The sequence below is a fragment of the Lithobates pipiens genome, unplaced genomic scaffold, assembly GCF_037356315.1.
Source record: "Lithobates pipiens isolate NorthernLeopardFrog02 unplaced genomic scaffold, aLitPip1_a1.2 Scaffold_16, whole genome shotgun sequence".
Lineage (NCBI taxonomy): Eukaryota > Metazoa > Chordata > Amphibia > Anura > Ranidae > Lithobates > Lithobates pipiens.
In genome coordinates this window covers 528,107,976-529,067,746 of record NW_027507748.1, presented here as the reverse complement: position 1 = coordinate 529,067,746, position 959,771 = coordinate 528,107,976, and the positions used below count along the sequence as shown (strand labels likewise).

Here is a 959,771-nt window from a genome sequence, read left to right as displayed (position 1 = left end):
TAAAAAATTAATGGCTGGGGTCATAACTGATCACATCATGGCAGTTAGAGGAACTTCAGTCTGCACACATAATTTTTAATAAAAACCTCTTTGCCATTCTGAAGCTTCTCTCCAAACACTTTGCATATTATTTTATATATATTGTGATTCTGTACTTGCCAAATATGCTGCAGAAATCTCCCGCCACTGAGTTTGTCTGCAACCATATATTTTAACTGTGGGCAGCTGAAGCTGCTGCCTGTTCAATTCCTGGATTTATACAGAAACCGAGGCATGCCTCCAGCTCTGCAGCCCTCATTGGCCCTCTTATCAGTCACCCCCTCCCTTCCTGGCAAACGCTCACAAGATGTGCATGATGTCATAAGCCTAGGCTTTTTACCAGAGAAGAAACAGGAAGTGGGCTGTAGAAGGCATTTCTTGGCAGAAAAAACATAGGATTTTTAAAACGGCTTACCTGTAAAATTGTTTTCTTTTATGTACATCAGAGAACACAGAGCCGTAGTAGTTACTATGTGGGTTAATATGGGAACTGACAGGTGATGGACACTGGCAAGCCCCTAAGGCAAGATGTGTACTCCCCTATATAACCCCTCCCATTACTGTGAGTCCTTAGTTTTGTAGCCAAGCAATACAAGTGTACACCAAGAAGGGAGGGACCGCTGTGTCCCCTGATGTACATCAAAGAAAAGGATTTTACAGGTAAGCCGTTTAAAAAAATATATATATATTTTTTCATACATCAGGGGACACAAAGCCATAGTAGTTACTATGTGGGATGTCCCATAGCAATGGCAACTGAAGGGAGGGAGACTACAAAAAAAAAAAAAAAAGGAGGCCAGAAGACTCATTCTGCAGTACACTGCGCCCAAAGGAAATATCCTCATGACCTTTAACATCGATTTGATCAAATCTGGTAAACGTATAAACCGAAGACCAAGTTGCAGCCTTACAGATCTGAGCCATAAAGGCCTGATGACGCACCGCCCAAGATGAGTGTGCTTTAACATGAAAAGGAGGAATTTCTTTAAACCATAAGCCTGAATAATGACTTGACAAAGCCACTTAGAAATAGTGGATTTCAACGCTGCCTCTCCTCTTTTTTGGACCATCTGGCAGTACGAATAAAACATCTGTTTTATGAACCCGAGCGGTCGCCTTTAAATACACTCTGAACCCTCTCTACATCAAGGGCATGTAGTGCCTTTTCTTCCCTAGATCGAGGCTCTGGGTAGAAAGAAGGAAGAATATCTTGGTTTAAGTGAAAAACTGTCACCACCTTTGGTAGGAATTCAGGATGAGTACTTAACACCACTTTATCCTTAAGCATGATCAGATATGGCTCTTTACAAGACAGAGCTGCTAGTTCTGATACTCTTCTAGCAGAAGAAATGGCAACCAGAAAGACTATCCTAGTCAAAAGAACCAAGGGAATTTCACGTAAAGGTTCAAAAGGCTGTTTCTGCAAAGCCGATAAGACCAAGTTTAAATCTCAAGGATCCCAAGGATTTAGAGGTGCCTCGATTGAGGGGGGGTTGATCCGTGTTACCCCCTGAACAAAGCTACACATTAAAAGAGTGAGAAGCTAGAGGCCATAGAAAAAATATTGACAAGGCCGAGATCTAGCTCTTTATAGTATTCAAGGCCAGCTTCATCTCTAATCATCTCTAATCCCATTTGCAGGAAATCAAGGATCCTACCTATGACATATTTCCTGGGGTGCCAACCCCTGGATCCGCACCAAGAAACATAAGCCTTCCAGACTCTATAGTAAATTACTCTGGATTCCGGCTTCCTGGCATTAATCAAGGTAGACAATCCACGACCCTTTCGAATATGGATCTCAATAGCCAAACCGTTAAATTTAGCAACTAAGGTAGGATGGAATACCGGACCTTGCGCGAGAAGGTCTGGCCATAATGGCAGAGTCCAAGGGACTCCTACTGCCATCTTTATGATCTCGGCAAACCAAGATCTTCTGGGCCACCAGAATTATCTCCTTTTGTTCCTGCTTGATCCTGCGAATTAGACACAGAAGTAGCAGAACTGGAGGAAATGCATAGATCAGAGAAAACTGATCCCATCGGAAGACTAATGCATCTCTTCCGCAAGCTAGAGGATCCTTTGTTCGACACAAAGTTGTTGACCTTGTTGTTGAATCTGGACACAAACAGGTTCACGTCCAGAGTATCCCACCTCTGACATATTGCTAGGAAGATGTTGGGGTGAAGAGACCATTCCCCCGGAAATAATTATTGGTGACTCAAGTAGTGCGCCTGCCAATTTTCTATTCCCGGAATGAATATTGCTGATAGGCAAGGGAACGTTGTGTTCTGCCCAAGTCAGAACATGATTCACTTCTTTTTGGGCTGCACGACTCCTCATTCCCCCCTGGTGATTGATGTAAGCCACAGCTGTGGCATTGTCAGACTGAATCCTGACAGTCCCTCAGTCTGACGGTCCAGGACTTTAGAGCCAGACGAACTGCCCGAATCTCCAAAATGTTGATAGGCAAGGTCCTTTCCAACTTGGATCATCTCCCCTGGACAGAATCCTCTTCTAGGACTGCTCCATTGTCACCACTTTCCAGGAGACTGGTAGAAACGATTTCCCTTTTTGGAAGTTGCTGGATACAAACCACTAATTTAGGCTCTGACGCACGTCGGGAGCCAGGCGTATTGGAAAATCTAAGGCCTGAACCTTCTTGTTCCAGGTCGACGGGATTGGTGTTTTGTAGCAATCTTGAATGAAACTGAGCATAAGGGACAGCCTCAAAGGAGGCCATCATTTTTCCTAACAATCTCATGCACAACCGAATAGAAGGCTTTTTCTTTGCTTTGGTGAGTTGAATTAGCTCTACAATGGAACGGATTCTTGTCAGGGTTAGAAATACCTTTTTCTGTATGGTATCTATGACCAGACCCAAGTACTGTAATCTCCTTGATGGTTTTAAAGGAGAATTTTTCTAGGTAGAGAATCCAGCCTAGAGATTCCACATAGGTTACAGTTGTGACTAGACTGTGGTTTAGAGCTGAAACTGAATGATCTATTAAAAACAGATAGTGTCAGGAATCCGTCCGTTCTGTGCGATCGGGTCTCCGTACGCGCGTTCGTGCCGCGGGTCGTCGTGGGCACGAGCGTCTTCAGACGCGCGCGGGTGCACGTCGTTCGTATGTGCGCGCGGTACGCGCACGCACGGGTGCGCGTTAGTACGATTTGCGCCAGTGGCCCTTTTTAAAGGCACAGCTGCGGAGGTTCTGTGCTGTTCGTCTGCAGCTTGTACCCGAAGTGATCTGTTATTCTGCCTGAACCCTATCTGATACCTGACCCGGCTCCGTTGACTCCGCTGATCTCTCCTGCTCCGACCCCGGCTTGTTTGACCCTTCTTGGACTGATTCCTGTTGCCGAACCTCTGCTTGTTACCTGATTCTTCTGCTGGCTCCTGCTTGCTTCTGTGTCTGCTACCTCCTCATCCAGAGATCCTCCCATCCTGGTTCCACGGTCCGTGGCCTTTCTCCACCAGCTGCCTTCTTGCTACAGAGAGCTCCTGCACCTGAAGATCTCTATCTACCTAGCATCTGCCGCTGCACCTGGCTGGACCCTCCTACCCGCTGCGCTCCTGTCTCCCTGTTCCCATTCCAGAGAGACTAGAACCAGAGCCGTAAGAGAGGTCCCCTTCCACCAAGTCAGACTCACTACCTGAAAATCCTAACAGATAGTCTAAGTAGGCTAGGATCGTTATGCCTTGCGCCCTTAATCTGGCTAGAGGAGGTGCCAGAATTTTTTTTAGAACACCCGTGGTGTTGTGGTTAGACCGAATGGCAGGGCCACAAACTGAAAATTATGATTTCTTTATTTTGAAGTACAGAAATTTCTGGTGAGCGGGAAATATTGGCACGTGGAGATATTCATCTTTGATATAAGCCAAACACTCCCCTCCTTGGAGGATGGCAACAACCGACCGGATTGACTCCATGCAAAAGGATTGGATATTCAAGTGCCGATTCAGATCTCTGAGATCTAGAATAGGTCTTACTTCTCCGTTTGGTTTTGGAACAGTAAAAAAGGTTTTAATAAAAACCTGTGCCCTATTCCTAAGGGAACCTCTGATATCACCGACTTGAATAGATGATCCAGCGCTAGGAGAGCCGCCTTCTTCTCTGGGTCCTTGGGAACATTTGACCTTAGAAACCGTGGAGACGGAAAATCTCAGAACTCTAGTTTGTAACCTAGAGGAACAGCAGAAGCCACTCATCTGTCTCGACATTGTTCCTGCCAGATCCTTGAGAATTGCAGAAGCCTTCCCCTCACCAGAGCGAGCGGGGGGCGTCCCTTCATAAGGAGGAGGCTTTAGCATTCTGTTTTGTGGGCTTTCTGCCCCAAGATCTCTTCTGACCTTGGTGCTGCTCTTGGGGTTTTCCCCTTGAACCTGACACTTGAGGCCGTCGAGACTGCCTAGAGGCTGATGCCCCTAGTACAGGAAAAGAAGCCCGCTTAAAAAAGGAGAAACGTCTGAATTTCTTTACTGGTAAAAGAGAGCTTTTGCCATTAGAGATCTTTTGCAGGTATTTATCCAAATCATCTCCAAATAGCCAGTTTCCCTTTTCATGGTGAACGGCTAAGAGCTTTTTACATGGTGCTTCGGCTGACCAACTTTTCAACCATAGAATTCTGCGAGAATGCACTAGTCCAAGCATAAGCCGTGAGATTTGAATGATAGAATCTCTCATAGTATCTACTGGGAAACAATAGTGCGTCTGATAAATCAGCGCAATGTTGGGCCTGTTCATCAGGCAAAACTTTAAGCATCTCCTCAAACTGTTCCGTAATGGACTGGGATACGCAAATTGTTGCAAGAATTAGCTGGGCTAATGAACTTGCTAAAACCATATGGCTTTTAGAAAGAAGCTCCAACTTTTTATCTGTTGGACCCTTTAACATTAGCGCATTATCTAACAGACATGTGAGATTCTTATTCACTGAGGCAATTGTAGCATCAATCGCTGGAACCCCCCCAATTTCTTATAGACGTCCTCTTCCATAGGATAAAGTGTGGAGAATCTCTTAAGAGGATAATATTGTTTATCCGGATATTCCCATTCAGCATACATAAGCTTCCTTAGCCATGCATGAATAGGAAAGGCATACCCAGATGGAGGAGGTTTTATTGATCCCAATTTAGGAAATGGGATCATCAAGAACCTGCGCTGCAGGCAGCAAAAAGGTGGAACGAACCAACTTAGTAAGAGAATGCACAAGCAACCTGTCTTGTGATGTTACTCCTCCTATATTAGGATCCTCCAAAGAGTATAAACCAGTATCTTCCAAATCTTTGGGAAGATCTACCTGATCCCCAGGGTCCTGAACCTCCAAAAGAGGGTCTTGAGCACTAGATGGGATCTGCTACATTTGACCCCACTATGGAAGGATAAACTAGCATCAATCTTTTATAAACCAGCAATGGTAGAAGATAAAACCTCTTGTGACATACTCAGGGGCTGAAGTGTCTTGCGTGACTGCAACCACAGTTTCCTGAGGCGGCTCAATCTCACCGGCACTCGCAGAAGAGGATGACATTCTTTTGGAAATGGTTTTAGTTTGTCATGTAACTATTGACCCTTTAGAACCCTTAGAGGAGTTTCTGGTCCCTTTGCCACTCATAACTTTAAAGCACAAAGCAGAGGCACTACCAGCAAAAGAATGTAAACTGCTAGGCTATAGTACAGCACAATAGCTGCTATTAATCCTAGCCTCTTTACAGTACAATGTGTCAAAGGGAAATGCCTGTGTCACCAAACCTGATCCAGCCAACCTCTTTGCTCTGTGCCTCCACAGCCAGACAGCAGCTATATACACAGTGCTTAAATCACTTCCTGTACGTGTGGCCAGAGTCTGATGCAGTTAGCCATGCCCCCCCCCCCCACCGCGCTAAATACGGCCCCCTTTCCTTTTCAAAGGAAAGTGCTTTCCTGCGTGAGCGGCGTCTGCAGGCATGGCGAAGGGGTAAATCCCCCGCTGAGCGGCCGTGGTCTGACTTTTTTTTTTTAAAGGCAACTGCTTTGGCACCCTGTCCCCCGAGGGGGAAAAAAAACTATTTCGGGCACAGGAGGAGACCAGAGCCCCCCCCCCCTTCTTACAGGAGGATCTATTGCAGCTGGAGGATGGGTGAATGAAGGCTTCTGTGCCGTTTCCAGCGTCAGGATGGTAAGTGCTCAATACAGCCCCCAGTGGTGAGACATAGGCATGACAACATTATACATAGAAGGATAAATTCCTGATAAAATCTCACTTAGCTTTTCCTCGCAGCAGGGTTTTATCAGAGATAAAAACCCTATCTTCACCATTCACGGTGGGCTCCGAGACCTTTTAGGAAACCTTCAGGAACCTTGGTTTACCAACAATCTTGGACCTGCGACAGCACCCAGCAAGTAAAAACTTTAGAGAGCTGGGCCCTGGGATCCAGTACTTTTTGGTAGTAAGGCCATAAAGAGAAGCGATCGCAAGCAAAACCTTGTTTCTTCGGACATGAGGCCAGGGTACCATTCATTTATCCCATGAAAAGATATCAGAACGGATCTGGTCAGCATGGCTAGCTCCAGCAAGGATTGCTTCCAGTGGAGATCAGGACAGCACATCTTTACACGTGGCCAACACCTTAGACACTGGCAAAAAAAAACTGAGGACTCCCAGTCCCAGGAGTACACGTCTTGCCTTAGGGGTGTGTCAGTGTCCATCACCTGTTGGTCCCCATATTAACCCACATAGTAACTACTATGGCTATGTGTCCCCTGATGTAAGAAAAGAAAAAAAGTTTCACTATCCAACGTTAAAACAAGGGCAGAAGATTTAATAGATGTAAAGATAAAAAATGACTCAAGTTCCCTTTTAAGGATTAAACAGAGGCCAAGTTGGCAGATTTCATGGCTGAAAATGACTGGAGGGTTTACTTCCACTATAACCTGTTCCCACACTATAGGTGAAAGGACTACAGCGCAGGCTTACTTTGCTGGGAAGATGTCCATGGACGGATCCTCCCATGACCATGCGGCACGATCTGTGATCGCTGCATCCTCAGGACACAGCTGATAACAGATCAGTGTAAAGGGCCAATCATAGCAGACTTTTACTATGTGATCAGCTGTGTCCAATGACACCTGATCATGACGTAAACACAAGCTGGTTTTCAGAATTCCTTTCCTCACTCTGACAGTGTGAGGAGATCACTGGCTTGTGTTAAAGGGACATCTGCACTGATAATCAGGGCACAGATTATACGCACAGTCCCAACAGTGCCCACCAATGCTGCAAATCAGTGCCCACCATTGCCGCCTCATCTGTGCAGCCTCATCAGCGCACATCAGTGAAGGCAAGTGGTTAAAGTGATACTAAACACACCCTGTTTAATTTAAATTTTCCTTTCTATTTCTGTTTATGGTCAAAAAAAGGATTGAAAAAGTAAACGTTCTAAAAAAAAAAAAAAAAAAAAAAATAATGACTTTGTGGGCACAACATCAGTGCTTATATAAACAATCAACTTTATTACAAATATGTTAAAACCACATAGAACTGTAAAATCATTGCAACAGTAGATCAACAGATACTCAAATACAGACATGAGACATGGAGCCAATAGTATAGGTATATAAAGGTCCAATGATTTTCAAGAAAGATATTTGATAATTATCAGAAATTCAAGTCCATAATTTCTCCATGCGTGGTTGTCGACGCATTTCACAAAAATTTGCTTCCTCAGGACAGATTGGGTAGGTGCCAATTGACTTCAAAGAGACAGACACCGAGCAGTACCAATTTCTAGGACAGGGGGACGGGAGGGCCTCCACAAAAGGGACCCAGTAGAGGCAGATGGCAAATGGCGTCCAACACCCAACAAACAACTGGGCTGGCGAAGACCAACCTATTAGAGCAAAGACATAGGTATTGATTCAAAAGGGACCAGAAAACAGTGTAAGGGGGTAAAATTAAGCCTCAATTCTAGATGTCTGGAGATTTGGAGGAGCCCCATACAATAGGTGAGTACAAGATATTCCTAAGGTATATATGCCCAAAAACATAACCTTATGCAACCACAACACAAGAAAGCATTCCTCCAAAACAATGGTTTGCTTAAACACAACGCAGAACAGGACTTGATCACCAAATTTAGATATGCCTCTAGTTATGGAATATACTCCAAGAAAGGCAGTGTCCCCCACTTGGGAGCTCGCAAATAGAGCTTAGCCAATCACCCGGTAGGGTGGGGGAACCTTCCTTGAAAAGTCCTAGCCTCTATGGCGTCCCCATCGGCCCACTATGTATATGGTCGAAGGCACTGTAATTATTTTAATTTGGCATGCAAATATATATTTGAAATCAAATTTTTATTATTTTTTGGCAATGACATGGTGTGGGCAGATTTTTGCCATTCACAGGCAGTACCACACTCTTCCAGTCTTTGTTGAGCAGAGTTCAATCCTCCATCAATCTACATGTAATATCCTGCCCCCACTGTGTTTAGCTGGTTAGTAGGCATGGAGGAGGGAGGGAGTGGGCTGTCTTACCACTGTGAATACACCCACATGTGTGACTCTTTAGTCACATGGGCTCCTCAGATGTGATGGGGAGGAAATGCTCAGCATAGAAACTTACTGAAGACTGAGCATGTGCAGTAGCTGACAACACTGCTCTGAAAAATCTCTAGCTGAATTGGGGACTTGGACAGAAGAGGGCAATAGAAATTTCATAGTGAGTGAGCATGAACAGCATGTAATACTCCATTTATTGATAGTTTTTTTTTTTATAATGTGGGCTTAGTGACACTTTACATATTTTTTTTCAAGTGGTTGTAAATGTAGATTAAATAAATAACAAACGGGTATATATTTCCTTGCTCTGTGCAATGGAATTGCACAGAGCGACCCACAAAACTCCTCCTCTTGGGTCCCTAGGTGGTGCTCCTCCCATCCACCAAGTGCCCCATAGAAAGCCTCTTATAGGGCACTCGTGTAGACTCACTCCTGAGCTTCCCAATCTGCATCTACTGACACAGACAGGGGGACTCGGCCCTGCCGCCAGCTACCTCGTCACTGGCTTTGATTGACAGCAGAGGGAGCCAAGCTGTGAAACTAGTGAGACTAGGAAGTGAGGAGAGATTAGAGCTGCAGGCGTGTGCACAGAACTAGATCAAATAAGGGGTAGGGTAACTATAAAGAGGGTAAATACATAAAAAAATAAAATAAAAATAAAAACAATCCCCTGCTAGCTTGCTGCAAAGAAGGACCACTGCTCTCTGTAGAGGTCCAACACCCCCCCTCCCTTTAATTTTTCATCGTAGTTGATGCCTATGTCCCTGAAGCAGATTTTTCATTTCCCCAGTCCTTTGGCAATATTAACAGAATAAGGCAGTAAGGGGAGATTTCACAAAGTCTCTGGCAACAATAGAAAGCTTCCCGACTAGTAAAATTATTATTTGTTGAAGATGCACTTTTTAAAAAGGAAGTCAATTGCCATTTCAGAATGTTGGGCAGATAGGCAGTATAAAACCAGCAGATGACTGTTATCACATCATTTATGGTCTGCATGCAAATAATGTCATCTGTATCACAAAAATATTCTCAACATCATAAATTGCAATAATAAATTAGTTTAGTTAGCCTATCTAATCTATCACACACAAATTACACCTACAGAACCACGCCAAAAGATACTCAACAGAACACATATCAAGTAACAATAGTGTTACTGGAAGAAAGGAAGACTTATAAAGCTTCTGTAAATTTAACAGTAAGAATCCCACGCAATAGTTTACTTGTGCTCTATGCTGCCACCACATGGATGCATATATATATATATATATATATATATATATATATATATATAAGAAATAGATATAGAATATATATATATATATATATATATATATATATATATATATATATATATATATATATATATATATATATATATATTTATTTATTTTACATATTGCATATCTATTTTTTCCAAACACACACATTCACTCTGTTTCAATCTGATTAGAAACAAAAAGAACTGATTACTGAATGCATTTTCCTGTATTCACTTCTTAAAAACTTCCCGCCTGATGTACTGTGCAATGTTTTAGGCAGATGTAAAGAAATGCATTAAAACAAGAATGCTTTCAAAAACTCTATTCTAACAGTTTATTTTTATCAATTTAAAAAAACGCAAAGGGAGAAAACAGAAGAAAATTCAACTCAAATCAATATTTGGTGGGACCACTGACTTCAAAACAGCATCAAGGATTATTTACAGCAGAAGCCAATCTGCAGGTGCTAGGTGATGGATGTCAGCCTATGTAAACAAGGCAGAGTTCTGTTCTGACAGGGGGGAAGTGATGGAAATCCATCACTTCCCCCCTGAGAAATACAGGCAGATACTTATCACAGGGATAGGGACAATTGTAGACACTCACTCAGGTTGAACTGGATGGACTGGTGTCTTTATTCAACCTTACCAACTAAGAAACTATCAAAACCCGGCCTTAGCACTTTATGTTAAGCAAGCGACTAAAGAGATAAAAGTAATCAAAAATGACACGACAATCAGAAATCTTAGCCCTGAACAAATGGCACTAAATCTTTAGAATGTTGAAATAACAATTAAGGGATCTTATAAAGGCAGCAATATTGTGTTGATGGATAATGTAATGTATGAAAATATGTGCCTTAAGATCCTCAACAATCGAAAATGCTACCTTAAAATTTGGTCTTGCTTGGTTGATAAAATTCAACCAAGCATTTTATTTGTTGATTGATGAGGCACATAGTTTGGGGCGTTGTTACAAGCGAAATGTGGGAATTTATTCACACTAGACACCCTCGCACACCCACCATGTATGCACTTCCGAAAGTGCACAAGGGCATCAAAAATCCCCCTAGGAGACCCATTATCTCTGGCATTGGTTGCATCTCTGAGGGGATTAGCCAAGTCATTGACCAAAGCTTGAGAGCACACGTCATGGAATTGGTGTCTTATACTAAAGACACAATTAATTTAGTGTAAATTCTGGAAAACATGGAAGTTTTGGATTTGGCAATTCTAGATACAATAGATATCAAATCTTTATATAACAGCATCTCCCATGACCTAGGAGTTGCAGTCATGGGTCAGATATTACAGCAAAGAGCAACCCAAGAGTAGAAATTTAATAAATGCATTGATTTCAGTGGGTAGGAGTGGTTTAGGAGTGGTGAATACACCGATCCAAAGATGCGGCTAGCAGGATTTTTTTTTACCGTCCTACTAGCACACCACTGCAGTGTGAAAGCCCTCCGTCTTTCACACTGGAGTGAAAGAGGCCAGATTTTTTTCAGGCGCTAATTTTATCGCTGTAGCGCCTGAAAAATGCCCCAGTGCGAAAGGAGCCTTAGTAAATAGCCCCCAATGTGTTTATGTAGAAGTGTTCCTATTACCTCCAGGTACAGGTGTGGCTATGGGGACATGCTGCGCCCCCTCTTAAGCCAACCTGTACGAGTTGGAAAAGGCCTTTTTATTGAATGACCAATTGACCACCTATACACGACATATCGTCGTGTGGCAAAGATACATAGATGACATTTTTCCTGTGTGGAATGGCCCTAAAGACATTTTAAAACAATGTTTGAATCAAATGAAACTCAATGGATTTTAATCTATTTTTTTACAAGGGTTTACGATCAGAAAAATTATTGGATTAGTATCCTAAAGGATCAGGGTGGCAGATTAATTAGTAGATTGTTCAGAAAGAAGATCTCCGGCAACACCTTATTGCACAAAGACCGCTTCTACCCCGAACCACTAAAAAGTCCATACCCTTAAGTCAATTCTTATGCCGCGTACACACGACCAGACTTTCAGGTAGGAAAAGGTCCGATGGTCTTCCTGACGGAGTTTCGACGACTTCCGAATGAACGGACTTGCCCACACACGAACGGACTAAAGTCTGTTTGTTTTGAATGTGATGACGTACAACTGGACTAAAAAAGGAAGTTCAATAGCCAGTAGCTGCCCTTGCATTGTATTTGGTCCATCAGACCAGCAAAGAGACGAATGGAATTGAGCCCGTCGGACAGATTTGAAACATGTTCTATTTCTAGGTCCGTCTGACTTTTTTAAAGAAAAAACGATCGGACTATCCCACACATGATTGGACTATTCGACAAATTATTCCATCGGACCTATTCTGCCGGAAAGTCCAGTCGTGTGTACAAAGCATTACACTTAAAACATAATTGCACTACTCTTGAAGCTTTCGAACAGGAGGCTGATTAGTTGAGCAAAAAATTATTAGCCAGGGGTTACACTAAATCTTCCCACAAAAAGGCTTTTAATAGAGTGAAGGCTAAAGATAGACAGGATCTCATTTTTAAGGATGACGTAACCAGGATTATAATGCGACATTCTAACCGAACATGAAAGGGTAAGAAAAATTATTTCCAAACATTTGACGATTCTCACTGAGGATCCAAAGGTTTAGTTACCCCTTATCCACAAATCACCTTTAGGAAGGCAGGATCCATTGATGAGATGCTTACACAAAGTGAATACAGAGGAAATTTGAGAAAGGATTCTGTAAGTCTGTAAGATACAGGGTGTGGTCTATCTTTTAGAGTGTCAATGTGGAGCCTTTTATTTAGGCAAGACACGAAAGGAACTTGGACAACAAGTTAGAAAACATATGCATAGAATGCGAATCGGCAATCGGTACCTTCTAGGCAGACGTGGCCAAGAGGCATGGATACAGAATGCCCAAGCCTAATTTCATGGTGTTGGATCTTGTACATAGTCCGATCAGGGGAGGGGATTGGAATAAGATTCTACTCCAGCGTGAATATCTGAATGCCACTAAGCCCCCTGGCCTCAATGAAGCTGAGAGCTTCAGAATCTTATTAGAAGGATTTAGCTCAGGGAAAACTGACTGAGGCTTGGAGCAAGATAATCTTGCTCCGGCTCCATCCTATACTAGACTGGTTTTGAATCATTAATGGTGTCTTTTGATGAAACTATCTTGCTTTTTCATGTTTGCTTGAAATATATATTGCTGGTCGATGTCTGTCTTTTGGACGGGTTGGTCTGCTACGCTTCCCTATCTGAGGTATTTGTCTATTCTTATGTCTTATTTGGTGAATTAAAGTGGCCTTATCTATTAAGGGTCTCATTATTACAATATTAGTCGATCAACATTTGCAATGCTTCTCAACCATTTATACTGGTTGTAATCATGTTTTTGTATGATTTGTAATGGAGAGGGATTTTTGTCCATCTTTGCCTGCAAAAGCCTTAATCACATACCCGGCACATCCAAGCCCTTATGTTTCATTTCATTTTGGGCTTTTTTCCCCCCTCCCCCAACTTTTTGAGGGTATTGCCTTAGTGCTCCCTGTAAGGGAAGTTTGGCCAACAGACGTGCACTTGCACACAAGCACGGGCACACCAGTATGTATGGGCGCATGCGAGTGGTCTTTCAGCTAGTACTTGTTACCTGTATCTGATCTGTTCCAGCGTTCCTGTGTTTGACTCGGCTTGTACCTGAACCTTCCCGTTGACTTCTGCTTACCTTCCTGTGACCTCGGCCTGTATTTGACCTCATTCCTGCTTCATTCTCCTGTACTGCGCTGCCCAACTGTGTACCAAACCCGGCCTGTATCCTGTCCTTGATTCTGTCTCACGTTTCGGTACCTGCTCTGCTCGGCTGTTGATGACCTCCTGGGTTATATTCCAACCACAACTCTGCCTGCTGATCCAGCAACACGGAAGTCCAGTCCTCGGTGGCCATCCAGTGATCTGCAGCTATTGGGTTCCTGCCCATAACCGCCCTGAGCCACCTGCTACATCGGCACTCGTGCCACTCTGTCTTTCACTCCCTGTCATCTCTACCAGGGGTGCTAGACAGGAGGTGCAAGAGAAGCTCTCTCTACAGCTCAGTCTCCACCAGGTACGTGACATTTCCTCATCCATTGGGGGGATGTTTATGTGCCGGTGGTTTTAGTCTTACTATAGCCGTTTCTCTTATCCTCAGATGTGTATGTCCAAATTTGAATGGAGAACAGCTTTTATGTTGAGGATGTGTTTCTCGTGCAACCTTATCCCTTTGTGTAGCTGGTGAGCTGCGGTTACTATCATTCGTTACGTATGCTGTCACCTGTCACAGCCTAGCCACTTAGAGAGGCCCAACATGCAGGGAGCACCATCAGGTGTTCTAGGAGCATAAATTACACATCTAACTTGTTGACTACCTATTACACTTTTAAAGGCCCTGGAGCACCAGGACAACAACACGACACTGTCGTGGCACTGATGACACGCGACACTGAAGGGTGGCACTAATAGGTGACACTGACAGGTCCTGTGGGCCCTTTATTTTCCCTTTTTTTTCTTACACTGATGCGGCAGCCATTTGCTCTGCCTTGTCACATGCCGTCTCTGGTGTGAGGAGGGAGAGCCGGCAATGAGAGATGATCTCTCATTGGATACTCAGATCGAGCGCTAAATGGCCGCTGTGATTGGCCATTTAGCACGATCTGTGATTGGCTGTGTCCAAGGGACACGGCCAACACAGAATTTCCCAGATGCGCACCCTCGCGCATCACGGAAGTAAACAGGAGGATGTCCATGGACGCCCTCCCAGCAATTGGAGTCTGTGCTGTAGCCGTTTTTCAGTTACAGCGCAGACGCCTAGTGGTAAATTACAGGTGCGTTTTTGTCTGGGTTTCCCTTGTAATCTTTTTAATAAAAAAAAAATTTTTTTGTATTAATATATTTAAAATTTTTTGAAAAAAAATAAAAATGATATACAGTTAGCATTTTTCTATAATTGCCTTACAAATTTAAATTTGGAGGTATTCACAATTTCATATATACAGGGATGATGGCAATTTACATATCAACTTGCATGAGTCTATTTTCTGAAATATTGAGCTATAGAGAGATATACAGATTTAGATAGAGACATATAGATATAGAGACACACACAGACGCTCGCCCTAGGGGGCGCGTGGGCCGTTTCTGTTGAGATTACTCAAAGCAGAAGCCAATCTGAGGGTGTCGGGCAATGGATGTCAATGGAAGGCAGAGCTCTGTTCTGACGGGGGGAAAGTAATACATTTTCTTTCTCTGCAAAGCAGGGAAAGAAAATCCATCACTTCCCTTAGTAAAAGCAGCGTCCTCTTGACTCCTCTGAAGACCACCTACTCTAAAGCTCCCTTGCCTTCTCCTCCCATGCTCGTCTCCAGGATTTCTCCAGAGCGCCTCTCCCATCCTCTGGAACTGCGTTCAGGTAAACCCCGAAAACCCATCTCTTCAGGGAAGCCCATCACTCCTCACACTAATCTTTTACCACTTTCATCAGCTCAGTCCCCAGAGTTACAACCTTTTGTACCACCTGCCCCATCCTATTAGATGGTAAGCTCTTCCGAGCAAGGCCCTCTTAATCCTTGTATTTTATTGTAACTGCAATATCTCTTATATTGTAAAAGCACTGCGTAAACTGTTGGTGCAATATAAATCCTGTATAATAGTACAAATTTTATAACAAACAAAGGGGGGGGGGGGGGGGTTTCCACAATATCGGTCTTTGTTTAGAAAAAATAAAAACCCCATTTTGTGATTAACCACCTCGCGCCCGCCCTATAGCCGAATGAGGGCCGTAGAGCAGGCGCGTTCGTCCGGGAGGCCGTCCCTGGACGTCCTATTGTTTACTTCCGCAATGCGCGCCGCCGGGGGCACGGATCGCGGAAGTTCTGTGTTCGCCGTGTCCCCCGGGGACAGGCAAACACAGATCGCTGTAAACGGCCAATCGCAGCGGCCGTTTACAGCATGATCGGCGTGTCCAATGGGAGATGATCTCATATGTAAACATATGACAGCATCTCAGCGCCGCTCTCCCTCCTCACACAGAGTGTGAGAGGGGAGAGATGAACGGCTGCAGCAGCAGCCGTTCTGCTTCGATCTGTAAAAAAAAAAAAAAAGTAAAAAAAAAGTGCCATTCTCCCCCAGCAGGGCCATCCATCCTCCCCCAGCAGGGCCATCCATCCTCCCCCAGCAGTGCCATCCATCCTCCCCCAGCAGTGCCATCCTGCCCCCAGTGCCACCCGCCCCAGTGCTACCTGCCCCCAGTGCCACCTGCCCCCAGTGCCACCTGCCCCCAGTGCCACCTGCCCCCAGTGCCAAGTATTAGTGCCATCTGTCATCAGTGCCACCTGTCAGTGTCACGTGCCATCAATGCCACTCATCAGTGCCATCTGTCATCAGTGCCATGTATTAGTGCCATCTGTCATCGGTGGCAAGTATTAGTGCCATGTACTAGTGCCATCTGTCATCATTGCCACGTATTAGTGCCACGTATTAGTGCCACGTGTCATCAGTGCCACCTATAAGTGCCACGTGTCATCAGTGCCACGTATAAGTGCCACGTGTCATCAGTGCCACATATTAGTGCCATCTGTCATCAGTGCAATGTGTCATCAGTGCCACGTGTCATCAGTGCCACGTATAAGTGTCATCATTGCCACGTATCAGTGCCATCTGTCATCAGTGTCATGTGTCATTGTCCTGGTGCTTCAAAAGTGTAATAAATAGTCAACAAGTTAGATGTGTAATTTATGTTCCTAGAACACATGATGGCGCTACCTGCATGTTGGGCCTCTCTATGTGGCTAGGCTGTGAAAAAGTCCCACACATGTGGTATTGTAATACTCAGGAGTAGCAGAATTTTTTGGGGGGTGTCATTTGTGGTATACACATGCTATGTGAGAGAAATAACCTATTACAATGACAATTTTGTGGAGAAAAAAAATAATATGAAAAATCTTAATTTTGCAAAGAATTGTGGGAAAAATATGACAACATCAAAAAGCTCACTATGCCTCTTACTAAATACCTTGGAATGTCTACTTTCCAAAAAGGGGTCATTTGGGGTGTATTTGTACTTTCCTGACTTGTTCGGGTCACAAGAAGCGAGATAGGCCACCAGTACATCAGATGTGATCAATTTTGTGCGATTCGCACCACAGCTTGTAGATTCTCTAACTTTCACAAAGACCAAATAATATCCACTAATTTGGGTTATTTTTACCAAAGATATGTAGCAGTATAAATTGTGGCCAAAATTTATGAAGAAAAATTAATAATTTGCATAATTCTGTCACAGAAACAAAGAAATATGCGTTTTTTTTTCAAAATTTTCGGTCTTTTTTCATTTATAGCGCAAAAAATAAAAACCCCAGAGGTGATCAAATACCACCAAAAGAAAGCTCTATTTGTGGGAAAAAAAGGACAAAAAATTCATTTGGGTACAGTGTTGCATGACTGAGTAATTGTCATTCAAAGTGTAAGAGCACCGAAAGCTGAAAATTGGTCTGGGCAGGAAGGGTGTTTAAGTGCCCAGTAAGCAAGTGGTTAAATACAATCAAAATAAAGCTCTATGTCTAAAAAAAAATAATAAAAATTTCATATGGGTACAGCGTTACATGACCGCGCAATTGTCATTCAAAATGTGAATTTTGAAAGCTGAAAATTGGCCTGGGCAGGAAGGGGGTGAAAGTGCCCGGTACTGAAGTGGTCAAAGCAGTCACACAGTGTCCTCAGTTTTCCTTTACATTACAGTACTTATTTACATCAGTGTACCGCTTTCAATGAAAGCTCCACATGTACAGGCCTGCATTTGGCAGTGCACAGACACTTATCAGTTGGTATCTCCTCTCTCGAGTCTTCTGCCCAGCGGCCACTGTCATCCTCACAGCAGTGCAGGGGACAGGAGGTGCTGCAGATCTGGACAGAGTGGGAGCTGCCCAACCTAATATGTTAACCAAGCAGGTGATTACCACTTGTTAATTTGAAAAGACTCACACTTTCTGTACATGTCTGCAACACTGGAGGACACCCAGCTGCCAAATGGTGGCTGCGGCCTGGACAAGACCACTACTTGGCCCACAGTTTGCCATTTTGTGATCCCTGCTGTATAGGGAACATGGAGGCTGCAATGGCTGTCTTCTGAAAATGTTAGCTGCCTGGCTGCCATGCTGATGCAAAGGCTTCATTTATTTTTTGAGGCACATACTTGGAACAAGTACAATAGATCAGGAGTTCTGACTTTTTAAAATCTGTGCAAATTTTGTGTCCAGGCGAGAAACTGAAGCCAGAGACAGCCAGACAAATAGTTTAACGAGGTCAGTAATGGCAACCTCAAGATTCTTTTCACATCCTGGATTCCTCAAGTGCCTCAGTGCACTTCATGCTGGCATAACACCCATTCATCCTCATGGCAAGTGGACCTGAATGCCAACTGTGCACATATATTTGTCAGCCCGCTCTACTGTTCTGTGCTGAGATGGTATTAAGTTAATACAAACAACTATCTAGCCTCAAAATAATGTGTACTTAAACAAAGATAGTAGTATATAACCACCATAGGGGATGCTGGCTCAGCACGGTTACCATTCAAAAAATGCTTTCTCAGTGGATTCAAATCATTCTCTGATTGGATGAGGTGGAGCAGAGATATCATGATCTCCCATCTTGTTCAAACAGAGAATGTTTTCCATTCACTGAAAATATGCAACACCATCTATGAATGAAGCCTGTGATAAGCAGGTTACCCCGTGGTTACTATGCAGCAGGGCAGCCGCTTGGCACAGAACTTGGTAGACAGTGAGGATAACTGCAGTAGCAATGAATATTACAGGGATCCTTCATGTTCACAGAGATCAGCCAAGTATGAAACATGCATAAGTTGATGTTAAACCAATTTAAGAGAGGTTTAGGGGTTTTTCTTTTTTGTAGAAATTAGGTTTACCTAGGTGGATGCAGCATCGATCAAATGCTGTATCTGACCCCCATCAGCTCTAAGACTGAGAAATGAGCGATCAAACTCCACTGATGGCTTGGTTCTCAGTGCTCCAGCACTAGGCTGTGGAGGGGGTGGGAGTGGCTGGCTCAGGCTCTCAGTGGATCACAGAACAAACTGCACTCTTCCACAGGAGATGTGATCCTGTGATCTACAGGAGAACTAAAAAAAAAAAAAAAAAAAAAAAAAAAAGTACCGTATTTATCGGTGTATAACACACTTTTTTCCCCCTAAAATTAGGGGGAAATTGGGGGTGCGTGTTATATGCCAATCCCCCGCTGTTGCTAGGGCTTTTTGCTGCTATCTGCCGCTTCCGTGTATTTGCGGCCACACTCGGCCGTTCGCGGCTATCTTTGGCCGTTCTCGGATATCTTTGGCCGCTCTCGGCAGCTTTTGGAAAGCCGAAAGCCGCCGAGCATGGCCGAAAATAGCAGAGAACGGCCAAAAATACCCGAAAAACGCAGAGAATGCCCGCGAACTACCGGCGCCATTTTTAAACGGCAAATGACTGACAAGGCTGCAAATGCAAGGCTGCATTCGACTGACAAGGCTGCAATGCAAGGCTGCAAATGACACTGATAAGGCTGCATTGATGGGCATTTAAATGTACGTTTTTTTACTTAAACTTCAAAAGTTTCTTTCTTTTAAATTCCCTCCTAAACTTGGGGTGCGTGTTATACGCCGGGCGTGTTATACGCCAATAAATATGGTACTTGAGAGGTGCCTGCTGTATACAAGTCCGGAAGAGATATTTCCCACTTCAAGTTTGTTTAAAAAGCCCAACTCCAGCTTTTTTTCTCCTCACTTACTGTTATTTGACGCTTGGCAACTTCTCCACTGTACTAGAAAAGATAGTTTACTTTGGTGTGTGCATTGCTGATTGGGAGATTTACTTTCACTTCCTGCTCTATGGGACACACATCCCAATGACAGGACTGAGAGAAAATTAAAAGGGCAACTCCACTTTCGTGGGGAAAAGAAAAAAATGACAAAGACAAAATATAGCACATATAATTGTGACACTAATCATATTGTAATTGAATGTTATTAAAAATTACCTTTCCTTTTCAATCTGCAGCCACTTTAATTTTCTGAGAATGCATTTTAATATGGCTACCTGGAGTTCTGTACACAGAATGTATACTGACCACTTCCCAGAAACATCATTTTCTGGTTGTGCGATTGGCTTACCAATTTTCCCAGAAGTCTGCCTAAGATACAAGTCAGATTTCAGGCATACTCTGCAACAAAAATGTCACTTTTGAAGAGATTCTTTCAAAAGGAACACGTCTAAGGCTCCTTTCACATGGGATGAATCCGTAATGATCCGCCCCGTGATGATCTGCTTGCTCAGCGGGGATCGCTCCGTTTATCCCTGCTGAGTCGGCGGATGACAGGGCACTCCCTGCACACTGTGCAGGGACCACCGTGTCAGCTGTCCGCTCTCCTCTATGGGGGATCGGATGAACACAGACCATCTGTCCACGTTTATCCGATCCGCTTTGCAGACAGATAGAAAAATAGGATTTTCCTCCGTTTGCAGAATCAGACCATTGCAGAGAAGGACAATATCATGTGTCTGCGGATGTTCATCCCACTATCCCATAGCAATACATGCATGTCCGTATTTCATCCGCAAACGGATGGATGAAATACGGACATACTGTCCACATGTGTGAAAGGGGCCCAAGAACCCTTTCACACTGGGGCAGTGCAGGCGCTATTTTTAGCTCCACTTTATCGTCATTTTAGTGGTGGTGTTCAGCCACTAGCAGGGCGGTTTTACCCCCACTAGCGTCCAAGAAAGGGTTAAAGCCTCCACAAAGCTCTGTTGCATTCATTTTAATGGGCAGGAGCAGAGAAGGAGCAGTATACACACCGGTCCAAAGATGCTACTAGCAGGACTTTTTTTTTACTGTCCTGCCAGCGCACCGCTCCAGTGTGAAAGCCCTCGGGCTTTCCAATGTGTTTTTTCTGCACTAAAAATGCATGCAGTGTGTTTTCCATGTATTATTTCCAATGGCTCTAGTTCACGCCATGCAGTCAGTTTCTGGTGCAGAAACTGACCGGAAACTTACCAGAAACTGACCAGAACTGACTATATTGGTGCAGAAAAAAACGGAACTGCATCTGGTGTAAACTGGCCCTAACAGGAATGCAGGCCCAGCAGATTTCCTCATTCATGCCCTGCAGCTGCACACTTGACAGTTAATTATGAAACCACTCCCATTAGACCCACCCAGTACAGATGCACAAACACGCATGGATTTCTTCAGAATAACAAAGGTACGTTTGTTATAATCCTTGCTCTGTACATCGACTAACCAGAGAGGAATGTTTTTTTTCCTCAGCAAAAGTGGTTAAGCTTTAACTATACGGGTATACAAATAGACAAATTCTCGTGCTGCGTACACATGATCGGACTATCCGGCGGACAAACCGATGGACTTTGCAGCGGAGGTCCGCTGGACTTTGCGAACCAGCGGACCTGCCCACACACGACCGGACTTTTCCGGCAGACAATCCCCCAGACTGACGGAATTGCCCACACACGGAGAAAAGTCAGTTCATTTTGAACGCGACGGGACTAGCGAAGGAAGTGAATGTCGCCGCCTCTGTCGGCGAGATTGACACCTTGCTAGCCCCGTCACCTGGTATGGACTTAAAGGGGAACCCCTACGCTGACAAAACGGCATGGGGTCCCCCCCAAAGTCCAGAGCAGACCCTTATTCGAGCACGTAGCCCGGCCGGTCAGGAAAGGGGATGGGGACGAGCGAGCACTCTTCCCCTTGAGCCATACCAGGCAGTGTGCCCTCAACATGGGGGGTTGCTTTTGGGAAGGGGGCCCCTGCGCCCCCCCCACCCCAAAGCACCTTGTCCCCATGTTGATGAGGACAAGGGCCTCTGCCCGACAACCTTGGCCGTTGGTTGTCAGGGTCTTATCGGAATTCGGGAGCACCCAGATTCTGACCCCCCCACCCTATGTGAATGAGTATGGGGTATGATGTACCCCTACCCATTCACCTGGTGAAAAAAGTGTAAATAAAAAAAACACAACTCAAGTTTTTCAAATAATTAGACAGCTCCGGTGGTCTTCTTTCGTCTTGGGAGGTCTTCTTGCCGCTATCTTCTGCTAGCTCTTTTACTAGCGGAGGAGCCCGGCTTTCTTCTTAGTCATCGCCGCCGTCCAGGGGTCTTCTTCCAACTTTGGGGTCTTGTCCCGCTCTTCGGTTGTTATAGCTCTTTTACTAGCGTTGGCCCAGTCTTCTGTCGCCGCCTTCTCTTCTTCCTTGCGATGTTGACACAACGCTCTCTCTGGCCGCAATGGCAGGGACGCATTGTGAGACAACTTATATAGGGACATGGGGTGGGGTCACCGAGTGATGTAAAATGGTGACCCCACCCCTTATGATGTCACATCCCTGTAGGATGCTGGACTGTGACATCATAACGGGCGGGGTCACCATGTGACATCACCTGGTGACCCCACCCCTTGTCCTTATATAAGTCGCCACACGTGTCCCCGCCATTGCGGCCAGAGAGAGCGTTGTGTCAACATCACAAGGAAGAAGAGAAGAAAAGAAGGCGGTGGCGACAGAAGACCAGCCCAACGCTAGTAAAAGAGCTATAAGAAGATAGCGGAGGCCCGGCAAGAAGAACTGAAGAACGGGACAAGACCCGAAGTTGGACTTAGACCCCCGGATGGCGGTGACGAACAAGAAAGCCGGGCTCCTCCACTAGTAAAAGAGCAGAAAAAAAGCAGAGGAGTCCGGCGAGAAGACCCCCCCAAGACGGAAGAAGACCACCGGAGCTGTCTAATAAATTATTTTAAAAACTTGTGTTGTGTTTTGTTTTTTTATTCACACCTTTTTCACCAGGTGAATGGGTAGGGGGTACATCGTACCCCATACTCATTCACATAGGGTGGGGGGCTGCAATCTGGGGGCTCCCTTATTAAAGGGGGCTCCCGGATTCAGATAAACCCCCCGCCCGCAGACCCCGACAACCAACGGCCAGGGTTGTCAGAAAGTGGCCCTTGTCCTCATCAACATGGGGACAAGGTGCTTTGAGTTGGGGGGCCCCAGGGGCCCCCCTTGCCCAAAGCAGCCCCCCATGTTGAGGGCACACAGCCTGGTACAGCTCAGGAGGGGGCAGTGCTCGCTCGTCCCCACCCCTTTTCCTGACCGGCCGGGTTGCGTGCTGGAATAAGAGTCTGCTATGGACTTTGGGGGGACCCCCCCACACCGTTTTTTTGGCGTAGGGGTTCCCCTTTAAGTCCATGCAGGTGACGGAGCTAGCGAGGTGTCAATCTTGCCGATGGAGGCGGCAACATTCACTTCCTTCGCTAGTCCCATCTACCTGGAGTCACGTTCAAAATGAACAGACTTTTCTCCGTGTGTGGGCAAGTCCGGGTGAGTCAACACTTCTAAGTCCGCCGGACTTTTGGGGGAAAAAAAAGTCAGCCGAAGCCCACACACAGGCGGAAGTCCGCCAGATAGTCTGATCGTGTGTACCCGGCACCATAGACACGCAGCAGCCTGCCTGACATTTGTCTTTGTGAAGTCTAAAGGCTGCAGTTATCATTGCAACATCTCAACTTGTAAGCATAATGAAGAAATGCCCTCAATGCGTAAAGAACAATGAACAAATAAATCTTTTTAGGGGAAACATCACATATCACCTCAGAAGAAAGTTTACATTTAGTAGTGAAATTCTAAGCAGGAAACTCTCATACCACTCTAAAATATTTAAAATTGTTAAAATATCTCTTGCATCGTCATCCCATCGGTTCTCCTAAATTCTACCCGATATTTCTGCTTGCCAGTATTACAGACCATTAGGCCGCATTCACACCTGAGTGTTTTCAAGCTCAAAACTCCAAAACACTCAACATCTAAAATTCCTTGTATTTCAAAAGGCGGCGGTTCACACATGAGCACTCAAGAGCATTCCGCTCAATGCCAGACACTCCAAAGGCTATATATACTTTTGAGGCAGAATGTGGTATTTTTGTCCCGTAGACATGAATTTTTTTTCATGCAGGTTTTCAGCTTGTAAGAACCAATATCCTCTACTAGTGCTTTCCAGTAGCCAAACGCCTAAAAATGTCTGAAACTTGAATACACACATAAAAAACACATTCAAATACATTTCTAAAACCCCTGTACATGCCTAAAAATCGCACTGCTTAGGTTTAAAATTAGGGATGCATCAAAATATTCAGGAGCTGAAACATATCGGCAGAAAATACCCTTTTCGGCAATTTGCTGAAAGAGGAAAAAAGTCAGATAATGGAGCCTAAAATGGTGCGGGGCCTGGGCGGGGCTCCTCCCCCCGCCCCTGGTGCCGCCCATCATGGGGGTGTCCTATAGTACAGGAGAGCCACCTCCGCAGTCTGATCACACTCTGGCTGGCTGCAAAATGGGGGACACTCTGGCTGGCTGCAAAATGGGGGACACTCTGGCTGGCTGCAAAATGGGGGACACTCTGGCTGGCTGCAAAATGGGGGACACTCTGGCTGGCTGCAAAATGGGGGACACTCTGGCTGGCTGCAAAATGGGGGACACTCTGGCTGGCTGCAAAATGGGGGACACTCTGGCTGGCTGCAAAATGGGGGACACTCTGGCTGGCTGCAAAATGGGGGGCACTGATGAGGCTGCATTGATCTCCTGTACCATGTCCCCAGTCTCTGACCATCTCCTGTAGCATGTCCCCAGCCTCTGACCATCTCCTGTATAAAAATATATTTTTTTTAAATATGTTTCGGTGCAGGAATCAATATCAGTTTGTTTTCGGCCTAGTTTTCGGCACCAAAAAAAAAAAAAAACATTCGGTGCACCCCTAGTTTAAATGCAGGTATAAAAAGGTCTTGCCTAAAATATTATTTCCCCAAACTTATACAAGAATGTGGCGATTCCTTTTGAAATAACCTCAGAGTGCTCTGTGGCTTTTCATCTTCGCAGCATATGACAGACATCCAGGGGGGTCATGATACAAACATAAATGAAAAAACCTGCCTGACTATTCAGACCTAGTAGTTGGAGGAAAGCAGTTTTTTATAACTGAGATTTAAAACATTTTAAGGCCAAAAGCTTAGAAACATGCCTATAGCAGAATCATTAATTTTTAACAGAAATTAAACTTTGGAATCTCTTAAGAATGCTATGTCTCACTTCACTAAACTTCCATCAACACTAACCTTGCTTACCTCTATCATCGACTGTCGATTACTTGCCAGCTAATCTGCAATCAGAATTTTCTTGTTACCCCCAATAAACATCTTCAAACGCTACATAAATAGGTTCAGGTCCACCAACTGTACCTCTGAAGTTAGGACAACGCAAGCCCCATACACTACAAGTTGTGATGCACTGTGTTCTGGCACTATTCTATTGGAACCAACATTAACTTTTTCAGCAATTTGAGCTACAGTAGCTCTTTTAGACCCTTAAAGTGCTGGTCACTGTGGCAGTGCTTTAGCAGCCTTTTAGCTGTGCTTTTCAGGTGCTAGCGGATGGGATTATTTTTTTTTACGTTTTGCATCACTTTCAAAGCACTGCCCATTCATTTCAATAAGAGGGGGTGTTTTGGGAGCCCCCTGTGAAAGGGGTCTTATTGGATCAAACTACACGGGCCAGTCTTCACTCCTCACATTTATCAATGAGCCATGGCTGCCCATGACCCTGTCGCTAGTGGGCTGTTATCCTTCCTTGGACCACTTTTGATTGGTCCTGATCACTGCAGACCGGGAACATCCCACCAGAGCTGCAGTTTGAGATGCAGCTCACAAGTCGTGTATTCATTACAATTTGAACTCAAAGTCATACAAATCCTTATGCTTGCCTATTATTTTCTGCATAAACACATCAACTTCAGGAAAAACATGTTCTCTTGCTATCCCACCCACTTTCTGGTCATAATTTTAAGTATGACTGGTGTATACCCCCTTGACTGCTTTTTTTTTTGTTTTCACGTTATTTATAGATCAGTGAATTTTATGAAACCACTTGCATAAACCATAATTCAGGTATAAAAAAAATACAAGTTTATATTACAGCACAGTTCTTACATAATAGCCACTAGCAGAACAGTCAACTTGAAAGCACATAATATAATTCCGGATGAGCGACCTCTGATTTTGGCAAATTCCATGAACAATTTTATGTTTTTAAAGGTAACCTCTGACTGCTTTAATGGTCTCGATTTTTCTGATTAACTGACTCAAAACACATTTGCAATTCGGGAGAATCAGAAAACTCAACTTAAAGCCACACAAAACAAACGCACTGAATATAAAACACAAATAAATCAGAAGAAATGACGGAAAAATACCTAAAGCCTTGTACGCACCGTCAGATTATTGGACGAATTTGTCAGTTTTTTGTTGGATACTAGTTTCAAATCGAAAGTGAAGAGGGTACTAACCATCAGAAGCAAGTAAGGTGTTGAATTGTTTTGTATGTGTTACTTCATTTCTGAGCATGCCTAGTCTTGCTCTTCAGACAGAGCACTTTTTTGGTGGTATTGAATCACCGTTTTTCTTTTGCTAAATAAAAACGAAAAGATTCAAAATTAAAAAAAAAAAAAAAAAAAAAAAAAAAAGAAGAACAACATAATTTAGGTTATAAAATTTTGCAAATAAATATTCTTTTATATTAGTTTAGGCCAAAAATAGGATTTTTTGTACTCACCGTAACATCCTTTTCTCTGTAATTCACCAACCGACACAGCTCCGCTCTAACTAAATGGGTTGTATAGCCTGCCATTAGGAGAAACTAGGCAAAATTGTTACACAATACACATCAACCCTTCCCACTGCTCCTAGCAGCTTCAGTACGTCAACAAGCAGTATAACGTAGAAAAAAGGAGGGGTGGGTGTTGTGTCGGTCGGTAGATTACAGAGAAAAGGATTTTATGGTGAGTACAAAAAATTCTATTTTCTCTAATATTCACCGACCAACATAGCTCCTCTCTGTAACTACCCTGTTTCCCCTAAAATAAGACCTAGCGTGATTGTCGGTGTTGGCTGCAATATAAGCCCTACTCTGTTTCCTCAAAAATAAGCCCTACCCTGAAAGGAAGACCTACAAGGACTTTAACTAGGGCTTAATTGGGGGGTAGGGCTTTTATTGCACCCATCACCGACAATCACACTAGGTCTTATTTTAGGGGAAACAGGGTAAATGGGACGTCCCCAAGCAGTGCCAAACGAGGGGTGGGAAAAACCGCATAAAAACTTCATCCACCATGGCAAGTGGGAACTAGTGATACTAAACCCACAAAAAAGCAGCAGTGTGTGGAAAAAACACTACTATATAACCGGGTACCTCAACAAGAGTGATCCCCAAGACCGCAACATCGCGGAAGTAATGCAACAGTGCATTAACCAAAGCAGTACTGCGTTATCGAAAAACCAGGAAAAAAAAATCAATTGCAACTACTACACTTTGCGGCCAAAACAGGCATCAGCCAATGCACTGACGTCTACCTTGTAGAACTTGGTAAACGTATGGACAGACAACCAGGTCGCCGCCTTACACACCTGAGTGACAGACGCTTGGTGTCGGAAGGCCCAAGACGTTGCGATTTCTCTTGTAGAGTGGGCCTTGACTGGAAAGGGAGGCACCTGCCCCTTCAAGGCATAGGCTTGTACTACAATCTGTCTGATCCACCTGGAAATAGTGGCCGTCGAGACCGTCATGCCCTTCTTAGGACCAGCCACCGAAACAAACAGTGAGCCTGACTTCTGAAAGGAAGCTGTGACGGAAAAGTACACCTTCAGAGCCCTAACCACATCTAGAGCGTGAAGGGCCACCCTCTTTGGGGTGCTTCGGCTTAGGACACAATGATGGCAATACAATGTCCTCATTGATATGAAAGGCTGCAACACCACCTTATCCCTGTAGATGACCAGATAAGGCAACTGGCAGGACAAGGCCGCCAGTTCTGAAACTCTTCTGGCCGATGTGATGGCCACTAGAAAGACCACCTTCTGTGAAAGGGTCAGCAGAGGAATCTCCCTGATATTCTCAAATGGCGGCTTCTGAAGCGCCGACAACACCAGGTTTATATCCCACGGAAGAGGCACCAGAGGGACTACATGTCGCACCCCCTGAACAAAGGTACTCACTAATGAGTGGGACACCAGGGGTCTTTGAAAAAAAGACAGCCAGAGCTGAAATCTGTCCATGGATGGTGCTCAACGCCAACCTCTGGTCTACACCTTGCTGCAGAAACAGCAGGATCCTGGATACAGAGAAGGAGCACGGATGCCACCCTTTCTCCTCACACATGGAGATGTAGCCCTTCCAAGTACGATGGTATATCTTCCTGGAAGAAGATTTCCTCCCCCTCAGCATAGTTGGAATCACAGAGTCCGACAGACCCCTGTTCCTCAATACCTGGCTTTCAATAGCCAGGCCGTTAAAGCCAGCGATGGTAAAGCAGGGCGAAGGATTGGACCTTGAGATAGGAGGTCCTCTCTCAACAGCACTCGCCAGGGAGCATCCGCCACCAGGTGCACCAGGTCTGCGTACCAGGCCCGCTGAGGCCAATCTGGGGCAACCAGGACTAGGAGGATACCAGAAGCGATGTCCGGAGTACCAACGTGGAGTCCGTTCGTTTCATGCTGCCGTTTTGCCTGTGTATTGTATACCTAAATGTGAGTACCCAGGACTATGTCCTTTTAGAAAAAAGTTGAATTTTAATTACATACTTCACTATTGGAGCTCCTTCTTTTCTCCTATGGATATGAGTGATGGCTTATGACTAAGCACCTAGAAGGGACCACCTATATTAACCATACCACCTGATTGCTGGAAGTAATATCTGCTGTCTACCTTACAGCAGTGAGGTAAGGTAGTCACTGCACCTAGTGTGTGGACACCGATTGTTTGAATATTCACAAGATCACCGGTGGATTTTTACTTTGTGGTTACGGAGTCATTATATGCTTATGACACAGAGTGGATTCACATAGTGCACGTCTGAATACGGACTAAAGTTTTTGCTATAGAAAGAGACATTGCCACCGCTATTAGATACAAATTATTTGATTGCACTTTATTGGAAATTGATTAGTTATTGTTTTGCTAATATTTGTTTATACATAATTTTTATTTATCTTTATTTTCATTATCTGTATATTTTTTATTCTTTCTCTTCACTTGATGCACTTTATGGATTGAATCAGAACTTTGAATTCTTATCACAAATATTTTAGTTTGGCCATCTTTATGGACACTGGATGCATTTTACGGTTAACTATCACTCGATGCACTTTAGTCTAAAATGGACCTTCATTCCATTCATTGTGTAGCATCGAGTATCTGTGATAGGCTACAGCAAGGCACTTCAATAGGCTTCTGCAATTGGCCCTGTCTGTTCCATGTTCCATATATTGTGTTCAACACAATAGTACACAATGAATGGCTATGAATGAAAACCATGCATTGTGTACAACAGTCATGTGATTGTTGTGATTGGTCACAGAGTTCACATGGTCACGGTACAATCTGTCATCCTCTGTGTCCAGTGGTGACAGCACGGCCCCTAGGGTGTGTGAGGCACTTGACTGGGAGGATATCATATGACAATAGGCCAAGCAGGAGCAGTTATAAAAATGTAAAAAAAAAAAAAAAAATGCCCAACAACAGAAAACTATAGCAGCCATGACATCTAGGAATTGTTAAGCCGCAATACATTACATTTTTTATAACTGCAGCAGAGAAAATTTAGTGAAAGTAGAACTATAGGCAAAACTCCCCCCACTCCCGACACCACCCCCCCCCCCCCATTTTGTATAGCGAAATTGAGGGTTATAACCCCTGTGATTTAATGTTCTTTTTTGCATCACCTGTAGCCTATTGGGGAGATTTACATTTGTTTCCTATCCCACAGCCAAACAGAAAGCAAGAGGCACTCCCTGCAAATTAGGGTTATCCTTTGGACACCCCCCCCCCCCCCCAACGCAGGTCACCAGAACTAGTGTTCCCATTGGAAGATTTCCCCTATATTACTTTTCTGGGTACAACCCAAAATTTTGGATTTTTTTACTTTAATTTCCAATGATAAAAAGATAAACAGGACAAATCGGGGGAATATACAGTATCTTACAAAAGTGTGTACAACCCTCACATTTTTGTAAATATTTTTATATCTTTTAATGCGACATTGAAGAAATGACACTTTGCTACAATGTAAAGTAGTGAGTGTACAGCTTGTATAACAGTGTAAATTTGCTGTCCCCTCAAAATAACTCAACACACAGCCATTAAATGTCTAAACTGCTGGAAACAAAAGTGAGTACACCCCCTAAGTGAAAATGTACAAATTGGACCCAAATTGTCAATATTTCGTGTGGCCTCCATTATTTTCAGCATTCCCCTAGCCCTCTTGGGCATGGAGTGCACCAGAGGTTCACAGGTTGCCACTGGAGTCCTCTTCCACCCCTCCATGATGACATCACAGAGCTGTTGAATGTTAGAGACCTTGCACTCCACCTTCCATTTGAGGATTCCCCACAGATGCTCAATAGTGTTTAGATCTGGAGACATGCTTGGCCAGTCCATCACCTTTACCCTCAGTTTTTTTAGCAAGGCAGTGGTCATCTTGGAGGTGAGTTTATATCTAGGGCTCAAACCAACGATTATATTCATAATCGATTAGTTGGCTGATTAATGTTTCGATTAATCGGTTAATAACCTAAAAAATAAAAATAAAAATGTGGTGTATAAATTTAGTTAATATGTATCGTTAAGAATACATTTTTTTTAAGCACCTCAATACCAGGCACTTAAACACCTTCCTGCCCAGACCAATTTTGAGCTTTCAGCGCTGTCGCAATTTGAATGACAATTGCGCGGTCATGCTACACTGTACCCAAATGACATTTTTATAAAAAAAATTTCCCACAAATAGAGCTTTCTTTTGGTGGTATGCGATCACCTCTATGGTTTTTCTTTTTTACTAAATAAAAAAAGACCTAAAATTTTGAAAAATTTTTTTTTTTGTGTCAGTTTCAAAACTTTGTAAATAAGTATGTTTTCTCCTTCACTGATGGGGCTGCACTGACAAGGCGGCACTGAGGTGGCACTGATAGGCGGCACTGATAGGTGGCACAGATGGGCATGGATGGGCACTGATGGGTGGCACTGTATTGTATTGTACTGATGGATGCCAATCAGTGCCAAACAATAATGCATGCCAATTAGTGATGCGGGCACTGACTGGCATCCCTTGTGGTCTAGGGTGGCATACCTGGTGCCGGGCACCCCTGGTGGTCCAGTGTGGGCATCCCCGGGGGGGGGGGGGCTGCGCTGATAATCGATCAGCACAGACCCCCCCCCCCCTTGTCAGAGGAGCAGCCGATCAGCTCTCCTCTACTCGCGTCTAACAGACGCGAGTGAAGAAAAGCCTATCAACGGCTCTTCCTATTTACACTGTGATCAGCCATGATTGGACATGGCTGATGACATGGTTAAGAGTCTCTGTCGGATTTTGAAACCACTTTGCAGCCGTCATTCGCCTATAAGGCGGGCGGCAAGTGGTTAAATATCTCTTTGCGGTGGTAAATATAAAATAACCAACTATATGGTTAGAGAGCAAAATCTCTAATCCACTCTGAGAACAACAGACAGAAGAGATATACTGTATATACTATTAGAGGAGATCTTCCCTCAAAAAAAAAATTCATTTTAAGAACGTTTGTTCGATTTTCTAATCGGTAGTGGGGTCAAATCAATGTTCATTTTCAACCACAATGATGGAAAAGATATGGAAATTGAAAATTCCTTTCACGAAGCAGTTTTCTGAGAGTGGATTTGGTTTTCGTTCAGAAATTACATTCATTTTAAAAACAGAATTTTAAAAAGAATTTTAAAAAGTGAAAATTTCAAAGATTTTTAGTCAGAAAATTGATCCGTGTGGCCAGCATAAGGCTCGGTATGCAGTTTGCTTTTGATCTGTTTTTGCAGTGCTTTTTGCTGTGCGTTTTGATTTTTGCGCACGTGATTTTGCTGTAATTTAAGTTTTTGCATTTTTTTGGCCAATTTGTTGTTGGGCAGATAAAAAAAAATATATATAACACAATTAGCTGCAAAACCCATTACATGCTTTTCTGCAGCTTCTCCATTGAAGTACATTGAACCAAAAAAGCATTGTTTTGCGTAAAAAAAAAAAAAAAAGAAAGTCCCTGACCGTTTCCAAATACACAGCGGCTGAAAAAAAGCATAGGATTTAACGTGTCCAATAGGAAACCATGTGAATGAACTGTAGCGCATTTCTGCAAAAAGCACCAACAAACACATAGATGTGAACCAGGTCTAAGACATTTGGTAACATAATGGGGTTGAAAAAAACTAAAAGTGGGCCCTTTATGCTACAACAAAAAGCAGATAATCACTACTGTAAGGGGTTAATTTTTTTTAACTGTGGAACTATGAAAGTGGTATTTACAGTAGCGATTATTTGCCTTTTTTGTACTATAAAGGGCTCATTTTAGTTTTTTTAACCCCATTTATGTTACTGGCCGATCGATTATGAAAATAGTAATTGATTAATTTCATAATAGATTAGTTGTCGATTAATCGATAAGTTGTTTCAGCCCTATTTATATCAGTATATAATGTTGGAATAATGCCCTGTGGAGCTGTCTCAGAAGGGAGGGCATCATGCTCTGCTTCATTATGTCACAGTACATGTTGACATTCATGGTTCCCTCAATGAACTGTAGCTCCCCAGTGCTGGCAGCACTCCTGCAGCCCCAGACCATGACACTCTCACCACCATGCTTCACTGTAGGCAAGACACACTTGTCTTTGTGCTCCTCACCTGGTTGCCACAACACACGCTTGACACCATCTAAACCAAATAAGTTTATCTTGACCTCATCAGACCACAGGACATGGTTCCAGTAATCCATGTCCTTAGTCTGCAGCAAACTACAGGCTTTCTTGTACAGCATCTTTAGAAAAGGCTTTCTTCTGGGACGACAGCCATGCAGACCAATTTGATGCAGTGTGCGACGTATGATCTGAGTACCAAGAGACTGACCCCCCACCTCTTCAACCTCTGCAGCAATGCTGGCAGCACTCATACGTCTATTTCCCAAAGACAACCTCTGCATAGGACGCTGAGCACGTGCACTTAACTTCTTTGGTCGACCATGGAGAGGCCTGTGGAACCTGTCCATGTCCTGTTAAACCACTGTATGGTCTTGGCCACCAAGCTGCAGCTCAGTTTCAGGATCTTGGCAATCATCTTATAGCCTAGGCTAGCTTTATGTAGAGCAACATTTCTTTTTTTCAGATCCTCAGAGAGTTCTTTGCCATGAGGTGCCATGTTGAACTTCCAGTGACCAGTATGAGGCAGTGAGAGAGCGATAACACCAAATTTAACACACCTGCTCCCCAGGTGAGCTCAATTTGGACATTTTCACTTAGAGGTGTGCTCACTTTTGCTGCCAGCGGTTTAGCCACTTATGGCTGTGTGTTGAGTTATTTTGGGGGGACAGCAAATTCACACTGTTATACAAGCTGTACACTCACTACTTTACATTGTAGCAAAGTGTAATTTATTCAGTGTTGTCACATGAAAAGATATAATAAAATAGTTACAAAAATGTAAGGGGTTACACACTTTTGTGAGATACTGTACTTATCAGGACACAGCCAGCTAAAAAAACCGGACAGCTAATATTGCAGCTATTCACAAGCAGCAGAAAGACAGACACTGGCAATTACAGGCCAGTGGGTTTAAAGCGATACTAAAGTCTCATGTTTTGTTATTTTTAACTAAAAAAAAAAAAAACATGTCATACCTACCTGCTCTCTGCAGTGGATTTGCACTGAGCATTCCGGATCCTCCACTTCTTGGGTCCCTCTTTGGTGCTCCTGGCCCCTCCCTCCTGTTGAGTGCCCCTATAGGAAGCAGCTTGCTATGGGGGTGCCCAAGCCAAACCGCAGCTCCCTGTGTCCAGACACTGAACCCGGCCTGCCCCCTTTCTCTCCTCATTGGAGGACTGACTTTGATTGAAAGCAGCAGGGGGGCAATGGCAGCCAAGAGCTCCTACAACATTGTTGTATCTAGATGGGGCTAAGATAAGTATTAGCCCTTGTACACACGGTCGGAGATTCCGTCGGAATGTGTCCGATCGGAGCGGTTTGTCGGATATTCCGACTGTGTGTGCTATGCATCGGACTGTTTCCGTCGGTATATCCGTCGGACCAAATTTTCCAACTTGCTGGAAATTATTTTCCGACAAACTGCTCCGATCGGACATACTCCGATCATGTGTAGAGAATTCCGATCGGACCAAGTGCCACGCATGCTCAGATCAAATTCCTACATCAAAGCTATTGGCTACTAGCCTGAACGTAGTCCCATCGTAACGAAATTACGTCATCACGTTCTGAAAGATCAGATTTTCCAACAACTTTGTTCGACCGTGTATATGCAACAGTTTCGGACAAGATCCGACGGATTTGGTTGTCGGAATCTCCGACCATGTGTACAAGGGCTTAGAGGGGCTGAGCAGGGCTGCTGCACACACAAAGCTTTTTATCTTAATGCATTAAGATAAAAAAAACTTCTGCCTTTACAATAATTTTATCATCAGTTGTAGTCAAGTTAATGGAATCTCTTCTAAAAGAAGGATCATTGATTACTTACAAACACAATTTGCTGGAAGCGAGCAGCATAGCTTTACAGATCATGTCAGACTAATCTGATTGAATTTTGGGTGGTGCTGTGAACATAGCATATCTTGATTTCAGCAAGGCATTTGACACAGTTCCACATAATGATCTAATACAAAAGTTGTACTAAATACACTGTGTGCACAATTATTAGTCAAGTTGTATTTTTGAGGATCAAATTCTTATTGAACAACTACAGTGCTCTTGGTCAAAACCTAAATATTTAAGTAAAACGTTTTTGGCTTTCTTAGGAGAATATCTATGCGAGCACAAATATTGGGCAACTATTAGGCTCGGTTCACACAGGGGGCGATGCGAGGCGACACGACTTGCCTCGCCGCGACCTGTCGCGACCTCAGCGGCGACTTGCAAATGACTTCTGTATAGAAGTCAATGCAAGTCGCCCCGAGGTCGCCCAAAAGTAGTACAGGAACCTTTTTTCTAAGTCGGAGCGACTTGAGTCGCTCCTCTTAGAACGGTTCCGTAGTACAGAACGGGGGCGACTTGTCAGGTCGCGGCACGGCAAGTCGTGTCGCCTCGCGTCGCCCCCTGTGTGAACGGAGCCTTAGTGTGCAGAATTATGCAACTAAATGAAAATTTTTCCATCTCACTTGTTTATTTTCAACTGTTAAAGTGAGAGTGAACAACAGATAACTCAAAATTTACAAATAAACATTTCTGAGAACAAAAAAGTAAATAAAATAAAAATAAAATTATCAGTGACCAATATAGCCACTCTTTTCAATAACAGTCATCAGCCTTCCATTCATGGAGTCTGGAGTTTCTTGATCTGCTGACTATCATCTTTCTGTGCAGCAGGAATCAGTCTCCCAGACATTGTTCAGAGAGGCGTACTGTTTCCCTTAAGTATTTTCAATCGCAATTTAATTTAAATATAAAACATTTGCAGCAATAACTCACGTGTGGTGTGAACATGTTTTACACGAGTTTGCTGCTGTGCGCGACTACGATGGGGGTTTGGGGTGCTTTAAAAAAAAAAAAAAAAAAAAAAAGATTCTACACTGTTCCTTTAATGTTTTTGATCACTTTTATTCCTAATCATAATCATTATATATATATATATATATATATATATATATATATATATATATATATATATATATATATATATATATATATATATATATATATATATATATATTTTGCTGTCGCTTTTCTAGGCTCCTACTATTTTCAATAGAAAAATTGAATTGTCCTTCACTGGAAGATTTCCCCACATCTTCTGTTCCAATTACAACTGTAAAATGTTAAATTTTCCCTGCCAGTAACAAGTAGGGAGTTGCGCTAGTAAAGAAATACTATACAGTTTTTAAAAGGTGCTGTTTACCAGAGCTACTTGCCTTACACAGACTAGAAAAAGTAGAAATAGACTAAAGTGGAGCATATGGGGAGGGTAAACTGCCACCATCAATGATGGAGGCAGTTATAATCTTGCTGTACAAAGAAGGAAAGGACTCACTAGATGTAGCAGCATATAGACCAATCTCTCTCTTGTGCACTGATACAAAGATACTGGCCAAGGTTCTAGCGATTAGGCTTAATCGAGTTATAGTAAGATTAGTCCATACGGACCAAACAGGGTTCATTGCCAATAGGTCAACTAGTATAAATATTAGAAGAGCGTTCTTGAATCTTCAGATCCCAACGGATAATGATACCCCGGGGGCAGTTGTGGCATTGGACGTAATGAAAGCATTCGATAGTGTAGAATGGGGATATATATGGAAAGTCTTGGAGAAATTTGGCCTGGGTCCTTTTTTTATAGGATGGATTAGGATGCTATACGATAAACCTAGCGCTAGATTAAAAATTAATAACGAGTTCTCTGATAAAATAGAGCTGGGGAGAGGGACGAGGCAGGGGTGCCCATTGTCGCCCCTGCTCTTTGCGTTGGCTATAGAGCCTTTGGCATGTGCAATCAGAGCAAACCGGGAAATAGTTGGATTTTTGAGAAAAACGGGGGAGGAAAAAATCTCTCTCTATGCAGATGATATCCTGTTATTCTGGGGGATATGAGGCACTCACTGCCAAAGGCAATAGGATTGGTGCAAGGGTTTGGAGGCTTCACAGGACTGGAGATTAATTGGGAAAAGTCGGAATGTCTTCCGTTAGACCCAACTGGTCAACAAACAGCCCTGGGAATCCCCCAAATGGCAACAGTAGATAAGCTGAAATATCTGGGAGTAACCCTGACAAGGGATCCTAACCAGTATATAAATTATAATCTAGTCCCATTAGTGGTTAAGTTTAAACAAAAAATTGCTATATGGAAGAGAATGCCTCTCTCGGTGGCCGGTAGATGCAACCTGATAAAAATGATATGGATGCCCCAACTTTTATACATATTGCATAATTCCCCTATATGGATTAATAGATGTTGGTTTAATAAGATCGAGATGTTGTTTAGGGAATTAATATGGAAGGGAGGACAGGCTAGATTGAGGTTGCGGATGCTCCAGCTACCGGGAGAGGAAGGTGGTTTCGCAGTCCCCCACCCGGAGTGCTATTTTTGGTCATCCCAATTACAACAGTTAGGGGGAATAGAAGAGGTGAATGGTGGAACCCCAAACGGGATATTAGTATTAATAGGCTCCCCGCATAGAACGTTGATTGAGACCCTGGAAGCGGATTCATTCCAGTATAGATGCCCCACAGTAAAAATGATGATAAAACTATGGGATATAGTTAAAAAAAAAATGGGATACAGTAAAATAACAAAGTTTACACCCCTTTGGAATAATAAGAAGCTACAAGAAATATGGCGGGTTGGAAAAATTGTAGAATGGGAAAAATGTGGTATTGTAAGGTTGAGTCAGCTATATGGAGGTAGGGGTTTTAAATCTTTTGAGCAATTACAAAAAGAATTTAAGTTACCACAAAAGTCGTTTTATGCTTATATACAAGTAAGGCACGCTTTAAAGACCCAGCTTGGAAACGTAGTATCAACATGGGAAGAACTGTCCCTGTTACATCTAGTAGCACAAGTAGGACCCACTAAAGGATTAATATCTAAATTTTATGCCCAGTTGGGTGCACAGATTAATTGTGAGAAGAAAGGGAGGGTTGAGAAAGGGAAATGGGAGCAAGACATAGGTAATATAACACGAGCGCAGTGGAAAAATATCCTAGAGGCATGTCCAAAAGTCTCAGTCTCTCCCCCCCATAAGATATCTCACTTGATGGTAATTAATAGAGCTTATTATACCCCCCAGAGATTATTTAGATTTGGTAAGAGAGCAGACGATTGCTGTCCTAGGTGTGGGGGGACAGGAAATTTAATACATATGCTTTGGAAATGTCCTAAATTATTTAGATATCGGGAAGGAGTGGTAGAAACACTAAGCAGAGTCTTTAGGACGGTAATAGAATCAAACCCCATAGTGTGTATCCTGGGATATAGAGACGAGAAAGCAGAGAGAAAGGGAGTAACTATCGTAATTCTAAGATGCCTATTTCAAGCTAGAAGAATGATTGCTAGAAGATGGCAATCAAATCTAGCTCCTACAATAGAGGATTGGGTGAGCGCTGTAAACGAATATCTATGTAAGGAGAGAGCGGTATATGCAAAACGAAATAACCTAAAAGAGTTTAACAGATTAATTGGTTAGTAGAGATGCATACCCCAGTCTAAAACACATTAGGAAAAGGGAGTAGAGAAGGGGGGGGGGGGGGGATGGGAACTGGGTGCGGGTAGGGTAGAGGGTAATAAAGGTATTAGAATTACTACAACACATTACAACACAAGTATGTTACATTGAAGGTTAAAAGCACAAATATATACACTTGAGAGGGGGAGGGGGGGTTGTAAAGATATAAAGGGAGGGAAGGAGGGAGGGGGGTATATTAATAGGAAAAATGTTGGAAGAGTAAAAAGAGTCAAGGAGGGGTAAAGGGGGTTATAGTACTGTCTAGATAATGTTTTCATTTTCCTTTTTTTCTGTTCTTCTTATTAAATTATACTCGTTGTATGGATGTATACTTATTGCCCCCTTCTTCCTGGCACTTTAAAACCCAGACTCCTGGTTGGAAGGAATATGTAATGAACTGTTGGCAATTTTATTTGAAAAAGGTGTTTTGTATAGTCTGAAAATTTAATAAAGATTAAAGTAAAAAAAAAAGAAATAGACTAAAGTAAAATGCCTTACAAAAAGTAGAAAGGTACAAAAATGGCGAGGAACCTTTCAGAGGCATCTCATCTCCTTGTCAGCTGGCTGCTCTTTAATAAAAATGAGAATTAGCCCTCTTTAAAATGAGAAGTCCATCCAAGGCTCGTTTGGCTGGACTTCTCCTATGGATCACAGAAGTGCAGTTAGTTGTGCACTCCTGTGACCCGTTTTCTGAAGTCCACTCTCTGCCAAAGTCACGGATGTCAGTCCAGGCACCACGTCACCACTACAAAGTCTGGACCAGCCAGGTGCCTGGACAGATACACGGCTCAGCCTCTCAGCGAACCGCGAAGAGCCCGAGCTGGTCACTCCACCCCCTCCACAGCTCAGCGCTCCATTGAGCGAGGAGGGGGAACAGCAGAGAGGTGTGACTGACAGTCTACAGCTCTTTGCTCACAGGGCTCTGAAAACACAGTGCAGAGGGGTCAGGTGACCGATGCTGCATCCACCAGAGTATGAATAGGGGGAGAAAAAAAAAAAACACCTTTACTTCTCTTTTAATGGCAATACAGTTTAATTTCTATCCACTTCAGTCTCAGCAACAATGGTCACAAATATAAAATTGAGACAGAATCTGCCCATTTGGGGCACTGACAGCATTCAAAGCTTGACAAGGGTTTCAACCATTTCACGTGCTATCCAAAAACAAAAAACTATTTGGCTTCAGATACAACTTTATATCAGGTCATTGACTGAAATTACTGTGACAAAAGGTCAGCATGACAGTCAGCCAGATAACATCTTAATAAGAAAATTTCAACATTGCCAGCCTTTGTATTTCTCTGGTGTGACCGGTTTAGTTTAGCAAAGGGGAAACTGGGTCTGTCCAAAGAAAACAAAACTTCACGTTGCAGATAGCAAAATACATGTTACAGTCTTCTCCATGTAAAACTGTTCTATGAACCATACACAGAAGGCTCTGTTCACACTTGTGCAACCCAATGTCACAGAACATGTGAAAGGCCATGCATCTCTAGAGACCCGTTCCAGTTGACACTACCAAAGTCATTGCAACTTCAGGTTCCTGCACTACTACTGATCTGACTGAGACAACTTTAACCACCTCAATACTGAGCACTTACACCCCCTTCCTGCCCAGGCCTTTTTTTAGCTTTAAGCGCTGTCACACTTTGTCAAATGAAGAAGCGATCACTTGTAAAACAAACAGGAGTCATGACGACGCCGGTTCTACTCTCCCCTCTGTGTACAGATCTGTACAGTGGAGGGGAGAGATCGGATGGCAGCAGCGCTGTGGGCTGGATCTGTAGTGCCCACAGCGCTGCTCTGTGACAGTTGCAGTCACAGCCATCCATCCACACTCTGCCAATAACCTGCCAATACCCACCCATACCCTGCAATACTTGGTAATACCCAGCCATGCTCAGCCAATATTACAGTGAGGGAGATGTATATTACAGTGGGGACTATATGGTGGTGGAATTATCCCAGGTTTTTGCAAATTCAATTATTTGCTGATCCGAAAAATGATCCGATCCGTGAGTTTTTTGATCCGTTGCACCCCTAGGCTACACTGTAACTAAGTGAAAGGTTTATACATTTTCTTCACACAAATATAGATTTATTTTGGTGGTATTTAATCACTGCTGGGTTTATTAAAAAAAATGTAAAAGTTTTTTTCTTAGTCTGTCAGAAAATTAGTAATTTTTTCTCCTTCACTGATGTGCACTGATGAGGTGGCACCAATCGGCTGCACTGATGAAGTGGCACTAATATGCCGCACTTATGGGCACCAATGGGCGGCACTGATGGGCATTACTGATAGGTGGCACTGATAGCCAGCACTGACTGATTGATGGCACTGGTGGGCACTATATTGTAATCAGGGCACTGATGATCAGTGCCCCAATTACATGTGTAGACATCCCCCTGATTAGTTGGAAATTGGCTTCAATTTGTTATTGTATTTAAGTTAATACAATTGACACTACTACCCCCTCGCCAAGACTGACAATTGGGCTGTCTGCTGTGTCTCCTGTGTTAGTTCATCCAGAGTTGAATCTCACTAATACAGGAGTGCATGCAGGAGGTGTGTTAACTGGCAAGATTACCAGGTGAAAACCCACAGGTTGAAGTCTAAAAAAAGAAAAATGAATACAGCCACCACTTTTGAAAGATTAGTAAGCTGCAATATAATACATTTTTAGTTTTGGGTTTAATACCGCATTCAATTATATGTGAACCCTTTCCTTTTTTAAAAAAAAAGCTATTCAGTTTCAAATAGAAATTAAAAAGGTAAAATATTAGCATATATAAAAGTACATAAAAAAAATATTTTTTTTTTCTATTTTTTAAGCAATCACAAGGCCTCTGTTCTCAGATGTATAAGAAGCTTGGAGGGCTAGGGGTGGAGAAACTGTTGTACATGGATCTTTTTAGTGAATTGATGTGCGGGGGGCCTGTTCACACACCATTGGAAGGACAGACAGGGCCAAGCTTCCAGCACAGCCAGAAAACTAACCAGGCTGAGATGGATGTGCTCTCATGGCATTCATGGTCAGCTTGAAATAGGAAACCAGGGGAACTGGCACTATACTGTAAGTATTTCACAAAAAGTAAGCAATACAAAGAGAACAGGATACTTCTTAACACAAGTAAATGGGGCACCAGACACATACCGTATATCAGGGGTGTCCAAACTTTTTTCAAAGAGGGCCAGATTCGATGAAGTGAACATGTGTGAGGGCCGACCATTTTGCCTGACATTCTTTGAACCATTAAAATTCGGTCATTCGAGCACTCATACCTGGCCCAACAAAAATTCTCGTGCCTTTGTCGCGCTCGTTTGCCTGACACACAGACGAATGCTCTGTTCTTTAGGGGTACCGTTAAGTCTTAATGGTACCCCACACATTGGAAACATGGGGTGCTTTTGGTGCAGCGCAATTAAAAAAAAAAAAAAAGCTCTGGGACTTCTTTCCCTGCATTTTTGTGGGTATGGAAGCCCATTGAAATGCATGGGCTGCCCTACACACAGCATGCAGCCATGCAGATGTGAACCAAGGGCTTATTGGAGGGGCAGTAAAACTACATGGTTAAGCTGTTTTTACCACCCCCAACTTCTCCCCCTTTAGCTGCAGAGGGAGCAGCTGGGGGTATGCTCAGGGTGAATGGGCCTGCACTGCAACTACCCCGCAACTGTGTAGACTGCACAGTTGCGGTATAGTGATGCTACATTTACGGGCTTAAAACAGGTGGTGAGGAGGCAACATAATGCCTCTTTACCACCTTTCAAATGCCTCTGAAAAGCGATCTGTATATGGATTGCTTTTCAGAGGAGCAGCAGTCCTGGCTGCTATCACACACACAAGCACCACAAAAGCAGTTCTGATGGTACAAGAATGGGGGGGGGGGGGGGTCTGGATTAAAAGTAACACACATGCATACACATACACACAGACATACACACATACAGACACATGCATACACATACAGACACATGCATATACTTACATACATACAGACACATGCACACACACACATACAGACACATGCACACACATACATACATACAGACATACACGCACATACATACATGCACATACAGACATACATACACACACACACACACACACACACACAGATACATACAGACACACATGCTGCACACACATACAAACAGACATACACACACATACATACAGACACACATGCACATACGCATACATACAGACATACATGGACACACACACACATGCAATCATACATGCACAGACACACACACACATGCACACACACACAGACACACATGCACATACAGACACACATACATACATACAGACAGACAGACATGCACACACACACATATAGACACACATGCACACACATACATACAGACATGCACACACATGCACAGACACACATACATACAGACACACATACATACAGACACACATGCACACACACACATACACACATGCACACATACATACATACATACAGACACACATGCACACACATGCATACAGACAGACATGCACACACATACATACATACAGACATGCACACACACACATACAGACACACATGCACATACATACAGACACACATGCACATACATACAGACACACATGCACATACATACAGACAGACATGCACATACATACAGACACACATGCACATACATACAGACAGACATGCATATACATACAGACAGACATGCACATACATACAGACAGACATGCACATATATACAGACAGACATGCACATATATACATACAGACACACATGCACACATACAGACACACATGCACACACACACACATACACATAAATAAAGCCTTTTTAAAACGAATCTAGCTTGTAGTACAGTACCTTTCCATTCCATTTCCTCATTCAGCCGGGTACTGCACTGTAGGGGGAAGCAGAGAGCACAGCACACTCCTCTGCACTTTACTTTCACTTTTGAAGCCGACGGAGCTTCACACAGTGCCGGGGATCGGCTCATTTGACAGCCCTGATCCCGCAGCACACCAGGCGGGCCGTTCAAAACCGGACTGCGGGCCGCGATTGGCCCGCGGGCCGGACTTTGGACATGCCTGCCGTATATACTCGAGTATAAGCTGAGATTTTCAGCTCCTTTTTTTAGGCTGAAAGTGCCCCCCTCGGCTTATACTCGAGTCACCGCCGTCTGTCTACCCGATCAGCGTGTCGTGCAGACAGACGGCGGCCATTCCACTATTCAAAAGCCGCGCCTCCCTGTCTGTGATAGGCGGAACACTCAATTTCCCAGCAGTCAGTGGTCCGCCTATCACGGACATCCGCTCATCCTCATACTACGGACGAGGATGAGAGGATGTCCTTGATAGGCGGAACACTGACTGCTGGGAAATTGAGTGTTCCGCCTATCACAGACGGAGGCGCGGCTTTTGAACAGTGGAATGGCCGCCGTCTGTCACAGACGAGGAGAAGAGGTGCGGCGATCCTGGCATGGTCGCCGTATGTTTTTACATGCAGATCGCTGCAGAAGGACAAAGAGGCACAGGACACAGGGAGGCTGGACACACAGGGAGGCTGGACACGCAGGGAGGCTGGACACGCAGGGAGGCTGGACACGCAGGGAGGCTGGACACGCAGGGAGGCTGGACACGCAGGGAGGCTGGACACGCAGGGAGGCTGGACACACATGTCTCCTCGGCTTATACACTAGTCAATAAGTTTTCCCATTTTTTTTTGTGGTAAATTAGGGGCCTCGGCTTATATTCGGATCGACCTATACTCGAGTATATACGGTACCCGAAATATGAAATGTTGAGCTAGATGGACTTGTGTCTTTTTTAAACCTAACTATGTGACTAGGAGGTAAAATTCTTTAACCACTTGCCCACCGTGCCATAGTCAAATGAGGACTACAGCGCGGTCAGCTAGTTATGGGAGGGTGCTCCCAGAAGTGTCCGTGATCGCCGGGTCTGGAGCATCACGGATCGGGGTAAAGGGCCAATGACAGCGGCCCTTTACCATGTGATCGCTCTGTCCAATGACAGAACGATTACTTGTCAACAAACAGGCACATATCCGGTTCAGCTCTCCTCTCCTCATACCGATCTCTACAGCGTATGAGGATAACTAAAACGTTTGTAACAAAGTGGATATAGGCTCAACCTCTCCTACCCTATTAAAGTAAATGTGCCTTGAATCAGTCTGTCTATCAAGCATCCACTAGGTGCAAAAGTATATCCTCATGGGAAGGGGAAGGGGAGAGAGAAAATTTGAGAGCTATGCGACATAAAAGGTGAGCCTAATCTCATTCACACAAAAAGCTGATTTTTTTTATATAAAAGCACAAATTTCCACATGAAAAACATAACACAAGTCATAAAATTACTTTCAAACTAACCTGCTCTTGCCATTTTCTGGTAAGCTCCTTGAGGGTAGGGACTGATGTGAATGTACAATGTATATGTAAATTGCTGCATAAATTCATGCTGCCATGCAAGTACATGAAATTACATTTTTTTTTTTTTTATTTCATTTCAGGTACTTGCATAGCGCCGTCAATTCACGCAACAATGTATATATACATATTACATTCACATCAGTCCCTACCCTCATGGAGCTTACAATCTAAGGTCCATAACTCACATTCATACATACACATACTAGGGCCAAACTTCAGACAGAATCCAATTAACCTACCAGCATGTCTTTTGAATGTGGGAGGAAACCGGAGAACCCCCAGAAGAAGCCCACACAGGCACAGGGAGAACATGCAAACTCCAGGCAGGAGTTTGGGATTCAAACCAGTGACCCTTTTGCTGCTAGGCAGAAGTGCTAATCACTATGCATAATTTATTTATTTATATATATATATATATATATATATATATATATATATATATATATATATATATATATATATATATATATATATATATATATATAGTAATATTTGGGGGTTATTTTAGCTTAAAGGTAGAGCTTACCAGTGAGCTGGATCCACACCAGATGTCGTTTAAGGGCTCGTAGGCCCACTTTTATTAAAGAAAGAAAAGTCAGATAACAAAATAGTTACCCACACAGGGGTTTCAGCTTTCCACAGCAGTAATGTATGTAGAACCAAAAATACCAAGCCACCTGGCTCTCTTTAGCAGCACTGCTGCTCAGACTTCTGCTGCAGCCCTCTTGGCTCTTTAACAGAGTTCCTGTACACCCAGTACCTCAGCACTCTTTAACAGCTTCTCTTTCAGCCCACAAGCTTGGACCCTCTGTCTGCTCTGACAGACCGACCTGTGCAGACATGCACACTTCTTCTCCCTTACACGCCTGGACTCCTCGGGAGGGTGGAGCCCAGAACCATGGTGTTGGCTTTGTTTTAAGCCCAAGACCCACCTGTGCAATCATACAGCCAGACTGCTGGCTGTTCCCAAAACCCGGTCCCAGGATTGGAGATTCCGTACTACCACAATATATATACACACACACATATACATACATACATATAAATAAAAATCACACACACACAGTATCTCACAAGAGTGACTACACCCCCTTACATTTTTGTAAACATTTTATTATATCTTTTCCTGTGACAACACTGAAGAAATGACACTTTGCTACAATGTAAAGTAGTGAGTGTACAGCTTGTATAAACAGTGACATTTTTCTGTCCCCTCAAAATAACTCATCACACAGCCAACGTCTAAACTGCTGGCAACAAAAGTGAAAATGTCTAAATTGGGCCCAATTAGCCATTTTCCCTGCCCGGTGTCATGTGACTCAGTGTTACAAGGTCTCATGTGTGAATGGGGAGCAGGTGTGTTAAATTTGGTGTTATCCATCTCACACTCTCATACTGGTCACTGGGAGTTCAACATGGCACCTCACGGTAAAGAACTACAGAGGATCTGAAAAAAAGAATTGTTGCTTTACATAAAGATGGCCAAGACCCTGAAACTGACCTGCAATACTGTGGCACACACCACACAGCATTTTAACAGGACAGGTTCCACTCAGAACAGGCCTCGCCATGGTTGACCAAAGAAGTAGTGCCATATCCAGAAGTGGTCTTTGGGAAATAGACATATGAGTGCTACCAGCATTGTTGTAGAGGCTGGAGGGGTGCGAGGATCAGCCTGTTAGTGCCCAGACCGTAACCAAATTGGACTGCATGGCTGTCGCCCCAGAAGGAAGCCTCTTCTAAAGATGATGCACACGAAAGCAAACAGTTTGCTTAAAACAAGTAGACTAAGGACATGGATTACTGGAACCATGTTCTGTGGTCTGACGAGACCAAGATAAACTTATTTGATTCAGATGGTGTCAAGAATGTGTTTCAGCAACCAGGTGAGGAGTACAAAGATAAGCGAGCCTTGCTTACAGTCAAGCGTGATGGTGGGAGTATCCTGGTCTGGGGCTGCATGAGTGCTGCCGGCAGTGGGGAACTACAGTTCATTGAGGGAACCATGAATGCCAATATGTACTGTGATCCCTCCCTTTGGAGACTGAGCCACAGGGCAGTATTCCAACATAACGACCTTAAACACACTTCCACTTCAAAATGACCACTGCCTTGCTAAAGAAGCTGAGGATCGGCAAAGTATGTCTCTAGACCTAAACCCTTTTTAAGTATCTGTGGGGCATCCTCAAACGGAAGGTGGAGGACAGCAAGGTCTCCAACATCCACCAGCTTCATAATGTTGTCATGGAGGAATGGAAGAGGACTCCAGTGACAACCTGTGAAGCTCTGGTGAACTCAATGCCCAAGAGGGTTAAGGCAGTGCTGGAAAATAATGGTGGCCACACAAAATATTGACACTTTGGGTCTAATTTGGACATTTTCACTTAGGGGTGTACTCACTTTTGGTGCCAGCGGTTTAGACATTAATGGCTGTGTGTTGAGTTATTTTGAGGGGACAGAAAATTTACACTGCTATACAAGCTGTACACTGCTACAATCTACAATGTAAAAGTAGTGAAAGTGTAATTTCTTCAGTGTTGTCACATGAAAAGATATAATAAACTATTTACAAAAATGTGAGGGGTGTACTCACTTTTGTGAGATACTGTTATATATTTTTTTTTCCATTTGTCACACTTAAATGATTCAGGTCAAACAAATGTTAATATTGCACAAAGATTACCCGAGTAAATACAAAATGCAGTTTTTAAATTATTTACAGTTTTAAAAAAACTGTCCAAACCTGCCTGGCCCTATGTAAAAACATATTTGCCCCCCTAAACCTAATAACTGGTTGTGCCACTCTTGGCGGCAACAACTGCAATCAAGCATTTGCGATAACTGGCAATGGGTCTTTAACATAGTTGTGGAGAAATTTTGGCCGACTCTTCTTTGCAGAATTGTTTTTATTTAGCCACATTGGAGGGTTTTCCCTGCATTTACAGCCTGTTTAAAGCGGTGTTCCGCAAAAAAAAAAAAAAAAAAAAAAATAAAGCTATAAGCTACATATACTACAGCTGCTGGCTTTTAACAATAAGACACTTACCTGTCCTGGAGTCCAGCAATGTTGGCACTGCAGCTGATGTTTCCATCAGCTGTCGGGTGCTTCAGCCACCATTGTGGGTAAGGATATCCTCCAGTGTAGCCTTAGAGCTTCACGCCGGGAACCCTACTGCGCATGCACAAAGCACCGCTCATCTCTCCTACTGGCCCGGCGACAGGGAGAGGAGGGAGGGAGCCCCACGGTGATGTCACAGGCCGCAGCCCGAAATCCCAGAGGTGGGAACAGGATACCTGTCAAAGAAATGAATCCGGTCGTCATCACCCCCCCCCCCCCCCCTAAAGGTGCCAATTGTGGCACCAGCGGGGCAAAGGAGACAAATGAGCGGAAGTTCCACATTTGGGTGGAACTCCGCTTTAAGGTTATGCCACAGCACCTGAGTCGCATTTAAGTCCAGACTTTGACTAAGGCACTCCAAAACATACATTTTGTTTTTCGAGCCATTCAGGGGTGGACTTACTGGTGTGTTTTCAGATCACTGTTGTGCTGCATAACTCAGGTGTGCTTGAGCTTGAGGTCTGGAACTGATGGTCGAACATTCTTCAGGATTTTCTGATAGAGCACAGAATTCATGGTTCCCTTAACAGCTTGCCGGTCGTCATATTATGGCTAGGCAGCACGGCTCTTGTTCTGGGTGGGCATCATGATGTCCATCCATTTGAAACAGGGCATGTACACAATCATGCACAGCCCTGTACCTTTGGTGGCAGCATGTCACAGCGACACCACTTGCCACTGAGGGGGGTGAGCAGCCATTCAGCATGGCTGTTTACCACGTGATAGGCCATAATAAAGTCACGGGCCGATCACAGATGGTACTGCCCCACTTTGCACGGCGCATGCGTGCGACTGCAATGCGCGAGCATGTCGGTGGCAGCGTGTTCCCGGCTGGCGGCTGTTAACCACGTGATCAGCTGTTTTTTTCACAGCCAGTCACTAAATGTAAACAGAGCACTATGGTGTCACTAAGAGGAAAGAGATTTAAAGTGGTTGAATAGACAAATTTGTAACTTTTACCTACAGGTAAACCTATAATAAGGATTACCTGTAGGTAAAAAAAAATAAAAATAAAAAAATATCTCCTAAACCTGTATGGTTTAGGAGATATTCCCCTCGCAATGAGCCACTGACTGTGCACATGCGCACAGGGGATTCTCAGCTGAAAGCCCGGTAGATGCCGGACCTTGCCGGAAAGAAGTCTCCCGCACGTATGCACAGGAGTGGCGACTTAAGAAATGCCGAGGGAACACGTTAGCTCCCTCTGCGTGGATCGGGTGAGATGCCAGCACCTGGTTCTAAGGTATTTCATAAGGAGCTAGTATGCGGTGCATACTAGCTCATTATGCCCTTTGCCTTACAGGGGTATAAAAAAATAAGATTAAAAAAAAGTGTCAGCGGGTATACAACTGCTTTAATATAGACTATGTCTTGACTTGATTGATTGAGACTTCTTAGCACAGCTTCTCTCCTATGTGTTAGAAATATCTTATAAATTAACTTTCAAAAATGTGTAAAAAATAAATAAATAAAAAACTGCTGGAAAAAAATGAATTGTTCAAAAGACTCATTATGCCTCTTAGGTTATACATTGGGGTGTTAGCTTTCCAAAATGGGGTCATTTTGTGGGCGTTTCCATTTTCCTGGTGCTCAAGAGCCTTCAAAATTGTAATAGGTGGTTGAGAAATGTGTAATTTATGCTCCTAGAACGCCTGAATGTGCTACTTCAATGTTGGGCCTTTGTATGTGGCCAGGCTGTATATACATCTCACACATGTGGTATCGCCATACTCAGGAGGAGTAGCAGAATGTATTTTGGGGTGTAATTTGTTGCATGCATATGCTGTGTGTGAGAAATACCCTGATAACATGACAATTTTGTTTAAAAAAAAAAAAAAAATTCTTAATTTTTCAAAGAATTGTGGGAAAAAAAAATACAACTTTAAAAAAAAAAACTCACCATGTTACTTAATACCTTGGAGTGTTTACTTTCTAAAAAGGGGTCATTTGGGGGTGTTTGTACTTTCCTGACTTGTTAGTGTCTCAAGAAATAAGATATGCCTGATCTACTGAAGGCGTGATCAATTTTAAGTGATTGGTACCATAGTTTGTAGACTCAATAACTTTCACAAAGACCAAATATAATACACCAATTTGGGTTATTTTTACCAAAGCTATGTAGCAGCATACATTTTGTCCAAAATTTATGAAGAAAAGTTACTAATTTGCAACATTTTATAACAGACAATGTACGGTCTTTTTTTTTTATTTATAGCACAAAAAAATAACCCACTAGTGATTAAATACCACCAAAAGAAAGCTCTATTTGTGTGAAAAAAAAGACGCAAATTTCATATGGGTACAGTGTTGCATGACGGAGTAATTGTCATTCAAATTGTGAGAGCGCTGAAAGCTGAAAATTGGTCTGGGAAGGAAGGGGGTGCAAGTGCCCTGTATTGAGGTGGTTAATGACAGCAAGTCGTCTATGTCCTGAAGCTGCAATGCAGCCCCAGACAATCACACTACCACCATGTGTGACCGTTGGTATGATGTTTTTTTAATGAAATTCTGTGTTAGTTTTACATCAGATGTAATGGGACGCACGCCTTCCAAAAAAGTTCAACTTAGGTCTCATCAGTCCACAGAATATTTTCCCAAAAGTCTTGGGGATAATTAAGATTTTTTTTTGGCAAATGTGAGAGGAGCCTGTGTGTTCTTTTTGGTCAGCTGTGGCTTTGGCCTTGGAACGCTCCCATGGACACCATTTTTGCCCAGTCTCTTTCCTATTGTTAAATCATGAAACTGACTTTACCTGAGGCAAGCGAGACCTGCAGTTCTTTACATGTTGTTCTGGGTTCTTTTATGACCTCCTGGATGAGTTGTTGTTGTGCTCTTGGAGTCTTTTTGGTTGGCCACCCACTCCTGGGATGGTTCACCCATGTTCCAAGTTTTCTCTATTTGTGGATAATGGCTCTCACCGTGGTTGGCTGGAGTCCCAAAGCCTTAGAAAATGCTTTGTAACCCCTTCCAGATACATGTCAACTACTTTTTTTTTTTTTAGGGATGCACCGAAATTTCGGCCGCCAAAACATATCGGCCGAAAATGCCCTTTTTGCCATTTTGCCGAAAAGAAAAAACCGCCGATAATTGACACGAAAATGGGGTGGGCCTGGGCGGCACCGCCCCACCCCTGGTGCCGCCCATCATGGGAGATCTATAACGCAGGAGAGCTGTCTCCGCCGTCTGGTCAATAGAGCGCCGGGAACATCACAGCTTTAATTTCAATAGCTGTGTGTTCCCCTGTCACGCGCCGTCTCATACAGCCCCTCCCGCTTGTCCGGGGCGTGACGGGGGAACACACAGCTATTGAAATTAAAGCTGTGATGTTCCCGGTGCTCTACTGAACCAGGCGGTAGAGGCGGCTCTCCTCTCTCTTCGCGGCATCACTGGCTGCACGGGGGCGTCACTGGCTGCATGGGGGACAACACACTGGCTGCACGGGGGAAAACACACTTATCTCTTACCATGCCGCCAGTCCCTGACCACCTCCTGTACCATGCCGCCAGTCCCTGACCACCTCCTGTACCATGTCGCCAGTCCCTGACCACCTCCTGTACCATGTCGGCAGTCCCTGACCACCTCCTGTACCATGTCGGCAGTCCCTGACCACCTCCTGTACCATGTCGGCAGTCCCTGACCACCTCCTGTACCATGCCGCCAGTCCCTGACCACCTCCACAGATGGGATCTGCCATTCTGGGCAAGGAATCATATGATGTCCTCGACTTCCCGATGGTATATGGGGGCATGCATGCCGCATCACTAAGAGCCGATGCGCATGCCCAGTGGCCGCAATCGCTTGTAACAGAGCAGGAATGTGGATCTGTGTGTAAACACACAGATATAGGTCCTGTCCAGGGAGAGGAGACAGATCATGTGTTCCTAGTATATAGGAACACCGATCAGTCTCCTTTCTAGTCAGTCCCATCCAAACACAGAATCACTCCCTAGGTAACATGTAACCCTTTGATCGCCCTCTACTGTTAACTCCTTCCCTGCCAGTGACATTTATCGAGTATATCAGTGCATATTTATAGCACTGATCGCATATATAATATAATAAAAATGACATAAAACAATAACTTTTTGTAAGCACTATATAGGCCGAAACTGAGGGAAAAAAAATAGTTTTTGTTTTTAAATTTGGGATATTTATTATAGCAAAAAGTAAACAATATTGTGTTTTGTTTTGTCAAACTTGTCACTCTCTTTGGTTATAGCACAAAAAATAAAAACCGCAGAGGTGATCAAATAACAAACAAAAAAAAGAGCTCTATTTGTGGGGGGGGGGAATTATAAAAATTTCAGTTCGGTACAGTGTTGCATAACTGTGCAATTGTCATTGTCACAATGCTACAGCTCTGAAAATGGCCTTGGCAGGAAGGGGGTGAAAATGCCCTGTATTGAAGTCAAATCACAAATATGCAAAAAAAACAAAAAATAGAAAAATCAAGAATTAGGGGGCAAATACTTTTTTCACACAAACTGTTCGTATGTGTAATTGGTTCTGAGCATGCGTGTTTGTAAAGTATGATAGTTTTCTGTACACACGATCGGACTTTGCGCCATTGGACTTATGTTGTTGAAACCTTTGTCCGTTCGCACAGCCAACATTTGTCTGATGAAAACCGAAAAAGTTTGTCCGATGGAGCATGCACACAGTCGGATGTTGCCTTAAAACAGCCTTAAAACAGCTAATTTGCATGATTGTTGTCAAAAGTCTGATCTTGTGTATACGGGCCTTTAGTGTGGTTTATCATTAAAAAGGAAAACTGTTTCCGACTCCACCAGCAGAAAGAGGGTTGTTTTTTAGACCGTGTATATGGTTTGCCCCTTCATGTCATGCTTTACCACCGACTGCAGGAGTTGTCAGAGGTAATGAGATGTTCTATAGGTTTGTGATGCTTCTGTGAAAATCTCAAAAGGAAATCACATCAAATAATGTAGAAACTATTGTGTACATTTATTAAACTCAGGAGTTTTATCGGAGTTCAGTTTTACGAGGAAAATTATCTCTGTAGCCACCTCAATACAGTGCACTTACACCCCCTTCCTGACCAGACCAATTTTCAGATTCCAGCACTCACTCACAGTTTGAATGACAATTACTCAGTCATGCAATACTGTACACATATGAAACTTGCGTCCTTTTTTTCCCCCACACAAATAGAGCTTTCTTTTAGTGGTATTTAATCACTAGTGGGTTTTTTATTTTTTGTGCAATAAAAAAAAAAAAAAAAAAAACGTAAATTTTGTGAAAAAATGCCTCGCTTTGTTTCGGTCATAAAATTTTGCTAATTAGTAATTTTTCTTCATAAATTTTGGCCAAAATTTATGCTGCTACGTATCTTTGGTAAAAATAACCCACATCAGTGTATATTATTTGGTCTTTGTGAAAGTTATAGAGTTTACAAACTATGGTGCAAATCACTGAAAATTGATCACATCTGATCAGGCCTTCAGTACATCAGGTGTATCTCATTTCTTGAGACACTAACAAGTCAGGAAAGTACAAACAAAAAAAACCCCAAATGACCCCTTTTTAGAAAGTAGACATTCCAAGGTATTAAGTAAGTAACATGGTGAGTTTTTTTAAGTTGTATTTTTTCCCACAATTTTTTGCAAAATAAAGTATTTTTTTTTTTTTTTTTACAAAATTGTCATATTAGGTTATTTCTCACACACAGCAAATGCATACAACAAATTACACCCCAAAATACATTCTGCTACTCTTCCTGAGTACAGCGATACCACATGTGTGAGACTTTTACACAGCCTGGCCACATACAGAGCACCAACATTGAAGTAGTACCTTCAGGCCTTCTGCGAGCAAAAAATTCAAAATCTCATTTCACAGCCACCTATTACACTTGAGTACCAGGACAATGGAATTGCACATAAAATGACCCCGTTTTGGAAAGAAAACATCCCAACGTATAATCTGTGAGGCATAATGAGTCTTTTGAACGGTTCATTTTTTTTCCAGCAGTTTTTGGAAAATGTGGAAAAAAATGACCAGTTACACTTACCGGTAACTGTGTTTCTGGGAAGTCTTCCAGGACGGCACCCTGAGAGATGACTGGTCCACCTGACAGGAAACACAATCAAAGAGGTTAAAAGCCCCCGCCCCTCCCCGTGCTCCTCAGTTGTGACAAAGTATTGACCCACACCAGTGCACGAGAGTGAAGAAAACCACACCACACCACCACACTCTATACCTTAATTTAAACCTAAAGAGAACGGGTGGGAAGTAGGCCTGCCGTCCTGGAAGACTTCCCAGAAACACAGTTACCGGTAAGTGTAACTGGTCATTTTCTCAAGTCGTCTTCCAGGACGGCACCCTGAGAGAGGAGCAAGTAGCTCAGGCCTACCTTAGGGCGGGACAACCGCTTGCAGGACCTTCCTGCCAAATGCCAGATCCTGAGGGGACAGTAACTCCACCCTGTAATGCCTCAGGAAGGTGTTCCGGCTTGTCCATGTAGCGGCTCTACATATCTGCTCCACTGAAGCTCCGGCCCTTTCTGCCCAAGAGGTTGCCAGAGATCGCGTGGAATGAGCTTTCAGGTCCCTAGGAACTGCATTACCTGACTGCTCATAGGCTAAAGCAATGGCATGCTTAATCCATCTAGCTATGGATGCTTTGGAGGCTTGTTGGCCCTTCTTTTGGCCAGAAAAATTAACTAAAAGATGGCTGGACCTTCTAAACTCCTTAACTTTTTCTAAGTAGGATAATAAACAACGTCTGACGTCCAGACAGTGAAAAGAAATTTCCCTCTCATTTTGGGGATTATTACAAAAGGAAGGTAGCACTACTTCTTGAGACCTATGGAACCTGGATGCTACCTTAGGGAGGTACAGGGGGTCCTGCCTAAGTATAACCCTGTCCTCAAATAAACGAAAGTATGGTTCCTTGACTGAAAAAGCCTGAATATCGCCTACTCTCCTGGCTGATGTAATAGCAAGCAGAAAGGCCAACTTAAAGGTGAGAATCCTGAGGGGGATCTGGTCTATTGGTTCAAAGGGGGGCCTTGTTAAGCCCTCTAACACCAAGGTAAGATCCCATGGTGGGAACCTAGATACCTGGACAGGGGACAACCTCTCTCTGACCAAAAGGAACCTCTTGATCAGAGGATCTAGTGCCAAGCGTCTCTCCAAAAAACAGGATAAGGCTGCGACCTGTGCCTTAAGTGTCTTGGTTGCCAACCCCTGCTCTGCTCCATCCTGGAGAAACTCCAGAATGGCCGGGATCTCTTGCTGTGAAGTCCCTCTCACCTGACACCAGCGAGAAAAAATCCCCCAGGTCTTAGCGTAAATACGCCTTGTGACCGGCTTTCTACTAAGGAGGAGAGTATCCACTACTCTGTCCGACAGGCCCTTCTCCCGCAGGTTCTGCCTTTCAAGAGCCAGGCCGTCAGCCTGAAGAAGCTGGGGTCTGGATGGCAAACTGGACCCTGAAGGAGAAGGTCGCGCCGAACAGGAAGGTGTAGAGGCGGGGCTATGGACCAACCCTGCAGGGCTGGAAACCAAGCTCTCTTGGGCCACCAAGGAGCTATCAGAATCAGGGCGCCTTCCGAGAGAAACAGCTTTTGAAGAACCCTCGGAATAAGCCCCAGGGGGGGGAAGGCATAGGCCAACCGGAAGTCCCAAACCTGGGCCAAGGCGTCTATCCCCTCTGAGCCCCCCTCTCGGGCAAGGGAAAATAATCTCTTTACCCTTCTGTTCTTTCTGCGGGCGAACAGATCTATCTCTGGATCGCCGAACTGCCGACATACCAGGGAGAATACCTCTGGATTCAACTCCCATTCTCCCTGAAGAATCGGCTGACGACTGAGATAGTCTGCCTCTACATTCAGGGACCCCTTTATGTGGACTGCGGAAATGGAGATAATCCGATGCTCCGCCCAGCCCATGATCTCTAAAGATAGAGCCAGTAGAGTTGGAGATCTGGTGCCCCCCTGATGATTGACAAATGCCACTGCCGTGGCGTTGTCTGATAGGACCTGAACTTCCTGGTCCTTGATCCTCCTTTCGAAAGCCTTTAATGCCTCCCCGATGGCCAAAAGTTCTCGAAAATTTGAGGATGTCTTTCTCTGACTCACGTCCCAGGAACCCTGGGCTGTTAGATCCTCCAGGTGGGCCCCCCACCCCCAGGAACTTGCGTCTGTTGTTATCCTGAGCGGCTGAAGCTGACTCCAAAGGAGGCCCCCCTGAAGCCTCTGAGGGTGAAGCCACCAGTGAAGAGAATCCTTTACCTCGATCGGAATGGCCACTTCTACTTCTAGAGAAACCCCTTTCCTGTCCCAAGAGGAAAGGAGGAAGTGCTGGAGGGTCCTGGAGTGCAGCTGTGCCCAAGGAACTGCTGGGATAGCTGCCGTCATCAGGCCCAGCACCCTCATAATCCCTCTGTATGGAGATGTCTTTGCCTCTAACAGAGAAAGGACCGCTGAAATTATACCCTCTACCTTGCTCTGGGGTAGAACTAACTTCTGTTGCGCGGAATCCACCAGGAATCCCAGATACATTTTCGTCTGGGCCGGAATCAGTGAGGATTTTTCCTTGCTGATGATCCATCCCAGGGATTCTAAGGTCTCCACTACCCTGGCTAGATCCAAAAGGAGCTGATCCCGATTCTGATTGTAAATCAGAATGTCGTCCAAATAGGGAATCAGCGCTACTTCCTGGAGATGCAGGAAGGCCACTACTTCTGCCAGGATCTTTGTAAAAACCCTTGGACTGGATGCCAGCCCGAAGGGGAGGGCCGCAAACTGCCAATGCTGAACTCCCTCTGGAGAGGCAATTGCAAATCTTAGGAAGACCTGATGGTTCTGAAATATAGGGACGTGAAGGTAGGCGTCCTTTAAATCCAAGGTTACCATGAACACGTCCCTGAGAAGGTGTCTCCTGAGAGAATAAACACTCTCCATGCGGAACTTCTTGTACCGCAGGAAGACGTTGAGATGCCTTAGATTTATGATGAGGCGATATCTTCCTGAGGGCTTTGGTACCACAAATATGTGGGAGTAGAACCCCTGACCCTGCTGGCCCTCTGGAACAGGCACTATGACCTCCTGCCTGGCCAGTTCTTCTATATTCTGTAGGACTCCTGCTGCCTTGCCAGGATCCCTGGGAAGGTGGGTCAAGAGAAATTTGGTGGGAGGAGGGGAAAGAAATTCTAATCTGTAACCCTCTTTTATGATCTGTAGAATATGGGGGCTCTGAGTGACCCTTTCCCACTGAGGGACAAAGTGGGAAATCTTCCCCCCACTGGAATGTCATTTGGAGGTCTTGTCGCTTGACTTCTGGCTGGAAAAGAGAATGCCTGACTTCTGCTTATCCTTCCCAGCCCCCCAACGTCTATTAGGGGAGACCTTTTTCTCCGAGAAGCGGTTCTTTGCCTGGGGGCCACGAAAAAACCTCTTCCTATCCCTCATCGGTTTAGTAGGGAATTTCTTCCCCTTTTCGGTCGACCTAGCAAGGGCTTGGTCTAGGCCAGCACCAAAAAGGAGGGAACCCTCAAAAGGGAGGCCACATAGACGGGTCTTAGATGAGCCATCCCCGTCCCAAGTTTTAACCCATAGGGCTCGCCGAGCCGAGTTTAGTAAGGCAGCAGACTTGGCGGTTGTGCGCACCGTCTCCACGGCCGCATCCGCTAGGTATGCAACAGCGCTGCCTACGACCTCCAATGAATCTAAGACCTCCTTAGACTTGGAAGTCTGGGAGATGTGGTCTATCAGCTTAGAGATCCACATGTCCGCATTTCTAGCGATGCAGGCTGAGGCCAACGCGGGGCTCATAGCCGACGCGTTGGCCTCCCAGGCCCTGCGCAAAATAGTTTCTGCCCTCCGATCCATCTGATCCTTGATGTTCCCAGTGTCTTCAAAGGAAAGATCGGATTGTTTAGAAACTTGTGCCAGGGAGGCGTCTAGCCTAGGAGTCTTGAAAAACTTCTCCTCATCCTCCTCAGTAAAGGGGCATCTACGCTTCCATGTTTTGTACTTTAGGAGCCTCTTCTCCGGATCCTTCCACTCCCTTAAGATAATATCTTTGAGTGCAGGATGTACCGGAAGAACCCTGGTCTGTGGTTTAATTAAGCCCCTATACATTTTGTCTTGGGCAGAGACCTGTGCCGTGGGCTCCTGAATCCCTTCAGAAGCGTAAACCGCCCTCAGTAGTCCCTCCATGTCATCGGCTGAAAAGATATGCCTGCTAGACCTGGAGTCCTCCCCCTCATCCTCCTCCTGGCTGTCCAACACACCCTCATCCGAGAATCCCTGCCCATGGGATTCGGACTCATCCTCCTCCTCTGAATCCTGAGACTGGAGATACCTTGGGTTGTCTGCCCGCCGTCTAGACCCCCTAGAGGAAGCGGAGCCCTCCTGGGAGGAGGCGTCCTTGCTGGTGTGAGCCTCTGAATCCCTAGACTTAAGGGAGGACTGAAAGGCTTTCAGAGTGGACAGCATCTCAGTTTGTACTGTGAGAAACTTCTCCATTATCTGAGAGGTTTCCTTCCCTGTCAGCTTCTGTATACATTTAAAGCAGAAGGGTTTAGGATGATCTGGGGGTAATCTAGCATTACAGTTTCCACAACGCTTAGAGCGGGTGGAAGATTTCACGGGACGGCTGGCAACCCCAAGGGCAGTGGCATCGTCCCCTGAAACAAAAACATACAGGCATTACAATACAGCACTGTACCACCCAGAGGAGAAGAGTTGGGGTACCCTCCCCCATCTAAACCTCCGGCGGCCGGTCAGACTCACCCCCTGTGGTCTCCTCCATGGCCATGGACCCTGCGGGTCTCTCCTCACGTTCCATGCTGCTGGCACCAGTGAGCTTCTTCGGACAGCTAACACAGGCGAAGGCAGCCGGTCTGTGGGAGAAGTGGGCGCCTGCTCCTCCTGGATTTATGTCCCCGATTTGGGAAATCAGCTGTGAGGCTGAGGCTGTGGTTACCTCCATGCTGATACGGCCACCATTTTGCTGTAGACAGGAAATGACCCGAACTCTGAGCTCACTTCCTGTTCTGTGGAGGAAGTGATGTCATTCCTCCACCAAGCTCCAGGAAGATGGTGCCAAACCTCCCCAGAAAGCTGAGCACCTCTGCTGCAAAGGGGAGATACTGCCTCCAGCTGCACCAAGAACCCTCTGGATTGCTGGACCTGGAGTCTTCAGAGAGATACCCTGAGCCAAAAAGGGACACCAGGCTCCTTTTCTGCACGGCCACCGCACAGGTAAGGAGAGGAGAGGAAAATTGGCCCCTGAAGTTCTGGGTACACCACTGTACCCAGGGTCCTTCAGCGCTCAGGGGGGCTCTTCCAGTTTCTGCTGCCCCCCCTAAGGAAAATATAGGGGAACCCCCCAGGAAGGATGAGAACATCCTGCCAGACCTAGAGGCTTCCCAGGCATTAGGTCTGGCTCCCAGGGGGAGACCACCAGCCCCAGGCTTCGGGTCTAGGAAAAAATAACAAACGGTTTCGCTGTGGGGAAACACAATCAAAAACTGAGGAGCACGGGGAGGGGCGGGGGCTTTTAACCTCTTTGATTGATTGTGTTTCCTGTCAGGTGGACCAGTCATCTCTCAGGGTGCCGTCCTGGAAGACGACTTGAGAAAAATGAACACAAATTATTTTTTATTTTTTTTAGTTTTTTTACACAAAGTTGTCAATTTATAAGATATTTCTAACACACAGCATGTATATAGCAAAAATTACACCCCAAACTGCTCCTCCTGAGTATACCGCACATGTAGGACTTTTACACAGCCTGGTCACATAGACAGGCCAAACATTGAAGTAGTACCTTCAGGCGTTCTAGGAGCATAAATGACACCTCATTTCATTCCTACCTATCACACTTTTGAAGGTCCTGGAGCACCAGGACAAGGGAATTACCCACAAAATGACCCCATTTTGGAAAGCAAACACCCCAACATATATTCTATAAGGCATGGCTGCAAATAGGTACTCGGGTACTCTGATGGCCTGGTGACAGGTATGCGGGTACTCTGATGGGCTGTGACAGGTACATGGGTACTCTGATGGGCTGTGAGTGATGGGTACTATGATGGGTGGTGGCAGGTCCTCTTTATTGGGGGGGGCGATCTGGTGATTGGTGTGTACATTGTAAGCGGTAACAAGATGTTACCGCAATCTCCTCCTCACACACGATCGGTGTGTGAGGAGAACCCGGTAACATCTTGTTACCGTGGTTTGTTTGCATTTAGTGAACGGCTGTGATCGTTTCACGTGGGTAAAAAGCTGGGCAATGGCTGTCTACCAGCGTTGGTGACGAGCAGTGTTCCTGGGAACACGCCGCAGTGGGGGTGTAACCATGTGTGATCGCATGGTATACAGCCATACCCAATGGCTGTTCACCCCCCCCCTCGGCAGCAAGTTGCGTCTCAGCGACACGCCGCCACTGAAGGAACAGGGATGCGCGCGCATGATCGCTCGCATTTCCTGTTTAAACGGGGAGGACATCATATGACGCCCTCCCACCACAAAAGATGCACTGCCTGGCCATCATTTGACGGGCGGCAACTGGTTAAAAAAATAAAATAAAAATTATATATATATATATATATATATATATATATATATATTTTTTATTTATTATTATATAGTACCAGTATAACTTCTTACATGTATGCAACACAAAATTATATGAAGGGTGGCCAACCGGCCTATGTTTATCAAACATTGAGGAATGTATTAGTTGAAGATCATGTGCTTGTGTCGTCACATAATATTCACTTGCAGACTTGCTATGGGATTGTACTAGTGGTTTTGATTGAGAACATTGGGCAAACAAGACAGCTTAAGACCCCTTTCAAACCTAGGAGTTTTTTGGGCTAAAAATAGCGCTTGTAAAATCCCTCCCCTGCGGTCCTAGTGTGAAAGCCAGAGTGCTTTCAACTAGGGCACTGCAGGATGTTAAAAAAGTCTTCCAAGCAGCATCTTTGGGAGCGGTGTATACACCTGCAAGTCGCTTCGGCAGCGGCTCTACACGGGCGCATTTAACCCTTTATTCGGCCGCTAGCGGGGGTTAAAAGTGTCCCACTAGTGGCCAAATAGCACCGGTAAAGCGCAGCTAAAACTTGTGGCATTTTACCATCAATGCCCACCCCAGTGTGAAAGCAGCCTTAAAAGCAATTATTCCATCAGCTGTGGTCCAGAGGAGGTAGTTTTATAAATTGAAAATTTGAAGCCAATTCCCTCAGAAAAGGCATCTTATATATCACCTTTCTCACACAGAATTTTGTATTTGGTAATCCAAATTCAAAGTTTATATTGCTCCCAATCCAGAAGTAGCCATATGAATTAAAGTTTGTAGCTCATATTGGTATATTCTTTAAGGCCAGGTTCACACTTTTACAAATTGGATGCGGGATTCTCCACATCCAATTCACAATAGCAGGAGAATGTGACCGGTTCTCTGTGGAGCCGATGCGGCTCCGTTGCAAATTTGCACAAGAGCCCTGCGCGTCTTTTGGTCCATCTCAGGTCCGAATTCAGCCCAAACTTCGGGCTGAAATCTGCCCTGAAACGGTGAGTGGAGGCGGCCCAGACCCCTGCTGGGAGCTGCATCCAGTGTGAACCGAGCCTAAAGGCGTACAGATGATATACGGAAGCATGCTATCCGAGATGAAAAAAGTCCCTCCAATATTTCAGCACTGGGTGTGTAGTGAACCCTATGCGTCGTAGAAGTACCTGATTATTGCACAGTCCTGGATCTCATACAAACATATATACTATGCCAGGGCTCGACAAAACCTGGGCGCCAGGTCGCATTGGCGACTAGAAATAGCGACCTCGCTCCTGGGGCAGCACAGCTGGGGGTATCCTGTCTCTGTGGACCCCCCCAGCGTGATCGCGTCGGGCCGTTCCGCCGGCGGCCGGAAATTTAGGCCGCGGCTTTGAGGCCTTCTGCGGTCCTATGATTCCTTATGGAATCTGGCGCCCTCTTGTGGTCGCCGTTGGTATGACAAACCAGCAATGCTAATGACTGTTTTATATTACCTGCCTCTTCTTCCCTTTATTTAGAACCCCCTAAACATTATATATATTTTTTATTCTAACACCCTAGAGAATAAAATGGTGGTTGTTGCAATACTGTCTGTCACACCGTATTTGTGCAGCGGACTTACAAGCGCACTTTTGTTGGGAAAAATAATTTAGTTAATAAAAAAATAAGACAACAGTAAAGTTAGCCCAATTATTTTTTATATTGTGAAAGATAATGTTACGCCGAGTAAATTGATACCCAACATGTCACGCTTCAAAATTGCACCCGCTCATGGAATGGCAACAAACTGAAATCTCCATAGGCGACGTTTAAAAAAATTCTACAGGTTGCACGTTTTGAGTTACAGAGGAGGTCTGGGGCTAGAATTATTGCTCTCGCTCTACCGATCACGGCGCTACCTCCTATGTGTGGTTCGAACACCGATTTTATATGCGGGCAGGACAGGGCTCGTTTAAAAATTATTATTTTTTCTGCTTATTTTAACTTTTTTTTTTTCCACTGTTCTTTTAAAAAAAATGTTGTGTCACTTTTATTCTTATTACAAGGGATGTAAACATCCCTTGTAATAGAAAAAGCATGACAGGTCCTCTTAAATATGAGATCTGGGGTCAGAGAGACCTCGGATCTCATATTTACACTAAAATGCAATTGAAAAAAAAAAAAATGTCCCTCTAAGAGCTATGGGCAATGACTTGGAGACGGGGGGGGGGCGACGGCGCTGCTATCTTCCCCTCACTCATCTCCATGTCAGGCCAGGGACAGGTCCGGATCGCCTTTACGGACCTGGCTCCTAACTTTTTAAGCTGGCTCCTAGATTCCAAGCAAATTTGTCAACCCCTGTACTATGCAATCCTTTGTGTGTTTTTATTGGTGCTACTAACAGTCCAGAGGAGGTTAGCTGTGTAGATGATTAAATTGGAACTTTTCAACCTCTCCCATGGGAGCATTTATCTCACAGGTGCTAAAGTTGGCAAGAATTTGGTTTCCAGAATGCAACGGTTATCAAAAAAAAAAAAAAAGTATCAAAAGCATCAAAAGTATTAGCATTTATGCTGTATATATTTATTACATACAGGCATACTTATTAAGCATAGTCCCATTCAACAGTGTTGATTCGACTGGAGAAGAGCTCTATAATAAGCCAAACAGTCTACTTCAGGTATTTTTTCACACAAAGATAATCACGTAAGCAAGTCTTTATAAAAGAGCACGTGGTACTTATCCAATATGCGTTGTCAATTGTTGATCATCCTCACTGGGTAAAACCTCAGATACCAGGAGCCATCAGGGCAGGTAGCTGGAAAAGGACAGAGGGCCTGACCGGTTTTGCTGGGTAACCTAGCTGCTTCAGGAGGCGGCTACTGTGCTAGGCTGGGACTATGCTTAATAAGTATGCCTATATGCAATGAATATATACAGTACAAAACGTTTTTTGGATGACCTTTGCATTTTGGAAACCAAATTTTTAACAACTTCAACACCTGTGAGATGGATAGAGAATATACACACACACACACACACACACACGTGAGTTTTGCTTGCGAGTTCGCCTCTCAACCCCTTATTTAGGTCAATCTATATCACTTCCTTATGAGGGAGGGTGATAAGTTCCAATTCATTCAATCAGCTACACAGCGGACCTCCTCTGGACAGGTAGTAGCCCCAATAAACCCAAATGATTACATTATAATAAAATTAGCTGTCCACATAAAAGGGAAAAGCAACACTGAACCGGACTTCCTCAGCCAATAAGGCAGGGGGAATGGGAACTGAACCTAGAGGTATTTCAAAAGCTGGTGCATCGATTTGGAAATAGATCTGTTCGCCAACTGACAGAACAGAAAAGGTGAAGAGATTTCTCGATTTCCCAAGAGAAGAAGTCAGAAGGCTTGAATGCCCTGGCTCAGACCTGGCAGTGCAGGCTGGCATTCGCCTTCTCGCCTTAGCACCGATTCCGCAGGTCCTTGAGAAACTCAATCGTTTCTCATGCCAGCTCCTCCTGATGGCTCCCTGGTGGCCAAGGAGAGCTTGTTTCACAAGCGTAAGATCCACAGCAGTGGCAAAGCTGTGGAAGCTCCCAAACAGGCCAGATCTCCTCAGGCAGGGTCCAATACTACACCCAAGGCTGGATTTTTTTTTTTTTGGTGATGGCCTGGCTAGTGAGCGCCAGATCCTAAAGTGTAAGGGCTGCTCAGAGAGAGTGATAGGTACCCTCCTAAGTAAACTTTTGATCAGGGTCAATTTGGCAGTTTCTGTTGTGATTATGATAAAAAAAAAAAAAAAAAAGAGTAAACACAGTTGATTGATAATAAATGGCTTCAGCCTAACACTAAGCACGCACTATGTGTTTTTGAAATTTAACGTTCCACCTAAACTGCAGTTTGGTTTGGGTATAATTATTCAAAATTTTCACCTCAGCATCAGTCTGACTGGCCATAGGGTGCGCTGTCACTTCTGGCAGGCATGGAAACACAGTCTGGTTGGGTGCTTTAAGGTTACTTTCTCTGGGAGTCAGCCCAGTGGGACTGTCACTCTTGCTGTGCTTTCTGGGAGAGGGTACTTAAGATGCGGATGTCATGTGTTTCGGGGTTTTGGTCCAGAAGGATGTTCTGACTCAATGGTCCTGGTCCTCCTGACCAGCCCCCAGGGCTCCTATACTTTACATCTCGGGACTGGCTAGCCCGAGGCAAGGAAACGAAAGCAAGGATTCGGAGGTGGTCCTGAGACGTCTTAGGTTGTGGAGAGGCCCAGCAACTTCGTAGTTATCCAGGGGAGGACTCTTCAGAAGGCGGCCACGCAAGGGTTGGTTTCTTAGCAAGAGCCTGGTAAAGTTGAAGGACCTAAGCAAATCCAATCTAATGCGGCATCGCCGGACCGTCTGCAAGATACTGGTACCACACGAGTGTTCTACAAGTTTTCTAGTTTCCTGTTCATGTTCTACAACAAAGTCTGTGGCACAGACTTGTTCCTAACTCAAGCACCCTGTTGGCTGCTAGGCCTGGTGAGAGAAGAACTATCCAACTAGGGTGAGGATTCAGCTGTGAAGGGCTATTCTCTGGATTTTATTCAAAGTAAGAAAGTTCTTTTATATTGACTTTGACACCAAGAGTACCTGGACTTTTAGGCCGGGTTCACACCACAGCGATGCGGGAACGCCGCAAATCCGCGGCGTTTTCCCGCATCGCATGACTCCCGCCGGCAGTTCACACTGCCCTATGCGGACGGCTGGGAGTGTCAATGATATGTTAATGACACCCCCAGATCCGTCCGCATATCGCAGTGCGATCTGCCGACTTGCACAGGAATCGGATCGCATGGTGTGAACACCCATGCGATTCGATTCTGTTGCGGACCAAAAAAAGGGTCCCGTGCGAGTTTGCTGCGGGAGCGATGCGAATTCAGCCATACCATCTGTATGGCTGAACTCGCATCGCTACGGAGATCGGATGTGATTTGCACTGCAGTGCGGTGCGAATCACATCCGCATCTCCCCCCCGCAGCAGTGTGAACCCGGCCTTCACCTAAACCTCTGATCCTATACTGAGAGACTGTTGTTAACTATGTTTTTTGCAAATAAAAATCCCTTTAAGCGGATCTGTCGGCAGTCTCTATAGTTTCTGGGCCATCTACCACAGGAAACCCCTAGACGCAAATCAAGGTGAAGAAGGTAAGCCCATTAAAACCAGCTGCTCCTTCGGGAGTCAGTGACTGTTTAGGGATCTTTGATCCACAATCCAGTTCAGATCTTGATCCTCTCCCCCAGGCCAATTAACCACTTGCCGACCGCCGCACGACGATGTACGTCGACAGAATGGCACGGGCAGGCATATGGGCGTACCTGTACGTCCCTGCCTTCCCGCGGGTGGGGGGCCCGATCGGGCCCCCCCCTGGTGCCTGTGGCGGTCGGTATTCGTTCGGGAGCGATCCGGGATGAGGGGGCGGCCATTCATTCATGGCCACCCCCTCGCGATCGCTCCCGACGAATGGAAATCCTTCGTGACATCACTTCCTCTCCTGTAATGTAAACACAGGAGAGGAAGTGATGTAATCTCTCCTCCGTGTCGGTATTTTTCGTTCCGACACCGAGTAGAGAGGATCGGTGAGTTGCACCAACACGACACTTCACAGTAGAACATGCCAGGCACACTCACACCCCCCCTTTACCCCCCGATCACCCCCCCCCCCAATTACCCCTGCCCCCCCAGTCACAGTGACACCAATGCATTTATTTTTATTTTTTTGCATTGGTGTCATTTGTGACTGTAATAACTGTTAGGGCAGTTAGGGTTAGCCCCCCTTTAGTTCTAATGTACCCCCCTAACCCCCCCAATAAAGGTTTAACCCCGTGATCACCCCCCCGTCGCCAGTGTCACTAAGGCTGGGTTCACATTGCAGCGGTTTATGAGAACGGATGTGATTCGCACCGCACTGCAGTGCAAATCACATCCGATCTCTGCGATTCGAGTTCAGCCATTCGCCGCACCCGCCGCAAATTCGCACGGGACCCTTTTTTTGGTCCGCAGCAGAATCGGATCGCATGGGTATTACCTAGTCTCACTAGTGTACCCCTAAATTTAGGGGTGTCTACTTTCCAAAATGGGGTCATTTGGGGGGGTTTGTGCCATCTTGGCATTTTATGGCCTTCAAAACTGTAACGCCCTTAGAAAGCCTGAAGACGGTGCTTGGTTTTCGGGGCCCCGTACGCAGCTAGGCTCCCAAAAAGTCCCACATATGTGGTATCCCCATACTCAGGAGAAGCAGCAGAATTTATTTTGGGGTGTCATTTCACATATGCCCATGGCATGCGTGAGCAATATATCATTTAGTGACAACTTTGTGAAAAAAAAATAAGAATTAAAGTTTGTAATTTTCCCGCAACTTGTGGCAAAATATAAAATATTCCATGGACTCAACATGCCTCTCAGCAAACAGCTTGGGGTGTCTACTTTCTAAAATGGGGTCATTTGTGGGGGTTTTGTGCCATCTTGGCATTTTATGGCCTTCAAAATTGTAATAGGTAGTGAGGAGTGAAGTCAAATATTTACGCCCTTAGAAAACCTGAAGGCGGTTCTTGGCTTTCGGGGCCCCGTACGCGGCTAGGCTCCCAAAAAATTCCACACATGTGGTATCCCCGTACTCAGGAGAAGTAGCAGAATTTATTTTGGGGTGTCATTTCACATATGCCCATGGCATGCGTGAGCAATATATCATTTAGTGACAACTTTGTGAAAAAAAAATAAAAAAGAATTAAAGTTTGTAATTTTCCCGCAACTTGTGGCAAAATATAAAATATTCCATGGACTCAACATGCCTCTCAGCAAATAGCTTGGGGTGTCTACTTTCTAAAATGGGGTCATTTGTGGGGGTTTTGTGCCATCTTGGCATTTTATGGCCTTCAAAACTGTAATAGGTAGTGAGAAGTGAAATCAAAAATTTACGCCCTTAGAAAGCCTGAAGGCGGTGCTTGGTTTTCGGGGCCCCGTACGCGGCTAGGCTCCCAAAAAGTCCCACATATGTGGTATCCCCGTACTCAGGAGAAGCAGCAGAATTTATTTTGGGGTGTCATTTCACATATGCTCATAGCATGTGTGAGCAATATATCATTTAGTGACAACTTTGTGTAAAAAAAAAAAAAAAATTTTTTTGTCATTATTCAATCGCTTGAGGCAAAAAATAAAATATTCAATGGGCTCAACATGCCACTTATCAATTTCCTTAGGGGGTCTACTTTCCAAAATGGGGTCATTTGGGGGGGTTTTGTACTGCCCTGCCATTTTAGCACCTCAAGAAATGAGATAGGCAGTCGTAAACTAAAAGCTGCGTAAATTCCATAAAACGTACCTTAGTTCGTAGATGTGACAACTTTTGCGCAAACCAATAAATATACAGTTATTGACTTTTTTTTACCAAAGACATGTGGCTGAATACATTTTGGCCTAAATGTATGACTAAAATTGAGTTTATTGGATTTTTCTAATAACAAAAAGTAGAAAATATCATTTTTTTTCAAAATTTGCGGTCTTTTTACGTTTATATCGCAAAAAATAAAAATCGCAGAGTCAGTCAAATACCTTTAAAAGAAAGCTCTATTTGTGGGAAGAAAAGGACGCAAATTTCGTTTGGGTACAACATTGCATGACCGCGCAATTACCAGTTAAAGCAGCGCAGTGCCAAAGTGTAAAAAGACCTCTGGTCATTTACCAGCAAAATGGTCCGGTCTGAAAGTGGTTAAACTCACCTGTGAAAGACAGCCTTTGCACTCTGCCTGAGAAAAACAGACAACACTGGTCTGTGAGAGCAAAAGGTTGGTAAAAAGCTGTATCTGTGGAAGCCGACAAGCTGTAGGCTTGCTCAGCCTGGTAGTTAGGGCCAAGACATAGCTAGGTTTTTGTTCAGTTTGTTTTTCTGAAACACTGTACAGCACCTGTATATAGACTTGAATATATCATCAATAAACATGGCACTGTTTGTTACTACCTCACTGGATTTGGCAGAGAGACTGCTCATCCCACCCAGGGGCTTTGTACCTGCTACCTGCCCCACAGGAGAATAAAAAAAAAAAAAAAATTATATAGAATATAAAAATTTTCCTCTCACTGTGTGTATGTAAATATAAAATTATAATATATTATATATAAAAAAAAAAAAAAAAAAGTTATGAATTTCCTGGGACATTCCAGGAAATCAGACTCATGTCCCAGTCTTCCAGCTGTAACACTCCAAGACCTAGGAGGAGGACACCCACCCGGTGAAGTCTGTGTGTGTCAAAAAGCCAGGTGGGTCCTGCTCTGATCACATTGCACTTGTGAGACCGCTCTGATCATATTGCACTGATGAGACTGCTGATGGTAAAGGGGGGCTCTGATGGTTAAGGGTTAAAAACACTTACCACACCCCCTTTAAGTCACGACCAATATTTTGCATAATTTAAGCCAAACCCATCTTTGCAAAGGCACGCAAAGCATGCCGCAATTCGTTTTACACACGACCATCCCCAAAAAAAAAAAAAATATAAAAAAAAAAAAAAAAAAGGAAGAAGGATGCCACACCACTTAACATACTGTTCCGCCTACACTAGCTTTCTGCAAAAGTGTCCCTAAAACTTTTTGGGGAATGTTGGCAACTGTGTATATATTAGGATAAAATAGAACTCATAGAGAGACTTTCCTTTCCTTCTCTCAATTAATGGATATATAGAGATGGAGGGATTATATATCTCTAATATATACACACAATTTTATTCATCATTAACCCACTGGTGCTGATATATAATAGTAGATGAGGTTGAAAAAAAAAAAAAAGACACATCAAGTCCAACCTATGTGTGAGATTATATGTCAGTATTACATTTTATATCCCTGTATGTTGTGGTCGTTCGGGTGCTTATCTAATAGTTTCTTGAAACTATCAATGCCCCTCGTTGAGACCACAGCCTGTGGAAGGGAATTCCACAACCTTGCCGCTCTTACAGTAAAGAACCCTCTACGTAGTTTAAGGTTAAACCTCTTTTCTTCTAATTTTAATGAATGGCCACGTGTCTTGTTAAACTCCCTTTTGCGAAAAAGTTTTATCCCTATTGTGGGGTCACCAGTATGGTATTTGTATATTGAAATCATATCTTCTCTCAAGCGTCTCTTCTCCAGAGAGAATAAGTTCAGTGCTTGCAACCTTTCCTCATAACTAATATCCTCCAGACCCTTTGTATCGCTCCATTTCCAGTACATCCTTCCTGAGGATTGGTGCCCACAACTGGACAGCATACTCCAGGGGCGGCCGGACCAGAGTCTTGTAGAGCGGAAGAATTATAATTTTATCTCTGGAGGTAATCCCCTTTTTAATGCATGCCAATATTCTGTTTGCTTTGTTAGCAGCAGCTTGGCATTGCATGCCAAGGAAGAAAGAAGTCTTATTCCTCTATTCGCACCAGCTTCCCTCCCAGATACTCCACCTCTGAGCTGCAGAATCTGGGAAGGAGATATTTCAGTGTAACAGCCAGTGAGATCTTCAGATCTTACTTTTATAGACTGGCCATTTGTGATGAGAAGCTGAGAACATGTTCTCTGCTCCTCATCTCAGCAACATAAACCTGTACACACAAGAGATCAGCCGTGATCTTTTATAAAACAGACACCTATGTTCACACAAGGCTTTCTCCAGCACAGATTTGTCTGAAAAATAATACCGTAAGTTAGAAAATATCTCCTAGAATAACCAGATTGTATGACAAAATCACTAGTGTTTGGGTGCCAAAAACCTTTGTAAAAAAGGGAAATTTCATTGGAAATTTTTACTAAGGAACATTAAGGATAATAATTAAATTGCTCAGCAAGTCCAGACTATGCTATTCAACTACATTGCATTTAAGACAAAATGTTTTTACTAGAACAAGTTTATGCATGTTAAAAATACAACACCAACAAAACTATTTATAGGCCAAATCTTTATAATGTGGCTACGAACCAGGGCTGCATGTGCATCTTTTAGTTGGCTTAAAGTGGTTGTAAACCCTCACAACCAACTTTTTCCTACAGGTAAACCCAGATTAAGGTTTACCTGTAGGTCCAAGAAATATCTCCTAAACCTATACCTATCATATATTTACCCGAAGACAGCCACCGCTGTCTACGGCGTATGCGCCGTAGACAGCGGCACGCAGGCGCACTGGGCAGGCCGCAGATCCCGGTGCTATGGCGCTCGTGTCGACTCCCATGCGCAAGCGCGGGAGTGACGTCATCGCGGCTCCCGCGAATCAAAGCGCCGGAGCAGCGAGACCCGGAAGTCGCTCTGGGATACATGGCAGCGGCGAAGAAGAAGACGGGGGACCGCTTCGGGGGCTTCGTTCTCAGGTAAGTTATTCATAATGAGCTAGTATGCTATGCATACTAGCTCATTATGCCTTTGCCTTACAGGGCGTGTTTTTTTTTGTTTTGTTTTTTTCCTTTACTACTAGTACGCACACTATGGCAGCCAGTCCAGGAAGAGATCATGCTTAAATTCAAAAAGGGTGGAAATGACCAACCAGGAAATGAGGCAATGCAAAACATATCTAAGGCTTCATGTACACTAGCTACTTCTAAACTTTTTTGGCCAAAGCTCCTAAACTCAACTGCAAGTCAACTTGAAACTCTGCAGTGGGTTGGGGAAGGGGGGAGGGAGGGTAAAAATCAATTATAGTCAAATTTTGTGCCTACAGTGCATGAGTTAACTGCTCGTTTTGTCTGGGGTGAAAACAGAGCCTGTACTCAACCCATTGTTCGATTCTCCAGAAAACAGTGTTCACCCATGCCCAGCAGTGGACTGTTCCTGGTGTCTTCTTGTCCAGTGCCAGTCTGTGGGCATGGTGACATCAGGAAAAGTCCACTGCATAAGAATGCTTGACCACAGGGTTGAAGGGGCAGTGCCTGAGGGTACCGGTCTTGAGCTAGGAGGGAGGATTCGAGAATCAGGTGATTTTATCTCTAGACAACAAATGCGGGAGGAAGGGATTAAACAACAATGCCACTGCCCACAAAAGCAGGGGGGAGGGGTTAAATATTACTGCCTCTAGGTATATAATGATTAAAAATTAAATGTCGGCTACGTCTGTTAAAATAGTAACACAACGAAAATATTACTTACAATTAACTGGTCAAATTCACACTTAAACATTTTAAACTGTTGAAAATATTACGGTTTCCCTGTAAAAGGCAACTTGCCTTATAATAATGCTACTTGGCTGGCTGTCATAGTAATTCAATGTCTACAATGCTTTTTTCAATCATACAACAAAACAAACACCTTGTAAGTAAAGAGAAAGGGAGGCTTAAAATCTTCATCTGCATACTTTGCTCCAGGTTAGACATCAAGCATTGAAGCCACTGGGTAATCCACACAACCAAGCAACTAGAATTTTCAGATGAAGCAATATGAGAGGTGAGGTCAGCGATAACAGCTCAGAGGTGTAGGTTTTTAATTTTGATCACACACACACACACACACACACACACACACACACACACACACACACACACACACACACACACACACACACACACACACACGTTTAAAAAAGGTAAATTGCCCTCAAGGAATTTATTCATATAGTGGCCTACCCTTAAGCAGGCTATCCCCCTTCAGTCTATTATGAATGCTGCTGCTAGACTAATACACCTCACTAATCGTTCCGTGACTGCTGTCCCTCTCTGCCAATCCCTTCACTGGCTTCCCCTACCCCACCGTGTAAAATTTTAGATGCTAACCATAACATACAAATCCATCCACAACATCGCCCCCATCTACATCACCAACCTCATCTGCAGATATCACCCAAATCGTCACCTCAGCTCCTCGCAGGACCTCCTGCTTTCTAGCTCAATTCTCACCTCCTCTCATGCTCGCCTTCAAGACTAGAGATTTTTGCATGTTTGCGACTAGCCTAACCGGCGGACTTCTGGCGCTGTTCGCCCGGCGGACATATGCGTTTACATTCTGAAAGAACTTTGACCCATGACGACACATCCATCACAGTATATAGAGTTGTACAAGTATAATATACTTTCTTTCAAATATAGAAAGCATATTATAGGGTACTGCACTGCTGTGCTGCTGACCGATTCTGCAGCTGTCGTTTCTCAGTGTAGGGAGGGACAGTTTGGTTTTTGGAACCGGGATAGTCTGCAATTCACTAGCTACAATCTAGATACTATTAGGTCCACAAAGGTCCTTTTAAGGACTGGTATAGGTGTACCATTTGGTGTGCAGTATATAGTGGTGTAATACACGTATAAAATACTTGCACACATAGAAAGCATAGTATAGTGCATTTCCACTGTGCAGCATTGTGACTGCTGAGTGGCTCAGCAGCGATACTACAAAGAGTGACAAACGCAAATCAAAAATGTATTATAACTGGTGTGATAGACCAGTGGCCCCCAAAAAGGACAGATTGAAGCAGGGTGTTATATACCTTCTTCCACATACATACTGCACTTCTCTAGAGACTTGTCACAGGGTCATTTAAAAAACGACAGACAGAGGAAGAGGCAGGCCCTTCTGCAGGAAGCTCCCCACTGTATACAACCTTCCGCAGGAGTGGTAGGGGTAGGGCAGGAGCAACAGACTTGAGCCAAAGTGGCAAATTGCAGAAGGCATGTGCGAATACATCAAAGGACGCACCAGACTTGCGTGAGCACCCCCAAAGACCCTACTACCACCAACACCGCCACCACCATATATCTTCCGCTTGAGTCACAGGAATTATTTTCTAATCCATCACAAGACATTGCCGATGCGCAGCCACTCTTGGCATTGGATCAGGAAGAGGAGGTAGCAACAACCGCAACTCAGCAGTCTGACCACAGTACCCAGATCAGCCCAAGGAGGAGGTTGGTCCCCAGTGTTGCTGCCTACTCCGAGATCTCCAATTATAGCGGTGGGGAAGGTGACATTGATGATAACGTGTCTAGTGATGTCACGTGGGTGCCCACAAGAGAGGAAGGAGGAGGGGAGTTCAGAGGGAGATATGGACCAGCAGATAGGGAAGAGAAGCAGGAAGAACTTAGATTGCACAGGAGGGACAAACCAGACTGCTAATGTATCAGGAGCGAGGCATCAACCATGTACGGTCACATCTGATGATCCCAGGACGCAGTGTGGGCTTTTTTTTTTAACGTGTCCACTGCTGACAATAGTGTTGCCATCTGCAGCCTTTGCAGTCAATGCATAAGTAGCACTAAGCCCAACACTCACCTAGGGACGACCGCCTTATTGCACATGAGCTGCCATAACCGAGCCCAGTGGGAGCAACGGAACACACAAAGCCACACTCCAGGCTCTCACCGTCCAGCCTCGTCTTCTCCTTCTCCTCTCTCCTCAAAATTGTCCTCCACTCTGCCTTCCATCACACCATCCTCACATTTTTTCTGCAAAAAGGCAGGCTTCCGTGGGCCAAATGTTCGAGCGTAAAAAATTACACCGGATAACCCTCTTGCCCAATGGTTGACGGCTGGCTTGTCAGATCTATTAAGCATCTGTGAGGCATCCTCAATCGGATGGTGGAAGAAGCGCAAGGTCTCTAACATCCACCAGCTCAGTGATGTCTTCATGGAGGAGTGGAAGAGGACTCCAGTGGCAACCTGTGAAGCTCTGGTGAACTCCATGCCGGAAAATAATGGAGGCCACACAAATTGACACTTTAGGTCCAATTTGGACATTTTCACTTAAGGGTGTACTCACTTTTGTTACCAACGGCTTACATATTAATGGGTGTGTGTTGAATTATTTTGAGGGGACAGAAAATTTACACTGTTATACAGGCTGTACACTTACTACGTTACATTGTAGCAAAGTTTCTTCAGTGTTGTCATATGAAAAGATAATAAAATATTTACAAAAATGTGTGGGGTATACTCACTTTTGTGAAATATATATATATATATATATATATATATATTTCTCATTAATCCGATATCTATATTCAGACGACTGGTAGAAAGTGGTATATGAGGAAAGCACTCAAGCAGAGTGTGGGATGTTTCGTTACACATGTGATTTTTTTTTTGTTTAATAAATTTGGAAAGATTTCAAACTAACTTCTTTCACGTCATTATGGGGCATAGTTTGTAGAATTTTGGAGGAAAATAATGAATTTTGGAGTAATGCTGTAACATAACAAAATGTGGAAAAAGTGAAGCGCTGTGAATACTTTCCGGATGCACTTCATCTCCCTTCCTGTGTTGCTCAGTCCCCTTCATGCTACTTAAGTGCTCTGATTGCAAAGCCTGACTAGACACTGCTTAAATGTGTCCTAATGCAGTCATAGCCACTTCCAGACTGCCTTATAGCAGATTTCCTGCTACAAGGTGGCCCTCCTGTGCAGGATCACGCGTGTATATATACACGTAGTTATGCACCGCCACCTACAGGGAGTGCATGCTTGGGGCCGGTAGGCCGCTTCTGCTGTGGTTTATCACAGCAGAAGCCGATCTGCAGATGTCAGGCACTGGATGTCCGCCAGTACCCACTGATCAATGGTAAAAACACACAGAACGGAGATCTGTGGGAAACAAATCCATCTCTTCCCTTAGTAAAAGCAGCACACAGTGTACATCAAAAACACTGGGTAGGCACACAGTTAACTCTTTGAGCGCCTTAGATGTTTAACCCCTTTCCAGCCAGTGTCCTTATTACAGTGACAGTGTATATTTCTAGCACTGAAGCCTGTAGGTTACCGGTTTTCTGCAAAGCCAGTGTCCCATTGTCCACCGCAATCCCAATATAAGTCGCTGATCGCCACACACACACACACACACCACAAAAAATGGCCTGGTAAATCTTTCGGAGGTCAAGTGGTTAAGGTACAGGTTATTCAGCTCTTTGATGGTCGTTGAGCACTGTCGATTAAAAAAAAAAAAAAAATGCATCAGACAAGTATATACAGTGAGGGGAAAACAGTATTTGATCCCCTGCTGATTTTGCCCACTGACAAAGAAATCATCAGTCTATAATTTTATTGGTAGTTTTATTTTACCAGTGAGACAGAACAAAAAAATCCAGAAAAAACACATTTAAAAAAAGTCATCAATTGATTTGCATTTTAATGAGAGAAATAAGTATTTCATCCCCTGTCAACAAGATTTCTGGCTCCCAGGTGTCTTCTGTACAGGTAACGAGCTGAGATTAGGAGAACTCCTAAAAAAGAGAGTGCTCCTAATCTCAGCTTCTAACTTGTATAAAAGACATCTGTCCACAAAAGCAATCAGATTCAAATCTCCCCACCATGGCCAAGACAAAAAAGAGCTATCCAAGGATGTCAGGGACAAGATTATAGACCGACGCAAGGCTGGAATGGGCTACAAGACCATCGCCAAGCAGCTTAGCGAGAGGGTGCCAACAGTTGATGCGATTATTCGCAGATGGAAGAAACACAAAAAAACTGTCAATCTCCCTCGGTCTGGGGTTCCATGTAAGATCTCATCTGGTGGAGTTTCAATGATCATGAGAATGGTGAAAAATCAGCCCAGAACTACAGCGGAGAATCATCTCAATGATCTCAAGGCAGCTGGGACCATAGTCGCCAAGAAAACAATTGGTAACACACTACACCCTGAAGGACTGAAATCCTGCAGTGCCCACAAGGTCCCTCTGCTCAAGAAAGCACATATACATGCCTGTCTCAAGTTTGCTAATGAACATCTGAATGATTCAGAGAACTGGGTGAAAGTGTTGTGGTCTGTTGAAACCAAAATCAAGCTCTTTGGCATCAACTCAACTCACTGATGTTTGGAGGAAGAGGAATGCTGCCTTTGACCCCAAGAAAACCATCAAACATGGAGGTGGAATCATTATGCTTTGGTGGTGTTTTTTTCTGCTAAGAGGACAGGACAACTTCACCACATCAAAAGAATAGATGGATGGGGCCATGTACCATCAAATCTTAAATGAGAACCTCCTTCCCTCAGCCAGAGCATTTTAAAATGGGTCGTGGATGGTTATTCCAGCAGGACAATGACCCAAAACACATGGCTAAGGCAACAAAGGAGTGACTCAAGAAACATTAAGGTCCTGGAGTGGCCGAGCCAGTCTCCAGACCTTAATCCCATAGAAAATATCAGGAGAGAGCTGAAGGTTCTTGTTAACAAATGTCAGCCTTAAAACCTTAATGACTTGGAGAGGATCTGCAAAAGAGAAGTGGGACAAAATCCCTCCCGATTGCCAACAAGAGTTTTGCCACCAAGTACTAAGTCATGTTTTACGAAGCGGTCAAATACCTATTTCACTCAAAATCAAATCAAAATAACTTTTTTGAAATACGTTTTTCTGGATTTTATATTGTTCTGTCTTTCGCTGTTAAAATAAAGCTACCAGTAAAATTAGACTGATCATTTCTTGGTCTGTGGACAATTGTACAAAATCAGCAGGGGATCCAATACTTTTTTCCCCCTCGCTGTAAAGAGGGTGGGAAATTCATAAAGGATGTCATAGATACCCTTTACAGTTCTGTCGGGTACAGAAATCAGTGGGAGCCCTGCAGCGACTTTGGAGTATACATACTAGGCATTCCTTCCTCAGTGCACTTCCTCCCTTCCCCTGCCATTGTGCAGGACATGCTGACAGGCTCGTGACCAAAGAGATTTGAAGTGTAGTGAGTGGAGCCAGATGGGGAGACTAGTTCCCTATCAGGTCCACCTGGCTGCTGATTGACAGCATTGGCAATGGGTGGATTGGCGCTATTCAGTCCAATAGCGGCTTTCAAATCTGACTACTGCCATGTGGTCAAACAAAAGTAAGGTGGACCTAATGGAGAATTGGTCTCGCTATTACACACTAGGCTGGGCCCAGCCAATGAAACAAGTAATTTCCCACATACAGGCATGGTCATATTTGGCTAATGTGATCAGTTGCATCCCCTGCCCCTTGACTACATTTAGCTTTCTGCAAGGAAATCACCCACTAAATGGATCCAGGTAAAGAGCTCTATTTGAGAAGCCAACATATACATGACAACTTCCCAGCACAGACATTCCCCACTATGAGCATTGTGTGTACCTCTGTTACATACAATGCTCCAGGTTCCTAATATGTAAACTGGCAGTAATTCTTTAGGAATCTGCTGCGATGCATTTGCCCAGGACGGAAACTTTTGGAAGGGACTGGGTGCTAGCTTCTTGGTCCAATAACTGTGGCCCCTGGCTTTTGGAGGAAAAATAGTATTTTTTGTACTCACTAAAATCCTTTTCTCTGCAATTTACCGACTGACACAGCTCCTCTCTTAGCCATTGGGACGTACCCAAGCCGTGCCAAACGAGGGGTGGGAAAACAGCATAGAAACTTCATCCACCATGGTGAAACTTTTTTTTTGGGGGGGGTAAAAACAGTGCGTGGAGAAACCCACCACAAAACCAGGGTACCCACAACCGCACCAAAACCTGCGTAAAGTAATGTAACAGCGCATTAACTTAACAGTACTGTGTTTTTATTGAAAACCCAGGAAAAATAAATATATTGCATATTCAATTGCAACTATACGGCCGCCTGCAAAACTTTGAGGCCAAAACAGGTATCAGCCGATGCACTGGCGTCTACCTTGTAGAACTTGGTAAACGTGTGGACAAACGACCAGGTCGCCGCTTTACCAAGCGTCTGTCGCTCAGGTGTGTGTCGGAAGGCCCGAGACGTTCCGATTGCCCTTGTGGAGTGGGCCGTGACCGACCAGAAAGAGGGGCACCTGCCCCTTCAAGGTGTAGGCTTGCACTACAATCTGTCTGATCCACCTGGAAATGCTGGCCAACGAGACAACCATGCCTTTCTTTGGACCAGCCACCGAAACGAACAGTCTGACTTCCGAAAAGGGAGCAGTGGCAGACAAATACACCTTAAGAGCCCGAACCACGTCCAGAGCGTGAAGGGCCACTTCCTTAGGGCGTTTCGGCTTAGGACACAGAGATGGTAATACAATGTCCTCATTGATATGAAAAGCCGAGACCACTTTTGGCAGAAAAGATGGTTGCGGATGCAACATCACCTTATCCTTGTGGATAACCAGATAAGGCGACTTGCAAGACAAGGCCGCCAGTTCTGAAACCCTCCTGGCCGATGTGATGGCCACTAGAAAGACCACTTTCTGGAAAAGAATCAATAGGGGAATTTCCCTGAGATTTTCAAACGGCGGTTTTTGAAGCGTTGCTAACACCAGGTTCAGATCCCATGGGGGTAATTGTGGACGGACTGGAGGGACTATATGTCGCACCCCCTGAACAAAGGTACTCACTAAGGAGTGAGATGCCAGGGGTCACTAAAAGAAGACAGCCAAGGCTGATATTTGCACATTAATGATGCTTAATGCCAATTTCTGGTCTACTCCTTGCTGAAGAAACAGCAGGATCCTGTATATAGAAAAGGAGCACGGATGCCATAATTTCTCCTCACACATGGAAATGTAAGCCTTCCAGATACGATGATATATCTTGCTAGAGGAAGATTTCCGTGCCCTCAACACCTGGCTCTCAATAGCCATGCCATTAAAGCCAGCGATGGTAAAGCAGGGTGGAGAATCGGACCTTGAGCCAGAAGGTCTTCTCCTAACAGCAGTCGCCATGGGGCGTCTGCGACCAGGCATACTAGGTCTGCGTACCAAGGTCGCTGAGGCCAATCTGGGGTGACCAGGATCACTGGGATCCCCTCAACTTTCACTCTGCGGAGCAGATGTGGTAACAGTTTCAGTGGAGGAAAGGCATAGATCAGCTGGTACTGATCCCACATAGCCACCAGCTCGTCTGACACATCTGCCCATGGATCTCTTGTCCTGGACATGAATCTCGGTACCTTCCATTTGAGACGGGAGGCTAGAAGATCCAAGTCTGGTGTGCCCCATCTCAGGCACAGTAGCCTGAACACCTCCGGATGCAATGCCTATTCTCCTGGGTCCAGCATCTGGCCACTCAGATAGTCCGCCTGCCAGTTCTCCACTCCCGGGATGTAAGCGGCCGACAGGGCCGATACGTGTCACTCTGCCCACCGAAGAATGTGAGTGACCTCCTGTGCGGCTGCTGAGCTTCTTGTTCCTCCTTGGTGATTGACGTATACCACAGCCGTGGCGTTGTCTGACTGGATCCTGACCGGACTGTCCACTTCAGAGGTAGGAACGACTTCCCGGACTGAATCACCGTGGACCTCAGCCACCAGACAAGTGAATCTCTGACTGACTGGCTCACCTGGATCTGTCGATCCAGGGACAACTAAGATTTGTCCCATTTCGTCAAAATCTCCTTCTGAAGGACTCTCGTGCAGAACTGGGCATATGGTACTGCCTCGAAGGAGGCCACTACGAGTCCCAGGACTCATGCAGAAGCGGAGCGATGACCACTTGTGGTTCATCAGCAGTTTTACTGCGGATCTGAGAGTCTGCAGTTTGTCTGAAGGGAGATAAACGCTCCCTTCCCTGGAGTCCAGCAGCAAGCCCAAGTACTCCAGACGCTGGGTCAGTACAATCATCGACTTCTTTAGGTTCAGCAGCCACCCAAATTCTGGCAGGGTCTGCATGGTGATCGCCACATCCTCCTCCAATTCTGAGGCGGAATATGCCCTCAGGAGGAGATCGTCTAGGTATCCTACGATTGCGATCCCACGTTGCCGTAGCAATGTCAAAACTGGAGCCAATACCTTGGTAAAGACTCGGGGGGGCTAATGCCAGACCAAAAGGAAGAGCCACAAACTGGTAGTAGGCTTCCCGAACTGCAAATCACAGAAACTTTTGATGCCGAAGGCTTATGGGTATGTGCAGTTACACATCCTAGATGTCTAAGGACGCCAGGGAGTCCCCTTGATGGAGTGCAGTGACTACTGAGCGAACTGATTCCATTCTGAACCTCTGCACTTTCACAAAGTGATTGAGGGCTTTTAGGTCCAAGATTGGACGTACCCCTTCCTTCTTGGGAACTACAAACAGATTTGAGTAGAATCCCTGGAAACGTTCCAATTCCGGAACCGGTAAAGCACCCTGCGACTCAACAGGTCCCTTACTGCCCCCAAGAGGGCCTCCCAGCAAACCGGGGATATGGGTATGCTGGAAGGGAAGAATCTGTTTGGCAGCCAAGAGAGAAACTATCTTGTAGCCTGAGGAGATCAGATCGCAGACCCATTGGTCGGATAGTCGAGAGGACCACCGGGCTGCAAACTCCCGAAGGCGACCCCCCACCTGAGACATGGGTGGGGGCAAACCTTCATGCGATAGCACTTTTGTTAGCAGGCTTGCAGTTCCAGGGACATTTTTGTCCTTCTGTGGTCATCCTGTCGAGCTGGGGACGTTAGCGGAAAAAGAGGGCCCTTGCCTACAGCGTGGCTCCTTAGCCTTCCTGGCCTATGGGAGTAGGGTACTCTTACCACCGGTGGCATTTTTAATAATGTCATCTAACGAGGCTCCGAAAAGTCAGTTGCCAGGGAAGGGAAGATCTGTCAGGGCTTTCTTAGATGCCTCAGCAAACCAGCATTTTAACCAAATCAGGCACCTCAGCACCACTGACACTGAAGCCCTGGAAAACAGAGGGAGAGTATCCAGGGCCACGTCACAAACGTACTTAAGGCCTTGCACTAGTTGGTCTGCTAGTTCCACACAGACAGGAGAAGCCTGTTGCTCTCCCAATTCACGGTACAAAAGTTTTGCCCATTCAGTGTCTGCAACACAAGTGCGGATGCCAGTACTGGTCACACGGCTGACCCCACAACCGTAAATTAGGAACGAGCCACTGCCTCGGCCTTCCTGTCCGTGGGATCCTTAAATGCAGAAGTATCCTCTACCGGGATTGTAGTTACTTTATTTAACCTGGATACTGGAGGGGGGACGACCACGACCAGAGGAGCCGACCACTTCTTGAGAAGGCTTTCCTCAAAGGGGTAATGCACCGCCATGGATTTGGGGACCAAAAAGGTCCGTTGTGGGTGACCCCATTCCTTGTAAATTAACTTTTCAAAATAAGTCAGATAAGGGAACACCTTAGGTGAACGTGCTGGCTTGCCGGACCCAAAGGGGGCCGCTACTTCAGCAGAGGGATCTGCTGGCTCCCGAATCTTCAGGGTATCATGCACAGCTGTGATAAGTGTGCCAACAAGCGCTTTGTCGCGCACGGACCCAGACAGGGAATCATCCTCACTGTCCTGGTCAGCATCATCTGACAAGACAGAGCAGGGGTCGCCCTGCTTTTAAGGCTTTTAACCACGCCGATGTACGTCAGCAGAATGGCACGGGCAGGCATATTGGCGTACAGGTACGTCCATTTTAATATGCCGCCCTGCCATCACGTGCGTGCCGCCGGCAGCGGCTCACTCGCGTGACGGTCAGGACCCACATGAGTCCGGACGCGGGTCCCGCGGACTCGATCGCCGTGGGGATACCTGCGATCGTCTCACGGGGCAGCTGAACGGAGAGATGCCATTGTAAACAGCATCTCCCCGTTCTGCCTAGCAACAAGTGACGCTGATCTCTGCTCCATGTGATTGGAGCAGAGATCAGTGTTCACTAACACAAAGCCCAGCCCCCCCAGTTAGTAACACGCCCCTAGGAACACTTAACCCCTGCACTGCCACCCCCTGGTTAACCCCTTCACTGCCAGTGTCATTTACACAGGAATCAATTCATTTGTATAGCATTGATTGCTGTATAAATGACAATGGTCCCAAAAACGTCCGATGTGTCCGCCATAAATGTCGCAGTCAAAATAAAAAAAACGCTGATCGCCGCCGTTACTAGTAAAAAATAATATTAATAAAAATGCCATAAACTATCCCCTATTTTGTAAACGCTATAACTTTTGCGCAAACCAATCACTTATTGCGATTTTTTTTACCAAAAATATGTAGAAGAATACGTATCGGCCTAAACTGAGAAAAGAAAAATGTTATATATATATATATATATTTTTTTTTTTTTTTTTTTTTTTTTGGGGTATATTTATTATAACAAAAGGTAAAAAAATAATGCGTTTTTTCAAAATTGTCGCTCTATTTTTGTTTATAGCACAAAAAATAAAAAAAAAGCACGTCAATTTTGTTTAGGAGCCACGTCGCACGACCGCGCAATTGTCAGTTAAAGTGACGCAGTGCCGAATCGCAAAAAGTGGTCTGGTCTTAAGCCAGAAAAATGGTACAGTTTGAAAGTGGTTAATGTATATATTGCTACTAAAATAATAACAGCCACTGAGTTCTAATGTGTGGTGGTCAAACTTAGACAGGGAAAGATAGATAAGATAGCCAAACTCAATAAAAGGGCACATTGGAATGGACGGTAAAACTAAAAATAATTTGTAAGCAATTGTAGAATCACACAGAAAAGTCTAACTGCTAAAACAATAAACTGCTATGATGCAAGCTATAGAATTACAATGCCACAATTGTGTGTGGGTAAATATTTCACTTGCACCATAGGCGCTCGTTGTCTTGGCACTCATCAGCTGATCACAGGATTCCTTAATTAATCATGGATGATATTAAGACTCGAGCTATAATGGGAGATTTTAAAGGAAACAGGCACTTCTATTACACACCGCTCTATGCAAATGCTAGTTATCTGGCCGACTCTAGCTTGAGACAATGACCTAGAACCAGCATACCCATCACAAAGGTTAAAAGGGTCAAGTCCCAATCTACATATTTGAAACAAATACAAGTCATCCGATCAGCAAGGCAGACAGGAAATTATCATTTTCAGAAAGGTCGGCAGTAGCAGCCTACATACTTCTTCAGTGCAGGTTTCCCCTTTATCTAGCCATACTGAGAGATTTAACCACTTATCTCATCAGCAGCACATTAATTTCACTTTGATTTGAATGAAATGATTATGTCTCTCAGTAGAAGGGATTACATAGCGCGTGTATCCCTAGCCTTAAGATGGATACACACTATACAATTTTTTGTAGATTTTTTTTCCTTCCGATTTACCAAAACCATATAATATGAGGTCAAACCTTAGGAGTTTCAATGTGTATGCATTCAGGCAGGCCTTTGCACTACATGGTTTTTGTAAATCTGAAGACAAAAATCTGTAGAAAATCTAATAGTATGTATGGGGTCTTAGTCACATTGCCTGCCTGACTAAAGTGCCAGTAAAATGAGCCCTTATACACTTTGTTATATAAACATTCATCCAATCACAAAAATTACTAAATGGGTCAAGACAAGAGCGTGTCGCTCAATTACCCTTAGCCATTTGTTTTTTTTTATGTGGTCAAAAGCAGTTATTGTTAAAAAAACTGACTAAGTGTATAGCCGGTCTATAAAGGTCCCATTTGCACTATCATGTTTTGGAAACATGCACATAACGGGTTTCTGCACTGCATTGTAATTAATTTTGAATAGCTCCAAAACCAGCTAAGGCAAATGCACCTGTGTGGCGGCAACTGTGTTGTATTATTAAAAATAAGGTCATATCTGAATATCAGCATGTTAAAGCATGGTAGACCATTCATTTCAACAAGCTGCCTTATTGCAACTGCATTAATGCACGGCAAAGTAGTAAATGAGCTCTAAACGTTAACAAAAGGCCATTCAGTAATAGCAGGGAAGCAAATGCACAAAAAAAAAAAAATTAAACAAAATAACAAAAAAAACACCACACACATTCCCAGATGAGTTAGATTTTTTTTTTTTTCCCCAATTCTTTTTTACAGATCAAGCATAATCAAATAACCCAAACCTAGCATTTTACACCACAAATATGCATGGAATAATAGACAGATTATTAAGGGCCTATCCCCATAAAATTCTCAGCTATCAGAAACTCACACTTACAGGGGTTGTAAAGGTAAATGTTTTTACACCTTAATGCATTCTAACATCTGATAGTGCCTGCGCCCCCAGCCCCCGTTTTACTTACCTCACCCCTTGAAAGTCCCGCGCTCGTCCCCCGACGTCCTTTCCACCATTCAGCCTAGCCACTGATTGGCTGGAGTGGATGGATGGATGGATGGAAAGCAGCGCAGCCATTGGCTCGCGCTGCTGTCAATCACATCCACTGACGCGGAGCGCCGGTGGGCAGGGCCGTGTGATACAGCGAGCGGCTATAGCCGCCGGCTGTATCACGGGAGCGTGCCCGCTGATGCTCCTCACCATGCGAGGGAGCTCGCATGAATGTGAGAAGCACCTGTGGGAGGAAGCAGAGACAGCCGCAGAGGGACCCCAGAAGAGCAGGTTCGGGGCCACTCTGTGCAAAACTAGCTGCACAGTGGAGGTAAGTATAACATGTTTGTTATTTAAAAAAAAAAAAAAAAAAAAAATTCACTTTACAATCCCTTTAAAGTGTTTGTATAGCCAAGTATTGGGGGGGGGGGGGGGGGGGGGATACAACATGAAAGGAATAAAACCCCTGCCAGGTTATTTTCAGTCTGTGAACCATTAAGGAATTTTCCCTTCCGCCCCCATTCACATCAGGCCAATCTGATATGTCAAATTAGAGCCTATTGCTGGCAACGGCGCCGTCCGATTTGCAAAAGTAGTTCCTGCGCTACTTGTGGCGACTTCAGGAGCAATTTCAATAGACATCTGTGCATGAACCTCGCACGATTTCAAACGCACCTTCAGTGTGAACAAGGGCTCTCTTCCTGTCCCAGAGACACCCCTCTTAAACATTTATCTCCATAACAGGAATCCCATTAGAACATGTCCCCTCACCCATTGTTCTAGGGACAACTCTAACGGTTGCCGTACAACACTAGTATCTGATTGTTCAATCCCTGTACAATCTCATTTATACTTAACAAGACTATGTAAAATGAGGACACATCTATACAATCCATTCAATTTCTAGTGACATTGGTCACCAGTACAAATAGAATCTGCAAATTGGGGACACAGACAGAAAAAAAAAACAGGACAAGTGTGTCTAGTCCTTCCCCGCTCTATCCAAAACTAAAAATAGGTTTTGCCTAGCGATACACTTAAAAAGAGCTGTCATCTCTATTTCTCCACAGTGCCAGAATAAGGAATTAGCATTTTTAGAAAAGGAAGAAGCCTTATAAATTAAACTTCCAAGCACTCCTTAATAAATACAAGATACCATTTATAAATGGCTAAGAACCAACACTGCTATATAGCATAGTATTTCCATGTAACAGACCTTCGCTTCATGTAACGTATGCAGACACACACTGAGTGTTGCCACCCTGTAGTGGCCAGTGATAGCTAGATTTTTTTTTTCCAATGAAAAAGCATCTTAATAAATCACTCTCTATGACAAAAGAAACCATGTATGTGGAAAATGTAAGCCAATTATTTAGATGTGGGTTGTCAGTGATGGAGAGCTAGGTGGGTGCTCAGACACAACAAGCTGACTCACAGGCATCAGAGCAGGCTGGGCAGAGAGAAATCACTGAGAATGTCCCTTCAGAGCCCCTTATTTTCCTATTAGAAGCTCTCATTGTCAGAAGCCGAGATTAATTAGTAAACAGGGAACATTTACAGATCAGGACAGATTTGTCTATAGAAAGTTATACAGAAGTTATTCGTAGACCTACATTCTTCATGGCTTTATGTACATGTCCATTGGCTAAGTTGCCCCCCTCCCGCATATCTTGCTGCACCCCCACTCATCAGAATGCATGTGCTTCCACTGTGTAGTCAGACAGTCAGTGATAGGAACTACAGATAGCAGGGTGCCTAGATGTGGCCTGTAGCTTACGCGTGTATTTGCAAATGTGTGCAGACTAAACCCCAGTTTTTAAGGCATACTGTTAAGTTGATTTGGTTGTCCGTAGCTTGGTCAGTAAGTAGGCTTGGAATATTTCCTTGGATTTAAGTGGTTCCTCCCCCCATATGTGCTGTGTTAAAACAATCACAGCTCCCCTTCTAAACACTTAGCTCACCCCTATCCCTATGCCCCCCAAAATAAAATGTATCCCCCCATCCCCCCCCCCCCAAGACTTATCCTTTATATCCTTCACCTATAAGACCTCCAAGCCTTCCACCCGAGAATTACCCTTTACACCCTTCCAAGACTTATCCTACACACCCAGCCTTCCCTGCAAGACTTCTCCTCGACACCCTCCTTGCAAGACTTACCCCCTCTAAACCATCCACCCCCCCAATACTTATTTCTTCCCTCATCACGCCGATTTCAGATACTGTTTGCCATCACCCCCCCCCCCCCCCTCCCCAACTCACACTAGATTCAGCCACCTGCCTTTTTCCTCCTGCATACACAAAAAGGTAAGTGCAATGACCACAGAACACAATTGTATTCAAATCAGATCGCTGTGTTACTTCTACGCGTCCCATTGCTGTGCAGTTTTATGGGACATGTTTGCATGACATCACACTGCAACACAGAAATGCGTGTAATGGCGCACAAACCCACCTCATACCCACAATTAGGTGGCATGAAACATGTTTTTTTTTTTAATGGATGAAAACGCGCTAAAAATACATAACTGTACAAAGACGCCTAACTGAGTGCAGGTGTGTTTTTCTGTGGGTTGTAGTGTGAAGGGGTCTTTACTTCTAAGCCCCAGACAGACTTCTTCACCAGCTATCCACCCCCGCCCCCTTACACATATATAGACTTCTTCACCAGGAACCCCTCCGCCCCCTTACACATATATAGACTTCTCACCAGGAACCCCCCGCCCCCTTACACATATATAGACTTCTTCACCAGGAACCCCCCCGCCCCCTACACATATATAGACTTCTTCACCAGGAACCCCCGCCCCCTTACACATATATAGACTTCTTCACCAGGAACCCCCGCCCCCCTACACATATATAGACTTCTTCACCAGGAACCCCCGCCCCCCTACACATATATAGACTTCTTCACCAGGAGCCCCCCTACACATATATAGACTTCTTCACCAGGAACCCCCCCGCCCCCCTGCACATATATAGACTTCTTCACCAGGAACCCCCCCGCCCCCCTACACATATATAGACTTCTTCACCAGGAACCCCCCGCCCCCCTACACATATATAGACTTCTTCACCAGGAACCCCCCCGCCCCCCTACACATATATAGACTTCTGAACCAGGAACCCCCGCCCCCCTACACATATATAGACTTCTGAACCAGGAACCCCCCGCCCCCCTACACATATATAGACTTCTTCACCAGGAACCCCCCGCCCCCTACACATATATAGACTTCTTCACCAGGAGCCCCCCTACACATATATAGACTTCTTCACCAGGAGCCCCCCTACACATATATAGACTTCTTCACCAGGAGCCCCCCTACACATATATAGACTTCTTCACCAGGAACCCCCCTACACATATATAGACTTCTTCACCAGGAACCCCCCCGCCCCCCTACACATATATAGACTTCTTCACCAGGAACCCCCCCGCCCCCCTACACATATATAGACTTCTTCACCAGGAACCCCCCCGCCCCCCTACACATATATAGACTTCTTCACCAGGAACCCCCCCGCCCCCCTACACATATATAGACTTCTTCACCCAGGAGCCCCCCTACACATATATAGACTTCTTCACCAGGAGCCCCCCTACACATATATAGACTTCTTCACCAGGAGCCCCCCTACACATATATAGACTTCTTCACCAGGAACCCCCCTACACATATATAGACTTCTTCACCAGGAACCCCCCTACACATATATAGACTTCTTCACCAGGAACCCCCCAACACATATATAGACTTCTTCACTAGGAACCCCCACACACACACATATCTAGACTTCTTCACCAGGTACCCCCACCCACATATTGCACGGTGTTCTTCCATGGCCCGGCACCCTCACACACCCGGACTACATCCATTCCATACAAACAGAACATCTAAACTGCTGTGGCCTGGAAGAGGGAGCCGTCATATAGTGACAGAGGGTGTGAGGAGTGGTGGGGGGTCTCTCCTCTGACCTGTCCGGGCTCAGTACATACACAGAGGAAGTCTTGTATCCTGTCAGGAAAAGCCGCCCTGTACGTCCCACACACACCGAGCACTTCTATCCTACAAGACTTCAGTACGAGGAGTGACGGCATGTCACCGTCCACAGCTCCCCTCCGCTCAACGGAATACCCACCACTTCATCCCACACGGGGCTCCGGCCGCTGTACGAGGGGTAGCGAGGGGTAGGCATGCTCCATCCTCCCTCTGGAAGTCTCCGAACAATCGCCGTCCACACCGGAGGACGGCTCCCGGGAGAAGTGAGGTGACAGAGCCGATCTTCCCGCCGCTTCCCGCTCACCTTCCTTCCACCTCAACAGTAAAGCTGGAACTCCCCATCTTCTCCTCAGCCGCTACCGCCTGTCCTCCTCTCCTCTTCCCTCCTCCTTCTCCTTCTCACACTCCACCCCTCTACTCATCGTCCAGGCTCAACATTCCCTCCTCAGTCTGACAACTTCATTACTCATCTCTGCCCTGTCCACAACATTCCCCTCCTTAATACTCCTCTCCTTATCCCTGTCCTCTATACTCCCATCCACATCCCTGTCCTCTATACTCCCATCCACATCCCTGTCCTCTATACTCCCATCCACATCCCTGTCCTCTATACTCCCATCCACATCCCTGTCCTCTATACTCCCATCCACATCCCTGTCCTCTATACTCCATCCACATCCCTGTCCTCTATACTCCCATCCACATCCCTGTCCTCTATACTCCCTCCACATCCCTGTCCTCTATACTCCCATCCACATCCCTGTCCTCTATACTCCCATCCACATCCCTGTCCTCTATACTCCCATCCACATCCTGTCCTCTATACTCCCATCCACATCCCTGTCCTCTATACTCCTATCCACATCCCTGTCCTCTATACTCCTATCCATATCTCCATCCTCCCTATCCTAATCCCTGTCCACTATACTCCTATCCTTATCCCTGTCCTCCCTACTCCTATTCACATCCCCGTCCTCCCTACTCCTATCCACATCCCCGTCCTCCCTACTCCTATCCACATCCCCGTCCTCCCTACTCCTATCCACATCCCCGTCCTCCCTACTCCTATCCACATCCCCGTCCTCCCTACTCCTATCCACATCCCCGTCCTCCCTACTCCTATCCACAACCCCGTCCTCCCTACTCCTATCCACAACCCCGTCCTCCCTACTCCTATCCACAACCCCGTCCTCCCTACTCCTATCCACAACCCCGTCCTCCCTACTCCTATCCACAACCCCGTCCTCCCTACTCCTATCCACAACCCCGTCCTCCCTACTCCTATCCACAACCCCGTCCTCCCTACTCCTATCCACAACCCCGTCCTCCCTACTCCTATCCACAACCCCGTCCTCCCTACTCCTATCCACAACCCCGTCCTCCCTACTCCTATCCACATCCCCCGTCCTCCCTACTCCTATCCACATCCCCGTCCTCCCTACTCCTATCCACATCCCCGTCCTCCCTACTCCTATCCACATCCCCGTCCTCCCTACTCCTATCCACATCCCCCGTCCTCCCTACTCCTATCCACATCCCGTCCTCCCTACTCCTATCCACATCCCCGTCCTCCCTACTCCTATCCACATCCCCGTCCTCCCTACTCCTATCCACATCCCCGTCCTCCCTACTCCTATCCACATCCCCGTCCTCCCTACTCCTATCCACATCCCCGTCCTCCCTACTCCTATCCACATCCCCGTCCTCCCTACTCCTATCCACAACCCCGTCCTCCCTACTCCTATCCACAACCCCGTCCTCCCTACTCCTATCCACAACCCCGTCCTCCCTACTCCTATCCACAACCCCGTCCTCCCTACTCCTATCCACAACCCCGTCCTCCCTACTCCTATCCACAACCCCGTCCTCCCTACTCCTATCCACAACCCCGTCCTCCCTACTCCTATCCACAACCCCGTCCTCCCTACTCCTATCCACACCCCGTCCTCCATACTCCTATCCACAACCCCGTCCTCCCTACTCCTATCCACAACCCCGTCCTCCCTACTCCTATCCACAACCCCGTCCTCCCTACTCCTATCCCACAACCCCGTCCTCCCTACTCCTATCCACAACCCCGTCCTCCCTACTCCTATCCACAACCCCGTCCTCCCTACTCCTATCCACAACCCCGTCCTCCCTACTCCTATCCACAACCCCGTCCTCCCTACTCCTATCCACAACCCCGTCCTCCCTACTCCTATCCACAACCCCGTCCTCCCTACTCCTATCCACAACCCCGTCCTCCCTACTCCTATCCACAACCCCGTCCTCCCTACTCCTATCCACAACCCCGTCCTCCCTACTCCTATCCACAACCCCGTCCTCCCTACTCCTATCCACAACCCCGTCCTCCCTACTCCTATCCACAACCCCGTCCTCCCTACTCCTATCCACAACCCCGTCCTCCCTACTCCTATCCACAACCCCTTCCTCCCTACTCCTATCCACAACCCCGTCCTCCCTACTCCTATCCACAACCCCGTCCTCCCTACTCCTATCCCACAACCCCGTCCTCCCTACTCCTATCCACAACCCCGTCCTCCCTACTCCTATCCACAACCCCGTCCTCCCTACTCCTATCCACAACCCCGTCCTCCCTACTCCTATCCACAACCCTGTCCTCCCTACTCCTATCCACAACCCTGTCCTCCCTACTCCTATCCACAACCCTGTCCTCCCTACTCCTATCCACAACCCTGTCCTCCTACTCCTATCCACAACCCTGTCCTCCCTACTCCTATCCACATCCCCGTCCTCCCTACTTCTATCCATATCCCCCGTCCTCCCTACTCTCATACCTGTCTTCCTTACTCCTATCCGTATCCCCATCCTCCCTATTCCTATCTCCGTCCTCCCTACTCCTATCCTTATCCCTGTCCTCCCTACTCCTATCCTTATCCCTGTCTTCCCTACTCCTAGCCATATCCCCATCCTCCATACTCCTATCCCTTTCCTCCCTATTCCTACCCCCATCCCCATCCTCCCTATTCCTATCCCCGTCCACTCTACTCCTATCTTTAGCTCCATCTTTCCTACTCCTATCTATATACCCGTCCTCCCTACTTCTATCTACATCCTTGTCCCTTCCTATTCCTATCCTTGTCCTCCCTACTTCTATCTCCGTCTTCCCTATCCTTATCCCCGTCCTCCCTACTTTTATCCTTATCCTCGTCCTCCCTACTCCTATCCATATCCCCGTCCTCCCTACACCTATCCATATCCCTGTCCTCCCTACTCCTATCCATATCCCCGTCCTCCCTACTCCTATCCATATCCCCATCCTCCCTACTCCTATCCATATCCCCATCCTCCCTACTCCTATCTATATCACCATCCTCCCTAAGCCTAACCCTGTCCTCCCTATTCCTATCTCCATCCTCCCTATTTATCCCCGTCCTCCCTATTCCTATCCCCACTCACTACTTCTATCAATATTCCCATCCTCCTTACTTCTATCCATATCCTCATCCCCCCTACTCATATCCATATCCTCGTCCTCCCTACTCATATCCATATCCTCCCTACTCATATCCATATCCCCGTCCTCCCTACTCATATCCATATCCCCGTCCTCCCTACTCATATCCATATCCCTGAATGAATGAATGAATGAAATACTTGTATAGCGCACAATGCGAACTGAATCGCCTCTAGGCGCTACTCCTCCCTACTCATATCCATATGCCCATTCTCCCTACTCGTATCCATATCCCTGTCCTCCCTACTCGTATCCATATCCCCGTCCTCCCTACTCCTATTTGTATCCCCTTTCTCCCTTTTTCCTATCCCTGTCCTCCCTCCTATCCGTATCCCTGTCCTCCCTATTCATATTCCCGTCCTCCCTACTTATATCCGTATCCCCCTTCCTCCCTATTCATATCCCTGTACTCCCTACTCCTATCCTTATCCCTGTCATCCCTACTCCTATCCTTCTCTGTCCTCCCTACTCCTGTCCTTACCCCTGTACTCCCTACTGCTTTCCTGATTCCTGTTGTCACTATTCCTGTCCTCTTTATCCCCGTCCCCCCTACTCTTGTCCTTACCCCCCTCTCACCTACTCCCACCCTTACCCCCGTCCCCCCTACACCTGATCTTCCCCTCTTTCCCGCTACTCCTGTGTTTTTCCCCGTCCTGCCTACTCCTATCCATATCCCCGTCCTCCCTACTCCTATCCATATCCCCGTCCTCCCTACTCCTATCCATATCCCGTCCTCCCTACTCCTATCCATATCCCCGTCCTCCCTACTCCTATCCATATCCCCGTCCTCCCTACTCCTATCCATATCCCCGTCCTCCCTACTCCTATCCATATCCCCGTCCTCCCTACTCCTATCCATATCCCCGTCCTCCCTACTCCTATCCATATCCTTGTCCTCCCTACTCCTATCTATATCACAATCCTCCCTAAGCCTATCCCTGTCCTCCCTATTCCTATCTCCATCCACCCTATTTATCCCCGTCCCCCCTACACCTGATCTTCCCCTCTTTCCCGCTACTCCTGTGTTTTTCCCCGTCCTGCCTACTCCTGTCCTTATCCCCGTCCACCCTACTCCCATCCTTACCTCTGTCCTTCCTACTCCCATCCTTATCCCTGTCCTCCCTATTCCTGTCCTCCCTATTCCTATCCTTATACCCATCCTCCCTACACCCATCCTCCCTACTTCTGTCCTTATCCCTGTCCTCCCTATTTCCATCCTTATCACCATCCTCCCTAGTCCCATCCTTATCCCCGTCCTCCCTATTCCTATCCTTATCTCCATCCTCCCTACACAGGGCACAGGTAGGAAGGAGAGGGATAGGGAAGACAGAGATAGAAAAGCCACGAACAAGGAAGATGAGTAGGGAGGGCAAAGGCAAGCAGGACAGGGGTAGGGAAAACAGAGAAAAGGAGATCAGGTATAGGAAAGATGGGAGTAAGAAAGACAGGAGATAAGTGGAAGGGAGAACAGGGTCCTATCCTTTTCCCTGTTCTCCCTTCCACTTATCTCCTGTCTTTCTTACTCCCATCTTTCCTATACCTGATCTCCTTTTCTCTGTTTTCCCTACCCCTGTCCTGCTTGCCCTTGCCCTCCCTACTCATCTTCCTTGTTCGTGGCTTTTCTATCTCTGTCTTCCCTATCCCTCTCCTTCCTACCGGTGTCCTCCCCATTCCTGTTCTCCCTATCCTGGCCTTCCTATATCTGTCCTCTCCATTCCTGTCCTCCCAATCTCTGTCCTCCCTACCTCTGTCCTCCCTATCCCTGTTCTCCTTTTCCCTTTCCTCCCCTACCCCCCCCCCCCCCACTCCTGTCTTCCTTACCCCTGTCCTCCCCCCTCCTGTCCTCCCTATCCACTGCTTTCCTCTTTCTGTCTTCCTTATCCCTTATGTCCTACTTTGTCTATCCTCCCTGACTTCTGACAGGAGAAGGCAGAGGCCAGAACACATCATGCTTGGCCAAATGGACTATTTAAAGTTGTCCTTTCAGTTGTTTTACAAGTCAGGAGGAAGTTATTCTGCTGCTTCCCGTTCCCTAGTAATCATGCTGTAACATTGGAACTTTGTAGCAAGTCACTTGTTAAAAAGCTGTGGGAGGGGTTGATCTGTGTCACATTTGTAAATATGTCCAAAAACTGTGTAGACAGCAGGATTTACATGACTGAGTCATCCCTGAGTCAGCACTCCAGTTCAGGAAATAGATGCATATACCTGTCCTGTGAGAGATGTGGGCTACCATTGGTGGTCTCTTAAAAATGTTGCCTGGCTGTATGTGTATTGAATGCTCCTACAATACACAGCCGAAGCAGACATGCAAAGACAAGTCAGCAAAAAGAAAAAAAAAAAGTTGTAAACAGATTAGGAAGGGTTAGAACCCCACTTCTTCTGTTTCTTTGCTAGGTGTTGACTGGAATTTTCTATTTGTGCTGGTGATCATTATTGCTGAGACAATGCTAGAAAAATCCAGAATTTGTTGTGGGATGAGATTTCGCTGGGACCATTATTTCTAATGCATATGCTGAATGATGAAACAGACTAATAATTTGTATTGGTATGTTGAATCCTATACACGATGTATTTTAAGCATAAAAAAGAAAGTTTGTACTATCTCTGTTTCTATGTTTTATTACCTGTACATTGTTGTAAACCCAATAAATACTATTGAAACAGAAAAATCTAAAATGTTACAGGTATCACCAGAACAAGAGACACAAGTAGATCTCCCAATGGGGACAGCTGTTTTGGTGACATCTATCCAAGTAGGGAACTCCCTTTCAGAAATGACCTCTCACTTTCCATTGCATCTCTGGGAGAGGACATTAACCATCCCTACTATATCTAAAACTATACATACATTTTTTCAGGGGAGATAAACAATTGCAGCTCATATATTTTTCTCATAGCGGGTTTCTTTTCATTTATTATTACATAATAGGCGCACAGTGGGCATTTGTTTTTCTCCTCACCAGAACTGTGGGCAGGACAAAAGCTGCTTAACCACCTCAATACTGGGCACTTAAACACCCTTCCTGCCCAGGCCAATTTTCGGCTTTCAGTCTTGTCACACTTTGAATGACAATTGCCTGGTCATGCGACACTGTACCCAAACTAAATATTTTTCATTTTGTTCACACAACTAGAGATTTCTTTTGGTGGTATTTAAAGCGGAGGTCCACCCTAAAGTGGACCTTCCGCTCATCGGAACCCTCCCCCCCTCCGGTGCCACAATCGGCACCTTTCAGGGGGGAGGGGGGTGCAGTTACCTGGATAATCCAGGTAACTGCACCCACTTCCGGGATAGCTCTCTGCGGAAAGGGGCGTAACTTACGCCCCTTTCTGCAAGTGCCCGCCCCTTCCCGCAAGTGCCCCGCTGCCTGCTGGGAAACACACAGATCCCAGAGGCAGCGGGGAGCGTCCTTATTGCGCAGCGCGATTCGCGCATGCGCAGTAGGGAACCAGGAAATGAAGCCGAAAGGCTCCATTTCCTGATTCCCATAACCAAGATGGCGGTGGCAGGACCCGACAGGCGACCTAGAGATCGGCTTCGGGTGCCGACATCGCGGGCGCGCTGGACAGGTAAGTGTCACTATTTTAAAAGTCAGCAGCTGCAGTATTTGTAGCTGCTGGCTTTTAAAAAAAAAAAAAAACGCGGAGTCCCGGTGGACTCCCGCTTTAAAGTGTTACTGAACCCAGGACCCTGCATTCACTATAGCTGGTCTCCCACAGTATACAAAATAGGGAAATGCAATTATTTTAGTAAATATAAATTGCTAAATACCTTTGCTCGTCAGCAGTATATACCAGTCTTATGACTTCTATCAGTGTCTGGTTAAAGCTTGTAAGAGGACTTTTGTATTCTACTCTGACTGTCCTCTGAGGCTCCAGGACCACTGACATTCTGTCTGAACAGTGCTGATTAGCCCTGCACATGCACACTCCCAAGAAAAAAAAAAAACTCTCTAGCAATACACACCAAACTGAGCATGTGCAGAGTGCCCCCAATGCTCTGTACTATGAGGAAATGGTGTGGGGACAGTGGAAGAAGGGGAGTATCAGAATACAGGATAAAACAGCCTTTTTACACAATGCAAAAGATTAACCCCTTAGGTTCCACAGTGAGTATATCACGCATGCTTTACTGCATATACAGACTGATTTTACTGGTGTGGGTTTTGTAACACCTTAATAGCCAATGGGTTTTTTTACTTTTTACTAAATAAATTAAAAAATACTGAAAATTTTGAAAAACAATGGGTTTTTGTATGTTCCTGTAATAAAATGTTTCACTTAAATAATTGTTCTTCATACATTTAGGTCAAAGTGTATTCTGGTCAAAGTGACCAGCAGCGGAGGACTAGAAGCTCCTCCTGCTTATGTTTCCCTGCAGACAGGCTGTGAAAAATCTCGGTCATGTGACAGCTGTATATAGATTATCGATTAGGAAAAAGGTACTTTTTATTTTTATTTTATTTATTAAAATAATCACAGTGCCATCATCCACATACAGGAATAGGTAGTATTTTGTAAATTAAACAATGTTATTTTTAGTATTTCTTTAAAAACCAGCCCAAAGCTGCATATTGCACACACGTTTAGGTCCCGTTCATGCCTGAGCAATTTTCTGCTTAAAGTTTGTAGCTTTAAAACGCTCAACAAGCCAATTCTCATTCATTTAAATGGCCCCTGTTCACATATGAGCATTCTGTTGCCTGCAGCAAAACACCTGTTGCTGAAAAAAAGCACATGAGCTTCTTTTTGACAGATTACAAGCTTTTTTGGCCCCATAAACTTTAATAAAGAATGTTGTGGTCCAAGGCACCAAAAGTAATTGGCCTCCATCCCAAATTTTGGACAAAGAAAAGGGAAAGTGGTCAGCGGGACTTTAAATTAGGCCAATCACTGTATAAAGTAAACATGTAGTATATAAACCACAGTGTTGCTTTTATGGGTTCCAACAAAAAGGGGGAGTTTTTGAATGAGAGATGTATACCAAAAAGCAGTCTTAGCTAAGAAAATTTTATTATACTGTGTGATATCATGTATAACATACTGAATAACACAAAAATGCATACACAGAATCACATACACCCAGGGCATGCGGAAAGCTGCATATAAATATTGAGGCCATTTTACTTGGCATATCATCAAGTAAAAACAAGTCCTGCACAACATGGGCCACTGGGAGGGCGGTATTATGTTGGAAAGTCTAGAGTAAAACAAAATAAGAGACATAAAATCATCTGTATGGACATCATGCATCTATGTAAGCCCGACGCGTTTCGTTGGGGTATACCAGTTCTTCAGGGGTGAATGCACTGGTGATCTATAAAGAAACATAACCATATGGTATAATATTGTAACTGAATAATAGGAATAAATAATGTGTAAGGTACAGGATGGACATCCCCCTATAGACACTCACATCAACTGCATAGATGCCAACAGAGGATCAGAGCCGTTAAAAAGGTCTGGCATGGGAGCTGAGGTAGAGACACGTGGACAAGCAAGGAGCACTGTAGATTCACCAGGGTAAATGTGCAAATGTGGGTGACGGTGAGCCAAAACTTCTGTGAATTGATATCAGTAATATAGATTGAATGTATGATATTTATTTGATGAAGAGTGTAAAAAGCCCATACACCAGGTCAGATGAAGGGAAAAACTGAGCATAGATGAAAAAACAGATACTCAAAACCCACCAAATAGGAAGAAGAAAGAAAAAAAGGTGTAGCGCTCAAGAGCTGAAATTCCTCGTAGTACGTCACTATGTTCGTGTTTGTTGGCCAAAAATTGTGTACCGTTAGTATGCAAGACAAGATCCTGGCACATGCCCTTTTGACAAAAATTTGACGCTCGGTTGGCCAACAATCGCATTGTGTGTGTAAGGCTTTACTATCTTATTATGGATTATAAGCGATAACGAGCAGGGTACTCTGATTCCTCCTGTATTGAATTGTATTGTAACTGTACTTACTGTTTGCCCTCATGTTGTAAAATGCTGCGCAAACTGTTGGAATGATATAAATCCTGTATAATACAGTAATATTATCATTGAAACCATCACTTTAATGACTTAGCCAGAAATCTTGCCAAGTGAACTGATGGCTTCCTGTGTTCACCAATGCAGCAGTCAAATCGGTTACATTGTTTTCTCTGGTTTTGTCTTTCATGCGTTTGCCCTTCCATGTGCTCCTTGCTGTGAAGGCCAATTATAAGTGGGGGCAGGGGCCATCTCTTTGTTACTGGTGTAAATTTGGTCAGGGGACACACTGGGCACTTTTGCTGCCATTGTGCTATGTGCTGGGTATCCAATGTGCCCCTGTGTCTTTAAGGAGGATTAGGCGACCTCCAGGTCCACCTGTCCCTTATCTATTCATTAGAATGCATGTGCTTCCATTGTGGAGGCCCTCATACATTTAGAAGGTTAGGACTGCAAGCGATAGACGGTGCCGTAAAGTGACCTTGCAGCTTACGCATGTGTTTGCAAATGTGTGCTAACTAAACCCCTGTTTTTAACGCAACCTGATATATATATATATATATATATATATATATATATATATACAGTGCCTTGCGAAAGTATTCGGCCCCCTTGAACTTTTCAACCTTTTGCCACATTTCAGGCTTCAAACATAAAGATATAAAATTTTAATTTTTTGTGAAGAATCACCAACAATTGTGAAGTGGAACGAAATCTATTGGATAATTTAAACTTTTTTAGCAAATAAAAAACTGAAAAGTGGTGCGTGCAAAATTATTCGGCCCCTTTACTTTCAGTGCAGCAAACTTACTCCAGAAGTTCAGCGAGGATCTCTGAGTGATCCAATGTTGTCCTAAATGACTGATGGTGATAAATAGAATCCACCTGTGTGTAATCAAGTCTCTGTATAAATGCACCTGCTCTGTGATAGTCTCAGGGTTCTGTTGAAAGCGCAGAGAGCATCACGAAGACCAAGGAACACACCAGGCAGGTCCGTAATACTGTTGTGGAGAAGTTTAAAGCCGGATTTGGATACAAAAAGATTTCCCAAGCTTTAAACATCCCAAGGAGCACTGTGCAAGTGATCATTTTGAAATGGAAGGAGTATCAGACCACTGCAAATCTACCAAGACCTGGCCGTCCCTCTAAACTTTCAGCTCAGACAAGGAGAAGACTGATCAGAGATGCAGCCAAGAGGCCCATGATCACTCTGGATGAACTGCAGAGAATTACAGCTGAGGTGGGAGAGTCTGTCCATAGGACAACAATCAGTTGTACACTGCACAAATCTGGCCTTTATGGAAGAGTGGCAAGAAGAAAGCCATTTCTCAAAGATATCCATAACAAGTCTCATCTAAAGTTTGCCACAAGCCACCTGGGAGACACACCAAACATGTGGAAGAAGGTGCTCTGGTCAGATGAAACCAAAATTGAACTTTTTGCCCACAATGCAAAACAATATGTTTGGCGTAAAAGCAACACAGCTCATCACCCTCAACACACCATCCCCACTGTCAAACATGGTGGTGGCAGCATCATGGTTTGGGCTTGCTTTTCTTCAGCAGGGACAGGGAAGATGGTTAAAATTGAGGGGAAGATGGATGCAGCCAAATACAGGACCATTCTGGATGAAAACCTGTTGGAGTCTGCAAAAGACCTGAAACTGGGACGGAGATTTATCTTCCAACAAGACAATGATCCCAAACATACAGCAAAATCTACAAAGGAATGGTTCACAAATAAACGTATCCAGGTGTTAGAATGGCCAAGTCAAAGTCCAGACCTGAATCCAATCGAGAATCTGTGGAAAGAGCTGAAAACTGCTGTTCACAAATGCTCTCCATCCAACCTCACTGAGCTTGAGCTGTTTTTCAAGGAAGAATGGGCAAGAATTTCAGTCTCTCGATGTGCAAAACTGATAGAGACATACCCCAAGCGACTTGCAGCTGTAATCGCAGCAAAAGGTGGCTCTACAAAGTATTAACGCAAGGGGGGCGAATAATTTTGCATGCCCCACTTTTCATTTTTTTATTAGTTAAAAAAGTTTCAAAAATCCAATAGATTTCGTTCCACTTCACAATTGTGTCCCACTTGTTGGTGATTCTTCACAAAAAATTAAAATTTTATATCTTTATGTTTGAAGCCTGAAATGTGGCAAAAGGTTGAAAAGTTCAAGGGGGCCGAATACTTTCGCAAGGCACTGTATATGTATATATATATATATATATATATATATATATATATATATATATATATATATATATATATATATATATATATATATATATATATCCCCGTTATTTGTCCTGTTGATCACTGTCACCAAAACAAAAAGTGAGGGAAAATCCCAAATTTTGTATTTGTCATTAGAACAAGAAAACAGGGGAAACCAGTCAGTATTCCTTCTAGGATTAGTACGAACAACTGCTCAATCTCCTCAATCACCGCTAGGGGTGGCTGGACACGCACACACACACAGTCAGATGCAAATCTCATATACAATCTGGCAAGGAGATTTGTCCCTGCTTATGATAATATCCTTATACTGGTACTAATTTGCATGCAGTTGGATTGTCTGTCTTAAGCCGCGTACACACGATCAAACAATCCGGTGGAAAAGTCCGGCGGACTCGAGTCCACCCGTGTGTGGGCTCCGGCGGACTTTTTTTACCCAAAAGTCCGGCGGACTTAGAAAGTAATTTTGCACCAAAATTTGGCAACCGGACTCGCAGTCTGGCGGACAATACGCCCGCGTGTGTGCTAGTCCACCGTACTTTTGAAATGAACAGACTTTTCCCGCACGGAGAAAAGTCCGTTCATTTTGAGCGCGGCTCCAGGTAGCCGGGACTAGTGAGGGAAGCGTCGCTGGCCCCGTCACCTGGTATGGACTTAAAGGGGAAGCCCTACGCCGACGTGGGGGTCCCCCCTAGATCCATATTAGACCCTTATCCGAGCACGCTACCCGGCCGGTCAGGAAAGGGGGTGGGGACAAGCGAGCACCCCCCCTCCTGAGCCATACCAGGCCGCGTGCCCTCAACATGGGGGGGTGCTTTTGGGGAAGGGGGGCCCCCACCCCAAAGCACCTTGTCCGGATGTTGATGAGGACAAGGGCCTCTTCCTGACAACCCTGGCCGTTGGTTGTCGGGGTCTGCGGGCGGGGGTCTTATCGGAATCCGGGAGCCCCCTTTAATAAGGGGGCAACTGGATACTGGCCCCCCACCCTATGTGAATGAGTATGGGGTACAATGTACCCCTACCCATTCACCTGTGAAAAAAAAGTTAATAAAACACAACACACAAGGGTTAAAAATAGTTTATTGCACAGCTCCGGGGGTCTTCTTCCGTCTTGGGGGGTCTTGTCCCCCTCTTCGGGGGTCTTGTCCCCCTCTTCAGTTCTTCTTGCCGGGCCTCCTTCTTCTAGCTCTTTTACGAGCTCTTTTACATACTCATTCACATAGGGTGGGGGGCCGGTATCCGGGGGCCCCCTTATTAAAGGGGGCTCCCGGATTCCAATAAGCCCCCCGCCCGCAGACAAAAATGGTTATATGCCAATGGTGCAGCAGAAAAAATATAGAACAGTGAGGAAGGTTTGTGGTCCAGGATGATAGGACAGTTAAAATTAGAACAGTTCCGGAATGCCGGCCAGCCGCATACCGGAAGCAGTGCAGCCGCTTTATGGGGGCGCTAGACTAATTTGCCTCTCAGCCCAGTCCGTCCCATAAGACTGGCGCTACACTAACAGTGTAACTTAAGCTGGTGGGGACTCTTTCCGTGCTGCCCCCCTGCAAAGTGCTGCCCTAGGCCTGGGCCTTGCTCTGATACCCCTAACTAAAAACTAGTACAACAAATGGCCTTCCGGAGTAACCTAATTAGTAAATAGAGTCCACCTCTGTGTAATTTAATCTCAGTATAAATACAGCTATTCTGTGAAACCCTCAGCGGTTTGTTAGAGAACCTTAATGAACAAACAACATCACGAAGGCCAAGGAACACACCAAACACATTAAAGCAGGGTTAGGTTATAAAAAAATATCCCAAGCTTTGTACATCTCACAAAACACTGTTAAATTCTTCATCCAAAAATGGAAAGAGTATGGCACAACTGCAAACCTACCAAGACATGGCCGTCCACCTAAACTGACAGGCCAGGCAAAGAGAACATTTATCAAAAAAGCAGCCAAGAGACCCATGGTAACTCTGGAGGAGCTGCAGAGATACATAGCTCAGGTGGGAAAATCTGTCCACAGGACAACCTTTAGTCATGCACTCCACAAATCTGGCCTTTATGGAAGAGTGGCAACAAGAAAGCCATTGTTGAAAGAAAGCCATAAGAAGTCCTGTTTGCAGTTTGCAAGAAGCCATGTTGGGGACACAGCAAACATGGAAGAAGGTGCTCTGGTCAGATGAGACCAAAATTTTACTTTTTGGCCTATAAGCAAAATACTATGTGTGGCAGAAAATCAACACTGCACATCACCCTAAACACACCATCCCCACCATTAAACATGTTGGTGGCAGCATCATGTTGTTGGGATGATTTTCTTTAGCAGGGACAGGGAAGCTGGTCAGAGATGGGAAGATGGATGGAGCCAAATACAGGGAAATTTTATGCCCCTACACACACTATCAGATTTTCTGCAGGTTTTTTTCCTTCAGGTTTACCAAAACCATGTAGTGCAAGGGCCTGCCTGATTGCATAAAAATTAAAACTCCTAAGGTTTGACCTCATATTATATGGTTTTGGTAAATCTGAAGGAAAAACTCAAGCAGAAAAACTGATAGCGTGTGCGAGGCTTTAGAAGAAAACCTGTTGGAGTCTGCAAAAGACTTGAGACTGGGGTGGAGGTTCACTTTCCAGCAGGTCAACGACCCTAAACATACAGCCAAAGCTACAATGGAATGGTTTAGATCAAAGCATATTCATGTGTTAGGATGTCCCAGTCAAAGTCCAGACCTAAATCCAATTGAGAATCTGTAGCAAGACTTGAAAATTGCTGTTTACAGACACTTTCAATCCAATCTGACAGAGCTTGAGCTATTTTGCAAAGAAGAATTGGCAAAAGATGTCACTCTCTTTATGTGCAAAGTTGGTAGACACATCCACAAAAAGACTTGTAGCTGTAATTGCGGCGAAAGGTGGTTCTACAAAGTATTGATTCGGGGGGAACTGAATACAAATGCACATATTTATTTGTAACACATTTTAAAAACCATTTATCATTTTCCTTCCACTTCATAATTATGTGCCACTTTGTGTTGGTCTATCACACAAAATCCTAATAAAATACATTTACATTTTTTGGTTGTAACATGACAAAATGTGAAAAATTTCAATGGGTATGAATACTTTCAAGGCACTGTAGTATAGACATAAATCAACTAATAAATGAAGATTGAATATAAACAAACATCAACAAGCCTTCAGAATGTACATGTCAAATATACGTTCAAAATGTTCTTCTAGAGACTTAAAAAGGGAAAGTCCCTATTAGACTGGTCACCATAAGAAAAACACAGGGCTGCCCAACCATTTTTTATTTTTTAAACACAATAGGAAGAAAGAAAGTAAGTGTAAAACGAGAAAGATAAGACAGAGAAAAAAAATGGTGGTAGGGGGAGAGGAAAGGTGTGGGAGATGTGCAAAAGAAAAGTGCGGGGGGGGGTTAGACTGAAGGTGGAACTCAGGAGCAACTTCGAATTGGCAAATAATGGTTCATAAAGAGCTTTTCCCTCTTCAGAGTAGACAAACAGATTCCATAACATCCAAGTTTTAGAGTACATTTTACATTTATGCTGTGATGTGAGGACTAAGTTCTCTGTCATATTTATTTCTTCCACTTTATTAAGCCAGAGACCATTGTTCGGTGCCTGTGGACATTTCCAATTAGAGGAAATGCAGGATCTAACAGCGTTCAAAAGGTGAAAGATAATTGATTGTTTGTAAATTTTTGCTGGAATGGCTGAGACATGTAAAAAAAAAAGGGCCTGATCCAGATCTCATAAATGGTTTCAGTCATGATATGTAGACAACAAGTCAGAGCCATGGCCTTAGCTGTTGTTTTGTTATACATAGAGCCCAAACTAATTCTGTACAACTACCAGAACCAGTAGCACCATCGTAGGATCTAATTATTATTACATTATTTATATTTTATCATAAAAATAATTTGTGCACATACACAAATACACTGTGCTGCAATGAATAATAAACATGAATATTCAAATATATAAACAAAACGAATAAGGTGGAAAAAAAAACTACTGTACAAAAACTAGTATACGAATCTACAAAGGGATGATGGTGCTTTTCTAAAAGATAGTAGTAGGTGCACTATGTATACACTAAAGCCGCGTACACACGGGCGGACTGTCTGGCCAACTAAGTGCGTCAGACAATCCGACAGACAGTCCGTCCTACTTTTGAATGAACGGACTTGACCACACACGATGAACAGACAGTCCGTTGAAAGCTTGCGCGATGACGTGTACAGCACGTACGACGGGACTAGAAATACGACTTCCAATACACTGCAATGCAACCTTCGGCCGTGTAAATCCTTTCTGAGCATGCGCCATACTTAGTCCGTCCAACTTGCCTACTCACGAGCGGACTGTCCGCTGAAACCAAAGTTGGACGGACAATATTACGGAAATTCCGAAAGACTTAGTCCGCCAGACTGTCCGCTGAAAAAGTCCGCTGAAGCCCACACACGAGCGGATTGTCCGCTGAAACACGTTTCAGCGGACTAAGTTGGACAGACAGTCCGCCCGTGTGTACGCGGCCTTAGAAGTATGTGTGTCCTATCCACACCTCTAAAAAGTGTGTATATGAAAACAATACTACAAATAAAGTGCAAATTGCATAACAATAATAAAGTGCATCAAATATAAAAAGTGCATTGGCATATAAAGTGAAATTGTGCAGAAAACATGTAAAATCGCAAGTAAAAAAAAACAGCAATGAATTCTCAGAAAAAATCTCAAAAAAATATGAATTAATTATATATAAACTAATGTGTATATATACTACTAGAGTGCATACAAAAATTAATTAATTATATATAAACTGATGTATATGTAATAATAAAGTGCATGAAAAATTGATTGGTTAATTGATAAATATAATGCCCACAATATAAATAAAATGTCCCAAATGTAAATATCCAAAATGTAATAATGATCAGGAAAAATTGATTTAAAATCATGAGCCACGACAACCAAAGTCCATAAGTGAAAAGCTGTGCGAATACAACAGGGAAAAAGGTGACTTTTCAGTGCTCCCTTCCTTCTTCAACTTCCCCCTCTTGTATGTGCACTCACCAGAGAGCCTCACCCCTGATGGGGTAACAGGCATATAATCTCCTTATCCCAAGGCTAGTATCCCTCTTGTCTGGATATCCCTGGGGTCCGGATGTTTATAAGACTGTCAGTGGCTTTTCCTCTTCACAGAAAATGAATCAACAGCAGGCAATCCACATGTGCAGTTTAAGATCAGCAGCGGGCAATCCACATATATAGGAAAGGATAGGCCTCATAGTGTAAATCCATTTCACACTATGAATAGGCCTTCGTGCGTTCTGCGGCCAGGCTAACAGCAATCAGAAGCCTGGCCGTGGAATGCACGCTGTGCCGGCGGAGATTACGGAAGTCGGAGTTGGGTTTTGTATTCAATTGAGGGGTACATCAGCCCCCGCTCGTATGTTATACATATTTTTTTGGCTTACTTTTAATAAATATATTTTTTAATGGATTCACACTATGATGACCACTACCTCCACTCATGTGAAACTGCACTCTCCTTTGCAGCTGGACTTAAATAATAAAAGGTCAGGAATGCAGAGTCTCCACTTAAAGCCAGGATAGGCTATACCCAAAGATACTGTTTTTTTTCCACTGGAAAGTTGACCAAAGACAATTCACAAATGTAGCTCAGAAAATAAATAAAAGATCCATGGTGCTCTCCATTTATATATAAAAAAACAAAAAAACACAAAATTGTATTACATGGCTTGTTTTGTGCTCCGACATGCACTGTTAACTGTGGGACCTTATATAGACAGGTGTGTGCCTTTCCATATCATGCTCAATCAACTGAATTTAACAAAGGTGGACTTCAATCAAAGTTGTAGAAACATCTCAAGGATGATCAGTGGAAACAGGATGCACCTGAGCTCAATTTTGAGTGTCATGGCAAAGCCTGTGAATACTTATGTACATGGGGTTTTTTGTTTTGTTTTTTAATAAATTTGCGAAGATTTAAACAAACTTCTTTCACATTGTCATTATGGGGTATTGTTTGTAGAATTTCAAGGGTAGGTAGGTAGGGTGGGGAACTGAGACCTGTAAGTCTGCTTTATATCTGAAATGTAATGGTCTTTTATATAAATGAAGAGCACTATAGATATTTTATTCCTTTTTTGAACTACATTTGTAAATTGTCTTTGGTCAACCATCCAAAGCAATAAATCAGTTTCCTTGGGCATGGCCTGTCCTGTCTTTAAAAGCGGACTTTGCATTCCTGACCAATATCCACTCATGCGAAACTGCTCTCTCCTTTGCAAGTCCAAATGCAAAGGGGAGTTCAGTTTCTCATGAGTGGATGTGGTGATTATCACAAATAGTTGCAGTTTTGAGGCACCTTTAAAGCCAAGAAGTGTGACGGGGATTGATTTGTTTTCTTTCGATTTATGGACATTCCCTTTTTGAGACATCAATTGTTTATCACATTAATATTTGTGTCTTACATATTGGAGCACCTAAATTCATTCATTTATTTATTTCGTTTATACTCAGCTTTATTTATTGCAGTGCAGTGTATTTGTGTATATGCACATCCTAGCACAGTTTGATAACATTGTAACACTGCTGCTTTTATACTATGATTCGCTGGAGGAAGCATGATAATATTTGTTTATTCATTCTAAAACTAGTTTGGAGTCATCAGCTCATCTTCGTACCACCAAGCTTTTACCATAGGTTAAATGATTCTGTGCTACTCGAAATTGGAGTTCTTACATTTTTCAGACCTTTTGAAGAGCGAGATGTCTCAAAAGACTAAGGCCCCTTTCACACTGGGGTGGTTTTCAGGCGCTACAGCGCTAAAAATAGCGCCTGTGTAGCGCCTGAAAAAAACGCCCCCTTTCTCTCCAGTGTGAAAGCCGGAGGGCTTTCACACTGGAGCGGTGCGCTGGCAGGACGGTGAAAAAAGTCCTGCTAGCTGCATCTTTGGAGCGGTGAAAGGAGCGGTGTATTCACCGCTCCTAAACGACTTCTACCCATTGAAATCAATGAGGCAGCATGGCTATACCGCCGGCAAAGCGCAACTGCAGCGGCTTTAACCCTATCGGCCGCAGACCGTCGCTAAAACGACACCCGCACCGCCCCAGTGTGAAAGAGGCCTAAGGCCGCGTACACACGGGCGGACTGTTCGCCCAACTTTGTCCGCTGAACAGTGTTTCAGCGGACAGTCCGCTCGTGTGTGGGCTTCAGCGGACAGTTTCAGCGGACAGTCTGACGAACAAAGTTTTTCGGAATTTCCGTAAGACTGTCCGCTGAAACTTGGTTTGAGCGGACAGACCGCTCGTGTGTAGGCTTGTTCGAGAAACTAAGTCTCGCGCATGCTCAGAAAGAATTTACACGGCGAAGGTTGCATTGCAGTGTATTGGACTTCGAATCTCTCGTCCCGTCGTACGTGCCGTTCACGTCATCGCGCAAGTTTTCAGCGGACTGTTCGTTCGTCGTGTGTGGTCAAGTCCGTTCATGCTAATTTTGAACGGACTGTTTGTCAAACTGTTTGACGAACCTAGTTGGGCGGACAGTCCGCCCGTGTGTACGCGGCCTAAGGAAAACTTTTACACCTAGTCTGTGATAAATTTGGATGCAGAGGGCTCAGCTAAAGTGTCCAGGGAGAACACATACTGCTGTGTGGTTTCCTGCTGGTATGGCTTCTCCTTGACACTGTATTGCTAAAAAGTTATGCCTTTCTGAATTAACTTTGTCCTGGCTGTGATTTTAAAAATGTTTTATGACAATAAGCAAAATGTTGTTTTGCTTTGTCTCTTTTAGGTCACTTTGCAGTAAAGCAAGGAAGCAAAAACCCTTTAGTATATTATTGTGCTTTTACTACATAAGAATACTGTACAAACACAAGCTACTTACAATTGTAAGAAAATATTGTAAGAGACACAGACTATTACAGATATACATACAACACATGCACATGCTATCTAACTTTCCTGGCAAATGAGCATGGACAATGGTTTATGTACAATAAGAATATGCTAAAAGTCACTTAGCTTGGCTTATAGTAGGTTCATGACCTCTGTAGGCAATCAAGGCTCCAGGCTCTACTCAAGTAATTGCAAGAAACTGGGCACTAGTGTCATCCCAAAGTGAAGTTCCTTCTTCAGTTGTGTGAATTCTACTTTGGTACAGTATTTCCTTCTTAGTTCTTGTGTTGCAATGGAGCACACCATTCAACTTATGCTGCTGGCCTTTTATGTAGAAAGTTTGGGTAGCCGTTCTTATATAGGTATATCCTTTTTTGCATCAGTTTCTATGAGCGAAACATTTCCTAACTCAAAATCTAGATGACACTTTTGTATCATACATGCTATAGGTCAAATATCTCAAAAGGTCAAGCTATCATTGATTTTTTACATAGCTTTGGTGCAGTGTTTGACCCAAACTCATGAATAACCGTGGGAGCAGCTAAAATGTGTACATTGCACATCAGCTTGTTTACTTTTGCCCAATATACCACTATAGTATCTATTATACCATTTTACCAGAAAAATAAATAAATAAATAATATATATATACACACACACACACAGTGAGGACGGAAAGTATTTAGACCCCCTTAAATGTTTAACTCTTTGTTATATTGCAGCCATTTGCTAAAATCATTTAAATTCAGCTCTAGAAAGGGCTTATGTAGGCCACTGTGCTCTTAGGAGCCATAAGTGCAGCAGAATTTTTTTTGTAACCTTGGCCAGATCTATGCCTTGCCACAATTCTGTCTCTGAGCTCTTCAGACAGTTCCTTTGACCTCATGATTCTCATTTGGTCTGACATGCACTGTAAGCTGTAAGGTCTTATATAGACAGGTGTGTGGCTTTCTTAACCACTTTCAGACCGGACCATTTTGCTGGTCAATGACCAGAGGTCTTTTTACAATTTGGCACTGCGCTGCTTTAACTGGTAATTGCGCGGTCATGCAATGTTGTACCCAAACAAAATTTGCGTCCTTTTTTTCCCACAAATAGAGCTTTCTTTTAAAGGTATTTGACTGACTCTGCGATTTTTATTTTTTGCGATATAAACGTAAAAAGACCGCAAATTTAGAAAAAAAATGATATTTTCTACTTTTTGTTATTAGAAAAATCCAATAAACTCAATTTTAGTCATACATTTAGGCCAAAATGTATTCAGCCACATGTCTTTGGTAAAAAAAAAGTCAATAACTGTATATTTATTGGTTTGCGCAAAAGTTGTCACATCTACAAACTAAGGTACGTTTTCTGGAATTTACGCAGCTTTTAGTTTATGACTGCCTATCTCCTTTCTTGAGGTGCTAAAATGGCAGGGTAGTACAAAACCCCCCCAAATGACCCCATTTTGGAAAGTAGACACCCCAAGCTATTTGCTGAGAGGCATGTTAAGTCCATGGAATATTTTATATTTTGCCACAAGTTGCGGGAAAATTACAAACTTTTATTTATTTTTTCACAAAGTTGTCACTAAATGATATATTGCTCACACATGCTATGGGCATATGTGAAATGACACCCCAAAATAAATTCTGCTGCTTCTCCTGAGTACGGGGATACCACATATGTGGGACTTTTTGGGAGCCTAGCCGCGTACGGGGCCCCGAAAACCAAGCACCGCCTTCAGGCTTTCTAAGGGCGTAAATTTTTGACTTCACTCCTCACTACCTATTACAGTTTTGAAGGCCATAAAATGCCAAGATGGCACAAAACCCCCACAAATGACCCCATTTTAGAAAGTAGACACCCCAAGCTATTTGCTGAGAGGCATGTTGAGTCCATGGAATATTTTATATTTTGCCACAAGTTGCGGGAATATTACAAACTTTTTTTTTTTTTTTTTCACAAAGTTGTCACTAAATGATATATTGCTCATACATGCCATGGGCATATGTGAAATGACACCCCAAAATAAATTCTGCTACTTCTCCTGAGTACGGGGATACCACATGTGTGGGATTTTTTGGGAGCCTAGCCGCGTACGGGGCCCCGAAAACCAAGCACTGCCTTCAGGATTTCTAAGGGTGTAAATTTTTGATTTTACTCCTCACTACCTATCGCAGTTTTGAAGGCCATAAAATGCCAAGATGTCACAAACCCCCCCCAAATGACCCCATTTTGGAAAGTAGACACCCCTAAATTTAGGGGTACACTAGTGAGACTCACAGGTAAAAAAGCACCTAGGCTGTCAGCGACTGTATCAAAACGCTACAAAAAAAACTGTTAGCGATCACAGGGATCAGGCCTGACTCTGCAAACGCTGCAGTTATGTGCGTTGTGTTTTGTAAGTGACAGTGATCGATCGATACTGCACTTGGGTGGGCTGGGCTGGGCTTGGCGGAGGGGCTAAACGCAGGTGCTAGCAGGTATCTGGGCTGATCCAGCTAACAATGCGTTTTGGGAAACCTAAACTGCTGGCGACGCTAAGATAGATCTGATCAGATACTATACTACTAAGGGAGGTGTATGCTTTGCGCGTGGGTGTTAGCGGTACTGGCACTAACCTGACGCTGCCTGGGGTGACGCAGACCTTATCTGACCCTCAAACTTATATCACCCGCCGGGTGATCAGGGGGGTTAAACCTTTATTAGGTAATAAATGGCGGGTGCCCTGAAACTATAAAAAAATAACTAACCAACCAGCGTCACCTGTAACAGTTATATGGTGATCACTGGTGAAAGGGTTAACTAGGGGGCAATCAGGGGGCTTTATGCGGTAGTATATGGGGGTCCCTGGCGCTATAAAAAGCTGCGGCGAACCTAAATACCTACCTGCCTAACTAGCGTCACCTGTGACACTAATACAGCGATCAGAAAAACGATCGCTTATTAGGCTGGGTTCACACTGGAGCGATGCGGGAACGCCACGAATCCGCGGCGGGTTCCCGCATCACACTGCCCTATGCGAACTGCTGGGAGTGTCAGTGAAATGTTAATGACACCCCCAGATCAGTTTGCATATCGCAGTGCGATCTGCAAACTCGGACAGGAATCGGATCGCATGGTGTGAACACCCATGCGATCCGATTCTGCTGCGGACCAAAAAAAGGGTCCCGTGCGAGTTTGCGGCGGGTGCGGCGGGTGCGATGCGAATTCAGCCATACTATCTGTATGGCTGAACTCGAATTGCACAGAGATCGGATGTGATTTGCACTGCAGTGCGGTGCGAATCACATCCGTTCTCATAAACCGCTGCAATGTGAACACAGCCTTAGTGACACTGGCGACGGGGGGTGATCACGGGGTTAAACCTTTATTGGGGGGGTTAGGGGGGTACCCTAGAACTAAAGGAGGCTAACCCTAACTGCCCTAACAGTTATTACAGTCACAAATGACACCAATGCAAAAAAAAAATGCAATTGGTGTCACTGTGACTGGGGGTGCAGGGGTGATTGGGGGGGTGATCGAGGGGTGAAGGGGGGGTGAGAGTGTGCCTGGCATGTTCTACTGTATTGTGTAGTGTTGGTGCAACTCACCGATCCTCTCTCCTCGGTGCCGGAACGAAAAATACCGACACGGAGGAGAGATTACATCACTTCCTCTGCCTGTGTTTACATTACAGGAGAGGAAGTGATGTCACGCTGCACTTCCATTCGTCAGGAGCGATCGCGAGGGGGTGGCCATGAACGAATGGCTGCCCCCTCATCCCGGATCGCTCCTGAACGGATTCCGACCGCCGCTGGCACCGGGGGGGGGGGCCCGATCGGGCCCCCCACCCGCGGGAAGGCAGGGACGTACAGGTACGCCCATATGCCTGCCCGTGCCATTCTGTCGATGTACATCGTCGTGCGGCGGTCGGCAACTGGTTAATCAAGTCCAATCAGTATAATCAAACACACCTAGACTCAAATGAAGGTATAGAACCATCTCAAGGATGATTAGAAGAAATGGACAGCACCTGAGTTAAATAAATGAGTGTCACAGCAAAGAGTCTGAATACTTAGGACCATGTCATATTTCAGTTTTTCTTTTTTAATAAATCTGCAAAAATGTCAACAATTCTGTGTTTTTCTGTCAATATGGGGTGCTGTGTGTACATTCATGAGGAAAAAAATGAACTTAAATGATTTTAGCAAATGGCTGCAATATAACAGATAAGAGTGGAAAATTTAAGGGGGTCTGAGTACTTTCCGTCCCCACTGTATATATAGCAACTCAGATGTTATTATCCAAACCCACACTCTCTTTGTTGTATCATGACAGAGATTTTCTTTCACTTCTTGTGTCTGTAGGATAAGAAATAAGGAGGAATTGCCCCAGCAGACAGTAGAAAATAAACTGACAGATTTCTATTCTTCCCTGCTTTATTCAAAACAAACATTTTGGGCTATACATACAGTTTAAAGTGGATCTACACTGCATCTGAGCACAACAACCCAAACACACTAATTGTAATTCATTTTTAATATTCAAAGCAAACTTCCTCACCTATCCATGTCTCCATGCTTTATTTTGTTGAGAAATTACTTTGAAAAACACTCCACTAGCATTTCTGCCCATGGTCATCTTGAGTATAGGTAAATTATTCACGTAGAATTTACTTCCTGGAATCCATCTGCCCTTAGCTCAAGCATACATACAGGAGTGTGTGCTTAGCTGAGAAAACCCCTCCTCTCCTGAAGACTCCTGGGATGTGTGACATCACTTACCAGGAAGTAGGTAAATAAATGTAAAATAAATAAATAAATAAAACAAATATGATATATTTTCATATCTATTTACTAATGCTAGCAGCATGAGGATTAAAAATAGTCAATGTTGAATGGGAGTGAAGTGAAGTTCCACAGCCTGACTACAGGTTCATTTTAAGATTCTGCCAACATACCTGGTTTAGCAGTATGTAGCCCCCTGTATTTCTTTTTTTTTTTTTTTTTTTTTTAATTATTAATCTTTATTAAATTTTCACATTTATACAGACCACATTTTAAAATAACATTACCAGGGTTCAAATACCTCTTTCTTCCCTTCCGAGATCTGAGTTTTAGAGTTCTAGGAAGGGAAGGGGGACATGAAGATACATCCATACATCACATATAATTAGCAAAAAAAAAAAGCACATTATCTAAACAGTACCATATCCCCCCTTCTCCTACCATCACTATTTTTGCAATTCCTACGTTTTTCCTATTGTTATAACCCCACCCCTCCCTCCCATCCTTTCTATCAACCCCGCCCCCCCTCCCCTCCCCTCTTATATATATATTGGTGCTTTTATCCTACAGTATAGCATAATTGTGTTATAATGATTCCCGAACCTTTAATGTACCCTACCCTACTCCTTCCCATTACCCATCCCCCCTCCCCCTCCCCTCTTCCCTTTCCTATCATGGTTTAAACTGGGGTATGCATCACTTCTATCCACTCTCGCCAGTTCCTATTAAACTCCTTTAGGTTATTTCGTTTTGCATATACTGCCCTCTCCTTACATAGATAGTCATTTACCGCCCTTGTCCAATCCTCTACTGTAGGGAGTAGCTTTGATTGCCATCTCCTAGCTATCATCCTTCTAGCTTGAAATAAACATCTTAGGATTGCCGTTGTTGTTCCCTTCCTTTCTACTTCCTCCTCTCTGTAACCTAAAATGCACACTATGGGATTTAACTCTATTACCGTCCCAAAGACCCTACTTATTATCTTTACCACTCCTTCCCAGTATCTAAATAATTTGGGACATTTCCAAAGCATGTGCATTAAATTCCCTGACCCCCCACACCTGGGGCAAAAGTCATCTGTTCTCTTACCAAATTTAAATAATTTCTGGGGAGTATAGTATGCTCTATTAATTACCATTAAATGGGAAATCCTCTGAGGAGGAGAGACCGAGACCTTTGGGCATGCCGCTAGGATATTTTTCCACTGTACTCGTGTTATATTACCTAGGTCTTGCTCCCATTTCCCTTTCTCAACCCTCCCTTTCCTCTCACTATTAATCTGTTCACCCAGCTGGGCATAGAATTTAGATATTAATCCTTTAGTGGGTCCTGCTTGTGCTACTGGGTATAGCAAGGGCATTTCCTCCCATGTTAATAACAGGTTTCCAAACTGGGTCCTTAAAGCATGCCTCACTTGTATATAGGCATAGAATGAATTTTGTGATATCTTAAATTCTCTTTGCAGCTGGTCGAAGGATTTAATACCCCTGCCGCCATATAAATGGCTTAGCCTTACAATGCCACATTTTTCCCAATCTGCAATTTTTCCAACCCGCCATATTTCCTGTAGCTTCTTATTGTTCCATAGAGGCGTATACTTTGTTATTTCACTATATCCCATTTTTTTTTTAACTGTACCCCATAGCTTTAACATCATTTTTACTGTAGGGCATCTACACTGGAATGAGTCCGCTTCCAGGGTCTCAATCAGGGTACTATGTGGGGAGCCTGTTAATACTAATCTCCCATTTGGGGTTCCTCCGTTCTTCTCATTGATCCCCCCTAGCTGTTGTAATTGGGACGCCCAAAAATAGCACTCCGGGTAAGGGACCGCGAATCCTCCTTCCTCTCCCGGTAGCTGAAGCATCCGCAATCTCAATCTAGCCTGTCCTCCCCTCCATATTAGCTCCCTAAACAGCATCTCGATTTTATCAAACCAGCTTTTGTTAATCCATATTGGGGCATTGTGTAATATGTATAAAAGTTGGGGCATCCATATCATTTTTATCAGATTGCATCTGCCAGCGACCGAGAGAGGCATTCGTTTCCATATAGCAATTTTTTGTTTAAACTTAGCCAATAATGGGACTAAGTTATGACTTATATATTGCTTAGGATCCCTTGACAAGGTTACTCCCAGATATTTCAACTTATCCACTATTGGCATTTGGGGGGTTCCCAGGGCCGTTTGCTGACCAATTGGGTCCAAAGGGAGACATTCCGATTTTTCCCAATTTATCTCCAGCCCAGTGAAGCCTCCAAACCCTTGCACCAATCCCATTGCCCTTGGTAGTGAGTATCTCATATCCCCTAAGAACAATAGGATATCGTCTGCATAAAGTGAGATTTTTTCCTCTCCAGTTTTTCTTACAAAACCGACAATATCCCGGTTTGCTCTAATTGCACATGCCAGGGGCTCTATGGCCAATGCAAAGAGCAGGGGTGATAATGGGCACCCCTGCCTCGTCCCTCTCCCCAACTCTATTTTCCCGGATAACTCATTATTAATTTTTAGTCTCGCACTAGGTTTGTCATATAGCATCCTAATCCATCCTATAAAGGAAGGACCCAGGCCAAATTTCTCCAAAACTTTCCATATATATCCCCATTCTACGCTATCAAATGCTTTCCTTACATCCAATGCCACCACTGCACCCGGAGTATCGTTATCCATTGGGACCTGCAAATTCAAAAAGGCTCTTCTAATATTTATACTCGTTGACCTGTTGGCTATAAACCCTGTTTGGTCCATATGGACCAATCTTGCTATGACTCGATTAAGCCTAGTCGCTAATACCTTGGCCAGTATCTTTGTATCGGTACACAGGAGAGAGATTGGCCTATACGCTGCAACATCTAAGGCGTCCTTCCCTTCTTTGTACAACAGGGTTATAACCGCCTCCATCATTGATGGAGGCAATTTACCCTCCCCATATGCTCCTCTTAACATCTCCAGGAGTTCAGGAATCAGTATCTCGCCAAAGTTTTTATAGACTTCAATCGGTAGTCCATCCGGCCCAGGCGATTTCTGATTTGGCATACTCGCAACTGCTTCCTGAAGTTCTTTCAAAGTTATTGGGGCTTCCAGTTCCTCTCTTTCTTCTTGTTTCAAACATGGTACCTCTAATTGACCTAAAAATGCTTCCATTTGCTCATCCATCCCCACTTTTTGAGCAGTATATAGGTTTTTATAATATCCTTCAAATGCTTGGCAAATACTCCCCGTTTCTGTTATAACCTTTCCCTCAGATATCCTAATCGGCGAGATTGAGGAAGGACCCGAGTTATTCTTCACCAGTTGTGCCAACATTTTTCCCACGCTTTCCCCTTCCGCGAAGGAGGCTTGGCGTTGGAACATATGCTGAATCTCTGCTTTCTTTAGGGTTAATAACCTAAGTTCTTCTTGTTTATCTAACCAGATTTTTTCTTTGCCCTGCGTGGGGTCACTAATAAAATCTCTTTCAGCCTCTAACACTTCTCTCCCTATTTGTACCTCCTGTTCCCTAGATTTTCTGTTTATTTTTGCTATTGATTGGATCATAAGGCCCCTTAGGAAAGCTTTCAGAGTATCCCACAGGATCCCCGATGTTACTGTACCCCGGTTATTTTTTAGAAATTCTTTTAATTCCCACTGTATTCTCTCAGGGCGTTCTTCTGTCTCTTTTTTTATCAGTTCTAACCAGAGCGGGTTCACTTTCCACAACCTCTGTACCTTACGTTCTCTCATTTTTAATACTGCTGTCACTGGGGAATGATCTGAAATCCCCCTGGGCTGATATTCAACCTTTTCCACCATTTGTAAGGCCAGGTCATTCCCCAGTATCATATCAATCCTGGATAACGTAGTATGTGTGGACGAGTAGCAACTATACTGCCGAACTCCCGGGTTCCCAGTTCTCCATAAATCCCGTAATCCTACTTCTTCCAGGTACTGTCCCAACCTCCCCTGCCAAGCTGGTTCCGCCAGTGTTTTTTCTGGGAATCTATCAATTTTAATATCCAATACCGTGTTGAAATCCCCTACTATTATTATAGGGACACCATCTATCCCCACTAAAAATTCCTGTAATTTAAAAAGCACTTCCATTTTAAATGGTGGAGGGATGTAGATGTTTGCCAGCATACATTCTCTATTTTCAATTAGGCACTGTAAGAAAATGTATCTGCCTTTTTCATCCAGGCTAACCCGTTTGCATACAAAATTCACCCCCGTTTTTACCAAGACACTCACCCCTCTGCTATATGTCGAATAAACAGAGTGATATTGAAATTGATATTTTCTGCTCTGCAGCCGGTATATTGTATCTCTATTTAAATGGGTCTCCTGTATGCAGAGCAACTCTACTCCACATCCCTCCAACAAGGATAGCACAGCTTTTTGTTTCAGCCGCGTCCCCAGACCCCTCACATTCCAGGAGCCTATCTTAATTTTACCATCCTGCATAGCCATAAACAAATAAAGAGGAGAAAAAGAAAAAAAAAGAAAAACCTAAGGTAGTAAAGAAAGAGAGCGAAATAACCAGTCTACTGATGACACTATTGAGAACCATTTGTCTCCCAGTACCCACCAACTCCCCTCTAACTTCTTTTATTACCTTATACCACACTCCCCATATATTACTCCCTTGTATGATAACAAATTTATTAGGCGTCACCATTAACTCGTATGTTATGTGTCTTTGAATATACATTATACTATATGATTGTTTATTACCATTTTCCCCCTTGTGACCAATACATTTTCCTTGTTTTTTACCACCCCAAGTTTTACCACCCCACAGTTTGTGTCCTTTTTTGCTTTGAATTATTTCCTGTACTCCATTTATTAGTGCATACTTATATTTTTTTCCCCCTTCGACCTCCCCCCTATTTTCCCTACTACACCCACCCCCTCTCCCCCCTTTCTACCTCCCTCCCGCCCCTCCCCCACCTTCCTAGGTGTTACCCTAGGGGCTATTAGTGACCTTATACCACTCTCTTCACAACCTATTTACCACCCTCACCTAGTGCGCTCACCGTGTATTACCTCCCTCCCACCCCCCTCCCATACAGACACAGACAGCACACACCCAGCAAAAAATAAAAAAAAAATAAAAAAAAAGAAACCCCAAAGACACACATACTTCATCCCCCCCTCTCCTTCCATCTTCCCATCCCACTCAGTACTAGAAACCCCAGCAACTACAACTTTTCTTTATTTTCTTCTATCCATTTTTCCACTTCTATCGGGGAACAAAAAACCTGAGTATGCCCTAGTGCATTAATCCGTAACTTTGCAGGATAAAGCAGAGCATACGGCACCCTGAGCTTCTGTAACCTGCGTTTCACCTGGAGGAACTCTACCCTTTTTCTCTGAAGTTCTGGGGAAAAATCAGAATATAATGAAATTCTAACACCCTTATACAATACATTCCCCATTTCCCTTGCCTTCCGTAATAATACCACTTTATCTTTATAGTTCAATAGCTTCATTAATAATGGCCTAGGACGGCCCCCCTCCAATGGTGCTCTAAAGGGTACCCTATGCGCCCTCTCTATTGAGAACGCTGTTGAAAAAACATCCCTCCCAAACAGTTCAACCAGAAGATGCTCCATAAATTCAGCAGGGTTTACACCCTCACTTTTTTCCGGAAGTCCCACTACTCGCACATTGTCCCTCCTGAGCCTATTTTCCATTTCGTCCATTCTTGTTCTATATCCGCCGAACTGCTCCTTCAGGCTTTCTATTTCTTTAATTAGGAATGTTGTATCGTCTTCCAATCTGCTAGTCCTTAACTCAAGTTCTGTCGTCCTTTCCACCACTTTCTGTAGGTCTTGCCTTACCAGCATTAGATCTTCCTTCACTCCCTTCATTTGATTACAGAGTTCTTTCAGTGAGATGTTACATGCGTTTACGGCCAATAACACGTCCTTAATTGTTGGCTCTTTTTCTAACGGAGGAGAGTCACCCGTTGTGATCTCCATATTCTGTTCCCCTGCACCCGCTTTTTTATTAACTGAGCATTTGGCCACTGCTCCGGCCTGCGTATTAATGTTAATGTTCGATTGACCCATGCTTTTCCTTTCAGATATTTCTCCATGCTGCCCCTTTGTCTGCCCTTTTTTTGGAGGGGTCTGTGATGACTGTGCAGGGTTATGAGCATATTGTTCTAATTTAGCTGCTGTGGTAGACTGTTGCGAGCTTTTTTCCCCTCTTTCCTTTGCAGAGCGCAAGTGCTGCATCTTAATTTCCTTTTCTCGCCCCCTTCCACAGAACAGTCCTGGATATATCGTATTTTAATATATTTTTAACTTTTTAACCCAGCCGCCCCTCGCTCAGTTGATCGCTTAGTGCAATATTAGCCGTATCTTATAACCAGTTCTCCAGTATTCACTTCATGTATCACCAAAACTTCCTGTTTTAATGCTTCACAGCAGACATTTATTTGCACGCACTTAGTTCAGATACCGTTCAACCAATTGATTTTTAGAGCAGCCACCATCCCTCAGTTAATCAATTAATGCGATACTGATCTTATCTTATAGTCAGTCAGTCCACAAGCACTCCATTCACATATCACAGACTTCCTGGTTCGCTGCTTACAGACGTTTGTTTTTACAGCAGGTACTTCTTTGCTTATACTGCCTGGGTTATCATTCGTTCGTCTTAGAGCACAAAACGAAGCAATGAGTTCCAGGGAACAAGAGCTATAGGTCCTTCTCACCCCCGGCCGGCGCCCTCTTGTTTACTTGTTACCAGTTCTCAGGCATCGCTATGTCCATAACTTGCTCTGCCAGACCTCCACCTGCTATGCCCCTCACACCTCCGACTTCTTCCCCCCCCCCGCAATCCTGCCGCTTACCTCCTTCCTCCTATCGCGGCTTACTGGAGAGCGGGAGGGCCTCTTGGTGTCCACAGTGTGCGGCGTCTCTTCGGCAGGGTTCAAAAGCGTTCGGCTTGGTCGGGGGTACTCGTGCTTCTTTGGCCGTGCTCGCTGGGGTTCAAGACCCGGAAGTAAGCGTGGATCTCCGAGGGCTCGGCACGATCGTACAGTAATGCGCTGTCACTCCTCCTCCCGTCCAGCTTCAATGTACAGCTCCAGCCCACCGCACGCTACGTCCGACCGTGGCACTAAGCGCTCCACGCTCTCATCAAGGGGGTCTGGGAGAGAGTCACACACGGCGTCTCACATCTCTCACTCACTCCATCTTGCACATCCGGTCACGCCCCTCGCTTAGGTGTTTGCCCCCTGTATTTCTACATCTTGAAAAATGCTCTGTATGCTTCCAGCTGTGACTCTGCAGCCTTTTAGCCTTTCAGCCTTCCAATCTCTAAAGAAAGTGTCCTGGAAGGGGGAAGCAAGAGTATGTAATCTGTTCCTTCTTTACTTACAGTCAGTAGGATATGCTGCTTGTGCCTCTTCTTTTCAGTGAAATCGTTCTCCGTCTATGCCCACCCACCCCTACCACTGTAATTTTTCCATGCAGCAAAGGTTCATAGAAGTAGAAGGCGGTCACATGCCCTTATGAACTGTTATTAACTATACCTGCCCTTTCAACCCAGCTGCTTCACTCATAGAAGTCATACTACAGCTTCTCTAAATGAAACTGGATATATGAATGGAACCAGTAAATGTTGAAAAGGTCTGACCCAAATGGGAGCATAGGAGGAAGGGACGAGAAGGCTAAAGAGCAGGAGATCTTCAGAGGATCTAAAAGGACAGTTGGGTGATGTTTTCCGATGAGGCCGGTGATGTAAATTGGGAAAAGTTGTGGATGTCTTTCAATGTCATATTTAGCATTACGAATTTTATGCATGAGGCAAGCAGAAACCAGAAAAGGGATTGGCAGAGAGGGTTGGTGAACACTAAGTGATTGGATAAGTGGATGAGTCTGGCAGCAGCAATCATGTATTGCCCCGTACACATTCGGCCCATGTGTATGACAGCTTAGTGTGTATCCAACTTAGCTGACCTTGAATGCAAACATTTTTCTGTTATGCTATCTTTCCCTTTCCTGTAACGAAAAGGGAATGACGGTAGAGAGGTTGTAAAGGTTTCCTAAAATGCTGGAAATGTTCAGCATGCTATTAAGTTGAAAATTTGCCAGTTAAAGAAATAAATGACTACTCTTAGGTTAAGGTCCAGTGGCCATTTTCCCTTTCTGGACTCCCTTTTTCTAGCCTAAAAGCAGCCTTCAATTTTCTTGTTTGCCATGAAGGCCATGATGAGGTTCCCTGGCATTTTGGGATGAGCTTGTACAACCTTCAGTGGCTACACTTTACTCAGCAAAACAGTCATGAATTGTCTTATGATCTATATTCTAAGATAAGCAGACTTTGTCTGGATATATTGAAGAGCTTTCATTTGATCTTGTATTTTGGGGAAAAAAACAAAAATAATGAGCATTCTTTATCTGAACTCCTGCTCTATTTCTCACAGAGTTTTTGCATTCTTTTTTTTTTTTAGAAGTAGCATCAGGAAAAGTACTATGCAGGACAAATTTATATTGAACAAAAGGTATGCCAAGACATAGACGATAGTTGTAACAATAATCAGGTTTTACAGCAACAGACATGTGGTAAGTATCTCAATAAATCCAAACAAATAAATTGGCGTGGTCTGTGAAGTCTAGGGTATCATCTATTCAAATAAGATGTTAGTCAGTATAGATCACAAGGATATGGGTTAGAGGAGTTACGGTGGTACTGGAGTTTTATCTTTCTAGAAAACTTTTTGTTTTATGTAGCTTCTGTATTGTGTAGCTAGCTATACAGGAAACTTAATGTAAATATGTATTTTATCTCTCACCTAATTTTTTATGAAATGTTTTGCAATACTGTGAAAATACAAGTAATCCAAATCTTTCTTAAAGTCAACAGCCTGTAGCTAAATACATTAAAATAATACAAGTCAGTACTGTGTTTGCTAAATGTCCAAGAGCATGTTTGTCCACATTCTTTTATAATCAGTCTTCAGTAACTCATATGCGTGTTGTCTTTGCTGAGAGGGATTAAGCTTGATTAATTTACACTAATTTGGCAGCAGATTTACCCAGTCCTGCACTGCTTTACCGTAATGAAAAATAGTGACATAAGTGCCATTAATCCGCTAACATCTTTTCTTTAACACAAGATTGTGCCATAATGATAAGAATGTTTATGAAAATAAACAGTGTGTTTACAGTTGTTTGACCCAAACGTACCTGTATATGTAGACTACACCCTATTGGTAAATGTCATGTATTCCAAAGTTAACAACCAAATTTGCACATCAGCAGACTGGTAAAGTTAGCAATCAGGGCTTAATCACTATTCTTAAATTGCTGAAACTTTTCAGGATTACACGGTAGTTGGTAATTAAGAGGGATGGGTGAGTTGTGTGGGCTTTGTTACCACCGTAATTTTTCCTTTTGTCATATATGTATACCGTTTTGATGCAAATGATTAAGGACCTAAATTATGAGATGCATGGAAGAATATTACCAACCCAATTCTTATAAATACTACTAGTGTGTTTATATGACATTTGAAATAACAGTATGGCTACTAGCCTTAGAATTTGTAGGCAGGTGCAGTTTACCCTCCTGCCCCACTGCAGTTGGTGCACAAATACCAAGTGTATAGAGCAGGGACAGGATACACACGGGATAGGGACAGTTTACTTAACCCTAGGGAGAGGTTTCTGGTGAGAAGGGACACCTCTGCTATTGCCTGGACTGCAGTGCTGTGACAAGGTTTTGCATCCAATCTCCCCAGTCCCACTTACACTGCTACGCTGCCAAACAGCCACCTCTCTACTTAGATGCTGCTCCTGTAACATAAGCCTTATTAGGGTTACCCCCTTAGGCTGGATTCATACCTATGCAGTTTTAGTGCTTTTTTCATTTTGCAGATTTGCACTACAGTCCATTTAACATTGTTTCCTATGGCACACGTTCTGTAGAGCAAATCTGCAAAATGCAAAAAGCATAAAAAATGCATAGGTGTGAATCCAGCCTTAGTGCTGGCACAACTCCAGTGCTACTGAGACTCTATCTCAATATTGTTTAGGAATTGTTAAGCAAGTAGTTTGCCGCTGCTCTCCATGTGTTACTTGATATCTTCACTTATATATATAATAATTGTGCCACTTTACTTACCCAGAATATCTATATTCATTGGCCAGATGGAAATAAATAACCATCAACACATAACATTATATTGCATCTTCCCCAGGAGCAGGCAGAGGTAAGCAATGTCCTAGCCTTAGGGCAAACCGGGCACCACATCTGGATGTGTAGACACGCTGTCTCCTATGGCAACGATCTTGAACAGTTTTCTAACAAAGCTTACAATGAACCCTTTCATTTCCTCTACAATCTCCTATTGTAGACCTTTACTCAACTGAGCTCCCAGTCTATCTCTCGCTAGACTTGCTGATCCACTGCCACTGGATCTCCTGAGCTCTTCCAACTTTCTCTCTTAGTATCTTCCTTGAGCTCCACCCCTGCTTCCCTACTGGGTCCCTAGCTTGGCATCCAAGATACTCCTCAAGCGTCACACCACTGGCCTGCTTGGTCCCTGGCTTGGGACGCAAGGCTGCTCAGCAAGCATCACCTACACTGGCTGGGCCCCTGATTTGACACCTGCTGCAGTTTCCCAATTCTTCACTGTCCCCAGTTGGTGAGAATACTGCTCCGATACTTGCTTCAGCTACTCACAGTGGTCCCTGGTAAAATGGTGGATGGTCCCTTAGTTGCAACAGCTTCCCATCTACCTCCGACCACGACTGGTTCTACGGCCAGCAGAACCGTCACTTCTGGTTGGACTGAAAGCTGCAATCTCAACCCTACGCTGCTCTCTTGCTTCTGGATAGGCCCTCTGACAGCCTACCAGACAGATGTCCCAGGATAGGCATCATGCTCTAGCCTAGCAGGCTGGGTCAGCACAACACACGTCCACCCAGACAGCCGTCCAGGTGGCACAGAACCTGACCTCACCCAAATAAATAGGATCTCCCAGTAGGCCTAGGGACCAAAGAAAATCCCTGCCCATTGGCTGAGATACTTCATCTATTCCTAATCTGTCCTTAAAATGCCCTTGTTGTCGGAAACCATGAATCAGACTGAGACAGAAGTACAGTTAAATCACTCTTGTTTAATAATAATAAAAAAGAAGGTAAACAGAGTAAACATAGTCAAAACATAGCCAGAGATCACTAACCGGAACGGATAGTCAGACAAGCCAAAACATCAGGGAGCCAGAGACAAGTGTAGTAAAACAGCAAGCAGGATCTGGAGCCAGAAGGAATGTCAGCCAAGCAAGTCTTAAACAGGAAATAGGAACACAGGAGAGCGTCTCTATAGATGTGACCAAGATGAAGGCAGAGATCATCTGGACTGAACGGCTTAAGTTAGGCAGGACTGACCTGGCAGGCAAATTTACTAGCAACCCTGACTAAAAATCAGTGTGCTACACAAAATTTTTTGTTTTATTATATCACTCCATGTGAATATGGCAGGGCTCCCATGAAACTCGGCTTGACTCTCTGACAACATAGTAACACGCAGCAATTTCTTACAACATGAACACAGCAGAACACTGATATGATATGGCACCACAACTTAAACACCCAACATAGTTTTCTAGTAACAGGCCAATACTTTCATTGGGTGGCAGCTCTCTCGGTAAACATAAAGAGGCATTATTGCTAAAAATTTTATTTTCAAGGGAGATTTACTAAAACTGCATAGTAACCAATTAGCTTGCAGGTTGTGTCAAAACTTAGCTAAAGTTACAGGCTGACTGGTTACTATGCACAGCTGGACAAGATTCTGTGTGCACCAGTTTTAGTAAATCTCCCCCTTCTTATCCAGCTGCAGGAAGAATAATTGAAACTAAAGATCCGGGGATATTGTTTTATTATGCACTTAGTGATTTAACTCCCACTGCACCCACTGGGGCTTGTATTATCTCTGGTTATCTAGGCTCGCATCTCTGCAAGTGAGAAACACGTATAAAATCGCACACATTCCCAACCTGCAGAAAAAAAACATGCTGCACTTTAGCAGACATACAGGGTTAGCAATAATTCTTAATGACATCCGCAGGTATCGTCAACTGCGGAGCAATTTCACACATGCTAAACTGAATATCATTACAGAATCATGCGAATCAGTGCAGTGCAATTTCAAAAAAAGAGTCAGACTTTTTTTTTCACATTGTTGCGCTGGGGCTGCCTATGCCAAGTTCCGGTGACACAAAATCCAACATATACGATGAACTGCAGTCAGTTCAGTTAAAAGAGGATTTAAAAATAGTTTCTATGGTTTACTTTTTTAGTTAATTATAATTTTTCTATGTACTGCTTTAACTGGAAGAGCAAAATAAAATTATGCATGTGATCTAAAATGTCCAGCTATATTGCAAGGTATATGGGAAGCTTATGTCTATAAATTGGACGTCAAATAATATGAGATAAGAGACTTGAATCAGCCTATATACAGCTGGCGATAGGCAGAGTGGTGTAGGGGTTAGCACTCCTGCCTATGTGCAGGCGGGTCGTTGGTTCGAAACCCAAACATGATATATACAGCTGGCACTGACAGAAGATCAGCAAATGCTACAAGCATGCATGTGGTAAAAATGGACTCACATTCCCATAAGAGTATTACATTTTAAGAAAATAGAAAGTAAACATTATGATCAGCCAGTGTTTGTAAAGTAATTGAGGAGGAATTAACCGGGACTGTGGATGCTATAAATTTTCATGCTTCGGCTACTAGAAGAGCATGCACATTCTTATGGGTTTAACTAAGGTAACTAGACTTTGTACAAAGGAAAACACGAGGACTGGTTTACATGTGTGTGTACCTTATTGTTTGCACTTTAATTTCTTATATAAATTTGCTAAACACATGGTCAGAGTTTAACTATTTTTCTTTGTAAAAAAATTGAACTGTATAAGAAAATATCTACTAAGAGAATATGGAGGGTCCTACTACTGATCTATGCTTCTAGGACTGCTTGTTGCCTGGCTTTTTATGTTCATTCAATGACTTGAAATATATTTAAATTTTTGCAGTCAATTTTGAGAAAACCTCATTATATGTTATGAGTTCTCATTCACAAGGTACCTGTTTAACCAAGAAAATATATGCATTTCTAGTAGGGTTGCACTGATACCAAGCATAATCACAAGTACTTGTACTCATGCAAATGCTCTGATGCCTAATCCGATACCTGGGCAGTTAGGGGATGATCGGTGCAGTGGTGGGTGCCGTTACAAGCATCGATATCCCTAGAATTCAATAAAGCAGTTGACAGACCCTTTTCCTCCTCTCCCTCCTGTCCCCTGTGTCTCCCTCGCTTTTAGCTGCTTTATTGAAATAAAAGATCAGTGCTTGTAACAGCCCCCACTGCCGCATCGATCATCCCCTCCTCCTGTCCCCTGTGTCCTTCCACCATGTCCTCCTCAACTTCCCCTCAGTGTCCTCCACTCCCCCTCTGTGTCCTTCTCCGCTCCCCCTCCATGTCCTCCTCCGGTCCCCTCTGCCCCAGATCTGTCAGGATAGAGTGCGGAGGAAGGAGCTGATAAATATGTAGTTTACCGACTCCTTCCTTTTCTGAATGCACATAATCAGTGATCACTGACTCTGTCCATTCTCAACTTCAGTGTATGAATGGAAAGGAGCCTCTGTCTCCTGCCCATTCATCTTCAGTGCAGTGTTCATCTTCAGTGCAGTGGGGCTACAGAGAAAAGGACTGAGGAATCTGTGCCCTCAGTCCCCAAAGGGGAGATGTCAGCGGTCTATTTAGACCCCTGATATCTCACCAAAGCTGCCCTCAACGGGGTTGATTAATAAAAAAATAAAAATAAAAAAAGTAAAAAAAAATTAAGAAAATAAAGAAAAACACTGACAGTGTACCCCCCCCCCCAAAAAAAATACATAAATAAATAAAGCATTGTAAAAATAACTTAAAATAAAAAATATATCAATTGTAAAAAAGAAAAAAAATACAATTAAAAAAAATTTAATTGCAAAAAAAAATAAAAATAAAAAAACTACTGACACAGTCCAAACCTCATCAGTGCCACCTATCAGTGACCATCAGTGCTACTGTCATATTACCTAAGAAAAAAGCATCGGTATCAGCAAGTACCTGAAAAAAATATATCATTATATCTACTGTCATAAAAAAGTGGTATCGGTGCAACCCTAATTTCTGAGATTTACACAGCTCTGGCACATAGCACAGCCAAGAGAATGACACCACTCTCTATTTTACATTAAGGAATACATGGCTGACACCTCACTGCCCCTAGCTCACTGGACTGGACAGTGAGAGAGCACTAGCAGACTGATGAAGTAATTGTTCTCCTCATTTACATGCAGCAAACCTGATTGACTCCCACTCCCAGCTTTAATGTTACTGTATAGGGGATTGCAAGAGGTTGTTACCAAGCCAAATTTAGGTATTTAAACTGCATTTAAAAATCACCATTTAAATGTATTATTAAATACAGAGCTGTATTTATTTCTATTTTTATATCTGCTTGAAGTTTGAAAAGTACAGCTGAAGCCAAAACTATTTTGTTTTAAATTTGTATAGTGTGGAAAGGGATTAGAATGCCTGTTGGGTTTTTCTAGCTGTCTGCATCCTCATTAAGAAGATTAATCCCTCTATCTGTCCTAGTGACCAATGTCAATTGACTGAGAGTCAAAGTGAAAGATAATCCCAACTTTTGAGTTTTTTCCAGAACAGGAATAGAGTATAAATCTTCCACTACATCCGGTAAACCAGGGATTTTCCTTAAGTAGAAAAGAGCTGGATAGCCGCACTCCGAATTATTCAATTTATTTCAAAAATGTAATTAAAATAATAGCATCTAGGCTGGTAAACAGGCTAACTGCACAGCCGCTGACATGTTTCACACTGAACACGGTGCTTAGTCATGCTATGACTAAGCACCGTGTTCGGTGTGAAACATGTCAGCGGCTGTGCAGTTAGTCTGTTTACCAGCCTAGATGCTATGATTTTAATTACATTTTTGAAATAAAGTTGAATAAATCTGTTAGTCTGTTATGCTGCGTACACACGATCAAACAATCCGGTGGAAAAGTCTGGCAAACTCAAGTCCGCCAAACAATCCCCCCGTGTGTAGCCTCCGGCATACTTTTTTGACCCGAAAGTACGGCGGACTTAGAATGCCGTGTTACACTCCAATCTTCCCGCCGGACTCGCATTTCGGCGGACAATCCGGTCGTGTGTATGCCAGTCCGCCGTACTTTTGAAATGAGCGGACTTTTCCTGCCCGGAGAAAAGTCCGCTCATTTTGAGCGCGTCTCCAGGTAGGCGGGGCCCGCGAAGGAGACGTCGCTGGCCCCGCCGCCTGGTATGGACTTAAAGGGGAACCCCAATGCCGAAAAAAAATCAGCGTGGGGGTCCCCCCAAGTCCACAACAGACCCTTGTCCAAGCACGCTACCCGGCCGGCCAGGAAAGGGGGGGCGAGCGAGCGCCCCCCCCCCTCCTGAGCCGTACCAGGCCGCGTGCCCTCAACATGGGGTGTGCCTTGGGGAAGGGGGGGCCGCGCGGCCCCCCCACCCCAAAGCACCTTGTCCCCATGTTGATGAGGACAAGGGCCTCTTCCCGACAACCCTGGCCGTTGGTTGTCGGGGTCTGCGGGCGGGGGGCTTATCGGAATCCGGGAGCCCCCTTTAATAAGGGGGCCCCCCGGATACCGGCCCCCCACCCTATGTGAATGAGTATGGGGTACAATGTACCCCTACCCATTCACCTGTAAAATAAAAGTACAAAAAAAACACAACACACGAGATAAAATACTTTATTGCACAGCTCCGGGGGTCTTCTCGCTGGACTCCTCCGCTATCTTCTTGTAGCTCTTTTGCTAGCGGAGGAGTCCGGCTTTCTTCCTCGCCGCCGGCCTCTTCTTCCGACTTTGGGGGTCTTGTCCCCCTCTTCGGTTCTTCTGCCGGGCCACCGCACCTTCTTATAGCTCTTTTACAGGCGGTGGCCCGGTCTTCTGTCGCCGCCGCCTTCCGTTCTTCTTCTTCTTCTCCAGGAGATGTTGACTCGACGATCTCTCCGGTCGCAATTCCAGGGACGCGCTGCGCTGCCACTTATATAGGGACATATAAGTGTCACATGGGTTTATGTCACATGGGTTGGTGTCACATGGTGACCCTGCCCCCTTACGATGTCACAGTCCCGGAGGATGCTGGGACTGTCGCCATGTGACATCAACCCATGTGACCAACCCATGTGACATAAACCCATGTGACACCGCCCTTTGTCCCTATATAAGTGGCAGCGCAGCGCGTCCCTGGCATTGCGGCCGGAGAGATCGTCGAGTCAACATCTCCTGGAGAAGAAGAAGAAGAACGGAAGGCGGTGGCGGCGGCGACAGAAGACCGGGCCACCGCCTGTAAAAGAGCTATAAGAAGGTGCGGTGGCCCGGCAGAAGAACCGAAGAGGGGGACAAGACCCCCGAAGTCGGAAGAAGAGGCCGGCGGCGAGGAAGAAAGCCGGACTCCTCCGCTAGCAAAAGAGCTAAAAGAAGATAGCGGAGGAGTCCGGCGAGAAGACCCCCGAAGACGGAAGACCACCGGAGCTGTGCAATAAAGTATTTTATCTCGTGTGTTGTGTTTTTTTTGTACTTTTATTTTACAGGTGAATGGGTAGGGGTACATTGTACCCCATACTCATTCACATAGGGTGGGGGGCCGGTATCCGGGGGCCCCCTTATTAAAGGGGGCTCCCGGATTCGGATAAGCCCCCCGCCCGCAGACCCCGACAACCAACGGCCAGGGTTGTCGGGAAGAGGCCCTTGTCCTCATCAACATGGGGACAAGGTGCTTTGGGGTGGGGGGGCCGCGCGGCCCCCCCTTCCCCAAGGCACCCCCCATGTTGAGGGCACGCGGCCTGGTACGGCTCAGGAGGGGGGGGGGCGCTCGCTCGCCCCCCCTTTCCTGGCTGGTAGCGTGCTCGGAAAAGGGTCTGTTGTGGACTTGGGGGGGACCCCCACGCCGATTTTTTCCGGCGTTCCCCTTTAAGTCCATACCAGGCGGCGGGGCAAGCGACGTCTCCTTCGCGGGCCCCGCCTACCTGGAGACACGCTAGAAATGAGCGGACTTTCCTCCGCGTGTGTGGGCGAGTCCGTTCATTTCAAAAGTAGGGCGGATAGTACGGCGGACTTAGTACGCCGTATTAGTCTGCTCAAAAAGTGCCGTGTGTGGGCAAGTAGCCCGTTCGGAAAGTCCGACGGACAGTCTGGCGGGAAGTCCGCCAGACTAAGTACGCCGGACATACCGCTACGTGTGTACGCGGCTTTAGTCTGTTAGTCTGTTTACCAGCCTAGATGCTATGATTTTAATTACATTTTTGAAATAAAGTTGAATAATTCGGAGTGCGGCTATCCAGCTACATCTTTTCTACTTCAGTTCCTGTTGCAAACAGAGCCAGCACCCTGTGGGATTGTGGAGACAGCTGTTTTGGGAGAAGTCATTACCTTAGAGCGGTAATTCTTTGTATTTATATCAGGGATTTCCCTAACTTTGGAGGAATTTGCTCTCAGTTCCTGTTGTGGTTATAGGAAATGAAGTGAAGGGAAATCTCCCCAATGAGACAAAATAAAAAATAAAAAATAAAAGATGTAGTATGTTTGACAGTGTGTACTCTTACCTATCGCAAAGATCTATACCCTGGTTTACAGCCAACAATAGTTTGTTGTTATGATGGCTGTTGCTAGTTTTGTATACTTTCAAAATTCTGAATAAAAACCATTGAAAAAGACAAATCTAAAACAAATATAAATTCTGACTTTACACAGATATGCTAATCTACATGCTTGTTCATCCAGGCAACTTTTGATTCGCCATTTCCTATAGTTTTCCCAACTCAGGCTTCAATTTTTTTTTTAATTATAGGCTACAAAAACTCAAAACAGATATTCTGATAGACACTACATATTAACATGATCTGGAAATCACTTTAAAAGTGAAGTATGGGAATCACAAAAAAAAAATCATACTCACCTATGCTATGGCTGTCCCTTGCCACCTCTAAGACCCCAACCTTCAGAGAGCTGGTTACTGTCAGTCACTGGCTCTCTGCTCTGCCCCTCCAATGTTTACTGTGGAGGGAATGTTAGCGGCTGGCTCAGGCTCTCAGCAGCTCACTGAGAGGATGACCCAGCTGTTGGTCCTGTCTTCTGGGTGGATCTTTTCAAAGCCTGCACCAACTCTGTGATATTAGCCAACAGTGGGCTTTAGCCTGTTAGCTGAAAACGGGTCACAGGAGTACAGAACTAACTGCACTCCTGTGACCCACAGGAGAAGTATGGCGAAAAAGCTTTGCCTATACTTCTCCATTAAATAGGACATCTCTTTTTCCTTACTGTAAGGTGTGTACAATGTGTCATGGGAAGTCATACTCACAAAGTTTTGTAGTATTGAACTGTGTATTAAAGCGGCTGGAGTTTGAAGTCACCTGCTTTTCTCTTGTTATAAGTTCTAATATATTTGTGGAGTGCCTTTGCCCTAGGCTGGATACATTTAGATTTTGAACACAGGGTGTAAAGCCATCCTCAATGGCTTTACACCCGGGACTACTTTCTGTACTTTGGCAGCTAGGCTCTGTTTGCCATTTCAGCAGGCACCAGCTGAGAGTATTATTGATTTGTTATGCATATTTGAGCTTCTCCTTGTTAAAGCTGTATACACTTTAGTAACGAATTCCCGGGTGTACTATTTTTAAATCTCATTGTCAGTAGAACTTCTCTAACCTGCACACATATACCCCCCGTGCCCCCCCCCAGGGGGAACACCCCCATATGGGTGTCTCAGTTTTGCCGTCTGTAACTCGTCTTGGGCCTTGTTGACGTTTTGGGTAGACGGCTCGTGAGGAATCGGCAAGTGCCGCGAAACTAGTCGAGGTTACATCTACACCAACATCAATCACACCCCCACTTATTTGTGGGGAGCATTACCCAGGAATTTTAATATATTTGTATTGTAAAGAATTGTTCTGATATTTATGTTGTGATTTATGAACTCTTTGTATATTTTCCATAAAATTATATATTCTTTTTTATTTATGATTTTTGTGATATTACCGTAATAGTCCTACGATCTTTGGGTGATTAAGGGTCAAAATATGGTTTGGAGTAGCCCTTGTTATATCTACCCACCCCTCCTTAATTAATTGTTTGGAATTCAGGATGATGGTACCTACGCCTCTATTTTTACATTATCTTTGAGGCTAAATTTTCTTGAACATCCCAGCCAATGTCAGCTGTCTTATGCACAGAGCTTCCCCTGCTGGAGACCGTACTGGAGTCTCTTTGAGAGCATTTTGCAAGTTTAGCAACATTTTTAAATACATTTTGATAAACAAGGCGATGTCTTGATATACAAGTAGCGTCCTGTCACAACTGAGTATAAAAGAGAAGAGAGACTCCTTTAAGTGTAGCAATATCGTTACATTTAATGAAGGTACAACATTTAACAACTCAGATGGTTGATGATTTAAACAGACACATCAATTTATGCAGGCATCCAGGATAAAGCTGTCCACATAGACCATCCTCTGCACTGCCATTGACGTCATCCCTTCCACACTGCGCTCCATGAGCGCTTCAAGCCTCACTTTTAGATCGCTCTACTGCAGGGTAGTCTTCCCATACATGATTGCAGACTGACAGCGATGAGAGAATGGTCTATGTGAACAGCTTTACCTTGGATGCCTGCATACATAGATGTGCCTCTTTTATTCATCAACCATGCGAGTTGCTAAATGTTGTACTTTCTTTAAATGGAACCATATTGCTACATTTAGAGGAGCCGCTCTTCTTTTATACATTGTAGCTCCTGCTGGATTTTGCTTCTAATCCCCTTTTGGAACTGCCATTTGTGAATGGACATATTATGGTTACACAACCTATCACATTGCTATCATCTTTTTATAAGGACTATAAACTGAAAGACCTATGAATGAATAAATGGTTGTGGAATGGAATCATGTCAGTTTCTATTGCTACTTATGGGCAAATTCGCTTTGATATACAAGTGCATTGGTTACTAGCCTGTTTCCAGGAGCTAATTATGTTCGCAAACCAAGGTTTTATTGTATAATGATTTTTGCTTTACAGGGCTAGATAGGTTAGTCTTGGATTGTGGCTGCAAGTAGAGTTAGAGGTTTTCGTTTTTGGCTGAACTTTCACTTTAACTACTTGCTGCCCACCCACCATCAAATGACGGCTGGGCAATGCGGCTCTCATTCTGGGTGGACATCATATGGCGGCTTCCCTGAACAACCCCTCTCACATGCAGAGCCGTGATTGCCGCTATACCGTGTTGCAAGGACGCGGTGCGACCCCGATTTGTGTAAAGAGTCACGGCTCTTTAGCCATGTGATCGGCTAAGTCAAATCACAGCCAGTCACGTATAAACACGGAGATGCCGATCAGCGACATCTCCTCACAGGCGATAACTAGGTATGTAATCAGGGCACTGATCATCACAATCATTACAATTAAGTGCTCACCACTGCCAGCAATCCATGCCAGCAATCTGTGTCCACAAGTGCCAGCAATCTGTGCCCACAGTGCTATCAATCAGTGGCCATTAGTGATGCCAGTCAGTGCTGGCTATCAGTGCTACCCATCAATGCCCATCACTGCTGCCCTTCAATGGCATCCATCAATGCCCATCGGTGCCGCCCATTAGTGCCGCCTATCTGTTCCCACAAGTGTTTTCTATTTGTGCCCAGTGCCCACAAGCGCCACCCATCAATGTCACATATCAGTGCCACCTATCAGTGCCCATAAGTGTGGCATATTCATGTCTCCTCATCGGTGCCCAAAAGTGCCACCTCATCAGGGCCCATCAGTGCAGCCTCATCAGTGCCCATCAGTTCTCCCTCATCATCGCCCATTAGTGAAGGAGAAAAACTACTTATTTACAAAATTTGCTAACAGAAACAAGAAAAGCTTTTTTTTTTTTTTTAACCCAGGAGTGATTAAATACCACCAAAAGAAAGCTCTATTTGTGTGAAGAAAAGTAGAAAAAAATTCACATGGTTACAGTATAACATGACCGTGCAATTGTCATTAAAAGTGTGACAGTGCTGAAAGCTGAAAAATGGCCTGGGCAGGAACGGCGTTTAAGTGCCTTGTATTGAGGTGGTTAAAGTTATGAGCACTCAGGAGATGATGGTCATCCTCACTAGAGAGTACAATAAACAGATCGCTTTATTGGACATAGAAATCGGCAATCTGGAACTAGCATTGACACTGTATGTTCAACATGCCTTATTTTTGGAGCTACAGTCCAATCTTAAAGATGGCCTGCCAATTTTCAACCAAAGCATTTAGCAGAATAAAGAAATAACATTTTGGAGGGACAAGGCGGCTTTCTGTGATCGATGTGCCTACCGATGAAACACAAATCCAATACAAACCAAGAATAATTACCAATTCAGGGAACAACAAAGCAGTAAACCAAAAACATTTAAGTCCAAGACAACCTATCCAGGTGGAGGTGGTCAAAATCTGGTCAAAATCTCCCCTAGCGGGGTCGCGGTGAACAAAGAGGAGTCGTACTAACAGGGGATCAGTCGAGCAGGATAGCAAAAAACGAACAGTTGACACAGATTCTGAGCACGGACACAGAACCCATACCAGTGCACACATTGTCCCTTCTGCAGTTAAAGACCAGACACATATTGCTGGTGTGAGCGAATCAGATTCCTCGCTGTCAGACACCTCGTTAATACCAGTACCATTCAATCCCTGGGTCAAATAAAACCGACCCTACAGAAATCTTTAAACCCATCACGGGGACTCTGTTCCCCTCAAACAAACAGAGGAGGCAAGGGCTTGGACCCCTATGTCATACGGATAGAACCCAACATCTAAGTGTGATCAATTTATCATCACACCCACTATCCCCAGCAGAGATCCAGGTTTTATCTCGTTTACTAACATTTTATCCCAAGGAAAACTTTGATCCCTTTGAGGTCATTACTGATATACAACTTTTTGCCCGCAGGCTACTTCTCAAAAGCCTGTACGCAAAGAATGACTTGGACAGTGATATCGTTGATTGGTCAATATATAGCATGAAAGAATTCAAAGCACTATGGGACTTGACACTCCTATATCAGGAAAACAATACTGTCAATTTGATAGAACAAAGCGACTTAGATACACTGTTGAATGATGCTAATAAATCAACACAAAATCCCACCATCATGTTTAACCAGTTCCCGACCGGCGCACGCCGATGTACGTCGGCAGAATGGTACGGGCAGGCATATTGGTGTACAGGTACGTCCATTTTTAAATACCGCCCTGCCATCACGAGCACTCCGCCGGTGCCGTGCTCGCGTGCCAGTCGGGACCCCCGTGAGTCTGGTCGTGGGTCCCGCAGATTTGATCACCGTGGGGATACCCGCGATCGTCTCACGGGGCGGCTGAACGAGGAGATGCCGTTGTAAACAGCATCTCCCCATTCTGCCTAGCAACAAGTGATGCTGATCTCTGCTCCATGTGATTGGAGCAGAGATCAGTGTTCACTAACACAAAGCCCAGCCCCCCACAGTTAGTAACACGCCCCTAGGAACACTTAACCCCTACACTGCCACCCCATGGTTAACCCCTTCACTGCCAATGTAATTTACACAGAAATCAATGCATTTGTATAGCATTGATTGCTGTATAAATGACAATGGTCCCAAAAATGTGTCAAAAATGTCCGATATGTCCGCCACAATGTCGCAGTCAAAATAAAAATCGCTGATCGCCGCCATTACTAGTAAAAAAAATTATTAATAAAAATGCCATAAAACTATCCCCTATTTTGTAAACGCTATAACTTTTGCGCAAACCAATCAATAATCGCTTATTGCTTATTTTTTTTTTTTTACCATAAATATGTAGAAAAATACGTATGGTGATCAAATACTACCAAAAGAAAGCTCTATTTTTGGGAAAAAAGGACGTCAATTTTGTTTGGGAGCCACGTCGCATGACCGCGCAATTGTCAGTTAAGCAACGCAGTGCCGAATCACAAAAAGTGGTCTGGTCTTAAGCCAGTAAAATGGTCCGGACTGAAAGTGGTTAAGAAGCCTTCTATCAAATTTCCCCCTTTGAACACCAATCCCAGTGTAGCGATCTTTCTCAAACAATGCACGATATTTGAAAACTACCACGCACTAATTGCAACCCTCACAATTTAACCTTTGAGGAGAACGAAGCCCTTAAATCTTTATGTCAAAATGCTGCAATTGTAGTTAAACCCTCTGATAAGGGTGCTGATGTTGTCATTATGGACAACCAGGACTATATATATATCAATGTGCCTAAATATTCTAAATAACAAAGAACGGTATAAAAACATTTCCACTTTGAGTATAGGTCAACACAATACAAATTTTTACAATATAGTTGACCAAGCCTACAACAATGGCGTCATCACCAAGGATTTATATGACTTTGTTAGAACCAAACATCCCAAAGTTGTCACCATTTTATAGTTTACCAAAAATTCATAAAGACCCAAAAAAAACCCCGGCCGTCCCATTGTCTCGGGCAATGGGGCAATATCGGAAAATCTTAGCTAGTTATTGATGCATACCTCCAGCCTTTTGTCCTGTTCTTGTCATCTTTTGTCAGAAATACAATTACATTTTTGCAGACCATTGAAGAACTTAATATTTCGGGGGAATCCATTCTCATCACCATTGATGTCGATGCCTTGTATAGTAGCATCCCCCACCATTTGGGTTTGGCTACTATACAGAGGATCATCCAACAAGGTTCACGCTATGACCAAGGTCTAAATGCTTTCATTGTGAGTGGTATACAGTACATACTGCACCACAATTATTTCAGCTTCAACGACTCCCACTACTACATGTTGTGCCCCATCCTATGCCAATCTGTTCCTGCGGGAGTAGGAGGAGTCCATCCTGGGTGACGAGGACCTTTTCGAGTACACAAGCCACATCTCCAAGTGGCTCCAATATTGATGACGTCTTCATCATCTGGGAGGGGCCTGAGGACAAGCTTATAGAATTCATTAATTTGATGAATCTAAACAATCGCAATCTGAAGTTCACTATGACTTACTACCACAACAGTATTACTTTCCTAGATGTCCTAGTTAAGTCCAATACTGAAAACAAATAATGCAGCACTTTGTTCTGCAAAAGCACTGCTAGGAACACAATGCTTCATGCTGAAAGTTTTCACCCACTGCCACTCAAGAATTCCATCCCATACGGGCAATATTTGCACCTTCATTGCAATTGTTCTAACAACACCCTCTTCAACAAGGAAGCCGGTAAACTCCAAAGTTGACTTTTAATACGTGGTTATAGTCGACCTTGCTTACGGAAAGCATATAATAAAACAGTCATGAAACCCAGATTAGACCTACTATTTAAACAAAAACCCTAATGCGACTCAAATTCAAATGTCACTTGCATCATTATGCCTTTTTCACACCAACATATGGCCATTAAAAATATTGTGCAGAGACTGGATTATTATAACTGACAATCCTAAAATAAATCCATTTATCTCACAGCATCCATCGATAACTTATAAACAAGCTGCTTTCATTAAAGATAAGCTCGTTCAAAGTGAGTTTAAAAATGAACAAAAAAGATTAAAACATTGGCCCACCACTGGCTTGTTCCCATGTGGTCAATGCTCATGTTGCCCACTGATAAGAAAAGAAAACCTTTAAGCCCTCACACTTCGTGAATTGCCAAACCTGTGGTGTGGTATACTTCATGGAGTACAGTGCCTAAAGACTAAACAAGAATTCTGGTGACGTATATTCAAGCATATTTACAGTATGTACGTCAGCAATCATGGGAGACATGCCATCTTGGGACATGACTATACAGTACCCAAAGTAACTTTTACGGCACTTAATCAAATCCACATACCAGACAGAGGAGGAGACTGGAATAAGATCCTGCTCCAAAAAGAGCAAAAACTGATCTTTCGTTTACAGGTCACTTTGTTTCCTGGCCTGAATAAAACAATCTCCTTTGCCCTGGTTTTACGAGGGTTCTCCTCAGGAAAAACCCAGTAAATAATGTCTTTATCTCAATTGCCATTTATATATTTCTTTTCTTTCTTTGTATGTACGCACAATCTGTCATTGTCTCCTCCAACTAAAGCAACAAAATTATGTAAATAAAAAATATAGATGCCCTTTAATGTACAGAGGCTGCTGACACTGAAGCCATTGCCTAATACCCTGTTTCCCTGAAAATAAGACCTAGCGTGATTGTCAGTGATGGCTGCAGTATAAGCCCTACCCCCCAAATAAACCCTACCCTGTTTCTCAAAAAATAAGCCCTACCCTGAAAATAAGACCTACAAGGACTTTAACTAGGGCTTATTTGGGGGGTAGGGCTTATATTGCAGCCATCACCGACAATCACGCTAGGTCTTATTTTCAGGGAAATAGGGTACCACATAGCCCTTAATGACTTTCGGATATGAAAATGTTTATGAATTAATATGAATTTTAAAATCGTTATTGACCATACATAATGTGACCTAATTGATGTGTTATATATACAACATTTTACATGTTTTTATCTTGTATAAAAACTTTCTCTTTTATGCATTTCTTCCTCTTTTTGCACATCCAGGTCCCACAATTGTTTCCCCTGGCCTCTTGGCTTGTCCATGATGGTGGAGCCTTCCCTTCCGGTGCATCTTCCTGGCAGGGTGGGGAAGCATAGGGCTCTGTGCTCCCTTCATACACTCATTAGGTGGCGGAATTCCATCCCTGGCTACCTGGGGTGCATTCTCCTTACCAGCGGCGTTCTGGATCACTTCCGGACTCCGTGTCAATGTCCGCATGACATCACAGCGTCATGCAATTACGGCGGAGGTGGCGTTAGATACTGGGACTTCAGTCTTTCGGAACACTAGGGGAGCTACGCGAGGATCGCTGATACAGCAGAACCCCCGCGATGGGTAACTATGAGGCGGAGCAGAGGCACCTGGAGCTCATCAAGGAGCTAATTGTTCAATGCCTAGATACCATATAAATTATTGTAATATCTGGTGGATCATGAGATTAACCCCCAGCCCTCTATTTGGACAGTTGTATGCTCTTGGGCACCCTGCATATAGGTAAAATACAACAACTATACTGACCGTATAGATTTGGGCTTTGCTGTGCACTTACTGCACAATAGGCTCTATAGATTGTTATATTATATATCCAAATAAATTTGCATTATAGATTAGTCGGCCCTCTGGCCCACAGTCTTAAACTCTTTCTGGGATTTACCCTGGAATTCTAATATCTGGACATCTCCGTTTACATGCCGGATTATCCTTTTTCCTTTCTACTATTAAGGTAACTACCCGGCACTCGTAACCCCACACCTAGTCATTTCACTCTATTTTTTGTTGACTATCACATGCACAGATGCACATACATTCACTTTTCAATTTACCCCCTTTATTTACGTCTCTCCATCTATCCCTTCCACGTTTTCATTCCTATCACAAATTTTTTGCCTTCACTCTGCTCTAACATACATGGTTTCCACTATTTTTCCCACTATACCCTCACACATCCCCTTCTTGCTCATTTCCACCCACACCTACGCACCATAGCCATTTCTCGTTTTACCCGGTTCACATCACTCATTTTGGGTTGTTTGGTATTGTTTTTGTGTTTGTTTTTTGCCTTCACTCCCCTTTCCCCTTTCTTTCCTTTCCCTTACCCTTTTTCTCCCTCTCCCTTTCCGTTTTGTTCTCACTTGTCCCACACATACACTCCTAACCCTTTTCACATCCACTATTTTTTTTCCACCTTTACATACATCTAGTTCACCACACATTTCATTCCCATCATCAAAAATTCGTTTTTTCCTGAGCGTCACTCCCATCACACTCTCACGCTTATTCATTTTCACTATTTACACTTTCCCACACATTCTGTTACACTTTCACTTTTCTTCCATTTGCACTGGTCTTTTCATTCATCCTTTTCTCCTCCTTCTCCTCTTATTTCTTCCTTTTCGTTCACTTTAATATGTACACAATTAATAACATTATCTAGTACTATCCAATATTATGTAAAGACCATTTAGGCGTGTCTAATGATGCAACGCTATATTTACACACACATATATATATCTCACAACATACTAATATCATATGCAGGCTTGCTTTAAAAACTGACTGACCGCCCATCTATAATCCCTAATTTATATCAAAAATCCTTTGAAACCCCCTGTTTGTGCAAAATACAATGCACCTTACAATACTGTACCTTGATGATCCACTGCAGGTGCCGGTCTCTTGCCCTCATGCGTTGCCTTTGAGTGAGGGATTTCTCCAACAGTGTGACTACTTGTAAGCTGCGCACAGGCGGTTAAGGCCCTCTCTCTGGAGTGTCGGCTGGCCAGGGTCTTTTTTGTGGGATCAAGCGAAAGAGGACCTCTGGTTAAGAGACTTTCTACAATACATTGTAGTATTGGTAACTATGCACTAAGATGTTTGCTAATACTACTATGTTTTTAGCAATTAATTGCAATCACCAAATTGAATTTATTTTACATCAAACCAACCCTATGAAGAAGACCCTGCTGGGACGAAACGCTTCAGTTTGGGTACAAATCAGCATTATTGATATTGAATGTTGTGTCCTGTTGTGTTTGCATCATTTGTATTGATTTTTATATCTCTTTGTACCAGAGCTCATATTTTAACTGTCACCGTCAATATGTTATGATTGTCATCAAAAAAGTAATTTTTTAATATACATTTATTATTATTCAATTCCTTGCTGCCTAGAAAACCCCACATGGGGGGGAAACTTCCCATTTTAAAGTTATGAGCACTGGGTTTTTTTTTTTTTTTATGTTTTGCATGAACGGTGACAAATCAGTTTCTGATAACCAAAACGATTTACAATTAACTGTATGTAGTTATGCAGTGTATATTTTTCAATCAAATGATGGTTGTCCTAAATACACACAGAAAAGCAATAAAAATGAATTAGTGCATTTGTGAAAAGCCTGGACTCCACTAATTTTCATATACAGTACTAATAAATGTAGTGTAGCTAAAAGTTGTAATGATTTGGCATGATGATCCCTTTTGAAAAACATTTGTGCTACAGTTTATCAGAAATTTTACATTGACCACATGGCATAAACTTTTTTTTTTTTTTTTTTTTACAGTACCTTGCAAAAGTATTCACCCCCTTGGCCTTTTTTCAGGTTTTGTTGCCTCACAACCTGGAATAAACATGGACTGTTTGAGGATTAACATAATTGAATTCACAGAACATGCCCACAACTTTGAAGATTTTTTATTTTTTTTATTGTGAAGCAAACAACAAATAGGACAAAATAACAGAAATATTCAATGTGCATAACTATTCACCCCCTAAAGTCAATAATTTATAGAGCCACCTTTTGTGGCTATCACAGCTCCAAGGCGCTTTGGATAAGTCTCTATGAGCTTGCCACAATTTACCACTGGGATTTTTGCCCACTCCTCCTTGCAAAACTGCTCCAGCTCCTTCAAGTTGGATGGTTTGCACTTGTGAACAGTAATCTTTAAGTCTGACCACAGATTTTCTATTGGGTTGAGGTCTGGGCTTTGACTAGGCCATTCCAACACATTTACATGTTTCCCCTTAAACCACTGAAGTGTTACTTTAGCAGTGTGTTTGGGGTCATTGTCCTGCTGGAAGGTGAACATCTGTCCTAGCCTCAAATCACAAACAGAGTGGTACAAGTTTTGCTCAAGAATATCCCTGTATTTAGCACCATCCATCTTTCCCTTAACTCTGACCAGTTTCCAAGTCCTGACTGCTGAAAAACATCCCCATAGCATGATGCTACCACCACCATGTTTCACTGTGGGGACGATGGAGTTCTTTGGTTGATGTGATGTGTTGGGTTTGCGCCAGACATAGCATTTTCTTTGATGGCCAAAAAGTAAAATTTTAGTCCCATCAGACCAGAGCACCTTCCTCCATACATTTTGGGAGTCTCCCACATGCCTTTTCGCAAACTCAAAATGTGCCATTTTGTTTTTAGCTGAAAGTAATGTTTTTCTTCTGCGCACTCTGTCATAAAGCCCAACTCTATGGAGCGTACAGCTTATTGTCGTAGTTTCCCAGTCCCGACTGCTGAAAAACATGGGATGGTGTTCTTTGGGTAATGTGATATGTAGGGGTTTGTGCCAGACAGAGCGTTTTCTTTGATGGCCAAAAAGTTACATTTTAGTCTCATCAGACTAGAGCACCTTCCTCCATACATTTTGGGAGTCTCCCACATGCCTTTTCGCAAGCTCAAAATGTGCCATTTTGTTTTATGTTGAAAGTAATGGCTTTATTCTGGCCACTCTGCCATAAAGCCCAACTCTATGGAACATATGGCTTATTGTCGTCCTATGTAAAGACTCCAATCTCTGCTGTGGAACTCTGCAGCTCCCCCAGGGTTACCTTAGGTCTCTGTGCTGCCATTCTGATTAATGCCATCCTTGCCTGGTCCTTGGGTTTTGAGGTGCGGCAGTCTCTTGGCAGGTTTGCTGTTGTGCCATGTGCTTTCCATTTGGTTATGATAGATTTGATGGTGCTCCTAGGGATCATCAAAGAGTTGGATATTTTTTTATAACCTAACCTTGACATTGTCGCTTACTTGTTTGGAGAGTTCCTTGGTCTTCATGGCAGGGTTTGGTTAGTGATGCCTCTTGCTTAGGTGTTGTAGCCTCTGGGGCCTTTCAAAAAGGGGTGTATATGCAATGACAGATCATGCGACACTTAGATTGCACACAGGTGGACATCATTTCACTAACTATGTGACGTCTGAAGGTAATTGGTTGCACCAGAGCTTTTTATGGGCTTCATAACAAAGGGGGTGAAATCATATGCAAATTCCAATTATCAGTTTTTTATTTCTGAAAAATAGTTTTATGTATATATTTTTCTAATTTTACTTCACCCACTTAGACTATTGTGTTCTGATCCATCACATATAATTCAGATTAAAATAACATTGAACTAAAGGCTGTAATGTAACAAAATAGGTAAAAAGCCAAGGGGGTGAATACTTTTGCAAGACACTATATACTGTATGATCACATTTCTGTAATACTGAAAGACACATCACTAAAGGGCAATAATATATAAATATATGCCATTTTAGAGAGAGAGAAAAAATTGCACTAAGCCATGGGCACAAGGGCAATCATGACATTATTGGAAGTATTACTCATGTGTATGTTATGCTGTCAGAACTGTGTACTACTGTGTGTTGTGGATGGAGCTTAAAAGATCTACTGCTGTCTGCTGCGTTTTCTCTAGTGCAGCAAACTATTGAGCGAAGGAGAAATTTTGCACATATAAAGGGATTGTTAAATCTACTTTGTTCCTTGAATTTAAGTTATATAACTTGCAGTGCACTGTTGTTATATATATTAGAAGGTTAATCAAAATAATTTTCTATACACCTCAAATTGTTGTTTATTGCTGTTATATTTTCAGAGGGACTCTTCGTGCAATAAAAAGATAGTTACTACATAATATTCTGTCACCTTAGATGGGGTTAAAAAAAATTTTTTGCGATACAATGAAAGTTTAATGTCAGGCCTCCCTGTTTTTTCAGCTATCCCCAATAGCTAAATTCTAAGACTCAGTTCACATATTAACAAATTGGATGCCTTTTGACCCTCATCTGATTCGCATACCTTGTGAACCAGACTGACTTTTTCAATGGAGCCGTTTCACATATATTGGGGTCAGTTATGGTGCACATTAAAAAAGGGTAACTTTCAGTCCAGTTCAGGTGCGATTTAAATCAAAATCATCAAATTCACACCTGAACCTCTGAATGGAAACCGTACCCTGCACTTAAACCGTACCCGCATATATATGAACGGAGCCAAAATGATACAGAAAATGGGGTTCACTATCTTTGCCTTGGTCACAAAAGGCAGCATAGGACCAAAAAATTACAGGGCTTTGACCTATTTATTGGATTAAATTTAAAATGTAGGTTTGCAGCCTCTTTTTTCCCAGAGCCGCGGCCATTTTCTGGAAGCTGCGGTCATGTTCTCAAAGCATGGTGGCCATTTTTCCAGTGTTTCCAGGCACTTTTCTCGGAGGCGACCATTTTCTTGTAGCTGCGGGGGAGGTATTCTGTTGGGCCTCTAGCATTGGATGGCAGTTAAAGCCAGACGGGACGCCTTGTGGCTTGACGTGCCTACAGCGGGAAGAACAGCACAGCAGAACTCCTTGATCAGGGTGGTGAGTCCTTCGGGGGCCCCTCAGTCTGTGGCAGTGAGGAGTGTGGTCTTTTTTTCCTGTTACTTGTCTTGAGGTCCCGGGTAGTGACAGGCAAGAGTCTGAAGCTGGTGCCTCTCCCCCAGACATCCCTGTGATGGCAGCCGGTTCCTCTGGGCCTGCAGTGCCCCTGGACACTCTGTCGGCGGTCCTGAAATAATTTGTTTCCAGGGTGGAGGTGGCGTGTGGGTGCAAAGTGGGTAAAAAATGGCCCCTTCTCCCTCCATCTTTCGGGGGAAGGCTCAGATTCAGATGCGGGCCCCGCTGTGGCAGTCGGCCCCTGTTTTGGCGGTTAAGATGTTGTGGGCCATGACCTTTCGGACCGTGAGGAGGAATCTTTCGCGTCCGTTTCAGCGCAGGAAAAATTTCTAGTAGGGGCACTTATCACGGCGGATGCCTTAAAGATAGAGGATACGGCTGGGGCATCTGCAGAGGTGTCGGCCCCTTTTGGGTCCCACAAGCCGGTCTGCACTGCTAAGGTGTTTCCTTACCTGACTTATTTTGCTAAGTTTATTTACAAAGATTGGGAACGCCCACAGCGTTCCTTTTCAGTCCCGAAGGCCTTTTGCGGTGCGTTACCCCTTTGAGGAGAGTTTCTTGAAGAAATGGGCATTGCCTCTGGTCATTGACCCCCCGGTATCCAGGTTAAATAAGGTGACCACGATTCTGGTGGAAGGGTCCCCCTCTTTCAAGGATCCTGCCGACAGAAGGGCCGAGGCAGTTGCTCGGTCTATGTTTACGGTGGTGGGATCTGTACTTCGTCCAGTGTTAGCCACGACTCTGGTGTCACAAACACTGAACGGGCTAAGTTGTTACACCGCGAGTTGAGGAATGAGCAGGTTTCCCCAGTCTGTGTGGAACTGGCAGACCAGTTGGTGTACGGGCTTAAGAACATTTGTGATGCGGCCCTGGATATGGCCCCATTGCTTTCAAGGGCCTCGGTGTCAGCTGTGGTTCTGTAACAGCTGGTTTGGCTCAAGTGTTGGTCCGCGGACCAGACATCTAAGAAGGCCCTGGTGGAGTTGCCCTTCCAAGGTGGGAGGCTATTTGGCGCCTCTCTGGATGACATTATTAAGGACATTACTGGGGGGAAGAGTACTTCTCTCCCGCAATCCAGAAAGGGTAAGGAGCTCCGTCTTAGGCAGGGGCACTCTTTTTTCCGCTCAAAATAGTTTTTTTGGTCCGCCCGGTTCAGTGGGTAAGCATTCCCAGTCCAACAAGGTTTCTGTAGAGGGACGAAGGCAGCCCTGGCATCGCAAGCCTGACAAGCCTGTGGTCAAATCCACTGCTGCATGAAGGTCCTCCCCCACCCCCGACTCACGGGTGGGGGGTCGCCTTGGGGAATTCTCAGAGCGGTGGACCTTGCTTCTTTCCGACCAGTGGGTCTGTGAACTGGTTTCGTCAGGCTACAAGATAGAGTTTCTTTCTTGTCCAACAGACAGGTTTTTTCCCTCCAAGCTTCATCTTCTCCCTTCTTGTCGGGAGGCCCTGTTTGGGAAGGTACAGGACTTGCTACTGCAGGGAGTGATAGCATCTGTACCGACTTCGGAAAGGTTTCGGGATTCTACTCCCAATCCATTCGTAATTCCGAAGAAAGAAGGGGTCTGTCTGGTCCTGGAACTCAAGGCCCTCAATTGTTTTGTAAAAGGGGTTCGGAGGTTCAGGATGGAATCTGTTAGTTCCGTGGTGACTGCTCTTCATCAGGGAAATTTCCTGGCATCCTTGCACATCAAGAAAACATACTTGCATGTCCCCATATGAATCAGGCACCATCAGTTTGTAGCTCTTCCTTCCCTTCCAGCGTCGGCGCCAAGGGTCTTTACCAAGGTGCTGGCTCCAATTCTGGCGTTGCTGAAACAAAGAGGGATCGTGATCATGGGTTACCTGGACGATCTCCTCCTGAGAGCAGCTTCAGCCTCAGAACTGAGGGAGGATGTGGCGATCACCATGCAGACCCTACAGGAGTTTGGCTGGGTGTTGAATCTCCAGAAGTCGGTGTTGCTCCCGACCCAGCGTCTGGAGTACTTGGGGTTGATTCTGGATTCCTGAAGGGCAAGAGTCTTTCTTCCATCAAGCAAGCTGCAGACTCTCCACTCTGCGGTGCGGTTACTGTTGTACTGCAAGTGGTCTTCGCTGCGTCTTTGCATTCAAGTTCTGGGCTTCATGGTAGCCACTTTCGAGGTGGTACTGTATGCTCAATTCCACACTTAAATCTTGCAGAGTGAGATCCTGTCCAGGTGGGACAAATATCCAACACATCCCTGGATTGTTGAATCCGAGTGAGACATCTAGCCAGGGCTTCACTTCTCTGGTGGCTGAGGTCCCCGACTCTTTGGTCCAGTTTCTTCCTCTCAATTGGACGGTGATCACAACAAATGCCAGTCTGACTGGCTGGGGAGGAATTTTGGGCATCCAGAAGGCCCAGGGCTGCTGGACGCAGGAGGAATCCCACTTGTCGATCAACATTCTGGAGCTGTGGGCGATCAGGCTGTGCCTTTCGATGTGGTTGCAGCGACTGCTGGGTTGCCTGGTCAGGATCCAGTCAGACAATGCCACTGTGGTGGCTTATGTCAATCATCAAGGAGGGACAAGGAGCTCAGCAGCATGTTAGAGGTCTTTCACATCCTGCATTGGGCAGAGTGGTGCATGCCGGCTCTGTCAGCCGTGTACATTCCGGGAGTTGCTGGACCAGGGGGAGTGGTCCCTACATCCGGAAGTGTTTCGACTAATTTGCCTGCGGTGGGGCAAGCCGGATGTGGATATTCTGGCCTCTCATCTCAATCAGAAGGTGCAGAGGTTTGTGGCCAGGTCAAGGGATCCCTGGGCGGATGCATCAGGCACGCTGGTGGTTCCATGGGGGTGTTATCAGCTCATTTATGCCTTTCCTCCTCTCAGACTCTTCACTCGTCTGCTGCGCAGGGTAGAGGCCGAGGGGATTCTGTTCATTCTGATTGCTCCAGACTGGCCTTGGCATCCTTGGCGGCTGTTCCTTGGCGACTGCCAGTGCAGGAGGAGCTTCTATCCCGAGGCCCGATATTCCACCCTGCTTTATCATCTCTGGCTTTAATGGCATGGCTGTTGAAAGCTAGGTGCTGAGGTACCGAGGACTGTCGACTTCTGTGATTTCTACAATGTTAAGGATGCGTAAGTCCTCTTCCCAGAAGATTTATAATCGCACCTGGAAGGCCTACATGTCCTTGTGTGAGGATGTGGGGTGGCATCCGCGTTCATATTCAGTTTCTAAGATCCTGCTGTTTCTGCAGCGGGGAGTAGATCAGAAGCTTGCGCTAAGCACCAACAAGGGGCAGATATCAGCTCTGGCTATCTTTTTTCAGTGGCCCCTCATTGGCTCACTCATTGGTGCATATGTTTGTTCAGGGGGTTCAGCATGTGGCTCCTCTGGTATGCCTGCCACTGCCCCCATGGGATCTGAATCTGGTGCTCTCGGTGCTCCAGAAACCACTGTTCAAGAACATTAGGGAGATCCCCTTGCTTACGCTCTCTCAGAAAGTTGTCTATCTAGTGGCTATTATGTCCGCGAGGCGGGTTTCTGAGTTGGCGGCCTTCTCATGCAAGTCTCCCTATCTGATTCTCCACAAGGATAAGGTGGTGCTTAGTCCGCAGCCCCCTCTTCTTCCTAAGGTAGTATCTGACTTTCATCCAAATGAGGACATTGTGCTTCCATTCTTGTGTCTTTGACCGTCGCATCCCAAGGAGATTGCCTTACATTCTTTGGATATGGTTCGGGCTCTGCCGATGTATCTGCTACGGCTCCTTTCCGTAGGTCGGACTCTCTGTTTGCCTCGTGGCTGGTCTGAAGAAGGGCCTGGCGGTCTCGTCAGCCACCATTTCTCGGTGGATCAGACCGATCATTGTTCAGTCTTATGCCATAAGGGGGCGGGCGCCTCCTTTTTCCATCACGGCACATTCTACCAGGGCAATTGGTGGTTCCTGGGCCTTCCGGCATCAAGTGTCCATTTCCCAAGTGTGTAAGGTGGCTACCTGGTCGTCAATACACACTTTAACAACATTTTACAAGGTGGATGTGGGCACATCTTCGGATGTTTTCTTCGGCCGCAAGGTTTTGCAAGTGGCCGTCTGAGGTTGCAGCTCCTCTCATGGGGAATTATTTTTGTTGTGGGTGGAGTTTATTTTTTTCTGTGTTCCCACCCCTGGTTTTTGGCACTGCTTTGGGACATCCCTAAGGTCAAGACTAAGAGTGCTGTGTCCGTCAATGAACGAAAGAGAGAATTGGATTTTTTTCTACTAGCGTAAAATCCCTTTCTCTGAAGTTCATTGACGGACACAGCACCCACCCATCCTATTTATGTTTGTACTGCTTTTTAAGGTTGAATATATTTTTTATTTGCAAGATCAATGAAAGTTCAGTAATACAAAATTACAAAAATACACAAGAACCAAGGTACAAAAGTATGTCAGAACCTTATGTGTAACATTACATTTTAACTTCCATCTTTTATCCCAGATAGAGGAAGAGGTAGACTGTCAGGGAGGGCGGTGAGGAGGGAGGTGGGAGGGGGAAGGGGAAAAGCAAAGGTAGACAGAAACCCTAGAGAAGGTAAGCATTTGAGAGCAAGGTAGCAAGGTAGGGGCCCCGTAGCTCTGTGGCGTGTGTGATTACTGATGGTAACATTAGGGCCCATAACCTTGTGACAGTGAACAAAACATATAACAAAGAACAAACGACTTGTGGCATGACTTCAGCAATCCGTGTCAACCCCAATGTCAATCTCGTAGTAGCGCTCTAACAGATGGCAAGGGTTATCCCATAGATAAGGAGAAAAGCCGGTGAAATTTGATATGTATGGGCAACAAAAAGGTCTGAAGTCTGATCAGTTTAACCCTCTAGATAGTATTCAAATCAACAGACCAGCACAATTCGCCTCATGAGCGCAGACCACCTAGGAAGTCTTCTGAGGCTGAGTGGTGTCGCCATATGGACCACAATGTGACGAACTTGTCATACCTGTCGTCAACCTTCGCCTGTAGCTCCTCCATGACCATCATATCATTAAGGATGTCGACCCATCCAACTATAGACGGGGTACAATCCTTTTTCCAGTAAAGGGTGATATTATGGTGGGCAGCAGAAAGAAGAAATCTGAGGAGGCAATTTTTGTGCGACTTAATGGAGCCCGGTATGATGGACAGGAGAGCGACCAAGGGCGAAGGGGACATGGCAGTTTGATACATAGCATTATACGTTTCAAAAACCTTATCCCAGAAAGGACGGACCACAGCACATTCCCACCATGTGTGAAGAAATGTTCCCTTTCCTCCGTGGCATCTCCGGCACATATCCGATGATCCGGGGAACATCTTGTGCACCGAGACTGGAACTCTGTACCACCGCAAAATCAGTTTGTAGTTCTTCTCCTGAGTGAATCCTGATCTGGAGGATTGGTGGGTAAGTATAAAGGCTGTGTGCCATTGTGTTGGGGTAATCTCTGCGTCAATGTCACTGGACCATTTGTAAGTGTATAGTGGAATAGAGGTGTAGGTGGAAGTTTGGATCTCTTTATAGAGGAGAGACAAGGTATGTTTAGGAGTGTTCGGGAGGGTGCAGATTTCCTCAAACAGGGTGAGGGGCCTATGGATATTACCGGAGGTATGTAACAATCTACAAAATTGGTTTAGGGATCGCCTGGAAAGCCAGTCCAAACAGGTCGAGGGTAATGGCATTGACAGTTCTCTCAATTGTCTGGTGGAAGGGTGAACGAATTGATTAGCCGTAGGCCAGTCCTCCCTACGGTATGCCCCAACATGTGTTCCTGAGAGGTAAGTGGGTAGGTGTGCATTATCAGAGAGGACTGGGGTCCGTAGACAGGCCGAGTTTTCAGGACGTCTCATACCATTTGGTCAGGACCGCCATCGTTAGTGGAGAAATCTGTCGGAGCGAGCAAAATTTGACGTGGTGTCCCCATAGGAGGGCTCTGAGGTCAATTGGGGCCATATCCTGTTCAATAGCTACTGAGGGTCTCGGGAACCATTCCAAAAGTCTGGACAATAAGGACGCCGTGTGATACAAATGGAAGTCGGGTAAGCCGGTACCACCTCTGAGTTTGGGGGCATAGAGGACTTTATGCTTTAATCTGGAAGGGTGGTTTAGCCATATAAATGTAATTATCGTGGAGAGGAGGGAGAGGAAGAAAGCCCTGGGGAGGAGTATGGGTAACGTTTGAAACAAATATAAAGCTTCAATTTGTGCCATGATTCGAGAGAACGCCTAATGTTGGTCAGCAGCGGGCTAAAGTTCAAGGAATAGATGTCCTGTACGTCCCTAGGGATTTCAGTCCCTAGGTATTTAACTGAACGCGATTGTCACCGAAATGGAAATTTTTCCTGGAGGGCCGTCAGCTCCTGCTGAGGTAGCGAAATGTTGAGGGCTTCCGTTTTTGTGATGTTAAGTTTAAAATTACTGTAGCTACCAAAGCGGTCCAGCTCCGTCAGAATAAGCGGTATACTAGTATGGGGCTTCGTGACGTAGAGAAGTAAGTCATCAGCATAAAGTGACAGCTTGCGGGATGCCGAAGGCGTGGGGATACCATGAATAGAGGCATTATTTCGTATAGCTTGTGCTAGGTGTTCCACCGTAATTGCAAACAAAAAGGGCGAAAGGGGGCAGCCTTGTCTCGTGCCGTTACTAATTTTGAACGGTGCGGACGATTCCCCGTTAGCTGTAACTCGAGCGGTGGGCTGGGAATACAGGGCCATGATTTTCGAGAGCAATTTAGGACCTAAACCTATTTGTTGTAGGGATGCTTTGAGGAACGGCCAGTTCACCCTGTCGAACGCTTTTTCAGCATTGCAGGCCAAAAGGCAGGTGGGGATATTATGTTCTTTAGCGTAGGAGATTAGGTGGAGCGTTTTTGTGGTGTTTTTCCTGGCCTCCCGACCGTGTATTAAAGAGGGAAGAAGGGGGGCTAAACGTGTAGCTAGAATTTTAGCGTAAAGTTTCAGGTCGACGTTCAGTAATGATATAGGGCGATAGTTACCACATAATGTGTGGTCTTTCCCGGGTTTGGGGATCACCACTATTTGGGCTTGCAAAAGCGCAAGGGATAGTGGATGTCAGTCGTCTACCTCCTCAAATGCCTTTGCCATTATTGGGGCTAGTTGTTGGGTGTATTGTGTAAAAAACTCTTACCCTTCTTAAGCCCTTTTATGGCAACTAAAAAGTCAGATGTGGTCAGTGGTTGTTCCAGGTCTGCTGCCGCTTCTGGGGTTATCCATGGCAGTGCTGTGTCTTGTATGTATTGTAAAAGGTCTGATTGCGAGGAGGGGGTGGGGGTGGTAGCTGCCGGGAGGTTGTACAAAGATGAGTAAAAGTCTCGGAAATCCGAGACTATTTCCGAGTTTTTGGAGTGTTTTACGTGGGCGGGGGGCATAAGGTGTGAGATATTCTGTCTACGTTGTTGGGGGTGAATCGTGCGAGCTAGGTGTCTCCCGCATTTATTTGCGTGAGCATAGAAGAAGTGCCTGCCTTTAATACAGGCATTCACAGATCGCTCTGTGAATATCTGTTTAAGGGTCCCTACGTGCATAAGAAAGTTCTGCCAATGTCCTAGAGTCCAGGGAACGTTTATGGTGAATCTTCGAGGGTAGATATCAGTTTAAACAGTCGGCAGGATATCAGCTGTACGGGCTTTTTTTAATCTAGAACCATGCTGTTTCAAAATTCCTCACAACACACATTTAAGTGCCTCCCATTTGGTTAGATTAGAGGTTTTATCATGAGCATGGGTCAAATTAAACTCTGCAATCGCTGCGGTTATCGCCGCACTGCACACAGGGTCATTTAGGAGGTTGTCATTCAGTCTCCAGGAGTTATGTCTAGGGAGGTCAGGGGGTCTCCCCAACGTCAAATGCACCGGGGCGTGGTCAGACCATATTTTCAGGCCAATCTCGCTGACAGGGTCACAGTCCAACATTGATTGGGAGATGAGAATGTAATCAAGCCTACTGTAGGAGTTATGCGCAGGAGAGTAGTAAGTATAATCCCTCTCAGACGGGTGTAGTACACGCCATGTATCCACTAGGGACATGTCTTTCAGAGCGGAGCGTATATTAGTCAGTGTGGATGGTGGTATATTCGACTTACCAGTAGATGAGTCCAGTCTCGGTACAAGTGGTATGTTCAGGTCACCTCCCAGGATCAGATTGTGAGTTCCAAAGGCACGTAGGCGGGATGCCACGGAGGAAAGAAATCGGTACTGATTCTGGTTTGGAAAATAAACATTAGCAATGGTTAAGACAGTGTGTTGAACCTGTAGTTTCAAAAATACATATCTACCTCAGACAAACGTATGATGCCTCGAGGAGGCTCATAAACATAATACACCATGCAGAGACCACCAGAACGCCTTCTCTGCTTCTATCTTTGGATGCAGAGAAGGCGTTCGACAGAGTCCATTGGGATTACCTAAAAGCTACTCTCCATAAATTCGGATTCCATGGCCGTATATTTTCGGCCATCATGGCTTTATACTCCTCTCCATCTGCACAAGTTTACACCGACGGCATTGTCTCTCGTTCATTTCCAATCACTAATGGCACCCGCCAGGGATGCCCCTTATCCCCTCTCATTTTTAACTTAATTATGGAACCCCTAGCAGTACACATTAGAAAATGTACCACCATAACTGGCTTCAAAATAGGTCACCTTGAACATAAAATAAATCTGTTTGCAGATGACGTCATAATGATGATTACCAACCCTGTAACTTCCCTGGCTTCGGTACAACGTGTTCTAACCAACTTTAGTTCGGTTTCATACTATAAGGTCAATGAATCCAAATCTCATATTTTAGACCTAGGCCTTGATGCTATTACTAGTTTTTACGTTTTTACCATTTTACGTAACCAATATGCTTTTCCCTGGGCCGAAGATGGTATACCATAATTAGGTATCGTGCTTACCAAATCTGTATCTAGGTTATTTCAATCTAACTATGTAACCACCAAACAAATGCTAATCAAAGAATTATCCAAACTGACTCGATTTGAACTCTCATGGTCGGGTAGACTAGCGGCCTTTAAAATGCTCTTACTACCCAAATTACTGTATGTATTTCGCACCCTTCCTATCCCTTTATCCAAACCCTACCTTACATCTTTGCAATCTATTTTGGCCAACTACATATGGCAAGGCAAAAAATCTAGAAGCAACCACTCTAAGCTTATCAAACATAAACATGCTGGGGGCATGGGTTATACTGACATTCGGGACTACTACTTAGCTACTATCCTTTCCCAATTGCAGGAATGGACTAATCCCTCCCACACCACACTATGGGGTGATATTGAAAACCACGCCACTCCGGGCCCTGATCTCATAAGCTGGCTATGTAGCTCATTAGCTTTTACACCGAATTTACGCCTATACTCACCTACCATACAGGCATCAATCTATGCATGGAAAAGTTTAATCAACAATAAGTGGGTGTCATTTCCCACGAAAGACTTATTGATACCCTCCGCACTCTCCAGATCCTATCCCCTGATTTGCACCTCCCCACTTGGCTCTCATCACGCGCATCAAACACGGCTAAACTTAGATCCCTCACTGAAAATAAAACTTTCTCTGAGATCCAATCCATGTATGGAGCATCAAACTCAGACTTCCTCACGTTTCATAGAATACGTTCATGTCTAAACACGTACACTTACATAGAAGGGACCTTACCTACCAAACTGTGGAACTTCTATTTCTCCCATAACTCCACGACTAAAGGCATATCACTTATCTACCCATTGCTCCAGGAGAAAAATGTCTTCTGTAAATCTAAACCCTTCCTAGATTGGAAATCAGACTTACACATACAATTTTCTGACGATCAATGGCAACAGGCACTAAAATCCGTCCATAAGGCTACCCGGTGCACGGGCCTATGGGAACTAACTACTAAAATCACACTTAGATGGTACTTAACCCCTCATAGGATAGCTAAATTCCACACCTCAGTCACCCCACTATGCTGGCGCAATTGCAATCATACAGGGACCTTGATCCATATCCTCTGGCATTGTCCTAGAATACGACCCCTATGGTCGGCGGTCGCACGACTTATCCACGAAATCAGTCATATTACTCTTTCCCTATCACCGCAACTGGCCATACTCAATATCATACCAGAAGCTATCCCCCACACATTTCGCACGGTTATCACCCACATTCTACTAGCTACAAGGCTACTTCTAGCTAGAAACTGGAAATCACCTAACGTACCCACTATCAATGACGTCACCACGCTAGTTCACGCACACTCTACCTATGAACTTCTTGGTTCAAGAGGCCTAGCCTCATACGATAAAACTCGGGACAAATGGATCCCATGGCACAGATGGTATAAAGCTAAAATAGATTGAACATGCACTTGATGACTTATGTCCTTTTATTGCTATTGTTCCTGCAATCGAAAGACTACTCACTACACAACCTTATTCTCAAGACCTTTATCCCTTCCTAGTTCCCCCTCCCTTCCCTTCCCCCCCCTACTATCACACCTACTACCCTACTACCCTTACTTCTTTTAGTACTTGGTACACCACCAAACCTTTTATCTCATTTCCTGTTTTATGCAAATTAATTATTTTTATGTACCAAGTCTACTGTTATTAATGGATTTTCTATTATTACTATGATGTTTGTAACTGATGGAAATGTACCTTTTGCTTCTCATTGTTATCCTTTGTGAAACTTAATAAAAATGTATTTGAAAAAAAAAAAAATACATATCTACCTCTAGGGTCTATTTCTTGATCAAGTACGGTTGGGTTAAAGGAATTATGGAAGGACACGGAGGCCCCTCTTGTTCTAGCATCGGGATTGGTGCTGTGAAACCAAGTCGGGTAACGTTTGTCAGAGATGGAGGGGACTTTATCTGACCTGAAATGAGTTTCTTGTAAAAATAAAATTTGTGTTTTAGCCTTGTGGAAGTGATGCAGAATTTGTCTGCGCTTTTCTGGGGTGTTGAACCCTCTACAATTAAGAGAGGAAATTTTCATTTCTAGGGAAGACATAGTAGGGGGGGACAGATGGGGAGTGCTAGGGTTCCTGTCAAGGGAGCTGGAGGAGGTAGCCTCCAACTTTGAAGGTAAAGGGTCAGTGAGTGGAGGGTAGACTCAGGAAAGGGGAGGACGTCAAGAAAAATGAAAGATTACCAGCCCCAACAGAGGGGCCTGACACTAACGTCCAGAAAGGACACACAGGAACACCGTCACCCCCAAGAGGGCTCCGGTGGACCCGTGTAAATATGCTAGGATATAATCACCCTCAGGCAGGGTAGGCAGGGTGCAGTCAGACTACACCCTCTAGTGTTCAATGGGGAGAAGGGAGATGAACACTACACAGTATTTATAAGAATCTATCAAGAAACAGAGGCAATAAAGACTCTGCACGCCCTAAAGTGGGGAACGTGGTAAGGCGAGTCCCTGGGGCTCCGCCCCAACATGTTAAAACAACTAATACAAAAATGCTTGTCTAAAGCACACAGCACAGTGCGTTGAGAGAGCTTAAACCAACAGTTAACAGTGCAATCTTAGTCACAGCCGAAGTTTGTGTCCGAATCAGACACATGTCCGTGGCCAAGGTGGCTGTCATATGGGCCTGTATTGAGTCTAGCGTATCCAAAGAGATGGCAAAAGCAGGTAGATCAATTAGGTAGAGAGGTAGTCCTGGAAAGGAGGTAAATCTTCATGGACAGTAAAGTTAAGGCAGATGGTCTCCTTGGAAAGGAGCGGAGGAATCGCCCATCATCGGCCACTGTAAAAAGGTGGGCCGGGACATAAAAATAACAAAAGTTAAAGGAAAAACCAGGGGGGGGGAGATCCCCCATAAAGGGGGCTTTGGGAAAACCTGGGCCAATGGCCAATCCGGAATTCTAACCTGGGGTAGTTCAAATACTCCTAGGAAATTAGGCAGGTCTCCGAGGGTGCGAAAGGTAGCAGATTTACCCTCGTGGGATGCAAACAAGTGGAAAGGGAAGCCCCACCTGTATTTGATTTGCTTGGAGTAAAGGGTATCTGTGAGCGGTTTCAGGGCCTTCCGCATAAGTAGAGTCTGCCTTGAGAGATCTGTCAGAAGCATAATGGGTGTGCCATTAAACAAGATGGAATCTTGGTTACGGGCAGCTTGCATGATCTCAGCTTTGGTGCGGAAGAAGTGAATGCGACAGATAATATCTCTGGGGTACGCTGGGTTTGGGTTGCGAGGGCCCAGAGACCTGTGAATTCTGTCAATTTCAAGATGATCTTCCTTAGGTTTGTTCAGTAGTTGATTAAACATTGCTGTGGCCGCCTTAGCCAGGTCCTTATTCTCGACGGACTCGGGGACCCCTTGGTTGCGAATATTGTTGCGGCGACTTCTATTATCTTGGGCGTTGAGACCGTAAAACAACTGCTGAATCTGATTTGTATGCTCTTGCAGTATTTGATTGTGTTCAATGATTCTGGTCACTGACTCCTCAACAGTAGCTTCAATATCATCAAAGCGCTGTCCTATATCATGGCGCAGATCAGTGATTTCCCGTTTATATGAGCGCTCCAGCCTGCTGATGTAGGCCTCAATGTCCCCTTTAGTGGGGAGAGCTTTAATGTAACTCTCCATATCCCATGTCCCCTGCTGATTGTGTGATTAGGGCGGCGGGCTCCTGGGACACATCGGGCTCTGGGGGCTTTGGTTCCCCGGCTCGGGGGATTGCGGTGAGGGAGGAGAGGGTGCAGTCTGCTGAGCCAGTACCTGTGAGGCAGTGATGGCTGCTTGTGCTGCTGCCGCGCGGGTCGCCGCCATTTTGGAAGCTGGTGTGGTCCGGCTTGCGGGACCTTTCGTGGTGAAATAGCTGCCGATTCCCCGGTTTTTATGGTTCCCCAAGGTGCGGGGGGTGTCTCCGGTCCCTCTTCTGCTCATGAGGGAAGGCTGTGTAGCGATAGCTGGCTGTGCTGTGCGCCAATTCGTGCTGTGGAGCGGGAGCTGAGGTCTCAAGCTGCCGTCTCCTCCGTGCGCCAAGCCACGCCCCCCTGTACTGCTTTTTAATGAACTGAGCTGACCTCCATCTTACCTCTCCCCACGCGACACCCAGACCCCTCCCAGCGCGACATCCAGGCCCGCGCCCCTCCTGCCCCTCCTGCCCCCCCTGCTCTCATCATCAAACTTCACAACACCAGTGCCATTATTCAGGGCCCTGGCAAGTGCGCAGGCGACCTCACCATGAGCAGTCATATTAACAGTGTGCAGAGAACCATCATCAAATTGCTAACGTTAATAATTTGTACTAAACCATGAGGAAGAGGTACAAGAGCCGAAGAAGAGAGAAAAAAGAAAAAGAAGGGGGGGAGGAAATAAGATTAGAAAGGGGCGGGGAAAAAGAGACATCAGTGCAGTCTCTAGACCAAACTTAGGAATAGTGGGGGGGGGGGAGTTCGGAATCTCACCTTTTGCTCCCAGAGGATTCGCCTTGCCCGTGCCGGACCTCCAGCCGCCCAGTTGCAATGTAGTAAAGTAGTGAAGGGAGCCAAAACCTTCAACACGATGTCATAACGTCTGCGGCCCAGGCCCCCCTCTGTTAGGGGGATAGAATCAATCACTCTCTAGTGTCCTATTATGGTCCAGAGTTGGGTCTGCTAGTCGTAGTAGAGATTCCTCCAAGCTAGAGGGGATGGATTTGTGGGTAGAGAAATAGTCAGTCCAGAGAGCCCATCGGGTCGAGTGTTTGTCTCTAGTACCTTTACAGGTTGCGATCCATTCTTCTGCCTCCCTAATCTAGTTTATCTTGCGCGTACATTCCTCTTTAGTTGGCATCTGCTTTTTCTTCCAGTAGATAGGAAGGAGCCATCTAGCGGTATCTAGCAGGTGAGGTAATGCATTCTTTTTTGTAATGACTTGGCATGGAAGGGACGTACAAGAGAAAGTGGACTGGAGAAAGGGGGAAATCTATCCCTAGGACTTCCCTAATCTGATTTTTAATGTCTTCCCAATATGGGGCAATTATCGGGCATTCCCACCATATATGTAGGAGGGTTCCCCGGCTTCCGCATCCCCGCCAGCACAGGTCAGAGCAATTGGGGTATATCCGCACTAATTCTGTGGGGACCCTGTACCAGCGTAACAACAATTTGTAATTTGTTTCTTGCATTTTGGAGTCAGCTGAGCTGGAATGTGTCATCTGGTACAGGTATGACATTTGAGAACTCGTAAGTTCCTGCCCTAGGTCTCTTTCCCATGTCCTTATACAAATGGGCTTGGAGGCTGAGGACCCCAACAGTTGGTACAACTCCAAAACCATTCGTGGGATTGGTTCGTCTGCTATAAACAAGCAATCGAAAGGTGTGAGTGATGTGATATCTCTTATTGCGCTACCGCTCATCTTGAAGAAGTGGTGTAACTGTCTATATTTCCAAAAGATAATTTGTGGTTTCCCGGTTCTGTCTGCTAAGGAGTCATAAGGTATCAGTTTGCCATCCCTCTACAGTTTCTCACAGCTAGGGTTTCTATCAACAACCCATGTACCAAAGAAGTCCACGCTTTCCCCCGGGGGGAACCAAGGGAACCCCCCCAGCAGAGTCTTATGTGTCAGGTGTGTCAGGGGGGATGTGTCATCTGATAACCCCCTGTGCTCCCTAAAGAGCCAGGGAGCATACGCCAGGTTCCTCCCGGCCATGTATTTTTCCATCGTAAACCCATAGCTTAGATTGGTCATGAAATCGCCAATTAAGAAGTCTCTGTAGCACTACAGCCTGATAATACCTATGTAGGTCCGGGACTCCTAGGCCACCGGAGCGTTTCGGACGCCTCAGGATCGTCAAAGCTATGCAAGGTTTCCAGGAGTTCCAGATGAACTTAGTAAACATATGGGGTATGTGGGCAAAAAAAAGTTTTGGGTAAGAATATAGCTAGCATTTGCATATAGAACAAAATTTCTCAGCATCAGTATGGGGGGGGGGTTTACCTGTTTCTTAGCCCAATGAATGAGTTGAATGGCTCGTATGGAATTGTCTCTGGCTTCTCTTCCAGTAATAAAGCCTGTTTGGTCTAGGTGGACTACCTGGGGTATAAGATATTTTAGCCAATATTTTCACTCCGGGACTGTGACATCTTAAGTGGCGGGGTCACCATGTGACATCACCCGGTGAACCCACCCCTTGTCCCTATATAAGTCGCCGCACAACGCGCCCCCAGCATTACAGCCGGAGAGAGCGTCATGTCAACATTGGAAGAAGGAAGAAGAAGAGAAGAAGAAGAAGCAGAAGCTAGCGGTGGCAACAGAAGACTGGGCCAACGCTAGTAAAAGAGCTGGAAGAAGAAAGCGGAGGCCTGGCAAGAAGAACCGAAGAGCGGGACAAGGCCCCCGAAGACTGGGACAAGACCCACGAAGTCGGAAGAAGATGGCGGCGGCGACGAAGGAGAAAGCTGGGCTCCTCCGTTAGTAAAAGAGCTAGCAAAAGAGCAGAAGATAGCAGATAGCAGAGGAGTCCGGCAAGAAGACCTCCGAAGACGGAAAAAGAGAAGACCACCGGAGCTGTCTAATAAAGTATTTAAAAAAACTGTTGTGTTTTTTTTCTGTACACTTTTTCACCAGGTGAATGGGTAGGGGTACAATGTACCCCATACTCATTCACATAGGGTAGGGGGCCGGAATCTGGGGGCCCCTTTATTAAAGGGTGCTCCCGGATTCTGATAAGCCCCCCGCCCACAGACCCACGACAACCAACGACCAGGGTTGTCAGGAAGAGGCCCTTGTCCTCATCAACATGGGGACAAAGTGCTTTGGAGTGGGGGGCCGCAGGGTCCCCCCTTCCCCAAAGCACCCCTCCATGTTGAGGGCACATGGTCTGGTACGGCTCAGAAGGTTGGGCGCTTGCTCGTCCCCACCCCCTTTCCTGACCGGCTGACTTGCGATTTGGTGCTACTGGATGCCTTATTTCAGGCTTTGAATTAACAGTCTTCCCCGTGTGTATGTGGAGTGACTGTGAGTGTGCTGATGAACCCAGGGCTGTTTTTTAATCATGACAATGTTGTCATTAAGTTTTAATCATTCAATTGGTGAAGGTTCTGATTAATTGTTCTGCCTATTTTTCCATATGATATGTATATGTAGCACTGACCCCCGAAGGAGCGGCTGATTTTATTGGGCTTACCGTTACCTTCTTGACCTTGTGTACGTTTAGGGGTTTCCCGAGGTAGATGGCCCAAAGAACTGCAGAAACTGACACTGGATCCACTTTTAGGATATGTATTTGACAACAAGTAGACAGAACAGTCTCTCAATGAAGGATAAGGGGTTGGGTAGGAAGTTCAGGTACTTTTGGAACTGCAAAAGATATGAAGTCTCTCACTATAGAAATCCAGAGAATTACCGCTCACAACTGGATTCTCACAGCTACCGGATAGACCTCCTCTCACTAGGCCTAGCAGTTAGAGTGTTTAAGTAGAGCAAAGTCTCTGCCACAGACTTGCATGTAGAACACTTGAACAAAGTCTATGCCACAGACTTGAATGTAGAACACTTGTGAATAAAGTCTCTGCCACAGACTTGAATGTAGAACACTTGTGAATAAAGTCTCTGCCACAGACTTGAATGTAGAACACTTGTGAATAAAGTCTCTGCCACAGACTTGAATGTAACTGAAGGATGTAGATAAATTTAGAGAGCTATCATACGGTACCAGTATCTCGCAGGTGGTCCGGCAATACCGTATGAGTGTAGATTCACTTGGTGTCTTTCAACTCAGCCTCCAGGCTCTTTCTGAGAAGCCAGCCTTCAGCGTGGCCTTCTCCCGAAGAGTCCTCCCCTGGTTGCTTCTCCAGTTGCTGGGCCTCTCCACAGATGAGATGGCACCGGACCACCTTTCATTCCTCCTTCCAATTACTTTGCCTCGGCTAGCCAGCCCCGAGACTTGGAATTGGATGGATCCACACCCCAGGCCATGAGGGCCATGGGGGCTGGTCAGGAGGACCAGGACCAAACAGACAGAAAGATCTTCTGGACCGGAACCCAGAAGCACATGATGTCAGTACTTTAAGTACCCTCTCCCAGAATACACAGCAAGATGACACTCCCACTGGGCTGGTTCCGAGAAAGAATGGCACTCAATACGCCTAGCTAAACTGCGTTCTCACACTTGACAGTAGTGACAGCGACACCTGGTGCCAAGAAGAACCCAGTGCAATCCAGCTAGACTGGTACTGAAACCATCATTTGGTATAATTGACCCTAAAACCCAACTGTGGCTTTAGGTATTTTGAATAGAAAAAAAACACATAGCGCGTGCTCTTCAGGAGCCGGAGCTACATTTATATTTCAGATTTTTCTATCAATAAAATGTTGTAACTATTCCGCAGTGTGTGTTCCATTTGAAGCCCCTTGTTAAACTTCTCTGGTTTAATTTTCTATGTATGCATTCTATTAAGGCTTCAGGAACCCCAGTTATAATTAAGCTGAGTCGGTAACGTACTTAATATATTATTTTTATTTAAACTCTCAGAATTGAATTTCACCTTTCCATATCTGTTATGGTCACTTTAATGTATAGCCAAATTCTTTTTTTAAGAGTAGAGAAGGGTTAAAAACCCTATTAGATCACTTTTTGCTGTCTGAGTCCCAGGGTATACCTAGTACGTCCTTGGTCTACAAACAATCAATAATATTTAATAATTTTATTAAGGGTTGGAAATGATCATGTCTTTGAACAGTGGATCTATGAACACTGTCATGCATTAGTGGATCACGTTTTGAAGGGATTCTGCAAGCAGCATCTTAGCCCTTGTACACACGGTCGGATATTCCGATGGACAATGTCCGATAGGACCGTGTTGTCGGATAATCCGACCATGTGTGGGCTCCATCGGACTGTTTCTGTCGGAATATCCGACGGACCAAGTTTTCCAAGTTTTCCAGCTTGGCTATAAAAGTTTCCAACAACATGATCCGATCGTGTGTAGAGAATTCCGATCGGACAAAGTGCCACGCATGCTCAGATCAAATTCCTAGACCAAAGCTATTGGCTACTAGCTTGAACGTAGACCCGTCGTAACGAAATAACGCCATCACGTTATGTACGATCGGATTTTCCGTCAACTTTGTCCGACCGTGTGTATGCAACAGTTTCGGACAAAATCCGTCGGACAAAATCCAACGGATTTGGTTGTCAGAATGTCCGACCGTGTGTACAAGGGCTTAGAGCCTCATCTCTCCAACTATTAAGTTACATTGTACGGTATTAACTAAGAATTTGTCAGGCCCTATCATAGAGCACATAATACTTTCTTAAAGCGTAGTTTCACCCTCAAAAAAGTTTTTTAAAAAGTCAGCAGCTACAAACACTGTAGCTGCTGACTTTTAATAAAGACACTTACCTGTCCAGGGAGCCCGCTATGTTGCCCCCCCCCAGGCTGATCCGTCCATCTGATCGGATACAGACACCGCCATTGTAACTAAGAGAAGCTGGCAGTGGAGCTTTCAGTCTTCCCAGCCGGTTTCCTACTGCGCATGTGCGAGTCATGCAACGCTTTCTAAATGGCCCTGTCGCCTTCTGGGACACACACAGGTCTCACAAGGCAGCAGGGGGGAAGGAGGAGGGGCAGAGCCAGAAGAGGAAATGACGACGTACCTCGGCGCAGCGAGTTCATCTTTTTACTACCAAGGTAAGCAAAAAAAAAAATTGTATATGGGGGGTGGTCTTTTGTTTAAGACCAAGTACTAAAGTTGGGTGGAACACTAAACTCTGATTTGAAAAAAAAATACCTCAATTCAAGTATGTATTCTTAACTTCAAAAAGTATTTTTTTTTTCCAAATAACATTTTATTCAATATATTTGCAGTACACTTGAGACAAAAAAAAAAGGATCAGGAGTATACAGTATACATTAGCCAAAAAGTATTTTTTATTGTTCTCAGCCTCCTCAAAATTCCATTTCTTCTTTGATCTGACTTTCCTGTTAGAGCGTGCATACATTCATTCTCCATGGTTCCATTGTATGTAGGAACAAGTCATCCTCTCTTCTCTTGCTGTCAGTAAAACTGAGTTCATGCCCATGTTGAAAGAACAGTGTGTGTGTGAAGAATTATCCAGAGGACTGCGCACAGAATATAGGCCGTGTGTACATCTACACTTGCACGTTTGAATTGACTTTAGTGCCCAGTGACCTATTTAAAGCATTGCAAGACTCAGGATCGTTGCTGAGTGGTTGTCAGTTCCTATGACCAAACCCTGCTTGTTCTGTGATATACCTGGTTTTCCTTCTGACTACACCTGACCTCTGACTTGCTTCTTGAATCTGTACCTTGTTTATCCCTTTGGTTGATCTTCTGTCCATGTGACACTGCCTTCAGCCTGGTGGCTGTTTACTCTTCCCGTTTTTTTTAATCTGTACCTCTGCTGCCTGCCCATAGCCAACTTCTGCCTGTCTGACCACTAACTTGGCTCCCGCATCTGCAGGCCCTGTGATGACACCTGGCACGAGCTATTCTTCCTCAACATCTACCTCATTGGAAAATCCTGTTCCTTTGCTGGTCAGGACTTACAGGACTTACAGGTGCCCATACCACTTCATGTCCTGTCCTACCCTGTCATCAATCTTGGGGGACAAACAGGACAGGAGGTGTAAAGGAGAAACCTCTCATCAGTTCGGCCTGTACCAGGTATGTGACACCTGCTCAGGTCAACTAACTATGGACTTTGGGATTTGTACTGTGCATAGAGCAGTGCACATGACTGTAATTATGTGCACTGCTGTTCAAAACAAATAAAAAGGGAGAGGTTTCAGAGCTCATGGAGGACATTAACCATTTCATAGCTAATGGTAAAACAAATTCTAACGCCTAAGCAGGGCCATCTTTAATATTGACTGGACCCTGGGCAAAAAATTTTTTGCCCCCCCATGCAGTTTCACTCTCCACCTGCTTTGAGACATATAATAAAAAGCAGCAAGACTCAAAATCAGTTTACTGAATCAGATCAGACAGTAATTGTGTTTGGTTGCCAGAGATTACAGTGTAACATTACCACTCACTAACTGGTTGCTAGAAGTTACAGCACATCATTTCTGCTCGTTGATTGGCTGCTAGAGATTACTGTACATCAATACTGATCATTGATTGGTTGCTATAGGTTACTACACACCATGGACAGGGGAGATGAGGGGGGCCATTAATAGACATTAAACTCCTAGGGATCCTAGGACTCTCTGGCTCAGTGCCAGGGCAGACTTTATAGCATGCCCCTTCACCTCCCCAGTGGGCAGCATTCAGTATAGGTGATGGTGGATATGACCTCAGGGGGGCATGATATACATATGAATACCTCCTCTATTTATATATGAATTTTGCCACTCTGCATCTATTTACATATGAATGCAGTCACTATTTACATGCCAATGTCTGTATTTACATATATAAAAAGGGAAAACACTGCGCTATAGTTTGTGAAAAAATGGCCACAACGGCCACAACAGCAGCCAACACCAAAAACAAACAAAGTTCAACAGATAAAACAATAAAAATAGTGTAGCGCTTCAATAATAAGTGTAATCAACACAAATTATATAAAAATAGTAATAGCGAAACAGAAATCGCACAGAACCAAATGCCTAGAAATCAAAGTCCAACATAAAACACTCATTCAACTGTGTTGATGGCGTAGAAGTGACCAAGCCGTCACATAGAAGGACAATGGTGTACTGGACGAATGTGTTCATACGGGTAAACTTGATTGTAAGCATCAAAATGAAAAACGAATAAATACTTCTTACCGGAGCGGTTGGACTCACACAGTCATATGACGGTTGAGTCTAGAAGGCTTGGGGTCACACTCTGGGACCAAAGACTATAAGGAGAGAGGTCTTTTGAGCTGGTGGAGGAGCTCTGGGCGGTTGTAGACTCAAAGGTGGATCCTTCCAGATGAAACATCAAAGGTCAAGATGATCAAGCTCAGACGCAGCCCGTTGTGCCAATAATCCTGCCTCCCCCGAATGGGGAGGGGAGTGTTTGTAAAGTTTTACACCAAAGCAATGGAGAGGAGAAAAAAGAAAAAAGGGCTCCACATGGTGCGGGTCAAACAATATAAAAAAGTTGATTTATTGAAGTCAAAAAGATAATAAATGACTTAGTGATCACATAAAAAACAAAATGAACTAAAAGCAATGTGGGGTGCCAACAGCTCGCCCGACGCGTTTCGACATATGTGTCTTCAACTGGGGCATGTTGGAACCCACCACATTGCTAACGAATATATAGAAAATGAGAAAGAGGTCACGCCTAACAAGAGGCGGGACAACCAATCTCAAACAGTCTCTTAAAGCTACAGTGTACAATTTGATCAAACCAAAGTCTAACAATTCAGCCACTATAAACAGATACAAATAACATCCAAAAATGTCATTCATGCAGACTGTTGGATAGATATTAATGGCAATAAAATCTAAAAAATACATAAAAAGTAAGTCACCATACTCACTCGAGGATAGCACTAAATAGACTACATTGTTTACAGCCTAATCAGATGTATAGATACAGCATGATTCAATTCAATTGTAAAACATATGCAGTGAACACATCAAACACTAATACATAAAAATCAGACCTGCGTTGTTCGTTATACATAAATTGTATTAGACCTTTACCAAAAGCTGCCAGTATACACTTAGATTATTCACAGCCTCATCGGACTTATAAGTTGCAATCCCAATGTATACACAGATCACATACAAAAAACTCATCCAATTCTAACACATACTATCAGACATGCACTATCAATTATACATAGACTACACTATACTGTCCAAAGGGCAGACTAGTTTGTCTATGTTATAACATAAATAGGGCTGTAACATTCTCAGTGATAGTGTCTAATGGAGATCTATCATTATGTGATTTGGATGTCTCTTACTTGTTGTACCAACAATGCTTAGCCTGGAGATGTGCATAAGTGCTCATGATGATACTTCATACATGATGATCAGTTTCATGAAGTTCAGATCGAATAAACTAAAGTGTCATGACGTGTAATGACACAGAAACGACTGAACCAATCACTCAATGTGTGTGTCATGTGGCTGAATGTGGGAGTGGTTAGAAAGGACTCAAGTCTAAGGGGTAGAGGCGTGTATATTTAAATGTCATCAAGCAAAACTATAAGGAGGAGGTGTCATTCAAAACTTGGCGCCAGTTTGCTCCTTGTTATGCGTTCCACTTTGCGGGCCATATCAAACATCGTGAACGCTTATAGGTGCACAGCAACGAAATAAGGCGTGTGCATAAAAGCGTCACAAGTTAGGTGTTCATGCAAAAAACAAAATAGGAAGGGGGCGTGTAAACGTCACACTGCATATGTCTTCACGGAAGTATAGGAAAGGGGAAGGCATTTAGATCTGGCGCCAATTTGCACATGGAGAGCGTCACACGCCAATGGGCGTGGACGGTAGCAATGTAGCCAATCCGAAAGTCTGTCACTCAGCACATGCGCAATGACTAATGACGTAATTACGTCATGTCATGCGCAGTGATGGACCGAAAGTGAATGCCACAAGGTAATCGCGGGGAATATAGAAGACGTGACAGTGTCACGTCAAGTCCAATGATACAACCCGGCGAAACCATGGTAACCACAGACGCGTCATCGCATCTGAGGATACCGCAAGTAAAAATTCAAGTAAAGAAACGAAAAGAAAAAACGGAATATCTCTACACCATCAGAATGTACATCTTACCCAGGACATTTTTACCAAAAATAGCCAAAGGTTATGTGAAATAAAGGAAATATAGAATAATCAGGTGGGTCCGATGTAATGCTTGCAAATTGCACACATACTAACCTAAAAAATATATATATATTTTGAGGTACCTGAAACCAAAAAATAGCAGTGGAATATGATAAATATGACATTCTCAACTAGTGCCCAAAGTGAAGCTAAACTTAAAAATGAGAATGTGAGAGGAAATCCGTCACAGACTCCACATGATCTAGAAAAATGCATAATGAATGCACATATCCAGAACATGAGAGGAATGTGAGAGGGAATCCGTCCCACATAATCTAGAAAAATGCATAATAAATGCATGTATCCAGAATGTGAGAGGAAATACATCCCAGAACCCACATGATCTAGAAAAATGCATAATAAATGCATATATCCAGATTCTAGTAGTGATCTGGGAGGGGAATATGTGAAGGTAAAAAATGATGAAGGAAACGCAAAATATATGCGGTGCATAGAGCGATGTGTCACAGAGAACACAAATTGGGTGATGGAATGAAAAGTGAAAGGTAGGAGTGTCCAGTAACTGGATAGTAGGTACGTTGGTGTGTAAAACCAAGAAAATGAAAAATAAAAATAAAATACTAGTGATCCATAATAAGATAGATTAAGCCTGATTAATGAAGCTGTTAATGTCCCAATCTGTGTTCATGCCGAAAGGGGTGTAGCACCTCAACTCATAAATCCAAAATGTCTCGAGACGCGAGACCCCCCTCAAGCATGAATCTCCTCTCCAGTTTGGGACAAATTTGTCAATGATTTGAAAACGAGTACCCGTGGGGTCTCTATTGTGTTTTTCAAGGTAATGTCTCGGAACGGGGTGTTTATCACACCCTTTTTTGATTTTACTAAGATGTTCGTTGACTCTAATGGAGAAATTGCGAATAGTACGGCCAACATATTGTTGGTTACAAGGGCAGGTAATCAAGTAAACGATATACCTCGTGACACAAGTAGTGAAGTGTTTCATAAGGTATCTGCGTGCAGTGGATGAAGAAGTAAAGGAGTCACTTTTCCCCTTACCCAGCATATTGTGTAAACAGACGTTGCATTTTCTGCAGGGAAAGTAACCCTTACTCTGGGGGAAGAATTGTATCGATTTAGGGATATCTATTACATTAGGAGAGATATCATTTTGTATAGATCGAGCTCCCCTGTAAATGGTTCCAGCTTTGTCTGGAATCGTCCCGCCCAAAACTTTGTCACTTTGTAGTACCTTCCAGTGCCTATTAATAATTCTCTTTATATCATTGTGTTGAGTGGAAAAAGTTGTGAAGAACGACCATTTATATTTATCACTAGTTACTGTTTTGACTTTTTTTTGGGTAAGAGAGGCCCTGTCGATGTGTAAAGCTGCTTGGATCTCAACATCAAGAGTATGTGGGTCATATCCTTTGTCCTGGAACCTCTTACGTATGGTGTAAGATTGGGAAATGTAGTCACTGACATTCGTGCAGTTGCGCCTGAGCCTGAGAAACTGACTGCGTGGGATGGAATTGAGCCATTGGCGATGATGGCAGCTGTCAACGGGAATATACCCATTCCGATCCGTTGGTTTGAAGAAAGTCTTCAGGACCTGTGTGTATCACAGGAAGTGTAGAGTCCCTAGAGAGAAATAGTTCAGCAGCTCTCAGGCCTAAATCCTGTGGGATACAAGTATATAGTGCAGAGACGTCTGCTGTAACAAGAATAAGATCATCATGGTACTCAATATTCTCAAGTAATCGAATTGTATCACCTGTATCCTGTAAGTAGGAAGGTATATTCCTTACTAAGGGCTGTAAATAGGAATCTATATATTTCCCTATTCGGGAAGTGATAGAATTTATACCACTCACAATAGGGCGACCTGGTGGATTCACAGAATCCTTGTGTATCTTAGGGAGTTGGTATATTGTCGGAATGCGTGGAGCCAGTGGGATCATGAATTCTCTTTCTTTCTTATTTAGAATATTCAGAGAAAGACCTTCGTCTACAATCTGCATGAGTGTTTTTTTATATTTGAGTGTAGGGTCCCCTGGTAGGGGGCTATAAGTGGTAACATCGCTTAATAATCTATTCATTTCCCCTATGTAGCGAGATTTGTCTAAAACCACTATACCCCCCCCTTTGTCTGCAGGGCGAATGATGAGATTTTTCCTTTCACATAGAGATTTAAGACCCTGTGCTATAGACGGGTCTTGGTGTATCCTTTTTATGGGTAACTTATCTAAATCGTTTAAAACGAGATTTTTAAAAACATTAATAGATGGAGGTAAGATGCCTGGATTGAACAAAGATGGATTGCTCAAACCAGAGTGTCTAACTGATGTAGGGTGAGAAACTTTATTGGTTGCACTTGGAAGCGACAAAAAATGTCTCTGAATATGCAACTTACGAATAAACTTATGCACATCAATGAATGTGTTGAATTTATTAAGTTTTCTAGGTGGGACAAATTTGAGACCCTTATCTAGAATAGATTTTTCACTTGCTGATAATGTTGCTGTGCTTAAATTAAAAATGCCCGCACCTACTGTGTCCTTTTTCTTTTTGTGCTGGATGCGCCTCCCCCCTCTGGTGCCTCGTTTGGTTTTTGGCTTCCTCCACGTATGGGGGTGTCCCTGTGAAAATCCTGATGATAAGGGGGCCCTGATGGATGATACCGGTTATATGGGGGTCTAAACGGAGGTTCACCATTATAAGTCATGTATGGGGGAGGGTCGCGTTGAGAATCAAAATGATCGTCATCCCTGAGGGGTAGATACCGATTATAAGTACGAATTGGAGTACTGTGGGGATAATCCTCCCTACTGTGACTATAATTGTCGTCCCTCCGAGTTCTACTATGTTCCCGGGAAGTATGTTGATAGCCACCATTGTTATTTCCATGGTGTCTATCTGGGCCATAACCCGGATTGTTTCTCCCTTTACCCTTATGCCGAGGTTTGGAGCCTTTCCCTTGGGGGTTGGGGTATTGGACTTGGGCAGGGGATCTGTATGCATGGTTATTTGTTCTAGGAGGTCCACTAGGCCTAGGCGGGGGTGGAGGAGGTTCATATATTAACCTTCTTTCCGTCTCCATGGCTTCAGATTGTATAATATCTGATGGCGGATCGTTGCCTGGTTCTGAACCAATTTTTTTCTGCCAATTAAAGACAGCATTGGATTTATAATCGTTAACATCACGATTATATTTTTTTTGTTTTTTAACACGTTGATCTTTTTCCTCTTTCTCCAGATGATTTCTTAGATTGGAGGATAACGTATTGTACTCTGGTGTACCCAATGCTGATGTAAGTTTTTCTTTGATATCTTTAATTTCCTTGTCAATGAGAGGTAACCTGGCCTGCTTCTTGTCTATCAAGAAGTTTAATAGTTTGATGCCCATCTCATTAAAAAAGATGAACCAGGCATCAAACTCCACCTCTCCTTGTTGGGGATGTATGTCCCAACGTAGACCCCGAGGGACCATTTTCTCTTTAATATATTGTCTCAAGAAGGCAATGTCCCATTGAAGGTGGACTTCTGAGACCATTACGTTCTTGAGTCTAATAAAGAGACCACTAACCTCAGTGTTAGTGGAATTAGGTGTGAACACACCATCGGTATTGAAGGATCTAGAGGTCCTATATTCAAAGATATCCATTAGTGAAAGAAAAACAATATAACTCAGAGCCTGTATAAAAAACAAAAAATGGATAAACCAAAAAAAGCTGCAGTGGATAATGAGTCACAAAGAAAAATATAAAAAGGGAAAACACTGCGCTATAGTTTGTGAAAAAATGGCCACAACGGCCACAACAGCAGCCAACACCAAAAACAAACAAAGTTCAACAGATAAAACAATAAAAATAGTGTAGCGCTTCAATAATAAGTGTAATCAACACAAATTATATAAAAATAGTAATAGCGAAACAGAAATCGCACAGAACCAAATGCCTAGAAATCAAAGTCCAACATAAAACACTCATTCAACTGTGTTGATGGCGTAGAAGTGACCAAGCCGTCACATAGAAGGACAATGGTGTACTGGACGAATGTGTTCATACGGGTAAACTTGATTGTAAGCATCAAAATGAAAAACGAATAAATACTTCTTACCGGAGCGGTTGGACTCACACAGTCATATGACGGTTGAGTCTAGAAGGCTTGGGGTCACACTCTGGGACCAAAGACTATAAGGAGAGAGGTCTTTTGAGCTGGTGGAGGAGCTCTGGGCGGTTGTAGACTCAAAGGTGGATCCTTCCAGATGAAACATCAAAGGTCAAGATGATCAAGCTCAGACGCAGCCCGTTGTGCCAATAATCCTGCCTCCCCCGAATGGGGAGGGGAGTGTTTGTAAAGTTTTACACCAAAGCAATGGAGAGGAGAAAAAAGAAAAAAAGGCTCCACATGGTGCGGGTCAAACAATATAAAAAAGTTGATTTATTGAAGTCAAAAAGATAATAAATGACTTAGTGATCACATAAAAAACAAAATGAACTAAAAGCAATGTGGGGTGCCAACAGCTCGCCCGACGCGTTTCGACATATGTGTCTTCAACTGGGGCATGTTGGAACCCACCACATTGCTAACGAATATATAGAAAATGAGAAAGAGGTCACGCCTAACAAGAGGCGGGACAACCAATCTCAAACAGTCTCTTAAAGCTACAGTGTACAATTTGATCAAACCAAAGTCTAACAATTCAGCCACTATAAACAGATACAAATAACATCCAAAAATGTCATTCATGCAGACTGTTGGATAGATATTAATGGCAATAAAATCTAAAAAATACATAAAAAGTAAGTCACCATACTCACTCGAGGATAGCACTAAATAGACTACATTGTTTACAGCCTAATCAGATGTATAGATACAGCATGATTCAATTCAATTGTAAAACATATGCAGTGAACACATCAAACACTAATACATAAAAATCAGACCTGCGTTGTTCGTTATACATAAATTGTATTAGACCTTTACCAAAAGCTGCCAGTATACACTTAGATTATTCACAGCCTCATCGGACTTATAAGTTGCAATCCCAATGTATACACAGATCACATACAAAAAACTCATCCAATTCTAACACATACTATCAGACATGCACTATCAATTATACATAGACTACACTATACTGTCCAAAGGGCAGACTAGTTTGTCTATGTTATAACATAAATAGGGCTGTAACATTCTCAGTGATAGTGTCTAATGGAGATCTATCATTATGTGATTTGGATGTCTCTTACTTGTTGTACCAACAATGCTTAGCCTGGAGATGTGCATAAGTGCTCATGATGATACTTCATACATGATGATCAGTTTCATGAAGTTCAGATCGAATAAACTAAAGTGTCATGACGTGTAATGACACAGAAACGACTGAACCAATCACTCAATGTGTGTGTCATGTGGCTGAATGTGGGAGTGGTTAGAAAGGACTCAAGTCTAAGGGGTAGAGGCGTGTATATTTAAATGTCATCAAGCAAAACTATAAGGAGGAGGTGTCATTCAAAACTTGGCGCCAGTTTGCTCCTTGTTATGCGTTCCACTTTGCGGGCCATATCAAACATCGTGAACGCTTATAGGTGCACAGCAACGAAATAAGGCGTGTGCATAAAAGCGTCACAAGTTAGGTGTTCATGCAAAAAACAAAATAGGAAGGGGCGTGTAAACGTCACACTGCATATGTCTTCACGGAAGTATAGGAAAGGGGAAGGCATTTAGATCTGGCGCCAATTTGCACATGGAGAGCGTCACACGCCAATGGGCGTGGACGGTAGCAATGTAGCCAATCCGAAAGTCTGTCACTCAGCACATGCGCAATGACTAATGACGTAATTACGTCATGTCATGCGCAGTGATGGACCGAAAGTGAATGCCACAAGGTAATCGCGGGGAATATAGAAGACGTGACAGTGTCACGTCAAGTCCAATGATACAACCCGGCGAAACCATGGTAACCACAGACGCGTCATCGCATCTGAGGATACCGCAAGTAAAAATTCAAGTAAAGAAACGAAAAGAAAAAACGGAATATCTCTACACCATCAGAATGTACATCTTACCCAGGACATTTTTACCAAAAATAGCCAAAGGTTATGTGAAATAAAGGAAATATAGAATAATCAGGTGGGTCCGATGTAATGCTTGCAAATTGCACACATACTAACCTAAAAAATATATATATATTTTGAGGTACCTGAAACCAAAAAATAGCAGTGGAATATGATAAATATGACATTCTCAACTAGTGCCCAAAGTGAAGCTAAACTTAAAAATGAGAATGTGAGAGGAAATCCGTCACAGACTCCACATGATCTAGAAAAATGCATAATGAATGCACATATCCAGAACATGAGAGGAATGTGAGAGGGAATCCGTCCCACATAATCTAGAAAAATGCATAATAAATGCATGTATCCAGAATGTGAGAGGAAATACATCCCAGAACCCACATGATCTAGAAAAATGCATAATAAATGCATATATCCAGATTCTAGTAGTGATCTGGGAGGGGAATATGTGAAGGTAAAAAATGATGAAGGAAACGCAAAATATATGCGGTGCATAGAGCGATGTGTCACAGAGAACACAAATTGGGTGATGGAATGAAAAGTGAAAGGTAGGAGTGTCCAGTAACTGGATAGTAGGTACGTTGGTGTGTAAAACCAAGAAAATTAAAAATAAAAATAAAATACTAGTGATCCATAATAAGATAGATTAAGCCTGATTAATGAAGCTGTTAATGTCCCAATCTGTGTTCATGCCGAAAGGGGTGTAGCACCTCAACTCATAAATCCAAAATGTCTCGAGACGCGAGACCCCCCTCAAGCATGAATCTCCTCTCCAGTTTGGGACAAATTTGTCAATGATTTGAAAACGAGTACCCGTGGGGTCTCTATTGTGTTTTTCAAGGTAATGTCTCGGAACGGGGTGTTTATCACACCCTTTTTTGATTTTACTAAGATGTTCGTTGACTCTAATGGAGAAATTGCGAATAGTACGGCCAACATATTGTTGGTTACAAGGGCAGGTAATCAAGTAAACGATATACCTCGTGACACAAGTAGTGAAGTGTTTCATAAGGTATCTGCGTGCAGTGGATGAAGAAGTAAAGGAGTCACTTTTCCCCTTACCCAGCATATTGTGTAAACAGACGTTGCATTTTCTGCAGGGAAAGTAACCCTTACTCTGGGGGAAGAATTGTATCGATTTAGGGATATCTATTACATTAGGAGAAATATCATTTTGTATAGATCGAGCTCCCCTGTAAATGGTTCCAGCTTTGTCTGGAATCGTCCCGCCCAAAACTTTGTCACTTTGTAGTACCTTCCAGTGCCTATTAATAATTCTCTTTATATCATTGTGTTGAGTGGAAAAAGTTGTGAAGAACGACCATTTATATTTATCACTAGTTACTGTTTTGACTTTTTTTTGGGTAAGAGAGGCCCTGTCGATGTGTAAAGCTGCTTGGATCTCAACATCAAGAGTATGTGGGTCATATCCTTTGTCCTGGAACCTCTTACGTATGGTGTAAGATTGGGAAATGTAGTCACTGACATTCGTGCAGTTGCGCCTGAGCCTGAGAAACTGACTGCGTGGGATGGAATTGAGCCATTGGCGATGATGGCAGCTGTCAACGGGAATATACCCATTCCGATCCGTTGGTTTGAAGAAAGTCTTCAGGACCAGGCGTTTCTGCACTATTGTAACCTCCAAGTCAAGAAAATGAATGTTAGTTGCACTGGCCTCAAAAGTCAGCTGAATGCCGCGGTCATTGGCATTGAGGGTTGCCATGAAGGAGTCAAGAGAGGGCCGGCTGCCCCTCCATAGGAGGAGGATGTCGTCTATATACCTAGCCCACAGCACCAATTCTGGCCTGTTAAGGGCATAGACGACATCCTCCTCCCATTGGGCCATAAACAGATTGGCCAAGCTGGGTGCATATTTGGCCCCCATGGCAACCCCTCTATTCTGGGTATAAAAGGTGCCCTGGAACCAGAAATAGTTGTGAGACATAGCGAACTCTAATAACTGCATAAGAAAATTCCTGTGTATCACAGGAAGTGTAGAGTCCCTAGAGAGAAATAGTTCAGCAGCTCTCAGGCCTAAATCCTGTGGGATACAAGTATATAGTGCAGAGACGTCTGCTGTAACAAGAATAAGATCATCATGGTACTCAATATTCTCAAGTAATCGAATTGTATCACCTGTATCCTGTAAGTAGGAAGGTATATTCCTTACTAAGGGCTGTAAATAGGAATCTATATATTTCCCTATTCGGGAAGTGATAGAATTTATACCACTCACAATAGGGCGACCTGGTGGACCTGGTGGAACGCATAACAAGGAGCAAACTGGCGCCAAGTTTTGAATGACACCTCCTCCTTATAGTTTTGCTTGATGACATTTAAATATACACGCCTCTACCCCTTAGACTTGAGTCCTTTCTAACCACTCCCACATTCAGCCACATGACACACACATTGAGTGATTGGTTCAGTCGTTTCTGTGTCATTACACGTCATGACACTTTAGTTTATTCGATCTGAACTTCATGAAACTGATCATCATGTATGAAGTATCATCATGAGCACTTATGCACATCTCCAGGCTAAGCATTGTTGGTACAACAAGTAAGAGACATCCAAATCACATAATGATAGATCTCCATTAGACACTATCACTGAGAATGTTACAGCCCTATTTATGTTATAACATAGACAAACTAGTCTGCCCTTTGGACAGTATAGTGTAGTCTATGTATAATTGATAGTGCATGTCTGATAGTATGTGTTAGAATTGGATGAGTTTTTTGTATGTGATCTGTGTATACATTGGGATTGCAACTTATAAGTCCGATGAGGCTGTGAATAATCTAAGTGTATACTGGCAGCTTTTGGTAAAGGTCTAATACAATTTATGTATAACGAACAACGCAGGTCTGATTTTTATGTATTAGTGTTTGATGTGTTCACTGCATATGTTTTACAATTGAATTGAATCATGCTGTATCTATACATCTGATTAGGCTGTAAACAATGTAGTCTATTTAGTGCTATCCTCGAGTGAGTATGGTGACTTACTTTTTATGTATTTTTTAGATTTTATTGCCATTAATATCTATCCAACAGTCTGCATGAATGACATTTTTGGATGTTATTTGTATCTGTTTATAGTGGCTGAATTGTTAGACTTTGGTTTGATCAAATTGTACACTGTAGCTTTAAGAGACTGTTTGAGATTGGTTGTCCCGCCTCTTGTTAGGCGTGACCTCTTTCTCATTTTCTATATATTCGTTAGCAATGTGGTGGGTTCCAACATGCCCCAGTTGAAGACACATATGTCGAAACGCGTCGGGCGAGCTGTTGGCACCCCACATTGCTTTTAGTTCATTTTGTTTTTTATGTGATCACTAAGTCATTTATTATCTTTTTGACTTCAATAAATCAACTTTTTTATATTGTTTGACCCGCACCATGTGGAGCCTTTTTTTCTTTTTTCTCCTCTCCATTGCTTTGGTGTAAAACTTTACAAACACTCCCCTCCCCATTCGGGGGAGGCAGGATTATTGGCACAACGGGCTGCGTCTGAGCTTGATCATCTTGACCTTTGATGTTTCATCTGGAAGGATCCACCTTTGAGTCTACAACCGCCCAGAGCTCCTCCACCAGCTCAAAAGACCTCTCTCCTTATAGTCTTTGGTCCCAGAGTGTGACCCCAAGCCTTCTAGACTCAACCGTCATATGACTGTGTGAGTCCAACCGCTCCGGTAAGAAGTATTTATTCGTTTTTCATTTTGATGCTTACAATCAAGTTTACCCGTATGAACACATTCGTCCAGTACACCATTGTCCTTCTATGTGACGGCTTGGTCACTTCTACGCCATCAACACAGTTGAATGAGTGTTTTATGTTGGACTTTGATTTCTAGGCATTTGGTTCTGTGCGATTTCTGTTTCGCTATTACTATTTTTATATAATTTGTGTTGATTACACTTATTATTGAAGCGCTACACTATTTTTATTGTTTTATCTGTATTTACATATAAGCACAGGGTTTGCTGGTGAGTCATCTGTACACCTCAACAGGGCAGAGCTGGACAGCATTAGTAACAGAACTTCACACTGAAATATCAGGACACAGCATTGGACTAAAACCTCAAGGAACAAGGGAATTTAAACTGGGATAGTTGCCAAGTATGAGGCAGCTGCTTTGAGCCCCACAACAATGACAAGGCCCAGGGCAGATGCCCCTTTTGCCCTGCCTTAAAGGGGTTGTAAAGGTTTGTTTTTTATTTTCTAAATAGGTTCCTATAAGCTAGTGCATTGTTGGTTCACTTACCTTTTCCTTCGATTTCCCTTATAAATGTTTTTTTTCTTTGTTTTCTTTGTCTGAATTTCTCACTTCCTGTTCCTCCTCAGTAAGCTGTTCAGTAAGCTGTTCTGGCTGACTAACCACCGCTCAGATGATGGTGAGAAGTTTACTGAGGAGAAACAGGAAGTGAGATATTCAGACAAAGAAAAAAAACATTTAGAAGGGAAATCGAAGGAAAAGGTAAGTGAACCAACAATGCACTAGCTTAGAGGAACCTATTTAGAAAATAAAAAACGAACCTTTACAACCCCTTTAAAAACGGCCCTGCGCCTAAGCACAATTTTTACATGTGTTAGTAAAACTGTACATATCATCACAACTACTTTGTGCATTCATATGGATTATACCTTGTTTTTTTGGTATAAGGTTATGAAAATCTCCTCATTTTTGTATTTCTCTTTATTCTCCTGCTCCTGACGATCGCAGCGATATCACATGTATTGTTGTTTGTTTGTACCCATAGTATAGCCCAGAAGCAATAGTGCGCATTTTGCTTTTTTTTTTTTCTACCTAAAATACATAGTTATCAGGGCAAACTTGTACTTGGCACCTATAGATGAACACTCAACGTGTTTCATGGCCTGTTGCCAATCGTCAGGATTTGGATGCATAAGTGAGCTAAAAAATGAATAGATAAAGTATTGAGTTATCTATAGGGATCCACTATTCCACATAGAAAAAAAGAAAAAAAGGCAGAAGAAAGAAGGGAGGAACACTATCAATATTACTTACAAAGCAGCCCATAAGTTATGGCCAACTCCAGGGAATGGAATAGAGCGGTGGCCTAGTATAGGTGGTCCCAACAGGGGTTGAGGCAAGAGATCTTAAAACAGGATCAGTGGGGAACCGTGGCCAGGGAGCAGATTGAACAGTCACTACACAATGCCATGTTGTGAAATATGTGCATAATTGGCATCTGCCCAGATAAAGTAAAATAATGAGGAGCAATCAATAAACTCACGAGTTACTTGATTAGTGTGAGTGTAAGGTAAATGTGAGTGCGTGCAAAATTAATTGAACATGTGCAGTGACAGAAAATGTGTAGATGATTAAATTAATTAAAGAATATATATATATATATATATATATATATATATATATATATATATATATATATAAACGCGTATATGTCTGTGCAAAGAGATGTGCCAGTAGGTAGTTAATGCGTATGCAGTAGTGATAAATATGAATGTGTGTGTGTGTGTGTGTGTGTGTGTGTGTGTAGATGTATGTAAATGTATATTATTTGTATGTAGGTGTATGTATGTTAGTGTGTGTATGTGTAGAAATGTGTGTGTGTGTGTGTGTGTGTATGTGTAGAAGGTATGTCTAGTGATGAAATAAAATCCCAATTACCTGAACTGAAAATCAGTGTGACACATACAAATCTAAACCCTGTAGTGATGGCATGTGTAGTGAAATGCCAGTCAGCGTCTGGCCAGATATACCCCCGGTCCTGAGTGGATACCGCCAACGTCATGTATACCACGTGGCAGCCTTGGAAAGGAGTAAGCCACTATTATTTATTACATTTTGTATCATAAATGTTTCAGTGTTATCAGCTTTATTATGCTCATTATTAGTATTATTATGTATTACCCCTAGGGGATTGTGACATTTATTCCATATACAATTATACACGCCAACATACCTCATGTAAAGTCCCAACCCCACTTTTTGTTTTCGCATAACATTTAGGGATGGAGGTATGTTGATGTTGTTGTTCTAGGCTGAGACGGGTCACATTTATTTCTAGTTTTCTGAAGCACTACTATAGTTTTATATATATATAGTTTTTTTTTTATATCCAGTAACATTTAACTACATTGTCATACACAATGCTAAGGCTCCATGCACACTGAAGCTCAAAAAAGCTATTTCTGGACGCCAGATTGCTGGCAGAAAACGCTGGTTGAAAAACCTGCTTTTAACAGCGTTTTATACTAGCGTTTATGAGCGTTTATGAGCGTTTTACAGCGTTAGCGTTAATGGGCGTTTTTTATAAAAATACACAGAGGACACTACAAAAATCCCACAATGCATTGAAAAATAGAATGTCGAACACTAATGAACGAGCGTTTATGAGCGTTTACAAGCGTTTATGAGCGTTTATCAGCGTTTGTCGTTTTTTGGTGCTGAAAAACGGCACTTTGAACGCGAATTTCTGGCGTTCAGAAAAAAGCCCATAAACTCCACTGCTCATTAAAGCTGAAAAACGTCCATGTGTGCATGGACACATAGGCTAACATAGAGTGGAGTTTATGGGCTTTTACAAAAAACGCCCAAACTCCAATAAACTGCAGTTTATCAGCTTCAGTGTGCATGGAGCCTAAAATTGTACAACTCATTTTGCCCTTGATTCAGCAGTGAAGATGCAGAAAAATTAGGTATCTGTTAAAAGAATAATAAAATCGAACTGCTTTAAAGGCAACTACACTGGAAAGCCGCTGCTACTGTCTTGTACTAGATTGTTTAACATTCACAGCAATTAATAGGGTAATTGACAGGTCATGGTTAAAGAGGCATCTAAATTGTCTGTTCATTGCCCCAGCTCATCAGGAGGCCCCCAACTCAATTCTTGGATGTGACAAGGAAATTGTTGTGCATTGATCCTAAATATGGAAGACAGAAGGTGCTGTGACACACTGTCAGATCCTTGTACACAGCATGAGAGGCCCGTATTTGCATCAAAACTACAGCTAATGTAGGGCTGTCATTAGGCCCCATGTTTCAAGAATGATTCCAATTACTATTGTTATGTGTAATTGGAAAAAGCAGTGTCTCCTCCACATTAAAGCACTAATTTAATAATGACCAAAGTGCCTTTATGGGATGTTATCAGCCGGAAACACTCACTTAAATCAGTGGGGGTTTTGTCCAATAACCAGCTGAACAGCAGCTTCAGCTTAATTAAATTACCTCCTAAATCTGAAACCTGAGCAAGTCGGAAAATCTGAGAAAATTCTTATGCTGCGTACACACGACCGGACTTTCCAGCAGAAAAGGTCAGACGGAATCATTCCGTTGGATATTACGATCGTGTGTTGGCTTCATCTGACTTTTTTCTTCAAAAGTTATGACGGACATAGAAATAGAACATGTTTCAAATCTGTCCAACGGAATCAATTTCTATCCGGAAAACCGTTCGTCTGTATGCTGGTCCGACTAACCAAATACGACGCAAGGGCAACTATTGGCTACTGGCTATTGAACTCCCTTTTCTAGTCCCGTCGTATGTCATCATGTTCAAAATGAAGGGACTTTGGTCTGTTCGTGTGTAGGCAAGTCTGTTCGGTCGGAACTCCATCGGGAAGACCGTCTGACCTTTTCTGCCAGAAAGTCCGGTCGTATGTACGCGGCATTAGAGTCACGTGAAACTGACAGTTTGCTCTTAGGAACTCTATGGTTATGGGTTCTTCATGTAAGTAATTCCCCCTAGCAATAAACCTTAGCACAAATGTTCACAAAAAAAATGTAACAAACTTAAAACAGTTTGTATTGCCCTTCATTTTTTTTTTTTTTATGGAATGCAGGAAAAGTTTTTTTTTTATTACAACTACAAGGAAACTTAACATTAATGTTTTAATTCAGTAAACCTATTATAACTTGTTCTAGATTAGTGAGCCTCAAAGTACTGAACCAAAAGATCGGCTAGGGTGTGTGTTGTATGGTGTGGTGTATGTATCTATATATATATATATATATATATATATATATCAGGGGCGGATCCAGGGGGGGGGCAACGGGTCAATTGCCCCCTCCGAGAATACCGCCAGCTGATGACAGCACGGCCGGTTCCGCGGGTCCAATCGCGGCCGGTTCCGCGGGTACCCGCGGGCCGGTTCCGTGAGTCCAATCGCGGCTGGTTCCGCGGGTACCCGCGGCCGGTTCCGTGGGTCCAATCGCGGCCGGTTCCGCGGGTACCCGCGGGCCGGTTCCGTGGGTCCAATCGCGGCCGGTTCCGCGGGTACCCGCGGCCGGTTCCGCGGGTCCAATCGCGGTCGGTTCCGCGGGTACCCGCGCTGAGTGGACGGGTGAGGGGGGGGGGGCAGCTGGTCGGCTTAGGAGGGCTGCTGGCCAATCAGGAAGCCAGCAGGCAGGGGAGCAGGGAGATGACATCATCTCTCACTGCCCTGCATCCCTCCAGTTCCGCCTTCACTGTGTAGGAAGCTGTGTGCAGCAGAGAGATTGCATCATCTCTCTGCTGCCTATCTTCACTCTGGGACCCAACAAAAGACCACCAGTAGGTGACAATCCGCAATGTGTGGCAGGCTACGTGGCAAGTGGCAATCCGCAATGTGTGGCAGACTACGTGGCAAGTGGCAATCCACAATGTGTGGCAGGTGACGTGGCAAGTGACAATCCGCAATGTGTAGCAGGTGACGTGGCAAGTGACAATCCGCAATGTGTGGCAGGTGACGTGGCAAGTGACAATCCGCAATGTGTGGCAGGCTACGTGGCAAGTGGCAATCCGCAATGTGTGGCAGGTGACGTGGCAAGTGACAATCCGCAATGTGTGGCAGGTGACGTGGCAAGTGGCAATCCACAATGTGTGGCAGACTACGTGGCAAGTGGCAATCCACAATGTGTGGCAGGTGACGTGGCAAGTGACAATCCGCAATGTGTGGCAGGTGACGTGGCAAGTGACAATCCGCAATGTGTGGCAGGCTACGTGGCAAGTGACAATCCGCAATGTGTGGCAGGTGACGTGGCAAGTGGCAATCCGCAATGTGTGGCAGGCAACGTGGCAAGTGACAATCCGCAATGTGTGGCAGGTGACGTGGCAAGTGACAATCCGCAATGTGTGGCAGGCTACGTGGCAAGTGACAATCCGCAATGTGTGGCAGGCAACGTGGCAAGTGACAATCCGCAATGTGTGGCAGGTGACGTGGCAAGTGACAATCCCCAATGTGTGGCAGGTGACGTGGCAAGTGGCAATCCGCAATGTGTGGCAGGCTACGTGGCAATCCGCATCTGGTGGCAGGCGACGTGGCAAGTGACAATCCGCAATGTGTGGCAGGTGACGTGGCAAGTCACAATCCGCAATGTGTGGCAGGTGACGTGGCAAGTGACAATCCGCAATGTGTGGCAGGCTACGTGGCAAGTGGCAATCCGCAATGTGTGGCAGGTGACGTGGCAAGTGAAAATCCGCAATGTGTGGCAGGTGACGTGGCAAGTAACAATCCGCAATGTGTGGCAGACTACGTGGCAAGTGGCAATCCACAATGTGTGGCAGACTACGTGGCAAGTGGCAATCCACAATGTGTGGCAGGTGACGTGGCAAGTGACAATCCGCAATGTGTGGCAGGTGACGTGGCAAGTGACAATCCGCAATGTGTGGCAGGCTACGTGGCAAGTGACAATCCGCAATGTGTGGCAGGTGACGTGGCAAGTGGCAATCCGCAATGTGTGGCAGGCAACGTGGCAAGTGACAATCCGCAATGTGTGGCAGGTGACGTGGCAAGTGACAATCCGCAATGTGTGGCAGGCTACGTGGCAAGTGACAATCCGCAATGTGTGGCAGGCAACGTGGCAAGTGACAATCCGCAATGTGTGGCAGGTGACGTGGCAAGTGACAATCCCCAATGTGTGGCAGGTGACGTGGCAAGTGGCAATCCGCAATGTGTGGCAGGCTACGTGGCAATCCGCATCTGGTGGCAGGCGACGTGGCAAGTGACAATCCGCAATGTGTGGCAGGTGACGTGGCAAGTCACAATCCGCAATGTGTGGCAGGTGACGTGGCAAGTGGCAATCTGCAATGTGTGGCAGGCTACGTGGCAAGTGACAATCCGCAATGTGTGGCAGGTGACGTGGCAAGTAACAATCCGCATTTGGTGACAAGTGACAATCCACATTTGGTGGCAGGCGACATGGCAAGTGACATCCTCAGGGCTCCCACTGATTCTGCAATATGGTGAGTTGAACCATTTAATTTTATATTACAATGTATTAATAGAAATAATGCGCTTCAATCATCCTGACACCATAACAACCATGGTGCCGTAATGATTGAAGCGCCAATACCAGCCATTTCCCATATAAATTGCCCCCCAAAAACATATTTTATAGCAGTGCCCCTCCCGAGATTAGACTCTGGATCCGCCCCTGATATATATATATATATATATATAGGGTCAGCCTGGGGCAGAGTTAAGAAGGGGTTCATCGAAGAAGGCAGGTATTTGCCTCCAGACCTGCTTATGATCAGGTGTGCTGAAAGTGTCATTGTGGAGCTGTTTGAGTAGGAGGGAGAGAGACACACACAGCAGTACGCAGTGTGGAAATGCCCATTGCTGGATGGTGTACCTGCTGGGTGAGCTTAAACCACAAAAAGACTTTAGCGCTGTTTAGGAGCCATGAACTGTTACCTCTAAGCCTGTGTGCTGCTGAACTGTGAGCTGTACCTGTGTGCACATCTGTGTGATAAGACAAGTCTGTCTGGTCTTATGTTTTTTTTGCTATTTTGCTGAATAAAAGCCAATTTTACTTTACTGGACTGCCTCTGAGCCAGCTCTTCACCCCTCTGATCCCCTACAATATATAATATATATGTATGTATGTATGTAGCACTAACCCCCGAAGGAGCTGCTGGTTTGATTTGGGCTTACCGTTACCTCACCTGCTTGCTTCTCCGTCTTGGGGATCCCGTGATAAATGGCCCAAAGAATGTTGAAACTGACACTGAATTCTCTTTTGGGTTATTTATTTAGAAATACAAAGTTTCTTAATGGAGGGTAGAGGGTTAGGGGTGAGTTCAGGCACTTAAAGAGATTGTAAAGAGAATAAAAAACAAACAAACATGTTATACTTACCTCCACTGTGCAGCTCGTTTTGCACAGAGTTGCCCCAACCTGCTCTTCTGCATTAAGGAGAAAAAACTTTTACATTTTCAAATCCTTTAAATTGCAAGGTGAAAGTATTAAGAGAATCCAGAGAATAAAACTGTTCCACAACTGGATTCAACAACCCCCGAATAGACCTCTCTCACTAGGCCTAGCAGCCGGTGGGATGCTTGGTAAAGTCTCTGCCACACACTTGTGAGACACTCTTGAGCATTACTGAGGGATGTGGAAAAATTTAAAGAACTGACATACGGTACCAGTTTCTCTCAGTGTTGATCCAGGCTGCATCTTTCAACTAAGTCTCCAGGCTCCTTCAGAGAAACCAGCCACGGTCTTCTCCTTAAAGTGTCCTCCCCTGGGGTTCTTCAGTTGCTGGGCCTCTCCCTTCTGATGAGATGGCACCGGACCATCTCTGGATCAGTAGGCCCGAAAATCGCTCGGCCCTATCCCTTCAGTTGCATCGCCTCGGGCCAGCCAGTCCCAAGACACAGGAGTTCCGCACCCCAGGCCAGGAGGGCCATAGGGCTGGGTCAGGAGGACCACCAGAACCAAACAGACAGAAATTAAACCCCCTCCAACATGGCGTTGGTACCTTAAATACCACCCCCAGAATGCACAGCAAGAAAACACTCCCACTGGGCTGGTTTTGAGAAATAAGTGGCATTCAATGCATCCAGCTAGACTGCGACACCTGCGGTCAAGGAGAACCCAGTGCAACCCAGCTGGACTGGTACTGAAACCAAAAATTTTCAAGAAATAATCCCAAAGCCCAACTGTGGCTTCAGGCAACTTAACTTTACAAAAACAATAGCGCCTGCTTGTCAGGAGCCAACGCTACACACACACACACACACACACATGTATATATATATTATATATATATATATATATATATATATATATATATTTATGGTGTAGAGCCCTCTGACCGATACGGATAAGGATGACAAACAAGGATAACATAAACTCGCTTACTTGAAATGGACCTGAAAGTGTGCCCTGGTCTAACGTACGGTATACCAAAATAAGGGGGCATACCTCAAAAATGAAATGAATATGAAATGATGAAATGAGTACTCCCATGAGGAGTATGCTGGAGAGAAGCCCTGATAAAAGGGCGGGTGGGCGGGTATCGCGCACTGGAACCGACGAGGAAGGATGGGCGAACGGCGGGTTATATACACGACCGGGCTCCTCCCATAATTTCAGGCCACCATACTGGCCTTTCTATATATATATATATATATATATATATATATATATATATATATATATAATGTGTATATATAAATAGCATCATAGGAATTCCTATTACGCCTGCTGCCATCTAGTGGCTGAATTTGGCATTTCATTATTTGGGGAGGGAGCTGGGACCCTTTCCAGAGGGCCCCAGCTCTCACTTCCTCCTCGGCGCTGGAAGGGAGATCCCCTCTCCCCCCCCCCTCGGCAATCATCTGGGACACGTCACAGGTCCCAGATGATTGGCCAGCCAGTCATGGCGCGCGGCGCTGCTCGCGCATGTGCAGTGGGTGCCCGGCTGTGAAGCCACAGCCAGGTGCCCACACTTACAATGCCAGCGCCGCAGAGAGGAGAAGATGAGCGGGGCTTCGCTCCCCCGCATCACTGGACTCCAGGACAGGTACATGTCCAATTATTAGAAGTCAGCAGCTGCAGTATTTGTAGCTGCTGACTTTAAATTATTTTTTTCTTGCAGAACTCTGCTTTAAAGCAAATTTATGGGCAAAATGTAAAACTAGATACCAATTTCCACATTGTGTTTAAATTATTTCTAGTATACTCCAACTAATCTAGTAAGTAAATTGCTACAGACAATAGATGGCATGCACAATCCAGCCACCAAATGATCTGGCCTATGGACATGGGCATCCACAGAACTTTTTCAGGGTGGGGGCATAATTTTAAGGTCACCCATGCTCCGCCCCTTTTCTACTGTCATTATTACGTTCAGAGACTGCAGGCATAATACAGATATACCCAGATACTTTACACCCCCATACAACAGATTACACCCAGATACATTACCCCCCCCCAGAAATACAGATTACACACAGATACAATACACCCCCAACACCCAGATACATTACACCCCGATAGATTCCCCCCCCCCCCCCGATACACCCAGATACATTACACCCCCATACACACAGATAAATTACATCCCGATACACACAGATACATTACACCCCCATACATTACACACACAATCATTAGTATGGAGAACTTCCCTCCAATCAATTTCTATATTGCAAACTTCAGATGACATTAGAGAGATTAAAATTGATTACTAACCCCAGAAAAGGCAGATGGAAGGCTCCAACAGCTGCACATACCAAGCACCTCAGATAAGGCTGGGGCCCCATGCAGTGGGTGTTCTTGGGGCCCCTATCTAGAAGGGAGTGCTGGGCCTCTCACACATGTTCAGGCAGAGCACACACAGCCATCAGTCCAAGCCGAGGAGGAGGAGAGGATCTGGTTGGGCTGAGCATTCGCAGATGCTGTCCAGGCAGTAGGTGAAAGGTAACAGGCAAGCTGTGGGAGAGCTTTGTATTCCCTGCCTCTGGCCATGCTGCCTCAGGGAGCTCAGGGGCTGCAAACACCATCGCTCCTTGACACTCCATGTTGTGTATGTGAGTTCTGGCCCTTGGACATGCAGTGCGGCACCCCCGACTTATTGTGTGCACTTGCCTATAGGTAGCACCAGCCCTGCCGGGAGGGCACTTGACCCCCCTTGCCCCTACCTGTGGACGTCCATGCCTATGGAGAAGGAAGGAGAAATACTGTAGGTACCAGCCAGTCACTGGCAGTTGGCCAGAAAAATCCATCTATGTTGATCATTTCTTTTTCCCTCAGAGTGGGTTTACCCATGGGGTATCAGGGAAAAAGGGACATGGCCTAACTTTCTCCCATGTGTTCAGGAATCTTAATAAAGTGGAGCTCCACCCAAAAGGAGAAGCTCTGCTTGTTTGCTTCCTCCTCCTCTCCACTGCCACATATGGCACCTTTCCGGGGGGTGCTTACTTGTTTTTGACAGATTTTCCCCTGGAAGTTTGGTTGGGGTGCCAACATCGTGGGATCCGTTGACAGGTAAGTGTCCTAATATTAAAAGTGAGCAGCTACAGTATTTGTAGCTGTTGACTTTTATTTTTTTGGTGGCGGGTCAGTGGCGGCTGGTGCTCAAAATTTTCGGGGGGAGCAAATAAACTGAAAAATTCATATGTAGCTTCTGTGCCCACCATATGCTGCCTCTGTACCCACCATATGCAGCTTCCTTGCCCACCATATGCAGCCACTGTGACCTCCCCACTCACCCACCGTCAGACCGGCACTTACCCCATCCGCTTGACGACGGCGAGCTGTAGGAAAGGCAGGCAATGGCTTCTGCATCCTCCATGGTTCCCGTGCGTCTTCTCATCCATTCCGCTAGGGATGTCTGTGCCTTCAGCCAATGAGGTGACGGGTTTTAGAGCCACTCTCCCTGATTGGCTGAGAGGCAGTTCAGTGTTGGCAAAGCAAATATTCATTTGCTTTGCCAACACCCCTGGGTGGGCTCGTAGCGCAATGCTCTGCACCACGAGTCCACCTTTCTTGAAGCCTATTAGAGTCTATGGCTCTAATCAGGTGCTTCAAAAATACCCCCCAGCCACTGTAATTCAGGCGCCCGGCATCCAAAAAAGGGCCGGCTGCCTGAATAGGGGGTGGCAGTGGCCATGAATAGATTAATTGTCAGGGAAATAGGCGTTACCTCGGAACATACGATCGTGTTAACGCGCGTCAGCGCTCACGAAGACGCAATGTGATTCCCAGACGAACGCCTGATGTAGCTTCTGTTCAAGTGCGAGTACGCGGGGTAGGACGAACGCATAGCGTTACACGTCGTAGGCGTACGAACGCGATGGCGCGCTCACGACGTAATCCCAGCGCCGTGCCTATTTAAACGTTCACCTGACAGTGCCGCATTGCTGGTTTATCGTCAGCTTCTCCTGAGTACCTGTGCCTGTTATCCCTGCTGTCTGATCTCCTGTTTACCGACCCGGCTTGTTTGACCTGCTTCTGCTACTCTCCTGGCTCCGACTTCTGGCTTGTCCCTGATACTCCTTGTCTGCTCCTGGCACCCGACCTCGGCTTGGCTTGGCTCCCGTTTCCTGGTCTCCAGCTCAGGATCCATCGCTCTCACCTCCGGATTGATCTCCCGTGTTTGACCTTCGGCTTGACCCTGACCCTGCCTTGGACTTCCTAGCACAGTTGCCTCCAGAGACTGCCTACTCAGCTTTCCACCTGCTGCTACCCGGCAACCTGTGCTACTGTGGGCACTGCATCCCTGTGTCACCTTCAGGGTTGTACTGCACTCGGCCGCAAGGGGAGCCCTCTCAGCATCTCGGCCTCCTTACCTCGATATTGACATTAATGCAATCCATGAATCTATCCATTTTACATATAGGGGGTGGCTGGAGAGAGGGGGCGGCACCCGTGCGCCCTTATGGATGCATCGCCACTGGTGGAGGGGTTGGAGATCCTCTTAAATAATAAATTACAGTGCCTTGCAAAAGTATTCACCCCCTTGGCATTTTTCGTGTGTTTGTTGCCTCACAACCTGGAATTAACATGGATTGTTTGAAGATTTCCATAATTTAATTTGCAGAACATGCCCGCAACTTTTAAGTTTTTTTTTTTTTTTTTATTGTAAAGCAAACAAATATGACAAAATAACAGAAAAAGTCAATGTGCGTAACTATTCACCCCCCTATAGTCAATACTCTGTAGAGCCACCTTTTGTGGCTATCACAGCTCCAAGTCGCTTTGGATAACTCTCTATGAGCTTGTCACATCTTACCACTGGGATTTGTGCCCATTCCTCCTTGCAAAACAGCTCCAGTTCCTTCAAGTTGGATGGTTTGCGCTTGTGAACAGCAATCTTTAAGTCTAGCCACATATTTTCTATTTGATTGAGTTCTGGGCTTTGACAAGGCCATTTTAACACATTTACATGTTTCCCCTTAAACCACTCAAGTGTTGCTTTAGCAGTGTGTTTGGGACCATTGTCCTGCTGGAAGGTGAACCTCCGTCCTAACCTCAAATCACACACAGAGTGGTACTGTTCAAGAATATCCCTGTATTTAGCACCATCCATCTTTCCCCCAACTCTGACCAGTTTCCCAGTCCCGACTGCTGAAAAACATGGGATGGTGTTCTTTGGGTAATGTGATATGTCGGGTTTGCGCCAGACAGAGCGTTTTCTTTGATGGCCAAAAAGTTACATTTTAGTCTCATCAGACTAGAGCACCTTCCTCCATACATTTTGGGAGTCTCCCACATGCCTTTTCGCAAACTCAAAATGTGCCATTTTGTTTTATGTTGAAAGTAATGGCTTTATTCTGGCCACTCTGCCATAAAGCCCAACTCTATGGTGCATATGGCTTATTGTCATCATATGTACAGATACTCCAGTCTCTGCTGTGGAACTCTGAAGCTCCTCCAGGGTTGCCTTAGGTCTCTGTGCTGCCTCTCTGATTAATGGCCTCCATGCCGGTCCATGAGTTTTGGTGTGCGGCCGTCTCTTGGCAGGTTTGCTGTTGTGCCATGTTCTTTCCATTTGGTTATGATAGATTTGATGGCGCTCCTAGGGATCATCAAAGATTTGGATTTTTTTTTTTATAACCTAACCCTGACTTGTACTTCTCAACAACATTGTCCCTTATGTGTTTGGAGAGTTCCTTGGTCTTCATGGCAGTGTTTGGTTAGTGGTATCTCTTGCTTAGGTGTTGCAGCCTCTGGGGCATTTCAAAAAGGTGTGTGTGTGTGTGTATATATATATATATATATATATATATATATATATATATATATATATATATATATATATATTGTGGTAGTTCGGAATCTCCAATCCTGGGACCGGGTTTTGGGAACAGCCAGCAGTCTGGCTGGATGATTGCACAGGTGGGTCTTGGGCTTAAAACAAAGCCAACACCATGGTTCTGGGCTCCACCCTCCCGAGGAGTCCAGGCGTGTAAGGGAGAAGAAGTGTGCAGGTCTGCACAGGTCGGTCTGTCAGAGTAGACAGAGGGTCCAAGCTTGTGGGCTGAAAGAGAAGCTGTTAAAGAGTGCTGAGGTACTGGGTGTACAGGAACTCTGTTAAAGAGCCAAGAGGGCTGCAGCAGAAGTCTGAGCAGCAGTGCTGCTAAAGAGAGCCAGGTGGCTTGGTATTTTTGGTTCTACTTACATTATTGCTGTGGAAAGCTGAAACCCCTGTGTGGGCAACTATTTTGTTTCTGGACTTTTCTTTCTTTAATAAAAGTGGGCCTACAAGCCCTTAAACGACATCTGGTGTGGATCCAGCTCACTGGTAAGCTCTACCTTTAAGCTAAAATAACCCCCAAATATTACAATATATATATCAGGGTTTCTCAACTGTAGTCCTCAAGGTGCACCAACAGGTCATGTTTTCAGGATTTCCACTATTTTGCACAGGTGATTTGATCAATTTTCACTGCCTTAGTAATTACCACAGCCGTTTTCATCTGAGGGAAATCCTGAAAAAATGACCTGTTGGTACGCCTTGAGGACTGGAGTTGAGAAACATTGGTGTGTATATATAATGACAGATCATGTGACACTTAAATTGCACACATGTGGACATCATTTCAATAATGATGTGACTTCTGAAGGTAATTGGTTACACCAGAGCTTTTTATGGGCTTCATAACAAAGGGGGTGAATACATATGCACATGCCAATTAATTAAATGTATAAATGTATATATTTTTCTAATTTTACTTCACCAACTTAGACTATTGTGTTCTGATCCATAACTTATAATTCAGATTAAAAAAACATTGAACTAAAGGCTGTAATGTAACAAAATAGGTAAAAAGCCAAGGTGGGAGAATACTTTTGCAAGGCACTGCAGCTGTCACATCTCTCCTGCAATTGTCTGATTCTGAAATGTCTCTACGTTTTTTTCCCTTTTAGCGACATGAACCACCCTCTGGTTTAGATATGGAAATGCATCTGAGACAATTTCTTTGTCTTGTAAATCTTCCTGAGCTGATTATCTTGTTCTAGTGTTTGATATTATGATTTGATATTAATTTGTTTATTTGAGAACTTTATGGTTCAATGTACATGTGTATTTATTGTTGCCTTTGCTTCTAGAATTTCAAATACAGGCCATTTTCTCTGAAAGCACTTGAAAACACATTGCATTTGATTTGCTTCTGAAGCTGAAGACCATGTACACTAATGCCACGCACACATGATCGGACTTTCCGGCAGACTTGGTCTGGCAGACAATTTGCCGGACTTTGCAGCGGAGGTCCGCCGAACTTTCTGAGCGAGCGGACTTGTGTGCGCGCGTGCACACACGATTGGACTTTCCGGTGGACAATCTGTGGGACTTTTGTCGGAGGTCCGACGGACTTTCCAAATGAACGGACTTGCCCACACACGGCCTAAACTCCATTCATTTTGAAAGTGACTGCAGGTACGACCGGACTAGAGAAGGAAGTCAATGTCGCCTTGCAAGCCCCGTCACCTGGTATGGATTTTAAGGGTAACCACCTATGCCGAAAAACGGCATTGGGGGTCCCCCAAAGTCCATACCAGACCCTTGTCTGAGCACACAGCCCGGCCGCTCAGGAAAGGGGATGAGCGTGTGCCCCCCCTGAACTGCACCAGGCCGCATGCCCTCAACATGGGGGGGGGGGGGGTGGGTGCTTTGGGGAAGGGGGGCGCCTTGTGGCCCCCCACCTCAAAGCACCTTGTCCCCATGTTGATGAGGACAAGGGCCTCTTCCCAACAACCCTGCCCGTTGGTTCACCCTAAGTGAATGAGTATGGGGTACATCGTACCCCTATCCATTCACCTGGGGGAAAAAAAGTGTCAACACAGGTTTTTAAAGAAATTTATTAGGTACCTGCGGGGGTCTTCTTTTTCTTCTTCCTCTACCTCTTCCTCGGTGCTTTGGGGTGGGGGGCCGCTGGGCTGCGTGCTCGGATAGGGGTCTGGTATGGACTTTGGGGGGACCCCACGCCGTTTTTTTGACGTAGGAGGTTACCGTTAAAATCCATTCCAGGCGACGGGGATCGCAAGGTGTCAATATCGCTGATGAAAGCAGTGACATTGACTTCCTTTTCTAGTCCCGTCATACCTGCAGTCACGTTCAAAATTAACGAACTTTAGTCCATGTGGGCAAGTCCGTTCATTTGGAAAGTCCATCGGACCAGCATACAGATGAGCGGACTTCCTGACGGGAGCTGGGTCCGGCGGACTTTGGGAAAGAAAGTCTGCTGGAGCCCAGACACGATCGAATTATCCGACAGACTCTGGTCCACTGGAAAGTCCAATCATGTGTACGCCGCATAACCTAAACACAGTGAAATCTAAACCTCTTGCCAGAGTTCCTGAACTAAATGCTTTTCAGGAAAGGGTTCACCTGCTGGTGGCACTGTGGCTTCCAGACCTATAGGCTGCAATTACGGTGTCCACCTATGGGTGTCCCTCAGCAGCCAGAAGCTCACATCATCTCATGTAATCAGTCATCACCCGATGCTGGTTGCAGGAAGTGTTTGTAAACCCTGCAAATGCTCTTCCTCACTGCCTTGGTGGTGTGTCCATGTGCCCCTGACTTGCTTTCCTATGTTCCTACATTCCTCTGTTCCATTCCTGCATCCTGATCCGGGACCCCAATCCCTTTCTACCTGCTCGTTCTGTCTCCTGTTACCCTCTCCCTGTCCTGTCTTGTTACCAGCTCCCTTTGCTTGGTCTCCCATGAATGACTGCCTCTGTTACGACAATGCTTTGTTTATCCTGTTTCCTGTTTATACTTGGTTTGGGCAGTTGTTCATTGTGTGTCACTATTGTTTAGTTATCTGATTTGATTTACACAGTTTTTGTATATTGGAGGTGCATTTACATGTATATTATTCACTTGGTTTTAAATAAATTATATTTCTCTATACTTACTTGAGCCTGATTTTCTCTGTGGCAGTCCACACATTTCCGGTCACATCGGTTCCTGACAATACTCCTCATTTTGTGTCTCAAAGCAGCCCTTGGTTTAATGGTTGACATGGAGTATTCATATATAGTATACTCTGTACTGTGGTTCAGCTCCTCAACCAGCTGTGTTCAGCCGACACTTTTATTTAGCCCTTCAAGAGATAGTGACCTGACCTCACTGTTGCAAAGGAACTGAAATATGGACACCTAAAGAGTGTTTTATAAGATGCTTTATGCACCATGTCTCTACATTCACAGTTGTCCTATTATCTTTTTTGTTAAGATGGGGAAATAGGTAGGTGTAATGGGAAGAATGAAGGAAAAGTGCATATAATAAAGTGATTTAGATTGAGCTGGACCATTGAATAATGCAGGTGCTGGAGTGATGCCATCTGAAGACTGGCATAAAAGAGGTTTACAGTCTTATCTCAAACAGCTCCTTAAAAATCTTATATTCCCTAAACACTTCCTGAAAGGCTTTCAGAGTTAGAATAGCTGTAGTATTATCAGATGCATCCCTGTTATCCTCCTGTGTAAAAACGGCTGGCCTGTTAATGGCCACGGATACTGGAATGAGGTTTTAAAAGTTCTGTTCTCAGGGGTAAACAGAGAAAGACAATATTTTTTCTGAATGGAAACATCACTACAAGATTAACTGCTTTCATAGTCAGTGGGCAAGAAAATGTCAGTTCCTCATTATTGTGCATTTGTGTACGGGTATTTTTTTTCAAAAGCAATATTTTTGTATTAAATATAAAATGTGATAGCGCTGCTCACAACTAGTACGTATCTAATACCTAATGTGTCTAATAATGTCATAATACCATCCATAAAATGAAGTGTCAGTGATAATAAAGAGAAATTTTTAATAGATGCAAAGGATTCATGCAAAATTCAAATCAAGTCCATAATGGATAAAAACAAATAACAAATAAATAAATAAATGCATGGATATCTTCTTAAAAATAAGGCGCACAACAAGCTTCTCTGTGGAAAACGCGACTCACAACACTTTCTACTCCATGACTTGTGCTTCCTTCATCAGTTGTAATGCAAGCTCACCTCCTTTTTATGCCGCATACACACGGTCGGAGAATCCATCGGAATGCGTCTTATCGGACCGTGTCGTCAGATAATCCGACTGTGTGTGGTATGCATCGGACTGATTCCGTCCGAATCTCCGTCCGATCCAATTTTCCAACATGCTGGAAATATTTCCCAATCAACTGGGCCGGTCGGACCTAATCCGATCATGTGTAGAGCATTTTGATCGGACCAAGTGCCACGCATGCTCACATTCAAATTCCGACACGGAAGCACTCGTTCAGGTAAAACTACTGCTCATAAGCGATATAGCACATTCGTCACGCTGCAATGTTAAAAATTCATTCATCAAGCGCATTCTCTTGATCTTTAACAATGCTGCAGGAACGAACTTCTTTTGATGCTCATAGTCACACACACTTCTCCCGAACGGATTTCATTACTCTTTTTTAACCATTTCAGCAATACAATTTTAGTTTGCGTCACATCTACACAATGTTTGTTTGTTTGTTTTTTTGTTTGTTTTTTTATGTTTTTTTGGGGGGGGGGGATTCCCTAAAAATCTCCTTTGCTCATTTCTCCTTATTTTTTTGGGTGTAAACTTACAACAACAACATTATTGTATTTTTTATATTTTCTTTTTTAATCTACAGGAGGTTGTTTAGTGTTGGTACCCCTTGTTCTTTAGTTCACTTTGTATTTTGGAAATGTACCTGCCTGCTCACAAATAAACTGTACTTTTTGAAGGAAAACACATTACACAAGTATTTCATCAAAGAAAAAAAAAAATTATTTTGTTTGCTAGAAAATAAAACTAGGAATGCAGCACTGGAGAAACTTCTTAACTTTGGTGCAGCCTTTGGCCCCCAGGGCAGACATGACTAAATGAGATATTAAAAAATTGGTGGCCTGAGGAGTAGATATCTCAGGGAGAGAAGTGTGGTCCCGAAGTCCTAGAGACCAGGAAATTCAGATGCCATTTCTGTCTCCAGGATGGGGATCTTCAAGAGGCTGCATCTTCTGGCACACCAGACTCAACCCAGGCCATCACTCTCTGGTCTTCCTTTGTGACTTCCCACCAGGCATCCTTCCAGGCTGTGGCTGGGCTCCTGTAGATGGGGCAGGAGAAGGAGGGCGTTGGTGGACCTCCTGGCTGCCACTTGCCACAGCCTCCCCCCGACCGAGGTCTTCCTGTGTATGAAAAAGAGGACTTAGTTTTTTGATCATCAATCACAACATTTTGTGCTCCTGGCTTTTGCTAATTGAATGTTACCAAATAGAACAGACCATCATTCTGACACCAGCCTTTTTCTTTCCCGTCCCAATAATTTTTGGTCACTACTGTCTATTAAGATGTAATCCACTTGGAGAAATCTCAACTTACTGATCAATAAGAACATCTAGTTAACATCATTAAATGTAACACAAGAAATATGTTCAACAATGCAATACCCGTCTCAAGCTGGGCCCCACCACATGGTGCTGCCTGGAAGGCCCAGGTTGGACATCAGAAGCCTCAGCTGGGGGTGAAGGATGCCTTGGAGGAATCCTGGAGAGTGGTGGCCTGAGTGGTGGCCTGGGTACCCCTTGGTCTACCAGAAAATGCAGCCTGTCAAAGTGCACCATCCTGGGGTAATAAACAGCATCTGGATCTCCTGCTCTCAAGGACTCCAGGTGCTTCTTTCTCTCCCTGAAATATGTAAGCTTTATGGCCACAATTTTACGATTCAGATAGGTCATGTCTGCCGTGGGGACCCTGATCTGCAACAAAGCAAGCGGTTTCTCCAGTGCTGCGTTCCTCTTTGACCTGTCATTATACTTAATGTGATTGTAGCCGTATTAGTGCAATTGTGACAGAGAAAATTGAGTACTGTCCGTGATACTTTTTTTATTTGCACTAACATACAATTTTTCAGGACAAGCTTTCGGGTATGTCCCCTTCTTCAAGGTCCAAGCAGTACTGATTTACAAATTTTTAAGAAGAATGTATAAACAAAACAAAAAAACAAAAAAAAAAAAAAACACCTCTGAGGGAAAGAAGAGAAAAAAAACAACAAAAAAAACACATACAAATCAATAGCAATAAAGATAAGAGAAGAGTTAGTGAGATAAGACAGAGGGAGAGCTATGGAATGGAGGGGGGGTTGCTAGTCACAGAGGGGGTTGTAAAACTTTAGTATAATGAGTAAGGAAACCTATATCTAAATTCAGGCCATTATTTTTTGTGTCAAAAAGAATTATCATTCTTAGTTCAAAGGTTTTCCTTTCCTGGATAGTTCTGAAATTCCCTTTAAGAACTAAAACATTGAGGTCTTCTATAGTGTGGTCCGGTTGTGAGAAGTGATGTCCCACAGGTGTACATAAACTGTCTTCTTGACTGGCCTGAATTTAGATATAGGTTTCCTTACTCATTATACTAAAGTTTTACAACCCCCTCTGTGACTAGCAACCCCCCCTCCATTCCATAGCTCTCCCTCTGTCTTATCTCACTAACTCTTCTCTTATCTTTATTGCTATTGATTTGTATGTGTTTTTTTTTGTTTTTTTCTCTTCTTTCCCTCAGAGGTGTTTTTTTTTTTGTTTTGTTTTTTGTTTTTTTGTTTTGTTTTTACATTCTGCTTAAAAATTTGTAAATCAGTACTGCTTGGACCTTGAAGAAGGGGACATACCCGAAAGCTTGTCCTGAAAAATTGTATGTTAGTGCAAATAAAAAAAGTATCACGGACAGTACTCAATTTTACCTGTCATTATAAAACTTGTTGTGGAACTGCCACAGGCAGGGCATCTCCATGTACAGTTCTATGAATAGCCCCATAAAGTTGGCATTGTTGAATGGATCCATTTTGTCTGCAAGACACAACACAAGACAAACCCTCAAATACTAATAATGCAATTTAAATATCCTCCTAATCTTGTCCCAACATCGGCCTAGATACAAGCAGTCTAGTCTAGTGAAGCACCAAGTTAAAAATGTTACCTTCGTTTCCACGTTCGCCGCGTCCGTGACTCACACTCTCCTCCCAGATCGTACGGACGATACACATGTGTTGCGTTTTATATACAGTGCGCATGCATGAAACTCCGCCCGCCCCTGACGTTCTTTCCAGACTATTCCCCGCCCCTTTGCTTCCCGCGCAGTGGGGAGAGCACATGGCGGAGAGAACGCAGGTGCGCACTAATAGTTCCACTAATGAGGAGGAGGGTGAGGAAAGCCCGAAGCCTGAAACGTCCCGATCCAGGAAGACAAGATTTAAGGCCTCAAATATGTATTTTGGAGAGATGTTGGAGATGGTCGACATATTGAACAGGACCGACTATGATGGGAAGTATGGACCTTACCCAAACCCAAATATCAGAAAGGCCAAGATCATGAATAAAGTTGTGAAGAGTCTTCTGAAGAATTTTGGGGTACTCCGATCCAAGGATCAACTGAGAAAACACTGGTCAGACCTGAAACTGAGGGATCACGAGCAGTACCTAAGGATCAAGCGTGTTCCTAAAAAAAGTAAGTAGTTGTCGTGTGTTCATATGATTATTCTTGCTTGCATACATGCTCCATGTGTTTTGATTTCATGTTGTGCATTTTAAAATGGCCACTTTCAAGGTCATGGTTTCGTTCGTTCGTATGAAACATCGTTCTGCAGGGAAGTATTCCAGCTTAACAAAGTGTCCCCAATAATGTTCTCACCTTGTAACTCGGCCCAAAAACACAATTGTACATCACTTCCAAGCAATGTTTCAGATTCCTATTTCTGCCCTCTGTGTGCTAATTAATCTTTGTTTACATTCTCATAGGGGAGAGAAGACTCGGCAAGTATGAGGACACCAGGGACCATGAGGACACCAGGGACCACATCCCTCCCAAAGAAGGGCAACTTCCAAAAGAAGAAACAGAGGAGCAGGAGGAGGAGGAGGAGGAGGAGAAAGGAGAGATCGTGGAGGTTGGACAAATTGTCACCACAACAGGTGTGTTTCGGAGAACACAGCTTCCGGTAAGCTCATCAATGTATATCACCATATTTGGATTACATGGTGTGTTTGTTTGCTTTGTTTTCTAGGTGATGTGGAGGAAGATTCCCGTTTTACCAGTGAAAGTGCCCAGATCTTGATCGGGGAGATAATGGGGTGCAATAGGGATTTGGAAATTGTACAACAAAACATCAATGATGTTAAAAATAAAATGAAGAACATCATTGATGTTTTGGGGAGAGTGTGAAAAATAAAAAACTAGATAGGGTTTTATTTTTGCTTTTTAGCATAAAAATGTTGTATTTTGCATAATAAAAAATTTGGAAGATGCACAGAGTGTGTAAACATGCGCTATCTCCCATCATGGGGGATCAATGTACATGTTTTGTGTAAAGTGTCTGAGATGAAGAGATTGCAGCCCCAAAGCATGTACAATTGATCCACCATGATGGGAGTTAGCACATGTTGACACACTGTGTGCATCTTCCAAATTTGGATTTTTCAGGGGTCACACCCCATGTGATGAAGGCAATATCAGCCCAGTTTGTACATACTCATGTCTGATATTGTCTTCACTTTTCCAAGTTGAACTTTGTAAGTTCCTGTGTTCTGTATTTTACGGTTTGATATATGCCTGTTTACACAAAAAAAAAAAAAGTAAAAAAAAAATATGATTAAACTCGGTTTTGGATACCCAAAATATCTTGGTTTGTTGTAAAAACCTTTAATAAACGCACATATGAATGTGCTTGTATTAAAAAGTTGAATTCTCAACAATGTGTGGCTTCCTTTTTCATTGGGCTTAAAATGTATTTGTAGTCAAATTTGAGTTTGTGCTGAGAAGGAGTGCGATTTAATAAAGGCAACTCCACTTTGCACTCCAAGTGCAGTTTCAGGTGTACTTTTGTAGTGCACTTGTAGTGCATAGTGGATGTGCCTTTAGTAAAAAGCACCCACAGTGATGTGTAAATTTGGACAATCATGGCATTTTCCTGCCATGGTGCTGAAAATGAGCATGATTTTGATCAGTAATGCACTACACATTAGTTAACAAAAAGAAGGTGTGTGTGTAGCAGACCCACAACATAATAAGATTATCTGAAGAAGAGACTGTCCCCGCATCTCGCTCTGAACTTGGGTTTGCACTGTTGGTGAAAAAGGCACAACTATAATAAAAATGGCAAAGTGGGAGGCCACAGTCTGCCATTCCTGTGGCGTTGAAGGACACTGTGTAGTGACACAAGAAAAAAAACTAGTAAAGTATAAGGTCCCCTTATGAGAGTCATAACCCCCCCCCCCCATCCCCCCCATCTGATGGGCCCTTGCTAAAAAATGAGGGGGGATGTTTAGGACAGGTAACGCTCTCCACTTGATTGAGAGCTGAATGCCTAAATAATGTGTGATACTTTGTGAAGCCCCTCCTTAGTTACACTATTGGCAGCCCACCGGACAGGTAAGAAGTGTCATAATAACAAAATGGAAGGACATTTTGACATTCTGCTATTAGCAAGAAAATTAATGTGTTTAAAAAATAAAAATGGCATTTGAAAGTATTGAGGCAGGCCCTTACACTACACGCTTTGGTGAATTTGTCCATAAATGTGATCATGATAAAGGTATTTAGAGTGTGTATTGGGTTGGGTCAAGTCATCACATAGAAGATTGCTATCAGCTGAGGTAGCAGTTGGGGAGAGGGGGGTTCCTAATGAGTTTGGCACAACTCCAAAAAAACAAAAAAAGGTCACTTTGCATGAATTGAAGCACACACATCACATTTGTAGAGATTTTAGGGGGTGTTTAGGGCAAAGCAATACTATGGAGCTGCCAAAAGACATTGTTAAGTGACTAGACTATAGTTTTAGGGGCCAAGAAGAGCATGGTGGGGAAGTTAGTGAGGCAAATCTGCATGAGGACAAAGGGGCAGAGCATATGAATTAGAGCACATTGTAATGATGGTAATTAGGGAATGAGGAAAGAAATGCAAGACATTAGCAATCATGAAATACATAGAATGTGATGTTTAAGGCTAAACATTAGCATAATATAGTCCTTCTGCAGGAGCTGAATGATGGCAAAACAGGTCTCTGGAATAATGATCCCCAGAGCCTGGGGGGAGATGCCTGTAGAGAACTTGAGGTCCTGAAGGCTTCTCCCTGTCGCCAAGTAGCGCATAGTGGCGATGAGCCTCTGCTCCGGAGTGATGGCTTGCCGCATGCAGGTAGCCCTGCCTGGTGATATAAGGGGTGAGCAAAGCGAGCAGACAGTGAAAAACGGGGTCCGTCATCCTGAGAATAATCCAGAAATGATCAGGATTATTCTCGCGGATCTCACGGAGCAAAGGCATGTGGGAGAACTGGTGACGCTGGCGCAACCAATTCTTGGTCCACAAACGCCTCCCCTCCCTGTTCATGGACTGGGCTTGTGTCAAAGTCAAAGTAAGAACCCCTGCACAGCACAAACTGTACACTGAGTACGTAGACGAAACATGTTTGGAAAACGGTCAGAACGGACACCAGAAAGCACCGATAAACAGCAAGGCCTGAAAGGACGACCTGAATAGCAGAAGCAAGCAGACAATAAAAAAATGCCTTTCAAAGCGTACTATACCAAGATATAGTCCACAATGAGAAGCAAATACTTAATGACTGCACGCACTGATTATCAGATACGCAAAGACAAGCACAAACTGAAGAGCGGTAGCGATCTGAATCACTAATCTGAAAAGCGCGAATCGTCTCTCACCAAACTTCTACTAAAACACGAGATCAGCAGAAGGAGCCCAAAGGGTGCCGGACGTGGTGCTGAACTTCCTTTTTCTAGTCCCACCGTACTCGGCTTACGTCACCACGTTCTTGGCAACCGCTAAATCAGACAACTTGGCCCGACCGTGTGTATGCAACAGTTTCGGACACAATCCGTCGGACTAAATCCGATGGACAAAATCCGATGGATTTGGTTGCCAAAATCTCCGACCGTGTGTACGTGGGCTTAGACCCTCTAAGGGTCAAACGCACTCTGAACACAGTGTACTTCTCCTTTAAAAATGGCTCCACAGCTCCAAAACGATATAGAAAGACAAGCATGCTTCCTATAGTGCAGTACCCAGGTGTTATTCTGAATGAACCTCACTACTCCAGCTTCATATATTGCACTCCCATTTATTTTGATAAAAAAGCAGCGTAAACAAACATGTCCAGCAGATTTCACATATAACGTGTAGATGACACCACCTGGCTCTACCTCTATGCGTTACGTCACCATCCTTGTGGCTTCAACTGGAGGGTAAAAAATTATATTTTTGTATCTAATCCTCTTTAAGTAGTAAATTATATTTAGGTGCTCATGAATTTGCAAATTCCGCTACTACTGCCATTTATATTAACTAGGTGGCAAAATTTGTACATCATTGAAATGCAGTATTCATTAAACAGAAACTACAACAATTTGCACAAAGGTTAATTATTTTTTTTAACCACTTCAGACCCGGAAGGATTCGCCCCCTTCCTGACCAGGCCATTTTTTAGCGATACGGCACTGCGTCACTTTAACTGACAAGTGCAAGGTTGTGCGACGTTGTACCCAAATTTATGTCCTTTTTTTCCCCACAAATAGATCTTTCTTTTGGTGGTATGTGATCACCTCTACGGTTTTACTTCTTCCCCAATAAACAAAAAAAGAGCGACAATTTTGAAAAACACAATATTTTGTACTTTTGCTATAATAAATATCCAATTAAATAAATAAATAAATAATTTCTTCCTCAGTTTATGCTGATATGCATTCTATGTATTTTTGGTAAAAACAATTGCAATAAGCATATATTGATTGATTAGCGCAAAAGTTTTATAGTGTCTACAAAATAGGGGATAGATTTATGGCATTTTTATTATTATTTAATTTTTTACTAATAATAGCAGTGATCTGCGATTTTTATCGGGACTGCAACATTACGACGGACACATCGGACACTTTTTTGGGACCACCGACATTTATACAACATTTAGAGCTAAAAATAGCCACGGGGGGCATGGCTGCCACATGCAGGAGAGTGGACATGTGTGAGCTGAGCTCCGTCCAACCTCCTCCTATCGCACTTACAGCAGTCCAAACCAGCCTCAACGCACCAGCAGGGATGCCATCAAAGAGGGGACATCCCTGCAGCTTTGTCGGACACCAAGGCTCCGCTCCAGCTCCCTGGAAGCCTACTTTGGTGGGGGGTACCCGGCCGCGGGAATCGCAATCCAAGATGGCGCCCAGTAGTGTTCTCCAGCCACAAGTACAGTGTCCCCTATCCCCTCACCACAGCTGCCATTCACCTCACCTCCTCCCATCTCTCCACCGGACTCCTCAGGCAGTCTCTTTAGCACCATGGACCCCAGGGAGACCCAGGAGGGTTGTAGTCAGGTCCCATGCGGGACCCCCCCATACACATCCATCTACCTCCCAGGACCCACCCTGCACCTCTGCGGGTAATATGAACATTACAGACGCCATAGGGGGTAAGGATCTGTGGTCCCATATTCTTGCCCTCCCCACCAAGGCGGATCTAGAGGGCTTTGTGGCCTGGATGGAGTGGGCCCTCAGACAAGATATTGAGGTCTTACAGGCTGACACTCCCCACATTGGGGGGGGGGGGGAGTGGAGATGCTAGAAGCTTCAGTGGAAGAAATTACCCCCAGACTCATTGTCAAACACAGGATCAAAGAATTGACTCCCTGCTTGATCAATTGGATGATGTGGAAAACTGCAGCCGCGGGGTTAATATCCGCATCTGAGGCCTACCAGAAGCTACCGCAGCCAGGGACATAGTCCCCACTTTACAGGGAGTTCTCAAACAGATCCTGGTCAGGGAAGCCCCCGCTCATATCGATATCGATAATGCCAATAGGGCCCTAAGATCTCCCTCAGATGGTCCAGATAACCAAAGTGACATCATATGCAAGCTGCACAAATACTCCCTGAAGGAATGTATAATGTACCATGTCAGGGGGGTCGGCCACGTGGACTTTGATGGAGCTAAACTGTCCCTGTTTCCAGATCTTTCCAGGTGTACGCTGATGGAGTGCAGGGCCCTTAAACCTGTCCTTGAAGTCCTGCAAAGGGTCCATTTGGTTTACCCTCAGAGACTCTGACACACGCTTATCCGGTGACATGGCAGACAGCACAAAATATTACTTTCACACATGCAAAAAATGACACTTAACTCCTGCAAGGCTATTTAAAACACCTGAACATTTTAAAAAAATATGGGGATTTGGTCACACCATATTGCTATATGGTGCTTAAGCCCACTTACTATGACAAAGTACCCCATTATTAGTGGGTCCTACGCTATTCATAGAATGGAAGACCCTGGTTCTCTGAACCATGGGAGAAGTACACTCTACTAAACTAAAGGACTCCTCCTATAACACAGGTGGGCACTAATGATAGGCAATGTTGGACAGGAGCACCCCACTTCCTCATAAGGTTTTGATCAGAATCCATACAATAGAATTTTTTTTTTTGGGGGGGGGCACACCCTAAAAGATGCATTAAAGATGGCGCAGCCCAAATATTATGTTTGTTTATGGCAGAGAGTACGTCGCAAGCCTCGCCGTGGATCCGCACCTTCTTCTGAATGAGCGCCCTCTTCCTCGGCTGTACCCTGATTGACTGTCCCAGACACTGTTGACTTTAATGTTTTCCCTCCCTTTCTTTTTCCTTTTTTTAGGATTACTGCTGCTGCTGCATATTTGTGACTTGCACATCCAACCCATGGTTGTGCTCTTTAGTTGGAGCTGGACCCCCCGGATGGGCTCTCACCTGTTGCTTCCCCACTCACCCCCAATAGGTGAACTCCTGTGAGTTATGTTCCCTGGATGGGGACATCTGCAGTGTTCGGGTCACTCTCTCCTCTTTGGGCCATCTGGCCAGGGAGTGCCTCCTATGCCGCCGATACATGTGTTTTTCCCTCGCCCTCTAGGGCAGTTTGTTCCCTACTTGTTTTATGTATATGATATGTTTGATGTGTTTTTGTTTATTTTGTTGGTTCTTACCTATGCACTTTGTCTGGTCAGCACTCAATGTTTTTTGGGTCAGTCTGCCACAGGTCTCTTCCTAAAATCCTCTGATCCCTGGTACTACGTTGCCTATTGCACAGCTATGGCTTCCCTGAAGATTGTCTCGTTTAACATCCATGGTTTAAGCTCTCTGTCTAAACGCAGTAAGTTGTGGCTTGAAACAGAGACTGGGGGCACACATTTTACTCTTGCAGGAGATGCACTTTCAAACTGACTTGGTCTCCCGGCTTCCTATACACCTCTATGACCAGTGGTACCTCAGCAATTCACCTGACCAAAATCTGGCAGAGTGGCAATTGCGGTCCATAAACATTGCCCTTTTGTCCCCCTTGAACATCACACAGACCCGGAGGGTAGATTTGTCTTCCTGAAAGGCACCCTATTTGGATGTAAACTCACCCTCGTGCCTGTATATGCACCAAGCATGCGGCATGCGGCAGTTGGCTTTCTTGGATGGGGTCTTGGACTCTCTCTCCATGTTCTGGGAAGGACAATTGGTCATGTCATTTAAAATTAGCACTGACCCACAGATACCTCGTCGGGCCGATCCACACACTTCTTTGCGTTTCTCAAACCTTTTCGGAAATCCCTGCATTCACACCATCTGGTCAACTGCTGGACAGTGCTTCACCCCACCACAAAGAATTTTAGCTACTATTACGCCATTCATAATGTGTATACGTGAATCAGGGCCATCTCCAATATTGACTGGACCCTGGGCAAAAACATTTTTTGGACCCCCCCCCCCCATGCAGTTTTGCTCTCCAACTGCTTTGAGACATATAATAAAAAGCAGCAAGACTCAAAATCAGTTTACTTAATCAGATCAGACGGCAATTGTGTTTGGTTGTCAGAGATTACAGTGTATCATTACCACTCACATTGGCTGCTAGAGATTACTGTACATCAATACTGCTCATTGATTGGTTGCTATAGGCTACTGCACACAATGGACAGGGGAGATGAGGGGGCCCATTAATAGACATTAAACTCCTAGGGATCCTAGGACTCTCTGGCTCAGTGCCAGTGCAGACTTTCAAGCATGCCCCTTCACCTCCCCAGTGGGCAGCATTCAGTATAGGTGATGTTGGATATGACCTCAGGGGGGCATGATATACATATGAATACCTCATTTATTGCCGGTCTGCATCTATTTACATATGAATGCTGTCACTATTTACATGTCAATGTCGGTATTTACATATAAGCACAGGGTCTGCAGGTGAGTCATCTGAACACCTCAATAGCGCAGAGCTGGGCAGCATTAGTAAGAGTACTTCACACTGATGGCTCATGGGTAAGTAACCCCAATATGGTACTCTGGTTTTATTACACACCCCCCATGTTATATGGTTTACAAAAGTTTGAATCATCTGCTGCTTATGTCTGTATGTATCAAAGGCTTTTCTGAATCTAATATTGCAGACCGGCGATGCATGGTTCCCTATCCTTTATCTGTAGCCCCCCCCCCCCCCATTTTTATATCTATTGTATGTCAAACCTTTCTTTTTGAAAACTGAAATAAAGATTATATAAAAATAGCCACTGATTACTGTATAAATAATAATAATCACACACAGCATATGCATACCACCAATTACACCCCATAACACATTCTACTACTCCTCCTGAGTATGATGATACCACATGTGTAAGCCTTTTAGACAGCTTGGCCACATAACAAGGCCCAACCATCAGGCCTTCTAGTAGCATAAATTACACTTATAATTTCTTGACTACCTCTTGCACTTTTGAAGGCCCTGGAGTACTTCTATGAAGACAATAGAAACGCCTCAAAAAATGACCCCATTTTGGAAAGAACATATAATCTATGAGGCATAATGAGTCTTTTGAACATGTCATTTTTTTTCTACAAGTTTTTGGAAAATGTGGAAAAACGCTTTTTTTTTTTTACACAAAGTTGTCCATTTATCCACCTCAGCCCCGGACCATTTTGCAGATCACTTTTTGCGATTCGGCACTGCGTCGCTTTAACTGACAATTGCGCGGTCATGCGACATGGCTCCCAAACAAAATTGGTGTCCTCTTTTTCCCACAAATAGAGCTTTCTTTTGGTGGTATTTGATCACCCCTGCGGTTTTTATTTTTTGCGCTATAAACAAAAATAGAGTGACAATTTTGAAAAAAAACGCATTATTTTTTACTTTTTGTTATAATAAATATCCCCCAAAAATATATATAAAATTTTTTTTTTTCCCTCAATTTAGGCCGATACGTATTCTTCTACATATTTTTGGTAAAAAAAAAATAAAAAAAAAAATCGCAATAAGCGATTATCGATTGGTTTGCACAAAAGTTATAGCGTTTACAAAATAGGGGATAGTTTTATGGCATTTTTATAACAAATTTTTTTTTTACTAGTAATGGCGGCGATCAGCGATTTTTATTGTGACTGCGACATTATGGCAGACACATCGGACATTTATCCGATAAAATCCGATGAAATATCCGATGAAATGATTCCGCCTAACCTTTTCTGCCGGAGAGTCCGGTCGTGTGTACGCAGCATAATACACAAGTAAGGTAGACTCAACAATTCCTTTCTTTCATCTATGGTCTCCTCTCTTCCACATCCGACCTGCTACTCTGTATCCACTTTCAAATCCGTAGTCTCCCAGGGCGATCGTGAGAACGATCTCTCATATATACTGCCCACTGCTTCTCTTCTTCCTCCACACCAACATTATTACCCAATATTCTTTATAGGATATGGCTCCACATTCATGCAAAAATAAATAAAGGATACATAGTGCTCTCCGTTTGCAACATTTATTAAATTGCCCCAATTAAAAAAACACTTGCAAAATATTCAATTAAAACAGGCTCTGTACAATACAAATGCGTCCCACTGTTCACCACTGTGACTGCGTGACATCACAGGCCGACTCCTCCCCTCTACACCCATATCGCCCTCTGGGCTTTTCTCTTCTTTTATATACAATAAACAAGTTATACTCACCTGCTCTGTGCACTGGGTTTGCACAGAGCAGTCCCAATTCCCCACTTCTGGGGTCTCTCACCAACATTCTAGGCACCTCCTCTTCAAAGAGTGGCCCCATAGGAAGCTGCTTCCTATGGTGCACTTGTACGGGCCTGACTTGAGCCATGCTGCCTGCTCAAATGTCATGAATCGGGTTTACATAAACTTTAAGGCTTTGGAATCACGTTAATTATTTGTTGTTAATAAATGAAAAAACACATCCAACCCTCTCTAGCCTCCAAACCTTATCTAACCTAGAACCTCCTCTCCCAGGTATTTACTTATCTCTCCATGACAGCAGTAGCCTGTGTGTGCATTTTCTGCTCTGCATTCTTCTCTAATGCTGCCCATGCACAGTAACTCCTTGTAGATTTAAATTGATAAGTACTCCTAGAAACTCTAGTATAGGAGCATGGCTCCATTCAAGTCTATGGGGTGTGACAGTACAGTTCCCTATCCTAGTAATTGTCGCCCAGGGTTCTCAAATAGGCAGGTTGAGGGGCTCCAGGGGTATTTAATGTGGAGGAATCTGTTTTATCAGTTTCCTCCAAAGTTTGTAAAATCCACTTGGGGACCTGGAGCCCGGAGATTCCATAGCGTTATGGGTGGGATGGAATCTCCAATCCTGGGACTGGGTGTCATGGTTTTGCAATAGTTTGCTTACCTGTTTCCATGTGTTCATCTCTAGAGACCAGCCGACCCTCACCTGACTGCTTTTGTAATCCATCCTCTGGCATGACTCCACCCTAGCTCCTATCAGAGAGCTCTATATTAACCTGTGCACTGCAGGCCAACCCTGCTGATCAACCTTTGTGTGTTAGCTTCCTGTTACCTGCCGTGTGCTCTTCTGTTGTTCCGTTACCGACTTTGGCGTGTCCTTGGCTATCCCTGTTTGCCTTTGATCCTGACCTATTGGCATGTCCCTGACTATTCCTGTCTGCTTGTGGCCCCGACCTTGGCTTTATCCCTCACTATCCCTATCCTCCTGTTGCCTACTGTGGGTGCGAGCTGGGGGACCCTGGGGGTCGCGACCTGGAGCCAGTTGCAGCCCAGTCCATCCTCACCTCTAGAGGCTCTGGTAAACACCTGCTGGCTCTTAGACTCCGCACTCCAGGGAATCTTACGCTCTAACCCCGGTGGGATCCCCCGTCCGCAGCAGTCAGCCGTAGGGTCCACAACCTTACGGTGCACTCCTGATCCCTACGGTGTGCATCTGTCACCTCGCCTCAAGGTGACCTGACACTGGGTTTTTGGAACAGCCAGGAGTCTGGCTGGTTGATTGAGCAGGTGGGTCCTGGGCTTATAGCAGAGTTAGGATTAGGGTTCTGGGCTCCACCCAGAGAGACGGGAGGTCTCCAGGAGTCCAGAAAGTGCAGGTGTGCACTAGTGGAAGCCAGAGACCCAAGTCTGTGGATCAGAGCAGTGAGGGGCTGCTTTCTAGATAGACGCTGTGTGTGTTGAAGTTGTGTGCATCTAAGGAGACCGATGAGAGCCTGAAGTGGAAGGCCTGAGCAGCAAGGAAGCTGAAAAGAGGTACAGTAGTTGTACGGGAACCCCTGTTATATGGCCAAGAGGGCTGAAGTGTAAAGCCTAGGTGGCAGTACTGCTGAAGAGAGCCAGGTGGCTTTGCATTTTTCATGTATTGTTTTTGGGAGAAGAACCCCTGTTTGGGCAATCAAGTGCATATATGAACTTTATTTTGTTCCTTTTAATAAAAGTGGGCTACCTTGCCCTTAAACTAAAGTTCCGGTTCGCTGTGAACTTACTGAAAAGGCATCTACCACGGAGTTAAACATCCCCCAATGTCGATGGCTTGGCCTGGCCGGCGATGGAGTGAGACGCATGTGAGCTGAGCTCCGTTCTAACCGTTATCCTCGGCATATATCCTGAGTGCCCACTGGCCACTACGTAATATATTACCGAGCCCGAAGGTGCCCGGCAAGTTTATGGACATGTCTCCGCCAAAAAGAAGCACCGCTGCGGCTGCAGCACTCGATAAATACCGGAGGCAGGAGCGGAACCACGAGGACCAACATGGCGGCCCGGCCCCTTCACAAGCGGAGCCTGCTGCACCGGACACAGCGAAAGTTCTGGAGGCGATCTTCTCTTGTCAATCCGTCCTTACTTGCAAGATCGAAGAGGTCAAGGTAGACATCTCCCTGATCTGCCAGGACCTGTCTAAGTTAAGGGACAGGGTGAAGGAGACGGAGACCAGGATTAGTCAGGCTGAAGATGTCCTATTCCCGATGCAGCACGTGCAAGAGGATATCCAGAGGAGGCTGCAACAGATGGCCCAGAAGCAGGACGATTTGGAAAACAGAGCCCGAAGGTCTAACCTACGGTTTGTCGGCCTCCCGGAGGGCTCGGAAGGCGCAGACCCGGCTACGTTTTTGGAAAACCTCCTAATCAAATCGTACAGCAGGGAGGCCTTTTCTGCCTCATTTGTAGTGGAACGGCCCATAGGATGCCGGCGCGTCCACCGCCTGAAGGAGCCCCGCCGCGTACATTTATTGAAAAATTCTAAATTACCGGGATAGGGACACCATCCTGCGACTCACCCGGGAGAGGGGGAATATCCCCTTCCAGAATGGCCAAGTCTCTGTTTTTCCGGACTTCTCAGCGGAGGTCCAGAAGCAGCACTCCCGCTTTGTGGAAATCAAGAGGCGCCTCAGGGCCCACCACATAAAGTACGCAATGTTGTTTCCGGCTAGACTCTGCGTTGCAGGGGAGGACCGTGCCCATTTTTTCGAAGACCCGGCGGTGGCCTGGCTAGACCAAGGGGACGCGGCCCGGAATCGGCCGCCAAGGGACTGAACACATCGCAGGCTTGTGAGTAAGCTACCTGAGACATGCTCTGTCCGAACCTTGCTGCCCGGGAAACCGTGGCCCAGGACCTACTACCATTGCTATGACGACTGTATGCCTCGGTGCATGAATCCTTTTCCCCAGTTTTTTTAGGTGGATGTAAGGGGGGCGTATGTTTCCCCACCGTTGTCCCCTTTTATGCATGGTTATTCTCTCCCCCCTTGTGGGGTTTTCTTCCCCCCCTTTTTTTTCTCCTTTTGTTTTTGCTGCTCGCCCTTATCTCCCCCTTTTTTACAGGCTCCTTACTTTGTGGACTGCTGCTAGGCATGTGAATGCCACGGCGAGTGACTCATTTATGTATCCAGGAACTATATCGGGCTCCAGGTTTAACAATACTCCTACGATGGCCTCTTAGGTTTTCCCCCCCTCCCTGTTTCCCCCTTTCCCTCCCCCCCTTTTCCCCCTTTCTTTTCTCCCCCCCATGTCCATATCCTTCCTAATATCTCTTTTCTCGTCACTTCTTCTCCTCCCCTCCTTTCCTACCCACTCTCCCCCCCTTTTTTCCCCTCTTTTGTACCCCCCTTCTCTCCCCTTTACCCTCTCTCCTCCCCCCTCCCCTCCACCCCCTCTCATTCTCTCCTGCTCTGCTTTCCCTCTTTCCTCTTTCCTCATGGCCGTGGTTTTCTTGGAGGGAGTACGTTTTTTGTATAACACTAGGTAATTGATATGTCGGTGTACGCAGTCGGGAGACGGGACTTTACAAGTGGCAGAATTCTCCTGAGGCTCACGGCGCCTAGGCCGTGTTATTCAAACTGACAGTCTATGCTATGTGTCTCCATGACGGTGGGCAGGAGTGGGCACTTCATAAATACGGTGCTGAGAGTTAAGTTCACTTACATGTACAGTTGCGGGTTAAAGCACCGGTACACGGTGTGTATGTGTTACACTCCTTCGCTGGGAACACACCCAGCGAATCTTCGCCCCCATGGCTTGCTGTGGTTTAAGCCAAGTTAGGGATCGTTCAGGGATGTATGCTCCGGCAAGGTTGGGGTGGCTGAGAGCTGGGGTTGGGATGTTTATGTTCTAGTTATGGTTACAGGTTTTATGTATGTACTATGGTCTTAACTATGCACTATGGCACAAGAAATGTTCACATGCCATTCACACTACAATCGTTTTATTATATGATATGCGACCTTTACTGGTCTGGGAGAGTCACTGCTCTGGGGATCGTCCGCCTTCCTCCTTTGAATACACCTAAAAAGTTTCCCCCATGGGTGAGTTGAAATTACTGTCCTGGAATGTCCGGGGGCTCCATGACAAATTAAAACTCACAGCGGTATTTAGCTGCCTCAAATCTTATAGGGCAGATATTATAGTTCTGGTGGAAACTCATATCACCGGACAACTGCAGTTGGCACTGAAGCGCCCCTGGATAGGCTGGGCTTATCATGCCACCTATACACCATATTCCCGTGGGGTCTCCAGTCTCGTAGCTAAAACTACCCACTTTGAGCTGATCTCAATACGGACGGATCCCCAGGGCAGATACTTGTTTCTACATTGTGTTCTATATGGGGTTCAATATCTTGTGTTGGCTTTTTATGTACCCCCGCCATATAACTCTAAGATTATTACTGAGGGGCTCTCATACATGGCCCAGCACCCCACAACCCCCGCAATATGGCTTGGGGATTTTAACATGGTTCTGGACCAGGGAGCAGACAGGACGCGCCTAGATAGGGGTGGCCAAATCCATGATGAGACTAGACTGGGCCGCACTTTTAGAGAGTTCTCTCTCATTGACCCATGGCGACATAGGTATCCAGAGAAGCGGTAATATTCATGCTTCTCGGCGACCCACTCCTCTATGTCCCGCATAGACTACTTTATGATTTCAAGGGGTCTGCTGTCCAGATTGCTGGACGCAGGATACTGTGCCCGATCGCTCTTGGACCACGCCCCCTGTTGGGCTACATTTGAGCTAGCACGACAGGCGGGTCTGAGGCCATGGAGATTGCACCCCTTTTGGCTGTCAGCACTGGGCGAATGCGAGGACATAGAGAAGGAATGGCAGTTCTTTTTTGACACCAACCACGACACGGCCTGGATGGATCATGTTTGGGAGGCCTTCAAACTACATGTCCGCTCCACTCTCTCGAGGTGGATTAACAGGTTAAAGAAATTGTCTCAGACTCTGATGGCACAGGCTGCTGAGGCACTGGAGGCGGCGACTGATGACTTTAGTACTGACCCCACTTCGACCAAGGCACAGCTACTTAGGCATTACACACGCGCACTTGAGCATCTCCAGTACGAACAACCCAAACAGAAGCTCTTTTTCACTAGACAGCGGGTGTTCGAGCAAGGGGAATGCGCGGGGAAGCTCTTGGCCTATCTGGCGCATCAGGACTCCAGGCCTCCGGTGGTGGTCTCCTTGACTGACCAACGGGGAGTGGAGGTGACTGATCCGCCGGTGGTGGCAGAGATGTTTCGGGAGTTTTACGTGGCGATATATGCCTCCCAGGTGAATACGCCGAGGATGGAGACCGAGACTTACCTGGAGGGGATTTCCCTCCCTCGACTGTCAATGGAACAGGTCGTGGACCTTAAAGCTCCCCAGCCCGGATGAGGTCACCTTGCCGATAGCATCTTTGGCTTCAGCTAAGGCCCCTGGACAGAACGGCATTCCGTTAGACTTCTACGCCCAATACTCTAACATAATGGTACCGGAACTATTGAAGTTATATAACTATATATTTGAATCAGAAGCTCTTCCCGAGACTCTGCGACAGGCCACCATTATAGTGTTGCCCAAGCCTGGTAAGAACCCCCACCTCCCTGAATCTTACCGCCCCATTTCCCTACTTCAGACCGATATTAAAATCCTAGTGAAAATTTTGGCCACCAGACTTAACAAGATAATATTGTCCCTTATCCAACATCCAGGCGGGGCATGACTCGGTGGGGTCGAGGGCAGTGGTGTCCTTGGATGCGGCCAAGGCCTTCGACTCCATCGAGTGGGATTACCTCTGGGAATGTCTGGGGCGCTTCGGCTTTGGCCCCAACTTTGCAAAATGGGTCACATTACTCTATTATCGGCCGATGACTAGGGTCGCGGTAAACGGCTGGGTCTAGGACCCTCTCCCCATTGGGCGAGGTACTCGCCAGGGATGCCCGCTTTCTTCTCTTTTGTATGCCCTCACGACGGAACCCCTGGCGGCCAGGCTCCGGCAACATCCGGGAGTGGTCGGCCTTCGCAGTGGCACCCTGGTGGAATCAGTGAGTATGTATGCGGACGACACTCTTTTGTACCTGGAGGATGAGGGGCCGTCGCTGCGGACTGCCCTGGAGGTGTTGGGGGAGTTTGGCAACCACTCGGGCTTAAGAATAAACTGGTCCAAATGGCAGGTTCTGCCCCTGGACGTGTCTGTGACAGACCGTTGTGTGACCTCCCTCCCACTATCCAGGGTGTCCGAGATCCAGTACCTGGGGATACGCATTACAAGGGAACCATGGGATTACTTCATACATAATATCGAACCCCTATTTTTATTTTTAAAAGCACGCACCCAGGCCTGGTCCCGTCTCCCTCTTGGGGTTATGGGCAGGGTTAATTTGACGAAAATGATTTTGTTGCCTAAGATCCTCCTACGCGCTCTGGCATTCCCCGGTTATGATCCCACTCCGAATTTTTAAATCACTAGACAACATTCTCAACACGTTTATTTGGGGCTCATCTAGACATAAGCTGGCTTGGAATACCCTTAAGAATCCGTCTTGTTCAGGGGGGCTGCCCTCCCGGACTTTCGTGCTTACTATATGGCGGCACAACTTTCACATTTTTACCACCTGCATAGATCGGATGGGGAAAGATATCAGATGCTGGTGGATAGAGGGGAGGGTCTCCATACTCATACTCCTATACAAATGCTTTTTCGGGGAGGGAGGGCGGGAGACGCCCAAACTCAATTGTTATCATACCACAGAAAGATTTAGAAGTTAGCGATGGGAGTTGTCGGCGCAGACTTTCACCATTCACATACCCCCCTGTTGTGCAACCCCGTGTTGCAGGAGCTACTGGATATCCCTGGGGTTGAACTATGGGCCTCTAGGGGTATTATTTTTCTACACCAAGTCATATCCCCACTCGGCATACGTGATTTTTCCTCATTACAGGCGGAGTTTGACCTGCCCCACTATATGCATTTCCGATACTTACAGCTACGACATGCACTTAGATCCCAGTTTGCTGAAGGCCTCCCGAACGTCCAGACATTGTCCATGGTTGAGTTGCTGATGGGCGACAACTCGGCTCAATTGATCTCCAATATGTATAATCTACTAAGGTCTAGGGCGGTGATGCAGATCTCGGAGAGAGCCAGGGTCAGATGGGAGGAGGATTTGGGTCCGTTGGAGGGGTCGGATTGGGACGAGATGCTTGAAAATATTAAGCAGGTATCATTGAAATTGCCTGATCGTCTTACGCAATTGTATATAATCCACAAATCCTATCTTACCCCTGTCAGGCTGGCGAAATTCCGGCCAGATCATAGTCTGGGGTGCCCTATGTGCCCCAGTCCCACTGGAACATTCTACCACTTAATGTGGGCATGCCCTGAGATTCAATCATATTGGGCACAAATAATCAATTTCCTACATGACCACATGGGATCACCCCTCCAACTAGACCCGAAAGTGCGTGTGCTGGGGATGTTTCCGGACATTACTCTGGACACATACCTGACAACATTTCTACATTCAACGTTGTTTATTGCAAGGAAACTGATAGCGAAAAATTGGATGCGCCCGGCTCCTCCCATAGTCCGAGATTGGATCATAGAAATCAACAGTAAATTGCCATACATAAAATTAGTGTATAGGCACCGCGGTTGCCCTGCCAAATACAACAAGGTGTGGGATAGGTGGGTAGATGCCTTGGAAACCTGTATAGTTTAGCATGGGTACGGCTTGAGGCTCTAGGCATGCGCCTTGGAGGGGGTGGTGGTGGGCTTCTGCCAGGGGAGGTGAGATGATGACACTGTAATGATAATCTGCTCCTCACAGTGTATTTCCTTAATGTATTAGAGGTGAACCCTCGATGGTGTTTATACTCTACATAAGCCATGTGTATGTATCTACTGTGTTCTGTATCTTTTCAATTGATTAATAAACCTGTGTTTGTTAAAAAAAAAAAACATCCCCCAATGTCACAGGGGGTTAAATATATCTAGTGCCTTAGACTGGGGGAGGGAAAAGCAGCACAAGAAGCCAATCAGGTGTGCTACTGTGTTAATCTACCAACAAAGAACATGCTGTCAGGAGGAGAGAGCAGAACAACAGAGAGAGGTCATAGGCCTTCTGCTTCTCCTTCTAAAGCCGGCCATACATGGATCAAAATTTGACTGGTTCAGCACTTTGAACGGGTTCACACTGATGGGTCCGGTGCATCCCTGTACACCGATTCAGGTGCGAATCGGGTCCGAATTTTGGCCTGAATTTGCACCGGAAACTAAACCAAAGATGCACAGGACCTTTATCCAATGCAGACTGGGGCCGCCCCGGAGCTGTGTGAACTAGCTTCATTGAGAGCAGGTCACAGTCTCCTGTCATGCGAATTGGATGTGGGGAAACCAGCATCCAATTTGCATAAGTGTGTACCCGGCCTCCTTCTATTTGAACTGATTATAAACCCTAGCTGGGCCATAATTAACAATTAATTATTTTTTGTTTACCAATTTAAAAACAACTTGCTCTCCAAATACATTTACAGTATATGTATCAGTGGATACCTTTTGAAAATTGGCCTTGTCCATAAAGAATAAACAATCTCTAGTCTTTAATTGGTTAATCACCGACTGTTATTGCTGTTACTGTTATTTTTGTAAAATCTTTGAATTAAAAGGGATTTTTGGTTCTTATACATTGCAATACACATTCTTTCTGGCGATTTGCATCAAAGTGGTTCCTCTGCTTGCTATTCCCTATTCTACTTTGCAAAGTGGCAAATATGTATAGCAAATAATTGTTTATAGCATTCTTTAAATTAGCAGAGAGAGAAATAGAGAGATAAAAAAGTCCAAAAGTTGCAGTATTCAAATGATTCATTACAGAAGAAATCAAAATACAGTAGTTACAAAAGTTGTTCCAAATTGGCAACAGTTTCAGGCTAGTACATGTCCTTCCTTCTAGGTACAGAACAAACCTAGTTATATATTCACATCTGTCCACTTAGGCACACATAGGAAACTGAAATGTGTAACAATAGAAATCCATTATACATCAATTAGATCAGTGATGGGGTTCTGTATTGAAAAAAACAAAGCAACAAAAAGGTAGTGCTCAAACTCCTTGTGGACGCATAGCAAAGATTGTTAATTTTTTTAGAGACACCCTCCCAAGGATTCTGATTAAAATTAAATAAATCAAAATCGCCTATTATACAATCTACAAACCATAATACCTAATACCAAAGCTATAATCCTATTTACTTGCAAAGTCATTCATAAAATTAGTTCATAACAGATGTAAGTTCAGATCAGAGTTAAAACCTTTTGGGTAAAAGGTATCTAAACCATAGATTCACTGTGTCTCCTGTTCCTGCAAAAGAGATCCCCCAATCACCCCCTCTCCTATTTTTTGTTATTTGGCTGGTCACCATGAATTTTAATTGAACAACAGATTCTCTGTGCAATGCTTTTGTTGGTTTCCTCCCACATTCTAAAATCATGCTGGGAAGTTAATTAGCACTACTATCAGTATGTGTGTGTGTGGGATAGGGATCTTAGGTTGTAAGCTCATTGAGGGCAAGGACTGAAGTGAATGAATAGTATGTAAAGCACGACGCACGACAGTGCTGTATAACTGTAATAAATAAGCAAGACTAAACTAAAAACAGTCTGAAACCAGATATATTGATATATACTGTTGAAAGTTTAGTATACCTTTTGGATGTAGCACTCACTCCTGGAAAAGGGCTGCTGAGAAGGTGCACAGGTCTTCCTTGTTAGTACAGAGGCTGCCTGTCATAGCCACAGTTCAAAGCTTACCAACAGCACAGGCTATGTCTAGGGGGTGTCTTTTTGTGGATTTTATTTGCAGAAACTTGAACAGGAGGGGATTTATGGTTCAGGATACTCCAAAATTATAACAGAAATCAACAAGGGGACAAACTTCTGGCACAAATCCTTGTAGCTACAGCTACAATTCCCATAGTAGGTTTTACTCACAATGTCCCAGGAGATGACTGCCACCCTTCTTCCACATGACTCTCTTCAGTGAGGGAGACAAAAGAACCTTCTCTACACCAGAACTCAAGAACAGTGCCTTCCACCAAAAATCACTTCAGCAATCTTCTCTGTGCCCTCAACCCAGCACCAGTTGAGGCTCAACTGCAATGCTTGCCTTACAATAGCTGCATTCCAGGGGCAGCAGCCCCAGGAAAAAAGTGGAACCCTCCATGCAGATGAGCAAGAACACTCTGGAAACTGGAAAGCCCTCTAAAATATGTATCACTTTCCAAACCACCTGCTGGATACCTCCCTCCAGGGATTAGCTAAGGTATGATAAATATTCATAACTGACGGACCCTCTTGCTCTATCTCCTGGAAGCTTCTTCCAGAAACAGGTAGGGGCAATCAATCACCCAGCTTAAAAAACCCTGACTAGACCAAAAGCCTAATTCCTTGCTCCACTGACTAAATTTACCCTAACAGAGGCAGTGTGCTATATGTACATTTCATTCAAGTGGAAAAATTATATTTTCTTTGTGTGACCATTTCACCTCTTCTAAGCATATACAGTATATGCAGGTCAAAAACTGAATTTTTTTTTATTGTTGCCTTTTGTGCTCCTGCATGAACTAAACAGGCAAAGAACTGAATCCACTAGAGAAATGAACTAAAAGAGACATAAGGGCATAGTTCTAGATCAGTATTCATATATTCACAGGGGCATGGTGTTGGGAACAGTCACTTGCACATTCAGCCTATCGGGCACCTTTACCAATATATCTTCTTCAGTGGTCCTTCAGTGGCTAAATGCGGCATGTAAACATGGTAAAACAGACGTTTTTAAATGTGGGTTATTATCTGTCAAGTTAAATAATTTAGGAGAGGTTGCAAAAAAAGGACTGTGTACATTAAGCCCTAAAGGCATTTTTTTTTAAATTTTGAATAATGTAAGGGAGGGTTATATTCCCTATCAGTTTTTTGCAATCTGTGTCCAATTGGAGACATTTCCTTTTGCTTCCTTTCCCATAGCCAAAACCAGGAGTTAGAGGAAATCCCTGCAAACTGAGGGAATCCTTGGTTGTCACCGAGGTCACAGGATGTCCGGATAAAACGATTTTCCCTCTATTACTGTTCTGAGAATGACCCAAAATGTGGGATTTTCTATCACTTACAATTATAACCGTAAACAGGAAAAATACAGAGGATGAATCTCCCCAACAGGGGCACAGAGATCAATAAAAAAAAACTAACATTTGTTCTAATCCCTCTCCTCTCTATCCAACAGTAAAAAAATAAAATAAAATAAAAAGTTTTGCCTAAAGTTACTGTAAACTTTAAGTCACCAACTTGGCTTTAGAATCTGGCATTCCTTGGACAAATGACGTCCAAATGACAAGCAGTAAAGGGAGGTCATCTCAGTGGTATTCCCCACGCAAAATAGATCAAGGAAATGAAAGAAAGTGATATATTTGAGAATTTTATCCATTTGTGAATATATCAAGTATCATGTTCTAGTAAACTAGTTCAGCAGTGGGAACTGATTCAATATATTCAAATACCAGCATACTGACTCCACAAGTTCTGCAGTATTGAGATCTATGGAGAGGTTTACTTGCTGACAAGTGTTAGTGAACTTTAGTGATCTCCTTTGGTAGTTGGGGTATTGGAACTGGACACCCCTGACCAACATGATGTAGCCTGTGTACTGAAGAAACAGAGAGCTTTCTGCATGGCTGAATCACCAGGGCATTCAGAGGACGCATTTGGGACAGAAAGAGAAACCTTTCCACCCCTGACCTTTGTCTAGCAGTTACTGTGGCGTGGTTTAGGACAGCCTCAGGGCCTATGTGAGGAGCATCCTTTATGTGAGGGGAAGGTACATTTGTGATAAGAGAATGGTAACATCTGGGAAAAATGGCTGCAACAGTTCTGTGACTCAGTGAGTGTTGTGCACTTGAGGGACTGCTGTTCAGGATGTCATGTAATGGAGGTATAGTGCTCTGCACTTCAGATTTCTGTTCAGTGAGTAATATTAGTAAATGCTAAGCTGTAAAGTGACTGAGTTTACAAGAGATATACAGAACCAGTGATTACGTTGTGCAGTAAAAGCATTTAAAATGCAATGGAACTGGAGATTTGTTTTATTCTGGGTAACAAGCATTAGAATATGGGCGGCAGTAGGCCTCAGGCCAGGAGACTGGGCCACAATATGGTGGAGTCATTCCTAAAACAGGTAGGTGATTATCTCATCCAAGAAGAAACAAGGTGGCACTAGAGTCACCATGGCACATACTAGCTGCTCCAACCGTGGACAGCCTGTATATCAATTCCATGGGTTACTGTTGATGGACTTCCCATCTTCTCGCTGCAGGATTTCAGCTGTGTTGTACTATATAAGCAAGGATTTTTCGCAGTCGTTCATTAACAGACACAGCCTTCTTTATTCCCAACGATAAGGTTATATTGCCTCCGCAGGAGTATGACTAGGCAGATCAAAAAAAAACAACCAAAACACTTGGCCATTCCCATGGGCCGTCCTCAGTCCATATATAACCCCCTTCCCTGCTCTAGGTATTCAGTTTTTTTCTGCCTAGTCAGGGGTAAGGACTTAGTTCCCTGCTGGGATTGCTAGTCAAGGGAATTTTTTGTTTGTTATTTTTCCTTAGATTTTTTCCGGTGAAATCTCCAATCAACTGCCGGGCTGGGCAATGGACTGGACACTTGGTCCAGGGGTCCCCCCAGTCTGGCCAGTGAGCTCCTGCAGACCGCAGCTATGTGCTAGGTCGGCCTCGACATAGCTTTACTGGACAGGGGCTGGCCCTGCGAGTTAAACATCTTGCGAGGTCGCATACAACCGGGTCTTGGTCTGTGTCGCAGCGTTCCTCATGGCTGACAGCCCCCCCACTTTGGTGGCGAGGAGGATTTGTCCAGGAGCGTTACCCGTGCATTTCACTGGAGAGGCAAGTAGTCCCCTCCTCTCCTTCCCTGGAGTGGTGTGGGACGCGGGTACTCCTTGGGGTGGTCGGTCCCTCTGGGGTTCTCCTCCACCCCCCTCCTACTCCCCCCCCTCTTTCCTGAGTGAGGTCCAGGCTTCCAGCCTAGGGACTTTTTGGGACACACTGCCCTTTATTCCAACCTCGGGTTGTACTGGGGGGTATCTGGTAGTTAAGCCTGCCTGATCAGAGTCTGCTGTCTAATTTAGGCCGACCAGCCCACCAGCTAGGATCGGTCTGGTCCCCCCGCGGGCTGCGCATTTGTGGCCGACGTGCGAAAAATTCAGGCTGTGGTTTTGCGGCCTACCAGCCGAGTGTCCATTCAGGGTCGGCCTGGTCCCCCCGCAGGCCGCGTGCGGGAAAAAAAATTTAGCCTGTGATTTTTGTGGCCCCTCCTGAACCATACCAGGCAACATGCCCTCAACATTGGGAGGGTGCTTTTGAGGTAGCCCCTCAAAGCACCTTGTCCCCATGTTGATGAGAAGGGCCTCATCCCCACAACCTTTGCTGGTGGCTGTGGGGGTCTGTGGGCGGGGGGCTTATTCGGAATCTGGAAGCCCCCTTTAACAAGGGGACCACCAGATCCTGGCCTCCCCCCTTGTGTGAAATGGTAAGGGGGTACAAAAGTACTCCTACCATTTCACCAAAAAAGTGACAAAGTGTTAAAAATGACAGGAGACAGTCTTTGACAATTCCTTTACTAAAGTCTTCTTTCATCTTCTTTCTTCTGGTCTTCTTCCTTTCTTCCTCCATCTTCTTCTTCCTCTGATCCTCTTCTTCCTCCGATCCGCTTCTTCTTGGTCCGGTGTTCTCGTCCAACATCTTCCTCGACGGTGTCTGTTCTTGGTTCACAGGCAGCTCCGCACAATAGGAGGCTCCCACTGTGTGACACTTCTCTTCTTTTGACAGTTCTTTTATAATGGAGGGCGGGACCACCCGTGACTCCGCCCTCGGAGTCACCGGGTGCCCCCACCCTCCTTTATAAAAGAACTGTCAGAAGAAAAGCGTCACACAGAGGGAGCCTCCAATTGTGTGGAGCGGCCCGTGAACCAAGAAGAGACGCCGTGGAGGAAGATGTCGGACGAGAACACCGGACCAAGAAGAAGCGGATCGGAGGAAGAAGAAGATGGAGGAAGAAACCGAAGGATGAAGAAAAGAAGAAGGAAGAAGACCAGAAGATGAAAGAAGACTTTATTAAAGGAATTGTCAAAGACGGTCTCCTGTCATTTTTAACACTTTGTCACTTTTTTGGTAAATGGTAGAGGTACTTTTGTACCGCCTTACCATTTCACACATGGGGGAGGCCGGTATCTGGGGGTCCCCTTGTTAAAGGGGGCTTCCAGATTCCGATAAGCCCCCCATCCACAGACCCCCACAATCACCGGCCAGGGTTGTGGGGATGAGGCCCCTTGTCCTCATCAACACGGGGACAAGGTGCTTTGAAGGGCTACCTCAAAGCACCCTCCCAATGTTGAGGGCATGTGGCCTGGTACGGTGCAGGAGGGGGGGCGCTCTCTCATCCCCCCCCCCTTTTCCTGCGACCTTCCAGGTTGCGGATAAGGGCCTGGTATGGATTTTGAGGGGGACCCCCACGCCATTTTTTTTTGGCGTGAGGTTCCCCTTAATATCCATGCCAGACCCAAAGGGCCTGTTATGCTCTTGAAGGGGAACCCATGGCGTTTAATGTAAAAAAAATAAAAAGTTGTGTTGTAAGTCGTGCTGTAATTCACACTCAAGTCGTGTCCAAGTTGCCTCCTGAAGTCTTGTTGCCTCTGTGTGAATGAATGTACTGTTATGATACAAGTTCAATAAACACAGATTGTTATTGTTAGAGTCACGTCGAATCTCCTATCTGTATTGAACTGTGTCAAAACGAAAACGAAAATAAAGCATTTATTTATGTTGGATCTTTCTTTTTTTGGACTCTGTGCTTTCGTTATCGTTTGTCAAAACGATAACGGAAATACCTGAAATTTGGACAAAAACTAATGCACATGTCTACTGGATACTGAATTGAATACCTAGAGCAGGGAGAGGGTTATATACAGACTGAGGACAAGCCATGAAAGTGGCCAAGTGTTTTGCTCTGCCTAGACCTACTCCTGCACAGTCAATATAACCCTATCGTTAGGAATAAAGAAGGGCGCGTCTGTCAAGGAACTCAGAGAAACTGATTTTACGGTAAGTAAAGCATATTATTTATGATTTGAGTTAATTTTATCTTTCTGGATTTTTTGAGGAATTACCAAACTGCTTCTCACCTATGAATGAGACTGCTAACATTCTACCACACCGCCTAGCAAGGATAGAAAACCCAGTCTTTTTTCTTAAAGGGAAGAAAAATAAGGTGAAGCAAATAACTGTGTGTAGAGGGGGGGGGGGGGGGGTGACACTTCAAACAAAAATATACAACAAAATCATTTATAAAACCCATTGAATGTTATACTGCTTTCATATCTTACAGCTGCAGCAGCTCAAAAAGCAGTTTCCCCTTTTGGGGTTCTTATTGTTTTCAAACAGGTTGTTAGTGCAAAAGTCTAAAGACTATTTTTGAATTATTGTACCTATGTGTCTAAGTCAGGAAAAAATCCTTTTCCCAACCAGGGTACAAAAAGCACAGCAAAAAAGTTCCATAATATCCTAAAGTGTTATAAAAATGTGGATTTGGTGTGAGCTATTTCAGGACTGAACCTCTGTACCCAGCCACAATAAAATTGCTAGGATCCAACCACCACCCAAACCAAACAGCACTCCCTTATCAGGCATTAGAGGGGCGTGACCACATGTTAACCCTTAATGTCTCACCCATGTTTTATCAGATAAACCACCAGTTTCAGTTCATGTACAGATAATGTGTAAATCAAGCCACTGACAATCAATAATTAAAAAGAGAACATGTGTGCATTTAGCATTAATGGCTACTGCTTCTTGGAACGATCAAGGATACAACCTGGTATGGTCAAATAAAATAGGCTAGGACTTTGTATAAACAGGATATAACTGGGCCTAGCTTTTTTTAATCAATCTATTTTATTAGTTCATAAAAAAGAATACAGAGACCAAGTGGCCTAGTCCACACAGGGAACTGGGCCTAGCTTTTAACGAGAAAGGAAATTAAAGTATATCTAAAGCCAAAGCTATTTGACTACTTCTTTCAGGTTTGTTTGTGGTCTTTGTCCCTGCTGGGGAATGAACTCTCCCTTTAGTGCTGGTCTTTGGGCCTTTTCATTGATGGCGGGGAATGATGTCACTCCTGCATGTGTGAGCAGGCAGGTAGAGGCATGTTATTGCAGAAGAGATCGTGCATGCCTTGTCTGCAATAAAAGCCTGCCTGCTTGCTGTTTCTTACTGTGGAACTTCAGTTGTGCTTTAACCTGGTGACCGTTGTCATCAGGACAGAAAGTTAAAGGGGTTGTAAACCCTTGCGGTTATTCACCTCAATGCATTGAGGTGAAAAACCTCTTGTAGTGCACCAGCCTCCCAGAGTCCCCCTTTTACTTACCTTAGCCAGAGCACACCCGCTTCACCCGTTGTCTCGGGTCCTGAATAGATAGATTTATAGCAGCGCAGCCCTTGGATCCCACTGCTGTCAATCAAATCCAATGACGTGGGGCGGAACTCAGTCCTGCTGTCTGTCAGGGGCATTGCTAGGTCTGCAAAAGATCTGGGGCTAAAGCCCATAGCAGTGGTCACCAACCTTTTTGCAGGCCTGGGGGGGGGGGGGGGGGGCACGCTGGTGGTAAGCAATTTTTCGGGGGCAAAGGCTGGTGTCAGTGTTTCAATCATCATGGCACCATGGTTGATATGGTGTCAGGGAGATTGAAGAGAATTGTTTCTATTCTTACATTCTAATATATACAGTAATGAAGTGGTTCAACTCACTATAATGCAGAATCAGTGGGGAGGCCTGGGTGTCCCTTGCCACATCTCCTGCCACCAAATGCATAGTGTCACCTGCCACAGTCAACAGATGCAGCTTTTTAACTTGCCACCATCACCTGCCACGAAATGTGGATTGTCACTTGCCATGTTGCCTGCCACCAGAGGTAGATAGTATCTTGCCAGATCATCTGCCACCATTTGTAGATTGCCACGTCACCTGCCACCATTTGCAGATTGTCACTTGCCCTGCCACCTGATGTGGATTGTCACTTGCGGATTGTCACTTGCCACCATTAGCAGATTTTAACTTGCCACATCACCTGTCACCATTTGCAGATTGTCACCTGCCACCATTAGCAGATTGTGACTTGCCACGTCACCTGTCACTAGATGTGGGTTGTCACTTGCTAACTGATGTGGATTGTCACTTGCCATGCCAGTGCCATCAAATGTGCATTATCGCAGGCTGGCAGCACTGGTCCATTTGGTGGGGCAGGAGAGCGGAGGTGCGGGACGGGCAGTGAGAGATGTAATCTCTCTGGTCCCCACCGCACCTCCGACATTTTAGAGGCCCATGTTCCGACAAAATGAGCATCCGCGCTGTGAGGGTGGAAGAGCACTGATGTGTGGTGGGCAGCGAGAGATGATATCATCTCTCTGCTCCCCGCTGCACATCGCTCCCACATTAAAGTGGCCCCGCCCCTTATCCCTATATAAGTCGCTGTGCAACGTGTCCCCAGCATTACGGCCAGAGAGAGCGTTGTGTCAACATCGGAAGGAGAATGAGAAACAGGTGACAGAAGACTGGGACAATGCTAGTAAAAGAGCTGGAAGAAGAAAGCGGAGGCTCGGCAAGAAGAACCGAAGAGCAGGACAAGACCCCCGAAGCTGGAAGAAGACTCCTGGATGGCGGCGAAAAAGAAGAAAGCCGGGCTCCTCCGCTAGTAAAAGAGCTAGCAAAAGAGCAGAAGATAGAGGAGCAGCCTGGCGAGAAGACCCCCGGATCTGTCTAATAAAGTACTTTAAAACCTGTGTTTTTTTTTTTTATGTACACTTTTTTCCCCAGGTGAATGGGTAGGGGTACATTGTACCCCATACTCATTCACATAGGGTGGGGAGCTGGAATCTGGGGGCCTCCTTATTAAAGGGGGTTCACGGATTCCGATAAGGCCCCCGTCCACAGACCCCGACAACCAACAGCCAGGGTTGTTGAGAGGGGGCCCCCCCTTCCCCAAAGAACCCCCCATGTTGAGGGCACGTGGCCTGGTACGGCTCAGGAGGGGGGGCGCTCGCTCGTCCCCACCCCCTTTCTTGACCGGCCGGGTTGCATGCTCAGATAAGGGTCTGCTATGGACCTTGGGGGGACCCCCACGCCGTTTTTTCGGCGTAGGGGTTCCCCTTTAAATCCATACCAGGTGACGGGGCTAGCGAGGTGTCAATTTCACCGATGGAGGCAGCGACATTCACTTCCTTCGCTAGTCCCGTCTACCTGGAGTCACGTTCAAAATGAACTGACTTTTCTCCGTGTGTGGGCAAGTCCGTTCATTTCAAAAGTCAGGTGGACTAGCACACAGACGGGCGGATTGTACGCCGGACTGCCGAGTTCATCGGACAATTTTGAGTCAAGACTTCTTTCTAAGTTGTAAGGACTTTTGGGAAGAAAAAGTCCGCCGGAGCCCACACATGGGCAGATTGTCCAATCGTGCATACGCGGCTTTAGTAGTTGTATTGTCCCCCTACCTCCCTAAACACTTACCTTAGTTCTCTCTTGATCCAGCTCTGTGCCCAACTGCAGTGGCGCCATTCCCACTTCTTCATCTCACAGGACACAGAGGCAGCAGTGGGAACCATTGTCCCCTGCTGCTGTCAATCAAATCCAGTGAGGAGGGAGCAAGGCTGAGCTGTGCCTGCATGAGTGCCCTAATAGAATTTTGTTGGTATGGGGGCACTTGCAGAAGAGGAGGAGTGGAGAGCACCAGCAGGGGACCCCAGAAGAGGAATTAAGAGACCACTCTGTGCAATACCGTTGAACAGAGCAGGTAAGTATAACATCTCTTTTTATTTTATGGAAAAAATGACCTTTTATCTCCACTTGAAGTTATAACTAGAACAAAGTAGAGGGGAACTCTTCCTTTGAGGCACTTGTTCCTGTGACAACTAATAAGATAAAAAGCACACTGAAAAGTCATCATCATCGTGTTCTCTGTTCTTATCAGCATTTTCCCTGGCAGTATTTTAGCGCAACTGAATTGACTGTTAGTACTGTGCCATTCATTTCCATTCTGCTGTACATGAAAAACAGAACACTGATATCAAGAGAAATTATAATAACTGCATTTTAAAATACATTTAGGCTGGGTTCACACTGCTGCGGGGGGAGATCCGGATGTGATTCGCACCGCAAATCACATCCGATCTCCGTAGCGATGCGAGTTCAGCCATACAGATAGTATGGCTGAATTCGCATCGCTCCCGCAGCAAACTCGCACGGGACCCTTTTTTTGGTCCGCAACAGAATCGGATCGCATGGGGGTTCACACCATGCGATCCGATTCCTGTGCGAATCGGCAGATCGCACTGCGATATGCGGACGGATCTGGGGGTGTCATTAACATATCATTGACACTCCCAGCCGTCCGCATAGGGCAGTGTGAACTGCCGGCGGGAGTAATGCGATGCGGGAAAACGCCGCGGATTCGCGGCGTTCCCGCATCGCAGCGGTGTGAACTCGGCCTTAGGCCGGGTTCACACCGCTGCGATGCGGAAACGCCGCGAATCCGCGGCGTTTTCCCGCATCGCACACCTCCCGCCAGCAGTTCACACTGCCCTATGCGGACGGCTGGGAGTGTCAATGTTATGTTAATGACACCCCCAGATCCGTCCGCATATCGCAGTGCGATCTGCCGACTCGCACAGGAATCGGATCGCATGGTGTGAACCACCATGCGATCCGATTCTGTTGCGGACCAAAAAAAGGGTCCCGTGCGAGTTTGCTGCGGGAGCGCTGCGAATTCAGCCATACTATCTGTATGGCTGAACTCGCATCGCTACGGAGATCGGATGTGATTTGCGGTGCGAATCACATCCGGATCTCCCCCCGCAGCAGTGTGAACCCAGCCTTAAGGCCGGGTTCACACCGCTGCGATGCGGGAACGCCGCGAATCCGCGGCGTTTTCCCGCATCGCATTACTCCCGCCGGCAGTTCACACCGCCCTATGCGGACGGCTGGGAGTGTCAATGATATGTTAATGACACCCCCAGATCCGTCCGCATATCGCAGTGCGATCTGCCGACTCGCACAGGAATCGGATCGCATGGTGTGAACCCCCATGCGATCCGATTCTGTTGCGGACCAAAAAAAGGGTCCCGTGCGAGTTTGCTGCGGGAGCGATGCGAATTCAGCCATACTATCTGTATGGCTGTACTCGCATCGCTACGGAGATCGGATGTGATTTGCGGTGCGAATCACATCCGGATCTCCCCCCGCAGCAGTGTGAACCCAGCCTAATACAGTTTTTAAATAAAACATATACTGTATCTGTTAATTTAAATTGTTATAGCTCTCTGGAGTTCAGATTTAAAAGAGAAATATGTGAATTCATTTTTGTTTTGAAGATTCATATTTACCTAGCTGGGTACAGCATCGGATACTGCATCTGTCCCCCCGCCGGCTCCAGCACTGACAGTCTACAGCTCTCTGCTCAGGGAGCCCCAAGAACCGAGCGATCGGTGGTATTTGATTGCTCGGTCCTCAGGGCTCCCTGAGCAGAGAGCTGTAGACTGTCAGTCACTCCCTCCCTCACTGAAGTGCTGGGCTGTGGAGGGAGTGGCCGGCTCAGGCTGTCAGCGGTTCGCCAAGAGGCTGAGCTGGGTGCCAATCCAGACATGTGGGCAGACCCCGACTATATAAAACGTGATACTAACTAACTAAGCCTGGACCAGCTCTGTGATCTCAGCAGACAGTGTACTTCAACCCACTGTCTGTTGAAAATGGGTCACAGGAGTGCACAACGAACTTCAGTCTTGTGATCCACAGAAGTACCGCCAAATAAACTTTGGGGGTACTACTCCTTTAACCACATGCAATCTACATTTATATAAAATATTTTATACAATATAAATGGCTACAAATACTTTTGACTGAGAGGGCAGCACAACAGTGCTCTGGTGTGTTCAAAAATTGCAATTTTGTGTCTAGGCTACAGGGCTGGCAAGTTTGTGACAATGTATTAGTAATCTTAACTCAGAAAATACACACAGAAATACTGGCAGTAAAGCCTCATATCCCACAGCAGCTGGAGAGACACAAATTACTTATGTATAATCTACAACACTGAGACTGTGGAAATCTTCAATGGCTATGGCAAAAAATCAAAGCTTTTTTCCATCAATTTAAGTATATTTTCAGATTCCTACTTATGAATTATGCATACAATTTCCAGCACTAATGAGCTCTGAATTTGGGATTACAGAAAAATAACCATGCACATGTCTCATTGATTTTCCATCTTCTGAAGCACTTGTTTTCAACCACTCCTCTGTGGAGATCATCTATGCATGTTAGTGGCTTGATTTGTTCCAATGTTTCTTTTCGAAATGATAGAAAACACAGAGTTTCCTTAGGATTTTTTGTTTTCTTTTAGTATAATGTCTATATAATGGTCAATCAACCTGCTGAATCTAAAGTATTCGGTTATACCTTGAGTTGCGAAATTTAGTTGTTTTTCCTATAACATCCTGGTTCCAAGTATTTTAAGCTAATGCTAATGAGAAGAAAAAACAATTGCAGTCAAAGAATAATGACCACACTAATTTTGGTGTTCGATCTAGGTAATAGATGGCTGACTGTAGTGAATGCTGCCACGTAGATCTCAGTAAAAGATGCCACCAGGACTGCAAACATATACACTCATTTATTAGTGCGATTTTACATTAGTCAAACAAACATTTCAGGGTCTTTTCCTCCAGAAGACATAGTGACATAGCGACAACTCACTATGTTGCCCCGCTTGCGGCCCCCAAAAACGTTGGCTTATATGACCGATATGACATTGCATTAATAAATGAGTGCATATGTTTGCAACACAGTGCTGGTGATGTCTCATTGTTTTAATAAGACAAAACCAAAATTAAATTTCTTAGCAGTACTGCTGTTTTCATGACATGCACTAGTTGTTTTAGAGGCGAAGTCCGCTTTTTATACCATGTTACACTTATATTTAGGGTGCCAAGCTGCCCCCCCTTTTCATTACAATCTGGGGATTCCTCTCCTATGGCAGCTGATATCACTTATTAAATTGAGCATGGCTGTGTAGGCAAGGCCTCTGAATGAGTAAACTACAAATCCCATCTGTTGCCATGGCACAGAGACTTGTAGTGATCAATGCAGTGATTACCGCACTTTTAGTCAACTGATACTTCCTCCAGCTCTGTAATTGAATGTCCATACTGTACTGTATTCACGGATCATAGATGCAATGCTTTGCAGGTTCATATGCAAACAAAAATAATAAATGCACATTTTGTTTTCTGCAAATGTAGGGGCCTTTATTTTTTGCAAAAAGTGAACTTTAGTCTGTCTTCTTTAGTCCTCACTATGTTCTTTGTGCTAAAGCATTGTTCACACAGTCTTCAGTCTGCAAGAGCTAATTTACACATTGTGCAGTGACAGGCATTTTACTTCATTGTAAAATGCCTATCACCACAAGAATATACTGAAAACAATTGTTTCCCTGTGTGTACCATCCACACTGCAATGCAGCCCAGAGCTGCACAGCAGCATGCTGTGATAAATTGCAGCATTGCATGGCACTGTACAGCAGCGCACCCCATCATACTTGTTTTGCCTTCAGCAGGATATTAAGAAGTTTGTCTACAATATAAGATTTGACCACAGGTTCTGAAGGGGTAGATGTATTGTCCTATAATTTACCTTAGAATTCTGCAAAGGCGTGGTTAATAGTCAGAGCGTCAGCAGTAGTTGACCCGTTTGGAAGTTGAATTTCAGCAATCAAACTATCCTGGAGATTTGTATGGGCAAGATATGCAAGGAGCCTACCATATTCCTCCCCATGCTCACAAATGTGAGCAGAGAGGTATAGTTGTTGCTTCCTGGTCAAATCCACCATGTGAAGCCTGAGCGCCTGATGAACGTCAGTAAGCATACCTCTAGTTTCATAGGAGGGGCTACCCGAATGACAGGTGCGTGCCTCCTCTAACCACTTTTGGAGAGCTTCCTGCATGGCCCGCCCACATCTGTATCTTTTGATATGTGAAATATATGAGCCCCGACCATCACCTTAAAGGCATCCCAGACAGGGCCCCCCCCCCCGCTGCAGAGTCCGTGTTAAAGGACCAGTAATTGGACATGTCGATCAGAATGGATTCAGAGATTTCCGGCGTGGAAATCCAGAGGGGACTGAGTCTCCAGGTCTGGAACAACGGTCTGTGGCCCATAGTCAAACCCACCTGTATTATAGAGTGGTCAGAGACCATTTGGGATGTATGCTATGGACTGGACATGGGGTAAAAAAAATCCCCTGTGGCCAGGGCATAGTCAGTTTTGGAGAGGGTTGCATAAGACCTGGACTGGCAGGAGAACACTTTGTCATTGTACCATTTTATTAAAAGGTGTGATTTTTTGCTGCATTTTCTGTCTCCGTTTGTTTCATGGTTTCTGACACAATGCTACTGTACAAAGACATGACAGAAGTGTACTTTTGTACACATCAAATAAAGTTTGTACAAATACAAGAAAAAGGGAGAAGTATGTAATGCACTAAATTGCGCACCACACTGCCTCTTACCACAGTTGGGAACAGACAGTTGCCGGTGAGGTAAAGTGCTCTGGCAGCTGTCTATTCCTGTGTGAATACAGCCTAAGAGCAGTTTGCGCAGCAAATATTTGCAAAACTTTTCAGCAGGCTTGGACTTTAACCACTTGCTTACTGGGCACTTAAACCCCCCTCAGTCCCAGACCAATTTTCAGCTTTCAGCGCTGATGCACTTTGAATGACAATTGCGCGGTCATACAACACTGTACCCAAATGAAATTTTTATCATTTTTTTCCCACAAATAGAGCTTTCTTTTGGTGGTATTTAGTTACAGCTCGGAGTTTTATTTTTTGCTAAACAAACAAAAAAAGATGCAAAAAAATAAAAATAAAAAAATCATGTTTTAATAGTTTGTTATAAAATTTTGCAAACGGGTCATTTTTCTCCTTCATTGAAGTGCGCTGATTAGGCGGCACTGATGGCTGCATTGGTGGGCACTGATGGGCTGCATTGGTGGGCACTGATGGGCTGCATTGGTGGGCACTGATAGGCTGCACTGGTGGGCACTGATAGGCATAGTTAAGGCGGCACTAATAGGCACAGATAAGGCGGCACCGATGGGCACAGATAAGGCGGCACTGATGGGCAAAGATGGGCACAGATAAGATGGCATGGATGGGTGGCACGGATAAGTGGCACGGATGGGTGGCACGGATGGGCACTGATAGGTACCACTGATAGATGGGACTGATGGGCACTGATAGGTGGCTCTGCTGGGCACTGATGGGCGGCACTGCTGGGCACTGATGGGCGGCACTGGGTCGCAGCACCTTTGAGGCAGATTGTGGGCACTGTGGGTGGCACTGCTGGATGGCACTGTGGGTGGCATTGTGGGTGGCACTGTGGGCACTATGGGCACTAATGGGGGGCACTGATGGGGGGCACTTACTTTTATTCAGGATGGCACGGCGGTGGGCAGGTGGGCACTGGCAGGGGGCAGGTGGTCAGCTGTATTGCTGGCCGTGATCGGGACTGATGTCCCGATCACGGCCGCCGGTGATCGGCTTTTTTTTTCTCTCCTCGCGCTGTCAGCGCGAGGAGGAATAATAGCCGATTACCGGCTCCGTTTTATCACATGATCAGCTGTCATTGGCTGACAGCTGATCACGTGATAAGGGGTCGGGATCGACCCCTTGCACGGATCGGTGATCAGGCGAGTCTCACGGACTCGCCGATCACAGAGCGCGCCGCGCGCGCCCCTCAGGGGGCGCGCAGGCTGCTCGTATCCAGGACGACGTCAATAGACGTAGTCCCGGAAATGTAGGTCCGCGCTAATGCCGTCATTTGGCAATAGCGCAGATCTGTAGTGGTTAAGGCCCCTTTCACACTTGTGTGACCTGAAAGTTGCATGATTTTTCCATGATTTGATGTTACTTGAAGCAATGCCTGTGTAATCTTGAGGACTAGGGACCTCAAGTCGCATCAAAGTTGGACCAAATTACTGCAGGGATGACTTTGAAATCGCTTCCACCCGAATTTGCACAGATATGAATGGTACTTATTACAAATCAAGGGGTACGGCTTGTCATGCGAGTTTGCAGTCCCAAGTCGCAAAAACTTGAAAGCGTGAAAGGGGCCTAAAGCACTATTCAGCTCCAGTTTCAACAACTATCTTATTTTCTGGGGACGGTTGACAGGCGGCAGAGAGGCAATATGTCACCTCTCCACTGTCTGTTTTAACCTTCTGAAGGTCAAATCACCGCACTGCATACATTGCACATGGTTGCAGGGCAACTTTACAGAAGCCCCAATAATCTAAATGGGTCACATTTGGTGGCGGTACTGTCATGTGAATGTGATAGGGGGGTTAGTCTTGCAATTACTATGAAGCAAATCATTGCAGCCACAGCAAGTGTACAGCTGGGAACAGTTTAAGTAGATGGTTGGGGGCAGCAAAACTGTGGCTTGACTGCCTGCATTTACCACCCCTTGGCCTCCTGTGTGAACAAGCCTTTAAAATATTTCATGTGTGTTATTCACCTGTAATAGCCTCTCTTGTATAGACATCCAAAAGCAATGCTACTGCTCCTGGGTGCCACAATCTTTGATCGTGTCAACAGTATCAGCAGATTCTGAGCTGTTGTTACTTAAAGCCTAAGTGCAGCCAAATCAAAAACACAAACAAAACAGTACAAGGGACATAACTTACAGTTAGTAGGATGTGTCCCTTGTACTAATTCCTCTTTTGTCAGGTGAAATCATCCTTGCCCAGCTGCTCCATTCACAGAAGCCGTACTACGTGATCTATGAATGGAGGATGTGCAGATTATTGAAAGGTCAGCTGTAGTACATCTTCTATGCAGGGCTGGACTGGGAATAAAAACCAGCCCTGGAAAAAAATTCATACCAGCCCCATAGCATTTTTATACCAGCACAACGTCATTTTCTGGTTCATTAAAGGGAAAACCATGCATTTTAAAGCACATTTGAAGAGTGTATTATATGAGGAGGAAAGAGGGACATTGCTCCAAATCAGGGACAGTTGGGAGCTACGCATGTAGGGGTGGTTTACTAATATAGGGGGAAACCTTTATATCAGTGCCCCCTTACATTGTTGTATTCACTCTCCCCTTGCGTCAGTGACCCCCCCTCAGACTGGCTTGGCGGTGCTGTCACTGACCTTCTCTCAGGTGCACCGTGCAGGGCTCAGTCAGTTGGCTCCAGCTCAGTGGCTCTGGTTTTATCCTATAGTCTCCTCTCCACAGTCCACATAAGTCTGACTTCTCCCATGACCCCCATCCTGGCAGCTCTCTCTCTCTTGACTTCTCTCCAGACTCCCTCAGAGACTGCAGACAGGATATGAGATGGTCAGAGACTGCAGACATGGTACAAGAGATGGTCAGAGACTGCAGACATGGTACAAGAGATGGTCAGAGACTGCAGACATGGTACAAGAGATGGTCAGAGACTGCAGACATGGTACAAGAGATGGCCAGAGACTGCAGACATGGTACAAAGGATGGTCAGAGAATGCAGAAATGGTACAAGGGATGGTCAGAGACTACAGACATGGTGCAAGAGATGGTCAGAGACTGTAGACATGGTACAAGGGATGGTCCGAGACTGCAGACATGGTACAAGGGATGGTCCGAGACTGCAGACATGGTACAAGGGATGGTCCGAGACTGCAGACATGGTACAAGAGATGGCCAGAGACTGCAAACATGGTACAAGGGATGGTGAGAGACTGCAGGCGTTATACAAGGGATGGTCAGAGACTGCAAATGTGATACAAGGGATGGTCAGAGACTGCAGACGTGATACAAGGGATGGTCAGAGACTGCAGACATGATACAAGGGATGGTCAGAGACTGCAGACATGGTACAAGGGATGGCCAGAGACTGCAGACATGGTACAAGGGATGGTCAGAGACTGCAGACATGGTACAAGGGATGGTCAGAGACTGCAGACATGGTACAAGGGATGGTCAGAGACTGCAGACATGGTACAAGGGATGGTCAGAGACTGCAGACATGGTACAAGGGATGGTCAGAGAATGCAGACATGGTACAAGAGATAAATGCAGCCTCACTGTGCCTATCAAATGCAGCTTTATGGTGCCCATGAATGTAGCCTCATTGTCCATCAAATGCAGCATTACTGTGCCCGTGAATGCAGCCTCACTGTGCATATACATGCAGCCCACTGTACATATGAATACAGCCCCACTGTGCATATTACAGCCCCACTGTACATATGAATGCAGCCCCATTGTGCATATGAATACAGCCCACTGTACATAAAATGCAGCCCCACTGTGCATGGCACTCACCATGGCATTGCCTCGTTTACACACAGCAGGTATCTCCCGTGGTGTGTGTCACAGAACAAACAGGAGCTGGGTCTGTGTTCGGCTGTACTGTAGCAAGGTCCCGCCCCCCTAGACCGGATCCTGTGATAGGCGAAACACTGATTCAATGAGTGTTCTATCTGCTATCACACGAGCTGGCCTGGGGGGGGCGGGACCTTGCTACAGCACAACACAGACCCAGCTACAAGATACATACCTCGAGAGATGCTGCTGTGTGTGTGACACTATGAGAAAGAGAGTGAGGGAGGCGATCGCTACAGTCAGCCACAGCTTAAAGCGGCACCTGGGGAGGCGGCCTACCGGGAAATTTCCCGGTATCCCGGTAGGCCAGTCCGGCCCTGCTTCTATGAATGGAAAGGGCGGGCATAGATGTGCACTCTTGTTGACAGCCTGTGAAAGCTCCACAGTTCTTTTAACTCCTGCAATAACAGATTATGGTGGAAATCAGTGATGGGGGTTGAAAGCATGGACATAAGGGGACCCAGATTGCAAGAAATTGTGCTGCAAGTTTACCAAGCTATTGCTAGACTTCACACATTTGTTGTACAATTGCAGGAAGTCTGCATTGTATGACTCCAGAACAACTATCTTTACAAACATTCTGCAAGTTCTGGTTCAGTTTTGTTGTGCAATAGTCATCCCACCACAGGAATCACTGTGGCTGAATTTTCATGCTGTAGACTCGCAGAGCTCTTGCTGTAGCGTCACCACTGCAACTTTGCTCTTGATAAGAGACTCACCACATAAATTTGCTACAAATTGGAAATGTGTCAACTAGAACTTGTGCTTTGAGTGCTCTGCAAGTGTACAACTTGCCAGAGAAAATGTGCAGCAAGTTACAAGACTTACAATTCAGCAAGTTATCCTTGCTATCTGGGGATTTCCCTTACTGGTGCATCTTAAAATTAGAATATCATCAAAAAGTTAATTTATAGAGCAGCTGTGCTCACGCGTATACTTAACTGGTTCCATCATTCCTCCTCCACATTGTGGGTACAAATAGAGAGCTATATTAACCCAATAGATCTCTGTGCATTGCCGTGGACACCTGCTGAATTCCTGAAAGGAGAGGTACCACTGAACGACCTTACCTGACAAACCATACAAATCTGGACCCAAATGAATTCCTCCAAGACCCTATCTCCCATGCAGGGACCCGTGACTCCACTGTTTGGAACTCCGGCTTTTCCACCGGCCCTACAGGGAGCGAGTTTTGGACCTTGGTGTAAGGAGGACCACAGGCGACTTGCCAAAGTCCTACGTTCAGACCCCTCTCTGACTCATGACATTCCCTCTGACCCATCTTATCATGCCTCTACGCACTGGCTGCAGAGACAACAGGTGATTTCCTTCATTCGCACTTTCCCATCGTTACCTAATGTACTCGCTGACTTAACGGACTTGGAGGGCATGCTGCTCCAGGCCACCCCTCCTACACATGTAGTCTCTCAATTATATTCCCTCTTACATGTGGCTTATAATCCTGACCTTCCCCCATACACACAGGCATGGGAGGAAGACCTGGGCCACTCCATCTCCCCTGTAGACTGGCAAAAGTGCTTCATACTGAGCCACAAAATGTCCATAGCCTCCAATTCTCAAGAAAAGGGGTTCAAGCTGTTGACCCGCTGGTACAGATGCCCTTCGACTTTGCACCGAATCAACTCGACACTTCCGGATACTTGCTGGCGTTACTTGTCATCTAAGGGAACCTTACTTCACATTTGGTGGGCATGCCCCCCTGTGAGGAAGTTCTGGCAAAAGATCCTTGACTTGTACTGCAAACTCATGGCGACCTCCATCGCACCCTCTCTTGAGATGGCTCTGCTATCTCTGCTCCCGGGACCATTTAAGTCAGTCAAGAAAGACGTTCTGCGTCACTTTTTGGCGGCTGCTAGAACGGTGTTGCCCAGACGTTGGAAGTCAACGAGCATGCCTTCCCTGGGGGATTGGGCAATTGAAGTGGACCGAATTAATAGGATTGGAAAGAATGTTGTCGCAGGAAACGGGTAGGGAGGAACAATTCCCTAAGACCTGGACCTCATGGTCGATGTTTCGATATTCCTCAGAGTTTATCTCATGGGCCACAGAGGACTCTACCGATACACCTGTGTGATCAGGGTGGAATGTATACTTTTTTGATCCCTAAGCTCTTTACTGTCCTGACCCCTCTTTCCTCACTCTCTTCCCCCTTTCTTCCCTCCCCTATACAAGTTGCAGTAATACCCGATTACTTAAGTTATGACCTCCAGTCTCATTATACCAGAATGGTGGCACATACAGAGCTTCCCCCCCAGAGTGAACGTTACCAGAATGAGAACAATAGCCCTAGACTACCTGTAATGAGTGGGCATCACTCGCTGAGAGGATAGTGGTGAGCACACACCCACTTTAACTTAGACTAATCATTGTAGGACTACAGGCTCTTCTACCATACTACCTAAATCGAAGCTCAAAACAAACACTTTAACCTTGTGATAGTTCGACACCACTGTAGTAGAGTGGATTTCTTTGTGGTTTCTTTTTTTATGTTTATGTAATAATGTAAAACGAATATGTTGGAATATTCTGTACTTTTTTTTTTCCCCTCCTATCTTGCTTTTATATCTCAATAAAATAAGATTGAATTAAAAAGTTAATTTATTTCAGTATTTCTATTCAAAAAGAGAAACTCATATTTTATATAGATGTGTTACACAATGAATGATATATTTCAAGTATTTCTTTCTTTTAACCAGTTCCCGACCAGCCGCCGCAGTTAAACTGAGGCAGGATGGCTCCCCTGGGCTAAGCCGTCATAGCTGTACATTGGCCCTTTAACCTCCCTGGTGGTATTCCCGAGTCAGGCTCGGCGTGGAGATTTTATACCAAAAGCGGTAACCCCGAGCCAGACTCGGGACTGCATCGCTGAATGTAGGGATCCAGCAATGTCCCCCCGCTGTAGGAGCGAGCCGTGCTCCGCTCGATCTATCACAGAGCCGATCTCTGTTCCCTGCGAGCGTTGCGACGGGCGGGAATGGAGAACGGCGCCAAATTCAAAAAGAGAAACATACAGTATAATGTAATCTTACAGATTACATTACTGTATGTAATTATTGCACACCCCCTTTGTCCCTAGTGTTCTGTCCAGTGTCCTGCATGCAGTTTTATAATATAAAAACTGTTCTTTATGCCTGGAAACTGGAGATTGTCCATAGCAACCAAAACTGTCCCTTTACATCAAAAATTATTTTAGACCAGCTAGAAAACAGTGATAATAAATTAGAATCACTCGCAGAACTGAGGGATAGCGATTTGTGGGGAGATCCATCATCAAATACTGAAAAGTAATGACAGTGACAATTCTGCAACTGAGCAAATTTCAGTGTTTTTGATTTGATTACATTATTGAATAATTCTTATTATTGTTATATTATTATTTGGTATAATTATTTATAGTTATTTATTATATTATAATTTATGATTTCATTTTTCAAACTTTATCATACCCAGGATGTCTGCTAGACTCTGGTTTGGACAGATTTAAGTGAGTTATTCCTTAAGCCCCATACACACTATCAGATTTTCTGCTGATTTTTTCCTTCAGATTTACCAAAACCATGTAGTGCAAGGACCTGCCTGACTGCATACAAATTGAAACTTTTAAGGTTTGACCTCATATTATATGGTTTTGGTAAATCTGAAGGAAAAAAATCAGCAGACAATCTGATAGTGTGTATGGGGCTTAACACTTACAGGACTGCAATATAAAACGCCAGATTTTCATGCAAAATAATTGTACTGCTTTCAGCACCTAAAATCTGAAATAATCATACCGCCAGGGAGGTTAAGACGCTGTAGGAGCCGCACGCCCACAGCATGTCCCCAGAGCCAATGCGAGTGCCCGATGGCCGTCGGGCACCCGTGATCACTTGTGACAGAGCGAGAACCAGGATCTGTGTGTGTAAGCACACAAATCCCGGTCCTGTCAGGGGAGAGGAGACAGATTGTATGTTCATGTTAAGTATGAACACCAATCGGTCTCCTCCCCTAGTCAGTCCCATCCCTCCCACAGTTAGAACACACCTAGGGAACACAGTTACCCCTTGATCGCCCCTAGTGTTAACCCCTTCCCTGACAGTGACATTTATACAGTAATCAGTGCATTATTATAGCACTGATTGCTGTATAAATGTCACTGGTCCCAAAAATGTGTCAAAAGTATCAGATTTTTCTGCCGTAATATTGCAGTACCACTAAAAATCATAGATTGCAGCCATTACTAGTAAAAAAAAATAATAATATTAAAAAACGCCATAAATCTATCCCCTATTTTGTAGACCATAACTTTTGCGCAAACCAATCAATATACGCTTATTGTAATTTTTTTATCAAAAATATGTAAAAGAATACATATCGGCCTGAACTGCGGAAATTTTTTTTTTCAAATTTGGGATATTATAGCAAAAAGTAAAAGATATTGGGGTTGATTTACTTACTAAAGGCAAATCCACTTTGCACTACAGTGCAGTCGCTGTAGATCTGAGGGGGAAGCTCTGAAATCAGGTGAAGCTCAGCTGAATTTATCATCCAATCACGTGCAAGCTAAAATGCTGTTTCTTATTTCCTTTGCATTTCCCCCTCGGATCTACAGTGACTTTACTTCCAAGTACACTTGTATCGCACAGTGTATTTGCCTTTAGTAAATAACCCCCATTGTTTGTTTTTTTCAAAATTGTTGCTAGTCTTTTGTTTATAGCGCAATAAAAACTGCAGAGGTGATAAAATACCACCAAAAGAAAGCTCTATTTGTGGGAAAAGAAGGATGTCAATTTTGTTTGGGTACAGTGTTACACCACCACGCAATTGTCAGTTAAATGACGCAGTGCTACATTCTTCTGGTGCTGAAGTGATTAGTGTTGATGAGTATGGCTTACAACTAGTGAAAATTCAAAATTCAGTATCTAAGAAAATTATAATATTACATAAGACCAGTCAAAAAAGGATTTTTTGTATGTCCATGTACAGTATAGTATGCACTCAGTACTTGGTCGGGGCTCCTTTTGCATGAATGTGACCTGGCATGGAGGCGATTAGTCTGTGGCACTGCTGAGGTGTTATGGAAGCCCAGGTTGCTTTGATGGTGGCCTTCAGCTCATCTGCATTGTTGGGTCTGGTGTCTCATCTTCCTCTTGATAATACCCCACAGATTCTCTATGGGGTTTAGGTCAGGCGAGATTGCTGGCCAATCAAGCACAGCGGTACTATAATCATTAAACTAGGTATTGGTACTTTTGGCAGTGTGGGTAGGTGCCAAGGCCTGCTGGAAAATTAGATAAGCCTCTCAAAAAAGCTGGTCAGCAGAGGGATGCATGAAGTTCTCTAGAATTTTCTGGTAGCGGGCTTTTGACTTGATAAAACACCAGCAGATGACATGGCTCCCCAAATCATCACTGACTGTGGAAAGTTCACACTGGACCTCATGCAACTTGGATTCTGTGCCTCTCCACTCCCACTCTTCCTTCAGACTCTGGGACCTTGATTTCCAAATGAAATGCTAAATTTTCCACAGTCTGTGATGATTTGAGGAGCCATATCATGTGCCATGTGTGGTGCAGAGCTGCCCCAGATTTGGTTTTTAGTAAATAACCCCCACTGCTTTAACATTTAGGTTTAAAGCAGGGATGCCCAACCAGTGGCCTGCAGAGCCCTCTGATGTGGCCCGCGACCTCCTGCTCTGGGATGGCTGGTTGACAAGCCCAGATTGCAGGTTCTCGACCTGGCATCACAGAGCATCAGTGTTGTGAATGAAGCCAGCGGTAGAGGAAGCAAGCGTTTACGTAGCAGAGCCACATAAGGCACTGCTTCCTGTATAGCGCCACCTCCTGTCACAGACAGAGTGATACCAAATGCACTCTGCCTAAAACAGCAACAGCTGGCGATACCCAAGTTGAAGACTGTTATTAAAGGTATGTTTAATACTATAATCTGCAGTGGTTACTGGGCTGCTTTCAAACTGCACTGAGCCATAGGCCTCCGTTATTACCTACGGGTTTGGTGTGCTTCCAGAAAGTGCACATCACCTGCAGGATATAATAGAATTCTATGGCAAAGTGCAGCTAACCCCAATAAAAGCCAGAAGTGCACTGCTCTGGGTAGACCACAGCACATCAGTGTGAAAGCAGCCTTAGGCCCTTTCACATGATTGGTCTGACCCAATCAGACCCTCCATTCACCTCTATGGAGCAGAAAATGTAAACAGACTTGTGTCCATTTACACCTGCATACCTTCAATCCGATCTGCTAAAAGAAGAAAAAAACAGAAGGGGATCTGCCCCCTTCCATCTGGACGGATAGGAGGGCCCATAGAGTAGAGTGGGCTGTGTCCGCTCTGCATATGCAGAGTGTACATGGACCTGTCATCCGCCCACTCTGCTCATTGTGGCCCGCGACTGGTTACCAAGTCACTTAAGTGGCCATTGCTCTTCAAAAGGTTGGCCATCCCTGGTTTAAAGTATATTGAGAATTTAAAGTCATACCTCCCAGCTTTGAACTTGAGAATGAGGCACATCAGGGATATAGTGACCTGTGGCACGCTATACAAAAAGTGCTTGTGACCAAACATTAGAATGAGAGGGGCTTAAGAGCCATGGTTAAACAAAACCTGGCTTCCTTGTACCTATAAAATATGGTTTGATTGCTGTGCCATAAACTGGAGTCTCCAGTGTGAACCAACTCTTAGGGAGAGAGAATGGTTTATCTTTGACATTTTAACAGGGGCGTTGACTTTTTATATCCACTGTATCTCACAATCACCACCACAGACAGAAATCCACTTCATGTGCAAGCCCAGTTATTGCCTTGTAAAAGTAGCTGTGACATAATCGCTGTGTGGTAGGTAGCCTGTGAGAGCAGAGCTGTGGGAGAGACCCAGTAATAACACTCCACACATTACAGGGTGCCTGCAGAAAACTATATGAGGGGAGCAGAGACAAGACCAGTCACCCTCTGCAAGGAGAGAGAGAAGCAGTGAGAAGTCTCTATTATAGGAGGCTCCTACAAAGTCTCACACTGCATTCCTTAACAGATGTGGGAGAAATACACAGAGAAAACCAAGATTCCAGGAACAATACACATGACTCCTGCATTTAGACATTATCTCAGCCTGGAGCTCAGCTATAAAGAAAACATGATGGTTGTTAGACATTGGAGGCATCCAGAGACAAGCCATCAGAGCCCTCCCCTGTACAGACAGCACCCATGCCATCAGAGCCCTCCCCTGTACAGACAGCGCCCATGCCATCAGAGCCCTCCCCTGTACAGACAGCGCCCATGCCATCAGAGCCCTCCCCTGTACAGACAGCACCCATGCCATCAGAGCCCTCCCCTGTACAGACAGCACCCAAGCCATCAGAGCCCTCCCCTGTACAGACAGCACCCATGCCATCAGAGCCCTCCCCTGTACAGACAGCGCTCATGCCATCAGAGCCCTCCCCTGTACAGACAGCGCCCATGCCATCAGAGCCCTCCCCTGTACAGACAGCGCCCATGCCATCAGAGCCCTCCCCTGTACAGACAGCACCCATGCCATCAGAGCCCTCCCCTGTACAGACAGCACCCATGCCATCAGAGCCCTCCTCTGTACAGACAGCACCCATGCCATCAGAGCCCTCCCCTGTACTGACAGCACCCATGCCATCAGAGCCCTCCCCTGTACAGACAGTGCACATGTCATCAGAGCCCTCCCCTGTACAGACAGTGCCCATGCCCTCAGAATTCTCCCCTGTGCAGACAGTGCCCATGTCATCAGAGCCCTCCCCTGTACAGACAGTGCCCATGTCATCAGAATCCTCCTCTGTACACACAGTGCCCATGCCATCAGAGCCCTCCCCTGTGCAGCCAGTGTCCATGCCATGAGAGACCTCCCCTGTACACAAAGTGCCTATGCCATCACAGCCCTCCTTTGTACAGTGCCCATGCCATCAGAGCCCTCCCCCGTACACACAGTGCCTATGCCATCAAAATCCCCCTCCCCCTTTTCAGACTGTACCCATACCATGAGAGTCCTCCCCTATGCAGACAGTACCCATGCCATCAGCATTCTCCCCTGTGCAGACAGCGCGAATGCCATCAAAATTCCCCCTTTGCAGACAGCGTCCATGCCATGCGAACCCTCCCCTGTACACACAGTACCCATACTATTAGAGCCCTTCCCTGTACAGACAGTGCCCATGCCACCAGAATGCTGCCCTGTGCAGACAGTACCCATGACATCAGAGCCCTCCCCTGTACACAGTTCCAATGTCATCAGAGCCCTCCCCTGTACACAGTGCCCATGTCATCAGAGCCCTCCCCTGTACACAGTGCCCATGCAATCCACTAAACACTCTCAGATACATTCAAGCCCTCCGCTCTAGTTGTGTTGGGACGGTCACGTGCTCCTATGACATGACGTGATCGGGTCACATGACGTCCCTGTGGCTGCGCAGACTCCGCTGTCACCCGCTCTGTAATCTGCTATAAGTCAGGAGAGGGTGAAGAGTTTCCGGGCGGACTTTGTGCTTTTCATTATTCCTTCCCCCGTAGCTTATGAGCCGGTGAGGTGACAGAAGGTCTGGGGTCGCGGAGGAGTCGGGAAGTGACAGAGTGAGAAGCTGGGGAGGGCAATGTTATCATAGACTCTGTATTGGTGATACACGTGGGCTGACCGGCAGTGACCGGGCACAGCGGGCTCACATAGGTGACATATCAGCAGACATTCTGCTTACACCCCAGACAGGCAGACAATAACACAGTTGTATAGTCATTAAAAATAACATTGTAAACAGTATGGACCTCTGACAGCCCCCTATAACAGCAGCACTCAGATTAGGAGATGGAGAAGCAGCACTGGCAGCCAATCAGATGTTCTGCATGCAAAGAAGGAACCTGCCAATAGGAGAGGAGAGCATTCTGCTAAATCTATTAGTCTGCTGATGCTCCCTCTCTGCCCAATCACAGGCTAGGGGAAGGCCACCTGTGTGACATCTTTATTCCGTAGAGAATAGTCTGGTCACTAGCCCTTCCATGGGCTGTATAAACCTCAGGATAGGCATAGGAATCCTTTACCCAGTAAAACAGCGCCCATAAGCCTTGGTTCACCAGAAGTTAATGCAAGTTGCAATGCCATTTTAAACGAGTAGTGCAGGAACCTTTTTGAAGGTCGTTTGTAACTTAGTCCTTAGGATTTGAATGGTTAGGGTGCGACTTGTCATGCGGTTTGAACTGTCAAATCGCACTGGTGCAAACCAAGGCTACCTGTTTCAAGTTCAGCTTTAAAGTGGAATTAAACTCATAGAAATACCTTCTCATTCCAGCAATGCGGTGGTTAATCCCTCTCTAGCCAATGTCATCTTTTCCTCTGCTACTTCCATGTGCCAGGTCTCTGGATTGGTTGGTTGTGGGGAATGATGTCATGTAGCATATTCAAATGGGAGTCTATCATTCCGGCACAGCTGGAGTGTGACAGGAATGCAGGCAGAGCTGCGCATGTGCAGCTCAGTGTGTATTCAATGTAAGTCTGTGAATGAGCATGGCATGTCTCTTCAGCAACAAAGATTTGCCTGCTCGTTTTTTTTATTAGTCAGGTTTACTTCCACTTTAAGGTTCTTTTCACACAGGGAGGACTCAGTTTTGATCAGCACAAGATTTCCCCACTGATCCCCTGCGGATCAGAGCGAGCAGTAAGGATGAGCTCTGGCATGTTGGTGCAGCCCACATGCAGAGCCCGCCAGGAAATCGGCACTGCGCTGCGCTGCGCTAATCACAGGCAGTGAGACATTGCCCGATCTCTGCAGCCATGCATTGGGGCAATGTCTCCTTGCCTGTGATTAGCACACTGCGGTGCCGACTTCCTGGCGGGCACTGCATGTGGGCTGCACGAACACGCCTGAGCTCATCCTACAGTTTCTGCATAGAGGATACAGACAGAGCTCACTCTGCTCTATGGGTACCCGGGTGTAAACAGACTCCACTGTCCATTTACACCCAACTGCCCTCCGATCCGATCAGGTAGAGGTGGATGGATCCCCTTCCACAAAAAAACAAAAAACAAAAAAAAAACAGATTTGATTGGAGGTAGGTGGATGTAAATGGACACAAATCTAAAAGTAGAACTGAGGGCAAAATATATGTTTTTTCAGTTTGGATAGAATAAAGCCTCGTACACACAATCAGATTTTTGGATGACCATTCATCCTTCTTTTTTTTTTTTTTTTTGCATGCTAATCTCATGTCGAAAAGGGAAGAGGTTACTCACTGTACGAAAATTCTCTTATGACAGAATACAACTTCAGCAGTGCCGTAATGTGTTAAACCTTTTTGTATGTATTCTTTAGTTTCCGAGCATATGTAATCTTGCTCTTACGATTTTCTTTGGACAAAAAACGTACGTTGAGTTTGCATCGGACAAAAATTTTATAGTCTGCACATTCCAGTTCTTGTCAGGCAAAAATCGGAATCGGCTCTAGAAAGCACAAAATTGGCAGACCTCGTTCATTGGACTAAATTTTACTTCCAATTTTCGTGATTTAGAGCTGCATGATTAATCATTAAAAATTGTGCAGCTCTTTTCGAAAGTCGATTCAAACCCCCACCCCCCCGATCTCTATGCAGAATTCCTGATTAAGGCTACTTTCACACTGGAATGCTCAGCGCGCTGGCGGTAAAGTGGCGCTATATTTAGCGGCGCTTTACCATCGTTTTAGGGCGCTGATCGGCGGCTAGCGGGGCAGTTTTAACCCCCGATAGTGGCCGAAAAAGGGTTAAAACCGCTTTTCTGGTGGGTTTGGAGCGCTACCCCATTGTTTTCAATGGAAAGGGGTGCTTTAGGAGCGGTAAATACACTGCTCCTACATAGCTCCAAAGATGCGGCTTGCAGGACTTTTTTGACCTTCCTGCAAGCGCACAGCTCCAGTGTGAAAGCCCTCAGGGCTTTCACATTGGAGTGCACTGAGTGGCTCTTTCAGGGCGCTTTGCAGGCGCTATTTTTAGCACTTTAGCGCCTGCAAAGCGCCTCAGTGTGAAAGGGGCCTAATTCATGTAACAAATGTAGAGCGTTTTCTGCTCACTCAGCTGTCAAAAGGGGAAAAAGAAACAAAAAAAAAAAACGGGCAGTTTATCACAACATTGTCCATGCTGTTAGGGAACTATAAACATTGTAGCTTTTCTTGGATCAAAGGAATGAACTGCCTGAAAATGAGGGAAGCTTAACCCCTTAAAGACTAAACCTTTTTCTGACACTTGTTTCTTACAAAGTTAAAGTGGTTGTAAACCCTTACAAATCACTTTGACCTACAGGTAAGCCTAGATTAAGGCTTTCCTTTAGGTCCAAGAAATATCTCCTAAACCTACATGGTTTAGGAGATATTTACTAAAAGACAGGCACCCCTGTCTACGGTGCATGCTCCATAGACAATGGCATGCAGGCGCACTATCGCTGTTAGCAGCATGGCGCTGCTAACGGCGATATGCCATTAGTGGCGGCTCCCATGCGCATGTGTGGGAGTGACGTGCTGTGAGTGGCCGGAGCAGTGATACCCGGAAGAATATGGATGCTCCGTACTACAGGGGACAGCGGTGACATCGCTGGCTCTTATATCAGGTAAGTGACATATAATGGGCTACTATGTGATGCATAGTAGCCCATTATGCTTTACCTTTGCAGGGAGACAAAGAAGAGGTAAACCCATCAGGGTTTACTTCCTCTTTAAAATCAGTATTTTTTGCTAGAAAGTTACTTGGAACCCCCAAATATATATAAATATATATATATATATAATTTGCAGAGACCTTAGGGAATAAAATGGTGGTAGTTGCAATATTTTATGTTACACTGTATTTGTGCAGCAGTCTTTGTTCCTTGCAAAAAAAATTTATGATTCTCATTTTTAGCCAGAATCGTGCAGCTCTATCGTGTGTACGGGCCTTAAGGGTGGGATATTATATATGTAAGGTTTTTTTTGGCCATCTGTGTCCTATTGAGGATATTTCCCTTCACATTTTGTCTTCTAGCCATAACAGGAAGTTACAGGAAATCCCTGGTAGTCACCGCAATTTGTGTCACTGCAATTTCCCCTCTATTTCTGTTCTGGTAAACACACAAAATTTTTATTTTATTTTCTGCTGTCACTTTTGGTGATAACAGTCACCTGGACAAATAAAGGAGGTTAGGGCTCTTTCACACTAATGCACTTTTGATGCATTCCCATTGACTTACAATGCAAGGTGCCTCTTTGGTGCGCTTTTCCAATACTGCACCAAAGATGCTGCTTGCAGGACTTTTCAAAGCGTAGTGTGAACAGTTAAGCTAGGTTTGCACTGTGCGGGGTAGTTGTGGTTGCAGGAATCAATGCTATATCCACCAACCAGCCACAGTCATAACATGCTGCTCTAGAGACTTGCAGGGCTACCATTCATTCTTAACCACTTGCCGCCCGCCCTATTACAAATTGACGGCGGCAAAGTGGTTTCATAATCCTAACCGGACGTCATATGACGTGATTAGGATTATGAGCCGCTGCGCGCCCCCGGGGGTGCGCATCGCGGCGATCGTTGTTGCGGGGTGTCAGTCTGACACCCGGCAACTACGATCTCGGTAAAGAGTCTCCGACGGAGACTCTTTACCATGTGATCAGCCGTGTCCAATCACGGCTGATCACAGTGTAAATGGGAAGAGCCGGTGATCGGCTTTCCCTCAATCGCGTCTGTCAGACGCGAGTAGAGGAGAGCCGATCGGCTGCTCCTCTGACAGGGGGGGTCTGTGCTGATCGATTATCAGCACAGCCCCCCCGAGGATGCCCACACTGGACCACCAGGGACACCACTAGACCACCAGGGAAAAGGTAATAAAAATCCATAATCCTCCCTAGACCACCAGGGTGCCAGTCAGCACAATGGGTGCCAATCAGTGCCCATAATGGATGCCAATCAGTGGCCACAATGGGCATCACTGATTGGCATGCATTATTGTTTGGCACTGATTGGCATCCATTACTATAACACCGATGCCGCCTATGAGTGCCCACCTGTGCCGCCTATGAGTGCCCACCTGTGCCGCCTATCTATGCCCACCTGTGCCGCCTATCTATGCCCACCTGTGCCGCCTATCTATGCCCACCTGTGCCGCCTATCTATGCCCACCTGTGCCGCCTATCTATGCCCACCTGTGCCGCCTATCCATGCCCATCCGTGCCGCCCATCTGTGCCAGCTATCAGTGCCAATTTGTGCCACCTATCAGTGTCCGTCCGTGTCGCCCATCCGTGTCGCCCATCAGTGCCGCCTATCAGTGCCACTTCATTGGTGCCACATTGGTGCCCATCAGTGCCACCTTATCAGTGCCCATCAGTGTAGCCCCATCAGTGCCCATCAGTGAAGGAGAAAACGTACTTATTTACAAAGTTTTGAAACTGAAACAAAAAAAAACATTATTTTTTTCAAAATTTTCGGTATTTTTTTATTTGTAGCGCAAAAAATAAAAACCGTAGAGGTGATCAAATACCACCAAAAGAAAGCTCTATTTGTGGGAAAAAAATGATAAAAATTTCATTTGGGTACAGTGTAGCATGACCGCGCAATTGTCATTCAAAGTGCGACAGCGCTGAAAGCTCAAAATTGGTCTGGGCAGGAAGGTGTTTAAGTGCCCTGTATTGAAGTGGTTAATGGCACCCCCATGTATTAACCCGCAGAATGCTTGCGGGTGCAAGAACCACAATGTAATCGCATGGTGCAATAGCCTCATGCTATTTCCCTGTGGCCTTTTTTCTAAAAAGGTGCAACCATCTTTTTTTTTTTTTTTTGCAAGAAATGCAGGCACGGCAGCCCATTTAAATTGTTTGCTGTGCCTGTGCAAACGCAGGCCACAAACCCACACAGGTTTGAACCTAGGGTTAAATGGGGGATCATTTTCATGTGATTTTGTCACCTTGTTAAAGCACGGCTGAAGCACACTAGTGTGAAAGAGGCCTAAATCTCCCTAAGTCCCCTTTCACACTGAGGCATTTTTTTAGGCGTTTTAGTGCTATAAATAGCCTCTAAATAGGGCCTGAAAACTGCCTTCCATTAATTTCAGTGTGTCTTTTTACACATGGGTGGTGCGCTTGTGGGACATTAGGAAAGGTCCTGCAAGCAGTATATATGGGGCGGTTTGGGAGCCCTGTATACAACGCTCCCAAAACGCCCTGCCCATTGAAATAATGGGCAGCGTTTCCAAAGGGGTTAAAGTGGAAGTAAACTCCCCTATCGTTTTCAGCCAAGGAAGCTGCCATCTTTGCCTCTGTTTAATCTTCAACTGCTATGGTGCTGCACATGTGATTCGTTATGACACCAGCCATTGGATGGTTTGATAGTTTGGCCGAGAGCACAGCCAATGTGCAGTTAGCATTCCCGGCATGCCTTTTTTTTTTTTTTTAACTGTTCCCGCTAGCACCTGAAAATCGCTGCTAAAAGGAGCGGTGCTTTAGGGCCAACGCAGTTGCGGCCCCAATGTGAAAGGTGTCTAACAGTAAGGCTGGGATTACACTGACTGCATAGCTTGTCGCGCTTCTGAAATACCATGGTGGATCTATCACTTTTCAGAGCTGTATGACAGGTGGTGAGGAGGTGATATGCCACCTGCTCACTGCTTATTTTAACCCTCAAAATGCTGGTTCACCATCCCAGAAGGCTGGATGCTGTGCGGCACCAGTCACTTGAATGGGTTGGTGGTGGTGCTGCCCACAAACGCATCGCTGGGATAATTTTTGCTGCACCTGCAATGTCTGGTCACTCGCCCACTTGCCTTTTAGGCCTCATGCACACCAGACATTAAAATAACATTATGAAAACTTCAGTAGCTCTGCAGTGAGTTTTTTCAATATTTTTGCAATAGCGTCTTTTAGCGTGTTTTAGCATATTTTTTTTTTTTTTGAGTAAAACATTTAAAATTTTTTTTTTTTTTCAATGGATCGATAACATTACATGCTGGTGAGCGACATTTTTGAGTGTTTATCAACGTTTATCAGCGTTAGAGCATTGAACCCACTATTTTTTTTTTTTTTTTTTTTCACTGCTCAGGCGCCACTGCCCAAAACTGCTGATAACAGCCTATGTGTGCATGGACACATAGGATAACATGATGGAGTGTTTAATGACTGTAGGAAAAAACATCTACAGCCAAAAACAGCTGCTGTAAAAATGTAAAAAAAAACAAAAATATCCAGTGTGCATGAGGCCTTAAAGTAGGGCAAGTATTTGTGTCCATGCAGTTGTTGCATCCCAATAAACGTACATGGGCTGCCTGCACACAGCACTTGTCGACAAATATACAAACATCCCCTTTACTGTGTAGGGGCCTCAGTGCCCATGCGAATGAGGCTTTATACAGAGCATCAAGCAATAAAGGATGGTTTAAACAAGCCCTTAAAACAGATGTGCCTCAGCATCGTAGTATCACCTGGCATGAATTTAGAACGTTGCCAGCTCCCACCCAATTTATATCCTGATGCAGTTAATGTGAACCATGCTGGTGTTAAAACCACAACATTCATATTAGTAATACACCTTTCAGGGCACAATTTTGTAATCAAAAGCTTTTAACATTCTTATGCACATACATATACATGTGGTTGGCAACAATATGTGTTGGGGAACAGAAGGAGCAGGATGTATAAGCAAAACAAAGTTCCTGATACATAAGCAACCGCTTTAGAACTCAAAAGACCTATTACTTTTGTGAAGGGTTAACTGAAATAAAATGCACCTCTATTAAGTCCTGTTGACAATCCAATAGTTAAAATATTCACATGTATGTAATTGAATCTTTAGTGCATATGGAAATGACAGCAAATATTATTTTTCTTTTTAATGTCTTTGTACTAGCCTGAGAGGTTTATGTTTATCATTGTACCTAGATCGGTATCCCATGCAGTCCCTGCTTCGTCTTTCATCTACTGGGACACTCCCAACATCCTCTTTGCGCAGGGTGAGATGTCTGTTCAACCAATTACTGAATTATCGGGGTATCATTCCTCAGCCCGTCCTTCTAAAGAGCCACACAACATCTACAGGTATGGTTAACAAATACTGGCATCGGTAGGTCTTACATCTTACAAAGCATTTATAAACAATAACACTCAAGTGCTTTAAAGCCCAGCTCCATCCATACCAGGTTTACTCGTTTTGGAAAAAGTAAGGATCAAATCTCTTCTTATTTCTGTGTGTGTATGGTCCCATTGGGGAGGTTTGCCCCCTCTTCTTGTCCTGGTCACCGGGTAAATTTCTTTCACAGAAGGATGTGGAGATGCTGAGCTTTAAAGAATATGTTAACCTAACATTTTATATTCCTGATATGTGCCTGCTGTACCATGTACTTGTATGACAAAGTATCCTGTTCTTTGTAGTGTATCAATAAAACTTAAACACAAAATAAAATCCAATGAGCAGCAGCTTAAAGTGAGATATTCAAAAATAAAACTTAAAAGGAAGAAGCCGCGCTAAGTCCAATTTATATAATTGATTGTATAAATGAATATCATCTCTCATATGGCAAAAAAAAAGTTGCATAATATTCAGATTCTTCTAATATTAACACCACAGTGAATTTGTTCAACAAAAATGGGCCACCGCCTTTAAAAACACTTGCTTATCAGATGGAAAGCAAAACCAGGCATGTGGCTATAGCCCAGCCAAGGCCTTTGCTTGCACAGAAGATCGTGGATATAAGCTCTGGATGGATGGCTGCATCGATATATCCAAACACCGATGATACTGCTCAATCCAGGACCATTCGTTCAGCAACCCACTCAGCAGTAAACCCAGAAGGAGAGAACTACCATAGTGTAATATTGCCTGACTTGTTATTTATTGTATAAAATACATTACACTTGCATTGCATTCAATTTAAAAATCGTGCCTAAAATAATAGAGCCGGCTGGCTACAAACTCCCGTCCTCCTAACGAGACATTGTGGTGACATTAGCGCCCAAAAGCCGCCGATCAGCGCCCTAAAACTTCACAAACAGTGCATGCGTTTCCAGTCCACACATTACTAGAGAAGCTTATTTATAGCAAATGGGATCATCCGGATAAGCATTTTCTCCCTCCAAAGAGATTCTCAGTTCTCTATCCTATGGAGGAAAAATTCACCAAAAAAAGGAAAGTTCCAGCAGTAGATGCTGCGATTTCCAGTGTGAATAAAAGTTTAACTTGTCCAGTGGACAATGCACAAATGCTAAAGGATCCAACAGATAAAGTCTGGAATTCCTGTTAAAATCCTCTTTTTCTTTAGCAGGTACTGCTGCTCAGCCTGCAATTGCAGCTATAGGCATCTATCAGTCCTTAAAAGACCAGTTCACAGAGGTCCTTTACGAGCTCCTTGCACAACAGGCCAGTGAGTTGGGCAATTGACCAAAAGCATTATGTTTTGCCATAGATGCTATGAAGGATTCTATTCACCAGGCATCTTGCCTTGCACTTGTGCTAGTACACATGCTTAGGACCCTTTGCTTAAATGGTTGGTCTGCTGAAGCACCCTGCAAAAACCTACTGTCTAGTTTCCCATTTCATGGGGAGCGACTATTTGGCGATGATTTGGATAAATACTTCAAAACAATTTAAAGTGGAAAGAGTACTCTTTTGCAAGTCAAAAAGTATAAATGCCCTTCATTTAAATGGACTTTCTTTCCTGCGCCAAGCGCATCCGCCTCTAGGCAGTGGTGACTGCTTCTACTATCAGATTCCAGAGGAAAATCGCAGGGTCTGGCCCAGGCTCAAAGGAAGACCTGGAGCCGCAAGACTACAAAGCAGAGTACTAAGACCTCTTCATGAAGAGGCGTCTCCCCACACCAAGGTGGGGGGGGAGACTTCTGCATTTCACAGAAGTCTGGCTGATGGAAACTCAGGACAGATGGGCTCTCTCCACAGTGACTCTAGGATACAAACTAGAGTTTCCGGGGTTTCCACCATCTCAGTTTCTGAAATCAAACATTCCCAAGGATCCAGGGAAAAGACAATCCCTGTTTCAAGTATTAGACTGATTATTGACTCAAGGGGTAATCGTATAGATCTCCACAGAAGAACAGGTTTAGGTTTCTATTCAAACCTGTTTACGGTACCAAAACCGAACGGGAGATGTCGGGCCCATTCTGGATCTAAAAAAAATCTAAATCGGTTCCTAAAACATTAGCTCATTTCGAATGAAGTCGATCAGGTCCGTGGTCTCCATCCTACAGGGTGGAGAACTTCTGGCGTCCATCGACATCAGGGACGCATATATGCATGTCACTATATTTCCCGCTCACCAATGGTTTCTGCGATTTGAAGTGGAACAACGGCACTTTCAGTTTGCGCCCTTACCCTTTGGGCTAGCCACAGCACCACGGGTATTCACAAAAATACTGGCCCCACCTCTAGCCAGGTTGAGGGCACAGGGCATAACAGTGTTGGCATACCTAGACGATCTATTGTTAATAGACCAGTCAGTGACTCGCTTAAGTCAAAGCGTACGCATTACAACCAGTTACCTGGAAAGTCTTGGTTGGATCCTTAACCTAGAGAAGTCTTCCTTAAAACCATTAAGAAGGCTGGATTACTTAGGCCTGATCATAGATACAGCCTAGAAAAGGGTGTTCTTGCCTGCAGAAAAGATCAGCTCCATACAAGAGCTGGTATGAATGGTCAGGTCAAAAGCAAATCCTTAAATTCGCCTTTGCATGAGGTTGTTAGGAAAGATCGTAGCTTCATTCGAAACAGCTCCCTATGCCCAGTTCCATTCAAGACTGTTGCAAAACAGAATCCTCTCTGCTTTGGACTTACCAACGCGACTGTCCCCAAGAGTGTCTCAAAGTCTCAGTTGGTGGTTACAAAGCCAGAATTTGCTGACAGTTAAATCCTTCAGACCAACAATCTGGAAAGTAGTAACGACAGATGCCAGCCTCTCAGGCTGGGGAGCGCTACTAGAGGAGACGACTGTCCAGGGACAGTGGTCAAAACTCGAAAGAGCCCTGCCCATCAACATCCTAGAGATTCGAGCAGTGTATCTGGCTATGAAAACCTGGACCTCCAGATTAAAGAATTGTCCAGTCTGGATTCACTGGGACAATGCCACGGCTGTGGCTTATATCAATCACCAAAGAGGCACCAAGAGTCTCTCAGCTTAAAGAGAGGCGAACCATATCCTAAAATGTCCCATCCCTATCGGCAGTTTTCATTCCGGGAGTAGAAAATTTTCAGGAGGACTAAGTCACCAGCAGTTATTCCCAGGGGAATGGTCTCTGAAGTGTTTTGGGTTGTTTGCCAAAGATGGGGCACTCCGGACATAGATCTTCTAGCGTCCAGATTAAACATGAAGTTGGTCAACGTTGTGTCCAGAACAAGGGATCCACTCGCATACGGAATAGATGCACTGGTAACCCTGTGGGATCAGTTTTCACTGATCTACGCTACCCGCTACCCCCCCCCCCCCCCCGCGCCAAATTCAGTTGCTGCCTCATTCTTTGCAGGGTCAAGCTGGAAAGAGACGGTAATTCTGGTAGCACCAGCATGGCCCAGAAATTCATGGTACGTAGAGATCGTAAAGATGGCAGTGGAGGGTCCTTGGCCTCTCCCACTAAAGCCAAACCTGCTATCACAGGGGCCGATATTCCATCCTACTTTACGAACGTCAAATTTAACGGCTTGGCTATTGAAACCCACATTCTGAAGAAACGGGGGATTTCCAGGTCTGTTATCTCAACTTTAATCAATGCAAGGAAGCCAGTTTCCAGCGCTGTATATTATAGGGCTTGGAAAGCTTGTGTTTCCTTGTGTGAATCCAAGGGTTTGCACCCTTGGAGATATATTATAGGCAGAATCCTTGCCTTTCTACAATTGGGCGCAGAGATGAAGTTGGCCCTAAGTACTATTAAGGGCCAAGTGTCAGCCTTATAGGTTTTATTTCAAAGACCGCTTGCTACGCATTCTTTAGTCCGGGGTTTTATGCAAGGGGTGATGCGGATTAATCCGCCAGTTAAATCATCTTTAACCCCTTGGCACTTGAATTTAGTTTTGAAACTGCCATTTGAACCATTACAACATGCTCCCTTAGTCCTTGTGACTAGGAAGCTGATATTTTTGGTTGCTATATCCTCAGCAAGGAGGGTTTCAGAATTGGATGCTCTTTCTTGTAAAGAGCCATATTTGATTATTCATGAGGACAGAGTGGTGTTACGCCTTCATCCAGGCTTTTTGCCAAAAAGTAGTTTCAGACTTTCATCTTAATGAAGATATTGTCCTGCCATCGTTTTTCCCAAAAGCATGTTCCAGGGAAGAAAAATCACTACATTGTCTTGATGTAGTGAGAGCAGTGAAAATCTATTTAAAGAAAACTGCTCAGATTTGTAAGACTGATGTCTTCTTTATTCTGCCAAAAGGTCCTAAAAAAAAAAAAAAAAAAAAAAAGACAGGCAGCGTCAAAATCCACTGTTGCTGAGTGGATTTGTCAAGTTATAATTCAAACTATTCACGTTAAGGCTCACTCTACCAGAGCAGTTAGTGCTGCTTGGGCAGTGCGTCACCAGGCCACCTTTGCTCAGATCTGCAAGGCCGCAACCTGATCTTCGGTCCATACATTCTCAAGATTTTACCAAGTGGATTTAAGACGGAATGAGAATATCGCCTTCGGGCGCAGTGTGCTGCAGGCAGCAGTATAGGTCCTCAAGTCTGGGGGTGCTCTATTGGTTGTGTCTCCCTCCCCTCAAGTAGCATTGCTGTTGGACGTCCCACTAAGTAAATACTTAAAGCGGAGGTCCACCCTAAAATGGACCTTCCGCTCATCGGAATCCTCCCCCCCCCTCCGGCGCCACAATTGGCACCTTTCAGGGGGGAGGGGGGTGCAGTTACCTGGATAATCCAGGTAACTGCACCCACTTCCGGGATAGCTCTCTGCGGAAAGGGGCGTAGATTACGCCCCTTTCTGCAAGTGCCCGCCCCCTTCCGCAAGTGCCCCGCTGCCTGCTGGGAAACACACAGATCCCAGAGGCAGCGGGGACCGTCCTTATTGAGCAGCGCAACTCGCGCACGCGCAGTAGGGAACCGGGAAATTAAGCCCAAAGGCTCCATTTCCTGATTCCCATACCCAAGATGGCGGCGGCAGCACCCGAGTGTCGATCTAGAGATCGGCTTCGGGGGCCGACATCGCGGGCGCGCTGGACAGGTAAGTGTCACTATTTTAAAAGTCAGCAGCTGCAGTATTTGTAGCTGCTGGCTTTTAAAAAAAAAACAAAAAACGCGGAGTCCCGGTGGACTCCCGCTTTAAGGCTCTGTGTCCTATGATGTACGATAAAGAAAATAGGATTTTTATAACAGTTTAACTGTAAAATCCTTTTCTTGGAGTGTATCATAGGACACAGAGCCCCCCCCCCCTCTTCTTTTATGGGGTTTAACCACTTGGGATCTGCGCTATTGCAAAATTACGGCAATAGCGCGGACCCACATTTTCGGGACTACGTCTATTGACGTAGTCCCGGTTACGAGCGGCCTGCGCGCCCCCTGAGGGGCGCGCGCGGCGCGCTCTGTGATCGGCGAGTCCGTGAGACTCGCCTGATCACCGATCCGTGTAAGGGGTCGATCCCGACCCCTTATCACGTGATCAGCTGTCAGCCAATGACAGCTGATCATGTGATAAAACGGAGCCGGTAATCGGCTAGTATTCCTCCTCGCGCTGACAGCGCGAGGAGAAAAAAAAAAAAGCCGATCGCCGGCGGCCGTGTTCGGGACATCAGTCCCGATCACGGCCAGCAATTTAAAAGGACACCTGCCCCCTGCCAGTGCCCACCTGCCACCCGCAGTGCCATCCTGAAATAAAGTAAGTGCCCCCCTGTCAGTGCCACCCAGCAGTGCCCATAGTGCCCACAGTGCCACCCAGCAGTGCCCACAGTGCCACCCAGCAGTGCCCACAGTGCCACCCACAGTGCCACCCACAGTGCCACCCAAAATCTGCCTCAGGTGCTGCACCCCAGTGCCGCCCATCAGTGCCCAGCAGTGCCGCCCATCAGTGCCCAGCAGTGCCGCCCATCAGTGCCCAGCAGTGCCACCTATCAGAGCCACCTATCAGTGCCACCTATCAGTGCCCATCAGTCCCATCTATCTGTGGTACCTATCAGTGCCCATCCGTGCCACCCATCCGTGCCACTTATCCGTGCCACCCATCCGTGCCATCTTATCTGTGCCCATCTTTGCCCATCAGTGACGCCTTATCTGTGCCCATCGGTGCCGCCTTATCTGTGCCTATTAGTGCCGCCTTAACTATGCCTATCAGTGCCCACCAGTGCAGCCTATCAGTGCCCACCAATGCAGCCCATCAGTGCCCACCAATGCAGCCCATCAGTGCCCACCAATGCAGCCTATCAGTGCCGCCTAATCAGCGCACTTCAATGAAGGAGAAAAATGACCCGTTTGCAAAATTTTATAACAAACTATTAAAACATGATTTTTTTTTTTTTGCATCTTTTTTTGTTTGTTTAGCAAAAAATAAAACTCCGAGCTGTAACTAAATACCACCAAAAGAAAGCTCTATTTGTGGGAAAAAAATGATAAAAAATTCATTTGGGTACAGTGTTGTATGCCCGCGCAATTGTCATTCAAAGTGCATCAGCGCTGAAAGCTGAAAATTGGTCTGGGACTGAGGGGGGTTTAAGTGCCCAGTAAGCAAGTGGTTAAGTATATTGCTTGGCTGCAAAAACTGAGGTACTTCTGGAAGGAGGAGGGGTTATATAGAGTCAACTTCCTGTATTGGGTGTGCCAGTGTCAACACCTGAAGATAGCTATAACCCACTAAGTAAATACTTAAAAGGCTCTGTGTCCTATGATGTATTCAAAGAAAAGGATTTTACAGGTAAGCTGTTATAAAAATCCTATTTTTTGGTCTGTTGCTTCTTATGTGGTAGTGGTGCTGGTGGTCTTCGGTCCCCCTTGGGGGCTATCTTCCCACATTTTTCTGGCAGTATATCGACTCTGGGCATGTCGCCTGTATGTTATGCTGAGGAGAATCAAGATGGTGCTGGCTCTGTTCCAACATCTGATAATGACACACTTCTCAGTTCGCAGGATGTGGACTTCTACCTGGCCACTTAAAGGCATGGATGTTCACACTCTGGTGCCATTCTATTCTGGCCTATGATTGCCGAAAGGAGCTGACATCAGTGCTGCATTGGGCCAGTGAATACTACAGGCTGTAGCAGTGGAGTGCATACAGCTGTAGGTAATACTGTTATTGTTCCCTGTGAAACCTGAAAATTCTATAAACAGTTAAATAATTTTCAAACAAAAGGACATGGAGGTTTTAAATTTTAAGCTTTCTGATTCATATTGCAAATTTGTATGAGAACTGTATTCTGCTTATACTAGAATTAGATACTACTGTTTGTATAAGGGTTTTTTTTTATGATGGGTATGCTTCGTCAAACTGATGTGCTTGGATTGAATGCTTCCAGTTGTGTGTGGTTTTTTTTTTTTTCTTTTTTTCTCCTTACATTGTAATGTGGTGGCTGCAGTTTGCACTTTCATGGTTAATTGATAAATCTATGTCCATCCATGGATCACAAATGTTTTTATGAAACAAGCACATCTCTTTAAACTTGGTAAACTGTTAACCACTTGGCAACATTATATAATGGGGATCAAAAGTTTGGGCACCCCAGGTAAAAATGTGTATTAATGTGCATAACAAAGCCAAGGAAAGATGGAAAATGGCATCAAATTACAGATTAGACATTCTTATAATATGTCAAAAAAAGTTAGATTTTATTTCCACCATTTACACTTTAAAAATTACAGAAAATAAAAAAATGTCATCTGCAAATGTTTGGGCACCCTGCAGAATTTATAGCATACATTGACCCCTTTGCAAAGCTGAGACCTGCCAGTGTCATGGATTGTTCTCAATCATTGCCTGGGAAGACCAGGTGATGTCATTCTCAAAGGTTTTAAATGGCCAGACTCATCTGACCTTGCCCCAACAATCGGCACCATGGGTTCTTCTAAGCAGTTGTCTAGAAAACTGAAACTGAAAATAGTTGACGCTCACAAAGCTGGAGAAGGCTATAAGAAGATAGCAAAGCTTTTTTTAGATGTCAATATCCTCTGTTCAGAATGTAATTAATGTGAGGGGTTTGCTCGGTAGCGGGTGTGTGTGGCCCCCTGGATGGGTTCACAACACAAAGTCAGGCACAGCAGACAGCGGTGTAGGTTCAAAAAACAAAAGATCCGGTTTATTTATGCTACATGCAGTGATACATATAACAGCCAAACAAAATAAAACAAGAAAATAAATCCTGGTCAGCTTGACCTCTAACTACACACGTAGACTCCCCAGTCTATACACACAAAACTGGTTCCATGATGGAGCATCTCCCTATGCATGCTGGTTTTTTTTGTAGAGGTCTTAATGAGCCCACTTACTACAGCTGGGCTCATTAACTCTTCCCCTCTAATTGTAAAAGTCTGCATACAGCCTGAATCTAGGACACACATATTTCCCATCCTGAATACAACCAGGTGATTTTACCTGCGTGCTGCCACATACCCCCCCCTCTTGTTTCAACCTAGGAGTTGTAACACAAGCAGCCAGACACGCATGTATCCGAGACAAAGCATCCACATTCCCCATTTTAACACCAGGGCGATGCTTAACTGTAAAGTTAAATTCCTGTAGGGCCAGGAACCACCTATTTACCCTTCTATTGGTCTCCTTGTTCTGAGCCATCCACTTTAAAGGAGCGTGATCAGTCACCAGGTCAAAGTGCCTACCTAGCAGATAGTACCGAAGGGAATCTAGAGCCCACTTCACTGCTAAACATTCCTTCTCAATCGTGGAGTAATTTACCTCATGGGACTTCAACTTCCTGCTGAGGTAAATGACTGGGTGCTCTTCCCCGTTCCAGACCTGGGATAACACTGCTCCTAACCCAACGTCTGATGCATCAGTTTGTACCACGAAGTCCTTAGAGAAGTCTGGTGAGTACAACACTGGCTGGCTACATAAGGCTGTTTTTAAGGACTGAAATGCTTCTTCAGCCTCTGGGGACCATTTAACCATGACCGACTCTTTCCCTTTTGTCAGGTTGGTGAGGGGCACAGCCTGAGAAGCAAAATGGGGAATGAATCGTCGATAATAGCCAGCGAATCCCAAAAAGGCTCGTACCTGTTTCTTGCTGTTGGGACGTGGCCAACTCTGTATGGCCTCGACTTTATTGACTTGGGGTTTTATCACCCCCCTCCCAATAGTGTACCCAAGATATTTGGCCTCCTCCTGTCCAATGGTACACTTCTTTGGATTGGCCGTAAACCCAGCTTCCCGGATAGAGTCTAGGACTGCTTGTACTTTTGGCAAATGTGAGACCCAGTCTGCTATGGATAATCACATCATCCAGGTAAGCTGCAGCATATTTCTGATGGGGCCTCAGAATTGTATCCATTTTCCGCTGGAATGTTGCCGGTGCATTCTGTAACCCAAACGGCATTCTCTTATATTGGAATGCCCCATCTGGGGTTACAAACGCAGTTTTCTCCTTGGCCGACTCGGCCAGGGGAATTTGCCAATACCCTTTGGTGAGATCAAGAGTTGTCATATATCGGGCTGTTCCCAGCCGGTCTATCAACTCATCTATACGTGGCATGGGGTAGGTGTCAAATTTTGTAACTTTATTTAATTGTCTAAAATCGTTACAAAATCGCCAGCTCCCATCAGGTTTGGGCACTAGTACGATAGGACTGGACCAGTCACTCTGGGACTCCTCTATCACACCCAATTCCAGCATCCTTTGAACCTCCCCACGTATTGCCTCCCGTCGGGCCTCTGGTATTCTATAAGGTTTTAGTTTTACCCTTTCTCCTGGCGGGGTGATAATGTCATGCTCTACGCCAGATGTTTGTCCCGGCAGCTCAGAGAAAATCTCTTTGTTACGAAGTACAAACTCTTTAACCTCCTGTTGTTGGGGTTTCGATAAGGTGTCTGCTATTCCAACCTCAGGAACTAAGCAAACAGGCTGTGCTTGTGACAAAGTCTCCGCGACTAGGGATTCCCTATCCCTCCAGGCTTTCAGCAGATTGACGTGATAGATCTGCTCCGGCTTTCGCCTTCCTGGCTGTCTAACCCTGTAGTTCACCTCACTAATTTTTTCAATTACTTCATATGGACCTTGCCATTTGGCCAGAAATTTGCTTTCAACCGTAGGGACTAGCACCAAGACCCTATCCCCCGGGGAAAAAGTACGGGTCTTGGCCCCACGGTTGTACACTCTCTGCTGTGCTAACTGCGCTTGGGTTAAATGTTCCTTTACAATTGGCATTACCTGTGCAATTCTATCTTGCATCAGGGCGACATGCTCAATCACACTCCTGTGAGGAGAACTCTAATTTTCCCAAGTTTCCTTGGCGATATCCAGCAGCCCTCTTGGGTGTCTCCCATAGAGCAACTCGAAGGGTGAAAAACCCGTAGAGGATTGGGGTACCTCCCTAATGGCAAACATCAGATAGGGTATTAGACAATCCCAATTCTTTCCATCTCTATCCACCACCTTCTTTAACATTTGTTTTAGGGTTTTGTTGAATCTTTCAACCAACCCATCTGTTTGGGGGTGATACACAGATGTACGCAATTGCTTCACTTTGTACAACTTGCATAATTCTTTCATAACCCGGGACATAAAGGGTGTACCTTGGTCCGTAAGCAGTTCCTTACAAATACCCACGCGGCTAAAAACAAGAGATAGCTCTTTGGCTATGGTTTTGGCCGAGGTATTTCGGAGAGGAATTGCTTCCGGATAACGGGTGGCATAGTCCAATATAACCAAAATGTACTGATGGCCTCTGGCGGACTTCATTATCGGACCTACCAAATCCATTGCGATCCTTTCAAAGGGGACCTCAATGATAGGAAGAGGTACCAGCGGGTTACGGAAATGTGGCATAGGTGCCGTCTTCTGACACACAGGGCAGGAGGAACAATACTTTTCTATTTCCTTCATGACCCCAGGCCAATAGAATCTCTGCAATACCCTCTCTCTGGTTTTCTCTGTCCCCAGATGACCTCCCAGAATGTGTCCATGAGCCAATTCTAACACCAACTTCCTGTAAGGTTTGGGCACTACAAGTTGCTCAATGGTTTCTTCTGCCCTTTGAGCCACTCGATACAGCAGGTCCCTTTCCATAGTGAAGTAAGGATAAGTGCAAGTCTTATCTGGGTTCACTAACTCGCCATCTATTTTCACCACATTTTCCCGTGCCTTTATTAGGGTGGGGTCTTTTAACTGTTCTGTGGCAAAATTTTCCCTGTGAACCTCAAGATCCGAAAACTCCACAGACGGCATGTCTTCATCTGAGGATGTTGGCTCCTCCCCAGTTTCTCGAGTTTCCCCCGCCAATACCGACAAGGGAAATTCAGGAGAGTCCTCACCACTCCCAGAGGAATTCTGGTCATCTTCCTGGTTTATAGGGGCACCAGTGGGGGGCTCAGGACAATCCCAGAGTTCCCAGAATTTTGGAAAATCCCTTCCCACAATAGCATCATGTGGTAAGTGAGACACTAACCCCACCTGATGAGAGAGGTTACCTTTGGGGGTCTCAAAAAACACTGAAGTTACAGGATACTCTCGGGTGTCCCCATGCACACAAATAACAGCCACCCTGTTCTTCCCAGAGACCTCTGTAGTAACTAATTCAGCTTTTATCAATGTTACCAGGCTACCTGAATCTAGCAACACATCAACATGTCTACCATTAATACACATTTTACATAAATGTCTCTCAGGTCCCCGAATGGCAGTGCATGCAACTGTCGCAAACAGCGACTGACGTCTCTCCCTTATAAAGTCACATTGCATAGGCTCATCCACAACTGGGCAATTGGCTGCAATATGTCCCTCTTGCCGGCAGCGGTAGCAAATAATCTTTTTCACTGTCTCTTGCAGCATGGGCTTCCTGGGCTGCTCCCGCCAGACCTTAGGTAGAACTCCCACCCTCTCACTCTCTCCACCCTCACCCCTTGGAGTCATCTTACCCGCCACTGGGGATGATCTGGTCTTAGGGGGGAAAGTCCGTGAGTCCCTGGAAGAGGTGGTCAGGTTCTCTGTAGCCAAGTACCTCTCAACCAGATCCACAAGTTTATTTGCATTTTCTGGGTCTCCATGGCTTACCCATTTTTGGATGGCAGTAGGAAGAGATCTCAGGAAACGATCCATAACAACACGTTCCACAATGTTTGGTGCAGTCAAAGTCTCTGGCTGCAGCCACTTCCTGCTCAGGTGAATGAGATCATACATTTGAGATCTGGGGGGTTTTCCAACCTGAAAAGTCCAATTATGCACACGCTGAGCTCGGACGGCCAGGGTGACACCCAGCCTTGCCAATATTTCTGTTTTTAGTACCACATAGTCTTTTGCTTGGTCAGGCTCTAGGTCATAATAAGCTTTCTGCGATTCCCCAGTTAACAGAGGGGCCACCAGTCCAGCCCATTGCTCCTTAGGCCACTTTTCCCTTTCAGCAGTCCTTTCAAATGTGGTCAAAAACACCTCCGGATCATCCTCTCCAGTCATTTTTGTCAGTAAACGGCTCACACCAAAGGATGCGGTATTATTGTAACCACTTGCTTCATTGGTCTGCGGACGTTGCTGTATCAATGTCTCTATTTGCTGTTGAAAGCTCTGCTCTTGCTTCTGCAACAGGTCTATGAAGCGGGCTTCAGATCGCTGCTGGGCTTGTTGCTGAGCTTCCAAACTCTGCTGCAAAGTTGCATTTATCTGCTGCTGATTTGCATTTGTCTGCTGCTGGGCTTGTTGCTGAGCTTCCATACTCTGCTGATGAGCTTTCTGCTGGGCTGCAAGGCTCTTTTGTAAAGCCGCATTTGTTTGCTGCTGATTTGCATTTGCTTGCTGCTGATTTGCATTTGCTAGAGCCAGCTGTCTCAGTATCTCCTCCATGCTGGCCTTTTAAAAAAAAATTGAAAAAAAACTGCCAAAATTCTCCACCAACTGTGAGGGGTTTGCTCGGTAGCGGGTGTGTGTGGCCCCCTGGATGGGTTCACAACACAAAGTCAGGCACAGCAGACAGCGGTGTAGGTTCAAAAAACAAAAGATCCGGTTTATTTATGCTACATGCAGTGATACATATAACAGCCAAACAAAATAAAACAAGAAAATAAATCCTGGTCAGCTTGACCTCTAACTACACACGTAGACTCCCCAGTCTATACACACAAAACTGGTTCCAGGATGGAGCATCTCCCTATGCATGCTGGGGTTTTTTGTAGAGGTCTTAATGAGCCCACTTACTACAGCTGGGCTCATTAACTCTTCCCCTCTAATTGTAAAAGTCTGCATACAGCCTGAATCTAGGACACACATATTTCCCATCCTGAATACAACCAGGTGATTTTACCTGCGTGCTGCCACATTAAGAAATGGCAGTGATCAGGAACAGTGGAAGTTAAAGCAAGATCTGGAAGACCAAGAAAAATATCAGACAGAACAGCTCGCAGGATTGTGAGAAAAACAATTTAAAACCCACGTTTGACTGCACGATCCCTCCAGAAAGATCTGGCAGACACTGGAGTTGTGGTACACTATTCCACTATAAAGAGATACTTGTACAAATATGGTCTTCATGGAAGAGTCATGAGAAGAAAACCTACTCTACGTCCTCGCCACAAAAATCAGCGTTTGAACTTTGCAAATGAACATATAGACAAGCCTGAGGCATTTTGGAAACAAGTTCTGTGGACCGATGAGGTTAAAATAGAACTTTTTGGCCGGAATGAGCAAAGGTACGTTTGGAGAAGAAAGGGCACAGAATTTAATGAAAAGAACCTCTGTCCAACTGTTAAGCATGGGGGTGGATCAATCATGCTTTGGGGTTGTATTGCAGCCATTGGCACAGGGAACATTTCATGAGTAGAAGGAAAAATGGATTCAATAAAATTTCAGCAAATTTTGGATGGCAACTTGATGCCATCTGTGAAAAAGCTGAAGTTAAAGAGAGGATGGCTTCTACAAATGGATAATGATCCTAAACACACCTTAAAATCCATGGGGGATTACATCAAGAGGCATAAACTGAAGGTTTTGCCATGGCCTTCGCAATCTCCTGACCTCAACATTATTGAAAATCTATGGATAGACCTTAAAAGAGCAGTGTGTGATAGACAGCCCAGAAATCTCAAAGAACGGGAACACTTTTGTAAGGAAGAATGGGCAAAGATTCCTCAAACAAGAATTGAAAGACTCTTGACTGGCTACAAAAAGTGTTTACAAGCTGTGATACTTGCCAAAGTGGGCAGTACAAGATATTAACTCTGCAGGGTGCCCAAACTTTTGCAGATGCAATTTTTTTGTTTTCTGTCATTTTGAAATTGTTAATGATGGAAACAAAATCTAACTTTTTTTGACATTATAAGAATGTCTAATCTGTAATTTGATGCCATTTGGAGATTTTTTCATCTTTCCTTGGCTTCGTTATGCACATTTATACACATTTTTTACCTGGGGTGCCCAAACTTTCGATCCCCACTGTGTGTGTGTGTGTGTGTGTGTGTGTGTGTATGTATATGTATGTATATGTGTGTTGAAGCCTATTAGCCATATTTTTTTTTTTTTCAGCTGGTTGCTAGCTTTCTCTTCAATGCTTCTAGAAGCGGTAGGGGATGCCCCCCTTCCACGGGCACACCCAAGAAATTAACCAATAGTGCAACCTGCTGGTCAGAGATGATAAAAAAACGATATGGTGTTTGATCACCACTATGGCCTTAGAGGAACAGGGTGACCTCATGACGTCACTTCTGGTCCAGGGTGGAAGTAAACAATTTTTTTAGTTTTTTAATTTTTAAAGGAAAAGGATGGAATGTCTTTTTGACCCCAGTTCTCAACATAAAGAGGATCTGTCATCCATATTTATACTACAAGGGATGTTTATATTCCTTGTAATAGAAAAAGTGATACAAGTAAAATAAAGGGACAGTGTAAAAATAAAATAAGAAATAAAATTAAAAATGTAAAGCTCCTCCATCCCTCTGTGCTCACACTCCTAAACAAATGCATATGTAGGTCGTGCATGCATATGTACTAGAGGTCGACCGATATGGGTTTTTCTCTGGCCGATGCCGATATTTAGAAATCATGGCGGCCGATAGCCGATATATGATGCCGATTTTTTTGGGCCGATATGTTAGGCCGATTTTTTATTTTTTTCCTTTTTTATTTATTATTATTATTATTATTTTTTTAATCCCCCTTGATCTAACACACCTTTCCCATTGGGGCGTTTTTCAGGCGCTTTTGGGCTAAAAATAGCGCCTGTAAAGTGCCTGCAAAATGGCTCCCCTGCAGTCTGTGTGAAAGACAGAGTGCTTTCACACTGAGGCGATGCGCTGGCAGGATCTTAAAAAAAAAGTCCTGCAAGCAGCACATTTGGAGTGGTGTATACCGCTCCTCCACCACTCCTGCCCATTGATATGAATGGGCACCACTGCCGAAGCGCATGCAATGCGATTTGGCAGCAGTGCTTCATGGGCGCATTTAACCCCTTCCTTGGCCGCTAGCTGGGTTAGATGTGCCCCACTAGCAGCCGAATAGCACCGCTAAAATGATGGTAAAGAGCCGCTAAAACTTGCGTTTTAACATCAACGCTCCAGTGTGAAAGCGGCCTTCATAAGTGATACAGAAAATTTCTTACATTTAAACATTTATTAAACAAAACAAACCTCCAATCAGTTTACTTGTATGTAAACCGAAAAAAAAAAATGGGCTAACTTTACTGTTTTTATTTTATTTTTAAATAGTGTATTTTTTTCCCAAAAAAATGCATTTGAAAGACCTCTGTGCAAATACCGTGTGACATAAAATATTGCAACAACCGCTATTTTATTCCCTAGGATCTCTGCTAAAAAAAATATATATAATTTTTGGGGGCTCTAAGTGATTTTCTGGCAGAAAATACAGGATTTTTACTTGTAAGCAACAAGTGTCAGAAAAGATTTAGTCTTTAAATGTTAAACTGAGAACTTCTACACACAGAGATGACTTCATTCATTCAAGTGTAAACATTGTATCATTTAGTTCTTTTCTTGGCAGTCTGCCCAGAGAGGAGGAAAGTGTTGCTATGACGACTCGGGCAACTCACACTGTCTTCTATACAGAAGTCATTTCAAAGTCCCGCTGTAGTTATAAATCGGCTTTTTATCAGCAAAATCGGCCGATGCCGATTATTTAAAAAACGGCAAATATCGGCCGGCCGATATATCGGTCGACCTCTAATATGTACATGGTGTTTACACTAAACATGAGGTATTGTCACAAATGTTAGAGAGCAATAATTCTAGCGCTAATATCTAGCGTTAATTCTGTAACTCTGAACAGGTAACCTGTAAAAATGTTTACATCGTCATCCTATGGTGATTTTTTAATTACCTTAGTTTGTCGCCATTCCACGATTGCGTGCAATTTTAAAGCCTGACATATTTAGTTATCTATTTACATAGTATAACATCATCTTTCATATTTTACAAAAAAAATGAAGTATATATTGTTTTAATGACAAAATTTTTTTTTTTCTTCTAAAATAATTGTGTTTGAAAAAACACGCAAATACTACATGTCATAAAAAAATTGCAATGATTGCCATTTTTTTCCCCCTAGGGCGGGGGTGTCAAACTTGATTTCGAGGGCCACATCAGAATTAGGGATGCCCTCAAAGGGACAGTTGTATCTGTAATGCCCAGTACACACGATGAGATTATCGGATAAGTGATTGTCCGTCCCTTTTTTTTTTTTTTTGCATGCTAATCTCAGATCGAATCTGAAGAGTTTACTAAAGTCATGAAAGGTTAACAATTCGGAAGTGATGCCATGTGTTGTAATGCATTTGTATTGCATTTTCGAACTAGAGCTGTACTGATTTAAAGGAAAATCTGGCATTGTACGAAAAATATTTTTGTGCATGTCCAATGGGATGAACTGTCATGATCGACTCTCGAAAGCTCTGTACTAACGCTACGATTATCATACGATCACTTCAAAAGTGGTATTTTTCGTACAATTTTCTGATCGAGTGTACAGGGCTTAAGACTATCCCCTCCCCTGATGAACTGCATCGAGCGGTAGGTGTGGCCAAATTCCACTGGGATGATCTTAAAGGGGCAATAAATATCATGAGTGCATTATGTGCAGAGTTCAAGGGTGCTCTGAGTACAGAGTGCAGGGTTAAAGCGCGCACTACATATAGAGTAACACGTATAAGGAGAAAGAGAGCACACAGCCGCCCTAGTGTGATATCGTTTATCTAATTAAAATCATTAAGTAAGAAATCGATACAGAAGCTTCTGGATAGTTGGGGGGGCGGTATGCACTCCTGGCTGGGCCGGTGTAATATTCTTAAAATGTCGATACTGCCAAAATTCCTCTACTTGTTTCAGGCCCTCCCGATCCACATCCCCCGAGCCTTTTTTGGGCAGGCTCACTCACTTTTCACCCGCTTTTTGTGGGCGGGCAAACATCCACGCCTACGTAGGACGCTGCTTTCCAACCCCAAACATCGGGGGGGTTTAGCACTCCCGGAGCTTCGGAAGTACTATCATGCCACCCACCTCAGTAGACTCCTAGACTGGTGTCGCCATAACGACACCAAATTATGGACGCAGTTAGAGCAGGACCAATTTGAAATACCCTTGGCTGGCAGTCCGTGGTGCTATGGTGACTTACCCATTGAGCTTAGACGTCACCCCCTGATAGGCAATACTGTGAAGATTTGCTCGCTCCTTCTGACTGACCCGGAACTGTCGACGCCTGACTCGCCGGTGCGACCTATAATTGGCCATCCGAATTTCACCCCGGGACTCAGAGACAAATGTTTCCGGGACCTGGGTAGGCAGGGTCTCTCCCAAGCGTCTCATTTTAGTCGAATGGGTAGGTGGAAGACATATGCGGAACTGACGGACCCCGGGGGCCCATACCACCTAGATTTCCTGCGGGCTTCCCAGCTTACCCATTTTCTCCAGAACATACCGCCACCACCCAATGTCTCACAGAGACCCCTTACAAACCTAGAGAAGCTCTGCACGGAGACCGGGACCCTAACCCACACGTTGTCCATTGCATATGCGATGTTGATCGAACCCCCAATAGGTTTCCAGCCCCCGTATCTTGCTAAGTGGGAGGGGGACCTAGCGGTGGCCTTAACGGACAATCAGAAGCGTCATCTACTTAATTTCACCCACAAGTCCTCACTATGCACCAGGCAACAGGAAACAAATTTTAAAATTCTTTCACGCTGGTATAAAACCCCCGCTCTTCTACATAAGCTCTTCCCGACAACCTCGGACAGATGCTGGAGGTGCCACTCGGACGAGGGTACCCTCCTACACATATTCTGGTCCTGTCCCCGTTTGCTCAATTTCTGGAGGGAGGTGTGGCGTATTACCCAGACATTCACTGACAGAGTGGTGCCGTTTTCGCCAGCCTATTTTCTTCTACATGTGACGGATATTCCTTCCCGGAAATATGGCAGATCTGTGATACGGCACCTTCTGGATGCAGCTAAGACGTGCATACCTCTCAACTGGAAATCCCGAACCCGCCAACTATTGCCCAATGGCTACGCAAAGTGGACGACATCAGCCGACTGGAGGACTTGATCCTCACCAGCCAGCACCGACAGGAAGCGTACTCTAAAACGTGGCAGGCATGGAATGCCTTCAGGTTTTCTTCTGAGGGCCGGGCCCTCAGGAGCGTTGACTGACGACCTTTGCAGGATACTGACGCTGTACCCTCCCTCCCTACCCTCCCCCTTTACTGTTTTATTTTTTTTGCCCCCCCCCCCCTTTTTTTTTCTCTCCCTGAACTGCCCCTCCCCACCCTCTTCCACCACCCCCCCCCCCCCCCCCCTGCGGATCTTTTCTTAAAAAAAGAAAAAGGGGAAGACCACGTTTACAGGAACGGACACGTTGCTGCTCTCCGCACCTAGATAGGCCGGTGTGGTGTCGGCCGTGGGAATCATATGTGTCTACATAAGCCTTGCACTTTAGACCCACCTAATGGTATAGTTTTAACGCTGAGCGTTCTGTCTGCATTGGTATAGTTATGCTGCCGTTTGTTTTTCTTACAGCTGTACTGTCATCTATGCTGTTTTTTGTTCTGTTCCTTGTGTACTGGTCTTCTTATATTAAATAAAAAATGTGAAAAAAAAAAAATCATTAAGTAAAAGCAAGCCGAGATTAGATATTCGCGATTACATCAATGTGTATGCCTCCTCTCCCGGCCTGTGGAGGTTACTGAGCTCCAGGTCCCAATGAGTGGGGATTGAGGTTTGTATGATCCTTGCTGCAGCGGCCCACTGGACAGTACGAAGAGCCATGCATGCTCCTGGACCAGACGGCGCTGCGTGACGTCAATCACGGCCGTGATAGAAAGTAGTGACAGGTAAGGACGATTGCTATGACCACATGTTTCGTAGGCATGGCAAAATATCAAATATAATGGTATTCGTTTTTGGTATATATTTTTAATATAATTTAAACTTGAGATTGTTAGAGTTTTTAAAACTAATACACTAGAATTCAATTAATTTAAAATATGAAATTAAATTTAAGTGTTTAGTTAATTATATTTTATTATAGATGAGTGTGAAAGATCATATAGTCTTTCCTTAAATGTATGTGTTTGTTCTCAATGTTAATGAGTTGTACTGTTAACAGTAGTACTGCAATTATGATCTTGATTTTAATCTTTATGGCAGTATGTGATCACTTTCATTCATTTTAAACAAATTTGCAAAGAGTAATGTATTGTAGGGTTGTTTGCTAATTATCTGCCCCCCCCCCCCTTAATATCAACGCTATGTGAACTCCATACTCCCGGCCTTGTTCCTTTTTTAAGTACTTGTCTCAGGAAGGGGTTTCGGGTTCTGTATATAACGTGGGTAATGAGAGGAAGGGTGTGACCTGAAGAAGGAGGCCGCACCTCTGAAACACGTTGTCACAACAACCGCCCGTCCGGGGAGGCGAGTCACCTGTCACTACTTCCTACCGTGGCCGTGATTGACGTCATGCAGCGCCGGGTGGTCCGGGTGCTTGCGCGGCTCCTCGTACTGTCCAGCGTGACCCTGCAGCAAGGATCATACAAACAGCCATCCCTGCTCGTTGGGTCCTGGAGATTAGTCACCTCCACAGGCCCAGGAGAGGAGGCATACATGTTGGTGTAATGGCGAATATCTAATCTCTGCTTGTGAGTGCAACTTTATGCTTTTACTTAATTGTTTTTTTTTTTGGGGGGGAAAACCAACTTTATTAAGCATTTGCTATTGCAATCACAATTTGCCTCCAAAAATATATACATATGTAACATGTCAACGGTACAGCAGTAACCTATTTGACATTCCAAATCGTACATATTAAACAAACAGTCCTTCAACCTGCGATTTAAACATGGGATGGTATGAACGTTATTCCGTTCCCCTTTCCCCCCCCCCCCCCAGCAGGCCTTTCCTGTTCTCATTTTTCCTCAGTCAGCCATTCGGATTAGTTCTGTAAGTGAGCCCCTGTATTTATTCGTCTCTACGCACATGTTTCCCCATCCCCCATCCATCTTTCCCAGACTTTGGAAAATTTTTGTGTGCATCCCCTATGCTTGTATATCAGCTTTTTAAACTATAGGGTATTGTTTACATCTCTTTTCCATTCAACTACAGTTGGAGGGGAACTCCGCATCCACAGTCGGGCCACAGCCTTTCTGGTTGCAAACAGAGTTTCATGCATAAAAGTAGCTTGATGCTTGTCAACCTCGACATCGGGCAGCACTCCCAGTATACGTAGTTTTGGGTTTAGTGTCACTGGGGAGCCCATTACGTCATGCATAAATTTAACCACTTGAAGCCAATATGGCTGTAGATTGACACATTCCCAAATTAGGTGAAAAAATGTGCCAGGGTCGTGACCACATGAGGGACAGTTTGAGGATTGAGTTGGTCTGAATTTGGCCAGTCTCTGAGGCGTCGGGTATGAGCGGTGAACGATGTATAGCTGCGTCAACCTATCTGAGAGCTTGGGTGATGTCTTAGGGACGTTGGCTAATACTTCATCCCAGTCAGTGTCGCTAAGGTCGCCCGGAATTGACCACCATTCCGCCTTAGCTTTCTGGATTACCGCAACCGTCTTGGGGAGGCGAAGCGTAGAGTATATATTGGATATCAGTTTTCTAGAATCTACATTCAGAATTATGTCTTAAGGGCGAGTTAAGGAGATCTCCAAATGCCTAAATTGGGTTTTCAGCACATGACGCAGTTGGAGATATCCAAATCGTAGCTGTGTGGCAGCGCAAACTCCTCCTGAAGTGAGTGAAACGGTTTGGGTCCCAGTTCCGTCATAACTTGGTAGAGGTATACCACCCCGTAGGAGGCCCATAAGCCTGAGTCAGGCAAGTACTGCAACTCTGCCATATAACTGTTAGCCCAGAGTGGTGTGTGTGAGTATATGTGTCTCATATTTAGTTTTTTTTATGGCCGTATCCCATATTTTTTGGTGATGCCATCATTATACCTTTTGGGACCTCCTATACACCTGTCCTTGCCTAAAAATGGCCTGTAGTGGAGTCACTATGGGATTTCCCGGGTTATCTCCCACTAGGGCTCGATACCGAAGTGCTTCCATGGTATAAAGTAGTGTAGATGGGACAGCTGCACTGCAAGGTAGTATTCCTGCAGATCAGGAAGGGATGTCCCCCCCCCGTGGTGGCAGGGTTTTTAAGAATGAGCCAGGCTAATTTATGTCGTCCTCAAACATAGGTGTTGAGTATACTTTCCATTTTTTTAAATACTCTTAAGAGGAATACAGAGGGGAGCGTGCCACACCATGTAAAGAATTTTGGGCAAGAGAACCATTTTCACTAAATTAATTTTGGCCCATAACCCCGAGTGGTAATTTGGCCCAGGCCTGCGTCTTCTTTTTTTTTTTATTTTTTTTTTTTTTTTAAAGCAGAGTAAATAGAGGCTCTATATTAAGTGAGCAGTAATCCCTCAGGTCTCTAGTTACCTGCACCCCCAGGTATTTGACCGAACCCACCCTGATCAGTGGCAGCTCCGGGGTACTTGTGGCGGGGGAAATTGATCTACTGGGAGAATTTGGGACTTGTCCCAGTTCATGCATAGTCCCCTATTCATTCAATGATTTTCAGTGCCGCCTGAAGAGCCATTGAATTATTATAATATGTTCATTATGTTTGTTATTATGGGTATATTTTTGATACTAACTATAATTATGTTGTACATAGCTTACTATATTATGAATTCTATTATAATATTTGTATTAATCATGTTTACGTATCTTGCTGTTATTATATTACAATATGACGCATTAATGTCTAATTATTTTGTATCATATCTTTGCAATTTTATTAAATATATACCAATTATTGCATTATGCCCATTGCTGTTATTATACAATATTTGTCTTTATTATATTCAATGTCTCATCCTACTCGAGTAAGTGTGTTTCATATAAAGTCCCAATGCCCCCCTGCCCTTAATTCCCCCCCCCCCCTTTTTTTTTTTTATACTGAATGTTCCCTTAATCTTGTTGCACATCCCCCTTATATTCAAAGTTAGGAACTTCACAGATGCCATACCCCTCTCCAACATATACATGAGGGACTGGGCTGGTACCGTGGCGGCCAGCCCAGGAGCAGTGCAAAATGCCCGTCACTCCCCGGTCGGACACACCAGTGGCCCAGCCCCCATCCCACACATTGTCCACATGTCAGCCAGCATACATAAAATTTATATTTCCCTTGAAAACAACAACATAACTTTTGAACTTGTCCCCTCCCACCCAGCTCTACACCTCCCCAACATGCTGAAAGCATATCATCCCCAACCATAACCCCAGCACTTATCATCCAGTTTATAAACATAACTGGAGATACATCGTAAACAACATTACTGTGCATAATACACCAGGGTAAGAACATTACTCTGGAGGCAACTCTTCACACTGTCAATCAGGGGAGTCCCACGGTGCGGTAGGGCCCGGTAATACCTATGCACCCACCGTGTGAGCCCCCTACGCCTTTCACATGTAACGATTGTAAGGTAGTTGAGGGCCTTCTTGCTCTACCCAGCCGTGCACATCACCGCCCCAGCAATCAGTCTACAATGAAAGGGGCCACGGAGCGCTGCCAAACAGGGCAGCCATCTAAGCTGCACCGCCGCCGGGCTGTATAACAACTCAGATCGGGCATCATTCAGGGAGTCTCTGGTCCAGTAGTGCATTAACTGTGCTGGTAAACACCCCATCTCATGCCCACCAGGTCTCCCACAAGATGGAGGAACAGTACCTCCCCCATCCAAGAGGCATCCAGGGGGGGGCTCTTTAAGAACAACTATGGTATCCAAGCGTGTTGGATCAGTGAATCCCGACCTTGTAACATTTACCCCCCCCAAAAAGAACAATTTAGTAGTCCACGTCCCATGAAAGCATGTTGCATAGTGTGGTAGTCCCTTTCAACCCCTCCCAATGTCCAGGTGCGTGGTGTGGCCCAACACTATGGTGAACATCAGGAGGGGGTGGCCAACGGGGCAAAGTCAACCCTCCCCACCCTTTACCCCGCCGGGGGGGGCCATGATAGTGTCAGGGGCAAGTGTTCCAGTGACGATCTCCTCCACGGGAAGGAGGGAACCATAATCATCACCCCAGTCCTGTAGAGGGGGACTCCCCGGATCCCAACAATAAAGGTCTTGGCTTGCACAATATACAATACAGGTAGTCCCAGTGCAGGCATACTCACGGGACTTCTGGCAACTCGAGTATTAGGCCGGCCTGCCCCGCTGGTCCAGCCACGCCGTCACCGCTGCTGGATCTTCAAAAAATTGGGCATAGCCGTCCTCCACCCGCATTCTGGCAGGGAACAGCATGGCATACTTTAGATGTTGTGCTCGGAGGCGCCGCTTGATTTCCTGGAAGAGGGACCGCTTCCTTTGCACTTCACTGGAGAAATCCGGGAATACTGCTACTCTGGTATTTTCCACTTGAATGTTGCCTTTTTCTCTGGTAAGCCTCAGGATTTTGTCCTGGTAGCGGAAGTTTAAGAACTTCGCTATAAATGTGCGGGGAGGCGCTCTGGGTGGTGCAGGCCTCATTGGGATGCGGTGAGCGCGTTCCACCACGAACATCACGGAGAATGCTTCTCTTCCATATGTTTTGACAAGAAGGGACTCCAGGTACTGGGCAGGATCGGTCCCCTCCCTCAACTCCTCCTTTTAGCTCCGCTTCTATACTTAAGAGTGGTATCTATATCTAATATCGGTTATTCCCCACCCTTACTAGTACCTGGCGGTTTAATTTCCTGGGACAGCATTACTTTACTATTATTAGGGCTACCTGGTCTCCCCCCAGTTTGGGCTTTAATTTTAAGTATGCCGTGTGTCAGAAATGTATTAAGACAACTTTGTGGGAAAAAACAAATGTAGTTTCCCCAAAAATTTGGGCAAATGCCTCTTACAAAATATCCTGGTATGTCTACTTTCCAAAATGGGATCAAAAGGTGTTTTCACTGTCCTGGCTGTTTAGAACCTCTAAATAATATACATTTTGTTTCTGTTATTTTTTTTACCAAAGCAATGTAGCAGAATACAATTTGACCTACATTTACAAAGAACAATTATTTATTCATGTTTATAACAGTTTTTTCTTTTTTCTAAAGTTTCAATTGTTTTCCTTTTTTATACTGTAAAATATTAAAAACCCTGTGATAATTAAATGCCCAAAGAAATGTATATTTAAGATTTTATCCTGGTTGATTATTAATGCTTAGAAAATAAATCAGTTAACATTTTTTGGCATACGTATAATTTTTACTAATCTTTCTAATCTTCAACATGCAATATACTGTGTATACCTAAGGTAATTTACAATGTAATATATCACTAAAATATATTATCTTATGTCATCAGTTACTACTTAACGATATTATTTATATTTTTGTTATCTGCACACAGTAAATGGAGACAGCAACTTTATGCCGAGGGCGTTCTAGTGTGGTGCTCACTGAACAGTTTCATTGTTGCAGGGTGACCTATCAAGAAATGCCCTCTGGAGGCAGTATCCGATGATCTGCTAAGCGCTGAGGGAGAATGTAATTGTCAGATTTTGCCTCACTGTTGCGGGGTGGGCTGTGGGTGTGTTTTAACTTGCCCTTATACACAGCCAAAACCCGGCATTAAGCACACTCATGCCGCCGTGCAACTTAGCAGATTATCAGATACTGCCTCCGATGATCTGCTCCTTGTTGACGTCACGCCAGCTGATCAACATATCAGCTGGAGTGACCTTGCGTACTGCACATGCGCAGACCCATCGGAGGCTTTTTTCGATGGATGGCATTTCTTGATAGAACACAGACACGGTGTCAATTTTTAGTCATATGGTAGCGTCTGGTAAATGTTTATTTTATTTTTTTGCCAAAATGAATTTTTTTTTCAGAAATGAGAGCGATAAAAACTGAAAAAAGACAGACACAAGCTCCGAAATGATTGTTATTGCAAATAACTTATGTACTATAGCTTTGCGAATTTAGCCTAGTGCCTGTTGACAGGATGAGGTCATGCAATAGACGGGGCAGCAGTTGTCACAGCTCAGTTATTATGTTCTCAACACTAGTTACCCATCACATAAAACCTGTAAGGATACATGGTGAACAAACTTGCATCTCTTTCTACTTTTAAAATGAAAGCTGAAATCTAGTCACCTGTAAAAATTACCCTTACTGTGGGCCCCACCTGTGCTGAAAGTTTTAAATGCTCAGTTTTTCCAGGGGGTTTAGAATAAGCAGTCATTTTTATCTTTATACCCTATTCCCTTGGTCGACGACACCCTCTTTACAATGGGGGTGGGCCCTTGACATCGTTGTGTACAATGCACATAAGGATGTCAGGACTTCTGGTCCTACATTGTACATGATGACATCGGAAAGCCTGCAGCTGGAGGAAAGATGAAGAGGAGTGGTTTTGGGGGACCAGTCATGCAACTAGGTGGAAGCTTGCAGGAAAATTGAATAAGTTAAAGCGACTCTGCCCTTGTTGTTTTAACTTTGGATAGTAAAACATTTTTTTTCTGCCGGTAAATACCTTATACAACCCACTTCCTGTTTCTTGTTTGGTAAAAAGTCTTAAGACTTCATGCACAGCTCTCTCTCTAACTCTTGTGAGAGTTTAACAGCAGGGGGGAGGGATGAGTCATAGGAGGGCCAATGAGAGCCACAGAGCTAGAGGCGGATGGATGAGGGCAGAGAAATGTATGTGTATATGTATACATATAAGTGCGCGCATGTTAGTGCCCATCATCAGTGCCGCCTTATCAGTGCCCATCAGTGAAGGAGAAAACATACTTTATTTACAAAGTTTTGTAACAGAAACAAAAAAAAAGTTTTTTGTTTTTTTTCAAAATTTTTGGTCTTTGTTTTATTTGTTTAGCAGAAAATAAAAATCCCAGAGATGATCAAATGCCACCAAAACAAAATGATAAAATGAAATTTAGTTTTTTACAGTGTAGCATGACCACGCAATTGTCACTCAAATTGCAACAGCGCTGAAAATTGGTCTGGGCAGGAAGGTGTATAAGTGCCCTGTATTGAAGTAGTTAAATATTCTTTCCTATTCCTGTCTCCCTGTACTAATCATGTATTTAACTCTTGCAGTGCAAGTTGGGCTTCCTTCTGCTGGCCAGAGTGTGTTTGGTGTGTTGCATTTTTAATGGGCTACCAGCACACCAGAGCAAACAAGAAAACATACCTGCAGTATTTTTTTTTCGCAGTGCACCAAAATGCATGGTAGTACTTTACCATGCGTTGCACTGCAGGTATGTTGGGGTGGCATTCAGAATGAATAGTACTGCGGTGCAGATAAGGTTGCATGCACATTAGTGCAAAGCAGTGATGTGAATAAGTCCTTAGAGTATGCTGTATACATGCATATGAACCACATAACAGAGATATTTAAAGTGTAACTAAAGGCAACATTTCTTTTTTCATTTTTGTTAGCGTAAGGTAGAGCTATAACCCCTGTCAGTTTTTGCTATCTGTGTCCCATAGGGGAGAATTCCCTTCACTTCCTGTCCCATAGGCAAAACAGAAAATGAGAGGTTATCCCTTCAAAGTAAAGAAATCCCAGGTTGTCATCAGGGTCACCAGAACGAGTGTCCCTATTTGGAAGGTTTTCCCTTTATTGCTGTCCTAGTGTCGACCCAAAATTTAAGATTGTCTGTCTTTTACTTTCGATGATGGCAATAAACAGGGCAAATGGTGAGGGTGAATCTCCCTAATGGGGACACAGACAGCAATAAAAACAAATAAAATAAAAAAAAGACAGGGGTTCTAATCATAGTTACATAATGGGTAAGGTTGACTAAAGACAACAGCCCATCCAGTTCAACCTGTGTTGGTGTGTGTGTTTGTGTAGTTGTTGTAATCATTTCCCATATCCCTGTATAGTATGTTTGCTAAGATGCACATCCAAGAATCTTTTAAAACTATCAATACTTCCACAATCTGTGGCGTCAGTAGGAAGAGAGTACCATATCCTTACCTACCAGACAGTGAAAAACCCCTTACCCAGCTTACGGTTAAATTTCTTCTCTTCCAGTCTCATTGTGTGGTCCGTGTCTTCTTACACTCCCTGGGACTACAAAGTTTCAAACTTGTGCTAGGATCATCATTGAGATATTTGTATTCCGCTATCATATCTCCTCTCTGTGTCTTCTCCAGGGAGAATAAATTTAGTGCTTGTAGTCGTTCCTTGTAACTGAGGTCCTCCAGTCCCCTTATTAATTTTATTGCCCTTCTCTGGACTCTCTCCAGCACATCTGTTCTGAGGATTGGTGACCAGGACTGAATACTCCGGATGCGGTCAAACCAGAGTTTTTTTTTGGGGGGGGGGGGGGGGAGCGTGGCCTGGACGGCGATGGTGTAGGTCGCATGTGAGCTGAGCTCCGCTCTCGACTTATCCTTACCAGGCATCCTGCTAGCCTATAACCGGCAGTGCATTGCCAGTGGTTACCCGGGACGATTGTTGGACACTCCTGGCCTTGACACAGCGATGTCCCCGACGAAAAAAAAACAATGTGGCCCTGTCCTCTCTGGAAAAGTACCGGAGGCTCGATAAGGACGGGGACCAAGATGGCGCCTCCTCGCAGAGGGCGGAACAGCAGACGGAAAGTGACACTAACAAGGTGCTTGAAGCCATCTCCATGTGCCAGATGTCCTTGACCATCAAAATTGAGGAAATACGGGTGGATATTTCCCTGATAAGGCAGGACATGACCAAGCTCAGGGACTGTGTCAAGGAAACGGAGGATAGGATCAGCCAGGCTGAAGATGTGTTGCACCCGCTCCAGCACTCCCACGCGGAGGTACAGCGACAACTACAACTCTTAATCCTGAAACAAGATGATTTGGAGAATAGGGCCCGCCAGTCGAACCTTTGCTTCGTGGGGCTACCAGAGGGGGCCGAGGGCCAAGATCCACCTACCTTTCTGGAGAATCTGCTGATCAATACCTACGGCAGGGAGGCCTTTTCAACCTCGTTTGTTGTGGAGCGAGCGCATCGCATGCCCGCCAAGCGACCACCGGAGGGAGCGCCGCCACGCACGTTCATCGCCAAGCTGTCGAACTTTCGGGACCGAGACGCCATTCTGCGCTTGAGTAGGGAGAAGGGTAATATACCCTTCCAGGCTGGCCTCCTGATGGTATTCCCAGACTTCTCGGCGGAGGTCCAAAAGCAGAGAGCCCGTTTCGTGGAGGTCAAGTGACGACTGAGGACCCATCACCTGAAATACGCAATGCTATACTCCGCATCATCGGTGAGGATCGTGCACATTTTTTTGAGGATGCGACGGAATGGCTGGACAGGAGGGAAGCAGCTAGAAACCATCCGGCCTAGAGGAAGAATGCCCGGGCTACCTCATGGGGGTAAGACACTTCTTTGACTGATGCCGTACCGACGGATCCCCCTATACTTCCTTTTTTGCTGACACTGTTTAGTTGTTGTGGGGTCAAATTTTTTTTTTAATTCTTTCTATTTCTTTTTTTTTTTCCGGTTGGCAAATGGGGACAGTAAGGAGCCCTTGCTCATGGACGAGGGGCCTCAGTTCTCTACTCCTTGGGGACGCATTACAGTAGAGCTGAGAGGCAGAGCTTAGACTTATCGCTATATGCCATTTGCATCATGCTGCCTAACGGGATCGGAAGGGTTATACTTAGCTGTGGGCACCAGAACTGTTGCTGAAGAGGGGGATGGCTTTGATACTTATTTTTTTCTCCTTTTTTTTATTATTATTTGTTTTCTGGTATATTCTCCGAATGGCTGATATCTATTGCACATGGACATTTCATACTATATCTGGACTTTTACGTATTCTATACTTTGTATGCCAAGTCGGGGGCGGGGGCCGTTGGCTCTATTGCACCTATGGGCTCAACGGAACTGCCACAGTAGCCACTTCAGTGAGTGGACGCCCTTAGATAGGACGGGTACCTCGTTGGCCGCATGAGCAGGGGGTTGTGCTGAATGGCCGGTGGCGGTCGCCTGGCTCTCCGTCTGTGCATAGCGTGCGAACGAGGGCCTGATAGGTTGGGGATGTATGCTCCAGCTATGTTGGGGGAGCTGAGGGCTGGGTAGGGGAGGGAGGGGGGGAATTTTGTTAGGGGATATGTTAAAAGTTGTGTTTATGGTGGTATGTGTGCGAGCTCATGATACATGGGATGGATCGAATGCCTTAATAGTTGTGTCATACATGCGAGACTGGGGGTGAGGGGGGCACACCCTGGGGGTCGGTCCGCTTGTCCAGGTTCAGGGATAGAATGTCACCTATAAATGACAGCCATTAAATTCTTTAACGTGGAACGTCCACGGGATTAGGGACAAAATTAAATGCACTGCCACATTCGGCTGCCTAAAGACCTACAAGGCTGACATTGTTGTGTTGATTGAGACACACGTGACCGGCCAGCTCAGGCTTGCACTGCGGTGGCCTTGAGTTGGCTGGCCGTACCATGCAACTCATTCTCCCTATTCCCGCGGCGTTTCGGTTCTTGTGGCTAAGACGTTGCATTTTGGCCTGATTTCTATGCGGACGGACCCGCAGGGTCGGTTTATATTTATGCAGTGCACTATATATAGTAGGCAATACCTTATTATAGCCCTGTATATACCACCCCCATATTCTGCATGCTTGGTTACAGAGGGACTGGCGTACATGGCCCAATATCCGGGTACCCCAGCCATATGGCTTGGGGACTTCAACATGACCATAAATCCGCGTAGGGACAGACTGCGAGGTGACACTGACCCGACCACCCCGACGGAGTCTAGCTTGGGCTGCACTCTCTGGGCTGAGTTCTCATTGACTGACTGAGGTGTGGTGATATAGGAACCCAGACGCCACTGTATTTTCCTGTTTCTCAGCAACGCACACCACTATGTCCCGGATTGATTATATTCTTGTGTCTGATGTCCTGCTCTCACTGTGGAGGACGCGGGGTACCACGCTAGATCCCTCTCGGACCATGCTCCCTACTGGGCTGCTATCCGCCTGGCCCCTCAGGTGGGGCCCGCTCTTGGTGCCTCAACCCTTTTTGGCTGAAGGCGTTGGGGGAAGGGGGGGGGCCTTAAGGGGGAATGGCGGTATTTTTTTTAAGTCAATAGGGGTACGGCAACGAAGGGGGCAGTATGGGAAGCATTCAAAATACATGCTCGTGCTTTTTTGATCAGCCGGATTAATAGACTAAAGGGGGCCTCTAAAGCGGCCGCACCACAGGCGACGGAACAATTGGAATTGGCGACGAATGCTTTTATGTCTAACCCCACACAGGCTAACGCCTCGGCGCTCAAACTACAAACACGCGTACTAGATCAATTACATTATGAGCAGGCCAGGCGTAAACACTTTTTTTCAAAACAACGCATTTTTGAACAGGGTGTGAGGGCGGGAAAGCTCCTGGCATACCTGGCTCATCAGGATGCCAGGCCGCCGGTGGTGGTATCCTTGCTAGGCAGGAATAATACCCTGGTATCGGACCCGATGGCCGTTGCCGAGCTATTTCGGCAATACTATGCTGAATTCTATACATCCCGAGTGGCGGTTACGGTGCAGGAGACTCGGGCATTCCTGCGGAATGTCCCGTTCACTCAACTGTCTGTGGCTCAGGTCGCAGAATTAGAGCTCCCCTTCACCAAGGGGGAGGTTGAGGCAGCAATTTCATCTCTAGCAGCATCTAAGGCCCCTGGGCAGGATGGGCTGCCGTTAGACTTTTATGCGGCATATTCAGAGGTGCTAGTCTGGATCCCTCCCCAATACTCTATGGCAAGCGACGATAGTTGTTCTCCCGAAGCCAGGAAAGGACCCCCGCCTCCCTGAATCCTACAGACCGATTTTCTCTGCTCCAGGTGGACATAAAAATAATGGCTGAACCCACATATCCTCTCCCTGATTCATTTGGACCAAACTGGGTTCATGCCGGGTAAGAACACTGCAATGAACATCCGTAGATTACACATGAACCTTCAAGCATGCCATGAGATGGTCGGTGCCAGGGTCGTGGTGACGCTGGACACTGCCAAGGCATTCGACTCTGTAGAGTGGGAGTATTTGTGGGAGTGCCTTGGGCGAATTTTAAGGAAAAAAAAAACTTACATTTAAATGCCCATCAATGCAGCCTTATCAGTGTCCATCTGAAGCCTTGTCAGTGTTATTTGCAGCCTTGTCATGCAGCCTGTCCGTCATGCAGCCTGTCCGTCATTGCAGCCTTGTGCATTGTTGTCCCCTCAGTGATAATGTCAGCTTTTATTTTTAAAAATGGTGCCGTCGAAATGTCCTGTGTATCTCGGCGGCGCCCGGTAGTTCTCGGCGGCTTTTGCCCGCCTTCGGCCGTACTCTGTGGCTTTTGCCCGCCTTCGGCCATACTCTGTGGCTTTTGCCCGCCTTCGGCCGTACTCTGTGGCTTTTCCCCGCCTTCGGCCGTACTCTGTGGCTTTTCCCCACCTTCGGCCGTACTCTGTGGCTTTTGCCCGCCTTCGGCCGTACTCTGTGGCTTTTGCCCGCCTTCGGCCGTACTCGGCGGCTTTTGGCCGTACTCGCCAGCTTTCGTCCGCTCTCGGCTCTTCTCGTGGTTTTCCCAAAGCCGCCGATAACGGCTAAAGGCGGCCGAAAGCTGCCCAGAGCCCAAAACTCGCTCAGAAATCGCGGAGGATCGGTGTATAACACCCACCCGTGATTTTCCCCTGATTTTAAGGGGAAAATAGTGCGTGTTTATAGCCGATTAAATACGGTACTTGTTTAGCCGCAAAAAACTGATCTCACTGAAGACCTCCAAAGCCAGAAGTACTAAAGTGACACTTTTCCCAAAAATAAGCCGTTGTTGTTTCTCCTCTAAAGAACGTACCAACACCAGCTGCCCTTTCAAAATGTAACTAATACATTTTTTTGTGGACAGAGATTGTGACGATTGAAAATACATACTGCGGGTTCTTGAGTGGATGGATGATATTCTTGGGATGACACTGTCTCTGTGGTTTCTTGACTGGTGTCAGCGTCTCCTGATGGTGATGGTGACGAACTTTCACGCCTTGCGCTTGCTCTCGCAGGAACACTTGACACAGTTCTAGGTAACAATAACAACATTACACATTTAAACATGAATACAGCTATACTGGCCACAAATCGCTAAGTAAAATAAATGGATATACTTATGCGCGCATCTCGGTGGTGCGACTCAAAAATGACAAAGCTTCTACATGGGGGTTAGGCCTGCGACGAGTTGAGGGTGCTCCGTTTCTCTCCGCAGCCTTCTTTTCATTTACTTTTTTTGTACCAGTGCTGTATTGCTATAAAATGGCCTGGTCATTTAGGGGGTTATAATCTTCGCTATGATGCATGTGTACCCTGCTGCATAGACACAAACCTTGCACTCACCTCGGTTATCCTGTTCAGTTGCAGACATCTTGTCCCAGTTCGGTGTGACATATTTGTAGACTTCCTCCCACTTTGCTCTCTTCAGCACTCGGCCGGCATATCCTGGGCATTCTGAGTCCCATAACTCCAGTCGGGCATGCACCAGTGCTATAATGGCCTCATGTGAGATGCCTCTTGCCACCATGCTGTCTTCTCCCCTTTCCACTATCCCTCTCAACTTCCTGTGTTATTTCCCAGGTACACCTGCTGATTATGATGTGCTTCTGGGGTGTTTTTTTTTTTTTTTTTTTTTTTTCACGCTTTTTCACGCTTTTTCACGCTTTTTCACGCACAAAAGACTGTGATTACCTGTGGTTATGTGCTTATAGCTGCGCTACATCACACCTGGGCGCATTCAATTTTATTTTTTGCTATTCACACCAAACCGCACGTAATGAAATCGCAGCTAAACGCTGTGTGTGAATAGGGCCATAGGAAAGCATTGTGTGCTTTTTGGCTGCGGTGGAAAACTAGAAAATCTGCAGCCAAAAGCACCATTCTATCCGTCTGTGTGAAATGGGCCTTACTGTTAATATATTTTCACTCTATCCAAAACTACTTGTAAAAAAAAGTTTTGCCTTTAGTTAAACGTTTAGGAAAATTTCCAACTTATAACGTTGTTGATTAAAATAACAAATCTATTCATAACAGAATTAAGCTCTTACAACAGTGGTGGTCAACCTGGTAAATAAAGAAGGCCTCAGGTGCAGCCTCCTGACATGTTCAAAGGCCCACACAATATAATTTGTACCCCTTTACACTAGAGCTTGCATGTTAATATGTGCATAATGCATACACACTGGTGTGTGTTGTGCATATGTAATTCTGTGTGCTGCAGTACATTGATTTCTTGTTTCCTTATTTTTATTTTTTTACAACTTTTATGGCATTCCTAATGCACTGCAGTGTGAGATACATTACAGTTTGTTGGAATGTGATGCAGAACATTTTGTTTTTTTTTTTTAACTGAAAAAACTGAAGGCATAGGACATAAAGAATGACTTGTTCTTGTGTTGGGGCTGCATTGGGCATGCTGCTCATATATTAAAAATAGTTTTTTTCTGCTTTATTTCTTTAGGTGATATTATTAACATTGGAGATGTATCCTATACAATAAAAGATCCAAGAAATCCAGAACTGGTACCTCAGAGTTACAGTAAGTCTCTTTGATTTCATGTCTGTAATAGAAGTATGAATAGGCAAAATAACAGCTTGATTATATAGGAGGCATTCTATACTTACCTTTCCAGTGCTCCTCTACTGCCAGAGCTCCTAGAAATACTTTTGCAAGATAACCTTTCTTGCAGGGTTAGGTAAATGTTATGGGCAGTGTCCAGTAGTCAAGTATTCCCTGCCATCCCTGTTCCCCCAATTCTAGGGCTCCGGTGGCAAGAAAGTGATGGAAAGGTAAGTACAGGAAGCCTATGCTATTAAGCTTGTATAAGCACCTCATATTCTGTTTAACCACTTCAGCCCTGGAAGATTTGACCCCCTTCCTGACCAGAGCACTTTTTTGTGATTCGGCACTACATAGTTTAACTGACAATTGCATGGTTGTGCGACGTTGCACCCAAACAAAATTCATTTTTTCCCCACAAATAGAGCTATTTTTTGGTGGTATTTGATCACCTCTGCGGTTTTTATTTTTTGCGCTATAAACAAAAAAAAGCATCAATTTTGAAAAAAAGCATTATTTACTTTTTGCTATAATAAATATCCCCCAAAAAGATAAAACATTGTTTTCCCTATGTTTAGGCCAATATGTATTCTACACATTTTTGGTAAAAAAAAATCGCAATAAGAATATATTGATTGTTTTGCGCAAAAGTTTGTGTCTACAAAATAGGGGATAGTTTTATGGCTTTTTAAATTTTTTTTATTTATTTTTATCGGGACTGCGAAATTATGGCAGACACATCGAACAATTCTGATACATTTTGGGACCATTGGCATTAATACAGCGATCAATGCTTTAAAAACGCACACTGTAAAAATGTCACTGACAGTGAAGCAGTTAACACTAGGGGGCGTTCAGGGGGTTAATGTGTTCCCTAGTGTGTGTTCTAACTGAAGGGGGAGGGGACTGTGCAGGCGAGATGACATATCGCTGTTAATACTCTGTATGAACAGACGATCTGTCTGTTCTCTCCTCAGAGAACCGGAAACTGTGTGTTTACACACACAGATCCCAGTTCTTTGTGTGTCAGCGGCGATCGCAGGAGCCCGGCGGTGAGCGTGACCGCTGGCTACTTGCATCCATGCGGGGGGACGCACGACCCTAGTGGCCACAAGGCGAAGCAACGTTGCATAATGTTGCTTTCAGCCAGTTGTTAAAAATTATTAAAAAAGGAAGCTTGGGCATTTGACTGTAATAATGAATTGCTTTCTTGGAATTGCTTAAAAAACCCAGTACTGTTCATGAAAAACGTGGTACCTGCCATGTGCATTTGGTTAAAGGGGTTGTAAAGGTAAATGTTTTTTTCACCTTAATACATTCTATGCATTAAGGTGAAAAAACATCTGACAGTTCCGGCACACCCAGCCCCCCCGTTTTTACTTTCCTCACCCCTCGAAAGTCCCGCGCTCGCCCCCGATGTCCTCTTCACTGCTCAGCCTGGCCACTGATTGGCTGGAGTGGATGGATTGAAGGCAGCACAGCCATTGGCTTGCGCCGCTGTCAATCACGTCCAGTGATGCGGCGCGCTGGGGGGCAGGGCCCTGTGATACAGCGAACGGCTATAGGTGTTGGCTGTATCACGGGAGCGCCTGCAGGTGCTTCTCACCATGCGAGGGAGCTCGCATGAACGTGAGAAGTACCCGTGGGAGGAAACTGAGACAGCTGCTGAGGGACCCCAGAAGAGCAGGTTCAGGGCCACTCTGTGCAAAACGAGCTGCACAGTGGAGGTAAGTATAACATTTTATTTTATGTTATTTAAAAAAAAATAAAAACATTTTACTTTACAATCCCTTTAACCTAAAGAGTGACTTGGCGGAGAAAAAAAATAGCAAAAAAAAAAAAAATACAGCATGTAAAATTGCTACACAAGCCATGTTGTAACTGAATGTTTATATAAATTACTTTTCCTTTTCAATCTGCAGCAGTGTCATTTCTGGAAAAGTCAATGCACCATGGCAACCTGGAGGCGTGGTGTACAGAACGCCTCCAAAAACGTCATCCTGCTTGTATTTTCCCAGAAGCCTGCACTAAGGCCCCTTTTACACTGTGGCGGTGCGGGCGTCGGCGGTAAAGCGCCGCCATTTTTAGCGGCGCTTTACTGTCGTTTTAGCGGCGGTAAAATAATAAAACCGCCCGCTTTGCCGGCGGTATAGCTGCGCTGCCCCATTGATTTCAATGGGTAGGAGCTGTAATTACACCGCTCCAAAGATTCTGCTAGCAGGACTTTTTTCACCGTCCTCCTGAAAACCACCTCAGTGTGAAAGGGTCCTATGGTAAAAGTAAGATTTTGATCACCTCCAAGTTTTGGTGATATACTCCAATGGTTAATTACTTCAAAAGACTGCAGCACACAGAAAATGGAAAATTGTATACTCACCTTCCGTACTTTCCTTTCCTGACGCATCTTCAAGGCAGCACACACTAGGTTGTGACTCTGCTCCCACAACCTGACAGGATTGGTTAACTACAAATTTGTAAGAGACAACTTGCTGCATTCTCTGTATCTATAACCTAAAAAAGAAGGGCGAAATGCTATGTGCTGCCATGAAGATACGTCGGGAAAGGAAAATTACAGAAAGGTGAGTATACAATTTTTCCATTTTCCTGATGCATCATGGCAGCACACACTGGAAAATAACTTGCCAGTGGGGTGGGTGTAAGAAAGTAATATTTATTTAACATGTAGCTGAAGAATTGGCTCGGATAAGCTTTCTTCCGAATTCTACCATTGTTAACTGAGCAAAATCCTTCGTATAGTGGGACATAAATGTATGTCTGCATGACCGGGTAGCTTCTTTGCATATCGTCTCCGGCGAAACCTTGCAGTGTGCTAACCATGTGAGGTTGCCGTTGCCCTAGTTGAATGAGCCTTAATGCCCTCAGGTACCGGAAGTTGTTGAATGGAATATGCTTTCCTGATGGACTTGACTAGTCATGATGCGATTGTACGTGGTGCTGCCACTTCTCCTTTTCTGGTCCCATGAAGAATCACCAAGAGATTGTCCATCTTCCTAAAGGAGGTTGTAGCGGTCAGATAAGCGGTATTTGCAGATTTTATATCTAAGGCACGAGGTTCACCCTGATCATTAGAAAAGGTCGGGAGGCTGATGTCCTGGTTGTAATGGAATGATGTTGCCACTTTTGGAATAAAACGGTCTGAAGGCCTTAGTACCACTCTGTCCGGGTAAAAAAAAAAATGGTAGGGTTCTGTTATCATCAATGCTTGCATTTCTGAGACTCATTTAGCTGAGATAATGGTGATGAGGAAGGTTAATTTTAGTGTTAAGTCTCATAATGATATTGTCTCAGCTTGGTGAAAAGGGGAACTTGAAAGTGCGTCCAGAACTATTGAGAGATCCCATTCTTGATCCCCATACTTGAGCTTAGACCCTTCTCTAGGCCTGCTTGGAGAAATTCCAAGATCTGCGTGGCTTCTGGCGATAATAATAAATTCTAGTTTCTTTGCTGAGCCACAGATGAAAATCTGTCCCATATTTTACCATAGGTGGTGTTAGTGGTACATTTCCCAACTTGTAGAAGTGTTGATATTATTTCTTGAGAGCAACCTTGTTCTAGAAGCCTATTTCTTAAACTCCATGCCATCAAGTGTAGTCTCTTTGAAGTTGGATGAAGGAATTGGCTTTGGAAAAGCAGGTCCGGCGTCCCAGGAAGAGGTAGTGGGTCTTCCAGACTGAGCTTTAGCAGGGTTGTGAATCAAGGTCTCCTTGGCCAGAAAGGGATTACTGCTATCACCATGGAAGATGACCACCTGAGCCTGGAGAGAAATCTCGCAATTAGCAGCATTAATAGAAATATATATCCTAGTTGGAAGTTCCAAGGATCGAGAAGGCAGTCTATTCCCTTGGCTGATGGCTAAGCCGCTCTACAGGAATCTCTGACACTTGGTATTTATAGGTGTTGCTGCCAAATCAATATCCGGAATTCCCCAAGTCTCGGTCAGGAGAGGGAATGCTTGGTGGCTCAGAGACCATTTGTTGTTTAACAGGAACTCCCTGCTTAAACAGTCGGCCAACAGGTTCTGTGCCATCGGGACATATATAGCTCTCAGATGGGCTGAAATGTTCTATGATACCTATGATATTTATGATACCTTGTTCAATCTTTTTTAACTTTCTAATTGTCCTGTAAAATTCAACCAAAATCATTGAAACAGAAGATTTCCCTCTTCTTTTTTCTATGTTGGATTTTCTCTTATGTTTACTTTCAATGATAATGGTAAACGAGACAGAGAGGATGAACCTCCTTAAAGCTGGGTTCACACTGCAGCACAGATTGGCTCATAGCAGGGGTCCAGGGTGTCCCTGTTCACCGTTTCAGGTCTGATTTCAGCCGCAATTTTTGGACCTGAAATGAACCAGAAGATGAACAGGACTCCTGTGCAATTCACATCAGAGCCGCTACAAAGATGTGTGAACCGGCTCTGTTTCTGGCTCTCAATAATCTCCTGCCATGCAATTTGGATGCAGAGAAAGCCACATCCAATTCCCAATAGTGTGAACCCAGCCTAAAGGATAAGTTCACCTTTTCACAATACACCTTGTGCATTCATAACATGTCAATATGGGTGTAAAATGTTATGAAAAGTGAACTTATCCTTTAACCACTTCAATACCCAGCCATAGTCATATGACGTCCACAGATGGGATCTCCCATCCTGGCGGGCGTCATATGACATCCTCGGGTTCCTGCCGTTACTGCGTGCCCATGGAATGGCGATAAGGGATTGGGCTTGTCCCTTGGGGCACAGCCCCTCCCCGATCAGGGTAAAGAGCCAATGAAATTGGCTCTTTACCATGTGACCGGCTGTATCCAATCAAAGCCAATCACTGTGTAGATCGGCGTCCCCTGGGGGCAGCGATCGAGGTTGAGGCTTTTCACTTAAAGCCCAGCCTGATCAGGGTAAAGACAATGAAATGTCTTTACCACCTGGCCGCCTGTGTCCAATCACAGCCAGTCACAAATGTCAACAATCCTGAGTGTAACAACTGTTACTGGGTTCTCCTCCTCACACACCGATCCAGTGTGAGGAGGAGATCACAGTTAACAGTGAGTTACCACATTACTGTGAATTTACTGTGCTGAGATTGCCCACCCTGAATAAAGAGGACCGGTCATCAGTACCTTTCGCCATCTATCCCATCTGAGCACCTGTCCTCTCGTCAGAGTACCTGTCATACCGTCAGAGTACCTGTCATACCATCAGAGTACCTGTCTGCAGCCAATTACCACCAAGGTGCAGCCCATTAGTCCCTGACATTCAGCCCATCAGTGTCACCCGTCATACAGCCACTATGTCCAGAAAAATATAAACTCCAGAAGAGGCATGTCAAATACTGAGTCTGACTGATGCGAGCAGCGGGGAGCTCTTACTGTCCACAGTTACAGTTCTGATTCCGATTCTGGTTCGGAATAGAGCCAGTCGAAGGCAGTACATCATCATTCGAATCAGAGGAGGAAGTAGTCCATCCAAAAAGAAGACACTCTGAAGACCAGGCAGCCACTAGCAGTGCCAGACACCCCAATGGCCAATCGGCAAATACCAACGGTGCTAGACCCCAGGAGGAGAGGCCCAGTACAAGTGCAGGAATTTCACGCCAAAGAATGATGCCTTTGCAATCCCATTGTGCCTGCCTTCCAGCACAGGGTCAGCCACAATTCCCCTCCTTCACAGCAAAGCCAGGTGTGCAGGTCAACACTAAAGGTTTTTCTGAAATTTTATTTTTTTAATACATTTTTCCCTGACAAATTAGTTCAAGGCATCATGGACCAAACCAATCTTTTTTGCCCAGCAATTCATAGAAAACAACCCCAGCTCAAGTTATGCCCACCCTTTTGAATGGAGACCCTCATGTTGGCTGTGAAGTGGAGGGATAGGAAAGACGTATACATCATGTCCACCATCCATGATGACACTTCGGTCGAACTTCGCAGAAGAATCGGTGCCATTCGAAAGCCTTCCTGTATCCACAAGTTCAATAAGGGGGGTGGTGGTGGATTTAAATGATCAAATGTTGCAGCCCTGTCTATCAACACAAAAATCCCTCTTCTGGCAAAAAAAAAGTTGCAATTTACTTCTACATTTGGCCATTTATAACACTTTCATCGCCTATCAAAAATCAACTGAAACACTCAACACCATCTTAAAGTTTATTGAAGACATTGTCACTGTCCTATCAACAAGGACCCCCCCCCAAAAGCATTCACTCTGATTGTGTCAGCAGACTACATGAGCTCGATTTTCCTGACAATATTCCACCATCGGCAACCAGAGGAGGAAGCCAAAATATAGTGTGTGTGCACCAACAGAGGAGTTGGGAAAGACCCCAGTTTCCATTTTCCCCAATGTCCCTCCCAACCTAGCCGGAGAATGCTTTAGACGCCATCACACTCTCGTAAACTATTAGCCCATATTTCTAATAGACTGCCTTTTCCCTGTTGTTCAATTTCTGTCCTGAATATTTCCCTGGTGCCTCAACCAACCATATCACTGCCTTCCATGTGAACTGACCCTGGCCTGCTTATCGACTATGCCTCTGCCTGCCATCTGCATTGTTTATCCCCCATGTTTCTGCCTTTCATGTGAACTGACCCTGGACTATCGACTATGCCTCTGCCTACCATCTATTTCTGCCTTTTACCTGCACTGACCTCAGCCTGTTGACAATGTTTTTGCCTGCCCCTTGGACTGATCTTTCACCCTGTTACACGGAGGTCTCGCATATGTGAGTGGCTCCAGAAGAGTGTTCTGAGTTGAGAAAAACAGTTTTTGGTTTTCTGTGTCTGGTTTTCCAGAAGCTTCAAAGAGATTTGGGTGGGAGAAGCCTCTACCCCTGATGGTTCTGCCTGCTGCCTGGACAAATACTTTGGCTGTGGTGACAGCGTCTCTGCTTGCACTGATCCAGGACTTTATGGACCATGTGCCTGTTGCCTGGACCAATACTTTGGCTGTACTGATCATATGTCTTCCTGCTGCCTGTACTATGGAGAGTATTCCTGCCTGCTGAATGGACGATCCTTTTGTTGCTGTTGACCACATCCCAGCCTGCTACCTGGGCCAATGCTTTGCTTGTGCGGACAACATGTCTACCTGTACTGACTATGGACAGTATTCCTGCCCGCCGCCTGTTTTGCTGTCGCTGTCCACGTTCCTGCCTGCTGCCTGGACCGATGCTCTCGTCTGTGGACTGCTACACTACTAAAACCGCAGGTAATCTTTTCTTTACCCTTTGCTCAGCATAATGAATTTTGGTTTGTAATTGGTATGTACAGTACATGCTATGTGTTAGAAATATGAAGGGCCTTCAGCAATGTGGTAGGTTGGCAGCAATTTATGATATATGCTCCTAGAACGGCTGACGGAGCTACTTGGATGTTGGACCTCTGTATGTTGCCAGGCTATGTAAAAGTCTCACATGTGGTATCGTCATACTCAGGAGTAGCAGAATGTATTTTGGGGTCTCATTTTTGCTATGTACATGCTGTTTGTTGGCAATATCTTTTATAAATGGATAACTGTGTAAAAAAAACAAAAAAAAATCACCCCCCCCTACATTTTCCAAAAACTTCTAAAAAAAAAAAAAATGAACCATTCAAAAGGACTCTTTATGCTTCATAGATTATACATTGGGGTGTTGGCTTTCAAAGATGGGGTCATGTTGTGGGCGTTTCCATTGTCCTGGTGCTCCAGGGCCTTCAAAATTGTGAGGTTGTCATCAAATGAGATGTGCAATTTCTGCTCCTAGAACACCTGGAGGTGCTACTTGTATATTGGGGATCTGTATGTGGCCAGGCTGTGTAAAAGTCTCACCATGTGGTATCGCTATGCTCAGGAGGAGTAGCAGAATGTGTTTTGGGGGCCATTGCAAGTATGCATGTGTTGTGTGAGAGAAATAACTTGTTATGACAATTTTGTGTAAAATAAATCATTTTCAGAAAAAGAATTAAGGGAAAAAAATTACAACTTCAAAAAACTCACCGTGCCTCTTAATAAATACCTTGGAATGCCTACTTTCCAAAAAGGGGTCATTTGAGGGGTATTTGTTAGGGATGCACCGATGCGCTTTTTATTTTTTTTTTATTTTTTTTATTAGTACCGTTACCTACCTCAACTATTTTGTTTACACTTCAGCTGTCTGCAATGGTACAAAGCATTCAAAATTATTTTACCTATTATTTTTTTTGCATCAACATTTTATTGAGAAGATACAAACTTTGCATATACATCCATGGCTCAGTGAGCTTATCTTAAGTCAAAAACATTCTGAACCAGATTTGAATATATCTAGATTAGGAGCAGAGGGTCAGAGGTGATTACGATATCTGGTCATATATATCTTCAAGGGGAGGTTTAAGCAGTGAAAGGGGAGTAAAAGTGGAGAAAGAGGGGTATATGAGGACAAGATGGGAAGGAAGAAGGGGAAAGGGAAAAAAAAAAAAAAAGAGGGGAAGGGTGGGGAGAGAGGAAGAAAAGGGGGGGGGGGGTGGGAGGGGGAGCGAGAAGGGGGAAGGCATTGAGGTGAAGAGCAAGGGGGGGGTGCTATTAAGTTTGTGCTTTTTTAATGTGAAATGTGTAAATGTATGTTAATAAATATAGTTTTAATTATTTATCGTTTATAAAATAGACGTGAACAAAACAAAAAAGCAGGAAATAATAATTAAATGGAGGAGAATAAGGAGTTAATTAAGGCTGATTAGAGTAAATTCAGGGTTAATGAGGGGTTAAACAAAGGAACATTTTTTTCATCACCACTGACAGCTCAAAGAACCGAGCCTGAAAGTATCGGTTTCAGGTATCGGTGCGTTTCCACGAGTACCGATGCTTGTGCAGATACTAGTATCGGTGCAACCCTAATATTTGTACTTTCCTGGCTCGTTCGGGTCTCAAGAAATGAGATGGACCTTCAGTACATCAGGCGTGATCAATTTTCAATGATTTGCACCATAGCTTGTATACTCTATAACAGGGATGTCCAAACTTTTTTCAAAGAGGGCCAGATTTGATGAAGTGAACATGCGTGAGTGCCGACCATTTTGTCTGACATTCTTTAACCATTAAAATTCGGTCTAAGTGTGTTCGTCCGAGCACTAATACACTGCCCAACAAGAATTCTCCTGCCTTTGTGGCTGTGTGTGGTGAAGAGATGAACTCAAGTTTATTATTTGGATACACCATATTTATTGGTGTATAACACGCACCTTCACTTTAAGAGGGAAGCTTCAGGAAAAAAAAAATTACAATTTTAAATAAAGAACTGTGAAGCAAAATAAGGGTCAGTGCCCATCTGCAGACCCACCATTGCCAGGAATGCAGCGCCCACCATTGCCGGGAATGCAGCGCCCACCATTGCCGGGAATGCAGCGCCCACCATTGCCGGGAATGCGGCCCCACCATTGCCGGGAATGCGGCCCCACCATTGCCGGGAATGCAGCCCCACTATTGCCAGGAATGCAGCCCCACTATTGCCAGGAATGCAGCCCCACTATTGCCAGGAATGCAGCCCCACTATTGCCAGGAATGCAGCCCCACTATTGCCAGGAATGCAGCCCCACTATTGCCAGGAATGCAGCCCCAATATTGCCAGGAATGCAGCCCCACTATTGCCAGGAATGCAGCCCCACCATTGCCAGGAATGCACCCACCATTGCCATCAGTGCAGTCATGGAGGGCAGGACGAGCGCCAAAGACATCCTACAGGAGAATTTCCTGTTTACATAACGGCCCCTTTAAGAGAAAGTCCCGCCTCCTCTGATGGACAGAACAGTCGTCCAATGGCAGAGATGGCACTTCCTATTACAGAGGCTGCCGTGTAAACAGGAAATTCTCCTCCTGTGTGCACGGCACTCGTCCTGCCTCCTCCCTCCGAGGCAGCCGGACTGTATATCTTTTGTGACCCCGGCGATCTCCCAGGCCACAAAAGATGTATATGTTTAAATAACCAGGCTGGCCGTACAAAAACCGGCCCGCGGGCCGGACTTTGGACATGCCTGCTCTATAACTTTCACAGAGACTAAATAATATACACAAATTTGGGTTATGCTTACTAAAGATATGTAGCAGTATAAATTTTAGCCCAAATTTATGAAGAATTTGGTCTGGGCAGGAAGGGTGTATACATGCCCTTTATTGAAGTGGTTAATGGGGCCACAGACAACAATAAAAACCTAATAGTGTGGAGATGAATTAGAACACCTATCTAAAACCAAAAAAAAATTGCCTTTTCTTATACCGTATATACTCGAGTATAGGCCGACCCGAGTATAAGCCGAGGCCCCCAATTTACCCCCAAAAAACTGGAAAACTTATTGACTCGTGTATAAGCCGAGGGTGAGACATGGCTGTCCATCCCTGTGTGTCCGTCCATCCCTGTGTGTGTGTCCGTCCATCCATCCCTGTGTGTGTGTCCATCCATCCATCCATCCCTGTGTGTGTATCCATCCATCCATCCATCCCTGTGTGTGTGTGTGTGTGTGTGTGTGTGTATCCATCCATCCATCCATCCATCCCTGTGTGTGTGTGTGTGTGTATCCATCCATCCATCCATCCATCCCTGTGTGTGTGTGTGTGTGTGTGTGTGTATCCATCCATCCATCCATCCATCCCTGTGTGTGTGTGTGTGTGTGTGTGTGTGTGTGTGTGTGTGTGTGTGTGTCCGTGCAGCCTTGTGTGTGTGTCCAGCCTACCTGTGTCCCAAGCCTCCGTCCCGAGCCGCCGTCGTCCCGAGCCTCCTCCGTCCCGTGCCGTGCCTCCTCCGTGCCGTGCCTCCTCCGTCCCGTGCCGTGCCTCCTCCGTCCCGTGTCTCCTCCGTCCCGTGCCGTGCCGTGCCTCCTCCGTCCCGTGCCGATGGATCGCCGCTCTTCTCGGCGGCCATTCTACAATTCAAAATTCCGCCTCCGCCTGTGATAGGCGGAACACTCAATTTCCCAGCAGCCTGTGTTCCGCCTATCACAGACATCCTCTCATACTCGTCCGTAGTATGAGAATGAGCGGATGTCCGTGATAGGCGGAACACTGACTGCTGGGAAATTCAGTGTTCCGCCTATCACAGGCGGAGGCGGAGAAGGAGGCGCGGCTTTTGAAAATTAATGTCCGCCGTCTGTCTGCTCGATACGCTGATCGAGCAGTCAGACAGCGGCGACTCGAGTATAAGCCGAGGGGGCACTTTCAGCCTCAAAAAAGAGGCTGAAAATCTCGGCTTATACTCGAGTATATACGGTACTTTAATGGTTTCAGTTGATTTTTGTATATACAGTAGTTATAGTGTGTATAAGTAAGTTATCATTCAGTTGTTTGCTTCTTTGTTAATGTCCAACAACTGTATCTTTTATGTCTTTAAATTTGTTTGTTCTGGATGCTTAATTGTGTTTGATTTCTCTTCTTGGAATATGTTAAGGCAGCTGCACCGTGGAAACTTCCTTAGTACATTGTGTGTCTACAGCAGTTCTGATTCTCCCCCCATGAGACCTACAGCTTAAAGCAGCTCTAACCTAATTTGTTTTTCTCTTGGTATTTAGCTAATGCAAATATTAATGAACAAATCTATTACAATATTATTTTTGGCAGTGTAATCATTTCTTGGCATGACCCAGTTGTAAATGATATAAAGTGAAATATTGGATGATAAGACATACAGTATGACATTACAGTATTCAATGCCAATTTCTTAAATATGGCAGAAACAGAAAATTCCAACACAATCTATTATCAAATTTTTTCTTTTTTTTTCTTTTGCATCAATGAATAGCAAAGTATCCAGAACACAGTATTTGAACAGGCCAGCCCTCTTTTAGGTGATTACAGAACAGTCACAGACATTTCACAATAAGTGACAAAATGTAAATTTTTTGAACTTGCATGTTTTTATAATTCTTTCATATGCTTTTAAATGGTACCACAGATACCTAAAATAGTAGTATTGCTTACAAATACCAGGCTGAAAATTGTACAACTAAGTACCTTTTCATTCTGAATACTGTACCTGATCATATTTCAAGTTTTATCAAAATTTAAACTTCAAACACCCAGCTGTGCCTTCTCTTCAGATATCTATGCTAGCAACAAATCCTCAGTGCTCTTAATATGCTTGGCCACACTACCTTGTGCCCCATAATTAACATAGCCTCACTAGACAGCCTCACTGATCTGTCATGATGGGCATACTGAAGTAGGCCTTCAACAATTAGAAGTGTGCATTATAATTTTGAAAGACTTTCATTCTTACTCCAATAATAATAATATTTTTTAAAGACTTTCGTCCTCTAATATAAAACAAGACCAGTCAATGCCTCATGTAAGCCTGGATTTAGGACCAAAGGGGCTCTACAGGGAGATCAATTTGAGAACTAACAATGGTACTTGCAGACACAACAAGGGTTTATCCTATGGAATTTATTATTATCCTAGTCACTTTTTAGTCCAAATGTGGTTCAGTTTAAAAAGCTATCAAATTATTTAAAGCCCAACTCCAGCAACAACTCATTTTAGATTTGTATAGAAAGGATTAGTAGTAGATTTGAAATGCTGGCTGTGCCGCAATAAGGATCTATGTTCTATCTGATACCTGTCCCCCCCCCCCCCTCAAAGAAATTGATGCAAAATCTCCCTTGTAGGAACACTGACAGCATTAAAATCCTAACAAAGCTTTTAAACCATCCGTATGCTGCTTGACAGGATACAGGGCATTTCTTTTCACATTCTATTATGATAGCCATTAATTGTGCAAGAATTAAGATGCTTCCCAAGTGGAGCCACAGACTGAGGTTCTAATCCTCTCGAAGTCCAAATAAAAGCTGCACACCTCACAATATTCAACCCTTTATTAATAAGCGCTCAAATTGAATAACATGGATGTTGCCTTTCCAGAAATAGTCATATGTGTTTCATATGTTTATTGAGAAGACATCGTCCTATAAAGCATAAGAAACCAACATTTCAGGGGTCTTGCAGGGTCCATTTCTCAAGACAACATGCTTACTATGTTGCCTTGAGAAAGAGACCCTTCAAGACCCCAAAATACAAATAAAAATATTGCCATTGCAGATTTGTTTTAAAGAAGAGGTTTTCTTCTAGACTTTCAAGACTTTCCTCTTATTTTTCCTTGCTTTAGTTTAATGATTATGACCAATATTGGCAAGTTGAGCTTTTTAGTGATTGCGGAGATGTACAAGTAAAGCGGGTCATATTTACAGTATCTCACAAAAGTGAGTACACCCCTCACATTTTTGTAAATATCGTATATCTTTTCATGTGACAACACTGAATAAATTACACTTTGCTACAATGTAAAGTAGTAAGTGTACAGCTTGTATAACAGTGTAAATTTGCTGTCCTCACAAAATAACTCAACACAGCCATTAATGGCAACAAAAGTGAGTACAACACTAAGAGAAAATATCCAAATTGGGCCCAATTAGCCATTTTCCTTCCCTGATATCATGTGACTCGTTAGTTTTACAACGTCTCAGGTGTGTTTAAATTTGTTATCGCTCTCTCTCTCATAATGGTCACTGCAAGTTCAACATGGCACCTCATGGCAAAGAACTCTTTGAGGATCTGAAAAAAAAAATGTTGATCTACATAGGTATGGCTTGGGCTCTAAAAATACTAAAAAAGTGGAAGAGGGATTTTTTGACTTTGTATAAAGCCATGGCCTGGTAAGGCCATGTGCCTCCATCCCTGTCAATATGATAAAAGTAGCAGGAGGGTTGGGACTTTATATGAAGCACGTGGTTGCAATCGAATAGTTTGGTGAATACAATGACAAGATTTGTATTAGTTCATATACATGTATGTACAATCATAATCTCTGTATTAAGTTCTGAAACAGTTAAACATGATAATAACATTGGTATCACAAGGTTAAAATTCCACAATTCACCAAAATATTTGTATGTGGCATGGATGAGCACGGATGTGGCACAGATATTCACTGATGTGTCATGGATGGGGATGGATGAGCATGGATGGGGATGAATAAGCATAAATGACGATGGATGATGCAGGAATTGGTACAGATCAGCGCTGTGGGCAGTTCAAATCCAGCCCACAGTGCTGCTACCCTCAATCTCTCCCCTCTTCTCGCACACTGTACGGAGAGGGGAAGAGCTGAACTGGGCATGCATCGGCTTGTCGACAAATTATGGCTCTGTTATTTGACAGAACGATCACGTGACGTCAGGGGCCGCTGACGGACATTCCCAGGTCCGTGCGACTCAGGGAGGGCGTACTCTGACGTTTTCCAGAGTAATCAAACCATGCTGCAGCTGTCATTCGGCTATGGCCCGGTCAGCTAGTGGTTAAATTATAACTGTTAATTGCATATGCGTACAATAAAGCATTGCATTTGTTATATAATTTAAGACGTGTTCTTAAGCAAACGTTACCATGGCATGCATTGAATTGCTGTCTATGGTGCTGAACAGCGTACAATTCTTTTCATTTGTTTCCAGTTGCTTCTGTTCTTTAGCTGTATTCACTGCTATTTTTGTAAAGCTTTTAGTATACATAATTTTTTTTTTTTTTGTATTTTGTTAAATCATGACCTCGATTATTACTTTGGTTATTACTAGTATATAATTGATTTTGAGGTCTAAAGCTGAATTTCACATCGCAGTATATATATTTTCTGCAAACCTATGTCTATAAAAGAATAACGTACTAAACATATACAGCATTCCAAGCATTTTATTCTAACGGTTATTTAGAAATGAATTTGTTGAGATAGGATGTATTTAGGATACTGATTGACAGATCGGTATATGCTTGCTTTGTTTTGAAGCGTTTGATAAGCAAGTTGTTTGCTCTTATAGTGCACTAATCATTACAGAATGCATGCATTCATCATTACTGTTTTGTCAGTGACTGCATGAAGAATGGAAGTTTCGCAGAAACTTGGTGTTACTAAACTCAGGACCCTGCATTCACTATATATGGTCTCCCACAGTACACAGAACATGGCATGTAATTATTTTAGCAAATATAAACTGCTAAATACCCTTTCTCATCAGCAGTACATTTGTGCTCATAAGTTTACATACCCTGTTAGAATTTTATGATTTCTTGGCCATTTTACAGAGAATATGAATAAAACAAAAACTTTTCTCTACTCATAGTTAGTGTTTGATATTGATTGAAATGGTTTTATCCAATCAACTGTCAACTGTGTTTACTCTTTTTTTTTAAATTATCACAATCACAACAGAAACTACCCAAATGACCCTGATCAAAAGTTTTACATACCCCAGTATTTAATACCGTGTATTGCCCCCTTTAACATAAACGACAGCTTAAAGTCTTTTGTGGTATTTGTGGATGAGGCTCTTTATCTTCTCAGATGGTAAAGCTGCCCGTTCCTCTTGGCAAAAAGCTTCCAGTTCCTGTAAATTCTTGGGCTGTCTTGAATGAACTCCACGTTTTGAGATCTCCCTAGAATGGCTCAATGATATTGAGGTCAGGAGACTGAGATGGCCACCCCAGAACCTTCACTTTATTCTGCTGTAGCCAATGACAGGTCGAATTGTCACTCCCCCAGTGCAGCGTCTGCTATCTCGCTTAAAGGAGCCGACGTATATAGCTATGATGGCTCGCGGGATCGTGCCGACCTGCCGCAGTATAATGATGGCGGCTGGTTGGCAAGCATTAAGATGTAAACTTTTTCATGAGACAACTTGGTCATTATGATGATTATATCTTGGGTGTGTTGCTGGCACTGATTTAAAACAGAACTTCTGGTTTCATGTAAAAAAAAAAATAGGATTTTTAAAACGGCTTACCTGTAAAATCCTTTTCTTTAAAATGGCTTACCTGTAAAATCCTTTTCTTTGAAGTACATCACGGGACACAGAGCCATAGTAGTTACTATGTGCATTATATATAACCCCTCCCACTACTGGGAGTACCTCAGTTTTGTAGAAAAGCAATACACGTGTATACCAAAGAAGGGAGGGAATTATGTGTCCCGTGATTTACTTTAAAGAAAAAGAATTTACAGGTAAGCTGTTTTAAAAATCGTATTTTCTTATCGTACATCACGGGACACAGAGCCATAGTAGTACTATGTGATATGTCCCATAGCAATGCCAACTGAAGGGAGGGAGATGCAACAAAAAGTAGGGCAATAAGAGACTAGAGGACTAATGCTGCTGCCTGCAGTACCCTACACCCAAAGGCGATATCCTCATGACCTTTTATGTCTATTTGATAGAATCTGGTAAATGTATAGTCTGAAGACGAAGTTGCGGCCTTACAGATTTGAGCCATGGAGGCTTGGTGATGCACTGCCCAGTAAGCACTAACAGCCCTAACGGTGCGTTTTTGATTTGAGAGGGTGGAATCCACCTCTTTAACCATGAACTTGAACGATTACTTGTCGAATCTATTTAGAATAATACATTTCGATGCTGCCTGTCCTCCTTTAGGACTATCAGAAAACACGAGTAAAAACATCAGTTTTCCGATTCTGATCAATCGCCTTTAAGCAGTCATTGACTGCTCTCACCACATCAAAAAAAGTAGTGATTTTTCTTCCAAAAAGTCCTGTTTCCAGGGTTCTGAAAAAAGGACAGTAGAACAATATCCTGGTTTAGATAAAAACCTGATACTACCTTTGGTAAAAAGTTAGGATGAGGACGCAATACTACCTTATCCTTGTGAACAACAAAAATATTGCTCTTTACAAGAAAGAGAGCAGTCAATACTGATACCCTTCTTGCAGCAGATATGGTTAGCAGAAAAAATAGATTCCTTGTCAAAAAAGGACCAAGGGTAATATGTTGTATCTGCCCATAAAAGGCTGTTTTGTAATGTCGACAAAACTAAAATTCAGGTACCAAGGGTTCAGGGGTTACTTAACCGGAGATTAGGCCGAGTTACACCCTAAATAAAGTTATGGGCCAAAGAATGCAAAATAAGTGGTTGTTGAAATAATACCAGTAAGGCTGAGACCTGTCATTAGAAGCACTCAAGGCCAGCTTTATTTCTCACCCCATTTGCAGAAAAAATCAAGGATTCTACCTAGACTTATTTCCTGGGGTGCAGCTCCTGGTTTCACACCAGGAGACATGTGTTTCCCAGACTCCATAATATATAGCCAATATAACTGAACGTTCAGGCCCTCAGAACCAAGTGTTCTGCATGATTTTTTAAAATGTTAATGGGCAGGGCCATTTCTGATCTAGGCCACTTCATGGACAGCTGCCTCTTTCAGGACTGTCACGCCAACCTAAACAAAAAAAGGTTGGCATATGTTGATGCTATTTCCCAGTAACCGAAAGAAGGATTTTCCCCTTCACATATTTTTGGATGTTAACCATAAACTGAGGCTCCGGCGCACTCAGCCTACAGCACCTGGTATTTCCAGGTGGTCTTTCACCTGGGTATATGTAGCAATATGTGGCTCCTGCGCTATTAAGGAAAGCTAGAAAATGAATCGCGTTTCAAGAGTGCTGCATACACCGCATGAGCCAAACAAATCTCATAAGTGAATGGACAAAATAAACAGAATGGTGTTGCACTCCCAGCGTGAAAAATACTCAAATAATCAAATAAATAATCCAAAATTCACAAAATTCATGTGGTAAAAATCCAAAACATAAAAAGAAAAAATTGATAAACGAGTGATAGCTACAATAAATATCACAGTGACAAAGATATAAAAAATGAAAAACAAAAAAAAATTAAATGCAGTGATTAAATAGATAAAAATGATAAAATTAAGATAATCGATCAAACTTAAAAATATATGAATTTGTATATATCCCAATACACAGTGAATAGTGTCACTCAAGTGAAATTTCATACACAGAAGTGGGTTATAAAATCCTCCAGACAATGCAAAAAATGCAAATAAGTGTCAATAAAGTGTCCAGTGCATTCATACACAGTAGTGAATTAAAGTCCTCCAAACAATACAAAAAAGCATCAGCACTCATAAGTGACAACAAAGTGTCCAGTGCATATCCCGGTGTCCACCGACCAGTGAGTGTGCTACATAATTACCTTACAGCTGTAAGGTTAACAGTGTAAACATAGACTCCTGGGAGGAAGGAGGGGGGAGAGGTGGGGAGAGGTCCAATACCACGCTATTCCTCTTATCCTGGCACTTGGTGTTGAAGATAACTTTGAGGGAGTATTTAAAAAACAAAACCGGAGCCAGCCATAGTGTAGTATTTCATGTAAAGCTACTCACATGGTTTTTCCAAGATAATTGCACATACAAAACAGTCACGAGCGGTCTGCTCGTATGTGTACGTCACTTCCGGTGTCCGTCTGCTATCCCACACGTTGCATCACTGTCACGTGACTTCGACTGGATCCCACAGATGGCTGTCATACCGAAAAAGGGAAGACTAGCCAGGAGCTTCTTGCATGACGCTTAGCGAAGGCGCAATCTGTCTTAGCAACTATTGCAAACATAAAGCTGCCTCCTGGACCTGCTGAGCAGGATAACACCTGTTAAAGCTGGTTTCTCAACGATTAACAAATTACTGTCAGCGCAGGCTGAGACTCTCAACCTGCCAGAAAAAAAGTACTTTTTTTTTTCTTATCGTACATCACGGGACACAGAGCCATAGTAGTTACTATGTGGGTTATAGGCCACCTTCAGGTGATGGACACTGGCACGCCCTACGAAAAAAGTGCACTCCCTATATAACCCCTCCCACTTCTGGGAGTACCACAGGTGTTGGTCACGAGTAAAAAGGTGCTGTGCTGAGCTCCCCTGAAGCAATCCTTGTTGGGGCGAGCCATGCAGACCGGATCCATTCAAAGTGTCTTTTTGGCCGAGTTGAATGGTACCCGGACCTTGTAACCGAAAAAACAAGGTCTTACCTATAACGCTTCTCTTTTTAAAGAACTGGACCCCAGGATCCAGTACTTTTTGGTAGTAAGGCCATAAAGTTTTACTGGTGGAGATGCTATTACAGGTCCAGGATAGTGGGTTTCCTTGAGGATCCCCAGCTCATGAAGGTTTAATGGAACCCACTGTGAACGGTGAAGATTGGGTCTGTTGGTTTACCACAGAAAACCCTGCGGCGGGAAAGGTAAGCAGAGTTTTCTAAGACATTTTTTAAATTTGCTTATGAATGTCTCCTTTAAAATTAGTAAGTGTTGTCGTCATGCCAATGTGTCACCACTGGGGGCTGTATTGAGCACTTATGTCTCATGCTTCTCAGAGAGCCCATGTTGTGTCCAGGAAGCAGAAGTTCTTCCTCCTCCGGTAAGCCTGGGGGGGGGGGGTTCCCTCTTCCCACCACACATGCCCCCATGTGCGTTTTTTTTCTCCCCTTTTCCTCGGGGAAAGAGCGCCAAGATTTAAAAAAAGATGTATACCGGCGCGAACGGCATGCTGTTCGCCGGCTTCCAGCTCCCCCTTGGCATTCCTCCTTCCTCCCTGGGATCCCATGGGATCAGCAGCGCGGGAAAAAGTTAATTTTAAAGATGGAGGGGAAGGGCCTTAGAATGACAGGGCTTAGCATGTGTTGGCTTCCTCCAACATTCAGCAGGGGAAGGGAGGTTTTAAAAGGCAACATTTGTGCTGTTTCATGCTGCAGGAGGGACACGAGCAAAGGTGACATTGAGGGGTTTGGTGACACAGGCATTTCCTTTGACGCATTTTACTATTGCATAAGGCTGGGCATTAATAGCAGCAGAGCTGGACTATCGCTCAAGCAGTGAATGCATTCCTTCTGGTAGTACCTCTGCTTTGTGCATCGGGCTATGAGTGGAAGGGGGGTAAAAAACACCTCAAAGGGCTGTAGAAGGTCTGTTGTCGCATGGCAGCCTAGATTCATCTCTAAAAAGAGAGGCATCCTCCTCTGACAGTGATGTGGCTCGTCAGAGTGAGCCATCAGAAGGGGCTGGTGTTGCAGCTGCTCTTGACACTGTAGCCCCTGTCTATATCACTAAGGAGGTTTTTTTCTTCTACTATTTTTACGTTTTTTAGCAAAAGATTGATGCTTTAATTGCTTTCCAGAGTAGATAAGAGTAGCAGATCCCTGTCCACTGCTCAGGACCCTCATGCTGAGGATCAGGAAGAGGCTGATGACTCCTTCTGAAGATCCTAATATAGAAGGATCGGCCTCACGGGAGAGACTATTGGTACACTTTCTCACTAAATTGGTCCCCTCAACTTTTTTACTGCCTGTAACGCGGTCAGTCAATGAGCCCACCTCTGGTTTAGGGTCATTAAAGCCTCCCCAATCTTTTAATGCCTTTCCTATCCATTCATGGTTAAAGAAGCTTATGTATTCTGAGTGGGAGCACCCAGATAAACAGTTTTTTCCTCCTAAAAAGTTTTCTATACTTTATCCTATGGAGGAAGAATTCTATAAGAAATGGGGGATTCCAGCAATTGATGCTGCTATATCCTCTGTAAACAAAAACCTGACTTATCCTGTAGACAATTCTCAAATGTTGAAGGATCCAACAGATAAGAAGTTGGAATTTCTTTTTAAAAACATTTCTCTCGCAGGTTGTCGTTCAGCCTGCATTGGCAGAGATTGGGATATCTCAGTCCTTAAAGGACCAGTTTGTAGAGGTACACAAAATTATTCCTGATCAGCAGGCCCAGGAGTTATATCAGAAGCATTGTGTTTCACGGTAGACGCTATGAAAGATTCTATTCTCCTAGCCTCACGGCTCATGTTAGGGCTGGTGCATGTGCATAGAATCCTGTGGTTGAAAAATTGGTCAGCCAAAGCGCCATGTAAAAAGCTCTTGGCCAGTTTCCCATTTCATGGTGAACGGTTATTTAGAGACGATTTGGATAAATATATCCAAAGAATTTCTAATGGGAAAAGTTATTTTACCAGTTAAGAAGTTTAAGCGTTTTTTCCTTTTAAACGTGCATCTTCTCCAGTGCCAGGGGCATCTGCCTCCAGGGAGTCTTCTCGACGGCCTCCACCGTCGGGTTCAAGAGGAAACCCGCAAAACAAAATATTAAAGCCTCCTTATGGGAGGGGGGGGGAAGGCTTCTACAGTTTTCAAAGATCTGACAGGAACAATGTCAAGACAGATGGGTGGCTTCCTCAATTTCTCTAGGTTATAAACTAGAGTTCCGAGAAATCCCATCTCCTCGTTTTCTTAGCTCAAACATTCCCAGAAACCCAGGGAAAAGTAAGTCTCTCTCTTTCTGGCTTTGGATCATCTCTTGTCTCAAAAGATGTCAGTGGTTCCCATAGAAGAGAAAGGGTGGGGGTTTTATTCAAACCTCTTCACGATACCAGAACCAAATGGGGAGGTCAGACCCATTTTAGATCTCAAGGATCCAAACTAGTGCTTGAATATCCGTTCCTTTCACATGGAGTCAATCCGATCAGTAGTCTCTATCCTACAAGGAGGAGAATCTCTGGCATCAATCGACATCAATAATGCTTATGGCCATGTGCCAATTTTCCCCGCTCACCAGAAATTTCTGTGCTTCGAGGTAGAAAATAATCATTTTCAGTTTGTAGCTCTGCCTTTTGGTCTAGCTACTGCACCTCGAGTGTTCACAAAGATCCTGGCCCCTCTTTTAGCAAGGTTAATGGCTCAGGGTATAACAATACTAGCCTACTTAGACAATGTGTTCTTGGTAGATGAGTCGGTAACCCACCTAAACCAAAGTTTAGTCACAGCAGTGAGTTACCTAGAATCCCTCAGCTGGATTGTCAACCTAAAACCGTCAAGGAGATTGCAGTACTTGGGGCTGATCATAAATACAGTTCAGAAGAGGGTGTTGTTACCCCAGGGAAGGATCAGTTCCATAAGGGAACTGATTCAGCTTTTCAAAACATGGAAAAGTCCTTCTATTCGGCTTTACATGAAATTGTTAGGAAAGAAGGTGGCTTCTTTCGAGGGGTTTTTCCATGGGATCAGTTTTCACTAATCTATGCATTCCCTCCTGTTCTGCTGCTTCTGCGCCTTCTTTGCAGGATCAAGCAGTAAGGCAAAGAGGTGATTTCTTGTGGCCCCCGCATGGCCCAGGAGAACTTGGTTTGCCGAGATCATAAGGATGGCGTTAGGGGACCCTTGGACCCTACCACTATGGCCAGACCTTCTCTCGCAAAATCTGGTATTGCATCCTACCTTACAAACACTAAACGGTTTGGCTATTGAGTCCTACTTTCTAAAAGATCATGGGCGGTCAGCTTCAGTAGTTTCTACCTTGGTCAATGCTAGGAAACTGGCCTCCAGGGTCATATACTATAGAGTCTGGAAGGCATATGCCTCATGGTGTGAATCCAGGGTTTGGCACCCCAGGAAGTATGTTATAGGTAGGATCCTTGAATTCCAACAGATGGGATTAGAAATGAAGCTGGCCCTGAGTACTATCAAAGGCCAGTTATTGGCCTTATCGGTGTTTTTTTCAGTGACCACTTGCTTCTCACTCTCCTGGTACGTAACTTTATTCGGGAGTAACGCAGATTAATTCTCCAGTTAGGACACCCCTGAACCCTTGGGACTTGAATTTAGTCCTGTTGGCATTACAGAAACAGCCCTTTGAGCCTATATGGGATATTCCCTTAGTCCTCTTGATGAGGAAAATGACTTTTTTGGTTGCCATATCCTCTGCTAGAAGAGTATCGGAGATGGCGGCTCTTTCTTGTAAGGAGCCATATTTGATTATTCATAAGGATAAGGTGGTATTGCGCCTCATCCTAAATTCCTACCGAAGGTAGTGACAGGTTTTCATTTAAATTAATATTGTTCTGCCTTCTTTTTTTTCCAGAACCTTGTTCTGTGGAAGAGAGGTCACTAAATTCTCTTGATTTAGTGAGAGCGGTCAAGGTCTATTTAAAGGTGACCGCTCAGATTCGCAAAACAGATGTTTTTGTTTATATTGCCAGATGGTCCTAATAGAGGACAGGCAACATCTAAATCTACTATTTCCAAATGGATTCGTCAAGTGATTGTTCAGGCTTATGGTTTAAAGAGGAAAATTTCTCCTTTTCATGTTAAAGCGCACTCCACCAGGGCTGTTGGTGCTTCTTGGGCAGTGTATCACCAGGTCTCCATGGCTTAGATCTGCAAGGCCACAACTTGGTCTTCAGTCCATACATTTACCAGATTCTACCAAATTGATGTAAAAGGTCATGAGGATATCACCTTTGGGTGCAATGTACTGCAGGCTGCAGCATGACTCCTTGTCTCTTAGTTGCCCTACTTTTGTTCTGTTTCCCTCCCTGCAGTTGCCATTGCTATGGGACATGCCACATAGTAACCACTATGGCTTTGTGTCCCGTGATGTATGATGAGAAAACAGAATTTTTATAACGGCTTACCTGGAAAATCTTTTACTTTTGAAGTACATCACGGACACAGAGGTCCCTCCCTCCTTAGGTATACACGTGTATTGCTTCGCTACAAAAATTAGGTACTCCCAGTAGTGGGAGGGGTTATATAGGGAGTGGAATTTTTGTCATGGGGCGTGCCAGTGTCCATCACCTGAAGGTGGCTTATGACCCTATGGCTCTGTGGCCCATGATGTACTTCAAAGAAAAGGATTTTACATATTTATTTTATAATAGGAGTTCCAACCTTTTTATCCATTTGATCCCTAAGTATTTGAGTAATGTCTCCTGGACAAGTCAAATTTACAAAGGATATAATAGCATTAATTGCTAGTATACCCCGCTTAGTGAATTTTCTCTACCATAGGATAAAGTGTGAACATTTTTTAGAAAGGAAAATAATTATTTTCTGGGTGATCCTCCAGATACGAAGAATGGACAGGAAAAAGCATGCACAGCTTGAGGAGGCTTTACACTCAGTTAAGAGTACATAAATGTGGAGCGGATCATTCATCAAGAAATTGTACCATCAATCTTAGATTGTGAGCGCTGACTCTCCCGCAATTGACACCTCAGAAGAGGAGTCATCAGCCTCACCATGGGCCCCTGAGTGAATCGTCTTCTCCTGCCCCTAGTTCCTCAGTCTTGGGGTCTTAGGAAAATGGAAGTGAACCTGTGGCATCTTGACCACACTGGGATACGATTAACCAGTCTGGGATGCGATTGAAGTCGCTAAACTGCTTTTAAAAGCCTACATTGGCTGAGGAAAGAGTAAAATGAACAGGGGTGTTGAAAACAGTTGTAAACACTTCATGGCCCCGATGCTCACTCTGACCAGCAACCCTTCTCTCATTGCCATTTGAAGAGTAGGCTTTCCAGAGCTTGAGGGAGACCCTTTTGGTTTCTTTTTTGGGGGTGTTTCAACTCCCCTCTTCTGAATATAGCCCGATGCACAAAGCAGAGGTACTACCAGAAGAAATTGCATCCATTGCTTGGGCAATAGTCAGCCACTGCCGCTGCTATTAATGCTCAACCTGATGCAATAGTAAATGTGTCAAAAAGAATGCTTTTTTCGCCAACCTCTTTAATGCCCCTCTACGCTCGTGTCCCTCTACAGCTTGCAGCAATAACACTAGTGCTTTTAAAGACACTCTTTCCTGCATTGGGCCATCCTCTCTTTCAAAAAGAGTTTTGCACGAGTGCGGGCCTCTGATCCTATGGGATCATACAGAGGGGAGCAAATGGCGAGGAGAGCCTTGAAGCCGCCAAGTAGTGCGGCGTGCCTTTTTTTTCTTAGTGCTTCTTCCTCTTGAAGGAACCCCCCCCCCCTTACTTTCCGGAGGTCTGCTGCTGGTTGCAGGAAATGGAAGCTGCTGCTCCGGACACATAGTGAGCTCTCTGAGGAAGCGTGAGAAGGTATGTGGTCTATACAGCCCCCAGTGGTGAAAAATAAGCATGACAAAATTTACTAACTTAAAGGAGACATTCATAAGAAAGTTCAAAAATGTCTTAGAAAAACTCTGCTTACCTTTCCCGCCGCAGGGTTTTCTGTGGTAAAACCAACAGATCCTAACTTCTCTTTTCACGGTGGGTTGCGTTAAGCTTAAAGAAGCTGGGAATCCTCAAAGAAACCCACAATCCTGGACCTGTAATAGCACCACCGTCAATAAAAAAAACTTTATGGCCTTACTACCAAAAGTACTGGATTCTGGAGTCCAGCTCTCTAAAAAGAGAGAAGCGTTTACTTGCAAGACCTCATTTTTTCGGACACAATGCCCGGGTACCATTCAATTCAAAGACACTTTAAATGGATCCGGCTGCATGACGAGCCCCAGCAAGGATTGTTCCAGTGGAGCTTAGCACAGCACATCTTCACTTGTGACAAACACCTTAGACACTGGTGAAAAAACTGAGATACTCCCAGTAGTGGGAGGGGTTATATAGGGAGTGGCCTTTTTATCTTAGGGCATGCTAGTGTCTATCACCTGAAGGTGGCCTATAAACCACATAGTAAGTACTATGGCTCTGTGTCCCGTGATGTACGAAAATAAATCCTAGCATAAAATGAATATGTAATGAGCCCAGATTTGTGAGGACTGATGAGATAATCCGATCTTGCGTATCAAACATAGATGGACTCTGCAGCCATTGTAAGTTTTATTACAGCATAGAGGAAAGCTGATCCCAGAGCACATAAGCATAATGACCCATTCAGCCAAATTTTCCATTTGGTACGCTAGTGTACAAATAATACAAACAAAGGTGTGCGCATAGGGTGTGCCTGGGCACAGCCTAATCACCCCATTTGGTGTAGATTTTCCCTGCTGCCCTCCTCCCGAAGTGCTGCCAGAGCTGGGGAAGAGGCTGGATGTCAGTTACCAGTCGCTTCCTTTTCTAAATGAAAACAGGGAGTTATCAGTACTGATAACTCACTGTGTTCATTCATAACTAAAGCGTAGTTACTATGCTTCAGTTTGTGAATGAACAGGAAGCCACTTAGCACAGAGCACTTATTATTTATTCACTGTCTAGTGCAGCTGAGGCTGTGGAGAAAGGTATCGGGGGGGGGGGGGGGGGATCCATGTCCTCAATTGCCCCTTTCTCTTTCTCAAAATTGAGATGTCGGGGTCTGTTTAGGCCCCTTATTTCACCCCCCCAAAAAAAAGAATAAAATGGTAAAATAATAATTAAAAAAAAATACTGACGCTGTCCTCTGCTCTACTGACTGACACCAGCTACTGACACCATATACATTTAATAAAAATAAATATATATATATATATATATATAAACATACATACACACACGTGTGTTTGAGCTTTGGGGTACACACCCAAATGCAACAAACCTGTGCACACTTCTGAATGCAAAATAATATACCGTATTTATCGGCGTATAACACGCGCCGATAAGTTTAGGAGGGAATTTTAAGGAAAAAAAAAACTTACATTTATATGCCAATCAGTGTCATCTGCAGCCTTGTCCACCATTGCAGCCTTATGCAGCCTTGTCCACCATTGCAGCCTTATGCAGCCTTGTCCACCGTTGAAGCCTTGTCCCCCATTGCAGCTTTATGCAGCCTTGTCCACCAGTGCAGTCTTGTCCCCCATTGTAGTCTTATGCAGTCTTGTCCCCCATTGCAGTCTTGTCCCTTATTGCAGCCGTGTCCCCCATTGCAGCCGTGTCTATTTTATTTTTTAAAAATGCCGCCGCCGAGATACAGAGCCAGATGTGTATCTCGGCAGCGTGCGGTAGTTCTCGGCGGGCCTTCGGCTCTTCTCGGGCAGCTTTCGGCCGTTCTCGGAAGCTTCCGGCCGCCTTCGGCTCTTCTCGGCGGCCGAAAGCTTCCGAGAACGGCCGAAAGCTTCCGAGAACGGCCCAAGGCGGCCGAAAGTCGCCCAGAGGTTCAGAATTTCTGGGGATCGGTGTATAACACGCACCCACGATTTTCCCCTGCTTTTAAGGGGAAAAAAGTGCGTGTTATACGCCGATAAATACGGTACATGTTTCTGCTTAGAGCCTTTTATTTGTAGACAATGTGATCCTTGCTACTTTAGTGTTCATAGAAAACCAGAGGCCCTTGAGATTCTTTAACCACTTCCCGACCGCCGCACGACGATGTACGTCGACAGAATGGCACGGGCAGGCATATTGGCGTACATGTACGTCCCTGCCTTCCCGCGGGTCGGGGGCCCGATCGGGCGAGCGGCGATCGGCATTCGTTCGGGAGCGATCCCGGACGAGGGGACGGCCATTCATTCATGGCCACCCCCTCGCGATCGCTCCCGACGAAAATGCTCCGTGACATCACTTCCTTTCCTGTAATGTAAACACAGGAGAGGAAGTGATGTAATCTCTCCTCCGTGTCGGTATTTTTCGTTCCGACACCGAGGAGAGAGGATCGGTGAGTTGCACCAACACGACACTACACAGTAGAACATGCCAGGCACACTCACACCCCCCCGATCACCCCCCCAATTACCCCTGCCCCCCAGTCACAGTGACACCAATGTCATTTTTTATTTTTTTTGCATTGGTGTCATTTGTGACTGTAATAACTGTTAGGGCAGTTAGGGTTAGCCCCCTTTAGTTCTAATGTACCCCCCTAACCCCCCCAATAAAGGTTTAACCCCGTGATCACCCCCCGTCGCCAGTGTCACTAAGGCTGGGTTCACATTGCAGCGGTTTATGAGAACGAATGTGATTCGCACTGCACTGCAGTGCAAATCACATCCGATCTCTGTGCGATTCGAGTTCAGCCATTCGCCGCACCCGCCACACCCGCCGCAAATTCGCACGGGACCCTTTTTTTGGTCCGCAGCAGAATCGGATCGCATGGGTGTTCACACCATGCGATCCGAGTTTGCAGATCGCACTGCGATATGCGAACTGATCTGGGGGTGTCATTAACATTTCACTGACACTCCCAGCAGTTCGCATAGGGCAGTGTGAACTGCCGCCGGGAGGCATGCGATGCGGGAACCCGCCGCGGATTCGTGGCGTTCCCGCATCACTCCAGTGTGAACCCAGCCTAATAAGCGATCGTTTTTCTGATCGCTGTATTAGTGTCACAGGTGACGCTAGTTAGGCAGGTAGGTATTTAGGTTCGCCGCAGCTTTTTATAGCGCCAGGGACCCCCATATACTACCGCATAAAGCCCCCTGATTGCCCCCTAGTTAACCCTTTCACCAGTGATCACCATATAACTGTTACAGGTGACGCTGGTTGGTTAGTTATTTTTTTATAGTTTCAGGGCACCCGCCATTTATTACCTAGTCTCACTAGTGTACCCCTAAATTTAGGGGTGTCTACTTTCCAAAATGGGGTCATTTGGGGGGGGTTTGTGCCATCTTGGCATTTTATGGCCTTCAAAACTGTAACGCCCTTAGAAAGCCTGAAGGCGGTGCTTGGTTTTCGGGGCCCCGTACGCGGCTAGGCTCCCAAAAAGTCCAACATATGTGGTATCCCCGTACTCAGGAGAAGCAGCAGAATTTATTTTGGGGTGTCATTTCACATATGCCCATGGCATGCGTGAGCAATATATCATTTAGTGACAACTTTGTGAAGAAAAAAAAAGAAAAAAAAAAGTTTGTAATTTTCCCGCAACTTGTGGCAAAATATAAAATATTCCATGGACTCAACATGCCTCTCAGCAAATAGCTTGGGGTGTCTACTTTCTAAAATGGGGTCATTTGTGGGGGTTTTGTGCCATCTTGGCATTTTATGGCCTTCAAAACTGTAATAGGTAGTGAGGAGTGAAGTCAAATATTTACGCCCTTAGAAAACCTGAAGGCGGTGCTTGGTTTTCGGGGCCCCGTACGCGGCTAGGCTCCCAAAAAGTCCCACATATGTGGTATCCCCGTACTCAGGAGAAGCAACAGAATTTATTTTGGGGTGTCATTTCACATATGCCCATAGCATGTGTGAGCAACATATCATTTAGTGACAACTTTGTGTAAAAAAAAAAAAAAAAAAATTTTTTTTTTGTCATTATTCAATCGCTTGAGGCAAAAAAATAAAATATTCAATGGGCTCAACATGCCACTTATCAATTTCCTTAGGGGGTCTACTTTCCAAAATGGGGTCATTTGGGGGGGTTTTGTACTGCCCTGCCATTTTAGCACCTCAAGAAATGAGATAGGCAGTCGTAAACTAAAAGCTGCGTAAATTCCAGAAAACGTACCTTAGTTTGTAGATGTGACAACTTTTGCGCAAACCAATAAATATACAATTATTGACTTTTTTTTTTACCAAAGACATGTGGCTGAATACATTTTGGCCTAAATGTATGACTAAAATTGAGTTTATTGGATTTTTATAGCGCCAGGGACCCCCATATACTACCGCATAAAGCCCCCTGATTGCCCCCTAGTTAACCCTTTCACCAGTGATCACCATATAACTGTTACAGGTGACGCTGGTTGGTTAGTTATTTTTTTTATAGTTTCAGGGCACCCGCCATTTATTACCTAGTCTCACTCGTGTACCCCTAAATTTAGGGGTGTCTACTTTCCAAAATGGGGTCATTTGGGGGGGGGTTTGTGCCATCTTGGCATTTTATGGCCTTCAAAACTGTAACGCCCTTAGAAAGCCTGAAGGCGGTGCTTGGTTTTCGGGGCCCCGTACGCGGCTAGGCTCCCAAAAAGTCCAACATATGTGGTATCCCCGTACTCAGGAGAAGCAGCAGAATTTATTTTGGGGTGTCATTTCACATATGCCCATAGCATGTGTGAGCAATATATCATTTAGTGACAACTTTGTGTAAAAAAAAAAAAAAAAAAGAAATGAGATAGGCAGTCGTAAACTAAAAGCTGCGTAAATTCCAGAAAACGTACCTTAGTTTGTAGATGTGACAACTTTTGCGCAAACCAATAAATATACAATTATTGACTTTTTTTTTTTTACCAAAGACATGTGGCTGAATACATTTTGGCCTAAATGTATGACTAAAATTGAGTTTATTGGATTTTTCTAGTAGAAAATATCATTTTTTTTCAAAATTTGCGGTCTTTTTACGTTTATATCGCAAAAAATAAAAATCGCAGAGGCAATCAAATACCATCAAAAGAAAGCTCTATTTGTGGGAAGAAAAGGACGCAAATTTTGTTTGGGTACAACATTGCATGACCGCGCAATTACCAGTTAAAGCAGCGCAGTGCCAAATTGTAAAAAGACCTCTGGTCATTTACCAGCAAAATGGTCCGGTCTGAAAGTGGTTAATGATTACCATCCTAAGCTTTGATTTAATTTTACTTAAAGTCAAAAATGGTCCATAAGCGATTGATTCATCTTCTAGCCATGGAAATGTTCCCCAAAGCCATTAATAAACTCTTGTTGATCTTCTAATAGATTGTAATTAGAAATTCTCTTGATAATTTATCTGTGTTCTCTTATAGTCCTATTTACCCTTTTAATTCATGTCTAAACTATCATATCTAGTTATGTAAATTGCTCAGGCTGTTTAAAAGTATTGGATTTGAGAAATAATCATAGATTAGATTCATGTTTGTCCAATACAGTAAGAATTCACATATACCCTCAGTGGAAGCAAAGGTTTTGATCAAATATTTTAATTAGGGTGATAAATGTGTTATTGGCAGCACAGTGGCTTAGTTGTTAGCCCTTCTGCCAAGCAGCATTAGGGTCCTCCAAACCTCCAAAAACATGCTGGTAGGTTAATAGGCTCCTGCCTAGATTGGTCCTACTGTGTGAATGTGAGTTAGGAACCTTAGATTGTAAGCTTCTTGAGGGTATATACAATGTATATGTGAAGTGCTGTGTAAATTGACAGTGTCATACAAGCCCGTTTAATAAATAAATGTGTACATATGTTTATAGAATAAAGTTATGAAATGTTTTTTTTTTTTAATATTATGAATCCAGTGCAAGCAGTGTATACCATCACCTTTAGTCAAGATAAACATAGCTAATACCACCCCATGTTTTGAAACTGGTCCCTGACATTTTGATATTGCAGCCCCACAGTATGCGGTCTTGCACCCGCTGCAAGCAAAGTATATGATGTCAAAGGAGTGCAAAAGGAGATTTGTACAGACTACTCTTCTGTAATAAAAATGCTTACTCTAAATTCACTGCATGCTGCGAGCTTCTCACACTGAGCATTATAAGCTTCATCAAATCAGATACAGCCCACCTCATTTCATGCCTGGAGGATGTCCAGCATCACCTAGCACTGGTCTCTCCAGCCAGACCTGGCCTGTTCCATTCATTTATTGGTTTTCCGTTCTTTCAATCATAGAAGCTTGGTTCACACCTATTGGTTCTTTGGTTTTTGCAGACATTCACTACAGTTCATTTCACATGGTTTCCAATGGGACATATTCACATCTATGCTTTTTTCAACCATTGCGTTTTTAGAAAGGGTCAGGGACTTTTTTAAATGCAAAACTGTGCTTTTTTTGTTTCGGTAGACTAAAATGGAGAGGCTACAGAAAAGCATGTAGTGTGTTTTTACTGTGATTTTTGCCATGTTTTTTTTAATCTGCCCAACCACAAATTAGCCCCAAAAACCCCCCCATAAAAAATTCATATCGTGGTAAGAACACACTGCAAATAGCACTGCAGAAACAACCAAAAGCAAACTGCATTAGGTGTTAACTGAGCCGTAGTAATTATTTAGGGTGGTCTGCATGCAAATGCATTCTGTTTAGGAATGCCTGCTCCTCCAGACATCCTTTGACATTTGTATACCCTCTAAAGAGCCAGCCCACTGCTTGCATCAGGGAGTACTGATGCCAAATGCGGTGCCGTTTTCCAGAAGCTATATACAGCAGCCTGCCAGCCCTTCCCACCAGCCATGATCTGCCAGCATTAGAGCTAACATTACTTACAGTATCTCACAAAAGTGAGTACACCCCTCACATGTTTGTAAATATTTTATTATATCTTTTCATGTGACAATACTGAAGAAATGGCACTTTGCTACAATGTAAAGTAGTTAGTGTAAAGCTTGTATAACATTGTAAATTTGCTGTCCCCTCAAAATAACTCAACACACAGCCATTAATGTCTAAACCGCTGGCAACAAGTTGGTCAATATTTTGTGTGGCCACCATTTATTTCCCAGCAGTGCCTTAACCTTTTTGGGCATGGAGTTCACCAGAGCTTTACAGGTTGTCATTGGAGTCCTCTTCCACTCCTCTATGATGACATCACAGAGCTGGTGGATGTTAGAGACCTTGCGATCATCCACCTTCTGTTTAAGGGTGCCACACAGATGCTTAATAGGGTTTAGGTCTAGAGACATGCTTGGCCAGTCCATCAACTTTACCCTCAGCTTATTTATTAAGGCAGTGGTGGTCTTGGAGATGTGTTTGGGGTCGTTATCATGTTGGAATACTGCCCCGCAGCCCAGTCTCTGAGGGGAGGGGGATCATGCTCTGCCTCAGTATGTCACAGTACATGTTGGTATTCATGGTTCCCTCAATGAACTGCAGCTCCCCAGTGTCGGCAGCACTCATGCAGCCCCAGACCATGACACTTCCATCATCATGGTTCACCAAACTGTAGGCAAGACACACTTGTCTTTGTACTCCTCACCTGGATACCGCCACACACGCTTGACAGCATCTGAACCAAATCCGTTTATCTTGGTCTCATCATCAAATGGTTTGTGGGCTTTCTTGTGCATCATCTTTAGAAGAGGCTTCCTTCTGGGACCACAGCCATGCAGACCAATTTGATGCAGCGTGCAGAATAAAGTCTGAGCACTGACAGGCTCACCCCCCACCCCTTCAACCTCTGCAGCAATGCTGGCAGCTCTAATAGGTCTATTTCCCAAAGACAACCTCTGCATATAACGCTGATCATGTGCACTCCACTTCTTTGATCGACCATGGCAAGGCCTGATTTGAGTGGAACCTGTCTTGTTAAACTGCTATATGATCTTGGCCTCCACGCAGCAGCTTAGTTTTCAGGGTCTTGATAATCTTCTTCTAGCCTAGGCCAACTTTATGTAGAGCAACAGTTCTTATCTTTTTATCAGATCCTCAGAGTTCTTTGCCATGAGGTGCCATGTTTGCCAAGGGGTTGCACGCTTGCAGATGGGGTTCTTTCTCAAAGTGGGGGTAATTCTATAAATTATGGCCTCCTTATCTTTATTAGCTATGCACCTATAAGTTCGTTTCTGAAGTGAGAATTGTTCTCGGCATAGCCAGCCTTGTTTTATTAGCTCTCTGATTAGAAATTGAAGCACCCTACCCCCATTCCTAGCAGTATATAACTAGGCATCTCTTGGGAAAAGCATGTTTGCCAAGGGCTGGCACGCTTGCAGTTGTTTTTTTTTCTCAAAATGGGGGTATTTCTATAAGTGGGAGCACTTCTGACTGCACTTCAGTGAATGCACAAAGCGAAGGAAAACAAGAAAAAACCTTGAAAAATGCAATACAAGTGACTTTGTTTACACTTTCAGCTCTTCCTTCCCCTTCTAAAATTCAATGTCTACCACTCCATCTGACAGCTGTGTCTTCTATCCTTAAACTAACTCTTGCACACCTCTTCTCCACCCACACCTTTATATAGATCACCCTCACTTCTGTCCTCTCCATATTACTGCCCTCACCAACTCCAGATAATTCTAAATCCACACAACCAATACTCCAAACCACTGGGGCATGTATCTTCATATAAATCTCACTCCCACATTACCTCCCTCCTCCTTCTGCTTCTCCTATCCTTTGGTGATGTAGCCCCAAACCCTGGGCCTCCTTATAGAACTGTACTCAAAACACCCATTATCGTACACCCTCTGGCTGCAGCCGCAATGCACACAATTTAGTTCCCATTTCTCTTCTTCCCAAGACCAGACTCCCTTTCTCTTGCACCCTTTGGAATGCTCACTCTGTAACATACTCACCTCCCTCCACAATCTCTTTATCGCTAACTCATTTAATCTACTCGCCATTACCGCAACTTGGCTTCACAAATCCGACACTACGTCTTCTGCTGCTCTATCCCACGGTGGTCTTCTTTGGACTCACTCCCCCAGACCCAGTGGACACAAAAGAGGGGGTGTTGGAATCCTTTTAGACCCACATAGCACTTTTCAAGTACTTCACCCATCTCCCTCTGTCACTCTCCTCATTTTGAGGCTCACTGCAGTTGTCTCCTCTATTTTTCTCCGGATATCTGTGATCTACCGGCCCCCTGGTCCAGTATCATCCTTTCTTGATGACTTCTCTGCCTGGCTACCCTACTTTCTCTCTTTTGAAATCCCCACAATTATTCTTGGCGACATCAACATCCCTACTAATACTAACATTCCTGCAACTTCCAAACTTCTCAGTCTAACCTCCTCCTTTGACCTGAAGCAATGGATACATGCTCCTATTCATTCTGAAGGCAATACCCTTGACCTCGTATTTTCCCACCCATGGACTCCATGCAACCTCTCCTGTTATCCTTACCCTCTCTCTGATCACTAACTTGTTAACTTCACTCTTTCCCTCACCTCTGCCTTCTCACCCTCCATACACCTAACAGTTACTCGTAGAAACATTCGCCATCTCAACCATTCTCTTCTCTGCGACCGACCACTTCTATGACAAAATCGCACCTCTGTCCTGCACCAACCTTGCCACTTCTGTCTACAACACTTCACTTCTAGCCTTGATGGACACACTGCTGCCCCTCACTACACACACACAATCGGGCCCCGTCCCCTTCAACCCTTGGCAAACAGATGAGACTAGAAGCCTTAAAAAAACACAGCCATGCTCTTGAGTGCCTGTGGCGTAAGACAGAGTCCCAGAAAGATTTCAGCCAGTATAAATCTGCCCTCCAAAAATACAATTTCAGTCTCCTCACTGCCAAGCAGACCCATTTTATTACTCTCATTAAAAGCCTCCTTCAACTCTCTACTTCACCCTCCACTGTCTCTACCCCCTAACTCACTCGCTGCCCAAGAGATCGCCAATCATTTAAAACAGAAGATTGATACAATTTGCAAGGACATTTCTACTGTTCAGATACCCTCCATGCTTTACACCTCATGTGCACAGGTACAATCATTTATTCAACCCCACCACTATAGACAAGGTTGCTAAATTACTTGCTAATGTCCATCTTACTATCTGCCCTCTGGATCCTGTTCTCTTGCAAATGCTACATTCACCCTCTAGCTCTATTCTACACTCTCTAACCCTCATCTTCAATCTCTCCCTCTCTTCTGGCATCTTCCCCAACTCTTTAAAACTCTTTAAAACATGCACCTGTCAGCCCCATACTTACAAGCCCTCACTGGACTCATCCAACCTGAACAACCTACGCCCTATCTCTTGCTCCCATTTTTATCCTTACTCTTTGATAGTCTAGTCTACAACCGACTGAGCATCCACCTTGCTGATAATGGCCTTCTTGATCCCCTTCAGTCTGGATTTCATCCTCAACATTCCACAGAAACTGCTCTCCTAAAACTAACAAACGATCTACTAACGGCTAAAACTAAGGGACACTGTTCTGTACTCCTACTCCTGGACATGTCTGCTGCCTTTGATACGGTTGACTACCCCTCCTCGAAAAACTCCATGGCTTTGGTCTCCATGACTGTACTCTTCACTGGTTCTCTACCTACTTATTTAACCGCACCTTTAGGGTTACCTACAATTCCCTCCAATGTTGTAAAGCGCTGTGCAAACTGTTGGTGCTATATAAATCCTGTATAATAATAATAATGGTGAACTTCCAGTGACCAGTATGAGAGCAATAACACCAAATTCAGCACACCTCTTCCCCATTCATATCTGAGACATTGTAACACTAATGCCACAGGGGAGGGAAAATGGCTAATTGGGACAATTTGGACATTTTCACTTAGGGGGTGTACTCACTTTTGTTGGTGGTTTAGACATTAATGGCTGTGTGTTATTTTGAGGGGACAGCAAATTTACACTGTTATACAAGCTTTAGCCTCACTACTTTACATTTTAGCAAAGTGTCATTTTTTCAGTATTGTCACATGAAAAGATATAATAAAATATTTACAAACATGTGAGTGGTGTACTCACTTTTGTGAGATACTGTATGCCCTATAAATAGAACGATTTTGATTAAAAAGGTCATAAGCATGTTAATGATGGAGGTGTTGTTAGAGGCAGAATATAAGCAGATTATACTTCAGATTTAATGAACTACCAATGTTACACCAGCAATGTAATTTTCAGAATCTACTTCTTGTTCATTGAAAGTGTACTTTAATTACCATTTAATTATTTATGAGTTGCAGAAGGGCTAGAGATAACTGACATGATTCATTCAATGTTCAACCAGAGCAATCAGATAAAATAGATGATAAAATGAACAATGGTAAAAAAAAAGCATAACCAGATTTACTAGAGTAATAAGGTAGATGGTCAAGAAGTAAACACAGATTGTTGATTAAAGCTAGCCATATACTGTGAGTTACGGTTGCTATCAATAACTAGCTGCAATTTGCTCTGTTGGCCCTCTCCTGACCAAAATCTTCTGATTTGCAAAAATCAAAGGAGCCAGGCTGAAAATTCTCTGCCAAACATCATCTGCGTCCAATCAGATACAGTTGCTGTTTGGTTATTCTAAAAGCTGCCATACCTGTCAAAAGGATTTATATTTCTTAACTTGACAGATACTAACAAAACGAAAAAAAAGTTAGTTTTGCCACGTTTACATGCCGCATTTAGCCATGTCTTGCTGCGTTTGTGTTGAGAAGCGTTTAAAAAAAAATATATATTTTTTTGTTAAAATGAAAAACCTCTGTAAATGAAATGCTTTTGAGTTTACAGGCTGTTACAGGCATTTGGTGTTTCAAATGCCTCTGCACATCCGTACTGAATACTTTTTTTTTTTTTGCGTTCCAAAAACTGCTTCTGATGAGGTAAAGGAGAGTTCAGGGGCAGCTGAAAAAATGCCAAATTGCTCCTAAACATTCGTTTACCAGCAGCAGTGTACATAAGTCTGAACTTGTCAGCTCCTCAGTTGCAGATGCTTCCATCTTCACCCGATCTTCTTCCAAGTTCATTGTCTTCTCCCCTCTTGATCAAGATAATTTAAAGAGTAATTTGCAACACAAGCCATTTTATAATTGACTGTTGTTAAAAAGTAATTATTTTTTTTCCCCCCCGGCTGGGGAGGTGAAATTCCTGTAATGTACAATGATCACCCAGAGGTGAATGTGTTTTTGTGAAGAGAAAAAAAAAAAAGAAAAAAAAAGTGTTTTTACTCTTAAAGTGGTCGTAAACCCTTACCACTTTTACCTACAGGTAAGCCTAGATTAAGAAACCTACACAGTTTAGGGGATATTTGCAAAAGACAGGCACCGCTGCCTACTGCACATGCCGTCTACGGTGCCGGAGCCATGATACTCGGAAGGAAGATGGACACAGTGACATCGCTGGCTCCTGTGTCAGGTAAGTGACACATAATGGGCTACTATGTGATGCATAGTAGCCCATTAGGCTTTACCTTTGCAGGGAAACAAAGAGGAAGTAAAACCCACCAGGGTTTACTTCCTCTTTAAACTCCTGCACATGAGCATATAGGAGTTACATCACAGAATCACACTGAGATGGGCATGTGCTGATCAGTATATCCAAATAGAACAAAATTGCTGACAGGTAGAAACATACAGTATACATACACAGTCTCTTCAGTTATATAAAAAGCCTACCTGTCAGTATTTGCTACCAATTACTTATACGTGTTTTTGTACAGTTTTCTCTTACTCCCTCCTTAGTTCCACAAATAGCTGTTAAAGTGGTTCTAAAGCCTAAATATGTCTTTACATTAATGCATCCCTTGCAATCATAGCCAGTGAGGAGGGAGTAGGGGGCGGGGCCGATTCCCGTTGTCTGTGTCAATAGATGCAGACAGGGAGGATCTGGTGTGAGCCCGTACGAATGGGCACTTGCCAGAGGTGAGGAGCCAGAAATGCCAGCGGGGGATTTCAGAAGAGGAGGTGCAGGGACACTCTGTGCAGTTCTGTTTCACAGAGCAGTTGGGTATTAACTTCATTGTTATTTAACCGCTTGGCGCCCAAGGTACGTCATATGATGGCCTTGACTTTCCGGGCTTGTATCTGAATGATGCCTGAGGCTACAGACCTCAGACAGATATCGGCATTTTCAGCCGGAAATTTCCTGCACCATAAGAATGATCATAGCGGCTGTTCCCCGCTTGATCGTTGAGTCGGACACAGGATCCGCCGGCCCTCGGATGGTGATCATAGAGATTTCCAGCAGACCAGATGGTCGCCAGAGTCTCTATGATCGTTCGGAGGGGGGCGCGATGTTATGACGTCACGCCCGGCCTCTGCATTCAAATAATGGCGCCGCCTTGGCTGGGAAGCCGTGATCGTGTTTTTTTTATTTTTTTTATTTTAGGCTTCCCAGCCTAGAGGTGAGATGTGGGTCTTATTGACCCCATATCTCACTGTAAATAGGTCCGATCATGCCATATCCCTATTACAAGGGATGTTTTACATTCCTTGTAATAGGAATAAAAGTAATAAAATTTTTTTTTTTTTTAAAGTTTCAAACTAAAAAATAAAAGTAAAATTAACAAAAAATAAATACATTTTAAAGCGCCCCTGTCCCCATGAGCTCGTACGCAGAAGCGAGAGCATACACAAGTCCCGCCCACATATGAAAATGGTGTTCAAACTACACATGTGAGGTATTACCGCGAACATTAGAGCGAGAGCAATAATTCTAGCCCTAGACCTCCTCTGTAACTCAAAACATGTAACCAGTAAAAAAAATTAAATCGTCGCCTATGGGGATTTTTAAATACCAAAGTTTGGTGCCATTCCACGAACGTGTGCAATTTTGAAGTATGACATGTTGGCTATCTATTTACTTGGGGTATCTTCATCTTTCACATTATGCAAAAAAATTGGGTTAACTTTACTGTTTTCTTTTTTTTTTTAAAGCATGAAACTGTTTGTTTTTTTTTTTTTCTGAAAAAAACGTGTTCGAAAAATTGTTGCGCAAATACCGTGTGAGATATAAAGTTGCAACGACCGCCATTGTATTCTCTAGGGTCTTTGCTAAAAAATCATATATAATGTTTGGGGGTTCTATGTCATTTTCTAGCAAAAAAAATGATGAATTTTACATGTAGGAGAGAAATGTCAGAATTGGCCTGGATGCGTAGTGGTTAAATAAATTCATTTAAAAAAAAAAGCTTTACAACCAATTTGAGCCTGCCAGTACGTTCCAGCGAATGTAGCTAGTAGCAGTGTGGCAGTGATGCTCTCATGTAGGCTGTGCTTGCTTGGACTACAGTGGAAAGAAAAAAAATGTTGCAAGGGGCATGGCTATTAGCATTATCCCTGCCAATTCACAAACTTGTACATGTTAACCACTTGACAACTGGGCACTTAATCCCTCCTCGTTACCAGACCAATTTTCAGCTTTCAGTGCTCTCACAGTTTGAGTGACAATTACTCAGTCATACAATACTGTACCCAAATGCATTTTTTGTCCTTTTTTTCCATACAAATTGAGCTTTCTTTTGGTGGTATTTGATCACCTCTGGGTTTTCTATTTTTGGCGCTATAAATGAAAAAAGACCGAACATTTTGAAAAAAAGGAAAGTTTTCTTAGTTTCTGTGATTACAATTTTTCTATCTCATTTCTTGCGACCCGAACAAGCCAGAAAAGTACAAATACCCCATAAATGACCCCTTTTTTTGAACGTAGACATTCCAAGGTATTCAGCAAGATGCATGGTGAGGCGTTTGTTGTCATTTTTTCCCACAATTCTTTGCAAAATTAAGATTTTTTTTTCCACAAAATTGTCATTATAATAGGTTATTTCTCTCACATGGCATATGTATACCACAAATGATGCCCCAAAATACATTCTGCTACTCCTCCTAAGTGTGGCGATACCACATGTGTGGGACTTTTTTCACAGCCTGGCCACAGAGGTGCCCAACATGCAGGGAGCACCATCAGGTGTTCTAGGAGCATAAATGACACATCTAACTTGTTGACTACCTATTACAATTTTGAAGGCCCTGGAGTACCAGGACAATGGAAACGCCCACAAAATGACCTTATTTTGGAAAGCTAACACCCCAACGTATAATCTATGAGGCATAATGGGTCTTTTGAACGGTTTATTTTTTTCGACACATTTTTGGAAAACGTGCAAAATAAAATGAAAATGCATTTTTTTTTTTAAAGTTGTCCATTTATAAGATATATCCAACATGTACATAGCAAAAATGACACCCCAAAATACATTCTGCTACTCCTCCTGAGTATGGCGATACCACATGTGTGATACTTTTACACAGCCTGGCCACATACAAGGAACACCGTCAGGTGTTCTGGGGACACATAGCATGCACATACCAATAATTACACCCCAAAATACATTCTGCTGAGCAACGGGTAAAAAAAAAAATTACCTGTGGTTTTAGTAACACAGTTGTCCACAGGAGGATAGCACTGGTCCAGGCAGCACGCAGGGACTTGGTCAGCAAAAGCGAACGCTATTGTCCAGGCAACAAGCAGGAACACTGTCCATAGTCGGTACAGGCAGCAGGCAGGGATACTGTCCATATACAGTCCAGGGTCAGTGCAGGCAGAGATGGCCAAAATATTGATCCTGGTAGTAGGCAAGAACATGGTCCATCCATGTGGTGTGGTCAGTTCATGAGACAGGCAGAGGCATGATGACATAGTTCCCACAGGCAGCAGGCAGAAGTAGGGCCTCGTTCAGGACAGAATGGGGACAGGGGTAGAGGCTTCTCCCAACCAAATCTCTTTTGAAGCCTCTGAGTCTCCAGACCCTAATCTAGGAATGAGAAAACAAAAAAAATGTTTTCTTCATCCAGTAAAACAATTCTGGAGCCCCTCACATATGTGAGACCCCTGTGTTATGAATTCCACTAGCCCAGTGGCAGGGTACAAGATCAGTCCAAGAGGCAGGCAAAAAGGATGGTCAAACAGTCCAGGGTCAGTTCCAGATCAGGCAGAGGTATGAACAGAATTGGTAGGCAGAAGCATGGTCGAATAACAAGCCAGGGTCAGTTACAGAGCAAGTAGAGGCATAAGGGGTGTGAAGGTAAATGGCAGGAAGTGAGGGTTATGTTTGCCATTCTTCACTAATAGTTTAGTGAAGTATGGTAACGTTGGGAACAGTCAGCTATGCAGAGGCCTGGTTGAGATGGACATTGGGGACAATAAAAAGTGGTGTCTCTTCTCACTCCTTCTTTGGAGCACACCCGGAATTTTTTCTGCAGTTTTTGGCCTGTTGGTCTGTGAGGGATTTTTTCTGGAAAGTGGCGTTCGGAGAGTCTGCTAATCACATTGCATCGAATGGTTTCTGGTGGGCCGTTTGGAAATACAAGGGCAGTGGTGATTTCCTCCTGGTAGCCAAGGAAGGATTTGGGGCTTTCAGTGGATTTGTGAGGAATAACGTAGCTGTTGTATATTTAAACAAATAAATGGAAACTTTTTTTTATACCACTGGTATGTTCTTCTTGTGGCAAGGTAGGGTACGAGCATTTGGTCGTTGAAGTCAACACCCCCCATGAACATTTGTTTTCATGGATACATGTTGGCTTTTGGATTCGGCCATTCCTCTTGGTGATCTCCACAAAGGTATTATTGTGGATCTATGAAAGAACGTATACATCCCTTCTGTCCCTCTACTTCACAGCCAGAATTTCCTCTTTCCGTAAGCTCGCCGTCTCCCCTCTTCTTAGCTTCTTGTTGACGAGGCTTTGAGGAAAGCCCTTCTGGTTCTTCCTTACGGTGCCACATGCTGGAGTGTTCTTTCTGTGAAGGTTGCGGAACAGGAGTAAATTAGTATAAAAATTGTCTACATACAAATGGTAGCCTTTCTCCAGGAGTGGGTTTATGCGTTCCCAAATGACTTTCCGACTCGATCCAATGTATTCTGGGCAATTAGGGGGATGTAGCTGGGTGTCCTTCTTTTCATATACCATGAAGGCATAGGTATACCCTGTAGCTTGGTCGCACAATTTATACATCTTCACCCCATACTGGGCCCTTTTGGTGGGAATACATTTTTTATGCCCAGCCTGTCAGTAAATTTGACAAGGGATACATACCTAAGATACCTATGTGTTGGTCTGGGGGAAGATATCAAAAAATAATTTAGTAGTGGCTGATTTTTATAAAGCTTGTCAAAATTTGGGTCATTTCGGGAAGGGCACTGGGTATTGTCGTTTATAGAGTAGGAATCTCATAATCATGCGATATCTGGTCCTGGGCATTACCAAGGAAAAGATGGGCATGTGGTGGATGGGGAGGTTAGACCAATACGAACATAACATTTTTTTTAGGTCGGTCCCATACAGAATGTGAGGCCCAAAAAAATGTTAAACTCCTCCACTGTTAGGGCTCTCCACTTGTAGGGACGGGCATAATAGGATGGGTTACTTGCTATAAATTGTTTGGCATATAGGTTGCACTGGGCCACAACTGAGGCAAGCATGTCCTCAGTAAAAATAAGGTTGAAAAAATCGATTGGTGAAAAATTTTCTGTGTCCTCCTGGACGGGCAGTGAAAGGGTGGATGATAGTCTCCTAAATTAGGAGGAAGCTATAAGGGGTTCTGAAGGAAATGGGGAAGGCTGGCATGGGTCCTAATCCTTTGGGACTGAGGTGACACCCCACGCCTTTGCCGAGGTACTGTGGTGCTGGTGGATGGCAATGCCTCCTCACCAGTATGCCTTCATCTGGCGGACGGACTCTCCTCCTCCTCTGAGGCTGTCAGTGTTCCACTTCTTGGGACAGGCTCGTAGTCCACGTCAGACTCAGAATCTGAATATGAGGAATCCGAAGCAGAGAGCTCTCCATTGCTCTCGTTGGCTGCAAGAATATTGTATGCCTCCTCGGCTGAAAATAATCTTTGTGACATTCTTAGTGATCACAAGTGACACTTGACACTGGCAGATTGCACTGGCAACAGATGGCACTGATGTGACAGATGGCACTAATATGTGGCACTGATGACATGTGACTGGCAGATGTCACTGATGACACGTGACACTGGCAGATGACACTGATACGTGGAACTGGTGTGGCACTGGCATTGTGGCACTGATGACACGTGACACTGGCAGATTGCACTGGTGACAGATGGTACTGATGTGGCAGGTGGCCCTGATGACAGATGGTACTGAAGGATGGCACTAATACATGGCACTGATGACATGTGACTGGCAGATGGCACCGATGACAAGTGACACTGGAAGATGACACTGAAACTTGGCACTGATGTAGCAGATGGCACTGATGTAGCAGATGGCACTGATGTTGCAGATGGCACTGATGACAGATGGCACTGTGACATTAACAGTGATGAGCATTGTGGCACTTATATGTGGCACTGATGACACGTGACACTGGCAGATTGCACTGGTGACAGATGGTACTGATGTGGCAGGTGGCCCTGATGACAGATGGCGCTGACAGATGGCACTGATGACATGTGACACTGGCAGATTGCACTGGTGACAGATGGCACTGATGTGGCAGGTGACACTGATAGGTAACACTGATTTAGCAGGTGGCACTGATGACAGATGGTGCTGACAGATGGCACTGATGACACGTAACACTGGCAGATGGCACTGATAACACGTGACACTGGCAGATGATACTGATACGTGGCACTGATTTGGCAGGTGGCACTGATTTGGCAGGTGGCACTGATGTGGCAGGTGACACTGACAGATGGCACTAATGACAGATGGCACTGTGACACTAACAGTTATGATCACTGTGGCACTGTACGGGCACTGATGTGTGTTTTCACTTGTAAAATGTACTTGCACAAAACGGCTGGCACTCACAGCTGCAGCACAGATCCTCTCTCTCTCCTTGCACGCGGTCTCTGTGTGAGGAGAGAGTGCCAGCAATGAGAGATGATCTCATATGTTTACACTTGAGATCATCTCTCATTGGAAGCTCAGATCGTGCTGTAAATGGCCGCTGTGATTGACCATTTACAGCGATCTGTGACTGGCTGTGTCCAAGAGACATGGCCATCACAGAACTTCCCCGATGCGCACCCGCAGGATCGCGCATTTAGTAAAAGGGAGGACGTCCAGGCGTGCCCTCTTGGCAATTTGAAGTAAGACGGCTACAGCGCGGACACCTAGTGGTTAATCAGCATGGGGACACACCTAGTCCTGCCCACTGCTTTCTGGACTGACAGTGCAGGTGAAGGAAGGTTTTTATTTTTATTTTGAGGCTTGTATATCACACAGTGAATTATCTAATTGTTTAGACTGTCATTCAGGTGCCTTTAGTTGTACTTTTGTAGCAGTATTAAAGCGGGAGTCCGCCGGGACTCCGCGTTTTTTTTTTTTTTTTTTTTTAAAGTCAGCAGCTACAAATACTGCAGCTGCTGACTTTTAAAATAGTGACACTTACCTGTCCAGCGCGCCCGCGATGTCGGCACCCGAAGCCGATCTCAAGATCGACACTCGAGTGCTGCCGCCGCCATCTTGGGTATGGGAATCAGGAAATGGAGCCTTTCGGCTTCATTTCCCGGTTCCCTACTGCGCATGCGCGAGCCGCGCTGCGCAATGAGGACGGTCCCCGCTGCCTCTGGGATCTGTGTGTTTCCCAGCAGGCAGAGGGGCACTTGCGGAAGGGGGTGGGCACTTGCGGAAAGGGGCGTAATGTACGCCCCTTTCCGCAGAGAGCTAGCCCGGAAGTGGGTGCAGTTACCTGGATTATCCAGGTAACTGCACCCCCCTCCCCCCTGAAAGGTGCCAATTGTGGCGCCGAAGGGGGGGAGGAATCCGATGAGCGGAAGGTCCATTTTAGGGTGGACCTCCGCTTTAACTCAAAAGTACATATTGCAGTGTTGTAGGTACGTATATTGCAGCTTACCAATTCTTAGATTTGATGGCTACTTTAGTTTCTTTTTTTAGGTTTGTTTTCGTCTATTTTCATCTGGGGATCCAGGCAGAGTACGTCTATTTTTCAAAAGAACAAGCTCTCCAGCAGAATGGATAGTTACAGGGATGAGACAAACCATTTACCACTGACGGGTTCTTACAATGATCAGTTTTTATTAGTGTAAAACCTTTATCCCAAAAGAAAAAAAGTTTGTTTTAACGGATTATAAAGTGTGGGCTGTAGTTTGGCTTCAGTTTCTTAGTGTATTTAAATCTGTTAGTCCATCAAACACTCCCTTTCCCCCAGACTGACAATGCTGCTGCTGTCCGGGGGTTCCTTCATCCATAATGTGTTACTAACCAGATCACCAAGGGAAAACGGAGAGAAAACAAATGCAGCCACCACAACTAATGATTGGTAAGCCGCGATAGATTAAATTTTTGGTTTTTGGTTTACCACTTCAGCCCCGTAAGATTTGGCTGTTGAATGACCGGGCCATTTTTTGTGATTCGGCACTGCAACACTTTAACTGACAATTGCGTGGTCGTGCGACGCTGAACCGAAACAAAATTGACGTCCTTTTTTTTCCCCCCACAAATAGAGCTTTCTTTTGGTGGTATTTGATTGCCTCTGTGGTTTTAATTTTTTTGTGCTGTAAACAAAAAAAAGAGCAGCAATTTTGAAAAAAAAAAAAAAAAAAAAAAGACTATTTTGTACTTTTTGCTTTAATAAATATCCCCATATTATTATTATTATTTTTTTTTTAAACCAAATTTTTTTCTCGGTTTAGGCCAATATGTATTCTTCTACATACTTTTGGTTAAAAAAATCGCAATAAGCGTATATTGATTGGTTTGCACAAATGTTATAGCGTCTACAAATAGAAGATAGATTTACAGAATTATTATTATTATTATTTATTATTTTTGCTAGTAATGGCAGCGATTTGCGATTTTTATCATGACTCCGACATTATGGCGGACACATCAATTTTGACACATTTTTTGGGAACATTAGCATTCATACAGCGATCAATGCTATAAAAATGCATTGATTACTGTAAATGTCACTGTCAGTGAAGGGGTTAACTGTGTTCCCTGGGAGCTGATTCTAACTGAAGGGGAGAGGGGACTGACTGGAGGAAGTGACGGATCATGGTTCCTAGCTAATAGGAACACACGATCTGTCACTCCTCAGAACAGAACAGGGAAGTGTGTGTTTACACACACCTGTCCCTGTTCTGTCTCTCCTGCTCGCTACCGCTCATGGCCGGCGTTCATCACGACCGTTGCCGCTGTGCAGTGGGCGTGCATGCCTGCTGTCCCGATCCTGTGAGCCAACGTATAGTTACGATGGTTTGCGGGATCATGCCGACCTGCCGCAGTAAAATGATGGCGGCTGGTCGGCAAGCGGTTAATACCACTTTAACTCTTTCACTGCTTGATAAGTGGAACTTTGCTCAGAAAATTTAGTCCTAGTAGATCACTTATAGCTATGTAAAACATTAAATTACATGATTTGAATACTGTTTATAATCCAGTAATATACTGTCTCATCCTGCTCAGCACATATTCAGTTGCTGTCTATTCTCAGCACTATGCTTAAAATCAGAGCCGCTAGGGGCCAATCTGCTGACAGCTTTAAAGGATAAGTTCACCTTTGGGAACATGTTACCATTTTAGGGGGGAACATGTAACATGTTCTCAATGCTGCAGCTGCTGCCCACTGCCCCCAACCACCGCGGCAGCAGTACAGGGGGGTAGATCCTCGTACTAGCTATCACTTTGTGTGTGCTGTCTGTGTGAGAATAAACGACAACTCCCGACAACCCTTGCGTTTGTCAGCTTGTAGTTTTTCATGAACTACCTGTGCACTGTGGAGTGCCGTGGTAGTTAATTTTTCCTGTCAATGTAACCGCCTGCCCGCATGGAATGTATTTTTTTTCTAAAAGGTGAACTTATTCTTCAAGATTTACTGTTGCTGAAGGGGAATGAAAGCAACTTAAATGACACAGACTGTGCGGAGGGAACACAAATTAGGGAGGGAGAAAAGTAAATTATAGGAGAGGTGAGGGGACAAACTCTGCTGTCAGACAAAGTTAGGCTCAGTTCACATATATGCAAATTAGATGCATTTTGAATCTTATGTGATTGGCATGACATGTGAACAGAACCAGCTTTCTATGGAACTGGTTCACATATGTCCAGGCCAGCCACAGTCCATTTTTAAAGAGTCCTGTGTGTTTTTCAGTTCGGGTCTGGTGAGATTTCAAGTAAAAATTTGCACCTGAACTGGTGAACAGCTCTGGACTCCTTTTTAAAAAAATCGCACTGAATCTGCAGCCAGACATACGTGAACCAGCTCTTAAACTTACAAGGATAGTGTCTTATCTTAGCTCCCTGAAAATTCTCTCTTATGACAGCCTGTTAACTTCAGCACTGTAATGCAGGCCATAGATTATGCCCTTTTTTTTCCATGTGCCAGGAGTAGAAGGAAAGAAAAGTGCTTGATTTTCCCATTAAAACAGTCAGTGATAAAGGGGGAATCCCTCCTGCAGCGGTATTGTGTTCTGCAGATGAGGAGTGTGGAAAGCCTTCCCGACGGGGAGTGTGGAAAGCAGTAGAACATCCTGATTAATGTTGTCGGCTATAGCTGCTTGCACTTATCGTTTGGGGAAAAACCCAACAGGCTTGTTTACAGACAGGGCCGGATTAAGGGTATCATGAGCCTGGTGCTGAGGATTTGGTGGGCCTTAAGGACCGTGTGTTGGTATGGGCCCTGAGGTGGAAGGGTGCAGCCACACAGGGCTAATCCAACACTATGGAAGCAGAATACTAGTGCCCGTTTTTAATCCTGCCATCCGGTGCCCACCAGGCGGTGAGTGTGAAATTCAGGGATGGTCAGGCCAGGGGAAATCTCTCCCCGTTGGCCTGTTGCTTTCCATGCATGGCCTGTTATTTTTGGGCGGCTGGGCCCAGGGCTTTTCTTCTCAGGGAATAGGTGCAGGAACTCCCCGCACCCTTCCTACGAAAGAGCACACCACGTCATAGATTGGGTGTGGCCAAATTGCACAGTGGGTGGGTCTTAAGGGGGCATTGTTAAATAAAACACAGAGGGCTGGGTACAGGACTGCATAATACACGGAGTGTTTGGCACAGAATTGTACCCAGCGCTCTGTGTATTATGCAGTCCCGTGCCTAGTACGCTGTGTATTATGCAGTTCCATACCAAATGCTTGTGTATTATGTAGTATTATGCAATCCTGAACTCAGCGCTCTGTGTATTATGTACTCCTGTGCCCAGGGCCCTGTGTATTATGTAGTCTCGTGCCCAGCACTCTGTGTATTGTTCAATCCTGGTCCCAACACTCTGTGTATTATGTAGTCCTTTAACCAGCACTCTCTGTATTATGTAATATGTAGATATCTGCCAACACACCAAAGATCATCATTTACGTCCAAATGATTTTTATTCAAAGAATGATCACATCACAAAACGGTGTAGTGTCAAGTTTCGGAGCAACACAGGACCCCTTTCATCAGGCATGTGTAATTGACTAAAGGAAAAATGCTGGGCATGTGTAAAAACATAAAAACAAATGTCAGTCACCACCCTTACAGTGTAAATTGTCTAGCGGCAGCACAAAGGTGAGATATAATCACAATGAACGACATGTAGAAAAAATTATGCGCTAAACAAAAAACTCATATTGGGTTATTAAATCCAACTGTAGAAAACAAAGTCGTTGAATCCAAAAAAAACCTTTACCTCGTGCGTGCACCATCACCACAGGCAATATAGACTCTTGCCAGAGTGCCTGAACACTTTACTATGAAGAGTCAAACAAAATTCCAAAAATGGGCTGGTTAGAATTCTTGGCACCCTTTCAAAATTGTGGATAAATAAGATTTTCAAGCATGTGATGCTCCTTTTAAACTCACCTGGGGCAAGTAACAGTTGTGGGCAATATAAAAATCACACCGAAAGCAGATAAAAAGTTGAGACGTTCACTTAGTCTTTGCATTGTGTGTCTGTGTGTGCCACACTAAGCATGGACAACAGAAAGAGGAGAAGAGAACGGTCTGAGGACTTGAGAACCAAAATTGTGGAAAAATGTCAACAATCTCAAGGTTACAAGTCCATCTCCAGAGATCTAGATTTGTCTTTGTCCACAGTGCGCAACTTATCAAGAAGTTTGCAGCCTATGGCACTGTAGCTAATCTCTCTGGGCATGGACAGAAAAGAAAAAATGATGAAAGGTTGCAACGCAGGATAGTCCGGATGGTGGATAAGCAGCCCCAACCAAGTTCCAAAGAAATTCAAGCTGTTCTGCAGGCTCAGGGAGCATCCGTGTCAGCACAAACTATCCGTTGACATTTAAATGAAATGAAACGCTATGGCAGGAGACCCAGGAGGACCCCACTGCTGACACAGAGAAATAAAAAAGCAAGACTAGAGTTTGCCAAAATGTACTTAAGTAAGCCAAAATCCTTCTGTGAAAACATCTTGTGGACAGATGAGACCAAGACAGAGCTTTTTGTTAAAGCACATCATAAAACTGTTTACTGAAAACGGAATGAGGCCTAAAGAATACAGTATCTACAGTGACATATGGTGGCGGTTCAATTATGTTTTTGTGTTGTTTTGCTGGCTCTGGCACTGGGTGCCTTGAATGTGGGCAAGGCATCATGAAATCTGAGGATTTCCAAAGGATTTTGGGTCGCACTGTAGAGCCCATTGTCAGAAAGCTGGGTTTGTGTCCGAGATCTTGTGTCTTCCAATAGGACAATGACCACAAATACATGTCAAAAAGCACCCAGAAATGAATGGCAACAAAGCGCTGGAGAGTTCTAAAGTGGCCAGCAAGTCCAGATCTAAATCCCATTGAACACCTTTGGAGAGATCTTAAAATTGCTGTTGGGGGAAAAGGCACCCTTCCAATAAGAGACCTGGAGCAGTTTGCAAAGGAAGTGTGGTCCAAAATTCCGGATGAGAGGTGTAAGAAGCTTATTGATGGTTATAAGAAGAGACTGATTTCAGTTATATTTTCCAAAGGGTGTGGAAACAAATATTAAGTTAAGGGAGCCAAGAATTTTTGACCAGCCCATTTTGGGAATTTTGTGTGACATTCTCTCCAATTAGCTTTTTTTTCCTCCCCCCTTTTTTTTTGTTTTGATCCAATACACACAAAGAGAATAAACGTGTATAGCAAAACATGCTTTCTGCAATACTTTTCTGTGAGAAATACTTGATTTTCTGGAATGATTTCTGGGGTGCCAACAATTTTGGCCATGACTGTACATAACTTATAAAATTCCTGCTAAATCTAAAAGACACTACTGTATTGAGTTAATAAATGAAGTCCTGTGTGAAAATGAGGCCTTTAGGCGCAGTCACATAAGTGATGTGGCCTGTACTGTGTGATTCAGTGTTTGTTTTTTTTATGTGACTGGAGCTGTGTGCAGGTAGCCTGTTTTACGCTATGGGGACACAGTAGTTGTACAAAGATGACCACAGGCCCTAATCTGACTGGCATGTGAATGCAGGTGTATGGCCCCAAATAGAGAATTTGTATTGAGGGCCACTCTCCTGTGTGACTGTGTTCAGGGATACTACAGGAGACTGTCAGACTGCAGATCTACTACAGGAGACGGTCTGACACTGCAGGCATACTACAGGAGACGGTCAGAGACTACATATATACTACAACTACAGGAGATGATCAGAGGCGATGTGTTGGTAGGACGTTAAAAAAAACTCCTGCAAGGAGCATCTTTGGAGCAGTGAAGGAGCAGTGTATACACCGCTCCTGCCCTTTAAAATGACTGGATAGCACTGCCAAAGCGCCGCTGCAGCAGCACTTTGCAGGTCGTTTTAACTCTTTTTTGGCCGCTAGCGGGGGTTAAATGCCCCTCTAGCGGCCGAAAACCTCTGCAAAAATGACATTAAAGATTTGTTGATGCCACAGTGTGAAAGCAGCCTAACATGTCACATACTCGTATCTAATGCTGGCTTCAGCGTCTTCCAGATGTTTAATCATAATCGTTATCAATGTGCTCACCACCCTGTGTGCAGTTTAAATAAAAACAAAGAAGTGGTGTGTGAAGAGCGAGGGGGTAGTCATCCCTCAATCGGTGTGTTCAGTGCTCAATCTGCACACAGGATTGGAGAACACATTGATGATGATTTCTGCAGCCAGCATTACATGTGACGTGTTAGTGACGATGATCAGCTATTTCTTCTTCATACTCGTTTATGTCGGATCCTCTCCATCCAGCCCTGCTTTAGCCACTAGCTTCTTCTGATCAAATGTGACTAGCTGGATAAGGGGAGGGTTACAGAGGAAAGCTGATTTGCTAAAGAGGTGGTGGGAGGCAGAGCAATTTATCAACAGCCACTCCCTCTCACTCAGATGAGCAACGCTATTGATTTGTTATACTGGTGTGTGCCTCCCCCTCCACCATCTGAAAGCTGTGGGAGGGAGAGGGGGAGAGCCGCACAGGGCACTGCTCTGCAATTGCTGCCGCCCACCTGCTGCACCTCTTACTGTCTGGGCCCCCTACAGGAGGATCGGTGGTCCCCCCCCCTATCAGCGGCCCTGATCACACATACTGCTAGTTCCACCTTCCAGCCACATAAGCTGTCAGCTTCTAAGAGTTTGACTGGCTGCTCTCAGAAGGGCTGGATTGCGCACCTGCTGTATGATCTCTTTCTGCAGCTAAACATTAGAGCCCTATGCATCGGGGATAAAAACCCAGTGTGCATGGGTACCTTTTACTTTTGGCATCAATAACTTCCTTCTTCAACAGCTTGAAAATAACAAAAATCAAATATGCAAGAAACGGATGCAAAAATGGATGTAAATTTACAATTGATAAAAAAAATCTACATACCCTTGTAAAAATGCAAGGCTTTGTATATGTGAAGTGTGAAATTCAATTAAAAATAACCTGAAATCTTTTATTTAACCACTACAATACAGGGCACTTTCGCCCCCTTCCTTCCCAGCCCAATTTTCAGCTTTCATCGCTCTCGCGCTTTCAGTGACAATTGCGCGGTCATGCTTCACTGTACCCAAATGAAATTTTTATCATTTTGTTCGCACAAATAGAGCTTTATTTTGGTGGTATTTATTCACGACTACGTTTTTTATTTTTTGCGATATAAGCGCAAAAAAGCGGAAATTTGGAAAAAAAACAATATTTTCTTTTTTCTATTTTAAAAGAAATCCAATAAAATCAAATTTTGTCATAAATTTAAGCCAAAATGTATTCTGCTACATGTTTTTGGTAAAAAAAATTCAGTTAAGTGTATAATAATTGGTTTGTGTGATCACGGACATATGTACGCAAATGATCATGTACATATGTGTGCAGGTGATCACGTACATATGTGTGCACATAATCATTGGGACAAGTGATTTTAGTGGGACATATGTGGGGGACATGTTTTTATTATTAGGGACGTGTTTTTATTTTTTGGGGACATGTGTGTTATGGGGACATATGTGGGGACTGTGTTTACACTGTGTGGTGTGTTGTGTGTTTACACTAGACTGAAGATCAGTGAGTAAAAAGCTGTAAAAAACAGCTCATACTCACTGATCATCAGCCGGCTGCAGCAATCTGCTCTCCTCTCCTCAGCGATGACTTCTGTGTGAGGAGAGGAGGAGCCGATTGCCTAGCAACCGGCTGTTTGTTTACATCACATGACGGCCGTGATTGGACACGACCGTCATGTGATCAGGAGGGCCAATCACAGAGCCCTCCTGCCGATCTGAGATGCGCCGTGTCCCGGTGACACGGGCGCATCGGGATCGCGCCGCTGCGCGGGCACGCGCGCGCGATCCCGCTCCTCCTGATGGACGTTCCTGAACGTCCTATCAGGAGTAGACGGCTCCCACCCGGCCGTATGTGCATTGGCCGTGTGGGAAGTGGTTAAAGATATAAAGTTAAACTTACAACAACGTGGTTGGATACATGTGCACACCCTAAAAAAATACTGTGTTGGAGCGCCTTTTGCTTTCATGACAGCCTTTATTCTTTTGGGGTAGGAGTCTATTTGCATGGCACATCTTGCCCTGGCAACATTTGACCACTCTTCCTTGACTATGTCCTGTGACAAAACTGACTGATATTTGGGATTTTTAGGTGCTAAAAAGGGAGAAGTATGTACATATGTTAAAATGTAATTGTATCCACATTATTTAAAAAGCCATAAAAGGATATCAATATAGTTAAAATATCTTAAATTATGCAAGTCTATCTTTTTTTTATTATTATTACATTGAATACTCTATCTACAACATACAAGCGTCAATGATCATATGGTTTGAAATAGAACAAAATAAACCATGCAGAAATGCAAAAACCATGCCCATTCAATCATGCGCCTACGGGTCTCCGGTAGTATTAATAGGCCACAGGAGGGATACAGGGAGTTGTTTCAAAAAAAGAAAAAAAAACTCTTGTAGAGAGCATGATAGATGGCTTATATTAATCCTCTCAAGAGTACAGCAACGATAAGGACACTGTCTCAAGGATCCAGATTTCTCAATCGGCCACAGAAATTAAAGGCAAACACCCATTCTGTGGCTGTCAGGGCTATTGCAGTGGCAATGTGGTCTGGCCAGGCAGTATGTGCGAACTAAAAGTCCAGCTTTTTTTTTATTGCAAAGTTTTCTAGAAAGGGTATATAACAGTGTGCAGAGGATTCGTCCAGAATGTCTGTGCAATTTATGTACAAGCTATTGGGAACTGAGCAGAGGTATATCTTATTTCTGTTGCATTGCAGGTCATTGGCCAGACCTGAACCTAGTGGCTCTCCCCCATTTTGTGTCTATTTGCCCCAGGTGGCGTTGTGTTCCCTGTAGTATTTACTTTTTGCAGAGCAGGTTAAGGATTACTTTGACGCAGTTGGGCAGATTAATTATGTTTTGCAATATGTATTACTAAAAATCTGTGTTTTTTTTAATGCAAAGTTTGGTAGAAAGGGTATATAGCAGTGGGTTCATCCAGACTTTCTGGATTAAGTTTAGAGCTCTATACGTTCAGGGATAAAGGCCCATGATGCAAATATTCTGTGTTCCAGGCATTCACCCCTTAAGGCATATGTCAGGCTGTCACCAGCAGGAATAGACGCTATACAAGTGCCTCCCAGGCACACTAAAGCTAGACACTTCATGTGCAAGAGACCTTAGGCTTTTAAAGTGATGCTGAAGTGGATGTTCTTTAGACTAGTGTTTATGAATAAACACCCTGCTCATATGCCATGATTTTTATTAAATCTTGATTACATCCCCCCCCCCCCCCCCAAAAAAAAAAATATTTAAACAGTGGTTGGTAGAACCAAATTTTAAAGGAAAATGATGATTGCCCCACACATGAGGTGATAGTATCGTCTTAGAGTGACAATTTTTAAAGTATTATTTACCATTTTTGGTACTGATGTTTGCCACCATTTTAACCTCTTCCCGCCCGTCCTATAGCCGAATGACGGCTATAGAGCAGGCGCTTTCGTCTGGGAGGCCGTCCCTGGACGTCCTGATGTTTACTTCCGCAATGCGCGCTGCCGTGGGCGCGCATCGTGAAAGTTCTGTGTTTGCCGTGTCCCCCAGAGACAGGCAAACACAGATCGCTGTAAACGGCCAATCACATTGGCCGTTTACAGCGCGATCGGCGTGTCCAATGTGAGATGACCTCATATGTAAACATATGAGATCATCTCGCAGCGCCGCTCTCCCTCCTCACACAGACAGCGAGTGAGGAGGGAGAGATGAACGGCTGCAGCGGCCGTAAGTGTGAAAAAAATAAATAAATAAAAAAAAGTGCCATCCACCCCAGTGTCATCCTGCCCCAGTGCCATCCACCCCAGTGCTACCTGTTAGTGCTATCTGTCCCCAGTGCCACGTATAAGTGCCATCTGTCATCAGTGCCACATAGTGCCATCTGTCATCAGTGCCACATAGTGCCATCTGTCATCAGTGCCACATAGTGTCATCTGTGCCACATAGTGCCATCTGTCATCAGTGCCAACTGTCAGTGTCACGTGCCATCAATGCCACTTATCAGTGTCACGCGTCATCGGTGCCACATATTAGTGCCACGTGTCATCAGTGCCACGTTTAAGTGCCATCTGTCATCAGTGCCACATATTAGTGCCATCTGTCATCAGTGTCATGTGTCCTTGTCCTGGTGCTCCAGGTCCTTCAAAAGTGTAATAGGTAGTCAACAAGTTAGATGTGTAATTTATGCTCCTAGAACACGTGACGGCGCTCCCTGCATGTTGGGCCTCTCTATGTGGCCAGGCTGTGAAAAAGTCCCACACATGTGGTATTGTAATACTCAGGAGGAGTAGCAGAATTTTTTTGGGGGTGTTATTTGTGGTATACACATGCCATGTGAGAGAAATAACCTATTACAATGACAATTTTGTGGAAAAAAAGAAAAATCTTAATTTTGCAAAGAATTGTGGGAAAAAAATGACAACATCAAAAAACTCACCATGCCTCTTACTAAATACCTTTGAATGTCTACTTTCCAAAAAGGGGTCATTTGGGGGGTATTTCACAAAGACCAAATAATAGCCACTAATTTGGGTTATTTTTACCAAAGATATGTAGCAGTATAAATTGTGGCCAAAATTTATGAAGAAAAATTTATAATTTGCATAATTTTGTCACAGAAACAAAGAAATATGCGTTTTTTTTTCAAAATTTTCGATCTTTTTTCATTTGTAGCACAAAAAATAAAAACCCCAGAGGTGATCAAATACCACCAAAAGAAAGCTCTATTTGTGGGGAAACAAAAGGACAAAAAATTAATTTGGGTACAGTGTCACATGACTGAGTAATTGTTATTCAAAATGTGAGAGCACTTAAAGCTGAAAATTGGTCGGAGCAGGAAGGGTGTTTAAGTGCCCAGTAAGCAAGTGGTTAAGGGTGCATTATTTTTGAGTATAACCTGTTTGGTTTATATTTTATATTTTCTCTATAAACCCTCATCTTTTATAATAATAATCACCTGCGCTTAAATTAAGGTAAAAATGGCCAACTAGCTGCTGTGCAATACAAAAGAAGTGTTACAAAAATGATATGCTTTTAATACACAGGATGCCTTGAATTTATAAAATGCATTGCCCGTTTATTCCTACAAACATTAAAGTTCAATACCATATTTATATTTGCATACAATACAACACATAAAAATGACATTCACTGTAAGTGTTTACAAAGTGTCCAGGAATAATCCAAAGTTCTTCCAGGATGTACTTGGTTAATCAAAAATTGCTATCCTTACAAAGCCTCTTGCCACTTCCTGGTGTCCCTATTGGCTTGAAGTCACTTTCTGTAACCCCACATTGATGTATGTTTCCTCAGGATGATGTCCTCAGGAGGTGTTCTCCTCATCTTTTTATATTTTATAAAAAAAAAATGGGTAATATATTTATGTACACTAAAATCAGAAAATATGCATTTGATAAACATGCGCTAATATAACGTAAAAGCTGCAACTACCACTATTTTATTGTCCAGGATCTCTTCTTTCAGAAAATATATAATGCTTGGGGTTTTTATTAATATTTGATGTATTATTATTTTTAATGCATTCTTTATTTTTCAAACCTCAGGCAGATTTCAGTAGGAATGGTATCTCTAATTGCAATGTACTCTAATGCAAAACATCACCTCCTTAGCTTTGAAAACCTGTAAAAATGCAGCGTACATACATTTGATGTTGGTGACATGGTAAAAAAGAGAAACCGGTACACTACATTGTAGGATACCTCAATTTGCTCAATTCGACACATTACCATTTACAGAAACCCTGGTAAAATATGGTAAAAAGGTACCAGATATATAGTATAGATTTTCAAGGTATATATGAGGGTATGAGTGGGGAGAATTCCAACCTCAGGAGAGACCAGTCACAAGTGCCCAAAAGGCTGTATCAATAAACTAATCGGGGTGGAAATAAACCCCATACTGGGGTATTGGAAAGAAATGAGAAGTGGGGTCTGCCAGGTGGGCAAACTGTTCTCCTTCTGGAAGCTCCAGTATGTTGAAACAGATAGTCGATATGATTGGCATAAAAAGCCCAAGCTGCATATCTGACAATTCACAATGTATAGTACATGCATCACAATGTATAGTATATGCAATGTGAAAAGATCTTTTTCCTGAAAGTAACTGTTTATATTCATCTGTACATGAGTATTCCAACCAGTAAGTGAGGCATTCATATTTGACAGGAGGTTGGTTCATAATTTGGCTTACATTGAATTAATAGCTTCTTTCTGTCATGTGTCAGCTGTTCAGGATGCTGATGATAGTGTAATTGTCTGAAGAATATTTTTTAGTCTAAGCATTATTTTATTTTATTTGGACCTAGCATCATATGTTTATTTTTGTTAATTGCATGTATGCTAAGGAATGTGTGAGTGTGACATGTTCACAGAAACCACAGAACTCCCCCTGATAATGCCTTCATCTGCTTCTTCTCCAGAAGGATGAAACCATTTTTGATCAGGTACCATCCAGGATCAGCACCTATTATCTAAACTGAGATGCTGCCTCAGATGACACAATCATGTAAATCCCGCTGTTTATGCTGCACATGGCTGTGTTCACAATTGTCTGAACTAGATTGGTCCCTTGCTTTGGCCTCTGATCTTGTGGCTTGCTACAAAGTTACAGCATTACAGTCTGATCACTGTTGAAGTGACTGAGGAAAGAATTCCTCCTAACTGCAGCAACACTTGTGATATCATCTGTTTAAACTCACTGGAACACAAGGACATCTTTTTAACTACTGTTCTACCAGGGCTTTTTTATTTTATTTTTGTACACATGTTAAAATCTGCATTGTTTGCTAGAAAATTACGAACAATTATATCTTTTATATAAAGGCACTATTCCTTCACTGACAACAACAATGGGGCACTATATCTTACACCGATACCAATGATGGGATACTATTCCTCCTATTATAAGGAGGAATACTGCTCTTATTGACCACCAACCCTGAGGCCATATTTATTCTCACTGATGCTGGGCCTATGACATTTTCTGCCCCTACTGGCCACAATCCAGCCCTCCTAAAGTCTGAAAGACAATAAAGTGGCCCTTTGTTTGAAAAGTTTGGAGACCCCTGCTTTAAAACATGCATTGGTCACCCCCATACTTTAAAAAACAAAAAAACAAAACATCCTTGGACCCTACCAATCTTAACAACCTATGCCATATCTCCTTGCTCCCCTTTTCCTCTAAACTCGTTGAACGCCTGATTTACAACTGAGTGACCACCTTTATTAAGAATAACCTTGATCCCCTTCAATCTGGATTTCGCCCTCAGCACTCCACAGAAACTGCTCTTTTAAAATTCACAAATGACCTATTAATGTCAAAAACCAAACGGACACTATTCTGTACTCCTACTTCTGGACCTTTCAGCTGCCTTTGACATGGTTGACCACCCTTCCTCTAAAAAAAAACTTTACTCTCTCGGTCTCCGTGACTGTGCTCTCATCCTACCTATCCCAACTCGCCTTCAGTGTCACTTATGCCGCGTACACACGATCAAACAAGCGGGTGGAAAAGTCCGGCAAACTCAAGTCCGCTGGACAATCCCCCCGTGTGTAGCCTCCAGCATACTTTTTTGACCCAAAAGTACGGCGGACTTAGAAAGTAGTTTTACACTCCAATCTTACCGCCGGACTCGCATTTCGGCGGACAATCCGGCCGTGTGTATGCCAGTCCGCCGTACTTTTGAAATGAGCTGACTTTTCCCGCCCGGAGAAAAGTCTGCTCATTTCGAGCGGGTCTCCAGGTAGGCGGGGCCCGCGAAGGATACGTCGCCGGCCCCGCAGCCTGGTATGGACTTAAAGGGGAACCCCAACGCCGAAAAAAATCAGTGTGGGGGTCCCCCCAGGTCCACATCAGACCCTTGTCCGAGCACGCTACCCGGCTGGCCAGGAAAGGGGGGTGAGCGAGCGCCCCCCCTCCTGAGCCGTACCAGGCCGCGTGCCCTCAACATGGGTGGTGCCTTGGGGAAGGGGGGGGCCGCACGGCCCCCCCACCCCATAGCACCTTGTCCCCATGTTGATGAGGACAAGGGCCTCTTCCCGACAACCCTGGCCGTTGGTTGTCGGGGGTCTGCGGGCGGGGGGCTTATCGGAATCCGGGAGCCCCCTTTAATAAGGGGGCCCCCGGATACCGGCCCCCCACCCTATGTGAATGAGTATGGGGTACAATGTACCCCTACCCATTCACCTGTAAAATAAAGTACAAAAAAAAACACAACACACAAGGGTTAAAATAGTTTATTGCACAGCTCCGGGGGTCTTCCGTCTTCGGTGGTCTTCTCGCCGGACTCCTCCGCTATCTTGTAGCTCTTTTACTAGCGGATGTCGCACCATTTCCTCAAACTCAACTTGTCCAAAACCGAGCAAATATTTCCTCCCCCACGTGCTACTTCCACTGAACTTCTCTGTCAAGAGTAATGGCACAACCATCCACCCATCCCCACATGTCAGGGTGCTAGGTGTTGTCTTGGATTCTGAACTCTCCTTTCAGCCCCACATCCAATATCCAATCACTTTCCAAAGCTTGCCGCCTCAACCTCCACAACATCTCTAAGCTACGACCCTTTCTAATCAATGAAACCACAAAGCTGATTCACTCCCTGGTAATCTCTCTCGCCTTGACTACTGCATCTCCCCCCTCATTGGCTTACCTTTAAATAGACTAACCCCCCCCTTCAGTCCATCATGAATGCTGCTGCCAGACTCATCCACCTTACAAAACCGCTCTGTGTCTGCTACCCCTCTCTGCCAATCCCTCCATTGGCTGCCACTCGCCCCAACAAATTAAATTCAAAATACTATCAATAAGTTACAAAGACATCCACAACTCTGCCCCCAGGTACATCACTAGCCTAGTCTCAAAATAGCAACCTAATCGCCCTCTTCTTTCCTCCCAAGACCTCCTGCTCTCTAGCTCTCTCATTACCTCCTCCCATATCTGCCTCCAGAACTTCTCCCGAGCCTTGCCCATCCTCTGCAATTCCCTACCCCAATCTGTCAGACTGTCTCCAAATGTATCCACTTTTAGGCAATCCCTGAAAACTTTAGTCTTCAGAGAGTCCTATCCTGCCTCCATCTAACAACTGCACTATTTTCTCCATTAGCTCATCCCCCAGAGCTAGTACTCTTTTGTATAACTTGAACCTCCCTCCTAGATTGTAGGCTCTAATGAGCAGGGCTCTCTTATTTCCCCCTTTTATTGAATTGTATTTCAATTGTACTGTCTGCCCTGTCTGCTGTAAAGCTCTGCGCAAACTGTCGGTGCTATATAAATCCTGTATATTAATAATAATAATAATCTATGTTTGATCAGCTGTTTACTTGGCCACAGTAGCTGGACAGCTCTGAACACAGAAGAGCACCTGTCTCCCTCCTTGCTGAGGAACTTTGCCCATAGGAACAGTGAATCAACGCAGGCAGGTTGCCTTTACATCCACCCAGATCAATTTTACATATTTAAATGCACTTTGAGAAAAGGCAGTCACTGGCTGGAAAAATCAATACCAAGATCATGACTGAAGCAGCAGCTGTAAGCTTGTTTTAACCACTTGAATATTAGGACATTTCTAAACATTTATAAATGCCTTGGTATACAAGGGATTAATGAGAAATTATGAATAATCTTTTGACATGCCACCATTACTGTATACTGTGACTTGTTAGTAATTTAAAGGGGTTGTAAAGGTTGTTTTTTTTTTTTTTTTTTTAAATAACAAACATGCTATATTTACCTGATCCGTGCAAGGGTTTTGCACAGTGGCCTCCTCTTGGGTCTCCCAGTGGCGCTCCTGGCTCCTCCCCGCATTGAGTACCCCCTCAGAGACCCACATTCCAAGGGTGATACCCGTGCATGCTTTCGTGTCCTGCTGCTGCGTCTATTAACACAGACAGCAGGACTTGGCCCCGCCCCCGGCTCCCGTGTCACTGGATTTGACAGCAGCGGGAGCCAATATAGCCAGTTAGGACCCGACACAGCGGCTGGAGCTGCTGGGCTCATTCTCGTCGCTGGAAATATTGGGTTCAGGTAAGTAAAAGGGGGGGGGGGGGCTCTGGAGGGCTGCTGCACTACAGAAGGTTTTTCACCTTAATGCATAGAATACGTTAAGGTGAAAAACCTTGAGGGTTTACAACCCCTTTAATCAAGCAAACGTGTAAAGTTACTAAAGGTCTACTTTAATATTGTAGCCTACAACAATATTGTTGCTTATCTCATTCACTTCTTTATAAAATTAAGATGCATAAAACACTAGATTTTTTTTCTAAAATAGTTGTTTTGTTTATTTTTAGTTGCTGATCCACTATGCCAAGCAGTTGTCCAACACTTAAGATGGATAATGCAGAAAGACCTCCTGGGACAAGATGTCTTCCTCATTGGTCCCCCAGGTCCACTAAGGCGTTCCATTGCTATGCAGTATTTGGTAAGTTTAGGCACGTTCAAAAAAGAGGGGGTTTTGGAACTTTAAATGAGGTTTATGGGATCACACAGCTCCATCCCTATCTGTATGCAAGAAAAGAGGGTTTGGAACTTTAAATGAGGTAGATCCAGCATGGCTAAAAGATGAGTCAATGTAACAAGACATGTTTTATTCATCAAAAAACATGACATGGCAATATGAGTACATGCATGGTAAATAAGCATAACAATCACTTATTATTGACCAGATATTCATAAAAACAATCATAGCTATTTGGAGATGACATATTGAGGTATTGGACAATTATCCATAGTAAAGGATTGCTTGAAAAGCAGCATGGTGGGGTAGTTTGGGAGTAGATGAAATAAAACCATCTAAAAAGAAAATGGTGCATCAAAATTGACTCGATAAACATTTCGTGGTTTCTTACCTACCACATCATCACGGGTGAGTGCACCAACATGAAAACTGGTGGCTGCTTGAAATATTCATCCCAGGAGCAGAGGAAGGGGCCCACAGGAAAGCCGGACGAACATAATGATCCCCATGGAAAAGGAAACAAGTGTTAAAAAGGAAAACCATTTCTTCAATGCTGTAAAAGTTATTAAATCAGGTAGACTATGAGTATATGAAGGTGTATTATATCATTGAAAAGTATTGAACAGTAAACAGATAAAAAGTAGATACATATGAAGTGTGGATATAGTGAAAACACCTGCTCAGAGGGAGCGGAAGAGTGCAGAGGATATAGGAAAAATCATGGGCAGCCAATGCTGTCTTCAATCAAACCCTGAAAAGCTTAGGCAGAAAGCCCAGCCAGGTGATTACCTAAAGCTGTGTGTATGTGCTCAGCATGACCAAATGGGCTCCTCCCAGCATCACATATCACAAAAGGCAGCCCAGCAAAAGATACTGGGAAAAGGTTAGAAATGGCAGCAGAAATCACATCATATTAGAGTTATCATAAAAAATTTAACGTTTTTATTATATTGCAAAAAGGTTGGCACAATCTCAGGCCCAAATGTAGAAAAATACAGCTTCACCAAAGCTGGCTTATAGGAAGTCACTATGATGAAGTAATGACCACACAAAAAGACACAGACAACAATTATAACACTTAAAGTGGGAGTCCGCCGTGTTTTTTTTTTAAAAGCCAGCAGCTACAAATACTGCAGCTGCTGACTTTTAAAATAATGACACTTACCCGCCCAGCGTGCCCGCGATGTCGGCACCCGAAGCCGATCTCTCGATCGTCTCTCGGGTGCTGCCGCCGGCATCTTGGGTATGGGAATCAGGAAGTTGAACCTTTCGGCTTCATTTCCCGGTTCCCTACTGCGCATGCGTGAGTCGCGCTGCGCAATAAGGATGGTCCCCGCTGTCCCTGGGATCTGTGTGTTTCCCAGCAGGCAGCGGGGGACCTTCGGAAAGGGGCGTAGATTCTGCGGAAAGGGCGTACCTTCTGCAGAATCTACGCCGGAAGTGGGTGCAGATACCTGTACTGCACCCTCCTCCCCCCTGAAAGGTGCCAATTGTGGCGCCGGAGGAGGGGAGGGTTCCAATGAGCGGAAGGTCCACTTTAGGGTGGACCTCCGCTTTAAAAAGAAAACGTCTGGAAGCCATGTGACAACACGCGTGGGCAAACTGTCATATGAAAAAAATCATCATAAAGGTAATTCCTAAAATAAAAAAAAATAAAAAAGAGGGAGGGGCCTCAAGTGCTATAACAGTAGATGACAGCCCAGCCACGTGTGGCCCCAGGGGAGATTTCAGTAGAGGAAAGGAAAAAAGTTAGTAAATATTGATATAGTGTTTTTAAGGAGCATAACCTGCTCATATTGTCAGTGCTGGAGGTTTTAGTCCTGATTGGTCCATCTAGAAAGTTGTCATGACCACCTTATATTGAGTTTAGAAAAAAATGTTTTTTCTTTTTTCAAAAGGAAAGCCTTGTTGTGTATATAAACATTATCTCATGTGAGCTAATGTTTATGTAACCCTTGTTATTATTGGGCCTGTTGGTACAGTTATGTTTGCCTGTTTGTCGTCCCCATTCTCATTCAGCGACCAGGGTCTATGAATATCCAGCCTGTGTCCTGTACAATTTGGGTAAATGTTAATTCCATATCTAGAGTACAGTAAAGGATACAGTCCACCCTCCCCTTTGTTTCCTATGTTACGCTGCATTGCTTGTTAAGAGGTCTCATGGCGTGGGGGTAGGGTTATGGTGGTATACATAGGGAGAAAGTGTTCAACATTCAGCATTCACATTATGCAAAAGCTCCAACTCCCCTGTGTCAGGAAGCGCTCAATAACAGGGCTAAGTTGTGGTAGCTTTGATGTCACCTGTTGGCTTCCATTGCCCCAGCATCGTTGGTGCTCCCTGCTCCCCTTGCAATAACCACACACTGACACAGGGAGCCACTGCTTCTACATCACATGGCTCGACCAAAGCGGAGAGTGTACTTTTGTAATGGATGTACTTTTAAAGAAAAAAGGCTAACTATCCTTGTTATGGCATATTCTAAATTGCTACTGGTTAGCTCTTGCATACAAATTTCATGTGAACTGTGACAAATTAGACATACCAAAAATTAATACTGACTTGACTAGCAAACGTTTTAGCATTTAGCAAAGGAACTTTTGCTAAACACTTGCCTAATTGAACCTTCAGTTTAAATTTGCTAAATACATTCCAGGTGCATAAAAAGTGTGCTAAGTTTCTTTCTTGGTTTGAGAATACTCCTATGCCCTTTCCTGTTACAGGAGCTAACAAAGAGAGAGGTGGAATATATTGCTTTATCCCGAGACACCACTGAATCTGATCTGAAACAACGAAGAGAGATACGATCTGGAACTGCATTTTACATTGATCAGGTAAGCTGTTATTGCACCACATTTATCACATTTGTCAAGATTAAACTTTGTTCTTAATGTATACAGAGTTGAATCTAAGGCCGCGTACACACGCGGGGACTGTTCGCCCAACTTTGTCCGCTGAACAGTGTTTCGGCGGACAGTCCGCCCGTGTGTGGGCTTTCAGCGGACAGTTTCAGCGAACAGTCTGCTGAACAAAGTTTTTCGGAATTTCCGAAAAACTGTCCGCTGAAACTTGGTTTCAGCGAACAGTCCCCTCGTGTGTAGGCTTGTTCGTCAAACTAAGTTCCGCGCATGCTCAGAAAGAATTTACACGCCGAAAGTTGTAATGCAGTGCATAGGACGTCGTATTTTCCGTCCCGTCGTACGTGCCGTTCACGTCATCGCGCACGGTTTCAGCAAACTGTTCGTTCGTCGTGTGTGGGCAAGTCCGTCCATGCTAATTTTGAGCGGACTGTTCGCTGAAACTGTTTGACGGACAAAGTTGAGCGAACAGTCCCCGCGTGTGTACGCGGCCTAAGGTGTAATTGTAGGTGTAAATTGAATTACTCATCAAATGGCTTTATCAACTAAAATTTGTTTTAATATACAGTAATACCTTGGATTATGAATAACGTGGTATAGGAGCGTTTTGAAAGATGAACAACAGTTTTTTTTTTTTTTTTGTACTTTAAATGCGAGCACTGACTTGATATGCGAGCAGTACAATCCATGTAGTAAAGCCACTGGTGTATGCAGTACTGAAAAAACAGGAAAGGGGCGCCTCTGGTGTAGATATAAAGTACAGTTTTTTATTAATACATTCTCTATATAGGCAACTCACATTTTGTAGTAGATTAAAAGCATAGAATTTAAATCCATCAGGGAGTCATCAGATCTGTCATGCACTCACTCCGCTCACAGGGAACGCTTGGCCATGTGATGAAAGCACACCGCTAGTTGTAAATAGGCCGGCCGCGGTGGAGACACTGCTCCTTCAAAACGAGGCTTGGAGCGCTGTTGTGGACGGGCATGCGGAGATGACGTCACTGGTAAGCTTCGCGTTTCCTGAGCGTTTGGGTCACGATGACGTAGCGGCCGCGCTCCTTCATCCAGCTAGTGATGGATGTCTCCGACAACAAGAGTAGTTGTCCCTCGGGGAACGGCTTCTCCTTTGCCTCCGGCAACGATCAGTCTCCCTTCAGGCCGAGCCTCTTTACACAGGGCTAGGCCTCAGACTTACACCTCAGCTGCTGCTCAAAAAACACCCACCCAGGCTGCAGCCCAGATGGAAAGAAACTTTTCTAAAAAAAAAAAAAAAAAAAAAAAAAAAATTGGAACTTGGTTTCAGTTCCTTCGTGGAGGTTGCCCTGTCTGTGGAATCCATCCATCCAAAACCTACTTTTACATTGGACTTTTAATATTGTAGTGGCTTCGTACCCTATTATCAATGGATTTCATTCCGTGGTTTCTTTTCTCATGTTTATTGTCTTGACAGTTGCGCCTTTACTTGTATATTGTATGCAGTACTGCATGTGGCCAGAGATTCAGGGTCGCTGGTGGCTCGGAGACACTCTGAGACTCTCCCAGCTGGGTGGGGCGGGCGTAACATGCGTCGGAGCACCCGAAAGTGTCAACAGTTCCGAGTGTCTCTGAGTTCTACAGGAAGCGATGGGAGCCACCAGCGCCCCCTCACCTCTGGCCACATACAGTACTGCATACACCAGCAGTGGTTGTGGAACAAATCATATGAGTTTCCATTATTTCTTATGGGGAGACTCGCTTTGATATACTAGTGCTTTGGATTACAAGCATGCTTCTGGAAAAAATTATGCTCGTAACCCAAGATATTGTTTGCAGAAGAAAGATGTAAATGAAAACAAACAATAAATGACCCATTTGCCATTGGTCAGCAGTATTCAGATATTTATCGTTATACGGGATTTATATAGTGCCAACAGTTTACTCGGTGCTTTACAATATACAGTGCCTGACAAAAGTATTCACCCCCTTGACTTTTTTGCCTATTCTGTTACATTACAGCCTTTAGTTCAATGTTTTTTTAATGTGAAGTATATGTGATGGATCAGAACACAATAGTCTAAGTTAGTGAAGTACAATTTGAAAAATATATACATAAAACGATTTTTCAGAAATAAAAAACTGATAATTGCCATGTGCGTATGTATTAACCCCCTTTTGTTATGAAGCCCATAAAAAGCTCTGGTGCAATCAATTACCTTCAGAAGTCATATAATTAGTGAAATGATGTCCACCTGTGTGCAATCAAAGTGTCACATGATCTGTCATTACATATACACACCTTTTTGAGAGGCCCCAGAGGCTGCAACACCTAAACAAGAGGCACCACTAACCAAACACTGCCATGAAGACCAAAGAACTCTCCAAACAAGTAAGGGACAATGTTGTTAAGTACAAGTCAAGGGTAGGTTTAAAAAAAAAAAAAAATCCAAATCTTTGATGATCCCTAGGTGCACCATCAAATCTACCATAACCAAGTGGAAAGAACATGGCACAACAGCAAACCTGGCAAGAGACGGCTGCACGCCAAAACTCACGGAGCGGGCAAGGAGGGCATTAATCAGAGAGGCAGCACAGAGACCTAAGGTAACCCTGGAGGAGATGCAGAGTTCCACAGCAGAGACTGGAGTATCTGTACATAGGTTCCTCCCTCCCCCTCTCTATACCGATCGGTACAGCTCAATTCCCTACCAATACTCTGCAATACTCTGCAATGCCAGCTAATACTCTGCAATACCCGCCAATACTCTGCAATACCCGCCAATACTCTGCAATACCAGCCAATACTTGCCAATACTTTGCAGTACCCGCCAATACTCTGCATTACAATTCCAGCCAATACTCTGCAATACCCTGCCATTACTCTGCAATACACTGCCATAAATTGCCATACCCGGAGATACCCATCCATACTCTGTGATACCCTGCAATACCCAGCCATAGACATCCGCCCCCCCCCCCCCCCCACGCCCTCCGGTGCTTCTACCGACTCGCCAATACGATCAAAGCCAGAATCTTTTTTTTTTTTGTTTTAAGGCTTCCCAGCTTAGAGGTGAGATGTGGGGTCTTTTTATTTCAGGCTTCCCAGCTTAGAGGTGAGATGTGGGGTCTTATTGACCCCATATCTCACTGTAAAGAGGACCTGTCATGCCATATTCCTATTACAAGGAATGTTTACATAGTAAAAGGAATAAAAGTGATCAAAAAATTTATTTTTGGGGAAAAAAATGTCAAACTAAAATAAATAAAGTAAAATGAACAATAAGAATTTTTTTTTTAAAGCGCCCCTGTCCCCATGTGCTCGCATGCAGAAGCAAGCGCATACGTAAGTCCCGCCCACATATGAAACCGGTGTTCAAACCACACATGTGAAGTATCGCTGCGAACGTTAGAGCGAGAGCAATAATTATAGCCTTAGACCTTCTCTGTAACTCAAAACATGTAACCAGTAAAAAAAAATGTAAAGCGTCGCCTATGGGGATTTTTAAGTAGCGACGTTTGGCGCAATTCCACGAGCATGTGCAATTTTGAAGAGTGACATGTTAGGTATCTATTTACTCAGCGTAACTTCATCTTTCACATTATGCAAAAATTGGGCTACCTTTACTGTGTTTTTTTTTTAACCACTTGCCGCCCGCCCTATTACAAATAGACGGCGGCAAAGTGGTTTTGTTATCCTGACATCACGTCATATGACGTCCTGTAGGATACACTGCAATTGCCCCCCCCGGGGGCGTGCACCACGGCGATCGGGGATGACGCTTGTCCCTCGGACACAGCGCTTCCCCGATCAGGGTAAACAGCCAATGAAATGGCTGTTTACCCACGTGATCGGCTGTGTCCAATCACAGCCGGTCATAAGTATAAACACTGCAGCAGTATCCAGGATCTCTCCTTCTCTCTCCTCACACCGATCGTGAGGAGAGAGAAGGAGAGATCTGATCTGTGAGTTTAACACTTTATTGCTTTATATTTACTGTGCTCAACACAAATCCCCCCTTGCCAATAAAGAAAACCCATCACAGCCCATCAGGACCTGTCGCAGCCCACCTGTCACAGCCCATCAGGACCTGTCACAGCCCACCTGCCACAGCCCACCTGTCGCAGCCCATCAGAACCTGTCGCAGCCCATCAGGACCTGTCGCAGCCCATCAGGACCTGTCGCAGCCCATCAGGACCTGTCGCAGCCCATCAGGACCTGTCGCAGCCCATCAGGACCTGTCGCAGCCCAGCAGGACCTGTCGCAGCCCAGCAGGACCTGTCGCAGCCCAGCAGGACCTGTCGCAGCCCAGCAGGACCTGTCGCAGCCCGCCATCAGCACCCCCATCGGTACCGCCATCAGCACAGCCACCGCCATTAGCACCACAACCGTTACCGCCATCAGCACAGCCACCGCCATCAGCACAGCCACCGCCATTAGCACCGGCATCAGTATCATCTGAATCTGACAGCCCATCTGTCACAAAGCCTGCCATCGGTACCACCATCAGTACCATCTGGATCTGACAGCCCATCTGTCATACAGGCCACCATCAGTACCACTAACAGTACCGCTATCAGTGCCGCTATTAGTACCGCCATCAGAACCATCTGGATCTGACAGCCCATCTGTCACACAGGCCCGACATCACTACCGCTTCACAGTCCCGCTATAAAGTACCATCACACAGGCCATCAGTAACCTGTCAGTACCATCACACAGGCCCGCCATCAGTGAGCTGTCAGTACCACCACCAGTTTTGTCACAGAAGCCCGTCAAAAGTACCACCATGTCCCAAAGAGTTTACACAGCTGAGGAGGCATATAACATCCTCACCATGTCGGATGATGAGAGCAGCGGGGAGCTCTCGTTATCCAATTCTGGTTCGGAATACGAACCAGTGGAGGGTAGTGGATCGGAGTCCGAGTCAGCGGAAGAAACCGCCCCTCCTACAAGAGTAAGGCAATCAGGACCAAGATCAGAACACCTGCCTACCACCAGCAGCGCCAGACCCCAAGAAGAGGAACCCAGTACAAGTACTGGAATTGCACATCGAGCCCAAAGAATCCAGGCCCAGTCCTACCTTCCCGATGCCCTGGCAAACCCCTTATGGTTACCTGCCAACTCAGGATCTGCTACAATCCCCCCTTTCACTGCACAGCCAGGTGTGCAACCCAACACTTCAAATTTTGCACATTTGGACTATTTCTATTTGTTTTTCCCCGAAGATTTGTTGCAGTACATGGTTGACCAAACAAATCTCTATGCAGAGCAATTTATTGCTGCCAACCCCAGTACATCCTACGCCCGTATGTTCCAATGGCGACGTCTAACACTAGACGAATTAAAATTGTTTTTGGGCCTTACTTTTAATATGGGGCTTACAAAGAAAAACGAACTGCATGCCTACTGGTCCACCCACCCCATCCACCACATGCCCATATATTCTTCTGTTATGTCCAGGTCACGGTACGATATGATTATGCGCTTCCTACATTTCAATGACAATTCGCAGTGCTCTCCCCAAGATCATCCCAACCACGACAAATTATATAAGATTCGCCCCCTAATAAATTCTTTTACCAAACGATTTTCTGAAGTCTTTATCCCCGACCAAAATATTTGTGTAGACGAATCCCTTATCCACTTTACTGGCCGGCTACATATGAAGCAGTATATCCCAAGTAAGAGAGCCAGGTACGGTGTGAAATTGAATAAATTATGTGACCGAGCCACTGGATACGTGTACACATTTCGTATTTATGAGGGAAAAGACTCCCAGCTCCAGCCCCGTGAGTGCCCCACATATATAGGAACCAGTGGTAAAATTGTGTGGGACCTTGCATACCCCCTGTTCAAAAAAGGTTACCACTTATATGTAGATAATTACTACAGCAGCTTGCCCCTTTTCCGTCACCTGTATCGTGAAAAAACCCTGGCCTGCGGTACCTTCCGAAAAAATAGGAAGGGCTTCCCACAGAATTTATTATCAAAACGGCTACAAAAGGGGAAGCCGCATTCATGAGGAATGAGGAGGTGTTGGCCATGAAGTGGCGGGACAAGAAGGATGTTCATATGATGAGTACCATTCACAATGACACCTTGGTGGAGATTCAGAGAAGACGTGGCCCCATAGTAAAGCCTGAATGTGTCAATGACTACAATCTTTATATGGGGGGAGTGGATTTAAATGATCAGATGCTGCAACCGTATTTATCAACCCGCAAGTCCAGATATTGGTATAAAAAAGTCGCATTTCATCTGTTTCATATGGCCATGTTCAATTCATTTTTCTGCTATCAAAAGTCACCCCAAAACCAACCCATCAGCTACCTCAAATATATTGAAAACATTATCACTGCCCTTATTTACCAGCAAGGACCCACCCCAGGAAGCATTCGCTCTGACTGTGTGATTCGACTACATGAACAACATTTTCCCTATAGCATTCCCCCCACAGAATCTGGAAGAAGACGCCAAAAGAGATGTCGTGTATGCTCAAATAGAGGAGTTAGAAGAGATACAATTTATTATTGTCCTGATTGTCCCTCCCAACCTGGCCTGTGTATCAGTGATTGTTTCAAAAAGTATCACACATCCATCCGATATTAGTTCCCCTTATTAGTAACAGACTGCCATTTCCCCATTTCAATTACCTCTGTGCATCATTTTCCTGCCACCATGTTTCTACCTTCCATGTTAACTGACCCTGGCCTGTTTACCGACAATGTCTTTGCCTGTCGTTTTGAAACCACGTTTCTGGACTTCCACGTGCACCAACCTCAGCCTGTTTACCAACGATGCCTTTGCCTGCTGTTTTAACCATGTTTCTGACTGCCACGTGCACCAACCTCAGCCTGTTTACCGACGATGCCTTTGACTGCCGTTTTAACCATGCTTCTGACTGCCACGTGCACCGACCTCGGCCTGTTTACCGACCATGCCTTTGCCTGAAGTTTTAACCACGTTTCTGATTTCCACGTGCACCGACCTCGGCCTGTTAAATCGACCATGTTTTTGCCTGCCACTTGGACTGATCTTTTGCCCTTCTACTTCAGTATGCAGGGGTCTCACATATGTGAGGGGCTTCAGAATAGCGTTCTGAGTAGAGAAAATCAGTTTTTGGTTTTCTGTGCTCCTAGAACAGGGTCTGGTTGCCCGGAGGCTTCAAAGAGATTTGGGTGGGAGAAGCCTCTACCCCTGTCCCCCTGGCCCTAAGCTTGATGGCCCTTCCTTCTGCCTGGACCAATACTTTGGCTGTGCTGACCATATTGCTGCCTGTAATGACCCAGGACTTTATGGACTGTGAATCTTTCTGCTGCCTGGACCAATAATTTGGCTGTGTTGACCATATCTCGGCCTGCTGCCTCTACTAACAATAGACAGTATTTCTGCCTGGACATCTCTGCCTGCTACCTGGACCAATGCTTTGGCTGTGCTGACAGTATCCCTGCCTGAACTAACTATGGACAGTATTCCTGCCTGCTGCCTGGATGATTGCTTTTGCTGTCGCTGACCACATCCCTGCCTGGTGCCTGGACCGATGCTCTCTTCTGTGGACCACTACACTACTAAAACCACAGGTAATCTTTTGTTATTTGGTATGTACAGGTTATGTGTTAGAAATATGAAGAGCCTTCAAAAATTTGATTGGTAGTCAGGAAATTATATGTGTAATTTATGCTCCTAGGACGACTGGAGGTGCTATTTGGATGTTAGGCCTCTGTATGTGGCCAGGCTGTGTAAAAGTCTCACACATGTGGTATCGCCATACTCAGGAGTAGCAGAATGTATTTTGGGGTGTCACTTTTGCTATGTACATGCTATGTGTCGGAAATATCTTATAAATGGACAACTTTGTGTAAAAAAAATGCATTTTCATTTTTTTCCCACGTTTTCTGAAAACTTCTGGAAAAAAATGAACCGTTAAAAAGACTCATTATGCCTCATAGATTATACGTTGGGGTGTTTGCTTTCCAAAATGGGGTCATTTTGTGGGCATTTCCATTGTCCTGGTGCTCCAGGGCCTTCAAAACTGAGCTAGGTCATCATGAAATTATATGTGTAATTTTACTCCTAGAATGCCTGGAGGTGCTACTTGGATATTAGGCCTCTGTATGTGGCCAGGCTGTGTAAAAGTCTCATACATGTGGTATTGCCATACTCAGGAGGAGTAGCAGATTGTATTTGTGGCGTTTGTTGCAAGTATGCGCATGCTGTGTTCAAGAAATAACCTGTGAATACAATAAGTTTGTGTTAAAAAAAAAAAAGTCTTAATTTTGCAAAGAATTTTGGGAAAAATAACAACTTCAAAAAACTCACCATGCCTCTTACTAAATACATTGGACTGTCTACTTTCCAAAAAGGGGTCATTTGGGGGGTATTTGTACTTTCCTTGATTGTTAGTGTCTCAAGAAATGAGATAGGCCTTCAGTACATCAGGTGTGATCAGATGTGATCAATTTTCAGTGATTTGCACCCTAAATTGTAGACTCTATAACTTTCACACAGACAAAATAATAATAATAGAAACGAAAAAAAAGTGTTTTTTTTTTTCAAAAATTTCGCTCTTTTTCCGCTTATATCGCAAAAAATAAAAAACTCAGCGGTGATTAAATAGTACCAAAAGAAAGCTATAATTGTAAGAAAAAAATGATACAAATTTTGTTTGGATACAGTGTAGCTTGAAAGAGTACTGAAAGCTGAAAATTGGTCTGGGCGGGAAGGTGTTTAAGTGCCCTGTATTGAAGTGGTTAAAGCACAAAATCGTTTTTTTTCCAAAAAAGCATTCGAAAAATTTCTGCGCAAATACCGTGCAAGATAAAAAGTTGCAACAACCACCATTGTATTCCCCAGGATGTTTGCTAAAAAACATATATAATTTTTTGGGTTTCTATGTAATTTTCTAGCAAATAAATGATGATTTTTACATGTAGGAGAGAAATGTCAGAATTGGCCTGGATGCTCAAGAACGCCTGATGGCGCTCCCTGCATGTTGGGCCTCTGTATGTGCCCACACTGTGTAAAAGTCTAACACGTGTGGTATCGCCGTACTGGGGAGCAATAGTAGAATGTGTTTTGGGGTCTAATTTGTGGTATGCATATGCTGTGTGTGAGAAATAAACTGATAATATGACAATTTTGTGAAAAAAAAAAAAAAGGAAATAAATCTTGATTTTGCAAAGAATTGTGGGAAAAAATGACAACTTCAAAAAAACTCATCATGCCTCTTACTAAATACATTGGAATGTCTTCTTTCCAAAAAGGGGTCATTTGTGGGGTATTTGTACTTTTCTGACATGTTAGGGTCTCAAGAATTGAAATAGGACGTCAGTACTTCAGGTGTGATCAATTTTCAGATATTGACACCATAGCTTGTGGACTCTCTAACTTTCACAAAGACCAAATAATATCCACCAATTTGTACCAGGGCCGTTTCCTACAGCTGATTCAGCTGCGGGATCGGGACACCACCAGCGCAGAGCTTGCTCAGGAATGGCAATAGGCAGGTGTCAGTGCATCTGCACGCACAGTGAGGAGAAGATTTTTAAAGGATGACCTGGTATCAAGAAGGGCAGCAAAGAAGACACTTCTCTCCAGGAAAAACATCAGGGACATACTGTTAATCTGCAAAAAATAGTGATTGGACTGCTGAGGACTGGGGTAAAGTAATTTTCTCTGAATGCCGTTTCTGATTGTTTGGGTTATCCAGAAATATCCTTGGCTAAGAACACAGCTATGAATAAAGAATGGTACAAAAATATCCTCCGAGAGCAACTTCTTCCAACCATCCAAGAACAGTTTGGCGACAAACAATGTCTTTTCCAGCATGATGGAGCACCTTACCATAAGGCAAAAGTGATAACTAAGTGGCATGGGCAACAAAACATGGACATTTTGGGTCCATGGCCAGGAAACTCCCCAGTCCTTAATCCTATTGAGAACTTGTGGTCAATCCTCAATAGGCAGGTGAACAAAATAAACCTCACAAATTCTGACAAACTCCAAGCATTGATTATGCAGGAATGGGTTACCATCAGTCCAGATGTGGCCTAGAAGTTGATTGATAGCATGCCAGGGCGAATTGCAGAGGTCTTGAAAAAGAAGGGTCGATGCTGCAAATTTTGACTCTATGTATAAATTTCATGCAATTGTCAATAAAGGCCTTTGACACTTCTGAAATGTTTGCAATTATGCTTCAGTATACCATCTGACAAATAGATCTAAAAACACTGAGGCAGCAGACTTTGTGAAAATTAATATTTGTGTTATTCTCAACTTTTGACCACCGCTGCACATCCTACACTTAGCTGAGGGTTCTTGCTATGCTAGCACACGAGAGACCGCTGACTATAATTTCTGCAGTTTGCATGCCAGATGGCACTATGGTCTCTTGGCAGAATTCACTATCTACTACACTACCCTTTATACCTCCTCATTGCAGTCTGATTTTCACCCTTTGTCGCTTGTCCCTTTATTAAATCCCCTGGCCTTGGTGTGCTATGCTGGAACATGAGATTACCCCTGAAGAAGTCTTGCAGGCTATCCTCCCCTTTCCCAATAGCAAGGGCTCTGAGCCGATGGCCTCCCCATTGCAATTTTCAAATCTCATGCAAAATTTTAGCCCCATAACTGGCATCTTTGAATAATACGTGCCTGACTATAGGCACTCTACCCTTTCTATGTGAGAGACACACATTATATTGATTTACAAACCTCCCAAGAACCCAGTGCTTTGTACCTATTATTATAGGCCCATAGCCCTTCTTAATTTGTGATTTGAAAATACTTACTAAAATGCTATACTCTAGACTGAGTTGAATTGTCCGTAACCAAGTAGGTCAAGACCAAACATGTTTCATGCCTAACAAATCTACAGATATTAATTTGGGCAGGTTATTCTCTAATATGCATGCTCAACACCTGAACTGGGGCTCTACAGCCTCCCTGGACATAGAGAAAACCTTTTAAAATTGTGTAATGGCTGTACTTGTAGGAGGTTCTCCAGAGGATGGGCTTTCCGTTCTGCTTCATAGATTGGTTGAGAACCTTATATAGTAGCTATATAGTATAAGCCTCTATACGCTTTGTTGGCCTCCTTTTGGCCCTCTTTCGGCTAAACAAGGGTACCAGGTTGGGCTGCCCCCTCTCTCCCACACTTTTTGCTCTAGCCATGAAACCTATCATGGAGGCCCTCCATGTTTCCCCTGTAATTTGGGATTTAACAGTGGGCTGATTTGAGGAGATGGTAGACTTGTATGCCAATGACCTATTATTGTTCCATAATGATGCGGATCCCTCTTTACATGGGACTCTTCAGGTCCTAAATACATTTTCTCTGACTACAGGCCTCTGGGTTACATAGTTACATAGTAAGGTTGAATAAAGACACCAGTCCATCCAGTTCAACCTGAGTGAGTGTCTACAATTATCCCTATCCCTGTACGTTGCATACTCACATCAGTCCCTACCCTCAAGGAGCCCACAATCCAAGGTCACCATTCTTATACTAGGTCCAATTTTGGACAGAAGCCAATTAACCTACCTGCATGTCTTTGGAGTGTGGGAGGAAACCGGAGTACCCCGAGGAAACCCACGCAAGCACAGGGAGAAAATTCAAACTCCAGGCAGGTAGTGTCGTGGTTGGGATTCGAACCAGCGACCTTTTTTACTGAGAGTGAGAGTGTGAGAGAGTGAAAGTGCTAACCACTACACCACTGTGCCGCCCCCCGGGTTAATTGGCACAGTTCATTTCTTTTTCCAATAGACCGGGGAGCAAGAGTGTCCTCCTCTGGAGCCCTTCCACTATCGTGGGTTGACGCATTCACCTATCTTGGTATAGTTCAGGGGTAGGGAACCTCGGCTCTCCAGCTGTTTTGAAACTATAAATCCCACCATGCCTCTGCCTCTAGGAGTCATGCCTGTGATTGTTGGGGTCTTGCAATGTCTCATGGGACTTGTAGTTTCAAAACAGCTGGAGAGCCGAGGTTCCCTACCCCTGGTATAGTTATTTCTCGCCAGGTTACTGAATGTGACTCTGCATCTTCACCTGTACTACTGGAAGTCAAGGCTAGACTGAAGGCATGGCCTTCCCCTCTTTCGCTGGCTGTATTAATTTACTAAAATGAAAGGCAAAATTCACATAGTTGTTCCTTAACTCCCCTAAGTGGATTTCCAAGTCCTTTTAACCAGATTTAATCAACAATTTCCTAATTTCTTGTGGGGCTCTCAGCCACCAAGATAAACATTTTTCACATTGACCAGACTGCTCCTTCAGGGTGAAATGGCTATTCGAGGTTGCTAAAAATATTCTATAGTTTCCCAATTAGTAAGGGCGCACTGGTGGCTGCCGCCTGACATCCCCAACATTGAGTTGAGTGCTACTTAGGCAACTTTTTTCTATGCTATGTCTTAAAATGCCAATAAAAGAGTTTTACAAAAAAAATAACAAATTGGCTGAGGAGAAGCTGCAAGTAATCCAGGAAGCTGTGGAAAGAAACACAGCACTCACAACATGAAAGGAGTTTTTTTTTTTTCAAGTAAGCTTATATTCGATTGTCACAAATTTATAATTGTATTGATATTACAATGATGTTATAAAATGAAAGTGTATGCTGTGTTCATATAATTGCTTTAAGCAGAGCAGATTCACGCAAGCTACTTAATAAATTTATAGATGCGTATCAGGAACTTCTAGACTTTAGGACAAGCTCACCAAATATGTAATGTGGTGCCCATGTAGAAACATAGGGGTAAAGAGTGGGGAATGTAGACTGCTAGACTAGCAGGGACTATGTACCTTAATATTAGTACTCTGTAATTTGCCTCTATAAGCATTGTAGATATTCTGCCCCTGAAATTTGCTATCCGCTGCCATTGTGCCAGGTCCAGTGTAAGACCATGAGCTCATTCCTAGGCTTACATATACACAGTGCCTTGTATTCACCCCCTTCACATTTTTCGTGTTTTGTTGCCTCACAACCTGGAATTAACATGGATGGATTGAGGATTTGCATAATTATTTAATTTACAGAACATGCCCACATCTTTGAAGATTTTTAATTTTATGTTTTTTATTGTGAAGCAATAAACAAATTGGACAAAGTAACAGAAAAAGTCAATGTGCATAACTATTCACCCCCCTAAAGTCAATACTTTGTAGAGCCACCTTTTGCAGCTATCACAGCTCCAAGTCGCTTTGGATAAGTCTCTATGAGCTTGCCACATCCTCCCACTGGGATTTTTGCCCATTCCTCCTTGCAAAACTGCTCCAGCTCCTTCAAGTTGGATGATTTGCGCTTGTGAACAGCAATCTTTAAGTTTGATTGTGGATTTTCTATTGGATTGAGGTCTGGGCTGTTACAAGGCTATTCCAACACATTTACATGTTTCCCCTTAAACCACTCGAATGTTGCTTTAGCAGTTTGTTTGGGGTCATTGTCCTGCTGGAAGGTGAACCTCCATCCTAGCCTCAAATCACACACAGAGAGGTACAGGTTTTGCTCAAGAATATCCCTGTATTTAACACCTTCCACCTTTCCCTTAACTCTGACCAGATTCCCAGTCCCGCCTGCTGGATTGTGTTCTTTTGGTGAGGTGATGTGTTGGGTTTGCGCCAGACATGGCATTTTCTTTGGCCAAAAAGTTCAATTTTAGTCCTCTCAGACCAGAGCACCTTCCTCCATACATTTTGGGAGTCTCCCACATTTGTTTTTGCAAAGTCAAATTGTGCCGTTTTGTTTTTTGCTGAAAGTAATGGCTCTCTTCTGGCCACTCTGCCATAAAGCCCAACTCTATGGAGCGTACGGCTTATTGTCGCCCTATGGACAGATAGCCCAGTCTCTGCTGTGGAACTCTGCAGCTCCTCCAGGGTTAGCTTAGGTCTCTGTGCTGCCTCTGATTAATGCCCTCCTTGCCCGGTCTGTGAGGTTTGGTGTGCGGCCGTCTCTTGGCAGGTTTGCTGTTGTGCCATGTTCTTTCCACTTGGTTATGGTAGATTTGCTGGTGCTCTTAGGGATCATCAAAGATTTTTTTTTTTTTATAACCTAACCCTGACTTGTACTTCTTCACAACATTGTCCCTTACTTGTTTGGAGAGCTCCTTGGTCTTCATGGCAGTGTTTGGTTAGTGGTGCCTATTGCTTAGGTGTTGCAGCCTCTGGGACCTTTCAAAAAGGTGTGTATATGTAATGACAGATCATGTGACACTTAGGCCGCGTACACACGGGCGGACTGTCTGTCCAACTTAGTCCGCTGAAACACATTTCAGCGGACAGTCCGCTCGTGTGTGGGCTTCAGCGGGCTTCAGCGGACTTTTTCAGCGGACTGTCTGGCGGACTAAGTCTTTCTGAATTTCCGTAATATTGTCCGTCCAACTTTGGTTTCAGCGGACAGTCCGCTCGTGAGTAGGCAAGTTGGACGGACTAAGTATGGCGCATGCTCAGAAAGGATTTACACGGCGAAAGGTTGCATTGCTGTGTATTGGACTTCCTATTTCTAGTCCCGTCGTACGTGCTGTACACGTCATCGCGCAAGCTTTCAACGGACTGTCTGTTCATCGTGTGTGGTCAAGTCCGTTCAATCAAAAGTAGGACGGACTGTCTGTCGGATTGTCTGACGGACTTAGTTGGCCAGACAGTCCGCCCGTGTGTACGCGGCTTTAGATTGTACACAGGTGGACATCATTTTGCGAATTATGTGACTTCGGAAGGTAATTGGTTGCACCAGAGCTTTTTATGGGCTTCATAACAAAGGGACTGAATACATATGCACATGCCAATTTATCAGTTTAATTTCTGAAAAATAGTTTTATATACATATTTTTCTAATTTTTACTTCACCAATTTAGACTATTGTGTTCTGATCCATCAAATATAATTCAGATTAAAACAACATTGAACTAAAGGCTGTAATGTAATATAATAGGTTGAAAAGCCAAGGGGTGAATACTTTTGCAAGGCACTGTAGGATAACCTTTTGAAAACTTTAAATATAAATATATGATATGTACTCTAGTGCTGTGTGAGTCTGCACAATTACTTGACTAGTTTTATGTTACTTACAGTTAAAGATTGAAAACTGAACCATAAATGATATAAATTTGCATTTAGATTTAATCTTTAAAAGAATATTTTGTTTTACTGTGGTACAAATTTGGAAGTGAGTTTTCAAAAGCTAGGTTATTAAATACCAGAGAATGCAGACTGAAACTGTTGTAATAAGAACTGGATTGGCCGTTTCTTATTTTCTATCATAATTTCCATTTTTAATACATTTGGGTTCCTTAAATTGGATATTATGTTGGATATGGATAACAGATAGACTGAAAAGAATCTATTTAAAAATAAATTGCCTCATATTGTTCCCTTTATCTGCTCAAGGGGCCAAGAAGCTAATTACAAAAATGGAACTGGAGACGGCTAATTATAAGCAGACATTAAAACCTGGATTTTAATTTGTGTACACGTGAATGACAAGAGGATTTCATATGCAACAACGTTAACTCATTCAGCACTTTCTCTGTCTTTTAGTTAGTGTTATATTTATCATTTCATCTGACTTCTATTATTGTCTTAGTTTTATAAGCTATATTCTGCTTTTATGAATTTAATTGCATTTTCTCAATATATGATCATAGTTAACAAAAAACATAGAGTGGCTGTTGAGTTTTTGTGAGAATGTTTCTAAACCAAGATACCTGTCTCCAAAGTATCTAAGGGAGACTCATATTACTTTATACCAGTTCCAGGACAGTGACATAACTTACAGTAAAGCTGAATAGGCTGAGCTTGATTGAACCAAAGTTAAGTGAGTCAGAAAATAGCAGCTAACATTGGAAGCTACTGAAGTGAGTTTATTGCAAAGTTTAGCATTTATTAAAAGATCACATCATAGTGCCAATGATTTGGATTCACGGAAGACCCCTTCACCTGACATGCCTAATATAGGGGTCCTGTGTGCTCCAAGATGTTGGAAATGTAATGTGTGTTGTGTTGTTTTTTTTAGCAAATTTTTAAGACTATAATAAGTTTTTAAGGTATGTTAGTGACATACCAGTCATCAATTGCTACAACATCCTAAATATCAAGGTCTATTCCAGTATGGTGTGCGATGGGAATATATTAACCACTTACCCACTGGGCACTTAAACTCCCTTCCTAACCAGACCAATCTTCAGCTTTTGGTGCTCTCACATTGTGAATGGCAATTACCCAGTCATGCAACACTGCACCCATATGAATTTTTCGTCCTTTTTCTTTTGGTGGTATTTTAACTGGGTTTTTTATTTTTTGCGCTATAAACAAAAAAAAGACTTTAAAGACTTGAAAATTCTTTAAAAAAAAATACATTTTTTTCATTTATTATAAGATTTTGCAAATTAGTAATTTTTTTCCAGAAATTTTGGCCAAAATTTATACTGCTACATATCTTTGGTAAAAAATAACCCAAAATGGTGTATATTATTTGGTCATTGTGAAAGTTAGAGAGTCTACAAGCTATGTGCCAATCACTGAAAATTGATCACAACTGAAGTACTGATGGCCTATCTCAATTCTTGAGACCCTAACAATCCAGGAAAGTACAAATACCCCCCAAATGACCCCCTTTTTGGAAAGTAGACACTCCAAGGTATTTAGTAAGAGACATGGTGAGTTTTTTGAAGTTGTAATTTTTTCCCATAATTCTTTGCAAAATCAAGATTTTTTTTTTCTTTTTTTTCACAAAATTATCATATTAGCAGGTTATTTCTCACACACAACATATGCACATGAAAAAATTTCACCCCAAAACACATTCTGCCACTCCTCCTGAGTACGGTGATACCACTTGTGTGAGACTTTTACACACCGTGGCCACATACAGAAGCACAACATTGAGAGAGCACCATCAGGCGTTCTAGGAGCATAAATTACACATATCATTTCTTGACTACCTCTTATACTTTTCAAGGCCCTGGAGCGCCAGGACAATGGAAACTCCCCAAAAATGACCCAAAAGTTTAATCTGAGACATAATGTGTCTTTTGAACATGTCATTTTTTTTTCTACAAGTTTTTGGAATATGTGGAAAGAAAATTAAAACTAATTTTTACACAAAGTTGTGCATTTATACAATATTTCTAACACATAGCATGTACATACCAAAAATGACACCCCAAAACAGATTCTCCTACTCCTGAGTATGGCAATACCACATTTGGGATACTTTTCCACAGCCAGGCCACATACAGATGCCCAACATGCCGGGAGCACTGTCAGGTGTTCTAGGTGCATGCATTTCAAATTTAATTTGACTACATATTATGCTTTTGTGAGACACTGTAGTGGCATGAATGGGGAAGAATAAGCCCTGGATTGGGGATGGCTGAGCATGGTTGAGCCATAAATGTGGATGGCTGAGTATGGATGGGATGACTGAGCATGAATAAGTATGGCTGGGTACGGATGGGATGGCTGAGTATAGATGGCTGAGTATTGCTGAGTAAGGCTGGCTGGATGAGTATGACAGAGGGATGGGTGAGCATGGATGGATGGCTGGATGAGTATGACAGAGGGATAGCTGAGCATGGATGGCTGGATGAGGCTGCAATGGGCACAGATCAGCCATGTGGGCACTACAGATCCAGCCCACAGCGCTGCTGCACCTGATCTCTCCCCTCTTGGCTCACATTGTAGCGATTCGTACAGATAGGGGGAAGCGGAACGGACATGAGACTGGTTTGTGATCACTCTGTCATTTGATGGAGTGATCACATGGTAAACGGCTGCTGTCAGGGGCCATTTACCGTGATCTGTGATGCGCTGGGTCCTCCAGGGGCAAGCGGGAGCGCGATTCTGGGAGGATGTCAACGTATGCCCTCCAAAGGTTATCGAACCGCGCTGTAGCTGTCATTCGGCTATGGTGCGGTTGTTAAGTGGTTAAAGAGGAACTCCAGTCTCCTATGTAAAAATGAAAACTCAGCAGCTACAAAAACTGTAGCTGTTAACTTTTAGTAAACAGCCACTCGCCAGTCCCACATTCCAGCGCTATGCCTGGCCCATCCATTATCGCCCTGTGTGTTTCTCTACCTGGCGCCAGCATCTTTACTATCGACAGCTTACAGGTTCACAGCCAGGTGCCCACTGCGCATACACGAGTGGTGCTGCGCACTGTGAATGGTCCGGCAGTTTTGTGGAACCTGTAACGTGTCCCTGAAGCCTGCAAGGGGGAAGGAGAACTTCCACCTAGCGATTGGAGCAGAAGTGGGAACGTGTACCTGTCATAACTGTGGTACATGCCCCCCCCCCCCCCCTCCTCTCCAAAAGCACCATTTCACAAACAGGAGTTGGGGAGGAGGCCTTAAAGCAGAACTTCCCCTTTTGGGTGGAGTTCTGCTTTAAACACACACACTTTAAAAGTGCACATTCGTTTTTTGTTTTTTAACATGTAAACCCAAGCCTAATATTTGCAGGTCAATATCCCAACTGAAAAAGTCTCATTGCAATCTAATATGCACATTCCTGATTTTTTTGAAAAGATAATTTCCATACCCATCCCACTTTATTGTGAAGGAAGCCTAGCATCCAGAAAAAATGCTCAAAGCAAAGCGTATAAAGTCACTACCACTTGGGAACCAGTTCCCTTTTAAGATCTGTCCAAGATCACTCTGTCATAAACTAATATACCAAATTGTCCGTGAGCCATGCTTCTGTAACATTTCCCTTTTGAACTTTTATTATGAAAATCAATTTATGCAGTTACAGCAAATGACAGAAACCTTGACTTTCATTACACATAATTACGTTTGGTCATTAACACAGTTAATTTTTGTAAAACCTATTTAGATTTTCTATTTTAAAACAGCATGGTACTGCCCACTAAACAGAACCCATTCAACTGTGTGGGGTTTGAGGGATTAAAGCAGCACTGCACTGCCTGTCAAATGCTTTCCGAAGAGCGATCCGAATGTGGGGTTATTCATGGTGATGTAATTTTCTCTTACATCACTTCCGGTTTGTGGAAGTAAACAGGAAGTCGGGTCAGTGGTGGCCATCTTGGATACATGTGGTATAGTGACCATATCTCTCATAATGCTCACTGGAAGTTAAACATGGCACCTCATGGCAATGAGTATTGGGTACATTGTACCCCTACTCATTTACGAAAGTGTCAAAAATAAAGACTTGAAGGCTTATATGCAAGTTATTGGCCATATAAAGGGTATGGGGGCCCTGGTACTACCCTGGGGAACATGTATCAATGAAAACTTTTCTTTAAATGTTTTAAAAAAGTGATTTTAATTAGTGAAACAAAATGAAAAATTCCTTTAACCACTTGACCACTGGGCACTTAAACACCCTTAATAACCAGACCAATTTTCAGCTTTCGGTGCTCTCGCATTTTGAATGACAATTACTCAGTCATGCAACACTGGACCTATATGAAATTTTTGTCCTTTTTTTCACACAAATAGAGCTTTCTTTTGGTGGTATTTAATCACCGCTGGGTTTTTTTTTTTTTGTGCTATAAAAGAAAAAATACCGAAAATTCTGTAAAAAAACGAATTTTTCTTTGTTTCTGTTAGAAAATTTAGCAGATTAGTAATTTTTTCTTCATAAATTTTGGCCAAAATTTATACTACTACATATCTTTGGTAAAAATAAGTACAAATTGGTGGATATTATTTGGTCTTTGTGAAAGTTATAGAGTCCACAAGCTATGGTGCCAATATCTGAAAATTGATCACACCTGAAGGACTGACGGCCTATTTCAATTCTTGAGACCCTAACATGCCAGAAAAGTACAAATACCCCCCAAATGACCCCTTTTTGGAAAGAAGACATTCCAAGGTATTTAGTAAGAGGCATGATGAGTTTTTTGAAGTTGTCATTTTTTCCCACAATTCTTTGCAAAATCAAGATTCTTTTTACTTTTTTTTTTTTTTTCACAAAATTGTCATATTATCAGGTTATTTCTCACACACAGCATATGCATACCACAAATTACACCCCAAAACACATTCTGCTATTACTCCCGAGTATGGCGATACCACATGTGTGAGACTTTTACACAGCGTGGCCACATACAGAGGCCCAACATGCATGGAGCGCCATCAGGTGTTCTGGAGCACCCAGGACAATTCTGACATTTCTCTCCTACATGTAAAAATCATAATTTATTTGCTAGAAAATTACATAGAACTCCAAAACATTATATATGTTTTTTTAGCAAACACCCTGGAGAATACAATGGTGGTCTTTGCAACTTTTTATCTCGCACGGTATTTGCGCAGTAATTTTTCGAATGCTTTTTTTTGGAAAAAAAACAGTTTTGTGCTTAAAAAAAAAAAAAACACAGTAAAGTTAGCCCAATTTTTGCATAATGTGAAAGATGAAGTTACGCTGAGTAAATAGATACCTAATATGTCACTCTTCAAAATTGCACACGCTCGTGGAATGGCGGCAAACGTCGCTACTTAAAAATCCCCATAGGCGACGATTTACATTTTTTTTACTGGTTATATGTTTTGAGTTACAGAGGAGGTCTAGGGCTAGAATTATTTCTCTCGCTCTAACGTTCGCAGCGATACCTCACATGTGTGGTTTGAACACCGTTTTCATATGTGGGTGGGACTTACGCATGCGTTCGCTTCTGCATGCGAGCACATGGGGACAGGGGCGCTTTAAAAAAAAACATTTTTTTTTATTGTTCATTTTACTTTATTTATTTTAGTTTGACATTTTTTTCCCCAAAAATAATTTTTTTGATCACTTTTATTCCTATTACAAGGAATGTAAACATCCCTTGTAATAGGAATATGGCATGACAGGTCCTCTTTACAGTGAGATGTGGGGTCAATAAGACCCCACATCTCACCTCTAAGCTGGGAAGCCTGAAAAAAAAAAGATTCTGGCTTTGATCGTATTAGCGATTCGGTAGAAGCACCGGAGGGCGGAGGGCGGCGGGAGATGTCTATGGCTGGGTATTGCAGGGTATCACCGACTATGGCTGGGTATCTCAGAGCATGGTGTTGCAGAGTACTGCGTTGCAGAGCATTGCAGGGTATTGGCGGGTGTTGCAGAGCATTGCAGAGTGTTGCAGGGTATTGGCGGGTGTTGCAGAGCATTGCAGAGTGTTGCAGGGTATCGGCGGGGGTTGCAGAGCATTGCAGAGTGTTGCAGGGTATCGGCGGGGGTTGCAGAGCATTGCAGAGTGTTGCAGGGTATCGGCGGGGGTTGCAGAGCATTGCAGAGTGTTGCAGGGTATCGGCGGGGGTTGCAGAGCATTGCAGGGTATCGGCGGGGGTTGCAGAGCATTGCAGAGTGTTGCAGGGTATTGGCGGGTGTTGCAGAGTGTTACAGGGTATTGCAGAGCGTTGCGGAGTGTTGCAGGGCATTGCGGAGTGTTGCAGGGCATTGCGGAGTGTTGCAGGGCATTGCGGAGTGTTGCAGGGCAATGCGGAGTGTTGCAGGGCAATGCGGAGTGTTGCAGGGCAATGCAGAGTGTTGCAGGGCAATGCAGAGTGTTGCAGGGCAATGCAGAGTGTTGCAGGGCATTGCAGAGTATTTGCAGGGAATTGCAGAGTAATGCAGAGTATTTGCAGGGAATTGCAGAGTAATGCAGAGTATTTGCAGGGAATTGCAGAGTAATGCAGAGTATTTTCAGGGAATTGCAGAGTATTTGCAGGGATTTGAGGGGTTAATTTTCGGTGAGCAGCGATGTGGGCACTGCAGATGCAGCCCACATCGCTGCTGACACCGATCTCTTCCCCCTCCGCTGTACCGATCGGTACAGAGAGGGGGAGGGAGGAACCGGCGTCATAACATGACGCCGGCTTGTTTACAAGTGATCACTCCGTCATTTGACGGAGCGATCACGTGGTAAACGGCCGTGATTCGTGATGCGCCGGGTCCACTGGACCCAGCGGTCACGGATGCTCTCGTGTGCGCGCCCCAGGGGGCGCGCGAGAGCAGAATTCTGGGAGGCCGTTAATTAACGGCCTCTTAGAGTTAAACAACCGCCCTGATGCCGTTAATCGGCAATGGGCGGTTGTTAAGTGGTTAAATATAATGTTCTTAATCTGCTTGTAAAGTGGCTCATCTCTACCGTGTATAGAATCTCCTGCAGCAAAACTGATTTTGTAAAGAAAAAAAGTTACAATAAAATTGCTGGCAATACGCAAATGTAAAAAAAAAAGGTGCCCCCCCCCCCCCCCAATTTCCCAATCCATACCAGGCACGTTGGATCTGGTATGGATCTTAAGGGGAACTCCATGCCAAAATGTTTTTTTAAAAAAACAGCATGGGCTCCCTCCCAGAATCCGTTCAATTCCTCTATCTGAGCATGCAGCCCAGCTTAGGAAAGGGGGATGACAAGTGAGTGCCCCCCTTCTAAACCTTACCAGGCCACATTTCCTCAACATGAAGGGGTGCTTTGGGCATGGGGGCTCTGCCCCCCCACCCCAAAGCACCTTGTCCCTATGTTGATGGGGACAAGGGCCTCTTCCCAAGAACCCTGGGCTTTGGTTGTGGGAGGCTACGGCAGGAGGCTTATTGGAATCTTATTGGAATCTTTAACAAGGGGCCCCCTGATCCTGGCGCCCTCCCTATGTGAATGAGTATTGGGTACATTATATCCCTACTCATTTACGAAAGTGTCAAATATTGACAGGAGGCGTTTTTTGACAATTCCTTTATTAAAAAAAAAATGTCCCCCAATGTGGATCCATCATTAATCATGACGCCTGTCTGACCCCCCCAAAAAAAAGCTCTGTCCGCAGCAAAGGCTAACCGCCGAATGCTTGCTCTGCCATTTGACCGTTCTTAAATAGGTAGGGGGTGGGCCACCTGCTGATACCTAGCAGTACCTCCCCTTGTGACGTCACAGACCAGTGCATGCTGGGACGAAAATAAAATAGAGTGTAAATCTCCCAATTGGGGCACTAGTTCTGGTGACCTGGGGGGACACAAGGGATTCTCTTTGCAGGGATTTCCTCTTACTTCCTGTTTGTCTATGGGCAGTAAGTGAAGTGAAAGTAATCTCCACAATGGCACACAGATGGTGATAAAAAAAAAAGTAAAATCTGTCAGGGTTTATAATCCTCCCTTACTCTATCCAAAAAAAAAAAAAAAAAAAGTTTCGGCTATAGTTCTGCCTTAAGCCCTTGTACACATGGTCGGTCATTCTGACGAAAAATGTCTGATCGGACCGCGTTGTCGGATAATCCGACCGTGTGTGGGTTCCATCTGACTTTTTCTGTCGGAATGTCCGACCAACAAAGTTTGAGAGTTGGATATAAACGTATAAAAAAATGATCCGATCAGACTTTGTCGGCAAAGCGCCGCTATTGCGTTGTATTGTGGACGGTTTTAACCCTTTCTTGGCCTCTAGCGGGGGTAAAAGCGCCCCCGCTAGTGGCCGAAAATGCGCTGCAAATCTGACGGTAAAACGCCACTAAAAATAGCTGTGTTTTACCGCCGACGCTATGGGCGCGGCAGTGTGAAAGAGGTCTAAATATGGGTGTAACATGAAACATGCTCAGAAAGGTGGAGTTATCTTGGAAATTACGGTGCCTGAAGTTCTGCTTTAAGTGCATTCTCTGTGGGTTTTTTTGTTCTGATTAGTCCCTCTGGGATACACTTTTCCTTTCCATTTTAACATGTTAAATGAACTTTGAATGTACAGATGGTAAGTAGGTGTATTGGGATATGGCTAAGTAAATATTTTCTAATTAGCTAAATGAAAATCATGTTCTGTGTAGCTTCAGTGCCTTCAGTGTGACTCACTGGAAAGTAATCTCTCTGGATGTTGTTTGATGATAAAGACGTTAAATGACAATTGACCTTTTGGTTTTCCATTGTCCTTGCTGTCTGTTAGATTTTTTTCTTTTTTTTTTTTTTCTTTAATTGGAGTGTGTTTTGAACTACAGGCGTAAATTCGAAAATATTTATATTTCATAAAATCTGTGCAGTTGTTTATTATAGTGTCAGCATTTACTTTTTCTTATCTTTACATACACTGTTATGTAACTTTGTAAGGCCTGGTTCACACCTTTGCAAATTTACTTGTGTTTTGTAACCCATAAAAACGCATGTGTCACAAAAATACATTGAGTCTAATGGTGTCATTCACATCTGTAAGCTGTTGTAAAAAAAATTACATAATTTGAAGCATTTCTTTATTTAAATTTTTAGGATTATGGCTTATAGCTAGTGACAATCTAAAATTCAGTATGTCAAAAAAGTTGAATATTACATAAGAACAAACAAAAAAAAAAAAAAAAAGATTTTTACTACAGGCTTACTGAAAAGTATGTCCATATACAGTATAGTATGCACTCAATACTTGGCCGGGGCTCCTTTTGCATGAATTACTGCATCAATGCGGCATTTTATGGAGGCGATCAGCCTGTGGCACTGCTAAGGTATTATGGAAGCCCAGGTTGCTTCGATAGTGACTTTCAGCTCGGCTGCATTGTTGGGTCTGGTGTCTCATCTTCCTCTTGACAATTTCCCACAGATTCCCTATGGGTTTTAAGTCAGGTGAGTTTGCTGGCCAATCAAGCACAGTGGTACCATGATGATTAAACCAGGTATTGGTACTTTTGGCAGTGTGGGCAGGTGCCAGGTCCTACTGGAATTGAAATCAGCATCTCCATAAATCTGCTCAGTAGGGGGAAGCATGAAGTCCTCTAGAATTTCCTGCTTGAAGGCTGCCCTGACTTTGGACTTGAAAAAACAAAGTGGACCAAAACCAGCAGATGACAGCTGGCTTCAGTGAAGAGGAGAGATCACCGACAAAGTCTGAAAAAGCCTGAGTGATGACGTCACCCATAGGCTTACTATGGGACATCAGTTGTCATCTGTCCCTTCACTACAGCGAAGCTGGCACTGGGGCCCAGTCATGTGAACGGACTGAAGCTGCCTCAGATTAGGTAAGTATACAGATCTTTCCTGTACAGGGTAGATAGACTAGGCTTATAATGGGAGGGGGAGTATGTTTACGTCTATTTAAACAGCTTTGCCATTCTTTTCATTTGACATGTGTCCATGGCGAGCATTTTCCAATTTTCATTTTGTCGTTGCCTAATTTTCCTTTATGTTCTGTTTTGCTGTAAAGTGTGCAGTGCGCGCAGCCACAAAGGGAAGGATCTTGGTACTGGAGGGATTAGAAAAAGCCGAACGGAATGTCCTGCCGGTGCTGAATAATTTGCTGGAGAACCGGGAGATGCAGCTTGAGGATGGCAGGTTCCTTATGTCTGCTGAACGTTATGACAAACTGCTTCAGGTAAGCCGAAAAAAAAAATAAAAAAAAATATTTATATATAATATATAATAAATATATATATATATATATATATATATATATATATATATATATATATATATATATATATACATACACACACACACACACACACACACACACACACACACACACACACACACTAAAAGCATGTATGCACAATTGATTGAAATATACTTTTTTTTTTTTTTTTATCTTAATGCCACATATAAAAATAAAATTATTGTAATACAGAGTTTTGTATTCAATGTTCTTGGAAGTGCAAACAAGATCAGTCTACTAAATTAAGCATACACTTATGTACATTTATATAGCTTGTGTCATGTGGAATATAGGTGTAATTTTATTATGTAAGGTAAATGGTTTTTCTAACGCACGTATTTAATTACATTAAGGATTATTATCTGCTATCTTATGCAAACCATTTGTCTTAATTTAAGTCACCCATTTGTTAAAAAATACTTTAAATTATCACTGGTAATGTGAAAAGGGAATCAGCTTTAATGTCAGATTGTTGTTAAACTGATTAGTAGCAAACAGCTTTGTTTTCATTCTGGCTAATGTCTTTCCTGAAAATTAGGATAATTATTGGAAAATCATCAGGTCATGATCATAATTTACTTTAAAGAAAGGAACAATATATTATCCCTAATATATTTTAACAATAGCCTTACTTGACTTCTCATGGGATAGACTGTGCAGGCCGGAATAGAAGGAAAACCCAAAAATAGAGTAGTGGGAAAATGTACTGTTTCTATTTGTCCTGCTGATTATTGGCAACAAGACTAATAAGGGCTTGTTCATACCAGATGCTTTGGGTCTAGGTTGCAGCCCCAGAGCATAGACAAGGCATAATGTCTTGTTTCCTATGGTGTCAGTTCACAGCATTACCTTGCTGTGGTGTGTGCTGAAAAGAGTACCAGAGTACTTTTTTTTTTTTTTTTTTTTTTTGAAATGTCAGTTGCTGGTGTGAACGAGCCCATAAACTGAGAGTTCATTTGTAGGAACAAGCCCCTGAACTTTGAGAAATATAACGTGGAATATTTGACTGCACGCTTAAAAAAAACCTAGCTACATTCAGAATAATATGGCTTCTATGGAACATCATGTATTTCCATTAGTACTTACTTGCTCTTTGCTGCCCAATACCCATCTCCCTCCTCCAATTCATAATTGAGGCTCGATTGGGAGTGTCTAATGGGAGGGACACTTGGTAACCTCTGACTTATCTGGATATTTTTTCCTCCTCCCTACATCTTCTCTTCCTTTTCCTTATATCTAATTATGTTCCTGTTCTATTCTGTATAATATTACATTTGAATTGTTGGAGTATCTTTATATACTAATGACACTCTCACTCTGATCTGCTTTGCATATGTATTGGCGTATTCAAAAAGATACCTTGTATTTTTTTTCAAAATGTAAGCATTATTTGTTGTAATATTTAGTAACTAACATTATTACCTCCAACTTATATGGCTCATTTACAAAAAAAAAAAAAATCACATTTTTCTAACATCATTATGTTTTGAGATTGCATTGTTCTTCTATGTAATTTATAATATAAACCTTTACTAAACAAAGAGCTAAAAGATGAAAAAGGGCAGGTTTTGCAGGGAATTTCCTTAATTTTGGAGAGATTTCACTCACTTCCTGGTCAGAAAAGCAGGGTTGAGACAGTAGCTAACTTACGTGTATGTCTCGAAGTAGACCTTTATGTGCCATGACATGCATCCTGTGCCCAGCTGCCAGTATCCCTCTGTACACAGTACACCTCCTCTGCACTAGGTATGTTCTGATGCTGCCCTACAGGCTCCCTTCCTGACCTTGTATTAACCCCAGGCAGGCATGATGCCCAGTGCCCACCATACCTGGTACAATAGACAAGCATCCATCACATACCTTCTGTTCCTGTCCAAAACTGCTCCAGATTGCAATATGCACCACACCTGGGACACTGATTAGAAAACTTGCTTTAATATTATTACATGACATACAGCACTGAGAATGCAGTGAGTGAATGCATTGCAGTATCTGCTATAATATGAGTGCAGAAAAGAGAGCCGTGTCTGTTGGCTTAGGCTTGCCCACCACAGAGTAAGTGGACGTGGGGTTACCTCATACTCCATATTTGGCTACCACAGTCACTGATATATGCTTCTGATATGTGCTTCTACCCACGTTTCTATTGGCTTTCACGTTTTCACCTTAAAATACTGCCTTCTGTTAATAGTGAGTTTCTATGAGGTGCCTATTTCATGCACATTATCTACTTCCCAACTGCCCATAGCAGATTTTATGCTACAGGGTGGGCGTTCTGTGCAGAATCACATATATAGTTTGTGTATGTGTGTGTGTGTGTGTATATATATATATATATATATATATATATATATATATATATATATATTATAGATAGAGATATATATATATATATAGATAGAGATATATATATATATATAGATATATATATTTATTTTATGTATGTGCACTTCTGGGTAGGGGATGCGCACGCACCCTGGCCAGAGTGCCGCTTTTGCTGTGATTAGTCAGCGGGTGTCTGCCACCCCTGCTGGACAGAGCTCTGCATATGTAAACAATGCAGAGCGTCGTCCCAACAGTGGGAAGGTGATGGATTTTCTTTAGAGTGCAGATCTGAGGAGGGAGCACAAGCGACTTTCACCCATTCACCAGTTGGCTATAGCTGCACAAATTTTTACGCACAGGTCACATTGAACTGGGACAATTTGTATGGACTCATGATTTTTATATATAGTTGTTTACTGTTTTGGATATAAAATCTTTTTTGCACACATGCATTTTGCACATTGTCATGTTAAGCACTTTATGTTAGTATAAGTGGATATATGTAAGATCTATATGTATATGATGTAAGTGCTACAATTATTATTTTTCCAGACAGGACTTTTCTGAAAGAGACAGGGTGTACATATTCTTCTTAAGGTCGCATCAAATTTTAAGAGGTGACAATGGTCTACATATACACATGCTGTAGTACTCAATTTAAAGAGACAGCATACAGTCACTTCATTATATTTTTTTACCTTTCATTTTTTTTTAATTTGATTTATTTTCCTATATTCTTATGGATATCACATTCTAATTATCAGGCAGCACCACCCATACCTCTCTTTCTATTCACCCCCTCTGCTGAAGACAAGCAAATCCTGAAATACAATTAAATTAACACTGTACTTCTCAAAGCAGTTCTAAAAAAAAAAAAGAAATAAGTATTAAGGGCCACTACAGAGTAAAGGCTCCAGTTGTGTTTGCTTGTGGGCTCTATCATGTACCTCCTACAGTTGGGTGATTTTTGGGATACAGGAGATGATGGTTTCGGTCCTCTCAGGCCCTAATTGACAGGTAAGTGGGTAAATTTAAAAAAAACAGCTGTAAGTAATATACAAGCAGTGTCAGAGCTTAACACAACCATGGAAACAAGCCAAAGTCAGGCAATAATGATAACAAGTCTGTAAGAGACAACACGGGATCGATGAACAGTAGGGGATATAGGACGACTAGGACACATGGGCTCCAGCAGCTCCCCGCCAAGATCTGGGAAATCTCTAATGTATATGAAAAGGAAAATAGTAGGGCGCCAGATCAGTGTGTCATTTGCAGCACCTGTCACTACCACCTGTTAGCTGGCAGAAGCCTGCGGTGAGACGCCGCCAAGTCTATCCACCAACGGGTCCCTTCTGATCCCCTGCAGCTGCTGTTGGCTTAGCTAGTCTGGAGAGAGCTGTGATTGCATGCCGCCCTGCCACTGGAGCAGTATACAGGTTACCCTACATATAGTAAAGTGTTTCTTTTTATACATCAGGGGACACAGAGCCATACTAGTTACTATGTGGGTTATAGGCCACCTTCAGATGATGGACACTGGCACGCCCTAAGACAAGAAGTGCATTCCCTATATAACCCCTCCCACTACTAGGAGTACCTCAGGTTTTTTTCGCCAGTGTTCAAGGTGTTGGTCACGAGTAAAGATGTGCTGTGCTGAGATCCACTGGAGCAATCCTTGCCTGGTCTAGCCATGCTGACCGGATACATTCAAAGTGTCCTCTTTTGGGCCAAATTGAATGATACCCGGGACTCGTATCCAAAGAAACAAGGTTTTGCCTGCAAATGCTTCTCTTTTTAGAGAGCTGGATCCTGGGATCCAGTACTTTTTGGTTGTGAGGTTATAAAGTTTTACTGGCAGGTTGCTGTTGCAGGTCCAGGATTGTGGGTTACCTCTAAGTTCCCCTGCTGCTGAAGGTTTACAGAGCTCACCATGAAGGGTGAAGATTGGGTCTGTTGGTTTACCACAGAAAACCCTGCAGCAGCAAGGTAAGGGGAGATTTCTAAGAAATATTTTTGAATTTTCTTATATCTCCTTTAAGAAAATGTTGTCATGCCTATATGTCACCACTGGGGGCTGTATTGAGCACTCACCGCCTCCTGCTGGAAACGGCACTGTGTCAGGAGCTGATTACTTCCTCCATTCCTCCTGCCAAAGTAGCAGATCCTCCGGTAAGCAAAATGAGGAATTTGTCTCCCTGCCTGTGGCCCCCTTATGCGGGGATCCCCCCCCCCCCCCCCGGTGGGTATAAGACCTGGGTTCATTTTTTTTTCGGGAAAAAAATAAAAACGGGGGAAATGCATCGGTCGCTAGGCGGCTTTTGTAAATCACCCCCCCGCTCACTCTAGGTTCTCGAGGATACCTGTAGATCTCCGCTCGCACTGGAAAACCCGGGGTGGAGCCGTAGGCAATGTGGGGTGGCAGGGCTAACAGCGTCTGCATTTTCTGACACCAGGTGCATGTGGAGGAAGCTTTTAAAAGCACACTGTGTGCTGCTGCTGGTTGTGGAGGGACACACGAGCAAAGAGGTGGCAGTATTTCAGGTTTGACACAGGCATTTCTTTTTGACACATTGTTACTGCTTCAGGCTGAGCATTAGTAGCAGCAATATTTTGCTGGACTATATCCTAGCAGTGTATGCATTCCTTCCGGTAGTGCCTCTACTTTGTGCATCAGACTATGAGTGGAAGGGGGACAAGGAACTCCTCAAAGGGTTCTAGGGGATCAATTGTTTTAAAACAACCTAAATCCATGTCCAAGAAAATGTAATTCTCCTCTGAGAGGGATGCGGCTGGTCAGAGTGAGCCATCAGGGGAGACTGGTGTTGCAGCAGCGCTGGACACTTCAGGCCCTATATATATCACACAGGAGTTTTTTTTCTTCTACTATTTCTAGTTTGGAAAAGAAGATTGAAGCCATCATCACTCTCCATAGTGGATCCAAGCGTAGCAGATCCCCATCCAGTGCTCAGGATCCTCATCCTGAAGTGCAAGGAATCAGGAAGTTCTTCCAAAAGATCAGGAAGACGCTGATATCTCTTCTTCCGAGTGTCCTAATATGGAGGGAGTAGTCTCACAAGACAGTTTGCTGGTACACTCCCTTAATAAATAGGTTTACTTAACCTTTTTCCTGCCTGTAGAGCAGTCTATTGATGAGCCCACCTCTGGTTTGGGATCACTAAAGCCTTCCCCATCTGGGGATGCTTTTCCTATCCATTCATGGCTAAAAAAAAGCTGATATATTCTGAATGGCAACACCCGGATAAGCAGTTTTTTCCTACAAAAAAGTTTTCAACACTTTATCCTATAGAGGCGGAATTCTTTAAGAAATGGGGGGGGGGGGGGGGGGTCGATACTGCATCAGCCTTGGTAAATAAAAATCTCACTTGCCAATGCACAAATGTTAAAGGATCCAACAGATAAAGTTTGAATTTCTTTTTAAGATTTTTAAACTGTCTCTGGCAAGTTCAGTAGCGCAGACGGTTATTCCTGATAAGCAGGCCCAGCAATGGGCTGTTGTATCAGATGCACTATGTTTGACGGTGGATGCTATGCAGGACTCTATTATTCAAGCCCCACGGCTTATGCTAGAACTAGTGCGTACACGCAGAGTCCTATGGCTGAAAAGTTGGTCAGCCGAAGCACTGTGTAAGAAGCTCTTGGCCAGTTTACCATTTCATGGTGAACGGTTATTTGGAGACGATTTAGATAAATATATCCAAAGGATTTGTAATGGGAAAAGTTTTCTCTTTTTACCAGTAAAGAATACGTTTTAAGCATTTCTCCTTTAAGCGTGCATCTTCTCCAGTGCCAGGAGCATCTGCCTCTAGGCAGTCTCGATGGCCTCCACCATCAAGCTCAAGAGGAAGACCTCAGGGGCAGTCCCACGGCTAAAAGAGGAGGTGGGGCAGAAAGCCTGCAAAACAAAATGCTAAAGCTTCCTTATGAAGGGGTGCCCCCGCTTGCTCAGGTGGGGGGGGAAAGGCTTCTGCAATTTTCAAAGATCTGGCAGGAACAATGTCAAGACAGATGGGTGGCTTCCTCAATTTCTCTAGGTTACAAACTAGAATTCCTGTCTTCTCGTTTTCTAAGATCAAATGTTCCCATAGCTTCAGAATAGAGGAAGTCTCTTTCTAGCTCTGGATCACCTCTTATCCCAGGAGGTGATTTCGGAGGTTCCCACAGAGGAACAGGGTTCAGGGTTTTATTCAAACTTTTTCATGGTTCCAAAACCGAACGGGGAGGTAAGACCCATTCTACATCTCAAAGATCTGAACCGGCACTTAATATCCGGTCCATTCACATGGAGTCAATCCGATTGGTTGTCTCCATTTTGCAAGGAGGGGATTTTTTGGCATAGATCGATATCAAGGATGCATATTTCCACGTGCCAATATTTCTTGCTCATCAGAAATTTCTATGCTTCGAGGTAGAAAATCGTAATTTTTAAGTTTCTGGCTCTGCCATTCGGTCTAGCCACCGCACCACGTGTGTTCACAAAGATTCTGGCACTTCCTTTAGCCAGGTTAAGGGCTCAGGGTATAACTGGCCTAGCCTATCTAGACGATCTGCTTTTAGTAGATTAATCAGTCTCCAGTCTAAACCAAAGTTTAATCTCAGCTGTAAGCTACCTGGAATTCCTAGGCTGGATTCTAAACCTAGAAAAATCCTCCTTAAAACCATCAAGGAGATTACAGTACTTAGGGCTGGTCATAGATACCGTTCAAAAGAAGGTATTCTTACCCTCTGCAAGAGTCTGCTCCATAAAGGAACTGATTCAACATGTCAAAGCAAAGGAAAATCCTTCCATTCATCTGTGCATGAAATTGTTAGGAAAGATGGTGGCTTTTTTCAAGGCCGTCCCTTATGCGCAGTTTCATTCAAGACTGCTACAAAACACCATTCTGTCCGCCTGGAACAAGAAGGTCCAGTCTTTGGACTTTCAATGCACTTATCCCCCTGAGGTACATCAGAGCCTCAATTGGTGGTTGATATCCAGCAACCTTCAAAAGGGGAAATCCTTTCTACCAGAATCCTGGAAAGTGGTAACAACGGATGCCAGCCTTCTAGGCTGGGGAGCCGTCCTTGAAGAATCTTCTGTCCAGGGGAAGTAGTCCAAGTCAGAAAGGACCTTGTCCATCAACATTCTAGAGATTCGGGCAGTACATCTGGCTCTGGAGTCCTGGACACTCAGACTACGGAATTGTCCTGTCAGAATTCAAACCGACAATGCCACGACTGGCCTACATCAATCACCAGGGGGGTACGAGAAGTCGCGCAGCCAAAAAAGAGGTGAATCGTGTTCTAGCTTGGGCAGAAAGCAACATTCCTTGCCTATCAGTGATTTTCATTCCAGGGAATGAAAATTTGGCAGGTGGATTACTTGAGTTGCCAACAATTGTTTCCGGGAGAATGGTCCCTTCACCCTGACATCTTTCTGTCGATATGTCAAAGATGGGGTATTCCGGACATGGATCTGTTTACATCCAGATTCAACAACATAAAGTCGACAACTTTGTGTCAAGGATGAGGGATCCGCTGGCGTGCGGAACAGACGCATTGGTCTTTCCATGGGATCTGTTTTTTAACTGATCTATGCGTTTACTCTGGTTCTGCTGCTTCCACGCCTTATCCGCAGGGTCAAGCAGGAACAGAAGGAGGTGATTCTGGTGGCCCAGAAAATCTTGGTTTCCCGAGATCATAAATATGGCGGAGATCAATTTTGTTTGGGCACAACGTCGCAGACCGTGCAATTGTCAGTTAAAGTGACGCAGTGCCGTATCGCAAAAAAAAAAAAAGGCCTGGTCATTAAAGGGTTAAATAATTCTGGGGCTGAAGTGGTTAAACTGAGGCAGTAGGGTGGCCCTCCTGCACAAAATCAGGTACCTGTATGCGATTTTGTGCACGGGGCCTGGGGCACATGCGTGCGCTGCCGGCGATCTGCTCCCGCTGTGATTGGTAAAAAACGGAAGCCAATCAGCGTGTCCAGCAGACGCGATATCCGTGAGGACCTGCCGATCGTTCTCAGGAGGCAGAATGGTGGTCTGTCTATGTCAACAAGGCAGACCGCCATTCTGTCATAGAGGAAAATGAAACACAAAACTGTTTTCCCCTATTTAAAGCACACCCCTCACTGTTATAAAGCACCCCCTAGGGACACTTTTAACTTTGATTGTCCTGATATTAACATCTTTCCTGACAGTCTCATTTGTACAGTGACAGTGCATTTTTTTTTAGCACTGAACATTGTATTGGTGTTTTGGGGATTTTTTTTTTTACCAAAAACTTGTAGCAGATTACATATTGGCCTAAATTAATGCAGATATTTTTTTTTTTTATTTTTTTTTTATTAGATATGTTTTATAGCGGAATGTAAAAAGTATATATATTTTTTTTTTCTTCAAAATTGTTGGTCTTTTTTGTGTTTAAAGCGCAAAAAATAAAAACCGCAGAGGTGATCAAATACCACCAAAAGAAATCTATATTTGTGGGAAAAATGATATCAATTTTATTTGGGTACAGAGTCACACGACCACACAATTGTCAGTTAAAGCAACGCAGTGTTGTATCACAAAAAATGGCCTGGTCACGAAGGGGGTAAAATCGTACGGACCTGAAGTGGTTAAAAAAATAAGATTTTGAAATTGATAGCTGCAACGCATCTCAAAGTTGGGAGAGGACAACAAAAATCTGGCAAAGTAAGTGGAACTAACGAGTAAGAGCTGGAAAAACATTTTGCAACTAATTAGGTTAATTCCGTGTTCGCCAGTCTGTGAAAAGCTGGGTCTTAAAATTGTTTTACAATTTCATTATAATGTTCCTCAATATAAAATTCCAAAGACTTTAAAAATATCATCATCTACAGTACGAAATTTCAAAAGATTCAGAGAATCTGGAGACAAGACTGAAATGCAAATTTGCATACCTGTGATCCTTGGCCCTCAGATGGCACTGCATTGATGGACATCACTGCATGGGCTCAGGAATACTTCAAAAAAACGCGAACACAGTTCACCGTGCCATCCAAAAATGCAAATTAAAGCTTTAATATGCAAAGAAAAAGCTACAGTATATCTGAACATGATCCAAAAATGCAGCTGTCTTCTCTGGGCCAAAGCTCATTTAAAATGGTCTGTTGCAACCATTAGCGCTGCATCCTTCGAACTAAAGAGAAGAGGGAGCTTCCGCCTTGTTAACAGTATTCAGTTGAAAAGCCTTCTTCTCTGATGGTATCGGGTTGCATTAGTGCTTAATGTAATGTGCAACTTGCACAACTGGAAAGGCACCATCAATGCTGAAATATGCAGTATATCCAGGTTTCAGAGCAGCATATGCTTCCATCCAGACGTTTTTTTCAGTAAAGGCCTTGCATAGTTCAGTAGGACAATGCTAAACTGCATACTGCATCTATGAAAACAGCATGGCTTCATAGTAGAAGAGTACAGGTGCTTAATTGGCTTGCCTGCAGTCCACATCTTTCACCAATTGAATATATTTGGCATTTCTTAAAACTAAAAATACCACAAAGAAGACCCAGGACTGTTAAGCAGTTGGAACGTTATATCAGGAAAAAATGGGACATCATTCCTCCCCCTAAACTCTAGCAACTGGTCTCCTCAGTTACCAGCCTTTGACAGTGTTTATGAATAGAAGGGATGCTACACCGTAGTAAACATGCTTCTGTTCCAACTTTTTTGAGCCAGGTGAAGGAAAGAGGTGGAAGGCGCATGATCTGATGCTTTGATCAAATTGATACAGTTTATTTATATACAGAAACCATTAAAGATATATAAAAAATAGCTACGCATTCATAAAAACAGGGTTGCAAAATATACACATTAACATTTTTCAAATTGGACATGTCCATGCAAGGGCAAGTGCATGGACATATATATATTGGACCATAAGTATGTTGCTATCCATTTACATGCTGATTGTATGTTATTCTGTATGCACTTCATCAATACCGTTCTGTATAAGGGTTTCCGGTATCTCTAGGCCTTTCCACTGTTCTGTGATCTCACGCTTGATCTTGCTTGATTTGTTCTCTCTGTCCGGCCATTAATCTGTGGGTCATAAGCTGATGACAGACAGACTTCAATATTCAAGGCTTTGCAGCGAGCCCTCCAGAACCTGGACATGAATTGCACTCTTCTGTCAGGAACAATGCTGTTTTGCAGGCCTTATAATCTTACAATCTCCTTGATAAAGGCGTGTGCTGTATCCATGGCAGAGGGAGTACCCACCAGGGTCAGAAAGTGGACCATCTTCGACAGGCAATCGACCACTACCAGTATAGTGGAGAAGGGAAAATCCACTATAAAATCCTTGGACAGCCACGGGTAGTCTTCCACAGGTGGTCTGCGACTGGCAATGATCTTAACAGGCCCCAAGCTTGCATGCAAATTCCTTTATTTCGGGTACAGGTTGTACATGAGCCTACACATTCCTTGCAATCCTGTTTCAGGTTAGGCCACCAGTAGGATCACTGAATAAGCTCAGATGACTTATGGACCCCAAAATGGCTGGCAAGCTGGTGATCGTGGAAGGTTTTGAGGACCTGGACTCTGGCTCCCTTGAGTACGAAAATCTTGTACCCCGTGTTTTGGGAGGACTTCCTGTTTTTTGAGTGCAGAGATCTCCGATTCTGAGCATTGAGCAACGATCTGTTTGAGAGTTGTAAACTTGTGAAAAATCCTGGACAGTTGCACTCCGAAAAATAGCCTTTATGTATCAAAAATACATACCACAGCAGAACGGACAGAAGAGCTGACATGTTTCACACTATCAAACAGTGCTTAATGTGTCATCGCTGGTGTCCGTTCTGCTGTGGCATGTATTTTTGACACTTTGACAAATAAAGGCTATTTATTTATTTCGGAGTGTGCTTTTCCAGGATTTTTCTCAAGTTTATTGCTATATGCATTACCAGCACCTGTGGCTTCCTAGATAGAGGAGAGGTTTATTCCACATTAACCTGCCTGGAGCGGTGATATCTCTTTCACTGTTTGAGAGTTGACCTTAAATCAGGCTGAATCAGAAGAAAATTCTGAGGGGACAAGATGGTGTTGGGGCAACAGTCTCGGGAGTTTCTGGAAACGTGTGCGTGCATCTGCCTTCCCATTCTTGGACCTTGGGCGATACATGAGATGGAAGTTGAACCTTGAGATGAATGAGGCCTAATGAGCTTGCCTTGGCCTTAAACGTTTGGCTGATCTAATATATAATGGGTTAAGCTGCTCCTTCCAACAAGTGCCGTTATTCCTCCAGTGCGATCTTTATAGCCAATAGCTCCCTGTCTCCCACATCATAATTCCTCTTGGGTTGGCTCCTCTTCAGAGAGAAGAAAGCTACTGGATGCAGCAGTGCCGTAGGGACCTTGTGATTTGGACAAGACAGCCCCTGTGATGATTCCTGATGCATCCAAGACGGGGCAGTGCTTGGTCTGGGTGCTGCAGAACAGGAGCAGATGTGAACAAGGCCTTTCATTTATCAAAATCAGTTTGAGCTTCCTGGGACCACTAAAAATGGGTGTGTTGACGAGTCAGCTGGGTAATTGAGGCAACGATGCCTGAAAAGCCTCTAATAAATCTTCACTAGAAGTTGGCAAGCTCCACAAATCTATGGATGCCCTTTTTTATTAGTGGAGACTGGCCATTCCAGGATGATGGATACCTTCTGAGGATCTATGGCCACTCCGTCTGTGGAAATGATTAAGCCCAGGAATTGAATGGACGTTCTTGCGTTTGCATAAGTCCGTGTTTCCTTAGTGTGAACAGAACCTTTCTAACGTGGATTCTGTGTAGATCCAAGATGGCAAAGAAAATGAGAATATCAGGAAGTGATCCAGGAATTCTCTAAAATTGTCATTTACAAAATGCTGGAAGGTGGCCGGGGCATTACGCAGTCCAAATGGCATAGAATATTCAAAGTACCAAAGCAATTTCAAAAAGCTGTCTTGCACTCCTCTCCATCATGGTTACGCACCAGATTGTAAACGCCCTGTAATTCCAGTTAAGTAAAGATCTGAGCATCACAAAATCTCTGGTAGAGCTTAGAAACAAGTGGGATAGGATAGCGGTTCTTGATAGTGTTGTTGTTGTTTTTTTTTTTTTTTGAGCTCCCTATAATCCACACATGGCCCGAGGATATAGTCTTTCTTTTGCACAAAGATCTCAGCACCAGCTGGGGAGGATGAAGGATGAATGAACCCCTTTTCTAGGTTCTTGTCTATATATTGATGTAAAGCTTCAAGTTCAGTCTCTACAAGCTTAAATATTCATCCAAAGGGAATTTTTGCACCCAGTAACAACTTGCTTGGACAATCGTAAGGGTGATGAGGTGGTAAATGGTCAGCTGTCTTTTTTATCGAAAACATCCACAAAATGGTGGTAAACTGCAGGAATGTCTTGGCTGGTGTTGGCGGTCGGTTAGGCGGTGAGGAGGCTGGCACGAATTCAGGAATAAAGCAGGACTCAATCCAGTCAATTTGTGGATTGTGGCCCCATGGCCATGGGATTTCCAGGATCACAGGGAATATTGGTGAACAAAGAACATCAAAGCGAATAAACTGTAGATGGCTGGATTCAGTCAAGGTAAGTATGGGTAGAGTCTCTTGTGTAACGCGACCAGATCTAGGGATGGTGCCATCGGCCAAGTGGACTTCAAGTCTTTGCTTTTTGGTTTGGAGGGGAATACAACATTTTCTTGCTAGAGAAATGTCCATGAAGCAACTGCATGCCTCAGAATCAGCTATTGCTGGCAGTCTGACCTCCCCTTCCACCACCTGTAATGAGACATGAAGAATGAGGTGAGTCAGGGAATTTAGAAACCTGGAAGCATGTAGGGGTGTAGGGAGAGGACTTACTGGGTCTCACAAGACAGTTGCACAGGAAATGTCCAGCTCCTCCACAGTAGAGACAGAGGTTGGCCTGTCGGTGGCGAAGTCTTTCATCAGGGGTTAGAGCAGAGTAAACCAAACCAAGCTGCATAGGCTCTCCTTCAGAAGCAGTTACAGTAGATGATGCAGGCACAGGTGTTGGAGCAAGTGGGAACTTTGGTAGCATCCATGATGGTCGGAAGAATTGTATATGCTCCGTCCGCTGCTCCCACAGGCGTCTGTAGAGTTGGATCGCCAGCTGAATGTTAAAGTAAAGTGCAGAGCTAGAATATGAGTAAAATTCTTTTGAATACAATGTACAAAACTACATAAATGTCCATAAGTAAAAATATAGGGACCAATGTAGGTCCTAATAGTGATAAACCAAAAAGCAGTCCAGTGGAATGGAAAAACCAATCCAGCTGTATCAAAACAATATATCAGAGTGTAAGTGTCACATAATTGGTAAACAATTGATAGAAGATCCACCACCAAAGTCACCAATCGCTTACCGGAACGATTGAACTCAAATAGGTGTACACCTAATGAGTCAATCAGGCTTTTGTGAGGTACCAGAGATGGTTCAGGCTCACAGCAAAGGCTCAATCTCCAGGGGGTGTTCTGACCAGTGGATATCAGCAGATATATATAGGGCAGACAGCCAAACCATTAGATATGGAAAGAAAAAGGAGGGCACATAGCGTAATTCCATATGGAATAAATGAAATTTAATCAGAAAATATGAAGGTTACACTCACATTTCCATAGATAAAAACAGCGCTTGTAAGACCGTAATAGCGGAATCAGCTAGACTTCCCAGCTGAATGAGCCCCTCTCGTGTGGCTGGGGTCTGTGCTTGTGCTAACTCATCTTTGGGAGCTTCAGGTAGTTTCAGCTGATATTGGTATCTGAGGGTGGCCTCGTTCCACCGTGTGTCTGCAGACCATTTGTCCACTGTATAGTCCTCTGCAGGGCGCCACCCTTGCTGCAAGGTATGAAAGGCAGATTCAGCCATGGCCATGCGTTGTGGATCATCATATAATAAGGACATGGCCTCAAAGAATGCATCCACTGTGTTGGTTAAGGCATTCTTCTGCTCTAGCAGGTAGTGGGCCCAAGACTGTGGTTCATCAGAATACAGAGAAATAATGAACCCCACTTTGACAGTCACGAGAATAAAAGTTCATGGCTGAAGGGCCAGGTTTTGCAAGCAGGCATTCTTGAACGCTCTGAACTTTCGTCGGTCACCCGAGAAACGTTCCGGAGTGGGTACCCTTGGTTCAGGAGGTGGGACCACCATGGTAGAAGCAGAAGCTGAGCATTTTTGGGCAGGTGATGAGGAGGTACCGTCTGCAGCAGGCAGATTAGGAGTTGCTGTAGCAGAAGACATCAATAGGTTTTGCAAGCGACCCTCCCAACTGGAAATATCCATTTTGTAGGCTCATCAATGCTTGGGTAAGGGCTGGGACTTGCTGGCACAAAGCCTCCAGTAAGGAAGCACGTTTGTCGGCCTCTGACATACTGGCTGGATGATACTGTCACGTACCTGGTCAGAGACCAAAGTGCTGTGTGGGCTTCCCCTGTGGCTGAGTGCAGGACACCCCTGAAGGTGGTAACATGGAGTGCTCTGCCCAAAGAAGCAGATTGCCAGCTGCGACAAGCTGAGTGATGCAATGATGTCTGCTGGATGGTGGCTGGTGCAGGGCAGCCCAATTGCAAGAGAGGATTTTTGTTTTCTTCAGAACTCGGCTTTACAGCTCCCTAAAGAATGAAAAATATGAACATTTAAATATTCATAGCCAGGAGACGGTTGCAATTTATTTCACATACAGTACTATAATTTCTCTGCATTATTTGTAAATGTATTTTGATTCCCATAAAGATTTAAAACTATATCTGCAGAATTTAGGATGTGCATTAGTTTTTTAGGCATTTTGGATGTAAAATGTAATTCACAAATATTGGCTTACCATAGAAACGCATACTTTTTGGAGCGTTAAAGGCTAGTATGTTTGGTAAAACTAATTTATAAGAGTTGCATGAGAGGGAAATTACCATGGAAACCAGATTAAGATTTATAATGCTTATTTTAATATTGTAAGATATTAAATGACTATTCATGAAATCCTAATAGATCAATATAAGTGTACCATGTATGCAGTTAAAATGATTACATAATAGAAATGCCCAGACAGTATGGCAACTAAGATCTTTAATCACAAGCAGATCTTTGGCAGACTTGGATGCATTGCACATTGTAATAACACTATATAACAAACAGTCACATTTTCCACAGAGCCAATGTATGTGTATGACAATTGCATGTCATAACTGTCTTTTTTCACATATTATGGCCATTACCTGTAAACAATAATAATCAGTGTACAGGAAAAAATGTTCAGAAAACCCACTGTAAACCGTGCATTGTATACATATAGCCAAATAAAATTATTATAATTCAGTGTATTCCTCAGAAAATATATACGTTTTTAGCGAGATGGTATAGAACCCCAGCATGATTGGCACAGATATACCCAACTGTAGATAATCTTTGCTGGAGGGGATGTAGAGAAAAGGGAACACCCTTCCACATTTGGTGGTCCTTCCCCCAAATTAGGGTTTTCTGGGAAGAGATAACCCCATGTATAGAGAAAATGTCAAATAAGTTTATAGAACCATCACCAGTAAACTTCCTATTCCATGTGTAGTGGCCATAACCCGTTGCAGGGCGGCCTTGACTGAATGGGCTTACCGATTACCTTCTCCTGGCCTGCTCCTCCACGTCTAGGGGTTCCCAGGGTTGATACTCAACGACTTGTACACTGACACAGATAAAGTCCTTTTTAAAAGGTCTATTTTGCAGTAGAACTTTCACAAATACGGTCTCTTTAGGGGACAGAGGGAACTCGGGTACCTTGAACTGCAGGTTTAACACAATCTCTATTTCCACCCTGAGAGTAGCCACTCACACCTGGGCACTTCAAAGCTGAACAGATCTCTAGCCAGAGATCATGGCAGTCAGCACGTTGACTCAAAACTTGAACAATCAACTGAGAGTATACAGGAACCTTTTTCCAACCGTACCTGGAACGTTTCCCGCTTCCTTTGTGGTACTGGAAAAGTGTGAACTCGTCAATGTCCTTCCCAACTCAGTAACCAGGCACTTCTCAGGATGCCACTTGCCGGCCCTCCTCCAAAGAATCCTCCCCCGGTCACTTCCACAAGCTGTGGTGTCCCTTCAAGCCGAGAGCACACCCGGACACTTTGAATCCTCCCTCAGTTACAGCGCCAAGGACCTGCCGGTTCCGAGACTCGGGAACGGACGGATCCCCATCCCAGATCAGATGGGTCTACCAGGGGCCACTGACAGGAACATGTTGCGGGATGTCGAACTCCCCCGTGACCGGGACCCCTCACGGGGCTACCCCGGTCCTAGAACCAGAACAGACCACACGGGTCTCACGAACAACTGCGGTACCCCGAACACGTGACCCACACCAGCTTAAGGACCCCCTCCCAGACTCCTCAGCGGGCCCCAGCACTCCCGCTGATTAGCTCCGAGAGGGTCGATACCAAAACATCCAACCAGTCTTGTTTCTAGCCTGTCATGTGCACCGCTCACATGACCAGGCAGAACTTCTAAACACAGCCTGGCCAGACTGGTGTTAGACCTACCTATAAATTAACCCTCAGAACCTTTATTGTCCTGAAGTCAAAAACTAAATTTACAATGTGTGTGACATTTGATCCCAAATGTCATTCGCTACACATGGATTACTGGCGCTACGAAATCTTACAAAAATAGTGTTATCCCACACCTACTAAATGCAGCAAAAAAGTTAATACCCAGACACTGGAAACGAGCTATATGTCCAACATTAGGGGAATGTAAAAAAGTGGATGAAATTATGGAGGCAGAAAGATAGGTCTATAAGACCATAAATCAACTGGGTAAATTTGAAAGAATATGGACAAGATGGAAAGATCCTGCTTAATAATTAGACAGGATACAGTAGATTAGAAGATATTGCCGAAACCTTAAACAATTTCTAAAGAGAATCTGAGGATAGAAAAACAAAGGAGAAATGACCCACAATATTTTTAATGTAAAAATAGGCTTAAAAGAAGTAAGCGACAAAATGACACATGTCGGGTATGGGGGGTGGCGCCCCCTCAGACATTCCCTCGATGTCTACCTCCAGAGGCGGCTCTAGGCTTTGTGAGGCCCCACTCACGCCCATAATGGGAAAAATAATTCAAGCAATAAAAATTAACTGTATAAATTGTATATATTAAGAGCCTTCAACACTATGAGCTATAATTTCGCAGTTTCTAGAATTTTCTCTAGCAAAATCATTAAACATATATATATATATATATATATATATATATATATATATATATTACATGCACACAAATATAAATACAATTTGCGCAGCTGCTACTAGTAATGTGTAGTAGTAGAATAAAAGTCAAAAATCATATTTCTTCATTCACATGAAGCTCAGGTTAATATAACCCAGCACAGAGTTCCGCCTTACATCAGAGTCTGCAACAAGATTCCCCCTTACAGTGCAAGGGGAAATTTGATGCAAGACTGGAGTAAGGGGGAACTTTAAAGTACGGTGGGCTCTGGTGACCAGAGATCACCTTATATCAGAGTGAACAGCATTCCCATTTACATCAGAGTCCTGGAGTTCCAACTTGCATTTAAAATGAGAACGCCAATGTGGGGGATACGCTGGTGACCACAGAGTTAATACACTAAGGTGAAGGGGGGGTTACTAATATAAGGGGGAACCTTTTATATCAGTGCCTCCTTACCTTACTGTATTCACTCCACCTTACATCACTGACCCTCATCAGACTATCCTGTCACTGACGTCCTCTCAGGTTTACCGGTGCAGGGCTCAGCCAGACGGTCCTCTCTGGGCTCCGGCTTGGTGGCTCTAGTTTCATCCTCTATTATCCTCTACACAGTCTACACAAGTCAAACTCCTCTTATGACCCCCATCCTAGCAGCGCTCCAGCTCTTACCTCCTCTGAGACACAATAAAGAAGATGGTCAGAGACTGTGCAGACATGATTTAAGAGATGGGCAGAAACTGCAGACATGATGCAAGAGATGGTCAGAGACTGCACACATGATACAAGAGATGGTCAGAGACTGTGGAAATTATACAATAGATGGTCAGAGACTGTGGACATGATACAAGAGATGGTCAGACTGCAAACATGTTACAAGAGATGGTCAGAGACTGAAGACATGATATAAGAGATGGTCAGAGACTGCAGACATGATGCAGGAGATGGTCAGAGACTGCAGACATGATGCAGGAGATGGTCAGAGACTGCAGATATGATGCAGGAGATGGTCAGAGACTGCAGATATGATGCAGGAGATGGTCAGAGAATGTAGACATGATGCAGGAGATGGTCAGAGACTGCAGATATGATGCAGGAGATGGTCAGAGACTGCAGACATGATGCAGGAGATGGTCAGAAACTGCACACATAAAAACAGGAGACGGCCAGACATTGCAGAGATAAAAACAGGAGATGATCAGAGATTGCAGAGGGGAAAACAGGAGACGGTCGGAGATTGCAGAGATGAGAACTGGATATGGTCAGAGGTTGCAGACATAGAAACAGGAGATGGTCAGAGATTGCAGAGATAAAAACAGGAGACGCTCAGAGATTGCAGAGATAAACACAGGAGACGGTCAGAGGTTGCAGAGATGAAAACAGGATACGGTCAGAGGTTGCAGAGATAAAAACAGGAGATGGTCAGAGGTTGCAGAGATAAAAACAGGAGATGGTCAGAGGTTGCAGAGATAAAAACAGTAGATGGTCAGAGATTTGAAATGACAAGCAAACTCTCACTTTGCTGCAGCATCCATTGAACACTTCAGCCACAGGCAGCATCTCTTTGATTGGGGGAGGGGGTTCCTTGGGAAGGGGAAAGACTTGTCTTGTGGGGTGAGGGGAATGGATTTCATATCCATCCCCCCCTTGTAGCACCAAGTCTTCTACAATCCTAAAGTGCCCATATATCCTCTCCAAGTGGATATACAAACAAATCCAAGTGTAATGTATGTTTACCCCCCCCCCGTAAGTCTCACTTTTAGTCTATTAATAAAGACCTCAGATCAGCGCTGTCCCGGCAGAGCTGCGTGGCTGTCCTTCCTCCCCGCCTCCTCCTCTGTGTCCATGAAAACATCACAGCAGGTGGAGGAGGGGGCGGGGTCAGCGCGCAGAGCTCCGTATGTGAATGTCAGCCAGGGAGAGATGGCACTTTGCGGCTGTCATACAAAGCGCTGCTCGTGGGAACCAAGGCATCCCGCTGGGATTCCAGGACTCTGATTCGCCAGCACTCCAGACTTATTATTTATTCAATATAATTTTTCCCCACATCTCACTAATAAAATCACTAATACTTTAATACATGCAAGGGGAGTGAGAGAGGGGAGCTAGAAGGAGGGGGGAGGAAGAGAATAAGGTTTTTTTTTTCTTCTCTCGTCTCCTCGTCCTCTTCCCTTTTGGTGGGTGGGGGGTGGGGATGGGGAGAGGAGAGGTGGAGGGGTTCCAATTAGAGGGGTGCTGGGCAGGGAAAATCCCCCTCCTGTTGGCAGGTTTATATAAGATATGGTTAACACTGTTTTTTTCTAAATGCTGTTTCTCCTGACAGGAGAAAATCAGCATTAAAAACTCCTCTAAGCTGCGCTTTTTCAAACTGGTTTAGCAGCTTTTGATGTTTGGGCATTCATTTATATCATTAGCCATCATTTTAATTTATTAGAACCATTGAAATGGATAAATGCTGAAGTGTTAAATGTGCCTAGCATGTAGGCACGTTTCGCAGCGCTTAGCATTTTTTTGTAGTTAAAATTTCCTGTCCTGAATGCCATTTTAGGGCGTTAAAATAATAGGACTTGTAATGTAGAAAAACAGGTGATCCACATAAGTGGCAACATTGTGATGGCAACCATGGGCTCTATTGCCAGAAATGTCCAAGTACTTGTATATGCTCAAGTGCGAAATCTAATAGTGACAGGGGCAACCCTGCCAGGTGCCAGTACAAATATTGAAAGGGGCTAAGTCGGTATTATTGATACGAGGGTGCAGAGTATACTGCCTTGATCCATAGGCACATGCAGGCCCTATTCATAAGAATACACTTTGCATAAAGGACCAGTCGACACTATCAAACCTTTTCTGCATATGTAGACCACATGAGTTGAAGGGGAGAGTGTGATTTTTAGCTCTAGAAATTATATTTTATATTTCTTTATTAATTTATCCCTTGCTCCCCTAGTAGGGATAAAGCCAATCAGGAGAAATAATCTGTTGAATGATGGGGTTAATGATAACAAGCTGGAAAGTCCTCTCCTCTTTAGTCCAGAGGTTGTGGTGCCCATGGTTGCCAAAAAGGATGCCAAATTTCGATTTGTCTCACCACAGAACAGTTTTCCACTTTGCAGCAGGCCATTTTAAAGGAGCTTTAGTCCTGAGAAGATGGCAGCATTTTTAAATCGTGTTCAGATAACTACTTTGTCTTTGCATGGTAGAGCTTTACCTTGCATTTTTGGATGGCACATTGGACAGTGGGCATGGGCAGTGATTTTTGGAAGTATTTCTGAGCCCATGCAGAGATCTCCATCATAGAATCATGCCTGAAGATCACCGGCATTCAATATTGTCTCTTGTGCACAGAGAAACTTTTGATGATATTATGTACTGTAGATGTTGATATATTTAAATTCTGCAATTTTATGTTGAGGAACATTATTCTGAAATTGTTCAACAATTTTTTAGATGCAGCTTTTCAGATTGGTGCACCTCTACCTATCTTTACTTCTGAGACACACTGACTCTCTAAGGCCGCGTACACACGCGGGGACTGTTCGCCCAACTTTGTCCGCTGAACAGTGTTTCGGCGGACAGTCCGCTCGTGTGTGGGCTTCAGCGGACAGTTTCAGCGGACAGTCTGACGAACAAAGTTTTTCGGAAATTCCGTAAAACTGTCCGCTGAAACTTGGTTTGAGCGGACAGTCCGCCCGTGTGTAGGCTTGTTCGTCAAACTAAGTTCCGCGCATGCTCAGAAAGGATTTACACGCCGAAGGTTGCATTGCAGTGTATAGGACGTCGTATTTCTAGTCCCGTCGTACGTGCCGTTGACGTCATCGCGCAAGTTTCAGCGGACTGTTCGTTCGTCGTGTGTGGCCAAGTCCGTCCATGCTAATTTTGAGCGGACTGTCCGCTCAAACTGTTTGACGAACAAAGTTGGGCGAACAGTCCCCGCGTGTGTACGCGGCCTAAGATGCTCTTTTTATACCCAATCATGCTAATGTTTGCCAATTAACCTGGTTAGTTCTTTCAACTCTTCCTTGTTGGTTTACCATTTACTTTGACAACTTTTTGTTGCCCTTTCCCAACTTTTTTGAGACGTGTTGCTGCCATCAAATTCAAAATTACCTCCCCCCCTAAAATTGTGCATTTCCTCGCTTTAAACATTTGTTTTCCATTTTCTATTGTGAATAAATAATACTTTCATTTTGTAAATTATCTTTCGTCTTCCAATTGTTGTTTGATTTCTGTATAGAGGTGAACCATTGCTAATTATTGATTAATTTACTTTTATTTTCAGGAACACAGTAAGGACGAGCTGGATGCGTGGAAGATTGTACGTGTTAGTGAAGATTTTCGAGTAATTGCTTTAGGGCTACCGGTGCCCAAGTACACTGGCAATCCTCTTGACCCACCTCTGCGCTCTAGATTTCAAGCCAGAGATATTTATTATTTGCCTTTTAAGGTAAAGACATTTTGTGTATTGCATGCACCCTTTTGAATTTGTTACCTCAATTCTAGCAGGACTTAGTTTGCGAAGCACACTCCAGTGTATGTTGTCTTAAAGCGGTAGTAAACTCAAACATTTTTTTTTTAAGTTTGTGCTATTTTGTGCTAGTGTGCACATCATACTAGCACATTAGTAGTAGTAGTAGTAGTAGTCTTCCAGACTACTGTACATATTGAGCTCCTGAAGCTGCTCACAATTTGTTTTGTTCCCTAGACCTTTTTCCATTTTTGTTACCTGTCTCTGGACTCATTCTCTTTTATTAATATCTTTCTGTAAGTGAGATTCCCAGTACTGCACACCGTATTCTAAATGAGGACTCACTAAAGATCTATATAGGAGAATCCGAACTTCCTTCCTCCTGCTGGTGACCCCTCTAGTGATGCATCCTAGAATTCAGTTTGCTTTTCCCACTGCTTGGTCACTGTTTGCTCATTTTGCAATCATCTGAAATAAGTACCCCCAAATGTTTTTCCTTTGTAGTGCTGGCCAACACTCAACCAACACTGTACCCCCAATGTTGTACGCGTTGTGTGTATTTATTTTCGTAGGTGCATTATTTTACATTTAGAAACGTGTAGACTTATCACTAATGTACCTAAAAAGGTTCTATCTCCTTTCTTAATAGATTTAGCAATTTCCTCCTTTGATGATCACTGTCATTTGAATGTGATCATCTGATAAAGCATTGTTACCTTAAATCCGGGAACATGCATACCGAAGTTCAGCAGGAAACTGACACATTTTGAATCGTGTGCAGCCCTCTCTTTTTAACAGAAGCCGGATAACCAGCATTTGATCAGCGAATGCAGCCATTGGCTGCAGCACTGTTCAGTATATTCTGACAGGGGAGGAATCAAAATAGAAAAACAGTTGAGGGGGAGATCACTGCATCAATGTCACTTATGTTGATGTGGGAATGTCTGAGTTTTTTTTTTTTTTGGTTATTCAACACACTGGTGTGTGTACCCAGCTTTGCAGTGCAGTCTTCAAAATTTGCCTCTTTCTGTTGCTTTGTATCTCTGACAGAGAGAGCGAAAGTGCCAGATTTGCCACACTATAGCATCTGAGAAAAGATAACAGTCCCCAAATACTTTCATTATGAAAGGGGTAATGGGATCTCTAAGCAAACATTTAAATATACAAGGAATCTGTCTTGCATGTCAAATGGTTTGTATTTCTGTCCATCAAATTTTTATTTTTTTTGTACACCTATGCCACACAGAACAGCTCTGTCTGGCAGAGTAGGAGACCTGATGTTTATCTACTGCAGTTAAATAACACTTACAGGTTATAGGTCTTGTCTTGCCAGTCTGAGTGGACAGTAAAAGAAAAAATGGCACTAATGGGCTAATCTTTGTCACTTTGTTTCTTCTAGTAACATGTTCCTTATTAGAACTGCAACACCATTAAATAGTTCTTAGAGCTCATCTAGACAGCGGTGTTCACATGCCACGCCCTTGACAAAAATTATCCCTCCTGTGTCACCTTAGATGGACATTACCACCGCAGAATGTGATCCATTCAAAGGAATGGGGCCATGCTGCAACTATCCTATAACCGCGTGCAATTCACATGGTGGTGCTGCAGTGGTATGGCATTTACAGGGTTAAAACAGGCAGTGAGAAGATAAGATATTGTCACACACCTGAAAAGCGAACCAACTGCATGTTAAAATTCAGCCTGAGCCTAGGTTCACATTGGAACGATTTGTCATGCGATTTGAGAGATGAATGAATTAATGAAATAGTTGTATAGCGCACAATGCGAACTGAATCGCCTCTAGGCGCTGTGGCGAGCTTTGATCATCTGCTAAAAGAGGAAGGTCTTGAGTTTTTTCCTAAAAGCCAAGTGATTTTCTTCCAGGCGGATGTTGATTGGTAGAGCATTCCATAGCCGAGGCCCTTGGCCAGCGAATCTCCGATCCCCCTTGGATTTATACTGGGCTTTGGGCACGAGGAGGAGGTTTTTGTTGGCTGATCGAAGACTGCGGTTTGGTGTGTAATGATTTATTTTCTCCATTAGGTATTGCGGAGCTTCTCTATGCACGCATTTGTGGGTGAGGCAAAGGGTCTTGAACGTGATCCGATTTTTTTACGGTTAACCAATGTAAGCTCCTCAGCGAAGGAGAGATGGATTCCCAGGTTTTTTTTCTGTTATCAACCTTGCCACCGTATTTTGGATCAGTTGTAATCGCACAAGTTGATATTGTGGTAATCCTATGCAAAGTGAATTTGCGTAGTCCAGTCGTGAATTAATGATTGTTCCAACTACCACTGCTTTGTCATTTTTTGGGATAAAAGGGAGGAGTCTGCGAAGCATGCGCAGCAGATGGTGAGATCCACTGACTACAGATCCTATTGGCGCATCCATTGACATTTGTGCATCTAAAATAACCCCCGAGACTCTTCGCTTTGGTCTTTGGGGAGATAGTCTGCCCAAAGACGGTTGGTGGAGACCAGGAGGTTTTGGTTGCAGGCTTATGATTTGGGTATAAGATAAGAAGCTGTGTCTTTGATTCATTCAGCTGGAGGGAGTTAGTGGTCATCCAGTCCTCTATTGATTTGAGGCAGTTTTCAAGTTGTTGTTGGTGATCTTTTTTTTCCATTGATCCGGAAATAAAGTTGCGTGTCGTCAGCGTAAGAGTGGAAGCAGAGATCTGAGCATCTGATGATTTGAAGGTGTGGGTGAATGTAAATGTTGAAGAGAACGGGTGACAAAGGAAAGCCTTGAGGGACTCCGCAGGTGACTGCCCGAGTTTCGGAGAGGAATTTTCCTAGTTTCACTGTGACCGATTTCCTAAGGAGGACGCAAACCATTGGAGATCTATGTCTTGGACTCCGGCTACTTCTGTGAGGCGGGGCGAGTAGAGTATTGTGATCTACTGTATCAAACGCTGCACTTAGGTCTAGCAGTACGAGGAGACATGGCTCTCCGTCATCTGCTGCTTCAAGGGCGTCATCCCAAATCTTGAGGAGAGCTGTTTCTGTTTCATGACCCGGGCAGAAGCCTGATTGCAGCGGGTCCAGGAGTTTGTGAGTATCCAGGTGAAGTTGTAGCTGATGTACTACAGCTTTCTCCATGATCTTAGAAATGATGTTGAGGCTTGTAATTGGCCTACGGTTGTTTGGATCCTGAGGGTCCAGGTTTGGTTTCATGAGTAGAGGTTTGACGATGCCTTGTTTGAGGATGCTGGGAACAATCCCTTAGTGGAATGATCTGTCTATGAGGTGGGTTATGGTTGGAGCCACGATGTCGGAGCATACTTTCAGTAGTTTTGTGGGAATTATGTCAATAGGTGAGGTACTGTCACACAGTTTATTAATGATGTTTTTTGCTGTGTCTACGGTAATTGGGGATAGTGAAAATTTTGGCGGTTGCGGTATGTTGGTGCAGACATCCTCTTTATGTATTTACTGGCTGAGGTTGGATGTTTTCTTCTGACAAATTGTTTCCCTGATGGTTTTGACTTTATCGATGAAAAAATCCGACAGTTTTTCACAGTAATCCTGGGATTCACTTTCTGGGGATTCTAGGCACACTGGATTCATTGATTGATTAACCATTTTAAACAGTTCCCGTGGTTGGTTTGCAGCCGTTGAGATTGTATATGAGAAGTGGTCCTTTTTGGCTTTGAAGATTGCCTTCCGATAATTCTCTGTGAGACCTTTGTAGTTAAAGTGGTTTTCCTCAGTGGTATTTCTTCTCCATGTTCTTTCAACTCTTCTGCGTTCTTGCTTTAGTACGGTGAGGGAGCTATTAAACCATCCAGAGTTTTTCTTCCTGATGAGAGCTCTGCGTTTTTTTTTTGCTACCGAGCCTGCTGATTGCAGCAATGCCCTGTTCAGGGAGTTGAGTGTTTCCTCCGTAGAGTGGTTTAAGGTTATTTTAGTTATCTTGTTGGACAGAGTGGATTTGAAGGATTCGGAGTACAGTTTTTTTATGCGATCTGGTCCAGTGCGTTGTTACAGGATTCTGTTTTTCGTTGGTGATGTTGGTAGCTTTATTTAGGTAGGTTTATTTAATTTGATGGCGTGATGATCCTTCCATGGCAATTTTATGTTGTTGAGTATGTTGACATCAATGTTCTGTTTGAAAATGAGGTCCAGGGTGTGTCCTGACCCATGCGTGGGAGTCTTTATCAGTTGCTGGAGACCCAGTTCTTCTAGTTGATGCAGGCAGTCGCAATGGGGACTTTGGGCTCGTTTGCCCAAAGGTTGAAATCTCAGAGTGCTAGGAAATTTTTGAATTTTAGGGTGTGCATTGCAAAAGATTCCGTGAGGGGTGAAAGAAGATTGGACTTTGGTCCCGGTGGTCTGTAGCACAGTAGAATATGAGTGGTGTCATGGGGTGTTGGTTGAAGATGTAGCGTCAGGGTTTCCATAAAAGGCACTGGGTTCTGAGATAATGGTTTAGTGAGATCCAGGTGACCTTTAAAGATCACTGCTAGGCCTCCTCCTTTTTTTTCCCTATCCGGTGTTCAGTTAGGATCCTGTAGTTTTCCGGCACCAATTTGGTGAGGATGGTGTTGCAGTCAGAGGTTAACCAGCTTTCGGTGATGAAGAGGCAGTCTACATTGTTCTCGATGATGAAGTCGTGTACTTCCAGTCTATGTTTGACTGCAGACCTGGTGTTAATCAAGGCGCAATCTAATTGTAGTGGTCGAGTAGATGTCTTCCTGTGGTTGGGAGCTGCTTGTCGTCCGGTTTTTAATAGTTGTTCTCTTTGAAGTATTTTTTGTATGGAAGATGGCAATGTGGTGTTGATGTTCCTTAGTCTGTGCAGAACTTCAGCTGAGTATTTGAAGTAGCACATGGTTTGTGGATGCTGTTGATGGTACTATGGGCCTAAGATGATGATCCTGATCAGGGTATTGATCCTGAGGAGGGGCTAGGTATCAGACTTGCCGCCGTGCTTGAGGCTATTAGCGCGCAAGTTGATCAGGGGATACCTATATGGATGCGGAAGGAGTTGTATTCGGTTGCTGGCTGTTCGGGCTACCTTTACTTGAGGTGAAGGTCTCCACTTAGAAAAGAAGTCTGGCTGTGATCTGGAGTAGTCGTCCTAGGATAGCGTGAAAAATGGAATGGAGGCCGGAGGTAGGGGTATGCTAACCTACGGTTGTTCCTGATTGTTCCAGAGGAAGGTGAAAAAAAACCCCTGGCAGTAGCAGCCAAACGCACCAGTGGGGCAAAAATTCCTTCCTGACCCCCGTAGGCGGTCGGACGGAGTCCCTGGAACAATCACTGGGGGGGGGGGGGGGGAGTGGAGGTGCGAGCTTACCTGGCTGCGGTGGTCCCCGTTAAACACTCTGGTTCCAGTGAATCTGGCTTGCTATCAGCCTGACGTTTCCGGAGAGCTGTCTGGTTGCCCCTTGCAGTGGGATCTTTAAAATGGAGGGGAGGATAGAGGTAGGATAGAGGTTAGAGACTCCTGTCTTAACTCCTGTTTTCAACGCCTGGTTATTAACTCTCCACTTTAGTTCAAAAATCCACTTGTGTTTACAAAATCCACATGCAAGCCACCATCATGGAGCAAGATCAAATTGCGTTACAAGTCGCAGCCTATTGGAGTCAACGGCACTGTGCCAATCGGCGCGACACTAATTTTGCGACGCCGCACCGATTTGCAAAAGTCTTTTCTGCACTACTTTATGCCGATTTCAGGTTCGACTTCAATAGACATTGTGCATGAAGTCACACAAGTGTGTATCGAGTAGCACCTGAAATCGTGCTGACCTTGCTACTTTGAAATCACACTACTTCAAGTGAAGTAGCGCAATTTCAAAGTAGCATCAATGTGAACCAGGTCTTAGTGCTGTTTCTTCCTATTTCAGTATCCCACAGGGTATTTTAGGAGGCTGAATCCAAGCCAAAATCAAGTACTTCCAGTACTTGCAGTAAAAAATACATTTAATTATTTATTAATACAGAATATATGAACACAGAGCCGCATTGATATGTGTGTGCAATGTCTGCCTGGATTTCAGGCATAAATAAAATAAAGCTTGTTTATAAGTAAATACTGCATTGTTGTTCTTAGTAGACTATCAAGCCGGCACGTTTCTTTTCCAATCACATTGTATATCAGATTTATGAGGTTCTTTACTAAAGTGTCTAAAATAAGAAAATACGTTGTAATTAGAAGATATTCTCATTAGTCAATATTAATGGGTGGTGCCATCGGTGCTGCCCCAAATTTTGATATTTGAGCAGACTAATTGATTTTCTATATATTTTAACACAAACAGGATCAGCTTCAGATACTCTATTCGGCTGGATCAAATATTCCCGCAGAAAGGTAAATGAAATGCAGCAGTATTCAAGGCAAAGCAGAAGCCAATCTGGTGGAAGCAGATGTTCTATTATGTCAATATAAGTCTATCTTAAAGCGGTTGTAACGCTTCTTTTTTTTTTTCCAGTAAAATAACAAACATGTTATGCTTACCCGCTCTGTGCAATGGTTTTGGGATGGAATGGAATTTGGAGGTTAAGTCAACACTTCTAACTCGTGTTCTCCAAACCATTCTTGAACCATTTTTGCAGTGTGGCAGGGCACACTGCTGAAAGAGGTCACTGCATTTAGGGAATACCATTTCCATGAAGGGGTGTACTTGGTCAGCAACACTGTTTGGGTAGGTGGTCAAAGTTAGAGTTGCATAGCTAGTCTGGTTGAAAAAAGACAGAAGTTCGACTAGTTAAATCAATAAAAGCGGGGGAAAAAAATCATACAAGCTTATATACACAATCCTATACCAACAGTTGATCCAGAGAAAGGCAAAAAAAAAAAAAAAAAAACTGCAAAGCATGATTTAATTTGCTCCAGCTGGGAAAAAAAATCCTTCCTGCACCTCCAAGAGGCAATCGGATATTCCCTCGAATGACTTTACCTAAAAAAATTTGGTATCTAGTTACATTATGTACATTTAAGAAAGAATCCAGGAATTTTTAAAGCAATCTACTGATATACCAAAACCATCTCTTGAGGGATTCTATGCAACATTTTCACAGCTCTTATTGTGAAGAAACCTTTCCATGTTTGGAGATAAAATCTCTTTTCCTCCAGACATAGAGTGCCCCCTTGTACTCTGTGAAGACCTTAAAGTGATTAACTTAACACCAAGTTTACTATATGGACCACATATGTATTTGCACATGTTGATCATATCCCTCTTAATCTCCTCTTCTGAAGAGAGAATAAATTCAGTTCCTCTAATCTTTCCTCATAGATGAGCTCCTCCATGCTTCTTATTTGATTGCCCTTCTCTGCACTTTCTCCAAGTCCCCGATATCCTGTTTGTGAACTGGGGCCCACAACTGAACTGCATATTCCAAATGAGATCTTACTAATGATTTGTATAGAGGTAAAATGATATCTCTCTCTCCGGAGTCTATACCTCTCATCACAGGAAAGGACTTCGCTTGCTTTGGAATTGAATGCTATTACAGTATTAAGTTTACGATCTACCAGAAAACCCAGATCCTTCTCCACCATTGATTCCTCCAGTTGTACTCCCCCTAGTATGTATGATGCATGCATATTCTTAGCCCCCCAAGTGAATAACTTTACATTTATCAATATTAAATCTCATTTGCCACAATTTTGCTCAATTAAACAGTGCATTGAGGTTGGCTTGTAAGTTTGAGACATCCTGTAAGGATGTTTTCTTTCTCGTACATCCCGGGACATAGAGACTTGGTAATTACTGATGGGTTATAGGGTATCACTAGGTTATTGGACACTGGCACACCCTAGACAGGAAGTTCAATCCCCATATAACCCCTCCCCCTACTGGAGGTACCTCAGTTTTTTCGCCAGTGTCCTAGGTGTGGGTCACAAGTAAGATGTGCTGTGCTGATCTCCGCTGGAATATCCTTACAAGGGCCAGCTATGCAACCGGATCCATTCAAAGTGTCTTTTCCAAGCCGAATTGGATGGTACCCGGGCCCCGTGTCAGAAGAAACAAGGTTTTACCTGTAACGCTTCTCTTTTTAGACCCTGGGACCCAGTATTTGTTTTTTTCAGCCACATTCCTGGCAGGGTGCTTTACAGGCCCAGAACTGTGAATCCCCCTATTCAAGGGGGCTCCAGTCTCTGAAGGTTTTTTTCCTAACGGAGCCCACCATGAGAGGTGAAGATTGGGTCTGTTATTCAGACACTGCAGCTGGATATGGTAAGGGAGACTCCTCAAGAATTTTTATAATTCCAGTAGGTTTTCTCCTTTTAAGTAAATGTATGCTATGCCTATAGTCGCCACCGGGGGCTGCCAAGAGCGCATACCTTTCATGCCTGCCTGTCTGCTTGGTGTCCACGCTCTATGCTGCTCCAGCCATGCTCCCCGAAGGATGAAGGTAAGGGTTTTTCTTCCTTCTGGGATTCTCCCTCCATGGATTAGGGGACTGAGACAGGCCTGGGCAGAGAGCGGTAACTTACCGCACCACCCGCTGCCATCAACCACCGTTTGCCGCTGCCATTACAGCGGCTTCACATCCACCGGCCCTTCCCTCTCCTCTGCCCCAGCCTCCCCTCCATGCTTGCCAGCAGGGTTATAGCCTCTGCTCGCGTTGGAAACGATTGTTTTTAAAAAGCGGGTGGGGGGGCGGAAGTGGTCTGAGGAGGGGGGCTGAGCACTAGGCTACACAGGCTTTAAAGTGCACTCTTTTTCAGATGCACACAGCCTATGGAGGAACACAGAGCTGACAGGCGCATGCGAGTGTGAAAGACACAGACATTCCCAGGCAGCATTTACTTAGGCACCAGACTGAGTCTTGGTAGCAGCGGCAGTTGCTGAACTACAGTGCTCAGCAGTCAGTGCATCTTTTTGTGGTACCTCTACCTTTTGTTGCTTTGCACTATGGGTAGAAGAGGTACAAGTACCCCAAATAGGGGCTCTAAGGGGTCCCCTTCAGGCTCTGAGGACCCCCCCTTTGCAACACCTTCCTCCCCTGCAGGACCTGGGAAGGCTAGCCAGGGAGAGCCGTCGGGGTCAGGGGCTGCAGCTTCTTCTGGCACTTCAGCCCCTGTGTACATTACACAGGAGGTTTTTTTCCTCAACCATAAACTGTTTAGAGGAAAGATTAGTGGCCTTAATTGGATCTTCACTCAGTGGGAGGAAATGCACTAGGCCCCCCTCTGTCACCCAGGACCCTCAGAGTGAGGAACTCTGGGATAAAGGAGAGGAATCCCCCTCAGAGGATCGGGAGGAGACTGATTCCACTTCTGAGGAATCTAGTGGAGAAGGGCCCTCTTCAGCTTCTCAGGATGAGAAGATGTTGGTGCAAATTCTTGCTGGATTGGTCCGTTCCACGTTTAAGTTACCCATACCTGAGTCAGTTAAAGAACCCACTTCTTCTTTGGGTCACTGAAACCTCCTCAAACTGCACGTGCTTTTCCTATTCATGGTTTGCTGGAAAAGCTTATTCTGAGTGGGATCACCTAGATAAACATTTTATTTTTCCTCCTAAAAAGTTTTCTATACTTTATCCTGTGGAGGAAAAATGTAATAAGATGTGAGGTATACCAGCAGTTGATGCCGCCATTTCCTCTGTAAACAAAAGCCTGACTTGTCCTGTTGACAACGCTCAGATGCTTAGGGAACCAACTGATAAGAAAATGGAATTCCTATTAAAAAATGTTTTCTCCTTGGCAGGTTCAGTAGCTCAACCTGCAGTGGCAGCAATTGGAGTCTGTCAATATTTGAGAGACCATATTAATCAGGTGCTTAAAGCTTTACATGAACAGCAAGCCCGGGGGGTTAGCTAACCTAATAGTGGCTTTGTGTTTTGCTGTTGATGCTATCAGAGATTTTATCCTTCAGACCTCTCGCCTTACACTTGGATAGAATCTTATGTTATATTAAAATTGATCAGCCGAGTCACCATATAAGAAACTCCTGGCAGGATTTTCCTTTCGTGGTGAAAAACTGTTTGAGGAGGATTTGGACAATTATATCCAAAGGATCTCTAGTGCGAAAAGCACCCTTTTACCAGTCAAGGAAAGGAGTAAACGTCCCTCCTTTAAACGGTCGCTTTCTCCAGTGCCTGGGTCATCCGCCTCCAGGCAGTCACGACGGCCTCCTCTGTCAGGCTCAAAGGTTAAAACTCAGTCAACTCCAGGGAAAAAAGTCCTGGGGGAGAAGGTCTTCAAGACAAAACGCTAAGACCTCCTTATGAAGGGGCACCCCCGCTCACTCGAATGGGGGGGGAAGACTACTAAAGTTCTCAGGGCTCTGGCAGGAGGAATTTCGGGACAAATGGGTGGTCTCCACAATAACTCTATGTTACAAACTAAAATTCTGAGAATTCCCTTCTCCTCGTTTCCTTAGATCAAATGCACCCAGAGACCCAGAGAAAAAGTAGTCTCTCCTTCTAGCGTTGGAGCGACTATTGTCGCAAAAAGTTGTCATGGTAGTTCCCATGCAAGAGCAGGGAATGGAGTTTTATTCAAACATTTTCACGGTACCAAAGCCAAACGGAGATGTCAGACCCATTCTAGATCTCAAAGATCTAAACCGATTTCTAAAGATACGGTACTTCGCATGAAATCGATCCGATCGGTAGTCTCCATTCTGCAAGGAGGAGAACTTCTGGTGTCAATAGACATCAAGGATGCGTACCTGCATGTGTCTTTTTTCCCTGCTCATCAAATATTCCTGTGTTTCGAAGTAGAAAAATGCCACTTTCAGTTTGTAGCTCTGTCTTTCGGGCTAGCTACTGCACCTCGGGTGTTTACAAAGATCTTGGCCCCTCCCCTAGCCAGGTTAAGGACCCAAGGTATAACAATAATGCCATACCTAGACAACTTGCTCTTGATAGACCAGTCGGTAGCCCGCCTGGACCAAAATTTGGTGGTCACCACAATCAACTACCTGGAATGCCTGGGTTGGGTCCTCAACTTGGAGAAGTCTTCTTTAAAACCAGTAAGAAGACTAGAGTATTTGGGTCTGGTCATAGATGCAGCCCAGCAGAGGGTATTCCTACCCCAAGCAAAGATCAGAGCTATAAGAGAACTGATTCAGGTAGTCAGGGCAAAGAAGGGTCCTTCTATTCGTCTTTGTATGAGGTTGTTGGGGAAGATGGTGGCTTCATTCGAAGCAGTTCCCTACGCTCAGTCTCATTCAAGGCTACTGCAAAACAGTATCCTATCGGCCTGGAGCAAGAAAGTTCAGGCGTTAGATTTCCTGATACATCTGTCCCCTACAACGCGTCAGACCCTCAACTGGTGGTTGATACCCGAAAATCTGCAGAAAGGAAAATCTTTTTTGCCAGTTACCTGGACAGTGGTAACAACAGATGCCAGTCTTTCGGTTTGGGGGGCAGTCTTGGAACAGTGAACTGTCCAAGGGAGATGGTCCAAGACCGAGAGGGGCTTACCCATCAACATTCTGGAGATCCGTGCGGCGTATCTAGCCCTAAAAGCCTGGACACTCAGGTTGCAGGGTTGCCCTGTTAGGATTTAGTCCAACAATGCCACAGCAGTGGCTTATATCAATCACCAAGGGGGCACCAAGAGTCGTGCAGCTCAGGGAGAAGTAAACCAGATCTTAATCTGGGCAGAAAGACATGTGCCATGCATATCAGCAGTCTTCATTCCGGGGGTAGAGAACTGGCAGGCGTACTACTTGAGCCGCCAGTAGTTAGTCCCAGGGGAATGGTCTTTTCACCCCGATGTCTTCTTGGCCATATGCCAGAGATGGGGTGTTTCCGGATGTAGATCTCTTTGCATCCAGGTTCAACAGCAAGGTCGACAACTTTGTGTCAAGAATGAGGGATCCTCTTGCATGTAGGACAGATGCGTTAACTCCATGGCATCCGTTCTCTCTGATTTATGCATTCCCTCCTATTCTGTTACTGCCAAGACTTCTTTGCAGGATCAGGCAGGAGACGAAGTCGGTGCTTCTGGTGGCCCAGAAGAGCTTGGTATGCAGAAATAGTGAAGATGGCGGTAGGCTCTCCTTGGACCCTACCGTCCCGTCCAGACCAGGGACCGGTATTCCATCCTACCTTACAAATGCTAAATTTAACGGTTTGGCTATTGAAACCTACATTCTGAAGAATCGTGGGCTTTCTGGCCCTGTGATATCTACTTTGATTAATGCAAGAAAGCCAGCTTCCAGAATGATTTATCACACAGTCTGGAAAGCATATGTCTCCTGGTGCCTGGTGTGAATCCAGGGGTTGGCACTCGAGAAAATATGTCATAAAGAGTATCCTCGAATTTCTGCAAAATAGGTTAGAGATGAAACTGGCCTTGAGTACCATCAAGGACCAAGTCTCGGCCTTATCGGTTCTGTTTCAATGTCCACTTGCTTCGCATTCTTTGGTCCGAAGCTTTATACAAGGAGTAACATGCCTTAATCCTCCAGTTAGGGTGCCTCTGAACCCCTGGGATTTTAATTTTGTTCTGTCAGCTTTACAGAAGCAGCCTTTTGAACCGACACATCAAATTCCCTTAGTTCTAGTGACAAGGAAATAAATTCTTCTGGTGTCCATTTCTTTTACCAGAAGAGTATCAGAATTAGCGGCCCTCTCTTGTAAAGAACCGTATCTGATAATGCACAAGGATAGAGTGGTGTTACGCCCTCATCCTAGTTTTCTACCGAAGGTGATCTCAGGTTTTCATCTAAACCAAGATATTGTTCTGCCTTCTTTTTTTCCAAGTCCCTGCTCTATGGAAGAGAAGTCCCTACATTCTTTGGATGTAGTGAGAGCATTCAAAGCCTATCTGGAAGCGACTGCTCAGGTTCGCAAAACTGATGTTTTGTTCATATTGCCAGAGGGTCCTAAGAGAGAAATCTACCATTGCTAAATGGATTCGACAAGTAATTGTATAAGCTTATAGTTTGAAGCGAAAGATTGTGCCTTTTCAGATAAAGGCACACTCCACTAGGGCTATTAGTGTTTCGTGGGCGGTGCATCACCAGGCCTCCATGGCTCAAATCTGCAAGGCCGCAACCTGGTCATCAGTCCATACATTGACCAAATTTTATCAGTTGGACGTGAGAAGGCATGAGGACATAGCCTTTGGGCGTATCAGGGTCCTCAGGTCTGATTACACCCTATGTTGTGTGGTACCCCTCCCCTCAGATAGAATTGCTCTGGGACATCCCATCAGTAATTACTGAGTCTCTGTGTCCCGTGATGTACGAGAAAGAAAATAGGATTTTTATAGCGGCTTACCTGTAAAATCCTTTTCTTTTGAGGTACATCAGGGGACACAGAGGTCCCCCCCCCCCCTCTTCTAATACACTTATATTGCTTTGCTACAAAACTGAGGTACCTCCAGTAGGGGGAGGGGTTATATGGGGGATTGAACTTCCTGTGTAGGGTGTGCCAGTGTCCAATCACCTAGTGATACCCTATAACCCATCAGTAATTACTGAGTGACTGTGTCCCGTGATGTACCTAAAAAGAAAAGGATTTTACGGGTAAGCTGTTATAAAAATCATATTATTCCACTGCATAGCTTGGTGTCGCCTGCAAAAGCTGAAATGGTACTTTTAATCCCAGACCCTATGTTATTTATAGAAGATATTGAAAATTAAGGGTCCCAACGCTGAACCTTGGGGTACACCACTGATAACCTTACACCATTCAGAGTATGAATCATTAACGAATACTCTCTGAATTCTTTATTTTAGCCAGTTTTCTATCCATTTACAAACTAATTTTCCAAGCCTGTAGATTTCACCCTACACATGTGTCGTGTGGGGAACTGTGTCACATGTTTTTGCAAAATCCAAGTATACTACATCCACAGCCACCCTTCCGCCCAAGGTTTTACTTAACCTCCTCACTAGGAGAAATCAGGTTTGCCTGACAACTTCTGTTTTTCATGAATCCATGCTGTCTGTTGCTTAAAATCTTTTTTTTCCAGCAAGAACTCACCTAAGTGGTCTTTTATTAAACTCTCCAGTATCTTCCCAAATATAGAAGTTAAGCTAACGGGTCTATAGTTACTTGGTAAAGACTTTTTAATTCCTTTTTAAATATAGGCACCACATTGGCCTTGCGCCAATCCATTGGTACTATTTCAGAGATTAAAGAATCCTTAAAAAATAGCAACAATGGCTTTGAAATGTCAAAGCTCAATTCTTTTAGAATCAAGTGTCAAGTAAAATCCACATGAATGACCGGGCCCTAGAATTCCAAGCAGAACTTTGCCCAAAGCATCACACTGCCTCTGCCAGCTTGCCTTCTTCCCATACTTTATCCTGGTGCCGTCTCTTCCCCAAGTAAGTCATGCACACGCACCCAGCCACCCACATGTGTAAAAGAAATCGTGATTCATCAGACCAGGCCACCTTCTTCCATTGCTCCCTGGTCCAGTTCTGATGCTCACGTGCCCATTAGATATTAATGACTGTGTGTTGAGTTATTTTGAGGGGACAGCAAATTGACACTGTTATACAAGCTGTACACTCACTACTTTACATTGGCTGGAGCTCCACTTTAAAGATATATAGGACCTCAGTATGTTGATTTTCATTTCCCCAAAGTAGTTTTTAGTGTGTTTATTAACAATTAACTTTATTTTAAATAAATCTAGTCTTTAATGGAATACTGTTCTATAACAACAGGTTGTATTTTCTGAGAGCATTTTTAGGTTTTATTTTTGATATTTATAAATGCTGAGAAAACATGAGCATGTATACATAATGTTGTAACAGTATGCTGTACACACTGTTATGTAGTTTATTTGTGACCAAAACTGTGCAGATTCTTTAATGGTTAATTTATATTTTACTGGAATCTCTTGATGTTTATCAGCTCTCATTTATTTTTCTTAAGGATTTCTCAGCTTTTATCATTTGCTACAACTCTCTGCTCTCAAGAATCTGCCAGCCTTGGGCTTCCAGATTTCCCAGCAGACAATTTGACAGCAGCCATTGGCATTTTGGTAAGCCATTTAAAATTGTATTCTTTTAGAATCATCTTTAAATAATTAATATTGGTCTTACATTTGTACAGAATGAAAATCATTAGGTAGGTCTCTGCACAGACCACAGATTTTATATCCTGGGAGAAAGAATGATGTAATTGTTCTGTTTGCAGTTTGGTATTTGTATACCTGTGTTAATGCTGCAAAAACACACAATGTTTCTTTAATGTAAAATGGCATAATATGATAGTGTACTTTTGTATTGCATTTTGTCTGCACCATTTTGTAGTTTACCTTGGTTATCCCTGTTCTATCTGGAACTGCTTTCTGCTGTTTAGGAAGCTGTACTGTGATTATGGCAATCAGATTGTATAGGTTGCCAATATGTTTTTATTTGCTTGCCCAGTTAAAGGTGGGATCATCTATGGTAATCGTCAGAGGACCCCCCACATAGCCATACAAAAACAGGCACAAGGAAAGCATGAACCAGAGATCTATATTTAACCACTTGCTTACTGGGCACTTAAACACCCTTCCTGCCCAGACCAATTTTCAGCTTTCGGTGCTCTCACACTTTGAATGACAATTATTCAGTCATGCAACACTGTACCAAAATTAATTTTTTGTCCTTTTTTTCCCCACAAATAGAGCTTTCTTTTGGTGGTATTTTATCACCTCCTGGGGTTTTTATTTTTTGCGCTATAAATGAAAAAAGACCGAAAATTTGGGAAAAGAAAACGCATATTTCTTTGTTTCTGTGACAAAATTATGCAAATTATTAATTTTTCTTCATAAATGTGGCCACAATTTATACTGCTACATATCTTTGGTAAAAATAACCCAAATTAGTGGATATTATTTGGTCTTTGTGAAAGTTAGAGAGTCCACAAGCTGTGGTGCGAATCATCGAACAAGCCAGGAAAGTACAAATACCCCCCAAATGACCCCTTTTTGGAAAGTAGACATTCCAAGGTATTTAGTAAGAGGCATGGTGAGCTTTTTGATGTTGTTGTTTTTTCCCACAATTCTTTGCAAATTTAAGATTTTTCAGTTTTTTTATTTTTTTCCACAAAATTGTCATTTTAATAGGTTATTTCTCTCACATGGCATATGTATACCACAAACGACACCCCAAAATAAATTCTGCTATGTGGCACCGATGACAGATGGCCCTAATACGTGGCACCGATGACAGATGGCACTAATACGTGACACCGATGATGCGTGACACTGACAACAGATGGCACGTGACACTGACAGGTGGCACTGATGACAAATAGCACTGATACGTGGCACTGATGACAGATGGCACTATGTTGCACTGATGACACCTGGCACTTATACGTGGCACTGATGACAGATGGCACTGGGGACAAATGGCCCTGACAACAGGTGGCACTGGGGACAGATAGCACTAACAGGTGGCACTGGGGGAGGATGGCACTGGGGGAGCATGGCACTTTTAAAAAAAAAAATTGTATTTTTTCCCACTAACGGCCGCTGCAGCCGTTCATCTCTCCCCTCTCACACGCTGTCTGTGTGAGGAGGGAGAGAGGCGCTGAGAGATGATCTCATATGTTTACATATGGACACGCCGATCGCGCTGTAAATGGGCGCTGTGATTGGCCGTTTACATCGATCTGTGTTTGCCTGTCTCCGTGGGACACGGCAAACACAAAACTTCCCGATGCGTGCCCGCGGCGGCGTGCATTGCGTAAGTAAACACGAGGACGTCCAGGGACGGCCTCCCGGACGAAAGCGCCCGCTCTAAAGCCATCATTCGGCTATAGGGCAGGCGGGAAGAGGTTAATTTAGAGACTAAACTTCCTTTCAACTTTTTTAGGCTTTGTGCCTTGATAAAATGCAGCTTTCATGGATTAGCAGGCACATCTAGGTGGCTATTCACCTCTCTGGTTTAAGTGCAATGGCACCCCTGAATCCTGAGGCATTCTAGTATGAAATTCTTCACCCATTTCCACTTGTTAACAGCATGGCTTTGCTTGCCTCTTCCCACCATTTCCAGATAGATTAAAAAAAAGCTGTATTTCAGAGCTACAAAATGTTGAACTCCTCTGGCTAGAGTGCAGGGACCTCTCCAGGAAGGTAGTTCATATTACTTGGCAGAACAAGGAGCTATTCAGTACTCTGGTATGGAAACTTGGTCATAAGTCTAATGAACACTTGAAGCCGGCCATACATGGATTGAAATTTGGCCGATTCAGCAGGGTCTAGATGAATTTCGATCCATGTATGGGCTAACTGGTTGTACACATGTCAATCTTATCTTTCGCCTTGTGTACAACCAGCCTGTTGGGTTTTTCCTGAACAATCTGTGTCACTAGCTATAGCTGGCAACACTGATCATTGTATTCTGCCAGCGGGGAAGGCTCCCTGTCAGCAGAACACAATAGCGCCACAGGAAGGATTTACCTATCAACACCAAGTGTGTTGATAGGGGAATCCGCACAATTTTTTGTTCTGGTTGAACAAAAAAATATGTATAATGTACAGTATGTTAAGTTCTATCATCTCTTGACAGCAACCTTACTTTGCTTATCCCAGAAAGCAATTTCTAGGATAATTTCTAGCACACACTGGTGATATGGGAAAGGGGAAGGTTTTAACCTTCAGTTCTCCAATTACAGATCGCAGGCCAATCAATGAGAAATAGACTAGTTATCAATCACGGAATTTAACCACTTAAGGACTGCTGCATGTCCATGTACGTCGGCGCAATGGCACAGACAGGCACAAGCACATACATGTACGTGCTCGCCTTCCAGCGGGTGAAGGGTCCGATCGGACCCCCTCCCGCTGGATGCGGCGTTCCGTTTTTGCTGCAGGAGCGATCCGGGATGAGGGGATGGCCGTTGGTTTCTGGCCATCCCCTCTCGATCGCTCCTGGCGAATGAGAAGCTTCCCCCGCTGTGTATAGTAAACACAGGCAGGGAGGAAGTGATGTCATTCTCCTCGGGGCGGTCTTTTTGACCGGACTGCGAGGAGAACAGAGAAAGTAAGTGTGCACCAACACTACACTGACATGTAGGTACACATAGGCACACAAACCCCCCCCGATCGCCCCCCCCCCCCCTCCCAGTCACAGTGTCACTGATTGCAGTGATCATTTATTTTCTGATCACTGCATTTAGTGTCAGTTGTGACAGTAAAAACTGTCAGGGCAGTTAGTCTTAGGTCCAGGGTAGCCCCCTACCCCCCCCAATAAAGGTTTAACCCCCTGATTGCCCCTAGAGTTAACCCTTTCACCCCCTTTCGCCAGTGTCACTAAGCGATCATTTTTCTGATCGCTGCATTAGTGTCACTGGTGCCGCTAAGTAGCTAGTTATTGTTTTAGGTTCACCGCCAGGTTTTTATAGCGCTAGGTACCCCGATATACTACCCAATAATGGTTTTAACCCCCTGATCGCCCCTAGTTAACCCTTTCACCCCCTTTTGCCAGTGTCACTAAGCGATCATTTTTCTGATCACTGCATTAGTGTCACTAGTGCCGCTAGGTAGCTAGTTATTTTTTTAGGTTCACCGCCTTGTTTTTATAGCGCTAGGTACCCCCATATACTACCCAATAATGGTTTTAACCCCCTGATTGCCCCTAGTTAACCCCTTCACCAGCGATCACCGTATAAGTGCCACTGGTGACGCTGGTTAGCCAGGTAGTTATTTAGATTCCCCGTCAGGTTTTTATATAGCGCCAGGGACCCCCATATACTACCTAATAAAGATTTTAACCCCCTGATTGCCCCTAGTTAACCCTTTCACCAGTGATCATCGTATGAGTGTTACGGGTGACTCTGGTTAGTTTGCTTTTTATAGCATCAGGGCACCCACCATTTATTACCCAATAAAGGTTTAACCCCCTGATCACCCGGCGGGTGATATCAATTAGGTTTTAGGGTCAGGGTCTGCGTCGCCCCAGGCAACGCTAGGTTAGTGCCAGTAACGCTAACACCCACGCGCAAAGCATAAACCTCCCGTAGTGGTATAGAATCTGAACAGATCAATATCTGATCTGATCAGATCTATACTAGCGTCCCCAGCAGTTTAGGGTTCCAAAAAAACGCATTGTTAGCAGGATCAGCCCAGATACCTGCTAGCACCTGCGTTTTGCCCCTCCGCCCAGCCCACCCAAGTGCAGTATTGATCGATCACTGTCGCTTACAAAACACTAAACACATAACTGCAGCGTTCAGGCCTTATCCCTGCGATCGCTAACAGTAGCGTTTTATATTTAAATCCGGAAGGCAGTGCTTGGTTTTCGGGGTCCCGTACGTGGCTAGGCTCCCAAAAAGTCCCCCACATGTGGTATCCCCGTACTCGGGAGAAGCAGTAGAATTTATTTTGGGGTGTAATTTCACTTATGCCCATAGCATGTGTGAGCAATATATCATTTAGTGACAACTTGGTGCAAAAAAGAAAAAAAAATTGTAATATTCTTACAACTTGTGGCAAAATATAAAATATTTCATGGACTCAACATGCCTCTCAGTAAATAGCTTGGGGTGTCTACTTTCCAAAATGGGGTCATTTGGGGGGGTTTTGTGTTATTTTGGCATTTTATGGCCTTCGAAACTGTGATGGGTAGTGAGGAGTGAAATCCAAAATTTGCACCCGTAGGCTGCGTACACACGGGCGGACTGTTCGCCCAACTTAGTTTGTCAAACAATCCGACAAACAGTCCGCTCAAAATTTGCATGAGCGGACTTGACCACACACGATGAACGAACAGTCCGCTGAAAGCGTGCACGATGACGTGAACGGCACGTACGACGGGACGAAAAATACGACGTCCAATACACTGCAATGCAACCTTTGCCGTGTAAATCCTTTCTGAGCATGCGCGAAACTTAGTTTGTCGAACAAGCCTACACACGAGCGGACTGTCCGCTCAAACCAAGTTTCAGCGGACTGTCTTACGGGAATTCCGAAAAACTTTGTTCGTCAGACTGTCCGCTGAAACTGTCCGCTGAAGCCCACACACGAGCGGACTGTCCGCTGAAACACTGTTCAGCGGACAAAGTTGGGCGAACAGTCCGCCCGTGTGTACGCGGCCTTAGAAATCCTGAAGGCAGTGATTGGTTGTCGGGGTGCCGTACGCGACTAGACTCCCAAAAAGTCCCACATATGTGGTATCCCCGTACTCAGGAGAAGCAGCAGAATATATTTTGGGGTGCAATTCCACATATAACTATGGCATGTGTGAGCAATATATCATTTAGTGACAACTTTTTGTAAACTTTTTTTTTTTTTTGTGTCATTCAATGGGCTCAACATGCCCCTCAGCAATTTCCTTGGGGTGTCTTCTTTCCAAAATGGGGTCATTTGCGTGGGGGTTGTACTGCCCTGCCATTTTAGCACCTCAAGAAATTAGATAGAAATTAGATAGCTAAAAGCTGTGTAAATTCCAGAAAATGTACTCTAGTTTTTAGACGCTATAACTTTTGTGCAAACCAATAAATATATGCTTATTGACATTTTTTTTACTAAAGACATGTGGCTGAATAAATTTTGCCCTAAAATTGAGTTTATTCGATTTTTCTTCTAACAAAAAGTAGAAATATCTTTTTTTTTTCTCAAAATTTTCGGTCTTTTTCCATTTATATCGCAAAAAGTAAAAATCGCAGAGGCAATCAAATACCATCAAAAGAAAGCTCTATTTGTGGGAAGAAAAGGACGCAAATTTCGTTTGGATACAACATTGCATGACCGCGCAATTACCAGTTAAAGCAGTGCAGTGCGAAATTGTAAAAAGACCTCTGGTCCTTAGGCTGACAATGGGTCCGGGGCTGAAGTGGTTAAAGTTTACTTAGCTAGCCAAAATACTTTTATCTTTGAAATAAAAAAATCTTATAAAGGACAAATGACACATGAAAACAATAAATGCTTATTCTTTATGTACCCTACAATTGCACAGTAAATTGTTTATTCTGATTAAATTGAATGAAGCCACCATCTAATATTCAGACTCAAAATTATATACTGAAGCTTTGCTTTTACTTAGAGACAGACAGTTCCCAGACCTTAACACACCCAGAAATGTTCTGTTTGCTAATGTTTGGGTGTAGGGTAACCAGTCAGGATTACTTGATTTACTTTTATGATGTATTTGACTTCATTGATCCAGATTGCGTATAGTTGTCAAAAGTGGTTTTGAGCCACCATGCAACTTGGATAGAAGTGAAGATTGTTGTTGTAGCAAACAGTAACATCATGCATTACATAGAGAGCATGTTTTATGTTTAAAAATACATCTGTAAGTATTTACAGCAACGCATTCCTTGTTAAAACATTACAGTGCAGCACTTGTTTATGTAATGAATTCTATAAATATGCCAATCCTTCTTTGTGATAGTAAGGCCCGTTCTTTCTGGGATACCACTATGCTATGCTTTCAGTAAACTACTGATTGTGTTAAAATAAATGTTTTTTTTTTGACCATTTAACAAAATAATGCTGCTCCCTTCACTCAGGATGCCATTAGTCATTGGGATTCGAAAACTCTGGGTCCGTGCACCCAGGTATTGATAAATCGGATTATGAGGGTTATTTGGTCCTAATTATATGGGAGCATTCTCTCTGTGTGGCCTTAAAATACTTTACACATTTCCCTGGTTTGAGGTGCAAGGCGTTAAGACAGCTATTCATTTTGGACTGGCAACACACCTCAATGCACAACAAAGTACTGCCATCATTTTTTTAAACTCTGCATGTATATTATGAATAGCTCCCAAACAAACATATATATTAATTCATTTGGCATGGCTCAGCAGCACAAAGCACATTTACCTTGTGGTTCCCATATGCTACTACAGTGCACATATATTGTATGTGATTGGGCCCTAAATGTGTGTTCACTAGGAATTATCCTGGGTGGACATTGAGCTAAAAGGCACATTCACACCCAATGCAAATGTGTGTTAACACAAAACTGACAGATGCATTTCTTTGCATTAAGGTGCATTGTGCAGTAATGTCTAATCTAAATTAGTGCGCACATCTTTTCCTAAATGTGAACAAAACAGTATAACAGATGCTGTGTATTACATATGCTTGCACTTCATATAACACAAGACAGCATAAGATACTATTCAAACCTCCCCTTCCATATTAGGCCACATTTGCAGATGTGGGGGTAGTGAAAACAGGTGGTTGAGTCCTTAACCAGTTGCCGACCGCCGCACGCCGATGTACGTCGGCAGAATGGCACGGGCAGGCATAAGGGCTTACATGTACGTCCCTTGCCTCCCGCGGGTCGGGGGCCCGATCGGGCCCCCGCCCGGTGCCTGCGGCGGTCGGTTTTCATCCGGGAGCGATCCGGGACGAGGGGGCGGCCATTCATTCATGGCCACCCCCTCGCGATCGCTCCCGACGAATAGAAATCCCCCGTGACATCACTTCCTCTCCTGTAATGTAAACACAGGAGAGGAAGTGATGTATTCTCTCCTCCGTGTCGGTATTTTTCGTTCCGACACGGAGGAGAGCGGATCGGTGAGTTGCACCAACACTCTACACACACAGTAGAACATGCCAGGCACACTCACACCCCCCCTTTACCCCCCGATCACCCCCCCAATTACCCCTGCCCCCCAGTCACAGTGACACCAATGTCATTTTTTTTTTTTGCATTGGTGTCATTTGTGACTGTAATAACTGTTAGGGCAGTTAGAGTTAGCCCCCTTTAGTTCTAATGTACCCCCCTAACCCCCCCAATAAAGGTTTAACCCCGTGATCACCCCCCGTCGCCAGTGTCACTAAGGCTGGGTTCACATTGCAGCGGTTTATGAGAACGAATGTGATTCGCACCGCACTGCAGTGCAAATCACATCCGATCTCTGTGCGATTCGAGTTCAGCCATTCGCCGCACCCGCCACACCCGCCGCACCCGCCGCAAATTCGCACGGGACCCTTTTTTTGGCCCGCAGCAGAATCGGATCGCATGGGTGTTCACACCATGCGATCCGAGTTTGCAGATCGCACTGCGATATGCGAACTGATCTGGGGGTGTCAGTAACATTTCACTGACACTCCCAGCAGTTCGCATAGGGCAGTGTGAACTGCCGCCGGGAGGCATGCGATGCGGGAACCCGCCGCGGATTCGCGGTGTTTCCGCATCGCTCCAGTGTGAACCCAGCCTAATAAGCGATCATTTTTCTGATCGCCGTGTTAGTGTCACAGGTGACGCTAGTTAGGCAGGTAGGTATTTAGGTTCGCCGCAGCTTTTTATAGCGCCAGGGACCCCCATATACTACCGCATAAAGCCCCCTGATTGCCCCCTAGTTAACCCTTTCACCAGTGATCACCATATAACTGTTACAGGTGACGCTGGTTGGTTAGTTATTTTTTATAGTTTCAGGGCACCCGCCATTTATTACCTAATAAAGGTTTAACCCCCTGATCACCCGGCGGGTGTCATTTGTGACTAATAACTGTTAGGGCAGTTAGGGTTAGCCCCCTTTAGTTCTAAGGTACCCCCTAACCCCCCCAATAAAGGTTTAACCCCGTGATCACCCCCCGTCGCCAGTGTCACTAAGGCTGGGTTCACATTGCAGCGGTTTATGAGAACGGATGTGATTCGCACCGCACTGCAGTGCAAATCACATCCGATCTCTGTGCGATTCGAGTTCAGCCATTCGCCACACCCGCCGCACCCGTATGGTAGGTATTTAGGTTCGCTGCAGCTTTTTATAGCGCCAGGGACCCCCATATACTACCGCATAAAGCCCCCTGATTGCCCCCTAGTTAACCCTTTCACCAGTGATCACCATATAACTGTTACAGGTGACGCTGGTTGGTTAGTTATTTTTTTATAGTTTCAGGGCACCCGCCATTTATTACCTAGTCTCACTAGTGTACCCCTAAATTTAGGGGTGTCTACTTTCCAAAATGGGGTCATTTGGGGGGGGTTTGTGCCATCTTGGCATTTTATGGCCTTCAAAACTGTAACGCCCTTAGAAAGCCTGAAGGCGGTGCTTGGTTTTCGGGGCCCCGTACGCGGCTAGGCTCCCAAAAAGTCCCACATATGTGGTATCCCCGTACTCAGGAGAAGCAGCAGAATTTATTTTGGGGTGTCATTTCACATATGCCCATGGCATGCGTGAGCAATATATCATTTAGTGACAACTTTGTGAAAAAAAAAAAAAAAAAAAAAGTTTGTAATTTTCCCGCAACTTGTGGCAAAATATAAAATATTCCATGGACTCAACATGCCTCTCAGCAAATAGCTTGGGGTGTCTACTTTCTAAAATGGGGTCATTTGTGGGGGTTTTGTGCCATCTTGGCATTTTATGGCCTTGAAAACTGTAATAGGTAGTGAGAAGTGAACTCAAAAATTTACGCCCTTAGAAAGCCTGAAGGCGGTGCTTGGTTTTCAGGGCCCCGTACGCGGCTAGGCTCCCAAAAAGTCCCACATATGTGGTATCCCCGTACTCAGGAGAAGCAGCAGAATTTATTTTGGGGTGTCATTTCACATATGCCCATGGCATGCATGAGCAATATATCATTTAGTGACAACTTTGTGAAAAAAAAAAAAAGTTTGTAATTTTCCCGCAACTTGTGGCAAAATATAAAATATTCCATGAACTCAACATGCCTCTCAGCAAATAGCTTGGGGTGTCTACTTTGTAAAATGGGGTCATTTGTGGGGGTTTTGTGCCATCTTGGCATTTTATGGCCTTCAAAACTGTAATATGTAGTGAGAAGTGAACTCAAAAATTTACGCCCTTAGAAAGCCTGAAGGCGGTGCTTGGTTTTCGGGGCCCCGTACACGGCTAGGCTCCCAAAAAGTCCCACATATGTGGTATCCCCGTACTCAGGAGAAGCAGCAGAATTTATTTTGGGGTGTCATTTCACATACGCCCATAGCATGTGTGAGCAATATATCATTTAGTGACAACTTTGTGTAAAAAAAAAAAAAAATTTTTTTTTTGTCATTATTCAATCGCTTGAGGCAAAAAAATAAAATATTCAATGGGCTCAACATGCCTCTTATCAATTTCCTTAGGGGGTCTACTTTCCAAAATGGGGTCATTTGGGGGGGGTTTTGTACTGCCCTGCCATTTTAGCACCTCAAGAAATGAGATAGGCAGTCGTAAACTAAAAGCTGCGTAAATTCCAGAAAACGTACCTTAGTTTGTAGATGTGACAACTTTTGCGCAAACCAATAAATATACAATTATTGACTTTTTTTTTACCAAAGACATGTGGCTGAATACATTTTGGCCTAAATGTATGACTAAAATTGAGTTTATTGGATTTTTCTAATAACAAAAAGTAGAAAATATCATTTTTTTTCAAAATTTGCGGTCTTTTTACGTTTATATCGCAAAAAATAAAAATCGCAGAGGCAATCAAATACCATCAAAAGAAAGCTCTATTTGTGGGAAGAAAAGGACGCAAATTTTGTTTGGGTACAACATTGCATGACCGCGCAATTACCAGTTAAAGCAGCGCAGTGCCAAATTGTAAAAAGACCTCTGGTCATTTACCAGCAAAATGGTCCGGTCTGAAAGTGGTTAATCTATGAAAACAAATGTCACCAGCACACCAGGGATCTCCAGAGTAGATCCAGAGCTTTAATCATTGATCACATCGTTACCGCAGATTGCAACGTTTGGAGTCACAAAATCGACTCCTTCATCATCACGTGCCTGATGAAAGGGTCTTGTGTGTCTCAGAAATGTTGCAATCTGCTGTAACTATGTGATCACTGATTTAAGCTCTGGACCCACTCTGGAGATCCTGGATGTGCTGGTGACATTTGTTTTCCTTGCCTTCCAGCCATTGGTCTCTGCAGCACCCGTTTATATGCACAGCCACTCCTGCAGGAATGTGTGTTGGGATCAGTACATTGACAGTCCTTAATCTAACACAGTGGCCAGAAGGGGTTGTACACACACCGCATCAAAAGTTAAAACCCCTGTCACGTAGGCATAGAGAATGTGAATGGGACCATGCTGCAACTGCCATGCATCCCAGGCTTTACAGGGTGAAAACAGATGACGAGATGACATATTATCTCTCAGTAACTTGTCAGGTGCGGATCATCTTTCAGAGGGCAATGCAGGTGAAAATGAGCCTTTACCGTTTTTGTGCAAGTGGGCAATACAGCATTAACACCTAAAACCTTTAGATAACACAGCAAGCAAGTAATTTCTACTCAATGAGCAACAACATTGCATTCACACATAAAGAGCAACTCGACAACTTACAGTTCACTGATGACTGCAGTTACTGTTTGCTATTGTAGGTGACGATTTGTGAAAATTGTTTACCTCACATAGGACACAGCAGCAGTGATTTACACGCAAAGCCCATGGGGCATTATAAAGACAGTCTAAGAAAGTCAATAAGTCTTGTGGGAGACTAGCTGTCTGCAGGCATGAAGTGTGGCTGCTGCAGTGCTCTTCAGTGAAAAACTGCAGGCGCACAGTGTAGAAAGGAAAGGGAGAAGAATACAGACAACACAGTTTTCCACCAAGTATCAGAACAAGAAGCAGATTGGACCAACATAGATGTTAATATATTGAATCGGCTGTCAATGAATAAAAAAAAATTGTACCAGTGCTATATCTAGAAAAGAAGCACCCATCACAGAGAGTATTCACATCTGTGTGTTGCAGTGCACTATAGTTCAGGTACATTTATATACAGTACATAAGTTAATGAACATTGTAGTAAAGTGTGGTTAATCACATTTCTCTTTCGTTCATTGACGGACACAGCACCTTAACCACTTTCAGACCGAACCATTTTGCTGGCTTAAGACCAGACCACTTTTTGCGATTCGGCACTGCGTTGCTTTAACTGACAATTGCGCGGTCATGCGACGTGGCTCCCAAACAAAAATAACATCCTTTTTTTCCCACAAATCGAGCTTTCTTTTGGTGGTATTTGATCACCCCTGCGGTTTTTATTTTTTGCGCTATAAACAAAAATAGAGTGACAATTTTGAAAAAAAAAACGCATAATTTTTTACTTTTTGTTATAATATCCTCCAAAAATATCTACAAATTTTTTTTTTCCCCTCAGTTTAGGCCGATACGTATTCTTTTGGTAAAAAAATAATCGCAATAAGCGATTATTGATTGGTTTGCGCAAAAGTTATAGCATTTACAAAATAGGGAATAGTTTTATGGCATTTTTATTAATAATTTTTTTTTTTTTACTAGTAATGGCGGCGATCAGCGATTTTTATTGTGAGTGCGACATTGTGGCGGACGCATCGGACATTTTTGACACATTTTCCATACCATTGTCATTTATACAGCAATCAATGCTATACAAATGCATTGATTCCTGTGTAAATGACACTTGCAATGAAGGAGTTAACCAGGGGGTGGCATTGTAGGGGTTAAGTGTTCCTAGGGGTGTGTTACTAACTGTGGTGGGCTGGGCTTTGTGTTCGTGAACACTGATCTCTGCTCCAATCACATGGAGCAGAGATCAGCGTCACTTTTTGCTAGGCAGAACGGGGAGACGCCGTTGTAAACAGCCGCCCCGTGAGATGATCGCGGGTATCCCCGCGGTGATAGAGTCCGCGGGACCCGCGACCGGACTCACGGGGGTTCCCGACCGGCACGGAAGCATGATGGCAGGGTGGCATTTAAAAATGGACGTACCTGTACGCCAGTATGCCTGCCTGTGCCATTTTGGCGACGTACATCGGCGTGCGCCAGTCGGGAACTGGTTAAATCTTGACTTTAGGGTTATATCACCACCTACAGGAAAGGACTAGGCAGATCATGTAAAAAATGCAAAACTGCACAGTTCTGCCCAGAGGGTGGTCCTACTGGCTATAACCCTTCTCTCTGCTTCCAGCAGCTCAGTTGGGGGGACCAATTAGTCCTTGTAATTTTTTCTTTTTGCTGCTTTTTGATTCCCGTGATCTACAATCAACAGCCGGGCTGGGTGACAGGCTGGATGATATAGATCCTGGTAGTCTACCCAGCCTGGCCATCGAGCATATGCAGAACTTAGCTACGCGCTGGTTTGGCCACAACGTGCCCCGTCTGATCCAGGAGCAGACGGTGAGCTATATGCTCCGAGGCACACATATGACCGGCTACTGCTGTCCATGTCACAGTGTGCTGTGCCCGACAGCCACCCCATACTGCTTGGGTTATGGGTCTAATGCTAAGAGGCCATTGTGTGACTGGGCATAGGGGGTGCAGAGCACGTTCCTGGCTGGGGGTCCTCTGGAGGGTCTCTGGGTCCTGGCAGGGGGCTGCGCTGGGCGGTTGGTGGTCCACTCGTTTTCTCCCTGTTTTTAGGTCTTTGTGTTGCCATATGGGGATTGGCTGCCGGGGACGAGCACTACCAATTTGTAGCTCTCCCCTTGGGCCTAGCATCGGCGACAAGGGTCTTCACCAAGGTGCTACCCCCAAATCTGGCATTGATAAGACAATGGGGGATCACAATCATGGGTTACCTGGACAATCTCCTCCTGAGAGCAGCTTCTGCCTCAGAATTAAGGGAGAATGTGGCGCTCACCATACAGACTCTCCAGGAGTTTGGTTGGGTGTTGAACCTTGTTACTGACTCAACACCTGGAATACCTGGCTTTGATTTTGGACTCCTTAGAGGCGAGAGTCTTTCTCCCTTCAGACAAGCTGCAGACTCTTCAATCTGGGGTGAAGTTATTGATGTCCCGCAGGTGGTCGTCGCTGAGTTTTTGCATGCGATTTCTGGGTCTCATGGTATCCACTTTCGAGGCAGTACCGTATGCTTAATTCCACACTGGAGTCTTGCAGAAAGAGATCCTGTCCAAATGGGACAAATCTCCGACATCCCTGGATTGTCAAATTCTGGTGAGCCAGCTAGTCAGGGATTTGCTTCTCTGGTGGCTGAGGTCTCTTGCCCTTCTGTCCAGAAAGTAATTCCTTCCTCTTCATTGTATGGTGATCACAATGGACGCCAGCCTGACTGGCTGGGGGGAGTTTGAGGCGTACAGTCGGCCCAGGGTCACCTGCCGATCAATGTGCTGGAACTTTGGGCTGTCAGGTGGTGCCTCTCCACATGGTCACAGAGTTTACAGGGGCGTCTGGTCAGTATCCAGTCGGACAAAACCACGGTGGTGGTGTATGTCAACCATCAAGGAGGTGCGAGGAGCTTGGCTGCAGCGCTGGAGTTCGCTCACATCCTGCAGTGGGCAGAGCGTCGCCTATATACATTCCGGGCATAGAAAACTGGCAGGCGGACTACCTCAGTTTTCAGCTGCTGGACCAAGGGGAATGGTCGCTGCATCCTAAAGAATTTCGGCTCATTTGCCTAAGGTGGGGAACGCCAGATGTGGATCTCTTGATCTCTCGGCTCAATCAGAAGGTACGGAGGTTTGTGGCCAGGCCAAGAGACCCCTGGGCGGACGCGTTAGATGCGTCGGTGGCTCCAGAGGGGCATTATCGGCTGATTTAGGCTTCCCCCCGCTCAGACTCCTACCCTGTCTGCTACGCAGAGTGGAGGCCGAGGGGATTCCGGTGATTCTGATTGCCTCAGATTGGCCTCAACGTCCTTGGTACGCGGCAACATAGTCACAATGGTGGCGGATGTTCCCCGATGCGAGAGGACCTTCTGTCACAAGGTCCAATACGTCATCCTGCTTTACCGTCGTTGGTTTTAACGGCATGGCGGTTGAAAACCAGGTGCTAAGGGACTGAGGACTGTCGGATTCGGTAATCTCCACTATGCTGAGGGCACAGAAGTCCTCTTCTCTGAAGATTTATCATTGTACTTGGGAGGCCTACATCTCCATGTGTGAGGAGATGCGGTGCCGTCCACGTACATATTTAGTTTCCAGGATCCTGCTGTTTTTGCAGTTCAGGCTTATGCCATAAGGGGGCGGCGCCCCCTTCCTGTCACGGCTCATTCTACCAGGGCAATTGGTGCCTCCTGGGCTTTCCGACATCAAGCGTCCATTTCCTAGGTTTGTAAGGCGGCGACCTGGCCATGCGTTCACACTTTCACAAAATTTTACAAGGCTGATGTGAGCGTGTCTTCGGATGCCTGCTTCGGCTCCAGGGTTTTGCAGGCAGCCGTTTAAGGTTGCAACTCCTCTGTTGAGGAGTTTTTTGTTATGGGTGGAGTTTATTTTCTTGCTTTTCCCACCCTTCATTTTTTGACACTGCTTGGGGAGGTCCCTAAGGTCAAGATTTAAGGTGCTGTGCCCATTAATGCACGAAAGAGTAAAAATAGGGTTTTCATACTCACCGTAAAATCATTTTCTCTGAAGTTCATTGATGGACACAGCACCCACCCCTCCTATTTATGTTTGTACTGATTTTTGACAAACTGAGCTGCTGGAAGCAGAGTGAGGTGTTATAGCCAGTAGGACCGCCCCCCTGGACGGTACTGTGCAGTTTTGCTGTTTTTACATGTTCTGCCTAGTCCTCTCCTGAAGGTGACGATATAACCCTAAGGTCAAGATTTAAGTTAGTGAACTTCAGAGAAAAGGATTTTATAGTGAGTATAAAAATCCTATTTTTTACCACAACATACATGGGAATGGGTGCTTTTGAGGTTAGTAGCCTAGACTATTCTGGGAGTCATGCTTGCAGGAAACAAAACACAGCTTTTGCTCAAAAGTGGTCCAGTTTTCCAGCACAGATTTAATAAAATAAGGAAGAAAACAAAAAGCAGCGCAACCCCATAGTGTAGCAAAAAAAAAAAACAGGAAAATTTGATGAAAAATAGAATTGCGCTCACAAAAGTATGTATGGGGCATGGCATAAAGGTGACTTGGAAGACACTAATGTCTGAGGGGCAGCCAGAGAACCATCAGCCTTGGCCATCGGCTGGGGATGAAGCATACTGAAGATGGAGGAAGCTGCAGTCACTGCAACAGTAGACATATTGCGCTGTAGACACTGGACACGTTTCAAAACTAGTCAGCGTCTTTATTAGCCTAGTCTATGCCAGGCTATCCAGTGGTTGGAAAGTGAGCTCCTTCTCTGGTCTTCTAGCTGCAGTTCCTAGTTTTAGCTAGGTTTAGCACTCTGGGCAATCCAATGCAAACCTTTTAATACTGTTGATACATATCATTTAATATTTTCATTCCCCAATTATTATTTCTCTTTTGTTCATTGACGGACACAGCTCTAGTAATCTTGACCGTAGGGTTATTACGCCACCTTCAGGAGAGGACTAGGCAGAACATGTATTACATGTGAAAAACAAAAAAACTTTACAGCTCCGCCCAGGGGGTGGTCCCTCTGGTAATAACCCCTCAGACTGCTTCCTGCAGCTCAGTTTTTTTCTGCCTAGTGAAGGAGAAGGACCTAGGCTCCCTGCTGGAACCATCGGTCCTGGGGATTTTTTCTGTATTTTTGCCTTTTTTGTGCAAGATTTTAAGATCCTGTGATCTGCTATCAACAGCCGGCTGGGTGACAGGCTAGATAATATAGATCCTTGTATTCTCCCCAGCCTGGCCATCGAGCGTGTGGTCTGAGATGGGATGTCCCCAGCTAGTCCAGATAGTAAGTACTGCTCTTCCTGCCTCGGCAGGATTGAGCAGCTGGGCATTCCCTGGGAGGTCGATTAGGGGGTCCCTCTCTTCTCTCCCTGTCCCTACTTTACACCCCCTGTGGGGGGATGCTGCATGACTGGGCTGCTGAGCGGTGTGTGTACCTGAGCCAGGGGTCCTCTGAGGGGGGCTCTGATCCTGGATTGGGGGCTTTGCTGGCTGTCTGTGGTCTCTGCCTGCCAACATTATCTCTGTTTATTCTCTGTGTACAGTTACTTTTTCCATTTTCCGTGGAAAGCATGGTCGGCGGCCATTTTCCCGAAGTTGGTGGCCATTTTCCCTGTGATTGTGCCTTATACAGTGCACCCGGTGGCCATTTTTTTTGTATCCTCAACACGTTTTTTTCTCCTAAGCGCTGGTTCCTGTACCTCAGTGCCGTTTTTTCCCTCTGTACACCTGGGAGCTGACAATGGACAGGCGGCCTTGTCTTGCAAGTTGACCTATCTTGTTATCCACAGGGATAAGGTGGTGTTGCGTCCGCAACCTTATTTTCTACCGAAGGTGGCTTCGGCCTTTCACCTCAACGAAGACATTGTGTTACCATCTCTGTGTCTTAAACTGACACACGCTAAGGAGGTGGCCCTCCTGGACGTGTCTGGGCTCTAAGGGTATATCTGTCTGCCACGTCTCCCTTCCGGATGTCAGACTCTCTGTTCGTTTCGGTAGCTGGTCCGAAAAAAGGATTGGCGGTCTCGTCATCCACCATTTCCAGGTGGATCAGACAGATTTTGGTCCAGGCTTACGCATTGATAGGACAGGTGCCCCCCTTTCCTGTCACGACCCATTCCACCAGGGCAATTGTGACCTTTTGGGCTTTCCGACATCAAGCGTCAGTCGCTCAAGTGTGTAAGGCGGTGACTTGGTCGTCCGTTCACACCTTTACAAAGTTCTACAAAGTGGATGTAAGCTCATCGTCTGATGCCTGCTTTGGCCGCAAAGTTTTGTAGGCGGCCGTGTAATGTTGCAATTTTACACTTTTTCTTCTGTGAAGACAAACGTTAGCTTTTTAAAAGTTAATGCACTCTGATGCATATGTAGACCGGAAATTCTGATCCGTTTGGTTCAGATGGTGACTCCCCTGTTAGGGAGCACTTCTGGTTGTGGGTGAAGTTATGTTGCTGTTCCCACCCCTCGTTATGACACTGCTTGGGGACGTCCCTACGGTGAAGAATACTGGAGTTGTGTCCGTCAATGAACAAAAGAGAAAATAGGATTTTTGGACTCACTGTAAAATTATTTACTCTGAAGTTCATTGATGGACACAGCACCCTCCCCTATTATTGGTTTACGTTATACTGCTTGTTGACATACTGGGCTGCAGGAAGCAGGCTGAGGGGTTATTACCAGGGGTACCGCATGTGTATTACATGTTCTGCCTAGTCCTCTCCTGAAGGTGTCATAATAACCCTACGGTCAAGATTACTGGAGCTGTGTCCGTCAATGAACTTCAGAGAAAAGGATTTTACGGTGAGTACAAAAATCCTCTTCCACAATTTTTATTCCTTCTTCTTTTCTGCTTTTTTTTTTTTCCCACCCATTTTGAATAATCCATCCATTTGGTAAATTCATTACCATCCATATTATTTCTGGTTTATCAGATCACTCCTGAGCGGTGTAGTTTGTTGGGGCTTGACATGCTCATTCAACAGTAACACAAAAAAAAAGGATATTATGTATGCTTGATATGCAGCTGAATATAATAAATGTCCACTGTAATCTGGGGGAGGGACGTTCTACTATGCTTTAAAAAAAAAAAAAAAAAGTGGTTGGCTGTTAGTGCGGTGACAAAACTCTTCTTCCAAATAATGTTCTTTTAATTGTTTTTATATTATATCTATTTTTTTTTTTTGAACCTGTAAATTCCAAATGTGCAATTGTCATCAGTAATGTCTGTTTTTTTCCATCCAAAGAATGCGTTTCCCACAGTGTCCTGTCAAAGAGTCATCGAAAGGTTATATCCCTATAGTGTGTTATTGGGGAAAGAAGGCAGGACTGCAGTGGAAGATGCATTAAAGGTAACCTTGAATTTTGTCACAGTTCACAAATGCTTCTAGTCTGAATTACCATTTTGGGCTCATTTCAAGAAATTTGATGACATAAGCTTTATATGTAGTAGTGATCAAAATAATTAAAAATATCAGGCAGATGGAGCAATGGAACATTTTTCGCCAGAATATATGCATGCAGATTGTCTAGTCTGTGTAGAATCATACAATTCATAAATCATGGGTTCCTGCTTTGTGTGGTTTTTTGCAGACCAGAAAGACGTGAATGCAGTTATTCAAATGATTCAGAAACCAGCAAATATCTGCTTTTGGTCATCATTTATGGGTGAAATTAAATGCTATTTAACCCTTAAAGACAGTTTTTTTACGTAAATTGACAAACAATGTAGTCCTTTTGAACAGACTTCAGACAGAATTACTTTTATTACTTTTACTTTCTCCTTTTTTTATATAATCTAAAGTGTATATTTAATGGCTAATCAAGTACTTAAAAATTGTGTTTCCATTGTTAATGGCTTTGGTGCAGATGAATAATTCACTTTAAAATACTTAGTAGATCTTGACATATAAAAAATTTAAGATTTTTTCTTTTTAGCTTATTTTATTTTTTTAACATCATTCTGCACTAAATTCAATATTTACAGATATACTTGTGAGGATCTGGGCAGTACTGAAGTTGTTTCTAGTTTTTCTTTTCTGCTCAGTTTTGTTTGGAAAGCTAAAGCCTATAAATTCCTAGTTTAAAGACATTTAGACTATACAATACCCCAACTTTCAATTGTGGCCCCCCAGTGCTCCCTATTAGCCTGCATAGATTTTAGCATAAATAGCTTCTTAAAGTTTTTTCCCAAGTGTTCTTCCAGGACAGCCCTTGAGAGATGGAGCTCCTCCCATCGACACAGGAAACACATTGCCACAGTTCAAAAAGGTGGTCCCTCAGGTCCCTGGTCAGTCATTTGTGTTTCCTCTGTCGGAGGAACATGTTGCCAGGAACCTGGAAGCCCCTCTCAGGGGCTGCCTGAGAACCTGTAAGCCATAAGGGACTGGGTCCTGTTTTTTGGCTGCAGTAAGGTCCATACCTGTTTTTTTGTGTGGCTCGGGTACCGTCCAGCTGAATTGGAGCAGACCCGTTACCCTCCTCCTTCCAGTGCCGAGGTGGCCAGGGGCAGAATGACGCTGGTTTCCCCCAGGAGCTGTGAGTGTAACCTTCCATCTCTGCTCCTTGTTGCGGTGGGATGGAAGACGCAGAGCGTCATTTCCGGCAGAACCGCGTCATCACTGCGTGCCGAGGCTTCCGGTTCCTGGTCTCTAGGGCACAGGGAGAAGAGGGAGAGCCAGCGCTGTGCCTGTGCAATCCCGACCAGCGTCCAGCGATACAGGACTAGCGGCGGGATCTGGAGCGGCAGAGGGGGACCATGGAGGCTATTCCCCAGGACACTCCGGCGGAGGCAGGCACCAGTCAATCCCAGGTAGGCTGCTGGGCATGCTATTACTCTGGTGGTTTAAGGAGTTGTGGTGTTTGTAGGCTGGTATCTGTAGTGCCCCACGGTGGTGGTTAACTCACAGTTAAGGATGTATGCAGTGGTGGTGATTCTAAGGAGGGACATGGAGCTGACGCTAAAAAAAATTTGTTTTCTTATTTTCAGGCTAAAGAGCTACCAAAGGAAGACAAGGCAGGCCGCAAAAAGTTCCCTAATTGTGGGAATAGGTTGTCCTCTGGCTCTAACAAGGCCCTATGCAAGCAATGCATTGCAAGCTTGCTTAAATCTGAGGCAGATTCCCCCTTGGCTAAATTTTTGGGCTCCTTTAAAGAGGAAATGGCGTCGACTTTTACGTCCCTCCAGGAGTTAATCACTAATCACTGATGTAGGCTCAGCTGCCTCCACTAATAGAACAACTGCAATTTCCTCCTCACCATGCTTTACAACACCCAGCTCAGGGGAGCCCCGTAGGGTCAGGGAGCCTAGCCCCACGTTGATTAGCCCTGATTCCCCTGATACAGATTCAGATCAAGAAGAGGATCAAGCAACATCTAAAGCCTCAAAGTATAAGCTGTCTATTGAGGAAGTAGATGAGCTAATGGGCGCTATCTATGATACGCTGGAAATTGAGGAGGAAGAAACTCAGTTATCCAGACATGATAAGATGTATGAGGCTCTGGGGAAAAAGAAAGCTAGGATTTTTCCGATACATAAAGTGCTTTCTGACCTTGTCCTTAAGGAGTGGTCTGAACCGGATAAAAAGGTTTTCTTTCCTAATTCCCTTAAGAGAAGGTTCCCTTTTGATGAGAGCCCAGAGGCGGTCTGGAATAAAAATCCTAAACTAGACGCCCCTATGTCCAAAGTCTCAAAGCAGGCTGATCTGGCCTTTGAGGATACGGGCCATTTGAAAGATCCAATGGACAGGAGAACAGACATTGTCTTGAAGAGGGCCTGGGGTGCCTCTATGGCAGGCTTAAAACCAGCTCTAGCCACTTCTTGTGTAGCTAGAAACCTGGAGTTCTTGTTGTCACAACTGCAGGAACATCTAAAAGCAGGCACTCCTAGGGGGCAGCTTTTGAAATCCATCCCTATGCTTTTCAAGGCCACTAGTTTCATCTCTGACGCCTCCACGGACTCCGTAAAAATTACGGCTAAGTCGGCAGCACTTTAAGTGGCAGCAAGGAGGTCAGTATGGATGAAAACTTGGGGGCGAGACACGGCGTCTAAAACCCGCCTGTGCAGCGTCCCTTTTACAGGAGACTTAGTCTTCGGGCCTGAGTTAGATTCCGCCTTAGAAAGGACGGCGGATAAAAAGAAAACCTTTCCCGCAAAAAAGAAAAATTTTCAAAGAAATTTTTTTCATCCCTTTAAGGAACCCTCTAAATCGGAGAAGAGTTCAACCCCCAAAGAGCATTGGTCGGGACATAAGGGGAAAGGGAAAGGGGGCATACTTTTTAACCGCCCCAATCAGGACCCCAAACCCCAGTGACGTCAGGGTTCCTGTGGGAGGAAGCTAATTTCTTCCACAGTGGGAAGAGACAACCTCGAACGAGTTTGTCTTAAATATAATAAAAAGAGGTCACGCACTGGAATTCCACAGCAGCCCTCCCTCAGTTTTTGGTGACAAAACTTCCAAGTCACTCAGAAAAGGCCAGGGCCTTACCTTTACTGATAGGGGAAATGGTGGATCAAGAAGTATTGACACCAGTCCCTATTCAGGAACAAGGGGACGGTTTTAACTCTCACATTTTTTGGTTAAAAAAGCCGTCGGGGAGGTTCAGACTAATTATGAACCTCCGACCACTGAATCGCTCCATTCGTTACAAGAGATTTCGGATGGAGTCCATTTATTCTTTAAAAATTCTTCTCCAGAAAGAGATATTTATGGCTACCCTGCATCTAAGGGATGCTTATTTGCATATTCCAATAAGGGAGGAATGCCAAAAATTCCTTCGGATGGCAGTGCAGATAGACACAAAAATTTACCACTTTCAGTGCAGAGCGCTCCCCTTCGGTCTATCATCCTCCCCGAGGATCTTTACCAAGGTTCTCGGAGAGGCACTAGTTCCATTGAGGCTTCAATCAGTCTTGATTATTCCCTATCTAGACGACCTGCTTCTAACAGCACACTCGGAGAGTCGTCTTTCTCAGGATCTGGAGTTGACTTAACTCAGCCTGAGTCGATTAGGGTGGATTGTCAGTTAGGAGAAATCCAAGACAACCCCAACACAGGAGATCCTGTATTTAGGTTACTGGATCAAGTCTGTAGATCAGAAAATTATACTGCCGGAAGAAAAGATTTTGAATCTGTGGCAGAGGACATCTTTTCTTCAATGCAGCCCCAAATGTACGGTGAGGGAAGTAATGTCTGTCTTAGGTCTTATGACGGCAGCCATTCCAGCGGTACAATGGGCCAGGTTTCACCAAAGAGACCTTCAGGGATTTCTGTTGGAACAATTGAAGGGCAGAGATCTGGAGGAGGAGGTATCGATCCCCTCAAACATAAAACGCTCCCTCTGGTGGTGGAAGGACAGGGAGAACCTAAACAAATGGGTTCATTGGGTCCTTCCTATCACTTCAACACTGACAACGGATGCGAGCAGCTGGGGCTGGGGAGCCCACCTCGGCTTAAGCTGGGTCCAGGTCAAGTGGACCCCGGAAGAGAAATGTTTCTCCTCCAATTGGAAGGAGCTAACAGCAATCCTGAGAGCTATTTTAGCCTTTCAGCCCACAATACAGGGTCACCATCTACAAGTCCGTTCAGACAACATGACGGCTGTAGCATATATAAACAAACAAGGAGGTACCAGAAATTCTCGTTTCATGTTGGTAGCCAGATGCATTTTCCAGTGGGCAGAAGCCAATCTGGAATCCATTTCTGCAGTACACCTGAAAGGGGAGCTGAACAGCATGGCGGACTTCTTGAGTCGACAAAGAGTTTCGAACCAAGAATGGTCCTTGCACCCAGAGGCATTCAATCTTATAACAACTCACTGGGGAAAACCAGAAGTAGACCTTTTTGCGAGCAAAGAGAATGCAAAGGTTCCCAATTTTTGCCCGCTAAACCCAGGAGATCAGCCCCTGGCTGTAGATGCCTTGCAAACTCCGTGGACTTTCAGTCTGGCGTATGCATTTCCCCCTCTTCATCTCATTCCGAGGGTCCTAGCAAGATTACTTGCAAAGAAAACCTGTTTGATTCTAGTAGCACCGTTCTGGCCCAGGAGACCATGGTTCACAACGTTTCTACAATTGACAGACCGTCCTCCTCTAAGGCTTCCCTGCAGACAGGACCTCCTGTCGCCGGGACCTCTTTATCATCCGCAGGTGGCCACGCTGAAGCTTTCAGCATGGTTACTGAGGAGGAAATCTTAAGGAGTAAGGGCCTGACAGATGAGGTAATTGCGACCTTACTACAGTCTCGCAAACCAGTCACGAGGGCTATTTACAAAAAAGTCTGGAGAAAATGTAATAGCTGGCTGAATAGCCGTGAGGAGATAAACATGAATACGGCTAATATTCTACAGTTTTTACAGGAAGGTGTAAAGAAATGGTTAACCCTAAGTACTGTTAAGGTACAGATAGCTTCCTTAAGTGTGTACCTAGATGAACGCTTACAGGAAAATCCTTTTGTCGCTAGGTTCTGTAAGGCAGTCGCTAGACGTAAGCCGGTCAGAGTCAACAGAGTCCCATCCTGGGATTTAGCAGTTGTGCTAAAAGCTTTCTTGGGGTCACCCTTTGAGCCTATCTCAGAGGCCTCCCTAAGGCTTATTACATTTAAGACAGTACTCCTGGTGGCAATCACTTCAGCCCATAGGGTCAGTGAAATCCAAGCCCTTTCCATCAGGGAACCGTTTTTACAGATCCTAGAAGACAGAGTCATTCTAAAGACAGGAAGATTTGGAAGGCTGCGCCATTAATCCTATTCAGTAATAGAAAATATCTAAGGAATTAATGGCACACACATAGAATGAATATTTGTTGCCGATTGTATAAATAACATTAATATCGCACAAATTAATTGAGCAAAAAGGACATTAAAAAAATATAAATATAAATAATATATAACAGAAAAAACAGCTTGCAGAGAGCCAAGGCTGAAAAATAGAGTCCACTATGTATGTTCTTATCAGGACACCACAGTGAATCCACACGAAACTGCAAACCAGTGCCCGTCACCGAGATTAAGATGCGCTTACCAGATGCAGATTAGATAGTAGCCTTAATGGTAAATCATCCACAACAGGTTGTAGTCTTAATAATAAATCATCCGTATCATTATCCTTGCATCAAATGCTAACTGATCTGCTGTCACCAGTGTATGGCAGCATCGCAAAACAACAACTTCCACGGTCAGCAATCGGGTATGTCACCAGCATTAGCCCCAGAAAGAAAAAGATGCCTCCATAGCGTAAAACCATTCATATATTTTATTATATTATAAACAATTGCACTTACGTAAAGTATCCATTAAAATTGCATAGAAAGTAAATCACAAAAAGCCGGCTGGTATTCAAAAGCCCGTCCTCCCTTCGTAGAGCGTGGTGGCGTCACTGCGTACCTTCCCAGACGCGTTTCGTCATAGATGACGTTATCAATGGGGAACGGGCAGCGCAGCGACGCACCACCATTTATAGCCAGACCTCATTCTGAGATGCAAGATCTGGCCCACAACGCCATCTTAATTGATGGCAAAAAACCTTAATTATTCCATATTGGATAAGGGAAAGAATGAAAAAATAGCCATACTATAACGTGGCTCCTAATAGCGAAATTGTAACATACAATTACGACTGTCATAGATTATATACACAGGGGGGGATCACAATAAATCCGATGTGAGATAAACCATATTCCCAATAAAAATCTGGAAACCTATATATATAGGTTTAAAATGAAAAGATATATATATATATATATATATATATATATATATATATATATATATATATATATATATAAAAGTGGAATAGCAAAAATTGTATATGCATAAATCTTATATAAAGATGTGTACATATGAAATAAATGCCACCACATACTGGGCATAAATTATTTGTATATTGAAAATAAACACAATTACAAAATTATCATAATATGTAATAGTGAATATAAACGAAATATAAATTGGATAAATACAAAAACAAATACATATAATGTGTAAATATGCGCATATCTCAGAGGCCTCCCTAAGGCTTATTACATTTAAGACAGTACTCCTGGTGGCAATCACTTCAGCCCGTAGGGTCAGTGAAATTCAAGCCCTTTCCATCAGGGAACCGTTTTTACAGATCCTAGAAGACAGAGTCATTCTAAAGACAGACCCTGGGTTCTTACCAAAGGTAGCATCTAGCTTCCATAGGTCACAAGATATTGTCCTCCCCTCATTTTGCCAAAATGCAGCAAATGAGAAAGAAACTTTTTAATTTATTGGATGTGAGTAGGTGTATTCTAGAATATCTAAGTGCTCATGCACACGGACGTTTTAAAAAACTGGCTGCAAAGCTAGCTCCGATGCCTGGAAAAAGTGTTGTTAAAAACGTTATTTTTACCGCGTTTTGCAGTGGCGTTTTTGCGCGTTTTTGCGCGTTTTGTAGCGTTAGCGTTAAGGAGCGTTTTTTAAGAAACACATCTCTTGGCTATAGCACTCAGAAAACAAAGAAAATATGTTGCGCGTTTATGCGCGTTTTTGCGCGTTTATGCGCGTTTTTGCGCGTTTTCCCGCGATTCGCGTTTTTACAGCTCTAGCTCCACGCCACGGAACGCACTGGTCCTGGGTTTTTTTTACAGCTTAAAAACGCCTATGCCATTTGCAGCTCAAAAACGCCTAGGTGGGCATGAAGCCATAGACTAACATGGATGGCCGTTTTTAAGCTGCAAAAAAAGCTCAAAAAAGTGGCTGTAAAAACGTCCATGTGCATGAGGCCTTAAAGTAACAAATCCATTCAGAATCTTTGACTCCCTTTTTGTCCTTTTTTTCGGGCAGCGTAGGGGGCAAAAAGCTTCAAAAGTAACCATAGCTAGATGGATTAGGCTAGCTATAACAGAGGGGTATAAGGCCTTGAATAGAGATCCTCCTGAGGGTGTGAAAGCTCACTCCACAAGAGCATTGTCTGCATCCTGGGCAGAAAGAGCTGGTGCCACCCCGGAGCAGGTATGTAAAGCAGCCACATGGTCAAGCTTTTCCACCTTTACAAGGCATTACCGACTGGACCTAATGTCTAGTCAGGATCAGGCCTTTGGGAGGAAAGTCCTCCAGGCCGTGGTCCCCCCCCTAATCTGGTAAGTACTTGGGGATCCTCTCAAGGGCTGTCCTGGAAGAACATTTGGGAAAACTGGAGTTAGTACTTACCAGTAACTCCTTTTCCGGTGGTCTTCCAGGACAGCACGATCCCACCCTTTATTTGATTATAGTGATGTACTAATGTTATTACCTGTTATGGTTTATACAGTGCCTTGCGAAAGTATTCGGCCCCCTTGAACTTTTCAACCTTTTTCCACATTTCAGGCTTCAAACATAAAGATATAAAATTTAAATTTTTTGTGAAGAATCACCAACAAGTGGGACACAATTGTGAAGTGGAACGAAATCTATTGGATAATTTAAACTTTTTAAGCAAATAAAAAACTGAAAAGTGGTGCGTGCAAAATTATTCAGCCCCTTTACTTTCAGTGCAGCAAACTCACTCCAGAAGTTCAGCGAGGATCTCTGAATGATCCAATGTTGTCCTAAATGACTGATGGTGATAAATAGAATCCACCTGTGTGTAATCAAGTCTCTGTATAAATGCGCCTGCTCTGTGATAGTCTCAGGGTTCTGTTGAAAGCGCAGAGAGCATCATGAAGACCAAAGGAACACACCAGGCAGGTCCGTAATACTGTTGTGGAGAAGTTTAAAGCTGGATTTGGATACAAAAAGATTTCCCAAGCTTTAAACATCCCAAGTAGCACTGTGCAAGCGATCATTTTGAAATGGAAGGAGTATCAGACCACTGCAAATCTACCAAGACCTGGCTGTCCCTCTAAACTTTCAGCTCAGACAAGGAGAAGACTGATCAGAGATGCAGCCGAGAGGCCCATGATCACTCTGGATGAACTGCAGAGAACTACAGCTGAGGTGGGAGAGTCTGTCCATAGGACAACAATCAGTCGTACACTGCACAAATCTGGCCTTTATGGAAGAGTGGCAAGAAGAAAGCCATTTCTCAAAGATATCCATAAAAAGCCACCTGGGAGACACACCAAACATGTGGAAGAAGGTGCTCTGGTCAGATGAAACCAAAATCAAACATTTTGCCCACAATGCAAAACGATATGTTTGGCGTAAAAGCAACACAGCTCATCATCCTCAACACACCATCCCCACTGTCAAACATGGTGGTGGCAGCATCATGGTTTGGGCCTGCTTTTCTTCAGCAGGGACAGGGAAGATGGTTAAAATTGAGGGGAAGATGGATGCAGCCAAATACAAGACCATTCTGGATGAAAACCTGTTGGAGTCTGCAAAAGACCTGAAACTGGGACGGAGATTTATCTTCCAACAAGACAATGATCCCAAACATACAGCAAAATCTACAAAGGAATGGTTCACAAATAAACATATCCAGGTGTTTGAATGGCCAAGTCAAAGTCCAGACCTGAATCCAATCGAGAATCTGTGGAAAGAGCTGAAAACTGCTGTTCACAAACGTTCTCCATCCAACCTCACTGAGCTCAAGGTGTTTTGCAAGGAAGAATGGGCAAGAATTTCAGTCTCTCAATGTGCAAAACTGATAGTGACATACCATAAGCGACTTGCAGCTGTAATCGCAGCAAAAGGTGGCTCTACAAAGTATTAACGCAAGGGGGCCAAATAATTTTGCATGCCCCACTTTTCATTTTTTTTATTAGTTAAAAAAGTTTCAAAAATCTAATAGATTTCATTCCACTTCACAATTGTGTCCCACTTGTTGATGATTCTTCACAAAAATGTTTTTTTTTATATCTTTATGTTTGAAGCCTGAAATGTGGCAAAAGGTTGAAAAGTTCAAGGGGGCCGAATACTTTCGCAAGGCACTGTATGTTTTGCGGTTCTTTGTGAATGACTGACCAGGGACCTGAGGGACCGCCTTTTTGAACTGTGGCAATGTGTTTCCTGTGTCGATGGGAGGAGCTCCATCTCTCAAGGGCTGTCCTGGAAGACCACCGGAAAAGGAGTTACCGGTAAGTACTAACTCCAGTTTTTCTATGCATTCATATGACTGAAAAGCCAAATCTTTTCTGTGTAATGCGCAACTGGCGGGAGGACTTGCTTCCTCGCCAACAATGCTCAGAGCAGTGGAAATCAGTGGGTGATGTCACTGCTTTCTGTGATTCGGTCACATTATAGCCTTAAACTTCTACTTTAAAAACCAATATATGTGGTTGATACTTGTACTACATTTTTTATTTTCATGCCTTTATTTTCTTTTTCATGTTTAACCACTTAAAGACCGGAAGGATTTGCCCCCTTAATGACCAGGCCATTTTTTGCGATACGGCACTGTACCGCTTTAACTGACAATTTTGCGGTCGTGAGATGCTGAACCCAAACAAAATTGACATCCTTCTTTCCCACAAATAGAGCTTTCTTTTGGGGGTATTTGATCACCTCCTATGTTTATTATATATATATATATATATATATATATATATATATATATATATATATATATATATATATATAAATATAAATATTTTTTTTTTTTACTTTTTGCTATAATATATACATATATATACATATATATATATATATATAATAAATATCCCACCAAAAGAAAAAAAAATTCTTCATCAGTTTAGGACGATATATATTCTTCTACATATTTTTGATAAAAAATCATAATAAGATTATATTGATTGGTTTGTGCAAACGTTATAGCGTCTACAAAATGGGGGATAGATTTATGCCATTTTTATTATAGATTTTTTTTTTTTTACCAGTAATGGCGGCGATAAGCTATCTTTAGCGGGACTGTGCCATTGCGGCGGACAGATCGGACACTTTTGACACTTTTTTGGGGACTATTACCATTTATACAATGATCAGAGCTAATAGCCACTGATTACTGTATAAATGTCACTGGCAGGAAAGGGGTTAACACTAGAGGAGGCGATTAAGGGGTTAAATGTGTTCCCTTGTGTGTTCTACCTGTGAGGGGGATGGGACTGCCTGGAGGAAGAGACCGATCACTGTTCCTAATCTTTAGGAGCAGCAGATCTGTGTCTCCTCCCCTGACAGAATGGAGATCTGTTTGTTTACATTGACAGATCTCCATTCTGTCTCTGTCAGGGACAATCGTGGGTGGCCAGCGGGCATTGTGACCGCAGGCCACGAGCATCGGCTCTGGCATCACGCCGTGGGAGCGCACACCCCCTAGAGCTCTTAAAGCGGCTGACATACCATGACGACAATTCGCCCAGGGTGCGCCATCCTGCCGCAGTATAACTGTAGCAGCTGGTCCTTAAGTGGTTAAAGTGGATGTAAATCCCTTTCATGAAATTTGAGCTAGGCACATCTATTTGCAGTGTTTTGTTATCTCTCTTGAAAGCACGTTGTCTTGTAGCTCTGTCCTGCCCCTTCCTCTGTTATCAGCCTGATAACTTTTGACAAGCTCTCTGAGGCTGGAGATAGACCGGTGTGTCGGTGGTTGCTATAAATTGATTATCAGGCAGCTGCACAATTCACAGGCATGCTCTGCATGTGTGGGGAGGGGGTGAGTGCCTTTTTTTCAATCAGATTTTGTCAGTGTCTAGCATGATCTCCTCCTACAGATGAATGAGGAAGTGAAAAATCGCATTCTAAACAGTCGGTAAAGGTGAAGACAGCAAATATACATGTACAACTTATATAAGGAGATTTGTTTCATCCCTGTGTATCATCTGAGGCTGTGAACTTCACTGGGTACATATGAGGGTTTACATCCACTTTCAATTTAGACAAAAAGTACCAAGGGTTAGAAAGCATGAAGTGGTGTGTCCAGATGTGTCATTTATTTTGCTTGTGTTTTTTTTGTATTTCTTGGGCATAAAAACTGCTTTCATGTGCTGTGAGAATTCAGCTAAAACATTGGAAATGGTTTGGTGTAGCCTTTTTTCCATACATTTTCTAAGTTGTTTTTTTCTTGTTCAGGTTACACATCTTGGTGACAATTATGTTTGTGAATTGAACGTTTTTTGGAAAAAATAATTTTGTGATAAAATAAGTAGTGGTATAATAAATACAAATTAGCACATCAAGCAATTGTATTTTGTTTATCCTATATATGTTTTAATGCTATTTTTTTTTTTTTTTTTATTAATAACTTGCCATGTTTTCAGAGATTTGAACTGTCAGACTCTGGAAAGCACCCCGATTCTTTGGCAATTATGAATGTAGATTCAGTGCAAAATTCTGATAGCCCTCAAGCAGCAGTAACTATACGATCTGGTGACAAGAACATCTCAGTGGAGGTAAGGTGCTTTATTAATCATTTTGTCAGATAAGAATATTGATACACTGTACAGTATATTGCAAATTAAAGCAAAACTTCAAGTGTGTGGTATTTTTTTTAATTAAAAGGAAGGGACAACTTTAGGGTTTCAGCATTCTCTTCCTTAATAATCCACATGATGTAGCAATTTCACTTTGAAGACGTTTGCACAGAATAAAAGAACTGTATCTTAACCATTGCATTTTAATTTCATTATATGTATAATAATTAGTATGTCTGCTTATGTAGTGGTGTTTTCTGTGCCTGTGCAAGGTTCATGCTTTCTTGTGTGTCAGCTGTCTTTTGTCAGCTATGTATTTCATAGATTACTTTGGCATCTTATCATACTGCACTAATTTAATCAACATTTCCCTACAAAACAAAATACTTATCAACTATTAGAAAATTATGCTGTCAAATCATTTTCACAGCTGCAGGACTCTTTGAACCTGCTTTCTTTGGCTTTTAATCCAACTTAGACATGCCTGTTGGTCTCTATTAATTGATGCATTTCTATAGAATGCTCACTTTGCAAGTTGTCAAAGATGGTGATTTTAAAATGATTTTGGTCACCTTTAAAAATGGTTATTGCTTTTAAGGCAAAATCAAATGTACTTAACCACTTGCCGTCCGCCATATAGCAAAATGACGGTGGCAAAGTGGTTTTAATATCCTGACCGGACGTCATATGATGTGATCAGGATATTAAACAGCTGCACGCCCCCGGGGGCACGCATCACTGCGATCCTTGTTGTGGTGTGTCAGTCTGACACACCACAACTACGATCCCTGTAAAGAGTCTCTGATGGAGACTCTTTACCATGTGATCAACCGTGTCCAATCATGGCTGATCACAGTGTAAATAGGAAGAGCCGGTGATCAGCTTTTCCTCACTCGCGTCTATCAGACGCAAGTAGAGGAGACCCGATTGGCTGCTCTTCTGACGGGGGGGTCTGTGCTGATTGATTATCAGTGCACCCCCCCGAGGATGGCCACACTGGACCACCAGGGATGCCCAGCACCAGGTATGCCCCCCTAGACCACTAGGGATGCCAATCAGTGCCCACAATGGGCATCACTGATTGCCATGCATTGTTTGGCACTGATTGGCGTCCATCCCTACAATACTGTACACTACAATGCCGCCCATCAGTGCCCATCCATGCTGCCCATCAGTGCCCATCCGTGCTGCCCATCAGTGCCCATCCGTGCTGCCCATCCGTGCTGCCTATCAGTGCCCTTCTGTGCTGCCTATCAGTGCCCTTCTGTGCCGCCTATCAGTGCCCTTCTGTGCCGCCTATCAGTGCCCTTCTGTGCCGCCTATCAGTGCCCTTCTGTGCCGCCTATCAGTGCCCTTCTGTGCCGCCTATCAGTGCCCATCCGTGCTGCCTATCAGTGCCTGTGTTGCATATCGGTGCCACCTATCAGTGCCGCCTATCAGTGTAACTTCATTGGTGCCACCTTATCAGTGCCCATCACTGCAGCCCCGTCAGTGCCCATCAGTGAAGGAGAAAACGTACTTATTTACAAAGTTTTGTAACTGAAACAAAAAATAAAAACAATGTTTTTTTTTCATAATTTTCGTTCTTTTTTTATTTAGCAGAAAATAAAAATCCCAGAGGTGATCAAATACCACCAAAAGAAAGCTCTATTTGTGGGAACAAAATTATAAATATTTTCTTCGGGTACAGTGTAGCATGAACGCGCAATTGTCATTCAAAGTGCGACAGCGCTGAAAGCTCAAAATTCGTCTGGGCAGGAAGGTGCTTAAGTGCCTGGTATTGAAGTGGTTAAGTCACTCTGATTGTGTCAGAAAGACTTCACTAATTTTGATAAAGAAGATTGGGAGGAGTGTCTGAAGGTGCCACATGAAGGGATTGATTTAATAAAGGCAAATTATAAATTATAAATAATTATAAATTATCCAATCATGTGCAATCAAATTTTTTTTTTTTTTTCCTGATTCATTAAGCTCTGGGGAAAATTAGTAAAACTGCACTTGCAAAGTGCACAGTCTGTTTGTCTTTAGTAAATCAGCGCCAAAGTCTTGCTGCGGGATAGACACATTCAAATATAACCCATACTTCTCAACTTAACCCAAATAAAATGGCATTTCTATTCTCTTCATGCCACCTTATCTGACTTAAATGATTTAGCTTACAATACTCAATTACATATTTGATATAGACTTTCCCTCATTTTTAACTGGTCTTGAGCAGTTCCGTAAGTTTACACCGCATGATGGGCTGCCCTATTGAACTAACCCAGCAAGTTTGTATTTTAGGAATACTTAGTGACTTTATTTTTACCACTACCCAACATACATTTGTACTCTTGGCTGGGAAGACAGTAGTACTTTGATAGATGTCTGATCCCTTTCCTACAAAATCACAATGGGTCATTTTATTCCAATTCCTCCATGACCTTCAAGAAACTAATATATACACATATATCTTGTATGTCTAAATTTGAGAGTGTGGACTATCTGGCTGCACATTCTCTTTTCTCCCCTATATAATCATTCATATTTTATGATCACCATGCTCTCCCTCTTTTTATTATAAAAATATTCAAGAAAGCATTGTTTTGTTGTTGTTTTGAATAGAGTAGGGAAGATTTAGATCTTCTGTCAGTTTTTATACTTCTACTATACTATACTACTTCTGTTGCGGGAAAATTCAAAAGTTGAGTTTTCTCACAAGAACAAGAGAGTATAAGTCTTCCAATGGGGAGACTTTTCTGGGGCCAACTGTATAAGAGGGGGCTTACATTGTGGACAGTTCCCTTCACTTCCTGTTGCATCTTGGGAAGAGGAAGTGACAGCAAAATATGATCTGTCAGGGATTTTAATCCTTCCTTACTCTCGAAGAGAAAGTGAAGGAGAATCTTCCCAACACGAGATTATCAAAAGATAAACTGACTAGGATTTTTAACCCTCCTTACTCTAGCCAAAACAAAAAAAAAATCCAATCAACAAAAAAGGTTTGTCTATATTATCCCTTAGTATGGTCAACGTTTTTCTAATTAACTAACTGCTTTTTTTATTTTTTATTTTGGGTGGAGTAAAAAAGTGGCAAATTCCCTGTCAGCTTATCTTTTAATGTTTTTATAAAGGGGCACATATGACATACTCAAAGCAGTCAATGCACGTAAATCTTTCAGGTACACATGTTTTAAATGACAGGGATTGATACATGACTGGTGAATGTTTGAAAGTCACATTCACTGCTTTATAAATGCCCCTAACATCTTAAGTGTTTGCTATTTTGCATCCCCTCAAACTCTCCAAAATGAAAACAGACATTATACTTTCTCTCCTGAACTTTTTGTTTCATAGTTTTTATTGTTGTTTATTTGGGTACACAACATATTCACAGTTGTCATTATGAGCAACAATATGTAAATTTGTGCAAATTTGTAACAAGTACACTCTATATTGCCACCCCCATCAAATCATTCCCTGCATCTATTAACTTTTGTACCACCACCATCTCCCTCTACGAGAAGGGCCTTCCTGTCCTTTCTGTGTTGAACTTTACTGTAATTATGCTGTCCTCCCTCCACTTTGTAAAGCACTGCATAAACTGTTGGCACTATATAAATCGTGTATAATAATGTAATAATAATATTGTGACAGTGCTAGGCCTTGCTACAGTGTGATTATAGGAAAAATACACATATAGTTTGCATTAAGGCAGTGTGTGAAGCTACAGAGCATTGTTTTTGAATGGAGAAGGTTTGTCCGTGTTCTCCAAATTTTGTAATCCCTGAGTGGGCCTTGAGCTTGAAGGCTTCAAAGTGTCTCTGGTGGGATGGATCCTTCAATCCTTTGTCTTGGTTTTACTGGAGACCTGCAGATTGTGCGCGTGTACAGGTGTGTACACTTGCAGCAAGGCTTGGGTAGAGCTCAGAGCTCCAGCCTCCTGTCTGAAGACCAAGATGCGCAACCTGAGAGACTGTACTCCATGTTGGAGTGGAGGCAGCTACGCAAATCTGGGAGACGAAGAGAGGGTCTGGGGGACCAAGAACACTGGGACAACTAGACAAGTCCATGGGACTGAGGGAATCTCTAAGTCTCAGGTCAGAGAGTCCAGAAGAACCTAGCTGTGGGTCCATTCAACCGTGAGATTTGACTAAAGGCTGACTGAGCCAGGAGCGAGTTCAGAGAGCTGGGAGAGCTAGTGACACAGTCTGAGGGACCAGTGACAAGAGCAGCCCTGCATGGACAACTTTTATGGACTTTACTTTGAGTCTTGTTTAATAAAAATGGTCTGGCAAGCCCAAAAACAAAGTTCAGACTGGCATGGTCTCACTTAAAAATGCTTCTACCACTGAGCTAACGACCCCCATATCATAATATACATGAAATATTGTGACATCTTTCTTGTTCCATACAGTTACACCAATGGTCAGGTCAATATTTTCTGACTAGCTGGAGTTTGTTCTACAGTATATACACAAAGATGGAGATTGAAGAAGATGTTTGTCTAATAATCCCATGCAACTTTGCACAAGAACCATTTCAATCCAATACTGAGAAACCTATCTAATCCTGGTGTTTTTTTTTTCCTGCAGCAAGCATTTTCATAGATAATATAAATAATTTCTAACTAAGAGAGAGAGAACACAATTTTAAAGCATATTAAGACATCATTACCATGCGTCTACCCCTTGCTCTTCTGTTGACGGGTGACATTATTTTTAAACAGATGGCCTCAGGAACCCGACCCTTGCACTTAAATTCCAAGCTTTCTACATTTATAAGGACCAGTACCCACGAGCAGCTGCTGGCAGAAATGATGCAGTCTCACATGGTTAAAGACATGTGTCTGATTGGAGGAAAGGTATTGTTCTAGATGTTATGGCTTTAATTTTAAAGTTTTAGGTTTTTTAAGGTTTATACATTTATATCTGTGGACATACAGAATGAATAGCATTACTGAATTTTCCTTCAAGCCATTATGGCTGAGGGGAAATCTGCCCTTCATAGTCCTGAGCTCTGGTTTTGTACACCATTGAGTCTCGCTTCTACTGCTACATTAAATTACTCTACTCTACATTATTAGAGGAAAACTGAGAACCCCCTTGTGTTTCGAATGTGAACATTAGAAACCATTTGTTGATTTAATTGTTCAATATCCATCATGTATGAAATAGCAGTTTTGGGTTAACTAAACTTTTGTAGAGAAATTTGAAAGTTTAACGTATGCTTAATGCATTCCCCTCTCTGTGATATTTGTTAACATACACCATATTACCAAAAGTATTGGGAAGCCTGCCTTTACACACATGTGAACTTAAATGGCATCCCAGTCTTTGTCCATAGGGTTCAATATTGAGTTGCCCCCCCCCCCCCCCCCCTGCAGCTATAACGGCTTCAATTCTGCCGGAAAAGCTGTCCACAAGGTTTAGGAGTGTGTCTATGGGAAAGTTTGACCATTATTCCAAAAGGAAAGAAGTCCTGGCTCACAGTCTCTGATCGAATTCATTCCAAAGGTGTTTTATTGGGTTGAAGTTAGAATTTGCTCATCCACGTTCTTATGAATCTTGCTTTGTGCACTGGTGCGCAGTCATGTTGGAACAGAGAGGGCCAACCCCAAATTGTTCTCACAAAGTTGAGAGCATGGAATTGTCAAAAATGTCTTTCTATGCTGATGCCTTAAGGGTTCTCTTTACTGGAAATATGTTGTCAAGCCCAACCCCTGAAAAACAACCCCACACCAACCTCCTTCAGCAAATTATATGGACCAGTGCACAAAGAGAGGTCCATAAAAGATCTGGATGAGCTAGTTTTGGGTGGAGGAACTTGACTGGTCTGCATAGAGTCCCGACCTCAACCCATTAGAGCACCTTGGGATGAATTAGAGCGCAGGCTGGGAGCCAGGCCTTCTCTCCAACATCAATGCCTGACCTCACAAATGGGCTTTTGAAAGAATGGTCAAATACTTCCTTAAACACGCTCCTAAACCTTGTGGACAGCCTTCCCAGAAGACTTGAAGCTGTTATAGCTGCAATGAGTGGGCCAACTTAATGTTGAACCCTACAGTCTAAGACTGGGATGCCATTAAAGTTCATGTGTGTATAAAGGCAGGTGTCTCAATACTTTCAGTAACATAGTGTATGATACAAAACTTAAGTGAGTTAACAGCAGGTTGAAGGATCTTTAACCCTTTCATGACTAAGCCTATTTTTGGAATTTGGTGTTTACAAGTTAAAATACATATTTTTTGCTAGAAAATTACTTGGAACCCCCAAACATTATATATATATATATATATATATATATATATATATATATATATATTTAGCAGAGACTCTAGAGAATAAAACGGCGATTGTTGCAATATTTTATGTCACGGTATTTGCGCAGCGGAGTTTTAAACGCAACTTTTTGGGAAAAGGGACACTTTCATGCAATTTTTTGCATAATGTGAAAGATAATGTTACGCCAAGTAAATAGATACCAAACATGTCACACTTTATAATCGCACGCACTTGTGGAATGACGACAAAGTACGGTACCTAAAAATCTCAATAGTCGACGCTTACATTTTTTTTTACGGTTACCAGGTTAGTGTTACAGAGGAGGTCTAGTGCTAGAATTATTGCTCTTGTGGCGATACCTCACGTGTGTGATTTGAACACTGCTTACATATGCGGACCCGACTTCCGTATGCGTTTTCTTTGCTTCATGAGCTCTCGGCGATGGCGAGCGCTTTAAAATTTTATTTTATTTATTTTTTTATTTTTTTAAATGAATAAATTGTTTAAAAAAAAAAAATTTTTTGATCACTTTTATTGCTGTCACAAGGAATGTAAACATCCCTTGTGACAGTAATAGGTGGTGACAGGTACTCTTTATGGAGGGATTGGGGGTCTAAAAGACCCCCCACCCCTCCTTTACACTTCAAAGTATTCAGATAGCCGAAAACAACGATTCTGAATACTGTATATTTTTGTAAAACCGGCGCCATTGGCAGCCGAGTAAACGGGAAGTGACGTCATGACGTTGCTTCCGTGTTTACTATTAGGAGACTGGAATGACGCTGATTACGGTGTCATTCCAGTTCCTCCCCAGCAGCCTGAGGCATCACATCTTGAATCGGTGCTCCCGATCGAACGGGAGCACCGGTAACAGTGGCGGGAGGGGGGTCGTCCCCTCCCGCTCCTCCGACATAACAGCCGAGCGATTGTTATGGCTGGATAGCCATTCGTCCGCTGTAAAAACTGTACCGGGATGATGCCTGCAGGTGTGGGCATCATCCCGGTATACCCCCCGGAAGCCGAGTACGCACATCTGCGTACGCTCGGCAGGAAGGGGTTAACAGTTTTGTTCATTATCAGGAAATAAGGTAAATACACTTATAATGCAAGTTTGTGCTTTAGATGTGGTCCAAGATAAAGTTGATCACAATAAATAGGGTTTAACATAAAATGAAGAAACAAGCGAGAGACTCGGACTTTAATTTGATGTGGAATATACATTAATTCCACCATAATTTAGAGTGCATTCACTAAAGTCTTCCTTTTTCCCTAGGGGTGTGGCAAAAGTGTGATTGCTAAAGAATTTGCTGATGTACTTGGGTATGAAGTGGAGCCTGTCATGTTGTACCAGGTAATCTTCTAAGCTTCACAATATTAGCAAATACACTGAAAAAGTTCCATTATATGCTAGTTTGATATAAAATGTACTATTTGTTTGATATAAAATGTACCATGAATATGAATGTCTGTATTATAAAGTAGTAGTTGGTGAATTTTGACGCAGGTAATAAGTAAAAGCTACTTTCTACTTGAATGATTTGTAAATTCAAAGCAGAAACTAGGAATGACCTATATTCTAATGTATGCATTAGAAAGAAAAAAAAAACAAAAAAAAAAAAACAGATCCAGTTTTTGTGTGTATATAATAAAATAATGGCTAAATGCAGGCAACGGTGTGCACTAGGAGACACTATCCTGGTGCATCATGCAGTTTTTCTTTTCACAGAACTTTATTAATTCGTTGCCAGTGACATTTCAATAAAGTTCTGTTTACTGCAGCGGTGGTGCATGACAGTGGTTCATGTTGCAACCAGCTCAGTAACACTGTGTTGGGAACTGACACAATTGGAAACAAGGCATTTCCCTTTGTATGCTGGATCTGTTCTGAACAAGCCATAAGAATTTATTTTCACGCACTGTGGTGCACTGATCAGTGATCCTCTCATTCACACCTCTTAACAGTAATACATGAGAACTTATTAAAACTGAAGTAAAGAAAAGCAGAAACTCACCAATCAGATTCATTTTTTTGTTCATTGTTCAGACTAGATATGAAAATTAAATTCCTTCTGCATGCTGCTGACAACAACCCTAATATAAATTTCCTTTGTTCCAGTTTTCATTACTTAGTGCCAAAGTATGATAAAACATTTTCATCTGCAAGTCTAAATCTCAGGTTTTTATTTACACAAAATATATTTAAACTATATTTTTATGCAGGAACATCACCCATATAACCTCTTCCACACCTAGCTAACCTCAGTAAGCATAGCTCTTTCCTGTGGAGGCCTTTTTATAAGATGATCCTTTTATCAAGATGGCTGTACCAAAGTCCTTGCAGCTACTCCTGTAGGGGCACCATAGCCCATGCAGGAGTCTCAATCTTTTTAACCTGTCTGGAGTGCGAAGACATCTGCTGCAGTTAGTGCAGGGCTTGTGACTTTGAAATCAGCCTCAGGATGCTGGTGCTTTTATGCTTTGGTCATGTTTCTTATCGTACATCATGGGACACAGTGCCATAGTAGTTACTATGTGGGTTATAGGCCACCTTCAGGTGATGGACGCTGGCACACCCTAAGATAATAAGTCCACTCCCTATACAACCCTTCCCACTACTGGGAGTACCTCCGTTTTTTCGCCAGTGTCTAAGGTGTTGGTCACGGGTGAAGATGCTCTGTGCCGACCTCCACTGGAGAAATCCTTGCTGGGGCTAGCTATTCAGCCGGATCCATTCAAAGTGTCTTTTAGGCCGAATTGAATGGTACCCGGGCCTTGTGTCTGAAGAAACAAAGTTTTGCCTGTAAACGTTTCTCTTTTTAGTTGGATCCCAGGATCCAGTACTTTTGGTATTAAGGCCATAAAGTTTTACTGGCAGGATGCTGTACCAGGTCTAGGATTGTGGGTTCCCCGAGGATCCCCGGCTCATGAAGGTTTAAGGGAACCCACTGTGAAGAGTGAAGATTGGGTCTGTTTTACCACAGAAAGCTCTGCGGCGGGAAAGGCAAGTGGAGTTTTCTAAGAAAATTTAGAATTTTCTTATGAAATGTCTCCTTTGATTAGTAAATGTTGTCATGCCTATGTGTCACCACTGGGGGCTGTATGGAGCATATACCATCTCATACTTCCTCAAAGAGATCACACTGTGTCCAGATCAGGCTTCCTTTTCTCTCCAGCCAACAAGCAGTCCTCCAGTAAGTCTGGGGGGGGGGGGGGGATTTCCTCCTCACCAGACACTCCCCACTTGTGCTATATATTAGGAAGAGAACAGGAGAAAATTGAAAAAAAATGGTCAGCACGCCGCCCTGCTTCCAGGTTCTCTCCACGCCATTTTTTCCCTCTGAGTGTTTGTCGGATAAGAGGCCCACGCTCGCACGGGAAAGCTCCTTTAAAAAAAAAAAAAAAGGAGGGGCGTGGCTTATAGTGATGTTGGTGTCCTCCAACGCCAAGTGCGGGAATGTTTGTTTTTAAAAGCACCATCATTGCTGCTGCAAGCTGACAGAGGGACACGAGCAAGAGGGGCATACAAGAGGTTTGGTGACGCAGGCATTTCTTTTGTTACATTTACTATTGCATCAGGCTGAACATTAATAGCAGCAGCAGGGCTGGACTATTGCTCAAGCAGTGGATGCGTTCCTTCTGGTAGTACTGCTGCTCTGTGCATCGGGCTATGGTCAGAAGGGGGGGGGGGTAAAAATGCCTAAAAAAAGGGCTATAGAAAGACTTCTAATGCGACAAGGAAGCCTAGAACCATCTAAAAAAAATGACATCCTTCCCTGAGAGTGCTTTGACTGGTCAGAATGAGCCATCAGGGATGTTGGGTGTTGCAGTTGTTATTAACACTGCAGCCCCTGTTTATATTACTGAACATGCTTTTTCCTCAACCATTTTAGGCTTAATAAAAGATTGATGCCTTAATCGCATTCCCAGAGTAGGACTAAGTGTACCAGGTCCCTGTCCATTACCCAGGACTCTCAATCTGAGGAACAGGGGGTGAGAGATGACAAATTTATCTCAGGGGACCAGGAGGAGGCTGATGAATCCTCTTCTGAAGAGTCTAATACGGATGGATTGGGTTCGCAAGAAAGGTTGTTGGTACAATCTCTCACTAAATTGGTCCGCTCCACATTTTTGCTGCCAGTAGCGGAGTCAGTTGATGAGCCCACTTCTTGTTTGGGTTTGCTAAAGCCTCACCAAGCTATTCATGCTTTTCCTATCCAGTCATTACTAAAAAAGCTTTTCTGAGTGGTGCCAGGAACATCAGCCTCCAGGCATTCACGACTGCCTCCACCGTCAAGTTCAAGAGGTAAATCTCAGGGTCAGGCCCAGGGTCAAAAGAGGCCCTGAGAGAGGAAACCCACAAAACAAAATACTAAAACCTCCCTATGAAGGGGCGCCCCCGCTCGCTCGAGTGAGGCGATGACTTCTGAAGTTCTCAAGGGTCTGGCAGGAAGAGTGTCGAGACAAAAGGTTGGCTTCCTCAATATCTCTAAGTTTCAAACTAGAGTTCCTGTCTCCTTGTTTTCTCAGATCAAACGTTCCCAGAGATCCAGAAAAAAAATAAGTCTCTCTTTCTGGCTTTGGATCATCTCTTGTCTCAAAAAGTGATTATTGGTGGTCCCCCTGGAAGAGCGAGGATTAGGGTTTTATTCAAACCTTGCTGCTGATCATAGATGCAGCTCAGAAGAGGGTGTTCTTGCCCCAGGTAAAGATGAGTTTCATAAGTGAACTGATTCAGTTGGTCAAAGCAAAAAAGAATCCTTCTATTCGACTATGCATGAGATTGTTGGGAAAGATGGTGGCTTAATTTGAGGCCGTTCCTTATGTGCAGTTTCATCTGAGACTGCTGCAAAACAGTATCCTGTCAACTTGGAACTAGAAGGTCCAAGCTCTGGACTTCCCAATGCGTTTATCCCCCAAAATACATCAAAGCCTCAGTTTGTGGTTGATATCCAAGAATCTGCAAAAAGGAAAATCCTTCCTACCAGTTACCTGGAAGGTGGTAGCAACAGATGCCAGCCTTCTGGTCTGGGAGCAGTCCTGGAATAAGCATCTGTCCAAGGAAAATGGTCCAAAACTGAAAGGACCTTGCCCATCAATATTGTAGATTTGGGCAGCACGCCTGGCCCTGAAGCCCTAGATGCTCAAATTATGGAATTGTCCTGTCAGGATCCAATCCGACAATGCCACAACAGTGGCCTATATCAATCACCAAGGGTGCAAGAGAAGTCATGCGACCCAGAGAGAAGTGAATCATATCCTATCTTGGGTAGAAGACAACGTTCCTTGCCCATTCCTTGCAGTCTTCATTCCAGGAATAGAGAATTGGCAGGAGGACTAATTGAGTCGCCAACGATTGTCCCCTGGAGAATGGTCTCTTCACCCCGACATCTTTCTGTCAACATGTCAAAGATGGGGAATTCCGGATGTGAATCTGTTTGCATCCAGGTTCATCAAAAAGATCAACAACTTTGTGTCAAGGACAAAGGATCCCCTGGCATGTGGAGCGGATGCCTTGGTTTTTCATGTGGGATCAGTTTTCACTAATCTATGTGTTCCCTCCTGTTCTGCTGCTTCCGCACCTTCTTAGCAGGATCAAGCAGGAATGGAAGGAGGTGATTCTTGTGGCCTAGGAGATCTTGGTAGGCAGAGATCGTAACGATGGCGATAGGGGACCCATGGACCCTACCACCGTGGCCAGACCTTCTCTCTTCCTACCTTATAAACGCTAAATTTAATGGTTTGGCTATTGAGACCCACATTCTGAAAGACAGTGGGCTGTCAGGATCAGTAGTTTCTACTTTGGTTCATGCTAGGAAGCTGGCCTTGAGTACTATTAAAGGCCAGGTGTAGGCCTTAACTGTGTTTTTTCAAGGACCACTTGCTTCACACTCTCTAGTTCGTAGCTTTATTCAGGGGGTAACACGGATTAATCCTCCAGTTAGGTCACCCCTGAACCCTTGGGACTTGAATTAAGTCCTGTCAGCATTACAGAAACAGCCTTTTGAGCCGAAACTAGATATTCCCTTTGACAAGAAAAGTCCTTTTGACAAGGAAATTTGTTTTTCTGGTTGCCATATCTTCTGCAGGAAGAGTATCAGAGTTAGCTGCTCTTTCTTGCAAAGAGCCATATTTGATCATTCATAAGGATCAAGTTGTATTGCGTCCTCATCCTAATTTCCTAGCGTAGGTAGTGTCCGGTTTTCATTTAAACCAGGATATTGTTCTCCCTTCATTTTTTCCAGAACCTCGTTCTGCGGAAGAAAGCTTCTAAGAGCGGACAGGCAGCGTCAAAATCTACTACTTTTAAATAGGTTCATCAAGTGATTGTTCAAGCATATGGTTTAAAGAGGAAAATTCCACCTTTTCATATTAAAGAACACTCCACCAGAGTACTTCCTGGGCAGTGCATCACCAAGCCTACATGGCTCAAATCTGCAAAGCCGCAACTTGGTCTTCAGTCCATACATTTATTATGTTCTATCAAATAGATGTAAAAGGTCATGGGGATATCGCCTTTGGGCGCAGTGTACTGCAGGCTGCAGTATAAGTCCTCTAGTCTCTTAGTGCCCTACTTTTTTGGTTTGTCTCCCTCCCTTCCGTTGGCATTGCTATGGGACATCCCACATAGTAACTACTATGGCTCTGTATCCCATGATGTACGATAAGAAAATAGGATTTTTAAAACGGCTTACCTGTGAAATCCTTTTATTTGAATTGCATCACGGGACACAGAGGTCCCTCCTTTCTTTTTGGTATACACATGTATTTCTTTGCTACAAAACTGAGGTACTCCCAGTAGTGGGAGGGGTTATATAGGAAGTGGACTTCTTGTCTTAGGGTGTGCCAGTGTCCATCACCTGAAGGTAGCCTATAACCCCCATAGTAACTACTATAGCGCTGTGTCCCGTGATGTACATCAAAGAAAAGTATTTTACAGGTAAGCTGTTGTAAAATTTCAATTTTTTATGCTGGTATGTTTTAAATTTATGTTTCAGCCATATATGGGAGCCGCTGGATGTTTAAGGTTCACACCATTTATGTCTAGTCTAGCTCAAGGCTGTTGCATCTGACACTACTCTCTCATATGGCATCCCATGGCGACTCATCTACCTCCTACTGATCTAGGGAGTAGTTAACACTGCTTCTGAGGAATCCAATCAGGATTAGAAGCCTTTGGCTGAAACTTCATCCAAGCCTAAGAACATCATTGGTTCATAATAAATTAGTATATACATACTGGTACATGTTTGTTGAGCACACACATTTCAACAATGCAGATTTTAATAAGCATTTAAAGAGCATAGAATAAATTACATTTGACTGCAATAAATATGGGAGAATAATGGGAAAATATCCCATTTGAAAGAAGGAGGAAGGGTAACGGAATTATTGTAAAGCCCAGAAAAACAGGCTCATTAAAATAGAGTACAAAGCAACATAACACATCTCTGCGTGAAAGTATTTACACCACTGAATTCCCTCTAAAAAGAGCTCTGTAATGTGCCGTAATGAGACAAGAATAGATGGGTAAGGTTTGTGATCTGTAATTCAAAGGGCATAAGAGAAGGGTGGGAGAAACAGCTAAAGTGCATTTAATCAAATAACTGTGTATAATTTCCCTCCTCTCAGAAGGCATTTAGATATAGGTTCATGCTGGTTTGGGAAACAAACTCTTTCTACATCAGAAGCAAACCCACTCATTGAGCAAGAAAGAAAATTATTTTCCTGTTGCTATTTCTAATTTTAAACATTGCAATAATGTTTTCAAATTAAGGAGCTTAAAAAAAAAACAATTTAGCGCTGCTTTTGTCCTGTAATTAAAATTCCCGTGTGTGCATAAACTATGCTATTTTTAACACATATAAGTTATTTAATGAAAATGTGTTTCTAGGAACTAAAGCGACCAGCTGTTGGCTACTGAAAGTTTTTGGTAAAAGTGCTTACCTACTGTATGTGGTCTCAAACACGCTCACTATAAGGTTACTTATCATTGGGACAAGATTTGTGGACCCTATGGGGTTTCCCAGTATGACATCTGCTCTGACATTTGTAGGACTCAACATTATGATACAGTAAAACAAACTGCTTTAGTGCCAGAAACTTTGGCTATATTTTATTTCGTTTTGTCTAGAATAGTAATTTTCTTTGAACAAAATGCAAAGAAATGCATATATAATCTAAACTAACAGATATGGAAGATACAGTGAGGGAAAAGGTATTTGATCCCCTGCTGATTTTGTACGTTTGCCCACTGACAAAGACATGATCAGTCTATATAATTTTAATAGGTTTATTTTAACAATGAGAGACAGAATAACAAAAATAGCCAAAAAAATGTACTTGGAAAAGTTGAATAAAGGTAACGAGTTGAGATTAGGAGCACTCTCTTAAATGCAGTCCAAGGATGTCAGGGACAAGATTGTAGACCTACACAAGGCTACAAAACCATTGCCAAGCAGCTTGGGGAGAGGGTGACAACAGTTGGTGCGATTATTCGCAAATGGAATAAAAAAAACTGTCGGTCTCCCTCGGTCTGAGGCTGTATGTAAGATTTCACCTTGTAGAGTTTCAATGATCATGAGAACGGTGAGGAATCAGCCCACAACTACACGGGAGAATCTTGTCAATGATCTCAAGGCAGCTGGGACCATAGTCACCAAGAAAACAATTGGTAACACACTACACTGTAAAGGACTAAAATCCTGCAGCGCCTGTAAGGTCCCCCTTCTCAAGAAAGCACATCTACAGGCCCGTCTGAGGTTTGCTAATGAACATCTGAATGATTCAGAGGAGAACTGGGTGAAATTGTTGTAGTCAGATGAGACCAAAATTGAGCTTTTTAGCATCAACTCAACTCGCCGCATTTGGAGCAGGAGAAATGCTGCCTATGACCCCAAGGACACCATCCCCACTGTCAAACATGAAGAGGGAAACATTATACTTTGGGTGTGTTTTTCTGCTAAGGGGACAGGACAGCTTCATTGCAACAAAAGGACGATGGATGGGGCCATGTACCATCAAATCTTGGGTGAGAACCTCCTTCCCTCAGTCAGGGCATTGGAAATGGGTCATGGATGGGTATTCCAGCATGACACTGACCCAAAAAACACAGCTAAGGCAACAAAGTAGTGGCTCAGGAAGAAGCATATTCAGGTCCTGGAATTGCCTGTCCAGTCTCCAGACCTTATTCCCATAGAAAATATGTGGAGGGAGCTGAAGATTCGAGTTACCAAACGTCAGCCTCAAAACCTTAGTGACTTGTAGAGGATCTGCAAAGAGGAGTGGGACAAAATCCCTCCTGAGATGTGTGCAAACCTGGTGGCCAACTACAAGAATCGTCTGACCTCTGTGATTGCCAACAAGGGTTTTGCCACCAAGTACTATATCATGTTTTGGGAAGGGGTCAAATATTTATTTCACACATTTAAATGCAATCAATTTATAACTTTTTGCTTTTTCTGGATTTTTTTTTTGTTATTCTGTCTCTCACTGTTAAAATAAACCTACCATTAAAATTATAGACTGATCATTTCTTTGTCAGTGGGCAAACGTACAAAATAAGCAGAGGATCAAATTCTTTTTTTCCTCACTGTAAATGTGTGCACCTTTCATATAATGTATATTTAATGAAAACCATGTTATGTATAGTAATATATAATATACTGTCAATTGTCTTCACTTCTATCACACTATCACAATGGAGACATGGAGAGGGTAGCATAAAGAACTAGTTTTCTGTTACTGGATGAGCCTTTTGCCCCTGTCTCCTGCCTATTTTTCCTGTGATTTGTTTTTTAATTTTGTTTTTGCTTTTGCTTTATTAAAGAATATAATGAATGATTCACATAATTCAAAATCTGGTACAGACTTGACCAATTTAACTGGGTTATCAAAACTCATGAACATAGGCACAAAACATTACTTCATATAGACTATGTTGTTAAAATTAACCGCCACCATTTATTTCTCTCATCCCATAGTAATCTAACAAATACATCACTTTTGCACAGCCCTGCTTATCTTATTTAAGCATACTACAGTACAGCATCCATTGGGGATCATAACACCATCATTTGACTTTGTAATTGCTACAGCAATTGTGCTAAACTAGGAAATTTGATATAGATATCTTACCTAAAGAGTGGCCATGAAAATCAAGAAAGTAATTCATATTCCTAGCAGGTTGGCCCGCGTTCACAGTGTTTTGGTGCGGGACACCGCATTTTTGTCAGACAGCGGGGGACAAAAGCGGGGGAAGACCACCTAGGACAAGAACTGTCTTTTTTGTTTTTAGCGGGTAACTGGTGGCGAGGAAGAAGACAGGGGCGGCAAGGAGGTGGCATCGGGAGAAAACGGCTCGGGGAGAAGACTGGCTCGTGTGTGTGTGTTTTTTTTTTTTTTTTTTTTACATTTCTCTGCTTTTTTGGTGAATAGGTAGGGGTTGGGGCGATGTACCCAATACCCATTCACATAGAGGGGGGGATGTTATCTGGGGGTCCCCTTGTTAAAGGAGGCTTACAGATTACGATAAGCCCCCCACCTGCCGACCCCGACATCCACCGGCCAGGGTTGACGGGAAGAGGCCCTTGTCCCCATCAACATGGCAGCAAGGCGCTTTTTGGTGGGGGGGATGGTATTGTAGCTTGGTATGGTTCGGGGGGGGGGGGGGGGGGTGTGCTTGCTCGTCCCGTCCCTTTCCTGACCTACCGGGTTGCATGCTTGGATAAGGGTCTGGTTTGGATTTTGGTGGGGACCCCACGCCAATTATTTTTTTTGGCATGGGGGTGTCCATCCAAATCAATACCAGACCAAAGGGGGGTCCCACATGGTGTTTTTTTTGGGGGGGGGGGGTTTATCTGCCATTTTTTTTTAACATTCAGCTGTTAACGGGAAAGCCCACTGACAGCTGATGACAGTTGTTAAGGATGCAGTAGTCAGCTTCTGGACCCACTTCTTAGCAACCAATTATACACAGTGAATGTAAAAAAAAAAAAAACACAATTGCGGTAAAAAGCGGTTAAAAATGCAGAAAGCACAGCAAAAAGCACGGCAGGAACGCTCAAAAGCAACATGCATAGATGTGAATCGAGCCTTAAACTGGAGCATGCAAAATCTGGTGCAACTGTACATAGAAACCAATCAGCTTCCAGGTTTTATTATCAAAGCTTATTTGAACAAGCTGAAGTTAAAAGCGGATTGGCTACCATGCACAGCTGCACCACATTCTGAGTGCCCAGTTTTGTTAAAGTAATTTCCAGGGCCGTCTTTAACCACTTCCCGACCGCCGCACGACGATGTACGTCGACAGAATGGCACAGGCAGGCATATTGGCGTACATGTACGTCCCTGCCTTCCCGCGGGTCGGGGGCCCGATCGGGCCCCCGCCCGGTGCCCGCGGCGGTCGGTATTCGTTCGGGAGCGATCCCGGACAAGGGGACGGCCATTCATTCATGGCCACCCCCTCGCGATCGCTCCCGACGAATGAAAATGCTCCGTGACATCACTTCCTCTCCTGTAATGTAAACACAGGAGAGGAAGTGATGTAATCTCTCCTCCGTGTCGGTATTTTTCGTTCCGACACCGAGGAGAGAGGATCGGTGAGTTGCACCAACACGACACTACACAGTAGAACATGCCAGGCACACTCACACCCCCCCGATCACCCCCCCAATTACCCCTGCCCCCCAGTCACAGTGACACCAATGTCATTTTTTTTTTTTTTTTTGCATTGGTGTCATTGGTGACTGTAATAACTGTTAGGGCAGTTAGGGTTAGCCCCCTTTAGTTCTAATGTACCCCCCTAACCCCCCCAATAAAGGTTTAACCCCGTGATCACCCCCCGTCGCCAGTGTCACTAAGGCTGGGTTCACATTGCAGCGGTTTATGAGAACGAATGTGATTCGCACCGCACTGCAGTGCAAATCACATCCGATCTCTGTGCGATTCGAGTTCAGCCATTCGCCGCACCCGCCACACCCGCCGCACCCGCCGCAAATTCGCACGGGACCCTTTTTTTGGTCCGCAGCAGAATCGGATCGCATTGGTGTTCACACCATGCGATCCGAGTTTGCAGATCGCACTGCGATATGCGAACTGATCTGGGGGTGTCATTAACATTTCACTGACACTCCCAGCAGTGCGCATAGGGCAGTGTGAACTGCCGCCGGGAGGCATGCGATGCGGGAACCCGCCGCGGATTCGTGGCGTTCCCGCATCACTCCAGTGTGAACCCAGCCTAATAAGCGATCGTTTTTCTGATCGCTGTATTAGTGTCACAGGTGACGCTAGTTAGGCAGGTAGGTATTTAGGTTCGCCGCAGCTTTTTATAGCGCCAGGGACCCCCATATACTACCGCATAAAGCCCCCTGATTGCCCCCTAGTTAACCCTTTCACCAGTGATCACCATATAACTGTTACAGGTGACGCTGGTTGGTTAGTTATTTTTTTATAGTTTCATGGCACCCGCCATTTATTACCTAGTCTCACTAGTGTACCCCTAAATTTAGGGGTGTCTACTTTCCAAAATGGGGTCATTTGGGGGGGGTTTGTGGCATCTTGGCATTTTATGGCCTTCAAAACTGTAACGCCCTTAGAAAGCCTGAAGGCGGTGCTTGGTTTTCGGGGCCCCGTACGCGGCTAGGCTCCCAAAAAGTCCCACATATGTGGTATCCCCGTACTCAGGAGAAGCAGCAGAATTTATTTTGGGGTGTCATTTCACATATGCCCATGGCATGCGTGAGCAATATATCATTTAGTGACAACTTTGTGAAAAAAAAAAAAAGTTTGTAATTTTCCCGCAACTTGTGGCAAAATATAAAATATTCCATGGACTCAACATGCCTCTCAGCAAATAGCTTGGGGTGTCTACTTTCTAAAATGGGGTCATTTGTGGGGGTTTTGTGCCATCTTGGCATTTTATGGCCTTCAAAACTGTAATAGGTAGTGAGAAGTGAAATCAAAAATTTACGCCCTTAGAAAGCCTGAAGGCGGTGCTTGGATTTCGGGGCCCCGTACGCGGCTAGGCTCCCAAAAAGTCCCACATATGTGGTATCCCCGTACTCAGGAGAAGCAGCAGAATTTATTTTGGGGTGTCATTTCACATATGCCCATAGCATGTGTGAGCAATATATCATTTAGTGACAACTTTGTGTAAAAAAAAAAAATAAAAAATTTTTTGTCATTATTCAATCGCTTGAGGCAAAAAAATTAAATATTCAATGGGCTCGACATGCCACTTATCAATTTCCTTAGGGGGTCTACTTTCCAAAATGGGGTCATTTGGGGGGGTTTTGTACTGCCCTGCCATTTTAGCACCTCAAGAAATGAGATAGGCAGTCGTAAACTAAAAGCTGCGTAAATTCCAGAAAACGTACCTTAGTTTGTAGATGTGACAACTTTTGCGCAAACCAATAAATATACAATTATTGACTTTTTTTTACCAAAGACATGTGGCTGAATACATTTTGGCCTAAATGTATGACTAAAATTGAGTTTATTGGATTTTTCTAATAACAAAAAGTAGAAAATATCATTTTTTTTCAAAATTTGCGGTCTTTTTACGTTTATATCGCAAAAAATAAAAATCGCAGAGGCAATCAAATACCATCAAAAGAAAGCTCTATTTGTGGGAAGAAAAGGACGCAAATTTTGTTTGGGTACAACATTGCATGACCGCGCAATTACCAGTTAAAGCAGCGCAGTGCCAAATTGTAAAAAGACCTCTGGTCATTTACCAGCAAAATGGTCCGGTCTGAAAGTGGTTAATATTGATTGGATCCAGGGCAAAAATTTTCTTTGGGGCCCCCAATGCAATTTCGCTCTCCACCTTCTCTGAGACATACAATAAATAGCAGCTAGACTTAAAATCAGTTTACTGTATCAGATCAGGCAGCGATTACGATTGGTTGCCAGAGGTTATAGCATATCATTACCATTTACTGACTGGTTGCTAGAGGTTACAGCACACAATAAGGCTCACTGATTAGTTGTTAGAGGTTACAGCACATGATTTCTGTTTGTTGATTGGCTGCTAGAGATTACTGTACAGTAATACTACTCACTGGTTGCTATAGGTTACAGAACATCTTCTCCTCACTGCAGGGGGGCATGATATACATATGAATGCCACCTTTATTTACATATCAATGCCGCTGGCCTTGGCTATTTACATATGCATGTCACTGAATCAAAGAGAGAATAGGTTGGGACTTTACATGAGACCACGACACCAGTACATTTGTCTTCATCCCCGATAGTATAAGATCAGAATGGGAGATAGGGGCAAGAGGAGCAATTGGGACTTTACATGAAACAACACGCTATGGCATGATGAGTCATTATGCCATAGCGTGTTGTGGCATAATGAGTCATTAACATAGGGTAAAAAAAATATATATATATTTTTTTTTTATCAGAAAAGGTTTTATTTGAAGTACCACATTACCACAAACACAGATATAGTACAGTGCATTACAACAGATTACAAAACTCACAGTTTAGATTTACCTGTCGACTACTAGTATAAAAGTGACCGTAACCTGACTGGGAACATCCAGTCATAGGAAAGAGTTTTATATTACTAGTGGCTCTGTGGATCAAGAAGAAAACAAGAGGGTGACGGTGGAAAGAGGAAGAGAAAAAAACAACAAACCCCCCCCCCCCCCCCCCCCCGTTCAGAATACACATTAGGTTTGCAGTAAGGGGTGGGATCAATTCCCAAAGCCTTATGATCATAGAGCATCTTTTCAGACTGCACAGTCTAATATCCACTTTTGTTTTCTTATTTTGTTTGTTTCTTTTTACCCCCTTTCTTTTGTGTTCTATATTGGTCGTATAAACAGCTGTGGGTATGGAAATTTCCATACCAAGTTGGTTGTTACCCCTGTATCAATCTATATTGGACCAAGAGGAGCTAACCCCGGGACCTCCAACCAGGAATTTCTATGCTGGTATGTCAGTTTCTCTCGAATTAACATTGCGTTCACACGGTGAACCCATTGATGCTTGGTGGGGACCCTGGGGGTGATCCAGAATTGTGCTATCAATTTGCGAGCTATATAAAGTAGCTGAATAATTGCCGTATGGGCAGCTGGTGCCAGCGTCTCTTCATCCAGGGCAACCAACAAGCATACCACAGGGGTCTTAGGAATGACCACTGAAAACACTTGAGAGATTACCTCTAGGACCCCTGTCCAATATCGGAACAGTTTCTGGCTTTTTCAGAACATATGTAAAAGGTCTTCCTGATCTCTCCTACACTTTGGACAAAGAGGCGTATCTCGCAATCCCCACTTGTAAAGTTTAACAGGTGTTCAATAGGCCCTGTGTAATAAGTATAGGTGCGATAGTTTTTGCGAGGCTGACACTGACACCAGGGGAGCAGAGGCAAGACAAAGGTTCCAGGTTTCCCCATTAATTGGGCCAATATCCTCCTCCCATCCACATTTGCAGGGTATGCCAATTGGGTCCTGTAGCGCATTTAGTATGAGATTTTTTACCTTTTCCATCATAATCATTTGCACAATAGTATGGTCAGTCAGTAAAAGTGGCGTAATCCTAGATTGCATTTGCAGGGCAGGCCTCAGTTGCAGATATTTAAAGAATTCCCTACGTGGGATGCCATATTCTGCCTGGATGTCCGTAAATGATTTAAGAACCTGACCTCTATACAAGTGCTTCATATACTGGATCCCAGCTGCCTCCCAGCTCCTGAACCCTTTCACTTTTAGTAGTTCCCTATATTTTGAGTTCCTCCATATAGGGGTGAGTGCCAAAAATCCCTTTATGCCCAGCAATCGCTTGATATGTGTCCACAGTGTTCTCAGTAGAGTTATAGTATGACCTCCCCTGTTCAGATGCATATATCCTGCCTCCAACGTGGATAGTGCAGGAGAGTCATCTGTTACTAAGCTTAAGATTTTACGGATTGGGTCCGACGAGTCCTTCAAGCCCCACACACCCAATTGTTGTATCTGAGAGGCGAGGAAGTAGGCTCTCGCATGCGGGACCGCCAAGCCCCCTCCTCTTTATTGTATTGCAGGGTGGACAGGCTAATTCTAGCTTATTTTTTACGCCACACCTGCTCCCTGAACTGAGAGTCAATTTTATTAAACCAGCGTCGGTGGATCCATACCGGGGAGTTGTGACATATATACAGAAGTTGTGGCGCCCACACCATTTTTATAAGGTTTGTCCTTCCCACCAATGATCATGGTAGTTTACACCAAATATTACATTTTTCTCTGAGTTTATTCAAGGTTAAGGGATATGTATTGAGATAAATCAGGGGATACCTGTACACCCAGGTAACGGAAGGTGGTTACTATCTGTATCATCGATGCACACAGGCAGGGGGTCAGTCATTAAGTCTAGGGGCATTAATACCGATTTGTCCCAATTAATTGAAAAGCAGGATAGGGTACCGAAGCTTTTAATCAGATTCATAACCGCAGTCAGCGAGCCCTGTGTGTCCCCCAGATACAGTAGGGTGTCGTTAGCATATAAGGATATCACGTCCGTCCCGTGCTGCGCCGGAAACCTAAAATCCCAGCATCTCCCCGCACCCTCGCGGCAAGTGGCTCCAGTGCCAAGGCAAACAGCAGGGGCAACAATGGGCACCCCTGCCTAGTGCCTCTGAACAGTGGGAAAGGTTCAGATAATTCTCCATTAACACTAATTCTGGCAGACGGTCGGGCATATAACAACTTGACCCACCTAATAAAATTGTCTCCAAGACCCACTCGATCCAAAACATTCCACAGGTAAGGCCACTTGGCACTGTCGAAGGCCTTAGCAGCGTCAAGTGAAAGAATGGCTTGGTTGCCAGGATTCTCCACTGGGATCTGGATATTCAGAAAAAGGCGCCTGATATTCTGGGCTGTGGATCTAGTGGGTATGAATCCCGATTGGTCTCCATGAACTAGTTGTTGCACTACATGGGACAGTCTAGTTGCCAACACCTTGGCCAAGAGCTTAACATCAGTCATAAGCAAGGATATGGGCCTGTAAGAGTCAGTGGAAGTGGCCTCTTTACCCGGTTTCAAGAGCACTATGATGATTGCTTCATTCATGGAGTCCGGCAATATGCCGTCTTCCAACGCCCCATTGTATACCTTCAGGAGCATAGGCAATAGTGTGTCCGCATATCACTTGTATACCTCGGATGGGATGCCATCAGCCCCTGGGGATTTATTATTATGGGTTTGTGCCAAAGTCAAGGCCAATTCATCTTCTGTCAGCGGTGCATTTAATAGTGCCGCATCCGAGGCAGACAGTCGAGGCAGCACACACCCATCCAGAAAACTGGTTATGTCATCTTCACTGGGGTGTACTTTAGATTCGTATAGGTCTACATAAAAGGAGCAAAATATTTGGAGCACTGCAGAGGTGCCCATTTGGCTCACTCCCTGAGCATCACAAAGGGAGGGAACCATGGATGTGGAGCCTTGAGCCCACGCTAGCAAGGCCAGCATGTGCCCAGTGGCCTCCCCCTCCTCAAAGTTAGTCTGCTGTAGGAAAAAACGTTGTTTTCAGCTAATTGTAGCGCCAATTGGCTTGACATGGATTGTGCCCCTAGCCAAGCCTTTTTGGTGTCCTTTTTTCGGATTCCCTAAGTACTCTGTAGACCTCAACTTCCCAGGCTTTAGTGTTGGTTTTGATTCTATTAATCTCTGTGATGAATTGGCCCCGTAAAAATGCCTTGGTAGTATGCCAGACAATTCCCAACTGAGCTGAATTTAGGTTATCTTGAAGAAAGAACTTAAGTCTTTCCCTAATCGGATTAGGGGAAGGGAGTAATGTGAGCCAGAATGGGTTGAGCTTCCAACTTCTGGGTTTGTTGTTAGTGGGCAGTTTAATCTCTACCCAAAATGAGGAGTGATCTGACACATGCCTGTCCCCATAACCTGAATCCACAACCAGTGGAAGGAGAGCAGCGTTCCCCAGTCCCAGGTCAATCCTAGACAGACTTCCATGGATCGCGCAACAGCAGGAATACTGTCTAGTATGTGCCTGTTGCAAACGCCACACATCCGTTAGATCAAGTTCCCTGAGCAGGCCCGCAAAGGGGGTTATACCCGCCCCCACGGATGTTTGTAGCAGCCGGCACCGGTAGTTTATCCCAAACATGGTTCAAATAGTTATTAAAATCGCCCACCGCTACCAGCGGCACACCCGGGAACTGCGCCATGAACCTGGCCAGGGTTTTAAGGATTTCAGACGAGTAATCGGGTGGTATATATATATGCCTGCTATAATACATTGCATATGGGGGACAGTACATAATAGAAAGATAAACCTTCCCTCCGAGTCTATAAGCTCCCGGGAACACGTGAACTGAGTGTCCCGACGGATCAGAACACTCACTCCCCTAGCATAGGCCGAGTATGTGGCGTGGTACTGGGTATTATATTCTTTATAGTTAAGGCTGGGGGTAATATGCGATGGGAAGTGTGTCTCCTGCAGGCACACAACCACCGCTCCCATAGCCCTAAGGTGTCTCAATATTGCAACTCTCTTTATAGGATTACTTAAACCTCTAACATTCCATGAAACAATCTTAATGGTTGCCATCACTTAAACGTATTATGAGTATAGATATGACCACAATGGGATCCTTTCCCAGGGGAACAATGCATAAGGTAACCACATGAGGGTATAGGAACACCCGAGATACACCTGGCTTTAGGGATACTGAAAATACCTTTAGCCAGTCCATAAATGTCCATTCTAGTGGAAGGTCTCAGATTAATAGTAGGTCTTTCGGCTCAGCAGCCGTAGTCCCATGGTATTCTGAGGGAAAAGAAAAGAAAATGGAAAAAGGAAAAGAAAGGAAAAGAAAGGAACAACAACTGGGCAGAGCCCGGTAACAATGTTAACGGCTGAGGAGCCAACCGGGCTCTCAGCCTTTCGGGTTGCAGAGTAAATGACCTCCAGGTCTCCTGCCCTGGAGGGGGGAAGGCAGTGGAAACACCCGTAGAAGAGACTTCTAGTTGGTAAGTGGGGTTTCACAATTAGCAGCAACAAGGAACAACTTACAGTACAAAAAATCAAAGTTCTCCTGTCTCCGCCGGATTTGCAGAAGAGTGTCCCATTCTTGTCAAAGATAAAGTACGCTCAGAATTAGGCCGGGCGCTGTTGTCTAGCGTCTTTAAGCGCCCTGTCCTCCCGGTCCAGCCATTGTGCAGCCGCAGCAGGGCGTTCAAAAAAGTGGGTCGTTCCAAGGGCCATCACTCGCAGTCGAGCAGGGTATAGCATGCCATATTGCACATTTAGATCTCTTAGCCGTCTTTTGACATCAATAAAAGTTGCAGTTTTTGCAACTCTGCAGAGAAATCGGGGAACAGTGAGATTGTGGAGTTATCAATCGCCATCTTGCCAGATAGGGATCTTGCTTTGGACAATATCGCGTCTCTGTCCTTATAGTTGAGCAACTTAAATAGAAAAGGCCTAGGATGGTTACCCGGGGGGTAGAGAGCGGGTAGGTACCCGGTGAGCCCATTCTACTGCAAAGAGCGGGGAGAAGGACTCCTTTCCAAATGTGGATATCAGCCATTGCTCTATGAAATCCACTGGGTTTTTACCCTCGTCCCGCTCCGGGATGCCCAGGACACGAACATTGTTGCGCCTCATGCGATTTTCAATTTCGTCCAGACGCATTACATGCTGCTCAATTAAATGACAATTAAACTTCAGATCTCTTTGCATTGGTGCCATGTCATCTTCCACTGTGCTGAGCCTACCCTCCAGTGCAGATGTTCTCTCCCTAAGTTTCTGCATGTCTTGGCGTACGAATGACACCCTTAACTTCGTTAGACAGGGCATTTATGGACATATTGCAGGAAGTGATTGCTGTGTGAATGTCTGAGTGTGGGCTCTGTTTCATCTGTATTGGAGGGGCTAATCTGAGGCCCAGCAGAATTACTTCTAGGAGTACTCGCAGTGTTCCATGAAGGCGACAGACCATTAGTATCCTCCAGGGGGACAGTATCATCCTCTCCAGGTGATCCCTCCATGGAATCCCCGGTGGCAGGCTGGCCGACCAGGACGTCCTTATAGGACCGACCACCGAATAGGAGATTTTTGGGCTGCCTCCTTGTATGTGTCCTTGGCTGTGCGGCGGGAGCCGGCGCCATCTTGGCCCTGCATGTCCGTCTGAGATTTGCCTCCTGTGTGCCTTCTGGACATAGTGGCGGCTGCAAACTCGGGACCGATCAAACCCAGAGTGTCTCCCCATTGCTGTCGGGTCGTTGTCGGGCGGCTACGCGGTCCGGTAACTGCGGGGACAGGATGATTGCTCGGATGGCCAACGGAGCTGTTGGAGCAAGCGTCCTGCTACGTTCGCCGCTAAGCCACGCCCCCCCCAGATAAATATTTATTAATACCCTATGGGAGCATAGTGCATTTGATGATAAAAACATTATAATTCATACATATATGATACAGTAAGACATAATATCAAATCACATTAATAATAAATAGCATAGTAAATAATGTAGCACCTGATCATTGATAATAACCAACACTACCCCCAACAACTAAATAGATAAATAAAACCAGAATAGGGTTAATGACTCAAATATTAGGCACCCATGATAAATATAATAATGCTGTGGCATGACAGCAAGTATATAGGCTCGACGCGTTTCGTGGAAGATGGTCCACTCATCAGGAGCTGTTTATTGGAAGTGCCCAAAATATAACATAATATAAATTGGTAATTAATGGTAATTAATTACACTGGGAAGAGGAGGCACAAAAACCTTAGTGCTAACACTCTTACCCTTAAATAGGTAATACGATGGTATTGAGGCATAGAAAATTGCTGTTCATTGAGTGGGAGGCACCCATGGGGGAGATAGTCTTCACCCCAGGAGCTGAGGTGACCAAGCGGCAACATGGCGGAGCAGAACAGGAACCACGTATAGGATTAGTGATTGAAGAAATGGCTCTATAGGGATTATTGTAGACTCTGAAGCCGGAAGGGTAGCTAGGATGATAATAATTATAATAGTAAGTGATAGTGAGTAAGATGGAAGTGTGTTGTTTCATGTAAAGTCCCAATTGCCCCTCTTGCCCTTATCTCCCATTCTGATCATTTGCATGTCGCTGCTATGTACATATGAATGGCGGTTATTTACATGTAAACACAGGGTCGGCAGGTGAGTCATCTGTACACAACAGTAGGGCAGAGCTGGGCAGCATTAGTAGCAGCACTTCACACTGAGATATCGGGACACAGGAAGGGACTAAAACTTGAAGGGACGAGGGAATTTAAACTGGGATACTTGGCAAGTATGAGGCAGCTGCTTTGGGCCCCACAACAATGACAGGGCCCAGGGCAGCTGCCTCTTTTGCCCTGCCTTAAAGACGGCCCTGGTAATTTCTGTCTCCTGCTTTGTTTCTCTGCTTTCAGCATAAATCACTTCTGACAAGTTTTCCTGATAGCCCTCCAAGAGAAAAATGGTGTCAGGGGAGAGACCTTCACCTGATTGACAGCATCTGCTCTCTTCCTGTGTGCTGTGTAGAAAAGGGGGTGTGTTCCTTCCCTCCAGTCCCCTCTCAGGGAATGTAACTCTGCTGACAGCTCAGACATTTTTTTATAAATGCTGCACTTCGAATGGATGTAGAGAAGAATAGACTACAGATAAACAGGCAGAACTTATGTGGGAGTATTTTTTTTCATCTCTCAGTATCACCTGAGGCCAGTCATTTCACCGGGTATGTGTAAGCCCTTGTACACACGGTCGGATATTCCGATGGACCGTGTTGTCGGATAATCCGACTGTGCGTGGGCTCCATCGGACTCCATCGGAGTATACAGTGGACCAAGTTTTCCAACTTGTCTGTAAAATTTTCTGACAACATGCTCCGATCGGACTTTGTCCGATCATGTGTAGAGAATTCCAATCGGACTAAGTGCCACGCATGCTCAGATCAAATTCCTAGACCAAAGCTATTGGCTACTAGGCTGAATGTAGTCCCGTCGTAAAGAAATAATGTCATCACGTTAAGTACGATCGGATTTTCTGACAACTTTGTCCGACTGTGTGTATGCAACAGTTTCAGACAAAATCCGTTGGACAAAATCCAACGGATTTGGTTGTCGAAATGTCCGACCGTGTGTACAAGGGCTAAGGGTTTACAACCACTTTAATGGTTTGGATTTCAAAAATAGGGTGTTCATCTTTTTTTTTTTTTTTCATGTACCTAGCAACCTCTTAGCTCTTGCAACTTGCAACAATGTTATTGAGAAATTTCCATCAATAGAAGCAGAATTTGGTGCTTTAGAGAAACATTGATTGGGGCTTTGAAGCAGCATTGACTAAAACTATCACATAACACTTTTTTGTTATTTATATCATTCTACTCTACATTCAAACACTATTTCTGTTATCGCATTGATTTCTATTGAACTGATTTGTGCAGGACATGACTGCCAGGGACTTGCTGCAGCAAAGGTACACACTTCCAAATGGTGACACTGCCTGGCGACAATCTCCTTTGGTTACAGCTGCCTTGGAAGGAAAACTTGTCATTCTTGATGGTATTCATCGTGTCAATCCAGGCACTCTATCCATTCTTCAAAGGTCAGTAACTGCTAGCCCTAATTAGCGTTTTAGATGACTAGATAACGCTTAAAAATGATATTGTAAACTGAGATGTAATAATAATAAATTCTTAAATTATGCACTATATCGCCTAAATATTTTTTGTGGTTCAATGATAACAACAATAGATGTATTTTTATACAGTTTTATATTACGTCTAATACTCTGCAGTCAAATAGGTGTCATAGAATGTAGTCCCAGAAAATACTTTTTATTTGTATTGAGCTGTTCTTTTACTTAAAAGTGATGAAAGAATAGGGTAACTCTATCTCAAGTTCTAATAGATATGCAAACAGTTCATTGATGCTCAGTTCACATCTATACTGGTGGCTGCTGATGCAGGAATCGCATCAATATCCGCAACCACCCACAGTGGAAACGCGCTGCTGCGAGAAAATGTAGGGACTGCCATTCATTCTGAATGGCACCCCCACGTATGAAAAAAAGTGCGTTCTGGGGGTGCAGGAACGGCAGGTAATTTGCACGGTCAAAATGACCACGTTTTTCCACACCCTTTTCTGCAGGAAACTCAGGCACGGCAATCAATTTAAATGAATGGGCTGCTGTGCCCCAGCAAACATGGCCCAGACACACACACATAGGTGCAAACCAAGTCTTATTGCATTTTCAAAAAGTCATAGTACAAGTGATGTAAGTTCTTGAGGCTATACTGTATCCTTAACTCCTTCATGCCTTAGGCCTGATTCACACCTATGCATTTTTAATGCTTTTTGAATTTTACAGATTTGCACTACAGTCCATTCACCATGGTTTCCTATGGAACACTTCCTGTAGTGCAAATCTGCAAAATGCAAAAAGCACTAAAAATGCATAGGTGTGAATCAGGCCTAAGGCCGCGTACACACGGGCGGACTGTCCGCCCAACTAGGTTCGTCAAACAGTTTGACAAACAGTCCGTTCAAAATTAGCATGAACGGACTTGACCACACACGACGAACGAACAGTCCGCTGAAAACTTGCGCGATGACGTGAACGGCACGTACGACGGGACGAGAAATTCGACGTCCAATACACTGCAATGCAACCTTCGCCGTGTAAATTCTTTCTGAGCATGCGCGAGACTTAGTTTGTCGAACAAGCCTACACACGAGCGGACTGTCCGCTCAAACCAAGTTTCAGCGGACAGTCTTACGGAAATTCCGAAAAACTTTGTTCGTCAGACTGTCCGCTGAAACTGTCCGCTGAAGCCCACACACGAGCGGACTGTCCGCTGAAACACTGTTCAGCGGACAAAGTTGGGCGAACAGTCCGCCCGTGTGTACGCGGCCTAAGAGCCCTTTTCTGACATTTGTTGCTTACAAGTGAAAATTATTATTTTTTGTTAGAAAATTGCCTGGAGCCCCCAATTATGTATGTGTGTGTGTGTGTGTGTATATATATATATATATATATATGTATATATAATATTTTTTTAGCAGAGACCCTAGAGCAGGGGTAGGCAATATTGGCCCTCCAGCTGTGGTGAACCTACAAGTCCCATGAGACATTGCAAGAGCCTGGCCATCACAGGCATTACTCCTAGAGGCAGGGGCATGATGAGATTTGTAGTTTCACCACAGCTGGAGTACTGAGGTTGCCTACCTCTTCCCTAGAGAATAAAATGGTGATCGTTGCAATAGTTTGTCACACTATATTTGCGCAGCAGTCTTTAAAATGCATTTTTTTTTTTTTTTTAAGAAATACACTTTCATTAATAAAAAAACAAAAACATAAAGTTAGCCCAGTTTTTTTCTATAATGTGAAAGATGTCACGCCGAGTAAATGGATACCTAACATGTCTTGCTTTAAAATTGCACACACTCGTGGAATGGTGACAAACTACGCTACTTAAAAATCCCCATATGCAATGCTTTTAAAAATATCTACAGGTTACCTTTTTAGAGTTGTAGAGGAGATCTTGTGCTAGATTTATTGCTCTTGCATTAACGATCGCAATGATACCCTTACGTGTGTGGTTTGAACACTGTTTACATTTGCGGGCACAACTTACATATGCGTTCCCTTCTGCATGCGAGCATTGAGGGATGGGGCACTTAATTTTTTTTATTATTAATTATTTTATTTAGCTGAGATAGCCCTCCACTCATCATTGAGGGCATGCTTAGCTGGAAAAACCCATCCCCCTTCCAGATGAAAGAAAAAAAAAAAACTATGAAGACTCCTGTGATCTATAACATCATTTTGGCTTAGGCCAGAAATCGGAAAGCAGCAGAATAAATGTAGAAAAACTGTTTAAAGAATACATATACTGTACCCTTGTATCTATTTACTAAGGTGAGCAGCATAGTTAGTTGATAGAGTTTATATCCACTTTAAGTCTGAATAAGAAATCGTGGCCTCTGAAATGTACAGCGCCTTGAAAAAGTATTCATGCTTCTTGAATTTTTCCACATTTTGTCGTGTTACAAGCAAAAACGTGAATACGTTTTATTGGGATCTTATGTGATAGACCAACACAAAGTGGCACATAATTGTGAAGTGGAAGGAAAATAATGGTTTTCCAAATTTTCTACAAATATCTGAAAAGTGAGCCATGCGTTTGTAATCAGCCCCCTCTACTCTGATGCATCTAAATAAAATCTAGTGGAACAAAATGCCTTCAGAAGTCACCTAATTAGTAAATAGATTCCACCTGTGTGTAATTTAATCTCAGTATTATGAAGCTGTTTTGTGAAGAGGTTTGTTGGAGAACCTTAGTGAACAAACCGCATCATGAAGGCCAAGGAACAAACCAGACTGGTCAGGGATAAAGTTGTGAAGAAGTTTAAAACAGGGTTAGGGTATAAAAAAAAATCCCAAGCTTTGAACATCTCGCAGAGCCCTGTTCAATCCATCATCTGAAAATGGAAAACATATGGCACAGCTGCAAACCTACCAAGACATGGACGTCCACCTAAACTGACAGGCCTGGCAAGATGAGCATTAACCAGAAAAGCGGCCAAGAGGCCCATGGTAGCTTTCAAGGTGATGCAGGGATCCACAGCTCAGGTGGGAGGATCTGTCCACAAGACAATTGTTATGCCCCATACACACGGTCGGACATTCTGACAACAAAATCCATCAGAATTTTTCAGACAGATTTTGGCTCAAACTTGTCTTGCATACACATAGTCGCCCAAAGTTGTTGGAAAATCCAATCATTCGGAAAAAGGTTATGTACAAAACGTACAGCGGGACTATGTAGGGGCCAATAGCTTTCGTCTCCAATTTTTTTCTGAGCATGTGTGCCACTTCGTGCGTTGGAATTCTCTACACATGAAAGGAAAAAGTCTGATCGAGTTTTGTTGTCAGAAAATTTTAGATCCAGCCCTCAAACTTTTTACTTTGGAAATTCCAACAGAAAAAGTCCGATAGAGGCCACACACGATCGGATTTTCCGACAATATAATCCGATAGGACATTTTCCGTCTGAATTTCTGACCGTGTGTATGGGGCATTAGTCTTGCACTCCACAAATCTCCACAAAGTGGCAAGAAGAAAGCCATTGTTGAAAGAAAGCCATAAGAAGTCCCATTTGCAGTTTGCTAGAAGCCATGCGGGGTACGCAGCAAACATGTGAAAGAAGGTGCTCTGGTGAGATGAGAACAAAATTGAACTTTCTGGCCTAAAAGCAAAACGCTATGTGTGGCGGAAAACTAACACTTCACATAAACCTGAACACACCATCCACATTGTGAGACATGGTGGTGACAGCATCATGTTGTGGGGATGCTTTTCTTCAGCAGGGGCAGGGAAGCTGATCAGACTTGATGGGAAGATGGATGGAGCCAAATACAGGGCAATCATAGAGGAAAAGCTACAATAGAATGGTTTAGGTCAAAGCATATTCATGTGTTAGAATGGCCCAGTCAAAGTCCAGACCTAAATCCAATTGAGAATCTGTGGCAAGACTTGAAAATTGCTGTTCACAGCCACTCTCCATCCAATCTGACAGAGCTTGAGCTATCTTGCAAAGAAGAATGGGCAAATATGTCACTCTAGATGTGCAAAGCTGGTAGAGACATCCCCAAAAAGACTTGCAGCTGTAATTGCAGCGAAAGGTGGTAACATAAAGTATTGACTCCGGGGGGGGGGGGGCTGAATACAAATGCACGCCACATTTTTCATATATTTATTTTTTAAAAATGTTGAAAATCATTTTCCTTCGACTTCACAATTATGTGCCACTTTGTGTTGACTATCACATAAAATCCCAATAAAAAACATTTTACATTTTTGGTTGTAACATGACAAAATGTGGAAAATTTGAAGGGGTGTGAACACTTTTTTCAAGGCACAGTATATGGTGTTCCTTAGTCATTTTTTTTTCTTGAGTTTATATGTCATTGGTAGTAAAGACTGACAAAAGATTGCACTCTTTGCTCAAAAAGAACCCTTATCTGTATGATTTGGATATCTATTGCTACTTGCCTGTGGGGCACCTCTGCTTTCCCTTAAGTAATCTCATGGTAGGCGTGATCATTGGTAATCATTGGTGCATTGATGCAGGATTGAGTAACGGTTTAGGGTTTCACAGTATGGCCATTACATTTGTAGGATTCCACAATGCTATTTATTGTTTTAATCAATACAGCACATGTAATACCTTGTATTGCTTATTGGTTTAACTTCCAAGTTTATATTCTTTATCCTGCATTTGCTTTAATGTAAATAAGTTTAATATACTAAAAACTTCTGAAGCATAAACTTGCCCTTTAAATAGAAGTAGTTGTGTAAAGCAAATCAATGTCTACTTTCACTAAGTAAGTATATGGGATCTGGGAACACCATTGTTAGATTGTTCTGCTTTTGCAATATTTATAATATTTTTTACATCTTTATGCAATATTTATTTATGCTTATTGAAGCAGCATTAACAGCTCCTGCACTGAAATGTTCATTAGTCTGGAATTTGTCATATTTCTTTTACATAGTATATGTAATCGGAGCCTGGGATTATGCGTTATGTTTTATTACTAGGGCTGCAACTAACGATTATTTTCCTAATCGATTAGTTGGCCAATTATTGTTTTGATTAATCTGTTAATAACCTTAAAAAAGGGGTGGTGTCTAATTTAGTTAATATGTAAAGTTTAAAAAAAGGCAATTTATTCTTAAATATCTCTATATGCAGTGGTAAATATAAATAACCAACTATATGGTTCGGAAGCAAAATATCTAATCCACTCTGAGAATAACAGACAGAAGAGATATACTGTATATATTAGAGGGGATATATACTGTATATTCTATTAGAGGAGATATACTGTATATACTATTAGAAGAGATGTACTGTATATACCAGTGATGGCGAACCTTGGCACCCCAGATGTTTTGGAACTACATTTCCCATGATGCTCAACTACACTTCAGACTGCAGGAGCATCATGGAAAATGTAGTTCCAAAACATCTGGGGTGCCAAGGTTCGCCATCACTGGTATATACTATTATAGGCTATATACTATTAGATGAGAGATATACTGTATATATTAGAGATATATACTGTATATATTAGAAGAGATGTACTGTATATACTATTATAGGCTATATACTATTAGAGGAGAGATATACTGTATATACTATTAGAGAGGATATACTGTATATACTATTAGAGGGGATGTACTATATATACTATTATAGGCTATATACTATTAGGAGATATACTGCATATACTATTAGAGGAGAGATATACTATTAAAGGGTCAATCTGGTAAATATCAGACTCATTACCTTTAACCCCATTTTATTACTGGCCGATTAATCGATTCTGAAAATATTAATCGATTAGTTGTCGATTAATCAATTAGTTGTTTCAGCCCTATTTATTACCATAAGAAGAATCATGTGACAAAACAGTGTTGGTCATTTGGGTATAAATTTGATGCAAGGTCTGATAAAACCAATTTGAGTATCATTCTGTGACAGGATGGGTCATATAGAGGTGCAGTTTTCGATTGCGAGAAGTGTTGAAAAATCGCTTTGAGAATGAGAAGAAAAGTATAAAAAGCTTTGATTTTTTTTTTTTTTATATAGCAAATCCATTTGTCAACAAGCCCATAGTGGAACCTAGCAACATGCAGGTAGTCCAACGGCTGGCAAATATCTTCACACCTGTCCTTTTCGGTTAAACTTGAAAATACTCTGGTAGGAAATAGAGTGAATGTGAAATTGATGGAGAAGAACAGGAATATGAACATTATTGTATTTCATTAGCTTTGAAGTGAGCCTAAATTCGAGGATAGAGTATTTAATTGAGTGTGTCAGTAATTATGCAAATGAGTTATGTTTTAAAGCGGGGTTCCGCCCCAAAAAATAAAAAAAATTTAAAGTCAGCAGCTACAAAGAATCCCCGCTCCTCTCCCCCTTCTCTCCACGTCTCCGGTATTGTTACTGTGGGTGCCCGGCTGTGGCTTCACAGCTGGGCATGCACTGAGCATGCGCGAGCCGCACTATGAATAGCCGGGCAATCTTCTGGGACCTGTGGCATGTCCCAGAAGATTGCAGGGAGGGGGGAGAGGTGAACTTCTGGGGCTGCGGAGCCCCGGCAGTAAGTGGGAGGTGGATGCCTCTAAAAAGAGGGCATCTACTCCCCCCCACAAAATGACATGCCAAATGTGGCATGTTAGTGGGTCACTGTCACTTAAACGGAAGTTCCATTTTTGGGTGGAACTCCACTTTAAGCCTGCTATAGATGGATAGAAATTTGACAATTTCAGCTGGACTGGCTGAATTTTGATCCCTCTATGGGCAGGTTGGTTGTACACAAGTTGATCTCCCAGTTGACTTGTGTACAACCAGACTGTTGGGTTTATTCCCCCAATCAGTGACACCGACTATAGCCGACAACACTCGTCATTGTATTCTGACAATGTGTGCTGTGGGAGTGATTTCCCCATCCACCAATGTGTGGATGGGGGAAGCAGCACATTTTCTTTTAACAAAACAAAAAAAAAGTATAAGGTATGGCCTACCTTAACCAGTTCCCGACCAGTGCACGCCGATGTACGTCGGCAGAATGGCATGGGCAGGCATATTGGCATACAGGTACGTCCAATCTTTAATGCTGCCCTGCCATCGCGAGCACGCCGCCGGCGGCACGCTCGCATGCTAGTCTGGTCGCAGGTCCCGCGGACTCGATCGCATACCCGCGATCGTCTCACGGGGCGGCTGAACGGAGAGATGCCGTTGTAAACAGCATCTCCCTGTTCTGCCTAGCAACTAGTGACGCTGATCTCTTCTCCGTGAGATTGGAGCAGAAATCAGTGTTCACTAAAAGAAAGCACAGCCCCCAACAGTTAGTAACACACCCCTAGGAACACTTAACCCCTACACTGCCACCCACTGGTTAGCATTTATATAGCAGTGATTGCTGTATAAATGACAATGGTCTCAAAAATGTCCGATGTGTTCGCCATAATGTCGCAATAAAAATCGCTGATCGCTGCCATTACTAGTAAAAAAAAAAATTATTAGTAAAGATGCCATAAAACTATCCCCTATTTTGTAAACGCTATAACTTTTGCGCAAACCAATCAATAATCGCTTATTGCGATTTTTTTTTTTTCTTACCAAAAATATGTAGAAGAATACATATCGGCCTAAACTGAGGGGGGGGGGGAATGTTTTTTTATATATTTTTGGGGAATATTTATTATAACAAAAAGTAAAAAAGAATGTGTTTTTTTTCAAAATTGACGCTCTATTTTTGTTTATACCGCAAAAAATAAAAACCACAGGGGTGATCAAATACCACCAAAAGAAAGCTCTATTTGTGGGGAAAAAAGATGTCATTTTGTTTGGGAGCCACACAGCATGTCCGCGCAATTGTCAGTTAAAGCGACGTAGTGCCGAATTGCAAAAATCGACATATTTTTGGTGAAAAAAATTGCAATTAGAGATTGATTGGTTTGCGCAAAAGTTATAGCGTTTACAAAATAGCGGATAGTTTTATAGCATTTATATTAATTTTTTTTTTTTACTAGTAATGGTGGCGATTAGTGATTTTTATTGTGACTGCGACATTATGGCAGACACATTGGACATTTTTGACACATTTTTGGGACCATTGTCAGTTATACAGCAATCGGTGCTATTTAAATGCACTGATTCCTGTGTAAATGACGCTGGCAGTGAAGGAGTTAACCACTAGGGGGCAAGGAGGGGTTATGTGTGAAGCTATGTGTTTTTTTTTATTGTAGGGGCATTGCCTGGCATGTGACGTCACTGATCGTCTTTCCCTACAACAGGGAACAGGCGATCGGTGACAGCCACAGTAGGAAGCACGGGGAGAGGTTTGTTTACACAGACCTCTCTTCGTTCTTCAGCTCTGTGACCTGATCGCGGGACACCAGCGGGTCCCGCAGCCACGGTCATGGAGCTCAGGACCGTGTGGCGAGCGTGCACTCGCGATCCACGGCTGGTCACTAAAGAGCCACATACAGGTATGTCATTGTGCCCAGCCGTGCCATTCTGCCAACGTATATGTGCAGGAGGCGGTCCTTAATCGGTTAAGCAAATGATCAGAGTTGGAGAGTTTTCATCTCCTTGTTAATGAGGCCATTATCTGTAACCGCTTTATGTAACATTTTTCCCAATGTTTTTACAGGCTAATTCATGACAGGGAGCTCACTCTGTACGACGGTACCAGGCTACTTCGAGGAGATAGATATCAGTTTTTAAAGAAGGAACTAGAAATTTCAGATGCAGAGCTACAAGAAAGGTATTTGCATACAGAAACCAGAAATGTTAAAGCTTGCCACTAACGTTGCATTCTTTTTGTACTACACCTATATAGTACAAGGATCTATCTAAACAGTCTACTAATTTCAAGGTATTCTATAATTTGATTGTACCAGGGGTTCCACGTTTACTTGCTCCCTCTCGAGATAGACTCAGGACTTTGGACTAGGGGACCTGTAGTGTGCATAGAGCAGTGTAAATTCAGCAACCAAAGTGTATTGTTTGTTCTACAGTGAGGCAGGAAAAGGGAGGGTTCGGGAGCTCCTCTTCATCCTTCAAGTAAGGAGGCCTATAGGACTATTATTTTTCTGTTTGCTGTCTACCCTTGAAGCTACAGCCACAAGGAATCCACTTCCTCCCTGCCTGTTACCAATATCATCCCTCATATTCACTACCAAATTACACTTGATGTACATACATACCCCTCAACCTATTCTACCTACCCTGTCCCTTCAATACAGAAAGTGCCCAGGACTGTCGCAAGCCAGTCATGTGTTCTGTCAAATAATGTTTCTGATGCTCCAAATAGTTCCAGCTCTGTAATTTTATTCACTTATCGCCTAATATTTGTTAACATGCCTTTTAACTTTGTACCAGTGCATTTACTTTCTACTTGTGTGTTTTGATGCAGCAATATTATTCTGTCATCCCCTTGGTCACTCTAGCTACTACTAGCTATATATATATGATTTGTAATATCATGATAAATTACCTTTTAGAAATACAAATGTCTCCTATCTCGTGGGAACCATTGAATGCCCCCAGGTGTTAGCTGAATTCCCTTTTGTTTTACCAATCGTCTTTGCAGATGTGAAGGCTCCATTTCCCCAGGGGTCATTAACGTGCTAATGTCGGAACTGTTTGGGCTCAAAGGAGGTGGTTCATTAACTCATAGACTGAGTGGCACCGGAAGTTTAGACCTGAAGCATGGACATTTCAGTGAGCTTCAGAGTTAGCCAATCAGAGTGTGAGCCAACTAGAACCAATGAGCATTTAGACTTCAGAATTGGCCAGAAGTTGATGCAAACTCAGAGCCATTGAATGTGTTCCATCTTCTGCTTGGCGGAGAATGCATATAAAATAGGGGGAGAGCTAGCGGATGGCCTGTTTAGTTCCAAACCATCGGGGCGACAGGATGTCCGTGTAAAGTATACTTGTATCTCTAACCTAGTTCTTTCCTAGGACTTGTCTTGAAATATTGATAACCATATTGATAGTGTATGTCCATTGTAACCATATGACCTAAATGATCTTTGCAGCCTAAGCAACACTGTACCTGTAACATAACTTGAGATATATGATAAGTTCTAATTATTCTAAAGTTTATTTTCTGTATAAATAAATGTAATTGTTTCTTTTCGCACTGTTATCATTCCTTTTTTTTTTTATGATAGAGACAAAGGTTTAATCACTTATTTTTTGTATCGTTAATCATTTAAGTGAGATTTAAATTTAGCCAACACAATCCTCACTCACCTCCCTGGAATATCTTTGTTTGATCCCCCACCACCACCAAGTTTAAAGGTTCTAACTTTTTGTCCATCTTCTCCCCTGCTAAAACTGTACTCTCTCCACTTAGGTCAATCTCTGTTATAAATCTTGTAACTGACCAAAAAGTCAGCCCAGTTCTCCAGCAACCCAAAAACTCCTTCCTGCACCAGTAGTTTCTTAGCCACTTGTTAAATTCCCTAAGCTCTTGTTACCTTTCTGGTGTGGCTTAAGGTATAGGCAGTATTTCTGAGAATGCTGCCTTGGTTGTCTGTTTCTTTAATATAGCTCCTAAAGCCCTGAAATCATTTTTTTAGGATACTCCATCCTCCTCTTTGTCTTTGTAAAGACCACTCCCTTACTGATATCCCCTTCATCACACAACCAAGCATACTTATTGGCATGTGTCCGCTCAGGACTGGCCTAATGTTTTTCTCTCTACCCTGCCGAACAGTCACCCATCTACCCTGTTCTTATGTCTGCACCTCCATATCTCCACCCACCTCTGTACTGGCTCCTACCAGCACCTGATGGGTACATTCCAAACTCCCTTTCAGGTTGACAATGCTTTGCAGTGTTGCCAGTTGACAAAATGTGGAATTATTTGGGGATAATATTCTAAAGGCAAATGGGCTGTTCACTTTGCTAGGAAAAGTTGCAGTTTGCAAGGGAATGTTCCTAAGAGTGTAGTGGATGTTGTGAAATTTCACTTTGCAAAGAATACTCAGTCATGTGCAATGTAAATGGCTTTATTTAAAAAAAAAATTCCCTGAATGTGATTAAGTGTTCTTTGCAAAGTGAATTTTCACCACATTCACTAAGCTCTGATGCTCTGAGGAAAATTCCCCTGCAGGATATTTGACATTAGAATATCAACCCCAAATACTACCACATTGTATCAGCAGCTGGCAACACTGCAGAGCATTGTCAACCTGAAAGGGACTGATGGGAGCAGAGCTTCATCTCACACACTGAACTCTGGAGAAAATGTCCTTGCAATGTGAGCATTCTATTTGCCTTTATTACAGCATAAGTTCCTCTTTCGTAACATGTTACACCCATATTTAGAGTGTAATATGTTATGAGCGGACCGTCCCCCGCACCCCGATCTGACAGCTAGCAGGGATCTCACCACCCCCTCCCCCGCTAGTCTGTCACAATTTAAAAAAAGAAAGAGGCTGCACCACCCATTCACAGTGTGTTGTAAATGGAAAACGACAAGGTCCAGCAGACTTTGCGGCTGTCAGCTTGTAGTTTTCAATGAACTACCATGGCACTGTGAGCGCTGTGGTAGTTCATTGAGTCTTTCTGTCAAAATGTATTGGCTTCCTCTTACGAGGTATGAGCAAGCCGATGCACTAACAGTTCTGCAGAGGACCTGCATGGTATCAGCGATCTGCTAATCTCTGGTGTAATGCTTTATAGACTCATCCAAGAAGAAATAATAAATGCACATTTTCTACCTGCAAAAAAATGTGCATTTATTCTTTTTTTGAAAAAGGAACTTATCCTTTTAAGTCAACCATATGGTGTTAACGGAGTTCTGTACAATTGCCTCTGTTTAGTGCTGTGTGGCAAGATCCAAAACTATCTAACAGACACAAATTGAGTATAAACATGACCAATAAATTTATTAGTGATCAAAAAGAATGTTATCTTTAGAAATGCAGACCTACTTCCAAAGATACTTAATTTAAGTTGACTGCAAAGAGGCAAAACATGTCCAAATGTTCCACTTGGAGGATTTAGGATTAAAGACAAAACCTTCCAAACCTGTAAGGAAATGATCAGTAGGCAATGGACTTTGGGTATTCAATGGCAAAGTAGATTTACTGAAAATCAAGCTCACGTACACCCATATAGGCAACGTAAAAAAAAGGGGAACTATCAAAGCGAAAAAGTTCACATATATTGTATTCAGTAGTGCCCTGCAATGAAGTTAAAGCGGTTCTGCACCTTAAAAAAAATATTAAAAGGCAGAAGCTACAAATATTGCAGCTGCTGACTTTTAATAAATTGACACTTACCTGTCCCTGGGTCCAGTGATGTCGGCGGCAGATGACGAGCGATCGCGTGTCTCTCTGCTGCCCCCTGCCGCCATCCTCTGTCAGGGAATCGGGAAGTGAAGCGTTGCGGCTTCACTGCCCGGTTCCCTACTGCGCATGCGCGAGTCGTGCTGCACGTCTCTGCTGGTCCCCGCTTGGAACTGTGTGTTTCCCAGAACACAGCGGGGGGCATCTGCGGCGGTCTGTCCCGGAAGTGGGTGCAGATACCTGGATTATCCAGGTAACTGCACCCCCCTCCCCCCTGAAAGGTGCAGATTGTGGCACCGGAGGGAGGGAGGGATCAGATGAGCGGAATTTCCACAAACACAGGTAGTAAATTATAACCATATGTTCAGAAAATGTAAATTGCATCCATAGAGCTGTCATGTATAGGCATTACCTTATTACCAATTGAGCGTCCACTGGGTCAGTATATGAGCAAACAATCTATCTTTAGGCGTAGAAACTTCACAATATGCTACTATGTGCATAAATATATATACAGAATATAATGTATATATCTTGCAGATACGTCTTGTGTTTTTCCTGTTGATAATTGGTCAAGACATCAATGTGTAGGCTTGTATATCATCGAAATGTTCGTGAAAGATTGTGTGCTTGCCCTCTACTTACCGAATCCAAATGGAGCAGATATACAGAAGTTATCCAAGTAAATTGCCTTTGAGATGTAGTCCACAATAAGTCAAGTGTGGATAGGGAAAAAGTGGTTTAAAAAATTTGAGACCCTCTTTCGGAAGTTAATCTGGAAGGGGGGGACAGGCGAGAATTCGAGTCCAGGCATTACAGCAGTCAACGGACAGGGGGGGATTAGCGGTGCCCAGCCCCAGGAATTATTATCTAGCAGCTCAGCTGCAACACCTGGTGGGTTGTGATCAGGAGGGGGAGGTTAACCCAAATGGCAGAGTAATGCTGATAGGAGCCCCACATAAAACCGTGGTGGAGGTACTAGAGGCAAGTTCTTTTCACCGTAAGGACCCCATAACAAACATGGTAAGCAAAGTATGGAGAACGGTAAAAAAGCTGCTGGGATGTAAAGGATGGTCAGAATACACCCCACTGTGGGATAATATGAATCTGCAAGAAGTACTGTCAATTGGGAAAATTAGCACCTGGGAGAAGAAGGGTATAACTAGGTTAAGTCAAATTTATGATGGCAGAATTCTGAAAACATTTATGGACTTAAAAAGGGAATTTGATGTACCGCAAAAGACATTTTACCGATATTTGCAGCTCCGGCACGCCCTGACAGCGCAGTTTGGCCCACAGATACCTGAATGGGACAAGATATCCCTACCCCAGGAGATAATTAAAATAGATAAACCCCGGGGAGCTATATCCGCCCTTTATGAATTATTATGCAAGACTCCTGAAATAGAATCGGGCTTAGTTAAGCAAAAGAAGAAGTGGGAGGAGGACATAGGTGAAATCACAGAGGAACAGTGGAAGAGAATACTGGAACTGGGACCATGGGTATCGGTCTCCCCGTCACAGAAAGTGTCACATTTAATGTTGATATATAGGGCCTATTTCACTCCCAAGAGGCTGCTACTATTTGGAAGGAGGTCGGACGCCGACTGCCCTAGATGCCGTGGATATGGCTATCTTATGCATATGATGTGGAGGTGCCCAAAGCTGTTTCGATATTGGGAAGGAATAGTAGAAATTATAAATAAAACCTTTGGGACTAAGCTGGACCTAGACCCTAAAACCTGTATATTAGGATATAGGAAAATAACGGGAGAACAAAAAAATACTACGCTGGCAGTTATACAGTGTTTATTTCAAGCGCGGAAATTGATCGCGCAGAAATGGCAGTCCGAGAGAGCGTCACTTTTGAGTGAATGGACCCAAGTCATTAATGATTTAATTTGGAAGGAGAAGACTGTATACATACGCAGGGGAAACTTTAGAGGGTTTGAGAAAATATGGAGGCCCTGGTTGAATGAAATAGGGTACCCACCTGATCAATAAAAAAAATGGATGAAGAATAGGGTAACTTAAAAACTACGGAGGGTAAAATTGGAAGCTTGTGTTCAACCTGGAGGGGGGGGGGTGCTGGGGGGGGGGAGGACGGGTTGGGGGGGGAGGGGAGGAGGGAGTAATAAAATGCTGGTTAAATGAAAACAGAAAATGTTGAAGTTACCCAACAAAAGAAAAATTCTTGTTACTGTTTTGTATATAATCTGTTCTTGTATTATGAAACTTTTACTTTTTTTTGTATGAAGGAAAATAAATAAAAAGAACTTAAATTAAAAAAAAAGTGTAACTTGAAACTTAACTTAGAAAATCCATTTTGTATGTATGGGAGATAAAACTTATAATAAAAAAAAGCAAATAAACAGATCGATAACAATGAAAAAAAAACCCATATGTGGCTAGTATGAACATTGCATGGAATGCAACACATTTCATCACCACACAGGTGACTTTATCAAGAGCAGTGCAGTAAAAAGTTATCTTCGCCTAGAAAATACAGGTATATGAACCAAATTCTGCCACTGGTTCCGGAAAGAAATCCAGGCTGGAAGTGAAGTTGTACAGTAAATTGAATCATGTCGTTAAAGACATCTATGTTATGAGCAAAAACCAGAAGTGATACCATGTTGAAAAAATGTCACCAACCTGTCCCCCTAAGCCCTTGTACACACGGTCGGAGATTCCGACAACCAAATCCGTCGGAGTTATTCAGACGGATTAATTCCGGAACAGGTCTGGAAGTGATGTTGCATACACACGGTCGGACCAAGTTGTCGGAAAATCCGATTGTACATAATGTGATGACGTTATTTCGTTACGACGGGACTACGTTCAGGCTAGTAGCCAATAGCTTTGGTCTAGAAATTTGATCTGAGCATGTGTGGCACTTTGTCCGTCGGAGTAGGCTACACATGATCAGAGTATGTCCGATCGGAGCATTTTGTCGGAAAATTTTACCGGCAAGTTGGAAAAGTTGGTCCGTCGGATATTCTGACGGAAACAGTCCAATGCAGACCACACACAGTCGGAATATCCGACAAAACGGTCCGATAGGAAAGATTCCGACGGAATCTCCGACCGTGTGTACAAGGGCTAAAAGGTGTCTGGGTCAAGGAAAAGATTGGGAGTAATACCACACTGAAAATTATAGATAGAAAGGTATCACCATCAAAGCATTTAAACTGAAAATAGCATCTAGTAAATCAAAAAAGTATGTTTTTAAAAAAAATAGACTTATCAAAAAATATATACCTCATCAAAGGAACAAAATCACATAAAAAAATACATAAATAAAAATATTCCAATCTAAATATTTAAAGATGGGGGGGGGGGGGGGGGCGGGGGATCGCAAGCAATAGGCAAAATTAAGTCATTTACACCTGTTGCAACATTAGATTTCAATCTATATACCCATGTGCTAGGTGAAAATAAAGCAAAAGTACAAAAGTATATTGGAAAAAAAAGAAAAAAACAAATGAAGCCACCACAGAAAACGCTTCTAATCTTCAATATATTAAATTTGTGGTCCTTCAAGTTTTATATTGATGTGCCAGTTGAGCACAAAACATTGTGTGAGATGACCAAGACTATTGGAGGATATTATTGTATTTCAATTATTTTTTTATTTCAATTATATATTTTTTTGTGGTGTTAATATTTTTTTATTTTATCTTTTCTTTTTCCAATGTATCATCCATCAATCTACTGTGCTAATAGGAATTGTATATTCAAGAAATGCAGTGCAAGCTGCCTAGTTGTTGTGTTACGCCCTACATTTTGAAATAAACTTTGGGTAATGCTTCCTTTGAAATTCATCTTTACTAGGCAGTCTGAGCCTGACTTCATGGAAACATTTTATTTTCTAAAAAAAATAGGAAAACGTTTCCTTTTGAACTTGGCAAAGGACTGCATTAATATCAAGCTTCATGTATTCCCTATATCCTTCTCGTTTCATCTCTTGTACTGAAAATGGTAACTATAGCAACATAGTTTATTTTACCATCCTTAAAAAAAAAAAAAAAAAAGCATGGATGTTAGCTTCTTATGAACTATAGTATTGCACTTGCCAATTAAGGCATACATATATTTTTTTTTTTTTTAGTAATTTATATGGATCTGACATTCTACAGCATAAAAAAAAACAATGAGCTAATCATGCAATGATGAGCTTAATAATGAGCTTCTGGAGTAGTGGCTTTACCAAAGTCACACAAACACGCTTAACAATACAGGGCTAATTGGGTGGATGTTGGTTTACTACCAGGATTGTTTGGTTAAAAACTAGAAAACCTGAGAACAAAATCTATACAAATACTATAGCTGGAGAACATGAAAACTCTATGCAGACAATTTCACTGGAGGGAACTGAACCGAAAATATCTGGAGCGATTTGTGGTCTGTTTCAATATTTATGAGAATTACGCTTATCAGTAATCATTTATGATGTCAGACATGTTATGTCCAAAACACAAAACATTAATACATGTCCCATGTTGCCATCCTTACGTGTGTGTGTGTGTGTGTGTGTGTGTTCCATCTAGAAACTGGTGGGTACCCATATGTTCTTTTTACTAAATCACAAGATGTCATTTTAAACATCTAATTTTCTAGGATTAGAACAATTCGCACACTCAATGAAGAATAGAGAGTTTTTACATCCTGAAAGATCAAAGCTACAGCTGTTTTCCTAATTGCAACTTTTATTTTTATTTATTTTATTTTGTTTAAGTGAATTGTGTATATGATGTAGTAGTAGTAGTAAGTAATGTTGATCAAATACAGTATATCTCAAAGCCCATCCCAAAGGGTGAACAGAACCATGCCTGGAACCTGGTCTTGTTTGCTATCTGTAGTTAACAGTATGCTATATCATGTATTGTATAGATGAACTCTGCTCTGTTAGCTATTTTACAGCAGAATACAGGTAGATCGGTACTGATGTAAAATACAAGCTACTAAGTAAATTCCTTAACAATTGAAATTTCAGAAAGAAAAGAGGAGAAATTGTGACTCTTTAGTTCATTGTCTCTGTGATTGGTAAAATAAATGGTACCATTTTCTCCCAAATGACCTCTTCTATTTTATCATTGTAATAAATTGTGAATAAATAACAATGGATGATAGAATCAAGAGAAATAGATGTAATTAGGTTAAAGCTGAACTCCAGGAATTCAACTACTTTGTAAAAACTGCATATATACCATGAGTTAAGTCCAACAAGGTGTCTGCGGTCTCATAGACTTATCTATTATTTACAGCTGACAGGTTTATTGCGCACCAGGAAGAAAACTACTGTAGCTCCAACGCTGCTCACGCTAATCTTAGTTCTTTAAGAGCGGAGTCGCTAGAACTGTTATGCTTAGCCCTCTCCTTGTTCTGCCCATTCACAGAAGCCTTAGTATGATGTGAACTCATTCACAAAATACAAAGGCTTCTGTGAATGGGCAGCAGAGAGGAGGGGTGAGCATGTATGCCTCTTTTGAAGTAAGTTCCTTCACCTGATTTCCTCCTTTAAAAATGATGGAGCTGGCCTATTTCCAAGTGAAAGAAAAAAAAGATAGAAATTGCCAAGAGTGTTAGAAAACTAGAGGTTTATAGTTTTTTGTTTAATATCTCGAAATGTGGATACAATAACAGGGAGGTTTCCCAGGACCATTTTATAATAGTATGTGTCAAGACTGTTTTTCATTTAAAAAAATGTAAAATAATTTTGACATTTAAGTGGGTTTTATACTACTGGATGTACGTCTACTATCTCTGTTGGTAATACTGTTATAGTATTTATTTTTAAATGTCAAGTATGCTTGATACATAACCACTACATTTGTTGTAACCATTTCTTTTTTTTTTTTTTACAGGTCAATCTTTCCCATTCACCCTTCTTTTAGAATCATTGCTTTGGCAGAGCCACCAGTGATTGGCAGCACTACTCAGCAGTGGCTGGGTCCCGAGCTTCTCACTATGTTTCTGTATCATATGGTAAAACCATCCACCAGAAAAGAGGAGATTCAAATAATGAAGGGAATGGTAAGAACTCTGTGATCTTTCTCAATATTGCATGTACTAATTGCACTGTAAAACAATAAATTTGTCATTTTTAATTGATTCAGAGCTCACAGAGCCTCTCTGTAACAAGCTTTCTACCATAATTTATGTTAGTCTCAAAAAATATGTCAAAATAAGATTTGTGTGGCTTAATTATGTTTTATTTGTTATCTTTTATTGAAAATGCAAGCATAGTACTTGGTAGGTATTAATGTTCAGAGTAGTTAAAGATTTTTAAAACCTTTTTTCACACCTCTCATATACTTTTGTTTACTTAGACTACTTTTTGAAATCATATATCTATATGTGTTTCTGGATTCTCTATGTCCTTCATAAATTAACTCAGTTTTTATAAGGTGTTTATTTTTTTTATTGTAAATACAAACTGTGTGTTCCTTTTTATTGCTGTAATGATTATTTACAGTTTTTTTTTATTTACTTATATCAGACTAGTAACTATTACTATAGATTTAACTATATAGTAAGCTAAGCTAAGTACTGATCTATGGCCAAATAATGTGTTTCATCGTATTTTGTTAGGTGGAGAAATGGGGTTGCATGGAAGAGGTGAGGCAATATTGTAGGGTATAGTGTTGGAGTAGGATAATTGGTCTTAGCAGTAAAAGGATGCTGGGTGGAGGGATTTCACTTTGAGGGAGCTGAGTAGGGATCTTTTCTGAGTCAAAGGCTGAGCAAACTGTGGGTGGTTTACACATCATGTGGGATCTACAGAGGATTACTGTGGGGGCTGCTACATTGCATTGACTGGCATTGATATTAAGAAAACTTTATAGGAGGAAAGGCTGTCATTTGTAGCAGCTTTCTTTGCTTGGTGCAGCACTGGGGCTGAGTAGGGGTTACTCTTCACATGGGATTATCATTGACACCAGAAGTTTGAAATCATCCACCCTTGGTTCACTCTCCTTAACCCTTTCTGTGCTCCCATTCATCCCAATTTGTCATTTATGAATTTAATATCCCTAACTTCCCCTGAACTGTATACAGAAGCAAGGTTTTGAAACATGACTACATAAGATCGTTTACATAAAGATGATCGCATTTTCACGCACATCTTGAAAGCTTTAAAAAAATGATAGATTCCTTTTAAGGATTTTAAACTCACTCAAATAATTCCCTGTATACTGTATTCAGAAATGAAACCTACTACAATTGATCTAACAAATAGGGTAAATCAACCCAACCTATCATCAATCTAACGTTTGTGTTGCAAGGCCAGTGACTGAATGAAAATTCAGTTACTGGCCTTAAATGGTGGATCTATATTAGAAGACATAAAAACCCTAGACTGGAGCATTTTAGTTTCCTTACGAATGATGAAACAATTGCCAGACCAGCTTTTTAAACTAAACGTACATTCAAAATCCAATTCCTTTCTGGCAAGCGCTCCATAAATCACAGAGCATGAGTTTATCTTTTCTTCAACTATTGAGAACCATTCCGAACCAAAGCCAATGGCCTGTCCCTAACCTTTGAGTTATTCTTATTTGACTCTGACACCATATCATACAATGAATTGCACTCCAATCCACTTCTAATCAGATGCCTCGAGCAAATGTTTCTCCAATACAGCAAACGTCATCTGCCCAGAGCACTCATAAATCATAATATGCCATATTATGATATATGAAAGTAGATAAGCAACAATTTAAGGTAGTTGTAAAGTTGTTTGACACTTTTACTTTGCTATTGATAAGGTTTCATTTTTTTATTTATTTGCGGCACACTAAAAAATGCTGTTGGGAGCAATATGGAGCAATTTTGGCTCTATTGTTTCCTTTATGAAAACACTGTTGATACAATATAATGAAATAGTTGGAAAATATGCTGGGACATTAAACAAAACCATACTCCAATGCCTCTAGAATCCAAGATCTTTTTTTAATTTTTGATTTTAACAGCTCAACATTCCATATAATTTGTTTCTCAGGTGCCAAATGTCCCAAAAGAGGCAGTGGAGCAACTGCTGACATTGACACACAAGCTACTTGACACAAAGGACCCCAATGTGAGTTACTGTTTATGACCTTTTATTATTGTGTAACTTCTCCTGCGACTTGGGACTGCAAAGTCCCATGACAAGTCCTACCCCATGATTTACAAAGAGTACAGTTCATTTTTTTTTTCTTAAACTTTGATGCAACTTGAGGTCCATAGATCTCAAGATTACACAGACATTGCTTCAAGTAGTGTAAAAGTTGCATGACATTCAGGTCGTAGAAGTGTGAAAGGGGCCTTATTCACAATGTTCTTGTATTATGTAAACATTAATGAAGGTTCTGAGGCAATCATTATTTTATTTTTCTGTTGCATTTATCATGACAATTATATTGAATTTGATGAACCAACCAAGTTCTTTTTCTCACTGACACATTTACCTTGGTTATTTGGAATGCTCTAATATAAGAACCTAGAAGTGAGTATAATGGAAAATTAAGTACACAGGCACATGTTATTCATTAGGAACACAGAATGCCAAGTGTAGAAAAAGGGTTTTGGATCTCGCCTATCTATATAAAGTGCTGTCTGTCTGTGCTTATTTTTAGATTTTTCAAAGTAGAACACTAAAAAATGACTTGTGCTGAATATGTTGTCCCACATTTCCAGTCATGTTCTCCCAGGTCTTTCCATTGTTGACGTCTATTTATTTTATTTTTAGCCTAACACCTGTTTCTAGTGTAATTTAGTGGCAAATGAATGAAATGTTCCTACAAAAAGTATCACATTTACTAGGAACTAAACTAATGACACATCTGTGTCCCTTGAATTCTCCTGACTAGACTGGCAGCAGAAAGGTAGGTTTTATATTTGCCTGTTTTGATGGTGAGCATGTATAATTATGGATCATTGTTTATGATAGTGTGATTTTGACATTCGGTTTCCACAGTAGATTTTCTACATAGTTTGGCACACTGGACCTAGTACACACCACTGTACAGCTCTAGTCGGAGCCGCTGTACTAACAATCTGACGTTGGTACTGCAATCTCCCCTGCTGATGGGGGACCCCCCCCGAAACACTCTGGTCAGTGCTCTAGCTAGCTGCCAAACATCCGGGCTGAATGTCAGATGAATTTTAGTGGACCAGCCAATGTCACCCGACATATAATAAGGTTATATTGTAAAAGTAAAGGTAAAACAATTATGTAAGACCAAAATAGAAACTTTTTATTTCCCCATATCTCTTCACAACTATCATCATCAATCAGTCTCTTTTTTAGGAGAACCTCATTGGATGTTGTACAAGAGATTTACTTTTTAGGTGTCCAATCTTTCTCCTTTTGACTCTTCCTTGTGCACTACTTTGTGTCTAGTCATCTTTGACAACTGCAGTTTGAATTTTTTTTTGTCATTGATCTTTACCTATATTGTTGTATCCTGTTATTGGTTTACATTTCAGAGTGAAGACAACATTTTCATCACAAACGTATAGTTTAGATATAGAAATTCTGTCTCTTGCAGGTTTGCTTCTTCACCCTGTTCAGTGGGCCTATGTCACAATAATTATATTTTCTTAAAAGAAAACTAAAAAACTAAGGACCCAATTATTTGGCAAGGTCCATGTATGCTCATTAGAGGCCCCATTTCTTTTTTAGTCTTTAACAAAACTGATGATGACACTCAAAATTATAATGATGTAAAGCACTTACAGTGGGGCACAAAAAGTATTTAGTCAGCCACCAATTGTGCAAGTTCTCCCACTTAAAAAGATGAGAGAGGCCTGTAATTGTCATCATAGGTATACCTCAACTATAAGAGACAAAATGTGAAATCAAATCCAGACAATCACATTGTCTGATTTTTTTTTTAAATAATTTATTTCCAAATTATGGTGGAAAATAAGTATCTGGTCACCTACAAACAAGCAAGATTTCTGCCTCTCACATACCTGTATCTTCTTCTTTAAGAGGCTCCTCTGTCCTCTACTCATTATCTGTATTAATGGCACCTGTTTTAACTTGTTATCGGTATAAAAGACACCTGTCCACAACCTCAAACAGTCACACTCCAAACTCCACTATGTTGAAGACCAAAGAGCTGTCGAAGGACACCAGAAACAAAATTGTAGACCTGTACCAGGCTGGGAAGACTGAATCTGCAATAGGCAAGCAGCTTGGTGTGAAGAAATCAACTGTGAGAGTAATAATTAGAAAATGGAAGACATGCAAGACCACTGATAATCTCCCTCAATCTGGGGCTCCTCGCAAGATCTCACCTCGTGGGGTCAAAATGATCATAAGAACGGTGAGAAAAATTCCCAGAACCACACGGTGAGACCTAGTGAATGACCTGCAGAGAGCTGGGACCAACATAACAAAGGCTACCATTAGTAACACACTACGCCGCCAGGGACTCACATCCTGCAGTGCCAGACGTGTCCCCTTGCTTAAGCCAGTACATGTTCAGGCCCGTCTGAGGTTTGCTATAGAGCATATGGATGATCCAGAAGAGGATAGGGAGAATGTCATATGGTCAGATGAAACCAAAGTAGAACTGTTTAGTAGAGACACAACTTGTCATGTTTGGAGGAGAGAGAATGCTGAGTTGCAACCAAAGAACACCATACCTACTGTGAAGTATGGGGGTGGCAACATCATGCTTTGGAGCGGTTTCTCTGCAAAGGGATCAGGACGACTGATCTGTGTACATGAAAGAATGAATGGGGCCATGCATCATGAGATTTTGAGTGCAAACCTCCTCCCATCAGCAAGGGCATTGAAGATGAAGTGTGGCTAGGTCTTTCAGCATGACAATGATTCCAAACACACCGCCCGGGCAACAAAGGAATGGCTTCGTAAGAAGCATTTCAAGGTCCTGGAGTGGCCTAGCCAGTCTCTAGGTCTCAACCCCATAGAAAACCTTTGGAGGGAGTTGAAAGTTTGTGTTGCCCAGCGCCAGCCCTAAAACATCACTGCTCTAGAGGAGATCTGCATGGAGGAATGGGCCAACATACCAGCAACAGTGTGTGACAACCTTGTGAAGACTTAGAGAAAATGTTTGACCTCTTTCATTGCCAACAAAGGATATATAACAATGTATGGAGATGAACTTTTGATATTGACAAAATACTTATTTTTCAACATAATTTGCAAATAAATTCTTTCCAAATCGGACATTGTGATTGTCTGTCTGGATTTGTTTCCACATTTTGTCTCTCATAGTTGAGGTATACCTATGATGACAATTACAGGCCTCTCTCATCTTTTTAAGTGGGAGAACTTTTGCACAATTGGTGGCTGACTAAATACTTTTTTTGCCCCACTGTAATCAATGTCTTTTAAATATGATATTACAGATGGTGACTGTTTGTAGAGTCAAGCCTTTATAATGAAATTCTGCTTGTGAGTGCTATATTACACTCTATTTGGCAGGCGAAGACCACTTTTATGTCCTATGTTTGCCAATGTTATGGCGATCACAATAAAACATTTGTAAATATTCTTCCTCATTGACAGACTGCATCTTTAGCGTCATCTTTATCTACAAGACAGTTACTTCGCATATGCAGACGGTTATCTCAGTACCCAGATGAAAGTCTTTATCATGCTGTTAACAAGGCCTGCCTTTCAAGGTAGGTGCTCTGGCCTTCCAAGCATTGTGACAGTGAAATTTTAATTATCAAAAGATGTAGTAGTAGTAGACTACACCAGGATTGTGCTATATAAATGGGTTTATTTCAAATTTCTCATCATTTAAACAAATTTTGCCTGTTTAAAATTATGTACACTACTATATTAGGAGTACAGGCACACGAGGGGGAGGAGATATACTAAAACTGAAACTGGTGCAGCTGTGCCTAGTAACCAGTCGGCTTCTAAATTCAGCTTGTTCAATGAAACTTTGAAAATAACATAGTTACTAGGCACACTTGTGCCAGATTCTGTGTGCACCAGTTTTATTAAATCTTGCCCATAATGTCATTCTTACATATACCCTATAATGGTGAATTGTAGGAACTACCATACACCAACTAAGGGTTGTATTGTCAGCACAGGCAGTGAGAACACCTAAAATGTGTTCTCAAGCACAGGTCTATACTGCAGATCAAACTTCAATCTCTGTAGAGTATCAAATGAATGTTATTGTTCACCACATTTACTAAGCTAAAGGAAAATTATTTTGCAATGTAAACAGCCTATTTGCCTTTAGTAAATCAACCCCCAATACCTTCATGTCTCAAATGTCATCAAATTTACACACACTTAAGCATTCCCAGTGTTCCTTTGTAACTAGTAATGTGCATGTTAAAGTCATTTTAACCACCTTCAGACCGGACCATTTTGCTGGTAAATGACCAGAGGTCTTTTTACAATTTGGCACTGCGCTGCTTTAACTGGTAATTGCGTGGTCATGCAAAGTTGTACCCAAACAAAATTTGCGTCCTTTTCTTCCCACAAATAGAGCTTTCTTTTGATGGTATTTGATTGCCTCTGCGATTTTTATTTTTTGCGATATAAACGTAAAAAGACCGCAAATTTTGAAAAAAAATTATATTTTCTACTTTTTGTTATTAGAAAAATCCAATAAACTCAATTTTAGTCATACATTTAGGCCAAAATGTATTCAGCCACATGTCTTTGGTAAAAAAAAAAGTCAATAATTGTATATTTATTGGTTTGCACAAAAGTTGTCACATCTACAAACTAAGGTACGTTTTCTGGAATTTACGCAGCTTTTAGTTTACGACTGCCTATCTCATTTCTTGAGGTGCTAAAATGGCAGGGCAGTACAAAACCCCCCCCAAATGACCCCATTTTGGGAAGTAGACACCCTAAGGAAATTGATAAGTGGCATCTTGAGCCCATTGAATATTTTATTTTTTTGCCTCAAGCGATTGAATAATGACAAAAAATAATTTTTTTTTTTTTTTACACAAAGTTGTCACTAAATGATATATTGCTCACACATGCTATGGGCATATGTGAAATGACACCCCAAAATAAATTCTGCTGAGTACGGGGATACCACATATGTGGGACTTTTTGGGAGCCTAGCCACGTACGGGGCCCTGAAAACCAAGAACCGCCTTCAGGTTTTCTAAGGGCGTAAATATTTGACTTCACTCCTCACTACCTATTACAGTTTTGAAGGCCATAAAATGCCAAGATGGCACAAAACCCCCACAAATGACCCCATTTTAGAAAGTAGATACCCCAAGCTATTTGCTGAGAGGCATGTTGAGTCCATGGAATATTTTATATTTTGCCACAAGTTGTGGGAAAATTACAAACTTTTTTTTTTTTTTTTTTTTTCACAAAGTTGTCACTAAATGATATATTGCTCACGCATGCCATGGGCATATGTGAAATGACACCCCAAAATAAATTCTGCTACTTCTCCTGAGTACGGGGATACCACATATGTGGGACTTTTTGGGAGCCTAGCCACGTACGGGGCCCCGAAAACCAAGCACCGCCTTCAGGCTTTCTAAGGGCGTTACAGTTTTGAAGGCCATAAAATGCCAAGATGGCACAAACCCCCCCCCAAATGACCCCATTTTGGAAAGTAGACACCCCTAAATTTAGGGGTACACTAGTGAGACTAGGTAATAAATGGCGGGTGCCCTGAAACTATAAAAAAAATAACTAACCAACCAGCGTCACCTGTAACAGTTATATGGTGATCACTGGTGAAAGGGTTAACTAGGGGGCAATCAGGGGGCTTTATGCGGTAGTATATGGGGTCCCTGGTGCTATAAAAAGCTGCGGCGAACCTAAATACCTACCTGCCTAACTAGCGTCACCTGTGACACTAATACAGTGATCAGAAAAACGATCGCTTATTAGGCTGGGTTCACACTGGAGCGATGTGGGAACGCCACGAATGCGCGGCGGGTTCCCGCATCACATGCCTCCCGGCGGCAGTTCACACTGCCCTATGCGAACTGCTGGGAGTGTCAGTGAAATGTTAATGACACCCCCAGATCAGTTCGCATATCGCAGTGCGATCTGCAAACTCGGATCGCATGGTGTGAACACCCATGCGATCCGATTCTGCTGCGGACCAAAAAAAGGGTCCCGTGCGAGTTTGCGGCGGGTGCGACACGAATTCAGCCGTACTATCTGTATGGCTGAACTCGAATCGCACAGAGATCGGATGTGATTTGCACTGCAGTGCGGTGCGAATCACATCCGTTCTCATAAACCGCTGCAATGTGAACCCAGCCTTAGTGACACTGGCGACGGGGGGTGATCACGGGGTTAAACCTTTATTGGGGGGTTAGGGGGGTACCTTAGAACTAAATGGGGCTAACCCTAACTGCCCTAACAGTTATTACAGTCACAAATGACACCCGCCGGGTGATCAGGGGGTTAAACCTTTATTAGGTAATAAATGGCGGGTGCCCTGAAACTATAAAAATATAACTAACCAACCAGCGTCACCTGTAACAGTTATATGGTGATCACTGGTGAAAGGGTTAACTAGGGGGAAATCAGGGGGCTTTATGCGGTAGTATATGGGGGTCCCTGGCGCTATAAAAAGCTGCGGCGAACCTAAATACCTACCTGCCTAACTAGCGTCACCTGTGACACTAATACAGCGATCAGAAAAATGATCGCTTATTAGGCTGGGTTCACACTGGAGCGATGCGGGAACGCCATGAATCCGCGGCGGGTTCCCGCATCGCATGCCTCCCGGCGGCAGTTCACACTGCCCTATGCGAACTGCTGGGAGTGTCAGTGAAATGTTAATGACACCCCCAGATCAGTTCGCATATCGCAGTGCGATCTGCAAACTCGGATCGCATGGTGTGAACACCCATGCGATCCGATTCTGCTGCGGACCAAAAAAAGGGTCCCGTGCGAGTTTGCGGCGGGTGCGACACGAATTCAGCCATACTATCTGTATGGCTGAACTCGAATCGCACAGAGATCGGATGTGATTTGTACTGCAATGCGGTGCGAATCACATTCGTTCTCATAAACCGCTGCAATGTGAACCCAGCCTTAGTGACACTGGCGACGGGGGGTGATCACGGGGTTAAACCTTTATTGGGGGGGTTAGGGGGGCACATTAGAACTAAAGGGGGCTAACCCTAACTGCCCTAACAGTTATTACAGTCACAAATGACACCAATGCAAAAAAAAAAAAAAAAAAAAAGCAATTGGTGTCACTGTGACTGGGGGGCAGGGGTAATTGGGGGGTAAAGGGGGGTAAAGGGGGGGTGTGAGTGTGCCTGGCATGTTCTACTGTGTAGTGTAGTGCTTGTGCAACTCACCGATGCTCTCTCCTCGGTGCCGGAACGAAAAATACCGACACGGAGGAGAGAATACATCACTTCCTCTCCTGTGTTTACATTACAGGAGAGGAAGTGATGTCACGGGACATTTTCATTCGTCGGGAGCGATCGCGAGGGGGTGGCCATGAATGAATGGCCGTCCCCTCGTCCGGGATCGCTCCCGAACGAATACCGACCGCCGCAGGCACCGGGCGGGGGCCCGATCGGGCCCCCGACCGGCGGGCAGGCAAGGACGTACATGTAAGCCCTTATGCCTGCCCGTGCCATTCTGTCGACGTACATCGTCGTGCGGCGGTCGGCAAGTGGTTAAAGAAAATGTATTGTGCATGTTAGTCATTTTAAACAAAACTGCTGATCTAGCCAACAGTTTTTTTTTTTTTCAAAATAATATAATTGCATTTTTCTGCAAGATGAGAACCAACTATACCTATAACACATTTGAAGCATTTGAAGCAGTGTTATGTAATTTGAACAAATTGGACAATCTATTTTTTTTTTTCTTTTTTTTTTAAATGTCTTCATCTTAACTTGTAGAAGAGTAGAACCATGTGCACCTGCAATGGTTTTGCATACATTTTGATGAAGATCATGAATATACTGTACCTGCAACAGACAAGGGCAGAGGGATGTTTTTTTCATGAAGTAGTGCTTTTTCTTTTTAAAAGGGAACTAAACCCATCGATTTAACAGTTTAAAAAAAGTTACGTTCCTGGCACATGACAGGAATGTAACTGTTACATTGATGGTCCTTTCAAACAAACTGTCAAACCATCAACTGGTGATGTCATTACCTATCACTCATGTAGCATCGTGGCAGGGGAGGATCAAACATAGTTACATATAGTTAAATAGTAGGTGAGGTTGAAAAAAGACACAAGTCCATCAAGTCCAAGCCATGTGTGTAATTATATGTCAGTATTACATTGTACATCCCTGTATGTTGCGGTCATGCAGGTGCTTATCTAATAGTTTCTTTAAACTATCACTGCTTCCCGCTGAGACACCGGCCTGTGGAAGGGAATTCCACATCCTTGCCGCTCTTACAGTAAAGAACCCTCTACATAGTTAGTAGAGGGTTAAACCTCTTTTCTTCTAACTTTAATGAGTGGCCAGAACTCCCTTCTGCGAAAAAGTTGTATCCCTATTGTGGGGTTACCAGTATGGTATTTGTATATTGAAATCATATGCCCTCTCAAGCATCTCTTCTCCAGAGAGAATAAGTTCAGTGCTTGCAACCTTTCTTCATAATTAATAGCAACCAGACCTTTTATTAGCTTTGTTGCCCTTCTTTGTACTCACTCCATTTCCAGTACATCTTTCCTGAGGACCGGTGCCCAGAACTGGACAGCATACTCTAGAGTCTAGGGGCAGCCGAACCAGAGTCTTGTAGAGTGGGAGAATTATTGTTTTTTCTCTGGAGTTGATCCCCTTTTTAATGCATGCCAATATTCTGTTTGCTTTGTTAGCAGCAGCTTGGCATTGCATGCCATTGCTGAGCCCATCATCTACTAGGACCCCCAGGTCCATTTCCATCTTAGATTCCCCCAGAGGTTCTCCCCCCAGTGTATAGATTGCATTCATATGTTTGCCACCCAAATGCATTAATTTAAATTTTTCTACATTGAACCTCATTTGCCATGTATTTGCCCACCCCGTTAATTTGCAAGGTTTCCACATCCTGCGGAGAAGTTATTGCCCTGCTTAGCTTAGTATTGTCTGCAAATACAGAGATTGAACTGTTTACCCCATCCTCCAGGTCGTTTATGAACAAATTTTAAATAGGATTGGTCCCAGCACAGAACCCTGGGGGACCCCACTACCCACCCCTGACCATTCTGAGTACTCCCCATTTATCACCACCCTCTGAACTCGCCCTTGTTTTCAATCCATGTACTCACCATATGGTCCATGCCAACGGACCTTATTTTGTACAGTAAAAGTTTATGGAGAACTGTGTCAAATGCTTTTGCAAAATCCAGATACACCACATCCACGGGCCTTCCTTTATCTAGATGGCAACTCGCATCCTCATAGAAGGTTAATAGATTGGTTTGGCAAGAACAATTCTTCATGCTGATTACTGCTAATGATACCATTCTCATTACTAAAATCTCGTATATAGTCCCTTATCATCCCCTCCAAGAGTTTACATACTATTGATGTTAGGCTAACTGGTCTGTAATTCCCAGGGATGTATTTCGGGCCCTTTTTAAATATTGGTGCTACATTGGCTTTTCTCCAATCTGCTGGTACCATTCCAGTCAGTAGACTGTCAGTAGACTCAGTAAAAATTAGGAACAATGGTCTGACAATTACTGGACTGAGTTCCCCAAGTACCCTTGAGTGCAAGCCATCTGGTCCCGGTGATTTATTATTAAGTTTCCCAAGTCTAATTTTAATTCTGTGCTCTGTTAACCATGGAGGTGCTTCCTGTGATGTGTCATGAGGATAAATACTGAAGTTTTGGCTACTAAAGCCCCCAGATTCCTTTGTGAAGACTGAGGAGAAGAATAAATGCAATACCTTTGCCATCTCCCCATCCTTTGTAACCAGATGTTCCTCATTCTTTATGGGGCCAATATGGGCTGTCCTCCCTTTTTTACTGTTTACATACTTAAAGAATTTCTTGTGATTTGTTTGCTCTTCTCTGCTATGTGTTTTTCATGTTCTATCTTAGCCATCCCTATTGCACCCTTACATTTCTTGTTGCATTCTTTATAAAGTCTGAATGCTGATGATGATCCCTCAACCCTGTATTTTATGAAGGCCTTCTCCTTTGCTTTTATATGCATTTTTACATTGGAGTTAAGCCATCCTGGACTTTTGTTCCCTCTTTTAAATTTCTCACCCAATAGGAGGCATTGACTAATGCCCTTATTTAATATGCCTTCAAAGCAAACCCATCTCTCCTCCGAGTTCTTTGTTCCTAAGATTTTATCCCAATTTATGCCTTCTAGCAAGGCTTGTAGTTTAGGGAATTTGGCTCTTTAGAAATTCAGTGTCTTTGTATTCCCCTTATGTTTCCTATTTGAGTGATTTATACTGAAGCCAATTGACCTGTGATTGCTGTTACCTAAATTGCCCCGTATTTCCACATCTGTGATCAGGTCTGTATTGTTGATAATCAGTAGATCCAGTAATGCTTTATTTCTAATTGGTGCGTCTACCGTCTGACCCATAATATTGTCCTGCAAGACTTTTAGGAACTAGCGAACCTTAGATGAATGCACGTTTCCCTCCGTCCAGTCTATGTCTGGATAGTTAAAATCCCCCATTATGATAACACTTCCCATCCTTGCTGCTAATCCAAATTGTGGTAGGAGATCTGTCTCTCCTTCCTCCCTCAGGTTAGGGGGCCTATAGCATACTCCCAGTATTATTTTCCCCTTAGCTTCATCTCTTTGGAGCTCTACCCATAAGGATTCCACCTCCTCTCTAGCTCCCTTAGTGATGTCATCTCTCACATTCACTTGCACATTATGCTTGATGTATAGGAATACTCCTCCCCTTTTTTACCTTCTCTATCCTTGCAATAAAGGGTATACCCTTGAATGTTTGCCAGCCAATCATGAGAGCTGTTGAACCAGGTTTCTGAAATTCCCACAAAATCCAAATCCTTCTCGTACAACAGTATCTCTAGTTCACACTTCTTGTCCGCCAGGCTCCTGGCATTGGTGAACATCCCACGTAGTTTAGACCAGTCGCATATTATCCTCTTATTGGGTGTTCCGAGATTGCAACTAGGACTTTCTACAGATATCAAACAAACCAAGATGGCAGCTTCCTTGGCTGAAAACTATAGGAGGGTTTATTTTCGCTTTAACATAAGGGTTTTAGTCATCGAGCTTTGACCTTATAATAAATTGGTCTGTTACAAGGAAAATACTGTCAAGTTATTCAACTTGATGGTTGCTTGTATTTCTCACAAACTCTGCTGAGTTTAACACTGATTTATTTTTATTTTTTGCACATATGCCACAGGTCCCACACCCTGTTGGATTTATCGATTTTTCATATCATGAAAAATGCAAAATGAGAAGTGAATATACCCAGCACCCCAGCATTAACAGAAACAGACCCAGAAAATGTAGAAATGGAGATGTCACTGGTTTAATGTAGAGAATCATAATGGCAATTATTTGTACTGATAAAGCCTTGTATTTGTGAATGTTTATTTTAAGTACATGCTGCCTGATGTACAATGTTTAGCCTGTCCCATTAATAACTGTTACCATTTGTTCTGCATGTATACATTTTTTCCATTTAACAAAGAAAATATTAATTTAGGATTCTGTTTTATATGTATAATTTTCTAGATTTTTACCCAGTCTGGCTCGATCAACATTACTGAAATACTTAGCGGACTCTGGGATAGAGGAAACCAGTGAGGAGCTGGAAAGGATGGAAAACAGAGATTATAGTTGTAAGATGTCATCCCTGTATGCATTCATTTTTAGATCAACACTTGTAAATGAGCTAATACAAGGCATTCTTTAATTGGACAAAGGGAGAGGAGGGTCAGATGAACATCAAGACCACACTGTCCAATTGCAGCATGTTTTGTATTCTGTGAATAGAATACAAGAATTGTTATCAATGGATGAGGAGGGAAAATGCTAGAAAGCATGCTATCCAAAAACGCTGACAGTAAATATAGCATGAAGACGGTTAAGATTTTTAGCATTTCTCTGGATGTCATATATACACTTTAGAGAGAAAAAATAAACAGATTTCAAACATAAAATATAAAAGGCTGCACACACTATATTGCTGGAAACAATATGCAAAATATAAATAAAGAAAATGTAGTGCACACAGGAAAAATGAACACAATAAAAAAAATTCATCAAAGAACATATATGTAGAAAAATTAAGTAAAAAGTCCCAATATGGAGAAAAGCTTCCACCACTCAAAAGCAAATCGCCCTTCACTACATCGTGCAGCTAAGATAGTAGGGTCCCATCACCTTCACCCGATAAGACAGACCCTTACCATTAATGTATAGATAATGCGCATGTAATAACAGCAGTTCAGGTCAGCAATTCCTCCCAATCAGTACCCTGGAGCAGGCTCTCTCAAAGCATTGAACAGGTATAGGAATCTTTGCGTGGCTCAATGATTATATAAATAGAACAAAAAAGACACCACTCATTGCGCAAGTATCTTGAAAAACATTCATCAGTTTATTGCTGTTAAAAAGTTACTCACATTTGGTTGAATGAATGATGCAAAAACTGAAGCGTCCAGCGGTTCAAATGTATCCGCTGTAGTATAGTTCATTGTGTCCCACGTCAAGCCCGGCTCCGCCCAATGTTTCGTCTTGAAAAATGTGTCATCAGGGGCGTGGTTTTAGCGCCTATAGGGACAGTTTATATTGGACAAACTCACCCGGAAGCGGAATCGCTATGCGTTCCACACAAGCAGCGTGAACAACCAGCCGAACCGGAAGTATCCCATCACAGGAAACACCAGTAAATAACCGCTGTTAACCCAGCACAACAACATATATTTTATATATATATATATAATTCGCTGGACTATTAAAATAGCCTCTTTTATTATTCTATAACTTTCTATAACTTTAGAAAGCAAAGGGCAGATAAGAAAATGAATCAAACCTTATACTAGGCTTAACCCTGCCAAGGCCATAGTGGGACATCGCAGATACAGGGGAGTGGTTCCAATTCAATAATCAATCAGGTTTGAACCTGATACAGTTTTTACTTACTAGAAAAGAACATAAGCTTGTTAAAGTGAAGGTAAAGTTAGTTCCCTTAAAAGTAAAGTAAATTAGGTCCTTATATGGATACTGAGGACTATAAGAAAAGGTCTGAATTTTTGAAAAAACATCTAGAGAAAGAGGATTTGGACCAAAATAATAAAAAGAAGAAAAAACACCTTAGAGATGTTACTGATTATAAGACCAAGTCTGTTTTTAAATGGCAGAATAAGGAGACTGGATCATTGTTTTACAGCTGAATAGTTCTACGGCTACTTCACAACTACCACCAAATCTTTCGGTCCCCAACTCTGAGCCATTATCAAATTGGTCTGGTTTAAACCCACCCCAACCCCAGAGAGCACCCTTTAAGGGGCGTCCTAGGGGTAAAGGAGTTGGAAAGAAGCACAGGTGGGTCCACGCAAAAAAGGAGGCGGGTTTGAGGGATGATGGCCTGTTCAATCTGAGTAAAGTTACTCTTTCGAATGAAGAAAAACATGTTTTAAATCATGGGCTTAAGTTTGCACCTACTAAATCTCTGAATAAGTTTCAAACATTCATAGACGTTCAGAAATTTGTTCGTAAAATTAATATATGTTATTTCATTGCAAATCCTTATCATTCTAATATCACTGCTTTAGTGGATATGAGATATTCTGGATTGAGGAATGCTTCTCTATTCAATCCCCCTGGACCTCAGGCCCCTGCTATCACTGTGTTTAGGGATTTGGTTAACAAGGACTTGCTTACCCTAGAAAGAAAATTAGAAGGGAATACATGTTCAAAAAGGAAATGAAAAACGTAAGAGCTGAGAGGATATTTTTGTACGCCCCGTGGACAAAGGGGGTGGCATTGTGATCTTGGACAAAGAAGCTTATGATTTAGAAATGGAGAAATTGTTGTCAGATCGCGATACCTACATCCCCCTATGAAGGAATCCTACCATTCGATACAAAAAAGAGCTTACATCGACGGTAGAAAAGGGTTTTCTAAGTGGAGTTATTTCCAAAAAAGAAGCCTTTTTTGTCATGTTTATGCAGTGATCTTCCTGTGTTTGCTTACCTCCCCTCATGTGTTCAGACTAGAGGCCAGCCACTTCCACCTGGTGGCTTTTATAACCTCTCCTCTAAGCATGGCTCCACCCCAGGCCCTATCAGGGAGCCCTATATTAACCTGTGCACTGCAGGCCATCAGGGCTGATCAACCATTGTGTATACCTTTTGTGTGTTAGCTTCCTGTTTCCTGCCGTGTGCCACTTCTACTGTTTTCCGTTACCGACTTTGGCGTGTTTTTGACTATCCGTGTTTGCCTGTGATCCTGACCTTTTGGCCTGTCCCCGACTATTCTTGTCTGCTTGTGGCCCCGACCTTGGCTTTGTCCCTCACCATCCCTATCCTCCTGTTTTCTACTGTGGGTGTGAGCTAGGGGACCCTGGGGGTCGCGACCTGGAGCCAATTGCAGCCAAGTCCATCCTCACCACTAGAGGCGCTGGTGAACACCTGCTGGCTCTAAGCCCACGTACACACGGTCGGAGATTTTGCCAACCAAATCCATCGGATTTTGCCCGTCGGATTTAGTCCGACGGATTGTGTCAAACTGTTGCATACACACGGTCGGGCCAAGTTGGCGAAAAATCCCATCTTTCAGAACGTGATGACGTAATTTCGTTACGATGGGACTACATTCAGGCTAGTAGCCAATAGCTTTGATGTAGGAATTTGATCTGAGCATGCGTGGCACTTGGTCCGATCAAAATGCTCTACACATGATCGGATTAGGTCTGTCCAGCCCAGTTGGTCGGGAAATCTTTCCAACATGTTGGAAAATTGGGTCGGACGGAGATTCGGACGGAATCAGTCCGATACATACCACACACAGTCGGATTATCTGACGACATGGTCCGATAAGACTCATTCCGACAGATTCTCCGACCATGTGTACAAGGGCTTAGACTCCGCGCCCCAGGGAATCTTACGCTCTAACCCCAGTGGGATCTGTCCCCCGTCTGCAGCAGTCAGCCATAGGGTCCACAACCTTGCGGTGCACTCCTGATACCTACGGTGTGCATCTGTCACCTCTCCTCAAGGTGACCTGACATTTTGATTCCCTCTGCTCTTAGGATTCCGGTAATTTAATTTATTACTTGCTGAAAGTCCACAAGGATCCGATTTGCCCCCCTGGAAGGCCGATTGTCAGTGGTATTGATTCGGTAACTTTCAGGGTGGGCAAATACATAGACCATTTTTTACAGCCTCTTGTGGTCAAGACTCTATCATATTTAAAGGATTCTACACAAGTGATCTATTGAAAGATATACAATGGAAAGATTCTTACATTCTTGCTACTGCGGATGTGTCCTCCCTTTTATACAATTATTTCTCATAGTCATGGTAGAGAGGTAGTGAAATACTTTTTGGAGACTGACACTATTCACACTCAACAACAATCTTTTATCCTTACGTTGCTGGATTATGCTATGCAACATAACTATTTTTGCTATAAAGGATCGTACTATGTTCAAAATAGGGGAGTGGCCCTGGGGCAAAGTTTGCCCCCAGTATGACCAATCTATTTATGGCCAAGTGGGAGGAGGATGTCGTCTACCATGAGTCCAGGGAGGAACTGGTACTCTGGAAAAGATACATAGACGACAGCCTCCTCCTATGGGATGCCGATTCGGATTCTTTGGCTGATTTCATTACCGGTCTTAATTCAAATGATAGGGGAATCTGTCTGACCTTTGAGGCAAGCAATACTGAGATCCATTTTTTGAATCTGAGAATCAGGGTTATAGAATCCAAAATAGTGACTTCTACCTACTTTAAAGAAACAGATCGTAACGGTTATATCGATACCAAAAGTGTCACCACAAAGCTTGGTTAGCTTCGATACCCAAGAGCCAATTCCTGAGACTTAGGCGTAATTGTACCAACTATGACGATTTTGTATCTCAGCCCTTGGTTCTCAGGAAGCGGTTCTTGGAGAAGGGGTATACAGCTGACTGATTGGATACTGCTGTTCCCTTTGCCTCAGATAAGGATAGGGATATCCTGCTGACTACTAAGACAAAAATTGTTGATGAATCATTTAAATTCTCTTTTGTAATGTCCTATTCTAGTCAACATTATGATGTCCATAAGATCATACAGAGGCATTGGAAGGTTTTGAGGGGGGACTGTTTTTTGGGCCCTAACTTACCAGTCAAATCACGGATGGTGTTTAGGGGAGTTTCCCCATTGGGGTACAAATAGCCCCGAATGTCGTGGATCCACCCAAGAAGAAAGTTTATTTTCTCTTATATCCACCGACCGACACAGCTCCTCTCTTAGCCATTTGGTTCTTAGCCTTATCACTAGGAGAATACTAGGCATTAGTTATAACACAACACTCAGAACTCTTCGTTTCACCCGGGGGGCGGTCCCTTGGGTAACAGCTTTCCCGTCCTGAGCCTGCGGGCTCATCGGTCCGTGCCTTTTTATGCAGAAGCTTGTCTTTTTGCGCAAGATGAGTGATCCTGTGATCTGCTATCAACAGCCAGCTAGGTGACAGGCTTGATACCCTTGTCCTTGTAGTCTCCCCAGTCCGGCCATCGAGCGTGTGCAGGCCGCAGCTACGCGTTCATCAGGCCATGACGAAACCTTAGCTCCAGAGGTGGTCGGTGAGCTTTTATCCTCTGGGGCATACATATGACCAGGCTACTGATGTCTACGTCACAGTATGCCGGGCCAGCAGCTACTCTGTACTGATCAGTGAGTAGTTCTGCAATGGAGTGTCTGCCAGCTCTTCAGGACTGGTAAGTACAGCTCTCCCTGCCTCGGTGGGGCTCACCAGCTGGGCATTCCCTGGGAGGTCGATTCAGGGGTCCCTCACCTCCCTCTTTTCTCTCTCTTGTCCCCATCTTCCCTTCCCCCCTCCTTGGGGGGATGCTGCATGTGGTGCATATACAGGGGATCTCTGTGGGCTCTCATCTGGGATGGGGGGCTGGCTGGCTAGTGGTGTCCTGGGTTCTGTGTTTTATGCCCCTAGAAGGTGCCTGTGAGGTTCTGCTGTGATCTGGTGCGGCGCTGTGTCTGCCATCGTTTTTCTTTCTGTACCTCATGGAGCTGACGACCATTTTAGGTGTGGCCGAGGGCAGCATGCTTTCCTGGGCTTCATCGGCCATTTTCCAAATGATCTCCTATTCAGGACACTGGTGGCCATTTTCTGGAAGCCTGAGCACGTTTTCAGTGTTCTCTAGCAGCAGCATGGCTCATGTGCTCACATCCATTTTCCCTATGTTTCCTGTCTGTGTACTGGACCCTGGGCGGCCATTTTATTAAAGCCTGAGCACATTTCTAGAACGTTTTAGCGCTCATTCCGGCGGCTGTCACCGACACAGCTTTTGTTGCCTCTGCACTTGGAAGCACTCAGGGACTACTTGTGGACAGCGCAGAACTCCTCAGGGTGGTGAGTCCGGCGGGAAAGAGCCCCTCAGTCAGCGGCAGAAAGGAGGGTGGGACTGTCACTGTCCTAAGTCCCCTCCAGGTCACAGACAGGGTAGGGTCAGCATGGCTTCAGAAACTGGTGTTTCTTCCCCCGAAATCCAGGCAATTGCAACTGGGTCACCAACGGACTGCGCAGTGCCAATGGACACCCCAACGACAGTCCTCAATTAGTTTGTTGCCAAGATGGAGGCGGTGCATAGGAAGAAAGGTGCATCAAAGAGGCCCCTGTCTCTGGGGAGAGCTCTGACGCAGACCCTGGTCCTGCTGAGGCTGGTGACCCCTGCTCTGTCTTGTCAGATGACGCTGACCAGGACCGTTCGGACAGTGAAGATGAGTCCCCGTCCGGGTCCGGGCACGACAAAGCACTTGTTGGAGCACTTATCACAGCTGTGCGTGATACCCTGAAGATTCAGGAGCCAGCAGATCCCTCTGCTGATGTACCAGTTCCTTTTGGGTCCCACAAGCCAGCACGTTCACCTAAAGTGTTCCCGTATCTGACTTATTTTGACAAGTTCATTTACAAGGAATGAGGTTGCCCGCAACGACCCTTTTTGGTCCCCAAATGGTGGTGCGTTACCCTTTTGAGGAGAGCCTTCTCAAAAAAATGGTCAGCTCCTCCGGTCGTGGACCCCCCAGTATCCAGGTTAAATAAAGTAACCACTATACCGGTAGAGGGGACTCCTGCATTCAAGGATCCCACAGACAGGAAGGCCGAGGCAGTGGCTTGTTCCCTTTTTACTGTTGTGGGGTCCGCCGTGTGACCAGTACTGGCATCCGCACTTGTGTCGCAGACACTGACTGAGTGGGCAAAACTTTTGCACCGCGAATTGGGAGAGCAACAGGCTTCTCCTGTCTGGGTGGAACTAGCAGACCAACTAGTGCAAGGCCTTAAGTACATCTGTGACACGGCCCTGGATACTCTCCCTCTGTTATCCAGGACTTCAGTGTCAGCTGTGGTGCTAAAGCGCCTGATTTGGCTAAAATGGTCTGTGGACCAGGCATCCAAAAAAGCCCTGACGGATCTTCCCTTCCTTGCGACCGGCTCTTTGGAGCCTGTTTAGATGACATTATTAAAAATGCAGTGGTAAGAGTGCCTTACTCCCACAGGCCAGGAAAGCTAAGGAGCCACGCCGTAGACAAGGGCCCTCTTTTTCCGTTCACAAGCGGCTTTTTCGTCCGCCCGGAGCTTCAACAAAACATCCCCAGTCCAACAGGACGTCCATGGACGGTCAAAAACGTCCCTGGATCCGCAAGCCTACCAAGACTGCGATGAAGGTTTGCCCCCACCCATGTCTCGGGTGGGGGGTCGCCTTCGGGAGTTTGCAACCCTGTTATCCGACCAATGGGTCTGCGATCTTATTTTCACAGGCTTCAAGATAGTTTCTCTCTTGGCCACCAAACAGATTCTTCCCCTCCAGCATACCAGTATCTTGGCTCGCTGGAAGGCCCTCTTGGGGGGCGGTAAGGGACGCTTCCAGGGATTCTACTCAAATCTGTTTGCGGTTCCCCAGAATGAAGGGCTACGTCCAATCTTGGACCTAAAAGCCCTCAATCACTTTGTAAAAGTGCAGAGGATCAGAATGGAATCAGTTCGCTCAGTAGTCGCTGCACTCCATAAAGGGGACTCCATGGCATCCTTAGACATCCAGGATGCGTACCTGCACATATCGATATGCCTTCTGCGGTTTACAGTCGGGGAAGCCCACTACCAGTTTGTGGCACCTTCCCTTTGGTCTGGCATCAGCCCCCCGAGTCTTTACCAAGGTATTGGCTCCAGTTTTGGTGTTGCTACGGCAACGTGGGATTGCGATCGTGGGATACCTAGACGATCTCCTCCTGAGGGCATCTTCCGCCTCAGAATTAGAGGAGGATTTGGTGATCACCATGCAGACACTGCAAGAATTTGGGTGGCTGTTGAACCTAAGGAAGTCGTTGATCGTACTGACCCAGTGTCTGGAGTACCTAGGCTTGCTGCTGGATTCCATGGAAGTGTTTCTCCCTTCAGACAAGCTGCAGATTCAGATTTGCGGTAAAACTGCTGATGAACTGCAAGTGGTCGTCGCTCCGCTTTTGCATGTGAGTAATGGGCCACATGGCAACCTCCTTCGAGGCAGTGCCTTATGCCCAGTTCCACACCAGAGTCCTGCAGAAGGAGATTTTGACAAAATGGGACAACTCTCAGTTGTCCCTGGATCAACAGATCCAGGTGAGCTAGTCAGTCAGAGACTTACTGATATGGTGGTTGAGGTCCCCGGTGATTCAGTCAGGAAAATCATTCCTACCTCTGTGATGGACAGTGATCACTATGGATGCCAGTCTATCCGGCTGGGGTAGAGTGATGGGGGTTCAGTCGGCTCAGGGCCTCTAGTCGACGGAAGAATCCAAGTTGCCAATCAATCTGCTCGAATTGAGTGATCAGGCTCTGCCTCTCCACATGGTTGACGAGACTGCAAGGGAGTCCGATCAGGATCCAGTCAGACAACGCCACTGCTGTGGCATACGTCAATCACCAAAGGGGAACAAGAAGCTCAGTCGCTGCAAGGGAGGTCGCTCACATACTTAGGTGGGCAGAGCGACACATACCGGCCATTTAAATGACCGACTGTCGGCCATTTACATTTTGGGAGTGGAGTACTGGCAAGCGGACTATCTGAGTCGACAAATGCTGGACTCGGAGAATGGGCATTGCATTCGGAGATATTCCAGTTACTGTGCCTGACGTGGGGCACACCAGACGTGGATCTGTTGGCCTCCCGTCTCAATTGCAAGGTGCCAAGATTCATGTCCAGAACACAAGATCCGTGGGCAGATGCGACAGACACACTGTTTGCTCCGTGGGATCAGTACCAGCTGATCTACACCTTTCCTCCACTAAAACTGTTACCACATCTACTTCGCAGAGTGGAATCCAAGGGTATCCCAATGATACTGGTTGCCCCAGATTGGCCTCAGCGTCCCTGGTAAGCAGACCTGGTGTATCTGGTGGCGGACGCTCCCTGGTGACTGCCGTTGCGAGAGGACCTTCTGTCTCAAGGTCCGATTCTCAATCCTGCTTTACCATCGCTGGCTTTAACGGCATGGCTATTGAGAGCCAGATGTTGAGGAACCGGGGTCTGTCGGACTCGGTGATCCCAACTATGTTAAGAACACGGAAATCGGATGAAATACCATCGTAACTGGAAGGCCTACATTTCCATGTTTGAGAGGAAAGGATGGTATCCGCGCTCCTTTTCTATATCCAGGATCCTGCTGTTTCTTCAGCAAGGAGTAGACCAGAAATTGGCGGTAAGCACCATTAAAGGGCAAATTTCAGCCTTGGCTGTTTTTTTCCTGCGACCCCTGGCATCTCACTCCTTAGTGAGTACCTTCGTTCAGGGGGTACGACATGTAGTCCCTCCGGTGCGTCCACCGTTACCCCCTTGGGATTTGAACCTGGTTTTGTCGGCGCTTCAAAAACCACTGTTTGAAAATATCAGGGAGATTCCCCTGTTGACTCTTTCCCAGAAAGTGGTCTTCCTAGTGGCCATCACAACAACCAGGAGGGTTTCGGAACTGGCGGCCTTGTCTTGCAAGTCGCCCTATCTGGTTATCAACAAGGATAAGGTGGTGTTGCGTCCGCAACCGACTTTTCTACCAAAAGTGGTCTCGGCTTTTCATATCTAGGGCAGCAGAGTGGTGTAGTGGTTAACACTCTCACCTAGCAGTAAGAAGGGTCGCTGGTTCAAATCCCAACCACGATACTACCTGCCTGGAGTTTTCATGTTCTCCCTGTGCCTGCGTGAGTTTCCTCCAGGTACTCTGGTTTCCTCCCACACTCCAAAGACATGCAGGTAGGTTAATTGGCTTCTGTCCAAAATTGACCCTAGTAGATGAGTGGGGACCTTGTATTGTGGGCTCCTTAAGGGTAGGGACCAATGTGAGTGTGCAATGTACAGGGATAGGGACAATTGTAGACACTCACTCAGGTTGAACAGGATGGACTGGTGTCTTTATTCAACCTTACTAACTATGAAACTATGAATATCAATGAGGACGTTGTATTACCATCTCTGTGTCCTATGCCGAAGCACCCTAAGGAGGTGGCCCATCACGCTCTGGATGTGGTTCGGGCTCTAAAGGTGTATTTGTCTGCCATGGCTGCCTTTCGGAAGTCAGACTCACTGTTTGTTTCGGTGGCTGGTCCAAAGAAGGGCATGGTGGTCTCTTCGGCCACCATATCCAGGTGGGTCAGACAGATTGTAGTACAAGCCTACACCTTGAAGGGGCAGGTGCCCCCCTTTCCGGGCCCGGCCCACTCCACGAGGGCAGTCGGAACGCCTTGGGCCTTCTGACACCAAGCGTCTGCCGTTTAGGTGTGTAAAGTGGCGACCTGGTCGTCTGTCCACACGTTTACCAAGTTCTACGAGGTAGATGTTTGCAGGCAGCCGTGTAGTTGCAATTGAATATGCAATATATATTTTCTGTTTTTCCTGTTTTTTCGATAAAAACACAGTACTGTTATGTTAATGCGCTGTTGCATTATTCCGCAGTTTGGTGCGGTTTTAGGTGATCACTCCTGTTGAGGATACCCTGATTTTTTTTATGGTTTTTCCACGCACTGTTGTTTTTTGTGGGTAAAGTTTCACTAGTTCCCACTTGCCATGGTGGATGAAGTTTTATGCTGTTTTTCCCAACCCTCGTTTGGCACTTTGGAACGTCCCAAGAGAGGAGCTTTTTCAGTCGGTGAATATAAGAGAACATAAGATTTTTTTTTTACTCGCCGTAAAATCCTTATCTCTGTAATTCACAGACCGACACAGCACCCGCCCCTCCTTTTATCTTTATGTTATACTGCTTGTTGACGTACTGAGGTCTGTCTGCAGATGGGAGGGTTGATACCGAAGGGACTGCCCCCCTGGGCGGAACTAAGTTCTAAGTGTTGTGTTAGAACTAATGCCTCGTATTCTCCTAGTGATAGGGCTAACAACCCAATGGCTAAGAGAGGAGCTGTGTCGGTCGGTGAATTACAGAGAAAAGGATTTTACGGTGAGTACAAAAAATCCTATTTTTTTTTCATGACGTTTTTTTTTTTTTTTCTTTTTTTGCCTGGTCGGAAATGTCCTATCTATAAACTTAATGCTAATAAGTGTAGGCGGACGCCGTCTTTTGTTGCCACCTCTATTCAGGAGACTTTTCCCATAAGGTCTTTTATCACGTGCACCACGAAAAACGTGGTTTACGTGATTAGGTGTCCTTATGGGCTGCAATACATCAGACGTACAATACGCCTGTTACATGTCAGGCTCAGTGAACACGTGAGCAGCATTAAGAGGGGATATCCAAAGCATAGCCTGTCTAAACACTATGTGTTAAAACACAATAGTAACGCGGAAGGTTCAACCTTCTTGGTTATTGATAAATTTTCAGGCCATTGGAGGGGGGGCAACATCTTTCGGGGGTGTCTTAACTAGAAACTAAATGGATTTATCAGGCACAGACATATCATCCACATGGAATGAATATTGAATGGGACCTGAACTCTTTCATTAATAACAGCTAAGGTCTATTTTTTCCATGTGTGATGATATGGGGTGGATGAATCCAGGAAGTTTTGGTATTTATCATATTTTTTATAATTTTTATAATGTCCATTTTTTGTGGCTGTTTGATTTTGTTAGATGTGATGTAAAATAATTTTTTGCCTATTGATATATTGTTAGTAATTTTTATATATCTATGTTTATTGCGATACCACAAGGTGCCGCTGTTCTGTGGTTCTACCGTGTCCCGCTATGGCCTTGCCACAGGGTTAAACCCAGTATAAGGTTTGATTAACTTTCTTATTTGCCCTTTTCTTTCTATAGTTATAGAATAATAAGAGGCTATTTTAATAGTCCAGTGAATTACATATATATGTATGTATATATATATGTGTGTGTGTGTATGTATGTATATATATATACAGTGGTGTGAAAAAGTGTTTGCCCCCTACCTCATTTCCTGTTCCTTTGCATGTTTGTCACACTTAAGTGTTTCGGAACATCAAACCAATTTAAACAATAGTCAAGGACAACACAAGTAAACACATAATGCAATTTGTAAATGAAGGTGTTTATTATTAAAGGTGAAAAAAAATCCAAACCATCATGGCCCTGTGTGAAAAAGTGATTGCCCCCCTTGTTAAAACATACTATAACTGTGGTTGTCCACACCTGAGTTCAATTTCTCTAGCCACACCCAGGCCTGATTATTGCCACACCTGTTCACAATCAAGGCATTACTTAAATAGGAGCTGCTTGACACAGTAAGGTCCACCAGAAGATCCTTAAAAGCTACACATCATGCCGAGACCCAAAGAAATTCAGGAACAATTGAGAAAGAAAGTAATTGAGATCTATCAGTCTGGAAAGGGTTATAAAGCCATTTCCAAAGCTTTGGGAATCCAGCGAACCATAGTGAGAGCCATTATCCACAAATGGCGAAGACATGGAACAGTGGTGAACCTTCCCAGGAGTGGCCGGCCGCCCAAAATTACCCCAAGAGCGCAGCGACGACTCATCCAAGAGGTCACAAAAGACCCCACAACAACGTCCAAGGAACTGCAGGCCTCACTTGCCTCAGTTAAGGTCAGCGTTCATGCCTCCACCATCAGGAAAAGACTGGGCAAAAATGGCCTGCATGGCAGAGTTCCAAGGAGAAAACCACTGCTGAGCAAAAAGAACATCAAAGCTCGTCTCAATTTCTCCACAACACATCTTGATGATCCCCAAGACTTTTGGGACAACATTCTGTGGACCGATGAGACAAAAGTGGAACTCTTTGGAAGGTGTGTGTCCAAGTATATCTGGCGTAGAAGGAACACTGCATTTCATAAAAAGAACATTATACCAACAGTAAAATATGGTGGTGGTAGTGTGATGGTCTGGGGCTGTTTTGCTGCTTCAGGACCTGGAAGACTTGCCGTGATAAAAGGAACTATGAATTCTGCTGTCTACCAAGAGATCCTGAAGGAGAATGTCCGACCATCTGTTCGTGTACTCAAGCTGAAACGAACTTGGCTTCTGCAGCAGGACAATGATCCTAAACACACCAGCAAGTCCACCACCGAATGGCTGAAGAAAAACAAAATGAAGACTTTGGAGTGGCCTAGCCAAAGTCCTGACCTGAATCCTATTGAGATGTTGTGGTATGACCTTAAAAAGGCCGTTCATGCTTGAAAACCCTCTAATGTAACTGAATTAGGACAATTCTGCAAAGATGAGTGGGCCAAAATTCCTCCAGGACGCTGTAAAAGCCTCATTACACGTTATCGCAAACGCTTGGTTGCAGTTGTTGCTGCTAAGGGTGGCCCAACCAGTTATTAGGTTTAGGGGGCAATCACTTTTTCACACAGGGCCATGATGGTTTGGATTTTTTTTCACCTTTAATAATAAACACCTTCATTTACAAATTGCATTTTGTGTTTACTTGTGTTGTCCTTGACTATTGTTTAAATTGGTTTGATGTTCCGAAACACTTAAGTGTGACAAACATGCAAAGGAACAGGAAATGAGGAAGGGGGCAAACACTTTTTCACACCACTGTATATATATAATATATATATATATATAATAAAATGTGTGTGTACACACACATATATATATGTATATATAATATATGTTGTGCTGGGTTAACAGCGGTTATTTACTGGTGTTTCCTGTGATGGGATACTTCTGGTTGCACTGGTTGTTCCCGCTTGTTGTGTGGAATGCATAGCGCTTCCGGTTGAGTTTGTCCAATATAAACTGTCCCTATAGACGTGAAACCACACCCTTCATGACGCATTTTTCATGACGAAAACGTTGGGCGGAGCCGGACTTGACGTGGAACATGCATGAACTATACTACAGCGGCTACTTTTGAAGCGCTGGATGCTTCAGTTTTCGCATCATTCATTCAACCAAATGTGAGTGTAACTTTTAAACAGCAATAAACATACTTGTGCAATGAGCGGTGTCTTTTTTATTCTATTTATATAATCATTGAGCCACGCAAAGATTCCTATACCTGTTCAATGCATTGAGAGAGCCTGCTCCAGGGTACTGATTGGGAGGAATTGCTGACCTGATGTTATTACATGCGCATTATCTATACATTGATGGTAAGGGTCTGTCTTATCGGGTGAAGGTAATGGGACCCTGCTATCTTCTTATCTGTTCGATGTGGTGAAGGGCGATTTGCTTTTGAGTGGTGGAAGCTTTTCTCCATATTGGGACTTTTTACTTAATTTTTCTACATATATGTTCTTTGATGAATTTTTTTTATTGTGTTCATTTTTCCTGTGTGTGCCACATTTTCTTTATTCACACTTTAGAGATAACCAGGCTGCACAAATCAAAAGTAAAAATAGCATATTTCAATGATTCTTCATACTCGTTACTCCATTAATTTTGTGTTTGGGTAATGGGTTATTTTTTTTTTAGATGAAATTAAATCTGGCGTACTAAGGCTTGGAAGTGTGACTGTACCAGTGTTTAATACAGATGAGAAGATGAAAGTACCAGACATTCTGTTCTATGAGAACTCTCAGGTGCGTAGTACTCATGCAATCCAAGCATGTACTTAATACACAGTGTAAACCTATATTTGATTTTTATAATCATTAACTTCTGCTTTCAGTAATTGATTATTTCTATTGTGTTGATCCACATTTTTTAAATCTAGTTGAGAATACAATATTACCACCTTAAGCAACACTTGATAATGAATTCATTTAGATATAAAGTCATTTGAACTTGTGTTGCATACTTTATTATATAAAAAAAAGTTTTTCTTTATCGAACATCATGAGCCATAGTTATTATCTATATGGATATATAAGCACCTTCAAGTGATGGACACTGGCATACCCAATACAGGAAGTTCACTTCCCATATAACCCCTCCTCCTACCAGGAGCACCTTCGTTTTTTCACCAGTGTCTAACATGTTGGTCACGAGTGAAGGTGTGCTCTGAGGAGCTCCACTGGAGGGATCCTTGCTGGATTTAAATAGCTTCCACAGACCGGATCCATCCAAAGTGCCACTGAGGCCAAGGTGGATGGTACCTGGGCCTCGCATACGAACGAGGTTTTGCCTGTAATGCCTCCCCTTGCAGGGCTGGGCCCACGGCTTTGGTTATGCTTACATTACCTAAAGTTTTTCCTGACAAGGTGCTAATACAGGTCCAAGGGAGTGGAACCCCCATAAAAAGGGACCCAATCCTTGAAGGTTTGCTAAACGCAGTCCTCCATAATGGGTGAAATTTGGATCTGTCTATTAAATCAGCAGAATCCTGCAGCGAGGGTAAGGTAAGGGAAGAAGCCTAGGAACTGTAAGAGTCCACCTATGGTTTTTACTTCCTTAGGGAAACATGTTTTCATGCCTTAAATCTCCACTAGAGGAAGTTGTCTTCACTTTAGCTCAGTGTCAGTCTGTGTGTGGCAGCAGCAGTTTGCACAGTGGATACCCCCGGTTTTCGGCTCCAGAAGTTTTTCCTCTTGCTCTGTGTCATTAGGCTCTTCCTCTCCTCCCCCACCCCAACCTCGTGATGGGTCTGTGGGTGATGGGTCTGCGGGGGCCTAGGCACGGTGGCTTGTCTAGGACTTAGCGTCCCAGAGGACGCCGGTGCACGATGGAGACATTAACTGTAACAGTCCTGCCTTGGTTCTATAGTGAGGAGAAGCAAGCTGGCTGTTCACTCTGGACACAGGAGCCGTGGGGCACGTAAGGGCTGCAAAGGGCATTCCTAATATGGAAAGGACATTTTTCCCAGTGCTAGACTAAACTTTTATTAGCGGCATTATACTGTCATACTATTGTTCAGTGATTGGTGCATTTAAATAGATCCTCTGCTTTTGTGCTTAGGACTGTCTGCCAAAAAAGACACCACAAAAAATTCCAGTCGTGCCTCCACACTGTTACCTTCTCCTTAAATACCAGATGTGGCAAGCCAGGTTGAGTTATTAGAACCAATTGGTGGTGCAGCTTCTTCTCACATCTCAGCCCCTGTATACGTGACTGAAGATGCTTTTTGCTCCGCCCTGTTGGGGTTAGAGGGAAGATTAGTGTTTTTAATCACATCTTTCATCCAAAAGGATGAGAAGTCTGTTAGATCCTCTTCCCTCACCTCAGACCCTTTACCAAGGGTAGAGGATAAGGTGTTATCCTCTGGCAATCAGGAGGAAAGACAAACCGATTATTCCTCTGCAGAGGAAATGACGATGGATGAACCCCTTTCAGCATCGCAATCTGAGAAATTGCTGGTACAGTACCTTACAGAAATGGTTCGTGCCACTTTCAAGCTACCCCTAACGGAGTCAGCTGAAAGCTCTGTTTCTTCTTTGGGTTCCTTGAAACCTTCACAGCCTTTGCATGTGTTTCCTGTCCATGCATTACTAGAGCAGCTTATTTATGCTGAATGGGATCACCCGGATAAGCATTTTCTCCCTCCAACGAGATTCTCAGTTCTCGATCCCATGGAGGAGAAATTCACCAAAAAATTTTATGTACCAGAAGTTGAGCCTGAGATTTCCAGTGTGAACAAAGTCTAACTTGTCCAGTAGCGAATGCACAAATGTTTAAGGATTCAACAAATAAAAGGTTGGAATTCCTGTTAAAATCCTCTTTTTCTTTAGCAGGTGTGGTTACAGTTGCTGCAATTGGCATCTGTCAATCCCTAAAGGACCAGTTTACACAGGCCCTTAAAGAGGTTCATGTACAGCAAGCCCAGGATTTGGCCGAACTACCAAAAGCATTATGTTTTGCCATAGACGCCGTTAAAGATTCTATTCACCAGGAGTCGATCAGGTCGGTGGTTTCTATCCTACAAGGAGGAGAACTTCTGGCATCCATCGACATTAGGAAAGCATATCTGCATGTTCCTATATTTCTCGCTCAACAAAGGTTTCTGTGGTTCGTGGTAGAACAGCATCATTTTCAGTTTGTAGCCTTGCCCTTCGGGCTAGCTACAGCACCCCGGGTGTTTACAAAAGTTCTGGCCCCACCTCTAGCCAAGGTTGGGGCACAGGGCATAACAGTCTTGGTGTACCTAGACGATATATTGCTAATAGACCAGTGGGTGGTTTGTTTGGAGCAAAGCGTGTGCATTACAACCGGTTACCTGGAAAGTCTAGGTTGGATTCTCAACCTAGAGAAGTCTTCCTTAAAACCACTAAAAAGGCTGGAGTACTTGGGTCTGATTTATAGACACAGCCCCGAAAAAGGTGTTCTTGCCTCCGGCAAAGAGTAACGCCAAAAGAGAGCTGGTGCAGATGGTCAGGTCCAAAAATAGAATTTTTTTTATAACAGCTTACCTGTAAAATCCTTTTGTTTGAAGTACATCACGGGACACAGAGCCATAGTAGTTAATATGTGGGTTATATAGGCCACCTTTAGGTAATGGACACTGCCACTTCCTAAATGGGAAGTTCAATTCCCTATATAACCCCTCCCCCTACAGGGAGTATCTCAGTTTTGTAGCAAAGCAATACACGTGTATACCCAAAAAGAGGGGAAGGACCTCTGTGTCCCGTGATGTACTTCAAAGAAAAGGACTTTACAGGTAAGCTGTTATAAAAATCCTGTTTTCTTAATTGTACATCACGGGACACACAAACATAGTAGTTACTATGTGGGATGTCCCAGAGCAATGCCAACTGAGGGGAGGGAGACACAAACAAAAGTAGGATGCCATCAGGCCTGAGGACATATACTGCTGCCTGCAGTACACTGTGCCCAAAGGCGATAGCCTCATGCCTTCTTACGTCTGCCTGATAAAATCTGGTGAATGTATGGACTGAAGACCAAGTTGCGGCCTTGCAGATTTGAGCCATGGAGGCTTAATAATGCACTGCTCATGAAGCACTAACCGCCCTGGTGGAGTGTGCTTTGATTTGAAAAGGGGGACTCTTCCCTTCAATCCATAAGCTTGAATAATTACTTGCCGGATCCACTTAGAAATAGTAGATTTCGACTCTGCCTGTCCTTTTATAGGACCTTCAGGCAACACAAAAAAAAATTAAATCTTTTTAATCTAAGTAGTTGTCTTCAAATAGACTCTGACTGCTCTCACTACATCAAGAGAACGTAGCGACCTTTCTTCCATTAGAACAGGGTTCTGGACAAAAAATGAAGGTAGAACAATATTCTGGTTTAGATGAAAACCTGAAACCGCCTTCGGCAGAAAGCTAGGATAAGGACGCATTACCACCTTATCCTTGTGAATAATTAAATATTGCTCTTTACAGGAAATAGCAACCAGTTCTGATACTCTTCTTGCAGAAGATAAGGCAACCAGAAAAACCAACTTGTTAAAAGGATCAAGGGAGTATGTCGTATCGGCCCAAAAGGCTGTCTTTGTAAACCTGACAAAACCAAATTCAAGTCCCAAGATTTTAAGGTTGACCTAATCGGCAGATTAAGCCGTGTCACCGGACAAGGGAATGCGAAGCAAGTGGTCATTGGAATAATACTGATAAGGCCGAGACCTGGCCCTTGATGCCAGCTTCATTTATAATCCTATTTACAGAAAGGCAAGGCTTATAACTTCTAGTATTCCAACCCCTGGACTCACACCAAGAACATATGCCTTCGAGACTCTATAATAAATTACTCTGGAAGCTGGCTTCCTTGTATTAATCATGGTAGATATCACTGAGTCTGAAAGCCCACAATTCTTCAGAATGTGGGTTTCAATAGCCCAACCATTAAATATAGCGTTTGTAAGATAGGATGGAATACTGGTCCCTGCGAAAGCAGGTCTGGATGTGGTGGTAGGGTCCATGGGTCCTCTACCACCATCCTTAGGATCTCTGCATACCAAGATCTTCTGGGGCCACAAGAACCAACAACTTCTTTTCCTACTTGATCTTGTGAAGAAGTCGTGGTAGCAGCATAATAGGAGGGAATGCATAAATCAAAGAGAACTGATGCCACGGGGTCACCGACGCATCTGTTCCATATGTGAGTTGATCCCTTGTTTTTGACACAAAGTTGTCGACTTTTTTGTTGAATCTTGATGCAAACAGACCTATGGCCAGAATCCCCCATCTTTGGCATATAGGCAGAAAGATTTTGGGGTGAAGGGACCACTCCCCCAGGAACAACTGCTGGTGACTCAAGTAGTCTGCCGGCCAATTCTCTACCTCTGGAATGAAGAATGCCGATATCCACTGCACCGGATTTTCTGCCCAGGCTAGGATATGGTTTACCTCTCCCTGGGGTGCATGACTTCTGGTGCCCCTTTGGTGATTGACATAAGCCACAGCTGTGGCATTGTCGGATTGAATCCTGACAGGACAAATCCACAACCTGAATGTTCAGGCCCTTAGGGCTAGGTGCGCTACCCAAATCTTTAGAATGTTGATTGGCAAGGTCCTTTCAATTCTGGTCCATTTCCCTTGGACAGTCACCTCTTTCAGGACTGTTGCCCAACCCGAAGGGCTGGCAACTGTTATCTTCCAGGAAACTGGTAAGAAGGATTTCCCCTTCTGCAGATTCTTGGATATCTTCCACCAAATGAGGCTCTGGCACACCCTTTGGCGACAGACGCATTGGAAATGTATCGCTTGGACCTTCTTGTTCCAGGTAAACCGGTTACTGTTTTTTAGCAGTTTAGAATGAGACTGAGCATAGGGAATCGCTTTGAATGAAGTCACCATCTTTCCCAACAATCGTATGCAAAGGTCAATAGAAGGACCCTTCTTTTCCCTGACCACATGAACCCGCTCCTTTACGTAACTGATGTTTGCCTGGGGTAAAAGCCACCCTCTTCTGGGCTGTATCTATAACCAGACCCAAGTATTCTTAGTCTTCTTAATTGCTTTAAAGAAGATCTCTCTGGGTTGAGGACCCAACGTAGGTATTCCAGGTAGCTGATTGTGGAGACCATGCTTTGGTCTAAGCGGGCTACCGACCTGTCTATTCAGAGCAGGTCATCTAGGTATGCTACAATTGTTATACCTTGATTCCTTAATTTGGCCAAAGGAAGGGCCAGACATTTTGTTAGCACCTGCGGTGCAGTAGCTAGACTGAAAAGTCAATGCTACAACAGAAAGTGACATTTTTTTACTTCAAAACGCAGATATTTTTGATAGGGGCGGGGAAAAATAGGCACATGCAGGTATGCATCCCTGATGTCGACCGATGTTCTCCTCCTTATAGGACGGAGACAACAGATTAGATTTATTCCATGTGGAAAAAGTGGGTATTTCAGGAACCAGTTTAGATCCTTGAGATCTAGCATGGGATTTGACATCCCCATTTGGTCTTTGGCACAGTGAAAAGGTTTGAAAAAACTCCAACCCCTGCTCCATCGTGGGGACCGCCCATGACCCTTTTTGAGATAAAAGTCGGACTAATGCTTGAAAAAAGAAGACTTCTTTTTTCTCTGGATCTATGGACCTTTGCCCTGAGGAAAACGAGGAGACGAGAAATCTCGGAACTCTAGTTTGCAGCCTAGAGCTTTTATGGAGACCATCCAACTGTCTTGAAACTCCTCTTGCCAGACCCTTGAGAACTGCAGAAGTCTCCCCCCCCCACTCGAGCGAGCAGGGGTGCCCCTTCATAAGAAGCTTTTGTGTTACGTTTTATAGGGTTTATTTTTCCCCTCCAGGGCTTCTTTTGTCCCTGGGGTTGACCCTGAGGTCCTCTTGAACCTGATGGTGGAGGCTGTCCCAACTGCCTGAAGGCAGACACCCATGGCACTGTAGAAAAGAGCCGTTTAAATGAGGGACGTTTTACTCCTTTTCTTAACTGGCAAAAGGGTACCTTTTTCCATCCCCAACAGCTTTTTACCACGGAAAGGAAAAATTAGCCAGGAGCTTTTGCATGGCACTTCGGCTGACCACTTTTCAACCATAGGATTCTACGAATATGCCCCAACCCAAGCCTAAAGTGAGAGGTTTGCAGAGTAGAATCTCCGATTGTGTCAATTGAAAAATACCAAGCCCCTGGCAGCTTGGCTAAATCCTGGGCTAGCTGTTCAGGGAAAACCTTGAGCACCTGTCTCAAATGGTCTCTCCGGGACTGACATTCCAATTGCCATCACTGCAGGCTGAGCTGCTGAACCTGCCAAAGAGAAAATATTTTTCTAACAGGAATTCCAATTTTTCGTCAGATGGATTTCTAAGCATTTGAGCATTTTCAACTAGACAAGTCAAATTTTAATTTACTGAGGAAATAGCTGCGTCAATTGCTGGTATACTCTTTTTATTTATATATATTTTTTCCCCTCCATAGGATAAAGTGTTGAAAACTTTTTTAGGAGGGAAAGAACTCTTATCTGGGTGATCCCACTCAGAATAAATAAGATTTCCCAGCAATGAATGAACAGGAAAGGCATGCACAGCTTTAGGAGGCTTCAGTGAACCCAAACCAGATGTGGGCTTTTCAACAGACTCAATTACGGGTAACATAAATGTGGAGCAGACCATTTCAGTAAGAGATTGCACCAGCAATTTCTCAGCCTGTGAAGCTGAAGAGGGTCCTTCCCCACTTGATTCCTCAGAAGAGGAGTCGTTCTCATCCTCATTTATCAGGGGTAGATGGCGTTGCAGAAGGAGGGACCTCAAAGGAGATCCCCTTTGAGCCTTTTTTTCTCCCCTTCTGCCCATAGTGCTAAGCACAAATGCAGAGGTACTACCAGAAATGCATCCACTGCTGAGCAATATAGTTCAACAACTGCTGCTGCTATAAGGCTCAGTCGGATGCTAAGTAAATGTGCCTGGGAATGCCTCTGCCAACCACTCTTACATGCAATCCATCTGCTCTGTGTCCCTCCTTTAGCTGTGTGCACCTGCAAAAAGTGCACCTTTTATAGCTAAGCATGGCCTGCGCTTGCGGACGTTGAACCATCGCACCGCACTAATGCTCCGTCCCCCCTTCTCTGACCACTTCTTCTGCCCCCTCATCTTTTTTCAAAAAAATACTGCCTTCCCATGCGAGCAGGGGACTCTGATCCCACTGGGGTGGAGGAGAGAGGAGGGCAGGTGGATGGAGAGCTGCCGTAATTGCGGCGAGAGCGGTGCGGCATACCGCCGGCTGCCCCATGGCCTCTAACCGGGAGGAGAAGCTGTGGAGGGACATTCCTAAACAGAAAAAAAAAACCTTTTCCACATTCTACCTGGAGCTTGGGCTCGAAGGAAGCATGCGGCTTGTGACACTGAGCAGGACTGACCAGCATGGAACAGATATATGCTCTTGACAGCCCCTGGTGGTGACTTTAGGCATAGCAAACATTTACTTAAAGGAGAAAGCCCACAAGAATTAGAAAAATTCCTTAAGAATCTCCCTTACCTTATCCAGTTGCAGGGTTCTGTGGTAAAACAGACCCAATCTTCACCGCTCATGGTGGGCTCTGTTAAAAAAACTTCAGGGACAGGGGCCCCCTTTTCATCGGGGGATCCACAGCCCTGGGCCTGTAAAAAGCACCCCACCAGGAATATGCTGAAAAAAACAAATACTGGATCCCGGGGTCCAGCTCTCTAAAAAGAGAAGCGTTGCAGGTAAAGCCTTGTTTTTTCGGATATGAGGCCCGGTTACCATTCAATTCGGCCTGGAAAAGACACTTTGAATGGATCCGGTTGCATGGCTTGCCCCAGCAAGGAACATTCCAGCAGAGCTCAGCACAGCACATCTCTACTCGTGACCAACAACTAAGACACTGGTGAAAAAAACTGAGGTTTTCCCTGTAGGGGGAGAGGTGATATAGGGAGTTGAATTTCCTGCTTAGGTTGTGCCAGTGTCCATCACCTAAAGGTGGCCTATATAACCCACATAGTAACTACTATGCCTCTGTGTTCCGTAATGTATGATTAAGAAAGATAACCCTCAGTCCGCCTTTGCATGAGTTTATTAGGAAAGATGGTGGCTTCATTCGAGGTGGTTTCATTCGAGACTGTTGCCAACAGTATCCTGTCTGCTTGGAACAAAACGGTTCAAGCTTTAGACGTGCCAATATGGATGTCTCCAAGGGTGTCCCAAAGCCTCAGTTGGTGGTTGGTAACCCAGAATCTGCTGAAAGGAAAATCCTGTAGACCAGTTAACTGGAAGGTGGTAACGACAAATGCCAGCCTTTCAGGTTGCGGAGCAGTGCTGGAGAAGACAACTGTCCAGGGACAGTGGTCAAGAACCAAAAAGTCCTTGACCCATCAACATCCTAGGCATTCGGGCAGCTGGTCTGGCTCTGAAGGCCTGGACATTCAGGTTATGGGGTTGTCCTGTCAGGATCCAATCCAACAATGCCACAGCTGTGGCTTCCATCTGTCACCAAGGGGGCACCAAGAGTCTTGAAGCACAGAGGGAGGTGAACCATGTCCTAACTTGTGCAGAAAGGAATGTTCCGTGCCTATCAGCAGTTTTCATTCCGGGAGTAGAAAATTGGCAGGCGGACTTCTTGAGCCACCAGCAGTTGCTCCTGGGGGTATGGTCCCTTCACCCCGACATTTTTCGGGTTGTTTGCCAAAGATGGGGGACTGCGGACGTAAATCTTATGGCGTCCAGATTAAACAGGAAGTTGGTCAACTTTGTGTCCAGGACAAGGGATCCACTCGCATGCGTTTGTGACCCCATGGGATCAGTTCTCTCTGATTTATCCATTCCCCCTTATTCAGTTGCTGCCACTGCTTCTTTGCAGGATCAAGCTGAAAAGAAAGCCGGTAATGCAAAAATCGTAAAGATGGCGGTGGAGGATCCATAGTCCCTTCCACTATGGTCAGACCTACTCTCACAGAGGCCGCTATTCCATCCTACCTTACGAACTCTAAATTTAATGGCTTGGCTATTGAAACCCACTTTCTGAAGAAACGTGGGCTTCCAAGGTCAGTTATCTCTGCCTTGATTAATGCAAGGAAGCCATCTTCCAGAACTATATATTATAGAGTCTGGAGGACTTATGTTTCCTGGTGTGAGTCTGAGGGTTGGCACCCTCGGAAGTACAACATAGGCAGAATTCTTGCCTTTCTACAAATAGGGGTAGAGATGAAGCTGGCCTTGAGTACTATCAAGTGGCAAGTCTCAGCTTTATTGATCTTATTTCAAAGACCGCTTTCTTCACATTCTTTGGTTTGGGTTTTTATGCAAGGGTTGATGCGGATTAATACGCCAGTCAGACCTCCTTTGAACCCTTGGAACTTGAACTTAGTTTTGTTTTTGTCAGTTAAAAAAACAGCCATTTGAACCGATACAACATACTCCCTTAGTTCTTCTGACAAGGAAGTTAGTGTTCTTGTTTGCTATAGCCTCAGCAGGGAGGATTTCGGAATTGGCTGCTCTTTCTTGTAAGAGCCATAGGTTAGACATCACCCCAGGAGCTGAGGTGACCAAGCGGCAACATGGCAGAGCAGAACAGGAACCACGTATAGGATTAGTGATTGAAGAAATAGCTCTATGGGGTTTAGTGTAGACTCAGAAACCCGGAAAGGTAGCTAGGATGATAATTATAATAGTAAGTGATAGTGAGTAAGATGGAAGCGTGTGTCATCTGTACACAACAATAGGGCAGAGCTGGGCAGAATTAGTAGCAGCACTTCACACTGAGATATCAGGACACAGGAAGGGACTAAAACATCAAGGGACGAGGGAATTTAAACTGGGATAGTTGGTAAGTATGGGGCAGCTGCTTTGGGCCCCACAACAATGACAGGGCCCGGGGCAGCTGCCCCTTTTGCCCTGCCTTAAAGACGGCCCTGGGTATGCCAGTGACCTTCACCTGAAGGTGCCTATATACCCATATAGTTAATAATGATGGCCCTGTGTCCCGTGATGTACTCTAAGAAAAGGATTTTACAGGTAAGCTGTTATAAAAATCCTATTATTGCTGACACAGCTGGACACTTGCTGCTGAAAATTCTAAAATTAAAGAAGAATTTCTGGAGTGCAATATGCATTTGCACATTTCTTCTATCAATATGGCAACTATATTACAAACATATTTTGTACATTTTCCTGCCTATGCAAATGACTTCCCCTGGCAAACCTGACAACCACAACATATACGTGTTGGATTTTTAATCTACTGTATCCAAGTAACTGTTACAGACTAATGAACTCAAAAACAGTAAAGGCTCATACACAGATAGTAGATTCACTTTGTAATGAATACTAAATCGGGTGCAAGGAAAATGTAAAAAAAAACAAAAATGCATTTTTGCTTGCACATAAACAAATGGTGGAAATCAGCAGAGCTTCACCACGTTCACTAAGCTCTGGGGAAAATGATTGCAACTTCACTTGAAAAATGCATAGTGGAGTTTCCTTTAGTAAATCAACGCTTATGTGTCCTGTTCACACTGCAGCACATCTCGAAGGTGTGGTGCAAAAAGTTGCGGTAAAATGCGGACATAAGATGTGTTATTTAAAATGTAGTTAGATTTTTTTAATTTGATTGTTTATTAATTGTTTATAAAATGTTATCCTGGAGTTTTCTTTAACATATCTGCTTGCATGTGCTCCCTATTTGCAATATATTTTCTCCAAGAAATTGTCAAGAAAGGGGAATAAACTTTACATAATAATGATAACTGTTAAAATAGTCTGTTTCATGATATACCCATAGTTATGGTGTGACCTGAAACATGGAGTCAGCAGCCCCTCCTCTTTGCACAATCAAAGGGTTCTTTTCCCTGACAGCTCCTGTCAATTTGGCAGTGCTTTGCATGGCTCCACCACATCATTCATTCACAGATATTTCTTGCCTATGGACTGGATGCCCAAAGGGGATGTGGCTGTACCTGAACCCTGCATGCATGGATGAGGATTGCCTGTCACGTTTCCAGGTGCCACTGAATCCTGTAGGCAGCTATCTCCATGTACTATGTATCCAGGGACTTTGCTGGCAAGGTGCTGTTTGTGGATGTAGTGTGAACGAAGTTAAAGTTGTCACTTCCAGAGTCCTCTTCTAACAAAATCGCTGGATTTGGGTTCTGGCAGCTGCCAAAACGTATTTTCCTGTGCGCCCCCACTTGCAGGACTTGATGTATGCTGAGGTGTTTTCATCTCAAAGTAATTCATTCAGCAGTACTCCATGGAGGAGAAACTCTGCAAGAAATAGGGTTTTCTTGATTCTCCTCCATCTGGCTATGACCTTTTGTGTACAAAAGACCTTCCCTATTCATAAACAATAAGTATGCAATCTGTGTTGATTGAATCACTCCAGAAAGGATTTTAACTCCTCACAAAATCTTTGCAGAACTCTATCCAGTGGAGAGAGTTATTTTCCTGTAGTTGATACTGCCCTCAAGTCTTAAACATGTCCCTGTACCTTCTTTCAGAGATTCTGCTTCTAGAAAAATGTAGATATTATTAAAGGTTCTCTTTACTTTGGTAGGCCCAGCCCTGCAACCAGCTCTCGCTGCAATTTCACTATGTCAAACTGCAGCTACCTGAAATAGAGCAATAAACAGTCAATAAGCTGGTTTCCAAGATTCCCTTTTAACAGAGCAATTATAAAGAAAATGATTTCAGACAGCTGCACCTCCAAAAACCATCTTTATTGAAGCTCATGGGACAAGTGACATTGGGTAATGACTAAGTGCTAATATTTGTGCCAAATGCATCTACCTCCTTGTCCCCCACTTCATCTGTTAACCACCTATCACTTGAGCTTCAAAAATATGATTTTTTGAATACAGCTTACCTATAAAATGCTTTTCTTGGCTTTTCTTGGGAATACATCACGGGACACAGAGCCTTCATTACATAGTGGGTTAGAAAGGCACCTTCGGTGATAGAACACTGGTTAACCCTAATCAAGGAGAATTCCTCCCCTATATAACCAATCCCATTTAGGGAGCGCCTCAGTTTTGTAGCAAAGCAATAAGTAACCACACAAAAACCCGTAGAAGGGCAAGAGCTCTGTGTCCCATGATGTATTCCCAAGAAAAGGATTTTACAGGTAAGCTGTACTGAAAAAATCCTATTTTCTTGTTCATACATCACGGGACACAGAGCCTTCATTACATAGTGGGATGTCCCAAAGCAATGCTCAGTTTGAGGGGAGGGAGACACAGATCAGAAACATAGACCGCAAACGGACCAGAGGAACTAAACTGCAGCCTGCAGTACACTGTGTCTGAAGCCGACATCCTCTTGCCCTCTTACATCCACCTGATAGAATCTAGTGAATGTATGGACTGAAGACCAAGTGGCAGCCTTGCAAATCTGAGTCATGGAGGCCTGGTGATGCACTGCCCAAGAAGCACTAACAGCCCTAGTTGAGTGCGCTTTAACTTGAAAAGGAGGAGTCTTCCTCTTTATACTATAAGCCTGACAAATAGCTTGTCTAATCCATCTAGAAAGAGTGGATTTTGCCTGGCCTTTTTTAGGGCCTTCTGGCAGGATGAATAAACAATCCGTCTTCTGTATCTGAGTGGTTACCTGCATATAAATACTTACTGCTCTTACAACATCAAGAGTGTGTAAATGTTCTTCTTCTGTGGACTGCAGATCTGGAAAAAATGGTATGGTAGGATCACATTTTGATTCAAATGGAATCCTGAAACCACCTTGGGTAAGAAGGACTGATGCGGATGCATCACTACTCTGTCCTTGTGAATAATCAAATATGGCTCTTTGCAAGAAAGAGCTGCTAACGCTGATACTCTTCTAGCAGAAGATATAGCTACCAAAAAGACCAACTTCTTACTCAAAAGAGCTAAAGCATGGTGCAATGGTTCAAAAGGTTGTCCCTGTAATGCGGACAAACTTAAATTCAGATCCCATGGGGACACTGGGGATTTGGCAGATTTAAGCGCAGTGCCCCCTGAACAAAGGCCCGGACAAGGGAATGTAAAGCAAGTGGCTTCTGAAAAAATACTGACAAAGCCGAAATTTGGATCTTGATAGTGCTCAAGGCCAATTTCATCTCCAGGCCTGACTGGAGAAAGGCCAGGATCCTTCTAATGACATACTTTCTAGGATGCCATCCCCTGTGTTCACACCAGGAAACATATGCCTTCCAGATTCTATAGTAAATAAGCCTGGAGACCAGCTTTCTGGCATTAACCAGAGTGGAAAGGACCGAATCCGAGAGCCCACAGTCTTTCGGAATGTGGATCTCAGAAGCCAAACAGTCAAATTTAGACTTCGTAAAGCAGGATGGTATATTGGACCTTGTGAGAGTAGATCTGGCTGGAGTGGAAGGATCCAAGGTTTGCCTACTGCCATCTTTACGATTTCTGCATACCAAGGTCGTCAGAGCCAAGCCGGAGCTACTAAAAGGACTGACTTTGCTTCCCTTTTGACTCTCCCCAGGAACCCGCGGAAGAAGCGGATTTGTAGGGAAGACATAGATTAGATTGTACTGATCCCATGGCATTGTCAGAGCATCTGACCCCTGAGCAAGTACATCCCTTGTTCTTGACACAAAGTTGTCCAGTTTTCTGTTGAATCTGGACATGAACAGGTCTACATCCGGGATTCCCCACTTTTGACATATGAGGAGGGTGTAGAGGCCACACTCCTGGAGAAAGCGGCTGGCGGCTTAGAAAATCTGCGTGCCAATTTTCTACCCCTGGAATGAATACCACAGACCAGGCAAGGAACATGCCTTTCTGCCCATGCAAGAATGCGATTCACCTCTTTTTGGGCATCCAGACTTCTGGTGCCACCTTTGTGATTGATGCAAGCCACTGCTGTGGCATTGTCGGACTGTACCCGATGACCTTGTAGTCTGAAAGACCAGTTCCTGAGGGCCAAAAAAACTGCCAGAATTTCTAGGATATTGATGGGCAAGAGCCTTTCAGCGGCAGACCACTTCCCTGAGTGCATGTTTCTTCCAGAACTGCTCCCCAGCCTTTCAGGCTGGCATCTGTGTTTACAATCTTCCATGGTAGTGGAAGAAAGGTTTTGCCTTTTCGAGAGATTTTTGGTCCGTAACCACCAATTGAGGCTTTGGAGTATCCTTGGGGAGGGATAGGCACATAGGAACATCCAAGGCATGAAGCTTCTTGTTCAAAGCCACGAGGATGCTTATTTGCAAAGGCCTTGAGTGAAACTGGGTGAAAGAAACAGCCTCGAAAGAGGAAACCGTCTTTCCTAACAGTCTCATACATAGCCGAATTGAGGGACTCTTTTTGCTTAATACTAGGCGGACCAGAGCTTTTATGGCCTTGGCCTTTGGCTCTTGTAGGAACACCCTGCCTTGAGCCGTGTCTATGATCATGCCTAGATATTCCAACCTCTTTAATGGTTGTAAGGAAGACTTTTCTAGATTGAGAATCCAACCTAGGCTTTCCAGATGTTTTACTGTCTTGGAAACACTGTGGTTTAGGTGTGCTACTGATCGCTCTATGAGCAGCAAATCATCCAGATAAGCTATCGCAGTTATGCCCGTAGATTCGCTAAGAGCGGAGCTAGAATTTTTGTAAAAACTCCAGGAGCTGTAGCGAGACCGAAAGGAAGGGCCACAAATTGAAAGTGGCGCTGGCCTACCACGAACCATAGATATTTTTGGTGAGTGGGAAATATTGGCACATGGAGATATGAATCTTTGATATCTATTGATACCACAAAATTCTCCCCCTTGAAGGGCGGAGACCACTGAGCGGATTGACTGCATGCGGAAGGAACGAATGTGCAGGAATTGATTCAGGTCCTTTAGATCCAAGATGGGTCTGACATCTCCATTTGGTTTTGGAACCGTGAAGACATTCGAATAAAACCCTGAATATTCACCTCTACTATCACCCCCTATAGTAGTGATAGTAGGTGATCTAAGGCCAGAATAAGCGGCTTTCACATACTGGATCTCTGGAGGCCTTTGACCTTAGGAATCGAGATGGAGGAAGTTCTTGGAACTCTAGCTTGTAGCCCAGAGATACTGAGGACACTATCCATCTGTCTTGAACCTCTTCCCACCAGGCTCCAGCAAACTGCAGGAGCCTTCCCCCCACTTGGCTGAGTGGGAGTGCCCCTTCATAGGGATGCTTTGGGGCCCTTCTTGGCAGATTTTTGTCCCCAAGTCTTCTTCTGACTTTGGGTGTGACCTTGGGCCTTTCCTCTAGAACTAGTTTGAGAAGGCCATCGCCAATGCCTAGAGCTTGACGCTCTAGGGGATGGGAAAAGAGAACGTTTAAATGATGGCCGTTTACTCTTTTTAATTGGTAAAAGCGTAGATTTACCAACAGTAATCCTTTCGATGAATTTATCCAGATCATCCCCAAAAAAGCTCTCCCCTTTGAAATCCAGTTAAAGGGGTTGTAAAGGTAAATGTTTTTTCACCTTAATGCATTCTATGCATTAAGGTGAAAAAACATCTCACACTGCCGGCGCCCCCAGTCCCCCCGTTTTACTTACCTGACCCCTCGAAAATCCCGCGCTCGCCCCCGCCGTCCTCTTTGCCGCTCAGCCTGGCCGCTGATTGGCTGGAGTGGATGGATTGAAAGCAGCGAGGCCATTGGCTCGCGCTGCTGTCAATCACATCCAATGACGCAGCGCGCCGGGGGGCGGGGCCTTGTGATACAGCGAGCGGCTATAGCCGCCGGCTGTATCACAGGAGCGCGCCCGCAGTGCTTCTCACCAATGCGAGGGAGCTCGCATTAACGTGAGAAGCACCTGCGGGAGGAAGCAGAGACAGCCGCCGAGGGACCCCAGAAGAGCAGGTTCGGGGGGCCACTCTGTGCAAAACGAGCTGCACAGTGGAGGCAAGTATGACATGTTTGTTATTTAAAAAAAATAAAAAATGTTACTTTACAACCCCTTTAAGTATTTCTTGCATGAAAGCTCAGTTTCCCAATGTTTAAGCCACAGATACCTGCACATGTGTGCACTAACGAGAGACAAACAAGATACTTGAATCCAGAATTGCATCGATCATAAAACACAGATCTTGAGGAAGGTCTGCATAATTCTCCACTTCCTCACTGGGAAGGAAGTTAAGCATCTGCTTAACTTATTCCTTGAGGAATTGGCATAAACCAATAACTGCGACTGTAGTTTGGACTACAGCGCCAGCCATGGAAAAGGAGGCCTTTAATAAAGTTTTCAGCTTCTTATCAGTTGGATCCTTAAATACCTGAGCATTGTCCAGAGGAAAGGTCAGATTTTTTTATTCACACAAGAGACAGCCGCATCCACAGATGGAGCCTCCCATTTCTTGGTGAAGCTTTCCTCCAGAGGATAAAGCATAGAAAACCTTTTAGGAGGAGAAAACAGTTTATCGGGATGTCCCCAGAGTCCTCATACAACAATTTATCCATTAAAGGATGAATTGGAAAGCTAAAGGCAGTCCGTGAGATCTTTCTGACCCCCAAGGAGGAAATAGAGGATGTGGCATCCTCAGCAGAGGGCATCCTGAATGTGGTACGCACCAACTCAGTATAATTCTGGACCTGCCTCTTGAGTGCCTGAGAGGAGGAAACTTTCTCCTCTTCCTCTGATTCATCCAACTCCTCTTGATCCCTATCCCTGGATAGGGATCTTAACTCATTTTCAGAAGAATCATCTGAAAGAGAAACTACAGGAGGCTGTAATAAATCTAATAATCCTTCCTTCAAAACCTTCCAATGTAGCCTTAAGGGAGTCTTCTGTGACATATGCTAGGGCTGCAACATTGGGAGAGGCTGCAAAACCTGACTGGCACTGACTCATCCTGTGAGGCTGGCTCCAGTCTTGCTTGGGGGGGAATGGTAATCTACAGGCATCTTTAGGACCCCTAGACATAGGCGGTGATTTCTTTGTGCCTTTATTACCTCCTCCTGAGGTCCTCTTAAGAGGAGATATAGTCCCAAGCTACAAAGCAGAGGTACTAGTACATATACAATCACTGTTGTGCTAAAGTGTTATAATATAAATATATGCTCAATACTGCACAACCTGATGCCAAGTAGGTGTCTTAGGTTTGCCTTGATCCGACCACTTTAGGATGCTTACTGCCCACATCTCTGTGTCCATCTGCTTAAAGGGCTCTGACACTCTGGGCTTTTCAAAATAGTTGCCTGGTGCCTGCGCACTGGTGCGCCGTGCCCGCCGCACACGCACGGTGCCGCAACCATGCCCCCCTCTGTTCCCCTGCAAATAATTTAAAATTGTGCCCCCTGCATGCTCAGGACATCATGGCGGTGGCCGAGGATGAGGGGGAGAAGAGGACCACCGTAGGGGACTGTACGGGACCTTCATAACCTGCATGGGACCCCCTTATATACATTATTTGTGGCAGAGTCTGCCGTGGAGGAGGAGAGCGGCCCGGAGACCAGCTTCACTGAGTGTGTATCCTGGAAGGCATGCAAGTATACACCAGGCTTGCTCTTTACGCCCTCTAGAGGTGGAAGCCAGGTAAGACATACAACTACTCTGAATCCATAATATGTAATCTATATAGGATTCACTTCACTTACCTGTCCCTGCCGCAGGAACTGCTGAGAACAGACAGTTTCCAGCCTTCACCTATCACGGCGGGTAGCACTGTGCCAAACCTTCAGGGTTTTATGGGTTACTACGCAGAGGAACCTCTTCACTGGACCTGTAAAAGACTGCCAGAACTTTTGTGCCACTGTCTTAATATTACACCAAGCCTGGTTTTCCCAGAGCCCAGTCCTCCAAGGAGAGACTTAGAGATAAAACCTTGTTTCTTCAGATAACGAGGCCCGGGTACCATACCAGCTTGGGAGTCAAAATATCAGCCCGAGATATGGATCCGGTCAGCATAGCCCCTAAGCCCCTGCAGGGACCTGAATAGAGCTTTCTTCATAGCACATGTTTTACGTGACCAGCCACCTTAGACACTGGCGAAAAAACTGAGGTGCTCCCCAAATGGGAGTGGTTATATAGGGGAGGAATCCTCCTTAATTAGGGTTAACCAGTGTCCAATCACCGAAGGTACCTATCTAACCTACTATGTAATGAAGGCTCTGTCCCGTGATGTATGAACAAGAAAGAGGATTTTGGAATTGCAACCATCCAAAATCATTTGCTTTGACACAGCATGTGAGCTAGGTTAGCACCCGACGTGTGTGTGTTGGTTAACTGGAGACTCACTCACCTGGAGCTGCTTTCTTTGTTTCAGTTTCAGCAATTACGTTCTGCTTTTTTTTTTTGTGGATTCCCTAGAATGTCATGAGATGGTTTCGAAATGGCCCTAATCTCTATTCAGGTGCGTAAAATCTGTTTGGCAAAACCTGGACATCAGAAGCCCACCTGTAAAAGACACTTCACACCAGTGCCTTTTCAAGGAAAAACACTTTTGGGAGGACACTTGACCATTCATAAAAGATGTTACAGTAGGGAAGGTTTTGCTTAATCATTCTAACCAAGCTATTCCTTCCAAACCAAAACACTATAGCACTGCCCTTTGGCCTATCCTCTACTTTCAGAGTGTTTACAAAGATTCTAGCACCTCTTCTTGCTTGTCTCAGAATGCAAGGCATCCAGGTTACAGGTAATCTAAACCTTCTTCTAAAGAATTCCTCTCCGTTCCAGCTGTCAACATACATCCACAGGACAGTTGGGAGGCTTCAGGCCTTTTGACTAGATGATCAATATCGGCAAACCTGCTCTCTAATTTTTGCTTTTCCTGGAATATTTGGCTCTGGTCCTGGACACATCCCATACAAAGGTTTTCCTTCCTTCAAGTCTACGCTTGCGATTTGAGGTCAAAGAGAAATCACAGATTGAGATTCTCCAATAGAGTTCTAGGCCTCATGGTAGCCTCCTTTGAGACTGTACCATATTCCCAATTTAATTTAAGACCTCACCAACACATCTTGTCGACCTAGAACATGCCCCATTTCCTGACCTACCCATGCTCCCATCCAGCCAAACAAGGAATTCTTGGTGGATATCCAGTACAGCTTTAACAACCAGTAAGTCTTTCCTTCTTTCTCACTGAAAGTGACAATAAAAGCTCAGGTTTTAAAAGGTAGAGGTCTTTGAGTTTGTTATTCCTACCTTGCTGAACGCAAAAAAAAAGTTACTTCCAGGGGTATCTACTGTTGTACCTGGAAATACCTTTTTGCCTAATGCGAGCACAGGCACTTAAGTCTCAGAGATTACTCTGTGCCTCACATTCTAGCCTTCTTACAAACAGGTCTTTATCAGAACTTGGCCTTTAGCACCTTTCATTTTCCTTTGTAAAAATGTCTCTTCAAGATGTATCTTGCATTAAGCTCCCATTGCAGCACCATGTGCTTCCTTGAGATTTCAGCTTAGCTCTCTCTGCCCTGCAAAAGCCATCCTTTGAACTTATCAGGGATATTCCCTTAGATGACCTCCCTACAAAGTAGCCATTTTAATTGCTATTACATCTGTCAGATGTGAGTTGACAACTCAGGAGAAGCTGTTCCTCATATGTCACAAAGACAAGGTTGTTTTACACAAAAGACCATCCTACCTTCCCAAGGTAGTATCAGTCTTCCACCTCAATGAGGGCATAGCCCTACCATCCCAATGCCCTGCTTCAAAGTATCCAAAGAAAAACTCATTCCCTGGACATAATTAGAGCAATTATAGTCTACCTCAGAGTTACAGCTTCTCCATTTGTCCTGTCTTTAGAACCTTTCAAGGGACACCCTGCTTCCAAGTCCACCTTCATGAAATGCACAATCTGATCACCAGAGCTTACGTTCATAAGGACAATTCTACCCCTCGCTTTTACATACCCATTCTACCATATCGGTGGCAGTTTCCTGGATATTTTGGCACCAGGCCTCTGTCACTCAGCTGTGAAAGAACACCACTTGGTCCTCTATTCATACTTTCTCATTGTTCCACCAGATGGATGTCCAAACTTCTGTGGATGCAGCTTTTAGTCACAAGTTTTTTGCAGCAGCACTCTAAAGTTGGGTCTTTTTGACCCTTTTTGTTGTTGGGCCTTTTTAGCACATTTCTATTTGCCTAGTTGTTACCCCCCCCCCCCCTTCTCATTCATTGCATCCCAGGGTTTAATGAACACTATCTGTTTTTTCTACTGTACGATTAAGATAAGAGAAATTTGACTTCCCTTTAAATTCCATATCATACAGTACAGGTCACCTTCCCTCCATTCTTCCATTACTCTGGATTGCTTGCTACAAAACTGAGCATTCACACAGTGCGATAGAGCTATAGGGAAGGCAGCTAGTGGATGTGTCCTCCACAGCTTGCTAGTGTTAAACCAATCTTGTACCTGGAGGTACAAGCCTATAACCCAGGGTCAATGAATACGTTGCCTGTTTCATGTACTGCACTACAAAATATGGAATCTACAGGTAAATCAATCTTCATCTTTTCCTATTGATCTGGCTACTTTGTACTTGGATAAGACCTTGGCAGCCCCAGTGAATGAGGTTTCTGGTCTTTAAAGACACTACAGATAAGACACCCTCTTCATGGCATCCTACTCTCTAGAAGGATCAGCTCTGCAGTCTGCGGAGGAAGTTATGTAGGCCTTCATAGTTTGGGCAAAGTATATGCTTCATTTCAGAACATCAGATACAGGGAATCATGCCAGCTGATAGTTCTTGGATAATTTTCTGAGAGACTGGAGTTTCCCTGTAGATGCCTTGGTGGACTCCATAAGGCAGATTTCCTGTCTGTCTACATGAGAAGGATCCTTAGGCTCAAGTGTTGGTCGGCAACACTTCTCTGCATGAAGCACATCAAGAGGCTACCCCTTGAGGGCAAAGGGTTGTTTGGACCATTCTTGGATACCTTCATTCAGAAGTTAACCGTGGGGAAAAGCAAGCTCTTACCCATAAGAAGGAAAGTTAAGATAACCGGTCAGAAAATGGTGTTGCCTTTTGAATCCAAGAAGAGGTAATTTTTTAAGCAGTAAGCTTCAGCCTCTTAGCAGCCTACATCCCAGTTCTGTAAATAAAAGAACTGTCTCTGAGTCCGGAATCCTGGCTTTGCAATCATCTGGACTTAGGAAGTCGGGCAATTGGTTCTGCAGTGTGGTGTTCAGATATTACAATCTGAAGTTTCACTGCTATCCCCAGGCTTTTTGCACGTAAGCTTATCTTCGGAGACACAAGAGTGGATTTCTTTGAAGATGTGGAAAGGCTGCTATACCAGGGGGTCATTACAACTCTACCAGTAGGGGAGAAGGCTCACGGGAATGTGTGGGCTGTTATGGACCTCAAGGGTTTCAACAAGTTCTCTAGGGATGCAGAATTTCACGATAGTCTATCCAGTTTTTTTGCTTCATCGGGGGGGGGGGGGGGGGACTTCCTGATGTCTGTGGATATCAAGGATGCCTTCCTTCCCAGCAGATTTTGGAAATCACAATAAAGGATCACCACTTTCAGTTTATATGTGACCCCAGAGTGAGTGTTTCCAAGGTGTTGACTCTTAATCTGGCAAGGACTTGGATTATTCCCATTGTAAGGTACCTGGACAAGGGTAACTGGCTTCCATCGGAGCAATCGGCTCCAAAGGTGACCTCAAATGTTCAGCAGATAGTACAGGTCTGAGAAAGCTTTGATTGGGTGAACCTTTACATGTTGACCTTGGTTCTGCCACAACATCTGGAGTATTTAGAATTAGTCTTCAACATGGCACAAGCTAAGGTACTGCTCCCACAAGAGAAATGCTTGTTCTTTGTTTCCCAGGTGTAGTCCCTGAGATCATTGGAAAGTCCCTTGATTATGGTCTGTATGAGGTTGTGGGGGAAGATGATAGCAGCCTTCAATGTTGTCCCATGTTCCCCATTTTCATTCCAGGGCTTTACAATTCAATATCTGGTTGGTTTGTGACAAATATCTGGCGTCTTTAGATTTGCCATTGTATCTGTCTCCCAAGACCAGGTCATCCCAGGCTTGGCTGAATTTCACGCAGGTACTGAATGAGTGGAAGGTGTTCTGGAGAACCTCTGAAGTCAAGTAATTTGGTCAGAGGAGCAGAAGTTGCCAATCAACATTCTGGAGTTTCAAGCAATTTGGCTGACTCTCCTACTCTAGTTTGCCTTCAGGGTCTATGTCAGGATGCATTTGCACAATCCCAGGAGTGGTAGCTTGCGTCAACCATCAAAGAGGGACAAGAAGTTACATTGCTCAGCAAGACCTTATCTTGTTTGGACAGAACTTCACATTCTGGCTTTCTCCTCATTGCACATTCTTTGCATGGAAAATTGGCAGTTGGATTTTCTCAGCCATCAACATTTAAATCTAGGAGAATGGGCCCTTCGCATGGAGGAGTTTGCAAAGATGTGTTCAGGGTAGGGGCACTGGATCTAAATCTTTTTGCATCCAAATTCATCAACATACTCTCAGGCATCTGGGGTGGATGCCCTGGTGATTCCTTGAAATCCGTTTTCCTTGATCTGTGCTATCCTTCATTGCAGCTTTGTCCTTACTTGTTGCGCATAACAGTGGAGGACATTCAAATGATTCTGATTATACTTGTTTGATCAAAACGGAAGTGGTGTGTGCGAACATCATACATCTCTTTGCAGATGAGCTATGGGCTCTTCCATGTTGGCCATATTTGCTGGCCTAGGCTCCAATCTTCCATCCTGTTTTGATGGCATGGCTGTTGTATCCCTAGTAGGGATGGGCCGAACACCCCCCCTGTTCGGTTCGCACCAGAACCTGCGAACAAGACCTAAACTTCGTGTGAACTTTAGAACCCTATTAAAGTCTATGGGACTCGAACGTTCACAATCTAAAGTGCTCATTTTAAAGGGTAATATGCAAGTTACTGTCCTAAAAAGTGTTTGGGGACCTGGGTCCTGCCCCAGGGGACATGGATCAATGCAAAAAAAAAGTTTTAAAAACGGCCGTTTTTTCAGGAGCAGTGATTTTAATAATGATTAAAGTGAAACAATAAAAGTGTAATATTCCTTTAAATTTCGTAGCTAGGGGGTATCTATAGTATGCCTGTGAAGGGGCGCATGTTTCTGGTGCTTAGAACTGTCCCTGCACAAAGTGTCATTTGTGCAGGAAAAAAAGTATTTTAAAATCACTTGCGGCTAAATTGTCGGCTCCCGTAATACAGAGAACACTCAATGAGTGTTCTCTGTATTAGCCGACATTCATTCATTCATTGATAAAAAAAAAAAGCGTGGGGGTTCCCCTAAATTCAATTACCAGGCCCTTCAGGTCTGACATGGATATTAAGGGGAACCCCGTGTCAAATAAAAAAAAAATTGACGTGGGGGTCCCCCTAAAAATCCATACTAGACCCTTTATCCGAGCACGCAACCTGGCATGCCGCAGGAAAAGAGGGGGGGCCGAGAGAGCGGCCCCCCTCCCTCCTGAACCGTACCAGGCCACATACCCTCAACATTGGGAGGATGCTTTGGGGGTCTGTGACCCCTCAAAGCACCTTGTCCCCATGTTGATGAGGACAAGGGCCTCATCCTCGCAACCCTGGCCGGTGGTTGTGAGGGTCTGCGGGCGGGGGGCTTATCAGAATCTGGAAGCCCCCTTTAACAAGGGGACCCCCAGATCCCGCCCCCCCCCCCTGTTTGAAATGGTAAGGGGGTACAAAAGTACCCCTACCATTTCACAAAGAAAGTGTCAAAATGGTTAAATAAGACAAACACACTTTAAAAAAATTCCTTTAATAAAAATAAATTAAATAAAAAAAAGATTCCAGCGGTGCTAATCCACTCTTGCTATCCAGCGACGAATCTCCGGGGTCCAGCGATGGATGATCATATCCAGCGACGGGGGATCTCTCAGTCCAGCACTGTCCATACATCCTTCTTCTGTCTCCATTGCGGAGACACTGCAGAGATCCCAGCGCTGACGTTTCTTATATTAGGAGGGCGGGGCCACTCGTCACCTGACCCCGCCCCATCTGAAGCTGGTGAAGGGAGCCAGGGGTTCCCCAGTGACGTGTGGGTGACCCCGCCCCTCTGATGTAACGGAAACCTGCGTTACATCAGAGGGGGCGGGGTCACCCACACGTCACTGGGGAACCCCTGGCTTCCCTCTCCAGCGTCAGAGGGGGCGGGGTCAGGTGACGAGTGGCCCCGCCCTCCTAATATAAGAAACACCAGCGCTGGGATCTCCGCAGTGGAGACAGAAGAAGGATGTATGGACAGCGCTGGACTGAGAGATCCCCTGTCGCTGGATATGATCATCCATCGCTGGACCCCGGAGATCCATCGATGGATAGCAAGAGTGGATTAGCACCGCTGGAATCTTTTTTTTATTTTTTTTATTTTTAATAAAGGAATTTTTCAAAAGTGTGTTTGTCTTATTTAACCATTTTGACACTTTCTTTGTGAAATGGTAGGGGTACTTTTGTACCCCCTTACCATTTCAAACAGGGGGGGGTGGGATCTGGGGGTCCCTTTGTTAAAGGGGGCTTCCAGATTCTGATAAGCCCCCCGCCCGCAGACCCTCACAACCACCGGCCAGGGTTGTGAGGATGAGGCCCTTGTCATCAACATGGGGACAAGGTGCTTTGAGGGGTCACAGACCCCCAAAGCATCCTCCCAATGTTGAGGGTATGTGGCCTGGTACGGTTCAGGAGGGAGGGGGGACCGCTCTCTCGTCCCCCCTCTTTTCCTGCGGCCTGCCAGGTTGCGTGCTCGGATAAAGGGTCTGGTATGGATTTTTAGGGGGACCCCCACGTCAATTTTTTTTAAAATTTGATGCGGGGTTCCCCTTAATATCCATGTCAGACCTGAATGGCCTGGTAATTGAATTTAGGGGAACCCCCACGCTTTTTTTTTTTTTTTTTTAATCAATGAATGAATGAATTGTCGGCTAATACAAAGAACACTCATTGAGTGTTCTCTGTATTACGGGGAGCCGACAATTTAGCCGCAAGTGATTTTAAAAGACTTTTTTTCCTGCACAAATGACACTTTGTGCAGGGACAGTTCTAAGCTCCAGAAACATGCGCCCCTTCACAGGCATACTATAGATACCCCCTAGCTACGAAATTTAAAGGAATATTACACTTTTATTGTTTCACTTTAATCATTATTAAAATCACTGCTCCTGAAAAAACGGCTGTTTTTAAAACTTTTTTTTGCATTGATCCATGTCCCCTGGGGCAGGACCCAGGTCCCCAAACACTTTTTAGGACAGTAAACTGCATATTACCCTTTAAAATGAGCACTTTAGATTTCTCCCATAGACTTGTATAGGGTGTTTTCTGGCTTTTCGAATTTGCTGCGAACAGCCCAAATTGTTCACTGTTCGCTGAACAGGCGAACAGGCAATGTTCGAGTCGAACATGAGTTCGACTCGAACTCGAAGCTCATCCCTAATCCCTAGTCATGAGCCCTAGGGGTGTTTCTTACTGTTTTCCTTGCCCTACTCAAGGAAAGAAAGACCTCCAGCAAAGTGTACCATCTTATATTGAAGATGTATTTTGCCTAGTGTGAGGTTCATAAATTTCATCCGCGAAAGTATGTTGATATACATCTTGAATTTTCTCCAATCTGGTGTAGAGATCTCTGCTTTAAGTACCATCAAGGGGAAGATCTTGCCTTGGCCATTCTGTTTCAGAGACCTATAGTGTCTCACTCCCTGGTAAAAGCCTTCCTACAGGATGTCATGCAAATTGTTCTATTTGTGCAGCCTTTTTTTTTGTCTCTGTGGGATCCTAATTTGGTTCTGTCTGTTTTGCAGATTTCTCAGTTTCAGCCTCTCCCTTGTTGCTTCTTATGCACAACGGTGTTTTTTGGGTCTACAGGGTCTTGGAGCTGGCTGCTCTTTCATGCAAAGAGTCATTCCTGGCTTTTCAGTAGGATAAGGTGGTGTTGCGCGCTTGGTCTTTTTTCCTAGGATGGTTTATTCATTCCATCTGAATCAGGGCATTTTGCTGCCATCTTTTTGTCTTAAGTATCATAAGGCGAGTGAACTTTCCTCTTTGGTTGTTCAATTTTATCTGAAGTCTACAGCTTAATTTCAGTAGTCTCAGCCCCCATTTGTTCTTCCTGAGGGTTCTCACAATAGTCAGGCTGTTTCTCAGTCCACCATTTCTTATTGGGCTTAGGAATTAAATCTATTAACACCTCTCACCTAGACAGGGAAAGTATTTTATTCTGTAATATGGCTTGGTATACGATTTTCAGTCAAGGAACAAGGTATTCTCGATGGGCCAAGTACCATTCTATGGGCATGCCACCCAAGCCAGGGGTTTTATGTTTGGCAAACTAAGTAAGGGTTTTGGCAATCTCCTCCACAGTAATCAGGCTGTCTAAGCCCCTGTACACACGGTCGGAGATTTCGACAACCAAATCCGTCGGATTTTGTCTGTCGGATCTTGTCCGAAACTTGCATACACACGGTCGGACAAAGTTGTCGAAAAATCAGATCTTTCAGAACGTGATGACGTAATTTCATTACGATGGGACTACATTCAGGTTAGTAGCCAATAGCTTTGATGTAGGAATTTGATCTGAGCATGCGTGGCACTTGGTCCGATGAAAATTCTCTACACATGATCGGAGTATGTCCGATCGGACCAGTTTGTCGGGAAATATTTCCAACAAGTTGGAAAATTGGGTCCGACGGAATCAGTCCGATGCATACCACACACAGTTGGATTATCCGACAACACGGTCCGATAGGACACATTCCGACAGATTCTCCAACCATGTGTGCAAGGGTTAAGAATTGTTACCTGATGATAAAAAAGGGAGCTGAATATCACTGAGATAGTCCCCAAGAGCTTCAGAGTCGTATGCCGCTCGGGATGTATACAAATCTGTGTAGAATTGTAAAAAAGCATTCAAAATACAGTGGGGACAGAAAGTATTCAGACCCCCTTAAATTTTTCCCTCTTTGTTATATTGCAGCCATTTGCTAAAATCACTTGCGTTAATTTTTTTCCTCATTAATGTACACACAGCTCCCTATATTGACAGAAAAACACAGAATTGTTGACATTTTTGCAGATTTATTAAAAAAGAAAAGCTGAAATATTGCATTGGTCCCTAAGTATTCAGACCCTTTGCTCAGTATTTAGTAGAGGCAAACTTTTGATCTAATACAGCCATGAGTCTTTTTGGGAAAGATGCAACAAGTTTTTCACACCTGGATTTGGGGATCCTCTGACATTCTTCCTTGCAGATCCTCTCCAGGTCTGTCAGGTTGGATGGTAAACGTTGGTGGACAGCCATTTTTAGTTCTCTCCAGAGATGCTCATTTGGGTTTAAGTCAGGGCTCTGGCTGGGCCATTCAAGAACAGTCACGGAGTTGTTGTGAAGCCACTTAGTTATTTTAGCTGTGTAGGGTCATTGTCTTGTTGGAAGGTAAACCTTTGGCCCAGTCTGAGGTCCTGAGCACTCAGGAGAAGGTTTTCATTCAGGATATCCCTGTACTTGGCCGCATTGATCTTTCCCTCGATTGCAACCAGTCGTCCTGTCCCTGCAGCTGAAAAACACCCCCACAGCATGATGCTGCCACCACCATGCTTCACTGTTGGGACTGTATTGGACAGGTGATGAGCAGTGCCTGGTTTTCTCCACACATACCGCTTAGAATTAAGGCCAAAAAGTTCTATGTTGGTCTTATCAGACCAGAGAATCTTATTTCTCACCATCTTGGAGTCCTTCAGGTGTTTTATTAAATTGCTTTTTTTTTTAGCAAACACCATGCAGGCTTTCATGTGTCTTGCACTGAGGAGAAGCTTCTTTTTGGGCCACTCTGCTATAAAGCCCTGACTGTTGGAGGGCTGCAGTGATGGTTGACTTTCTACAACTTTCTCCCATCTCCCGACTGCATCTCTGGAGCTCAGCCACAGTGATCTTTGGGTTTTTCTTTACCTCTCTCACCAAGGCTCTTCTCCCCTGATAGCTCAGTTTGGCTGGACAGCCAGCTCTAGGAAGGGTTCTGGTCATCCAGAACGTCTTCCATTTAAGAATTATGGAGGTTTTTCTTTTAGGAACCTTAAGTGCATAAGACATTTTTTTTGTAACCTTGGCCAGATCTGTGCCTTGCCACAATTCAGATCTGAGCTCTTTAGGCAGTTCCTTTGACCTCATGATTTTCATTTGCTCTGACGTGCACTGTGAGCTGTAAGGTCTTGTTTAGACAGGTGTGTGGCTTTCCTAACCAAGTCCAATCAGTATAATCAAACACAGCTGGATTCAAATGAAGGTGCCGAACCATCTCAAGGTTGATCAGGAGAAATGGACAGCACATGAGTTAAATATGAGTGTCACAGCAAAGGGTCTGAATACTTTGGACCATGTGATATTTCAGTTTTTCTTTTTTAATAAATCTGCAAAAAAAATCAACAATTCTGTGTTTTCTGTCAATATGGGGTGCTGTGTGTACATTGAGGAAAAAAATGAACTTAAATTATTTTAGCAAATAGCTGCAATATAACAGAGTGAAAAATTCAAGGGGGTCTGAATACTTTCCGTCCCCATTGTACTCTCTGTAGAGGTGTGAAGATTACCTGTACTATCCAAGATCCTAGGGATGGTAAAGGGCTAATGTATACGTTTTTCTATAAAGGCTAGTAAACAACTGTTTTTGTCACCCGAGTCAAAATGGTTTTGGGCTTGTGGGTTGTGTTAATCAAGGCAATATTGTAGGACCTTTGAGCATCCTACCATAAAAGGTAATTCTATTAAGAAGGGTCAGATACATATTGATGCTCCCGATCATCCACTGTTTGTGATAACTCAGATAAGGTGGAGTTGTTAGCTTTCTTAAGATCACCCCCACTTGACATGTAAGAGCCCCTCATAAGGGCCTTAAAGGCATCCCATTGGAGGCCTGTGGAACCCCCAGGATCTGTCTCCTGCCAATAAGTTCTCATGGCATCCTGACATTTGTACAACACTATGGGATCTGCTAGCCAGAAAGGGCTTATCCTCCAGGCAAGAAAGCCAGGTGTATGGGTCAAGCGGAGGCATAACTCCAAAGGGGCATGTTCAGACAGTGCCCTAGGGAGATAACGCTCTTCCAAAACCTGGTGCAGACAGGCCTGTGTGGTAAAAATGTCTAAACGTGAAAAAGTACCATGAGAGTGTGAATGACAGGAGTAGACTTTATTGGGATATTTTCACCTCCACATATCAAAAAACCTGTGGTCATCCCCCGTCAAAAGTAGAATGAGTGCGGGAACCTCCTAATCTGTAACCCTGTAACCTCTCGCAGGAAAATCTGGTAGAACGCGCAAAATTGAAGCAACCTAACAAATAACATACCCGAATAAGGCAGTAATCACCATAAACATCATCAAATAATAACAACGCATAGCAAAATCACAAGCAGGCACCCCTGAAATGATTATATCTGTGACGCAGCAAGCTTAATTATAGACAAAAGGAGTAATGAGTGCTGTTAAAGGAACAGTAACATGCTCTTGAGGCAGTTACCACGCCAGACTATCAAGCCAAGCACAGGCATCCTCAGGAGAAGTGAAGAAGTTTGCTCTTTCTTTGTAGACAACCTAGAGCCTGGCTAGATAAAACATGCTATATGGCAAGTTGTTATCCCGCAGCCTCCTCTTCACTGCAGTATAGCTGGCATGTTGCATTTTAATGGCAACAGAAAAGTCTGGGATAATAGAAATATGATTTCCATTAAATGACACTTCCTCCAGAGTGTGTGCCGCACGTAGAACCCGATCTCGATTCTTGAAGTGTCGTAGCTTAATGAGCATGGATCTAGTGAGGGGCACCAGAAGGTAATGGACGTAATAGAACTCTGTGGGCCCGTTCATGGCAAAAAGAGAGGATAAAGTGTTCAGCAGCATGGTAGTTTTGAGCCTGATCCAAATTAGACTGCTGCAAAGAGTGGACATCTGTTTGTAAAGGAGCAGTGGCATCTTTCATGTCACTAATTTATTGTTTTGCAGTAGACACTCCAGTAGGCCAGTAGGCCTTTTTTAATTTTAATTTTTAAAAAGGACAGGCCCACTTTGACCGGTTTCAATTTGAGCGGTAAGGGTAGACTGACATGTTTGAATAGCTGTCATCATATGCTGTAGGGTTAATTCTTCCTCCTGTGGTGAAGCAGAGGCATAAGGAGAGGTTGTAAGAGACTCTGCAGCACACATGCAGGTGTCATCATTTGTATGGCACCCTTCCTTTCCCCATGCCATCGCCTGATGGGTGTGCAATACATCAGCTTCCTCTGTGGGGCTATTCTTAGGGGAGGAAGGGGAATGCTCTGCAAAATGCTCTGATAGTAGAGGGAGGCTTGAGCTTTACACTGTCTGTTGTTTTTTATTTGGATTGAGAGAGGGCTGCAGCACTTACCCCATTTTTCTTGGTTTGTCTCTCTGTGGGAGATGGCATGGACCCACTGGCCCTCGCCATCTTTGCTGTTGCCAGAGAGGGTCCAAGGAGAAAGATCCCCTGAGGATTTTGTCGCTCCCTGCCTGCCTCTAACCATCCTGAAAGAAGCAGGGGGCTGTCAGCAAGCTAAAGAGGTGTTCTGTGTGCGGATTCCGGGCTTGCTATGACTGGAAGAGATCGGTGCTGCTGGAGCTATTCACTCAGAGCTCGTCACATACCTGTGGCTGGCCATGCCCACCCCCCCTAAACTATTTCTAGGTGGTTTTGTCAGCTTATTTCTCAAGCCTGTGATATAGAGGGCAAGGTTTCTCCATTCCCATTCAAGGCCCATTTTAGGGGTGTCAGTGCTTTCTGGGTGGTTTAGCTACCAGCTTCTTCTGTTCAAGTGCATAAAGCTGCCATCTTCTCTTTACACATTTAAGCTATACCAGGTTAATGTTTACTCCACTGCAGATGCCAGTTTTGGGCAAAAGCTCTTGCAAGCAGAGGTAAACCCTATTTATAGTGGGGTTTCCAACTAATGAGCATTTTGCCATTGTTGCTGTGTTTTCCTCTCCTCATGTGCTTTGTGACATGCCAAGTTGTCATGAATATGAAGAGCCCTGTGTCCTTTGAAGTATGATTAAGAATGTGTGATTTTTTTGGTGGTTTTCTAAAAACCTTTTCTTGGAGTACATCACAGGATACAGGGATCCCTCCCCTCTTGTCTGTGTTTTCTATGCATGCAACAAAACTAAGCCCTTGTACACATGGTCGGACATTCCGACGGAAAATGTCCAATCGGACCGTGTTGTCTGATAATCCGACCATGTGTGGGCTCCATCGGACTTTTTCCATCGGAATGTCCGACCAACAAAGTTTGAGAGCTGATTATAAAATTTTCTGACAACATGAGTTTGTAGAGAATTCCGATCAGACAAAGTGCCACGCATGCTCAGATCAAATTACGAGACCAAAGCTATTGGCTACTAGCCTCTACGTCGTCCCGTCGTAACAAACAAACGTCATCACGTTCCGAACGTTCGGATTTTCTGACAAATTTGACCGACCGTGTGTATGCAACACCAGTTTCCGATGGATTTTGTGGTCGGAATGTCCGACCGTGTGTACAAGGGCTAAGACTTAGCAGGGCTGGAAGGTGGTGTGCCTGGGCAGGAAAATTCTACTACATTTGTGTCCATTCACCTGAAGGAGGCAGCATAGCCAAGAGGTCATGAATATGAACTAGAGCTGCAACTAACGATTAGTTTGTCTGTCGACTAATCTATCGATTATTTTTTCAATTAGTCATCGACTAGACGATTATTTATTTTGCATTAATCTAGTGTTTTGGTTTTTTTGATTAGCTAACTAGTACATACATATATATATTATAAGTATGTACTTATATTCTTTTAGCTTACCTTTTTTTATGTACTTATTTTTTGCAAAGTTGAGATAAAAGAATATATATATATATATATATATATTATATATATATATATATATATATATAATATATTTCTTTTATCTTAGCTTTTTATTTTCTATTCAGAAGTTCATGAATGTTTTTCATTTATTTTTATAATGCTTTCTTTTTTAAGGGGGAGGGTGTGTGGGGACAGTGTTTTTTTGTTTTTTATTATGTTTTACAATTTATTTTATTTTTTTGTTATTTGTTGCAATTTTTTATCAGCCCTGTTGGGGGGGCTATGGTGAGATATCAGGGGTCTTAACAGACCTCTGACATCTCCCATTTGAGACAGGGAAAGGGACTGGGGACAAAGATTCCCCAGTCCCTTTCTCTGCAGCCTCTGCTGCACTGATAATGAATGGAGAGAAGATAGCGGCTTCTCTCACAGGAGGTTACAATGTTTCAGTTATGTGAATGGACAGAGTCAGTGGTCACTGACTCTGTCCATTCTGAAAACGAAGGAGCCCGGTTTACCGGCTTCTTCTTTTGCTCTCCATCCTGAGATACCGAGGGGGGGCCGGCAGCACGGAGGGGGACACAGAGAAGAGAGAGGGGGACAGATGCACGGAGGGGGAGAAGAGAGGTGGGCGGCAGCACGGAGTGGGACAGATGCACGGAGGGGGAGAAGAGAGGGGGTGGCGGCACGGAGGAGAGCGGGAGACATGGAGCAGTGTGACACATCGAGGCCCTGCACGCACGTCAACGTATTTTTGTACTCGACGTAATTGATTACGTCGACTCGTCGTGGCAGCTCTAATATGAACTGTTTACATATAAAACAACAATCTTATTTTCACCTATATTTTCACCTTGTGACCTTGCCAGCACTACATTTCCTGTCTTAGGGTAGCGTCACTCTGTGGAAGAGCAACCAAGCCATCTTTGTTACAGCAGCATTGTCCGTCCATGACAAGGGTAGTGTTAGATGGACCTAACAAAGTAAAGCCGAACTCCATATAACACTTTTCAAGCAGTCACAGAAAGTTTTTTTTCCTTTTGGGATAAAGGTTTATATAACTGAATAAAAGCTAGCAATTGTAATCACCCCTGCCAGTGTTATATGGATTGACTCAACCCTTTAACTGTCACTGTTGCTGGACCACTTGGCTTGTTAAAGTGGTTGTAAACCTCTGACATGAAAATTGAATAAAACACATCTGACTATAATGTGTGCTAACCTGAATCCCAAGTACTAAATCTGTCTCCCCTCTCTAATATCTGCATCAATCATATCTAATAGATTAGGCCACCACTTCAGCCTTCCAGGAGACAGCCCCCCTCCAGCACACAAAAGGTGGCTCATACTCTCAGCTCAGTGTTTCTGTGAGCATGTGGCTCATCCATTCAGCTATCAGATTTCACAGAGCTGTGTTCTCTAACTCTATAATGTGTGCCATGTCAGATCCCTGCCACCTACTTTCTGCTGCTGCGATATGCTGTGTGAAATGTGTGTTTTGGAAGACTGTAGAGGAGAGGCAGCAGATAAACAGGTACAACTTATGTAGGGGGATTTGTTTCATCTCTACGTATCACTCAAAGCTAGTTACTTCGCTGGGTATATGTAACAGTTTACAACCACTTTAAGGATGGTGAAAAATAATAGACTTACTGGCCAGATCACAAGGTGAATGGAAAGAAAGAAAAAGCATAGAAAAAGAAAACAAATGCAGCCACCACATTTAAGGATTGGTAAGCGACAAATACAGTATATAATAGTTTTGCTTTAAGTATACACATTCTCCTTTTGTTGTTGCACATTATTTCATGAATTTAACATGACTACTTTGAATTGTTAAAGTTAAAAAAATACATTTACATAATATTTGTTCATATCAAAAAGCATTAAGCTTTAAGGTTTAGAAATGTCCCATGACATGCAATCATGCGAATTCTCCAATGGCAAAAATTGAGGTTTTTTGTTTGGTACCGGTATTAACTTGTTGATTGTGGTGAGTGATGTTAAATCACTTCTACATTGGGTAGCCAAGTCTCATCAGAAGTGATGAGTACTATTTTTTTAAGGACTTTAGTTGACCTACTTCCACATGACCTGTTTCTTATTCCTCTACTGAAAGCATCACTTGGCTTGAGAAAAAGCTGAGGGGGTGGAGGGATACATACATAACCACTGCATTCTGTGCATCAGTCACATAGAGATTCATTTTCCAATATGTATGCAAGCAGCTAAGCCTACTAATTTGTTTATCTGAGCGTGATATTGTCCTCAAGGTAATACAGCATACAGCAACAAGAGGGAAGTGGGTCAGCTCACATTTTGGCGGCATCTTGCTACTTGTAATTAGTGACACTTTTTTTTTTTTTTCTCAGCAGTATAGGGAATAAAATGCATTACACTTCACTTACAACTAGGGCTTTTAGGCCAGATTTAGTGAGCATTTTGCATTGGAGACATTCTAATATGGATATTGCTTTTAGGAGATCTGTCAATATAGGAATCCCTATGGATTTTAATTTTGCACATGTGATGTCCATCACACAGCTTCTTTAAAGGGATTGTAAAGGTATTTTTTTTTTATTTAAAAAAAAAATAACAAACATGTTATACTTACCTCCACTGTGCAGCTCGTTTTGCACAGAGTGGCCCGAACCTGCTCTTCTGGGGTCCCTCAGCGGCTGTCTCTGCTTCCTCTTGCAGGTACTTCTCACATTCATGCAAGCTCCCTCGCATGGTAAGAAGTACTTGCGGGTGCGCTCCCGTGATACAGCCGCCGGCTATAGCCCCTCGCTGTATCACATGGCCCCACCTCCGGCGCGCCGCGTCATTGGATGCGATTGACAGCAGCGCTAGCCAATGGCTGCGCTGCTGTCAATCCATCCACTCCAGCCAATCAATGGCCAGGCTGAGTGGCGAAGAGGACGTCAGGGGCGAGCGCGGGACTTTCGAGGGGTCAAGTAAGTAAAACGGGGGGGCTGGGGGCGCCGGCACTGTGAGGTGTTTTTTCACCTTAATGCATTAAGGTGAAAAAACATTTACCTTTACCACCCCTTTACTTTTAAGTAAATTACAACTAATATGTGTTTAATACATTAGTAGAACAACCAGAGCACACCTTGTTGTGAGGCTCTGCCCAGTGCTGCAAGTCTTTCCAGCTAAAATGTTGCCACCTGGCCTTCTAGTGTATATGCATGCCATAGCTTTATTAATTTCTTTGGGTAAGCCATACTCAAGGCACCCTTTAAAGTTACAGCAAAGTACAGCTAAAAGTACACTAAAAGTATTTTTGCTGGAAAGGTTGTGCAGTACCGGGCAGGGCCTAACAGAGAAGGTCACTAGATCTAAGAGAAAGGTAAATATTTGAGTTGGTGAGTTTCACTTAGGTGGTTGGAGGGGAAATGGATTAAACGACAATTGTACTAATAGTTAATTTGCCCTTTACCACACACAGAACTCTAAACTTTACCTGTACATTATTACTTTGACATTAAATTCTAGCTGCCATAACCCCGGTATATTTTTTTTTCAGTCATGCGGACGGCTTTCAGATAAAAGCGGTCCCAGCGGTGGGAGAGGTGCCCCCCCTCCCACCACTTCCTGATCGATTCCGAGCTTACTGAAGCCACCGATAAATGTAAAACTCTGATCTGATGCGGCCGATGGTTAGGCAGAAAGCTGAGTGAGGGCAAGATAGCCCCCACTCAACTCTATGCCCTTGGAGGGCCGGAGTCATCTTTGACATCACTTCTGGTCCTCAGGCAGATTGACAGGATTTTTTTTTTTCTTCTTAAAGCAGTTGTATAGTGTTTTTTTATTTTACTTTTACCTACGGGTAAGCCTATAATAAGGCTTACCTGTAGTTAAAAAAATAAATCTCCTAAACCAGTATGGTTTAGGAGATATTTCCCTCGAAATGAGCCGCTGACTGCAGCGGCGCATGCGCACAGGGGATTTTCGGCTGAAAGCCCGGAAGACAGCAGACCTTGCCGGAAAGAAATCTCCCGCGCGCATGTGGGGGAGTGACGATATCGCTGCTCCGGCCACTCACAGCGCCGGAGCCGCGATACCCGGAAGACACGCCGAGGGAACATGTCAGGTCTCTCTGCGTGGATCGTCTGAGATATCAGGGCATCGTTCTAAGGTAAGTATTTCATAATGAGCTAGTATGTGGTGCATACTAGCTCATTGTGCCTTTTCCCTTGCAGGTCTGAAGAAAAAAAAATTCAGCGGGTTTACTACCGCTTTAAAATCAAAATTACTTTATTTATTATTTATTTTTATTTTTTTGCTTTTAAAGGTAAATGAGAGATCTGGGGTCTTTTTGACCCCAGATCTCTCAATAAAGAGAACCTGTCATACTTATGTCTATGACAAGGGATGTTTACATCCCTTGTAATAGGAATAAAAGTGGTCAAAAAAAAAATCAAAGGGACAGTGTAGAAATAAAAAGAAAAAAAATAAGGAAAAAAAAAATATTTAAAGCACCCTATCTTTCCAAGTTTACACATAGAGCAAAATGCAGATGTAAGTTGCACTGGCATATGTAAACGGTGTTCAAACCACATATGTGAGGTATTGCTGTGATCGTTCGAGGGAGAGCAATAATTATAGTGCAAGAACTCCTCCTTTAAAACATTGCCTATGAAGATTTTTAAGTACTGTAATTTGTCACTATTCCACGAAAAATCGGCTCGCTTGAGAACATCGTTGGATCCCTGGACCAGTAAGTGTCCTTTTATTAAAAGTCAGCACCTACAGTATTTGTAGCTACTGACGCTTCTTTTTTTGGGGAAGACTGGAGCTCTTCTTTAAGAAGTCAGTGGTGTATACCTTTGTGTGAAGGTGCCTGCTTTTCACACTAAGGTTAGTTTTTTTTTTATCAGTAGTATATGTCATAGAAAAACAGAGGTAGAAAGTGCAAATTGCAGTAATTTGTGCTTCTTGAATAGTTAAAACAGTGAACAGGTGTACATTACTGTTTGTCCATATTGTGATATGCTACATCATTAATTCTCTTTAAATGTCTTCTACTGTAAAGAGTATTTTTCTAGGCTGCCTACTTTAAATCTGTTATAATTTGTTCTTGCAGCACATGAGAGTTATGGAGGACATGCTAAAAGATTTCCTGCTTGGTGAACATTTATTGCTGGTTGGAAATCAGGTGAGTGTGCTTGTGATATTTACAAACGTATTCACTGGTTCAAGCATTTCCCAGTAAGTTTACAGACCTGTGTGTAACAAGAGATGTTAAGAAGTGTCTATTATTCTCTCTAGGACCCCCAAATGTACTTTGACCCTTGCTTCATTCTTGCATGTTCAGATTGATTCAGATTATCTTGTTACTTGCTAGATATTGCCCTCTTTACCTGAGGTTTTAAAAATCAGCATGTATAATTATTTCACCCGTACACTTGGTAAACTGTGTTAATAATCTTCTCCAGGTGAAAGTGTAGGCTAAACGGGGCTTGCAATTCAATAACATGGATTCTTGGCTTGCTATAACTAACATGAGCGTGCCCATTTATTGAAATATGAAATAAAAAAAACAGCCTTATGCCACGTACACACGATCAAACAATCCGGTGGAAAAGTCCAGCAAAAGTCCCATTGTGATGTTACAGTCCCAGAGGATGCTGGGACTGTGACATCATAATGGGCGGGGACATCATCCGGCGATGTCCCTAAATAAGTCACCGCACGCCGCGTTCCTGCCATTGTGAGCGGAGGATGCGACGAGGCAACATCTGAAGAGAAGAAAAGAAGAGAACAGAAGAACAGAAGACAGCGGCGACAGAAGACCGGGCCACCTCCTGTAAATGAACTAGAAGAAGGCCCGGCAAGAAGAACTGAAGAGGGGGACAGGACCCCCGAAGTCAGAAGAAGAGGGCGGCGGCGAAGAAGAAAGCCGGGCTTCTCTGCTAGCAAAAGAGCTAGCAGAAGATAGCGGAGGAGTCCGGCGAGAAGACCCACGAAGACTGAAGACCCCCGGAGCTGTGCAATAAACTATTTTAACCCTTGTGTGTTGTGTTATTTTTAACTTTTTTTTTTTTTACAGGTGAATGGGTAGGGGTACATTGTACCCCATACTCATTCACATAGGGTGGGGGGCCGGTATCCGGGGGCCCCCTTATTAAAGGGGGCTCACGGATTCCGATAAGCCCCCTGCCCGCAGACCCCGACAGCCAACGGCCAGGGTTGTCGGGAAGAGGCCCTTGTCCTCATCAATATGGGGACAAGGTGCTTTTGGGGTGGGGGGGCACCCCCCCATGTTGAGGGCACGCGGCCTGGCATGGCTCAGGAGGGGGGGGGGGCGCTCGCTCGTCCCCACCCTCTTTCCTGGCCGGCCGGGTAGCGTGCTTGGACAAGGCTCTGATGTGGACCTAAAGGGGGACCCCCACGCCAATTTTTTGTCATAGGGGTTCCCCTTTAAGTCCATACCAGGTGACGGGGCCAGCAACGCCTCCTTCGCTGGCCCCGGCTACCTGGAGACGCGCTCAAAATGAGCGGACTTTCCTCCGCGTGTGTGGGTGATTCCGTTCATTTCAAAAGTACGGCTGATAGTCCGGCGGACTTAGTACGCCGTATTAGTCCGCTGAAAAAGTGCCGTGTGTGGGCAAGTAGCTCGTTCGGAAAGTCCAGCGGGAAGTCCGTCAGACTAAGTCCGCCGGATAGTTGGCTACGTGTGTACGCGGCATTATTTTACTTGTACATCATACTTCGAAGGTGGAAGCTGGAAGGTGCTTGTTTTAAAATCTAACATGATATATTTTAATCCCTGTTGGGCTTTTTTTTTTTTAAAGTGTTTGAATGAACTATCTCTATTACCAACAGCAATCAGAGTCATCCATTTGTGTCTATTCTATAAAAGAGTTGGTTACAGTGGTAACAATTTTTTTTTCAGTTATCCTCTTTAATACACAAGACTTGTAACTTCTGTTAGTGCCTTTCAGATGACAAGGTATATTGCTTCCCTACTTGTTGATCTGGTAAACAGTTGGAAGATCCTGTGCAAAGTATTAAGTAATGCATGTTGTTATTTCAAACCTTTGCCACAAAGCGGCAGCGTTGCAGCTAAAAATTTGATTTTAGCGATGTCACTGCATTCTTTGCTATAATATAGGGAATTAAAATAACACTGAATGACACTTTAACCACTTGACCACTGGGCACTTAAACACCCTTAATAACCAGACCAATTTTCAGCTTTCGGTGCTCTCACATTTTGAATGACAATTACTCAGTCATGCAACATTGGATCTATATGAAATTTTTGTCCTTTTTTTCACACAAATGGAGCTTTCTTTTGGTGGTATTTAATCACAGCTCTGTTTTTTATTTTTTGTGCTATAAAAGAAAAAATACAGAAAATTCGGTAAAAAAATGAATTTTTCTTTGTTTCTGTTATAAAATTTAGCAGATTAGTAATTTTTTCTTCATAAATTTTGGCCAAAATTTATACTACTACATATCTTTGGTAAAAATAAGTACAAATTGTTGGATATTTTTTGGTCTTTGTGAAAGTTATAGAGTCCACAAGCTATGGTGCCAATATCTGAAAATTGATCACACCTGAAGTACTGACGGCCTATTTCAATTCTTGAGACCCTAACATGCCAGAAAAGTACAAATACCCCCCAAATGACCCCTTTTTGGAAAGAAGACATTCCAAGGTATTTAGTAAGTGGCATAATGAGTTTTTTGAACACAATTCTTTGCAAAAATCAAGATTTTTTTTTTACTTTTTTTCACAAAATTGTCATATCAGTTTATTTCTCACACAGCATATGCATACAACAAATTACACCCCAAAACACATTCTGCTATTACTCCCGAGTACGGCGATACCACATGTGTGAGACTTTTACACAGTGTGGCCACATACAGAGGCCCAACATGCAGGGAGCACCATCAGGCGTTCTGGAGCACCCAGGACAATTCTGACATTTCTCTCCTACATGTAAAAATCATCATTTATTTACTAGAAAATTACATAGAATCCCAAAACATTATATATGTTTTTTTAGCAAAGGCCCTGGAGAATACAATGGTGGTCGTTGCAACTTTTTATCTCGCACGGTATTTGCGCAGCAATTTTTCGAATGCTTTTTTTTTTTTTAAAAAAAACAGTTTTGTGCTTAAAAAAAAAAAACACAGTAAAGTTAGCCTAATTTTTGCACAATGTGAAAGATGAAGTTACACCGAGTAAATAGATACCTAACATGTCACTCTTCAAAATTGCACAGGCTCGTGGAATGGCGCCAAACGTCGCTATTTAAAAATCCCCATAGGCGACGATTTTTTTTTTTTTTTTACTGGTTATATGTTTTGAGTTACAGAGGAGGTCTAGGGCTAGAATTATTGCTCTCGCTCCAACGTTCGCAGCGATACCTCACATGTGGGGTTTGAACACCGTTTTCATATGTGGGCGGGACTTACGTATGCGTTCGCTTCTGCATGCGAGCACATGGGGATAGGGGGCGCTTTAAAAAATAAAATAAAAAATGTTATTGTTCATTTTACTTTATTTATTTATTTTAGTTTGACATTTTTTTCCCCAAAAACAATTTTTTTATCACTTTTATTCCTATTACAAGGAATGTAAACATCCCTTGTAATAGGAATATGGCATGACAGGTCCTCTTTACAGTGAGATATGGGGTCAATAAGACCCCGCATCTCACCTCTAAGCTGGGAAGCCTGAAAAAAATAAAATAAATAAATAAAAAAAAGATTCTGGATTTGATCATATTGGCGAGTCGGTAGAAGCACCGGAGGGCGGCGGGAGGGGGGGGGGGGGTGTCTATGGCTGGGTATTGCAGGGTATCACCGACTATGGCTGGGTATCTCAGAATATGGCGTTGCAGAACATAGCAGGATATTGGAGGGTGTTGCAGAGCATTGCAGAGTGTTGCAGGGTATTGGCGGGTGTTGCAGAGCATTGCAGAGTGTTGCAGGGTATTGGTGGGTGTTGCAGAGCATTGCAGAGTGTTGCAGGGTATTGGCGGGTGTTGCAGAGCATTGCAGGGTATTGGCGGGTGTTGCAGGGTATTGCAGAGTGTTGCAGAGTGTTGAAGAGTGTTGCAGAGTATTGCAGAGTATTGCAGAGTATTGCAGAGTATTGCAGAGTATTGCAGGGTATTGCAGGGTATTGCAGGGTGTTGCAGGGTATTGCAGGGTGTTGCAGGGTATTGCAGGGTATTGCAGGGTATTGCAGAGTATTGCAGGATATTGCAGAGTATTGCAGGATATTGCAGAGTATTGCAGGATATTGCAGAGTATTGCAGGATATTGCAGGATATTGCACAGTAATGCACAGTAATGCACAGTAATGGCAGGGTATTGCAGAGTAATGCACAGTAATGACAGGGAATTGAGGGGTTCATTTTCGGTGAGCAGCGATGTGGGCACTGCAGATGCAGCCCACATCGCTGCTGACACCGATCTCTTCCCCCTCCGCTCTTCCGATCGGTACAGAGAGGGGGAGGGAGGAACCCGCGTCATAACATGACGCCGGTTTGTTTACAAGTGATCACTCCGTCATTTGACGGAGCGATCACGTGGTAAACGGCCGCTATGAGCTGCCATTTACCGTGATGCGTGATGCAGGACCCGGCGGTCACGGATGCTCTCGAGTGCGCGCCCCAGGGGGCGCACGAGAGCGGAATTCTGGGAGGACGTCATATGACGGCCTCCCAGAGTTAAGAAACCGCCCTGTAGCCGTCATTCGGCTATAGGGCCGTTGTTAAGTGGTTAAGCAGAGTTAAAATCACTTATATTAGGTGTTAGCATTACTTCAAAATACATTTGTTACAGATGCAGCGCTCCTTAAAACCCCAGTTGATTCTTGCAGCTTACTGTATGTCCATCTGCCGTAACAGACAGATTGATGTGCCTGTGAACAAATGCTTACCATACACAAACCCAAATGAGTCCTCCACTCTAGTATCTCATGTAAGCTTTTGCAAGCAATGCCTTTTCATCTTATATTTAGTTTTCACAAAGTGACGGAATATGTTAGCGTCATAAGAATAAGCTGTCAGTTTACCTGCCTAGGACTTTTGTTTTTAACCCTGGTTTTTGTGCCCAGAAAATCATGCTGCTCCATCTCCAGCTCATCAGTTTCCAGGCACAGTAGATCTACTGCTCAGTGGTTCCCTGGCTCAGTAGTACCCCCGGTTTAGCAGATCCCCGCTCAGTATTTACCCCCTTCCTCCGCTCAGTAGAACTACCCAGCCAGTAGTGCATTATCACCCCTCCTTCCCTGCTCAATAGTAAATACCTCCCTTCCCCCGCACTCAAAAGTACATTCCACCCCCCAGCTCAGTAGTACATCCCTCTTTCAGTAGTAGCACCCCGTTACCCACAAGGTGGTAACAGTCCCATACAAATAGTGTGTAATGAAGTTCTATATTAAAGTTTTATTTTCTTTACTATTTACAAAACATTATTAGATTCTGTTATTATTAGATTAAGTTCTGTAAAGTTATTGTCATATATATTATCATATGACGGCCTCCCGTTTAAACAGGGAATGCGCGCGATCGTGCACGCGCATCCCTGTTTCTTTGGTGGCGGCATGTCACGGAGACACCGCTCGCCACCGAAGGGGGTAAACAGCCATTGGTTATGGCTATTTACCACGTGATCTGCCGTGACTTCATCACGGCCGATCACAGATGGTCACACCCCGACTGTGCACGGCGCATTGGGAGCGATCGTGAGCGCGCTGCACGTGCACGTCGGTGGCGGCGTGTTCCCCGGGAACAGTGCTAGTCACCGACGCTGGTAAACAGCCATTTGCCGGCTGTTTACTCACATGATCGGCTGTGAGCCTTTCACAGCCGATCACTAAAATGTAAACAAACCGCGGTAACGAGACGTTACCGGGTTCTCCTCCTCACACACCGATCGTGTGTGAGGAGGAGATTGCGGTAACATCTCGTTACCGCCTACAGTGTACACCAATCATACTGATTGCCCCCCCTCCCCCAATAAAGAGGATCTGTCACCACCCGTCATAGTACCTGTCAATCACAGTCCATCAGAGTACCTGTCACAGCCCATCAGAGTACCCGAGTACCTGTCGCAGCCCATCAGAGTACCCGAGTACCTGTCGCAGCCCATCAGAGTACCCGAGTACCTGTCGCAGCCCATCAGAGTACCCGAGTACCTGTCGCAGCCCATCAGAGTACCCGAGTACCTGTCCCAGCCCATCAGAGTACCCGAGTACCTGTCCCAGCCCATCAGAGTACCCGAGTACCTGTCCCAGCCCATCAGAGTACCCGAGTACCTGTCCCGGCCCATCAGAGTACCCGAGTACCTGTCCCAGCCTATCTGAGTACCCGGGTACCTGTCCCGGCCCATCTGAGTACCCGAGTACCTGTCCCGGCCCATCTGAGTACCCGGGTACCTGTCCCGGCCCATCTGAGTACCCGAGTACCTGTCCCGGCCCATCTGAGTACCCGAGTACCTGTCCCGGCCCATCAGGGTACCCGAGTACCTGTCACGGTCCATCAGGGTACCCGAGTACCTGTCACGGTCCATCAGGGTACCCGAGTACCTGTCACGGTCCATCAGGGTACCCGAGTACCTGTCACGGTCCATCAGGGTACCCGAGTACCTGTCACGGTCCATCAGGGTACCCGAGTAGCTGTCACGGTCCATCGGGGTACCCGAGTAGCTGTCACGGTCCATCGGGGTACCCGAGTAGCTGTCACTGTCCATCGGGGTACCCGAGTAGCTGTCACGGTCCATCGGGGTACCCGAGTAGCTGTCACGGTCCATCGGGGTACCCGAGTAGCTGTCTCGGTCCATCGGGGCACCCGAGTAGCTGTCACGGTCCATCAGGGTACCCGAGTAGCTGTCACGGTCCATCAGGGTACCCGAGTAGCTGTCACGGTCCATCAGGGTACCCGAGTAGCTGTCACGGTCCATCAGGGTACCCGAGTAGCTGTCACGGTCCATCAGGGTACCCGAGTAGCTGTCACGGTCCATCAGGGTACCCGAGTAGCTGTCACGGTCCATCAGGGTACCCGAGTAGCTGTCACGGTCCATCAGGGTACCCGAGTAGCTGTCACGGTCCATCAGGGTACCCGAGTAGCTGTCACGGGCCATCAGGGTACCCGAGTAGCTGTCACGGTCCATCAGGGTACCCGAGTAGCTGTCACGGTCCATCAGGGTAACCGAGTAGCTGTCACGGTCCATCAGGGTACCCGAGTAGCTGTCACGGTCCATCAGGGTACCCGAGTAGCTGTCACGGTCCATCAGGGTACCCGAGTAGCTGTCACGGTCCATCAGGGTACCCGAGTAGCTGTCACGGTCCATCAGGGTACCCGAGTAGCTGTCACGGTCCATCAGGGTACCCGAGTAGCTGTCACGGTCCATCAGGGTACCCGAGTAGCTGTCACGGTCCATCAGGGTACCCGAGTAGCTGTCACTGCCCATCAAAGTACCCGAGTAGCTGTCACTGCCCATCAAAGTACCCGAGTAGCTGTCACTGCCCATCAAAGTACCCGAGTAGCTGTCACCGCCCATCAAAGTACCCGAGTAGCTGTCACAGTCCATCTGAGTACCCGTCACTGCCCTTCAGAGTACCCAAATACCAGTCACCAAGCCATCAGAGTACCCGAGTACTTGTCACCAGGCCATCAGAGTACCCGAGTACCTGTCACCAGGCCATCAGAGTACCCGAGTACCTATTTGCAGCCCATGTCTCATAGAATATACGTTGGGGTGTTTGCTTTCAAAAATGGGGTCATTTTATGGGAAATTCCATTGTCCTGGTACTCCAGGGCCTTCAAAAGTGTAATAGGTGGTTGAGAAATGAGATGTCATTTTTGCTCGTAGAACGTCTGAAGGTACTACATCAATGTTGGTGTTCTGTATGTGGCCAGGCTGTGTAAAAGTCTCACACATGTGGTATCGCCGTACTCGGGAAGAGTAGCAGAATGTATATTGGGGTGTAATTTGTTGTATGCATATGCTGTGTGTGAGAAATAACCTGATGATATGATAATTTTGTAAAATAATAATAATAATAAAAAAAATCTTCATTTTGCAAATAATTGTGTGAAAAAATGACAACTTAAAAAAACTCACCATGCTACTTACTTAATACCTTGGAATGTCTACTTTGTAAAAAGGGGTCATTTGGGGGGTATTTGTACTTTCCTGACTTGTTAGTGTCTCAAGAAATGAGATACACCCGATGTACTGAAGGCCTGATCAGATATGATAAATTTTCAGCGATTGGCACCATAGTTTGTAGACTCTATAACTTTCACAAAGACCAAATAATATATACTAATGTGGGTTATTTTTACCAAAGATATGTAGCAGTATACATTTTGGCCAAAATTTATGAAGAAAAATTACTAATTAGCAAAAATTTATGACAGAAACAAAGAAAAAGGCATTTTTTTTCAAAAAATTTACGTTTTATTTTATTTATAGCACAAAAAATAAAAAAACGACTAGTGATTAAATACCACTAAAAGAAAGCTCTATTTGTGTGGAAAAAAGGACACAAGTTTCATATGGATACAGTGTTGGATGACTGAGTAATTGTCATTCAAACTGTGAGAGCGCTGAAAGCTGAAAATTGGTCTGGTCAGGAAGGGGGTGTAACTGCACTGTATTGAGGTGGTTAATATTTCATGTCTGAGGGTCCACCACATTGATTCTGAAATATTATGTACAAGCCATTAATTCTTGTTACCACTTAAGTTCATCAATACCCAGTGAATCACCATTGGGAACACTCTTTACCCCGCCAGCACCACTAAAAATACGCCTCTTAATGAATCCAGAGACCTTTTTTATGTAGGTCACAAGTGTTCCTTCATAATATTAAACGGATGTTGAATTAATCCAACAGCCCCAGGTTATTCCTCTTCACTTCCAGGAATGCTCACATTATATAGTTTAGTTTTGCTCATAAGTTTACACACCTTGGCAGAATTTATGATTTCTTGGCCATTTTTCAGAGAATATGAATAACACAAAAACTTTTCTTTCACTCATGGTTTGTGTTTGGCTGAAACCATTTATGATCAAACAACTGTGTTTACTCTTTTTAAATCATAATGACAACAGAAACTAACCAAATGACCCTGATCAAAAGTTTACATACCCTGGTCATTTTTTCTTGATAAAATGCACACAAGTTGACAAAGGGGTTTTAATGGTTATTAAAGGTAACCATCCTCACCTGTGATCTGTTTGTATGTAATTATAAAAGGTCAATGCGTTTCTGGACTTCTGACGGACCCTTGCATCTTTCATCCAGTGCTGCACTGACGTCATGGGGAAAGCAAAATCATTGTTAAATTATTTGCGGTAAAATGTAGTTGAACTGGATAAAACAGGAAAGGGATATAAAAAGATATCCAAGGAGTTGAGAATGCCAATCAGCAGTGTTCAAACTCTAATCAAGAAGTGGAAAATGAGGGGTTCTGTTGAAACCAATCTAAGGTCAGGTAGACCCAGGGCCGGAACTAGGGTTGGGCGGGAGGGGCATCTGCCCTGGGGGATGATTTAATGTGAGAAGAGGGCGCAGTTTGCAGGCTACATACCTTCCCATTCTGCAGCGGACCCCCTCCTCTCTACCTGCACAGCCAAACTGAGTGGTGGTCACTACTGTCTCTGTGCTTTTGAGACCCCCTCTACTCAGCCAACAGGTACCCATCAGGGTACCCGAGTAGCTGTCACGGTCCATCAGGGTACCCGAGTAGCTGTCACGGTCCATCAGGGTACCCGAGTAGCTGTCACGGTCCATCAGGGTACCCGAGTAGCTGTCACGGTCCATCAGGGTACCCGAGTAGCTGTCACGGTCCATCAGGGTACCCGAGTAGCTGTCACGGTCCATCAGGGTACCCGAGTAGCTGTCACGGTCCATCAGGGTACCCGAGTAGCTGTCACGGTCCATCAGGGTACCCGAGTAGCTGTCACGGTCCATCAGGGTACCCGAGTAGCTGTCACGGTCCATCAGGGTACCCGAGTAGCTGTCACGGTCCATCAGGGTACCCGAGTAGCTGTCACTGCCCATCAGGGTACCCGAGTAGCTGTCACTGCCCATCAAAGTACCCGAGTAGCTGTCACTGCCCATCAAAGTACCCGAGTAGCTGTCACTGCCCATCAAAGTACCCGAGTAGCTGTCACCGCCCATCAAAGTACCCGAGTAGCTGTCACAGTCCATCTGAGTACCCGTCACTGCCCTTCAGAGTACCCAAATACCAGTCACCAAGCCATCAGAGTACCCGAGTACTTGTCACCAGGCCATCAGAGTACCCGAGTACTTGTCACCAGGCCATCAGAGTACCCGAGTACCTGTCACCAGGCCATCAGAGTACCCGAGTACCTATTTGCAGCCCATGTCTCATAGAATATACGTTGGGGTGTTTGCTTTCAAAAATGGGGTCATTTTATGGGAAATTCCATTGTCCTGGTACTCCAGGGCCTTCAAAAGTGTAATAGGTGGTTGAGAAATGAGATGTCATTTTTGCTCGTAGAACGTCTGAAGGTACTACATCAATGTTGGTGTTCTGTATGTGGCCAGGCTGTGTAAAAGTCTCACACATGTGGTATCGCCGTACTCGGGAAGAGTAGCAGAATGTATATTGGGGTGTAATTTGTTGTATGCATATGCTGTGTGTGAGAAATAACCTGATGATATGATAATTTTGTAAAATAATAATAATAATAAAAAAAATCTTCATTTTGCAAAGAATTGTGTGAAAAAATGACAACTTAAAAAAACTCACCATGCTACTTACTTAATACCTTGGAATGTCTACTTTGTAAAAAGGGGTCATTTGGGGGGTATTTGTACTTTCCTGACTTGTTAGTGTCTCAAGAAATGAGATACACCCGATGTACTGAAGGCCTGATCAGATATGATAAATTTTCAGCGATTGGCACCATAGTTTGTAGACTCTATAACTTTCACAAAGACCAAATAATATATACTAATGTGGGTTATTTTTACCAAAGATATGTAGCAGTATACATTTTGGCCAAAATTTATGAAGAAAAATTACTAATTAGCAAAAATTTATGACAGAAACAAAGAAAAAGGCATTTTTTTTCAAAAAATTTACGTTTTATTTTATTTATAGCACAAAAAAATAAAAAAACGACTAGTGATTAAATACCACTAAAAGAAAGCTCTATTTGTGTGGAAAAAAGGACACAAGTTTCATATGGATACAGTGTTGGATGACTGAGTAATTGTCATTCAAACTGTGAGAGCGCTGAAAGCTGAAAATTGGTCTGGTCAGGAAGGGGGTGTAACTGCACTGTATTGAGGTGGTTAATATTTCATGTCTGAGGGTCCACCACATTGATTCTGAAATATTATGTACAAGCCATTAATTCTTGTTACCACTTAAGTTCATCAATACCCAGTGAATCACCATTGGGAACACTCTTTACCCCGCCAGCACCACTAAAAATACGCCTCTTAATGAATCCAGAGACCTTTTTTATGTAGGTCACAAGTGTTCCTTCATAATATTAAACGGATGTTGAATTAATCCAACAGCCCCAGGTTATTCCTCTTCACTTCCAGGAATGCTCACATTATATAGTTTAGTTTTGCTCATAAGTTTACACACCTTGGCAGAATTTATGATTTCTTGGCCATTTTTCAGAGAATATGAATAACACAAAAACTTTTCTTTCACTCATGGTTTGTGTTTGGCTGAAACCATTTATGATCAAACAACTGTGTTTACTCTTTTTAAATCATAATGACAACAGAAACTAACCAAATGACCCTGATCAAAAGTTTACATACCCTGGTCATTTTTTCTTGATAAAATGCACACAAGTTGACAAAGGGGTTTTAATGGTTATTAAAGGTAACCATCCTCACCTGTGATCTGTTTGTATGTAATTATAAAAGGTCAATGCGTTTCTGGACTTCTGACGGACCCTTGCATCTTTCATCCAGTGCTGCACTGACGTCATGGGGAAAGCAAAATCATTGTTAAATTATTTGCGGTAAAATGTAGTTGAACTGGATAAAACAGGAAAGGGATATAAAAAGATATCCAAGGAGTTGAGAATGCCAATCAGCAGTGTTCAAACTCTAATCAAGAAGTGGAAAATGAGGGGTTCTGTTGAAACCAATCTAAGGTCAGGTAGACCCAGGGCCGGAACTAGGGTTGGGCGGGAGGGGCATCTGCCCTGGGGGATGATTTAATGTGAGAAGAGGGCGCAGTTTGCAGGCTACATACCTTCCCATTCTGCAGCGGACCCCCTCCTCTCTACCTGCACAGCCAAACTGAGTGGTGGTCACTACTGTCTCTGTGCTTTTGAGACCCCCTCTACTCAGCCAACAGGTAACAGTAACGTGAAATTTTTTTGGGAAAAAACAGTGCTGTCTATAAACATTAAATAAATATCCGTGAAAAGAAAAATATTAAAAATTGCTGCTGCAACTTAATGTGAGATACACACAATGAAAAGCAATTTTAAAAAAGAAAGCTGCGCTGAAAATCATATACCATAAATAGTACTAAATTATATCATTACCATCATAACAAAACTTATTTACCACCATGTGTACAAATTATTGATGTAAACACAAATAAAAAGGTGAAAAACAATAATAAAAAAACAAATATGAATAGTCCAAAAATAATATTAAATATAGAGGCAGGAGGATGAGAAGATGAAACTTCAATCCACTTGGGTGACTCCGCACACAGCACCCTCAGAGTATGAAACAAGTGCACCCAGAAAAGAGTCCTCCACCACTAGATCCAGTGAGGCTTACCAGCTAGCCTGATCTCATTTTAGGGAGATCACACGTTCCTGTAATTTTAACCACCGATCTGGACCTTTAAGAAACACAGCTGATACCTCCAATCTGTATGTCCCCTCCTCAGAACGTCTCTCGTTCTAACCACATTGATTTAGTGAGATTAAACAAACAGAAAAGGCCCCATAGCGTAACTCCGTATAAAACTTTTATTAAACCATATAAAATCAAGATTGCAAACTCACAATTCAGCCGTATACAAGCGTGTATGTAAAATAACGAGCCGGCCGGCTCTCTCTCACGTTCACACTGCCCGTCCTTCCTAGACCAACGGGGAATGGCGGTGATGTCAGCACGCTGCTCAACCCTACGTCGTTTCATCAAAGCTGACTTCTTCCTGGGGTACCAGCGGCGCGCTGATCCACCGCCTTAAATATACACTGGCTACAAAACCTATATGGATATCCATAAATTTGTCCATAAGGTTAACATTAAAAGACATTTTGCAATTACGCCGGGTAAACAGAGTGAGGTTGTTTATCAGGAGACATTACACCCAGGGTTATCGAATGCATCAACATTCAATCCCCCTGGAGTGTTAGCACCCTCATTGAAAGTGTTTAAATATGTTCTATTAAGGGTTTTGGAACAGATTAAGATCGTTAACCATAAAATGGATAAGAATATGGAGGAAGGCCTGGATTCACTTTGTAACAACAAAAACTTGGTTATTCGCCCTGCGGACAAAGTGGGGGGGGGGGGGGCATTGTGGATAGTGGTGCTGCATTGACAGGATTACGTTAAAGAGATGCACATTATAGTGGATGATAGGGACACCTACATTATAGTGGCAGGTAATCCTGTTATTCAATACAAGAAAACTTTACAATCCTTGGTGGATAGGGGCTTTCAATCTAAAATATTGAATGAAAAAGAGAGAATATTTCTTGTTCCGAAAGCACCTGCGGGCCCCAGTGCTCTATTTGCCTAAATTCCATAAAAACCTTACTTGCCCCCCCGGGACGTCCTATACTAAGTGGTATTGATTCCATTACGTCCCGGGTGGGCAAGTGTATTGATTTTTTTTTCTTCAGCCTTTATTGCAAAAAATGCTCTCGTACTTGAAGGATACGAGACATGTGATTAACTTGCTGTCGGATTTTAAACCGAGTGAACACACTTTGCTGGTAACAGCAGATATTGCCTCGTTATATACGATTATCCCACATAAGTTGGGATTCACAGCTGTGAGGTACTATCTGGACATTATGTCCACTTTGCTAGTACAGTAACAACAGTTCATTATAGATTTGCTTGAGTTCGCAGTGAGCCACAGCTATTTCTGGTTCGAACAGAAATATTATCAACAAATCCGTGGGGTGGCAATGGGGGCTAAATATGCCCCCAGTTTAACGAATCTTTTTATGGCGAAGTGGGAGGAGGACGTCATCTATAAGGACCGAAGCCCTTTTTTGACCTTTTGGGCGAGGTATATAGATGACGTCCTCCTCTTGTGGGAGGGGACTATGTCCCAACTCAAGGAATTTTTTTCTGGTATTAATGATAATGATAGGGGTATAAGATTTTCAGTGGAGGCTAGTCTAGACAGTGTTCACTTTTTGGACTTAACAATCAGTAAATGTGATGGTATGTTTAAAACGATTTAATATTTTAAGAAGACTGACAGGAATTCTTTTATACCCATGGGGAATTGTCATCATAACTCTTGGTTGAAATCAATCCCTAAGAGCCAGTTTGTAAGAATGAGGAGGAATTGTTTAGATGTCAATGATTATAGGTTGCAGGCGAACATCTTAAATGGGAGATTGGAGGAGAAAGGTTATGATGCTGAATCTATGGATAAAACCATAGAACAAATTGCTGAGTTTGATAGAGCTTCATTGTTGAAAGAGGGTTTGGGTAACAAGAGGGAGAAACCCATTATCCCTTTTGTTACGACCTTTTCAACCCAACATTATTCGATCAAAAAGATGCTGCGTAAACATTAGCATATATTGGGTAACAATAGAATTATTCGTACCTTCCTTCCAACCAATCCAGAGGTTATATTTAGGGGAGTCCCCTCCCTCAGGAATAGGATAGCACCTAATGTGATAGATCCCCCAAGTAAGAGGGTTTCCTTTTTCCAACAGTTAACGGGATACCTTCAATGCCGACGCTGTCAGATTTGCACATTCAATAAGAGTAAACGGAGGAAAACCGAGTCGTTCATTTCCACAAGTACCTCGAGAGAACATAAAATGTAACCTTTTATAACATGCAGCTCCAAGGGCGTAGTATATCTTTTACAATGTCCTTGCGGGCTCTAATATATAGGCAGAACCAAGCGAGCCATGCATGTTCGCTTGGGAGAGCATGTTACAAATATTAAGAATGGATACAAATTCCATTCTGTATCCAAGCACTATGCCCTACACCATGATCGTAACCCTAAAAACACTTTGTTTATAGGAATCGATAAGTTTAGTGCACATTAGAGGGGCAGTTCCCTGGTGCGGGACTTGTCGAGACTAGAGATGTGGATATATAGAACAGGATGTTACACACCGTATGGTCTTAATGTGGACGTCGATGTAAATGGGTTTATAGATAATGGTTAGGCCTATGTATTGTGAACCACTTGTGAGTTCCTGGTTCAGATCCAATACGTTTGAGAAAAGTGTTACCCATATGATTATGGGATATATACAGGCACTGAGTGTGACCAAGCCATATTATTAATGGCAGCTTTTTGATCTTTATTTTCCAATAATTTATTTTTAATCGTTTTTAATTTTTCAATAATAAAAGGTCCCTCTTCAATATATTTCTCTAACCGACATCTTTTCTTTAAAAGTTAGATGTGAGTAGTATATTTGAATATACTGTAGAGGAAATGTGTATACGGAGTATATTTAACCGGTTCCCGACCAGCGCACACCGATGTACGTCGGCAGAATGGCACAGGCAGGCGTATTGGCATACAGGTACGTCCAATCTTCAATGCCGCCCTGCCATCGCGAGCGCGCCACCGGCGGCACGCTCGCGTGCCGGTCGGGACCCCCCTGAGTCCGCGGGCATACCCGCGATCATCTCACGGGACGACTGAATGGAGAAATGCAGTTGTAAACAGCATTTCTCCATTCTGCCTAGAAACTAGTGACGCTGATCTCTGCTCCATGTGATTGGAGCAGAGATCAGTGTTCACTAAATGAAAGCCCAACCCCCCACAGTTAGTAACACACCCCTAGGAACACTTAACCCCTACACTGCCACCCACTGGTTAACCCCTTCACTGCCAATGTCATTTACACAGGAATCACTGCATTTATATAGCAGTGATTGCTGTATAACTGACAATGGTCCCAAAAATGTGTCAAAAATGTCCGATGTGTCCGCCATAATGTCGCAGTCACAAGAAAAATAGCTGATCGCTGCCATTACTAGTAAAAAAAAAAAAAAAAAATTATTAATAAAAATGCCATAAAACTATCCCTATTTTGTAAACGCTATAACTTTTGCGCAAACCAATCAATAATCTCTTATTGCGATTTTTTTTCCCAAAAATATGTGGAAGAATACGTATCGGCCTAAACTGAGGGAAAAAAATGTTTTTTTTATATATTTTTGGGGGATATTTATTATAACAAAAAGTAAAAAATAATGCGTTTTTTTTTTAAATTGTCGCTCTATTTTTGTTTATAGCGCAAAAAATAAAAACCACAGGGGTGATCAAATACCACCTAAAGAAAGCTCTATTTGTGGGAAAAAAAGAACGTAAATTTTGGTTGGGAGCCACGTCGCACAACCGCGCAATTGTCAGTTAAAACGACGCAGTGCCAAATCGCAAAAAGTGGTCTGGTCTTTGACCAGCAAAATGGTCCGGTCTGTAAGTGGTTAATCTGTACACAGTTTCTAGCTGTATATGGGAACATGTTGTAGGAATCGATGGTTAATTTTATACAAGTGAGAATAAGAGGTCAGAGTTTTTATTTAGGGCTGCCTTTGTTTCTATGTGTTGTACCCCGTGATTATATCATGGGGGTTGACCCATAGTTTTTAATTGGATAATTGATAATAGAGGTCAGCGTTTTTGATTTAAGGCTGCCTATTTTTTGATGGTTTGCACCGCATGATTATATCAGGGGGGTTGATCCATAGTCCTTAATTGGATAATTGAGCTCTTATTAATTAAGGACATTTAATCTCTCCCTAAGTATTATGATTTTTATTATTATATACATTTATATATTATATATTTTTTATATTTCTTCTATTTAAAAAAAAAAGTTTATATGTTTTGATACATGTATTTTGGGTATTTAGCCTTTTGTTTAAATAGGTGCACTGGTATGCGTATATTGAGAGATGGGAGTAGGATGTCCCCGCTTGAGATATATACGTCTAGCGGTGGTGGTTATATAAGGGAATTTATCAATAACATAGCGAAGTGGTTCTCTTCCCCCTTAAGATAACTCATAGTATACGCCTGATGATTGGTTCAATCTTGCCCTATTCCAAAATGGCGAATTGGGAGTGGGAACCAGGAACTCAAAAGTGGGTGTTTACAATTGTAGCCATTGTATATTTAAGGCAGTGGATCAGCGCGCCGCCCGTACCCCAGGAAGAAGTCAGCTTTGACGAAACGACGTAGGGTTGAGGGGCGTGCTGACATCACTGCCATTTCCCGTTGGTCTAGGAAGGACGGCAAGTGTGAACGAGAGAGAGCCGGCCGGCTCGTTATTTTACATACACGCTTGTATACGGCTGAATTGTGAGTTTGCAATCTTGATTTTATATGGTTTAAAAAAAGTTTTATATGGAGTTACGCTATGGGACCTTTTCTGTTTGTTTTATCTCACTAAATCAATGTGGTTGGAACGAGAGACGTTCTGAGGAGGGGACGTACAGATTGGAGGTATCAGCTGTGTTTCTTAAAGGTCCGGATCTGTGGTTAAAATTACAGGCACGTGTGATCTCCCTAAAAAGAGATCAGGCTAGCTGGTAAGCCTCACTGGAGTGGAGGAGGACTCTTTTCTGGGTGCACTTGTTTCATACTCTGAGGGTGCTGTGTGCGGAGTCACCTAAGTGGATTGAAGTTTCATCTTCTCATCCTCCTGCCTCTATATTTAATATTATTTTTGGACTATTCATATTTTTTTTTTTACTATTGTTTTTCACCTTTTTATTTGTGTTTACATCAATAATTTCTACACATGGTGGTAAATAAGTGTTGTTATGATGGTAATGATAGAATTTAGCACTATTTATGGTATATGATTTTCAGCGCAGCTTTTTTTTTTTTTTTTTTTTTTAAAAGGTAACAGTAACATACTTTCAGGCTTCATATCACTGTTAGTTGTGAAGACCACTGTTATTTAAGATTCTATTTTTAGTAGTTTATCAGCACAGGGGTACATAGGTGTTGTACACATCTCCATGTCAGCACCCCATTTATATCAACTGGAACATGAGGCTGTATGGACACAGCCTCTGTATCCTAATATGACATGAAGGAGCGGGTTCCAATAGAAGTGAATGGGATGCTGGCACAGTGCTATGCACACAATGCCCGTACATCCCTGTACTGCTAAAAGAGAGCCCTGCACAAGACACACATGTCTTCTCCACATGCAAATGGGTCCCCAAGCATAAGAAAACAGCAGGAGCTACTAAACCTGGCCCTAGATGGATGGAAATTTAACTGGTCCAGCAAGGCCAGACAAGTTTCAATCCTTCTATAGTCAGTCATCCTAAAGAGACATCAATTTAACTAGTTGCTGACCGCCGGCCGTCAAATGACGGCCAGGCGGTGCACCTATTGTGGCGGGAGGCCGTCATATGACAGCCTCCCGTTTAAACAGGGAATTCGCGCGATCGTGCGCACGCACCCCTGTTTCTTTGGTGGCGGAGTGTCACGGAGACACCGCTCGCCACCGAAGGGGGTGAACAGCCATTGGTTATGGCTGTTTACCACATGATTGGCCGTGATGAAGTCATGGGCGATCACAGATGGTCACACCCCGGCTGTGCACGGCGCATGCGCGTGATCGTGAGCGCGCTGCGCGTACATGTCTGTTGTGGCGTGTTCCCCGGGAACACTGCTCGTCACCGACGCTGATAAACAGCCATTGGCCGGCTGTTTACCCACGTGATCGGCTGTGATCCTTTCACAGCCGATCACTAAAATGTAAACAAACCGCGGTAACGAGATGTTACCGGGTTCTCCTCCTCACACACCGATCGTGTGTGAGGAGGAGATTGCGGTAACATCTCGTTACCGCCTACAGTACACATCAAGCACACTGATTGCCCCCCCCCCAATAAACAGTCATCTGAGTACCCGAGTACCTGTCATAGTTCATCTGAGTACCTGTCACAGTTCATCTGAGTACCTGTCACAGTTCATCTGAGTACCTGTCACAGTCCATATGAGTACCTGTCACCACCCTTCAGAGTACCCAAATACCTGTCACCAAGCCATCAGAGTACCCGAGTACCTGTCACCAGGCCATCAGAGTACCCGAGTACCTGTCACCAGGCCATCAGAGTACCCGAGTACCTGTCACCAGGCCATCAGAGTACCCGAGTACCTGTCACCAGGCCATCAGAGTACCCGAGTACCTGTCACCAGGCCATCAGAGTACCTGTCACCAGGCCATCAGAGTACCCGACTACCTATTTGCAGCCCATGTCTCCTAGAATATACGTTGGGGTGTTTGCTTTCCAAAATGGGGTCATTTTGTGGGTAATTTAACTGTCCTGGTGGTCCAGGATCTTCAAAAGTGTGATGGGTAGGAATGAAATGAGAGATGTCATTTATGCTCCTAGAATGCCTGAACGTACTACTTCAATGTTCGGTCTCTCTATGTGACCACGCTGTGTAAAAGTCCTACATATGTGGTATCTCCATACTCGGGAAGAATAGCAGAATGTAATTTGGGGTGTAATTTTTGCTATATACATGCTATGTGTTAGAAATATCTTATAAATTGACAATTTTGTGTAAAAAAAATATGCGTTTTAATTTTTTTTCCACATATTCCAAAAACTTCTGGAAAAAAATTAACCGTTCAAAAGACTCATTATGCCTCACAGATTATACGTTGGGGTGTTTGCTTTCCAAAATGGGGTCATTTTATGGGAAATTCCATTGTCCTGGTACTCCAGGGCCTTCAAAAGTGTAATAGGTGGTTGAGAAATGAGATGCGTCATTTTTGCTCGTAGAATGTCTGAAGGTACTACATCAATGTTGGTGCTCTGTATGTGGCCAGGCTGTGTAAAAGTCTCACACATGTGGTATCGCCGTACTCGGGAAGAGTAGCAGAATGTATTTTGGGGTGTAATTTGTTTTATGCATATGCTGTGTGTGAGAAATAACCTGATAATATGATAATTTTGTAAAAAAAAATAATAATACAAAAAATCTTCATTTTGCAAAGAATTGTGGGAAAAAATGACAACTTAAAAAAACTCACCATGCTACTTACCTAATACCTTGGAATGTCTACTTTGTAAAAAGGGGTAATTTGGGGGGTATTTGTACTTTCCTGACTTGTTAGTGTCTCAAGAAATGAGATACACCCGATGTACTGAAGGCCTGATCAGATATGATAAATTTTCAGCGATTGGCACCATAGTTTGTAGACTCTATAACTTTCACAAAGACCAAATAATATATACTAATGTGGGTTATTTTGTACCAAAGATAGGTAGCAGTATAAATTTTGGCCAAAATTTATGAAGAAAAATTACTAATTAGAAAAAATTTATGACAAAAACAAAGAAAAATGCATTTTTTTCACAAAATTTACGTTTTATTTTATTTATAGCACAAAAAATCAAAAACCGACTAGTGATTAAATACCACTAAAAGAAAGCTCTATTTGTGTGGAAAAAAGGACGCAAGTTTCATATGGGTACAGTGTTGGATGACTGAGTAATTGTCATTCAAACTGTGAGAGCTCTGAAAGCTGAAAATTGGTCTGGTGAGGAAGGGAGTGTAAGTGCACTGTATTGAGGTGGTTAATGATTAACTTCTTTCAAACCAGCAAAAATATCCTTAGATTTGCAGCACTGACATAGATGTCTCAGTGGAAAGGATTCCTTCATCCACCTTAATGGTATGGATTGGGGGGGATCCATTCAATTTTTTTCGATCAGACGCTAACTGATAAAAAAATAAAAACGATCCATCTATGGCCAGCCTCCAGCTTACCATGCGTTATACAATCTGATTGTACAATATCTTTTGGATCTACCACCAACTATATAGTATAAAGGCCTGCTTGATTGGATACTACTTAAATTAATTGTTTAGGTTGTCCATATATTACCAAGTTTTCATAAATCTGAAGAACGTTGTGCAGAGATTATATAATCAGATTGTATAGTTTATGCTATACCTACAGTATATTGTTCTTGTGCATAAGTGCTAACAGTGACAAATGTTTTCACTGTTTTTATTCTCACCTATGCAGATTTGTTTGCCCAGGAGCTTTGTCTTTGTGTTGGTTAAACACCCTGACACATTGTCTAAAGCTGTTTACATGCTAGGGTTGCACCAATACCTGCTTTGTACTAACAATATATCAAGTACTCTCTGATACCAGTTGCCAATACCTTTGCGGTGCGGTTTCAGCCCATACAAAATGAGTGGGCTCAAATCGCACTGTAAAGAATCACATGTGATTTGAACAGGAATGTGGTGCGAATCACGTGGTTTCATGCACCACTCCTGTGTGAACCCAGACTGAAGTCATTATGACAAGCCTGGGTTCAAACAGGAATGGTGTGGGAAACTGCACGTGATTCAGACAGGAATCCCACCACATTCCTGTTCAAATCACATGTAACTCTTTACAGTGCAATTTGAGCCCATTTATTTTCTATGAGCTCAAATCGCACAGAAAGTATTGGTTTTAGATATTGGAGCATTTGCACAAGTACAAGTACTCTTGCAAATGCTTAGTATCAGCAACGTACATGCTATTTTTTTATAGCACCCTAGTACATGCTATTTTTTTCCAGCAAGCTGAACAGATTCCGGCATCCACTGAAAACAAGGTGGATAGAGGAATCCCCCCCTCTGTGCCATTGTACTCTGACAGCAGGACTCCTCCACTGTCAGAATACAATGATCAGTGCTGCAGCCCGCAGATCATAATTCTAGAGCACCATTTACAGTCTTCAGAAATCACCCCTGGGCAGCCAGGTTACTCATTATTGACCACGAACTAAGCCGTCATCAATCTAGTTGACTCTGTGCTTTGTGATCATTGTGATGACCAACCAACCACCTATGTAAATAGTAATACTGATGCACTCTGCAACCATCACATATGTTTGTGTGCTGCAAATGCTTCTACTAGATCCGACCGATGTGCTCTGAAACTGGGGGACTGGAATACCTTGTCCCACCACTGGGTAGACAACTTAAATTTCAACCACAACCACCAGGAAAATAGTTTGTGATGCCAAGAAAAACCCGAAAATAACTTCAGGTGCAATGTAGGACTCTGAAACACTTGAAGAAAGATGGGCTGCATGGTCGAGTCGCCAGAAGAAAGCCATTACTATGCAAATGCCACAAAGTATCCCACTTACAATGTGCCAAACATCACAGAGACAAGCCTCAAATCTTCTGCCACAAAGTCATTTGGAGTGATGAGACCAACATTGAGCTTTTTGCCCACAAACATAAATGCTACATTTGGAGAGGAGTCAACAAGGCCTATAATGAAAGGTACACCATTCCTACTGTGAAACATGGATGTGGATCACTGATGTTTTGGGGATGTGTGAGCTACAAAGGCCAGGAAATTTGGTCCAAATTGGTGGCAAGATGAATGCAGTATGTTATCCAAAAATACTAGAGGAACATTTGCATTCATCACTCAGGAAGCTGCACATGGAACGTATTTGGACATTCCAACATGACAATGATCCAAAACACAAGGCCAAGTCGACCTGTCATTGGCTACAGCAGAATAAAGTGAAGGTTCTGGAGTGGCCATCTTAGTCTCCTGACCTCAATATCATTGAGCCACTCTGGGGAGATCTCAAACGTGCAGTTCATGCATGTCAGCCCAAGAATTTACAGGAACTGGAGGCTTTTTGCCAAGAGGAATGGGCAGCTTTACCATCTGAGTAGATAAAGACCCTCATCCACAAATACCACAAAAGACTTCAAGTTGTCATTTATGTTAAAGGGGGCAATACGAGGTATTAAGAACTGTAAACTTTTGATCAAGGTAATTTGGATAGTTTCTTTTGTAATTATGATTTAAAAAGAGTAAACAGTTGATTAATAATAAATGGCTTCAGCCAAACACTAACCATGAGTGAAAGAAACGTTTTTGTGTTCTCATTCAAATTTTCTGAAAAATGGCCAAGAAATCATAAATTCTGTAAACTTATGAACACAACTGTATGTATTTCATCAAAGAAAAGATTATACAAAGCATAACCCTGTAAAATGAATCCAAATTTATTGTAAACATAATATTGTAAACCTAATAAACTCACTTACAGCAAAAGAAGAAATAAAGCTCATTAGGTTCTGCTTTATGGTGTGCTTACATATTGACATCAGATGGCGTGCTCCATCCTACACACGTTTCATCAGAAATTACATCCTCAGGATCGTACCCGTTTCCTCTGAGGATGTAATTTCTGAAGAAACGGCAATAACAAAATTTTATTACTGCATAGTGTTTATTGCAGTCCCTCTTATTTACCATATAAATTATTAATGTGTACATTAATGCATACGTTTTTATTGTAGTGTAAATAGTTTGCTGAATTTAATGGTGCTGCAGGATAAATTATGTCAAAATGTATTTCTGGTAAAAATGTAGTTTTTATTCTACAGCACTGTACAGTGTAAACAAAACTGGATTTTCACCAGATTTTTTTGGTCGAACAATCATTCTCTTATTCCTTATTTTTTCTTATTTTGTAAAGCTAGCAAGATGACTGGTGGTGATGCTGATTTGACTGATGATGTTGCTGGAGACTGCTAATTTTTATTAGCAGCTTGCCTAGAAGAGGTTAAAGCAGAGCTCCAGTCTCCTTGCCAGTTTTGATTTGCACAATATAATAGGATACTGTTATAAGTGTATTTCTTCTTCTTGCTTACAAATATGATCTTTATCACAGGATCCCAGCAGACAGGCAGTGGTCATTATTAGTGTGGGCATCTGAAGCCCGCTCCTACTTCCATGCAGCTGGCTACCCAGCATGCACGTCCCGATCTCATGGCTGCCAAAACACTGGCGGCAGAAGTTCCCACCCTGTTGCTATGGCAACCTGTCAATCAAGACAGAACCTGGAAGAAAGGCAAGTGTGGTTCACAGATGACGCAGCTATCCCAGGACTCCTAGCAAATCAACTAATGACAAAATCGCCTAGGTGGCTGGGACCGAAAGTGCAGAATACATAAAGAAAAATTAGGCATTTAGAAAAAAAAAAAATTACTATTACAGACTGTTCTACGAGTGGGCAGTGTGTTGCAATGAACTTGAAGAAATAGGTGGAACTCTGCTTTAACCACTTCCCGACCGGTGCACACACATTTACGTCAGCAGAATGGCACGGACGGGCAAATGGGCATACAGGTACATCCCTTTTAAATTTGCTGCCGTGTCATCGTGTGCGTGCTGCCGGTCAGGACCTCCTCGAGTCCGATCGCGGGTCCCACAGACTCGATCGCTGCGGGGATACCCGCGATCGTCTCTCACGGAGAGGAAGAATGGGGAGATGCTAAAGTAAACAAGCATCCCTCCGTTCTGCCTAGCAACAGTGACACTGATCTCTGCTCCCTGTGATTGGAGTAGAGATCAGTGATGTGTACAACACAGCCACGCCCCCCACAATTAGCAACACGCCCCTAGGACACACTTAAAGCGGGAGTCCACCGGGACTCCGCGTTTTTTTTTTTTTAAAAGCCAGCAGCTACAAATACTGCAGCTGCTGACTTTTAAATAGTGACACTTACCTGTCCAGCGCGCCCGCGATGTCGGCACCCGAAGCCGATCGCTCGCTCGTCTGTCGGGTCCTGCCGCCGCCATCTTGGGTATGGGAATCAGGAAATGGAGCCTTTCGGCTTCATTTCCCGGTTCCCTACTGCGCATGCGCGAGCCGCGCGGCGCAATCCGGACGGTCCCCGCTGCCTCTGGGAGCTGTGTGTTTCCCAGCAGGCAGCGGGGCACTTGCTGAAGGGGGCGGGCGCTTGCGGAAAGGGGCGTAACGTACGCCCCTTTCCGCAGAGAGCTAGCCCGGAAGTGGGTGCAGTTACCTGGATTATCCAGGTAACTGCACCCCCCTCCCCCCTGAAAGGTGCCGATTGTGGCGCCGGAGGGGGGGGGGATTCCGATGAGCGGAGGTCCATTTTAGGGTGGACCTCCGCTTTAACCACTACACTGTCACCTAGTGGTTAACCCCTTCAATACCAGTGTCATTTACACAAAAATCGGTGCATTTTTATAGCACTGATTACTGTATAAATGACAATGGTCCCAAAAATGTGTCAAAAATGTCCGATGTGTACACCATAATGTCGCAGTCACAAGAAAAATCGCTGATCACCGCCATTACTATAAAAAAATTTATTAATAAAAATGCCATAAAACTATCCCCTATTTTTGTAAACGCTATAACTTTTGCGCAAACCAATAATCGCTTATTGCGTTTTTTACAATTTTTTTTACCAAAAATATGTAGAAAAATACGTATCGGGCGAAACTGAGGGAAATTTTTTTTTTATATATTTTTGGGGGATATTTATTATAGTCCAAAAAAAATAATAATGAGTTTTTTTTTTACAAAATTGTCACTGTATTTTTTGTTCATAGCGCAAAAAATAAAAACCGCAGGGGTAATCAAATACCACCAAAAGAAATCTCTATTTGTGGGAAAAAAGGGACGTCAATTTTGTTTGGAAGCCACATCGCATGACCGCGCAATTGTCAGTTAAAACGTCGCAGTGCCGAATCACTGGTCTTACGCAAGCAAAGTGGTCCGGTCTGAAAGGGGTTAACACTGATTCTGGGAATGCACACTTTAGCCTCTTTTTTTTTTTTTTTTTTTAGTCCAGACATCATTGAGGAAGCTCCCCTCTAATGTTGGGTTATTGAGTAATTCATAGTAACCATCCTGTCCTCCTCTATGAAGAATAGTGGTATTTTCCATCATTTCAGCTCTGTACGCTGTTTTTATGTATAAAGGATTTTTATGGCATCTGAAGATTTATTTCCTGTCCTCCTAGCCTTTTACCACTATGGAAGATGTATGCCCAAATTTGCCTCTGTTTTTTCCAAAGACTTTGGATTTCTATCGTTGCTGTTTATGTTTAAGATTCGAAAAAATATGACGGCAATAAAAGATGTATCCAGAGCTTGGTTCACTTTATAGTTCATGATACTTCCATGAATCAGCAAAGGAATGAAACTTCATAAGAGTCAAAACAATCCTGCAGCTCCTCCCAACAGATCAGTGATACTGTTTACATATAAAGTGTTACTAGCTTTTAATCTCTGCGCCCTACTATTCTGTTTCCTTTGAAAATATGTGAGAAACTCATGGATGATGAGATGAAAATATGGTAGTCCAGATCATGGAGCTAAGCACAATAAGTACCGGAGAGATTTGCCAGGTGTGTAAGGCGGCGACTTGGTCATCCATTCACACTTTCACTAAATTCTACAAAGTTGACGTAAGCGCATCTTCGGATGCTTGCTTTGACCGCAAGGTTTTACAGGTGGCTGCGTAAGGTTGCATTTTACACTATCTTTCAGTTACAAGTTTGCTTTGAACGCATTTGATGCATAAGTTGGCCGCAGGTTTTGATGGCGGCTGTTTAAGATGACAATTCCTCTGTTGAGGTGTTCCTTTTGTTTTGGGTGATGATATGTTTTGCTATTTCCACCCCTCGTTTTTTGACACTGCTTGGGGATGTCCCTAAGGTCAAGATTTTAAGGAGCTGTGTCCATCTATGAACGAAAGAGAAAATGGGATTTTTGTACTCACCATAAAATCCTTTTCTCTGAAGTTCATTGACTGACACGGCACCCACCCCTCCTATTTATGTTTGTACTGCTTTTTGACGAACTGAACTGCAGAAAGCAGGGTGTCACGATCAGGGGTCAGGCTCGAAGACCAATTGCTATAGCAGTTGCAGGATTACCACTAACCAGCAGGATAGGAACACAGGCCGTCACCCTGGCAGAAGACACAGGCTCACCTGAGGTGCGGAGTCTAAGTACTAACCGGTTTTCACCAGAGCTCCAGATGGTAGAGATGGATTTAGCTGCGTGTTAGTACCAGGTCGCGGTCCTCAGGATTGCCCCACCAGGAGGTGAGCAAGCCGGGGTTCAGTAGCGGAAGAGCAGGTAAGGATCAAACAGAAGCGTGGTCAGTAAGCAAGCCAAAAGGTCGGTAACGAGTTGTTGCAGATTGGGATCAGGCAGAAGCGTAGTCGTGGAACAAGCCAAGGGTCGATAACGAGCAGTAGCAAATATAAGCGGCAGCAGAGAAGACGGGAGCGAGATACAGGCTGGAGATGGCACAATATTCTGGCAAGGAGGAAGTGCAGAGACATGGCTTATATCAGGAAGTTCATGGGAGGAGCAAAGAGTTCAAGGTTCAGCTGAAATCAAGGTACAAGGCAGGGTTGTCAAAAGGATCTGACGAGGAACTGTCCAGCATCTCAGATAGCTCAGAGAGAAGATTAATTGCCAGACACAGCTGAGGTCCCAGGTTCAAGTCCAGGTCCTGACAGTACTCCCCTCCTCCCAAGACGTCCACTGGACGTCTTAGGGCCCGGTTTGTGAGGGAACCTCTGGTGGAATTCTCTTGTTAATCTAGGTGCATTAACATTCTATTTCCTTTGGGCTTTATTAGTTTTAGAAGTTCCAGTTGGGGAGACTTTCGTCGCTCGCAAGGCTCTTTCGAAAGTCTTCAGGTCCTGCTTACGGACTATGGTGCCATTTGAGGCATACGTACAGTCAGGAGGTAGCGGGGTCACTGGCACAGGAACTTCAAGTGGGGTCACCGGCACAGGAACTTCAAGCGGGGTCACCGACACTGGTACTGTGACTGGGGACACCGACACTGGTACTGCGACTGGGGACACCGACACTGGTACTGCGACTGGGGACACCGACACTGGTACTGCGACTGGGGACACCGCCACTGGTACTGCGACTGGGGACACCGACACTGGTACTGCGACTGGGGACACCGACACTGTTACTGCGACTGGGGACACCGACACTGGAACTTCGACTGGGGAAACGGGCACCGACACTTCGAGCTGGATAGCAGGCAGAGATTCAGGGACAGCAGGAAGGATCCTAGAAGTACCCACTTGGAGAACCTTTGGCCGAGGTGGGCGAATTGGACAGAGAGAGATAAGATGCCCTCTCCCCCCACAGTAAAAACAAAGACCACAGTCTCTCCTCCGCTCTCTTTCACCTTGAGATAGCTTGGGCCGGATAGCCCCTATCTCCATGGGTTCCACGTCTCCCAGGGAAGGTGTGTGTGTGACCATAGGAGCGTCTAGGCTTTGTGGGGTAAGGACTTCAGCTTCATGGCTTGGAACATACTGTGATGGCATGGAGTCGTATCTGTACCGGGTACCCCTGTCCCTGGATGCCCGCAGGCCACGTGAGCAAAGAGCAGACTTGGGAACTCTGGTTTTCTTAGAAACAGGAATGTAAGAGTCCAGAGCAAACATGAACGCCTCCCAGCTATCCAAGACTGGGCTCCTTTCCTGTAAAAGCTGATGAGCCCATGTTTTGCATTGTCCAGTGAGCAGGTTGATGGAAGCACGAATCTTAATATAGTCAGTGGCATAGGTCCTAGGCTTAAGGGAAAACAACAGCTCACAATCCATCTTAAAACAAAAGAAGGATGCACGATTACCATCAAACTTCTCAGGCATCAAGACAAACGGTTCTGGACATACCGGTTCCGGGGTTGGGTGTACTGTGCCTCTAAACAAGCGGACTTCTTGCTGCAGCTCAGCAATTTGCTGCCTGAACGGAGCCACGGCATTTGCTATAGCGGCCTCCATGTTTTTGGGCCAGAATATTCTGTCACGATCAGGGGTCAGGCTCGAAGACCAATTGCTATAGCAGTTGCAGGATTACCACTAACCAGCAGGATAGGAACACAGGCCGTCACCCTGGCAGAAGACACAGGCTCACCTGAGGTGCAGAGTCTAAGTACTAACCGGTTTTCACCAGAGCTCCAGATGGTAGAGATGGATTTAGCTGCGTGTTAGTACCAGGTCGCGGTCCTCAGGATTGCCCCACCAGGAGGTGAGCAAGCCGGGATTCAGTAGCGGAAGAGCAGGTAAGGATCAAACAGAAGCGTGGTCAGTAAGCAAGCCAAAAGGTCGGTAACGAGTTGTTGCAGATTGGGATCAGGCAGAAGCGTAGTCGTGGAACAAGCCAAGGGTCGATAACGAGCAGTAGCAAATATAAGCGGCAGCAGAGAAGACGGGAGCGAGATACAGGCTGGAGATGGCACAATATTCTGGCAAGGAGGAAGTGCAGAGACATGGCTTATATCAGGAAGTTCATGGGAGGAGCAAAGAGTTCAAGGTTCAGCTGAAATCAAGGTACAAGGCAGGGTTGTCAAAAGGATCTGACAAGGAACTGTCCAGCATCTAGGATAGCTCAGAGAGAAGATTCATTGCCAGACACAGCTGAGGTCCCAGGTTCAAGTCCAGGTCCTGACACAGGGTGGGGGGTTATAGCCAGAGGGACCACCCCCTGGCCGGTACTGTGCAGTTTTGCTGTTTTTACATGTGTTACGTGTTATGCCTAGTCCTCTCCTGAAGGTGGCTTGATAACCCTAGGGTCAAGTATTTAATGAGTTGTGTCCTTCAATGAACTTCAGAGAAAAGGATTTTACGGTGAGGCAAAAATCCAATTTTTCTGTACTTTACTGTACATATAGAGTACAGTGGTACAGTATCTTTATTTCAAGCCCAAGATGCCCAAAAGCAAGCAAAAAAAGCAGTGATGTAGCAGGTACTGTTTAGAAGAAGTGAAAACAGTTGAGGGAGTGGAGCAAGGATGAATAGATAGTAGACATTGCTCGTTCTTATTACATGAATCGTAGAACCATTGACGTGATTTACAAGAACATGTGAAAGATCCTGATGTTGACAATAATATCGAAGAAGCATGGAAAAGTGATGGAGGAGATGGAGAAACTTCTTAGTGTGTGGATACAGAAACAGCATTAGCCTTGAATCCTGCTCGGTGTAATGCCAGCCTGAAGTTGGATCAGCAAGGAGGAAATGGTGATGCTAGGCTTATAGACTGGACAGGCTATCTCTATTACTTGGTGGTAATGCTTCTGGTGATTTAAAACTGAAGCCTCTGTTAGTTTATCATTCAGAGAGGCCAGGAGCCCTTAAAAACATAACCAAGTGCTCCCTTCCTATTCTGTAGATGTGCAACCCCAAAGCCTGGGTTATATAGGCCATTTACCAGAGCTGTTTTTCCACCACCTTATCCCAGAGGTAGAGAAATATTGTTTGGAGAAAGACATCCCTAATACTATACATCTGCCTCTAAATCAAACATATGGACCAGGTAGTTATAACAACTTTCTAAAAATATTATATACATCACACTTTTTATCAAGCAGCAAAGGTGAGTAATCAGAAACAACCGGACAACTATTTTGGAAGAACTATAACAGTGATGGCGAACCTTGGCACCCCAGATGTTTTGGAACTACATTTCCCATGATGCTCATACTCTGCAGTGTAGTTAAGCATCATGGGAAATGCAGTTCCAAAACATCTGGGGTGCCAATGTTCACCATCACTGAACTACGGTATAACATCTACAAGGCTATAAACAACATTTTATAAAAAAGACTTTGCTTGGTGTGAGGTTACAGCCATGATCATGAATGAGGTTTGGAAAAACCTTTGCCTGCAAACGCATACATAAGTTGCGCCACATATGTAAACGGTGTTCAAACCACGCGTTTGAGGTATCCCTGTGATCATTATAGCCAGAGCAATAATTCTAGCGCTAGACCTCCTCTGTAACTCTAAATAGGTAACCTGTAAAAAAATAAAAATAAATTTAAAGCGTCAAGTATGGAGATTTTTAAATTCCATAATTAGTCACCATTCCACAAGTGTGTGCAGTTTTAAAGCATGACATGTTGTGTATCTATTTACTCAGCGTAACATCATCTTTCACATTATACAAAAACAATTGTGCTGACTTTACAGTTTTGTTTTTTTAATTCATGAAAGTGTATTTTTCACAAAAAAATGCATTTGAAACACCACTGAGCAAATACAGTGTGACATAAAATATTGCAATTATATTCTCTAGGGTCTCTGCTAAAAAAAAAAAAAAAAAAAAATATATATATATATATATATATATATAAGTCCAAAAAAGTCCAAAAAGTCCAAAAAGTCCAAAAAAGTTAGCCTTGATATCCAACTAATACAATTGGCTATAAGTACTGTACTGTAATAGATTTATAATACCTTTCACACAAGTAATTCATTACAAAAAAAACATTTTTTAATCGTACAGTACCTTGAAAAGTACAGCAGTGCAGACAAGTACATTAGCATAAAAATTTAAGACAAAAAGAAGATAAAGAATACAATCCGACAATGATTTGTGGCAATATCAGGATGAAATAACATCTTTTTGTGTACTATATGGTTTTCCCTTGATTAGGTATTTATTATTTTTACTAGTTAAGGCCTAGATAACAAATGAACACAACATGGGCATTGTGATGTGATAAACTATATCTGTATTTTAACTGATAACTTGAGTTGCTAGATTAGACTTTATGCAACACTACTATATTGTATCAACTATTCCTTACACTATGTTGTTTTCATATGGATTACTATATATCTTGGATTACTATATGATTTTATTTTGATGTTTTTTTATGTTGGACCTGAGAAATGGAGAATCCCTTCCCCTACCAGTGATCAGACATCTGATGTGTACTGTTTAATATGTACCTCTGATGAAGGTGGTATGGAAACTGGGAGGTGCTTTGCACTTTGGAAATTTATTAACAATTTAAAACTTGCAAGTACCTAACCAGTTTTAATCCTCCAACTTCAGAAGCCTAAAATCCAGAATACGTTTGTAGCCAATGCATTTGGAAGTCCCATCTTGCAATCTTGTTGTGGGCCAGTGACTCAATAATTGGTGAAGCTGGAAGATGAGGATCACAAGCCAGAAACATGCAACACTGTATATAATAAACTAAAAAAAATGTAAAAAAAAATGTATTGATTGTAATTATATTTAGATTAAATTGGAAGTCCACCCTAACACTAAAAAGTCTAAATCTACAGCCATCCACGATCTAAGACTAACCTTTCTAGCCTTGTAAAGGAGAAATCGCTATACATACCTTTTTTGAAGCCGATCCGTTCTCCAGCTGTGGAAGCCCTGCAGAGGAGACAGCTGACAATGGCTGGGAAATGAATGGGAAGTGACCTCCCTCATAGAGTTACTATGGGGCTTCCGTTGTCGGCTGCCTGTTGTGCACCTGCCGCCACAGAGAAGCTGCTGCTGACAGCTCAGCACGGAACCGAATCCTCTTATATATTGTAATTGTAATAATATTGTATATCGATTCCTTCTTTACATGGCTAGATAGATTAGTCTTAGATCGTAGAAACCTGTTGATTTAGAGATTTTAGTGTTAGGGTGGACTTCTACTTTAACTGCTTCCTGACTGCTGCACGCCGATGTACATAGGCAGAATGGCATGGGTGCACAAACGGGCGTACCTGTATGTCCCTTTGTAAACCCAGGCTAGTGGGCACGCACCTGCTGTGAGAGCATGCCCACGGGTCCCTTGGTCTCATTGTCCGCCAGTGGCCTGCGATTGCAAAAAGGAGAGGCAGAACAGGGAAATGCATTTCCTTGTTCTGCCTGGGGACGTGATGGGGATCTACTGCTCCATGTCATCGGGAGCAGTGATCTCTGTCAAGTTCTAGGTAGCCCATCTCCCCCAAAGTTAGAACACACTGAGGGAACACAGTTGATCTCCCCCTAGTGTTTAACCCCTTTCCAGTGACATTTATAGAGTAATCAGTGGCTATTTTTAACTCTGATTGCTTTATAAATGTCAGTTGTCCCAAAATAGTTTCAAAAGTGTCTGATCTGTCTGCCACAACTTAGCAGTCCCGATAAAAAATATCAGATCACCGCCATTACTAATAAAAAAAAAAATGAATAATAAAAATGCCGTAATTCTATCCCCTATTTTGTAGACGCTATAACGTTTGCGAAAGCCAATCAATATACACTTATTGTGATTTTTTTTTTCCCAACAATATGTAGAAGAATACATATCTGCCTAATCTGAGAAAGAAAGTTTTTTTTACATCATTTTTGGGGATATTTATTATAGCAAAAAGTAAAAAATTATTGTTGTTTTTTTTTTTTTTTTCAAAATTTTTTTGTTTATAGTGCAAAAAATAAAAACTGTAGAGGTGATCAAATATCACCAAAGGAAAGCTCTGTTTGTGGGGAAAAAGGACGTCAATTTGGGTACAACATCGCATGACCGCTCGATTGTCAGTTAAAGCGACACCGTGCCGAATCAAAAAAAAAAAGGTCATTAAAAGGGTGACATTTTCCAGGGCTGAAGAGGTTAAGAAAGTTTCATTTAAAGGAACTGTTGCCACTGAAAAAAATAACACACCCAGTCTGTAAAAGAATACTGTTAATACTTGTCCTTCTACTGCCCCTCTTCCTTGCTGGTTCTGTGGATCCTTTCACCAGCCTCTGTATAACCACTGTGTCCTTTTAGTGACATAGGGGTTGATGGAAGGGACCACAGAGCTCAAAGAGGGACAAAGCATCTTACACTCACGCAAGAGCAAAGATATAGGTAAGTGGGTTTAAACCCAATATATTGCAGCTTACCAGTCCTTAGATATGTGTTTATCTGGTGAATCTGCTAGTAACACAATTCCTGTCCTAGGGTGACACAGTGGTGTAGTGGTTAGCACTTTCACCTAGCAGCAATAGGGTCGCTGGTTCAAATCCCAACCACAACACCATCTGCCTGGAGTTTGCATGTTCTCCCTGTGCTTGCGTAGGTTTCCTCCCACACTCCAAAGACATGCTGGTAGGTTTATTAGACCTTGTCTAAACAAAATTGGCCTTAATATGTGTATGTCAATGTTGTATGTGTTTATAAGCATGTCAGGACCTTATTGGGTAAAGGACCACGCAAAGCTGCAGATGGACTCTGGTTGCAAGAAAGCGCCCTGAAGCGATTCAGTTCGCATAGGTAGCGCTATACAAGTCACTCACTCACAATGTTCACCCACCAATTTATGGAAGAGTAGTGTTGTCATTGTAAGGCAGGAAATGTGTTCAGACTACAAAGCACACACCCTTTTCCTCATCTTCATAATAGAGGGAGAAATGTGCGTAGTTCAAAGAGAGAGCAGGACAGGGCCTATATCGTTGTTTGAAAACAGACTGCAAAATCACACAGGCTGATCTTGGGTTTCTGCCAGGTTCAATAGCTATTTTTCACTCAAATAGATAAAGAGTCATAAAAGTAGCCAAATTGGCCTATAAAAAGAAAATTGAGGACTATTTTAATAGAAAAGATGCAAGGGAGGGCTGGAGGGGTATACAGTACTTGACACAACATAGAGGAACTACAAAAATGGAAGGGAATTCTAGTGCTTCACTGGTCGAAGAATTAAATAGGTTCTTCTCATGGTTTGAAGTTGTGTTACCAAACCAGGCTATATGGTGTCCTTTAGGTCCAGGAAACTGTACACTCTCTATACAGGAATATGAGGTGAGGCAGGCATTTAAGGCTATAAATAGGAGGAAATCATCAAGTCCAGATGGAATCCCAGGGAGGGTAGTTAAGGCCTGTGCTGATCAATTAGACGGGGTCTTTGCCAAGATCTTTAATCGATCCCTATCATCTGCTGTTGTGGCATGTTTAAAATCAGCCACTATTATTCCAATTCCAAAAAAGTCAACTGTGGGAAGTTTAGACAATTATAGACCAATAGCACTGACCTCAGTACTACTGAAGTGCTTTGAAAGGTTGGTCTTGAAATATATATCAAAACTAGATTATTTGCGTATAGGGCAAATAGAAGCAACTAAGATGCAATAGCTTTAGCACTGCATGGGACACTTAGTCATCTGGAGCATTCGGGAAACTACATTTCTGTAGTATGGGATGTTGTTTATAGATTGTTTACAGATTACAGCTCTGGCTTTAATACCATCATTCTAGATCGGTTGGTTGAAAAAATGCAAAAATTGGATTTGCTGCCCTTTGTTTTTGGATAAGGAATTTTTTGGTCTATCGCTCACAGGTGGTCAAATTGGATAAGTTTGTTTATTCCAAGCGAGAAATAAGTACTGGAGCACCGCAGGGTTGTGTGTTAAGTCCCTTTCTCTATGCGCTGTACACATATGACTGCACCCCCTATTATGAGCCTAATAATATAGTTAAGTTTGCCAATGACACTACCATAATTGGTTGTATCACTGGAGATGATGAGGAGCAATACAGGAGAGAGGTTGATAGGATTGTGGGTCTCTACCTTTAGTTTTTGGGAACATGCATTTCTGAAAACCTATCATGGACAATCGTTAAAGCCATTATTAAGAAATTGCAACAACGTTTATATTTTTGCGATTCCTTAAGAAGAATGGCTTGAGAAAGAAGGTACTAGAGACTTTCTATTGCTCTGCTGTTGAGAGTACATTAATGTATTGTATTCTAGTTTGGTATCCTAACTGTACGCAGGCAAATAAAAATGCTCTAAAGAGAATAATTCGAACAGTGCAGGAAATTGTAGGGTGTAAATTTTTCTCTAGAAGAAATATGAGACTCATTGCATTTGTAGAGCAGGAAAAATTGTGAGAGACCAGACTCATGCTGGTTGTCGTTTCTCTGAATTATTGCCCTCTGGAAGAAGTTTTAGGGTGGTTAAAAGAAGGACAAATAGATTTAAAGAGAGCCTCGTTCCCAGGGCTATTAAGGCTATCGATGCAGGAATGAAATGAAAGAGGTCACATTGTCTTATTTTATTGCCTTGTTTAGTTTTTAATATGAGGACAGTTTTTATACTTTTATAATACAGGGACATATATATTAGGGATGCACGGAAATTTCGGGTGCCGAAACATATCTGCCGAAAATGGGCTTTTCGGCAACTTTCCGAAAGAAAATTCATACCGATAATGGCACCAAAAATGTGGTGGGGTCCCGCTCCTGGTGCCACCCATTACGGGGGTATCATTCTGGAGTGCTGCCGTGCTTTGTGGGGGAAACTGTGCAGAGCGGCTTTTACTCCCAGCTCCAGCTCCCGACATCTCGCTCTGAGTTGCTCCTGCACAGTATGTAAAGTGCGGCCAGGGTACAGATTTATCGGAGGCACAGGCTGTGGAGCTTGCTCCACTCCTCCCATTACTCAGCACTGCGTGGCGATCGGTGGTAGAAGTCCCTGCATGTGGGAGGATTATGACATCTGACCCCATTCCTGCTCCTGTCACTGTGCAGTGCCATGTGATCCTCTCCTATCTCTGAGTACCACTGCCCAGTGCCTCTATACGACCGGAATGTGCTTTGTAGAAGGAAAATGAAGTACAGTAATCTTTCCGGCATCACTTGCACACTGATAACTCCTCACACCCCACACTTTTCTTCTCTCTCATTGCTTGTCCAACTCTCACTACACTTGCAGCCCCCCTCCCCCCCTTCATCCTCAGCATTTCCCGGTCCACAATCTTTTCATCTACCAGTCGTCCTAACCCTCTGTATGCTCTAGTCTGCAACTGTCTCAGCCTCAGAATCCTGCCAGCATTCCTTCATTCTGCCAGAACTTTTTTTTCTTCACTGCAGGGACATAACTACAGTGGTCGCCATTGTGACCCAGCCTGAGAGGAGGCACGGCATACAGAGTAACCAATGCCTTCCATGTTTTTTCCTGCAGCCACTGAATGCCTGCAGGAGGGAGAGGAGGAAAAGTGGGCATTCAGCAGCTGCAGGAAGAACATGGAGGGCATTGGTTTCTCTGAATGCTGCCCCTCCTCTCCAGCTTATTTATGTTGCCCATGGGCCCCTCAGCTCTCTCCTGGCCCTTCTGTGATCTTACCCAGCAACTTCTCTGCCCCCCTACTGTTCTCTGCCCCCCTACTGTTCTCTGCCCCCCCCCGTGCTCTTTTCCAGTCCACCCCTGTGCTCTTCTCTGATCCCTCCTGTGCTCTTCTCTGCCCCCCCCCCCCTGTGCTCTTCTCTGACCCCCCCTGTGCTCTTCTCTGACCCCCCCTGTGCTCTTCTCTGACCCCCCCCCTGTGCTCTTCTCTGACCCCCCCTGTGCTCTTCTCTGACTCCCCCTGTGCATTTCTCTGACCCCCCCTGTGCTCTTCTCTGACCCCCCCCCTGTGCTCTTCTCTGACCCCCCCCCCCTGTGCTCTTCTCTGATCCCCCCCTGTGCTCTTCTCTGATCCCCCCCTGTGCTCTTCTCTGATCCCCCCCCTGTGCTCTTCTCTGATCCCCCCCTGTGCTCTTCTCTGATCCATGTGCTGCTCTCCTTTACCCTGCCATTCTCCTGTCACCCTGTACTGTCTCCTCCCCCCCCCCCCCCAGCTCGGCCAGGTCCCCCCCCCCTCCCATCTCCCATGGCTGCTGTGGGAAATATGTCAGGATGGAGAGCAGAGAAGACTTCCCTACCTGAAATGATAGAGTAAGTTATCTGTACAAATCACTTACTCTGTCCATTCCTAACTGTAGCATAAAAAACTGTGTTTACAGACAACACAGTTTACTATGTCACCACACCCATTTTTTGCCGCGGTGCACTACGCTTGCCACAGGTCAATCTCCCCCCCTAAATGTCCCTCATTCTCACCTTCAAAAGTTGGGATGTATGCACTGGTAGGCTGCTGGTCACTGGCAGGCTGCATATGATGGGCACTGGTGAGGCTGCATTGATCTCCTGTACCATGTCTGCAGTCTCTAACCATCTCCTGTACCATGTCTGCAGTCTCTGACCATCTCCTGTACCATGTCCCCCCAGTCTCTGACCATTTCCTGTACCACGTCCCCAGTCTCTAACCGTCTCTTGTACCACGTCCCCAGTCTCTGACCGTCTCCTGTACCACGTCCCCAGTCTCTGACCATCTCCTGTACCACGTCCCCAGTCTCTGACCATCTCCTGTACCACATCCTCAGTCTCTGATCATCTCCTGTATAAAAATAGTCATTTTCGTTATCGGTCAGTTTCGGTATCGGTTTTGGTTTTGGCCATAGTGTATTTTTCATTTTCGGTATCTGTTTAGGCACCAAAAAACCCATTCGGTGCACCCCTAATATATATATATATATATATATATATTTATATATATATTTTTTTTTTGGTATAATTAAATCCTGTCTGGTAAATGCATGGTTGATAATTGTGATGTATGAATAATGTATGGAGTAGAAATGTAATTTCATTGTGAATTTGTTTTCTACAATGACAATAAATCTATAAGTCTTATCTATATTAAAACATTTTCAATGGTAAATTTAAAAGGGAGCAAAAAGGAAAACCTTATTGTTAGGGTTAACATAAACCTCTACTGTGTTTTGCTGGCTGGGCTTTGTTTATTGTTTAACTGACAGTCACTCTGACATACCTAAATGTACAGTGGTGTGAAAAAGTGTTTGCCCCCTTCCTCATTTCCTGTTACTTTGCATGTTTGTCACACTTAAGTGTTTCGGAACATCAAACCAATTTAAACAATAGTCAAGGACAACACAAGTAAACACAAAATGCAATTTGTAAATGAAGGTGTTTATTATTAAAGGTGAAAAAAAATCAAAACCATCATGGCCCTGTGTGAAAAAGTGATTGCCCCCCTTGTTAAAACATACTATAACTGTGGTTGTCCACACCTGAGTTCAATTTCTCTAGCCACACCCAGGCCTGATTATTGCCACACCTGTTCACAATCAAGGCATCACTTAAATAGGAGCTGCTTGACACAGTAAGGTCCACCAGAAGATCCTTAAAAGCTACACATCATGCCGAGACCCAAAGAAATTCAGGAACAATTGAGAAAGAAAGTAATTGAGATCTATCAGTCTGGAAAGGGTTATAAAGCCATTTCCAAAGCTTTGGGAATCCAGCGAACCACAGTGAGAGCCATTATCCACAAATGGCGAAGACATGGAACAGTGGTGAACCTTCTCAGGAGTGGCCGGCCACCCAAAATTATCCCAAGAGCGCAGCGATGACTCATCCAAGAGGTCACAAAAGACCCCACAACAACGTCCAAGGAACTGCAGGCCTCACTTGCCTCAGTTAAGGTCAGCGTTCATGCCTCCACCATCAGGAAAAGACTGGGCAAAAATGGCCTGCATGGCAGAGTTCCAAGGAGAAAACCACTGCTGAGCAAAAAGAACATCAAAGCTCGTCTCAATTTCTCCACAACACATCTTGATGATCCCCAAGACTTTTGGGACAACATTCTGTGGACCGATGAGACAAAAGTGGAACTCTTTGGAAGGTGTGTGTCCAAGTATATCTGGCGTAGAAGGAACACTGCATTTCATAAAAAGAACATTATACCAACAGTAAAATATGGTGGTGGTAGTGTGATGGTCTGGGGCTGTTTTGCTGCTTCAGGACCTGGAAGACTTGCCGTGATAAAAGGAACTATGAATTCTGCTGTCTACCAAGAGATCCTTAAGGAGAATGTCCGACCATCTGTTCGTGTACTCAAGCTGAAACGAACTTGGGTTCTGCAGCAGGACAATGATCCTTAACACACCAGCAAGTCCACCACCGAATGGCTGAAGAAAAACAAAATTAAGACTTTGGAGTGGCCTAGCCAAAGTCCTGACCTGAATCCTATTGAGATGTTGTGGTATGACCTTAAAAAGGCCGTTCATGCTCGAAAACCCTCTAATGTAACTGAATTAGGACAATTCTGCAAAGATGAGTGGGCCAAAATTCCTCCAGGACGCTGTAAAAGCCTCATTGCACGTTATCGCAAACGCTTGGTTGCAGTTGTTGCTGCTAAGGGTGGCCCAACCAGTTATTAGGTTTAGGGGGCAATCACTTTTTCACACAGGGCCATGATGGTTTTGATTTTTTTTTACCTTTAATAATAAACACTTTCATTTACAAATTGCATTTTGTGTTTACTTGTGTTGTCCTTGACTATTGTTTAAATTGGTTTGATGTTCCGAAACACTTAAGTGTGACAAACATGCAAAGGAACAGGAAATGAGGAAGGGGGCAAACACTTTTTCACACCACTGTAAGTTTTGAAAATGTGCTTTAGGTCATGAATGAAAAGTAACAGATTCTCTCTTTTATTCACAGGGAGTTGGAAAAAACAAAATAGTTGATCAATTTCTTCATTTATTAAATCGACCACGAGAATATTTACAGTTACACAGGTGGGTATAGCAGGCTTTAAGGTTGTTATTTTATGTTCAGCAGCTATCACTAGCCTGGCATCTCACTTCATTAAACTGCCTTTAATGCATAATAAAATAGTTTCAATATACAGTTGATATTGCAGAGACAGAAAGCAAACTAATGTGCACTGTATCTATTTAAAGTGATTGTAAACCTCAGACATGAAATATGAACAGAACATATTCCTCTAGCACACAGCCTGTGATGAACAGCCTTAGCTCTGTTCCTGGATGCTGTGTGAAGGGGGTGTGTCCCTTCTCTCCAGTCAGCTCTCAGAGCTTTCATCACTGAGCTTTGCAGTGTGTAATTTCAGAGCTGGTTGCCTGTAAAAACTGGGTACCCCCCCCCCCCCCCAAAACAAAACAAAACAAAAATGACATGCCAGATGTGCCATTTTAGGGGGTCATCAGCATTTAAATGGAAGTTCTATTTTTGGGTGGAACTCCGCTTTAGTCGTCATTTCTGTCTGCTGTTTTGCTCCTCTGCTATCGGCATCAATCGCTTCTGACAAGTTTTCCTGACACCAAGAGGAAAAAGGTGACAGGCAGGGCCCTCCAGCCTTAGCTCTGTTCCTTTGTGCTTTGTGAATGGGATGTGTCCCTTCCCTTCCAATCAGCTCTCAGAGCTCTCCTCGCTGAGCTTTGCAGAGTGTAATTTCAGCTCTCTGCACCTTTTTTGTGACAATTCAGACAAAGGACTGCATGTTGAATTAAAATAGAGCAGAGAATATTGCAGGCACAACTTATGTAGGAGGATTTATTTCATCTCTGTATCGCCTGAGGCTATTCACTTCACTGGGTATATGTAAGGGTTTATAATGACTTTAAGCTATTGTGAAGACAGAGAGAAATTAAAAGAATTCGCCCAATGCCTTTAATAATTCCCAGAAATTGAGAACACATGTCAGGTTTCTATGGCAGTGAGCCCTTGTAGAAAGCCAACTTGTGGTTTACCAGGGCATTGAGTCTAAGCCATCCTGAGTGCTATCACATGACCATGAAAGTGACATCACCAATCCCAGTATCATGCAATTTGATTGCTGGCTGCAGCAAAGGCAAGGGCTGCAATGGAGCACTGGTAGGTGAGAATAACTGTAAAGGAAGGCTTTACACTGCATAGGCAAGGTGACATTGTTTCTGTAGCAATAAATTCATAATTCGTATGCCATTACAATGCTATATTTTGCCAGCAGCATAGGTACTGAAAGTAACATGTACATGCTATATTTACCTACTTTGTGCAGTGATTTGCACAGAGCAGCCCAGACCCCCCTATTCTTGAGTCCCTCTCTCTTGTTCAGTGCCCCATTAGCAAGCAGCTTGCTATGGGGACACCCGAGCTGAGCTGCAGCTCCCCGTTTTCATTTAGACACAGAGCCGCAGTCTGGCCCTGCCCTCTCTCTCCTCATTGGCTCACTGACTTTGACAGCACTGGGAGCCAATGGCACCTCGCTACTGTATCAACCAATGAAGAGAGAGAGTTCCGGACAGCATAGTCTCTCGTGCAACATCGTTGGATCTAGATGGGGCCTTCACAACCACTTTAATCTTGCTGACAAAAGTGTGATTGTGGGGTCTTTGCATTATAGAATACTTGACGAGACAAATAATAGTCATGATTCTTTCATGTTTTACATTTACCATTTTAATGGGTCCTTATTGTCAGGATAAGAGTTTCTGATAATGAAGCGCATCTGATTTATATAGTTCATAAAATGTGCCGTAAACATATCTTAAATACCTGCCGTGTATACTAAAACAGTAACATTTAAATATAATTGGTAACTTAAAGTGAGGGCTCACTGATTTTCTTTAAACCTACGGGAGAATTGGTCTTAAAGTGGATGTAAACCCTCACATATACCCAGTGAAGTGAACAGCCTCAGATGATACACAGAGATAAAACGGATCTCCTGACATAAGTTTTACATGTATATCTGCTGTCTTTAGCTTTTATATACTCTTTAGAAAGTGCACATTGTGTTCGAATTTTCACTTCCTCATTCAGCAGTAGCAGTGTAGTGTTGGAAATACACTGGGAGACAGCTGATTGAAGGAAAGGCACACAGCCCCGCCTCCAGATAGGCAGACTTTCAGTGCAGTCCTGTGATTAAAGCAGCTTTCTACTAATCTATTTATAGCACCCTCCCTGACACAAAATTCAGCCTGGTTTTATCACGTGTCGGAGAACTTGTCAGAAGTTCTCATGTTGATAATAGAAGACCGGAGCAGGAGAAAGCCACAGGACTTAGTGCTTTGAAGAAAGATAAGAAAACGCTACAGATATGTCTCCAGCTTATATTTCATGAATCAGGTTTACATACATTTTAAATAACATTATTAAAAGTTATAATGCATACTGTACAGTATTACTACATGTAGAGCAGTTGCCTCAGTACTGATAAAAACATCAGATCAACAAATATTAAAGAGGAACGACAGTCTGCTCACATGTGTAATAAAAACATCTTTGCCAATCTGAAGCTTCCCTCCAACCACTTTGCATATTTATATATATATATATACTGTGATTCTGTACTTGCCTAATATATTGCAGAAATCTCCCTCCACTGAATCTGGCTGCAACCATTTTAACTGTGGGCAGCTGAAGCTGTGACCTGTTCACTTCCTGGATTTACACAGGCACACAGAGCCACACCTATAGCTCTGCAGCCTTCATTGTCCCTCTTATGACTTATCTCCCCTTCCCTTTCTGGCAACCTCTCTCAAGAGTGAGTGGGAGAGCTGTGCATGATGTATTAAGCCTAGGCTTGTTACCAGACAAGAAACATGAAGTGTGCTTTATAAGGTATTTACTGCCAGAAAAAAATATGTTTTTGTATCCAAAGTAAAAACAACAAGAGAAGAAGATTTAATAGATGGAAAATTGAATAAATGACTGAAGTTCTGCTTTAAATAGCTAATCAACAAAACTACAGAACATTATAATCAAATAGATACAACACGGTCATTAACCTTAGATTTTGTTTTTTCTGTACAGTAATTTAGAACATTGTTTATTCTGAATAGAAACTATATTTTCACCCATAAAACACATTTAAGGCTCCATGCACACTGATGCTCAAAAAAGCTATTTCTGGACGCCAGATTGCTGGCAGAAAACGCTGGTTGAAAAACCTGCTTTTAACAGCATTTTATACTAGCGTTAATGAGCGTTTTACAGCGTTAGCGTTAATGGGCGTTTTTTATAAAAATACACAGAGGACACTCCAAAAATCCCACAATGCATTGAAAAATAGAATGCCGAACACTAATGAACGAGCGTTAATGAGCGTTTGTCGTTTTTTGCCGCTGAAAAATGGCACTTTGAACGCGAATTTCTGGCGTTCAGAAAAAAGCCCATAAACTCCACTGCTCATTAAAGCTGAAAAACGTCCATGTGTGCATGGACACATAGGCTAACATAGAGTGGAGTTTATGGGCTTTTACAAAAAACGCCCAAACTCCAATAAACTGCAGTTTATCAGCTTCAGTGTGCATGGAGCCTTAGCTTTGCTTTCATGATCCATGTCTGTTTAGTGTAGCAAAATCTCACTTTTCTTACATCTAAGATCTGATTTATTATTGATATTTTGGGATCAACTCTGCAGGGAAATAGAAACAAAGAAAAAAACATATTTTTATATCATGAAAACTCTTTGCACTGAGCACTTAAAATATATTTATTGATTGTGCTTATGTTTCTCAGGAGCAGTACTTTTTGTCCCAGTGCTATGCTAAAAAGTCTCCATAACTTAAAAAGATTTTTGAGGATATAATATACTCTTTATGTCATTATCCCTAGACATTAAAAAGCATGCTATTCCACATTAATGCTGAACGGACAAGTTTATTCTTTTTCTTCCTTTACTTTACTTTCCTCTTTTCTCTCTCCTTATTTATGTTCTTTGAATCTCCCCTTTAATAATTTTATTTATTTACAAATCCTTGGTTTAGCATGAACAGTATTCCAGTTCTGAAGTACTTTAGGGTGATACTGTAAGAGGAATGCTACAATGCTTTGGGTTTAATTTAACGAACAGCCGTACTGTTCCAGATGGATGCAAAATGTTCTCACTTGCTTGTCGATACATCTGCTATTAGTAAGCTTGTTTTCCAAACCGATGCACATCTCCAGTCACTTTACCTTGGAAGCTATGTAACTGCCTTTTGTGATGTACCCGAAGGTCCCTTAGATGTTCTTTGTACATTGATCTCTTGGCTACCTCTTTGAATTATGACGGAACTATGTTAACACGATATGTTTGGCTCTGAACCTTGTAATTATTTCTTTATAAAAACTATTGAAACAGATAAAAACATTCTATTCCCTCTCATGGCCCTAACTGTTTTATGTTCTGCAGCGGTGGCAATTTGGACCTGTGTTTAGTAACCTTGTTGCTACCTTTTATTCGTTTCTTAAAGCGCATGCTCGTCTTATTAGAGAACCTTTGAATATAGCATTGTTTATATGTAGATGATGCTGTACTATTTATTGCTAACCACCCCATCACCCTACCTAATGTAAACATCCTCCTGTCATAGTTAGACAAAATCTCAAATAAATCCTTTGCTAACTAATCGTTGTAAAAAATGCTTTACCTTACCAATGGCGAATTCTCGCCTCCCCTATTTGTAAATAGATCTCACTAACTCATATTATACTTTATATGCAGCTAATTACCCCTCTATATTGCAAAAACGAAAAACTTTGTTAGCAATGTGAAACACTTATGCTGCGTACACACGACTGGACCTTCTGGCAGAAAAGGTCAGACGGAAGGATTTTATTGGATATTCCGATAGTGTGTGGGCTTCAGTGGACTTTTTTTTCCCCCAAAAAGTCTCACGGGCCTAGAAATAGAACATGTTTTAAACCTTTCCGTCAGAATCAATTCCTATCGGGAAAACCGCTCGTCTGTATGCTAGTCCGACGTACCAAATACGACGCAAGGACAACTATTGGCTACTGACTATTGAACTTCCTTTTCTAGTCCCATCGTACGTCATTGTGTTAGAAACAAACAGATTTTGGTGTGATTGTGTGTAGGCAAGTCTGTTCGGTCAGAACTCCGTCAGAAATTCTGTTGGAAACACCGCCAGAGTTTATTCTAACGGAAAGTCCGTTGTGTGTACGTGGCATTACAGTATCTTGGTTGGGTCGTATTGCAGCCAAAACTAGAATATCTCTTACAAGTGCTACTACTCAGAGTCCCCCCAAATGTACTTTAAATTCAGTAATGGCAGATCTTCCAATTTATATGGAAACACCGAAATTAACTGACACACTGCCACTAACACTGACACTTATACTCACTAAGTGAGACAAAGCTTTGAACTAATTAATCGTTATTTATTTTTTCTTCAAGAGACTTTTTTCTTTTTTACTGGCTTCTCCAGTGTATCTATTCCTCATTGCTAGCAGACAAGCCTCTTGTCTTTCCTTTTCACTGAGAATAGACAACATGGCAGCAGCTGCAGAATGAATGAATGATCACTGTGATAGCCAATCAGAGGCTATAATCGCAATAGTGATCGTAATCCAGTTCCTCCTCTAGTAGAGACCCAGGGCTGTTACCGATGGCCTGGTCTCAGTGTTAGAAGAGTGCAATAGAGCATGCTCCTAGCACAAACAGATATATCCGGGTCCAGGTTTAACCACCTCAATACTAGATATTTTCACCCCCTGCCTGCCCAGGCCAATTTTCAGATTTCAGTGCTGTCACACTTTGACAATTACACTGTCATGCAACACTGTACCAAAAATTACATCTTTCCTTTTTTTTTTTGAGACAGATAGATCAGAGGCGGCTCTAGACTTTGTGAGACCTTAAGCAAAACGTAGACATGAGGCCCCATTCACTCCCATAATGGGAAAAATAATTCAAGGGATGAAAATTAACTGTATTAAGAGGGTACAATACAGGGGATAGGTAAGTGGGCAGTAAGGAATAATATATATTTTCCTCAAGCAGAGCTGCACAGGGAAGCTGCTCTCACAGATTCTACCTATTCTGGCAGGCTGTCACAAAGAGAGAAATGAAGGGGGATGGGTGGAGAAAGAAAGATGGAAGGAAAGAAAGAAAGAAAGAAAGAAAAAAGATGGAAGAAAGAAAAAGAATGGAAAGAAAGAAAGAGAGGGTGGTGGAGAAAGAAGGAAGGAAAGAGAAAGAAAGAAGGAATGAAGGAAAGAAAGAAAGGAGAGAAGAAAGGAAAGAAAGAAGAGATGGAAGGAAAGAAAGAAAGAAAGAAAGGGAAGGGGATGGAGAAAGAAGGAAGGAAAGAGAAAGAAAGATGGAAGGAAACAAAGAGAAAAAGGATGAAAAGGAAGAAGGAATGAAAGAAAGAGAAACAGAATGGAAAGAAAGAAAGAATGGAAAGAAGGAAGAGAAAAAGATAAAGAAAATATGGAAAGAAAGAAAGGAAATATGGGAGGAAGGAAAGAAAAATAATGGAAAGAAAGGAAAGATGTAAGGAAAGAAAGAGAAATAATGCAAAGAAAGAAAGGAAAGATGGAAAGAACGAAGGAAGGAAAGAAAGAAAGAGAGAAAAAGAAAGTATGGGAAGAAGGAAGGAATGAAGGGAGGAAATAAAGAAAGAGAAGAAGAGATGGAAAGAAAGAGGAGGGGCTGGACAAAGAAGGAAGAAAAGAGAAAGAAAGATGTAAAGAAAGGATGGAAAGAGGGAAGGAAATAAAGAAAATATGTAAGGAAAGAGAGAAATAATGCAAAGAATGAAATGAAAGATGGAAAGAAAGAGAGGGGGGTGGAGAAAGAAGGAAGGAAAGAGAATGATTGAAGGAAAGAAAGAGAAAGAATGGGAAGAAGGAAGGAATGAAGGGAGGAAAGAAAGAAGAAGAGATGGAAAGAAAGAAAAAGGAGGGGATGGACAAAGAAGGAAGAAAAGAAAGAAAGATGGAAAAAGAGGATGGAAAGAAGGAAGGAATAAAAGAAAGAAAGAGGAAAAGAATAGAAATAAAAATGGAAAGAAAGAGAAAAAGAATGGAAAGAAAGAGAAAAGGAAGGAAAGAAAGAGAGGGAGGTGGAAAAAGATGGAAGGAAAGAGAAAGAAAGATGGAAGGAAAGAAGGAGAAAAGAAAGAAAGGATGGAAAGAAGGGAGGAATGAAGGATGGAAAGAAAAAGAATGGATAGAAAGAAGGAAAGAAAGAAAAACAATGGAAAGATGGAAGGAAAGAAAGAAAAAGAATGGAAAGATGGAAGGAAATAAAGAAAAAGAATGGAAAGATGAAAGGAAAGAAGGAAAGGAGAGATGAAAGGAAAGAAGGAAAGGAGAGATGAAAGGAAAAAAGGAAAGGAGAGATGAAAGGAAAAAAGGAAAGGAGAGATGAAAGGAAAGAAGGAAAGGAGAGATGAAAGGAAAGAAGGAAAGGAGAGATGAAAGGAAAGAAGGAAAGGAGAGATGAAAGGAAAGAAAGAATTAAAGAAAGAAAGAAAAAGAATGGAAAGAGGGAAGGGAATAAAGAAGAGATGGAAGGCCTTATGCCGCTCCTACCGACCTCCTGTCCCACCGGGAGACCCGATCCTCGATCCGCCACTTCCGGCAGTAGAGACAGACTGGCACAAAGCCAGAAACGGTTTCGTGCCAGTCTTCTCTCTGTAAACACGGAAATTATGTCACAACGTCACTTCCTGTTTAATCGGCTGTCAATGGCGCCGGTTTTTAAAAAATATACAGTATTCAGAATCATCATTTTCAGCGATCTTCAATACTTTGAAGTGCAAAGGAGGGATTTGGGGTCTTTTTGACCCCTGATCCCTCCATAAAGAGCACCTGTCGCCACCTATTTTTTATAAAAAACACAATGTATGAAAATAATGAAATTAAAAATTAAATAATTTAAAGCGCTCCGTCCCCGCGAGCTCACGCAGCAAAGAAAACGCATACGAAGTCACGCCCACATATGTAAACGGTGTTCAAATCACACATGTGAGGTATCGCCACAATCGTCAGAGCAAGAGCAATAATTCTAGCACTAGTCCTCCTCTGTAACTCTAACCTGGTCACCGTTAAATGTATACTCTCCAGATTTTTATGTACCATAGTTTGTCGCCATTCCACAAGTGTGCACAATTTTAAAGCGTGACATGTTTGGTATCTATTTACTCGGTGTAACATCATCAAAATTGTGCTAACTTTACTATTTCGTTTTTTTAAAATTCATGAAAGTGTCTTTTTCCCCAAAAAGTTGCTTTTAAAAGGCCGATGCACAAATACCGTGTGACATGAAATATTGCAACAATCAACATTTTATTCTCTAGATTCTCTGCTAAATAAAATATGCATAATGTTTGGGGGTTCCAAGTAATTTTTTAGCAAAAAATACAGATTTTATTAAAATTTCTGCCAGGGTATGCAAACTTTTTAGCATGACTGTGTGTGTCTGTGTGTATACACACACACATACACACACACACACATACACACACACACACACATACACACACACACACACACACACACACACACACACACACACACACACACACACACACACACACACACCCTGTTTCCCAGAAATGAAGACCTAGCATTATTTTCGGTGATATAAAGGGGACCCGGTCCCTGAAGGTTTTTTAACGGAGCCCAATGTGAGGGGGTGAAGATGGGTCTGTTTTACCACAGAACCCTGCAGGTGGATAAGGTAGGGGAGATTCCTAAGGAATTTTTCTAATTCTTGTGGATTTCTCCTTTAAGTAAATGTTGTTATGCCTATAGTCATAGGGCTGTCAAGAGCATGTACTTGATTCCATGCTTGTCAGTCTCACTCTGTGTCACAAGCTGCATGCTTCCTCCAGCTCAAGCCCCAGGTAAGACGTGGGAAGGGTGTTTTTTTTTTCTCCTTGGAATGTCCCCCCACCTGGATAGCTTCACTGCAGGAGTCAGAGGGAGCCGCCATCTCCGTCGGCAGCTCTCCTGCACCCCAGCCCTCCTCCACATGCGATCTGGTCAGAGTGGAGCCTGCACGCACGAGAAAACTCTATTTTGAAAAAGACGAGGGGGTGGCGGGTGGTCAAAGGAAGGGGGCGAGGCTTAGCGGCATTGATGTGCTTCAGCGCCCAGAATGTGGGCTGTGTAAGCTATAAAGTGCACCTTTTTTCAAGTGCATACAGCTAAAGGAGCGACACAGAGTAGACAGATGGCATGTGAGTGTTTGTGACAGGCATTCCCAGGGCACATTGACTTAAGCATCAGGCTGAGCTTATTAGCAGCGGCAGTTGCTGGACTATTTCTCAGCAGTGGGTGCATTATTTTTTTGGCAGTACCTCTGCGTTTGTGCTCAGCAATATGACCAGAACGGGTGGTACAAATACCACAAAAACCAAAGGCACAAAGGGTTCGCCCTCAGGCCCTGAGGACCCTCCCTCTGCAACATCATCCCTCCCTGAAAGATCTAGGGAGGCTGGTCAGAGTGAGCCATCGGGGTTATCAGAGGCTGCAATTACTTTAGACACTTCAAACCCTGTCTATATAACTGGGGAGGGTTTCTCAGCTATGAGTGGATTGGAGGAAAGATTACCGGCTTTAATCGCATCTTCACAGAGTGGAAGAAAACACATTACGTCCCCTTCCCCCTCACACTGTTCCTCTGTTTGAGGAACCTGGGTGGGATAAGATGAATCCCCCTCACGGGACCGTGGAGAAACTGATGAGGGATCAAGTGGGGAAGAACTTTCTTCAGCTTCACATGCTGAGAAGTTGCTGGTGCGTTCTCTTACTGAAATGGTCCTCTCCACATTTAAGCTACCTTTAACTGAGTCGGCTGAAAAGCCTACTTCTTGTTTGGTTTCACTAAAGCCTCCTCAAGCTTTGCCTGGCTTTCCTGTCCTGGCTTTCCTGTTCGTTGCTGGAATAGTATGTATTCTAGGTGGCATCACCCACATAAGCACTTTTCCCTCCTAAAAAGTTTTCAACTTTATCCTATGGAGGAAAAATTTACTAAGATGTGAAGTATACCAGCAATTGACGCTGCTATATCCTCTGTGAATAAAAGTTTGACTTGTCCCGTTGACAATGCACAAATGCATAGGGATGCAACTGATAAAAAATTGGAATTCCTATTAAAAAAACATTTTTTCCTTGGCAGGTTCAGTGGCTCAACCTGCAGTGATGGCTATTGGGGTATGTCAATCCTTGAGAGACCATTTGAAACAGGTGCTCAAGGTTTTCCCTGAACAGCAGAAGTTAGCCAAGCTTCCAGCGGCTTTGTGTTTTGCAATTGACGCATTCAGAGATTCTATTCTTCAAACCTCTCGCCTTAGGCCGCGTACACACGGGCGGACTGTTCGCCCAACTTTGTCAAACAGTTTCGGCAAACAGTCCGCTCAAAATTAGCATGGACGGACATGGCCACACACGGCACTTTTTGAGCGGACTGTTTCAGCGAACTGTTTGACAAACAGTTCGCTCAACTTTTGAAATGAACGGACTTGCCCACGTAAGGCGGAGGCAAATCCGCCCATTTCGAGCGCGTGTACAGGTAGGCGGGGCCCGCGAAGGAGACGTCGCGGGCTCCGCCGCCTGGAATGGACTTAAAGGGGAACCCCAACGCCGAAAAAAATCGGCGTGGGGGTTCCCCCAAAGTCCACAACAGACCCTTGTCCGAGCACGCTACCCGGCCGGCCAGGAAAGGGGGGCGAGCGAGCGCGCCCCCCCCCCTCCTGAGCCGTACCAGGCCGCGTGCCCTCAACATGGGGGGGTGCCTTGGGGAAGGGGGGGCCGCGCGGCCCCCCCACCCCAAAGCACCTGGTCCCCATGTTGATGAGGACAAGGGCCTCTTCCCGACAACCCTGGCCGTTGGTTGTCGGGGTCTGCGGGCGGGGGGCTTATCGGAATCCGGGAGCCCCCTTTAAGAAGGGGGCCCCCGGATACCGGCCCCCCACCCTATGTGAATGAGTATGGGGTACAATGTACCCCTACCCATTCACCTGTGAAATAAAGTACAAAAAAAAACACAACACAGAGAAAAAATATTTTATTGCACAGCTCCGGGGGTCTTCCGTCTTCGGGGGTCTTCTCGCCGGACTCCTCCGCTATCTTCGTGTAGCTCTTTTACTAGCGGAGGAGCCCGGCTTTCTTCCTCCCCGCCGCCGGCCTCTTCTCCCGACTTCGGGGGTCTTGTCCCCCTCTTCGGTTCTTCTGCCGGGCCACCGCGCCTTCTTATAGCTCTTTTACAGGTGGTGGCCCGGTCTTCTGTCGCCGCTGTCGCTGTCGCCGTCGCCGCCTTCCGTTCTTCTTCTTCTTCTTCTTGTTCTTCTTCTTCTTCCCCAGGAGATGTTGACACGTCGCTCTCTCCGGCCGGAATGCCAGAGCCGCGCTGTGCGGTCACTTATATAGTGACAATGGGGCGGTGTCACATGGTATATGTCACATGGGTTGGTCACATGGGTTGATGTCACATGGGGACTATGACATCGTAAGGGGGCGGGGTCACCATGTGACCAACCCATGTGACATATACCATGTGACACCGCCCCATTGTCACTATATAAGTGACCGCACAGCGCGGCTCTGGCATTCCGGCCGGAGAGAGGGACGTGTCAACATCTCCTGGGGAAGAAGAAGAAGAACAAGAAGAAGAAGAAGAAGAACGGAAGGCGGCGACGGCGACAGCGACAGCGGCGACAGAAGACCGGGCCACCGCCTGTAAAAGAGCTACAAGAAGGCGCGGTGGCCCGGCAGAAGAACCGAAGGCGGCGACAGAAGAACGGAAGGCAGCGGCGACAGAAGACCGGGCCACCGCCTGTAAAAGAGCTATAAGAAGGCGCGGTGGCCCGGCAGAAGAACCGAAGAGGGGGACAAGACCCCCGAAGTCGGGAGAAGAGGCCGGCGGCGGGGAGGAAGAAAGCCGGGCTCCTCCGCTAGTAAAAGAGCTACACGAAGATAGCGGAGGAGTCCGGCGAGAAGACCCCCGAAGACGGAAGACCCCCGGAGCTGTGCAATAAAATATTTTTTCTCTGTGTTGTGTTTTTTTTTGTACTTTATTTCACAGGTGAATGGGTAGGGGTACATTGTACCCCATACTCATTCACATAGGGTGGGGGGCCGGTATCCGGGGGCCCCCTTCTTAAAGGGGGCTCCCGGATTCCGATAAGCCCCCCGCCCGCAGACCCCGACAACCAACGGCCAGGGTTGTCGGGAAGAGGCCCTTGTCCTCATCAACATGGGGACAAGGTGCTTTGGGGTGGGGGGGCCGCGCGGCCCCCCCTTCCCCAAGGCACCCCCCCATGTTGAGGGCACGCGGCCTGGTACGGCTCAGGAGGGGGGGGCGCGCTCGCTCGCCCCCCTTTCCTGGCCGGCCGGGAAGCGTGCTCGGACAAGGGTCTGTTGTGGACTTTGGGGGAACCCCCACGCCGATTTTTTTCGGCGTTGGGGTTCCCCTTTAAGCCCATTCCAGGCGGCGGAGCCCGCGACGTCTCCGTCGCGGGCCCCGCCTACCTTCACACGCGCTCGAAATGAGCAGACTCCTCCGAGCGGGAACAGTTTGCTCATTTCGAAAGTAGCCTACACACGGGCGGACTGTTCGCTCAAACACAGTTTCAGCGGACAGTTTTTCGGAATTTCCGAAAGACTTTGTCCGTCAAACTGTCCGCTGAAACTGACCGCTGAAAGCCCACACACGAGCGGACTGTCTACCCAAACACTGTTCAGCGGACAAGGTTGGGCGAACATTCCCGCCCGTGTGTACGCGGCCTTACGCATGGGTTGGTACATATGCTTAGAATCTTGTGGTTGAAAAGTTGGTTAGCCGAAGCGCAATGCAAAAAGCTCCTGGCTGGTTTTCCTTTCCGCGTTGAAAAGCTGTTAGGGGATGATTTGGACAAATATATTCAAAAAATATCAAGTGGGAAAAGTAACCTTTTGCCAGTTAAGAAAAAGAGTAAATGTCCCTCATTTAAACGGTCTCTTTCTCCAGTGCCAGGGGCATCAGCCTCCAGGCAGACGCGACGGCCTCCACCGTCAGGTTCAAGAGGTAACCCTCAGGGTCAACCCCAGGGACAAAAGAAATCCTGGGGGAGGAAACACACAAGACAGAGCACTAAAGCTTCTTTATGACAAGGGCGCCCCCACTCTTTTGAGTGGGGGGAAGACTTCTGCAGTTGGGGGGAAAACTTCTGCAGTTCTCAAGGGAATGACGGGAATTTCGAGACAGAGAAGTGGTCTCCACAATAGCTCTAGGTAACAAACGGGAGTTCCGAGAATTCCCGTCTCCTCGTTTTCTCAGGTCAAATGTCTCCAAAGATCCAGAGAAAAAGTCGTCTCTCTTTCTAGCGGTAGACCGGCAAAAAGTGATCATGGTGGTCCCCATGGAAAAGCAGGGGTTAGGGGAGAGGTCAGACCCATTCTAGAGCTCAAAGATCTAAACCGGTTCCTGAAAATTCGCTCTTTTTGCATGGCATCAATCCTATCAGCATCCTACAAGCAGGAGAACTTCTGGCATCAATCAACATCAAGGATGCATACTTGCATGTACCCATTTTCCCCGCTCACCAGAAATATCTGCGTTTCGAAGTAGAAAAACGTAATTTTCAGTTTGTAGACTTGCCTTTTCGGTTTAGCTACTGCACCTCTGGTGTTTACAAAACTTCTGGCCCTTCCTCTGGTATAACGATAATAACATACCTAGACGACCTGCTCTTGATAGACTGGTCAGTAAATCTTCTTTAAAGCCAGTAAGAAGATTAGAGTACTTGGGTCTGGTTATAGATACAGCCCAGAAGAGGGTGCTTTTACCCCAGGCAAAGATCAGCGCCATAAAGGAGCTGATTCAGGTGGTCAGGGCAAAGAAGTGTCCTTCTATTCCCCTTTGTATGAGTTTGTTGGGGAAGATGGTGGCATCATTTGAAGCAGTTCCCTATGCTCAGTTTCATTAGAGACTGCTGCAAACCGTATCCTGTCATCCTGCAACAATAAGGTAAAAGCAGTAGATTTTCCAATGCATTTGTCGCCAAAAGTGCGCCAGAGCCTCTGTTGGAGCATATCTGAGAATCTTCTTACCTGTTACATGGAAGGTGGTAACAACAGATGCCAGCCTTTGAGGTTGGGAAGCAGTCCTGGAAGAGACGTCTATCCAAGGGAAATGGTCCAGAAATGAAAGGACCTTGCCCATCAACATTCTAGAGATTCAAGCAGCGTACCTAGCCCTAAGGGCCTGGACATTCAGGTTGCGGAATTCTCCTGTCAGGATTCAATGCCTCAGGAGGGACTTATGTCAATCACCAAGGGGACACCAGAAGTCAGGCAGCCCAGGGAGAGGTAAACCATATCCTAGCCTGGGCAGAAAAGCATGTGGCGTGCATATCGGCAATCTTCATTTCAGGGGTAGGGAACTGGCAGGCGGACTACTTAAGTTGCAAGCAGTTTTTCCCTAGGGAATGGTCCCTTCACCCTGACATCTTCCTGGCTATATGCCAAAGATGGGGGATCCCAGACATAGATCTGTTTGCGTCCAGGTTCAACAACAAAGTCAACAACTTTGTGTCATGAACAAGAGACCCACTAGCATGCGGGACAGATGCATTGGTGACCCAGTGGGATCAGTTCTCACTGATTTCATGCATTCCCTCCTATTCTGCTGCTACCTCAACTTCTTCACAGGATCAAGCGGAAAAGGAAGTTGGTAGTTCTTGTGGCCCAGAAGATCTTGGTATGCAGAAATAGTAAAGATAGTGGTAGGGGCCCCGTGGACTCTACCACCACGTCTAGACCTGCAGGGAGTAGTGTTCCATCCTACTTTACAAACGCTAAATTTAACGGTTTGGCTATTGAAACCCACATTCTGAAGAATCTTGGTCTTTCAGGCTCAGTGATATCTACTTTGATTAATGCAAGGAAGCCAGCTTCCAGAGTCATTTATTATGGAGTCTGGAAGGCATACGTTTCCTGGTGTGAATCCAGGGGTTGGCATCCTAGAAAGTATGTCATAATTAGTATTCTTGCCTTTATTGGTATTGTTTCAATGTCTGCTTGCTTCGCATTCTTTGGTCTGAAGCTTTATACAGGGGGTAACGCAGCTTAATCCACCAGTTAGAGCGCCTCTGAACCCTTGGGACTTGAATTTAGTTCTGTCGGCGTTACAGAAACAGCCTTTTGAGCTGATGCAACATATTCCTTTGGTCCCTTTGACCTGTTTTTCTGGTAGTCATTTCTACTGCAATAAGGGTATTAGAAATGGCGGCTCTTTCTTTCGAAAAGAGGCATATTTAATCATTCACAAGGAATAGAGTAGTATTTCGTCCTCATCCTAGCTTTCTGCCAAAGGTGGTTTCAGGTTTTCATCTAAACCAGTATATTGTTTTATCTTCATTTTTTCCAGAACCCTGCTCTAAGGAAGAAAAGTCACTACATTCTTTGGATGTAATGGGAGCAGTCAAACTCTATTTGAAGGCGACTGCTCAGATTCGGAAAACAGATATTTTGTTTGTGTTGTCTGAAGGTCCTAGAAAAGGACAGGCAGCGTCGAAATCCACTATTGCCAAAAGGGTTCGGCAAGTAATTATTCAAGCTTGAGGAGGAAAGTTCCACCTTTTCAAATCAAAGTGCATTCCACCAGGGCTGTTAGTGCTTTGTGGGCAGTGCATCACCAATTGAACTTCCTGTCTAGGGTGTGCCAGTGTCCATCACCTGAAGGTGCCATATAACCAATAAAGTAATTACTGTGACTCTGTGTCCCGTAATGTACTCCAAGAAAAGGATTTTATAGGTAAGCTGTTATAAAAATCCTATTTTTTTCCTACAGAAGCCTGCAAATCATTGCATCCACAGTCAGTGGATTGCAGGTGTACTCTCCCTCCAGCTTTCTGCCCATACATCCATATCTCTGTGAATGAATAAAGCAGCTGTGCAGGCGATATGTCAATTTTAAATGTGTCAGCAGCTGCGGGGAAGAAGAACCTTGCCTGCTGTAATTGGGGGGGTAGGGATGAGCTTTGAGTTCGAGTAGAACTCATGTTCGACTCTAACATTGCCTGTTCGCCTGACTCTAACATTGCCTTTTCGCCGAACAGCGAACAATTTGGGGTGTTTGCGGCAAATTCGAAAACCCGCGGAACACTCTGTAAAAGTCTAAGTTATTGTCATAAAAAAGCGTTTGGGGACCAGGGTCCTGCCTCAGGGCCCCCCCTCTGATGTTACAGAAACCTGCGTTACATCGGAGGGAGGTGGGGTCACTCGCATGTCACTGGGGAACCCCGGGTTTCCCCTTGCATCAGAGGGGGACGGGGTCACGTGACGGGTGGCCCTGTCCTCAGCTAACAGACCTGTCAGGCTGTCAGGATTCTTGCGGTGTATCCAGTGGAGACGGGATGCGCTGCGCTGGACATTATCATTGGACCCTGGACCTGGAGAGGAGAGATCATTCATCGCTGGACCCCAGAGAGATGATCACCCATCGCAGGATACCGAGTGTGGATTACCACCGCTGGAATCTTTTTTTTTTTTTTTATTTTTTTTTTTTAATAAATTACTTATCCCAACTCTGTGTGTTTTTTTTTTTTTTTTCATTTTTTTTTACACTTTTTGTGAAATAAGGGTACAATGTACCCGTTACCATTTCAAACAGGGGGGTGGGATGTGGGGGTCGCCTTGTTAAAGGGGGCTTCCAATTTCCGATAAGCCCGCCGCCCGCAGACCCCCACAACCACTGGGCAAGGGTTGTTGGGATATGAGGCCATTGTCCCATCAACATGGGGACAAGGTGCTTTATATTTTTTTTTTTATCAATGACTTTCAATGACTGTTCTCTGTATTACCGCGAGCCGACAATTTATTATAGCCGCGAGTGCTTTTAACCACTTGGTTCCCACACTACGTCTATTGACCTCATGGGCTTTCAGTGGTTATATCTAAATGATGCCTGAGGCCACAGACATCATTCAGATATTGCCGTTTTCAGCTGGCGATTCCCTGCACCATAAGAACGATCATAGCGCCTGTTCCACCGCTTGATCGTTCTTACAGGCGGCGGGAGGGGACACCCCCCCTCCCGCCGCCCTCCGGTGCTTCTACCGACTCACCGTTTCCAACGGTGAGTCGGTCACAGGATCCAAGCAAGTAATCATAGAGATTTCCGGCGGACTAGATTGTCCCCGGAATCTCTATGATCGTTCGGAGGCCGGGCGCGATATTATGACGTCACACCCGGCCTCGGTATTCAAATTAACGGCGCCGATCTGGCTAGGAAGCCAGGATCGTTTTTTTTTTATTCTTCCCAGCCTAGAGGTGAGATATGGGGTCTTATTAACCCCATATTTCACTGTAAATAGGTCCGACCGTGCCATATTCCTATTACAAGGGATGTTTACATTCCTTGTAATAGGAATAAAAGTCATCAAATTTTTTTTTAAGTGTAAAACTAAAAAAAATAAAAATAAAATTAACAATAAAAAAAAAAAATTTAAAGCGCCCCTGTCCCGTGAGCTCGCACACAGAAGCGAACGCATATGTAAGTCCCGCCCACATATGAAAACGGTGTTCAAACCAAACATGTGAGGTATCGGCACGAACGTTAGAGCGAGAGCAATAATTCTAGCCCTAGACCTTCTCTGTAACCCAAAATATGTAACCAGTAAAAAAAATTAAAGCGGGGATTTTTAAATACCAAAGTTTGGCGCCATTCCACGAGCGCGTGCAATTTTGAAGCGTGACATGTTGGGTATCTATTTACTCGGCGTATCCTCCTCTTTCACATTATGCAAAAAAAACTGGGCTAAGTTTACTGTTTTTTTTTTTTTTTTTAAAGCATGAAACTGTTTTTTTTTTCAGGGGGTCGCTTCTGACATTCTGAAGTCGCTTCTGACATGTTTTATCCCTCTAACCTTTCACCATTTTTGTTACCCATCTCTGGACTCATTCTATCTGATCGTTTTTTTTTTTGTAAGTGAGGTCTCCATAAAGGGACACAGTATTATAAATGAGGTCTCACAAAAGATCTATATAGGGGAATTGGAACCTCCTTCCACCTGTTGGTGACCCCTCTAGTGATGCATCCTAGAATTAAGTTTGCTTTTTCTACTGCCTGTCCACACTTTTTGCTTCTTTTTGCAATCATCTGAGATAAGTACTCTAATGCCACGTACACCCGATTGGAATTCTCGTAGGAAAAAGCTCTGATGGTTTTCCCGACAGAATTCGGCTCAAGCTGTCTTGCCTACATGCGGTCACATCAAATTCCGATCGTTTGTAACAAGGTAACGTACAACAGGTACGACGGGACTAGAAAAAGTTCAATAGCCAGTAGCCAATAGCTTCTGTCTCGTAGTTGAATCTGAGCATGTGTGATTTCTTGGCGTGTCGGAATTGCATACACACGATCGGAATTACCAATAGAACGTTTTTCCGTCGGGGAAAATTGAGAACATGCCATCAATTTTTGGCTGGCGGAAATTCGGACAGCTAAATTCCGATGGAGCATACACACAGTCACATTTTCCGATGAAAAGCTCTCGTCTGTCTTTTTCTGGCTGAAATTCCAATCGTGTGTACGCGGCATCAGGTCCTTTTCTTTACTGCTGGCCAACACTATACTTCCAATGTTGTACTGTCTGTTTTGGCCAATCTTCCAGCGATGCCAAATCATGTTCCATGTGTGACACCTCTATTACACACCTTTGTATCATCATTAAAAATACATACCTTGACCAACAACTCTTTTGTTATATCACTTACATATGGATTAAATAGAATTGGACCTAGTAAAGATCCTTGTGGTACACTGTGTGCTATTTTGTTTTTTGTTCAATAAAACATATTGAAACAAAACAATGCATTGCACTTTATTATTAACTCAGTGAAGTAATGTGTTTTCACATGAACTTTATTAGTATATGTATTCAACCTGAAAGTTTACTGACTTTTACTCTCCAATAATAAGGCTACTTTCACACTGAGGTGCTTTATAGTGCTAAAAATAGTGCCTGTAAAGCGCCTCTCCTGTCACTCCAGTGTGAAAGCAAGAGGGCATTCACACTGGAGCGATGTGCTTGCAGGACGCTAAAAAAATGTCCTGCAAGCAGCATCTTTGAGGTGCTTTAGGAGCGATGTGTTTTTAACTCTTTTTTTAGCCACCAGCGGGTGTTAAAAGTGCCCTGCTAGCGCCCAAAAAGCATCGCCCCAGCACCTCAGTGGGAAAGTACCCTTAAGGCTATGTTTACACGGACCACTTTTAACTGTTGCAGTCTATTGTGATGTTCTTCACATTTGTATATGTGCCATTGTTTGTTCACTGTACACCATCAAACAATCATCGATTAAAAAAATAACACTGCAGGTTGTACTTTAATATTACTTTAATATTACAAAAGTTTCTTCAGAATCGTTATGGGCATGATACAGATGGTTGTGTTAAGCCATGTACTAATACTGAATTTCTGTCTAAAACATTGCCAAGTCATGCAGGTGTGTAAAGGTTAGGAATATATAGTAAAAAGCAACAAAGTCTCTGTTAAGATATATAGGTTACATAATGCCTTTTTAGATTTTTTTTTTCTTTTATTAAGGGCTCAGAATACTATTTTGAAAAATAAATAATTTGCACCCATATTCTTAACCACTTCCCACCCGGCCAATGCATATATACGGCCGGGTGGGAGCCGTCTTCTCCTGATAGGACGTTCAGGAACGTCCTTCAGGAGTAGCGGGATCGCGCGCGCGCGTGCCCGCGCAGCGGCGCGATCCCGATGTGCCCGTGTCACCCGGACACGGCACATCTCAGATCGGCAGGAGGGCTCTGTGATTGGCCCTCCTGATCACATGACGGCCGTGTCCAATCACGGCCGTCATGTGATGTAAACAAACAGCCGGTTGCTAGGCAATCGGCTCTCCTCTCCTCACACGGAAGTCACCGCTGAGGAGAGGAGAGCAGAACGCTGCAGCCGGCTGATGATCAGTGAGTATGGGCTGCTTTTTACAGCTTTTTACTCACTGATCATCAGTGTAGTGTAAACACACAACACACCACACAGTACAAACACAGTCCCCACATATGTCCCCAAAACACACATGTCCCCAAAACATACATGTCCCCAAATAATAAAAACACATGTCCCTAATAATAAAAACATGTCCCCCACATATGTCCCACTAAAATCACATGTCCCAATGATTATCTGCACACATATGTACGTGATCACCTGCACACATATGTACATGATCATTTGCGTACATATGTCCGTGATCACACAAACCAATTATTATACACTTAACGGAATTTTTTTTACCAAAAACATGTAGCAGAATACATTTTGGCTTAAATTTATGACAAAATTTGATTTTATTGGATTTCTTTTCAAATAGAAAAAAGAAAATATTGTTTTTTTTTCCAAATTTCCGCTATTTTTGCGCTTATATCGCAAAAAAAAAAAAAACGGAGTCGTGAATAAATAACACCAAAATAAAGCTCTATTTGTGCGAACAAAATTATAACAATTTCATTTGGGTACAGTGTAGCATGACCGCGCAATTGTCACTGAAAGCGCTAGAGCGCTGAAAGCTGAAAATTGGGCTGGGAAGGAAGGGGGTGAAAGTGCCCTGTATTGTAGTGGTTAAAAACAATGTGTGTTTTCACAACTGACAAGGTGTCATGATCACTAAGGGTCGGTTCACACTGCAACAACTCTCCAGGCGACTTAGCCGCCTGACAAGTTGCGTCTCGTACAATGGAACCGTTCTAATCAGAGCTCCGACTTAGAAAAAGGTTGTTGTACGACTTTGGGGGGCGACTTGCATTGACTTCTATAGAAAAGTAATTTTGCAAGTCGCCGCAGTGGTCGTGTCCAGGTCGCTTGAGGCAGTCGCGCTGCCTCAGTGTGAACCAGCACTTAGTGCCCCTGTTCCTCATTCCAGCACCTGGGTGTTGGCTGTTGCTTTTCCCCTGCCGGTGTACACCTGCAAGGCAATTGAGCTGATCAGTCAACTGATATAAACAAACCGAACACTCTGTCCCTTGCTTGTGATATAGACCGTTACCTGCATTGTTCCAGATAAACCTGGATCGGATATTGACCTATTCCCTGAACTCAGCATGCCTTATTACCTAGACCAGTGATTGCAAACCTTGGCACCCCAGGTGTTTTGGGACCACATTTCCCATGATGCTCAACTGCACTGCAGATTGCATGAGCATCATGTGAAAAGTAGTTTCAAAACATCTCAGCCTGCCTTATTACCTGGACCATCTTAGAACCACGCTATCTGTCTGCTAAACTGCACATAGTCTGTTGTTTGCTCACATCTGCCCTAGTGTGGTGGGCAGACACTATAGCATTTTGTATACGTCAGAGGCGTAACTAGAGCCTTCAGGGCCCTGGTGCAAGAAACCATGATGGGTCCCCCTTCCATCCGAGCCCTGAGCTTCCAATTTTAGAAGGGTGTCCGTGGACGTCCTCCCAAAACAGTGTTTCCCGCACGCCCCCTTGACATGCATCCAGCGCAATCCCAGTGGCCCTTTACCACGTGATCAGCTGATCAAATGTAAACAGACTTGCTGGTTATCCGCAGCAATTTCCTCCCACAATGTGTCTGTGTTAAGAAAGGACTGTCAAGAATGTCAGTAAATTGTTTACACTGATAATAAGTGCCACCTATTAGTGCCCATCAATGCTGCCTACCAGTACTCATTAAAGCGGCCTATTGGTGCTCATCAATTCTGCTTATCAGCACCACCTATTGGTGCTCATTAATGCTGCCTAACAGCATCCATCGGTGCCACCTATCGGTACTCTTCAATGTTGCCCATCAGTGCCCATCAATACTGCCTAAGTTCTGCCTATCAGTGCCCATCAATGCCACCTATCAGTGCAGCCTATCAATGCACATTAGTGCCTCCCTATCAGTGCTGCCTTTCAGTGCTCATAAATGTGGCCTAACTGTGCCCATTAGTGCCTCCTATCAGTGCACATCAATTCCTCCTATCAGTGCCTATTAGTGCCTTCTATTGGTGCTCATTGGTGCCTCTTAGTGCCTCCTATCAGTGCCCATTAGTGCCTTCTATCATTAGTGCCTCATCAGTGCCTCATATCAGCGGCCATAAATTCCTCCTATCAGTGCCTTCCATCAGTGCCCATTAGGGCCTTCTATTAGTGTTCATCAGTGAATCCTATCAGTGCTCACCAGTGCTGTCTGCCTTCCCAGGACAGCACAGCTCTGAGCAGAGAGCGTGTCTCTCATGGAACAGCAGCACTGAGACACCGGCATTGACAGTTCTATCTCCCACTCAGTCTGTCCTCTCTCGCACTTGATAACAGAAGACACACAGCCGATCTGCTCCCCCTTCTCCCCACTTCCCTCTCCTGTGTGCTCCATGGGAAATGTGAGCTTGTTCGCTTCACACTCGACTGCCCGCCATAAGGACCAGGTTGGTTTCATCCTCCATTTTAAAGCTAGCGGTAATATTCCTAGGGCATCACCTCTGATACATGCTGTACAAAAAAAGGGACATACCAGCCTATCTCTTGTCCCTAGATATGCTAAAAGTGTTTGGCTTTGTCTCTTGGCCGTACCTATTTTACATTTTCAAATGTTGGGGCTTCAACCCCAAATTTTTTAAATGAATCTAGTCTCTTTAGTCTGATCCACATGTTTCTGAAATATTCAGGATACAAATCTATTGTAAAGACTATTTTCCCATTGGGAGAGGTACCAGACATGGTTGCAACCCATTATGTACATTATTCAGTCATTTACCCACCTAATTCAATCTAATCCAGATATTAGACTTTGAAATAACTGCATAACATTGCAGACTCCATTTGTTTTTATGATGATGTTGGCATTCTTATTCATAACATCACTTGACCACTTTTCTCAGATATCTGGTGTTGTAGTGAAGAAATTGAAATTAAAGGTCCTCAGTCTAACCTTCCCTTCACAGGAACTCCTCTCTTCATAGAATTCCTTTTTTCTTATTTTAAAATATTTTATTGTTTTGAGTTATAGTTCAGGTTTACAAAGAAAGATAATACCATTCTTGTATATATAAGGTAACAGGCAATTGTAATGCATCACATAGGCAATTATGTTAGGAAAAGTAACACACAATATATCTTGAATTCCGTTTTTTTAACCTGTGCATCACTCCAGGGTTAATGTACTAAACTGGAGAGAGCAAAATCTGGTGCAGCTGTGCATGGTAGCCAATTATCTCCTAACTTCAGCTTGTTCAATTAAGCAAAAAAAAAAAACCTGGAAGCGGTTTCTATGCAGAGCATCAACAGATACATGACATGAAACACGGCCAGGAAGATGGAGTTAGCTTTTAATTTATGTGTAGGTTCCAAGTGTACCTGTCACAAAAATCTAACCGAGATAAAAAAAAATTAAAAATTTGCTGCTTTTTTTTTTACTTCACACATCACCATATTGCAGTTGGCGACATTAACTTTTAAATAGCTATTTCCAGATCTTTGAAAATCAAATGAAGTCATAATTGGGTTTTTATCTTCTTGTAATTTATTTTCTCCTTACAGACAAGCCTCATTACTTTGAGCGTTAATGGATTTATTGTACCTCCTCTACTCTTAATTAAAATGTCATTTTAAAGCCATAGCTACATTTACATAATACACAGAAGGCCACCTGTCATACTCACTAGTGCCACCTCCAGTATTTATTAGTGTTATTGATAAAACAATGGTTATAAGCTTTGTAAAATCATTGAAATTACACTTTATGTAGAGATTGAAATGATAACCTGTACAGGTCATTTATATACATTGCATCCGGAAACTATTCACAGCGCTTCACCTTTTCCGCATTTTGTTACAGCCTTATTTCAAAATGGATTAAATTCATTATTTCCCTCAAAATTCTACAAAAAAAGAATAAATACGTGAAATGCATTTGTTTTAAATCTTTGCAAATGTATATATAAAAAAAATCGCATGTACATAAGTATTCACAGCCTTTGCTCTATACTTTGTTGAAGGACCTTTTGCACCAGTTTCTTCCATTCTTCTTTGCAGGACCTCTCAAGCTCCATCAGGTTGGATTGGAAATGTCAGTACACAAGCATTTTCAGATCTTTCCAGAGATGTTTAATCGGGTTCAAGTCTGGGCTCTGGCTGGGACACTCAAGGACATTGTGCCATAGCCACTCCTTTGTTATCTTTGCTGTGTGCTTAGGGTCGTTCTGTTGGAAGATGAACCTTAACTCCAGTCTAAGGTCCAGAGCGCTCTGGGGCAGGTTTTCATCAAGGATGTCTCTGTACATTGCTGCATTCATCTTTTCCTCGATCCTGACTAGTCTCCCAGTTCCTGACTCTGAAAAACATCCCCACAGCATGATGCTGCCACCACCATGCTTCACTGTAGGGATGGTATTGGCCAGGTGATGAGCAGTGCCTGGTTTCCAATAAATAGGAGGCTTGCAATTCAGGCCAAAGAGCTCAAACTTTGTTTCATCAGACCAGAGAATTTTGTTTTTCATGATAGGAGAGTTCTTCAGGTGCCTTTTGGCAAACTCCAGGCAGGCTGTTATGTGCCTTTTACTGAGGAGTGGCTTCCAGCTGGCCACTTTACCATACAGGCTTGATTGGTGGAATGCTGCAGAGATGGTTGTTCTTCTCTCTCCACAGAGAAATGCTGGAGCTCTGTCAGAGTAACCATCGGGTTCTTGGTCACCTCCCTGACTAAGGACCTTCTCCCCTGATTGCTTAGTTTGGCTGAGCGGCAGGCTCTTGGAAGAGTCTCGGTGGTTCCAAACGAATTCCATTTACGGATGATGGAGAACACTGTGCTCATTGGGATATTCAATGCTGCAGACATTTGTGTACCTTTCCCCAGATCTGTGCCTCAATACAATCATGTTTTAGAGGTCTATAGACAATTCCTTGGACTTCATGGCTTGGTTTCTGCTCTTACATGCACTGTTAACTGTGGGACCTTATATAAACAGGTGTGTGCCTTTCCAGATCATGTCCAATCAACTGAATTTACTGCAGGTGAACTCCAAGTTGTAGAAACATCTCAAGGATGATCAGTGGAAACAGGATGCACCTGAGCTCAATTTTGAGTGCCATGGCAAAGGCTGTGAAGGCTTATGTACATGTGATTTTTTTTTTTTCCGTTTGTTAGTTTTAATAGATTTGCAAAGATTTTAAACAAACTTCTTTCATGTTGTCATCATGTGTTATCGTTTGTAGAATTTTTTGAAAAATAATTAATTTAATCCATTTTAAAATAAGTCTGTAGCATAAAATGTGGGAAAAGTGAAGTGCTGTGATTACTTCCCGGATACACTGTACATTGGAAGGATTGTTAGCAAAACTTCATTGCATCATTTTATGTGCTTGTGTTTTGTGGCCAATCTTTTATCTTGCCAAATTTACTGTCCAGCCTTTCAACATGAGATTAATAGAGGAGGCTTCTTACATGTAAACTATGTCCCTGGAGTCAGCAGGGAAACTGCAATATTATAGACATTACTCCATAAGAATCAAGGAATGGAGCCCTTAGAGGTGTATGATGTAAGTAAGCCCATGTAAGAATTGAAACCTAAGTTTAGTTTAGAAAAAAGTAAGTACAAGGGACATGGCTTATGCAGGCCATACACGGTCGAATTTCGAACGAATTTTCTTTTCAAAATCAGAAAATTCATTTTTTTGATTGATTTTCGAAATTCGGCCGACCAAGCCTTCAATTTCACCTCATGTTGCTACAGAAAAGAATTTTCTTGGCTGGGAATCTTCTTTTCTCTCCGTAAATTTTCTTTTATCTCCATACATTTTCTTTTCTTATTACGTTTCTCGCACGATTCTCCCATCATTGATTAGAAAATCGTTTGTCAAATTTTATTTTCGCACGAAAATCGGCTGTTGCTGCAGCTCACTAATGGTGCGAAATTCATACGAAAATTCTTAGATACGATTTTCGAAAGAAAATTCTTTCGAAATTCGAACCGTGTATTGCCCGGCATTACTCTTAACTTGATAGGCCCCTCTTGTGCTGACTCTTGCATACCTTAAGATATTTCTCTTCTGATGCCTACCTCCCCCCCCCCCCTTCTTCTTGTCATAATCTTCCAATGCGGCAAGGGTTTATAGAGCCAAGGGAGTTGTGACAGGCATTAGCCAAGCTTGCCCCCCTCTTCATTCATTCATGAAAGCTGTGCTATTACTTCTATGAATGAAGAGAGGGGGTGGGCTTTTCAATGATCTTCCAGGCTGCCATTCATAGAGCCAAGTAAAAAAAATGGAGAGACTTGGACTTTGCAGGAACCAGCATAGAGAATGCACAGCAACAACAACCAATCATAGGATGGATTATAGAAGGAAAAAATCGCCACATAGCATAAAATCCCTAACTAAGGTTTTATTGAGTAAAGTAATGCACTTACATCAATGTAGACTGATACAGGTACTGTATATATTGTGATCACAGGGAATAATGTAGAACGCAGTATCATGAAGCCAGCACTGTACGTCCCATTATCCATCTACATTGGGGACGTATAGTGCTGGCTCCATGATACTGCGTAATACATTATTCTCTATGATCACAATATATACATTGCCTGCAACCGTCTCTCCATTTTTTTTGGCTTGTTTGTCTCCTTGCTGCTGGCAGGGGGCCCACATTATTTGGTAAGAGTACCGGATCATCTTGTTTGGTGGTGGCTGCACATTGGATGGTGTATTCTTTCCATGGGGGTTTCCTTTCCCAAGGGGCATAGCAAACTTTCCATGGTGGCTCTCCTTCATAGAGGCACCACAAGAATTTTCTACCATTTTTTAACTGTTTTCCACTTCATGTCACCTTTACCTGTTTGGACACACTTACGTCTCTTCCAATTCAGTTTTGATGTACCATTTTTCCTTTATCACATTAATTTATCTACTTATGTTGTAGGTGCCACTCATTGGCCATTATTATAGTGCTGCACTGTCACTTTAATTGTTTGCACATTTATCCACATTCAGCGCTTCACTTTATCCCTCATCTACAGTGCACAATTTGTCTAATTGTAGTGCTAGCAGCTTGCCAATTTTGATTAGTGGCGTGGTAATTTTTATAACTCGCATATAGCTTATGATGGAAGTGGAAAAATTCTCAGACAGTCACTCATGCAGGAATAATCATATTTCTGAATCCATCACAGCTTTACTTTCTGCTGATTTGTTTATTTAAAGTCCTGTTTGCAGTTCAAACCTGGTCGTCTTGGAATAGATGGAGCATACAGAGCTGTATGACTGGTTTCACACAGGCTTCAGCTTGTATAGAGAATACTTGTATACAGCAAGCTTTACAGAGCATTTGCATAGCTTTCAGCAAGCTTTGGTACAGCTTTTAAAGTGGCTTTCAGCTCCAGTTTGTAAATAATAAACACAGATCCTAACTGGAGTGCAGATTGCCACTTTAAATAAGCTTCTAGCATTACTTGAAGCTTGTTGAAAGCCTGCTGAAACCTGCTAGCAGCTTGTTTAAAGTGTCAATCAGCCCTCCCATTAGGATAACATTTCCAAACAGGAGCTGAAGGGTGCTTTAAATGCTTAGAAAATACTTCTTGATGTTTGCCGAAAGCTTTCTGAAACTTTCATAAATGCTTGCTGTTCATACTGCTCTTATACAAGCAGAAGCCCATGTGAAATTGGCTAAAGACCCATGCGTGTAAAAAAGAAAAAAAAAAGCCACTGAGAAATGTTTATCACAATGCAAGGCTGCAGAGGTAATAAAGAGATTGCGTCAGCAGCATTGCAATATATGCAATTTATATAAATGAGACTCCTTTTATTTGCATGTATTTTAGTGTTACTGGAACAGACATCTTAAACTAATAGAAGATGTTAATCACAAACTGGTCATATGCTACAAATTATGTCAAATTTCCAGTTAGCATTAGATACTTTCAGAAAGGAGGAGGCATATTATCAAACATGGGACTGTCCTCCTTTAAATGAAGGGACACCGGATTCTCTTTTGTTACTGGGGGCTGATCTCTTCTGTGGTTGCAGACATGGTTGAGACACAGTGTCCTGGAAATCTTGTGTGTTTGGTGGTATTTTACCGTTAGGTTTGCTTTGGTTTGGGGAGACAGCAGTCAGTCTAATATAATGTAAGAGGGCAAACTTCCACATTTTAAAGAGCAATTGCATGAGCTGTATTTTAAGCTCAGGCGTTCAGTTTATTCTTCTGTAAGAAACTTATTTTAATCAGCAATATTATTTCAAGTTCTTAGGCAGACAACAGTTTTACTCTTCCTCTACATATCAAGTGAAAAAAGTGTAGTATTACTTTAATAACTAATAAGTAACTCCCTTCCAGCAATACAAGAGATTTTGTAAAAATATAAAATGTTGTCTGGTCTATGGGCGTAAGTGACGTTTTGACTTTGTTTCCACCCTGCAATGATATGGAGACGGGTGGGGGCCATCTTTCCCTGACTCTAATCCATGTCAAGCCAGGAGAGGGATCCAATCGCCTCCACCGCTACCGACTGCTCTGGCAAGTGGCGAAGGGCGCTGGAGCGCGGCGGGAGGGGGCCCTCTCCCACCGCCGATAAAAGTGATCTTGCGGTGAATTCGCCTCAGAGACCATTTTTATCTGAAAGTAGACTGCCCGATGAAGAAGAAGATACCAGAGCTGCTGCCATAACAAGGATATTCCTCTTCAAAATACAGATGTAAAACTGCGGCGGGCGGTCCGAAAGTGGTTAACGCTTTAATCTCAGCCAACCTTATGGAGATATCCAATTATTGTAAATGACACCAGAGTGATTTCAATCCTAATGGGTTGCTTTCTTTAAAGTGTACATTATAGCGAAAGCTTCCCTTGGAGAGAATCTGTTCAGCAGCTCTAGACCCTTCACTAAAAATTCATATTTCTAGTGCCATTAAAGAACAACATCTTTTTGAACTATTTAAAACAATTGGAATGATGTACTTGAATTGAATGCAACTAGATGACTCCAGAAAATTGGACATACAGTATATTCTACGATAGATCAATAAAACTAATTTTAAATTGATTATAAAAAGCTTAGTTATGTTGAATCTTGAAATAATATTGCTCTCCTTGGTTATCATTTAGGCAACCCTTTGTACTCGCTGAAATATATCCTGTCAGAATTTTGCCTTTCCTGTTAAAGTTATAGGGCTTTCATTTCACTTTAGTGACTGTTTTTTTTTTTCAAGAACAGTTCGAACAGGAAGATTTGAATTATCCTTCATAATCTAAGATGAAACACTTAAATGTTATCAAATATTCTCTCAGGATTCTGGGCCTAGAACTGTTAAAGCAGTGCAGAACTAAACCCTCCTATCCTTTACAGCCAAGAAAGCTGTGATCTTATGATCTCTGTTCAATCTGCAATTGCCATGGTACCGCACATGTAATCGGTTACAGTGGATATAAAATGTCAGGTTTCTGTGATAGGGGAGTAAAACTAAAAAAAACGAAAATAATGTGATTGCATAAGTGTGGATGTAGCTCTAACTGGGGATGTAGCTGTGTTCAGAATTAAAGCGGGAGTCCACCGGGACTCCGCGTTTTTTTTTTTTTTTTTAAAAGCCAGCAGCTACAAATACTGCAGCTGCTGACTTTTAAAATAGTGACACTTACCTGTCCAGCGCGCCCGCGATGTCGGCACCCAAAGCCGATCTCTAGATCGTCTGTAAGGTGCTGCCGCCGCCATCTTGGGTATGGGAATCAGGAAATGGAGCCTTTCGGCTTCATTTCCAGGTTCCCTACTGCGCATGCGTGAATCGCGCTGCGCAATAAGGACGGTCCCCGCTGCCTCTGGGATCTGTGTGTTTCTCAGCAGGCAGCGGGGCACTTGCGGAAAGGGGCGGGCACTTGCGGAAAGGGGCGTAATCTACGCCCCTATCCGCAGAGAGCTATCCCGGAAGTGGGTGCAGAATACCTGTACTGTACAGGTATCTGCACCCCCCTCCCCCTGAAAGGTGCCAATTGTGGCGCCGGAGGGGGGGGAGGGTTCCGATGAGCGGAGGTCCACTTTAGGGTGGACCTCCGCTTTAAGCAATCTCAATCGAACTCATGTTAAATAGGATTCTGTACACACCTGCCATAATTTAAAGCACCTCTAATTAACCCCAGTCTTTCCTGTTCTTAGTCACATCCTACAGCACAAGCCATGGTTCGCAGAGAGTTTCCAAAGCATCAAAGTATCTCACTGTTAAAAGGTATCAGTCAGGAGAAGGGGTACAAAAGAATTTCCAAGGCATTAGCTATACCATGAAACACAGTGAAAAAAGTCATCATCAAGTGGAGGAAATGTGGCACAACAGTGATATTACCAAGAACTGCACCTCTCTCCAAAATTGATGAAAAAACAAGAAGAAAACTGGTCAAGAATGCTGCCAAGTGCCCTACAACAACATTAATGGAGCTGCAGGAATATATGGCAAGTACTGGTTGTGTGGTACATGTGACAAAACTCTCCCCTATTCTTCACGTCTGGGCTATGGGATAGAATGGCAAGAGTGAAGCCTTTTCTTAGGAAGAAAAACATCCAAGCTTGGCTAAATTTTGCAAAAATGCATCTGAAGTCTCCCAAAAGGGAAAGTGTTATGATCTGATGAAACTGAGGTTGAACTTTTTGGCCATAATTCCAAAAGATATGCTTGGTGCAAAAACAACACGGAACATCACCAAAATAGCCCACCGTGAAGCATGGTGGTGGCAGCATCATAGTTTGGGGCTTTTTTCCCCAATCGTCTTTCAGGACAGCCACCTTAGAGAGACACCGGCTCCTCCCCTCTGAGGAAACACCGCCTTCATTTTCATGATTTAAGCCTCCTCCTCCCTTCGTTCCTCAGTTATGGTGTTTCCTCCGGCGGGGAGACATCGCCAAGGAACCTGAAAGCTGAATTCGGTTGGTGAAACTGAAGCTATCCGAGCGGAGCCCCGGCCCCGTTCGGCTATCCGACCATTTATCAGTCAGTCCGGGACAGTCCTATCGGCGGGGAGCTGAAGTGTTCGTACTGTCCATATACCCTAAACTTCGCTTGGGGAAGCAGGAAGTTTATGGGGTCGTCCGTTCGTTCACCCGTGGGTGTTTCAACGGAACAAACAGTCCGGTCGGCTGGGGAAGCTGAACTCTCGACTGACCTTTACACGCACTCCAATCTTCGCTTGGGGAAAGCAGGAAGTTTTTGGGGAGGTTCATCCCTGCGTTTCGCCCAGTGGGGCGCTGAACGAAGGCGTCCAGGGCCCCCTTGTGTATAAAGCCGGCTGGAAGCCGGACCGGTAGGCGGGCGACGTCAGTTCCGGTGGGGGCGGACCCCTTCGTTCGATCCGCGTCTTCCGGTTCTGGACGCGGCACGTGAAGGGGAACCTAGCGTTCGGCTGGTGCAGCCTCTCTTTCTACAGTTGCACAGGTAGCTGTTGGAGGCACGTTCGTACCACGCTTCCTCAACGGGAGAATGTCCGAAGCAGAGGCTTCAAGAACTCCTGGAGATAACAGCACCAGCCACTCAAAGGTAATAGCCCTGGAGAGGGGTTCCCTTACCTTATAACCAGTAGCTCCACTGGTGTGTTTTCCCCCTAGGTGGTCGGGGGGAAGGGCAGTGCGTCTGGGATCCAGGCGGAGTTTGATCCTGGGCACTCCCGGTGGTCCTCTTAAGTAGTGCTGGTGTTTCTTTTCTTTTTAAAGTTTATGCTGCTCTCTCTCTTTTGCTTCGGTATCTCAGAAAGACTTAAGCAGGTCCCCCCTTGGTTCTTGGAGGAAGTGTCCTTCATGTAGAGCCTCTTTGGGGAATTCCTGGTTCAAGGCACTTTGTTAGGAGTGTATTAAAGGCCTGGATAGCTCAGTCCGTAGCTCTGTTTGGGTGCCATTAGAAAGCAGGCAGCAGAACAGGGTGCAGATCTGGCGGCTTCTGTGAAGTTTTCAATGCCCTCAGCTCCAGAGCACTCTTTTCACCAGCACAGCAGAGTGTTCCACCTAACCCAATGGTTGTTCCTCCCACAGGTTAGGGAGAATCCAGAGGGTTCCAGAGGGAAGTTGAGGAAGAAGTTGACAGGGCCGTCTCAGACTCCCAGAGGGAGACTGAGGGTGAGGACTTGGATGGGGAACCCAAAAGAACCTCACGGTATAAACTTCCCCTGGATGAGATGGAAAGGCTCTTGAGGTCTGTCCAAGTCACTTAGGAGGCACTGTCACCCCACGATCAGATGTACTAGGGCCTAGGGGGAGCGGGTGTTCCCGGGTCATGACGTCTTGATCGAGGCCATCAAGGATGGCAGGATCCAGATAGAAAACTTTTCTTTTCTGGTGCATTAAAGCAAATGTTTCCTTGGGTGGAAGAGGAGGCTCTCATCTGGAATAAAATCCCCCAGATTAGATGCGGCCTTTTCTCAGATGTCCAGGCATACTGACCTGTCCTTGGGGACATGGGGGTACTTTCAGACCCTATGGTTTGAAGATTTACCATAAGGAAATCTCGAAGCCTGCCATAGCAGCCACAGTGGTGGCTCGTAGTACAAAGTATTGGCTTATCCAGATGAAGCAATGACGGCAGAGGAGTCTTTTCTATCCTCCTTTTCCCGTGCTGCTTTAGGCGTTGGCATACTCTGCGGAGGCTTTGGCTCAATCCATTCGATTGTATGCAAGGTCCTCGGCTCTGACCAACTCAGCCTGGAGAGCCTTAAGGCTGTAGACATGGCAGAGGGACAGGGCGTCCAGATCAAAGCTCGGTGGAATTCCTCTTTAGGGGAGACCTGCTGTTTGGGCCAGGTCTTGAAGCAGTGCTATCGCACGGCTTATAAGAAAGAGGCCTTTCCTCTTAAGAAAAAATAGGGGGAGCAGTTAAAAAGGGTCCTTCCTCCCCCAGTGGGAGACGATCACCTCCAATCAGTTTGTGTTGGGGATCATCAAAAGAGGTTACCGTGTGGAGTTTTCAGAGCTTCCCCCTTTTGAGACTCCTTGTCACTGAGCTGACAAGATGTGCCTTTCTTTCCTCTGCAGGAGTTAGAGGAATAGGAAGTGGTAACAAAGGTCCCAGCAGGTTAAACAGACAAGGCTTCTATCCTCTCTTTTATGGTTCACAAGCCTTCGGAAAAGTTCAGGCTCATCCTGAACCTGAATCGTCTGGGTGTCTTGGTCACCTACAGAAGCTTTTGGTTGGTTTTAGTCACGGGGTGAGGGCACCTCTTCCACCAAAACTGTTTCAGGGCATCGATAGTAAGGATGCATACCTGCATATTTCCATCGCAGAGAGCCACCAGCGTTTCCTCATGCTGGCAGTAATAACCTCTGTAGGGGTGCTACACCTTCAGTTTAAAGCACTCCCCTTTGGGCTATCCCCTTCTCCCTCGTATCTTCACCAAAGCGATGGTAGAGGTTCTGTCCTTCCTGCGTCTCAGGGTAGTCTCTGTGATCGCATATCTTGACGATCTTCTCCTGTTTGTCCCTTCTCTGGCGCAGTCGAACGGGGATCCACAGCTTACAAGGGACCTATTAGTGAGCTTGGGTTGGCCTCTGAACCTAGGGAAACTCATCTTAAACTTCTTCCCAAGGGGTCACCTTCCTGGGTGAAGAGGGTCAGGTTGAGCTTTCTGACATCCACGCTCCTAGCTGTTCAGTGGACGGGGTTGCGTTACCGTCCTCTGCAAACTATTCATCTTGAAGGTTTGGGGCCACAGTAGAGGGTCTTAGGACTCTTTGGTTTCGGTTCTAACTCAGGTAAAGAAGCCAGGAGCGGTGGCGTGTGACAATGCGCGCCGTCTCCCAAAGGCGCAGTCTGCGGTTGGATTGCGTATGTCTGAGTTCTAGTCCACCCTGTGCCAAATCACGAGGGTGTCCGTTGCTAGCTTTAGCACGGTGGCTCACGACTGATCACCGAATGGCAAAGTTCACAGCTGACAGTCCTGTGCTGTCAAGGTAGCAGTGAATAGCCGACTTAGACCATTGAGATAATACTACACAGCCCGTATTTTAAAGTCCCTTTGGTGGGATAGGGGAGCATGTTTGTCACAAGGCCTAGAGTGGATTTGGCCAATATCCAAGGAGGAAGGAGGAAGGAGGAAGGAGGAAGGGAGAACGCGGGGAGAGAGCAACCAGGTTCTCAAACAGGACGTTTTCGAAGTGATCACCCGGTGGAGGGGGATTCCTTCGATAGACTTCTTTTGCCCCAAGGGAAAACGCAAAAGAAGCCATCTCCTGTTCTATGAGCAGGGGAGATGGGATGTCGGAAGCAGACGCACTAAGCACAGACTTAGGGTTTCTCTAGGTGCTATGCTTTCCCCCTTCCCGTCCTGATTCCCGTCCTGATTCCTGCAGAGTTAAGGAAGTTTCAGGTGGAGATTACCATCTCTGTCTAATCGCACCTCATTGGCCCAGGAGGCCGTGGTTCTCCATTCTGAAGGGCCTGTCGGTGGAACTCCCCAGGGTTTTTTCCCGGTGTCCAATCTGCTGTCCCCAGGTGGAACCTTGCAGCTTGGCTACTGAGGAATTACCGAACGGCAAAGGGGTCTCAGACTGTTAGTAGCCACTCTTTTGAATTGCAGGTAAATGGAAGCTCAGACCATTTTCCCGAAGGTATAGAGGCGGTTCAATAACTGGTGCTCAGAGAACTCCTTCAATGAGCACAGCTCGGGGGCCGTTCTAGAGGTCCTGCAGTCAGGGGCAGATAGAAGGTTAGCCCCGAAACATTGGAGAGTCAGGTATCCGTTTCAAGCGTATTTCTGGATAGACATCTAATGTCAGTCCTTGATATAGTAAGGTTCTTCAGAACCTTAAGTAGGCGAAGACCAAGCCTTTGGTCGCCCCCTTCCTAGTCGGGATCTTGCTTTGGTTTTACAGGTTCTCACAGGGGAACCTTTTGAGCCGTTAGAACCTTGCTCGTTAAAATTGATCACTCTCAAAACTGTATTTTTGGTGGCAATCACTACAGCAAGGAGAGTAAGTGAACTCGAAGCCCTTTCTATTAGGGCACCTTTTTTTACCTAAGATAGCCTCTAGTTTCCATAAGAATACAGGAGATTGTGCTACCTACTTTCTGTTCGAATCCAGTAAGAGAACAGGAACACATGTTTCACAGATTAGATGTTAAAAGATGTGTTCTTCATTATTTGGATTGCACAAGGTCAGTTCAAGAAATCTGATTCACTTTTTGTGTTGTTTTCTGGGGCTAGGAAGGGTTCCAAAGCCTCTAAACGTACGATAGCTAGATGGTTAAGGTTAGCCATTGGACAGGCTTACGTGACAGGGAGGTTAGGTCCTCCAGTTGGGGTTAGAGCACACTCAGCCGGGGCAGTAGCATCTTCTCAGGCAGAGTGGGCTGGGGCATCTCCTGCACAGATCTGTAGTGCTGCAACGTGGTCCAGTGTTTCTACGTTTGTGAAACATTATAGACTGGATCTTCTGGCAGCCAAAGACCAAGCCTTTGGCCGTATAGTACTGCAGGCAGTGGTCCCACCCTAAGGTAATATACTCGCTTATCCTCTCTAAGGTGGCTGTCCTGAAAGACGATTGGGGAAAAATGGAATTACGTACCGGTAATGTCCTTTTCCAGGAGTCTTTCAGGACAGCACCGGTTCCCACCCAAATTGTTTGCAGATCATCGGGAACTCATTACATGAGGCCGTCAGGTAAGACTTAAAAAGTTTATTTGTTTGACGTGTTCTTGTGTTTACCCAGTTGGCCGGAGGTACTCTGGAAGAACTGAGGAACGAAGGGAGGAGGAGGCTTAAATCATGAAAATGAAGGCGGTGTTTCCTCAGAGGGGAGGAGCCGGTGTCTCTCTAAGGTGGCTGTCCTGAAAGACTCCTGGAAAAGGACATTACCGGTACGTAATTCCATTTTTTCTTCAGCTGGAACAGGGGCCTTAGTCAAGTTAGATGGAATTATGAACCGTTCCAAATACCAGTCAATATTGACACAAAACCTTCAGACTTCTGCTAGAAAGCTGAACATGAAGAGGACCCAAACATACATCCAGATCAACAAAGGAATGGCTTCAAAAGAAGAAGATTAAAGTTTTGGAATGGCTCAGCCAGAGCCCAGACCTGAATCTCATTGAAAATCTGTGGGGTGATCTGAAGAGAGCTGTCTGACAGATTTGAAGTGTTTTGCAAAGAAGAGTGGGCAGTACTGCCCACTCAAGATTTGCCTGGCTGATAGGCTCATACCCACAAAGACTGCTGTAATAAAAGCAAAAGTTGCGTCATCAAGTATTTAAGTGTGTGCACACGTATGCAACCATATTATTTTACTTTTTTGGTTTTACTTCCCTCAGCCTAAAAGATTTCAGTTTGTTGTTTAACTGAGTTGTATAGTTTATAGGTCACAAGGTGGATAAAGTTCTGAAATAATTTATCTTTTTCTCATATTTTTACAACATAGAAACCTGACTTTTTAACAGAGGTATGTAGACTTTTTATATTCACTGTATAATACCAGTCATTTGTTGGCTTGGCAGTTCAATTGAACTTGAATTTGACTTTTTTTGGGAAACAGTTAAATTGCTGAGTTAAGTTTAAGGACACAGCTAGTACCCTATATAAAGTCTATACCATGCCATTCTAAAAGAGAAAACCCTCATTACCAGAATTTAGACACTCAAGTTGTACAAATGTACGAGAGAGGTAAGGATCTTGGAAAAGCTGAAATCTAGACCAAATATTGTCTAAATTCAAGCGCCATGTGTACTCTTGCTTGTTTGCTTGTTGTCCTTTTTTCAGATCTTTGCAGCAATCCACTTTGCTTTTTTCCACTTGTGCAGGAATTTCCTGTAATAAAGACCAGCCACTGCCGTTTTTTTTTCTCCTTATGCAGGGTACCTGGACCTATATCTACATTCTTTTTTGTTTTTGAGTTTTTGAGTCCCACCCATGACTGCTTTCCATACAAATCATGTGATGAATTGCCATCATGTCACCACTGCTTTTAGAAGTTTTTACAGACCTGCGTTAACAGAGATTTTTGGTGCACACAAAGTGGGTTTATATCCTTTGTTGCTATTGAAGAATATATTTGCATGAAATTTTTTGTACCCAGAGTTCAGGTTCAGTCTAAATGTGGCAGTCTGGTTCAGGGTTATTTAATACATTTCAACATTTAATAAAAAGTTTGTTTTAAAAGTTTTTTTCTATTTTATATGTACACAGAACAGTCATTTTTGCTTATATTACATATATACTGTTACATAGTAGCATCATTAACTAGACCAATTGCCTATTGTGTAGGATCATTCATAATCCCTAGCAGTTTTGATTCAGAGGAAATAAAGTACACACAACCAACTGTGGGCAATTTAATTTAATAGAAAAACGTATCCTTGTCCCCAGAGGGCAGTCATACCACTTCACTGGATCAAAATATTAGCAGATTATTCTTAATAATTATAACAATGGAAAGCAAACCTGTTCAGGTTTTCCTATACGGAGGTTCTTGTTGCCCAAATGCCCTGGCCAAGTTTTGCAGCATCTTAAAACTGGTGGTGTTCATCTTCAGACTGAATGTTTTTATTTTTGTGAATGAAGCCTCCAGCCTGCATGTGATCACTATGTCAGAGATGCGTTCTAGAGCCAGTAGTCATGCCAAGTGCTGGCTGCTGGCTTTGATAAGGGACTATGTTCAAAACACCAACACTCTTGGCAAGTCATTGTGTCAGGAAAGATTGTGTACAGAAAGAGCTAAATTACATTGTCTCTAAGCATTTAGTCTAGCTTGGCCACCCTCTATAACAAAACTAGTTAAATGTAGCTTATGCCTACTTATAAAGTGGCTCCCTGGGTATCTGTACTGTAACTCTGTCCTGGAACAGCGCAGATGACTATTAGTTTTTTTTTTTTCTGATATCCACTGCCTCACTGGATGTCATTGACTTCAATAAAAAGCTTTATCAGCAGGATAACAAGTTTAGATGTGCTTTTCAATGAGTTCTATATGCTTAACCACTTAAGCCCCAGACCAACAGTCAGCCTAAGAACCAGAGGTCTTTTTACAATTTCGCACTGCACTGTTTTAACTGGTAATTGCGCGGTCAAGCAATGTTGTACCCAAACGAAATTTGCGTCCTTTTCTTCCCACAAATAGAGCTTTCTTTTGATGGTATTTGATTGCCTCTGCGATTTTTATTTTTTGCGATATAAAAGGAAAAAGACTAAAAATTTTGTTATAAGAAAAATCGAATAAACTAAATTTTAGTCATACATTTAGGCCAAAATGTATTCAGCCACATGGCTTTAGTAAAAAAAATGTCAATAAGCGTATATTTATTGGTTTGCGCAAAAGTTATAGCGTCTACAAACTAGAGTACATTTTCTGGAATTTACACAGCTTTTAATTTATGACTGCCTATCTCATTTCTTGAGGTGCTAAAATGGCAGGGCAGTATAACCCCCCCCCAAATGACCCCATTTTGGAAAGTAGATACCCCAAGGAAATTGAGGGGCATGTTGAGCCCATTGAATATTTTTTTTTGTCCCAAGTGATTGAATAATGACACACAAAAAAAAAAGTTGTCCCTAAATGATATATTGCTCACACATGCCATAGTTATATGTGGAATTGCACCCCAAAATATATTCTGCTGCTTCTCCTGAGTACGGGGATACCACATATGTGGGACTTTTTGGGAGCCTAGCCGCGTACGGCACCCCGAAAACCAATCACTGCCTTCAGGATTTCTAAGGGTGCAAATTTTTGATTTCACTCCTCATTACCGATCACAGTTTCGAAGGCCATAAAATGCCAAAATAGCACAAACTCCCCCCCCCAAATGACCCCATTTTGGAAAGTAAACACCCCAAGCTATTTACTGAGAGGCATGTTGAGTCCATGGAATATATTATATTTTGCCACAAGTTGCGGGAATATTACAAACATTTTTTTTTTCTCTCAAAGTTGTCACTAAATGATATATTGCTCACACATGCTATGGGCATATGTGATATTATACCCCAAAATATATTCTGCTACTTCTCCCGAGTACGGGGATACCACATGTGGGGGACTTTTTGGGAGCCTAGCCACGTACGGGACCCTGAAAACCAAGCACCGCCTTCAGGATTTAAATATAAAACGCTACCAAAAAAACCTGTTAGCGATCGCAGGGATCAGGCCTGACTCTGCGAACGCTGCAGTTATGTGTTTAGTGTTTTGTAAGTGACAGTGATCGATCGATACTGCACTTGGGTGGGCTGGGCGGAGGGGCAAAATGCAGGTGCTAGCAGGTATCTGGGCTGATCCTGCTAACAATGCGTTTTTTTTGGAACCCTAAACTGCTGGGGACGCTAGTATAGATCTGATCAGATATTGATCTGCTCAGATACTATACCACTACGGGAGGTGTATGCTTTGCGCGTGGGTGTTAGTGGTACTGGTACTAACCTAGCGCTGCCTGGGGCGACGCAGACCCAATCTGACCCTAAAACCTAATTGATATCACCCACCGGGTGATTATGGGGTTAAACCTTTATTGGGTAATAAATGGTGGGTGCCCTGATGCTTATACTGTGATCACTGGTGAAAGGGTTAACTCTAGGGGCAATCAGGGGGTTAAAATCTTTATTAGGTAGTATATGGGGGTAGCTAATGCTATAAAAACCTGGCGGTGAACCTAAAAAATAACTAGCTACCTAGCGGCACCAGTGACACTAATGCAGCGATCAGAAAAAGGATCGCTTAGTGACACTGGCAAAAGAGGGTGAAAGGGTTACCTGAGGGCAATCAGGGGGTTAAAACCTTTATTAGGTAGTATATGGGGGTCCCGGACGCTATATAAAAACCTGACGGGGAACCTAAATAACTAAACTGGCTAACCAGCGTCACCAGTGACACTTATGCGGTGATCGCTGGTGAAAGGATTAACTCTAGGGGCAATCAGGGGGTTAAACCTTTATTGGGGGGGTAGGGGGCTACCGTGGACCTAACACTAACTGCCCTGACACTTTTTACTGTCACAACTGACACTAAATGCAGTGATCAGTAAATAAATGATCACTGCAATCAGTGACACTGTGACTGGGAGGGGGTGGGGCATCGGGGGGTGATCTGTGTGCCTATGTGTACCTACATGTCAGTGTAGTGATTGATGCACACTTACTATGTCCTCTCCTCGCAGTCCGGTCAAAAAGACCGGCCCGAGGAGAGTGACATCACGTCCTCCTGCCTGTGTTTACACTATACAGGCAGGGGAAGCTTCTCATTCACCAGGAGCGATTGAGAGGGGATGGCCAGAAACCAACGGCCATCCCCTCATCCTGGATCGCTCCTGAAGCGAATCTGACCCCCCCCCCCCCCCACCCGCTGGAAGGCAAGCACGTACGGTTACGTGCTTGTGCCCGTACATGCCATTCTGCCGATGTATAATTACATGCGGCGGTCCTAAAGTGGTTAAAATACTGGGAAAGCGTTTTTTTAATAAACAGAAAATGAGGACATGAGGGAAAGAATAATGAAAAGGAAGTATCTTTTTTAATTTACCCTTTATTAAATGGACTACCTTGTGCTGATTTTGAGTTATTTTACTTCTGAAATGCTGCTATTCTTAAATGCATGCTCTGTTCTGTTCATTTTGTTTTCAGTTATGTAAGTAGTCTATTAGCTTGGGAAACATTTATTTGTAATGACAAAGACACTGCCTGGAACTAAGAAGTCGTTTTATATGGCAAAAATATTAAGAAAATTCTGCATTAAACTTTATTTTCTTGTTTATATATACGTATTGGTAAGAGATACTTTATTAATCCTGTATTTTGTCTTTGATATTGCCAGTCTTAATTATTTGCTATTATGTCAGTAGTTCTGCCTAAATAGTTTTCTGTCCCATGATAGCATGGACATTACTATGAACTGACAATAATACTATTGTAAATTTACACAGTGGGGATGATTTACTAAATGCAAATAGACTGTGCATTTTGCAGTGCAGTTGCACAAATTTTTCTCCAGATGTTTAATGAATGTGGTTAAGCTTGTGTAGCGGCGGCTCCTGAAGAGCGCGCGCTATGCGATTTTTCAAAGTTAAACTTTACCTAAACTGCAGTTTGGTTTTTATTTGTCTAAATTGGACCTCTGCATCAGTCTGGACTGTGAGATGTTCAGCCTGGCCACAGGGGGGTACTGTTTCTTGTGGCAGGCGTGGAGCTAGGGTCTGGTCAGGCGCTTAAGTTACTCACTTTCGGAGCCAGGTCAGTGGGAGTGGCCCTCTCGCTGTGCCCTCTGGGAGAGGTTATTTAAGATGCAGACGTCACGTGGTTCAGGTCCAGTATGAAGTGCTGATTACAGGGAGGAAGGCTATGGCCTGGGGTGCAGATCCACCCGACTTTAATGTCTCAGGGCTGGCTAGCCTGAGGCAAGGAAACTAAAAGAGGATTCTGAGGTGGTTGGGTGCCGTCTCCGGTTCGGGAGAGACCCAGAGTACTTCGAGCATTCCAGGGGAGGACTCTTTATATGAACACCACGTACAGGTTGGTTTTCTAAACAAGAGCCTGGAAGGTCTGAAGTAAGCGAGAGAATCCGGTCTTGGGGATATCGCCAAGCAGGCTGAAAGATCCAGGTATCCTACAAGTGTTCTAAAGCTTTGTTTCCCTACATGTTCTGCAACAACGTCTGTAACAAAGACTTTGTTCCTGAGTAAGCACCTTGTTGGCTGCTAGGCCTTGTGAGAGAGGGACTGTCCGACCTGAGTGTTCATCCAGCTGCGAATGGCTATTCTCTGGATGCAGTCCAAGCAAGCAAGTTCTTTTTTTGTTTAGTTTTTTCTAAACCAGCAGCTACAAATACTGCAGCTGCTGACTTTTAAAATAATGACACTTACCCGCCCAGCGTGCCCGCGATGTCGGCACCCGAAGCCGATCTCTCGATCGTCTCTGGGGTGCTGCCGCCGCCATCTTGGGTATGGGAATCAGGAAGTGGAGCCTTTCGGCTTCATTTCCCGGTTCCCCACTGCGCATGCGCGAGTTGCGCTGCGCAATAAGGATGGTCCCCGCTGTCTCTGGGATCCGTGTTTTTCCCAGCAGGCAGTGGGGGACCTTCGGAAAGGGGCGTAGATTCTACGGAAAGGGGTGTACCTTCTGCAGAATCTACGCCGGAAGTGGGTGCAGATACCTGTACTGTACAGGTACCTGCACCCCCCTCCCCCTGAAAGGTGCCAATTGTGGCACCGGAGGGGGGGAGAGTTCCAATGAGCGGAAGGTCCACTTTAGGGTGGACCTCCGCTTTAACGTTTTTTGGACTTTGACATAAGAGTATCTGAACTTCCTTTCCAACCCAATCCCAAGTTGAAAGACTGTTTAATTGACTGAGTTTTGCAAATAAAATCCATTCAAGTGGATCTGTAATCAGTCTCTAGTTACTGAGCTATTTACCACGGGACAACCCCTAGACGTGCCACAAGGAGAAAAGAAGGTAACGGTAAGCCAAAAAATAACCAGCAGCTCCTTCGGGGGTTAGTGCTTTACTTCACTTTGTAAAGAATGCCCAATCAAGTGCAAGGGAAGAAAACAAACATTTTTGCTTGTACATGATTGGATGTTGGAAATCAGGTGAGCTTCAACACATTCACTAAGCTCTGGGGAAAATAAGTGTAATTGCACTTGCAAAGTGCATACTCTAATTGCCTTTAGTAAGTCTATTTGCCATTAGTAAATCTGCCCCATTGTCTCATTACAACTTTTACTTTTGACAAATGTAAAGCTGTATATTTGTTAGTGTATTTTCACTGTGGGAGTTGCAATAGACAAGGAGAGAGATAACCAGGGAGTGAATTAGGAGCTTTGTCGGTTCACCCTGGCATGCGCAGATAGGTTGATGGTTGTGCCATTTATCTTGAGAGAGAAGTCAGGGAGACAGAGCCTGTGGGGAAGGAAATATTATGAGCTTGGTTTTGGACAGATTGAGTTTGAGGAAGTGGTGACACATCCAGGCTGTTTGTAAGTAAATTAGTAATTATTATAATCATCTTTATATACTGTAGCACTTGTAAGAACTAGGTTCATAAAATACCTTAAAAGGGTTACTATATTGAAAAATGCAATTAACTGCTTGCCGCCTGCTGTCATTTGACGGTGGCAGAATGGCTTCCCTGTGCGAATCACCGTAGTTGTACGGTATAGGGGGCAAACGCGCCGTGGTACTGAGGAACCGATGCGCGTGCCCTGGATATGCAGAAGAGCTGACATGTTTAGCAGATTCCTGCTTCATCAAAAGCACCGCATGCATCTATAGTTTCATCCAAAATTCAGATGCTTTTTTAGATGCTTGTGATATGATTCTTCACAAAGGGTCCGGCCAGAAAAGATAGCCAACTATAGCAACTACCCGGTGGGAGTCAGAACCACCAGGATTGGACAGTGGGAATATCGGATCGCGTAATCACCAGGGAATAGGCTAATGCCGATAATCTGTCCCAAGAAATCCGTGAGGCTGGCTCAAACCAGGCCCCAAGAAGGGAACGCTGGTACCTGCCGTGCTAAATGCTGGATAGTGAACCGATGCATGTGTCGACAGTTGTTGTTTTCTGTATCGAGCATCATTTATGGTCTACACATTATGATAACTATATGATTTTTATGCTATTATGATTTAATAAATGTAATAATTTCTTAAACTTAATTCTAATCGTGTGTTTACCTTGGTAACAGACGTATATTTCTCCATTAAAAATCCCATTCTGTAGAGGGAGCAGTGTTCTCGCCCTCTTATTTTCTCTTTTTAATTCTAACTTGATACTCTTCATTGTAGGAGCAGCAACTATTTTCTAGCCCATTACAGAAATAGGATTATCTCTGGATGACCCCTAAGGGTTGGGTAGGCATGCAGTAAATGAAGTGGGTGTAATTACAAATTAGATTAATGGGAAACTTTGTCCTACCAAGACACATGGAAATTCAGAAGGCTATTATATTTAGTTCTTGTTGTTCCAAATGTCCCTTGTGCCTTTTCTGTGGAAGGCTTACAGACTTTAGAACATACTGTTCATAGATATCATCTGATATTGTTCATAAAGATTGTAATTCACTTGCACTGATTTGATCCCTGCTCTTTTTGTGTCTTGTATCTTCAGACTTAGGAACACATATTTCGATACTTCTTGATTTTTACCGTTTACCATTTGCCCCCAGTCCTTTCCTACCACATAATGTAAACTAGCTCTTAATTGACACTTGAATTTCATGTTCCCAGATTGTGTCAGTGAAAAAAGGTTGTGTGGAAAAAAGTTTTCTTATGTATATTTAGGGTAGTTTAAATCAGGGAACATGTTTAATGAATATGAGATAATTGCAGTATGTTTAACTTAAAACCTTGGCTGCCCAAGCAGATTAATTCAGGGTAAAATGCATGTCTATTGCAAGTTATTTTGAGTGTGAACTGGCTGGAATGCTGAAGTCATACACAAGTTGCTCGACTCCATACCACTGGTATAAAAGCACTGAAAATGCTTATTGGGAATTACATAATATGCCCCACCCCCCCTTGCTGGAAGTCGACACAGGCGGGTCATGTTGTTATTTCTGTAACAGATTTTAAGCACAGACGGCCAAGTCTGTATTCCTACATTCTTAAATTGAATGTCAAATATAAATACAGATGGACAAGATTCTCTTTGGAATTAAAGCCTAAAATACTGTGTGCGATCATTCACCATCTGTTTATTGAACACCGTGCCAAAAAATAGATTGGAAACATGAAGCACTTAATATTTTGTAGTGTTATGGGTCTTGGCAGAATATGCAGTGGAGCACTAAAATGCTTATGATAGGACCTGCAAGGATGCTTGTTGATTAGGAAACTGCCATATGGTCTATAGTAAGGTGTAAATTTTTGTCTATATAGTAGTTGTGCATGGTAAGAACATTACTTTTCAGTGTGATAATCTGTGAGTAGAACATTACTTATTCATGGTTTTTCATGTGTTTATAGGTAGAGTTCATCACAGAGAGGAAGGGTTTATTTAATCCATATGACAGTATCGTGCTGGTTCCCGGTTACAGGCTCCTCTAACCAGCGAGATATGTCATTTTCCTATAACAGCCAGAGCGAGGCGATAATGTTGCCTCACTCATGAAGCCTGCATGTCTTCTCGGGGGCATACCAGGCCCTTAGGTCCATTGGGATTTTAAGGGGAATCCCCTTTGCCGAAAAAAACGGCGTGGGCCCCCTCCAAAATCCATACCAGACCCCTATCCGAGCACGCAGCCCGGCCGTCCAGGAAAGGGGGTTGGGGACGGGCGAGCACCCCCCTCCTGAGCCGTACCAGGCCGCATGCCCTCAACACGGGGGGTGCCTTGGGGAAGGGGGGGCCGTGCGGCCCCCCCACCCCAAAGCACCTTGTCCCCATGTTGATGAGGACAAGGGCCTCTTCCCGACAACCCTGGCCGTTGGGGGCTGGGGGCTTATCGGAATCCAGGAGCCCCCTTTAATAAGGGGTCCCCCGTATCCCGGCCCCCCACCCTATGTGAATGAGGATGGGGTAAAATTTACCTCTACCCATTCACCTGTGAAAAAAATGTACAAAAAAACACAACACACAAGGGTTAAAATAGTTTATTGCACAGCTCTGGGGGTCTTCCGTCTTCGGGAGTCTTCTCGCCGGACTCCTCCGCTATCTTCTGCTAGCTCTTTTGCTAGCGGAGGAGCCCGGCTTTCTTCTTCGTCACCGCCGCCCTCTTCTTCCGACTTCGGGGGTCTTGTCCCCCTCTTTGGTTCTTCTTGCCGGGCCACTGCTTCTTCTAGCTCTTTTAACACGGGGTCATCGGTTGATGGTCTTTGTGAAAGTTATAGAGTCCACAAACTATGGTGCCAATATCTGAAAATTGATCACACCTGAAGTACTGATGGCCTATCTCATTTATTGAGACCCTAACATGCCAAAAAAGTACAAATACCCCCCAAATGACCCCTTTTTGGAAAGAAGACATTTTAAGTTATTTAGTAAGAGGCATGATGAGTTTTTTGAAGTTGTAATTTTTTCCCACAATTCTTTGCAAAATCAAGATTTTTTTTTTGATTTTTTTTTTCACAAAATTGTCATATTATCAGGTTATTTCTCACACACAGCATTTGCATACCACAAATTACACCCCAAAACACATTCTGCTATTACTCCTGAGTATGGCGATACCAATGTGTGAGACTTTTACACAGCATGGCCACAACATGCAGGGAGCACCATCAGGCGTTCTGGAGCACCCAGGCCAATTCTGACATTTCTCTCCTACATGTAAAAATCATAATTTATTTGCTATAAAATGACATAGAACCCCTAAACATTATATATGTTTTTTTTAGCCAAGACCCTAGAGAATACAATGGTGGTCGTTGCAACTTTTTATCTTGCACGGTATTTCCGCAGCAATTTTCGAACGTATTTTGTGCTTTAAAAAAAAAAAACAGTAAAGTTAGCCCAATATATTTTTTGATCACTTTTATTCCTATTACAAGGAATGTAAACATCCCTTGTAATAGGAATATGGCATGACAGGTCCTCTTTACAGTGAGATGTGGGGTCAATAAGACCACACATCTCACCTCTAGGCTGGGAAGCCTGAAATAAAATAAAAAGATTCTGGATTTGATCGTATTGGCGAGTCGGTAGAAGCACCGGAGGGCGGTGGGAGGGGGGAACAGCCGCTATGATCATTCTTATGGTGTAGGGAATCGCCGGCTGAAAAAGCTGATATCTGAATGATGCCTGTAGCTACAGGCATCATTCAGATATCCCCGTACAAAGTCAAGGATGTCATATGATGGCCAGCGGGAAGTGGTTAAAATGCTTTTTTTTTTAAACACAAAGTTGTCCATTTATACAATATTTCTAACACATAGCATGTACATACCAAAAATAACCTCAAAATAGATTCTCCTACTCCTCCTGAGTACAGTGATACCACATGTGTGAGACTTCCACGGCCTCGCGACATACAGAGGCTGAGTACAGCCAAGCATGGCTGGGTATCACCGAGTATGAAAATTTGGGAAAAAATTCTGGCAGAACAGAATGAAATGCAGACAGATGGGGTAACCCTTCAGTCTCGAGGAGGCAATGTCCACCACCCAATGGGACCCCCTATGGGGAATAGAGTCCCACACCATAATGGACCTAAACCTTCCTTTAAGGGTAGGGAAGGCTATCAACAATCCCCTTATAAAGTTCAAAAAAATCAGTTTAGAACACAGAATGCTTTTCCACCAATTCCATACCCTCCGCCCCCTCTTCCCCCTCCCCCACATCGTCCTCTGAAATCTAACTTTGGAGGAGGTGGTCGAGGGAACTTCCCCCCCTCCCCCTTTCAATCCAAATGTCTTACCCTCGTCTCAGATGTCAGGGTCATATACCAATGGATTATATCACAATGTCTCCTTTCCCCAAACGCAGGGGTCATACATCCATGGTGCATACCAAAACACCCAGCCCCCTCCTTTTCCAAGTTTTGTACAACCAAGTGGTTCCTATAGTTTGGAACATTTGGGTGGATTCCTGAATTTTGGAGGACAGCCCAATTATAGTGGACCCTCTAATTTCGGCTCCTCCCATTTTCCGGGTCCCTCTATTAATGGCAGTATTTCCAATAGAGATGATTTGCAATTTGGGATTAGCACACAGAATAGGTTTTACCCATTGCGAGACCTAAATGGCCCAAGTGCGGAGAGTGAGGCCAATCGAGTTGATCAACAGAACACGGCTACAATGGGCCCTCCTAATAACAGCTCGAATTCCAGTATGGGAGGACTGGAATATGCAGGTTCAGGGCCTCTTTGCCGTGAGCCTAACCAGTGGGGTTTTCACAAACCGGGGCAAGGCACCAAGAGAACTATAGACAGAAAAGAGGAACTAGAGGAGGAAGAAGGGTACGAGCTAAAGCGAAAAAAGCCGTAGTAGGAACTGGTATTTTTAATTTAAGTACAGCGGAAATAACTCAATCAGAAAAGACTGTACTCGATAACGGTTTAAAATTCGCACCTCCTCGTCAACTCAATAAATTTGAGACTTATATGGATGTGCATAAATATATCCGTAAGTTAAATATTAAAAGATATATTCTATCTAATCCGATTAAAGAGAAGGTTATAAGATTTACTGATTATAAACACTCTGGGTTGAGTAACGCCTCAACCTTCAACCCCCCTGGAGCCCTAGCACCATCCATTTGTGTGTTTAGGGATGTTGTTCTTAGGGATTTGGAGGCGATGCCCTTTAAAAGGGTCTCCATGGGATCCGAACTCACAGCGGGATTGGATTCTCTCTGTGACAACAAAAATCTAGTGATCAGACCCGCGGACAAGGGGGGAGGGATTGTGGTTCTAGATAGGGTTGATTATATGGCCGAGATGCATCGTATCTTGGCCGATCAGGACACCTATTCAGTGTTGAAAGGTGACCCCAAATCTCTGTATTTGGGGGAATTACAGAGTATTGTGGATAAGGGGTTTAAGCTAGGCATTTTGGATAAAAGAGAGAAACTTTTTAATCCCAAGAGCACCCCGCACACCTATAATTTACTACCTGCCAAAGATCCATAAGAGCCTTACTTGCCCCCCGGGGCGACCAATAGTGAGCGGTATTGATTCGCTCACGTTCCGGGTGGGCAAGTATATTGATTTTTTTTCTACAACTGTTGGTTCGAAACCTACGCTCATACCTCAAGGACTCACGTCAGGTCATTAATGTACTATCTAGTTATGTTCCGACTAATTACATGTGGCTAGTTACAGCTGACGTAGGCATCTCTGTATTCTATTATCCCTCATGAGATGGGTTTGTTTGCAGTTGAACTTTTTTTGAGACGTGATTCTGGCTTGGTCGATGAACATATTATGTTCATCATGGAGCTATTAAGGTTTGCGGCCACACATAACTCTGGTTTGACCAGAAGTTTTTCAATCAAAAAAGAGGTGTGGCAATGGGGGCTAAGTATGCCCCCAGTCTGGCCAACCTTTTTATGGCCCTGTGGGAGGAGGATGTCATCTATCTTGACCAGAGGCCCCAGCTTAATCTGTGGGTTCGGTACATTGATGACATCCTCCTCCTGTGGGAGGGGCGATGTGAGGATTTGGACGCCTTTATGGACTCATTAAATCTGAACCATAGAGGGATTAGGTTGAGTTTTGAAGCGAGTCAGGTTAGCATCAATTTCCTAGACCTAACTATTTATAAGTCTGGAGACCAATTTTTCACTTCTACTTATTTTAAAAGCACTGACAGAAACTCATATATTCCAATAGATAGCTGTCACCATCAAGTATGGCTGAACTCTATACCAAAGGGTCAGTTTTTGAGAATCAAAAGAAATTGTACGGATCCGGATATTTTTGAGAAACGAGCTGGGATTTTATCAGAGCGGTTTAGTGATGAGGGCTATAAAAATAGGATGCTTGAAACGGCATTACAAGCCGCTAGGTCTACCGAAAGAAGCTCATTATTGAGAGAAAGGACAAAGACTGACTTAGATGATAAAACGGGTAAGGTCCCCTTCATTACTACGTTTTCCGTTCAACACCAGGCAATAAAAAAGATTATTAATAAGCATTGGCATATTTTAGCCAATGACTTGACTTTAAATGAAGTGCTACCCACCAGACCACGAGTGATTATAAGGGCACCCCCTCTTTGAGGAATAAGGTGGCACCCAATGTCCTCAATCCCCCTAGTGTGAAACCCTGTTTCTTTGAGCAACTAATGGGATATTACCAATGTCGGAGATGTCGGGTTTGCTCTATGAGTGGTTGCACACATAGACGCACTCAGTCATTTATATCATCCAGTACATTACGGGTACATAAGATTAAACCATTTATCACATGTACCACAAAAAGGGTAGTTTATTTGTTGCAATGCCCATGTGGGCTACAGTACATTGGGAGGACTAAAAGGGCACTCAACGTGCGTTTAAATGAACATATCACTAACCTCCTCAATGGCTTCCCAAAGCATTCGGTATCTAGGCATTATCTAGAGAATCATGATAAAAATCCAGCTAAGACCATTTTCTTGGGCATAGACAAATTTGATTTGCCTTGGAGAGGAAGTTCTGTGGTCAGGGGCATATCAAGATTGGAGATGGCCTGGATCCATAAAATTAAATGCTATACCCCGTTCGGGCTTAACGTAGATGTTGACATTAACGCATTTATAGACAACTCATAATTTTTTTTTTTTTGCAGGTATATATGTCTGCGGGGTCCATATTTGTAATGGTTGGGAGTTCAGATTATGTGAACTTGATTTGAGCTGATGGGAGGATGAAGGATCTTCCCTTCCCTAACGTTACGTGGCCATTAGACAATTAGTCATTATAGTTGTCTTTGTCTTTTTGTTTTTTGGTATGAAATCGATGGCACCCGGTGGCTCCCATGCCAGGGTGTTAATGATATTGTTTTTGTGGCCATTACGATAATTTAGTATTTTTTTTAATCATTTTCATATTTACTTTTATTTTTACGTTTGCCCTTAGACAATGTGGGGCTTTTGGTGTTTCGTGGCCGCCATGTAAATGTGGTGCACTTCCGGGTCTGTGTGACCTTTGACGTGCGGCTGTGAAGTCGGCCTGGTTTACTACCAGGTTGATATGATGTACTTTCCATTATTATTTTTTGTCCCCCTTTTTTTTTTTTTTTTTTTTTTACGGTTACCCCAGTTTTCGTTTGACATGGAGCCTGCGGTGACATGTGGCAGCCATGTTGGTGGGACTCAATTTTGAGTTTTGCCGCTTTTTGATTTTGAATCTTTCATGTTGGATGGATTTTGCCTTCATCTAATATGGAACCTGCGGCGTCACGTGGCGGCCATGTTGGCGTGACGCACTTCCTGTTTTTATCACTTCCGGTTTCCGGGAGGTTGGCGTGACGCACTCCCGGTTTTTATCACTAACGGGTTCCGGGAGGTTGACACGATGTACTTCCGGTTTTGCCGCCCTCTTTTGCCTATATCTAGCTGGGAGCCCGTGGTAGCATGTGGCAGCCATGCTAGTAGGATTTACTTTTAAGTTTTGCTGTTTCTGTTTTTAAAGTTTATATAAAGTTTTTTTTTTTTGCCCTCACCCAATATGGAGCCTGTGGTGTCACGTGGCGGCCATGTTGGTGTGATGTACTTCCTGTTTTTCATCATTTCCGGTTTACTCCCCTCAGCTCAGAACGAGGCTTGGTTTGTGTAGTTTTTATCACTTCTGGTTTCCGGGAGGTTGACATGATGTGCTTCCGGTTTTGCCGCCCTCTTTCTAATAGTTGCTTTTGCCTATATCTAGCTGGGAGCGAGTGGTAGCATGTGGCAGCCATGCTAGTAGGATTTATTTCTAAGTTTTGCTCTTTCTGTTTTTAAAGTTTATAAAAAATATTTTTTTTGTATTACTTAATTTTTGCCCTCACCCAATATGGAGCCTGTGGTGTCATATGGTGGCCATGTTGGTGTGATGCACTTCCTGTTTTCCATCATTTCCGGTTTCCTCCCCTCAGCTCAGAACGAGGCTTGGTTCTAGTTTGTGTATATAAAACGTGATGCGTCAGCGCGTCGCCCATGCCCCAGACGACGCCACATATGGCGAAACGTACATAGGGTGGTCTTGACGTGCTTGACGCAAATCACGTGACATTTGGGCGTTCGCTTTGCCGGCCGGCTTTTCTTAAATGCTGATTTGACCTTTTATGTTTGTGAGTATGTTTTTTTTTTTATCGAAAAAACAAACTTTATTGATAAAAGAAGGAAACAGAGAAGATGACATACATAGTAGGCATACATACGGTACATCTAGTAACAAGGGCCGTTCTGGCCAAAACAGCGTTGCATACATGAGTGCTTTGGGTTAGCTGTGCTGTATAGAGTTCAGACACTCATCTTAGGTATAGCCAGCATAGAGCTAATTTGTGTCAACTAGGGGAGGGGAAGCAGACAGAGAAAAAAAAGGAAGGGGGAAGGGGAAGGGGACATAGTGCAAGTAGGCCCATGAGGTGGAGGAAGCACAGAAAGGGGAAAGCAGAGGGGGAGGGAGGCAAGGGATCAATATATCAACATTTCAAGTACATGTCAAGTACATGTCTCCCCATCTCCCAACCATCTACCCCAGACACGTATTTAAGTGGACATCCTCTATGCGTATAGATCAGTTTCTTATATGGGAGGGTATCGTTAACCTCTTTCTTCCAGCATTGGATCGTAGGGGGGAGGGCCTGCATCCAGCCACGAGCAATCACTTTTCTCGCCAGGAACAGCGTTTCATGCAAAAAGGTGCGAAGGGATTTGTCAGCGTCTAATTCTGGCAATAGACCAAGCAGGCACAGCTTTGGGTCAAGGCTAGCAGGAGAGCCCATCTGGTCATGGACAAAGCGAATTACCTGCATCCAGTATGTTTGGATAACCGGACAGGACCATATGAGGTGATAGAAAGAGCCTGGAGCATGGTCGCATAAGCGGCATCCTGGATTATACGAGGGTTTGAACCGTGCTATCTTCTGGGGGGTCAGGTATGTCCTATGGATAATGTACAGCTGTGTGAGGCGGTCCGACAGCCTGGGGGAGACTCTCTTCACATCCCCCAAGACTTCATCCCACTCCTCATCCTCAATTATTCCAACATCCAATTTCCCATCTGGCTTTAGCAGCATAGGCTAATGCCCCGGTGCCTGGTAGACGGATGGTGGAGTAAAGGGTGGAGATCAACTTGGACTATATCCACTATAGGGGGGACTGTCAGGGTGGGGTTGGAATCGGCAAATTGAGTCTGTATCGCGTGTCGGAGCTGTAAATATCTGAAGAAGAGGTGGTTAGGGAGTGTGAATTCTTCCTTTAGCGTTTGAAAGGATTTAAGCCCAGTGTTAGTCATAATTTGGTGCATGTATAGGATGCCATAGCCTGTCCAAGCTGCGGGGTCCGGAACGGACAGCAGTTCGGGCAACTGAGTGTTAAACCAGAGAGGAGTGTAACAATGAAACTGTGGGGTCCCAAGTTTTTTTAGGGCCGTCCGCCATACCCTCCGGTGGTGCGTCAACATGTCTTCTTTGTGATGGGGGGAACGTCGTGGCAATGGGGCCCTAAGGACTGACTGAAGTGGGGTGTGGGCAGGGTCGTCAGGGCGTTTACTAAGTAATGTCTGGTATCTTGGCAGCTCGCTCTTGTCAAAGTGATAAAAATGGGACAACTGGGAGGCAAGCTAATAATCCTGGAGATCTGGAAGAGCAGCCCCTCCCATTGTCACCGGGTTCTTCAGAATTCTCCAAGACAATTTGTGTCTGCTGTGACCCCATATAAATGAATTAAGAATTGATTCAAACGTCTTGAAAATTTTTTGTGGTATATACAGGGGTGCATGCCACACCAAATAAAGTATCTTGGGCAGGAGTATCATTTTGACCAGACTGATGCGTCCCATAACACCCAGAGGTAGTCTGGCCCAGGTTTGTGTCTTGTTCTTAATCAGGGTGTAGAGGGGTTCAATGTTAAGGGGTACATAGTCTGTCAGCAATCTGGTGACCTGCACTCCTAAATACTTGACCACTGAAACCCTAGGGAGATTTAGAGGAGGGGACGTGGGTACAGAGGGGAAATGATCAAGCGGAAGGATCTGGGATTTAGACCAGTTGATACTCAGACCCGAATGACTACCAAGACTGTCTATGGTGTGAAGGGCTGCAAGAAGGGAGGGACCCGAGTCGGCTAAGTAGAGGAGTGTATCGTCAGCATACAGCCCGATCTTTTCTTCCAAATTCCCTATCCTAAGGCCGCGAATACTGGAGTCTGCGCGAACCATAATAGCCAGTGGCTCCACAGCCAACGCATACAGCATGGGAGAAAGGGGGCAACCTTGTCGAGTCCCTCTCTCCAGCGGGAACTGATCGGAGAGCCAACCGTTCACAAACACCTTGGCTCTCGGGGATTGATATAGGAGTTGGACCCATCGAATAAAGTTGGGGCCAAGTCCAAAACCCGAGAGGCACTCCCACAGGTACATAAGTAGGCGGCGGATATTCATGGCAGTGTTTTTCCCTGGCATAAAGCCGGTCTGGTCAGGGTGAATCAGTGAGAGGATGACCTGATTAAGGCGGGAGGCAAGAATCTTGGCCAGTATTTTAATGTCGAACCTGTAACAGGGAGATGGGTCTATATGATTCCGGATAGTTTGGGTCCTTCCCTGGCTTGGGAATTACAACTTTTTGCGCTTCTCTCATGGAGGGGGGTAGGATTCCCGTGTCAAATATGGATTCATATAGGTCATGGAGTTTAGGGGTCAAAATTTCAGAGTAGGTGGCATAGAATTCAAGTGGTAGGCCATCCAGTCCAGGTGCCTTGGAAGTGGCCAGAGAGGAGATAGCCTCGGAAATATCCTCCTTAGTAATAGGGGCCTCTAAAAGGTCGCGTTGGGCGTCTGTCAATTTAGGAAATGTAATTCGCGCTAGGTAGTCTCTGGTGTCTTGGGGAGTATGAGTGACCTGGGTGGCGTAGAGTGCTCGATAGAACCTCGCAAATTCCTCCGCCACCTGTTGTGGATCAGTAATACCATTCCCCTGGGTGTCTATCAGTGATACCACAACTGGGGGACGGGAATCTAAGTGGGCGAGGTAAGCAAGTAGTTTGCCCGATCTTTCTCCATTCTCAAATATCCTTTGCCTACAGAAAAAGATGCGCTGCTTGGCCTTTTCCGTATGCAGTTGGGAGACCTGTCGCAGCTGAAGCTTAAGAGCAGCAGCTGCGTCAGGCGAGGGGTCTCTGTGAAACTCCTCCTCCAGTCTTTGTAGGAGGTCTGTAGCCTGTTGGACAACAAGGTTTGACGACCGCTTGAGTCTGTTAATACGTGTGGTGAGCAGGGAGCGGGCGTACAGCTTAAATGTGTCCCACACTGTGTCATGTGTAGCGGAGTCCCTGTTAACTGTAAAGTAGTGTTGCAATTCCGCAGGGATGTCTTCTTGCTCCTGCAGGGCGGTTAGCCAAAATGGGTTCAGCCGCAAAGTAGGAGAGGGAGAGGCCTTCAGGAGCCGCATCGTAATCCAGTAGGGGGCGTGATCCGAGAGAATTCTCGGAGCGAAGCCCACATCTCCCAGTCTGGGTGTCAGGGTCTGTGAGATAAGGATAAAGTCAATTCGGGACATTGTGTTATGGCTGGCTGAGAAGCACGAATATGCTTTAGCCCGCGGATGCTTATGGCGCCATGTATCCACAAGAGCAAAGTCGGTCAATATACGATGTAGTCTGGTATGGGCTGGTGGGACACCAGGGGAGTCCGGTGTGCCCATTCGGTCCAGAGCGGGAGTGAGGGTCATGTTGAAGTCCCCCATCCACACTGCCGGCACCGAGGGGTAATGAGCCATAAATGCAAGGCCCTCCTTAAGTACAACTGAGGTATAGGGAGGGGGGACATAGCAGGCTATTATCAAAATAGGGGATCCATTGATGGTGGCATGCAGGAATACATACCTGCCCTGCCGGTCCGTCTGGAGCAACACTAGATCAAACGGCACCCTTTTAGCAATTAAGACCGAAACCCCCCTGGAGTATGAGGTGTGGGTAGCATGATACGCCCAACCCATCCATGGCTTCTTGAGTGAGGACTGGAGATGGCCAGTAACATGGGTCTCAACAAGCGCGATGACGTCAGCACGCTGGGACTTAAGGAACGTCAGGGCGGCAGTGCGTTTTATCTTATTCCGCATGCCTCTGACATTCCACGTGAGGAACTTTAGAGAGCTCATGGTGGGAGCAGAGCGTATACAATAAACCATAGGTGGGCCAGAAGCAGCAGAGCAGTCATGGCTAATTCAGTTCGCACAAAACACAATAGCAGCCAATTCCAATAATGCATGTATGACATTAACATAGTACCTTCAGCATAAACAAACTTTAGTAAACACAGTGATGTAAGAAAAACAAAAAACACAACATCCCACCCCCCACCCAGTCCAGCGCCACCCCAACATGGCTTGGACATCATACCCCAGAACTGGGTACCAACAGGGAACATCCAATGCTTAGGACCCATTGGAGGCAAGGAACTTAATTGCAGAGGAGCATAGATACCCAAGGTAACAAAGAAAAAAACAAAGGGGGAGAAAAAAAAGTCAAACAAATGGGGGAGGAAAGAGTACACTAAAGTCCTAAAAATCCTAAAAGTCCTAGGGGGGCGACTTCTTCTCTGGAAGGTGCATGGGGAGTAGGAGCCAAAAAGGTGTGAAACCATCATGGCTGCGCACGGGGGAGCCCCGCCCGCCATGTGGATGACGAATAAGGTATAGTAGAAAAGTCCTGGATGTCGTGCAGTCCACAGTCCTCCCCAGGCGCTCCTCAGGTACAAGGGAGGCAGGGATCTCAAAGCAGTGAGGACGCCTGGAGAGGATGGTCATGCCGTGGGATCCAGTGCGAGGTGCAAAAGAAGGGGGGGGGGTAATTATTCCGGGTTAGTCCCCTGGCCCTGCAAAGGGCAGTCATATATAATGTGCCCGTCGCAACGACTGAATCATTAGAGTAGCAGCAGGAGAGAGCACGGGCACCCATGGGAGCGGGAGAAAGAAAGAAAAGCTTCCACAGCTTACAGGTAGGGTAACATGGTCAGTCTCGGCGTTCTCTCTGGTCAATCCAGGTGGAAGCCAATGCAGGGTCTTCGAAAAAGTGGGTTCGGTCCTCGTATTCCACGCGAAGCCTCGCAGGATACAGCATTGCGTATTTGAGGTGTAGAACCCGGAGGCGTCGCTTAACATCCTGGAACCTGGATCGCTGCCGTTGCACCTCGCTGGAAAAGTCTGGGAAGACTGCCACATGAGTATTGGTATGGGGGATATTACCCCTCTCTCTAGTCAGGCGGAGGATTTTGTCACGATCTCTGAAGTTAAGAAATTTCGCTATCAGGGTGCGCGGTGGGGCCCCCTGGGGAGGAGGACGGGCCGGAATTCGATGAGCTCTCTCCACTGCGAACATCACCGAAAATGCCTCCCTGCCAAAGGTGGAGGTCAGGAGATTTTCAAGAAAACCCGCCGGATCGTTGCCCTCAGCTGTCTCAGGGAGGCCGATAAAGCGGAGATTGCATCTCCGGAGGCGATTTTCCATGTCGTCCTGTTTCGCGCTAAGCTGTTGCAGCTGACGGCGTACCTCATCGGTAGTGTGTTGCAGGGGGTGTATGATGTCTTCAGCCCTACTGATACGGGTCTCCGTCTCCGCCACGCGATCCCGGAGGGTAGAGAGATCTTGCCGGATGAGGGACACATCAATTTTGACCTCCTCAATTTTGGAGGTGAGCGTGCTCTGACATAGGGCTATAGCGTCCAGGACCTGGTTAGTAGCCGACGTAGAGTGGTCTGTGTCAGAGGGAGCACCAGCGCCATCTCTGGCCCGGTGTTCCTCTTCATGACGGCAGTACCTGGCAAGCTTGTCAGCGGCCTCGGTGGACTTTTTCGGCGGGGACATGGTCCAGAAATGATCCGGGGTGCTCCAAGGTGGCCGCTATGTATCGGGCCAATTCTTCAATCTCCCCGCTCGCAACAGCCGTGAAGTGTCGCAGTGAAGGTTAAGTAGACAGGGGCTTGGTGCCTACAAAAATCAGCAGCTGCAGCAGGGGAGAAACGGGCACAGGGTTGGCAGGTGAGTACAGAGTACCTGGCAAAGGATCACAGTGGGTGCAGCAATATGGCCCCTGCTCCAGGGCCCAGGCCGGTCTCACAGGCTATCTAACCGGCTTCTGCAGGAAATATAGGGACTGCACAGGTGGCAGGGAGTGAGGTGGCTGCCACAGGCAGGCAGATACAAGGAGTTATACAGTCAATGTGGCCTATAGGGGCTGCCGCGGGTGGAGCAAGATGGCCGCCGGCTCGTGGACCAGGCCGGCGCCGCGGACCTCTCCACCAGCAGCTATAAAGAGGAGAGCCACCACATCCGCGGCCGAGGGCGATCCGCTAGCTGAGGGTGCTGTGGAACGGCTTCGGTGTGGCTCGGGGGGGCCGAGGAGGCCCGAGGAAGCTGCCGCCGGGTGGAGCAAGATGGCCGCCGCTCCGGCGTCTAGGCCGAAGCCGCGGTCTGTCCTAAAGGCAGCCCCCAGGAACGGGTATCTTACCGGAGCGGCTCCGCGCGACGGCCAAATCGGGCAGATGGCTCCAGGGGAAGAGAGAGGAGGAAGGCAGGGTCGTCCAGGTGCTGTTCCAGGGAAGGATGGTGCAGGATTCTGTTAGCAGGAGTACGGACGAGCGGAGCTCTCACCACAAACGTCCTACTCCATTGCACCGCAGGCCACGCCCCCCGTGAGTATGTTTTTTATTATGAAATAAAAGATTTTGGTTTACGGTTTTACGCTATGCGAGTCTTTGCTTGCCTTTTATGAATGGTCCAACCACGTGAAAACGAGGTGATGTCCCTGTGTGATGACCCCTAAGATTTCTGATATCAAATGCCTTTCTGATTCTGGGATTTGGTAAGCGCGCATTTTTACCATTTATCGGCATGGTGTTGGTGAAGGAAATTCTCTCTCTTGCACCCGCATAGGATTTCTTGAGAAGAAACACTTATGATTATTGAACTGTTATGCCCACGATTACATCTTTATGAAGAACTGTTTTCTTATATATAATTTTTGCGCAATCTATTCATAATATCTCTGATTGTTCACAAAAATTCTGTGCACTTTACCACTGTATGCTCATGACTACGTCTTTATGAGGAACTGTTGCTTATATATTATTTTTGAGCACTTTATATATATTTTTTTGTACACTTGATTATTGTATGAGTTATAGAGTATATTTTTTTTATTCACTTAGTTGGGTTTTTGTATTATAATTTTTGACTAGTTATAGTGTATACATATTATTTTGTTATAGGTTTTAGATATATTTTTTTTGATTTTTGTAATTGTGAGCGCGCTTGAAATTCCTGACTTATATCACCGAGTATTGCAGGGTATCAGAGTATGGCTGAGGATACCCGAGTATGGCTGGGTATTGCAGGGTATCACCGACCATGGCTGGGTATTGCAGGGTATCACCGACTATGGCTGGGTATTGCTGGGTATGGCAATTTATGGCAGGGTATTGCTGGGCATTGCAGAGTATTGGCAGGGCATTGCAGAGTATTGGCAGGGAATTGCTGGGTATTGCAGAGTATTGGCAGGGAATTGCATGGTTAATTGTCAGTGAGCAGCGCTGTGGGCACTACAGATCTAGCCCACAGTGCTGCTGACACCGATCTCTCCCCTCTCACTGTACCGATTGGTACAGAGAGGGGAGGGAGGAACCGGCGTCATAATGTGATGCTGGTTTGTTTACAAGTGATCGCTCCGTGATTTGACAGAGTGATCACGTGGTAAATGGCCATGATGAGCGGCTGTTTACCGTGATGCACCGGGTCCTGTGGACCCAGTGGTCATGGATGCTCTAGAGTGCGTGCCCCAGGGGGCACACGAGAGCGGAATTCTGGGAGGACGTTATAGTGCGTCCTCCCAGGGTTAAGCAACCGTCCTGTAGACGTCATTCGTCTATGGGCCGGGTGTTAAGTGGTTAAATAGGTAACGTGCAATGTTACAGTAAAGTGTCATAGAATCTTATATTGGAATTACAGCCTAACACTAACCATGCTACCCTCCACTTCCAAAAACGTTATGTATGCCTGCCTATTTTCAGTGCTCTCTGGTCACATAATTCCACCTTTAAGATTGCGGGTGGGCAACTTACAACTTCCAGTGCATTGCTGTGGTGATTCAACCAGAAGTGGAGATAGGTACCTGTCAAAATCAGATACCACCCCGCCAAAAGAAAGGAAGTAAAGATGGGCAGAGGTTCACCAATCTGTGAAAAGCTGTGTCTAAAAATTACCTAATTTCAGAATAATGTTCCTTGATGTAAAAATGCAAAGACTTCAAGTATATCATTATCTACAATACATAATATCATCAAAATGGTCAGAGAATCTGGAGAAATCTTTGTGCTCTAGTTCAGTCACAGCGGGTTGCCGGTGGTGCGTGCCCCAGACCCAGAAATGCCAGATCGCATTATTTAGTATGTGATCTGGTGCAGAACGGCCGTTCTGGCACAGTATATCTGCGTGGGGCAGTCGTGAACAGGTTAAAATTGTACGTTTATTCAGTTTAAACATTTAAGATATTTTCTGTTTTTTATAGTGAATAAAACTTGGGTTTACAAGAATTGCAAATCATTCCATTCTGTTTTTATGTAGATTTTACATTCCAACTTTTTTGGACTTGGGGTTGTAAAAGAAAATCCCAATTTGGATTTGTTGTCCAGAAAAGTAATGGAGGGGAGATCTTCCAATGGGGACACTAGTTCTGGTGACCTGTGGGGCCTGGGGAATTCTCTTAATTTGCAGGGATTTCCTCACACTTCCTGTTTTGGCTTTGAGACAGGAAGTAAAGGGTAATCTCCAAAATGAAAAAAAAAATATATGTATTTCTGTAAACAAGATATTTGACAATGGTCAGTGTATTCGGTATATCTTGTGGCATAGAAATGAAATAAGACCAGCAGAACTGGGAGTTGATTGAGACATAGTTGCTCAAAATGGGTGTGATCGCTTATTATTTTAGGATTTTTAGGTAAGGCACGTAGATAAGTACAGAATCTCACAAAAGTGAGTACACCCCTCACATTTTTGTAAATATTTTATTATATCTTTCCATGTGACAACACTGAAGAAATTACACTTTGTAGTGAGTGTACAGCTTGTATAACAGTGTAAATTTGCTGCCCCCCAAAATAATTCAACACACAGCCATTAATGTCTAAACCGCTGGCAACAAAAGTGAGTAAACCTCTAAGTGAAAATTTCCAAATTGGACCCAATTAGCCATTTTCTCTCCCCTCTGTCATGTGACTCATTAGTGTTACAAGGTCTCAAGGTGTCAGGTCTCTCATACTGTTCACTGGAAGTTCAACATGGCACCTCATGGCAAAGAACTCTGAGGATCTGAAAAAAAGAATTGTTGCTCTACATAAAGATGGCCTAGGCTATACGAAGATTGCCAAGACCCTAAAACTGAGCTGCACCACGGTGGCCAAGACCATAAAGTGGTTTAACAGAACAGGTTCCACTCAGAATAGGCCTCGCCATGGTCGACCAATGAAGTTGAGTGCACATGCTCGGGGTCATACCCAGAGGTTGTCTTTGGGAAATAGACGTATGAGTGCTGCCAGCATTGCTGCAGAGGTTGAAGGGGTGGGGGGGTCAGCCTGTCAGTGCTCAGACCATATACTGCACATTGCATCAAATTCGTCTGCATGGCTGTTGTCCCAAAAGGAAGGCTCTCCTTAAGATGATGCACAAGAAGCCCGCAAATAGTTTGCTGAAGACAAGCAGACTAAGGACATGAACCATGTCCTGTGGTCTGAAGAGACCAAGATAAATGTATTTGGTTCAGATGGTTTCAAGCGGGTGTGGCAGCAACCAGGTGAGGCGTACAAAGACAAGTGTGTCTTGACTACAGTCAAGCATGATGGTGGGAATGTCATGTTCTAGGGCTGCAAGAGTGCTGCCGGCACTGGGGAGCTACAGTTCATTGAGGAAACCATGAATGCCAACATGTACTGTGACATACTGAAGCAGAGCATGATCCCCTCCCTTCGGAGACTGGGCCACAGGGCAGTATTCCAACATAACCCCAAACACACCTCCAAGACGACCACTGCCTTTCTAAAGAAGATGAGGATAAAGGTGATGGACCGGCCAAACATGTCTCCACACCTAAACCTTATTGAGCATCTGTGGAGCATCCTCAAATGGAACACGGAGGAGCACAAGGTGCATAACATCCACAAGCCCTGTGATGTCATCAGGAGTGAAAGACTCCATTGGCAACCTATTAAGCACTGGAGAACTCCATGCTCAAGAGGGTTAAGGCAGTGTGGGAAAATAATGGTGGCCACACAAAAGATTGACACTTTGGGCCCAATTTGGACATTTTCACTTAGGGGTGTACTCACTTTTGTTGCCAGCGGTTTAGACATTAATGGCTGTGTGTTGAGTTATTTTGAGGGGACAACAAATTTACACTGTTATACAAGCTGTACACTCACTACTACATTGTAGCAATGTATAATTTCTTCAGCCGCATTAAAAAATATAATAAAATATTTACAAAAATGTGAGGGGTGTACTCACTTTTGTGAGATACTGTAGGTGGTAATGATAGTGCTCTTAAGCCTGGCTGATTTTCCAGCCAAGATATATTCCAGAAATCTTGTTCTCAGGTTGTGTAAGAAACCAAGAGGACGTTTCACTGTAACTTGGCGTTAGAAAAAGAACCTTGACAATGCATTGATCTTAATGTTGCTATTGAGACAAGCACTTATTGGTCTACACGATCATGCTGACAAATGAAAAGTTATTCTTTTTATTGGGACACCTTACCGTAAGAAGAAGCAGACTCATATGTGCTTCTCATTGGTCAGCACAGTCACGTGGTTCTGTGTTCCAGAGGTGTGTATTGAGGTAAAGGGAGTGCTACACCAGTAGCAATGGGGTATTACGGCCTCTATATGCAGGGGGATCCAGAGGGGTTAGCCAAGATATTTGAAGTTGGTTCACCTTTTCGTTTTTGTGAAAAGATAAATGTAACCTTAAAAAAAAAAAATTCACAAAAGTTCTAGAAAGTGCATCAATGGAATGCGGTATGTCACATTACAGTAAAAAAAAAATAGAATCATAAGATCAAAGCACATGTTTAATTGTGTTAGGTTTTGGAAACCAAGTAGTGGGCTCATCTTCCAAGATCCTTGACCACTGTGGAGTGCACTTTCCCCTAAACTGTCAGCACAGGGTCATTTTTGTATCATGTTTCTCCTGCTGCTGAAAGTATTTAACCATTTGGATTCTTCAAATAACTGTTTTGCTCCTCTGCTTCCAGTGATTAATGTGACGACTTGTTTTTCCTGTAGTAATGTACAAGCTGGCGATATAAACCACAGCATAAAAAGGGTAAATGGGTATTCCACACAGCCGGAAGTGTGGAATATCTGTAGTTAGGGAAAAGCAAAGAGGCCACAGACTGCCAGGTATGTTACAGGTATGCTTGAAAATAACCAGTGCTTCTGGTAGTCTAGAAATCTCAGAATTATAAAATGTGTAAGTCTTTTCATACAGAGTTGCCATAGTGTTTTAGCTAGGCAAGCAGGATTGTGTGTGAAGTCATCCACAATTCTTCGTTACCGTTATAATTCGAACACAGTCACTAATTAGCATTTTTGACTCAATAATCATTTTGTAATTCTGTCCACAGGGATACAACTGTGCAGAGCTTGACACTGCAGCCTTCTGTGAAAGATGGTATAATAGTATACGAAGATTCACCTCTGGTATGTATTTATATCATATAGTAGGTTTGGGAGTTCGTATCACACTTGGGAGATAAAACTTGAATTGCCGCAATAAGGATTTAGCAGTTTTTAAATTAGCCTTGTTTTCCTTTCTATGAAAAAAATACTAGTATGTAAAAAATACTATTTGGAAGTTTTATAGTAGATAGTTCTGATGAATATCCTAAATTAGAGGTGTTTTGAACTGTGGAAGTTAAAGTGGTTGTAAACCCTTACAACACACTTTGACATACAGGAAAGCCTAGATTAAGGCTTACCTGTAGGTCCAAGAAATATCTCCTAAACCTACGCGGTTTAGGAGATATTTGCCAAAAGACGGGCACCGCTGTCTACGCATGCGCCGTAGGCAGTGGCGCGCAGGCGCACTGAGCGCGCCGGCATCAACGGAGATATGCCGCGCGTGGCGGCTCCCGTGCGCATGCGCGGGAGTGACGTCATCGCGGCTTCGTCAAATGACAGCGGCGGAGCAGCGAGACCCACCGAGAAGATGGATTCGCCGGACTACAGGGGACAGCAGTGACTTCGCTGGCTCCTGTGGCAGGTAAGTGACACATAATGGACTACTATGCGATGCATAGTAGTCCATTATGCTTTACCTTTGCAGGGAAGGAAAGAGGAAGTAAACTCATCAGGGTTTACTTTCTCTTTAATGCATGTAACAGCTATAAAAAATACTGAAGCTGATGCAGCTAATTCCAGAAAGTTTTTAAAGGAAACTTGTGCTAAGAGAATAATAGAAGCTACAGCAACCTTTTTCTGAAAATTACAATTTCTTGGTATGCAGCCCCCAGCATGGGAAAATGTGCTCCGGTTTGCAGTGCGTGGGGTGCCAATAAAAATTATTGGTACTCCACGTGTCTGCTAAATCAGCACTTTTCTTTATCGTACATCATAGGACACAGTCTCAAGTAATTACTTGGTGGGTTATAGGCCTACCTTTAGGTGTTGACAATGGTATAACCAATACAGGAAGTTTACTCCCCTATATAACCCCTCCTCCTTCCAGGAGCACTCAGTTTTTTCGCCAGTGTCTAAGGTGTTGGTCACAAGTGAAGATGTGCTCTGCGGAGCTCCAGGAGGGATCCATGCTGGATTTAAAGAAACCTCCACAATCAGATCCATCCTCGCCACTACGGCCACAGGATGGTACCTGGACCTCAATGCAAGAATGAGGTTTTGCCTGTAATGCTTCACTTTGAGAGCTGGACCCTAGGAACCAGGACTCTTTTTGGTCTGGCTACATTTCCTAAAGTTGTCCTGAGGGGTGCTATACAAGGCCCAAAGGAGCGGAACCCCTTTTAAAAGGGCCCCAGTATTTGAGCGTGTTTAAACGCAGCCCACCGTGATGGGTGAAAGTTGGATCTGTCTGTTAAATCAGCAGTATCCTGCAGCGAGCACAAGGTAAGGGAAGAAGCTTTTCTTTTTCCTTCAATATACCTTATATGCCTTATAAATGTCTCCTCTATAAGGAGTAACTTACACTACCTATGATGTGTCTTAGTACAGCTCTGTCTCAGAACATGTGTGGTCCCAGCGGCAGAGGGGGTTCTTACTTAAATAGATCTTCTGGGATTTGGTAAAAAGTACAGCAGTTGCTAATACAGAGATGTGTATAAACTTCTATATGGGCGGTGGCTGATTGGTTGACGCAGCTGCTTTAGCAGCATGGTTTAATTACAACCCAGCACTTCCACCTAGTAACATTGGGAAACGCCCTATGCTCCTGTGGTTTTAAAAAACTAAAAATCTGCTGACAGAACTTCCCCTCTTCCCCCCTCCCCCTCTTCCCCTCCCCCTTCCCCTTGTAGAGGTGTATAGTACATTCACCTTACTTTGTGTTGGCCATTCGGGTCCCTAGCAGGGCCTGAGAACGCAGAGAGGCATGTCCGCAAGGTCCCATGGCTCTGTGTATGGATGTAACGTCCACACACACACACAGCACTCGCCGCATAGCTGAGGGGAAGCACTGAGGATGCCAATCAGGTTCCACCTGAGGCTTTATATCACAGACACTCTCATTTCAGAAAGACTTTTTAACTGAAGAGAGGCAGTCTGTCACTAAGAGACACCAGAGCGCTGGGCACGTAAGGGTGTAAACAGGCATTTCCAGACAGGAAAAACTATTGTTACTTAGTAGCAAAAGAACTGTTATTTTGTGTGTACCTCTGCTTGTGCTTTGCGCTATGTCTTCCAGACCTAACGTAAAAGTACCTAAGGTGTCACCCCCCCAGACACTGGGAATCCCAGTTATGCCTCCATACTGTCTTCCTCTTCGGAGGGATCAGACATGGCAAGCCAGGGTGAGTCATTGGAAGCTAGCGGTGGTGCAACTGCTTCCCACACTTCAGCCCCTGTAGAGGTGACTGAAAAAGCATTTTCCTCTGCCTTGCAAGGCTTAGAAGGAAGATTAGCAGCTCCTCGCATCCTCCATCCAGTGTATAGGAAGCGTCCTAGATTCCCCTCCCCCACCTTAGACTCTTTACAGTCAGTGGAGGGTCCAAGAGAATTATGGGGACAGGATGGGGTATTGCCCTCAGATGATCGGGAGGAAAGACATGCGATTATTTCTCTGCGGAGGAAACAATACTTGAAGTTCCCAAGGATCCCTACTTCACAATCTGAAGTACAGCGGCTTGCAAAGATGGTTCACTCTACTTGCATGCTACCCCTAACAGAGTTAGCTGAATGGCCGGTCTCTTCCTTGGGTTCTTTGAAGCCTTTACAGCCTTTTCATGCGTTTCCCGTCCACGCATTACTAAAAAAGCTTATTTATACCGAATGGGATCATCTGGATAAGCATTTTTTCCCTTTCAAAGAGACTCGCAAAGCTCTATCCTATGGAAGAAAGATTCCCTAAAAGATGGAAAGTTCCAGCAGTTGATGCTGCGATTTCCAATGTGAAAAAAATATATATATTTTTTTTTTACCCAGTGGACAATGCGCTTATGCTTAAAGATCCAACAGATAAGAAGTTGGAAGGTCTGATAAAATCCCTTTTTTCTTAGCAGGTACTGTTGCTCAGCCTGCAATTGCAGCTATAGGCATCTGTCAGTCCTTAACCACTTGCCGACCAGCGCACGACGATGTACGTCGACAGAATGGCACGGGCAGGCAAATGGGCGTACATGTACGTCCCTTTAAATTTGCCGCCCTACCATCGGGAGTGCGCCGCCAGCGGCGCGCTCCCGCGCTGGTCGGGACCCCCGTGAGTCCGGTCGCGGGACCCGCGGACTCTATCGCCGCGGGCATCCCCGCGATCGTCTCACGGAGCGGCCGAATGGAGAAGTGCCGTTGTAAACAACATTTCTCCATTCTGCCTAGCAACTAGTGACGCTGATCTCTGCTCCATGTGATTGGAGCAGAGATCAGTGTTCACTAAATGAAAGCCCAGTTAGTAACACGCCCCTAGGAACACTTAACCCCTACACTGCCACCCACTGGTTAACCCCTTCACTGCCAGTGTCATTTACACAGGAATCACTGCATTTATATAGCAGTGATTACTGTATAAATGACAATGGTCCCAAAAATGTGTCAAAAATGTCCGATGGGTCCCCCACAATGTCGCAGTCACAATAAAAATCGCTAATCGTCGCCATTACTAGTAAAAAAAAATAATAAAAAATTATTAATAAAAATGCTATAAAACTATCCCTATTTTGTAAACGCTATAACTTTTGCGCAAACCAATCAATAATCGCTTATTGCGATTTTTTTTTTTACCAAAAATATGTAGAAGAATACGTATCGGCCTAAACTGAGGGAAAAAAAGGTTTTTTTATATATTTTTGGGAGATATTTATTATAACAAAAAGTAAAAAATAATGCGTTTTTTTCAAAATTGTCGCTCTATTTTTGTTTATAGCGCAAAAAATAAAAACCGCAGGGGTGATCAAATACCACCAAAAGAAAGCTCTATTTGTGGGAAAAAAAGGACGTCAATTTTGTTTGGGAGCCACGTCGCACGACCGCGCAATTGTCAGTTAAAGCGACGCAGTGCCGAATCGCAAAAAGTGGTCTGGTCTTTGACCAGCAAATTGGTCCGGTCTGAAAGTGGTTAAAGGACCAGTTCACAGATGCTCTCAGATGACCTCCCTGCACGACAAGCACAGGAACTGGCCGAGCTACCTAAAGCATTATGCTTTGCTGTTGACGCTATGAAGGATTCTATTCACCAGGCATCACACCTTGCTTTTGTACTTGTACATATGCGAAGGACCCTTTGGTTAAAGGGTTGGTCAGCTGAGACGCCTTGTAAGAACCTTCTAACTAGTTTCCCCTTTAAGGGAGAACGATTATTTGACGATAGTTTGGATAAATACATTCAAACAATTTCCAGCGGAAATAGTACTCTTTTACCAGTCAAAAGAAAATATAAGTGTCTTTCATTTAAACTGTTCAGCCTCTGCCATCAGACCAGGCATAAAGGAAGACCTGGGGCTATAAGTCTGCAAAGCAGAATACAAGACCTCCTTATGAAGAGGCATCTCCCCTCACCAAGGTAGGGGGGAAGACTTCTGATGTACTCAGAAGTCTGGCAAAGGGAGATTCAGGACAAATGGACTCTCTCCACAGCGTCTCTAGGATACAAGCTACAGCTTTGAGAGTTTCCACCATCTCGTTTTCTGAGATCAAACATTCCCAAGGATCCAGAGAAAAGGCAATCCCTGTTGCAAGCATTAGACTAATTATTGGCTCAAGGAGTGATCAGACAGATTCCCAAACAAGAGCAAGGTTTGAGGTTTTACTCAAACCTAATTACGGTGCCAAAGCCAAATGGGCATATCGGACCAAGTCTAGATCTACGTAATCTAAATCGGTTCCTGAAAATCCGCTCCATTTTTATGGAGTCAATCAAGTCAGTCGTTTCCATCCTGCAAGGAGAAAATCTTATGGCGTCCATCAACATCAGAGATGCATAGCTGCTTGTCCATATATTTCCTCCTCACCAGAGGTTTCTGCGGTTCAAAGTAGAACAGAAGCATTTTCAGTTAATAGCCTTGCTCTTCAGGCTTGCTACAGCACCTCCGGTATTCACTAAGGTATTAGCCCCACCTCTAGTCAGGTTAAGGGCACATGGCATAACTGTCTTGGCTTACTTAGATGATCTATTGTTAATAGACCAGTCAGTTGCTTGCTTGAAGCAAGGTGTAGCCATCACAAGCAGTTACCTGGAAGGTTTGGGTTGGATTCTCAACCTAAAGAAATCCTCCTTAAAGCCACTAAGAAGGCTGGAGTATCTGGGCCTGATCATAGACACAGCCCAGAAAAGGGGTGTTCTTGCCTCCCGCAAGGATCAGCTCCATACAGGAGCTGGTGAGGATGATCAGGTCGAAGAGAAATCCTTCAATTCGCCTTTGCATGAGGTTGTTAGGGAAGATGGTAGCTTCATTCGAAGCAGTTCCCTATGCTCAATTCCATTCGAAACTGAAAGCAGTATTCTGTCTGCTTGGAACAAAACGATTCAAGCTTTGGACTTGCCAATGTGGCTGTCCCCAAGAGTGTCCCAAAGCCTCAGTTGGTGTTTACTATCTTGGAACCTGCTGAAGGGAAAGTCCTTCAGATCAATTATCTGGAAGGTAGTAATGACAGATGCCAGCCTTTCAGGCTGGGGAGTAGGAGCCTTGCCCATCGACATCCTAGAGATTCCGGCAGTGTATCTGGCTCTAGAAATCTGGACTTCCAGGTTTCTGGAATTGTACTGCCAGGATCCAGTCCGACAATGCCACAGCTGTGGCATATATCAATCACAAGGGGTCACCAAGAGTCTCTCAGCTCAGAGAGAGGTGAACCAGATTCTAACTTGGACAGAAGAGAACGTGCCATGCCTATCGGCAGTTTTCATTCCGGGAGTAGAGAATTGGCAGGTGGACTATCTAAGTCGTCGGCAGTTATTCCCAGGACAATGGTCTCTTTACCCCAAGGTGTTTCAGGCTGTTTGCCAAATATGGGGGACTCCGGACGTAGACCTTCTAGCGTCCAGATTCAACACTAAGCTAGTCAACTTTGCATCCAGGACAGGCGACCCACTGGCATACGGAACAGATGGGTTGGCGACCCTGTGGGATCAGTTTTTACTGATCTATGCACTTTTCCCTGATTCAGTTGCTACCTCAAGTTCTTTGCAGGATCAAGCTGGAAAGAAAATCGGTAATACTGGTAGCACCAGCATGGCCCAGAAGGTCATGGTATGCAGAGATCGTAAGGATGGCAGTGGAGGGTCCAGGGCTCTTCCCACTAAGGCCAGACCTGCTATCTCAGGGGCCGATATTCCATCCTACTTTACAAATGCTAAATTTAACGGCTTGGCTATTGAGACCCACATTCTGAATAAACGTGGGCTTTCCAGGTCAGTTATCTGTACTTTGATTAATGCTAGGAAGCCAGCTTCTAGAGCTATATATTATAGAGCCTGGAAAGCTTATGTTTCTTGGTGTGAGTCCAAGGGTTGGTACCCTCGGAGATGTATCATAGGCAGAATTCTTACCTTTCTACAATTAAGCGTAGAGATGAAGTTGGCCCTGAGTACTGTTAAGGGCCAAGTCTCAGCTTTATCAATTTTTATTTCAAAGACTGCTTGCTATGCATTCTGTAGTCCAGGGTTTCATGCAAGGAGTGCTGCGGATTAATCTGCCAGTTAAATCACTCTTAAGCCCTTGGGACATACATTTAGTTTTTGTCAGTGTTACAAAAACAGCCATTCGAACCGTTACAGCATGTTTTCTTAGTCCTTCTGACTAGGAAGCTGATACTTTTGTTTGCTATATCCTCAGCAAGGAGGATTTCAGAATTGGCTGCTCTTTCTTGTAAAGAGTCATATTTGATTATTCATGAGGACAGGTGTTACGCCCTCGTCCAGGTTTTTTGCCAAAAATGGTTTCAGGCTTTCATCTGAATGAAGATATTGTCCTGCCAGGGTTTTTTTTCCAAGACCTTGTTCCAAGGAAGAAAGGTCACTATATTGTCTTTATGTAGTGAGAGCAGTGAAAATGTATTTAAGAAAACTGCTCCGATTCGTAAGACTGATGTCTTATTTCTTCTGCCAGAGGGTCCTAAGAAGGGACAGGCAGCGTCAAAATCCACTGTCGCTAAGTGCATTTGGCAAGTTATAATTCAAACTTATGATTTAAAGGGAAAGATTCCCCCTTTTCGAGTTAAGGCGCACTCTACCAGAGCGGTTGGTGCTTCTTGGGCAGTGCATCACCAGGCCTCCAGGTCTCAAATCTGCAAGGCCACGACTTGGCCTTCAGTACATACATTTGCAAAATTTTATCAAGTGCATGTAAGATGGAATGAGGATATCGCCTTCGGGCGCAGTGTGCTGCAGGCAGCAGTATAAGTTCTCAGATCCGGTGGTTACCCTACGGGTTGTGTCTCCCTCCCCTCAAGTAGCATTGCTATGGGGCATCCCACCAAGTAATTACTTGAGACTCTGTGTCCTATGATGTACGATAAAGAAAATAGGATTTTTAAAACAACTTACCCGTAAAATCATTTTCTTGGAGTACACCATAGGACACAGGGCTCCCGCCCCTCTGTTTTATGGGGTGAGAGTATATTACTTATATTGCTTGGCTAAAAAAACTGAGTGCTCCTGGAAGGAGGAGGGGTTATATAGGGGAGTCAACTTCCTGTATTGGTTATACCAGTGTCAACACCTGAAGGTAGGCCTATAACCCACCAAGTAATTACTTGAGTCTGTGTCCTATGATGTACTCCAAGAAAAGGATTTTACAGGTAAGCTGTTTTAAAAATCCTATTTTTTGCTGCTGGTATGATAAAGCATGAGATTTACACACAGTCCTGCACTTGCAGAAATGTGCACCTAGCATCTAATTGTGAAGCCCTGGAGGCTTTTGACATAACTTGCAGACACATTTTTTTAAACTTTGCGTTGATGAAAAGTGTAGTTTGAGTATGTTGATTAACAGTTTAGCTTTTGCTACATTTTAATTTTATTAAAATAATCCCTGAGTTCTACAATACATCTGGAACTCATCTTTAAAGTTGTTGTGCTGGTCCTCGAAGACTCAATGCTTTCCCAATGAGTGATTCCTAGATCATTGAATTATACACTAATGCCGCATGCACACAACCATTTTTTCCGTCAGAATAAACTCTGACTGTCTTTCCGACTGAGTTCTGCTGAAACAAACTTGCCTACACACGATCATACCAAAGTCTGTTTGTTTAGGCTGCAATGACGTACGACCGGACTAGAAAAAGGAAGTTCAATAGCCAGTAGCTGCCCTTGCTTTGTTTTTGGTCCATTGGAACAGCATACAAACGGTTTTCCCGATAGGAATTGATCCTGTCAGAAAGATTTAAAACATGTTATATTTCTAGGTCCATCAGAATTTTTGAAAAAAAAGTCAGATGAAGCCCACACACGATCGGAATATCCAATGAAATGATTCTGTCTGACTTTTTGTGCCGGAAAGTCCGACCGTGTGTACACGGCATAAGTGTAAATTGCCAAGATTTATGACAATTTTACTCTAAAACCATAATACTTTCATCATATATTGTTTTTTACATATCTGCGTGTATAGAGCAAGTGTTTCTTGTGAAATAAATGTACTTGTATGACTATTGAATCATTCAGAGGATACTTTAGCCGGTTGTGTCAATATTTGATTGGAATGAAATTCCTATTTCCATGTTTATTGATTCCTTACAAAACTATGTTTTATTTTTAGGTTAAGGCTGTTAAAAGAGGCCACATCTTGGTGATAGATGAGGCTGACAAGGCTCCCACAAATGTAACCTGTATTCTGAAAACCTTAGTAGAAAGTGGAGAGATGATCCTGTCAGATGGCAGGCGACTTGTAGCCAGTAAGTACTGTATAGGTGCTATTATCCTATCTATATCTTAAACATGTAGGACAGGTAAGCTGAAGCCTGCCATACATGGATCAAAATTCCAAATTTCAATCCTTTTATGGGCACATTGTGCACAAATCAATCAACTTGTGTACAAGCAGCCTGTTGGTTTTCCTCAAACAATTAGTGTTGCCAGCTATAGCTTGCAATACTAATCGTATTCTGGAGGGAAGCCCCCCTAAGCTCTCCATCGGCAGAACTCCATAAAGCTGTGGGAGGGATTCCCCTATCAACATTCACTGGGTTGATGGGGGAATCGAGCAATTTTGGTGGAAGGAAAGAGGTTTGCATTATGTATGGCCTGCTTTACTGGTTTTATAGGCTGAATGTGGCCCTCTGGCTCTTTGCAGCCCTTACCCAGTCTAAGGATCTAAATTAACCAAGACCCTAGGTATTTGCCATTCACCCTTTCAATATATTTCAGGTCTCAACAGAAAAACTGATTTCCCACAACACGAAAACCTATGCATTAGGGTGGCTTGCAGTGCTGCCTGGATTAAAACAAGAAGCTCTAGTCTGGTTGGCTAGATTTGTTATATGCATTTGAAATGTTAAAGCCCATCTCCTGAAAAAACTTTTTTTTTTTTTTTTTGAGTGGAGAAGGTTTAAACATTACCTCAAGTTTCTGTTTCCGTTTGTCCTCAAGCAATGCAAACAGGAATTCTCCCCAACAGGGATACAGATGACAAAAAAATCAAATGCCGTTTTTTTCCCATTTTCCCATTCTGTCCCAAACTAAAAAGTTTTTTTCTGGAGTTTTTTTTCTGTTTTTACAGGAGTGTAGACTGTACGTTATAACCACAAACCTACATTTTACATCCTCTCATCACTTCAAGGTCATCATAACGACATAGAAACCCCTATTCTTTGCACCTGTTTTTTATCTGTGTATGCAGTAGTGCATGGGCTTGAGTCAGACCTCTGGAATTATTATTATTATCATACACGATTTATATAGCGCCAACAGTTTACGCAGCGATTTACATTGTATAGGGGGGACAACACAATTACATTACAGTTCAATACAAAAGTTACAGGAGGGCCCTGCTCATAGAGCTTACATTATAAAGGGAGGGGTGGTGGTACAAAAGGTAATGGCTGCAGAGAATGATTTGATGGGGGTGGCTCAGGGACAGTTGTTAGGTGGGTGTGGGATAGGCTGGAATGTGTGTTGTACACCAATCTAAGTATTACATGAATTCAGATATAAATTAATAATCCTCTGATCATTTGTGATATATCAGGATGACTATTGGGGAAACTTTACTAGATGGTTACTAAATATAAGTGAACATCTGTATGCACCGTTGACCAAAGTTTTACTGCCAGTCCTTTTCTTTTTGCCTTGGACATGCTGTCACAGTTACCATGATGTGTGTTTTTCATATAAAAATTCTTCAGTCTTTACTCAGACTTTAGCTTTTAAATAGTAATCCTTGTAGAGTGTTCTGGAATTAGTGTGAAATCCCAGGATTTCTCTGCAATAGTAAGAGTTCTTTTAATTAAGTGTGTGTGATTGCCTGTGCTGGCAGTGGTCAGAGCACGTAGCAGTGAAAAAATTAGGGATTTGGTGACTCACTGAGATACTAATGAACTATTAACAGGTGCTAAGTAATATTCTAGTGGGTCAAATCTGAATCATGTTCTAAAGACAGTTTAAGTCACTTTTATTTAATCAAGTAATATATCTTTCTCATACTTTTAGACCTCTCTGCTGCCTTTGACATAGTTGACCACTTGCTCTTCCTCAGCAAATTACACTCCCTTGGCTTCCTCAATTCTGCTTTATCCTGGTTCTCCTCCTACCTATCTCAGCGCACTTTTAGTGTCACTTACATCTCCATCTCCTCCGCTCCCCTTCCTCTTTCTTTTGGGGTACCCCAAGGTTCTGTCCTTGGGGCCCCTCCTATTCTTGCTCTATACCTCTTCCCTGGGCCAATTGATAACCTCCCATGGTTTCCAATACCACCTCTATGCCGATGACACCCAGATCTATCTCTCCACTCTTCAACTCACACCCTCGATCTCCTCACAGATCTCAAACTTACTGAATGACATATTAGTATGGATGTCACACCACTTCACACCTCAAACTCAATCTTTCTCTCTCTGACCTCTCCTTCAGCCCCCATATCCCATCAGTGGCTAAATCCTGCTGCCTTCACCTCCGCAATATCTCCAGAATTCAACCCTTCCTGACTAATGACACCACACAGCAACTCGTTCACTCCTTGATTATTTTCCACCTTGACTAGTACAACTCTCTCCTTAATGGCCTACCCTTAAGCAGGCTATCCCCCCTTCGGTCTATTATGAATGCTGCTGCTAGACTAATACACCTCACTAATCGCTCCGTGACTGCCGCCTCTCTCTGCCAATCCTTTCACTGGCTTCCCCTACCCCACCGTGTAAAATTCAAAATGCTAACCATAACATACAAAGCCATCTACATCACCAACCTCATCTGCAGATATCGCCCAAATCGTCCCCTCCGCTCCTCCCAGGACCTCCTGCTTTCTAGCTCCCTTGTTACCTCCTCCCATGCTTGCCTTCAAGATTAATCCAGAGCCTCTCCCATCCTCTGGAACTCCCTGCCTCAGTCTGTCCGATCAGCCCCTACCCTGTCCACCTTTAGGAGATCCCTGAAAACTCATTTATTCAGGGAAGCCTATCCCACACCCACCTAACAACTGTCCCCAAGCCACCCCCACTTCAAATCATTCTTTGCAGCTATTACCTTTTGTACCACCACCCCCTTTAGAATGTAAGGGCTCTCCTGTACCTTTTGTATTGAACTGTACTGTAATTGTGTTGCCCCCCCCCCCCCATACATTGTAAAGCGCTGTATATATGTATATATATATATATATATATATATATATATATATATATATATATACACATATATATATATATATATATATATATATATATATATATATATATAATGCCATCGTGTATAATAATAATAATTTGAAATGCACATGAGAGGTAACGAAGCAGGGCAACAATTTGGAGGCATTTACAGACCATTGGTATTTCAGCAGGTAATTTCTCATAGCTAGCTACTGAGAGTGATAACGGCATAACATGCCTGTGCAATGTAGGTAAGTTGCTACTGTGTATGGAGTTAGCATAGTGTGTATACTAACTACATACCCTGCTTAACAGGAAACCATGAGGTAAAACATAGCAGTATAACAGGAAAGCTACATTTGTTCAGCTAGGGAATCCTGTGTGTTTCACAGTGCTGCTGTATCGGTATTGGCTCCTCTGTATCTGGGTAACCTTGGAAGCATGCTAGATGAAAAGGAATGACTCCTGCAGATCAGGAGCATGAATAGGAATTCCATCTCAGCCAATTACAGGCATAGGAGCTCCTACGCATGCTCCCCAGGAGAGGGGGAGTTGTCCCTGTAAACTAACTTGGAGTAGAAGAAAAATCGAATGCATTTCACTCAATCAAGGCTTAATCATAGATGGCCATGATTTTGTTAAAGATTTTTTGAACATATTGTCTACTGTCAGTAACAGAGTGTTGCCACGCTTGTTTAAGGACCTTTGTGGTATTATGCCGCGTACACACGATCAAATAATCCGGTGGAAAAGTCCGGCGGACTTGAGTCCGCCGGACTTTTCCACCGGATTGTTTGATCGTGTGTACGCGGCAATCCCCCGCGTGTAGGCTTCGGCGGACTTTTTTTTACCCAAAAGTCCGGCAGACTTAGAAAGTAGTTTTGCACTCCAATCTTTCCGCCGGACTCGCATTTCGGCGGACAATCCGGCCGTGTGTGTGCCAGTCCGCCGTACTTTTGAAATGAACGGACTTTTCCCACCCGGAGAAAAGTCCGCTCATTTTGAGCGTGTCTCCAGGTAACCGGGGCCAGCGAAAGAGGCGTCGCTGGCCCCGTCACCTGTTATGGACTTAAAGGGGAACCCCTACCCGGCATGGCCAGGAAAGGGGGTGGGGACGAGCGCACGCGCCCCCCCGCGCGCTCGCTTGTCCCCACCCCCTTTCCTGGCCGGCCTGGTAGCCTGCTCAGACAAGGGTCTGATGTGGACCTAGGGGGGGACCCCCACGACGATTTTTCGGCATAGGGGTTCCCCTTAAAGTCCATACCAGGTGACCGTTCATTTCAAAAGTACGGCGGATAGTCCGGCGGACTTAGTACGCCGTATTCGTCCGCTGAAAAAGTGCCGTGTGTGGGTAAGTAGCTCGTTCGGAAAGTCCGCCGGACAGTCCGACGGTAAGTCCGTCAGACTAAGTCCGCCGGATAGTTGGGTACGTGTGTACGCGGCATTATTTTAACAAAAGCAGTTAATTTTAAAATACTTTTTAAATTAAGTAACGTATTACATATTTGTTTTATATGTTGGTGTATGTGTTTGCATCTACTTTAACTTTTATATCAATTACAGTCATAAAGCCTGTATAACCACAAATCTTTTATGTATTTGCCAGATCCATTAGAATGGAAAGGAAGAGATAATGTGATCCCTATTCATCCTGATTTCAGAATGATTGTGCTAGCCAACAGACCTGGGTTCCCTTTTTTGGGAAATGATTTTTTTGGTGCTTTGGGTAAGTTAAAGCTTCACAAAATGAATATCATACCTAGCTCATGTGTAGGCTTGTATAAACATTTAAAATGGAAGTATGGTGACTAAGACCACAGAGCATGTATTTTAAACTGTAAAATCTTATTACAAAAAGTTGCTTCATGAATTTGAAAAACCTGGAAAAACACACACACGCGCACAGACATATATATATATATATATATATAGATAGATAGAGATATATATAGATAGATAGATAGACATATACAGGCAAATTGTATGATAGCTTGATTTAAAGTGTAAGTCCACTCTAACACTAAAATCCCTGCATCTACAGACATCCATGATCTAACACTAACCCAAATAGCCCTGTAAAGAAGAAATCGATATACAGTGCGTCCGGAAAGTATTCACATCGCTTCCCTTTTTCCACATTTTGTTATGTTACAGTCTTATTCCAAAATGGATTTAATTAATTATTTTTCTCAAAATTCTACAAATAATACCCCATAATGACAATGTGAAAGAAGTTAAATCTTTGCAAATTTATAAAAAATAAATAAAAAATCACATGTACGTAAGTATTCACAGCCTTTGCAATGACACTCAAAATTGAGTTCAGGTGAATCTTGTTTCCACTGATCATCCTTGAGGGCCGCTTTGCACTATTGCAATGCAAGAACCCTGCGAATCAACTATGGGTTCCTGCATCACACCCAACACACACGGCAGTTCACACTGCCATATGCGAACTGCTGGGGATTGTCATTATATGTTAACGACACCCCTGCACTGTGAACTGATGGTTCGGACATGAATCAAATCACATATGTGTGAACGTACGTGCAATCCGATTCTGGTCCTAACAGAAAAAAGGGTCCTGTGCGTATTTGCATCGAATGCGGTGTGATATCAGCCATACTATCTATATGGCTGACATCGCACCGCACAGACATTGCATGTAATGTGAACAGCAGTGGCGCTGCAAATTACATGCGATGTCTGCCATCGCAGTAATGTGAACCGGCCCTGAGATGTTTCTATAACTTGATTGGAGTCCACCTGTGGTAAATTCAGTTGATTGGACATGATTTGCAAAGGCAAACACCTGTCTATATAAGGTCCCACAGTTAACAGTGCATGTCAGAGCACATACTAAGCCATGAAGTCCAAGGAATTGTCTGTAGCCCTCCGAGACAGGATTATATCAAGGCACAGATCTGGGGAAGTGTACAGAAAAATGTCTGCAACATTGAAGGTCCCAATGAGCAGAGTAGCCTCCATCATACATAAATGGAAGAAGTTTGAAACCACCAGAACTCTTCCTAGAGTCGGCCTCCTGGCCAAAGTGAGCGATTGGGGGAGAAGGGCCTTACTCAGGGAGGTGACCAAGAACCCGATGGTCACTCTGACAGAGCTCAAGCATTTGTCTGTGGAGAGAGGAGAACCTTCCACAAGAATAACCATCTCTGCAGCACTCCACCAATCAGGCCTGTATGGTAGAGTGGAAAGACAGAAGCCACTCCTCAGTAAAAGGCACATGACAAGAGTTTGCCAAAAGGTACCTGAAGAGTCTCAGACCATGACAAACAAAATTCTCTGGTCTGATGAAACAGAGTAAACTCTTTGGCATGAATGTCAAGCGTCATCTCTGGAGAAAACCAGGCACCGCCAATCACCTGGCCAATACCATCCCTACAGTGAAGCATGGTGGTGGCAGCATCACGCTGTAGGGATGTTTTTCAGTGGCAGGATCTGGGAGACTTGTCAGGATTGAGGGAAAAATGAATGCAACAATGTACAGAGACATCCTTGATGATAACCTGCTCCAAAGCGCTCTGGACTTCAGGCTGGGGTGAAGATTAATCTTTCAACTGGACAATGACCCTAAGCACACAGCGAAGATAACAAAGAAGTGGCTATGGGACAACTCTGTGTATGTCCTTGAGTGGCTCAGCCAGAGCCCAGACTTGAACCCGATTGAACATCTTTGGAGAAATCAGAAAATGGCTGTGCACTGACACTCCCCATTCACCCTGATGGAGTTTGAGAGGTCCTGCAAAGAAAAATGGGAGAAACTGCCCAAAAATAGGTGTGCTTGTAGCATCATATTCAAAAAGACTTGAGGCTGTAATTGGTGCCAAAGGTGCTTCAACTAAGCATTGAGCAAAGGCTGTGAATACTTATGTACATGGGTTTTTTTTTTGTGTTTTTTTTTTTTTTAATAAATTTGCAAAGATTTCAAACAAACGTCTTACATGTTGTCATTATAGGGTATTGTTTGTAGAATTTGGGGGAAAATAATTAATTTAACCACTTACAGACCGGACCATTTTGCTGGTCAAAGACCAGACCACTTTTTGCGATTCGGCACTGCGTAGCTTTAACTGACAATTGCGCTGTCGTGCGACGTGGCTCCCAAACAAAATTGACGTCCTTTTTTTCCCACAAATAGAGCTTTCTTTTGGTGGTATTTGATCACCCCTGCGGTTTTTATTTTTTGCGCTATAAACAAAAATAGAGCGACAATTTCGAAAAAAACACATTATTTTTTACTTTTTGTTATAATAAATATCCCCCAAAAATATATAAAAAAACATTTTTTTCCCCTCAGTTTAGGGCGATACGTATTCTACATATTTTTGGTAAAAAAAATCGCAATAAGCGATTATTGATTGGTTTGCGCAAAAGTTATAGCGTTTACAAAATAGGGATCATTTTATGGCATTTTTATTAATAATTTTTTATTATTTATTTTACTAGTAATGGCGGCGATCAGCGATTTTTATTGTGTCTGTGACATTGTGGCGGACACATTGGACATTTTTGACACATTTTTGGGACCATTGTCATTTATACAGTAATCACTGCTATATAAATGCAGTGATTCCTGTGTAAATGACACTGGCAGTGAAGGGGTTAACCAGTGGGTGGCAGTGTAGGGGTTAAGTGTTCCTAGGGGAGTGTTACTAACTGTGGGGGGGTTGGGCTTTGTGTTAGTGAACACTGATCTCTGCTCCAATCACATGGAGCAGAGATCAGCGTCACTAGTTGCTAGGCAGAATGGAGAAATGCTGTTTACACGGCATTTCCTCCATTCAGCCGTCCCGTGAGATGATCGTGGGTAATCCACTTTTTCCACATTTTGTTATGTTACCACCTTATTCCAAAATGAAGTGCTGTGAATACTTTCCGGATGCACCGACAATGTCTGTCAAGTGAATGGGGAGTGATGTCATCCATAGACCTACTATGGGGCTTCCGTTGTCGGATGTGTTTTCTGCACCCGCCTCCACAGCTCAGCGTGGGATCTCGGGTCTGAACGGCTTAAAAAATATGTATACTGATTTCTTCTTTACTGGGCTAGATAGTTTAGTTTTAGTTTGTGGATGTCTGTAGATGCAGAGATTTTTGTGTTGGGGTTGACTTCTACTTTAAACAATTTTGTCCTCCCCAGCTATAATGCATCTAAATATTTGATTTATTTTTTAGTTGATTTTTGAGGATGGCAAAATGTGTAGATGACGTAAGAAAGGTGTACAAAAAAGCTTTTGTTTAAGAGGAAAACATTCTTATAAATATATTATTTGATGTAGGTATTTTGAGCATAAAAGTGAAGTTTGAGCATAAAAGAAAAAAGATGACATAACAATACTCAAACAAAAATTAGGCGCAACAGGCGCCTCACACCATGAAAAGGGATATACTCCATGTCCGAAGTGACAGGTAAAGAAACACAGCGTAAACAAAAATCATGAATACTGGTAATACATGTATACACACAGTAAAGCACCCATACAGAGTAGGTAGAGAGGATTGTTGCCACCCTCCAGTATACATCATCTACCCAGTGCAGCTAAGGGGAGTATCCAGCCACACATCCCATATTTTATGGAACTTGGCAGGGCACCCTCGGTTGGAATAAATGAGTCTTTTGTAGGGTATAGTCTGATTAACAGCTCTCTTCCACTGTTGGAACGTCGGGGGATCTGGTCTGAGCCACAGTCGGGCTATCTGCATCCTAGCCGCGAAGAGAGTCTCTTGTAAAAGTATCCTAAGGTATTTACTTTCGTCCTGAAGGGGGAGAAGACCGAGAATACACTGACGTGGGCAAAGTGTGAGGGGGGACCCCATATGGTCGTGCAGGAATTGGATTATTTGAGCCCAATACCTCTGAATGGGGGGACAAGTCCAGATGAGGTGATAAAACGTACTGGCTGGGTCACCGCAGCGGGGGCATGTAGGATCAAGTCCGGGTTTGTACTTAGCCAACCTTCCCGGGGTGACATAGGAGCGATGGAGTATGTACAGGTGAGTCAGCCTATCCGACAGTCTGGGGGAGACCTCCGTCGACGCCGACAGCATCTCACCCCAGTGCTCGTCTTCTATCGGTCCAATGTCAGCCTCCCATCTAGGTTTAAGACTATAAGCATGGGCCGTAGCCCGAGGAGTGAGGAGGTGTGCATAAATGGTGGAGGTGAGTTTATACGAATCGCTGCCAAGAGCCAGGCTCGCCAGGGGGGTACGCGCCAGAATCGGAGGCGCAGTACCAAACTGAGCTTGCAGTGCATGACGGACCTGCAGGTAGCGGAAAAACAGATGGTTCGGGAGGCCAAACTCATCCTTAAGAGCCTGAAAAGTCTTAACACCGTGACTCGCATAAAATTGAGACAGGTATATGACCCCCTTACATATCCATATTTTGTAGTCCGGTATACCCAGCAACTCCGGGATGTCGAGGTTGTCCCAGAGAGGTGTATGTGCATGCAAGGAGGGGGCCCCAGATCTGGACTGCACCACCCGCCACAATCGGCAGTGGTGCGCAATCATAGTGTGCTTATAAGACAGGTAGGGGACAGCTCTATGCCTGCAAAAGAGTATTTGGAAGGGATGCGCAATGACATCTGTAATCAAGGCACACACCAGGAGGGAGTACCGTAGTTTGTCATACGTGTTCAAATAATAAAAGTGGGAAAGCTGGGAGGCCAAGTAGTACATCTCCAGGTCGGGGAGGGCAGCGCCGCCAAGACGAACCGGGCACTTGAGGGTCTGCCAGGCCAACTTATGCCTGGAAGAGCCCCAAACAAAGGAGTTGAGAATCGATTCCATATCACGGAACAGTCGCGACGGTATATGAAGTGGGGCATGCCAAAAAATGTAGAGGAGTTTGGGGAGTAGAATCATTTTAACAAGACCCAGGCGGCCCATGACCCCCAAGGGGAGCCTGGACCACACCTGGGTCTTCCGTTTCAAAAGGGGGTAAAGGGGCTCAAGGTTGAGGTCGACGTAGTCCGCGGGGGAGCGAGAGCAGTGTACACCAAGGTATTTAATGCGGTCCGTACACTCGAGGGGCAATAAGGTCTGCGCCCTAGTGGGGACGGTGATATCGATGGGGAGAATTTGGGACTTGAACCAATTTATGCGGAGGCCCGAAAAAGCACCAAAACGGCGAACCACCTCCAAAACCGCCGCCAGGGAGGGGCCAGCGTCCTCCAAATATAGCAACATATCATCCGCATAGAGGCTGATAACCTCCGATAGCTGACCCACGCGGAGGCCACGGATACCCGGGTGCGCTCTAATGGCAATCGCCAGGGGCTCCACCGCCAATGCATACAACATGGGCGAAATGGGGCAGCCCTGTCGCGTGCCCCTCGCCAGGGAAAAGGGGCTGGAGATCTGGCCATTGACAAGAACTCGGGCAGTGGGGGCCTGGTAAAGAAGCTGTATCCAACGCACAAATTTAGGGCCAAAGCCAAAACTGTGCAAGCATTCCCACAAATACCCCCACTCCACCGAGTCGAATGCCTTGGCAGCGTCCAAACTAACAACAACCCTGGAACCAATATTGTCATGAGAGGCCTGTAGGTTCATAAACAGTCGTCTTAGGTTAAAGGCAGTATTTTTCCTGGGCATGAAGCCCGTCTGATCCGTGTGTATGAGATGGAGTATTACCTTGTTGAGTCTGAGGGCAAGAATTTTGGCCAAAATTTTAACATCCAGCTGCAGAAGCGAGATGGGTCTGTATGATTCAGGGCAGAGGGGGTCCTTACCCGGCTTAGGAATAAGGACAAGCAGTGCTTCGTTCATGGAGCGAGGGAGTACGCCGGTATCGAATATGTGGGTGTATAGCAGATGGAGCTTGGGGATCAGGGCCTCCTGAAACTGGGTGTAAAACTCCCGAGGAAGGCCATCTGAGCCTGGGGCCTTAGAAGGTGGCAAGCAAGCTATCGCTTCTGCTATACACTCCTCTGTGATGGGAGCCTCCAAAATCTCCACCTGGGAGTCCGTGAGAACCGGGAAGTCAACTGTCTGCAGCAGGGCACGCAAGTCGTCCAAGGAGCCGTCGGCTTCAGAGGTATATAATTCGGCATAAAAGCGCCGAAACTCCTGAGCCACCTCCTGTGGATCCGACAGCGTGACTCCCGCCGCAGACAAGAGCCGTACCACAACCGGAGGGCTGTGGTCCAGATGTGCCATGTAAGCCAGCAGTTTCCCAGCCCTCTCTCCATATTCATAAACCCTTTGCTTGCTGAAAAAGACCTTCCTCTCCGCCCCAGCCAGGTGCAGCTGATCGGTGAGTCTAGACTGTAGTCTCAGTTTAGAGGAGTTGGAGGGAGTGGGATGCGCAAGAAATGCGCTCTCCAGCTCCCCCAGCAACTCCTCAGCCTGTTGCAGCGCCAGTCCCGAGGATTTCTTAAACTGATTGACACGAGTAGACATAAACATGCGGGCATGCAATTTAAAAGCCTCCCAAACCAGCCCAAACGGTGCAGAGTCCATATTAGTCCGAAAATAATGAATCCACTCCCTCTGAACAGCCTCCAGATCAGGGAGGACCGTCAGCCAGAACGGATTCAACCTCCACAGGCGGGACACCGAAGCGGAGGGTAGACGAAACCGGGCCCAGCAAGGTGAGTGATCAGACAAGACCCTAGTCCCAATCCCAGCATCCAAAAGGCATGGAAGCAGGGTAGGGGAACACAGGATCAGGTCTATCCTGGACATTGCATCATGCGCTGGCGTGAAGCAGGAGTACTCCCTACGGGTGGGATAACTATACCTCCACACGTCTGTCAAGGCAAACTCGGCAAGAAAATTGCCGAATCTAGTCCGACCCGAGGGAGAAGAGGGACCAGGGGAACGGGTAAGTCTATCCAGGACAGGGGACACTACAGAATTAAAATCGCCCAGCCATAAAGTCGGCAGAGAGGGATGCTGCAGCATAAAATCAATTCCCTGCTGGAGGGCCTCAAACTGAAAAGGTGGGGGAATGTAGAAGGCTAACAACAAAAATTCAAGACCCCCGATCGTGACATGCAGAAATAGAAAGCGACCCCGTCTATCGGATTGTAAATCATGTAGGCGGAATTGGACAGATTTGGCCACCAGGACAGCAACACCACTAGAATTGTTAGTATAGGGAGCATGATACATCCATCCCACCCACGGTTTTTTAAGGGATAACTGCAGCTGGCCCGTGACATGCGTCTCAGTCAGAACCATTACATCAGCCCGTAACTGTTTAAGGTGGGATAGCACCGCAACCCTCTTAGATCTCTCCCGCAGGCCACGCACATTCCACGTGACTACCTTAAGGGTCGCCATAGCAAATGGAAGGTACAGTGCAGGATAATGAAACAAGTGGTAACCAGAATGCCCCAGCCACCCACCTGTGGGAGCCCCCGCGAGGGGCGGCATACAGGGTGAATACACCACCGCCACCCATCACAGGGGCTACCCCCAGAATACAAACACATACCAGAGGTAGCACAGGCAATACATGAGATACATGAACAGGTAGCAGAGTATCTGCCAGACATGGATTGGTAAATTCAGACAGAAAAAAAACATGGTGTGTTAGCAACAAACAAGAACTGAAAAGAACAAAGAATAACAGAACGGTGCCTACACTGGACCGGCGGGGCAAACCAAATGCACAGTAACCCGCAAAACATAGGGGAACCGAGGCCGGCCAGGGAAACATTTCTTGAAATGACAGTGGGGAGTGCGCCCGGCCACCATGGGTAGCAGGAGAGGCGTCCAGGAGCGTAGAGCATATGTGACCGGGCACACTCGCAGCCGGGAATGGGGGCGAACAGAAGTCAACTGTGCAGTGCGGCCGGGTAGGAGGGTTCGGCATGGAAGGGTCTTCGCCAAACACGGTGTCCATGTTCCCGGCTGCAATAATGTTTGTGGGACGAGGGGACCCAGGGAAAGCAAAGTCAGGGCGACATGCAGCACGTGCAGGGGCATGCAGAGTACAAATAGAGGCACGCAGGCTCTGTAAAGTAGCAGGGGAGAAGGGGGGCCCAGCATGCCAGGGGAGGGTGACAAGGGATCAAAAGTACTCACGGCTAGTGGCATGGTTGACGGTTAACTGTTGCAGAGAAGGAACAATTGCAGGGCCACGTAGATGTCACACAGAGACCAACAGAGTCAGGCAGGGGCATCATCCGGGCGCTGCTCCAGCCAGGAAAGAGCAGCTGAGGGATCTTCAAAAAAGTGAGCCTTGCCATCGCGCACCACGCGGAGCCGAGCGGGGAACATCATGGCATACACTAGATGACGGATGCGGAGTTGGCGCTTGACTTCCGTGAACTGGGCCCTCTTCTTCTGAATCTCTGCGGAGAAGTCCGGGAACACCGCGATGCGTTTGTCATCATAGGGGATGTTACCCTTCTCCCTGGTGAGGCGCAGGACCGCGTCCCGATCGCGGTAATTGAGCATCTTTGCAATGAATGTGCGCGGTGGGGCACCTGGAGGCGGAGGTCTTGAGGCTAGGCGGTGGGCACGCTCAACAGTGAAGGTGGACGAGAAGGCCTCGCGGCCAAAGTTGGCAATTAGCAGGCGTTCAAGGAATGCGGGGGGGTCAGAGCCCTCCGCCTTCTCAGGCAACCCCACAAAGCGAAGGTTACAGCGTCGCATCCTGTTCTCGAGTTCGTCCTGCTTGCACAGGACAGCGGTGAGCTGGTGCTGCAGTCGTTCGGTGGAGATCTGAAGGGGAGGGATGTCATCCTCCAGCTGGCCCAGCCTGCGCTCCGTTTCACCGACCCTCTCCCTCAATTTGTGCATATCCTGACGGATGAGGGAGATGTCAACCTTCACCTCCTCAATCCTGGAGGTGAGGGAGGTTCGGCAAAGGGTTACGGCCTCAAGAATGCGCGCCGTGTCGCCTGAGGGAGGATTCTCGGCGGCCGGGCCCGGAGCGGCGCCATCTTCCTCCACGAGGTCCGGAGCATCCGCGCGGAACTTTCCCAGCTTAGCAAGGGCTCCCTGAGATTTCTTTGGCGGCGACATGAGCGCGGGTGGTTCTCCCAAGGGAGGCAGAGTAGTGTAGCGGGTAAAGGAGTCTCTCGGGTCCGCAAGGATGGTAGAAAGGATGATAGGCAGCCGGATATCACAGAAAGAGCGTCCTACACCATGCAGCAGCAGGCCACGCCCCTCTTTATTTAAACTTTTAATCTTGAATTAACAGCAATAAAAAACAGGAAAGCAAAAAAAAAAAAGTATGTTAATAGTTTGCCATTATACAGTTGCCATTATACGATAAAATGCTTTGAAAAAGTATTCATACCCCCTGAAATTTTCCACATTTTGTCATGTTGAAACCAAAAACGTAAAGGTATTTTATTGGGATTTTATGTGATAGACCACCACAAAGTGGCACATAATTGTGAAGTGGAAGGAAAATGATAAATATTTTTTAAAAGTTTTTACAAATAAATATCTGAAAATTGTGGTGTGCATTTGTATTCAGGCCCCCTGAGTCAATACTTTGTAGAACCACCTTTAGCTGCAATTACAGCTGCAAGTCTTTTCCAATAATATTTATTGAAAATTGTCAAGGCAAAATATTGTTTACATGAGATAAGCATTTCTGTATACAAAATGTCTTAAGGCTTGTTGTATCTCCAACGTAATGAACTACTACTAGAAAATTGTCTCAATTTGATATAAGACTGGATGACCACTAACTCCCTCAAACTCAACGAATCAAAAACAGAGCTTCTTATCCTACACGCAAACCTTAATCCCCGAACCGAGACCTCCTGGACACGACCCACCGTCTTTGGGCAGACCATCTCCCCAAAGACCAAGGCCAAGAGTCTCAGGGTAATTTTTCACTCAAATGTCAATGGATGCTCAAATAGGAGCAGTAGTCAGTGGTTCTCACCATCTGCTCCACCTGCTATGCAGACTCATCCCTTTCATCCCAAAGAATGACAAAGCAGTGGTAGTTGGAACAGTCATTAATTCATGACTTGACTACGCAAACTCCCTTTACATAGGATTACCCCAATATCAACTTGCGTGATTACAACTTATCCAAAACACGGCGGCAAGGCTGATAACAGGAAAAAAAACCTGGGAATCAATCTCCCCTTCCCTGAGGAGCCTACATTGGCTAACCGTAAAGAATCGGATCACATTCAAGACCCTCTGCCTCACCCACAAATGCATGCATGGAGATGCTCCTCAATACCTACTTGAGAAAATAAAACGCTACACACCAAACCGCAGTCTCCGATCATCTAACAAAAACCTTCTCCTCGTTCCCAAATCCCGATACAAATCAAAGGGGGAACGGAGATTCGCTGTCCAAGGACCACGGCTATGGAACGCTCTACCAACCAACATCCGCTTGGACGAAAACCACCAGACCTTCAGGAAAAAACTTAAGACCTTCCTCTTCTAGAAGCTGGACAACAAAGCTCTTCGCAGCGCCTTGAGGCGATTCAGTTCGCGTTATGCCCTATACAACTATTTCATTCATTCGTTCATACATGAGAAACCTGTAACAAGTAAAAATAACAGACAAAAAAGAAGAGTGGATTGGATCTCTGTCATTCCTTTAGGCTTCATGAAGATGAAGAGGAGGAATCCATACCATGGGACCAAGTGACCTAAGTCCACTTACTGGTCACTCAAACAGGATGCAGGGGAAGAAAAGAAAAACCTGCAAGAGGAAGAAAGAAAGGGGAAGAGGAGGGTAAAGGGGGAAATGTGCACCCCTGTCATTCTCCGCTTAACTGTACTGGTGTCTCATAAGCCTTCAGACAGGTATTTTATCCATGGTTCCCAGACTCTATGAAAGACCTGCTGTTTATCGAGTAATAGTGGGAGGTGTTCATTAATCACGATCCACGACGACTTCGTTTTCACCAAGTCGAAGGGGATCATGGGCGCCCTCCAAGATCTACCTAACGCTATCCTGCATGCAGTAAAGATAAATGATATAAGTTTCTTCATGTGTTCTGGTACTGCCTCCACTGGGCTTCCTAGTAGCACTTGCTGTGGTGATTTGATTAGATTCACCTGGATTAGTGAAAAGATAAAATTATAGATGCGAATCCAAAATCGCCTCACTTTAGGGCATGTCCACCACATATGGTATACGGTGCCTTCTATTCCACATCCCCTGAAACATAGAGGGGAAGTGCCTGGGACACATGTCGCCACTCTCACTGGTACCATGTACCATTACAGCAAAACTTTGTAATTCATCTTGATTAGTGAGGTGTTAACCGATTGGCCGACCGCCGCATGAACATTTACATCGGCAGAATGGCACGGACAGGCAAAAATGGGCATACAGGACTGTCCCTTTAAATTTGCTCCGTGAGTGTGATCGTGGGTCCCGCGGACTCAAATTCCATGGGGATACCTGCGATCGTCTCATGGAGAGGAAGATTGGGGAAATTCTGATGTAAACAAGCATTTCCCCATTCTGCCTAGTGACATAGACACTGATCACAGCTCCCTGTGATCAGTAGCAGTGATCAGTGTTGTCACACGTAGCCCATCCCCCCCACAGTTAGAATCACTCCCTAGGACACACCTAACCCCTGCAGCGCCCCCTAGTGGTTAACCCCTTCACCGCCAGTCACATTTACAAATTAATCAGTGCATTTTTAATCGCACTGATCGCTGTATAAATGTGAATGGTCCCAAAAAAGCACCAAAAGTATCCGATGTGTCCGCCATAATGTCACAGTCACAATATAAATGGCAGATCGTCGCCATTACTAATAAAAAAAAGAATAAAAATGCCCTAAAACTATCCCCTATTTTGTAGACGCTATAACTTTCGCGCAAACCAATCATTATGCGCTTATTGAGATTTTTTTTTTTTTTTTTTACCAAAAATATGTAGAAGAATACATATCAGCCTAAACTGAAGAAAATGTGTTTTTTATATATTTTTGGGGGATATTTATTATAGCAAAAAGTTAAAATATTGCGTTTTTTAAAAAATGTACATTCTTTTTTTGTTTGTAGTGCAAAAAATAAAAACCGCAGAGGTGATCAAATACCACCAAAAGAAAGCTCTATTTGTGGGGAAAAAAGAACTCCAATTTTGTTTGGGAGCCACGTCACACGACCACTCAATTGTCAGTTAAAGTGACACCGTGACGAATCGCAAAAAATGCTCAGGTCTTTGGGCAGCCAAATGGTCCGGGGCTAAAGTGGTTAATGTATGCTTTAGATAGGAAAGTATTCATTCTAGTCGCTAAGATTTTGGTCATCATTTTAAGATCCACGTTAATGAGTGAGATTGGGCGATAGTTGGCACAGTCCCCATGGTCCTTCCCTGGTGTGGGAATGACATGTGTGGCGGCAGCATTTTCATGTGCGGCTAAGGGAGAACCCCTTCTCAACGCATTGAAAAAGGAGCATAGATGAGGTGTCAATATCTCTGCGTACTTTATATAATAATGGCCAGTAAACCCACGGTGCTTTTGAAGGGTTCAAACTTTTAATTGCTGCTTTGATTTCTCCCTCCGTCGCCCTCCATTAACTTGATGTGATCCTGTGCTACCTGTGGAAGGGGGATATCGTGGAAGAATTTATCCGCTTGAGCTGTGGGGAATGGGTTCGGTTTTGTCTATAGTTTAGAGAAGAAATTTGAAAACTCTGCAATTATTAATTGGGGATTTTGAGTCAGTTTTCCATCTTAAATCAATAATCTTGGCAAGGCCAAATTGTACGGTCGAGGGGTACGTTTCCTAGCCAATAGTGTAGTAGGTTTGTCACCATCAAGTATAGAATCGATGCCTAGACCAACATAAATACTTAGCCTTAGTGGTAATGCTAAGATTCAATGCCTTACGTGCCGCTTCTATTTTATGTCTCAAATCTAATTGGGGGTTAGACGTTTGCGCTTGAACTGTACGTTGTAAGTCCTCTTGTTGTTGTATTGTGTTTGCATGGTTGAGTTTAGTTCTGGAGGTTTTTTGGATTCGTTTACCACAGATGGTTGCCTTATGTGCTGGCCATTTAATACTAGGGAAGGTATCCGTTGCATGATTGTCGGTTAAGTATTGCCTTTGGGCAGTCTCTATTTTATTGAAGAAGCATTAAGACGCCACGTTGAGGGTTTTGGTCTAGTCCTCAAATCCGTTAATGAAATCTGGTCTGGTGAATGGTCAGACCAAGAGGTGGACAGTATTTTGGCCGAATCAATAGAGGGAAGCAGTGGTGACTGTAAATTTATGGTCTATTTGTGAGTAGCTATGAGGACATGGGAGTGTAGTATCTGAGCTAGTTAAAAACCCTGTTTAGAGACATGTTTCAAAATTGGTTTGTGTGCATTAGTTCTATCTAGGGCTTGGCCTAAAGACACATTACTATATTCCCCTTTTATAACGTGACCCAGCACATGAGGCATCAGAACTGTGAGCATGGTCTCAAATTTTTTTACTTAGCCTACATTGGGTGCATAGTATGAAATGAGGGTGATTGCATGTGCGTTGATTTTCCCTGCCACCATGATGTAGCTCCCGTCTTTATCTTTGATTACCAAGGTGGGAGTGTATGGGACTTTTTTCGCTATACAAATCGCTACACCCCCTTTCTTATCTGGGCCATTAGATAAGTAGAGTGAAGGCTATCTGGCATTTCAGTATTTGGGGCCTGAGGTATGAGAAAAGCATGTTTCTTGAAGGAGCAGGATGTCTATACACAATTTGTGATATGTTTGGAAGGCCATCATGCGTTTCATAGAGAGATTAAGGCCCTGAACATTGTGAGGTAAAATTTGAATTTTAGAGCAATGGGTACTTAACATAATGGTTCGGTAGACTGTACTCGCCTGTTATCGTTCTCCATCATCACTTCTGAGGGTCTGGTTCTTCAATTGAAATCTTCTGGCTTTGGGAGCAGGGGTGCACGTAAGAGAATAGACATGAGGAAGAAAAAGGCAAGAATTAGTGTTGGGAAGTGGTACACTGAACAACACATACCAGCAGGCCAAAAACAAAAACTGTGTCAGCCGACAGATTAGTGAATAAAACAGTGGTCTGGGAAATTAGAATTAACATCAGGCAGTGTGAGGTTGATTTTTTCACTAGGTAAGGACAAGCTCACTAATGAGTGGCATGCGTTTCCGCCGTGATCCCTTTCCATTTAAAGGATAGTAAGGGAGCTGGGGAAAACTGATAGAACCATTTGAACAGATAACATTTTCAAGTAGACATGGAGAAAATCCAACATTAACCTTACCAGCAAACCCCACAAAAATAACACATTGCATTCTCATATGATGGAGCTCCCTCACACAATATGAGAGCCCCCTACCCCCAGAACTGAGGTAACCATGTTGAGGGTAAGTAACATTATAAACGTAGGAACATTTTTAACATCAGGGCATGTCTAAAACCACTTGAGAAAGGCCTATTACAGGCAATTGAAGAATTAAAGTGCAGCGCTTGGCCACTAAATGTGAATGTGACCTAAAAAATTGAGCAAAAAAATAAATATAAATATAAATATAAAAAAGCTGTGAAATCAAATACACAAATATTGTGAAAAAATCTTAAAAAAAAAAATCTTATTAAACTCAAGTGTCCAATGAGATAATAAAAACAAACAAATTGTGAGTTCAAATGACCATATGTAAATTGATGCAAAAAATATATAAGTAATGTCCAGTGTGAATATGAAACACAAGTAGCTAAAGCTTGTTTATTCAATGAAATAGTACTTTACCACGTGGACCCTTCACCTCTAAACACCACTAATAGATGGAGGCTTACCAGATCCCCAGTGACCCCCTGTTAGGGGAGGTCAAACTGCGCAGATTCGATCACGAATCACATAGACGTCCCAATAACCAGATGCCAGAGATCGTCCCGATCGTTCGGATGTCCCGTGATCTTCGGATCCGCACGGATGCTCTCAGCGCGCCTCCAAACAACGTGTCACCATAGAGAAACAAAATGCACCAAATCGTGTGATATAGTTTCAACAGGATTTATTTAAACCGAATAATCAAGCGCTTAAAATGACTCCACTGAGTCATAAGAAAAAGGATACAAATACCGTTTAAAAAAACGAACAAAAATGCTAGCAAGGTTAAAAAAAACTCATCAATGCGAGTTTGTAATGTGAACGCAGATGCATAATGGATGTGAGCGTGGCTACCCGATGATCGTTTGGTCAAAGGTCTGATGCCATCAGGGGTACGCCCACACCATTGTGCCAAAGCTCTTTATAGCCTACTGGTAAGGAAAGGAGCCCTGCCATAGGTTAAAACGAACGCCCAATCACGGGCTTAGTATACTAACCATCGGAAGTGTTAAACATTCGAACGGGGTCAGTGTCACAAAAAAATCAAATTAGTAAAACGGCCGTATAACCATACAAACCGATTGGGATCTTTAAGTATCCAAATTTCCATTTAATGAAAAACTTTGCTATAACTTAAAAATAAAAACTAATAAAAAATAAATAGTAAAAAATAAAAGATGCCTCCATCTAGTGGTTGGAAAAAATATCTCCAATTAAACAGTAGTTATATGTCTAAACCAGCTACCCATCATTACCAGTAGTCTATTTACAAAATAGCCTTGTAGATAAACAAATAGAAAACATTAACATTTCTTCCAATAGTGAGGTGCAGCTCACATTCCAAAAAAACATAATAACCAAATTCAGTACAACATATCTATCAAAATACTTAAATTCTGTGTCACCAGTCAGCATTTGATAAAAGTAACTACTTGAATGGGCCAAGGAGAGGGACATCAACCGTTATTAATAAAACAGTTGATGTCCCACTCCACATTAAGCCCCCCAGGAACGTGCGTGCCCAATTTATATATCCAATTCGTTTCAGCTCGTGAAATGGTGCGCTTCGCATTACTGCCACGCCAGTGAGGCACATATTTCTCGATAGCTAAAAAAGTGGTACCTCTTGGGTCACGATTATGTTTCAAGTCATAATGTTTACTCACATTATGCTTATCAAAGCCCTTACAGATATTAGTTATGTGCTCACCCAGACGTATATGTAACATACGAACTGTGCGTCCCACATATTCTAAGCCACAGGGACACCTGAGGAGATGCACGACACATTTAGTGGAACATGTAATAAAAGTTTGGATGGGATATGTGAGCCCCGTGCCATTTTAAGTGAACTCTGTAAATCTTCTCCCCCGTAATGCATTCAACTTGCAGGCTCTACATTTGCCACACGGAAAAAAACCTTTTAGATCGCCAAAAAAGGTTGGCCTCATAGGGGGATCTGGGACATTAGGAGCAATCATGTTCCTCAGATTAGTGGCACCCCTGAAGATAACGTTTGGTCTATCCGATAACAAGGGGCCTAGGACACGATCATTCTTTATAACTGGCCAATGTTTCTTTATAATCCTTTTAATGGCCCAGTACTGACTAGAAAAAGTTGTGATAAAAGCTAGACCATAATTGTCCGCACTGTCTGCTCTTGGTTGCTTATCAGCTAATAGTGATTGGCGATCCCTATTACCAACCTCAACAATAATAGAGTCGAGAGTGTCACCATCATATCCCTTGGCCACAAATTTATTTTTAAAAATTGATGCCTCCCTATAGAAATCTTCAGGAATGGTACAATTACGCTTTAAACGCAAAAATTTACCTTTAGGTACAGCCGACAACCACGATTTATGATGGCATGAATCCAGAGGAATATAGCTGTTCCTATCAGTCTTTTTAAAAAACGTAGTGGTGACTATTTTGTTTTCCACAATGGAGATTTTTAAGTCCAAAAAGTGGATATCAGTGGGGCTTAATATATGACTAAGGACTATGCCTCGATCATTGCTGTTCAGATGGGAGAGAAAGAGCTCTGCAGATGTGCTGTCACCATCCCATATGAACAGGATATCATCAATGAATCTTTTCCAGGCCACCAACTCTGGCGGCCTATTCCCCAAAACAGTGTCCTCCTCCCATTTGGCCATAATGAGGTTGGCCATGCTGGGAGCAAATTTAGCTCCCATGGCCACCCCCTTTACTTGCAGAAAATGGGCTCCTTCATGCCAAAAATGATTATGCTCCATAGCAAAAAGAAGTAATTCTAAAATAAAATTACGCTAGGTGACTGAGATGGTATTATCCTGAACTAGAAAATGTCGTGCTGTATCATAACCCAATTGATGGGAAATGGCCGTGTATAACGAGGCAACATCAGCTGTAACCAACAGGTAAGTGGATTTCCATTCCACAGATTGTAAGACATTAATAACATGTTTAGTATCCCTCAAAGAAGGGGTGCCCATCACCAGTGGTTTTTAAGGCTCCTGCGCTGTGTATAGAATAAGAAGTGGTGGTTTATCTTATTAGCTGGATGCTGCAAGCACTTCCATGAGAAACACTCTCATGTGAATTAAATGGATAAAAAGAAAGAAAATAGTGCTGCGCTCCCAAAGTGAAATGATACAATAGAAAAGTAAATAAACCTTTATCTCATGAAATAAATATATGTCACCTTATGGTATGTGATCTACTCAGATACACTCGGGACTAGCCCAAAAAAATGAAAATGTTCATATATGTATATCTGCAAGTCAAGTCAAATATATATCAGCATATTAGTGACGTGTCCAAACAGCATATATTAAACGTGACGTGATCCAGAGGACTGCCCCCAGCTAAAGTGCTCAAAGTGTATATATCTAAAAGTCACATGAATCCAGTGTATATATACATAAAACAATTAATCAATGAGCAACAAAGTGTCATGTGTGGTAAAATATAAATAGTGATCAAAATACGTTAAAGTGCTGAGTGCATATGATGAACAGAAACAAAAAACACAGTACCAAAATAAAACACACAATAGTCCAACTAAGTGAAAAATCCAGTGAAAGTATCGGATGCAGTCATAAAGTGACTTAGTGCTTGCAAGATGCAACAAACTCTTTCTCCACTTTAGTGATTCCACGTGTTGCTAGGCACACCAGGTAATTACCTCACCACTGTAAGGTATACAGCGTATATGTAGCTTTTTCAGAGATACACAGGGAATCAGGAGGGGAACTTCAAATAGCCATACTGTAGTCACCATCCATATAACCGCTCCATAGGTGGATTTGAATATTGCTCAAAAGATAAATATGAGGGCGACCATAGTGTAGTAAGTTTTAAAATAACAGATTTATTTACCAATTAAAATTACTCACAAACAGCAGAGGTGAGTCAGACAATACAGCAAAGCTACGAGCGAACCGCTCGGGTGTAGGCGTCACTTCTGGTTTCCGTATCCTACGCGTTGCGTCACTTCCCGTGACTTCAACGTGTTCATCATATGCACTCAGCACTTTAACGTATTTTGATCACTATTTATATTTTACCACGCATGACACTTTGTTGCTCATGGATTAATTGTATTATGTATATATACACTGGATTCATGTGACTTTTAGATATATACACTTTGAGCACTTTAGCTGGGGGCAGCTGCATCCTTATTCCAATAGGGGGTGGGGTGGTAGGGGAAATACAAATCACCATCAACATTCAACCCCAGGTGGCCCTCCCCCACTTTGGCGGTTTAGGGGTGAAAAACCTTTTTTTCATGGTAGAAATAGGAGTAGAGATGTGAGACCTCCCCCTGATGTCAGGGATGTAGGGACCAATTACAAAGTTGATACCTCTAACAGATATGCTCCCCTTATGAGTGAGGCAATGAGGAACCCCGGGGCCTCTAATAGATATGGTGATTCACAACCCCCATATGATCATCCCTCAGAAGGAAACCATTACCAACAGGGTTTTCAGGAGGGGACGCAGGGTGGATACAAAAGAAACGGAGACACAAGAGAGGGTGCAGAGGGGGCAAACGTCTTCACCCCAAAAAGGTCAAGGACGTAGACAGTAGTGGTATCATTAATCTTAGTACTAAAGAGTTATCAAAGGTACCAGCACCCCACGTCAGCCATTAAGCTGGGGGGGGTCTCTCACGGTCCTTCCCTCTGTCCAGGGGCACGAGACAGGGCTGCCCTCTTTCTCCGGCCCTGTTCGCCATCGCAATGGAACCCTGGGCGGAGGCCTTGCGTACCTCCCTATACATTAGGGGTCTGCGTGTTGGCTGGCTGGAGGAGAGGGTCGCCCTGTATGCGGACTCCTCCCTCAGAGGGGCATTACAAATTCTGAACTCATTCTCCATGATCACGGGCCTTAAGGTTAACTGGTCAAAGTCACTTCTGTTCCCTATAGACCCAGCAGCCCACGACACCGCCCCCCCCCCCCCCCGATATACCTCTACAGTGGGTGGAGAGCTTCAAGTACCTTGGGGTGGTGGTCTCGAGGCAGGCTTCGGACTTCTTACCCCTGAATCTATCCCCAGTGGTTCAGGAGACACGGCTGCGACTGAAGGCATGGGAGTCTCTACCCCTATCATTGCTAGGGCGGATAAACCTGATAAAAATGAAAATCCTGCCCAAATTTATCTACCTACTTCGCCAATCCCCACAATGGATTCCTAAATCATTTTTCTCCCGACTGCATAGCCTCTTTACCTCCTTTATCTGGGGAAACCAGTCCCCCAGGTATGGATGGTCAACGCTTACGCGTCCGTCCTCCCAGGGAGGACTGGCGTGCCCTGACCTGTACAAATATTTTTTAGCCACCCAGCTGGTTACTGCGGCTTGGTGGCTCACTCCTGATAGGACGAACACTGCCACCTTGGTTGAGGCGGCGGTGGTGAAGTCACTGGAAGCGCTCAAATTTTTACTGTATCGTGGCCCAAAAGCCCCATACCCGCTGACCCCCTCCATGCGCACCACGTTGCGTGCATGGGGGGCAGGACTTAAACTTGAAAAATACCCTGCCAATGCACTTTCTCCAGCTGCCCACTTGTGGTTGAACCCCACCCTGGAGCAGTTTTACAAACTACCTGAACCCCATGCTTGGACTAAGTTTAACGTTAAAACAGCGGACCAAATAATTTCCGACCAATCGCTGGCTCCATTCCCCAAGTTGATTTCTGACTTCAACGTCCCGCAGAGCTATTTTTTTTAGATATCTACAACTTTCCCATGCCTTCAGATGCCAGTTCTCCGGGTCTCCCACCCAGGTTGTCCAGTCCGCACTGGAGGACCTCCTCATGTCCAGATGTGAAAATAAGCCCACCTCGAAACTTTACTCCCATTTGATAACGACCTCCCTCCCTACCTTGGGAAAACTCAGAGACAAATGGGTGCGCGACATTCCCACCTTTGGTAATGATGATTGGGATGACATGTGGGACTTCCCTTTCAGATCCCTGGTCTCCCTGAGAGACCGGCTAATACAGTTTAAGATGGTCCACCGAGCATATTTCACCCCATATAGATTGCACAAAATGAACCCCGCCTCCCCCCCGGGGTGTTGGCGTTGTGGGACAATACCGGGGGACTTCACTCATATTTTTTGGACCTGCCCAGCCATTGTCGACTATTGGAAGGAGATACTGAGGGTCATTACACAGGTCACCTCCATATCTCTCCAGCCCTTCATAGAAATTTGCATACTGGGCCTGATAGATCATATAATTCCCACTGTGGCGCGACGCACCCTGGTTGGGCTTCTCCTCTTCTACGCCCGCAAGGCCATAGCCCTCAGCTGGCGTAAGCCAACTCCTCCTCCTCTCTCCCTGTGGAAAATTGGTCAACGGCAGCCTGCCTCTTTACAAAGACTGCTATGTTAATAGGGGTTGCCCGCAAAAATATGACAAGGTCTGGTCCAGCTGGCTGGCTAACGCCTCCACAGCCTCTGACCCGCAGCCTACTTAACGAGTTACCTTTTGCTAGTAAACAGGAAACTGCACCAGTGGAAATGTCGTATATCTGAGTAGCATGTTTTAACTCCGTTGTCCTGCTGCACATGGAGTCAGCTATCTGTGGCCAATGAGGTGCCTTAGACTCTCCGTCATGTTCTGTATGTACCAAACTGTCTTGTATTACAACTCTGTATACGCCACGCCTGTAACTATTTGTGACCACTGTATGTGTTCTTTTTTGTTTGTTAGTTTGCTTGCTGTTGTTTACTGCCTAAATCTTAATAAAAAGATTTGCAAAAAAAAAAAAGAGTTATCAAAGGAAGAGTTAACAACCCTCAGTAAAGGCCTGAAATTTGCACCTCTAAGCAATCTTAATAGATTTCAGACCTTTATTGACATCCAAAAATGTATGCGTAAATCAAATATAAAAAGATACATTATGAGTAACCCTACTCGACAATTGGCTAGGGAATCAACAATGATTGTTCATTCTGGCCTGTCAAAGGCCTCCCTTTTTAACCCTCCTAATAATACGGCACCTAATATAAAAGTTTTTCGTGATTTGGTAAAGATCTTAATGATTTGAGGTTGAAACCAGTCCAACCTGCACAGGATTTTAAGGCAGGATTGGACTCATTATGTAACAGGATATAGTGGTCTGTTCGGCGGATAAAGGGGGAGCGATTGTAGTCCTAGACAAAGAAATGTACACTAGTGAGATGACTAGGATTCTATCTGACCCCGACACTTATTCCCCGTTACCTATGGACCCTACCATAAGGTTTAAACGTGAACTAAAAGAACTCATTATTAAGGATTTGATATAGGTATTTTAAATAAAAAAGAGAAGGAATTTTTGGTTCCCCTGGCGCTTCGTTTGCCAGTTATCTACTCATTGCCAAAGATTCATAAGTCTTTGATCAATCCTCCAGGGCTGCCCATCATCAGTGGTACTGACTCTGTAACTTCCCGTATAGGGAAGTATATTATTGGATATCTACAACCACTGGTGATGGGCACCCCTTCTTTTTTGAGGGATACTAAACATGTTATTAATGTCTTAAAATCTGTGGAATGGAAATCCACTTACCTGTTGGTTACGGCTGATGTAGCCTCGTTATACACGGCCATTTCCCATCAATTGGGTTACGATGCAGTACGACATTTTCTGGATAATACCATCTCAGTCACCCAGCGTAATTTTATTTTAGAATTACTTCTTTTTGCTATGGAGCATAATCATTTTTGGCATGAAGGAGCCCATTTTCTGCAAGTAAAGGGGGTGGCCATGGGAGCTAAATTTGCTCCCAGCATGGCCAACCTCTTTATGGCCAAATGGGAGGAGGACACTGTTTTGGGGAATAGGCCGCCAGAGTTGGTGGCCTGGAAAAGATTCATTGATGATATCCTGTTCATATGGGATGGTGACAGCACATCTGCAGAGCTCTTATTCTCCCATCTGAACAGCAATGATCGAGGCATAGTCCTTAGTCATATATTAAGCCCCACTGATATCCACTTTTTGGACTTAAAAATCTCCATTGTGGAAAACAAAATAGTCACCACTAAGTTTTTTTAAAAAGACTGATAGTAACAGCTATATTCCTTTGGATTCATGCCATCATAAATCGTGGTTGTCGGCTGTACCTAAAGGTAAATTTTTGGGTTTAAAGCGTAATTGTACCATTCCTGAAGATTTCTATAGGGAGGCATCAATTCTTAAAAATAGATTTGTGGCCAAGGAATATGATGGTGACACTCTCGACTCTATTATTGTTGAGGTTGGTAATAGGGATCACCAATCACTATTAGCTGATAAGCAACCAAGGGCAGACAGTGTGGACAATTATGGTCTAGCTTTTATCACAACTTTTTCTAGTCAGTACTGGGCCATTAAAAGGATTATAAAGAAACATTGGCCAGTTATAAAGAATGATCGTGTCCTAGGCCCCTTGTTATCCGATAGACCAAACGTTATCTTCAGGGGTGCCACTAATCTGAGAAACATGATTGCTCCTAATATCCCAGATCCCCCTATGAGACCAACCTTTTTTGGCGATCTAAAAGGTTTTTTTCCGTGTGGCAAATGTAGAGTAAGTTGAATGCATTACGGGGGAGAAGATTTACAGAGTTCACTTAAAATGACACGGGGCTCACATATCCCATCCAAACTTTTATTACATGTTCAACTAAGTGTGTTGTGTATCTCCTCAGGTGTCCCTGTGGCTTAGAATATGTGGGACGCACAGTTCGTATGTTACATATACGTCTGGGTGAGCACATAACTAATATCTGTAAGGGCTTTGATAAGCATAATGTGAGTAAACAATTATGACTTGAAACATAATCGTGACCCAAGAGGTACCACTTTTTTAGCTATCGAGAAATATGTGCCTCACTGGCGTGGCAGTAATGCGAAGCGCACCATTTCACGAGCTGAAACTAATTGGATATATAAATTGGGCACGCACGTTCCTGGGGGGCTTAATGTGGAGTGGGACATCAACTGTTTTATTAATAACGGTTGATGTCCCTCTCCTTGGCCCGTTCAAGTGGTTACTTTTATCAAATGCTGACTGGTGACACAGAATTTAAGTATTTTGATAGATATGTTGGTCTGAATTTGGTGGTTATGTTTTTTTTGGAATGTGAGCTGCACCTCACTATTGGAAGAAATGTTAATGTTTTCTATTTGTTTATCTACAAGGCTATTTTGTAAATGGACTACTGGTAATGATGGGTAGCTGGTTTAGACATATAACTACTGTTTAATTGGAGATATTTTTTCCAACCACTAGATGGAGGCATCTTTTATTTTTTAATTTTTACTATTTATTTTTTATTAATTTTTATTTTTAAGTTATAGCAAAGTTTTTCATAAAATGGAAATTTGGATACTTAAAGATCCCGATCGGTTTGTATTGTTATACGGCCGTTTTACTAATTTGATTGTTTTGTGACACTGACCCCATTCGAATGTTTAACACTTCCAGTGGTTAGTATACTAAGCCCGTGATTGGGCGTTCGTTTTAAACTATGGCAGGGCTCCTTTCCTCACCAGTAGGCTATAAAGAGCTTTGGCACAATGGGGTGGGCGTACCCCTGATGACGTCAGACCTTTGACGAAACGATCGTTGGGTAGCCACGTTCACACCCATTGTGCATCTGCGTTCGCATTACAAACTCACGTTGATGAGTTTTTTTTAACCTTTCTAGCATTTGTGTTCGTTTTTTTAAACGGTATTTGTATCCTTTTTCTTACGACTCGGTGGAGTCATTTTAAGCGTTTGATTATTCGTTTTAAATAAATCCTGTTGAAACTATATCACACGATTTGGCGCATTTTGTTTCTCTATGGTGACACGTCGTTTGAAAGCGTGCTGAGAGCATCCGTGCGGATCCGAAGATCACGGGACATCTGAACGATCTCCGGCATCTGGTTATCGGGACATCTATTTTTTATTATCTCATTGGACACTTGAGTTTAATAAGATTTTTTCTTTAATATTTTTTCACAATATTTGTGTATTTGATTTCACAGCTTTTTTCTGATTTATATTTATTTTTTTGCTCAATTTTTTAGGTCACATTCACATTTAGTGGCCAAGCGCTGCACTTTATTTCTTCTGTTTTCTTTGTGCCCAGTATCCTGGTTATGGTGTTCAGCTGCTGATTTTTATATTTTTTTTACTAAGTGCAGATTTTTCTATTGTTTCTATTACAGGCAATTGGTGATTGTAGTTATCACTGAGCGCTTATCCCTTTCATATTACAGTCATCGCAGTCATCCATAGGGTCCTACGGGAGGGGGGGGTTCCTTTGGAAGAAGGTCGCTGTTGTTGATTCCACAAAGGTGAAATTGGGGGCCTCCTGCTTGCTGTGCTTTGGGGGAGAAAGATTCCCTGGAGATCAGACCCCAGCTCAAGAGGACTTCATGTCCATTGAAAAAGTTGGCAAAGGAGTGTGACTTGCCTTTATAGGTGAATGACAAGCGGAATGGAAATGACCAGCGATATTTGATTTGACGATTATTAAGCTGAACCAGTAATGGTTTCAGTGTGCGTCTCTTATGTATTGTCAATTGAGAAATGTCCGCGAATATTTGTATGGTGTGGCCCAGGAGGGTGATGTCGCTCCTGGTGCGAGCCGTGGACATAATTTTTTCTTTGATTCTGTAGAAATGTGGGTTGACTATGACCTCTCTAGGTAGGCCATCCTGTCTAGGAGCTGTCAGGGCGCGATGCACTTGATCGATTTGCAAGTGATATTGTGAAATGTCCAGCATCAGGACGTGTACAGAATCTTCCAGATCAGTCACCACTTCTGGCAGGCCACGTATTCTAAAAATATACCGCCTGGACCCAATTTTCTGATCTTCTATTTTAGCGTTTGCCTGGTCCAGTTGATCTTGTAGAGAAGCGATCGGGGTACAATTTTGGTTAACCCTCCTCACTGTGCCATCCATCTTAGACTCAATGGTGTCTAACCAAAAGCTCTTGCTGGAGTAGTGCTGAAAAGCGAGCTAACAGGACAGAGTCCCCGGAATAAGGAGATGGAGGGAGTTGATTACTCCCTAGATTACTCCCTGGATGAGGCTGGAGAATCAGCATAGTCCAAGCCCTCCCCCTGATATGCTGGGGAAGGAGAGAACTATGGGACTCACCCCTCTTTGGCTAGAGCATGCCATCCTGTGACTGGTCAGCTTTTGAGGCTGCTGTGCTGTGTGGTAAGGTGGCTGTTTGTGCAGGGGAAGCCTTGCCTCATTGGATCCTGCTCTCTTGTTTGGCTGCACATGAGCCCATCCTCCGGTCCGACGCCATCTTGGATGGGGGAGGCTGATATGCTGCCGGAGCTGGGCTCCCCAATCGGAATGAATAGGTGGGCGGTGGGGGTTTCTTTTTGGCGGACCCTGCTCCTCTCTGTTGCATGGTGTGTTCCCCGAGCTACCGGCGGTGTTTTTGGTGCCTCAAGTTCTCAATAGCTCAAGTTCTGTCAGATTGAATGGAGAGCGCCTCTGAACAGCAATTTTCAAGTCTTGCCACAGATTTTCAATTGGATTTAGGTCTGGACTTTGGGTCATTCTAACACATGAATATGCTTTGAGCTAAACAATTCCATTCTAGCTCTGGCTGTATGTTAAGAGTCATTGTCCTGTGGAAAGTGAAACTCTGCCCCAGTCTCAAGTCTTTTGCAGACTCTAATGCTCTGTACACACGGCCAGTTTTCCTGTCGGAATAAACTCTGATGGTTTTTCTGACGGAGTTCCGATGGCATTCCGCTGAAACTGTTTCGCATATACACGATCACACCAAAGTCCGACTGTCAAGAACGCGGTGACGTACAACTGGGCTAGAAAAAGGAAGTTCAATAGCCAGTAGCCAATAGCTTTCGTCTCGTACTTGCTTCAGAGCATTCGTCATTTTTGGTCCGTCGGAACAGTATACAGACGAGCGGTTTTCCCGATAGGAATTGGTTCCGTTGGAAATTTTAGTCATAAAAAGCCGATGGGGCATACACACAATCGGAATATACGATGAACTTTATCTGTCAGACATTCTGCTCGTGTTTACGCGGCATACCAGGTTATCTTCTAAGATTCCCCTGTATTTGACGCCATCCATCTTCCCATCAACTCTGATCAGCTTCCCTAAACCTGCCAAAGAAAAGCATCCCCACAACATGATGCTGCCACCACCATGTTTCATGGTGGGGGTGGCGTGTTCAGGGTTATGTGCAGTGTTAGTTTTTCATCACACATAGCATTTTGCTTTTAAAAAAGTTCAATTTTGGTCTCATCTGGTCAGAGCACCTTCTTCCACATGTTTACTGTATTCCACATTCTCTCAAATTGCAAACAGGACTTCTTATGGCTTTCTTTCCACAATGGCTTTCTTCTTGCCACTCTTCCATAAAGGCCAGATTTATGGAGTCCACGACTGATAGTTCTCCAGTTCCTCCAGAGTTACCATGGGTCTCTTGGCTTATGCTCTGATTAATACTCTCCTTGCCGGCCTGTCAGTTTAGGTGGACAGCCATGTCTAGGTATGTTTGCACTTGTGCCGTACTCTTTCCATTTTTGGATAATGGATTGAACAGTGCTCCGTGAGATGTTCAAAGCTTGGGATATTTTTTTAATAACCTAACCCTACTTTAAACTTATCTACTTCTTTATGCCTGACCTGTCTGGTGTGTTCCTTGGCCTTTGATATGCTGTTTGTTCACTAAGGTTCTCTAACAAACCCCTGAGGGCTTCACAGACTAGCTGTATTTATACTGAGATTAAATTACACACAGGTGGACTTGAGTTACGAACTTGGTGACTTCTAAAGACAATTGGTTCCACTAGATTTTAGTTAGGGGTTTCAGAGAGCAAGGATTACTATTGCGACAACACATCAGTAGGGTAAAACTAACCTGTCTCACGACAGTCTAACCCAGCTCATGTTCCTTATCAGTAACCAAAACTGCAGTGTTTATCCGCATGACACATCACAGCAAGCACTGCCATCCTTAAAAAAGGACAGAATTAAAATTAGACTTGTGAAGCTTAACATTAATAAATCACTAGGACCAGATGGCTTGCACCCGAGGATACTTGGGGAACTCGGTTAAGTAACCGGAACCAGACCATTGTTCCTAATTTTTACTAACAGTCTACTGACTGGAATGGTACTAGCTGATTGGAGAAAAGCCACTGTAGCACCAATATTTAAAAAGGGCCCAAAATCCATCCTGGGAATTACAGACCAGTTAGCCTAACATCAGCCTAACATCAATAGTATGTAAACTCTTGGAGGAGATAAGGGACTATATACAAGATTTTAGTATTGAGAATGGTATCATTAGCGGTAATCGGCATGGATTCATGAAGAATTGTTCTTGCCAAACCAATCCACTAACCTTCTATGGGGAGGTGAGTTGCCAGCTAAAGGAAGGCCCGTAGAGGTGGTGTATCTGGATTTTGAAAAGCATTTGACACAGTTCCCCGTAAACATTTACTGTACAAAATAAGGTCAGTTGCCATGGACCATATGATGAGTACATTGATTGGAAACTGGCTACAAGAGCGAGTTCAGAGGGTGGTGATAAATGGGGAGTACTCGGAATGGTCAGGAGGGGGTAGTGGGGTCCCCCAGAGGATGGGGTAAACAGTTTAGTCTCTGTATTTGCAGACAATACTAAGCTAAGCAGGGCAATAACTTCTCCACAGGATGTGGAAAAAGATCTGAACAAATTAATGGGGTGGGCAACTACATGGCAAATGAGGTTCAATGTAGAAAATAGTGCATTTGGTTGGCAAAAATATGAATACAATCTGTACACTTCCCTCAGGGGGAATCTTAGTAGATGATAGGCTATGCAATGCCATGCTGCTGCTAACAAAGCAAACACAATATTGGCATGCATTAAAAAGGGGATCAACTCCAGAGATAAATCGATACTTCTCCTGCTCTACAAGACTCTGGTGTGATCACACCTAGAGTATGCTGCCCAGTTCTGGGCACCAGTCCTGGAATGATGTACTGTAAATGGAGCGAGTACAAAGAAGGGCAACAAAGCTAATAAAGGGTCTAGAGGATATTGGTTATGAGGAAAGATTATGAGCACTGAACTTATTCTCGCTGGAGAGGGGATATGATTTCAATATACAAATACCATACTGGTGACCCCACAATAGAGATAAAACTTTTTTGCAGAAGGGAGTTTAACAAGACTCGTGGCCACTCATTAAAATGAGAAGAAAAGAGGTTTAACCTTAAACTACGTAGAGGGTTCTTTACTGTAAGAGTGGCAAGGATGTGGAATACGCTTCCACAGGCGGTGGTCTCAGTGGGGGGCATTGATAGTTTCAAGAAACTATTAGATAAGCACCTGAACGACCCCAAAATACAAGGATATACAATGTAATACTGACATATGATCACACAAATAGGACATGGACTTGTCTTTTTTTCAACCTCACCTACTATGTAACTATGAGTAAAGGGGACTGAATACAAATGCACGCCGCACCACTTTTCAGATTTTTTTTTTATTTATTTAAAACCATTTATCATTTTCCTTCCATTTCACAATTAGGTGCATCTTTGTGTTCGTCTATCACATAAAATAACTTTTTGGTTGTAACATGACAAAATGTGGAGAATTTCAATAGTGAAGCAGGAGGGATTCCCCCAACAACGCTGACTTTGTTGATGGGGGAATCAAGAAATTGTCTTTCCTTCAACCCATGGTTGGAGAAAATAAAATTGCATAATCTATGGCCAGCTTTATTGATATACAATAAATGGCCCGGAACAAAAGTTACCTTATGGAAATATCTACTATGTGGATAGTAGCCTGAAGAGGTGGGTGTGGGAGATATGAGGTAGGTCACAATAGCCAATTACTAACCCTGGCCTGTGGTTATCCCAGCAGGAACTAGAGCAGTGATGGCGAACCTTGGCACCCAAGATGGTTTGGAACTACATTTCCCATGATGCTCAACTACTCAAATTGATTTCTATTGACAATAATGGAATATGCTGTATTTGCATATGCAGACAATGAGTACATTCAATTCATCAATAAATAATGAAATATACAATAAAATTACAGACAACATTTTTTACTTTGACATCAGACTTCAGATCAGGCTGTACACAGAGACCAGACTTCTCTCTGAACTGATATTAAGCCCTGATTCATGCTAAAGAGGGAGTGGGACAGAGGGAACAAATTAAGGTTAAGGTAAAAAAAAAAAAAAAAAACTTCTGCAAGCTGTTTCCCCTCTGCCAGCCCCCCTTATACTTACCTGAGCCTGATTTAGATCCAGCAATGTGCATATGAGCAGAGGCTCTCTCCCTCCTCATTGGCTCATACACAGCAGTGGAAGCCACTGGCTCTTGCTGTTGTGATCACCACAGCCAGTGAGGAGGGGGGGTGGCAGAGCCACACTGTGTGTCTTATGCCCCCTACACATGATCGGACTATCCGCCGGACAATCCGTCCGTGTGTGGGCTCCAGGGGACTTTTTTCCCCAAAAGTCCAGCGGACTTGAAGAGAATTCGAAAAATTGTCTGACTTGGCAGTCCGGCGGACAATCCGCCCGTCTGTGTGCTAGTCCGCCGGACTTTTGAAATGAATGGACTTGCCCACACACGGGGAAAAGTCAGTTAATTTTGAACACTACTCCAGGTAGACGGGACTAGGGAAGGAAGTCAATGTCGCCGCCTCCATCAGCGAGATTGACACGTTGCTAGCCTGGTCACCTGGTATGGACTTAAAGGGGAAGCCCTACGCCAAAAACCTGCATGGGGGTCCCCCCAAAGTCCATATCAGATCCGTATCCGAGCACGCAGCCCGGCCGGTCAGGAAAGGGGTTGGGGACAAGCGACCCCCCCCTCCTGAGCTGTACCAGGCAGCATGCCCTCAACATGGGGGGGGTGCTTGGGGGAAGGCGGGCCCACCACCCCAAAGCAAATTGTCCCCATGTTGATGAGGACAAGGGCCTCTTCCCGACAACCCTGGCCATTAGTTGTCGGGGTCTGCGGGTGGGGGGCTTATCGGAATCTGGGAGCCCCCTTTAATAAGCCCCAACCCTATGTGAATGAGTATGGGGTACAATGTACCCCTACCCATTCACCTGGGGGAAAAAAGTGTAAATAAAAAAACACAACACTATTTTTTTTAATTAATTTATTGGACAGCTCCGGTGGTCTTCTTTTCTTCCGTCTTGGGGGGTCTTCTCACCGGACTCCTCCGCTATCTTCTGCTAGCTCTTTTACTAATGAAGGAGCCCGGCTTTCTTCTTCATCATCGCCGCCATCCGGGGGTCTTCTTCCGACTTCATGGTCTTGTCCCGCTCTTCGGTTCTTCTTGCCCGGCCTCCGCTATCTTCTGCTAGCTCTTTTACTAACGTTAGCCCGGTCTTCTGTCGTCACTGTCTTCTTCTCTTCTTCTCCTCTCTTGCGATGTTGACACGCCACTCTCTCTGGCTGCAATGGCAGGGACACGTGTGGCGACTTATATAGGGACAAGGGGCGGGGTCACTGGGCGATCTCACATAGTGACCACGCCCCTTATGATGTCACAGTCCCAGCATCTTTCGGGGGGTGGGGTCACCATGTGACATTGCGGCCAGATAGAGTGTAGTGTCAACATTGCAAGGGAGAAGAAGGCGGTGGCGGTGAAAAGTCCGGTTGTGTGTGGGCAGGTCCACTTGTTCGGAAAGTCCAGCGGATCTCTGCTACAAAGTCCAGCGGTTTGTCCGCCGAACGAAGTCCGCCAGATAGTCCGATCGTGTATACGCGGCGTTATTGACACACAGAGTGGAGTTCGGGATTGAGCATGCTCAAGTGTCCCCCAAAGCTGTGTTGGTCTATCACATAAAATACATTTACACTTTTGGTTGTAACATGAGAAAATGTGGAAAATTTCAAGGGGTTTGAATACTTTTTCAAGACACTGTAGTTAGTCTCCCATGCAGGTGTGTGTGATCAGAACCCGTACAAATCAATGACAAGCTCACAGACATCACTGCTATTCGATTGCAAATGGACATCCAAAGTGTTGCATGTAATTGACAGAAATGGGGCCCTAAAAAACAGGATTTTTTTTATGATAGAAAACTGCCACCTGAGTTTACCTTTGTATAGTTAAGACATTGTTCTGTAGTTTTGGATTGGGGTAGGGTTAGGACCACTGTCGGATTAATATTGCTGCCTGCATTCATGTTAGGGAAATTCTTTTTCTCAGTTTTTTCTGTGAATACTGAGACTGAGACAGAAAGCTGTAGGAAATCCAAAATGATACAGTTGTCACTGGAGAAGGACTAGAAACACCAGATCAGAAGACAGCTGTCTAAAAGGGGATTCTCCCTAGCTTTTTTGAGATTTCCTCAGGTTTTCTGTTACATTTTTGGTATTGGAAGTGAAGTAAAATCTCCTCAATGGAAGGGACAGAAAAATTTAAGTAACAGGGGTTTTCACCCTTCCCTGCTGTAATAAAAATTGTTTGGCTTGTATGATATACTCTAAATGTCAAAGCCTCAGCGCATGCGCATGAGTGAGGAAGATGGATGCCTGATTTCCTTGTTCTGTGCCGTCGGAACGAACACACAAATCTAGCCAGGCACAGACCGCACACAGACACCTCTCATCCACCTCCCGTGGCTTGAACAACCCAGGCTGCCACCAGTTATATACCACTCCTCCAAGCAGAAGCACAAAAACTGGCAGCTCAATAAGGCCTCTCCAGCCTCAGGCAAGGGCAAAGGTAAGATAGTGCCCGAACCTCCGGAGACAGACAACGCAACCCAGCTCTCTGCAGCAGATCCAGCTTCACCTGCTGACAAATTCCCCACATATATGGGGAGTCTTCTGCCCGCAGACTCTGATGGCTTGCTGACCAAATTGCGCAATATTGTACAGGACGATAGCACTATGGCCTCCCGCAAGCTTTCCTCTGATTTAGTGAGGGGGTCTTAAAGAGATACGCCACCGCACTAATCAGTTGGAACAATGCATGGATTTAGCTACCACTGTGTTAGAGGGTCATGAGGAGGAAGTTGACAAACTGTCAGCTGAACTAGAGGCCATGAGGGATAAATTGGAGAATGCAGAGAATAGGACCTGCAGGAAGAATCTTTGCCTCCGTGGTGTCCCTGAAGCTATCGCTGACCTACAAGGAACAGCATCTGCTTTCTTTCAGGAACTGTGATTGTTCATTTGGCTATCATCTGCTGTAACTGCCTTTGGTGATTCCTGGAACGTTACAGGGTGGGAGGGTAATGGAACTCTAGCGTTTACCTTGTTGGTTGTAATTTCTTTCTCCTTAACAAAGTTCTCTATTCCTGCCCTGTGGTTTGATAGAACTACAGGTGCTGAGCATGCATTTTTGCCCGCTCGGTCACTTTGGGCTGACCCGCTTGTAGTTGGTGGCCCCGGGTACTCGAGGGATGTTTGTTCCTATACCTTTTATAGGTCTTATATGGACTATTGTTTTGGGGGTTTTTTGTTCCTTTTGACTATGTTTTCAGAAATTCATTAGGTCTTGTGCTAATGATATTTAAGTTGATTATAACATTTCATAGTAGGCTTGTGGTTCAGACGGACCACTGCTCTCCCTTTGTGTTGGCACATTGCTAAGACAGCTGTCTTGGCCAACATCCGACCCCCGTTGTGAGCCTCACATCCCACACAGTGATGCATTCCACTTTTCTATGTTTACTATATCCCAAGACTCCCTCGGTTTCTTCATGTCCTATGTCCTGCTTTGCTCTTCTTCCTCCCTTCCTATTTCTTCTCCCTTCTACCCTCCTCTCCTCTTCATTCAGTCCACCTCCATGGGTGCCTCCCATGGAGGTGGATCTTTTTTATTTATTATTTCCGGTCCTTGGGCAGAGCGAGAGAAGATGAATGGACTTCGTGGGACATTTTCATTTTTTTATTTTTTAACCACTTGACCACTGGGCACTTAAACACCCTTAATAACCAGACCAATTTTCAGCTTTCGGTGCTCTCGCATTTTGAATGACAATTACTCAGTCATGCAACACTGGACCTATATGAAATTTTTGTCCTTTTTTTCACACAAATAGAGCTTTCTTTTGGTGGTATTTAATCACCGCTGGGTTTTTTATTTTTTGTGCTATAAAGGAAAAAATACCGAAAATTCTGTAAAAAAATGAATTTTTCTTTGTTTCTGTTAGAAAATTTAGCAGATTAGTAATTTTTTCTTCATAAATTTTGGCCAAAATTTATACTACTACATATCTTTGGTAAAAATAAGTACAAATTGGTGGATATTATTTGGTCTTTGTGAAAGTTATAGAGTCCACAAGCTGTGGTGCCAATATCTGAAAATTGATCATACCTGAAGTACTGACGGCCTATTTCAATTCTTGAGACCCTAACATGCCAGAAAAGTACAAATACCCCCCAAATGACCCCTTTTTGGAAAGAAGACATTCCAAGGTATTTAGTAAGAGGCATGATGAGTTTTTTGAAGTTGTCATTTTTTCCCACAATTCTTTGCAAAATCAAGATTTTTTTTACTTTTTTTTTTTTTCACAAAATTGTCATATTATCAGGTTATTTCTCACACACAGCATATGCATACCACAAATTACACCCCAAAACACATTCTGCTATTACTCCCGAGTACGGCGATACCACATGTGTGAGACTTTTACACAGTGTGGCCACATACAGAGGCCCAACATGCAGGGAGCGCCATCAGGTGTTCTGGAGCACCCAGGACTATTCTGACATTTCTCTCCTACATGTAAAAATCATCATTTATTTGCTAGAAAATTACATAGAACTCCAAAACATTATATATGTTTTTTTAGCAAACACCCTGGAGAATACAATGGTGGTCTTTGCAACTTTTTATCTCGCACGGTATTTGCGCAGTAATTTTTCGAATGCTTTTTTTTGGGAAAAAAAACAGTTTTGGGCTTAAAAAAAAACAAAACAGTAAAGTTAGCCCAATTTTTCCATAATGTGAAAGATGAAGTTACGCTGAGTAAATAGATACCTAATATGTCACTCTTCAAAATTGCACACGCTCGTAGAATGGGGCCAAACGTCGCTACTTAAAAATCCCCATAGGCGACGATTTAATTTTTTTTTTACTGGTTATATGTTTTGAGTTACAGAGGAGGTCTAGGGCTAGAATTATTGCTCTCGCTCTAACGTTCGCAGCGATACCTCACATGTGTGGTTTGAACACCGTTTTCATATGTGGGCGGGACTTACGTATGCGTTCGCTTCTGCATGCGAGCACATGGGGACAGGGGCGCTTTAAAAAAAAACATTTTTTTTTATTGTTCATTTTACTTTATTTATTTTAGTTTGACATTTTTTTCCCCAAAAATAATTTTTTTGATCACTTTTATTCCTATTACAAGGAATGTAAACATCCCTTGTAATAGGAATATGGCATGACAGGTCCTCTTTACAGTGAGATGTGGGGTCAATAAGACCCCACATCTCACCTCTAAGCTGGGAAGCCTGAAAAAAAAAAAAAAAAAAGATTCTGTCTTTGATCGTATTAGCGATTCGGTAGAAGCACCGGCGGGAGGGGGGGGGGGGGATGTCTATGGCTGGGTATTGCAGGGTATCACCGACTATGGCTGGGTATCTCAGAGTATGGCGTTGCAGAGTATTGCATTGCAGGGTATTGGCGAGTGTTGCAGAGCATTGCAGAGTGTTGCAGGGTATTGGCGGGTGTTGCAGAGCATTGCAGAGTGTTGCAGGGTATTGGCGGGTGTTGCAGAGTGTTGCAGGGTATTGCAGAGTGTTGCAGGGTATTGCAAAGCGTTGCAGAGTGTTGCAGGGCATTGCGGAGTGTTGCAGGGCATTGCAGAGTGTTGCAGGGCATTGCGGAGTGTTGCAGGGCATTGCGGAGAGTTGCAGGGCATTGCAGAGAGTTGCAGGGCATTGCAGAGAGTTGCAGGGCATTGCGGAGAGTTGCAGGGCATTGCGGAGTGTTGCAGGGCGTTGCGGAGTGTTGCAGGGCGTTGCGGAGTGTTGCGGAGTGTTGCAGGGTATTGCAGAGTGTTGCAGGGTGTTGCAGAGTGTTGCAGGGTATTGCAGAGTGTTGCAAGGTGTTGCGGAGTGTTGCAGGGTATTGCGGAGTGTTGCAAGGTGTTGCAGAGTGTTGCAGGGTATTGCAGAGTGTTGCAGGGTATTGCAGAGTGTTGCAGGGTATTGCAGAGTGTTGCAGGGTATTGCGGAGTGTTGCGGAGCGTTGCAAGGTGTTGCGGAGCGTTGCAAGGTGTTGCGGAGCGTTGCAAGGTGTTGCGGAGCGTTGCAAGGTGTTGCGGAGCGTTGCAGGGCGTTGCGGAGCGTTGCAGGGCATTGCGGAGCGTTGCAGGGCATTGCGGAGCGTTGCAGGGCATTGCGGAGTGTTGCAGGGCATTGCGGAGTGTTGCAGGGCAATGCAGAGTGTTGCAGGGCAATGCAGAGTGTTGCAGGGCAATGCAGAGTGTTGCAGGGCAATGCAGAGTGCTGCAGGGCAATGCAGAGTGCTGCAGGGCAATGCAGAGTGCTGCAGGGCAATGCAGAGTGCTGCAGGGCAATGCAGAGTAATGGGGGTATTGCAGAGTAATGGGGGTATTGCAGAGTAATGGGGGTATTGCAGAGTAATGGGGGTATTGCAGAGTAATGGCAGGGTATTGCAGAGTGTTGGCAGGGAATTGAGGGGTTAATTTTCGGTGCGCAGCGATGTGGGCACTGCAGATGCAGCCCACATCGCTGCTGACACCGATCTCTTCCCCCTCCGCTGTACCGATCGGTACACAGAGGGGGAGGGAGGAACCGGCGTCATAACATGACGCCGGTTTGTTTACAAGTGATCACTCCGTCATTTGACGGAGCGATCACGTGGTAAACGGCCGCGCTGAGCGGCCGTTTACCGTGATTCGTGATGCGCCGGGGTCACGGATGCTCTCGAGTGCGCGCCCCAGGGGGCGCGCGAGAGCAGAATTCTGGGAGGCCGTTAATTAACGGCCTCTCAGAGTTAAACAACCGCCCTGAAGCCGTTAATCGGCAATGGGCGGTTGTTAAGTGGTTAATAAAGGACTTGCCCCAAGATGTGTCTTATGTTTTTTTTTTTTTTTTTTTTTTTTTTTTTTTTTGAATTTTGGCACTTTTTTTGTGAAATAGTAGGGTTACAATGTACCCATTATCATTTCAAACGGTGGGCCGGGATCTGGGGGTCCCTTTGTTAAAGGGGCTTCCAGAGTCTGATAAGCCCCCTGCCCACAGACCCACACAACCACCGGGCAAGGGTTGTGGGAATGAGGCCCTTGGCCCCATCAACATGGGGACAAGGTGTTTTGGGGGCTACCCCAAAGCACCCTCCCCATGTTCAAGGCATGTGGCCTTGTACGGTTCAAGGGGTTCACCCCCCCTCTTTTCCTGCAGCCTTCCAGGTTGCGTGGTCGGATAAGGGTCCGGTATGGATTTTTTTTTATTTTGGCACGGGGTTCCCCTTAAAATCCATACCAGACCTGAAGGGTCTAGTATGGATTTTGAAGGGGGACCCCTATGTAATTTTTTTTTAAATTGGCACAGGGTTCCCCTTAATATTCATATCAGACCTTAAGGGCCTGGTATGGAATTTGGGGGAACCCCCATGCCATTTTTTTTTTTTATTTTGATTCGGGGGTTCCCCTCAATATTCATACCAGACCCAAAGGGCCTGGTATGGTTTTTTGGGGGGACCCCCATGCAATTTTTTTTCAATGACTTATCTGTATTGCTGAGAAAAAATAATGGGGACAGGGTTAGAGGCTTCTCCCACCCAAATCTCTTTGTAGCCTCCGGACAACGAGGCCCTGTTCTGGGAACACAAAAAAACAAAAACTTTTTCTCAACTCAGAACACTCTTCTGGAGCCCCTCACATATGTGAGACCCCTGTGTGGCAAGGTGAAAGATCAGTCCAAGGGGCAGGCAAAAACAGGATCAACAGGCCAAGGTCAGTGCAGGTAAAAGGCAGAAATAGATGATAGGCAGAGGCATAGCCAATAGTCCAGGGTCAGTAAACATGAAAGGCAGAAACATGGCAGATAAACAATGCAGACGGCAGGCAGAGGCATAGTCGATAAACAGACCAGGGTCATTTCACATGGAAGGCAATGATATGGTTGGTTAAGGCACCAGGGAAATATTCAGGACAGAAATTGAAAATGGGGAAGTGACAGTCTATTAAAAATATGGGCTAATAGTTTAGCCTTTGTATTCTCTGATGAAAAGGCCAGATTGGGAAGGACTTTGGGGACAGTGGAAACTGGTGTCTTTCCTAACTCCTCTTTTGGTGCACACTGACTTTTTTTTTGGCGTCTTCTTCCGGTTGCTGATGGTGGAATATTGCCAGGAAAATGGCGCTCGTGTAGTCTGCTGACAAAGTCATAGTGAGTACTTTTCAGGGCAGTGACAATGTCTTCAATAAACTTTAGGAAGGTGTTGAATGTTTCCATCAATTTTTGATAGGTAATGAAAGCATTATACATGGGCAAATGAAAAATTTGTAAATTGCAACTTTTTGCTACCAGAAGAGGATTTTTCGTGTTGATAGATAGGACTGCAACATTTTATCATTTAATCCCCCTCCCTCCTCCCCCCACCCTCCATCCCCCATCCCCCATGAATTTATTGTACTTGTGGATACAGGAAGGCTTTCAAAAGGGACCACTTCTTCTCCACCGAGGTGTCATCATGGATGGTAGATATGATGTATACGTCTTTCCTATCCCTCCACTTCACAGCCAACGCTTCCTCGTTCCTCAAGCTTGTCGATTCCCCCATTTGTAGCCTTGTGGTGTCTAGACGCTGTGGGAAGCCCTTTCTGTTTTTTCTTGCTGTACAGCAGGCCAAAGTATTCTTCAGGTATAGGTGGCAGAAAAGGGGCAAACTAGTATAATAATTGTCCATATAAATGTGATACCCCTTTTGCAAGAGTGGAAATGCCAATTCCCACACAATTTTCCAGCTTATTCCCATGTACTGTGAACACTCAGGGGGCTAGAGCTGGGAGTCTTTGCCTTTGTACACGCGGAATGCATGCACATATCCGGTGGAGCTTTCACAGAGCTTGTTGAGCTGCAAACCATACCTCGCCCTCTTACTGGGGATATACTGCTTGATTCCCAAAGTGTGGCAAACCTCTTGGAGAAAAAAAAAATCAATTAGTGGACAAATTTTATATAATTTATCCAAGTCTGGATGATTTTTGGGAGGGGGGGGGGACTGCTGGGTTTGGGCCCTAATTCTTTGGGAATAAATTCCAGCACTTGTACTGGGCCTTACCTCCTGGGGTCTGGCAGTGCTCGTACTGGGCCTCTCCTCCTAGGGTCTAGTGCCGTTGACATTTGCCAATTGGCCATTGGTGTGTCTGGCACTGCTGGTCGCTGCCTGGTCTTCAGACCGTCTTCTTTTTGGACAAACTACTTCCTCCTCTGATTCGGATACTGATGTACTGCCTTTGGGCTCATATTCCGAACCATTATCTGAATCAGAACTGTAACTGGGCGGTGGGAGCTCCCCGCTGCTCTCATCAGTCCGGCTCAGTATTTGATATGCCTCTTCTGGAGTGTATACATTTCTGGACATTGTGGCTGTATGATGGTTGACACCGATGGGCTAAATGTCAGGGACTTATGGGCTGCACCTAGGTAGTAATCGGCTGCACAGCTCTGATGGGCTCATGGGACAGGTACTACTAATGGGCTCACGGGACAGGTACTCCTGATGGGCTCACGGGAAGGGTACACCTGATGGGATCACATGACGGGTACTCCTGATGGGATCACATGACAGGTACTCCTGATTGGATCACATGACAGGTACTCCTGATTGGATCACATGACAGGTACTCCTGATGGGATCACATGACAGGTACTCCTGATGGGATCACATGACAGGTACTCCTGATGGGATCACATGACAGGTACTCCTGATGGGATCACATGACAGGTACTCCTGATGGGATCACATGACAGGTACTCCTGAGGGGATCACATGACAGGTACTCCTGAGGGGATCACATGACAGGTACTCCTGAGGGGATCACATGACAGGTACTCCTGAGGGGATCACATGACAGGTACTCCAATGGGATAATGGATGCTCACATGGTATGACAGGTACTCTGACGGGATGGATGACAGGTACACTGACGGCATGGATGACAGGTACACTGACGGCATGGATGACAGGTACACTGACGGGATGGATGACAGGTACACTGACGGGATGGATGACAGGTACACTGACGGGATGGATGACAGGTACACTGACGGGATGGAAGACAGGTTCACTGACGGGGATGGATGACAGGTACACTGACGGGGATGGATGACAGGTACACTGACGGGGATGGATGACAGGTACACTGACGGGGATGGATGACAGGTACACTGACGGGGATGGATGACAGGTACACTGACGGGGATGGATGACAGGTACACTGACGGGGACGGATGACAGGTACACTGACGGGGACGGATGACAGGTACACTGACGGGGACGGATGACAGGTACACTGACGGGGACGGATGACAGGTACACTGACGGGGACGGATGACAGGTACACTGACGGGGACGGATGACAGGTACACTGACGGGGACGGATGACAGGTACACTGACGGGGACGGATGACAGGTACACTGACGGGGACGGATGACAGGTACACTGACGGGGACGGATGACAGGTACACTGACGGGGACGGATGACAGGTACACTGACGGGGACGGATGACAGGTACACTGACGGGGACGGATGACAGGTACACTGACGGGGACGGATGACAGGTACACTGACGGGGACGGATGACAGGTACACTGACGGGGACGGATGACAGGTACACTGACGGGGACGGATGACAGGTACACTGACGGGGACGGATGACAGGTACACTGACGGGGACGGATGACAGGTACACTGACGGCATGGATGGATGACAGGTACACTGACGGCATGGATGGATGACAGGTACACTGACGGCATGGATGGATGACAGATACTCTGATGGGATGGATGGATGACAGATACTCTGATGGGATGGATGGATGACAGGTACTCTGATGAGCTCAGACAGGTACTCAGATGGTTTTGATGATAGGTCCTCTTTATTCGAGAGGGCAATCTGGGCACAGTATATTCACAGTAAAACTGTTAATCACGAACTCCTCCTCAGACTGGATCGGTGTGTGAGGAGGAGAACCCAGTAACAGCCGTTACCCATGGTGTGTTTACATTTCTGTCCAATCACAGCTGGTCACATGGTAAAGAGCCAATTTCATTGGCTCTTTACCCTGATTGGGGCTGGGCTTTGTCCGAGGGAAAAGCCTCAACCACGATCGCCACACTGCACACCCGGGGCCGTGCACGCCAATATGCATAGTGACCGGCTGTGATTGGACACAGCCAGTCATGCAGTAAAGGGCCAATGAAATTGCTATTTCATTGGCTCTTTACCCTGATCGGGGAGGGGCTGTGTCCCGAGGTACGTGCCTGATCAACGCGCTGCGGGCCCACAGTAGCCCACGGGAAGCAGAAGACGTCATATGACGTCCACCCAGGATGGGAGATCCCATCTGCGGACGTCATTTGACAATACGGCGGTATTGAAGTGGTTAACTGAACAATCTGAAGATAGAAATTGATTGGTTATGCCACTTTTGTTACATGTATGGAGCATGCATCGATTGTTCGCTTCTCTGCCAAGTGATCTTTTATCTGTATTCTTTTCAGAACAACTAATAAAAATGTCTGAAATGGAAACTGATTGGTTACCATGCACAGTTGCTCCAGATTTGGACTGCTCCAGTTTTGATAAATTCCCCCACCCCATGCGCTAAACTGTTATAACCAAAGTATAAAAAGGTTATTGAGAAATATCATGTAATTTGTACAGTAAATTGCCTGTAAAAGTTGTTTTAGCAAATTTGTGTTAGTTCTGCATCCCATTCATAGAGTTGGTCTGACTTTGTGTTGTTTTATTTACAGGGGATATATTTAGCTGCCATGCAGTGGATAATCCAGTACCACAATCGGAGTTGGCTATGTTGAGACAGTATGGACCCAATGTGCCTGATGCTGTGCTGCAGAAACTAGTAGCTGCCTTTGGTGAATTGCGAACAATGGCAGACCAAGGAATTATTACATATCCATACTCAACCCGTGAGGTTGTCAATATAGTGAAACATTTGCAGGTAACCTAAGAATCGGCATAGCAGAATGCTATTCATATTTACCAGTGTAATATGGATGAGTGAGGAATGAACAAAAAAGAAAGAATATCTTGACTTTGGTCATTGCTTTTTATAACTGCTGTACATGCTTGACTTTTGAAGACTTTATTTTATTGTAAATTTCTTAGGGTTAATTTAACCACTTCAGGACCGCCGTATTGCCATTGTACGTCAGCACAATGGCACAGGCAGGCAGAATCACGTACATCTACGTGATTGCCTTCCAGCGGGTGGGGGGTCCCATCGGACCCCCTCCCGCTGGTTACGGCGGTCCGATTCGGTCCAGGAGCGCTCCGTGATGAGGGGATGGCCGTTCGTTTTCGGCCACCCCCTCTGGATCGCTCCTGGCCAATGAGAAGCTTCCTCCCCTGTGTATTGTTTACACAGGAAGGAGGAAGTGATGTCATTCTCCTCGGGGCGGTCTTTTTGACCGGACTACGAGGAGAAGAGTAAAAGTAAGTCTGCACGAACACTACACTGACATGTAGGTACACACAGGCACACAAACCCCCCCCGATCCCCCCCCCGATCGCCCCCCGATCGCCCCCCCTCCCCCCCCAGTCACAGTGTCACTGATTGCATTGATCATTTCTTTACTGATCAATGCATTCAGTGTCAGTTGTGACAGTAAAAACTGTCAGGACAGTTAGTGTTAGGTCCAGGGTAGCCCCCTATCACCCCCCAATAAAGATTTAACCCCCTGATTGCCCCTAGAGTTAACCCTTTCACCCCCTTTTGCCAGTGTCACTAAGCGATCATTTTTCTGATCGCTGCATGTGTCGCTAGTGTCGCTAGGTAGCTAGTTATTTTTTTAGGTTCACCGCCAGGTTTTTATATCGCTAGGTACCCCGATATACTACCCAATAATGTTTTTAACCCCCTGATTGCCGCTAGTTAACCCTTTCACCCCCTTTTGCCAGTGTCACTAAGCGATCGTTTTTCTGATCGCTGCATTAGTGTCGCTACAGTCGCTAGGTAGCTAGTTATTTTTTTAGGTTCACCGCCAGGTTTTTATAGCGCTAGGTACCCCGATATACTACCCAATAATGGTTTTAACCCCCTGATTGCCGCTAGTTAACCCTTTCACCCCCTTTTGCCAGTGTCACTAAGCGATCATTTTTCTGATCGCTGCATGTGTCGCTAGGTAGCTAGTTATTTTTTTAGGTTCACCGCCAGGTTTTTATATCGCTAGGTACCCCGATATACTACCCAATAATGTTTTTAACCCCCTGATTGCCGCTAGTTAACCCTTTCACCCCCTTTTGCCAGTGTCACTAAGCGATCGTTTTTCTGATCGCTGCATTAGTGTCGCTACAGTCGCTAGGTAGCTAGTTATTTTTTTAGGTTCACCGCCAGGTTTTTATAGCGCTAGGTACCCCGATATACTACCCAATAATGGTTTTAACCCCCTGATTTCCGCTAGTTAACCCTTTCACCCCCTTTTGCCAGTGTCACTAAGCGATAATTTTTCTGAACGCTGCATCAGTGTCGCTAGTGTCGCTAGGTAGCTAGTTAACTAGGCTCCCAAAAAGTCCCCCACATGTGGTATCCCCGTACTCGGGAGAAGCAGCAGAATTTATTTTGGGGTGTAATTTGACTTCTGCCCATAGCATGTGTGAGCAATATATCATTTAGTGACAACTTTGTGCAAAAAAAAAAAAGTTTGTAATATTCCCGCAACTTTTGGCAAAATATAAAATATTCCATGGACTCAACATGCCTCTCAGTAAATAGCTTGGGGTGTCTACTTTCCAAAATGGGGTCATTTGGGGGGGTTTTGTGCTATTTTGGCATTTTATGGCCTTCGAAACTGTGATAGGTAGTGAGGAGTTAAATCAAAAATTTGCACCCTTAGAAATCCTGAAGGTGGTGATTGGTTTTCGGGGTGCCGTGCGCGACTAGACTCCCAAAAAGTCCCACACATGTGGTATCCCCGTACTCGGGAGAAGCAGCAGAATGTATTTTGGGGTGTCATTTCACATATAACCATGGCATGTGTGAGCAATATATCATTTAGTGACAACTTTTTGTAAAAAAAATTTTTTTTTTTTTTTTTTGTCATTATTCAATCCCTTAGGACAAAAAAAATAAATATTCAATGGGCTCAACATACCCATCAGCAATTTCCTTGGGGTGTCTACTTTCCAAAATGGGGTCATTTGGGGGGGATTTGTACTGCCCTGCCATTTTAGCACCTCAAGAAATGAGATCGGCAGTCATAAATTAAAAGCTGTGTAAATTCCAGAAAATGTACTCTAGTTTGTAGACGCTATAACTTTTGCGCAAACCAAAAAATATACGCTTATTGACATTTTTTTTACTAAAGACATGTGGCTGAATAAATTTTGCCCTCAATGTATGACTAAAATTTAGTTTATTCGATTTTTCTTATAACAAAAAGAAGAAAATATCTTTTATTTTCAAAATTTTCGCTCTTTTTTCATTTATATCGCAAAAAAAAAAAATCGCAGAGGCAATCAAATACCATCAAAAGAAAGCTCTATTTGTGGGAAGAAAAGGACGCAAATTTCGTTTGGGTGCAATATTGCATGACCGCGCAATTACCAGTTAAAGCAGCGCAGTGCGAAATTGCAAAAAGACCTCTGGTCCTTAAGGTGTTTATTGGTCCGGAACTGAAGTGGTTAAGTAAAAAATCTTAATTTGGTTAAAATGTAGATTTAGTCAATTTACATTTACAGTATCTCTCAAAACTGAGTACACTCCTCGCATTTTTGTAAATATTTTATTATATCTTTTCATGTGACAACACTGAAGAAATTACACTTTGTTACGATGTAAAGTAGTGAGTGTACAGCTTGTATAACAGTGCAAATGTGCTGTCCCCTCAAAATAACTCAACGCACTGCCATTAATGTCTAAACCACTGGCAACAAAAGTGAGTACACCCCTAGGTGAAAATGTCAAAATTGGGCCCAATTAGCCAGTTTCCCTCCCCTGTTTCATGTGACTTGTTAGTGTTACAAGGTCTTAGGTGTAAATTGGGAGCAGGTATGTTAAATTTGGCTTTATCACTCTCACGCTCTCATACTGGTCACTGGAAGTTCAACATGGCACCTCACGGCAAAGAACTCTCTGAGGATCTGAAAAAAAGAATGATGGCTCTACATAAGGATGGCCTAGGCTAGAAGACTTGATACTGAGTTGCAGCATGCTTGCCAAGACCATACAGTGTTTTAAAAGGACAGGTTCCACTCAGAACAAGCCTTGCTATAGTCGAACAAAGAAGTTGCACGTGCTCAGCGTCATATCCAGAAGTTGTCTTTGGGAAATAGATTTATGTGTGCTGCCAGCATTGCTGTGGAGGTTTAAGGGGTGGGGAGGGGGGTCAGCCTGTCAGTGCTTGGACCATACGCCCCACACTGCCATACGCCCCACACTGCATCAAACTTTTCTTTTAGACATGGTTAGTGTTTGGCTGAAGCCATTTATTATCAATCAACTGTGTTTACTCTTTTTAAATCAGAAGGACAACAGAAACTGCCTAAATGACCCTGATCAAAAGTTTACATACCCCACGTAACTCCGTGTATTGCCCCCTTTAACATCAATGACAGCTTGAAGTCTTTTGTGGTATTTGTGGATGAGGCTCTTTATCTTAGATTAGTGATGGCGAACCTTGGCACCCCAGATGTTTTGGAACTACATTTCCTATGATGCTCATGCACTCTGCAGTGTAGTTGAGCATCATGGGAAATGTAGTTCCAAAACATCTGGGGTGCCAAGGTTCGCCATCACTGTCTTAGATGGTAAAGCTGCCCATTCCTCTTGGGGAAAAAGCCTCTAGTTCCTGTAAATTCTTGGGCTGTCTTGCATGAACTGCACATTTGGCTCAGTGATATTGAGGTCAGGAGACTGAGGTGCCCAACATACAGGATACAACATTTTTATTCACGCACAGTATTGTTAACTCTTCTGATTCATATATTGTTTGTTAAATACCACAGCTATTAACTGAAACTGAAAAAGTGGTGCATGAAATAAAACTTAAATGGGAGAGTCATACTAATGTCCCTGTAGATGTGGCAATTGAGGCAATGCAGCAAAGGCAGCATTGCAACAAGACACACTTCCTTCAAGTGGAAAAAAAAGTATAAACAAAGTCCCAAGGTTAAAGCCAGACAATGCGATATAAGTGTTTTGTTACCAAAGAGCTCTTTCTCTGATGTAAGACAGCTAACTCACCTACACACAAAAACCTAGGGAAATCTAAATCAAATAAAAAGATCATTTAAGTTGCAATATTATGTCCTGCTCCTCCATTTTTTTACAGAGATAAACTAACCAGTCCTTGTCTGTACATGGGCAGGCTGTGAGATTTGCCACCTACCTAGTACTGTGTATAATACACTATTGTTTGTGGGGTGTACGTTTATAAGCGTTGTAAATCCTTTTCTGGTCAATTCTTAACCACTTAAGGACCGCCTCACGCCAGTGTAAGTCGGCAGAATGGCACGGCTGGGCACAGGCACGTACAGGTACGTTGCCCTTTAAGAGCCCAGCCGTGGGTCGCACGCGCGCCCACCAGCGGCGCTCTTGCGACCCAGTCCTGAGCTCCATGGCCGCAGGACCCGCGGACCCGATCGCCGCCAGTGTCCCGCGATCGACGAGGAGAGATAAGTGTAAATAAACTGCTCCTCGTGCTTCCTAGTGTGGCTGTCACTGATCGTCTGTTCCCTGTTATAGGAAAAGACGATCAGTGACCTCACATTCCAAGCCATGCCCCCAACAGTAAAAAAAAAAACACACACTTAACTCCTACACTGTCCTCTAGTTGTTAACCCCTTCACTGCCAGTGACATTTTTACAGTATTCAGTGCATTTTTAATCGCACTGATCGCTGTATTAATGCCAATGGTCCCAAAAAATGTGTCAAAATTGTCCGACGTGTCCGCCATAATGTCGCAGTCACACTAAAAAAATCACTGATCGCCGCCATTACTAGTAAAAAAAATAAATAATTATTAATAAAAATGCCATAACTATCCCCTATTTTGTAGACGCTATAACTTTTGCACAGACCAATCAATATACGCTTATTGCTTTTTTTTTATTATTATTCTTTTTACCAAAAATATGTAGAAGAATACGTGTCGGCCTAAACTGAGGAAAAACATTTTTTTTATATATTTTTTGGGGATATTTATTATAGCTCTATTTTTGTTTATAGCGCAAAAAAACGAAAAGGTGATCAAATACCACAAAAAGAAAGCTCTATTTGTGGGGAAAAAAGGACGCCAATTTTGTTTGGGAGCCACATCACACGACTGCGCAATTGTCAGTTAAAGCGACGCAGTGCCGAATCACAAAAAGGGGCTTGGTCTTTTAGCTGGAAAATGGTGCAGGGCTTAAGTGCTTAATGAATATCCATAACGTTATATCTGGGGATACTTGGAAACTTACTACAGTAGACAAGCATATACATTTTTGTTGCAGAAAGCAAAATCTTTGCCTTGTCTGTATGTGATGTTAGAAGGCATCGTACTTGCAACCTTTATTATTCTCCCAGAAAACACTGCTTTATATGGGCAGTAAGATTTCGTATTTCCAAAATACAAAATATTTTGCTCTTTTGCTAATATGGTGTGGACTTTCCATGAAAATTGGAAGGTCCAACTCTCCACTAGCCCCCTTCCTGTCCAAACAATAATAGCTGTTAAAAATATATATATATATTTTTACAGAAAAAAAAAACTTGACCCCTGCTTTAGATGCTTCTTGCGAGATATGAGTGATGCCAGCTATGAAATAGCTCAGCATTTGAAATTCTCCTAAGCAAGTAAAGGGTTTATGGCCTAGACCATGGGTCCTCATACTATGGCCTGCGGGCCAGATACGGCCCGATAGGGTGATTTACCCGGCCAGCGGATGGCCCCTTCCATAAGATCGCAGCACTCGCACTTGCACTCCCCCTCCCCTCTGCTACCTGGCTTCACACAAGACAGGAAACATGACAGGTCTGTGAAAAAAGGGCTGGACTTTTCATGTTAAGAAGCGGGTGATTGCTGGGGCCGCCCCGCTGTCTAGTAACCAATCAATCACCTGCCTTTAACATGAAATATCCCACCCTTTGTCTGGACCTGTCATCTTTCCTGTTTTGCGTAAATAAGGTAGCAGAGGGGAAGTGCAAGTGCTGCGATTTTATGGAAGTTTTTTTAATATCGATATGGGGTCTCTGTGATATGGGGCCTCTGTCAAGGGGGGAGTTCTGTGATATGGGGCTCTGTGAGGGGGCTTTGTGATATGGGTGCTTTGTAATGGAGGGCTCTGTGATATGGGGACTCTGTGATGGAGAGTTCTGTGAGCGGGGGGGGGGGGGGGTTCTGTGACATGGGGCTCTGAGAGGGGGGCTCTATGATATGGTGGCTCGGTGAGGGGGTTAGCTCTGTGAAAGCTCTGTAGGGGGGGGCTGTGTGATATGGGGGCTGGCTTTGTGATATGGGGCTTTCTGAGAGCGGGGGGGGGGGGGCTCTGTGATATGGTGGCTCTTTAAGGGTGGGAGCTCTGTGAAAGGGGGGCCTGTGATATTGGACGAGTCTGTGATGGAGAGATATCTGTGATGGGGGGGCTCTGTGAGGCTCTGTGATGGAGAGGAATCTGTGATGGGGGGGCTCTGTGATGAGATGAATCTGTGATGAGAAATCTGTGATGGGGGGCTCGTATGATGGAGAGGAGTCTATGATAGGGGCTTTGTAATGGGGGGTCTAATGGAGGAGTCTGTGATGGGGGCTCTGTGATGGAGAGGGGATTCTGATCGGGAGCTCTGTGATGGTGAGGAGTCCGGCCCTCAACAGTCTGAGGGACAGTGAAATTGGCCCCCTGTTTAAAAAAGGTTTGAGGACCCCTGGCCTAGATTATGCTATGCCCAGGTGGCCATAATAAAGCACCCTTTTTGTGCACACTAAAACTGACAAAAGAACAAATGTACATATTTTTATCTTATGTCTGTTGTGAATGCAGCTGCCCCATTGTGTTGCAGCCAGTTAATCAGTATGAAAAACATGTAAGTCCTGCTACAGGTACATTTTTTCTTTAAGCATATGATTTTATTGCATTTTGCTCTATCATCTCATGAAGTTTATATTGAAAGCACCCTTCAGGTGTTATGAATTAAAGTACAATTAAGATACATTGGCTAAAATAAAATCCGTAAATTGATTATTTTTAAAAATAGCCTAAAACTAGAAAGCTAAATTAATGAAAGAAACAGAAGTGTCACCTTCAATCAATAAATTGGACTCGCTGTTGTTTTTTTGTGAATTAATGTCACCAGCTCTAATCCAATTCTAGCAATCAATGATCTGTCAGTGTCTGCATGACACGCTTTGCTGGCTTAAAGCCTGTAGGATATCCTTGTGATGACAGAGTGTTTTTCATGCGCATATTTTGAGCTTAGTATCTTTGCATAGATAATGTGTTTTACTGTGTTTTCTTATTCTTAAATGTATCTTTCTTTCTGGCAAGCCAGCAATAATTACATGAAATATGAAAAAGCTGTGAAAAATATAGTAATACATATATACATATATAATAGCCCTTTTCAACCAGGGTACCTTCAGGTTTCCTCAGGGGTGCCTTGGCAAAATGCCTAAAAATTGCCCAAAAATTGTATTCAAGCCAGAGGGGGATCAAGCTTCTAACCACCGGCGTTTTAACAACCAGTGATTTCATAGATTGATAAGAAAGACACTGGGCGCCTGCACAGTATGCTTGTTTGCCCTGCTCCATCAGCACTGGGGACACAGCTGAGCGAGGGAGAGAAACTAAGGGAGAAGAGAAACACTGGAAAACTAGTCAGTACCAGTATGCAAAGGGGTGTTTGCTTTGGAAGAATAAATCACCTCTCACATTGGGTGTTCAGCGTTCTGTGTTATGCAAAACTATTCGTTTCATTTTATACATTTTAGAATGAGGTTCCTTTTAAGATTGTGCAGAATTTTAAAGGGTGCCTTGATTGAAAAAAGTTTGAGAAACTCTGATCTACAATACTTACAGGGGGAACTCAAAATGGCTTTAACGCCACTTTACTGACTGTAGTTCCCCCAAGAATTGTCTGTGCCTAATTCAGGCAAGCATTATCGCCAGTGTCAGTTACATTACCAACATGTGTGATAACTTCAGGTAGTACTTACTAAAACCACTTTAAGAATCTATGCAAAAATTGGGCTAACTTTACTGTTGTTTTTTTTTTTTTTTTTTTTTTAAGCACAAAACTGTTTTTCCCCCCAAAAAACACGTTCGAAAAATTGCTGCGCAAATACCGTGTGAGATAAAAATTTGCAACCACCACCATTGTGTTCTCTAGGGTCTTTGCTAAAAAAAAATATATAATGTTTTGGGGTTCTATGTAATTTTCTAGCAAATAAATGATGATTTTTACATATAGTAGAGAAAAGTCATAATTGTCCTGGGTGCTCCAGAACGCCTGATGGCGCTCCCTGCATGTTGGGCCTCTGTATGTGGCCAGGCTGTGTAAAAAATCTCACACATGTGGCATCGCCGTACTCTGGAGTAATAGCAGAATGTGTTTTGGGGTGTAATTTGTGGTATGCATATGCTGTGTGTGAGAAATAAACTGATAATATGACAATTTTGTGGAAAAAAAAAAGGAAAAAAAATCTTGATTTTGCAAAGAATTGTGGGAAAAAATTACAACGTCAAAAAATTCATCATGCCTCTTACTAAATACCTTGGAATGTCTTCTTTCCAAAAAGGGGTCATTTGGGGGGTATTTGTAATTTTATGGCATGTTGGAGTCTCGAGAATTGAAATAGGCCGTCAGTACTTCAGGTGTGATACATTTTCAGATATTGGCACCATAGCTTGTGGACTCTATAACTTTCACAAAGACCAAATAATATCCACCAATTTGTACTTATTTTTACCAAAGATATGTGGTGGTGTAAATTTTGGGCAAAATGTATGAAGAAAAATTACTCATCTGCTAAATTGTATAACAGAATCTAAGAAAAATAAATTTTTTTACAGAATTTTCGGTCTTTTTTCTTTTATAGCACAAAAAATTAAAAACCGAGAGGTGATTAAATACCACCAAAAGAAAGCTCTATTTATGTGAAAAAAGGACAAAAATTTCATATGGGTACAGTGTAGCATGACTGAGTAATTGTCATTCAAAATGTGAGAGCACCAAAAGCTGAAAATTGGTCTGGTTATTAAGGGTGTTTAAGTGCCCAGTGGTCAAGTGGTTAACAATACATTTTTAATTATTTATGATGAGTATCATTAGATATCCAGCAATATGAGACATTACTTTGAAAGGTTGATTATAGTACTTATTTAACAAATATTGTAAAAATAAAAAAAATAGTTATTTCAGAAGAAAGGCATAACAGATATATATTTTTGTTACTCAGACCCTGCTTACCCAAGATGGGATCAAACTGTAAGGAGAGCCTATCCAACAATTTAATACTATCAACAAGGATCAAAGGTTGCATTGTTAGATAATGAACTACATCTGAATCTCACATTATAAATAGTTATATCAAAATAACATGTATTGTTAATTGTTACACTCTAAGTATTTAGAAGCTCTAGGATGAGATATCCAGGCTTGTCATCTCTTTTTAATAGTTACATAGTAGATGAGGTTGAAAAAAGACACAAGTCCATCAAGTCCAACCTATGTGTGTGATTATATGTCAGTATTACATTTTATATCCTTGTATGTTGCAGTCGTTCAGGTGGTTATCTAATAGTTTCTTGAAACTATCAATGCCCCCCCACTGAGGCCACCGCCTGTGGAAGGGAATTCCACATCCTTGCCGCTCTTACAGTAAAGAACTCTCTACGTAGTTTAAGGTTAAACCTCTTTTCTTATTTTAATGAGTGGCCACGAGTCTTGTTAAACTCCCTTTTGCGAAAAAGTTTTATCCCTATTGTGGGGTCACCAGCATGGTATTTGTATATTGAAATCATATCCCCTCTCAAGCGTCTCTTCTCCAGAGAGAATAAGTTCAGTGCTCGCAACCTTTCCTCATAACTAATATCCTCCAGATCCTTTATTAGCTTTGTTGCCCTTCTTTGTACTCGCTCCATTTCCAGTACATCCTTCCTGAGGACTGGTGCCCAGAACTGGACAACATATTCCAGGTGCGGCCGGACCAGAGTCTTGTAGAGTGGGAGAATTATCGTTTTATCTCTGGAGTTGTTCCCCTTTTTAATGCATTCCAATATTCTGTTTGCTTTGTTAGCAGAAGCTTGGCATTGCATGCCATTACTGAGCCTATCTACTAGGACCCCAAGGTCCTTTTCCATCCTGGATTCACCCAGAGGTTCTCCCCCCAGCGTATAGATTGTATTCATATTTTTGCCACCCAAATGCATTATTTTACATTTTTCTACATTGAACCTCATTTGCCATGTAGTGGCCCACCCCATTAATTTGTTCAGATCTTTTTGCAAGGTTTCCACATCCTGCAGAGAAGTTATTGCCCTGCTTGGCTTAGTATCCGCAAATACAGAGATTGCACTGTTTACCCCATCCTCCAGGTAATTTATGAACAAATTAAATAGGATTGGTCCCAGCACAGATCCATGTACTTACCCTATGGTCCATGCCAACTGACCTTTTTTTGTGCAGTAAACGTTTATGGGGAACTGTGTCAAATGCTTTTGCACAATCCAGATACACCACATCTACGGGCCTTTCTTTATCTAGCTGCCAACTCACCTCCTCATAGAAGGTTATTAGATTGGTTTGGCAAGAATTACTCATTACTAAAATCTTGTATATAGTCCCTTATCATCCCCTCCAAGAGTTTACATACTATTGATGTTAGGCTAACTGGTCTGTAATTCCCAGGGATGTATTTTGGGCCCTTTTTAAATATTGGTGCTACATTGGCTTTTCTCCAATCTGCTGGTACTATTCCAATCAGTAGACTGTCAGTAAAAATTAGGAACAATTGTCTGGCAATTACTTGGCCGAGTTCCCTAAGTACCCTCGGGTGCAAGCCATCTGGTCCCGGTGATTTATTAGTGTTAAGTTTCCCAAGTCTAATTTTAATTCTGTCCTCTGTTAACCATGGAAGTGCTTCCTGTGATGCGTCATGAGGATAAACCCTGCAGTTTTGGTTACTGAAGCCCCCCGATTCCCTCGTGAAGACTGAGGAGGAGAATAAATTCAGTACCTTCGCCATCTCCCCATCCTTTGTAACCCGATGCCCTTCCTCATTCTTTATGGGGCCAATATGGTCTGTCCTCTCTTTTTTACTGTTTATATACTTAAATAATTTCTTGGGATTTTTTTTTGCTCTCCTCCGCTATGTGTCTTTCATGTTCTATCTTAGCCGTCCTTATTGCACCCTTACATTTCTTGTTGCATTCTTTATAAAGTCTGAATGCTGATGATGATCCCTCAACCTTGTATTTTTTGAAGGCCTTCTCCTTGCTTTTATATGCATTTTTACATTGGAGTTAAGTCATCCAGGACTTTTGTTTGTGCTTTTAAATGTATTACCCAATGGGATGCATTGGCTAATGCCCTAATTTAATATGCTCTTAAAGTAAACCCATCTCTCCTCCGTGTTGTTTGTTCCTAAGATTTTATCCCAATTTATGCCTTCTAGTAAGGTTTGTAGTTTAGGGAAGTTGGCTCTTTTGAAATTCAGTGTCTTTGTATTCCCTTTATGTTTCCTATTTGTGTGATTTATATGGAAGCCAATTGACCTGTGATCGCTTTTCCCTAAATTGCCCCGTATTTCCACATCCGTGATCAGGTCTGTATTATTGGTAATCAGTAGATCCAGCTTTATTTCTAGTTGGTGCGTCTACCATCTGATCCATAAAATTGTCCTGTAAGACATCCCTCCGCCCAGTCTATGTCTGGATAATTAAAATCCCCCATTATAATAACAATTCCCATCCTTGCTGCTAATCCAAATTGTGATAGGAGATCTGTCTCCCCTTCTTCCCTCAGGTTAGGGGGTCTATAGCATACTCCCTGTATTATTTTGCCCTTAGCTTCATCCTTTTGGAGCTCTACCCATAAGGATTCCACCTCCTCCCTAGCTCCCTTAGTGATGTCTTCTCTCACATTCACGTGTATGCTATTCTTGATATATAGGCATACCCCTCCCCCTTTTTTACCCTCTCTATCCTTGCGATAAAGGGTATACCCTTGAATGTTTGCCAGCCAATCATGAGAGCTGTCTAACCATGTCTCTGAAATTCCCACAAAATCCAAATCCTCCTTATGCAATATTATCTCAAGTTCACTCATCTTGTCCACCAGGCTACTGGCATTGGTGAACATGCCACGTAGTTTAGATCGGTTGCATATTATCCATTTATTGGGTGTTTTGATATTGCAACGGTAATAGTGGAGTAATTTTGTATATGCTAGTATTAGTTCAAATTGTGCTTGAATGTTTAATCTAGAGATTACTTGGTGCCAGTTTTTACTGTCTACACACAGTCCTCCATGATTGTTAATTGCTGGGCTCTTATCTTGCTAGCTTGGGAAACAATGATTTATTAAAGCAGAGTCATAAATTTAGGGGACTTTCTCTCTTAAATTTTAGTTTTGTTTTTTTACCTTCTGATCAACCCAGCGCTTTTCAGTTAAAAAGATTTTGAGGAGACATTGGGGAAAATTCTGGGCCCATTACTACCTGAAGTTTTTGGTTACATCTAGGCGTGTTCCTCCTAATTACAAATAGCTCCCAACATAACTGAACCTCCCAAAAAAACAGTTTCTTCCAGCAAATGCAAGGCTTCTATCCTTGTAGAAAGTGCGCACTCTGTGAAGTAAACTGCTTTAAAAGTAGAAAATATTCATCCTTCCGCTCTAATATCACATGTTTGTTACCTGTTCATCCAAGAATTTAGTGTACTTGATTAAAGATAAGATGAAAGGAACATATTGCTAATTCACAAAGGTTTCCCTAACCACAGTTTGTCCAAGCATTATTTTTAATCTGGTAGTTTAATTTATATTTATTTATAGAATGTGTCTCATGAGGTGTAAACCTTTCCAACCACAAGATGGTGACAGTCCTAGAAGTTAGTTCTGGTGATTTGAGTCTTTTAATTTAACTTTACCACATTTAGATTTGTTTTTACAGTTAATATTGTGCAAGTTTCCTATTGGAAATATGGCTGATTTTTGATACCTCCATATTATGTTGCTTTTTTGTGAAATTGGGATCAGTTTTCCTTTTTGATATTTCTTATCCTGGTTGCCTGTGTGTGATTACTATTATTGTACCTGGAATGTTGTCACTTTCGTTACCGGTTTGTACTTACTCTCGGCCTTTGGAGCACAATTAGGATTGTAGGTTGTCAATTCCATCCTCCATCCTCTATATAGCGTAGTGCAGAGTGGGGACCAAGCCCCCAGACATCTACATATGAGGAAACACGTTGGGTGGATTCAGGTCAAGTGAGGAGGTCGGACATTTTGTTGGTTGGAAACTTGGTTATAACTGGTGGACTGACATGCAATTTATGTCTTAAAGTTTGTGAGTATTTGAATGCACTTTTAACCACTTCCAAACTGGCGCACGACTATGTAGGTTGGCAGAATGGCACGGACAGGCATATGAGTGTACAGGTACGTCCCTTTAAGAATGCCGCCATGCCATCGCTGGTTGGGACCCCCGTGAGTCGGGTCCCACGGACTCAATCGCCGCAGGGATACCCGCGATCTTCTCGCAGGGAGGCTGAACGGGGAGATGCGGAAGTAAATAGCATCTCCCTGTTCTGCCTAGCAACAAGTGACACTGATCTCTGCTCCCAGTGATTAGAGCAGATATCAGTGTTCACTATCACACAGCCATGCCCCCCACAGTTAGTAACACGCCCCTAGGGCACACTTAACCCCTACACTGCCACCCCTGGTTAACCCCTTCACTGCCAATGTCATTCACACAGGAATCAGTGCATTTGTATAGCACTGATTGCTGTATAAATGACAGTGGCCCCAAAAATGTCCGATGTGTCCGCCATAATGTCACAGTCACAATAAAAATCGATGATCGCCGCCATTACTAGTAAAAAAAAAATTATTAATAAAAATGCCATGAAACTATCCCCTATTTTGTAAACGCTATAAATTTCGCGCAAATCAATCAATAATCGCTTATTGTGATTTTTTTTTATTTTTTTTTTTTACCAAAAATATGTAGAAGAATACGTATCGGCCTAAACTGAGGAAAAAAATGTTTTTTTTTATATAATTTTGGGGGATATTTACTATAGCAAAAAGTAAAAAAAATAATGCGTTTTTTTCAAAATTGTAGCTATTTTTTGTTTATAAAAAATAAAAACCCACAGGGGTGATCAAATGCCACCAAAGAAAAGCTCTATTTGTGGGAAAAGAATACGTCAATTTTGTTTCGGAGCCATGTCGCACAACCGCGCAACTGTCAGTTAAGGCGACGCAGTGCCGAAGCGCAAAAAGTGGTCTGGTCTTAAGCCAGCAAAATGGTCCGGTCTGAAAGTGGTTAATAAATGTAAATCTGTTTTAAAACACTGCACAATGAGGTTTTGTTTTATCCCTCCATGCTACATGATCTGACATCGGTTTTGGTGATACATTCTGGTCCGGTGGATCCTTAATTTACCAGTAGGCTACTCTGGGAGCACCTTTTGAGACTGAGGTTAATTTGAGTGTAGCTGACCACTCTTATTCAGGGGGTCCACAAAGGAGGATAAGAGGCTTGGAATGTTGTGATATCAGTGGAGTGGATCTACTTATCACCCTTTGTGTTACTAGTGCACTTGTGTTGCGTCTACCAGCCTTTGTATACTCTTATGGTACTGTGATGGTCTTTTTGTTTACTGCATGAAAGTGCTGCTTAGGCCCCTTTCACACTGGGGCGGTGCGGCCGTCGGCGGTAAAGCGCAGCTATTTTTAGCGGCGCTTTACAGTAGTTTAAGCAGCGGTCTGCGGCCGCTAGCAGTGGCGCTTTGACGGCGGTATAGCCGCGCTGTCCCATTGATTTCAATTGGGTAGGAGCGGTGAATACACCGCTCCTTTCACCGCTCCAAAGATGCGGCTAGCAGGACTTTTTTTTACCGTCCTGCTAGCGCACCCCTCCAGGGCTTTCACACTGGAGTGAAAGGGGCCGGTTTTTTCAGGCGCTATTTTTAGCTCTGTAGCGCCTGAAAACTGCCCCAGTGTAAAAGGGGCCTTATGTATTTTTATTCAGTAGAGTCACATATTGCCTTGGGTTCATTGGGAGTAATAAATGTGCCTGTGTCACAGCCATAAATACCTAAGTGTCAGTGAGAGTAATAAATGTCCCTGTGTCAGTGGCCAGTAGATAGACTAAATCTCTTTCGATTAGTGGTCATTGGCAGCAATAAATGCCCCTGCATCAGCAGCCAGCATAAGTATCAGTGGGTAAAAGATTGCCCCAGCACCGGTGTCAGTGGAAGGAATGATGCCACAAAATTGATCTTCAATTGCATTTGCCTCTGTGCATGCAGGCTCCATGTCCCACTTTTTGTGATAATGTCACAGGTGGAACTTTATGAGCACCATTGGACAGTGAATGACCCTGCTAGTGATTAAGAGTGCCTTGTGCTGAAACTCAGTATTTCAGCACCCACTGCTACTCTACCTACAGAAGCTTCCTCCAGCTTGCAGTAAGAATCAGAACATGCAGGGACTCGTTTTTGGCAACCAGCAGGCCATAATTTGGAGACAGGTAGTAAGTAATACATTGAATATGGTTTTAGTTTTTAACTGTTTCTTGTTATTTTTCTTTTCAGAAATTTCCAAATGAAGGCCTGGCAAATGTTGTTCGAAATGTGTTTGACTTTGATTCTTACAACCAGGAAATGCGTGAAATATTGATTAACTCCTTACATAAACATGGAATCCCAATCGGAGCCAAACCCACCAATGTGCAGCTTGCTAAGGAGTAAGGAAAATGTTTTCTAAGCATTGATTCCACAGTTCATGATATATTTATTGATCTAAAACATGAGTTTTTATCAGCCACTGTATTTATTATAGACACCAAACATGATACAATTAAATGATTGCTTTTATTGAACTGTGTGATTTTGTGCTTCTTAATTTACAAATAGAAATGTATGGATTATCTTAAAAAATAAAATAAAAAAGTGTAAAATTCTAACATCAGACGTAGGGTATGTATTTAACCACTTACAAACCGGAAGATTTGGCTGCTTAATGACCAGTCCAGTTTTTGCGATAGCGCGCTCCATCACTTTAACTGACAATTGTGCGGTTGTGCAATGCTGTACCCAAACAAAATTGAATTCTAGTGGTACTGCTACATTGCGGCAGACAGATCAGACACTTTTGACAAATTTTTGGGACCATTGACATTTATACAGCGATCAGTGCTATAAAAATATAAATGTCACTGGCAGTAAAGGAGTTAACACTAGGGGGCGATTAAGGGGTTCAATGTGTTCCCTAGTTAGTGTTTCTAACTGTATGGGGAGAGGACTGACTGGGGGAGGAGACATTTTGTTGTTACTACTTAGTAGGAATAAGCTATATGTCTCCCTTCCCCTGACAGAACAAGGATTTGTGTTTACACACACAAATCCCTGTGCCTGCTCTCGTGCACGTGATCAAGGGTGGCAGGTGGCGATCTCGCCCGCCGGCCAGGTTCATTGGGTTCCCCGCCATGCAGCAGGCATGCACCCGCTATCGCCCTTAAAAGTACAGACGTACCCATACGGTGATTCGTGGGAACGAAGCAAATTGGCCGACGTATATCAGCTCGAACCAGTAATGCAAATGAGGTGAAACAAGTGTCAGTATGTAAAAGAGAAAATAATTCCACAGTAGCGCACTAATTAATCTAGAAATTTCCTAAATATTAATGTTGTGGTAAAAGCAACATAAAAGGCCCATGCATAATAAAAAAGTGTCCATATAGCATATACAAAAAATATATGCTAACATATGCAAATCAATATGGTGATACAGTTCAACTTAAAGTGATGAAGAAAAAAGTGTGAAATAAAATCTCGTTGATCCACAAAAATCCTTCACCAATGGGGTACGTGCCACTTCCACTCCTTAAAGTTGTTGTAAACCCTCCCCCACAACTTTGTCCCATGTAAATCAGCATAAAAAAAACAAATGAACACTGCTTGTAGATATCTCCTTACTTGCTTAGTATTGTAATCCTTTTTGTTCTTTAGAATGAAGTCACTGAGCATGCCCAGATCTCCACTGATTTACGGCACACTCTCTATGTCTTATCTATCTGTTATCAGGACTTCCTACGGCACAACACTGAGCTCCCAGGAGACTTCAGAATCATTCAGAGCTTCCTTCTACACACCATGTGTCCATGTGACATGACATGCAGTGTGAACTTGGCCATTACTGCAGTCTTATCAGCTGAAGCTGATAAGACTGACAAAGGGAAACATTAGACATAGGCACAAGTAAATACTATGAAATAAAACAAGTCAGCTATGAACAGCGAAGCCATAGAAAAGTTGGATTGAGAAGGAGGCTTGGTTAACAGTACAGGAAGTTCTCAATGTAAGGGCGGAAATACACTCCACTGTGGACTCAGAAAACAATACTTAAGATGGTGCATGGAAACAAGTTTTTTAAAGTTTCTTCAAACAGTAAGTAATATGCGATTTGGGCTGGATTACAGTGGCTATAGTCTGATAATTACTTATTATAATGGAGTAAACGAGGAGAAGCATCAGAGTGGGAGAGTTTACTTCCTCTTTAAGAATAAAGCTCACAAGATGCTGTTGCCATTCACTCTCGTGTCTGGCAAATATCGCCTTATTAAAGGTTATTGAAGAGCCACTTAACCACTTAAGGACCAGGCCTCTTTTTCGGACTTGGTGTTTCCATGTTTAAAACAGTTTTTTTTGCTAGAAAATTACTTAGAACCCCCAAACATTTTATATTGTTTTTTTTCTAACACCCTAGAGAATAAAATGGCAGTCATTGAAATACTTTTTTTCACACCGTATTTGCGCAGCGGTCTTAGAAGCGCACTTTTTTTGGAAAAAATTCACTTTTTTGAATAAAAAAATAAGACAACAGTAAAATTAGCCCAATTTTTTTTATACTGTGAAAGATAATGGTATGCCGAGTAAATTGATACCCAACATGTCCCGCTTCAAAATTGCGCCCGCTCGTGGAATGGCGTCAAACTTTTAGCCTAAAAAATCTCCATAAGCGACATTTAAAAAATTCTACAGGTTGCATTTTTTGCGTTACAGAGGAGGTCTAGGGCTAGAATTATTGCTCTCGCTCTACCGATCGCGGCGATACCTCACATATGTGGTTTGACCACCGTTTTCATATGTGGGCGCTACTCACGTATGCGCTCGCTTCTGTGCGCAAGCTCGTCGTAACGGGGTGTTTTAAAACAATTTTTTTTTTTCTTATTTATTTTAATTTATTTTATTTATTTTTACACTTTTTAAAAAAAATAAAATAAAATGGATCACTTTTATTCCTATTACAAGGAATGTAAACATCCCTTGTAATAGAAAAAAGCATGACAGGTCCTCTTAAATATGAGATCTGGGGTCAAAAGGTCCTCAGATCTCATATTTGGGCTAAAATGCAAAAAAAAAAAAAAAAAGAAAATCTGACATTTAAAAAAAAATATACCTTTAAGAGGTATGGGCGGAAGTGACGTTTTGACATCGCTTCCGCCCTCCTATGGTATAGAGACGAGTGGGGGCAATCTTAGCCTCACTTGTCTCTATGCCCAGCTGACGGAAGGACCCGATCGCCTCCGCCGCTACCGACGGCTCCGGTAAGCGGCGGAAGGTGCGGGAGGGCGGCGGGAGGGGGGGTGGCACCTCTCCCGCCGCCGATAGCGGTGATCTCGCGGCGAATCCGCCGCGGAGACCACCGTTATCGTACAGCCGACCGCCGCCTGAAGAGATGGATATCTCGGTTGTGGCAGCAGCTGCTGCCGTTACCGAGATATCCCTCTTCAAAAAATGGACGTACATCGTCGTGCGGCGGTCGGCAAGTGGTTAAACACACCAATCTCCATCTAGATCAATAAAGACACTCTCCACATGTGGGGATAGAATTTGAGACAGAGCCTCTAATAATGTAAAAACACCTTAAGGTGATCAGTTTATTAAAATTAATGCACTTACATCATAAAAGATTCAAATCACCTTGTTAAAATTTCAAACATGCCAGGTGACTAATTTTGTGATCTCCTTATAGCTTCCTTCACACACATGGAGTCACCTGCTCGGCATGACTGTGTAGCCACGCACTGACACGTTTCGTCACGGGGCAGAAGTGACAAAACGCATTGGGACGTGGCTACACAGGAACTGTGAGACGGTGACTTCATGTGTGTGAAGGAAGCTATGAGGAGATCACAACGCTGAGTAACCCGACATGTTTGAAATTTTAACAAGGCGATTTTAGTCTTTTATGATGTAAGTGCATTACTTTTAATAAACCGATTATCTTAAGGTGTTTTTACACTATTGGAGGCTCTGTCTCAATTTCTATCTCCACATGTGGACAGTGTCTTTATTGATCTGTATGGAGATTGGCGTGTTCAATAACATTTAACAAGGTGATATTTGCCAGACATGAGAGTGAATGGCAACAGCATCTCGTGAGCTTTATTTTTCTGGTACAATTTTTTTATTGAGATATATGAGAAGTAAAAATAACTGTATTGATCCTGAGCAGGGGATATGATCAGTAAGCATAGCATAGTACAACTTAATAGTACACATTGGGAACATATTTGGTAGAAAGAACTGTTGAACATCAACAACCCTCCTGCCAAGGCCAGGGGTCAACTTGGGGTGACTGAGCTTAATTGCTCAGGGGTTGGGGTGTGGAGTAGTCCAAAAAAAATTCAGAAAAACAATACTTTAATTGAGGTCATACACAGAAAAAAAATAAAGGGGGGGGGGCAGAGGGCAAAGGAGGGACACAAGAGATGGGAAGGAAAGATGGAGAAGGAAAAGGAGGTGCAGAATAGGTAGGAAATAGGTTCCTCTAGGTCGGGGAGCAGAGGAGGTCAGTTAGAGAGGACTAGACTGGTCAGATTCAGAGTAGGAAGAGGGTAGGACCACCACGGGCCCAATACCTTGAGAAATTTGGCATGAGAGTCATGGAGAATACTAGACATCTTCTCATTAATCATGAGTCATTAAGATGCGGTCTCTTCCAGTCCTTGCTATTGCATGCTTTGCAGCGATAAACAAAAATATGGCCAATTTCTGTTGATAGGAGAAGAGGGCCCGGGATCGAGCAGGGGAGTAAGTCCAAATTGGCATCCTTGCGGATAGACACATGGAAGAGAGTAAACAGAAGACCAAATACCTTTGACCAGAATCCCACTAAGCGGGGGCAGGTCCACCAGATCTCAGTCTCCACGCTGACCACAGCCCCTGAAGCATCTATCACTGTAGGATTGGTTTGATTTGGCAATACGGGTTGGAACCCAGAACCAACGGAGGAGTACCTTGTAGGCTGCCTCTAGGGTAGTCGTGTTAAAGGAGCATTCCACAATATTAGACCAGGCTTTGCTCCAATCCACCAAATCAATGGGGGATAAGTCTCACTCTCATTTGGGGGATGTAAGATCATGAGTTTGGAGTCCCGCTCGAGTTACGGGAGGAGTAAATCAAAAATATGGTACCAGGAGATCCTAGGGAGTGCTGGCATGTTTGCTCAAAGGCTGTTTTCTGGTACGGAAAAACGTCCCTGCGTCTGAGAGAGGAAATCCAGTGTCCTAATTGGAGATGGTGGAAGCATTCCACTGGGTCTCTTGGATTGAAGCCCACGAGTTCCAAGAAAATGTCAGACCTGAGAGAATCCATGGGCTGGCCACCAAGAAACAACATGAGGTTTTTCTAAGGTGGGGGAAACATAGGGATATTTATGAGGAGGAGGATCGGAGGGGATGGGGACATGACCCACCGAGTCCCAAAGCTTCAAGCTATGGGCCATCAGAGGGCTGAGTGAGAGGTTACGCATTTTAGGAGGAAGCCATAAGAGAGCAGAGACAGGGACCAGTGCACAGTTGGGCATTTCCAGGAGAACCCAGAGAGTGATATCGAAGGTGACCTGGAGCATTGCACTTGTTGGCCCAAATAAAGGAGAAAAGCCTTTTCTGGAGAAGATGCAAGAAAAGTGCGGGGATCCAAATTGGTAGAGTCCGGAAGAAGTATGAGATCTTCGGAAGGACCGTCATCTTGTCGACATGGATGTGTCCAATCCAAGACAGGGTGGAGAACCGACAAGATGTCCTGAGCGCCGTGATGGTTCTACGTAACAGGGGATAGCAGAAAAAAGAGAGGAGTAAAAGGGAGTCAGCTTAATACCCAAATATTCAAAAGCGGAACTGGTCCAGAGGTACTGGCAGGTGGATTGGAGGTGCGTACCCAGGGAACCTGGAAGGGTAAGGAGACAATTGGGTTAGTAAGGGTCATCCGCAAACATATTTACCTTGTAACATTCGCCTGCGAATGGGATTCCATTAATATTTGGATCAGCTCTGAGGGCCATGGCCAGAGGTTCAAGGGCAAGTATTAGGAGAACAGGGGACAACCCTGCCGTGTTCCTATGGGGGCCATAAGCAGCCCACTTAGAGGATGCTGGCCAAAGGGTATGAGTAGATTGTGGTCAGCCAGGTGAGAACCAAGTCTTCAGAGCCCCACCATTGAAGCACATACAGTAGCGCAAGTAGTCCCACGAGAGGGAGTCTAAAGCTTTGTATATGTCAAGCGAGAGAAGAAAATCCTGGGATGTGGTGGTGTAACAGGGAAATCAGGTGAACCACCTTCCGAACATAGCCCTCTGCCTGGTGACCAGGCACAAAGCCTACCTGGTCCCTGTGGATAAGGGAATGGAGGTATTTATGCAAGAACACAGGATTTAGCCCAATAGTTTCATATCCTCATTCAGCAGAGAAATAGGGTGGAAGGCTTGGGGGTCATGGGTTTTTGGAATCATGGATATGTGTGCTCGTAAGGAGTCAGGGGAAGGCAGTGCTCCCTGTCTCATGCTATTAAAGTATGCTGTCAAATGGGGGAGCAGGAGGGAGGAAAATTTACTGTAATATAGGTCGGGGAAAGCCGAATGCCTTTGATGGCCTGGGCTACCTCCAGTTCAGAAATGTATGCATTGAGGGCCTTGTGAGCCGTAGATGAAAGAGGGGGGGGGGGGGGAGATGGAGGTCACGGAAGAAGGTGAGTTTATTTTCTAAGAAGTGGAAGTGGCACATATCACTTTGGTGAAGGATTTTGGTGGATCAATGAGATTTTGTTTCACACTATTTTTTTCATCACTTTAAGTAGGATTCTATTACCATATTGATTTACATATGTTAGCATATATTTTTTGGATATGCTACATGGACACATTTTTTAATTATATATGGGCATTTTATGTTGATTTCATCACAATGTTAATATTTAGGAGATTTGTAGCATAATTAGTGCGATACTGTGGAATTACTTGTCTCTTCTTAATATTGACAGTTGTTTCAACTCATTTGCATGTTTATTGAATATTAAGTGGCAGCACAAACAGGTTTTTTTCATTAGAGCATTGCGCGCACACACATATATATGTATTTAATATACCAGCGAGGAACTTGCTTTGCCTGTATTTTAGATGTGATTCATAGTATAAGTTTAGTGACTGTGCTAAATTAGAATCTGGCCATGAGTGACATTTTTAGCAGTCTGTAGAAAGCAAAAATGTAAGGACATTTGTAAAGGGACTGTAATGACAGTAATCTCTCTGGCTCTTGTAAGATGTCCTTGGTCTGTAACTGTTCCCTGTTACATGTTGCCAGTCTCCAAACACATTTAAATCATGGAAGTAGTTTCTGACCCTCTTCTGTACCATGTCTGCAGTATTTGTCACTTACATTATATTTAAATTCGAATGACAGTGGTGTTCTGTAGTGTTGCGTATGAAAAATATGTTTGGCCCATTGATGCAAGGAGCACACGTGAGGCCCCCCTATGTCTAGTAAGTTGGCCATCACTGAACTGGACTATACTGTAAAGACAACTTAACTGGGTGTGTCTTCTGCTGAACTAATGCCTTTTGAATCCATTTTTGTGACAGTAAGTCAGCTTTGTTGTCTTATTTTAAAAGAAGGTAAAAAAAGGCTTTGGATGGGAATGGGGAACCACTTAATGTCCAGGGAAATATTTTACATTTTTCACAAATATGTTAAAATCTGCATTTGTTTTGCTAGAAAATTACTTAAAACCCCTAAAGAAGTATAAATACCATGAGGAATAGAATGATGGCAGTTGCAATATTTTTTCCATAACAAAGTTTTATTGAAGATTATGCAGCAACAAAACAAACATAAGTGCAACAACAATCATTAGTACAAAAGACGGACATGCACAAGTAATCACATCTGTAACACAGGTGACCCATCAGTGTTAGACCACAAATGGTCTAGAAAAGTATTATACAGTGTAAAAAAACATAACAAAAATAAACAAGAGAAAGGCATTCCAAGCTCCAGATCATTGCACCAACTTAGTGTTAATGATAACCAATAAGCACTAAGGTGCTAAATACGAATAAATAAATCATTAAGCTATATGTACCACCTACAGAAGGAAATTCCAATCAAGCCGTTTTGCACTGTCAGACCTGGTTTGGTGTAAGGATGATAATTAAGGGGGTAGTGGGAGAGGGAAAGGGGAAAAGAAAGGGCAAGGAATGACAAAAGAATAAAGAAGCAGAAGCCCTCTACGTAAGGGTCCGAGGGTGTCTCCAAATGCGGGAACCAAGCAACACCAGCTGATTCCCAGTGGCCTGACCCACTATGCCCCAAAGATGGACTTGGAAAATAAAATTTAGCTGAAACTAAAAGTGATGACTACAACCAGCTCAGTCCTGGCTGCGGGGCCAGTCTCCACAGAGCTGTCGCCCATGAGCACACTCAAGTCTTCAATAGTTCAGCTTCCATTGACACACTTCTTGTATTCCTCAATTGTTTCAAAATGCTGCCAGCATGGCCAAGTGTTGGTGAATGCAGAACGTCTATCCTGGGCCACATAAACCAGCTCTTCCATTTCCTCCAGTCTGTTCAAACAAGCAAACCGTTCTCATACAGTAGGTGAAGAGGTGTCTTTCCAATGGACTTGAATGTACAGCTGAGCAGCATTAAAGAGGAACTGCAATCTGCTCACATAATTTGTAATAAAAACATCTTTGCCATTCTGAAGCTTCCCTCCAACCACTACTAGTCAAATATACTGCAAAATCTCACTCCATTAAGTCTGGCTGCATCCATTTTAACTGTGGGCAGCTGAAGCTGCTGCCTGTTCACTTCCTGGATTTACACAGACACAGAGGCACACATCAAGCCCTGCACATCTCATTGGCCCGCTTATGACTCATCCCCCCTCCCTTCCTGTCAAACTCTCAGGAGACAGAGAGAGTGTTGTGCATGATGTCATAAGCCTAGGCTAATGACCAGACAAGAAAGAGGAAGTGGCCGTGTAAGGTATTTACTGGCAGAAAAAAAAATGTTTTACTATCCAAAGTTAAAATAACAAGGGCAGAAGATTTAATAGATGGAAAGATGAAAAAATGACTGAAGCTCCACTTTTACCATTTCTCGTTCTTTTATCCCCCACAAATAGAGCTTTCTTTTGGTGGTATTTGATCACCTCTGCGGTTTTTATTTTGTGCACTATAAACAAAAATAGAGCAACAGTTTAGACAGAAAAACAATATTTTTAACTTAAAATATCCCCCCCCCCCCCCCAAAAAAAGTGAAAAAACGTATTTCTTCAGTTTAGGCAAATATGTATTATTCTACATGTTTTTGGTAAAAAAAAATTGCAGTAAGTGTATATTGATTGGTTTGTGCAAAAGTTATAGCATCTACAATATAGGGGATATATTTATGGCATTTTATTATTTATTTCATTTTTAACAGTGATCTGCGTTTTTTAGCGGGATTGCGGCAGACAGATCGGACGTTTTTGACACTTTTTTGGGACCTTTGACATTTATACAGCGATCAGAGCTAAAAATAGCCACTGATTACTGTATAAATGTCACTGGCAGGGAAGGGGTTAACACTAGGGGGTGATCAAGGGGTTAAGTGTGTTCCCTGGGAGGTGTTTCCACTGTATGGGGCTGGGCTGACTGGATGAGGAGATAGATTGCTGGTCCTAATCACTAGGAACAGCAGATCTGCCTCTAACTACTCTGTCAGAATGGGGATATGTCTGTTTATATTGATAGATGCCTGTTCCCGTGATCACAGGTGGCCGGCCACGCACATCGGGTCCCCCGCCCTACAGCAGGCGCGTGCCTGCTACGTCTCCTTAAAAGAGCCAACGTACACCTATGCCGATTTGCGGGAACGTGTCGATCTGCCTCCATATAACGACGGTTGCTGGTCGGCAAGTGGTTAAGCATATGTACCATGAAGGATCTACTATATTGTAGCAATAGTTGAGCTGGAGATAAGTCAATTGTACTACCGGTAACTCGAGCTGTCATGAACAGAAGTCCAAAATTAGGCAATGTGTGGGCAATTCTGCCAAATCTGAAGACGCGTACCTTCCTCAGATAAGCATTGCCAACAGTGGTCAGAAACCGCAAGGGCAGTTGCAATTTTTATGTCACATGATATTTGTGCAGCTATTTATTAAATGCAAATTTGCAGGAAAAAATATAGTGCAAACACAATAATATACTCTTTTTTTGGTAAAAGATACCAAACGTCATACGGACTGCTAAAGTAATGATTCCAGTCTATATTGCCTTTAAAGTGAATACTATATATTTAACATATACTGATATATTATGTTGTATAACAGTACGCATATAATTATATACCAGCTTTCTTTTCAGTGAGTTATCTGCCATTCTTGCCAACATGGAGCAGGGCTATTGGCACCTACATGTGTCCGCTTTTTAGGCTACAAAGTGCAAAGGAATTGCATGCCTACTAGGCAGGTTAAAATTAAACATGTCAGCTCATAGTCTATACAGTGGTGTGAAAAAGTGTTTGCCCCCTTCCTCATTTCCTGTTCCTTTGCATGTTTGTCCCACTTAAGTGTTTCGGAACATCAAACCAATTTAAACAATAGTCAAGGACAACACAAGTAAACACAAAATGCAATTTGTAAATGAAGGTGTTTATTATTAAAGGTGAAAAAAAATCCAAACCATCATGGCCCTTTGTGAAAAAGTGATTGCCCCCCTTGTTAAAACATACTATAACTGTGGTTGTCCACACCTGAGTTCAATTTCTCTAGCCACACCCAGGCCTGATTATTGCCACACCTGTTCACAATCAAGGCATCACTTAAATAGGAGCTGCTTGACACAGTAAGGTCCACCAGAAGATCCTTAAAAGCTACACATCATGCCGAGACCCAAAGAAATTCAGGAACAATTGAGAAAGAAAGTAATTGAGATCTATCAGTCTGGAAAGGGTTATAAAGCCATTTCCAAAGCTTTGGGAATCCAGCGAACCACAGTGAGAGCCATTATCCACAAATGGCGAAGACATGGAACAGTGGTGAACCTTCCCAGGAGTGGCCGGCCGCCCAAAATTACCCCAAGAGCGCAGCGACGACTCATCCAAGAGGTCACAAAAGACCCCACAACAACGTCCAAGGAACTGCAGGCCTCACTTGCCTCAGTTAAGGTCAGCGTTAATGCCTCCACCATCAGGAAAAGACTGGGCAAAAATGGCCTGCATGGCAGAGTTCCAAGGAGAAAACCACTGCTGAGCAAAAAGAACATCAAAGCTCGTCTCAATTTCTCCACAACACATCTTGATGATCCCCAAGACTTTTGGGACAACATTCTGTGGACCGATGAGACAAAAGTGGAACTCTTTGGAAGCTGTGTGTCCAAGTATATCTGGCGTAGAAGGAACACTGCATTTCATAAAAAGAACATTATACCAACAGTAAAATATGGTGGTGGTAGTGTGATGGTCTGGGGCTGTTTTGCTGCTTCAGGACCTGGAAGACTTGCCGTGATAAAAGGAACTATGAATTCTGCTGTCTACCAAGAGATCCTGAAGGAGAATATCCGACCATCTGTTCGTGTACTCAAGCTGAAACGAACTTGGGTTCTGCAGCAGGACAATGATCCTAAACACACCAGCAAGTCCACCACCGAATGGCTGAAGAAAAACAAAATGAAGACTTTGGAGTGGCCTAGCCAAAGTCCTGACCTGAATCCTATTGAGATGTTGTGGTATGACCTTAAAAAGGCCGTTCATGCTCGAAAACCCTCTAATGTAACTGAATTAGGACAATTCTGCAAAGATGAGTGGGCCAAAATTCCTCCAGGACGCTGTCAAAGCCTCATTGCACGTTATCGCAAACGCTTGGTTGCAGTTGTTGCTGCTAAGGGTGGCCCAACCAGTTATTAGGTTTAGGGGGCAATCACTTTTTCACACAGGGCCATGATGGTTTGGATTTTTTTTCACCTTTAATAATAAACACCTTCATTTACAAATTGCATTTTGTGTTTACTTGTGTTGTCCTTGACTATTGTTTAAATTGGTTTGATGTTCCGAAACACTTAAGTGTGACAAACATGCAAAGGAACAGGAAATGAGGAAGGGGGCAAACACTTTTTCACACCACTGTGTGTGTGTGTGTGTGTGTGTGTGTGTGTGTGTGTGTGTGTGTGTGTGTGTGTGTGTGTGTGTATATGTATATATATATATATATATATATATATATATATATATATATATATATATATATATATATATATATATATATATATATAAAATATCGCTTTTGCATCTTTTTCTGTTTCTGGTATGGTAACATGCACTTCAGAAAGTTTGGTATATTCAGTAAAACAATTTAAAACCGATCTTGTATTATATCAGCTAAATGTGTATTTGAAGAAATGCCATTTTGCTGTTGAGCTGAGTGTATTACTTATAAATGGCCCCATAGTGTTTTTAAATGTTAATTCAGAATGAACTATTCCCTTGTGTTTCCAGTGCTGTATTCTTCCAGAAAGGTCATCAAATAATTAATGCAGTCATTGTAAAGCTGCATGTCATACCTTTTGATAAATACATTCAGACTTTTATTATTCGCAAGAACACATTTATAAATGTGCTGTTTGGAATATAGGAGTGGCAGTGCAAGAACATAAACTATTATCTTGTATGCTTAAAAATGGCAAAAAAAATAAATAAACTCTAAATCCTTGCAAACGCATCTTAAATTGTATCTTAAAAGCATCAAAAAGTATAATAGTAACCCTTGATTTTAGGAGGTAGTAAGTCATTATTGAGTTTTAGAAGTGTAGTTTCTGTGGATGGTTGTAGTCAAAAGCTAGACTATAGGGGCAAAGAAGGTTGTCATAAGAGAGATGGTGCCTTAAAGTGGTTGTAAACCCTTACAACCAACTTTGACCTACAGGTCAATGGCGATATGCCGCGAGTGGCGGCTCCCGTGCGCATTCGCGGGAGTGACGTCATTGCGTCTTCGCCGAATGACAGCGGCGGAACAGGAGACCCACGAGAAGATGGATGCGCCGGACTACAGGGGACAGCGGTGACTTCGCTGGCTCCTTTGTCAGGTAATTGACACATAATGGACTACTATGCGATGCATAGTAGTCCATTATGCTTTACCTTTGATACAGTTGATAACAGCCTATGTATGTATGGATACATAGGATAACATGCTGGAGAGTTTGACTGTAGAAAAAAACATCTGAAGCCAAAAATGTGCAGTGTGCATGAGACCTTAATGTGTCCTAAAGAGGACATGCAGCACAAATTAATAAAATATAACCAACTTTAATACATACTTACGTTTTGCATTATTATAGCTTCTTCAGCATAGTAAAAAGAACAGTAAAGCCCCACACACATCAGTTTTTCTGCTGAGTTTTTCCTTCAGATTTACCAAAACCATATAATATGAGATCAAACCTTAGGAGTTTCAATGTGTATGCAATCGGGCAGGCCCTTCTACTACATGGTTTTGGTAAACCTGAAGGAAAAAATCAGCAGAAAATCTGATAGTGTGTTGTGCCCAGTGTATCCTGTGGTGTTCCAGGTCCAAACATATCTGCTGATATCGGGGTCAAATAAATGGGATCGCCATTGTTTTCTACCATATGGTGCTGTGTGGATTAGTGAGATGCATTTAAAGAGAGATTGCCATCAAGCTATTGTATTTAATCCTGATATATAATTGTCATTGCAGACTTCCATTTAATTCTACCTATATTGCTTCCATGCCACGTTATACATTGTCTAGTAATGTGTTCTATTTTTTGATAGCTCAGCACTTTTATTCTATATTTTCTATTTGTATATTATTGTTATATTATGTGTCAATTTTAATACTATTAGACTTTCAATTGTATACTATTTTGTTACACACCTGTGCCTTTAAAGTCCCATTCTTAGGAGAAAAAATTGTTTTTCATTAACCTTGATACCAGAAGATACAGTGCCTTGCAAAAGTATTCACCCCCTTGGCGTTTTACCTATTTTATTACATTACAGCCTTTAGTTGAAGGTTTTTTTAATCTGAATTATATGTGATGGATTAAAACACAATAGTCTAAGTTGGTGAAGTAAAATTTGAAAAACATATACATAAAACTATTTTTCATTAATAAAAAACTGATAATTGGCATGTATTCACCCCTTTGTTATGAAGCCCATAAAAAGCTCTGGTGTGCAACCATTTACATTCAGAAGTCACGTAATTAGTGAAAATGATGTCCACCTGTATGCAATCTAAGTGTCACATGATCTGTCATTACGTATACACACCTTTTTGAAAGGCCCCAGAGGCTGCAACACCTAAGCAAGAGGCACCACTAACCAAACACTGCCATGAAGACCAAGGAACTCTCAGCCCTTGTGTACACGGTCGGAGATTCTGACAACCAAATCCGTCGGATTTTGTCCGAAACATGTTGTTGAGAAGCACAAGTCAGGGTTAGGTTATAAAAAAAATCCAAATCTTTGATGATCCCTAGGAGCACCATCAAATCTATCATAACCAAATGGAAAGAACATGGCACAACAGAAAACCTGCTAAGAGACGGCCGCATGCCAAAACTCATGGACCGGGCAAGGAGGGCATTAATCAGAGAGGCAGCACAGAGACCTAAGGTAACCCTGGAGGTGCTGCAGAGTTCCACAGCAGAGACTGGAGTATCTGTACATAGGGCGACAATAAGCCATAAGCTCCATAGAGTTGGACTTTATGGCAGAGTGGCCAGAAGAAAGCCATTACTTTCAGCAAAAAACAAAATGGCACATTTTGAGTTTGTGAAAAGGCATGTGGGAGACTCCCAAAATGTATGGAGGAAGGTGCTCTGGTCTGATGAGACTAAAATTTAACTTTTTGGCCATCAAAGAAAACGCTATGACTGGCGCAAACACATCACATCACCCAAAGAGCACCATATCCACAGTGAAACATGGTAGTGGCAGCATCATGCTGTGGGGATGTTTTTCAGCAGTTGGGGCAGGAAAACTGCTCAGAGTTGAGGGAAAGATGGATGGTTCTAAATACAGGGATATTCTTGAGCAAAACCTGTATGTGATTTGAGGCTAGGACGGAGGTTCACCTTCCAGCAGGACAATGACCCAAATACACTGCTAAAGCAACACTGGAGTGGTTTAAGGGGAAACATGTAAATGTGTTGGAATGGCCTATTCAAAGCCCAGACCTTAATCCAATAGAAATTGTGTGTAAGACTTAAAGATTGCTGTTCACAAGCGCAAACCATCCAACTTGAAGGAGTTGGAGCAGTTTTGCAAGGAGGAATGGGCAAAAGCCCCAGTGGTAAGATGTGGCAAGCTCATAGAGACTTATCCAAAGCGACTTGGAGCCGCAAAAGGTGGCTCTACAAAGTATTGACTTTAGGGGGGTGAATAGTTATGCACACTGTTATTTTGTCCTATTTGCTTAAAAAAAAAAATCTTCAAAGTTGTGGGTATTTTCTGTAAATTAAATGAAGCAAATCCTCAAACAATTCATGTTAATTCCATGTTGTGAAGCAACAAAACATGAAAAATGCCGGGGGGGGGGGGTGAATACTTTTGCAAGGCACTGTATGTTTGGACCTGAAATACCATAGTATACCACACCAATGGGAATACCCACCTGTTGCTGCAACAATTCTCTAAAAGATGATCTCCCAACAGTTTTCCTCTCACTTCCTGTTATGTCTCTGGGACCAATGGAACATAGATATGTAGAATGTACAAACGTGTTTCACTTAATGTGCATTGTGTTGAAATATTTGCAGCCTCTGAATCATGAAAGAGGCACATTAAAGTGGAGTACCACCCAGCAATAAAGAGTGCGTTCATTTCAATTTGGCATATAATTTTTTTTTGTTTAAAACACACATGCCCCATACACACTATCAGTTTTTCTGCTAAGTTTTTCCTTCAGCTTTATCAAAACCATATAGTAAAAGGGCCTGCCTGATTGCATACAATCTAAAAACTCCTAAGGTTTGACCTCATATTATATGGTTTTGGTAAATCTGAAGGAAAAACTCATCAGAAAAACTGATAGTGTGTATGGGGCTTTACTGTTGTATTTATTCATAGTATTCCTACTTTCCCCTCCTTGGCCGGATGCATAATTTCTGGCTTTGTAATGTGTCCTGGGATATAATAAAAGGAATAGTGCAGCACTAGAATATCCTCATAAGATTCCTCAACTTATGTTCCTGGGATATGCGTGTCATCAATCCTAGGTGACAACAGGCATCGGCGGTGTTAAGCCACTACCCATCAGAATATGCAGCCAAAATGATATAGTGTTGCGGCCATCTTGGTACAACCGCACTCATCCACAGTAAGCCTAAAGTTAGAAGTCAGCAAGCGGACATCTTTATACACCCACCGGAGTCTTGCTTTTCACAGATATTTTTAAGTGTAAACTCACCTTATATATACTGTATTTTAATATATAAGCTGAGTTTACGGTTAAAAATAACCCTGAAAAGCAAGACTCCGGTGGGTGTATAAAGATGTCCGCTTGACAATTTCTAACTCTAGGCTTACTGCGGACAAGTGTGGGTGTACCAAGATAGCCACGACGCAATGTCACTTCGTTTGCATAGTCTGATGGGTAGTGCTTTCTGACAGTACACCGGGTCGAAGCATCGAGAGATAAAGAGGTGTATGATGGGCATACAGCATCACCATATCCTGTAAGAGACAGCTAGTGGGCTTCACATGTGCCCACAGTAGAGATGGAAGTGCTCTGCAGAGAAAAAGAAAACCAGTAAGTCATTTAAAAAAACTGAAATTGAGCGGCGATATGTTAAATGACATGGGTTTAATGTTTTAATATAGTGTAAAAGAACGAATTACATAAAAAATATATTTTTTTTTAAATTGTGGGCGGAAATCCGCTTTTAATAAATATGGTCACACATAGTCACATTTTTATACGCCAAATGAACATTATGTATCAACATCTGTGCATACATTTGGATACATTTTAATGTATTTTCTACTTAAGTCTTCAGACTACATAGTTTTGGTAAGATTAATTGATTTGACATGCATGGAAACTTGGCTGTGTGCATATAAGTGAAACAGTTTATAGACCAGAGATCAATATTATTTTATAATAGGAGAAAACCTCATAACTGTATTTATTTTAAATTCTTAAGGCCCGTACACACGATCTGACTTTTTGACAACAAACATGCAAATCAGCTGTTTTAAGGCAATATTCGACCGTGTATACGCTCCATCGGACAAACTTTTTCGGTTTTCATCAGACTTTTGTTGCCTATGCAAACGGACAAACTTTTCGACAACATAAGTCCGATGGAGCAAAGTCCGATTGTGTGTACAGAAAACCATCGGACTTTACAAAGACGCATGTTCAGAATCAATGCAAAAGATCAGACAACAATACAGAAGTTGACCAAAGGTGGCGGTAAAAAGCAGAAAAACCATATGAATTGGTGAAAGTTGGCAGAAAAAGTCAGATTGTGTGTATGCTTAACAAGTTCAGGGCCAACGCCCTTTGTACAAAAGTCCACGGGAAAGTTTGTATAAAATCCGATCGTGTGTATGAGGCTATAGTTTGAATAATGCTAGCCTGGCACTTAAATATGTGCAGTTGTTTTTTTATAAATCACTGATATTTGATCATTCTCAAAAGCACTGTCACACATTCTGTGGAAAAAAACTAAATATTCTGTCTGAAAATGGATCTTGTTATCTGGAAAAAAATGTGAGTTGCAGCCTTGTTGATTGAACATCTTTCTGATCCAGTCATGACATACCAGTCCAGCACTGATATTAGTATGTGATTTTTTTTTTGTGCGTGATGTCATTTTGCTCTTCTACAAAAACTCCTTTCAGCTCTAGAGGAGCAATCATATTGTTCATTCTACAAACTATGTATAAACTAGTGTCAATCTTATTGTGTAAGAAAGTGAACTTTAATGTCTGTAGACAAGACTCGGTGCACAGTGCAGTGACCATTATCTCCTTAGATACCTCTGGAGACAAGGTTCATTGCACAATACAGTGATCGTTGATTCCTTGGATATCCTCACAAGCGAGGCTCACTGCACAGTGCAGTAATTGTGGTTGCCTCAATACCATCATGGATAAGGCTTCTTGCAAAGTGTGTAACCTATGTTTCCTTAGAAAACCTCACAGATGAGACTCCCTGCACACTACGGTGGGGTGACATATATTGAATTTGTGCAGGCTGAAAATCAGGCAGTTTTTGCATTTTACGTTTTTCTTTCCAAAGCTTGTTTATTTTTCCAGGAATATTGTTATATTTCTTTGTTTCATGTTTTCTTTACCATTTTACAAGGCAAATACAGAAATTAGCCAAATAGAGTATTTTGTATTCAATCCCAGAAACTGATTTTCTAGCTTGAATTTTTTTTATTTGGCAGCCAGTTAGATGTTGCTGTCTTGAAAATGTTTGTTTTTGTTGCAGCTTCTGTACAGTACATGAAGCCATTCGTTTCCAAAGCTTTCATTGCATGTACTACACTAGTTAACTTCATACTGTGTATGTGTGGGCTTTTTTCAGCAGTGACATTTGCCCTTTGGTGTTACATTAACTGATCCGGAAAACTGGATTTTGAACCCTTGAAGCATGAAAGTGTGAAAAAATAAGGATTTTTAAGCCTGGGCACGAAGATGGGTGTCCCACTAATAAGATCATTTACTATACTACCACCTAGGAAGATTTAATCACATTAATGTGTAAGGAATCCATACATTTTAACACAATGTTTGTGTGTGTGTATTCAAAGCTAGACAGCTCGTAAGGTAGAATTGTTACTAAACACCATTGATTTTTTTTTACTATACAATCAAGAATGATTTGCAGACTTTTTTTTTTAAAGATATGTGTCAAAATAATTCTATTACATCTCCCCCCACCCCTCTGTATAACATATTCATTTCTGCATTCTATAGATTGCCACTTCCAGATGTTAGTTTTGTTGGCCACTGGACGGTAAAGCAAACTGGAAATGCACGTCGCAAGCTCTTGTGTCCAACAGAAACCCATCAGATCAATATAAAGGTTGTTTATTTTCATTTGTCATTGTTAATAGTTACCACGGTAATATTAGATTCTGTAGTTACAATACAGCACATGTTCACATGAACACACACTGATCACTTTTCAAGGGTCTTTCTTCAGTAAGATCCTAGATAGTCAAAGGCTGCTGCTGGTTTTACACATGGCGACTATACGATGGATGATTGGTGACTGGTGGCCAAAGACTGCTGCATTTGTTTTGGACCATCCTTATAGTTTACAGATCACATTCCAATCTCCTGCAAGTTTGTTACATAGCAATAACATTTGTGAGAAGAATGCATTGAAACGTGACACATATGTAACTATTTTCTCATGCAAAGTCATAAAAGTTTTACTGAAAATAGACAAGTATCTTTTCATATATTTTTGCTGTGCTGTTTCTGTAATTTAGATGGGACTGGTATTACATGTTATAGTTTAATAAATACATAACTGTCAATTTTATATTTGTCCCAAAATAGGGCCCGGTGTACATCAATGTACAGGGATTTGCATTGGAACGTACTGAGTCTCGGTCCCTGAGTTTCACAGAAGAAATGGCTCACTGGCGCATTCCACTCAGTGAAGTGAATATTGTTTGTGATGTCATTGCTTCCTCAGGTGTGTTTTTGTGACTCCTTTAAAAAAACGAATTCTGCCTGATTGAAAATGACTATTTTACATAAACCTTTGACAGCACTGTAACCTGTTAACATTTTTTTTAAATAATTTGGTGAATCTGGTCACTATGAGCGCACACAGTTCTGCTTTTAGAAAAAAATCAGGTTTGGTACCTTTTGAAAACGACAGGCACAAACGTCAAAATATCTGTGAAACTTGTTTTTAAATATAAGGTGAATAATTTATGCTGACACACCTGGCCTCCATTCCCTTCTAACCAAATGTCTTTGATGTTATTTAAATATGTTAAAACCTGTTGTAATTTTAAAAAATGCATAGTGGAGCTTTTAGAAATGTATAGTCCTCTGGTGCTTGTGTTTGACCTACTGTATGCGTCAGTTCTTTCTGTGGGAAGTGTGCATGCTTCAACTCAAGTCTCACTATGCAACCAGATGATGAAGTATAATTTATTTTAAATATACTGTAGCTGCACTTGTTATCCTGCAATCTGTGCTTTACTTGCTTCTGACCTGACCCCTAAAGTCTGTGTGTTACTTATTCCTGGCTCCTGAACTCCTGCATTACTTAATCCTGATCCTAAATTCTGTGTTACTTAACCCTTCTGTGTTACTTAACCCTGAACCCTGCACTCTGTGTATTACTTTGAGAATGTTGTGAATTACTTAATCATGACCTCTGCACTCTGTATGTTAATTAACCTTAACCTCTGAATACTCTGCATTATGTAATCCTGACCCCTAGACTCTATGGGGTTATTTACGAAAGGCAAATTCACTTTGCACTGCAAGTGCACTTGAAATTGCACTGATAGTGCACATGGAAGTGCAGTCGCTCTAAATCTAAGGGGTACATCTGAAGTGAGCGGGAGCTCTTCTGATTTTATCATCCAATCATGTGCAAGCTAAAATGCTGTTTTTTATTTTCCTTGCGTGTTCTTGCAGTGCAAAGTGGACTTTCCTTTAGTAAATAACCCCCTGTGCGTTCATTAATCCCGACTCCTGCACTTTGGCCTGAACTCTCTGCATAACTTAACCAGTTCCCGACCAGCGCATGCCAATGTACATTGGCAGAATGGCACGGGCAGGCAAATTGGCGTACAGGTACATCCAATCTTTAATGCCGCCCTGCCATTGTGAGCGCGCTGCCGGCGGCGCACTCGCGTGCTGGTCGGGACCCCCGATAGTCCGGTCGCAGCTCCCGCAATCCTATCATGGGGCAGTTGAACGGATAGATGCCGTTGTAAACAGCATCTCCCCATTCTGCCTAGCAACAAGTGACGCTGATCTCTGCTCCATGTGATCAGTGTTCACTCAATGAAAGCCCAGCCCCCCACAGTTAGTAACATACCCCTAGGAACACTTAACCCCTTCACTGCCAGTGTCATTTACACAGGAATCACTGCATTTGTATAGCAGTGATTGCTGTATAAATGACAATGGTCCCAAAAATTTCCGATGTGTCCGCCATAATGTTGCAGTCACAAGAAAAATCGCTGATCACCGCCATTACTAGTAGTTATAAAATGTATTAATAAAAATGCCATAAAACTATCCCCTATTTTGTAAACGCTATAACTTTTGTGCAAACCAATCAATAATCGCTTATTGCGATTTTTTTTTTTACCAAAAATATGTACAATATGTATCGGCCTAAACTGAGGGAAAAAATGTTTTTTTATATATTTTTGGGGGATATTTATTATAACAAAAAGTTCAAAATTGTCATTCTATTTTTGTCTATAGCCCAAAAAATAAAAAACACAGAGGTGATCAAATACCACTAAAAGAAAGCTCTATTTGTGGGAAAAAAAGGATGTAAATTTTGTTTGGGAGCCACGTCGCATGACCGCTCAATTGTCAGTTAAAATGCCGCAGTGCCGAATCGCAAAAAGTGGTCTGGTTTTTGGCCAGCAAAATGGTTTGGGGCTGAAGTGGTTAATCCTGAACCCTGAACACTCTGCATTATTTAATCCTGTCTCCTGAACTCTTTGCATTGCTTCTGACTCATGAAATGTATATTCTGCACTCTGCGTGTTACTTAATCTTGACCCCTGAAATTCATGTGTTCCCTAATCCTTACTCCTTAGTTCTGTTTATTACCCAATCCTGACCTCTTGAACCCTGGGAATCACTTGCACCTGATTCCTCAATACTTTGCATTACTTACTCATGACTGCTGCACTCTGTGCGTTACTGAATCCTGATCCCTCCACTCTGTGCTTTACACTCTCTTGATGTTAGGCCACTGTTAGGCCACACCCATAATACACTGTCATTCTCTTTTGCATGGTGTGTAAGGTATTCTGTCTTTATACCTGTAATGTCTGCCTCTTGTTCCAAAAGTCTGTAAGCAAATAATTTTAGGATGTGGAAAAAATGGAGGCATGATTTTTTTGTGGATTTGGCTAAAATTAAGGGTGTGGTTTTGTGGACATGGTCAGTAGGTCATTTTGAAAATATGGTAACATTTGCTTAACATCAGGTGGACATTCAGCAGAAGAGATTTTCAGCAAAGTTTCATAGTTAGGTTGCAAAAAGACACAAGTCTATCTAGTTCAACTATTAGTAAAAATAAAAATAAATGGAAAACAACCATACACAGAATCCTATACCCACAGTTAGTCCAGAGGAAGGCAGTAAAACCCTTGAAAATGCATGGTCCAATTTGCTTCAGCAGGGACAAAATAAATCCCTTCCAGATTCCCCAGAAGGCAATTGTATATATCTTGAATCAATAATTCCTGGTGTTACCTATTATGTTGTTCATATCCATTTATGTTTTGTTCATTTAGGAATGCATCCAGCAAATTTTGAAAACAATCTAATGAGCTGGCCAAAACAAGTTCTTAAAGCGGTGTTCCGCCAAAATTTTTTTTTTTTAAAAAGTCAGCAGCTGCAAACACTGTAGCTGCTGACTTTTAATGACACTTACCTTATACAAGTATTTTGCTTGGCAATACGTGCTATTATTAAGTCTAATGCCCTGTACACGCGGTCTGACTTTCCAATGAAAAATGTGCGATTGGATCTTGTTGTCAGAAAATCCAATTGTGTGTGGGTTCCATCGGACTTTTTCCATCAGAATTTCCGACACACAAACTTTGAGATCTGGATCTAAAATTTTCCGACAACAAAATCCGATCATTTAAATTCCGATCGTGTGTAGACAATTCCGACGGACAAAGTGCACACATGCTCAGAATAAATTACGAGACCAAAGCTATTGGCTACTGCCCTCTTTATAGTCCCATCGTATGTGTTGTACGTCACCTCCTTTTTGAACAATCGGATTTTCCGACAACTTTGTGCGAACGTGTGTATGCAAGACAAGTTTGGGCCAAAATCCGACGGATTTTGTCGTCGGAATGTCTGACCGTGTATACAGGGCACAAGATGTACCAAAACACCCAGATTCTTTTCTACTTCTGACTACCCCAGCTGTGTCCCCCACTCAGAATGTATGATACATACATGTTTTTAGCCCTTAAGTGCATACCTGTACATTTATCAACATTAAACATAGTTTTCCACCTAGTTTCCAAATTAACCAGTACACTAAGGTCTGTTTGTAAGTTGGAGACATCCTGTAAGGACGTTATTCCACTCCATAGCTTGTTGTCAGCTGCAAACATGGTACTGGTACATGGAAATGGTACTTTTTGATCCTGAACTCTAATTTTGGTTAAAAAGTAACAAACTTTGGACTACACTAATAATAGCCTTAGACCATTCAGAGCATGAATCATTAATTACTACTCTCAGAATACAGTATTGTATCCAGTTTTCTATCCAATTCACAAACTGCATTATCTAAGACTGTAGACTTTAAATTACACATTAGCCATGTGTGGGGAACTGTGTCAAACACTTTTGAAAAATCCAAGTATACTATATTCACGGCAACTTCTTTGTCTTTGTAACATTTTTGTTGTAGCACGATATAGATCATACTTGATACTGCAACAGCCAGGGAATGACAGTTCTAAAAATGGAAATGGTTAGAACTGAGCACTTACAATGTCATTTACTGTAGAGGAGATTGTGGAACAGATGTTCCTTGGCATCCTGAAACAGTTTGTTGTGGTCCTGGGCTCCCAGGAAGAGGTGGGTCCAGTGGAGGGGTGCCACACCACCTGCACTGTAAAAGTGATTGGATGGCCACCTGGATTACTTTGACAAGACTGCCAGGGGCAGGCTGAGTAAAAATGATAACAAGCTTGTAGCTGCTACTGCGTACTGTGTTAAATGCTTCACTTTCTGGACTTGTGTAATGTGTAAAAAAGAAAGACAAAGTAGTTAAAACAGAGAATGAATGGAAATCAAGAAATCAGTGCCTCTCCAAGCCCTATGTATATGTCTTTGGTTCTTAATGACCAAGGTTCTGACCATGAAAAGAGCTTTTCCCCATTCCACACAGCACAGCAAACATGCTCTTCAGAGGGCACTGTGAGTGAAAACAAGGCCTCAATCTACTCCCTACTTTAATTTTATAAACTGTGTCTAGAAAAATGAACATGTTTAGTTACAACATATTTGATTATTTTACCTGCTTTTACATAAGTCCAGCTCTTTTAACAGTTTTTCGTGTTTGAAACTTTGAAAATGTTTCTGTTTGAAAGTCTCACAATCTATTGAGTTAGAGGTCCATGTTAATGTACACAATGAACTTCTCTTTTAGAAACGAATGGTGATAGCACTGTCCATGTGGCTACTTGTAATCCAGTGACCTTGTACTTTATGAAAACTCAGGATGATAAAGGATACTATGTGGATTTGTATGATGTATTTCCTAGAACTGTGGGAAGTGTATGGCAGCCATCTGTAACTATGGCACCTCTAGGCCATCCTCTAAGTGGACAGGTTATTCTACATGAAGAGCAGGTAGGTTCAATTAATTTCCATCTGTTGTGTAAGGAAATATGGTGAGTTAAAATGTGTTATTCATTGATCATTATACTGAGCTCATGTATGGAAATGCATCAATATTTCAGAGTATCCAATTGGACCTGTTAAGCATACATACACACATTCGTACTTGTGTAGCTTCTGGTAAATCATGTGTTGCCTTATCACGTGACATGGACCTCCTCTGTGTGTGGTACAATGCAGTGCCGTTTATTGTAAATGGCACCCAATGCTTTATACTAGTACAATGGGAAATTAATGAGCTGCCTTAACATGACACTTGTTAACCCATGTGCATTAATACACTATAATGGATTGCTAAAGTGTAAATCCAGCTTTAGAGAGTTTCATAAGCAATCAAGCTCTGTTAATTTTTAGGATTTGTTTCAAGCAGTTAATTAAGCAAATTGTTGTAGATAAATTAGATTTTTCCAAAATCATTAGGAATATAGGATAACATAATAGTTGGAGTGGAGTTAGCAGGTGCTGTAATAAAAGATGTAAAACATGAAAGAGTAATGCGTAGTAATGGGTACAGGTTTTATCTATTTATTTAAATATTTTTATTTAAATCTACGGTTTAGGGTATACAGCATGTATAATTAACATACATATTTTAGTAAACCATAATAATAGCAAAAGTACAGACAATAGAATCAAGCTGTTCTCTTGACTCAAGTGTAACAAGTATTGAATACAATAATTCCAAAATTAAAAGTCCATATCTCAAATATAGAAAGAACAATATATGCAGCAAAATTCAGTGTCCAACACCCAGTGTTCTGTGCTTCGCAGCAACTTAAATGCAGATCTTCTTTGTAACGTGTTCATCCACCACCAGAAACATTGTCTGCTCACCTCACACAAATAGGTAGATTGCTCATCTAACACATCTGCGATCGCATCCATAGTGGTGAGCTAGCTGACGATAACTCTCTATGCGCATGTTTTACTGAGATTTTGTAAGTGTTTTTAAGTAGCGGTGGATTAATACAGTTACTACAAATGGAGAGAACTATGGTGTTGCCTTTTTGTCCCTTATGACCCTCAGCGCGAAACAAGAGATAGAAGGGATCCATGCTCAGAGAGTATAACATCAGTCGGATGTGTTAGATTATCAATTTAGCTATTTGTGTGAGGTGAGCAGGCATTGCTTCTGGTGGTGGATGAACACGTTACAAAGAAAATTTGCATATTAGTTGCTAAAGAAGAACAAAGCGGAGGAGCGTAATAGGGGAAAAGTTTGGAAAAGGAGAGTGAGGCCAGGTAGGAGAAAAAGAGTGGGGAAAAAAAGGAAGTTATTACATAGGGCATTTCCTTGATACAGGGTTATGTAGTAAAGAGATTGAGGACAAGCAACATCACAATGAAAATCCATAATAACAATAGGACTTACCAAATCTGACGTGCTTTATAGAGTGCGGTCTCTGACCGAAAGACTGGCATGTTCATGTTTTGAATGTAGATAGATGACACCCTCACCCATGCACAGGTAGTTCCCCTTAGGGGTGCGTGTAGATGAGGCAATATACCTGGTCTCACTGAGAGACTAGTAGAATGACTTTACTATGGGTCCTTTAGGCAGACCACATGCCCCATTATAAGTCCTAAAGCCTCCCACAACTCCAAGTATTCTAGATGATTTTTGTATGCCGGAGGGCCTGGTCATTGTATTGCACAATGGCCACCTTTTCACTCTCCTCTTCACTATCCCTTTCCTCACTTTTTATTTATTTTATTTGTGTGTGTGTGTCATGTCACAGTCACTGCACGTTTTGATGAGTAGGGTGTCGGTCCTCGGACCTATCCTGAAAGTCTTGTGGGAGGGTGGACATAGGCCTTCTGGCTTGGTCCGCCCTCTATTGGGGGGCCTCCCTTCGGGGAACCCCATAGTACCTAGTACCTAGGAGGCTCTGTTTCGGCAGACCTTCCGGGGAAAGGAGGTCGCCCGGCTTCGGCTGGACGGCCATGATGAGTCTGGTACCTCAGTCCCTGTCAGGAGCCTAACGCCCCGGGGGATCAGGGTAAGGTCCTTCCTAGTGGAGGATATCAGACACCCGTCTGCACGTTTTAGTGTGTCACTCTTTATGTGTGTGCACTTTTTTTTAGGCACCGGGTGGAAGCTTTTTGGGTGTGTTTTGCACGCCATGGGCTTTTTCAATTGAAAAAGATGATTTTTGTATATAACATCTCGATTTATGTTTTCTCTTCTCCTTCATATTCCCCCTGACACTCTCACTATATACTATTGTTATTAATGCATTTCAAGAGTGTACTGTTGCTTGGTTCCGTGTCTTATTATTTGTAACATGCAGTTTCTTTAATAAAAACATTGAAAAAAATATATATAGCTGCTCTCACGTGCATAGTATATATTAATACCTATAAGTCGGAACATTTTTTTAACATTATTATATTATAAAAATAGATTTGATTATTTACATAAAGAAGATCATTTTCAAATTTATAGCTTACATTCTCTTTAAACCAGCAGCGTACGTAATCGCAAAAGTCTATTACTTTCTATTCATTTGCAAACTTAGGCGATAGAAGAAGTATGAATTTACTGAGATGCAAAATAATTGTTTATATGTACAAGTAGGGTTAAAGTAAGCACACTAAGTATAAAGGGAAATGGAAATGGAAAAGTTAAATGGAAATGCCAGTCTGTTTACATTTAGGGCCGGTTCACACTGCGGGCGATGCGAGGCGACACGACTCGTCTCGCCGCAGTGTGACAAGTCGCCCCCATTCTGTACAATGGAACCGTTCTGAGAGGAGCGACTCGAGTCGCTCCGACTCAGAAAAAAGGTTCCTGTACTACTTCTGGGTGACCTCGGGGCGACTTGCATTGACTTCTATACAGAAGTCATCTGCAAGTTGCCGCTGAGATCGCGGCAGGTCGCGGCGAGGCAAGTCGGTGTCGCCTCGCCTCGCCTGCAGTGTGAACCGGCCCTAACGAAAACTGAAAGCAGGGGAGACAATGATGGGTACTGTAAGCATTAATTTATGGCGCCATCTTTCCTCAGCCAGAAAACAGGGTATTTGAGCTTTTATAATCTGTGTATGAAGTGGTGGGCAAGGTTGTAAAGAACTCTGAAAGTTAGACCAGCAAAACGGAGCTCTGTTGCCTGGAAAATGTGTTTCCAACTTCAATAACCCCACAGCAATAGCCACTCTTCAACTCCCAGACCATATACTAGCTTTGAACCAAACCTGCCATAATCAGTAAAGACCCTTGCCCCTTAACCTAATGTCAGGAAATAGAGACCATTCTGCAAGAGGAATACTGCTCCTTGGACTAGAATGGGCTGTCATAACAAGTTTTGTCATGATTGGGCTTAAGAATCTGAATATTTACAGAGCAGACCTACATATGAATGATTTATGTGTGCCCTCTTGCTTAGCTGCACTTTAAGTCTGAATTTTCAGCTTGACAGGCCATCTGAAGCCTTAGACCTCATTTACACATGCAGTGCCCTTGGAAGAGCAGCTTGCGTTCAGATTGCTTTTCAGAGGGCACTTGACAGGCAGTGAGGCAGTGAGTAGCCTTCTTACCAACTGTTTTAACCCCTAAACCCTGTACCACAACCACATGCATTGCAGGCATTTGCAGGATGGTTGCAGGGTGCCCCTATTCAGTCGAATGGGTTGCATCTGGCAGACGGCACTGCCAAATGCAACAGCTGGGATAATTTTTCTGTTTTTTTATTTTTTTTTTGGTCTTTTTTTCTTTCGTAAAAAATAAAAAAACGGTGATTAAATAGCACAAAATGAAAGCTCTGTATCAAAAAAGTTAAAAAAAAAAAATTATTTTCGGTACAGAGTTGCATGACAGAGCAACCTGATAATAAATGGTGTGAAGCCTGCTGATACTGAGGTAGCTAACATGATAGTCAGCACTCCCATTAAGATCTATGTTTAAAATTTCCAAACACGTGCTGAAGGGTATTCTAAAGGCTTTAAGATAGTTGATCGAAGCCTGATGAAAATTTTTCAAAAGCATTTGAAAGCTCAGCAAAGGCTCGTTCAAACACATTTAGATTGCTCTTCAGAGATCATTTGACAGGAGTAGAGGAGGCATTGCATTGCCTCTTCATCACCCGTTTTAAGCCTTTGAACCTAGCACTATTGTGCCGCAACCCTGTGCACTGCATGCAGTTGCAGGGTGTTGCAGAGCTGCCCCATTCCCTTGAATGGGTTGCATTCGTTGTAGTGGAAAGTAGTGGCCACCAAAAGCAACAGGGGGGTGTAATTCCTGCCGTAGCCACAAAGCAAAGCATCGTAGTCGTGGCACCCTAGTCATGCCCTCTGCAGCATGGCTCATACATGGGTTTTTGCCACCCCCAACTGCTAGTGTGAACAAGCCCTAAAAGCTTGCTGTTCACACTTCTCATATACAAATTTGCTTGCTGTGGGGGCACTGGACAGGAGGGAAGGGCCAGGAACACAGAAGAGGGAGCCAAGAAGAGGAGGATCTGGGCTGCTCTGTGGAAATCCATTGCAATAGAGCAGGCAAGTATAACATGTTGTGTTTTTTTTTTTCAAAAAAAATATCAAAGACTTTACAATCACTTTAACCTCCTTAGCGGTAATCCCGAGTCTGGCTCGGGTTGGGAATTTCATTACAATAGCGGTAACCCCGAGCCAGACTCGGGCTTGCACCTCTCGATGCAGGGGAGGACACAGGTAACGTCACTTACCTTGTCCCCTGGATCCAGCGATGTCCTCCGCGCTGTGTGATCGAGCTGTCCTACGCTCGATTCACAGTGCCGAATGCCGCCGAGCTCCGTTCCCTGCGACGTTACGGCGCACGGGAGAGGAGAACGGCGGCAAATTCAAAAATGTAAAAAGACACAAAAGACACACAGCACTGTAATCTTACAGATTACAGTGCTGTAGTAAAAAATACACACCCCCTTTGTCCCTAGTGGTCTGTGCAATGCCCTGCATGCACTTTTATATTATAAATACTGTTTTTTACTGCTTGTAATTTGGAGATTGTCCATAGCAACCAAAACATGTCCCTTTTTCATTTTTTTTTGGATTTGATTACATTATTGAATAATTTTTATTATTCTTTATTATATTATAAACTTTATCATACCCGGGATGTCCGCTAGACTCTGGTTTGAAGAGATTTCAGAGCGTTATTCCTAAGAATTACAGGACTACAAAATAAAAGCCAGATTTCCATGCAAAATAATTGTACCGCTTTCAGCACCTTATTCCAGACTGAATCATACCGCCAGGGAGGTTAAGCATGGATAACCCCTGTATTGCTCTCAGTGCAGTTTTAAAAAAATAAAAAATCTCCATCTTTTGGCCAGTCCCCAAAAAGTGCTGTCATGCTGACCTTACTGCTGAGACTTGTCTTCTACATCATGACAGTACCCAGCCACTGGATGGACAGTCAATAGAAAATCACTGCCTGTGTGACATGGACCCACTGGATAAAATAATACCAAAGTATGCACTTTTTTTTTTCAAAGCTAAACTAAGCACTACACCCCTTCCAGATAACATAACCAGATCCTGACCTTTCACATTTGCCCACTGTAGTCCAATCAATCTACTTAGCCAAATCTGTGACTGGCTAGAGAAGGAGCAGTGCCTCACTGATGGGCTCATCCCTTTGCTCCTTCTCCCAGTTAGCAAACTCTGTTTTCTAGAGTCACATTACTGGATTAAATAAAGGGTTATATCTGCCTACATTTATGGTCTGAGGAAATTAGCCAAAAGGACATGCATCTGTTAAGGGACAGCAGTATAGCCTATAGTTATGGTTTTCTTACAGTACTTTACCTAATGCAAGTAACTTTGCAGTGTAGTAAAAACGTATATACACTAAACAAAATAGATTTTTCTTAGCTCTTTTTTTTATGTTTTTAGAGCAATGTCATTCTTCTGCTGGACACCAGTTCTGGGGCACTTCGTCGAGTTTTTCTTTCAGAAGAAAGCACAGAACCTACAAGAAGATCATCCTGGTGGGGTAGTAAGGAAGCACAGGTAGCTTTTTTTGTCTTTATGCATCTGCAATAACATCCAAAAGTAAACCAGGTCTTGGAACACCCCTGTTGGCTCATTGCTGCATTTCACATGCAGTGAACAGCATAACAGTACTAAGAAGTTTCTCATTTCCACCAATCATTTTTAACCCACGAAGCATAGAGAGTGGAAATTAGATTTATGTAAAGCCATACATATTTTCAGATTTGGATCAAATAGGGAGTGGTTAAGGCCCATGACATTTCCATCATCTTCCTTCAAAATCTTTCCATGGTGGGGGGAAATCCCCTCTTAGACAGTTGTCTGTAAGTGTAAACTTGGATTTTCCAACAATTGTAAAAAAAAGTAGTAAACAGTACTTAAAAGTAGTAAAGTAGAACTATAGGCAAAACAGTTTTTATTTTTATTTTATTTTGGATAGAGCACAGGAGGCTTATAACCCATGTAAGGTTTATTTTTGCCATGTTTGTCCCATTGGAGAGATTTACCTTCACTTCCTGTCACATAGCCAAACAGGAACTGAGAGGAAATCACTGCAAATTAAGGCAATCTCTTGTTGACCCCTAGGTTACCAGAACTAGTGTCCCCATTGGAATATCTGAGGACAACACAAAATATGGGATTTACTTTTACTTTTACTTTAACTTTCAATGATAATGATAAACAGGACAAATGCAGAGGGTCAATCTCCCTAGTGGGGACACAGACAGCAATACAAGCGGGGAGGTGTTCTAATCCAGCTCCCCTCTATCCAAGACTTAAAAAAAACAAATTTTGCCTTTAGTTATGTTTTAATTCAAAGCTTGGATACTGATTTTCTTTCTCGTTCATTGAGAGACACAGAAAGTCATTCACCTTTGGTTGATGCAGGAGCCTGCAGGAGGATAACCCCTCCCACAACCAACGTGCCTTTTTTTCTAGTGTCTTAGTTAATGGAAATATTTTCTTTAGCTGTGCTGTGTAAAAGACTAACCTTTTTTTGCTGGCACTATTTTTCCTTCATAGTTTCTTCAATCAAGATTCTTTTGTACAATGCTGCTAAAGCTGATCTCCCCAACTGCAGCTATTTGTTGTGTCCCTCCTCAGCATGGCTTTTGGTATGCTGGTTCTGGAGCCTAATGGACTGAAAGTTGTGGGGCTAGCCAGAAAGTATTCATTCTGACACTGGGTTCCACGTGGGCTGTTTTCCAGATTCCACACTGGTAAAGGTTAGCCACAGAGCACTTTCCAGGTCCAGGGACACCTGCATTCCCTCAGCAGTTGCCCTGTCTTTTAAGGCTCACTTTGTGAGGGTGCTGGTTAGTCCAAAAAAAGACACTACCTCAAGTACATAGGTCACTGGGCGCCTTTTAAATTCCCCATTTCCTATCATTTTTGCAGAACTGGTTAACACTTTTGGAGTGAGCACTGACATCATTTGCTTTGTGGAGTGTTGTGTGCACGCATTGTGCTCTCTCTTTCCAACCATACAGCTTTGAGGAAGACTCTCCCTGCTGCTACTCCTGCTTCGCAAAGAGCCATAAGGAGCATTGATCTTTGACCCATTCCTTATGGCTGGCTTTAGCCCCTATGGTCACCTTGGCTATCTGAGCTCCACCTGCTGCTAACTGCCTGTGTCTCTTGAGTACCTTAGGCCTTGCCTCTTGCCCTGAAAATTATGTCACCTTTCTGCCAAGTGGTCACAACAGATCCTTTTGAACTGGATGCCCCAACTCACACTCTACTAAAAGCTCTGGTGCAGCTAATGTCTGTGCCTTAGACTCATGTTGCCCTTTGCTCCTATACTCTATCTTTGGAGACCTCCTTAACTCCATTGGGTGTGGCTGTCTCCTAAGCACCTTTGGCTGCAGTTTTTACTACAGTCATATAAGACTATATGGCCCAAATCACTCACTTGTACCTGCTTTAAGAGGACTTTGTAAAAAAGTGGTCTATCCCCTCTGTTGATATTCCACCTAACGGGGCCACCATGCTGGTGGATGATGCTGCTGTCTTTAAGGACATCAGTGAAAAACAGTTTGAAGCCCTCTCCTAGAGCTCTGTTCAACCTGACAGGCCCTGCAGACCATCTCATCTTGGTGGTGATGGAGACAAATTCTGGTTGTAAAAATCTCTTAAAAAAGGGATCCTCCAAGTTCCTCCACAGCTGCGGCTGATCTCTTGGTCATTAGATGTTTGAAGCACATGGTTCAAGCTTTAAAATACATTTGTGACAGAAATTTCCCATCATATCTCCTGCATGTGTCTCCTGTCTGAGAACATGCAGAGGACACTTTAATTAAAGTGTTACAATGGGCAACTCACGTCTAAGAGGCATCTGATCCAATATGCCTTTGAAGGGCAGTATCTCATTGGACCTACTCTGGATAATATTAACAAGGCTGCTTCCATAGGCAAGAACACCAATATTGACCAGTGGAAGAGGCCTAAGGAACAGACTGAAAATTCTTCTCCCTTGGTTAAGTAATGTCTTTTTCATCTCGTCCTGCATTATCTAATTCAAGACCCTCCAAGCTTGACTCCCAGTCTACCCACAAGGCCTGGTGCTCAAAGTGCTCCAAATCTGCAGACAATTCTTCCTCATCATGAAGGTGTGCCTCAGCTTTACAAAAGTGAGAGGGGACACTTGTTAACTTTTATGGACACTTGGCCTGCATGCATTCAAGATGGCTTGGTGTGGGAGCTGCTTTACAAAGATTACTTAGTTTCACACTGTACCCCACCTCTGTTTCTTACCACCAATCTTCTTGTATCACCACACAGACTATCAAATCTCCCTTGAGTCTTCTCTGTTTTTTTGGACCAAGGTGTCTTAGACCCAGTTCACAGTCTCCAAACTGAAAGAGGCATCTGCCCTATTTGGATGTAAATGCACTGAATGTCATTGTTTGAGCTCCGACTTTCTGCATGGAATCCACCAGGTCTTTCATGCCCTTCCTTCACCAGGGAGACTCTCTAGTTTCTTTGGACATGTAGGATGCAAGTGTACATCTTTCCAGCACGTCAGAATTTTTTTACACATTGCCCCCTACACTACTGGTTGGGGATCTGACTTTCGGTCTCTCATCTCCACCTGGCGTATGCACCTTGTTTTTGGTGCCAATGCTAGCCCTGCCGTGCTCTTATGAAGTCCCCATTGTGGGATATTTAGCCTCCTGTTAAAGGAACAGTCGATACAGTCCCTGTTGGACAACTTGGCTTTGACTGTTCAGTCAGTACAGAGGTGTAGATGGATTCTCTCTGTACTTCAGAATCCATTTGAACACACATACTTTCACCCACAAAATGGAAATCTTTGAAGTCATCACCTCTGAAAGGTAAGTGTCTGAACTAGTGGCATTATGCTAGCTATACACTATACAATTTGATTGTACAATTGTACAATCTTTTTACAAACTCTTTTAGATTTACCAAAAATGTAATATGAGGACTCAACTCTACAGTTGGTTTAGTGTGTATTATCTCAAGTAGGCACTTGTACTACCTAGTTGACGGTAGCTTTAAATAAGATTAAGGTAGTTTCTCGCTTTTACCTTGATCAGGACATCATTCTTCCTTCCCTCTGTCCAGCTCAAGTTTACCAGAAGGAAAATTCCCTCCATTATCTGGATGTGATTTGGGCTGTGTATTAATAATTTATGACCCTGCCTGATTGTTTTCAAAACCAGCCAAAATTGCAGAGAGTTGGCATTTTTTGTATACGAGTACTTATCTTACTAAAGTGAATAAACTGGGGTGTTATACACCTATGTTACTATCAGTGGTGACTGCTAGCAGGCTTTTAGCAAGCTTCAGAACCACTTTAAATTTGTTAAATGCTTGTGAAAGCCCACTAGAATTGTGAAAGCTTGCTGTACATGCTTATCTTATACAAGCTGAAGCCTGTGTATACAAGGCTAGTTGCTTAATTCTTCTGTGTGTTGATGGGCATGTATATATGCAAATGGATCAGTGATATCTACTGAACATCTGCACTAATATATTCTGACAGACTATAAATTGATTTGATGAACTGTGAAAGTAAATTGTTTATGCTATTAGAAGAGAATCTTTTTCAATTGTGTTTATTTGTAGCGCTATATACTATATATTTTATTTATTTTTTGCAATTGTAATAAAATTATTTGTTTTAGGAGAAATATAAAATGTGCAGGGATTTTTCACACAAGAATTGGCTGGTGTTTTTTAAAGAAAATGGGTAAGTACGTTAGAAAACTGCAAAATATATGTGTGATTTTCTGAGTGTGTGTGTGTGTATGTATATATACATGTGTGTATGTGTGTGTTTATGTGTATATATATATATATATATATATATATGTATATATATATAATATAGTGCAAGTGTCTTACAGGGTTATAATCTCTTGTTTTACAGCAATTCTCTCATTGTTCTCGATGTTCTGGAGGGTACTGCCCACTCAATCTCCTTACCCATCAATCTTACGTCTGTTTTCCTAGTGGCAGAAGACAGGTGGCTCTTGATTGAGAGTAAATCTAACAAGTAAGTCAGTTATCTTTGTTCCTGGTGTACAGTATGTAAACTTTGCTTCTGCAAAGTTTTCAAAGAAATCATAGAGCATCATAGTGTTGGTGATTAATGTGAAAGTCTGCACATTAAAGATTACTTAGGCCCCTTTCACACTGGGGCAGTGTGGGTGTCGGCGGTAAAGCGGCGCTATTTTTAGCGACGATTTACTGTCGTTTTAGAGGCACTATTCGCCGAAAAAGGGTTAAAACCGCCCGTAAAAGTGCCACTGCATAGCTGTATATCGGCGCTGCTCCATTGATTTCAATGGGTAGGAGCGGTGAATAAACCGCTCTTTCACTGCCTCAAAGATGCTGCTAGCAGGACTTTTTTTTACCGTCCTGCTAGCACACCACTCCAGTGTGAAAGGAGCCACTTTTTCCAGGCGCTATACAGGCGCTATTTTTAGCACTGTAGCACCTGAAAAACGCCTCAGTTTGAAAGGGGCCTTAAGGATCATCTAAAACCATAAGTCTACAAGTCTTGTACATAACAAGGTTTTGAAAACATAGATGTATGGTATGTAAACATAGTTACATAGTTGGTAAGGTTGAAAAAAGGCACCAGTCCATCCAGTTCAACCTGTGGTGTGTGTGTGTGTGTTTGTGGTCAGGCCGCACCTGGAGTATGCTGTCCAGTTCTGGGCACCAGTCCACAGGAAGGATGTAAACAGGAACAGATTCTGGACTGCCGCACTCTTGAAAAATAGCCTTCTTTTATTAAGAAAAATTCACATCAAAATTAAAGATGGAAATCACAGCAGACAAAAAAGCTGACGTTTTCCATTAGCGGTAGTGCTTATTCATAGCTTTTTTGTCTGCTGTGATTTCCATCTTTGATTTTGATGTGAATTTTTATTAATAAAAGAAGGCTATTTTTTCAAGAGTGCGGCTGTCCAGAATCTGTTCCTGTTTATATCCTTCCTGAGAACTAGTGCCCAGAACTGGACAGCATACTCCAGGTGCGGCCTAACCAGAGTCTTGTAGAGTGGGAGACATATTTTATCTCTGGTGTTAATCCCCTTTTTAATGCATGCCAATATTCTGTTTGCTTTGCTTGCAGCAGCTTGGCATTGCATGCCATTGCTCAGCCTATCATCTACTAGGACCCCCAGGTCCTTTTCCATCCTAGATTCCCTCAGAGGTTCTCCCCCAGTATATAGGTTGCATTCATATTTTTGCTTCCCAAATGCAATATTTTACATCTTTCCACATTAAACTTCACTTGTTTTTTTTTTTTTCATTTGTTATGTTGTTATGTAGTTGCCCACCCCATTAATTTGTTCAGTTCTTCTTGCAAGGTTTCCACATCCTATGGAGAAGTTATTTCCCTGCTTAGCTTAGTATCGTCTGCAAATACAGAGATTGAACTGTTTATCCCATCCTCCAGGTCGTTTATGAATAAACATTAAACAACTGTTTTCTGTAAGGCCCCTTTCACACTTTTGGACCATTCAGGTCCGCCTGTCAGTTTTGACAGCGGACCTGAACGGGCACTCCATGCTAGTCTGTGGAGCGATGGATGTCAGCGGTGACCTATCTGCTGACATCTGACCCAGTCCGATCCTCTAAAATCAGACGGATGCCCCTACGTTTGCATCTGTCCCTATCGGATCAGGTGAGACATGCTGTCCGTTTTCATCTGATCTCTCCATAGTAACTAGCGGTGCTCGACAAGCTCCTCCCTGCTCAGTGAGCAGCGAGGGACCTGTTATCCGCTGGCTCAGCGGAGATCAACGGAGAGATCTCCTGCTGAGCTGGCGGACAGAGGCGGGCTCCGTGGCAGCGGATCCACCTAGTGAGAATGAAGCCTTAGGCCACAATGCTGTGTTGTGGTGGATTGTGTAAAATTGCATACTAGCTGCATTTTGCAAAAGCAGAAAAAAAAATGATAATATGAACACATGCACCAAATTCAAGTAGTTCTAATGCCAATTTAAGAGCCTGTTGCTATGGCAGAGACAGACTCCTAAAGAATAACCATCAGTTCGCAGATTAGGAAACTGACAGTAACAAAGATCTCTTGAGCTGGCATACAGAGGGTATATCAGTGCTCAGAGAGGGCCATGTCTGAAATGGGAAGTTTTCATAAATGAATCAACTTCCTGCACAGGACTCTATCCCTAGCTCTATTCAGCCGTCAGCTGGGTAATTCCCTGACTCAAGACTATTTCAATTGACAACAGATAGCAGTTGGTGGCAAGACATGTGAACTGCGTTGGGCTGTAGTGTGGGTGCATTGCCTGCTATTATAATTTTGCATTTGGGTGCTTTACCACTGTTCATGCTTTAAAGTGTTGTGGTAATGTGCAGTAAACTACATGTTATAGTAATGCAGCACTAGTAATATTATAATGTAATATAGTATAGTAATGGTCCTGAATGTTTTTCAGTCTGACGTAGAAAGCCAAAGACCACTGGTGTAGAACAATGATCTATAAAGTATTGGTATGCTAAATTTTATGATGCTTAATAATATTTTCCCTGCAGGAAGTTTCTTCTTACCACACCTGTACACATAGAAGCTGAGAACAGTGGAGTTTGTCAACTGCATGCTCTAGAAGAGGAAGCAGTGAGCACAGGTTTTGGAGTTACAGCAGGTACTGAAAAATAATGTTTTGTGTATGCAGGTAGGGAGTATGCATTACAATAAGGCACTAGTGCTATTTTACTATTTACTACATTTAACTAACATTGCTTTTAAAAAGCAAAATGTATAGGCTAAAAGTATATTTTCAGTGAGTTCCTGTTTTTCACTTAGTTGTACCACTCAAAATGATCTATGTATGGACTGCATTGATATACCTGACATGTATAATGTTGGAGGATCTCCAGTTCTTTATTGTAAACTACAGGACACAATAGAGTTATTTATTAGACCGCAAGGTGATTAGACACTGGCAAATATCAATGATTAAGCCCTGCATAACCCACTCCACTGCCAGCATTGCCTTCATTTTGTTGCTAGTGTCCATAGGTGCTGAACATGTCTGTCTGAGAAAGGTTTCTGCTGAGATGCAGAAAATCTTTTTCAACTGCATTTAGCTACTGAGTCTCCATGCACCTTAGCAGTTATTAGACTAGTCCATATGCTAACTCCTAGAGTGGGTGTTCTCAGACACCAATGCAAATGGGGTAGGACTGTAAGCTGTGACTTGGCTGGATCCTTCGTTGAGCATTCACCTTGGCAGGCAGCTGCATCACGTGAGTTAGCCAGTGAGGTGATATATATAGGTCCATGGTCTGCTTTGACAGAGCCCAGTACCTGAAAACACTGACTGGGATGAAGTGAAGACTGGGCCTTTGGACCTGCTGCATATCGTATAAGTTGCCCCAATCATAGTGGGTCCACAAAGGCTTTTTTCCCCACTTCTGTGTTGTGGGAGGAGCTTCAAACATAGTTGGCAGTTTTCTCCACCAGGCCTAGAAACTGCATGCACAGACCAACTGGTGCTGCCAGAGGATGCTCTTGTGCTTTACTGCTCTATGGTTGTATGGTGCTACATACAAGTGTGGTGCCAAGCCTGGGATGCAAGGGGGGGCACAAGTGTGCAGCTTGGCCATGGCACTGCACAGTTGTGGCCCACCGACCTGTAGTACTGCGTCTGGACACCAGCTGATATGCATACACCAGTATCAAGCTTTGCTATTGGCCAGTTTCTAATCAACTGGATGTGGAGCACAACCCAGTGGTCAAAGAATAACTTCTGCATTCTGTGATGTACGTCAAGGGGTGGTTTTAGCAAACATTTGGTTTATTTAAAGTAGTATGTCACAAAGCAAAAGACGATTGAACATACAGTAGTTCACTGAAAAATGTAACATGTTTCTGTTAATCTGTCTCTGGATTAAAGTAAAACTTTAGTCAAATAAACATGGAAGCTACCATTGCAGACTTAATTCTGCCAATGTTAATTGCCTGGCTGTCATGATGAGCCTGTTGTTTTAATACATTGAGTCAGCACAACATGTGGTAATAAGGACTTATTACTTGATATGCATCTTTATTCCGGGTCATTGGCTCAAAAAGTATTGAATATTGAGATTTCAGCACATCAGCTAGGCAATTAGTATTTTCAGAAAGAAGTCAGGAAGTTAGGATTTCAATTTACAGGTGATTTCCTCAAACACCCGTAAATAGCTACATAACTCTGAGCTTACTTTATACTTGAAGGATTAACTTTAATAAAATGTAATTGAGAATTTTACTTTGTTCCTTTCTTCAGGCTTTGATCCCTGCAACCCCCATGTGATATCAAGTGATCAGCTGCCACCTGAGAACCTGAGTGCAGCCATCGGGCAGAAGATCAATTCTCCTAATAGGATTCTTTCTGATGAGAATAGTTATGCCTCCGTCATTGTGGGCTTCCCAGATCTACTGGTAACACATTAAAAACAATTAAGTATTAAGAAAATATTTAAACAAAAAATAGGAAAACACTTCAGAAATGAACACATTTAATTGTAATGCAAACTTTTACATGTAACCTATTAGCATATCCATCCCTTTTCTTTACAATGGGAGAGTAGCTAATATTTAATTCAGTATCTGATATTCTGAAATAGTTTGTGTCTGTGCCTACTCCTTCCGTCACACCATACTGACTGACAGCTAATCTGAAATTAGACCAAATAATGGGCACAACTGCTGCATCATGAGCAGAATTGTTTTATTTGGCTTATGCATAGCAGATAAGAAGGCCCATAAACAGTAGCATTCTCATTTAATGAAGAGTGCTTGTTTTTAGGTGCTAGAAACCACAGCAGTTATTTAGAATTACATTTATCCTTGGCTGAAATCAGCAGAGTAAATTTTGTTTGGATAATTACATTATTTATTCAATAAGGAACTAAGGGGTTGATTTGCTAAAGGTAAATAGACTGTACTTTGCAATGGCATTTCCTCCAGAGCTTAGTAAAATGAGGTGAAGCTCCACTTTGCAAAGGATACCTAATTACATGCAAGGAAAAAACAGCCTTTATACTTGCACAATTGGATGATTCAAGTCAGCAGCGCATCCTCTCATTTACTAAGCTGTGGAGCAAATGCCTTTGTAGAGCACAACTGCACTTGTAAAGTGTGCAGTCTATTTGCTTTTAGTAAATCAACCCCTAAGTGATTTATTTCCACAGACAATGCTGCATGTTTTCTGAAATTGAACAGAGGTTATCTTATGTTGCTGATCCAGAATCAAATAGCATCTAATAACATACTATGGTTGCTAATCATTTGTGTCTGTTGGTTTGTTAATGCAGTCACCTAGTGAAGTGTACAGCTGGAAGAGGAGGTCTTCTTTGGGAAGTCATGGAACTTTATCTGGTGATCAGTTTTTACAGTCAGGACGCAGTCAATTTGGAAATAAGAAAAAAGGTGGTTGTGCGAGTTTATTAGCGGCTAACCAGATGGTGAGATGTGTGCCAGCTGTAGATGTGCCCTTCAAAGATATTTACCCTAAAGGTAAGCTTTGCAAAGTTACTGGGTTTAGTTTTAAGAAGAGGCTTGTAAAATGAAACCTGGTAATGCTTGTTTATTTGCAAATATACAGTTAATACAAAGATTTATCCATGACACAGGATTCTCAGACCATTATGGGTTTTCCAAAAAAAAAAGCACAGCAGCAGCTTTTTACTTTCAGAATGTCTCTCCTTAATTGAAACTCTGTTACTGCAGAGAAGGAAGAGCTGGAGTATTTCCTCTGACTGTTTTTGTTTTGTGTGTATTTTGAACAGTCCAACTCCAAAACAGTGTTTTGGATAGAATGGGGAAGAGTTCCTATGTCAAGATTTCAGTAATGGCCAGGCTCCTATTTTAGGGATTTCTCCTTACGGTCTGTCAGGACAGGAAGAGATGGGAAATCTACCCACAAAGGTCACAAACAAAAACATTGTTAAAGTAAAAAAAGCTGTGCAGCTCTTGCCCTCTGTCCGGAATTTCTGTGCCTCCGCCCTGTGTATCTGTGTAAGGGAAGACGGGGGGGGGAGCTTTAAATAGGAAGGGTTTGATGTGAAGAGGTACTGAGGACCCTACTGTGAAGGATAGGGGAGGTAGGGTTGATGTGAAGGTGGGCTGTGGACACTGGTGAGAAGGGGAGCGGTGAACACTACTGTGAAAGGGAGGGGTGATGTGATGGGGGGGCTGAGAACACTACTGTGAAGGATGGGGGGGCTCATGTGAAGAGGAACGTGATGTGATGTGAAAGGGGGGTGGGAACACTACTGTGTAAGGAGTGGAGGGTGCGTGATATGAAGGGGAGCGGAGGACATCATAGGTGAGGCAGGTGTGTAATGTGAAGGGGGACTGACAACACTTCTGTCAAGAGGGGGACTGTGATGTAGAGGGGGATGAAGGGGGGATTGTGATTTTTATGTGCATGGTGGACTGAGGACAGTTATATGAAAAAAAAAAAAAGGATTGTGATTTTGGGTTGGGGGGGGGGGGGCGTCTGTGATGTGAATGATAAGAGTCATCACAAAACATACAATTTGGACCTCTGCTGGTAGAAAATTTTGCTGACTGGACCTCTGTTGATGTTAAGTAGAGTAGAGTGAGGAAGGGTTACAATATCTAAAATGAATATAAAGAATGATTGCATTACAATCTATGTCTTTCTGTCTCGGTAATGCCCACACCCCATTCCTTTTCTTGTATATGCGTCACAGAGACAAGATATGTGAAAATCTCCCCCAGTGAAATCAAAGAGATAAATAAAAATCTCCATCTTTGATGCCAGAATTCTAAGGTTCTCAAGTGCAAATTTATCATACAGGGTTTTTTCTTCAAAGGGAACCTTGCAGTCCCTCATCATAAATAGCAGCTTTAAATAAAATAAATAATAAAGAATAACAAAGGAAAAAAAAAGTTTGTACATATACGTACTTTACCTCTGGCGCTGTATTGCAGAGGGCAACATTACCATCCTTGGAGATATAATTTGATGGAGTGCCTCAATCTGAATAATTTAGAGATATGGGTGGGTACCATCATCCACAATGGTTTAGTATTAAAGAGAGATACCTGGGGCTGCCCAAAACATGCCCCTGAAAAAAATGGAGAGGATTTGACTTGGTACCCAAGGATTAGGCAAGAGGTATGATTAAAATGTGTATTACCTTTTTTACATTCAATTAGTTGAATGGATATTGTCCATCATCCAGGTAGGAGTGGAAAGGGCTCTCTGACTGAACGGAGACCCTTCCCACCCTGGAGAGACGCATGCCCACCACTGGGGGAAACATACACCTCAAGCTGATCATACTTTCATATAATCCCACAGAGCAATACAGAATAGGAAAAATAAACAATATTAAGAGTCAAAGGGGTTGTAAAGGTAAATGTTTTTTTCACCTTAATGCATTCTATGCATTAAGGTGAAAAAACATCTGACAGTGCCGGTGCCCCCAGTCCCCCCGTTTTACTTACCTGAGCCCTCAAAAGTCCCGCGCTCGCCCCCGACATCCTCTTCGCCACTCAGCCTGGCCGCTGATTGGCTGGAGTGGATGGATTGAAAGCAGCGCAGCCATTGGCTCGCGCTGCTTTCAATCACATCCAATGGTGCGGCGCGCCGGGGGCGGGGCAGTGTGATACAGCGAGCGGCTATAGCTCACATGAATGTGAGAAGTACCTGCGGGATAAGGCAGAGACAGCTGCCAAGGGACCCCAGAAGAGCAGGTTCGTGGCCACTCTGTGCAAAACAAGCTGCACAGTGGAGGTAAGTATAACATGTTTGTTATTTTTAAAAATGAAAAAAAAATACCTTTACAATCCCTTTAACTGTGCAGTCTATGGAGAGATCTCTGGAATATGTCAGATCTTACAAGCCAACCCTCCAGCACAGGTTGAGGTGTGTTCTTGTGAGATTTAAATACTCAACATTCCTTTGTATCTTACTGGAAGAATGATGATGATGTCACTCTCACCATAGGCAGGAGCTTGGTATAGGTCAGTATATTTTATGACTTTTTGCCCTATAGTTTTTTTATTCTCCTTGCTTCAAATCTGCTAATAATTAAGGGGAAGGGCGCTTTTTTTTTTATTTCCCCTGCAAAGGCCACTTTAATATCTGAGGACCTTTTGCTGAGTTAACTGCCATACTCATCATGAGTGTAGTGCTAATTCTTTATGTATTGTAAATGTGTGGTATGACTGGTGTCCCAGCAGAGAAGATGGGAGTTCAGACGAATGCCACTGATGCAGGTATCTAAGATTATACCAGTGTCAATTTAGCCCTTCTTAATTTAGTACATTTATGAGCTGCATGAATTCAAGGTGACAAATTCATTTCACGTAGTATGTGTGAAGAATGTGTGAAGGAGCTGGTGTATTTTTGGGTAATATGACTCATTTATTAACTGTGAAGCAGCTCGTGCTTTTGCCACATAATTCATTATAACACATATGCAACCACTTTATTTTTAGTAAGATGTTAAATACTGGAGCCAAAATTCATGGTATTGTTTACTGAAGAGCTTTCCTAAATAACATTTTGTCACCTAGTGCTACAAAACTCACCTGCACCTTAATTTTCATTGTTGATGTAACCTATGTTGTTTAACCAGACTCTTGAATGGTATGCTTTAAAAACAGCACAGTTGTTACCCATTACCCAATATACTTCTATTACAGTGTAATTGCAGCGATATGTCTTAATTTGTTTTGTTTTGAATAGATTAGGAAAGAACTGGTGTCTGTCAGGTTGGTTTTTATTGGGGAGGGGGGGGGGGGTTGCTGTCTATTTATCCCTTGGGGATATTTCCTCTTCTCTTTCTTACAACAGGATGTAACCTCTTTAACCTCCTCCCACCCGGCCACTCTTTAACCTCCTCCCACATAAACGGCCGGGTTGGCATTTCCCCATTCTGAGTGAACATACAGGAACATCGCTCAGAACGAGTGCCTGCATCGCTGCCCCGTGATGGCTGTGATCACAGGACACAGCCAAGACAGGGATAAGGGCTCTGTAATTGGCCCTCCTAATTGTGTGACTGCTGTGTCCAATCACAGCCTTCACAATGTAAACAGAGACGTGTGTCTCTGTGACAGTTCTCCCCACTGAGCTTAGTGAGAGCTCAGTGAGGGGGGAGGGGGAGAATCTGTGACAGCTCTTTGTGTAGGGATGATTTTACACACAGAGCTGTCACAGATCCCCCCCACAAACAGTACACCAAGCACCACTGTCAACCCTGTACCATAAAACATCTGTACCAGTGGACAAAACATTTGTAATCCCCCATCACATCTGTACTAGTGCACAAAACATCTGTCAGTACCCCATCACAATTCGTCATGTTTACCATTATCATTGAATGTAAAAGAAAATTCCAATTTCTTTTTCGTTCGCTGACTGACACGGCTCCATTAGTCTTGACCGTAGGGTTATTACGCCACATTCAGGAGAGGACTAGGCAGAACATGTAACACATGTGAAAAAAACAGAACTTTACAGTTCCGCCCAGGGGGTGGTCCCTCTGGTAATAACCCATCAGCCTGCCTCCTGGAGCTCAGTTTTTTTCTGCCTAGTAAAGGAGATGGACCTAGGCTCCCTGCGGGACCATAGGCCCTGGGATTTTTTTGCTGAATGTTTGCCTTTTGCGCAAGATTTTATGATCCTGTGATCTGCTATCAACAGCCGGCTGGGTGACAGGCTGGATATCCTAGATCCTTCTAGTCTCCCCAGCCTGGCCATCAAGCGTGTGCAGACCCTAGCTACGCGCTGGGTCGGCCACGACATGCCCCTCAGGCTCCAGGGGTGGCCGGTGAGTGTAACGCTCCGGGGCACACATATGACCGGACTACCGATGTCCTTGTCACAGTGTGCCGTGGCCAGCAGCCACCCCGTACTGCTCGGAGAGTGGGTCTTTGATGGGATGTCCCCAGCTCTTCCGGATGGTAAATACAGGTCTCCCTGCCTCGGCAGGATTGAGCAGCTGGGCATTCCCTGGGAGGTCGATTAGGGGGTCCCTCTTCACCCTCTCTTCTGTCCCTGAACCTATTTTCCCTCCCCCTCCTGTGGGGTATGCTGCATGATGGGTTGCTGAGCGGTGTGTGTACCTGTATCCAGGGGTCGTCCCCTGGGGGGCTCTCACCTTCGATAGGGGGCTGCACTGGGTGTCTGTGTCCCTGGGTGTCTGTGATCTCCCCGCTGGGTGTGTGGAGGTCTGCATCTGCTGATCGCCATAGCGCTGTTCTGCCACCATTTCCTCTGTCCTTTTACTATGTACAGTTGTTTGTTGACCATTTCTGGTGTGCCTCAGTGGAAAGCATGGTCAGGGGCCATTTTTCTGTAGCTCGGCGGCCAGTTTACTTGTGATTATGTCCTTTATACAGGGAAGCCGGTGGCCATTTTGTTGTAGCCCATTGCTTTTTTTATCCTCAGCGCTGGTCCCTGCTGCTCAGAAAGGCATGTTTCTTTGCTCAGGACACCTGTAACTGTACGGTGCAGCACTCGGTGGGGGTGGTGAGTCCTGCAGTGGGGGCCCCTCAGTCTGCAGCAGCTAGGAGGTTGGGACTGTGCACCTGTCCCCAAGGGTGGCAGACAGGATGGGTCAGCATGGCTTCAGAAACTGGTGTTTCTTCCCCAGAACGCCATGCAATTGCAATCGGCTCATCTGCAAACAGTGCAGTGCCTTTTAAAAAACGGTCGGCTCCCCAGGTCGTGGACCCCCCCAGTATCTAGGTTAAACAAAGTAACCACGATCCCGGTAGAGGGGACTCCTGCATTTAAGGACCCTACTGACAGGAAGGCCGAGGCAGTGGCCCGTACCTTGTTTACGGTTGTGGGTTCAGCAATACGACTAGTACTGACCACAGCACTTGTGTCGCAGACACTTACTGAATGGGCAAAATGTTTGCACCGTGAATTGGAGAAGCAGCAGGCTACTTCCGTCTGCATGGAACTAGCAGACCAGTACACAGCCTTAAGTACGTTACTGAAGCGGCCCTGTATATGCTTCCCTTGCTTTCCTGGACCTCCGTGTCAGCAGTGGTGCTGCGGCTCCTGATTTGGCTAAAATGCTGGTCTGCAGACCAGGCATTTAAAAAAGCCTTGACGGATCTACCCTTCCTTGGTGAACGGCTCTTTGGAGCCTCATTGGATGACATTATTAAGAATGTCACAGGTGGGAAGAGTACCTTACTCCCATGGGCCAGAAAGACTAAGGAGCCACGCCACAGCAAGGGCCCTGATTTTCTGCTCAAAAAGAGCTTCTTCATCCGTCCGGGACTTCGGCTAAACGCTCCCAGTCCAACAAGATGACCTCAGAGGGACAAAAGCTTCCCTGGAACCGCAAGCCTAACAAGCCTGCGAGCAAAAGTGCTACTGTATGAAGGTTTGCCCCCGCCCGTCTCTCGGGTGGGGGGTCGCTTTTGGGAGTTTGCAGCCCGGTGGGCCTCTCGGCTGTCTGACCAATGGATCTGTGAACTGATTTCCTCTGGCTACAAGATAGAGTTCCTCTCTTGGCCACAAAACAGATTCTTCCCCTCCAGCATACCCTTACTCCCGGCTCACCGGGAGGCCCTATTGGGGGCAGTAAGGGACCTGCTAAGTCGCGGGTTGATAGTGCCTGTTCCGGAGTCGGAAAGGTTCCAGGGGTTCTACTCCAATCTGTTTGTAGTCCCCAAAAAAGAAGGGGTACTTGGACCTGAAAGCCCTCAATTGCTTTGTAAAAGTACAGAGGTTCAGAATGGAATCAGTTTGCTCAGTAGTTGCTGCACTCCATCAAGGGGACTCCATGGCCTCTTTGGACATACAGGATGCGTACCTGCACATACCCATATGCCTCAGGCATCAGAGGTTTCTGGGATTTGCAGTTGGGGAAGCCCACTACCAGTTTGTGGCTCTCCCTTTTGGCTTGGCATCAGCACCCCGAGTCTTTACCAAGGTATTGGCTCCAATTTTGGCGTTGTTTGTGACAACACGGGATAGCAATCGTAGGTTACAGAAATTTGGGTGGCTGTTGAACCTAAAAAAGTCAGTGCTCATACCGACTCAGCACTTGAAGTACCTAGGCTTACTGCTGGACTCCATGGAAGTGAGAGTTTTTCTCCCTTCAGAAAAACTGCAGACTCTGAGCTGCGGTAAATCTATTGATGAACCGCAGGTGGTCATCGCTGTGCTTCTGCATGCGAGTTCTGGGCCTCATGCTGGCCTCCTATGAGGGGGTACTGTACGCCCAGTTTCACACCAGAGTCCTGCAGAAGGAAATATTGACAAAATGGGACAAATCTCCATTATCCCTGGATCGGCAGCTTCGGGTGAGCTAGTCAGTCAGGGGCTCCCTGCTTTGGTGGCTGAGGTCCCCGGCACTTCGGTCCGGGAAGTCGTTCCTACCTCTACATTGGACAGTGATCAAAATGGACGCCAGCCTGACCAGCTGGGGTGGAGTACTGGGAGTACAGTCGACCTAGGGCCTCTGGTCAGGGGAGAAATCAAAGTTGCCGATCAATGTGCTCGAGCTCCGAGCGATTAGGCTATGCCTCTCCACATGGTCAATGAGACTTCGAGGGCGTCCAATCAGGATCCAGTCAGACAAAGCCACAGCAGTGGCATATGTCAACCATTAAGGAGGAACAAGAAGCTCGGCTGCAGCACGGGAGGTCGCTCACATCCTTCAGTGGGTAGAGTGACATGTACCGGCCTTGTTGGTCATTTACATCCCGGGAGTAGAAAACTGACAGGCAGACTTATCTAAGTCGCCAGATGCTGGACCCAGGAGAATGGGCATTGCAGCCGGAGGTGTTCTAGGCTACTGTGCCTGCGGTGGGGCACACCAGACGTGGATCTCCTGGCCTCCCGTCTCAATTGGAAGGTGCCGAGATTCGTATGCAGGACAAGAAATCCTTGGGCAGGTGTGTCAGGCGCGTTGTTGGCTCCGTGGAGTCAGTACCGACTGATCTACACCTTTCCTCTGCTAAAACGGCTACCACGTCTGCTACCACGTCTGAGTGGAGGCCGATGGGATTCCGGTAATACTGATTACCCTCGGCGCCCTTGGTACGCCGACCTAGTACGCCTGGTTGCGAACGCTCCCTGGTGACTACCGTTACAAGAGGACCTTCTGTGTCAAGGTCCGATTCTCCATCCTGCTTTACCATCGCTGGTTTTAATGGCATGGCTGTTGAGAGCCAGGTGCTAAGGAACTGGGGCCTATCGGACTTGGTGATTTCAACTATGTTGAGGGCACAAAAATCTTATACCATCATACTTGGAAAGCCTACATCTCCATGTGTGTCATTTTCAGGATCCTGCTGTTTCTACAGCGAGGAGTAGACCAGAAATTTTCTTTAAACGCCATTAAGGGACAAATTTCAGCTTTGGCTGTCTTTTTTCAGCGACCCCTGGCATCTAACTCTCTAGTGAGGACTTTTGTTCAACGAGTCCGACATGTAGTTCCTCTGGTGCACCCACCGTTACCTCCATGGGATCTGAATCTGGTGGTGTCGGTGCTTCAGAAACCACCATTTGAAAATATCAGAGAGATACCCTGTTGACTCTCCCAGAAAGTGGTCTTTCTATTGGCCATCACTTCGGCCAGGAGGGTTTTGGAACTGGCGGCCTTGTCTTGCAAGTCGCCCTATCTGGTTATCCATGAGGATAAGGTGGTGTTGCGTCCGCAACCTTCTTTTCTGCCAAAGGTGGTTTCTGCATTTTACATCAATGAAGACATTGTGTTACCATCTTTGTGTCCTAAACTGACACACCCTAAGGAGGTGGCCCTTCATTCCCTGGACGTGGGCCGGGCTGTAAGGGTATATTTGTCTGCCACGGATCCCTTACGGAAGTCAGACTCTGTTTGTTTCGGTAGTTGGTCCGAAAAAAGGTATGTCGGTCTTGTCGGCTACCATTTCTAGGTGGATCAGACAGATTGTGGTACAGGCCTACGCCTTGAAGGGGCAGGTGCTCCCCTTTCCTGTCATGGCCCATTCCACCAGGGCAATTGGAACCTCTTGGGATTTCCGACATCAAGCGTCAGTCGCTCAAGTGTGTAAGGTAGCGACTTGGTCGTCCGTTCACACTTTTAGCAAATTCTACAAGGTGGATGTAAACGCATTGTCTAATGCCTGCTTTGGCTGCAAAGTTTTGCAGGCGGCCGTGTAATGTTGCAATTCCGCACTCTTTCCCCTGTTTTAAAAAATACAGTTACTTTGAGTATTAATGCACTGTTACATTTGTTGACCAGAAGTTCTGATGCGGCTAGTTAAGATGGTGATGCCCCTGTTAGGGAGCACTTTTGGTTGCGGGTGAAGTTTTTATGCTGTTCCCACCCCTCCTTATGACACTGTTTGGGGATTTCCCTACAGTCAAGACTAATGGAGCTGTATCAGTCAGTGAACTTCAGAGAAAATAGGATTTTTGTACTCACCTTAAAATCCTTTTCTCTGAAGTTCACTGACTGACACAGCACCCTCCCCTCCTATTGGTTTACGTTATACTGCTTACTGACGTACTGAGCTGTAGGAGACAGGCTGAGGGGTTATAACCAAAGGGGGCAGAACTGTAAAGTTCTGTTTTTTTCACATGTATTACATGTTCTGCCTAGTCCTCTAGGTGGCGTAATAACCCTACGGTCAAGACTAATGGAGCTGTGTCAGTGAGTGAACTTTAGAGAAAAGGATTTTACGGTGAGTACAAAAATCCTATTTTTTGGTTTGTCCTAAGAAAAGTAATAAAGGGGAAATCTTCCAATGGAGAGGGATTTCCTCTCACTTACTGTTTAGCAATGGGACAGGAAGTGAAGGACACAGATGGTGGAAAAAAAAATCTGACAGGTCAGGGTTAATAACCCTCCCTTGCTCTATCCAAAATGGAAAAAAAAACACAATTTCCCTGTAGTTCTAAAGCTCAAAAATGGTATGTGTGAAATGTTTTTACTCTCAATTAGCTGTTATGACTTAGTTAACATGCAGATACTCGTTGGACCTCCCATTTTGAAGCCATGGACATAAGGAATTGCCTTTGCTATACAGTGCCTTGAAAAAGTATTCGTACCCCTTGAAATGTTCCACATTTTGTCATGTTGCAACCAAAAACTTAAATGTTTTTTATTGGTATTTTATGTGATAGACCAACACAAAGTGGCATATAATTGTGAAGCGGAAGGAAAATGATAAATGGTTTTCAACTTTCTTTACAAATAAATATCTGAAAACTGTGGCATGCATTTGTATTCAGTCAACTTTACTCTGATACCCCTAACTAAAATCTAGTGGAACCAATTGCCTTCAGAATATAAAGGTAAGTAACTCCTGCGCTGTCAAGATGAAGGGGAAGATAGGGGTCTAAATACACTGGAGCAAGCACCTGATTAACTGATTCTAAGCAGAAAAAATATATAAATGTATACATGATGGTGTTGCGCTGTGTATGGTATACAAATGTGTATCAACTCAATATACAAAGTCTAGAACCAAATATATGAAATCTATATAACAAAATGTGACATCGAACAAATAAGTGAACAAATAAATAAGCAGTGTGATGAAGTGTGAAAAAACACTGTTAAGAGGATATTAACAGAGGGTCTTGAACAGCTAACTACAAAATCTGGGCAGAAGAATACGAGCTTGTCGCTCGTGGATTGATGCCAGCTATCAGATATAATAAGTGACTTCATTTAGTATGCGTGTCACCACAGACTACCTCATATGGGATTACACTATGGGCTGTCTTTATTTATTTTTTATCTAAACCCCACATACTGAGACCACAATTGTTTAAGTTCACTGGAGATGGTCAAAAGGACGTTTGAAGATCGCCTATAATTCCTTCTATGCCATATACCTTACGTCAGTAAGGTGAGAGACTTGTGTACACAGAGGTGCCACCATTAGAAGATTAGCTGGGCACCGATCGATTGCTCACGGTGGAGGGATTTACTATTTGGGTGAAACATTATTTCAGACTGTTACATTGGAATTTGTTTCTTGTTTTATCACTCTCACTACCGGACTATATTGGTTTTATCCAGCTTTATTGCACACTCAATTGTGCATGTTAGACTTTATCAAACTGTTTGTTTATTTATTTGTTCACTTATTCGTTCGATGTCACATTGTGTTACATAGATTTCATATATTTGGTTCTAGACTTTTTTTCATCACATGGTATTTTATATATTTTGTATATTGAGTTGATACACATTTGTATACCACACACAGCACAATGCCATCATGTATACAATCGCCTTCAGAAGTCACCTAATTAGTAAATTGAGTCCACCTGTGTATAATTTAATCTCAGTATAAATAGAGCTGTTCTGTGAAGCCCTCAGAGGTTTGTTAGAGAACCTTAGTGAACAAACAGCGTCATGAAGGCCAAGGAACACACCAGACAGGTCAGACATAAAGTTGTAGAGAAGTTTAAAGCTTTGAACATCTCATGGAGCACAGTTCAATCCACCATCTAAAAATCAAAAGAGAAAGAGTATGGTACAACTGCAAACCTATCAAGACATGGCCGTCCACCAAAACTGACAGGCCGGGCAAGGAGAGCATTCATCAGAGAAGCAGCAAAGAGGCCCACGATAACTCTGGAGGAGCTGCAGAGATCCACAGCTCAGGTGGGAGAATCTGTCCACAAGACAACTATTAGCCGTGCACTCCACAAATCTGGCCTTTATGGAAGAGTGGCAAGAAGAAAGCCATTGTTGAAAGAAAGCCATAATAATTCCCATTTGCAGTTTGCGAGAAGCCATGTAGGGGACACGGCAAACATGTGGAATAAAGTGCTATGGTCAGGTGAGAACAAAACTTAACTTTTTTGCCTAAAAGCAAAACTCTAGATGACGGAAGATGGATGAAGCCAAATACAGGACAATCTTAGAAGAAATGATAATAATTTTGGGGCGCTCTAATTAGTTAAAAAATATATGCTAGTATAAATTTTATCTACTGAAAAATACACAATAATCCAAAAATACAAAACATATATGTGAAAACAATAATCAAAAAGTTTCCCACTCATGATCCAGTGACCATAAGCAATTCCTTCAAAAATTACTTCTAATTATCCAATCACACAAAGTCCCTTACATATGCCAATACAGCTTCTTTGACGAGTGATCCCAAATCCACCAATACAGGAAATCTTGCAGAATGTGATAAGAATGGTTCCAAAGAGATTGCATATACCTCCACCAGAAAACTCAATACAACGACACCTAATCGTGAAATGAAGATACAATCTGCTTACCAGATTCGTTTGACCACTTTAATTAAAAAGTAAGTCAAACAACGCCTGTACAGGTGAGTGCCTGTTCACATGAATGCTGACATGGGTACATAGGACAACATATCCCCCTTCAGAGTCTCAAGTGGTATATAGGAAAGAGCAAAAGACATCCATAGCATAATACTGTTTTTATTAAAAAAGGGTATAAAAAACATAGCCAAATGGCTCCTTAAATTGTCATGTGCCCGACCCGGCACTGGGGCTGCTTGCCTTCAGAATTATTTTTTCGATGGGTAAAGTGTTTCCACTCCGTACCGTCGCTATGGCGTGTGTTCCAAGCCGTCAGACCGACAACCAGGTAACCGGATATCGTATTGCGTCAAGACAAAAACGTGACCAGGTACCGCTTCGACGTACGTTTCGTCATTAACGTCTTCAGGAAGCGTACCTGGTTACTAAGGTCAACGTTTTTAAGTTGTCAATACAGGGCCAGGGCCAATAGAAAAGGCAGATAATGCGCAGCCTCAGTCCCGCTCAAGCAGTTAAAGAGGACATACACTCTAATTAATACTGTTCTTACCTCTACCTGTACGAACAGATCAATTCACAAATTGATAAAATCAAAATAATAATTTTACATAAAAATGAATTTAAATTTATGATACAATATTAAATATACATTACTTTGGGAACTTGTTTTAAAGTAATGTATATTTAATATTGTATCATGAATTTAAATACATTTTTATGTAAAATTATTGTTTTGATTTTATCAATTTGTGATTTGATCTGTTCGTACAGGTAGAGGTAGGAACAGTATTAATTAGAGTGTATGTCCTCTTTAACCGCTTGAGCGGGATGAGGCTGCGCATTATCTGCCTTTTCTGTTGGCCCTGGCCCTGTATTGACAACTTAAAAACGTTGACCTTAGTGAACAGGTACGCTTCCTGAAGACGTTAATGACGAAGCGTACATCGAAGCGGTACCTGGTCACGTTTTTGTCTTGACGCAATATCCGGTTACCTGGTTGTCGGTCCGACGGCTTGGAACGCACGCCATAGCGGCGGTACGGAGTGGAAACACTTTACCCATCGAAAAAAAATTCTGAAGGCAAGCAGCCCCAGTGCTGGCTCGGGCACATGACAATTTAAGGAGCCATTTGGCTATGTTTTTTATACCCTTTTTTAAATAAAAACAGTATTATGCTATGGATGTCTTTTGCTCTTTCCTATATACCGCTTGAGACTCTGAAGAGGGATATGTTGTCCTATGTACCCATGTCAGCATTCATGTGAACAGGCACTTACCTGTACAGGCGTTGTTTGACTTACTTTTTAATTAAAGTGGTCAAACGAATCTGGTAAGCAGATTGTATCTTCATTTCACGATTGGGTGTCGTTGTATTGAGTTTTCTGGTGGAGGTATATGCAATCTCTTTGGAACCATTCTTATCACATTCTGCAAGATTTCCTGTATTGGTGGATTTGGGATCACTCATCAAAGAAGCTGTATTGGCATATGTAAGGGACTTTGTGTGATTGGATAATTATAAGTCATTTTTGAAGGAATTGCTTATGGTCACTGGATCACGAGTGGGAAACGTTTTGATTATTGTTTTCACATATATGTTTTGTATTTTTCAGTAGATAAAATCTATACTAGCATATATTTTTTAACTAATTAGAGCGCCCCAAAATTGTTATCATTTCATCACTGAGGAGTTTACACTTCACTTGTATAGGGTGCGGCTTTTTTCTATTAACAATTTCTTATTGTATAATTTTTTTACACGTTTTTGCATGGCGCGGAGTTTGTACAATTGATTTTCAATTGGTTTTTCACAATCTTAGAAGAAAACCGGTAAGAGTCTGCAAAAGACTTGAGACTGGGGCAGAGGTTCACCTTCCAGTAGGACAACGACCCTAAACATACAGCCAGAGCTACAATGGAATGGTTTAGATCAAAGCATATTCATGTGTTAGAATGGCCCAGTCAAAGTCCAGACCTAAATCCAAGTGAGAATCTGTGGCAAGACTTGAAAATTGCTGTTCACAGATGCTCTCCGTGCAGTCTGACAGAGCTTGAGCTATTTTGCAAAGAAGAGTGGGCCAAAATGTCACTCTCTAGATGTGCAAAGCTGGTAGAGACATACCCAAAAAGACTTGCAGCTGTAACTGCAGTGAAAGGTGGTTCTACAAAGTATTGACTCTGGGCTGAATACAAATGCACACCACACTTTTCAGATATTTTTTTTATTTTTATTTAAACCCATTTATCATTTTCCTCCCACTTCACAATTATGTGCCACTTTATATTGGTCTATCACATAAAATCCCAATAAAATATTTACTTTTTGGTTGTAACATGACAAAATGTGGAAAATGTCAAGGGGTATGAATACTTTTTCAAGACACTGTACCAGGCTCCACCCAGTGGGAAGGCTTTCCACATGATTTTGGAGTTTGTGAACCATCCAAGTTAACTTTTCAAGTTAATAAGCAGGTAATTGCTTGTTCGGATGTGGGGTGGTCCTAGTAACAAATCAGCAGCTCCCACCCTCTGTCCAGACCTGCTGTGCATCTGCCCTGTGTATTTGTGAAAGGAAAGACAGAGAAAGGGGCAAGTACATTGCTGAGAAGTGGAGTGATATGAAGGGGGATTGAGGACACTACTGTGAAAGGTCGGGGGGGGGGGGGGGGTGATTGATGTGAACAGGGGCTGAGGACACCACTGTGAAAGGAATGGGTATTGTAAAAGAGTCTTGGGGACACTACTGTAAAGGATAGGGGGCAGGGTGATGTGAAGAGGGGCTGAGGATATAATGCCAAGGGGTGCAGAGGACACTGCAGTGAAGGTTGGTTAAGGGGAATTGAGGCCACTGCTTTGAAAGTAGGGGGATAAGAATACTACTGTGAAAAGAGTAGAGGGGGTGATATTAAGAGAGGCTTAGGACACTGCTTTGAAGGGTGGGCCTGTGATGTAAAGGGGGAGATGTGAAGGGGCGGGAACTGTGATGTGCAGGGAGGGGTGGAAAAAACGAATGTAAAAATGGGATTCTGATATAAGAGGAGAGAGGGGAGGCTATGATCTGAATGATATGACTCATCGCACAAACGTGATTTAGACCTCTGCTGGAAGAAAATTGTACTGACTGAACCTCTGTGAATTTTAATTCAATACTATTGATATAGTTTATCAGGTTGATGAGAAAGGCTCTTTAAAAATTGATAGACTGCATTCAATGCAGGGTGTGACGTAAATGAATGCTGATGTTCTTTGGCATTTATATATTTTTTTCACCTCTAAAAAAAATCATGATTGAGCTTCAACACAGTTTTCACCTAGCTTTTATGCTCTGATCTCAGAAAAGGTCTTGGCATTCATCTGGAACACTACAGTATGCAAAAAGAGGAGGCCCACTGCCCATCATTACACTCCTAGTGATAGCAGTGTGTCTTATATTATGTTGCTATGGCATAAAGAAGTATTTGCATTTCAAAACGTTCTGCTCAAGAAATTTCAAAGGAGAGACAGGGGAAACAAGCGATCATGCAAGCATTTTCCATTCCCAGATTAATTAGAAGTTAATATTTCTGTGATCCCTATATTTTTACTATGGAATTTAAGTTCACTTTATTATTTATACCCGTTCATGTCATGATGGGAATATTAATTTGCATTTTACAAATGATTTGTTTCCTTGCATGCATGAAGCACCAGTCTTAAAAAGTATTTTTCAGAAATATTAAGGCGGTTTAGTAGGGAGTGATCCTACTGTAGCCCTCCTAATCTAATCAGTACAGTTATCACAGACCAAGCTGAGCTTTTCAGTCCACTAACCTAATATGTATTGGATTGGTGTATTGGTGATTTGACTTTGCAGCAGACATGCATAGTTTTTTTTTTTATGTGTATACATTTTGTAAACGGATGTGTCATTATGCTACCCATGACCATGACAAATCCCTCTGATCCCTTGTGTTTATATAAAACCACTCTTGATATGGGTTTCTTTTTCTTAAATGTTATTTGTGAATGGGCAACAGCTTGCATTAAAACAATAATAAAACCTACAGTCTTACATACAACATGCATAAAAAATAATACATACAACAATCATACGTATAGATCTGCAGATAATACCCATTAAAAACCTTAATGGTGTACTGATACTTTTATTGTCATTCTTGGAGCATCTTTGGTTCTTGGCAATATTGTTTACAAAAGGTCTTTTCTCCTTCCGGGTTATTTTCATGTTTCCGATTATGCTCAATATTGGTAAAACTTTTTTTTCACGATTCCTGTACTGATTACATGGATATCGTGTATTTGTCTGTTTAGAAATCATACGGCAAAAATGTTCACACATGTCCCTTTGGCTAATTTTGCATGACCTGTCCTAAACAGACCTTGAAACCTGTTTACTAATGATTAGATTATCATATGATTGCGTCAAAAGCGGTTTTCTCATCACCTGTACAGGGCTTAAGTGATATTTACAGATATAGAATACACTATGGTGTGCAGTACATATATAAAATGCTGTCTCCTGCCCATTAGTGAATTATACTTAGGAATAAGCCAGTGGCAACTGTAGCTAAACTGAAGAGGCCAAGGTCATCCTGTTACCTCTGTGTCAAGGCTGGGAGAAGATTTCTTCACTCAGGTTTAGGACGAGGATCCTGGCCACAAATTTGCCACTTTTTCAGGTAAATTCATCCACTTTCAACTAGCTTCCACTTGCAAAATAGCTGAAAAAGTAAAGACAAAACCTGACATTAATCGTTTACATCATTCATTTGTTTGGCCATTTTTGCAATCAAAAGCTGGATGAATGTGTGTAGTCATCATTGGACTTAGCATGGAAGTGAATTTAGTGTCATCACACCCAAAGTTAGGAAATGTTTAAATGCCTTCCATAGTTTTTTTTCTTTGGAATTGGAACTGTATGCAGTTATATTTCTGATACAGACAGGAGTGTTTATTAAATATATTTTTACTATGAACAAAAACATTGGGGGTTATTTACTAAAGGCAAATCCACTTTGCACTGCAAGTGCACTTGAAAGTAAAGTTGCTGTAGATCCGAGGGGGACATGCAAGGAAAATAAAAAACAGCATTTTAGCTTGCACATGATTGGATGATGTCATCACCTCGTCACTGTGGAGTCACTACCATTTTTCTTCAATTAAGGACTTTTATATGGACATTTTAAAATTATTTTTATCAAAGGGTTTTCTTTGCTGTCTATAATTTTGTTTGTTTCATTTATTCATTTTGTATGTGTATTTTTATAATATCTACACAAGTTTAATAACCGTTTTTGCGGTCATATGATGAGTTGACTTTCATTCTCAGTGTTTGTATTAGTACTGAAGACTGTTTTTTTTGTGTTTCTCACTATTAATTTTTTGCATATTTCTTACACATTTTTTCTGTATAGGATTGATATACATATTCACTTATTTAATCTTCGTGATACTTCACTTATTCAGTTTCGGTGATATAAGTTTTAGTGTTTTTCATTTTATTATAATTTTATTATAATTTTTAGCGCAACCCACTCTTTTTCTTATTTATTGTTGAATGTAGTATAACATTTGGGTTCGCTGCTTGTCTTTTTATTTTTTTATTTCACGATTGGACAAGCGCGGTTTTTCTCTTTTTTGTTAAATATATTTTTACTATGAACAAAAACATTGGGGGTTATTTACTAAAGGCAAATGCACTATTTTAGCTTGCACATGATTGGATGATAAAATCAGCAGAGCTTTCACTAATTTCAGATCTACCCCTTAGATTTAGAGCTACTGCACTTCCAAGTGCACTTTCAGTGCAAAGTGGATTTGCATTTCGTAAATAACCCCCATTGTGTTTCAGCACTGTTCAAACATTTCATTTTTAGGCTCAATGCACACAGGACGCTCAAAAAGTCATTCTGGACATCGGATCGCTGGCAGGAAAACGCTGCTTTTAAAACACAATTTAATGCGCGTTTAGCTGAGGGCCTGGTATGGTCCAGGAGGCTCGCTCGTCCCCTTTCTATTCTGACCTGCCGGGCTGCGTGTTTGGATAGGGTCTGGTATGGATTTTGGGGGGTGGGGGGGCGGTGCCATTTTTTTTGGCATGGGGGCATTCTCCTTAAGATCCATACCAGACACACAGGATAACATAGAGGGGAGTTTATGGGCTGTTAAAAAAAAAACGCCCAAACTCCCAAAAACTGCCATTTATGATCTTCAGTGTACATGGAGCCTCAAAGTCTTTTATAATACAAAAATCCCAATAACTTCTGAGCACTGAATTCTAAACTTTGTTTGGGAGCTAGAATTTAGATGTAAAGCTAAATCTGAACCTTTTACCGTCATCTGTTTTTGTAAAGGCTTTGTCTGTCATCTATGTTTTCCTTTCTCCGTGATGTGAGGGGTTGTAGAAGAAGTAGAGACAACCTTTAAAATCTATAAATAAATCAGTGTGTGTCAGCTGGTGTGAAAGAATGTCAGAAATTATATACAGTATACTTAGGCTTCACAGTTTGTGGTATGCAAGCTTCCCATTGCACTTCATGGAAATTACATTAATATACAAATTCCTTCATTTCATAATTAGATGCAATATTTCTACTGAAACGAAAAAATGAAACACGTCAACAAAGCATTCATAACTTGTTTTCCACAGAGATTTAATGGTAAAAAATGGTTTGAATTCTCTAGTAGAAATATTTCAAAATAATGATTTACATTCTTGTTGATATAATGATTATCTTAATATGTGTTTTTTCTATTCTACTATTAGATACAGTTCCCCCCGATTCCACTGCATTTTTAGAAGTTACTGACCTTAATTCGAAGAAACTGAAGTATATTCCAGTTCCCAGGTATGATTTGTCTACATTGAGGTCTTTAATGCTGACAAGGAGAACTAGGCTGGAAAAATGCAAAGAAGGGATTGTGTGGGATTGGCTTGTATGGTTAGTTTCTAAAGACTGGAGCAAAGAAAAGTTTCTCTAATAACCAAACCAGCCTGATTCCACTTGTTGTTCTTAGCAGAGCCTGGAAAGAATCAGTTTGGCTGCTTTTAACTCCAGAGACATTTTCCTCATTTTTTTTTATCATTCTTGATATAGCACCAAGCACACACAGTGATATTTCGACAATATTCTATTCTATTCTATTTTTGTAAGCAGACATTAAACCTAATATGGTCTGAAATATAATCTACAATTAAACAGATTTATGGTGAAGAAGGCAAAGAATAATTTTTTGTTATGCTGAAAAGATATTTGTGATGGTCTGCTGGCAAAAAGGGCTTCATTTATTGTTATACTGTACGTCATTTACAAAGAAGTGCAAGTGTTAATTTTGACATTTCATGAAAAAAATATATATTTATATAGCTTAAAGCATAGTTAATCACAAAAATGTAATACATTGCTGTTTATCAGTCCTTAAATATGGTAGCTGCATTATTTTAAATTTTTTATAGCTAATAACATTTAATCAAATCCGAAAATTCCTTTTGTCCTTACCAGAAATGCAGTGTCTTTGTCACTGAAATGAACTGGAAAACTAAACAATCTCACCCTTCTTGTGTAAACCACTAATCTTATCACTACCATGTGGATGAGCAAGGGCAGACATGTTTGAAGCCCAGCCTAGTTTAAAAAACAAATTCTTGCCATGTCATATCACCCCTAATAAAAGACCGAAACTCAGTTCACACTGTGTGATTTTCAGTGCAACGTTGGAGTCTGACTTTGTCACGACTTTTACACTTTCTGCCACTGAAGCAGTGTCAGTCAGACCAAAGTAGTGCAGGAACTTTTTCTGAAGTTGCAGCGACTTCAGTAGGTAGTGTCAATTGGAACGGCTCTGATAGAGATGCATGGCATTTCACATATCTTGCGACTTGGAGTCTCACAAGTCTGTTCCTAAGTCGCAGGAGTGTGAACCGAGCCTTAGAGCTACTTTGTTAAACAGTAGCAAATAACCCCTTTCTATATTCAAGGTGGTGTCCATGGCATAAACTGTACAAACAACAAAATTTAAATGGTCATACTACACTTTTTATAGGTTACTTTTATTCAAATACATTCTAACACTGGTAGCCTCAAAGTATCACCTTCACTAGACATTTGGACACCCTGAAAACCTGAAAAACTCTTTTTCCAGGACATAACTCAAAAGTTCCCCTGCTATTTTTCTGCTGCATATATTAATGTCATTGGTGTTGCCTTGTATTGTCCGTTCTTCGAGTCCAGCTTTCCTACTAATGTTTTCTGTTGTATTTTTTCAAATAGTTGCAATAACTATCCATATAACCACTGGCAAGTATTAACATATTGATCATTATCATATAACATCATCATAATAATATGAAAGTGGTCAGCCTTCGCGCCTCTAAGTGGTAATGAGTGACTAAAGTGGAACAAAATACAAAATCAGAATTAATGAAACACAGATGCTGTGAAAAAGAACCTGAGTGATATAAAGTGCAAATGCTAACTAAAAAATGCAGCAGGACAAAATAGTGAACACAAACTATCAAATAATGGATATAGAGGGGTGGGTCCTGCGCAAATCGTGCCACTCAAATAAAATACACAAATTCAAACTAATATAAATATGTGCATACATATAATGCCGTGAAAAATAAAGTCCATAAAACAGCACGGATAAAAATATAAAAAATGAAGAAGGGATCAATGATAGAATAATGATAGAATGTCCGCTCCTCAAGGCTCCCAGAACTCTCACCTTCAAACGAAGTGAATAAGCAAATCAAACAAACTCCAGGATTCTCTTATTTCATTCATAAATAATAGCCATCAGGAAATCCAAAGGAGGGATGTAGTGATACAATTCCGCCACTAGAGGGCCAGTCCCAGCTTATAGAATAGGTAATATGGATCTTCACTTCTATTCCACAACCGGTGACTTCAGACAATTGCAGATGGTCATGAAACAGGCGGTGTCATTGTTATTTGTTATGCAGTAATCTTCCTCTGTCTGCTTACCTCCCCTCAAGTGTTCAGACTAAGAGCATAACAAATAACAATGACACCACCTGTTTCATGACCATCTGCAATTGTCTGAAGTCACCGGTTGTGGAATAGAAGTGAAGATCCATATTACCTATTCTATAAGCTGGGACTGGCCCTCTAGTGGCGGAATTGTATCACTACATCCCTCCTTTGGATTTCCTGATGGCTATTATTTATGAATGAAATAAGAGAATCCTGGAGTTTGTTTGATTTGCTTATTCACTTCGTTTGAAGGTGAGAGTTCTGGGAGCCTTGAGGAGCGGACATTCTATCATTATTCTATCATTGATCTCTTCTTCATTTTTTATATTTTTATCCGTGCTGTTTTATGGACTTTATTTTTCACGGCATTATATGTATGCACATATTTATATTAGTTTGAATTTGTGTATTTTATTTGAGTGGCACGATTTGCGCAGGACCCACCCCTCTATATCCATCATAATAATATGTTGACACAAAACTAAAAGTTTTGTGGTGAAAATGTGCTTAGAATTATCAGGTATGCGAAGACTCTACAAAAACACACTGGGGTTGATTTACTAAAGATGGCCGTAGGTGATGCGAAATCTGGGCTAGTTCAGCAGGCACTGGCCAAAATTCTAACCATGTATGCCCAGGCTGATTGTACCCAAGTCCATTCATTGATCCTTTTGGGTACAACCAGCATGTCCAATTTTGCATGCAATTACTGCCAGTGGCTATAGCCGCTAGCAATAATAACTGTGTTTTGCTGACAGGGACGACTCCCTGCACCCCCCGCCCCACAATAGCTCCACTGGAGGTTGCAGTAAAGAAAATCGCACCATCTATAGCTGGTTTAAAGGCAAATAGGCCGTTTACCTTGCAAAGGAATTTGCCCAGGAGATTAGTGAAGATGGTGATGTTTCTCTTTGCACAGAATACCTGATCAGTTGCAAGGGAAATCGAAAAAACATAAGAAAATTTCTGCTTGCACATGATGGGATGAAGTCAGTACAGCTTCAGCTCATTCACTAAGATCTGGGGAACATTCCCTTGCAGAGAACAGCCTATTTTCCTTTGGTAAATTAACCCCGACAACTCAACTTTCTGTATGTAGATAAAAATATTTGGGCACATTTACATTGGCACTCTGCCTTATAATATCATTATAAATATGGTGAAACTGAGTTGTGAGTCCATTATTTCAAAGTCTCCAGGTAAAATGGTTATGAGCTGAGCTACACAGATAATTGTTATAGTGTTACTAAAATCTTCATTATTGATTGACCTTTAAAGCACGCAGATAAACAACAACTGATCTTCTTTAATTCCACATAACAATCTCTTATTTATTTTCCTCTTTTCATTATTTGCTTTTTCTTGGACTGACCCAAATCTTTATTAGACCATGGCGCACCCCTGACTGAGACAAGTGTATGTGACCGTCTCTTTATATATGTGCTTCTTCCCGTTCTCACCCTGAAGCCATTGCTTTCTTGTCAGATATCATTCTGTGTCAGTTTACATGTCATAATAGATAGTGGGAGTTGCATGAACTTGCTCTCACATCTCATTCATATGACAAGTGAATTAGACAAAAAAATCCTCATGGGCCATGTATAAAAAAAATGTTTAAAAAATAGTTACCTTTCAAAGGATAGACATGGAATTTATTTTCTTTGTAATTAAGGGTTTTCCATTAAAACATTTTCTCAGAAAATAACAAATATTTGTGCGTTTATCTTTCTATATATTGGAAACTTTTTTTTCCTTTATTTGTTTGGGGGATTTTTACATTGAAGGGTCTATTGGGTGTAAACATTGTTAAAAAGCAATTTTTATATTTGTTAAAATCCTTCAATGGCATATAAGTAACAGAGTTGTGAGATAAGACCTAAGGCTCTGCTCAAACATATGTGACAGTACGTGGCCGATTTTACATGTCACGTTTAGTGCAAACCTTTCATTTTAATTGCCTGCCCTACGTGCAGGACTGCATGTAAATTTCACATTTTCCCGTATCTTTAGCAAAAACACGCTTCTGTTAGCCAATCCCATAACCTCACTCAAGAAGTCATCAGAAGTCTGCTCTATTCATTGCCTTACTGATGATAAACAATATTGCTGCAAACGTAGTCTACACCACTAAATCAGTATTCTGATACAATTGTTCTGAAGTATTCAATCTTTATTCTAGGTAATATATATAATTACTTTACAAAGTTTTAATCAGAATCCAGTAACTCCTTATAGATACTTTTACTTTAATTTCTGCCTTGTATGTTCACATTGAGATTTACTATAATTAAGGAAAGCTCCGGCCAAAACGCGTTAGCACTTTAGATGTAGCACTGCTGTTAGTGCCAAATAAAAATTTGTAAGAAGAAGCAATAATGTTGCCGGCATTTTTTGCTAATTTTATTGGCTGGTTTTGTATTGTTCTAAAAAGGATGTGACAATTTTTTTTTGTCTTCTCATATTTTTGTTGTTGAGTCATGATCTGATTTATTTTTCTTCATTTACTGGTATGAACAGCTCCAATCTTTTGTGTTTCAGAGCTGTATCAGTGTCTCCGTACACATCTTGGCTGTCTAAAATATCAGACACAGACATTCTGCTGGCTGCACATGGAAACAATGGAGTTGTCACAGTAGATATGGGAGGCAGCGTTAGGCTATGGGAGACCGGACTTGAAAGTATTCAGCGTTCTTTGCTTGAATGGAGAAATATGATTGGACAAGATGATGGGCGACCTGTTCAGGTAAAATATTGTGTTACATTTGCAGAACTGTTTGAAGTATCTGTCAGTAAGTATAAAATTCTGTTTTTCCTGTTTTGACTCACATTTTCTCAGTTATTTTACTTTTGAATTCCTGTTTTGACTCACATTTTCTCAGTTATTTTACTTTTGAATTTAGACAAACTATTTCTGCACAATAGATCACAATTCATGAGGCAGGATGAAAAAAAATAGATTCAAGATTTTAGTGCTACATATATACTGTTAACAGTTGAATTTTACTTTTGCGGCTGTTAAGAACTTTTTCTAATAATTTTTGTTTCATGTTCCCTTCACATAAAGAGAAATGGCAAAACAAAGATGCCAGTAAAGTGTCTCTGGCAACATTATACATGTACAGTATATGCAAGTAACAGTGGGCAATGGGAATAATAAAATGGATAAACTTCCCAAGGTAGCGAATGTTTAGGAGAGTTCTTTTATGTTAGCAGCACTACCACCATCTAGTGGTTAAAGCTATAATTTCTCAATACTGAACGGTGCTTGTAATCAAAGGTAATTTTACCTTGCATAACATAATAACACATAATAGGGAATCCTGCTGTAACACAATATTTGCAGTCCATATTTCAATAATTTATTTCACTTTGCAATCATTAGCAAAAGATGCCCCCAGAATTTGCTACACTTATTTTTACCTGCCTATTTTTCAACAGCGTAATGAGCAAGGTCTAACAGTTGTTTGCTCCATGCGTTAGACTGCATCTTTGGCTTATCTGGGCTTATGCAGGTGTCTTGAGAGAACATAGATATAGAACTCCAATATAACAGACTACCATCACCTTTCTGAAAGTCGTCAGGATACATTGATAGATATTGGCCATCTAACATTCCAGGATCATGCACACACCAGCTTTACCATTTCAAGGTCTACTTGTTAACCCAATCGATTTAGTGGATCTACATTTAAGCAAGGCATTTTAGTACACAGGTTATATTTCCTACAATTATGGACATAGCAAGCAGTGAGATGGGATACACAGAATACACCCATAATGCTTAAACAATAATAAAGGTATACTGAAACCTTTTAAATGCCTGTTTACATTGGATAATAAACCTGCAGGTTATGGGGTTATTGGCTTGTTAGATAAGGTCATAAGTGCCAACATAGAACCAAAGGGAGAGATAAGTAACAGAAAAGGGAGAGAGTAAAAAGGAGGCTCAATGTGCAGAAAGGGGAGAGGTAATAAACGACAGAAGAACAAAAAAGAAGAGAGAGTTGGAAAGGATGTTAAGGAGAGGCATAGGTAGAGAATGAGGAAAAGGGGGACCAAGGGAGGTGTAGTCTAGTTAGGTGCTCATCAAATAGCGAGCTATATTGGTCAATGTTTGGAACTATGTAAAGCATTATTCATGGTACCGTGACCCTTTGAAGTTTAGGCACAGAGTTGGGTATCACAGAAAGCTTCTTAAAGTGTAAATGTTATACTCAGGGTTGTTCCAACAAACAATAAAGTGCCTATATCAATATAATCAACATAATAAACAAAAAACAAATTAACACTATAAAGTGCTTGGTGCAAATATAGTGCAAACTTTTAAAGTGCAATCATATAAAGTCCATCCATATATATGGTAATCTGAACTTGTTCAACTCATAGTGTGCAGATCCTGTTGCCCCTCCTTGCTCTCCTCCTGGGTCCCCACTAACTGACAATAATCTTTAAAATGGCCTGGTATATGGGTTGGAGTATCGCCTTCCACCAATATCTAGGACTGCTGGATGTATTCTGTGTATAGTTGAGGATGTCACCTTTCTTCCATTGATAAGCCATGAGACATCAGGTGTCTCCTATATCCGGATGAAGGTATCACCTCTCCGACTTTCCCGGTGATCGGATATTCATATTGTAGACGTATGGCAATGAAGAGAAAGCGGTGTATAGTGTAATACTGCTAAATGTATTTGTTAAAGGTCAAAATCATTACACTTACATCAAAGATTTAAAAACATGCAAAAAAACACAGCCTTGGCATGCAAACAACCATCGTTAGGTCTCCTCTTCATTTGATTTTATTCCTATTATTACTCACACAGAAAGTTACTTATTTCTCATGCAAGTCTTAACTTGTTTTAATGTTGATGTAGCCTGTTTTGATGCTTTTGCTAAGGTTTGCTTACCAGCCATTAACAAAAAAAGCAGCAAATATTAATTGTGAGCTAGGGCATCCCTCTGGTTTAAATTTAACAAGGCTTCCCATTAATCCATCTGGATACTTTTCCCCAAAATCATAGATATCTCAATATACAGTAAATCTCCAGTGCCAGGGCTGGAGTTCCAGCACATGGCACTGCTGGAAGATAGAGTGAAGTATAGAGGAACGTGATGTGGAGAAAGTGGGGAAAGGTCCCAGTTTGTTAGGAGTCAAGGAAAAGAAAATGTTCCTGAGCTGAATATGTCCATGCATCCTGCTAAACCACATATTGGAACTGTCTGGGGTATTAGATGTAATGGCTGTATGATGCTGCATGTGTTGAGGTGCATAATACTGTGAGTTCTGGAGTGCATGTTGCTGTATCAGATTGCTTGATGCAGTGTTTATCAGGGTACATAGTGATGTATGTTTTGGTTTCTTGGTGTGGTATGTAGAGTGCATGCTGCAATGTAGCATTTGTAGTATAACCATAAGGTCTATATCCTATTCTATAGTCTATTCTATAGAAACGTGGCTTTCAATACACCCAGCTAGACTGCATTCTCAACCTTGCCGGCGGTGACAGCAACACCTGCGGCCAAGGAGAACCCAGTGCAACCCAGACAGACTGGTACTGAAACCATAAATTTCGTGAAATTAGCCCCAAAACCCAACTGTAATTTCAGGGGATTTAACTTTGAAAAACATATAGTACATGCTCGTCAGGAGCCAGCGCTACATATATAATTGAAAATGGGTGTAACTAAAAATCACAAGGCCCCAAAGAATTTTTTTTTTTAATGGGGCCCCCCCCAGAAGAAGTTACTATTGTACAACACGTCAATTATCAAAGGATGTGGTGATACTATTGAGGAAAGTACGAATGTGTGGAGGGGGACTACAGGTCTCTTTCGGCCAGAGGATCTAGAAGAAAAAGGAATAGCATACTTTGTTCACAAGTACACGTATTCCTTAAAACTATGCTATCGCTAATTTAAAGAGCCACTGATACTTTGCCATCCAGGAGCAAATTGACAGTAACCCTGCAAAGGGGCCTTCTCGGCCCAGTTATTCTCACCTTGCCCATGCTCCATAACCAAATATAAAAGAAAAGACACTGATAGGAGAAAATAAGAATGCTGCACACCCTGAAAAATTATCAAAAAGGGAATGTCCCCCATGTGGGGTTTTCCAGGCAGCAAATGAGTGGAATACTACATAGAGTGAAAATTTTACTTACATTTTATTAAATCAAGAGATCAAAAATTGTTTTACAATAGCTGTTAAAATAAGAGCTGTGGTACAGGAGATACAAAAACAACAACAACAACATCAGTGGGGCTAATTACAATACATAATACACAATAGTCAAGCGCTAAAGTGTTGGTAACCTGATGCGTTTTGACCCCGACGGGTCTTCTTCAGAGGATTTTTACGCTGTGGGAATGATGGCATGTGTTCAAATTCATAATTAGAAACCGCAAAATCAAATAGAACAACAATGAACATCTCTATATAGTTACCACTTGCACCGTGTTGTACGATGTCTCCTGAACCTAAATCGTCTAGATGAAACCCGCTCATCTGGTCCCATCGAGAGTCCCCGATCGGCGGGCGCACCAGCAAGAGGAGCATGTGTGCTCATTACCATTCCTTTCTCTTCCACGGCCTGTGACACAATTCTCAGAGCTCACAGCTAGGAGGGACCACATAATCTCTACAGTTCTCAGGTATCAAATCATATCACTAGGCCTAAGCACTATCACAGTCACCAACACCTCAGATTTCAAAGTAGCTACAGAGGAGGCAAATGTGAGGGAGCACCAACATAAATGTAAGAGGGTCAGGAGGGCTGCTTTACAAAGAATATGTCACTTTGCTATGCAATGACAAGGTAACAGGATTAGGAAACCTAGTGCCCCTTACAATGTTGGCCATCAGTGGAAAAAATGTCAAGCAACATTAGTCTGAGGAAGGAAGAATGACTGGCATCATTGGTCAGTAGGAGAAATAAAATGCTTTACTGTTGGTGATCAGTGGAAGAAAAATTGACTGGCATCGTTGTTCAGTGAAAGAAAAATGCTTGGCATCATTGGTCAATGGAAGAAAAAAAATGCCTTGTGCTATTTGTCAGTGGTTGGAAAAAATGTCCCAGCATTCAGTGGAGGAAATATTGCTTCAGCCTCAGTAATCAGAAAAATGAAATGGTGTCAAAGGTTAGTGGTAGTTGAAAATATATAGGAGTCAGTTGCATGAAAAATGTTTCGACGTTCATGTAGAACAGAAAAGGTTTGGTGTCAGTTGGAGAAAAAAATACATTGGTGTTAGTGGAGGGAAAAATGTCTTGCCATTGGCAAAAGAGCTACCTCCACCTTAAAACCATTCAAACCTCAGATCAGCTCCCCTCTCTTTAACCCTTTCAGACATTTGATCAGCTTCCCCTTCTTCAACCTTTTCAGACAAGATCAGTCCCCTTTCTGCTTACCTCCTTTGCATTTTTAGTGCTCTACCCAGCGGGACTGCAGAGCACACTGGGGACATCTATCATAATGGGGAAGTGGGATAGACTTTCCTGCTGTCCTGTACTGCGGCCACACTGGTTGGAGGTTTGTTACTGACACCAGTTGCTGGAACAAACTGTTGAGTATCTGCTGCTGGGATACAGGAAGCAGAATGGCGAGCAGCAGCAGCTGGAAGATTGTCAGCCCAACAAACTACAGGGGTGCCACATCGGCTGCATGGCCCCCCTTCAACCCTGGTCCCATAGAGGCCACACGCACTGCTATTGCTGTAGTTTTGTCAACAATTTAAATTTACACTTCAGTCAAAGTTAAAAAAAATAAAACTTAAAGTGATACTAAACAAACACTGTTTTAAGTTACATTGTCCCTTCTATTTCTGTATATGGATGATGGCACTTTAATTAAAAAAAATAAATAAAAAATCTAAGTTTTTCCTAATCGATATATAGCTGTCAAATGACCAGCTCTTTTCCAACCTGTCTGCAAGGAAACATAAGCAGGAAGAGCTTCTAGTCCTCTGCTGCTGGTCACAAGTTCAAATAAAAAATAAAACAAATGGCCTTTGGAATACAAAGCAAAAATAAATAAATAGTATCAATAAACTGTTTTAAATTGTCATACAAATACAGTCATGGCCGATATTGTTTGCGCCCCAGAGATTTTTCCAGAAAATCAAGTATTTCTCACAGAAAAGTATTGCAGTAACACATGTTTTGCTATACACATGTTTATTCCCTTTGTGTGTATTGGAACAAAACAAAAAAGGGAGGAAAAAAAACAAACTGGACATAATGTCACACAAAATTCCAAAAATGGGCTAGTCAAAATTCTTGGCACCCTTTCAAAATTGTGGATAAATAAGATTGTTTCAAGCATGTGATGCTCCTTTAAACTCACCTGGGGCAAGTAACAGGTGTGGGCAATATAAAAATCACACCTGAAAGCAGATAAAAAGGAGAGACGTTCACTTAGTCTTTGCATTGTGTGTCTGTGTGTGCCACACTAAGCATGGGCAACAGAAAGAGGAGAACAGAACTGTCTGAGGACTTGAGAACCAAAATTGTGGAAACATATCAACAATCTCAAGGTTACACGTCCATCTCCAGAGATCTAGATTTGCCTTTGTCCACAGTCCGCAAAATTATCAAGAAGTTTGCAACCCATGGCACTGTAGCTAATCTCTCTGGGTGTGGACGGAAGAGAAAAATTGATGAAAGGTTGCAAAGCAGGATAGTCCAGATGGTGGATACGCAGCCCCAAACAAGTTCCAAAGAAAATCAAGCTGTCCTGCAGGCTCAGGGAGCATCAGTGTCAGCGCGAACTATCCGTTGATATTTAAATTAAATGAAACGCTATGGCAGGAGACCCAGGAGGACCCCACTGCTGACACAGAGACATAAAAAGCAAGACTTGAGTTTGCCGAAATGTACTTGAGTAAGCCAAAATCCTTCTGGGAAATGTCTTGTTCACAGATGAGACCCAGATAGAGCTTTTTCGTAAAGCACATCATTCTATTGTTTACTGAAAACTGAATGAGGCCTACAAAGAAAAGAACACAGTACCTATAGTGAAATATGGTGGAGGTTCAAGGATGTTTTGGGGTTGTTTTGCTGCCTCTGGCACTGGGTGCCTTGATTTTGTGCAAGGCATCATGAAATCTGAGGATTAACAAAGGATTTTGGGTCGCACTGTAGAGCCCAGTGTCAGAAAGCTGGGTTTGCGTCCGAGATCTTGGGTCTTCCAGCAGCACAATGACCTCAAACATACGTCAAAAAGCACCCAGAAATGGATGGCAACAAAGCGCTGGAGAGTTCTAAAGTGGCCAGCAATGAGTCCAGATCTAAATCCCATTGAACACCTGTGGAAAGATCTTAAAATTGCTGTTGCGAAAAGACGCCCTTCCAATAAGAGAGACCTGGAGCAGTTTGCAAAGGAAAAGTGGTCCAAAATTCCGGGTGAGAGGTGTAAGAAACTTATTGATGGTTATAGGAAGCAACTGATTTCAGTTATTTTTTTCCAAAGGGTGTGCAACCAAATATTAAGTTAAGGGTGCCAAAATTTTTGACCAGCCCATTTTTGGAGTTTTGTGTGACATTATGTCCAAGTTACTTTTTTTCCACCCTTTTTTGTTTTGTTCCAGTACACACAAAGGGAATAAACGTGTTACTGCAATAATTTTCTGTGAGAAATACTGGGGTGCCAACAATTTTGGCCATGACTGTGAAATCTTTATTATTTTTTGGAAACAACTTGGTGTGGGTGGATTTCTGCCAGTCATAGGCTGTGTCACGCCCTCCAGCCTGCCTGTCTCTCTGAATTAGAGGGCGGTAAAGCCACCATTAATGTACATGTAATATCCCTTCCCCCATTGTGTTTAGCTGGTTAGTGGGCACTGAGGAGGAGGGAGGAGGTTGGCTGTCATTTACCACTGTGTATACACCCACATATGTGACTCTACAGTCACATGGGTTGCTCAGATGTGATAGGGAGGAAATGCTCAGCATAGAAACTAACTAAAAACTGAGTATGTGCAGAGCAGCCACCAAAGCTGCAAAATCCAGAGCTGAATTGGGACATGAAAAGAAGGTGGAGATAGAGAGCAGCAGGATCAGAAAAGCAGCAGAATACAGACAAGAAATCTCATAGTGACTGAGTATGAACAGCATGTAATACAGCATTTATTTGTGTTTTTTTTTTTTTTTTTATGATGTGGGTTTAGTGACACTTTAGGGTGCATATAGACAATATAGAGTACCATCTCATTACTTTCTCTTACATTGAGAAATTGTTGTAGTGCCCCAGTCTATTCCCATTTCTTTTATTTATCTGATTACCTAACACCCCCTGCATGTAATGAAGGAGAAGAATTCCCAAACACATACACTGCTAAAAAAAAAACTAAAACAAAAAAAATATGTTTGTCCCAGCTATCCATTTATATTTGAAGCTTCAGTGGAATTTAAAGTGGTATTAAACCGAAGGCTCCTTTCACACTGACGGACCGTTCAGGTCCGCCTGTCAGTTTTGAATGGATGCTCCATGCTGGTCTATGGAGCGACGGATGTCAGCAGAGACATGTCCGCTGACATCCGATCCAGTCTGATCCGCCAAAAGCAGACGGATGGACCTACATCCGAATCCGTCGCTATCGAATCGGATGAGTTCATCCGATCTCTCCATAGAGAACAGCGGCGCTGGACTAGCCCCTCCCCGCTCAGTGAGCAGAGAGGGACCTCTCATCCGCCAGCTCAGCAGAGATCATCGGAGAGATCTCCTGCTGAGCCGCTGGACAGAGGCGGTTTCCGTGGAAGCGGAGTCCGTCTCGTGTGAAAGGGGCCTAAAGCCAAAATTACTTAACCTATTCATACTAAAAAAAAAAAGTTTTGGCTAGAGAAAGTTTAGACTAGTGCAACGCCAAAGGTTTTCTCTGGATTTTGAATTAATAATGTACAACTGTAGTGTTTTTTTTTTTTAAACATTAGTATCTCATTGATAGTTTTCACTTGTGAACATTACTAGGAACACCTTTTTTCACTTTTATTTGTTCCTTCTTTTCATAATGAGTTTGCCAATGAGTACATGATGTGCTGCATTGCCTGCATACTACCATTTGGTGGCGGCATTGTTGCAAGAGAAACGTCTTGCTGTTCTAATGCCTTTCAGAGAAAATGATATGCCGTGTAAATATTTGACCAAGCTGCTCACTATTTGTTTAAAATATTAACCATGTGTCATACATATATCTCAATAAGCACTGTAGTTTATACTGTTGGGAACTGTCTCTGGAGCTGATTGTATTGTATTGTAGCAATAAAATCTGTGTTGTATTAACACTGTGAGGGAAACTTACCAAAACTGGAGCAGCCAGAATGTGGACCAACTGTGCATGGTGACCAATTCGCTTCCATCTTTCATTTTCAAAGCTTAACTTGAACAATCTGAAGATAGAAACTGATGGTTTCTGTGAACAGCTGCTCCAGATTCTGATAAAGTCCCACCAATGTTCATAAACAAAATATATGGCTGGGCTTAAATTATTATAGCAAAAATAGAATGCCCAAAAAATATATATATAAAAAAGTGTATAGTTTTGAGTGGTTGTATTGTTTATAAACTGTGTAAATCATTTTTACGGGTTTTCATGCTTGGGAGCTGAAGGAAGAGGGACAGTTGTTTTATGGATAGAGGAGAAGACAGTGAGAGGTAGCGCTTTAGTGAGGGAGAAAGGGAAGAAAGAAGAACAGAAAAAGATAAAGGGGGTGGGGGTGAATGAGATGAGTTAACCCAATTCACCATGTATGTCTAGTTATCCCCCAGAAGCCCTGAAATCTAGGGTGCACAGTGTTTGCCACCAGTTCCAGGGTTATAGTTTAGACCTGGCCTCTCATGCCCTCCGAACATCCATATTGTTCAATGAGGCAGTATGCCACATTGGAGGACTAATAGTTTAATGCAGGCTATAAGAGGGAACATGCCAGAGCCAAAACTTTGGTTGTTTGTATAAATGAGCTCCCCAGATTTGTTGGGCTATTGGGGTGCACTAGGAGAGATAAAGATAATTCACTATATGAACCCCTACTCCTTAGTTCACTTGCTTCAAATTTACTACTGGAACACTTTGGATTGCTGTACCTTCCATGAGTACTGCCTCCTCCAAAAAAGTGAATGATACAAGCATCTGCTGTTAATGCAAGGCCCAGCTGTCATTATTTAAACACAAAGGCTTTGTCATACTGGGTAAAGGCTGCACAGAGAATGTAAGTATTTAAGAGCATGCATTGATGGCCGAGTGCAGCTTACTTTTGGGTGCGTTCAGCTTGCTTTGACATGTTGAAGACACTGTAAGCCTAGGTTCACATTGGTACGATTTGGCATGTGATTTGACTTCGCGATTCCCAAAAGTAGTTCCTGTACTACTTTGGCGACTTTGGGTGCAATTTCAACGGACATCTGTGCCGGAACCCGCACAGATGTCTGTCAAATCGCCCCTAAAGTCGGACTGCATTGCTGGCTTGAAATCGTGCAAGTTCAGCTGAACTCGAGCTGAACGATTTCTCCTAGCATAATTTCTAACCCACAGCAATGTGAACCTAGGCTAAAATACTTCAGAGGGGATTCACAGGTGCAATACATTTGCAATTTACTTCCAGGCAGCACCAATTTGTTTCAGGGTTCACTTACACTTGTGCTTGGGGCTCAACTGCACATTTTTTTATTTTATTCAATTAACGTTTTTTTATTAGATTATACAAAAACAAAAGAAAAAAACATCGACAGTACACAGTCAATCGGAAACAGTACGTGCCAAGGGCACAGCGGCAGGGTGAACATACAAAATGGAACTGTCAAATGTGGAATCCACTGTGCCCAGTTTGAGAGAAAGATATCAACAATCACTGGCACAATTGGCCCTACCGAAGCAATCGGCAGGAAATACAGAGTACTAAATCGTAGCTCATGGAGTTAGTAATAAAAAGGAGTAACAAGAGAAGAAGAAGAGATGAGTGGGGAAGTAGAAGAGAGAGAAGAAAAAGGGAGGGGGAAGAGAAGAGGGGGAGGGAGTAAAAGATTGGAAGGGTGGGTAGATTAGCGTCTTGGCCCCCAGGCCAGCTCACCTTGTGTCCTCCCGAAGATGCCAGCGCTCCCAGATCACACCGTGCTCGTCCAGCTTGTCCCTCGTCCTAGCCGTCAACTTTTCCATCAGTTCAACATCCTTAATTCTGGCGTACAGGTCCTCTTGGGATGGGGGTGTATTTTTTTTCCAATTTAGAGCTATCAGACAGCGTGAGTATGTGCCGGAGTAATTTCCTGCACGGCTTTGCCACCTTCGGGTGAGATAAGCCAAGCAGGAAAAATTGTGGCGTGAAGGGTATAGGTATGTCAAAGAGGTGAATCAGTAATTGCTGGATGGAAGTCCAGTAGGAAATTATTAGGGGGGACATCCAGTAGATGTGGAAGAGAGAGCCTCTTTCGCGATGGCATCGCCAACACCGGTCGGAGGTGGAGGGGTATATTTTATGGAGGAGGTCCGGGGTCTGATACCAAAAATAGAGGATGTTATAAGAATTTTCTTTATAGAGAGTGCATATAGAGCTTTTGGCTGCCTGCCTCCAGACTGTCTGCCACGCCTCCATCGGGAGTACCTCCCCCAGCTCCCTCTCCCACCTCAACATGTACGCGTGTTTGCCCTTCGTGTCCATTGGGATTGCATTAAGAAGCTGGTATATGTCAGATATGAGACCCCCTACTATTATCCGTTCAAACGGAGTCGGATGAGAGAATTGCAGGGTAGGGGCTATAGTCTGGGCAAAGTGTCTAATCTGGAGGTAGCTAAAGAGGGTCCGGCTTGGTAGGTCAAATTTGGTCTGGAGCTCCGGGAACGGCAGCAGCCTACGGGTTACAGGATGTACCAAGTGGCTGAAGTGAATCAGATTTCTAGAGGCCCAAAGCCAAGACATCTGGTGAGTGAGGCTAGCTGGGATCTCGGGGTTGTAAAGAAACAAATTCATGACCGAACATTTTGATTGCAGTAGCCCAGGGCTAGATAACTTGCGCCAGAGCTGCCGAAGGTGGGACATCGGTCCCAACAAACATTTGGGAGGCACCGTCACGTGCATGTTCCATAGGAGGCTGTTGGGGTGAATTGGGGCCAACCATATTTTCTCAATTTGCGACCATTTATTGTAGGACCGCTGGGGAAACCACGAGAGCAGCCCCCGTAATTGGGATGCCTGATAATATTTCACTAGATTCGGGAATGCCAAGCCCCCATCGGCCCGGGACACGGTCATGATGGAGCTTGGCATTCTATGTTTCCGATAGTTCCAGACATATCTCAACGCGTCCCCTTGGAGTTTCCATAGGTGGGCATAAGGAACGGGAATGGGTAGAGTTTGAAAGAGATAGAGGAGCTTCGGCAGGATAACCATCTTAATAGATGCGATCCGGCCCAGGAGAGAGATCTGGTGGGGCTTCCATTTTTGGAGAAGGGCTCTTATCGAGCTGTACAAGGGTGGGAAGTTGGCGTGGTATAAAGTGCTATAGGAAGGAGTAATACAAACACCCAAGTATTTAATAGAGGCGGATTCCCATCTGTAAGGGAAGGCAGACTGCAGATGTCCAACCTCTGCTGCCGGAATATTCAGGGGGAGGGCTGCAGATTTTGTTGCATTTATCTTGTACCCTGATAGTGCTCCATAGGCATCCAACTCTGCGTGAAGGTTGGGCAGGGAAATCCTGGGGTGGGTCAGTGTCAGGATGATATCGTCCGCAAACAGGGACACCTTAAATTCCTCGCCTCTCACCGACACCCTCCTAATATCCGGGTTGCCCCTAATGGCCGCCGCCAGTGGCTCTACGCACAGTGCAAAGAGCAAAGGGGAGAGGGAGCAGCCCTGGCGGGTGCCATTAGTCACTCGGAATACAGGTGAAGTAGCAAACAGGGTTTTAACTTGAGACGTAGGATCAGTATAGAGATTTGTTACTGCCTGCAGGAAGGGTCCCTAAAGCCCAAATGCCACATTGTGGCTATCATAAAGGGACAGGTCAGGTGATCGAACACCTTCTCGGCGTTGAGACTTAAGAGGACCGATTCCATGCCTTCCCTATTGGCCACGTCAATTAAATCATTGACTTTCCGAGTATTGTCCCCCGCCTGACGCATAGGGACAAAACCCACCTGGTGCTTATGAATTAAAGTGGGGAGGAGTGCATTCAATCTATTAGAGAGGATTTTAGTGAATATTTTCAAGTCAGAGTCAAGCAGGGCTATGGGTCTGTAGCTGGCGCATAGCGCCGGGTCTTTTTCCGGCTTCGGGATCAGGGATATAAAGGATCTTTGCATGTCGCTAGGGACCGGAGTTTGATGGAGAAAGGCGTTGTATAGTTTAGTCATGTGAGGGCTAAGTAGGGGAAGGAAGGTCTTGTAATATTCATAAGGTAGTCTGTCCGGTCCAGGGGACTTATGGGCGGCAGGCCTTTCACCGTCTCCTCCAATTCCTCTGCTGTAATGGAGGTATTAAGACCTAATAAGTCTTCCGTCCGCAGTCGGGGCAGTTTCATGCGCTCTAAGTAGTGAGTAATATGGTCCATCAGGTCGGGCGACGGGAGATTATGCGGTATCTCAGCTTTATTATAGAGATCCGTGTAATAGTCAGAAAAGGCGTTTACAATTTCCTGGGGATGGGTCAAAAGAACACCTCGCTTGTCCTTAATCTGGTGGGGCGCAGACATATGCGCTCGTTCCGCCAGTTTACGGGCCAGGAGTGACTTTGCTTTGTTGCCCTTATCATAATACACCTGTTTTAAGAGGACCAGGGCTTTTTCTACCTGGCCCATGGCCAGGTCCCGCAGTGTTGCCTTTACGAACGCTCTGTCGTAGGAGTGGAACTGAAGGGGAGTCTTGGAGTCTTGCCTCCAGGGACTTCAGTTTTTTGGAAGCTATTTGTTCGGCTGCCCTGGCATCTTTCTTCATAGCCGAAGAAAGGGCAATACAGCGGCCCCGGAGGACAGCCTTATGGGCCGACCATAAGGTCTGGAGCGAGACATCAGGGGTGTCGTTTTCCCTAAAGTAGTGTTCCAGTGTAGAATCTAGTTTGATTTTGGATGGGGGGTGCTGTAGAAGGAAGTTGTTAAGCCACCAGTTACATGGGCGTCGTATAGGAGTACCTAGGTTCAGCGACATTGCGACGGGGGCATGATCCGACCATGAGATGGGGAGAATCTGCGCCGAGTCGACGATACGTAGTGCGTTGTTGTTTACAAAAAAGTAATCGACGTGGGAGTGGGTTTGGTGGGGGGCAGAGTAGAAAGTATATTGGCGGTCAGTCGGATGAAGGGCCCTCCAAGCGTCAAAGAGACCGTGTCTCCTAGTAAGCTGGTGGAAGAGTTTCGAGTCCCTGAGGGCCCGTGCCTGTGGGGCTTGAGGGATCGCTGCCAGGCGATCATAGACGGCAGAGTGGGATAGATTAAAGTCTCCTCCTAGCACAGGAAGGTCTGAGGGCATGCGGGATAGCCGGGTAAGAACCTTAGCCAGAAAACTATGTTGGCGTGTGTTTGGAGCGTACAGGGCACACAGGGTAATGGCCTGCACTTGCCAGGTGCCTCAAAGACTGACTGGCCAAGTGGGTCAAGATATACACTGGAGCATGTAAAAGGGGCCCCTTGTTTAAAAAGGATAGCGACCCCCGCTCTCTTACGTGGGTTAAAAGCTTGGTAGGCCTGTGTGTAGTGACTGTAAATGCGAATCCAAAATGCGAGTCCCCCTTGTTAAAATGTGTTTCCTGAATCATAATAATATCGGCCCGTGACCGCCGAAATTCCCGGAGCGCCCGACGTCTTTTTTTGTTAGAGTTAAGCCCATGGACATTTAGTGACAGTACCTTAGCCATTGTCATATGGGGAGTAGGTAGGAAGCATACTTAGCTGAGTCCAGTAGTAGCAGTCTGCGCCCAGGAATGCGGCATCCAGGGGAGGAAGTCAGGCGGCGTGCCAGATAAGGAGGGCCGTAGAGCAGAAGGAGGGAGAAGCCTAGAGTAAAGAAAAAGAGTTAGAATACATGCACAATTAAATAATAACATAGTCATTTACAGTCTGGCCTACAGGGACCGAGAGGTCCCGGGGCCAAGTTCCAATTGGGCTCCCTGGCTGGGCTCCCCCGATCTCCCCCCAAAAAAAGGGGGTAAAAAATCTGGGGAGGGAGGTCCCAGGCAGGGAGATCCGGAGAAACAAGAGTCCAAATAAGAATGCAAAAACGTCTGACAAAAACACCAAAAGGGGAAAAAAGGAGGGGGAGAAAGGGAACTATCAAGTGGCTAACCACAGGGGGGGGGGGTGTAACTCAGAAACCGGTCTGTCCGAAGAGAGTCCAGGGCCAGCCCAGTTCGTGTATCAGGGGTGGTTAGGCTATAGGCCAACGGGGGGCACAATAGAAAAAGAAAAAAAAAAACAAGACAAAAAGGGAAAAAACATAGTGGTGCTCGTGGGAGCTCAGGGAGGGTAGAAAAAGCAGTGTTCTGCATGGCTTCTCAAGAGAGGTCATCCCATTCTGTGTTTGGGGGGTCTGCGCGGGTGCTCAGGACCCCTGGATCGTTTAGTGGGGGGGACCTTCTGCCAGACCACCGGCGGTGGAGGTGGCTTGGCCAGCAGGTCCCAGGCAGGCATGTTGGGGGTGGGGATCTCCAAAGCATCACAGAAAGAGTCCAGATCTTCCGGATAGCGTAGAATTTCCGTATTCCCCTGGTGTTTAGCGGTTAAGCTGAAGGGGTATCCCCATCTGTAGGCAATATTCTTGTCCTGGAGTGTGCGCAGAAGAGGCTGCAGTAGTCAGGAGTGTGATCCAGGAAAGATTCAGGTATATCTGCAATGGGGAGTTATCAAAGGTAAGGTTGCGGATGGAACATGCTTTCTGCATGATATCTTCTTTCAGGGGGAAAGAGTGGACCCGACAGATAATGTCCCGAGGTTGTGATGAGGAGCCTTTAGGGCGGAGGGCTCGGTGGGCTCTATCCATTTCAATAGGTTTGTCTGCGGGCTCTCTCCTAGCATTTCATTGAACAACTCTTGTAGCGTAGAGTGAAGGTCTTCAGTACCTTCCGATTCTGGAAGGCCACGAATGCGGATATTATTCCGGCGCCCCCTATTGTCCAGATCCTCCACTTGACGTTGCAGTTCCCGGAGAATGAGGCGGTGGTCTGCTCCCTGCATTTGGGTCTGGTGAACTGTCAGCTTTGTGTCTTGTAACTCTTCTTCAACCATTTCCACCCGGTCTGCTAGGTGCTTGAGGCCGGCATGTAAAGATTGGATTTCAGCTCGGCATGTGGCTTGCCGTCAGCAATAAGTTGCTTGAAATCGTCCTTAGTTGGGATCGCTTGTAAGTAAGCTTGCCAATGAGAGTCCATTCCTGCGTTCTGGTCTCGGGTCGCAGGGGCAGGGGGAAGAGGCATTCGGGGGACCGTAGCATGGGGGCCTCGGTGCTGGAGGTGGGGTGGAGAGGGTCGGGGGTCCCAAGGCTCAGACCAGGCCTCTCCATGAGGGGACATCACCAGTAGCTCCGGGGGGTCCCTTCCTCGGTTTGATAGCGGAGCTTGTGCTATCTGTGCATAAGAGGGGGGTGTGAGCGTGCACCCCCTGGACTCGCTGTGATTCCTGGAGCGATGGGGCCTTTGGGCCTTAGGTGCAGTGGGGCCCGGCCACATAGAGAACTGCCCCCCTCCCCTTGCCGAAGCAGATGTCATCGGGGGGTGTTTGGGGTGCATCAGCTCTGGAAAGTCCTCCAGCCCTGCAGATGGATCTGGGGGGGGGGCTGCTGGCAGCAAGGGCCCCCGGGTCTGAGCATGTTCGGAGCAGTTTGGGGAAGGCTGCAGTACACTGTGTGTACTAAGGCGGAGGCTGCAGCATGGCCCTGTCCTCCGGATGGGTAGATGGTGGGCCACGTGAGTAGGGGGGATCACGCTAACGGTGCACCCCCCGATGGAGGTCGGCCGGGTCTGGGGATCTGCGCCTGGGAGAGGTGTTCCGCCCTGGGGAGCCGCGGGAGCCATAAGGTGGCGGCGTGCAGGGCTTGTGGTGCATGGCGGCGGCGGCCGGCACCATCTTGGCTCTCCCCGGAGGCTGCGGTGCAGCCTTGTCTTCCGGGCGGTTGGTTGAGGAGATGGGGGAATGGGGGGGTCATACTGAGGACTCACCCTCTTGAGCGTATCAGCCGTTCCTGGTGATCCATGAGCGGTGTCTCTGCCGTGCCGCTGGGAGCTCGAAATGGAGAGCGGCGGTGGTGTAGAGGGCTGGTGTGGCGTGGCGGTGGCCGGCGCCATCTTGCTACTCCCGTCCAGGGAGTCTTCAGGCGGGATAAAATAGCCCCGGAACACCGCTGAGGAGCCTGGAGGCGGTTGTGATGACCCCCGGGTTGACGTGGAGCGTGTGGTCCGTGAGCGGCCCATGGATGCTGGCTGTGGCCCCCGTTTCTGGCCTGTGTTGCGCTGGGCTGGACAGGAGCTCTTAGGCTAAGCGTCCATCCAGGTAGGCTAAGCGTCCATCCATGCCCCCCCAACTGCACATTTTTACCACCCCCAACCTCTCCCACTTGGGCCCCTTTCATACTGGCTGTCCGATCAGGTCCGCCTGTCACTGGGCAGTACCACCTGTCGATGCAACCCATTCAACTGATTAGAGGTGCCTCACCACCAACCCACATACAATGCATGCAATTGGGGTGCACTGGTGCGGGAGTTTGAGTGGTGAAACCGGACTGTGAGAAGGCAATTTAACACCTCCCCACTACCTGTCATGTGTCCTCTGAAGTTTTTAAATGTGGATTGCTCTTCAGTGGACAACATGTTTGTAAACAAGGCCTCAGGCTAATTGTTTTTTTTCACATTGCCTTCTATGGGGAGAGAAGCCATTCTGACATGAACAAAAGCTCATGTACATAGGCCTTAACACTGCTGGGTACACTGAAGGTGATCCTATAAAGTACAACATTACTAAAAGGCTATACAGATGTTTGCGAGCCTTGTAAACATGTACTGTAAATTGAATCCATAATGCTTGAAAAAAGCATAGTGCCCATCTTAGCTTGTGACATCTGTTACAATCAAATTGCATTTATGCATTGGAACAGTGTTTCCCAAACTTTTTTCATTCAAGACCGCCTTAAAACTTGGACAGTCTGGAGACACCTCATTCTAAAATGTAAAAATGTAAACAGATAGTGTTGCACAATGCAGCATCATATACACACGTAGCACACCCAATGTAAAGCCTCATACATACGATCGGATTTTCCGTAGACAAAACTCAGACTCTTGTCTCAAGGCGTGTGTGTTGGCCAACAAACACCAATGTAATGATGTACTACGTGGTTTTTCAGCTCTTTAGTGCCACCCTTTTGACTCCTTCTGATAATTTGGTGTTATAAGTTTGGTGAGTGTTGATTCACGCTTTTCATTTCGCACTTTTCATTTAGCGATTTTCAGTTCTCGCTTCTCATTTTGTGCTTTTCAGTTCATTTCTGAACAGCCGTTCGTCAACCAGAGATGTTGTGGAATCGGAGGAGATAACGTGTTATTTATTATTGGCCTTGAAGTTATTGCTTTGACCCAAGTCCAGTCCAGGAACAGGAGGAGTTCTTGGACCAAAAATGGGTTGCTTTATTAATCGTGACCAATTATGACATATGCCTTTGCTGTGGGAGTTCCAGGAGAATAATCCAGATGTTTTTCGGAATTATCTCCAGATGACGGGCCCCTGCTTTCACCAACTCTTGGCATTGTTGACCCCTATATTAAGAAGCAGGACACATGCATGAGGCTTTTATTTTATTGTTTTGTTAAATAATAACTATAATATAATATAAATATTTTTGGATGCATAGAATTCACTTTTTGGTTACGTTCTATTGGCAGATAGCATGTCTAATTTTATGTTTTCTTTTTTTAATGCACAATTAAAAAATTGTGGAGAATAATGCTTGGCTATGTGTTTTACTTCAAATTACAGTTTGGGAGTAGGCAGTTACATTTAAAAAAATACAATGTAAAATTGACAAGGGACACCAACATAGTTGTGTCTTTGATCTTAAAAACTATGGGATAATGGTGTTGTGTTAACTTGCCCAAGAAAAAAAGCATAATAATATTATTCTTGATATCACTAGAAAAAACTCACTTTGAAAATTTGTTTGCAATAACTCCATCATTATCACCAGTAAAGCAGCTTCATTATTATTCCAATAAGAGAATGTGCGCTGCATTTCGAGATTTCATAATTTGGCACGACACGAATGTTAATTCTCCATTATGAACGCTAGTTTACAAGACCGACCGGTTCTGGCTCGTCCTTGCATCCGAACATGCGTGTTTGTACTTTGGACTTTTGTCCAACGGACTTGTGGACACACGCTCAGAAAATCCGACAGACATTTGTCCATGGAAAATTTTAAAGCCCGCAAGCCAACATTTGTCCTCGGAAAATCCGACAACAATTGTCTGATGGAGCATACAAACGGTTGGATTTTCCGCCAACAGCCTGTCATCATTCATTTCCCGTCTGGAAATCCGATCGTGTGTACGAGGCTTTAATAGAGGTGATTTATTCTTCCAAAGCAAGTACATCTTTCCACACTGGTACTGATTAGTATTCCAGTGTTTTTCTTCTCCCTTACTAAGCTAACATGACCCCGGTGCTGATGGAGAGGAGCAAATGAAGATGCTGTGCAGCTCCCAACATCTATGAACTGATGTTGTTAGGACGCTGGCAGCTAGAAGGCTGTAAAGGTACACAATGAAAACCTGTGGCTTTGTGTAACTAAAGGGCAGGCCTGATCCACCCTCTGGCTAGTATACAATTTTTGAACAATTGTTAGGCATTTTGCCAAGGCACCCTGAAAAATGCTGCCTTAGAGCAAGTAATTCCAATTAGCCTCCCCTTATCAGGGGTAAACTTAGCCTATCTCAATTAATTTATTAACCTGGTCTCAGTTTTCTTGTTCCCACACAAGCTATACATTTCTGTTAGCACAAGGCAAGCTTTTCCTGATCTCTGTAATCCTCACACTGGCATCATAGCACATGACTGCATTAATAGTAGTATATCGTGTTTACTTTTACATGCTCCAGTTAGCTGGCATTCATATAACCTTCTCTGTTGCAAGTTGTACTTTGAAGGATGTGTTCTTTTTGAGCTTACAATTAACATCAAAGCTATTTATTTTCAGTCTCCCACATAAAATATGTTTGTATTGTATTTGATGCATTAACATCCTCCAAGACATCCAAACATGTTTCGGAAGACTAATATATAGGTTTAGACATATATCCGATTCATATATTGGTGATTTTAAATTTACCTCGTCGGATGGTATGCAATACATGTAGAAAATAAATATATATACACACACCTACACACCTATCTGCATGTCTGTTAGCCTGTCTATAAAATGTTAAGTACATTAAAGCTACTGGAAATTAGTAAAGAAAACTTGTAGTGTGGAAGTATGGAGGCCACCATTGCTGAACTCTGCTGGTCTAATTTTTTCAGTACTCATTTGAAGAAAATTTATAGATTATAGAATAATTTTCCAGGTCAGTGTTTAAAATATTTGAAGCCTAATGCCGTGATGTAACCAGTATTCTCAGCAATGGTGGCTTCCTTATTTTTATTAATAAAGGTTTACGTACATACTGTATGTTTATTAAAAAATTTTTTACATACACTATATTGCCAAAAGTATAGGGATGCCTACCTTTACACGCACATGAATTTTAATGGCACCCCAGTCGTGGGAAAATCGCAACACGCAAAGCTTGTCAATCAAAAAGGAGCAGGCGCTTCTTTTTGGCGACAGCGGCATGCATTGGGATTTGCCATGGTTGCAGCACAATTGATCGCGTAACAACCACTGAAAAATTGCACTGCGATCGGGGTGCCATTAAGAAGTTATGGCATCACAAATGCGTACCGCGTTTTGCTGCGATTTGGAATTGTGGGCAGAATTGCTGTGATTCCACCCACGATTCAAAATTCCTAGATGTGAATGGAGCCTAAGTGTGTGTTATTGCAGAATAGATATAGCATGTCTCTTCTGCAATAAAGGGCAACCTTCTCATAGTTTTTAAGAGTTAAGTTTAGTTCCACTGTAACTTAGATATGCTCTGCTTACTTTATTATCACTCAGATGTTCAAAGCAGCTTTGAATCTGATTGGTGGCTCAGAGAAATGCATAATACTGAAATTTTTTACATCACACTTTCTGTATGTCAGAGGCTCCAAGGAGCCAGTGTTGAGTGGGAATAAGGCCATTTTCACACAAATGGCAAACTGTATTGCTTTCAAATTGAATTGCTTTACAAATCATGGTTGACAACCAGATCATTGCTACCTCCTGCACCTGCTTTTTGATCAAGCAGGTGGACTTTTCTATCTCAACGGGGATTGTACTTTTGAACTATTGTGGTCCAACAGCTGTAGCCACATTTAACACGCAATTGCAGCGCCGTTACATTGACTTCAATGGCCATGTTTGACAGGAGCATCACAGCCATGGCAATGTGAGCTCATTCCTGCGGCAACCATGTAAATTTGGAGGTGAGCAGTTGGCGATTGACAAAAACGCAGATCAACTGCCTGCTTTTATTGTACTTCTCCCAACAGTGTGAATAAAGCCTAACCACCATGTATCACATCTCCTTCTAGTAATGTCCTTGTACTATGCAAACCCCTTGACTCTGGCCAGCAGCCCATGAACACAGGTCTGCCATGACTACCATCATTTTGGAGGATATTTTAAGAACTAGTTATAGTATATAATATTGTTACATTTCTTCTTGTTTTCGTATATAGAGCAGTATAGTATGACAGGTGTCATTTTTTTCTTAACACTGTAAGCTTAAGATATGATACAAGTATAAATGACATATTCATTGTTATGATGGATAGTTTGTGAAGCTGGGATGTTTGTGACAGACTAATGTATTACATCATGACTGTCTCCTGGCATTAGCTCTGTGTGTTTTGGATTTGTGATGTCTTGATGTTATATTCAAAGATTTGCATCTTTCAGTAGGCTGAAACCATCTTTTAGTGACTGAGTTTTGGCAGGCAGCAGATGTATCATAAGGGAGAATGAGGCAGATAGCCAGGAAATGTCCTAGCGGTTTCTATTGTGGCTAATATTCATATTTTCTGAGTGAAAGCACAGGAAGAGTGTTGGTTGACTAACATGGTTTTGTATCGTGCAACTATCATGTGAGGGCACAGCTGGGGCAGCATCTGCTGTGTACATGTGAGAGACGGTAAAATAAAAAAATACTGAGGCACTGCCGTTATTAAACTCATGTATTGAATATCTTCCAAAAATGCTGCATGTGGCTGGTATTTGATAAGCATACAAACATAATGGGACCAAAATGTCCAAGGTTGTTTCTTTTTAACACATATTTAACGTTAGTATTTCACCTGTGCATTAATAGTTGACTTTGGTTAAAGAGGTTCTAAAGGCATAAGGTTTTTTAACTGGATTCTCTTTCAATTTCCATGCTGTGCCCTCGCTGCTTTCTCACCTTGCAGGCACAGAGGCAGTAGTAGGAACCATTGCTGTCAGTCAAATTCTGTGAGGAGGTAACAGTTGGGTGGGACCAAGCCACACTGTGTTTGTGTCCGTGGATACACACAAATGTGTAAAAGAAAAAACTTTCGCGCTGCCAAAAAATGCGATGAAACTAAAGTGTTAACCTGTGTTGTGCTGACAGCTGCTGCAATCACTGAATGCTTGTTCCTCACACATAGTAGCAAATACATAGATACAAAATGATGAGCTGCTCTGATATACCAATGTGTACAATGACATATACAATAAATCCGTCAAAGAAGTGAATAGAAATAAACTTACTAAATAAAGTACTAATAAATAATAAATAAAGTACTAATAAAAATAATCCAATAATATACAGTGATCCTTAATTAACACAATGAATGCCCAGTGCTACAAAGTCCAAACAACACTATTTGGCAATAGTGTATTAAAAGTGTTCAATCAGTGAAATATTCCACTCGCTGTGTCTCCTTTTTGAGTATGAATTCCACCAGTAGGTGTAGTCTTCACCTGTTATATTCTACATAAAACATTCTGCTGGTGTTTATAACCCAAATCCCAGTGCTGTAAGTGCTTGCTGTATCTTTTTTTAGTGCTCCACCAGCTAGTGAAAATATGAGAGTGTACCTGTTATTAGACCTAAGTTATAGATCAGGGATATGCAATTAGCGGACCTCCAGCTGTTGCAGAACTACAAGTCCCATGAGGCATAGCAAGACTCTGACAGTCACAAGCATGACACCCAGAAGCAGAGGCATGATGGGACTTGTAGTTTTGCAACAGCTGGAGGTCCGCTAATTGCATATCCCTGTTATAGATCTAGAAACATCTATTCTCCAATGGCAGGGGTAGTCAGATATATAGACTCCCTTAGGATATGGCCACCGCTCAGGCGCTGTTTGGTATCTCCTTTCTCCTTATCCAATTAGTTTCATAGATATCCCCGTGGTAATCTCTAGACAGAGCTCATAATCACAGAGAAACTAGAATAGTGTAGTGTGTAAACCTCCAAAGATTTTGTTAAAATCACCCCATCAGTCTGATCACACATCACTGATTTACTAAAGGACATATCGGCCTGGATGTCACACCGCTCAAACTGAATCTATCTAAAACCGAGCACATCATATTTCCTCCCCCACGTGCCCCTTTCCCTGACTTCTCTGTCTAGATCAATGACACAACTATCGGTCTGTCCCCACAAGCCAGGGTGGTAACCGTAGACTCTAAATTGTCCTTTCAGACCCACGTCCAATCCCTGTCCAAATCATGCTTCCTTAGCCCCTGCAACATTTCTAGAATGTACCCCCTTTTAACCAATGATACCACCAAGCTTCTAATTCACTCCCTGGTCATCTCTCGCCTCGACTACTGCAACTTACTCCTCATTGGATTACCTTTACATACATTAATCTCCCTTCAGTCCATAATGAATGCTGCTGCAAGACTCATCCACCTTACCAAGCATTCAGTGTTCTCCGCCCCTCTCTGCCAATCCCTGCACTGGCTTCCACTCACCCAACAAATAAAATTCAAAGTACTAACAATAATTTACAAAGCTGTCCACAACTCTGCCCCCAGCTACATCACTAACCTAGTCTCAAAATACCAACCAAGACCTCCTGCTCTCTAGCTCCCTTGTCACCTCCTCCCATGCTTGCCTACAGGATTTCTCCAGAGCTTCTCAAAACTTTTGGAACTCCCTACCCCAATCTGTCCGACTGTCCCCTACTCTATCCATCTTTTTTTTTTTTAACAGAAGATTTTATTAGACAAATCAGCATTACATTGCAAAGTACAGTAAGTCCGATATTACTCAGTTGTAGAAAGGAGAAACCACCTTCATCCAGTAATCATTCTTAAATTAATAATCCAGCAGTACAGATAACTTAAGTAGCCATTACACTCTATCGTAAATGCAGGACATCCCCAGCAGAACTTCACAGTCATCATGCAGGTACCTAACATTTGCACGAGCCCGCGGGAGGGGGGGGGAAGGGAGGTCAGGGTGGAAATGGTCGGGAGAGAGAGAACAGGGCGGTCAACCGGGGGAGGGGGGGGGGATTCACCACCGTCTTAGTTCAACTCAAAGTTAGGGGGAGGGGGAACCAAGATCAGCAGATGCGTCTATCCAGGAGGACCAAATTTTATCAAATTTCCCTGGGAATTGTCTACTTTCATAGGTCAACTTATACAGGGGGAGCACCAAGTTCACTGATCTCCTCCACGAGGCAGGGGTAGGGGGGTCTTCAAGTTTCCAAGTCTCAATAGAATCTCGCGTCTGGCATAATACAATGCGAAGGCAAGGCACAGTTTGCAGTACCTGTCCCCCTCAACGTCTGCCAAATGGCTCAATAGTAGGGTTTGAGGGTCGACCTGAAGGTTCGACCCGGTCACATTATTTAGCATAGAAACCACTTCTGCCCAGTAGGGCTGGATTTTGGGACATGACCAGACCATGTGCCAGAAAGTAACCACCTCCTGTTTACATCTTTGACAATTAGGGTCCCTTTGGGGGTAAATACGCGCCAGCCTCTGCGGGGTGAAGTAGGCCCTATGCAGGAATTAAAATTGTATAAACCTGTCTTTCACAGCTATCATTTATGGAATGTAAGAAGTCAGGCACTCCTCCCATTCCTCCTCACCTAAGGATGGAATGTCCGAACTCCACTTCTCCCGGGATTTGGTCAAATTAGTGTCATGTTCCACCGTGAGGTAAAGATATAAGGTCGACAGGGTTCTCCCCATTACCCTGGAAGTCAGTAGACGTTCAATTGCGTCCGATTCCAGAGTCAGAGGGGCAGAAAACTGAGCCCCAAAGGTGTGCTTCAATCTATCCATCTTTAGACAATCCCTGAAAATACTTCTCTTTAACCACTTGCCGACCAGCGCACGACGATGTACGTCAACAGAATGGCACGGGCAGGCAAATGGGAGTACATGTACGCCCCTTTAAATTTGGCGCCCTGGTCGGGACCCCCGTGAGTCCGGTTGCGGGACCCGCGGACTCGATCGCCGCGGGCATACCCACAATCGTCTCACGGGGCGGCCAAATGAAGAAATGCCGTTGTAAAGAGCATTTCTCCATTCTGCCTAGCAACTAGTGACGCTGATCTCTGCTCCATGTGATTGGAGCAGAGATCAGTGTTCACTAAATGAAAGCCCAACCCCCCCCCACAGTTAGTAACACACCCCTAGGAACACTTAACCCCTACACTGCCACCCACTGGTTAACCCCTTCACTGCCAGTGTCATTTACACAGGAATCACTGCATTTATATAGCAGTGATTACTGTATAAATGACAATGGTCCCAAAAATGTGTCAAAATGTCCGATGGGTCCCCCACAATGTCGCAGTCACAATAAAAATCGCTGATCGCCGCCATTACTAGTAAAAAAAAATAATAAAAAATTATTAATAAAAATGCTATAAAACTATCCCTATTTTGTAAACGCTATAACTTTTGCGCAAACCAATCAATAATCGCTTATTGCGATTTTTTTTTACCAAAAATATGTAGAAGAATATCGGCCTAAACTGAGGGAAAAAAATGTTTTTTTATATATTTTTGGGGGATATTTATTATAACAAAAAGTAAAAAATAATGCGTTTTTTTTCAAAATTGTCGCTCTATTTTTGTTTATAGCGCAAAAAATAAAAACCGCAGGGGTGATCTAATACCACCAAAAGAAAGCTCTATTTGTGGGAAAAAAAGGACGTCAATTTTGTTTGGGAGCCACGTCGCATGACCGCGCAATTGTCAGTTAAAGCGACGCAGTGCCGAATCGCAAAAAGTGGTCTCGTCTTTGACCAGCAAATTGGTCCGGTCTGAAAGTGGTTAAAGAAGCTTATCCTGCTTCTAATTAATACACTGTCTTACTTTCTCCATCAGATCATCCCCCATAGCTATTATTTTTTGTATCAATTGGCCCTCCCTCCTAGATTGTAAGCTCTAGCGAGCAGGGCCCTCTGATTCCTCTTGTACTAAATTGTAATGTAACTGTCTGCCTTCATTTTGGTAAGCGCTGCACAAACTGTTGCCACTATATAAACCCTGTATAAAAATAATAATGTTATTATAGTATGTTGATTAAAACTGCCTCTCCATTGCAAGTGTCTTCTTATTGGAAGCATGCTCAGATATAAGACCCCACAGCAGCTATTCAGCCAGTTATGGCAGCAGATCCTTCAGCATGTCTGCAGTATTCATGTTGGACTGTGCAATATCTGATGTTGCAGTTAAGGTTGACATATCATCCCTTTAATCCAGGACACATATGAATTACACAGGTTCTGAGGCCAATTTAATGCAGATAAGGCACCACATGACTTTAATTACCACCTTAATCAGCCACAGAACCTGTGCAATTCATATGTGTCCTGGATTAAAGGGATCATGTGGAAACTCTAGTTGCAGTGTGTCTGATCATAGTTTCTGACCTGGTAAATCCCATTTTGGCAGTTATACAGATTAAGGCCAGAATTTTGTGGTCATCTGACCATCACATTAGAAATAGTGTGAAAATGGGAATTTTAAGGTGACAAATTATTCAAGTGAAACAAAATCAAAAATTAACAAAATTGAGCATTGAATGAACATTTAATACAGTCATAGTACATGGTATTTTCAGCTCTACATGTTTCGCCATCAGCCTGGCTTCCTCAGGCGCTTATTATAAACCATGTGTACAATATCACAATAAAAACAAAAAGTGTATTCAATCAACATAGAATACCTAAATTTATAAGGCCAATGAAGGTCTATTAAAGCTATACGGAAAACATATATATGTATATATATATATATATAGTCTCTCGCAGAGCATCAGTGTGTCACAGAGGGGACATATAAAAAAAATGTTGTCATTTGAAAAAATGAAAAAAAATGTCCCTTTAAGAGCTATGGGCAGAAGTGATGTTTTGACATCGGTTCTGCCCTGCAATGATGTGGAGACGGGTGGGCGCCATCTTCCCCTCACTTATCCCCATGTCAAGCCAGGAGAAGGATCCGATTGCCTCCGCCGATACCGACAGCTCTGGTAAGCGGAGGAGAGCACCAGATCGTGGCAAGAGAGGGGGGGCCCTCTCCTGCTGCAGATAAAAGTGATCTTGTGGTGAATCCCCGCCACAGAGACCAGTTTTATCTGAAAGCGGACCACCCACTGAAGAAGCCGATACCGAGGGTATGGTAGCCAGCTGCTGCCGTAACAATATTCCTCTTCAAAGTACCGATGTAAAACTGCGCCGGGTGATCCATAAATGGTTAACAGACCTTTATGGTCCTTATAAATTTAGGTATTCTATGTTGATTGAATACACTTAATGTTTTTTCTCTCTATTTGTTTATAGTGATATTGTACACACAGTTTATAATAAGCCCCTGAGGAAGCCATGCTATTGGCGAAACATGTAGAGCTGAAATTATCATGTATTAATGTTAATATGTTGATTTTAATATTTTTTTAATGTTTATTAAATAAAATTTTGTTAGTTTTTGATTTAGTTTCAATTGAATAATTTGGCACCTTAAAACTCCCATTTTTGCACTTTATTTCTAATGTTTCTATTATAGGGAGGTGGTGCCTTCTAATGAGACCCCCTATCCTTGGATAAAAAAACGTATTTCTCTTTCTTAATCTGACCATCACACTTACATGAGTTTTTTAACGTCACATTCCAAAACCATGGGCAGAGTTGCCCCCTCCCCTCCCTTGTGGCTTTAACAGCCTTCACTCTTCTAGAAAGGTATTCCACAGTATGTTGGGGTATGCCTGTGGGAATCTGTGCCCATTTAGCCAGTCAGTCAGCTTGCAATCTTGGATGAAAAACTCTTGCTTGTTCCATTTCATCAAGTGTTCAGTAAGGATGAGGTTAGTGCTCAGTGCAGGTCACTCAATTTCCTTTATTGACCTGTCTCTGTGCACAGGGACACCGTCATGCTGAAGCAGCACAGTTACCAGGATTTTGTTGCGAACAAGCAAGCTATCGCTTGTGAAATGCATCAACTGCTTGTCCTGTGTTTGTCTGATACACTTCTGATAATAAAGGTACATCAAGCAAGTTTTTGGAAATCTCAGTGCGACCATTTCTTTGTTCTATACAGTTATCAGGATTGCCTGGGTATTCTGTGTTTTAACCTCCCTAGTGGTAATCCCTAGTCTGGCTCGGGCTGGGATTTCAGTACCACGAGCGGTAACCCCGAGCCAGACTCGGGATCGCATCGCTGGATACAGGGAGGACACAGGGAGAAGTTATTTACCTTGTCCCCTGGATCCAGCGATGTCCTCCGCGCTGTGTGATCGAGCTGTCCTCCGCTCGATTCACACAGTGCCCGAATTCCACTGAGCTCCGTTCCCTGCGATGTTACGGCGCACGGGAGCAGAGATCAGCGCCAAATTCAAAAAAGTAAAAACACCCAAAACACACACAGTACTGTAATCTTACAGATTACAGTACTGTATAACAAAATTACACATCCCCTTTGTCCCTAGTGGTCTGTACAGTGCCCTGCGTGCACTTTTATATTATAAATACTGTTTTTTCTGCCTGGAATTCGGAGATTGTCCATAGCAACCAAAAAGTGTCCCTTTATGTCAAAAGTGATTTTAGACCAACTAGAAAAGAGCGATAATAAATTATAATCGCTTGCAGAATTGAGCGATAGCGATTTGTGGGGAAATTCGTCATCAAACACTAAATCTAATGACAGCGACAATTCTGCAAATTAGCAAATTTTCAGTGTCTTTGGATTTGATTACATTATTGAATAATTTTTATTATTATTTATTATATTATAAACTTTATCATACCCGGGATGTCTGCTAGACTCTGGTTTGAACAGATTTAAGAGAGTTATTCCTAAGAATTACAGGACTACAATATAAAACGCCAAATTTCCATGCAAAATAATTGTACCGCTTTCAGCACCTAAAACCAGAACTAATCATACCGCCAGGGAGGTTAATTGTTTTTTTGGAATGCAACCTTCAACTGCATTTTGGACTTAGATTATCTTTGCTATCTGCCTTCAACACCTGTGGGGCCTTTCTGCTCTTCTCAATCTGGTACCATGTTTGGTTTGCCTGCTAGTTGTCTGTCATCATTTGGGCTTTTGCTTGTGTTGCCCTTTGGTGTGTTACAAGTGTAACATCCACACAAACTGTCGCCTTGACACACCAGTGAAATAACCTCTGTGAAATAATGCACTTTACTGGTGTCATAGAGCATCCACCCACCTTGTGACACCAGCAAAAGAGGGAAGCTCTTCCTATTTGATAAACCATAATAAAACATAAAATATTCTATATTTTACTGGTAATAATAGGTTGCAATATTATAAGCTTCCTTTAAACTCTATTTTAAAACTATTTTGTTTATAAACTTCTACCCATACAACAATCTCTCATCGGGTGCACAATAAGCTTGCTTTGATCACCATTTCATTTAAAATTTTAACAAAAGGGAAAAACTGCTTTAATATCCAGATGAATCAAAAGGAAATAAAACATTTGAGGCATGTAGAGTAATCGTATTATTTACAGTGCACCTAGCAATTGTGCTGCACCTGGCAAATGATGTGTGCATTCATAACGAGAACAACACAGATCCTCAAAGAAACCCTTAGCTAATCATTTGCTCTCAAATACAATAACACAGTGATCCTATAATCATACAAAAAATCCTGTGCGGAATGTGCTGGAGGGTTAATACTGCTGCAGCCAAAGTGCTCTTCTACAGAAAGCCATAGGTATGAGCTAGAGTGCTCCCGATCATCTAGGGGCCATATCTATAACCAAAACAAGCAACTCTTCTCTTTATGGGTGCACAGAAAACAAAGGCACCCCTGTCACGAAAAAATAAACAGCCTCTAGAGTCTCTCATCAAAAATAATTTTCAGCCCCCTAGTGTAATTTAATTACATTAAATTACACCGCAGAGCAGACTTGAAAGAAGGCAGCTCCTTTATTTCTAAAAGTAATTGTTCTTCTTTTTTTTTTTTTTTTTATTATTACTGGTGATATATTAGTAATTTTCATGTTTTCTTAAAGGCTATTGACATTCCATCATGCTGGATCAGGCATCTGTTGGCAGCACATTCTTTGGTCCTATAAATTCTGCTATACTTTAGCTTGGCACAAGAGCCACACTGGCTACAGAGTTCTTCATCTATTGCAGACATTTCTGCATGCCAAAGAGCTGATGTCAGTAATACTGATGACAGAGCAGACAAGTTCATAGCTTGCCATAATACTACACCTGAGAATAATAGCTTTACTGATGTTTCCAGTTATCGGTGGCTGAAAATTAACAAGGAATAGTATATGGATGTCTAAACTAGTAAAATGTTAACTGCCAGTTATTCACTCATGCCCCCTGTAGATTTTCCATTAAATGTAAAAATAAATCTTGGTGCATTGAAGCACATTTTATAGTCTTGTTGGCTATAAAAACTACACTTCATTTGTACAAACAGAAAATCATAAAAGTAGATTTTTTTTCAGCGTTTCAGGCATGTCCATTTTCTTTACACATGTTGATAATTTTTACGTTGTCACCAACAGAAAAATGACTGGAAGTCCATTACACTGGAGAAAAAAAGCCCTCTTTACCATCTACTGTACATTTTTGTATTAAGACAAGGATCACAGATTTAAATCAGAAGCAATCCCAGATATGCAGTGTGATGATTCTAGTAGATGACAGAAGGGATTAGGTGTCTGAAATAAAGTCTGAAAAAAAGAGGTTTTAGGCAAAAGAGACATGCATAGTTTCCTGCAAGAAAACCCTCTTTTGCTGCTTTTTATTCAATGTACTCTACCTGCCATGTACAGTACATACCCAGTTGTTCCAGATACCAGGAGGATACGTTTAGGAGTTACCCGAAGGTTCTACATCTGGGTCTCAGCATCTATAGTGCTACCCTAAGCCCACTGTGTAATGTTTAATGATGAGATGCCACACTCCCGACAGCTCATGTACTATATTAAGACGGAAAGCCACCTCAGCCTATGCTTCTCCCTGGCCACCCACTCTGACTTAGACTAAGCCTTGTGGGTGGGCTGAAATGCATCAGAGGATGTGTCCTTGGAGGAGCCCAGGCGGAGGTCGCATTCTGTCTTAATACAATGCCTTAAAGTATTCATACCCCTTGAAACTTTCCACATTTTGTAATGTTACAACCAAAAACGTAAATGTATTTTATTGGGATTTTATGTCATAGACCAACACAGCTTTGGGGGCACTTGAGCATGCTCAATCCCGAACTCCACTCTTTGTGTCAATAAGACACACACCGTTGCTCTGCCACACCCCTGCTTCCTCCACACTGGCTGTGATTCACAACAGCAAGAGCCATTGGCTTCCGCTGCTGTGTATGAGCCAATGGCTTCCACTGCTGTGTATGAGCCAATGAGGAGGGAGAGAGCCTCTGCTCATATGCACATTGCTGGATCGACATCAGGCTCAGGTAAGTATGAGGGGTCTGGGGGAGGCGGAGCAGCTTGCAGAAGTTTTTTTACCTTAACCTTAATTCGTTCCCTCAGTTCCACTCCCTCTTTAGCAGGAAATAGATCCTGAAGGATCTGAAGTTTGACATCAAAGTAAACGTTTTTGTCTGTGATTTCATTGTATATTTCATCATTTATTGATGAATTGAATGTACTCATTGTCTGCATATGGAAATTAAGCATATTCCATTATTGTCAATAGAAATCAATTGAATAAATTGTTCAAATTTTGAATAACCATACATGCTTATATCATAACGAAAAAGGCTTGGAATAAATCCTTGTAGAAATATTCATTGATATCAGTTTGGCAACCCTAGATAGCACTTATAACAGATGCTTTCTCTCATTCGCTGCAAATGTATAGATTGTATTAATCTTCTTAGAAGATAGAAAGAATAGTTACCCAGAATGAAAATAAGCCTCATTTACTTATGCATATTTGCTTTGTTGGTTCAAACTGTGTACATAAACAATGTTCTTTTTATCTGCTAAAATTTACCTGGCTGGCATTTTTATGTATTCATGCATTACTCTAGTTCAGTGATGGCAAACTATGGCACCCCAGATGTTTTGGAACTACATTTCCCATGATGCTCATACACTCTGCAGAGTAGTTGAGCAACATGGGAAATGTAGTTCCAACCCATCTGGGGTGCCAAGGTTCACCATCACTGCTCTAGTTTCTGCTGGGATAACCACAGGCCAGGGTTGGTAATAATTGGCTATTATGACCTACCTCATATCTCCCACATCCACCTCTTCTACATATGTATATATTTATATTATTATTATTATATTTAGTTTTTTGTCAATCCGAGACTGTTAACCCCTGCTTCACCTTGCCCCTTGCTATAATTTATTGTTTACTGATCGGTCTGCTGGAAGTTCCAGTTCCACGGCCACACCCACATGCTCTCCATTGTGTATATATAGCTGTCCTCCTCTAGAGGGCAGCAGGCCAATAGAAGGAGCACTCAGCTCCGAGTGTGTAGTCTTTAATCACTGCAGCCCTGATTGACAAGATTCCAGCCCTGCTTAGGTCCAATCAGACGCCGGTGACATCACTTCCTGTTCCATGGTCCATGCTGGTCTGTGTGGAGCTGCTTGGTTCCTTTGCTCCTGGAGAAACACTGTGATCCATTCCAGCCAGCTTCTCAATCCTTTCCAGCTATCCAGAACAGCGATGGGACCCACAGAGCCATCTGGAATGCCAGGACTGCACTTTACTTTGACGAGCATGCATCTTGTATGTTCTTTTAAGTGTTTTTAATGTTATCCTATTAAAGTCACCATTTCAATACTACACTCAGGTCGGCGCCTCCCCCTCCCTGTTTTTTCCTAATCACCTAAACACTGAGGGCAGACCAAGAGGGTTTGAGCCTGCCCACCTAGGACTGCCTTGATGGCATGCACCTCCCCACTCCTTACATGTGCAGCAGGAGGGAGGTGGAGAGGGGCGGTCCCAGGCGGACAGCTCCTTCTGAAATGCCCCTCCGTGTGGGGGGTCAGGGAAGAGCGACAAGAGGGAGATGGAGAGGGGTGGGCCCAGATGGCAGACTGCTCCTTCTGAAATTACCCTCTGTGCAAGTCTGTGCACGGCAGGGGGAGGCACTGACTATACATTCCCAGACAGCACAGCCTTGACCATACTCGCAATGCTCATGATTTCACTCGCCAAATGCGAGCAGGTAAGTTGAAATTTTGAGGACAGATATATACAATGTGATTTTATTTGTTAGCTAGTGGCCTGTACAGTGCTTGATTCCCTGACAGTTAGCAGACTTCATAGACCTTTTCCCTGCTACCTAGTATATGCAATGCATAATTATGTAGTTGCATAAGTGGCACCTACTTACCTGATATCTATTGTATGTATAATACGCAATTCTCTAGGATTGTTTATCATATGCGATATTCATTACCCTTGCACCAAAACATAACTGTATGATATAAAGGCATGTATTCATTTCACAATTTCTTTAAATCTAATCACAATTCTCTAGTGTTTAACTCCTTATACAAATATAAGACACATTGGGGTTGATTTCCTAAAATTGGAGAGTGCAAAATCTGGTGCAGCTGTTCATGATATCCAGTCAGCTTCTAACTTCACTTGTTCAATTAAGGTTTGACCAAAAAAAAAAAAAAAAAACCTGGAAGCTGGTTGGTTTCTATGCAGAGCTGCACCACATTTTGTGCTCTCCAGTTTTAGTAAATCAATCCCATTGTGTGCCTTATTTTAAGAATGCATCAAAAGTTTTTCATAAGATAACATTACATTATTAATATGCTTTTTCATTCAATATGTCATATGATTCCATCCCAGCTGCGGATGATGTATGAGCCAGGGTGTTAATGTTTAATATGGCTTGTCCAATCTGTTTACAAGCACACATGGTGATGTAGAATTCTTGGAATGTGCTCCTTCATAAGCAATACATAAAGCAAGATTATTTTCCAAATGGAGCTACTGTATCAGAATAGCATCTCTGCTTGAATATGGCAACAAGCCAGGCTTATATCACAAGAATTCTTTGCATGAATTTTCTGCTTTAATTTCAAGCTATGGAAGATCCATCACATTCCTGAGCTTTCACTCCGTTTTCATCTCAGCTGGATATAATGAATTTTATTGTTCCTACTTTTTTTTTTTTTTTAAACAAAGCTGGTATTATGTTGCTTATGTATATATATTTTTAAATAGTGCTACCAAAGAAATGGCCCAAGCACTGAGAAGCTGGATGCAGAAGCAAATGTATTGCCTTTTCCTGGTGCTGATTTGCTCTGGAACCTGCTTTACCAGTAAACTGTACAAATGAACAGGATTGCAAGCTCAAGCATAGATTGACAATGTGGTTCATGTTTAATTTAAGGCAGTATAATACATTTAACAAATTGTTTGCTGATTGCCTTTGTGTATTTTCTATTTTGGCTTAAAGTGTTACTAAAGTAACTTTTTTAAAATTAAAATAACAGTAGTATTGCACAGAGCAGCCCCGACCCTCTTCTTCTTGGGCCCCCCGAAGATGATCTTGACTCCTCTTCATCATCGTATGTCTCCATAGCAAGCCGTTTAATATGGGGGGGGGGACACGGTGTATGCTCGCTCCATAGTTGTGTGTCTGGCACCATGATTTTACAATATTCTTCTTCACAAGTGATGGAGCTCCAAAAAATTGTAAATCATTTTGTAAATAATATTGAAGAGTTTTGTTTACAGAAGAGCAACTTGAATGTTGGCAGCAATGTTTAAAGTGAATTTCAGTTAAACCCAATACCAGGGATGTAGTTCAGGAATTTGTATAACATTCTGGGAGCCCTGAAGCCCTAGTTGTAAATAACAACCTTAGGAACTGAAGTAATATGTAGCCCCTAGCCCCTTCTAGGACTCACTCTTGGACCATGGCTATCATGATCAGCGCCATAGGACTGGAAGGCATAGATTGTCCAGTCACTGTTTTCATATTCAAGCACCCTGAATTTGAGGGCTTCTGGGGTATTCTACCAGCTTGATAAACATATGTGCATGCAAATAATCAAAACTGCAGCAAAGTGTGAGAAGCACATACCATAGTCTTTCAGTATGTATCTGGAAAACCAACTTAGCGTAGTTTAAAGCATATCTATATCGAAAAACAAAAACATGTTGTGGCTGCATTTATTTTTTCACACTTTTTTTTTCTTTAAAATTAAATTAGTAATCCTGCAGTTAACATTCTTGTCCTATATCCTAGGGTAACAACTGTATTAAGCAGTATTGTCACTCTTAGGACAAGGAGTGTGTTACCACTACATAACACTATGTTAGGACTACACAACACTTCCCTCTCTTCTCCATTACAGGGAGAAGTAGGGAGAAGTGTTTGGTAGTATACATAGATAGCAGGGAACAATGTTAACTGATAACAGTCCAGAAGCAGAGAGTACAGGAAGTTACCAGCTCACATATGTCCACCAGCTACCAGCTTTGCATATGTCAAACAGATATAATAAAAAAATGTCACATATGTCCACCAGTTACCAGCTTTGCATATGTCAAACAGATATAATAAAAAAAATGTATAGGTATATTTAAAAGACCAAATGGGAGCAAATAAGAGGAATTTATTTATTTTGTTTACGTAAACTTTATTTAATGCAGATTATTGTATTACGATTATCAGTTGCTCTTTGGCATGAGAGATTTTCAGTCAAGCAGCCAGGGAAATTTATGGCATTGCTGCACAATAGGTTTGGAAGCAAGGTTAACCTTTCAGACTTTTCCTTTTCTGATTTATGAGCCATATAATATGGAAGAGAACAAAAGTTGTCTAGGCATCTACCACTCTACTACAAAACAGTCATTAGTGAAACTAAGTGAAATCTTGATTTAGGGATAAGAGATGCAAAGGTCACAGTTTTATTTTACATTCAAGAGCTAAAGTACAGAAAAGCTGAATTATGTTTCCTTGTTAGGGAAATAGCCTTAAGGAATGTCATGCTTTTTTGTAGTGGTTGTAGCAGAAAAGCCTCTGAATGTCCATATTCAATTGCTTAACACTGAAATGAACACTAGAAAAGTGCTGCTTTTTTTAATAGAATAGAAGACCATGAAGTACATTTTCATTCCTATCCCATAATACGTATTATAATCTAGCTCAGTTTTTCTTTGAAGAAGCTTAACCACATTCAAATTACAATTTATTTTGTCTTGAAGGATCATTGTGTTTACACCAGGGCTGGATTTATGCATTGACAATATATTTCATGCCCTAGGATGGAAGGGCAGACAGGGTAGCCCACAGCCACCTATACATTTTGTAGCGGTCACTAGCGAATTCCCTTGTATAAAAAACTGTTCAAAACTGCCTCCCTGTCTGTCCATGTAAATCATCTAGGCCCCTATTGCTGCTGCTTATGTGTATCCTTTTTTGTTGTTGGCATTGCATACTGTGTACACACAGTTTACCCACAGTGGGTTTGTGTGCCTAGAAATAAACTGCTAGCAGAATAGTTTGCCCACCTCTTTACAGTTAGCTTTGTGTGGGTATAGCATCTGACCCTACTGTATTAGTTGTGGTGCTAGCATGAGCCATTTCTCTGGTTAATGAGGAGGGTATCACAAGGCAGATGAGTTTGAGGTGGGCAGGTTGAATTAATCTGTCCCTAAATACATCATCTTCCACCACCCCTGATTTCTGGAAAACTAGTTTGATACCTGCATGTAACGGTGTTGCTTCTGTTTCTGTTCCTTACATTGTTTCATTGTGTTGATATTTTCATGCTTAATTCAGGGGATGGTATTTAAACTGAGGCTGTTAAAATTTTTGGGAATTTGTGCACTTATGCCACGTACACACGATCAGACTATCCGGCGGACTTAGTCCAGTGGACAATCCGCCAGACTTTGCAGCGGAGGCCCACCGGACTTTCCGAACAAGCGGACCTGCCCACACACTACCAGACTTTTCCTGTGGACTAGGTCCGGCGGACAATCCGTCAGACTATGGCGGGAGTCCGCCGGACTTTTGAAATGAACGGACTTGCACACACATGGAGTAAAGTCCGTTCATTTTGAACGTGGCTCCAGGTAGGCGGAACTAGCGAAAGAAGTCAGTGTCGCCGCCTCCATCGGCGAGATTGACACTTCTCGAGCACCGTCACCTGGTATGGATTTAAAGGGGAATCCCTATGCCAAAAAAATGGCGTGGGGGTCCCCCAAAAGTCCATAGCAGACCCTTATCCGAGCATGCAACCCAGCCGGTCAGGAAAGGGGGTGGGGACGAGTGAGCGCCCCCCCTCCTGAGCCGTACCAGGCCACATGCCCTCAACATGGGGGGGTGCTTTGGGGAAGGGAGGGCCCTGCGACCCCCCCCCCACCCCAAAGCACCTTGTCAAGGAGGACAAGGGCCTCTTCCCGACAACTTGTCGGGGTCAGCGGGCGGGGGGCTTATCAGAATCCGGGAATTCCGGCCCCCTACCCTATGTGAATGAGTATGGGGTACGATGTACCCCTTCCCATTCACCTGGGGAAAAATGTGTACATAAAAAAAACACAACACAGGTTTTTAAAGTTCTTTATTAGGCAGCTCCGGGGGTCTTCTTCCATCTTCGGTGGTCTTCTCGCCAGACTCATGGCTTTCTCCTTCGTTTCCGCCACTGTCCGGGGGTCTTCTTTTCCGACTTCGGGGGTCTTGTCCTGCTCTTCGGTTCTTCTTGCTAGGCCCCCGCTTTCTTCTTCCAGCTCTTTTACTAGCGTTGGCCCGCTCTTGTTGCTGTCGCCGCCGCCTTCATCTTCTTCTTCCTACTTCTTCTTCTTCCTACTTCTTCTCTTCTTCCAATGTTGACACGATGCTCTCTCTGGCCGTAATGGCAGGGACGCGTTGTGCAGCGACTTATATAGGGATAATGGGCGGGGTCACAGGGTGATGTCAGATGGTGACCCTGCCCCTTATTATGTGTCAGTCCCGGAGCACCAGTCCTAATATGAGTTTAGTAAATCTTGGAATGGGACTGGCATTTGATTTGGCTTGGTCATGAGAGAACTAATATATTCAGAATGGAAGCTTCCTTTTTTTTTGACAAGTTTCCTGTAAGGGGCAGAAACTAAAGTAAATGCTTCATTTCTTTTTTTGTAAAATGCTGTGAAATATGTTGTACCACGTAGACTGTTAAGATAAATGAAAGATGTATTTCTCATTCATTGGGGAACCTCAGAATTCAGAGACTATTGGGTTATACTGCCACCTACAAGAGGATTTGGACACAAACAAGAAAAAACTTGTGGCCAGCCAAGTATGACCACCTCCTTCTCCTAGCATGCCTCAGTTTTGTGGAAAAGTAGTATAGAGAATTTGGCCATAGACACAGGAAGATGTGATCTGTGTCCCTCAATGAACTCCAAGAAATTAATGTTGAGTACAAAAATTATATTTTCTTTTGCACTCATTGAGGAACACAGGATTTTGTAGACTGTTGGGCCATCCAGCAACAGTCCTACAAAGTGGTGGGCAGTAGCAGAAATAAAAAAAATAGGCCCACAAGAAAACAACAGAACTGCGGACTGCAGCTTGAAGAGTTCCCCAAGGGACCTTACAACTAAAGCTGGAATGGGATGATGCCTGAACATTCCAGCTGTTAAAATTTGGTAAATGTGTAAACAGAAGTCCAGGAGGCTGCCTTGCAGATCTGGGAATCAGTAGCCTAATACCAAAAAGCACAAATAAGAATGAGAGACCCGGTAAATTGCACCTTAACAGGAAAGGGTGTAACCCAATTCTAAAGACCATAAGCTTGAGTAATGTATTTGTCTGACACACCAAGAAGCGGGTTTCCTTTACTACTTGCCAAACTCATTTAGTTCAGTGGGACAGTAGCACAACTGCATGCAATGCACACAATTGCAGCAAGGTAGTGTGCGGCATTATAGGATTAAATCAGGCGGTGAGGAGGCAATATAACACCTCCTCACTGCCTGTCAAAAGTCCTCTGAAAAGCACTGAGACTGGAAGGAGAGACAGAGCTTGCTACAGTGGGGAATTCTGCAGATCCTGATCAAAAGTGAGGACCAGGTGCACACCTCCCCTGGTTTGCAGCGTGCTGGTACTAACATAGGAAGAACTTGTCTGGGCAGAGCGTTGGCATGTCTTCTAAGCAGTACTGTCCCGCCACAACCAAACCTCCCTGCTATACTGTTTAGCTCCTCAGGCTCTCTCTTTCCAGCTCTTGCAGCTTTCCACACAAACATCTGACAGGCTCAAAGAGGCATGCTGGCAGTGGAGGCATTAAGTCAAGGGACAGCCAAATAGCCAGATAAGGCCATGACTGCTTTACAGTGACCATCAGGAATGACAAAGAGAGAGTCAAACTTTCCAGTGGAGACAGTGGCTGTGAGGTAGACACACACAGCACAAATTACATCCAGCCAATTGAGGGAGATCTCCTTCCTTCTAAGAGAGGAATGGAAGACCGGTGTCCTAATGTGGGCATGAATAGGTTCAAAAGGTGTTTTTTGAAGAGCCAAAAATCTGATTCAAAACATACAGAGAAAGTACCATATGAGAAAAGGTTTTTAATCAAGGAATAGAATGCTAGTGGCCTTTGGAAAAAAGATAGAAAGTCCAATATCTGACCTCAGACAACCACAGGAGTGTCCTCTGTCTTTGTCCTGTTGAGTAGATGAGGGCCAAGTTTCAGGGGAAGAAAGGTTTAAATCGGGCTCTACTAATCCCATGGAGTCACTAAAGCATCCACTGCTTCCACCAAGGGATCCCTGTATCCTTACACATCTGAGATCCCCTACTTGTGACATAGGTCCTGAAACTCTTTCAGGGGCAGCTGCCATTCCCCCAGGTCTATTCACTGCTGGCTGGGTTAGTCTGCCTGCCGGTTGTCCACACCTGGATGTAAATGGTGTACAAGGCTGGGAGGGACATGAAGTTCTGCCCAGGACAGACATTTTTCTAACTCTCTTGTCTCAGTGAGGCTTCTTGTTCCTCCTTGATGTTTGTTGAACAGAACTGGTATAGCAGGTATAAGATATCCAGCATTGCAGGGCAACCAACTCAACCAAAGTTCCAGAATATTGATCAGGGGAAGAGATTCCTCCAACAACCATTTTTCCTGCACCAACAAGGTGTCCATGACGCCTCCCCAGCCGAGCAGGCTGGCATCTGTCATAAGGATCTTCTGAGAGACCAGAAGGAGGACTTCATCAACTCCAGAGCAGGGTGGCTGGACCTCTAGGCCTGAGACAACATGGTCTTCGTGCCAAGAGAATTGGTGGTTTAAGTACTAAACCAACCTTTGGTTGAAAAAAATAGCTAGCAAAGAGGTTAGACTTTTCATCAGAGTAGGGAAAAAAATCCCATCCTCCTAGAACACTAGCAAAAACCTGAGGCATGTTGCAAGTAGGAGGAGTTAATACCAGACTGGCCAGTGGCCAGGTTTTTTTGTTTGTCGTGTCCAAATTATCCATAGGTGGCAGCATAAACGAACAGTCTTTAAACTTCTGTGTCCCTTAATGGCATGAACATATTCTGTAGCATTTTACAGAGCAAAATTAAATATTCACTTTAGTTCCTGCCTCTTACAGAAAACATGTTAGGAGAGAAATATGGAGGCTTCCATTCTGAAAATACTAGTTCTCCCATGACAAAGCCGAAACAAAAGTCTTACATTCACTTACCGTATATACTCGAGTATAGGCCGACCCGAATATAAGCCGAGGCCCCCAATTTACCCCCAAAAAAACTGGCAAACTTATTGACTCGTGTATAAGCCGAGGGTGAGACATGCCTGTCCATCCCTGTGTGTGTGTCCGTCCATCCCTGTGTGTCCGTCCATCCCTGTGTGTCCGTCCATCCCTGTGTGTCCGTCCATCCATCCCTGTGTGTGTGTGTGTCCATCCATCCATCCATCCCTGTGTGTGTGTGTCTCCATCCATCCATCCATCCATCCCTGTGTGTGTGTGTCTCCATCCATCCATCCATCCATCCCTGTGTGTGTGTGTCTCCATCCATCCATCCATCCATCCATCCCTGTGTGTGTGTGTATCCATCCATCCCTGTGTGTGTGTGTGTCTCCATCCATCCATCCATCCGTGTGTGTGTGTCTCCATCCGTGTGTGTGTGTGTGTGTGTGTGTGTGTGTGTGTGTGTGTGTGTGTGTGTGTGTCCAGCCTACCTGTGTCCCGAGCCTTTGTCCCGAGCCTCCGTCCCGTGTCGTGCCTTGCCTTCGTCCCGTCCCGTCCCGTCCTGTCCCGTGCCGTGCCTTGCCTTGCCTCCGTCCCGTGCCCTCTTCGTCGGCGGCCATTGTAAAATTCAAAAGCCGCGCCTCCTCCTTCGCCTGTGATAGGCGGAACACTGAATTTCCCAGCAGCCTGTGTTCCGCCTATCACGGACGTCGTATCATCCTCGTCCGTAGTACGAGGATGAGACGATGCCCGTGATAGGCGGAACACAGGCTGCTGGGAAATTCAGTGTTCCGCCTATCACAGGCGAAGGCGGAGCCGGAGGCGCGGCTTTTGAATCATAGAATGGCCGCTGTCTGTCTGCTCGACACGCTGATCGAGCGGGCAGATAGCGATGACTCGAGTATAAGCCGAGGGGGGCACTTTCAGCCTCAAAAAAGAGGCTGAAAATCTCGGCTTATACTCGAGTATATACGGTATCTAAATTGAATTCATGCTAGGACATCTCTTCAGTTTTAAACCCTACCCATGATCCTTTCTTTCTTTATATTATTTTATAGGACATAATTGTATTTTTATCATTCTTCAAAATGTAGTAAGTTAATTGATTAAACAAACACAACTTCAGATATTGCATCTCTGAAATAAAATAGAATAAAACAATTACTGCAGCTCTGTATAAACTACTAAAATAAACTGAGTTTGACAATGTGTCCAACCAGCTGAAATACATATATGGCAACTGCTAAGTTTTTTATTATTCTCTGTTTTACTAATAGAAAGGTTTTCTCTCTTTTTCTGTCTGCATACAGTGCCTTGAAAATATATTCATACCTCTTGAAATTTTCCACATTTTGTCATGTTACAACCAAACATGTATTCATACCGCTTGACATTTTCCACATTTTGTCATGTTACATCCAAAAACATAAATGTATTTTTGGGGGATTTTATGTGATAGACCAACACAAAGTGGCACATAATTGTGAAATGGAAGGAAAATGATAAATAGTTTTCAATTTTTTTAACAAATAAATATCTGAAAAGTGTGGCGTGCATTTGTATTCAGCCCCCCTGAGTAAATTCTTTGTAGAACCACCTTCCGTTGCAATTACAGCTGCAAGTCTTTTTGGGTATGATTCTACCAGCTTTGCACATCTAGAGAGTGGAATTTTTGACCATTGTTCTTTGCAAAATAGCTCATGCTCTGTCAGATTGGATGGAGAGCATCTGTGAACAGAAAATTTAAAGTCTTGCCACAGATTCTCAATTGGATTTAGGTCTGGACTTTGGCTGAGACATTGTAAAACATGAATATGCTTTTATTTAAGGAGTATTTCAAGACAAAAATATAAAAGTCCACTTATCAGATTCCTCACTCTCTCTCATGGCCCATTGTAAAAATGTTAGGGGGGAGAGGGTTCGAGCTGAGTTTGGGAGCCAACAAAAAAAAAACCTATGGCACTCTGCCTGAATTTGAGGACACACATAACATTTGTACACATATTAGGGGGTGTTTAGGGTAAAGCACTACAATGGAGCTGTCAAAATACATTAAGTGACTAGGCTATAGGTGTATATGGGCCCAGGATGGCATGCTGGGGAGGTTAGTGAAGGCAAATATGCATGTAGGCCAAAAAAGGAGCAATAAAAGCTTACAGCATGCATGAGGATAAAGGGGACATTCAAAGCATATTCCAATCATGGTAATTAGGGAATGATGAAATAAATACAATACATTAGCAAACATTAACTACATATAATGTGATGTTAAAGGATAAAACTTACCTTTAATATAGTCCTTCTGCAGGATCTGAATGATGACAGAACAGGTCTCTGGGATAATGATCCCCAGGGCCTGGGGGGAGATGCCTGTAGAGAACTTGAGGTCCTGTAGACTTCTCCCAGTCGCCAAGTACCGCAAGGTGGCGACTATCCTCTGCTCTGGAGATGACTTGCTGCATGCAGGTGTCCTGCTTCATAATAATATAAGGGGTGAGCAAAGCCAACAGATGGTGAAAAAAGGGGTCTGTTATCTGGAGAAAGTTCCTGAAATCATCAGGATTATTCTCCTGCATCTCACGCAGCAGAGGCATATGAGAGAATTGGTCACGCAGGAGTAACCAATTCTTGTTCCATGAACTTCTACACGCCCTGTTCATGCACTGGACTTGGGTCAAAGTATGAACCCCAACACCAAGCCCCCACACAGCATCAACTGTACATACCCGCAACATGGTTTCAAAACCGTTGGCTGGTCAGAACGAACTTAACAGAATGCACTGAAGAACAGCAAGGCCTGTGAAGAGCGAGCTGAAAATCCGCAACGAACGGACAAGAACGCTCTGAAAAACAGATACGAAATAACTACACGCACTCAAAACCAGCTACAAACCCACAAGCACAAACTGAACAGCAATTCAAACCATCTGAAAAGCAAGAGCCTGAAAAGCGCAAATCTCTAACCAAACTTCTACTAACACAAAATTAGCAGGAGGAGCCCAATGGGTGGCACAATGGGTATTGAACGTTCTTTTTTTAGTCGCGTCGTACGTCACTGCTTTCTTGACTGTCGGAATTTGATGTGATCATGTGTACTCAAGACAGTTTCAGAGGAATTCTGTTGAAAAAACATTCAGAGTTTATTCCGACAGGAAAACCGATCGTGTGTACATGGCATAACAGGTTTTTTTTCTAATGCCACATACACACGATCAAACAATCCGATGGAAACCCAAAAGTCTGGCTGACTTAGAAGTTTTGACTCAAAATTGTCCGCAGGACTCGGCAGTCCAGCGGACAATCCTGTGTGCTAGTACGCCGGACTTTTGAAATGAACGGACTTGCCCACACACGGAGAAAAGTCCGTTCATTTTGAGCGCGGCTCCAGATAGCCGGGACCAGCGAATGAAGCGTCGCTGGCCCTGTCACCTGGTATGGAGTTGGAGTTAAAGGGGAAGCCCTACACCAAAAAAACAGAGTGGGGGGTCCCCCCTACTAGGTCCATATCAGACCCTTATCCGAGAATGCTACCCAGCCGATCAGGAAAGGGGGTGGGGACGAGCGAGTGCCCCCCCCCCCCTCCTGAGCCGTACCAGGCCGCGTGCCCTCAACATGTGGGGTGCTTTGGGGAAGGGGGGCTCTCCCACCCCAAAGCACCTTGTCCCCATGTTGATGAGGACAAGGGCCTCTTACCAACAACCCTGGCCGTTGGTTGTCTGGGTCTGCGGGCGGAGGGCTTATCGGAATCTGTGAGCCCCCCACCCAATGTGAATAAGTATGGGGTACAATGTACCCCTACCCATTCACCTGTGAAAAAAAATGTAAAAAAACACAACACACAAGGGTTAAAAATAGTTTATTGCACAGCTCCGGGGGTCTTCTTCTGGGGTCTTCTCGCCGGACTCCTCTGCTATCTTCTGCTAGCTCTTTTTAGCGGAGGAGCCTGGCTTTCTTCTTTGTTGCCGCCCTCTTCTTTCGACTTTGGGGGTCTTGTCCCCCTCTTCGGGGGTCTTGTCCCCCTCTTCGGTTCTTCTTGCCGGTCCTCCGCGCCTTCTTCTAGCTCTTTTACAAGCAATGGCCCGGTCTTCTGTCGCCGCCGTCTTCTGACCTTCTGTTCTTCTCTTCTTGAGCTGTTGCCTAGTCATTTATAGGGACATCACTGGATGATGTCCCCGCCCATTATGATGTCACAGTCCCAGAGGATGCTAGTCTGCTGGAAAAGTCACGAGTGTGGGCAGGTCCGCTCGTTCAGACAGTCCGGCGGACTTTACGGCGGTTTGTCCGCCAGACTAAGTCCGCCGGATAGTCTGATCGTGTGCACGCGGCATTAGATTGCCCTGCATTTGGCTCCATCCATCTTCCTATCAACTCTGACCAGTTTCCCTGTCCCTGCTCAAGAAAAGCATCCTCACAACATGATGCTGCCACCACAATGATTCACGGTAGGGTTGATGTGTTCAGGGTGATGTGCAGTGTTAGTTTTCTGCCACACATAGTGTTTGCTTTTAGGCAAAAAAAGTTAAATTTTGATCTCATCTGACCAGAGCACCTTCTTCCATGTGTTTTCTGTGTCCCCAACATGGCTCCTCGCAAACTGCAAATGGGGCTTCTTATGGCTTACTTTCAACAATGGTTTTCTTCTTGCCACTCTTCCATAAAGGCCAGATTTGTGGAGTGCATAATTAATAGTTGTCCTGTGGAAAGATTCTCCCACCTGAGCTGTGGATCTCTGCAGGTCCTCCAGAGTTACCATGGGCATCTTGGCTGCTTCCCTGATTAATGCTCTCCTTGCCTGGCCTGTCAGTTTAGGTGGACGGCCATGTCTTGGTAGGTTTGCAGTTGTGCCATACTCTTTCCATTTTCGGATGATGGATTGAACAGTGCTCTGTGAGATGTTCAAAGCTTGTGATATTTTTTTTTATAACCTAACCCTGGTTTAAACTTCTCCCCAACTTTATCCCTGACCTGTCTGGTGTGTTCCTTGGCCTTTATGGTGCTGTTTGTTCACTAAGGTTCTCTAACAAACCTCTGATGGCTTCACAGAACAGCTGTACTTATACTGAGATTCAATTATTAGCTAGATTCTATTTACTAATTGGGTGACTTCTAAAGGCAATTGGTTCCACTAGATTTTAGTTAGGGGTATCAGAGTAAAAGGGGGTGAATACAAATGTATGCCACCCTTTTCATATATTTATCTGTAAATAATTTTGAAAAACGTTTAATTTTCCTTCCACTTGACAATTATGTGCCACTTTGTGTTGATCTATCACATAAAATCCCAATAAAATACATTTATGTTTTTGGTTGTAGCATGACAACATGTGGAAAATGTCAAGAGTTATGAATACTTTTTCAAGGCACTGTACACCATGGGGGGAGATTTACTAAAATTGTTGCACACACAATCAGGTGCAGCTGTGCATAGTAACCAACCAGCTTCTAACTTCAGATTGTTCAATTAAGCTTTGACAATGAAATCTAGTACCTGATAGGTTATTATGCACAACTGCACCAGATCCTGTGTGCGCCATTTTTTGTAAATCCCCCCTCCCAGTGAGAAGAACATAAAATCGCCCCAAAATTAGGGAAATACCTTAAGAGTTGTTACTGCAATGGGCATCCCCACTATAGATTTCCTTATACTCTTCCAGTAAAAGGTAGGTTTTCCATCTTTTAATGACCTGCAGGGGCAAAACTAGCAATACAACATTGACAGCATATCATATCCTTCCCAACATAATCTAAAAATGTAGGGTCCTTTCACACGGGGCGGATCAGTTCTGATCCGCCCCGTGGATGTCCGTTTGCTTAGCGGGGATCACTCCGCCGATCCCCGCTGAGCAGGGAGATGACAGCTCCGTCTCTGCACACTGCGCAGGGACGGATCTGTCACAGCGCCGCTCTCCCCTATGGGAGATCGGATGACGACGGACCGCAGTGCCCGTCGTCCCCCGATCCGATCCGCAGACGGATGGAAAAATAGCTTTTTCCTCCGTTACACTTTTTCGGAGCGGGTCGGATGTCAGCGGACATGTCACCGCTGACATCCGACGCTCCATAGACGCTATGGAGCACCCGTTCAGGTCCGCCTAAAAAACTGACAGGCGGGCCTGAACGGGACGTCGGTGTGAAAGAGGCCTAAAGGAAACTTTTGACTGGAGATACACTTTAATTGGAAACAGTTGACAGGTATCGCCCTTTGCAAGAATATTAACAAACTTTGTGGCAGAGTCCTGTTTTTTTCTGTTCTGACGAAAAAGCAGTTTGTTTCCATGTGCTTTCCAGACTGCTTCCCAAATGGGAGGGTCTGAACTCTTTAACCACTTCAGCTCCGGACCAATAAACACCTTAAGGACCAGAGGTCTTTTTGCAATTTCGCACTGCGCTGCTTTAACTGGTAATTGCGCGGTCATGCAATATTGCACCCAAACTAAATTTGCGTCCTTTTCTTCCCACAAATAGAGCTTTCTTTTGATGGTATTTGATTGCCTCTGCGTTTTTTTTTTTTTTTGCGATATAAATGGAAAAAGAGCGAAAATTTTGAAAAAAAAAGATATTTTCTTCTTTTTGTTATAAGAAAAATCGAATAAACTAAATTTTAGTCATACATTGAGGGCAAAATTTATTCAGCCACATGTCTTTAGTAAAAAAAATGTCAATAAGCGTATATTTTTTGGTTTGCGCAAAAGTTATAGCGTCTACAAACTAGAGTACATTTTCTGGAATTTACACAGCTTTTAATTTATGACTGCCGATCTCATTTCTTGAGGTGCTAAAATGGCAGGGCAGTACAAATCCCCCCCAAATGACCCCATTTTGGAAAGTAGACACCCCAAGGAAATTGCTGATGGGTATGTTGAGCCCATTGAATATTTATTTTTTTGTCCTAAGGGATTGAATAATGACAAAAAAATAAATAAAAATTTTTTTTACAAAAAGTTGTCACTAAATGATATATTGCTCACACATGCCATGGTTATATGTGGAATTGCACCCCAAAATATATTCCGCTACTTTTCCCGAGTATGGGGATACCACATGTGTGGGACTTTTTGGGAGTCTAGTCGCGCACGGCACCCCGAAAACCAATCACCACCTTCAGGATTTCTAAGGGTGCAAATTTTTGATTTAACTCCTCACTACCTATCACAGTTTCGAAGGCCATAAAATGCCAAAATAGCACAAAACCCCCCAAAATGACCCCATTTTGGAAAGTAGACACCCCAAGCTATTTACTGAGAGGCATGTTGAGTCCATGGAATATTTTATATTTTGCCACAAGTTGCGGGAATATTACAAACTTTTTTTTTTTGCACCAAGTTGTCACTAAATGATATATTGCTCACACATGCTATGGGCATATGTGAAATGACACCCCAAAATACATTCTGCTGCTTCTCCTGAGTACGGGGATACCACATGTGTGGGACTTTTTGGGAGCCTAGCCACGTACGGGACCCCGAAAACCAAGCACTGCCTTCCGGATTTGAATATAAAATGCTACCAAAAAACCTGTTAGCGATGGCAGGGATCAGGCCTGACTCTGCGATCGCTGCAGTTATGTGTTTAGTGTTTTGTAAGTGACAGTGATCGATCGATACTGCACTTGGGTGGGCTGGGCAGAGGGGCAAAACGCAGGTGCTAGCAGGTATTTGGGCTGATCCCGCTAACAATGCGTTTTTTTGGAACCCTAAACTGCTGGGGACGCTAGTATAGATCTGATCAGATCAGATATTGATCTGTTCAGATTCTATAGCACTACGGGAGGTGTATGCTTTGCGTGTGGGTGTTAGCGGTACTGGCACTAACCTAGCGCTGCCTGGGGCGACGCAGACCCTGACCCTAAAACCTAATTGATATCACCCGCCGGGTGATCAGGGGGTTAAACCTTTATTGGGTAATAAATGGTGGGTGCCCTGATGCTATAAAAAACAAACTAACCAGAGTCACCCGTAACACTTATACGGTGATCAGTGGTGAAAGGGTTAACTAGGGGCAATCAGGGGGTTCAAATTTTTATTAGGTAGTATATGGGGGTCCCTGGCGCTATATAAAAACCTGACGGGGATCCTAAATAACTAACTGGCTAACCAGCGTCACCAGTGACACTTATACTGTGATCGCTGGTGAAAGGGGGTGAAAGGGTTAACTAGCAGCAATCAGGGGGTTAAAACCATTATTGGGTAGTATATCGGGGTACCTAGCGCTATAAAAACCTGGCGGTGAACCTTTAAAAAATAACTAGCTACCTAGCGACACTAGCGACACTGATGCAGCGTTCAGAAAAATTATCGCTTAGTGACACTGGCAAAAGGGGGTGAAAGGGTTAACTAGCGGAAATCAGGGGGTTAAAACCATTATTGGGTAGTATATCGGGGTACCTAGCGCTATAAAAACCTGGCGGTGAACCTAAAAAAATAACTAGCTACCTAGCGACTGTAGCGACACTAATGCAGCGATCAGAAAAACGATCGCTTAGTGACACTGGCAAAAGGGGGTGAAAGGGTTAACTAGCGGCAATCAGGGGGTTAAAACCATTATTGGGTAGTATATCGGGGTACGTAGCGATATAAAAACCTGGCGGTGAATCTAAAAAAATAACTAGCTACCTAGCGACACATGCAGCGATCAGAAAAATGATCGCTTAGTGACACTGGCAAAAGGGGGTGAAAGGGTTAACTAGCGGCAATCAGGGGGTTAAAACCATTATTGGGTAGTATATCGGGGTACCTAGCGCTATAAAAACCTGGCGGTGAACCTAAAAAAATAACTAGCTACCTAGCGACTGTAGCGACACTAATGCAGCGATCAGAAAAACGATCGCTTAGTGACACTGGCAAAAGGGGGTGAAAGGGTTAACTAACGGCAATCAGGGGGTTAAAACCATTATTGGGTAGTATATCGGGGTACGTAGCGATATAAAAACCTGGCGGTGAACCTAAAAAAATAACTAGCTACCTAGCGACACATGCAGCGATCAGAAAAATGATCGCTTAGTGACACTGGCAAAAGGGGGTGAAAGGGTTAACTCTAGGGGCAATCAGGGGGTTAAATCTTTATTGGGGGGTGATAGGGGGCTACCCTGGACCTAACACTAACTGTCCTGACAGTTTTTACTGTCACAACTGACACTGAATGCATTGATCAGTAAAGAAATGATCAATGCAATCAGTGACACTGTGACTGGGGGGGGGAGGGGGGATCGGGGGGGCTTTGTGTGCCTGTGTGTACCTACATGTCAGTGTAGTGTTGGTGCACACTTACTATTAGTCTTCTCCTCGTAGTCCGGTCAAAAAGACCGCCCCGAGGAGAATGACATCACTTCCTCCTTCCTGTGTAAACAATACACAGTGGGAGGAAGCTTCTCATTGGCCAGGAGTGATCCAGAGGGGGTGGCCGAAAACCAACGGCCATCCCCTCATCACGGAGCGCTCCTGGAGCGAACCGGACCGCCGTAACCAGCGGGAGGGGGTCCGATCGGACCCCCCACCCGCTGGAAGGCAGGCACGTACATCTACGTGATTGTGCCTGCCTGTGCCATTGTGTTGACGTACATTGGCAATACGGCGGTCCTGAAGTGGTTAAAGAGTAGTGTAAACTTGATGGAGTTCTATTATTTGATACTGTTTTCATTTAACAATGCGCGTTTTCACTTTGTCTTACAATCTTGTGAGCTGCTTCATATATGCAAGTTTTATATATATATAATTTTTCATATATATATATATATATATATATATATATATATATATATATATATATATATATATATATATATATTAGGGCTGCGGAAATTAACGATTAATTCCTCGAATAATCGCTAATTTTTTGATCAATCAAAATTCTTTTGATCGGTACTCACCTCTCCGCCGGCTTCCGGGTCTTCAGGGAATTCCGACGGAGATCTGGTGATGTCACGGACATCGATGTCACCAGACTCCTCCCCCCTTCCCCATGTGCTTCCATCAGCTAATGAAGGGAAGGGGGGAGGAGTCCGGTGACGTTGTATAATGATAATCCAGGAAGATATCACCAACCAAGCAACAACAGGTCCTGCTCATTGTGCCACAATAGCAGCCAGCTCACCAGCGCCAAGATACTTCTGCCTTCTGGGGTGACAAATATCTCACTGGTGTTTTTGCAGCTTTTACCATATGATTTTTTGTTTTTGTTTTCTTACACAAGATCAGTCATTTTTGTTTTTCACCTAAATTTCAGTAACTGAAAGCTCTCCTTGCTTTAATGCTGCAAACTGTCTTTTCCTTTGTATTTGTTTCTCTTTCAAAGCACCTATATGTGTTCACAGAATTGTAAATAATTCTTTGTGTTGCTGTGTATATTGCTCTATTTCCAGCAGTGATGCATAAAGTTGAGTTTATAGAATGACTCATACTTATATGGATTGCTAAACCTATTTTGAAAAATAAAACAAAAAAATGCCCATTTTAGAAAAGTAAATTGCTACTGTGCTGTATGAGCAATTTGATAACTACTATTTTCTGAATAAAGATCAATAATGCAATGACCATACAGGTACCAATCATAAATATGGTAAAAGGAAGAAAAGAAACAGAATGGCTCAGTGAAAGATGAAGGTATTAAAAGCATAGCTTAAACCAAAATGAAAAATGTATATATTGTACTTCCCCAGTCTTTAAATGTATTGGCTGCATTGGTTATTTTCAGACTTTTGCCTTTCTATTTACCTGGTAACACACATTCTGTACCTTAATGTCTATGTTATTTAAGTGAGAAGCAATGCAAGGAGATGAGCTAAAAATAGCTGGATCTGTATGTGCATTATAATTAATCGAAATTAGTCGATTAATAGATTTAAAAAAAATCTATTAATCGAACACGAAAGTTTTAATTAGTAACAGCCTTAATATATATATATATAATTTTCATGCGTTTGTGTTTGGATGCGCATATGAACATATAAGGTGAACATTTTTATTTTTAGGATATTGGTGCATTTTTACTTTTCAGTGTGAATTTTCAGATTTTTAGGTGAAAGGGTAGAGGGTGTACTGAGATAAATTATCTAATCATGTGTTATTCCATTGCACATGATTGGGTATTCTTTGCAAAGTAAATTCTCACTTAGTTTCACCTCATTTACTAAGCTAAGTGTACAATCACTTTGCAAAGTGAATGTGTATGCTACTGTTAGGTGCAAAACTGATTTAATGATATTGACTTTAAAACAAATCATATTTGAAGGTGCTGTGAGTGAAAATTGATGTACCAGTTCATGACGAAGTACCTATTATAGGGGTTTGGCAATATGTATTTGTGACGTTTGTGTTTATTCTAGTACTGTAAGTAAGGATACTACTACATCATGTAAATATTGCAAACAATGTTGAGAGTAGTTACATAAATGTAAAAATTCAACAGGTGGTTAGGCATCTTTACGGTGACTGTTGTTTAACGTAAATATAGTGGAGACTGATTTGGGAAGTAGGTACAGTCTTATGTTGCTGCCAGCCTTGCCACTGGCCTGCACTTGTCTTCTACTATCTTTAGCAATCTCTGTGGGTGGCGAGGAATCTACTACAATCCGTAAAGGAAAATCCTGAGTGTTTGATTGCTGAGTGCTCACGTTTCATGTCTAAGGAGAGTGGCGGCTGAGACTGAATGAGCAGACTGGCTTGTCATCTAACAGAGAACCCATAATGTTGGCTAAAGGCAATTTGCACATACGTGATGAAGAAACAGCTTTGTATCTACATGGTGACCCCAGCAACCTTCCACTGACACTGAGTTATGGTTGCGTAGCCAATGCATTATTTTTTTTTCAAACCCTTTTGTCAAACATTTTACTTTTACAACTGCAAGCAAGCAGGGTTTTTTTATACCAATAATATTAACCATAGAAATGAAATAGTAAACATTGGTTTGTGGCTCTTCAGCTTTTAAGCTCTTCAAGCATAGGGTCTGGAGATGTAGAATTTTACTTTACATTTATTTTTTCTATTCTTATATGTTATATGTGGTGTGTATATTTTGTTTTCTTCAATATAAATGCAACAACACATTCATACATTTAACCACTTGACCTCTAGAAGATTTAAACCCCCCCCCCCCCCCCCACCCTTATGACCAGGCCATTTTTTGCGATACAGCACTGCAAAAAAACAAAAAAAGACTGATAATATAAAAAATATTTTTTTACTTTCTGCTTTAAACCATATTCAATAAAAAAAAAAAATCAAATCTTTTCATAAGTTTTAGCCAACATGTATTCTGCTAAATATTTTTGGTAAAAAAAAAATCCTAGTATGCGTATATTGATTTGTTTGCACAAAAGGTTTAGCGTCTACAAACTATGATATATATACTAGAATTTATATTTTTTTTTAACACTAGTAAGGCAGTGATCAGTGACATATAGCGGGACTGCAATATTGCAGCGGACATTCTGACACTAACTGATACTTTTACCACTTTGTAGGAACCAGTAAAACCAATATAGTGATCAGTGCTAAAAATATGCACTGTCACTATACTAATGACTAACTGGGAAGGGGTTAAACAGCTAGGCCATTCAAATGGTTAAATGTGTGCCTAGCTAGTGTTTGTGTGTACTTTGTCAGGTGCTTTCACTAAGGGAAGTGATGGATTTCTTTCCTGCCTTGCAGGGAAAGAAAATCCATCCCTTTCCCCCTGTCAGAACAAAGGCCTGCCTTGTTTACACAGGCAGAGCTCTGCTCTGTATGTTTCCCAGAAGAACGGTGGGTGCCAGCAGACAGCCGTTCACCGGCACCCGCTGATCGGCTTCTGCTGTAACTCTTCATCTATGCAAGACCCCATCTTGTGGCATTTCAATGATCATGAGAATGGTGAGGAATCAGCCCAGGAATACACAGGAGAATCTTATCAATGATCTCAAGCATTTGGGACCATAATCACCAAGACAAAACAATTGGCAACACACTATGCCGTGAAGGACTGAAATCCTGCAGTGCCCACAAGGTCCCCCTGCTCAAGAAAGCACGTGTACAGGCCCGCTTGAAGTTTGCTAATGAACATCTGAATTATTCAGAGAAGAGCTGGGTGAAAGTGTTGTGGTCAGATGAGACCAAAAGCGAGCTCTTTGGCATCAACTCAACTTGCCGTGTTTGGAGGAGGAATGCTGCCTAGGACCCCAAGAGCACCGTCCTCACTGTCAAACATGGAGGTGGAAACATTATGTTTTGGGGGTGTTTTTTTTCTAAGGGGACAGGACAACTTCACTGCATCAAAGGGACGATGAACAAGGCCATGTAAACTCAAATCTTGGGTGAGAACCTTCTTCCCTCAGCCAGGGCATTGAAAATGGGTCACAGATGGGTATTCCAGCATGGCAGTGACCTAAAACACATGGCCAAGGCAACAAAGGAGTGGCTCAAGAAGAAGCACATTAAGGTAGTGGAGTGGCCTAGCCAGTCTCCAGACCATAATCGCATAGAAAATATGTGGAGGGAGCTAGGTTCGAGTTACCAAATATCAGCCTTGAAACCTTAGCAACTTTGAGAGGATCTGCAAAGAGGAGTGCGACATAATCCCTCCTGAGATGTGTGCAAACCTGGTGGCCAACTACAAGAAATGTCTGACTTCTGTGATTGCCAACAAGGGTTTTTGCCACCAAGTACTAAGTCATGTTTTGCGAAGGGGTCAAATACTACTCAAATAGGGGTCAAATAAGGTAGACTTCTGCATTATGCAGTGGAAATATTAATGTCTGCCCGGCCACATAAAAAACAAACAAGGCTCAATTCATGATCAGATCTTTCATCATAGTTTCAGTATTTACAGTATTCTTACATACCAGTTTCAGTATTTTCACTTACCAGCCCAGTGATCAATAACTCATCAACCAGGCTGGGTGAACCGTTATCTCCTGTTCCTGGCCAGTCTGAATCAGAACTGCAGACATGGATGAATTTGTACATTTTGATTTGTAAACAAATGTTCTCATTTGTAATACATCGCTGGATTGCTTAACAGTATGGTAAACTCAATACTTTTCTTTCTGCTGGACAGTACAGTTTTGGCTGTAGTTCCAGCTTGCTCCAGATATTGCAGCGCTAGTGTCGTTTTCAGATTCCTCTCTCCTTGGCCATTCACAGAATACCATATATCTATTCGATAAGTGCAACAAAAATACCTGTTGATCACATGAGAAACTCAAGAGCTTTCCTGTGTCGTGTACACAACCCCAGATTTACTAAAAATGGTGTACACAGGATCTGGTGAAGTTGTGCATAATAACCAATCAGGTACTAGATATCATTGTCAAAGCTTAATTTAACAAGCTGAAGTTAGAAGCTGGTTGGTTACTATGTACAGCTGCACCTGATTGTGTGTGCAACAATTTTAGTAAATCTCCCCCCATGGTGTACAGTGCCTTGAAAAATATTCATACTCCTCGAAATTTTCCACATTTTGTCTTGTTACAACCAAAAACGTAAAAAAATTTCTGACACTAACTGATACTTTTACCACTTTGTAGGAACCAGTAAAACCAATATAGTGATCAGTGCTAAAAATATGCACTGTCACTATACTAATGACTAACTGGGAAGGGGTTAAACAGCTAGGCCATTCAAATGGTTAAATGTGTGCCTAGCTAGTGTTTGTGTGTACTTTGTCAGGTGCTTTCACTAAGGGAAGTGATGGATTTCTTTCCTGCCTTGCAGGGAAAGAAAATCCATCCCTTTCCCCCTGTCAGAACAAAGGCCTGCCTTGTTTACACAGGCAGAGCTCTGCTCTGTATGTTTCGATAAGTGCAACAAAAATACCTGTTGATCACATGAGAAACTCAAGAGCTTTCCTGTGTCGTGTACACAACCCCAGATTTACTAAAAATGGTGTACACAGGATCTGGTGAAGTTGTGCATAATAACCAATCAGGTACTAGATATCATTGTCAAAGCTTAATTTAACAAGCTGAAGTTAGAAGCTGGTTGGTTACTATGTACAGCTGCACCTGATTGTGTGTGCAACAATTTTAGTAAATCTCCCCCCATGGTGTACAGTGCCTTGAAAAATATTCATACTCCTCGAAATTTTCCACATTTTGTCTTGTTACAACCAAAAACGTAAAAAATTTTATTGGGCCTTCATGTGATAGACCAACACAAAGTTTGCCTCCACACTGGTCGCATGATTGCGCAATTGACCTTCAACCTGGTGCCATACCCCCTCGTGGCTGGGTTTACCCTTCATCTGTCTCAGAGGACAAAGCCATGGATGAGTATGTTGCTGATGCACTTTCTTGTGGATTCACCCATAAATCCTTGTCTCCTGCTAGTGCTGGTTTCTTCTTTGTGAAGAAGAAGAGTGGTGAACTGACACCTTGTATTGATTATAGGGGCCTCAATCATTTCACGATTAAGAATGGAAAACTGCGTTTAGTACCAGAACAGGCCATTATGAGTACCTTGTAATGCCGTTTGGCCTTTGCAACGCTCCGGCAGTTTTTCAGGAATTTATCACCGATGTCCTCCAAGATTTGTTGCAGCTATGTGTGGTGATTTTTTTCTCGATGATAGCCTTATATTTTCCAATTCCCTAGAGAGCCACTACACAGATGTCTGTCATGTACTTCAGAGGCTGAGAGATAAAAACCTGTATTGTAAATTGGAGAAGTGTGAGTTCCATCATGAAGAGATTAAATTCCTGGGTTATATAATTTCCACTGCTGGTTTTTTGATGGACACAGAGAAACCTTCGTCAGTCCTACAGTGGCCCCGACCCGTGGGTTTACGTCCACTGCAACGTTTATTCGTAACCTCATCTCTGGTCAAACCCCTGACTGATATGACCAGAAAGGACGGTAACCCACAGAACTAATCTCCACATTCCATTAAGGCCTTTGAGAGTCTCAAAGCTGCCTTTGTTTCTTCTCCTGTGTTGGCACATCCTGATCCTATGTTACCCTTTATCCTTGAGGTTGATGCATCTGAGACTGTAGTTGGCGCCCTTCTGTCTTAACGTCCTACCCCTGAGAGCACTATGCATCCTTGTGACTACTTTTCCAAGAAATTGTCACCTGCCGAGTGCAATTATGAGATTGGGGACAGAGAGTTGTTAGCGATCATTTTAGCCATTAAAGAATGGAGGTATCTCCTCAAAGATACAATTGTGCCGGTTCTCATTCTGTGTGACCATAAGAATTTCACATTCTTGCCTAAGGCTAAACACCTCTCTCCCAGAAGGGTGCGATGGGCTCTTTTCTTGTCAAGCTTCAATTATTGTCTCATTCTTACCCTTAAGAATGTAAGGGCTGATGCATTTTTGCAACAGTTTTCCTCCACTTCCAAGATAGTCGGTTCCTGTTCCTGTTATACCTCCCGATCGTATTCTGGCTACGGTTCATACCAGTCTCACTTCACCTGGGTGACAGAATTCTTGCTGCTCAGATCTATTCTTCTCCTGAGAAACCTTGTGACTGCTGTTTTGTCCCTGAGTTTTTGCACCGCTGTGCTCTAGACTTACCATTCTCCCAAGGCTGCTGGCCACCCAGGGAAGAATCAACTCGTTTGGGCTATTTCCCAATGATTCTGGTGGCCTAGTCTTCACGCTGATGTAGCCACCTTCAAAGCTGCCTGTTCCATGTGTGCTATGAGTAAGACACTATAACCCCTTCCAGTGGGCTTCCTACATCCCATACCCAATGGAAAGAGGCCTTGGACCCATCTGTCTATCGATTTTGTGGCATTACTCAACTCCCAAGGCAACACAGTTATCCTTATGGTGGTTGACCGGTTCTCGAAAATGTCACATTGCATTCCACCTAAGAAGTTGCCCATATCCAAAAAACTGGCATCCATTTTTGCTCAGAAGATGTTTCGATTATGTGAGCTAATCAAGGTTATCGACTCAGATGGGGTAGCCAGTTTGTATCCAGGTTTTGACAAGCTTTTTGTGCACAGTTGGGAATTCAGCTTTCCTTCTTTTCTTCATATCACCTGCAGTCTAATGGGGCTGCAGAACGAGCTGACCAGTCCTTGGAGCAGTTTCTACATTGCTATATTTTTTACCACCATAACAACTGGTCAGACCCTTTACCTTGGGCGGAGTTTGCTCACAATAGTGGCGTTAATACTGCTTCCCGATTATCTCAGTTTATGGCAAATTATGGGTTCCAACCATCCATGTTGCCTGACTAATTTGTTCCTCGGAGCACTCCTGCGTTAGAGGAGCATTTACGTGGTCTTCATTCCACTTGGGTACAGGTCCAAGAGTCCTTGAGACATGGCAATGATAGGTACAGACTCCATGCTGACCACGGACGCCTACCTGCACCTTCCTACCAAGTTGGGGAGAGGGTCTGGCTGTCATCTCGCAACCTCAGTCTCCATGTTCCCTCACTGAAATTGGCACCTCGGTTTACTGGGCCTTTCCGTATTCTCTGCAGGATTAACCCAGTGGCTTATGATTTAGACCTTCCTTCCAATATGTGTATCGCTAATGTATTCCATGTCTCCTTAATAAAACCTTTGGTGTGCAACCGCTCCACCACCTCAGTGCCATGTCCTCCCAGTACAGTGGTTGAGAACCATGAGGGGTATGAAGTACAATCCATTATTGACTCCTGTAGGTTTTGTGGGCGTATACAGTTCCTGGTTCATTGGAAAGGGTACGGTCTGGAGGAGTGCTCTTGGGTCTCTTCCTCAGACGTACATGCCCCTGTCCTCCTGCGTGCTTTCAATAGACTTTTACCCTCAAACCTGGTGGCCCTCCAAAGGAGAGGGGTCATTGAGGAGGGGGTACTGTCAGGGCTGGGCTCAGCCCTCCCTTCTCAGAGCTCAAGTTGCTCAGCTGTCGGTTAATTCCAATACTCTTCATTCCACAGTGACTCACCTGATAAACATATCCTGCTCGTCAATCAGTCTGCTGGCTATTTAAGCTGCTGGCTATTTAAGCTGCTTGCATCAGATCTCCTATGCCTTCGCCTTGGTCAACATATCCAGATACTCTCTGCTGTGTTTTCTTGTTAAAAACCTTTTTCCTGGCTGACTTCCCTTCTGGTTCCTGATACTGTTTGCTGCCTTTGACTACGCTGATCTCTGGCTTGTTCTGACTACCTGCACTGGCTACCAAACCCTGGCTATGTTTTGACTACGTTTGCACTGTTTGTACCATTTTACCATTTTATTAAAGTGTGATTTTTACTGCACTTCTGTTTCAGTCTGATTCATGGTTCCTGACACCCAGTCAAAGTCCTGACCTAAATCCAGTTGAGAATCTGTGGTGAAACTTGAAAATTGCTATTCAGATGCTCCCCATCCCACAGAGCTTGAGCTATTTTGCAAAGAAGAATGGGCAAAAATGTCACTCTCCAGATGTAAAGCTGGTAGAGACATACCCAAAAAGACTTGCAGCTGTAATTGGGGGGGTTCTACAAAGTATTGACTCAGGGGGGCCACGCCACACGTTTCAGATATTTATTTGTATAAAAAATTTTGAAAAACATTTATCATTTTCCTTCCACTTCACAATTATGTGCCACTTTGTGTTGGTATCTAACCGTGATTACAGGGACTTTGGTCCTGAAAAGACTAACCCTCCTGCTGAAAAGAAGGCCTGAAAAGGAACAGGAAGGAGTCCGCACCTGTCAGTGAGGTAGAGTGTGAGGTAGGTCTACAGCTGTGAGAAAGTGTGGGCTGTCTGGCACCTGATACAATGTTTGCTGAGCTCCTGTGGCCTTTGCTGCACCCTAATGTACACGGGAACCATAAAATCCTGGCTGGTGATCCCAGGCTCACCATTTTCCAATACATAAAAAAATTTTTTTATTTTTTTATTATTTTTATTTTTTATGAGTGATCACAACCATTGTTTTCAGCTGTGTAAGGGGCTTAATGAGGTAGGGGTGAAGATGTGCTTCTGTGCCCTAGTGTGGTCAGTTTATTTGGAATGTGTTGGATTTGCGGGATCACTAGGTTTTTCACACAAATGAAGAAATGCAAAGAGAAAAAAAATATAAAAATATTTTTTTATACAAGTGCATGGCAACAGAGATACATATCAGAAATATGAAATCTGCTGTGCAGTAGTGATTCTTGAAGCATGAGATTGGTGCTGTTACCGTTCATATGCACATTAGTGGCGGTGACAGCTTTTATTATAAAGGAAAGCTGACATCTGCTGGCTGCTGAAAGAGAAGAGAGCTAGGATTATTGTACAGGTTACAACTTCAGAGCCCCAGAGTACACCCTTTGCCACTGCACCAATGCACAATATACCGCTCAGTGCCACTGCACGAATGCGCAGTTCCCACTCACTGACGTACAAAACCCTACTCACCGCCACTACTACAATGCTCAATATGCCCCTTGCTGCCACAGCACCAACGTACAATAACCCATTTATCGCCGAGCTCTATTGCTAAATATTCCACTCGCAATATTGCACTGACTGACACTGCAATGGTGCACAATAACCAACTCACCACCACTGCACCAATTCACAATACCTTACGTGCTGCCACTGTACTAACATATAATGTCCATTCACAGTCATACTATTCCCCAGCCACTGCCATAGCACTCTCATGTAGTACTATGCCACCACGCCACTGCACCATCCCATAGCATTCCACTCGCTGCCAATGCACAACACCTCACTCAAAGCAACAGCACCTATGTGCATTTGTCATCACTGAACCAACGTGTGCTTCTCCACTTATCACTACTGCACCAACGATAGCTTCTGGATTTTCCACTTTTGTGCTGATGCGCACTTCTCCATTTGTCGCTGCAGCACTGATACCCTTCCCACAGTGGCAGCATAGGCATTCTCCGCCACTGCACAAACACATACTTCTGCAGTCATTGCCACTGACACGGACTTCTGTACTTGCTGCCACTATACAAAATACCCCACTCACCACCACTGCATTGACACGTGATACCTCACTCACCCCCCACTGACCAACATGCGATACACAACTTAAGGCAATGACACTGATGCACAATACCGTACTCATTGCAACTGCACCAACACACTATTTCACTCACTGCCACTGCACATGAGATATTCCTCCTGAAAAATATAGTCGCATTGCATGACATATTTGTTTTTAGGCTTAGGTATATGTGTGCTGCAGAAGCTGTTTGCTGCTGTTTTTCCTCTGATAATACACTGCTTTCAGGCAAGGTTTCCAACATGTTCTATCGCTTCTGTCTCTGACATTTTGGTCACCCAGATTGGGAAACTGTCATTTAATATCTATGGCAACATTAGCCTCAGTATACATAAAGCCTATGGCCCTGATTACTTTTTTGCCTGCTCATTTGCTAATCTTATCCTCGCACACCTCCACTCTCAGCTGTCCAAAAAAGTCTGAATTGCACAAATCGAACAGGTTTTCATAGCCAGGTGGGGGTACCTTTGTCATCCACATGGATCCTGTCCTATCTGATAGGCTTAATGCAGCTATAATGAAAAGTAATTTATTTGACATACTGTAGAATTGGCTGGGTTGGATTTTGATAGTTTTTTTTTTCCAATTCATAATTTTTATGACACCAATTTTCGTTTACAGCACTTAGACCAAAAACAACTAAATACACATTTAAAAATAAATAAATAAAACAAACAAAAAAAATGGTAAACAAACCAAGAGACCAGAACACATACACTGCCTATCTTTCTCTTAATTACATCAACACTATTATTCGTGTAATTAACTCGTCCCTTCCCCCCGTCTTCTCTCCCCCTGTTTTATCTACCTCATCTTATCTCCATTTGTGGGAAAAAATCCCCCCTGCAATAAGACCAACAGTCATCTGTATCTAATGATACGCCTATCTATACAATCCATTTATGTCCTAAACGTATCCCTTTTACTCTTTATTTCTCTTTTTCCACTTTTCTTCCCTCTTTTTTTCCCCTTTCTTCTACCTCTTTCTTTCTTTCTCCTTTTCCCCTCCCCCTCTTTCTTCCCTCTCCCTTTCTCTCCCCTTTTCTCCTCCTACCTTTTTTCTTTTACTTTCCCTTATGCCACCCTCTTTCACTTATCCTTCCCCACATTTTCTATCATTAAAAAAAAAAAACATCCACCCCAGGAGTTCCATCTGTTGCTATTATAAAATGAGTCATCCTAGGCATGCCCAGCCACAAATCCTATATTTTATGAAACTTTATTGCCCCCCCCCCCCCCCGACAAAACTGCCATTCTTTTAATACAGTGTCATTAACCTGTACCCGCCATTCCACATATGTTGGCACAATCGAGGAAATCCATTTTTGTGCAATTAGCTTGCGTGCAATAAACATTTTGTTTATTGCTATCCTAATTGTTGGTATGTGTGTTTCTTTTTCTAGGCACCCCAGCAAACTTATTTTTAGGATCCCTTTGTACCTGTATTTGGTATACCCGGTTAATAGTATCAATTATTTTTTGCCAGTACCTAAATAATTTTGGACATTTCCATTCCATATGTATTAGGTCAGCTGAGGTTCTCCTAACTGAGGACAGTCAGATGTATCTTGTCTACCTCAGTAATACAATTAAACTGGGGTTCTATACACCCTATGAATTATGTATAATTGTGTTAAAGTTTTCTGGGGTAATTGTACTTGTTCCAAAATATTTTGCTATTGTTCATCTGTTAGATCTACTAGGTCCTTTTCCTATCCCCGTCTAGCCCTGGGGTTGTTCAATTAAATAACCATATATTTTAGGGATGATGCCCTTTTTCAACTGTATCTTTGCAATTAAATCTATTAATGGCATATTTTAAACTTTTAAATGCTTTCCTTTAAATTGGATCTGTAAAGCATGTCTTAATTGTAAATATTGAAAAAAGGTGTTGGGGAGAAGGAAATATGATATGTTTTTAGCACCCTATCAGAGTATAAGTGGTCAATATATTGAATCCTCGATCCTTTCCATACTTTAAATTCTGCCATAGAGGGGTATAAACTGAAATGTGTATATATTGCATTTTTAATTTCATTTCCTGCCATACTCTGTTCATCAACACTAAGGTGGGTCTTTGGATCCAGATTCCATTTGAGCTATTAAATTATTACAAGTGGGCCAAGTCAAAAGTATCAATTGAATTGGGTCCATCCTGTCTACATTACCCCATCTGTTGCAGGTGAGAAGCAATAACGTACATTTGGCACAGCAAGTCCTCCCCCTTTTCTTTGGGATGTTGTAATGTAGAACGCTTAATTCTAGGAATTTTACCCTTCCATGGTAGGATACGGAACAGGGAATCTATTTTTATTTATTTTTTAACCATTTAAGGGGAATCCACATATGAGAATTATGAAGACTATAAAGTAACTGAGGGCCCCAGAACATTTTAATCAAATTTGCACGTCCCACCAGAGATCAAGGTAATTTAGTCCATTTTCTACTCTTCGCCTTAAAGTTATCTAAAAGTGGCGTCAAATTTTGATTCAAATATCCCTCAATTTTAACCACTTGAGGACCGCCGTATTGCCATTGTACGTCAGCACAATGGCACAGGCAGGCACAATCACGTACATCTACGTGATTGCCTTCCAGCGGGTGGGGGGTCCGATCGGACCCCCTCCCGCTGGTTACGGCGGTCCGATTCGGTCCAGGAGCGCTCCGTGATGAGGGGATGGCCGTTGGTTTTCGGCCACCCCCTCTGGATCGCTCCTGGCCAATGAGAAGCTTCCTCCCCTGTGTATTGTTTACACAGGAAGGAGGAAGTGATGTCATTCTCCTCGGGGCGGTCTTTTTGACCGGACTACGAGGAGAACAGTAAAAGTAAGTGTGCACCAACACTACACTGACATGTAGGTACACACAGGCACACAAACCCCCCCCGATCCCCCCCCCGATCGCCCCCCGATCCCCCCCCGCCCCCCCTCCCCCCCCAGTCACAGTGTCACTGATTGCATTGATCATTTCTTTACTGATCAATGCATTCAGTGTCAGTTGTGACAGTAAAAACTGTCAGGACAGTTAGTGTTAGGTCCAGGGTAGCCCCCTATCACCCCCCAATAAAGATTTAACCCCCTGATTGCCCCTAGAGTTAACCCTTTCACCCCCTTTTGCCAGTGTCACTAAGCGATCATTTTTCTGATCGCTGCATGTGTCGCTAGTGTCGCTAGGTAGCTAGTTATTTTTTTAGGTTCACCGCCAGGTTTTTATATTGCTAGGTACCCCGATATACTACCCAATAATGTTTTTAACCCCCTGATTGCCGCTAGTTAACCCTTTCACCCCCTTTTGCCAGTGTCACTAAGCGATCGTTTTTCTGATCGCTGCATTAGTGTCGCTACAGTCGCTAGGTAGCTAGTTATTTTTTTAGGTTCACCGCCAGGTTTTTATAGCGCTAGGTACCCCGATATACTACCCAATAATGTTTTTAACCCCCTGATTGCCGCTAGTTAACCCTTTCACCCCCTTTTGCCAGTGTCACTAAGCGATCATTTTTCTGATCGCTGCATGTGTCGCTAGGTAGCTAGTTATTTTTTTAGGTTCACCGCCAGGTTTTTATATCGCTAGGTACCCCGATATACTACCCAATAATGTTTTTAACCCCCTGATTGCCGCTAGTTAACCCTTTCACCCCCTTTTGCCAGTGTCACTAAGCGATCGTTTTTCTGATCGCTGCATTAGTGTCGCTACAGTCGCTAGGTAGCTAGTTATTTTTTTAGGTTCACCGCCAGGTTTTTATAGCGCTAGGTACCCCGATATACTACCCAATAATGGTTTTAACCCCCTGATTTCCGCTAGTTAACCCTTTCACCCCCTTTTGCCAGTGTCACTAAGCGATAATTTTTCTGAACGCTGCATCAGTGTCGCTAGTGCCGCTAGGTAGCTAGTTATTTTTTTAGGTTCACCGCCAGGTTTTTATAGCGCTAGGTACCCCGATATACTACCCAATAATGGTTTTAACCCCCTGATTGCTGCTAGTTAACCCTTTCACCCCCTTTCACCAGCGATCACAGTATAAGTGTCACTGGTGACGCTGGTTAGCCAGTTAGTTATTTAGGTTCCCCGTCAGGTTTTTATATAGCGCCAGGGACCCCCATATACTACCTAATAAAAATTTGAACCACCTGATTGCCCCTAGTTAACCCTTTCACCACTGATCACCGTATAAGTGTTACGGGTGACTCTGGTTAGTTTGTTTTTTATAGCATTTTATATTCAAATCCGGAAGGCAGTGCTTGGTTTTCGGGGTCCCGTACGTGGCTAGGCTCCCAAAAAGTCCCCCACATGTGGTATCCCCGTACTCGGGAGAAGCAGCAGAATTTATTTTGGGGTGTAATTTGACTTCTGCCCATAGCATGTGTGAGCAATATATCATTTAGTGACAACTTTGTGCAAAAAAAAAAAAGTTTGTAATATTCCCGCAACTTTTGGCAAAATATAAAATATTCCATGGACTCAACATGCCTCTCAGTAAATAGCTTGGGGTGTCTACTTTCCAAAATGGGGTCATTTGGGGGGGTTTTGTGCTATTTTGGCATTTTATGGCCTTCGAAACTGTGATAGGTAGTGAGGAGTTAAATCAAAAATTTGCACCCTTAGAAATCCTGAAGGTGGTGATTTTTTTTTTTTTGTCATTATTCAATCCCTTAGGACAAAAAAAATAAATATTCAATGGGCTCAACATACCCATCAGCAATTTCCTTGGGGTGTCTACTTTCCAAAATGGGGTCATTTGGGGGGGATTTGTACTGCCTTGCCATTTTAGCACCTCAAGAAATGAGATCGGCAGTCATAAATTAAAAGCTGTGTAAATTCCAGAAAATGTACTCTAGTTTGTAGACGCTATAACTTTTGCGCAAACCAAAAAATATTCGCTTATTGACATTTTTTTTACTAAAGACATGTGGCTGAATAAATTTTGCCCTCAATGTATGACTAAAATTTAGTTTATTCGATTTTTCTTATAACAAAAAGAAGAAAATATCTTTTTTTTTCAAAATTTTCGCTCTTTTTTCCATTTATATCGCAAAAAAAAAAATCGCAGAGGCAATCAAATACCATCAAAAGAAAGCTCTATTTGTGGGAAGAAAAGGATGCAAATTTCGTTTGGGTGCAATATTGCATGACCGCGCAATTACCAGTTAAAGCAGCGCAGTGCGAAATTGCAAAAAGACCTCTGGTCCTTAAGGTATTTATTGGTCCGAGGCTGAAGTGGTTAAAGGAGACCCAAATACCTAGAGACTTGGCTATTCTAATCTGATTTACCCTCTGTGGTAGGATTGGAGACATTTCATCTAGTGGGATCAATACAGATTTATCCCAGTTTATGCTGAAACCGGAGAAGGAGCCAAAGGTCTCTATCAAGATTACAGCAGAAACGAGTGATTCATCTATATCTCACAGAAACAGCAGACGTCTGCATACAAAGTTTATCTTCCCTTTCTCCTCTTCTAAACCCTTTAATTAGGGTTGTTTGTCTGATTGCTATCTCTAGGGGCTCTATTACTAATGCAAACAACAATGGGGATAATGGGCAGGCCTGTCTGGTACCCCTATATAAAGAAACATATAGTATCATTAATCTGTAAACATGCTCAGGGAGCATGATATAATAATTTTATCCACCTCACAAAACCTTCACCCAGGCCAAATCTTTCCAAAACCTTCCAGAGATATGTCCACTCTTTTTCCTACATTATCAGGAGTCATCTGCAGGTTAAAAAAAACTGTTTCCTCAAATGTATTGCTGTGGACCTTCCTGGGATGAAACCTGCCTGGTCCTGGTGTATCAATTTCCCTATAACGGTATTTAATCTATTGGCCAAGACTCTTGCCAATATCTTAACATCTGAGTTCAGTAACAAGATTGACCAATAAGACTCTGGTAGTGTCTGATCTTGATCTGGTTTGGGTATTACGATAATAGTTGCTTCATTCATTGATTTCGAAAGCCTACCTGTGTTGAATGCCTGGTTAAGAATATTCAATAGTTTCGTGAGGAGTATTTTTCCATAGAGCCTTTAAATCTCCAGTGACAAGCCATCAGTTCCTGATCCTTTACCGCTTGCCGATTCTGAAACGGCTCTTGTTATTTCCTCCAATGTGAGTGGGGAATTAAGTCTTTCTCTGTCATCTGCAGAAATTTAGGGTATCTCCAGGGGATGGAGTAAGTCTTCTCAGGGTTGGTCCAATTTATAAGTCACCTTGCTCGTATATAAATCACTATAAAAGGATGCTATAATATCTATATGATTATGTGACCTGTGATGTCTCCTGTTGGCGAACACCGTGGGGTTAAAATTTGAACGGGTCTGAGATTTTACGATTACAGCTAATATTTTCCCATTCACTCTGCTTAGAACTGATTCACCCAAATCGAGAAACTATGGGCTCTCTGGAAGGCAGATACACCCCCCCCATAGGGAAGATTGGGAAGATGATTTGGAGCAAAGCCCTAAGCTGGTTATCTTGTAGAAAGATAAATTGATACAAGCAAAACTGTTTCATCGAGTTTATCACACACCAGTAAGGCTACATAAACTATACCCAGATAGGAACCCACACTGCTCACGGTGCCGAACTCAGATAGGCACTCTAATACATATGCTTTGGGACTGCCCCCGGATACCAAACTTCAGGTTAGAAGTCTTTGACCTGATCAATACTAAACTGGGATTATCAATCTCCATGTCACCTTAGTTGGCACTCCTGGGGATCCCGAATGACGACCAAAGATCCTATCATAACAAACTTTAATTTCATATTTAATGTTCTATGCTAAAAAGGTGATGATTTGCAAATGGTCCTCTCCTAGTCTACCCACTTTGTCCTCCTGGATGGCTCTGATTGATGCTGCATTGCCACTTTACAAAATGTACATACATTAGTCATGGCTGCCCCTGGAAGTTCGACAAAGTGTGGCTGTCCTGGACGTCGGTGTGAACGGGGCCTCCTCATAGATCCTACTGTACTGCCTCTCGGGCTTGAGCCTTAATTTTGATACCCTCCATTCCCCCTCCCCCTTAATACTTCCTAGGAGAAATCTCTGCACCTCCCCTCTCCTCTCTGGGTCTTTTGAAGCAAGAAATGCTGCTTATCCATGGAAGGTAGAGGATAAAGGATGTGCTGTGGTGACTTCATTATTGTTACCCTTCTTGATACAGGATCCTGATATCGGATCTATATGTGGCTTCCCCTATGTGATTTTCCATTCACGTTCATGTTTTGGGCATATTTGTTCCTTATTGTTGTATACTATGCTGTTCTAAATATGTATGCTGTGTTTTCATGTCATGGTTGGCTTATTCAGCCATTGCTTTTTTGTTCAGTTATTAATCCTTCAATAAAAATAATCCTGATTGTTAAAAAAAAAAAATATATATATATATATATTTATTTTCCCATTCCTTTCCACTTCCTCGTAATACCTACTCCTTACAGATAGGAGATCTTTTTTCCAGGACTGTCCTTTTATATAAAAGTTGGGTGTCTTTCCATACAGAATGATATATTAAAGTAAGACTGGATATATTGAAATTCTTTTTGTTGCACTTCTTCCCACTCTGCATTAGATTTTTTTAACTGAATAATTGCTTGTAATAGTAGTCCTCTTAAAAATGCTTTCATTGTATCCCATATCACCTGTGATGTTGCAGTATCTACATTATTCTTAAAGAAATCGACCAGAGATTGACGTATGGGGCTGTTCAACGACAGTACCTAAAATTGAATATACGCTGCGCTGGAATGGCTATGCACTGAATAATCTGTATCTTAATCTATAGTTATAGATCCATAAGAATATAATACTGTTCATAAAATAGTAAACATACAACTGGTGTAAAGTTCAAGTGCAAAATATAGAAAAACAAATAATGTACACAAAATCTCTAAACACACAATTAAAACACACAACTAAATATGAAAGTGCACAAGTAAACATGAACAGTAGCAATCCCTCATCCACCATCCCTCTCCACCCAACAGCAATAGGTGAGGGGGGGGGGCAGAACCGAAAAAATGAAAGATAGCGACAGCCAACCCACCGCCCCATCTCCAGCTACATTTTTTAGCTTTGCTGTCGCTCATCTCTATAATGCAGCATCTTAGTAATAATAGCTCGCTCAATGGAAAAAAAGGGAGAAAAAAAATTAGCAGCCATTGCTCCATAAAGTCTACAATGTTATCCCCTTCTGTAAGCTCTGGGGGGTCGATCAATGTTAAATTATTTCTTTGCAATCTATTTTCAGAATCATCAATATGATTAGCATGTTGCTTTAACTGGAGACCCGCTGCTTTGAGATCTCTTTGCATAAGTGGCATTGTGCCCTCAATATTACCAATTCGACTTTCTACTGCTGTAGTGCGCTCTTGCACTTTTTTCATATCTTGGCGAATACTAGTGATCTCCTCACGCATCTGCATTTGTCAAAGATAACATTGCTTTGCAACATAGCATTGCTTATTTGAACTGCTTTAAACACATCTTTCAATGTTGGCTCTTCAATCTGAACTTGTTGCACATTTTGAATATTTCCAGATGGAATTCCAGTAGAATTTTTAATAATAGTATTATCTCCCCCCACCCCCCGTGCCATCTCTCTTTCTTGGCCATTACCTTGTGTCTCTATATTAGTATTAACTTTGTACTGTGCAAGATTATCCTGCTTGTCATCTGAAAGTGTAGGAGGTGTAGGGGTTGCGTATTGTTTAGGAGAAGCAGAGGGTTCTGAAATGGAGTTGTATACAAAGCCTTGTAATTTCTCTGCTGCGCCCAAAGCTGCTTCTTTCTGCCGTGACCGAAGGGAAGGCATCCCCACTCCATTTTGAGCTCCTGGGCCTAACACTGTCGTATCCATTTTATTCCTCATTATCGCTTATAGCTGAGCCCAGTTTTTACCTCACAAATTTCCCAAACCCCAACACAGTCCTATGTCTCTATATGCTATGTACCTGTGAATGGTTTGAATATGAATATTCACTTCTGTCCTTTAAATCTTGAAGATGCTGTGATGCATGGTAAATGATAAGTAAGAAATACCAAAAAAAAAAAAGGAGTTGGAGAAGGGTATCTCCACTGCAACTTCCACCTCTCCCCTTCATAAATCACAGATTTCATAGCCACTATAATTTTATATTCCTGAATGCATGGATGCAGAAAAAACAAAGAAATTATGCCCAGAGTGCTTACCTCCAAGCCCAGCAGACCTGCCACGCTAGATCTGCCAGCAGTGAGTATAGCAGTAGGTATAAAAATAAAGGAAATGAGGAGAATACAATGAGTAGAAAAAAAATGCAGAGTTCAGTTACCACATGTATTCTTCCATATACTTCCCCACTCCAGTGCAAGGATTTCCGTTGGCTCAGACACCACAAATGCTCCGTTTAGAGCCCCGTTTGGCCTTATTCAGCTCTACTCATACCTCCACATCACACATCATAACCAGGGACATCAGCAGCGGATAATGGCAGGCACAGAAGGAGACTGGCAAACAAGCCAGAACATTGCAGCAGTCGCAGGCTTTCACGGTCGCGATCCAGAGATCTGATATGCTAAATTACAGCAAAACATCATAGTGGTAATTTCTGTAAACTTGCTATCAAAATTTACACAGAGCCATAACAATAGCAATCCAGGCATTATTTTACAGATAAAGCTAACCAAGTGAAAACCTGTGTTATCACAGTATTTAACAAAGGAGAAATGTTGGCACATACAAGTAGTTAAGATATGGCTGAACAGAAGTGGTCAATTGGGCATTTCCATCAAAGATTATTTGAAAAACTCTCAGTCAGAAGCCAAAGCTGCTTTTAAGTCAGATTTTCACAACAGAAGGATAAAAATTGATCAGAACAAATGATCGCTATTGGTGTATAGAAAACATAAAATGACTGCACTTGTGTCAACAACAGTTACTAAAAAGCTGAAATTACAACTGTGCGAAAACAAATAGGTATCAAATGTGCAAAGTGCTCAATCTTGAATCAAGTCCCAAAATATCAATCGGTCCCATGAATGGTGATGGAAAAAAGTAGTGAGTGTTGTAACCAAGGATCAGAGATGAAACTAATCAAGCTAGAGGCGATTCAGTTTGCATTGTGCGCTATACAAGTATTTCATTAATTCATTCATTCTATCAAGCTCCCTCCACCGCAGGAGTCGACCAGCAACAAACAGATAAGATATGCTCTTACCAGACAGCCAGGATCTCTTATTAGGAAGATCAAACACACTATGGGATATTCTCCTATTGTACATGCTCCAGCAGGGATTGGGGAAACAGAGGTGTCATCTCCCAATACAATGCACAGTGGCGGCCACAGACTCCCCATAGATAACGTGGATAAATAAAACAGTATATAGTGTAAAACCTTAAAATCTAATATTTATCGTAAAAGAAATACACTCACATATTTGGATGAAATATGCGCATGGAAAAGAATACATCCAAGCAAGTAAAATGGCATCCGCCTTCACTTCCTGGTAATGTGATGACATAGACAAGTAACGATTCCCTACGTGTTTCATTACAATAGAACTTCTTCCAGGGCACAAGCGCCATGCCTAGTCATTGCTTTTGTATCCATTAATGGCAGCCAAACCTCTCTTTCAATGCCAGCATCATGTGGCTCATTATAAACAACCAAGCCTCACTTTTGTTCCCTTGGCCATATTGGATAGGGAAATATCCCATAGCGTGTTTGACCTTCCTAATAAGAGGTCCTGGCTGTCTAGCAAGAGCATATCTTATCTGTTTGGTGGCGGCCGACCTCTGTGGTGGAGGGTGCTTGATTGTTTCATCTCTTATCCGTGGTTACAATACTGACTACTTTTTTTCATCACCATTCATGGGACTGATTGGTATATTCTGACTTGATTCAAGATTGAGCAATTTGCACATTTGACACCTATTTGTTTTAGTTTTAACGCAACACTTTATTTTAATTATTTATTTATTTATTATTTTTTGGTATATACACAATACATTTTTTTTCTTCCCAGTTTGACAAAAAAAAAGCTTTTTTGTCACCTTAGGCATAGTGCTTATTGTACAATATAGTAACTGCTATACTTAGGGATATTTTTCATTATAGTGCAGGGCGCACTATGGCATCTTAAAGTGTTCTAAAGGTTGAAGGTTTTTCACCTTAATGCATTCTCAGCATTAGGGTAAAAAAAAAACCTTCTAAGTGCAGCGCCCCCCCCCCCCCATACTTCCCTAAGCCCGATCTCTATGCAGCAATGTGCACAATAGCAGCAGTTCTCTCGGCTCTATTTTTCCTCATAGGCTCAGACACAGCATCAAGAGCCATTGGCTACCACTGCTGTCAATCACAGCCAGTGAGAAGGGAGCTGGTGGCGGGGCTAAGTAACGCTATATGTGTCTATGGACACACAGAGATGGCTCAGGGGTGAGCCCGCATATGTGCCCCTAGCAAGCGGTATGCTATGGTGGGCAATCGGTGGGGCCTGAGAAGAGGAGGATCAGGGCTGTTTTGTGCAAAACCATTGCACAGAGCAGGTGAATATAACATGTTTGTTATTAAAAAAAAAAATAAAAATTAAGGGTTTGCAATCACTTTAAGCCCCAAATGACTAATGTTGCTTTGCATTTTCTCTCTTATTTAGATCACAGTGCAGAGAGAGAGCGGTTTGGATGTGAGTTCACCAAAGCATGGAAAGATGGATCCAGATAACATGCCCCATGTTGGTGGAAATACGTGGGCTGGTGGTACAGGTTAGTATTCAATATAATGTAAAATGTGTCAAAGAGATATCAGAATGTATTATTTATAAATCATTCTAAAGCATGTTGTGTGTGTAAATATAATTGTAAAGGATGTTTCTACAGTGATAATGCAGCATTACGACATTGGAGTATTCAGCAATACTTCAATGTAAATGCAGTTGTAAACAGGGCTAGAGATATTATTACCTTTGGCAGAGGTGGGCCTATCTTTAACTGTTTAGGTATCATGCACTTTTATTTTAAGCCCCATCCCATTATTTCAAGTTGAAATGAAAGTGCCATCCTGAGTACAGTGTAAACTTTATTGAAGCCCAGCTGACATGCCCCAACTATATGCGGCACTCCACTATTTATAATACAACCTTGTTGGACTTGTAGTAACTTTTTATTTTGTCAAATCTTCACACTTCTACTAACTCTGACATTTTGCATTGAATGTAGTAGAAAATACATTATGGGTTGTACATACTGTATGTTTGCAGACTCTTACTTGTACAGATATATTGGCAGTAAAAGTGATCAACAGGGAACTTATTGTTGGTGATCTTTCCCAGTGTTGCTATTTAATAGTGTCTTGAATGTACCATAATTCAGATAACATCTTTAGTTAATAAAAATAGTTTGAATAAAACTGTGAATGCTATATTTCTTAGCGAAGTGTAACAGGCTGTTAACCACTCTTTTAGATCACAGTTAGAGAGAGTACTTAAATGAGAACCTTGCAGTAATATTTGTTTTTTGGTCAGCTGTGTTGCCCAGAAATCATTTGCAGTGTAAACCAGTTACAGATGTTTTTGTAACTGAACTCTAGTCATCAGTAAATTACACCCCAGATATAAACGATGAATAGCTTGTTTAGAGAAAGGGTTGAGTAGATGAATACTTACCTTATTCCCAGCTTTGTCAGTCGTTCCCCACCTCATGTGGGTGGACCCTCAACATCAAAATGCAGGACCATTGGTTTTGCATATTGGTAATGAAGCCAAACAGGCCATGACTGAAAGACTGGTGAAGAGTAGCAATTCATGACACTAGTCATATGGTGGGTAGGAAAGCTGTGAAAGTGAGGAATAAGGTAAGTATCTGACTACTTTACACATGAAAAACACAAATCACATTTTCAAGATCGTTGCAAACATCTTTGGTAGATTTAGTTCCTGTAAAAATCTTGGTGCCTATTTATTTTTATTTTTTTCAAACATTCCAACTGTTATTTATTATAAATGAGACATTTCAAAACCAATATCCCAATACCTCACACATTGTTTTGACATATAAAACATCAGTTATTTTCCTTTCCCTCAGAAAGCTTTCATTATTCATGTAGCATGTATTCAGCACATTGTTTTGCTCATGTTTCCTCTACGAATGCTGGTTTGCTGTCATATTTGTGGGACACTAAAGCTTAATTCTTACTTTTACTTTGCCCTTCTCATTACTGCTTTCTCTGATCTTTACCAGCATTACAACTCTTAATCCTGGGTCTTCACAAGTCAAGTCTCACACCTGTGTAGAGTGCAGCTTGAGGCAAGGGCACTAGCCTGCAGTGGAGGATCCCAGGCCTGTCATGTGATCATGTCTATTATGTAAGACATGGCTCTAGGAATGCTTTTATTTTAATGATCCCTCATAAGAGTAACCTTTCTGCTGGGTCATTGCCCTCATTTTCACAGATTCATTGAGAAACAGCTGCCTGCAATATGGTTATCAAGCCTGGATGATCTACCACGTGCTATAAACTCATAGATCTTCTTGCTTGGTATTTTGTTGTTATTCATGCTTCATGCTACCCTAAAAACAAATTCTTTAGTTTATAAAATGTTACCAATCAGGTGATATTCTTCTAAAATATTTTTTTTAGCCTTACTGCTTTTCTTTCTTAATTTTTTTATATCATATTCTGCCTTCAACAGCAAAGGGCACACAAACATTATTTTTTCAGACAATAAAAGCAGTAATACATGAAAGTAACTGTAGTGTACTTACTGCAACTTGTATTCTTTCTTGTATGTAAAATAGAATGTACAGGCAGCAAAAAAATGTAACCCCCCCCCCCCAGAATGCAAGCCGAACACTAAAAGACTTTCACGAAAATACATAACAAATGATAAAACTAGGAAGTGCAGCGCAATAAAACACAGTCCAACATGCTGATGAACGACGAGTCGCATAAAGATGAAAAGATGACTCCACCGGTGAAGATCAGCACTATCTAATGAATGGTGACAGACCCTCCACCTTTAATCTAAGTGCTACGCTCACCTCAGAGCATAGACCCCTGGCCTAACAGGTAGTCATGCAAGAAAGTCCCACACACAAGGTAGGCAGCAAAACAGGTCAGTTTAAACTTCTCCTCCAGATCAATAACATCAGTGGGAGCATCAAACCGTATATACAGATAAAAAGAGGGGAGATCTAAGTTCTCACTTGTCCATGCATTAGGACTGCGTTGATGAACACGTGTACTAATGCAATCTTTCTCTTCTCCCTCAGTTTCTCTTCCTCACTCAGCTAATGTGATCCCAGAGCTGATGGAGAGGGAGGGGCAAACCAGGATGCTTTGCAAGTGCCAAGTCCTTATCAACCGATGATGTCATTGGTTATTAGGACACTGGCGGCTGGAAGGTTGTAATGGTGCACAATGAAAACTTGTAGTTTTATGTAAATGTAACAAGCTTGATTCCCCCCCCCCCAGGCATTTTGCCAAGGCACTCTGGTTGAAAAAAGCTGGCCTAAAGCACCGTTCTCACTTACGAGTGGGGCCATTTGCAATTACCTTTGGGAGACTCAGAATGGATCCATGTAAATAGGTGCGCACAGAACAGTAAGAGTAGACCAGCAGATCAGAATGTATTGCAATATCTAATGGGACATTCAGATTGTTATATACTGACAAAATGACAGACTAAGGCCCCATTCATGTTTGAAAATGAGGCCATTTGCAATGACCCACAGGAAACTCACCAGAGATCAATGCAAATAGGAGCTAATGGGAAGCCCCTTTAAAAGCAAATGGGAGCCTGACAGCACCTGTAGATATTGCTGGCCATTCGTATGTAATCACACAGGCAGCATTTACATGCAAGCATATGCAAACAGCTATGTGTGCTATCAGGCTACATCAGAGGCCTAACTAGAACCTTAAGTGCCCCCCCCCCGGTGCAAGAAACCATGAAGGGCCCCTTGCCACTGATCTATGCCCTTTACTCCCATTGCAAGGCCCTTTATTGTGGTCCCACAGCAGGACCCTTTCACGTGTTCTGCAGCAGGACCCCTTCCTACATGGTTGCCTACCTTTCCAAAAGTCAGGTAGACTTTTTTTTTTTTTCTTTTTTTTTTTTGTGTGTTCAGTCAGCCATTGTTGAGGGCGAATTTGAATTAGGGGTGGGCCTTTTAAAATGGACGTGGTTCTACAAGAACCATCTAATGCCGTACCCCTTTACACATCTATACACCCCCAGAATGCCTCTATACCCCTCAGCAGGGTTCTATACCCCCTGCACATCTCTGTACTTCCAAAATAACCCCCGTACCCCTAACACACTTCCGTACCCCCAGTGCACTTCTGTACCCCCCCAGCACATCCCTGCACCCCACACAGCTCTGCACCTCCTATAATCCTCTTCTTTATCCCTCAATATGCCTCCATAAGCCCAGCAAGCCATTGTAACCCAGCACCTCCACCCCCCACCCCCACACACAGACACACACACACACCTCTGCATTTCTCAGCACACCTCAATACCTCCCAGCACATCTATGCACCCTGCTGCACATTTCTGCCCCCCACACCTCTGTACCCACACCTCCCCCCCCCACATATACACCACAGCAAGTGAACTTAAAACCCCACACACTCCTAAGGGCCTTTTTACATGGAGCAGACCTGTCAGCGGAATCCATTTGCTTAGTGGGGCATCTCTCCCCCAATTACCGCTGAGCAAACGGATGACATGTCTGTGTCCGCTCCGCTGATGCAGAATGGACATGGACATAGCATGCTCCTCTCTATGGGGCTTTTGGATGGAAATGGACCACCTGTCCATTTCCATCTGACTGTCATCCAATCCAATCTGCCAGACGCATGGAGAATGGATCTCCCATCTGTCTGTTTTTCTTGGACAGGATCAAATGGTGGTGGGTGTCAGTGCTCTGTAGAGAGCAATGGATGGTCTGCCTGAAAAACTGACAGGGGGACCCAATCAGTCCACCAGTGTGAAAGGGGCCTTACACATTTGTGCTCTGTACCCACTTAATGTGCACCTCCAACCCCCAGCATATCTCTGTACCCCCCCCCCACACTTTCATGGTCACTCACCCCAATGTTGATGACAGTCTGTGGTCGGCATCTATCCTTGCACTAATGTTGCATTTTTATTGTTTGTTTTTTTCCAAGAAAAATGTTTATTCAAATCTTTACAATACAAGCGATGCATATACACAATCAGTCATATTAGCATTATTGTATAGATTGACACAGAAAACAGTTTTGTTGATATCCATAGGAGAGATGGGAGCAAAACATTTATATTATAGTGGATAGTGGTTTAGTAGCTATACATTCCAGCTTAATTACTCAAGGAGGTCAAGGGGGAGGGGAGAGGAAGGGATGGAGGGGGGAGGAGAGACCTCGCTGGGATGGGTGGGTTACATACTTTAGATGCTTAATAGCATTCAGGAGAGAAAACCAGTGATTTATTATTGTGGTACAGCTTCAACATCAATGCCCTGATCATCGTCCAAGATCTCTGCTCCCCAAGTATCTATCCATCCCGACCATATTTTATCAAACTTGCCAGGGCAGTTTCAATTAATATAGGTAATCTTATACAGTGGTAGTATTTAGTTTAAAACCAAGCACCATGTAGACACTGTAGGATGTGCAGCATCCTTCCAGTGAAGCAATATCTCTTTGCGTGCATAGAATGTGGCATAGCTTAGGAACAGCCTAGTGTACCTGCCCCAAACATTGGCATTTAATATATTAAGCAGGATCAACCCAGGGTCAGATCCCAAAGTCAGGGAAGTGATCCGTCTGAGTCTGTCTACAACCCCTGACCAATAAGGCTCGAGGCGTGGGCAGGACCAGACCATGTGAAAGAAGGAGGCAGCCTGCAGGTCGCATCTAGGGCAAGTCACCGGGGTCTCAGGATTCACGAGTGTCTGTCGTTTTGGAGTGTAGTAGGCCCTATGGAGGAACTTGACTTGCATGAAGCCGTCCCTGGCTGAGATCATGTTGGTTACAAAGGAGGATAGACAAGCATCCCAGTTCTCCTCTGTCAAGTCAGGAATGTCCGCTCTCCATTTGTCTAAGGTTTTTTACAGTTTTTGTGTGGGCTATGGACAGACGGAAGTACAGGGAGATAAAGGTTTATCTATAATTTTGGCAATGAGTAGTCCCTCTACAGAGTCTGATTCCAGGGTAAGAGAAGGTGGGAACTGCTTCTTATAAGCGTGTTGGAGTTAGTAGTAACGAAACAACATCCAACCCGGCAGTTGATAAGCATCTTTGAGGTCGAGGAACGATCGCAATTTACCGCCAGTGACAATTTGCTTAAGGTTTTAAGGTTCACTGTCCCCTTTCCTGCCCAGATCAGGAGATCAGGAACTTTGTTCAGGTGCGGGAGGTTGGGGTTGCTCAATAGGGGGATGTAAGGGGAGAATGTCTTTATTTTTCTGTTCAAAATTTTCCCAATGAGCTCACCATGTTGGTCTCCTCATTTTCCCCCAATGCTTGAGGAGATTGCCCCCTTCGACCGAAAGTCGGGAACGCGGGAAGACCTGCAGCTGTTTCACTATTGACATTTGTATTTGTACAAAAACAAAGCAATACCTGTCATTATGGATCCTGACCTTTTTTTTCTCGTTTTTTCCTACTTTATTTCTTGAAATGTTTAAAATGTAAAAAAAAAAAAGATTGCATAAAAAAAACAGGACAAATAGAGAGGGTGAATGCCTCGGGGGGCACAGACAGCAATAACAATTGACAACCATTCTAATCCCTCTCCACTCCACTGTCCAAAGCTAAAAAAAAAATAAAAGTTTTTCCTTTATACTTTGAGGAGCTGGAAAGACCCATTAGCATTGGCCAATATTATCTCTAACTCTTCACTAACACTGTCTATAAAAAACAAAATGTTGTGTTTATGAACAATATAAGATATTTTAACTCACTCGCTCACTACGACCACTGTACTTCCCAGGAGAGCCTTTTTGGTCAGTGTACCTGTCCTGAAACTTAGAAAAAAATCCTACTTTATGGCAAAACTATAGACCCATTTCTCTCCCAAATAAGGGATACTACCTCTGGCTCTCATGCTCTATCCTTTATTCTAGCCATACAGTGCTATTCATTATCACCCTAAAGAATGAGCTGAACTTTAAAGAAAGATGTAAACCTAATATTTGATATTCCTGATATGTTTCAGCTGTACCATGTGCTTACATGAAAAAGTAACCTGTTTTCTTTTGTTTTGCAAGACCTTCTGCTTTCCTATAAAAAAAATTTTTAACTGACCACACTAGGCAGCAGAGCACAGTGTAGTCAGTTTTTATCTGCGCCGAGAACTCTGACTTTCCCCCACGCACAGCCATTCACTGGGAAAATCAGTGTGCTTCTGTTTATCCTCCCCCAGCTCTCTGAATGTGATCACTTATAAAAAAAGATTATATATATAGATTATATATACATGCTGAGGGTTTACATAATTTAACTGTAAGGGTACTTTAGCTTCATCTGTATGTCCCTTGTCCCTCTTAGGGGGCTATACTTGATCTGCTGCGTGTAAAGTAAGGTGAACGTACACAGGACCCCAACCTTGCCCCCCCCCCCCAGACCTGCTGACTTGCATGGTGGCGAGCCCCGGTATAGCTGCCTCACAGCTCAGATATTCCCAGAGCTTAATCTCCTAAACGTACCCATCAGCAGATATGTTTAGGAGCATTCTAATTGGTCGGTGCCGTCACATGGGCAGCATCGACCAATCAGAACCCCCATAGCTTGTCCTCCTAGTAGGGAAGAAGAAGAGAGAAAGCTGAGAGGATTTCTAAGCCCCGGAGCCATGAGAAGGCTATACCGGGGCTCAGAAAGGGCGATCGCTGCCATGCAGGTCAGCGGGACTGGGGGGGGGGGGGCAAGCTGAGGGTCCTGTGTAAGTTCACCTTACATATTTTTCTGTAAAGGTTAACTTACACTTTAATGTGCAAACTTTTGTTTACTTAGGATCCCTATTTCTTAAACAAATGAGAAAAATAAGTAGGATGCAATTTTTCTCTTGTCAAAAATTGCAAAACACTGCCCGTGACTTGCATTTCCTCTCTTAGCACTAAGGTTATATACAGACTGGCTCCTTTATTTGTCTTTGGTGGAAATACCTAAAGATTCAGCTGTTCTGAAAAACATAAAGGCAGTGAATAGAGAAAATATCCCAACATCCTATTACTTATAATACTGTCCAATTCCTGTTCTATGGCACCTAAACCTCCATTAAGTTATTAAAAATTGTTGTGCTTCTATGTCCACTAAATGCTTCTAAGTCCCTATCACCCACCCGTGGAAACAAGAACAGTGCTCTAATCTGCTTGAAAAGGAGAACACCGTGAACAATATCATGGAGGTAGAAAAGTAGGTGTATATGAGACAGGACAAATATGATAAGTTGTATCAATCAGGGCTAGCTGGTTCTAATATTCATCACAGATTACCACCTCAACATAACCTCTGTATGATACTGGTGTAGCACCTTCTAGTGTGTGCTAACAGCAGTGAGAGTAGGTAAACTATACTCTGACTCATGTTACATGGTGAGTCTGTAATAGGGTTACAATAGTGTTTGGGGCTGGATGATTTATCCTGGCAGCTCTCTAGTGCCCCCTTGTTTCTAGGATGTTGGAGAATATTCTAAAATATAGTGGGTGGAGGCTGGGGGGGGTGCTGCCTTGAATATTTATGGGTCCTCAGCCAATCCCCAGGAGTGGGACTGGGAAACCCATAAATTGACATGGATCATGCCAGCAAGGGAGTTCAGGTGGAAGATGGAGAAGCAGTGCTGAGGGAGGCTGTTGGTGGCCCTTGAGGGACCCCTTCCCCCACAGTGGGTTTACCGCAGGCTGGAGCTCAGGAGGCTGGCCTGGAAGGATCCCACCACAGAAGGCAGTTGGAGGGATTTAATCCGGAGAGAGCAAGGAGAGACAGTGAATAGATCAGTGCAGGGACAGACAAAGGGAGAAACTATAACCGATTTTTCATAAAGACAGCAGTGTGACAAGTCTTCATCCGACCTTGCCCTGGGGAATCTCCGTGTGTGTGTGTCAGTAGGGCAGAGAGCCGTCAGGAGGACTAGGAAGAAAAGCAGCCAGGTGCAGCTGGTGGCAGCCAGGTGGGCTAGTATTCTGCAAGCAAGAGGAACTGGGATCAGTGGGCACAGGAAGGCAGAAGGAGATGTGTTATGCTGTTCAGTCCATTTGTGCTACTTTGTCAAAGGGACTGAAAGTTCCTGCCTGTAAAGGGCCTTTGCTTAACTAGCGACATACTGTTAGTTCCCTCAAGAGTGAAACAGCAGGAGCTGTACATAGAGGGATCAAGTGAGTGCAGGAGGAAGTGAGAAGAGGAATCTGTAAATGGGGAGGAAGTTGTTCTGTTCATTGTCATGCTGGGCATCCCATAATCCCTTAACCTATCAAAATAATCATCCCCTTATAAAGCAACAAAACAAGCTGGGTGAAAGAAGGAATTGCAGTGTGACTGGCTGTGCATCAGTGGGGAACCCTAACTTCAGCAACTTCTACGAGGGTAGTTCTGTACTAGTACTATTTCTTTGTTCTGGGCCACATTGTTCATTCTCCTTTAGACCTTTAGATGAGCTTTAAATATGCAGTTGTTGGAAAGATTTCAGATGAAGTAATGCAGCAGTGGAAGTTCCTGTCATTTAAGGACAAACTTAAGTTATATTTTGGCAGTGAGAGGCATTTAGCGAAGGAACATAAAACATATTGAAGGAATATCAGTTATTGTCTATGTATCTTAAACTTAACATGAGGAAAGAGTTTTTCTCAGGGCTCAACATTATTAATAGCTCCCTTTCAAAAAGCTGTGTGTATATGCAACATTTACTTTACATTAACCCGCAAAGGTGTTGTTCAGTAATGCTTTAGAGCTCATTCTAAAGCATGGAGGTAAAGAAATGGAATAAACACATCTGTTTAGTTGTCTGGGCAGTGCATTTACTTGTCTTTGATATATTTTACACATCATTTATGAAATAACAGATGTTGTGCAGATTCACCGCACAGGGAGAAAATAAATGCTGTAGCAAATAGAAACCAATCAGATACAAACACCTAGCAATTTGTTTCCGAATTCTGTGGAAAGCTGCACCCCACCGCTTATCCATCCACTTCTTTCTGCCTCTCCATCCTGCCTCTAGCTGATCCTCCCAACCTATCTTGTCCAGTCTCCAGCCACTCCTCTCTACCCATCCATCCTGCCTCCAGCCGCTTCTGCCGGCCTATCCCTTCTGCCTTCAGCTACTTCTCTCCTACTCTTATAATAGCATGGCAGCGTCATTTGCGGTAATGACATAATGCCCCCACGATGTACACACCTGCTAGCAGGTCCTTGGGAAGCCATAGTGATTGTGTAACCTGCACTTTAGTAGCGGAGGAATTTAATATAGGCAAGTTATTTAAAAAAAAAATAGATTTATGATGGCCTTACTTTTCTGTATGGAAAAATGTTTTTTTTAGACTAGTTACCTTATTATTATTAAGTGTATGGAAAAAAAACCATCTGAGAGGGTGATAAAATAACACATTGTGGGATAAATTAACAATTGTTTAGACTTTCAGCCATCCAGTACATTTCATGCAAAAAAATAAAAATAAATCACAGCTAAACAATAGTTAAGTTTGTGATCTAAACTAAAGATGTTCTAAGCCTTACTGTTTTTTTTTTAAATAGCCATAGGTATATGCATCTACTTTGGCTGTTGGACGCTGGCTAAAAAAAAAAAAAAACCTGCATCAACATCCCCTATATAACCCTTTTCACTCCCAGCTACAGTCATTTTTTGCTACTGTCCTTCGGTGATGGACCTCTTCACGCTACTGAAAGAACCTTACTTGTTTACTAAGAAGGTTTTTTACTCTAAAATGATGCTCCTATCATGATTCTAGGCTGCATTTTTAGCCACTATAGCTTCTTCTGGAGCTACTGGATCAGTTGACTCTACGAATCAGCCTTGGGGGACTGTACCCAGACCTTGCTTGGATTAAGATAGAAAGCTGGCCTCTAATATTTTTTATGGGCACTCACCTTTGCATGTGATGCATCACATTGAGTGTCACTGGGTGCTGTACTGGTCTTTGGCTGTGGTCTATCGTTGGTGGAACCCTGTTCCTGTATGCCAGCTGTGGAGGGTGAAGCCAGCATGGGTGTCTCATCCCAGAGTGCCAAGACATCTGCTGCAGTAAGAGCAGGGCTTATGCCCTTTATGTGTGTCCTGAGGTGCTGGTGCTCTTATGCCTAGGAAATAAAGGACCTTTAGGCTGTGACACGGTATGTTACAGCTTTCAACGGGAGCCACCAGCCAGTTCAGTTTGGAGTAATTTTTTGCCTTTGTTGCATCTGACACTACTGCACCTGAATGACCTAGTTTCTAGTGGCTACACTAAACATGTATGTGCCATTTTCTTTAATTTGCCATGCTTTCTCTTAGTCATCACCAGAAGTTCCTGGCTTCTTACTGTACACAACAGCATGGTAATCTTTGGATTCCTGTCTTGGTTCTGCAGCTTATGGTGCCTGGCACAGAAGGCTTACCAGCAACAGAGATTGTGAGTGCCACTGGAGACACTTTTTTTTACACAACACATGGCAGATCATAAGTGTCAGGGTTAAGGGTCAGATGGCCTCACTTGCTCAAACTTGCATGACTTTGGGGATGGGGGGTAGTCAATCTCTACAAGGCCCTGGTACCCTCTGTTCAGGTAGTTGCCCCAGTCTGATTTCCTGCCTTCCTCTGAGCACTCGACTGGGCCTTCAGACATACAGCCTTTCTACTGCTTATCTAGTGAGGTGTTTTATGCTGCAGTATCTGATTTAATGGTCAGAATTTCTGTCCTTTTTAGAAGCAATAGAAAACAGGGATAACAAGCAAGCCCTTTCAGTCTCCCCTCCTGGGAAAGCCTCTGACTTTGCCTTAGCTGAAGATGCACTGCCTGAAAAGGAGGTAGGTGTGGAAGATCTTTCCTCACTTTCCCAGAATCTTGGCCTTACCTATTTTGTTTCAGAGACCATTAGCCTCTCATTCCTTGGTTAAAGTAGTTGTAAAGCTAAAAGGTTTATTACCTTAATGCATTCTGCTGCCTCCAGCCCCTTTCCCAAATACCTGAGCCCAATCTCGATCCGGTGCTGTGCCCAAGAGCAGCACCACTGCAAACCCATTGTATAGAGCAGGTATGACATGTTTTTCATTTACCTTAACCAGGACATTGTCTTTTCCTCCTTATGTCCTGCTGCAAAACATCCCAAGAAAATGTGATATGGTTTATGCTGTGAGAGTCTACTTAAGCTACAGGATCTTTTAGGCAATCAGGGCTTCTCACTCCACTATTGCTAGGTGGACTAGGCAAGCATAGGGTTTCTTCCTTCCCTGTTAATGTGCACGCTACCAGTTTGTTTTTTTTAGTATTTCATGAACTTTTCAGCAACAAGCACCTGTTTTTCATATTTTCAAGGCTGTCATCTAGTCCTCTGTTTACACATTTGTTAAATTTTATGGATGTTCAGACTTCTTCTTAAGACAGTTTCGGGCTCTACTAGCTGCTATATTAGTTATGTGGATGCCTTCTTGACCCATTTATTATGTGGACTTGTTGGAGTTTGTTTTGCTGTGTTCTCCTCCTCTTTGTTGAAATACTTTTGTAGGTCCCATGCTTAAAGATCCCTTGTCTGGTACTGCCCTACTAAGAAAATAGGATGTTTGACTTACCCGCAAAAGCTTTTTCTTGGAGTACAGTACAAGACACAGGGTTCTGCCCTCTAATCTATGGTCTCCCTATTGCTTATTACAAAACTGAGGCTAGCTTGGAGTGGGAAGCGTTAGATAGGGATGTCCCTGCAGTGTCCACCTGAAAGTACCTGCATATAACCTATGGTTAAAGATCATTTGTGCTGTACTATAATCCAAGAAACTGATTTTACTCCAGCCCAATTGGAAAAGCCTGACCACTACCAGCATGCTGCTGACAAGGACCCTTACCTGCTGTGTGGACAATTGCCCTCTCTGCAGAGATATTGAACGCAGCCCCCCACTGAGGCACAACCAGAACTCTCCACTTTGTGGGGAACATGAACTTTTCCAATTGCATGCAGAAAACATGTCGGGCCTTTCAGAGACACGCAGAGTAAGGTCCCTGTGTTGTAGCATGCAAGCAGGGGACAGGCTTTTGTACTCAGGCAGTGGCTGTTTCCTACAGAAAGAAAGAAAAGAAAGAAAGCCATCTTGTAAGCACAGTGTTGGTGCACCTGGAATGTATTCAGCTGATTCAAACTGAAAGTTTAATTGGGTTTTAAAGTAACATCTAAATTGAAAGTAGCTGTAAACATTATAGTTTCCCACACTATGATTTTGGGTCAGTTTAAATGTGTTTCTTCATTTAACTTTACCTAAAATGCTCTTTCTTTCACGTCATTACACAGAATTAGCCTAATTTAAATTTTTGAAGTAAATTCATACAATGCAAAAGTATAGTTTTTAACAAAGGGATTAGGTTTTCTAGTATTTTGGTGGGAAAGATCAAGAACCTCAAAAGGCCAAAATGAGAATGGCAGAGGGTAAAAAGTAGACAAGGTTGAAAGGATATTTGTGGAGCCTGAGCAAATCTGATCATGACTTAAATGTGGTTAAATATAAGATTTTATAATGTTGGGCAATATGGATGAAAGTGGCAACACTTAACATGACCTTGACATTTTTCCCTCAGTTAGACCCCTTTCACACTGGGGCGCTTTGCAGGTGCTACAGCACTAAAAATAGCGCCTGCAAAGCGCTCTGAAAGAGCCACTCCTCACACCTCAGGCTTTCTCACTGGAGCAGTGCGCTAGCAGGATGGTAAAAAAAAGTCCTGCTAGCAGCATCTTTGGAGCGGTAAAGGAGCGGTGTATACACCGCTCCTTCGCTGCTCCTGCCCATTGAAATGAATGGAGCAGCGCAGCTATACCGCCAACAAAACGCTGCTGAAACAGCGATTTGCGGTGGTTTTAACCCTTTCTCGGCCGCTAGCAGGGGGGTAAAACCGCCCCCCTGCTAGCGGCCACATACCGCCACTAAAACGCCCCAGCTTTTTTACCACCGACGCCGCTCCCACCCCAGTGTGACAGGGGCCTTAAGTATAATTTGTAGAAGGTTGTAATCTTTACATGTCTTGTCATATCATATGTTTTACTAATTTACATACAAGAAAATGACATAAACTTTAAAGCTCTTAATCTAGATACCTGAACAGATGGTTTGATATACAGTAGATCTTTGCAATAAAGAAACATAGAATTAAGAATGGAAAACAAATTTCTGTTGTTTTCCATAGCCCTAGTACAGCCATAACACTTGAAGCTGATATCCAGTACTATTTAGTCTAGTTATGTACTTACACTGGGCGTGAGTTGGTCAGCAATATTCAACGCAGACAAACCATATTTACTCAAAGGGCATAGTAAATTTGTGTGACAGAATTCAAAGAAGTAAATGTGGGGATCTTCACAAAAAAGTATACAAACTTCAAGATTGTTCAGATTAATGTCATGCCCCGTACACACGATCGTACATTGATTGGACATTCCGAAAACAAAATCCATGGATTTTTTCCCGACGGATGTTGGCTCAAACTTGTCTTGCATAAACAAGGTCACACAAAGTTGGTCGGAAATTGCGAACGTCAAGAACGCGGTGACAATTACGACGAGCCGAGAAAAATTAAGTTCAATAGCCAGTGCGTCTCTTCTGCTTGATTCCGAGCATGTGTGGAACTTTGTGCGTCAGAATTGTGTAACACTATCAGAATTTGCGACAACGGATTTTGTTATTGGAAAATTTGAGAACCAGATCTCAAATTTTGTGCGACGGAGATTCTTATGGAAAATGTCTGATGGAGCCTACACACAGTCAGAATTTTCGACAAAAAGCTCCTATCGAAGATTTTCCATCAGAAAATCCAACCATGTGTACAGGGCATAAGTTGTCTAGAAATAATTGAAAAACAATGTGGAAATGAATATATGATTTTAAAGTTTTTTTTTTTTTTTTTTTTTTTATATGGGTAGAGTAGTACACTTTCTCCAGGTTGAATTTGAGACATTTTGATGTATCTCAAACATGGCCCTCTTTTTTTCTTGTAATCTATATTTACTCTGTTCTCACTAACTTTCACTGCTATACTAGGCCTATTTTCTGTGACTTTCTAGGTGGCAGAGACACGGCAGGACTGGGTGGAATGGGTGGTCCATATCGGCTGGATGCAGGACACAAAGTCTACCAAGTGTCACAGGCTGAGAAAGATGCTGTACCTGAAGAAGTTAAAAGAGCTGCTAGAGAAATGGCAGAGAAGGCCTTTAAACAGAGGTAGGTGTAGCTTTTGCAAGTAAGAATGTAAGTTTATATATTGGTACCTTCACCATTTTACTTAGTTAAAATAAAAATAAAAAAACGTAGTGTCCATATTTCTCAAATATCTAAATATGGGCTCTGTGTGGAAGCATCTTACCGAGTATGTATGGCCTTGATGCAATTTCAGCATTTTAAGCATACATCATCTGTAACATTCTTGGCACATTTGGAAGACCTCCACTCACTTATAATAAACCCTTGTGTAAACATACCTATATCTATGTATGTTAGGATAATTTAAATTGTGACAAATTTAAGGTGTGAACACAATCTGTCATACACCTAAGAGTGATGATGACAAAATGTGACTTCTCAGAGAGCTGTACATCCTATAGTTAAAAAGAATTCTCAAAGTGGAAAAAGCAACACAGGCAAAACTGTTCCTTGTATCTCACAAGTGTCAACTCTGCTGCTAATGATCCCCTGCCACCAGCACACTACTCTACTTCTGTCTCTGATCCACCAGCACACTAATCTACTCTGACAATAAACTCTACCATACTAATCTCCACTCTTCTGCCTCTCACCCCCTACCACCAGCACACTCCATTCCACTCTGACATTCAGCTCTAATATACAAGTGTCCACTCTTCTGCCTCTGATCCCCTGCCACCATCACACTCCACTCCACTCTGACAAACAGATGATCAGTCAATTGAGACATTAACCTACTAAGTTTTTAAAATAATGTCAGTATCTTACACAGTGGTATACATTTGTCAGTTGCAGGAAGTCCAGATTCTAGTAGTAGCAATAGGATATAAAGTATGAGTTGAAAAGAAAGATAAATGTGTTGGTAATATGCATAGCTTTCTATTGTAGTAACTTATTATTTAAAGGAGTTTCGGGGTGGAATGAGATAGGGTTTAATCGCTCATCAGGTCTTTACTGCTGTTTGTGACCTGACAATTTCTTTCTATACCTATAGTCGAGTTATGACAATTGGGCCCCTGCTGTGAGCCAGATATCTTAGCTACTCCTTGGAAGTGAATTATACTAATTTGCCTGGGAAATAAGCTGCACTCTGATATCCATGAAATTCTATGGTATTTGTACTAAATGACAGTTGCAGTAGGTTTTCACACATGTTCAGGGGCTTATGTCTTTATATCAGGGCTACATATTAAGACCTGTATAAGATGTGCTTCATAAGAAAGCAATCTCTCTACATGTATAACTTTACAAATTGTGGTGCAGCACTAAACAATATTAGGCTTCTTCTGTCAAAATATATAGTCCACCATACTTAAACTGTACTCGAATTCTATCATGACCTTGGAATGTTTAGTGTGTGTGATATAAACTATTTCACTGTTGAGGATAGATTCCCATAGAATTGAAATCCCTTACTAGAAAGGCCATTGGAGGCCAGGGCTAGTCTCTGCCAGTGCGTGTGGCAGCAGCTAACCTTCACTTTGACAGTGTGCCTTGACAGTAGTGCCCCTGACTTTTCCTCAGTTATGCAGATTAGCTAGAATGAACTAGCTTCCAGTTGAAATTTGAGCCAACATGAGTTGTACATTTATTGGTTTGGTGTCTTATTATTGCATGCTCAGTAATATTATATATTTCATTTTTTAGATTGAAGGAAATTCAGATGAGTGAATATGATGCTTCAACATATGAGCGTTTCTCAGGGGCGGTACGCAGACAAGTACAGTCTCTTCGAGTTGTTTTGGATAGTTTGCAGGTAAACTACTATAACTGAGTTTAATAATGTAGAGAAAATGTAGGTATACTGTATATAACTAAAACAACACATGTTTCTAAATAGTTAAAACATTAAAAGTATTAATGCATACAGTTGCTGAAAAATGGCTGTGAACCCTTTGAAATTACCTAGACCTCTGCGTGATTGGTTTCTAAATATGGTATGACATGTTTTTTCATAGTAATTATTATATATATTGTGGTAATAAAGGAAAATTTATTTTTTTAGCATATCACATAGCTAAATTAATTAATTATTATATTAGCCCTGCAGCTCAGGGATCTGAGATTAAACCCATCTACATGGAATTTGTATATTTTTCCCTTGTTTGTTAGGGTTCTCCCTGGGAGCTCCTCCCCCTCTGACAATTCAAAAACATAATACAAGTGACGTTCAAGTCAAACCAGGATTTTAAATTCTACCTGTATAAAAAGAGATGCTAGCTTTGCGGTAATACATACAGTAGTAAGTGGCAAGTATGTCCTATTACTGATAGGCGTCGCACATGTCATGGGCCAGTCCAGAGACCATTAATCAATGATGGCAGACAATTTTGTTAGTGCGTGCGTGGATCAGTGTGTGGTGATGATGTTTCTTATGAACAAAGGCGTAAAATCTGCGGATTTCTACAGAAGACTTCAAGCACAGTAGGGTGACGAGACAGTCAGACGCAGTAAGACATTTGAATGGTGTAAATGTTTCAAAGATGGCTGTATGTCTGTCCGTGACGATCCCAGCTGTGGTGGTTCCCAGCCCACAGCAGTCATTCCTGTGAACATTCAGAGCGTGGAATGCCTGATCCTGGATAATTGTTGCATAACCTGTTGTGAAACTGCACAAGAGACAAATCTTTCTGTTATGTACTGATGACGAAGTGAAGCAGGCTGTCCTAGGATGGTTTAATCGTACTGACAAATATTTCTATGCTGAAGCTTTCCAGGCATTAGTTAAACACTGAGTGTATAAATGTAGCAGGGGAGTATGTTGAAAAATAAATGCAGTTTTCACTCCTTGAAATTTGTTATTTTTATTTGAAGATTGGGCTAGATTATGGGAGCCATTTTTTCAAACAGTTCACCAAATAAAATAATAAACTTTGACATAACTATAATTAAATCTAACATGTACTTTTAAGTTTAAATTAAACTGCTTACAGAAACATTGAATGCGCGTTTCAGAATTCATTCTGCTGCCTCGGAGTCTGTGTCTGTCCGCCAGCTCAGCATGAGATCTCTCCATTGATCCCCGCTGAGCCGGCGGATGACAGGTCCCTCTTTGCTCACTGAGCGGGGATGGGCTTTTGGAGCGCTGCTTGTTTTTATGGAGAGATCAGACAAAAATGGACAGCATGTCTGTTTTTCATCAGACCTCACCCAATCTGATCCGCCAGCGTAGGGCCATCCTTCTGCTTTTGGCGGATCAGACCGGGTCGGATGTCAGTGGACATGTCACTGCTGACATCCGTTGCTCCATAGACCAGCATGGAGCACCCATTCAGGTCCGCCGTCAAAACTGATAGGCGGACCTGAGCGGTCCAACAGTGTGAAATTTTATTTCTCTTTACCAAACAGTATATTATTTCTAGTCACTTCCCCTTTTTCAGATCAAAATTTTAGGTCTTATACACTAATGCCGCTTACACACGAGCAAACAATCCAGTGGAAAAGTCAGGCGGACTCAAGTCCGCCGGACAATCCGCCTGTGTGTAGGCTCCGGCGGACTAAGATTGGAGTTTCACACATCAATCTGTCCGCCGGACTCGCATTTCGGCAGACAATACGGCTGTGTGTGCACCAGTCTGCCGTACTTTTGAAATGAACAGACTTTTCCCTCCTGGAGAAAAGTCTGCTCATTTTGAGCGCGGCTCCAGGTAGCCAAGACCAGCGAAGGAAGCGTCGCTGGCCCCGTCACCTGGTATGGACTTAAAGGGGAATCCCTACGCTGAAAAAACGGCGTGGGGGTCCCCCTAGGTCCATATCAGACCTTTATCCGAGCACGCTACCCGACCGGCCAGGAAAGGGGATGGGGACGAGCGAGCGCCCCCCCACCTTCTGAGCTGTGCCAGGCCGCGTGCCCTCAACATGGGGGGTGCTTTGGGGAAGGGGGGCTGCGCGGCCCCCCCACCCCAAAGCACCTTGTCCCCATGTTGATGGGGACAAGGGCCTCTTCCCGACAACCCTGGCCGTTTGTTGTCGGGGTCTGCAGGCGGGGGGCTTATCGGAATCCGTGAGCCCCCTTTTTTTTCACTTTATATCCTTATTAATTTATTTTTCAATTCAAACAACACATACAGCCTTCCAATAAAAGACAAGTAAGGACACAATACCAATTTTACATATCCCTATCCCATCCTTCCCTTTCTTACATTCATCATCTTCCCCACTCAAACACACCCACTCCCCATACTTCCTTCTTACTAAAAAATACCATCATTCATCATTTTTACACACCATTCCTTCCATATCCTGTCAAATTTTTTAATACCACCTTGTCTCGTGTATGCTACTCTTTCTTTAAGAATAACCCTGTTCATATTTTGCACCCACTCTCCGCTCGTAGGAGGTATAGGGGATTGCCATTTCTGGGCTATACGTTTTCTAGCTTGAAAAAGACACCTTAATTTTGCTAAATTTCTATCCTTAGGATCACTACTCCCACTGATCCATCCCAGTACACATCCCACCGGTTCCATTACTACTACCGTCTCAAAGACTCTACTGACTATCGTCACCACCTCCCTCCAATACCAATGTAACTTAGGACATCTCCAGAACATGTGGATCATGTCTCCTTCTGTCCTTCCACACCTAGGACATGCTGCATCACTCCTTCTACCAAACTGAACCAGCCTCTTAGGGGTGTAATACGCTCTATACAATAAAAGTAGATGTGAGAACTTTTGAGACGGAGAGATGGACACCCAGGGTGCCAGCTCGAGAATCCTCTCCCATTGGTCTTTCGAGATATTGCCCACATCAGTCTCCCATTTTTTCCTATTTATTTGGCCCTGTTTTCTTTCCTGGGATTTCTTACACAGCTCTGCATACACTTTAGATATTAATCCTTTCCCCGATTTTGCTCGCAGTATGTCCTGGATTACAGGTATCTCGCTCCATACTATTGCAGCCCCCTTTAATAAGGGGGCCCCGGATACCGCCCCCCAACCCTATAGGAATGAGTATGGGGTACAATGTACCCCTACCCATTCACCTGTGAAAAAAATGTAAAAAAAACACAACACAAAAGGGTTAAAATGGTTTATTGCACAGCTCCGGGGTCTTCTTCCATCTTTGGGGGTCTTCTCGCCGGACTCCTCCACTATCTTCTGCTAGCTCTTTTACTATCGGAGGAGCCTGGCTTTCTTCTTCGCTGCCGCCCTCTTCTTCCGACTTCGGGGGTCTTGTCCCCCTCTTCGGTTCTTCTTGCCGGGCCACCATGCCTTCTTCTAGCTCTTTTACAAGCGGTGGCCTGGTCTTCTGTCGCTGCTGTATTCTGGCCTTCTGTTCTTCTCTTCTTCTTTTCTTGAGCTGTTGCCTCGTCGCTGTCTCCGGTCACAATGTCAGGGACACGGCGTGCGGCGACTTATATAGGGACATCGCCGGATGATGTCCCCGCCCATTATGATATCACAGTCCTAGCATCCTCTGGGACTGTGACATCATAATATATAGACATGCTCAGTCCAGCCCAGGTGGACTGAGCAACTTCCTTGTTTCTCTGTGCTCCTAGCTTGCCTTGTTTTACTTGTATTCTTTGTCTGAATACCAGTGTACCAAGCCCGTCTGTGTGTCCTGTTTTCACTTGTCTGCTCTTCGCCCTGACTCCAGCTCATTTCCTGGACTCTCTTCTGACTTCTGCCATCTGTACTCGCACACGAGAGTGGTCTCTGCATTATCAGCCAAGCCTACCTAAGGTCCACGACCTGGTTCCAGTTTGCTGCAAGTTCAACCCTACCATCAGGTTCCCTGATGAAGAACAAGCTGGGGCTTAGACTCTGCCCCCTGGGGAAGCCTGAGGTGGCTTTCTACAAGGGCTCACTGCCATCGAAACCTGACAAACAGCATGTTATTTTTCTAGAAAGCCAGTGGCTTCTATATAAAGAGAGGCTTTGTTCTAAAGTAAGAAGCATTTTAAATAGTCTCAAAGTGTATATAGAACTTGTAGACATTGTAACCTTTGAAACAATAACGCTATTGGTTGTGACTTTTAACCTGGCATCATTTTTGTCAAGAGATTTCTTTAAATATTGCTCAGCTAGGGATTATATTTCAATTTCCCCTAAAATAAAGTTAAAAAATAATAATAGTCATAACTTTAAAAAAAAGTTTGGGGCACATTTGTGAATGTTTTTTTTGTATCTGTGTCCTCTATTATAACTTTTTTCCTGTATCAATATTATACATAATGTTATAATGTTCCATGAAATTGTGTATTCGCTTGGGCAGGCATACACATGTATATAATGTACATGTGTGTGTGTGTATGTATGTATATATATATATATATATATATATATATATATATATATATATATATCATTACATATCTGAGTGCGGACTCTTACATCAGGGTCCTCAGAGAGCCTCCTCCTTGCATTGGGGTCCCCAGAAAGCCTCCCTCTTGCATCATGGTCCCCAGAGAGCCTCCCCCTTGCATCATGGTCCCCAAAGAGCCTCCCCCTTGCATCCTGGTCTCCAGAGAGCCTCCCCCTTGCATCCGGGTCCCCAGAGAGCCCCTTCCTTACTTCAGGGTCCCCAGAGAGCCCATTCTTTACTTTAGGGTCCCCAGAGAGCCTCTCTCCTTACACCAGGGTCCCCAGAGAGCCTCTCTCCTTACACCAGGGTCCCCAGAGAGCCTCTCTCCTTACACCAGGGTCCCCAGAGAACCTCTCTCCTTATATCAGGGTCCCCCAGAGAGCCTCTCTCCTTACACCAGGGTCCCCAGAGAGTCTCCCCTTACATCAGGGTCCCCAGAGAGCACCTTCCTTACATCAGGGTCCTAGAGGCGATTCAGTTCGCATTGTGCACTATACAAGTATTTCATTCATTCATTCATTCATTCATTCGTCAGGGTCCCCAGAGAGCCCCTTCCTTACATCAGGGTCCCCAGAGAGCCCCCCTCCTTACATCAGGGTCCTCAGAGAGCCCCCCCCCCCTCCTTTGTCTGCAGAAAATATTTTAAAAAACTTCAGCTCAGCTGGGGGCCAGAAGAAGCAACAGGAATGTTTAACCCCTCAGCTCAAGTGCTTACCTCTTGTGGTGATTCAGACCAGACTGGGCTCCATCTGCTCAGCTGGTGGCCAGGGGAGGAACATGACTAGTTAATGTTATCAGGCACAAGTTCTTATCTATATTCAGCAGTTTTGACAATTTAATCATTGTCCCGAAATCCACTTCTATACCGATTTGCCAGGCAATGTATTTGTTGGGAATGGCAACACAAAGATTACTCTGCCTGAGCACGAAAATCATCAAATAGTTTTGGCGGATTATACCTTGTTCTGCAGTTCCCGACAATTACATTGCCCGGCAAATTGGTATAGAAGTGGACGTTGTGACAATGATTAAATTGTCAGAACTGCTGAATATAAAATAAGAACTTGTGCCTGATAACATTAACTAGTCATGTTCCTCCCCTGCCAATAAGCTGAGCAGATGGAGCCCAGAGCCAACCCACCCTATGTAAGAGACTCTGGGCTATGGACCCCAGATTTGGGGCTATAGCCCCAGTAGCCATCCCCTAGCGATGCCACTGCTGGTGGTTCTGTGAGATGGTCATTTATGGATATGAGGTTTTGTAGCCACCTGCCCTGGAAGGCCAGGGAAAAGAATGTGTGAATTCAGAAGCCCAGTCATGCTTTTTTTTCTAAGTAACATGCAGCAGAGTATGATATTGTAATGAGACTAGAAGATCATGCTTCAGAGTTTCTTTAGCTCTTCCACCTTCCATTTTAGAAGCTTATCAGTATAATGTTACCTCTCCTGGAATACCATTGCCAACAGTTCTTGATTTCCAGAGATAATCCCAGCTTTAGAACAATTGCCTGTTGAAAATGTTCTCCCTGGAAATCCCCCAGGTTTACAGTCCTGAATAACTGGATTTTGAAAATGTATATTTTCTGCATATGAAAGTTATTTTTATATTTATTAAAGACCAACAAGTTTGGCTGGGCACAATTGAGAGACCAAACAGCTACTTGTGTACAACTCAATTTCCCAATATTTGGGACACAGTGTAAAATCTACATAAACACAGATTGCAATGATTTGCAAATCTCATAAAACCATATTTTATTCACAATAGGGAATAGAAAACATATCAAATGTTTAAACTGATGTTTAAACTACTATTCCAAGAAAAAAATTGGATAATTTTGAAATTAATAGTAGCAACACTTCTCAAAAAAGTTAGGGTAAGGCAACAAAAAGCTGGCAAAGTAAGTGGTACTAACAAGGAAGTACATTTTGCAAATAATTAGGTTAATTAGCAACAGGTCAGTGACATGACTGAGTATAGAAAATGCATCTTATAGAGTCTAAAAAACTGTTCTGTGGTCAGACAAATAAAAATTTGACATTCTCTTTCGGCAGCCATTGGTGCAGCGTCTCCTGGACTAAAGAAACCTTCTGTCTTGATATCAGCACTCAGTTCAAAAGCCTGCCTCTCTGATGGTATGGGGGTGCATGTGGAATGGGTAGATTGCACTTCTGGAAAGACACCATCAGTGCTGAAAGATATATCCAGGTTTTAGAGTAGCATATGCTCCCATCCAGATGACGTCTTTTTCAGGGAAGGCCTTGCATCTATGACAAACAGCATGGCTTCTTAGTAGAAGAGTCTGTCTGCTTAACTGGTCTGCCTGCAGTGCAGACCTTTCACTCATTGAAGACATTGGTGCATCCTGAAACGAAAAATGCAACAAATAATTTAGAATCCTGTGTCAGGCAAAAATGGGCAACATTCCTCTCCCAAAAGTGTGGCAACTGGTCTCAGTTCGCAGACGTTTACAGAGTGTTGTTAAAAGAAGAGGGGATGCTACACTGGTGTTGCTGTCATCAATTTCAAAATTACCTTATTTTTTTCTTAAAATGCTACATTTTCTCAGTTTAAACATTTGATATGTTTTCTATTTTCGATTGTGAAAAATATGGATTTATAAGATTTGCCAGTCATTGCATTCTGTTTTTATGTATAATTTACACAACATTCCAACTTTTTGGGAATTGTGGTTTTATTTTGAAGGTGTTGGTTGGGATATTTCTCTGCAGTAGTTTGTTTTTCTGCTACTTCCCACAGTTCCATAACAATTCCCCCATTCATTGAATCCATCAGATGAGCATGACACCATCATTTGGCTTTATAATGGCATTGAGAGGTGGGGGAAATGGTTTTTACTGGTGGAGATACAGTGTATCTTTCCTTTGAACTGTCCAAAGGTTGTAAGAGATGGTTGTATTTTGCCTGCATGGCTACTGTTTAGAAGCAAATCTTTTATTGTAAATCATCACTTACACTGCAAAAATATTTATAATATACAATTTGCTGCACAGACTCTGTTGCTGCAAATGGAGCATGTGGGTGATCAGCAAATGGATGCTGGTAGATTAGTAAAATCAGTGTAAAGCAGTGTAAACTGCAATTCAATGTTTCTAAATGTAAAATATTGCACCTAGGGAAAAGGAATCCATTGAGAGGGTTCAACATTGGGAGCACCGTGTTGGCCAGCACTACAGAGGAAAAATATTTGGGGTTGCTTAACTCAGATGATTGCAAAATGAACAAACAGTGTGACCAGGCAGTTGGAAAAGCAAATAGAATTCTAGGATGCATCACCAGAGGGGTCACTAGCAGGAGGAAGGCGGTCCTTATTCCCCTTTATGCTGTAGATCTTTAGTGAGACCTCATTTAGAATGACGTGTCCAGTTGTGGATACCAAGAAAACGAGTCTAGAAATGGGTAACGAAAATGGTGAAAGGTCTGAGGGATAAAATATCAGGAGAGACTTCAGGAACTTAATATGTACAGTCTGACGGAAAGAAGGGAAAGGGGAGATATGATTTAAACCTTCAAATACATCAAGGGGGTGAATAGGGTTCAAAAGGGAAGTATGTTCAATATGAAACCAAGATTGAGAACACAGGGACAAACTAACTGGAGGAAAGTTCAAAATCATTCTTAGAAAGTATTATTTTACGGAAAGGGTAGTCGATGCTTGGAATAGACTTCCATCAAAGGTAGTGAGTCAGTCAACATTAAGTGGTGTCAAACATGCATGGGACAAACCTAGATCTATGCTCAGACGGAAAAAAAAAAAATACAAAACATGTATAAAAACACAGGCTCGATGGACCACTTCCACTGCTGTCACTTTTCTATGTTTTTATAATATGTGTTAATGTACTGTCAAAAATAACTTCAGCTAAAAAACACTGTTGAGTGAAGGTTTAAAGAGAATATGTACCCCAGTATTCATGTATTATGTGTTATAATTTTGAAGAGAAAGGGGAAGAGGTACAATCTCTATCAGATTTTTACCACCAGTCGTTGTCATCACCAGGACAGAAAGGCACAGACAGCAATAACTAAATATGTCAGTTCTAACCCTTTTATGCTTTATTAAATGTGTGTTTTTGTCTGTGTCCCAATTGAAGGACTTCCCATCATGTCCTGTCCTTTCAGAAAGGGAGACAAAATCTTGCCAATCAACCATAAACAATATCCTATTGGATGCTAATGTATGCTATGTATAATAAATTCATGCTCAGTCAGCATGAGGCCTTGTGGCTTGATTTGTCCATCACTAATTTTGTGTACAGCTATTCAGGATTGCAATTTCCTTCATAAAAAATGGTGGGAAAGTGGTCTACAGTAATTCCTTCAAGCAATTTAATGGGCTATTCATTCCAGCCATTTTATTTTCTTTAGCAATAAATAAGCTAAATGGAGTTGATCTGACTTGAATAAGTCTTTATATTTGGGTTTAAGAATGAATTTCCACTTCGTTCTTTAGTTTCTTGTATTTTTAACATGCTTTAATGAGAACCTCCATTTACTTAGTTGGAGATCAATTTACAAGGGGATCTTGTCTCTTTTCATTACTCCTTAGTGCCATAGTTCAAAGGGCTTCAGCACCTCTTTGTAAGTGGGGCACATGAGTGGCTCATATCCAGCGTAGCATGATGTCACTTCCAAGACATGCTTTTCAAGTAATAATTTGTTCAACTCTGAGCCAGCGAGCAGCACGAAGATGCTAACTGCAGCAAGATTGTATCATGTCTGTGAAAAGGCAACCAGCCAGCTCTCCATGAATGCAGCTCTCATTCTGTGGAGGCTAGAACACCAGCTGATAAGCAAGAAGCCAAACAAAGAGCCTGTACCTTCTATAGGAAGTACATGTATTCATTCATTTGCAAAGCTCTTCAGGAATTTAGCATGGCATTGTGAAATGTAAACTCAAATAAGGGGCACAAAGTTTACCATCAAGAAACATTCAAATAAATATTAGCGGTTCAGATTTTTACACAGATATCGGAGCCAGATTGACTGACAATGCTGCAATTGGGCAAACCTAGATATACACCAATGATACTTTTATCTTTTATTACCTCTCGAGTGACAAGGTTAACCTGTTTACTGATCTTTGTGGAAGTTTTATCCTTCTACTGAATAGAGAATTTGTCCAGTATTACATATTACCTCACACGGAATACAGTGAATAAAATACAATCAGGACTTGATCGTGTTACTATATCACTCTTTAGCTAACATTTCCATATCTGTGGGGAAATACATAATGGCCTAACTATATGTCTTAAATTAGAAAAGGGAATTTACAATGATTGTATTGGTTGAAATTAAAGTAGGATTTGTTTTTGTGAGCCCTAAGGGTTTATTGACAACTTGTAGAAAATTCTAAAAATATCTTTTTATTCAATACAATTAAAAGATATGAACACAATATAACAGATTTCAATCAAATGCATTAAAGGCTTATATAGCATGTATACATTTCATGATATAAAATATGTCTTCATTATCAGTATGTAAAAGAACTTGAATGCATTTCAGCTCATACAGAGTCTTCATCTGGAGGAAAATAGTAGAGTCTGAAATACAAATGTATATTTAAATACCAGCAACATTCACAAAAAACATTATAAAGGGAGAAAAGAAATTGCAAATCAAATAAGTGTTACAATAACTTACAAAAAGTCTAATGATGCACACAGAGGATGAAAATCCAAGGAAAATCCTAGAATGCAGGCCTGGTGTAATGCAAGAATTGCTAAGCCCAGCCACACCCTCAAACCAAGGAGGAAATAATCACCTAACAAAAAATAAAATCATATCAATATGGAGTCAAGATACAACTCACTCTACATGATATAAATGAGTATTAACACCCAAACAGGCTCATCTAGTATACACAGAAGGAAAGCTATCAAAGGTAGGGCTCGTGAAGTCCTCAACAAAAAGAAAAGAACAAAAAAATGTGGTTTCTATATGTATAAATATATTGACCAAGTCATCTACCTGATAAAGATGAATGATGAAAACATGAAGATGCCTATGAGAGACAAGGCAGCTTCTATATCGAGCGACCCCAACCAGTTAGCTGGTGCCAGAACCCCAATCGGACTCCAGCGGTAATCCCCGGCAAAGCACACAATAACTTAAATAAAGCAGCAGGGCAAAGGGAAGAACAAAAAAGGACCCTCCCTACTGCATGTCCCACTTGTGCATCCAGACCCGGCCATCGGCACTTGCCCAGATAACTTCCGGGAGCACCGAGGGATGACTGGCATCACTTCCAGCATAGCCTGTGCCAATACCTGACATGCCGAATGGTAGGACTGCAGTTATCACAAATGAGGGAAGAGCACCAGCATGCCAAAATAACAACCTGCATCATACAAAAGTGTGAAATCATCCCAGGTTGAATGAGGCCACTATACATGGGAAACGGCAAAAAAAACAGATCCCCGCTCCCATAGACCAACGTCCATAGGGTGGGAGCTGGACGTGTTGGGCATCCTTCAAGGAAATCCTTAAGGGATAAACATTCACTCTGTACAACGAATAATAAACACAACAAAGAAGCAGTGAAAACTATAAAACCAAAAAATAAATGTCGTCCAAATAGTCTAATGAATAACGAAAAATATTGTTCAGACCCAGAGATTGGGTGGCCATAAGTCTGTGAATCCATCTGGATTTGTAAAATAAGCTTGTTCCAGTTTCTACCTTTGGTGTAGGGAACCACTCTCTCCAACACCCAGAGGTGAATAGATGCTACCTGTCATGGCTGCTGTTATGTGTTCATATATCCTTCTCCATAGTTCTATTATTTATTTTCTTATCATTATAGAAGAATCCACAAGGACAAGTCATAATGTATACAACACCCCAAGTTTGACAGAATCTTTGTAAATAATTGTATGGAAATTGGGTAAAATAGGATTCCTATCATAATATAAACTGAAAATAATTACAGGTCCTGCTTTGAAAAGCATCTCAGATTGTGATGTCTAGATGAGCTAAACATTCTAGAAACTACGAAATCTTTTAGGCGGGGTTCAGATACTGTATATGCGATACGGGACACCGAATGTGATTCGGATAGGAATTTCACTGCTTTCCTATTCAAATCACAAGCGATTCTTTGCAGTGCGATTTGAGCCCATTCATTTTGTATAAGCTCAATTCACAACACAAAAAAAGGTGCAGGCACCCTTCTTTTTTTTTTTTGCCGCCCCGGAATGAAATCACATGGGTGTTCACATCTATGCAGTCCCGTTCTTGTGTGTCATTACTTTAATACTGAAACGATTTGCAGATCACATAAACAGAGTTTCATTTCAGTGTGCATTTCCTGTAGCGCATAAATGTGAACTGAGCCTAAGTGAAGGTGCTTGTCTGTATGTAATCTGAGGATCTGCAGATGTTAGCAGGAGCCAATATTTTTGGATATATTTTCTTACTGGTAAATTTTGATTATTAAAAGTTGTTATAATTCTAAGCGGTTGTTCACAGACTGATCTTTTCTCGTTCTTAAATAATAGATCAGTACGGGAATGACGTATAGCCTTGTTGTAAGCCTTACGCAGGCATGTTTTGGCGTATCCTCATTCTAATAAACGGTTTCTTAAGTCATTGGCTGCTGTTTTAAACTTTTCCTCTTCATTACAATTGCAAAGGAGTCGCGAATATTGCAAATATGGATTGGAAGTAATGAGGGGTTTAGGATGAAATCTATTTCCCTCAGTGGATTTTCTGAAGAGTTTCTGGGTTTTCCTCTTGCCCTCTTTTTCCTCTTTTCCACTTGCCCTCTTTTTTTCTTTTTCCTCTTGTTTTTTTTTTATCACCTTGCTCTCTTTTTTCTTTTACCCTCTTTTTCTCTTGCCCTCTCTTTTTTCATCTTGCCATCTTTTTCTTCCTCTTGCCCTCTTTTTTTTCCTCTTGCCCTTTTTTTTCCCTTATTTTTTTCCTCTTGCCCTCTTTTTTCCCCTCTTCCCCTTATTTCCTCATTCCCTCTTTTCCTCTTGCCCTCTTTTGTTTCTTTTGTCCTCCTGCGCCTGGACCTCTCTTTTCCTCCCTCACTTTCAGTTTCGACTTAAGAAGTAAATTCTTCCTTCTTATGCTAGAGCACACTCATCCAGAGCGATTAGTGCCTATTTGGGTGGTGCATCATCAGGCCTCTAAGGCTCAGATTTGTAAGGCCGTGACTTGGTCTTCGGTTCATACGTTTATCAGTTTTTATCAAATCGATATTAAAGGTCATGAGGATATTGCCTTTGGGTGCAGTATACTGCAGGCTGCAGTATGAGTCCTCTGACCACCTATTTTTTTTTTGGTTGTGTCTCCCTTCCTTCAGTTGCCATTGCTATGGGACATCCCACATAGTATGTCCCCTGATGTAAGAAAAGAAAACAGGATTTTTTAAAAAGCTTGCCTGTAATATGTACATCAGGGGACACAAAGGTCCCTCCCATTTTGGTGTACACTTGTATTGCTTGGCTACAAAACTGAGGACTCCCAGTAGTGGGAGGGGTTATATAGGGAGTCCATTTAACCCACATAGTAACTACTATGGCTCTGTGTACCCTGATGTACATCAAAGAAAGGGATTTTACAGGTAAGCTGTTTTAAAAAATCCTGTTTTTTTTTTTGCCTTTCTATGCACGATTTTTATGCACGTTTCTGGAGCAACACCATTCACTTGAATAGGCTGCCCTCTGCTCCAAAAATGCACCAAAGTAGTTCCTGTACTCTTTTTTTGGAGCCGACTTTGTCTAATTCCTGAATAGCACATTTTTGCATGTTTTTCAGGCGTTTTGACGCAAGAGAAAAGGACCCATTTCTGAATATGTTTGGGGTGCCATTAACAACAAATTGCACCCAAACATGCACTGCTCATGTCGAAACATGCAGAGCAACTCTCACTCTGAAAATAGATTTTTTTGTTTATTTTGTATTGTTAAAAATTAGGCCTCTTTCACACAGGGCGGATCAGTAATCCCATAGGGATGAATGTATGTCCGTATTTCATCCGCAAACGGATGGATGAAATACGGACATACCATCCTCATGTGTGAAAGGGGCCTTACAGTTTGTATTACAATAAAAGTGAATAAATTGCGGCGCTAACCACGAAAAACAACTAAATAAAAATAATCCTTAAAAAAATGTAAAGTGCAACAAGTGTGAATCACCTCACAAAGTGCAAAATGTGCGATACAGAAAATGCAAATAAAATAATTACTACAATATTACATGTGCTTGCATAACATAATCATGCCAAAATATATAAAATCCAGAGAAATTGCTGAGAAGAAAATGTGCAAAAAATGCAAAAATCAAAAAATATATTGATAAATAATTAATGCTCATTAATTCCAGTTCATGCAAATGCTTTGTGAACACAAAACAAAGTCCATGCACAAAAGTGACTTCCAAAGTGTGTGCTAATCCAGTGACTGAATTCAGTGCCAAGCCAGTGCACCACCAGTTTCCCCCAGCCTCTCACCTCAATTACTTGGTATAGAAACACAATTTAAAAGCCAAAGCTAATCCATCCACATTCGTCCAGCGGCTAGTATCCACCTGTATCTTTCTTTCCCAGGTTCTTCACATCTCACTCGTTAAGGTGTGCGATACATACAGTGTGGAACAAAAGGACAGGGGGGCTCTCATGTGTAGTATGAAAATATGACGTTTTAATAACGAAAATAGCAACTTACATTGAAGTAGAAATCAGCAAGTAAATGTATTACAGTCCGAACTTCCGGTCTCGGCCGCGACCGGAAGTGACAAGTGCAACACCACAGCTCCTTCCCTGACGCGTTGCGTCACGATCACATGACTTTTTCAAAGGGTAATGATAATTTTTTAAGGATTATTTTTATTTAGTTGTTTTTCGTGGTTAGCGCCGCAATTTATTCACTTTTATTGTATCACTATTAGTGCTGAGATCACTATTTCTTGTAGGCTGCTTTCACACACTTATAGTATTTCATTTTTATTACCTTACACATTGATTAGCAAGGTGAAGCGCACTAGTACCCTTTATTTATATTTTACAGTTTGTATTGTTTTTACAATGCTGATGTTATAAAATTAAATCGCTTGCTAGATGTCCTTTAACATTAACTCTATGACTACTTTACCCACCTAAACATGTATTGCTTTGTTTTTATTTGGTACACTGTTGCTTAAAAGATGACATTTTTTCCTCAAAGAGTTTTATTGAAATAGAGGTGTGTAAAATGAATTAAAAAAATAATTTTAATGTAGTCGCTTTGTCAAAAGTGTAATGTAAACAAATTGTGTAAAAACAATACCAGTGTTATGTTCTGCAGGCACACCCAGAATTGGTGGGCTCATGTCACGTGATATGTGATGTCAGAAATCTCTCCCCTCTTCAAGTTTGGTTGCAGCACACATTTCTGTGCGCCTTGACTCACATGACCTTAGTGAAAAAGTAAACCAAGAAGAAATTTTTCTCAATGCAGTCTTAATCTGCTTACACTTGGTATGTTGAGAATATACTGCTCCATGCAAAATGCTATACACTAATCACACAAAACTTTTTGACTACCAATCTAATATTGTGTAGGTCCCTTTTAGATTCTAAAATAGCCCTGCCCTGTTGAGGCACAGACACCACTAGACCTCTAAAGGTATCCTGTGATATATGGCACCAAGCCATCAGTAGCAGATCCTTAAAGTCCTGTAAAAAGAGTCCTCCATGGATCTGAGTTTTTTTTTTTTCCAGCACATGTTTGATTGGATTGAGATATGGAGAATTTTAGAGGTCAACATTTCAAACTTGTTGTGTTCTTCGAACCATTCTTTAATTCATCAGACCAGACCACCCTTTTCCATTGCTCCGTAGTCCAGTTCTGATGCATACTCATTGTACGCAAAAACATGCGCTGCATTCGCAGTGCTATTCATTGTTAATGGCACCCTAAACACAACAAGCAGACATGCATCATAATGCGTGGTTTAAATCACCCAAAGCTCAATGTCCAAAAAGATGCATGAGTTTCTTTAACCACTTCAGCCCCGGACCAATTAACAGCCTAAGGACCAGAGGTCTTTTTACAATTTCGCACTGCACTGCTTTAACTGGTAATTGCGCGGTCATGCAATGTTGTACCCAAACGAAATTTGCGTCCTTTTCTTCCCACAAATAGAGCTTTCTTTTGATGGTATTTGATTGCCTCTACGATTTTTAAGACCGAAAATTTTGAGAAAAAATTATATTTTCTACTTTTTGTTATAAGAAAAATCGAATAAACTCAATTTTAGTCATACATTTGGGGCAAAATTTATTCAGCCACATGTCTTTAGTAAAAAAAATGTCAATAAGCGTATATTTATTGGTTTGCACAAAAGTTATAGCGTCTACAAACTAGATTACATTTTCTGGAATTTACACAGCTTTTAATTTACGACTGCCTATCTAATTTCTTGAGGTGCTAAAATGGCAGGGCAGTACAACCCCCCCCCCCCCCCAATGACCCCATTTTGGAAAGTAGACACCCCAAGGAAGTTGTGGAGAGGCATGTTGAGCCCATTGAATTTTTTTTTTTGTCCCAAGTGATTGAATAATGACACAAAAAAAAAAAAGTTTACAAAAAGTTGTCACTAAATGATATATTGCTCACACATGCCATAGTTATATGTGGAATTGCACCCCAAAATATATTCTGCTGCTTCTCCTGAGTACGAGGCACCCCGAAAACCAATCACTGCCTTCAGGATTTCTAAGGGTGCAAATTTCTGATTTCACTCCTCACTACCTATCACAGTTTCGAAGGCCATAAAATGCCAAAATAACACAAAACCCCCCCAAATGACCCGATTTTGGAAAGTAGACACCCCAAGGAAGTTGTGGAGAGGCATGTTGAGCCTATTGAATATTTTTTTTTTGTCCCAAGTGATTGAATAATGACACAAAAAAAAAAAAGTTGTCACTAAATGATATATTGCTCACACATGCCATAGTTATATGTGGAATTGCACCCCAAAATATATTCTGCTGCTTCTCCTGAGTACGAGGATACCACATATGTGGGACTTTTTGGGAGTCTAGCTGCGTACGGCACCCCGAAAACCAATCACTGCCTTCAGGGTTTCTAAGGGTGCAAATTTTTGATTTCACTCCTCACTACCTATCATAGTTTCGAAGGCCATAAAATGCCAAAATAGCACAAACCCCCCCCCCAAATGACCCCATTTTGGAAAGTAGACACCCCAAGCTATTTACTGAGAGGCATGTTGAGTCCATGAAATATTTTATATTTTGCCACAAGTTGCAGGAATTTAAAAAAAATTTATTTTTTTTGCACAAAGTTGTCACTAAATGATATATTGCTCACACATGCTAGGGACATAAGTCAAATTACACCCTAAAATAAATTCTGCTGCTTCTCCCGAGTACGGGGATACCACATGTGGGGGACTTTTTGGGAGCCTAGCCATGTACGGGACCCCGAAAATCAAGCACTGCCTTCCGGATTTAAATATAAAATGCTACCAAAAAAAACTGTTAGCGATCGCAGGGATCAGGCCTGACTCTGCGATCGCTGCAGTTATGTGTTTAGTGTTTTGTAAGTGACAGTGATTGATCGATACTGCACTTGGGTGGGCTGGGCAGAGGGGCAAAACGCAGGTGCTAGCAGGTATCTGGGCTGATCCCGCTAACAATGCGTTTTTTTAGAACCCTAAACTGCTGGGGACGCTAGTATAGATCTGATCAGATCAGATATTGATCTGTTCAGATTCTATACCACTACGGGAGGTTTATGCTTTGCGTGTGGGTGTTAGCGGTACTGGCACTAACCTAGTGCTGCCTGGGGCGACGCAGACCCTGACCCTAAAACCTAATTGATATCACCCGCCGGGTGATCAGGGGGTTAAATCTTTATTGGGTAATAAATGGCGGGTGCCCTGATGCTATAAAAAGCAAACTTACCAGAGTCACCCGTAACACTTATACGGTGATCACTGGTGAAAGGGTTAACTAGGGGCAATCAGGGGGTTCAAATTTTTATTAGGTAGTATATGGGGGTCCCTGGCGCTATATAAAAACCTGACGGGGAACCTAAATAACTAACTGGCTAACCAGCGTCACCAGTGACACTTATACTGTGATCGCTGGTGAAAGGGTTAACTAGGGGCAATCAGGGGGTTAAAACCATTATTGGGTAGTATATGGGGGTACCTAGCGCTATAGAAACCTGGCGGTGAACCTAAAAAAATAACTAGCTACCTAGCGACACTAGTGACACTAATGCAGCGATCAGAAAAATGATTGCTTAGTGACACTGGCAAAACGGGTTGAAAGGGTTAACTAGGGGCAATCAGGGGGTTAAAACCATTATTGGGTAGTATATCGGGGTACCTAGCGCTATAAAAACCTGGCGGTGAACCTAAAAAAATACCTAGCGACATCAGTGACACTAATGCAGCGATCAGAAAAACGATCGCTTAGTGATACTGGCAAAAAAGGGGTGAAAGGGTTAACTAGGGGCAATCAGGGGGTTAAAACCATTATTGGGTAGTATATCGGGGTACCTAGCGCTATAAAAACCTGGCGGTGAACCTAAAAAAATAACTAGCTACCTAGCGACACTAATGCAGCGATCAGAAAAATTATCGCTTAGTGACACTGGCAAAAGGGGGGTGAAAGGGTTAACTAGGGGCAATCAGGGGGTTAAAACCATTATTGGGTAGTATATCGGGGTACCTAGCGCTATAAAAACCTGGCGGTGAACCTAAAGAAAAACTAGCTGCCTAGCGACACTAGCGACACTAATGCAGCGATCAGAAAAATGATCGCTTAGTGACACTGGCAAAAGGGGGTGAAAGGGTTAACTAGGGGCAATCAGGGGGTTAAAACCATTATTGGGTAGTATATCGGGGTACCTAGCGCTATAAAAACCTGGCGGTGAACCTAAAAAAATAACTAGCTACCTAGCGACACTATCGACACTAATGCAGCGATCAGAAAAATGATCGCTTAGTGACACTGGCAAAAGGGGGTGAAAGGGTTAACTCTAGGGGCAATCAGGGGGTTAAACCTTTATTGGGGGTGGTAGGGGGCTACCCTGGACCTAACACTAACTGCCCTGACAGTTTTTACTTTTACAACTGACACTGAATGCAGTGATCAGTAAATTAATGATCACTGCAATCAGTGACACTGTGACTGGGGGCGGAGGGGGGGCGGGGGGCGATCGGGGGGGGTTTGTGTGCCTGTGTGTGCCTACATGTCAGTGTAGTGTTGGTGCACACTTACTTTGTGTCTTCTCCTCGTAGTCCGGTCAAAAAGACTGCCCCGAGGAGAATGACATCACTTCCTCCCTGCCTGTGTATACAATACACAGTGGGAGGAAGCTTCTCATTCGCCAGGAGCGATCGAGAGGGGGTGGCCAGAAACCAACGGCCATCCCCTCATCCCGGATCGCTCCTGAAGCGAACCGGACCGCCTTATCCAGCGGGAGGGGGTCCGATCGGACCCCCCACCCACTGGAAGGCAGGCACGTACATGTACGTGCTTGTGCCTGCCGGTGCCATTGCGATGACGTACAATGGCAATACGGCGGTCCTTAATTGGTTAAAGCACATAGGACAACTCAGTCAAATTAATAGGCTGTCCTATGCGTGTAGTGCAGAAACTTTCACCAAAAAAAGCTCTCAAAAGCATGCGTTCACACGACTTTCAGATGTGAATACACCCTAATAGGTCTAGTTATGCACAACAGATGGATCATAACAATGTAGTCCCTAACAAGAATAAGAGCACAGTGGGTGACTTAGTCCATGATATTTTATCAGTTACTGATATATCACTTTTTGATAGACTATCCCTTTAAATTAAAATACATTTCACTGTTATTTTAGTACAAGGTCCATTTTAAGGATTATTTGCTATGTATTTATCTGTTTTAAACCTTATCATTCATTATAACGCTTGTGTAGGGGAGAAGACAGTTTATGTTGTTAGTCAGTAGCCAATTAAAAAACTGTTAAGACGAAAAATTTCTTGTGCAGGAACGCCAACTCTCTTGAATGTGATCAGCATATGACCACTTGTATAATCTCACACCCAAGATAAACATCTTTCAGATTTAGATTTTTGTTAAAGATCAAAAATAGAAATTTGAAGGATTTCCTACTTTTATTCTGACTACCAGTAGCAACTTACTTTTTTCTAGAACATGATATCATTATGTTATTTTATTGTTTTTCCTAAATAACTTGGTATGCTTGCCTGTCCATCGTTCATATTCTATTTATCTTACCTTTTACCATATTTACATATAATTTCTTGATTTGTATATGTTTTAAAGGCAAAGGGCAAGGAAAGGCAGTGGCTAAAACACCAAGCAATAGGAGAGCTGGATGATACCAAAATCATTGATGGACTGACGGGAGAGAAAGCTATTTACAAAAGGCGTGGAGAGCTTGAGCCAGAAGTAGGTACCTTGCCAATGTATGTCTCACCAGTTATTCTTTGGGTGTAGCTGACCACAAGTTGGAGTCATGTCTGACTTTCCAGGCTCCAGGGATATATTACTAGGCATGTTTGGCAAACTATAATGTGGTTTGCCTTTGTTCATGTATCGTACTAATTTGTAATCTATTAAAACATCACCATTTCAAGCCTTTAGACCAGCAATGGTCAACTTGAAAATAATAGGGGGCCTCAATTGCAGCCCCTGACACATCCCAGGGATTGCACAGTTGTGGCGCAGTGAGGTACCTTGCATCAAATTAGGCAGCCTATTCAAAAATGAATGAGTTGTAATGCCTGAAAACTTGGGTTCTTCTGCATCTTTGCAATGTACTACAATTACTGCAATGTACTGCACACTGAATAGAAAGTTGGAGCCATTGGTGTCAGTGACCATAATAAAAACTCACAGCATTGGTGGCAGTGATGTTAACCTCTCAACCTTGGTGCTCAATAGCCATGCTATTTAAGCCCCTTCCCCCACTTATGGTTCGTGAGAGAGTTTTTTTTTAAATAAATACAACCCTCCTCTTCCACCCCCCACACCCATCTTACTGCAGGTCAGTTAAGTGTTTTTTGTTTTGTCTTTTTTTATTTGTATTTTGAGTGCAAGAGGCATATTGCAAAGATGGACATGAAACAATGAACTTGCAATCACCGATACATGCACAATGAAGCTTCAAAGTAGGCATTCAAAAGTGATGATAAACAGTGTAATATCGGTCCACAGCAAGATACAATAGAGTCAGATGAATGTTATAAAATACCATCCTTAGCGACAAACAATCATACCGTTTATCTCAGTCTTTTTCCTGATATCTAGAACAGAGGGAGGGGAAGTATCTATAAATAAAGGCAAAAGTTAAAAAAAAGGGGGGGGAGAGGTTAAAAGGTACCTGCTAAATACCTATATAGGCTGATTCAAGAGTGGTAGCATTATAGAACAAGTTGCAATAGCAGAACATGTATCTTGTTAGTCTTTTTTCAGATTTTTGGACCCTCGAGCCCTCTTACCATCTGGTTAAAATATGTATGTGTGGACAGGGAGGGTATATGGTTGAGTTGGGAATAAACTAAAAAGAATTGTTTGGGTGCCAGGTGGTGTACCAGCAGATGTGTTCAAAATTGGTCAGTGTAGTTAGTGGATCTTTGTTTCGGAGGAATGATGTAAGCCAATGCCCAAGTTGGACGTACCAAAATAGTTCCAAAGAGAGCTTCAAATCTGCTTTGGAGGGTCGCCCGGCATAAGACAAACCCCTTCTCCATTAGAGAGTACACCATGGTGAAGTCCACCAAGAAAAGGAAGTTGGGGATTCGAGTCCCAGTAAAAAAAAAAAAAAGGGGGGGGGGATTACCTGTAATGGGGAGTAAGGGAAGTTGTGGCAAAAGCATTTTGATGGAAAATTTTGAAGAATTACAGATCTTCACGGTGTGTTTTAGTGGGGGGCAAAAGGTGAGGGGAAAAGAGTCGGGAGGGATCCAGGGGAGCAATTTTCTATTCATAGGAGTAATATTAATGGTTTCCACCTACAAGGGGGCATCACAACCCACATATAAAGATACTAGCAGTGTGATTTGGGTAGCATGATAATATTTCAGAAGATTAGGGGGATTTCTGTGGGTACATAGTCCACCTGGGGATTCTAGGTTTGTGATTGTTCCAAACAAAATACATTATATGATTTTGGGGAGATTCATTGGGTAAAAGAGGACAATGGAATCAATGGAGTGGGGAATAGATATAATAATTTGGCTCTGCTGGTGGTCAGTGGCAGTGTTTTTTATGCCCCCCACTGGTGGACAGTAGCAGTGTTTTTTAGGCCTCCCCCTCCCCCAGTGGTGGTCAGTGGCAGTGATTTTTTTTAGGCTTTCTACCTTCCCCACCATACTGGTCAGTGGCATTGTTTTAACCCCTGCTGGTAGTCGGTGGTTGTGTCCTTTAAGCCCCCCTACTCACTGGCTGCTGGTCTGTGGCAATGTTTTTTTAAGCCCCCCTCCCACTGGTACATAGCATTTCAGTGCCCAGAACCCTGCTGCATTTCTTCATAATGGATTTTTCAAAGGACATGGCAGGCCGCACACAGGAAGCTGGGGGGCCTCATGTGGTCTGCAAATTGGGCAACGGGTATTTAATGATTGCACACTTTGATTGCAATCTGGCATTGTTGTTCCAAGCAATCATCTGTACCTTTGTTTTTATTCTATTCTAGCACTTGTCTTGTGGAAATAGCTGTCCTGCTAGTTTAACCCCTTTAAATAATGCTATACTGCTTGTCAGCACTGCCTTGAATTTAAAATGTAAAAATGTCGGCCAATGTGGACACTACTTCTAACACTTCCCTCTCTCACCTAAACACATAAAAGGAAACATAAAAAGGAAAATTGCACAAAACCATGTGGCAGGAGACCCACTCAGAACTTTATCAGAAGTTTTTTTTGCAAGATATGACCTTACCACAGCCATATTATTGTTTTAAATAAAAGTGACTGACAAAGTCACATGACAGGTTCTCCTCCAGTCACAGAATACAGAGAGAACTTCGTGAAGTACCACAGGCCCAATACCACAACCTGCAACGAAATTTCCACTCTCCGTTATCAAAAACCCAACCGTGGATTACATACAGTAAAAAAAGGCCAGTACTAAAAGATTTTTCACATCCAGCAATCAAATTGAAACAAACCTACAGTGTACAATGGAAGAAGGCTGCTATGATCATATAAATCTGTAGTATTAGATGAAAAACTTTACGTTTTTTTTCTCATATGCTCTGTCTCCTTTTACAGGTTGGAAGTCCTCAGCAGAAGCCAAAAAGGCTTCGTCTTCTGGTAGATGTGTCTGGCAGCATGTATCGATTTAATGGGGTGGATGGCAGGCTGGAGCGCTCCATGGAAGCCACGTGCATGCTAATGGAAGCATTTGAAAATTATGAGCATAAGTTCAAGGTAATTACAAAGAGAAAGAACAGAGTCATGATTGTCCAGCATACTCATCTTGGAAAACCTGATTTTTTCAAGGAGCATTATTCATAAACAGGAATGTGATTCAGTTTGACTGTCGTTAGGATAAAAAAACAAAACACAGCCTATAATCTATGGTTATACATGACATTTTCTTTAACTCCTTTGCCTGAAGAGGGTTTGGCAGGAGAGACAAGGTCAGTTTTATAAATATAACTTTATACTCTTAAAAAAAAATTTTAACCACTTCAGCCCCGGACCATTTTGCTGGTCAAAGACCAGACCACTTTTTGCGATTCGGCACTGCTTCATTTTAACTGACAATTGCGTGGTCATGCGACGTGGCTCCCAAACAAAATTGGCGTCCTTTTTTCCCCACAAATAGAGCTTTCTTTTGGTGGTATTTGATCACCCCTGCGGTTTTTATTTTTTGCGCTATAAACAAAAATAAAGCGACAATTTTGAAAAAAAACTCATTATTTTTTACTTTTTGTTATAATAAATATCCCCCAAAAATATATAAAAAAACATTTTTTTCCCTCAGTTTAGGCCGATACGTATTATTCTACATATTTTTGGTAAAAAAAATTGCAATAAGCAATTTATTGATTGGTTTGTGCAAAAGTTATAGCGCTTACAAAATAGAGGATAGTTTTATGGCATTTTTATTAATAATTTTTTTTTTTACTAGCAATGGTGGCGAACAGCGATTTTTATTGTGACTGCGACATTATGGCAGACACATCGGACATTTTTGACACATTTTTGGGACCATTGTCATTTATACAGCAATCACTGCTATATAAATGCAGTGATTCCTGTGTAAATGGCAGTGAAGGGGTTAACCAGTGGGTGGCAGTGTAGGGGTTAAGTGTTCCTAGGGGTGTGTTACTAACTGTGGGGGGCTGGGCTTTCATTTAGTGAACACTGATCTCTGCTCCAATCACATGGAGCAGAGATCAGCGTCACTAGTTGCTAGGCAGAATGGGGAAATGCTGTTTACAACTGCATTTTTCCGTTCAGCTGCCCCGTGAGATGATCGCGGGTATGCCCGCGGCGATCGAGTCTGCGGGACCCGTGACCGGACTCACGGGGGTCCCGATCAGCAGGGCAGGATTAAAGATTGGACATACCTGTACGCCAATATGCCTGCCCGTGCCATTCTGCCGACGTAGATCGGCGTGCGCCGGTCGGGAACCAGTTAAATAATAAGGCACATATTTTTTTTAGGTCAAAAAATCGTGCATTTATTGTTTTTTTCTTAGGCGTTTGCAGAGTATTTCACCCACAATCGTCAGATTGCAGGTGCATTGTTAGGCTCCTACAGATGACTCTTCCATATGGGCAAGTAGATAGGAAGGGAAGAAACTCTGGACAGCTGCACTCCGGATGGAATCTGTAGTAACTTGTGCCTTTATTTTTCAAGTAAAAATTACATCACATGAACCACAGCAAAAGAGAACATAGAACAAAAAATACTGATGCATTTACACTGAAATCAGTGCTTACTCATAGCTATGAGCTACAAGTTACTACAGATTCCATCCAGAGTGCGGCTGTCCAGAGTTTCTTCCCTTCCTATCTGCTTGTGCATTAGCCAGCACCTGGGACTCTTTACCTGGAAATCAAGCTATTATCCTAGTGGATTGGCCTGGAGCGGTGGCTCTCTCTTTCTCTTATATTGAATTTCTGGACTTTTTGCATCTTCCATATGGGCAGACAGTTACTGAAGAGCAGCAGAAATCAATGACTTATGAGAGCTGTCAACAGCGCCTTCGCATTAGGAAAAAAAAAGACGTCTGCCACAGTGACAGACAGTACTTGTAATTCACTTGTTCACACATTGCTGTGAACGAATGATGTGGCTGTGTGGGTGAAGCCTGCACAGCCACGCTGTTTTTGAATTGTGACAGCAGGTGCGGGGAGTGGATCCCTCACTGGCTGCCGCTGGGCGGGAGGACCGTTACTTGTCACAGCCTAAATGTGGGTCTAACTTATAACATGTTATGTAAGGTGACCTTATCTTTTAGGTATATATTATATTCTTTACCCCAAAATGACCTTCTATTGCTCTTGGCCTTCTCCAAATCTCCAAACCGTTTTTTTTGTTGTTGTTTTTTTTAGCTCTTGTGATCCGACTTCCTGGTAGAGGGTGGCTATGTTGGTACTACATGGTCCCACTTTATGTAGAAATGTAACCACTCTCACTTACTCGCTGCTGAGATGGTCTTGGGTTTATGAACTATATGATGTGTAGTGTGCATAGAGCAGTGCACATGACCACAAATAATGTGCACCTCTTTCTCCAAACAAACAAAAGGGTGGGGGGGGGGGGTTCAGTAGCTCAGGGAATGACATTACAAGGAGGCTGAAAAACACAGGAAATTATTGTATGAAAATTGATTACAGGGCCATTGAGTAGTACACAATGAAGATGTGTATGGATGATTTTGTTTGTATGGAGGATATCCTTTAGTGACACCTTAAGGTGGGTGAACCAGCATTGCACACAGGCATATGCAATGATATCAACCACAACAACATTAAAGGAGTTGTAAAGGCAGAAAGATTTTTATCTTCATGCATTCTATTCATGAAGATAAAAAGCCTTCTGTGTGCAGCAGTCCCCCTAACACTTACCTGTGGTTCCTCTCTGTCCAGCGATATCAACGAGTGTCTCAGCGATCCAAGATTCTCCCTCTTGTTTAGCTGAGACACAGCAGCAGCGCCATTGGCTCCAGCTGCTGCCAAACAAAGTCAGCTAGCCAATCAGAAGAAAGAGGGGACAGGGCTCTGTGTCTGAATGGATACACGGAGCTGTGACTTAGCTCGGGTACCCCCATGGTAAGCTGCATGCTGTGGGGTCACTCAACAGGAAGGAGGGGCCAGTAGCAAAGAAGAGGGACCCGAGAAGAGGAGAATCCAGGCTGCTCTGTGCACATCCACTGCAACAGAGGAGGTAATATGTTTGTACAGTCTCGTTTTTTTTTTTATATAAAAATAACAAACACTTTAACAATCAGTGATATTTCTGAAGATACCATGAGGCACCTATAACATACCCATAAAAGATCATTAAATTTTGTGCAATTTTGTATTTTAGAACAAAGTAAATATTTTTTTACATTTGGGCAGTACTGTACACAGTTCAGGGGTACACCGGAGAATTACAAAGAGTAAGAATTTGTGTCATGGACCATAACTACATTCTGACTGAAAATTTTCCATATTGGATAAAGTACTGTGCAGCCCTCCTGTCTACATGTCAGGAATGACTGTGCAGCCATTTTATAAGATTGTGGGAATAACTAGGAAGGAATGAAAGCAGAGAGAAGGGCTTTATGGAAAGAAAAAGAAAATTCAGTTTATGTCCTTTATACAAACATATTGATTCAACTAAAAACTGACTGAGCCTTTATCAGGGATTTTGTAAGTACATTAGAAAACCGTGTAGGCTTAGATAAGGAGGATTTTTTGCAGTTCGGGTGGAGATTTTATTTAGTTTAGATCTGGCATTTCAAAGGGAAAATGCTTACTGGTGAAGTGGCAAGTCTTGAAAAAATGTAAACTTTACCACTTTCCCAAGCTGTAAAATGTACAAAACTGAAATAAGTATAAAAGAGATCCAGTATGGGTGTATTTACCACAGTTATTTTGCTTTAATAAGTTGTATGTTTCTGAGATATTGTACCACATGCTGCAGAGGACATTGAACAATTGACAACAGTTCACATAGGAACTTGGGCATTGATTGGCCTCAATCCTTTCCATTGAGCCACTGTTTAGAAGGTGGTTAAATATAAGAATGGAAAAATTTAAATAATTAAAATTATAATTTAAATAATCTTCTACTGAGTTTATTGCAACCTGGAGCAGTTGGACATTAGGTGCACTAAAAAACAAAATGTCCCTTGCTGGTGACAAAAACCCCTCTACAGCTGTTTCTACTCCATCACCTCAGCGCACAGGGTATCTGATGTGGTGGTGTTGTCCTGCAAGCCAGCATATTTAATACTGCATAATTATAAAGTTGTCTAAAATGCTCCTTTTTGCTAAAGTTGATGTCAGCTCTCCTCCCGAACAAAGACATTATACAACTATCACTGTGGCCCAGGCCTGGATTAAGAACATCATGGGCCTGGTGCTGAGGATTTTGGTGAGGCTTTTTGTAAAATTAACCACTTCGCGCCCAGGCCAATTCTGACATTTCTCTCCTACATGTAAAATTCCTATCTTTGCTAGAAAATTACATAGAACCCCCAAACATTATATATGTTTTTTTTTAGCAAAGACCCTAGAGCAGTGATGGCGAACCTTGGCACTCCAGATGTTTTGGAACTACATTTCCCATGATGCTCATGCACTCTGCAGTGTAGCCGAGCATCATGGGAAATGTAGTTCCAAAACACCTGGGGTGCCAAGGTTCGCCATCACTGCCCTAGATAATACAATGGCGGTCGGTGCAACTTTTTATCTCGCACGGTATTTGCACAGCAATTTTTCGAACACGTTTTTTCAGAAAAAAAACAGTTTCATGCTTAAAAAAAAAAAAGTAAAGTTAGCCCAATTTTTTTGCATAATGAAAGAGGAGGATATGCCGAGTAAATAGATACCCAACATGTCACGCTTCAAAATTGCACGCGCTCGTGGAATGGCGCCAAACTTTGGTATTTAAAAATCCCCATAGGCGATGCTTTAATTTTTTTTACTGGTTACATGTTTTGGGTTACAGAGGAGGTCTAGAGCTAGAATTATTTCTCTCGCTCTAACGTTCGCGGCGATACCTCACATGTGTGGTTTGAACACCGTTCAATGTAAACATCCCTTGTAATAAGAATATGGCACGATTGGACATATTTACAATGAGATATGGGGTCAATAAGACCCCATATCTCACCTCTAGGCTGGAAAGAATAAAATCCCCCCCCCAAAAAAAAAACGATCCTGGCTTCCTAGCCAAATCGGCGCCGTTAATTTGAATACAGAGGCCGGGGCGTGATGCCATAACATTGCGTCCGGCCTCCGAACGATCATAGAGACTCCGGGGACGATCTGGTCCACCGGAAATCTCTATGGTAACTTGCGGGGGCCGGCGGATCCTGTGACCAACTCACCGATGGAAGCGGTGAGTGGGTACAAGCATCGGAGGGCGGCGGCGGGGGGGGGGGTGTGTCCCCCCCCCGCCGCCCGTAAGAACGATCAAATTTAATTAAATTGAGAGAGGGAAGATGAGAGAAAGCGGAAGAGAGAGGGGTGAGGGGTAAGGGAGGGAGGATGAGAGAGAGAGAGAGAGAGAGGGGGGATATGAGAGAGGATGCGAACCCGGAAGGAAGACCAGGTGAAGATAGAAGCGTTCGGGACCTGCCGGGTTGATCACAGCTCAGCGTTGGAGGGCTCAGTCTGAGAGTCAAGTGTACGCTAATGTGCTAATATGCTGTGCATGCTTGTACATTATGGCATAACCTACTTCAGAGCCTCTAAAAAGTAGTAATGTTAGCAAAGTTTACTACCGCTTTAATATCACAGGATCCCAGGAGCTTCTCATAGGGCCCCCTACTGACCCAGTGGCCCTTGGGCAGTGCCCAAGTGCATAGTTGCCAACATTTCAAAAATATTTTCAGGGACATCTTTTTTATAAGTGGTACAGTGCCTTGCAAAAGTATTCGGCCCCCTTGAACTTTTCAACCTTTTACCACATTTCAGGCTTCAAACATAAAGATATAAAATTTAAATTTTTTGTGAAGAATCACCAACAAGTGGGACACGATTGTGAAGTGGAACGAAATCTATTGGATAATTGAAACTTTTTTAGCAAATAAAAAACTGAAAAGTGGTGCGTGCAAAATTATTCGGCCCCTTTACTTTCAGTGCAGCAAACTCACTCCAGAAGTTCATCGAGGATCTCTGAATGATCCAATGTTGTCCTAAATGACTGATGGTGATAAATAGAATCCACCTGTGTGTAATCAAGTCTCTGTAAAAATGCACCTGCTCTGTGATAGTCTCAGGGTTCTGTTGAAAGCGCAGAGAGCATCATGAAGACCAAGGAACACACCAGGCAGGTCCATAATACTGTTGTGGAGAAGTTTAAAGCCGGATTTGGATACAAAAAGATTTCCCAAGCTTTAAACATCCCAAGGAGCACTGTGCAAGCGATCATTTTGAAATGGAAGGAGTATCAGACCACTGCAAATCTACCAAGACCTGGCCGTCCCTCTAAACTTTCAGCTCAGACAAGGAGAAGACTGATCAGAGATGCAGCCAAGAGACCCATGATCACTCTGGATGAACTGCAGAGAACTACAGCTGAAGTGGGAAAGTCTGTCCATAGGACAACAATCAGTCGTACACTGCACAAATCGGGCCTTTATGGAAGAGTGGCAAGAAGAAAGCCATTTCTCAAAGATATCCATAAAAAGTCTCGTCTAAAGTTTGCCACAAGCCACCTGGGAGACACACCAAACATGTGGAAGAAGGTGCTCTGGTCAGATGAAACCAAAATCCAACTTTTTGCCCACAATGCAAAACGATATGTTTGGCGTAAAAGCAACACAGCTCATCACCCTCAACACACCATCCCCACTGTCAAACATGGTGGTGGCAGCATCATGGTTTGGGCCTGCTTTTCTTCAGCAGGGACAAGGAAGATGGTTAAAATTGAGGGGAAGATGGATGCAGCCAAATACAGGACCATTCTGGATGAAAACCTGTTGGAGTCTGCAAAAGACCTGAAACTGGGACATAGATTTATCTTCCAACAAGACAATGATCCCAAACATACAGCAAAATCTACAAAGGAATGGTTCACAAATAAACGTATCCAGGTGTTAGAATGGCCAAGTCAAAGTCCAGACCTGAATCCAATCGAGAATCAGTGGAAAGGGATGAAAACTGCTGTTCACAAACGCTCTCCATCCAACCTCACTGAGCTCGAGCTGTTTTGCAAGGAAGAATGGGCAAAAATTTCAGTCTTTCAATGTGCAAAACTGATAGAGACATACCCCAAGCGACTTGCAGCTGTAATCGCAGCAAAAGGTGGCTCTACAAAGTATTAACGCAAGGGGGCCGAATAATTTTGCACGCCCCACTTTTCATTTTTTTATTAGTTAAAAAAGTTTCAAAAATCCAATAGATTTCGTTCCACTTCACAATTGTGTCCCACTTGTTGGTGATTCTTCACAAAAAATAAAAATGTTATATCTTTATGTTTGAAGCCTGAAATGTGGCAAAAGGTTGAAAAGTTCAAGGGGGCCGAATACTTTCGCAAGGCACTGTATATTTAGAGCAGCTGACATCCCTATGTTCATCTATACAGCACAATAGTAATCACAAAATTAAATGAGTACTAATATTGGGCAGAACAAATATGAGGACTGAGATTTGCTTTAGTTTAACTAACAAAAGTGTGCCCATATTAGAGCTGGTAACATTGAGGATATTCAATATAATTTTAAAGAATTGTTTTTGTGGGTAAGATGAATAGGGGAGTAGTATGGAGGTTATTACAGTGGGCACTATGTACAGGAGAGGAGTGTGGGGATATGACAGTGGGTGATATGCACAGCAGAGCTGTGTGGAGGGTTGACAGTGGGCACTATGTACAGGAGAGGAATTTGGAGGGTATAATAGGGGCAGCATGTACAGAAGAGGAGTGTGGAAAGTATTATGGGTGCAGTATGTACAGGAGAGGAGTGTGGAGAATATGACAGCGGATGGTATGTACAGAAGAGGAGTGTGGAGAGTATCACAGTGGGCGGTATGTACAGGAGAGGAGTGTGGAGGGTATGACAGCCGGCACTATGTACACTAGAGGAGTTTTTGAAAGTGGGCAGCATGTACAGGAGAGAAGTGTGAAGAGTATGACAGTGGGCAGTATGTACAGGAGAGGAGTGTGGATAGTATGATACTGAGCAGTAAGTACAGGAGAGGAATGTGGAGGGTATGACAGTGGGCAGTATGTACAGGAGAGGAGTGGGGGTATGATAGTGGGCAGTATGTACAAGAGAGGAGTGCTGAGGGTATGACAGGGGGCAGTATGTACAGGAGATAATGGTGAAGGGTATGACAGTGAGCAGTATGTACAGGAGAGGAGTGTGGAGGGTATGACAGCAGGCACTATGTACAGGAGAGGAGTGTAGAGGGTATGACAGTGGGCAGTATGTACAGGAGAGGAGTGTGGAGGGTATGACAGTGAGCAGTATGTACAGGAGAGGAATGTGGAGGGTATGATAGTGGGCACTATGTACAGGAGAGAAGTATTTGACAGTGGTCAGTATGTACAGGAGAGGATTGTTGGGGGTATTCCAGGGGGCACTATGTATAGGGGAGATGTGTGGAGGGTATGACATTGGGCGGTTTGTACAGGAGAGGAGTGTGGAGGTTATGACAGTGAGCAGTATGTACAGGAGAGGAGTGTGGATGGTATGATAGTGGGCTGTATGTACAAGAGAGGAGTGTGGAGGATATGACAGTGGATGGTATGTACAGGAGAGGAGTGTGGAGGTTATGACAGTGAGCAGTATGTACAGGAGAGGAGTGTGGATGGTATGATAGTGGGCTGTATGTACAAGAGAGGAGTGTGGAGGATATGACAGTGGATGGTATGTACAGGAGAGGAGTGTGGAGGATATGACAGTGAGCAATATGTAAACGAGAGAAGTGTATGACAGCGGGCACTATGTATAGGAGAGGAATTTGGAGGGTATGACAGTGAGCACTATGTACAGGTGAGGAGGATGAAGGAATCTGCAAATGAAAAATGTAAAGGTTTGTGGAAGGATGTTTAGGGACTGTGAAGTGGTTAAGTGGGCCATACATGGATTGAAATGAAGCCAAGTAAGCAGAGACCAGCCACATTGAATCTATTTATGGGCTAGCTGGTTGTACACAAGTCAATCTATTAATAGACTTGAGTACAACCAGCCTGTCAGGTTTTTCCCAAAACAATTAGTGCTGCCAGCTATAGTTAGCAACACTGATGATTGTATTGTATGGGTAGGCTCCCCACTGGCAGAACACAATAACACTGCGGGAGTGATTCCCCCATCCACAGGTCAGCCGGTGGAGGGGTGTGTGGGGACAGGCTGGGGAGAGAGGTTTGTCAGTAGGGGGGTGTGAGGTGGTAATGGAGGGATATCAATACGCGGGTGGGGGGAGTAACTGGGGGTGATATCTTTTGGAGTAGGGTCTGTCATCTGCACGATGGGAAATGGTCACCTGTGATATAAGTTGAAGGGAGGTGGCTCACATGGGAAGTGGCTGGGGAGTGACCTGGTTGGTGGTGAATGTGAAATTGATGATGTGCTTCAACTTTCTTTCACATTTGAGGTAATGCTTACTGCCCTCTGAAAAGTGATCTGTGGTGGATTGCTTTTCAACTAGTGGTATAGCAGCAACTGACAGGCTTTCGTGAGGTGCTACTTGCTACCTCCTTGTTTTTGTTTTTTTTACATTGCTGAATGGTAGTTTTACATTGTTGGACTATGCTGCTAGCGAGTTTGGCTTGCAGTTGCAGCGTGGCCCTATCGAAATCAATAGGTGAGTTTGACAGGCGGTGCTGCCTGTCAAACTCTGCAGGCTCCAAGCTGTCCATTGAGCTCAGTGCCTCTAACAAGTAGTGAGGAGAGGCACTGTGAGCTCATCCTCTCAGTCTGCTGCAGAGTGTGTCAGCTTGTAATTAAACTGGCTGCTCTGTATGTAGCTTCTGACAGGCTGCAAAAGGAGCGCCATAGAGCAGTGAAAATCTATTTAAAGACAACTGCTCAGATTCATAAGACTGATTTCTTATTTATTCTGCCAGAGGGTCCTAAGAAAGGACAGGCAGCGTTGAAATCCACTGCCACTAAGTGGATTCGGCAACTTATAGTTCAAACTTATAATTTAAGGGGTAAGATTCCCCCTTTTCAAGTTAAGGCACACTCTACCAGGGCGTTTAGTGCTTCTTGGGCAGTGTGTCACCAGGCCTCCATGGCTCAGATCTGTAAGGCCGCAACTTGGTCTTCAGTGCATACATTCACCAAGTTTAATCAAGTGGATGTAAGGTTTGAGGATATTGCCTTTGGGCACAGTGTGCTGCAGGCAGCAGTATAGGTCCTCAAGTCTGGGGGTACCCTGCGGGTTGTGTCTCTCTCCCCTCAAATAGCATTGCTATGGGACGTCCCATTAAGTTATTAATTAAGACTCTGTGTCCCACGATGTACGATAAAGAAAATAGGATTTTTATAGCAGCTTACCTGTAAAATCCTTTTTATGGTGTACATCATGGGACACAGAGGTCCATCCCATCTTTTGGGGGTTTAAGTATATTGCTTTGCTACAAAAACTGAGGTACTCCTGATAGGAGGAGGGGTTATATAGGGAGTGAACTTTCTGGATTTGGATATACTAGTGTCCATCACCTGAAGGTGCCTATATACCCATTAAGTTATTAATTAAGGCTCTGTATCCCATGATATACCCCAAGAAAATAATTTTACAGGTAGGCTGTTATAAAATTCCTATTTTTGGAGGACAGACTCCCTGTTCATGATTGTAGAGTGCCTTGCAATGTCAACAGCTGCACTCTTACACTGGATACAGCAAACTATTGTACAAGCATATTCTATAAAGCACAAAGAACCATTTTTCTGGTAATTGCACACTCTACCACTCTACCTGGGCTTTCTGTCATCAGGCTTCAATTTTACAGGTTTGTAAAGCGGCCACTTGATCATCTGTTCATTCATTCACCAAATTTTACAAGGTGAATGTGGCAGCTTCAGCCAATGCATGTCTTGGTTGTAAAGTGCTACAGGGGGCAAGTTTTTGTCCTCACCATAAAATCCTTCTTGCTTGTTTTCATTGGAGGATACAGCTTTTTCCCTCCCCCTTTCCTAGTATTTGCACCGATACAGTGGGTAAAATAAGTATTGCACACTTCACCATTTTTCTAGGTAAATATCTTTCTAAAGGTGCTATTGACATTACTTTTTTTACCACATGTTGGCAACAACCCATGTAATCCATACATACAAAGAAACAGAAAAGGTATTGAACACGCTATTGCGCAAGTGTTATTTTTGGCCCATTCTTCGACACAGTCTTCAAATCTTGAAGGTTTCGTGAGTCTCTTCTATGAACGCTGATCTTTAGTTTTTTCCATAGATTTTCTATTGAATTTGAGTCGAGCTGGGCCATTGTAGCAGCTTTATTTTCTTTCTTTTAAACCTATTGAGAGTTTCCTTGGCTTTGTGTTTGAGATCATTGTTTTGCTGAAATGTCCACCCTCATTTCATTGTCATAGTCCTGGTAGATGGCATCAGATTTTTATCAAGAATGTCTTGGTACTTTCTTGTTTAAAAAAAAAAAAAAGAATGTCTTGATAAATTTTGATACCTCCAAACTTCCCTGTTGGTATGGTGTTTTTGGGGTAATACGCCATGTGCCATTTGACCTCCAAACATGGTTTGTATTATGGCATCCAAAAAGTTAAATTTTCGTCTCATCTGACCAGACCATATTATCCCATTGTTTCACAGGCTTGTCTAAATGTCATGCAGCAAACTTTAACGAGCTTCAACATGCTTTTTCTTAAGCGATTGAGTTTTGTGTGGTGAGCATACATACAGGCCATGGTGGTTGAGTGCATTACTTATTGTTTTCTTTGAAACCATTGTACCTGCTAATTCCAGGTCTTTCTGAAGCTCTCCACAAGTAGTCCTTGGCTCTTGGACAACTCTTCTGATAACTATTTTCACTCCTCTGTCAGAAGTCTTGTGAGGAGAACCTGGTCGTGGCTGGTTTATGGTGAAATTATCTTCTTCTGTTTCCGGATTATGGCACCAACAGTGCTCACTGGAACATTCAGAGTTTTAGAAATCCTTCTGTAACCAATGTCATCAGTATGTTGTGCAACAATAAGGCTGCAAAGGTCTTGAGAGTGCTCTTTGCTTTTACCCATCATGAGATGTTTCTTGTGTGACACCTTGGTAATGAGACACCTTTTTATAGGCCGTAAGTGGAGACTGTGAACCAACTGATATAAATGTGCACTGACAAAAAGGGCAGGATTGCTTTCTAATTACTGATCGATTGCAGCTGGTGTCTTAGCTTTCCATGTCTTTTACACCTCCCTTTCTTCGTGTGTTCAATGCTTTTTCCCTGTGTCATTCCATTTTATTACACATAACCTAATTTCTGAATGTATTTGTTTTAGTTTCTTTTTATGTGTGACTTGCATTGGTTGTTACCCACATGTCGTGAAAATTTTATGTCAATAGCGCCTTCAGAAATGTATTTACCCAAAATTTACAAAATTTGGGGGTGAGTACAAAAAAATCATATTTTTATAGTTTTTTTTTCTGCTGAAGCCTAGATTTATAAAAGATAGAAAGAACTCAAAAATATGACAGTAGCCAATCATATATGGCTTTGATTTTTACGTTCCCATAATTAGAGTGTTACATCTATTTTTAACAAGTTGAGCTTCCTGACCTGTGAACCCCTTATGGCCCGAAGCAATGTTTATATTATTACTATGGGTCTGTTGATTCTGCAATAATGTTGTCATTGCCTATGATGCTGCGGTAATACAAAATTTTTTGGGCTTTAGGTATATTTTAACAGGAGAATAGGAGAAAGAAATTATGGGTAATTAAGACATTTGATTGTTAAATAGGAACAGCTAATACTGTTTGCAGGCATCATTTACACAGAGCAGTATTTGACTGTGAAAATGACAACCGGTTGCTGAATATACTGGCAGAAGGACTTTGGTGGGGGTGAAATAACGAGTTATAAGAGATTCAGCTTAGGAGTTTACATGAAATCTTTGGGACATATTAACACACTCAGGGTCTCTTATCAGTTAAAGAAAACATGCACTATTCAGATTCTACCTACCTCTCCATTATGCAGCAGCTTTGGTATATATGACTGATTACCTGTTTACTAAGCTAAATGGATGTTCACTCAAAACTGAAAGTACCATTCATCCTCCCTCTGCCACCTGAACTCTGGTTGAAGTTCCTCTTAAAAGTGGGTGAAAATGGGTGAAGTTCCTCTTAAGCCTGTGATTGTTTATTTACACTGATAAAGTCTGGGGCAGTGTTTCAGTTGTCATGGTCAATGTACCAGATGTGACCCAAAATAATTTATGCATAGAAATAAGTAGCACTTGCTATTAAACTAACATGGAAAAACTGTTTGGTATTACATTAAATTTCCAAACTGAAAGACTTTCTTACATCAGAGGAGCCTAGAGATGATCTACTTAAGATGTTTGTGACCCTTAGACAGGTCATAGATGACCTCCCATCCACACATTTGAGGTGGATGGAGGAATCCTCTGGCTGAGCTATTGTATTCTGGCAGCGAGGTGACTTCCCCGCCATCAGAATACACTATGAGCAATACTGGCTGTACAGACATCAATCGGTAGGTTGATTACTGTATAACCACCCTGCCCATACATGGATCAAAATTCAGCCAGACCCTGCTGAAAAGTCCAAATTGCATTCCATGTATGGCCATCTTTAGACAGCCTGCCGTGTGATTATTACAAAACATCTAATGTGTGCAATAAAAAACTGACAATGAATTATAATGATTTTCTACCCAGCAATTTCTTTAGAGTCAAGCTGGCAGAAGTCCATAAGAGTGAAAGAATACAGAGCATATAGTCATCAAATGTTTATATTTCAAAATCCATGAATCTATAGCTGTATACAGAATATATAAGATAGGTAGAAAATGTATTGCCATAACATAGCAGGATATGCAGAAAATGTGTGTTGCATAACTTAACTTAACTCAAACTACTAAAGTTATTAATGTTTGAAAAATTGTTAGTGTCTATTTTTACAGAATATGTTCCTAAATCTGCTTCTGGTATGCCTTTTGCGTACATCAGGCTCTGAACTCCAGTGGAATTAAAGTTGTAGGCTTTATTTAATTGACTTGTGTTTACCTATGCTTTGCCTCTGCTGAATATTCACATAATTTTTCCACACTAGTATGATGTTTCGGGACATTCGGGGGATAGTTATAACATCGAATTCATGAGAAGTGAGAAGATTCCAAAGAACAATAAACAGCGACTGGATATTCTAAAGGTGAAAAGTCATATTGTTTTAATGCTGTAAAGAGTCCAGTCACTGCTTTTGTCAGCCAATGTGTCGAGATCTTTTCTTGTTTTCATCCAGTGCACAAGAAATAATTTATGGCACTTGGGGGCTCTGGTCCTTTACAGATCCCATGGTACATTCCCATTATGTTTGAATACAGTTCACCTCTTATGCCTCGTACACACGATCGGAAGCTCTGATGGTTTTCCCGACGGAATTCGGGCCAAGCTGTCTTGCCTACACACGGTCACATCAAATTCCGATCAATTATAACGCAGTGACGTACAACAGGTACAACGTCACTAGAAAAGAAGTTCAATAGCCAGTAGCCAATAGCTTCTGTCTCGTAGTTGAATCTGAGCATGCGTGATTTTTGGCGTGTCGGAATTGCATACACGCGACTGGAATTACCAATAGAAAGTTTTTTCCATCTGGAAAATTGAGAACATGCTATCAATTTTTGGCTGGCGGAAATTCAGACAGCTAAATTCCGATGGAGCATACACACGGTCGCATTTTCCGATGAAAAGCTCTCATCTGTCTTTTTCTGTCCGGAATTCCAATCGTCTGTACGCGGCATTAGTAAATGGTGTTGAAGCATCAGTGCACTTAAGGTTCAGTGAGTAATAAACAGACCTAAGAACATCTGTGTAAGTATAATTTTACCAATGGAAATTAAATCATTTTTGAAAGATGCATATTATAGTAGCATTTGTTACATACAGTAGGTATTTGTGACAAAATTGTTTTGGGAAATATTGCATCAAGCAATTGCCATAATTCTTCAGGCTTGGTACGTACTGTGAGAACTATACCGAGCAGTCCAATTTACCTGGGCCATGAGTCATGAAGCTTCTTTTGAGATCTTCTTTCAAATGTTCTTCTGAAATGTTACATAAGTGTGTATTAATTCAGAAAAATCTAATTACCTAAATTGTTAAAATGGTTGTGTTGTATGCTTTGTTTTTGTTTTTTTAGACTATGCATGCTCACTCTCAGTTTTGTATGAGTGGAGATTACACTTTGGAGGCTACAGAACATGCAATTCGGGAGATAGCCAAGGAGGAGGCAGATGAATATTTTGTTATAGTCTTGAGCGATGCCAATTTAGAACGATATGGTATACCACCAGCAAGGTTTGCCCAAGCATTGACTATTAATCCTCAAGTTAATGCATTTGCTATTTTTATTGGATCTTTGGGAGACCAAGCTGAAAGGTAAGTTGTTTTCTATCAACAAAAACATGTTTTCTTTTTCTCTGTTGGTTCCTCTTTCCATACTGTTTGCTCATGGGTGTATGTCACTATAGCTCACCTGCCACAGACCCTGACAAAAGGTAGCAAGTATACTCACATAATGTTTTTGTGTAGAAAAGTATTAGTGTTGCCCATAGCAAACCAAATAGATGACAACTGTTTTGTATCTAGAACACGTTTGAAGAAAATATTTAGTTTGCCGTTTTTATGCATGGCACTCTATGTTTTAGAATATCCTTTAACCTATTTATTTTTTTAGCAATGACAGTACATTTGTTATATAACCTAAACTAGCTCCAGAAATAAGTCAAATGCAAGAGCCTTCAGGTGCCTGTTTGTACAATTTTAGTTTCACGAGAATCCAGAAAATGCTACATTAAAAACAAAATTCTTTGCAATTTAATAACTTGTCTGCCCTGCTGCCTACTTCACCTTTCTGCTGGGTTGTCCCTATGATGGGCAAGACTTACTGGTCAATAGGAAGATGATGGAAGATGGGAGCAGGCAGGCCAGCTATCACCACTACTAGAAATTGGTAAATATTGCATATTGGAGCTTATTGAATTTTGATTTTTTTTTTTGATTTTTGAGTTATCTGTAGTCAGGGTGCCTGCTTTTGAATTATGGAGCCAATTTCGGTACCATGATAGAAATACATTATTTAAATGGCTTTATGTTAGGTTTTAGTGAATTGTTTTACATTTGTCCTCCAGTGCTCTTAGTTCAACACTAGCCATTCCTTTTAAAGAGCAACTGGAGAGTTGGGTACCAAGGTTTGCTCTTGTTATTGTGCCCCCTTCCTGTCACACCAACTTGTTCTAGTACTTACTTCCCTGGTCTATTCAAGATGTTTTCTTTCACTGGACAAATGAATAACATCTATCTATTTAGCAGTATCAATGCACAAGTAAAAGCCTTCCTCTTCTTTCTTTCCATGGTAAAGATATTTGCAATGCTAATATCCTCACCCTTTTCCCTGTAACTCACAGACTTCAGAGAACTCTTCCAGCGGGTCGGTCTTTTGTTGCTATGGATACCAAGCAGATTCCACAGATCCTACAGCAAATATTCACATCTACTTTGTTGACAACTGCATAAGGAAGTTGTGTCCATCTCCAAAACACAAGATGTCACATGCGGACAAAAGAACAGCTCTTTAAAATAATGCCATTTAAATCAATTCACCATGTGTCTATAGTGGAGGCTCAGTATTGAGTTCTTATTTAAAATTTTCTGTTTTCAGTGCAGAACATGTAATATTTACTGGATTGTGCAATTTTAGCTACTTATGGAGGAAATGTACGTTAGATGAGAAAAAAAAGTAACATTGACTAGTGATATAATAGTAGCATTGTGCCTGATGTCCAGTTATATTTTTTCATTTTAAAGAAAACCTTTCACAACCATTGTGCTAAAACATTTAATATTATATTCCAGCTTTGGTAAAAGGAAAAAAAATGTCCAGGTCTTTTATACTATATAGCTGGATTTTTGCTAATTTTACAGCAGAATTACAGATGTGGTTCTCTTCTGAAATACCACTCTAACATATTTCTTTTGAACTTCTACATTTACATTAAATGTTGGAGGGGGGAGAAGACAGTGCAGAGTGTGTTAATCAGTGTAGCAAGCCACGAACATCTTTCCCCTACAGATTAATCATCTGGCAGTCGCAGAAAGAGGATACCACTCTTAAGACTGGCTTTTGGATACCACTCTTAGACTGGCTTAGTCGTTAGATTGGCTTTTGTTCAACAGACAGTGGTATACATGTATCAAAAGTCTGCTGGTACCTGCTGAACTGACCAACTTTCTGTACGTGTATACCCAGTTTATACAAAAACACTCCAAACATTTTAAGGGGTATATTTATAAAACAGTAATTCCAACATTCACTGCTAGTGAATTTTCCTGATTTTAAATGACTTTAAATCCAATAGATGGCCAAGAACATTTAGAGACTATTTTGCTAAATCTTATCCAAACAGGAGACCCCTACATATCTAGAACCTTTTAACTGTTAGCCTAGCTTACAGTTTTCTGGCACTCCGAAGAATTCAGTAATTCATCTAAAAGCATTTCAATGTCCAGTGGGGACAGGTGAGGTGTCATACATAATACAGTGCACCCTTATTCTGCTGTCTAGTAATGGCTGTGATAGGTTTTAAGAAAAATTACAGAAACATTGCAATGAATGACATTAATTTATAATCTGTAAACTAATATTTATAACTGTTACCATGATTTTGGTCAGCTCTTACTGATTAAATTTGATATATCTGATTCAGTATAGTTTCAGATATATATGAAATGATGCATATTTTTTATGAATATTATCTACAAATTGTTGTTTTATTCTGCTCAATCATATATTAAAAAAAATTGAAAGTGAAGTTTTGTCTTAGTGATTGATGGATGCAGTGTGCCGCTTTACATTTAGCAAGCTATTTGTGTGTTTGATGTGGTGTCTGGCTCCTAAGTGACCTGAGTTAGTAAGTACATCCTGTTTTGGAATGTCAGCTCTTTGCCGCTGACCCCTTGAATACCACGGGGCAGTGCAGGGACTGATATTCATAGCTTTGGTCACCATAGTTCATGTTCAGTGAGATTAAAATCTTTTAGACACTTTAACCTCTAATTAAAGGCAAGCACATTATTGGTGTTAACATGTTACAGATGACAAAAGTAATCAAAGATAGACAGTTGTTTCAAAGGCCAATAAAGAAAATTTTGATATCTGTTGTGTATTAAAGAATGACTAGTCTACCCAGAATTAATATTTCTATTTTGAACATAAACTGACAGACCTGGCCTCTGTTAAGGGATTGTCTTTTTAGGGTTGCACTGATATCACTTTTTTAAGACCGAGTACAAGTACCGATACAATTACCAATACTTTTTTAATGTCATGTGACAGTGGCACTAATATGCAGCTCTGATGAGGTGTGGACTGTGTTGTTCTTTTTTTTGCGGGGGGGGGGGGGGGGTGTTGGTGTTTATTTTTTATTATTCATTTGTACAATTTTACTTTTAAACATTTAGTTATCACAATGTTTTTGTTTTTTTAATCAACCCTGTTGTGGGGGGGGGGGGCTTTGGTGAGGTGTTAGACCCCTGGCATCTCCCCTTTGAGACAGGGAAAGGGACTAAGGACACGGATTCCCCAGTCCCTTTCTCTGCGGCCTCAGCTGCACTGAGGATTAATGGACAGAAGACAAAGGTTCTTCTCCATTCATAAACTGAAGCATCGGTTTATGATGCTCAGTTATAAATGGACAGAATCACTGACTGTCCATTCAGAAAAGGAAGGAGCCGGTAAATGACACATACCGGCTCCTTCCTCTGCTCTCCATCCTGACAGGGGAGGGCAGAGGAGCACAGAGGGGGACCGGAGGAGGACACGGGGGAACCGGAGGAGCAAAGGGAGGAGGACAGGGGGGGGGGGCGCACGGAGGAGGACATGGAGGGGGACTGGACTGGAGCACACAGAGAACACAGTGGAGGATATGGATGGGGACCAGAGGAGAAGTCAGGATGATTGGTGCGGTGGTGGGAGAGTTACAATCACCGATCTCCCTGTATAAATAAATAAAGCGTCTGACAGCTGCGGGGGGGGGGGGGTGTGTATGTCAGGTACCTGAACATACCTGACTGTTCAGGTGTCGGACAAGCATAGGAGTATCAATTTTTTCAATCCCTTGACTACCCATTGATATTATGAGGGGGTTTCATTTGAAGCATTATTAACCGCTTAAGCCCTGGACCATTTGGCTGGCCAAAGACCTTACCACTTTTTGAGATTTGACACTGTCGCTTTAACTGACAATTACGCGGTCGTGCGACGTGGGTTCCCAAAAAAAATTGACGCACTTTTTTCCCCACAATTAGAGCTTTCTTTTCGTGGTATTTGATTACCTCTGTGATTTTTATTTTTTGCACTATAAAGAAAAAAAACTATTTTGAAAAAAAATTTTTTTTTAACTTTTTGCTATAATAAATATCCCCAAAAATATATAAAAAAAAATTATTTTCCTCAGTTTAGGCTGATACATATTCTTCTACATATTTTTGGTAAAAAAAATCACAATAAGCGTATATTGATTGGTTTGCGCAAAAGTTATAGCATCTACAAAATAGGGGATAGTTTTATGCCATTTTTATTAATATTTTTTTTTTTTACTAGTAATGACGGCGATCACATTTTTGGGACCTTTGCCATTAATACAGCAATCAGTGTGATTAAAATTGCATTGATTACTGTAAAAATGTCACTGGCAGTGAAGGGGTTAATATGTATCCTCTGTATGAACAGACGATCTGTCAGTTCACTGCTCAGAGAACCGGAAACTGTGTGTTTACACACACAGCCCCCGATTCTCCGTGTGCCCCGAGCGATCGCGGGAGCCTGGCAATGATAGAGACCGCCGGGCACTCGCATTGGCTTGGGGGGTGCGCAAGCGCCCCTTAGTGGCCATTTATGCTACCTACGTAGCATAACGGCGATTCGTAGAATTCGTACAACTGGTCGGCAAGCGGTTAAACCCAAAACCAAAAATGTATATATATTACAGCTTACCAATCATCAGATGTCGTGGGTGCATTAGTTTTCCTTTTTAGGCTTTTTCCCTCTGTTTTCACCTGGTGATCTGGCCAGTAAAACATCTCCTGTATTAGAATACCCCCTTTGTGAATGAATGAGCACAGGGGTACCTTTGGACAGCAGTGTTGTCAGTCTAGGGGGAGGGTAGCATTAGATGTACTAGCAGATTTAGATACACTAACAGATTGAAACCAGACTCCAGCTAACACTTTATAAGCAGTACAACAAAGTTTTGTTTTTCCTTTTGGGATAACAGTTTTACATAAATAAGAGCTGATTATTTTAAGCACTACTGCTAGTGTTAAATGGTTTGTCTCATCCCTGTAACTGATACATTCTGCTGGAGAGCTTGTTCTCTTGAAAAACAACATTTGCTTATTGGCTGGATCACCAGGTGAAAATAAATAAAGCCTAAAAAAGAAAACTAATGCAGCCATCACATCTAAGAATTGGTAAGCTGCAATGTAATACATGTTTGTTTTTGGGTTTAAAACCGCTTTAATTTTGTGTTTTTTGTTAGGCTACATTACATGAACATTTTTGACGACTTTTATCTTCCTGCTTGTCCACATTAACGTTAGCATTATATTTTCATTACTGTTTTATTACATGAGATGTTGTATGTTCCTGTTGGTTTCAATTTGATGTTTTTTTTATTTCTAAGCAGAATAAAAATATAACATCAGTTTTGTTCCATTTTCATTTCAGCATCCTTACTCATCTGACATACTCATGCCACATCCAGCAACTATACCCATAAATGCACACCATGTTCTACCTTACTCCTAGCACTGCTCCAGCATACCCACCCATAAACACAAACCAATTCCAGCCCTCGCCCCGCCAGCCCCCCACTATCATACCCATTACATAAGCCCACTCACACCAAGCCACCACACCTTACACACATACGTTCGACAAATCCGCCCACTTCCAGCTCAAACCCATGTACCCCCTACACACACCCATGCCATAAATGTCCTTATACCAAGCATCTCCTTATACATACAGTACACCCATTCCATGCATCCCCCCCACACTCAACACCTCCATAACATATACACACCTATACCAAGAACCACTGCATGCTCAGCCACCTCCAGTATTAGTTACTTCTCATAACAGGATCATATATATATTTTTTTATTATACATTATAAGACACAGGATTTTACTCAAGAACCTGTGCTATAGTGCCACTTTCAGGAGAATTGGACACTTGCAAGCAAATTTTAAGAAATAGTGTAACCCCTTTGCCTCCCAGCATGCCTCAGTTGTTTTCTATTATTCTTAGAATGCTTTCTGCTCTGAGAGAGGCAAAATCTATTTCACTTTTTATCAAGATAATTGTTTCTTTTATCAAGATCCTTCAGTGTCTGTGCAGATCCTGGGGCTCCTGTTTGCAGCTTCTACTACTTTGCCCTGGGAGACCATACCAGACCCCCGTCTGTTGCCCATTAAATAGGGGAACAGGGTGCTGCTGTAGACCCTAAGGGTTTGTCATTGGAGCGCTAGCTGCAACACATTCAGTCATAAGCGAGATAGAACCCCCTTATGGTTTACATTTTGTGCCATTTTTGTTGGTTCCTGCCCTACGGCCATGATGCCTCACTGACCCTGTCCAGCTTTCATCTAAGTGGGACTTGCTGTGCATGTGTACGCCATGTTGGGACACACCTGCGAACCTGGCTCAGCCTCTGCTGCCTTTTCCACCACCCACACTTGAATCCCATCAGGCATATCTTGCTGCCCAAGATCAGATGCGTTGTTAATCCCTACTGCCCTGCAGTGTATTGTGAGCACCCCAAAGGTAATTCTCTGTTACCATAGTGGGTCATAGGCACTAGCTCATGTTCAGCTAACAACCTCTTGTGGGGTGATCCACTCCTCTTGCTTATTGGAGGAAACATTTTCTAACACCATTTCAGAACGTATAGGTCAGATTTCAGCTCTTGTTAGTGCCTATGGCCCACAGGGGCCACAAGCAAGCCCACTCTATCTTTCCTCCAAAATCTGTATTTGATCTTCGTCTAACAGCAGCTGCTGTCTCCCATTTAGATTTAATGAATGAAAATGATGCCTTTTTATGCTCTGCAATTAAAATGCTGACATATCTCAAAGGATTATGTAGCGACAGGCTCCTGAAGAGCACGCGCTATATGTTTTTCACAGTAAAACTTTACCAAAACTACAGTTTGGTTTGGGTCTATTTGTCTAAATTTGACTTCTGTGTCAGTCTGACTGGACTGTGAGATGTTCAGCCTGGCCACAGAGGGCACTGTCTCTGGTGGCAGGCGTGGAACTATGGTCTGGTTAGGCGCTTGAGTTATTCCCTCTCGGAGTCAGGTCCGTGGGAGTGGCCTCTCGCTGTGCCCTCTGGGAGAGGGTATTTAAGACACGGACGTCACGTGGTTCGGGGTTTCCAGTCCAGTGTGAAGTACTGATTACATGGTCCTGGTCCTTCTGACCAGCCCCCAGGAAGGCTATGGCCTGGAGTGTGGTTCCATCCGACTTTAATGCCTCGGGGCTGGCTAGCCCAAGGCATGGAAACTAGAGGAGGATTCTGAGGTGGATGGGTGCCATCTTCGGACTGGGAGAGACCCATTGAACTTCGACCATTCCAGGGAAGGACTCTTTAGAAGAACACCACGTACGGGGGTTTTCTTAACAAGAGCCTGGAAGGGCTGAAGTAACCGAGACAATCCGGTCTTGTGGATATTGCCAAGTAGGCTGAAAGATCCAGGTATCCTACAAGTGTTCTACAGCTCCGTTTTCCTATGTGTTCTGCAACAACGTCAGTGATAAAGACTTTGTTCTTGAGTAAGCAGCTTGTTGGCTGCTAGGCCTTGTGAGAGAGGGACTGTCCAACCTGAGTGCTCATCCAGCTGCGAATGGCTATTCTCTGGATGCAGTCAAAGTAAGCAAGTTCCTTAACGTTTATAGACTTTGACATTGAGAGTACCTGAACTCCTTTCCAACCCTCTGATCCCAAGTTAAAAGACTGTTCAATGGTTGAAGTTTGAAAATAAAATCCATTCGATTGGATTTATTTCAGTCTCAAGTTACTGAGTCACCTACCAGGGGACATCCCCTAGATGTGCAACAAGGAGAAGCGGAAGGTAATGGTAAGCCTAAAAATAACCAGCAGCTCCTTCGGAGGTTAGTGCTACAATTACAACAGTATTTTTGTCCTTATTATCATAACTATCACTACTTAGAGCTGCCTGCACTGACCTTGCAAAGGTAACTAGCCTAGGCTCTCTCAAAATGCCCTGCTAAAACCTCCCCTGTAAAATTACTATTGCTGCCTCTACTGTGGCAGACCTGAAACAGAGAAGGTTCTCACTCTTCCCAAACATTTTACTCAGCAATATCCAATTGAAGATATTTTTCCAAAAAAACAGGCTATCCCTGTTGCAGACCCAGCCCACTCCTGTTTTAACATAGACATACATGGAAATACTATGCAAGGGGTTAAAGGGCCGGGAGCGTATTTATTTATCTCTTATGAAATGTCTACTTTTCTGCACATTTGTTTGTAACGTTGTATCTCCGTATTGTTACTCCCTCCTGCTTTGTCCGCTAAACCTCAAGTTGGGCCCACATACGAGGGCGTCCTATATAGGCGCTTACACTCTTTTTACATTGTGATTAAATAGTGCCAAAGAAGTTGTTAGCTTGGGAGATATCCATCAGCTCGCTACCTTTTGGTTGGGAACAATACGGGGGTCCGCTGAAACCGTAGCGTTAAAATCCTGGTCTTTATCCTAATTATGTCCAGGAAGAAATCTCCTGAAGAGCAGCCTCCTTCGGAGGGGTCTCAGATTACCCGCTCGGCTAAGGATAAAGCCAATTATATGGCTTTGACTGCGGCTGCAAAATTAGAACGATACTCACACTCGGGCCCTGCTTCACCCCCTAAGACAAGTAGCCAACAGAATATTCTACAGAATAAAGACTTGAAAAACTCGTCTGGAGACAGAGCCAAGGCCAATCTGCGATTAACCCTCGTACTCCAACGGTTCCTAAATCTGGAGGCATTAAAGGATCAGGGGGAGGAAAAACTGCAATGGTCAATGCAAACATAGAAGTGGCTGATACGTCAGCTAGTAACATTACACCTACACCAGATACGCTGGAGGGGGAGCCTACATTAAGAGACATATTAAATGCGATCAAAGAATGTAAAGTCTCAATATCCAGCTTTGATAGCCAGCTGAGATCCATTAAAGAGGAACTACTATCTATGAGACAAGAACTAAATAAGATTATTTTAAGGACCTCCGATCTTGAGGAACGTGTAGGTGTGGTTGAAGATGAAGCAGGAAGTCGCATCTCTTAAAAATATGGTTGATTCCCAAGCAGCTAAACTGGACGAGATGGAAAATAGGAGCCGAAGAAATAATATCAGGGTGTTAGGCCTCCCCGAGCAATGTGAGGGTGCTGACTTGATAGGCTATTTAGAGGGGTGGTTTCGATTTTTTTTTGGGGCCACCGCTCTCAGTCCCCTATTTGCAATTGAGCGTGCACACCGGACTCCAGCGAAGGTACGTCGCACGGGGGACCACCCCAGGCCCATACTGATTAAGGTGCTTAACTATCAGGACAAAGTGTCCCTACTGCGGGAAGCTAGAGAGAAGGGGGATATCAGATGTGAAGGGACTAGGGTCTCCTTATATCCTGATTTCTCCCCAGATCTCCAGAAACGTAGAGCTGAATTCATTCCAGTTAAGCGCAATATGATCAAATATAAGTTAGATTACGCTCTTCTCTATCCAGCTAGGCTGAGGGTAAGAGCACTAGGTACAACGTTTCTTTTCAATTCACCGAGGGAAGCATCCCAATGGTTAGAAGAAAACAAAAAAGAGTTATAGATCTATGTAATTGGGTTGGTCCCTATAAGTAAATAAGCCTTATTGTTTGTAATTAGGTTGTGTGATGGATGAGGGAGGATAAAGGGGTAAAGATGGGTATGAGAAATCAACATTTATTTGCACGCTTACTATATGCATAAAAATGAGGGGGGGGGGGCTGTATTTAGAGGGGTGGAGGATAACAGGATATCTATGGGTGAGTGTAGAGGGGTGCATATGTGCCCCTCGTTTTGGGTTTTGCTGATGTTTGGTGCCCAGAGTGGCGACAGTGTGGGTAAGAGGAATTGGAAGGTCACGGGTCAACCCCTAGGGGGGAGCCCTGCAGATGGGAGGGTAGGGAGGGGGGTGGTTCTAAGTTTAGGAAACGGGAGGGGTAAAGGGGGAAGGGTGAGAAATAGAGCACTAACATATATATACACACAATTAAGGATTTATTTTTTGAGAGGAGGTGAGAAGAGGTACCACATTTGGGGGGACAATTATCAAATGGACGAATTTGGGAACGACACGAATGTAGTTATGTGGGAAGGAGTAGCTCTTTTTCCTTCTCTTCTTTTTTTTTTTTTTTTTTTTTCTTTTTTTTCATTGCTTTTTGTTGTAACCCGCTCATTATATAGGTGGTTAGTATGTAATGCCGCCAAAACGAATTAAGGTAATGTCTTGGAATGTTCGGGGGTTGGGAGATCCGACCAAGAGAGCTGTGGTGCTATCAGCACTAGAGGGCCTAGGGCCTGGATTGCTTTGTTTACAGGAGACGCACCTGACCGCTGAGACGGTCCCGCTTCTGCGTGGTCGGAAATTCCAAACCCAATTTCATTCGGTGTTTTCTTCATATGCAAGAGGGGTGAGCATCTTGATTGATAGGGAGGTTTTGTTCTCATGCTATAATAGTTGTATAGACGCAAAGGGTCGCTATATCTTCTTATATTGCTGTATTGAAAATAATCCATATGTGATAGCAAATATATATGTTCCACCTCCATTTAAACTGGAGATTTTACACAAGTTAATTATGTTTACAATGGATAAATCAGATATCCCTGTAATAGCAGTGGGGGATTTTAATGAAGTTTTGAATAAGGCTTTAGATAGATTTCCAACGGCTGTCTCAACAACTGCAGGGAACGAGACGAGACTGTCTCGTTTTCTGCAGGAAGTGGGATTATGCGACCCGTGGCGCACCTGGCATCCTTCAGAGCGACAATACTCCTGTTTCTCAACGTCTTTTCTTACCTTGTCTAGATTAGATATGGCCCTGGTGAATAATCAAGCTTCGGTGGAGGCAGTATATTACGGCCCAAGGGGGATTTCAGATCATTCCCCTTTAATATTGACGCTTATTGTGGGGAATAAGCAACACCCTGGACAATGGAAAATCGATCCCTCATGTTTGGAAATGCTGGACAATTCAGAACGCTTAATAACCGAACTGAAATATTTTATCCATATTAATGCGGGTACTGCATCGGCGGGAGCAATTTGGGACTCACTAAAAGCTTTTTTAAGGGGACTCTTTATCCAGCAAATAGCTGGAAATAAAGCCAAGATGAGGAATCAGGAAGAGCAGGCCATGAAGGCAGTAATAGGGGCAGAACAGCAGTACATTATAAGCCCAACCCCATTTACTCAGAAAGCATGGATGGAAAAGCAGCAAGACTATACGATGACTATCAGGAGAAAGATAGACAATAGATGTATACTTCAGAGACAGGTGAATTTTGGGGAGGGTGAAAAAGTGGGTCGTTTATTATCTCTATTGGTTAAAACAAACACTGCCCCTTCAACGGTACTAGCGGTTAGGACCCAACAGGGGGAGATCACTTCTGATCCTACTATGATTAAAAATATATTTCACCATTATTATCATTCTCTTTATAAATCCCAGAGGGGAGGAGAGGTGGGAATGGCGTCTAAATTTTTAGGAAATATAAGTATACCAACACTGTCAATAGAAGACCTTGTGGTAATGGAGGCCCCAATAACAATTGAGGAACTTCGTCAAACGGTGGCAGAGATGTCCAACTTAAAATCACCAGGACCTGATGGGTTTCCCATTGAGGTTTATAAGAAATATGGTGAGGTCCTGTTGCCGGAGCTGTTGGAGGCATTGACCCAGTCTTTGGAGACAGGGACGTTGCCTCCCTCAATGCTGGAGGCTAATATAGTGGTTCTCCCCAAGGAGGGGAAAGACCCTATGGATCCTGCTTCGTATCGGCCGATTTCGTTGCTTTGTACGGACGTAAAGATTCTAGCGAAAATATTGGCAACTCGCTTAAAAAAGTTTATACACATGCTCATCCATTCTGACCAGTCGGGTTTTATCCCGAACAGGTCTACTAGCATTAATATACGCAGAGCCCAGTTGAATGTCCAGATTCCGGTAGATCATGGAGGCCCCAGGGCAATACTAGCCTTGGATGCAGCCAAGGCTTTTGATTGTCTTGAGTGGGAATATCTGTTTGAAGTTCTTTCTAGATTTGGGTTTGGTCCAATTTTTATTAAATGGGTAAAAATGCTTTATACTAACCCAAGCGCAAAAACAAAAATTAATAACGAGTATTCCGAGGCGTTTCAACTGAAACGAGGAACAAGGCAGGGCTGTCCCCTTTCCCCCTTGCTCTTCGTCCTGGCAATGGAGCCATTGGCCATAGCCATTAGAGCAAATCCAGATATTCAGGGATTTAGGAGAGGTCAGAGGGAGGAAAAGATCTCACTATTTGCCGACGATATTTTGCTTTTTTTGGGAGAGGCTCAAGCTTCGCTGAAAGCGGCTATGAAAATGATTAGGGAATTTGGCCAAGTTTCTGGATTGACTATCAATTGGGATAAATCGGCACTACTCCCGATAGATCTGGGGGCCACCAATGCAATACAAGACACTTTTAATTTGAAGGTGGTAGAGAAATTTAAGTATTTGGGGGTTTGGATGGCAAGGGTATGTGGAAGACAACTTAGCTCCTCTTTTGCTGAAACTTAAAGACAAGGCAGATATTTGGAGCCGCCTCCCCATATCGATAGCGGGACGCTGTAACTTGGTCAAGATGGTTTGGCTCCCCCAAATTTTATATTTTCTTCACAACTCGCCTGTATGGATTGGCTCACGGTGGTTTAAGAAAATAGAATCTCTGTTCAGAGATTTTATATGGAAAAAGGGGCCGCCTAGGATAAGTCTACGGACGTTGCAGCTACCGCTGGAAGATGGGGGATGGCGGTTCCACATCCTAGGCTTTACTATTTGGCAGCACAGATGCAGCATATAGCAGGAGCAGGAATATCAAGTGAGGGCTTGCCACGCCATAGCCTATTAATGTTAGGATGCCCCCACAATACACTTATTGAGGCCCTCGAGGCAAACTCGTTCGGTATAAGTTGCCCGACAATCAATCAGATTGTTAAACTCTGGAAAACAGTTAAGGCTATACTAGGATACCAGGGGGTATCCATATTGGCCCCTTTATGGAACAATAGAAATCTGGCCGAAATAGCTAAAGTGGAAAGATCCAGGGAATGGGTGAACCAAGGTATAAACTATCTAATTCAAATATTCCAGGGCTCAGAAATTAAATCATTTAATAGCTTAAAATCGGAGTTCTCATTGTCGAACCGTGCCTTTTATAAATATCTCCAGGTTAGGCATGCAGTCCAGTCGCAATTTGGACCTCAAAAGGTTCAATGGATCCAGATGCCTGTGTTGTCGCAGATTACGACCCAGGATACGCTCAAGGGACTGATTTCGTATATGTATGCTAGACTAGGGGATAAAATGTTTGATCATGACGCCCTGCTTAAAAGTAGGAAAAAATGGGAGGAAGATGTAGGCCCTCTGTCTAATTCCGATTGGGATCGGATAATTGACTACGGCACTAGAGTTTCGATCTCCCCTTCCCAGAAAGTTTCCCACCTTTTTTTCTTCTATCGGGTGTATCATACTCCCAAGAAAATGTTCAAACTTGGATGGAGAAACAACGACCATTGCCCTAGATGTGGCATGACTGGTGATTTTATTCATATGTTCTGGAGGTGCCCGAAGTTATTTAGGTACTGGACGCAGGTCATAGATCAGATTAACAGAGTTTTTAACTTAACTCTGAAAGCAACAGTTAGGACCTGTCTTCTGACTATCCCTGAGGATTGTACAATTCCTAACGCCATTAAAACACCAGTGATTAGATGTCTTTTCCAAGCAAGGAAATTAATTGCTCAACAATGGCATTCACATTTAGGTCCATCAGTTGAAACCTGGACGGTAAATATAAAAAAGACAATCGTCAATGAGAGGGTCTTTTTTTACTAGACAAGGTAACAATAAGAAGTTCAAGAGTTTATGGGGGCCTAGTCTGGGGAAGTTAGGTATTCTACTTTAGGTAGAAGGGCTGTTGATTTTTCATGGAAAACTGACGTTCCCTACGAATATTTGGTGTTCCCTTTTCCATCTTTTTTTTTTTTTTTTTTCCTTCTCTTTTCTCTTTACTTTCGTTTTCTTCTCCCTTTAGGAACCTTTTAGCTAACTTGCGAACGTTACTGGCATAGAACTGGAGAGAGGAGTGAGGAGTCCTTATTGTAATTATCTGGAATTATGAGTGTGTGGGGAGCTTACAGGGATGGTGGGGGGGAGGGGGGGGAGAAAAACTTAAATTTTACTTAGGAGGTGCTAGGGGAATAGGTATAGCCACGGTATACATTATGCGCAAGGTCACTCAAGTTCACTTACGCGATTTGTTTGTAATTTATTAAATAATATGGAATTTTTTATGCGATTATAAAAAATCTCTTTGTAAAAATTCATGCAATTAAATAAGCCACGATGATGTGGAACTGTGAACGAGACATTAATGAGCAGTAAGCTGATTTTAGTCTCTGGCGGAAAGGAACTGATGTGGCAAAAAAAAAAAAAACATAGACATTATCTGTCCCAGTTGAGGATATCCCTGTGTTTAAGGACCCCAAGTATAAATGTTTAGGAGCCCTCTCCAAAGTTCTGTTTGGCCTGGCAGGCCCTATTATGCAACCTTCTGTTGCGATCATATCCATCTGCCAAACTCTGGCCATCTGTTCAAAGACTATGTCTAGGGATCCTGGTTTATACTTGCAGATCCTTCTGACCTTCAACATATGCTAAGGATCCTTTGGCTTAAATGTTGGTCTGTGGAGCTTCAGTGCAGGAAATCTTCTGAGGATTCCTTTCACTGAAGAACACTTCATAGCAAATTTCTGGAAATCATGTTCCTTTTAGGCTTCAAAGGACAAATCTGGAACCCAGTTTGCTGTAAGCCCTAGATCTCCAAGTCCAAGGTGATATTGCCATGTAATTTTCACCACAGGTTGGTAGCAACCCATGCAATTCATAAATAAAAAAGAAACCAAAACAAATAAGTTCAGAAATTAAGTTATATGTAATAAAATGGAATGACAGGGAAAAAGTATTGATTACATGAAGAAAGGGAGGTGCAAAAAGGCATGGAAAGCCAAGACACCAGCTGAAATCTATCAGTAATTAGGAAGCAACCCTGCTCCTTGTCAGAGCAAATTAATATCAGCTGGTTCAGTCTCAACTGATGGCCTATAGAAAGGTGTCTCATTACCAAAGTGTCACACAAGAAACATCTCATGATGGGTAAAAGCAAAGAGCTCTCTCAAGACCTTTACAACCTTATTGTTGCAAAACATACTGCCCGCATTGGTTACAGAATCATTTCTAGACTGCTGATTGTTCCAGTGAGCACTGTTGGGGCCATAATCTAGAAGTAGAAAGAACATAATTTCATCATAAACCAGCCACGACCAGGTGCTCCTCACAAGATTTCTGACAGAGGAGTGAAAATAATTATCAGAAGACTTATCCAAGAGCCTATGAGCACTCGTGGAGAGCTTCAGAAAGACTTGGAATTAGCAGGTACAAACTGCCATGGCCTGTGTGCATGCTTACCGCACAAGACTCCATTGCTGAAGGAAAATCATGTTGAAGCTCGTTAAAGTTTGCTGCAGTTTTTTGGGGGGAGAGAGAATGAATAAGATATTTTGGGAAGAATATGAGTAAAGGAAAAAGCCGGAGAGAACACCACCTTTTTTTTTTTTTTGCGGCCCTCTCAATCAGACAGCCCTTACCTGTGTGTATGTGCTATTGTTTTGTTATGTTAATCATGTCCTTTTCTGTGTATGTTTGCCCTGTATGTTGATTTATGTGCACCTTTTGGATTATATTTTTACTTCCCATTTTCTTTCCTCCCCTGTCCATGCTTTTTCCCTCACTTCATAGGGGGGACCTTTGAGGGATTGGGTGATGATGATGGCTAATTGGGGGGAGGGGAAGGAAGTAGGGAGGCATTGGTTGGAGTGAAAAAATTTGAATTTGTCGTATTAGCTTAGATTTTTTTTTTTTGGCTAATTTATTTGAGATTAGTTTGACATAGCTCCATTGAGTGATGTACTAATCTCATGGAATGTTAGGGGTCTTGGTAGCCCTTCTAAGCAGCAAACAGTGGTTTCCTCATTAGGGAGATTTTCACCATCAATAATATGTTTCCAGGAAACTCATTTAAACTCTGACACTTTGCATTACTTAAAAAGGCATCAGTTTAATACCCAATATCACGCTATATATATATACAGCACATCATACTCCAGAGGAGTTTCTATACTTATATCTAATGGATTGGATTTTACACATAGACACATTAAGGATAGTAAAGGTTGATTTATTTTTTTTGCACTGGACATTATCAGGCCAACCATATGTGATTGGAAATATATATATTCCCCCTCCTTATTCATCGGAAGTATTTAACCACTTCAATACTAAGGACATCATATGACGTCCTTGACATTGAGTGGGGATATCTAAATGATGCCATCCGGTGCTTCTCCGGGCTCTCCCATGCCATCCGGGGCCCGGAGAAAGAATCAGCCAGCGGTGGATGACAAAGATAGAGATTTCCGGTAACCAGATGGTCACCAGTCATCTCTATGACCGTCGAAGGCCCAGGTGCGACGTTATGGCGTCACGCCCTGGTTCCCGGAAATAAAGAAAGCCACGATCGCGGCTGTCAGCATGAGATTGATGAATTTTTCTTCCCGATCTCATGCTTTCCAGCCTGGAGGAGAGATGTGGGTCTTATTGTCCCCACATCTCTCCATAAAGAAGATCTGTCACACACCATTCCTATTACAAGGGATGTTTACATTCCTTGTAATAGGAATAAAAGTGATCAAAAAATAAAAAAAAATTTAAAACGCCCCTGTCCCCGGTAGCTCGCGTTCAGAAGCCAACGCACATGTAAGTCCCTCCCACATATGTAAATGCCATTAAAACCACACATGTGAGGTATCACCATGTGCAATTCTAGCACTAGACCTCCTCTGTAACTATAATCTGGTAACCTGTAAACATTTTCAAAGCGTCGCCTATCGAAATTTTTAAGTACCGAATTTAGGCACCAATTCATGAGTGTGTGCACAATTTTAAAGCGTGACATGTTAGGTATCTATTTACTCGGCGTAACCTCATCTTTCACATTATACAAAACAATTGGGCTAACTTTACTGCTTTGTTATTTTTTAATTCATGAAACCATTTTTTTTTTCTGAAAAAAGGGCATTTGAAAAATGATTGTGCAAATACCGTGCAAGATAAAAAGTTGCAATGACCGCCATTTTATTCCCTAGGGCATCTGCTAAAAAAACGTATATAATGTTTTGGGGTTCTGAGTAATTTTCTAGCAAAAAAATTATGATTTTTACATGTAGGAGAGAAGTGCCAGAATAGGACCGGTATTGAAGTGGTTAAAGAATATATTCAGTTTATATCTGACAAACCAGAATGTGCATGCCTATTGGTTGGAGATTTTAATCACTTAAGAACTGAGCCTCTTTGTGAGAATTGGTGTTTACAAGTTAAAAACATTTTTTGCTAGAAAATTACTTCAAACCCCCAAACATTATATATATTTTTCCTAACACCCTAGAGAATAAACTGGCAGTCATTGTAATACTCTTTGTCACACCATATTTGCACACTTTTACGGGAAAAATTTGTAATTTTTTTAATTATAAAATAAGACAACAGTAAAGTTAGCCCAATTTTTTTTTATATTGTGAAAGATAATGTTACGCCGAGTAAATTGATACCCAACATGTCACTCTTCAGAGTTGTGCCCGCTCGTGGAATGGCAACAAACTTTTAACCTTAAAAATCTCAATAGGCAACGTTTAAAAAATTCTACAGGTTGCATGGTTTGAGTTACAGAGGAGGTCTAGGGCTAGAATTATTGCTCTAACGATCGCGGCGATACCTCACATGTGGTTTGGACACCATTTTCCTATGCGGGCACTGCTTACGTATGCATTCACTTCTGCAAGTAAGCTCGGCGGGACGGGCGCATTTAAAACATTTATATATTTTTTTCTTATTTATTTTATCTTTTATTTTTCATTTTTACACTGTTCTTTTTTTTTTTTTTTAAATGGGTCACTTTTATTTCTAGTACAAGGAATGTAAACATCCCTTGTAATAGAAAATGACATGACCTCTTAATTTCTGAACTTATTTGTTTTGGTTTCTTTGTATGCATGGATTGTTACTGACATGTGGTGAACATTTCATATCAATAGCGCCTTTAGAAATATATTTACCTAGAAAAATGGTGACATGTTCAATACTTATTTTACCCACTGTAAGTTGTCAGAATTTTACAAGTGGGGGGGATGTCTTTTGGCCTTCGCAGCCATTTGATCCCTGGATATTTCAGATGCTTGGGCTTGAAACATTATCTTTTGGGGGGGGGGGGATACAAACTAGAATTTCAGTCTCGCCTCCAACCTGTTTCATGTTGTCAAACTTGCCAACGTGTATTCAAAGATCAATGGGCCTTAATGTTGCTCTGAAGTTTTCCTCTCCCATGGAGTCTTAAAGTGGATGTAAACCCGATTTTATTTTTATGTCATAATGAAGAGTACAATATTTCCTATCATTTGAGCCCAGTCTTGCCACAAAGAGTTAATCCAGCTCCGAGAAATCCTCTTTTATTGTTCAGTGAGATAAATCTTGACAAACAGAGAAAAACTTTGTCAAATCCTCCCCCTTGCTGTGAGTGACAGGTGATTTACATATCTCGTGCACTAGAGACATGCATTATTTAATTCCCTCCCATTCCTTTCTTCTGCTCTGCCAGGACTGGATGTTCCACACCTCAGCATAACTGGGCATGCTGAAGTCATGTGGTTACTTTTCACTGGATGTTAGAGATCATAGCAGAAGTTCAGTGTAAGAAATACACAGGAGAAAATGCATATTGGGAAGAGGAGTGTAGAGGTGGGTGGGGAGTCTACTTAGGGTTGCCACCTTTTTATCAAGCCAAACCCGAACACTTTAGCGGTGCATGGCAAATTTTTTGTAGTATACATTGTAAATGTGCATTGTAAAGACCTGGGACACCTTTGGGTGCACTAAGGAGAGCAATAATGTGGCACGCTTTATTGGACAGTGTTACCTCCTATAAACCAGGGGTCATTGTCACCCCCTTCATAAAATACGGGTCAGTGTTACCCCCTCGAAAATGTAGGGGTCCCCCATAGAGGACCCCCCATTAGGGAGGGTAGCTGACAGAGGGGCAGGGTAACTGACAGAGGGGGAATAGCTGATGGGGGGAGAGTAGCTGACAGAGGGGGGAGAGTAGCTGACTGGGGAGGGGAGCTGACAGGGGAGGGTAGCTGACAGGGGAGGGTAGCTGACAGGGGAGGGTAGCTGACAGGGGAGGGTAGCTGACAGGGGAGGGTAGCTGACAGAGGGGGGGAGTATCTGACAGAGGGGTGAGAATAGCTGACAGAGGGGTGAGAATAGCTGAATGGTGGGGGGAGCTGACAGAGGGGGGTAGCTGACAGAAGGAGGAATAGCTGACAGAGGGGGAAATAGCTGATGGGGTTAGCTGAAAGGGGAGGGGAGCTGACAGGGGAGAGTAGCTGACAGAGGGGGGAGAGTAGCTGACAGAGGGGGGAGAGTAGCTGACAGAGGGGGGAGAGTAGCTGAATGAGGGGGGGTAGTTGACTGGGGAGGGGAGCTGACAGGGGAGAGTAGCTGACAGAGGGGGAGAGTAGCTGACAGAGGGGGGAGAGTAGCTGACAGAGGGGGGAGAGTAGCTGACAGAGGGGGGAGAGTAGCTGACAGAGGGGGGAGAGTAGCTGAATGAGGGGGGGGGTAGTTGACTGGGGAGGGGAGCTGACAGGGTAGGGTAGCTGACAGAGGGGGGGTGTAGCTGACAGAGGGGGGGGGAGTAGCTGACAGAGGGGGGGGGGGGAATAGCTGACAGAAGGGGGAATAGCTGACAGAAGGGGGAATAGCTGACAGAAGGGGGAATAGCTGACAGAGGGGGGAATAGCTGATGGGGGTAGCTGACAGGGGAGGGGAGCTGACAGGGGGGGGGGAATAGCTGAATGAGGGGAGAGAATAGCTGAATGAAGGGGGGATAGCTGACAGAGGGGGGTAGTTGACTGGGGAGGGGAGCTGACAGAGGGGGGGGTAACTGACAGGGGGGGGTAGCTGACAGAGGGGGGGAGTAGCTGACAGGGGGGGGGTAGCTGACAGAGGGTGGGGGTAGCTGACAGAGGGGGGGTAGCTGACAGAGGGGGGGAGTATCTGACAGAGGGGGGGAGTATCTGACAGAGGGGGGGAGTATCTGACAGAGGGGGGGAGTAGCTGACAGAGGGGGGGAGTAGCTGACAGAGGGGGGGAGTAGCTAACTGGGGAGGGGTTAGCTGACAGAGAGGGGTAGCTGACAGGGGGAGGGGGTAGCTGACAGGGGGAGGGGGTCGCTGACAGGGGGTAGCTGACAGAGAGGGGAGGAGTAGCTGACAGAGGGGGCAGAGTAGCTGACAGAGGGGGCAGAGTAGCTGACAGAGGGGGCAGAGTAGCAGACAGAGGGGGCAGAGTAGCAGACAGAGGGGGCAGAGTAGCAGACAGAGGGGGCAGAGTAGCTGACAGAGGGGGCAGAGTAGCTGGCAGAGTAGCTGACAGAGAGGTGAGAATAGCTGAATGAGGGGGGAGTAGTTGACAGAGGGGAGGTGAGCTGACAGGGGGGGGTAACTGACAGAGGGGGGTAGCTGACAGGGGAGGGGAGCTGACAGAGGGGTGGTAACTGACAGAGGGGGTAGCTGACAGGGGAGGGGAGTAGCTGAAAGAGGGGGGAATAGCTGATGGGGGGTAGCTGACAGGGGAGGGGAGCTGACAGAGGGGGGAGAATAGCTGAATGAGGGGAGAGAATAGCTGAATGAAGAGGGGTAGCTGACAGAGGGGGGGTAGTTGACTAGGGAGGGGAGCTGACAGAGGGGGGGAGTAGCTGACAGGGGGAGGGGGTAACTGACAGAGAGGGGGGAGGAGTAGCTGACAGAGAGGGGGGAGGGTAGCTGACAGAAGGAGGTAACTGACAGAGAGGTGAGGGTAGCTGAATGGGGGAGAATAGCTGAATGGGGGGAGAGTAGCTGACAGGGCAGGGGAGCTGACGGGGGGAGTAGCTGACAGGGGAGCTGATGGGGGGGGGTAACTGACAGAGTTGGGGAGCTGACAGAGGGGGGAATAGCTGATGGGGGTAGCTGACGGGGGAGGGGAGCTGACAGAGGGGGAGTGGCTTACAGGGGGGGTAGCTGACTGGGGAGGGTAGCTAACAGAGGGGGGTAACTGACAGAGGGGGGAGCTGACAGAGGGGGAGTGGCTTACAGGGGGGGTAGCTGACTGGGGAGGGTAGCTAACAGAGGGGGGTAACTGAGAGAGGGGGGCTGACAGAGGGGAGTACCTAACAGGGGAGGGGAGCTGACAGGGGGGAGTGGCTTACGGGGGGGTAGCTGACTGGGGAGGGGAGCTGACAGAGGGGGGTAACTGATGGGGGGTAGCTGACAGGGGGAGTAGCTGACTGGGCAGGGGAGCTGACAGAGGGGGGTAACTGACAGGGAGGCTGACAGAGGGGGGGTAACTGACAGGGGAGGGGAGCTGACAGGGGAGGGAGCTGACAGAGGGGGGTAACCGATATGGGGGGGTAACTGGGAGGGGAGCTGACAGATGGGGAGTGTTTTACAGAGGGGGAGTGGCTGACAGAGGGGGGTGAGAGGGCACATGAGAAAGATACCTGAGGTCTTGATGAGACACAGCAGAGCACACGCCAGGCAAGGAGGCGGGACTCCGGGCGGCCGCGATCACCCACAGTCCAGCTCCGCCTCCACGTGTGAGCAGGTTTCCCGAGCTAATCGGAGATCCTCGTGTCCGCCGCCCGCACCTGACCTAGTCAGCCAATCACAGGCTGAATAGGTACGCATGTCGCCTGCTGTTCATCGCTGAGCTTGGCTCGTTGGCGGAGCGCACAGGCAGTAATAAATGTGTAAAACTGATCGCGTGTGCGGGAATCGGGATGCGCCGCTCAAGTTTGAATTGCAGCTATATGTGCCCGGGTTTCAGGTGGCTTGAAAACCGGGCACATGAGTCCAAACCCGGACTGTCCGGGTCAAAACCGGACAGGTGGCAACCCTAAGTCTACTGACATCACGACTCCACCCACTGAGCTCCAGACAACAGACCCACCCTGTCAGGTATTCACCAGGGGCCAAAGTGCTGAGAGCAGCTTCCCTTGCAACTGGGTGCACAGTACCCCTGAGGGTGGAACAGCGGGTACAGGGCACGAAGGGGCATGGGTTGCCAGCAGGTGACTGGTATGCAGGAAGTCTTCTGAAGGAAGAGATGCCCGTGCAGATGGCCTTGGGATATACTTGAAGATTTGGAAAAGGGCTCGTGCAGGATGGACCGGACCAGAAGGTAAGTAGCAAGCCAGTCTTTAAAACAGGTAAGAAAAGTGCAGAAACAGGCCGAGGGTCAAACACAAGTAATCAGTCCAGGAGCCAGCAAGGCTGAATGTAGAGGATAATCCAGAGGCAGGCTGAGGGTCAAACACAGGTATCAGTCCGGGAGCCAGCAAGGCTAAGTGCAGAAGACAGAGGATATTCCAGAGGCAGGCCGAGGGTCAAACACAGGTATCAGTCCGGGAGCCAGCAAGGCTAAGAGCAGGAAGTCCGTTAAACAAGCCAGGGGTCAGGTCAGGAGAGAATCAGAGTGGTCTTCAGGCAATCCGGGTCACAACAGGAAGTGGTAAACAGGAACAAGAAGCAGAGGAACACAGGTGAGCTGAGGAGACAAACCAGCAAAGACACAGAGCAAATGGTTGCCTTTTATAGGCCTGCCAGAGTGATCAGGTGATGTGCAAACCCGCCGTATCACGCACCCGTGTGCGCCTCTGCGCTGGTCTACCCCGCAGGCGCACAGGGAAGTCTGTTGATCCTCTGACACACCCACAGAATCTGCAGTTTTTCGGGTCTCATAACAGACAGAGGGGAGATATTTGACAGGTAAAGATACATGCAGGAGGCATGTATATCCTTATAGATAACCCCTATGGCAGTAGTTTAGAAAGGATGACATTGGGTTTACATCCACTTTAACCATGATGCTGGAGGGATATGTGTTTTGGAGTGCCTATTATAATCTGTTCACAGTTCCCAAAGTAAAGGGAGGCATCTGCCCCATACTGTATCTAAAGATTCTCAACAGATGTCTACAGGTTAAAAATGTGTCCAGTCAGTCATTGCTTGCCTCCACTGTGGACATCAAGGATGTGTACTTACACATCCCCATTTTCCCGCCACATCAAATCTACCTTCACTTTACTAAGAGCACAAGATATTACCAATTTGCAGCCCTTCCCTGTGGCCTGTCCACTGCAGCTCGGGTCTTTACCAAGGTGTTAACCCCTGTTCTTGCTCGGCTTCACTCTCAGGACCTTCCCATTATAGGATATCTGAATGAGCTTCTTCTCCAAGAACAGTCAGCACAGGCTTTATCAGCTAACGCCCTTATAACTATTCAGACCCTATGCAGGTTTGGGTGGATTCTAAATCTCCCAAAATTGGAACTGAAACCATCTCATTGTTTGAAGTACCCGTCCAAGGTCTGAATCCCAAAACTAGGCCTTGGCCTGGCCTGGTGCATAATAGATCCAGCAATCTTAATCACCAGGGAAAGACAGTCTCCCAGTCAGTGGAACTGAGAGTGATTTGGTCGTTCTTTCAGTGCTGGTCATGTTATCTGCAAGGTCATCCAACCAAGGTACAGTCTGACAACACCATGATGGTTCCTTACAGTGACCATCGGAGGGGAACTAGAAGTCTCACAACTCATAGAGAAGCAGATTTGATCCTTGCCTGGGTGGAAAGTCATGTTACAACCCTGTCCACAGTGAATACACTGGTCTTAGAAAATAGGCAGGTTCCTCCGCTGTCAACATCTAGACTCCAAAGAGTGATCTCTTTACTCCAAGTCTGTCAATAGTTGTGGGTGTTAGAGGTGAACCTTCTCGCTTTCAGGTTCTGGAAAGGAATCCCAGTTATTCTCATCACACCAAACTGGCTTAGGCAGACATTGTACTAGAACCTCATTAGGCTCCTGGCTCACTTTTTGTGAGCCCTCCCAGATTGTCCAGATTTTCTGTCCATAGGATGGGTTTACCACCTGATTCTCAGTCCAGGCTTTAATGGCTTGGCTGTTGAAGCTCAGGTCCTGAGGGATAGGAAATGTTTTGATTCCATTACCCCTACACTCTTAAAGGTTAGGAAGTTATCTTTTCACAAAGTCTGCCATTACGTACCATTGAGGATCAAGTTTTATTCTTAGTGATTCTCCTCCACTTCTGACTCCTATGTGAAAGCCTTGTGCAGGGTGTCAATTACATTGTGCCACCCTATCGACTACATGGGATCTCAAACTGGTTCTGTCAACTCTTTAAAAAAGGAGAAGGAAATTGGGACTTTGAATGAAGCAATTGAATAATGGAGGTGAGTTACAATATAACGTATTTTATTTATAAATACTCAGTTCCTATGAGGTGTAACTTTAGCATCAAGTAAAGCTCTACGCGTTTCATGGGTATTCCCAATCGTCAGGAGCAGATGCGGCAGACATTCCTATGGAATATATAAAAAAAGGGATGTAAAGAACTGAATTCTAAGTAAAAAATACTCAAAATAATTATACAAGTATAAATGGTTGACCAGCAACACTCACCAAACCTGACCACAACCGCAGCTAGGAGTGGCCAGCCAAGGGTCAGGCGATAATACAAACCCCACTGTGGGAGCTGAGGCGGCATAAAAACACCATCCTATGCTGCATTCTTGTTTTTATGCCGCCTCAGCTCCCGCGGTGGGGTTTGTATTCTCGCCTGACCCTTAGCTGGCCACTCCTAGCTGCGGTTGTGGTCAGGTTTGGTGAGTGTTGCTGGTCAACCATTTATACTTGTATAATTATTTTGAGTAATTTTTACATAGAATTCAGTTCTTTACATCCCTTTTTATATATATTCCATAGGAATGTCTGCCGCATCTGCTCCTGACGATTGGGAATACCCATGAAACGCGTAGAGCTTTACTTGATGCTGCAGTTACACCTCATATGAACTGATATTTATTTATTCATTACTACTAGACTTTATGATGTTTCTATATTTTTTGACAGATGTACATATACCATGTAGGTGTACATGCCAGCATTAGGCGTGGTGGTAATGTACATGCCCTCTTGTATCAATCTGTATATTCATATACTCCGATCATGTGTTGTATGTATGTATTTTGTTTACTATGTTCAGTTTTGTGCACACTACATGTGTATATATATGATATTAACAATGATTTAATGCTTTCAGAGTATTTATAAATAAAATACGTTATATTGTAACTCACCTCCATTATTCAATTGCTTCATTCAAAGTCCCAATTTCCTTCTCCTTTTTTATTCATTACCGGGATGGAGGCACCTTTGGGTGCTTCATTTAAAGTCCCAACCCTCTTCTATTGTACTGTCAACTCTTTAAAAACTGCCATTTGAAGCTATTATGAATATTGCTCTATCTATTCTTACTTGCCAATCTAATCACCAGCACTTCTGCAAGGTGAGGTGAGTTTCTGAGTTAGTGACCTTAACCTGTAAATAACACTTTCTTGTACTACACAAGGAATAGGTTGTTTTAAAGCTCAGGGCCTCTTTCCTTTCCAAGGGTTTCTTTCTTTCATTTTAACCAGGACATTTTTACATCTTCTCTCTGTCCTGCTCTTAAACATCCCAAAGAGATTTCTTTCCGCTGCCCAGATGTAGTGTGCGCTGTTCAAGTTATCTTCTGACTACAACTTACTTTATCAGTCTGGCTTCCTTTTGTCAGTCCTAAAGGTCCCCATAGGGTATAGCCCTCTTCTCATTCCACTATCGCTAGGTGGATTCATCAGCTCATCATTCAGGCTTATGATCTCAGGGGCAAGGTTCCTGGTCAAAGCACACTCCACTAGATCACTAAGTGCTTTATGGGCTTTTCAGCATCAAGCATCTGTTGCACAGATGTGTAAAGCTGCCGTCACTCGTCCATTAGTCTCAGGCTTTAGCTGATGCTGGCTTTGGTCATAAGGTTTTTCTGGCAGAAATGTAGGCTCCCTTGAGCTGCCCTTGTTAACTTTGGTCCTGTTAGCCTTTCATTTGTTGTTGCCCACACCTCTGTTTAATCATAACTCTCAAATGTCCCTGATTTTGAGGGACCGCCAGTGATTTTAGGGACTTTCTGTAATTTGGAACAAAGTCCCTCTCTTCCTCTTCCCTCCTTATTTGTCCCTCATTTTGGTCTGATCTACATTGTTGTATATAAAACGCACTATTTATCATTCAAAAAGTGTTTCACAGTGCTAAACCATTCATCCAATTTATAAATTGCTGCATTTGTAAATTTCAGAAGCCAATATAAAGGAATGGTGGTGGTAAAAAAAAAAACATTTTCTCTTTTGTTCACTGACTGACACAGCTCCATTAATCTTGACCGTAGGGTTATTACGCCACCTTCAGGAGAGGACTAGGCAGAACATGTTATACATGTGAAAAAACAGAACTTTACAGTTCCGCCCAGGAGGCAGTCCCTCTAGTAATAACCCCTCAGCCTGCTTCCTGGAGCTCAGTTTTTTATGCCTAGTGAAGGAGATGGACCTAGGCTCCCTGTGGGACCATCGGTCCTGGGATTTTGTTGCTGAATGTTTACCTTTTGCGCAAGATGTTAAGATCCTGTGATCTGCTATCAACAGCCGGCTGGGTGACAGGCTGGATAATCACCCCAGCCTGGCCATTGCGTGTGTGCAGACCCTAGCTGCACGCTGGGTCGGCCACGACATGCCCCTCAGGCTCCAGGGGCGGTGGGTGAGCTCAACGCTCCAGGGCACACATATGATTGGACTACCAATGTCCTTGTCACCGTGGCCAGCAGCCACCCCGTACTGCTTGGAGAGTTTGTCTGTGATGGGATGTCCCCAGCTCGTCCGGATGCTAAGTACAGCTCTCCCTGCCTCAGCGGGATTGAGCAGCTGGGCATTCCCTGGGAGGTCGATTAGGGGGACTCTATCCTCCCTCTCTTCTCTTCCTGTCCCTAATCCCCCCGTGGGGGATGCTGCATGATGGGCTGCTGAATGGTGTGTGTACCTGTAGCCAGGGGTCCCCTGGGAGGCTCTCACATTAGATTGAGGGCTGCGCTGGGTGTCTGTGTCCCTGGGTATCTGTGGTCTCCCCGCTGGGTGTCTGGAGGTCTGCATGTGCTGATCGCCATAGCGCTGTTCTGCCACCATTGTCCTTTCACTGTGTACAGTTGTTTGTCAGCCATTTTTGGTGTGCCTCAGTGGAAAGCATGGTCAGGGGCCACTTTTCTGTAGCTTAACGGCCATTTTCTCTGTGATTATGTCCTTTAGACAGAGCGGCCATTTTGCTGTAGCCCATCACGTTTTTTTTGCTCAGCGCTGGTCCCTGCGGCTCAGAACACACACTGTTTTTCACTTAGGACACCTGGAAGCTCATACTGGACGCAGGCACCTGTAACTGAATGCTGCAGCACTCGGTCGGGGTGGTGAGCCCTGCGGTGGGGGCCCCTCAGTCTACAGCAGCTAGGAGGGTGGGATTGTGCACCTGTCCTAAGTCCCCAAGGGTGGCAGACAGGGTGGGTCAGCATGGCTTCAGAAACTGGTGTTTCTTCCCCAGAACTCCCTGCAATTGCAACCGCCTCATCTGCAAACAGTGCAGTGCCTTTGGATGCTTTGTTGGTGGTTCTTGAAAGGTTCGTTGTCCTGGTGGAGGAGGTGTGCTGGCGCAAAGGTGGTAAAAGGCGGCCCCTGCCCCCCCCACCCCCCGTCCTCCGGGGAGAGGTCTGACGCAAACTCAGGCCCCGCTGAGACTGGCGGCCCCTGCTGTGTTGCTTCAGATGATGCTGACCAGGACTGATTGGACAGTGAGGATGAGTCCCTGTCGGGTCTGTGCAAGACAAAGCGCTAGTTGGAGCACTTTATCACAGCTGTGCATGACACCCTGAATATTCAGGATACAGCAGGTTCCTCTGCTGAAGTAGCAGTCCCTTTTGGGTCCCGTAAGCCAGCCTTTACACCTAAGGTGTTTCCGTATCTGATTTATTTTGATAAGTTCATATACAAAGAATGGGGAAGCCTGCAACGGACCTTCTCGGCTGCTAAAAGAATGGCGGTGCGTTACCCCTTTGAGGAAAGCCTTCTTAAAAAATGGTTGGCTCCTCCGGTCATGGACCCCCCAGTATCCAGGTTAAACAAAGTAACCACGATCACGGTAGAGGGGACTCCTGCATTTAACCACATCAATACAGTGCACTTACACTCCCTTCCTGACCAGACCAATTTTCAGCTTTCAGCGCTCTCACAGTTTGAATGACAATTACTCAGTCATCCAACACTGTACCCATATGAAACTTGCGTCCCTTTTTCCACACAAATAGAGCTTTCTTTTAGTGGTATTTAATCACTAGTGGGTTTTTTATTTTTTGTGCTATAAATAAAATAAAACGTAAATTTTGTGAAAAAAATGCCTTTTTCTTTGTTTCTGTCATAAGTTTTTGCTAATTAGTATTTTTTCTTCATAAATTTTGGCCAAAATTTATACTGTTACCTATCTTTGGTAAAAAAATAACCCACATTAGTGTATATTATTTGGTCTTTGTGAAAGTTATAGAGTCTACAAACTATGGTGCCAATTGCTGAAAATTGATCACATCTGATCAGGCCTTCAGTACATCAGGTGTATCTCATTTCTTGAGACACTAACAAGTCATCAAAGTACAAATACCCCCCAAATGACCCCTTTTTACAAAGTAGACATTCCAAGGTATTAAGCAAGTAGCATGGTGAGTTTTTTTAAGTTGTAATTTTTTCCCACAATTCTTTGCAAAATTAAGATTTTTTTTTTATTATTATTTTTTTTTACAAAATTGTCATATTATCAGGTTATTTCTCACACACAGCATATGCATACAACAAATTACACCCCAAAATACATTCTGCTACTCTTCCCGAGTACGGCGATACCACATGTGTGAGACTTTTACACAGCCTGGCCACATACAGAGCACCAACATTGATGTAGTACCTTCAGACGTTCTACGAGCAAAAATTACGCATCTCATTTCTCAACCACCTATTACATTTTGAAGGCCCTGGAGTACCAGGACAATGGAATTTCCCATAAAATGACCCCATTTTGCAAAGCAAACACCCCAACGTATAATCTGTGAGGCATAATGAGTCTTTTGAATTTTGAATGGTTAATTTTTTTCCAGAAGTTTTTGGAATATGTGGAAAAAAATTAAACCGCATTTTTTTTTACACAAAATTGTCAATTTATAAGATATTTCTAACACATAGCATGTATATAGCAAAAATGACACCCCAAAATACATTCTGCTACTCTTCCCGAGTATGGGATACCACATGTGTAGGACTTTTACATAGCGTGGTCACATAGAGAGGCCGAACATTGAAGTAGTACGTTCAGGTGTTCTAGGAGCATAAATGACACATCTCATTTCATTCCTACCCATCACACTTTTGAAGGTCCTGGACCACCAGGACAGTGAAATTACCCACAAAATGACCCCATTTTAGAAAGCAAACACCCCAACGTATATTCTATGAGACATGGGCTGTAAATAGGTACTCGGGTACTCTGATGGGCTGGAGATAGGTACTCTGATGGCCTGGTGACAGGTACTCGGTTACTCTGATGGCCTGGTGGCAGGTACTTGGGTACTCTGATGGCCTGGTGACAGGTACTCGGGTATTCTGATGGCCTGGTGACAGGTACTCGGGTATTCTGATGGCCTGGTGACAGGTACTCGGGTACTCTGATGGCCTGGTGACAGGTACTCGGGTACTCTGATGGCCTGGTGACAGGTACTCAGGTACTCTGATGGCCTGGTGACAGGTACTCTGATGGCTTGGTGACTGGTATTTGGGTACTCTGAAGGGCGGTGACAGGTACTCATATGGACTGTGGCAGGTACTCGGGTACTCAGATGAACTGTGACAGGTACTCAGATGAACTGGGATAGGTACTCGGGTACTCAGATGAACTGTGACAGGTACTCGGGTACTCAGATGAACTGTGACAGGTACTCGGGTACTCAGATGGACTGGGACAGGTACTCGGGTACTCGGATGGACTGGGACAGGTACTCGGGTACTCAGATGGACTGGGACAGGTACTCGGGTACTCAGATGGACTGGGACAGGTACTCGGGCACTCGGATGAACCGTGACAGGTACTCGGGTACTTTGATGGGCTGTGACAGCTACTCAGGTGCTCGGATGAACCGTGACAGGTACTCGGGTACTTTGATGGGCTGTGACAGGTACTCGGGTACTTTGATGGGCTGTGACAGGTACTCGGGTACTTTGATGGGCTGTGACAGGTACTCGGGTACTTTGATGGGCTGTGACAGGTACTTGGGTACTCGGATGGACTGTGACAGATACTTGGGTACCATGATGGACCGTGACAGGTACTCGAGTACCCTGATGGACCGTGACAGGTACTCCGGTACCCTGATGGACAGTGAAAGGTACTCGGGTACCCTGATGGACCGTGAAAGGTACTCGGGTACCCTGATGGACCGTGACAGGTACTCGGGTACCCTGATGGACCGTGACAGGTACTCGGGTACACTGATGGACCGTGACAGGTACTCGGGTACCCTGATGGACCGTGACAGGTACTCGGGTACCCTGATGGACCGTGACAGGTACTCGGGTACTCTGATGGACCGTGACAGGTACTCGGGTACTCTGATGTGCCGTGACAGGTACTCGGGTACTCTGATGTGCCGTGACAGGTACTCGGGTACTCTGATGTGCCGTGACAGGTACTCGGGTACTCTGATGTGCCGTGACAGGTACTCGGGTGCTCTGATGTGCCGTGACAGGTACTCGGGTACTCTGATGTGCCGTGACAGGTACTCAGGTAATCTGATGGGCCATGACAAGTACTCGGGTACTCAGATGAACTGTGACAGGTACTCGGGTACTCAGATGGACTCGGACAGGTACTCGGGTACTCTGATGGGCTGTGACAGGTACTCGGGTACTCTGATGGGCTGACAGGTACTCTGATGGGCTGTGACAGGTACTCGGGTACTCTGATGGGCTGTGACAGGTACTCAAATACTGTGATGGACTGTGACAGGTACTCTGATGGACTGTGATTGACAGGTACTATGAGGGGTGGTGACAGGTCCTCTTTATGGGGGGGGCGGGCAATCAGTGTGCTTGATGTGTACTGTAGGCGGTAACGAGATGTTACCGCAATCTCCTCCTCACACACGATCGGTGTGTGAGGAGGAGAACCCGGTAACATCTCGTTACCGCGGTTTGTTTACATTTTAGTGATCGGCTGTGAAAGGATCACAGGCGATCACGTGGGTAAACAGCCGGCCAATGGCTGTTTACCAGCATCAGTAACGAGCTCACGATCGCACGCATCGCTGACGAGCTCACAATCGCGCGCATGCGCCGTGCACAGTCGGGGTGTGACCATCTGTGATCGGCCGTGACTTCATCATGGCCGATCACGTGATAAACAGCCATAATCAATGGCTGTTTACCCCCTTCGGTGGCAAGCGGTGTCTCCGTGACACGCTGCCACCGAAGAAACAGGGGTGCGCGCGCACGATCGCGCGCATTCCCTGTTTAAACGGGAGGCCGTCATATGACAGCCTCCCGCCACAATAGGTGCGCCGCCTGGCCGTCATTTGACGGCCGGCGGAGAGCAACTAGTTAAGGACCCTATTGACAGGAAGGCTGAGGCAGTGGCCCGTTACTTGTTTACGGTTGTGGGGTCAGCAATACGATCAGTACTGGCCACAGCACTTGTGTCGCAGACACTTACTGAATGGGCAAAACTTTTGCACAGTGAAATGGAGAAGCAGCAGGCTACTCCCGGCTGCTTGGAACTAGTAGATCAGTTAGTGCACGGCCTTAAGTACGTTTGTGACGTGGCCCTGGATACGCTTCCCCTGCTATCCAGGGCTTCAGTGTCAGCAGTGGTGCTGAGGCACCTGATTTGGCTAAAATGCTGGTCTGTGGACCAGGCATCTAAAAAAGCCTTGACAGATCTACCCTTCCTTGGTGAGCGGCTCTTTGGAGCCTCGTTGGATGACATTATTAACCACTTCCCACCCGGCCACTGCATATAAACGGCCGGGTGGGAGCTCTCTACTCCTGACAGGACGTTCCTGAACGTCCTGTCAAAGTAGCGGGATTGCGCGGGCGCGCTCCCGTGCAGCTGTGCGATCCCGCCACATCTCGGATCGGCAGGAGGGCAATGTAATTTGCCCTCCTGATCCGCACGATGGCTGTGTCTAATCACAGCCATCGTAACGCAAACAAAGGGGGGTGGGTGGCAGATAACCGGTGATCGCGCCGCCACGTGCCCCCGCAGCGGCGCGATCCCGATCTGCCTGAGACCCCCGGAGACTGCAGAGCAGTATACAACAGCAGGGCCATGTGATTGGCCCTCCTGATCACATGACGACTGTGTCCAATCACAGTCGTCATGTAATGTAAATAGAGAGCGGTTGTAACTGCTCTCATCTCTTCCTCTCCTCACACAGAACGTGTCAGTGAGGAGAGGAAGAGAAATCTGTGCTTCAGCCGGGAAGATCAGTGAGTTTATAGCTGTTGGTCTGCTGTTTACCCACTGATCACCCAGCTAGTGTCCCCCAAAACACAGTGTCCCCAAAAACACCTTTCATACAGAACAGCAGGCACATCAGCCCGCCATCTGACACATCAGCCGCCCGCCATCACCAGGCGCATCTGCCCGCCATCACCAGGCGCATCTGACCGCCATCACCAGGCGCATCTGCCCGCCATCACCAGGCGCATCTGCCCGCCATCACCAGGCGCATCTGCCCGCCATCACCTGCCGCATCTGCCCGCCATCACCTGCCGCATCTGACCGCCATCACCAGGCGCATCGGCCCGCCATCACCAGGCGCATCGGCCCGCCATCACCAGGCGCATCTGCCCACCATCACCAGGCGCATCTGCCCGCCATCACCAGGCGCATCTGCCTGCCATCACCAGGCGCATCTGCCGCCATCACCAAGCACATCTGACGCCCGCCATCAGGCACATCTGACGCCCGCCATCAGGCACATCTGACGCCCGCCATCTGACATCTCCCGCCCGCCATCTGACATCTTCAGCCCGCCATCTGACATCTGCCCGTCAACATGACTAAAAGGTCGTACAGCGCAGAGGCGGCTTTCCAGATGCTCCAGAGTATGTCGGACGAGAGTAGCGGGGAACTCTCTCTGTCAGACTCGGATAGCGATTATGAGCCAGTGGAAAGCAGTGGCTCCGAGATGGAAACTGTGGCAGAAGACAGAATCCTAACAAGGAGAAACGGGAGAAATGAGCAGGCGCAGACATCCAACAGCAGCGCACCACTCCAGGATGATATGCAGGCATCCACCAGCAGCGCAGCACTCCGGGATAGGCAGGCATCCACCAGCAGTTCTGCAACCTTCCTTGAAGATAGGCCAGATACTAGCAACGGAGCATCCCATCAACGAGGCAGTGCCCATACTAGCCTTCCAGATGTTCTACTGTATCCAATATGGCTGCCCGATACGTCAGTAGAACCCGTAATTCCCCTTTTTACATCCCAGCCAGGCCCTCAGATACAGATGGAAAATGTAACCCCACTTTATTATTTTCATTTATTTTTTACCAATGATCTCCTAACCGACATTGTGGAGCAATGTAATCTATATGCCAGCCAACATATAGCCAACAATCCAAGTTCTTCCTATGCCCGTCCTTTTTTTTTGGAAACCCCTCACCGTGGAAGAATTTAAAATTTTCCTTGGCCTAACCCTCAACATGGGGCTAACAAAAAAAAATGAAGTCCATTCCTACTGGTCTACCCAACCTATCCACCACATGCCGGTCTATTCATCAATTATGCCCAGAAACCGTTATGAGATGATCATGAGATTTTTACATTTCAATAACAATGCCCAATGCCTCCCTCAAAATCATCCCAGTTAGGATAAATTATTCAAAATTCGGCCCCTAATCAAGTTTGTTTCCGCCAGTTTCAAGCAGATGTTTATCCCTGATAAAAATATTTGTGTGGATGAATCCCTATTACACTTCACTGGACGACTTGGAATACAACAATACATGCCCAGTAAAAGAGCCAGACGTGGGGTAAAATTTTATAAGGCGTGTGACAGGGCCACGGGTTACACATATGACTTTATAATTTATGAGGGAAAAGACCGACAGCTAAACCCCCCTGGATGCCCTACCTACATGGGAACAAGTGGCAAAATTGTCTGGCAGCTGATCCAACCATTGCTTGGGAAAGGTTACCACCTATATGTAGACAATTTCTACACAAGTCTACCACTTTTCCGCCATCTATACCTAAAGCAGACTGTGGCCTGTGGGACAGCACAGACCAACCGCAAAGGCTTCCCACAGATATTGGTCACCAAGAAATTAAAACAGGATGAAATGGCCAGTATGCGGACTGACGAGGTACTAGCGGTGAAGTGGAGAGATAAAAAAAGAGATGTCTACATCCTTTCCACAATACACAATGACACCTTGGTGGAACTGCAGAGAAGAAAAGGCCCCATCCAGAAGCCAAAATGTATCCACGAGTATAACTTATACATGGGGGGGGGGGGTGGATATGAATGACCAGATGATGCAGCCCTACTTGGCCACCAGGAGATCACTGTTTTGGTACAAGAAAGTCGCCGTTTATTTGATGCAACTGGCCATGTTCAATTCATATATTATTTTTTCTAAGAGCACCCAAAGTTCCCTGACCTATCTAAGATTCCAAGAAGAGGGGGCGTGGCAAGATGGCGACCTGAGTGGACGTGTGTGAGGGGAGCTCCGCATTGCATTGCTTATTTATCCGTCTGCAAAAGACTTATTGAGCCTGTCTAACCCTGTGAGTGTGCCACTTGTCTTTGGGCATGAGAAGAGGGCACCCCGGCTCCCAAAAGAAGCGGCAGCAGGCCCAGAAAACCTCGCCGGATCCCCGGGACGCACGTGCGCTCTCCCTTAGCATGGCGTCCCAGACGGATAACCCGGAGGTGGCAGCGCTGGGAAACGAACAATTCACTGCTCTGATGCAGGCGATTTCGGGATGCCAGACCACGCTGACGGCCAAAATAGAGCAGATGCAAATGGAGATGGGTTTAATCCGGAGGGACATGGACAAGTATAGGGACCGGCTCACTGAAGCTGAGCGGAGAGTGGGGGATACGGAGGATACGATTCACTCACATGGTGAAGCTCTCCGGACCCTGCAGGTGAAGATGAAGGTACTGGAGTCTCGTGCCGAAGACCAGGAAAATAGAAATCGGAGGAACAACCTCCGCCTGGTGGGCCTCCCGGAGGGATCGGAGGGCCGAGAACCGGCGACTTTTGCGGAACACCTGCTGCGCACCCTTTTACCCCAGGCTGTCTTTTCCCCTCAATTTGTGGTAGAACGAGCGCATCGGATGCCATCGGTGAGAGGACCGCCGGGGACGACGCCGAGGACCTTTATATTTCGGCTCCTGAACTTTCGTGACCGGGACGTTGTGCTGAGGGAGGCGAGGAAGATGGAGGAGTTGCGGTATGAGAATGCCAGAATTATGATTTTCCCGGATTATTCGGCTGAAACACAGCGACTACGCCTCACGTTTGATCAGGTCAAGGCACAGCTCCGCGCCAGAGGCTTGAAATACAACATGATGTTCCCTGCTAAACTACGGGTGGTCGATGGTGAATCGGTTAGATTCTTTGGGTCACCGGATGAGGCTTCTCGCTGGATTGAATCGCTGCCTCGGGACCGTTAACTCTGCTGCTTTTTTGTGGAGGTTGGTGACGCTCCTGCCGTGCCTATGGCCTATCCTTCCCACCGCCCGTGACTCTATCCTGATGTGGGTACTGTCTATCTGGGCTTCACCATTCGTGAGTGTCCCCTTGGAGTCCCGCTTGCCCCTGTTCGCCCCCCCCCCTCTGACTTTTGTGGGGGGTTGGTGAGATGTTACTATCCCGGTCCGCGGGGAGTGTGAGTGGGCTTCCCTATCCCCCCCTCCTTTTTTTTTGTTGTTTCTGTTGGTTGGACGCCTTCCCGTTTTTTCGCCCCCCCACTGGTTCCCCCGGGACTTGATCGTGGCTAGTAACCTGGTGGGCGAGGGGTGGGGTGGGTGGGGGGACTGTTGGTGTTGGGGTTGCCTCTCCGCGGGTGGGGATACCCCCCGTGGGTTTCTACGGAGTTTGGTGGGGCCTGGATGGACTGGTTGGACCTGAGGGGGGCGGTGGGAGCATAAGTTGGTGCCCTTAGTGTACACTAAGAGATGGTTTTTGCAATCTGTTCTGTTCATTAATAACGGTAAATGCTGCTTCTGAAGGGAGTTGCGGTGTGGAGCTCCCGAAGTTTCTCTCTCTCTCCTTTTCTTCCCTTCCCCTCTTTTTTCTCTCTTCTTCTTCCTTGCTCTCTACTTTTGCTCTCTTTTTCTCTAGTGCTGTTATCTGTCTTTGATCTCCACGGTGGGCTGCTGTGCCACGCTGCCCCCATAGGAGACCTTCCTATATCAGTTTAGTATGTTTAGTTTGTGTATGCAGACACCTTACGCTACGGTTGGTGGGGTGTGGGGTGGGGGGGGGGTTGGGGGTTGAAGTTTCAGTTTAAGTTTTGCTTTTTTGTTCTTACATTCCAAAATGTTATGGCATCATTTTCTCATAGACAGATCTACTTTCATGTGTACATGTGGTATTGGTGGGGGGTGAGGTTGTCCTCCCGGGGTCCGGCTTGTCTACAGTTCCCCGTATGCTATCAAACTCGACCCGTGTTATGGCCCAGTTGAAGGTTCTCTCGTGGAATGTTCGGGGTCTTAATAATAAAATCAAACGCTCATTGGTTTTTGAGTTCCTCAAGAAATATGACCCCCACATCTGCATCCTACAAGAAACGCACCTGGTGGGCAGCAAAATTCTTAGCCTCAAAAGACCATGGGTTGGCAGGCATTTTCATGCTACTCACACGGGGTATTCTCGAGGGGTTAGCATTTTGTTCCGTAAATCCCTTACCTTTGACTTACTGGATGTCAAGCTGGATCCTGGGGGACGTTATGTTATTTTACACGCTTGCGTGAGCGGACTGGAGTTGGTGGTGGTGGGTCTCTACCTGCCTCCCCCGGCTGACATGTCCTTGTTATATAATATGGTCCCCATATTGGCACAATATCCCACGGACAATATTCTTCTGATGGGCAACTTTAATATTGCCCCGAACCCATCCCTGGATAGATTGGCCTCTGGTGCTCACACTGAGTCTAGCCTGTCTAAATGGGCGGGAATATTTGGTCTGCAGGATGCGTGGAGGTGGAAAAATCCCGGGGTACACTCTTACACCTGTCATTCTCTTCCCCATAATACATTGTCACGTATTGACCTTGCTTATGCGAGTTCCGCCTTGCTTCCTAAACTTAGAGATATCAGTATTCTTCCTAGAGGTATATAGGACCATTCCCCTCTGCTTTGTAGTGTGCAGACGGCTACTGCCCCTTCCGATAGAATTTGGCGTCTCTCCAGGTTCTGGATTAGTCACCCCACTATAGAGTTTGAGGTGGGGGGGCTGATACAGCAATACTGGAGGCTGAACGCCGGGTCCGCGTCCCCAGGCATTGAATGGGATGCTTTTAAGGCTTATGTGCGGGGATGCTATCTTTCCTCTATTGCTAGAGAGCGCAGGAATGACCAGATCGTCCTTGAGAAGGCTGAGGCTAGGGCCCAGGCCCTGGAGGCACGGTTCGCCAGTACGGCTAACCCAATTACTGGACAGGACATGAAGGTAGCGTACAGGGAGGTGATGCTCCTGCGGGTAGCTAAGGTTCACAAGAGGCAATTGGTCCAGACACAGAGGATATTTGAGCAGGGGGAGAAGACGGGGAGGATGCTGGCCTGGATAGCTAAGGAACAGTCCCCGTTAGCCGCCATCGCTAGGATACAATCTGCGGATGGGACCATTCACACTGATCCGGCAGACGTTAATGCTTGCTTTAAAGACTTTTATGCCAATTTGTATTCTTCTAAAATGGATTATTCCATGGAACAGTTACACAAATTTTTAGATGACGTGCAGTTTCCGACTCTGTCCCCTGAAGCTAGGGAGGCCTTGGATGGCCCGATAACGTTGGCAGAGGTGCGGGCTGCGCTGGGATCCCTTCAGTCAGGAAAGACCCCGGGTACGGATGGGCTCCCCCCTGAATTTTTTAAACAGTATGCGGACGTACTGGTACCCAGGCTGCATGATATGTTTACGAAAACGCTGTCCGGCGACGCCCTTCCCCACTCGATGGCTCAAGCTATAATTGTAGTATTACCCAAACTTGGCAAGGACCCCCGGTTCTGCTCCTCGTACAGACCTATCTCCCTTCTCAACGCTGACGCCAAAGTATTGACTAAAATTCTAGCTAAACGCCTCAATGAGGTGATTCTCACCCTGGTACATGCTGACCAATCGGGCTTCATGCCCGGGAAAGGGACAGATATTAACCTTCGGAGACTGTATGCGGTCTTATCCTCGGGGGTCGGAGATGTTGACAAGGCGGTGGTGGCCTCCCTGGATGCGGAAAAAGCTTTCGATTCCGTGGAGTGGGCCTATCTATGGGAGGTCCTCCGCAGGTTCGGTTTTGGTCCCATCTTCGTCTCCTGGGTTGCGGCCGTGTACAGATCTCCGACCGCGAGGGTGCGCACGGGGGCTGTCCTCTCCTCGCCTTTCCCCCTTCAAAGGGGGACGAGACAGGGTTGCCCTCTATCGCCGGGGCTTTTTGCCTTGGCGGTGGAGCCCATGGCCATCCTTCTTAGGTCCGCGACCCAGGTACGAGGCATAGACATAGGCCCTCTGACGGAAAAGGTGTCCCTCTATGCGGACGACACGTTGCTGTACCTTAGAGACGACGGCGCTTCCCTACAGCGGGCACTTGCGGTTATAGACCGGTATGGGCATTACTCGGGAGTCCGGATAAACTGGGGTAAGTCCGTGCTATTTCCGCTTCATTCGGGGGCAGGCCCGATGGACTCTGATGGGCAGCTACAACGAGTATCTCAATTTCGGTACCTGGGGGTGGAGATCAGTAAGGATCTTGGGCAAAACATCGATCTTAATCTTGCCCCTGTGGTGACCCAGATCACGCAGAAATGTGTGGCATGGAGGTCTCTTCCCCTGACCCCGGTGGGTAGGGTCAATTTAATTAAAATGTCTATACTACCCAAACTTATCTATTTGTTTAGGCAGACCCCCGTCCCCATCCCCGCCTCATTCTTCAAGAAATTGGATAGTATAGTTGTCACCTTTGTTTGGAATGGGGGGGTCCCCAGGATAGCTAAATCTACCCTACAACTCCCGGTTGCAATGGGGGGCCTTGCCCTTCCTTGCTTTTTAAAGTATTATTGGGCGGCGGTTCTCGTGACACTTAAATGGTGGTTGGGTAGGCAGCCGGCGAATCCGGCGGCGGTGGTGGAGGGGGCCCTGTTGGGGACCCATTCTGATTTGCGAGATCTCATATACAAAGGGCCCAGATCTAACTCGGGAGTTACGACGCCTATGAGGGCAACAATTCAAGTCTGGGACACGGTGTCTAAAAAGCTGGGACAACCGCACACCTGGTCCCCCGAGACGCCGTTATGGGGTAACCCGCGTCTTCCCCATTTCTACTCCATCCCGGACCCGGTCGTCTGGACTAGATATGGGATCACTACGCTAGGGGATATAGTGTCTCAGGGACGGCTTTGCACGTTTGATGATTTGAAGGGTCTTAGGGGCCTATCAAACCGTATGTTTTTCAGGTATATCCAGATCCGACACGCTTATAGGTCCCAATTTCCCGAACTAATTACTCTCCAGATGTCGGATTTGGAAAAAGAGCTTAGATCTCCTGAGCGGTCTAAAACAATGTCAATTATCTATAATGCACTGTCACTTTTGGACACTTCTAGAGTTTCCCAGCTGTAGGAGACCTGGCGCAGGGACATTCCAGATCTAGGGGGGAGGACTGGGAGGAGGGGATTCGGCAATACCTGACCCTGGTTGTTTCTTCCAGGGACAGGTTTGCTCAGCTGAAGTTTTTACACCGCGCCTATTTCTCTCCAAAGCGCCTGGCCAGGATGTATCCGGATAGGCCAGCGGCGTGCCCCAGGTGCGGTGTGGGGGAGGCGGACTTCTTCCATGTGGTCTGGTCCTGTTCACTGATTAGGGATTTTTGGTCGGAGGTCCTGGAGGATATTAATTCAGTTGGTAAACTACATGTCCCTAATAGCCCCCTTCCACTTCTCCTGGGCATTTGGTCTGCTGTAGAGGCCCCCCAGCGGAAAAAACTGTTTGTGTTCTATGCCGCTATGTATGCCAGAAAGGCAATTATGCTTCAATGGAACCAGGCTCAGCCTCCTACCAGACAGCTGTGGTTAACGCTTCTCAATAGGGCGCTGCCCTTGTACAAATTAACGTATATGGGAAGGAACTGTCCTGGAAAGTTTGATAGAGTGTGGGCTGCTTGGGTAGAGGCAAAACAAGTGACTATTGGGTAAGGTGTTCCTATATAGATTGACCAAGTCTGGTATTAACACTGACGTAATGTAGTGGCTGGGGTGGTGGGTGGCTGGGAACCTGGGGTGAAGAGGAGTGGACCTGGCGCCCCTTCCCCTCCCCCCCCTCTGGTGGAGTGGTCGGGACCCTGGTAGTACCTATGTGTTTATAACCTTGTGGGTGGGATGTGGACCCGAGGACATGACCATTCGTTTTTAGATGTTCTAAATAAGTCTCCGGATATGTGATCATTGACTGTAACATCTGTCTATTTTGACTGTTTTTGGATTGTATGTACTGTTTGCCATAAATAAATAAAATTTTATGTTAAAAAAAAAAAAGATTCCAAGAAGATGTTATCACAGCCCTTGTCTATCCCCATGGCCAACCCACTCAACTAATTCGCTCTGATGCAGTAGCCAGACTCCATGAAAGGCACTTTCCTGACATCCTCCCTCCTACCCAAACAGGTCGCAAACCCCCAAAAAAATGCAGTGTGTGTACAAGTAGAGGAATTTGCCGCGACACCCGATACTACTGTCCAGA

At 43.7% G+C, this 959,771-nt stretch overlaps 2 protein-coding genes across 4 annotated transcripts; one reads left to right on the top strand and one right to left on the bottom strand.

Moving 5' to 3' along the window:
* Positions 1 to 57,033: 57,033 nt before the first annotated feature.
* Positions 57,034 to 59,118, bottom strand: LOC143983463 (uncharacterized). The gene is made up of 2 exons (XM_077483185.1): positions 58,528 to 59,118; positions 57,034 to 58,421 (listed from the first exon to the last, which is right to left on the bottom strand). The coding sequence occupies exons 1-2, from the start codon at positions 58,724 to 58,726 to the stop codon at positions 57,043 to 57,045; spliced, it is 1,578 nt and encodes a 525-aa protein (XP_077339311.1). The 5' UTR covers positions 58,727 to 59,118; the 3' UTR covers positions 57,034 to 57,042.
* Positions 59,119 to 242,928: 183,810 nt separating this feature from the next.
* Positions 242,929 to 921,148, top strand: VWA8 (von Willebrand factor A domain containing 8). Of its 3 annotated transcripts, none has more exons than XM_077483183.1 (46): positions 242,929 to 243,058; positions 250,389 to 250,544; positions 284,565 to 284,642; positions 345,703 to 345,833; positions 348,591 to 348,701; positions 373,800 to 373,967; positions 395,876 to 396,040; positions 402,333 to 402,382; positions 410,872 to 410,980; positions 429,398 to 429,502; positions 441,307 to 441,438; positions 446,168 to 446,302; positions 448,996 to 449,073; positions 470,148 to 470,308; positions 478,936 to 479,049; positions 488,458 to 488,626; positions 490,593 to 490,670; positions 494,118 to 494,233; positions 502,219 to 502,325; positions 516,548 to 516,654; positions 553,734 to 553,805; positions 593,806 to 593,882; positions 657,007 to 657,082; positions 665,803 to 665,938; positions 670,449 to 670,568; positions 712,079 to 712,284; positions 728,083 to 728,234; positions 746,769 to 746,877; positions 747,360 to 747,498; positions 752,197 to 752,399; positions 758,316 to 758,432; positions 762,566 to 762,630; positions 762,811 to 762,936; positions 765,450 to 765,559; positions 767,186 to 767,340; positions 768,216 to 768,417; positions 786,921 to 787,002; positions 791,689 to 791,893; positions 863,916 to 864,024; positions 878,498 to 878,654; positions 880,281 to 880,389; positions 900,273 to 900,398; positions 903,224 to 903,382; positions 917,389 to 917,487; positions 918,478 to 918,716; positions 919,745 to 921,148. In XM_077483183.1, the coding sequence occupies exons 2-46, from the start codon at positions 250,400 to 250,402 to the stop codon at positions 919,851 to 919,853; spliced, it is 5,718 nt and encodes a 1,905-aa protein (XP_077339309.1). In that variant the 5' UTR covers positions 242,929 to 243,058; positions 250,389 to 250,399; the 3' UTR covers positions 919,854 to 921,148. The 3 variants fall into 3 exon arrangements, with proteins under 3 accessions (XP_077339309.1, XP_077339308.1, XP_077339310.1); XM_077483182.1 differs by having other exon boundaries at positions 242,958 to 243,107; XM_077483184.1 differs by having other exon boundaries at positions 242,974 to 243,201.
* The last annotated feature ends 38,623 nt before the right edge of the window (positions 921,149 to 959,771 follow it).

Bases quoted from the DNA above. Each gene is read 5' to 3' on its own strand.
- LOC143983463 (XM_077483185.1), bottom strand. From the start codon at position 58,726: ATGGAGGTAACCACAGCCTCAGCCTCACAGCTGATTTCCCAAATCGGG. The intron at 58,422-58,527 runs GTGAGTCTGACC...TTTTTGTTTCAG, and splicing joins CATGGAGGAGACCACAGGGG to GGGACGATGCCACTGCCCTT.
- VWA8 (XM_077483183.1), top strand. From the start codon at position 250,400: ATGCAGTCCCTGCTTCGTCTTTCATCTACTGGGACACTCCCAACATCC. The intron at 402,383-410,871 runs GTAAATGAAATG...ATTTTTCTTAAG, and splicing joins TCAAATATTCCCGCAGAAAG to GATTTCTCAGCTTTTATCAT. The intron at 665,939-670,448 runs GTAAGTACTGTA...TGTATTTGCCAG, and splicing joins TGGCAGGCGACTTGTAGCCA to ATCCATTAGAATGGAAAGGA.